This window comes from Prionailurus viverrinus, chromosome C2, assembly GCF_022837055.1.
Source record: "Prionailurus viverrinus isolate Anna chromosome C2, UM_Priviv_1.0, whole genome shotgun sequence".
NCBI classification, from domain to species: domain Eukaryota; kingdom Metazoa; phylum Chordata; class Mammalia; order Carnivora; family Felidae; genus Prionailurus; species Prionailurus viverrinus.
In genome coordinates, this window is record NC_062569.1 from 89154525 (window position 1) to 90221546 (window position 1067022).

The 1067022-nt window shown below is 42.9% G+C and overlaps 6 protein-coding genes, 1 long non-coding RNA gene and 1 pseudogene across 27 annotated transcripts; 4 read left to right on the forward strand and 4 right to left on the reverse strand.

The window, feature by feature from the left end:
- The first annotated feature begins 747 nt into the window (after window positions 1-747).
- ITGB5 (integrin subunit beta 5) lies at window positions 748-124918 on the forward strand. Its single transcript, XM_047875115.1, has 15 exons — window positions 748-1204; window positions 12574-12659; window positions 22781-22985; window positions 35825-36074; window positions 46177-46345; window positions 68496-68657; window positions 70311-70406; window positions 73672-73761; window positions 82558-82692; window positions 91618-92047; window positions 113616-113838; window positions 118246-118349; window positions 121861-121980; window positions 123360-123526; window positions 124189-124918. The coding sequence occupies exons 1-15, from the start codon at window positions 1135-1137 to the stop codon at window positions 124282-124284; spliced, it is 2403 nt and encodes an 800-aa protein (XP_047731071.1). The 5' UTR covers window positions 748-1134; the 3' UTR covers window positions 124285-124918.
- Window positions 124919-139152: 14234 nt separating this feature from the next.
- UMPS (uridine monophosphate synthetase) lies at window positions 139153-170992 on the reverse strand. Of its 2 annotated transcripts, XR_007155514.1 has the most exons (7): window positions 170754-170992; window positions 161970-162123; window positions 159511-160188; window positions 157178-157353; window positions 155421-155535; window positions 154037-154224; window positions 139395-139525 (listed from the first exon to the last, which is right to left on the reverse strand). XR_007155514.1 is itself a non-coding variant. In XM_047874340.1 (6 exons), the coding sequence occupies exons 1-6, from the start codon at window positions 170907-170909 to the stop codon at window positions 139356-139358; spliced, it is 1449 nt and encodes a 482-aa protein (XP_047730296.1). In that variant the 5' UTR covers window positions 170910-170992; the 3' UTR covers window positions 139153-139355. The 2 variants fall into 2 exon arrangements, 1 of the variants encoding a protein (XP_047730296.1); XM_047874340.1 differs by lacking the exon at window positions 154037-154224 and having other exon boundaries at window positions 139153-139525.
- Window positions 170993-172422: 1430 nt separating this feature from the next.
- On the reverse strand, window positions 172423-294426 carry LOC125174692 (kalirin-like). Of its 7 annotated transcripts, none has more exons than XM_047874339.1 (27): window positions 294171-294426; window positions 249614-249897; window positions 248304-248408; window positions 244746-244841; window positions 235095-235225; window positions 230655-230721; window positions 229756-229859; window positions 229496-229565; window positions 229061-229147; window positions 228089-228181; window positions 227246-227296; window positions 226060-226137; window positions 222576-222761; window positions 221977-222148; window positions 218327-218565; window positions 216387-216640; window positions 212710-212833; window positions 211515-211574; window positions 197431-197458; window positions 196782-196953; window positions 195081-195202; window positions 194286-194417; window positions 192520-192684; window positions 190693-190771; window positions 183100-183300; window positions 179931-180069; window positions 172423-179348 (listed from the first exon to the last, which is right to left on the reverse strand). In XM_047874339.1, exons 1-27 carry the CDS (start codon window positions 294256-294258, stop codon window positions 178803-178805), a joined length of 3873 nt encoding a protein of 1290 aa, XP_047730295.1. In that variant the 5' UTR covers window positions 294259-294426; the 3' UTR covers window positions 172423-178802. The 7 variants fall into 7 exon arrangements, with proteins under 7 accessions (XP_047730295.1, XP_047730294.1, XP_047730289.1 ...); XM_047874338.1 differs by having other exon boundaries at window positions 216387-216643; XM_047874333.1 differs by lacking the exons at window positions 172423-179348; window positions 179931-180069; window positions 183100-183300; ... (6 more) ...; window positions 211515-211574; window positions 212710-212833 and having other exon boundaries at window positions 215564-216640; window positions 248304-248405.
- An 18832-nt stretch (window positions 294427-313258) lies between these two features.
- Window positions 313259-890988, reverse strand: LOC125174690 (kalirin-like). Of its 6 annotated transcripts, XM_047874328.1 has the most exons (35): window positions 890472-890988; window positions 656648-656722; window positions 648952-649066; window positions 621549-621741; window positions 620618-621130; window positions 594159-594281; window positions 566842-567033; window positions 563063-563194; window positions 559395-559625; window positions 535480-535602; window positions 499265-499456; window positions 489375-489583; window positions 485654-485828; window positions 471341-471536; window positions 461807-461973; window positions 454095-454214; window positions 447707-447898; window positions 443888-444037; window positions 440399-440513; window positions 436734-436849; window positions 436149-436271; window positions 428234-428416; window positions 426852-426970; window positions 423476-423542; window positions 422799-422908; window positions 406718-406787; window positions 404235-404324; window positions 399045-399137; window positions 394697-394808; window positions 392728-392918; window positions 392191-392292; window positions 390742-390884; window positions 387650-387752; window positions 314864-315110; window positions 313259-313504 (listed from the first exon to the last, which is right to left on the reverse strand). In XM_047874328.1, exons 1-35 carry the CDS (start codon window positions 890545-890547, stop codon window positions 313407-313409), a joined length of 5256 nt encoding a protein of 1751 aa, XP_047730284.1. In that variant the 5' UTR covers window positions 890548-890988; the 3' UTR covers window positions 313259-313406. The 6 variants fall into 6 exon arrangements, 5 of the variants coding, with proteins under 5 accessions (XP_047730284.1, XP_047730285.1, XP_047730286.1 ...); XM_047874329.1 differs by lacking the exons at window positions 313259-313504; window positions 314864-315110 and adding an exon at window positions 363593-363770; XM_047874330.1 differs by lacking the exons at window positions 313259-313504; window positions 314864-315110; window positions 890472-890988 and adding exons at window positions 363593-363770; window positions 850884-851359.
- Window positions 743765-748304, reverse strand: LOC125175072 (drebrin-like protein; annotated as a pseudogene).
- On the forward strand, window positions 851838-881608 carry LOC125174694 (uncharacterized). The gene is made up of 3 exons (XR_007155515.1): window positions 851838-851880; window positions 864556-864691; window positions 881516-881608. It is a non-coding gene; the product is annotated as an uncharacterized LOC125174694 (long non-coding RNA).
- Window positions 890989-891205: 217 nt separating the features above from the next.
- Window positions 891206-918661, forward strand: ROPN1 (rhophilin associated tail protein 1). 7 transcript variants are annotated; one of them, XM_047875410.1, is made up of 7 exons: window positions 891206-891426; window positions 897377-897497; window positions 906602-906729; window positions 910367-910484; window positions 911786-911947; window positions 917786-917961; window positions 918451-918661. In XM_047875410.1, exons 3-7 carry the CDS (start codon window positions 906614-906616, stop codon window positions 918515-918517), a joined length of 639 nt encoding a protein of 212 aa, XP_047731366.1. In that variant the 5' UTR covers window positions 891206-891426; window positions 897377-897497; window positions 906602-906613; the 3' UTR covers window positions 918518-918661. The 7 variants fall into 7 exon arrangements, with proteins under 7 accessions (XP_047731366.1, XP_047731367.1, XP_047731368.1 ...); XM_047875411.1 differs by having other exon boundaries at window positions 891206-891383; XM_047875412.1 differs by having other exon boundaries at window positions 891206-891376.
- An 8759-nt stretch (window positions 918662-927420) lies between these two features.
- On the forward strand, window positions 927421-980794 carry CCDC14 (coiled-coil domain containing 14). Of its 3 annotated transcripts, XM_047875949.1 has the most exons (14): window positions 927421-927560; window positions 937084-937139; window positions 937458-937530; window positions 938007-938076; window positions 938170-938289; window positions 946828-947064; window positions 947171-947265; window positions 948160-948199; window positions 948458-948658; window positions 950832-950973; window positions 962595-962677; window positions 972070-972288; window positions 972364-972496; window positions 979155-980794. In XM_047875949.1, the coding sequence occupies exons 1-14, from the start codon at window positions 927531-927533 to the stop codon at window positions 980086-980088; spliced, it is 2433 nt and encodes an 810-aa protein (XP_047731905.1). In that variant the 5' UTR covers window positions 927421-927530; the 3' UTR covers window positions 980089-980794. The 3 variants fall into 3 exon arrangements, with proteins under 3 accessions (XP_047731905.1, XP_047731903.1, XP_047731906.1); XM_047875947.1 differs by having other exon boundaries at window positions 948160-948658; XM_047875950.1 differs by adding an exon at window positions 932813-932990 and having other exon boundaries at window positions 927447-927560; window positions 938007-938289; window positions 948160-948658.
- Window positions 980795-1067022: the final 86228 nt, after the last annotated feature.

Consider the following 1067022-nt stretch of genomic DNA (forward strand, 5'->3'; position numbering starts at 1 on the left):
TCTCCTCCTCTTGCCTATAAACCATTCCAGTCTTAATCCATTCATCGTGGCCCAGCTCAAGGCCACCTGTCCCTTCTCACGCGCTGTCTGGGGAAGCTCCCCAATTGCTACTGGTAAGTTCAGAACCAGCTCTGCTGAAGGATAAGGTGAAAGCCTGAGCACCTGTTTCTGAGTTTATCAGTTTAACTTCACGGAAACCGCCAGGGATGAGGAAGGCTAGCGGCATATCGTCCAGGCTCGAATCCTCGAAAACGGCAAAGTGCTTGCGAGGGAAAAGTGGGCTTTACATGTGCCTCCACGCCCCACATGCCCTCCCTTCGAGATCCAGCTCGTCTCCTCTTACTACACCCGCAGGCGCCTCCGTCTCTCCTCGGGGCGATCGCGCTGCTGGAGGTGCGACTTTGGGAGAGCCAGACGGCCAAGGCAGGATCTCACCATACCTGCTCTCCGTCTCGAAGTCTGGTAATTCAAAGTAATCACGGTTCGCCCCTTGGAGCGTGCCCGTCTTTCCCCGTGGCGCCAGGCTGCTAAGAAAGCAGAGCGAGACCCTCCTTAGCGACTTCGCTCCCCCGGGTCCCCCCAGTAAGCGCGGCGTAAGGGACTTGCACCTGGGCGCCCCGGGCTCCGCGTCCCCGGGCGGGTCCCCGCTCGGGGCGGAGCTGGCCCGGCCCGGAGCTCGCCCCGCCCCGCCGTAAACTGACCGTGTGGCAGCCGGGCGGGGGCTTAGAGGGGGGAGAAGGGGAGGAGAGAGGAGGGAGGAAAGTGGAGCCTGGCGGGCCGGAGGGAGGAAGGGAAGGGGCGGAGGCGGAGGGCAGAGTGTGGCGGCGCGTCCCGGAGCCCAAGTCGCGGCCCCAGCGCGGAGCCCGCCCCTCCCCGGCCCAGAGCCGCCCGCCGGGGCCGTCCCGAGCCGCGATCCCCCGGCAGCCCCGGGACTCGGCTGCGAGCACTGCGGGAGGGATGGTGGTGGCGGGGCGCCGGCCAGCGCAGCCGCCAGCTCCTCCCGCCCGGCCAGGGGGGCTGTGAGCCGGGCATGCGGCTGCGGCCCCCGGCCCTCGCCCCCCGCGCTCCGGCCTCGGCCCCGGGCCCCCGCGGAGCCCGCCGTCCGCGCCGCCGCTGAGGCCGGGCGCCCCCACCATGCCGCGGGCCCCGGCGCCCCTGTACGCCTGCCTGCTCGGGCTCTGCGCGCTGGTGCCCAGCCTCCCAGGTAAGCCGCGTCGCCCGCCGAGCAGAGAAACTTTGTCCCGCTCGGAGCCTCCCGCCGGCGGCGTGGAGGGCGGGGCGAGGGGCGCTGTCTGGGTGGGGGAGCGTCTTCCGGGCTCCCCACCCCCAGGGGGCGAGCGGCGGGGTGCCGCCCGGTGGGGGGCTCGCGAGGTGCGTGCGTCACCCCGCGCGCAGTCAGCAGCCGCCCCGGCGCGCTGTCGTCGGCCGCCGGTCAGTCCCGGGCCGAGGAGGAGTCTCCCCTTCCTGTGTAAACAGCCTTGCCCGGCTGCTGACCGGCCCGCGTGCGCCCGCGCCCTCTGCCCGGGGAGGGCCGCCGCCAGCCCTGCGTGGGGGCCGGGGCGCCTCGCTCCCGGGCACAAAGCGGCCCTTGTGGCCGGCCGGGGGCGGGCGGGCTGCGGGGAGGCGCCGAGGGATGCCGCCAGTGCCCTGGTCCCCAGAAGGCGAAGGGCAGCGAGGGGGGCGCGAGAGCCGGAGTCCTTGCTGGAGCCACGGCTACTCCGGAGGGCTTGTCTCTTCGAACTGCGGGTGCTCGGGGCCCCTAAGCGCATCCTAGAGTTTCACAGCACCCAGTTTAACGGCCTTCTTTTAAAGTTTAATCCCCTTGCTTCCTCCCGAAGCCACCGCCAAACCCTTGGGACACCGGCGTCCCAAGTCACAGCCCCACCTGGGACTTACCGACCTGACTCCTGCCCGGGTTTATCCCGAGATACACGAAACACTCGCCCTGGAACATTCCCCTAACTCTGGAGGATTCTGGGGCGGAGGGCAGGAGGTGTGCTATTGCTTTGGCGCGATACTGCCAGGGGCTGGAGGCTGTGTGAGGAGCCCTCACTTACCTGCTTTAAGTTTTCCGAGTTGGGACGAGAGTGGATGTGGCAGTTAGGAGGCCCCAGAGGAAGGATGCTCCGTTTTTGCGCAGGGGCTGCCAGACAGATAAGCTACCCCGAGCCCCTACCAAAAAATCAGGAAGCTCTAGCTTTTCTCCTTTCCCGGAGGAAATAATTGTGTCCTTTATTGCTTCATTCTCTAGCAGGCCCACGATACTGGATTGCTCTTGTGCCTGGCTGCCAAGGGAGAGGGCACTAGTCCCCTACCGGGCCTCATTTACATGAAGACCTGGAGGTTTACCTCTGAGCAGGAGGAGGGTTCTGGGCAAACAAAAACTTCTTTAGGCCCTAATGCAAACTTAATACTGGAGCAAGATATCTTTTATGGGAAAATAATCACTGTAGAACATGGAGTAGATCAGTGGTTTCCAAACACCCATCTGGCAAGCAGTGCCCATCGCTGATGTTTTCATGGGTCCTCAGGGAAATGCAGCTCAGAGAAGGATGGCAGCTTGTGGCACACACAGGAGTTTATCTTTGTCAGTGGTCCCCTGCCTCACAGGACTGCCCTTTAATTTGAAATGATGTCTTTTTCATTTTTGGTTGGTATAGTTGGTTTCATTTATTTTTTTAGTGATTTATAGTGATGACAGAGGGTAGTTTTTCTTTTTTGGCAAAATAAAAAATCTAGCAATCCTGTATAAATTTCCCCTCCTCTTTTTCTGTTTCTTCTGTTCTTTTTTTTTTTTTTTTTTTAAAGTTTATTTATTTTGGGAGCGAGAGGGAGAGAGAGAGAGCTCATGAGCACACAAGTGGGGGGAGGGCAGAGAGAGAGAATCCCAAGCAGGCTCTGCACTGTCAGTGCGAACCGATGCGGGGCTCAGACCCACAAACTGTGAGTCATGACCTAAGTCAAAGTCAGACGCTTAACTGACTGAGCCACCTAGGCGCCCCTGTTTTGTTCGTAATGTTCTGTGAAATCCCAAAGTTTGGCAACTGCTAAAGGAGATGATTTCTAAGTTGCCTTACAGCTTGACCTTCTGCGATTCTAATAAAAACTCAAATGTTTGCATTTGTGAAGAATTCTTTTAATATATTGCTTTCCATTTGCGTTGTGATTTCCGTTTTTCACAGTTCATATGCATCTTCACAGTGATGTCCATTTTCCGAATGGGCCCAAAAGGGCAACGCGACTTGCCCACTCTTCCTTGTCCACTGATGGATCTCAAAAGCTTTTTGGTCTAGTGCCCTTTGTCCTACATGATGCAGTTTAGGTAGGGAGAAAAGCATTGAGTCTTGGTGGTTTATTTCCAACTCCTTCTGAATTCCCTTTTCTTCTGCTGCTGCCTGCTAGAGCTCAGCCAGCCTACTGTGGGCCAGCAGGGCCATGATGGAGCGAGCTCATCACTGGCCTCCAGACCGGTCACCTCCCTCTTAGCCCCGGAGCCTCTCAAGGTTGGAAGAGACTGACACATATTTGTGTGATTTCTCCTAGTGCCCCAGGGTTGCTGAGCTGGCTTCACACAGACTTTGAAACAGTTTTTCTTTTCCTTCCCTTTTCTTCTTTTTTTCTTGAGGCCCCACAGGTACTTTTCCCAGAGCTTGTTTCTGTCTCGCTCCTAGGAACATGACTGGAAAGAAAAACCTTCATTGCCCAGTGAAAGAAAGAGGTGACCCACGGGGCCATGCCTGCCTGGGTGTCCCTAGACCAGTGGCCAAGTTGCACGTCTGTTGCTTTCACTACACTTCCATCCCTGTGCTTAATCCAGCAGGAAGCAGACTTTTAATTGAAGAGGACTCATTTCAAACAAGTCTCTGGCAGGTTGACCAGCCCTCTCCTATTCAGAGTTATCTCCTGCTCTCCTTATCCCATGGCCAAGAGCCTCTGGACAGGACTCGAGGACATGGTCTTCCCACAAAACCAGAGAAGGGCTTCTCTGGGGTGAGGCCTTTGCTCCCTGAGAGGGAAGGGGAGGAGTGTGGTATTGATCCTGCTGCAGGACTGGAGTCATGTTTACTATCATAGTTTATTAAAAAAAAAAAAAAAAATCATATGTTCCTTTAGTGAATACCCTGCCAGTTAGAATGCTCTGAATCCTAGGAGAGCCCTGTACTCTATTTAGTGGGCTCCTGCTGACAGTGCTCTCCCGTCCACCACATGTTTCATGGCCTGTGAGGGGGCTGCTGGAGTTCGGCCTTGGGTTTGTAGCTCTCTTCAGGTAACCAGTCCTGGGTCTAGCAATAACGGGGCAGTGAAATGCAAACAGTGGGCTTGGTCTGGAGACTGCTGTTTACCCTGGGTATTTACATTTTAGCTCCATCATCCTTGAGTTGGGGGGAGGGGGGCTTTTTATAAAGGGGATTGAGGCAGAAGAGGGCAGGGTCTAATTAGCTCTAATTAGTATTCTCCTCCTGCTTGTTCTCCGTGCTTATTTAGCTACTGAGGCAACGGAGAATTAAAATACCTAAATACTTGGCAAAAGGCTTTTTGTGCCTGCCTACCCTGGTAACTAGTTTCTCTTCTTGAGCCGGCTCATGGAAATACTCTGAAAAGTTTTCACGATATCAGTAATGTGGAACAATTACTGCCTAAATAATAGTGTCTTTTTCATGTGGCAGTGTGCAGCTGGGTTCGTGGGGGGGTGGGGCGGATATCTCTTTTCACAGGTATTTTCTGTTGGCTGGGGGTGAAGCTTCAAAAAGCCCACTGCTATAGTTTGTTTGCTTTCTTTCCACTTGGAATGGGATTAATAGCCTTTATAAATGTAAAGGAACACGTTATTTATAGGCCCCATTTGTTTGTGAGGCTTCTTCTTGCTTCTGTTGAATGCAGGGTTTGATTCCTGGGCCACCTGGTGAAAAGTTTGCTCATAGACAGGCCTTGACACATCCCCTGTGGTGGATGCTGGAGGGGCAGGTAGTGTGGCCTACCCTCCTTACTGGATTCCCTCCCTCCCTCACCCTCCTCCCCTAACACCACCAGAGTTTCTGAGATGCTTGCTTGTCTCGTATAGCTGGGGCCCTGCTCCTGCTCTTGTCCCCTTTACCTATCCTCAGCTCTCACTCAGAGTGATTCTGTTAAAACTCAAGTCAGATCATGCGCTCTGCTTAAAACCCTCCAGTGGCTTCCAGAAGTCCTGACAGTGGCCTGCCAGGCCTCTCTGGGAACTCTGACTTCCCCGACTTTATTTTTCTCACCACTCCCAGTGGCGCACTTGGCTCTCCCTTTTCTTCCAGCACGCCACCTATGCTGCACAGCGGGCCCCTCTCTGGGCCTGGGGTACTGTCTCCCCAGATATCCGTAGGGCATGCTGCCTCCACCCTGCAGCCCTTTCTTGGCGGTCTCCTGCTCAGCAAGTTGTCCCTGGCCACTCGCAACTAAACCTCCTGCCCCACATCCCTCCTGTCTCTTTTCTTTCCTTAATTTTTCTCCTCAGCCCTCATCGTCATCTCGTGTACTGTCAGTGCCCTCTTCCCCAATGAGGATTCTCCCCCAACCGGAAGCACTGTGAGGGCAGAGGGTTCTGTTGATTTTGTTTATCACTGTGGCCTCTGCCTAGGATATTGCCTGGGTCATATTTGTTGAATGGATGGATGAGCTTGAGTCTTGGCAAGATTTTTTGAGCTGGAATATATGATAGAGGCCGTGTATTGTACCCCCTGAATTGTTTGCATGAGAATGCTGAGGCCTGGAAAGAGTAAGTGGCTTGCCCAAGGTCATGTAGCCAGTAAGTGGCAGAACAAGTACTTGGATCTTTTGTGTCCAGGATAGCCTCTTCCCGTAATTCCAGCCCAATGTCCCCTCCTCTGTGAAGCGTACTCTGCCCCCTTCGGGTAGGTGGAATTGGCCTGTCCTTCCCTTGCTCCCACAGTACATTCTGTTACACTAGGGGCCAGGTGTCCCCCTCACATACTGCGTGGCAAATTAACCAGGCCTTATTTACCTTTAGGTTCCTAATACAGCCACAATGGATCCCCCCTCCCATCCCCACTCCACTACCCCATGGTTTCAGTGGTCTTTAAAAAACCCCTCAATTTTCTAAAAACGTATATCAGTTTTAGATATACAGGAAAATTGAGAAGATAGTACAGAGAGTTCCTATATACCCCACACCCAGTTTGCCTATTATTAGCATCTTACCTTAGTACCGTATGTTTTTTACAATTAATCAGCCACATTGATACATTATTATTAACTACAGTTCACACTTTATTTTTGTAATAATTTTTTTAACGTTTATTTTTATTGAGAGATAGACACAGAGCATGAGCAGGGGAGGGGCAGAGAGAGGGGGAGACACAGAATCTGAGGCAGGCTCCAGGGGCTGAGCTGTCGGCACAGAGCCCGATGCAGGGCTCGAACTCATAAACTGAGAGATCATGACCGGAGTCAAAGTCAGACGCTTAACCGACTGAGCCACCCAGGCGCCCCAGTTCATACTTTATTTTATTTAATTTTTTTTTTTAAATAAGCCCCAGGCCCACTTAAAAAAAAAAAAAAAGAAAAACAAACTTGAACTCACAACCCTGAGGTTCTGAGTCACATACTCTACTCATGAGCTAGCCAGGTACCGCTGAGGTTCATACTTTAGTCTGATTTCTTTAGTTTTTACCCAATGCCCCTTTTCTGTTCTAGGATCCCATTCAGAATGCCACATAAATTGAGTTGCCTTGTCTCAGTCTCCTTTGGACTGTGACAGTTTCTCAGTCTTTTCTTGTTTATGATGACCTTGACAGTTTAAAAAAATTTTTTTTAAAGTTTGTTCATTTTTTAGAGACAGAGACAGAGCACGAGTCAGGGAGGGGTAGAGAGAGAGGAAAAGACAGAATCTAAAGCAGGCTCCAGGCTCTGAGCTGTCAGCACAGAGCCTGATGCAGGGCTGAAACTCCCATGTGGTGAGATCATGACTTGAGCTGAGGTCGGACACTCAGCCACTGAGCCACCCAGGCACCCTGATGACTTTGACAGTTTTGAGGAGATATTTTGTAGATTGTCTGATGTTTTTCCTCATGATTAGGCTGGAGTTATGGTTTTTGGAGAAGGCCATAGAGGTAATCAATTGCCTTTTTAAAAATTATTTGAATAGGTAGTATAGTCGTATGATTTTTTTTTTTATAGTATAACAATTGTACAGTGAGAAATCTGTTTTCCATTCTCAGTGCCCATCAGTCTAGCATCTTGCCCTGACCCCTTCCCTCACACATTACCCCTGTTAGGTTTCTTATGTATTCAGGGTGTTTTCTACACGTATATTACAGATATCCCTCCCCTGGGGCACTTGGTTGACTGAGTAGGTTAAGCCTCCGGCTCTTGATTTTGACTCAGGTCATGATCTTGTGGTTTGTGAGTTCAAGCCTTACATCAGGCTCTGCCCTGACAGTGCTGCTTGGGATTCTCTGTCTCTCTCTCTTGCTGCCCCTCCCTTGCTCTCTCACTCTCTCTCTCTCTCTCTCAAAATGGATACATAAACTTAAAAAAATTAAAAAGCAAATATTCCTCCCCTATGTGTGTTGAAAGCACTATACACACTGTTGTATGTCTTGCCTTTTATTTGCAACTTAATATATCGAGGTAAGGTTTGTATCAGTATATAGGGAGCATGCACATTCTTTTTTAAAACTGCATATTATATGCAAATATATGAATTTGTTTAAAAATACAAGTCATATCTGTCAAGCGGGGTGTTCTGCAGATGTGTGATGTTCAGAAAGGTAGTCTAAGATGGGAACTGGCCTTCCTGAGGCATATATTTACAGTTCATGGTAACATCTTTGGACCAACGACTAGTTGCTAGATTTTGTACCAGAAACATTTCATTTATTGTGTGAGAAGTATGGGGGGCGTGGTTCAGGATATGAGGAGAGGCACTCCATTGTTGCCACTTTTTAACAAAGAAAACAACAATAATGAAATGTCTTTATTTTCTGTTGTCTTGACAACAGTGACTAAAATGTAATTTAGGATCATGAGAAATCCCGCTTCTCGCTTGAATCATGAAGATGACACACACATGAACCATTCTGAATGTTACGATCTGTTACTGTTAATGTGCTTTCTAGGGTGAGAACACACCCTACATACTCACCATGCTTTTCCCACTCTCCTAGCTGAATAGTGTCATGTCCCCTCTCTCCCTGCCAGTATAGGGTTATTCTAGCTCGGTACTCATTTCTGTTAACCCACTGAATGTTTTGGATCAGGAAATTCCACCTGCTGGATGTGTGCTGTAGCAGGTGTTGTCTGACCTTGGACATGTGGGGTGGACAGAGATGGGGAGAGACTGCATGGAGGGAGGCTGGCAGGAAGCCACTGCAGGAATCTAGACTCAGTGCAGAGGGCCTGGCTTGGGCATTGTGGGGCCAGAGAGGGCAGGCAGGAAGGGCTGGATTAAAAGCAACATTTCATGCATCTTGAAGGAATGATCGACCGGACGTGGTAGCTGCCTGGATATGATTGATGAAAGAGAGGGGTGAGTCAATGAGTTTCGGAAGGAGAGCATATTTTTAGATTATGGTTTGCACTAAACCCCAGCTTCGGGGGTGTTAAGGGCTGCAGGCAGTTGCAGTTGGACTGGAAATAGTCACAGTGCAAACCAAGAAAAGATGTGGCCATCGTCTGGGCCACTAGTTCCTATTTCCATGACCTAGACACGACACTCTGACATTTGGGAACTCTAGCTGTTTAGCTTTTTATTCATTGCTTCCGTCCTTTCAAAATGCTGTTGGTGCCGAGTGACTCATCCAGCCAACTCGAAACTCTGAAATATTAATAGGTGGAGAGAGGAGAAATGCCAAGGGAAGAGCTCTGGTGCTGTGGTGGGTGTCAGCACACAACCTATGCTTTTGGTTCCTGGAGTGCCTGTCTGGTCCCTGTTACCCGGTACACTGAGCTCCCGGGGAGCAAGGCGCATTCATCTCTGTATTTCTAGCATCCCCTAGTGCAGAGCTTGGCATTTAGTACATGCTTCGTGCAGGCTTTCTTGAATTTGAATTTGTCCCAGGAGCCTAATTTTAGAGGAATCATTTCGAGTGCAGCACAACTACTTTACTGTTGCTTGTCAATATGTAATAATAGAATTAATTAGGAAATCAGGACAACACGTATTTTACAGTTGTTCAGTATGTTTTCATAGCAGATGTCTGTCCCATCCTTTGAGCCTCTTCAGTATTACCTCCAAGCTCTTGTAGGCTGACAAAACAGAAGACCAGAGCCCAGTCTGTCTGGGTCCGCACTGAGGAGCCTTATTGCCTTGAGCTCAAGACCCTCCACCCAAGTTCCTAAAGCTCAGTGATGAATGAGGCCCTGGTATTTAGAAAGTAGTCTTTGTGAATTTCTGTGCATCTAAGCAGAGACACGAATAAGACAGCTGACCTCAAATTCCTTTCTGATTGAGAGCCTGTTATAGATCTCCTCAAGGAGATCCCAGAGCTCACTGGTCACACTGCCCTGAGCCTGGGCTGGGTCAGGGATTGCCAGGCAGATCCCCGATTTGGGCACTTGCTAACCAGCACCCCTTCTGACCTCTTTCTGGCAGACGGGGCTCCTTGTTTCAAGTCACTGACTCCTGTTTTCTCATGTTTTCATCTCTAAAATGAGCTGACTTGGCCAGCTCATTTTAAAACAGTTCTAGCTCTAGGGGCGCCTGGGTGGCGCAGTCGGTTAAGCGTCCAACTTCAGCCAGGTCACGATCTCGCGGTCCGTGAGTTCGAGCCCCGCGTCGGGCTCTGGGCTGATGGCTCAGAGCCTGGAGCCTGTTTCCGATTCTGTGTCTCCCTCTCTCTCTGCCCTTCCCCCGTTCATGCTCTGTCTCTCTGTCCCAAAAATAAATAAACGTTGAAAAAAAAAATTAAAAAAAAAATAAATAAAACAGTTCTAGCTCTGAGGGTCTGCAACTCCCATGATTTTATGGAAATGATTTTGGGTGTCAAAGGAGATGGTGTGCCACAAGGACCTGAATTTTTTTGTTAATTTTTTAACATTTATTTCTTTTTGAGAGAGGGGGAGGGGCAGAGATAGGGACACAGAGGATCCCAAGCAGGCCTCGTGCTCTGACAGAGCCATATGAACCATGAACCCATGAACCATGAGATCATGACCTGAGCCGAAATCAAGAGTCACCTCTTAACCGGCTGAGCCACCCCAGGTGCCTCAAGGGCCTGAATTTGTACTTGATAAGGAGAGCAGGGGGAAAGTCACTTTCATTCTGGATTTGATCCCTCCACCCCCATTTGAGTTTCTGACACGTAAGGAGATTTGACCACAAAGTGGAACTGGCATTTTGAAACTCTTCCTGCCTACATATTTTTTTTAAGCCTATTTAAACATCATCAAGTGAGTGGATTCGCTTTAAAATGAGAAAGGAACTTGTCAGTGCAAGCAGGAGGCAGGCAGGCCCGAATTCCCAGTGGGCTGGATTCAAAGACCTTCTTGGTTAGTGTTTGGACCTGGGAAGGGCTCTTCTGCTGAAATGAGGTTATGCATGCTATCCCAGCTTGTTTCTCCAGCGAAATGTGTTCTGAGTCCAGGGCTTGCACCCAGGAGGTCCTGTTGCAGGCCTGGCAGTGAGATTGGAGTCCCCCAGCTCTGTGGGTGTGGCAGGGGCTCAGCAAGGCGGCTGGTGGTGCCCAGGAGCCCAGAGTGCTGCATCAAGCTGGGGGAAAGCATCTGACTTTACTCTCTCGGGGCCTCCAAAGCCCTTCCTCCTTTCTTCCCAGCATCTCTGGTCCTGCTAGGGTCTCCTCCCTTCCACCCCGGTGGCCATTCTAATCCCAGATGGTATTTGTTCCCTTTAGTGTCCCTCGTGGTGACTAAGTGCAGCTCCCTGTGTCGATTTCTGTTGTTTTACTGCTAGTGGCAAAGGAGAAGCAGGGAGTTAAAACTAGCAAATTGGGGAAATGCTAGGGTTTCAAGAGGTCTTACAATAGTTGTTTTTATGGTATTTCATGGAGTTCCCTATATTTTCCCCCTCCACTCTCCCTTTTAATCTTTTCCGGCTGTTTTTCCCCTTACAGTTTGGACCCTTCTTTCTAGGGCTGGTGGCCCTGGGTTTCTCTTTTTTCCATCAGTTCAGTGGACATTCTCTCTTCTTGAAATTCAGGGCAATGACCAGAAGAGACTAGTGGGTCCTTAGTGCTATGAGGGCTGAACAGAGAGCCATGTTCATTCAGAGAAATACCAACATCCTCTCCTCTCGGTCAAAAGAACTGTGTCCTTGATGTTTCTGAGAAGAAGGAAAAGAAAAGAATGATAAGTTTCAAGGTTCGCAAGGTTGAAGAAGGGTGGGTGCAGGTGTGGGGTAGGGAGTTGAGGGGGCAGTGAATTTAACTTCACCACTGCAGTTTAGCACCCCCCTCAGGAAACCCCTCCCCAGATTAATGGGAGAGAAGGGACTGGTCTTGGTTTGAAATAAGTAAGCTTTACGATGATAAAGAAATCTCCTTCTAATCTTAGTTTCTGATTTTTTTTTTTTTAAATCAGGATGGGTTTTGAATTTGGTCAAATGCCTTTTTATTACCCAGTGAGGTGATGATATGGTTTTTCTTATTTGACCTACTAGTAGGTATACTGAATTAATGGATTTTATCTTAACCCATTAATTAATTAATTTCAGAGAGAGAGTAAGAGTGAGTGGGGGAAGAGCAGAGAAAGAGAGGGAGAGAGAGAATCCTAAGCAGGCTCCCCACTGCCAGCGCAGAGCCGGATGTAAGGCTCGAACTCGTGAATCATGAAATCATGACCTGAGCTGAAGCCAAGAGTCAGATGCTTAACTGACTGAGCCACCCAGGTGCCCCTCTTTTTTCTTTTCTTTTTTTTTTTTTTTTTAAATTTTTTTTCAACGTTTATTTATTTTTGGGACAGAGAGAGACAGAGCATGAACGGGGGAGGGGCAGAGAGAGAGGGAGACACAGAATCGGAAACAGGCTCCAGGCTCTGAGCCATCAGCCCAGAGCCCGACGCAGGGCTCGAACTCACGGACCGCGAGATCGTGACCTGGCTGAAGTCGGACGCTTAACCAACTGCGCCACCCAGGCGCCCCCTCTTTTTTCTTTTTAATAAGGATTTTATTTTTAAGTCCTCTCTCCGGTCAACATGAGGCTCCAACTTACAGCCCTGAGATCAAGAGTTAGAAGCGCTTCCCACCGAGCCAGCCAGGCGCCCCTCTTCTTTTTTCTTTCCTTTTATCGTACAATTTCTGTCATTTTGGGTGGACTGAGTGTAGTGAGGCCTTCGGTGAGGGAGGCCCTCCTGTGTGATGGGGCTGGAAATCCACGGGGATCCAGCAGAAGTAATGGGAGTTGCTCACGCTAGTGGGCACGCTCGGTGAGCGCTTCAAAAACTGTCACAGCGTTTAGGGTGCGGCCAATGAGCCTTAACCTGCGATTAGCACTGGGGCCTGTACCCTTCAGCCTTACCCAGGCTCCCTGTTAAAAAAGGAAGTGACCCCTCCCCCCACCCCATACAAAAGCCTCGTCAATCAGGTTTATGGCCTGGAACTAATTGGTGCATCTTTATCTTTCTTTGAAGGTCTTAACATATGCACTAGTGGAAGTGCCACCTCCTGTGAAGAATGTCTGTTAATCCACCCGAAATGTGCCTGGTGCTTCAAAGAGGTATGTGGCCGGGGTGGGGGTGGGGAAGAAGGGGCAGGCTACCCCACAGCTCGCCAAGTTGACTGTGCAGAAAATTCTGCAGACTGCGTCTTCCTCTTTTTTTTTTTCTAGGGCATTTATAACATGGGTCTTCAGATCGTGTTGAGTGTTTTCACCCTATTTTAGGAAAACAGGGCCTTCCTTCCCCTTGTGGGGAAGCCAGTTATGACCCTCGTATGGTTTTCTGCTCTTTGGTAAGAGATGTGAGCATGTGAAGTGAGTTGTTTTGTGACAGTTCAGAACCTGCAGGGGTGGGTGGCATGTTGGTGGAGGCCAGTCATCTTCATGGGGCTCGTCTGAGGATGAGTATTATGAGTCAGCCTTTATGGAATAGTTAAAAATAATGGTTGCTGTTTCTTCCCACCCTGTAAGAAGGGTTATAAGTTCAGAAAGATGTTAGGCATACTGCTTTCACAAAGCGATGCAAATACCAGAGCTTGGTGCGCTCATCAGCAAATGATCAATTTCTAAAATTCCTTTCTTGAAGGACATTTCTGGATCACTTGTCAAAACTATTGTCAGAAGCACAGGGCACGAACCCTCTTTGCACAAGCACCCTGTTAAGGTTATTTTTTGAAGAAGCTAAGACTTGCTATCTCGCACTGGCTAAGTGTCTGCAATTCAGTGCGTGGGGCCTGTCAGGAGGACAAGAGAGGGCTCCTGGGAGGCCATGCTTCTTCACCACGATGCAGCCTCAGAGCCTAGGGATTGGTTTCCTCTTCGATGGCTACAGATGGCCATGTGGGGAGCCCCGCTAGATACTGCACACCTTTTACATGGCATCTCCGGCCCTCACAACAGCTCTGTCAGGTAGGTGGGAATAACAACCATTTTATTGATGAAAATTGAAGGCTCAGAGAGGTGAAGTGACTTTTTCAAGACTACGCATTGTGCCAAAGCTGAGTTTCAGTCTGCCTTCTTGGATTTCTGAGTCCAAGCTCTTTCCTCGAGGCCACTCGGCCTCTCAAGTGTGACCTCTCGAGTTTTTTTTTAGTAGAGAGTAAGATTACTAAATAAGTGATTCCAATCCCAATAAATTTATCCCAAGAAATCTTCTCAATGTATGAACCTTCATTGTGTTTGTGCTTAATTGTGGTGTGTTTATTATGAAATTTCTTTAAAACCTTTCACTGGTACCCTATGACTTGCATGACAAATCCAAGTTCCTTGGCCCCCACCTGTCTCCCCACCATCATCACTTGCCTGCCCCCAGCACTTTGGTCAGAGGGAACTACCCAAAGATCCCTAGAGAGCCCTGCCTGATGAATACCCTCATGGTTTTTCCTGTGCGTGCTCCTGTGCTTCTGCCCTTTTCCTGACCAACATTTGTCTTCCCCCGTTTTCAAGAATCAGTTCAAGACTCATCTCCTCTATGAAGACTTTCATGGTTTTCCCAGACACATCTGTCCACCTATCCATCCCTCAGTCCATCCACGCCATTTGGCAAGGAAATGTTATCTCTCTCTTCCCGAATGTTGGGGCAGGGGTTTTATCTGTTTTCTGCACTGCTGGATCCCCAGTACCCAGAGCGTTAACCTGGCACACAGTAGTTGCTCAATAAATACTGGCTGAAGGCTTTCACTGGACTGCTATTGATTATCTGCACGTGCAGGCCATGACCACCTCTTTGTCTCCCCATATTCTGTACTTCATTGGTAGCACTTATAACCTTTTATTGTTATTAACTTGTTTTCAGGCCGGTTACTGACTAAATCATCTTCTTGAAAATCTAAACTATGTCTTACTCATCTTGGCCTCTCCAGATTCAGCCAAGAATCTGGCAGAAATTCCTATTGGATAAAAGAGGTGGGCTTAAACAACATGTCGTTAGAAAACCAAAGTTTAAATCTCAGTTTTGCCATATTTCCTCCCAGTTTCTTGATATGTAAAACGAAGGTGACAGCTCCCACCCTCCAGCATAACTGGGAGTGTAGAATGAGATCAGGCCGCGAGAGGGTTTGTGAATGGGACTGCTGATTAACAGAATGAGTATTATCCAGCAAACTGCTTCTGTTGTCGTGACATTTTCTAGTAAATGTAGGCAGTGGGATCTTCAAACCAGGGTCAGTGGTCTACTTTGGTTTTCTTCCTTTTCTTGTGCTAGTACCTCCGCGAGTCTGATGTCCTAATATTGATAGTGAATGACATTATCTCAAGGAACATGTCACTGTCCCAGGCCACACTTGGGTTCCCTCTCTCGCCCATCTGGTTCCCTGTGCTTCGGCGGAGCCTCAGTCTTGGTTGAAGAACTCCTCATTTTCTTGGGGCGAACTGTCCCTGGGGCCTGAGTGTATTTCAGGGAGCTGAGTTTGGAGAGTTCAGGAATAGTTTTTGATCAGTCTCTGCCCTTTAGCAGGACAGAGTAAGTGTGGCCGAGTGCCTTCTTAACCATATATCCTGGGACGTCATCAGAGAGGTAATGCGTGGCCAAGAGTGTATGATGTGTATGTACGTTGAGGGCTGGTGCCTAATGGACAGCCAGGGAGGGCCAGGTCCCTAATCAGTGTGTTTGTGTGGATTCTGATCCACCCACCTGCCTTGTCGTTGCACACCAGCACAGATTAATCTCAGAACATATTCCATCAAGACTCCCCTGCTCTTGAACTCACCGTGCTTTCTTATTTTACTTGAGGTGGGGTGGGGATCCTCACTCTGCATTTAACATTCCTTGTAACCTAATTCCACATCTTCTACCCAGTCTGCCCTCCCTCACTGTATTCTCCCACAGGTATCGAGTTTGAGTCTGCCCTTGTTCAGCTCCTGCTCAGCACCTCACTCTGGTTCTCTACAGAGTTCTGCTGCGTTGCCTCATTCTCTCTCTCTCTCTCTCTCTCTCTCTCTCTCCTTTTTTAAGATTTTATTTTTAAGTAATCGCTATGCCCAACATGGGGCTCGAACTCACAACCCCAAGATCAAGAGTCACATGCTTTACTGACTGAGACAGCCAGGTGCCCCCTGAATGGCCTTGTCAACCTGGCTCTTTTGCTCTCTTGTCTTTGCTTGCTTGCTTGCTTGCTTGCTTTCTTAATTTTTAAAGTTTATTTATTTATTTTGAGAAAGAGAGGGAGAGAGAGAATCCCAAGCAGGTGCTATCAGCACAGAGCCTGACACAGGGCTCGAACTCACGAACTGTGAGAGCATGACCTGAACTGAAATCAAGAGTGGGATGCTCAACCAACTGATGCCAACCAGACATCCCTCTTGTCTTTGTTTCCTGATGTAGTTTACTAGTGGCTTCAGACTCACCCTCTGGCTTCGAGACCAGAATTGCCAGGCTTTTTTGTACTCTTAGACTAGGAGTGTAGGAGGCTGCCTGTCCTCACCTGTTCCCATTGCACACCTCAGCCCCTGCCCCTAATACTTTGTGATACCCCCATGGCCCCTGCTTCTCAACCAGCACGAACACTTATGGGGCTCTTTGTACTGCACAGGATGAAACACACAACAAACCCCAGCAGCTTATTATCCATTTTGTCTGTCATTTTTTTTTTTTAGTGGAAAATTTCCCCTGATCTAAGATTATAAGTTTCACAACCCAGTTAGCTGTGAAGAGGAATTTGCAGGGCATGGCGCGCGTGCGTGCGTGTGTGTGTGTGTGTGTGTGCGTGCGCTCGCGCTTTGGGAGGCCCCGGGCAGCCTGCACACACTTTCTTGCCTATGACCCAGTCACATCACTTTGCCTACGTGCAGTGAGAACTGGGAGACCGGACCTAGCTGTGTGCCCAGGGAGACCCTGTGCATGAGCAGAATGTGCTCGAAGCAGGGAAGCCAGTGTGGCTTGTAGGAGGACGGTGGTTTGGGAGAAGTGGACAGGGCTGAAGCACCCAGGCTCCCTATGAGGATAGAAAGAGCAGAGTTTGTGCGGGTGGAGACAAAGATAGGCTAGGGGATTGCATACAGGACTGGGGAAGTGGGGAGTCTGTTGGGCATGACAGTGAGGCACCTTGTGTCCACGGCAGCGCAGGCTGCTGAGAAGCCAGAAGGAGAAGAACCAGGGAGGCAAGGCCGCTGGCCTGTGGTGTTTGGATAGGAGGAAACGGGGATGGACGTGGAAGAAGACTGGGGAAGCCTGGGCCAGGGTGAGGGGTCTTTGCCGGGGAGGTAGACATGGAGAGGCAGAAATGAAGGGTCAATAGGGCCGGGTGCAGGAAAATGAGGAAGGGGACTTTTTAGAAGCTGGGAAACAAGACAGACCAAGCGGACCTTCTGGGGAAATTATGGTGGCTGGGGCATAAATGAGACATTGCCTGTATTTTCCTTTGAGCTAGGAGGAAATGAAGAAAAAAAAATGAGCATTCACTCCAGCTCACAATAAAATATAGATTCTTTGAGAGCATCTCTTTGTGGTCATGAAAGGAATAATCTTGGCCTATTGTGGATGCTTCATAAATATTTGTTCAGTGAATTAAATGAGCCGCCTGAAAGCTGCCGGAGGGATTTCTCCATCCCTGGGGCAGAGGGTACATGTGGGAGGGTGTTGCTCATGCACAGATTTCAGTTTGGATCGCTTACCCTCTCCCCTCACTGCCCCCACATCCACTCAGGCTCTGAGGGGCTGGCCTGGCCCTGCCATATCCCAGGGAAGAGGCCAGCCTCAGATGGTGGTCAGCTCCCCACCTGTGCCCACTTCTCTCCCAGGCTCTCTGCCCATTCACAAGTTTGTTCTTCCCTTTTCATCCCAGAAATTGGGACTGTCTGCGTCTTTCCTGCCTGGGTTCCTCTTCTCCCAGGGCCTGCAAGTTTCTCAGCTCACCCACCCCTGCTGTTTCAGAGACAAACAAAAATCCACCCTTTCCCCCAAACCACCACCCACATCTTCTTAGAGTTTCAACCTTCAGCCAGAGTAGGCAGGATGGGGTGCAGATAATGTAATGACTGCTATGACACAATCACTAGAACCTGAATGAACCTGATCGCACTCAGGCACAGGCCTTCACTGCAGGGAGAGAGATTTTGGTGAGCCAAACGTTCAGGGAGTTAGGTGTTACAATGTTACAAACAGTGGAGCTCACTGTATCTTCTACATAGTAGGTGATGGAGGGAGCGAAAGAGAGCAAGTTAAAACAACTTGCAAAGGCCAATGTGGTAGCAAATTAAAAGGGATCTAAATTTGGAGCACTTCCGTTTTCTTTTTTATATCACGGGCATAGTGACTAAAAGCCATAAAAGATGTTTCAAGTTCCTGTTCCCATTCTGTTGCTTCTTTTGGAAGTTTGCCTGTAATGCAGTTTCCTTTTATGAGTCCTTGGAGGGTTGATGGATGCGTTTCTGGAGACCATGGACAGATGCTTCCTCCATGAAGTGAAACTTTTTAGCATCGAGCATCGGGAGCACCTGCAACGGTTGAGCTGTGCCCAATTAGAAGCCCTTCCTGAAACTAGTTTCCATTTTTCCAAGTTGAGATGAAGTCCCCACTCTCCTTCCGTACCTGTTTTTCTGCATAAGAGAGAATATTTATCCTCCAAGTTTGATAGATGGCAGGAAGATCTCTGCTTTGGGGGCAACAAGAAAGTACTAAATTCAGAGGAATGGAATCCAGGGACCCAGAGTTAGTTTCTTGCTGCAGAATTCAGCCATGGCCTTGTTTGAGTTGGAAGGTAGGTGATGCAAAGAGCACTGCGGTCCAGGCAGCTGAGGCCGGATGAATTTGAATTTCTTGGGTGAAGTTTGGCATGAACTTTGGCATGTGGGCCTCTGATTCCTCACCCGTAGAGAGGAGGGGCTGACACCAGGTGGTGCATCTGAAGTCCATTCCCCTTGGAACTCACTGTATTCTGACACCTGGAGAGGTTCCAAATATCCGGCCTCTGGGATCTGAAGACTCTTAACACATCAGATAGCGGGATGTCATTCATGTGAGGAAGATTTTTCTCAATCATGAGTCTTTCTTTCCTCCAGGGATTTATAGTTTGGGGCATCTGCATTCACAGAATTGAAGCCTAAAATGGAGATATTGAGACATTTCCTTTTATTTATAATGCTTGCATATCTGGAAGGTTATAACCACTACAGTGTATGCCCCTGATCTCTGTGGTTTTAGGTCCCTGTGTTTATTTTGTTTTTTAAATTAATTAATTAACTAATTTGATTATTTATTTATTTTGAGAGAGCACACATGAGCAAGGGAGGGGCAGAGAGAGAGGGAGAGAGAGAATCCCAAGCAGGCTCTGCTCTGCCATTGTGGATACCAATGCAGGGGCTCGATCCCATGAACCATGAGATCATGACCTGAGCAGAAATCAAGAGTTGGATGCTTAACTGACTGAGCCACCCAGGCGCCCCTAGGTCCTTGTCTTTAAATATGCATCTGTTTTCATTCAAAATTAAACTATCTAGAAAGGAGTTCAGGAATAGAGGAGACTCACCTGGGCTTGTGGGGTCAGCACTCCTGTTGGGCCTGCAGCACTCTGTCCTTTGCTTGACCAGCAAGAACCTATGGCTGGAAATTAGTCTTGGCTATTTTCGGAAGACTGTGCCAGATGAACCTTCAACTACTGTGGGAGTCCCACCACTGAGGGAGCTGCCTTACTCTTAAAAGGTGCTTCAGACCTGCTAAGCTCAGAGGTGCCTCAGGTGGTGTCCTTGAGGCCTTAGAGCCCTGAGACAATGACAAGGCTCAAATAATAGGTAAAGATGTCTCAAAGGCTGTTGAACACATCAGTGAAACCATTGGGCCTGCCCCAAATAACGAGACACTGAACTTTGTGAAATAGGAGAAGGTTGACAAACTGATGATAGAGGTGGAGGTCACTGAGACTAAGTCTAAATTTGGTGTAGGTGCCGTTGTAGGGTGTCCCTGGCTGTGTGCTGAGAAGGGGGCTCTCTGTAGTGTCCCCTTTCTGACTTGGTTGGCACTACTGAAGTCACCTTGAGAGTTTTGTTTTGTTTTGTTTTTATAGTAAGCTCTATGTCCAATGTGGGGCTTGAACTCAACGATCCCTAGATCAAGAGTCACATGCTCCGCCAGCTGAGCCAGCCAGCCGCCCCACGAGTTGTGGTTTTAATATGGTCATTGGTAGTTCTCATACTGGCAACCAGGTGACAATACAAAGGTCAGTGGCCCTCCCTTGGCTGCACAGCAAACTTCCGGGAAGCCACGTGCATTGTAGTGAAGGTTTACCACAACCTTGAAGAATATTATTAAGGAGACATAAGCTGCTACCAGTGAGGGGAATGAAGAGAGCGTTGCCCCTAACATCCTAGAGATTAAAGAGGCCTCAGAGCCGCTAGAGTACCGTTGGGAAAGCCAGACACACAGAAAAGGCTGTACTTGGCACGGGTGTGGCCGTCAGGTCTAGGAAGGATGACCTGGACTCTAATTAAGTCGGCTGATGATCCTAGCAGGTGCATCTTCCCTGGCCAGCAGGTGGCCCTGTACAAGTTCTCCATCAAGGACTGGTAGTGTCTGTCAAAAATCTTTTGAGCAGGATGACTAGGAAGCTTGGGTGAAGTTCACTGCTAATGCTGGTGTCTGGGCTGTAGGGCATGATCTCGATGGCCAAGCTGAAATGAATCGCCAAGTCTATGGATTAGGAATCATGCAACCACCTCCTGCAGGAAGCACGTTGGCTCTGTAACCTGGTCTGTTTTAGAATGCAAGCTGCTCCAGACCAATGGGAGGGATGTCAGGGCTCCCTGTCACTCTGGGGACACCAAAGATGCTTTCATTGCCAACCTGATGGCAGAGTTTTGCCCTGGACAGCTCAAGACGGTGTACCTTGACAATCAGAACTGGGCCAAGCACGACCAGCTCGTCAGAATTGGAGGAGCTGGCAGCAAGGCCTAGTATGTCAGCAAGAAGTTCAGAAATTCTCGCCAAGTAGGCTCTGAGCAGGCGAGCCCCCGAGCCCTTCCAGCTCTGGACAGCCAATTAGACCTCTGCTGCAGACAGCTCAGGACTGCAGACCTCTCCCTTCCCCCATCCCTGTGCTTTTGTACTGCTTCATTAGAATGTCTACATCAGAGCCGAACTTGGCCATGTGGAACCCAGTTTGGAAAGCCTAGCTTTGAAATCCTGTATAATTTCAAGGATAATTAGTTTTAGCTGGAATCATTATTTTTCTCACCTGTTCCACAAGTGTCTGGAGCCACTTATACTTACAGTACCAGCCCTGAGGTTGACAGGCAAGATCCCAGGGGTTCAATATACAAAAAAAAAAAAAAAAAAAATCAATTATGAAACAAAAAACACCAACAAAAGCACAGAGGCCCAGAACAACACATCTGGTTTTACTTATATAAAAACACTGCAAATTGTTCTTGACTTCTTGGTCTTGAACCTTGTGAAGGCTCTAATAGGCATTGGCTAGTCCTGGGGCATCCTGGACCATGATGAACAAACGTCGAGTCCTCCGAGTGTCTGTGCTTCTCCCAGCAGTCTGGCTCTTAACACAGCAGTCAGGACACTTGAATCATCTGAGGCTTTCTGACAAAATGTTACAGAGGGGAGGGGAAGAGATCAGCATTGTAACTCCTCTAGCTATTACAAGGATTATCTAATCGAGTACTGGCATTCAGCCAGCTGGTGGAGGTGATCTTATTTTCTTTTTTGTTTTTCTTTTCTTTTTTTTTTTTTTGAAAAAATTTTTTTCAACATTTTTTATTTATTTTTGGGACAGAGAGAGACAGAGCATGAACGGGGGAGGGGCAGAGAGAGAGGGAGACACAGAATCGGAAACAGGCTCCAGGCTCTGAGCCATCAGCCCAGAGCCTGACGCGGGGCTCGAACTCACGGACTGCGAGATCGTGACCTGGCTGAAGTCGGATGCTTAACTGACTGCGCCACCCAGGCGCCCCTATTTTCTACATCCATCAGTGAAAGGATGTTCAGAGAGAATCTTGGGTTTACTTTGCTGTTGAAAATCCCCTTACTGCAAAATGATGAATACTTATATAAGTACCATATTTTATAACAGAGTATATTATTTCATTTTAAAGTGAGTGGCCTAAACTCCTGATGCCCAGATAAGGTTGGGTCAATCTGATACACAACCTTCTCCTAAATCCAGCTTAAGAAAAGAAAGTGTCGGGGCGCCTAGGTGGCTCAGTCAGTTAAGCGTCTGTCTTCAGCTCAGGTCATGATCTCACGGTTCATGAGCTCGAGCCCTGCGTCGGTCTCTGTGTTGACAGCTCAGAGCCTGGAGCCTGCTTCGGATTCTGTGTCCCCTTCTCTTTCTATCCCTTGCCCGCTCACACTTTCTCTCTCTCTCTCAAAAATAAACAAACATTAAAAAATTTTTAAGAAAAAAGAAAAGAAAGTACCTTTCTTGTTTATTATTCAAATAACAGTAAAGATAATATAAAATATAGTTTTAGTCACTCTAATGCCTCAACTATCCTTAATTAAAAAAAAACTTTAGTTTTGAATCCCAATGCAGATATGATTTTATTTTCTGATTTAGTCTTCATAGTTTTGAATGACTGTGTTTGGAGATCATATACCATGTTTTTCTTATCATTTGGGGATTTAGGTTTATAAGATCATGCTATTCTAAATAATGCTGCAGTATATATCTTCTTATAGAGTTTCCCCTTCTGATTAATTTCTTGTGATAAATTCCTAGGAGTGGACCGCTGGGTCAAAGGGCACTGTGTTCGTTGCCATGTTGTCTAACAGAATGACTGTGCAGAATGTACAGGTCCTGCACAGTAGATGAGTGGACGGCTCAAAAGTTAACTCTTCATTGCCTGAATGACTACTTGTCCACTTATATAGCATCTTTCAAAATTTTTCAGTTGTGTAACTGACCAGTTACTCCCCCCCCCCCCCCCACCCGCTAATCATGTAGACACATGCATTTTTTCAGGCGAATTTTGACCATTAAAGGAACAGTGAAATGAAACAGTTTCATTATGCGTTTACAGTTTACAAAGTGCGGTCATATCCAGTACTTTAATTAACTCTTGTAATCCTCGGTGAGGCATATTGGGGTCTATGCTATCACTTTTACCGCTTTCAGACGATAAAAATGGAGTGCAGAGGGTTTCAGGTCCACGAGATGGTGATGGGTCTGCCACCTGAGGTGCTCTGGAAAGACAGCCTGACCACCGTGTGCTCTCTCCTCCTCTGTCTCTGCACCTAGGACTTCGGCAGCCTGCGCTCAGTCACCTCCCGGTGTGACTTGGAGGCAAACCTGGTCAAAAACGGCTGCGGAGGCGAGTTTGAGAGCCCAGCCAGCAGCACCCGGGTCCTGCGAAGCCTGCCTCTCAGCAGCAAGGGCTCCAGTCCCACGAGTTCGGATGTCATTCAGATGACGCCCCAGCAGGTTGCCCTGAGCCTGCGGCCCGGTGAGTGCCCTCGGATGGGACGTGTTAATAATGAGAAACCCAGCCCGGGCAGGCTGAGAGCAGAGCTGATAGAGGGAAATGGCAGGGTGTGGCCCAGACCCCAGAAGCAGAGTCCAAGTCCCCCGTGGACAGATGGTTGGCTTTGCTGTTTTTTTAATTGCAGAAAATTTAGAATTTTAGCCATTTTAATGTATATAGTTCAGTGGCATTAAGTACATTCATGCACCAAGTTGTCTAAGTAGCACCATCATCCGTTTCCAGAACTTCTCATTACCCCAGCCTGAAACTCTGTGCCCATTAAACACGAATTCTCGGTTGTACCCTCACTCTCGCCCCTGGAAGCCACCACTGTAGGTGCTCCTCTAGGTGCCCCATATGAGTAGACTCATACGGTAGTTTTCCTTCTGTGTCAGGCTTGTTTTACTCAGAAAATGTCTTCAGGGTTCATCCATGTTGTAGCAGGTGTCAGAATCTGCTTCCTTTTTAAGGCCGGTTGAAACTCCCTCATACATGTATGCTTCATTGTTTGTTCATCCGTGGACACTCGAGTTGCTTCCACTTTTCAGCTATTATAAATAGCATTATTGCATTTTATGGGAGGATACTGGCCGGTTTACTCCCTAGTGAATGCAAGTTTCTCAGGAAAGTGCTGCTTCCAGGAAAAAGTATGTTTTCTTGTCAGCAAATTCCATTTGAGTTCATGGCATTCTGAAGGGACAGACTTTCAGAGTAGAGGTGTTTTGTCTTACGACCCTAGAGCCCCTGCAAGCCCTAGAATTGATGGTGATGTGAAGAAACTAACAGATTTTGCATACCTGCTGTGTGCTGAATACCTGGCCGACTCTAAGGTAGCTAATACCATTTTACACACGAAGGGCGACCCACTCAAGGTCTTCCACTTAGAAATGGTCTCTGAGGAGCGCCTGGGTGGCTCAGTCGGTTAAGCGTCCGACTTCGGCTCAGGTCGTGATCTCACACTCCGTGAGTTCGAGCCCCGCGTCGGGCTCTGTGCTGACAGCTCAGAGCCTGGAGCCTGTTTCAGATTCTGTGTCTCCCTCTCTCTGACCCTCCCCCGTTCATTCTCTGTCTCCCTCTGTCTCAAAAATAAATAAACGTTAAAAAAAAATTAAAAAAAAAAAAAAAAGAAAAGAAATGGTCTCTGAGTCAGCTCCAGGTCTTTGTGACTGTAAAACTGCTGTTTTTTTCTATTTCATCACTTTTGTTATATATTATTCTACATATTAGAATTGTTATGATGTCAAAGAGTAGATATGCGTGTGTCTAAATTAGGAAATACCACATTATCAAGAGAAGATAGCTTATTTCCAAATTCCTTTGAGTTTTAGCCTTTTCTTCTATGTCATTGCCTAAAAAACCATTGGCAATAACTATTTCCAGAGGGCTTATATAGACCTCAGAGTTGCTTGGAGCCAGTGGCAAGAATCATGGATGTGGTTGGCCGTCCTGGTTCCAGCTCTGGTTCTGTCCCTAGCTCAGAGGGCATGGACAGGTTAGCCCTTCCCTTAGCATCTCAAGGTCTTTGTGACAAATGAGACTTTTTGTGTAGACACACCTAAAAAAATTTTTTTGTGTTTATTTATTTTTGAGGGGGGCGGCACAAGTGGGGCAGGGGCAGAGAGAGAGAGGGAGATACAGAATCTGAAGCGCGCTCCAGGCTCTGAGCTGTCAGCACAGAGCCCAACGCGGGGCTCGAACCCACAAACCATGAGATCATGACTTGAATTGCTGTTGGATGCTTAACCGACTGAGCCACCCAGGTGCCCCTAAATACACTTAAAAAATTTTTTTTTATGCTTATTTATTTTTGAGACAGAGAGAGACAGAGCATGAATGGGGGAGGGTCAGAGAGAGAGGGAGACACAGAATCTGAAACAGGCTGCAGGCTCTGAGCACAGAGCCTGATGCGGGGCTGGAACTCACGACCACAAGATCATGACCTGAGCCGAAGTCGGATGCCCAACCGACTGAGCCACCCAGGTGCCCCCCCCAAAATTTTTTTTAATGTTTATTTCTGAGACAGAGACAGAGCATGAGTGGGGGAGGGGCAGAGAGAGAGGGAGACACAGAATCAGAAGCAGGCTCCAGGCTCTGAGCTGTCACAGCATAGAGCCCGACGCGGGGCTTGAACCCACAAACTGTGAGATCATGACCTGAGCCGAAGTCAGTCCCTCAACCGACTGAGCCACCCAGGCGCCCCTTAAAAATTTTTTTTTGATGTTTGTTTATTTTTGAAGGAGAGAGAGACAGAGTGTGAGGGGGAGAGGGGCAGAGAGAGAAGGAGACATAGAATCTGAAGCAGGCTCCAGGCTCCGAGCTGTCAGCACAGAGCCCGACACGGGGCTCAAACCCGTAAACCATGAGATCATGACCTGAGCCGAAGTCGGAGGCTTAACCAACTGAGCCACCCCGCTGCCCCTAAAATTAGCATTATTTTCAAAGAGTAGTGGCCAAAGGTGTCAATTCTGGAGTCGGTCAGGTCTGGGTTTGAATAGTGACTCTCCGTGTCTCAGAATTGGTTTTAGCCCAGCACCGCCATCATAAGCACTTAGTTATGCTTGCTCTTGTTGCTGACATCCTATGGTTAAGAATTGTTTTGTTCTGCCTCTTGAATGGTCTTGGAAATACGAAACAAAATAAGGGTGTATGTGGCCCTGCTACTTAGAGAGGCACACACTACCAGATCACAGGAATTAGTGTGGGGATTAGTTGAGGTTGCTATTTTTATGAGTCCACTGTAAGTGACACTTAGGCTTTTTGTTTGGTGAGATACCATGCTGAGAGAGAGAAGGAAGGGAGCTCTGGCAGAGCTGTGTGCCAGTGTAGAGAAGAGTCAGCTGAGCCATTATGTGGGTAGCTATTTGGTGATGTGCTCTGGGTTAAAATAACCCATCTCCTTATGTGAAGACAGGCTCAGGGTCAGGGGCTGTGACCCAGAAGGGGATGTAGGAATTGTGGTAGACTATTAAGATATTAGAACATTGTGTAGGGTAAAGTGGCTGGCCGTTAATGTGAATGATGTGTCTTCTTTTTTATTTAATTATAGTATAACAGTAACTTAAAGGAAATTCTTGAAAAATCTACTTTAATGCAATATTATTTTTCATTTTTACTAGATCCTGTCTCTATTCTTGTGTTCATATTTTTCATATACTTATAATGTATTTATAATCATGTACTGTCTTCAGTAATTAACAAAGAACAAAATTCGTACCTCCAAACCAGTTTATAGTTTCAGGGTCACCAACAAGGGAGGTTTTTAACTTATATTTTTGCAACTTGTCATTTAGAATTGCTCTCAGAGCCCATGGTTTTCTAAGAAGTATTTTCCTTCAAGGTGGCAAATCCTTATTCTTCAGGGTAGATTTAGTTTAGGAAGGAGTTGGAAGTCACACAAATCCAGATATGTTATAGTTTTAATTCTCCTTCTTAAAATCAGAGTTAAGGTATGACTCTGAGGCAGAGGAACTGTTGTTTGACTTGACTTACCGACTGGCTTTTCAACAGCTCTCAAAGAGGAGTTAAAGAAGTGATTTGAGTGAAGGTAGCCTCCATGGGCAAAGTTTTCTTGGCAGTATATTTATGCACAGCACTGATTTATGCACAAAGCAAAATGTATGCTCAGTTAAAGAAGAAAGAAGTCAGTCTTATTCTAATATGCTTGTTGTTAGAATTCCAAGTCATCACATATTTAAGAAATGCATTATTTTGCCTACTGAACTGTCTCAGAAATGAACAAAAAAAGGGTGTATGGGGCCCTGCTGGATTGCCAGGGATTAGTGCTGGGGTTAGTTGAGGTTACTGATGTTAGCAGTCTGGGTAGAGTCTCATCTCATGCTAAGCATTGTGATACAGTTTCTGGTGTTGGAAATAAAATGGAAAGCGTGATCCTTTTTCTATTTTTTTGTTTATTTTTATTTTTTAATTTTTTTAAACTTTATTTTTTTATTTAAAAAATTGTCTTTACATTTATTTATTTTTGAGACAGAGAGAGACAGCACAAGTGGGGGAGGGGCAGAGAGAGAAGGAGACACAGAATTTGAAGCAGGCTCCAGGCCCTGAGCTGTCATTACAGAGCTCGATGCAGGCTCAAAGTCACAAACTGCGAGATTATGATCTGAGCCGAAGTCGGACACTTAAATGACTGAGCCACCCAGGAGCCCCAAACTTTATTTATTTTGAGAGAGACACAGAGAGCAAGCAAGGGAGGGACAGAGACAGACAGAATACCAAACAGGCTCCATGCACTGTCAGCACAGAGCCCACCTTGGGGCTCGAACCCACGAACCATGAGATCATGACCCAAGCCGAAACCAAGAGTTGGACGCTCAACTGACTGAGCCATCCAGGTGCCCCGATCCTTTTTTCAAGACAAAATCATTTTGTGGGTGCTGTGGATGGGCTCTGATTGTGTATGTGGTGATGGAGAGCCCATTTCTGGGAGGTCAAGGTGATGGAGGGACTGGCCGCCCAGTTAAGGTATACTCAAACTGTGAGGATGTTTGTCTATAGAGATGAACACTTGGAGGAGATCTGATGAAAATACGAATTCCTAAAGGTCTAGAACCTTGTAAATATATTTATGAAATGTAGAAACACCTGAAGCCAATGAAGCCTCTTAAAATCTTGAACATTTTAATATTTTTAAAGAGAAGGACAGGCAGGCCCCAGATATTTATTTATTTGATGGAGGTAGAGAATGCTATGTTGTAGTCAGCAACATTCAGTTTACCAAGTGCATAGTTAACCTAAGTTAATCACCCCCTGACTCTGGAGAAGCCCTTGAGATATAGTGATTTTTTTCCATTATTTATTTTTAGAAATGCTTTTTTGTCTCCTCCCTCACATAGATATTTGCTGAGTGAAGTGTAACCCTTTGCCAGCCTTATACCAGACTAATCGAAGGCAAGCCTTGGTATAGTATGAGTGAGTTGTTGTTCCAGGGGAAGCCTGGGGAAAAGAAAGGAAAATTTCCCTCTATACAGAACTTTTTGTTTTGCTTTTCTTTCTTCCTTTCTTTCATTAAAACGTGATTCCCATACTGTAGAAGTCACAATTTTATTATCTTATTTTTATGTTTTTAAATAATTTTTTAAGCGTATTTGGTTTTTTAAATAATCTGTACACCTAACAGGGGGCTTGAACTCACAACCCTGATATCAAGAGTTGCACGCTTTTCTGAGTGAACCAGCTGGGTGCCCAAGTCACCATTTTAAAGTATACAATTCAGGAGTGCCTGGGTGTCTCAATTGGTTAAGTGTCTGACTTCGGCTCAGGTCATGATCTCATGGTTTGTGGATTCGAGCCTGCATTGGGCTCTGTGCTGACAGCTCAGAGCCTGGAGCCTGCTTCAGATTCTGTGTCTCCCTCTCTCTCTACCCCTCCCCGGCTCATGCTCTGTCTCTCTTTCAAAAATAAAAAACATTTAAAAAAAATTTTTTTTAAGTGTATAATTCAGTGGTTTGTAGTATATTTGCAACATTGTGCAACCATCACCACTGTCTCATTCCAGAATACTTGCCTTACCTCAAAAAGAAACCCTATATGCATTAACATACCCTCCTTATCTTTTCCCTCCCTGCCACATAGGTCCTGGCAGCCTCCAATCTACTTCCTATTTCTATGTTTTTGCTTATTCTGGACATTGTTTTCTTTCTTTCTTTCTTTCTTTCTTTCTTTCTTTCTTTCTTTCTTTCTTCTTTCTTTCTATTTGGAGAGAGAGGAAGAGCATGAGTTGGGGAGAGAGGGCAAAGGGAGAGAGAGAGAATCCTAAGTAGGCTCCACGCTCAGCACTGAGTCTGATGCAGGGCTGAATCCCATGACCCTGGAATCATGACCTGAGCTGAAATCAAGAGTGGGACACTCAACCAACAAAGTCACCCAGGTGTCCCTCTTCTGGACATTATATATAAATCGTATGGTATATGGCATTATGTCTGGCTTCTTTCACTTTGCAAAATATCTTCAAGATTCATCGATGTTGTAGCATTTATCACTTCCTTCCTTCCTTTTCATGGCCAGATAATATTCCATTGGGTCTATATAGATATACCACATTTTAGCTGATGAATACTGGGGCTGTTTTCACTTTGGGGCAGTCATGACTAATGCTACTGTAAAAATTCATGCACAAGTTTTTGTTTGGACATGTGTTTTCAGTAATCTTGAGTACATTGCTAGGAGAAGAATTTGTGGGTCATATGGTAATTCTGTGTTTAACTTTTTGAGGAACTGCCAACTTTAAGCAAGAGTTTGTGTAAACACAGGATCATGTTTTCCATTTTGTTTTCAGTCCTGGAACTGTATGTGAGGATAACAACCTTAAAAAATTCTTAACAAAGGATGTAAACTTTGGAATAAAGGTTATTGAAATGGTGAATAAAAGGCCATAGGTAGGTTGAAGCACTGGGGCAGTTAGAAGGGATTTACTTAAGTCATCATTTGCCTCGATCCTTTAGCTCATTGACCAGTAGTTTGTTTTTTCGTGTGCTTTATTTTGAAATAATTTTAGGTTCACAAGAAGTTGCAAAAGTAATAGAGTTTTTTATACCCTTCCTAGTGTTCCCTGATAACATGTTACATAACCAAAGTACATTAATGAAATTAGGAAACTGACATTGGTACAGCACTATCAACTAAACTACAGGTGATTGGTTGCTTTTGAGATGGATTTCCTGCCAGTCCGTATCTGTGCTTTTTTCCCCCTCCTCCCAGGTTCTACTTTGGGGATGCCAGTTACCTGACTTACAGATTGCTTCTGCCACCCAGAATGACAGAGTATATACTTTATTAAAAAGACTAAGAAAGACTTCATGGTGGGTAGATAAGAGGTTGGCTATAGATGGAATGTTTGTGGCCTCCCTCCGAAGTTTATTTATTTATTTTTATTTTTAAGTTTATTCATTTTGAGAGAGAGAGAGAGACAGAGACAGAGAACACAAACAGGGGAGGGGCAGAGAGAGAATCCCAACCAGGTTCTGTGCTGTCTGCACAGAACCCGATGGTGGGGCTTAAACTCATGAATCATGAGATCATGACCTGAGCCGAAACCAAGAGTCAGACTCTTAACCGACTGAGCTACCTAGGCGCCCTGCCCCCAACATTTATAAATTGAAATCTAACCCCCAGTGTGATTGTATCAGGAGGTGTTAGGGCCTTGGGAAGTGATTAAGGCATGAGGACAGAGCCCTCGTGATTGGTATTACTGCTTTGAATTTATAAAAGACCGCAGAGGGCTCCCTGTCCCTTCTGCCATGTGAGGACACAGCAAGAAGTCAGCAGTCTGCATCCCAGAAGAGGATCTCACCAGAACTCAACCGTGCTGGCATGTTGATCTTGGACTTGAAGGCTTCAGGACTGTGAGAGAGAAATTTCTGTTGTTTATTTTTATTTAAAAAAAAATTTTTTTTTTTTAACATTTATTTATTTTTGAGACAGAGAGAGACAGAGCATGAACGGGGGGAGGGCCAGAGAGAGAGGGAGACACAGAATCTGAAGCAGGCTCCAGGCTCTGAGCTGTCAGCACAGAGCCTGATGCAGGGCTCGAACTCACGGACCGTGAGATCGTGACCTGAGCGAAGTCGGACGCTCAACCGACTGAGCCACCCAGGCGCCCTGAAATTTCTGGTGTTTAAAAGCCATCCAGTCTATGGTACTTGTAAGCCCAAATGGCCCAAGACAAGGTTATTTTCAAGGACACTAGGGATGCCAAGCCCTGGTGCTCAGGGGTGGACACTGTAGAGGCCAACTGTGTCTTCATGTGGTGCCTTCCTGGGTTCCATCTGTCAAGAGTCAGAATTCTGGGCTGAGGAGTGGGGTGGGTTGCAGCACACCAGCCTTGTCCTTGACCAGGGAAGCAATTCTTTGGCTCCATGTCTGGATTTAATTCTTGGATGCTAATTACCTTCGGCTACAGTAAACAGAAGAGCTAGATGAGAGTCCTGAGGTATGCACCTGGGCCCTAATTCCCTGTAGGTCCTGTTTGCAATATACCTGATTTTAAGGTGTCCCTTCTTTCTTTCAATTTTTGGCACAGAAGGGTATTTCTGGGGAATCAAAAACTACTTACATTCCTTTGGGGATGGCACGCATCTCTGTCGGTTGGAATACTGCTTTGTCTGAATGTTTGAACAAAAATCGATCTTAAACACACCAGGGATTCTTGGTGGAATCCCTACCTTCACTGTCTCCACTTCTTATTGAAGGGGTGGCAGAGAGAAAACAAACTGTGAAAGTACATTTCAAGCAGATGATTGATACTTGACTACAGTGGGGGAACCTGAGCAAGAGGCAGGCATTTTGAGCAAAGCCCCGCCAGAGCTGGGAGCTTTGGAAATGGGAAAAACCAGGACATGAGAGGGCCTGCTTGCAGGGCAGGTGCCAGGTGCTTGGCTGTTTTGGGGGGGTGTGCTTTGTTCCATTTGTTTGATCCTGCTGCTGGTAAAATGGGGGTCCTGTGGAATGGCCCCAGAGAGGAGGGGTAAAGCCACAGGGGATGACGAGCCTGTAGTGGTCTGACCTGGAGTGGGGCAGGGGGGCATGTGGGCTGGGATGGTGTCACCAGAAGCGGGCACTGATGGAGCGCTCATGGTGAAGTTGATAAGGGCTCTGCTGGATGCATGGAAGTGACAGGTCTCCGGTGGTGCAGAGCTGTGTGGTGGGATGTGTTGCCAGAGTGTATCTAAGTTTGCATGGTTCTGGAAGTGTGCCCAAAGATGGAAAATGGGTCCCAGACTTTCTCTCTGCATGTGGCCAGTGGCCTCTCCTTCAGTCGGCTGACCTCGGAGGCCTTGCTTGTAGGGGAGCTAGTGCACGGCTGCTTAACTCTCACACTTAGCACTCACGCTGAGAATTGGTCCAGGAATGTCCTTCCTTCCAAAATCTGCTGATGGGACATCCCAATATTGCCAAGGACCCCTCAGGAGTTTGTGGCATTTAAAATCAGGTATAGTGGGGCTCAGTAGATTAAACTTCTGACTTCAGCTCAGGTCATGATCTCATAGTTCGTGGGTTCGAGCCCCGTGTCAGGCTCTGTGCCGACAGCTCAGAGCCTGGAGCCTGCTTTGGATTGTGTCTCCCTCTCTCTCTCTCTCTCTCTCCCCCCACCCCCTGCTTGCTCTCTGTCTCTCTCTCTCTCTCTCTGTCTCTCAAAAATGAATAAACATTAAAATTAATTAATTAATTAATTAATTAATTTTAAAAAATCAGGTGGAGTTGACATAGCAGTAAACCCTCATTCTGAACCCTAATCATACTACCCTCTTTCTTATACCCTTCAGTTTTTGGAAAACTGGGAGAAATACTTCTTTTTAATATTTGCAGCCCCCCATGTGTGCTTTTTAAAGTAATCAGTTTCCCTCAGAATATGATGCCAAAGAGATTTCTGACTTCAGAGTAGATGCCACCTTAACGCACACAAACGTGTATATCATACCTTGTTTGTCTTTTTGCTTTCATGCCTGAAAAATGTGGAGTTAAAATTTAATACCCAAGGCTAGAGCCGTTCACAATTAAGTTCCTGGCAGAATTTTCTATCTCCCTTTTTGTCATTAGGGGAAATTGCTTTATTTTATTTATTTATTTGTTTTTTTAACGTTTATTTATTTTTGAGACAGAGAGAGACAGAGCATGAATGGGGGAGGGGCAGAGAGAGAGGGAGACACAGAATCCAAAGCAGGCTCCAGGCTCTGAGCCATCAGCCCAGAGCCCGATGTGGGGCTCAAACTCACCGCGAGATCGTGACCTGAGCTGAAGTCGGATGCTTAACCGACTGAGCCACCCAGGTGCCCCGGAAATTGCTTTAATAACTGACTTTTGGGGGAACCCAGGGGAGGTTTTCCTTGTGTACAAGCATTTGTGTGGTGTTAGGATACATTGTGTCCTTTGATCCCCACAGTAATTAACATCCTCCCATTTTGCTGATCCAGAAACTGAGGAGCAAATTTAGAGGAGACTGAAGTCTTCCAGGTTCTGGGTGACAAGGTCTGGATTTTAAGCCAGCTCTCGCTCTCCAAATCTGGTGCCCTTTTCCCTCCCAGGGGTGCCTCCCAAGTCCAAGCCTGTTCTCTGCTCTCTGGTCCTAAAGTCCTCATCTGTTCATTACTCATAATCCACAAAAAGGTAGAAGTGGATTCTGGATAAAAGAAGATGTAGTTGGGGCACCTGGGTGGCTCAGTCGGTTAAGCGGCTGACTTCGGCTCAGGTCATGATCACGCCGTCCGTGAGTTCGAGCCCCGCGTCGGGCTCTGTGCTGACAGCTCAGAGCCTGGAGCCTGTTTCAGATTCTGTGTCTCCCTCTCTCTGACCCTCCCCTGTTCATGCTCTGTCTCTCCCTGTCTCAAAAATAAATAAAACGTTAAAAAAAATTAAAAAAAAAAAAAGAAGAAGAAGATGTAGTTGGGAAGTTGGGGGGAAGGGCACAGGCGGACAGAAAATGTAGAAGACTCTGCCAAGAGGTCATGGGATTGGACAGAGCAGACATGATTATAGGCTCTGCCCATTTGGGGTCTGTGGTCTGCCCACACAAAGACCAAGGAGGTTCTCCCTTCCCCCAAGTTCTCTTCCCTCCTGCCCCTCCCCCACTGTGATGTGGCATCCAGGGCTGGGAGGGGCTCAGAGCAGGGACCTGCTCTGTCTGCCTGATGGGAGCCAGAGGCAGACATTACAGCAGTCTAGAATTCATTCTGGAAGAAATCTCCAACATTCCTCAGCTTGAGTCAGACTCTGATGGTTTTTAAAAATAGGCTCCTATGAACAGACAACCCAAACTGCATCAGTCTTGAGGAGGCGAGGACAGGACACGCAAAGACAAGTCCCGGGAAGCAGGCTCAGTGCTGTCACTCAGGCAAAAAATAGTAATTATAATAATTATACTTCATTTGTGCAGGCATTACTGCTTACCAAACACTGCTCTTCAAATGAACGCTTCATAGGCTTAATCAGTGCTGTGCTGTTATTATTTCCATTGTTGATCTAAGGACACAGGCTCAGGTTGCTCCCCTAGTTGAGGGACCGAGCTGGAACTTGGATTGAAATCTTTCGGTCATCTGAATCTGCATGGTCTAGTTAATATAATGCGACTTGTCTGGGGTGGGAGAAGGAGAAGGAGCACATGGGATTGGGGTCCCTATCCTCCAAGTTCAAGAAGGCTTCAGCTTGCTGGTTGTCAGGTCGAGATGGGAGACCAGCTTCTCTCCCATCCAAGTACTAACCAGGCCCGACCCTGCTTAGCTTCTGAGATCAGACGAGATCGGGCGTGTTCAGGGAGACCAGCTTCTCTGAGAGGTGACTGCCACCACCAGGTGTGGACTCTGTGGGCAGGAGAGGCCAGCCTCACTGTGCTCTTCTGAATACATGAGTATGTCCAGATGTCAAATGTGTGTGTGCAGCAATCCTACCTAGAGAGTTCAAGGACATCTTGGTGCCTCTGAAAAACTAATAAGCTCAAGGACAGATAGAATTATTTGGTATGATTGCCTCTTGAAGTCAGTTCTAAATGATGTGTTTTTAGAGCCTATGAAATGATGTAGGATAATTATCCTGGCATGGGTCCCCTGGTTGCTGCACTGACTTGGGTCTTTCTGTAAACCCTGGGAGGTGACCTTGCAGAGGGCCACGCCTCCCAGACACTGGCTTTTCTCTTTGTTCATTTTCTCTGAATTAATTCCTCTTTCCTCTGTCTCTGACTCTTATTTTACAACCAAGAATTATTTTCTTTTTCTTGTAGCTGGTAGACAAATCTAGTAGTGTTTTCTTTCTTTCTTTCTTTCTTTCTTTCTTTCTTTCTTTCTTTCTTTCCTTCCTTCCTTCCTTCCTTCCTTCCTTCCTTCCTTCCCCCCCTTCGTTTTGATGGTGCTAAAATTTAGAATCTGTCTTCCTGTATTTATACATATAACTTATTTTTTTTTTCTTTTTACTTTAGAGACAGTGAGTGCAAGAGAGCACATGAACAGGGGAGAGGGGCAGAGGGAGAGACAGAGAATCTCAAGCAGGCTCTGTGCCCAGAGTGGAGCCTGGCAAGGGGCTTGATCCCATGACCCTGGGATCATGACCTGAGCCAAAGTCTAGAGTTGGATGCTCAACCAACTGAGCCACCCAGGCACCCCTGTACATATAATTTCTAATGATAATAATTTGTGTCTATGATATCCCAAAATGTCAAATATGCCCAAGAACTAAATACTGTTGCCTATAAATGCCTAGGAAAGTAGAAATAGGAGACATGGCACAAGCAAAAAATGTTTTTGCCCTTTGGGTGTATTTTAAGTGACAGTTGTCCCTGCTCTCGCTTGCCTTATACCTCTCTCCCTTTGCCCTCAGTTCTTACTCATTCCCGTACCTCCTTTTGTTTATTTCTTCCCTGTTTTCTGTTTCATACACACCTTGGCAGTCTCCTCCTGGCCACATTCCCACCTTGGCTTCTCTTTTCCCTGAAGTTGGTGCAGGTTGGTGGGTTAACTCTCACCTAATCTGTGTCCATGGAATTGTCTGGTCCATTATCCACCAACTGCCCAAGAGTCCTTTTGTTGACAAAACAGAACACCACTGGGGAGACTTGTTGTTAAGGAGTTTCCTCAAAAATGCCGAGCGAAGTATTTGGAAGGAGAACCTAGAACTTCACCCTCAATACCATATTCCCTTCAGTTACTCTTCTTCCAAGAAAAATATTTCTTCTTTTTTTTTTTAAGAACAATATTTCTTTTGAGAGGCATGTGGTCACTAAAGAAAAGTAAGAGGGGGACCAGCTTTGAAAGTGAAATCCATCCCTTCAGCCCCCAGCGAGTTGGATGACCTCTAATTGCATGGCCTCTCTGTTGGCACAGGCGATAAGACTACCTTCCAGCTGCAGGTTCGACAGGTGGAGGATTACCCTGTGGACTTGTACTACCTGATGGACCTCTCCCTGTCCATGAAGGATGACTTGGACAGCATCCGAAACCTGGGCACCAAGCTGGCTGAGGAGATGAGGAAGCTCACCAGCAACTTCCGGTTGGGGTTCGGGTCTTTTGTAGACAAGAACATCTCCCCTTTCTCCTACACAGCACCGAGGTACCAGACCAATCCATGCATTGGGTGAGTGACCAGTCATCCTTCTGCTGGGTATTTAAGTGTAGGGGGAATGGAGTAGCAGGAAAACTTAGCCCAAAGAAAGGACTAGGGAAGGCATATTGGGGGATGGGGCAGGCTTCAGTGTTTAATCTGATCAGTGATGACCTAGTCCTGTCTCCCCAACTGTGTGTGAAGATGTGAACTGTTGCAGGGCTGTGGGAAGGCATAATGATCATAGCTCATTTGTTTTCCTGCCTGATGTAGCACTGTTTTCTACATTGAGAGGTTTTATGTATGTATGTATGTATGTATTTTTAATTTATTTATTTTTAATTTACATCCAAGTTAGTTAACATATAGTGCAACAATGATTTCAGTAGATTCCTTAATGCCTCTTACCCATTTAGCCCATTCCCCCTCCCACAACCCCTCCAGTAACCCTCTGTTTGTTCTCTATATTTAAGAGTCTCTTATGTTTTGTCCCCCTCTCTGTTTATATATAATTTTTGCTTCCCTTCCCTTATGTTCATTTGTTTTGTATCTTAAATTCCACATATGAGTGAAGCCATATGATATTTGTCTTTCTCTGATGAATTTCACTTAGTATAATACCTCTAGTTCCATCCACGTAGTTGCAAATGGCAAGATTTCCATTTTGCTGTTTGCCGACTAATACTCCATTTTGTGTATGTGTGTGTATGTGTATGTATGCATATATATGTATATATGTGTATATATATATATATATACGTATGTATGTATGTATGTATATATATGACATCTTCTTTATCCTTTATCCATTCATTCATCGATGGACATTTGGGCTCTTTCCATACTTTAGCTATTGTCAATAGCGCTGCTGTAAACTGTGGGGTACATGTGCCCCTTCAAAACAGCACACCTGTATCCCTTGGATAGATGCCTAGTAGTACAATTGCTAGGTCATAGGGTAGTTGTAGTTTTAGTTTTTTGAGGAACCTCCATCCTGTTTTCCAGAGTGGCTGCACCAGTTTGCATTCCCACCGGCAGTGCAAAAGAGATCCTCTCTCTCCGCATCCTCGCCAACATCTGTTGTTGCCTGAGTTGTTAATGTTAGCCATTCTGACAGATGTGAGGTAGTATCTCATTGTGGTTTTGATTTGCATTTCCCAGATGATGAGTGATGTTGAGCATTTTTTCACATGTCTGTTAGCCATCTGGATGTCTCCTTTGGAGAAGTGTGTATTCATGTCTTTTGCCCATTTCTTCACTGGATTCTTTGTTTTTTGGGTGTTGAGTTTGATAAATTCTTTATAGATTTTGGATACTAAACCTTTGCAAATATCTTCTGCCATTCCGTCGGTTGCCTTTTAGTTTTGCTGATTGTTTCCTTCACTGTGCAGAAGTGAAGGATGAGGTCCCAAGAGTTCATTTTTGCTTTTGTTTCCCTTGCCTCCGGAGACATGCTGAGTAAGAAGTTGCTGCGGCTGAGGTCATAGAGGTTTTTGCCTGCTTTCTCCTCGAGGATTTTGATGGCTTCCTGTCTTAAGTTTAGGTCTTTCATCCATTTTGAGTTTATTTTTTGTGTATGGGGTAAGAAAGTGGTCCAGGTTCATTTTTCTGCATGTCGCTGTCCAGTTTTCCCAGCACCACTTGCTGAAGAGACTGTCTTTATTCCATTGGATGTTCTTTGCTGCTTTGTCAAAGATTAGTTGGCCATACGTTTGTGGGTCCATTTCTGGGTTCTCTGTTCTGTTCCATTGATCTGAGTATCTGTTTTTGTGCCATATTTATTTATTTTTAAGCTTATTTATTCATTTTGAGAGAGACATAGACAGTGTGAGTGGGGGAGGGGTAGAGAAAAAGGGAGAGAGAGAGAATCCCAAGCAGGCTCCATGCTACCAGCGCAGAGCCCAGAGTGGGGCTTGAACTCACAAAACTGTGAGATCATGACCTGAGCCGAAACCAAGAGTCAAACGCTAATCCAACGGAACCTCCCACGCGTCCCTCTACATTGAGTGATTTTAGACAATGTTTTCAGTAAGTGGACACCCAGGTTCAGGGAGGGAGCAGGCAGAACAGTGTAACCTTTCCTCTTGCTTGGGGTAAACTGAGGTGCTTGGGGATAAGTGAATTCAAAATCTGTCCCTGTTGTTATGTAAATATAACTTACCTTGGCAAAATGAAATGGAAGTCCTGGGTTTTAAAGGTAGGATTTTGGGGGCACCTGGGTGGCTCAGTTGGTTAAGCATCCGACTTCAGCTCAGGTCATGATATCACAGTCTGTGAGTTCGAGCCCCGCATTGGGCTCTGTGCTGACAGAGCCTGTTTCGGATTCTGTGTCTCCCTCTCTCTCTGACCCTCCCCCGTTCATGCTCTGTCTCTCTCTGCCTCAAAAATAATTAAAAACATTAAAAAAAATTAAAAAAAAATAAAGGTATGATTTTGTTTTTTCCAACATAAGTCAAGTACTTGAATTGGAAAATATTTGACAGATTATCAGACAGCAGGAATTTCTAACTGCTCTAATAAATAAATCAAAAAGTGTGTCGTGATAGAAGTTTATTTCCTGCTTACCTAAATCCAGTGGACACCTCCCTTCCACGCGGTGACTCAGGGACCCTTGCTCTGCCCACCCTGTACTCCTCTATCTTCTACATGTGGCTTTTAGGGTCATTGTGCCTGGGCGGACGCTCATAGGAGGAGCTTATGGGCCACCAGTGAATAGCCTTTGCCACTTCTGCACTTTATCAGACACGATGGAATTCTAGCAATGAAGCTGGAAACCAGTTCAGTTGTGCTCAGGAAGAAGAGGAAACAGGATTGGTGGACAGGACTCTGCCATGGTGTGTTTGTGTGTGGGCTGGAGGGTCACAGCCTCCAACTCCCCCAAGGCAACCTCTACAAGGTTGGTTTGTTTCCTTTCTAGTCTTACGAGTGTTCCTGTAAATGTCAGGATGATGTAGGCAGGATTACAATGAGTGGTAACTTCCAAGTTTTTCTTTCTCATCCCCACATACAACTTTAGTTAGGCTTTGGGATGTAAGACCCCAGAATACTTATCAGATAAGAAGCTGCTAAGACTGAGATTCTTACCAAGCATCAGGCACTGTACTATATGCCTTGAACCATGTGGATTATCTCATTCAAGTCTGATGGCAATCTTTTGAGGTCTCTAAGATTTATGTGAGCCAACCAAGGCTTAGGATAAACCACTTACCTAAGATTACACAACTTGTAAGGGGTAGATTTGGGGTAAGAGTCCAGACAAACTAGTTTTAGAGTCTGCATTCCCATTAATATGGTGCTTGCTTTTTCCGAATTCAAATCACATGACCGCACAGAGGCTTTACCTGAGTCTGAGGACAAACGCCCATCCCCAAACAACCCGACCTTCAAGGCGCTTGCCTAAGGGTAATGTTAGGTGATGCAACAGTAACATAGCCCCCAAATCTCAGTGGCTCAGCACCATCAGAGTGTCTTTCTTGCTTGTACAAACTCTGATGAGGTCTGAACTGGTTTCCACGGCAGCTCTCCTTTCAGCGGTGACTCGGATCCAGGACCTTCCACCTGTGGTGGCATTTTCAGTTCTTAGGTTACTTGGCTGCCCCTGGGGGGAAGAGAGCTGTTCCTAAGCCCCTGAGCCTGCCCAGCTCCCTAGCTAATCTTCCACAACCTCAACAGCTCCCAGGCCTGGGTTTGGCTGGGTGCTCAGGATGCAGTGGTGTTTATGCTGGTAATGTATGTTTTCTGGAATCTTTCCTAATTTTCTGTAAATCTCCTAGAAGCTCCCTTACGTGTTCCCCAGGGGGTGGGAACTGACACAATGGTGGGGAAGATAATAGATAAGAAAAAGGTTTAAATACAAAAGCAATTCTAAGTTCCTGAACTGTGAAGAGGCCCAGGTGTCATCATTTGCTGGGTTTAGCTTCCTCCTGGCCACAGGTGGCCTCTGGCATTATTATTACTTTGGTCCCGTCTCCAAGGCCTTTTCAGCTGAGTCTCAGTGCCGTGACCTGTTGTTGGAGTTTTGCTTCTTACCAGGTACAACAGCAGCTTAACCAAAGCCTTTTTCAATTCATCCCTAACAGTGATTCTGTCTGCTTCTTTTCACCTCTGCCTTCTGATTGGGCCCTGTTTCTGGACAGACAGGGTATATCTCCACGGTCACTTCCCCAGGACCATCCACTCACTGTAAGATGTGCTAGATTGGCAGCCCAGAGAGGATGGAGGGGACTATCTCTGGAGACTCAGCATTCAGATATTCAGGGTTATCACGAACAATTTATCCAGAGTCCCTCTTGAAGGCCTGGAAGGCAGAACCAATTGTAGATGTAAAAGTCTTCTCAGTGAGCACAGGCACCCTGAAAGACTTGCAAGGCAGGAAATCTAGTGAAGAACAGGAGTTCTGAAGGAAACAGCAGGGCCGAGTCATGCAAATCTCTCTTCTGTAAGCTGGGCACCGCATCAGGGAGTCACTCTGGCTCAGTGAGCAGGCTGAGGTTTATCTCCGCACGGCCAGGCAGTGGAATGCATGTGGTGTCCTGGGTCCCAGAGATTCCCGCTGTTCCTGGGGAGAACAGCGAACGGTGGCTGTTCTTATACCTATACCTGATCCAGCCTGTGTGTGCTTTGTTAGAAGATTTGACCAAGAATAACCAGGATTTCCAGGTTTTCTAGAACAGCAGGCAGGTCTGTTGGAGCTGGGTTTGTACCACATGCTCGGCTGCTGCTGTCCTTACCACTCTTCATGTCGCACAGCTGGCCCGCCTCCCTTGTCTGCCTTTCATCCCTGGCCCAGTGCACACTGCCTGCAATCCTCATCTATTCTTTTCCTTCAGCTAGTGCGCAGAGGAGAGTCATGGGGTTCTCCTCAAGCTCCGATGGCCCCTTCAGTTGGATTTTTCTCCCCTGAGGGAGTGGGAACAGCAAGAGCCCCCAGGAAGTTTTGGGAAGATAGAGTCAGGAGTGACTTAATCACCTATACAGGACACCTCAGAGAAAAGAGAGCTGGTTTTTCATGGGGCTTTTCTGAGGTTTGTCCCTCCTCCTGCTCCAAACGTTTTTGCCAAAGGATCAAAATCCTAGATTCATCCCTTCCTATCTTAGAATGTGCTAGAAATGCCAGGACTGGAGTAAGTAGTAGTAACAGGGCTGCCATAATCGGAAAAAAGGCACAGTATCATTTAATCACCAGATTAAAGATCTGTTTACTTGCTATTTTGAGTAACAGGAAGAGTGTCACTGGGAAAAGTCATGTGGGATTTACTGATAGAGGATTTGAAGGATTAATGCAGCCTGTTATCCCCGGCCCTGAAGACATTTCCTTTTGCTCGAGGTATCGGGCTGTTGTTGAAATACATGTCATGTCTCATTTATAGGTGGGGCCTAACAAAGCCAAACTCACGGAAACAGAGTAGACTGGTAATTGCTGGGAGGTGGGGGGAACATGGAGATGTTGGTCAAAAGGTACAGATTTCCAGTTATAAGATGAGTATGTCCTGGGGATGTAGCGTATGGCACAGTGATGCTAGTTAACGGTATTATACTTGGAGCATACACTTGTATACTTGGAAGAGAGTGAGTAGATCTTAAATGTTCTCACCACACAACAAAAATGGAGATACACATGCACAAACCTGGGCAAGTAAACTGACATATTTCATCCTTCATCATTTATGTTTTCCCTTACCCTCCGTGTGTTTCTTCCAAGGGTCATAGTATTCCTTCATCACCTTGATGGTGTTATTTCATTGTCTTCTGACATGTCCTGTGGCTGATGAGAAGGTGGCTGTCCATCTAATGGTTTTCCTTCTCTCTGGTGGCTTTTAATATTTTCCTGTGCTTTTCATATTCTATAATGATACATATTTGAATGTGTCTAGATTGGATTTGCTTTTATTTACATTGCTCAGAATCTGGTCTGCTTGTTTAATCGGAGAATACGTCTTTATTCTTGAAAATTCTCAGACATTTTGCCTTTGATTCCTCTATCTTCTTAATTTTCTTTCTTTTTTAAAAAGATGTTTATTGGGGCGCCTGGGTGGCGCAGTCGGTTAAGCGTCCGACTTCAGCCAGGTCACGATCTCGCGGTCCGTGAGTTTGAGCCCCGCGTCGGGTTCTGGGCTGATGGCTCAGAGCCTGGAGCCTGTTTCCGATTCTGTGTCTCCCTCTCTCTCTGCCCCTCCCCCGTTCGTGCTCTGTCTCTCTCTGTCCCAAAAATAGATAAAAACGTTGAAAAAAAAATTTTTTTTTAAAAAAGATGTTTATTATTTATTTCTGAGAGAATATGCACACGTGTACACGAGTTGGGGAAGGGAAAGAGTGGGGGAGAGAGGATCCCAAGCAGGCAAGCAGACTCCGCACTGTCGGTGCTGAGCCCGACCTGGGGCTTGAACCCATGAACCCGTAAGATCATGACCTGAGCCAAGATCAAGAGTCAGACATTTAACTGACTGAGCCACTGAGGGGCTCCTCTCCTCCTCATTTTCTAATGCTAATTTCCCTAGTAAGAAATTTCTTCTAGTTTACCATTTTGGTTTTTAGTTGGTTAGTCCATACACTGAAGTTTCATATGTGAATTTCACTGACTATAGTTTTTATTTCGTTCTTTTTCCAAACTTCTGTTTTTTATATTGTTTTGTTTTCACAGCCTTGTTTTTATTCTTCTAATAATATCCTGTTCTGACTTTTGGTATGTATTCTTTCCTCTCCTTTAATGTTTTAAATATCCTTGCGTTTACAGTGCTTCAAATCATTCTGTTATCTCTGTTTCTTGAACGGCACATCATTCAGTTTGTTGCATTTGTGGACATTCCTTCATGGTGGTTTGTTTCTCATGGGATCCATAAGTTTGTCATAAGCTCCTCTTCATCCGAGGTGGTTTTCTGGGCGAGGATCACAGCCCCATCCTTGTAGGGCAGTTATGTGTTTGCCTGGATCCTCCGGGTTTCGATGGGACTAGTTTTCCTGTTTATTGTTCCTTTGGGGGTTCCTTCACCATAAAGTAGTGAATCCTGACTTGCTTGAGCCTGGAGTTAACAATTTTTATGGGTGATTCATCTTGCTCTCGGCCCAGAATGGCTCTTCCTTGCTTCTTTCCCAGGCTAGTGGCTGGAATTTGTGTCTTTCATTTTGGTGACAGGGCAGCTCTTTGTAGAGCTTAGCTTTATGAAGAGAGCCCTGTTCCAGTGCTTCATCCGTCCCCGTTAGAATCGTGCCCCCAACCCTTAGGACCTCCGTCGGGTCCTGGCACATCCGGGAGCTCTTTGGCATGAGCTCTTACTCCAGGCCCACCTCATCTTGTAACTGTACTCATTTGTTGAATGGTTTTTTTTTTCCTTCATCTCCGGCAGCTGGGATTTCCCCGCTAAGCTTCCATATTAACATTTACGTATGAGCATTTTGAAAAATTATATGTTATCTGGCAGTTCTGTATTTAGACTAAGACGGAGCTGTTTCCAGTCAGCTTGTCCCACAATATTGTCCTGAAGCCATAGATTGTTTTCTGGATTTGCCTGGGTCTAGTGTCTTCAAGTTGGAATCACTTTTTATACGTACATGCTCCCCCAGGCAATTTAAGCATATATATTTTACTTACCTTCTTGTTTATAATCCTTGATGGAATAACTCCCTATACATGGCCCCAAACAGGGCTCTACAGACAGACACAGGGTGGGGGCTGGAGCATTTCCTGGAGTTAGACCCCCAAGTGCCCAGACCTTCAGTTCACTCAGTTCTGCCAGAGGTTAAATAGTCACAGGGGACATTGTATTTTAGTGACTATGGGACGTGTGGCAGGATCTGTGTGACAAAGCTGTTTTCCTCGAAGAGATGACTGATTTGGTTGTAGTAAATTCTCTGCCATGAAGGCTTCTCTCTGGCAAACACATTTTCTATTTCCTGATTATTTTTTTTTTAAAGATTTTTTTTTTCAACGTTTATTTATTTTTGGGACAGAGAGAGACGGAGCATGAACGGGGGAGGGGCAGAGAGAGAGGGAGACACAGAATCGGAAACAGGCTCCAGGCTCCGAGCCATCAGCCCAGAGCCTGACGCGGGGCTCGAACTCCCGGACCGTGAGATCGTGACCTGGCTGAAGTCGGACGCTTAACGGACTGCGCCACCCAGGCGCCCCATTTCCTGATTATTTAATAGTAATTCTCCAAGTAAAAATATATCTACTTAATGTTGTTAGCACAAATAAAAGGGGAGAGGTAAAAAATGCCAAGCTAATTTTGGTGAGTTTTCACAGCTTCCCTGGCTTTCTCGCTGAACAGCAATTATCATTCTTTTCCTCTCCTTTCTCTCCTCAACCCACTCGGTCAACTGTGACAACAATCACATTCCCAAAGTCCTGCATAGTAGACCAGAACCACACAGAGAGGAGGAGCGGCTTGAAGGAAGGGAAAATTTTTGTGTGTTTTCTTCCTCCTGCACCTGTCCATTTGTCAAATAACTACCAATAGGACCTCAGCTCATTTCCTTCTTCTCTCCGGGAATATAATTTCCATGACCTTTTCTTCATGGAAAAATGAGATGGGAATAAAAAATTTGATGGTCCAGATCATATATAGAAAAGTCTGTTCTGTCCAAGCACAAGGTACAAGTGAAGTCTGAGGAAGAAGGAGGGAGTGAAGCCAAGGGAAGGCAGGTGGATGAAGCCTGTAGCTCCCGCCCCCATCCAGAGAGAGTCGTGGCCAGAATGGCAGTGGGGTTGACTCTGTCCAGAGCCGGTTTGCTGCGGTGACTGGTGGATGGAGCAGGCACTGTAGGTCCTGGAGGAGAGTGGAACGGCCTCTTAGAAAGCCAAAGTTTGCCTCTTGTTTGGAGGAAGGGAACCTGTCCAGACCTGCCCTGGCTGCTGCTTCTTGGCTGCAGTTAGGCAGGATTCCCTAGCAGTTGCTAAGCCTGTTTCCCTCTCCATGCACATGGCTTAAGTTGGATTATAACCACCCCTCCCGCGCCCCCCCCCCCCCCCCCTCGCCCATGCCTCTCTGTTAGTGTTGTTTTTTTGTTTTTTTCCATCTTTTGTTCTAAAAGAGATCCTTTCTTAACGTGGCCACAAACTTGCACAGTCTCTTTCAGTCTGCCTTCTCAGCCTCCCCTTGGCCCATCCTCACCTTGTCTGCCCCCGCTGCAGCTTCACTGGCCTTCCTTGTTCTTGGGCTCCCTGTGTTCTCTCCTGCCATGGGGCTCTTGCATGTGTGCTTCTCTCTGGCCAGGACCCTCTTCCCTCTCCCCTCAAGAATCCACTGGTGAAACAATGGAAGGCCTCTCTTCCTGTGTCAGTGACTGCATGTCAAGCTGAGACTCCTAGATCTGTAATTGGAATCTAATTTCCTCCAGGGATGGAACCACTCAGGATCTCTACTGCAGACTGAAGATGAGATCGCCCAGTATTGCAGGAGAAAGATGTGGCATTAACTTGCTATTGAGATGCAATACTTGCCTCTTCCCAAATTGCCACATCTAATTTTCCATCTGAGGACAGTTAGCTTCTGAGTGATCTCTGTTGCATTTAGGAGAGCTGGTCGCTTATCATCACAATATTTATAAATGAATGAAGTAGCAGATAGAATGTCTTTGTTCCTGTTCCACTAGCTTTTGCTCATGTGCCGGGATGTCCTTCGAGTCTCTGAGTGGGTTCACTCAAAGGGATTCTATGTGATCTTTTAACACGTGGCAGCAGCAGAGTTGATGTGGGAAGCTGCTTTCATATAGTACCTCTGTTCAGGCTGCTCTCACTCGACACTGCCCACCTTTCTTAGCCCAAAAGATCCTTCCCTGCTGTGCTGCCCAGGCCATGGTGCCCATGCCACTGGTCCCTCCCATCTTTCAAGGCCCATGGCAGGGCATCTCTGTGACGTATTCCTCTGACAGCAGTAGTCTGCTATTATCTCCTTTTTTCGAACCATTTGTCCATTCCATTCACATACAACCTGGATATGCTGACTTGCCTGTAGTGTAGGGCTTGGCCTTTGTAGAGTAAGAATCATCTCTCTTTGTGTGTCCCAGGGGCACACAGTAGGTGCTGGGTAAATATTCATTACTGCTGCTCAAGGCACTCAGTGAACACACAGAGTACTTGGTTGCTTAAGATTTACCTACAGTGATGGAAAGTGACTCTTCTCTTCTTTCTCTCTAGTTACAAATTATTCCCAAACTGCGTCCCATCCTTTGGGTTCCGCCATCTGCTGCCCCTTACAGACAGAGTTGACAGCTTCAATGAGGAGGTTCGGAAACAGAGGGTGTCCCGGAACCGCGATGCTCCCGAAGGAGGCTTTGATGCAATACTCCAGGCGGCTGTCTGCAAGGTAACTTTTCTTTCTGTTTCATCTCTACATGTGGGCGGGCGTTGGCCCTGCCGGTAGGAGATGGCAGATTTTGAGCCACCCCAGCCTGTGGTTCGTGTCCATTCTTACATCCGAGGGTGAGCTCAGGGACCTTTGGGGAAACCTACAGCAGTCAAGTCAGCTGGAGCTCAGTGATGGGTCGGGGCGAGTGTATGTCTCTGTTTCAGGGTGTGGCCATGTGTGTGTGACGGGACGCTGTCTTTGCCAGAAGACAGCTGTTCTGCATTTATGCATTAGACTCTTGCTTCTTTTGGTGGGAAAAGGTAAAGTTCAAGCCCTATGCATGAGGCCTGTTGAGCCTTCTGGCCCAGTTTTGGCCAACCTTAAAGATTGCTGGATTAGCGAATCTGCTGAAAAAGAGAACTGCATGTCATCTCAGGTTGCATTTCTATTTGTTTTTCTCCAGCTTTTCTGTGGTGTATGAATCCAGAGGGAGGACACAGAGCTAGGTCATAAATGAACCCATGCTCTGAGAGGTTCCAGTCCCAGTGAAATAGATAAATGGAACGTTGGTGATAGCTTTTTGTTTTAATTGAAGTATAGTTGACACATGGTGCATTAATTTCAGGTGTACAACATAGTGATTTGATAAACATATGTATTATGCTGTGTTCATCACAAGAGTAGCTACCCTCTGTCATCATAGTACATGTTATAATACCACTGACTACATTCCCTATGCTGTGCCTTTGATCTCCGTACATTATTCTTCCCAGAACTGGAAGCCCATCCCTCCCACGACCCTTCACTCATTTGGCCCATTCTCCCACTGCCCTCCTCTCTGGCAATCATCAGCTTGTTCTCTGGGTCTATTTCTGCTTTTTGTTTATTTGTTTGTTCATTTGATTTGTTTTTTAAATTCCACATGTAAGTGACATCATATGGTATGTGTCTTTCTCTGTCCGACTTCTTTCATTTAGCGTTATACCCTCGAGGCCCATCCATGTTGTTGCAAATGTCAAGATCTCATTCTTTTTGTGTAGCTGAATAATATTCCATTATATGTGTATGTGTGTGTGCACACACCATTTCCTCTTTATCCATTCATCTCTCAGCGGACACTTGGGGTGTCCCCATATCTTGGCACTGTAAATAATGCTGCATTAAACATAGAACACATAGATCTTTTCAAGTGTTTTCATTTTCTTTGGTCAATACAGTAGTAGAATTACCGGATGATATGGTATTTATATTTTTCACTTTTTAAGGAATTTCCCTATGATTTTCCCGTGGCTCTACCAATTTCTATTCTCACCAACAGTACATGAGAGTTCCTTTTTCTCCACATCTGCCCTGACACTTGTTAGGTAATAACTTATTCCTAAACTAGTTTTCTACTATCAAAACAACTCAATAACAGCAAGATTTTTTAAAAAAATCACTCTTGAATTTGCCATTCCAACACATACTTTCACAATTTTTTCAGAGTGCTCATCACTGAGCATGCCCTCTTGAAAATTTCGGTGGCTCAGCAGTAGGGCGATCGCTGGGACCCCCATGTTTGGGGGAGGGGCTAAAACTCAGTTTGGAGAGGCTGCTGTTCATTTACTAAGTGGTAAGCACTTAATTAACCACTTACATAGTTTCTGACCTCAGCACGTGTCCAGTGTGTCACAGACCCACTTTTTCTCCACTCCATCCTTGACCTGGTGATAAGAGAGCCACAGTTGTCCTTTCTGAAATAAAAAACTGAAATGGTAGACAGGGAGGGATAAGGGGAAGGAAAAAATGGGAAGAAAGCGTAGTTGCCTGCGGTTGCCTTCTTGGTCCCCCTGCAGCTCTGTTGTCATTCACTGTGTCCTCGGGGCCACCCCTAGAGGAGATGGCCTTGCGATGGCTGTGCCGCCCTTCCCGGCTGCTGGGCCAGAGCCAAACAGTTTGGTTCAGAGGCCTCTGGTGGTTTGTAGCAGCCCAGGAAAGCCAGACGGAACATAGCTGGAATGTGTTCAGCTCTCAGTCTTTACAGTGTGTCACAATATAGGCCATTTATGGATTTGCTTCAGAAAGAAAAATTACATTTTTGACTGGCATTCAGACATTGATCATATGAGGCGTTGTCTTCACAGATATTCTGCCGAATCTCCTTCTTGGCAGGGACAAATAGTGCAGGGAAAACAGGATCCCTCTCATCTATCTCCCCAGCTCGAGGATTTTGTGGATTTTCTTTTTATGGGGGAGGAAATCATCCTTAGGGCTTGAGGGAAAGAACTCAGTGACAGAACAAAGCCATGTCCAGTTATGTTAATTCTGATAGAGTGATCGGAAAGGCCACGGTTGAATGCCTGAGGCACAGTGGTCTCCGAGGAGCCGAGAAGCCGCAGGATCTACTCTTGTGTTTACAGAACCTTCCCATACCACCCCAAGCCCATGCAAATCTTCTTCCCTTTGAAAACTCAGTATATCAACACTCCAGCATTTCAGAGATGCTGGCAGATTTCTTAAACCACTGTGTGAATGTACTGTGTGAATTATTGCTCACTTTATGAGCATATTTCAGTTTTAGGTGTTGACATTTTCCTCTTCTTCCCACCATGGCCTTAGCGATGGCGAGTACCTGGAAGGTTCCTAACTGCTGGGAATTATGTAGTCTATGAGCCAGCAGTGGCTCTCTTAGTATTTCTTTTCATGTGTACTGTCAGTTTCTGCTTGGGGACATTTCATGCAGTTTTTTCTTACTTGGAATCACCTATTTATAACAAATGTCATCCTTCCTAGTTCACCACACCCTTACTTATAGAAGCCATATATTGGAAGTAGATTTTGGCTTACCTTTTGATAAAAGACCATGTAGCAATCATACCCTTAAAGGACATTTAAAGATTTGAATAATTCTTTTTTTTTATTTTTATTTTTATTTTGTTAATTTTATTTTTTAAAATTTACATCCAAATTACTTAGCATATAGTGCAACAATGATTTCAGGAGTAGATTCCTTAGTGCCCCTTACCCATTTAGCCCATCCCCCCCCGAACCCCTCCAGTAACCCTCTGTTTGTTTTCCATATTTATGAGTCTCTTCTGTTTTGTCCCCCTCCCTGTTTTTATATTATTTTTGCTTCCCTTCCCTTATGTTCATCTGTTTTGTCTCTTAAAGTCCTCATATGAGTGAAGTCATATGATATTTGTCTTTCTCTGACTGGCTAATTTCACTTAGCATAATACCCTCCAGGTCCATCCATGTAGTTGCAAATGGCAAGATTTCATTCTTTTTGATTGCCGAGTAATACTCCATTGTACATATATACCACATCTTCTTCATTCATCGATCGATGAACATTTGGGCTCTTTCCATACTTTGGCTATTGTTGATAGTGCTGCTATAAACATTGGGGTGCATGTGTTCCTTAGAAATAGCACTCCTGTATCCCGTGGATAAATGCCTAGTAGTGCAATTGCTGGGTCGTAGGGTAGTTCTATTTTTAGTTTTTTGAGGAACCTCCGTACTGTTTTCCAGAGTGGCTGCCCCAGCTTGCATTCCCAAGGATTTGAATAATTCTTGATAAAGTAAGAGAGGAAGGGAAAGCAAGTAATAAAACAGCATAAACATATGATCCTACTTGACAAACAAAAGAGAGAAGAATGTGGAAAAGATTGGAAGTATATAGACTGAAGTGTTAACAGTGGTTGTCTCTGGTGATAGGATTATGTGTGGTTTTTGTTTTCTCTGTTTTTTTTTTTTTAATTTTATATTTACCTACATTTTCACAATGATTTGGTATGATGTTTTTACTTTTTTTTTTTTTTTAATTTATTTAGAGAGAGAGAGAGAGCAAGAGAGAGCACTTGAGTATGGAAGGGGCGGAGAGAGAATCCCAAGTAGGCTCCGCACTGTCAGTGCAGAGCCCGACATGGGGCTCAGTCTCACAAACCTTGAGATCATGACCTAAGCCAAAATCAAGAGTTGGATGCTTCACCAACTGAGCCACCCCAGTGCCCCTGTTTTATAATGAAACAGCTCAAACATATGGAAGTAGAACAGTGAGATTAAACCCACGTACCTGTTGTCCATCTTTGCCAGTTACCAACTCCTAGACGATCTGATTTGTGTGCCTAACCACTCTCTCCCATTATTTGAAGTAAATCCCAGATACCATTTATTTCAATGATATTTAGATTTGTAATAATAATTAGATTTTGAGAGTTGTTTTTTTAAGAGTCCTAAGCATTTCTTACTTTGTTTACTGAGTTTTCTGCTGCCTCCTGATTTGGGCAGATTAAAGGTGCTTCCACTGAATCCTGCAAACTGACTGTGACAGAGCCCACAGGCCTGTGAGCTCTGGCTGGAGAGTGGTGTCAGGAAGGCTGGAGCTGGCTAGGCAGCGCGTGTGTCCCCCTACCCCCCCCCCCCCCACCTCTCCCCGCGCCCCTACCTCCCCTGAAGGGAGCGACCCTGAGCCCTTGGAGATGAGCTGATAGCAGGCCTGTGTCGCAGCCCACAGGGGGCTCTTTGTTCTGGTTTCCTTCTTGCTCTGGTTTTCCTGGGATAGACTGTTAGTTATCAACTTGTGTGATTTAGGAGTATGTTCATATGACTGGCCCTAAATCCCACCTCTGTGGCCCACTTTATATTTCTTGGAAAGCTGTTCTTTGCAAAAAGAAGGAAACTATTTCTATGTAGGATTCCATTTAGGACAAGGACCCTGATTCTATGAGTGGAAGTCTTTATCCCGCTCAGGTCACATTGCTGTGAGAGGTCATTTAACAGTGTCCACAGCTAAGGGACGCCTCTGTCATCAATGCAGGCATTTTTTTTCCAATACATTGTATCTGGCTAGGCCAGACGAGGGAATGCTCCTGCTCTTAATTTCTTATCTTTACCTAGAAATCTATTCTTGAACCTTCCTTGGTCAAAATAATAATTTCCCTTTACTGCTTTTCTTGTTCTTCCAGAACTTTCTAGAAGTTGACTGTAAGTTGTTTATTCTGAAATTGTGTGGATAAAAATGTGATGAGTGGTTCAGACTGGAACAAGGACTGCTTTCCTGCTCTCCCTAAACTGGGCCTGTCCCTGGCCTCGGGTGACAGGGGAGGGGTGGCCGAGGACTTCTGCCTTCCAGGTTGCCAGTCACCACTTTGCTGTTGTTCGTGCTTAAAGAAGTGACCTGCCAGTTTGAGCTTGGCTGGGTGCATCCTGGCCGCACAGGGTTCTGTGGGCTGCTTTCAACAGTTAGACAAGAAAATAAGATCTTTGCCACCCAGTACGTTCCCCTTTTTGTTTCAGCATCTAGACCTCCACATCCTTCAGGCAGACTTTCTGTTTGAATCTTGATTCTCTAATTTTGTATTGTATGTTAGATTTTTAAACCATTGTATATCCTCTCAGAAATAGGTGGATGAGTGAGTCTCAAAGCAAACAAAGGAAGTTTACATGCTGAGTAAAAAGTCTGCAGCATGATCTGAGTCCTTTATTCCTTCGCTGGTGAGAGCATTCTGATCTAAAATGGAGACCCAGCTGCAGAATTGCTGGGGGGGACAGCTTTACTCTGGCAAGACTTTCTGTAGGAATACAAATTCTGTGGACCTCTAGAAACAGAATAATTGCTGCCCTTGCTCACCCCTCATCCATGCTCCAGATGTTTTACATACATTATCTCTGATGCTCACAACAGCCCTTCAGTGTATTGGCAGTGGGGGCTGTCCCCTGCTTATGGAGAAGGAAACGGAGTAGGACAAGGATTCATGAAACTTACTGTTAATAAGGAGTAGAGCCATAATTTGAACCAGATCTGATTGATTCTGAGGCCCATGCTCTGTTACCTGGTACCTGGTGCTTTGGGAAGTAGTGACAGTACCCTGCAGAGCAGGGAGGCTCAACTTAGAGTCATGTTGTCCTAATCAAGCTAAGCCTGCTGCTAAGTGACTCTGTGGAGGCCAGCTGACCTCTCTGGGCCGCAGAGCATCTGGAAAATGCAAGGAGGTGGGAATGGAGGGGAGATCTCTAGGATGCCCTCCATTGGGCTGGTCCATGCTATTTTTCATAAAGGACTCCTCCCCTTTTGCTCAGAGCCCTTGATTTTGCCTTTTTGGTCACTCCCTGTTCAGCCTTGAGCCTCAGGCCAGGGAGGGGCTGCCACAGGTACCTGTAGAGGTTGGAAAATTCCCCATGCCTGGAATCGGGCACTGCTAGAAGTTTCTACTCTGCCCCCTCCCCTGTCCCAGCCTCCCACAGAGTTAATTTGAGGTTTTTTTGTTTGTTTTTGTTTTTACTTGTTGCCTGATTTCTTTTGTTTATTTACGTATTTATTAGGAACTTTTTTTTTTCAAGTTTATTCATTTTGAGAGAGAGAGGATGAGCAGAGGAGGGACAGAGAGAGAGGGAGAGGGAGAGAGAGAGAGAGAGAGAGAGAGAGAGAGAGAGAGAATTCCAAGCAGGCTCCACACTGTCAGCGCAGAGCCTGACATGGGGCTCAGTCAGGAACTGTTGAGATCATGACCTGAGTTGTAATCAAGAGTCAGATGCTTAACCTTAACTGACTGAGCCACCCAGGCACCCCGCCTGATTTCTTTTAGACCTCAGACTTGCGTTGTTTTTCCAAGCATGAGTTGAGAAATGTATGGAATTCCTTGAAGAAGGCAGCCATCCCTGACACTTCATGTCACCTGAAAAGGAGTCCCTAACGTGTTCTGTTTTCTCACCATCTGGGTTATCTGTCAGCATGCGTGAACTGCTTCTGCTAGCGGATTGCACCAAGTTTGGGGGGCTTGTTCCAGCCCCAACCTGCTTGCTCTTCCTCTGGCTCAGTGTCTTGGTGAAACACCATGAAAGTATTGAACTTCTGTGGCCCAGTGAAGCTTTAGGGGCCATGTGTGCAGGTATGCACGTCTTCTGCCCATGCCCATGCAGCTTTTTTGCCAGAGGTGGTGAAAGTTTCTCTTGGCGTTCTATTTTGCAGATGTTTGTGGTTTAATGTGCATTTTTTAATCACTTGACTGTGTCCAGCCCTGAAGCGACGTTTCCTTGTTCTGCCTCGTGCCCATGAACTGCGTTTGGGTATTACTATCCTGCTGACAGCTGCTTATTGACACAAGGGATGGGAACTGACTGAGTTACAAACCAGAATTGTCACCAGGGCACGGATGAGAGTTTTTGTCTCTTGTTCCTCCAGCATAAGCCTGTGTTCCCTGTGTTGAGGGTGTTTTACACCCCTTGGCTCACTTGACTAATGATATGGCAGGAAAGAAACACCCTGCAGAAAAGTTAGAAGGCCCCTTCAATGACTGGGGCAATATTTCCAAATCTGGTTAGAATGTCAGTTTTGATTTCAAGCGATGGGCTCCTCTGTGCTTTACATGTCCATTTGGCAAAGAGGCAAAGAGACAAAGATTTATTCTCAGGCTCTTCTGGAACTGCTCTCTCCCCAAACCTCTCACCCCTGGCCTCTGCATTCCAGCCAAATGACCTTGAATCAGTTACTCTATGGGGCCCTTTGCACATGCTATTTCCTCTCTTTGGAATACTCCTCCCCTATATTCCTGCTTCTTTCTTTCTTTCTTTTTCTTTCTTTCTTTCTTTCTTTCTTTCTTTCTTTCTTTCTTTCTTTTCCTTTTTTATTAATAAACTTTATTTCATTTCAGAGCAGATTTAGGTTCACAGCAAAATAGAGCAGAAAGTACAGTGTTTCATATAATTCCTGTCCCTGAACCCCCCATTCCACCCCCGTGGCCCCCCCGCCACCATCAACATCCCTCACCAGAGTGGTATATTTATTATAGTCCATGAACATCATTGTCAGCCAGAGTCCATAGTTAACTTCGGGGTTCCCTCTTGCTATTGCATTTCTGTGGGTTTGGACAAATGTACAATGACATGTATCCACTACTGTTCTATCCTACAGAACAGTTTCACTGCCCTAAAAATCTTTACTTCTCTTCCTCCTTCCTTCCTTCGTATCCCCAAACCTGCTTTTCTTGGAATGTGTAGTCTCTGCCTACTTCTGTTTTGGACCTCTACTTGTCTATGTGTCAGGGAAGGCTTCCCTGATTGAGCCTTCTGATGAGGTCAGAGCACAAAGCCCTTGGTCACATCTACTTCAGTAGCCATTTTGTTTTTATTTGGGCCACTCCTTGAGTGATGTCTACCTCCGCTCTGAGACAGTAAGCCCCCTGAAGGCAGGGACCCCATCTCTTTTCTCACTGCTGTATTTCCCTAGCACCCAGCACATTGCCTGGCACATAACAGGCCCTCCTTAAACATTTGGTGAATAAACAGATGCTTTGTTCTCACAGATTCCTTTATGCTTCTGAGTTCAGGAACCCACAGGTCACCTGGCTCCAAGCCCGTCCACCCGCCTGTTGTACCAGGCTGCCTCCATGGCATTTACAGTGCTTCATGGACATCCACTGAAGAGAACCAGATGCCATTAGCTGGCAGGACTTTCCAACTCAGCCTAGTCAGTGTATACTGGCAGGTATGGTGGGGAAAGCTAAAGAAAGATGGGGAAAAGTCCCTATGGCTTCTGATTTGAGCTTGCAGGGGTTTGATTTGAGCTTGTAGATCCACCAGAAGGTTATAAACAACCGGTTTTGTAAACATTAGAGGGAACCACATGAAGTTACTGATATTTGGCAATCAATGATATTTGATACTTGACTACTAATAATTTCTCCTGCAAAAATAACCTCATGTGGTTCAGCCATGCCAACATTCCAAATGTTTCTCTTCCATTCAGACTGGACTCTTTCATGGAGTCCACATCAGACATGCTGTATTGTGTGTTGTTGGGGCTTGGGCTCAAAGTAAATGTCTAAATCCTGACTCACAGGCCAAGATTTCTTTTCCCCAAGGAAAGAATTACTGCACTTTTGTCCTCCTTGTGTTTAACCACAGAAAAGATTTTTTTTTTTAACTTTTCATTTGAAAAGTATGCATGGAAGCAGGAAAAACAACTAATGGGAACACGATTATTTTATAAAGTGCCCGAAATAGACTTGAATGTCAGCCTGGTAGAGGAAGCCAATCTCAGAACTAACCTCGGTTTTCCTTATGTGCCGTGTTCGAATTCAGACTCGGTCCCCGTGTTCAGATCTGCTGTGGGGTCTGCCTGCTGGCTGGTCAGGTCAGTCCTTTTTCCTTCTTCATTTCCTCCCCACAACTTGTTCTCTCCCCGAGTGCTTGCCCAAAAGGGTAACGTACAGTGTCCTGTCATTACTTTTGAAGATCTGTGGAGTACTTACTGCGTGCAGGACACCGTGTTAGGTGCTGCGGGGATGCATAGATGAATGAGCCACGGCTCCTGTCCCTGTGCTCATGACTCTGATTGGATGACAGGTGCTTGTCCAACAACCTGAGATACCAGTGGAGCACACAGCAGAATGCACAGAGACGGCACCTTAGGAGCCGCTGACTGAATCACAGCATCTTCTCCTTCAGTGTCTCCCTTGGTCTCCCTGCCTCTTGGTTTCCAATGCTGATGATGTTATTGATTACCATTGGTTCAGTGCTTTCTGAGAGCCTGGCCTTATGCCATGTACTTCCCAGGGCTGATTTTACTTAATCCTTTGAGTGTGGTTTTATTGTCCCCTTTTGATGAAGAAACAAGCCTAGAAAGGCAGAGTAATTTCTCAAGGTTGTTATAGCTAGAAATGACAGAGCCGGAGATGGAAACTGTACCCAGCCCCCTTGCTCTAAGGCCAGAGTTCTTAACCTTGACGTTAGAGTGCCTGCAGACTGTTGTGTTCACACCGGAGCAGAGCAGTGGGAGGCGTGTGCTTCCAAAGACAGCAAGTCCTCCTCTAAGGAACCATTACAATTTCACAGGTAAGGAGGACTGGTACAGTCCCGGTAGAACACAGTTGCATATGCAACTGTTCTCTGGAACTAAGAGTTTCTTGTTTATCAGGAAGCACTTATAACATGGCTCTGGCAGCCCTAAGCACTTTCCAGAGGGACCACTTGTACCGTCCCAAGGTCAGAATTCTGTTGGAGCCCAGCCCTTTGAGCAAGCATGCTTATCTTTGACCGTGGCTTTATTATCTGTAAAATGGGACTCTGATAATCTGCCTTCTCATTCATAATTCAGTGGTTCTGCTGTGGCCAGACACTTTTTCAGATGGTGGGTCTTTTCCAGCGATAAGGGGGCATGTGGCTGGTGACTCTTCAGTGACGACTGAGGCCCATGTGTTGTATTAATACCTTTATGTTGGGTGAGCATTCACTTTAATGAGATTGCGCTTGAGATCAGAACACTCAGTCATTTAAAGCTAGTGCTTCCATCTTCACTGAAAATGCCCCTGGAATGATGTATTGACTTCAGGCCACCTTGGGGTTTGAACACCATTTACCAGAGAGTGTTGTGAGTATCGCCTCTGAACAAGCAGGCCAGCCCACATTCAGGCAGGCATCCATCAATGTTTCCTAAGGCAGCCGAGCAGGGACATCAACTTTTCCACATTCCCACGAACCAGCATTTCAGGCCCTTCCTGGCACTTTCCTGTACGGGCGTCATTGAGGCTACCCTCATCGCTCCACATGCCCTGCTGTGGTCCCTGTGTGTAAGCAGGTCACTATGAAATGGATCTGGGGACTGACACGCTTAATTTGAGCTAGTCCGAAGATTCAGCTGCCAAATGCAACACCCGAGTCCCAGCCCTGCTTTCCTCTGTGAGCTCAGATCACATCCCAGGAACTGCATAGGCCCCGGGGGCTGTGTTTAAGACGGACATTGACTGTGAGAGAGTGGAAGAGGGTGAGTAAGTGGATGGTGCTGGCTTGGAAGCCATATCTTAGGGGCAGTGGTTAAAGGTTACCCAGGAAGAGAGATACCTGGAGAAAAGCATAGGTGACCTCAGACATCGTCATAGAAGAGGGAGTAGACTCCCCTGGCTATTTAGGGGTGGGGAGGTGCTAGGATAGCTGCAGGGAAGCAGGTTTGAGTTCAAGGCAAGGAAGAATTCTCTAACAAAGATCTCTGCTCTGCAGTGGAGCAGGCTGCCAGATGCCAGATGGGGCAGTGACTGTGTGTGTGGGCCCCCTGCCCACGTAGTGGGGGCACCAGAGGAAAGCTCCATGTACTGGACAGGAGCGAGGACAAGATAACCTCTGGGTTCCTTCCAAACTGCAGGTGCTACATATTTCCTCTGAGTCAGTTTTTGGGCCCAGTAGCCCCTGGTGTGTTTGTTCTGGAGTAGCCCCTTCTAGCTTGTTTTCTGTTACTCTCAGCAGTGTACTCTCTCAGCTGCCTTTGTATTTGGCTGCCATGACTGTGAACCCTATCATGCACACTCACTTGTGTGCCAGGCACAGCTTACTTTGACCTGGTGCCTAAAAAAGCTTTCCCTGCTCCCAGTGGCTTTGCCACGGAGCCACCTTGCCATGACGTAAAAGTCTAGGTACAGTGGGGGAGCTGTTAAGAGGGACCCAGAGACAGACTGGAAGTGGACAAGGGAGATGGAAGCCTATTTTTGATCCCTTGAGTGACCTTCCTCCTTTGTCAGACCTTGCAGTCCCGGGTTACGACAGAGAAACCACATCCTCTACTGCCCAGTTCCCGTGCTGTCCTGGGCCAGATGTTAGAGGTAAACAAACCAAGTTTGTCTTCACTCTGGGGAGGAGCCAATTTTTATTTATTTTTTCAAAGCTGGGAAGACCTGGTCTAGCATCTCCGTTCCTGCTTCCCTATTTCTTGGACTCCGGCCTCCTCTTCACCATTGCACAAAGCCCCAGGTCGCCCTGGCTGACTTCCAGGCCTGGCTGCCTGGGGCCGTCCCAGGAACCATCCCCAGTGACTGCCTGGCCTCGCCCCTCTCCTGCTCTTGCAGCTCCTAGCAGACGGCAAGCAATTCGATAGCTCTTAACTCTTCCCATATTTGGGGGTTTCAAATAAGGTGTTTGCTAGATTGGAAAGCGTATGAGGAGCTGGTGGCATTGTGAGTGTCATGATCGAAGACTTCTAACCTGGCCAGGGAGGGTGTTGGTACCCAGCTCTGATTCTGTCTGTGTGTTCGTTTGCTCCTTTTTCACTGAGTGCTGAGCCTGTGCTGGGCACAGTGCTCTTGTGATTCTGGGGCTTGGGTCCTGCACCCCTTTCTCTTTTCCCTCAGCCCCAGATCTTTGCTGCTTTCTGAGGACAAATTTCCCCATCCACTGAGCTTTCCACCCTGGGAAAGAGTTCTTTGGCCCCAGCCCTGGTCAGGCCAGTTCGTCCCCATAGAACTAGAAGGTCTGCCTCCTGGGACGTGGATGGAGCCAGAGATTTGGGGCTTGGTGACGGTTCTCCCAGCCACAGTCTGTGGATGGCTGTGTGTCACATAGTATGGTCACCTACCCATGTGTGTTGCCTGCCTGGAACAGCTGGAATACACGGGGTGACAGTCATACCTCCCTGGCAGAGTGCAGGTGGGTGGCCAGGAGGAAGGCGAGCCTCAGGCTATGCCTGCTAACCTGGTGTGTTAGTAAGTGAAGAGAAAACTCTGGAAATTGTATGTAGCATTGTCCAGGGGCTCTGGTTCAACACAGGAATGGCCTGTAAGAGAGAATTGACAGTTTGGGACAGGCCTGGTGCTGTCATAGAACCAGAGAAAGAAGATAAAAAAGATAATTCCAAGGTTTCTAAAGAAGGCATGTGATCGCCCCATTGTCAGAAATGGGGACGCCTGGAGGGGCGGTTGATCTGGGGGTAAATGTGGTGCCGCGTCTTCCGATTAGTTGAGTTCCAGGTCACAGCAGACACTTTGGTTTTCGGTGCAGACCTGGGAGTAAAGCTCAGGAGAAAGGTCAAGTGCGGGCTGTGATTGTGAGTCATCCAAGTAAATCTCCACAAAGGGAGATGGAGGGGTGGGGAATGTTATCTCTGACCTCATCCACCTGCTGGGAGAGCAGCCAGAGGGGCAGGGGTAGGACAGTGCAGGGGGCTCACAGGAGTTCCCAGTCAGTGCAGAGGCCACAAGAGTGAGGCCCAAGGCCATGGGATTAATTCTTATCCTCGGCTGCACGTTAGGCTCATCCAGGGAGCCTAAAAACCCTAAGGGCGGGGTGGCAGATCGGCCCAGTTAGGTCAGGACCCCTGGGCATTAGTATTGGTGAGGCTCCCTAGAGCGCCCTAAAGTGCAGCCAGGGCAGAGAACCCTGTGTGCATGAGGGAGGAAGACAGGATCCAAGAACTGCTGTCTAGGGGTCATGTGGAGAAGTCTGATTATAAGGAATTGAGGAGAGAAAATAGAGGCCATAAATCTGCCAGTCTTACAAAAGAGAAAGAAGCAAGTGAGATTGGCAGAGTAGCCGGGTCACAAGAAGGGTTATTTTAATTGGCTCACGAGCATGTGTTTTAGGCACATGGATGGGAACCAGAAGAGAGACTGAGAGAACAAATTCTCCAAAGAGGGCGGGCTGTATGAGCTGTGTTTCCTTGGGGTGGAAGAAGCACTTCTTCTTTGGGGGCAGACAGATCAGAGATGCCAGGAGGATGCCCCTGTGACTGGAAGCCATCCTCAGGCTGTGGGACCAGACACTCTGAGCCACTGGGAGTAGATGAGGAGGCAAGTCCCGTTATCTGTTTCTTTCGGTGATGAAAAAGGCAAGGTCACCTCCTGAGCGAGTGTGGGAACTAGGGGTTTGAAGGCTGAAACAGACCTTGTGGTGAATTTGATGCAGGTCTGAGCATCAAACAAAGAGAAGTTAAGTGAATCGTGACCTTGGCCAGATGCCGGGTTTCTTGCTTCTGAGTCTGGTACATATCCGTCCCGCCCAGCCCCTGACATTTTCATCTAAGGGCTGACTTCAGTGACATTTAATGAAATTGGCTTTTTTTAGAAAAATGTTTATTTGTTTTTGAGAGGGAGAAAGTACGCAAGCAAGCAGATGAGGGACAGAGAGAGAGGGAGACAGAGGATCTGACGTGGGCTGTGCACTGACAGCAGAGAGCCTGATGCAGGGCTCAAACCCACAAACCATGAGATCATGACCTGAGCCAAAGTTGGACACTTAATTGACTGAGCCACCCAGTGCCCCAAATGAAATTGGCTTTTAAATTTTTGTTTTTACTCTGAGACATGGAGAAAATTTAGCGAAATAAATAGGTTTGGTTTCACTTAAAGTAATTTTTTTCTTAAGAGAAAATATATTCAATCTAAAAATATAGAAAATGCAGATAAGCAGAAACTAAAATAAACATCACCCATAAACCTACAGTCCAAAGATAAGATTGTATGCTTCTGAATTACAGACGTAAGTCACAGATTCTCAAGTCCAGGGAAATACTGATGATGATCACTGTCAGTTTGTAGTTGCCTACCACATACAGTCACGGAGCTGGGTGTTCCTCCTCTGTTTAATCTTCTCGTCACCCTATTTTATTGCTACTCTTATTATCATCTCCATTTTATAGAAGAGAAGCTGGCCTGGGAAGGATTGAGTAACTTGCCTGAGGCCAGAAGGACAAGCTGAGGCAGGTGTAGGGCTAACCCGAGACTGGCCAGACCAGCCCCTAACTGCTACGCGATAGTGTCACCAAACAAAAGAACGTGTGTAAGTGGTATTCCCAGCACATTACTGACTTCAGTCTATTCGTGTAGATTCTTGTATTAAGAGACTTTATGAGCAAACCAAGTCTTCTTTAAATGAAAGAGCTTCAATGAGGTATACTTGATGTATAATACACTACACATATTGAAAGTGTACAGTTTGAGAAGTTTTGACATGTTTACACCTGTGAGAGATACGTACATACATACATATATATGTACATATACATATATATATATATATATATATATATATATACACACACACACACAGATACCATGATCAAGATAATGAACATATCCTTTCCCTCACAGTGAGCATTTATGCTTCTTTGTCATTTGCTCCCTCCTGTGCCTCCTATTCCTCACCCCAGGCAGCTACTAATTTGCTTTCTCTCACTATACGTTAGTTTGCATTTGCAAAAATTGTATATATCCAGTATAAATACTTGTTTAGCCTGGTTTATTTCACTGAGCACAATTATTTTGAGATTTATCTGTGCTGTCAAGTGTCTCCATCCTTTCCTTTTGTCACTGAGTAGAATTCCTTTGCGTGGATGGAGCACTTTTTGTCTATCTGTTCTGTCCTGTTGGTAGATGTTTGGGTTGTTTTGGATGGCTGGTAGTTTTTGCTTATTACAAATAGAGCTGCTGTAAGTGTGTTCGAGTGTTTGTATAGATGTTTGCTTTTATTTCTTTTATCTCTAGACTTGGGAGTGGATTTACTGGGTCATCTGGTAGGTGTTTAACTTTTCAAGAAACTGCCAGACTGTTTTCCAAAGTACACATAGCATTTTACATTCCTAACGGCAGTGTGTGACTCCACATTTACATCAACATTTGGTGTGGTTGGTCTTTTCACTTTCAGCCATTCTGTCAGGTGTGTGGTAGGTAGAATCTCATTGTGGTATTAATTCAAGGCTTTAAAGTTTTTTCCATGTTTATTTATTTCTCGTGAGAGAGAAAGAGCATGAGTGGGGGAAGAGCAGACAGAGGTAGAGACAGAATCCCAAGTAAGTCTTCACGACACCAGCACAGAGCTTGATGTGGGCTTGATCTCACAAACCCATGAGGTCGTGACCTGAACTGAAATCAAGAGACAGACACCTGACTGACGGAGCCACCCAAGCACCCCAATTCAAGGCTTTAAAAAACTTTTCAGTATGCAATACTTCATAGTCCCTACAATGATTGTGGAGCCTCCCACATCAAGTAGTGAAAGGTGAAGAGAAGAAATGTAGAAATTATTACCAGTCTTAAGAGTAATAATTATAGGGGCGCCTTGGGTGGCTCAGTCGGTTAAATGTCCAACTTCAGCTCAGGTCATGATCTCACTGTTTGGGAGTTTGAGCCCCCCCACTGGGCTCTGTGCTGACAGTTCAGAGCCTGGAGCCTGCTTTGGATTCTGGGTCTCCCTCTCTCTCTGCCCCTCTCCAACTCACACTCTGTCTCTCTCGCTCTCAAAAATAAATAAACATTAAAATTTTTTTAAAAAGTAATAATTATAGATCCTTTTTGTAGCCTCTCATGTGCTGAGGGCTTTTTAATACAATTATGTCTAAACCTAGCATCAACCCTGCAAAATAGGATTTTTTCCATGTTACAGATTAAGAAAGCAAGGCTGAGAGAGGTGTCCCAGTTAGCGCAAAGCATATTTGAACTTAGCCTCATCTGTTCGAAAGCTCATGTCCTCTGGCTCCCCACACCATACTGCATTTTGTAGTTATTCTTTCTTTAAAAAACAAAACAAAACATAATCTATTTTCCCACTGTTGCCTTCTGCTCCAAACATGGAATACAGAACTTAAGCCTTCAAGATAGTCCAGGCGGACAGTAGGAAAATTCTTTCTAATGTAAATTCTCTGTGGAGTCACTGCTTAAAAAATCTCTGAGCCCAAAAGCCTGGGTTACTGAATGAGGAGGTTCTGACTCGTGCTCTGCAACCCAGCCTCTGGGCCATCACTTACATAACAGGAGTCCACTTCAGGGAAAACAGAATTATTATTATTATGCTGTGCCATTCTTCATCTGTAGAGCTATTTCTGTGTCAGATGCCACCTTTCAACTTGACAGACATTTATCTTGGACCCAACAATCATTAGTGGAGAGCCTACTAAGTACTTGAATGAATTCTCTTGTTGGTCATGCACACACGTGCACGCACACACACATGCACACACACACCCTGCACCATCCTCTCCTCCTGTATGATTGGGTAGTTTCGCTTTGTGAGTAAGAAGCAGATCATCTGAATCTGGCTTCTCTGGCCCTTGCTAGTGCAGTGACCTTGGACTGGTTACTTAATGCCTCTAACCACCAGTTACCTCATCTGCACGAGGGCAGTATTTTACCTGCTTTACAGAGGTTGTGGTGAAGATGAAGTGGCATGGTGGAGGTGGAGTAAGTATTAAGTATTATTCTTCCTTGTTTCCTATCAAGAAAAAAGCTTTTGAAGTGTTAACTCATTAGGTCAAAGCTACATGAGTAATTAGGGGTGGCAACAACATTACAGTGCCTGTCCTGGGGCACCTGGGTTCCACATTGTTCTGTGTCCTTGTTGCCAGCTTCCATTATGTTCCTGCAAGTCCTCTGGGAAGCCGTTGTGGAGGAAAAGGAGACTGAAACAGTTAAACAGCAGACCAGCAGCATTCAAAACCCAGTCTTGTGAAAGTAATACTTGCTTCTGAAAGATAGTTGGGGGGAAAAATGGGAAAAAAGAGAAAGATGTTGCCTGTCATCTCTACCCCAACCACATGATGGTATTTTGTTTCAATCTCTCTTTCTCTCTCTCTCTTTTTTTTTTATATGAAATTTATTGTCAAATTGGTTTCCATACAACACCCAGTGCTCATCCCAACAGGTGCCCTCTTCAATACCCATCACCCACCCTCCCCTCCCTCCCGCTCCCCATCAACCCTGAGTTTGTTTTCAGTTTTTAATAGTCTCTTATGGTTTGGCTCCCTCCCTCTCTAACTTTTTTTTTCCCTTCCCCTCCCCCATGGTCTTCTGTTAAGTTTCTCAGGATCCACGTAAGAGTGAAAACATATGGTATCTTTCTCTGCCTGACTTATTTCACTTAGCATAACATTCTCCAGTTCCATCCATGTTGCTACAAAAGGCCATATTGCCACACCCGAAAAACAAATAATCCAGTGAAGAAATGGGCAGAAGACATAAATAGACACTTCTCTAAAGAAGACATCTAGATGGCCAACAGGCACACGAAAAGATGCTCAATGTCATTCCTCATCAGGGAAATACAAATCAAAACCACACTGAGATATCACCTCATGCCAGTCAGAGTGGCTAAAATGAACAAATCAGGAGACTATAGATGCTGGAGAGGATGTGGAGAAAGGGAACCCTCTTGCACTGTTGGTGGGAATGCAAACTGGTGCAGCCACTCTGGAAAACAGTGTGGAGGTTCCTTAAAAAATTAAAAATAGACCTGCCCTATGACCCAGCAATAGCACTACTAGGAATTTACCCAAGGGATAGAGGAGTGCTGATGCATAGGGGCACTTGTACCCCAATGTTTATAGCAGCACTTTCAACAATAGCCCAATTATGGAAAGAGCCTAAATGTCCATCAACTGATGAATGGATCTTACTCTCTTTTTAATAGAAAGTAATGCTCATCTCTTACATGGTTTGTAATCACACTGCCATTAAAGTATTGTATACTTCGTCTTCCAGCTAACATTACACCTGTCGACCAGAAGGTCATACTTTTTATGAACATAATTTCTGTTGGCCAGAGAGAAGATACCTCCCTTTACTTAACCATTCCTAAACAAGATCCCTTTTTGTCACTACTAGTGAAAATATTGCTGTGCATATTTCAGAATACTTCTTGCAGAGAGGGTTCTTGAAGTAGAATAATTGAGTCAAAAGATGTATACTTTAAGGGAATTTTTGGTTATGGATGGATAGTTTACACAGAGGGTCCCTCCGGGTTATGGAGGGATAGTTTACACAGAGTAAAATTCACCTTTTTAGGCTAACGCCTTCTAGCCACCCCCACAATGAAGATAGAGATTATTTCTAGAACCCTTCAAAGTTTCCTAGCATCCCTTTGTTGCTGACCCCTCCCTTTATTCTCAGCCTTTGGCAACTACCAATTTGTTTCTGTCCCTATATTTTTGTCTTTTCCCAAGTATCACATGGATGGAGTTAGACAGTAAGTTGCCTTTGGAGTCAGGCTTTTTTCACTTAACATAATGCTTTGGAGATTCATCCAAGTTGTGTGTGTCAGTAGTTTGGTCTTTTTTTTTTTTTTTCCAGAACAGTATTTCATTGTGTAGATGTACTACATTGTGTCTCTCTAAACCACTTGATGCACATTGTTTCTGGTTTTTGATGATTATGAATAACTGCTATAATAAGTATTTACATTGAGGGGTGCCTGGGTAGCTCAGTCAGTAGAGTATGCAACTCTTTTTTCTTTTTTATAAATTGATTTTTTTTAATTTATTTATTTTGAGAGAGAGAGAAAGAACGAATCCCAGAATCCCAAGTAGGCTTTCCGTCAGCAGCATGGAGCCTGATGCAGGGCTCAAACCCACAACTGTGAGATCATGACCTGAGCTGAAACCAAGAGTCAGACTCTTAACTGACTGAGCCACTCAGGCACCCTGAGTATGCGACTTTTGATTCAAAAGGGTTTAAGCCCCACGTTGGATATAGAGATAACTTAAAAATAAAATCTTTAAAAATATAAAGCTGCGTAGAAATTTTCATGCGAGCATAAATTTGCATTTCTCTTGGGGCTGATGGTAAGTGTATGTGTAACTTTATAAGAATCTGTCAAACTGTTTCCAAAGTTGCTGGGACTTTTGTATTCTCATTAGCAATTATGAGAGTTCCAATTTTTCCACACCATTACTGCCACTTGGTATTATTAGGGTTAGTGTGTTTGCCATTGGAAGAGCTATCTTATAGCTATCTTATTGTGGTTTTAATGTGCGTTTCCTCAGTGACTACCAATGTTGAGACTCCATTCTTGTGCTTATCTTCATTCCTCTCTCTTCTTTGGTGAAATGTTTGTTCAAGTCTCTATCTTTTTAAATTCAATTTATTTTCTGATTCACTTATGAACATTCTTTATGTATTCCGGATATCGGTTCTATCAGATTTTTATTTCTTTGCAAATATTTTCTCCCAGTCCATACCTTGTCATTTCATTTTCTTATTGGTATCTTTCAAAGAGCAGATGTTTTTAACTTTGATGAAGTCCAATTCATCAATTTTTATTCCATAAATCATGATATGTAAGAAATCTTTGCCTATATGAAAGTCACAAGGGCTTTCTCCTGTTTCCTTCAGGAACTTTACTGTCTTAGTCCTAATCAATTTTTGTATATATAGGGAGCTTTGGCTTGAGCTTCATTTCTTTCCATATGGATGTCTAATTGTTCTAGTACCTTCTGTTGAATTGACCATATATGCGTGGGTCTATTTATCTCTATCTTGCTCCATTGGTCTTTATGTTTAATGCACTATCTTGATTATGGTAGCTTTATGGTAAGCCTTGACCTTAGGTAACGAGTCCCTCAACTTGGTTGTTCTTTTTAGAAAATTGTTTCTGGTCTCCATTGTTTGACTTTCCATATAAATTTTAGACTAAGCTTACATTTTCTCAAAAAGGCCTTCTGGGCGTTTGATTGGGATTGTGTCAAGTTTATAGATCAGTCTGGGGGCAGATGACCTCTCAGTGACATTGACACTTCTGATCCATGGAAACTATCTTTCTGTCCATTTTTTTAGGTCTCTGATTTCCTTTAAGGTTCTTAATACACATTGTCAAATTAAAGATTGTTCTACTTTCTTGTCAGGGTGTTTAGCACATTATTGTGTCTTTGTGAATAACAGATCCACATTTTTCCTACAAAAAGCACTGTTGGTTTACACCCTCTTGATTATGCCTTATCTCCAAAGCATTGTGCCCTCCCTTCCATGGCTTATAATGTACTGCTTTAACTACTTCACAGTTTGAAACTCTTTATCAAAGTCTAACATACCTGCAGAAAAGTGTACAAAGAGTGCAGCATCTCGGTCAATTTTCACAAGGTAGAAATACCAGGTCAATAGACAGAACATTACCAGCAACCCAGAAGCCTCCTTGTGACCCTTTTCAGTTATTAACTACCCCCATTCATGCTGTCAAGGGGAACCACTGTCTTGCCTTCTAACATCACAGATCAGTTTTGTCATGGCTTAGATGTCATTGCTGTCAGGGACCTTCTAGGTTTCTTATTCCAGGTCCCAAAGTGTGCTTGGCCTCCTCTTTGTGCCTTGGCTAGTGCTTACAACGCCCACCCCCTCTTCTGCCTTCTCGGGCATTTCTTCCTCCAGCTTCCTTGAAGAGCCCTTCCTATTCTTCCAGCTTAGCTTAAGTTTCATGCACCCTGAGAAGGCTTTCAAGCCTCCTCCTCTCTGGTTTCCACTGACATTGTATTTACCTTCATTAGCACCTTAATGGGGATGTGTTGGAGTCCTGTTTCCATTTGACTGTAAACTCTTTGGGATCTGGGACAAAACATCCCCCCCCACACACATTAGTCTGACTTTTTGTCATTTATTATTATTGTTTTATTTCCACGCCGCTTTTGGAGCAAGTGAGAAAATATTATGGCTCTTAAAGGCTGTTAAATTCATCAATATGGTGGTAAGAAAGAGGGTGATGCCTTCAACTCCTCATCTGCTGGAAGAACAACAGCTTTTAACTTGTAAAGTCTGTGAATCCAGTCTTTGGCTTCCATATCAAGCGTGCATGTGTAGATAACTCTCAGCATGTATTCCCTCTGCCACCAACATATTTGGGGATGCCTTTTCACTGTTAGTAAGAAAGTGGCCATATCACAGTTTCTGTTGCTCTGTATCAGGGTCCAGCTGTTCCTAATAATAATGGCTGGGGTGTTTGTAGCATTGGGGCCACAGTGGCTGCAGGTGAGAAATAGAGTCTTTCTCTTGCAATACAGACTGTATGTAGCTGTGCCTTTTGCTGGAATGGATACATGAAGCAGTAAAGGGAGAACAGAGCTAATCTTACTGACTTTAAACACTGAGGTATTTCAGTTAATGATTGGAGTGGTTTCCACCTATCAGAATAGATGGCAGATTTTACCAAATCCTCTGAAAGAAGATCCATTGACCATTGGAACACTCCATTCTGGGTGATTTGTGTCTCACTGGGGGACTGAAATGTTCCCTTACTGGTCATCTTAGATAAGGCCAGCTAACCCGAGTGCATTGTCAGGGGTTGGGTTGAGGTGGGTTAAAGACTTTTCCAGGGATGGAATAATACATGAGGCTCAGACGGGAAACGTCCAGAAGGGGTAGCCCTCAGGTATAACCAAAAGGAACAGAGAAGCATATGGTGGTTGGGAGGGAGGTTCCAGGTGCCTGGGCCTGCACGGGCCCAGCTGTGCAGCTGTGTCTCTGTGCATTTAGGCTTCCCCAGTTCAGGCTGTGTCTCTTCTGAGTTCTGTGGATCATTCTTGAGTTGTTTCTATGAGTGCTCCCCAGATACGCACGTAGAAGAATGCCTCTGATTCCACGACCCTGGGAGACAGGCCAGTGCGCTTTCTGATGTCCTGGGGCAGGCCTGGCAGCAGTCAGAAGCTCCTGGCCTCCCTCAAACTTCTGTCCCTTAGGAGAAGATCGGCTGGAGAAAGGATGCACTGCATTTGCTGGTGTTCACTACAGACGACGTGCCCCACATTGCACTGGATGGAAAACTGGGGGGCCTGGTGCAGCCACACGATGGCCAGTGCCACCTGAATGAGGCCAACGAATACACAGTGTCCAATCAGATGGTGAGGACCAGGGGTCCCAGCCCCGCTCCCATGATCCTGCCCGTGGGCCAGGTGCTCACCTGGCCCTCTACTCATGGACTTTCCAGTCCGTTCTGGGAATTGGGTTTCTAGTCCATCTTCTCCAGCTAGGCTTTCAGAACTCATTAACTCAGAACATTTCTCACAGATTTCTGCAGCTGGTTCATCTTCTGCCATCGTGCACCTAAATGGAAGCATTTAGTTAAGGAAGAAGTGACTTGGGGAGACCGGATAGATCTCAGAGGGGAGAGGTGAACTTACAGGAGGCCAGGGACTGTGCTCCTGCAGAGATCAAAACTTGCATAGAAGTTATAGGGCAAAATAAATGAGGATAAGACATTGTGACTTCTAGAAAGGGGCTCCCTGAGGCACTGAGTCCTGTCACCTTCAGGAGTGGGGCTGCAGGTGTCCTGCACAGAATGGGAGGCCCCAAGGACCTTCCACTGTCAACAGTCTATGACCATCACCATGTCATTGAAAAGAATTTATGCAGAATTCAAACATATATCATAAAAATAGATCATTGGAATGAACCCCTATATGCCTATTGCCCAGATGCAATAGTTACCAAGATCTTGCCACATTTACTGTGCAAACAGGCAAACAAACAAAAACCTGTACCCTCTTCCTTCCCAAATCCATTCTGGGAATACTTTGTAATTTTCTTTGCTTGGCAAGCCCAATTTCTCCAGTTTCAAGCCTTCCATATTATCCCAAGAATAATGGAGTCTGGAAAAAGGACTCCTAACTATAGAACCTGATAACTGTAGAGCTAATGAGGACCCTTCTACCCATCATTAGCCCTTAAAATCCTTCAGGACATTATTAGACTGCCTCTCAGCCTCCACCCTCCCCTCCTGCTTGGACCCCTCCTGCACCATAGCCCAACATTTAAGCGAGAGGTCAACAGCCTCTTCTGCCCATTCTGAGTAGTGAGCAGGACCCATGAGAGACATTGGGGGGCCTAGTTGGGCTCAGGAGAAGGAAAGTAGGGCAAGGAGTTAGGGAGGAGAAGTCCTAAGGAAGATAAAGATAATGGTTGCTGATGGTAGATGATAGGGTATGGTGGCTGGACTTTGGGGGGCCTCTCCTCTATGCCCCATCCTTCCTAAAAGGACGGAGGCACAGACCAGCTGTGGGAATCTTCCACTCATTATGTCTCCATTCTGGCTTGGGAGGGGTGAGGGGAATGCATCTAGTTTGGGAGGTGCCAAAAGGCCCTTACCTGGACATCCTTTCTGCATATTTCCCCAATTTGGAGCTGCCAGTGGGGCTTGGTTATTAAGGATGGCCAGGGGAAGATGCTTTTCCTAGCAAGTGTGGGTTCCTGAATGCATGTTGGAGCTGGGGATGGTATCTCAGCCTGTTAGAAATGTTACAGCCTTGGGGCGCCTGGATGGCTCAGTCAGCTAAGTGACTTCAGCTCAGGTCACGATGTCACAGTTCGTGAGTTTGAGCCCCACGTTGGGCCCTGTGCTGACAGCTCAGAGCCTGGAGCCTGCTTCAGATTCTGTGTCTCCCTCTCTAGCTGCCCCTCCTCCACTCACATTCTATCTTTCTCTCTCTCAAAAGTAAATAAACATTAAAAAAAAAAAAAGGAAACATTACAGCCTTGACCTTTTGCCTTGGCGCTAGGACTATCCATCTCTTGCCTTGCTTGGAGAGAAATTGGCAGAGAACAACATCAACCTCATCTTTGCAGTGACAAAAAGCCACTATATGCTCTACAAGGTAAGCCTCGAGGGAATGAGGGGAGCCAATGGCCTGATTCTGGGGCCCATGATGACCCAAAGGTGAATAGGAGATTAGGATGTGGGGTGAGGCAAAGTGTGAGGTAGTGGTCTGAGGAGTGTTACCAGCCTTCCTCTATGTGGGAGATCCAAGGGAGAAGTGAAATTATAGCCCTGCCTTGATCTAGTGGGAAATAATAGTATTGATGAAGCTATTCAACATTCACTTAGCAGCACGTGCCTTTATAAGCAATTTAAACATAGGGCATCTGATGTGATCCTGAGAAAAACTTTGGAGACAGTAGGAGCTCCCATTTTTCAGATGATGAAATGGATGTACAATGTAATCCATAGGGAAGGACAATATAAAATAAAAGTGTACAGAAAGAAAACTAAGGCATTGAAGCAGGTTACATTACTAATTCCAGTATTCCCAGAGTTTTATGCCTTACTCACAGAGTAGGGCAGACCAAGGGGTCAGTCTGAGATAGGATTTCCCAAAGAAAACAATAAATGTCTTGGGCGAATAGAGCAGTCTGTGTATGAACCTATTCTGTCTCAGAGACTTTTCCTGGGCAGTCCTCTGGGCCATCGTTATAAAATCCTCTCGTGAATGTGTTCTTCCTCACAACCACAGGCAAGTCACATTTTGAACTAGAACTATCTGAGTTGCTCAAGGAGTGTTCACGTAAACTAAATGTAAAACTTGGCTCACCTCTGACTTCCTTTGACTTGAGAGGTTATGAGAACTGAGTCAGCAATCCCTCCCCAACCCTGTCCACCCCTCAGACTGCCTGCCCCAGTCCCCTCTCTGGGCTGCTCTTAAATATCCACAGAATAACCTCTGTCTGATCATGTCTTTCTATTGCTCCTGCCTGAGATGATCACTGAGAAAATTCCACTTAAAACTTCAGTTCTTTCTCTTCTGTTAGTCTGAATCAATTTTAGAAGATGAAAACAAAGGAAGAGGATTGTTGGTTTTATTTTTTTGTTGTTCAGTGGAAGATAGCAGGATAAAACCCAGCCATTTACACGTAACTTCTTTAGAGGTATCGATTGCACCGACTAGACTGGGTATGCTTCCAGATACTTCAAGATGGAATTGATCCACTTTGGCCTAAGCCATCCTTGCTCAGAACCAAGGACACCTTGCTCAGGGAGTAGGTCCACATAGTCCAAGGCAGGCTGAGGGCAGTGGGTGTTTCTAGAGGTCTAGAAACTTTAATAAGTGACATACTCAGTCACTAGGACAAATGAAAGAGGAAAGGCAACCACTTCAAGGCTGCCTGCTGTGCCACAGGATTTCACCCAGAGATACCCAGATGTCCTTGGGAGGCCATCACTCACATGTCAGTTCCCTATTCAGGAAAGAGGCCATATTTGAGAGACTTAGAAGAGATTCCCCTTTTACTCCTGCTGAAAAGATTGTGGGCATCCTTGAGCTGAAGCTGGGAATATGGATCTAGGTAGACTTGAGGAAAGATGGCAAGAATATCAAGAGTAATTGGCACAAAAACAGACACATAGACCAATGGAATAGAATAGAAACCCCAGAACTAGACTCACAAACGTATGGCCAACTCATCTTTGACAAAGCAGGAAAGAACATCCAATGGAAAAAAGACAGTCTCTTTAACAAATGGTGCTGGGAGAACTGGACAGCAACATGCAGAAGGTTGAAACTAGACCACTTTCTCACACCATTCACAAAAATAAACTCAAAATGGATAAAGGACCTGAATGTGAGACAGGAAACCATCAAAACCTTAGAGGAGAAAGCAGGAAAAGACCTCTCTGACCTCAGCCGTAGCAATCTCTTACTCGACACATCCCCAAAGGCAAGGGAATTAAAAGCAAAAGTGAATTACTGGGACCTTATGAAGATAAAAAGCTTCTGCACAGCAAAGGAAACAACCAACAAAACTAAAAGGCAACCAACGGAATGGGAAAAGATATTCGCAAATGACATATCGGACAAAGGGCTAGTATCCAAAATCTATAAAGAGCTCCCCAAACTCCACACCCGGAAAACAAATAACCCAGTGAAGAAATGGGCAGAAAACATGAGTAGACACTTCTCTAAAGAAGACATCCGGATGGCCAACAGGCACATGAAAAGATGTTCAGCGTTGCTCCTTATCAGGGAAATACAAATCAAAACCACACTCAGGTATCACCTCACGCCAGTCAGAGTGGCCAAAATGAACAAATCAGGAGACTATAGATGCTGGAGAGGATGTGGAGAAACGGGAACCCTCTTGCACTGTTGGTGGGAATGCAAATTGGTGCAGCCGCTCTGGAAAGCAGTGTGGAAGTTCCTCAGAAAATTGAAAATAGACCTACCCTATGACCCAGCAATAGCACTGCTAGGAATTTATCCAAGGGATACAGGAGTACTGATGCATAGGGCCACTTGTACCCCAATGTTCATAGCAGCACTCTCAACAATAGCCAAATTATGGAAAGAGCCTAAATGTCCATCAACTGATGAATGGATAAAGAAATTGTGGTTTATATACACAATGGAATATTACGTGGCAATGAGAAAAAAATGAAATATGGCCTTTTGTAGCAACGTGGATGGAACTGGAGAGTGTGATGCTAAGTGAAATAAGCCATACAGAGAAAGACAGATACCATATGGTTTCACTCTTATGTGGATCCTGAGAAACTTAACAGGAACCCATGGGGGAGGGGAAGGAAAAAAAAAAAAAAGAGGTTAGAATGGGAGAGAGCCAAAGCATAAGAGACTGTTAAAAACTGAGAACAAACTGAGGGTTGATGGGGGGTGGGAGGGAGGAGAGGGTGGGTGATGGGTATTGAGGAGGGCACCTTTTGGGGTGAGCACTGGGTGTTGTATGGAAACCAATTTGTCAATAAATTTCATAAAAAAAAAAAAAGAATATCAAGAGTATGTTGTCCATAGAGGATGAAATTTCAGAGATCTGTCTGTTACATGCCAGACAGGAGCGGCCTCCCAGAAGGAGCAGGACATTCTACTTTGGGAACAGATCTTGCCAGGCCCCTTTGCACTTAGACCTTCGAAGGTTGATGTTCCACAGCCTGCTGCATAGCTCTGTTCCCCAGGGCCCGTGCTCGACTTTCCTTGTGACACCTTCTCCAGTTTATGGTGTGCAAGACTGGCAGAGTGTGGTGCTGGGGGGCCCTTGCTGGTCTAGCTCAGGAGACCAGTGTTTACTCTGACGGTATAGAAGGACAAAATTGGCTTATATCTCTTCTTTCTTTTTTTTTTTTTTTCCTTCAAGAATTTTACAGCCCTGATACCTGGAACAACAGTGGAGATTTTACATGGAGACTCCAAAAATATCATTCAGCTGATCATCAATGCGTACAACGTAAGTCACTAGTTTCTTCCCCACTGCCTCCTCCCGCCCTCTCCCGCTGAGGCTCCAGGAGCTGCTGTGGACGCAAGTGGGCAGTGAATGCGTACATGGGCAGCCTGCGTACATGGCTCTGCTTCCTGCCGCCTGCCTCTTGAGTTTGGTGCCTTCCTCCTTCACTCCGGTTTGTGGTGGAGAAGGCCCGCATCCTACTTGATGCATCCTCTCCCCTCACCTCTGTTCTCTTGACTCTCATCAAAATTTGAACCCAGTGAGCAGCAAATGGCTCAGTCAGACTCTGGCCAGTGGCCCCTGGACATGCTCAGGTTCTGACTCCGTGACAGCCTGGGCCCCCCACTGGAGCACCACGGTTGGGTGGGCACAGGTTCTCCCTCCTGTCCTCCTTTCCCTCAGTTCCAGATACCCGAGGAGTACTTGACTCAGACCTACTTTTCTCAGGAAAATGGCAAGCACAGGTTCTCGTGCTGGCAAGTTTATACCCTCAGCTCTCCCCTCCCTGCTAAGCCCCGCTATCAGTCCTTCACGGGGCCAGGTAATTCACAAATTGGAATTCAGGGTACATCTTCCTGTTAAATCAAAGTGTACATAAAGCAAATGTCGTTGAAGTAGCACTACTAGTCCTAAACTCATGAAAATAGACATTTGTGGGCAGACCTGGGAACCTGATTATCCACTATGGCATCACATGTGTGGTAGAGAAGCCATTTTACTTTCCCAACCATGACTGATGTACAAATGAGTATGTGGAACTCTGCCTTTCCAGGGTTGACTTTGTCAACCTGCTGGTGCAGCCCTCTTTTGAGTTACAAAATATTGCTCAGTTAGACCAGGAGTCGGAGGTAATGTCCTCACCACTGGGGGACCCCAGAGCCCTCAGTGGTCCTGGCGTGAGCTGAGTGGCAGTGAGGATTTGTGGATGGTTTTCTGTCCTCTGCCCTCCCCATCTTCTATTGCACACAAGGATCCTCTTCCTCTCACAAGTGCTCTGATTCCCCCTCACTCCTAGAACTTCCTGTTGAGAGAAACCAGACTTCCTTCCCCTCTTCCTACCCTGTTCCCTACATACTGACATCCTCTTTTCTGTTCCCTGACATTTAAGTCTTCACCAGACTCAGTGGGCCAGGGTTTCCAGGTTCACCTTTGGTGGTTTTCACATTTCCACAGTGAGTGGAAACGTGACCTACCGAGAGAGTGTCTGGGAAGAGAGTGTGTGTGTGAGGGAGGGGGCCCAGGCCTGCCAAATGTCACCCCCTTTCTGAGAGCCTCTCTTTTTGTGAACTTATTCGGCCTCAAGCTCTGGATGCTGGACTAAAGGAGTTAAAGTAGGAGCTAGGACTGCTGCCTCTGGGGGCACCGTGGCTGAGAGACCCCTGGGTAAGGAGAGGGGCTGCTGCTAGGCCTGCTGTCACTGGGGGTGGGGGTGACCATAGCTTGTCTCCTGCCAAGCCCACACCTTTGGGGAATAAGTGGCTGAAGAGCAAGCCCATCTTGGGCTCTAGGGTGGGTGAGAATTTCTCCTGGGTTTCTAGGGCGGATTTTCATCCTCAGTCAGCTTCTGAGTTCAGATCCTGCTGGGAGGCTCCCCAGGAGCCTCTGGGGCTACCTCTGGGGCTCCCCTAAGAGTGCTACGTGCTGAAGGCCTAGGCCCTCTGCTCCTCATGACTTTAAGAAAGGAGAGCATAATGACTCTGAGTTGCACAGAACTGACTGGGTGGTATTTGCCAGAAATGGAAAAAACACTCTGCTCTGTTGGTGCTTTGTGTGGCTGGGTGGTTCTGTACTTTGATATCTGTGTGTGGGACCACTAAAAACCAGGGAGCACAGGGCATTGTAGGTTTTCTGTGTGGGAGCTTGTAAATAACTGGGGGAGTTCTTTCCCTGAGATGTGTTACAGTGGCTCTGAGCAAGTTTATTACATATAAATTCATCTTTTTTTGTAATGTTTATTTATCTATTTGAGAGAGAGAGAGAGAGTGCATAAGCAGGGGAGGGGCAGAGAGGGAGGAAGTGAGAGAGAATCCCAAGCAGGCCCTGCGCTGTCAGCCCAGAGCCAGATGTGGGGCTCGATCTCATGAACCATGATATCATGACCTGAGCCGATACCAACAGTCAGACACTTAACTGACTGAGCCACCCAGGTGCCCCTAAACTCATTTTCCTAATTAAAATCCAGGGACCTGGGGAATATGCTTCGTGTGGTTGGTGGAGGTTAGGAGAGGAGCCGAGAGCCCTGTCTGCTGTTAAGGAGTCAGGATTGGGATGAGCATAGAAAATGATCTTTTCTAGGCAGGAGCTACATTTAACCTGGGATGAAACCCCTGAAGAAGTCTGGGAATCCAGAACTGTAGCTTAGCTCTGAGTTCATCTGGTTCCTATGAAAGAATGCGTTAGGAAATGAGACACACAACTTATGAATGAACATTTGAAACTCAACTATTTTTTTAAATTTTTTTAATGTTTATTCATTTTTGAAAGACAGAGACAGAGCACAAGCAGGGGTGGGGCGGAGAGAGAGGAGGACACAGAATCCAAAGTAGGTTCCAGGCTCCGAGCTGTCAGCGCAGAGACCGACGTGGGGCTCGAACTCACGAGCCGCAAGATCATGACCTGAGCCGAAGTCAGATGCTCAACCGACTGAGCCACCCAGGCACCCGGAAACTCAACTTTTAACATGGGTGATTCTGGAATGCTATCAACAGTTCACTGGAAAAATTTAAAGCAGCGTTATTGAGATGGGGAACAAATAAACTGTACAGATTGAAAGTGTAAAACTTGTTAAGTTTTGACATGTATACACATCTTTGAAACCATCACCACCATCACCACGGTATTGAACGTGTGCGTCAACCCAAAAAGTTAGGATCGTCGTTAATTCCCTACTTCTGCCTCTTTCCCTCAGTGGGGATTTGAAAGCTATTAAATATACGAATGTGAGACAGCAAGGTATTTGGAGCCAAGTCCAACGGGTGGAAGCCGTGTTGGTGCCCAACAGTGATTAGGACCTGCTTCACTGGCTGTGGTCATTTCTGACAGAGGGGAGGGCCCAGGCTGGGCCTTGAGTGTGCGTGTGTGCGTGTGCATGTGTGTGGGGGAGCTTAGCGGTGGTTATCCTTTCACCTGCTCCTCTCCTTGGCCTGGATCTAAGCCCAACTCTAACCGGACTGTTTGCTTTTCTCTGTGTCACCTTACCACCTCGGCAGTTTGTGGCGGATCCCATATGAGTCATGCAACACATGACTAAGTATGGGTGTTGACTTTGACCTCCCCTAGAGAGCTGGCAAACCGTCTGTGGGGACATTCTGAAAAGATTTTGGTTGAAGCACATGTAACAGATGAAATAGCTGTGGTTTTTAGCTAGGCTGCGGAGGGAGCAGAATGGGAAGGGCATGTTTAATGTCTTGTAGACTCAAGTCTGTTGTATGCAGCTTTCATAATGTGAAACTTCAACTCTGGGCTTTGATTTATATGTCTTTTCTTGCTCTGCCAAATTCTTCATTGCGAGAGATCACCAAGTCCTCCCAAGGGGGTTTAGCTTGGCTAAACTGGAGCTTGGCTGTACTGGAGGTGCTAAGGAGAGCCCCGAGCCCAGAGAGAGGCCCTGGGTGCACACATACAGAACACGAGCACTGTGTCACATTGAGAAAGGGGACAAGGACTCAGAGAATCACTGGGGGCTCTTTTCAGAATGGGAAAGAACAGAAGGAGCTGGAAACCGCTAGAATTGCATGTGGAGGGTGGTATCAGAGGCTGTGGTGTATGTGTCTCCTAGTGGAGCACATGTTTCTCTTTTTGTTGTTGCCATAAAGTCTGCGCCCACCCATTCCACAGCTGGCCTGACTTAAAGCAATTGCAGATGTGACCTAGGCTGATGGAGTATTTTAATAGCCTTTAAACTTCTGACATTCTTGACATTGTCTCCTTGTCCCAGGATGAGGAGTAAGGAAATGTCTTCAGGGGCAGGGCTGGTAGGAGTTAACTGAATTTCAGGAGTCATCTGTAAGTCTTCATGTATTGCCTGTAGCTTTGCTTCTTTATTATATTTTATGCTCCATTCCATTAATTCATTCATTTGTCCAGCAAATATATAATAATGGCCTAATGTGTGGCAGATACCGTCTACATCTTGAGAAACAAAACAAAACAAAAACAGCAAGCAGAATACAGTCCTGCCTCTGGGAGGCCATAGTCTTTTATAGGAGATAGACCTTTATGATCAGAATACAACCTGATTGTCCATATTCTCCAAGGTCAGAGCACTGCAGGGAGATCAAGAAGGCCTGGTTCTGTCCTGCCTGCCTCTAGGCGCTGAATGACCCTGGGCAATGCCTTTTCTTTGACCTCAGTTCCCATTTCCGTAAACTGATAGGTTTAAACTGAATAATCTTCATGATTCCTATCCCCCCCCCCCCCCCCCCCCCCCCGCTGTCAACATCTTAAGAGTTTCTGATTCCTATGGGGGCCAGGAGTAATAAAAACTTCAGATCACAACACAAGGCTTTGGGGGGCTAGAGTAGAGCATAGATTTAATTTCTATCCATTATAGTTACCAATTCATTCAGTAGGAGTCCCAGTCCCCAGTGTTCTTTCTCCCCCTACCAAACTCCCCATTAACCCTTCTGGGTGGCAGCTCCAGCAGACCTTCATGGGGTGGGAGGATTGGTATTTCCTCCTAATGTCTTGTTGGTGAGCTACAGGGCCCTCATGTTTTATGTGACTGATCCCAAGTAATTTTTTATGTAGCTCCAGTCTACCTAGCCCTTTTATGATACATTGATTTGCCTTGTTCTCATAGTTATTTGCAACTCAAAAAAATATATATCAAAAAGATAAAAAAAAAAAGAAAGTTAATGTTTGTTCATTTTTTGAGAGAGAGAGAGAGAGAGAGCAAGCACAAGCAGGAGCAGGGTAGAGAGAGAGGGAGACACAGAATCCGAAGCGGGTTCCAGGCTCCGAGCTATCAGCAGGGCTCGATGCAGGGCCCGAACCCATGAGCTGTGAGATCGTGACCTGAGCCAAAGTCAGACGCTGAACCGAATGAGCCATCCAGGCACCCCCGAACATATATATTTTTTAAGTTGACCTTGTCTTAGATATAATATAAATCTATAGTAATCAAAATAGTATGGTACTGGTACAAAAATAGACACATAGATCAATGGAACAGAATAGAGACTCCAGAAATAAATCCACAATTGTATGTCAGTTAACCTATGTGAAAGTAGGCAAAAATATACAATGAAACAAAGAAAGCCTCTTCAGTAAGTGGTGCTGGGAAAACTGGAGAGCTACATGAAAAAGAATTAAGCTGGACCACTTTCTAACATGTATATAAAAATAAATAAAATGGATTAAAGACCTAAATGTGATATCTGAAACCATACAAATCCTAGAGGAGAGCACAGGTAGGAAATTCTCTGACATCAGTTATAGCAACATTTTTCTGCATGTCTCCTAAGGTAAAGGTAAGAAAAGCAAAAATAAACTATTGGGACTACATCAAAATAAAAAGCTTTTGCACACTTGAAGAAAACATCAACAAAACAAAAAGACAGTCTACTAAATGGGAAAATTTATTTTCAAGTGACATATCCAATTACAGGGTTAATATTCAAAGTCTATAAAGAATTTATAGGAGTGTCTGGGGGCTTAGTTGGTTAAGCGTCCGATTCTTGATTTTGGCTCAGGTTGTGATCTCATGGGTTCAAGCCCTACATCACGTTCTATGCTGATGGCACAGAGCCTGCTTGGGATTCTGTCTCTCTCTCTGTCCCTCCTCTGCTTGCTATCTCTCTCAAATCAATCAATCAATCAATACATACATACATACATATACATAAATACATAAATATTAAAATAAAAAGAATTTATATAACTCAGAGTGCCTGGCTGGCTCAGTTGGCAAAGCATATGACTCTTGATCTTGGGGTTATGAGTTTGAACCCCATGTTGGGTGTAGAGATTACTTAAAAATAAAATCTTAAAAAAAAATTATACCACTCAGTACCAAAAAATGATCATTAAAAAATGGACAGAGGACCCAAACAGACACTTTTCCAAAGAAGATATACAGATAGCCAATGGACACATGAAAAGATGCTTGGCATCATCAGGGAATTGTAAATCAAAGCCACAATGAGACAGTAACTTACACCAGTCAGAATGGCTAACATGAAAATGACAAGAAGAAATAGCAAGTGTTGGCGAAAGATGTGGAGAAAATGGAACCCTTATGCACTGTTGTTGGGATGCAAATTGGTACAACCACTGTGGAACATAGTATGGAGTTTTCCTGAAAAAATTAAAAATAGAGTACCATATGATCCAATAATTCCATTACTGGGTATTTACCCAAAGAAAGTGAAAACACTAATTTGAAAAGATATATGCACCCATATGTTTACATATTTACAAGAGTCAAGATATGAAAACAGCTTCAGTGTCTGTCATGGACAAATGGGTAAAGAAGGCGTTGTATATATACACAATGGAATATTATGCAGCCATAAAAGGATGATATTGTGCCATTTGTGACAACATGAATGGACCTAGAGGGTATTATGCAAGTGAAGTAAGTCAGACTGAGAAAGACAAATACCAATGATTCTACTCATAAGTGGAATCTTAAAAAAAAAGAAACAAACAAAAAGCAGAATCAGACCTACACATAAAGAGAACAAACTGATGGTTGCCAGAGGGGAGGGGAAGTAGGGGATTGGGCAAAATGGGTGAACAGGAGAGATACAGGCTTCCACTTATGAGATGGATAAGTCACAGGAATAAAAGACACGGTAAAAGGGATAAACTTTTTGACTTTTCAGAAATAACTTCTAAGTTTCTTCCACTCGGTCTGAGCCCGTTAGCATAGCTGCCATTAGGACATCCATCCATTCATTCAACAGAAGGTGTGTTCAGTCCTAAGGAGAAATAGGGTATGGCTCTGGGAACTCACAGCTCACTGGGGAAGGCAGCCTTGGAAATAACTGATTGTGTTTAGCAGGAGAGTGCTGTTGAGTGCTGTATGTTGAGAGGTGCTCACCAAACTCTCTGCCAGTTGAGGCTGGTACAAGAGGAAGTGGATTGAAGAAAGAGTATTTTTAGAGTTGTGGAAGCACTTGAACAATTTGTTGCAAAGGAGGAGACTATTTTTTGCAGAGAGTATTTTCAACAAGCTATTAATTTGTTGGGAAAACTGCATATGTAACATATTCAAGTTTAGCACTATAGGCTCAGCAAAAAAGAAAAGAAAGAAAAGAACCCCACGTGAGCAAGAGGAAGTTCTGCCTGCCATCTGTTCAATGCCATGTTCCCCAAAGTGCACCTGAGAAGGGGAGTGGGAGCCTGGAGGATCATCAGTTGATCTTGGGGTCCATGTGTGCTTTCGTCTCTCAGAATGTGTGCATCCTGTCATACTGAATGTATTTAGTGTATAAACAGATGTATTTTTTGTAAGATGTGGCCCCTAGACACAAGCTGGTTCATTTGGCTTCAATCTCCAAAGGCATGTCCTTAGAGATTTGGCAAGTTTTTAAACTTGCAGGCATGCAGAAAATTGCACAAACTTTTCACAAACTAAATACACCTGAGTATCCAGGACCCAGGTCAAAAAACAGAATATTACTAACACCCCGAAGCACCCGTTGTGCCCTATTCTTTTGCCATCCCCCAAGGGTAACCAATCATTTTTGCCTACTTTTAAATTTCATATAAATAGAACCGTACAAGTATGTATGCTTTTTGTGTCTGGCTTCTTTCAGGCAGTGTCCTACGATTCATCTATGTCATGGAATGTAGTCATGTTTCATTAATTGTTAGCATATGGTGTTCTATACGAACACACCGTAACTTGGTTTGCTAAAAGTCTGTTCTGCTGTTGATAGGCATTTGGGTAGTTCTGTTTTCTAACTATTATGAGACAGTGTTGCTATAAACATTCTCATACATATCTCTGGTCACTACATATCTCGGTTGGATATAATCCTACAATGAATTGGTAGATCTAAGGTTGGTCCAAACAGCAGTAGATACTGCCTAATGGTTTTCTAAAGGTTTTTATACCAATTCACACTCAACACCAGCAGGGTGAGGGCTCCTATTGCTCTGCATTCTTTTCAACACTTGATATTTTTGGTCTTTTATTTTTTCTATTCTGATGGGTAATTCTGGCCTGATGTTGATTTCAGTCACCATCTTGAGAACATCACCCACATGTAAGATATGACTCTTTCAGAATGCAGTTCAAAACTCAGCACATGTAGCCCTCATCTACTGGAGGTGGGGTGTGAGCATGGGGATTGGCAGGGTGGTTCCAGGAGAAAGTGCCTGCTGAACTGGTGTTGAAGGTTGACAAGATGCTAGTCAGGGAAAAAGAAGAGAGAAGGGCCACTGACCAGGGGAACACTCTCCCAGGCTCATGGAAAGGCCCACAGTCTAGAGAGCACATGGCAAGATTTGAGGAGCTGCATGTGCGAAGCTGAGTGGGGATGACAAGTGACTCTGGAATGGTGAGCAGGGACAGAGCATCACCCCTGTGAAGTAGATAAAGTTACCATATGGTGGGTGGACCATCATCAACCTCTCTGAGCTCATGGAGGGAGATTTTGGGCCAGGTCTAGCAAGATGGCATACGTGTGGAGAGAAGGGAAAGGATGTGGGGCTGGCAGTGAACCAAGCCCAACTTTCCTTGGCCTGAGACTCCTGAGTTAGAGATAGTCAAGTGGGCCTCAGAGAACCAGTGTGGAGAACTGCAGCCTTTACTAACTGGTTCTGGTTCCATTTTCTCTCTCTGTTCAGAGCATCCGGTCTAAAGTGGAGCTGTCTGTCTGGGATCAGCCTGAGGATCTTAATCTCTTCTTTACTGCTACCTGCCAGGATGGTATGTCCTACCCTGGCCAGAGGAAGTGTGAAGGCCTGAAGATTGGGGACACGGTAAGTTCTCACCCCCATTTATACCTGTTAGCATTGGTCATCATTCTTTGACTTCTGGTAAATTTTGTGACTTATTAGAGTCCTTTAGGAGTTTATATTCTGTCTTCCAACTCAGCATAACATGCTGGGGGACCTTCCTAGGCATGCTCTGTGTTGTGTGTTTAAGGTGCCGGGTGGATCTGGTCAGTCGACAATGTTCAGTGCATCGCCACCTAAGGCTTCCTCAAGTTGACATTGTGCCCTTGGTGTTTTCAACCATTATTATTTTCATCTGACAGGGATGAAATCAGGTGGGAGAGTATGGGTGGGAATCTAAGAGAACTGCCCATCCTTCCTAGTCCTCTGCAGCCTGCTCTGTGTCTCGGATAATCTGACCCTCCCTTTTCTCTTCTGCAAAATATGAAGAAAGCCATCCATTTCTTCTGATTTGGTCACATGGAATGGATAACTCCACAGTGATGGAGGGCTTAGAAGCTCTGTGTGGGTTAAGTGGGTATAATTAAGAAATATTGTATGTAAAGATATGTACCTATGTGCCAAGCCAAGGGCTTAAGGGAGGGGGAGAATATATGGGTGATGAGAACAAAGAACAAACCCAGGCACAGAGGCAGGCAGAGTGGTGATGGAGAGCTGTCCACACGTCTTCCAGAGCTTCCTGCTGCTTAGAAGCAGACCGTGGATCCTTTCCTTGCTATGTTGATAGTTTCATTGCTCAGAAAACAGAAAGGCAGTGAGAGAAAGTTCTCTTCCACACATAAAAGAATCTGACTAGAGCCAAAAAAATGGATAGGGACCTTGAAAATAGATGACCATATCTTTGGGGGCACTAAGCACTAATGAAGGCCAAAGTGGATACACACATACTTATACCCAGGGCTCTAGGGGAAAGAGCTCTAAAAGTAGGTGTAGCCACGTGTCTGGTTGAGCCTCCATATGGCCTTCTGGGCCTTTCCCACATGCCATGCCTGATCCTCTCCTTCCTTCCCCTTCACAGCAGCCCTCATTTATGACATACAGGTGGATGTCTCGCCTGTTCTAAGTCTTACAGTGGTGCCTCGCCCTGTCAAAGGGAAAATTCAGAACGTGGCATCAGTGTTGAGAAAGTGAAGGACTCTAAGTAACAACTCTTTTTCTAAAGCATGTTTTTTTCCAAGCTTATTTACAAAAAAAAAAAAGTGAAAGAGGTCCTAATCAGTTGTCAGATGATAAATCATTAAAAATTAAAAATGATTGTGGCATTTAACTCAGAAGGCACTCATAGAATAAGGTAACATTGCCGTACAAAAATCCTTCCATTCCCATCTTCCTAATTAAATGAATCAGTTTGTTTGGAGGTTGTGCTTTAATCTAGACCAATACAAAATTGGAATAGAATTGATCCCTGTCTTATTTAGCAATAAGTAATAATATATACATGGACTGTTTAGGTGGGGAAAGCGTCATCTCATTAAAGAAGCACTTCCAAGAAAATTTTGTTTTTTAATACTTGTCAAATTTTGCAACATATTTATGTTGTTTTGATCAATCCAGATGATTGTCACAGGGTTTAGAGAGACAGCTATGAAAAACAGAAGGAGGTAGAGATAACCAGAGAAAATGACATGTAAGTGAGTTCTGTGGATCCGTGACTAGAATGCCTGGGGCAGTGTCAGGAAGGCGCAAGAATAACACATGAAAAACACCCAGCAAGGAACCCTTACTTGGAGAAATAGGTGCAGTGGGACAGAAGTGAGAGAGAGGACCCACAGCACACACACAAGACACCTGGGGTTCAGGAAGGCTCTTGGCAATGTCTCATGACATCCTTATGGATAAGATAAATGATGTGAGTTGATGACAGCACAGTTAGGCAGATTTGTAGCTGAGTAAACTTGCTTCTGAGGAGTGTTCATAATGTCAGCTGGAGGGAAGACTTGAATGAGGTTCCAAATGTCTCTTATCTACTTGTGTTTTCTACTGGCTTGAGTGGAACTCACGAAAGACTGCTTATCAAGTATGAAAAGGTCACAGAACTAGAGAACACAGATTATCTTTGCTCCAGGAAAACCAAGACTTAAAATCATTTTCAAAATTCAGCAGTATTGAAATCACAGGACTGATATCTTGCATTTAGTTCAGACTATTAACAGGGTAGAGGAAACTTAGTTTGCTAGTAGTTTTTAAGATAAGGACCTGGCAGATTCTGATTCTCAAAGGCTTAATATGAATACACAATGCTGCTTAAAAAAAAAAAAAAGCCATTGAGGTCATATTAACGGAAGTATTTTGAAATCCCAGAGATAATGGTTCCACTCTTCTTCGTGTGGGTAAGACTACATCTGGAGTTCTGTGCTCAGTTCTCTTTTTTTCAAAGAGCAAATGACGAGCAACTATCACGATGAATTGTCTAGAAACCAGGAAGGTCAAAGGAACTGGTGTTTTTTGATAATGACAGCATAAGGTTAGATTTCTTTTGGGATATGCAAGAAACTCAGGCAATTTACGCTGCCTTAAGCAAAAATGAGAAAATTGTTATGAGAATATTGGGGTCCCTCATGGACCCAAGAGGGACATGCAGTTAGCCTTAGGAAAGACCAGGAACAAATTAGCTCTGTGTTCCTCACCACTTCCCTGTGAGGAAGATACCATTATTTATATTGACAGATGAGAAAGACTCAGGCACAAAGAATTGAATTGCCTGGATTCCACTACCATAAGTAGCAAAGTGAAAATTCAAAGCTGGGGCTTTCTGGCTCTGATGCTGGTACCCTAGACCACGTTTCCCTGGCCTTTTAGTGCCTATGATTCTGTTCTGTCCTATCTATTTCAGAGGGTTCATTTCGAAGCAAAGTACGGTAACAAAGAATGGGGGCCCTCACACGGGGAACACAGTTTATCGAGTGCCTTTAGGCACCCCGTGCACACACCCCCTGGCTCAGGTGGGGGATGGGACGCTGCACCCATTGCTGCTAGACTGAGATTTGGGAGTGTGACAACATGCCCGAGATCCCCCAGCTAGCAAGCAGTGGACTTGCCACTCAAACCAAGGTCATCTGATTAGTCCTCCTTATCATGGAGGGGATAACATGAGTACCACTCCGGGGGTTTATCATGGGCCCCGTTCTGCCGTAGGGATTGACTGCTGCTGCCTCTGCTTCTTGCAGCGCCTGTAAGGTAGACATTACTTCCCCACTTCATGTGAGAAAGACTGAGGCTCTAAGGGGGACCTGAGAAACTTGCCGGAAATCCTGCTGCTGTCGAACCCCAAACACCAGCAGTCGAAACTGAAGCTGCGGGTACCAAAGCCTGTGGTATACCTCATGCACTTGGGAAGAAAAAGCTTTCAAGGAAGCCCAAGGTGCTATCGTTACCACTTACATACAGACACCGTGCTGTACAGATTTTGTTTTTTTGCCAGGATAGCTCAGAAACAGTAAGGACATTGTCCAGAGGACAAAAAAAAAAAAGATTCTTAAATGGCATTTTCTCGCAAACACAAAAAATCTCAGCTGTCTTGGGATGATTGGTAGAGCATCTGCGATAGAGAAAGAAGGGCGCTGCCTCCACACGGATGCCCTCGACGGCTCTTCCGCACGCGTGTGCCGGGAGCGTCCCCTTGACTCAGACGGAAGCCTGCCGTGGCAGCTCACCGCGCAGTGTTGTCTTCCGGTCCGGGAGGCCATGGTCACATGGCCCCTGGCTCTGCTGCAAGGGAGGTAGAGTTTTCATTTTCTGGGGATGAAGAGGGACTGGCACTGAGCGGCAGCCACTCACCCGTCACAGCTGAACATGCTGCTGCCCGCGAGGGCCACGCCAGCCCACGAGAGGCTAGCTCTTTGAGGGCCCCGGAAGCAGTGGGGGCAGAGCTGGCGGCATAAGGTGCAGGGCCCAGTGCAAAATCAAAGCATGGGGTCCTTGTTCAAAAATGCAGAGTCTGAAGGTGACAACAGCAGAGGATTAAATGGCACAGGGCCCTTCGGAGTGTGGGGCCCTGGGAGTGCACAGACACAGGCCCGTGGAGCCGGCCCTGGCAGGGAATGAGGGGGCGCTCCCTCAGCCACCTTTTTGCTGAAAGAGAGATGCATTTCTGCACTTCTGGCTAGGCCAATCTGATTCTCTTAGCCCTGGGCCAGGAAGGCAAACTTCTGTCCCTCCTCCCAGACTGAGCTTTCTCTAGGGGGCTCACAGTTGGGCTTCAGCAACCAGGCCGGCTACTGAGTATGTGGGCACTTCCCTGCTCTAACATCTGTCTCAAGGACAAATCTGGCAGAGGAAATACACGTGCAGATGAGGCAGCCCCATAGAGGGTGATGGGTGCGGCTATAAAAGCTCAGCAAGGTGTCACTGCAGCCCCGAGGAAGAAGGACGACATCACAGGGGTGCTGTTCGAGCTAAGAAGCATGAGTAGGGGTTTTCCAGGCATGGAGGGGGAGGAGTGGGCATGGCATGGTGAGCAGCAGGTGAGGCTCTGAGGCTGTGAACAAGCATTGCCCTTTTGTAGGAGGAAGCAGCTGAGGGGAGTGTTGGGGCCTGAGGAGAGGGTGGCTGGAGTGGAGGCTGCAGAGGCAGGCCCGGGCCATACGGGTAGGACAGATGTGCCAAGGTGTCTGGTGTTATTTGGCAGCCGGGTGTTTTTCTTCAGTGCCATGATTTGGGAGCCCCATGGACAAGGTGGCAAATGGCAGGAAGTAGGCAGGAGTGTAGAGCGAGCAGAAGGGCTCGGGGACTTACCCTAGGGAAGCGGGATTAGGGGAAGCACACAGGGAATAACTGTCATGGGGTACCTCTGGGTCTGGTCTATGGATGAAGATGTGCCCCATGGCGTGCGTGTGTGGGGTGCAGCCTTGGGACAGCTGGGTTCAGGTGGCAGCCAGGTGGGTCTCACCCCTGTAGCTAAAGCTTCCACAGGCAGGGACTCTGTGGTCACTTCCAACCAGAGGCCACGGTTTTGTGACTGTCCTGTGTTCTCTGGGTTAAGAGAGCTCTTCTGGGCAAGAAGCAGAAAAGATGGCAGGGGGTAAGGGACAAGGTCATCCTCAACGAGAAACACTCCTCAAATTGTTGAAAGTGTCATCTCCAATAAGGTTCTCTTCTCCAGTGATTTCTGTGTTTTCTCTAATTTTCCTCCTCTGGCCCCAACACCAGCCAGTGCTGATGGAGTGGGCCCGGCCGCTGGGAGTTGATTTTCTCATGAACCGGCTTTGACAAATCAGTATGCAAGTGGCCAGCCGTGCAGCAAGCACTAACGCCCAGTACAAAGGACGCAGTGAGCCCATCACGGGCTTCCCACAGCATCCCCCTCTCCTGTCACCTCCTGTGGGGCTCTGTACCCCATGCCCGTGCCCAGCGCTTTGTTTCAGTGAGTTCCTGGTGGACTTGGCGTCTGTACAGCCCTGGGTTTGGTGGGTTTGGGGTGGGGGCTGGGCAGCCCTTTTGAAAGCGAGGGTCAGGCCAAGAGCCCTGTGGGGAAACCAGGAGCATCCCAATGAGGCTTCAATAACAAGACTGGATGGGAGGGAGGGCTGCTGTGTCCATGACCTTTCTCTGGAATCTCCGAGTGGGAGATGGAAAGTCTCAAGGAACTGGGGAGCTTTCAGTATCAGTTGAAGTCTGCGGTAATCAGGGAAAAGTCTCATTCCAGCTGCCTGACAGACTCTGGATTCCTTCCTGATCCCTCAGGGAATGGACTCTGAAAGGAGGTTAGCAGAACAGATTTACTTGTTCCTGAAGTGCTTTTTATAGCCTTCCTGTGCCCGGCAGGACATGAGACCCCATGGCTGAATTAGAGTCATTCTCTGGTGATCAGGTGGCTGGCTGCATGGGCCCGACAGCTAGGACCTCGGTTAGACCACAACTTTAGCTGGGGAAGGCCACCGGGACCGCTTAAAGCCAGTCGTCCTTGTGCTGCTGGCCAGGTGGATGGCATGTGAGCCTTTCTAAGTCCTGGGTGACTGGCTCCCTGCACTGATGCAGAGGCTCCCCTAGCTTCTGCACTTAGGCCCTGGAGAACACAGACACGCTGGTAAGACTGGGGAGATTTAATTCTCTCATTACTTTGTCCCTTAATGCAGGCACGTTTCCCTGGGGGAAGGTTATGCTCACAGATGGACACTCCTCACCATCTTTCAGTAATTAAATCCCTTTGGCTTTTGGTCTGGGTTATTCCTCTGTAGCTTATTCCACTTCTGACCCACAGGTGCCTTTGGGAGGCAAGGGCGTTTCACTTCATAGGTCCCACACAATTGTAGCCCTCAGAAGTAGTAGCCTTGAGCAAGCCATGGCTTCTCTCTGAATGGAGGGATGCTCACCTCTGCATTCTCGATGGCCCCGTGGGTGGCTTCGGTCAAGTACCCCCCCCCACACACACACTTCCTATCTGTAGGCTAGCACAAGGCAGGATGATTTGGAGACGCCTCTGGTCACCACCTTGGGGATCACCATCTAGTGGTCCCTGCAGTGAGCTGGGCCACCTCTCCCTCTGTCGCCAGATAAGGACACTGAACATCTGGCACCTTCCCCACTTCCAGGAAGTGATATGCCAAGGAGAGCACAGGCCCGGTCCCACCCCCGCCAGCTGTGTGACCAGCATTAAGCTCCCTGACCCACCAACCCTGTTTCCTCTCTGGAAAGGGGATGGGTTAGTCCCTACTGTCTGCTGCTGGTTTGGCTCTCCCAGAACCCTGTGATTCTGGCTAGTGGTCACCATCCTCAGCTCACCTGTGATTCCCTTGGCTAACACTGATTCCTGGATGTCTGTTGTTGAGTCCCCTTGGAGCCATGTGTGCCACCAAGTAGGACCTCTCTCTGGCGCCTGGAGTGCTGGGTCTGTCCTCCTGCTCAGTCTCACCTACCCCTACACTGGGGTGGCCCCACAGGTCCTAGAATCCGAGAGGAAGCCTTTTAGAATTATTAAAGACCCCAAAGTGATAGGGATCTGTAGAACATTTAGAAAAACCATGTTTTCAGTGTTCTCTAAAAATATGCATTGTTACCTAAGTAACAGTAAAACAAGTAATAGAGGATTATTTATTTATTTATTTATTTGTTTGTTTGTTTGTTTGTTTATTTAACTTTAAATGTGTACTTACTCATCTTTGAGGGGGGAAATGAGTGGGGAAGGGCAGAGAGAGAGGGAGAGAGAGAATCCCAAGCAGACTCTGCACTACCAGCACGGAGCCTGACGCAGGGCTCGAACTCACGAACTGTGAGATCATAACCTGAATTGAAATCAGAGTCGATACATAACCAACTAAGCCTAGATGACTTTTTAAAAATCAGTTTTAATCCAGCCCAAATAATAGAATTAAGAATAACAACATCTAAAACTGGTTCCAACCCATTCTGAGCTTCAGAATGAACTGAGGAACCTTTTCAAAGATAGGGGCACCTTGGGGCGCCTGAGTGGCTCAGTCGGTTAGCGTCCAACTTCGGCTCAGGTCATGATCTCGCGCTCTGTGAGTTCGAGCCCCGCGTCGGGCTCTGTGCTGACAGCTCAGAGCCTGGAGCCTGCTTCGGATTCTGTGTCTCCCTCTCTCTCTGGCCCTCCCCCGTTCATGCTCTGTCTCTCTCTGTCTCAAAAATAAATGTTAAAAAAAAAAATTAAAAAAAAAATAGGGGCGCCTGGGTGGCTCAGACGGTTAAGCGTCGGACTTCAGTTCAGGTCATGATGTTGCGGTCCATGAATTTAAGCTCCGCGTCAGACTCTGTGCTGACAGCTCGGAGCCTGGAGCCTGCTTCGGATTCCGTGTCTCCCTCTCTCTCTGCCCCTCCCCTGCTCACGCTTTGTCTCTGTCTCTGTCTCAAAAATAAACATGAAATGAGATGAAATAAAATAAAGACATTTGGCCAGATGCAGTGAGTCAGTTTCTGGAGTGGGCACAGGCCTCTGTCTGGTCAGAGAGTGCCACCGTTGAGAGGAGCGTTTCAGAGTAGTGTTTGGTCAGGGGGTGCCAGCTACCTGTCTGCGGACCCCACCTGTGCTGGGCTCTGAGCCAAGTGTTGGATGACTACCGCAGCACATGGCTCCTTTCTCGGTGGGAGGTGGCGGGGAGCCAGGCTCCGCCCCCTGGGACAGCCAGGCAGCGGTGTCCTTGCCGTCCTCACACTGCAGCCCTGTGGGCAGCCAACAGGCATCTTTCCTGCACCACTGTCTGCCACCTAGGACCACCTTGCTGCCTGTTTCCAGGGCAACCCATGAGAAGCTCAGGAGGTAGCGGCACTTCTCTTCATGCCTTGTTTAAAAAGAGAAATATTGTCCATGTGTGTGGAGTGTTTCATCTGTGATGACTCTTGTTTACGACCTTGGGGCCGTGATCGTGAAAGACGCAGCTACGAGGACCAGCCAGAGGAGGAACCTGGGTCGAGCGTGAGCGAGGCTTCAGGTGTTACCTGTGGAAAGACAGATACCCTGGAAGGGACCCAGGGTCATCCCGTCCCCTCTCCAGCAGGAGAGGAAACCCTTCTGCAGAGGGGCAGGCAATCGGCCAGGGTCTGTGGACCTCCGTGCCCTGTGAGGTCAGGGAGCACTTCTAGCTCAGTGCCTGGCATGGAAGACATGCTTAGCAAGTACTTGTTGACTAAGTGACTTCCACAATGGCCAGGGGAGAGGATAGGATACAAGTGAAATGCAGGAAGAACCGTGTGACCTGGAGTGAGTCTCTACCTTTCTGTGGAAGCCCGAAGTTTCCTCAGGGTCGTGCAGATTAAAAGATAACGTGCCTGTCGAACATGGGCGCGCCCGAGTGTTCTCGTCCTTGGTACAGTGAGGGCGCTTAGTGGCCTGGGGCCTCTTCCTCCTTGGGGCTCAGTGGCAGCTCTGCATCAAGGACCTCGGGATGGGGGTGGGGGGAAGTTCCCTGGGTCCCCGGGGGGTGGTTAGGAGGCCGGTGCAGATACCCCAGAGCTCTTGACTAGCCACGCCACGTCCCCTCTCTTCTTTCTGCCCAGGCGTCCTTCGCGGTGTCGGCGGAGGCCCGGAGCTGTCCCGGCAAGCAGGCGGAGCACACATTCACGCTGCGGCCAGTGGGGTTCCGGGACAGCCTGGAGGTGGGGGTCACCTACAGCTGCAGGTGCGGCTGCAGCACAGGGCTGGAGCCCGACAGCGCCAGATGCAGTGGGAACGGGACTTACGTCTGTGGCCTGTGCGACTGCAACCCCAGCTACCTGGGCACCAGGTGCGAGTGCCAGGAAGGGGAGAGCCAGAGTGGATACCAGAACCTGTGCCGGGAAGCAGAGGGCAAGCCCCTGTGTAGCGGGCGTGGGGAGTGCAGCTGCAACCAGTGCTCCTGCTTCGAGAGCGAGTTCGGCAAGATCTACGGGGCTTTCTGCCAGTGTGACAACTTTTCCTGTGCCAGAAACAGAGGGGTCCTCTGCTCAGGTAGGCACCCCGCAAGCACTGTAGTGCTGAGCCAGGCCCGGGCACCACTGGGACATCCCCCACCCAAAGTGTGCCTTTTACTAACTGCTGCTGTCCTCCTGGGAGAAGGCGAGGGCAAGCCTTGCCTGCCACCAGGCTGGGGTGGAGACCAGTGTGTTGAACACAATGGCAGGAGAAGAACCAGCCAAGTGCATGTGGACTCTCAGGGTCACAGTGTGTGCTGTGAGTCATCCAGGACTTCTTGCACAGCATTCCTGATGGGTAGGTGTTCAGTCTCTTCTGGATTGCCTTCTGAGACAGGGAGCTCACTGGGGCCGGTAGTGGTTATTCCCTTGTTAGACATGGCATTCATCGCCTGTTGCTGCTCTGACAAATTTCTACAGACTTAGTGGCTTAAAACAACACACATGCATTCTGTTACTGTTATGAAAGTCCGAAGTCCACAGTGGATACTAGTTAGCTAAAATTCAGGTGTCCGTGGAGCTGCATTCCTTTTAGAAGCTCCAGGGGAGAATCGGTTCCGTTGTGGTTCCCCACCCTGTTCCAGCTTCTAGAAGCTGTCTGCATTCCTTAGCTTGTAGCCCCTTCCTCCACTTTCACACCCAGATCTTTCTCTGAGTCTGACCTCTGCTTTGTTGTCGCATCTCTTTCTCTGACATTCCTGCCTCCCTCTTATAAGAAGCCTTGTGATTACAAGGCTAATCCTGGAGTCTCCCCATCTTAAGATCCTTGACTTCATCAAACTTGCAAAGTCCCTTTACCACTTAAGGTAACACAGACACGGGTTCTGGGATTGGGGCGTGGGCATCTTTAGGGGCCGTCATTCTGCCTCCCACAGACACAGTTTGCAAGTTTCTTTTGATTGAACAGAACATTGTTTCTCAGTAATTTCTACCCACCGGTTCATGTTCTAGACCCCCTCTTCCATATGTCAGCCTGTCAAACATCTGAAAATTTCTTTACATTTCTCTGTGCTCTTTTCTTACCACAAAGACACCAAGGCTCTTCCTCCTCTGAGGACTCTAGCAGTTTGTTAAGTGCACTTCTCAGCATCGAGCGTGTTGTCATTTTGGATAACGAGGGCTCGGCCCAGAGTTCAGCTGAACATTTCTGTGATCTGGACATTCCACTTCCATTAGCACATCCTAACAATATGTCCACTTTTTATTTTCTGTTAAACAATCACATGATACTGTTGAGGTGCTTTTTAACATTACTACCAAAAGTTGAAGGTTTTTAATTTTTTAAAGGAACTATGGCCAAGCCAAGTGTTTGTTGTCTCCTGTTTGAGCGCTTGAAGTTTTCAATCTAAGAATAAGACTTTCCATGGATTCCAGTGAAATTGCAATTGGCAGCTCCCATTCTGGAAGTTGCATTCTTATGAGATACTGTAGAATTGTGTCTCAGAGGGGTCACTCCATCCAAAACCATGCTGCCTGCAAATACAGTAAGTGGAACAATTTTAGGCAGGATCTTAGTTTCTTCTGCAGTGTATTCTGTTGTTTCTGTGGTTCCTCCTTGCAAATGGTCTTACAGTTGGGAAGTACTGATTTGAAAGGAACTTTGAGTATAGTAGGGAAGAGAAAGCAGAAACATAGGAAGCAAACCAGAGCATATAAATGACCTGTCACTGTGGAAGAATGACCATCCCTCTGTGGAAGGAGCAGGTGCTGAGGGTGGCCTGGACATGGGTTAGCAGGTGAGGCCTCCTGGGATTTGATTTGGATCCCTGCTGCACGGTCAGCACATCAAATCCTAATTCTTCCACCCATGACATTTCTCTAGGACATTCACATGCCCTGTACCTTCTGGAGCAATTCAAGTTGTGAACAGGATTAGGATTTGATGTGCTGACCGTGCAGCAGGGATCCACTCTTACTCTGTCAAAGAGATGAGGGTCTGGGATTCGTGACATGGTTCTATCTGTGTTAGCAGGAAAAGTGCTTAGGATCAGGCTGTCCTGGGTCTGAATCCAATAACACCACCTGCTGCTTGTGTCACTCTGGGCATAGAGCTCTTGCAAACGAGAGAGAATGTGAATAAAGCACCCAGTGCACAGCCTGGAACAAAAGGAGGGCTCAGTGACCACTGGCTGCTTTATGAGTCAGTGCCACCACCTCTGGTCGCTGCAGCCGCTGCCCAATGTGCAGAAGGGGCCGGCCTCCCCCTGTGAATCACCAGGCTTTGCCTAAGGAGTGCCAGCATGGCAGAATGGACCTTGCTTCCCTTTAGCAGCACCATAAAAGCCCCAAGGAGCCTGGCAGTGTCCGTAACTGGCTTTTAGCAGCATTTTTTCTTTTTTCAAACTTTCACAACCATTCTCATGAAACTGTCCCTCCTTCAGGAGCCAGAAACAATCCCCTGATATGTCTTTACGCAGAAGGCTGCTTGTGTCCACATTGCCTGGGAGCAAGGGCTTCTAAGCCAGATGACACGTGCCAATTCCATCCCCGTAGTTTCTCAGCCTACTGACGGGTTGTCTTGTACTTCTGGTTTCCTGTCTTAAAATAGCTCACAACCCCTTGTTTCTACATTATTTTGAACTTTGAAGGAGAAGACATAGAGGAAGGACCTGGCCTGGTGCTAGTTAGGAGAGGGGCCCAGCATGCAGTAGATGCCTCCTCTCCCCACCCCCCCCCCCCGACAGATGTTAACATTTCTTTGCATACAGTGCGGAGTCTGGGTGTGCAGGGCGGGTGTGGGTGAGGTGTGAGTGGCCTCAGCATGGAAAACTTGTCATTTTGGAAGCAGGAGTATTATGTAGTTGAGAGAGTACGCAGCTGTTTTGTCCAACCACCGGAATGGGCAGTTCTGAGTTAAGCTTGCATTTCAGAATTCTGCCCGGGTGCTGTTTCTCTCTGCCTCCCTTCACCCCATACAATCCTACAGTATTGAGAGACTCTCCCTGGGTAGAGAAGAGGCAGATTCTTGAAGCTCTCAAGGCTCCCACATGCATGATGTCTCAGGCCACTAACTTCTTAGGATGTTTTCCACCCCCGTTGGAAAAGCCATACACATTCATTAAAGAGAATGTGAAAAATAGTTCTGTCGATAGATGTGCTGGCTGTCCTTGCTGTCTGCATCCGTCTTGGTCACTGGGATTAATTTGGAACATCTGGTGACCCAGACAAGGAACTCCTTCCTCCCGTACTGGTTAACGTACATCCTTTGTGAAACTGTGTGCTTGGTCAGATAGCTGGAGAATTCTTAGGTTTAGAAGAGTAGAAAAAAATTAAATAAATTGTTTATAATTCCTTCACTCATACTTGGAGAGGTCAGTCAGTATCTTTCCTTCTAAACTTTTTTTCTAAGTTAGTATGTGTGTGTCTGTGTACAATTTTGTGTTGTGCTTTTCTCGGGTAATACATCCTGAGACGTACTTAAAGTTGCATGACTTTCATACCTCATTGATTAGAACATTTTGAGTCTCTTTCCATTGCATCCCCAATTACCCTCTATACCCGTTCACTTTAAAAGCAACAACTAAGTTGAAACGTGAAGCCATCCAAGTCTTCCTGGGGAAAACAGTGTCTGGAATGAGGTCATTGTTGTGTTTGGTTATTTGGTAAGGACTTAAAACTGAGCCCAGCTCCAGGCAGGACTCACTCCTGCACATCCATGTAGCACCCCACTCGTCTTTCCTTGTCTCTCGAACACTGCTGCTGTCTCGGGAAGGCAGCCATGACTGGGTGGGTGATGGGTTCCGTTCCCCAGTTCCTTGGCACCCATGATCAGCTTGGAACGCCCGCCTGGAACTGTGTCCATTGGTTTCAAGCTCTTAGATTGTTGTTATATTTGGGGTTTTTGTGGGAGAGAAGTCTGTTTCCCAGCAGCCACTCTGGTCTTGAAGGTGCTGACTCAGAGGCTCATGAGCAGCTGACTTCAGCGTTCTCCCACAGTCCTTCCCGCCCCTTTCCCTGCAGCCTGCCCGCAAGGGGCCGTGTGGTTGTGGTCTGTCTTCAGACGGGAGGGCTCAGGCAGGGAGCCAGGGCCAGGCTCGGTGGGGACATCCTAGAGAAGCTCCTTCCACTTCTCTCTGGCCTTTTTGTCTATCCTTGTCTCGTTGTCTGCCCTACCCCCAGAGAGGACCGAGGGGGGGAATGCAAGACAGTACAAGTTTGTAATGTGTCATTCAGCATAAAAGTTGGTAGTGAAGCAAATCAGACTAAGGTTTGAAAGCGGTGACTTTTGGGACCATTGTCATGGGAATGCCATGTGTGTGTGTTGTGTTTCTCTCTGGTTTCTAGAGGCAACATAACCTAGGGAATGGTTCTGTCCACAGACGGTCCCTGTGTGTGCAAAGGGAGCTTTATGGAGCCACCGTGAGGTTTCTATTCTTCTGAGTCTCGTAAAGTGTTGACCCTTCAGAGTCCCTCCCCCAGTGGAACATAAGAAGTAGGACATGGTCTGTTTTGGTTTTTTGTTGTTTTTTTTTTTAATGTTTATTTATTTTTGAGAGACAGACAGACAGACAGACAAAGCATGAGCAGGGGAGGAGCAGAAAGAGAGACCTAGAATCCCAAGCAGGCTTCAGGCTCCAAGCTGTCAACACAGAGCCCGATGCGGGGCTTGAACTCACAAACCACGAGATCATGACCTGAGCCGAAGTCAGATGCTTAACCGACTGAGCCACCCAGGCGCCCCTGTTTAGTTGTTTTTAATGTAGTAAAAGATTATTGCTCAAACTTTGTTGTTCTTTGTTGGTTTCTATACCCAAACAGTGCATGTGCTGGGACTTGAGTTACTTCTTTGTGGTAAACTGTTGAAATCAGTCTCCACATGGAAGATTTCAGCACTCTCTGTGCCTTGGATGACGGCCTGGGGTGCAGTGAATAGCTTGCTAATTAATGGTCAGCCTACTTCTTGGGTTTCATATATTGAGAAAATTTAAATCAAATAGGATAGGGAATTTTGAACAGAGCCCTTTAGGTCTTCTGACTGTGAGATCCCCAAAGTACCTCTAAGTAAGGTCTCAAATATTTTACTTCCTCTAGTAGGCTTTTTGGCCAGGTTATACATACATATATACATATATTTATGTTTTTCTTTTCCATACAGATTTTTATATAGATATAAAAATTATTTAATGTGTGGCAGGCAGTTAGAGATTAAGGGACATCTGCGGTTCTCTCTCAAACATAAAAAAAATGGGAGAGTGACAATGGTGGCATCATTTTAGTGGTCAGAGCCAGCATCTAAACGCTGGGGCTGGGGCTGGGCTGATGGATTCCAGAAGGCTTCACAAGGCTGTGTGAAACCTCTCCAGTTAAAAACACCTCTGACATTAAGGCCTGGTTCTAGACTTCTTGATTCTTGCCAAATGAAACACCTCCTTTGGCAACAATTATCCAGCTATGTTCATAACAATATTTCTCACCATATTTCTCCTGTTTTCTTCAGAAATGTAATTTTCACACTCATGGTAAGTATCCCAGTGCCGTTCCTGGGTCTGTGGTCACGGTACTTTCTGCCACTGCATTGCAATTTGCATAGATCATAAATGGCTTGTTATAAAACCGAATTGAATGTGGCTGCACAACAGAGGCCTCAAAAAGTACCTTTTGAATGAACCATGATTTGACATCTTGAATTTTCCAAGAAAGGGGCCTCTTGGTGGGATTGCTACCCCTATAGAGCCTCAGGTGAGAGAGCCTAGAAAATTCTTCAGGTTTTTGCATGTATATTAATCTCTTCTTAGTTTGTTGATGGTTACGTGGGTACTACTTGCAAATATAAAAATGCAAAATATATACATTTTCTAGAGAAAGGGCCTCTTGTCCCCCACAGGAATGTCCTGCATAGCAGTTTCCCTTATTTGCTATTACATAAATCCTAATTATGCACATGACAGCAGAAGTTAAGAGGGTCCTATTCCATTGTGGAGCACTCAGAATACGGTGGGTCTAAGAGCAGAATTTGTTACAGGATTCTTCAATAATTATGATCATAAGGAATGACATACCCCTAATTAGTAAAGACACTTCCATTTACCGGTCCATGTTCAAATCTGGATTCTAAACCCGGCCCTGCCCCTTTCTACTTCTGTGACCTTGGACTCTTCACTTACCCTCCCTGACAGATTTTCTTTCTTTCTTTTTCTTTCTTTTTTTTTTTTTTTTGTAAGTTTTTACTTAAACTCCAATTAGATGTTACCATCTAATTACAGTGTAATATTAGTTTCAGGTGTACAATACAGCAATTCAACAATTCTAAACATCATCCGGTGCTCATCACAACAAGTGCCCTCTTTAATCCCCATCGCCTATTTCCCCCATCTCCCCACCCACCCCACTTCTGGTAACCAACAGCTTTTGACAGGTTTTCTTATCTGTCAAATACCCCAGAGGGTTGTGAGCATCAAATAGAACAATGTCCGCAAATCTCCTTGAACACTGCCTCACATTGGGGGTTTGAGTAAATGTCACTACCTAGCCTCCCCCGTGCACCCCTTCTTGGAGGCACATCTTCTTGCGTAGAGATAAGCATCAGAGACATTCATAGCATCAGAACAGGTCGGTTTCAGAAGTTCATTTCATGATCAAGAATTTAGTAAGAATTCCATCTGTATCCAGATACTGCCCAAGTTCACTTGAAAGACACAAAGGGACCCACATTTAGGGCCTAGTCCTATCACGAAACAGTGCATGAACCAGGTGCACTGAGCTGCTCTCCCCAGGGTCAGCCAGCTTCTTGCAGCTTGTGATTGGAGAGAGTTCTTTGGGAAAACCAGAGCGTAGCAAGTACCCGATGTTAGTGCAGCTGCAGATGCAGAAACCATGATCTCTGCCTGAGGGTCATCTTGTTTTAGGTGAGTGGCTGATTCCGTCTCCTGCAGTAAGAGCTCACTGAGCACTGTTCACCTGCCAGGGCTGTGCTTTGAGCCAGGGTCACAGCTGGGGCTGCTTACAGTCTTGAATTAATATCTAAATGTTTGTTGCCCCTAGACTTTTCCACTTCTCAAAAACTTTCTGAGACTGAGGAATGAGGATATAAGTCATTCGCACTTCTACCTTGACCATCTGACTTTATGAGATCTTGAAAGACAAGGGAGAGAGTATTGGGAGACTGGGTTGAGAACCTGCCTTGTTCCATGCTCTGAGCTCAGCTCTGGGTGGAGTTTTCTTGCTGCCCTTGCTCCCTGCTCAGATCCTGTTTCTGCAAAGATCTTAAGCAACAGTCCACCAGTGATTCTGAAAAATGGACCATCCTAAGCATTGGATCTTACCTCACTGCCCTTCTCTTGCTAGTTAGAAAGGGAAATGTGCAAGCATAGCCCCTGTGGTGAAGAGCCCATACATGCCTTTAAACTTCAGGACTGATCTTAAGGGCATGACACTTGGCTTGTGAAAGAGATCATGAAACTTAAAAAGCAAAGGAAAATCCTAGAAAGGCCATGAGAATGCCCAAGATAAGATCTTAGTCATGTATAGGTTTGGGTGGCATTAGTTTTTTGATATTATAGGATAACACATTAGGCAATTTTCCATTCTTAGTTAAATTGAGAACTATACGATCTCCAGTATTGGTTTCATTTCTTCAATGTTGAGCCCTGGCTTTGAGTTTGATCTCGACTTGGAAACTGTGACATACTGATTATAGGCCTCTGCTGCTCAGTGCCTCTGGTGGGGTGGGGTGGAATTGGAAGGAGTAGCCCTGTTTTCCTTTGGGATGAGCGTCCATGACTCTATGAAAACTGACCTAAGAGCCCCACCCAGATTCTAATACTCCCTGGTGTCTGGAAGCTGCTCTGAGTGAGTCTGACCTGTTGCACCCTTGGCTTCCCCTGTCCGGGACACCTGCCGGTCACCCTGGGACCCAGAAGAGGGGACCTCCAATCACTCCAGCCCACAACCACCATGTCTTGATCAGGTGACCCCACCATTCCTAAGCTAAAGGAATATCCTTCCCATGTTGGTATGTTATTTGACACAACATTGGTCTTTAGTAATAGGCAAATGTAATAATATAAGGAACATCTATTTTAATGCCCTTTTCACTATATTGAGGTGGTTTCCTTGGAAACAAACTGAGGCTCATTTGTTAGTATTTTGCGCTCATAATGAGCAAGCACTTAATAGTAGGATTATTTGTGTCTTGTGCCTTTGCTAATAGCATCTGTCACACACAGTGGGTTGACATTTTACTATCTGCTTGACTGTGTACATTTGGGGAAACTGAGACTCAGAACCTGGACTAAAGCTTGCTGAGATTCTTGGTTATAGATTCAGACCAGGAGAACCTTGCAAGTAAATAGTTACCTCATTTCTACCAAATTTTACTTATTTTGATTAGCTTGAGGCCCTTCCCAAATCTCTGAATTACCAATCCAGTTTTCTCTGCCACCACCCAAGCATTGAGCCCGCATTTTCCAAGTCTTACCTAATAAGTGCTCTTTATTTCGGTCAAAATTTTAGGAAACATTTAGTGTCTGTTTTCCTAAGTGAGTGTTTGTCTGGGTTACGTAAGGACATATCAGATACAGCAGACCAGGCTGAAGGACACACGTGGACCAGAGGACAGGCTGAGGTAGCTGTCCTTTTCTGACTATTATTTGATGGAAGGCAGAGTGTTCCTCTTCATATTCAGTGGGTGTCTGGCTGTTGTTATTGGTTACGCTAAACCCACTTTCCTTAAATGAACCTTTGTGGGCCTGTTCTAATTTATAAAATGCTTTTGACATGAGTGATGTCATTAAGTTGTTGTTACTCTACCAGGCGATTGATGTGGCTGTTACTGACCTCACCCAAGTGGAGGAGGCTGTGGCTGAGAAGATTGGCACGTTGGCCACACTCCCCACCAATGGTTGGCCCGAAGCCTTGACCCAATAAAAGCCCACCTTTCCTAACTCTAGGGGAGCGCTCTTCTCTTCTCTGGGCAGCTGCTTCCTACCATCTTGTGGCTTAGCTGGGCTCCTGGCAGCCAAGCTTCAACGTGGCCCACTCATGTGACATTCCAAACCAGCTCTGTCCATTAAGAGTGCTGCACCCAGCTCTGAACAGTGGCCAGCTGAGGGTGGAACATGGCAGCTGTTAACCAACCACAACAACACGATGGTTTTCCAGGTTGAAAATAGTAACTCTCCCATCCTGTTGCACTGACCAAGGGTAGTGAACTTATATCTCTCCGGATGTGGTTGGCATTCCCCCAGAAGTGCCTGCCAGGTGGATTGGGCAGGTTAAGCCAAACTGAAGATGTTGATCTGAGAAACCTCGGTTTCTTTTGGCCACAGGCCCTCTGTTTTTCTTTCTGAGTCAGCATTCCTTAGGGTCCTGTGAGGACTGTGGTTCATCTCACTTAGCTGTTTATAGATTTTTTTGAGACTGGAAAGATGAGTTCCTTAAAGAACACAGATTTTGCCCTCTTCTGTCCATTGCTTTAATCTCCTGTGATCGATAGACTTCGGTCAGAGACCAAGTCCTTTCTTTGCTGCCCTCATGTGAAATGCAATAGTAATTTGAGGGGCTCAGCAGCAGGGCCTCAGCATTGAGAAATCAGATGTGAGGACAAGAAAGGCAAAGGCATCCTTTGGGAGGACTGTTCCCTTTGACAGTGGAGTCTTAGCTTTCTAGCCAGTGCTGTCATCTCCGAAAGGAATGTTGAGGTTTGGAGAAGCTTAGCTTAAAGCAACATCACCTTATTTGTTTAGTGGTCATCATATTTTGCTGCTCAGATACAACATGAATGCAACATATGGTTCGGCAGATGAAGGCAAAGGGCGAGAGGCTTGTTGGAGCATTGACTTTTGGGAAGCACCATCAGTTGACCTTGTCAGGGCTGGCTCATTAGCACTAAGCCAAAGACAGAGGAGCGGTTGGCCTTGAGACTGACGATGCATCATTGTTCACATGTCTGAAGGACATTTTTTTGCTGGAGAAATCTGAACAATACGCAAGAGCAATAGCGGGGTGCAAAGCTTGTGCTGCTGGACTATAACCTTGACCTGCCAAAGGAAAGAGAATTCTTAACCATTTTTTCCTCATGGTATTTTAAGTCTCTGGATTTCTTGGGCACGTGTTAAGAATTTGAAATACCTCAAGAATCCTATTTAAGTTCATAAGCCTCAATAATGCTTCTGTTCCCTTTCTAATTTACGGCTTTGGATATCTTCCTCCAGGGCTTCAGGTTTGTGCTGATGATATTCTCAGCCTCCAGCCCATGTTCTGAGCATCCACTGTGGGCCTGACGATTCTAGGCATTGGACAAAGAAAAATAAAATGCCATCTTTGATTTTGTTTGGGTTTGCTGACTAATGGGTTGAAGCAAACGAGTAAACAAACAGATATATCTGTGTGATAATCGATTTTATATTTAAGCTTTCCTCTTAACTAAGCCTCCCATCAGCTTTTGAGCATGCTCAGGTCTCTTCGTTCTAGAAAAAAATAGAGAAAGAGAAGCCCTCAGCCTCCTACCCATTCACTGTCCCCTTCTTTCCTCTGTATTCACAGCTATATTTCTGACATTTGTCTCCACCCAGTCAGCCTTAACCTCAGTCCAGTTGGGATTCAGAATAGGTCTTCCCAGATCCTTAATGGCCTTGTGCTGCTACATCTCATAGACTTTTTTTTAGCTCTTGACTTTTCTGGAACAGTTGACACTGTTGACCACCCCTACCTTGAAATCCTCTCTCTCCACGTTCAGCCTTTGGCCGTCTCCTTTGGCGTCTCCTTTGCGGGATCCTTCACCTCTAGCCACCCACTCAATGCTGGCTTGTCCACTTGTCCAAGGCATGGCCTGGATGTCCCTTCCCAACACTCTCTCTTGGGAATCTCATCACACCCACACCTTCCATTGCTCAGACCTGCTGCTGAGCTCCCTCCACCACTTGCCTTCTTGACATCTCCAGTGGGTGTCTTCAGTGCACCTCAGTCTCAAGATGGCTCAAACTGATCTCATGATCTTCCTCCCAGCCGTGGTTCTGTTCTGATTCTCCTTATCTCTCCTTTGATCTGTTTTCATAAGCCAAAAACCTAGGAATCATCCTTTTCCCACCTTCTCCTCAACGCCTACATCCCATATGCTACCAGGTTGTCCACTGACCTCTTATTTCTTTGAAATTCAACTCCTTGACCACCATCCTGGTCTATCTGTTCTCCACACCACAAGGCGATTGTTTTAAAACCAAAACATGCTGATGTTCATCACCTCATAGAGGCTGCACGTATGTGGGGATGGCCAGAACCTGGGGTGCCTTGGAAAGCAGGGATGGCTGAAGAGACTCACGGGGTAGCCTGGGATGTTGCACCACAAAGTAGAGACGTAGAAGCTATGCTGTAGGTGATGAGAAGCCATGGAAGGGCTTTATGCAAGAGCATCATCACGTAGTTTATATTTTAGAGAAACTCTGTGGAGCCCAGGTGGAAACTGACTTGGGGGGGAGACAGACCATAGAATGGGAAGGCAGCCAGGAGGATGCTGCGGCATCCAGGTGAGGCTTGTGGCTTACCTCAAGTGATAGGAGTCTATTGTCAGGCCATTTAGGGCCTAAGGGATAAATTCAAACTCCTTAGTCTAACTCTCAGGCCTCCTTCCTCCATAATATCCTTCCTTCCCTCCCTTTTACCGTCTACTTGTCCATTCATTCATATATATGTACATGCAATAGGCCTGTATCTATTTCCACACCCTCGCTTCCCATCCTAGTAGACCTCTCCTTTTTTTCTTTTTTTTTTAAATCTTTATTTATTTTTGAGAGAGACAGAACATGAGCAGAGGAGGAGCAGAGAGAGAGAGGGAGAGAGGGAGACACAGAACCCAAAATAGGCTCCAGGCTCTGAGCTATCAGCACAGAGCCCAATGGAGGGCTCAAACTCGGGAACAGCGAGATCATGACCTGAGCTAAAGTCTTGATGCTCAACCGACTGAGCCAGCCAGGCTCCCCAAAACCTCTCCTCTTCATTGTTTTTTAAATTTTTTTCTTAACGTTTTATTTATTTTTGAGACAGGGAGAGACAGAGCATGAACAGGGGAGGGTCAGAGAGAGGGAGACACAGAATCTGAAACGGGCTCCAGGCTCTGAGCTGTCAGCACAGAGCCCGATGCGGGGCTCGAACTCACGGACCGCGAGATCATGACCTGAGCCGAAGTCGGCTGCTCAACTGACTGAGCCACCCAGGCTCCCCAAAACCTCTCCTCTTCAAATACTTCCCTCCCAGCTGCCCACCCTATTCATCATCACATGTGAGCTTGTACTGCTTTATTGCATCCCAAATGCCTTCTCTCCTCTACTATTCTGAAACCCACAGCTGAGCCTGAAGCCCACGTCGGGCTCTCCACATTTCTCTGTGCCCTGACCTTAAGCAGCGTTATGATGGTTGTGGAGGAACTGGAGAGCCCACCTGATCTACCACCCTTGCTTTACAGAAGAGGCCAAGAGTGCTTGAAGGATCAGTGGTTAAAAGAGCCAGTCTTGTGGATGGCCGTGTTGCACATTTTTAACTGTACCACATCCTGGGCTCTTTGAACATTTATCCCATATGTTATTTTTTAAAATTTTTTTAAAATGTTTTTGAGAGACAGAGAGAGACAGCATGAGCCAGGAAGGGGCAGAGAGAGAGGGAGACACAGAATCCGAAGCTCAGGCTCCAGGCTCTGAGCTGTCAGCACAGAGCCCAACACGGGGCTCAAACGCACGATCTATGAGATCATGACCTGAGCCAAAGTAGGACGCTTAACTACTGAGCCACCCAGGCTCCCCATATCCCATATGCTATTTTAATTGTTATCACGTAATCATGAGTGGATGATACTGCAGAAGCAGTGTGTGCAGTGGTTAGGAATATGGGCTCCAGAGTCAAACAAATGTGGTTTAGATCCTTGCCCTGACACCCGCTTGTTGTATAGCTTTGGATAAATTACTTGGCCTCGTTTGGCCTCTCCGTGCCTCATTTGCCAGCTCTGGGAAAATTAGGGTGGTGCTTGTACCGTGGCACGGGGTTATCGGCCCCGGGGGTGGGGGCGGGGGGGACTAATGAAATAATCCATGTAAAGGGCTTCGAACAATGCCTAGTCTGTTGTAAGTATTCCATGAAGTTTCTCTAGGTGAAGAGATTTTAAAAGTGGCTTGATGTTCCAGTGAAATTAAAAGTCTCTTGGAGGCAGTACACCACACATTCTCTATTGCACATTACAAAGAATTTTCCCAATCCTGTAAGGGGGACAAGGCAGTATCCCTCTTTCATTGACGAGAAAACCGGACCACTGCCCCGAGATAGCAGGTAGGTAGCTGAGATTGCACAGCAGCACTGCTGAAAAAAGATGTCCCCAAACTGAGCTTTTCTGAGGCGTTTCAAGTAGAGTGACAAGGATAGGACAGAGGGAGCTGAGGTCCAGGCTTGGTGTGGGGCGAGGCAGCGCTATGCTTCTTTGTTGGGGAGCCGCCCTTGCAGAGCGAGTTCTCCAGTCAGTGACGGTCCTTGGCAGGAGAATCTGTGTTTACAGCCTCAGAAAGCCTGTGGAGCAAAGGTACACTTGTCAAGAACGACATCTCTCTTGCCCCTGGAGGTTTATTTAGTTGTTGCTAAAGTGCCTGGAGCCAGGCTAAGATCCCAAATCTCCTTTCTTTACTTTTTCTAGAACCAAGTCAGTGTACAGAAGGGAAAGATAAGATACGGGAGGGGCACATTCCCATGGGACCAGGCTCAGAGACACCCTGAGGGTAGCAGGCAGCACAGGCGGAGCAGGGCCTGTGAGGACACTGAGGGCCTGTTATGTAACGCTAATCTGCTTGTCAGCAGCGAACCAGGAAGAGTACTTCCTATGAGGGATTTCCCCTTCCTGCCCAGGAGCCCCACACAGAGAGGCCATGCCCTTTGGAAGCCTGCATATGTGTTTGGCCACAGAGAGGTGGGCCCGTGTCTGGTTTTGTTCTCCTCGATTTGTGTTTGTACCAGGACGTGTGCCAAGGGCCCTCTGCTGTGTGTCCACAGGCTCCGAACGGGGACTCCAGACACCCCCCCTGATGTTAAAGGAGGCAGAACGGTGGCCTCTGACCCCGGTTGCCCTGGTGCCCTGGCTTGGCAGCCCTCGGGGCCGCGAGTCTCACAGACAGGGGTGACTGGAGGCACGTAACGTTCTGAGTTGGCCTCCTGCTCTTTTTAAGCCAATTGTTGGAGAATTCAAGACCTGACTTTGGTGACACAGTAGCCACCTGAATGAGCAGGGATTTTCAGAACACGCCCCTTCTTTTTCTTTCCTCTTCACCACTTCCTATTTACAGGGCTGCCTCTTCTGACAGGAGGGGAGACTGGGGAGCAGACGCAGAGCCCTGAGAGAAGGGGTGCAGGGTCTGTGAGGAGAGGAAACTAGGAAGGCGAGAGGAAGGGAACTGCTTGTGTGAGGGAGGAACACTGGCTGTGGGGAGAGGGAGGGAGGGAGGGAGGCAGGACCGTGAGAAAGAGGAGGGAAGCGCCCTTCCTGTCTCAGGAACTGGGCTTAGTCCTCCCTCCCCTCCCGGGCCTTCTGGGAGCTAGGACCGGACTTGGGACTCCTGGAGGGGCCTGAAGCCGCTGCTGAAGGAAGCCACAGTGTGTTCCGGAGCTGGATGGAAACTATTTGGGGACCAGCTGTGGAGAGTTGGCTTGTGCCCTAAGGGTCTGACGTCTGCCTGGTTGTGACCCCTTGCTCCTGTGCTGGGTGAGAATGGGGAGAAGAGAATCACTTCTCGGTTCTGCCCATCTCAGGCCTGCCCCACTGCCCTCAGGCATCTCCTCCGAGGTCACCCCATGGCCATCTGGGTCCTCTGCAGGCCCTGAGTCCAAGTCCAGCTTGGGGGTGAGGGGGAGCGGTGGCTTCCCTCCTAGACCGCTTATGTGCTGCCTGACATGCCTCAGGGAGCGTCCCCACAGGGCCTCGGGCGCCTTTGTGGTATCAGCCTTCCCACCGAGGCTCTGGAGGCCTCAGAACAGCTGCACCAGGTCCTGGGTTTGCTCGCTTCGGGCTGGACATGGATACATAACCTCATGGGAGATTTTAACCCCGGCGGCTTTTGACCCAACCTCGCAGAAAGTACTTCTCTTCCGATCCTCCGAGATCTACTCTGAGCTTCCTCAATAGTGAGGGAGCACTTACTATATGCCGAACACTGAGTGAGTGCTTTATTCAGGTTAAGTGATTAACTCCTACAGCAAACCAATGACGGGGGCATTTATATCAGCCCCATTTAAAAAACAATTTTTTAAAAAACATTTATTCATTTTTGAGAGACAGAGAGACATAGAGAGGGAAAGACAGAATCCGAAGCAGGCTCCAGGCTCCAGGCTCCGAGCTGTCAGCACAGAGCCTGATGCAGGGCTCGAACTCACAGACTACGAGATCATGACTCGAGCCAAAGTCAGATGCTTAACTGACTGAGCCACCCAGGTGTCCCATATCAGCCCCATTTAAAATTGAAGAAACTGGGGCTCCTGGGTGGTTCAGTTGGTTGAGCATCCGACTTCGGCTCAGGTCATGATCTCACAGCTCGTGAGTTGGAGCCCCACGTCAGGCTCTGTGCTGACAGCTCGGAGCCTGGAGCCTGCTTCGGAGTCTGTGACCCCCTCTCTCTCTGCCCCTAACCTACTCGCATTGTGTGTCTGTCTCTCTCAAAAGTAAATAAACATTGGGGCGCCTGGGTGGCTCAGTTGGTTGAGCATCCAACTTCGGCTAAGGTCATGATCTCACAGTGTGTGAGTTCAAGCCCCGCATCAGGTTGTGTACTGACAGCTCAGAGCCTGGATCCTGCTTCGGATTCTGTGTCTCATTCTCTCTCTGCCCCTCCCCTACTTGTGCTCTGTCTCTCTCTCTCTCTCAGAAATAAATAAATGTAAAAAAAAAAAAAAGTAAATAAACATTAAAAAAAAAAATGAAGAAACCATGATACAGATGGGTTAGACGTTAGTAACTGCTGGTAAGTGGCAGATTGAGGAGGCCAGCTCAGGCACTGTGATTCTGGAAGCCACATATTCACCACGCACCACTGCCTCATTTTCCCAGTGTTTCCTTGTGTCCCCACCCCATTCTCCACCACTCATGTTCCGTGGTAAACAGGCTGCTCTTCATCCTGGGCCTGTGCAGAAATCCCCCCCTCCCTTCTCTTTCCTGGTGGTCCCTGAGGGAAGTTGGGGGAGCCTGGGAGTCTGGCCCCTCCTGGTCGGCACTCTCCCAGCTCCTCAGGACCCCCTTGGATGTTTGCTTTCCACCTACTCCCACACCCTCCCCTCCTTTGAGCTGTGCACCTTGACTTTTCTCCCCTCCCTCCCCCCTTACTGACATCCCGGCCATCCCTGCATTCCTCAAAGACCTTGGGACCCACCTCATGCTCCCCCCTCCCCCTCAGGCCCCACCATCCCTGCATCTCCCTGAGACAGTTGTCCAACGCATCGGTCTCCAAGCGCCTTGTTGCTCAGCTCCAGTGGCAGTTCATAGCAATTCTAGCCCGTTTCCTGGGCGCCCCCACGCACCAGATGCTGAGTGAGGGCTTTACCTGCAATAGCACCGTATTTCTTGACAACATTTCTACAAGGAGGGCATTGTCCTCGTTGACAGATGAGGAAACAGATCATTAGACAGGTTTAGGGACTTGCCCGTGGTGACATAGTGAATGGTGGAGGACATACGTGAACTTGGCTCCATGCAGCCTCTCAGCCTCTCTCAACATGGCTGGAGCTGGAAACTTGCACATTGCACTCTGGCCACAGTCCTCACCCCTCAGCGTGTCCCCTCTCTTTCTCTCTGCCTCTTTCTCTGCTGTAATCTCTTCTCTTTAGAGCGTGCCATTCCCTCCATCTCTTCGTTTCCTCCCAAACCATTTCTCTTCTGAATCTTTGTCTGCAGTCAGAAGAAGGCACAAATATACCCCATCTTCAGAATATCCTGTCTGCCTTCCTCCCCATCTCTTCCCACACTTCCAGACCACTTGTGGGAGCTGCCTGCTTGCAGCCACCTCACTGCCCCCTGGATTCTGCCCTCACCCCTCCAGATTGTAGCAAATCCACAGTAGCCACCTGGGATTTGCACTTCCTGATCTCTTTTTGCGGTTGCTCGGGCTTCCGATCATGTCTCTTTGGGCTTCCAAACCACTGATTCTCTCCCGCTTGTCCCTGGCATCTCCTTCCCAGCCTGCTTTAAGGGCTCCCCTCCCCCTAAATCGCCGATATTCTATTTTATAAAGGGAGGCATGGGGCCACGTCTTGGCCCACAGCCCACACAAGCACTGTTTTGCTGATGGAAAGCTGTTGAATTCTGTAGAGCTGAAATTCTGTATAAATAGACACATTTACAACTTCCTGTCCATTTAGCTATCAATCATTCTAACAAAGGTAGTACTATTAATAACTTGCACATGTAGCAAGTCACAGCTTACAAAGTGCTTTCGCATGCCTTTCAGTATCCCTACCTATGTGCAATGAAAATATTTTTATGTCTGCACGGTATTAAACAGGCATCATTAAATTTGACTTACTCTGCCAAGGTGTTGGGGGTAGCATTATAAAGGAGCTGTGTTTTGCCGAAGAGTCCTTGCTTAAGGCCCCCTGGGTGTTGTTAACCGGGATAATGTCCCCAGTCCCCCATTTAGTTTTACTGGTGATTGGTAGGTTATTGATCCTTGGGACAGGGCCAAATGACCCTTGTTATTTTAATAACGTGTTCCTGCTAGGACATTGGGAGAGACTAAGGGCTGACCACAAGATGTGGGGAACCTCCATGCATACAGGTTGAGGCCCAACTACAGGATCTGAGACATTTGGATCAGGGTAAAGTGTAACCATACTGACCTAGTTTTTGAAAACCTGGATGGGTCATGCTTTCTAAAGGAGGCTTGAAAGCTTTAAACCAAGATGGCAAATGGTTGTATCTTCTGTGCCAGTCCGCCTAGTTGGTAGAACCTCCTTGGACTACTGTGTTGAGGGGGATCCTGAGACCAAGCCAAGGCTCCTGTGATCAGATGGTGTGATGTGCCATAGATGGGGAGGAGGACATGAGAGCACAGGCCACATCTTTGCCGTAGCTGCTTCAAGCTGTCTTTGAGAGTGGAAGAACCGCCGGACAAACTGGGGCCAGCAAGGGAGCCAGGGAGCCAGTGAGGGCAAGCCTTTGAGAGGTCGCCGCCATTTCACCAGGCCCGGAGGCTGCCCTGCTTTGACTTGCTGGGACTTGACTTTGGAGCTGTCAAATTTCTGAGGCCAAAAGCCACATGGATAAGGATTTACTGATGTCCCACAGTCCCTCAGCACCCAGCTGCTTGCTCACCCCACTTAAGTGGGCAGGGGCTGTCCGTGCTCTGTCTACTTTATCTTACACATTGTTTCTTGTCATGTCCTCACTGCTCAGGTGTCGTGGGAGGCTTTCTGGAATGGCTCATGTCTCTGGTGGGGAGTCCTGTCCCTCTCCTGCCCTTGACCCCTAACTTTCTCTGCCTGAGCCCTAGATCTGGGACACACTCAACTCCTTTGACCTCTGGCTGGGTTTGGGGGCTCTCGGGACTGTGTGGTGTCAGATGTATCCAACATGGCCAGGCTCGTTGCTGATCTGGCATCATGGTGGAGAACACAGAGCAGCAGGTGCCCTCGCCGGCATTCTCAGCAAGCAGGTTCTGTCACTTCGACGCCCAGTCACCATGGGGAGCAAGTTCTTCCTTCAGCACACACACACTTCACCTGAAACCCAAGTCTTCAACCAAATGATATCCTGCCTCTTCTCCAGAATGTTGGCACGTTGGAATACGGTGTCAGGTTGTTATTGGCTAATGTTATGTTGCTGCCACACACAATTAGAGCAGGGAGAAAAACAGCACCCGCTGTCTCCAGCAAAGCAGTCCCTCTGACCCAGGTACCGTCGTGCTGCTTGTAAATACGGCACTGACCATGTTTTATGGGAAGTGTGGCGTACAGGCTGCTGGGGAGTCCCAGAGCTATGTTAGAAACCTTCCCCAGAAGTGCACTCATATCTGCAGCTCACTTGGAAATGCGTTTTGGAAGCTGCACTGACCGGTGGAGGGGGTGGGGTGGATGTGCGATAGAGCAGCAGGTAACACGCTGACGGTGGAGTGTGGGTGGCAAGCATATGGATGTTCACTGTACAATCCTTTCAACTTGGCTGCAGGTTTGGAAACTTTCATAATAAAATGGTGGGGGAGGGATGGAAATTACCCTCGACAGTGACCCATTTTTAATTTGAAACAGGCTCTTGACCAGTGTGGCCCCTGAGGCTGGAGAGTGAAGGGGTTGTGCAGATTGGATCCATTTCATTCGGGAAGGCTTCCTGTGGGGGGTGGCTTCCTGCCTGCCAAGCCTTGAAACCTGCACTGTTCACAGACCGGGCTAGAGGAGGGGTCTGCAGCCGCCCTCCCGTGGGAGCCGTGCACTCTGCTGCCAGTGCCCTCCAGCCCCTTGCCCCCACCTTGTGTAACCCTTGAGTAGGTGTGCTGCCCTCTCCTGTGCCTCACCTTCACATGCCAGCTCCTAGGCAGTTAGACTGCACCCAGCCTCCTGCTGGCTTTCCTCACCTTTCCCAGAGGGTTGCCATATGCCTCGGCACTGCCCGGGCAATGGGAGGGGGCTCTCGCCCGGCACAGTATCTGCTGAGGCTCTGAGCCGTGGTGTAAAAGCAGAGAGGCTGTCTGGCCCCGGGAAGGTTGGGAGACTTGGTCGCTCCAGATGGCCTCCCTCCTGCCTGCAGATTCTAGGCACCGCGGAGCCGACAGAGCACGAGAGGGGGGGTGGGCAGGAAGTAAGTGGCCGGTGAAGAAGCTCTCTGGAGTTAGGTCCTGAACTAAATTGTGGGTCACATTCATTGGCAGTCTCACAGAAGGTGCTGGGATCCAGATACTGGGATAACTGGCTCAGGTGTGGGAATAAAATGCAAGGCCTCCACCTGTCTGATGCCCATCCCCCACTGCTGCGGTCTCCTGCTGGTATGTAACTGGCTGCACAATGATACAGATTCTTGGTTCTTTTTTGTAAATTTACTTTTAATGTTTGTTTATTTTTGAGAAAGAGAGAGAGAGAGAGACAGAGTGTGAGCAGGGGAGGGGCAGAGAGGGAGAGAGAGAGAGAGAGATACAGAATCTGAAGCAGGCTCCAGGCTCTGAGCTGTCAGCACAGAGCCCAACATGGGGCTCAAACCCGCGAACTAGGAGATCATGATCTGAGCCAAAGTAGGACGCTTAACCTACTGAGCCACCCAGGCGCCCCAATTCTTGGTTCTTTTAGTCTTAGCCTTAGCAAAATGTCATCAGGAAGGAAAGCATGCTGTCATAATAGTTAGTGTAAGGGAAAGTTTGTAAAGTTAAGTGCCGTAGCGCTGCTTTCTGCCTCTGTTAGTGCAGAGGATTGAGAATCCATTGTCAGGCTCTTGGCACTCTTGGAAGATGGCGCTCTCCATGCTTTTTTTTTCCCTGAGCGAAACACTCGCTCACGCTGACACTTGTCCTCTGAGCCCAGTGAGCCTCTACCCTTGATGCCTGCAAGGGGCATGCCCAGCCCCTCGCCCTCCTACAAAGAGCAGGGCAACCTTCCACTGGTTGTCCACCTGGTTAGGGCCTATTCTGCTGTCTTTCCTCCAGAGAGGCAGTGGGTGCTGGGGTTCAGACTCCCTGGTGTGAGTCCTGACTCCATCACAGGCAGGTGATCTTCAACAAGCAGCTTCATCTCTGTGTCTCATCTGCAGCAGCTGTGATGTGAGGGAGGGAACAGTCCCTGCCACATGGCCCCGTTGTAGAAACTGCTCAAGTTTATGCTGCAAAGCCTGATGTGTATATAGTGAGTGCTGTTCAATTAGCCACTGCTGACCTTGGCACCTGTGCCTGAATCATCCCACTCGGGGCTACGGCTCTGAGGCCGGAGCCAGAATTCAGCATCACTGCACGCCGTGGCTGTAATAAATTACCACAAAGTTAGTGGCCTTTAACAACATGGATTTATTCTCTTGAATTCTGGAGGTCTGGGCTAAAGTCACCGGGCTGACTGGGCCATACTCCCTCCGAGGCTCTCGGGAGGATCCATGTCCTTGCCGTCTCCAGCTTCTAGAGCTGCATTCCTCACATTCTTTGGCTCTGTGGCCTCTTCCTCCATCTTCAAAGGCAGGAGCCAGCATCTTGCTTCTGTTGTCCCATCACCACTGTGGTCCAGTCTCCCTCTGTCTTCATCCTCTAGGGACCCTTGTGATGGCATTGGGGCCCATCTGGAGAACCCAGGAGAACCTCCCATTTCAAAATCCTTCACCTAGTCATATCTGCAGGAGGTTAACATTTACTCTGGGGATTTGGAAGCAGACATATTTGGTGGCCATTCTTCACATGACAACTGAGACAGGAAGAAACTCTCTGGGGTCATGGTCCTGTGGTGTTACTTGGTCAAATTCTGGACCAACTTAGAGCACCGCCCCAGACCTAGCTGGGCCACACAAGCTGCCCGGCCCCCTGCTATGCAAGCATGTGGGCTCTAGGCCCTCTCTGTCTGCCCAAACAGAGTTGGAGGGCACAGTCAGTATCTTGTTGTATTGGCTCCCCATTGTCTTGGTGCAAGGCAGACGCTGGGTGGTTGGTTATGTGTTCATGCAGGCAGGCGCTGATGTGCTGTGTGTGTCCCTTTAGGCCACGGCGAGTGTCACTGTGGAGAATGCAAGTGCCACGCAGGTTACATTGGGGACAACTGTAACTGCTCAACAGACATCAGCACGTGCTTGGCCAAGGATGGCCAGATTTGCAGCGACCGTGGGCACTGTGTCTGTGGGCAGTGCCAGTGCACAGAGCCAGGAGCTTTTGGGGAGACATGTGAGAAATGCCCGACTTGCCCAGATGCCTGCAGCACCAAGAGGTAATGGCACCCTCACTCCCGCTTCTCACCCCAGACCAGGCCCATCTTTCAGCCCGTCAGCCCTTGGAGCCGGCCCACCTCTTAGTCCCCATCTCCCGCATTTTCCACTGCCCAGCCTTTTCTGGGGAGCAAAACTCATACGAACATTAACTAGACTTTAACTGTATATTAAAATAGTGTCTTTGAAACACTGGTTCCTTGGGGATTTTGTAAGAAAATAAAAACAGAACAACAAAAAAAAAGACTGTTATTCTATTCCCCAACTTAGAAGTTACCAGATCACTGAATTAAATTCAACTGGTTTGGGTACCAAAATAGTGGCTTCTCAGAGCCTTTTGAGTGCTATTGAGTATTTCACAGGGGGATGTAGTATGCTTCTGTTTTTCAAACAAGTTGGATCCCCTCCCTGACATTAACATTTCCCAAATAATGTTTCACAGGACACCGTATGGCAAATGTTGCTTGGAACAAAACATAATCAGAACGTGGATCGGATAGGAGGGCATTCGACCTAGATAAGGCATGCCAGAAACAAACCACAATGGCTTTTGAATTTTCTGCTCCATTTATACAGATAATAGAACGCTGGCCCTGCACTGCAGCTGAATGCAGAGATTGTCTGGACAGTGGGCACCGCGCCTCCACTGACTCAGCCACGGGGTCACGTTCTCCATGCTGACCTCCCCGCAGCTCTGCCCTCCCCCTCTGCCAGAGTGCGAATGGGCGGGAATTAAAGGGATCCAGGAGCTATGCCATCAGGAAGGCATGAGTGACCGTTTCTCTTGAATTTTGCTAAAGGAACAGCTGTGTCATCATCATCCACGCTAGGGGGCCCGGCGTGAGGGAAACAGGCACAGATAATCAGAAACAAATAATAGTACAGACGTCGTTTCTCTTGGGCTGGGGAACGCAACTGTGCAATTTTCTTTTGGCAGATTTCCCCTCCACATGTCTGGCTTGGGCTGATAAAGAAAGGAGTTCATGCTCTCCGAGCCTGCCTTGGCTGCTGGTCGGTCCTTGCTCAGAAATGTTCTGGGTGGCACAACCCCTACTTGGCTGTTTGCCTCAAATAATCCAGGCGTGGGTAATTGAAAGCTGGCTGTAGATCGAGAGACAAGATAGACAGGACCAGATTTTATTTTGTGTAATTGGAGAAGAGCCGGGGAAAGGGAGGGAGAAGAAAAGCAGACCCACTTTAGACCTGCTAAGAGTGGAGAAATAACAGAAATCCAAATAGCAACGTCCCAGGGGAGGAGGGTAGGATCCTGGATCTGGAGCCCAAGTAGCTGGGGCCGTGTGAGCGTGGAATCACGGCCATCACCCACGTTTTATGACGGAGCGGGGCACGCTCCCCCAGCTCCTCTCGCAGAACTGTTTCGGGCTGTCCTTGGGACACACGAGGTTAGTGGAGGGAGGGGGGCAAGCTAGGACAACACACATGGAATCAATAAAAGTAGATCAAGCCCGTTTCTTCCATTCCCCTCGAGCAGCAAGGCAATGCAGTTTTGGCGTAGGTCAGTTAAAAGGCCCGACAACCTTAGCTTTAGGTCAAAAGGGCACAACAACCGTAGCTTTAAATGTTTAAAGCATTCATTTCCGAGAAGAAACAGTATCTGATAATTTGTTATCCATTAAGCAATACTAAAGACACAAGGAGAGCAAAGAGATGCCATAAGGAAGCCTCACTATTCCTTTTTCATCTTTGGGCCACACTGATGCTCTCTGTTTCTTTCAAAGCCTAGTTGCAACTTCTTTTTTTTTTTTTTTTTTTAAACAAATTCCCTTTGAAAGTGACTTATGTGATGTTTTTCTACTTGTTGGTTTGCCAAGAACCACCAGGTTTTGAATGCCTTGTCTTCCCCACCCTCCCCACTTGGGGTTTCAGAACAGCCAGTCTCCACTTTCTAGAACTAACCAAACATACCCTTCACCTTGGGTGAGTTCACACTCAGGCTCAGCTGATTTCAATTAACAGGCTCTCTGAGTAAAGTCTCTCTCAGCAACTTGTTTGTTTAAAAGGCCAGACTTATTTTAACACATGACTACAATATATCACAAGTTTCAACCCAGTATGTGGAGCACACAAGTTAGACTGATAAATCCACATGGATAATTAGGGAACGTTTCCTGGAAGTGGCCCTGTGGTTTAATGTGGTTTAATAACAACGGTTGCAGTTGGAAGGCTGGCGAATCCTCGCTGAGAGGAGGGTCAGCTTGGGGGTCACTTGCTGTGTGCTAATCCCAGAGGCCGGAGAAAGGGCCAGAGCTAAACCGCCCCTTCCTGGCCTGCAGCCAAGTCTCAGTTGTCTGCCTCTGGGACTCTGGCCTCAGGGGAAATGCAAACATTACCAACTTGTTTGTAACTCCAGAATGTTTCTATGGAGTGTTCCAGGAGAGTGGGATGTTATGGCCAATTCTGGGGTAGCTGCATTCCTTTTTTTTTTTCCTTGTTTATTTTGAGAGAGAGCGAGAGAGCGCAAGCCAGGGAGGGGCAGAGAGAGAGAGAGAGAGAGAGAGAGAGAGAGAGAGTCCCAAGTAGGCTCCAAGCTGTCAGTGCATGAGCCTGATGTGGGGCTGGATCTCATGAATCATGAGATCATGACCTGAGCCAAAATCAAAAGTCCAACGATCAACTAACTGAGCCACCTAGGCACCCCTGAATTCCTAAGAAAGTCCTGCCTGCTTTCCTCCCCAACGTTCAGAAAGGGAAGTGAGGACTTGGGAGGGGCTTACCGAGAGGCAGGGCACTGGGTGCTGGAGCAGCGGCCACAGCGTCTCATGGCCCTGCTGTCTCCCCTGGCCTCAAAGGGGGGCGCCTGAAGTGCTCTCCAGCTCCCTTCCAGTTCTGCTGCTCCCCTGAAGTTTCTCCCCTGGAAATCTAGTAACTGGCCTCAATCTCAAGGAATTAAAAAAACAGATGATGGTAATTCAGGCCATGCATCGTGGTTGTACATCCCTCTACATTTTTGCCAGAGAGCTTTCCAGACACATAACCTCACTGGTCCCCATGGGCCTATGGGTGAGCGGAGTGGCCATCCCCCGGGTCACTGTGGCTGTGTGGTATCAGCACCTGTGTTCCACAGATTCGGCCCTAACCCAGTCTCAAGGAAGCCCCTGCTTCTGGGGCAGCCACCCCCATCGCCACCGGGCACCATCACCCCACTAAGTCCCTGAGAATTCACTGTCAGCTGGTTGTCTTGCCCAGCCTGCTCCTCCCTGGGGTTCTGTTTGTGCTCCCCCATCCCACAGTCCCCCAGAGGGGTCGGGCCCCTCTCCCACCACTGCAGGCGTCACAGACCTTTTGTGAAAGCTTTGCTTCTCTGGCCCCACAGCCTCGGGATTCTGTTCTCACTGATGTAAAGTGAAGGTAGATGGGGACTGTCTGGAACTGGGTTTGACTATGGGAAGTAGAGTACTGATCCTTAATTGAGCATTTTACATAAGCATTTTTACACAATATCTGACTTAAACTGTGCACCTGAGGTGGGAGGAGAAGGGGCTCAAAACGAGACTTTTTGGCTCCTAACCCAATTTCTCCAGAAGGCCCCTGTTGAAATGTGGGTTTCCTGGAAGGAGACTGCCACCCTGTAGCCTCTACCAGAGTCTAGTGTAGACCAACTCATAGAGGGTAGAACCCTCCAGGCAGGCTCCATCTGGGAGAGAGAAGGGCTCCAGGACAATGGTTCACAACCCTCACTGTATGAATCTGAATCCAGAAGCCCAGGCTCTGCCCCAGAGATGTGGATCCCATTGGTGTGGTCAGGCCCTGGAGATGGTATTTTCTAGAAAGCCTCCTGTAGAGTCTAATATGTGGGAGGGTTAAGGGCCCTGCCCTGGCAGTGATCCCCTAGTAGGAATCCTGGGAAATGGGGCAATTTGGCAGCATTAAGCACTGGCCGGGGGTGTGAGGACCCCTCTATGAGGCCAGGAACCCCATTTTTTTAATCACTCCAAAGTTTCCTGCTTGGAGCAGACTCTTCAAAGGCATGTGATACAGCTGAGTGAAGATGGGTTTGGCTCCTGGTATCAGAAATTGAACGGTTTCTGGGGCACCAGTCAGTTAAGTGGATGACTCTTGATCTCAGCTCAGGTCTTGATCTCAGAATCATGAGTTCAAGACCCAGCGTGGAACCTACTTTTAAAAAAAAATGGGAAAGTCTCTAACCTGCAACTTGATGTGTAGACCAGGCATGCCTCTAAACTCACATGTTTCTCCAAGAACCCTTGGGTAACCAGAGGCCAGCAGAAACACTGACTGAGGCCAAAAATCTGAAGATAGGGTGAAGTAGAACCTTCAAGGGCCCAGGCCCAGCAGAAGAGTGGGCAGTGCACCCCTGGGAGCTCAGTTACCTGTGGGGAACCACCGCACAGCATCTAACACCCTCATTTATTGCCTCTTTTCCAAAGAGACTGTGTTGAGTGCTTGCTACTTCACGTGGGGGACCCGGCCGACAACCAGACCTGCCAGAACCTGTGCAAGGATGAGGTGATCACGTGGGTGGACACCATCGGTGAGTGTGTCCAAGTGGCCCTGGGTGACTGTTCCCTTTTGTATTGTGGTAGACACCTTGAGGCTTCCTCCTCTGTGGAGACCATCGATTCTCAGGGCCATCTGGTAGGGAGCAGGGTGGTTCTAGTCTGGAGTTGAGAAGCATGACGTCAGTGTCCTGGATACTACTGTTGGGTCCCTGGGCTCTCTGGGGTGTAAGACTTCTTGTTCATAACTTTCTGCACCATCACTGGAGCCCCATCTTAGTCACATCTCCCAGGCTCTCGGAGAAGTTGGTATATTAGTTAGGACAAGTCATGTTAGCTGCTAAAACAAATCCCAGACCTCAGTGACTTAACTAAATATAAGTCACTCACTGTGAGTCCATTGAAGACCTTTTTGGTTGATAAGGCCTTGGTTGATAAGGTCATTCAGGAAACCAGGCTCCCTCTACCTGAAGGTTCTATTCTCCTCAAGGTCCCTGGAATCCTCTCCACTCAGTCAGCAAATGGGGGAAGACAGTGAGGGATCACGTGAGATGCTGTTATCGGCCAGGCCTGGAAATGGTGCTCACGACTTCAACTCAGTTGTTTGGACACATTTAGATGTAAGGGTTGCTGGGAAATGTAGTCAAGTCGTGTGCCCAGGGGGCAAGGAAACCCTGTTTGATGAATGGCTGCCTAGTCTTTACCACATTGGCCTCAGCCTGGTGTGGCTCTCATGATGCTGCAAGGCATCAGAAGGGGCAGGGGTCTCGTGTGGCCTAGATTGCACAGTGATCCCAGCACTGGGATTGAGTGCTGTCCCAACTGTCCCCCCCGGCAACAGACACCTGTTCCTGCAGCTGTCGCTCACTCCTTGTTCTGTTATCTTTCGTGGCAGATCACATTTTAGGGTTCTTCTCATTCTGACCACTCCAGTTTGACTCCATCCATCCAACCCTTTGCTTTATCTCTGAACAAATGGCTATAAGCCCATTCTGAGTGGGAGCCCACAGGGTGGCTCAGACAGAGGTGCACAGACCTTTGCGTTTCACCCTTTCTGGGCTGCCTCCATCCCTTTACTAGTACAGCCATTTCTGTCCAGGCTGAGGAGTTTCTAAATGCAAATCACATATCTTAGCCCCGTATGCACGTGACCGGCTTTGGAAGTGGTCTGGAGCACTATAATTACACCGAATCAAAGTGCCCCTATGTCAGAACCCTCATACAGTGTGGTGGTAGTGCAGATTTGTGCATCTACTTTGGAAAATGGTCTGGCAGTTCCCCGCAAATTACCGGAGTTACCGCACAATTCAGTAACATCACTCCCGGGTATATACACAAGAGAACTGAAAACACGTTAACACAAAAACTTGTGCACAATGTTCATAGCAGCGTTATTCATGAGAGTGAAAAATGAGAACCAACCCAAATGTACATGAACCGATGAATGGAAAAATAAAATGTGGTACATCCATACAGTGGAAAAAGGAATGGCGTCCTGATGCACACTGCAAGAGAGATGACTCTTGTAAGTACTATGCTATGTGTGAGAAGCCAGAAAGAAAAGGATATATATCGTAGGATTCCATTTATGTGAAATGTCCAAAATAGGCAAAAGCACAGAGACAGAAAATAGATTGGTGGTCGTCAGGGCTGGGGAGAGAAGGGAACTGGGGCTGAGCGCTAACAAAGATGGTGTCTGTTTGGGGTGACGGACATGTTCTGGAATTGGATGGAATAGTTACACAGCATTGTAAATATACTAAAGCCACTGAATTATACATTTAAAATGGTGAGGCGGGGTGGGAGGGGAACAAGACTGTGTACCATGAAAGGGATTCTGCCTCTGAGGCTCCCTTGCTGGCAGCCTTGCCCTCTACCTTGACCTCAGCTGCTGCAGGCTCCCAGCCCCTGCCTTCTCTCTTGGTCCTGACTCACCCCCTCTGTAGACGTTCCTGGTTCTGACCGACCGCTGTGGCCACATGAGGCTCCCGAGTATGTTGAGTCATGCATTCAGCCTGCACTTGTTCGTTGAGCATCTCCTGCGTGCCGGGGCTTGTGTTAGACCAGGGGAGCCGGTCGGGAGCCTACCGAGTCTTGTCTCGTGGCCATTTTCCTGCCACCATGTCTGCTTGGTGCTTCAGGACTGGCTCACAGCAAGTTCTGCCCACAGACCTGGGCAGTGCTCGCCACTCCCCCACCCCAACCGCCTGGGCGCACACAGTCGGAAGGAGATGCTGCCTTCCTGTGGCCCCCTGACTGAGGCCCTTGCTCTGAGCTGTTATGCACAGCTGCCTCTCAGTGTAATCCTCAGTGAGAAGCTTTCTGTTCAGATTCACTGTTTATCCTCCTTCCTTCCTTCTCTCCGCTTTCTTCATACACATACACTCACCCAGGCCAGGCTTATGGTTGGGGCCTAGGAGAAAAAGTCCAGGATTTCCCATCTGATAACCACACTAATTTGTCTGGTTCCAGGTTAAAACTCCTTTGAGCAGGGGCGCCTGGGTGGCTCAGTTGGCTGAGCCTCTGACTTTGGCTCAGGTCACGATCTCACAGTTCATGAGTTTGAACCCCACATTGGGCTCTCTGCTATCATGCAGAGCCTGCTTCGGATTCTCTGTCCCCCTCTCTCTCTGCCTCTCCTCTGCTCATGCTCGCTCTCAAAACAAAACAAAACAGAACAAAAACAACCAAAAAAACCCTCCTTTGAGCAACAGGGTCACAAAGGCAAGAGCTAAAAAGCATTTCACGCCACAACATCAATCCACAGCTGTTTTTCAGGACTGATTGGCCATTGCGGAACAATGTCCCCTTTGCTTTCCTCTTCCCTGCTCCTTTTTCCTCCTAGAGATCAGTCTAACCCTTCCCCAGAGAAGCCTTGGAGTGCAGGTGACATCTGGACAGGGGGTTATGAGTCCATCATGTTGGGTAAACGGCATGTGGGGACAGGTGGGCACTGCTCCCTAGAAGAGTGGAGCGGGTGGTCTGGGCTCGGCCCTGGCCTCGGGCGCTGGCCCGTGTCATCTGTGGGTGAGGCACCACGGCAGGTGCCCAACTCTTGTCCAGACGTCCTCGTCATCCATGGGTCCTTTTGGTTTTACACCCTACCAAAGAGCTGCTGATGCTTGGCCACTACAGCTGGCTCTCAGCCAAGTGGACTCAACTGTGAACTCTCAGGCCCCAAAGGGCATCGGAATGGCTCCTTCTTTTCTGTGTCCCTTTAATGTCCAGGGCACTTCCACTTACCAACCTCACCTCCAAGCATAACGCCTTCTTCCATTTCACATCGCTCCCAGCAAACACTCTGGGGGGCTCTTGCATTCCCCAGGGATTCCTCACCATTCAGGGGATTCGTGTTCCCAGAGCAATTCAGATTCCATGCTGGGCCCACATTCATCACGTGAGAAACCCGAACTCATTTGTGAAGGCCCCGGCTCCGCTTCATGCCTCCCTGCACCCCCTTTCCTAACTGAGGTGCTTGACTCCCCACCCTGTCCATCAGCACACTGGGTTGCTCCGAGAGGACACTTGTACCTGGTTTTCTTCCAGTGAAAGATGACCAAGAGGCTGCGCTTTGTTTCTACAAAACCGCCAAGGACTGTGTCATGATGTTCGCCTACACAGAGCTCCCCAGCGGGAGGGCCAACCTGACAGTCCTCAGGGAGCCAGGTGGGTGAGGGCCGGCTCTGCTCCCCCTGGGAGCTTGGCTTCTGATACCTTTCCCTGCTCTAGGCTTGTCGCCCTTCCGTCCTCACTGGCTTTCCAAACTCCAGAGAGACAAGGGTCACAATTCCTTATAAAGACCGGGATCTAAGGCCACCCCTACCCAGTTCCTGGAGTTTGGAAGAAAGATGATGTACACCTGGGGACCCACTGCCGGGCAGAGCTCTGGAGGTCATGGCGTGGAGGCATGGGAGTTATAGTGTCTCATCTTGGAGGAGATGGAGCACAGGGGTAGAAGTGGCCATAGCACACATTTCACCTGCACAGCTGACGCTGATGGCCCTGAGCAGCTACAGGCTCTGCAGGGGGTGTGCGGGGGGCGGGGGGCGGGGGGTGGCGTGGACGGTCAAGGCTGGGCAGGCCATCTGGGTACACACACACACACACAGCCCTGGAGGGGTACCTGCACTTGCCACCGTGAAGTCCAAGAAGGGCAGACGGGGCTCTGGGTTAAACTGCCACGCTCAGCTCCTGGGCCACTGAGGAGGCCAAGCCTTAGTGCAGACATTGATAATTCTGCCTCATGCTTTGGACCCTGGGACTAATGGCCTTTTGCTTTGGAGTAATTAGGGTTTCTAGTATGACCCCTTTTATGCTTCCCTGGAGGGGGACAGGGGCGAGGAGAAAAGGTTTTGCTCCCTTCAATTTACAGCCTTGCAAACTGTTTTTCCAAATTGAGCCAGACCACATAATACGCCTTCTCTGGGCCAGCGGCAGAGGAAGTGCTGTGGTACCAGCCCAAGATGCATGCCTGTAAGAATGAGGCTTTGTTTCCAAGCGCTGTCTTTGTGGTTCTTTGAAAATAAGCACATTCGCTCCAAAGGGTCACACTCTGGGGTTACAAACGTTGGCTGGCCTCCAGCCCAGCCCTTGTGGATACGGCTTCATGAAACCTCCTGCCTGCCCAGTCTGCCTCTGAAACCATTTACATGGAGGCTGAGACACATCCAGTCTGGAGAGCGGAGAATGGGCCAGGCTGGCACACGTACACTCATGTAAGGGGAGGTGCTGCTGAGCACACAGTGCACCATGGCGTCTGGGAGAAAGGGGTGCGGCCACCAAGGGTCTCTTCTACATGTGGCCTTGGAACAGTCACCATCCCTCTTTGACTCTTCCCCTTTGTGTGCATTGAAGAAAACTTCCAGCACCCCCAGGTCTCCCAAAAACAGCATGGGGATCTAAGAGAGAAGAGAGGGAAGGTGTTTGGTAGAAGGTGGAAGGAAGAGAGGTGCACCTGTCGTTCCAGATAGGCCTGACATTGTGGGGGAGGGGGTAGGGATGCTATCCTAGTGGCTTTGCTCATGGTTTCTCCTGGTCCCCTCCAGAGTGTGGAACTGCCTCCAACGCCACGACCATCCTCCTGGCCGTGGTTGGCAGTATCCTCCTGATTGGGATTGCGCTCCTGGCCATCTGGAAGCTGCTCGTCACCATCCATGACCGGAGAGAGTTTGCCAAGTTCCAGAGTGAGAGGTCCAGGGCCCGCTATGAAATGGTAAGCCAGTGGGGAGCCAGAAGTAAGAAAAAAAGCCAAGCTTAGAGATCTGGTTGAGGTCAGACAAGCTTTAAGGCCCACTAACATCTTTGGCATTGAAATCAAAGAGAGGTGGTGTGCACCCCATTCTAGAAGGTGAGAATGCATGGTCCAGAAGCACAGGGGGCTCTGTGTAGAGCCTCACACCAGACCTAGCTCAGGACTCTTCTAGGGAAGAGGCGCTTGGTGCAGCCTCAGAGAAAGAGTCTGGACAGTCCTAGAGCGACTGCAGACTCAGTAAATGAACTCAAGTTGTTAGAGTCTATGATAGCATCCATTTGTGCGAGTCTTGTCTCCCCAAGCAAATTGCATGCTCCTGAAGGACTGAGCAGCACAGGGAGCAGCACCCCTGAATCCCCACTTAGTTTCTGTTAAAGTTGGAAGGAACCTCACAGACCATCTGGCCAAGCCCGTCTGAGAGAGAAAGAGGGAATCTTAGAGACAGGGAGGGTCCTTCCCAGGGCATGACAGGTGGAGGCAGGGATGGTCCTGCAGGACGGGGTTGCCACTGCTGGCATGCTCCGCCTTCCGGGGTGACTGACTGAGGAAGGGCCTCTGACCCCGAGAGTGTGTGTTCAAATGAATGGACGCACACGTGTCCTCTTGCCTTCTGTGTTCTGCAGGCTTCCAACCCTCTGTACAGAAAGCCCATCTCCACACACACTGTGGATTTCACCTTTAACAAGTTCAACAAACCCTACAATGGCACAGTGGACTGACAGCTCCTCCGAGGAGGGCCAGAGGGGGCTGACGATAAGTCGGAGACTGATACGCCCTGGACAGCTGCTGGGTCACAGCTCCCTAGAGGGACAAGCAAAGACACCTTCCTGTGAGCCTGGGCCAGGAGCCCATTGCCTGCACGGGAAGGCAGCCAGAGTTCCACCTGGCTTCTGGGCCACAGCCACACCAGGCCGCCACCCCTCCAAGCCCAGGAAAGGCCTGGGACTTTGACACTCTCAGCTTTCCACACCACATCCGGCTTGCTGACTCGGGTGAGCTGCTGGGGGTCTAGGTTGTCTCTCCCTTCCAGGAAGGCTGAGCCTCCAGCCTGGCCAGAGGAGAAGGATCTTGGGAGTATCAGAGTGTGCAAAACCAACACGCGCTCTGGCTTTTGTCATGTTGATCATTTTTATACAAAATAAAAAGATCATGCATTTATGGTATAGCTCTGATTACTGCGAATTATCTGCCTGATGTCTGTCCTTGCACAGGGGTGTTGGTGATGGGATTATTGAGATGCCTGCCGAAGGCACACAGTTGCAGATGTCAGTTTTCCAATTCTGTCTGTGTTTGTTTAGTACTTTTGTAATGAAAGGGGAAAAGATTGGGATTGAAAGTAAAGATTAAACAAGACTTTGTGTTTGCCTGACACTCTCTGTCACGCGCGTATTCCTATCCTGACGTGATTTTAAGTGGTGCCCCGGTGGGGGGTTGAAAAGGCTGTGTACTTCCTTGGGGGACCCAACAAGAGCCAATTCCCTATTCCAGACCAGGGCTCTTCAAACAGGGCCTCATGGGATGCCCGAGGGAGACCTAAGCCTATGCCTTTGAACCCTCCCAATTTTGGTTAAAAGGAAGACTTCCAAGCTAGAAATTGTGAAAACCACACTGGCCTGCCTCCCCTGTTTCAAGGTTCTGAGGCTGGAAATGGATTGTGCACGTAAAGAAAGGTCAAGATGTGATTTCCACAAATAGTCACTCTCTACACCTTATTAAGAACAGGAAGCATCTGGGTGGCTCAGTAGGTTGGGCGTCTGACTTCGGCTCAGGTCATGATCTCGCGGTGCGTGGGTTCAAGCCCTGCGTCGGGATCTGTGCTGACAGCTCGGAGCCTGGAGCCTGCTTGGATTTTGTGTCTCCCTCTCTCTCTGCCCCTCTCCTGCTCACGCTCTCTCTCAAAAATGAATAAATGTTAAAAGAAAAAAAAAGAACAGTGCCTTCCCCGCTCAATTCCTATGTCCCAACCAGGCCTAAAGCACAAAACCCATTTCAGCTTTTTTTTTTTTCCCTGTAGACCCCTGAAGTTCCCTTAGGTTCCCATATCTGAGATAGAAGGGACCTGACAAATTATCTGATCCTATCCCCTATTTATGTAAGAGGAAGCTGTGAGAGAGGGGCAGTTGCTTGCCCAGACACGTGTCAGGAGGTCAGCTGATGACAGCCAGAGTGTTGGCCTCCTAATACCTGCTCTTTCTTGTAGGATGTCTTTCACTGACCAGTTTTTTTGCTCTTGGCATCACTTCAGGGCTATTAGGCTTTCATTCCAAATTCATCTGTTTTCAGCCTTGGACCAAATTCCCCTTCCTTCATTTTAAAAAAATGTTTATTATTTGTTTTTGAGAGAGAGAGTGCACATGCGTGCGAGCTAGGGAGGGGCAGAGAGAGAGAGGGGGACAGAGGATCGGAAGGGGGGTCTGCTCTGACAGCGGCCAGCCGGATGTGGGGCTCGAACTCATCAACTGTGAGATCATGACCTGAGCTGAAGTTGGACACTCAATCGACTGAGTCACCAGGGCGCCCTGTACCATTCTTTCATTTTGGCAAACACTAAGACAAGTGTCTGTCAGTAAATAGGGCCTATCACCTGGGGAAAATATGGACGGATTCTGAGTTTCCTTTGTTTTGTGTAGTTAGGATGAAACAGAGGCCTCGTGACTTGGTGAAGCTGCCTTAAAACCTTTTTGTAGTAAGTCCAAGTGTAAATAAATACATAAAATAGATACATAAAATGATGACTTTGAGATTCTAAATTGAGAAAAATATGATTTTGGAAGAAATCGGGTTTCTCTTCTGTTCAATTGTGGTTTCCTGGCGACAATCATCAACTTGTTGAAAGTCTTATTTTCTATCAGGCAGTTCTGTAAGGGCACTCAGTTCCTGAGTCACACACTCTAAAGGATTACTTGCTCCTGGCGTCCACCTGACAGAGAAGTTAGGTCTATTTCATCTGTGACACCCACCGCTCATGTGGGAGCCAGCTGCTCACAGCGCCCTGCTGCCCCCTGCTGGAAGCTCCTGGGACTAGCTAATTTGGACACCTGACTACTGACATTCTGACCCACTCCGTGATTCTTTTTTTTTGTAATGTTTATTTATTTTTGAGAGAGAGCATGAGCAGCGGAGGGGCAGAGAGAGAGCAAGACACAGAATCAGAAGCAGGCTCCAGGTTCTGAGCTTGCAGCACAAAGCCTGATGTGGGGCTTGAACCCACAAACTGTGAGAACATGACCTGAGCCAAAGTTGGAGGCTCTACTGACTGGGCCACCCAGGCGCCCCCCCCAATTTGTGATTCTTATTCCTTTCCTTAGGCGGTGTGTCCATGCTGGTACCCTGCCCCGCCCCCACACATAGGCGTCACCACCAGCACTCCTCGATTAATAGAAATAATGGAGCAGGAGCTGGGGGTGGGCAGATGGTCGCTGCCCTTTTGCCATTGCTGTGAAAGCACACAGATGGGAGTTCTCATGATTGCAGAGGGGCCTGCAAAGAGCACCTGGCAGTCTCTGGAAAAGCTTCTCCTGGTATCTGGTTGGAAAGATGGTCAGGGATGCACTTGTTGGAAAGGAGGGATGGGGGCTATTTGCCTTTGTAATTAATCTATACTGACTTAATATAGGTTTTCAAACGGTGCTTATCTTTATTGACTGATTTTAAACAACTTTTTATAATCGCAAAAGTAATGCATGGAAAAGATGGAAAAATATAAAGATATCATAGAGAATCTTTTATAATTATACCAAGCAGGGGTAACTACTCCAGCTTTTTGTGTATGACTTCAGTCTTTTTCTGTGTGTGTGTGTGTGTGTGTGTGTGTAAAATTTTCACCAAATTAGGATTCAACTATTGCCCTCTTTAATGTTTGTTTATTTATTTTGGGGAGAGAGAGAGGATCTGAAGAAGTTCTGTGCTGACAGCAGAGAGCCTGATGCTGGTCTCAAACCCATGAACTATAAGATCATGCCCTGAGCTGTAGCTGGACACTTAACCGACTGAGCCACCCAGGTGCCCCAACTATTGCCCTCTTTAAAAGAACCAGGGATCCTCATTCCACTTGTTTGACTAGTTCTTAAAGTAACTAACAGCCACCTCTTTGGGGGAAGAGAGATGTTTTTTTTTTTTTAATTTGTTTAATTAGGACCAAAGCTTGAGGTTCATTATTAAACTGTTGGGCTGGGTTACAGGTAACAACAAACAGATGGGGAAATGGGAAGGGGGAAGGGGTGTTTTATCTCTGCTCCAGTATCACCTTTTAACTGGCTGGCTCCTCCCTCTCTTGAGAGGGCTTCCAGTGTGTTGGCTCCTGCCTGCTTCGGAGAAGGGCCATCCTGGGGCACTAGGCCGCTGGTGGGTGCTTTGTGACTGGCTGAGAGGGGCAGTGGTGAAGAGGAGGAAGCTGGCAGTGCTCAGATGAAACTCAGGAGGAGGTAAGTGTTGGACCTGTGTCTGAGGCACCAAGGAATGCTGGGTGGTGCGTGTTGGGCCAGCACTGAAAATGCAGACCGGGAGCAAGGGCTGAGCAGTTTCTCTGCTTAGGCTTGTCTCATAGCTGCACTCCAACAGCTATGGCTTTTAGCATGGCTGGGAATGAGACCTTCTGGTCCCTCTCATTCGGGGCAGTGGGCTGAGGCCTTTGGTTTCTCCCACCTGGCTTCTGTCCTCCTCCCCCCCCCCCCACCCCTCCCCCGCTCAGGGCTCCCGACGTCTTAGGACCTGGCTCCATTCAGGCCTTAGCCCCTCCAGGGAGGATGGGAAGTGGAGGGGGAGGAGAGATGGGGAGAGATGGTGGTGTTGGCAGGGAGAGCCATGTCTGTAGAGCCCCCCCCCCCCCCTTCTCAGCTCCCAAGGCCCCTCCTGGTGAGGTCACGTTTGTGGGAAGAACTCTTGGATGGTCACCGCCCATCAGCCTGTCTGACAGCAGCCTCTGAGATGGTTGGGTGATGTGTCCCAGTGAGAAGGTCTTCATATCCAATTTATTTCTCTTAAGAGTTCCATGCCAGGAAGTTCTGATGCTTCATTTTGTCATATGATGGGACCTGGTCTGTCTGGATATCTTGATTGTCGGGAAGCTGGAAACTAAATGCAACAAAATATAACCTGCCTCTGGTCCTTATTGAGATCCTTGACCTCTTCCCTGAACTGTCTTCTCTGCTGCCCCCTCCTCACACCTTTCCTCCCTCCACACACACTTTTGGATCCTTCTGACCATGTCCTTCTGTGTCATTTCTTCATCTGAAGAGCCTCACACCTTGGTGCATAAAGGCAAGATCTAACCTGTAAGTAACCATAAGCCCTAACTTTCTAGGATAGGAGGATACTTTACTTTTTTGTTCTGGTGACTACTACTGACCCCTTGTCAGAATAATGCATATAAAATATATAAATAGGTAACATATAAAAAAGTCTGGACCTACTTCTCAGGGCAACTGGTTACCATTTACCATCTTCGTTTGACCCCAGAAACACCCTGGAAGGCTCACCAGTTAAAACTTGGTTGGTCTTAACCTGCTTCAAATAGCAAACCCCTGAGACTAACAGCAGCCTCTCCTCATTTGACACTCACAATAGGCCCACATGGTGTTCAGGGAAGGCATTTCCTCATTTTACAAAAGAGGAAATTGAGGTCAGTCACCTCTGGGGCGAGTGTTAGACCCCAGCTCAGGGACCCCTTCTCTGGTTTGATGATTTTCCATCCATACTGCACCTTCTGGAAAATGTGTGACTGGCTTCTTATCCTAGAGCTCACATATAAGTGAAATCACATGGTATTTGTCTTTTTTTACTTATTTCACTTAGCACGATACCCTCTAGATCCATCCATGTCACAAATGGCAAGATCTCATTCTTTTTAATGGCTGAGTAATATCCCACTGTATATATGTGTGTGTGTGTGTGTGTGTGTGTGTGTGTGCGCGCGCGCGCACACACCATATCTTCTTTATCCATTCATCTATCAATGGATTCTTGGGCTGCTTCCATAACATGGCTATTGTAAATGCTGCAGCAAACATAGAGATGCATATATATTTTTAAATTAATGTTGTCATTTTCTTTAGATAGATTTCCAGAAGTGGAATTACTGGATTATATGATATTTCCTTTTTTTCTTTTTTCTTTTTCTTTCTTTTTTTTTTTTTTTTTTGAGGGATCACCATTCAGTTTTCCATAGTGGCTGCACTAGTTTGCATTCCCACCAACAGTGCACAAGGTTTCACTTTTCTCCCCATTCTCACCAACACTTGTTATTTCTCATCTTTTTGATACTAGCCACTCTTACAGGTATGAGGTGACACCTCATTGTGGTTTTTATTTGCATTTCCCTGATGTTTAGTGATGTTGAGCATCTTTTCATGTGTCTGTTAGCTATCTCTGTGTCTTCTTTGGAAAAATGTCTATTCAGGGCTTCTGTCCATTTTTTAATCAAGTGTTTTTTTCTTGGTATTTAGTCATATGAGTTCTTAATATATTTTGTATATTAACCCCTTATCAGATATATCATTTGCAAATACTTTCTCTTATTCAGTAGGTTGCCTTTTCATTTTGTTGGTGGTTTCCTTTGCCATGCAAAATCTTTTTATTTTATTTATCTTATTTATTTGGTGTATATTGGGTATTATAGTCCCAATAGTTCATATTTGCATTTCTTTCCCTTGCCAGAGGAGACATCCATAAATAGGTTGCTAAAGGCAGTGTCCAAGAGATTACTGCCTATGTTTTCTTTTAGAAGTTGTATGGTTTCAGGTGTCATGTTTGGGTTTTTGAGTTCATTTTGGGGTATGGTGGAAGAATGTGGTCCAGTTTCATTCGTTTGCATGGAGCTGTTTTCCCAACACCACCTATTGAAAAGACTCTTTTCCCCATCATATACTCTTGCCTCCTTTGTTGTAGATTGATAATATAGGTGTGGGTTTATTTCTGGGCTCTCTATCCTCACATATCCATTGATCTATGTGTCTGCATTTGTGGCAGAACCCTACCATTTTGATTACTACAGTGCTGTAGTATGTCTTGAAATCTGAGATTGTGATACCTCCAACTTTGTCCTTTTTCAAGATTGCTTTGGCTATTCAGGGTCTTTGGTTTCACACAAATTTTAGGATTTCAATAAAATTTGGTATTTTGATAGAGATTGCTTTGGGTGGTCATGAACATTATAATGATATTGTCCCAAACCATGAGCATATAATAGCTTTTCATTGGTTTGTGTCAAAATCTTTAATTTCTTTCATCAGTGTCTTACAGTTTTCAGAATACAGACCTTTCACTTCCTTAAATTTATTCCTAGGTATTTAATTTGTTTTGGTGTAATTGTAAATTTTCCTTAATTTCTCTTTCTGCTACTTCATTTTTAGTGTATACAAATGCAACAGATTTCTGTGCCTTAATTTTGTATCCTTCAACCTTACTGAATTCATTTATCAATTCTAATAGTTTTTTTGGTGCAGTCTTTAGGGTTTTCTACATATAAGTATTGTGTCATCTGCAAAGAGTGAGGTTTACTTCTTCCTTACCATCTTGGATGCCTTTTATTTCTTGTCTGATTGTTGTGGCTAGGACTTCCAGTACTATGTCGAATAAAAGTGGTGAGAGTGGACATCCTTGTCTTGTTCCTGACCTTAGAGGAAAAGCTTTCCATTTTTCAACATTGAGTGTGATGTTAACTGTATGTTTTTCATATAGAGCCTTTGTTATGTTTAAGTATGTTCCCACTAAACCTACTTTGTTGAAAATTTTATCATGAATGGATGTATTTTGTCAAATGTTTTTTCCGTATCTACTAAGATGATCATATGTTTTTTATCTTTCCTCTTGTTAATGTGATATATCATGTTGGTAGATTTGTGAATATTGAACAACTCTTGCATCCTTGGACTAAATCCCACTTGATCGTGGTGAATGGTATATTTTAAGAATTGTTGAATTCATTTTGCTAATATTTTGTTGAGAATTTTGCATCTATTTTCATTTAAGATATTGGCCTGTAGGTGTTTTTGTTTTTGTTTTGGATTAGGGCACTGTCTTTGTCTGGTTTGGGTATCTGGGTAATGCTGACCTCACAGAATGAATTTGGAATTTTTTCTTCCTCTTCTATTTTTTGAAATACTTTGAGAAGAGTAAATATTAACTCTTTAAATGTTTGGTAGAATTCACCTGTGAAGCCACATCTCATCCTGGGCTTTTGTTTGTTGGAAAAGTTTTGATTACTGATTGAATTCATTACTCCCAGTAAGTCTATTTAAATGTTTTATTTTTTATTGATTCAGTTTTAGAACATTGTATGTTTCTAGGAATTTATCCATTTCTTCTAGGCGGTCCAATTTGTGGCATATAATTTTTTGTAGTGGTTTCTTATAATCCTTTGTATTTCTGTGTTGTCACATGGTTATTATTTCTCTTCCTTCATTTCTGATTTTGAGTCCTCTCTTGTTTTTCCTTGATGAGTCTGGGTAAAGGTTTATCAATTTTGTTCATCTTTTCAAAGAACCAGCTCTTGGTTTCATTGGGGTTTGGGGTGTGTGTGTGTGTGTGTGTGTGTGTGTGTGTGTGTGTTTTATCTCTATTTCACATATTTCTGCTCTAATCTTTATTATGTTCTTGATTTTACTATCTTTGGGCTTTGTTCTTATTTTTCTAGATCCTTTAGGTATAAGGTTAGGTTGTTTGAGATTTCTCTTGTTTCTTGAGGTAGGCCTATAACACTTTAAACTTCCCCCTTAGAACTTCTTTTGCTGTGTCCCAAAGATTTTGGACTACTGTGTTTTGTTTCCATGTATTTTTAAATTTCCCTTTTGATTTCTTCCATGACACATTCATTGTTTAGTAGCATGTTGTTTAGCCTCCTTGTGTGTTTTTCCAGATTTTTTTCTTGTAATGGATTTCTAGTTTCATACTGTTGTGGTCAGAGAAGATGCTTGATATGACCTAAACCTTCTTAAATTTGTTGAGACTTGCTTTGGGCTTAACATGTGATCTATTATCCTAGAGAATGTTCCATGTGCACTTGAATGTGTAGTCTGTTCTTGGATGGAATGTTTTGTATATGTGTTAGGTCCATCTGGTCTAATGTATTGTTCAAAGCCATTGCTGCCTTGTTGATTTTCTAGCTGGATGATCTATCCATTGATGTAAGTAAGGTGTTAAACTCCCCTACTATTATTGTACTGGTGTCAGTTTCTCCCTTTATGTCCACTAATGTTTGCTTCAGGTATTAGGTGCTCCTAAGTTGTATGCATAGATATTTACAATTATTATATCCTCCTCTTGTTGGGTTAATCCCTTTATCATTATGTAGTGTCCTTCTTTGTCTCTTGTTACAGTCCGTTTTAGATGAGATCAGGCACGTTCAAGGTGGTATGGCTGTAGACTGTTACAGTCTGTTTTAAAATCTATTTTGTCTGATAGAAGTATCGCTACCCTGTGCCACCCCCCACCTTTCATTTGCATATGTTTTTTCCATCGCTTCACTTTCAGTCTGCATGTGTCTTTAGGTCTGCAATAAGTCTCTTGTAGGCAGCAAATAGATTATTATTATTTTTTTATCCATTCAGTCATCCTTTGTCTTGATTGGAACATTTAGTTTACTTACATTTAAAGTAATTATTGGTAGGTTTATACTAACTGCTGTTTTGTTAATTTGTCTTCTGATTGTTTTTGTAACTTCTCTGTTTCTTTCTTTATTTCTTGCTCTCTTCCCTGTGGTTTGATGGTTTGTGTTGATGTTTTGCTTGCATTCCCTTCTTTTTACTTTTGTGTGTCTATTACAGATTTTTGATTTGTGGTTACCGTTGGGTTCATCTACAACATCTTACAGTAGTCTTTATTCAGCTGATGGTCATTTAAGTTCTAACACATTCTAAAATCACCAAATTTCTACTCCCCCCACCTCCATGTTCTATGTATGTCATCTTTAACATTTTATCTTGTGCATCTCTTGACTAATTTTTGTGGGTATAATTGATTTTTCTCACTTTGATGTTTTAACCTCCATACTGGGTTTATAAGTGATTAATCTACCTTTACTATAGGTTTGCTTTTACCTGTGAATTTCTTTCATAATTTTCCTCTATTTACAGCCTCTTCCTTCCACTTAAAGTATCTCCTTTAATGTTTCTTTTAAGGCTAGTTTAGCAGTGATGAGCTCTTTTAGCTTTTGTTTGTTTGGGAAACTCTTTATCTTTCCTTCTAATATGAATGATAAACTTGCTGGGTAGAGTATTGGTTATTGAGTTTTTGTTTTTGTTTTTTTTCTTTTCAGTATTTTGAATATATCATGCCACTCCCTTCTGGCCTGCAAAATTTCTGCTTTAAAGTCAGCTGATACCCTTATGGGGTTTCTCTTGTATGTAACTCTTTTCTCTTGCTGCTCTTGAAAATCTCTTTATCCCTATTTTTTTGCAATATAAATTATTATGTGTCTTGGAATGGACCTCCTTGGGTTAATTTTGCTGGGAGCTCTCTGTGATTCCTTGATCTGGATGTTTGTTCTCGTCCCCAGATTAGAGAAGTTATCAGCTATTATTTCTTAAAATAAATTTTCTGTGTCCTTATCTCTCTCTTCTCCTGGGACCCCTATAATTCAAATGTTATTATACTTGATGGTGTTGCTGAGTTCCCTTACCCTATTCTAATTTTTTTTTGTTATGTTTAGTTTTGCTGTTCAGACTGGTTGTTTTCCTTATACTGTTTCCCAGATCGCTGATCCATTTTTCTGTATCCTCTAATCTGCTATTGATTCCCTCTAGTTTATTTTTTAATTTCAGTTATTGAATTCTTCAGCTCTGACTTGATTTTTAAATCTTCTATTTCTTTGTTGAAGTTATGAGCTCATATACTCTTTTCTCAAGTCCATTGAGTATCTTTGTAACGATTGCTTTGAGTTATCGGGCATGTTGTTTACCTCCATTTTATTTAGCGCTTTTACTATGATTCTTGTCTTGTTCTTTCATTTGAGACATATTCCTGTATCTCCTCATTTTATCTAATTCTGTGTTTGTTTCTATGTATTCAGTAAGTCAGCTACAGCTCCTGGTCTTAAAAGTAGTATCTTTTTTGTAGAAGTCCTGTGTCATCTTGTAGTGCAATCCCCGCTGGTCACCAGAACCAGGTGCTCCTGGGGTATCCCCTGTGTGGGCTGCATGTGCCCTACTGTGTGTGGCTGAGCCATGGTGGCCTTCAGCCCAGCCAGCTGCAATGACCTGCTTTCTCTGCTGTGGGTGCACTGCACAGGGTTTGATCTCCATGCTGTTGAGAAGCCTGAGGCCACCACTTTGGGCTCATTAGCAGGTAGGGCTAACAGTCAGACTTGTTGTCTGCAACTAGCTTTTCTGTCACACCTGGGGCAGGTCTTGGTCCCTTCCTGTTTAACTGAAAGGCTCTTGTTGGTGGGCAGAGCTAGCCATCAGACTCACTGTCTGCAGTTAGCATGTCTGCCACAGTCAGGCAGCCATTTCTTTTAGAGAGATTACTGAAAGCACCCAGAGGGGAGGACTGGGAAGGCTGATTCTTGGTGGAATAAAATTTTTGTCTTCCTGGTAACCAGGGGTAGGTCTTGGAGAGCTGCAACACGTCGTTAAGCTACCGTTGCATAACAAACCACCTCAGAATTCCATGGCATACAATAATAAGCATTTATTAGTATGCTTATAAATCAGCTAGGTCTCCTGTGGAAGGTTGGTGTGGGCTCCACTCTACTTTTTTCTTACTCAATATCTACACTAGCAAGTGAGATGCACTGAGCCTGTGCCTTTTAAAGGGCCCATCAGGTGGAAGCTGGTGGCACAGAGGTAGAGTGGGTATATCTAGCCAATTGAACTGGGATCTGCTAGTAGCTGAAGTGGTGACTTGGAATCTTAGGAAATCTCAGAATCTTAGGGAACTGAAATTGGAAGCCCCTTAGAGATCATCTAATCCAATCACCCCATTTCACAGATGAAGAAATTGAGGACCAATGAGAAATGATTTGCACAAGGCTGCAGAAGAGCTAATTACAAGCAGAGTTTAGGATGAGAATCCCTGTCTCTTGACTAACAATTTGGTATTTTTGTTATACTCTTTACCCCCTTTCTATAGAGGTAGATACATTCAGCTTTTTTACCCCTTTATGTCTATATGTAGATTTGCAGCTATATGTATATTCTTTCATCATTTAATCAACCAAGTATTTCTTGCATACAGGAAGTGCACCAGACTGTCACTGTCCTGCTCATCATGGAACTTAGTTTCTAGACTTTGAAAAGGACTTCCATACCATCATAAGAGACATCAGCCAGATTTTCCTTCCTATCAGCCTCAAGAGACATGTTCTTCCAGGAAGATACTGAATCTTCTCAGGATTGAATAGAAAGTACCAAACTAAAATGGCGATTGTATTGTATTCTATTGCAATTCTATTCTAATATCTAGATGCAGATATTGAGTCTGAGTCCTAAAGTACCCCGTGAACAAGAAGCCTAAGAAACACTTATAACTGGCTGCTACCACCTGACAGGGGATCATATGGCTGGGCTCAGATTATTGGTTATGGCTGTCTTCTCCTCTTGGGGCCCGCATGTGTCACTACCTGTCTCCAGGCTTCCAGTGTTAAAGGTGACAGTCTACTACTGGTCTGATTTTTTTTTTTTTTTAAGTAATCTTTATCCTAGAAATTCAGTAATTTTCATAGGATATGCCTAAGTCTATGCCTTTGTCCATAACTCCTGCCTAGAACTTAGTGGGTTCTTTTAATCTGCAAACTCAAGTATTTTTTCAAACCAGAGAAGTCAGTTATTTGTCTTTGTCTTTTTTTTTTACATTTATTTTTGAGACAGAGACAGAGCATGAACGGGGGAGGGGCAGAGAGAGAGGGAGACACAGAATCGGAAGCAGGCTCCAGGCTCCGAGCCATCATCCCAGAGCCCGACACGGGGCTCGAACTCACAGACCACGAGATCGTGACCTGAGTCGAATTCGGGCCCTTAACCGACTGAGCCACCCAGGCGCCCCCAAGAGAGGTCAGTTATTTTAAAATGATTGCCTCTCCTCCCAGTTTTATTGCTGCATCTGTCTTCTAAGGCTGTCATCTACTCCCTTACTACTTCCATTTTTTTGTCTCCTTGTTCTGAATTTTAATGGTTTCTTCCACTTGCTCTTCCAGCCCGTGAATGTAGTTCTCAATATTGTCATACCATCTTTAAAATTTTCCATCCCACTTTCAAATTCAAAACTAAAATTATTTAAGTTCTCCCAAAACTCAGGTCTCGTTTTTGGTACTTTGGTCTCTGAAGTGTGGTGTTTCCTGGGGCAGCGCACTCTTACCAGAAGCCTTGTGTGAACATTCAGAAAGTTTGCTGGGCCCCATCCCAAGTACAGAGAATATTGCAATGAATTCAAGATTGAATCCCTGCTCTCTTGGAGCTACTATGGGTGGGTTTTTTTGCTTTCCTCCCCAGGTTGCTGGATTTCCTCAAAGTGTCTGTACACCTTGAGAGGTGGGGCAGATGCTCCTAGAACAGCAAACCTGTGGCTGGTAGGAGGCCTACAGACTTCTAAGGGCCAGCATTACAGTAACTAGGATAATCTCTGTCAGAAACCTCAGTTCCCCCCTAGCCAAGGAAAATCCAGTTGACCCGCTGGGGTGTACACACACACGTATGTACACACACACACACACACACACACTCCTCCACAAGTCCTGAGCCTCCTCACTATTGTTCCTTCTTCTACCTTAATGGAGACAATACCTGGCACCTGCTCTCTTCTTTGGACATACTGGCAGAGCCTGTAATCATGCTTCTAGGGCTTACCTGAATGAACCCAGCAGCCATTTTCTTCAGAGAGATGGGTGAATGGGAGTTGAGAGAAAGTAACATTGAAGGTGCCTTCTGTCAGTCCCTAGGGGCTACGTTAGGGGACTTTTCCTAGAGGTAACTACAATCAATGATTAAGGTTGAGTTGGGACTGAGACTCCGGGGCTGTGTTAGCCACAAGCTGCAGTGAATGGATCTCGTTACCATCCTGGGTCTATACTCCTGTAGCTGAACAGTAAGGGAGCCAGACCAGATTTCTTAGGTCCTTCCAGCACTACAAAGCAATTGGCTTATGCATTACTAAATGCCTAGAATACTGGAAGAGGCCAGGGGATAGAATTCTCCACTCCATTAGTCTTACACGTGTTCTGGGTGCCCTGTGAAGGCTGTTCCCTTTTGTTACTAGGACAGGTTATAATGCTCAGTGCTTATGCTCCGTAAATATGCCTTGACTAAGAAGGGCTGCACGATCTAATGTCTCCAAAATACTTCCAAGCTGAAAAGTACTCTCATAGTTCTTGAGATAGCCACGTTATTTATCTGAATCAGTTTGTGTTCCAAAGTTCTATGAGTCCAGGTGGGGTTTTTGCTTAGATAAAAGGCCTGCAAAAACGCTGGGCTTATTCTCAAACATCAGAATCACAGGAAGCACTTGTTAGAAATGCCTTACCCCAAATCTGAGGCAGCATCTCTGGTGGGGCCCAGAATTTGCATTTTAAATGCATGGTCGGGGCCTCTGATTTCATTACCTAGTGGGTCTTGGATGAGCTTCAGTAGAAGAGGCAGTGCTAGTATACTGATGTGGCCAGAGCTTATACCTGTGAAGGCCGGGTGTAGGTGACCCAGCGGGAATGGGACACCCTAAGATGTCTCATTGTATCTGAAAAACATTATCTTACCAGTTCAGTAGTTCTTAGCATGCTTCTCAACATGCTGATGGATTAAGGACGGAGAGCCTTCAGCTGCAATTGCCACACTGACCCTCCTAAACAAGACCTTGAACATACAGGGTGGGGCCACCTGTTTCAAAATGGGCATCTGAGCTCGTACCCTTTACTCCCAAGACTGTTCCTGAAAAGATGAAAAGAAATATATAGAATGGGGGCAAATCTCTGTCACTACTGGAAAAGAGGGATCGTGCAGAAACTCAGAAGAACTGGTGGGAAAAATAGTGTATTTGGGACCAGAGAGGGGCTGCTCAACTGGTTATGGCACATGCGTGCAGGTGGGGCCTGTGAAGGTGCATGTCCCTGGCCCTACCTCAGTGGAAACCCAGAAATGTTGGTAACAGCATCAGCTCTGTTGCTGGGCTCCTATTTCTGGTGAAGGCAGACTTCCTTGTCTAGGGTAGTTGGGGTAATTGTGCAGGATCTGAGCAAACCTTCAAATGGAACCTTAGATGTCTTGACTATTGTCTTTAAACAAATGAAAGAGCAGCTTGTCCACCTGTAATCCAATAAGGCATGAGGAAGCTCTGCCTGCTTCAGCACAGGTCCATAACTGCTGCCTGTGATCGAAATGAAAGCCAGATATTGGCTTCAGGGTTGCAGCTACCATCACCTTCCCCACTTCCTATTTCCCTTTGGATACCTCGACTATCACTTTTAAATAGAAAAGGAGAACAGCAAATATTTAAATATTATTTGGGCATCACATAAGGCACATGAAATACTACAACGGTTTGGGCCTTTTGATGTCTTAAAATTTTTGTGTCACAACAATTAAAAGAAAGTCTGATCTTTCAAATATGAAAGACCCCCAACACAAGCAGGACTGTGCCTAACCAACATCAATCTCAATTAAAAAAAAGCTTGAAAATAAATTTATTATAGTAACAACGCAGTGATTACTCATCATTCAGTATTTCCTAAAGACTGTTAGAAATCCAGAAGTCACTCCAACACAGAACCCATGAAAGAATCCAATCCATTAAATGCTTATTATTTCACGCCACGCTTCTCAGGAGACCATGTATCTTCAAGGTCTTCACAAACATGTATCCAAGACACTCAAATTCCAAGTCTACTCAAATAAGCTTCCCAAGCAGCTTTTCGGTACAACTCAGCTGCTTCCAGACGATTAGATGACATTATTATGCCCCGGCCTACAATGATGATATCAGATCCTCGTTTGCCAATAACTTCTTGTGGGCTATTATACTGTTGGCCAAGATTATCCCCTGCAAAAACACCAAAGTCACTGTTTGTTAATAACACAATATTAAAAAAAAAAAAAAATCAAGAAACTGATCATGACTTTTCTGAAAAAGTACCTAACCAATTTTTTTTTTAATATGAAATTTGTCAAGTACCTAGCCAATTTTAAATCAGTATGTGCCATTGCTTTCCATGCCCCTGCTGGACAGCAAGTGAGTAAAAGCAGGTGAAGTGACTCTGTGGATAGGCCAGAGACCCCCATGGCAGAGAATGATGCTAGCCAACTCCTCTTCAATGTCTAATTTTACCAACTCCTCTTCAATGTCTAATTTTACCAACTCCTCTTCAATGTCTAATTTTAGAGCATTTATAGGTTAACAGTATCAAAAAACCATAAATCTTCGATGTTGCCAAAAAAGGTTCGTTACCAAATAGCAAACCCAATAAAAACTGACCTTGCAATCAGACATTTATACTCTGTCTTAGAATCACTGTGACACTGTTGAAAAATTCCTCACAAACCTCTAATCTGACCACAGCCAAACTGAGCCTTTCCGCACCCATTAAGTACCAGATTATGTACAAATCCCAATTCTTAATTTTGACTACTGCCTTTCTTACTCTATCACAATTTGTTTTAACTTGGTTTTTTTTCATGTTTGTTTATTTTGAGAGAGAAAAAAGAATGAGTGGGGGAGGGGCATAGAGGGAAAGAGAGAATCTCAAGCAGGCTCCAGACTGTCAGCAGAACTTGATGTGGAGCTTGATCTCATGAATTATGGATCATGACCTTAGCAGAAATCAGGAGTTGGAGGCTTAAGCAACTGAGCCACCCAGGCACCCCAATAATTTGTTTCTTAATTAAGTATAATTATACAGAATATCCTAGTATTCAGGTGTACATCATAGTGATTTGGTATTTTTATACATTAGGAACTGATCCCCAAAATAAGTCGTTACTATCAGTCACCATATAGTTATTACAATATTGACTATACATTACATCTCCATGGTTTATTTTATATCTAGAAGTTTACCTCTTAATCCCCCCTTGGGATTTCACCTATTTCATCCATTCCCCAACTGCTCCCTCAACTAGTAACTAACACTTTGTTTTCTGTATCTATGAGTGTTTCTGCTTTGTTTGGTTTGATTTTTCAAGATTCTAATATAAGTGAAATCATCAGGTACTGGTCTTTGACCTGTTTCACTTGGCATAATACCCTCAGTATGTCGCAAATAGCAAGACTTCACCTTTTTTTCCCATTATAGATATATATCACACCTTTCTCCATTCATCTATTGATGGATACTTAGGTTGCTTCCTTATCTTGGCTATTGTAAATAATGCAGCAATGAATATATGGGTGCATATATCTCTTCAAACTGGGATTTTTTTCCTTCTGATAAATACCCAGAACTAGAATTCCTGGACTGTATGACAGCTTTATTTTTAATTTTCTGAGAAACCAGTACTGTTTTCCACCATGGCTATACCAATTTACATTCCTACTAACACTAGTGGACTAGGGTTCCCTTTTCTCCACAACCTGGTGAACGCTTGTTATTTCTTGTCTTTCTGATATTAGCTACTCTGACTGGCATGAGGTATTATCTCATTATGGTTTTGATTTTATTTTCCCTGATGATTAGTGATGCTGATATCTTTTCGTGTACCTGCTGACCACTATCTACCTGTCTCCTTTGGGAAAATGTCTATTCAAGTCGTTTGCCCATTTTTTCATAAAATGTTTAAGTTCTTTATATATTTTGGATATTAACCTTTTATTCTTATCTGATATATGACTACTTGCAAATTCCTTCTCCCATTCAGTGGGTACCTTTTATTTGATGGTTTCCTTCACTGTCCAAAAACTTTTTAGTTGGATGCAATCCCATTTATTTTAGTTTTTGTTGCCCTTGCCTAAGGAGACCTATCAAAAAAAAAAGTGCTAAAAGAGCTTATTGCCTATGTTTTCTTCTAGGAGTTTTATAACTTCAGGTCTCACTTTCAAGTTTAATACGTTTTGAATTTATTTTTGTATGATTTAAGAAGTGGTCCAGTTTCATTCTTTTCCATGTAGCTGTACAGTTTTCTCAGCACCACTTATTAAAAAGACTATTGGGGCACCTGGGTGTCTCGGTCAGTTAAGCATCTGACTTTGGCTCAGGTCATGATCTCACAGTTCATGGGTTCGAGCCCTGCATTGGGCTCTGTGCTGACAGCTCAGAGCCTGGAGCCTGCTTCAGATTCTGTGTCTCCCTCTCTCTCTGCCCCCTCCCCTGCTCACACTGTGTCTCTCTCTAAAATAAACATTATGGGGCACCTGGGTGGCTCAGTCAATTAAGTGTCTGACTTGTGCTTAGGTCATGATCTCACGGCTTGTGAGTTCGAGCCCCGCGTCAGGCTCTCGGAGCCTGGAGCCTGCTTCAGATTCTGTGTCTCCCTCTCTATTGGCCCATTCCCCAGCTCACACACTCACTCTCTCTCTCTCTCTCTCTCTCTCTCTCAAAAACAAACATTAAAAAATAAACATTTAAAAAAATAATAAAAAGACTATCTTTTCCCCATTGCGAATTCTTGTCTCCTTTGTCATAGGTTGACCAGGTAAGAGTGGCTTTATCTTTGGGCTCTCCCTTCTGTTCCATTCATCTATGTGTCTGTTTCCATGCCAATAACATACTACTTCAATTACTATAGCTTTGTAATCAGGAAGCATGAGACTTCCAGCTTTGTTCCTCTTCCTCAAGACTGCTTTGGCTGTTCAAAGTCTTTTGTGGTTCTATACAAATTTTAGGATTCTTTGTTCTAGTTCTGTAAAAAATATCATTGGTATTGATGGAGATTGTACCGAATCTGTACATTGCTTTGGGTAGTATGGACATTTTATAATTCTTTAAATCCATGAGCACATAATACTTTACATTTGTATCATCTTCAAATCTTTCACCAATGTCTTAACAGTTTTCAGAGTACAGGTCTTTGACTTCCTTGGTTAAATTTATTCCTAGGTATTTTATTTCTTTGGATGCAATTGTAAATGGGTTTTCTTCTCTTCCCGATAGCTTATTATCAGTACATAGAAACACAACTAATTTCTGCATGTTAATTTTGTATCCTGCAACTCTACTGAATTCATTTATTCTAATAATTTTTTGGTGGACTCTCAGATTTTCTGTAGAGACATACCTTGTTTTACTGCATTTCACTTTACTGTGCTTTGCATATACTGTTTTGTTTTTTGTTTTTTACAAATTGGAGGTTTGAGGCAACCTTGTATTCAACAAGTCTATTGACCTGATTTTTCCAATAGCCTGTGCTTACTTTGTATCTCTATCACATGTTCGTACTTGTCACAATATGTCAAACTTTTTCATCGTTATAGTAATCTGTGATCAGCGATCTTTGATGTTACTAACACAACTGTTGTGGGGCACAACAGACTGCCCATATATGATGGTGAAATTAATAAATGTGTGTTCTGACTGCTCCACCAGCATCTCTCTCCCTCTTCTTGTGCCTCCCTATTCTCTGAGACACAGCAATATTGAAATCGGGCCGGTTAATAATGCTACATGGCCTCTTAAGTGTTCAAGTGAAAGGATGAGTTGCATGTCTCTCATTTTGAATCAAAAGCTAGAAATGACTAAGAACAGCAAGGAAGTCATGTCAGAAGTCAAGGCAGGCTGAAAACTAGTCCTCTTGCACCAAACAGCAAAGCTGTGAATGCAAAGGAAAAATTCTTGAATTTCTTGAAGTAAAAGTGCTACTCTACCGAACATGTGAAAGATAAGCAACACCACCTTATTGCTGATATGAAGAAAGTTTTCGTGATTTGGATCAAAGACTGAACCAGCCCTTAAGCCAAAGCCTTATCCAGGGCAAGGCCCTAACTCTCTTCAATTCTATGAAGGCTGAGAGAGGTGAGGAACCTTCAGAAGAAAAGCTGGAAGCTAGCAGAGGTTGGCCCATGAGGTTTTAAGGAAAGAAGCCGTCTCCATAGCATAAAGTACAAGGTGAAGAGGCAGGTGCTGATGTAGAAGCTGCAACAAGTTATCCAGAAGATCTAGCTCAGGTAATCAATAATTCATTAATTAGTGAAGGTGGCTACACTAAGCAACAGATTTTCAATGTAGATGAAACAGCTTTCTTTTGGAAGAAGATGCCATTTAGGGCTTTCATAGTTAGAAGTTAATACCTGGCTTCAAAGTTTCAAAGGCTGACCCTCTTTTGTTGGGTGCTGATGTAGTCTGTGACTTTAACCTGAAGACCATGCTTATTTACCATTCTGAAAAATCCTAGGGTCTTTAAGAATTATGCTAAATCTTCTCTGCCTGTGCTCTATAATGGGACAAAGACTGGATGACTGCACATTTGTTTACAACATGGTTCACTGAGAATTTTAAGCCCACTGTTAAGACCTACTGCTCAGAAAAAAAGATTCCTTTCCAAAAATTACTGCTTACTGACAATGTACTTGATTTCCTAAGAGCTCTGTTGGAGAGGTACAATGACATCAATGTCGTCATGCCTGTAATACAATATCCATTCTAAACCCATAAATCAAGTGGTAATTTCAAATTTCAAGTCTTATTATTTAAGAAATAGGTCTTATAAAGCTATAGCTGCTACAGACAGTGATTCCTCTGATGGAAAGTACACTGAAAATCTTCTGGAAAGGATTCACCATTCTAGCTGCCATTAAGAACATTTGTGATTCATGGAAAGAGGTCAAAATACCAGCATTCACAGGCTCTAACCCTGATGGATGACCTTGTGGGCTCAAGACTCCAGTGGAGGAAGTAACTATAGATGTAGTAGAAACACCAAGAGATCTAGAATTAGAAGTGGAACCTGAAGAGGCAACTGAATTGCTGCAGTTTCCGGATAAAACTATAACACATGACGCTTGTAAGAAAATTTTTTTAAATGTTTATTTTTGAGAGAGAGAGAGGGGGGCGGGCAGAAAGAGAGGGAGACACAGAATCTGTAGCAGGCTCTGAGCTGTCAGCACAGAGCCCAACATGGGGCTTGAACTCACAAACCAAGAGATCATGACCTGAGCTGAAGTCAGACGTTCAACCGACCGAGCCACCCAGGTGCCCCATTACTTGCTTCTAATGGACGAGCAAAGACATGGTGTCTGGAAATGGAAACTACTCTTGGTGAAGATGCTGTGAAGACTGTTGCAAGGACAACAAAGGATTCAGAATATTACCTCAACATAGTTGATCAAGCAATGGCAGGGTTTGAAAGGACTGACACCAATTTTTAGTGGTTAAAAATGCTATCAAACAGCACTGCATGCTCCAGAGAGCATGCAGAGAGCATTGTTCATGAAAGAGTCCATCAACTTACTTCACTGCTGTCTTATTTTAAAAAATTGCCACAGCTACCCTAATGCTCAACAACCACCACCATCACTCAGCAGCCATCATCATGGCAAGACTCTGCACCAGCAAAAAGACTGCAACTTGCTGAAAGCTCAGATAATGGTTAGCTTTTCAGCAATAAAATATTTTTATTAAAAAAAATTTTTTTAATGTTTATTTAGTTTTTAGAGAGAGCATGAGCATGAGAGGGGCAGAGAGAGAGGGAGACACAGAATCTGAAGCAGGCTCCAGGCTCTGAGCTGTCAGCACAGAGCCTGACACGGGGCTTGAACTCACAAACTGTGAAATCATGACCTGGGACGAAGTCGGAGGCTTAACTGACTGGACCACCCAGGCGCTCCTGCAAGAAAATATTTTTCGGGGCACCCAGGTGGTTCAGTCAGTTAAGCCTCTGACTTCGGCTCAGGTCATATCTCGTGGTCTGTGAGTTTGAGCCCCGCTTCAGGCTCTGTGCTGACAGCTCAGAGCCTGGAGCCTGTTTCGGATTCTCTCTCTCTCTGACCCTCCCCCGTTCATGCTCTGTCTCTCTCAAAAATAAACGTTAAAAAAATTAAAAGTATTTTTAAAGTATGTACTTTGTTGTTTTAGACATAAAGCTACTGCACACTTAATACTCTACAGTATAAACACAACTTTTATATGCACTGCGAAACCAAAAGTTTCACTTGGCTTGCTTTATTGGCAATATTTACTTTATTGGCACTATTGCACTGGTTTGGAACTGAAGCCACAATATCTCTGAAGTATTCCTGTGTACAGTATCATGTCATCTGCAACTACTGAGTTTTACTTTCTTTCCTTTTCAATTTAGATGACTTTTATTTTTCTTGCCTAAATGCTGTCAGCAGGACTTCCAATGCTATGATGAACTTTTTTTTATTGAGGTATAACTGACATATAACATTAGTTTCAGGTGTACAACATTAATGATTTGGTATTTGTATACACTGCCAAGTCATCACATTGACTACCTGACAATTATCACCTTAATTACAAAAAAATTTTTTTTCTGTGCTAAGAATTAAGACTCTCTTAGCAACTTTCCAATATGAAATACAATATCACTAATTATAGTCACCATGCTGTACATTACATCCCTGTGACTTATTTTATAACTGGAAGTATGTACCTTCGACATCCTTCACCCATTTCACCTACTTCCTACCCCAGCCTCTGGCAACCACTAATCTATTCTTTTTATCTATGAAACTTGTTCTAGTATTATACTCCACATACAAGTGAGATCATATGGTATCTATCATTCTCTGACTTATTTCATTCCGCATAATGCCCTCAAGGTCCATCCATGTTGTCACAAATGGCAAAATTTCATTATTTTTATGTCATATTTCATTGTGTGTATATATATTCCACGGTACACACACACACGTATACATCTCTATTCATCCATTGACACTTAGATTATTTCCATATCTTGGCTATTATAAAGAGTGCTGCAATGAATATGGGGGTACACATATCATTTTGAGTTAGTGTTTTGTTTTCCTTGGATTAATAGAAGTAGAATTAATGGGTCAGATAGTTCTTTTTTTAATTTTTTAAAATTTTTATTTTTTTAAATTTATATCCAAGTTTAGTTAGCATATAGTGCAACAATTTCAGGAGTAGATTCCTTAATGTCCCTTATCCTTTTAGCCCACCCCCCCTTCCCACAACCCCTCCACTAACCCTGTTTGTTGTCCATATTTAAGAGTCTTTTATGGTTTGTCCCCCTCCCTGTTGTTATATTGTTTTTGTTTCCCTTCCCTTATGTTCATCTGTTTTGTCTCTTAAAGTCCTCATATGAGTGAAGTCATATGATTTTTGTCTTTCTTTAATTTCACTTAGCACAATACCCTCCAGTTCCATCCACGTCATTGCAAATGGCAAGAATTTGTTCTTTTTGATTGCCGAGTAACAATCTATATACACCACATCTTCTTTATCCATTCATCCATCGATGGACATTTGGGCTCTTTTCATACTTTGGCTATTGTTGATAGTGCTGCTATAAACACTGGGGTGCATGTACCCCTTCAAAACAGCATACCTGTATCCCTTGGGTAAATACCTACTAGTGCAACTGCTGGGTCATAGGGTAGTTTTATTTTTAATTTTTTGAGGAACCTCCATACTGTTTTCCAGAGTGGCTGCACCAGTTTGCGTTCCCACGCAGCGCAAAAGAGATCCTCTTTCTCCGCATCCTCACCAATATCTGTTGTTGCCTGAGTTAATGTTAGCCATTCTGATAGGTGTAAGGTGGTATCTCATTGTGGTTTTGATTTGTATTTCTGATGATGAGTGATGTTGAGCATTTTTTTATGTGTTGGTTGGCCATCTGGAGGTCTTCTTTGGAGAAGTGTCTATTCATGTCTTTTGCCCATTTCTTCACTGGATTGTTTACTTTTTGGGTGTTGAGTTTGAGAAGTTCTTTATAGATTTTGGATACTAACCCTTTATCTGATATGTCATTTGCAAATATCTTCTCCCATTCTGTCGGTTGCCTTTTAGTTTTGCTGACTGTTTCCTTCACTGTGCAGAAGTTTTTTACTTTGATGAGGTCCCAATAGTTCATTTTTGCTTTTGTTTCCCTTGCCTCTGGAGACACGTTGAATAAGAAGTTGCTGCGGCCAAGGTCAAAGAGGTTTCTGCCTGCTTTCTCCTTGAGGATTTTGGTGGCTTCCTGTCTTACATTGAGGTCTTTGATCCATTTTATTTTTGTGTATGGTGTAAGAAAGTGGTCCAGGTTCATTCTTCCACATGTCGTGTCCAGTTTTCCCAGTACCACTTAATAAAGAGACTGTTTTTATTCCATTGAATATTCTCTCCTGCTTTGTCAAAGATTAGTTGGCCATATGTTTGTGGATCCATTTCTGGGTTCTCTATTCTGTCCCACTGATCTCAGTGTCTATTCTTCTGCCAGTACCATACTGTCTCGATGATTACAGCTTTGTAATACAGCTTGAAGTCTGGGATTGTGATGCCTCCTGCTTTGGTTTTCAAGATTGCTTTGGCTATTTGGGGTCTTTTCTGGTTCCATACAAATTTTAGGATTGTTTGTTCTAGCTCTGTGAAGAATGCTGGTGTTATTTTGATAGGTATTGGATTGAATATGTAGATTGCCTTGGGTAGTATTGACATATATTTTTAACTTTTTGTGGAACTTTCACATGATTTTCCATGTTGGCTATACCAATCTACATACCACCAATAGCAGACAAGGGTTCCCTTTTCTCCACAGCCTTACCAACACTTCTCATCTTTTTGATAGTAGCCAATCTGACAGGTGTGAGGTGATATCTCACTGTGGTTTTGACTTGCATCTCCCTGATTAGTGATGTTAAGCATCTTTTCATGTTGGCCATCTGTATGTCATCTGTGTAAAATGCCTTTTCAGATCTTCTGCCTATTTTTTAATTGGATTATTTTTTTTTTTTGGCTATTGATGTACATGAGTTTACTGTATGTTTTGGGTGTTAACACTTTATCAGATATATGATTAGCGAATATTTCCTCCCATTTAGTAAGTTGCTTTTTAACTTTGTTGATGATTTCCTTTGCTGTACAGAATATTTTTAGTTTAATATTGTTCCACTTATTTTTGCTTTTGTTGCTTTTAGTTTTGGTGTCAGACAAATCACTGCCAACACTGATGTCAAGGAGCTTATCACCTATGTTTTCTTCCAGGAGTTTTATGGTTTCAAGCCTTATTTCAAGTCTTTAATCCATTTTGTATTAATATCTGTGTATAGTATAAGACAGTGACACAGTTACATCCTTTTGCCTGTCCAGTTTTCTCAACACCATTTTATTATTTTTTTACTTTTTTAATTTTTGAAAATTTACATCCAAATTAATCAGCATATAGTGAAACATGTTTTCAGGAGTAGATTCCTTAATGCCCCTTACCCACAACCCCTCCAGTAACCCTCAGTTTGTTCTCCATATTTATGAGTCTCGTCTGTTTTGTCCCCCTCCCTGTTTTTATATTATTTTTGCTTCCCTTCCCTTACGTTCATCTGTTTTGTCTGAAGTCTTCATATGAGTGAAGTCATAGGATTTTTGTTTTTCTCTAATTTCACTTAGCATAATACCCTCCAGTTCCATCCACGTACCACCCACGTAGTTGCAAATGGCAAGATTTCATTCTTTTTGATTGCCAAGTAATACTCCATTGTATACATATACCACATCTTCTTTATCCATTCATCCATTGATGGACACTTGGGCTCTTTCCATACTTTGGCTATTGTTGATAGTGCTACTATATAAACATGGGGGTGTATGTGTCCCTTCGAAACAGCACACCTGTATCCCGTGGATAAATGCCTAGTGCAATTGCTAGGTCATAGGGTAGTTCTATTCTTAATTTTTTGAGGAACCTCCATACTGTTTTCCAGAGTGGCTGCACCAGCTTGCATTCCCACCAACAATGCAAAAGAGATCCTCTTTCTCTGCATCCTCACCAACATCTGTTTCTCAACACCATTTTATTGAAGAGACTGTCCTTTCCCCATTGTATATTCTTAGCTCCTTTGTCATAAATCAATTGATCATATTTGCACGGGTTTATTTCTGGGCTCTGTTCTGTATTCCACTGATCATTGTGTCTGTTTTTAAACCACTACCATACTGTTTTGATTACTATAGCTTCGTAATTATAGTTTGAAATCAGGGAGTGTGAAACCTCTAATTTTGTTCTTTTTTCTCTAGATTGCTTTGGCTATTTGGGATCTTTTTTGATTCTATACAAGTACTAGGGTAGTTTATTTTACTTCAGTGAAAAATCTCACCGGAATTTTGATAGGGAGTGCACTGAATCTGTTGATATATTTTGAGTAGTATGGACATTTTAACAATATTCTTTCAATCCATGAACATGAGTATCTTTGCATTTATTTGTATCTTCTTCAATTCTTTCATCAATGTCTTACATTTTTCAGTATACAGGCCTTCAACTTCTTTGGTTAAATTTATTCCTAGGTATTTTATTCTTTTCAATGCCATTGTAAATGCGATGGTCTTAATTTCCCTTTCTGACAGTAGGATATTAAGTGCAGAGAATGCAAGATTTTTGTATCCTGCAACTTGACTGAATTCGTTTATTAGTTCTAACCTGTTTTTGGTGGTCTTTCAGGGTTTTCTATATAATAATATCATAATCTGCAAATAGTGACTGACAGCTTCACATCTTCATTTCCAATTTGGATGACTTTTGTTTCTTTTTTCTAATTTCTGTGGCTAGGACTTCTATCTAGTACTATGTCGAATAAGAGTGGGCATCCAAGTCTTGTTCCTGATTTAAGAGGACAAGTTTTTATCTTTCCACTGCTGAATACAATGTTAGCTGTAGGCCTGTCATCCATGGCCTTTATTATGTTGAGGTATGTTCCCTCTATAGCCACCTTAGGCCTTTATCATAAATGGATACTGAATTTTGTCAAATGCTCTTTCTGCATGTGTTGAGATAATATGATTTTTACCCTTCATTTTGTTAATGTAGTATATCACACTGATTTGCAGAAGCTGAACCATCCCTGTGTCCTTAGAATTCCAGCTGACCATGGTGCATAATCCATTTAAGATATCACTGAATTCAGTTTGCTCTTTTGCCGAGGATTTTTGCATCTATGTTCATCAGGAATATATTGGCTTTTAATTTTCTGTTCTTATTCTTATCTGGTTTTGGTGTTTAAGACTTATTATGTGGCCTACCATGCGATCTACCCTGAAGAATGTTCCATGTGCACTTGAGAAAAACCTCTATTCTATTGCTTTTGGACAGAATGTTCTGTATATATCTGTTAAGTCCATCTCATCTAATGTGTTGTTTTAAGCTGATGTTCCTTTACTGGTTTTCTGTTTGGATGGTCTATCTACTGATGTGAGATATTAAAATTCCCTACTATTCTTGTATTACTATTTCTCCCTCTAGGCCTATTGATATTTATATATCTAGGTGCTCCTATGCCAGATGCAAAAAGATTTACAAATGTTACATCCTCTTGTTGGAATGACTCCTTTATCATGTAATACCTTAGTCTGTCTCTCATTAGTCATTGTTTGAAAGTCTATTTGGTCTGATAAGGGTCTATTTCTTTTGGTTTCCATTTGCATGGAATATCTTCCCCATCTCTTTATTTTCAGTCTATGTATGAAGTGAGTTCTTATACTTTGCTTCTACCTGAATGGAGTCTTTTATAGCCAGCACATGGATAGGTCTGGTTTTTAAAATCCATTCAGCCACTCTGTCTTTTGACTGGAAAATTTAGTCCATTTAAAGTAATTATTGTTAAGGGGAGCCTTGGTGGTTCAGTCAGTTGAGCATCCAACTCTTGATTTTGGCTCAGGTCACAATCCCAGAGTCGTGGGATCGAGCCCTGCATAAGGCTCCGTGCAGAGCATGGATTCTCTCTTCCTCTCCCTCACACTCTAATACATACATACATAAAATAATTCTTGTTAGGTATATACTTTTTGCCATTTCATTAAATTGTTTTTTGGCTGCTCTCTGTTCTTCTCTTCCTCTCTTCCTTTGTAATTTGATGACTTTCTTAAGTGGTATGCTTGGATTTCTTTATCCTGTGCATCTAATTAAGGATGTGTTTTGTTGTTACAATAAGGCTTACATTTAACAACTTACATTTGACAGCATTCTAAAGCTCTACATTTTTTTGGGGTGCCTGGGTGGCTCAGTCAGTTGAATGTCTGACTCCGGATTTTGGCTCAGGTCATGATCTCACAGTTTGTAGGTTCAAGCCCCACATCAGGCTCTGCCCTAACAGTGTGGAACCTGCTTAGGATTCTTTTTCCCTCTCTCTGCCCCTCCCCCGCTTGTGCTCTCTCTCAAAATAAACTCAAAAATAATAATAAAGCTCTACATTTTTATCCCCCCTTTTACATTTTCAATATCACAATTTTATCTTATAATTGTAACTACAAGAATTAAAGGATATTTTTTTATTACTTTTGTCTTTTAACTTAAAAGGGATTAATCTAGGGGCACCTGGGTAGCTCAGTCGGTTAAGCATCTGACTCCTGATTTTGGCTCAGGTCACAATCTCACAGTTTGTGAGTTCAAGCCCTGCATCGGGCTCTGTACTGTGTCAGCGTGGAGACTGCTTGGAATTTTCTCTTACCCCTACCTCACTCATGCTCACTATCGCTCTCAAAATAAATAAATAATTCCTTTTAATAAGTTCATTTAATCTACTTCTATTTGCCTTTCCAGGGAGATTTATTCTTTCATATGTTTTCTTGTTACCAATTAGCATCCTTTTGTTTCAGCTTAAAAAAAACCCTTTAATAATTTCTCATAAGGCTGGTTTAGGGATGATGAACTTCTCCGTTAGCTTTTGCTGTTCTGGAAAACTCTCTTATACTTCAATTCCAAACTTTGCTGAGGAGAGTTCTTTGTTGGAAGATTTTTTTTCTTCAAGCACTTTGAATCTATCTCACCACTCTTCTGGCCTGCAGTTTCTGCTGAAAAATCTACAGATAATCTTTAATCTTATGGGGCTTCTCTTGTATACATACAAGGGAGTTGTTTTGCTCTTGCTGCTTTTAAGAGTCCTCCTGGTCTTTAACTTTTTTTTTACTTTTTTTCCTCCAAGTTTTTATTTAAATTCCAATTTAAAATCAAATATATATAGTGAATCCGAGTAAATAAGGGGAACGCCTTGGCAGATGTAAAAATCAGGACACCAGGTATGTGTAAAAACTCCCTTCTGGAAGATACTGGTACTGTGGAGTGTGCTCGGGGGAAGAGCATGAAGATGGCGCTCACCAGTCTCTGTCCCCGACAAGTGTTGTAGTAGGCTCTCAAACGTATGTGTTAAATTAGGTGCCTGCCCCCTAGGGCAGCACGTTAACAGTAGCAAATGAGCCTTTTTTACTTAAAGTCTGGGCACCATCAGCTATCTCTGAGCCCTTTAAGAGACATTTCTAAGATTACTAAAGTAGGCTTCACCCCCAGTGCAGACCCCAATGCAGGGCCTGAACTTAAGACCCTGAGATCAAAACCTGAACTGAGATGAAGAGTTGGACGCTTAACCGACTAAGCCACCCACTAGCCTTATGGATATAAGCCCTGTTGGTTTACAAAACTGTGTCTCTTGGGTATAGGTCTTAAAAGTTGGGAGTACCTGATGTGCAATTCAACTCCTTCACTCCTCAGGGAGATGCTCCAAGTTTTGACTTCCCTCCTAAGTTTGCTTTATGGTGAGACTGAGTCCCAGCATCTCCTACCCACTTTGATGTGGTTTTCTTCTCATTTGCCAGATACACAGTTCTTGCTTAGCCAGACATTAGGATTTTTTTCAGAGAAAAACGTTCCATGTGCAGCTGTAGACTCCGTGTGTTCGTGGGAGAAGAGTAGTTCAGGATCTTCCAACATCACCATCTTGAACCAGAGTCCCACATTTTTCTTTTTAAATTTTGTTGTTCTTGAACTCTTCTGCTAAATGGCTTATCTTTCAAATCCAAGATGCTTTAAATGTTCCTAAAAGCCTAGATCCTTTTTAGTCAAAGAATTAGGGCGGCTTATAATGAACATTAACAGTTGACAAGCATAGCACTGTGTGAAGTGCATTCTATACATCATCACTATCTCACGTAAGCCTCTCAACTGTAAGAGGTCAACGCTGTTATTATTCCCATTTTACACTTGACAATGAGACCGGAAGAAGTGAAGTGACTTGTCCAAATATACATGGCTGCTAAATGGAAGGGCCAGAAACCCAAATCTGACTCAAAACATTTAGTGCAAAATTAAAATGTCAAAGTTGTCCAGCACTAAGGCAGCTGTCGCAAACTTGGGTGAGTCATTCTGCTGCAGCCTGCTCTGTGGCAAATACAATCTGTAAAACCCCCAATACTTGTTAACCCCACGGATTCAGCAGCCATTCATTCACTTACCTGAATTTTCATTAGCCTATGAGTTTCTTCCTGGTTAACTTTCTATAATGTTTTCTGCTTAAAGTACACAGTTAAAAACAAACCACCAACCCCCCAAAAGGTGGTACCTTCCTTAAGTATGGTGGTATTATATAAAATAATTAACCTTGAAGGACCTAACGGGAATCCACTAGTCCTAGTATGTCGGGGTTTAAAAAGAAAACCAAGGTTTACCAAACTCATACCTTCAATCATCACGTTCTCATATTATCGTCTCAGTCACACCAACCCTTTCAACTGTTCTTATACAGCATATTGTTCACTCCTTCAACATTTATACGAGTATTTACAGACCATTTATGAAGCACAGGAGCATTGTGCTGGAGGATATGCAATCTTCAGAAAGAGTTCTCATCCTCAAGGAGTTTTTAGCCTAGAAGAATATTCCAGAAATACTCCACATGTGCAAAAATATATACAAGAATGTTCACTGTTTGTATAACAGTCCAAATCTATCAACAGGGGAAATGGTTAAACAATTTTAGCCCAGTTATAACTAGGAAACACTATGTAGTTGTTAAAAGGTTAACTCTGGATGTAAAAATGTAATATAGCCACATATACAGAAAACATTCTAAACTTTACCTGCATATGTGAGTATATACAAAGCCAAAGGTTTCGAAGGATACATAACACACCAATTGGAGGGGAAAGCTAGACTGGGGAATGCAGGGTGCATTGGAAAGATGAGCATGATATATACAAGAATGACTAATACAAAACCTACTTTGCTCACAATATTTTCACAGGTACCTTTTGAACACCTGACAAATTGCACTGAGGGGAGACAAGCACAGCTGTTGTCATTTTAAATAGTTTTGCTAACTAAGAAGAACCCTACTGTATTTCATAGTTTCCAACTCCAACTTCTTAAGCCTAACCTATAAAGAAGGAAAGAGAGAGAAAACGGGATAGAATGAACTCCCCTACCTGTGATAAGCAATCTTTCTTGGACAAAAATCAATTCGGGAAAAATGTTTCTAGGTCATCATTTCTTCCCCATTCGAAACCAAAGCCATTTTACTGAGTCCCACAGGACATTTAAAAATGCATATTTTTATAACCCAGATCACTCCCTTCACTACAGACTGTGTTTGTCCTGTTTTTCCACTATAACTATTTTTCTCAGACTGCTAAAAGTGTTTTATGTTTGGGAGACGTGAAAGAACCACCTATCTCCACACTCAGAAGGCACAATACGCATTAACATGTCAACAGTTCTGCAAGGTCCTCTAACAAAGAAATAAATGTTGGATTTTGTTAGCTTAGAGCATTCTTCCTTGATCATAGAATACCTTTTATGGCAGCATATTCAGAACATTAGTTGGGATAGACTAAACTAAAATTATCAGTTTCTAGGCATATTTCAACAAAAAGTAACTCTAAACTTTCACCCTAAAATTAGCCCGCAAGTTATTTTGCACATCTAGGTCAGGATTACCAAGCCAAAGGGCTCATTCGTTACTGTTCTGGGCGAACAAGCTTTCTCTTTAGTAACTTTGTAATAACAAAATTTTATTGTGAGTAAAGAAGCATTTTGGAAAAACCGTGACCAATAAACAGATTTACCTCCTGCTTCTAACTGAACTCCTGGAGTCAAGTGAAGAAATTCTGGTTTCATGCTTACTCGGGAGCCAGAGATAAAACCAACCACAAACTCAGAATGCTCTTCAGCCATTTTAACCTATAAGGAACGTAATATAGATTACAAGAAAGTAGTTAATTACACAGAGTAACAGCTCTACAAGTAAAAACTTGATTCTATTAACTAATAAGAAACTTCTACTTTATATATGTCTTATCTCACCTGATATTAAACTCATTATATCTAAAACAATTTATGACTCTATATATTTTATCTAATAAGACCCTGAGATAACCCTTTCTCCCAATTAATCATACCTTAAAAACATTATAGAATCCTATACCATGTGCATCTAAAATTGAGATGCTGCATGATCATGCTTGAGAACCCACCTACTTCTAAAAAGGGTATGTGGAAAGTACTCTAGAATACATTTATGATGATACGAAACCAAATTGAAGACTAACTCCTACCCACACAGGGTACTACTCCATATCCAGATACCTATCATATTGTCAAGGGCTAAAGAAATCTCATCTACGTTTGCCAATAACTGGTCTCCACAATTTCTATAGCATTTCCTCACATTTATAGAAGGCTCTTCCATGAGGCTCATACTGTTCCATTCGTGCCACCAAGTATTCTCACCCATCAAGCCATGTCTTGTACTTGAGGCAGACCCAGAACCCCAGTGCCAAATATTAGAACTGATTCATGGACCCTCCGCTATGAGATCTGGGAAATCACATTTATGTTCAATATAGGGGTGAGGTTAAAACCTGGCCCGAGGGCCATGTGATTTCTTCAGAGTTCCAGTCTTTGAAATAATATAATAAATTCCCGCTTAAAAATTAACATTTTACTAAAATTTTATTACTTTTAAAAGTAATAGTCTTTAACATATCTATAAAGGAAGTTTGTTTTTTTTAATGATTACTTATTTTTTGAGAGAGAGAGAGAGAGACGGAGCACAAGCAGGGAGAAACAGAGAGAGAGGGACATGCAGAATCTGAAGCAGGCTCCAGGCTCTAAGCTGTCAGCACAGAGCCTGACGCGGGACTCGAACTCAAGGAATGGGAGATCGTGATCTGAGCCAAAGCCAGACACTTAACTGACTGAGCTACCCAGGTGCCCCTGTAAAGAAACTTTTTAACTAAATAATTATCCATTCAATTTCATTCTGGTGTGTAGGTGTAGGGGTTGGGTATTAACATGTAGTGTTATAAGAACTTTCAAAAATGGGGTAGTTACTGGAGTAAACAGTATGTCTGAACTCTAATTTACAGCTTTCCCACCCAAAACCAATCAATAGCAAAGCCTGAAAAAGATAAAAGTACTTCATCTGGGCTGCTGTCATGAGAATATGCATCCCTGTGGGACTTAGGGGATTCTGAGAAACTGCAAGTCTGGCAAGAAGCCCTTCAACTTCAACTCATGGCAAAATGAAAAAAAAAAAAAAAACCAACTGTATCTTAAAGACCAAGTAAGAATAGGTAGATATTTAACCAAATATTTATATTTCAGTGTTTATATCTCTTAAATGTCCACTACAAGATAGAAAATGCTATTATCAGGAAACTCTAGCCACCTAGCATTACTGTCACCCTAACAACACTTGATTTTTTTTCTTTTTTAATTTGGCAGAGGTTCCATAAATCTTAAATGTCAGATGTTTTCTTCCCCTGTAACTTCTAGCACAACAGCCTGGGCCCCCTGTCACCCCAGCCATTTTGTCACTTACCGCTGCTGTTGTGTAGTTGCCTGTAGCCAAGGAGCCAGCAGAGCTCATTTCTGCAATGAGCAGGCACCCCCGGTGCAAAGGCAGGCCTACTTCTCTCAGGCCTCTCACGACCCCCGAACCAGGCACCACGTGAGCATTGACCAGATCTGCCCAAGAAGCTATTTTAAAGATACCACCTAAGAAGGTTAAAAAAAAGAAAAAAGAAAAAAAGTAAGTTTTCAAATAAAAACCACTAACTTATTGCCCAACCAACTACAGTAAGAAATAATCTCAAAGTAACATGCTAATGTCATAGTGAAGCACTTCAAAAATTTTAGTGCTCATCAGTGGACCTATGGTTCCATCTATGAAAAACTATTCACCTGGTAGCTGGCTAAAAGATCATAATGAGAAAAATGTCTTACAATTTCTGCACTTAGTTTATCAATAACACTGATTAAGACTGGTTTTTCTTGCAGGCTGACTTCTGACCACCAATAAAACCTATGTAATTAGAAATGGGACTCCAGGGGCACCTGGGCAGCTCAGACAGTTAAGCGTCCAATGCGTGATTTTGGCTCAGGTCATGATCTCATGGTTCGTGAGATAGACCCCTGCGTTGAGCTCAGTGCTGGCAGAGCAGACCTTGCCTAGGATTGTATGCCCCTCCCCCACTCGCTTTCTCTCTCTCTCTCTCTCTCTCTCTCTCTCTCTCTCTCACTCACACTCACACACACACACACACACACACACTAAATAAACTTAAAAAGAAAAAAGAAATGGGACTCCAGTGAAGATGGGCATTTGAGGCCAAAGATACCAACATTCTGAAATTCCCCTGAAGATGACAAATTTTCATTCTGCAGGAATCTCTCAGCAACTTTACTATCTCTCAAAAGTTCTACTTGTTCCTTAGGTCTCTTAATTTCAGCAGGCAATTGTATTCATTTTAAAAACTGACAGCAATACCCCTAATTGATTTCTGAAAAAACAGTATGTAAACGTGTAGTTTGTATAACTCTTACATTAGTCAAAACTAAGCAATGTGATGATAGAATATCTTTTTTTTTTTAAGTTTATCTATTTCACACATGTACGAGGCAGAGAGCGAGAGAGCGCGAGCGAGCATGTGCACACAAGCGCACAAGTGGGGAGGGGTTAAGAGGGAGAGTAAGAATCCCAAGCAGGCTCCACACTGTCAGCAGAGAGCCCGATGTGTGGCTCAACCACAAATACTGAGCTCATGACCTGAGGTGAAATCAACAGTCAGACTTAACCCACTGAGCCACCCAGGCACCCTTTTAAATTTTTTCAATGTTTATTATTTTTGAGAGAGACACACTGAGTGTGAGTGGGGAAGGGGCAGAGAGAGAGGGAGACACAGAATCCAAAGCAGGCTCCAGGCTCTGAGCTGTCAGCACACAGCCCGATGCAGGGCTCAAACCCATGAACCGGGAGATCATAACCTGAGCTGAGGTCGGACACTTGGACGCTAAACCGACTGGGCCACCCAGGCGTCCCAGTAGAACACCTTAAAGCACAGGAAGAAAGTCATACATAAATCTATCCTGAAGAAACAGCTTAAGCACATACATGTTATTACTTTAAGGAAAACTGTTATCTCTAAAGATGCTGATAAGCATTAACCTTTTAATAGACATTTTATGCTATTATTTAAGCAAAAAAAAGCTGTCATATACAATGACAGAAACTTGCATAAAATAATGGGTAGAAATAGTTTTTCTTTCTCAACCAATATACCTGGCTTTGAGTTCCTATTTAACAACCAAAAAAGCACACCAACAGATCTTTTTTTGGCCAGAGGCAAATGTTAAAACTTTACACTTCTATTTCATTGTTTCCTATACCTGCAATTTTCATTTTTCAAATATTTAGAACTAGGTGTGTTCTGCCAGGGCCAACATCTATCATTTTTGTCTGCCTAGGACCTGCAGCCCCTTCTTCTGGCATCAGCACACCCATCTTCTATGGGGAAACTACCTTTGACCACACTTTGGTTCAAAAAATTTATAGTTAACAACCTCACATCACCAGAAGTGGGGCAAATATTACCAAGCTAATAAAGGTATTCTATAACCCAGGCCTGAGTGATTACTTTGGGGTAGGAATGAGGAGTGTTGTCTACCTGAGAAAGAAGTCAAGAGAGAAGAAAGCAGAGCTAAAAAATGGCAAGAAGGCAAGTCCAAAGACTTGCACTTGAGCTCCTAGATCTAACCACGCTTAACAGACTGTTCTATGGCCGGACTCTGTGATGTGAGCCAGTGCATTTCCTTTAGTTCTTCAGACAGTTGGAGCTAAATTTGTATTTTTGTAGATTCCTAAATAATACTTACCTTCATACTGTTTTTTTACTGTATTTCCTATATCTGCAAACTTCCGGTCTTCAAATATTAAGAACTCGTGGCGTTTTGCCAGAGTTGTTAACTCCTTCATCACATCCAGAGTAAAATCATTCAAAATATCTACATGAGTCTTGAGCATGCAGATGCTGGGTCCTAAAGCATCAGCTAGCTGCAACAGCTCTCTAGACTCTGAAATATCTGCAGACAGACACAGATTAGTCTCTTTCTTTTGCATAAGCTTGAGAAGCTTCGCTGCAACTGGGTGGACCCTGGGCAGCTCTGCACGTGCACCAAAGCTGAGTTCTCCGGGAGCGGGAGCTTTGTTTACAGAACAGAGAGAACCATTATGACTAGCTGCTACAAAAACATTCTCCTGAATAAATCTCTTCACTCTCTCGACCATCTCAGCATCAATTTTTTTCTGTCGCTCGAGAATCTCCAGCATTTTGGACAATGTACACACTGAGTGAAGATGGATCCCATGTGCCTGCAACTTGTCTTTGCCTCCTTGCTCTCTGTCCAGCAGCACTATGGCATCGGTGACCTTCAAACCCTCCTTCTGAAGAACCTCAACAGTTTCCAGAACACTAGATCCACTGGTAACGACATCTTCAATGATCAAACAGGTTTCTCCTGGATTAACAGCCCCTTCTACAAGACGCTTAGTACCTAGGAAAAAAAAAAACAATTATTTCAATTTAAAATTATATATTTCAGCCAACTCAAGACGTATCTTACATTATAAATTTGGCATGTATTTACGAAGAGGTGGATGATCTAAATCTTATTTTCTGATAATCTACTTCAGAGCTACTTTAACTTTATTCCTGACAAACCTTCAATGAGCCATGACACCATTTTGTTCAGTGTCCCTGTATCTGAAAATTGCCAAAGTTACATATATAGAATATTTTCAGTAAAACTAGCAAATTACTTTATAGTGTAAATAGAACACCACTTAACATGTTCATGATCAAAATTTCAAATATGGGGTTTCTTAATGCAAGATAACCTACCTAGACCAAGAAGTTATGAAACAATAACCCAGTACCATCAATGAAATCGTTCCTTTTTCTTCCATCAACAAACAAGTTCATTATTCAAGATCAACTAACTAGCCTTTTGGGAAATAAATTCAGGAAAAAAAATATTCAGCAACCATTTAGATCACTACAACTTTACGAATATACAATGCAATGTGAGTGAATGTACTTCCCCACTCCAACCCCTACTATAGACTACTTTCAGATAATCTACAAAATGTTAAGTATCTAAGGCTATAGACTTTATAGACTCATTTTATAGTTTCCACTACCAAATTTGTCTTACTTTGAAACCTAAGAATTGGTGAGCAATTTGCCCAATGTTTGAGCTTTATCAAAGGTACCGTCCTTGCCCTTCCCCATTCCTTTCCTCCCCTTGAAAGAGCAAGTTGAACTGAATCAGCTTAGACTAGTACATAAGCCTATGATACTTATATACATATTTAACAATTGCTGATTTTATCCTAAGAAATATTTTTAAAAACATAATAAAGACAAACAACAGTTTCCTAATGGGCAGGACTCGTACAGACAGGCTTTTTTAAATGGAGAATTTCAAACAATACTAGAAAAAAAGTATAACAAACACCCATAAATACTTCGCCACTTAACTCATGGTCAATCTTGTTTCAGCTACATCCCCACCCCCCCTTCCCTCCCTCCACAATTTTTAGAAGCAAACTCCAGATATCATATGATTTTCATCATAAAAAATTTTAAAACGCAGCTTGTAAAAGGTAAGGACTCTATTAAAGACACTATCACACCAACATAAAACAAAAAGACCTATTAATTCCTTAATGTCATCAAATAAGAAAAAATATGAAGTCAGTTCCAATATTTTTAGATTGATTTATTTTCTTTGGTAATCTCTATACCCAACATGGGGCTCAAACTCAAGACCACAAGATCAGGAGTCTCATGCTCTCCCAAATGAGCCAGCCAGGCATCCCTAGATTGTTTTGTTTTTAAAGCAAGCTCATATGTATAAAACACACACCTGATAACCTCCTGCCAAGGACTCATGAAAAAAATATCTTCATTTAGAGAATTTTATGTGGCATTTCTCTTTATGCAGTTTAAATTATAAACAAACATATTAGGAAAGTACAATCTCTTAGAACATTCTGCTGGTAAGGGAAGGACTGGTTAAAAATGCTGGGTTTCATACATGTGGGGCAAAACAAGCATTTTTTTTTTTTTAAATTGTTAAGTCAATACAAAACATTTCACCCCTAGAATCTAAAGGAAAGGAAGGTGATTTACAGTAATAGCTAACCAATTCTCAAGGACCTTCATATGGAGAATATTCAAGGTGACTTTGGTAAAACATCAGTGCCCAGAAGATGAAAAAATTCTATTATCAGGTTACATATCAACTTAAAGTTTATACTACTTTTATTTTACCATAATCCTTTGATTCTTTCCTTCTAATAAGCATTGGAATTTGGTTGGTTGAACAGATAACTGTAGCCAATGGTAAAGCTGTATAAGGTACTCCACACACAGTGTCAAAATTGATTCCCGCATTTTGGGCAGTTTGGAATAAAATTTCTGCAACCTGTAAGAAAATGAACACAAACTATATATTATTGTTATCTTGAATAGTATATAAATCATGTTAACAGAACATTAAAGACAGTAATAACCCCATAGGGGATATCCTCAAACTTGATCAGAAAAATATGTATGCCTTTTTGTTAAATGGTACCCTTTCTATAAATCCCAGTTTACAAATATGAAAACACAAGAATGAACCCACTTGTCTAGACGACTCAGGGTCTACTCTGAGGGCAATATGGTATGTGTTAGGGAAGGCTATGATGTTGACCCCAAAGACCAAGAAGGGTTCCCAGTCCTCCCAGTTTCCCTTAGTAATCCATTATGAGTTGATTATCTAAACCTTTCTATAACCTGCTAGCTACATTTTCTGCCTGAAAGAAGTCTTCAGTGAAAAGTTTCATAGAAGAAATTAAGAGAACAATACTGTTTAATTTGCATCAAAAAGAATCAAATACCCAGGAATAAATTTAACCAAGATCAAAGACCTGTAAACTGAAAACTGTAAGACAGTGGTGCAAGAAAGTGAAGACAGAAATAAATGCAATAGTATTCCTTACTTATGAATTGTCAATGTCCATACTACCCAAAGCAGATATAATGCAATCCCTATTAAAATTCCAATGGCATTTTTTATAGAAATAGAACGATACTAAAATGTGAATGGAAGCCCCAAAGCACCAAACAATCAAAGCAATCTTAAGAAAGATGAAGCTGAAAACATCATACTCCCTGACTTCAGACTATACTACAAAGCTGCTAGGGTAATAAAGAATGTGGTACTGGCATAAAAACAGACACATAGATCAATGGAACAGAACAGAGCCCAGAAATAAATGTGGTCAATTAATTTATGGCAAAGGAGCCAAGAATATACAATGGGAAAAGGACAATCTCTTCAAAAAATGGTGTCGGGAAAGCTGGACAGCCACACGCAAAAGAATGAAACTGGACCACTATCTTACACCATACACAAAAATAACACAAAATGGATTAGACTTGAATGTAAGACCTGAAACCATAAAAACTCCTAGAAAAAAATGGGCAGTAAGTTCCCTGACATAGGTCTTGGCAATGATTTTTTGGATTTGACACCAAAAGCAAAGGCAACAAAAGCAAAAGTAAACAAGTGGGACTACATCTAACTAAAAAGCTTCTGCACAGCAAAGGAAACCACCAACAAAATGAAGAACCTACTAGATGGGAGAAAGTATTTGCAGATCATTTATCTGCTATGGGGCTAATATCCAAAATATATAAAGAAATCACATACCTCAATAGCAAAAAACAATCAATCCAATTAAAACACGGGCAGAGGACTCAAACACACTTCTCTCTAGAGAACACAAATGGCCAACTCATACATGAAAAGATGCTCAACATTACTAAGCCACAAGGAAACGCAAATCCAAACCACAGTGAGGTACACTTCACACCTGTTAGAATGGCTTGTCACCAAAAGGACAAGAATAAAAAGTGTCAGCAAGGATGTGAAGAAAAGGGAACCCTTATGTCCTGGTGGTGGGAACGTAAACTGGTACAAACACTATGGAAAACAGTATGGACATTCCTCAAAAAATTAAAAACAAACTACCATATGATCTAGCAATTTCACTTTGGAGTATTAAAAAAAAAAAACACCAAAACGCTAATTTGAAAAGATATATGCATCCTTATATTTACAGCAGCATTATTTACAATAGCCAAGATATGGAAGCAGCCCAAGTGTCCATCAATAGATGAATGGATAAAGATTTGGTATACACATGGAATATTACTCAGACATAAAAAAAGAATAAAATCTTGCCATTCATGATAATACAGATGGACCTAGAAGGTATGATGCTAAATGAAGTCAAAGACAAATACCATAGGATTTCACTTATATGTGGAATGTAAAAAATAAAAGAACAAAAAAGCAGAAACAGACCCACAAAAACAGAGAAGGAACTGGTTGTTGCCAGAGGGGAGGAGGGCGGAGAGATGAGCAAAGTGGGTGAAGGGCGGGGTGGGAAATACAGGTTTCCAGTTATGGACTGAAATAAATTATGGGAATTAAAGGTACAGGTAGGGAACAGTGACAGATGGTAGCTACACTTGTGGTGAGCACAGCAGAAAGTAGAGTTGTTCAATCACTGTGGTGTACACCTGAAATTATAGTTGTGTGACAACTATATTTCAATTAAAAAAAAAAAGAAAAGAAAAAGACTCATAAATATAGATAACTGGTGGTTACCAGAGCAGAGTGGGGTGAGGGGGTAGGAGAAATAGCTGAAGGGAATTGAGGGTTTAAAATAAATGTCACTGGGAAGAAAAGTACAGCACAGAGAATATAATGAATAATATCATAAGAACTTTGTGCAGTGACAGATGGTAACTACACTTACTGTGGTGTACATTTCACAATGCATATAACTGTCAAATCACTATGCTGTATACCCGAAACTAATATGTCAACCATACTTCAACTAAAAATTTTTAAAAAAGGAAAAAAACCTAAGGATTCCACCAAAAAAACTATTAGAATAAGTGAATTCAGTAAAGTTGAAGGATACAAAAGCAATATATAGATAGCTGTGGTGTTTCTATACACAAGAGAAATCAAGAAAACAATCCCACTTACAATCGCATCAAAAAGAATTAAATACCTAGGAATAAATTTAACCAAGAAGGTGAAAGGTGTACACTGAACCGTAAGACTGATGAAAAGAAATTGAAGATGACACAAATAAATGAAAAGATATATTATGTTCATGGATTAGCAATATTAATTCTTACTAAAAGGTCCATACTCCTCAAAGGGAACTGTAGATTCAGTGAAATCGCTACCAAAATCCCAACAGCATTTTTCACAGAACTAGAATAAATAATCCTAAAATATGTATGGAACCACAAAAGACTCCCACATAGCCAGAGAAATCTTGAGAAAGGAGAACAAAGCTAGAGACATCACAATCCCAGACTTCAAACTATCCTACAAAGCTAAAGTAACCAAAACAGTAAGGTACTGGCCCAAAAGTGGATACACAGATCAGTGGAACTGAGAGCCTGGAAATAAACCCACTCATATATGATCAATTAATCTACAACAAAGGAGGAATAAATTAATCTACAACAAAGGAGGAAAGAAGAGACAGTCTTTTCAATATATGCTGTTGGGAAAACTGGACAGCTACAGGCAAAAGAACTAAACTAGACTGCTTTCTCACACCATACATAAACTCAAAATGAATTAAAGACCTAAATGTAAGACCTGAAACCATAAAACTCCTAAAACAAAACAGTGGCAATAAGCTCTTGGACAAGAGTTTTAGCAATGTCTTTTTTTTTTTTTAAGATTTTAAGCAATTTGTACACCCAACATGGGGCTCAAACTCAAGATCAAGAGTCACATGCTCTATGGAATGAGCAAGCCAGGACCCCCCTCCTTTTTTTCTTTTTAAAGATTTAATTTTTATGCAATATTTTTTTGATCGGTCTCTTCAGGCAAAGGCAACAAAAACAAAAATAAACAATTGGGAATACATTAAATAAAAAGCTTTTTGCACAGCAAAGAAAACCAACAAAGCAAAAAGGAAACCTACTGATCAGAGAGGATAACTGCAAGTGATATATCCAATAAAGGGTTAATATCCAAACTGTATAAAGAACTCCTATAACACAACACCAACAAAACAAACAATCCAATTAGAAAATGGGCAGGGGACCCAAATACACCTTTCTTCAAGGAAGACATACAGATGGCTGATAGGCCAAGTGAAAAGATCCTCAACATCATTAATCAAGGAAATACAAATCAAAACCACAATGAGAAGATCACCTCACACCTGTCAGAATGCCTCTATCAAAGAGACAAAAAACAGCAGCTGGAGACAATGGGGAGAAAAAGGGAACCCTCGTGCAATGTCGTGCAATGCTGTGCAATGCAATGTTGGTAGGAATGTAAACTGCGGCAACCACTCGGAAAACAGTATGGAAGTTCATCAAAAAATTATAAACAGAAATGCTATACAATCCAGTAATTCCACTTCTGGGTATTTACCTGAAGAAAATGAAAACACTAATTTGAAAAGAAAATGCACCCCAACATTGTTTACAATAGATAAGATATAGAAGCAACCTAAGTGTCCACTGATAGATGGATAGAGATGTTGTATATATGCACAACAGAGTATTACTCAGCCCTAAAAAAAAGAATGAAATCTTGCCATCTGTGATAACATGGATGGACCTAGAGTGTGTTATGCAAAGTGAAGCTAGACAGAGAAAGACAAAACCCATATGATTTCACTTATATATGGAATCTAAAAAGCAAAACAAAACAGACTCATAAATATAGAATGTGAACTGTTGGTTGCAGAGAAGGGGATAGGGCTATGGGAAAAACAGGTGAAGGGAATTAAGTGATACAAACTTCCAGTTAGAACATAAATAAGTCATGGGGGTGTAAAGTGCAGCATAGAGAATATAATAAATGATATTTCATTAATTTTGTAAGGCAACAGTTGGTAACTACACTTACCATGGTAAGCTATTCATAATGTATTTAAATGTGGAATCAGTATGTTGTTTACCTGATACTAATCTAATATTTCAACTTCAATTAGGAATAAAATTATGTGTGGTGAAAGACACTAATTAGGCTTACTGTGATCATTTAACAATACATGCAAATATCCACCTGAAACTAATATACTGAACTAATATAACACCTGAACTGTAACACCTGAAACTAATATAATGTATGTCAATTACACTTCAAAATCAATTAAGCTCTTTAACACTGGCCTTACTAATGTATTTTAATGTTTGTTTATTTTGGGAGAGAGTGAGCAGGAAAGGGGCAGACACAGGAAGGCAGAGGGAGATGGAGGGAGAGGGAGAGGCAGAGGGAGAGGCAGAGGGAGAAGCAGGGAGGGAGAGGGAGGAAGAGGGGGGAGAGGGAGAGAGGGAGAGAGGGACGGAGAGAGACGGAGAGAGACAGAGAGAGAGAGACAGAGAGAGAGAGAGAGACAGAGAGAGAGAGAGAGACAGAGAGAGAGAGACAGAGAGAGAGAGACAGAGAGAGAGAGAGAGAGAGAGAGAGAGAATCCCAAGCAGGCTCCGCACTGTAAGCGCAGAGCCCAAGATAATGACCTGAGCAGATATCAAGAATCAGATACTTAAGCAACGGAGCCACCCAGGTGCCCCTAGTAATCGGACCAGCCTCCTCAGGCCAAGGCCGAGAAAAGCTAAAATAAGCAAATGGGACTACATCAAGCTAAAAAGCTTTTGTGCAGTGAAGGAAATTATCAACAAAATGAAAAGGCAATCTACTTAGTGTGAGAAGATATTTGCAAATCATATATCCAATATGGGGTTAATGTCCAAAATATATAAAGAACTTACACAATATAAAAACATTTTTTAAAGAGGCACAAACTTGAAAAGACATTTTTCCAAAAACATACAGATGGCCAACAGGTACATGAAAAGAGGGAAAGGCAAATGAAAACTACAATGAAGTATCACCTCATACATGTCAGGTTGGCTGTTATCAAAAACACAAGAAATAACAAGTGTCCTTAAGGATATGGTACAGGCGGTATGGAAAACTGTATGGGGATTCTTAAAAAATTAAAAATAGAAGTATCATATGATCCAGCAATTCCGCTTTTAGGTAATTATGTGAAGAAAACAAAAACTTCAATTCGAAGAGATACATGCACCCCTATGTTCACCGCAGCATTACTTACAATAGCCAAGATGTGGAAGCAGCCTTCGTGTCCATCAGTAGATAAATGGATAAAGATGTGGTGTATGTGTATACACACACATATATATACAATACACACATATACACAATGGAATATCGTTCAACCATAAAAAAAGAATGAAATCTTGCCATTTACAACAACATGGATGGACCTAGACGGTATTTACTATGCTAAGTTAAACAAGACAGAGAGAGCAATACCATATGATTTCATCTACATGTGGAATCTAAAAAACAAAATGAATAAACAAAACAAACAATTATTGACACAGATAACAAACTAAGTAACTATCAGTTATTAGTTGGGAGGGGTTGGGGGGAGCGGGTGAAATACATGAAGGGGATTAAATGATAAAAACTTCCAGTTATAAATAAGTCACAGAGATGTAATGAACAGCATAGAGTTTATAGTCAATAATACTGAAAAAAAAAAAAAAAAAAAAAAAAAAAACCAGGAAGCTTACATACCAAAATGTTAAAAAAAGAAAAAGTTTCATAAGTACAGTGCCTATTGTGTGAAGTACTATAATATCCTTTGCCACATAAATCATCGCATTTTAATGCTAGAATGCACACTCTCATCCACCTTATTTTTTAAAAAAAGGAAAGCAAACAATCACTCACGAATTGCTTAGTGAACTAGATCAGGTCTTCAAAATTTTTTGCACCTATACTTCTAAAGATTTGAAAATTCCGTGAATATTTTTAAGTTGCAAAAGATATAATTTCTAGAGTACTAAAAAATTACATTTTCCTAGAACTGTTATGTCACTCTTTTAAAAGTGAACACAATAGGATGCAAATGCTGTAGTGATTTGATACTGAACATCTTTTTAAAAAATATGAAAATGCTGCAGTAAGAAAGGTGGAAAATTTTACATTTTTGGAACTCCTTTTCATTCCACTATGCACAGAATTTTATTCTAATGTAATTAAGTTTATACTTGGAAAACTTTTAGTGATCACTCTATCATATTTCTCCATGACAAAAATGTATAGAAATTCAAATTTAAAACTGTAAATTAAAACAATTCCTATGACCATAAATCTCTTAAGTGTTGAAAACTGTTATGTATTATTACAATTACTACAAACATGAAATTAATTAAAACATAAAAATTTGCAAATTTTGATAGAAGCAGAAGAATGAATTATTTTGGAAATACTTCTCTTAGTGAGAGGAATGGTACCCCCTCATCTGTTTATGTATTTACTTATGCTAAGTATTACAACCAGGAAGTCAGAGTTCAGTGTAAATTCAATCGGGTTTTTGGGGGGTATAAATATTGAGACATACTGTTCGCATAAATAAGTAGATACGAAAGGAGTTCCATTACAGCCAGGTTTCTCAACGTTTTCAATTCCTGAGTTAACTACCAAAAATCACACACGCACACTAAGATCTAGTATCTAAAAGCAATTTTTAGTCATCAACTAATTGACTTGATAAAACCTAAGCCAAATTTTCATTAGAAGATTCCCTAGTCATTTACCTTCTCAGGACTGAGACAGATGTACCACAGTATGATTCTGGATGGTGAGAATAGACCAACCCACTTGAACTAGTGCTTCAATCCTTTGTATAATAAATAACCTCACAAAATAGGGTTCCCAAAGGATGAGAATAAACCCTTAGGCAGTGGAGGAAATATGTGTGTCTTCTTGACTGAACTGCCGTGAGGACGGAAATGTTCTACATCTGCACTGTCCAATGGGACACTAGCCACATGTGACTATTTCAACTTTAAAATTCGTAATGTTCAGTATTCAGATGAGGCTGGTAGCAACTCTAACGGACAGGACATTCAAACCCTTCTACTCAGTGTGGTCAGTAGCTTTGGCCGACAGCTTGTTTGAAAGACATAACCTTAGGCCCTGCCTTAGAGCTACTGAATCAGATTACACAGTTTAACAAAATTCCCAGGTGATTCAAATATACTCAGAGATTGAGAAGCACTGTGCTAGAAACCTCTAATTTGTACAGTTTTTCCTTATACTGACCAAAAAAGTGCTTCCACGAAACGCCATCCTTTGGCCTTCATTCTCCCTCCTGGCCACAAAGTGCAAAATCAAATCCTCCTTTCTAAGCAACAGTCCTTCCAAATATTTAAGCCCTTCCAAAAATTCTTCCCCCACCCATCTTTTCCTCTATCCCCACATCTAGTTTTCTCAGGGCTACATATGGACAGTGCCCCAAATTGGGCTTCCTGACTCTCTTGCAAAGCACGTGTCAAAGCAAGCGTGTCAAGGAGCAGGCTGCATTCTACATCCTGATAAAATAAAGGAAACAATTTTTCCTGTTTGTAGGCCCTGCTTCTGGGCTCCCAGGGAAGCAAATCCTCACCACATGGGCTCTATTTCTGCCCAAAGCACACCTTGTACATCTGCTTCATGAGGGGGGGGGGGGTAAAAAAGCTTACAAACCTCCCTGGTTCCTAGGTTCCTATAAGATTAAAGTCATGCAACCTTCTACACACTAAAAACCTAAGATAAAATCTGTAACTTTCTGAAATGCCTTTGGCGATGGTAATTCCTAACTCTTTATGTAAAAAAGAAAAAACCACCAAATGTTCCTGCCCTGGAGCTCTCTCTTTGTGAAGACTGTGTATACAGAGCGGCTAACTTGGGTCCGAATAAAACTCTTTTCCTTTAAAAAATAAGAAAGGTTTGCTCATTTTGCATCAACATTCCGCAAAAGCCTAACAGTGCCTGGCCTCTGGGCTTCTCAAATCGACTCCCCAGGCCGACAGTAAGTAGGGTCGGCTGCCTGTTCGGCTTTCTTGCTCTCATCCACAGTCCAACTCCTTCACCCTCTCCACCTCCAGGTCCCCATTCCGACCACCCAGCCCCGTTCTTCCCCTTTCCCCGGCTGGCACCTGACTGAGAAGACGTGGTCGAGACACGATGCCGCGCAGATCGATGTAAACGGGGGAAGAGAGCCCGCTCTTCAGTACGAAGTTCCCAAATTTAAAAGCCTGCACGTCGTACAAACCCGTTACCAACGACTCCAAATCCGCTTCTTGGGCTGCCATGGCCACGCGCTCCCGCTCCCGTTCTAAACTCCAAAGCGCGCCAGGCCTGCGGCGCCCCGATACCGTCACCCGAGAAAGCCCCGCCTCTTCCTCCCTGACTTCCGGCGGTCAGGGCGCACCTCTGCCAATCTAAAAGTAGCGCGGGCTGTCTGGTGGTGGAAGCGAGGTGGATGCAGTCGTTTGTGCTTCTGCTGGCTGACTCTGGATCGGGTCGCTGGAGTTCAAAGTTCCGAATACCTAGATTGACTCCCGAGTCATTAAGCCAAGGCTCTCTGGAGAGTTTGTGTAAATCCTGCCCACTTTGTAGCGCAATGGCCCCTTAATTAATCTACTTCCTGGCTGAGCCTGTCGTTAATCGCCAATGTTAGCCATGATTCCCGCCTCCCTCCCTCCGCGTACCCATCCCTGCCTCGACCCTGGTTTCTCCAAATAGACTGAAAGCTCTCGAAGACAGGGATATGTCTTAATTCTTGTTAACTTCATGGCATCTGGCACATGACAATGTCATAGCAATTCGTACATGGGACCATAAAGCGCTTAGGTAATTGTTTATTACCTCTTCTGTCGGAACTGTGTCCTGGAGGAGGACTTGTGTTAATTCCTGTTGGAATAGCTCAGCTGCTTGGCGCGTTGTAAGTGTACAGCAGATGTGGAAGGGAGGGAGGAGAAGAGGAGGATAAATTGCTCCGTATCAAGGTTATCCAGGAGGATAATCTTGCCAATCTGAAAATGCAAGCGTATTTGGTCCTTACAAATAAATCTCTTAATGTGGGGGAATTCCCATTATGTGTAGAAGGCACACATTTAAGGGAAATAACCCTTAAAACCATAGGGCTCATGATGGTTACTCATTAAAGTGATTCTGATTTCATTTCTATATTTCGATATTTCTAATGTCTGTATGTTCTCTGAAGAGATTGTGCTGACCAGCCAGTATGAAGAACCCATGCTTTTGAGAGTTGTTTCTCATTTCAAATAAATACAGTAAAATTTTGATGAAAAAGAAGCCAAATGTTTATAACAGTTTTATTCTTATTGGCAAAGTAAGCTAATCAAAACACTTGATCTGTAATACTCTAGCTAGCCTCACTTACGCTTGGGTGGCTCACCCAGACCTGTTCATGTCTGTATAGGCTAATCCAGATCCTGAGAGCAGACCATGATTCAGCAGCACAAATTTCTGAGATCCAGCTCAGAAGGCCTGACAATTTTCTAAGAAAGTTGGCATTTGGAACACAAGGCTGAAGTTAACAACACACACCTGAGATTTACTTGACTTTTTTTCTTTTTTCCTTTTTTTTTTTTTTTTTGGATAGGGAAATGCCTTAGGATACTTCTCCAGGCTGCAAAATTGTTGCTTTCTTTCCAAAATGCTGGGCAAAAAGTGTTGTAATAATAATGTGATATTTTCATCTTGTCAAAGGCTTTCATATATTTGGGAAAGAGAAAAAAAATTACTCTTTCCTTTGAACAATGGTTTTAATTAGAAAGAAAAGAAAAAGACCACCAGAAATAATATCTTTAGTATAGTGTATTTATAGGAATGCATAACTTGTGAGATGTACATTTTGAAGTTTCATCCATGACTTATAACATTTACTGTAGTAATAACAAGACAGAAGGTCATCACTTTACAACATTACACATGAGTGATTTTGACTTACAAATAAAATATTTACAACCTACCTTTACAAAACGACATTGTGTGCATACAAAATGAACTGCAGAAAAATTTAAAAATAATAAGACAACCAAAAACCCAGAAGATACACTTAAGGCAGACCAGCAAGACACTGAAATAATTAAGGCTGTGGAAGTCTTCTGCACCTTGAAAATATAGAGCTATTTATCAATACTGTGGAGTGGTTTTAAATCAATTGTTACAAGCCTGATGGAAGTATGTACTTATATGTATATGTGTAATGGTCCCTATGGGGAAACCTATCCACTTATGGATAAGGCCCTTGATCTCAAGGGCCAGAGAAGCCACTCCAAACTCTCAAAAGACTTGGTGGGGATGGGTCACTCAAAACCAAGAGGTGCCAATGCAGTTTGCAAACCAACTATTAATAATTCAAATATAAAGATACTCCTGACCCCAGGTAAACAGATAACCTAAATGATGGCCCCATTATGTTTCAGGCTTTGTTCACTTGGCTCTGTGGACTTTAAAGGACAGCAAGTAGTTCCCAAATGAGTAGACCCTAACTCCACCCATCAGCCCTAATGGTTTTGAATGGCTCTAAGTGGTTTTCCAGTAGAAAAACTGACCGACCTGGGCTGTCTTCAACTGGATAGATTTCTGCATATGAGCAATAACATATACATACATATTATACACTATATACATGTACAGATGTACATATATCCATATATTCCAACAGTTTGCACTTTGATCACTACTGTTTTCTGACTAGGATCTCATTCTGACGGGTATGTTTAGTGTTTTTCACAGTCTTCACATTGGTCCTAACTACTGGTTTTACTCACCTTCCCCATAGAGCAGGCTGGAGTTTGGCAGAAACAGAAGTAAAAGCACCAGGGTCAAAAAAATCAGACACAGAGATGACAGATATGGCTTAAGTTAGTAAGAGGAGATATATGTTTTGTTAACTTCATAACCACAGTCTCTGAGAGCATGGTAACAGTCCCCATAATACTCCACGATGTGGATTCATCTCTTGATAGAAGTCAGGCATTGATGGAACTCTTAATGCTAGCTATCCCTGGGCTAGCAAATTAGCTTGTTAAATTTTATTTGCACTGTTTTCCCACTACCCACCTTTTTCTCAGCTATCCTCACCCTCTGAAATAACAGGCATCTGAATAAACAATTAATCTCAATCATTTGAATAAAACTAAATCTGACCACATTTTAGAATCTCCCAACAAACAGGCTGACAAAACACAATAGCCTATATTTCAGGCTTTCACGAGTATTAATTTCAAGCTTCCCAAAAATGACCCTTAAAGATGAAAATTTGTCTTAAGAGTAATTGATTTCTCCTCTCCTCTAACTTCTACACATATGAAAAATGCAGAAATGCCTTTCATAGAAGATACAGCCTATGATATTTCTGTGTTCTATTTCTATATAGATTTCTCACATGAATAATATTTCCTATCAAAATGTCTAGGGCTATGGACAAATTTCAGCTCTTTCCAATCCTCTAGAATTAATGAAACAACTGAGAGCCTTATAGTTTTTAGAAAATAAATATTAACACAGTAGCTTCCCTTTTCTTAGTGGAGTATGTATGAACTTTATCTTTTCTAAACCTGCCCCAGGTTTAATTGTTAATTTCCAAATGACCCCTAGACTTTAAATAGTTAAGAACAATCATAATGCGAATAAATCCACTGGAACCCCACAGACAGTGTTAGCCTAACCCAGACTCCACAGACATGCTACACGGGAGAAAAAGGAATAAAGCCCACATTCCTCAAAACCAAACAGGGGAGTGGTGAGTTTGCACTTTTGCCCTACTGCAGAGACCCCTTATGTTTGCAATATTTCCTCCTCTATCAAATTTGTGGGACCAAGTTTTAGTTAATACACAGAAATGACCACCACCTAGTTTATAAGGTATTTGCTCCCTCATGTTCTCACAAATCTAAATTTCCATGCTCTTTCACATAGGCAAGCAAACAGGAATGACTAACTCCTGGGCACTAAATCATGGAGACTATAAGAAAGGAAATATGCTACTCCAGAAACTCTTAAGTATCTTAAAAAAGAGAGAGAGAGAAAGAGAGAGAGGGAGAGAGAAATCCAAGGTTTCCCCTCTAAAATCCAACAGTTCTATTCATTTCTACACCTGTACATGTAATTTGCTTCTTACGGTGGATGCCAGTGAGATTCTGAAGAAATGAGTTGTGATATCAGACAATATTTTATTCTTACTTCTGCCCTCCCACTGAGGAAAGTGGCTGTTTGGGTTCTTCTCTGTCAATGTTTCCCAAGCATATAGCTTGAGAAGAGAGAGCAGCAGTTGCTTTGGAGGGCACCCTAATCTGTGTCTGCCATCAGAAATACTGGAGAAAACAGTTTATTCACATAAGACCATCAGGTCTCCTAACCTTTTTCTGTAGACATGCTTTTTAAATGATTGAAATTACAGGCTAAGACCAAGTAACATTTAGACAAAGAGCACCTGGTACTTCCAATTAAAATCAAATTACAGAATTTAATCTTACGAGTTTGCAAATGGTATCCTAAAACATGAGTATTGAAAACCTGGAATGTTCAAAGTTACTATCAATAAAATTCTTAGCACTGGCAGTGTGTAGCACTTTAAAAAAATCAAAGTGTTTTTTTTTAGGCATCCCAACTATGCTATTTTCCCAACATTCCTATGAGATTAAAGTCCCTCCTCTCCACCCCCCCCCCATCCCATTTCAACAATGGGGACATTTGGGACAGAAAAAAACAAAGACTTTCTGTAAGAAAGGACGAATCAGGAATAGCTGAGGTTGAAACTCAAGCATTCCTGGCCTCACCCTATATTCAGATGTTTTCATTTAAAAGATATTTTAACATAAAGAAAAAAAATGCTGCAGTATCAGTCAGTCTAAATACAATGAACTTCTTTATCTCCCCACCTCCCCTCTGAAAGGCACTACTATTTATAAAGGCTTTGTGAACAACAAAGCAGTGAAGCCAGCTTTTCCTCTGCTTCCTCTACTCACCCACGAGTGTTTATGGCTGTGAGAGTCCTGAAGGACACCTCCACATTACAATTTTTCTCTTAAAAATTTTCCCACATTCAGCTGTAAGTGGATATAAATCTATTTAATCTGAAACAAATGTAGAAGATGCAGTAAATCATGGTATCTTTAAAAAATTATTACGGGTTGTCCCTGATCTTTTCTTCTTTCTGCATCCCACCCTTACAAAACAAACCTCAAAACTCTATGCAATGAAAAACAACAAGCAAGAAACTTAGGACTTTCACCAACATTAATTTTTCCCATTTCAACTAGAAGCTCACTTTCACTAATTCCCAGTTAAGTTTTGATTTTAAGAACTGCGGTTGAAGTGGACCATTTTCTCTTCTTCCCCTCTCTACCAGAAAGTCATATCTGCTAAAACAGGTACAAGAAAGTGGTTACTAATCCTTTGTCCCTCACCATGGTTGCCCACAGCGCAACCTCAAGTACGTTTCCCAGCCCCACCTTCTGGGCTTCCTTGTTAAAGCCTTCCTTGTTATTTCCAACGCCCTGTGGAGAAATCTTGAACCAGGACTGCTCTCTTACTTGGGATAGCAGGGGAGTGAGCAGGGGCTTTGCAGACAGGGAACCTCTCTGTTATTCTTCCGTTATCAAACTATATAAAATACACACCCTTTCTCTTGGGGCCTCTATTAAATGAATTCTACTCTAATGATTGTACTTTGGCTCCAGTTAACAGAATCATCCTACTTTTCATTTCTATGTCCTGCTTGTCCTGTCTCCTCACTTCCCCAGCATGTGTACTTGCAGGGAGGGGAAATTTCACGCAACCCCACACCTGGGCTGTCCCAACTCTGATGTAAAAGCTGATATAAAACCTTTGGCTATAACGTTCTGTCAGCTGCCTTCCCACAACATGATTTCATGAATGCTCTCCTGTGCCCTCTGTGCACCACTGTCCAAGGCCCAAATCTTCTCCAGCAGAAACTCAACCCATCTCTTACATGGTCATACAAACTCAAAAGGACTCGGCAGAGAGTTCTTTAGTTGCTGTGCACAGTGGATGAAACAGACCTTGCCAAGCCACATTTTATGGGTATTTGTAATCCTCAGCACCTGCCCTCCATCCTGTGACTAGCCCTAGGGACCAGGCTTTCTTCTTTTAGGCTAGATCTCACAATGAAGACATGTTTACTAAAAGGTTTTTTAGTAAATATGTTTTAAATTTTAAAATATTATATCAGATAGTATTTGTATATACATGTAGGTTTAAATGAAGACTAGAGAGGGTTGGTCAAGGGCAGGGTCTGAGGGAGGGCACCTCGGTGACCCAGGGCCATTCGAAACTAGGAACCAAATAACAGTCGGAATCAGTTTCCACGTATTTGGTTAATCCTAAAAATACGAAATGCTATCTAGTCTTATTGCTTGTACTTTCTACTAATTGATTAATCTATAATCTTGGATGGGATGAGGTGGAGGGTGGATGACGAAGTTGGCTCTGAGACCAATGGAAAAGACAGATGAGTATTTTTAATTCTCTATTTCCGCTGTGGGAATAAGTGTTTTAATATATTAAAGTTCAGGCTTCATTTCCACCATTCTTTTTCATTTAGACAGATTTGTAATTCTATTTATCCTTCTTAAACTCTCTGCTTGCACTTTTGTGCAGCTCGATTTTAATTTTCTCAATCCTATCATAGGAGAGAAGCAATGCCATTAAACCTGATTGGAGGATAAACACTTGAGTTATATTTTTAAAATATTATTTGCATAATAGCAACTTTTAAAACACATCCTAGAAAACAAAGGGTGGGTCGTGTACCAACACAAAAAACCCAAAATTGTTCCTCAAAAACAAAGAAAGAAAAACAACCATGAAATGCCCAGGTTGAAGTTTTTTCCCCCCCCCACTAGCAGGGGAAAGGGCAGTTCAGAATCACTGTGTGTGGAGAATACATGCCAGAAAGCAGCATTGGCCTCAAAGTGCAATGAGTCCTTTTGGTCCAGGGAAATATCAGCGGCTGAGTGGTGACAGCTATTGCAATCACAGTTGAAACTCAATGCTCTGTTAGAGTGATATATCAGATTTTATTCCATGGCTTCAACAAAAAGGACTCGGGACCAGGCCTTTAAAAGGCCTATATGGCTGCCTCCTTTTGGTAAGCACCCCTTAGCTTCCAGAAGGGGTTAGAAATAAAGCAAGCCAACTTTCTGAGGACTGCCTTCTACAGCTGTAGAAGAAGTCAGAAAGTGTCGTTACGTTGTTCTTAGGAACTGTAGGAAAGGTTTCTACTTGCCCTTTTGTATGAACCTGTTATATTCATTACCTAGTTCAAACCGAGTGTAGACATAAAAATAACCCCAGAACTCTTACTGTATTTGGACTTCTTTTCTGGCAGGCTTTCCTGCCAGATGAACTCTGAGCTGCCAGTGAATTTGGGGGTAGCATTTCATATACAGAACCTATGTTAATCAAATACTTGTGACTGAGAGAAAAATCTTCTCATTCACGGACTGCAAAAGGGTAACATTGCTTTCTCTTAATGCACGGGTTCTGGTAAAAGATTTCTATACAAGATTTATAAAATGCTCTAAAAAACTTGTCATCTAATTGTGCTTAGTCAAAACAACGTAATGCTTCGGTAAATAAATTACTGTCTTAACTGGAGCACTCAAAGTTACTTATGATTGATTTCATATATACCTCTATATTATAAAACTCTGAAACCTGAATGGGATATATTTTACTGTATGTGTATATGTATCCTATTAAGAAACTATATCTAAGTAATCTAAACCAGAATAGTTGGCATACATGATGTCTCTGTTAAATAGAACTTTTTGCTTAAAATTTCAGCAGAGTTAGAAACCTTTTATACTCACTACAGTGAGCTTTGGGTTTGCCCGGTTAACCACTCATTTTGGAACACTCTATTAAAATTGTCTAACAGCTAATATTCTTGTCCTCCTTGGCCCTCTCTTTAATGCTTTGGGTGACTCTTTGCATCTTTACCTCTTCCAAATGACCTTCTGAAATGTCCCTGGATTTAGGGTAATTTTACGGCTGCCCAGACCCTGAATAACCACTGACGAGGTTTAAGAGGTACATCGCTTGATCCAGAGAACTGCATGGAGTGAACTAACAATTATTTACAGACATTCAGTCTTGCTTTGGTTCACACTGCACTTCCATGTGAAACCCCAAGGGCCAGGAGATGGCTATGTCCCTTGGTTTACTCGGTTGACGATGTAGCTCTTGACATTGGGGATAGGCCGCACGTCGTTCTGATGCTTGCGGCGTTCTATGAAGCACGCCAGGCGGGAGGTGTCCAGGGGGATCTTGGAGTAGCTGCCATTGTGGGGCTGCAGCCAGGGATGCTGCAGGCAGGTGGCTGCCGTGGGCCTCCTCCGAAAGTCTTCCTGTAGGATCACATTGATGAAGTCTCTGGCGGCATTGCTCACACCACAGAAGTATTCGTGCGGGAAGCTGAAGTCCACCCTGCACACATTGATACATGTCTCCTCTTTACTCTCATCCAAGAAGGGGGACACCCCACTGAGCATGACATATGTCAGCACCCCGATGCTCCAGATATCTGTGCCCAGGGAGACGGGGATGCCTTGGATCACTTCTGGGGCAGCAAACTCGGGGTTCCCCAGCAGGTGGTGGATGTGGAAGTGGCCTGAGATCTGGACGGCATCCTCCAGGTCGATGAGCTTCACTCGAGGTACTGGAATGCGAAGGTCGATGAGCAGGTTTTCCGGCTGAGGAGACCCAGGCGTGAGGGAGAAGAGAAGGCAAGTTCAGCTCTCTGACTTGTCTTGACTACCAGTACGACTCTGGTGGTTCAAACACGGTTCTGCTATTCTTTGAAAAAGCCTATAGAGCATGAGAAATTGCCCATGCAAAGTGCACAGGGGGCTCCAAACTAGACTAAATTCGGAGTTTGGGTGGCAGTTCAGAGAAGCTGTTTGACATTGAAAATCATGTCTTCTCAACCACCCCTTACTTCTGCACTGATTCAGAAAAAAAGAATGAATTATTCATTTTGGAAAACAGAGCCTTCTTTGGGAGCACCGTCAAAAAACTGACATTTACTGGCTTCCTTCTAAAATGTTAGACGAAGTGGTAAAAGCTTCCCTACCTTCTCTCACCCCAGATGTCACTGTGACTCTGGTGAGTTCTCTTAATTCATGAGAAACACACTCAAATTGTGTGACAACCCAGTTTCTGTTTAATATTCCTAAGGATCCTAATCTAAGGAAATGAAATGAATTAGAATGTACATCTCTCAAGGGTAATGATGAACAGGCCATCTCCCTGCAAGGGTAGCTATTTCTTATTACCTTGATGTCCAAATGGGCCACCCTGCAGTTGTGAAGATACTGCAGAGCTTCTATGATGTCTCGGATATAGAAAGCTACTTTCTCTTCCATCAGCTCATCGTGATGCATAAGGTAGTCTAAGAGCCGGCCATCATCCATCCTGGAAGCAGGGAGGAAGGAAAAGGCAGAGGAGATACGTTTGGAAAGAAATGGAAAAGTAACACAATACAAATCCGCAAGAGCTCTAAAATCTCTCCTATCCCCCTTAGAAATGAAGATCTATTTGCCACACGTGCATATTTTAGTTAGAGCCCAAAGTTACTCTAAGGCTCAGAACTAAAATTAATTAATTAAAAAAATTATAGATGTGATGTGCCCCACGGAAGAAATCTGTATAACCTTAAGACACATTTTATGTTGCTAAAAGTCGCTCACGAGGAAAAAGGTCTGACACTCTTAAGAGATTAGATTGCAAAAGAAAGTCTTGAGAAAGAAAGAGAGAGTTGCTTTCCCTCAATATTCCAATTAACTGGAACCTGGTGGCTGCAGGCTGCCCCAAATATATTTTGCAAATTTCTTTTATTTGTCCATGTTTAATTGGGGAAAATGGAAAGTGAACAAAGTTTGTCCTTGGCATTCTTGACCCCTTTTTGGATCCTTTGCCTTTGGAGCAAGTTTCCAATCTTAAAAACTGTTGACTAAGGACATGGTGGGGGGCGCCAGTCTGATCCAGATTTGAATCCTGATTCTGCCACCTACAGGCTGGGGGCTTGGGACCAGACATTTAAACTCCATGTTTGAGTTTCTTTATCTTTCAAGTGGGAATGACAACAACAGCAATAACACCTACTTCATTATGAGCGTTGTGCGAGAATCAAGTGAGGCAATGTGGCATTTAAACATAATTGGTAGAAATAGTAAATGCTCAATAAATAGTAAGTATCTTCAGGTACCCTGTGCCCTCTTTAGCAAGGAGTGACCAGATGTCAGACTGACATTCTAATGTGCACTGGGCTATCAAAGGCACAGCCCCAGGAAATACTCAGGCAGAGGAGCTTGAACAAGAGGCAGAAACAACCTTTGAGCACAGCTGAGCCTCACCCCCAGCCATGCTTCCATTCTCCTCTCTAGCTTATTCCTTCCCACTGGTCTCTCCTGCTCTCCTGGATGGGGGTAAAGCCTAGGGCCTTGTCAGGGGTGGGGTGGGAGTGATTAGCGTGGAGTGGAGTGGAGTGGAGTGGAGTGGAGTAGGACTGGGTTTGTTAGATGCACCCCACCCCTGGACTTCTTGCAGCACTGCTCTGAGACCTGAAAGCCTCAGCATTAAGTTCACTCTCAGAACTTTTGGGTCATGCAGACACCCAGGCTCCACCCTAGACTAGGGGTTCAGAACCCCAGTTGCCCAGCAGAGAAAAGCTCTACCAGAGATTTGGATAGTCACCAAGGGGGGACCTCTGGTCAGAGCGTTACCAAGCTTTAGCACAGGGTTTAGCTCAGACACTGCCTCTCCACTCATCTCCTAAACCTCAAGTCCAACAAACACCCTTCCATGGTCTCACAACAACCCTCCCCAAAATGTGCGTTTCTTTCTCAACACTTGCCACATGAAACTGAAATCATTTACTCAGTGACTGGTCTTCCTCATCAGACTTTGAGCTCCTCAAGGGCAAGAACCACACCTTTCCATCTTTGTTCCTTCCACCCTGGCCCAAGTCCACACGGCAGTTGGCACACGGGGGTACTCATAAATATTTGCTAAACTAGCTCAATCCACTATTCATCTCATTTAATCCCTGTAACAAGTCTGAGAAGTGGAAATAAATCTTCACAGATTTCAGACTTATTTCAGACTTCAGATTATTTCAGACTTCACAGATGAAGATGTGAGGACCAGAAATCTAAAGATCTTGCCCCAAATCACAGAGAGGGGATTAGAGCCCAGGCTCTTTACTCCAAGAATGGCTTCCTTCCATTGCACTGTGGCAGCTTGATAAACAGCACCTTCCCTTGGAATGACAGTGAATCTGAAGAGGCCAAGTTTCTGAGTCAGTCGTACTACTTTGATATGCGAGTGATAATATCTTTTATTGGAACTTGGGCATAACACATTGTCACCTGCAAATGAAAATAGTTCACTGCCAACAGAATACACCTTTTGAGTTAGGAAGCTGTCCCAACAAAACGTTAGGTTCCAGAAGGCTGTTTGTAAGTATCATTTGTTAAGTCCAAAGTGACAATTGACCAGCGACTACACAGCTATATAAAGTATCAAACAAGAACTACAAGTATTAATAGAGTTGGTTTTGTCTTTCTTCTCTTGTTTCTTGGCAACCAATTAAAAAGTGTAGCCAAAGAAGTTTGTCTTTTGGCTGTCTTTTTTTCATAAATAAATTTATAAGTTATTGCTTCTAAAGGCCTTCATACACAAACACCTAGACGAACAAGCACATAAGAGCAACACTAAAATGGCACCTGAAAAGCTGTAAGTGAAGACACTTCTCTTCTGAACACAGGCTCATGTGGAGCCATACACAGCACTGGTGTTGGGTGCCAGGTCATCAGCACCCATCTGATAACATTGCTAGGAGGGCTCAATACTTCTGAAAGGACTTTGTTCTCTTTAGCCTCTGTTAGATCTCTGTAAACCACAGAACATGATCTCCATCCTTAGCTTGGGGTAGCAGTGGGGAGAATGTGCTTTATTTGATGTATTCTGGAGCTAAGTATATGGTTGCCTGAATTCCTAGAAAATCTGGAATGAGTAGACTATTTTCAAGACAAGTGTCCACGTTATAAGAATTTCTTGGGTGGTAGACCATGCCATGGCAGTAAATTGATGCACAAACCCCTCTTTCATCTCAGCTCCGCCCCCTATTGTCAAGAAGCTTTTCCTAAACTCCTGCCCAGCCGCAGAGTCCATAATAGAAAGCACATCAGAATCAGAGTGGGAGAGATATGGGTTCAAGTCCCAGTTTCTCCATCCCCTAGTTGTAAGGACCTTCCTTATCCTTGATTTTCTCTAATCTATAAATGGGAACCGCATTTTTATAAATGGATGGGAGAATGCATGTTACACACAACACTTTGTACACTATAAAATGTTGCATAAAATGAAACTGCTGTTTCCAGTGGACAATAAATGACCCAGACCCCAGACAGCCGGGGACCACTAAGAGACACCTGTACTTACAGTTCCAAAATCAGGATGTAGGATGTGGGGGACTCATAAGTGTCATGGAGAGTGATGTACTGGGGGTGCTGCAGGTGCTGAAGTAGGGCAGCCTCGTGGGCGGCCTGCTCTTTTTTCTTCATTTTTTTGCTAACAAATTTCACAGCGACATCCTTGCGGGTAGCTTTGTGAATGCATTTCTTTACAATGGAGAAACGGCCTCTGGAAAGCGAAAGGGAGAAAGCGTTTTGCCAAGCTTCATTGATCAATTAGGTATTATTTTATTCAAGGGTGTGTAAATTTTTATCTGAAGTGGTTAGACAGTAGCATCTTATTAGGAATCCTACCTTTTCTATATTTTAATATTTTTTAAAGTTTATTTATTTTGAGAGAGAGAGCACAGCAGGGGAGGGGCAGAGGGAGAGGGAGTGAGAGAATCCCAAGCAGGCTCCTCACTGTAGTGTGGAGGCCTATGCGGGGCTCGATCTCACAACACTGGGGTCATGACCTGAGCTGAAATCAAGAGTTGGACGTTCTATCGACTGAGCCACCCAGATGTCCCACAGGTTCAATTTTCCAAGCAGAGTATATTTATATAAAATACAACAATAGTAATGTTAAAGAAGGAGGAATTCTAGTCTATGATAATTTCAAAAACATTTTTAAAGAGTCATTTTTGGGGTGGATGGCTGGCTCAGTTAAGCGTCCAACTTTGGCTCAGGTCATGGTCTCACGGTTCACGGGAGTGTGTGTGCTCTCTCTCACTCTCTCACTAATAAATGAATAAAAGCATTAAAAAAATAAAGAGTCAATTTTTAAATTTAATTTTATTTTTATTATCTTGGTGTTATGGAAACTTTCTAATACACACACAAGTAGAAAGAATAGTATAACAGATCTGTGCACCCAGAAGCCAGCTTCATTAATTGTCAACATTTTGCCAACCTCATTTCATCTATTCCTTTCCCACCCCTTGCCTTTTTTTTTCTGTAGTATTTTAAGCAAAATCCAGATATCATGTTATTTAATTCAGTAATTCTTGAGTTTGCATCTCTGATTGATAAGAATACTTAAAAATGTATAACGACCAGGGTCCCGGGGGGCTCAGTAGGTTGAGCTTCTGGCTTCAGCTCAGGTCATGATCTCACAATTCCTGGGTTTGAGCCCCACATCGGGCTCACTGTGTCAGCACAGAGACTGCTTCAGATACTCTGTTCTCCTCTCTCTGTCCCTCCTCTGCTTGTGCTCTCTCAAAAATAAATAAACATAAAAAAATGTATAACCACCATGCCATTTTCACATCTAACAAAATTTGCCACATCTAAAATAGAATGGTTTCCAGACTCAGCAGTAGCCCAATAGGATGTAGTAAGAATGGGAAGTAGAAGAGGGAACTTACCAACAACTGGTCAGAGAAAGGGAGAGTCAAAGAGGTGACAAGACAGTGCCATCCTAGGCCTGTCCCTGAGGCACCCTAACCCACGAGTAGAGAAGTCAATGGCCCAAAGAGCAGTCCATTCCTCTAGAGGAAATGTATGTATCCGACACCACCATGAAGATTGTCCAACTGACTCCTTGACCTGACTCTGTGCTCACCAAGTGACTTTCTGACAATAATAAGTGTTTTTCCACCATAGATTTTCACAAAAGAAATAATGTGCTAATAAATAAAGCACATATTAGGTAAATATTAATTGAATGCTTATTATATAGCAGACATTATTCTTCTTGCATAGTAAGCAAATATTTGGTCAAACTGGCAGCTCTATTCTACATCATAAATTAATAAATTGCCATTCTAAAAAAAAATTGCCATTCTCATATTTTTTAAAGTAGTCTCTATGCCTAACATGAGGCTTGAAGTCATGATCCCCAGATCAAGAGTTGCATAATATACCAACTGAGCCAGCCAAGTGCGTGCCCCTCCATTCTGGTTTTTAACAGCATTCTTTTGTTTGATTATTAGAGGTCACTCCTTCCAGAGGACTTCAGATGCATGAGAACAATTGAATATTGGGGAGAACTCTCCTGAACTAAGTGGTCATGTTGAGGTACTGCTGTACCTTAAATTTTTAAATTAATTAATTTATTTTGAGTGGGGAGGGGCACAGAGAGAGAGGGAGAGAGAGGATCCCAAAGAGTCTGATGGGACGGGGTGGGGGTGGGGGCAATCCCATGAACCATTAGATCATGAACTGAGCTGAGATCAAGAATTGGACACTTAAAAAAAAAGTTTATTTATTTATTTTGAGGTGGGGAGGGGCAGACAGGGAGAGGAGAGAGAGAATCCCAAGCAGGTGCAGAACCCAACATGGGGCTCGCACAAACCATGAGATTGTGACCTAAGCCGAAATCAAGAATCAGATGCTTAACTGACTGAGCCACCCAGGTGCTGCCCCCGCTACACCTTAATTTAAAAAAAAAACCAAAAAACATGTGTGTTTATCTGAGTTATGCATTCCCATGACTTAAAAAGTCAATTAGCTTTAACAAGGTTTCTTATTAAAACTAATAGTATCCCATTCTCCTACCCCCACCCCCATTTTCCCTTACACTAGAGGCAGTTTAATATAGCAGTTAGTTATATTTAGCTGATTATTCAGGTAGTCTATGTTTGTGTGGCTACTTCTTAGTGTTTCAGTCTTCATTGTAATCTGCTGATACCTACCATGGAGAGTGAGATATTAGTCTCTCTCCCTCCCTTTCCCCAGCACGTGACCACTTTTCCCATCCCCTGTCCTCTCAACAGAATATTAAAAAAATTTTTTTTAATGTTTATTTATTTTTGAGAGAGAGAGACACACACACAGTGTGAGTAGGGGAGGGGCAGAGAGAGAGAGGAGGAGACACAGACTCTGAAGCAGGTTCCAGGCTCCTAGCTGTCAGCACTGAGCCTGACATGGGGCTTGAACGTGCTATCAGATCATGACCTGAGCCAAAGCCAGATGCTCAACCAACTGAGCCACCCAGGCACCCCCAACAGAATGACACCTTAATTAATATTCAGTGTTTCCATTCTTGCGACTAGATCAGGGCTATTCACAGATGAAGCTCCAGTAAACTATGAATATTTTCCTTGTGATAGAATTCAATCATCATTTCTGACAAAGTGTGTCCCTTATGAGCACCACTCAAAGATTAGTCTGGGACTAAGAAGTCACCGCAGTGTGACTGAGCGGTGGTTTTTATCACGGTTCCATTCTCAGAGCCTTGCTCTGCTTCTGTGGATATGTTCTATCCATGCACAGCTTGAATGTGGCCTGGGATTTGTGTTGTTCCATGCACAGAATTAGGGGATCTTCTTCTTTAGCTATCTCTTCACTGAGATTTCCCACTCATTCGTTGGCTCCCAAGGGCCCGTTTTTGTGGATGGGATTCCCTCAGAGTTTTAGCCTCTGGCTTGGAGTAATGTAGTGAGAGAAAGAAGGGAGGGAGGGAAAAGCATTTTCCTGCTCTCTTCAGCTCAGAGGGACCTCTTTTCCTGTCTTTTGGCCAGAAAGATGGGTTTCTTTTGGAGTTGCTCCCTGTGCATGCTGCCCAGTTCCCTGGTTTGACCCACGCTTGGGCTAAAGCCCGACAAACAAACCAGAGAACTCACTGCTACCATCCTTGACTTTCTTCAAGTTTTAACTTGGTTCCCCATTCTCCATGTTATTGACTTACAGAATCCTGAGGTAGTTGCTATTTTGGATTTTGTCCAGGGCTTCTGGTCGTCATCAGTGGGATAGGCTACCCTGGGCTTACTCTGTCCTGGCCGGCACTGGGGGTTGGCTCATTCTAAAAGCTGGGGACTAAACAGCTGTTTGCAAGCTCTGATCAGGGGTGTTGGTGTCTGTCAACTCGACCTTCACAGTAGGGCGATCTGAGTGGACTGTTTGGTTGGGAAATCTCCGAAGCCAGTATCTTTAAGACTTTCCTCTTGGGCTGGTCAGATTTCCCAGAGAAAGATCCTCCTCCTCCCTGCCTAGTGGTGAAGTCCCGGTTATCCACTTCTGGAGCCCGCTGGCTAAGAGAGCTGGGGTCCTGAGTTATCCAAGCAAGGATTTGGCCTCATAACTGGTCCACTCGCAGTCAGGTTCTGCTGCCCCCAGCTGTGCCGGTGTCCCTGAGAACAAAGATACTTTCTTTTACCCTGTCTAGAGAATGAGCCTCCGGCGTTTTCCTGGATGCGGAAGGACAATTTGGAGATCTGGAGCCGCAGCCTCTCACACAGAGTTTCAGCCAACCCTCCAGTTTCAGCATCCTCTTTACACCGATTTGCAGAAGTACTTGCGCTGCCAGTACCCGAGCCTTTGGGGGAATTCTGCTGCAAAAGTTGCACAGCCTCTCACTTGACCCCACGACTGACTCGGATTGAGTGCTAGGTCATTTGTCACTCTGTCACTTGTTTTCTGCCTCTAACCCGTTATTGTTGTCTCTTCATCCCGTGTCTTCATCCTCATGTGCCTGATTCGAAAAAGTCCTTTAGTGCAGATTCGGTGAAGTCTCGGGAGGGAGAGAAAACTGATGGCTCTGTTCAACTTGCCTTCCTTACCTGGAGGCCTGGCCCTGCTACCTTTTTGGATCTTGTGCAGATAACCAGTCAGCATTCCCAGGGATAAATCTCTGACTTCTTTATATTATAGAGGTGCCCATCTAATTTATTTCCAGCTAACCGTGCTATGCTCAAGTGCTCTTTCCTTCAGATGGACTTTAGCAGAGAAGATATTTCTTTCTGCACCATGGTTTTTATCATATCTTATTATCAGAGAACTAGTTTTTAAATGTTGATTCATTTTTGAGAGACAGAGAGAGAGACAGACAGACAGACAGAATGTGAGTGGGGGAGGGCAGAGAGAGAGGGGGACACAGAATCCCAAGCAGGCTCCAGGCTCTGAACTGTCAGCATAGAGCTCGATGCGGGGCTCGAACTCACGAACCATGAGATCATGACCTGAGCTGAAGTCGAATGCTTAATCGACTGAGACACCCAGGCACCCCACCAGAGAATTATTTTTAACAAGATAGTCATAGAGGCCTAGAATTCTAGGTTTAGGTGTGATGGAGAAAGTTGACTCACTTCTATGGCCCACAAATACCTTTCATGTGTTTTATGTAAGTGTCTACATGTTTTATTTCCTTTCTGTTAACATACAGCATTTTTAAAGGATCTCCTGAAACTATGAGGACTATACTTGGAAGAGAGGTAAAACTTCAGATTGTTGGAGATGAGATTTTTTTTTTCATAAAACATTGATTGCTTTGAACAAATCAGAAACTTGATCTCCCCTTCAGGAAATATGAAAGCATCCATCTGTTCCAGGTAAAACATGCCTTAGCCCGTGGCTATCAACAGTAAATGCATATCTCGGGAAGGAATTCACTGGTACATCCAGGTGATGCCACCAGTTTCATTTAGAACCAGGTGGGGAGGGGCACCTGGGTGGCTCAGTCTGTTAAGTGTCTGACTTCAGCTCAGGTCATGATCTCACTGTTCATGAGTTTGAGCCCTGCATCAGGTTCTCTACTGTCAGCGCAGAGCCTGCTTTGGATCCTCTGTCTCCCTTTCTCTCTGCCTCTCCCCTGCTTGTGAGCACTCATTCTCTCTCTCTCTCAACAAACAAACAAACAAAAATTAAAAAAAAAAAAAAAAGAACCAGGTGGGGATTCACTACTGGAGTCATGCCTAGCTTCACAAACTTCAATATAATGTGGCAAACTAGATTTCAATTGCTAGAGCTTATTTTTGACCAAAATTTCTACAATGAGAAACCACATATGTTAGTAAAACAAACACAGGCTTAAGAATTGGGTAGCCCAGGGCTGGAATCCTGGCTCTCTACTTCCTAGTTGTAGGACCTTGAAAAAGTTACTTACCTCCCGAAGCCTGAGTTCCTTTCCTGGAAATCTACTCAAACACTACACCTCACGTGTTATAAGGATTAGATTTAATACCTTTTGTATAATACCTGCATAGTATTTGGAACACTACAGAAACTCAATAAGCACCATCATTATCACCTTGGAAATTTCCATTGGCCCTTCCCTGCCCCTCTGGCCATACAAAGAAGAGAGAAAGCTGAGCTAAAGTTGTTGTTTTTTGTTTGCTTGTTTGTGTTTTTTTTAGAGAAAGAGAGAGAATTTCAAGCAGGCTCCACGCTCAGCACAGACCTTGATGTGGGGCTCAATCCCACCACACTGGCATCATGACCTGAGCCCCTTATCAAGAGTCAGACGTTCAACCGACTGAGCCACCCAGGCGCCCAGAGATAAAGTTGGTTTTTGACGAAAAGCGCTGTAATGAAAGGCGGTGAATTACATTTAAATCCTGTCTAAGAAATGGGAATAATAAGCATTTTGGCTCTCTCCACAACCTCTGTCGCAACCACCTCGCTTAGGAAATTTTATGCTTCATTGAGAGACGTCAATCAGAGATGGAGAAGATGCTAATGGCCCATTGTTTGTGGGTGCTCTTTTATTTACACATTCAGGGAGTGGGAGACTTGCCAGCACTACCTACCCTCTCACCTAGACCACGTGGAAACTGATGCACATCTAGAGACGAGCCCCCTTTTCGTTTAGGCCCATCAACTATTTTGTGGGCCAGGTGATAGAGTTTTTTCATTATTTTGTTAAAAGTTATATTTTTATCTTTTTTACTTTTGGGGACATACTTTTCTAACCAAAAGAAAGAGATAGAAACAGAGAGAGAGAGAGACGGAGACAGAGAGAAAGAGACAGAGACAGAGGTGTGTGTGTGTGTGTGTGTGTGTGCGTGTGTGTATGTAGGGGGCACTGGATTGAAAACATCCATGAAACAATGCACTTGTGCTTGAAACATGGACAAGAATGGAAACCTGTACCAAAAATTAGTGATTATACCTTCTTTCCAGGAACACATGGAATTTTTAACAAAAATTGACCATGTACTGCTTATAAATGAAGTCCCAACAAAAATCAGCATCGGTATCATATAAATCAAGTTCTTCAACCACAGTGTAATTAAGTTAGAAATCAGTGACAAGTAGATAGTTTGTAAAACTCTCATACAGTTGAAAAATTTACTTTTTAAAGGATATTTATTTATTTATTTATTTTTGAGAGAGAGAGAGAGAGAGAGAGCAGTAGAGGAGCAGAGAGAGAGGGAGACACAGAATCCGAAGCAGGCCCCAGGCTCTGAGCTGTCAGCACAGAGCATGACGTGGGGCTCGAACTCATGGACCTCGAGATCACGACCTAAGCTGAAGTCGGAAGCTTAACCGATGGAGCCCCTACAGTTGAAAAACTTAAAATATTTCTATTATGATTAGGTCAAAGAAAATAATCATGGTTGAACTGAATGATAATGAAACTGCCACATACCAGAACTCAGGGGAGGTAGCTAAAATTGTACCTTAAAGAAAAGGCTGAGCTTTAAATTTTTATATTAGAACAGAAGAAAGGCTGATAGTTGATGAGTGAGGCTTCCAACGTAAAAAGTTAAAAAAAGAGCAATAAAAGTACACATAAATATTCTAGCGTTTTCTTACTATAGAGAGAGTACACGGAGGAAAAGAAACAAACGGTAAAAGCAAGTCATTATTCGGATGTGATGTTGTTAAGTGCTCATGAAGGAATAGAAAATGGGGTCATTACCTTCCAATTTCATTCAGCTCAGTATAAGCTGAATCAAAATTATCCTTCCAAGAAATGGTGGCACCATCAGCAGCAGCATCTTTGGAAGAGAGAGAATCCATTTATGACACTGAGGAAGTCATGTAAGAATAAAGAAAAGGTTGACAGAAAAGCTCCCGCCTTGCCCCAAAGCAATTCTCATGGCCAAATATGGAGTCTAGCTCAGTGGGAAAAGGCCAGGATTCTCTGAAATGTTATTTTTAAAAATATCATCCCAGGGGAAACTGACATGACAGAGGCAGACTCCCCCTCCCTGTGCCATCTACATAAACAAAAGAAAACTTGGGACAATCAGAGACACAACCTCTGGATATTTTAAAAATAGAAATTTGGTAGAAAAAATTAAAAGAGAGAGAGAGAGAAACACATGGAAGGTCTAGAAAAGCCAGTGAGAATCAGGGCTGAGGGTGAAGGCAGCAGAGGAGAAGGGAAGAGTTACAAGGCCCAGAGGAGGAAAGGAGAGGAATGTGCTGGAAATACCCTAACCACTGCTTTCTCTCACCCTGCTGTCCTCAGACATTAACGAGCCTATCTGGTATACTGAATGCTGAATGATTTAGCTTAACCCAAAATATGTGCCTGAGCAGAATGTGGCAGTATTACCTTAAGAGGTGTTCATTCTCTGGCAATAATTTAAACACACACACGCACACAGGCACACATGCATGTGCACATGCACACCAGTATGTATTTGTGTTGTCCCTGGGGAACAAGGCTCACAAGAAGCAAAACATGTGACAGAATTTAGTTAGTAGCTCCAGAGGAGAGGACCACCCCCGCAGTGTGGGTCTTCTGACCATAGCTGGGCTGAGGTTCAGGTGCCTTACCTACATTGAATTCTGACACAATAGAGACCCAGGGCCCAGGTTTCCCAGTGAGTCATGGGTCTTAGGGAGCAGGGTGACTGGGAGGGAGCTTAGCCCCTGAGTACGCGCTGGGGAACACTTCCAGACTCAGCTGGGGGTTGGGCTATAGCCAAGGGCCGTAGAGGGTTTCTGAAGCCCCCTGGGAACTCTGGGATTCCCTGGCCCTGGAGAGACATGGGTTTCTTGCCTTCTCAGTGTGGTGGCCTCCTCCTCCACCCCAACACACTCCCCACCCCCTTGCACCACGGAATACCTCACCACTTGGAGATTTCTTTGGGCTAGCAAGTGTCCTCTTTCAAATGTTCTTGGGACCAAAGCGGCTTGGTGAGACAGTGAATGGGGGGCCAAAACGAGAACCACATTTGTGAAATACTCGTGTAGCTATAGATACATCTTCATCATTCCAACACATCCACCTAAAAATGTGTCCACTTGAAGTAAGACATTGTGGGAAGGCTAGGGGTGGGGAAACTATCAAATACTCATTCTGATTCCAATCCTTCAACCAGGTTGCTTTCCTCTCCCCAGTTTAAATTGGTGAGTGGGACTGTGTCTGATGCTGGGAGGCACACTTAGGCCTGGCAGGGGTTCCCAGGGAGAGGAGGGCTGGTGTTCCCATCCAGGAAAAGGGGCAGACAGCATCCATACGACTCATGACTCCTTCTCACCCCTCTCTGTTCCTGGAGACACATGTGGGTGTCCAGGGACCCTGGCAGGCCCAGGGCAGACACTGGTGGCAGACCAAACTTTTGCTCCAAAATGGTTGAAATCACACTTTTCATCAGGTCTCTGAAATGTTACTTGACTGAAGACACTGGACAATCCAGGTTACCTCCCGCAGGGTGGCCGGCACCAGTGAGTGTGTGACAGCTGGCCAGGTGCCTTGTCTCCACCAGGGCTGCTGGGCATGGCTGGGACTCACCGTACTCTGGGAGTCGCACAAACTCTGAGGGCTCGCTGGGAAGGCTGATCCCCCAGGGGTTACTGGCGCTGACTCTGAACTGATAAGGACTCCCAGGGCTGAGGTCTTCGATGACGAGGTAAGTGTCCAAGGTCGAAGCTACAGACTGCTGCCAGGCCTGGGAACCTAGCACACAATTTCCAAGGAGAGGGAAAGAAGAAAACGCCAGAGGGACATTGTTTCAAAGACCTTCAGCAAACAAAGAAAGGAAAGCTGACACATTCTGTTCCATTCAAGGGGTTACAAAGTGGGCTCTGAAAGCCTGTGGGCCAACGGTGGCAGGTTTGGGCTCAGTTTCCTAAGTGACTGCGTATATCATGAGGGGTGTGGAAGCAGCTGGCCTAGGGGTTCTGGTCATTTCCAAATGTGTATGTGCGAGAAGGAAAAGACACAGATCATACAGAATTGACAGAGGGACGTGTGGCAAATTCTTAATAAGGCATAAAAATATATTATAAATAGCAAAATGAGAGAAAATACACATTTGGAAATGGAAACAAAATAGAAGTGAACATGCATTGAGCACGCCATACATGTAAAATACCGCAGAAAGTGTCTTCCCAGAATTCTCTCATTTAACTTTCGCACTTAAATCTCCAGAAACCGGTGAGGTTGGGAACACAGATCTCACTTTATACGTGAAGAAATAGAGGCTCAGAAAGAGGAAGTGATTTTCTCAAGAGAACTGTGTTAATAGGATGAACTATGAACTGAACAGCGCGGAACTAAGTGCAAGCTTTTGTGAGACACGTCTCCCAGCTCAGCACGAACACCTCTCTGCTGAGTGGGGAGACCCAAGAGTGAACAGCTTCAGAAAGATGCAGAAATGAACAGCTCTGTAACTGCACAGGGCCTGTTTGGTAGAAGAAAGAAGAGTTAAAAAACTACGAGTAATGGTGAGTAACACAAATGAGTTAGGCTCTGGCCACAACAAGCAGTTGTTTGAAATTCAGTTCTGTAATTCATTATGTGGTTCAGAGATGTGTTAACAACTAGAGCTACCTGGCAGCTTCTTATTTAACTAATTCTTCTTGATAATAGGTGACAGGTTCAGGTGTTTCTAACTGCTAAACTAATGCATGCATCCTTAGCATGTAAATGTAACAAAATTAAAAAATGAACAGTTTTTAAAAAATCATACATATGTGTATATATATATAAAATTTAAAGATCACACAAAATATATGATATATATATAACATATGCTATATATATACATATACATATGCTATATATATATACACACATATACATATGCTATATATATATAAAATCTCTAAATTTTATCTGGGGATGGGGATAAAGCTCTGCTCATGCTACCCTAGTTACTACTCTGGGAGAAAGGTCACAAATTAGCAAACTTGATACCTGGGTTTAATGCCAGGCCTGTCTCTTACTAACTCCTGCCTCCGTGTTCCTCAACTTTCTTCAGGCCTTAGCGTCCTCATGTGTAAAATGGGCCTGACTGCTCCTGTCTGGGTGATTAGACTTGTTAAGGACAAAAGTGCACGCGAAGGCACTTTGAAACTTGCCAAGAGTCATCAGCCCTTGGGCGAAGTTGGAGAGCAGGAGGCGGCTGTGGCCTGGAGCTGAGGTCCTTGTGCTGAGTTGGAAGACACAAGAAGGGACAGCTAATGAAAGGCATGAAGGCAAGTAGTTCATGACTCTGAAGGATCTCCTTTCGAGGAAGAGAAGGAAGAAACAGAAGGGCAGGGGAGCGAGCGTACCTTCCTCCCGGTACTCCACAGTGTAACCAGAAATAGTGCAGTTCCCAGTGCTGGAGGGAGGCAGCCAGCGGAGAATCACAGAAGTGCAGCTTCTCTCCTGGGCAATGGGGCGGTTAGGGGCTGCTGGAACACCTTTGGGGACAGAAATTACAGTCAAGTGCTATTTCTGCAGAACTTGGCACTTTACACCAAGGTTGAAAGTTACCTAGGAAACATTACCTTCCCCGTGTCTCAAATTTTTCCTAGGGTCTTTTCTACCAAGTGGCACACCTCTCTCCAGGCCCTGGGGAAGCCTGGGAGATACACTTTGGGGTTAGAACTTCTTCCTTGGGCTAAAGACTGCACACTGGAGTTAGAGCTTGGCCAGGCAACGATACGGGAAGTTATGGGGGACCACAGATAGCTCTTAGTGAAGACGCCTTCTCTTCCATTTGCTAGACCTTTACTTTGGAATTTCACAATGGACCTCTGCTTCCCCAGGTTGCAGGGAACCCTTGTAATGTCCACTTAAAATATTCGGTTAACACAAACTCAGAGAGAGAAAAAGTAGAATGGTGGTTGCCAGGGGTGGTGGGGAGGGGGGTTGGGGAGCTGTTGCTTAATGGATATAGACCTTAGTTTTGCAAGATGAAAAGAGTTCTAGAGATAGGTTGCACAACAATATGAATGTACTTAACGTTACAGAATGTACAGTTAACATTGGTGCAGACGATAGATTTTATGTTATATGTATTTCACCATAATAAAAAATATCTTAAAAGTATAAAAAGGGTTTGACTAAAGAAGACCCTGTACCTTGCACTTTAACTGTAGCAGACGTAGATGTGGTGCCATGGTCGTTCGTTGCTATGCAGGTATAAATCCCACTGTCCTGGGGCATCAGATTGCAGATCTTCAGGGTGATTTCCCCAGAATCACTAGAGACACCAAAAGGATGCTCTTCAGACTCCAATAATGAGTCAATTGACTGATGGGTAAAATCCCCAGGGTGGGCACAAGGTGTGCTGAGCTGAATCCTCAGGCTCAAGGTCTCATCCCAGCTCTGTTATTTTCCTACACACCTTGGGTGATCACCTTATTTTTCTATATTCCCATTTCCTTATGGGGGGGGATTCTTGTCACCCCCAACTCTCATGTTTGTTGTATATGGGGTGTAGGGATAGAAAAGAAGTAAAATGAGATAAGAATTAGAGCAGGGTTTGAAATATATAAAGCCCTATACAATATTACTAGTCTTATTACCATGAGCAACTCTGTCCTAAAATATTCTCAGTGTCACACATCAATAATAAGTCATACAAGAAAATAGACTGAAGAATGAAAATGTTTAAGTATTTCAAATTCTACATATGGGACCCTCAAAACAATTAAGTGAATTAGGTAAAGGGCAAATTCCTCTACTAAATGCTAACTTCCCTAGTAGTCCCAGTCACAAGGGATAGCACTGCTTAGGAAGAGTGAAATGCAGCAGTCATGGTCAACCCCGCTCCCTCCCTCCAGCTGAGACATATGGAGCCTGCTGGTCTTCAGGATCCTCACCAAGCACTGGCTCTTACACTAAATTCCTTGGGCCCCCTAATCTTAGGGCTTGGCCAGCCCTTGCCATCTTTGCTGGAAATACCATTTCATATGCACAAAAATTAAGTTAATGGATAGGAGTTTGATTCTAAATGATTCTTTGATAGATGTTTAAGCACTTAGGGCTTGTTACTGCGTGTCCACTGTAAAGGGTAGTGCACAATAAAGTTCATCATTAGTAGCAATAAATGCTAACACAATGATTGGGAGGCAGTCAACTAGGTTTTGTTAAACAGCCTTTCTGTGTGGAAGCATGTTTATGGCTAGATTTTCTGTTTAGCATTGCATATTTTGGAGCAAGTCTTTTTTTTTTTTTTATTCTTCTAAGAAAATTATTCTTAGGTTATTGAAGGAATTAAATAGATCACTGTTTCACAGGATCCTGAGGGGCACAAAGAACACTGGGATGTTGGGATGGGAAACCCACATTGCTTCCACAAGTCTGGGGCCTTTGCCATTTCCACTAACATAGAGATTCTCTTGGGGATCCTTTTGGGAAAGATCAACTGGGTGAATGTAAGTCAGTGACTGCCAGAGCTCTTTGAAGGTATGGTTTATGGTTGACCTGACATATAAAGTTTTATGTTTTAATTTATTGAATGTGGGTCCAGAATGCAGTCTTTCCAACCTGTTCTCATTTGTTAAGCCATGTCTACGTGATGTTGAGCAGCATGCGGCTATGTGCTGGCCATCAGCCAGATGTTTGACAGGCTCCATGGCAGGTTGTAGTGAGCGGTGGAGGCCGTGCCTAAACCTCCCAGCCCTGGGTACACTGTTGACTCAATTTCTCTCCTAATCAATGCCAAGTATTTGTGCTAGAATAGGACCCAGGGCAGCTGTTCTCTTGGAGAGACTAAGTAACCAGCATGGGAGCTGCACCAAGGAGCTGGGAGTGTCGATGCAGGGCGATCAGCTTACCAGGAGGAGACGGTGTATGTGGCCGAGCTGTTGTCAGTGTCAAGGATGTTCTGGTCTGGACCCTTCCAGGTGATGGTGGGCTTTGGCCGCCCACAGACTTTGCACTGCAATGTCACTGTGTCCCCAAGCAAGCAGGTCACATCCACTAAGGGCACAAGGAATTCTGGGGCCACTGTGGTCAAATTGACATAAATTCACATCATTTAGAATAAACAGAATACACAGCCATTTTACAACACAACCCTCTCATTCCCTACCCACGTGTAATGATTCAAATATCCTTCAGCTTATGTTGCTCAATCATCCATGTCCCATTGACAAGTATTTAAAAGTAATAAATGTTTATTGTAGAAAATTAGGAAGTACAGATAAATAGAATGAAAAGCTCCATGATGTCCTGATACAGACATTAACAACCGTGAGCATCTTGGTGTATGTCTTTTTGGCTTTTATCAACACACTTTTTATTACACGAATTATACATATGGCAAATTGTAGTCTTTTCCACACCAACAGTTTATTCTAAACACCTTTTCTTGTCCATAGCACAGAATGACATCACCAATATTTACAGCCTCTACCTCACTGCTGGATTTGCCACAATTTATTTAGCCAATCCTCGTGTTCTCAGTTCTACTTTTTAACTCACCTTCTTGGATGAAATTTGGATTTAAGATCTGAAAAACACAAAGAGACAGAAAACTGCTTAAATCCTAAACTACTGAAAGAGAGCAGGAGACTTTGACCCTATTGAGTAAAAAGGAAGCACCATTTAGGGAGATGAAGCCAGGAGCCCAGCCTCTGTTGTTTGTGACCGTATCACTATTGCAGTAACAACCCAGGGCACCTGCCTTACTTTCCTCTCTACTCTGCTTCTTCACCTGCCTCTGGGTGACCCAGGGTCCCAAGCAGGTGTATCATGACCGCAAAAGCTCTTCTGGCTGCAGCTGGCCTCTCTTGCCTGCATTTTACTTATTGCTCTTCCTCTCTGTCACATGCATAAAAGTCATTCTCCCTGCCTGCCCCCCCCCCCTTCAATATGCACTCAAGCAATGTGTTGGCACTGATTCCTCCCAGCATCACAAATTTTCAAAAACAGAGCACCTGACATTTATCGAACTGGAATGGTCATTGACATTAACCACTAACCATTAGCCTAATGATTTCCTTCCAAATGTACCCCCTTCCCCCAAACAGGAGAGAGTTCTCTCCAAGCAGTTAAATGCAGAGCTTGTCTGGTCGAAGGGGAAAGAGAGGTCATACCTGTCCATTTTTTCCCCAGCATGGCCTCCTATAGCCCAAGCTTCCATAGGCCAAATTGAAAAGCGCCGACCTGGAGGTTCTGGCCCTTTTTTTGCTGCTTAGGTGAGAAAACCAGACTTAGGCCAACTAAGTGACTTGTCTGGTCATATGGCTGGTTGGCAGAGGCACTGCGGGGTGGGGGGATTCTTTACACGCACTGTAAAGGCTGCCTCGTGACCCCATGCATCTTCACAAAAGATCGACTTCCAGCTGACTAGCCATGCTGAAAAGTCATCCCTTCTTGATTTTTCTGCCATCTTTTGTTTTACCTCTAATCATGTGGGTCCAGGTTATAAACCTTGGTGGAGTGAACGAAACATGGGTTTTGGAGTCAGAGAGGCTGGGGCTCACCTCTTTTGTTTCATGTGATTTTATGATAATCACTTAAGATTTATGACATCAATTTCCTTCCCTATAAAATGGGGATAAATAATATCTATTGCAAAGTGTTATTGCAAAGATTAGATGAGCAACATATGTCAAGTGCTTAGCACAGTGGTTGACCAATAACAAGTATTCAATGACTACTTAAGTAAAGAACGATTATCTAATTCTAAACATCTCCCTTCTGCAAAGCAGCCTACTGTTACAGTGGCTTTTCTCTTAAGAGTTTGTTGTAAAAGTCTTCTTTCCTTCCTAATGAAGCCAGAAAGCTCACGTGTCTTACAAATGGCTCCCTGGGGCATTCATACTTATCTCCCTGTATTTATGTGAACACGTGTCATAAGTGAACACAGTTTCTGTCCTTCCCTTATACAGGATCCATATGGGCCCTTTGGAACAAAGATGCTACTCCCCCCTTTGGATTTCCGTTTGCAAACCAATTGCCCACATATACCACCCAGCTTTTTCATGAAGTGAGCTGCAGAAAACTCTTGCAATGCCACGTCCTGGGGCTGTGTGTCTTGAGACTGCCACTGCAGTGTCCTCTGCTAGTCTCAAGAGGCCACTATACCACCGCCTGGCCTTCCTTTAAATCAGTGGTTCGCAGTCCTTAACCCTAGCAGCTTTAGCAGCACGAAAAAGCCTCAGGCCTGGGCCAGGCATCCGGAGTTTTGAAAGCTGTGGCAGGTGAATCAACATGCAGCCTGGCTGGAGGAAAGTTACTCTATCCAAGGGAACTGGGCTCAGGTAAACCAACTCCCTGCCTCTGAGGCTTTTCTGGGGTGGCCCAGGGGTAGGTGAGGGCATTTGCTGGAGCTGCTTTTCCCACACCTTGAGAGACCCCCACTTTGTGAGGAGACGTGGGGCCATGGCTGGGGGGGGTGGGGTGCAGCCAGGGAACGCGGGAGGGTGGCAGCATATCACTTGCAGAAGGCCTCGGAGGCCTCGGAGGCCACCTGGCTTAGGGGATGCAAAGAATGATGCCTGCACTAGTCACTTCACAAAGAAAAGGAGATGAGGACTATTTTCTAAATATTATCAGTGTTTATCACAAGGTGTTGAGATCAAGGGTGGCTTTTCCCCGTTCAGAAAACATGGCCTCCTCCTCCAGGCTGGTGCCAGGTTTTATGGATACAGATATGCAGGACGGAGGCCCTACCCTCGGGAGTTAGGAAGTGTTTGAATTTGTAGTGAGTTTTTTCTTTGTCTTCTTACCTGGGCTTTCCAAATATTCTGCAATTAGTATCTTTCACTTTTGTAATTTTTTCTTAAGGACGAAAAAAGGCACAGTCAGATCCACTAGACTGTAGGTTCTTCAAGGACAGGGGCACGTCCTCAGGACCCTAGCCTGGGTTCTGCTGCAAAATGGGAATTTAATACATGCTGCTTGAATGAATATTTGACCTGTGTCCTCATTTCAGTTCTTCCAAGAATTGAGGACTGGTTCCAAGAACTGAGGCACTAGGTCCTTAAGATCTGTAAAATAATTACTTCAGGGTATATTACTAATAATATTTGACTAGGGCCTGTTTTCAAACACAGATGGGTTGCAAGCTTTTTGGAAAATTTTAAAAACAATAAAAACCATTGCCTCTGTGAGAGGAGGATCTTAGCGGCGTTCCGTGCAGGACGGAATATAAACTCCAGGAGCTGACGGAGCACAGAGAATCCAGACCCCAAGCCAGACGTGCTCTCTTACCTTGGACAACATTCTTAAGAAGGTTAGGCCTCAGTTTTAGCTGTAAATTGGGGATAATGGTGCCCCTCTGGAAGCTTGTTTGACACAAGGACTCATTTGTTTGATGAAGATTTATTGAGCAGCTCCTTGGTTGTGGCCAGCAGGGAGTGAAGCAGATATGCTCACCACCCTCGTTAGGCCAAAAGTCTGGTGGGGAAGATGCAATTAAGAGACCTCTGCACAGCGTCCAGGATGGTGCCTGGCTGCTGTTAACGCCCAGCCTGCAGCAGACAGGCACAGAAGAGCACAGCCTTCTCACTCGTCCCGCCTCCCCTGTCAGGGTAGAAACGATAAGGGAATGCGGCCAGGTTTGTCCAGTGGCCTGTATTTCCTATCCTGGTGGGAATCCACAAGGGAGTAAGGCAGTGATTGCATGCCAGGAGTGCCAGCGAGGAGACAAATGACACTTGGAAGGGGCAAATGGCACTTTCCCACATCATAACATTTTAAGTGGGGTTTCATAAACCTGCACTGTGGCAGTACGTCTATAAAAAAGCACCCCAAATCACTGCTTAGGGAATTTCCTGCCTTATTCCTCTCTCTCATCAATACCAACTGCGTTTAGTATATTGTTAAACACAGGCACTATTTAAAAAGCAAATCTTCCGAGTTTGGAGGTAAACTTTGGCGGGGAAGTTGGAGAGAAAGCTTGCCAACAAGGCTTCCTTGCAGGTTCTTTATCTGGAAGGGGCTTGTGGAAGGCATCAGTCTTCATTCCTCTGCCTCTTGGGCAGCCCAAGTGTTGCTCATAATGGTAATAACATCAGTGATTTGTGTAGTATTATATAATTGGCATAAACTACTCACAAACTCCTTCGTTTGCTCACCCAAAACTCTGGGGGGATGTGCCAAGCAGGTGTTATTTGTTCTCATTTCCAGATGAGACAGAGAAGTGCCTGTAAGGTCACAGAAGGCTCCTTCCACCTTAGCATTCCATGTACAAGCAAGGTCTTGGGGAAAGCATTGCGACACTTTGTCGTTGATGTCAAAGGCCTGCTTCCCTTTGCTGCCTAACCTGGCTCTCCATCCCATTTCTACCTAGTCCTCCCATTTAAACTCCTCCGGCAAGGACCAAGAGCTTGGCTGAAATCCATGCTAATGTTTTTTCTAACTTTGACCCTGGATTATGCCCATCGAAGATTCCTCCCTCCTTTTTCCCTTTCTGCTTTTAAGCGATGTGCAGCATGGACTGGTACAGTATGGAGGGTCATGACAGCCTTCTCACACGGTAGTGGAACAGTCTATGTATTTGTCTGTGGCTCCCTATGGACTGCAAGATCCATGTAGGCAAGAGCCTTGTTCACTGTTGTTGCCTCAGAGCCTAGCACAATATCTGGCACATAAGAGCTCCGTTGATATTTGTCAAATCTAATATACATACATACATACGTACATAAACAAATAAATAAATAATAAAGTGGTGGGATCCTAATTTGGGGGAGGGCAGGGAGTTGAGAAAATGTCTTGCCATGAACTTGGAGTGTTTTCCTATTTCCATCAATTGGAATGTGACTTGCTCTACAATCTCATCAGTCAGTCCTTGCCTGAAATTTAGGCAACAGTGATCTTTTCCTCCTCTCCGCTCTTCCAGAGGCTGGTACGTATGGTCACATGCTTCTGTCTATCACGACATCTTCCCTGCATGCTATTATCCTACCAGACTCATGAACCCTTTGAAGACAGTAGCACATAGCATCTTGCACATAGTGGAAGACCAAGTATTTGCTGAATCAAATTAACTCACCCAATTAATAGACTAGAATTTAGGCCTCCTGACCACCTTGTCTAAGGTGTCAGAGACGTGAGGTATCAGCCCCTGGGGCCAGAAGGGTTCATCATAAGCTACACATATTTCTTGAAACCTCACGTTTTCCTTCCTTAGAAACAGTTTGAGAGTTCATGGATAGTGGTAGATGGGAAAGAGGAGAGAATGGAAATCGAGACGGATGTGGTAGCGGAGGAAGATGACCCGGTTGCATACACCGCACATGTTCACTCTCTGGGAGACCCAAATCCAAGAGGGCAAGGCTGGTATTGACAGCATGGCAAAGAGCTGTTTGGGAATCTGGTTTTATTTGAACAGCAGAGGGCGGCAGGTGGTAGCGCTTCCTCCTCAGGGAGAAAAGAACCACCACAATGTGGTCCACCGGCAACCTAGTTTCTTCCTTCTGGGGAGAATTCCAATGTCTTCTTGATTGTCTTCAAAATGGGAAGGCAGCAAGGTTATGGGAAAGAGTTATAGGTAAAATCAACCAGCACTGAATAAGAAGCTGAGCTCTGAAGAAATCTTGAGCCTATTTTTCTTGCCAGTCAATGTCCAAGATTCTGACCCCATGTCCTGAGAGTGAGGACAAAATCCTTGTCTAGATAACCAGGTGTCAACGGACTCCAGAAGGAAAGCACACCCACCCCATTCTTTCTCAATCCCTCATCATCAGTCACAAAGCACAGTTCAAAACCATGTATTTAGGAACCAAAATGGCCCAAAGAAACTCAAACCAGATGTTCTAAGCTCAACTCAACTACCTTGAATGAACTCAGAATTTGTATAGCCTGCCTCATTTTTCTATTCCTTTTGTGCTTGTTTCATGGGAATTTCTGTTCAAAAGAGGAAGAGAAGGGAGTTCAGATGATTTTAGGCAAGGAAATTTGGAATAGATATAAGAAAACCAATTTTTAAAAATTTAGGTATAAGTTCTGGTTTGGAGGTTTAACAGGTCCTTGTTTCTAATTTTTTTTTAATTAAAAAATTTTTTTCAAGTTTTAGAGAGAGAGAGAGTGCAAGCAGGGGAGAGGGGCAGAGGGAGAAAGAGAGAGAACCTTAAGCAGGCTCTCTGCACCCAATGTAGAGTCCAACACGGGGCTCAATCCCACACCGTGGGATCATGACCTAAACTGAAGTCAAGAGTCAGACACTCAACTGAGTCGCCTAGGCACCTCATAACCCTTCCTATTTTCGATCTGGTCAAACCAGACATAATTTTTTTGAATGTTTAGGAAATATCCCTACCTCTGCTTATTTCTAAGTGGACATTAAGCAAGCTGCAATACAAAAAGTTTGTGAATGCAACACAATTCCAAACAGCAATGGGAGTTTTGAAAGCTACATGAATCAACATGTAGCCTGGTTCAAGGAAAGCTGCTCTATCCAAGGGAACTGGGCTCAGGCAAACCAACTCCCCCCCACCCCCAGGCTTTTCTGGGGTGGGGCAGGGATGGGTGGGGCATTTCTTACCCCCGAGTATTTTCATTACTGTCTAGTTCTAAGTATTTTTTCTTCAACTTTGACTTTTCTTCACCCTTTGACCTGGCTGTAATAAAATGTTTAAAAATTTCCAAATTGTGAGTTTTACAAATTATTTTTGTGACTGATTTCTAACTTAATGGCATTGTGGTTGGAGGACTTGCTCTATAGGATACTAATTCCTTGATTTTTGATGAGACCTGCTTTATCAGTACATGGTTGATTTTTGTAAAAAGTTGTGTTCTTGACAAGAATGTATAAGCACTAGCTGTTGGATATAGGTCTCTATGAATGTTCACATGTCAAACACATTCGCTGTTTTATGGGGATTGCTAGTCTGACTCTTCTTTCCACCCCTTCTCAGTATTTTGGTTAGAGAACATTTGGCATGTCCTTGAAAATAAAAAGGATAAAAATTTGACTTTTAACAGAATAATGAAAAAAAAATCTACCACCCATCCCACAAAATAGTTAAAGCAGAAGGTGGTTTATTACTGTGCATGCATGGGTCTCCTGTGCTCTCAGCAGCCTGCAGTTCTGCTCAGAGGGGACTGGGGGTAAGGGGGGTTGCTAGGACTGCCTTTTCATATGGCACATGTCCCACCTGGAAGTCAAGATCTTGACCTTGGATAAAGGTTTTATGGATGAATGTTCTGAGGTCTCATCCCTTAATGATTTGACCGTCCTTACATTCCTATCCCCAAAACTTCTTTTGCTTCTTACTTTTTTATCTTTACTCTTTTTTCACCTACCACTGGGTCTACTGCAACAGTTAATAGGTCTGCACCTGTTGTTTGCTCAGGTGCCAGCTATCTCCCTAAAGTGCAGAATGAAACACACAGACTCTGCTTAAAAACCTACTTTTGTTCTTGTCGACCACTGGGTCAAATCCAGGCTTCCTAGAAAATTCCTCGAGGCCCTCATAATTTGGTCCCAACTCATCTGTTAGGCTTTATTTCCTACAGTTCTTCTCATGTATCTGAACTCCAGCTACAGACCATATGTTTTTCTCAAAATGTGCCAGGCACTTTCATACCTCAGGCCCTTTGCTCATGCTCTTTCCTCCCACTTTACCCTTCTCCAAAACTGTTTACATTCTAGTAGTCCACCCAACCCAAACACTACCATCATGTGAAGCCAATGATTGTTCTCACAGCCTTCCTAGGAGACAGGCTGTGAATATACAAACTTGGGGAAGACACTTAACCTCTCTCTCTGTGCTCCAGTTTTCTCATCTGTAAAACAGAAACAATGATAATAGTACCTATGTATTGACACTGTTGGGAGGAAAGGACTCAGCAGAGCCAGGTACACAGGGAACACTGATAAACAGTAGCTGCTATTATTATTATCCCAGTGCCTGAGTGGGTGTGTAAATTCCCACTGAATGAATAATGGCCTCATGACTCTTAATAGAGCACGTAAAGTTTACTGTGTAACGTGAACATTAATCAAAACTGCCTCTCTCTACGTGACTGCATGCTTCTTAAGCATGGGGCCTAATCTTATGTAATTTGTTGGCTTTCCATAGTACTTACTGCAGTGCTTTGTGTTATTAACTTTTGATAAATTGAATTGACTAGGATATCATGTTGAGTGAGCCTGTAGGTGAACCTTGACAGCGCTGGGTTGGGGAGGGAGGTGGTGGCCTTCTCTAACAGTTGGCTCTTAAAGCAATTTCTCCTGGATCAATGGCACCTCATAATCTCATTAATGTACAACATAAATGAGGTGGTTAAGGCCTCTAGACAAGGGTGACAATACCACAGGACACACATGACTGGGGGTTGCTGGGTGACTGTATTGGCCTGAGAAACCGATTCAGACATTTCCAACCAGTGCGATTGGGTCTCCTTTCTTGGCTTCTGTGGTTGAACTCCTGAGTCACTGGGGTAGGGTGTGGGTGAGGCCACATCAAGGGATTAAAAAGGTTGTTGAGGGAGAAATTCTCCTCCAACAAGCAGATGTGCAACAAGGGAGGGCCTGAACCTTCTTAAGAAAGTACCTGAGCTTCAGTGAGCAGATTTCCTCCATATCACATGCCAGGTTTGGCCTCTCACCTCACCATATTCAAGACCTGCTCTCTCTCTCTCTCTCTCTTAAGTATTCTCTACACCCAACATGGGGCTCCAACTCATGACCCCGAGATCAAGAGTCACATGCTCTTCTGAGCCAGACAGGCACCTCAGACCTGTTCTTTTTGTTGGTTGTGTGACCATGACCTCTCTGACACTGTTTCCTCTAGGAGGGTAAGAAAACCCCATCTTCACAGGATCGTTGGAAGGAACAGAAAACATAACAGAAATGAATATGCAGTGGAAGATTTTCTTGTAATTCTCCTAGGAGAGAGAAAATGCCAGCGCTGGCAAGCAAAGTGCCCTTTCCTCAGTGGTAGAATATAAATCAGTCTACACGTAGAGTCAGAACAAAGCTAGGCAACACGAGTGAGTGTCCAGGCCAAACCTATCAGATATATTACAAAGAAAATATTTTGTAAAAATAAAGAGAGGAATGTGATGCTTCACTCTCTTTTCTCCAGAGTTCTTTTCATAAAAAAATTCTTTTTATATAATGCATTACCAGGCATGGGTGGAAACACACTGGTGATGCCAGGAGGCCAGTCACTTGACTAGGGGTGTAAAAGTTTCCTTCAGTCTGTGTGGCCAGGTTATGTTGAAGGCATGAGTCTGGGACAAGGAGCACAAGCAGCTGAGGTGGGAGCAGCAGGCTGACTCTTTCAGGATGTGGAAGCAGGGGCTGGGGAACTGTGGGTAGGGGCAAGGGCTGAACGGTCAGTGCTGGCCACCCAGACCCTTCCCAGGGCTGGTGGTGGACATTCCAGTCTGGTCTCAGGAGGAAATGTACCCAGGCCATTTCTGGCATACCCGCTTCAAAGCAAGTTCCAGGGTCAAGGCACAGAATCTCGACTTCTTCTGTTGGAGGGTCTCAGTGTTTTCAGTTAGAAGTTCAGGAAAGCGAAGGGTCTCAGAGTCCACTGACATCACGCCTTGGATCTGCACGGTGCTCATTCCACACCACAGACATAAACACCTGGACCCTCAGAGCTATGCGACCTCTCACAGAAACCCGAGACTCAGAAAGGCTAAGTGGCCAAGGCCTCACAGTTGACAGCATGCAGACTGCGATCCAGGCTCTCTGACTCCTGTTAAAGTGTTCTTTCCATGTGGTGCTGCCTTTGTGTGATTTTTTTTTTAAGTAATCTCTACACCCAATGTGGGGTTTGAAGTCACGACCCCAAGATCAAGAGTCGGATGCTCTAGTGACTGAGCCAGCCAGGCACCCCACCTTTCTGTGATTTTTATTTAAGTCATACTTTTGCCCTGGAACGCTGGGCGTAAATGATATTCCTCTTTGTTGAGCTGGAAAGTTGAATAAGTTGAAATCCACATAGAAAAACTGGCACTGGAAGGCAGGTCTTCTCATCTGCCAGGATCTGTGTTTTAGATTAAAAACAACCTGGAGATGGGAGATTCTAAGAAGGGAGCAGGATGGTGTAGGTGGGGAGACAATGGCTGGGAGAAGCCAGAATCTGCCCTCAGGGAAGCTTCTCATTTTCAAACTGAAAGTTACAACTTCTCTGCCTCAGTTTCCCCTTCTAAAAGTCTCTGAAGGGCCCAGGGGTGGGGAGGATGTGGGTGGAAAGGAATCGGGGAGTTATTGTTCAGTGGGTACTGTTTCAATTTGGGATGAAGAGAAAGTTCTGGAAATGAATAGCGGTGACAATGGTACAACATTGTGAAGGTATTTAATGCCACTTAAAAATGGTTAAAATGGTAAATTTTATGTCATGGATGTTTTACCACAATAAAAAATAAGAAAATTAAGGGGATAGGGTTAACTGAAGGTTTCTAAGTTTCTGTCAACTCTCCAAGTCTAGGGTTCTTACCCTGACTGGAAATTTCCTTCCAAAGTATATTTGCCTTTCCAGGTACTTTCTCCCCCTTGTCTCTCAGAACCCTCTCGCACAAGACCCCAATGCTGTTCTTATGCAGAAAGTAACCGCCCCCCCCCCCAAGCTAACTGTCTCGCAGCTGGTATAATGACTGAGGGTAATGTCTACATTTAGACTGTGTCGTGGATGAGGATGAGGTTGGCTCCTTGTTAAATGGCTGGGACAGAGATGGAACATTTTTGGAATTGAGACGGCCTCAATTTGACAGATTGATGTTCTCTGCTAAAAGTGGCATTGGGCTTTTTTTTTTTTTTCAAATTAAGATGCATTTATTTAATTGGGCTTGACATAAAAACTGGACAGAGAAACTTCATCCCTGAAGATGAAGGCCCAAGTCTAGGAGGCTGGTTCAGGCCTTTCTACTCCAGCACATGATGTAGGCAAGTGGCAGTTCTGGGGCTGGAGGGCAGGTGCAAAACCTCAAGTCTCAACATGGTCCTCGGATGATTTTCTGAGCTGCATGGGCATGGGGACCTGCCTAGCCTGGGTCCTAAGGGAAACTGGTACAGTTCAGGGAGGATCCAGCTTTCTCGGAGGTGGGCATTGGCTCAGAGGGTGGGTGCAGATCCTTGACCCTTGCACCCTGGCTCTAACCTGGGCATCAGTGCAGATACTGGGGCAGAGGCAGGACTGGGAAGCTGGCAGGTGGGGATATGATGCTCAGCCCACCATCACATCTGCAGTCCTCATCAATAAGAGGCAGTCAGCAGTGTAAGCTGTACTGGAAATAAATGAATATTAACTTGTTCCTCAAACAGTCTAGTGTCTGATTTTCAGCCTGATTGGATTCTTCTTCCACGTAGAAACATTTCTCTCATATATAATCTCCTCTAGCCCCCAAAGTGTAATCAATACAAGATAAAGTAAGGTGAACTATGGGCAGACCTTTGCCATTTCTAGAATAGTTATCTCTAAGGTGTGGTCACAGATCAGCAGGAGAGAGGTGGGTGCCAGACCATCAGAGGATCATGTAGACTGGGAGACAATCTTGCAGTGAATGGTGGTGTGGCTTGTGTGCTGGGAAGTGGGGGCTGTACCTGAGAATATTCACAAGTGTTTCTCTATAGGGGAAGAAAAAGAATGGATACATTAGAGCAGAATTGCCTCTTTTTACATAACTATATGTTCTTGGAAAGCTTTGTAAGCCAAATTCTTAGGATTCAAGGTGCTTCATTTTCCTCTTAATTAGCATTCAAGGATGTGCCTATAAACCTCCATAAAACAATATGGTGGGACATATGCAAAGACCCAAAGAAACTGCTCCTTAAGAGAACCCTTCAATCCACCAATTGAGAAAAATAGTAAAGGAAACAATTTGATAGTCATATACATGTGGAAGCAGGGGAAAAGAGCCTAAATACAGCTGGGATTGCAATCAACATGCTGGCATCAGGTCAAGGGGTAGGCAGTCAAGAGGGCAGGACTTAGCATTCAGACACCTAGCACGGAGCAGTGCACAGGGTGAATAGGTCGGCATGTCAGCTGGGATTCCGGGCACAGGGTCTCAGACCATAAGCCACGGGAGTTGTAGTTCAGCTCAAGGGCACAGGACACACTCTCAATCAGACAACACATATTAGAGTAATCGGATTCAGGAATTAGGAGTGAGGTTGGGGGCCAGGATGGGCCTGCTAATGATGCCCCAAATTATTAATTTAGCAGCCAGCGGCCTTCAGGAGGCCACCTGTTTCTCAAGCTGAGTCGTTAAAGAATAGCTCTCTTTAGCATACAGTCCTGGCCATCGTTTTCCCTCTGCAATGAACACTGCAATAAAGTTCTCCTTACCTATCCTGTGGGGAAATTCTCAACTCATGCTGAACAGGTTGACTTTCTATACCATATTTGCTATTTGTGTCTGAAAATTTTAAGCTAGCAATGCCAAGATGCCTGCTTTCCCGCAGCACCTGCTTATGTGCTCAGTTAAATTTAACATGGCAATACAGCACACAAGAGCTCACTGATGCTTAAGAGGATCTGTATGGAGGGAATGTGCAAGGGCAGCATACATACCTACGACAGAAAACTTGGATTAACCAGAATATTTGGTTGGTTTCTAACAGCATGCCCCTCAACAGTGCCAGTTAGTTGAAATGTCTGCCTCGAGCATTGTATTTGAAACTTTTCACACATACATCAACAAAATTCATGGCTTTCTTCCCTTCAGCACTAACATCCTAATGCCTTTGCTTACACATCCCAAAGCACCTTCCTGGGACCAATCTTATTTAGTCTATGCAAAGGGCTGCAAGCCTTGGATGAATCAGAACCTCAGAAATGTGTTCAACTCACAAAGCAGGGCTGACATATGTGTATGTGCGGATTTACATAGTTTTGCTTCCCTAAACGTAGAATGGAGTGTCTGATCACATCAGTTAACTTTCTCCATTTGCATTGCTCCCCTGGCCCCGCATCGCTCTGTGCCCACTTCTTACACTGAAGAGTGGGAAAGCCACTCTTCTCTCCCTGGTCCACCTGAGCTGAAAAATGTCCCAAATTGCCCTCTAGATCACAAATACCTGGCTGTCCCCCTCCTTCTGCCTGGACTTCCTCTACTGACGGATGACATCCCTGACACGGGCCAGCAACACTTAGACTGGGGATGCAGGTGTCACAAGGGGGCTACAAGCTGACAGGTGTGGATAGGAGCGGGTGCCTATCCCATGGGATGCAAGGAAAGCAGAGCCAGAAATCTCCCCTGGCTGCCTCATTCTCCAAGATACATTTAGGCTATGAGTGCCGTACCCACTTCCTCCCATGGGGGAGCATTGCATTGACCTACACATGCCGAATTTAGGCCTGTGGCAATACCCACAGCCACAGGTGACCACTGTATCCTGGCAGAACTCTTGCTTTCAACCACTTGTCTCTGGCTTCATTCAACACAATTGGCATCTTCCACAGCTCCTTTACCCCTTCTTGGGAAGAATGGTCTTTCTTGGGTTTTTGGTGGATTTCTTTGGGATCAGGTCAAATTAGAATAAGAATAATAAAAGTCCATCCAGTTAAGTGAAAACTTTAGGTCTATACAAAGGAAAAGAGTTTTAAAAAATACTATTTTGTACTTAGAGGAAACTTTTAAACTTTTGTCTATTCCTGGTGATGGGAACACAGATTTGGAGAAAAACATTTCAATTTCCTCTAAAAGACGAAATGGCAGGGAAAGCCAGCTCCATATTTGCTCTAATTGTCTAGGGTTTGCAAATTCATGAGGGTTGTCACTCAGTGGCAAGCCATGTAGGAGTCCTGTTTCTCTAACCCAAGATAGTTTCTAGCCAAGAAGGGGTCGGAAGTTGATTTGATTTGGTATTCCTGTTGGTGGAGGTGTTAATTCCACTCCCATACCCCCGGAATCCTCCAAGGTAAGAGAGGCCCCTGACAACGTTCTAGTCTCTCAATCTTTAGAGAGACCTCTGCCAAGGCTACAGAAGGAGGTCATTCCAGGGCCGCTTTTACCTCCTGGTGGGACAGCCACCACCCAGGATCCCTAGGACCAGGCAGAGGCTGCAATCACTCACTTGCTCTCAGCCAGCGATATACAGTGACTAGGGGCCAGGTCACCCACCAGGCCATACTTAGTCCATAATTTTGCTGGGGCCTCAAGGGAGGAATAGGTTCTAGTAGAAGAACCAGATGAAGAGGATAAAGGGGAAAGAAAAAGAGGGAAAAGGGAGGAAGGAGAAACAAATGAAGGAGAAACTATAACTAAAAGGGTTCTTGTGTTTCAACTGGGAACCAGCCACTCTTTATAATGCCACTTTCCACAGGGGGAAAATGTGCTCTAAGTTTCCAGTAATGAAGTTGGATATCTTCTAAACAAAGCCATACCCGCCAAGGAAGGAAATATTAAGTAAGCATTCAAGAGAACCAGAAGTTTTAGTCTTTTTTTTTTTTTTTAAATAATCTACGTCAAGTTTTCTATCAGAATTGAGCTGAATTTTCTTTTTTGTTTTTAAGTTGGGATGGGGCACCCAGATATGCCCTAAGATCACAATTTATCCTTGACTGGCTGATCACTTCAGGAAGGTCACTGTTATAGAACACATTTAAAAAGACAATCATTATAGGAAATAGGACAACAATAGCTGCTTCTACCTCCATGCTAGTATTAGGGTCAAGATCATCACACTCTGACTCCTCGGAACTGTTCGTCTCCTTGAAGGGCAGCATGAGGAGGGGGAAGAAAGAGAAAACAGTTAGAACCACAGGCAGCTTTTGCTGGGGAGTGAGGAGAACTTCAGAAAGGCATGAGCAATGGGAAGTTGGGCAGAGAAAAAATCCCAGGTGCTTCTAAGGAGGGGGTGCTGATCACCAAGGGTGGCAGCATGCTCTTTCCAGGGGGAGGAGGCTGGGATTGTGTGCGGCCGAGCATCTCACAGGAAATAGCAGTGGAAGCAACCACATGAAGCATGAATGCTGGATAATTTAAACTCTTGTCTTCTGTGAGGCTGGACTTCCCAGATGAGAGTGAAGGAGGGAACGCAATTTCTTTTCCCCAAGAAGGACGTTAGAATAGGCTTCGGTTGTTCTTTTTTTTGCTCAGGAAGGGGGAAAAGTGCCAGGTAGATAATCACACGCTATAACAATGTTAAACATGAGCAGTCTAACTCCCATGGTCCAGAGTCAGATCTTTCCAGAAGGCCCAATGTAAGAAAAACAGATCCCATCATTCCAAGATGGGGGACAACAAGGGTCTGCCAAAGCTTAGAATCAGTGGGTTCACAGTAAGATGGTGGATTATTACAAAATAGTAACTTGGGCTTCGCCAGCGTGCCTCCCTTTCCTGCCCATGTGTAGGCCTGAAAATGTCATCGTCTGAATTCTGGGGAAAAGAAATGAAACTTTACCAAGGCCACAGTGGCCCTTAAATTCCAAACCTCAGACTTCACATGGTTGAAGGTTTGACAGGCACTCCTAATCTCCTTACCCTGCGTGTATTTTCAAACCTAGGATACTGAACGGGCAGCTTTGGGAACTTTAGTATGAATCAAGCATCTTGCATTTTTACAAAAAGAATGCTGCAGATAATTTTGTTATAAAACATGTGCACAGTATAAAGAGAAAGGTATAAAAGAAAATAAAAGATACTTACGTATTTGAATTGAAGTTGCCAGGAGAAACAAAACATAAAAAATAAATTGATCTTGCATGCAAAATCCTGCTAAACTACTTCCCCGCTGGTCCCCACACTGGGAAAAAAAAATCCCCATCCACCCAAATTGCCTCGTGAGAATGCTGCAGGGTGGGAGTAGATGAGAGGTGGGGCACGGCTCTGGAATACCTTACTCACTTTAACAGAGACTTTGTTGCCCAGAATATCCTTGGGTTTACGAGGCCCTGTGGCTTCATTTTTACCCGTGTTCTCCACTTCCGCCCGCTTTCTCATTCGTAGGGTATGCCATGAACATGACTTCCTGTTGTACCAAAAAATGCACCAATCAAAATGGCAGGTCAGGGCAGAGTGAGGCGGTGGGTGGGCTCACCACCCTTGGGTGAGTCAGTAGGTGAGGTGCTCCAGTCAAGTCCCAGCTCCAGAGGCCCCAAATCTGTGTGCCAGCTCATGTGGTGGCTGGTAGCTAGTTGATCTCACCTCCAATAAGAAGTGAGTGAGGATGAGCTTTGACCCTTCTTGAGAGATGTGCCAGGTTGGCCGCAGCATTTGAGGAAAATATGAGTACTGGATTATTAAAATCTACCAAGGAAAGTTTTTATATCATACTGATGATGAATCCCTCAAGGACTGAGGAAGTCCCTTCCTGAACAGTATGGTGGGTGGTGGAAAAACAGGGTCGGGGGGGGGGGGCGGGAGTAAAACAGAAAAGATAAGTGTGTTTTATAGTGTATAAGCTACTGGCACTTTCCCAGGACTAGATATAAAGACCCAAAAGGATGATTTTGAGGTTTTCATCCCATTATTTGTATTTGGGCTGTGGCCACTTCCACACACTGCAGTACAGATAGGACTTTTTTCTGGGGCATTTGACTTGACACATGGTTGAGCACCGCTCATTTATCTGGATATTTTAGGATGAAGTGCTTCTTGGTCTATGTTCTCCACATCTCTCAGTGTTTGTGAATAAAAAGCTCTGTCAACCACTAAGAAGTCCTAGAGTTTTCCTGCTGGGAGAAGACCCAATGTGTGCTCTCAAGGAGATGAGGGCAGCAATCCCCTTTCACACTACCCTTAACTTCTTCCTTCCCACAAGGGGGTTGGAAGCTACTTCACAGACCTGTAAAGAAAAACTCAGAGCAGAGCTCTTGAGTTGCATATATGTCAGGACTCAAAAGACAAAGACAGCAAAAGCCAAGTCACAAAGAACATTAGTGACCCTGGGCAGGCATCCTCAATTTCAGGTGTGGTCACAGAATTTGGATGAAGTTCTATCATTGCCTGGAATAAGTGAGGTTGGCTTTCCTTCAGTGTGTCCTTGTCAAATTTGGTCCTTTGCAGACAGAGCTTGATGAAAAGAGCCTTCAGTAAGGGAGGGAGGAGAGAAGGAGGAGAGAGAGAGAGGCATATGAGATTTAGGAGAAAGGAGAATGTTTCAAAATGCATAGCATCTCCTCCATAAAACTCCATATATGTCAGGAATTTTAGGACATCCTGATGGTGTTCCCAAAATATTTATCACTAACACACATGCTCAGTGATCACCCTTCTGAATAGGAAAGGGCAAGAACAGTCATGTTCTCAATTTGGGGGTCAAGCAGGCTCCACCAGAAAGCAAGAATCTCTTGGCCAGAATTTCTCTTGTATCTCCCGAATAGGCAGGCTCTCTAAGCACACCAGCAACTCGCTTCAGTTGTGTACCTGAGCAAGAACCAGTCATGGAAACTAACCTTAGATAATATCACTGTTAACTTCCAACACTCACTTCATATCTTTACCCCCCAAATCCGCATCCCTGACCCAGTTTGAGAACATCTTGAGTCAGGGAGGCCCATGCTGAAAAGATTCCCAGGGTGAACAGCACATTGAGTGCGTGTGTGAGTGTGGGGGTGTGTTCCTGCATTTATCACAACCCTCTGGGTCATTCAGTGTGCTTGGTGAGAGACTAGAAATGTGACAAATAATGTTCAGAAGGAAGACTCAGTAGTATCAGTGGCAGGACAGGGTCAATTTCATATTCTTCTTTCCAGAAGAAGTCGTCATCATGGTTTGGGGAGCTTCCATCTCTTGGCCACAAGCCCAGGAACTGATGTGGAGACAGGGTTTCAGTGACATTTATGCTGTGGGCATCACAAACAACTCTGTCCCTTGTGGTCACAGCAGTCCCTGGGGAGGGTGCGGTGAGTGTCCTTCCCTGATAAATACTGACAGCCACTTTGAGTCAGACGCTCTGTTCCATCCCCACCAACCCCTGCACAAGAGAGGCTGACAAGGAACCAGAATGACCCAATTGTATTTGGATCTGTTCTTTTTCACCCAGACTCACATCCCTCCCATGGAAGGCAGGAAAAAGGTGCAAAAGTGAGGAGGAAGTGCTGGGTGCCTGGATAATTAGATTACAAATCGTGGTAAGTGAGCTCTAGAAGGCCGTTGACTAATAAGAACTTCAATGCTTTGAGCGCCTTTATTTCCAAGCCTTCTTAAATGGTACCAAAACAAATGTCTTAAAAGTAAACTGGATTGGGTCTATGGTGCCTTAGAGACCCCCACTGATTTCCAGCTGGGCCTGTGGTTACCTAGAAAGGCCAGGGTGAGGCTGGTAGCCTCTATCCTCCAAACTAGAGAAATGCCAAAGAAGCACTGTGTCCTGTTGTGCCCCTGCTCAGCTATGTCATGGGGGAGTCCCTTCCACCTGTGCCATGGATGACCACTGAGCTTGGAGAGTGGTGGGGGATGCAATCTAAACACTGTCTTGTGCTCAAGTCACCACTTCATGTCAGCACCTCAAAGGCGCCAATCAGAATCATTCCACATCTCGGAGGTTAGAGAAAAACAATAGGGGCTGTTTAGAAGGGAAGCCTAGTATTGGAGCTTGGGTGACAAAAGCACTTTTTGTGTAGGGAAAAACTGCCAATGCATTCAACCAATTCCTAAAATACAGAAAGGAAAAAAAAAAAAAAAAGAATTGTTTGCACATTTAAAACTCCCAGAATAGTGAAATAGGGGAAAAAGGGTCAACTAGTCTTTTACCTCATTAAAACATGCTCATGGTGAAAATTTATTTTACATATTTAAAATAGTACATTTAAAATTATTAGTTACATTACAGGTACAATGATGAACATTGTGGCTCTCCATTTATATTGCACAACCTGACTTCATCCATATGGGGTTCTTTAAATAGTGCAAAATACTTTATACAGGAATGTGTTCGAAAGGGTCTTCGCAACCAAACTAAGGAAAAGAAATATCTTACAAATTACCATGAACATATATTAAAGTGACAGGGGAGGGGAGAAGTTAAAAAAAAAAAAAGTTACAATCTGTACAGAGGAATTGCCACAGACAACCAAAAAGTTCCCTCTCTCCTGAGAGAAGCAGCAGGCCTCTGACCTACACAGGTCTGGCATTGGTGCTAAGGTCATTTTTTGGTGTCAATCAAAAAATATATATATATATATCAGTAACTTAATACAATATAAATAAAGTCCAGTCCAGTGAATCCTGTGGTGGGTCAAATGGAGCAACGGAAGGCATGCCTTTTGTCATCTAGGGTTTCAGTAGGGTTCTTTTCTTAATGGGGGAGGGGGAGAAAAAAAATGAACAGAAAATTATAACCCAAAAGGAAAAAAACCCACAGCCACTACCGTCAACAACCACAAAAAAAGCCCGGAACAATCCAGCCTGGATGCCCCATGCTGCGTGCGGTTCCAGCACTCAAATATTGGTTCCGGTGGCACTGTCGAGAATAAGCAGCGGTCATTCCCTAGCGTGTGTTTGCATTTTTGTGTTCTTTGTTTGGTTTTGATTTTCTAATCCACACACTCCTCTCCCGGGGAAGCCAACGAGGCACTTACTTGATGCTTCCGTCACTACTTTCTGCTGCCGCGGTGGCTTTGGTGAGGGGTGCCAGGACGCTGCCCGGGACCCAGCCCTCGGCCGCAGGGGAACAGTCGCTGGCCGGCTGGTACACCAGGCACATGTTCTGCTGGTTGACGGCGAGGACCTGGACCACCTCACCTTGGCTCACACAGATTTCGTTCTCCTTCAGTGCATAGTAATCTTTGATCACGGCCATGGAGGAGGTCCCATTGCAGCCCCCCAGGTCGCCCTGCTAGGAGACAAGGGCAAGGGGGACATGGATACAGGAAGGCTGGTTCACACAGGTAGCCTTATATCCCACTGCGTGCTTAAAGGCCAAATTTCCCACCAGCAGGGTAAATAGCAGGCAGAAGATTATCTTGAGCAATAAAATTACATGTACAAATGTGCTCTGAAAATCTATTTGTTATAGCAATGTTGTATATAATATTATAATCAGGGGTGAATGGGTAGAGAACTGTCCAGCCTAGGGAAAAGCATAAACACACCTTCCACCTGGAAGCCCCTCACTAGCATGCAACCTTCCTGCCAGCATCCTCTAATGTAAGGAAGAGGGTGGCACAGGGATACATAAGCAGTTGGGCAGAGTGAGGTCAGGGCAAAGGTCAGGTCAGGGTCACACCCCCCTAATGGAAAGAAGACAGACCTTCTGAAACATTTTTTCTTCTTTGTGAAAAAGCATCAGTTTCCTGCTACATTCTGATCTCCTTTGAGACAGAAGTAACAATGAGATATTTGCCCAGTTCAATGGCAAGACCATGACCTACCCTGACCCAACTCTAGTGGGAACAAAACTCCTCTGGTCCTGCCTGTGTTCATTAAAACAAGAGGTCATACCTCTGTGGCTTTTTCACATGACTATATCAGGAAAGCTACTTCTAGACCTGTACCTCCCATGGAGGCCTGGCTACCTCACAGAGCACGATGAGAGCCAGAAATTCTTCAATAAATTTGACAAAAGGCCGTTATGACTTCACCTAATTCACAAGGAGTTTTTAAGGTAGAAAATCATTTCCAGGTAATATGATGAAATAGGTCAGTACAGTTAGTCTAATACAGAATTGAACTTGGATATTAATAGTTGATTTTTTAAAAATATTTTTATTAATAATTAAAAAAATCAATATCATCCAATAATTTGGATAAAACAAATAAAAGTATAAAATCAGAACACGTAAGTAAAAAAAAAATGTAGACGTTCCTGTTCACAGACCCATTGAGTTCTAGAGGCAACTGAGGCCTAATGAGATTAATGAACTGCCTGAGGTTCTAGGGCAAGTGAGTTACAGAATTTGGGTTGGAACCCAGATTGCCTGAATTCCTAATCTAGCACTTTTCCCATTTATTCCCATGCCTACCACTTTGTAGGGTCCTACACAGTTGTGTGGACGGGTCTACAGTTAGTTCTATGCCGTCCTTACAGTGATGTTTAAATTGTGGATTATCTGTGATAAATGTCTAATCCAAACCTGCTTTTCCCATTTACACACAGATGACCCATTTCCCCACACTGCATCCGTCAGTGGAGGGCAAAGGACTGTGAGCTCACTTCAGCAGCTCATCATTAGAAAGCATGATCTCTTTCAGACGTCAAACACTAGAGCTGTGACTTTTAGGTGATCCAAAGCACGACTACTCTGGTATAAGTCATCATTGCCACTACAATATTACCTTATATCTGCAGGGCTTCTGCAGATGACAATAGCTCTTTAACACAGAATGTCTGAGCACAGGGAGCTGGTCTAACTCACTCAATTTGTAGGGGAAGAAAGAGAAATAATTGAGACTAGGCTGTATTCAGTGGGTTGTTCTGGTAAATGAGCAGCATAAAAAGAAGCTACTTCTTTTTTCTAAAGTGAGCACAGAGGCTGTGCCCTCAGAGTGGTGAGGCTGGGGGAAATAGGCTGTCACTTACCTTGGTGGCCTCAAACTTGTCCCCAGGCTGGTGATAGTCAAACCCTGGACTGCCATTGGAGGTAGATATCTTCAGGGGTGGCAGAGGCGGGTTATAGCTGGAGCCCTTTGGGGGCTTGTCAGAGCCCCCGGGGACAGAGGAGTAGGGCCTGGGGCTGGCTTGGGGAACTCTAGATGGCTGGGACCTCATCACAGCTGTGTTCCTTTCTTTCCGCTGGTACTCAATGGGCGACTGTAGTGCTACAGGGTAAGAGCAGACAGTTACTCTGAGGTCTAGGAATCTCACAAGGATTTGGAAGCTTAGTACACACAGGCTTTATGCCAGGCATAATGGTAATACACGAGGAAGACACTATTCTTGTTTTTAAGGAACTTATGATCTACCGTGAGGACAAAGAAACCTACCTTAATGATGGAAATGCAAAAACGAAATGGTGCCATATATGAGGTACAAAGTGCTGTGCAAAAGGATGGAGAGAAGTGTGTGCATGCGTGTGGGTGGACACTTCTATGGGGGTGGTGGTGGTACTAAGCTTCAGACTGTGCAGGAGGTAGGCAAGTGTGAAGTGTGTCTGGGCAACAGGATGGAGTCAGATCACCTGCAGCAGAAGACCATCGGTGGAGGAAGAGATGAGACATAAGGGAGGTTGTTGGCACCATGACTGAAAAATCTGCAAAGCCCTGCTAACGAGGCTGGGTTTAATTCCAAAGATCTTGAGAAGTGATTGGATTAAATGAACTTGAACATTTGAAATTCTCTTGCCAGAGCCACATTTTGAGGAATATATTAGCCTTGGAGCAGCAGTTGGGAGGAGGGCTGGAGAGGCCAGTTCAGAAACCATGAGACAGTGGCAAGCCAGCAACCCAAGCGGAGCAGAGTCAATGAAAATGTAGAATGGATATGACGTGGCAGGTGTTCAGAGGGAGATTAGACTCTGCCACAGCCTGGATGGGAGAAGAAGCCAAGAACTGATGGTCACTCGGGTTTGGGGTCTGGCAGAATGGTCGTCAGTGGAACTCAGGAGACAGAGGAAAGACATGAGCTTTGTTTTACAGAGTTTAAGATAAGAAAGTTCAAAGGCTTGAGTGCTAAAGAGGTATAGCCAGGCAAAAATCATACAGGTCAAATTCTGTAATAATGACTTCCACTGCTGGCCCAATTTTGTCATTTTTATCAGTATTTTCTGCAACAAATATTTAAGTAGGTTAACAGCTGGGGCCCAGAGAACTTTCAATTATAGGGATATTTCTATAGCAATAAGTGTGTGGTTCAGTAGGACTCAACATAGGGTTCACACTTCTCTTTGAGGTCTCAGGAGGGAAAGATTGGCCGAGATGCCTGCATATGCCTCTGTAAGTAAAAGGCTAGCCCTACTCTATCATCACATCCTTGTCTCCTGAGTGTGTCAAAGGATAAAACAGGCTCTTGCCAGAGCTCAGTCTTTCTCCCTGGTGTTCTGTAGGCATTAAATATTTAGGTATTGGTAATCGAGTTCAGTAATATCTCCATAATTCACTATAATTAAGAGAAAGATCTCTTGGAACCATGTAAAAGTCTGAATCACTGATTATGCCCAAAGAAATGCAGTTCCAAGTTTTAAGTAGATAGCAGGGAGTTTGGAAGCAGGTCTTATTGAACCAACTTCATGAATCAGTACTCATCACATGGAATTGGGGTATTACTTGATTAGGTGTAATAACTGTGCTGAAGTGTTTCAAAGTAATATGGCTTTTTAAATGAATGACACAGCGAGCCTCTGTTCTTCTGCTAGTCAGTCTCAGTTTGTATAGCTCAGGTCTTAGGATCTGGGAAGCTAATCCCTCCTGAGAGGGTTTGTTTCTGGCTGATATACAGCATCTTATGCCTGATCCTGTTTCTTTCTTTGCTTTGTTTGCTAGGGAGTTCATAGATACATGTGTGCCCTACCATTAGCAACTATCTGTAGTTTGTGGTTAAAAGCCTAATTTTAAGTTATACGGTTCTGGGTTCAAGTCCTTTTTCTATCACCTACTGTTTTTGTGATCTTGGACAAGTTTATTAACCTCCATGACTCCTTTTCCTCACCTGAAAACAACAGGGTGATAGGACTTACCTTTCCATGTTGACATGAGGATTAAATATGATGATACATGTGAATACTTGCTTAGCATCGTGTCTGGCACAGAGAAAGGACTCAACATGTGTGAGCCATTATTGTTACTTCAATTATTTCTAGTTTCAATTTTTTTCTTATTTGTCTTTTGTACTGACTTGATAAACTTAAACATCTCATTGTGGCTTAGAATCAGAAATGCTTAACTAACAGAATGCAATATAATGACATATTTTATATACGTGCTTTTTTTTTGCACAAAACTGTTTTATCAACAAAGGTATTAATTCAAAGTTCCAGGAGTAAGACTGACGCTATAGGGAGCTGGCCGTGTCTGCCTGCTCCCAGTACCGCTGGCAGGCGCACACAGTATGTGCAGCGTGGGCAGAGTAGATCGTCCCTCTTTTTCACACAATGAGCCAACAGAGGCCCAGAGAAATGTCGTGACCTGCCCACAGTCCTAAATGGCATGTCACCTTTCATCTTTCCCCCATAGCATTCAGGTCCATGCCGGACACCCAGCAAGTGCTGTTTGCGCCATTGGAAAGAGTCCAGATTCCAGTACTGGCAAGAGGTGACACATCTGATAGTGGATCTGTGTGTGTGTGTGTGTGTGTGTGTGTGTGTGTGTGTATGGGCATATATGCTTGCTCAGTTTGTGCATGTGTGTGCATGTGTGTGTACATACAGGCATATGTGCTCACTGAGTCTCTGTGTGTGTGTGTGTGTGTGTGTGTGTGTGCACGTGTGTGTGTACATACAGCCATACGTACTTGCTGAGTCTCTGGGGTAACTTCATTACTGGTTATATTCTGCCTTCAACTTCAAGCTCTGTTTCTGCTCAGAGAAACTTCTGAGCTCCTCAGCTTGAGAGGTGAGTGCTAGTTTAACACCCTATACTTCCTCTCACATGCCAAGCTCAACATGAAGACAATCCCAGCAGTGAAAAAAATATAGAAATGTAAACAAGGTAGCAATGCCATTTCTGGTTAGGGGGCTCCTGCAGGGTCCGTAGCGAGCTATATTCTGTGTGTAGTCATCTGTTCTGAAAAGTTTCAAAGTATTACCGAAATTCAGTGATCACCTCTCATTTGAAAGGGCTCAGGTTGGCCAGCAAGAGGACTCATCTAGGCTCTCGCACTGATCTGTCAAACTCCCAGTATTTGCTAGGTAACACCAGAGAACCTGAGAAAGTACCAGACATTAGCCACCAAATGGGAAAACATAGGTCACTGATCATTGATGTGCCCAACTCAGCCTTTTGCCACAATTAGTACCAACTGGCAGCTGGCCACAAAGCATACAACCTATGTCTAGGCTCTAGAGAATAGCTCTTCTTTTGGAAACTTGGGGTTTCTTTATCATGTTCCATCTGTTCCACTGGTGTATTCAGGCTTAGAAAAAATCTAAACAAAGTGTTCCTGAAAACTACAAGTTTGTCATCCACATAAAATGTCATCTGGGCTCATGAAGTCACCATGAGCCCAGACACAAGGAAGCTCAGAGGCATGGGGTTCCCTGAAAATGGCTGCTGGAAGCCAGACCCACTGATACCTACCATTTAGGAAGTCTCGCTGTGTTTCTAAGACTTGATTGATGTCCTGCACCCAGGCCTGCTGGATGTCCGCGTTGGCAGCTTGCAGAATGACCCTCTCTGAAGTCTCCCTGTTCATGAGTGCAAACTTGCAGGGGTCATTGTCCACGTTCTCCTCCAGGACCAAGTAATTCATCTGGAAGAACCCAAGTCAATTCTTTTGGTATTTAAGTGGTTTAAAAAACCAAGAGCACCCTGTATACACTGTATGTTAGCCATCTTGACAATAAATTATATTAAAAAAAAATCAACAACATATTATACTTCCTCAAAGTTTTTATTTCAGGAAACATTTCCACAATTTTGTCCTGGATCTAATAGCTAAATACTTTGGTTTCTGTCTTTGATGAATGATATGGAACTGGAGAGCCTGCAGGATCTATAGGACCTGCACTCAGCCTGTCTTTTTCTTTCAAAATATTTAACCTTCATGCCCCCTGCATGTTGGGCTGAAAGACTGTCAAGGTCGTGAATTGGTACTCACGCCAGGTCTCTGTCTCAGGGAAGCAGCTCCCTGGGTTTGGCTCTTCCTTGCTCTTTGTCATCCCCACTGGGAGCCTTACCTTGATGCTCCTTTTGAACATGTAGCCTGGGGTGAGGGATCCCTTCCTTAGCAGTTCACTGAAGATGACGATTTGCTCAAAGAGGAACACGCGCCTCTCCTTGGTCCGGGACTGCATGCCTGCGTCCAGCTCAATCACATAGAACGTGTCCTGCTGCAGCAGCTTCCCCTGAGCAGTCAGGGTGCCCTGATGGAAGGAGGTGCTGGGGTGAAGGAAGTGAAAACCCGGCAGGGGGCCACAGCCCTCTGGGTCCACAGGACCTGCCCCACTGAGGACACAGACAACAGACCTGGCACTAAAAGCCCCAGGACTCTAGTAAGAGACTGAATTAAGACCCAACCATTCAGCTAGGGCAGATACAGAGCTCTGGGGGAAAAGGGAAAGAAACCACTAAGAAGCAGCTCTGAGAAAATGCCAGAAGGAAGAAAGGTAAAATTATTAGCTAAAACGATGTTCAGGAATTATCCTGGCTCTTCTTATTTTTTATTAAAAGGAGAGCAGGAAGTAGGGGACACCTGTAGCCTTTTTGCCCCTAGGGCTCTGAGAACTGTTGCCTTCCTGGCTCCCTCGCAGCATGGGCCAAGGACCTCGGCTACCCTTATGGCCACAAACCAATCTGTGGCCAAGGGAAGTAATACAGGCAGGACCACAGGTAATCTGAATTGGGCCGCTCTCCTCTCCATCTGTTATTTCAGGATGAAGTCTTAGAATTAGTCTAATTCTGAAGTCTTAGTCTCCTGCTACCGATCAACAGGTGAAGTTGGAGTACCATACACAGGTGCCCATGTTTTATAAGCTGATAGATATTTCTTTGGGTCCTGTGATCCTTCTTAAAATGCTTCCAGCTAGCAGGTCACTTGCCAGCCTAGGTAGTGGAGCCTATTTGGTTTGCCAGTTTCTAACCCGATTTTCAGAGACATCTTCACATCTTCAAAGGGAATATGGCCCAGCCCAGCAGGTCTTCAGAGATGCTATTGGAGACCCCTGCTTTCTCTACTGTTCTGCAGCAAGAACACGCCGACACCTGAGATAGCAGCCAGAGGGCCACCTCTGAACCATACTCTCTCAGGTGATGACTTTCACCCTTCAGTAAAAATGTGGGCCATTTGCTGCACATGATGCCTTATTCCAAACAGTACCCGGCACATGGGTCATTTTTCTTCCCTATTCCTGAGAAATGCCTGCCCTCTGCTTGGATCATGGCTCCTTATTGCCAAGGTCGGCAGCCAAACAGGCTTATCTCTCTCCTGGTCCAGAGTTAATATTAAGCCAGTGACCAGCTAGCCAGGAAAGCTCTAAAAGCTCTATTAATATTACATAAGAACCTGACCCATGAATGATAGCCCTGCTGATGCTGAAGGGAAAGCTAGAGGATTTAAAAGACAGAGAGTCTCTAAGTGGGGAGGCTAACTTCTCCCTGGTCTAAAGCCCCGGGCTTCAGAAAGGACATAGGGACATTCATGGCCCTTCTTAATTAGCTGAAGGAATGCAAAGAAGATTCCCTGCAACTGGATGGAAAAAGGAGATGGTGGTGTTTGACTGAAAAGAGAAGGTAATTTTGCAGTCTGTGTGTGGCCTTCTGTGGACATACACGTGCATGCATGACACAGCTCCTGTGGAGTCTAACTTGAGCCAACACAGTCAGATGCTCTTCCCCTGTTAGTGGTCAGCATCTCCAAAGACTCAGAGAAGGTCAAGCCAGACTCCTCCTCAGAAACACGGGGACATCAAGGCTTAAGACCAAAAGGGATTACTTGGTTTGTTCAGAATAGCCTCAGACCTAGCATAGCCCCAAGGGAAAAAGTGTAAAAGTTCATCCAGTATGACTAGAGGAAAACCATGTAAGAACGCAGAGTAGATTTCTGCTGCAAACCCCTGCTTACTCTAACACCACAGGTGTACCGTGGAGAATCAGGAATCTATGAAAAATAAACAGCAAAGAAAAACTCCACATAGTTCCTGGTCATAACAAAGCAGTGGCAGACAGGGACACCAGAAAGGCCTTGGAGGGCAAGGAGGACAAGAGAATTTGGCTCAAGAATATCATGAATCCAACTAATTAACCCAAGCCTGAATGTAGCATCTCCTAAATTTACTTATAGACAAGTCTGCTGCTTTTCTTTTCTTTTTTTCTTTCCTTTTCTTTTTTTTCTTTTTTCTTTTCTATTTTAATTTAGCCAAGGAAAAAAAGCTATTACTTTCTTTATTATCTCAACTTCTAGGAACCCCTTTTCTCTAGAAAGTAATAAAGTCTTAGGTTGCAGGATTATCAGGAAACAGGATTAGAAGATCCCCACCTTTTTCTAAGTTGTTCAACAATTATTAAATACCAGTCAATAATTGTGTCAGTTCCAATTTTATCACATTAATTCTCAGATTATATGTAGTTAGCATATGAGGTTTGGATATAAACTAACAGCAGCCACTTAGCAAGCTTAAAGTAGGAAAGTCAATTTTTTCTTCAAAGGTTCACCTTTATTGGCTGAATTACTCCCCCTGTCCAATTCATATGTTGAAGTCCTAACCCCCCAGTATCTCAGAATGTGACCATATTGGGACATAAGGTCTTTACAGAGGGAATGAAGTTAAAGTGAGGTCATTATGGTAAGTGCTACTCGAACATCACTGGTATCCTTATAAAAAGGGAAGAGTTGGACACAGAAAAATGTGCAGAGGGAGGACAATGTGAAGACACAAGAAGAATGTCATGTGAACATGAAGACAGCAATCTACAATCCAAGGAGGGAGGCCTGGTCAGATCCAGGTTGATGGTTGTAAGAGATGGTGCTCTTACATCTCTTACATACACCGCTGCCTATCCTTGATCTCAGACTCCTAGCTTCCGGAAAAATGAGACGATAAATTCTGTTGTTTAAGCCACCCAGTGGGACTTTGTTATAGCAGCCCTAGCAAACTAGTTCATTCACAGAAGCCAAAATTTTGGGGACTTCTAGCTGTTTCTCTTAAGACTTGGTTCTCTTCTTCAAAGAATAGAAATGTGCACATGATGTGTTAAAGCTTTAAATGTTCATTTAACTGAAAAGCCAGCCAATATGTGCATCTCTTTATTAGAAGCATCCTCTCTAAGAAAAAAAATGTGTTCCAATTTTCCTCAGGTGTACTGCCATCCCATAGTTCTGTGCTCCCTCAAATTCCCAGCGCTCACTCCTCAAGCAAGCAAGAAAGGAAAGAGGTTGCTGCCAGTTCCACAGTTACAAGGAACTTTGGGTCTTTCCAGCCCCATTGGAATTGTGACTCCAGCTTTGTGGACTGCTCTGTAACTTTCTCTCACTGCCCTATCACTGCATATCCTAATTAGATAAATCTTCTGGGCCCGTGAGCCAGAGGGACCTGGAACAAAGGCACAGATGGTAAGTGGAGGCGGCAGCGGAGGCGGGCACAGGGCTTCAAAGGGAAACTGCCTCACAGCCCAGGCTCCTGCTGTCCGGAAGAGAGAGGCTCGGAAGCATTCTTAAGGGCTCACCTCAAAGCCCTGCAGGCGTCCCAGATTCATCATGTCATTGCAGCGTTTTGGAACAAGGCACATTAACTCCACTGCTTTCTGTGGGAAAGAACAACAGCGGCTCAGGAAGGGGATGAACACTCATGCAGGAAGCTTAAGGCAATTCCGTGCTGGAAGTCAGGGACCTCCTAGCGGCTCCTTCATTCTAGGAAAGGACATTGGTCCCTGCCACCCACTCCTAGAAAAGGGCAGGGGTTTCTGTTCTAGCTTGGGTGTTGGTCATCAGTATAGGGCTCCAAGTGAACCAGTGACCACCTGTGGGGGACACGCTACCCAGTCTGCCTTTTCCTCCTTCCCACTTTCTTTTAGCAATTCTCTTTCCTTCTCATATTTTCTTTCTTCTTTGTTGCTTCTTGGCTGCCTAAGCAACAGCTTAGCCTGGTTTGCGAAACACTAGAGGTTTGAACCTAAAATAACATGCCAGAATGGTCTATAACCTCTCTGGCTTAAAATAATCCCCATGGCGACATTGTCTCAAAGGACTTCACTTAGGGAGTAATCCTTGGGGGTAGAAGAGGGAGTGAAAATGGGATATGTTATATTTTGAACTCCAAGAGTACCTGGATTCATGGATAAAACTGCACACTGAAACACTCAATCTCTGGGGCTCCTGGGTGGCTCAGTCGGTTAAGCATCCGACTTCGGCTCAGGTCATGATCTCGTGGTCCGTGAGTTCGAGCCCCGCATCAGGCTCTGTGCTGACAGCTCAGAGCCTGGAGCCTGTTTCAAATTCTGTGTCTCCCTTTCTCTCTGACCCTCCCCCATTCATGCTGTCTTTCCCTGTCTCAAAAATAAATAAACGTTAAAAAAAAAAATTAAAAAAAAAAAAAGAAATACTCAATCTCTGAAGGATGTCAGGGGACTCAAATACCCCCCTTTCTTATCCTATGTCACTAGAGCCACATAGAGAACTGGAGTGGGGTGAAACTCTGCTCTGTCCCAGGACAGAATTCTTGGGTTCCAGAAAAAGACTCAATGTGTTCATTATTACTTGCCATTTCTCATCTTGTGGAGCACTTGTTTGCAAGGGGCTCTCACTGAGGAGTTAGCCTGGACCGCTGGTCCTCTAGAGCCAGCTCTTCCCCGTTAGAGACAGATATCCAACACTGGCTCCCAGAGCAGCCAGCGTTGTGAGCAGAAGACTCACCTCGATATCTGAACACTCCAAACCAGCCTTCTCGCTGTATCTCAGGAAGTCCTAGCAAGTGGGGGAAGCGGGGATGGGTGCGGGAGGGTGACATCAGTTAGGAAAACAGAGCACTATAAAAAAAAACCCAGCATCATAAAACCTGTGATGATACCCAGGCTACTTTCCTCCCTAACAGACATGACAGTGCATTGTAGAAGCTGAGATATGAATTCATGAGTCATATTGGAAACAACAACATGGAGAAAAACCCCAAATACTCAGAGATTAAAAGTTATGGGAAAAAGGAGGTGGGGAGGGAGGGAAGAAAGGAGAGGGAGACTGTGAGCAGGAAGGGGGGGGGGGGAGTTATGTCCAGAAAGGCTGGGAGAAAGGAAAGCTCAACCTCTCTCTTCCATTTACTTCATATTCTGTAAGACAAATGAAATTAAACCATTGTAAAAAGTAAAATATGATCAAATTGTAGGTATTACTCATCTGAGCTTTTGAGGGAGGGTCTTGCCTTTGCTTTTCTTTCTCCTTGTGGTTGCTCTATTTTTATGCTCTTACTATTTTTTTATTTTTTAAAAGTCCCAAGTCAGTGATGGTGACAAAGGAAGAAAGTGAATTGAAAGAAAGACAGTGAACGAAAAACCAACCTTAAAGGCAGGAATGGCTTGCGTGCAATTTATTTGGAGGCGGAGCTGACACAAGAAACCAACAGGCAAAGTAAGAGCCCACAGATGCCCCTGCTAGTTCACGGGGAAAGTGTGGTGGAGACTGAGCCTCACACTGACCTGCTCACCGGCTCAGAGCCGGAGAAGACCCTTCTCCGGCTCTGACCCGGGCTCACAGCTCTCTTACCTTGAGGAGCAACTGGTATTTTGTGATTCTCTGAATGGGCTTGATAAGGAAGTCACTAAGTGTCAGCCTTTGATTTATCTCCTGTTTCACCTCCTGGAATGCGAGGGAGATATGTTAGGGGAAAAAAGAGCCAAAGAACTGGGGTCCTGGGGATTAGGGTTCGAGGTGAGATAGACAGGACTTCGCTTTTGCCAATAAAGTTTTAGAATCCTCAACCCACGCGAGAGGTGGAGTTGCCCACACAACTGCCAATGTGTTATTAACAACACGCAGCACACATTGCCACACCGTTCTGCACGTCTAGCACTTTCCCACCCTGTGTCCTCACCCCAGCCCTGGGGACAAACTGGGATGGGTATTCTGTTCTCTCTGCTGCTCCAGGGCCCACATCAGGAATGAAGGGCTTCTCCTGGGACATAGGCCTCATGGGCTGGGCCCTCAATGCAGATCTGCAAACACTCAGCTGAGAGCTCTTTCCAAGGGACAGCCTTGCCTCTCCTCCAGCAAAATAAGCATTTACAGGTTGGGGCAAAACAAACACTTTATGGTGCTTGACAGAACCTCTGGGAATGAGAGCAGAGAGCATGGGGTGACTTGGAGCATGGGGACAAGGAGGAGGGGCTTCTGCACACAGTGTCCAGGGACTGGCAGGAAGTGTGTGGGCATGGTCTGAGCTGGGGTCACCGAACGGGGACAGAGCTTCTGAAGCAGTGTCTGGCTGACAGTCATTCCACAGACAGAGGCTTCTGAGAGCTGTCCACACCCTGGGTGCCTCAGCTCCTCTCGAGGAAAGGTGGTCATCGGGAATCTAGCTAATCCGACGGCCCCGTCGAGCCAGCTCTCCCTGTCCTGAAGGGGTCGAGGCACTGGATGGGAGGGGTCTGGGGATAGATAAGGCTGGCATTTCTGAATGTGGCTGCCTTGGCCTGACTTTCTTCCCCCACCCGGCCCAGCAAAGCCCGAGCAGCTTACTTCAAAGTAAGCGTCGTACTCCGCGACGATGTACTCTGAGCGCGGCTTGTTCTGGCAGTACCACACGTAGATGTGCAGCTTCCGCTCCTGCAGAGGCAGGGAAGAAGGCACTCAGGCACCCTGTGCCTTGGGCTCCCAGGGTGCTGGTCTGCTCACCCCGAGAACAACAGACACGCTCCACACTTCGGGGACACGCCAAGGCACTTAAATATCGATGGTAGGAGAGTACGTGCGCTAGGCAAGAGCCCACCTTTCAAATTGCCAAGGAGGTTACAAAAAAGGCAACAACTCAGAGAGGGACAAGAGGGAAGGCAAGTCGAGGAAGAGCAGGAGAGAGAAGGAATTTTCAGAGGCAAGCACAGGAGCAGGTGGGGGTTGGGGGGGTGGGGAGGGTAGGCGGAAGGGGTGGGCAGAGAGGGGGAAAGAAGAACTCACGTGTTTGATGAAGAGCTGTGCCAGCCTGTCTTGCTCCTGGATACATTTTTCCAGTTCAGCCAGGAAAAAACTAAAAGGAGGGAGGGGGTAAGGGAAGGAAGCCACGTCCTTCATAACTGCATTATTTCTCGGTGAGGAGATAAACAACACCAGAGGCTCCCCAAACCCTACCCTACCCCTAAGGCCAGATGCAGGGGGAGGGTGGGAGGGTCCTGGATTCCTAGGATGTCCCCTGGTCCTCAGGACAACGTAGCACTTACTCCTTATGCCAGTCGTAAATCTGGTGAATATTTCCAAACACGATTTTATCCTTTCCTCGCATGTCCTCAGGGACACCCTTTTCTTCTATTCTCTTCATGAAGCCCTGTAGGGCAGAGGCAGCGGTCAGCAGGGCGTTTTCAGGAGATAGCTTTCTTGACAAGCCCCATACCGCAGCCCCGCGTAAGTGCCACTCTCTGTGGTTTCTCAGTGTGCAGCCAGGACTTTACCCCGTGCAGAGTGACAGACACCACTCTGACGGAGCTCTGGGTTCCTTTTGTTGTCTCCAGCCCCTGAAGAGAAAGTCTTTCTCACCCAAGTATCTAAATGCCCCTAAAGTAAATCCCTGAGGAGAGAGAGCTGTTTTATATACTACCAAGTTGACTCCTAACTGTGGACTTGTCCAAGGTCTTGTCTTACGTGTGGACTTTTGCTTGTCCTGTCGGTAGCCAAAACATCCTTCTTAAAATCTAAGGAGACTCTAAGCCTCAAGCTCTCACTAGGAGTGTCCTGCTTAGTGCCCATGGGGACCGGTAGTTCTGAAGAATATATGTCCACATGGTTAAATGCCAAAGAAGAACTCTTAAGTTAGAAAGTTGGTCACCAAAAACAAGGTGAAAGGACTCAACTCTAACCAAGAGGCTCCCATAAATGCTGCAACATCTGGGACCCCATCTCTCTCTGAATGTCTCATGATATTTCAAAGAGAAAAAGAAAAACACCCTACATAGTTCATTTGATCTATTATCACTTTTCGTTTAATTTCTGCAAATACCCAGAGAGAGTAAACAACACTAAGTTAAAAACATGTAACCTTCAAGTTACAAACCCCTCGGCCCAGGTAGGGTCCAAAATGCCCCTGGCTGGGTGACCGCAGACCCACCCCAAGCCACATACTCACCTCCACCACAATCCCCAGATCTTTGACATAGTCTTTTTCTGTCTGTACCAGCTCATTCAAGACAAACCTGAGCAGGAGATTAAGAACAATGAGGGCCCTCTTCACTGTGAAGCAAGAAACCTTCGCACAAAAGTTGACAGGAAAGTTACTTTGGCACCTTTATGAGAAGACCACCCCAAACCTCACACTTGGGAGCCCTTGGAAGGTGCTTACTGTTGCTCTCCCTGTGACAGGGTCCTGCTGAAGAGCGGAGGGCACCAAGCTGAGAGGGGCTTTCCCAGGTGGCACACAATAGCCAGAGGGACACCAATGGTCAGGACTCCTCCTTTTCCTTCCCGTTCTTTTTAAAAATGTATTTATTTATTTTGAGGGGGGAGCGGCAGGGAGAGAGGGAGAGAGAGAATCCCAAGCAGGCTCTGCACTGTCAGCACAGAGCCCAACACGGGGCTCTATCCTACGAACAGGGAGATGGTGACCTGAACTAAAATCAGGAGTCAGATGCTCAACTGACTGAGCCATCCAGGTGCCACCCCCCCCTTTTTTTCTGTTCTTAATGGTCTTTCCTCCCTCACCTATAACTGAACAGTCGAGTTGACACAAGACAGGAGGAATAACAGGCACTTTGGCAAAACTGAGTTATGAAAGCTTTGTGGCTAAGGAATCAATGTGAGGCTTTTCTTCCTTTCTTTCAACTCCATTCTTTGCTTATCAAGAGGAGAAAGACATTTGCTTGATAAACAACCTTTGAGGCCTCAGAGATACCAATACCAAGTGAGGCTTCTGAGATACAGAAGTTACAATTACTCAGAGAGGTGTCCCTGGTAACTGGCCTGCAAAACCCCCAGTCAAGGCCAGAAAGATGGACTGCCAACACCTCATAATCACAACTTTCCATGCAGCAGCCTCCCCTCACCCACCAGATGGGGGGGTTAACCACTACAAGGACACTTGCTTTCGTGGTTTCTTTCTTGTTAATGATTTCCTCCTCTTGGAGCATTTACTTTGTGCTAGTGCTTTATCTAGGTTTTCTCATGCTTATATCAAGGTAGGTACTATAAGCCCCATTTCATATGGATGAAAATTACTGAGGCCATATTACCCATGGTGACAAAGTCTGTACCAGAGTTGGGATTTGAACCTATTGTACCAGAGTCCAAAGACTCTGCTCTTTCATTGTCACCTGCTGCCTGGCAAACTATTCAGACTGGCTCTCTGGAGTCCCCAGGGCCTCAAAACCAAGCACTTCTCTTTCTGTCCAGAGAGTAAAGAGCTGGACATAAAACACTCAGGGCCATGTACTGGAACAGGCTAGGTGCTGTGCAGCTTACTGGAGTCTGACTCGTCCTAGCGAAGTTTGAAAGAGTTTCACCTGGAGCCACACAACTGCATTTTGGGCCCAAATGGCAGAAGGGAAAAAGTTCTGGGATGTCCAGAGGGGACCCCCGGCATAAGGGTTATAACTGTTCTGAACCCAGGAAGCAATTCATCTGAAATTCTTGGTCTATACCACACAGAAAAGCCAACGAATCCCCAGGTCTGGGCCTCAGGGTGACAGGGAGAAAGCAAAAGGAACATGCGCTTCTTTATCAGCATGCCCAGTACTTCCAACCAGTTTCCTCTCTCTAACACACACAATCCACAATCATGCGTTATAGGCCACAGGAAGGAACCAGCAAGGCCAAATAAAAGCATTTAAATATATCTTTAGCATGGCCCATGTTACTGCTTGGAAGAAAGTGGTAAAAGAAAACCCACAGGAAAGTGGGAGTTGGAATTTGGGGCTGGGAGGGCCCTCTGGAGATGAAGTCCAGCTCTCTGTCCCCAGGGGATATTTTTATCATATGCTATCTGCTGACAGATTGAGGGCTGTCTTCGGCTTTCCAGCCTCGAGGGAAGGGAAGGGGACTGATTAAACTGGGTGCTGCTAGTGGACCTGGCATCACTTCCCTTGAAGGGCTGATGAAACACTTGGGGAGATAATGACACATTACCAGACAGTCTGAAGAGGTACATAAAAGATTTAAGTTACAGGCATCACAAGACCATGCATGATCAATTGCCAAAAAAACTGAACTGATAATCATGCAATTTTAGAAAATGTTCAGTTATTAGTAAGGATTCTTTATGAGGTAAATGTTATCCTTTGGTCCAACAAAACTTCTACCAGCTACAGCTCAGACCTCCTTCTAACCTCTGTGTTTCACAATGGTGGGGAAGAGCTAGTCTTGCACAGAAAATCTCTTAGAGCCTTTGCACTGGCTGTTGCCTCAGCCAAGGACACTTTTCCTCCATGGCTAATGGCTAATTCCTTACCTCCTTTTGGTCTTCGTGCAAATGTCAGAACCATCTAAAAGTGCAGCATGGCCCCAACCATGTTCTGAATCTCCCTCACTACTTTTTCTTTTCCCAGCTTCTAATATATTAAATAATTTATTTTTATTCTGCTTATTGTATTATTTCTCCCTTTATGGTGCAAACTTGCCATGAGAGCAAGGACTTTTCTTTTGTTGTTATTGTTTATTTTATTCACTGATATATCCTATGCCTTAGTGCATAATAGGCATTCAACACCTATTTTTTTTAGTTTTTAATTTTAGAGGGGCTCAATCCGATGACCTGGGATGATGACCTGAGCTGAAATCAAGAGTCGGATGCTAAACCAACCAAGCCACCCAGGTGCCCTCAACACCTATTATGGAATGAATGGGTGACTAAAACTTCAGGACAATCAAGTCCACTCTCAGCCTTTTTTCTTCTCCTTTTGTTTTCATCTTTTCTCCATGGAGCTCCCATTTAACCCTTCAATGTCTGTATTGAGTCTCCATTCTCTGTACCTGTCTGCCCGACCCAGCCTCTAGCCTCACACAGTCTTCACAATTAGACACCTATATATCCTCTCTTTCATTGTGGCCATAAGTTACAGCAAGAGCAATGAGATACTCTAATAGTTGGATTTTCAGGATAGCTCAGGATGTGGAGAGCTGTAGATTCACGCAAGAGAATAAGAAGAGGGAGAAGAAATGGGTAAAGTGAGTTAAAGAGGCAACAGACTTTTGCCTGTTGGAGCAAAATCAGATAATATCACATCTGGAAGCAGGGCAATGGCTTCCATGACTGCTCGTGGGCCCTTCCAACTGAAGTGACAAGAGCAGTGACAGGCTTTGCCAAGAACCACCTGCTACCCCAAAGGTCTCCTCCCTGACCTGAGTTTTACTTGGCTTGGCAAAGGACTGGAACATTGGCTCCAGGTCTCATCTATGTAAAAACAACCCTAGAAGTGAAAGAGAACCAGCTTTGTGTAAGTCCTAGGAAATTTCCATTTGCAGATGGTATTTTTTTATCTCTATTCCATTCTTGAGGTTCCCCTGAGTACCCATAAAGTTGAGGGGTAAATATGGAACTGAAGAGACACTTGTTCAGCTCCACTGTGAGGTGACAGCCCTGCTCTGAGGCCAGGCCTTGGCTATGACATTTCTACTTCAGTTTCCTAGGAAAGAAAGTTATAAATGTTCACTTGGCCTGTTTCCAGGCAACAGAAGGACCTGGCCTCACTCACTTTTGCTAATCCTCATGTCTGTGACCAGGTTAAAGGGATGAGGAGTCTGAGGGAGAAGACAGACTAATTAGCAACAGGGAGGGACCAGTTCTCTGTGCTTACTATCTCACACACACCAGGCAATGTCCAAGACTCATGAAGCTCTGCTTCCAACATGGAGTCAAATCCTAAATAAGAAAACTAAAGTTTTGGAGGAACTGTGGTTTTGCATTCATGGTATCCGATATCTTCTTGATCAGCCCAAGTAATAGAAGATTGACTTCACATCAGGGTGGATAACTCAAACCTTGCATAATATATGGGTTTTTGTGAAATGGACTGCAATGTGAATTGTATTTGCGCCCCCCTCCCCCCAACTATTAAAAAAGTGAAAAGATTCTCTTGGAGCTAAGTCCACAAATGGATGCAAAACTAAACCTTTAGAGAAGGAGTGGAGCTAGGCCCTGTCTGGCTGGCACAATGGCTCCCTTTTCCTATATACTATGTCCCTTCATTTTGAGAAATGTTTCCTCAGATGAAACTCTTCCAACTTTCTGCCATGGATTCTCTAGTATGGGAGCATAGTAATAGTCCCAGAGTTTCCTAAACTTTGTTGGTTTCCTTTTATCAGTATGTTTTAAATTTCTAACAGACCTTGGTTATAACCACACTTGGTCAGCCATAGCTGCTATCTCCCAGAAAACACCTCAGCTTAAAATTCTTAAAGTCGGTGCCACTACAGTGCCTTGTTCACAATGCTACACTGCACAGATCTAGGTCACCTTTACTTAGAATGAATGATATCAATGGAAACATAGTGTAATTCTCCCCCATATTTCTCTGACCTTTGCCAATTGTTCACCACACACATGTGCACCAGGATAGAATCTGGAGGAGTCACTTACATCCTGCCCCTCAGGGCCTTGGCTTTCTGTTCTTCTTCCAGGTTTCTAGGAGGTGTGGGTGGGGTCATTCCCTCATTCAGGCAGCCTACAGGGTCTTTCAGGCTTCCCCGGTATGAGCCTCCTTCTAGACTCTGGAAAGAGGAGAAAAATAGCCTTAGAGAACTGTACATTGAAAAGTCATCTGGAAGCCCTCATGTCCCCCTCCAGCCTAGCAGCAGCTGAGTTGGTTGGTCAGTGGCCAAGGCTGTGTTCACTGAATGTCAGTGAGGTACCAGGAGGCTAGGTACTCCCCTCTTCCAGCAGCAGACAGCCCAGAACTGCCGCCTTCTTGGGCAATCAGGAGGAACTTGGCGTCACGGGCTACCAATTTCCTGCCATAATGAAAATTGTCAAAAGTGACATCTCTGGGTAAGGGTGCCAGAAGTAATGCTAATCAGTTGTAGGACCATCAATTGATGGTCCTTATCCAATTGATAAGGAGAGGGTAGTCATAGGAGAGCTAGTTGGCTAAATCCACGTGTGTTAAATTAGCTACATTTTCCCCCCAAGAGCCGATGAGATGTAGACAAGAAGAGAGCAATAAATTTAGCCTTTCCTAAAAATATCTTTGCTAAGGTTTTTTACCAAGGGTTTTCTTTCATTTATGAATCCCTTTAATTTCTTTTAATTAAGGTGCTGCAGGACTGAGAAACAAAGTAAAGGGATTACTACAGTTCTCTAGCAAGAGTTAAGGGCAAAGGATTCTAACCCCAGATCTCCTAGTCACTGGACGATCTTGAGTGAGACAGCTACAGTTATCCCATGTATGCTTTAGTTTTTTTCAATTTTCAGATCAGATCTCTCCTTTCTACAGACTTCTACGGAATAGACAGAGATAAAAGTTGTAGATCCCTTGAAAAATTAAAAATGTTCACCCTCGTCCTTGGATGGAATCGTTAACAAGAAGGATACTCAAAAATGGGGCCGATCTTAGCATTTTTACAGGTGTCCTTGAAGAAAGATCACACAGTGACGCTTAGCATTTCATTATGGAAACTGGCAGAAGCAATGTGGATAAACAGTAAGACTGGAGATGAAGGTCAAGGTGAGCAACTCCAAAACAAATATGGGAGTCTAGTCCAAACTATCCATACAAGGGGCCTATTTACAACAGCCTCTGAGGCTCAAAGGGAAGGCGTCACTTTGGTAGTCTTTGAAAACATCAGCCCTAAGGTTAAAATCACAAAAATCAGAAAGTGTCCAAAAAGGTAGGAGAAACAAAAGGCTTCACCATGGTCTTAAACACCCTGCACTTAGAGTATCTGTCCAAATTCTCTCAGCTGCTCTATTTCAATAGGCCAAAGAAAAGTAGGCGAAGTCCAGGGGAATGAAACAAAAAGCAAATGAGGTGCCCAATGGGCCAGTCATTATATGAGAACAGGTGGGGAATATTAAGACTTAAAGCTGAAAATTTTAAATATTTATTTTTATTTTTGAGAGAGAGAGAGCATATGTGTGAGCAGAAGAGGAGCAGAGAGAGAGGGAGAGAGAGAATCCCAAGCAGGCTCTGTGCTGTAAGTGCAGAGCCCGAGGTGGGGCTCTATCTCATGAACCGTGAGATCATGACCTGAGCTGAAATCAAGAGTCGGACGCTTAACTGACTGAGCCACCCAGGTGCCCCTAAAGGTGAAAACTTTCAAGCTGAGAAGAGATGTCAACCTTCTTGCCCCTCACCCCACCCCGAAACCAACAAAGTGTACCAAGGGCCAAGCATGAATTTGTTAACAACAGTAGAAACTAGAATTAAGAAGATAGTGTCTTCAAGTTTGAGAGAGAGAGAGAGAGTTTCTTTTAACTTGACAAGTTATTTTACAGGACAAGTAATCAACCATGGAAGTTATCCCTAGAAGCAGCATAGGCTAAAAATACAGAAAGGTCAAGGAGAGTTTAGAAAAATTTATAGATTCAGGATCTGTAACCAGTTATTAAGGAAATGAGAATGTCTGGTGCTGAGGTCTGACAAACCAGTGGACAGGCAGGCTTTTCGAGACATGTGACATGTCTGCTGGTGCCATCACCAGAGACAGGCTCCCCAGGCAGATGGACCCAGCTGGTGATTGATCTGATTACATGCCTTTTACTTCCCCTCCTCCTTGGCCCATTGTCCTATTACAACCTTTGTTCTGCAGCCTGTTGGCTGGCAGGATGCTGACTGCAAGGCCCGGGGAGACAGGCTTACATCTCTGCCTGCAAGGTTCTCCTGTGCAACATCCCACTTGGTGTGGGCCATTTTCAACCTTCTGGAATGAAGGACATCTGTGGAGTCCAAAGTGTCACACAGGGAAATATGTTCCATATCCTCCTGCCTGACCTGTTCTATGAGCAAAGAAGCCCAAATTATCTCTGGGGAAAGTCTCTCTGCGAGAGGGTGAGCAGAGCAGAGGCAGTGAGAAAGGAAGAGAGAAATAAAGGGTCTGGCCAAACTGTAGTCTGGGTAATCTGCCTCAAATAATGGTGTTAGCTATCAGTGCTTATAATTTGAATACAATTCCCTCTGAGACCTGGCTACCTGTGCTACAGTGGGGATCCTGGGTCCCAGGCAAGGGCAGCTGGGGGCGACCTGCAAGTGCCTGTGCTGCTTCTGGTGGGAAGCAGGCACAGGTCTGATGAGTAGTGGGCTGTGTAGCCACAGGGAAGACTTCTGCCTTGTCTGGGGCTCAGCCCACAACAGTCTCAGGAGGCAAAGGAGAAAGTATACAAGGAAGAGAACAACAGAAGTTCCTCTAGCTGGTCCAAGGTCAGGGAACAGAAATGCAAATAGGATTCAAAGCAGTAGATTAAGAAGAGAGGAGAGCTGTCACCACAATAAAAATGAACACATTTCCTGTCTGCTGGATCGTGGATCACACACCCATAAAACCCCCCTCGTCTGGGCTCCTCTAAGCACCCTTTACACATCCCCTGCACAGCATTCATTACACAGAACTGCAATTGATCATTTGTTTGTACTCAAATAAATATTTATTGAACAGCTACTACATGCTGAATATTTGCCAAGCAACTGCAGAAATGAAAATGAGTAAGATTTGGCTTCCTACCTTACCTATCCTGGGTGCTGTTCTAGATGGAAAAGGTATCAAGGAGGATGAAAAGGGGGGTGGGCAGCTCTATGGTGGGGTAGAGAGGGAAGGGAAAGGCTTAATGGAAGAGGCAATGCTTGAAGTGAGTATTGAGAAATAAATACACTGATGGGAGAGCATCCCAGGTGGGAGCAGCACTCTGAGTAAAGGATCAAGCTGTGAACCTTCCCAGGGCAGCCTGGGAAGCTGGAAGCAGCCTGACACAGATGGGATATGGGGTATGAAAGGGCGAGATGTGGGGGCTGGTGGCAAGTGATTGTGTGTTGTGTGAGTTGGGGTGAGTGAGTGCTAGGGAAGGAAGAGGTAAAGGGTGAGGTAGACAACCCTGGGGAAGTGCACAGGGATAAATCATATGTGTAAAGCCTTACGTGTAGCATTAATAAGTAGAGACTGTACTTTCTAAAATGAATGACAAAAGGGTTTTTAATTTTTTTTAAATGTTTATTCAAACAATTTTGAGAGAAGAGAGAGACAGAGTGTGAGCAGGGAGGGGCAGAGAGAGAGGGAGACAGAGGATCCCAAGCAAGCTCTGTGCTGACAGCACAGAGCCCAGTGCAGGACTGGAACCTAGGAACTGTGAAATCATGACCTAAGCCGAAGTCTCTCCAGGAAGATCACTCTTAATATTTCTAAGGGCTTTTCATCTCTTGGGAAAATGTCCCTGATATGACAGTAAGGCAAAAAAGGATTTGTCTGTATTCTGATTAACTACATTATTTTTCAAAGGGTCTAGGAGAAAATGTATCAATATTTAGCACTGAATATGTCTAGATGATAATTATCAGAGATATAATTTGTGTTTATATTCTTGTTATTATTCCAATTTTTCTTGAATAAGCATATTCTTATTTTATTAGTAAAAAAAAAAGAACTATTAAAAAGTTCTTTTAAAAAAAGAAAGAAAATCTGTCTGATAGTCATGTAGACAGATGTCATACTGAAATCAGGGAGGAAAATATTCTAATAGTCCAGGCAGGAGAGCATTGTGAGCACTAACCCTAGACTGTGAGCTTCATTATGGAAGATTCTATGCTTGATCTCAGAGCTGGCACACAGTAGGACTCCGAGAATTTATTGAATGTACTGTGGGACTCTTGGGGAGTGATCAAAGGTCATCTGATAAAACAGGAAAAGGGTGCTGGTCCAGCACCCGGCAGCACACCAACCTCTTATCAGCCCCACCCTTTTCTAAAAATTTGTATAACAGTCTCTGGACAAAAAGTATTAGATCATAGTCATTTCCAGACAAATTAAGGGTGGGGGTGGGGAAGATAACTGTATAGGAGAAAAACTAAAGTCTGGGCTTTTCAGGCAAATGACATTTCAGGTTTGTGACTGCCTTAAAATTTTTTTTGGTGGAAATTGAAACTTTTCCATCGAGGGATGCCAGAGGAACCCAGTTCCTGAAAACACACACCTCCACCATGGGTGTGATGCAGCCATTATTTCCTCTTCTCTGGGCTCTGAACTTGGCTAACTAGATTGCCACTGAGAAAGCAGGCTGATTCACCTAATAGAATGCAAAGCACACACACAGATGTGGCCTGGCCCTAGACATGTTTCTCGGCCCACATGGCTGGCCTCGGGAGGTGAATGCTATCAAAGTAGGAGAATCAGAGGGCAGGAAGTCTTATGGAAGCAGGTAGACACATTCTAGGATGCCAGTCTACCAGGCAGACTGAACAGGAGCTCAATCCCGGGCAGCCCCTCCCCCAAAGGCAGGGGATTATCAGTCAAGGGGCCATTGGTACCTTCCCAAGCCCAATAAACTATTGTGACATGCCACCTGAGGACAAGGGCTCAGGGAGGAGGCTTGATCTTTCATCTCAGGCAGGTTGTGAAATCCTGTGGCTGTTTAGAGACACAAGTTCAAAGACACATTTTCACATGGCCAGGAAGCTCTTGTTCCTCAAGCTTGAGGGATAAAACCAAGTCACAAAGATTGTTAAACTATCACCCTGCAACTTTCATCCAACCAGCAATCTATTGGCTGACACATTCTATGTTCCCATGACTCGAACAGGGCTGTGGGAGATAAGGGATGACGCTGTTCCCTTTCCCTGCCATTCAGAGTACAGATGAGGTGGCTAAGAGCTAACATTTGTAGGATGCTTACTTATCATTTTACAAAGCTCATCCACACCTACTCAATCATCATGGTATCTCTTTTGAGCTAAGATTCAGGTGGACAGAATCCTCACTGCTGATAAAGGAGATAAAGAGAGGCCCCAGTAGACTAAGTAACTTGCCCAAGGCTACACAGTAAAGTAGCAGAGGCAGGACTACCAGCTAGATCTCTGATTCCTTACACACCCACCACTGCCACCACCAGTCCACACATCTAGGAAAAGCTTTATTAAAAATCACACAGGGAGGGGCACCTGGCTGGCTCAGTCAGTAGAGCATGTATGTGACTCTTGGTCTCAGGGTCGTCAGTTTGAGCCCTATGTTAGGGGTATAGGTTACTTAAAAAAGTAAAAACAAAGATCATACAGGGAAAGAAGGGGAGTCCTTGTACCTGGCTTGGAGTTAGAGACTATACCTTAATACAAAATGTGGAAAAAAATGCGTTAGCTCTATTTGGGGAGAGGTGGGTGGGCGTCTTCTGGTAAATGAAAGCAGTGATTAAAGACCAGGGCTGGCAGAGAAGAACTCCAGTGTCCATTAATGTTCAGAGGGACTTGCCAAAGGAGGTTGTGGGGGAGCTTCAAGGGCTTTATCTGCATTGCAGGTGAGCTAGAGGACACCTACCCTTGCTTCCTACCAGCCGCTCAGCGGAGATGGTACCTCTGGGGCAGCCGCCTCAGTGCAGCCATGACCATGTGACCATAAAGCACCAAGGACGGCTCTGGGACTCAGAGACACAAGGGATCTCAGGACTTTTGGGTGGAGCAGAGTTTGGTGCTACCTCTGGAGCAACCGAAAAAGAAAGCAGAAAGAATCCAAGCCCTAGATATAAAAGTCCAAGTATACTAGATGCTCCTGTAAAATTTCCAGCCTGTACACTGGAAAGGAACTTACTAGCTCATGCTATACTGAACTAAGATAACTTCTACCCACAGGTCTAGGCTCCACCCTCTGGAGCAACAAAGAGTGACACCAACTCTTCTTTCCCACAGCAGTCCTCGATTATGTCAGGATAGCTCTCATGAGCCTTCTCTCTCCTAACTTCTCCCCATACTTAACCCAGTGTCTTCAACTTTCCTTCAAAGGATACGGACCACATGGTACTGGTTACCTCCTCTGGGGCCCTTTCACTGAGTTCAAGAACACTTCAGAATGCAGCATTCAGAGTCTGATACATGACTCCCACACTACTCATGACTGGTATGGGCTAAAGAACTTTGACTACAATGGAGCTATTACTTTCCTTGATTGTACACTGTACTTTCGTTAACCTAGCCTATGACCACACGAGCTATTTTGGTAGCAGTCACACTGTTGAACTTACAGTCAAATAAAAACTCCAGAACTTTCATAGGTTCTGGATCCTACCCTCTTTTTAAAAAAATTTTAAATATTAATTCATTTTTTGAGAGAGACAGAGCACAGGCGGGGGGAGGGGCAGAGAGAGAGAGAGAGAGAGAGAGAGAGAGAGACCCAGAATCTGAAGCAGGCTCCAGGTTCTGAGCTGTCATCACAGAGCTTGATGTGGGGCTCAAATTCACGAACTGCAAAATCATGACCTGAGCCAAAGTCAGACCCTTAACCTGCTGAGCCACCCAGGTGCTCCTAGATCCTACCCTCTTTTAAGCTAAAGAGCTAATGAGGAATAAAAATACAAGTCTCAGAAGTAAGAATGCAACTCAGGATTTCCAAATGTGGCAGGGGAAACAACCACCCACCGTTGCTTCGCTGCTATCCCACAGTGGATGCATACTAGGATGGGAAGAAAGAGAAAGCAGAGGAGAGGGCAAAGGAGAGGGCAAAATTTTGGTGAGAAGATTCTGAGAAACCAAATTACCGTTCCCTCATTCCTCTCCATGATATGGGCTTGGTTTCACATGTTTGGCCAAAGAAATCTCTCTAATTCTGGGTTCACCGCAGGTCCTCAAGAAGTAATTATTGGTGGAGGAGGAAGTTAAAGTTCTTCTTATGGGAAACGCACCACAAAAAAACCACTCGTCTCACAGACATTTGCTGAAAGCCTGTTACGGGGCTGATCGACTCCATCCTATGCCCCCTCTCTTCTGGGAGACTTGCTCTTATGGGGCTTCTCAATATCTGCACTTACCTGTTTAACACCAGACACGGCAACTACATAACCAGAGGTCTGCAGGGATTCCCAACAGTGCTAAGGTGAGCACAAAGAGCAGGATACAGGTAATCCAAAATATAGGAAAATATAACCTTTTGGAAACAAGTGTGTACTGATGAAAGTGTGAGTGTGAAAGATTCCTGTGTGTTAATGGAGGAGAAGAAAATGTCCTAAATGACCGATCATCTAGTTGGGTATGGAAGCTGTGAAGATGAAGGCAATGAAGAGATTAAGACATTTCAACAAATAACCCAATGGAACTATCTAAGAGCTGTCCCCGGCAGCAGGTGGCTTACATAGTAATTGCCATGGGGCTGCAGAGGAAATCTGGCCTGGGCTGGTCAGGGAAGCCCTTTTGGAGAGATGAGATCCCAGTGGGGCCTTGAAGGACTGTTATGCTTTAGAAAGCAAGAACGAGTGGGGGAACATTCCAGAGAAGTAGGGTGGTGGTATGAACAGAAACTTGGAGAGAGGAAAGCCAAGTGCATGTTTGGGGACAGCGAGGGAAACAATTCAGTTGGAGCAGAGTTCATCAACCAGAATAAATAAGTGGGTGTAGGCCGGCTACCAAACATTAGAATACAGGATAAGTGTGAACTTTATCTATATTTATCTTTTAACTTTGATTGTATACATCTATCAATAGGCACAATTTTGGTCATGCATTGCCAAAACATGTAACCTATTTATAAATTACATTTCTGGACTGCTGTGTTATCCTTATGTATGTAATAAAATATACCCCAAATAATTTTTAAATGAGATGAAGAGATTCTGAAATTGTCTTCCTGTATACCTCAGTAAAGTGTCTCATGTACCTAAAGGCACTTCTCCCATTGGAGAGGATTGCTCATGTAGGCAAGAGGGAGGCAGTGAGCCTTCATTGAGGAGGGGGGGTAATGCTGTAGAAGACCCACCAGGAGACTGAGGCCCCAGGGGTGGGGGGAGGCTGACTGGGGCAGGGGAAGACCAAACAACAAGTACTGCGATAGTCCAGGCATGAGGTCAGGGCTCAGGCTCAGGTGGTAAAAGGGGAAAAAAAATTTAATGGTATTTGGAGAACGAGGAGGGTGTGTGAGGAAAGGAGAGCAAGTGGGCAGTGGGCAGAGAGGTGAGCTTTAAGAAGCCAATGCAGTGCCCACGAGAGTGCTGAAATCCCACCAGCGAGGCAGGGAGGGTGGTGGGGAAAATGGACAACTTTCAAGAGCTGGACACAGTTACCAAAGACATCAGGTGAACTACTCTAAGTTAGGAAGGACAACTTAGAAGAAGAAGAAAGTCATGTGTTGAATTTCATGGGTACTCTCTAAGCTGCGAGATTTGAAAAGCGAGATACTATAATCAGAATTATTATCAGGCAGTGTCATCGGCACAGCATCTATCATTTTCCTCTAATTCCTGGGCCAAGGGGAGAAGGGTACAAATGGTGCTGATTAGCAGGACTGCCTGACAGAAGTCAGTCATTATCCTCATGAGAGTTGCAGGAAACACCAAACCTGGATGAGAGTGAAGGCAATGAAAATGCTTCAAATTGTCATCCTTTAGGGGTACGGGTCAGTGTACCAACATGGAGTAGAGGAACGGCATTATCCAAACACGAGCTCTTTCACCATCGTGGTGCCAAAACCTACAGCAGCCAGACCCAGAACCCTTCTCTGCAGTGGTCCAACTGGCCCTTGAGACAGTCACCAGGTAGGCTAGTGTTCAGTGGCAGAAGTTTGGTTTGCCCCCATGAATGGAGTATGCACCAACACCCCTGATCTCTTGTGCTCAGGCATCCATACCCTTTTGCCCATTCCCCTTTATAATTAGCAATCTTGCAGACTCTGCAAGCTAGAAAATTGTCTGGGGTCCCCGAATAAAATTACCTGGTGCTTTCAAAGATCCAATCCATGTTCTGTGTCTCAGCAGCCAAGTTAGCTTCAGGGCTAACCAGACATACATCAGTCACTGTCCAAATGCTGCGTCCCTGTAGGCCAGTGGACTGGTCTCACAGGAAGGCTATTTTGTCTTGGATACTTTTTTCCTTTCATCAATGCCACAATCCCCAAAGGGCCTGTTAATTGCCTATGCCCATTCCAAAACCAAAAACCAAAAACCAAAAAACAAAAACAGGCTTTGGGGCAAAGGTTTTTAGAAACAATCATCAGCCAGAAACAATCCTATAGGAGGAATGGGGGTAGGCGCAAAGGAGGACATGGCACATAGATGCCAGGCCCTGGGAGCCACATGGAGGTAACACACACGCAGAACTGCCTCCAGGACCCCACTTACCAGCTTGCTTTTGACCAATTGTTCTATTGCACTGACAAGGTCTGCAGCAGAAGGTACTTCAGTGGAAGCCTGCCGGGCTGCTAGCAAAGAGGAGGACTGCAAGACATTGAGCAGCAAAGGAAAAGCAGATTAGCAAGGAATGAGGAATAGCAATTAGGAAGCAAAACAGCAAGTCCAAAGCTCAAGGCAGGCAAGGGAAGCAAAGCTTTATGTTTAGAGGGAAGAGATCACAGAGGGAGATAGAAGGCAGTGTGGGTATGGGGACAGGCCCGCCTGTCCCCTTGTCAGGAGTTCTGGCCAGCAGCAAAGCAGGCATGGGACTAGGCTCTCTTTAGGCAGGCTTCTGGAGCAGCTGAGGGCAGGGTTTGCTGACTTCCTGGGGGGCCAAATGTAAGGGCTGCACCCACTGTCAGCAACAGGAGAGAGGGACAGACAGAATTTTGGCTGTTAAAGGGCTGCCCATTGCCGTTCCAGGGTATGAAAGGAGTCCATAAACCTAGCCTCAAATGTATCCAAAGAAATAGTTTTTGCTTTAGCCAAATACAGATTTAAAATATAGATCTTCAGTGTGTATCAAACAAAAATTCAAGGGCAGAGCACTTAAAGACCAGGAAGCTAGAAACCCCCTCCCCACTCACATGTGTGCACATGCATTCACACATACACACACACACACGCACACACACGCGCACGCACACACACACACGCACACACACACACACACACACACACAGCTGCTTCTGGTAAGGCCCCTAACTGGAACACCAGGATGTAATAAACAATTTTACCAAGGAGTTCTGTGTGTCTTGCTGAAGTGACCAAGGACTATCCTGTTCACAGTAAAGGAGGTTCAAGCCAAGGGCCTGCTGCCCATCCCCCTGTATCAGCAATAGGGACTGGTCTATGTGGCTGTTTCGTCATTGGTTTGGGGAATCCTGCTCATGGAGGGACAGTGGTTTTTGCCTTTCTTCTCCTACTTGAGAAGAAACTGTGGAGAAATGGTTAGCCCTGCATGCATGTATGAGCTCCCCCCGCCCCCCGGCAGAGCAAAGCAGAAGGCAAAACAGAGGGCCCGGGACACATACTCCTTCAGCGTCTGACACTGATCACTGCAAGGGTAAAAAGCTGACTGTTACGGCCACGGTCTGGCTTCAAGTTTGTCCCTTAAGTTAGGGGGAAGAGTTTCAAAAAGGAAGCTACTTGTTGTCTAATCTAAAAGTTAGTTTACGTCTTTGCTTCAGAGATGGGGTAAAAAGAAAAAAGCCAAATAAATGTAATTAAGGAGATAGAACAACACTCTTTTTCCTCTTCTGGAGAATGCAGGAAAGGAGGTTAAGTTTGTTTGGAAATCCAAGCTATCAAATTTTTGATTTAGTAATCCTACCCCTGGGAACTTATTCCAAGGACAGACGTCAAAAGAATAAATGCTGTATGTACAAAATGATCTGTAGCAGTGTTATCTAGGAGAGCAAAAACTGAAAACACCCCAGGATATCCCAAAACAGGCTGGTCAAGCAAATTATGGCACATCAAATAAGTGACATTGTCCCCAGCTATTAAAATCACACTTACAAAGGTAAAATCAACACAATTTTAGAAAAATACTAAGGAAAGCATTGAACATAAGATGTGCATATTAAAATGATAAAAATAAAACACACATGCATATGAACAGTTATTAGAAGGAAACATGGAGAATCAAGGTGATCAGATAACATTACAATAGGTAGACTTAAAAATTCCTCATAGACTGTTGTAAAAATTCCTTAGTAAGTTCAACTCCATTTGCTAGAAGTTCTGAGGCTTAGCAAATATTTCAGAGAAACAAATTTCTGGGAATCAAACAAGTAGGACTGAGGAGGGCTAATGTGTCTGCCCTCTTTCTGGATAACAAAAAGCCTACACGAATGTTTGGGGTAAGTCTGCATTTTCAGTTAAAGATTATCCAGAAACAACATAACATCCTCTTTCCCAAAACAAGCTGTGTTTGAGGGAACTTGAGGGAGAGGGTTCATGACCTTTACTTATCTTACGCAAGCTGGCACCTCCGTGTGGAGGGCTGTGCTGTGTGGGGTGGCAGATACAGTCACATGAGCTCCTCACTCCCCACATATGCTGTCACTGTTTGTGGAACATTTTACAAGGATAGGCCTCTGGGAACGCAGCAGGTTGGTTCTCATTCTGATCTCAGTGTGAAGCACGGGCATTTCTGCCCCTGGGAATCTAGGATGGGCATCACGCCATGCTTCCTGACACTTTTCCTTCCAAAAGTTAAGAGTCAGGGCCACCAACGTCACCTTAGGAGGGGCCACACAACTGTGCACCTCTCATGATTGAGTCCACAGAGGGGGGCATCTCAGTCATCTCAGTCATCATCCTGTCCCTAGAATCTGTCCCTCTAGCGTGGCACCCAGGAAGACCTCAATTAATGTCTGTGGGTTAATAATGACCCAAATGCAAAGCAGAGGGAATTAAAACAAGAATGGGGACATCACCAGAAATGCTGAAGCATCGGCAAACAGTACTTTCTGAATTGTATCCCAGGTGATGTTGTCAAGATGTGCTCCCTGCCCAGGCTGGGCTCACCACCTTAGGGGAGGCTGTGCTACTACAAGGCAGGGCAGTAGACAATACAAGGAGACCCTGGAGGGATGGCTAGGCCACCACCACCACCACCACCACCACCACCACCACGACCACAAACCACTCTGAAAAGAAAATGTAAAGCACCATTGAAACCTGAAACCACCACTCCAACCTGTCAAACCCAACAGGATAGCAACACTAAGAGAAGGCAGGAAAAACACATTGAGGTGAAAGCATGGTTTGCAAGCAAGATGAGTGACAGAGCACACAGTTAGAGCAGCCCACGTCTCGGCCAGCACGCTTGGAAGCACATCCAAGCCGAGCCTCTGCTCTAGAGCCATCGGGGCGATCGCTCTGCGATTAGAGCCCTTGGAGACATCCACACTTCGGACACCTGTGAGCCTATGCATGCTGGTGACTCAGGGAATTCTGTAACACCAAGAATGTGGCAGCCTGCACCTTAGGCTCTCCCGCCTTTGCCGGCAGCCTCCCGTCAGCAGCGCCTCCATCCCTCACGCAGTACTTGTGGAATTTTCATACCACCGGGGCTGACTGGAAGTTACCATTATTTGGATTTTAGAGTTGAGTATAGGGAAAAACAACCAACCAAAACAGAAGTCGGAAGTCAGGTGCAACAAAGTGATCACGGCCTGGAACCACCTCAGACTCCTTTTGAGACAAACAGTTTCTTTTGGGATCTATAGCTTCCAAAGACAGAGTCATTACCCTTCATCAACAGGAGGAGAGACCAGACAGATTCCCACTTCTGCATGCCCCTACCCTGCCCAGAATGAAATCAGACCTCCAGGGCTGGGGGCGGGGACACCTATCAAATACAGAGGGAACCTACATCACCATGGATTCGGAGAGATAACAAGGAAGAGAGAGTATTACTACCCCCACCGCACACACACAACAAAATCGCATGTATTACACATTGTTCTTTCAGATCAGAAAGTAAGGAAATCCTACCATCTCGTCCTGCGTAGGGTCATTGTCAAAGATCTTCATAGGTGGAGGGAGGGGTGTGTGTGACTCTTCATCTGGCTCATCTTCACCCCATCCTTTCTTGTTCTTCTAGAACAAAAGAGCAGTATTAGTCATACAGTCATATGTATTATGCAGTTAAAGATATCAATGGTTCAGGACTTAGAATTTTTAAAAAAGCAACATGTAAGATCTCCTTTCTTAATACATCCCTATTTTTTCAGCCTCACTGCCCTCCTCTGTGGAATGGGTACACCTTCTTATCTCAAAGGACAGTGAGGTTCAAATAGGGACACACACACGCACACACACACACACACACACATACATACACACACACACGAGAAACATCTACCTCATTGATTAGCCAGGAAAAGAAAAAGCTGAGAGTGGTCAGAGAGAGCCTAACTTTTTAAGCTTTTGAAGGACTATTAAACCACAATCTGAATATCACCAGGCTCTACTGTCATTCTCAGAAGGAGAAAGGGCAGATAGCATGAAATTACAAAGAGAGTCTGGTTACACAGCAGGAAGAATTGCTTAGCCACATCAGGGACTAGAGTGGGTTTGCCAGAAAAAAAAAAATAGCTCTCATTCTCTCAACTAAAACATACCCACTGTATTTTAATTACAGAATCTCAGCTCTGAAAGGGACTTCAGAGGTCACCTGGTCTGACCTCTGGGCTAACACAGGGACCTCTCCGACCGCTTTGTGAGGTCATGTGGTATCCCCACCCCTTCTAGCACAGGTGTCCATTCGCTTTCATGACAGCCTACCTCATCACTGGTTGACCCCCATTAAAATCACTCTTTGAGCTGAAACCTTGCCTTCTGTAAACCTTTGCCTGTTACTCATAATTCTCCCGTCTGGAGCAACATGGAGTTGTCCACTCCCTTTCATATGTGGCACTGCTCTAGATACTTGAAAACAGCTATAATCTCTCAGCTTTTATTCTTATTCTCAACTAGCAGGTTTTGATGTAGTCCTTAGTAGAGGTAGGGGATTAGGTGACCAGATGACTCCCTTTAGGCCCACGCCCCTATCTCCAAATCTGGCAAGATGTTGGCTATCTGCTGGAAATTCTATGTGCCAGTCTCTGAATTGGTCACACATCAGACTGGCAAGGTCTTGTTAGTACAAAAGCTCAGATCACTTGGGTTCAAGAACACAAACTCCTGGGGACTAGAGACTGGCTGGTTTACAGAACCCACGGAAGGATGCCTCACAAGGTTCCAGGAAGGATGTATGTCAGAAGCCCCCTCCTGAGGGAGGCTCCAGGGCCACGTGGAAGTACCTCATCTGCACTGTCTCCCTGAGGGGTCGTCTCATCCCCAGGCTTGGGAGATCCCAGGTCGAAGCTCTTCCGGCCATCTCGTACTTTCTTCTGCTTCTTGATATTTCCATCTGCTTTCCCGCTGTTGAGCCGGCGCACGGGGCTCGTCAGCCACTTCTTAAGGGTGTTAGTGGAACGCTTGGGACCGGGGGAGCTGTGGATGGAGTTCAGGGAGGGCTGAGACTGCAGGTTGGCCACTGACTCAGACTTGCCTCCGTTTTCACTTGAGGAATGGGAGTATGCATCTGAGGAGAAAGAACAGACAGACATGGCCATGTCAGAGGTGGTTAAGGGAGGTGGCTGGCCTGGGAGTAAGACAACTCCATCCTCAGGAAGCTAGGATACAAGGCAGAATGTCAAGGCCAGCTGCAGACCCTGGTCAAGGCAACCCTCTCTAGAGGGTAGTAACAGCTGACAATCAAATTTTAATGTGCAAGGCACTGCTCCAGGTTCTGTGGATATAGGAGTGAAGAGAAGACCAAGAATCCTACCTTCATTGAAACAAAATTAAAATCCTAAGCAAGAATCACCAACCAAAAACAATGTCATGGAGCACCTATTAGGTAGTGTATTTTAAAGACGTATAAGACGTAGGTTTTATTTTCAAAGACCTCGTATCTAGCTACACACACACACACACACACACACACACACACACACACAGTGTGTGTGTGAAAGAAGAGTGAAAGAGCAAGACGGAGCATGTAAAATAAAGACAAATTCACAAAGTGGTATGTGATTAATTGCCACAGGGCTGGTATGGACTTCGGGCGATAAGCTAGCAGAGTTCAGAGGAAGGTCAGATCAGTGTAGGCGGGATTGGTCTGAACTGGCTTCACGAAGGGGAGAAGGAATTTCAAAAGGGGGAGACAGCAGGAACAAAAGCACAGAGGTACGAATATTGAAAAGTAAGTGAACACAGCCCAAATAAGTAGATCCTCTGAATGAAATAAAGATTTGATGGAGAAGGAGAAACTGGATAGAAAGTATTAGTGAGGTCATTTAATAATCAAATAGTGTGTGACCTTTACTATGAGACACAATAAAAGGGTTTATAAAGGACACACTAAAAAGGGGTTTTTTTTGTTTGTTAATTCATCTGGTAACTATAGACAGCATAGCCCTGGGAAGGAGGAGTCAGAGTCCAGACAGCCACACTGGGGCTGTGCACAGGGGTGCAGAGGAATGAATGTGAGGCCCTCCAAAGCAAGAAGTGTCTGGATGACAAATCAAAGACAACTCACCTCTCTGCATGCTGCTGCTTCTCACTGCAAAAATGGTCTTGGGAGAATACCTGACCCGCTCTGCCTTGACCCCTGATGGGCCTACCGCCCCGGTGGTGCCAGTTCGCATACTGATATTTAAACCAAACACATGACTAGGTATAGAAACAAATGACTGAAGTGGTTTTTTATACCTACTCCTCTCAAAGACGGAATCATCTTTTCCTATGACGACTTCATCCTAGACCCAGCCTGGAGGACTAATCTGGCTTTAGAGGCCTTCTGGCCTAGACGTAGCCGACAGAGAAGAAACAAAATCCCATAAGAAGGTGAATGAATCCTTTTTGCCAATAGAAAGCTGCCTCCAGCTTCTACAACTGGCTGACCTTGAGGGCTGCAAGCTCAGGATCTTGACCCTGTGGGGATCTTCTTCAACGCTGCTAGAGTTTTGTGTGTACTTTGGAAAGCAACACCTGAGCATTTGCATCTAGTAGCACAAAAATTGAGGTCCTAAAGTCCCCTGGTATAAAGGATAATATACATGATTGCTCTGCTCAGGGAACATTTGGGATCCGCTGACTTGGTTGGCGTCCCTTTAAGGACAGTGTTGTAATCTTATCTCAGGGAATTCCTTGCTGGCTGTGGTCCTGGGTATGTTGACATTATTTCCGAAGTGTTTGGTATGGCTCAAACTCCTGTTCTCAGAAGCCTGAGTGATAAACATCTCCCCAGGGCTGGTAGTGGAACCAGGCCTTTCTGTTATCTTTCTGCTGATAAGCTGCAAAAGCTTTTCATTCACCAGACCCCTGTGATAGCACATGGCTCTATGAAACCAAGCCTTCAAAAACTTAATCAGCACATACTGTGTCAGCAGAACTAGAGGCCCAATCACATTAACCGTGCCTTGTGTTACTAGGCAGGGTAGGCAGCTCTCCAGGTTCCCTGTTCCATCGCAAAGCATAGCGTGACTTCGAGATTCATAAATGCAAATCTTGATGGACTGTCCTTCCCCACTGTCCTGTGGCTCTGCCTTGGTGCATTCTGTACAAATGCTCACAGGAGTCCAGGTTAACAATCAAGTGTACTCTCACTTTTGTTGTTTCAAGTTTACTCTGTGTAAACAATTAGGGCCATTCAATCACAGCCCACATACAAGAGAAGTCACGTGTCGGAAGCAATCCATAATTCACTGTTAGGGTCCTAAATGGAGACAGGACTGTTTCTAAATTACTTTGTTTCTTGTTTGTTCCTGTTTTTATTTTCTGGTTTTGATATCATTGACATATAACATGGTATTAGTCCAAAGTGTACATCAATGACTTGATACTTGTATCTGTTGTGAAATGATCACAATAAGTCTAGTTAACATCCACCATCTCATATACTTACCTTTGTGTGTGTGTGTGTGTGTGTGTGTGTGTGTGTGTGATGAGAATTTTTACTAAATTACTTTGAATGCATGATTATAAAGAATGTGGCACGGGCGCCTGGGTAGTTCAGTTGGTTAAGCATGAGACTTCAGCTCAGGTCATGATCTCATAGCTCCTGACTTCAAGTCCTACATTGTGTTCTCTGCTGACAGCTCAGAGCCTGGAACCTATTTCGGATCCTGTGTCTCCCTCTCTCTCTGCCCCTCCCCCGTTCACTTTCTGTCTCTCTCTTTCCCTCTCAAAAATAAATAAACATGTAAAAAAAATTAAAAAAGAATGTGGCACGATTTAGAAAATTTGTACTTACTTTATTACGGCTTTAAAGAATAATTGGCATGCTATGTTCACCCCATCTTTGGAAGATGTCTACAATTAGCAGACAATGGAGATTTTATTCTAGTACCTTTCCAGGCACAAAAGTTAAGTGACTGATTTGTAACAGCTGCAACAACAAGACTGTTATTGAACCATTCCAAGCTAAGGGAGGTGCTATTTATTAGGATTCTGGTCATAGGAAACAGAAAATCAGTTTTTCAGGAAACCAAGGCTCATAGTTGGTTAAGTGGCAGACAGGAAAGACTTAAATCCTGATCTGACTCCACTGCACGTATATTCATCTTATTCCTACATCTGTATTCACTCCATGTATCCCTTTAGCCTCTATAATGATTGTAAAAGGAACATCAAGCTGTTATGTCTATTTAACATTTCAAATATACATTTATACATGATTTATACAAGTTATACAATTGCAATGCTGAAAACTAATTTTACAGATAAAGCAATGAAGGTTTAAATATGAGAAATCCACGGTTGCAAATGAGTTGATCACAAAGCTAGGACCAGAAGTCAGGCATCTCTACATCTGCCCCAGGACTCTGAACCAGTGCTTCCTCTCCGGCCCTGTGGCATAGAAGGGGTCTGTAAGGCTAATATCTGGTTTTAAGTCACAAGGAAAACAAATGTGTCCCTGGGCATTGTACGTAATCAAGTTCCCCAGATGTTCCAGTATGTTCAACTTAGCTTTCTGGATCAGAAAAAAGTCACATTCTGAGGCTGATTTTACTATGAGATATTTTTAAGATAGATAAAAATGTAGAAAAAATGTAACATCCAGGTACCCACCATCTAGGTATGATAAATGTAAATATGTTTTGCCATATTTCCTTCAGCTTTTTAAAAAAAGAAAATACTGTGTATACAGTTGAAGCTTTTAAATTTTTTTCCACCCGTTCACAGTCACACCCACCACTTTCCCTTCCCTTCTCAAGTTGGTGTGCATCTTTCCCGTCCATGTAGTTAGCCATTTACTTTGTATGGGAATCCAGTGTTCTTTATATCATTATCCTAATATGTCATTTTTCAACATACTCATTAATTCAAAATTATCTGAGATTTATCCATGTTCAGTCATGTAGATCTAGTTCACTGATTTTAATTGTTGAATAATATTCTTTCACAGGACATATTGTGGAGCTTGTAACACATTTTCCTAATGATGGATACTGAGGATGTTCACACACGCACACTCATTTTAAGCAGTCCGGTACAGGTCTCTGTAGATTTGTGAGAATTCCTCCAGGGCAGTGCTTTCCAAACTACTCGTGGTCAGGGAGTCAAGGATCTACTTTTCTTATTTCCAATCTGTTTCAGACCAATACTTTTATAAAATACAAAATCATACTCTTCGATGTGGTGGAAGTGTCAGATTGCTATAAAAGCTTCTACATGCTTATTCCCATTTCTGTACTTACCTCCCTGTGGACTGGAAACAAAGGGCTAACAAACCTTTACCACGTACAGATCATACACTGAGGAGAACACACCTTTCTCTCAACTTTACAGCATCCAGAGCATGTATGTCAAGGTGGACTGGCTGGGCTTTAGAGAAGACACCTCACCACCTTCACTAGGTACTGCCATATTGCACCCTGATTTACTCCCACCAACACTGCACGGAACCTCTCATCTTCTGGAAATCATCAACAAAATGAAAAGGTAATCTACCAAGTGGGAGAAAAATTTACTAATCGTGTATCTGATGAGAGGTTAATATCCAAAATATATAAAGGACTCATAGAACTCAATAGCAAACAATCTGATTAAAAAATGGGCAGAGGATCTGAATAGACCTTTTTCCAAACGGGACCTACAGACGGTCGGCAGGTACATGAAAAGATGCTCAACATCACTCATTATCAGAGAAATGCAAATCAAAACCACAATGAGATGCTACCTCACACCTGTTACAATGGTTATTACCAAAAAGATAAGAGATAATGAGTGTTGGGTGAGAATGTGGAGAAAGGAAACTCTTGTGCACTGTTGGTGGGAATGCAAACTAGTGCAGCCACTCTGGAAAACAGTATGGAGGTTCTTCAAAAAATTATAAACAGAACTACCCTATGACCCAGAAATTCCACTTCTGGGTATTTATTTGAAAGAAATGAAAATACTCACAAAGATATTAAAACTCCTGTATTAATTGCAGCAGTATTCATAATACCCAAGGCATAGAGGCAAACTAAGTGTCCATCAGAGGATGAATAGATTAAAAAAAAAATGTGTAAATGTACAGGGCTCCTGGGTGGCTCAGTCGGTTGAGCACCCAACTCTTGATTTCAGCTCAGGTCATGATCCCAGGGTTGTGGGATTGAGCCCCGTATTGGGCTCCGTGCTGAGCATGAAGCCTGCTTGGGATTCCCTCCTTCCCTCCCTCTCCCTCTCTCCCCACCCCCCTTTGCCCCTCCCCCACTCTCTCATAAATAAATAAATAAATAAATAAATAAATAACAAGAAAATGTGGTAAATGTATACATTGCAATATTATTTAGCCACAAAAAGTAAGGTGGATGAACCTTGAGGGCATTATGCTAAATGAAATAAGTCAGACAAAGACAGAGACCATATGACCTCACTTAATATGAGGAATCTAAGTAAAAACCAAACAAACTTCAAACTCACAGATACAGAGAACATATTGTTGGTTGCTAGAGCTGGGGAAGGAGGGTACACAAAATGGGTGAAGGTTCAAAAGATACAAACTTCCAGTATAAAATAAATAAGTCATGGGGATATAATGTACAGCATGGTGACCATACTGAATAATGCTGTATTATATATTTTCAAGTTGCTGAGAGAATAAATCTTAAAAGTTCTCATCACAGGGAAAGAAAAAAAAAAACCTTTTATGTGTGATGATGGATGCTAGGTAGACTGATTGTGGTGATCATTTCACGATACAAATACTGAATCATGATATTGTACACCTGCAACTAATATAATGTTATATGTCAATTAGATCTTGATTTAAAAAAAAAAAGACAGGAAAAAAAGAAAAGAATTCTTATCTTCCTGCATTCCTCTTGATGCTTCATTATGTACACTAGCATACAATTTTCCTCTGGAAAAATTAAATGTCTCCTTCCTACCCAAAAGCACATAGTTTAAGGAAACAAATTGAGATTAAAGTAGAATGTCACAAGAAGTAATGAAAAGGTAAAAACCAGTGCCTCTAGGTTGGTAGGAAATGCATCTTATAATTGGTATCTTAGCCACAAACTGGGGAAATAGAAAACTTGTCAGGGCAATCCCTGAGGTTGAAGGTCCAACTTTTCACAGGCTCTGAGTGGGATAGCTTAGCTGATTGGTCATGGGAATATAAAGATACTAATGAAATCAAGAGAATCTAAATAAATAAACCGACAACCGATGCTTATCCTTCAGACTTGCACACTATTTGTTATCCCTACTTCCTTCAAATCCCAAGCCACCTCTCTGAACCATCTGATTTCCTCCTTAACACCTGACAGAAGACAGGCTGCATGGTCACACAACACATTCCAAAGCTTAGCCGATGACTAGAGAATTCTTGACCTCAACACTCATCTCCTAATGATCTTTTGTTGAAGTTGATGAAAAGAGAAACTCTGCTCGTATAATGTTCCTGCCTTGCTTGTATGACCTAAGAACAACCCACTGGTGCCTCGTCATTGGATTGCAACAAAGAGATGAGTTGGCTTCTGGACCTTCTATGCCACTAACTAGGGGGCAGAAACTGGGACAGATTAGACAGGATGCACTCAAAGCCTGGCTCCACCACTGGCCAGCTGTGTGACTCTGTTCCATTTACTTAACCTCTCTGTATCTCAGTTTCCTCATCAGTGACTGAAGATAATATTAGTATCTACCCTATAGGGTTGCCATTAAGATTAAGGAGTTAACGTTTGTTAAGTGTTTAGAACACTTTAAACCCATAGAAGCACGATAGAAGTTAAATAAAAATTAATAAAACCATAAAAGGCTCCCCTAAGTCCATGACTGTGAGTTTATTCTCTATGTTCCTTCATTCTATCTCATGGTCTTCTAAAGCTTAGACTAGATGATTTAAGGCCATTTTTACCCTTAAAGATTCATGCCTCCTGAAAGCAAAGAAACACTTAATGCTACCAGCTGCCATTCTGTGTCATTTTCCCCTCTTCACTTCAGGGAACCACTCTTGTCTGAGAATAAGGTGGCCATATCCTTGGGCTATGTGGCCATAGTTGTCCCCCTTTCCCACTATTTGGAAGTTTAAGCAGCACAGGTTGTTATTTCCTGGAAGTGACATATGCCTCCTTTTATAGGGTGTCTCTTAGAATGGGAGCTTCAGATGGATTTTAGGGCCAATTGAACACCTCTTGATATTAGGGTCTCAAATACCATCGTGGGGTTAGAATAAACATGTTAGTGTTATCGGTTTAAGCCTTTGGACAAGGACTCCACGATTTTAGCACAGCAGCATGTTTCTAAGCGGTACAGGAGATGAGGGCTGTCTGCTTGATGTGAAGAGGAAAAGTGGAACGAAACCCATGAAAGCAGGCACAACTGAACACGTCCTAACAAATCCATTGTCTAGGTCAAACATGGTCCTTCCTTACTTGGATAGACCTTCATTAGCTACCAAAATAGAAGATAATTGTGTACAAAAGGATAGTAACTGAATATACTAGAAATGTGGTGGGGCACCTGGATGGCTCAGTTGGTTAGACGTCTGGCTCTTGATTTCAGCTCAGGTCATAAGCTCATGGTTCGTGAGTTCGGGCCCCATATTGGGCTCTGTGCTGCCTGCTTGGGCTTCTCTCTCTCCCTCTCTCTCTGCCCCTCCCTCCCCTCAAAATAAATAAATAAGCTTAAAAAAAAGAAATGTGCTATATTTAATACAGCCATTTATAAATTTAGTTTCCTTTTTAAAAAGTTTCAACTCATATTTATTTCACTTTTATGTTACACCTTAAAAAAAAGCTTCTTCTACCGTTTATGGTCTGGTATAAAATTTGTAAAACTATTCTGAAAGCAGAATACATTTTGCACAAGCCATCACAGAATGCAAATGTAAGACATGTCAAAGGACTATGGCTGCCTCCATAGTACTGCATCCACTATTTCATTATTTTATGATTTTATTCAATCATAAAATACTGATTCATCAGCCTTCTTCGCACTGACCTCAAAGTAAGCTAAAAATAAAGGATTGAACCTCCTAGACAAAATGAGAAGAGAGTCCTATTACTTTTGAGGGGTTAGTATCCCCAAAGTCCAGGAACACTGTCCTCTAAAGGCCTAGGGTAGGCCTGCAGAGAGCATATGCATGTGTAAGGTCACCAAACCTTTCAGTGGACTGTGAGCACCCTGGGTGTGTAACCAACCCACTAAGCTGGCCAGCTGTTTTCTATACTGGCTTGAGGGATGCAAATGAAGAATCAACAACTCATTTTCAGTCCATTCTGCTGCAGTTCAGTGATGGTACTCAACCATATCCCAAAGGCTGGCTTTTTTTTTTTTTGACATATTGTATTATGCAATTGCTAAAAGATATGAAGTCTAGTTGTTCTATATCAATCATACCTGTTTTATCTAGATGGTCAATGAGTCTACAAATGTCCCTCTGGCATTTATAATAATCTACTGGAAGCTTTGATTCCAATGGCTGAAATCGGAAGAAAACGCAGACTCCTAAAATCCACCAGATATTTACAGAAGAGCCCTTTAACCCCCTGCTCTTCTGTCTTACTTGATTTCCAATGATACAGGAATAATTATAAACTCATCCTTATTGCCTTCTGTGGCTTGAGATATATAAGGCAAATGCATTTCATTACATCTGTTTGCAGTGATTAGATACCCAAACACTCCTGTTTTCTTTGGCTTTGCTATAAATAATTTACTTAATATAAAAATTATAGAAGTATCATATATACATTTTTCTCACACTGGAAATTGCACATCTAGAGAAGGGGATGATGGGAAGGTCAAGGATAAAAATTCTTTGGGTAATAAATACATAAATCCAATTGTTTGTAAGCATGGAAACACAAAATCTACAGTAAATAGTAATATATCCCTCATGGCATAAGATGATGGCTCTGACAGGTCTTTTAGTGGAATGCTTTGAAAGCCAAACTCCTGGGTGCATATTTAGCTGAGGTCCTAAGGCTATGCATCACCAGTTCCTGGAATGGCTGGCTTCCCAGCAAACCATTGCTTGGCCATTTGGTTGGCCATTTGGTTGGACTACTTGGTGCCAGAGGATGAAGAAAGCTACAGGCTACAGTGACAATAACAGGACATGGGAAAGGGGGAGAATCAGTCTGGTCCACAAACATTGTTTTGTTTCTTTAATGTTTATTTATTTAGAGATAGAGTGTGCACATGTGAGAGAGAGAGACAAGAGAGAGAGAGAGAAAGAGAGAGAGAATGAGAGAGTGCCCACGCAGGGGGAAAGGCAGAGAGAGAGGAGAGAGAGAATCCCAAGCAGGCTCTGTGCTGTCAGCACAGAGCCCGACTTGGGGCTTGATCTCATGTACTGTGAGATCATGACCTGAGCCCAAATCAATGGATGGATGCTTAACAAGACTGAGCCACCCAGGAGCACCCACAAGCAGTTTCTTAACACTAGAAAACTTGTAGCCCTTGCAATTTGCCCCTACCACAACTTGCGACTAAACTTGGCAAACACTTCTTGGCTCCGGATACTCCTTCTCCCATCTCTTCCACAATAGTCAAGTCTCAAATGCACAGTGCAAGCCCCTGCCTCCTGCTTGTTACACTGCTTTTATACTTAGTTCAGGAATGTCTTTTCCAATGAGCCCTTTGCCAACCCACCATTCTTTATCTCACTACTCTATCTCACTCATAGACTTCACGTGTTTTCTCTAATTTTTTTTTTATACCTACATCCCTATGGATTTGGAACTCCTGATTTTTCCCATTATTTTTTTTTTAATTTTTTTTCAACGTTTATTTATTTTTGGGACAGAGACAGAGCATGAACGGGGGAAGGGCAGAGAGAGAGGGAGACACAGAATCGGAAACAGGCTCCAGGCTCTGAGCCATCAGCCCAGAGCCCGACGCGGGGCTTGAACTCATGGACCTCGAGATCGTGACCTGGCTGAAGTCGGACGCTTAACCGACTGCGCCACCCAGGCGCCCCATCCCATTAAACAAAGAGTACAAAATGAAAGATCACTCTGAGCCTCAACGACACATTATATTGAGCTACAGTTTAGTTCATTTCTACTTCCTTGTCCCCTTCTCTTCCCTGTAGTGCTGATCCTACCTGGTAGAATGTGCACAGATCTGAGAATTCCAAATCCAGTGGCTCCACATAGGGCAGAAATTCTTTTCATCTTCAGAGCTCATTGGGACACTAGCTCTTAGTATCAGGGTCTTCTCCAACAGACTAAACAATCTTCACAGGGGTGAAAAGCCAGTACCTCTGGCTTCAATTGAGATGAACTCTTTCGAGTTCTATTATAATTCGGTCCAGATCTCACTCAATCACTGCTGGCTCCTTCAGTGCCTCCCCTGCCACCTTGATTCCCATCAGGTTGCCATGGGACACAGTGGGTAAAGTGACTATTTCCAACTGCTTGTTCTCACTGTCTCCTTGGCCTTAGTTTCCCTTGTATAATATTCTCTCCAACAGACAAAGAGTGAGGAGAGCCCTCAAAGGGCGATGAGTCAGTGCCTTCCTCCCATCCCAGATATGCATGTTCTAAACACGCACTCCATTGCTGTGACATGTTGCTACAATCACTCACTTGATTCACTACCTTTTTGGTGGCCTTTGGAAGTCAAGGGCTAAAAATCCTCTCTATATTCCAAGGGGTGGATTCTGAAACTTGACATATCAGATTGTCAAAAGTCAGTGAAAACATATCTGCTGCTCTTCCAAGAGTAAACATTCTAGACATTTCCATTTATATGCCCATTTCATTCCCCCAGACTTGTCCACAGCTTCTAGAGAGGGAATGTACCTTTTTTTTCTACAGTATAGTGTAGGAAATCCTCCTAAAAGGCTTCTGAACTGCTCAAAACATAACCAAGAGAACATGGTGAAACTTCACAAATCTAGACCGAGAAAAGGACATTGCCACATTCATATAAAACCTAAACACAGAAATTTATTTTAGAAATGGTTTCTACTTATGGTAAGGCAACAAGAATCAGTGGCTCCACCGGAACCAAGGTCATCTGAGATCAGCTTTCATCTATAACGATATATGATGAGCACAAGGGGGTTCTCAAATCATGACCCATGGCACCTGCCAAGTTCCAAGCCTGGGGTAGACATCTTCTTGCAGCTTAATTTTCAACCCTCCTAACCTCCATATATGGCAGGTAAGCCAAATTTCTCTGGTTAAAAAGGGCTACTCTGGAGTCCAGGATGTATTTATACCCCAGTTTTCTCCTAAGCCTTCAAATAAGACTTCCAGTAGGTTAAGTGAGCTCCATAAAAAGTTTAGGCTGTTCACTTAAATAGCAGCATTTTGCACTTTTCTTTTCAGGTTAGGGGAACATAAACCAGTTCAACCCTAATAAAACCCCCAAGCCTCAAACTAACATTACACAAATTACCGCATGTAACTGAAGATCCTCTCAGATGATGACCAAGGCTGTCTTTCAGGTTTATTCAACTGGAAGCAGATTCTTCCTTCACAAAGACCTTCTGCATGGATATTTTTCTTTCTGTACCTATTGTCATTGCCCTAATTCAGATCTTTTAACCTATGTAACAGTCTCAAATGGATTCCTCTGCATCTAATCTCTTTCTCTTATCCATCTGACATATCTCTGCTCCCAGAACAATGACATTGGTCTACAGAAATCACTTGATCAATAAAATCTAGAGGCCCCTGGGTGGCTTAGTCAGTTGAGTGTTTGGCTCTTGATTTTGGCTCAGGTCATGATCTCACGGTTTGTGAGATCAAGTCCAAGGTCAAACTCTGTGCTGACAGAGTGGAGCCTGCTTGGGATTCTCTAGCTCTCCCTCTCTCTCTGCTCCTCCTCTTCTGCATGTGCTCTCTTTCTCAAAAAAAAAATACATATGTATATATGTATGTGTGTATGTATATATATATATATGTATATACATACATATATGTGTGTATATATGTGTGTGTGTGTGTGTATATATATATATGTATATATATATATATATATATATATATATATATATATATGTATGTATAGATATAAAACTTGTCAGCCTGCTACTTAAACTAAACTACTCTATGGTCAGGCCTGCTCACCTTTCCAGCTCTACGAGCTTTCCTTCTTTGATAATCTGAGGTTCCCAAACTGTGGTCCTCAGACCAACAGTGGAAGCATCATCTGGGAATTTGCTGGAAATACAAACTCCTGGGTCTCATTCTGGAGCTACTGAATTAGAATCTATGGGGGTGACCCAGCACTGCGTTTTAACAAGCCCTCCAAGTAATTCTGATGTATGTTCAAGTTTCAAGATGATGATTTAAAAGTTTTTATTTTATTTTTTTAAATTTACATCCAAATTAGTTAGCATATAGTGCAACAATGATTTCAGGAGTAGATTCCTTAGTGCCCCTTACCCATTTAGCCCATCCCCCCTCCCACAACCCCTCCAGCAACCCTCAGTTTGTTCTCCATATTTATGAGTCTCTTCTGTTTTGTCCCCCTCCCTGTTTTTATATTATTTTTGTTTCCCTTCCCTTATGTTCATCTGTTTTGTCTCTTTAAGTCCTCATATGAGTGAAGTCATATGATTTTTGTCTTTCTCTGACTAATTTCACTTAGCATAATACCCTCCAGTTCCGTCCACATAGTTGCAAATGGCAAGATTTCATTCTTTTTGATTGCCGAGTAATACTCCACTGTATGTATATGTGTGTATATATATATGTGTGTGTGTATATATATGTATATGTATATGTGAATATATACATATATATACACATAAACACACACAGATACACACACACACACACACACACACACACACACACACACCACATTTTCTTTATCCATCCATCGATGGACATTTGGGCTCTTTCCATACTTTGGCTATTGTTGATAGTGCTGCTATAAAAATAGGGGTGCATGTGTCCCTTCAAAACAGCACACCTGTATCCCGTGGATAAACGCCTAGTAGTGCAATTGCTGGGTCGTAGGGTAGTTCTATTTTTAGTTTTTTGAGGAACCTCCATACTGTTTTCCAGAGTGGCTACACCAGCTTGCATTCCCACCAACAATGCAAAAGAGATCCTCTTTCTCTGCATCCTTGCCAGCATCTGTTTTTGCCTGAGTTGTTAATGTTAGCCATTCTGACAGGTGTGATGTGGTATCTCATTGTGGTTTTGATTTGTATTTCCCTGATGATGAGTGATGTTGAGGATTTTTTCATGTGTCGGCTGGCCATCTGGATGTCTTCCTTGGAGAAGTGTCCATTCATGTCTTTTGCCCATTTCTTCACTGGATTCTTTGTTTTTTGGGTGTTGAGTTTGATAAGTTCTTTATAGATTTTGGACAGTAACCCTTTATCTGATATGTCATTTGCAAATATCTTCTCCCATTCCATCGGTTGCCTTTTAGTTTTGCTAATTGTTTCCTTTGCTGTGCAGAAGTTTTTATTTTGATGAGGTTCCAGTAGTTCATTTTTGCTTTTGTTTCTCTTGCTTCCAGAGACGTGTTGAGTAAGAAGGTGCTGCAGGCAAGATAAAAGAGGTTTTTGCCTGCTTTCTCCTTGAGGATTTTGATGGCTTCCTGTCTTACATTGAGGTCTTTGATCCATTTTGAGTTTATTTTTGTGTATGTTGTAAGAAAGTGGCCCAGGTTCATTCTTCTGTGTGTCGTTGTCCAGTTTTCCCAGCACCACTTCCTGAAGAGACTGTCTTTATTCCATTCGATATTCTTTTCTGCTTTGTCAAAGATTAGTTGGCCATACATTTGTGGGTCCATTTCTGGGTTATCTATTCTGTTTCATTTGTCTGAGTGTCTGTTCTTGTGCCAGTACCATACATACTGTCTTGATGATTACAGCTTTGTAGTATAGCTTGAAGTCTGGGATTGTGATGCCTCCTGCTTTGGTTTTCTTTTTCAAGATTGCTTTGGCTGTTCGGGGTCTTTTTTGGTTCCACACAAATTTTAGGATTGTTTGTTCTAGCTCTGTGAAGAATGCTGGTGTTATTTTGATAGGGATTGCATTGAATATGTACGTTGCTTTGGGTAATATGGATATTTTAACAATATTTGTTCTCCCTATCCAGGAGCATGGACTCTTTTCCCATTTTTTTGTGTCTTCTTCAATTTCCTTCATAAGCTTTCTATAGTTTTAAGTGTATAGATTTTTCACCTCTTTGGTTAGATTTATTCCTAGGTATTGTATAGTTTTTTTTTTGTGCAACTGTAAATGGGATCAATTCCTTGATTTCTCTTTCTGTCGCTTCATTGTTGGTGTATAGGAATGCAACCGATTTCTGTGCATTGATTTTATATCCCGCAACTTTGCTGAATTCATGAATCAGTTCTAGCAGTTTTTTGGTGGAATCTTTTGGGTTTTCCATATAGAGTATCATGTCATCTGCGAAGAGTGAAGGTTTGACCTCCTCCTGGCCAATTTGGATGCCTTTTATTTCTTTGTGTTGTCTGATTGCAGAGGCTAAGACTTCCAATACTATGTTGAATAACAGTGGCGAGAGTGGACATCCCTGTCTTGCTCCCAACCTTAGGGGGAAAGCTCTCAGTTTTTCTCCATTGAGGATGATATTAGCATTGGGTCGTTAGTTTTTTGTTTTAATATATATTTGTTTTTGAGGAAGAGAGAGACAGAGCAGGGGAGGGGAAGAGAGAGAGGGAGACACAGAATCTGAAGCAAGCTCCAGGATCTGAGCTGTCAGTACAGAGCCTGACATGGGGCTCGATTCAGGGACTGCGAGATCATGACCTGAGCTGAAGTCAGACGCTTAACTGACTGAGCCACCCATGCTCCCCTAAAGATGATGATTTTAATTTTTTATTTTAAAAAAAAATTAATATTTATTTATTTTTGAGAGAGAGAGTAAGGGGTGGGGAGAGAGAGAGAGTGTGTGAGCCAAGGAGGGGCAGAGATGACGATTAAAATTTTTTTTTCATATATATTTATTTTTGAGAGGGAGAGAGAGCACAAGCAGGGAAGCAGCAGAGAGAGAGGGAGACGAAGCGGGCTCCAGGCTCTGAGCTGTCAGCATAGAGCCCGATGTGGGGCACAAACCCACGAACTGTGAGATCATGACCTCAGCTGAAGTCAGATGCTTAATGGACTAAGCCACCCGGATGCCCCTGAAGATGATGATTTTAGATGAACCCCCCACTTTAGTCTAATAATTCATTTAGTCAGTTTGCTGCAGCAGCCATGGTGTGGTCCTCATTTCTCATATCACCCTGCAGCCTCTCTGCTCGTCTAAAGCCTACCTACCACTTCTTGGATGACCAAGCCCAGCATGTTCTCCTTTTTCTCTGAGAATACCTCTCGTACCATTCATTTGGCACTGACAGATGCTTGTTTATGTGCCTTCACCTCCCCAACTCTGAGGAAAGTCCTCGGGGACAGAGATGTCCTTCATCTTTGTATCCCCAGCCCAAACTCTTTGGGCACAGAGGAGCTCATTAAATGGTCAGTGATGAATGGCTAATGACAAAGAATGATAAATCATTGGAGCCTGAGTATTTTTAGGCCCAGAGACCTCTAAGAAAAAGTCAATGTTGGTGAGGTGCTCATCCCTTAAACTTAGCAAGGTGACTATCAACATAGGCTAGTGCATCCTTTTCCTTAAGATGTTCTGTGTTGCTCAGGCAATTAAAGATGGGTTAAACAAAGTTACCTGTTTCTTTACTGCAAGACTTCTTGGAATCTTTACTATGCTAATTAACATGCCATATAGATGATGACTCCACAAGGGGAACATACAACATTTACAGAATTCTATTAATATGTTGTAGAAAGCAAGGTGGTTAGCATTGATCTTGGCTATTATTCCACTCAGTCTAGAACACAAAAGGTGAATCACACTCTGAGGAAGCTATCCTGACAGCAGGGTTGCCAGTCAGACTTAAAACATCTTATGAACACCAAAGTAGGAGGTAAGTTACAGTCTAGTTATTTTCGACTTACGTGCTATCTCAGAGTCTCCCAGAAGTCAGCAGGAAGCCTGTCCTGGATTCAACTTACAATGCCCTTCAATAGTAACCTAAACCAAAGTTAGCCATGCCAGGCTTAATTATAGAGGCGGAGTGAAAGAGTTAAGCAGGGTGACGCTGGAAAGTTTAAGACTGTAATTAAGCGCTACTTAACTAGAAATGTTGCAATGGAAACTCTCCTAGGGAACCCAAGGGAAGAAGAGGGGAAGCTGCATACCTGGAGGAAGAAATAAGTGGCTGGTGGTCAATGGCTATGTTTTCAGTGTCCTTTTTTGGGAAAACTACATTTTGTGTGCTGGGGTGGGGGGGTGGGTGGAGGGTGGGAAAGAAAGTATTAGGGTACAGAGTGTCCTGGGCTTAATGTAGTTTGAGACCCTGCAGGCTTAACCGGGCCCTGCTTCCCCCAAGCACCTGTGCCAAGTGAGTCTTTCTCTGGGTCCTTGCTACCTGGCTTGGAAAAAAAGCAACAAACAAGCTGAGTTCAGTCTAAGCTTCCCAACCAAGAGCAATGTCTCATTCTACATTTCTCTCCTCTGTTCACACAACAGTGCCCTCATGGCCATCCTCCCTTGCCTTCTCAGACCCAGAGCTCAGATTCAACACTAAGAGTGCACATGGCCAGGAAAACCCACTGCCTGGCCTACAAGGGGATGAGATTCACAAGTACGATCCCATGGCTTCTTTAAAACTTTTTATTTTGACATAATTTCAGATTTGTTTTTTTTTTAATTTTTTTTTCAACGTTTATTTATTTTTGGGACAGAGAGAGACAGAGCATGAACGGGGGAGGGGCAGAGAGAGAGGGAGACACAGAATCGGAAATAGGCTCCAGGCTCTGAGCCATCAGCCCAGAGCCTGACGCGGGGCTCGAACTCCCGGACCGCGAGATCGTGACCTGGCTGACGTCGGACGCTCAACCGACTGCGCCACCCAGGCGCCCCACATAATTTCAGATTTAGAGAAAAGTTGCACAATTAGTACAAAGAATTTCTATATATCCTTCACCCAGAATTCCCAAATATTAATAGTTTACCACTTGCTTTTTCGTTTCTCTTTTTCTCAATTACCTTCTCTCTCTTTTTCTGAGCTGAGAATAAGTTAAAGATTCCTCTTGATCCCTAAATACTTGTATATGTTTCCTAAAAACATGGGTGTTCTCTTACATAGCCACAGTACATTTAGCCAAATCAGGAATTTACCATTGACATTCTCTTCAAATATTGCCAATTGTTCAAATAATGTCCTTTATAGAAAAAGGTCATGTCTTTGATGACTTGGATATCTTTATGAGTACAGGGTAGTTATTTTGTAAAACATCTGTCAGTTTGGGTTTGCCGGATGTTGCCTTATGATTAGATTTAGTGTGCATTTTTAGTAGGAATATCCCTGAAAATGATGTACCATGTGAGGAAACATGTAATATTGATTTGATCCAATTCTAGTGATGTTAAGTTTGATCTCTCAGTTAAGGTTTCTGGTACAATTTTCTAATACATCAAGTTGAATTGCATACTTGCTCAGTACTGATGTTTTAAAATTCTGGTACAAATCAACTGTAAGTCATGTTTGAATGCAATTCCTGCATATAATACCCAATTCCATTCATGAAATAATCTCCTGGTCATGAGTATGAGAGGAGAGTAATTTTCCACTCCACTGAAAACAGATTTAACAATGAAAATGGTGGCTATGCAAAAGGCTAGACCTAGATTGTTAAAACTGTACAACTTGTGCTTTGACTTGCTGCTTAAGGTTGACTTTGGCCTTGTGGGAGTACACTATTAGTCAACATGAAGTTTACACACTGAAACCCATACTCCTAAATGGGAATTCTGAAAGCTAGTCTGGGGTCAGGTTTGTACTTGACCTATGAGTCCCTTCAATAGATCTTGAAATTGTCATTGAAAATGGTGATGTGGGTTTGAGGGAGTCATAAAAGGCTGGTTGGCTCTGTTAATTACCTATGATATTTTACTAATAAATACAGAGAGATCAACATGACAAAGAATGCTGGTTGCTACAGTCTTCAGTATGGGACCTGACCAGCTGAAAAGGTTAGAGGTTGAAGAAGGTTAGAGGTAAGACAAGCTGAAACCTACTCTTCTAAACATGAGCTAGTTCCTGAGATTTATCAGTAGTATTTCAACTTCCCTTCAATCAGGAAAAACATCCAGACTACCCAATGGACTCCTAGGGAACAGGGCACTTATTTACCTAGGTCAAGGGTCTAGGTCCAATGTCTTCATTGGTAAGGCAAATATGAGAAGACTTTGGATACAGGACAGTTAGAAGAGGCATATGTGGCAAGACAGTACTAGGTCAGCCAAAGACATTCATATTCAAATTCATAATTTTTAAAAAAATCCAAGTATTCTGCCACCACATACTACACATTGGGACCAAAGGCACAAGGGCTGCTACTTTGCCATGCCTGCTCAAGGATGACAGACCACCTCCTCTTTTCTAGAGCTGGAACCCCCAGCTTCATGGTCAGCAATGATTGGGATGGGGTATCATCCAGCACCACAGATATCTCTGGAGATAACCTTCACAGGAAAGATACACAATTAGACTATTTCCATAAGAGTGCTTCCTTCCTAGAAGACTGCCTAGATCCTGCCCCATTATGATGGCTCTAAACTCCTAGGTCCTATAGGCTCAATTATATAACATTTATATATGAAGATATTATGTTATTATTCATTCATTCAACAGATGCTTGTTGTGTGCTATCTATGTGCCGGGTGCCACTCTTGACGCTGGGCTATAGCAGTGAAGGAGAAAAAGTCAAGTTGAAGTTCTAGTTGGGGTAGGAGTGAGGTCAGATAATAAATGAATACATGAGTTTTTAAAATTTCCAATACTGTTGAACAATTTTTAGAGAATTAAACTGGTTAATGAGCTGTAGAGGGCCTGGATAATAACATCTTTAGAGGGAGAAGCTGGTGACAGTCTCTCTGAGAAGCTGAGACCCAAATGACAAGAAGGAACCAGCCATGTAACGACGGGACTAAGGCCTTCTGCCAAGAATACAGCCTGTTCAGAAATCCTAAGGCAGAAAAAAATTTGGGACGTCCAAGTTATTATGGAAGTTCTTGTGGCTGGAGTATAGGTGATGGGTGGAGGGATATGAAATGAAGTTGGGAAGGTGGCAGCTGGACCCAGAGCCTTGCAGGCCATAGCAGCGAGTTACAACTTTATCCTAAATGGAATGGGAAACCACTGGAGGGTTTTCAAAAAAGGCTGGGGTGAGGGATATGTGATGAGATACAATTTTACTTTAATCGACAAGCATTAATTTCTGATTGGTCTGTGTTGTGTAGCCAGATAAATTTCTTCTGAACTGGAGTCACTTTTCCATCAAGAATCACCTCTTCTGGGGCGCCTGGGTGGCTCAGTCGTTTAAGCATCCGACTTCAGCTCAGGTCATGATCTCACACTCCGTGAGTTTGAGCCCCGCGTCAGCTCTGTGCTGACAGCTCAGAGCCTGGAGCCTGCTTCAGATTCTGTGTCTCCCTCTCTCTCTGCCCCTCCCCTGCTCATGCTCTGTCTCTCTCTGTCTCAAAAAAAAAAAAAAAATTTAAAAAAATTGAAAAGAAAAAGAATCACCTCTTCTTTAAGGATCTGGGGAGAAACATCGTACCAAATATGGATGAATGGGAAATATCAGGATATTCAAATTTGGTCTCCGGACAAAATACTCCATATACAGGCCAAAATACTCATACACATAAGGCCACCTCATTCCTTCCTACTATCAGCTTGTGTTTCCAATCCCTATGTATGACCTGAGCTCTCAATTATATGTCTCCTGCTATGGTCTAATATGCTATGCATATTGATATAGCTTCAGGTGGCATTATCAATGAGATATGCTTGCACCTCTGATCTTGCTAATCTCCCTGTTTAGAAAGTTCTTCCCCCAGATCCCATGTAGCTCATTTCCTCTCTGCCTTCAGGTCTTTATTGAAATACTACCTTCCCAGTACAGTCTCCCCTGACTACTCTATTTAAAACTGCAACATCTCACCCCTCCACCCTGATAGTCCCTATTCCCTTCCCCTTTTATTTTTCCTGTACCATTTGCTGCCATTTAGCTTATTGTATTAACCATGTCTTTTTATTTTCTGCATTCTGATGTGTTGCTATGTGGAGGGACAGTTCTTCCCAGGGCTACCTAATTCCTAGAGATAGCAAACAACTCAACTGTGACTGTGCCTTTCAGCCTTTCATACACAAACCCACCAATTCAGAGCCCACACTCCAACCATCTTCTTCATTGAGCTCTGCATTTGAGGCCACCATCCACCTGCCCTAAGCATCCCAGAGCCAGGAACCGACAGCTGGGGAGAGCCCCTACATGCCAGAGCCTGCTGAAATTATTCAAACTAGCCAACCAGAAGCCTGATTTCCCTGGCTAGCCTCTTAAAAGCCTCAGCCCCCTGGTTCCTTTCCTCTCTCTGCCTGCAAACAAGCTCCATGTCTTCTCCTGTGGCCCTGCATGGTGGCAATGTGAAGAGCAGGCTGTGTTTTCAGAGGCAAGCATCCCCTCATCTGTTGGCCTTGGTGAACCGCAAATTTTTCCTGTTAAAAAATACCTACTATATAATTGACTTTTATTATTTCTCTCTTCTACTTTCCTCGCTAAAATATGAGCTCCACGAGGGCAGGGAGTTTTTGTCTCCTTTTGTTCACTATTGTGTTCCCAGCACCTAGAAGAGCCTCTGACATGAGAATTAAAACATTCAGTAGACACTGGCTGGAAAAAAGATTTCAGAGAAAATGCTCAACGAATATGTTTTAAATATTAAATGAATAATAAAAAAAGCCAAGGTGCTTGCCTGTGTGTGCACGGGTAAATACAGGAGGGGTATGGTAGAGTGGGGTGACCTCAGGATTTGAGTTCCAGCTCTGCCTCTTCACCCTTCTGAACTTGGGTTTCCTCATCTATAAACTGGGGAGAAGCGACACCTCCCCGTGACATAATGATGCACCCTTAAAGTAACAGGGAAAGGTTATTACATGATGATAAACAGCAATGATAATAATGACAGCTGGATGACAATAAGCAATATTGTGTTGTAATACAGCCATGCCTACAGGGCCTGGGAGATGGCCAGCCCTGATCCTGAGCCACCAGACCGCTGTGTCTGAGTCACCTGCTCCACGAATTCTTGCTCACTTTCCTTCACCGACAGCAGCGAAGGGAGAATGCACTTACTCCTATGCCCTTCTGTAGCCTGCTGCTTCTCATCAGTCACAGAGTCAGAAGCAGATCCCAGCAAGTGCAAACACACGCACACACTCTCTCACACACACACTCACAGATGTGCATGACAAGTGCCAACAGGTTCATGGCATGATACAGGGCGTTCGTGAACTCAGGTCCGAGACCCCACAATCATCTGACTCACATAGGAGAGAAGATTTATCTGGTTCACAAAATGGGTTGCACCCATTTCTTACTCTAAAGTTAGGAAGTACTTCATGACTTTGAAAATTAAAAATATTTAAATGAACAGGAAGACTTTTAAAAAAGTGAAGCTTTCAAATGTAATATATGGCCGTTATAGGAAAAAACAAAGTTTCAGTAAACCTACCACCATGTAATAGCTACATCTATACTACTTTGGAACATTTACTTCATCTTTGTGTGTGTGTGTGTGAGTGTGTGTGTGTGTGTGTGTGTGTGTGTGTGTGTGTGTAGAGCAGGATGTTTGCTGAATGAATGAACTAAAACTGAAGCCCCAGTGAACCTTCTTCAGCCCATGGTGCCGTTGCCTAAGTCTCAGGGCTCCAGGCAGCCTGAATGGTGCTTAGATACCTTTCACAGTAGAGTAAAAAGAGCACTGGGCCACACCAAGAATCCCAGTAGAGGATTCTAGCTTTACTGCTGACTTGCCGCATGGTTTTAGGCAAATCTCAATCTTGCTGGGTTTCAGTTTACCAACCTACCAAATGGAAGAACAACTCTAGATTATCGGCACTAATCCTTTCCTTTGACCTTTCTAACTCAGAGAGACTGAAGCCTATGTTCTAAACTGCCTTTCAGATGCCATCACTCCAGGGGAGGGCCAAAATTTCAAATCTTGCCCTTTGGCCTCAATTCTCAGACAGGCCCAGAGCAGAGAAAGCAGCTCCCAGAAGTCAGAGTTCGAGCCTGAGCTGGGGAGAAAGAAAAACAGAAGGTCCACTGATAACCAGAGAAGGTGAAAGGGGAGAGAGGATGCTACATGGTTTCCTCAGATCTCCAGCATGTAGTCCTCATGCCTGACCTAGCTGCCCCCACCATTGACCACCCCTGGGCAGGCAGGGCAGGTGCTCAGTCTCCAGGTACCTGTTCCTCATGGCCATAAGGAATGAATATATAATGACCATTCAAAGGTGGTACCAGAGACTAAGTTTGTAAAACTATGGGGAAATGTTTAAACATTAAGTGAAAGAAACAGAATACAACGTTGAGTATAAAACTGAACACCCGCCCCCCCCCCCCCCCCCCAGCCACACACACACATAACGTACACATAGAAAAGACTGAGGGTGGGGCGCCTGGGTGGCGCAGTCGGTTGAGCGTCCGACTTCAGCCAGGTCACGATCTCGCGGTCTGTGAGTTCGAGCCCCGCGTCGGGCTCTGGGCTGATGGCTCAGAGCCTGGAGCCTGTTTCCGATTCTGTGTCTCCCTCTCTCTCTGCCCCTCCCCCGTTCATGCTCTGTCTCTCTCTGTCCCAAAAATAAATAAACGTTGAAAAAAAAATTAAAAAAAAAAAGACTGAGGGTAAGTAACTAAAGTCAAGCTGTCTAGAATTATAGGTGATATATTTTCCTTAATTTTTCCTATGTTTTCCAAATTATCTTCTATATTACACTTTAGGGGCTCAGCCAGTCAGTTGATCTTGGCTCGGGTCATGATCTCACGGTTCATGGGTTCGAGCCCCACATGGGGCTCTGCACTGGCAGCATGGAGCCTGCTTGGGATTCTCAGTCTTCCTCCCTCTCTGCCCCTGCCCCTCTTGCATGTGCTTTCTCACTCTCTCTCTCAAAATAAATAAACATTTAAAAGTATATCATATGTAAATATGTGTACATGAAATTTTAAACAATATCTTAGAAAATTACAGGCTAATCTTTCCAATTCCTTCCCAGGTATTCCCTTGTATCCCAGTCCCAATTTCCTACCTAGAGGTAACCATGGCTGATATAGGACTCTCAGAGCATTTTCATGCATTCACACACACACACACACACACACACGTACACATGCATAGTTCCTGCACAAAGCAATTCACACTATATAGTTAAAGGTTTCTATACATTTTTTTCATTTAACAAGTATAAGATTTTCCTGCCTATATTTTCTTTTTTGCTTGTTTTAGATGGCTACATAGTATTGCACAGTAAAATGGTACCATTCTTCTATTGGAAATAATGCTACTGCCCATCTCCTTGTCAGCTATTACAAAAATTACCACATGGACATCCTTGGATAAATGGAGATAAATGGAGAACTTCTTTAGGCCATGCTCCTAGAAGGAGGTCAAAAAACATAATATCTTTTCAATTGCAAGGATTCTGCCAAATGGCCCTCCAGAAAGACTGCATCAATTTATTTTCCCATGAGTATACAATGGTCTACTTCTCTACCCCCTTACCTATAATTTTGCTAATCTGAAGGGTGAAAGTTATCCTATTTTTACTTGTATTTTCTGATTAGTTCTGATAATTATCTTTTCAAAGGTTATTGCTTTTTTAAAAATCCTGCCCGTTTATAACTTTTGCCCATTTTTCTATTGGGTTGTTGGCTTTTTTTCTTATTGATTTATAAAATTCTTGATGTATTTTGAATATTACTCTTTGTCTATTATGTAGGGTGCAAGTATTTTCCCCTGGTCTTATTATTTGTCCTAACTTCTTTTATAGTGTCTATTTGTCTGAAATCCATTTATAGTTTATTTCTATTTATAATGTTATTTGTGGACATAATTTACCTTACTTTAATGTCAGGGAAAATATTTTAAAGGAGAAACTTCAGGAGCGCCTGGGTGGCTCAGTCGGTTAAGCGTCTGACTTCGGCTCAGGTCATGATCTTGCAGTTTGTGAGTTCGAGCCCCACGTCGGGCTCTGTGCTGACAACTCAGAGCCTGGAGCCTGCTTCAGATTCTGTGTCTCCCTCTCTCTCTGCCCCTCCCTTGCTCATGCTCTGTCTCTCTTCTGTCTCAAAAATAAATAAAACATTGAAAAAATTAAAAAAAAAGTAAATGAGAAACTTCTTTCTTATGTTTTGTCATGTTATATAACAAATATAACATTTCTCATGTTATATTTGTCTGATAAACTCCCCGTATTTTATAAATCAAAGTTATGGAATGTTTAAGGAGACAGGACTATAAGAAAGGATTAAGAAACTTTGTCATACATCTCATAGCCTGGGTATTTTCATAGCTCAGTGTATGCAGTGTGCTGTGGGAGCACTGAGCTCGCCAGATGTGTAAGATGCAGATAGATCTCTCAGGCTCTGGCTCTTGAGGGCAGTTCCTATGCTCCTCTGGGCCACATGTCACCATTGTGGGTCCCCATATAAGAGAGGATATCACTGAACACCAAAGTTTAAGGACCTAAAATGTCCCATATGAGGACTACAGAATAATTACTCCAAAGCATAAATCCCTTCATGCAAAAACTACAATAAATGTGATTTTATTTTTCTCTGTTTTAAGTTTCAGTATATTTAGGTTCAATAAATGCTGGATAAATGCATCATTATTTTTAAATCATTCATGCTGGAGATAATCAGAAGGAGTTGTTTGGGCATTGGGATGATAAGGGGGATAAAGTTAACAAGTAGATTTTCCAATGAAGTCTCAGGACAGGTTAGAGGCTCTAATGTCAAGAATACCATTCTAGTGTATGTGTTTGGAAGAAGGGAATTCTCAGTCATGTGCAATGGGAAGGGGTGAGTAGTGTACGTAGGGGCAGTTGCTGCCCTGCTCTTGGGTGTTCTGACACATCGCAATGCCACAGATCAAGCACAGGGACTGAAAAACACCTCTGGGTGCACATGCATCTTTACGAAATACATGACACCAAAAAACCCCAAGGTACAGAAACTCTGTAGATGGGAGTCAAAACTGATGTGGCACCTATAGTCACTGCAGCTCAGGGGGGGTGGGCCACAAGGAACCATCTATACTGTCCCACTCAATTCCTCCCCTGACCGTGGCCATGGATATGGTAGACAGCTGACTAGGGCAGAGGGCAGTGCAGGAGAAGGACAGGGAGAGACTGCACTTGTGACCCTGCCCCCACCAGCTCCAAGAATGACAGGGCAGGTGGAGAGCAAAGAGTCCTGGCACCTGCTTGACAGTGTGGGTGGCCTGCCATTGTTTTGTTTATGCATCTGTCCATTTAGGCTTTTGTTGTAACTTAATATTTTCTAGCCACAGAAGTAAGTAATGTTATTGTAGAAATTTAGAAAAATTAAAATTTAAGGAAGAGGATAAAAAAGTAATTCAGAATCCTTCCATATAACATGTTTTGATGAGCTTCCTTCTAGTTTCTTATAAATTAATAAAATGCTCTCTTTCACACATACACTTAGCATTTTGGGGGGTATAATTTTAAAATTATTTTTATCATGATAGAATTTATACAACACAAAAGTTACCACTTTAACCCCTTGTACATGTACAACCATGTTTTACAATCATCGTCTGTACGTTTATATGCTATTCTTTAAGAGAACTTACAACATGACAGAAATGCTAAGCATTTCAATGCCATTCTCAGTAACACTTGTACACTTCATGCACATAGGTGCTATTATGTCCATTTTGCTGCCCATGAGAATGTGGCCCAGAGAGTTAAATCCCTATAGCAGGTGACACAGCTGGTAAATGACGGAGTGAGTATTCAGGGCAGGTCTGCTGGACTCTAAAGCCTATATTCTTCTAAAGTTTTGAGTCCCATCTGGATGAGGGACCACAGTGGGGGTGGGGTTGAAAGTGTCTTAACACACCCATTATCTACACCCAAAAATGAATTGAAAAGTATCTAGTTCAAATTTTGCATTAGGAAACTTTGAAATACTTCTACTCCAACAGAATGGAAATTGCATGGTACTCCTTCTCCTTATATTTAGTGGGATAATTTATTTTAAGGATCATAAAAATATTTATAGGGCTTTCATGAGCTCATCTGTAATCTTCATCTCCCAAACCTATTTTCCACAATTAGGCACCTCAACTTTCAATTCTACTTTTACAAGGTTATGCAGAAAGAACCTTTGTGGTTCAGGGAGAGCAATATAGTCCAACAGTGGCACCAAGAGTAGCTCTTACCAGAGCTCAGCGGGTGACCTCCACGTGCCCGCTCTGGAGAACACACTGTTCAAATCACAGAGCAAGCCTGAAAAATGGGAAAGCAATCCTGACAATCTATATTTTCACCGTTCTTACTCTGTTGGCTTTTGTGTTTGCCACCCACATGTCGCCCCAATTGTTCAGAAAAAGGATTTCTTAGTGAAAGGATCCAAGCCCAGAGCACACAACCCAGAATCACGTATGTAAGTTGATGTTCATTCCCTTGATCCTGGTGATGGTTTGAGAAAGATCACTAGGCTCTTTCAGGTAGTGGTTTCCCCTAGCTTGGTATGATGTATTATTCTAAGGGGTGGAGGAGGGCGGGACAGGGTGATGCAAAGGTAGAAACTATAAGGTAAAAATACCTTCTTCATTCTCTCCTTTTACTCTCATCAAGGTCAAAGGCAAAATCAGGCTTTTACTTTAAAGCAAAAGAACCCAGGGCTAGCATAGGGGGATATTGAGTTTCTGGGAGGCAGAACCCGAAGCAAGGACAAATTTTTAATATCCATGCTGGGGGGCAGCCTTTCCAAAATTGGCCAGGTCCATCCCACAGGTCAGACATAGCCTGACCTTTTTGAGCTGCTCTCCTCTGGGAAAGTGGGAAGTTGAGCCCTGCACACTGACATGGCCTGAGGGCAGAGCCAGGAGTAGGAAGGAAAAAAGGCCAATGGACATGGCAGGGAGAGCTATACGTGAGTCAAGAGGTGGGCTCTGGGACCACCTGGAGGGGTCTATGAATCCTAAGGAAGAATTCTGGAGGATCACCATAAGGGAGCAGTGAAAGTAATCACAGTAAATCATGGGCTGTCAAGGCTACCAGGAGAAGTCAGGTGGAACAGTTCTGGGAGCACTGTGACAACCAGAAACAGCCTCCTTGGGAGAGTCAGTGCTATTTTAAGAGACAAACAGTGTGACTGTGGTTAAAGATAATCACAGTCAGATGTTGGCAAAAGTAGACAAACATTTCTAGGCCTCTGCTATTTAGGGTATAAACGTGTGTGTGTGTATGCCAGGCAATGCTTATGTTAAGACCTTTGGCGGCACAGGGTTTATATATGCAAATAAAAGTAATACCCCACAAGAAAGGCTGCTTGTGGAACTGCTAAGCCATCCTACAGTTTCAGGGACATAATATGGAACTGTACCAGATTCCAGGATGGTAAATAAAAAAACAGAACTTGATACAAGGAGCAGAATCTAGTTTGCAGCAGGGTAAGCAGGAGAAAAAGTAGAACTTGGAGAGGAAAACCAGGATTCAACTTATTACCCACATGCTCTTGGGAGAACGGTTTAGTCTCTCTGAGCCTCAGTCTTCTCATCTGTGAAATGTGCAGGCTGACTCCCAGAAGCTGGAGACCAAAGGAGATACTAGAGTCACACGGTAGATCACTATCTGTTCCTCATTTCCATAACACTCCATTCGCATCCAGGACTTTATGTCCTTCCTCATGCTATTTCCTTTGCCTAACTTCTTAGATGAAGAATATCCCCCCTCTCCCTCCCCTTCAAGACCCAGTCCCTGTGTTACTTCCTCACAAGGCCTCACCTGCACACATCTCCTTACTCTCCTCTAGAGGGGCCAGTCACCCTGTCCTCTGAGCATGTACAACATGAGAGGCAGTGGGACTTCAGCTGGGCTTAACCTCACTGCAGTTTCTCAGCAGATGAAGATGCACACTGGTCAAGAGAGGACACATGCTGGCCCCCTCCCCAGTACCCACTTCTCTTTCCCCTTCACAAGAGCATCCCAGATTGCCCAGCTTTGTATGTAGAAATCCTGTTTCCTGCTCAATCTCCACCTCCAACCCCACCGCCAGAGGCAGAGCCAAAAAGAACCTGAGTATTTTATTTCCTGGGACATGGGGAGCAATTCAAGGATGGGCATGTGACAGGACGCAATGTAGACAGGCCTAATGGGAGTCAATTTGGGGGACTTTTGACTTCCCTCTTCCCACTGAACCTGAAGATCTATAAGTGAGTTTCACTATTGCAGAAAGTAATCTAAATCCAACCAACAACACGTTTAACCAAAATGTCAAGTTTGTTTGTTTGTTTGTTTTGTCTAAAAGTGATAAATGTGGTTACTAAATACAATAAGTCCTGATTGGTTACTGATGACAGAACAGAAATTTCTGACCCATAAATGGCAGATCAGATATTTACCAGAACACAGCTGATAACTGTACTAATTAAAGAAACACATCTAAGATGATTCGCTTTAGACATGAACAAAGGATAATGGCATACACTAAACTAAGAAATAAATATAAACTAATAAATAAAGATCTTTAGCAGTGACATGCTGAAGAATTGCTTAAGAACCCAACACACTGGCCTCCAGATGTAGGGAGGAGACCTTTTATCTCTTTCTTTTTAGAGAGAGAGCACTGCATGAGTGGGGGTGAGGGGCAGAGGGAGAGAGAGAGAATCCTAAGCAGGCTGCACGCTCAGCATGGAGCCCAACTTGGTGCTTGATCCCATGACCCTGGGATCATGACCTGAGCCTTAATCAAGAGTTGGATGAGTTACCCAGGTGCCCCAACCTTTTATCTCTTTCTTAATAAAAACTGTCACCCTGAATCAGCCCTATGATCCACCAGATCAGCAACTTGTTTTCAACAGGGACACTCCTAGGGACCAAAAATTGAGCAAAAGGCCAGTAATTACAAGTGTAAGTTATATGTCTGTTTTCCCAGAGAGTTTTGAAAAATATTCACTAATCCCCACCCAACTTAATGGCTTACCTAAAACTACTGCCCTGTAAGTCAGAGAAATGTCTAATAATAAGAAAAAATATCATTTTTCATAAACTAGCATTTATCAAGTATATTCTATGGGCCAGGAAGCCAGGAACTATATACTAAATGTCACACATGGTCCACATCTTTTTTTATTTGAATCCTTACAAATACCTTAGGCATAGATAAGTATATTTTCCCAAGTACACAGATGAATAAACTGGCATAAAGAAGTTCAGTAACTAGAATAATGCAATGCGCTTAGTAAGTGCTGCCTGATGGAACCAGTCTGACACTCCCTAATGTGGGCCCTTCCCTTGGAGACTAGAGCTAAATAGAAAATTGCCTGTAGAACTCCTCTAAATTACCTACAGAAAATGACAGATGAGCGCAAGAGAGCCAACTGGCCCATGCTCCCTTCTTAGACACATCCCTGTTGTGATGGGCACATTCAGAGATTACTAGAACCCCAGTTCCAGAAGCTCTGTAGTTTGGTTCTTCTCTTAGCTGTGAGCCAAGGCATTTCAGAAAGACATAGATTCAAGGCAGCATCTCCAAACCTGCCACTACATTACTTCCAATCTGTTGTTAGGGATCAAACAGAAAATAAGGATTGTCCTATTTGCGGGGTGCCTGACAGGCTCAGTCAGTAAAGCATGTGAGTCTTGATCTCAGGGTCATGAGTTCAAGCCCCCACATTGGGTGTGGAGCCTACTTAAAAAAAGATTGTCCTATTTGAGTCCTAAGCTGGACTCAATTCTAGCTTGTCTAAAAATGTCATGTATGTATATATACATGATGTCATATATATATGACATGTACATATATATATACATGATGTCACATATATGCCTATAAATTTTATAGTATAGGATGTTAATTATGACTATAAATACAAATTGAAGGTGTGACAAAATTATAATGAGCTAAATTTAAATTTTATGAACTACACCACTTTCAGTGCTTTGCATTCATACGTATTTGGTATAAAAATGTGTAAGACCATTCCACCAATAGAATTACAGCACTGCCCTTGACCTGTGTCTGAGATACGTACCCACTGATACAGAAAAAGATGCAAGCCAGACAAGTAAACAAGAGCTGAAATCTTGTTTCAGCCCCTCATTGTCTATACAAGACAATGTGCAGATTGTATCTCACAAACCTGGGATCAGGAATTGTGGAATAAGAGACAAGAGTGAGCACATAAGTGTGGTATAACGCTTGGCAGGCAGCCATGGTAATTACAAATCCAGGTGAATTACGTCACAGATACTTTATATGGGAGGAAACCGAGAGAGTGGAGAATTTGGCTGATTTTCTCCACAAGACCTGGCCAGGCTGGCATAAACTACCATAGTCACTTGGGATGACTATACTCCCCCTGCCCTGAACATCTTCTCTTCCCCCAGGGCTCATCTGGCCTTTTGGGAAGCTTTGCTTACCTTCTCTTTTAACTCCTACACACACACACACACACACACACACACACACACACACCCCTGAGAACAGTCCAGCTCTGATTTTGCTCTTGCAGCCCTAGCTTGCGTATGCTGGCAGAAGGTCATGGTTAAATTTAGACCTGACCACCTCACTGGGAATGGGCTGGGAAACCGGCTGTTTGGAGAGATCCACAGACACTCTGGTAGAGTTGGCTGCTGCCACTCTAAAATGGAAGCACTATTTGGTGGTTAGGATGGAAGTTAAATTGAGAAGGGGGTAGAACTTCCTAACCATAGTGCACACACATAAAAAGGCACCTACAAATTAGAAAGGCTGAAAAAAACCTCAAAAGGTTATTGAGGTCTTCCCCTGCTTTCATGCAGAATCCAAGTAAACATATTTTTTAAATCCCCTTTTGAAATGGGAATTGGGAAAGATTGCAAGGTACTCTGAGCACAGTGTCCCATATGTTGTAGAGTCAAGTCTATAAGATTGCCAAGAGAGGGTCACTTAGCCTCAGTGGGACCTGCCAGCGTGCATGATCAGTGGCGTATCACTGTGGGAGACAGCAGCGGTGGATGACAACGCCTTAGAGCAGAAACTAAGCCAGATGGGAAGGCCCAAAGTGCAGAATGGTGAATGGGAATCTGGCCCCTTTAACTGGATTCCAGGGACAAAATATGTAGGAAGGGGAGCTCTGATCACAAGATGACAGCTCCCCATGTCATGAGTTAGCAAGTGAGGGCCTCAGCAATGATCCCTTATGGACACAGTACAGGTTCCTCTGGTGCCTGGGGACTTAAGAATGGTACATGAGCCCTTGAAGCAAGCCAGCTTTGAACAAGGCACCAAAAAAAAGAATTTTAGAAAACTGTCTGGCTTTATGCTTCTTTTATTCTACTTCCCTTGTGTTTTCCCATAATATTTAGCAAAACCTTTTGGAAGGACTCTTTAGCTTGGTCCAGAATGCAAATAATACTCATTTGGGGACCAGAAGAGTGGTAGTAACTAGACTTTAGGTACTTTGTTAGTTCTTCAGGCAGGGTTCCCACCCAATCTAAATTCCACCCTGACTCCTACTACCAACAGATATTCTCACAGCATCCTCTGAGAACACTTAGAAAAAGGTATGTGATATCTGTTGTCCCCTCTAAACCGTAAGTTTTTGAGGGACGTGCCATGTCTATTTCGTTCCCTGGCTATGATTTCTGATTATCCCCCAGTCTTGGAGGAGTCAGAAATGACCAGTGCAAGAGACCTTGGGTAACATCCCTGGAATATTGTGGCAGCCACAGATATCCTGGGTTCTCCAGGAAGACCTCATGGGAACCTGATTAGATTGGAGCACATTGGCTATCAAGGCCTGGCTTCAGATCAACCTGACCTTCCATTTTGCTTGGAAGGTCACAGAAAGGCCCTTTGAGATATCCCAAGAAGGTCCCCTGAATTGGCTAGTCTTGCTTGGAGACTCCAGGCCAATGGGGCAGACCCTGATTTCATCAGAGCCAGAGGGACCTAGCCCTCAGTTCTAAATTCGGGGAGTCCAGCTGCGATTTCAGAGCAGGTAAGTTCCCCCAGAATCCCTCTAGACATTTAGAAACACCAGATGTAAGTGGACACCATGGGGCAGGTTTCTACAGGAGCAAATCTAGAGCAGGTAGCTAGGACACAGTTCCAGGAAGCTAAGAGTGATTTCTGATTCACTAGGATCCCCAGCCCTTAGATTCCTTCCAAAGAGCTGGGTCTCCTCTCAGACTTGATCCAGTGCCTCTACCCTTTCCATCCCCCCAAACAAAATGACGGGACTAGTCTACCTTTCATCATCTTCTCTAAAAAACACAAGCAGGGGCGCCTGGGTGGCTCAGTCGGTTAAGCGTCCGACTTCGGCTCAGGTCACGATCTCGCGGTATGTGAGTTCGAGCCCCGCGTCGGGCTCTGTGCTGACTGCTCAGAGCCTGGAGCTTGTTTCAGATTCTGTGTCTCCCTCTCTTTCTGACCCTCCCCTGTTCATGCTCTGTCTCTCTCTGTCGCAAAAATAAATAAACGTTAAAAAAAAATTTTTTTTAATAAAAAATAAAAAATAAAAAACACAAGCAATATGCTACAGACAGAATGATCTCATTTCATGAATTACCAGTTGACACCTCAGATAAGTCATTTCTTTTTTCTTAAGTGTTCTTCTCATGTATAAAACTCAGAACTTTATGATCTGACATGCTGTAAAATTCTAGTGTTCTATGATGTATAATCAAGACAGGCTACATGTACAGCTTTCTCTAGACAAATAGGGAAATGACCCCAATACCCTGGATAGCACTGTGCTCAGCGAGACACCTGGTGATGCTGCATGAGGACAAAAATAAAGATAAAAAATGCTGCTCAGAATGATACATTTGAACACTCACACATCATTTAGTTAAAGGACAAAATGAAACTTGCCTGAGTTCAGCCTGGGGCTCCACGGACCCACCTAGTCACATCTCTCCATCTCCATTCTGCCCTGCCATACCAGCCATCTTCTCCCTCAGACCCTGGGGACATGCCAGCCAGCAATGCTGTTTTTGTTACATAAAGGAGCAGGACCAGAGGGTTTTGGTTGAGGGGTTACGGGGTTGGGAGATGGTAGCATGTTGTCACTCTTCCTGTTTTTAGCACTGTTTTCAGGATCTTCCCTCATTACATTCCTAAAAGCTGCCTTGTCTGAGCTTTGTGGGAGAACTTGCAATTTAAGCCCTGTTTCCTCACAAACTGTGTTGCTCAGAAATGAAAATAGGTAACTGCCTCTCTTAAAAGTTTAGGTTGAGAAGGCCCGTGGGCATCTTTCAGCATCATCAGAGAGATTGCATCCTCCTACAATCATGGAGATGGCTGGGAAGAGGGCCTAGGGTTGGCCCTAGGATGGGATGGAAACTTTCTACCCTGGCACATCACTGTATCATGGACTATAAGCTCTCAGACAGCTCTGTCCAACAGAAATAAATTGCAAGCCATAAATGTGACCCACACATATGATTTTATTTTTTACGTAATATAAAATAATGTTATATAAGTTTTATATAATTAAAATTTTTCGGGGCGCCTGGGTGGCGCAGTCGGTTAAGCGTCCGACTTCAGCCAGGTCACGATCTCGCGGTCCGTGAGTTCGAGCCCCGCGTCAGGCTCTGGGCTGATGGCTCAGAGCCTGGAGACTGTTTCCGATTCTGTGTCTCCCTCTCTCTCTGCCCCTCCCCCGTTCATGCTCTGTCTCTCTCTGTCTCAAAAATAAATAAAACATTGAAAAAAAAAAGATTTATAATTAAAATTTTTCTAGTGTCTGATAAAAAGTAAAAATATACAGGTGCAATTAATTTTAATATACTGTATTTAAACGATATCTCCAAAATATTGTCATTTCAATTGCAATCAATCAATACCTAAATTATTGAGATTCTCAATGTGGTTTTTTTGTACTAAATCTTTGAAATTTGATATGTAATTCATACTTACAGAACATCTCAGTTTGAACTAGCTTCATTTCAAGTCTTCAGTAGCTACATACAGATAATGGCCACCGAACTGGACAGTGTACTTCTAGAAGGCAGGTCTGACCTGATTTCCTCTGGGGTCCCCTGCATGTACCCGCTGCTCTGCTCTCACCATATATTCAGCCCTTTAAAAACCCCATCTTGCCCTTTAGGGCCCAGAGACAACTTTGTATCTCCTGAGAAGTCCTCCCAGACCAGCCCAGGCCACTGTGCTTCCAGCAGATTTTGCATAATTATTTTAGTCAGCAATCAGGTAGAACCCTGGAGTATCTCTCCCCTTATTGTCTTCAGCAACTATTCCCCATTGTTTTTTGTTATTATTTACTGTTTCATATTTATGGAACAGCTCTCAAGTTGGACTGTAAGATCCTCAAGGGGATGAAAACATTTTAAGTTCTCTACTGTCGCTAGTTCAATACCTGCCACGTGGTACTCAAATATTTGGGGGTTGATACAAGAAATGCTCAGCTCGATTTCCCATATGATGAAGGAGCTAATGAAATAATCTGAATGTGACAGTTGGCAAAGTTCCACGGAGACTTCTATATACTTGTTAATGTTAATAATAACCTAACAGTTACCTAGAACTTACCATGTGCCGGTTCTAAGTGGTTTACATATGTCAACTCATCTAACCCTTGTAGAAACCCCAAGACTAGATTCCTTCATCATCTCCGTTTTCCAGATGAGGAAAATGAGCCAAAGAGTTTGTATAATTTGCACACGGTCACACAGATAAGTAGCAGAGCTGGGATTCAAACTCATTCTGGCTCCAGAGTCTAAGCTCTTAATCATCATGATATATTGCCTCTCAACCCAGCACAAACACAAAACATATTTTTTACAACTTGCATATCAGTATGTAGCCTAAGAATCAAAGGCTCTTTGCCAGGGCGTTTCCTTATATAAAAAGAATTAAGTTGGGGCGCCTGGGTGGCGCAGTCGGTTAAGCGTCCGACTTCAGCCAGGTCACGATCTCGCGGTCCGTGAGTTCGAGCCCCGCGTCGGGCTCTGGGCTGATGGCTCAGAGCCTGGAGCCTGCTTCCGATTCTGTGTCTCCCTCTCTCTCTCTGCCCCTCCCCAGCTCACACTCTGTCTCTGTTTCTCTCTCAAAACTAAATACACATTAAAATTAAAAAAAAAAAAAAAAAAAAAAAAAAAAAAGAATTAAGTTAATTCAGAAAATGTAAACAGAAGCAAACAACAGGAGAGAGATGAAATTCCTTGTCCCAGAGGTTTCTCATAAATCCTCTTAAAACAAAAAGCAGTACACTCTTCCTTTCACAGGGTGTGAAAGGGGAAGGGGAGGGGGGTTTAACTGGCAACAAAGGAGTTGTGAAATTCTGAATGTTCTTTGATGGAGGAACACCACTTCTAGGGATTTATCCTAAGGAAGTAATGATGGGTGTATGCTAAGACTTAACTATAAGACTGGCCGTTACAACATTGCTTATAATAGCAAAAAGTAGAAACAAGCAAAAACAGATTGAAAATTTAAAAAAAACATATTCACACAAGGTAAAATGTGCATCTAGTGGTATGCTGAGAAACCAGCTCTTTGAAAAAAACAAAAAAAAACCTTGATTTGTGGTATCTCATGACATCCCGCCATGGATGATCTCAAGCTACCAAGGGTTTAACAATCCACCCTCAAAACCCTAAATATTTAATGATCTCAACCTGGCTCCAGCATTTCACTGAATGAATACAGAAAAAGCATCATAGAAGTTGTTCAATATGTTATGTGAAGGAAGTTTATAATACTACTATGTTGTATTTTTGGAAAAAAAAATAGATACATGGGAAAAAAGATTAAAAGGCTTATTCAAAGTGTCACTATGGCTATCTCTAGGTAATGAGATTTTATTTTCATTTATTTGTATTTCCAAATGCTTTCCCAACATTTATATATGATTTTTCTAGGAAAAAATTAATCAAGGCTCTTTCCCAGTTACAATAATTTAAAAATGACCTATTTTCAAAGGTATATCTTAAAATAATTAAAGAAAAGAAAAATTCCTAGGCCTGCTCAGTGCCTAAGGAGCGAGAAGACTCCTAACACCACTTAAGAAGAGAAGGATGAGTGGGGGAAACCTATGTCCTTGTTACAGTGCATGCTGATCTCCTGAGTAAGAAATCATACCTCTCTGGTGGGGTAAATCATACATCCCAAGGAAAGGAAAGGTGGAATATAGGGAGTGGAAATGTGTAAACCACAGGACAAGGATCAGTCTGGTGTAGAATCTGATTCTGGAAAGATCTATTTCTCCACCCAGGGCTCTTCCTCATCCCTCTTCACAAAACTTTTACCCATTATATTAAATCAATACTAACAATGGTCAATCACGTCTTGTCTGCAGTGAAACACTGTGCAGCCGTTAAAAATGCCTTGGAAATGCCTCTACCTGGGAGGACGTTCAGAAGATTAAGGGAAATCAAGTTATAAAGCACTATGTAAGATATGAACCCATTTATTAAGGGGGGGGGGGAAACATATAGAAAAGAACCTATTAAGTAGTTAAGTAGTTGTCTCTAAGTGGTTAGGATTATGCTATAATCCTAGAAGTTATGCTGTTATGGTCTTCTGTTTGCCTAACTTGACTTTTTCTGCAGCGAGCATAGTTAGCTTTAAGAGTAATGAAATAAAAGCAGATAATAAAATCAAAACAAAAGCAAAGGAGTTCATGAAAAATGTAGGGGATTCCTAGCTCACTAGTCGCACAAGTGAAAAGTGAGTCTCACAGGGGCCTCCTCCACTTCTCAAAGCAGGAATCCCCAGGGAAGCTGGACATCTTCAGTAGAATGCTTTTGCTGGGGCTGGGAGAAGGGGGGAGGTAGGAGGAGGGAGGGGGTCAAGTGGAGAGTAGAAAGAAAAAGAGCAAACAGACAAACAAAAAAACCAAGCCACCTGGAGGGCTTGTTAAAACACAGACTGCAGGGTCTGAGTCAATGGATCCAAGAATCTGCATTTCTATCATGTTCCCCAGTGACCATTCTTCAAGAATTTCTGCTCCAAGTAGAGAGAGAAGAGAAAGAGGCACTGCACAGGTGTGGGACTGAGGTTCAAAATTTGCAGAAGTGGAGTGTTTGCCATTCTTTCTAACACGAGGCTTGGTTCCCTTTTGGATGGGGAAAGGTAACATCCCTTTTTCCATGGGAGCAATACGGAGGTTCTAACGACAGGAGGGCAGATAGTGGGAATGTCCTGAGAGCCTGTTACACACCAGGTGCTGCAGGAGAACAAACACGTGCTTTCAACTAATCCTGCCCCATGGAAAGCAAACACCTGGAAACAGAAATGTTTTATGAGGTACTGTTTCAATCTAGTGGTAGAAGGGATTTCCCTTCCTTTCAATTGGACAGTTTCCTCACTGTGGTCACCAGGAAAGCAAGAAGAATGTGGAACAACCTGTTCTGTAACTGTGATCTTTGCTCTTTTACCTGGCTGAAGCCAACCTGGAAGCCTTCTTGCTGTCTCACAGGTGTGACCAGGGCTCCCCCTCCTTCCACAAGGTATAACACAGAAGGTTACTTGTCAACCAGGAACGATATCCTCCACTAGTCACTGAACAGACCCAGTGGGGGAGCCAAACTACCCATGTCCGCCATCTGCAAGAAATACACAAGATACTGGCCAAACCTCAGAACCGTGGGGGCTGCTGTGGGCAGCAGGTGATGAATTTTATCTAGGCAAAAACAGTCTAAAGAAGACTAGCAAAGAGGTGCCTGGGTGGCTCAGTCGGTTAAGCATCCGACTTCGGCTTAGGCCATGATCTCACAGTTCATGGGTTCGAGCCCCACCTTGGGCTGTGCTGACAGCTCGGAGCCTGGAGCCTGCTTCAGATTCTGTCTCCCTTTCTCTCTGCCCCTCCCCCACTCACCCTCTGTCTCTCTCTGTCTCTCTCTCAAAAATAAATAAACATTGAAAAAAAGAAGACTAGCAAAGCTTTGCATATGACGCATGTGCAAAAAATGTTAGCTGAAGTAAATAGAAAAATGTGTGTCATTAGATTGTTAGCTAAAGTCAAAGGGCAGGAAAGAAGAAGTGATGTGTTTTTATATCAGGTGGGTCCTCAGGATGTGAATTTTAATATTAGTGTAGTTATGCTCCAATTCTTGTACCTTGTGCTCTCACTCAAAGAACAACTCAGGGATGCTTAGTGTTCTTGCCAGTATCCTTTTTGGAATGTTCCTCCATGTAACACACAGAGATTGTAACACTAGGAGAGTTATGTGTTTCTTTTAAAAATTTGTTTAATAGGGGCGCCTGGGTGGCTCAGTCGGTTAAGCATCCGACTTCAGCTCAGGTCACGATCTCGCGGTCCATGAGTTCGAGCCCCGCGTCGGGCTCTGGGCTGATGGCTCAGAGCCTGGAGCCTGCTTCCGATTCTGTGTCTCCCTCTCTCTCTGCCCTTCCCCCGTTCATGCTCTGTCTCTCTCTGTCTCAAAAATAAATAAAACGTTAAAAAATTAAAAAAAAAATTTGTTTAATAGAAGGAAGGAGGAGATCCCTATCATACTTCTACATCACAAACTTTCTTTCCCACAGCGATGATGCCACAGCATTGAGGCACAGCTGACAGTGGTTTGAACCAAGAGCGTGAAATTGCTTAGGAACGTAGACGTATAGTATTACCACCCAGAGGACTCACAAATATTTAGGTGGGAGTCCCATCGGGATAGGGTCTATGTCTAGCAATGAAATTACTGTTACCATTAGTAGCTACCTTTTTTAAAACACTTTATATGCCTGGTGTTATGCTAAGCCCTTTACATACATTTTCTTAACTCATCCTCACAACACCCAAACGGGGCCAGCACCATTATGATTCCCATCCATTCTCCCCCAGTACCTAGTGAAGGGTTGGCAGGCAGTCAGCACATAAACATCTGTCAAATGAATTGAAACGTTGTGTGTTACATAAAAACCAGAGGCATTCAAAGATAGAATGATAGGAAAGCATTTCATTGGTTCATTTCCACCTGAAAGGGCACATTTCAAGAAAAGGGATAAGAAAGGAGAAAAGGGACCTTCTGAAAAAAATTGAACCAGAGGGAAAAACACGAACAGATATTTATCAAGAACATGCACACAAGCTGGTTCGGGTCAGGGATGTGACAGCCTTTGCCTTCTGTGGTCAGGATAGCCCTTCAAATAGCCCTTCCAAGCTGACCAGCCAGGTCTAGTTCCAAATGGCTCCAGGCAATGCAGTCATAACACAGAACTACGGATAATCCACAGTCAACACCTTAGTTCCAGTTTAGGGACTGCCTCTACCCTTCTCAGCTGTCTCGACCTCACCTGTGTCCACAGTATGAGAAGTCCACACCCGTGAAGACAGTAACAGAGTTGAGGAAAGAGCGCAGGAAAAGGGCTCTAGTTCTGACCTGTTAGTAAGTGGCTGTATCTCAGCTTCCTCCTCTATAAAAGATCTATTCAGTGATCTCCAACTTTCCATGATTTAGACCCTTCTGTTCAAGAAGCCCTCCCTCTGGTTTCAGATCCATGCTTTTTGTAGGGCCCTCCTTCAGGAAAAATCTGGGGTTTGGTCTGAAGGAGACGGCAGCCACTCACTCACTGAAAGAGGAGAAGCACTTCAAAGCATAAGGAATATTTTTAGGGCAGAAGAGCACAACGGTGTCAAGATTCTTGAGGGGAATGATCATGAAGTAGAATATCAGTAACCCTTCTCCAGTGTAAGATATGCCTATAGTACGGGGCTCAAAAGTGAACCTCCAATATTCACTTTTATTTGTTAACTTGAAATTTTTTTTTTAATGTTCATTTATTTTTTGAGAGAGAGACAGAGAGACAGAGAGAGAGACAGAATATGAGTGGAAAAGGGGCAGAGAGAGAGGGAGACACAGAATCTGAAGCAGGCTCCAGGCTCTGAGCTGTCAGCACAGAGCATGATGTGGGGTTTAAACCCTCAAACCATGAGATCATGACCTGAGCCGAAGTTGGACATTTAACCAGCTGAGCCACCCAGGTGCCCCTTATTTTTTTTTAACTTTAAAATAATTTTTCATAAAAACATGGTTACAGAGTCTGAATTTTTGCTTTTTTATCTCATGTTAGGACTTAACCAACTTGTAGCACATGGAACTATGGGGGTGATGCCTACGGCATTATGGGTGATTATGGGACCCACAGCTGTACCAGGGGAGAGATATTTGGCTTCCATTTCCAATTTCCACCTCATCCTACCAAACCCATACACTACCATTTCTACTAGGGACATTACAACTGGCACTAAGTACTGTTATCCAGGTAACCATGGATGTCCTTCTTCCTAGTCCTTAGAGAATCAGACAGGGGAAGGGACATAGGAAGGATTTGGGTTGGGGAGAGTAGGTATGTGTGGGAACTCTCCTTACATTAGGAAATCTCCTCAGGAGGCAGAAAATCCGAAAGATACACTGGAAAAACATACATGCTAAATGGTTGATGCAGTTTTCTTTGTGATACAGGCACTTCCTGGAAGATGAAGAAATGAAAGGGTATGTGCATTAAGGTCCCAAGAATTTTGTGCCTTGAGTGGTGAGTTAAATCTGTAATAGTGAATGTTACAAGGGCTGCTCTTTGAGGTTACTAGCACCTTTCTAAAGGAACTTGATGTCATGCTTTCACACATTAAATTCAGTTTATAAAATGAGCTACATTAATTTATGGGCCATAGAAAAGGCAGTCACATCAAGTCATAAGGTCCCTGTCTAGTGATTCTGGGAAAAGGTAGGGGAAAAAGAGAGCTAACAGATGATGATGACGTAGGATGCCTGTGGAGCCTCATAGCCCTTACCCAGGCCCCATGACGTCAGAGTCAAGCTGGAACCCAACTGCCCACGTGGTGAAAAAGCCATGGGAATGTGATCCCAGCATCTCCCCTGTAAGCTGATTCAGTCTGCTTAAGTCACCACTCCTCTCTCTCTTTACCTCTGAGATAGTTAGACTCCTAAACCTGGCACTTGCAGCATGAATGGGGACACACAATGGCAGGAGGGTTTGAGATGCAAGGACAGTGATACAGTAATAAATATAAATAAATCCTGCACACACTGTGGAGAAGCAGAAGAGGACAGCCATCAGGAAGGGTTTCCAAGAAGGGCACTTTTGTCCACATACTCAAAGTTAATTACAAGTGGACTAGAAAATTAAAGGCTCTAAAACTGGCTTCCACCTAGCAAGGTCAGAAAGAATTTCTAGGCTCCATGATCTAAGAAGTCACAAGTTTCAGTCTGCAACACAGAACTTAGCAACTTCCCGGTGATTTGAATTCCTTTTTGTCTCTGAAACAAGGTGCTTTTTAAAAATTTAAGATAACTGAAGGAGAATCCAGAAGTGACCCACTTCTTCAGGCTTAAAGGAAAGTCTAAATAGCCTTTCAGCAATCCTGAAACTTCTCACAAAGTGTGACATCAATGATTAATCAGCTTTCGGACGTACACATGCTATTATCTCACGTGTGGCTATTTTTCACTTTCAAAAAGGCAGTTATAAATGCATTTGCTGTCTTTCTTCCTTTGCACCTGATGTCTATTTCCAGCCTATCTCTGGTCTTCAGTTTTTCTGCTCTTCAACACCAGTTTCAGGGTAGGGAAGAAAGATCACCTCGCATCAAACCCCTTTACCATACTCATACTCAGTAGAGCCAAAAACCGGAAGAGAAAACAGATAGTTGATTTCCTCACTTTTCCAAGTCAAAGGACAAGCTCAACTAATTTCACTCATGTTTTTCTCAAATACAATATTTAAAAACCACACAGGTATATCACTAAAACCTTGACTCGCCCTTGTGCTAACAAGTATAGCCACTTAGGATCCACCCAGGGAAAGTCCAGGATGCCTCACTTAGCTTTGGGTTGATCAAAAATAACCAGAACATTCCAATTCCTCTTTTCTTCGGACTTTAGAAGGACTTGGCTTAGACTTTCCTCAGCCCTTTGAATTCTGAGTGACTGGCAGCCAGTTGGGAAGGCCCCTTGACTTGGGAAACTTGGTAGTGGTTCTGACCTACTAGCTTCAGAGTGCAGCTACTGGAACAGCAGGAGCCAAGTTCTCTGAGGAGAGAGAGAGGCCAAATAGCCAGCTGCCTTTATTTAAAAGGGAAGCTACCTTTCAATTGTATGAAGTCTGTACAACCAGAGAAACTGGTTCAGCTGAAAAGAGAAGCAACCGTCCCTGGCTGTGCTGCCCTCCACTCCAGTCAGCCTCTCAGATTTCCCTCAGTCCTGCTCCGTGTTGCAACTAGGCGAGCTTTCTCCCACAGCGTTCGGGGCTCTGTTCAGGCTCAGTACAAGACTTATCTTTGCAATCTGCTTCCGAATAGATGCCTCCAGTCTGGGTGGAGACGCAGATCTCTCTTTTCTGTTGGAGCAGACCTAGGGAGCCTCGGGGTAGTGCCCCATACCTCAGATATAACCACCCTGCCACTGAGGCCAGGAGTTCTTTAAAGGGTGGATATCTCAGCTCCCCCTCCCATCTTCCTCATGTCTCCCATCTAGGAAAGAGTAAGGAGTAAAGTGGAAGAAAGTGACGAGGCACCCACTTCTGTTACCCCCCTTTCTCCTTTTATGCTGCTTTCACTGCTTGGGTCTTTGGCTTCCCTCCACCTTCAGCTGAGGGTCAGTGGTGTCCTGGAGCTCTGGCTTGGCTCCTGCAACACCCCCCTTCCCTCTCACGCCCCCTCTGCCAGCCACAGAGCCTGCAGCCACAGCTTTCCCAGTCCTGCAGGCAGGAGGTGGGCTCCCCGCCCCACCCCTACTTCCTGGGCCTGGGAGCTGGAGGGGAAGCCGGGGCAATACACAAAGCAAAGGGTTGAGAGACCCCAGGAGAATTCCTCTGCAGGGAAGCTGGGGCTCCCACACATCTGGATTCAAGCAGGCAGCTGCAGGAGCTTTAGAAAAGCACTGCCCAAGTTCCCGAATTCTGCCTTTTGACAGGAAATGGGCTCCCAAGAAATCCTGCTTGGAAACCCTTCCCCACGAAAGCAGCCCAGACTGCAGAGCAATCCCACCCACTCAGATTCCCTTTGGTCATTTCCTGCTTCCTCTCCTTTCTAATGTCCCTTTCCTTCAATTCCCAGCCTTGGTTTTGAATGTTTCTGAACTAGGCTTGGATGCTGGTGAGGGTCCCCGGCCCTCGAAGATTCCTTCTCCGTCTGAATTCTGGCTTTTAGAGCTGGCTATCATACAGTTTCAGCCTGTTCTAATTAAATGCAGAGACTGAGAACCTAATGCTGGCATTATGAACCTTAATGACTTGGGAAAAGGTCCTTCAGATTTAATTAGTTTTTGTAGCCTTGTATCAGCTCAGGATGAGGACTGTGTCAGGTCTCTGTTGTATGTGGCGTAGATGATGATGAATGAAGTTTATTTATCAGTAACTCAGAGAGAAAGCTGCATCCGGACTTTGTCAGATGAGGATGGCGACGGAGACTGGGGCACTGTAAATTGGGATGGAGGCAAGAGGTCCAATAGGCGAAATTTAAAAATGGCAAATGTCCAGTGAGAGGCTATATTCTCACTTCTAACCACACAGAAACAAAATTTCTCTTCCCCCAGCCTCCAAGCTGAAGTGTTAAAGTGTCAGGGACAGTTTTAGGAACATATGTCAACTCTGTCTAGGAAACGCCGGATTCCTTTTTCAGGTGAGGCTCCACAACTGATAGACCTTTCCGTGAACCTTCTCACCATTTTGCTTTGCAGGCTGATTTTGGAGAAATTAGTTGCTTCCCGCAATCTCCTCAACAACATTAAAATTAGCAGAATAGTTAAATACAGCCCTAATTGGGTACATAGAGAGTTCTTGGTTAATTAATGAGCGAACCTCGGCCCAGAGTTGCACACCCAGCTGGCCTGCGAAAGCCCAGGCAAAGAAAAGCCCGCTCCAGTCCCCAAAGAAAATTGTCACTTGGCAAAAATAGTACCTAGTGTAGAGACAAGTGTCAAATACATTCCTATAGCTAGGAGTCACTCGTTAATCCTTCCGCTGAGATCCATATGTAAATGAGATGAGGGAAGTGCGACTCGGCCACTACTGGGACGCACAGCCCCAGAGGGCCTCCTCCCCATCCCCCCGCATCCCCCCTCCCCCCCGGCAGGCTGGAGTCCTGACATCCAAAGTCGCTGACAAGTAAGTAACTGAGTTGCCAAACTGCAGCTCTGCCTCCGAGTCCGAACTTCCCCGCGAGCGAGCCCGCTTTCTGCTAGGGAAACTGACGCGACCCCCCCTGGCCGGCCCTCCCATCCCCTCCCTCACGCCCGCCCACCCCACCGCCCCGCGGTCCCGGGCTTTGCTAAAAGAAGGCGAGAACGCCAACAGCTACTCACCTCTGCACGGGAGGCAACAGCAGCACTTGGCAGCAAAGAGCCACCCCCAAGAGGGACCTCGGGTGTAAGCGCGGTCGCCGCCCTTCATGCTGCCGCTCGACCCCAGCGCTCCGGCATGGCCCGGGCCGCCAGCAGAGGGTGGGAGCGCGGCGGGCAGGAAACTTCAGCGCCGCGGCCGCGAGCCAGTTCTCTCCCTCCTCCCGGCCGGCCCGCCCGCCGTCCTCTCCCCGCAGCGCGGCCGCCGCTGTTTCTGGGAGCCACAGCCACCTTGGGGAGGAGGGGCGGGGTGCCGGCCTGGAGGGAGGGCCTAAGGGGGCGGAGTTCCAAAGTCCAGCTGTTGGCCGGAGTCTCCGCCAGCCGCTCTGCTGTGACCCTGGGCGAGCACTGGGGGGGGGGGCGGTCTGGGGTATACCCCCGCCTCCGGCACACAACAGGTGTTTCTCCTCGTGTGCAGCTTCCTCTCCTCAGCTTCGGTTTAACATATACAACCAGATGAGGCCAAGGAGGTGGGGCAGGAGCAGATTTAGAAGGCTCAAGACCCAATAATGCCTTTTCTCTAACAGATTCACCCTCTCCTTCCCCTCAGCCTGGGAAGGAGGACGTCCCCTCCGCATTGAAAACACCTTCACTTAACCCTCCCCTTTCCCTCCTTTCAATAGTGAATGCTAATAATGATAATAGCGCCGGAATTTTTTCTAGGCTCCGCGCCCCTAATGATGAAACCCAAAATTCAAAGCTGTTTTGTCGCCTGCTAACCGTTTGACTTTAGGCAAGTCCCTTCACTTTTGTGATAATCAAATTCCTCATTTAAAAAATAAAAGGAGAGGGGCGCCTGGGTGGCTCAGTCGGTTGGGCCGGCCGACTTCCGCCCAGGTCACGATCTCGCGGTCCGTGAGTTTGAGCCCCGTGTCAGGCTCTGGGCTGATGGCTCAGAGCCTGGAGCCTGCTTCCGATTCTGTGTCTCCCTCTCTCTCTGCCCCTCCCCCGTTCATGCTCTGTCTCTCTCTGTCCCAAAAATAAATAAACTTAAAAAAAATAAATAAATAAAAGGAGAAAGAATTCTTATGTTACAGGATTGCCAGTAGAATTTTAAAAGACATGTCCACGCAAATGCCTGTTAGATGTTTAAGAGTCCCATCCCTCCAACCACACCTAATGGGTCTACCATTTCTTTACTTATTTCCCTAAGCTTTTCCTTTAAAAATATTTTTCATATTTAAGGACATATATCCCTCACTCGCTCCGCGAAATCCACCTGGATCACATCCACTGGACCTTCCTATGAACCACTGTGTTTATCACTCACGGGTCACCTCTCCCATCCCCTTGTGTCCAGATTTAGGAAAAAGGAATTTCTGGAGACATACAACACTCATAGAGAGGGCCCATTGATCAGAAAAAAGGGAGATCTGTGAGAGGAATCAAAAACAGAAGGTGATCACTCAGGTAACCAATTCCCACCTGCAAGAAAGACAGCCAGGGGACAAGCCTTTTAGAAGTGACTGGGATCTGGGGCTTCATTTCTCAGTTTGAACCATGTTTAGATCCAATGTTGCAGCACCTGCCACATGGTTGGAACCCAGTAGATGCTCAGTAAATAACAGCAGCACCACTTAATGAGTAACAGTGGCTACCATGTATTGAGCATTTATTTGTGCCAAGCACTCTCCTCATTGCTTTGTACACATTAACTCATTTATACACACACACACACACACACACACACACACACACACACACACACCTTAAAAGGAAGGGTCCTCTTTTATAACTGAGGAAGCTGAATGAACTATGATAAGGCTTTGATGGTTTGGGCCTAAAGAGAAACTCTAAAGAGCTTCACCCCGTAGAAACAGTAGAACCTAGAGTCAGAATCTAACTTCTAGTTTTGCCACTGCCATTTCCTTGATAGCTTCTCCTGGCAAGGGTTATATAAGAATCTCATCGTTGAGCAGGAAATATGCCCCTGGTAATCCACATACAAAACAGAGAAATAAAAGTTCAAATTGCTCATGCAGCCTGCACCCCAGATTCCTGATTCACTGATCATCCTATTGGTCAGTCTCAGCTTGCCAGCCTGAATGACTTCAGGATCATAGTTATCCTGGATTCCAGTTCTGACCTGTGACCACCAACACATACTGTTGTCTAGTTCTCTCTTAAGACAAAACCCACTTTGCTGTCCTTTCCAGTGCAGATAATTGGCCAGGACCTCAGCCCTTCTAATAAAGTGAGCTTTATTTGCTTGTGATCCACTGCATGGGGCTATGATACGATAGTCTATATTTGGTCTATCTACCTAATCCACCACTCTGGATACTTCTCAGGCATTCTGACAGAAATTGAAAGATGTTTCAAAATTGCTTGGTAAACACTTTTTCAGTTAAATCTTCCTTCTGGGCCTTTGTGTTCAGGTTACCTTGATCACTTTTCTGTCATAATCCTTTGCGAGAGGCTGATGACATCATCTTGCAGAAACTGGCTTGAGTTAGATGTTTGTGGGAGACCCAGCCTTTACTTCAGAAATCAGAGCATGAGTAGGCCCTAAAGTAGTCTTAGTCTCCAAGAAAAGAATCCATCAGGCATATTTCTACTGGTCCTTATAACCCAGGATCCATCCTATTATCAACATAAAGATGTAAAACCATTAGGAACACTAACCCATCTTAAGTTGATAAAGTCAACACATCCAATGGAGATTCATTCTGGGGTTAGGCACCAATAACTCAGTAACCAGTAATGCCAGCCTCAGTACACCAGTGATGTCTACAACCTGACAAGAAAGTCTTGAACACAACTGAGACAGATTGCAGACCTATTCAATAATTCAGCAAGTACTTACTGAATGCCTACTATGTGCCAGGCTCTGTTCTAGGTAGTGGGTCTACATTGGTGAACAAAACCAATCCCAGCCCTGTGGAGCTAGCTGTTAAGACAGACTCACCAAGAATGTGAAAGAAAAGGGAACATCAGATACCTAAGTTTTTTTTTAAAAAAATTAATGTTTATTTTTTGGAGAGAGAGAGGCAGACTGCAAGCAGAGGGAGGGGCAGAGAGAGAGAGGAAAACACAGAATCAGAAGCAGGCTCCAGGCTCTGAGCTGTCAGCACAGAGCCCAATGTGGGGCCCAACCCCACAAACCATGAGATCATGACCTGAGCTGAAGTTGGTTGCTTAACCGACTGAGCCACCCAGGTGCCCCTCTGACCAAGTTATGAGTTGAGGGATTTAAGAAAATAGATGCCTGCTTCTTCTAAACTTCATCTATACGTTTTATGGCAATGTCCTCAGGACAATTTAAAGGGGATGGTAGGGAAATAGTTATTAAACACTGGTGCCTATAGAATCATCAGAGAAGCTTTCAAAAATTCTAGGCATTCATGTATGAAAAGCTCACAGCTAACATCATACTCAATGGTGAAAAACTAGAAGCTTTCTCCCTAATATCAAGAACAAGACAAAGATGTCCTCTCTCATCACTTTTATTCAACATAGTACCAGAAATCCTAGCCACAGCAATCAGACAAGAAAAAGAAATAAAATGCATCCAAATTGGTAAGGAAGAAGTAAAAGTTTCATTATTTTCAGATGACATGATACTATATGTAGAAAACCCTGGAGACTCCACAAAAAAACTGCTAGAACTGACAAATGAATTTGGTAAGGTTGCAGGATACAAAATCAATATACAGATATCTGTTGCATTTCTATACACTAATAATGAAGTAGCAGAGAGAGAATTAAGAAAACAGTGTGATTTAGAATTGTTCCAAAAATACTGAAATACCTAGGAATAAACTTAACCAAAAAGGCCTGTGCTCTGAAAACTATAAAACATTAATAAAAGAAATGGAAGATGACACAAACAAATGGAAAGATATTCCATGCTCATGGATTGGGAAAACAAATATTGTTAAAATGTCCAAACTATCCAAAGCAATCCAGATTTAATATAATCCCTATCAAAATACCAATAGCATTTTTCACAGAACTGGAACAAATAATCCTAAAATTTTTAAGGAACCACAAAAGACCATGAATAGCCAAAGCAATCTTGAAAAAGAACAAAAAAACTGGAAGTATCACAACCCCAGATTTTAAGACATACTACAAAGCTGTAGTAATCAAAACAATATGGTAGTGACACAAAAATAGATACATAGATCAGTGGAACAGAATAGAAGCCCAGAAATAAACCTATGACTATATGGTCAATTAATCTTCACCAAAATAGGCAAGAATATACAATGGGAAAAAGACAGTCTCTTCAACAAATGATGAAATGGGAAAACTGGACAGCTACACGCAAAAATAATAAAATTGAACCACTTTCTTACACTATACACAAGAATAAACTCAAAATGGATTAAAGACCTAAATGTGAGACTTGAAACCATGAAAATCCTAGAGGAGAGCATAGGCAATAATTTCTTTGACATTGGCTGTAGCTACATTTTTCTAGATATGTCTCCTGAGGCAAGGGAAGCAAAAGCAAAAATAATCTATTGGGACTACATCAAAATAAAAAGCTTCTGGAGCAGCCGGGTGGTTCAGTCAGTTAAGCCTCTCTCAGTTTTGGCTCAGGTCATGATCTCACCATTTGTGGGACTGAGCCTCACATTGGGCTCTGTGCTGACAATTTGGGGCCTGCTTGGGATTCTTTCTCTCTGCCCTTCCCCTGCTTGCATCCTCTCTCAAAATAAATAAATAACCTTAAAAAAAAAAGTTTCTGCACAGCAAAGGAAACAATCAACGAAATAAAGACAACCTACTGAATGGGAGAAGATATTTGCAAACAATATAACCAATAAGGGGTCAGTATCCAAAATATATAAAGAACTTCTATAACTCAACATCAAAAACCCCACAAATAATCCAATTAAAAATGGGCGGAAGTCACGAACAAACATTTCTCCAAAGGAGACAGATGCCAACAGACACATGAAAAGATGTTCAACATCACTTATCATCAAGGAAATGTGAATCAAAAACATAATGAGATATCACCTCACAGCTGTCAGAATGGCTAAAAAGAAAAACACAAGAGGGGCTCCTGGGTGGCTCAGTCAGTTAAGTGCCCAACTCTTGATTTTGGCTCAGGTCATGATCTCACAGTTCATGGGTTCAAGTCCCACATAGGCCTCATTGCTGTCAGTGTGGAGCCTGTTGGGGATTCTCTCTCTCTCCTTCTCTTTCTGCCTCTCCCCACTCACACTCTTTCCCTTAAAATAGATACATGAACTTAAAAAAAAGAGAAGAAAAACACAAGAAACAACAAGTATTGGAGAAAATGTGGAGAAAAAGGAACCCTGGTGCCTTGCTAGTGGGAATGCAAATTGGTGCAACCAATGTGGAAAACAGTAAGGAGATTCCTCAAAAAATTAAAAAGTAAAAATACTGAGTGATTCCACCACTGGGTATTTACCCAAAGAATACAAAAACACTAATTCAAAAAAGATATATGCATCCCTATGTTTATAGTGGCATTATTTACAATAGCCAAATTATGGAAGCAGTCCAAGTGTCCATTGATGGATGAATACAGAAGATGTGGTATCTGTGTATAGTGGAATATTACTCGGCCATAAGAAAGAATGAAATCTTGCCATTTGCAACAACATGAATGGATCTAGAGAGTAAAATGCTAAGTGAAATAAGTCAGAGAATGACACCATATGATTTCACTTATGTCGAATTTAAGAAACAAATGAACAAACAGCAAAATGAGGCAAACAAACAAAAAAAACCCAGACTCTTAGCTGTAGAGGACAAAGGGATGATTACCAGAAGGGAGGTGGGGGGATGGGTGAAATAGGTGATGGTGATTAAAGAGTTCACTTGCCATGATGAGCACTGGGTGTTGTATTAGAGTGCTGAATCACTATATTGTACACCTGAAACTAATATAATGCTGTATGTTAATGATACTGGAATTAAGATAAAAAAATTCTAGGCATTAGTTTTTTTTGTTTTTGTTCTTTGTTTTTAAGTCTCCACAGGTGATTCCAGGGCAGAACAAAATTTAAGAATTGATGCCCTAGGTCTTCCTCCCTCACCCCCTGGAGATTCGGATTGATTCACTCTTTTCACTTTTTTTTTTTTTTTCTAAAGAAAGGCAGACAGCCACATGCAGCGCCTCTTTTGGATGTGTCTGGAGTCTCAGAAGACTGACTGCCCTATGTTCTTCTACAATGGACTTGAGAGCTTCTTTAGAGATTTTAGCAGGGGGGGCACAGCTACTCATATACCCTTGACTGAAGAACAGGTCCTCCTCTATCAGGAAGGCCGTCCACTTCAACCAAGCACTCAGCTGTGGGAGGGATGCATGTGGAATGGTGAGGAAGGAAGGGGACACTGGCCTAGCCAGCCAGAACAGCCGAGAATCAACCCTGGTGATCAATGGGGTGACCACAGCCAGATCGTCCTCACATCCTCAGATTAATTCACTTTGGGTGCATCTAGGCATCAGTATTTTTTTTAATTATTATTTTAGAGAAAGAGAGAGAGCAAGCAGGGTAGAGGGGCAGAGGGAGAGAGAGAGAGGGAGAGAGAGAGAGAGAGAGAGAAAGAGAGAGAGAGAGAGAGAGAATCTTAAGCAGAATCCACGCTCAGCAGGGAGCCCGATTCAGAGCTTGATCCCACGACCCTAGGATCATGACCTGAGCCGAAATCAAGAATCAGACACTCAACCTATTGAACCATGCTGGTGCCCCTAAAGTTTTTGTTTTTGTTTTTTTTATGTTGAGAGAGTGAGAGAGCACAAGCAGAGGAGGGCAGAGAGAGAGAGAGAGAGAGAGAGAGAGAGAGAATCCCAAGCAGGCCCCACACTATCAGCATGGAAGCCCAATGAGGGGCTCAAACCCATGAACCTGAGATCATGACCTGAGCCGAAATCAAGAGTTGGACACTTCGGCGACTGAGCCACCCAGGTGCCCCTCGGCATCAGTATTTTTAACAGTTCCCCAGGTGTTTGTAACATGCAGCATAGTTTGAGAACCAGTAATGTATTAGTTTCCAGACTTGAGTGTGCCTCAGAATTACCTGGAGGGTGAGTTAAAACGTGGATGGGGCGCCTGGGTGGCTTGGTCGGTTAAGCGTCTGACTTCAGCTCAGGTCATGATCTCACGGTCCGTGAGTTCGAGCCCCGCGTCGGGCTCTGTGCTGACAGCTCAGAGCCTGAAGCCTGTTTCAGATTCTGTGTCTCCCTCTCTCTCTGCCCCTCCCCTGTTCATGCTCTGTCTCTCTCTGTCTCAAAAATAAATAAACATTAAAAAAAAAAAACAAAAAAAAAAAACCGTGGATGATCTGGCTCCACTCCCAGAGTTTCTGATTGAGTAGGTCTGGAGTGGGGCCTGAGGATCTGCATTTCTACAGGTTCCCAGGGGATGCTGATGTTGGTACAGGGGCCACACTTTGAGAATTAATAGCATAGAGAATTTCCCCCCCATGTGTTTGCAACCTGTGCTCCCTTCTTTTTGTAATAGCATCTTGATTTTTCTTAGAGGAAGTAGCCCTCATCCCTTCTCAGACCATGTTTTTGGGTAGAGCTGACATCATTCCCCGTCCACCCTCCACTTCAAGGATGACCCTATGACCTGGGCTTTGCCAGTCAGTCAGTCACAGGGATTGGTTCAAATTTAACACATGACCCAATTTTAGCCAACGAGCATAAACGGTGAGCACCTAGCAAGAAGTACAAGGAAGGCAGCAATCTCTTCTCACAAGATTTCTAAGTTGGTGGAATATTATTATTTTTTATTATTTTATTTATGTATTTTATAATATAATTTGTCAAGTTGGTTTCCATACAACACCCAGTGCTCAGACCAACAAGTGTCCTCCTAAGTTGATGGAATATTGACCTAAAGCAGCTGGAGACCATCTGCCCATAACCACATAGGAAGAAGCTGCCTGAGTCAACATGGAGGAGAGATATAACAGAGCTAGAGACAGTGATAGAGAGGAGAGACAGAGAGAAAGACAGACAGACAAGTTGGGGAGAGGCTTGATAATATTACCTGAATAACTGGATACAATTTTTCTCACAGGCTTGCTGAGCCCTGGACTTTGCACACCCAGATAAACTTCTTTTTGCAGAAGACAGGTGAACATCTTTAATCTCTGGGTTTTCAAACACCTGTCCATCCACTCCCAAGGTGCAGGCTAAGAATCCCTGAGCTATAGCAATATCTTTAGAGTGTTCTTATTTCCAAACAGATGGCTGAGCCTCATTCTTATTTGGCAGAGTTTATTTGGCAGAGTTTATTTATTCTTATTTGGCAGCTTCTATCGTGAGGCCTCCTCCAAAGTCCATTTTGCACGAATTAGCCTTTCTACCTACCTGTGTGTCCGCTTTATGTCTCGTCTCCACTCTGCCCCCAGTGAACCCCAAAGAATTCCTGCTGGTCTCAACCTGCAGACATACTGGGCCCAGTACACCATAATGGGGGCCTGATACTGGAGACTGAAGGGACTGCCCTCTCCCCCATGTCAGCCACAGGATGACACTGGACCATGACCTCAGGCATCTGCCTTTTCCACCAACAGACATATGTCCAATTTTTTTCTTTAGGCTTCTTCTCTTCAGCTTTACAGGCATAGAGGTTTTCAAATTCATAGCACTTCCCCACATTTCTTAGTGAGAGCTCAGCACAGAGACATAGGGAATAGCAACTGTGCCCCACCTCAGGCCTAGAGACTCCTGTGACAAGTACATGCACAACTTCTAGAAAACATGCCTGAACAGGCTCAGAGAGGGCTGCACCGGGGCTCCGGGTGAATGTGGAAACAGGCCCTGCTTTCCTCCCACCCCCACCCCCAGATAGTCCTGTACCTGCCTTTTCTCCCCCAGCAGTGACACTTCTAGCACCCATTCCGATGGATTCTGGAACTTCTGGATTCCGATCCAGATTCAGATCGATAGTTTTTTAAAGTTCCGCAGAAGATGTCAGTGTCCAGTCAGGGCTAAGAACCACTGACCTTGGGGCTCAAGGCCACCTACACCCTGGGACTACTTCCTCAACGGTTGATACAGAGTTTAGGGAGCAACGGGACTCAGATGTTTTCACTTTCTCAAACTCTGACAACTGGCATCTTCACTCATTCTTCTGTGGCCTGTTACTTTCTCCAGTTGCTAATTGCAGGTCCCTATCCTCATCTTCCCTCTGTGGACTTCTGACCTGTGAACTGCCTGATTGCTGATGCCAGGGTGGCTCATAATTTTTCCCAAATTACCCATTCCTGGCTTCAGTGGATGACTGTGGCTTAAAACTCTAAGCTTCTTACTGTTTATTTAACAAATGGTTGGTTTTTGAACATCTACTGTCTATGAGTCACTTAGCTAAACTGTATACAGGAATTTGGGAAATTTATGAGAAATACAAATTGAATAAGACATGTACTTTGAGCAAATATGAAAAAACAAAACAAAACAAAAACTGGGTGAGTTCTGGGAGAATCAGTTTGTTTAATTGTTTTGTGGCAGAAAAAGGAAACTGGAGATAGACCAGGACTGAGAATAGGTAGAGGTTTTGTCTTTAGGTGAAAAAGAGGAACTGAGATAATCATCATCAGTTACCAGAAACACTTCAGATTAGAGAATGGGGGTGGAAGGTGTGCTTTACTATATTTAATTTGAACTCCAGATATATCTTACAAAACTATACAGTGTCTGCATGGGTAACTATTCCCTGGCAATATGTGCTATTTTAATAGTAGTGTCTACAGAAAAGGCATGACTGCCAGCCTTATATGCAGTACCCTCTTCCCCATTTAGTGTGGTCTAACCCCCCCACCTGGTGAAAGCTCCGAGACTCCAGTGATGAAACCATCACTGAGCTCATCTTATACGTGTAAATGGGTTCCTCCGTGCTTGCCCACCTGACACATGTCTGCCTCTTTCTTCTGACTCACTTACACTCAAGAACCTTAAGCCCCAGCATATCCCGTCAATCATCCTCTTTGTTTTCCGAAGGAAGTCTCACCCATCACTTTCCCGTCTGAACCAGGCCCCAGGTGGGGGAGAGGTCTAAGCAGTATTGAGGAAGTCAGTGGCATTTCACTGAGGACCCAGGTGTCTCCCTAGAACAGCCAATGCTTCCTGTTCCATGGGGACAGGGAGGTAGAGCGGCGGGCAGCCAGGCCGGCTTCCTGAAGATCTGTGCTGAGTGGCTGCCTGTGCTCTGGAGGAGACAAGCTATTTATCAAAGTTAAAGATGCCTGATGCTGGAGTTGCTAAAAACAAACCCTTCCAGGTTTTATCTGCATCCAGAAATGCTTACTTGTAAGTAGGTCAAAGTGTTCCTGAAGTAGGGCAGTAACAAGTGCCAGTCTATCGCTGTGGCTGAGTTCCAGTTCAGGAAGGCTCACCATTGCCTTCACGGGACACTTCACGGGATGGCACTGCCACTTCGACGAGGTCCTCCCACCTCCCTGCCCCCGATGCAGGAGCAGCTGCTTGTAGACTCATGGCAGCCATGCAGAGGTTTCTCAGGCATCAAATGCAAAGTGGATTTTGCCTTGATGTAGCTCAGGTCAGTTTATTTATTTAAAAAAGTTGTTTAATGTTTATTTATTTTTGAGAGACAGAGCATCAGCAGGGGAGGGGCAGAGAGAAAGGGAGACACAGAATCCAAAGCAGGCTCCCGGCTCTGAGCTGTCAGCACAGAGCCCAACACGGGGCTTGAACTCAGAAACTGTGAGACCATGACCTGAGCCTAAGTCGGACACTTAACCGACTGAGCCACCCAGGTGCCCCTCGGGTCAGTTTATTAAAGATTTGAATAATAAGAGGAATGTGGGAGACACTGCCCATCCTTATATTTCTGAGTTTTCAACCATCCCAAATAAATGAGATGTACTTGGCCCATGTGTCCCCAGAGAAGACTTCCCAGGAAACAGGAATGCGAAGACTTCTTTGGTCAAAACTCCTAACATCAGAACATTACTCCTTGTTCCCATCCTCGGGCTCCTGCTAAAGCTTACACCAGTTTCCACTACAGTTTTCAGGGGATGGGGAACATAATGAACCTGGGGCCTACATCTCACCAAGAACCAAGTAGGCCTTGCTCTCTTTTACTCTTTTAAAAGAAAGTGGGGGGTGGGGAGTGGGACTGGATGGCCCCTACATCTCCCTCTTCCTGCAATTGCATCCTTTGAGGGCTCCCAGATTGTTGGTCAATAACCACTGAGACATTTCTGGCCCATCCCATTGAGGAATGATACACCCACACCCACCCTGACACTCAAGGTCTCACACTGCCCTCCATCACGCAGGTCGGCCCATCTCTACAGTGTGATCCGAATGCCTCCTCCAATGACCTGAGTTAATCATTGAAAGAGAATATGTCACTGGCAGGTGCAAGCCAGGGAATAACTTTAATTTTCAGTTCAATTATTATCAAATATGATCTCAACTCTCTGGGTCGAAGGTAAAAGAAAGAAGACAGGAATAAACCATTATTTGGGGGGAAATCATAGAGCCAGACAGACCTACTGTTAGTAGCTTGCTGAAAGGGCCTGGGATAGGCCAGGAATAGAAACTGAGGGAAAGGGGATACAGACTAGAGACAGTGTGGGGGCCTCTGCAGAACCTGTGGATGAAACTAGAAACAAAACCTTGTCCTTGTGAATAGCCCTGGCATGCATTCAGGCTGGAAAAGCCCTAGAGTCACTGCTATGGGGTTATCAGCATTGGGACAAAGGGCAGGCAGGGAGATGAACATTAATTGACCTCTAGTGAGATGTACCTAGGCGGGGAAGTCTAATTCAAGGGAAGCAAGTACTGTTGCTCCTTTTTATTGACTTTCAGGATCTTGCCTAAGGTCATGAGCTACTCAGGGGCTAAGCTGGGATTCAGACCCAGGTCTTTCACGTCAAGACTTGTAGTCTCTCCGCACCTGTCATCATTCACCTTATGGCCTGCTACATATGCTGCAAAGCCTCATGGTAGCCAAGCCATCCATGTTTCATTCTAAACCACCTATGTACACAACTGTATCACCAACTTTACAGTTTCTTTTATTTACTTATTTATTTTTTAATGTTTTTAATGTTTACTTTTGAGAGAGCCGGAGCATGAGTGGGGAGGGGAAGAGAGCAAGGGAGACAGAGAATCTGAAGCAGGCTCTGCACAGTGTGGGGCTTGAACCCTCGAACCGTGAGATCATGACCTGAGCCAAAGTCAGATGCTCAACTGACTGAGCCACCCATGTGTCCCTCAACTTTACAGTTAAAACCACTCTTGGCATCTGGCTCGTTCAGTCAGTAGAGACTGCGACTCTTGATTTCGGGGCCGTGGGTTCGAGGCCCAGGTTGGGTGTAGAGATTACTTTTAAAAAATCTAAAATAAAAAAGTACTTTTACTTAATAACACTGCCACCTTTGAGTCTTCCAGCAACTCTGTAAGATAGGTATTTTTTTGTCAGCTTCCCTTTGCATAGATATGGAAACTAAGATAAAGTGACTCTCCCTAATTCTACACCCTGTCCTCTTCCTGGCCTGTCTCCCCGAGAGCCAAACCCTCGCCTGTTTCCTCAAAGATGTGCAAGTACATTTCTGAGAAAAATATGGGATGATTGCCTTAGGTTATCAAAGATGATTACCCAATATGGAAAGAAAAAACCAGACATCTTTAGAACTGGAGGGGATCCTACAGATAATTCAGATAGGGATGAAGGCATGAATGACGGTAGGGAATAACCAGGAAAAAAGACAAGCCAGCAGAGAGCCTCAGAGTGCAATTCAGTTGCCTCTGAGCTGTGCCCAGAGAGCAGGGGACCAGGTCTCCCAAGCATGAGGGGCTTTGGGGCACCTGACGTAAAGCTGGATGGCTGGATGTTCCTAAATCCAAGGATGGTGAGGAGAATTTAAAACCACACACACAAATAATCACTGTAAACAAATGAAGGTTGTTGAAGTTAATCCAAGATGTTTTGTGCTGCCCCCACGGATTCAGTAAAAGAGTACAGAAAAGTTACTAGGCTTTTATTAAACTGTACCTTAGGAAAGAAGTGTCTAACATTTTATATGCAAATTAAATTAGTCTGTTCTAGATAAGAATCAGGAGATGGAGCATGAGAGTTAGGACTGGTAGGTTTCAAGTGGGGGACTGGAGGAAGGAGACTAGCAGGAGGGATGGGCAGGAAGCATCTGGGTTTCAGCACTAAGTAAGAGGAATTTCTCACCATTAGAACTGTACTAAAATGCAGTAGGCTTCTTCTAGAAGTAATGAGCTCCCAGTCCTGGGAAGCACTCAAGTAATGCTTGGCTGAGTATCAGAGGCGTGTAGAATGGGGTCCCTATATTAGGGAAAGAGTGAATCAGAGGACCATTATTGTGCTTTTCAATTCTAAGATTCCGAGAATCCATAAAAGCCTATGTTCTGAAGCGAAATGAAATCTAATCAAGGACTTTTATTCAATTATAAAAAGAAAAAATTTTAATTCTAATTTTTTATAATTCTGAAAAGTGACTAGGACCTCCTTTTAGAATCTCTCCCAATGCATCTCCACCTGTCTTAAAACACACTTTTCTTCAAGAAGTATCAGCACTCAAGTTAGTTACATTTCTCATGCAAATGCACTATTTTTTGGTTTCAGTTAATAAAAACAACCTTGCCATCATTTTTCACTGCAAACATACTATATTCAACTCTGTTACTCTTTTTTCATAAGTTTATTTCTTTATTTTGAGAGAGAGAGGGAGGGGAGGGGCAGAGAGTGAGGGAAAGAGAGGGAATCCTACAAAGGCACCATGCTGTCAGCTCAGGGCCTGATGTGGGGCTCGACCCCACACACCGAACCATGAGATCATGACCTGAGCCGAAACCATGAGTCATATGCTTACCCGCCTGAGCCACCCAGGTGCCCCTCAGCTATGTTACTCTTAAATACAATTTTGTGGGCTATAGTATGGAAAACTCTTCCCACTGCCATTCATCCTTCTCCGGGGTATAATTTTGTTCTAGAAGAAAATGAGTTCTGAATTCCAGGGTGGCTCCCTCATAGCAGGTCAGTTACAGACACCCAAACAGAGTAGGAGTGTAGACCAGAGACTATAGTTTTAATATGTCACTTCATACCTGAAGGGAAATGTCTGGTGACAATTATTTTTTAGCTTCCCATGGTGAATCCCCGTGGTAGGCATTATGGAGTCAACTAAAACCTGAAGTAGCTTCTCTTAATGCAGAATTACACTGAAAACTAAGAGAGAGACTTTTAGTGGACTCTCTAGTCCGCAGGCAGAAGGAAGCTTTTAGTCTCTGACAGCAGAGGGGATAGGAAAGGCTCATTTTGGTTCCTGGCAGCAGAAAGTGCAGGAAGTTCCCATCCCTGCAGAAAATCTGTTGGACAGCCTGGACCAGCTCCAGGGTTAGGCCAGCCCCTATCAGGTCCCTAATTGGACCCAGTTCCGCCTACGATCCACAGGGCTGGTGAGAGTTTTTCTGCTCTAGCCAGGGACACCAAGATCTTTCTAGCGGGCAAAGCACCCACAGGAGAAAATCTGTTGCTACTACCTCTAGGGAAGGGAGCACATGAGGCCAGAGGCGAAGGGAGAGTGAGAGAGCAGGATGTGTGGCCATCTCTCTCCAAATTCTCATCCAGCTAGATTGGTTGCATAAAGGGGAGCCTTGTCAGATGGAAGCTCAGTGAATTTGAGTACCTGTCACAAATGCCTTCAGACCTGGGAGGGTATAGAGCATACTTAAAGAGTGAGACCTTGGGAAATTGACAGACCTGCCTTCAAATCAAGGTCCTCCACTTGTGAGCTATGTGACTTCAGGCAAGTCACCTAATCTTTCTAAGACTGACCTTCCTTGTCTATAAAATGAGAAAAGATTATTGTTACTCGTGTTAAAGCACTAACCTAGAAACCTGGCCCATAGGAAGGCTCAATAAATGTCAGGTATTTTTATGACTTGACTACAAACTTAATGTAAGTCAATAGTATCACAGACCTGCTCAGCATCTTCAGGCTGCTGGTGAGGTGTGTCTCCAGAGCCCAGGTTTTCTCCACTGTTCTAGACCTGCACACCACAGCCTGGGTAAGCTGTTCCTGAGGGCAGCTGGGTGATGATAGCAGAAATCATCAGGAGACCCTACGGGAGAGCACTCCCTGTGAATAAGCGATGGCCACTTTGGGCCCCTGCCCCTTTCCTCCAGGACATCTGCTCATAGGGCTCACCTCCTGGGCTAGGTTTTGCTAAGCAAAGAGGTGTTTCCTTATAGCTTCTCCAGGCACTCAGCTGGAGCCAGGAAGAAACTGGGGAGGAAAGGAAAAGGGACACAGAAGTCTTACATAGCTGGGTAGAGAAAAGCCTAGACAGGTTTTGGGTCGAAAGGCAGAAGCACCCAGGACCAACGCTTGGTTTTTTTTTGTTTGTTTTTTTGTTTTTTTTGGTTTTTTTTAACACCATTTTAACCATTTTTAAGTATATAGTTCAGTAGCATTAAGTAACAACACTCCCTTGGTTGTGCAACCATCAGCACCATCCATCTCCAGGACTTTTCTCATCTTGCAAAACTGAAACTCTGTACCCATTAAACACTAACTCCCCATTCCTCCTCTCCTTCCAGCTGCTCATAACCACTATTCTTCTTTCTGTCTCAGTGAATTTGACTCTTCTAGGTACCTCCTATAACTGGAACCATCCAGTATTTGCTCTTTTGTGACTAGTTGAGTTCACACAACATGATGTCTCCAAAGTTTATTCATGTTGTATCATGTGTTGGATTTTCCTTCTTTTTATATATTTTTATTTTTTTTTAACATTTATTTATTTTTGAGAGACAGAGAATGACAGAGAGTGAGTGGGGTAAGGGGCAGGGAGAGAGAGAGAGAGAGAGAGCGAGAGAGAGAGAGAATCTGAAGCAGGCTTCAGGCTCTGAGCTGTCAGCACAGAGACCAATGTGGGGCTCGAACTCCCAAACCGTGAGACCATGACCTGAGCTGAAGTCGGACGCTGAACCAACTGAACCATGCATGTGCTCCCAGAGTTTCCTTCTTTTTAAAGACTGGACAATACTCCATTCAATGTGTATGGAACATTTTATTTACCCATGCATCCACTGATGGACACCAGAGCTTCCATCTTTCGACTTTTGTGAATAGTGCTGCTCTGAATATGGGTGCGCAAGTAGCTCCTTGAGTCCCTGCTTTTGATTCTTTTGGGTGTATACCTGGATGTGGAATTCCTGGATCATATGGTAATTCTATGTTTAAGCTTTTAAGGGACCCCATACTGTTTTCCATAGCAGTTCACTATTTTACTTTCCCATGAGCAGTGCAGAAGGGTCCAATTTCTCCACATCCTCACCAATGCCTGTCATTTCCTATGCTTTTTAAAAAAATAATAGCCACCCTAATGGATATAAACTGGTATCTCATTGTAGTATTGATTTGCAGATCCCTAATTGTTAGTGATGTTGCCCATCTTTTCATCTTATTGGCCATTTGTATACCTTCTATGGAGAAATGTCTATTCGAGTCCTTTGCCTATTTTTAAATCAAATTGTTTTTTGTAGTTGTGTTGTAGGAGTTCTTTATATAACTTGCATATTAATCCCTCCCAATTCATCTTTAAAATCTCCTATGCCTGATAATCGGGGGTTGCTAAACCCATAAGGCAGTGACTCTCAATGCTCATGGAACAACAGAATTACCAAGGAACCAAAAAAAAAAAAATACTGATGCCCAGGTAGTTATGAATTAATTGGTCTAGGGTGAGGTGTGAGGCATCAGTAGACTTTAAAAGTCTCCTCTGAGTGGTTCTAAAATGTACCCAGAGTTGAAACTGTTGCTACAAAGTCTTTGTCCCTTGGGAGGTGCTGCCCTCCACCACTTGCTGCTAAGAAAGTGAGAGGGGATAGATTAGGAAGAGGAATGATGAGGCCCCACAGGGCCCAACACCAGTGAGAGTGTCAGGTGGCAGCAAAGAAATAAGAAAGGCAGGCCCCCCACTGTGTCACGCAGCCCTATCACCAGTCCTGCCACAGATATATTGGGGGAAACAACCAACCGCTGTCTCCTGAGAAGGCACAGGAAGGAAAGACAAGAGAGGACCCCAGAGCTACCTGGAAGCACCATAGGCAGTGTGGTGGAGAGCACTGGGCAAGGGGGTTGGAGCTTGGTTCTACTCCAGCTTTGCCATCAACTTCCCTGTGGCTTCTGAAAAGTCATCTTGCTTTCCTGTGCCCAAGAGTGGCCCTAGAGGAAAGGAAACTGGACTAGTGCACTGTTTCTCAGACTTGGCTGTACCTTGGATTCACCCAAGGAGCATTTATTTTTTTTTTATTTTTATTTTTTTTTATTTTTAAATTTTATTTTATTTTTTTTTCAACGTTTATTTATTTTTGGGACAGAGAGAGACAGAGCATGAACAGGGGAGGGACAGAGAGAGAGGGAGACACAGAATCGGAAACAGGCTCCAGGCTCTGAGCCATCAGCCCAGAGCCTGACGCGGGGCTCGAACTCACAGACCGCGAGATCGTGACCTGGCTGAAGTCGGACGTTTAACCGACTGCGCCACCCAGGCGCCCCCCAAGGAGCATTTAAAAACATGGACCCTCAGGTCCCATTCCAGAGATTCTGAATCCAGTTGTTTTGGGTGAGGATTGGGCATTGTCATTCAGTAAAGCTTCCAGGGGATTCCATGCAGCCAGGGTTGAGAGCCTGGTCTAGTGGTTCTCCAAGTTCCCTTCTCGGTGTTAACATTCCAAGATTCTTCCACCTGCATATCTGGGGGGTGACAGTCATGGCCTGAGCACTCATCTGGCACTTAGTACATCACACAAACACTGCATTTTTTCTCACAGTCCACAGAAGCACTGACCTGATGCTCTCTACAAAGGTTAAGAGGACCAGTTCCCTCCTAAGAATTGAAAAAGGAACAGATTTTGACCTCCAGTGATATTGGGTGAGGCCACCCTGTACTAGTCCACAACCCCCAGAGGAATGCTTCATTCTCAGTCCTGCTGTGCATAACTTGTAAGGTGAAGCACCTGTTGGAGACACATCAGCTGGGAGGGGAAAAGGCCAGGGGGCCAGCAGGCAGCCCTCAGAATGGGGAGAAGGAACAGTTATTGGAGTTTCTGCTAAGAGGCCCTGGAGTGGGAGATGGCTTTCCAAACTGGGGTGTGTGCATGAGAGCACGCGCTTTCTTTATTTAATTTTTTTTTTTAACGTTTATTTATTTTTGAGACAGGGAGAGACAGAGCATGAACTGGGGAGAGGGTCAGAGAGAGGGAGACACAGAATCCAAAACAGGCTCCAGGCTCTGAGCTGTCGGCACAGAGCCCGACGCGGGGCTCGAACTCACAGACCGCGAGATCATGACCTGAGTCGAAGTCGGCCCCCCAACCGACTGAGCCACCCAGGCGCCCCGAGAGCACGCGCTTTCAAATGAGGCTGTGTTATGGCTGCTCCATGGAGGCCTGACTGTCAGGAATTGGGCACCTGTGTGTTCTGAGCCCACACAGGTGAGAGGGCAGTAAGAGCTCACAGGTGGCCATCTGAAGGCTCACCTACTTGGCCTATGCTTGGAGAGAGAGGAACCAGCCTACAAACCAACAGAGCCAAGGAAATGGGTGGTAGGCACTGGTAGGATACTGCCTGTAAGAAGCCATGCCTGCTGGTGGAGTGCGCCAGAAAGTTCCATGCTGGTCTCCCTCTCCACTTTCTCTCTTGCCTCTATATTCCATCCCTCCTCCTTAGTGTCCATTTCGCAGTTGACCCTCCACTAATCCCTCTCCCTCTAGAGTTCTCACCCTGAATGCCTCTGGATCACAGATCCCCTCTGACTTCTCTCTGCCTCTCCACTGTGGGTTTGCTCCTGCCACAAGCGGTAGGGTCCCAGATGGGCAGGGGCAAGGAAGGCATGCATATCCTACCCAGCCACAGGCTGGAGAGGCTGGGCCTTCATCAGGAAGTCTCAGCTCCTCTCTGCAAGGTAAGTCCTTCCTGATGAACAACGCACACCAGAGATCTATGACAAGTTAGCCCTCCCCAGCAAAGGAAGTGCCATCCTTGGTTTTGTCTCCAAAGATGGGGGTCTCTAGACTGGATGTGTGGGAGTTGGTAGCTATTTTGCTGAAGAATCGATGGCAAATAATGGAATAACTATCACTTATCATGACAACTACCACGCATTGCGTGCCAGGCACTGTTCTAAGTTTTTTGTGTATATTGCATCATTCACCCTCACACTTCTAGCCCCTTTGGGTCCCAGTTTCCCTTTGGTTAGACTTCAAACAGAACCACATTCCTGAGTTTCACCCATCTCTTCCCGGTACCACGAGTTTCTCCAGTGGACACTTCAAAGGACCGGCGAGCTGTGTCTGCAATTACAAATTCCACACAATTTCCTGACACAGTTCCTCCTGTGTTCAGAGAAAAGGAGGGGGAGAAGCAAGCGATGGATGAACAGAGGGAAGGGGGCACGAGGGTGTGTGCGTGTGGAGGGAAGAGGGTCTTAGTTTCCAGTTTTCTTCTGATGGAAAAAAACCCAGGGACGCCCCTTGGGAGAGTTGGACAGCTCCAATAATGCAACCTGCTACTGCCATCTGGTGGGTGAAAGGAGGATGGCAGGTTTTAGAGGTGGACCAGATGCAATTCCAGCAAAATCAGCAACTTTTCAGAAATTTAATTAGCCTGCAGTACCTACCAAGAAGTCTGTAGCAGGTCTCTGTGGTGACCCTGGTGTCCCTGCCTCCCCAAAGGCCCCTACCCTCTCCCCATTTCACAAATACTCAGCATGGGTCTGCACAGAGGGCGCCCCCGATGGAGGTCATGTGACCAGTTAAGAAAAGAAGCTCAGAACCCCAGGAGAGCTCAGCGTCGCCTTCTGCGCCTCAGTTTACTCAATGTAAAATGAGTAACTCCAAAGCTCCTGCCAGCCTTGACTGTCAAAGTTAGAGGGTCTCATTCGAGAGTGAGCATGAAAGTCACAGGGGAGCTTGCTAAAACACAGACTGCTGGCCCCTACCCCAGCTATTCAGACCCAGTGGGTCTGGAGCGGAGTCTGAGTTTGCATTTCTAAAAGTTCCAGAGGGATATTGACCTTGCCAATCCTGAGACACCCCCCACCCCCGCCCCGCCTTGGAGAATCACTGTTCTAAGTAGTTCAGTCTCCTTGGTGGGAGGGGAAAAATGAATAAATAAGCAGAGAACTTATATAAAATGAGTAACACAGAACTTGTGTAAAACAGAAGCCTGGGCTCAAAGAACATATCCATTAAGGCCCCATAAATGAGTGTCCTGTGCCATGGCAGGGCTGAGGGGAGGGTCAAACCTAACTCACCTATGCTAGCACTTGGGTGGGGGTGGGGGGCCAGGGAGCCCAAAGCAGCTTTGGAGCCTTCAGTGCAGAAGGGAGAAGTCTAGGCTTGGTCACAGGTAGAAGACTTTTCTGAATGTAGTGGGAGAGCTAGAAGAGGTCTTAGAGGCCATCTAATTCAGCTTTCATTTTAGGCTGAAATGGACTCACAAAGGTTAAATGACTTTTCCAAAGTCACATGGCCACTCGGTAGCTCTTTCTCCTCAAGTCCCCAACCCACTCCTTTCACAAGCAGGTCAAGAGAAATCCCACAAGGTCAGAATAGGTTGACGAGACAGGTTAGCTCAGTGGTGCTCTTCGGTTAGGGTGGGCTAACGCCCAGCGCCTTCTGCACGTGCCCACCCCCCCTCAGTCCCCCTACCTTTCACCAGGGGGAAGAAGCAGTCCATCTCCACGCTGCTTCGGGAATGGGAGATGCACAGGGCGCTGCTGGGAACCAGGCCCTCCTGCGGGGGGCTCCTTTCCGTGGTGCGGACCAGACACCAGCCCGGCCGCTCGCTGGGCCGCTCCAGCAGCTCCACCGTCTGTCCCACCTGGATGGTCAGCTCGCTGCTGTGGCCTGCATTGAAGTCCTGGAGGACCACGGTCAACTCACATCCGCCAGAGAGCTTGAGGTGGGGCGTGGAGTGGAACGTGAGGGGTTGGGGGAGGAGGGGGTGGGTGAGAGGGGGAGGGAGAAAGGATGCATGCAGAGGAAAAGAGGAGGAGGAGGAAGAAAGAGGGGGAAAGATGGGGTCCGGAGTGGAAAGAAGGCAGAAGAAGGAGTTGGGAACAGGAAAGAAAACAAGAAAATAAAGTAATTGACACAGTGCCATTCAATCATTCCGCTGCTCTAGCTCCAGCCACAATCTGGAGCCTGCTCAGAACTGAGCTTAATTCTAATTCTTTCTTGTTCACTTGGAGTTATTTTCATTTTCCTTTGCCAAGCTTCCAGCTAGCTGTGCCTTCTACCCCCTTTCCCAGTATGTCTCTTTACATCTTCCCAGGGCACTACCCTGCGCCCCTCCTTGCCCCTATGACTCTTACTGGGCACCATTTCTAACTCACTCACTCTTACCTGCTTCTAGCTGAATTCTTATTTGGGAATAATGGAAGAGACAACCTCCTTCCTTCTAACTTTTGCAACCTTCCCTACCCCACCCCCAGCTGGAGCCATCAGCTTAAAACAGATGTTGCCAGTGACACAAAAAAGAATGAGGTGTGAACACAAAGGAGAAGCAGAAGAGAAGGGAATAGAATTGGTTTACCTTAGCCCAACCACTGGGGACCAGGAGAAAGAATGGGAAGGGAGGAAGAGGGGTCACATCTTACTTAGGAGCCATCCTCAGTACCCCAGCCTACCCTCCCTCTGGGCCTGGTACTTCCCCACTGCACTGGTTCTGGGGCAGAACCAGTAAAACTGGGTAGAGCGACCTCAGGATAAGAGCAACCTCTTCTAGCTGAACACTGAGACTTTCACTTCTCATCGTGAGAAACCACTAGTTATTAGTTTGTCTCACAGAGCTAAGCACAGAGCCTCTCTCTTAAAAAAATGTTTTTAAATGTCTTATTTATTTTTGAGAGATAGAAAGAGACAGAGCGTGAGTGGGATGGGGTGGGGGGGGGGGGGGAAGGGAGAGGGAGAGAGAGAGAGAGAGAGAGAGAGAGAAAGAGGAAGACACAGAATCCGAAGCAGGTTCCAGGCTCCAAGCTATCAGCTCAGAGCTGGGGCTTGAACCCATACCACGAGATCATGACCTGAGCTGAGTCAGACCCTTAATCAACTGAGCCACCCAAGCACCCCTGCAAAGCTTCTCTCTTGAAATAGCAGCTGCACTTAGGGGCAGAGGGGAAATAAGGGAAGGAGTGGGAGACCCAGAGGCCCACAGGGGCAGCCTATTCTCCCCAAGGTTCAGCCCAGACAGCGGCTCAGTGGGAAAGTCCCGCTACCACCTCCAAGGAACTTGGCCTCAGTCTGTGCATCTCTAATTGAAGCCTTCAGGGCCTGCATTGCCTGCACCAGCAGTCGTACTAACGCACCAGTCCAAGTACATTGTGTAGCTATATGTCCTGGGAAGCTTCTGCTTAATGGTAAATACAGCAAGCAGCCCAGTATGCAGAGAAACAACAGTCCCACCAGGACCAAGAGCTCAGCATTCAGGACTGTGAGAATTTCCTGTTAAAGGAACTTGAATGTCACAGTGGGCTTGAGAAGGTTACACGATGCATTGAAATGATGGTTGCAAAATGTATGGCTCCCAACCACGGAGTAAGGAGCCTGCTCTAAACACGTGTCTGGGGATGGGCAGGGCGCAGCCATTGAGATTGGATCAGGAAGAGAAATTCGTAGGACAGAAGTTGGAAGAGGGAAAGAGACAGAAGAAGGAGAAAACATGCTTGTTGGCTCATTTTTCCATTTAACTTTCCTAGTCCCATTAAATGCACAGACTCTACCTCTGTGCCCTTCTGGTGCCATCTTCCCAAAGCATCATTTTGAGAGGGATGTTGTGAGATGGTAATACCTCAGGTCTGTAGAGTGCTTTCACCCTCACGTTAACTATCCACTTGATTCTCACAACAACCAGGCGATGCTACTATCTCCACCTCATCCATCAAGAACTTTAAGCTCAGAAACATCAAGATCATTGTTTGGGACAATGAGTGCGCATAAAAATTGCCTCAGGAGTTTATTGAACGTGCAGATGCCTTTGCTGGTCTCTCACTTGCCCTAGCCTCCAATCACAGGTTCTGATTCAGGGGACCCAGGGATGTATATTTTTAACAAGACTCCCCCAACTCATGATTCTAAATGGAGGGTCCCTGAGATACTGTCTGAGAAACACTGGCCAGATGGTTTCCCACAGTCACCCAGCTGGACTTGAATCCAGCCTTCCACCACAAATCCCATGTTCCTTAAACCACATACCAGAGCAAATTATGTACAAGTTTTAGGTATGTATGTGGTTGGAGGGGGTGGGAGACAGGTGGCGAGAAGACAACACTGGCCTGAGCTACTGGTCCTCTGAGGGTTTGCTTGGTCTACAACAAGTTGCTTAAACTTTCCGGACTGCAGTTTATAATCTTAACCAGTCTGCACTAACATATGAACAGCTACATCACTGAAACACAAATTTCAGTGAAACACAAGTTTCGCTGAGTTAATTTCACTGATATTCTATTTCATTTTTTTTCTCACTTGCTGGTGGCATCCCACTAAATTGATTCCACTTTCCACTAATGGAAATTTGTAGAATTTGCAAATTCCATTTGTAGAATGTTGGACTAGATGACCACAACATTTCCTGCTAACTCTGAGAATTTCTGTCACCGAGCTTCTATGCTTCAGTGGAGTCACTCCTCTGTGCCAACCTCAGGATTCTTTCCCAAGGTCAAGCGCGCACATGGCCTGAGATGCAATTTACAGCCCTTTCAGGGTATGGCCCTTTTGCAGACTTTTGCAAAGCAGAGGACGCCTAAGGCTCTGGTTGCAAACAGCCTAGCATGTCACCAGATACAAGGCCCACTGCCCCTCAGGACAAGTTACAGCCAGACCCACCCATGGGCAGGCAGGGAGCTACGGTGGGGGGCAGGAGAGGATTAACAGCCAGACAGTGTGCTTCTACAATTCAAAGATCAAGAGAAAGCTGGAAAACACCATTAGATGGCGATTTTTGCTTGCTGTAGGCTGCCCAGGCCAGACAAAAGATGATGAAAGATGATCAACAGTCAGTTTCGCTGGTGCTCAGAGACCCAGCCCCAAAACATTATGGTTCAAATAGAGGATGAATGTCCTGGTTTTGCCTCACCTCAATGGCGTGATCAAATAGATTTATCACACTCGGTCCCCACTCCAGAGCGACAAGGGAATTCTCAACAGTGGCAGTGAGGGAGTTAGGAGAAATGGATGAGTCAGAGGCCAGACAGAGCCGCCCCTGTAACAATTCCTCCCCAGAGCAACAAGGGAGCTTCAGGTGCCCAGGGGACTCGGAGTTTACACTTGACAAACTGTGCTTCAGAGAACCCAGGACTAGAATTAGCCCTGGAAAGTTCTAAGAGCCCTTGCCAGTAGGGGAGGGGGCAAGGGCAGAGGGGCCAAAAGACCTTTGAGGAATCTGGGCACACTTAAAGCATTTTTAATTGCAACCCTCAAAATAATTCATTCATGCTGCATGCTCTAAGACTTCTCCTGGACTGTAATGAGTCACACCACCTATTGAACAATTACAGAGTGTTCCCCTCATTAACCAATAAAACCAAATTCCCTCACAGACACTAGATTATCAGTTTCTTAGGAAAGTAGGTGTGTATTTTTCTTTCTGACCAGTTCTGTTGGGGGCCAGCAGGTCTACTGTCTCACAGGGCCCCAGGGTCATTACTTTCTCTTCTTCCTCTTCCCATCTGGACAGGCCCAGTGACCATGTCCCCACTCTCACTGTCCCTTCTTCTCTGCAGGGCTGTACTCCTCTCCAGTGGCACATTCAGGAGTCCACACTCCTCTCTCTGAGCTGAATCTCTGTCCCAGAAATTTAAATAGGTCTTATCCAACAGCGTGTTGCACAGAATGTTGCAAACATCTGTCTTCACCTCGCTCTTCTCCTCCCCAAAACCTTTTAAGAATGGTTTCAACATCCTCCTTGGAAATCTTTAAGGTATTGTCTCAGGGAACCATGTTCCAATTTGACAGACACCCTCTTGCTGAAATCAGGGGTGTGGAGGGAGGGGGCCCAACCTCTCCCCACCACAGAGGTCCTGGTGATTCAACGGTGTCAGGAAGGGGCTATCACACCCTGCTCAAAAGTCCAAGGCTGCATATTATCTGTCCTGTTTATTTTCCAACTGTCGGCTATGGATGCTTGACTTTCAATCTACCAGTTTGATCCCACTCCAGATTCTAAGACCAAACTCATTCCTAGGAGGGAAATGTTGGGAGCCATGAGCTGGTAACACGGACTCTCAGCATGAAGTCAGGTGTTCTGAGTCTTCTCTGACTGTGTACCGCAGTTTCTATAATTTTCTCTTGCCTAGTTCCTTCACGGTGCCCCCCCCCCCCCCCCCCCCCCATCTCAGCAGTCTCTGACGCGGCCCCTTCCTGGGAGTATCTCAGCTGTTTTCTTTGCTTAGCTCCTTAGGATCTTGCACAGGGCATGCTAAACCTTTCTGATGCTAATGGCTAGTTGGATTTCTGCCCTCCCCCTCAGGGTGCCCCTCCCCCCTGCTGGTGAATCACTGTCTGATTCTTTTCCCCTTACTTTCCCAGCCTCTCTCCTTCCTGGGTCCTGGCCATTTCCCAAGGAAACTTGTTCCTATGTTGTCCAGTCCCTGGACTTTGTCTTTCCCACTCCAAGGTGCATCCTGAGGGGCGGAAGGAGCTCCTCACACCCTCACTTTCCTCCTGCTTCTCAGCCATAGCCCGGTTGTCTTCTTTCTAGCTGGTACCACTACACATGCAGAGGAGACATCATAACCTCCCTCGTTCTTACTCGTATTTGCCAGAAACTATTGCTTTCATTGAGGTCCATGTTTGCTTGGTGACTATTTGGAGATTGACTGCACCTCCTCTGTGTATAAACAGTGTGAGCCAGATTACCCCTAAGAATTTCCTCATTTTATGGAAAAAGGTAAGATTATTCCCTGTGGGGTTTCCAGTGACATTAGGAGAGGTAGCACACCACCCTGCTCAGGATTCTACTGTTGTCATTTTAGGGCCTCAGCTTCAGCCTGCATCTGTCTCCACCAGATTCTCCTGAGGGCTACGGACTCTGGAGCCCCTCACCGGTTGTGTGACCAGGGGCAAGTTATTTAACCTCCTGGTTTCAGTTTCCTCATCTGTGGAATGGGGACATAATGGTATCTGCTTCAGAGATTGCTATGAAGATTAAATGAAATAATTTTGTTTTGAAGTAGGCTCCATGCCCAATGTGGGGCTTGAACTCATGATCCTGAGATTGACAGTCACATGCTCTCCCAACTGAGCCAGCCATGCACCCCAGTGAGATAATATTTTTAAAGGACTTAGGATGGTGGTTCCAACAGAGTTAGCTCTCCAAGCGCTTGTTTACAAATAAATTCTAGAGGAATTAATTAATTATCATTATTACTTAAATATGAGAGGAAAGTTACCAAGTAGAGAAGAAGTAGAAAAAAGGAATTAATTTGATGGCCCACTGTCCTTGGATAGACTGCACCAGACGTACACAGGTATGAAAATTATTATGTAAGTAAATCAGATCTTTTCCCTCTTTAATAATCTTAATGGAGTCTTACCCTAAACCAGTGCAATGAAAAGAACTGGCCTGAAAGGTTTTAGGGAAGGTGACTCACATGCCTTTAAGGGTCCCCAGGTCAGCATAAACTTTTTCTGCAAAAAACAAGGGGATGGTGGGACCCTGGATCCCTTTATGGAAAATGAAGATTCATTCTTCATTGCTTGCCACGTACCACCCATCTGATGACCACCTCCCCTACCCATGAGCCTGCCAACGGCACACAACACCTGCCACCTGAGCCTGCTGACACTGTGGACATCAGCTCCTGCCATCGCTTCGTCCATCAGATAAGCCAGACCTCCTCCTCCTCTCCTGGCTGCCTGCCCTCTGATTCACTCTGGTTAAGTCCTCCACGGTGTTCGGCCAGCCAGCGCGAGGCACAGAGTTCTCTGAAGTAACGTCTGCATGTGAATGGCAACAAGGGAGGCCAGACTCGGCCTTAGAAAAATGTGAAGTGGGAGGGTGTCTACTTGGTGAGGTTTCAGGGGCACTGAGAGGGCCTGCCAAAACAGTCCTGTTCAAAACAGTCCTTCTCTCCCCCAGCGGTCCCTGTGCCTGCTGCCGATGCCTCTGTTCCCACAGTCACAGATTAATTTCATTAGATAACATTCCTTACCATGAAACATCTCAAAGCAGAGTATGTATACGACCCCCTTCCAATTGCAAAGGGATGAGAAGTAGCATACAGGTGACAGGCAGTTGTACTCATATGGCTTTGAGCATGAGTATGTTCATAACAGCATTTTAAAGTGTGAGAAACAATAGCTATAACAACAACAACAAAAACCTAATACTAAAGAACAAAAATCTAACAGGAAGGGAATAGTTAAGTAATTATGATATATAAAGTGACTGTTTAATTAAGCGGTCATTAGATATTCATAAAGCTTTATAACAGTTACAAATTGCTGAACTCATACAAAGTTTAAGGAAAAGGACAGGATGTAAAGTTGAATATATAACTAGGTGGAGAACATCACTAACAACAACCCTATACGTTGGAAATTCACAGGAAGGAAATTCATCAAAATGTTATGACTGGCTTTACTGGGTGGAAAACTCTGCGTGATTCCCCCCCTCCCTTCTATTTCCAGAGTTATTTCATAATGAAAGTAACAATAACAACATGTACAGCAGATCAACAATATCATGGCGGCGGGGGTGGGGGTTGCAATATTTGAAGGAGGCATAATACTTTGAGGGAAAAAAGGTCAGTGGACAGATGGATAGTTCCCAGTTCTGCTCCAGGATCACCGTGTGAGCCTCAGAAAAGCCCTGCGTTGCCCATGATGCCTCAGTTTAGTGGCTTCAAAATCCATCCCTATAAACCTCTGTCCTTGCACTCCTGTGAAATCCAGGTGAGCTCTCCAGAAAGCCGGTCTCTTGACAGGAGTTTAGTGTTCTGTTTCTACCTTGACTGAGATTTGAAACAGGCGTAACGCAATGTGTGGGCAGTGAGGGGCCACCTTCAGTCTGCAGGTAAACAGCCCGTGTTGCTGCTAAGTCCAATTAAGACTCTAAAACTGGTGGCACCTGGGTGGCTCAGTCGGTTGAGCGTCTGACTTCGGCTCAGGTCATGAACTCACAGTTTGTGGGTTCGAACCCCGCATCAGGCTCTGTGCTGACCGCTTGCTCAGAGCCTGGAGGCTGCTTCAGACTCTGTGTCTCTTTCTCTCTCTGCCCCTCCCCGCTCACGCTTTGTCTCACTCTGTTTCTCAAAAATAAATAAATGTTAAAAAAAAAAAAAGACTCTAAAGCTGATGATTTGCTTCATCTTTGTTCACTGGAGCTGGGGCTTCCCTGACCTCAGCTGAAGGAGCTATTTAGCTTAGTTGTTTTCCACGGTGCGGAGATGGAAGGCAGAGCCACAGAGAGGCCAAGGGTGTGGTCTGCAGTCAGCAGAGGTCTCAAGAACTGTGTAGAAATTAATAGCACAAAGAACACAGGAGTGGGAATCAGGAGGCCTCCTCGGTACTGGTGCAGGTCCTAACTGTGTGTGACATTGGGAAAGTCCCTTCCCTTCTCAGTACCTGAACTTCCTCATTCTTAGGATGAGGAAACTGGATTTCAGGGGCCCTTCCATTCAAGTAGTTCCTGTGGTCACTCATTAACACCCAACCGTGTTTAATTTTCGTGAGCACTTATCATTAACAGGTTGCCTTGTTTATTTGTTATTTGTGGCCTTATTGCACGTGAAAATATAAGGTCCCGAAGAGCAGAAGCCTTCTCTGTCTTGCTCACAGTCATATCTGCCGAGTCTGGCACATAGCAGGTGATCAACAGATACTCACTGAATGCCGGAGTGAATGAGGTCCTCAAGCTATTTCCTGCTACATAACTGTGTACCTGCAATGTGGACCCACAGTGCCTGAGCCGTCTCTCGCACTGGCTGCCCACCTATTCTTGTCAGTGTCTTCCAGACCCCAGTTTATTTGTTCTGAATCCCCTTTTGAAAAATTATCTTACCCTTCGATCATTTGGCTATATCGTCATTAATTCCTAAATCTGCAAAAAATGACACAAGAGGGCAAAGATAAACCAACAAGAATAAAGAGAATGAGAAGTAATAGACAAGTCAACATTTTTTTGAGTAACAGAAAGTAGCTGCAAGAGTGGATTCTGACTTGGCAGCATGGAGAAAATGAGATGCATGTTCCTGCCATTAGCCCTGCACAACCTCGGAGAGACTGAGGAAGTGGAAGCACCAGGTTGCACTGAGGGTAGGGGTATGGGTGGGGCTAAAAAAGGGAAGAGGGGTTGAAAGTCTGTAAAGGGAGTAGACCCCTAGGTCCCTCTTGTATGTGATGTGCACTTTCCTGAGAACTTGGAATTCACTGAAGGTCCATATACAGAAGAGGGAGATGGCCACCATCCTTGATCTTATTGGCTCCCAGGATACTGGCAGCCAAATATAAACATTTTAGGCGGATTTGAGGATCTTTCATTGGAGAAACCAAAAAAGATGTACAGGTAGTCAAACACTGACATTTGGAGATCCCGCCCCCAAATCTCCAGTGTCTTGCTGGATCACTGCAGAGTGAAACCTTCCAGTAAATACACTCCATCCATTAAACAGAGTATCCACTCAGCTTTTTTGGTGCCCCATTCATAAATATGAATACGATTCAGTCAAAGATCACCAGACTTTGCAGAAAAGCCTCTCTGATAGAAACCAAACTAAACAAACAAAAAGGATCAGGCATTCAGAGGAAACAAGATACAGGCAAAACAATAAATCTTCAACACTACTATAGTCCTTGGAGAGGTGAGAAAGGTATTGTGTCCATAAAAAAAGAACGAGCTGCTACAGAAAGGGGGGGAAATTACAGAATAGAAAGAGCTCTCAGAAGTTAAAAATATGGGGCACCTGGGTGGCTCAATCAGTTAAGCATCTGACTTCAGCTCAGGTCATGAACTCACGGTTTGTGCTGACAGCTCAGAGCCTGGAGCCTGCTTTAGATTCTGTGTCTCCCTCTCTCTCTCTGCCCCTCCCCCATGTGCGCTCTTTCTCTCTCTCAAAAATAAATAAACATTAAAAAAATAAAAAAAATTAAAAATATGGTTGAAATGAAACATTTCATATATGGATTGGAAGATAAAGTCAAAGAAATTTTCCTGAGACTAGAACAAGACCAGTGAGAGAGGAAAGTAAGAGAGAAAATATAAGAAAATTAAAGAATCAATCTAACAAGTATAAGACAGACAGAATGAAAAGGAATAAATTGTAAAGAAAAATTCCCAGGACTGAAGGGCACAAAGTGCCAAATTGATACGATGTTCCAAGTGCCTGCTGTGATTAATTTAAAAAGACCTCCTCTAAATCACAGCATCAGGACACATAGGCAGTAAAAAGGGCATTCTAAAAGCTTTCAGAGAGAGAAGGAGGGGAAAAAGTCAGGTAAAATCCAACAAATCAAGAATCATAATGACAGTGTTTTTCAACAACAGCCTTAGAATGTTAAAGAAAATGGAGTACTTCCTTCAAAATTCTGCGTGGGAATTATTACCAACCTAGAATTGTGTGTCCAAACAAACTGTCAGTCAAGATGAGGGCACACTAAAGACATTTTTACACTTTCAAAGTCTCAGAAATTTGCACCAATAAACACTCCGTGAGTGGCAACAATTATGATTAGTATGTCGGTCTCCCAATTTTTCTCTTTTATTCTCTTTATTTTTTTTTTGTTTCTCTTAATGTGATGTGCCTTTGATAGATGCAAATTAAAATTAATCCCTTCATTCCCTTTTTAAAAAATGAGGGGCGCCTGGGTGGCTCAGTCGGTTAAGCGGCCAACTTCAGCTCAGGTCATGATCTCATGGTCCGTGAGTTCGAGCCCCGTGTCGGGCTCTGTGCTGACAGCTCAGAGTCTGGAGCCTGTTTCAGATTCTGTGTCTCCCTCTCTCTGACCCTCCCCCATTCATGCTCTGTCTCTCTCTGTCTCAAAAATAAATAAACGTTAAAAAAATTTAAAAAAAATGAGTTAATAGACATATTTGAGGAGTGCCTGAACCACATAATATTTTTTTTTTATTTAGCAAAGATTTCATCCAGGCCTTATATGACAATCTTTTAGCCAAAGCTATGAAATGTGAACTGAGGTGGATTCATGGCCTAGCTAAGGTGCAAGGGTTCATCCAAAATCCAATACCCCTATTGTACAGAAGAGGAAAATTAATCCCCCAAAGAAGAAGGACTTACCTAAGGAAGATCATGTCTAAAAGATGGTAAATACTCAATAAACATTAGTTGAATGAATGAGTGTGTTAGTGGGTAAGTCAATGAGTTAAGCCAGAGATGATTCAATACTTTTAACTCATAAGTAGAAAAACTGAGGACCCCAAGATAGTTGGGAGCAGAGCTAAGACTAGACTCAGGTTTTCAAATTCTGGATTCAGAACACTTCTCACTAGATCTTGCTCAGTTAATGATGGCTACCACTTGAGGAGAGTGTCATAAGGCTCTAGGTTCACACCTGCACCCCATGTATTGATATATGGATTGGCGTCACTGTGGGAAGAGGATTTTCAAATTCATGCCTGACAAAGCTGCAGAGGACATGAGGCTGAGAAAGGCAGCTGAGATTACAGATCACAGAAACCCAGGACCCTCATGAGCTTCCACCCCAACCCCCCACTCAAGGCAGGATCCTTTGAACAACATCTAGCTCTTTGTGTTATGACACTGTTCCCTCCTGGTGGAAAGCTGCAATTTTGAGAACATTTTCTTTGTTTTTGTAATTTCCATCCACGGTTCTTAGTTGCCCTCTAGGGTAATACAGAAGAAATCTTCCTTTCTTCTATGGAGCTCCACATATGTGAAGACCAGATTGATAATTCCTTAAGTCTTCTCTTTTTCGAATATTCCTTCAAATGGATCTCAAATGTGTAGTTCAATATTTTCATCATATGCTTCTGGATGAACATCGGCATGTACTGTCCCTCTGATAGAGACCCCCAGAACTGAACTGAATCCTTTAGACTTATTGTGCCCAGCACAGGCTAAGCAAAGCACTCACTTCTAGGTCTAGACACTGTACTTCCATCGATGTGGTCTCAGAGTCTTTTAATTAAGTCAAGCCATTGGCTTCTAGTGAGCATGTCCCCTACTGAAGACCCCAATCTGACTCACAGGGTCCTTTCAAGCTAGCTTCTTCCCTTTTTCTACGTGAGGCTTTAGCTCAGAGAAATTTATATTTATCTCTGTTAACTTTAAATTTCTAGCTAAAGAGTTGTGTTCTTGACTCTTTCATCTATCAGATTAGTGATTCCTTCCAGCTTTGTGTCATCTGCAAACCTGAAATGTATGTTTCAATGTGTTCATCCAAGTGAGAGACAAACATGGAGAACAAAGTAGGAACAAGGACAGAGCTCGTAGCAGACAGACACCATCTACCCAGAGGAGGAACTAGATTTGCCTTGGGCATAATTAACACCAGGGGTGGAAGTTATAAGGTCTCAGATCTGGCTTAACTTAATGTTTATTCATTTGTTCATCCAACAAGAACTTGCCAAATGCTGGTTAGAGGGTCAGAGCTCTCCAGCAAAGAAGGGAGGAATTGCAAACAGATTGTGAATTCTGTCTGCGCCTCACCTCTGTATTCACTGCCCAGGCTTCAGAGACCATCTAGACTGGGCACAAGCTGTCAGCAGACAGGGCTGAGAGGATGCATAGCCTGTCCTTGAACACAGGCCTCTGCAACACTGCCCCCCTAGTCTGGAGACAATGGTCCTGATGGGAGCGCAGGGCATCTCCTGGCTCCTCTGTGCTTCCCTATCCTTACTGATGTTCTGACTGTACCTGGGCAGGAAGGCACTTTCCTGCAACACACACCATAACTTGGGAAAGGGGAAAAGAGCCAGGGCACCAGCTCTCAAAACCCAAGTTTACCTGCAGCAGAAGCCTGAGAGAGGTGGCTGGGAGAAGCAGGGATTTCAAACAGCCATTCTCCAGGAACAGAGAGATAAGAAGTTGTGGGCTGCCCTCAGGCATTCTTGCAAATCAGGCATTCTTGCAAATTGTCCTCTGTGCAGGTCAGGCAACATTGAAAAGTTGAGCTCCAGGGAAAATCTGGCCAAAGACCAGGCAGGATTTCACAAAAGTACACAAAGTTATCCAACCTCAGTTATTCAGATGTGGGTCACCATTTTCCGTGTTGTGGGTCACTGGGTCTGGAGTCAGACTGCTGGGTTTGCACCTGTCTCCATCGTTACTGTCTGTATAACCTTAAGTAAGTTAATCAGCCTCTCTTTGGCTAATCTTCCTTAACTATAAAATAGGGGAAATATGAATTCCTACCATACAGACTCATTGCAAGGATTCCATGAGTTCACACAGGTACCATGCCACGCGTCACGTGCTCAATAAATGCTACCTACTGTTTACCCATCAATCATAACTCGGCACATATCCAAGGCATATTTTCTGTACCGATATGTGCGTAGGGTATAGAAATCCATTTCTAAAGCATCCTTAATGACACATATTGAGGGAAAACTGGCAGTTGGGTTTAGGGTATGATTTAAGTTACAATTGCCCTTTGTAGGGCCATGGATAGGAACTTTTCTTCTTTCTCCACACTAGGCCTCCTAGAGAGACAGCAGACTACATCAGGTTGGGAGAGATTTCTTGGAACTATTTGCCAGATCAGGTGAATAACAATGTATAATGAATAACAACAATAACAAATATCCACTCACATAGAGATACCTGGCAAAATAATCCCTGGAAAGAGGCCATCCTCCCCCAGGATTGACCAAAGAACACCAGTCAGCCTGAATATTGTTATGTAATCTGAGCACAGGGAGCAAGTCTGCCAGGACCAGAATTGGGTTGAGGGCACAGGTGAAGTGCAGGGGTGTGCTGCTTAATGCCCGGGGGGGGGGGGGGGGGGGGGAGAACCTGTCTCAGAAACACAGCCAGCCAGGTGATGGCAGCCTGGGGTGGGCAGGGGGTGGGGAATTCAAATGCACATTCAGAAGAAGCACGCTCTAAATGCTTTGGCTCAGAAAGCAAACATCCAGAGTCACTGTTTACCAGGCCCAAAGAGATCCCAGTGGACATCTGGTTACTTTCCCATTTTCAAGCAGAATAAGAGAACACTATACACTTGTGTGACCCTTTACAAAACTCTCTCACAGACATCAATCTGATCTTCACGGATTCTGTAAGTTAGCATTATGATCTTATTTTACAGATGAGGCAACGGAGACTCAGAGAGGTGAACTGTCTTGCTCAGGATCACAGAGCAGTACATCGATCGCAAAGGCAGGTCCCCAAGTCTTATAAATCCAGTTATGTCACCCATCACTTATTTGCTTACTCACCAGCCAGCCCTTATGCTGCACACAGGGCACAGAGGGCTGAAGCAGATAGTCAGGATGGCCCTGCCCTCACTGAGCTTACTGTCTGATGAGGAATAGCGTACAAACACCCCATGTATGACAACAGGGGTTCCTCAGAAAGTGATTAACTCTTCCCACTACTGCCTAACCCAACTGCGCACTGGATACTGCCATGGCTGTGTCTCCTCAGATATGATACAGACATGTCTATGTCACTTGCCCTTGGCTGTGACACTTGATAACAACTCTTCTCCTGCTTACCCATCAGCCAGTGGGATCCCAGAGCATCTACCCTGTCCTATGCCAGCCTGCTCAGCTTCATCACCATCCAGCCATCCCCAGCTGTGGGGCACCACCCTGGTGGTGGGAGCTAGAGGAGATGCCAGTTGTCCCGATGAATGATCCAGAACATGTGCCCAGCAAGGAAGAGAACAGCAGCAGCAAATGAAGGGGTTCCTAGAGTCTTAACAGTGTCTTCCTCAAAAGTTGTCAAGTTTAGGGGCACCTGGGTGGCTCAGTCAGTTGGGTGTCCGACCTCGGCTTGGGTCATGATCTCACAGTTTGTGGATTCGAGTCCTGCATCGGGCTCTGCGCTGACAGCTCAGAGACTGGAGCCTGCTTCAGATTCTGTGTCTCCCTCTCTCTCTGCCCCTCTCCCGCTCATGCTCTGTCTCTCTCTCAAAAATAAATAAATATTAACAATTAAAAAAAAAGTTGTCAGGTTTATGTTCTCAGTGAATTAAAGACTTTTCCTTATCCCTGGTCCTATCCTTGCCCCTTCAGCGTGAAGAAAGGGCGTTTATCTGTGACCCAACACTTCTTCCTTGTCCAGCCTTGCCCATTTATTGAGTGAGTCCTAATGGGATTTTCTGCTTCTGTCTGCTGCTCTTGGCTAGTTTTGCTCTGGGCTTGACTGTCACCCCCATCTCATGTCTGGTTAATGACAGTGGATCTTTCCTACCACCACCTTCCTTCCTGGTTACCAACTATCAGGACACGCCCTTTGGACACCGCTTACAACCTGTTCCCTTGTCTATGTGCATGATCTATGACTCAGCTCCATCTTAGAGACTTCTTGACTTTCCATTCAGATCAGCATTCTAGGAACAAAAGAGCAAAAGTGGCACTAAGTGGCCACTAGAGGGAAGCAGAAGCTAGGGTTTACTAAAGGAACCGACAACACACCGGTTACTTGCTGGGGCACATCACTGCCCACCTAAGTGGGAAACACACAGACAATTGCATAGTGCCTGGTGCAGGATGAGTGCTCAATAAATGCTTCCTGGATGAAATTCCTGGTTTTAGAAATGAGAAAGCAAGTGATGTGATCAGGAAATTAGCTGGTGTCAGGATCTGGTCTCGTCCTCAGGCCAGTGTGCCTTTCCATCACACAGTCCATCAGCCCTGCTCCTCCTGTGTGGTTCAACCCAGGTAAACCACCTGTTCACCCCAGTCCATTTTTGAAACATTTTTGGATAAACAGTAGTCACTCGAGACTCTTTTCTCTGTCTCTGACATCGAATTTGTCACTGAGTCCTGCCAGGTTATTAAAAATCTTTCTTTTGTTTTCTGGGCAGCTCCCTTGTTAATCCAGGCCACCTCACTGTCTCCTCATTGTCTCCTCTCTCCCATGCTGCACCCTCATGCACTTTATTATTTCAGAATTTATATAGACTTTGCCTTTCAAATTCTACCAGCCTCCTCCAGGCACTCACAGCTCTTCATAATCCTCCCCAGCCACCTGTTCAACTACTTGCCCATTGATTTTCTCTGTTTTGTGTCTTGATGGTTCCCTGAATATGTCCTGGTCATTTCTGCCTCTGGACTTCTATTGATGGGTGACGTTCCAACTGAAAGTTTCCCTTTTCCTCTCCAGACCTCATGTTCCCCACTCTCAAAGGTCACGTACAGTGCTGGCTTCCCCAGTATCTCATATTTCACATGTTCTTTGGCAGTGATCTCCACCAAGGGCTTTCCTCTTCCTAGGATTAATCTTACTTGTCTCATCCATTCAGATACATGAGTAGTCAGAAGGACAGATCCCTTGGGGCAGCTGGGTGGCTCAATCGGTTAAGTGTCTGACTCTTGATTTTGGCTCAGGTCATGCATGATCTCACAGTTCCTGGGTTTGAATCCTGCATTGGGCTCTGCGCTGGCAGGGCAAAGCCTGCTTGGGATTCTTTCTCTCTCTCTCTGCCCCTCCTGTATGCATGCACATGTGTGCACTCTCTCCCTATCAGAATAAACATCAAAAAAATTAAAAAAAAAACCCAACAGATCCCTCACTTTGGATGGCTTGTGTATGTGCGTATACTACAAAACATTATATATTTCTGGCTATTGGCTTAGTGACTGAATATTTAGATTGCCTTCGTAGTTTTATCAATTTTCTCCTATTCTATGGCACTGTATTGACAATGGGACATCCTAGAGCTCCGTGTTTGGTTTAGAAAAAATTACTGCATTTTTCTTCATAATTTTTATTTTCTTGAATTTTTTTCCTACCAAAAATATGCCAATATTTCTAACTTAGAATTTGTGTCTCAGTTAGTAGTGGTGGCAATGGTGTAGGGGGCAACTGAGGGAACTGGTAAGTCTAGGAGTTCACTGCATGACAGCATGGTGGTTCAGAGTCTGGATTCTGAACTCAGTATCCCTGACTGAATCCAAGTTCCACCGATGACTGGCAATTACCTTGGAAGTGTTAAAAATACAAGGTCCGATAGTGTTTTAGTTCTTCACCAAAAGTATCAAGGTACTAGTGATAACAGAACACACTATTTTTTTCAATTTTTAAAATTTATTTATTTATTTTTGAAGGAGAGAGAGACAGGGCATGAGCGAGGGAGAGGCAGAGAGAGAGAGAGAGAGACAGGGAGAAACAGAATCCGAAGCAGGCTCCAGGCTCTGAGCTGTCAGCACAGGGCCCAACGTGGGGCTCGAACTCACAAACTATGAGATCATAACGTGAGCTGAAGTCAGACACTCAACTGACTGAGCCACCCAGGTGCCCCAGAATATGCTATTTTGATTAAAGACTGTAACATATGTGACGTACTTACTGTCTAGTTAATGGCTATTGTCATTGTTGTTGCTATTTTCATTATTATTTGGTGTGATTGGTTGAGTCATGAAGTCCCCTTTTTTATAGAGAGCAATTACTCATTTTATTTTTAAAATTTTTATAACATACACACAGAGAAGTGCATCTATCAGCTCAATGACTTTTCTCAAACTGAACACATCTGTGTAATGAGCTCCCAGATCATGGAAGAGAACAGGAGCCTCATTCACACTCCTGGGCACTACTCCCTCACAATCCACTATTCTTAGCATTTTTTTATTATCATAGCGAAAACACTTAGCATGAGATCTGCCCGCTCAACAAATGTTTCAGTGCGCAATAGAGCACTGTTGACTACGGGCACAATGTTGTATAGCAGATCCCTAGAACTTGGCATACTCCATTCTGTCACTTTTGTCCCACTGCCTTCCTGACTCAGTGGCTCTGAGCAGTGGGGTTTCAGCAGAATTAGACAATTTTGACTTTCTCTGATAGCTGCAGGAGCTGGGGCTAGAATACTATAGAAGAATATTAAACTGTAGGTCCAATTGGAACGTCTTGGCTAGAATAATATTTAACAGCTATAGCAGAATGCAAAGCCAAGATCACAGACCCTCCATGGACTAGGGAGAGATGAGGGTTTTATTCTCCTTTAAATACAAAGCAACTACGCCAAATGTGGGTCACGAGCAGCCATCCACACAATTTCAGCGAAAGAGAGGAAACACCTATTTAGATATCTTTAAAATGTTACAGTTCTTTCTTCCCTGTGCCCCTTTGCCTGTGATTGGGAGTTTGGCCTCTAGGCAGGGCCCACTTGACCAGATGGAATAAAAAGGGAGTGGGGAGAGAGGACTTGGTAAAGAAAGCTGACAGCCCAGATCACACACGAGCCTGGCTAGGAGCCCCTGGTGGTAGCATGTAGGTGGACAGCAGATGTCTTTATATCTTTAGGAAAAGGCAGGAATTTGGGCGGCACTTGGGCAAGTTAAAGAAAACTTGGGGCCTGCACTCATGGGAAGGCTCCTTCCTAGGCCCTAAATTTTAGCACTTAAGGACAAGAATGAGCTTAATTATAGAGATGGTTAGTAGTGCCAACCTTGGGATGTATTTGGTATATTTCAGAACCCCCCCCCCAAAAAAAAAAACCCCACAAAAAAACAAAAAAGGGAGTCTCCTGCTTGAGCTGAAAACTTCGGTATACAAGTGGGAAATCACACTCACCCTCAGCACCACAACAGGGGAGGGAGCCCACCCTGAATATCCCCACTTTCCTGCGTCTTCAGCTACTGGTAATACATTGAATTCTGAATGAGAGGTGGTCACCTCTCATCCCAGGTACAAAGCTGTACTCCTCTTCCAGCATTTACATCACCCCTTCTGGAAGGTCTGGTCAACTTCAAACCAACTTGGTTTCTGAAGGTGAGAGACTGCTTAGGTAATCTAAGGTAGACATAAAGATAGAAATTCTCCTTTTAAGGCTGACCTCAAGTTTTCATTCATTCATACATACATACATACATAACATACATACATACATACATAACATACATACATACATACATACAATATGTATTGAGTACCCTTGCCTTTGGACAGATAGCCAGGAAAGAATGCAACCCCCTGGGCAGAGGGCACTGGGAACCCAGTCCCAGCTCTGCTCCTCTCCTGGAAAAGGGCAGAAAGCAGAGGTCCCTCACTTGCTGAGCCTCCAGGAACATCCTTGTGTCTCTATGTGGATGCCCACACTTCAGCACAGGTGCTGCTAGCAGCTGCCCCAGGGATTTCTTTTTATCTCAGAAAATGAAGTTTGAGAAAACAAAGACACCCTACACATCAGGTAATTCAAAAATTATAGCAAGAATGACATGATTCATTCATTCTCTAGGCATAAAGCCACTGTGTCACAGGTGCCACAGATGCCACCAAGTCTCCCAGGGTCGAATGTTGACCTCAGGCTCACTGGCAAAGGAGGGAGAACCTAAAAGACGCCAGCATTTAGAGAGTTTTACCCTTCCTTTGGCAGAAAGAGAAAATGAAGAATGAAATGCTGTTTGCTACAGTATAAGAGTCCGAATTTCTGGCCAATGTACAACAAATCAAATGTTAGGTAACGTAGGAATTGTAGGGGTCTTCCTAGTGTTGTGTGTTCTTAAATACAGCCAGACCATAAGGAAACAGCACAGATGTACCTTCTGGCCTTAAAACTTAAGTGGATCCCCTTTGTACATAATAAAATCTTAACCTTTTTACAAGTATCCTCTGCCACCCGCCTCTCAGTCTTAACTTCAACCACAGCAACGTACAGTCCACAGTTGTAGCCATAGACGTCCAGGACCTGAACATCCAAGCACCTTTGGTCAACTGTCCTGTCCGCCTGGAACATCCTCCCTCCGGTCCCCTCCTGCCAGTTTCCCTCTCCTTTATGGTTGAGCTCGATTTCCTTAGGTCCTGATTAATTACCTGGTTTTCTCATTCAACAAATATTTGTTGAGTAGTTACTATGTGCCAAGTACTCCTTTAGGTGCTGGGGTTCAGCACTAGCCACCCCCCCCCCAAATACTTTTACCCTCATGGAGTCCACATTCTTATAGGGGAGGCAGGCAGTACACAAGATAAACAGGCCAAGTAGGCAGAACCTTAGGAAGACAGTGGCAAGCACTGAAATGAAAACCAGAGAATGGAAAGGGAATAGGGAGTGTGGTGTGTGGGTGGTGGTGGTGGTGGTGAGGTGGTATCCTCAAGCATTCCTAATGTACATTGTAGGTACCTCTGTTACGGTATCAGCATAAGCTTCTTTATATTTACATAGGGGCTATTTATATATGTGGGTGGTGCTCTGCAACTGGAACTGGAGCCCCTAGGGCTCTGTATCTCCAAACTCCAGCCCCTAGACACTCTTTACTCAGCATCTGTTCACGCGGTGTTTCCTGAATTGAGGGAGAACTGTCCATAGAAGTCAGAATCTACTGCACCTGCTTGTGTCTCTGCCCCTTGGTGCTTTTTGCCTACAGCTTCTTCTCCTTGTTTTACTCTCCTGTTTGCAACTGAGGTTTTCTTAATACTCTCCTGAGAAAATATCCTCATAGATTAATTTCCCTCCCGCTACTGATTTCTGAATGAGAACAGCCTCTCATCAAATAACTGGGGGAAACAAACATGATCTTTTTATGGAAACTCGTTTGCAGAGAAAATAATTTCATGAAAGAAATGTGTGGTATTTCAAAAATATGTCCACAAATTCTTTGATAACTCCACCCTTTGGTTTCCTCTACTCGAGCATGGGCTGGACTTTGTGGCTTGCTTCTAATGAGTGAAATAGGCTGGAAGTAATAATGGGCACCTTCCGAAGTGAGGACATAGGAAACATCTTAGCTTCCTCCTTGCTCTTCGTGGGATCATGGGCTGTGGGGGAAGCCAGCTGCCATGTCATGAGGACACGGTGTCATGAGGACCCTTAGGCATCAGGTGAGAGAGCTGTCTTGGAAGCAGGTCTTCCAGCAGACCTTCAGAGACTACAGGTATGGCTGGCATCCTGCAACCTCATGAGAATCTTGGAGCCAGACCCACCGGCCAAGCCACTCTTGGATTCCTGACCCATAGGAACTATTAGATAATAAGTGCTTGTTGTTTGAAGTCTCTAAGCTTTGAGATAATTTGTTCTACAGCAATAAATAATTGAGTTCTGGTTCTGGTTCTATCACTGACATTGAGGAAGTCAATTAACCTCACTAAGCCTTAGTTTCTCAGCTGTTAGCAAAGGGGGTCAGAAGACTCTAAGGAGTGCCCGCTCTTACACCCCATATTCCCTGAACAACAACAACAACAACACTCCAGGAATAATGTAGTTTGGGTCAGCTATGTGTAAAATGTGACAGTCTTGATCTCTCTGGGGTATTTCTGGAGATTCAGATAGCAAGGTGGTCATTACCTGAACTCACAGATGCAAGCTGTGTTCTGGGATGTGATATTCAACTTGGAGAAACAAAAATTGCACACATGGAAGGCTTCATGCTTAGGAGGGGCCTAGAGAAGGCAGTATGCTTTACATGGGTGTGGTCTTCAGAGTTAATGCGTTTCCATGAATATTATCTCACTTAGGGCTCACAAATCTCCATTCTACAGATGGAAGGTTGGGGCTCAGAAAGTTTTGGTAACTTGCTCAAAGCCACACAGTTATAAAGTTCCAGAGCTGAAACAGAACCACAGACTCTTTGTTGCTGCATTCTGCTTTCTTTTACTCTCAGCTGCCTCCCTGATGACTGGACCGTGTGCTACACCGGGCAGGTTGAGGACATTGCCTTGCATGGCCATGGTTGTTCTGTAAGAAGCTGCATTCCTTAAGGCTACTGACAGTGCCACATGCCCTATCACACAGCTCCATTCTGCCTCGTGCCTGTAGGCGGCTGCCCCGGACTGGGCATCTGTCCTTGGGAAGCTGCCCTAAAGGCTGCCAGTGACAAATGATATGGCCTGGGGCAAAAAGATGAGTGTGGCCAATTAGATTCCATCTTTCAAGAACACTTACCCAAGGGCAGTAAAGGTTTTTAGGAGGGGGAGAAAGGTCAGACAGGCCATAATGGGCCACAGGCAAGCCAAGATTATGAGGGAACAGCAGCTCAGAGCAAGTGGTGGCAATAAAGTGAAGAAAAGGTACATATCATGTGGGACTTGGGGAGAGGGGCTTAAACTAGAGCCAGAAGTGAGGTCCCTATAGCCCTCCAGATCCAGGACCATCCTATGGGCTCAGGCTCACGAGGTACAAATCAACTGTGGCCACTTATATTTGATTCCTATGTGATTCCATCTCATCAGTTCTCTTCCTTGAGCTATCTGCAGAGTGCTCTTACCTGTAACTAAATGAATTTAATTAGGGCTGCCAAGGCTGCTTTAAAATTTAAAACATAAAACTGTGTGATTATAAAGTTCCAATAATCATAAGGGTTTTCTAAAACAGAACACACATACACAAAGACCTCCATGGATTCTGACAACAGAAACACCTGTGACACCAAAAGCTGTATTTCATGGCACCAGGACACAGAACATGGGCTCTACTCCCTTACAGGATGAGCTGTGACTAGGAACCAACCAACTGTTTTCCAGTTTTTAAGAAATTGCTCCAAACCTTGTAAAAGAGGACTAGTCAGCCCACAGTAATACAAAGACCAATTATGATACATGTGGGGTTTGACTGGCAAACAATTAGGGAACAGGCTTGTGACCCTCTCAAAGTCACTTGTGATGGACTCGTACTTCATAAAAGACTGCATTTTGTTAAACAGTGCCCTCTGAGTAGCCTTGACCTGCCAAAAAGTTGACATTTGTAGCAGCATGATAGACTGATACAGTGTAGAGTTCCGACTGACAATGAAGGGTCCTGGATAGGCCCCCAGCTGTCACTTAGTAGCTATGTGGCTTGGATAAGCAACTTCCTCCATTTCTAAAACAAAGAAAACATGGGCTAAAAGATCATCAAGGTCTATTCCCACTCTGAAAGTGTGTAAGTGTGATGTAAGATTTTCAACAACACAGTGTATAGCTGGCTATTCAAGTAGTCACTCACCATACCCGGATGGGGACCACATGTCCATAGTATGTCTGGAAAAGTCCAAACAAAAAACCAGGACACATGGTCTGGCCACAGGACAACTTCTTTAAAATCAGAATTGTTCCATAAACTACTTTATGTATACACCTGGGCCATGGCTCCCAGGCCCACTCTTCTCCTAGAAGAGCCTGAACGGGTGACTAAAAATAAAAAGGACTTGTTTGCATAGTTCATTTCTTACCTCATTTTTTTTAAAGTAAGCTCCACACCCAACATGGGGCTCGAACTCACAACCCCAGGATCAAGAGTCTCATGCTCCACCAACTGAGTCAGCCAGGCACCCCTCTTATTTCATTTACATTTAAAATAACTCACAGCCAAGAGCACTGAATATATACAACTCCGACCTCTTGCCCCTTTTCCCTCTCTTACTCCTTTCTAAAAGAATCTGGAAAACCTAAGTTTGTCTGGCTCTTTTCTCTCAGGTTTTCTTATAAAAACACCAGTGGCCACACCCTGTTCTTTATTTGACATCTCATTAAATCCCTAGGCAAAGTATTTACATTCCCCTCCAATTTTGCTTTGCACTAAGCCCTAAAGCATCCACCTGCTGGAGGAGCGCAGGGTGCATCTGGTCCTGGGCCTCAGTGAGGGAGACCATGAGCTGGTGGAAAAGTGATTCGTACAACTATTGTCATACTCATCATTTCTAATGGAACAACATTCAGTGCTTTAAAGCTTCCAGCCTCTTGTCTCTGGGTTGGGAAAGGATTTGGAACTTGGACAGCAGGCTCTTTCCCTCAGAGGATCAATGTACTTTAGAAAGAAAATCTATCAGTCCCCAGAAGGCCCAGGGAGCCTAAATGCAGGAGGGTGGTTCGTACAGCATTTTAATATCCCTGAAGCATGGTGGTAAGTAGATTTTTTCCTAAAACCCTCTAAAACCATTTTAGGATATCCTGAAATCCCCATCTGACTGCCTCCCTCAGCACCTCTTCATCTGCAGGCTACAGATCACCCCCCGCCCACCCTCCTTCTCTGGGAGTGACAAGCTCAGCCATGAGGTCCAGCACAGAGTGTGGCACTCTCATAGTGGACTCCACTAGCCCTTATGACGCCATGCGACAGCATGGTAGACATGGTGGTGGTGCCCTAGGCCAGGAGTTAAGGAGTCTGGGTGGCCACTGGTTCTTCTGCTAAATGGCTGGTGATCCTGAGCAGGCCTGTGAATCTCTCTGGACCTATTCACTCATTTATCAATGAGATCACTGGGTACATAAACAAACTACATATAAAGGCATCCTCAGGCTCTAGCTTTGTGTTCTGATTCACAGCTTGGCCTTCCCCAAGTCACTGGGGCCAATGCCAAGGACTGAGTGCAAGTGTGGTTGGTGAGTAGCTACAGCCACTGAGCTCTGTGGCCTCCTGGGGACCCATGATTTGCTCTGCTGTAGGCTTGTCATTCTGAAAGACATTCTGTTTAAATCTCCATATTTATCATCGTCATTTTGACATTACGATACTCTTCTGAAAGAAATAAGGGAGAAGTCTGTCTCTTTCCTGCTCTAGAGACAATAATTCAGTTCCCATTTAAAAATTTCTCTTGCTGAAAGTTTCCTCATGGAAAATTGTGTTCTCTTCTTTTAGTGTCACTTTGTCCTGGAACATCCAGCACTGCTTTAAGAACTTACTCCAAATGTCAGCCAGCTTATCCACAGTGTATACATGTCTTATACCTTTGACCACAAGCTACTGCCAGTGACCGCTTACCCTTCACTAGTTAGAACTGAAAGTAGCAAATACCACTCTTCTTTGTCTCTGTCTGGCGCCACTCAATGTGATTCCCTGGTTCCTAGATCAAGGTCAGTCAAAATCATCCCACGGTCTGAAAGCAGGTAAGCGAGAGAAGGTACATCTTGCATTGTCAATCCATGCGGTTTAAGAAAAACACACCATGGTATACTCGTGCTTGTCAAAAACCAAAATGTTACTTAACCTAACACGTTTGCCTTTTTGTTCTTGCTGTCAGAAAACTTCAAGACAAGTTCACTTCCATCACTGCAGTGGGGACTCAGATTGCTCACAACCCTTTTTTCATTCCTGTTCTGAGTTCTCATCATATTACCTTCTAAACCTTTTCCATTCTTCATAAGCTAACAGACTTGTCACCCACAGTAAGTAGTCCTGCTCATGACCTTCTGAGGAACAAGAGGTCATAAACCGTGAACACGCTCGACCTTCTTCTTCACCTACTCCTCTATTGCCTAGAGAACCAGGTCCACGTCCCTGAGCATATAATTTAAGGCTTTTCACATGCAATTCCTCCTTTCCAACTCATCTGCTACCAAGACTGATCCTCTGCTTCAAGTCACAGTGACACTTGTTGATTCCCAAACATACCAACATTTTGTCAACCCCCTGATTCATATGTATGGTGTTTTCTGTCCAGAGTGGGTTCTAACTCCCTCTCCCAAGCCACACACCCCTCTCACCTTCTGGAAATCCTTTCCCGCCTTCACACCTAGCTCAGATGTAGCCCCATCCATGAACCCGTCCACAACCAGTTTCAAATAATTTCCTCCCTACCTTTCTAGCAGAGTGCTATTTATATACATTATAGAACATCTTTGCCTTGGATATTTGTACATTCCTGTATCTTCCACAGGATTGAAAGTGCCTTAACAGTATAGTCTGGGTGGTTTTTAAATTTTTCTTATATAGAAAGGATTTTCAATTATTGTTGCTTTAAATTTGCTGAAATAGATGGGAATTGCTGTGCTCTGAGACCTCACGGTTTTGAAACTTCTACAGCCCCTGCTTCCTCCATCTGGACTCTCTTATGTTTACTTTTGAAATTCTTCATCTTTTTTAGTGTTTTAATTAAACTTCCAAGTACTTCTGGAAATAGGTGGAGTATATAGTTTAAATGCTCTTTATTGGTTTATAATTTTGGGCTTTTCATTGGACCATAATTAATTTTGAGGAATTTCCTCATAATTCTTTAAAACTTAATCTGTTTATTTATTTTTTAATGTTTATTAATTTTTGAGAGAGAGACAGACAGACAGACAGACAGACTAAGTGTGAGCAGGGGAGGGGCAGAGAGAGAGGGAGACACAGAATCCGAAGCAGACTCCAGGCTCTGAGCTGTCAACACAGAGCCTGATGTGGGGCTTGAACTTGTGAACCATAAGATCATGACCTGAGCCAAAGTCGGACACCCAACCTACTGAGCCACCCAGGCACCCCTAAAACTTAATCTGTTTAAAAACCTATTTTATATTTTAAGATGGGGAAACAATGATCCTTTACAATATATGGAAAGAGGAGTTATGAGTCTCAAAGATCTTTTTACTATACTTAATACTCTTCTGTACAAAATAAACACAAGATGTGGAGTAGGGAATTAACTAGGGAGATATATGATAGATTGCCACTATTTTTCTGATAATAAGAGATAGTCTGGCAAAGAATTCTAGGTGTCTCCCAAGTCCATTCTGCCCTGATTTCTTAGTAATACTCATTTTTTTGAGGGGCTATACATTGTCACCTAGTAAAAGAGTACATTCCCCCAGGTCCCCTTGCAGCTAAAGTAGCCATGTCACCAGACTTTGGCGAGTGAGATGAAAGCCTGAGTGCTAGTTGTGACTAGTCTCCTTAATGTGGTGGTGGTGGTGGGGGGGGGGGGGGGTGGTGGCTCTTCTTCCCTTTTGCCCAGCGTGCTCCCTGGAACACTTGCCCTCCTGCACTATGAGTCAGACCACACTCTATGAATAGTGGAGGAATAAGTTAGAAGGAGCCTGGGTACTGATGATGTTGTGGGTCTTCTCCACCAGTCCTAGACTGCTTATCCTCAGGGGTCTACTATGTGAAAGAAAAACAAACTTCTATTTTATTTAAGCCAGTGTCATTTGGAGCTTTTTTATGTAGCTAAGCCTTTTAATCCTAATTGATATAGATGAGAGGGTTTTATGAAGGTAGAAAGGGGAGTTTTGGAAATGTTTTTTAATCTCCATAATTTTCTATTCTGATCGGGAGAGAAAAGCAAATTCAAAAGCAGGTTGGATCAGAGGACCACATCTTTGACAAAAGAAGACAGAGTGAGGCGATGCCACAGAACCAATTATGAGATCTCAGCTGACAGCAATGCCAGCAACATGGCTTCTCTGAAACTCCAGTGACCAGAACAGATTGGAACAGACTGAAGGGACAAGTATTCACACAGGTCAGGCTGCAGCATTCTTAGAAAACTCAAGGGCTACTGGTACAAGCTGAGCCCAGAAAGTCTCGTCTAAAAGAAAAGAAACAAGCTGTGAATCAGTATAAGAAGTAAATATAGGGCAACCTAGAGTGGTTGACCATGACTGAGGTTTTGTGAGAATATTTGTATATAATAAAAATTCTTTTCAAAGTTTCTTTATTTTATATATTTTAATGTTCACAAGCTTAATATATACAAGAATGTTCACAAGTTTACAGTCTTAAAAAAAATCTTTACATGAAATATTCCCTAGTGCCTGGGTGACTCCATTGGTTAAGCATCTGACTCTAGATTTCAGCTCAGGTCATGATCTCACAGTTAATGGGATTGAATCTCTCATTGGGCTCTGTGCTGACAGTAGGGAGCCTGCTTGGGATTCATTCATTCTCTCTCTCTCTCTCTCTCTTTCTCTCTCTCTCTCTCCATCTCTGCCCCTCCCTGCCCCCTGAATAAATAAATAAATAAACACTGGGGGAAGAAAAGAGTGGCGCCTGGGTAGCTCGGCTGGTTGAGCATCTGACTCTTGGTTTCGGCTCACATCATGACCTCACAACTCATGAGTTTGAGCCTTGCACCAGGCTCTGTGCTGACAGCGTGGAGCCTGTTTGGGGTTCTCTGTCTCCCTCTCTCTCTGCCCATCCTCTGCTCCCTCTCTCTCTGTCTCTCTTTCTCCAAAATAAATAAACAATAAAAATAAAAGAAATATCCCCTTACCTGCCTACTTGTACAGTCATGTACTTTTTTCTTTCTTTCTTTCTTTTTTTTAAATTTACATTCCTGGGGAGACTCTGATGTTTTCCCACTCGTTAAAAAACCCACTTAGTCTCCTGGTAGCAGCTACAAAAATTGCAGGACAAGTGAGGGCAATGGGATAATTAGCCTCTAGAGGGTTAGTCTTGAATTTCTAAACCTATTAAGCAGTGATGAATATCAATTAACTTCACTTTAACCCCAAATTGGCCGTCTAGTATTTTCACCAGGCTCTCCTTTACTCTGGTTATTCTGTGTTCTTCCACGATGAACTTCAGTCCTGCCGCCTTCAGTCCTGCCCGCGTGAATGCAGCCCTCTGCAGATGTCAGGCCTCAGAGACTCTCCAGTACTGAAGTATTAACTCCCTACACCTTTCCCAGCCTGCATTCATCTGATTTGTCCTAGTGTCCAGGCTTTCAAGTTCCAACCACGAGAGCCTTTTCATCATTTATTTCTTTAAGCTCTTCTGTTCCTGCTTCTCAACCTTTGCTCAGGCCATGCTGGATGCATGAAAAATACCTTTTCTCTTCATTCACTCTGCCAACCAACCTTTTCCCATGCTAAATTCACAGGCTCATCTCCTCCAGGAGTCCTCCTGAACGATTATGAACTAGGTTTCCACACATACACACATCCAGTTTTCAACCATGGTCATTTCCTTAAAATTTCTGACATTTAATAAAGTGAATATACATTTTCTCCTGTCATTAACATGCCTTTTCCATCTAAGAGAATCTTGTCCCAAACACAACCATTTGCGCATCCTTTCTTGAAAGTTTCGTGACATGTAGGGAGTCTCCTCCTCACAACAGCTTTCTTTCTCCCTCATCCTCCATTCTCTTGTATGAAGTTTTTCCTGGCTAACTAAAAATTTCCAAGATTCAATTTAACCATCTCCTCACTACATCCTCAATGCACTTGGCACCCCCATAAATGAAATGTGTCCTTCTAAATGCATGGCTTTGTTAAATTAGCATTATTCCACACTCTCGTAGACTATGTGTTTCCTTTATGCCTGAGTGGACTGCAAGTCAGGAGACATAAAACTAGCCCTGGTTCTACTAGTTATATGAGTTCAGGACTAGTTATTTCACCTTTATGTGCTTTAGATTCTTTATCTACAAAATGATAATCCTTAAGGATTCTTCTAAATCTAAGATTCTGCTCTTCTGTATCTGTGAGTGAATTTCCTCCTGGGCTACTTCAACAACATGGCACTATCTACCCAACCCCACACATCTCCACTCCTCACTCCAAGGGCAGGTGATGGTTCATATAACTTATTTTTTATTGTGTTTTAGCATATGGCCAACAGTTTTGAGACAATATTGAAAGAGAGCTAACTATACTCAAATTATTGAACAAATCTGCAAATTTCAAGGATAGGAAATCCAGGAGGAGTGTGTCCTGTGGACTTCATAGTTGTTCTAGATCCTCAGAAGACACATGGCGAGGAACAATGGGTCCTGTCCCCGTCTCCTCTTGAGGAAATTGCTATGTGAAATCAAACCCTTTCATCAGGAGAAGCTGCATTTCACTTTCTGGAAGCCTTATAATCATGGTGAATGGGATAGGATTAGGGAGGCAGTGGAAGGGGTCAGTAACTGCAACCACCTGAATGCTCAACTGGGTGGAGCTCCAAATTCTGGTTTTCCACCCAGCGAACCTGTTTCCTGGCCTCACCATCTGGGTACAAGAAAGAAGTCTGTTTCTCAGGCCTAACTGTAACTGTGACAACGGAAGCCAGCCTCTTTTATTTTTTTAAATTTAAATTTTAGTTAGTTAGCATACAGTGCAATACTGGTTTCAGGAGTACAATTGAGTGATTCATCACTTACATTTAACATCCAGTGCTCATCCCAACAAGTGTCTTCCCTAATACCCATCATCCATCTAGCCAATCTCCTGCTCACCTTCCTTCCAGCAACCCTCACTTTGTTTTCTCTTGATGCTGTGAAGATTCAGGAGAATTCCTCTTTAGAGAGTCCATACAGAGTCAATTACTGTCCGTACAGTTTAATCCTCTCTGGACTGTCCATAGTAACTGGAGGATACTGCTGCCTAGCTCCAGGTGCCATGTTAGAGATGATGTTGTTTATAGGCATAAATCAGGGAATGCCAGGGTTTCAATGGAACCTAAGGGATTATGTGTTCATTTATCATTTAATGCCTAGCCATTTCCCAAAAGAGTATCTGGAGAGGCTTGTGGAAGAAACATATATTAAGACATTTAAAATACAAAAGTAACAGAGAGGGGGGATTTATAACTCCCTTGTTTACACATAAGGAACAGAGACTCAGAGAGACAAAGTGTTTTGCAACGACAAGGGGCTGGGACCATAAATTCTTCCTTTATTGGTTACTTAGGCTCCAGGCTGATACTTTCCCTCCCCACCTTGAGTTCTGCCATCATCTTGAGTGACTTCATCTCCCTATGGGCAGCCTCTCCAGTACCTTGGCCTTTTGGTTCTTTGACCTTCTCATCTCCCCCGAGCTCCTCCTTCATTCTACTTCAGAAGCCCCCTCCCATGGCCACCCTTTGATCTCATGGTCACCATTTTTGACTGTTCTGACTGCCACATCATTAAATTAAACATCTGACTTTGTTAACAACATTCTACACATTTTGGTATGTTGTATTTTTATTTTCATTTAATTCTACTTATTTCCCTTTTGCTTTCCACTTTGACCCATGGATTATTTAGAAGTGTATTATTTAGTTCCCAAATACTTGGAAAATTTCCAGATATCTTTCTGCTATTTATTTCTAATTCTATTGTAGCAGAGAACATACTTTGTATGACTTGAATCCCTTTCAATGTATTGAGACTTATTTTATGGTCCACAGAATGGCCCCTTTTGGTAAATACTTTGTGTGAATTTGAAAAGGATGTATATTCTGCTATTGTTGGGTAGAGTGTTCTAAAAATGTCAATGTGGTCAAGTTGGTTGGTTGTGTTCAAGTCTGCTACATCCTTACTGATTTTCTATTGATCCTGTCAATTATTGAAAGAGGGATATTAAAACCCCCAAAGGTAACTGTTGATTTGTCTACTTCTCCTTGCAGTTCTATCAGTTTTTGTTTCCTGTATTTTGAGGTTCTGTTATTGCATGCTTAAAAGTTTAGAGTTGTTAGGTCTTCCTAACAAAAGATGTGAAATATCCAGCTTTATCCTTGGTAATATATATAGCTCTGAAACCTACTTTGGAAAATATTAATGTAGCCACTCAAGATTTTTTTTGGAAGAAAGTTAGGATGGTATACTTTTTTTTTTTTTAAATCTTATTTGTATATTCATATTTAAAGTTCATTTCCTGTAGGTAGCATATAGTTTGGCCTTGTTTTTTTTTTAATGTTTATTTATTTTATTTTGAGAGAGAGAGAAAGAAGGAGAGAGAGAATCCCAAGCAGGTTCTGCCTTTTCAGCATCGAGCCTGATGCAAGGCTCAAAGTCACAAACCATGAGATCATGACTTGAGCTGAGATCGAGAGTCAGACACTTAACCGACTGAGCCACTCAGGCACCCCAGATGTATATTTTTCTAACAAACTTTAAGTTAATTCCTACTTCTATCCTTCTGTAAAGTCAGACAAAGATCTGAGCTTGTTTAAGCCTTCCTCAGATCACTGCATTTTGTTTTAAGAGGTTAGTATTTTATTCTTATTTTTTGTACTCAACATTAAATTATAATTACCACAATGTTTTAACGTTTTCTTTAACTTACCACAATGTTTTAATGTATCTTTTTGCATTTAATCCTTCCCTATTGGGTTCATTTTTCTTTTTGCAAAAAGTGATAAGTTATGAGTAGTGAAATCTCTATGTTCTTTTACATCTGAAAATATCCTTATTTCACATTCTTAAATTATCATTTTGCTGGGCATGGAATTCTAGGTCACAAGGATTTTCTATGAGAACATTGGAGCTCTTACTCTGTTCTCTTAGTCTCTGTGGTAGTGGATGAGAAGACTGCTAACAAACTGTTTTTCCTTTTGGGTAACTGGTTCTTTCTCTTATTGTTAAGATTTGTTATTATTCTTGATTTTCTCTAGTTTCAGGACAGTGTTTTTATATTTCCTTATTTCTGGAAAATTCTTAGCCATTTTCTATTTGAAAAATGTCTTCTTGCCATCCCTCTCACTTTATTACAGAATTCTTATTAAAATGATTTTTCATTCCATCTTTTTTATCTTTTATTTTAACTCCAATTACTGAATATTAGGCTGCTTGAGTTGTTACACAGCTCACTGATTGTTCTTTTTAAAAAATTATTTCCATGTGTTTCCTTTTGGATAGTTTCTATTACTGTGCTTTCCAGTACACTTAGGTTTTCTCCTGCACCATCTAATGTACTGTTAATTGCATCCTGGTATTTTTCACCTCAGCCATTGTAGTTTTCACTGAGAAGTTCAACGTGCATTTTTCTTTATGTTTTCCATGTGTCTACTTAACTTTTGAATGTATGGAATACTTTTTCTTTTTGAATACCTTTAATACCTGCTTTTATGTCTATCTCTGCTAATTCTAACCTCTGTGTCAATTCTGCCTAAGTTTCAGTTGATCTCTCCCTCCCCCCACCCCTCCAATTATGGGTCAATTTTCCTTCTTCTTTGCATGCCTGGTAATTTTTTATTGGATGACATCACAGATTTTATCTTATTGGATGCTCAATATTTTTGTATTCCTATTATTTTGTATCCTAATGTTTTGTGTCCCCAACTATTCATGAGCTTTGTCCTGGCATGCTGGACAATTACTTTGACAGATTGATCCTTTTAAGATTTTGTTAGGTGAAACCAGAACCTAGTTGGCCAAGGGTTTACTATTCACCACTATGAAGGCAAGACCCTTCTGAATCTCTACCTGATATCCTATGAATTTCAGGTGTTCTAATCTGGCTGGTAGGAACAGGCACTGTTCCCCCTTTGTGGGCACTGGGGACCTCTTCACTCTAATTATTCAGGTAATTCTTTCCCAACCTAGGGAAGTTTCTTCATATGCATGTGCTTATCAATAATTGAGGAATACTTAAGGGAGACCCTCTGAAGATCTCCAGAGTTCTCTTTCTGTGCAGTTTTCTTCTCTCCACTCTTCTGTCCCATGAAGTCTAGCTGCCTTGGTCTCACTGGACACTCAGCTCCATCTTATAACTCAGAGAGACTGCTGTGTTATGTCTCCTGCACTAAACTGGAAACTCAAGGTGGCAAGCTAGGGTATTCATAGGGCTCACTTTGTTTGTTTCCTATCTCTCAGTGATCACTGTCCTTTGTTGTCTGATGTCCAGGGTCTTGAAAATGGTTGCTTCTTATATTGTGTCTGGTTTTCTGGTTGTTTCAGGTGGGGAGTGTATATCTGGTCCTTGCTTCTCTATGTTGATCAGAAGCAGAAGTCTCACATCTTCCTTCCTGACCATAACTTATTCTCCTTCTGACTTTCTTGTTTACTTACACTTATTATGACCTTTCTTTAACTTCACTGGGACCTCTAGTTCATGGAGCCTCTCTTTTGCCCAATCCATTAATACTCTTCCTTCATCACTTTCCTTCTTATGCACCTTGGATTTCATGATCCATTGTTTTAGTAATGCTCTTGCTAATGTCTTCAATTTCCTCACTCCTCTCTGCTCATTTAGCCCAGCTGTTTACATAGTGGAAATACAATATATTTAAAAATGAATGGATAAATACATGAGAAAACAGAGCATATGTGTTAATTTCTGACAACCCCTTTGCCTATAATTCAAAGCTAAACAATTTTTAAATATCATTGCTTTATAGTACTATATATCTTTTATCCATATAAATAACAATTATATATAAAATTGGATTATCCCTTACATATAACTGTCATTTCCTCAATTCTACATTACTTATGATGTGTGCTTATTTATTTTTCTAGCCAAAAGCCATAGACTTCAGGTTTATAATTAAGTCAGTAATGGAAAAGCAGAATGTTTAAGCATGAATGAAATTTAGAAATAATTTCCTATTACTTTCCATTTTTACAGATGACAAAACTGAGGTTTTCAGAATATAGATAATTTGGCTAAAATGTTTTTCAAAGCTCTTACAGCTGCTTAACAACAAAATTAGGACCCAAACCAAACCTCTTGATTCCAACCTAAGGTTCTTTCCATCCCACAGCAGTACTGTATTTTCTTACCCAGGTCTGCTTGTATCCAATACTTGGTGTTTGTAGACATTTGAATGTGGTTTACAGTACAGCTTGCCCTGGCTTCCCAGTGATACCATGAACTACTTAATGTTGGGTTGACCACAAGATTTCTAGAATAAGGTCATGCAATCTTAAAGCACTACTTACAATAGGAGCAATGCGGTCCATATGTCATGTTCTTACACTTGGGTAAAACATCCTTTTGAACATTAGTCGGTGACTCTGCCACAGGGGATTTAATAAATTCACATCCCGACTGTGTAATACCTACTGTGTAGAGTCCAAAGCCAGAAGCCAATAGAGAACTCTACAGGCTAATGTATAAATAGTGTAATAAATTAAGCCCTAAGATACATGTCTTAGCCCTCTAGGCCCATCAGGACATTGCACCCTCAAAAACCGGTTCCCTAAGTCTGGAAAAAGTCTCAAGAAGAACAAGAAGCCTTCTCATCTCTATACTCTGACTAGACATTAACTTTAACACTTATCCAATACACATAGGGACTAACAGTCATGGACAGAGCCTGGTGGAAGTTAGGCAGTGAGAGTAACAGGAAAAAACCCCCAGCTTACATGAATAATATTATTTCAACATACAGGCACACCTTGTTTTATTGTGCTTTGCTTTATTCTGCATTGCAGATACTGTGCTTTTTATAAATTGAAGGTATGTGGCAACCCTACATCGAGCAAGTCAATTGGTATCATTTTCCAACAGCATTTGCTTACTTTGCGTCTCTGTGTCACATTTTAGTAATTCTCACAGTATTTCAAATTTTTCATTATTATTAGGCTTGTTATGTTGATCTGTGATGTTACTATTGTCATTGTTTGCCATGAACTATGTCCATGTAAGACAATGAACTTAATCAATGTGGTATGTTCTGACTGCTCCATTGATGAACTATTCCTGCATATCTCCCCTTACCCTTGGGCCTCCTTATTCCCTAAGACACAACAATACTGAAATTAGGCCAACTAATAATCCTACAAAGGTCTCTAAGTGTTCAAGTGAAATAAAGAGCCTGTACATCTTTTAATTTAAATCACAAGCTAGAAATAGTTAAGCTTTATGAGAAGGTATGTTGAAAGCCAACATAGGCCAAAAGCTAGGCCTCTTGCACCAAACAGTTAGCCAACTTGCGAATGCAAAGGAAAAGTTCTTGAATGAAATTAAAATTGCTACTCTAGTTAACACACAAATGACAAGAAAGTGAAACAGCCTTATTGCTGATATGGAGAAAGTTTGAGTGATCTAGATGGAAGATCAAACTAGACACAACACTCCCTTAAGCCAAAGCCTAATCTAGAACAAGGTCCTAACTCTCTTCAATTCTGTGAAGGCTGAGAGAGGTGAGGATGCTGCAGAATAAAAGTTGGCAACTAGCAGAGGCTGGCTCATGACGTTTAAAGGAGAGAAGCTGTCTCCATAGCATAAAGTGCAAGGTGAAGAGCAGGTGCTGATGTAGAAGCAGCAGCGAGTTATCCAGAAGATCTAGCTAAGATAGCTCATGAAGGTGGCTACACTAAGCAATAAATTCTCAGTGTGGACAACACAGCCTTTTATTGAAAGCAGATGCTATCTAAGACTTTCATAGCTGGAGAGGAGAAGTCAATGCTTCAAACCTTCAAAGGACAGGCTAACTCTCTTCTTAGGGGCTAATGCAACTGCTGACTTTAATTTGAAGCCAATGCTCATTTACCATGCTGAAAATCCTAGGGCCCTTAGGAATTATGCTATCAAGAATTATGCTAAATCTACTCTACTTGTGCTCTATGAATGGAATGACAAAGCCTGGATGACAGCATATCTGTTTACAACATGGTTTACTTATGATTTTAAGTGCACTGTTGAGACCTACTGCTCAGAAAAAATATTCCTTTTAAAACATTACTCATCACTGACAATGCACCTGGACCCACAAGAACTTTGATGGAGATGTACAAGATTAATGTTGTTTTCAACACTGTTGTTAACACAACATCCATTCTGCAGCCCATGGATCAAGAAATAAATTCAACTTTTGAGTTTTATTATTTAAGAAATACATTTTGTAAGGCTATAGCTGTGATAGACAGTGATTCCACTGATGCATCTGGGCAAAGTACACTGAAAACCTTCTGGAAAGCTTTCACCATTCTAAATGCCAGTAAGAACATTTGTGATTCATGGGAAGAGGTCAAAATAGCAACATTAACAGGAGTTTGAAAGAAGTTGGTTAGAACTTGTGAAGGTCAAGATTCCAGCAGAGGAAGTAACTACAGATGTGGTGGAAACAGCATGAGAACTAGAATTAGAAGTGGAGCCTAAAGATGTGACAGACTGCTGCCATCTCAAGATAAAATCTTAAAGGATGAACAGTTGCTTCTTACGGATGAACAAAGAAACTGGTTTCTGGAGCTGGAAACTACTCTTGGGCAAGATGCTGTGAAGACTGTTGAAATGACAACAAAGGATTTAGAATATTATACAAACTGAGTTGATAAAGCAGCAGCAGGCTTTAAGAGGATTGACTCCAATTTTGAAAGAAGTTCTACTGTTGGTAAAATACTACCAAACAGCATTGCATGCTACAGATAAATTGTGAACAGAGGACTTAATCTGTGCATGAACCTCATTGTTGTTTGATTTGAGAACCTTAACAGAAGACCATGGGGAAGGGGAAAAAATATTACAAACTGAGAGGGAGAGAGGCAAACCATAAGAGACTATTAAATACAGAGAACAAACTGAGCGTTGATAGGGGGGTGGGGGAAAGGGGAAAATCGGTGATGGACACTTGTCGGGATGAGCACTGGGTGTTGTATGTAAGCGATGAATCATGGGAATCTACTCCCAAAACCAAGAGCACACTGAACACATTGTATGTTAGCCAATTTGACATTAAATTATATTTAAAAAAATTAATTAAAAAAAAAAGAATTGCTGCAGCCATCCAACCTTTAGCAGCCATGACCCTGACCTGTCAGCAGCCAATAACTTAGAGGCAAGACCCTCCACCAGTAAAACGATTACAATTTGCTGAAAGCTCTGATTATGGTCAGCATTTTTTAACAATAAAGTATTTTTTAACTAAGTTATACACAGTGTTTTTTAGAAATAATGTTAATGTATACTTAATAGACTACAGTATAGTGCCAACCTAACTTTTATATGCACTGGAAAACAAAAAGTTCATTTGACTTGCTTTAAATTTATTGTAGTATTTGCTTTATTTTGCAGTGGTCTGGAACTGAACCTACAATATCTTCAAGGTATGCCTACATACATTTGAAATTCATACACACACACACACACACACACACACACACACACACACACTCATCTGTTGAGCAGACCCAAAATTTGAGAATCTGAGTTAGAGCCAAAATCCAAATAATCGAGTTAAGAGCCAAAATGTAAATTATTTGCAAATACCACTTGATGTTAACTGCTAATGTAGTTATTCTGATGTTCACCAAATATTTTTAGCCCTCTGCCTTCTGGACACAGAGCTCAGCTGTTTTTTCTGGCTCCTGTTGGTTTTGTAGGGCCTAAGACTAGTTCTGGCCATTGATGCTGAGTCATTTCCACACTGGGTCATTTAATTGTGGGTTAAGATTCTGAAGAATTCTCTTTTTGTCTAGGATGGTAATTGACAACTTTAGAAGCTGGTCTATCAGCCAAAACCCCTGATTCCCTATGATGAACAGAGCCCCTTGCCAACCCATTATGAACATAATAGTGTCAGCAAGAAATAAATCCTTGTTGTTTTAAGCCCACCAATATTTTCAGAGTTGTTGACACACTATAACCTAGTTTATCCTGATAAATACATCTACTTTAATTCTCTTCTTTGGATGGAACAGTCTTAGGGAAGGATACTGGTAGGACTCCAGGAACATTGAGAGAGTGGTAGGAAAGATAAAGTTAAGAAAGGGAGAGAGTTGCAATGGGGCCATTCTGAGACAAATATGGACATATACAAATTGAATGCAATTTGTGTAAACCTACTGGATTTTATTATTGTTGCTGCTGTTACTACTGCTACCATGATTATTATTATTAGTTCTATTATTATTTTTTTTAACAACCTGAAGATTACTGTTATTACATGATATGACTCATCCTTGGTGTTGGATAAAGACACAGAGGGAGGACAGATCATCCTAGTTTTTGGATCCCTCAGGCTAATGCAAAAGCTATTCATTATACATAGTGTGAATTTTGTTCTTTGAGTATTTGTATTTCCTCACACAATTGGACTACATAATTCTTCTAGTTAAGGACCATATTTTATATTCCTTGTGTATACTTTGGAATGGTCTTAAAACTCAATAAAATCAAGCTGAAGGCCAGCTTCACTTGCTATTAGGGAATTTGCATCAGATACCATTGTTGGCCTTCTCTTAGGCTGACTCACAACAAGGGCATTAATGCTCGCATTGTCATTTCCTGCAGTCTTAGGAATGCTTAATAAGAGTCAAGGGCATGGGGGTGGGGCAGGGCGGGGGAGAAGTGCATTTTCAATCAACATTATTTTTACTTTTATTTATTTTCATGTTTATTTTTGAGAGAAAAAGAGAGAGCGAGAACGTGCATGTGTGTGCACGTGTGTGGGGGAGGGGCAGAGAGACACAGAACTCAGCAGGCTCCAGGCTCTGAGCTGTCAGCATAGAGCACAAGTGGGGCTCAAACTCACTAACCATGAGATCACGAGCTGAGCCGAAGTTGGACGCTCAACTGACTGAGCCACCCAGGTGCCCCCAGTTCTATTTTTAGAACTTTATTCCTCATTGGTGACCAACTCAGTAAAGAAAATCAAGTGAGAGACATTTTTCAAATTGACTTCTTAGAGCAAGTGTTTCATTTTTCTTGAGCATGTGTTTTGCTGGGTTTATTCTCTCTGTAGCTCCTGGCCCTTGGTGCTTTTCCTTTTTTAATCTTCCCATTTGCCATTCTTAATTAAAAATGCTCTACAGAGCTCCAAAGGCCAAGTGATTCATTTAAAGTTTCATGACTGGTAATACAATAAAAACTGTTGAGAAAGGAGTTGGCATTTATCAGAATCCTTTGAATTGTCAGCGACCAACCTCATGGTAGTTTCCCACATGTGGCTGTGCAGCCAGGTTCCCCTTTGCTCCTTGGATTATGACCTTGAAATTTCTTTGCTAAATTTTCAATTGGTTTCCTTGGCTTTCAGTCTTACATTTGAACTTTGCCTGTACAATCACACACCAGACCTGTCTTCTACTCTTGCATTATCTGGATGGAACTCAAGCATCATGATCCTGTTTTTGCCAAGAATGACATTATTCTGTGGAATGCCTTCCTACTCCCTGGTGGTGCAATGCAGGTATTTGGCTGCCAGTCTGGTTGCATTAAAGATGTAGAATATTTCTCTCTGTCTTTCTGCACACTAATGCTCTACATTATGCAATTGGACTTGCAGTCCGTACTATCTGTCTGGCACTGGTATAGGCAGTGGAGATACAACAGTGAAAAAGTCAGACAAGAATACTTGCCCTCACAGAACTTACCCTGCAGCAATGACAAGTCCAATTCCTAGTATGATCTGACATGGATCCTATAAAACTGTCCTGATTCCTTGTCTAGATAATGATCTATATCTGCATGTAAGTTCAAACTTACATCCATTTGCATCTTTTTTTTTTTTTTTTTTAGTTTTAGTTTACAACTAAATTTTCATCGAAACAGGCCAAAAGACAGTTGACCCATATCAGGTATGGTCAGAAGTCCCCTGCCACACAGGCAACACATGTTGCTCCAGGAAAATAGAAAGTAACTAAGTGCCACATCTGATTTCTCACAGCCACACAGAAAATGTGATTTTGTTTGTCACTTTATTTGCCACCAATTGGCTCCTGGACCAAAAGCTGAGCTGCAAGGAACTTGTCCCATGCGGCCCTTTTCCAGAGGGCCTAACCAATGCCATTTGAGACTAATCTTTCTAAATAGCTCTGGGAGACAACTCTCTGGACTTGATTGAACAGTGTATCTCTCTGGAGATAAGGCTTAGCATTAGATAGAAGCTATCACACAACAAACGTGTGCGTGTGCACATGCGCACAGTAGTATCTGAGCTCCTCTCTCATTCGGCTTCAACCTCAAAAGCTTGTCTCTCAAGGGCAAACCCATAAGTGGGAGGAGACAGCCAGCTTCTCCTTAACCCCCAAGTTTGCTGTCTACATTTAATGAGTCCTCAATAAGGTCTGGGGAGTGGAAATCAGGAAACTCCATTTATACCACAACTGTAACTGAGCCATCTTCCTGTTGGCAAGGACTCAGATAGAGGCTGAACATATCTATTATTTGCACCCAAGAAACAGATTCCTATCTCAAGACTTTAACAGGAATTTCCGGACCTCTTCAATGGGTCTCCTGGGGCCCTGTGCTGTTTGTGATAAAGAGAACCAGGACTCTCTCTGCCTTAGTACTGGTGACTGAGGTTTGTCTCTAAACAGGTATAGTTGGAAACTATTCTTCCTGCTGCTGCTAAACCTTTATCAAGCTACACTTAAGGCACCCTGCAGTCTACTGGGAGCTGGGGGAGGTAATGAAAGGGAATTGATATTTTCAATCTATTAAGGATAAAAATACTGTGACACTTCTCATGATCTGCAATGCCCCTTGGAGCTTCCAGACATTTATGCATACTGTATTCCATGAACTCTTGGTTCCTAGATTCATTTTATATTTGGACCATATATGGGTTTACGTTCAAGGATCTTATCATGTGAACTTTGAGAGATGTTTGGAAATAGTACAGGTGAGGTCCTTATCAGTCTGAATGGAATATAGGTTCCTCTGACCCAGCCTAATACCACATCAGAAAGGCTCCCTTGGACTGGTAGAGACCGAGGGAGTAGTCTGGGGACCCATGTGAATTCTAGGGCACACTCTTGGGCATCCTCTTGGTTCCAATGGAGGCATGAAGGCTGGGGAAGAAGCCATCTTACTTGAGAGCTGCTATCTGTTCCTAGGTAAGACCACTCCTCCCCACATCTTCATGTTTGACTGGGGAGTAATGGAGAGAGATTTCTAAAACCTTGTGTGTCCTCCTACTAGAACCCTCACCACCACCACCTCCTCCAACACTCACAGCCTCATCACCACTATGTGACTTGGGAGTGAGTATAATTTCATTATACTCTATATCCCTGTTCATGTCAGTCATTAGAACTCAGACCCTCCTCTCACTTCTTCCCTCACCCCCTCCACTCCTCACCTCCCTCTGAAGTTATATTTTTCTGTATGGCATATATCATCAGCTGGCACTTTACATATTTTACTTATTTGTCTGTATTCCCACCAGAATGTCAGCTCCATGAGGGTAGGAAATCTCTGTTTTGTTGTTGTTGCTGTTGTCTAAAATAGTGCCTGGCAGAGTAGGTATTCAATAAATATTTGTTGAATGAGTAAATTATGTGATGGATATCTAAGTATTTGTTGAGAGTCACCAATTACTAACAACATCCATTTTCTTGGTTTTTTTTTTTTGATGAATGACCCCCACATTGACCCCTTGGATGTATTAGTCTTTCCCAAGTCTCTGATAGTTGAGGGGACCATCTAGAACCCAAATCATCACATTACTTTGGGCATAATCCTTGACATGCCTCCCCCATGTCAAGCATTTGCCAAAGAGACCAATATGTCCAATGTAACTATTGATGCTATCCCATCCCAACCCTCTACATTCTCCACCTCTACTTGTATATGCATTCTTATATAAGACATTTAATCCAGGAGAAAACAAGCCAGATTTCTGACTATTATGGCCAAATATGGGGCCAATAGCATGATGGGAAATGGGCATGTGGGATGATCTAAGCAATCGTGCTTGTTACACCATCAGACACAGTGGGCTAATTACCTTCTCACTTTAATTTTTGAGTCATTCATTCCTCAGAAGCTAGGAATGCTGAGTTGATGGCCTCTCCTAGAAGCCTAGGTACCTGCTGGCCCTATCAACAATCTTGGACTGTGCCATGAAGCTGAAATGTCACCACTTATATTCTGCAACATTAACCAATCAATTGTGCCCTACAAGGGGCCCCCTCTTTAATGACCTATTCCATCTCTAAGCCTGAGAGTACTTAGATTGTTTGTGATGGCTGGGCTTGGAGGTCTACATCTATGGCTCTCCAACAAATCTGTTGGTTGGATAGTCCCAGAAATACCAAAAAATAAAGCAATATGTAACACATTCAACACCAAATGAGAATGTAGGAAGAGTCTGGAAAGTACAAAGCCTCCTATTTCCATCTTAACTTCCATCTGGTCTTGGAGGAACTGAACTATGTAAATCAATTTTATCACTGACTTGCTCCTCTCAGGGCCAAGAAGCCCGCGCAAGTCCTCATGAATCTATGCGACACCAGAGCAATACTTGGAGTGCCATATTTTGGGTCACTCTCTGAGTAAGTGTGCCAAACCAATGCAATCTAAATCCTGCTTTTACATCAACTATGTTTCAGTTCCCACTCCCACCCTAGTACTTCTTTTTACCCTGATTGGTGCCATAACAACTGGGCAAAACTTGGCAATACCAAATCTAAAAACTCTAGGTTACGCTTGGGTGTAAGGCCCATTAAAAGGCCACCACTAATAGACAACAGAGTCCTTGGATATTCTTACAAACAGAATGACACTCCTTATTCCATCATCCCAGAAACTCGAAGGCAGATACATAGAGACCCCATCCCCCATCTCTGCTATTTCTGAATCCTCTAAATTCTCTCTGTGTCTACCACTATCCATGACCACACCCACCCACAGTATGCCTGGTTACTTTATCATGCCACTAGCACGCTTGATAGTCACTGGTAAGACTGGATATAGCACCTGTGCTGTGAAAACCCCCTCTAGGGCCAGGAGAGGCTTGCAGAGCTGGCAGAAATAGAGTTCACGAGACAGATATGAGATTTAGCTGCATATCTGCCCGAACCCCCTCTCTTGGGATTCTACTATCTACAAAGCCCAGAGGGGGGTCAGAGCCTGAGCAGCTACTTTAAGGTGCTGCACATTCAGGTGGCCCAATAAACAGGGGGAAGGGTGTTAGTGGTATTCTTTGAGTCACTTGGTCAGCAGAACTACAATTTTATCCTTATCCTTCAGCTGTACTTTTGGTTTTCTAAACTCATCTTCTTTTTTGGATTATGAATTTAGAATTTAGGGGTGCCTGGGTGGCTCAGTCAGTTAAGGGGCCAACTTCAGCTCAGGTCATGATCTCGTGGTCCCTGAGTTCGAACCCCGCGTTGGGCCCTGTGCTGAGAGCTCGGGGCCTGGAGCCTGCTTCGGATTCTGTGTCTCCTTCTCTCTGACCCTCCCCCATTCATGCTCTCTCTCTGTCTCAAAAATAAATAAACGTTAAAAAAAATTAAAAAAAAAACAATGTATTTAAGGGCTCACATTCTTACAAAATCCTTTTTACTGGCCTTCAACACCTTTCTATGTATAGGTAATTGTGTATATATCCACACACAAACATGCACATACACATACATTGTTGGATTGTGGTCTGAATCTCTTCTTCTCATGGACTCTCTAACACTGACCCAACTAATAGAATCTTCTGCATCTCACCCCATCTCCCCCAGATCCACCTGTTTTCTTATTTGCTCAGTCCCTGTGTTGTAGTGGGCATGGACTTTTTCTTAAGGAATAGTCATTTTTATATCATACTTTGGACTCTAAAACTCAGTAAAAACACATTCACACTGGATCTTTCATCAATATGGAATTTCTAATCATATAAGCTTTATGACCCTTATATAGTCAGTTTGTGACAGTCCATGTGTGGAAATCAACAGCAGATTGTAGATCCTATACTGTCCCCTGTTACCATGCTTTTGGGCTGCTGATGCAGATCTCCATGCGAGCTCAAAATAGAGAGCAGTGCTCCTTCTCCATCCCACTCTTTTCCTTCCCAGGTACATCTTTTTTCCTAATGATGCCTATTTTATGTTGAAGCTAAAATAACTCATCAGTTAGCTTTAATTAAGCATACAGTGAGTAAAGAGAATGAAAATGGGAGAAACTTACATGGGTTTATAATTTGCATCCAGAATAGACTTGAATGTTAATTATTCTATATAATTTATAGAGTGATTCTATTATATGCCATGTTCTTTGAGGACAGGATTAGTTCTAACTCAATCTTATAGCCTGTTCAGTGGCTCTTACAAGGTCTGGTCACAATAAGTGCTTAATAAATGCTTATTGAACCAATGAGTGGTCCCAATGGCACTACTAAAGGAAGATGTCAGAATGTCAATGGGTTGAGGGACAGATGAGGGCAATTTTAGAAATAACTTTTAAAACCTTGGGCTCTTGGTTGATCAAAAACAGTATGGAAGTTGAAAAGAGACAGCTCTTTGAAACCCAGTGTCTGTGAGATTCAATGAGAGACTTCACTCTCTCACTGTGAGGAATCAGTGCAGGACTGGAGAAAATCACCAGAAGAGCAAATACTGGAAGGGAGAATTTTACCTTTCATGCCCATGTTTTGTTTTGTTTTGTTTTTAAATATATATTTGAATACCTGGGAAAGTGATTCACCAGCCATCAGATTTAACAAAACCCACTCTCATTTTGCTGTGTGCTTTAGTGATACAGAAAATTTTCAATTATCTCTGCTAATGGAAAGGAAGCAATGGTACATATAATCAAAATGCCATTTCTATTTGCCTTTGGAAGTATTATGTGTGCTTTTCCCCCAGCAGGTTTGCTTTCATAATGATCAGTTCTAGCTTAGGCTAATATTAAAATGAGTTAGCATTTTCTATGGACAATAGCTGGTAGTAGAAGAGATGTGTTTATGGCAGAGGAAACTCATGCAAGGCTTAGTATTTGCCACAGTTAATCGCCCACATGGATGATCCACTTGCAGCGAGTGGGATTTTAAACAGAGCAAAAGGCAAAGAGTGACTAGATGTCCTGGATTTCAATGACCAACGGGTAGATGGCCAAGGAGGAAACCATAGCTAGCATTATGAGAAGTGTTAAAAGAGAAAGAACACTGGACTATTCATAAGGCCACTAGGGTTCCTTGATGCCCAAGGGAGGTCATATAACCTCTTTGTGTCTCAAGTTTCCAAAAAATGTGATAATGACACCTATTCTGTCTACCTCACAAGTTAACTGTGCCAGAAGAGGATAGTGGGCTAAAGGACTTGTAAAAGTATTAAATGCTATGAAAATGTAAAGCACTATTAGATAAGCAATGAAATATTATTGTTTCAACCTTTCCAGGAACTGTCCCTTGCCCTACCTCCTCAGTGCTTGGGGCCTCAGGCTGGGGTTTCTGAAGCTTACCCCAATTAAAAATAGTCCCCTTTCTTGATAGACCCCTGCTCTTCAAGGATAGCTACTCTGATAATATCCATGCACCCTAGTGAATGGATGCATCCTTTTTTGGGTAACAGAGACCTTCCATCTATAATAGATTAACTTGGTGGCTTTAAAAGTGTGGTCCCTGGATGAGAAGCATTAGTATTACTTGGGAATTTGTTAGAAATGCAAATTCTTGGATCTACCCCCACCTACTGAATCACAAACTCTGGGAGTGGGGCCCAGCAATCTGTTTTAACAAGTCCTCCGGATGAGTCTGATACATGCTCAAATTTAAGAACAAAAAAAGCAAGCTAGGAATCAGACTCTGGGACATTCCACTGACAAACTTATTTTTCTGCAGGAGGTAGGGGAAGGCTTATGGGACTCTTCACAGTGCACAGTGTGAGTATGTGGGTATGTGTGTGTGCGTGTGTGTGTGTGTGTGTATGTAAGTGATGATCTGGAACATCATTTTCTCAGGTAGGTCTCTATCCCAACCACCCTAAAAATGCATCCCCACCTCAGAGACTGCCTACCCCTTTCTTGATTTACTTTTCTTTGTAACACTTATCACTTTCTAATTTGCTGTGTTATTTACTTCTTTACTTGGTGGATTGTCTGTCTCCCTCTAAGCTAGAAAGTATGCTCCACAAGGGCAGTCCATTTTGTCCACTGCTGTGTCCCCAGCTCTGAGAACTGTGCCTAGTGGACTAGCGGACACTCAGTAAATATCTGTTGAATTAATGAGTGAATGAATATCTGCTGAAACTGGGAGATGAGGAAATAGTGGGGTCAGACCAAAACACCGAAACACCTGCGAGCATCCTTATTAGGCAAGGTTGCTACAACATGAGAGCCTTGCCTCTCTGCTCCTGCTTTGGGCTCTGAAATAAGTCTATAAATATGGGTTGAGTATATGCCATCCTTGGGGATTTGGTTCACTATACTCTTTATCATTACAAAATGTGCTATCTGGATTCTACTAGACGGGCTAGTGTACTGATTGATCAACATGTTTATCTGGCTGTTTGGGGCTGGGGGCAGTCTATGTTTGTAGCAGACTAGAGTGTGATGTGGCAGGGAAAACAGTAGTCTAAGAGTGAAAAACAGGAGTTCTGAGTTCTAGTCCTCTGCCCCTAACTCGCTGTGTGGTCTTGGGCAAACTGGGTAGCTATTCTGGGTCTCATTTCATTTGTTGATCTCAGTGATCTTCAAGGTCCCTTTCAGCGGTTATTATAGATCCATTGATGAGTTACTTGATTAATGTATGTCTCCTCTACTGGTAAGCTCCCTGAGAACGGGGTGAGTCTATATTTGTCCACCTAGTTCATAATGCCCAGTACTTGCAGGTACTAGGTATTTGCTGAGTGAGCAAATCCCTGTGAAAGCCAGATGGTGATCTTAGCCTCATCAGCCTGTGCTCTGCATAAGTCACAGGGACATGGATGTGGCCACAAAGACCTGGCCTGGAAGAGACCTCCAATCACACAAGGAAGAGCAGGATACTGGCTGTGCTCGCCCCCTACCCCCAGGGCATACAGAAGGTGCACAATTCATTAAGGTGAAGACCGTGACAGTACACAGGGGAGAGCCCAACCTGGCACTGGGCCATCAGGCCTGTGGTTTGAAAAAACATGGATCTGGAGATCAGAGACCTACATTTGAATCTCAGAGCTGCTATTTTCTAGCTTTATGACTTATCGTGTAAGTTATTTACTTCTCTTAGCTTCAGCCTCTTCAGCTGGAAAATGAAGACAGAACTGCCTGCCTCAGGATGACTGTGAAGATTAGAGGAGATGATGTATATCGGGTGCCTTCCCAGCATCTGTATGAGAAACGTGCTCAGTAAATGGAAGCCTCTTTGTCTGGTTCTGCCCTCCTGACCCGCCCCCCGCCCCATGAGGTTTCTAACAATGCCTGCTTCCCCAGAGAACCAGACTAAGTTTGTTACCAGCTCATGGCAGTGCCCTGGCCAGCCCGGCTGAAGGGAATAAAGATTGGGATAAAAAGTGTTTCTCAAAATATCTACCTTCAGAAATATAGATTTTCTTCTTTTGCTTCCAGTTTGCTTAATGAGATTTGGAGATTTCTGACTTGCTATGGCTAGAGAGCAAAAGGTGCTATTTTGTAAATAAAATTTAACAACACTATCTTTTGAATGTGCTGAGATTTATCACTGAACAAGTTTGAACTTTGCTTGTCTCTCTTTTTGGCTGCCTTTGTCTCTTCTTCCACCTTGCTCCCCCCCACCCCTCCCTGGTAGAGTGAATTCTACTCCTGTTCTTGCCCTGCCTCCTCCTCTCTCCCCACCATACTAATCTACTACATATAGCCATCTTTCTTCTGGAAAACAAATTCTGCTGCTAGGCAACCAGAACACAAAATTGCTGTGGTTGACATGATTCTTATTAGTGATAGCAACTGCAGAAGTGCCGCCATGACGGCATGCCACATGTATGCTCACTGCGTCTGTCCCCAGCTAGACAGACCTTTCCAGAAAGTGGGATGGGGTGGATTCTTGGTAGAAAATTAATGGCCTCAGCACTCAACAGAGAGTATTTATAAATCACTGTATATCAACAGCCTGCTTTAGAATCATTTTATTAGAACACATTCATGAAAGTGACATACGGAAAAAAGACAGCAGCAATTCTCAGTCATGCAAATGCCCGTGTTAAGGTTCTCCATTGGATTAAGTTCAAGTACAAAGACAGTCCTTTCCTGAGCCAGGTGCAATTCCAGGGAGTGACACTGTGAATTGGGCGCGTGTTTCCTCCACAAAGTTCAGAACACTGAACAAGTCCCATCCTCACAACAAGATTGCGAGGTACATGGAAGTGTAAACTTTCAGGATTTTAAAGACCCCTTTACCCAGCCCTCCCCCATAACCCAGCTGGAGGAAGTAAGCCCAACGTGGGGCCCTCTTAGAAATATGGTTTAGTCTATTGAAAATAAAGCAGTGGGCCTTAAAAAATTAGAAAATGAGTATATATATATACATATATATATATGTAGGTAATGGAATCCTCTTTGCCTCTTTCTTGCCTTGGTGTGGGGTTTCCAGGAAACTCTGTTAGGGGATGGGGCTCTCTTGAGTGTCTTGGAAGCTGGAGGGCTTTTTAAACTTTTAACTTTTTATTATGAAAAATTGCAAACACATACAAAAGTGGAGAGATGGTATAATGAATGCCCATGAACTGACCATCTAGTCTCAACAGTTACCAACATGCAGCCAGTTTGTTTCATTTATTTCTTCTCCCTCTTCCCATCCCCCACCCCCCACAGGATAATTTGGGAGTCAGGAGGGTGGTCTTTGAACCGCAGTGAGGTTAGAGGAGCCAGGAAATTCCGACAAAACCTGGGCAGGCTGACACAGAGAGAACACTGGTTGGGGACATGGTTGGGCCAATGTTCAGGAACCGCTAGAGTTAACCCTCCTCTTCTCTACCATAAACTACCCCTTATTCCTCCTCCCTCTTTCTCATGATGTGGGGGAGGAGGGCTAGATTAGAATGATGGGTTTTCCAGGTCAGGAGCCACTGACAATAGAAATGTTCAATCTGGACAAAAACTCCAGAGATAAGTATGTCCCTTGGATGAGCATGCCCACTCACGTGGCAGACACCCGGGGCGAAGAGGACCTGGGGTGCCTGCTGTTTGGATTGGGAGTCAGGGGGAGTGGCTTGGGTCATGGGGCCTCTCACAGATCCCTACCGTCCCACCATTTTCAGCTTTGGAGAGAAGCTCAGCAACCTCGAATCGCACCTGGTAGAGAAGCAGGGAGCCCGAGGGGCAAGCCCATGGCCCAGGGGGGCAGATTTTGCCTGGAACATGTTGCCCTCTGAGCAAAGGCTGTACCCCACACCAGCCCTGCCAGAGCAGTCTCAAGAGAGGTGGGTGATGGGAGTCCAGGTGGGAGGTCCCAACGGCGGCACGGCTAACCCGGTGAGCTGCAGGGACAAGTCCCAGGCTGCGCGCTAAACGTAAGTGGAGAAAGGATCTCCAGGTCCCAGGTGCCACCGAGGAGCAAGGTTGCCATCCTGTTAAGAAAAGGGCCGGGGCTCTGTGATTTGCATATGACTTTGCAAAAATCTGCACGAGATCCCGTAGCCCTTTATAGAAAACAGAGTTAAATCATCAGTGCAACCTACTGTATTTCTAGCAACCCAATGCACAGAGTGCAACCTGGCAGATACACCATCATTTTTTTAGAAGAGGAAATGGAGGGAACACAGTGCTGTGTAGGAGGACATTCCTTGGTCTGAAGGTTCAGAAGAAGCCAACCAAGTCCAGGATCCAGATGAGGATCGCTGACTGGCCACTTTCACTAACTCTGGCAGGGCTCAAATCCATACACTTTTCCTCGCATTAGATGCTCGTTGAGCAGTCCTGTGGTTTCCCAACATCCCACACATAAAAGCAGGAGGAGAGCCAGGAAGAATATAAAGAGAGATGCGTTAAATATGAAGTCCTAGTGACAGCGATCATTAGTGTTTATTTCATACCCTTCTGTTGTGTTTCTTTGTTTCAACTCTTTTAGGATCCCTGTGCCCTGCCAGCAAGTCTCACTATGACATTCATTTGGGGGGAAAGAAACTGAGAAAAGTTTAACCATTTATGTAGCACGTCTTTGGCAGTAAGTGACCTAAAATTCCCGATTTCAAGTATCTCCAGGGTTCGTGACATGTGGTAATCTGTGATTTTTCCAAGGCATGTGGTTGGTTTGTGAGGCCACATGGCTGGCTGAAGGAGTGGATCAATGGGTGAATGAGGGAGCCTTCCAGAGACCCAGCTTCCATATTCCAGTGTGGCCACACCTACTCTACTCAGACACCAGAAGCAATGGAATCATTTCTTTAATAAAGACCCCTCAAAGAAAGTCAACTTCTAGTGCTATTGGAGGTGTGAAATATTCTAAAAAGCAATGGCTCAGCCAAGAGAAAAGTCCAAGGTAAATTAAAGAGTATGATCTCATATTTGACTGTGGCTCAGATTATGATGCTAAAGGTTCCATCATACTTGCCATATAGAAATGAGAAAACAATCTCAAACTCCCTTAGTAAGAACTCCAGCCAGCCAAAAACTGTTCGTTAGGGAAAGAAAACACTTCAGCATCAAGGTAAAATGGCAGTTACTCTGAGCTGTGAGGAAGATAGGGGATACTTAGAATTCAGAAAGGAGAGGAGATTCTGAAGAAAGCCAGGAGCTGTACACATGCATTTGTGAAGTAACTCATAGAAGGTGCTGGTGACCACAGAGTTCATCTTTACTAAGGCAAAGGGTCTTAGGAATTTTATATACATTACATTAATAGGGAGGTGGGGCAGAGGGGTGGTATCTGCTGTCCTGATTAGTTAGTTCCCCACACTATAAGTTACTGTCATTACCAGTTTAATGAATAGATGTGCTATAAGATCTGGAGAATTTAGTGGCAGAATTTAACGGTTTTATAGATGCTGACTTTGACATTTTATTCTTTACACAGTTCTTAAAATTCTGAAGGGAGAGACAGTTTTTAAAAATATTTTTATTGTCATTATTATTAATAGCTAATATTTGTTGAGTGTTTAGCACATGCTAGGCAAAGAGCTGAGTGTCTGGCTTGCATCATTTCATGTATTTTGCACCACAACGTTATGGGATAGGTAATACCATTACCTCCATTTTGCAGACTGAAGCCCTGAGAGGCCCTGCCCAGGATCATACAACTGGCAAGTGAAGGGGGTGAGATCTGTACTGTGGTTGGTTTGATTCCAAGGCTGTCCTTAACCATTGTGCTACGGTGGCTCCTGCAAAGGTGAATTGATCTTCCTAAGTGATGTCTGGATGTTTGTGGATTCCCAAGGTCTTGGAAAGCATCTCACGTATTTTGTGGATCCATCTTATCCTCAAGGACCTATCTAGAAGAGGTTTGGGTCACTTCATTATATATATATATTATATATATATATATATATATATATATATATATATATATATCCATTAGGTCTTGCAGAAGAATTTTTACCCCCTTTTAAACCTCAAGTTATATTTGTCTCTGTGCACCTGCACATCTGTCTGCTGGTTTGATGTGTGAGACATCTAAGAAATAAATGCATGTAGGCAAACTGAATGCTTGTTCTCTAAAACCCTGAGAAAATACAGACACATTCATATAGGAGGCTACTATTTTACATAGCCCAGTTGGTAACTTCATGAAAGAGTAGTGAATACCAATGCATAGCTCTTAACTTCAAAAATGACAGCCGTTCATAATCTCTTTGAGATGATTTTCTAAGAATCATCATTAAAAAGAACTAATAAGAAAAGTTTAAATCAAAGTGTGGGGAGGGGGAAAGGCCATTAAATTTGTTTGAGATGATAATTATTTCTATTATTTAGAAAATATCTCTCAGCTTGGAATTCATATATATGTTCCACATCCAATCACCCTATACCTTTGGCATTTCAATTCAGTAGGCCAGGGTAGGGCCTGTAGTTAGCTTTTAGATATATTTCCCTCATAATTCTGTGGGATGCCTGGTTTGGAATCCTCGGCACACTCCATCGCTGGAAAACCTGAGTGTTGTAGTGTTTGAACTGCATTTTCACATCCGACAGCACACACTGTCCAGAAGTACTTGTCTTTGGCATTTTCCATGAGGGGCAAGAATCAGTGAGACCCACTTCACTAGAGCAGTAGCTTTTATTAACCAGACCTCCTCATTATTCTTTTATCTTTAAGGAGGGTCCTATGTTGATATTTCCCCTATCTTCCACTATTCAGGTATAGACACCCTTTTTATAAATACTTTATATAATACAATGTAGGCTCCATTCAAATACTAGACACTCATGACATGAGCTTTCTGAACTACCGGAGATGTTCTGCAGACCCTGGGTGCATAAGAGACATCATTGGACATCCAGTGGTATAATAATAGCCACAAATGGGGAACATATTTATATATTATAGATTTAAACCCTTTCTTGGTTCATAAAGAATTTGAGACAACTATTTGGCAATATGTTTTTAAGTGCATCTCCAGTTGGCTGTATCTTCTGATGTTTCTCTCTGATGGACTGGGAAGCCAGTGAGTCAGAAGTATGCCTGAATTACTACTCCCATAGTTAAGACATAATAAAGAGCCTCTTCCACATTCCTGACTCATGCCTTGTTCTGCTACCCAGTGAGCGATTGACACATGGGATATAGGGAACATGGAATGTTCTTGGTATTTTAATGCAGGTGTGTTTTACTCAGATGATCAAGGGGGAAATGATAGGACTTAGACCATTTGGGTAAAATGTTATTTTGTGTGCTTTGGCTTGAATTATCCAATTGTTTCCCTTAGTGAGCTTATCCAGTGGAAGGCAGTGTGCATAGTGGACACCAGCAAGACTTAGGTTCATATCTATGTTCTGCCATGTTCTGGTTGTGTGACCTTGGGCAAGTTATTGAACCTCTTAGAGTGACATGTTCCTCATCTGCAAAATGAGGATAATGATACTTACCTTGAAGAATTGTTGTGAGGACCAAATGAAAGATTATAGATAAAATGCCAGGCTCATATTAAGAGTTCAGCAAGAGAGGCAGTTGTCATTGTGAGCTGTTTATGCTCTGAATGGCTTCCTTAGCAGGCAGCCTCTGTGCTTTCCCTGGCCTTCCCAATTGTAGCAGGGACTTCTTAGAGAGGGACTATATCTCCCCCATTAGATGGGGCAGCAGGGGGCGGGGGTATTATCCTTGATGGGGACTTTATGTGCCCTCTTGTTTCCATTATACACAGGGAACTCTGCAAATACTATGTTAACTGGTTTAAAAGAGGCTTTCTCTACCCCCAAATTTCAATGTAGAGCCCAGACTGGAAATTTTCCTTGATGTAGCCATCAGAATCACCAACTGCGATACAGAGTAGTAAAAATATTGAATCGTGCATACGGGAAAGATATAAACACCAGAAAGTATATTTTTACTTCAGCTCTTTTTTTAAGGATTGATTTTGTGACTTTCTTATGTGTTCTTTCTTGCTTTCTACTCTGCCTGAAGGGTCTCCTTTTGGCTTCTAGATGTCTGCTGCTCATGCGGACCCCAGGGTTCCTTATCTAGGATGCTGTTAGGAGCTACTGAGAAGGACCAACTGGCCTGGAAGGTGGCACAGAGTTATGCCCTGCTGTGCTCCCTCCCAAGTGACAGGCCAGGCTCTCCCCACCTCAGGAAGGCCACCCCCGTGAAACAAATCAGTCACAGGAAGGAAGAGTTCATCCCCCTGTTTTTCTTCTTTCTGCTTTTCCCTCTGCTCAGGGAACCCTCTGAGAGCACCATGGAACCAGGAAGTGTGGGAGAAACATCCTTGAAAATATTGGTTTCGTGTAATTATTTTTTTTGTTTCAAGTTCAGAAAGTTTAGAAATTGCCTCTTTCCCAAGAATTCTTATCAGAAAACATTCCCTCTACACTTAGACTGTGGGAGTTGAAGGGACAGAGGGAGGTGAGGGGCCGGGGAAGAGCTGGGGCTTGACCTAATGATGAATCTCGTGTTCGAAACCTTGCTGCCCACGCAGGGTAACCAGTTTCCTTCCTGGAGGCTCTCTGTGTCTTCCTAACCTGGGTCCCAATATCCCCACGCTCAGTCACTCTGAAACCCCTCTGGAATTACAGGGGCTTAAAATCAAACTTGAAACATGTCTGCTTTCTGTCTCTCACACTGTGTATCTCTTCATAGAATCTCCTCATGAACTTGAAAGTGTAATTTCAGCTCTTCCTTACCTTTTCCACGCTTCACTAAATAGCTGCATTCGGGGGGAAACCCTGATGAACTCATTCCCTCATCACCCCCAACTGCCCACCCCCTGAATTTTCCTTCTCTTTCCTTTCACTGTCCAAGGTTCCTGTCCTTCACAACCAAAGTTTCCAGCTCCTCAGCTCGCAACCTTGGCCCATCCTACACATCAGCCCAAATTCACTCTCTGGTCACTTTCCCTCCTCTCAAGATACTGAGACATTGATCACCCTGTTTCCTACCGGGCACCTGCTTGTCCCTTGTCTTAGGTTCATGCTGAGGGTGGACCTAAGCAACCATTTAATAATCATGTTCTTTCCTGTCCTTTAAAAATAACATCTAGTAGGGTTTTCTTTGTTAATAAAAGTAATTTTCTTATAGAAAATTTGGAAAAAGCCACCATCCAGAAATAACCACTATTTACGTTTTGGTGTATTTCCTTCATATATACATACATGCACACATATATGTATATACATATATATGTACATATGCATACATAAGCACAATACACACATATATACATGTACACATTTGTTTTTTATGTTTAACACAGAAAAATTAGTGTCTCATGTTTAGAAGGAAAAGGAAGACTCCCAAGCAGGTGGGAAGAAAGGAATTACATGCTGCAGCTCAGGTAGGCTCTTCACCTGTGCCCCCCACAGCCATGAGTTTTTGGAGCCCATGACATAATGGTTTACAATGGCCTGATGGCCAGAAAATATGTTCAAGATATCCCTGCCTCCCAGACCACGTCGATGAATATTTCCTACAGAGTGTATGGGAAACACATTCAGAGACACACAATTCATCAATATACAAAAACAGAAGTTATACACATAAAACATATTATTCAAACAAGTATTTCTGAGCATGTCTATGAATGTCTAACTGTGTGGCAGTGCACTGAACACAGCAGACGGTATCCCACGTGAACCTTGTCTTTATGGATCTCGGGACTCAGTTGCTGACATAAAAACCAGCCCAAAGGAAACAAAAGGGAACCGGAAGAAGATGCTGTCTCACAAAGTGCTAAGGGAAGGGACTCCAGAAATCATTCTAATAATGAAGAAAACTTGTTTCAACATCACTTTTCCTGTATCCACCAGTACAGAGAAATAGTTTTGGAAACATAGTGATGTCTGTGATAGGTTGGTAGACAAAGGCGATTATTATTTAAAAGGTCATTATATTTTAGTGAAGAGAATCACACAGATAATCTACCAGAAAACATATAAACATATATTAGAGGAGAGGTTTGCAGACAGTAAGGAACCCAGAAAAGGGGCAGGGCTAGGGGGTAAGGGGCCTGTGTATCAGGAGGCTGTAAGTCCTAGAGAATGTTCTTGTGGTTTGGGAGACATGCGTCTCCTCTTAAAGCTGCCAGGGATAGACTTTATATATCCCATGAAAATCTAGAGTCAGGATGAAGACTATGCAATCTCCACGATGGTTCATTGCAACACGATTTCAGGAAAAGGATCAAGAATGAAGGAGAGCCAAGATGCCTTAATGGTACAGTTGTAGATGGGGGTTAAGAAAAGATTGTCTGGGAGATGGTAGGGGATGTGTTCAGTTTCAGGTCTGCCAAAGAGAGCGCGTGAGTCACCCAAGTGCAGTTCGGCCACAGACAGTTGGAAACATAGCACTATCGACCTGAGTGTGAGAGATAAGGGCTAGAAACAGAGATTTCTCAACTCATTGTTAAGGGTGCAACTTTATGCTAAACAACATGGCAAATACTATGTAAAACACCTAACATATGACCTGGATGTTAAACAATGATATTTGACTTGTTTGAGGTGGGGGAGGGGACAGGAGAGGGGGCAATGCTTGTGCTCAGAGGTATGGTGGGAGAAGTAGTGAGCATTAGCATGAAGGAGGCATGAGTCAGGCTGGCAGTGAAGGGTGGGCCAGATGTGATTATGCAAGTCAGTAAGCATTACTGGTGGACACAGCAGGAGCAAAGCATGACATGGCTGGGGGCATTCGACTGCCATTATTTATTATGTGCTAGATGCTGTCGTAGACAGTAGAGATGGGAGCATCATTAGCACCGAGACATGATTGTCAAGGAACTCACAATGTAACATGGGAGAAAGACACATAGGCAACCCATTATGTGATAAGTGTAATTAGGCTGAAACATATAAATTGCCAGGATTCACCCATTTTGGATACACAAAAATGGCAGTTTCATATGATTTAATCGGAAGCAGATGCATTATAGCATATATGACAGCAAAGGTCTCTAAAGGATATGTTGGAGGGAAAACTTTATAAACATCTGTACTTGATCCTTAGTGAATGTGCTACTGAGGCTTTTAGCTGACAAGTGAGACATTGAAGGAATAGTTTGAGGAGGATGAATCTGGTATCAGAAGAAAAGATAAGACACAGGAGCAAAATCCCAGAAAGCAGGGAGGTTACTGAAAGAATTTCAGCAAACGGTAACCAAGGCCCAGCAGAGTGGTGTGACAGATATTTTGAGGGACTCGTTCTCAGGACTTAGCAACAGACTGGCTGTCAGGGAATATGCCGAGAATGGACCCAAAGATAAAACATGGGTATTTGGGAAAATCATATTGTTCTGCCCCAAATGGGGAAGTCAAACCACGTTACTAGTTTGAGAGAAAAAGAAATAATTTTCTGAGACTGAGACTGAGGAAAAGTCGGACATCAAACTGGAAACACACAGGTGACCAGTTATAATAACGGTGCCCGGCACTAACAGTGTTCATTATGTGGCCACTCAGTCTCGAATTTGCTTATTGGTTTTCTGGTTCCTCAGAACTTCAGATGGGTGGGGACTGGCCTGTTTTGTTTCAGTGCTGCATCTCCATTCTGGAACAGTGCCCGGCACGTGGTGGGTGAGTAAATTAAAGTGAAAACTGCCATTAGGAGTAAAGTCACTTCAGAGCTATAATCTTGGCATTTTTGTCATGGACATCAGAATCGAAGCAACAAAAACCATGGCTGGGGGTGGCGGGGTGATGTAGAGAAAGAAGAATCATGAGCAGAAGTTCAAATGTGGCTCTCACTGGAGCATGAGGGGACAACATGTGGTAGATGGCAGCATGGCAGGCAGTGGTTGACGACATGTGGGAGAGGAGGTGTTGAAGTGATATACTCCAGTGGGTATAAAGGATGAGATTTAGAGGGTTGTGGATGGGTGGGTTAGCATTAGACTCTTTCTGAGACTAGAGAAAGAATGACAGAGTAAAATGACAGTGATGCATCTAGGTGAGGATGAAAGTCACCGCCATGCAGACAAACAAACAAACAAAACCCCCAAACCAACGGTGTTTCTTGGATGTTAATGAATAACGTCTAAATTCCTTTGAATGGTGTCCAGGGTCTTCCATGATCTGAGCCAAGCAATCCTTCTGGTCTTAATCTCCCACAGCTCACCTCACAGACCCAGAACTTCAACCAGACATATATCTCCCCTGCAAGCCCCAAACCCATCCTATTTTCCCCTTTCTCCCTTACCTGCTCTTACTGTTTCATCCATGTAGTATGACCTTTCTCTGTGCCCCACCCTTGCCTCCACAGTGCTGCCTGGATAAATTCTACCCACTTAGTAAAGTCTAATGCTAAAACTTCTCTGATCCTCCCAAACTAGGATTTTTAGTTTCTTAATTACATTTGGTCTCAATTTCCAGATCTCTCTCTTACCCACAATGCCAAACATGTTACCTTGTGTTTATTTGTTATCCAGTTATTCCTTGAACAAATATTTACTGAGCACCTTCTAGGAGTCAGTACTTTGCTGGATTCGGTGATGCAATGGGGGTATAAAACAGACATCCCTCCATCCTCATGGACTGAAAGTCTAGCATAGGAGGCAGTCATATAACCACACAAATGCTTATGGCCACAGCGGCAGGTACTGAGAAATAACAGTACAGAGTGTTGTGAGAGATGTGGCTTGGGGAGGGGACTTGGGCAGTGGATTAGGACAGGATAAAATTAGAAAGAAAAGAGGGCAAAAGGGGTGGACTGTGGCATGGGAGGAGAGATGATCTTCCAGACAGAGAAAACAGGCCCTGTCTACAGGTCTTGGGATGGGAAGAAACCTGGGACATTCAAGGAAGGCCAGGTACAGGCTGCAAGGCAGAATACAGGAGGAAAAGAGTGGTTCTCATGAGGCCAGAGAAGTGGGCCGAGGCCAGACCATGCAGCCACATAGGTCATGGTGAAGATTTTGACATTCAGCCTCAGAACAAAGAGACACTATTGAAGGGCTTAAGGCCATTAAGTGATGTGGACAGCTTGTCCACTGGGGGCGCCTGGGTGGCTCAGTTAGTTGAGCGTCCAACTTTGGCTCAGGTCATGTTTTCGCAGTCTGTGAGTTCAAGCCTTGTGTCAGGCTCTGTGCTGACAGCTCAGAGCCTGGAGCCTGCTTCAGATTCTGTGTCTCCCTCTCTCTCTGCCCTTCCCCCGCTCATGCTCTGTCTCTCTCTCAAAAATGAATAAACATAAAAAAAATTAAAACAAACAAAAAGAAAAACAGATCACACTGCCTGCAGAGTGGAGAAGGGAGCGGAGGGAGGTAAGCGTGAAGGCCCGGGGAACAGTGGGGAGGCTCTGCCCATAGGCCACATGTGGTAGGACACCGGCTCACACTACAGTGAATGACGCAGATACGAAGTGTAGCCCTCAGTCTTTTTGGGGTCAATCCCTAGGACTGAGAAAAGTGGAGTCTCACCAATCATTCCGCTAATGTAAACCCCCGTCAGCATCACCTCAGGTCCCCAGAACCCCTGGGAAATGTGCCTGGTGGGATAATCAAGTTTTCTGAATAGCTAAACACCAGCACTTTATCTCCCCGATTTAGCCATCTTTATGGATATCTTTATATCTCTAACTTCTGAAACAGAATACGGTGAACATAATTTTCCCTTCTGTTTACAATACAAATACCACCATGATGAATAATTATGGTGTAGTGCAGAATATAAGGGGGTCCTCAGATATGCTCAGTCATGATGAAATCTTGGTACCCTCACTGAAGAGAACCAAACTGTTGGGAGTTTTAATGCACCCATCAGCTTTTGCTCTCAGAGCTTTTCTGCTTCCTCTCTTGCTGACAGTAGCTCAGCCTTTGTGGCTATTGGTGGGTCTAGACAGAAGGAACTTTCTCCTCTTCTAATTTTCTAAGTAATATCTAAGTAACTAGATGGCCAAGATGGTAAGAATTACATACCAAATCAGGATTCAAGAGGCTTTCCTGTGAGCGTACGTGTTTAGTTTTGCCATGTGAAGACTTCCTATGTCTTGGATCTGTTTGTTGGACAGCTGAGTTCCAAATCCAATATATTTATTACCTTTTATTCTAACACACTTCATTGCTTTAGCTGTGTTCCCTGTCATATAATGTAGGACAACAGACCGATACCTTCAAAAGTCAAGCAGTTCTTATTCTTTCATTAAAATAGAGGAGGGATGCTTAGGGATTGACAGAAACCCGCATTAAAAATAAAGTTTCCGTGTTGGTATATTATTCTGAGGAGAAATAAATGGTGAATTATATTTGAAAATACTAAATGTAGGAAACGTCTCATATGACATCACATGAACCTCTAACTTACAAATATATTGACTTCAAAATGACAAATTTTATGTTTATCAAGACAGAATAAAGAGAGTAGAAAGATGAGCCACAGAGTGAGAACAGACATTTACAACATATATAACCAATAAGGGACTAATATCTAGAATGTATGACAAGAAACCCCTAGACAACTCACTAGATACATGGATGGGCAGGAGGCTTGAACAGGGCATCAAAAAAAAAAAAAAAAAAAAAAAAAAAAAAAGAAAGAAAACCCAAAGCCCCATTAAGGACATGAAAAAGTATCCAACCTCATTAATGCTTAGGGAAATGCAAATTAAAACCATAAGCAGATACTACCATATGCCCACCAGACCTGCAAAAATTTTGAAGTCTGACAGTGTCAGGTATAGGCTAGTGTACAGAGCAATCGAAACTCTCATATATACTGGTAGGAGTGTCCATTTGGCACCAGCATTTTGAAAAATAGTTCACATCATCTAGTAAAGTTGAAGGTATAGACAGAGATATACCCTATCACTCAGTAAGTCCTTTTTTGTTCACCTAGAAATTCCACGCCTCGCTTTACACTGTAGGGAAGCTCAAGCAAGTGTGCCCAAGCATACAGATACAAGAATATTTATAGCAGTATTGCTCCAGCAGCCCCAAATATCCCATGCACAGAATGGATAAATTGTGGTATAGTCATATAATGGAATACTACATAACAACTAAATGAATGAATGACACACATCAGCATGGATGAATTCCATAAAAATCACACACACACACACACACACACACACACACACACACAAACATGCAATATAATTCCAGTCATATGAAATTTAAGAACAGCCGCATTGAAACTATATTGCTTAGGGACACATACAAAGGAGGTAAAAATATAAATAAAAGTAAGGATAGTATTATCACGAATGTTACGAGAATGATTACCTCTAAGGGAGAAGAACAGGGTTGTGACCAGGAAGGGACACACAGGGGGCTTCTGGAAAGCTGGCAATGTCCTGCCTTTCTGACCAGCATGGTTATTTCCTGTATGTTCACTTTATAATTGTCCATTCAATTGTCTGGGAGTTTGTATACATTTTTAGCATATGTATTTTACTTTTTTAAAAAAAAAGTTTACTTATTTATTTATTTTGAGAGAGAGTACAAGTGGGGGAGGGGCAGAGAGAGAGAGAGAGCAGGAGACAGAGAATCCGAAGCAGGCTCCAGGCTCCAAGCTGTCAGCACAGAGCCTGATGTGGGGCTCTAATTCATGAAGTGTGAGATCATGACCTGAGCTGAAGTCAGACGCTTAACTCACTGAGCCACCCAGGTGCCCCTGTATTTTACTTTAAAATTTTTTTTTAAAGTTTAATGTAAACCAAATACTTTTAATTAGGAATGTATTTTATCCATAGAAACAAAAGTATAATTAACATTAATGAGACAAACCCACAAGTCTCATTTGGGTAACAGTATAAACACTGGACATTTCAATAAAAATAAAAGAAACTAATATTATCAGTTAAACAAAACACACAGGGCAATAATGAATAAGGATTATTTTTACAGTATCTGATATCAGCTTGGAAAAGATTAAAATATCGATGCTACACTAAATTGCAAGATTGTGGGGACTCTTAAATTCAACTGATGGGAGTATGGACTGGTACAACATCCACACAGAGCAATCTGACAATGGCTATCAAAATTTTAAATGTAAATCCTTTTGATGTAGTAGTTGTACTTCTAGGAAGTTACCCTATTAATATACTCATAATTCACAAGTGTGAGAAACTGTATCTATACAAAGCTACCAATTACAGCCTTGTTTGTAATGGCAAAAGATCGGAAACATTTCATTTACCCATCAACAGAGAACTAGTTAAATAACCTATAGTACCGTAAGTAATGGAATACTGCATAATCATCAAAAAGAATGAAGTAGCATTACATGACTCACTGTATAATTACCCAAATTTGTTACATGGAAAAAGTGAAAAATGGTACTTATTGTATACAACTACTTGCTTAAACTTTTTAAAAGATATTTATTTATTTTTGAGAGAAAGAGAGAAAGAGAAATGGAGTGTGAGCGAGGGAAAAGCAGAGAGGGAGGAAGACACAGAATCTGAAGCAATCTCCAGGCTCTGAGCTATCAGCACAGAGCCTGACGCAGAGCTCAAGCTCACAGACTGCAAGATCATGACCTGAGCCAAAGTCACATGATTCCCCAACTGAGCCACCCATGTGCCCTTAAACATTTTTAAGAAGAATAAATAAATATGAGCCTTCATGTTTTTAAAGAATCTCTCTAGAATACCCACATTTTGAAACATGTGGGTTTAAAAGTTCACTACTTTAAAAGTTCATCTTAAGAATCTTGAATGCATATCTTTAAGGAAAATCAGGTTTGATTGAATTATTATGAGGAAGTGTAAGAAGATTTTGGTAAAGATTCTAACTATTTTTCTGAACAGTTCCTATCAGAACTAATAGCCCATTAAAAAAAAAAAAGCCAAATTCCACATCAAAACCAAGTAATTCTTTTGATACAGATGTATCAGTAGTACTTCTCTTCTACATATTGTCCCTGATGAGAATAACTTATTTGTGTATCAAAACTGATGCAAAGGAGGAGAAACAGATAGAAAGATGAACCTTACGGTGAAGCTCAAATTTCACTTTTGGTGTAGAAGCCATCCCCTTCCCGGGGGTAAGTTTGTTGCACAAAGTGGGTATGCTTCTGTTACAAAACCTAGCATACAGTATGGTAAGTCTTTCTAATTTCTCAGCTAATTTGCAAAGCAACTGGCATAAAGGAAGTGCTAAGTACAATGGTCCCTTTCATAAATACATGAAACATGCCCATAGTCACCGTGTTTGGCATCACAGATAAGACACCTGGGGTGTGAAAGGACAGAGGTTGTTGTTAGGTATCGGGAATCTCCATGGTATCTTGTCAGCAGTGGACACTCAGTAGCATTCCATTGAATAAAAGAATGAAATCAGTATACCAATATATTTGAAACAATTTTCTATTCTACCTCTAGCTAATTTCATTCTTCTCTATTAACAGATCTTTTTTACTTGGTCATTTGTTAATGGTTGTGCCAACTAGTTTGCTCTTTAAATAACACAACCAACCTAGTGGTTTGGACTTCACGTTCCTGTTAGAAGCACTGTCTTAAATTTTTTTTTTTAACATTTATTCATGTTCGAGAGACAGAGATAGAGCGTGAGCAGGCGAGGAGCAGAGAGAAAGGGAGACACAGAATCTGAAGCAGGTTCCAGGCTCTGAGCTGTCAACACAGAGCCCCACATGAGGCTCGAACCCACAAACCGTGAAGTCATGACCTGAGCCAAAGTTGGAGGCTTAACCTAGTGAGACACACAGATGCCTCAGAAGCACTGTCTTGAGTTTAAATGTTAGAGAACATATCCTAAAAATCTCCCTCTTTGGGGATTTTTCAAAAATTTTTTCATGAATCCAATAAAGTTTCATGTGGAAAAGGCATAAAAATTGTGACTTTTTCGGGGTTACATGTAGGTGCAGTGGGGCAGAGTGAGGAGCTGGACTCTGCATTACACATTTCACATTCCACAGTTTGAAGCACCTCCTTTAAACAAACCTTTTCCCACTCCTCATACCCTCACATTCTTTTTTTAAAAATGAGAATACTTTTCTTTTACGAACAACTTCCTTCCAATATTCCTAACTGTTTCATGAGATACACAAAATTTAAAAGTATTTGGGGGTTAGGTTGAATACGTCCTCCTCTTTTCTCTTTGTCTAGAATGTCTGTCTTCCTGACATGAGTGTAACCTTCTCTAATCAGGAGTGTGCCGAACGCAATCAGGGCCAAAAGATAATAGTGTTGTTTGTGTGTGTGTGTGTGGGGGGGGGTGTGGGTGTGTAATCTGGCATTCTGATCTGCAATGGTTATGAATCAGAGAACTGAAAATTGCAGGACTACCTCCAAGTGTTCCCAAGTGATCTTTTTAAAAGGATTGCTGAGTTCTTTTTAGATAAAAGCCCCAAAGGTGTCAGTCACAGATACACATATAGAGATAGAGGTTAAAACAAAAGTCAGTTCCAATGCATTACAAATGCCTTAAAATTGAGCATATTTAGGCTGCCAATCAGCAGGAAAGAGAGACAGGTCGAAGCAGGAAACCAAGGTATTTTCTTTTGTTCACTGCCATATCCTCTGTGTCTAGAACTGTGCCTGCCATATAGTAGAGCTCAAGAAGTGGTCAATGAATCCGTGACATAAAAGGTGGCATCCATCAAAATCCCAAGGAAAAGAAGATAGTGAATTTTTAATCTCCCTGGTGCTCACTAAAATCAAGTCTTCCATGTGCATGCAAATCAGTGATAGCAAGTAGCAAATGACACTTGTTAAACCCCATTCCTGCTGCTGAAATGACACCATTTGGCAGGAGACCAGAGACAGACATAGTAAAAGGTGGAGGCTTTCTTTCCCTTCAGTGCATCATGAAGTTCAGAGGGGATATAAGCCCTTGCCATTGGTACGGGGTGAGAGCACTGTGTACGGGACACTCACTAAGCAGTCCACAGCCAGCATCAGCAGGGGCCAGGCAGAACAGAGGCTCTCTCCCGAGCTTGTTGTGAGTGCATACATCTCTCTGCCATTACCAATTTCCAACAGAACCAGGTAGAGCATTAAAAAAGGCTGGTAGGTGAACCTTTCTGAACTCAGAAGACTCAATTTTAAGCCCTTGTGTATGGGGAGGCTGAAAACTGACCACTGGCCCTGATACACAGAAGTGGCTTCTCCAGCACAGCCGGGGCCCGTTCTGCACAGCACATGGTGGGGGAAGAATGGAAAGACCGACTGCTGGGGGCAAGAGTCTGCCTGCAATGAGGGAAAGGACATCTATCCTGGGTCCCGTGTGCACAGTTCTGCATCTTCTTCTAGCAGGTTTCTTTCAACAGGCAGAGGTATTGGGGCAGAAACAGGCTGCTCCCATCAGAAGGCAACTGCTGCTCACTGCCCCTGGGAGAGGCCCTGAGCCAAAGTCACGTCCTCGCTGTTGCTCCTTGTAGAGAGCCACCACGGAGGACATTCAAACTTACTTCTCTTGACAAGGACCTGCTTTTTGGCCTCACTTCACCCCAGTGCCACAAATCCCAAGACCCATGCAACATGCGTTATGCAGACAGGTGGGCAGTAGCTGTCGAGCAGCGAGGAAGTGACACTGAGCTTCCAGGCGGGTGAACTCTGAGCAAGCACGTCCCATCTAAGCTCAAGATCAAGCAACAGGGTAACACTGATGCACTTGCTATCCAACAGGCTTTTCCCAAGAATCCTACGTTGTGGCCACAGGTAACCGGTGTCCAGCTTTACAGCACAGTGAGCATAGACAGAGGTAGCTCCAGCTAAGGCACAAACACCACTCGAAGCCCCCTTCACCTGCCCCATCCATTCTAGTCTCACTGCTGTGGCTGCAGATGTTCATTCCAGCAACATTTCTGCCTGAATTTTCTGAAAGAGTTCACTTTCATACCCACCAGGATTGCTTACCCCCAGACACCATACTCCTGGTGTCACTTCTAGTCCTCCAGGAGCTCAACTTTTTAAGAACAATACTTCTCACAGCCTGTCTCCCCTACCGTTCACTTTAATAAGGCATTCAGTCTTCTTGCTTTGTACTAAAAGAACCTTTTAACCGACACAGAAGAAAAAAAGGGTAAGTGATACGCCAAGAGGTCTGTGCAGAACTCTCCAGTAAAATCCTTGCCCTGAGAGCTGCCACTTCTCTCTCTGCCCCCAGACCCCCAAGCGGCGTGCCATCCCCCCACTCATGCCTCTCCTCCCGAGCACAGTATGTCCGGTGGGAGACATACTCACTTGGGTCTTGTTTGCCTTGGACTGTCGCCAGCTAATCCACTTTAACATTTTGGCTTGCTCTCAAATTTGCTTTCTCTTTCCATCAAAATTTTTAAAAACAGAGTTCATATTTGTGCCAAGCCACAGCAGGACTCACTGCTCCCGGGCAGCTTGGAGGCAGGGATCAGTCACATTTCCGCGCTCACTGCCAAGCTCTCAGAGCCCAACCAAGTATTTGCCTTGAGAGGCCTGAAGACTCTGCCTGGGGCAGAATCACTCCCCGACCAAGGCCACTACAGGAGTCACAAGTTCTTGGTATCAAAGAGTCTGTGATAGGCATTCGTACTTGGGAAGTTCTCTTTCCCCACTTTGCCACATGCCAGCCCTGGAGGCACTGGACTGGGCTGGAGAATCACTTTGTAATTTACTTGGGCCAGCACAGATGGGCATGGCCAGGGCAGGGTGTTGGAGAAGGGGGTAACAATAGTGTTTGGTTTTTGCTTACAAGGTTCTACAAGTTGAGGAATCAGGGTTACTCTAAAAGTACTGTTTTTAACCCAATGTATTTATTTTTTATTTAAAAAAAAATTTTTTTAACATTTATTTATTTTTGAGAGACAGAGACAGAGCATGAGTGGGGAGGGGCAGAGAGAGAGGGAGACACAGAATCCAAAGCAGGGTCCAGACTCTGAGCTGTCAGCACAGAGCTCGATGTGGGGCTTGAACCCATGAACCGTGAGATCATGACCTGAGCTGAAGTCGGACACTTAACCGACTGAGCCACCCAGGCGCCCCTAAGCCAATTTATTTAATAGGCAGGAGATTGAGTTGGATTTCAGTGTTAGGTGTGTCATTAACTGGTTTTGTGACTCTGAGCAAGTCACTTGTTTCTTTTAAACACGTCCATGAAGGCAGAGGGACAGATGGTCTCTAAAGTTCCTTTCTTCCCTAAGCTTCTATTTCCAAGTTCCAAACTCACCTGGATCAGATCTGGCCTCTGGCCACCCCTGCAGCTATCACACATAGACCTGATCTACTGGCAAATCACCTTTTGCAGTTTCCCTATTTCTGTAACAGATGCTCGGGCACTGCTGCCTCTAGAACCAAAAAGATTCCTCGTGGCTGCCGAGCCATGAACATCATGAGGGCACTTCCTGGCGTTCCTGCAATTTGCCTGTGTGCAGCAAGCTACTCAGGTGCTGGAGCTTCTGGAACTTACTTGCTTTTCCAGATGATTGGCAATTTTAAAAAGTAGGTCTCTTGAGGGAAGTTTTTAAGCTATGGAGTATAAATTAAAATATTAAGATAATGTCGTCATGAGAGATTCTGCCCCATGAACCTAGGTTGCATTTTTCAGCAAAGTGTATTTCACACCCATTGGTAGTATGCAACAGCTGGAAGCCAGTCATTTATTTGAGGAACCTTTTATTTAGAGAAAAACCTGTGACCTCAACTCCTCACACTTTATCAGTTTGCTCTGAAAAGGCAGCACATTTGTACCATGTTGAACGTGGCTCAGGAGAGAACTGAGCAGTGTTTCTAGGGAGGTGACAGCAGCACAGGAGGAGGGAGCTTCTGGCTTCCTGGGAAGCAGGAAATCCTCAGCTTCTTGCTGCCCACAGCCACCTGATCCCTCCCCCAGGGCCCCGCCCACCACAGGAATGGTACTAGGAACAAAAGCCATCTTCAAACCTAGTCCAGGACTTAGGTTATTCAGAACCTGGGGGGGGGGGGGGGGGGGGGCGGATCACGATTTGCACTTAAAATTGGAAGAGACTTTGGAGTGACTAGCAAGTCCTCCAGAAAAACCAGAATTCCTCCATCTAGGATTCACATGGCAATTCTGACCCATAATAGTGTTGTGGAGGTGAGATGTGACCGACTGGCTTATAAAGTCAAGTTTGGGTTTCTCCAAGCCCTGGTAACTGGAAGTACAATTATATACTCTTCTCATTTATTCTGGGGTTAGAACGTGTTTGGTTACTAGGTAGGATGTAACATAAATCTCTCCCTAGAAGGAAATATCTTAGGGCCCTCAGGCGCCACTGAGATCAAGGGCAGAGTAGCAGAAGTACAGAGGGATCTCCCCATCACGTTTTTTTCAGTTTCTGGTAGAGTGCATTTAATGGGCTAGATCTCCAGTGGATGGTTCACCTGCTCTGGCACCACAGCTAAATGGAACAAGCTGTCACAATCACATTCTGAAGACTCAACCTTGGGTGGACCAACCTGATGGTTTTTAAGAACTTGCCAAGCAAAGATTATTACCTTGTATGAACTGATAGGATGTTTATTAGTCCTTACACTGTTGAGTCTCCACATTTCTAGGTGTCTGGTTTTCTCTTCGGTGGCAAAACCCAGTGATTTGTGGGTTCTTAAAACTCCAGGAAGCATACTGTCCATTTTTTAGGAAGCATGTTGTCCATTTTCATGGGAGTGCTGGGCAGTAACCCAGAGAGGGACCTATCACATGTCTCCTCTGCACACAGACACTCTTTCATGCAGTGTCTATGCTCCATGGCATGGGCTACACTGTCACCAATGCACCAGTTCAAGGGTTGGACCTTCTCTGACTACAGCCTTTGCACCCAGTGGCTTGCTAAGTACTCCCAAAGTATAGGCATCAGGATTACCAAATTCTGATAAACCAGGTGAGGCTCTAAGGAAGTCTATTCTCAGAACGCTCCTGCAGCCAGGCTTCCCCGCCTCTTGTTATAGGTATCATGTTACTGCAGTGAGTGACACTGTAGGAATCCTTTGACTTTCCCCTTAGCTGAGCCTTCGCTGTCTCTAAACTGAGACTTCCCTACCAGTGAAACAAAATTTTGGCCATGACCCACTAAACTGATTTGACAGTCCAGTTTAAAAACTATTAAGTTAGATCCTGAAATCTCCAGCTTCTTCACAAATTTTCCTGTCCCCCTTCAGCACATTGCCATTATCAGCCCACCTTGTATGTTAACTTAGATCACATTAGCTTGTACTTGAAATTTCTCACTTGAATCACAATCAGCTCTGGGATGTTCTGACAGTGTTCTTGCCCTTAGAATTTTTATGGAGAATAACATCTGCAACTCCATTTCACTTCCACTTCCCTGTATTCAGCCAGCCCAGACATGTCTACAAATTTATAGTGATTTTTAGTTGGAGAGTATCTCAACCAGGATGAGTTTGTAATGTTCAACGGAGTAAGCAGTTACTGAACATGTGCAGCATGCCTACCCCACACAGTAAATATATGCACAGGGGCCATCACTGCGCAGGTGGCTGCTTCTGGGCCATTAGCTGGAAATTATTCAGCAGACATCCATCATGTTGAACAAGCTACTTCTTCACTGCCAGTTCATTCCGAGCCTTACCTCCCTGGAATTCTATAATTCTGTATTTCTTTGAAGTGTGGTTGCAAAGTCCCATCACTTCATAATACACACACATACAGAACAGTCTTAACAGTGGAACGCCCAGAGTAGCATGAGCATGTTTTGGGTGGAACAGAAAAGGGCTCAGAGCACAACAGAACCAAGTAAGCACACCCATTTGCCTTCATAAAATAACACTTTTGCATGGGACAGGTGTAAGGTAGAACTTAATTATGCAGACCCATCTGTGGGTGAAACAAAAGCAACTTGGGGGAAAGCGATCAATGCTATTTACTGAAGCCCCCATGCTGGTTTTATTAGCACTTAATGAAGAATAAAGAATACCAGACTGATTCCTCATCATAGGGAGATTCATAACACAAGTAAGCAACCCCAGATTCTCTGCTACACAGAAAAGGGGCTGGGCATTAGTCTTCTATCCTCAAGCTTGTCTTTTTAGCAAGTATTTGGATGAAGCCACAGATGGTATATTTATCTAATAATGCTGGGAGATGTGGCTGATGTACTGGACAAAATTTATATTCCAAATATAAATTCACACTCAAAATGTACTAGAATACTGGGATGGAACTGAACAGTTGAAAATCTGATAGATATAAAGTGTTCCCACCCTCAGGTTACTAAGTCACCTGTGCAATGAGGGGGGTCCACGAAAATAGGCATGGAGATTTGATAAGCCAACCACTGCACACCACTCCTAGACACATGTACCACCTTAGGGAGGAGACTAGGCATAGCAGCCCTAGAACAAGAAGCTGAATTTGTATTAGTTAGATCACATCTGCTGTATTAAGTACCATTCTTGTATACCCCACTTTATACAGATCGTTACACACTGAAGGAAATCCAGAGGAAGGCAACCAGGGTACGGGAGGGTATGAAAATACACTGATACAAGGAACAGTTGGAGAAACTGAGGACTTATAGACAGAAGATTAGAAGACAAGACAACCGTCTTCAAATATCTAAAGTCCAGGGGTTGCCAATGGCCAACGATGCTACAATTTGATGATTAAAATGAATACCTGACAGTAATGAATTATAATCCATCAGCTACTCAAATAACCCATGAGCCAAGGCTAACAAGAAGTATCTAAGCCTTAGATGCTAAGGGCTAACAAATGGAAAGAGGAGTAAAGTTGCTCTGTTTACACACAAGTAAGTTGAAGCTACATCTGTTCAGCTATAGTATAGAAAAGAACCTGCTGATAGTCAATGAACAAAGAGGGCAGAATTCTACTCAAGAAGTAGATCCTCACAACCTGTTAAATAATTGTGTACTCATATTCATAGCGCCTAAACTTTTGTTTTCCCTCAAATAATGGTGGAAAATTAACCCTTACTGAATGTCTTATAGGTGCCAAGTAAATGTATTTTACTTAATCTTCCCAAGGACTCAGTGAGATGAGTATTACTTGTCTTATAGATAGGGAAATTAAGGCACAGCAACTCACACAACATGACACAGAGGGCAACCACCAGAGCTGGGATTTGAACCCAGATGTGTCTAAACTCCTTCCACCCCACCACAGCACACAAAATACACACAAGGTGATTGGAGAGGTCCTAGGGCCCCACAGCTCCTCAAGTTGGTCTGTCATGACTCTTTAATGGTTACGTTTTCCTCATCTACCCAATATAGCGGGGCTGTGCTCTAATTCCTCTGGATTAAAAAAGGAAGACTGGGGCCTTTTCTAGAAACCCATTGTTAAAATGACCCTGATCCCTGTGGGGTGAGTCACAGCTGCCCTGTTGAATATGATTCAGTTTAGCTGAATCAGTCCATTTGGTTACCTTGTTCTTCTTCAGAGTCCGTTCACCTGACTATTTGGAAACCAACAAGACCAGTTTCCGGGTCTTCTGGTACAGTTAGGGGAAGGCTTAACACTGTTGACATCTATGAAATCAAAGATCCCACTTAATGGTTTGCCTGATGAAAGGGAGTGTAGGAGGACATATGGCTGTCCTGGCATCACTGTTCTGTGTTAGAAGAGTAAGAACATTCTAAATTACAGTGCATGGTCACAGACAGGCCCTCTATTTTATTCTGAGAGTGTGACTATTTCTAGGTGATTTTTCAGGTTTCAGGTACAGAACACAGAATCTCTCAAGATCTCAAGACCTGCTGCCCATGTTTCCCAGGGTCTGAGAAGGGATTTGGGGGTTCCTGTTCCTAACAGGCCAGGTTCTCCAGCTGACTAATGTTTTCTGCTTGGAGGTAAGGGAACTTCTAGATTTCTTTAGCACATTTAAAAATACAATGTTTGTATATCTGGCTGCTTTCAGACCAGCTGTTTTAGCTGCCCCTCAATGCTGGAATTTTCTGAGATCAGGGACTATGTTCCTTCTGTTCATTCATTCCACAAGTCTTTCCCAAGCATCCATGTGTACTGTGGGCCCAGGACATCAGTGAAGCAGACAGACAACCTTGCCCTCATCAGGGCTTAACGGCCTGGCTATAGAGACACACATCAAACGAAAATTACACAAAGAAGGATTCACATTCAACAAATAGTCCACATCACTCTATAGTATCCAGCACAGAGCTCGGCACATGGTGGGTGCTTTTTCACGAATATGTGACTAATGTTTTTATGGAATGTGTAGAAAGACCGACCAGCCAAGTTAATCTTAGCATTGGGAGTACAATGCCTTGGCTTTGAGAGTGAGGGAAAAACGTGACAGTGAAGCAGAATGATCTGGGTTCTAGTTCCTGCTTTTCCACTAATGACTAGAACCTTCTTGGTTGAGTCACTCAATCTTTCTGGGCCTCAGTTTCCTTATTCATAGAATAACATGTAAGTAACCAAGATTCTTTGTTAACAGTGACATGCCTGCCATCAGAAGTGTTCTAATCTAGCCTCACTTACCTTGCCAGAAGACAAGGAATGGCTGGAGCCGAAGACAAGACAAATGCCCTGCGTCTAGGTCAGGGCTGTGGGAGGATGGAGTAGCAGCTGGAAGGGATGGATCCCCTGGGCTAACAGGCTCTCTCTGAACATGGGAAGCATTGCATTTTCCTTCCCACCCACTGACTGTTTAAAAAGAAACACTCATTTGTGGGATATTCTAGGTTACATTTCTAAACAACACATCAAAGGAGAAAGGGAGGTACAGGAATAGTTTTCTTTGTATGTTTTTACAAGTGGAAAAAAACAATTTTCCATACACTTTGATAGTCAAAAATGGCTTAGAAACTTGAAGGCAGGACATCAGACAGAATTAGCTTGAATGTCCTTGAATGCTAGTCTAGAGTGTGATTTAGCACCATGATCTTGGAAACCATGGGGCACAGTCTTTTTTTTCCCCCAGTAAGAAAAAAAATTTAGGAAAAATCCTAATGAATATAGATCATCTTTAAAAAAACATAACTTAGAAAACAAAAATGAAGCAAGGACACAGCCTGTTGCCTGAGGCTGAAGGACTAGGCCAACATATTGGGTCTTGATAGACTAGGGCCAAATAGTCTTTGGAAATCCATACCTTCATTCATAAAATCACTAATATGCTGCAAAAGATCATTTTATACCCTAACACCCTGAGGTAAGCAAATGATTATAGGGTTAGAGACAAAAATCTTCCTGTCTCTGCTGCAAATTTAGACAGCTGAATTCTTCCCCTCGCTTGAACAAATACATAGGGTCTCTGCTACAGTCTCCTTTCTTTCACTGCCTCCAGAGCTACTAACTTCTTGCTTATTTGCTCCAAAATAGAAGAGACCAAGCGACCAGGCTTTCTTGCAAGACTATTACATCCCTCCAAGCTGCTTCACACACCACCACTTCTTGGTCCTCTGTGCCTCAGGAACTGAGCCCTGATACTCTGGCCCAAGGAAGGCATCATTTCCACTGGAGTCCCTTCGGAAAGAAGGCTCTTACCAAACAGCATCTCTGTGGCCATTTGCCAAATCACTGGTCTTGGTCTAATTTTAGATGATTCCATTCAACCATTATAAATAGGAGCCAATCATAGCCACTAAGGTCTCAGGAAACTATCCCAGTCTCAGCGCCCTGAGGTCCAGCCTCCCACGAGGCAGAGCCACCCAAGCCGCCCAGTGGGACATCTCTAGAGGACGGGAGACCCAGACCCTCTCACCCTTCAACTTTGCTCCTTCTGCTAAACTCTCATGACAGGAGAGGTCTGGTTGATCACCTGGTCTTTTGTCCCCTCAGACGACATCTCCACACTATGACATAGCTCCTCCAGCCCTGCTCTTTCCACTTTGGCTGGCACAAAGAAACAATCGGTTCCTGAGGCTGGGCTCCATAGTGGGAGAAATTCCTCTGAGGGTAACTCTCCAGGGGTGGTTAAGCCAACAAGAAGTCTTAGGGGAAGGAAGGTTGGGACACTGTCCTACCTTGTCACTGTCCACTGTATTCTGAGAGGTCCTAGAGGCGATAGAGATGGTGTCTGGCTGGCTGCTTCCATCCCCCTGGCTGTCAACATCCTCCACTCCATCCCTGCAGGAAGAAGAGAAAAAAAAACAGGGGTGGGGGTGGGGGGAACCACTGTGGGTTTAGAGCACACTAGGATTTCCAGCTGTGCTGGCAGAGCAGAGTCTCAGCACTTTCGAACAGGGATTTGTCTAAAATTATCCCACTAAAAGGAGCAGCCCTATGTGATTTTCGAAGATGTCACCTTTGCACTTAAGCACACAATCCCTGTGCTGATAACTGAACACAGAATGATCCCCCCACACCATAACTCCTCTGACCCATGGTATAGAGGAGGCAGTTATTTATTTATTTATTACTGGGAATGGGTCTATAATAGGCAGTAGGAAGAGGTATATCCTACTTAGAACCAAGGCTTCTATCCAGCTGACTGGGTAATCTCTGACAACCCCAGAGTTTAAAGTGTTCAAATAGTTTTTCTAAATGCTGTAAGAGGATGGGGGTTAGTTTATAGCTGGCTTATAAAGAAAACAGAGCTGATAAGATATTTTGACTTGTATTTCTTCTGCTTAAGAAAACGACGTGAGATATTCCTCCAGAGGAGATAATCTTTGGGGAGTTCCTGATGCTGGATGCTCAACTCCTGTGTATGGAGGAAGAGATTATTTCCTTCAACTTGGTGGGTCCTGTTGATCTCATGCCTATTTATGATGACTTCTTATCAACACAAAGGCATCATCTCAAAGATCACAGATTCCACAGTAGCTTTTTGAGTCAGCTTGCTCCTGAGCATCCGGTAAGGTAATCTCTTGAGTGTACTCCCGGCATATGCCCTTCCTGGGCCACTGGACAATTTAGCTGTCCCACTTACATATCCCTTCAATTCTCCAGCTTAAGAATTATGTCTCAGTCCTGCACTGAATGCATAGCCAGGGCAAAGGGGATTAGATGCCTGGGAACTGGTGAGGCTGGGTGGTCAGTGTCAGGAAAAACTGAAGGAGGTGTGGGCCAGGGACATGGACATGGAAAAATTAGCACAAAACTTGACAGTTCTTCCCAGCTTATGAAGGTTACTCCCCTGATGCTACTTATGGAGAAGTAATGGCATCAGGAAGTTGCTGCATAAGGATGACACCACATGGACAAAATTCCCCATATACTGAAGCCGCCTCACAGAGTCTAGACAATTATGATCTGGTGTACATGGACGTTAGTGTGCATGCGGGTACAGTATCTTCTAGTCACCAAAAAGTGCCTTCTCCTGCTCAGAACACTTCTAGGTCAACTGCTTTCTCACCGCCACTTATGGGCTGGGAAATGCCAACTTATTTTAATAACGTAAGCCACACATTCACAGGAAGGAAATTCTGCTGTAAAATGAAATTCAGTGATGCATTTCAAGACCAGGAATAAAGGACTTGTAGATCATCTGCTGTTTTAGATATCTGGGCCGTTGCTCCCTGCCATGTGCACAGAGTTGAGAGTTGGCTGTACTTTGCGCTTCCCACCATTCTGGCCCATCATGGGCCCTTCTGGTCCATTGCAGATGAAGCCAGTTCTGAGGGAGGTGGGGAGCCCATCCAGGAGTGTGGGTAGTGTTCTCCAAGCCAATTCACTCCTCCGTAAACTCTGTCCCCATATCTTGGGAGCCAAGCTAATGAAATTACAGACAGCCTGACTGTTCTCTGCAGAATCTGCCAAGGCTTTTCACCCTCCTATTTCAGGACAATGACAGAGAAAAGGTGGGAGGCATTTCCAAGATATGTCCACCTCATGTTCTATAGATGCTCAAACTCTGCTACGTAGGAAAAAGGGGCACTTTCACAGGGAAACTTGAGCCAACCTCACCTGAATATCCTTTCCTGCATGCTCCTGGACATTGAGTTCATAACATTTCCTCTCTACCTTCTATATTAAAGTAGAGGCCTCCTACAGCAGGGTCTGCCTCTAGTGCTAAAGTAAGTCTATTCCATCCCTGGATCCTGGATGCAGGTAACTGAAATGCAAACAATTCCTCCTCCAACACATTCATAATTTGTCCTTCCAGCACTGAGAGGTGACTTTATTCTGGCCATGCAGGTTTGGGGGCTTCTGTCCTGTGGTGGTATCTCTCCCTACCTTAGTCACACCCTTCTTTGGGCTACCACCTCCCTTTGTACTAATGCTACTATCCACAGGTCCTCAGTTAATGCATCCTTGTTGGCACCAAAAGGTCAACTAAATCCTTGTGATTTACCCTGTTCATGAATAGGGGAGGAAAGGAGAGCCTGTTGCCATCAATGACTATCACCCCAGAACTCTGTTTTGTTTTGTTTCAATGTTAACATGATGGTTTTGAATGCTTTCTTTTGAAGTGCCCTCTAAAAGAGTCATTGTGAGTGACTGTCACATGGAGGGAGACTTGTGAAAGGAACACCTAGGAAGTCTTCCACCAGTTTAGGGCAACTGGGATTCAGGAGGGCCCAGAGAGATAAAGATACAAAAAAATCAGTCCCCCTGCTTATCTCAGATAAATGAAGGTGAGGACTCGAGGGTTACAGAAGAGCTGCAGTGATAACCCCATCATACTATCCCCTACCCATTACAGTATGCAAAACTCATTTACTGTCTTACACAGTCCACTTAGGCCCCCCTCCCTCCCAAAGCCTTCCCTGGACGCTCCTCTCAAGTGCTCATCTAAAGTCCCCTCTGAATGAATTTTTACAGCATTTACTGTCCCCATCAGCAGCACTGGTTCTTCTAGTCTAACCATTCTGCGTGGGAGACACAACTGTTAGATGGTTCTCGAGGGAAGGGACTCATCATGCATCTTCCCCTTCTCTTCTCAGAGCACCCAGCAGAGTGTCTATGAAATAAGAGGTGCCCAATGAAGCCCTGCTGAATTCAATTGACAGTTACTGGTGAGATGCTTAAAGAAAAGATTGCTCATCTTAGATGGGACTTCACAGAGAATGGTGCCAACTGCACAGCACACCCCTTCTGTGGAAGCAGAGGGCGACCCCACTCCCGCTCCCGGAGCATGTGAGGCAGTGCTGAGAGGAGAGACGCTGGTTACCTCTTACTATTGTTCCTTTGTTTGGCTGGTGTTTTGGGGAGTTGAATTGGCTCCTTTAAAGCTCCTTTCAGGTGAATGATCCTCTCTTGAATCACCTCTCGAATGTTCTTGATCCACTCCTGCTTGGTTTCTATGTTGGAGGCCTGGAGTGCCACAGAGAGAAACAGTAAACACCCCATCTTCCTTTGTTCTCAATCTTCCTCCTGCAGGCTTAACCCACTACTTTTAAGGACACCAAATGTTTGAGGAATTCATGTCTATTTTACGCATATGACTCTTCAATTCTTCTGCAACTCCTAGAATGGGGCTATAACCTCAAGACTCAATGGACACTTGTACGGGGGTGATTTTCAAAGTATTTAATACTCCACATGGCACTGACCAATACTGACACATGTCCTGGTGTGGGAGCATATGTGGAGGTCCCCCGCCGGGCCAGGGATGAACACATCAGTTACCAGATGCTGGTAGTTCTGGGGAACACTGGAGATGTAGCAAGGGGCATTTGAAGGCAGTGGCTATTCACCAAGTGGTATGGGTCTATATCAGCACATTCAACTCCTAGCATGGCTACATAGGCTTATGCTGACTGAAAGTCAATGCTGGGTTTTTAGCCTGGTAAACATGTTAATTGAAGGCACTTCTACCATCTCATAAGTATCCCATTTGTCTTTGTGGAATTTTTTTCAGGTAATTCTGTCTGATGACAGGTGGCGGCTAGGCAGGCAATTCCTAGTGAACAAGTGTGAAGCATTTGTCAGGGTTGGACCATCTTTTCCTTGGTGATAGCCACCCACTGACAAGCAACTGACTGATGGGTGCCCCATCCGCAGGACCCCTTCTTGGTTAGATGTACGTTACCACGAGCATATTCCCAGGCTGTGTGAGCTCTGGAAAGAGAATGACTCCTTAAGGCCCTCGTCTGGAGAAAGGCCCTTTCTTAGTACTCCTTTCAATCAACATAATTCCTTTGCTAGTGTGATTTATGAGAGCTTCTAGAATGTAAGTTTCCAGAGGACAAGGTCCATCTCTCATTTGTAGTTACAAGCAGCACTGAGCAGAATACCTTCTATGTAGGTGTTCAGGAAAAAGTATTGAACGAACGTGGATCAAATCAAGGTACCTTTTGTCAAATGGTCAGTTGTCCTTGCCCTTGAAGGGGACACGTGGACAGAACATATCTAAGTGGGCCCTGCTGAGGAAGCACAGCAGCTACTCCCTGCATCCTTCCCTCTTCATAGGCTTGAGGGGATCGACTTAGGGGACCATGGATCTTTGAGATTTCAAGTCTATGTCCATGATAGAACTTGCTTTTTGATACCAATGTGATACTGCCCTTCCCGGTGGAGTCTCCAGGTCCCACCTTTCAGGAATCATGTGCCCCAGCCCCCTGCCTTTCTCCTGCCACCCTCAACCCTCAACCCAGCCCCAGTGGAGAGCAGTACTTACTTTCAGCACTGTTTTATTGTCTGAGGAAGGGGTGCGCCCAGACCACAAGGCGAATTTGCAGGGATCACCTTCTACGTGCTCCGTCACACCCAGCTCTGAGGTCTGTAGACAGGAAATGCCTGTGAGAGGCGGGGAAGGGGAGGGCAGTGGGAAACTTAGGGCTGGGGTGGGAAGGGAAAGGTGACAAAGAGGAGAGGACCGAGGGAGGGGCTTCTGTCAATCAAACTTCAACAGACTGGAAGCTTTGTTCCTCTACCCAGGCTGAAAGGATCTACAAGCACCTGCCTGATTAGCAGGTTGCAGGGAGGGAAGGTGAAGAGGGAGGCGCTAAAAGCAGACATCAAGAAGAACGATGGACTCTAAAATGCAGAAGGGGGAGTCGAGGGGGCATCTTTCCAAATAGGAGGCATTTTCATTTGTCCAGGATGGTTTTGGTGTGGCACCAGGGGAGAGATGAGCTGAGTGTTCAAGAGCCCTTCCTGCCCAAAGGCTCTATGACAACAGGGAGACTTGTCTTGCCCCACTTGCCCCACCTACCAGTAGCTTGTTCTTGTAAACATATTTCGTGTGTCCTGAAGAGTCTTTGATCTCCTTGCTAAAAACCAAGGAGATCTCAAAGAGGAACAAGTGCCGCTCTCGCCCCTTCCGGATCAGTGACTTTGGGTCCCACACTTGAAAGGCATCCTGGAGAATCAGCTCCCCCTGCACATCCAGGTTCTCGTCGAACCCTGAAAGACACCCGTTTCCACCCTGTGGAGTTTCTGTAGCACCCCGTCTGGGTGCCATGGTCCACTCCCCTCTTGGAAAGGTCTCCCTGACTGTGAGCATTCCGTTCCCACATCGCTTTCTCTCTCTGATTCCTGACACTCCTAAATACTTGAGTAGATAGCTCTAGGGAACTGTAATCAGATCTCCCTTTCTGCACCGGCCTCCTACACATAACCAGTATCAGTGGTATCTTCTCAAAAGCCTGGGACGTCCTGCAAGGGCAAACCCCATATCACCTTCTTCCTCTACAGCTCCCCACAGACTTGGGCTCCGAGCTCTGACTGGGGTTGAGGACTGTCTGATGGAGTGCCCTCGACTCCACTTTATTTGTCATTGCTGTATTTCTTACAGTCCATTCCCAGGACTCTTCCCTTTGATGGCTCCTGTCCAATGTGGTGCGCAAGCCTTTAACAGCTGTATTTATTCCACTTTAAATTTGAACAGGGGTTCTGAAACTTAGTGTGCTTGAGAATCACCTGCAGAGCTTGTCGAAACACAGATTCCTGCCCACTCCTGCCCCTAGAATACTGGGATTCGGTAGCTGTGGGGTGGAGCCCAGGAATTTGCTCTTTTGACAAGCTCCCAGGTGTTGCTGCTACTGTTCCACATACTTGGAGTAACTGGATCCAGAATACAGGTCAGGGACAGGCTGGAGGAGAAGGGTGCTAACATATGAGGACACCCAGGGCTGGGGATGGGGATGGAATGCAAACAGAAAAGGGGGCAGAGAACTGTGGCAACAGGAATATGTTCAGATGGTTAGTGCTCAGTCTGGAGAAGGTAACCAGGGCTCCGCTATATGAAGAATTATAGCGTCCTATATTCAGAGTGGCCCAGGAAGTAGTGAGACCAGACCAAGATTAGAGGTGGGGGAGGTGGGAGGGAAGGTGATGATGAGAGATGGAGTCCAGAGGAGAAAAAACAGCCCACAGCTCTGCATATTTACAACAGAGTACACTGATCCCCCTTAACATCTGTTTTCCAGGCCAGACTGGAATGTGGAGTCTGAACTCATCCGACAACTTCCGTCCCAGTGCAACTGCTCTGCTCCTCTGTTCTGTGGTGTTAAGGGCATTTTATTGGAGTCTCACTCTACCAGGTTTCTGGGCCCCAAGACCATGGTTCCAGTGGACTAAATGTACATTGGTGAAGTCCTATCAGGTCTGTCTGGCTGGACTTTTCTCACCTGCTAGGAAGGCCGTAAGGATGGTTGCTCACCAATGTGAACATCAATGTGAACCCAATGCCACTGAACTGTGTGCTTAAAAATAGTTAGAATGGTAAATTTTATGTTATGTATATTTTATTACAATAGAAGAAAAAGAAGAACATAAGGCTGGAGACCTTGGATGTATGTCCACATGCATGCAGGACTTCTACTCATTCTGATGACAAATGCGATGCAAATGCTATTGCAGATGAACAGGACTGCTGTGGGTCAGGGTTCTAGCACATTTATAGTAAGGACGATGGCCTGTCCTGGACTACCTCCCATGCAGTGAGTTATCCACATATCCAAAACAGCTGAGGTCTGATTCTACCTGGAGGCAGGTATTGATCGAGTTGGCCCCTGTGGAGCTCCTCTCACACCTCCTGAGGACCTATGTAACAACTTGCCATTTCTCCTCTCTTCCAGCCTTGCCCGTTGCCTGATGTCATGCCACTTCCTTCCCACAACACAAGCTCCCTAGTCTTAGGAAAGGAGGAGGCCCCCCAGAGAGGCTGGGAAGACAGCTACCTTCCAGCATGCTGACATGCATGGCATCATTGGCTTTCTTTGGGACACTGAGCATCACCTCCAGGCCATCCTTGAGCTCTCCCTTCCCTTCTTCGCAGCAAGTTAAAAGTTCCTGGGGAAAAAGTCCAGACACAATTAGAGTCATTTGCCCCAGCTTTCCCACCCTCCCACCACCTAACCCATCAAGGTGATTACAGACCAACTTTGTTCTCCGTAATGGTTTCCTCTAAGCTATAAGAAAAGTGGGGTGGGATGGAGAGTTATCTCCAAAGGATTCTACCACTATATTTTTTCCCTAGACTTAGCAACAGACATCTACTTCTGGCACCACATTTATTTATGTACCTCTTCTCCCTAATGCTGACTTCCCACCATACTGGGAGCAACCTGGGCTCGTAGACATTATAGGTTTATAGAATTTCAGAGTTATAACATATTTTTAGATCATATAAATCAGGAGTTCATACCTTGGGACCAGTATATGGGATTCTGGACTAGTTCTTTTTAAATCTTAAATCTAGAATCTACCCACCATGCCAACCCTATCTCCCCCATGACATCCACCACGCTGAGGCTTCTCAGAGCATGCCCTCTCTTACTTCCTCATTGAAGACTAGGTCAGTATTCTCTCCACAAAGACATATAGTATCTGGTTGATGGAGAAAAAATAATCTTCAACTATCTTAAAAATTCTAAGGGCCATTTGGAGTGATTTTGCCCAAACCAGAGGAATATTGGCATTCATTTTTCCTATGAGGGTTATTGTATTTTGTTCGTTTTGACACTGGAAACAAAACAGTTAAGCAACAGATCTGCAATCCATACCCTCTCCTTCTGTAGGGGCTGGTGAAGGCAGAGGATGGGTGGATGGGGTAGAGATGCACTTCCAGGAAAGAAAGAAGTTGACCAGATCGAACCCTGTAAACATGTCAGACTTCCTGGCTAATGGTAGTACCTAGCAGGAGAATCCTTATCTAGGGAATGCTTTTAGTAGGATATATCTGGTTTGTCTAGGACTTCTTACGGTAAACAAACCTGGAATCTATGGCTTTAGGGGCATGGCTCCCTGTAAGATATCACATATGCTATGCATCTAAGTAAATAGTATGTTTCATAAACAAAATGGCTCTCTTCAGGGTAAATGATATCATACAAGATATACCATTTAGAAAGTCTGTGTGTTAGTCTGGGCCACAGCATGTCCTGATGCTCCAAGAAAGGGCTTAGAGCTGTTGATGGTTCTGGACTTCTCTCTGCGTTATCTCTTCCTTGGGATTATTTGTATCCTTGAAATTATTAGTAAAAGCTTTATACTTGGTAAGATATCTGATTAGTGAGCATCTGACACGAAAGTCCAATCCTTTGTGTCATCTCAGATACAATCCCATATGAAGAAGGGAGCTTTGAGTGCCCAAAGGAGAGGTGAACTGCCTCGAGCATGTTGGGGAGGCAGAAGTGATCAGTTCTCAGCTCTGTCCTTGGTTCCAGTCGGTATAACGGCATCACTGTTCAGAAAGTTGCACTTACTTCTGCCAACCTGAAGTTCTCTGACTCTCCCCAACCCTTTCCTAATTTTAACTCTCCTGACCTTGTTTCCCATACATCCTCAAAGGAATTTCCAGGCAGAAGCACAAGAGACAAATAAGAAATATATGCTTCAGTGTGCAATAGAAAATTCCAAATGGTTTAACCCCCCAAAGCAGTGTGGCAAGTCCATCAATCAACCACCAAAGCCCATAAATTCTCCTTGGATCCTTGCTATACTTGTTATTAAAGAGAAAGCTCCAATTTAATTTAGACTTCAAAGGACATCTGTAGCAGATTTACATGGAGAATATTGAACACTAACTGACAGATAGTTTTGACTTTCATGCAACACCCAAAGTGAGGAATCCCAGAGGATACTGATAATTAAATGTCAGTTTTTTTGGAATAAAACTGTCTTTAATAAGAAAATAAATCCCATATTCTTTATTTATAGTAAGAGCTCAGCAAACTGAGCTTTTACTCCGCAGTACTCTGCTACCAATGCATTTATAAGAGGTCAAAATTACCTTGGTAAATCTTTTTTACAGATTTTCCACAAATTCCTACTACTTCATTTTTTTTCCTTCTCAGTTACCTGCACAGTCATCTCTTCCTAAAACATCCAGTTATAGAGTGAAGGGCCCAGAGCCCACCCACCCATCACCTAAAGCAAAACACAGGGCAGCCTGTCCATCCTCCACTTTCCTCTCTTATCTGTGTCACATAATTATCCGGGGAACTTCAGCCCTGTGGGATTAAAAGGGAGAGCTGAAAAGCTATATTTCTGTTAGAACTGGATCTTACGTTTTAAAAAAAATTTTTTTAATTGTTTATTTATTTTTTGAAGGAGAAAGACAGAGCACGAGTGGGGGAGGGGCAGAGAGGGAGACACAGAATCTGAAGCAGGCTCCAGGCTCTGAGCTGTCAGTACAAAGCCGGACATGGGGCTCAAACTCATGAGGCAGGCAAGCCATGAGATCATGACCTAAGCTGAAGCCAGATGCTTAACCGCTTAACCGACTGAGCCACCCAGGCGCCCTGAACTGGATCTTACTTGACTTAAGGCATTGGCAAGTGTGGATGGGCAAATTTCTGTTTTGTTTTGTTTTACTTTTTAATTCGCAACCCCACCAATTCCTGAAAAGCTTTGAGATGCTTAAATTTAATAACCACAAACATGAATTTCAAAAAATCTTCCAGTACAAGAAAAATCATTTTAAAGGATCAAGCGTTAAATGGGATAGGGAAGGAGAGGATCATTACACACAGAAATCTGGGCTAAGGAGAAACCAGTAACAATACAGTAGTCGTAATAGGACTCAATGCTAATTGTCTGATAGTCAAAGGCAAAGAAGGAGCTAAAAGCTCTTGTGATTTAAAGGTAGAGAGTACACCAATCATTTAGGAGAGAACCCCCACACCCTACTCTGAGATCTTATGAGAATTTCTGTGAGTCTTTATATAAAGAACTTTAAAAAACAAAGATGACATCTTCAAAAGCAATTCTGCCAAAACAGCCAAGATGTTCTGCACATTGTTACTTCTCACATGAGTTCTCAACAAAGGCCAAGGGCATGATGCCGTGTTGTAACTCTCTAAGCCATTTCTGCAGGCCTGGATGTTGAGTGCCTGGAAGCAGAAGCCCAAAATGTCTTTTCTTGGAGACGAGGAAAGAGAAGGTTTGAAGGCGGAGGCAGGAGGGAAAGGGTGGTGCTAGTCCCTGACCTGACCCTCAGTGGGGAAGAGGTCCAGGGCATGGGCTCATGGGGCCCCATGGGGGCTCATGCTCTTCTCATCATGGAATCACATGTGCTAAGCAGGGAGACCCTAGTGGCTGTCCGTGGGCACCTCCAGTGTGACCAGAAACCTAGATGTGAAACTAGACTGGTTTTCAGGTTTAGTGAAGCTAGAATATCTGGGATTCTGCAAGCATCTCTAAACATGAGTTGAATTTCAGCAGATTTTCTCTGGAGCTATACTACTTACAACATGCCTCTCACTATCCCTTTATCCTTTGCATTTGAGGAGCAACCAGCCAAATATTCAAACTCAGGGAAAACTCTACCCTTACACCTTGACAATTAATATACATAGGGGTTATATAACTGCTTATAATATCGATTTCCCAGGCTTTCTGTGGGGGAAATGTCACATCTTCAGACTGTTGGTGTATCCTTCTCTGAAGAAGCAGCCCACATTACTTACTATTTTACATAATTTGATTATTTGAATTTCAAAGAAAATATTTTAGAGAAAATCCAAATCTGTTTGCTTGGCTCCAAAAGAACCCCTACCTAACATATGGGATCCTCCAGACACAAGAGTGTCATTGTGTTTTAATATGCACTCTTTGAGTGTTTTCTCTCAAAAACCTCATAGTCTTGATAAACACAGAGATTAAGGCAATGGTAGATGCCACCCTGGGCCTCCACTGTCTATGTTGACTGGCAGTGTCCCCTTGACCCCTGACAGTAGGAGGGACCACCAGGAGGAATCTGTCCCAGGAGGGAAGAGCAAGTGAGGCCCTAAGTGTCAGCCATAACTGCTCCAAACTGTGCAGTGGTGGGCAGGTATGAAAGCAGTCAAAACGTGTTCCTGTTCTCATTTCTCCTCTGTCCCCCAGCAAATAAACACCTAGAGTTTCACAGGATAGGTCATGCAGTCTGGGAGCCAGCAAAGCCAATGGGGGTTCACCTCTGAAGTTTTGCTCTAGATGGAGGAAAGGTCTTGAGATGGAAGCTTTCCCATCCTGGGCAAAGCTGGGGCTCCCTGGACCTGATCAGTAGTGCAGGAGGAGGTGCCCAGAGGGGAGGGGAAGTACCTTCAGGAGCAGCTGGTACTTGGTGATCCTCTGGACGGGCTTGATTAGGTAGGAAGAGATGGAGTTGGCCAGACCGTGCCGCTGCTGTATCTCCTACAGGGATGAAAACAGGCACCATGACATACAAAAGGGTGTGTGTATGAGTGTATCTTGGGAGGAAGTCGGTGGGGTGAGAAGACAGCAAAAGGAAAAAGGGTAGAAAATTATGAGAACCGTTCTTTGATGGGGAGAGAACCAAGAGAGACCAAGACGAACACACAGAGAAAAGGAGAGGTGGTGAAAGGGGAGGAGCTTTAGGGAGAGAAAGCAGATTTGTGTGTCAGAAATGAAACTTATAAAGAAATGGGGAAGGATAAAAGTGGAAAACAAGAGTGAGGAGGTAACAGCAGACAGAAGGGTAAAGGAGAGGTGGTGAAGCAGAAAGTGAAAGGAAAAATCAACCCAGAGCGGAGGTGATCACAAGGGGCTAGCAGGACGATGAGAGTAAGGGCGTGGGGCTCGGATTTCTATGCCGATGGCTCCTGAGTCTTCCTCTCCCTCAGTCTCCTTAAAACAGCACGAGGGCATATCTCCTTTACCATCCCTTCTCTCTTCAACTTAGACCCATCCCAACCCAGAATCACCACTGTATTCTTTACAACTTCTTTATTGTGATCAATGGCATCTGCCTCATTTAGGTCTCCTGAGCTGATAGCCATGGAGTCACTTTTAGTTGTTCTCCTTGTGTTATCCCCAGTGACAAGTCTTTCCTCTCCACGCCATTCATGCCCAGGCTACACCCATGACCTCCAGCTGCTGTTTGGGCCTCTAGCCTCTCATTTTACACCATTCTCTACCCTGCCTCCAAAATGACCTTCCACGCCCCAAGGTGTAGGTGCTGTGAAGGTTAGTGAAGGGTCCATGTAGTCCCCTTGCCTCAAGAACCTTACACACCAGGTGGCTCAGAATACTCACACACATAAATAGCAACAAAGGAGATGGAAGGTATTCCCAGCGAGAACAGAGAGCAATGGCTGGGCCCAGGAGTGGTGGATGGCTTAGTAGAGATAAAGCCTTCAGCTGAGGTTTAGAGGATAAGTGGGGGTGGGGAAGTGCAAAGCTGGACGAGTGGCATTCTATAAATGGAAAGCATATAAAAAATGCACAGGAAATAATCATTGGGTATTTATATGATAATGAGGACCATGCAGAATGGTATAGAGGATGTACACCTGGAGTCCAGGAAAAAATGAAAAGTACAGTTAGATAAGCAAGATATATTTAGGCCATCGATAGGGTTGAGCTAGATAAAAAAAAAAAAAATTAGGATTTGGTGGTGAGCTTCTCAATGGAAAAGTACTGTAGATCTTAAATAGGAGAAAAACATGGTGAAAGCGATGTCTCAGAGAGAGCAATATTTAGCCTAATAACAACATACAGGGCGGAGGTTGGGATATAGAGATGGAGAAACCAGTTAGGAGGTTGTTGAAAAATCCCAAGCGTGTAAACACAGAGTTACCATGCGATCCAGCAATTCTACTCCTAGGTATATACCTGAGAGAAATGAAAACATACTCCCCCACAAAAACTTATATACACTGTTTACAGCAGTATTATTAATAATAGTGAAAAAGTGGATACAACCCAAATGTCCATCAATTGATGAATGGAGATATACAATGTGAGATATCCATGCAATGGGATATTATTTGGCCATGAGGAGGAATGCAGTCCTGATATATGCTATAACATAGATGGACCCTTGAAAGCATTATGCTAAGTGAAAAAAGTCAGTCACAAAAGAATACATATTATATGATTCCATTTTTATGAAATGTCCAGAATAGGTGAATCTGTAGAGACAGAAAATGTACCATTGGTTGTTTAGCACTAAGGACAGGTGGGAGGATAAGGTGGGGTGATGGCTAAAGGGTGTGGGGCTGCTTTTTGAGGTGATGAAAATGTTCTAAAATTGACTGTGGAGATGGTTGCACATATCTGTGAATATACTAAAACCATTAAAGTGTTCACTTTAAATATACATATAACGTATAGCTATATCTATCTATCTATCTATATCTGTAGGTGTGTACCAAGGGCTTGTCCTAGGCTAGGGTCAGTAAAAACAAAGCACTGGGAGGAATACAAGAAACATTTAATTAATTAATTAATCAATTCGTTAATTAATTTAATGTTATCCATTTTTGAGAGAGGGAGAGTTTGAGCAGGGGAGAGGCGGAGAGAGGGGGACAGAGGATCTGAAGCAGGCTCTGCTCTGACAGCAGAGAGCCTGCTGTGGGGCTTGAACTCATGAACTGTGAGATCATGACCTGAAGCAAAGTCGGATGCTTACCCAACTGAGCCACCCAGGCGCCCAAGAAACATTTTAAAGTTATGTGAGAGAGGACTTGTCATGTGGCCATGAAGGAAGGGGAAGAAAAGGGAATAAAAAACAATTTTCGCATTCCTGCCAGCTATCCCAGAAGGTAGCAACTTTCTCACCCGTGTGCCTCTTCCCTAGAGGTGTGGAGTTCTAGCTGGACTTGTCCGAGGGTGATGGGCAAAAGAGCTGGCAGCCTGACTCTCTGGGCAAAGGAACATCGTCTGTTTACTTGGCAGCTCTGGCAAGAGAGCACCGGCAATAGGGCACCTTTGACAGCCGTCCATCTCTGCCAGCTCTGGGAAGGCTGCATGTGGGGCAGCGAGGAAGGGAGGAAGGCGTTGCCTCCGGGGGCTAGGTCCGCCGAACCATGCTTGCTAACCAGCTTAGCATCAAACACCACAGCCTCACAGCTCTCACATCCGAAGTAGAAAATTCTGGATCGTGTGAAGGTGTGCCCCTTTCTGGAACTTCAATGTTCTGTGCACTCTTTACGATAATGGATACTAAAAGACAGCCTTTCTTAAGGGCTTATCTCTTTTATAGAATGAGGGCCTAAAGCAGATATTTTCTAAGTGAAGAACTCAGGGAACCCTTTCTGATGAAATGGAAAAAAAGCTACAAATTATTACGGGTTCTGGAAAGCTCTGGGAACAATCAGGAGAGGTTACTGAGAGGTTACTGTTCTCCCTCTCCATCTCTATGCCAAGATCCAGGGACTCCTACCTAGTGGACGGTTTTCCTGGCTTCCAGTGGTCTTCCCAACTAAAGTAGAGGCTCATCAGGCACTATGTTGGGAATGGAGGGTGGGGGAAGGGTGTAAAATTTGGAGGTTATCTAACTTACTAGTCAAAGTCTAGAAATTGGCTAGAAACAGGAATATGATGACCATAGGACTAAAGGAAAAGGCCAATTAGCATCGCACACTATGATGTGTACAAAATAAACCAAGCAAATCATCAGCCAACCTCAAGGGGCTCATAGGTGGGAGGAGGTGTGTGTAATAAAAAGGTACATTGATAACCTCCATAAGGGAAATTGTTATAAACACTATAAGAGAGATACAAAGTATAACACATGCATAGGGAAAGGGAAGGGTTCCTGCAGGACACATTTGACTTTTAAAGGATAGAAAGAATTCCGAAGAGTGACAGTGTGTGCGTGTGTGTGTGTGTGTCTGTGCAGGTGCATTTTACACACAGAGTGGCAAGGCAGAGAGCGCACTGTGAGCAAAGACGAGGAAGCGGGGGAGTCTGAGGCATGCTCAGAGCACAGGACATGGATGTTCAGAAAAATGCTACGTGGAAGACAGGACACAATGCATTTAAAACTTCACAAACACCCTTCTGCATACTATTGATGAGTAATCGACCAGAAACATGTTAAAGAAAATACATTATTAACAGAGGTAATAGTGGTAGAGAACATCCAGTATGATATCCAATAAATTCAGATACCAAGTTAAAGAAGTACTTTTCTTGAGTTTTCTGTTTTATCAAATCTAACCTTAAAATTCCAGTTTGGGACACTCAGGACCATTTGCATATCAACACTTCATTTAAAAAAGTCATGTATGTTTTTTCTTGCCTGGCTTTCTCCCATTCAAGGGTCATTCCTTTACAGAGCAATGAGACACTTGTGGAATCATTTCTATTTTGGCAGCATCAGTCTAGAAAGATGCTCAGAGGTTCATTTTGTAAACTTGAATATGGGAATGATGTTTAAATGTCTGTATTCCTGAAGGTGCCTAGAACACCATGTTCTCTATAGTAAATACTCAAATATTCATGGGAGAAATGAAAGCAGGTAGGCAGAAACACAGACTAACAAACATTAAAAAGTTCTGTATTTCAAGTTGTTGTCACTTCTGATGGGACTACCATAATGGCCATCACTGCTACAGTCTCTTTCTCAGTGAACTTCCCTCCCCCAATTTCTTCACGCCTCGTTCTTCCCTTACATCCTACATTGACCCATTTGATGCTGTTCACTTTATAGCCAACAGGTCACTCTTTTGGGCCTAGCAATATGTAGACTTATGCCATCATTCACTAGCAGGGATGGATCCTTGTTCTAAAGCAAAGGACCAGACAAAAGGTACATCAGTGCCATCTTTGCTTGGCTTCCATTACAGCCCAAGTGATCAACACTGGCTGTGCTATAACTCTCAAAGTCCAGGCCAAACCCAAGCCAATCATACCAGAATCACAAGGGTGGGACCCACGAATCAGTATTTTCAAAACTTCCCAGGTGATTCAAATGTGTAGTCAAGGTTGAAATAATTGCATGTGAGTAGTGTCTCTCAAACTTGAGTGGCTTCTTAAAACTCAGATTGTTGGGCTTCAGCCCTGGAGACTTTGACTCAACAGATCTGGGGAGGTGGTCCAAAATATGCCTTTCTAACAAGTTATCAGGTGATGTTGATGTGGCTGCTCTGAGGACCACACTTTGAGAAGCCCTGCATTTGAGGGAGCTGTGTATGAAGTAGCTGTGTATGCATTTATGGGAGCTGTGTATGAAGAAATGAAACATCTTAACGTGTGGGTTATACTGCCGGTCTCTCTGCACACAAGATGGTGGCCAGCCCAGTTTGGTGCTGAGGCATGAAGGACCAATGTTCCTTGTCTAAAACCACACCACTTGAGATGGGATGGGGTAAAACAAAAGACAAGCACTGCTTTGGCTTTTCTCCATGCTTTACTCCTGAGATAGAGGTTTGGGTGGCCAAATTAAAAAGAGGACTAAAGGATAAAAACCCACTATCCCAAAGTAGAGAAACATTTCCACCCACCCACTCATCAATGACTCAAGAATGGAAAATCATGGCTTACATCAAAGAAGGTGCCTGCATGCTCCAGGATCAGCTGGTTGGAATCAGGCTTGTTTTTACAGTAGGTGACGTACATCTGAAATTTGTCTGCCTGAAAAGAACAAAGGTAATGACAGGTAAGCGTCCGTTAGCTGCTCCCTTCTGTTGACTGTGCCTGAAGGACCCAGCAGGGGTTGTGTAGTTAAGCTCTCAGATATTGTGTGGCACAGGATTATCTGTGGCAAATGTTCTGGGCTTATCTGCCCGTGTTCCCCTAACAAACTTGGAGATACTTTTCTCCTTTCTGCAGGTGGAGAAAGCTTGCTGAAAGTGAGCTTATTTTAATACTAGACTGTACTAGAAAGACTTTGAAAACCCAATTCACATAACGTATTTTGAAGTTGGATAGAATTTGTTTAGACGTCATCCCTTTTCTGGATTACCTACAACTGTCCTTCCCATCTTGAAAAATGATAGCATTTTCTCTAAAAACAAAACTCAAAGAATGAAAATAAAGTGTGATCTCAGAGGAAGACCTGATTGTATCCCAAATGTCTCCATTGGGGGTAGTTTGTAGGCCATGCCAAGTGTCTATGCCATCATCTCCAATTTTCCAGAAGCAATGATGGGGGAAAGGAAAGCAAGGGGACCCTCTAGGGACAGGGATGAACAATGAGTCCTAATCCAATTGTAACTTCAAGCCAACAACCTTGTAGCTTGGCAAAAAAATCATTTCTTGTTTCTCTTAGTACCCTCTGGGTTAGTACTCCATGTCCCTGCTACTGGGAAAGGTGTGCATATGTTGGCCACTAAGTAGTTTTCCCATTTGTGAAATGCTGCCAGTGTTGGTGCCTACAGAACACCTGGGATATCCTCTTCTGAGACAGCAGCCCAGATATATATGTGTTAAGTATAGCAGGTCTCATTCATGCCAGCACTATGCTCAGAGCTTCTCTTATATATTAACTCATCTGATCCTCCTGAGAACACTATGCAGCATCCCCATTTTACAGATGTGAAAACTGCGGCACTGGTTGGTTAAGTAACTTTCAATTCCCACAGTTAGAAAGTGGGAGAGCCCAGGCAAGCTGACTTCGTGCTTCTTGGTCATAACCACTGCCTTCCAGTATACTGAAACAACTCTTTCTAGCCTCATATGTGAAGATTATGAGACTTAACAAAGTCACCTTGGGATAATTCTGGGAAAAATGTGCCTATTTTATGCAATCATCAAAGGTTTTCTGAGACCAATTTTAGGGCTTATATACTACCTGGGAGGCATTTATCAGCCCTAGGACATAATGATAAATCCTACTTATGGCTGATTGTTAGGCAGATCCACAAATTGTATGAAACAAGATGTGAAAAAAAATCCCTTCTTTTTTTCCTCTACATTGGCTGTGCAAGGGATCATAAATTGTTGATCAGCATTAATGTGAACTGTGCACAGGCTCATGTATTTAGAGGTAGAAAATGTATTAACACAAAGTCTGACTCCTTAAGAAATGAGACTATGCCAGGAAGCAAACACTAAGGTTTCATGTAAAGAAAACAACTCAGGTCTTAAGCTGTGGAATTGGCTGTGCTATTTATTACATGTCAGTGGACTAGTCAACCTCCTAGGTCATCTAAATTGTTTCCATCTATAAAATATAAGGCATAACTATAGCCCTACCTATTCCATAGGTTGTTGAGAGCATAAAATCTCTGAATCACGAATACATTTTGAAAAGTAGCCGATTTTGAGTGGAAATTATAATGAGATAATTATAAAACAGAACTCCTGACCCCAGGGAAGGATTTCCATATTTAGTTGCACTTAGTATCACAGGTGGATTTCCCTGGAGATGTCTGCATTCCTGTCATGAACCTGAGCTCAGAATAACATGGTGTGGATGCTAATGGAGACTAATGTTCCCATTTATATAATTAGAACCTGGTACATTTAGCCCATTTACTTGGCCCATGACAATAGCACCAGGAAAGAAAATGACTAGACACTAATTTTGTAGGTCAGAACTGGGATGGATACCTATGGAATCTGTTTTTCTCTATGAAGGAAGAAAATGTAACCAATGGTTTGATGGATTCCTGAAGGCCTAATTTTGCCCTAATCCTAATCCTGTAAAAACAAAACAAAACAAAACAAAACAAAACAAAACAAAACAAAACAAAACCAATGGTTAGAACTGGAGTGGCTCCTCTATCATGGGTGGTGATCCTGTTCCACTCTCCTGATGTCTCAGTTTTAGAAAGTTCCTGGAGAACTCAATGTGGAGCTTGGACACAATGTCTAAAGACTTTTCCCAAGGAGGACTCTGCTCCTTGGGGATGGTCTGCTCCTCTCAGATATACTTGTGCCCCCTCCCTAGAGTCCCTGGCACTGTGTTAGAATGTCAGTGACACTAGCCCTCAGGTCAGGCAGCAAACAGTATGCCATCTGACACCATGTACCCTCCTGGAAAGGATGGCACAGTGGGAGAAGAAGCATTTCAGGTCAGTTACCCAGGTAACAAAGCAGTGTCCCACATCCTCAGGCAGCTGCTCATACTTCTCCAGCTCTTTGAGGAAGATGCTGCAAGGGGAGAGAAAGGCTGGATCAGACATCTCTGTACTGCCTCCCTCCCCACCCAGATGATTATGCTGCGGCCATCACAACCCCGTAAGCTCTCCGTTATTTACACTTGGCTTCTGCATTCTTGAAGTGATACATGGTGAGGAGTAGTTTTAAATATATTAGAACTGTTTTCATTATAATTTACATTCATTGATTAATTAGTGCTACTTAAAATTATATTGTTTCTCTTACGGATTTACATTTCTCAGGTTGAAAAGAAATTAAATATTATACTTGTGTTGGGACTTCCATTTTAACTGCCACCATGAATCTATTTTTTATACAAGTAATCTGAATACATGGTAACATTAAAAAAATTTGTAAATATAGATATCAAAAACAATGAAATAAATATCATCTATGATCCCGGAGATGTAGTGGAAACATTTTGAGTCCTATAGTAATTTCTTTCCAGTTCTTGGCTTTCTTCTTCTACCAGCAGGCACTTTGTGCTAAAAGTTATGAGTTAATGTTTCCTAATGCAGACATCATTAGGAAAGAAAATTCAATATGGAAAAAGTCACAATATATTTCAAAGCTGAATTGAATTACCAGGGAATTATCTGCCTCTGTGGATATCTATGCCATGGTTCCTTTATGTGTGAGTAAATAATGAAGGGCTGACTATACCAATTTCAAGTTCATATATTAAACAATTGGATTGGGCTCAGAGAATATAAGCTCTAATGAGCCAGCATCACCAGAATGGAATTTGTTTTTTTTAAATCACACAGAAAGGTTTAGGGTGCCTGAGTAGCTCAGTCGGTTAAGCATCCGACTCTTGATTTCTGCTTAGGTCATGATCATGGTTTGTGAGTTTGTTCAAGCCCTGCATTAGGCTCTGCACTGACAGCGTGGAGCCTGCTTGGGATTCTGTCTCTCTCTAACCCTCCCCTGCTCTCTCTCTCTCTGAATAAATAAACATTAAAAACTAGAAATCACACAGGGGTTTTAAAATAAAAAATAATTATGATGCTGTGGGGAAACTCACTGATGGAAATGGAAGCTATAATCTTTTCAAAGGGCAATTTGACAATACCTACCAAAATAAAAAAAAATGTATACTTATCTTTTGTTTCTGCAACTTTAATCCTGGAAAATTTCATATATATTTTAATCTACTTACGTAGAGGATGATGTAAACATGTGTATTCAATGTGTTACTGTTCATAATATTAAAAGGTGGACTGTAGGTGACAAAATAACCCGTATAGCCACAGAACCGGATAGTACACAGTTATAACAAAAATGACAAGGCTTCCTATGTTTTCACATGAAAGATCTCCAAGGCAGGCTGTTAAGTAAAAAAAGCAAGGTGTGGAAGAATGTATACAATATGCCGCCTTTTGTATAAGTAGGGAATATGTACTCTTATTTCCAACCCAAGAAATTAATGGTCAAAGGGTACAAGGTCAGTTATGAGAGGTAAATCGTGAGAGCCACTATAAGCATAGTACCTATAGCTAACAATATTGTATTGTACACTTAGTTTGCTAAGTGTACGCTTACATTAAGTGTTCTTTCATCATCATCGTCATCACGATCATCATCATCATCATCATCATCATCATCATAGAGGGAGGATACTTTGGGAGGTGATGGATATGTTCATGGCCTTGATTATTGTGATAGCTTCATGGGTGTACACTTATCTCTAAACTCATCAAATTGTATATATTATACATGTACAGCTTTCTACATGTCAATCAAAATTTGCTATGGTGGTTTCTTTAAAAAAAGGTCACCAAACATGAACTATTGGGACTTAATCAAGATAAAAAGCTTCTGCACAGCAAAGGAAACAATCAACAAAACTAAAAGGCAGCCTGTGGAATGGGAGAAGCTATTTGCCAACAACATATCTGATAAAGGGATAGTATCCAAAATCTATAAAGAACTTATCAAACTCAGTACCCCCCAAAATAAATAACACAGTGAAGAAATGGGCAGAAGACATGAATAGACACTTTTTCAGACATCCAGATGGTTAACAGACACATGAAAAGATGCTCAACAGCATTCATCATCAGGGAAATACAAATCAAAGCCATGATGAGATGTCACCTTACATCTATCAGAATGGCTAAAATTAACACAGGAAACAAGTATTGACAAGGATGTGGAGAAAGGGGAACCCTCTTGCACTGCTGGTTGGAATGCAAACTGGTGCAGCTGGTCTGGAGAATAGTATGGAGGTTCCTCAAGAAACTAAAAATAGAACTACCCTACAATCTAGCAATAGCACTATCAGGTATTTATCCAAAGAATACAAAAATACAGATTCGAAATGGTACATGCAACTCAATGTTTATAGCAGCATTATCAACAATACAATATACGTTATATATATATAATGTATATATACACACACATGCACACACATACACACGTATATATATATACACACACATACACACACATACACATATACACATATATACATATACACATGTATATATATACACACATACACATATACATACAATGAAATATTACTCAGCCATCAAAAAGAATTAAATCTTGCCATTTGCAATGATGTGGATGGAGCCTGAATGTATTATGCTAAGCAAAATAAGTCAATCAGAGAAAGATAAATACCGTATGCTTTCACTCATATGTGGAACTTAAGAAACAAACAGATGAACATATGGTAAGTAGGGGGGAAGAGAAGAGAGGGAAACAAACCACAAAAGACTCTTAACAAACTAAGGTTGCTGGAGGGGAGGTGGGTGGGAGATGGGCTAGATGGATGATGGGTACTAAGGGGGGCACTAGTTGTGATGAGCACTGGGTGTTGTATGGAAGTGAATCACTCCTGAAACTAATGTTGCACTGTATGTTAACTAAAATTTAAATAAAATAAATTTAAAAATTAAAAAAAAGTCATTACCATAGGAAACCAGCTAAAGGAATAGGGTAAAGATAGTGGTGAGTTGGAAATCCCAATCTATATTTTTTAATTTAATTTTGAATTTTAAAATTAATTCAAAATTAAATTAAAAGATATAAAGCAGTTCTGAATCATTCCACTACTTACTTCCAGCATTGGAAAAAATAAATTGTATTGATTTGACCTACTCTGGCTCCTATTGCCCAAGCATTCTGGCAGTATCTGCTACTTGTGTTTCCCCTACAACAACATAAAAAGATGTTGTTTTTAGTTTTAGTCATATTTGGAAGGCCAAAATGCTAATAATGATTGGTGGGATCACATATAATTTTTTTGTCCACCTGCAATGCAAGTTTTTCTATAATAAATGAGCATTGCTGTAATAATAAAGAAAAGTCACTTAAAAATTTTGGGGGAGTCTTAGCAATACCCATTTGAAGATAATCATCCTCCCCTAACGTGAATTTTAGAGCATCCTGATTTGACTCATGGAACAGAAGTAATTATAATGCAAGTTGGGCTTTCAAAATACAAATATGCAGTGCTCAAAAATCAATAAAGTATCATATTTACTGACATGGTTTTTAATGTTTATTTATTTATTTTTAGAGAGAGAGAGTGAGCAGGGGAGGGGCAGAGAGAGAGGGAGACAGAGAATCTCAAGCAGGCTCTGCACTGCTAGTACGGAGCTCGACGTGGGGTCAAACTCATGAACCATGAGATCATGACCTGAGTGGAAATCAAGAGTCAGACGCTTAACCAACTGAACCACCCAGGTGCCTCAAGTGATACTTTTAGAAGAACTGCAGGTGACGTACATGTACTTAATATGACTTCTGAAACATAAATAGGAAAAAATATTATATAATGCTGTAATTGAGGCTCAAACTTCTTTCCAGGCCAAAAAGGAAACATCCTTTTTTGCTGCAAGAGAAGCAGTCTGGCTCCCCACCATATCACGTCATCACTGAATTCTAAAAGACACTGAGGAGGGCACCTGTTGGGATGAACACTGGGTGTTGTATGGAAACCAATTTGACAATAAATTTCATAAAAAATAAATAAAAATAAATAAAAGACATTTATCATGTGGTCCTTCTCTGTGAGGAACACTAAATAATATAATGTACAACATCTTCATAAGTACTCTTTCAGAAGGTGTTGAGCTATTCTTTACGTGGACATTTCTCATATAAATCTTCACTATAAATCTCAGTGAAGACAATGATTAGAACGTCAGCTCTGTCCCATGATAGACTGAACAGGGCCTGGGGTGTGGACTGGAATGGCTTGGTGACGAGGGAGGAAATCTGATGGGCTGTTCTAGGATAATGACTGGTGAAAGAAAATGAGTTACTTTAAAGAAAGAAGGACCCAAAAGGAGAGAGGTCCTGGAAGAAGAGAGAGAGGGAAAAAATGGGTAATCCAAAGGTCCCTGGCAATTGGGATAAACTCTCTCAGCTTGTGGAAAACCTCTTCCTCCCTACTCTTGGGATGTCACTCCAGTCCCCTAAGCTCTGACTCCCACGGTATTTAGGCCCTTCCACGTTAGGGTGATCAAATAAACAAAACAGCCAGATCATGACATTCCACACAGGATACAACTCAGGGAGACTTTCCTTCTTTCCTTGACTTTTGACCCAAGGTCAAAAGTGACCTTGCTGACCTGGTCACTTAAGGTTAAATTTAAGCAAACAGTGGTAATTATACCAACAGAACTGATCCTTGATCTAGATGCTAAAGACAGTGCTAGGAATTTTCTTTAAAATCCTGATACACTAATCATGACTTTTTGTGATAGCAGCTATCAAAAACCTATGAGAGAATGCTCAGTTTGAAAATTCTGAAGAAATGAAAGCCCTGTAAAATGAATTACATGTCTAGAATACTATTTGTATAATTAATGCCTTTCTGGAAAATGAAGGTTTTAGCAGCAACGGCCACTAGCCCACCCATCTACTGATCCTGTCTCTCACTTTCCTTTCCTCCCAGAGCCAAGCACAAGTTAAAGAGCCAGAGTTCACACTTACTCACAGTTGTGTGGGGGGGAGTTTCTTCTGACGCCTCATTTTTTGCATCTTTGAACCACAACCTCATGGGGTTGTTGTGAGGATTTAATAAATCCATGTAGGTAAAGAGACCAACCCAGGGCCTAGCATACAGTAGACATTAAATAACTACTAGTTTTTTAGGACCAGTGCTTCCTAATCTTAATAAAGTCACCATCTGATAAACATACATTTGCACACTCTTCCCCATTCCTGGAGACTCATTCCTAGGGAACTCTCCCCTAGGGGAGACTGTGTTGGAAAATTGATACTAGATTACCTTTCCCTAGAAAATATCCTGGGAAAATCGTGATTGGGTGTTATAAAAATTGGATTCCAAGGTCACATATCATTTAAGTTTGGGAAATATTGCTAAGCTGGTTTCTTTACTGGAGGGCTTCCAAAATCCTATAAAATGATGAGGTACATTTTACTGAAGTAAACAGTGTGCAGTGCTTCCCAAACTTCTTTGCAAGTGGAACTCTTTTGGGGGCAGTATCAGACTTTGTCTCAAGGAACACTCCTGGAAACCCCTAGTTAATGGCCCTTGTACCTGGCCATGCACCGCCCTCTGGGGTTAGGATCTGAGCTGCTGTATTATTCAGAAAAGCTCCCTGGGTAATTCCACTGTATCCAATCCATAGACCAGCATTTGATGGTAGCTACCCCAGATTCCAGTTGGCAGATTCTATATTGACTCTGTATGACTTAATTTTTTAATTAAAAAATCTAAGAATTAGAAAAACTACTTTGTGCTGGGCATATCAATTCATAACTTTGAGTAAGACATTCATTACCATCTTAATGTGATTGTTGAAGGCAAGTGGCAATATTAAACTTTATTTTGCTTTTTAATTTAAAGGTTATGAAGATGATAGATTATGTAACTCTGATCAATATCATTCTGTCTGCTTCAAGTGGACGTGATGAGTTTAAATTAAAGCATAAGAGGTCACAACACTCTTCACAAATGATAGAATATTCCACCTCAGCTCTTCTATAGCCACATTTGTCCTCACCATTTCAATAATTATACATAGTAGATCATGAGGGAACAAGCAAAGCAAATAGTTTAAGTGTTTGTGTGAATGTCTGGGGTTCTTTCTGAAATGAATACAACTTTTAAAGAAATGTCACAATCTAAACAAAGTCATTACTCTATTAAATTACCATGATGCAATATATTGTACGCTTTCTGAGGAAAATGCTTCCCTCTGACTTTGTACGGAATCTTGGGAAATGAAACCTCTAGCGATTATTGATGGAAAAACTTTTAGATGGTCTGTGATGAAGTACTGTGGAAACAGCACCATTCCAAACGTACATTGAGTCATTTTGATTTTGTTATTTTCTCCAAAGGTAAATTTGTTCAATGGTCTCACTGATTCTAGAGAAGTGCATCCGTCAGTGTGGTCCAGCAGACAGACCTTTACATCAAGGGGGCGGTCCGCATTTAAAGGGTTATATATTTGATGATGATGATGTGTGTACATACGTGTGTGTGTATGAATGACTCTCACGCATGTGCACTTGTTAGAATGATAGAGGTAGTGAGAAGGGGAATGAAGGTAGAGGCCATGGCAAGGAGAAGAACAATGAGGAGGATATATATATAAATAAAGCCGGAGGTAGGGTACGGAGAAAGCTCTTAGGTTCACTTCTTTGCAGGAAGTCCAGGATGTTGCCTCCTTATCAAAGCCAGGCTGGTTACTGTTTTCGTATAAGTGGAGCTAGACATCATTTCTAAAGAATCCATCAGTGGCCAGATTCAGAGGCTCCGGATTACAGGGGCTAGGACAGCTGATTAGCATACCGGGACAGCTATTAAACCAATGAGGAGTCGTGTGCAGTCCAGGGAAGGTGTGGGATTATTCAGGGGGTTGTTTCAGTCAAGTCTGATCACCTGGGCTGAGCCATGTGAGTCACCCCTCTCTGTCCCTTGATTACACACCAGGAATTTCAGCCTAGATTAGAGATGAAGGGGAGAGGTGTCCAGGGCTGGGCTTCTCCTCAGCACATTTCTGCCCTCAGGCTCCAACCTCAAGAAGAATTTACCTTGCTGCACTGCTACCTGTTGAATATGTTTCGCTAATGCTTTCTAATCTTGTTTAACTTGTGTGATCAGATGAGCCAAAAAGCATTTGCATAGACCTATAGCTTATTTTAATGTTAAAATAAACATAAAAAATCTCACATTTAATGTCATTCATACCCATGAATGTGCTGTTCGGCAACTAGGTACAGAAGCTCAATAGTTAGTGTGCACAACTAAAATTAACATGACTTTGACACATCCACATAAATGGCTACACTTTGTCTTGCTTTGGGTGTGCCCCAGTATCCACAACCAACACCAATGTCCACAGCTCACTGAGAAAACAAACCCCAACAACAAAACCACAGGTGAATTTCTATGGGCTCTCCTGATGGCTTGTGTAGGGCTTGCAGTTAGCTATGCCTTAGGGTATGGGTTTAGGGCCCAAGAAAAACCACAGCAGGCCTTCCCCTTCCTTTTTCTCTGACATTTGAATGTTAAGAAAATGACAGTGTGATTTAATAGGGCGTTATTCAGACCTGAAATCTTCGCTCTGCTACCAATAGGCTTGGGCAGGTCACAGACCTTTGTAAGCTCCAGTTTCCATAAAACAAGGGAGGAGAATAGAACTAGACTGTCTTTAAAGGTTTTTCCCAGACTTTTATATTTTGTAATTCTGTGATTTCTATAAATGAGATAAAACTAATACCAAGGGCACTAGGAGGGGAGATGCAGCATAGAAGGCATAGAATGGGCATATTTTAAGCAAGGGTGTGTGTCGGGAAGGGATAGTAGAGGCAAAGCAGGAAGCGACGTGGTGGCCCAGCGGACACTGCTGTAGGCTGCACATCCTCTCTCTCACCACTGGGTGGAGCCAGCTCCTCGCCTTGTAGCTGCAGATGGCCCCACGGCGTTGCAGGTTTAGTGGGTGGAAACCAGCATTAAATAAGGAGGAGAAAGTGAAACAGAACCTAACCCCAAATATCAGAATGCATCAGACATAGGGTGTTATTTTGACAAATTTAGTTTCCCTATTACGTATAAGAATGTGCATTATCAGGACATAATGTTATAAACTTTTTCTTTGGTTCGTGATCAAACATGTTTGATAAACACCTTGCTGATGTTCCCTTCCAAAATAGAATTGTAGCCCTAGGGAGGTCTAGGTCTCTATCTACCTAGGTCTCCATCTCTCCTCCCCCCACACCCCCATAACTTCCCTTCTGTCTCCCCTCTCTAACCTCCCTGACTACTGCTTCCCTCCCCTCTCTCCCTCCTTTCCCTCTTCTTCCCCTTGTTACCCACCCACTTTACTGCTCTCTCTAGCCTCTCCTCTATCTAGGTATTTAATCCCTCTCTATCCACCACCTTGCTTTGTGCCCCCCAACCCTGGCCAACGTCATTTCTGCCTGGAACTACTTCCCTCTTCCACCTCTCCCTTCCTCCACCTCAATCTTACCGCACAAGACACAGTGGAACTGGGAGCCTGACACCGGGACCTTGCCCCACCCCTCCCCCAGGGTTGAGACTGACTCACAAACTTCTCCCTGTTGCCTCTCTCAGCCTCCTTGCTAGACTTCACCACTCTCCTCCCTTGGCAGGCCTTTTTTCAAACTTTCCTCCATCATTAAGGGAGCCATCCCTGGTTGTAGAAATACTACCAGCTACTTAAATCCAATCTCAAATGCCCTCCCCTCTGTGAAACCTTTCCTATTTTTCCAACGGAAGCTATTTTCTTTGCTCCTTTTAACTGCATTTGTGCTTCCCTCCACCCTGATCACAAGGACCTAAATAATTCCCAGAACTCAGGGGGCAGAGCCTGCGTTTGATTCATCACTGGGTACTAGCTCCAACTAGCACAGGGCTGGCCCAAGAAGGAACTCTGGGAAGATAATGGAACTGTGGGCTGGGCCACTGGTTCACTGTTATTTCCCATCACTTCCCCCAGCTCCTCCCCCACTGCTGCACACTATCCTCTGCTGCTGGCTGACCTTGGCCACCTGGTACCCTGGTGGGCTGACTTTGGCCCGGCCAGTGTTCCCAACTTAGTCACACATAGCTCAGGTCCTTCTCCCTCAGCCTCGAGCCCAGAAACAGTAGGCTGGGACTGCATTGGGTAGAGGCCAGGGCCAAATCTAAGCTTCCAGTCAAGCCAGCAGGGAAGAAGTGTACCAGAGGGATATATGGCTCTGGTTGTCAGTCTTCCACTTGCCTTTCCAACCCTTGCTGAAAAATTACATATTTCAGGTAATTATTGTAAGACTGTGGGACCTTGGTGACATACCTGTGGAAGAACGGGGTTGAAGTGTTCCTCAAATGTGGGGATCCACCTAAAAGCTGGTTAGATATGAATCAAATCAACCAGCTTTTGCAGTCCCAGTTGGTGGTCTATGGAGTGGGGGAAGGGGAGAGAGCACTGACATGGGAAACCAAACCCCTGGGATCTATGCCTGATCTTTAAAGGGGGAGAGGGTGTCCCACACTGGGTAAGTCACTGGCTCCTTTCTGGGTCTCAATGTCCTTATCTGTAAATGGAGATAGTTGTACTTGATGGTGAGGAAGACCGTCAGAGCCCTGAGAGCAGAGATTTTATAAAAATGTTATTACTCTGGGGCGTGTGGGTGGCTCAGTAGATTAAATGTCCAACTTCAGCTCAGGTCATGATCTCGCCGTTTGTGAGTTCCAGCCCCACATAGGGCTCTGTACTGACAGCTCAGAGCCTGGAGCCTGTTTTGGGTTCTGTGTCTCCCTCTCTCTCTGCCCCTCCCCTATTCACACTCTGTCTCTCTCTGTCTCTCTCTCTCAAAAATAAATAAACATTAAAAAAAATTTTTTAATGTTATTACTCAGACTCACATACAAATAACAAAAATAACTGGAAAGCAAAAAAGTAAAGTTCAGATTCAACTGAAGGTGATAAGCATTTTAAACCATTGTCCTTACTTACAGAAGCTGAAAATCTAATAAAGGCAAATTGAAAATAAATAATTTTTTTGAATTACAAATTGCAAGTTGGTTAAAAAAAACAACCATTACTTGGGGGGCGCCTGGGTGGCTCAGTCAATTAAGTGCCGGACTCTTGGTTTCAGCTCAGCTCATGATCTCACAGTTCATAAGTTCAAGCCCCATGCCAGGCTGACAGCTAATAGTGCGGAGCCTGCTTGGGATTCTTTTTCTCCCTTTCTCTCTCTTCCCCTCCCCTGCTCATGTTCTCTCTCTTTCTCTATCTCAGAATAAACAAATAAACTTAAAAAAAAACATTACTGTTTGGGGGCTCTATTTATGGAATATACTATCTTACCTGAGTGCTCCTGCAATGCTTAGCAAAATACAATAGAAATGGATTTAGTTCTCGTGTATATAAGTTTCATTATCTTTATGATTTTATAAAAAGGAGGTATAGTATGAAAATGGGGAGAACAGAAGGTAAAAACTAAGTATCATTCCATTTATACCTCCAGTTTCTCTAAAACCATTACTTACATTGAATTGTTCTTCTTCACAGAAATTTTGGTGCTTGAGAATTTCTCTGTTCAATATTTATATAGACAAAGGTCCTTGAGAATGATAACACACACATACACACACTAATCTTGGTTGTCATTTTTCAAAGTGACACCATTTAAAAGATCAACACTAACAAGCTGAGAAATTTAACATATTCTTCATATCAGCCTTGGTCTACGTAATAATTTCCTAGTGGCTCAGCTAACTGTATCATTCAGGTAGTATGAGCTACCTCATTCAGGAGCTCAATCTCTCCACTTCCCAATATTCTTTTCTCCCTCCCTCCCTCCCTCCTTCCCTCACTCTCTGGAGCATAGGCAGATAACCTAAACTGTGCACTAGTAACTAGAGGAATGTGTCTGTTAGTGGCACTTAACCGTAACTTTGTAAAGATGCAAACAACTGGGGTTAAAAAGAACCTTTGGATATTTTCAGGTTAAAAAGTAACTATTTCATAAGTATTCCTGAAAAGCAAACAGGTGTTTGGACCATTCTATGGTCCTCCCATTAAGAAGCTCCCAGGAAGTTAGTATCCAAAATATATGAAGAATTTATACAACTCAACACCAAAAAGCCCCCAAACAATACAATAAAAAAATAAACAGAGGACCCGAATAGACATTTTCCAAAGAAGACATACAGATGGCTAACACAACATGAAAATGTGATCAACATCACCGATCATCAGGGAAATGCAAATCAAAACCACACTGAGATACCACCTTACTCTTCTCAAAATGGCTAAAATAAAAAGACAAGAGATAACAAGCACTACAGAGGATGTGGAGAAAAAGAGACCCTTATGCACTGTTGGTGGGAATGTAAATTGGTGCAGTCAATATGGAAAACTGTATGGAAGCTCCTCAAAAAATTAAAAATAGAAATACCACATGATCCAATAATTCTACTACATTTTTACCCAAAGGAAGCAAAAACACTAATTTGAAAATATACATGCACTCTATGTTTATTGTAGCATTACTTACAATAGCCAAGATAAGGAAATGACCTAAGAACCCATCAACAGATGAATGGACAAGGAAGATGTGGTGTAAACACACACACACACACACACACACACACACACACACACACACACACACTGAAATATTACACAGCCGTAAAAAGGATGAGAACTTGCCAGGTGCAACAACATGGATGGACCTAGAGGGCATTATGCTAAATGAAATAAGTCAGACTGAGAAAGCCAAATGCCATATGGTTTTACTCATATGTGGAGTCTTAAAAAACCCAAATGACTAAACAAACAAAAAGCAAAATCAACCTATAAATATAGAGAACAAACTGATGGCTGCCAGACAGAGGGGCATGGGGAAGATGGGCAAAATGGGTGAAAGGAAGTGGGAGATACAGGCCTCCAGTTGTGGAATGATTACGTCACAGGAATGAAAGGCACAGCATAGGAAATACAGTCGATGGCCTTGTAATCATGTTGTATGGTGACAGATGGCAGCTATGCTTGTGGGGAGCACAGCGTAATACACAAACTCATCAAGTCACCATGTTGTGCACCTGAAACTAATGTGTCAATTACACACAAATAAAAAAAACTAAAAATTAAAAAAAGAAGCCTCCAGGAAACTCCTTCATTCAGATATTCAATCATTGTGCTATGAAGGCTATAATTGTTAAGATTCTGGTAGTGATGAGGGAAAAAAAACCATACCTAATGGTTTTCCCTATCTTGAGACTTTCACAAACAAAAGACTGAATTATGACTTAAGTGGCACTAGCCATTAGTCTGCAAACTGTAATTCTATTTTTAGTCTGTGAGCCCATCCATCCATCCATCCATCCATCCAACAAATATTTACTTAAAGTGTACTGTGTGCCAGGGTATGCAGTAAAAGACATGGTCTTTTACAGAGTTCACATTTCCTGCATTTTCAAAGTTGCCTTAATTGCCATTTTCTCTCTTATTTATTAGAGATTTTAGAGGTGTTATGCTTTTTTCAATTTATCAACATGTGTATGGCATAAAGGGAAAGCCCACAATATGAGAAAAGCCTTAGCCTCCAGATACTGTAGAGAATTAATACACAGCTTGATTTTCTTGGATGTTCCCTAAACTGTGAATAATTTAAAACATTAATTTTTTTTGGTGGAGAGCTTACTCTATGCAGAATTCTTTTCTTTTTAATGTAGAATATACTAATGATTCAGCATTAGTACTAATATCAGTAATTATGCTATACTATAATACAGTGGTTGTGCTGGGCTCTGTATTGGGATAGAGAATCAATACTGAGTAGACCTTGACCACCATGATTTCAGGGGTTCTTTTTCCCTCTTTTTTTTTTTTTTTGCAGTTTATCTACCTTCTTTTACTTTACGCTAGTAATATCAAATTACTTGCTCAAGTTCTTGAGTCTTATTTACTGCTTCTAAGTTGCTATGGTCTTGGAAATGACCTAACCATCTAACAAGATTGTTAAATAATCTAACAAGAGGTAAAGTGGTTGTTGGGACAGATAGAAAGGTGCTTCTCCGGAAAGATAAGAGCTGTATCTTTGTGATATCTCTTTTGGTTGCTCAGAGGTTGGTTTTTATTTTCTTCTGGTTTCTTTTTTTTTTTTTTTTTCCGTTTATTTATTTTTGGGACAGAGAGAGACAGAGCATGAACAGGGGAGGGGCAGAGAGAGAGGGAGACACAGAATCGGAAACAGGCTCCAGGCTCTGAGCCATCAGCCCAGAGCCTGACGCGGGGCTCGAACTCCCAGACCGCGAGATCGTGACCTGGCTGAAGTCGGATGCTTAACCGACTGCGCCATCCAGGCGCCCCACTTCTGGTTTCTTAATAACATTATAAATAGGTAACATTTGCTGAATAGCTGTGTTCTTGATAATTAAATTTATGCCTCTACAGAATGTAGTATTCCATGTGGTTTAACTTGAGGGTTTCTTAGAACTATATTTTGTTTTTGTTTTTGTTTTTTTTTAATGTTTATTTATTTCTGAGGCAGAGAGAGACAGAGCATGAGTGGGGGAGGGTCAGAGAGAGAGGGAGACACAGAATCAGAAGCAGGCTCCAGGCTCTGAGCTGGCAGCACAGAGCCCGACGCAGGGCTCGACCTCACAAACCGTGAGATCATGACCTGAGCCAAAGTCAGTCGCTCAACCGACTGAGCCACCCAGGTGCCCCTAGAACTATATTTTGTAACTGGTAGCTGTTTCAGCTACTTAAAAATTACCAAACTGCTTACTATGGCTTACTAGAGTGATATCACAAAACAAGAGTAAGAGGTAGATACTTTGTTACTTTGAAATGAATATTCTTTTCCCTTATACATTGATTTGGCAAAAGCAGGGCTCACAGGAAGTGCATGTTGTGATCTCTAGACTTCTATATCTAATCGGTTTGGTAAGAAAATGGGGAGAGTGAGACTTGTTGACTAAATTCCAGAGATCATAAATCAAAAAAGTGAAAGTAATACGCCTTACTGCTTACCAGTCCAATGTCTTCTCAGATATCCTGAGGGAGGTGGGATAATGCTGAGCAGGACTCAGAGGACAGAACTGGGGATCAGTGGTCAAGAATGGCTTTACTGGGATCTTATTAAAGAGACAGGAGGAAGAATATTTCTATGTCTGGAGACTTCCAGACAAACCAAATGGAAAGTGCTGAAATTTGTGATAAAAAAAAAAAAGAAGGAAAGAAAGGAAGGAAGGAAGGAAGGAAGGAAGGAAGGAAGGAAAAGAAAGACTGGGAACTTCTATTAAGTACTCCAGAAAGTTTTCCCTTAGAGCTTATTGGTTTCATAGTCTGACAAAGTTATCATGTCATGGGAACTACGCATTTTCTGTTCTTTTAAAACTGATGCCATTTGATGACATAACAGGGTATTAATCATTAGGACTTGATAAGAGAAGAGTGGTTCTCCACATCCTATTCAGACCTTTTAGAGCTCTGGATCATTTTACATCCAACTCTTGCTTGCTCTTAGTTATTCCTAGCAAAGGGCCATACTGAGGTCTTATTTTCTAGAGCTGGGCTGTCCAGTTTGATAGCCACTTGCCATCTAAATTTGTTAAATTGAATAAAATGAAAAACTCTGTTCTCAGTAGCACAGATCACACTTCAAGTGTTCAGCTGCCATGCAAGTCTGGTGGCTATAGTATTAAACAGCAAGGACACAGAACATTTCCAGAAACATTGAAGAAAGCTTTATTGGATAGTACTGTTCTACAGTCTTGCCTCACCTGTTCATAGAGTCTCATCAGGAACTCTTGGGGCTGGTAGTTTTATCTCCAGCATGACTACTTAACTTGGTAAATGCCTTGATAAGCCTGACCATAGGACTTCCTCCTGAATTGTATCCTACAACATTCAACCTCTACCTTTAGCCCCTTTCTGCAACAGAGTTCCGAGAGAGCATTAGGACTTTATACCAACACTATTCTTGTGTCTTGAGATTCCCTTTCTTTGTTATATTTTGGAAACTGAGTTATTTCCATTTGTTGGCTATGTAATTAACCAACCAATGTTCTTGCTGACTCAGTTAACAATGGAACGTGTTTAGTATGCTGTAGAGAAGATACTTAAATTGGGAGTTGGACAAAATGAACTATGAGGCTTTAGGGCCCTATGGTTCTATTTTAACAAAACATAGAGGGTTGACTGATATTCCCTATAAGCTGTCAAAAAATGTGTCCCATTTTCCAATACAGCTGTGACTGATATTCCCTATAAGCTGTCAAAAAATGTGTCCCATTAGGTATTCTGATTATCTATATATTTATTTACATATGTTTTTGTTTTGGTTGAAGGTGGGGATTATCAGGTAGTTGGGGATAGAGGAGGAATTTAACTTGAAAAAAAAAAAAAAACTTCAATGGAATTTGATACGTATGGCCCACAAGGTAGAATAATTAGCCTTAGATGAATTCTAGTGTCAGAATTCCCCACAATTTTGCTGAGGGGAAGCTACTTTCAGTTCCTCAAAGCCTGGTTATCATTCTGATTGGATATGAAGATGCTGCCCTAAGGAGAACTGGGGAGGGACATTGCCAAATTCTTGACTTCACTCTCCATGAGCAATTTTGGACAATTGTGGAAAAATAGGGGTGAGTGAGAAAAAAGTCTGACAGCAACTGACTTAGAAAACTTAACAGGTAGGGGCGCGTAGGTGGCTCAGTCAGTTGAGCGTCTGACTTCGGCTCAGGTCACGATCTCATGGTTCGTGAGTTCAAGCCCCAGCATCTGGCTCTCTGCAGTTGGCGCAAAGCCTACTTTGGATCCTGTGTCCCCCTCTCGGTGCCCCTCCCCCACTCATGCTCTCTCTCAAAAATAAACAAACATGAAAAAATAAAAAAGAAAAGAAAATTTAACAGGTAATATCACCAGGCAGTAATAGGTAAATATTACCAGGCAACATTTGCCAATCAGCTTTGATCCACTCATTGAGAGGCCCTGATGATGAGTATTTATGGCCCTAAGTATGCTCTGGGGAAACCCTCCACCAACCTACTTGTTATGAAAATCGTAGATCTCCTGGATGTTGCCAAAGATGATATGCTCTTTATTAAGGATCCCAGGGGGGATCTCCTCCACGCCACTGGTCATTTCCCACAGGTAGGTCTGTAAGATAGCAACATCTTCATCACTGGCAAGTACTACAAAATGCAGACAAAATAAACAGGTCTTCACACGGGAGGGCTAAGACTCAGACTGGGCTTGCATATGGAGTGTAAAAAGTGAGATGGTAAATAAACAGAACGGGAAGAAAGAAAACCCAAATGTTCCATTACCTTCAACTGTTGCTAGGGAAACTCACATTCTGGACTCTAGCAAAGTACAAACTCCACATTCCTCTTATTAAATGCGTGTGTGTTTGAGTGTGTCTGGGGGAAGGTGTAAATTGCAGACTCAACTTAAGTTCACTGAGTATGTCATGGTTTTTATTTTGAATTCAAGTCTTGTCTATGCTAGCTGGGGCTAGCTCCAATCTGAGAAGAGTTTCTTTTCAAAAGCATTTTAAAATCCCCTGCAATTACTACTGACTCTGGGAGAAAGATTTCCTTTGTTGGCTTTTATGTGTTAAGCTCCGGGAGAAGACAAGGAGCACTGAGCTCCTCTCAAGGACTTGATGCTGGCAAGGCTGTCATTTTTCCAATACAGCTGTGAACCGATTATTGCAAGACTTACCTCTAAGCACTCATGTAAGTCCCTTACATACGCCTTCTCTGTCTGCAGTAATTCAGCCATAATGAATCTACAAGAAAACAAATGGGCTTTTAGTTGGTTCGGGATATAATACCTCCCCTCCTTCAAACTTCTCTTCCCCACCCCAGCATTTATGACATTCCTGAATGACCCCATTTTTTTGCTTTACCAACATGTCTCTTCCTTTCTTCAAAATTCCTTGCCTCTGAGTATTATCATTGGTTGTCTATTGCTCCAGCATGTTTGTGTTCAGCTAGTTCCATATTCTCTCCCTTTCCTGCCTCAGTCTCACCACTCTGTGATGCTTTGCTGACACACGTGTGTCCTCCATTACACGTGTGTGCTCACATGTATGCACAAACATGCAGCAACACTCATATTCATTCTCACCAGCTACACAGCTCCACTCTCAGCTTCCTGCATGGAAGTCTCACAGCTCCCAGAATGAGGATTTCTGTTTCCTGTTCAATAGAACTGTTGACTTTTACCAAAATGGTAGCAGTACTAGAAGTCAAACCAGGTTTAAAAGCCAGGCACAGATGCCCAAGACACTGCCACTGAGACTTGGGGGGGGACGGGGGGACGGGTAGCACACTTTTTCTGTAAAGAGCCTGCTAGTCAATATTTGTGGGCAACTTTGCTGTTGTAATGTGAAAGGAGCCACAGACAATATGAAAAGAAAAAGTGTGGTTGTGTTCCAATAAAACTTTATTTATGGACACAAAAAGAATTTTATCCAATTTTCACATCATAAAATATTTTTCTTTTGATATTTTTTCAACCACTTAAAAATATTTAAAAAATAACTTTATGCTTACAGACTATGCGAAACAGACGAGGGGTCAGATTTGGTCCGTAGGCCATAGTTTGCTGACCTCTGGCCTAGATTATCCTGTACACGTTGATGCTATTCTAACGGGGCTTGTTTACAGGACAGACTGGTGTGAGTGAAGCTGAGCAAGCAAATCCAGGCACAGCACAAGTTAACAATGTTGTGACTGCTTTTTGGTCTCCCGTAAAGCAAAGCTTGTGCTTCACATCTGTAAGGAGAGAGCTCCCTTCCACTTGGGCCCCAAAACAACACAATGCTCTCTGGCAGTTATTAAACTTATGATGCGTGGCTTCACTGAAGTATACCTACTTCATTTTCTTTCTTTTACAGATTTTTAGTAAAAAATGGTGCTTCCTAGCTGACATGTGATATGCAGTAATGTCTAATTTGCCAAAGTATATGCTTACACATTTATCTTATAGGCTTTCTATGTCAGTTTTTCATGGTAGTTCATAACGAAAGCCCCAATTTGAAGGTGCTCCATCACATGAAAGTTTTGAGAATGACTATCCCTAAAGTGTCCCCTGTGGGGAATTTCACAAGAAATATGAAAATGAGCAGCATCTTTTCCTGGACCTTTACCTTTGTGAGATTTTCCTTAAAGCAATACACTGTTCTAGCAGTGGTCTTTCTATTAATATTAAAGTATTAATTTAAAAAAATTTCCTTTTGGGGCGCCTGGGTGGCGCAGTCGGTTAAGCGTCCGACTTCAGCCAGGTCACGATCTCGCGGTCCGTGAGTTCGAGCCCCGCGTCGGGCTCTGGGCTGATGGCTGGGAGCCTGGAGCCTGTTTCCGATTCTGTGTCTCCCTCTCTCTCTGCCCCTCCCTCGTTCATGCTCTGTCTCTCTCTGTCCCAAAAATAAATAAACGTTGAAAAAAAAATTTTTTTTTAAATTTCCTTTTGCAGGAGTTAAGTAGCCACTCTCTTAATATTCTTATTCTATTGGTAGAGTGGAAAGGGCATGAGCTTTAAAGTCAGACAAATAGAAGCTGAGTTTTGATTTTGTCATTTACTAGAGGTAGGACTTGCTTCTCTAAACCTCAGACTCCTTACTTAATATAACAGCTGATCACACAGGGTTGCTGAAAGGACTAAGTAAGATCACATAAGCAAAGTTTCTTATACACTGCAGGTACTTGGTAGACAAGGAAAGAGGGAAAATCAGGAGGAGCATAATCTGAGATGCTTTGAAAAGTTATCTTTGATTTTACTGCCTTGGTTTCTGGTATTCTTCCACCCTCTTCCTTTTTCTCCATCTGCTTCCTGCAGTCTTGACTGTCTTTCTTCATAATTTAGCTCCACTACCCTCCATCTCATTTTGTTCTCTTTTCCACCTGCCCTTTAACATCCTCTGGCTATTTGGTGACCCTGAGAGAGTCCAGCAGGAAGATTTGGCCAAGTATGATCTCTTTATTACCCTCTTTGTTACAGGCTGAATTGTGTTCCCCCAAAATTCATATGTTAAAGTCCTAGTACCTCAGAATGCAACTTTATTTAGAAATAGCCATTACAAATGTAAATAGTTAAGACTGAGTCATACTGGAGAAGGGTAGGGCCCTATTCCAAAGTGACTGGTGTCATTAAAAAAGGGAGAAATAGGGGCGCCTGGGTGGCTCGGTCGGTTAAGCGCCCGACTTCAGCTCAGGTCATGATCTCACGGTCCGTGAGTTTGAGCCCCGCGTTGGGCTCTGTGCTGACAGCTCAGAGCCTGGAGCCTGTTTCAGATTCTGTGTCTCCCTGTTTCTCTGCCCCTCCCCTGTTCATGCTTTGTCTCTCTCTGTCTCAAAAATAAATAAACATTAAAAAAAATTTTTTTTTAAAAAAGGGAGAAATATGTATATAAGTATATTTTGGGAGAATGCCATGTGCACCTGAAGCCAGCCATCCAGAAGGTAAGGAGAAAGGCCTGGAACAAATCCTTCCTTCCAAGCCCTCAGAAGGAATCAACTCTGCCAACATTTTGATCTCAGATTTCCAGTCTCTAGAACTGTAAAACAATATATTTCTGCTGTTGAAACTACCTAATTCATCATACTTTGTTACAGCAGCCCAAACAAACTAATACACTTCCCAGATAAAACACAAGCTCTGGCTTTGCAGACTGGCTTCAGTTTCTTCAGCTCCAAGGGACCTGTGGTCCTACTCTATTTTGATAAAATCAACTACATTGGGCTTCTTAATTTTAGGACACACTATTTTTTTCCAGCACTACCCAAAAATGAATCTGTCAAAACGTTTTCCATAAAGCCCTTGCAAGATCTCTGGGTATGTGTAATTCCCCAGCACCAATATAAATAAAGCAGAGTGATCAAGAAATGTTTTATATGGTGGGCATGGTTCCTTGTTTCCACTATCCAATGCTCTATAATTCTTGATTTGTGTGAAGTGTGGCTAGAAGCACCATGTCTGTCCATTCCACCCTTCTGTGGGTGATCATGAGGACACATTAAGCTGTCAAAAGGGTCATGTAGCAGAGAAAAAGAAGAGGAGCTTGCTAATTGGGTGAAAGCTCTCCAAAACATACTCTTTCTTCCGGGCTGACTTCCGCTTCTCTTCATTGACTTCGTGGTTGGCATCCCGTAGCTTGACCTCACGATCTGAAAGGCTTGCTGGGATGATGTCCAGCTCCAAGTCCTTATTGTCCTACACAGAGAGAGATGGCAGAGGTCATCTGAGAGATGCTTCGGGAGAGCAACTCACCAAAGTTAGGGGAGAAGGTAGAAGGCAAGACGGGAGAAAGATATAACGGAGCAAGTTCAGAAGATGGGGAATCCCTCAAATGGCCACCTACGAGTGCTCTTCTTTAAGGAATATACATTTTTTTCCAAATAAGAAATATATAAAATGTTCAAGTCAAATGGTCAGGGCTAATATCCATAGCAAGGAAAAACAATAAGTATATTTAATAATTAGTGTCATATTTCCCCAAGGATTTCAGTCCTTATTAAATCAATCAATCAATCAATCTATACGCACACACACATATAAATTAGTCTAAGATTGGTTATTAACCATTAAAACAGTGTGAAACCGAAATACATAAAGATATAAGAAAACTTTCATTTGTCAAGGGAAAATAATAAAAGCCAATATTTTTATTTAATGAACAACTTCCCTTGTAAATAGAAAGCTACATGATAGAACAATTACGAAATTTTCTAGCTGCCCATCCCTGCTTATTTCAACCACTGTTTTGTATGTATACAGGGTGGGAGCCTTTAGAAAAAAATCTCACAGTTTAAAGCATGGGGGATATGTTATTATTTCCCTCAATTTTAGCGGTTTAACTAGTGCACTCTCTAGTCTGCTCTGCTTCAGAGCATGAGCCTATTTAAAGATTTAAGAATTAGAAATCCTAGGATTAAATTGCCAGCCTATATTTAGCTCTTAATTCATAGGTTACTGACCTCTATTACAAAGAAGAGATTAACAGTCAGTCTTTCCTTGATTCATGGCAAATAGTATCTCTTTTCAGCTGAAATGTCAAATAGCCTTTGTACAACTGCATCCCTTATTCTTGAAAGAGCACTATTGTGCATAATGGGGACCCTAACATTTGCTGATTAACATAATTGGTTGGAAGATGGTACTGATGAAGCCAAGGTAAAGGGTTTAATCGTCAAAGGCAACAGTTAACTCTACACATAGAAAAACTGTTCTGTAGCCATGGGTCCCACCCCTGGCCAGCCAATTTTGCTGTATAGTACTAATCATGAGGGGCTGGAGGCCAACGGCTTACCAAGATCCATCCCCTCCACTAGAAAAACCACACAAGGCAGGCGTTCTAGGGGTCAATAGCTCAGAAAGATTGCTCTGGACAGTCCACTTCCTTCCATGGTAATGAGATCAGTGGCATGGAGAGGGAGAGAAGGGAGGATGTCCCAGCTAAGCAACCCCCATGCCTACCTCTGTGTTGACGCCGAGGGCTTTCTCCAGGGAGTACCGGTACTTTCCCATCCTCAAGGAGAAGTCTCTGTAATGCTTGTCCACTGTGGTCACCCATTTCCTGATCTCTGTGGCATGAATGTGGCCTTTTTCCACAAAGCTATCGGCCAGTTGAATCAGAAGCTTCACCTTCTCCTTTGTTTGCTGTCCCAAAAGATGGTCTTAAATTACTGGATTACATTTACTCTCATGGCCCTTCAGTCCCATCCCTCTTTTCTTCACAGCAGCCACAGATACCTCACTGCCTGCCTGGGTTTATAGCCCAGCTCTCACTTACTAGCTGGGAGATCTTGAATAAATTAGTTAAATCCTCAGTGCCTCAGTTCCTTTACCTGCAAAATAGGGATCATAATAATCCTACATCATAGGTTGTTGTGAACATTTCATGAAATGACAATGTAGAATGCTCAGAACAGTGCCTGGAACATAGTGCTCATGTTAAGAGCTCAGGAAGCAATACACGTTAGCCATCATGACTACTGTAAGAATCTTACACATTAATATATTTATCAGTTCACAGAATAGGTTAAAGTCACATCTGAGATCCATTTGAGTCTTAAAGTATCTCTAAATGGTGGATGGAAGGAGGTGGTGTGGGGTCTTTTTGAGCCAAGATGAAAAAAGCTGAGGCTTAGAGAGGCTTAGGGCTTGTTCAAATTCATACCACCTGTGAGCGACACAGCCTGTTTGCCTCTGGACCAAAGTGCCTAGTTCTCTTCCCTTCACTGTATTGGCCTGAAGTGGGCTTGTCAACAGGTAAAGCTGACATAGGCCAGGATCTAAAGAAATCCAATTAACATATTTAAGAGTAAAGTCTGCCCCTTTCACTACTCTCTTGTCTGAGAGAAGGAGAAGGAGGGAGGGAGAGGAGGTGGGGGAGGGAGGGAGAGAGAGAGAGGGAGGGAGGGAGGGAGGGAGGGAGGGAGAGAGAGAGAGAGAGAGAGAGAGAGAGAGAGAGAGAGAATGGAGTTAATGAAGCTAGTATCTACTACAGGGCTAAGGTAGAGTTTTGATGTGTATTGGATTAATTTCATTTCTAGCAAGAGGTTGTTCAACATCTACTCTGTCCATACCACTGTACCAAACCACTGTGCGGAAGGCTGTGGGGACAGGTTTGGGGGGTAAACAAAAGCAGAGAAAAAGATACTCATTTTCCCTAAACAGTCTATATCTCTAGAGGGGATAAGATAGTCATGTAGAGTGGTTAAATAACTTGGGGCATTACGTAACTGAACGTCAACATGAGAAGTATGTAGAGTTAACACTGCAGGAATTTTAAAACAGGAAAAAATGAAGGTGGGCTGGCATGGGCAGGAAAGGTCTCGTGGGGAAGCAGGACTATGTCAGTAAGATACGGAAACAGAAGAAATGTTCAAAGAAGTAAACACTTGCTTATCTTTTATCCTAAGGTTGGGTTTTGAAACTCCAAAGTCAGGGAAGCTTGATTAATTTTACGAAACAGTAAAGAATACTGTAATAATATTCTGAGAAGTAAAATTATCTTTTGGATTGGAAGAGAGTAGGTCCAAGATTTAGATCATGCTAAAATCTAGATAACTGAGGCAAAAAATTTCTGGAGCAAAAGTAGAACGGACAGAAGAGCCTTTCTTCTTCTTCTTTTTTTTTTTTAATGTTTATTTTGAGAGAGACAGAGCATGAGCAGAAGAGGGGCAGAGAGAGAGAGAGAGAGAGGGAGACACAGAATCTGAAGCAGGCTCCAGGCTCTGAGCTCTCAGCACAGAGCCCTATGTGGAGCCTGAATCGACGAACCATGAGATCATGACCTGAGCCAAATTTGGATGCTTAACCAACTGAGTCACCCAGGTGCTCCAGAAGAGCCTTTCTTTATTCCACCCTCCTCTCTCACTTTTCCAGGCTCATCTCCCACAATAGACTAACCCTCTCAAGAAATGCCAGAAAGGGACTCCTTCTGGCCAGAAAGACAAGCAAGGCCAGAAAGATGTGGAATCCAGCTCTTCAGCAACACACATGTCTGAGCCTCTCCTGTCTCAGGACAATGAGCTGGTACCCAGGCTGGGAAACGAGGGCCCCAAAAAACTTTGGTGTGAAGGAAAGAAGGTGGGTATGGGGACAGGAGAAGCATCTCCTTAGCCATGATAAGGCAAAGAATAATAGCATTGGGAATTGGTTAAGAAAAGATCCCTGGTATCCTAAGGACTTCTACCTCACTACATTTAGGTTTTTTTTTTTTCCCCTCTGAAAACAATTGTTATAAGGTTTGCTATTTATTTAAAACAGAGATTAATTTTTTGCAGCTATAATCAAGAAATCTTTATGTAAAACTCTTGAAAGCACTTATTTATTTTTATTTATTTACTCTCTCAGTAAGATGTCATCATGAAATGGGAGTTTCATGGCCAGCTGGTGGCAGCAGCCCTACAGGCAGCTCCATCACAGGAAATGGCATCCTGAAACCTGGAAACTGTGATTCAGATGCAACAGAGAGAATGGCTTGTGACCAAGAGGGTCCCAGGTATGTATGGACCTGGGGGAACAAATGGACAGTAAAATGGGCAGTGTAGACAAACCCTCCTCATGTGGTCTCACCTACCTTAGTGACTGCCTCCAGGATCTCCATGGCCCCTAAGCACCAGTCATGCCGACCTCACATGTCCCTCCTGCTGTCATGGGTGGTACCTACTCATCCCTGCTTTCCATCCAGTGGCCCTCTTCCCCACCAGCTGATGGGGGATGCTCTTTCCCCTGTCCCTAAAGCACTATATGTGTACCTCTACTTCAGCACATATCAGTCTGAGTCACTTATGTGTCTCCTTCATTAGACCGTGCACATCTCAAAGGTAAGTGTTACATCTGATTCATTTGTATCTCCAGGGTCTAGAAAATAGTGGGCATACCATAAATGTTGAATAAATGAATTAGTGAGTAATATTGTGTTTGGAGGTAAGTAAAGCTGGACCAGCAAAAGTTGAGGGTTTATACTGGGGAGAATTAGATGAAAAATTTGACCCATACACTGGACTGCAACCATGCACCTACTTAGAGTAGTCTGAAATGAATTCTCACATACGAGTGACTATGGTGGCACCATGTGACCTGCCAAATGCTTGGCCACAGCTGATGATATCAGAGGCAAACACTTGTATCACTGGGGTGGCCCATCAATATGAAGCCACTGACTTCTTGTGTGGTGTCCTGGCCCCAGTTGTTTTTCTGGTGATTTAGACTGCATGGAAAACTGGGTAGGTGGTTGCAGAGTAGAACTGAAAACAGACAGCAGACATGAGAAGGGAAAGACAAGCTGAATCACAGTAGCGGTGATAATGTATTCCTGATCCCCCTGTCATGAGATGATGAGACAGTGTGATTGCTAGGATGGCCCCTGGTGTAGGGTGACAGCCCAGTGTTCACATCCAGAGGTGAGACTATGCCACATTTCTTGTTCTTCCCATAAGGCTGAGTCATTCAGATTTTCTTGGACTCCTGGGAGGTCTAGCCATGGCTTCTATATTCATTTCCATATACAGCCATACAATATCTTTTCCCTTTCATAATTCAAGCCAGTTTGAATCTCAAGTCTTGCCACCAAAACAGAGTAACTTATATAGACTGAAAAAATGGGGGTCAGATTGCAGAGGCTCTTGAATGGTAGGGTCAGGTGTATGGGCCATGAAGCCTTTAGGAAATGTAATTCATTTGAGCCTGGAAATTTAGAATGGATAAATATCTCACTTATCCTGGGCTTCATGGTTCCTCTAATGTATGTTTTGCTCTATTTTGAATTCTATGTAATCTGCTAGAAAAGTCAGAGGTAAAAATAAAGGGGTCAGTAGTTCTATTTTTCTTCCTCCCCCCACCTTTTTCTTCTTTCCCTTCTTTGATCAGTTAATATTATGCCATCTTTCCCTGATCAGTGAGCCTTACTCTGAATATAGTTTTCAAAAAGCCCTTTTGGTATCTTTTGCACATTTGATAAGTTATTAAAGTTATTTAGCCTTCTGATATTATTCTCATAATCTCATTATAATCTTCCAATTTGCCTTTCATTGCTGATATTCCTTGTATTTATTGATACATTCTTTGTAGATATGAATTTATTGAGCTCCCTGTGTGGGTAAAAAGTTCTCTTGAGATACATCTTCATATTCATTCCACAGGGGAGAGTTTGTCACTATATGTGAGAAACTAAAACTTTCAAAAATGTCTATTGCATGTAAACTATATCCTCTTACGAGTCTCAGAAACAAAATCAGGTCCATCTTTTATCTGAACTGTTCAGATCCTACTTTTCTCAGTGTAAAGCACCTGCAAACAAGCCCAGTGTCCCCTTTCCACACAGCCTTCATTTCTCAATTAGCTAATTTAGTTCAGCTAAGGCACAAGGCACTTTTGTTATCATTTAATTCTCTTTTGTTAAGAATTAAGTCTGACTTATCTCATAGCTTCTTTCACTTTTGGAGATAAAATTACCAGTTTAAAGAAGTGTCTTCTCAACATCAGTTCTCTTTGGGAGATGTAAATAAAATCCCCATGCCCTCCAGAATGGCTATATTAAAAAGACAAATGATAAGTATTGGAGGGGATGTGGAGAAGTCAGAATTCCTATACACCACTGGTGGGGATGTAAAATGGCACAGCCACAGTTGGGCAGCTCCTCAAAAAGTTAAACATACAGTCACCATAGGCCTCAGCCATTCCACTCCTAGGTATATACCTAAGAGAACTGAAAAGAGATGTTTACACAAAGGCTTGTATACAAATATTCATTATTCATAGTAGCCTCAAACAGAAAACAACCCAAATGTCCATCAACTGATGAATGGATAAAAAGTGTGGCATATCTCTATAATGGAGTATTTATTCAGTCAGACAAAGCGATGAAGTAATGATGCATACCACAACATGAATGAACCTTGAAAACATTATACATGAAAAAAGCCAGACACAAAAGGCCACGTATTACAGGATTCCTGGATTCTGTTTATATGAAATTTCCAGAATAGGCAAATTCATAAAGACAGAAAATAGAATAGTGGTTCCAGGGGCTGAGGAGAGGAAGGAATGGGGAGTCACTGCTAATGGGTACAGGGTTTCTTTTGAGGGTAATGAAAATGTTCTGGAGCTAGATAGTGGCAATGGTTGTATGACCTTGTGAATATACAAAATCCACTGAATTGTAAAAAATGAAAAACCAAAGAATCTTCAAACAAAATTTTGCTATTAGAAGAAATAGATTTCTTCCAGCTGCCAAAATGATTAAGCTTTCCTATCATCATGTACTTTGACTCCTTATAAATTTGGAAGCCCACAATAGGAAAATATCTCGTGTATTCTTCTAACTGGATTTTCTACAGCCTACCACAATAAGAAAAATTTTGTTATCCTCTTATCCCCACCCGATTCTCTTTATCTTATTTTTCTCTTTACACTTGTGGCTTGCTATATAGAAAGTATATTTTTATATTTAGTGTTTCTTCTATTTGATCTGTTTCTTTGGAGCAGAGAATAATAATTCAACATATTCAATATGCTCTATTGCCCTGTTTAGTTGTGAGGGCCACCCTATTTTCTCTCTGTGTTGAGGTCAATTTGGTTTCCGTTTCCAATTCACTTTACTGGTTATAAAGATTAAAATCAAAGGTAGCTAGTTAAAGAAGGCTTGCCTCTGGGAAGTGCAGCTGGAGAGGAACAGGAGGCAACTGTTGCCTTTAATCAGAAGCTCTTCAGCTGGATTTGTTACCCTGTAATAAATATTCTTGAGACTTAGAACATGATAGATGGGAAAATGAAACCCCATTATGGAAAGAGTTAAGTTAGGAGGGAGAGAGAACAGAGAGAGCCAAAGGAATAGAATCACATTAAATATAGATTTGGTGTAGGGAGTCATTGAATCTACCCAAACTTCTTTTTTCCCCTATGTTCACAAATATTCGCAGCCTCCCTTTGATGCATGATTCAGTCAGGCAAGTAAACAAAGTGTGGTTCTTATCCTTTGGGATCTTGCTGGCTCAGACATGAGATGACACTTCGCACAGATTACTGGAGAACAGGATGGTTCATGGCAGGTCCCTTAAGGGTTATACAGACAACAGTGGCCGGAATGCAGGGATGGGCCAGATCACATCCCGGCATGTCTGCATGATCACAGAGGAGGAGGCACTCCAGTGGAAAGGCAGGCTCTTTTTTAAAAATACAAACCAGAAGGAAGAAAATAATATTCTAGGCAGAAAAACAGTATGGAAAAGGTACAGAGGCAAGAAAGCATATGATGTATCTCTCAGAGGGTAAGAAAATACATCCATTCAGCTGGAGCATAAAATTTGCACGAAAGAATAATGAAGATAAAACTGGGGAGGTGAGGTGGTGCTACTGAGGAGGTTGTTAATCTGAAGACACTGGCGAATCACTGAAGTTCTTGGACTGGGTGGAAACAGTGCCCACCCAGTGTTTTCAAGATGAACCTCAATGATGAGCACGATGGATGGGAAGGAAGGAGAGGCTGAAAGCATGGAATCCAGTTAGGGTGGTTGCGAATATGAATGGAAAAGAGGAGAAAGACAGCAAGAAGATCTTAAGGAAGAGGAAGTTAAGTTGACTAGACAATTCTCTACATTTCCTCTTAGGTTATGAACAGATTCCGATCCTAACAAGTTCTGGGTATCTACCACAATCCATCTGATGGGGTTGGAACACCAGTGGATCTGATACCATTCTGCTTGTTAATGGTTCATTATTTGGAGGGGGGCAGATAGACACAAAGTATAGGTCATTCAAAAGCTGTTTTCATTTGGATTTGAAAAGAGTTCTGGGCATCTGTCACCTTCCTAGTGCTGTTTGCTCTGGTTGGTACTGAAATGAGTCTCTTATCTGAACTGACAGCTTTTCACATTGGATGAAAAGGCCCCGCAGCTCACAGGGTTGCAGGGGAAAGTTTGCCACTATCAGAAGTTCATAGTGTAGAATTCATAAAGTGAATACCCACTCATAAAGTATCAGTTCCAGAAAGAGGCTAAGGGCCTAATTTTGTGACAGGAAACTAGAGGAAATGTGCCTTAGCAGGGATCTTTGGGGCGGGGGGGGGGGGGGGGGTGGGCATCAGTACGTTTCCCCCCCACTGTGACCCCCACAAAAGCAGCTCTCATCCTGGTTACAGCACCTGCCATGTGAGGAAGTGGTGCCAAGACAGGCTCCTCGATGGCAGGGAGCCCAGTGTGAGGCGCGAGGATGCCACAAAGAGGGAACTGAGACAGGAGATTTTCATCCAGACCCAAGGGTCCTCAGACCAAACCCTGGCTGTGAAAACAGATTTCCTCCTACGACAGCATTTCCTGCCTCAGTGTGAATGGGGGTGTGACGGTGTGTGCTGTGTGCGCCAGTGCACATTTTGCTCCCCAGAGACCCCGGCCTGGCTCGTTTGCAGGTCTGAGGCCAGATGGAAGCCGTCGGTTCAGGAAATAAGAAACTCACCTGTTTTGTGAACCCATCCACAGTCACTGGCCTATACGGGTAGACTTCCCAAACCATTCAAACGTCAAGAACGTGTGGATAGGTGCAGAAGTTCACAGTGCAGTGTGCATTTCACATGAGTGTGCCCCTTCGCCTTATTTGGTCTAAAAGAATACAGCAGAGTCTACACCTGTAGCATGGAGGTGAGTATTTGGGAGCACAGTGTATAGGAGCTGACTTCTCTCATACAGATGCTCCATCCAGCATCTGCAATTCTTTGGGTATTCAGGTTTCAATGGAGATCATCCTACCCACGCTCTCTGACACCCCACCTCTTGCCCCTGTGGTCAACATTTCTGTGCACTGAGGCTGTTCTCCTTTTCATAATGTAAAACTGGCCAGACTGGGGAGTGCTGGGTGTGTGTGGGGAGGGCTCCAGATTGCTTCCTACCTTGGCGGGCACCCTGAATTCCCCATACTCTTTCAGCAGTTCCTGAGTCTCCTCTGTGGTCTCTCCGGGGGAGGTATGTGTTGAGAGGTAATATTCACCTGTTTCTTGGATCCAGTCCAGCGCCTGTGGGAGGAAACAACCCACCCAGTCCCCCAAAAGTCAGCTGTCAATTGCAAAACATGCATTGTTACACTGTTTGGGACAGTGTGACGGACCCAGGAAATGCTGACACCATTTGGTCAGTATGGAGCTTGGAAGCTGATTTTAGGACTGAGCCCTCTCCCGTTAGACTTGGAGCATCCTACCAGTAAAGAGAATGTCTCATCCTCATCTTCTAGGCCAGGCCTAGGATCATCCATGAGCTCTTAGAGGCAATCTGACCCCAGCATCTTCTCCCAACTCCTGGTACAGAGTACGGGTAAAGGCTGAAGGACTGCTAAGTGACAGTCTGTTCTCCTTCCTTTTGTCAGCACCACCTCCCATCTCTACTATGCCTGCTGCTGTGACCCTCCTCTGTGTCCCATGCTGTGGTCATCTGGGTGTCCACACAGTCCCCAGAACTGAGGCAAAGTCAGGGCAACATACCTGCTTAGCACTGCGCTCAAACACCACATATTGCTGGCACTGGTCTAACCGTCGCTTCTTCAAGGTCCAGAAGTGCAGGACACGATTCTCCCTCTGTAAGAGCTCACTCAAGATGGCTGTGGGGCAGAAGAGAGGAGCGCTGCTTCTGGGGGGCCCTGAGCAAATCTGCACACCCCAGGGGCCAGATAACTGTGACTTGCAAATCTCCCCATGGGACTAATCCAGGCACCAGATGTGGGGAACCAAAAGCTTGGTCCACAGAGAACTTCCCAGAGGGGATCAAGATCGGGGGCGTGAGGCCTGTTGATGAAGTTCCATCAGTTAAGGGAGGAAGAGGATGCCCCCAGGGTAACTTAAAAGTGACCCTGATTCTCTTCATACCAAAGCCAGTGCTTGATGGTAAGATACCTTGGGAGGTGTCAGATCTTAAAATAACAGCTAACTCAGTTGGCCTCTGGAGCCTATGGAGAGCAAGGAGACTTGATAAGAATCCCAGCCACTCTGGAGTGCTAGGAGAGGGTGGGAGAGGAACAACAGTATGAGGGACAGTATAACTGCATAGATAACCCATGTCCTGAGCCACACTCTCTGCCCTGTACAAGCGGCTATGCACACACAGCACAGCCTTGAAATCATGGGCGTAGGGAAGCTGTGTTAGGATCATGTCTACCTGGAATCAGGTCTCTAGGTCCAAATTTCCATGCTAAGAAAAGGTGAATGCTATTCTCGTTACCTCTAATGATATCAGGTGAGAGGACATGCACCAGGCATGTGGCACCATGATGGGCCACGGCAGGTGTTCATCCATGTCATGTCCCTCTCTCCTCCTGTCATTCCAGCAGCAGCTGGCTATATGCCTAAATTTCCTATGTGTTTTAATAGTGTGCTCTATGCTTGAAGCACTCCTATTTAGTTTGTATTGTGTCTGCCTCCTGCTTCCTGCTAATTCTGTTAGATACTAATAAAATACACAATGATATGAAAAATTAATATTTATTAAGCACTTGCTAGGTAGCAAGCACATATTCTCATAATACTCTGTGATGCACATACCATTAATACCTCCATTTAGAGACGAAGACACGGAGATTCAGAGAGGCTAGGTAACTTGCCCAGGGTCATTCAGATAGAAACGTTTGACCTCAGAGCCTGAGTCCTTAGCTACCTTGGTCCTCTGGGTTAGAGGGGCTGAGAAGCACAGACTACCACTACAGAAGCTTTACAAAAAAGGGCACAATCAAATCACAGTACTTGTACTTCGAACTTTTAGTGCATCCTCCTGGAAGGACAAAAATCTGTCTCTCTTCCTTTAAGGCTGAGAACTTTCATAGGTCTCAATTAGTCACCAATCCCTATATGTATGCCTTTATTATGTGACTTTTTAGTTCCTCCACAAAGAGACAAATTGCCCTGCTTTAAGGCTCAGCCGTGTGACCTGATCTGGCAAATGTGTTGTTAACAGGTATTATACAAGCAGGAACTTAGTGTGCTTGTGCACATGACCTTGCCATCACCACTATAAGGAGTTTTCCCGGGTAATTTCTCCTTCACCTGGGGTCCCAGAATTAATACATGTGGAACAGGCAAGAACCCAACCTGCAGTGAAGGCACCAAGCCAGCCAGACTTGCAGCATGAAACAAAGCCGCATTGCTAAGCCCAGCCAAGACCGCTGGTCCCCAGCCAATGCAGTCACTTGAACAATAAATGCTTACAGTTGAATGTCACTGAATTTTTGCTTGTTATGCCATAATAATTGCACCTGTAATACAAACTTAAAATAAGTGGTCCTGGCCTTGGGTCCAGGCAGCAGGTGGAAAGGAAATAGGTATTGGAGAAATTGTAGGTCCCTGCTTAGGTGGAAGCTTCAATTGGGCAAAGACAAGTAAGAACCTGTGTTTACTATAATCTTTTGGCCTCCTAATCCTTGTTTTGCTCACTGCAGAATCTTCTGCGGTGGTTAAGAGAATCAACCCTGATCAGGCAAAAATCCTAGAGTTTCAGATTTCATTTCTCCCCTTTCTGGAAAGCTTTCCTATGGACACAACAACCTGCCCTCACCCTTATGAAGGTGCAGCATACTCTGGTCTTTCTGGGTGCCTGCCACTCCTGGTACAGTGAGGTGTAGGGGGAGGCACATGCTCTCTCAACAGGCAGTTGGCCTCACCCGGACTGCTGCCAGCACTGCAATGTGCACGAAGGACAGAGTGACATAATGCCAGCCACCCACAGGTCCCCTGACCTCAAACAGGGAGCATATCTGGAAAAGGAACCCTGCTTCCTTCTTCTCTGCAGCAAATTTTATTCCTAAGTGTAATTCTTCCCAGTGGCCTCTGATCTTCCCACCTCTCGAGCTCTCTGAGCAGGGAGGGAGGCCCTTCCTATGGCAGATCAGTGCCACCCACTTCTCAGCCCTCAGCCTGTCCCCACCCCTCACTCCAGGTCAGTTTCAGCTCCCTCCCTAGCCTGGGTCTCCAGACTTGCAGTCCTCTGCTGTGTCAAGATGAGATGACACTTGTTAAATTCTTCACTCGAAGGCCAATTTCCACATGGCCCAGCATCAGTGATACCAATGATAATCATTTAAGCTGAAAGTGGTCACCTGATTAGTAATTATTGAAGGTTACTGATTTGTTCATACAATTGTAGATTTTATAGACTTCAGAGAGATATTAAAGATTATCTAGACCAGTAGTTATCTAAATTTTATGTGCACACAAATCATCTGCTTGGTTGGGGTGGAAGAGCTCTTGTCAAAACGCAGCTTCTCACTCAGCAGGTCTAGGCAGGGCCTGAGAGTCTGTGCTTCTCACATGTCTCCAGGTGATACCAGTGCTGCTGGTCTGGGGACCACATTTTGAGGAACCAGAATTCAGACACCTTCCATTTTAAAGTATGAAAAAGGGGCTCTGGGGTGGCTCAGTCGGTCAAGCATCCAACTTTGGCTCAGGTCATGGTCTCACGTTTAGTGAGTTCAAGCCCTGCATCGGGTGAGCTTGAGCCCCACTTTGGGATTCTCTCTCTCTCTCTCTCTCTGCCCCGAGCTCACTCGCACTCTCTCTCAAAATAAAAATAAAAATAAAAATAAAAATAAAAATAAAAATAAAAATAAATAAATAAATAAAATAAGAAACTGAAATTATAAAAGCTTACATGGTGAGTCATAAAGCCAGGATTAGAATTTGGTTTTATGCTTCTCAGTCTGTCTTGTTTCTGGGCTGTAAGATACCCTAGTCTTGTGTTCTTCAATACATGTTAGCCACATCTGGATATTTACATTTAAGTTAATTAATATTCAATAAAAGGAAAAATTTAGTTCCTCAGTTGCATTCACCACATTTCAAGTGCTCAGTAGCCCGTGTGACTAGTGGCTACTATACAAACGGTGTAGATACAGACCATTTCTTTTAATTCATAAAATTAAGTGTTGCTCTAGATCAAGATAACTGAAAAAGTGCCGGGGAAATTACATCTTCATTTTTCCATTCCAAATCTTGATGCATGTTTAAAAATTGCCCAGGAATCACCACTGCCCATACCATCTCACATCAACATTTTTCTTATCCAAGGAGAAGAATCAGGAAATCAGAGATTGCATAAAGACAAGGTACACAGCCTCCGGTCAGTGCTGCCGATGCGGCTCACGGCTGGAAGCCCCCACACTGACCTTTCACTTGCTGCTCAGGTCCCCGCGTGTGGCTGGCGGCACTGGGCATGCTGACGTTGTTCCTGTGGATGTACTTGAGAAACACTTCAGCGTTCCGCCGCGCCAAGGTACAGGCCTGAGAGAGACAAAGGTGTGAGGACCCCAGCAGGTGCCTGGGGTCTAAGACACTGGAAAAGGGGTGCTGGTGGTGAGGTTTCTGGAGCTCTGGGTAAGCAGAGCCCTGGAGGCCACTTCTGGTTCACAGATACTCCAATCCCAATGTAGGAGGCTCACCCTTTTGTGGAAGAAAGAATCACTCCCTGGGCTTCTCTCCTTTCCATCCCAGCTCAAAATCAGAAATCAGCCATCCCTTGACTCCCTATATGTTGATTCAGTGTTAATAATGTCATAGTTACTGCGTCAGGCTGGTTTTCCTCTGCCACCAGAATGCCTCTTATATGACCACTGGGGTAAGTCACTTTAACATTAGACTTGAGAAAGCAAATTTGGTAAACAAACCTATTAACCATACATTCCATATCCAAATGGAAATTACATTAAAAAAACCTTATTTGTCCATAAAATCCACGCCCACCTCAGTGACACTAATATCCTACTGCTGGGAAATATGGATCCACACACAGGACTAAGAGCCATTCCACCACCCTCTTGACAATTCGTGCTAGCTGTGCATGGCAGAGGACAGGTCACGTTCTCCTTGTCCCCATGGAGGAGACCCAGGCCCCAAGTGGGCAGGAATCATGAAGCATGTCAGGGCTAGAATCTAGGACTACTGACAGATTATTCCTAGTTTCTCTCAAGGCCAAAGAATTTCTGAATTTCTTTGAGGTTTTCTTCTGTTGCAGAAGTACTGCAGCAGGGCCCCTTATCCACAGTTTCCATCTGTGCAGTGTCAGTTACCCGCAGTCAACTGCGGTCCAGAAGCAGGTGGTCCTCCTCCTGATGTGATGTAGCCTATTGCTACTTCACAGTGCCGACATCATCCACCTCACTTCATCTCATCTTGTAGGCATTTTATCATCTCACAGCATCACAAGAAGGATGAGTACAGTCCAATGAGGTATTTTGAAAGACTACACTCACATAACTTTTATTATTGCATATTGTTACAGTTCTATTTATTATCAGTTATCGTTGTGAGAGGCCTGAGAAAACTGAAACTTAAAAGCTTAAGTTATGGGAAACTGAAACCTAACCAAGCTTAACCAGCTTGTTCCGCTTCTGTACAATTGCTTGGCATGCCCATGTATTCCTGATCAATCATTATTGCCTGGCACATCCGTATATTCTTGATCAACCATTGTTACTTGGCACATCCGTGTACTCCTGATCAATCATTGTTGCTTGGCACATCCGTGTATTCCTGATCAATCATTGTGATACCCGTACCCCCGGTTGTGGTCTGACCTAAAGGCAGGAACCAATCGAATACTGTTAAGTGTCCAACTTTAAACACCAACCAATCACAGCTCTGTAACTGTGGAAAATTCCTGATTTCCCCATGACTTGTTTGTACCTGTCTATAAAAGGGGTGTAAAAACCTCTCTCAGGGCCTCTTGGCGTCACCGGCAACGGGGGCGCAGAGGTCCAGGTTTGAACATGCAATACATGACCCTTGCTGCTTAGCTTTGACTCTGGACTCTGGTGGTTTGTTTTGGGGGGTCTCTTAGACTCTGGGCGTTTCAGTTGTTGAACTCTTACTGTACCTAATTTATAAATTAAACGTTATCATAGGTATACACACATAGGAAAAAGCATAGTATATTTAAGTTCAGGCATCCACTGGGAGTCTTGGAACATATCCCCCATGGATAAGGGGGATTATGATACATGCTAGTCCACTAATTTTTAATCTACAGTTTTCAATAGTATCTCTAAACAAAACTGTCAAATTTTGACACCTTTTTACATTTAGCAACTGATTCCACAAATTATGCTGTAAAAAATTATTTTAAATTTTGCATTAGTAACAATTGTTTCTGGGAGCTCTGGTAAAAGACTGTTGGTGAGTCTATCCACCATGAATTCCATGAATTTAACAGCTGGATGGTGGTCCAAAGCTAAAGTATCCAACATAGATGAACTAATACACATAAATGGAGAACTCAGTGTCTGCCATTGGGCATTTAATTCCCACAGCAATAGGGGGTTTCTCACCTATGATTTTAGGCACATATGGAAAACATTTTTTTCTTTCATGCTTCAAAAGAAACATGTAATTTTATGAAGTAATACGTTATGCCTCTTTTAAAATTCTTTAATATGCTCCACTTAAATTATTGTTTTAAACTTTGTTTTGTACTAGAAAAGACTTTTAAAATCTCTTAGGCCTGGTATAGAGGACTTTTTATTTAATCTTATTAGTAAGAGCTGATTACTAAGGGTTCTGATTGAGTGCAGGTGCAAGTGCCTGAAAGGAGGAGTGCAGGGAGAAGCTATCTTAAAAAGAGAGAAAGAGAGAGAGAGAAAAAAGTAAAACTCAAAGAGGTGGTCAAGTATAGAAAATCCCTAATAAAAGAAAGTCAGTTAATTATAGAATTATAGAAAAGCAGTAGCAACATGTCAGAGTATAAAAATTCTCTTTGTACTTTCAGAAACCTGAAAGGAAGCAGAACATGAAAGCAAGAAATTTGAGAGTAAACAGAGCCTTTAGATAATTTTTAACACAGATGACTCTGGCAGAGAGAAGATCAAAGGCTAGAGGAAAGAGGCTTACTAGGACTTTCCACACCAGCTGAAAGCCTGCTCAGAGCAGGACTGTGCTTCCTCCCTGAGAAACCAGGGCTCTATTAAAAACCAAAACAAACAAACTGAGGTATTTCTCTCTTCACGCAACAGAATAAATAAGTGGTGTCATATCCATTGGTTACTGATAATTGTTCTATTGATAAATAAGGTGTCTAAATTCATTTAATTCTTGCCCTAAATTTTGCATCATCCATTTATAAAATATTTATTTTTAAGACTGATTTAATCTGGGCTTATATATTTCTTTCTTTTTAAAATTGTTTTAAGTAATCTCTGTGCTCAATGTGGGGGCTCAAACTCACGACCCCAAAAGCCAGAGTCACATGCTCTACTGACTGAGACGACCAGGTGCCCCTGGGCTTATCTATTTCAATTAAAAATATTTTTATAAACCAAACATCACTGGGTGAAACTATGTATTTTTCTCAATTAACAACATCAACGGGATATCATGATATTCAAACATGGCACCTGTACTAATGGTATATAATAACTGCCTAGTCATCTAGAAAGTGCTGAGAGAAATAATATTTGAAGTGTAACTTTTCAACCTTTCAGGGTAACCAGCCAGTATCTTCTTTTATCTTCTCTACAGATACCTCCCTTTAGATAAGAAGTGAGGAAAACGGGGGGATGGAAAGCTCATATGATGATGCCCGCGTGTGTGTGACAGAGTCAGAGAGAACGGAGACCAAGGAGCAAGGCTAATGTCTCACACTGTGGGTGACAATGTGCTCTCACCTTAAGAAAGGCCTCCTTTTGTTCCAAATGTTTACTGATGAGTGGGATGACATGGTCCATCTCTGCTGCTGGTCCCAGTTTGTCTCGTCCACCACACCAGTCCTCATCTCTCCGGTATTCTTGCTCTAAACTCTCCAGGACACTACAGACCTAATGAACCAAGGAGGAAAGGCTCTGTAGATTACTCGGTCAGGAAGGATTTTCTGAGCAGCTTTAGCTGACAGAACCCTGCACAGGTGACATGTTCCTTTTGAAGTTCAGTTTGTAGATTTAGAACATGCAGTGCCCCTGGGACATCTAAGAGAAGTCCAGGATGCAGTGGAGTTTGGGAGACTTGGAGTCATCTTCTGACAGTCGTTGGCTGAAGGCTGAAGCTATGGGGTTGAAGACATCACTTAGGGAGAGTATACAGAGTAAGAAAGGAAGAAAGACTAGTAATTTGCGGGGGAGGGGGGTTCAAAGTGTTTTGTGTATGTTCATTCTATCTCTGGAACCTCTTGAGGACTCTGTGAATATGGCAGAGCAGGAAAACGAAGTTTAGAGAAGATACTAAGATTGCCCACCCATCTGTACTTGCCCTACAGGAAGTAGCCCCAAACAGGAATAAAGGAGGAAGTGGCCATGTTGAGGGATTTATGGGTCCTAAGTGAATGATTTCTTTCCTCCTCCTTGGCAAACATATCCCAGCAAAAGTGTCTTGAGCTACCATCATAAGGCAATGACAACTTCAGGTCTTCTATTAGAAAATGTGCATTTCCTTCAGAGGATAACAAATCTAGGTCAACTTAAAAGATAGTGGTTCTCAAAGTGCTAAGAGGCCATACTCTAAAAGCAAAAGTGTTGCAAATGGCACTTGGATGGAAGTCAGGTTGGGTGCAACAGAAGGGGCCCTAGGGCAGCCTTGTGTCAGGGCCTAGGGAAGGGTGCAGGAAATAGAAACCTGTATTCCTATACTTTCTTTTACTAGGCTTTGAAAGCTTGGCTATGGCAGCAGGGAGAACAGCTACAACTATCCTGGGTCCCCTTTGCCTGAGAAGGCCATCCCTTTTGATGAAGAGTGTGGTACTAGACAGGATGTTTACTGAGTGATGAACTGAGCTGAAAAATGTTCCAGGCAAATCACCCTCATGGCCAACATGCTCCCCATGTCATGAGAAGGCCTGTCCCTGAATCCTGCCTCCTCTGGCACCACATACCTCTCCTCATGCAAGGCGCGAATATGTGTAGGAAGGCCCATGTCTTGAGAGAAAACGGATTACAGACATGCAAAAAACTTTGAGTACTTAAGGCCTGTCCCATGATAATACTGAACTAAAAATCAATTTGGGAGCTAGAGGAAATGAAAAGATTAGCAAGCATAAGTCCTTTAATTTAACAGGTAAAGAAACAAATCCAGAGCGGTAAGGTAACCTTCGGCAAGGTCAGTTCAGGGACAAATTGACTAACTCCTTAATGTAGAGCTTTGTCCCCTTCAGCATCGTGGTCCATTAAAAACTAAAAGTGGTGTATGATACTAGACAGGGATTAAACCTCATTTAAAAAAAATCTGGGTACAGGTATTTCCTGCTTTTCACAAGCTCACAACACCACTTGACGTTTGTGAAAGACCTATGTTAGTACCTGTTTTTGCTAACTGAAAGAAATACGAGGAAGATTTTCGGTTTTATGAAAAAAGGTAAAAAGTAAAACACGGTGTTCAGCATTTGTTCTGCGGGAAGCTGTCACAGAGGCAGCATGCACCCAAGTAGTGATGGTGGTCCCCAGCCTCCTTCTCCAGGAACTACACTCAGCCTCTCAGCATCCAGCTGCCACAGCTCTGAACTGTGTCTGTGAGCATCTGTGCTTTATCTTGACTTATTCTGTGCGTCCATTAGCAAGATGTGTCCCTAAGGTTTCAAAAGGGCCTACAAGAGGTTACTTTTGGGTCTGGGAATGCTCAAAATTTTTTCCCATGTAAATTAATGGTCATTGCTTTTTTGCTTTACATCTGACTTCAGCTTACACAAGTTTTCATAGGAACGCTCTACATTCAGATAGCAGGAGAAACCTATATTTAGTTGTCCAGCATCATTCTTTCCTTTGCTTTTGAATTGTTTTGTCAAAATCAACTGACTGTATATTTGTGGGTCTCCTTTTGGAATCTCCATTCTGTTTCATTGTGTCTATTCTTATGCCAACATCATTCTGTCTTGATCATTGTGGCTTTAGAGTAAGTCTTAAAATCAAGTAGTGTAACTCCTCCAACTTTTTTTTTCTTTTCAAGATTGTTTGGCTATTCTTGATTCTTTGTATTTCCATATAAATCTTACAATCAGCATATCTTTTTTTTTTTTTTTTTTTTTTTTTTTTTTTTTTTTTTTAAAAAAAAGCCTGGGATTTGATTGGGATTGTGTTGCATCTATAAACCGTCCTATTCGGCTGCTCCCAATTCTGTGACCATCAAAGGCATCATTACTCCAACAGAAAGAAGTGAGAAAAGGTGTGGAGACTGGAACACTGGCTACTGGGCCCTCTGACAGGCATGTCATATTTGCTTCAAGACAGACTTTCTCATGGTCCCTGTAAGTCACCCAGAGGAGAACATTTCTGATTGGTTTCTACCAGGGAGCAATTCAAATGAGGAAAGTATTTTACATTAAATAAAATTACTTCTGTTTTTTTTAATTATTATTGAGAGAGAGAGAAAAAGAATGAGTGAGGGAGGGGCAGAGAGAGATGGAGAGAGAGAATCCCAAGCAGGCTCCAGACTCAACACAGAGCCTGATGTGAGGCTTCATCCCACGGCACCTGGGATCATGACCTGAGCCCAAATCACGAGTTGGATACTCAAATGACTAAGCCACCCAGGTGTCCCAAAATTACTGTGTTTTAAAACTCTATTTCATGAAAAGAATTCCCTTAAAAGCACCTGAATCATTTAAAAATCCTCTCGGCCCTGTGCATATTGCTGTACAGATGGGACAGTAAAGGGTCCACATCTTTAATGTCCTGCTGTATGTATCTCCTGCCTTTTCTCCCATGGCAGCACCATCCTACCAGTTAGGCTCATGGTCCACCAGTGACAGAGAACTGTTTCCTTCAACAGACTGAGAGCCCCATAGGTGAAAGTGCTGACTGTTTTTCAGGCATAGTGCCTGACTGTGGCAGATTAGATCACGGTCACTCTACTTTCCTGACCTTCATAGGAGGCATATACTTCCCTGCCTCATTGATGTTGGCTTGGCCCCGTGACTTGTTTCGGCCAAAAGGATGTTAGAGCATGTAACACAAGCAGAGACTTGAGATGCACCTGCACAGTAGATTTTGGGCTCTTGCACTCTTGCTTTTCACCATAAATGTGCCTCAAATAGCTGCTGGTCAAGGAGGATGACAGACATGAGAGCAGATCTAGACCAAATCTGCAGCCGGGCGCCCAGTCCAGCAAGCTTAGCCAAGATCAGCTGAACTCAAATACTTAAAAACAAAATGCTTATTGTTTTATGCCACTGAGTTGTGGGGTAGCATTATTGTGGCAATAGCTGACCCATACACCCCTCAAATCTAGTATTCAGTGCACACCCAATTTGTCCCTTAACATCTACGTCTGATGAGTTTGAGAAATTCCTAAGAAGCAAGTCACATGGCTCACTTCTCTAAAGAAAATGTTATAAGGAAGCTAACTGTAGTATTTCCACATCATTTTTCTACTCTCAAAGGTTAGGACTGAGAATACTAGCTTCTTGTTAAGGGAGATACTGCAGATTTGCGGTACGAGGGGAAAAAAAAAAAAAAAGCCCTCCATCAACATCAGTCCCTCACACCCTGCAGCCCTTCCCTCACCTGTTCAGAAGTTTTATAAAATGCCACAGAGGCATTGACTAGTTTTAGCCGGTCTTCCATCTTCAGCATGAGCTGCTGCCAGTGGAGAGCCACCTTCTCGGCACATTCCCGGATGGCATCGGCATCATAGTGGCCGGCCTGGAGCAGAGCCTCAGCTTTCTGCTGTACCTGCAGGGCGCTCTGGTGCGTCTTCTGCAAGGAAGTGGCATGAAAGAGGGACTGGGCACAAGGGGAGGAGAGAGAGGTCCGTGGGAACGACCCAGGCGTGGTACAGGAGGGGGTGGAGTGAGGCGTGAGTGGAAAGATGCAGAAAAGTTAAAGAGCTTTAAATGGTAGATTCAAACATTTTGTCATGACGATTAATATATCACTGTTTTTAAAGCGTATTAAAAAAAAAAGAACATCATGCATTTTCATTAACTGAATGCTCGGGACCCTGGCTCCTGCCCACCCCCCCCCCCGCCCCCACTCTCCTACTTGTATCACTGGTTCTAGAAACATCTCAGTTTCTGTGGTAGAAAAATAACAGTTGTGTATATATCTGCTCCCTGATTGGTTCATACACTAGTGAATTTTTCTTTTCAAATCTCATCATAAAATTGTTCACTGTAGTGAGTTTTCAAAGGAAGTTACTGCTGTAGTCCCATTTTACAGATCAAATAAACATAGCACATAAGAAAAAGAATCTCCATATAATACAAAGCTCAGCCAACAATGCAATTATTTTAAACATTAATAATTAGTTGAAAAGGACTCCAGGAGAAGGAATAAATTTGGCAGGTTAATAAAGCCTAAGAGTAGCATCTCACCATCACTTCGCTACCTCACCAAGGGGACAGAGCAGTGTAGTAGATAATTTAGCTCAATGTGCAATCCTTACATTATTACGTTACTTATGTTTGCATTTAGGATAATATATATATCATGGAAGGTTTATTTTCTTATTCAGGCTAAATGTGGTGTGCATTCTCTGATTCATATTAACTGTAGGAGGTAGGGAGACCAGGCTGGAAGACAGGGTGGCAGAGAGAGCCAAAAGGGATTAAAACTTACTAAAATAAAGTGCGGATGTGGATGAAACAGGACTTCAAAGAGCTAATATTATTGCAACCTCAGCCATTGGGATGATTTCAACTCAATGGCATAGTGGTAATTTGGCTTCTGCATGTTTAAGAAAGTATAGCTCAGCTTCCAGTAAAAAGGGACAGCTAGCAGCCCAGTAACGTACTCCAGAACTACTTCTGCCCTTCTTGGGCAGCTGTGCAAGGACAGTCCCCAAGAGCTGATCCATTCAGCACTCCCTGTGTGAGTACAACCTCCCTCCTTTTCTCCTCTACACCACTGCTTCCCCTTCACCCTCATCCCAGAGGGCAGTTTGCATAGTCCTGTTGATTTTCCCTAGTCTGTCAACCATCTCCTGGCTTCCCTTCCCTGTTCTGAAATCTGTACTCAGTGTGAGCTATGTTAGCACGACAGCCTCCAGCAACCTAGACTCCTTTATTCCCTTGCTCTGCCACTAAATCAGCCCTCAGTCATGATGACCACATCAGAATTTGAGTTCCTAAATGCTGAACATGGCTAGAAAGAGTAAACTAAGGGGCAGAAATGATCCTTTATAAATCCCCAACTTCTTTCTCTGTTTTACTTATCAGAACCATTTTCTTTTCCTGTCTCCTAAATAGAGGGGTATCCCAAAGTGCATTCTCGGTTTTCCTTCACTTCTGCAGAGCTCTTATTTATTCCCATGGCTGCTATTATTTCCTCTTTGTAGATGACTCTCAGTATCCATCTCTCGCCCTACATCTGACTGTCATCTTTAATTGTCTTGAGCTGCCTGTCACGCTTCTCACTCCAGGTCAGCAGCACTGGTTCAGCTGATCTAGCTGCCTGCCCCATGTTAGCCACTTACAAAGATGCATTCTTGTAAAAGAAATGAATGGTCTTCCTGGAGAGAGGAGGAATGCTCGCCAGTGAATGCAAACGGCTTGACTGCCCTGCCAGAGCCACTACCTTCCTCCTAGAGATCTTCTCAAGTTCCACATCTAAAATGAAACTCCTTCCTCTGAAAGCATCTTCCAACAGCAGTCTACCATCTGCCCTCCTTGTTGTCACCTGGGGTTCCAATAGTGACATCATCCTTGACTTGTTCCTCAAGGAACAACATCCTTGACTGGTCTAGCCCACGTCATGCCTAGACTGCTGTGGTGGTTCCAGTGCTAGTCTCCTTGCCTTCCATTTCTAATCCATCAAACCCATCCTTCACATTTCATACAGATAAATTTGATTTCCTGTAATAGGAAGTTCTTGGATGAAGTGACTTCTAATGTTCTTTCGGCTCTGAAACTCTAATTTGATGCTATAATATCATTCCCTTCTCTCAACTCAAAAGCCTTCAGTGGTTCCCCTACTGCTGTGAAATTAAGTCCAAACTTAAAAGATGTCATTAAAGTCTCCTCCCAATGTAGTCTGTAACACTATCATCTACTACCTCCTTACAAAAACCCTCTGAAAACACACTATGCACTTTTTAATTTTCGCTACCTTCATTCTTCCTGCCTTTTAATGAACATCCCTTATTCTCTCCCAATTATGGTCCAGTAGTACTTTGAGACTCAGCTCAAATCTGAGCTGTTTTTGGGGGGGAGGGGGTGTGCCTGGGTGGCTCATGGTTTGTGAGTTCGAGCCCTGCATCTGGCTCTGTGCTGACAGTGCAGAACCTGCTTGGGATTCTCTCTCTCTCCCTCTCTCTCTGCTCCTCCTCCACTCTCACTCTCTCTCACTCTCAAAATAAATGAGTAAACTTAAAAAAAATGTCTTTTGGGGACTTCTGGGGAAGATGGTGGGATAGGAAGATCCTAACCACAGAGGAGGTCAGTGGGGAATTGGTAAAATAGGTGATGGGGATTAAGAGTATACTTATCATCATGAACACTGGGTAATGTTTAGAACTGTTGAATCACTATATTGTACATCTGAAACTAATGTAACACTGTATGTTAACTATATTAAACTTAATTTTTTTTAACTGAATACAAAAATCTTTTTGGACAGCTGGACTCACTAAAAACTACTCTCTTCTGAATCATCTAATATTTGGCTGGTTCTCCTTACTTAGACTGTGAAACTCTCAAAGCAATGACTGCTTTAAAAATCACTTAATAACTGTCATTTATCCAAGGGTATATGCTGTATCAAGCACTGTGCTTATGTATATTTGTTCTTTCTTATGACACCACTATAAGGTGGGTATTATTATTCCTATTTTACAAATAAAAAAAAAAATGAGGCTCAGGCCGGTTGAATGACTTTCCCAAAAATGTACAGCCAAGGAAGTGATGAGACCAGGAATAAGATTCAGGTTTGACTATTCCTATGTTCATTCCCACCATATCACACCAGACTGTTTTATCTCTAGCAATTAGAATGGCATCTACAGTGCTTCACTTGGAGGAAGGGTTCACCAAATGAACATTAGTGATTATGATAATTAACTGGCTTCTCAATATATGAAATCAGCATGTAATTGTCTCAAAATCCCATCATTATGTCTTTTTCTATGAGAGTGAAGGAATAACTCTAATTGTCCTATAATTTAGGCTATGTAATAAATCCTCTTCCTTATTATGAAACTCATTATATCTGATAGTCCTTGGAACTCCATCCCCTTTAATTTCCAAAATGACAAACTCTTATGCACACGACATAATCTTGCTTTGATACGCCTGAGTCATTATTTTGCATGTACTTCTACTCTGTACTATGTAATCCTATTGAATATTATATCTTTAAGACATGGATTACCAACGATGTTAATATATGATGTAAAATAGGAGTACATGGAAGAAAATTGAACCAAATCAATTGAATTTATTACCCAGTTTTAACTACTTTTTCTGCCATAATGCTCATACTTAAAATGCATAAGAGGATTTCAAATAAAATAGATTTCAAAATCGAGCTTATCTCTATGATATTCACAGCTCTTGAAACCCCATCAGCCATAACATTTTGCATACTAACAAACAATAACTTGGGTCTGTTGATAAATCTATACTTTGGGTGCTTTGTTCTGGTCTCTGTTCTTAACTGTTCTGTTTTCCTGAAACCCAGGTACTTCCAGTAAAAACTCTGACCTTCTTCGGGGAGACCAAAACCTTAAAACCCATAAATCCACCCAAGCTACGGTAAGCAGACATTCTAGTCTGCCCATGATAGTGTTAGTATATGCCTATTTTTTCTAGCTTAATTAGTAATAATTCCCTTCTTCCCTCTCAGAAGTGTTTCAGTTTTAACAATAAATTATATGATCATCCTACCCACACTTATTTTGTTTTCCCTTCTGGAACATAGGATTTTTTCTCAGGGTCCAAGAAGTCAAATTATGTTCTCTATCAGCCATTACTTGGAAATGCCTCAGTAATACCATCAAAGTGGGCCAAGCCAAACCAGGCTAGTCAGATCCCCTTTCAAACTGCTTCAATCTTCCTTGGCATATTTTCCCCTTGATGCAGAACATGGTCTAAACCAACACGTTTAGAGAGAAGCACAGGCTCCCTGGAGAAGGAGCAAATTGGAAGTTCATTATGTTAACTATGCGACAGACCCTGCCTACCCTCCACTCCCATGATCTTCCAGAAATCCTATCTGCTCTGCTATCTCCTCTTCAGACCATAGACATATACTCCACAGGGGCCTATATCTCAATATCAATTCCAAGAATATTTGATCAAGTTGCACCCATGTAATTAAGAAACCTACATGCTTAGTGAGCTTCTATTCTGTAAGGGTGCGACAGCACCATTGCAAATTAATACATACTGCATATGCAGGTCGTGGGATTTAGTCACTTCACTAGCAGAGCTGATGCATTTACCCAGTTTTCCACTAGCTCACTGAAATGCTCAAGTACATCATGACACTTGGTTTTACTTGCCCAACATTTGCTTATGGAACAGGGAATTTAATTACCTGATAGGGCAGGTAAACCTTCACAGCGGAGATAAACAAGGAGGAGGTGTGGCCAACAATGGTCTTCTCTCTGTCTAGCACTCTCACAGCTCCATGCCATGCCCCTAGTCTGCCCAACCTCTGTTCCCTTTCATGCTGACTCTCTATGGGGCTTTGACCACTGTGTGCCTGATTTTCAATTGTAACCCCAATCCTGATTTTTCCTTGACAGTGAATAGGTCTTAACAACTTTCATATTTGGGTATGCCAGTAAAAGGGAAAGAGGCAGCTGATGATAATAAAACCTCTCTTCTCTCCTTAGTTCCTCCTTAGAAAATTATTTGCCCACACTGTGTGTGCAATATATAGCCTATTTTAAAATCTCAAATCCCAGACAGTAAACTACGACTAGTACTGGTTCCTACGAAGATAGCAGGCTATCTATGATTACTGTATTAAAGATATAAGTATGGGCATGAACAGCTAAAATTTTATCATTATTGTGTAAAATTCTCATTAACAATCATTTTTTTTAGTAAAAGATAACACTTTTGCATTTCTTATTCACTCAAAAGTGGGTTGACGTTTATACTGAACCACAAGTAATGGATGTCTTTCAAGGTTTCTCTCTGTTCCCGTTGGTGCTGAACTTATTTTTAATATAGTTCCCATGTCCCATTTCCTACTCTTTCCCCCACACCACTCTAAGGCAATCAGCTCAAGTCTCTTTGGGAAGGAGAATGTTCTAGGATAATTAAAGGTATTATTTAAAGCAAGGTGAAAAAATTTATATCAGATTGTTGTAAGAGGAAATTTTATTTTAAAATAGTCTTTAAGACAAGTCTTGGCTGGTGAACTTCTGGTTTCAGTTTATTCTTGAAACGTGACTTATCAAACAGCTACTCTCAGTGAAGCAAACTATCTGGTGCAACCTGCTCCAGTGCTCATTGTTCTTGGTAAGAGGCAGAATCTGACAAGAAAATCTTACCTAGGAATCAAAATATTACCTAGGAATCAAAGGTTTTAAAATGGAATACTAATGTACAAATGACTTTTGTACTTGTCTATCTTCAATTCTGAGTGATCTTCAAATGGACTTCTAACCTTTTGGCTTTACCAGTCTCACATGGTGTATAGTCCGTGATGTACAAAAAGCTCAGTGTACCCGGGGTCTTAAGGTGAAAGGTACCAATGGGTAACCAAGATGCACATTTGTGGTGTGAATACTTGTCTTCTCATACTAGGACTCCTTGGGGGTGATGAACCCTTGCATTTGCTTCTCCATCAATTCCTGCATAATAGGGAGCTACCTGGACCATTTAACCAGAAAGAGTTAAGGCTTCACTACCTAAAGAAATGCCCACATCTTGAGGAATCATCTTGCCTGAAGTGCAGAGCAGAATGGGGAAGGGAGGACAGTGTAGTCAGATTTGGGTGTTACCTCGATTGCCAGTTGGAACTGCTCGTGTTCCCTCTGCAGCTGCTCTGCTTCAGACAAAGAGCTGGCATTGACCAGGCTGGCATTGAGCATTGACTCCCCATTGCGGATCCATCCCAGCACCTAGGGAGTCAGGACAAGAACACAGGTGAATGGCCTTTGCAACGTCCCCAGAGCTCTTGCTTTCTCTGACTGGTCCTTCAGTCAGACCCTGCTATTTTCTGACCACACTTGAAGAGAGGACAGGAAGGCTCTGGATAATGCTCATCTCTGCAATCTTACCTGGCGCCATGTGCCATAAGGTTCTTATTGTAAGTATCAACCTCATTCTTAGATACATTTATTCTACTCTACCATTATTACCCCTCTGTCCCAATTTCCTCACCCACTTAATTTAAACATTATCTGATTGTATTGTATGTACACTTCTGAAGTTCAACATCCCACCATACTCTGTCCCCCCAAATGTAAACTAGGGCAATATACGTGTCATGCTTTGTCTCACACAGTGCCTAGCACAGTGCCTTGCAGGTGGTGAGTATGCAGTAATGTTTTTGAAAAAGGGAATAATTATCTATTGTATAGACAATACCCAAATCACACCTGAACAAGTGGGTCCAACCTCTTATGCCTTGCAAAATAGTTAAAAGTAGACAAGTCTGAGCTTTGACAGGTCAATGACCCAAAGGAAAGAGGAGGGAGAAAGAAAACAAGTAAAACAGCATAAATAATCCATACACTGGATCATTAAAAAAAAAAAAAAGGCAAGGGGAGAGGAAGTTATAATTGATTTATATTATCTAGAGGCAATGGCTAGGCTAAGTAAAATTTCTAGGTGACCTTAATTAGTACTGGAGAAAGAGAATTCAGTTATGGAATATTAGAATAGAAGGAGAAAAAGCTGACACTGTCTAGACAGTCCTAGGTGAAACGGACATGTGGCAATTCTCCAGCTAAGATCGAGTCAAGCAAATCATCACACTGGAAGAATCAGGCCTTAAAAATCTACCTTGCATCTTGTCACCAGAAAATTGCCAAATACTTTCTTTATTAGGGAGTCTAAGAGCCTGCTTGGAGAGGAAATAAAAATTCTTCTGAAATTTCAAGATCAGTACATATCATCCATCTGTTACTTTAAGGCAAAGGAGAAGATACCACAATCTGTTTCAGATTTTTGCAGACTTTTTTCCCCCTCTCAACTTCTTCATGCTCAACAGTTAGAAAAATACTAAGCCTGGGCTCTCCTATTCCACAATCCTCATAGGCAGTTCTCAAATTTCCTCCTTGGGCAGAAAATGACTGATGACATATTGTACATGGATAACACTAGGGCAAAAATCCTGTGGAAGCTGGGCTATTTTGATTGAGATGCTAACTCATGGCCAGTCTGGCAGATTGTGGATGAGATGCCAAATCTGTAAAGCAATTAGTCGCAGGAATACGGCTCAGAGTGTGTATGTGGGAAATGTCTGATGCCAGTGGGGTACTGTGGCTGGCTGGCTAGAGGTGCTAATGATTTCCTAAAGCCGCCTGTGAGTTTGGGTACATGCATACATGGATTGCATGGCCAAAAGCTTCAGCTCTTTGGAAAATGGAACTCACAATATATACTTTTGAACTATGCAAGTCCTTCTGCCATGCTTCATTGCATTTTGCTTAGTTCAAGATTCATTGGAGGGTGTCAGAGAAACATTTACTCTGTGTGCATCACAAATCAACGTTTGAGGGGCAATTTGACTCCCTCTGGGCCTCCTGAGTCTTGCTGGCATATGTTACCTTCTAGTTTCAGCCAACTGGAAACATCAGTTATAGCTGTGGTGATGGGGATCTCCATTTACTAGGTTTCCATTTAGATATTATAGGCTCCAGTCTCTGCGTCGTTCATTAAGTCATGCCATATCCTTGATACTCTTACTCATTTTGATCTTCCAAATGCTGTTTATAAAGGCATGTCAGGTCACCAGAATGGGAATTTTGATTTTAGGAAGATAAAAATGCATGTTTATATCCATGGCTTAGGTTCAGGGGTGGGACTGCTTCTTATACCCGAGTCAGTCCTCGAAGTAGGACTGGGATAGTGAAGAAAAAACACAAAGTCTGCAGTCAGAACACCTGGCTTTTTTTACTACCTGGAAAAACCACAAAACCCTCAGTTTTCTCATCTACAAAATTAACATAATAGTACCTTTCCTTTCTACATCAGGGCTGATAAGATGTAAAACCTGCCGATGGTAGAGGTGGTGATGTTTAGTTTTGGAGCAAAGCAAGGTAATGCTATGATTCTTCATTTACCCCTCTCACAATGAGAAAAAAAAAAAAAGGCTAGGACTATTAATTTTTGTTCCAGTATTTGTAGAGCTTACTGGCAAATTCTGATGTGATGTGGGACCCTTGGCTGTTTTGTTACCACCATTCTTTGTAGTCTGATCAGTGACAACTCTTGTTGGTATAATTTTCTATTACTGTAGTCCTTTATTTTCTTGTCTCATAAAATTGGTTATTTATTCTATGAGCATCCAAATGAGTGCAAGGGAATAGAAGAAATGCTGTCAGAAAAAAATGAGAAAATGTTTTTCTAATCCTGTGTAATTTCAGAAACCTCATTTAATCTCTCTGAATCTCGGTTTTCTCATCTGCAAAATGGTAACGCTTTGGTTGCTTAAGTCACAAAAAAAGACTAAATGAAGTAACCTAAAAGTGTTCTGCAAACCATAAAATGTAGTCCAAAACATGAGCATTTTATGTTGATCAATTATCTGAGGCAACGATTTACCTATAGGTTAGATGATCTTTGAGGGTCACTTTGAATCCTAACATTCCATACTTCTTTCAAAATTCAGAGGCCCTGCAAACCACAGGATACCAGAGAGAGTCAGGTGGGTAAGAATGAGGGACCAGAGGCATATCGCTGCTCAGGGACTCAGGAGCTGGCCAAGAATTCAGCTCAGTCAGAGCTGAGATGGCAAACTGAAAATGGGGATTTACTGCTTCCTCAGGCTAAGAAAGCTCAGGTAAACCCCAGTGAGAAGACTGGATTTGGTTAACTGGACGTGGATGTCCACAAATGATGATGCCATCCCAGTGGGGCAAACTGTACCCTGTAACCACACAGGCTGGGAAGCTGTTTGTATACGGTTCTCTAGGTCACATTCACAATGAAGCTATGAAGATGCCCTCAAGGCCTCTGACTCTAAGACCAGCTGTTGCTGATGACTTATCACAAGGCACAGTCATTTCTGAAAGTCTGGCCGCAGGAAAAATTGCCCACCCCTCAGATGGTAACTCAGAGCCTGTCATATTTCCAGCACTTCTTAGTTCTAGAAATTCACAATTTAAGAGATTGTATATGTGATCATCCTTCCTGGTTTTATAGACTGTGACCATGTCTTCTTAATTATCTCCATTTTGAAACAAATGGACAGTACTTGTCCCTTTGGTCTACCCCAACTCTTTTCTACCCCAACTCTTTTCTACCTTTCTGTGTGGTGAACAGAACTGAACACAGTATTCTTGACAGGATCATAGTTTCTCCTTTGTTTTCAATGTCCCTTTTGTTCATAAGCAAGTTTTGGGCAGTATTTGGTACACAGGAGTAATGAAAGTCAATGCCTTTAGTAGACAAATAAGTATGATTTATTTCCCCATAGCTTAGAGCCCCAATATCTTACAAATTCATTTTGGCCTATTTTCTGCTAAATGCACTGTTGTGGGGTAATACATATGGAAATTCATTTAGTTTTATGCCCATTGAGTAGGTTTTTCAAATCTTCTTGGATTATCTAATAAATGTGAGGTCATCTTTATCAGAGTAGTAATTTTCCTGGAAAGCAATCAGAGAATGCTGTGGGACTACAGAGTAATCTGAACCACTTTTCTAGAAGAAAGGGGGCATCTGAGTGGTCTAGGGCCCTGGACCATGGGCTATAATCAGGGGAGTGGTTTTCCTTAAGCAGTCAACATTTCTCTAGAGGTGTTTGGGCCATTTATCTAAGATACAGAGTCCTACGTAATCCCTCAGAAAGAACACAGGTTGCATTAAACAACTTCATTTGTTCTCAATACTTGAAAATAATTTTCAGTCTAACATCCGTAGCATCATCTCTCCTTAAAGCTTACGTTTAATATAATTGTGGTGTAACTACACCATAGGTTATGATGGCCAAATCTAAGCTTTTCATCTATGGGATCTAATGACAGAGCTGTGTAACAGCACATTGTGGGTCTCTCCCTTTCCGTCCCCATTAATGGCATTTCAGTTAAGGTGTCCTTTTTCTTTTTTTCTTTCTTTCTTTCTTTCCTTTTTTTTCTTTTAGTATATTCAAAAGAGAAACTCTCAAGCTGGTGTCTAAATTTAGCTCCACTGATCAATACTGACATCTAAATTAACTCCCTCTTTCCATGTGTCAACAGCTTTCAAATCAATATTTCCTGCTCCACCAACTTCCATCAAACACAAATGCCTTCTCTGAAACTGGATCAGACGACTCCCAAAAGAAAGAGCCCTACACTGACAAGGAAAACAAGTCTGCCTAATGAGGCATGGTGGCTTAACTAAGCAGCAATCCCTTGGCGACTCCCAGGACCTCTGTCCTTCCCGAAGGCCTTCGTGGGTTTCTTGCAGTCTGACTTAAGCAATTCAGTATGGTTTTGAACTACAATCCCATATGTGTCATCTTCACCATGGTGGGGAGAAGCCATTTGCTGCTGCAGAAGAATTTTTTGTCTTCCAACTCACGAAATACTGAATGGGAATGTATCCAGATATTAGTCAAGCCTGGATTATTCATATATAGACATCCCACTTCCCCATTTGATAAAGTACCTATCATCATCCCAACTCCCCATTCTACACAGAATGTATACTTAGAGGATGAAAATTCATTTCCATTTCCATACCAGTCAAGAAAAACGTAATTAGGGTGTGAGCTCTATTATTAATGTTGGAGCAAAAATTAAAAACCAGGAACAAAACAAAAGTATATATTTCATTTCACAGTCAAATAGGAATGATTTTCCTGTTACTCTGTTTGGATGATCTCTCCCACCACCTTCAGCTGATGGGAACAACTATGCATGAACGACAGAGGACTCCCATGACCTGTTGGAGTGTGTTGATTGATGAGGCAGGCGCCTTGTGCCAGGCACAGGCCGTGCCTGCCTGTGCTCTAATATGTAGTGCTGTGAAGGCCAGGAAGACCCCCAGGATGTGTTCTGCTGGAGGGCTGCTTTCTATTTCTCCTGGAGCCCGAGGGCAAGAGTGAGGCCCAGGAGAGGCAAACTGTGGGACTGTGGATAAAGGAAGCTGGGCTGAAGTTTCAGCTAAGCAGTCAACAGTCCCTGGCAGTACTAACCCAATGCCGCCTCAGTTTCCCCATCTGTGAAATAAACAGACACTCCTTTTTCTCCATGGGTCTCTTCTCTAAATGAGATTATAGGGGCACCCGGGTGGCTCAGTTGGTTAAGCGTCTGACTTCGACTCGGGTCACGATCTCACGGTTTGTGAGTTCAAGCCCTGCGTTGGGCTCTGTGCTGATAGCTCGGAGCCTGGAGCCTGCTTTGGATTCTGTGTCTCCTCCTCTCTCTGCCCCTCCCATGTTCATGCTCTGTCTCTCTCTGTCTCTCAATAATAAGTAAACGTTTAAAAAATTTATTTTAAAAAATGAGATTATAAATGAGGAAGTATTTCTCATATGAAGAGTAAGTACTATCATTACTACCAAAAGCTTCAGAACTTGTATACTCATCACTGCTCTGGGTTTGCTAGGATTTCCACCACGTTCCTGTGAATAACACATCTCTCCAGAGATTTAGGAGTGGTCCCAGTGTAATTACACAGAAAACAGCCTGGATGGCAGCCCTGTGATTCTGCCTTACTTGGCACTCAGTGATCTCATCTGCATGGAGGACAGATCTTTAGCACAGCATATGTAGGCTCTCACTGAGCACTGATCGGGAGAAGCAGAGCACAGAAGACAATTTTGTGCATTATAATAAATAACAATATATTAGCTAAGACCTAGGCATTAACAAGAAATACTCTGGATATAAAAGAACAGTAATGATTAAATTAAAAAGGTGTCTTTGTCCCCTATACTCAATTAATAGAGTTAAATACGACAGTGTAGCAGCCACACTACATAAGAAAAAATGTTTGGCAGGAAGATGTTTCTCTGCTTAGGATACGTTGGGCGGGGCTCTGCCTACAGGGTGCAGGGGTCAGGATTGCTTGAAAGAGTGTGGAGCACAGGGAACACCCACAAAAGTGCCATGGAGCCCACCCTGCCAGGAAGCCCTCCTGGAGCAGTGGAGGGTAGTAACATGCTCTTCCATCAGTGTGACCACTGTTTGGTGACCTCTCTAGGCTTCGGGGGCCTCATCTGTAAAATGGAAATGATATCTGCTTCGGAGAACGGTTGGAGGATTGATGGAGAGACAGATGTAAATGGTACACAGCACTCAACAAATTGAACTACTATATTTGTATTTCTTCAATCCCACTTTGTCTCAATAAAAAACTCCATTCATTATGCTAATAATTAAAATTTAGTCTGTTCATAATATAAATATGTAATATTTTTGTTTAATTCTTTAAAATTTTACTATTTTTTAATGTTCATTTTTTTATTTTGAGACAGAGAGAGACAGAGAGACAGAGCACAAGTGGGGGAAGGGCAGAGAAAGAGGGAGACAGAATCTGAAGCAGGCTCCAGGCTCTGAGCTGTCAGCACAGAGCCCGATGCAGGGGCTCGAACTCACAAACTGTGAGATCATGACCTGAGCTGAAGGTGGACACTTAACCGACTGAGACACCCAGGTGCCCCAACATGTAATATTTTTAAAATGTGTCATTGGTTACTATGTTTTCCTAGGGGTTCCTAGAGGTCTGGGTATGTCCTTTGGTAAAATGTTTAGTATAATGTCTCATACAGATAAAAAATCTTTTTTTTTTCCTAAATTGACTTTAATATGGCAAAAAAGTTTCTTATAAGAACCACACACATGTTGAGAAGAACAATGGGTGGGGCACCTAGGTGGCTCAGTCAGTTAAGCGGCCGACTTTGGCTCAGGTCATGATCTCTCGGTCCATGAGTTCAAGCCCCACGTCGGGCTCTGTGCTGACCGCTCAGAGCCTGGAGCCTGCTTCAGATTCTGTGTCTCCCTCTCTCTGACCCTCCCCTGTTCATGCTCTGTCTCTCCCTGTCTCAAAAATAAATAAACGTTAAAAAAAAAATTAAAAAAAAAAAAGAAAAGAACAATGGGAACTGCTACCACTCAGTGACTCTCAACTCTGCGTCAGGTGTTGCAGTAGGCACACAGGTGCCCCAAGGTAACCAACCTGGCTCGAAAGCCTGACTATGTTTATTGATGAAGGATTTGTATTTCACATGAGCTGTGTGTCAGGCTTGAGGATAGAAAGGAAGAGAACAGGTTCAGTGACTGAGGTCGACTTGGGAAAGCTCCGGAAGTCTCAGGAGACTGTTGGAGAGAAAACTAACACATCTGTAGTTTGAGGCTTGCGCCATCAGATCTAGTCGTTAGATCCAGTAGATAGATAGCAGTGTCACTTTCAAAACCAAATGACCACTCCTTAACTCACCTGTTTTCTGCATTTGGGTTACACCAGTGGCTCTGCATGCCTCACCCCGTACCAGGAGCAGGGCCCAGCCAGGTGGGCAGCCCAGACCAAGGGAGGAAGGTGTTGGGGCCAGGCTCACCTGTTTGACCTCGGCCTGCAGGTGCCGCAGCTGGAGGCACTGCTCTAACCGCTTATGGGTCTGCTCCGCGTTGAGCTCCAGTTCGTGCTGCTTCTCATGGAGAAACTCCAGTAGCTCTTGTACCTGGGCTGCCAGATCGATGTCTTTCTCACAGATTAACTCAATTCCTGATTTAAAACACATGTAAAAACAAATAAAAATAGTACTATAAAGACGACATTTCCTTCAATAAGCAGAGGAGAGCTGAATGTGGAAACAGCCGCGAGCAGGACCCTCCCAGCCTTCACACATCCCTCTGTGAAACCAGACAGTGTCATATTGAACCTTTGTTTGGGATGTTCAAACCATGCAACCTCTTTTGGATTATCTGATCCTTTGTCTGGGAATTTCATCAGCTGCTTATTATCAGCCGGAGTTACAGAGAGGTGGTTCTCAGGGTGTCCATCCCCAGAGAAGAAAGCACTAGTAGGAACTGTTGGGGGTTTGCTAACACCTACAATATTCACAAGCAAGGCTCTCAATCGTATTGGGAAAGACAATACAAAACAAAAAAAAAAAAAAAACACCAAAAACCAAAACCAAAACCTCTCTCCATAACTTCTGCCAAAGGCAGAGTCTTTTAGCCGGTCAGATGCAATTTATAATTAGATGGCAAGTTTGTTCTGACGAGTCTCTGGGCAGTGGCGATTTTATTAATCAACAGCTTAGGTCCCCTAAAAAGGCAACTCTTAGAAATGCACATGCTAGCTGTCATATACTGTTTCTCAAACACAGGAAAATACACCTGATAAACATACCCCAGAAGTACCACATGGGTCCTGACTGCTTATCCATTTACAAAAACCATGTTAAAGTTGTGCCCACACACAGAGAGTTTGCTCACCATCCTTCCGCTTATTCAAAGCAATGAGTAAGCCCAGGCAGCCACTGACAAGCATTCCCAACATTTATGGATATGTCACCCAGCATTAATAAGCGGCCAACCATCTGACCTGTGATGGGGCCTCCAGTCAATACTCACTACACAGAAGCTGTGGCTCATTCCTTGTCCATCCACCTCTCCACCTTCCTTACTTTTTCCATATACCTCTCCCAACAGACAGGTGTGGACACACACACTCTTTCTCTCCACCAAGCCAGTGCTCCTATTTATACGTCAGCAGCAGACAGACTGGAGGAGCCTTCCTCAAACAGATCTGTGTTTCAGGATGGATTATTAAAACTCTGACAGAATGAGGGGACTGCCTTAGTTATCACAGGCCTACTTGTCTGCCAGTGGCTTGAATTTGATTCCTTCCTTAGCTCTTGAAGACCACATGAAAAGTGTGCTAGCTCTGGAGCCAGTCCTGAGTCAGGATTGTGAACATGGGCAAATTATCTAAGCTGTCAGAAGCTTCACTCTTCTCACATGTAAAATAGGACTTTACATACGTACTTGTCTCATAAGCTACCTGCTCAGGGGCTCCTTGGGAGGATTAAATGACATAATGCACGTAGAGCATCCATCATGTAACATAATACACATAGACCTCGCTCCTTAGTCCCATGGCTTTCCTGATTCCTGACTCTTGGTTCCAGTTGTCCACCTAGTTCTAATTTTGAACCTTGCTCAGACCCACAGCTTTAGAAAAATCCTTTTTATTTTTAATTAAAAACAATTTTTAAAATTTATTTCCTTCAAGAGAGAGCAAGTGGGGAGGGGCAGAGAGAGGGAGAGAGAGAATTCCAAGCAGGCTCCATACTGTCAGTGAGGAGCCCGACGTGGGGCTCGAACTCATGATCCCTGAGATGAAGACCTGAGCTGAAATCCAGAGTCGGATGCTCAACTGACTGAGCCACCCAGGTGCACCAGCTTTAGAAAATCCAAACTCAGGATTGCTTGCCTCCTTCTGATCCCTGACACCACTTGGCCTTGCAACTTCTCACTTCCATCCAGATCCTTTCCCCAGCTCCTCATCCTCGAGTTTATGACCCAGTGAAGCTCACAAATAGGGAGTCACCCATCAATGGGGTTGGGACTAAAATTCCCAGCAGATAAGTCACAAAAGGCTAATGTACTTCCATGGGGATCACAACCCAAGCAGCCTGCCAATCCCAATGTACAGTCACATGAAAACAAGTCCCCTTTGGGAGACATCCCCATCACTCTGACTCACATCTTCAGAAATTCATTACCATCACCACCAACACACCTGCCGGATACGGGGAGGAGGAGTATAAAGAGAGTGTACACGTGCTAAACGAACTTCATTTCTAGAGGCAAAAAATAGGGTTTTATATAAGGACAATATGGAAGAGTGGGAAAAATTTCTTTTCTGGTGTTACATGGTAATAATTTCAGTATCTTTTCATGTTTATTTTTTTCTACCAGTTTCATAATTCCAAATCCCAGCTCCTGAAATATCTGTAGGAGACAGAAAAGAACGGCTTGTTCTTTTGGCAGTCAAGTCCCTGAAGTTACTATTTTCATTTACCAAGGGGACAAGGTAGAGCATCTCCCTGACTGAAAGGAAAAATAAGAACACAAAAATTCCTATCTCTGCAGTGCTCAGCATAGTGCAATGACCCTTGGCCTCCATATTTACTTTCTGGAAATGTAATTTAAGATCCATCTGCAGAAGCAGAAACTCTTCCCTGGTTCCAGCCACAATGCAGGTTTTTTCCAGCTTGTTTTCATTCCACATGCATCTGTGGTGTTTAGTATGCTAGGCTTGGACAAAGTGTCTTTCTCTGGGAAGCCCATGGCTCACCTCTGCCACATCGCATGTAAATGGACCCTCTAAACTGGTAACTCATCAAAGGGGCCAGCACCTGCTTAGGATACCATCCAGAGCCGGCTCCCAGCCTGCCCCGAGACCCAAGCCCTTCACCTGCACCTACCTCCCTTGATATTATTTTATGAGAGATGAACACAGGAAATAAAACGGGTGAAGACCATGCTTACTGCACTTCTGTGCTCAACAACACATCGTGTTGTAGATGAAGTGAATGGGAGGTACATCAAGTGGCACCTAGAAGGATAGAAGCTCACCCCTCCCTCCCAGTGCCTCTAAATGCATCGGCATGAGTCCCAGTCAGAACTCATCAACTGGTAAATATCCATCAATCAACAGCAAATGGAGTTTGGTTGTGTTCACATTACTGTTCTCAATTTAGTCACAGTCCTGTTTTCCTAGGGGCTCTCCGAAATGCAGCAAGACACATTTGTCCTTTCCATCAAGCAGTGAAACCTATCTATAATGAAACAGTTTGTCAGTCTCTTTAGGGCAAGTTGTGTTGACGTGTCCCACAATATTTTCTTTGTTCTTTTCTTTTTAACGTTTATTCATTTTTTGATAGAGACAGAGCATGAGTGGGGGGGGGGGGCAGAGAGAGAGGGAGACACAAAATCCGAAGCAAGCCCCAGGCTCTGAACTGACAGCACAGAGCCCGACGTGGGGCTCGAACTCACGGACCGTGAGATCACGACCTGAGCTGAAGTCGGACGCTTAACTAACTGGGCCACCCAGGCGCCCCGTGATGTGTCCCATGGTATTTTCTACTGATCCTTCCACCAGAACACTGTTGGGGGTGTTCCCTCATGAATTTGTCCATGTTCTCACAGGAATGTAGGCTCCCTGGTGCTACGGCCACATGCCCTACATATCTATGCATCTTTAGCACCTAGCACAGTGCTTGACTCATAACACCCAATAAATACCTCTTCAGTGAATGTATGGGCCTCTGCAGGAAAGGGCTCAGGTCATGTCCTACTGTGCATCTGCTAGCTCTGGGAAAGAACAAACTTAGGTTTGAATCTATGCTCTGCCCCCTATTACCAGTGAATTTCCAGGCTCGAAATCCTCTCTGAGCTTGGGTAAAAACAATCCCAACAATGTCTTCTAGGGGTGTCACAGGACTAAGTAAGTTTAGGGATATACAGTGCCTGGCATTTAGTAGGCTCAAAATATGTGTTCCCACTTTTTCCTTTCCCTTGAGTTAATTACAACATATTCATTGTTGATTACCAATGGAACCATTGAATGGCTTGTAAAAATGTAAATATAAAATCTTATCATGAGGTATTTATGGACTTGCTCAGTGCACATCATTAGAAACTGTGATGGTCTAAATGCTATTAGACCACTGCTCTCAATTTTGGCTCACTTTAGATCTGGAGAATTTTAAAAATTGCCATGCACTGGCCACACCCAGGAGACTGTCTTGGTGGGGGACCTGGTCACCAGGAAGTCTTAATCTCCTGTGGTGATCCAAACACACAACCGAGATGGGAAACCACTGGATAAGAGGGTATAGTGGCCAGCAATCCAGGGACAGAGATATTCTTTATGCTACACTCAGTCAGCAGAATGATTCACACTGTGTTTGTTTAGAGCCTGAGGCCACAGCTAATAATGTCACTATACTTTCCTTTGTTGCCAGGTTGAGGGTACCACTTAAACTTCCTCCAGGAGAGAGGTGCTTGTGGTCTAGGGTAAGGTATAGGTATTCCTGGCTATGCTACTCAGAAATATGTCTTTCAACTCTTTGTGTGTTCTTTAAACATCAGCCCAGGGGCGCCTTGGTGGCGCAGTCGGTTGAGCGTCCGACTTCAGCCAGGTCACGATCTCGCGGTCCGTGAGTTCGAGCCCCGCGTCAGGCTCTGGGCTGATGGCTCAGAGCCTGGAGCCTGTTTCCGATTCTGTGTCTCCCTCTCTCTCTGCCCCTCCCCCGTTCATGCTCTGTCCCAAAAATAAATAAACGTTGGAAAAAAAATTTTAAACATCAGCCTGCCTCCAATAGAGAATATACTTTCTCTTTTCTCCTCCCCTCCTCACTCCTCTTTCTGTGCAATTCCCTCAATGTAACATCCAGTTCAGCAATTACAAAATCTTTTAATCGGGTTTTTAGAACAGCATTCTCAACCCTGGCCATATATTAGAATCACCTGGGAAGTTAAAAAAAAAAATCTGGGCCCACTCCAGACCAATTAAGCAAGAATCCCTGAGGAATGGGGTCCAGACCTTGGTACTTTTAAGTTCTGAAGGTGATTCTAAATATGCAGCCAGGCTAAGAACCATTGTTTTACATCTAAGTTCTCTTCCCCTCCACTCAGCCCCCATCAGATCCACATTTCCATTAACCCCAGAGTAGCTCCTCTTTTGGAAAAAACACAAGGCTTTTCTTTCCTTTTATAATGCAAGTGAAATTATTTATGGCCCGTTATTTTTACACATCTCTTCCACTACATTGATGTTCACTCCATTAACTAAGCAAATACTGTTATTGAGAACTTGCTGTGAGTACAAGACATAACCACTCTGCTAGATGCTGGGAATGGAAAGAGAAGGAAGAAAGAGTCCTGCCCTCAGGCTGCTGGAGAAGCTACAGGAACACATAACTGCAACAGAACACAGTATGTGCTAGAACACAAGTGCAATATGTCATAGTTATCAAACTTTCTTGAACCCTTACCATGCTCACATATTATCACACTGCATCTTCACGATGACCCTATGTGGTGGGTATTCTTATGATTGCCATTTTCCAGGGAAGGTGAGGCTTGGAGAGATGGGGCAGCATGTTCAAGCACACCCAGGCAGGGAAGGGTACGGCTGGATGCCAACCCAGGCACTCTTCCTGTCCTACCTGTACTCTAAGCTCTATGCTCAAGGAGGAGAAGAGTGATCCCCACCAAACTTATTTTTATTGATATTCAAATTCCAGGGGTGGGTTCTTCCCAAGCACAGTAAATTTTAACTATCGTTGCCACAGATCCCCAAAAGTTTTCACTTTAAAAACCTCACATAAAGAAAGAGCTTGAGGGGTACTTGGGTGGTTCAGTCGGTTAAGTGTCTGACTTTGGCTCAGGTCATGATCTCATGGTTCGTGAGTTCAAGCCCCCCATCTGGCTCTGTGCTGAGGGTGCGGAGCCTGCTTCAGATTCTCTGTCTCCCTCTCTCTCTGCCCTCCCCCATTCATGCTTGTACACTCTCTCTCTCTTAAAAATAAACATAAAAAAAAGAGCTTGATGCTTTGATTAAACCACAAAAGCAACATATCCATTGGACATGCAGCTCTTCTTATTCTCTTCTTATAAGATCACATGCAATAGCCACATGGTCAGATTTCATTGGAGAGAGCTGTGGCATGGCCAACGGGGGTGCTTAGGCTGAATCATCATGGCAAGTAAGAGCTGGAGAGGACTTTAGGAATCCAGGCCCACCTCCCACACTAGACAGAAAAAGAAAGGTCTAAAGAGAAAGAACAGGAACTTCCAAAGGCAGACTGTTTGCTGATAGTGGATTTGGACCTTGACTTCACCTAGCATGTTTTCTCTAACTTGACTCTTTCCAGCAAAACCTGGCACCTCCCAACTTGAGGCTGAAATAGATAATGCTAGAGTGAGGGAAGAACCATGAGCAAGTGAAGAAAGTGTTCAGGATTCGCCTTTTCATCCTAAGGCTAATGCTGACTTAAGCAACGGCTTTTGCTTTGGTTACAGCTGTGGGCACACCAGAGGGATTTAATGGAACCTGCCTCAATGTTACAGATTTCACACCTGAAAATAAATATATGGAGATCCCCTACTTCCATTTATTCCTATAAAATCTAAGCATAAGCCCTTAACTAATTTAGCATGGAGGGCTAAACACCAAATGCTTAATTTTGTTAACTGTCCTTTTTCTACGACAACAGTTTATTTACCCTTTGCTTCAAATATAGTTTATTAAACACACATTATAAATGACTAAGACATTTATTGCCTCAGTCCTGTGTCTCTGAAGTCATGCATTCTTTAACCACCTGGGGGGCAAGACCCACCCTGAGTTCACCCCAACCTTCACCCCACCCCCCAGCCCTGGTGCAACTCTGATCTCCCTTCTTCCACGCCGGAAAGGAGGTAGATGCATTCTCTGCAGGACCAGGCATTCAGCAGCAGACAGGAAGTGAGCTTGCATGAAACCCTTGGATTCATTCCCTTTGAAGCCTCATGGACTATGCCAGACTGATTAGCTAGCTGTGGTAGGAACGAGGGAACAGCCAGTCCCAGCAGAGAGGGCTGAAGAGGCCAATCAAGCCTATTTTGACAAAGCTCATTTCTGGATCAGGATACTGTGGGTGTGGGCAGCGCATCTGCCTTAGCCCTCAAGGTTAAGGAAGCCACCAAGCACAGCTGACCCTCAGTCACAAGCAGCTTCAGGGACTGCCAGCTCCTGGTAGTCTTTCTGTTACCATGGATACCTGGCTCTTGGGACAGAGATGGGCTTGCCCAGGTCATGTCAGCCCCCTGCTATAAAGTGCTGCGGTTTGTAGGCAGACAAGCTTTCCTCCTGCCAGATGCATCAATACCGAGGGACGAAGGGTGAGCATCCCTGCCAGGCTTCTCTATCCCAGCTTCTCTCCTATGTACTAGGTGTACATTCTCTCCTGGTTCCCAGCCTGAGCTGGATAGCTAGCTATTGTGAGCACCCTGAGGGCAAGCTCTAAGGTGAAACCCTGAGTCCAGATAAGGCTCTCAATCACAGAGAAAGGATCATTGTTCCCCCCTCCTTCCCTAATAAGACCTTAAAGATGTACAAGTCATTACCAACCATGCATCTCAAATTTTAACGTGCATATGATAGACTTGGAGATTTTGTTAACGTACAGATTGAGATTTGTAAGTCAGTGATAAGCGCTGGGATTCTATGTTTCTAATCAGCTCTCAAGTGATGCTGGTGCTGCTGGTCCAGGGCCCACACTCTGAGTAGATCCTAGATCAGTGGTGCATTCAAACCACCTAGAGGGCTTGTTGAAACACAGATTGTCGGGCCCCACCCCAAGATCCTGATGTGGCAGGTTGTATAGGCCCTCAAACTTGCATTTTTTACAAGTTCTCTGGGGATGCTGATGCTGCCAATATGGGGACCACATCTGAAAGTTCCTGTCCCAGGGCGCGCCAGACATCAGTTCTTGTGATTTAATCATCATGATAAAAGCAGTGGTTCTCAGCTCTGGCTGCACAGTGGAGTCACCTGAGGAGATTTTGCTGACGCGCAAGACCCATTCAGAGGTAGTTAAATCAGAATATTTGCACTTGGGGCCTGGCACTGCCATTTTTAAACGAGTGCCCAGAAAGACTGCAATGTGAATGGCCCTTCTTGGGGCTATGCGGGGCACAGTCTACACCTTGGAAACAAGCCTGGGCAGCCGCAGCTGTTCACAACACAAATGAAAATTCACGGCAAGATTATGCTGAGCAAAGTGAACAGAATTTACCAGACTGTCTCTCCTCTGGTTAGAAGTGAAGTTTCTTTGAATGTTGTTATTTATTCCTTCAGGTCATTCAAACAAACACAGTAGCCTACAGTCAAGTTTGCTTGCAGGCTAACGTCTGCCTGACACTCTCATGATTCTAAACATCCTTCACGGTCAACAGGGACATGGACCAACTGTGTTTTAAAGAGCTGATGGTCTGAGCCCCTGTCTGCTTCTTCCTGGAGGGTGAGAAACCTGAGCCAATAAGGACCCAGTGGTGAAAGCAATGAGTGGGTCTAGGTGGAGAGACTGTGTTCCAGCACTCTACTGTTCATGTGCCCCCATGAGTGACTTCTTGTCTTCTGGACTAGCTGGACCATGGGACAGCTTTGGCTCTCTCCAGTTCTAACACCAAAGGCCATTTTGGAGAGTGGCAGGTGTAACAGGAAGGGTTCATGTATTTGTTGGGTAAATAGTGAATAAATCTTGAACACGAAAAGAAGTGAAATCTGGGTAACTCAGCCTTGTTTTTTTGAGAAGTTATAAAATTATACGACCTTGCCATAAATTTTTATCATCACTTCTTACACTGATGCACAGACCAGTGATAAAGAAAACAGGTCTCTGAGAGGCCTGAACCAGAGACCTGGAGCCGGCGCTGGGGTTGGAGGATAGAGCAGAAGAGGGAGGTTGGGGAGCAGAAGTGCCATGTCTACACATTTGAATACAATTTGCATGCCTGCCTGGCTGCTTTTGGAGCCCCTTTGGTTTGTCCCTGCAGGCCGCCATTTGTTTTTTAATCTGCGCTAATTTCCATGATTTGTGTTCCCAATTCTCTACACAGCACCAGGAGACTGTGGCCCCATCCTTATCTTCTTTTTTTAATGTTTACTTTTGAGAGAGAGACAGAGACAGAGAGACAGAGACAGAGTGCGAGTGGGGAAGGGGCAGAGAGACAGGGGGACTGAGGATCTGAAGCAGGCTCTGCACTGACAGCAGTGAGTCCGACTGGGGCTCGAACTCACGAACCATGAGATCATGACCTGAGCCGAAGTCAGACGCTCAACCGACTGAGCCACCCAGGCGCCCCAAACCTATCCTCATCTTTACTGGTACCTAACAGGGCAATCTCAGACATGTTATTTCAGCTCTCATGCTTTAATTTTCCTTTTTTTAAAATGGCAAAAATCTCTGTTCCTGTGTCGGAGGGTATAGAATGAATGCGCAGAGTACAAGTGCTGGTTGGAGTCAAGCTGGCATTCTTGTTTTCATCACCTCCCTGCCAGAAGAAGGAGGATGGGAGAGGTCACTTGCCTGAGGCCTGGACCTCCATGATGTACTGGTGCAGATCCTGACCCTGCTGGATGACCTCGAAGGTCATGTTGTTCATGGCCAGCTTCCGCTCCGTGTGGCGTTGCAGCCGCTGCTCCGCGAGCGTCAGATCCTCTGTATTGAAGTCATTCATCTGCCGGAGCAAGTCTTCATTCCAGGCGTCTAGCTCTGCTGTCACCTGTTAGGGAACGACCGTCAGTATAGGCTCTCAGGTCCGTGAGAGCCTGCTGAGCTGAAGCTCACCCATTCCAAGCCCATGCATGGACCCATCCCTGCTTTGCATCTGTCTGACTCCTAAACTCATTTAAGCACCAGTGCCACACCCCCACATATGCACACCTGTAATTGTGTTTCATGCCTCCGTGTGTTTCGATGTCGATAGCAGCACAGGAACAACAGTAAATGTTGGATGGTAAGTTACCGTTTATAAAATTTTTGCCTACCCCATTCTATTCCACCCCCACAATGACCCAGACGGGCCCACAGGGTGGAGATCTCCAGGTCCATAGTACTGAAAAGGAAGCTGGTGTTCACTCAGACAGATGGAATCTGTCCAGAGTTCACCCTGCTAGTGAGGAACATACCTGTGGATATAACTCAATTCTTTTTCTTTGTCCAACATACCACGGTGTTACTCAAAAAATCTCATCACTGGAGAGGACCTCAGAAATTAAATATCTAAGTCTCACTGTTTCTGAGAAACAGAAACTGAGGGCTGGAGAAACCCGTGAATGGCCCCAGGTTACACAATCAGAGCTGGTATACATCAAACCCAGGGGCCCCATGTGGTTCCCTTGTTCTGTTGTGCAGGACTCTCTGCCTGCACAGGCTAATCCCTGGAGATGGTGACTAAAGGTGGAAACAAGAGCAGGCTTCTAGAAATCCAAGCAGATATATGCTATAAAAAGGCATGATTCTAATGAAGACTGAAGCATGTAACGAATGAAAACCCTGCCCTAAGACAAACTTGCCAACTGGTTACTGCTCTGTACCTTCACCCATGTGACTTCCCCTGGCTCACCCTCGAACACATGACTGCACAGAGAGACTGAATCCTACACTTCCTCTACACTAGCTGCCGTCATTCACAGACAGGAACTCGGCAGTACTGAACAAAAGCAATTCCACCTGATCTGTGAATCAAAGAACTCTTCTGACATGGTTTTCAGGGTCGCTGTCTCATGCTCATACCCCCAGGTGGCCCTGTGAAGGAAATGGCACAGGGACCATCACCTTCTTTTCTGAGAAGAGGGAATGAAAGCCTCACCCCACATCAGACAGTTGCAGTACGGCCCAGGCAGCCTAGGCACGAATCCTAGACACTCCCCCCTGCTGTCCCCTTCAGTGATTTCCATTATTATGCATCTCCCCCCCCCAACCCCCACAACCACTGACCTGTGGCTGACAACTACTACTGCTCCAGGAACATCTGGGGACAGAGGGAGGGAGAAGACCAGCTTGAGGCAGCTGGGAGATGGCACACTTCTATCCTGTGCTGGGGCCATGCAGACTGGAATGGGATAGACAAGTGGTCTGGCACAAGGGGCTGACATCTGGGGCACACAGGACTTCATTTTTTGTCTAACAGTAAGACCTTTCTTCATGGAAAGGGTAGTTGCTGTCTTGGAAGCAAAGATGGGGGAATTGTAAAAATACCACCTTTCCTGTCCTAGGTTCCCACCTCATTGCCCCACATCTTTTCAGGTCAACTAAGGGATCCATTGAGCTCAGTAGGAAAACCTAGTATCTACTTATCTTGGGGAGTTCTTGGGGATCTGGGAACCAGCAGGTTGACAGACAAAACAGGATTTTGTTGTATTCCATCTTTTAAAAGTACTTCTCTAACTAGAGTAAGGAATTAAAATGAGAATAAGAGAGATAATTCATTTATAATTTATAGGATGAATAGGCCTGTATATAGACTAGGCCCATATATGTTTTTCCTTCATGTATTTAAGAAAGTTTAAGTATAATTTACATAACAATAAAATGCACATATTTAACTAAGCATTCAGTTCTATGAGTTTTGACAATTTTATACACCCATGTGGCCGTTACCAAAAAACAAAATATGGACCTTTCCATCACCCTAGGGAGTGTGCTTGTGCCCTTTTCCAGTCAATTCCTGCCAACCTTGACATACCTCAGGTACCATATTCTGATTTTTATCACCATGGATGTATTTTTGCCTATTCTTGGATTTCATACTAATGAAATAGTACAGTATGCATTCTTTCAGGTCTGGCTTCTTGTACTCAACATGCTATATTTATTTATTTTTAATGTTTATTTATTTGAGAGAGAGATAGAGAGCAGGCAGGGGAGGGGAAGAGAGAGGGAGACAAAATCCCAAGCACGCTCCATGCCTCCAGTGCAGAGTCCGATGTGGAGCTTGAACTCACGAACCATGAAATCATGACCTGAGCTGAAACCAAGAGTTGGACGCTCAACCAACTGAGCCACCCAGGTACCCCAACATGCTATATTTAATATTCACCCATATTGTCATGTGTATGAGTAGTTCATTCTTTGCTACTGCTAAATAGTATCCCATTATATAGATGTATCACAATTTATTTATCCATTCTCTGGCTGATGAACGTTTGGGTTATTTCTCGGTTGTTTCCAGTGTTTGCCTATTATAAGTATAGCTGATGTGAACGTTCTTATACAAGTCCTTCTGTGGACATATGTTTTCATTTCTCTTGAGAGTTGCCTGGGAGTGAAGTCATAGGGTCACAAGGTAGGTGCATGTTAAACATTCCCAACAGCAATTTTACATTCCTGTAGGAATGTGTGAAAGTTCCAGTTGCTCTATATCGTCACCATCATTTTGCATCATCAGTCTATTTAAATTTAGTCATCCTGGGGGGCATGAAGTGATACCTCATTATGGTTTTAGGATATTAATGATGGTGAGCACATTTTTCATATGCTTATTGGCCATTCTTATCCACTTTTGCAAAGTGTCTTTTCACATCTTTTGGCCAGTTCTCAAAAACTAGGTTAATTATCTTTTGCTCATAGATTTGTAAGAGTTCTTTTTTTAAAAATTTATTTAAATTTTAGTTAGTAAGCATACAGCACAAGATTGGTTTCAGGAGTAGATTTCAGTGATTCATCACTTACATACAACACCCAGTGCTTACCATAACATGTGCTCATAAGAGTTCTTAATATATCCTGGATAAGTCCTTTATCAGATATTGTACTGACAACAGCCAAATAATTTTTTTAGCCTATTTCCTGACCTATAAACTAAAGAAAATTAGAATAAAACAAAGACAACAAGCATGAAAGAAGAGCCTGTTTTTTCTTTCAACTTTAAGTTTTGTTTTGTTTCCATGAAACTGAGTTTATGCAGGGTCTGTTTGCTTCAGGAAGACTCCACAGGGGTCCAAAGGCAGGAGTATGTGGAGAAGAACGTGTTGAGGCTCCTGGTAAGGAGCAAGACACAGTTGAAGTTCTTTAGTTGGGAGAGTGAGCCTCAGAAATCTGGGATCTTGGGAATCTGAATCTAAAACAAATGTGTTGCATGTCTAGCATTCTGAAGCTGGTGTTTCTATATTCTTTACCTCTCCCTTTCCCTATCCTCCTCTACCCTAACCACCTTGACATCATTAGGTTTAGGGCCCAAAGGATGAGAATTCCAAGAGGCTACTCAACACATCAGCCTGACTTCTAAGGCTGTCCTTCTGGGGTCTGCTCTCTTTTCTCTCTTGTTTGGCTCTTCTAATTACCCCCAAGCAGTGATGCCCAGATCCTTGAAAAAGTCTGATTTGTGTATTTCTAGTAGTTGCTGGAGTTCATCTTCTTTCCTGCACATTTTATGTTTTGTCAAAAGATGTTCTTCCATTGCGTTCTTCCTTCTTACCCTCTTTCTGAGGTGCAAGAGTTGTACACAGCAGGGGAACTTGTTTTTTTTTTTTAAGAAAAAGCTGTTTTCAAACCTAAAGCTTACCTACTGTTAATGAACAAACCTAGCTTTCCAGTCTTATCTCATGCTCTTCTGTTACATAAACCAGTCAGCTGGTTACTCGCTGACCCTGAGAGTTGGCTCCTGCCCTCTCCAGCTTCCTTCCCTGGTCCCATTGCCCTGAAATGCCCTTGTTTCTTCTCCTAGTCTGCTCAAGTCCTTACCACTCTTCAAAGTAAACCCTCTGACGTGAAGAGCTTCACGACCACCCCCAGACCCAGATGTTTTTCTCTGGCTTATTTTGTAATATCAAACATGGACTTGTTTGCTGATACAGAGACCATGAAAAGAAAATCCCGCACTAGGGAATTAATTTTGTCATTTAACTCCATTTGGAAAAGAAACCTGAAAGAATTTGTTTAGGGCAAAAGTAGGGCCTGAACCAAATGAATGAAAGATAGAACACAAGTTGCCCACAGGGCATTCAGCTTTCAATCACCCTATTTTGCTTTCTCCTTCCACTCAATTAGGTCCATCTCAGCTCTGGCCCACTCAGTTCCCCTCTTGGCTCCAGTGGCTCCTATCTCCCTCTCTCTCCTGAATTAATTGGAGTGTTAGGATACAATGACCTCTTTGAGAGATACATTGGCAATATTTCTAATCTAACAATTGTCTACTAGAGCCATAGCCATAAGGGAAATCAGAGAAGGAGCAAAACAGAAAGAAAGGATAAGAGGCAGTGGGAAGTGGGAAGGCTCACTTCCAAATGAAGCCCAAGACTTTCCTGCCAGATGGGATTCACTGAATCCAGCATTCTGCTGACACAGACTACCCAAGGGACTTGGTTTAGTAGCTGCCTTGGGCTTTGTTCTCAGGGTGCCCACTGCACTGGGTCCTCCCATTTTCTGGGTCTTCCCCAGTATTTACGTATAGAGCACACTTCAGCCCCTCCCCTCCCAATGTTTTATCCTGTACTTACCCAAGTCAAAATTCACCTGCCGCTTCTCTTCCCTCTTCCTCTGGTCTATTCCCATCTACTTATCTCTTTACTATCACCTGCAAATTTGGAAATCTCACTGTGAGGTCCTTTTCTCCAAGTCATTTGAAGATGCTGGTAATCCTGATGAAGATGATGGCCATGGGTTGAAGAAGGTATCTACCTTGTATAGGCATACCTTGTTTTATTGCACTTTTCAGATACTATGCTTTTTACAAATTGAAGGTTTGTGGCAACCCCGTGTTGAGCAAATCTATTGGCACCATTTTGCCTGCAGCATTTGTTCATTCCATGTCTGTGTCACATTCGGGTAATTCTCACAATATTACAAACTTTTTCATTATTATTATATTTGTTATGGTGATCTGTGATCAGTGATCTTTGATGTTACTACTGTAATTTCCTTGGAACACCATAAACCACACCCAGGTAAGATGGTGAACTTAATACTATGTGTGTTCTGACTGCTCCACCAACCAGCCATTCCCCCATCTCTCTCCTTCTCCTTGGGCCTCTCTTTTTCCTGAGACACAACAACATTGAAATCAGGCCAGTTAATAACCCTGAAATGGCCTTTAAGTGTTCCAGTAAAAGGAAGAGTCTGTATGTATCTCACTTCAAATAAAAAAATAGAAGTGATTAAGCTCTATGAGGAAGGCAGGCATGTTGAAAGCTGAGACAGGCTGAAAGCTAGGCCTCTTCTACCAGCTAGACAAGTTGTGAATGCAAAGGAAGAGTTCTTGAAGGAAATTAAAAGTGCTACTCTAGTGAACACTCAGATGATAAGAAAGCAAATAGTCTTATTGCTGATATGGAGGAAGTGTTAGTTGTCTGGATAGAAGAATAAACCAGCCACAACATTCCCTTAAGCCAAAGCCTAATCTAAAACAAGACCTAACTCTTCAATTCTGTGAAGGCGGAGGAGGTGAGGAAGCTGCAGGTGAAAAGTTGGACGCTAGCAGAGGTTGATTCATGAGGCTTAAGGAGAGAAGCCATCTCCATAACATAAAAGTGCAAGGCAACGCAGCAGGTGCTGATGTAGAAGCTACAGCAAGTTATCCAGAAGATCTAGTTCAGGTAATTAAGGAAGGTGGCGTGGCTACACGAAGCAATGGATTTTCAATACAGACAACACAGCCTTCTATTGGAAGAAGATCCCATCTAGGACTTTCATAGCTAGAGAGAAGTCAATGCCTGGCTTCAAAGCTTCAAAGGACAGGCTCTCTTGTTAGGAGCTGATGAAGCTGGTGACCTGAAGTTGAATGGTGACTGAAGTGCTCATTTGCCATGCTGAAAATCTTAGGGCCCTTAGGAATTGTGCCGAACCTATTCTGCCTGTGCTTCATAAATGGAACAACAAAGCCTGGATGACAGCACATCTGTTTACAACATGGTTTATGAAATATTCTAAGCCCCCTGTTGAGACGTACCACTCAGAAAAAAAATATTCTTTTCAAAATATCACTCCTCACTGACAATGCACCTGGTCACCCTAGAGCTCTGATGGAGACATATGATGAGATTAATGTTGTTTTCATGCTTGCTAAAACAACATCTATTCTGCAACCCATGGATCAAGGAGTATTTTCAACTTTCAAGTCTTATTATTTAACAAGTACATTTTGTAAGGCTATAGCTGCCACAGATAGTGATTCCTCTGATGGATCTGGACAAAGTACATTAAAAACCTTCTGGAAAGGATTCACCATTCTAGGTGGCATTAAGAACATCCATAATTCACAGGGAGAGATAAAAATATCAACATTAACAGGAGTCTAGAGGAAGCTGACTCTAGCCCTCACAGATGACTCTGAGGGCTCAAGACTCCAGGGGAGGAAGTAACTGCAGATGTGGGGGAAACAGCAAGAGAATTAGAATCAGAAGTGGAGCCTTAAGATGGGACTGAATTGCTGCAGTCTCACGGTGAAACCTGAGTGGATGAGGAGTTGCTTCTTAGGGATGAGCAAAGAAAGTGGTTTCTTGATATGAAAACTACTTCTAGTGAAGACGCTGTGAACATTGTCAAAATGACAACAAAGGATCCAGAATATTACTTCAACTTAGCTGATAAAGCAGCAGCAGGGTTTGGGAGGCTTGACTCAATCCTCTTCTTCTTGAAGGAAGCTCTACTGTGGGTAAAATGCTATCAAACAGCATTGCAGGCCACAGAGAAATTGTTCAAGTACACATTGTGTACATTAAGGTCCAATCCTGTTCCAACTAACAGTGGGAAGGAAGGATCCAAAGCACTTCATTATGGTGAGATGCTCTGAAACACAAGGGCTGTCAACTGCAAAATGAGCATCTTTCTGTTTTATGATGCTGTTATTTTCATTAAGATGAGAAGAGTGAAAGCTAAATAGTTTCCACTGACCTACAAGTGCCAGATTATAGGGAAAGACATGCTGCAGCTAAAGAGACAGTCTTATTGCATGGGAAGAGCTATTTTTATCTCTAACAGGTTTTGCATATTGATAGGTTACCACTGTGAAACCAAAATTCACCAAATTACCAGAGTCATTTATTCTTCTTGTCTAGTCTAGTATTCTCTTTTCTGAGAGTTCTTTTTGTTTGTAAAATCAATTTATAAAATGTTGAGATTAGTGAATTCTAATATACGTTATTTTAAAGGTTTATTAGAGCATTTTCTTCTGTTTTATTAGGAAATACATATATATATATATATATATATGACTTGTCTAATGAGTTAAAATATTTATTTATATAGCTACATAAAGACCTCTAGGGATATAGCAAGAACTTTTGGGAAAAGCAGAAGGGTTTGGCAATAAATAAATCCACTGAACCATTTTTAATTTTTGGCAAAATAGTGTCAGTTTATATTGAAACATGCTATAATTGTTGAGTTACAATGTTCAGTTACCTGATTTCTATTCCAGTAGATAATCTGGATAACTGGATAATTTTTATGAACAATTTCATGTTCTTTTCTTCATTAACATCATGGTAAAACAGAGATCTTTGATATAATCATGACTGATCTTGAGGGGGTCTTGACTGGATCTTGAGTGGGTATTTTGTCCCTATCTTTGCCTCTTAAGGAGTTTGAGACCTGTGGGAATCTATTCTGTTTTTGAAAGATCTCTCCTTTGTTGAAGAGCTCCTACAACGTATATTGTCCTCTCATTCATACTTCTCAATGCTTGAATGTCAGAGTGATTTTCTTCCTGTGTAAGTGAAATACTTAGTCCTGGAGCTTACATCTGCTTCCTTATACTGAATCCCCAGCATCCTCACCAGAAATAAGCATATAGAATTTGTACTTTGATATTACACACTGAGTTTAGGCCCACAGTGCCAGACATATCCCATTACAGAGTGATCTGAAAAATTTCCTTCAGGGATCTTTGATAATTTACCAAAAACAAGTGACTTGCCAGAATACAAAAGCTGTATGAATAATCATTTTTTTATTTTGTTTGTTTTTTAGGAAGGAAGAGGGTAGGAGTAGCACCCCCAACCCCCTACCCTAATGATCCTGAAATCAATTTAACAAAAGTCTAGAAGAGACTATCAAATTAATATTTTGTGTAGACTTTGGTTTACTTTATATAATTTATTCTGCATTTCCTTCTCAAAGGAACTGGTGCATATTTAGAGAATGCTACAGTGATCCCTGGGAGCAATCTACAAAGACAGTTCTCAAACAGAGCTCTTCTTTCTTGTTATAGTTACGATGTTGGCGGATTTGAGGCATGTTCCAAACATGGAGCACCACATGGCTTTGCAGAGTCTGACGCTGTATCTGTAGAAGAAGAGGTTATGAAAGTGGACCAGATGATGTGGTCCTCAGATGATCCCAGGCAATAGAATGACTGTGCAGCCTGATGGCCCTGCATCACCAAAGAAAAACTTCCAGTAAAGCGCCACAGGGCCCTGCCTGACCTGGCCAATATTTCAAATAGCTACAATGTTGAAGCAATAATAAATTTACCTTGATAGGCTGAAGAACTGGGCCAAGAAGAAAAAAGTACAATTTGAGAGGGAAAATGTATAAAAGCTTCTATTTAAGTTTGTTTTTTAAAAGCCAAGTGCTTTGGAAGCACTTTGAAAAAAACACCCAGGGGCTTTTAAGGGAGCACAAGCCTAGCCAAAGCAGGGGTCTATGTCACTGAAAAGGCTCCTCACTCCTGGCCTGCTCTGGGAGAGCACCAGGGTCCTGGACACACTGCACCCAGGATGTGTAGGAAGGCATGGCCCTTGCCTTCAGCAGAGGGCACCCAGGTCTCCATGGTGTCTTGAGACCATGTCATATCCAGAAGGACATGAATAAGTTGGGTATATGTGCCACAGAGAAGGGTTGATGATGAAGAGAAATAGTTACCAAATTTTTAAAGTCAAGAGGACTGTAGAAATAACTATATAATCTCAACATTTCTCAGATAAAGGAAAAGAAGGCTATGATGACCATTTTCAAATATCTTTAAGGCCGTCAAATAAAAGAGGGAACAGATTTATTCTGTTTTGCCAGAGAACATAATTAGGACTAAAGGGCAGGAGGGTGGAGATTCTGGTTCAACACACTGATGAAATCCTGAGCTCCCTCGTCTGCCCTCTTCTCCCTTCCCTCCAAACCCCACATCTAGGCTTTGGAGATACCACAGTAGAGAAGTGATGGCATCCCCTGGAGATGTCAAAACCTGGCCACCAAATTTTACCTGTCTTCTAGATGTAATCTCACCAAGAAACCTTCCACGGACAGCCTGACTAAGCTAAATATTCCTGCCTCAGTGATCTCATCCAACCATGAGTCTTCTCTCAACAGAATCATCACATTGTATGATGATTCTATTTTTCTGTTTCTCCCTAGCTAGCCCTCTAATGGCAAGGATGGTTTGTATCTTCAATGCCCAACATAGTTTTTGATTCATATTAGGTGCTCACTAAATGTTTAATTGAGCTGGATCAGGCAAGAGGCTGACGGAGCAGTCTCTTTCAAATACAAGACACTAAACGCCCTTGCATACAACCAATTGAAGAGTTGAGACCACCAGGAAATTTCCATCAACTGCCCCTCCTGAAGGCAGAATTTTCTTCCTTGAAGGCTATATTTTCCCCAGCCCCAGCCTAACCACAACTAGTCCTAATGTGACCTCTATAGATTTATAGTTGGCTGTTTCATTCCTTACTCAGGTTAACTACACAGATTAATTTTCAGGTACATTGAACAAACTTTGATTGTAATTATAGAGTCAGAGATTTAAAAGAAAAACTGTAACTGTGGCCCATTTTTCATAAAGTTTCCTATTTAGAGTATCTTTCCTGGTGTCATTTCTAGTACTCTCTAATGTGAGTATGACCACCCCAGGGGATGTCCCAGATTATCCACTGATAACATAAAAATTTTCACTGTATAAATATGCTTATGTATGTGCATATTTATTACATGCACACATATTTGATTAAACCATAAGAAAGACGCAAAGTTTCCCTAGACTTTTACTAGCAGACTGATGCTGGAGTCTCACTGCAACCACTGGCAGATGGTGGGGTGGGAGAGGGCTCTTCCAGGAGGGCGGGAGCGCACAGAGCAGAGGGGCTGACTGTGGCTTGTTTGTTGGGTTGCTTTTAGCATATTTTAAATTATTGCTCTTTTCATGAACCCAGTTAAAAAGATTTATCTATTATCTAGTTTTAACTAATCTTCACAGAAAGACACATGGCCTATCAAGTTTCCTGCAAAGAAACTGCAGTTTGAAGATAATAATAAGCATGAAAGCACAAGAGAACTTTGAACTCTGTCAGCCACCTTATGGGGTAAAGAAAGAGCGATAATCTAATCAGAACTGTCAAGAAACCAGGCCAAAAAAAAATGATTAGAAATTATCGAGAAGGTGATTTGAAATATGAACCACAACTTCTAATGAAAAAGCTACACTTCACCCTAAGGGCACACTGAGTTCTGAGATTACTAGTCAGTGATAGCAGAACATGTGTACCATTCATAAACTAATATATGCACAGATAGGGAATTGCAAGTTCTAAAACATTTTAAGAGAGTGAACAATCAAAAGAGTTTGGAGACCACTGGCCTAGTCTTGCTTCTAAACATATTTTTTATTTCTTTCTGATCATTCTCATCAATTGCAGAAAACTTCGAAATGCATGGAAGCTTCAAAAACAAGAGAAAATCACCCACATTCTTACTGCCACAAAATAAACACTATTGGTCTCTGCTATTATAACCTTTTGATATAAAATGTCTTTCATTGAGGGAAGCTGAACGTACAGGAAAAACGTTACAGAACATTATGTTCTGATATGGGTCACTCTGTCCAGTCTCCGTGGAGGCTAAGAAGGTATGTCAGGAATGCAGTTACAGTCCTAGTTTTAAGCATGCCTAATACATTTGAGTTAAGTTTCACTCTTACTGGGGGTGCCCTATGACTTCACCCCAGGTTATACTGTGGGCGCCATATACACCATTCTCACTGAGGAAAAGGTGACTGGTAGAGCAACTCCAGTACTACCTTAATTTTTAAATTAAGTAGCCCATCTCAGGCATCAGTGACATGGTTAAGGAGTCATGCTTAGATTTCCAGATATCAGGGGAGCAGGCCTGCTCTGCTTCAGTAATCCCCAGGAATTCCAAGCATGTCCATCAAATGCCTTCCTCTAGGAAGGCTTCCTCTAGGAAGCCATAGCTGAAAGTCCCTGCAGTAACAGCCCTGCCCTGGCTAATGTCAGCTCCAACATGTCTCTCGTTAGAGAAACCACCCTCAGTTTCACACTCTGACTCTTCTCTAGACGTACTCTTCATGCCCATGGTGAAACACTAGACGGTATTTGAAATAATTTCATCACCCTAAAAACTAACTTCTGACAATTGAGTTGGGGCACAACTTCTCCATAGGTTTGGCAGGATTTCCATTTCGATCTGAGATGAAATGCAGCATTTCCCAAGCTTTGGGCCATATCCCAAGTGGGGAACAAGACCCCTTCTAAAACCTGGTTGCCACTGCCTAAACCAGAGGGTGCCACCAAATCACTATTTTTATCTCCCTCATACTATGTCCCCACTTTGCTCTACTGCATACCAAGTATCCAGGTTGTTGTATAGTATGGGGTGGGGGTGGGGAGAGGGAAGTTTTATATAATGCAAAGGCTGAAGAATTCAAATCCTATAATTGAAATAAGCTTCTCTAGTGCAACAGTTAAATAGGATCCACTTTTAAAGTATTTGATTTATAGTTCAGTTTGTTTTTTAAAGGGTAATTTTGGCATATACTCTGGATTGTTTTTCAGGAATGGAAATGGATTTTCCCAGAACCACTGCAGGCAGACATACCCTGGTGATGCCTCCCGCCCCCTCTGGCTCATGTCAGGGGTGTAGTTCATGGCAAACTGAAGCTATCTGTCCCATTCTAGAACTAAACCAGCAACCCTGACCTCAAAACCATGCCCTCTAATGAAATAAAACTTAAACAGCCAAACCCTCAGATTGTCTCCTTCCTCTTAAGCATTTTTGGATGTGGACCCAGAATGACAGAAGAGTAAAGAAAGACTACAATTGCAATATCACCACACCAGCTAACATCATCTCCCAATGGCTATATTCACTCTCGGTAGGTGAAGTGGAGCCAAGGAGGGATGATAGGAGTCCTGGAATCAAATGTGACTGCTTATTTCTGAGAGCCTGACTCCCAATTACCAAAGATTAACAGCTCACACCCCCTCTTTTCCTTCTTTGTTACCTTTGTTACTCAGCTTTATGAGGTTCACCATGTTCTCTCTGCTGCGTGCCCAAATCTCTAACTTTCCACTAGTATTCCTACTAGTCTTTCAACATATTTTCTTAAGTATACATTTATTTTTCTTAAAGTTTATTTGTTTTAAGTAATCTCTACACCCAGCATGGGGCTTGAACTCATGACCCCAAGAACGAGTCGCATGCACCTCTGGCTGAACCAGCCAAGTGGCCTACTACATATGTTTGAATACTAGTAGCCACCTGAAATCCTTTTGAGTGTAGATTCAAAATAAATTAAGTAAAGGGTACACAAAAAATCACCTAAACTTATAGAACAAGTTGTAAGGATAATTGAGATCCAGATTTAAAGACTTCTCTTTTCCTTTGTTCCAGAAATTGTCCAGAATGCCCCTTTTAGACCATGAAGTCTTTAAGCAAGAAACTGTAGTGGCTTCCAGGGAGGCAAGGGGAGAGGTATGTTTTGAGAAGAGAATAATCATAGGACAATAAGGGATAGGAGGGATTGCTTTAGGACTCCTTTTCTTTTATATTTCTGATTCTCAATATAAACATTTTTGGTCACAGAATTGAAGAAAAGAGCATCTTTTGCCAGGGCAGTTTTCTGGTCCTGCCTGGGACTGTTTTGGGGATGTTGGAATATCAACATTTAAAAACAAAGTAATTTCCTTCCAAATCAGTTTCATGAAGCTTCCACAGATATTGTTTGGAAGATCGGTCCCAGACACCCAGAAGCCCCAACTGTGAGGAGAGGGTTGGAATGCAAAACAAAATGTAAAAGATTGATGGGTGGAGAAGTAGCTTTCCCTAATACCATACCAGCAGGGAGCAAAGAGAAGACAGTGGATCTTTCATTTAACCCTTTGCCATCCCTGAAAAGGACAAAGTGCCTTGGGTGTTAGATACTCTCCACACCCCAGGAGCCCTCCTGGCCTGGTTTTAGTTACTGTTTCAAAGCAGAGAATAATAAAAGGTGTATATTATGTGGAGCAGACATTATTAATAGGCATCACAAAGAGGATATAAATATACTATAACATCTGATCCTGACCTTGCCAGAAGGAACTGAGGAGTCCATGAGATGAATCAAGATGGCCTTAGCACAGACTTACCTTCTTAGTGAGCACAACGCAAACTGAAGAAAAGGTCTTCTTCCCTGTGGCGCCTGACTTCCCGGCTGCTCTGTGATTTCATCTAGTTCCTGACCAAGGTCACCAACTGAGGAGGCCTCCAAATTTTAACATCTACCTCCTCCTCCTGATGCTAAAGGATCCAATCACTAACTCAAATAGACAACTCCATGGTCTTTCAGGAACCAAAGTACCAAGGGTCCACATAATCCCAACCAAAAGCCTTCTTAGTGAAGTCATCCCAGACAGAGAGTGAAACAGAGAGTCTCTTCTTGGCTGAGCAGGTGAGAAGGACAGAGGAATGGAACATGCTAGAATGTGAACTGTGAATCTGTTGATTATAAAAATGTATCCTTGATGCACAATCCCCTCTGATTCCCTTAGGGTACTGCCTGATTCTCCGTTCCCAGCCTTTGATGCAGCGCCCTTGACCAGGAAGTAGCCCATTCTGCAGCCCACCCCCCCAGAACTCTCCATGACTCCCTCCCTCTCCTTTCCCAGTGCCCCCCTCCGCCACCTCTACCTCAATGGTATATTGCTCGAAGATGCGCAGCTGCAGGAAGATGTCTAGCTTGATCTTCCGCTCGTGGAACAGCTCCTCCATCTGTACCTGGGCATCATCCAGCTGCTGAAGGACTGACTCAATGTGGCTGATGGAGCTGCTGTGGGGTGTCTTGTTGTTGGACACAGCCGAGTCCCTGTGGCAGAGTGGGGGAGAAGGGAGGGGCCTTTCCATGTTAAAAGTGATATAGGGGCAGGGGGCCTTCCTCATTTGAGCAAGGTGGATATGAATCAACAGGATCATTCAAGATATTTATCAAACTCCTACTGTGACCCTGGCACTATCTCCTTAGTAGGTGAACCAACGATACTTGTATCCTCTTTGGGGTTCATAGCACTGTAGCTCGAGACTAGCTGCTCTCCTCTTTATTCCTCAGAACTCTGAAAGCCATCAGACAAAGGAATGCATGGAAAGGGCTCTACAAAGCATAATATATTAAGGACATGGAATGGTTCCATACATATATGTAGCCTAATATGCAGAGTTTTAATACACACACATACACATGCATATGAGTAGACACATTAATCACAATGAGTAAGAGTAGACAAATTAAAGGCATATGAAAAAAAATCACCCTTCCTAGTTTTATCTCACAGGATTGCTATTAAAATAAAATGAGATCATGGCTACCAAAATTATTCATCTACTTTATAACGCTATGCCAAAGTTATGGGCTGGTGTTATTCCACAAGCTCCAAGCTGTAGTTAGGAGAACACAGGATCTGGAGGCCACAAGCCCAGATTGTCCCCACTCTGCACACATGGGCTTGTGGCCTTGGGAAATCACCTCCTGGAGACCCCGCTGCCTCCTGAAAAGTGAACTTAATAATCCCTGCTCACTTCTTGGTTTGCTGTTAAATAAGACAGTGAATGGAAATGTGCTCTGTGAGCAGAAACATGCTGTGTTAATAATGGCTGTTAATCTTGAAAGGAAACAAAAGAAGGGTCAAGTGCTGACTGGGGCATGGGCCTAGCTGGGGAGAGTAGAGGACAGGGCACAAAAGGCTGGGACAACAGCAAAGTTTCAAAGAGGATGAGTTCCGATTTGGATTTGGGCGTTAAAAGAAAAGGACGACCCCAGCCAAGCAGGTAGGAGGGGTGCACTTTCTGAGCAGCAGCGTCTATACAAAAGTGGGAGGGGAAGGTGGCATGTCATAGAGGGGAACAAAAAGTAAACAAATTGAGCTGCTCAGAGAAGTAAAGGGTGGTGAGGCCTCCTAAGAGATCATTATAATAGGAAAATTACAGGAGTTCAGAAGTTTAGATTCTATATGGCCCTAAAGCTTGAAATAGATGGGCACATTCATTATCTAGTGGCATCCTGGTTTCTTGTACAATGTAAGAGGTTGGAGGACAAACCATCAGCAGGTTTTCTGAAAACCAGTCCTTTTAGCCTGTGTTTGTCTCAGAAGCAGCAGGATCTGAGCTCATCCTATATTTCTGAAGGGGGCATAAGGCCAGTTGTCAGGAGCTCCTCCTTCTGTCATTCTGAGAGCTCCTGATTCCACCTGCAACTCTGGCCTATTTGGGCACAAAACTCCACCATTGCACAGACACCCCAATCATGAAAAGAATATAAGGCATGCACCTGATATGCTGAATTATGCATTTGTTGAGGACTTTGCTGTTGGAAGGATATGCTTGTTCTTTCTGACTGATCCTCTCAGACTTTTTTCCATCACAAAGCTTCCAGAAGAAAGAGAATGATTTCTGACCATTTTGTACAGTACCTATGTCAGCATCTCACTCACTGGGAATCACAGAAATGATGCAAAAACCACCTTAGGTGCATCAGTAATGATTGCCAGAAAAGTCATGGAGACCTAGGGAAGATGTGTTGAGGCATCCTGCCCATTTCCACTAGGCACCATTCACTTCTTTTCTTCTTTGACTAGTCTTGAAATTAGGGAGGGGATCCTAGGCTAGAGTCAGGCTAATGAGGGAATACATGGTCACCAGGTTCTTGATCACACACCTATGGTCCTCTCTGACATCCATGGAATTTAAACCTGTAGAACGGCCATCAGCCATGTCACTACCTTCACCATTACAGAGCAGCCTTCAGCCCTTAGGCATCATGCAAGGTTGGCAGTTGAGAGCAAATGTCATCCCCACAGACCCAACTCACACAGAATGGAACTGACCAAGTTTATGAAAAGTTATTTGGAGAGAAAACACTAAGCATCACAAAATTCTAGAGCTGACAGAGCTCCTAGAAGAACCTCCTTAATTACACAGACAAAACAGCTGAGGGCCAGAGAGATTAAGTGACTGCCCGTTATTTGGAATTTTTTTTCAGAAGCAAAAACAGTAGGGTTTCCTAGCTAGGCAGACAAAACTCATGTATGATATATTTGTAAAGATGAGCTGGAGGAAGAAGGGAAAGAGGCTGTCTTGTTAGTATGCAACAGGAGGATTCAAAACATCTCATGTGCATGTTTGGAATAGACATGATTAATTTCCAACAGAAAAACATGCCAGGGCTATCTCCAGGTAAGTTTTTCATTGTTTAATTGGACAACTGGTACAGGGTGGGGGAAGCCCTCTCCAACTGAAGTAATTCCCTCAGGGCCCAGCGCTGGCCTGGGACTTGCTGATGAGATTATTCCTGTCTGGAGCTGGCAGAGGTCCCAGCACTGGGTGATTTTAGGATAGAACAAGTCCCTGCAGGCAGACATCATTAGCACCGTCAAGTCCTATTTATACAGCACCTGGGCACAGGGGTGGTCCTGAGGGCTTTCTCAAGGCCTCACGACACTTTATCTGAGGAGCCAGCGCCCTTGACAGGGATAGGAACCTGGATATTGATGCCAACAGAAAGGAGTCAATGGTGTGGATGATTCTAAATGAATAGAAGGTTTTAGACAGGATTTTCTTTCTCAGTTATGTTTGTTTAAGTTGATACAGAAGGAGTTATATTTTCTGGCCAGCAAGGAATGGTGGAAGGGTCATACGTGGGTAATGGAGAACAGAGTGGGATGACAATACAAACTCTCTATATCCTCATGGAGGACGGCTTTGGATCCCCAAAGCCAACCATTTTTGCCAGCTGGGGCACTAGAGTTCAGAGTTCAGCCTGAGATCAGATACCAAATAACACTATACTCCATAATGGCTATTTCTCCACCTGACCAAATATGCCATAACTCTTTCTTGTTTTTTAAGTTTTATTTATTTATTTTGAGAGAGACAGCATGAGCAGAGGAGGGGCAGAGAGAGAGAGAGAGGGAGAGAGAATCCCAAGCAGACTCCATGATACCTGTGCAGAGCCTGAAGTGGGGCTCGAACTCACAAACTGCGAGATCATGACCTGAGCCAAAACCAAGAGTCAGATGTTTAACTGAGTGAGCCACCCAGGTGCCCCGAATATGCCATAATTCTTAATGAAGATGTTATTATTTTCTGTTGAATGTTGTTAACTTTTGTACTTATGTTACTTATTGATTGCTAAATAATAGCATGAATGATAAATAATTCCTTGAAACATCAGAGATTTTCCATTTACTCTCATTCTAAACTCTAGCTGGGTATGGCACAGGCATTTTCATATCTGACAGATGGAGAAACTGAAGCTCACACAAGACCACAAAGCTGGTGGTGGCTGAGCCAAGACTGGGACATGACTTATCTCACATCTAGTCGAGGGCATTTCCCACTGGAAAGCACTGCCCATGCTGACCTGGCCTCGCTGGGCTCCCCCAGGGAGGGAGGCGCTGACCTGAGCTGCTGGATAAGGTCTTCGCCTTCCTTGATGACATTGAGCGTGGCGTCCAGAGTGGCAGTCTGCTGCTGCTGGAACTGCTTGATCAGTTCCTGGACCGCATCCACTGAGTCTGCACAGACGTCCTCCAGCATCTCCTTCTGAAGGTCTTCCATCCATGTCCACAACTGTGGGGGAGAGAGCAGAGACCCCACTCAGGGCAGACAGGAGAGGCCAGGGGTGGAGCAAGGACAAGATAGTTGGGACAGGGGTCACCCAGCCTACCCTCAACCAGTCAGTGCAATGTCAGACTATCATTCTCATCAGCACACCTATATTTATATTCATTACTCATCTCTGCTAAGTTTACTCCATTAATGGTTCCATTCCCTAAGGATGATCACCACCTCTGGCTTAACCTCCCTGTGGTTCAGGGAAACTTATAATCTTAGAGCAAGGTTGATTGCTCATCTTTGAGAAAGTAGGAAGAACAGAGGGCTGGTGATAGACATATATTATTTCATCTTTCAGAAAGGAGGATTCTGCACACCTCAGGCAGCTAGATGCTGATTCCTAGAAATGTATCATGATTTTGGAAATACGCAAAAAAGAATGTGATGCTCCATAAGAACCAAATGAAGATTAATTTTAAAAATATGTGCTATGCTAAATTATTTGTTCCTTTTCAGGGCTACTAGGTTGGTTAGAAGGTTGAATGCTAAAAATGTAGCTTATCTTAATTTCAATATAAGTATGAGACATTTCCCCCATGATATTCAAAGCACTGAAATGTAGTCAGGGTGATATGACTGGTCAGACAACTTTAAAAGAGCTAAGTGTAATGTTTTGAGCAGAATAAGGATTAGAAATGATGAAGAGTTGAACTGAATTCTGAAAACTCATGTAATGATAGCTCTTCCTCATACAGAAACTAGGTCTCCAGTGGCCTGCCACAGTGCTCTACTGCTAATTACTCCTCTGGAGCATGCTCATAAAATGATGGAGGGAAAGACAAGTCTGATGCTTACTTAAAAATAAGGAATCTTCACGTGGCTATCCAGAAAGATCAGCTCAGGGCTCTACCAGGGGCGGGGGGTGGGGGGAGGGAAACAGTATAGAGAGAAAATTGATAGAATCAGAAGATGTGGATTTTGGCCTCTGTTCTTCCTATAACTCGTGGTGCCTTTGAGTAAATCACTTCACCCTTGCCCATCTATGACCTCGTGTGTAAAAAGGAAAGCATTAAATAAAATGGCTAATTGCCTTCTGGCTCTAACATTTATGTATGTCTTCCATGTTAAGAACACGGATAAACATCCATCTCAAGAATATCATCTCATCTAGTTAGTTCTCAGGATGGTAAATCATGGTATGGCCTTTGTAACTAGAGATAAGAAAAGAATCAATAAAGAGAGACAAAAATAGTCTTCAAGTTTCAGACAAGTTATTCTTTGTTCTTCAGATAGGAGAGGCTCTGGATGTGACAGAAGAGGGTGAGTTAACAAGAACACTAAGCCGTAGAGGTAGCATGTAAGAGGGTATAAAGAATGTCCTTCTTTGACAGGTGAGAAACTCTCTGGGCCTTAGTTTTCTAATCTACAAAATGGGAGTAACATCTGCCCTGCTCATCAAAGACTATGGATATTAAATTATTTAATTATTATTAATGCTTTAAGTAAACATATAGCATTATTAATAAGCTCATAGTGTTGTGATTATAGCTGCAAGGAATACAAATTATTATTATTCAGTGTTCCTGTCATTTAGCAGTTAATAATCTGGTTGTAATTCAGTTTATTTCCTTTAAAAATAACCTTTTCTATTATAAAAACATAAAACAGGTTTTCCAGACCATATAAGCTGGATTCATATTTCTATAAGTATGAGTGTATTTATTACAAATCAGTATGAAATCAGGAAGTTCAGGATATTGGTCACTGTTGCTTCTTGTTATTTCATACTTTATGGCTGCCATTTTGCCTGGAGACCAAAAGCATTTTCTAAAGGTGCTGAAGTCCCTGGGTAAAAGATAATGGGTTCTCTGAAAAACTACTGGATACAGAGGCAATATAGCATGTAGCATGGTTAAGAATTTCAAACCCCCGTGGTTCCTGGGTGACTCAGTTTGTTAAGCATCCGACTCTTGATCTCAGCTCAGTCTTGATCTTAGAGTCATGAGTTCAGGTCCCACATTAAAAAAAAAAAAAAAAAGAGTTTCAAACCACAGTTCTACCATGTATCAGCTATATAAGCTTGGGCAAATAACCTACCCTGTCTGCACCTCAGTTCCTCAGTATTCCTTATCAGTAAAATGGGGATAATAGTAGTGTTTATCCCCACAGAGTCATAAATATTACTAATTTGATATATATGTGTGTGCATGCATGTCTGTGTGTATATATACACAAATAAGTGAGATATATCTATATCTATATAGATATCTGTATCTATATATATCATTTAGAAACAGTACTTGGTATATAGCAAATGCTAGATACTATATTTAAAAGATATTTTTGGGGGCACTTGGGTGGCTCAGTCAGTTAAGCATCTGACTCTTGATTTCAGCTCAGGTCATGATTTCATGGTCGTGAGATCAAGCCCCGAATCAGGCTCTGTGCTAGGCATGGAACCTGCTTAAGATTCTCCCTCTCTCTCTCTCTCCCTCTGCCCCTCTCTGCTCTCTCTCTCTAAAAAAATAAAAAATAAAAATAAAAAATGTATTAAAAATTTTTTTTTAAATGCTTGTTTATTGTGTGTGTGTGTGTGAGATAGAGAGTGCAAGCAAGGGAGGGGCAAAAAGAGAGGGAGAGAGAAAATCCCAAGCAGGCTCCTTGCTCAGCACAGAGGCTCACACAAGGCTTGATCACATGACCATGAGATCATGACCTAAACCAAAATCAAGAGTCAGGCACTTAACTGACTAAGCCACCCAGGCACCTCAAAAATAAAAGATATTTTTGATGCAAGCCACCCCTAGGTCCAACTAGAAGGCAGAGGGAAAGTGTGAAATATTTCTTCCATTTTTAACTGGTAAAAGATCAACACTGGATTTGGTCCTTCAGAATTCTAGGCTGAGCTGGGCCTCTCTTTGCTGTTTTTGCTGCTTTGTCCTGGGATGTCTAAGGAAAGCCTAGAGACTGGAAAACCTAGATATTTCTGAAGGTAAGAAAAAAGGGGGGGAGAGGAGGGGAGAGGAGAGGAGGGGAGGGGAGGGGAGAGGAGAGGAGAAGAGAGGAGAGGAGAGGAGAGGAGAGGAGAGGAGAGGAGAGAAGAGGAGAGGAGAGGAGAGGAAGAAAAGATGTGAAGAGAGAGAGATAAAACCTGGACACCAAGCCTGTCATGTAAGAGAAGGAAAAGAAACTCAATGTCTCAAGGGAGGACAGGCATTGAGATAGAAGACTGATCAGGGTAAGGTTGGCACTCATTGTTACAGGAATAAGAGAGAAAAGAGGCGTATATGAATCTTGAGAATTTTATTTGAATTAAGATAATTTTGTTCTCAGTACCATCCCTAAGCTATTTTAATGGCTTCATAGCCTTCCCCCCCCCCCCTTTATTTATCCTTAATAGAACTTGAACACTTCTGGTGTAGATGTACAGAAGAAAGCATCATTCTTTCTGAGGACATCCACCATGATTCATGGCAGTCCCTCCTCCTGATGGTCATGCAGTTAAAGAGCAGGGACAAAGACAGAACTTTCCAGATAAAAATGAGGTGTCAGTGTTACAAACAAGGGGACCAGGAAAACACTAGGGACATATGAGGATACACTCTGGCCTCTGAAGTCAATATTATTAAAACAACATGTCCTCCCCCAAAATATTCTTTGACCAGTGAACTGAAACTGATTTCTCACACTTCTGTTCCCATATTCTATTGTATTATAAACAAAGTCTTGTCTAAGGCAGAGTGAAAACCTACTTCCTACTAAGGAAAATCAGCTAAGAGATAAATAGTAAGATACAATACTCAGTGCAGCTCAGCCCAGTGGTTAACAGCTTGATAAGAAAAGGAAGCAGTCTACATTCAAGAGTTTAAAATGTCAAATAAAATTGTTAGTGATTAAAGACAATTTGACTTGGAGATAGTGAAGGGGACTTCAACACCAAATACAAAGGGTTAGTGACATCTTTCTCTGTTTTTCCTTCTGTTAAAAGAACAAACAGAAGGAAAGGAACTCTTGAATGGAATTGATATTTACTAGTGATAATTCTTGATTCTGCCGTTGTCGGGCTATTCCGTGAGCATGGGAAAACTACTTTACTTCAACTACTTCATATTTAACATGGTGTGTGCATGTGTACACATGTATATGTGTGGTCTCTCCAGCTTGTCTCTAAAATTCCTTCCAGCTCTAACATGCTATGGTGTCTCTTAAGGCTGAGGTCAAGGAGAGGGTAGTAAAGAAATGATTAATGTGTATTGAAAGATCGAGGAAGTAAACATATTGTATACAATGGGATTAAGGTTTCTTATTGCCAGGGGAAAGGGAGAAGGTTGGAATAAACTTTTTTGTGTTGAATCAGAATTTTAACTCTACGTATGGGTATTTTATATTATAGATATATAGATATAGACAGATAAACACAGGTGTGTGTGTGTGTGTGTGTTTAAAAAAGAAAGAAAGAAAGAAATGCCTCTCTCAACTGCAACTCTGCAGTCACAACTTAGACACTGAGACATCCGAAGTCCAAAAAGTTTAACACTAGTTTGAGGATAATTGTGATACCAAGTTAAGACACTATTTACAACCTAGAAAGCTTGAGTAGTGAGTCACTTGCAATCCCATGAGGCCACATGTACACAGTCACCTCCTGGTGGCAGCAAATTTAAATTGCAGGCTCATAATTCTGAATAAGCACCTCCGAGGCATAAAGTGGACAGAACTGAACATTAGTGTCACTAAACTATGAGTAAGGATCAATATTCCTTTCCTAGGCTGCAATTTTCCTATCCTGTGCGTTTCCTTCTGTGTATGTGTCCATCTGACTTATCCCTAAAGAGCATGCCTAGGTTGCTTTGAAAAGAATTCACATCAGAGAGCTGCTTCTGTTACTAATTTACTAATTATCAGGCAGCACCAGTGAGACCTAGTCAGAATGGTCTCTCTCTCTCACTTCAAGCTACAAGAAGCAACGACTGCCAGAACTGGGTAAAATCATGGAGTGTGTGAGGTAATCAGTAACAGCAACCATGTATTTTTTTTCCCTATTGTTCTCCATTTTGCTTTCTCTCCCCTAGGGTAATCCTCTTTATCTTCTGCTTATTGAGAGTCTCACACATTAGCACTGCACTTTCTCCACTAATCCAGTGCTTCAGAATGACTCTCACATTTCAGCCATTTCCAGACGTTCTTCTTGATCAAACATACCTGTACTGTGACCCACCCCTTTAGGGGTCTGCTCTTTGGTTGGCAATGAATACTTGGTCCATGTTGATATACATACTTAGAGGCTTTATGTGTTCTTTCTCTCAGAGAACACATGTGGTTGTGGCCCCAAATACCTATACCCAAAGAATGGGCCTAACTTGAGAAGTTTGAGAACCTTCTCAGGGGTAAAGTTAAGGAAGACTTAAAGTTAGTTAGAAGCCTACATAAGGTTAGTCCTAATAGTGAACCAGTGAATTTAGGAGGGGCCAGCCCATGGAGCCTATGCTGCCTGCAAAGTGGGACAGCCTGAGAAAGAGGCAATGGAAAAAGGCAGTCAGGAAGGGACAAGGAAGGGAGATACTAGGAGGTTTTTAGAAATAATGAGGCTTATGGATAAGTGGTTAAGGAAAGAGGTATTTTACTCTATCACTTTCACCTGCTGATTGGCTAGTCCATCTGCACAGCCCTGGCCGCCACTGTGATGATACAATCGACTGCCCCAAGATGTCTAATGGACACTAGTTCCACAGGGTAAACTGCCCCTCCCTCATTTTGAAGAGATCATTTTTCTTTGGCATCAACTATCAGCTTTTATTTCTTCGATAAGCACCATGACAGTTTGGCAACTGAAATAGAGGATGAAGCAGTCTTGATCTTGAGAGTATCATCCCTTTTGAAGACTGATTTAGTTTTGGTTCTATGGTGGGTGGTGGGTAGAGAAACATGTGTACACATGAGGGTCTTGAGAAGTGTGTGTTTGTGTGTGTGTGTGTGTGTGTGTGTGTGTGTGTGTGTGCCTGTTTGAGCAGGAAATAGCATGGAAGAATGATTTCACAAGGTTGGAAACAAAGAGAAATGGGCATTTAGTTAAGCTGTGTAATAAAGAGTTGAGGTTGATTATCTTGGCCACATTCTTCAGTTAATTTGACTCTCATATTATTACTACAAAAATACCTAAAAAGGGATATTTTGAAAGCCCAGAAACTGCAGTATTTCCATGGAAACACAGCAAGGAAGGAGAATTCTGTCTGGACAATCTCTGCAGAGCAGATGACACCTGCTACAAATGCCTTCTCCCTGGACAAAGAAAATGAGGACCTGGGTAAATTCTCCTTACATGCTTCCTCACTCTCCAGAACAGCAAAATGCCAGCTGCCCTCCTGTCCCCAGGCAAAAAGAAGCTATTTGAAAGTTGAGCACAATATATACTAATACCTGAGGCTTTGCAAGCATAGGAAGGTCCCAGGCACATGTTTGTCACCTCTCTTTATAGTGTAACTTTTCTCTCCAAGTAGGGATGACAAATTTTGTTTTTGTAAAATAACATTATTGGGATTGTTATTTTCAGCTGAAAATATCATTGAAGAAAAGTTATAAAACCAAAAAAAAATGCAAAAGAAAATTAAATCACCCATAACATTTAACTTCTTTGTATATTTCTTTCTAGTCTTTATTCTATGTGCATATCAAAATTGTGGTCATGCTGGATATACAGTTTTTTATGTATTTATTTTTGGGACAGAGAGAGACAGAGCATGAACGGGGGAGGGGCAGAGAGAGAGGGAGATACAGAATCGGAAACAGGCTCCAGGCTCTGAGCCATCAGCCCAGAGTCTGACGCGGGGCTCGAACTCACGGACCGCGAGATCGTGACCTGGCTGAAGTCGGACGCTTAACCGACTGTGCCACCCAGGCGCCCCTACAGTTTTTTATGTATTATACTACAAGCCCTTTCTCATGCTATTAATGAACTTTTACAATGTGATTTATAATGACTGTATAATATTTCACTAGCTAGATGCACTCTGATATGTTTAATGGATCACTCAACATGGAATATTCAAATAGTTTCTAATTATTCAAATTATGAATAACACTGCAATAAAATGGTTAGAAGATTTTAACCTTCCAGACTCGTATGGCCACCAAGAATTCATAAAGCAGGACCAGTAGGATTAAACAGAGTCTTCAAATCTGCAGAAGAAATGGGCCTGGAGCATATCTTTTTCATATTTTCCTCCTGTTTCCTCTCTGAGTCTAAGTAGAACAAATCTTTTGATGTAGGAAGCAGGCAAAAGTAAAATTATGAACTTCAGCCTGGGGAGTCACAGGAAGTCTAGGTTAAATCACTTAGGAAGATGGATGCTCAGTTCCTGCTCAGAAATCTCCTGTACAGGAGGCTCTAATTCCTTCAAATTTATATCCCACAATGCCATTCTATTACACACTGGCATTAATGCAAAAACTCAGAAAATGATTGTATGCAAGCAGAAATGAAGAGAGAAAAGGAAGGAGGAAAGGAAAGAAGAAGAAATTAGCCCTAACTAGGCAGGAAGCATCTCTGACAGTACTTATCAGCATCTGTCTCCCACACCCACAACCTGGCAACACTTTACATTTCTCCGCTAAGATCCACCCTCCCCCTCAAGGCCTGCTTTGGAGATTGGAAATGTAAAGAGAAAAAAGAAGAGTAAGGAGAAGGAAGAAGAGCAGACGAGGAAAGGAGATGCAGGAGGAAAACAGAAGTGTGTGGAGCAGCAGGGGCAAGTGTGAACAGTCTTCAGGAAGCCAGGTAAAATCTCCTCTGTATGACTTAGAAGCTCCGTAACTTAGACAGACTCTTTAGTGAGCCTGAGTTTTCCCACTTGAAAGTATGTTTAATAAAATCTAGATCATAAGATCGCCATGAGGATTCCATGTGTCTGGCACATAGTAGGTACCCAATTAAAAAAATGCTACCTACTACACATTGAGTGCTCACAATGAGCCATATCTTAGGTCAGGTCTGTCACTTCGGTGTATTACTTCAGACTGAATTACTATTATTTATTATTATTGTTATCAACATCAAATAAAGAAGAGGAGAAGAAGAAAGGAATTTTGAATTCACTTTAGAACCATCAGGGATCTCAGGGCCACTGAATCCAACAGCATGATTTTATAGATGAGGCAGCCCAGGGCCAGAGGCACGGTGATCTGCACAAGCTCACCTGGTTCTACAGCAGCAGAATCTGGACTAGGATCCCAGCCTTCTAGCTCCATGTACAGAAGGTGGGAGATATAGCTAAACTGACTTCATCTTCCATCTCCCTAGGCAGCTAGCACCCCCACAGCCTTCACGAGGAATATGACTCCTGTTCATTCATGTTCCATTCCATCACCCACAGGCTCATAATTAGAGGAGAATACACATGATTTTGGTTTCAGAAACCATTATTAAGAATCGGGTGAGCCACAAGCGAGCAGACAACCAGGCAGGAAACCTGGATTAAAGCTAATCCCCTTGCTTTACAGACACTCATCAGAGAGGGGCTGTGGATCCCACAGAGAGGAAGCAGAGCCATCTTCTGGGAGCTCACAGCCCCTTCATCTGCCTGGGGAATCTCAGTTTAGAAAACATTATCTTTTCATGTTTTTCTCTGATAGGCACTGCAACAATTTGCATTCATTCCCACCAAGTGTCAGAAAAGCCTGTGAAGTAGTAACAACCAGGCTTCTTAATGCATTTCAAATATCACAAATCAACTTAATTAAGTAGGGTTAATTTTTTTTTTCTGAGAAGCAATCACACTTTAATTAATACTCCATTAAAATGAATTCCTGGGGGAACAGAAGCATGCATACACCTAATGAGTTCATCTGCCAAGGGTGTTATTATAGAAGATGCTAAATGTGCCTCCTTACTGGCCACTTACTCAATTTCAAATGCCCCCATGTTAATCAGAAATGAAAAGCAATTGCAGGTTTGCAACCCAACTCCTTTCTGGGAGCCTCTCTGCCCTGCCAACGGTGGAACACAATCCGTTCTCCCCTTTCCCGTCTCTGCTTTGTGAATGATTCAGGACCAGATTTTAGCCCAGCTGGCTTCCTCCTGCATGGAGGGTACCTCAGTCTCCCTTCCGTCACTGGCCACCACTCCACAATCAGACAAGTTGAGAAGCAACTCACATTAACATCACCACCCTGGAGCAGACCTCATTAAGAAGATTTAATTCTCTGTTTTAAAAAAATAAAAGAAAAGCATAGAACACATTTGCAAACTCTGTACGTTTCTTGCTGGTAGCAAAGATGATCAAAGTTTTGCAGGACTGATTTCTGATAGGAAACAGCAACCATAAGAAACTGGGTATGGGGGGGGGGGGGAAGGGAGTCTCTGCTATTTTACGTTTCCTCTTGCAGTGACTATTTCTATACTAGGGATCCCCCAGTTTCTCTAGCTGCAGACTGAATGCTCTAGCAGACTCCCTAAACTACCTGCCTGGGTGGCTCCCTCCTCACTAGAGATGAGAAGGAAATGTTTCATTTTGGTTGAGACCTAAATACAGGTAATCAGGAGCAAATTGTTAGTATCATCACTGTCAGGAGGTTAGTAACCCCAAGACCACCCAGGCCCCTGGGCATACCTTGGAGGCCGTTTTTTCCTGGGAAACTGCCCTGACCCTTGCCAGAACAAATCAACCCAGCCAACGCCCCCTTTCCATCGACTCGCCTTACCTCTTTGGTGTGCGTGTGGAAGGAGACAGACATGTCCAGGAGAAGCTTCCGCTGTTCCACCCTGCGCACAAAGTCCTGGATGCGCACCTCCAGGTGTCGAGCTGCCTTGTAGATCTCCTCGGGGTCACATTCCCCCGTCTGAGCCAGCTGCTCTGCAGCCTCTAGGAGCTTGTCCGCGTTGGTGTAGGTATTCTGCCAGCAGCAACAGTGAGGGAGAGTCAACTTGCAGCCACTGACTGAGAGCTTCACGCTTTCCCCCAGCCCACCCGGGGCTGCCCAGAGCTGGAGCCTAGGGTGTAGGCGCTAAGCACACAGCTCCCTGATCTGGCAGCAGAGGAGCTGAGTGCCAGGCTTGCCCGCCGCCTCTCAGCAAGCTAGCAGCCTTCCTGGCAGCTCAGCATAAATGGGCACTAGCTAGGTGCCTCCTCCGTTCCCGGGATTTCTCAGAGGTGGGGTGTCCCTGGAAAGAAGCGAGGAGACAAGGCAAGAACCCCCTCTCCCATGTGCTCTGATTCCCCACCCTTGTGAAGATCCATCATTGCCTTCACATCTCAGGCTGTAACTGCCAGAGTCAGAAATACCTCATCCACAAAGATCGTCTGTGTTTCTACGTGAGAACACCAGGGAAACAATAACTGGAAGGCTTGTTCGACTTTCTCCCCCAAGTTCCCCGTAACTACTGGTGTTTATCTTTTGGAACAGAGCTATCTCTTTATAGGGGAAGAGGTCAAGCAATTCCAGGGATCTGACAGAAGGAAGCAAGCGGCCACAGTCAGAGTGAGGAGATGCAGGCTATTCCCTGTGCACCCAATGAAGGCTTAATGTTTGCAGGAAGACTGGGGAGGAGCCTGGTGATTTCATCATAAACTACTCCATGCACATGCACACGCACGCACGCACACATGTACACACTCTCTCAATCCATGTCTGTACACACCATGCTATTCTCTAGAGCATTTAAAAAGGCAACCAGCTTATAATTATTATTCATCAGGATGGGAGTCACTGCCTTTATAATAGTTATGCCATGGATTCAACTTTTCCTCAGCAGGCTTCCCTTAAAAAAGACCTGATATACCCTGATTTAGAACTGGTGAGTCAAGTGTATATTATATTTCTTAATATCCCTGCAGTCATACAATGCCCTATAGAGTGCTAAATAAATGGATGCTGGTAACCATGCAAATCTTGTAGCAGAAATAGTATCAAATGCAAAGTGAGTGGAGAATGGAGATGGATTTATGAGCAATGACGGTGGAGAAGTGGCCTTTAGTGTCCACAGAATTTTGTTTTTATTTAACTTACCTGAAGATCTGGGCATTAAAGACTGAATTGTACTTCCTCCCCAACCCTGGAAATTGACATGTTGAAGCCCTAAGCCCCAGAACCTCAGAATGTGACCTTATTTGGAAAGGGTCATTGCAGATGTAATTAGTTAAGATCAAGTCACACTGGAGTAGAGTGGGTTCTTAATCCAACATGACTGCTGTCCTTACAAAAAGAATGCCATGTGAAGATGAAGCAGAGATTGGGAGATGTATCTACCTGCCAAGGAATGATAAACATTGCCAGTAAACCACCAGAGTTAGGAGAGGCATGGAACACATTCTCCCACATATCCTCAGAAAGAACCAGTCCTGTTGACACCTTTGACCCTGGACTTCTAGGCTCCAGAACTGAGAGAGAATAAATTTCTGTTATTTAAGACCCAGGAAACTAACACACTGGGGTACAAACTTGCAGAGACTGTTGACACAGACCCTTGATTGTACTGGAGAAGATTGGCCGGGCTTCCGCAAACTCTTGTCATGGTTTTAAGAAAAAAAAAAGAGGTTAGAGTGGGAGACAGCCAAAGCATAAGAGACTCTTAAAAACTGAGAATAAACTGAGGGTTGATGGGGAGTGGGAGGGAGGGGAGGGTGGGTGATGGGTATTGAGGAGGGCACCTTTTGGGATGAGCACTGGGTGTTGTATGGAAAACAATTTGACAATAAGTTTCATATATTGAAAAAAATAAAAATTAAATAAATAATTAATTAATTAAATAAATAAATAATAAAAAAAAGAAATACTTAAAGAGGCCACAGTGGATCCTTAAGGAATGCTATCTGAAAAACAATGGCCTAGGGCAAATGCTGTCCCAGGGCAGGTTGAAGTAGGGTGGTAGTGGTACACAAAAAAGAGGAAAAATCCTTTGGCCCCACTTGGGGAATTCATGGAAAAAACATGATCCTTGTGTGAAGAAAGAGGCTTTGCCACTGAGTCAACTAAGGGTATGTTGATTCTGGAAAGCAAATGAAGGAGGTACTCAAAATCATGATGGAAACACCAAGAGAGATGGGAAATGATGGGCAGGAGAGACTTCCTAGGCTGTGGGCCAGGTTGAAGAAGGCTCCTACAGGGCTGTCCACAATTTCTAGTAAATACACCCAGAGCTGATGGGAGAGAGTGTTTTTCAGGAATGTCTCAGATTTTCTACTTTAAACTCTAGGGAATTTCAGGAAACCCCAAAGAAACCCAGAGGTTGTGACTTTATATTTTCTAGGCAGTAAATAAATATTTGTGGCAAAGTGAAAGCAAGCTTACTTGAAAGTTAAGTTTGGGACCAATAAGAGATATATAAAAAACAAAACTGAAGTGCCTACTGTATATATAAAGTAGACAACTTGTCCCAGTTTGTCCGGTACTTTCCTGATTTTATTTTATTTTTTTTTTTTATTTTTTTTTTCAACGTTTTTATTTATTTTTGGGACAGAGAGAGACAGAGCATGAACGGGGGAGGGTCAGAGAGAGAGGGAGACACAGAATCAGAAGCAGGCTCCAGGCTCCGAGCCATCAGCCCAGAGCCTGACGCGGGGCTCGAACTCACGGACTGCGAGATCGTGGCCTGGCTGAAGTCGGACGCTTAACCGACTGCGCCACCCAGGCGCCCCTACTTTCCTGATTTTAACACCAAAAGTCCTATCAATTCTAAGCAAGTTGGGATGGCTCATTATCCTAATACATATCTAATGCTGTGAGTCTTTCAGGAGTACAGATACATATGCAATGTATGCTGCCTCAATAGATTATTGTGTAGTCATCCGTGACATAATATGGCAACACAGAAAACTGAGCAAGTAACACAATAATAATTAAAGGTTAAAGTTCTTTGACATCATGATATAGATGCTGAAAAAATGGAAAAAACTGAAAATAAAAATAGCCAATAATTACTGAATAATTTTCACATGCCAAAGACAATCTAAAGATTTATATGCATATTAACTCACTTCATCTTCATAATAATGCTATGAAGTCAGTACAGCCATCAGCTCCATTTTACACATGAAGAAACTGAGGCACAAATAATTTCTGGCCAAGGTCACATGTTTCATATGATAGAACCAAGATTAAAATCTTTCCTGGTTTCAGAGCCCAAGCTCAAACCATTACACTATTATGTCAGATGAAGAAGGGCCTTGGCTTGCCACACTGAGATGTTTTACCCCAAAGGCAGTAGGAAGCCACTGAACAGTTTTAAGCAGAAGACAGATGTGATGGGTGTATAGCGTATAGAGACATTACCCCGCCTCTATACAGAGTGAAGGCAGAAGCCTAAGGATGGGCAGGACTCAGTAGAGAAGGAAGAGGACTTCTCATTGACAGGACCCACTTTTCTTTATGCCCATGGTACTCTATGTTTATCCCATTCCATAGCCATTTTCAGGCTCACATGTAACAATGTGCTTCAATGGGTATCTTCCTACTGGTCTGTGAGCTCCTTAAATGTAGGTTCCATGTTTCATTCATCTTTGGTTCTTCATGCCAGGAGCTGTGGCTGGTATACTATAGGCACTTATTAAATGTTTGCTGAATAAACAAGGCACAAAGATGGGAATGAGCATGGTATGTTTGATAAGTTGAGTCAACCTGAACAAATTAGACAATGGTAGGAAATCATACTGGATAGGCTGAGAAGAGCTACAGAACACATTTATAAAGAGAAAGGGATAATAAAGACATGTGGGAGGGCAATGGGGTCAATGCTAAAAGCTGTGCTCTTTGCTTTACCTGCTGCTCAGCCTTCCTCCCTGTCACTACCAGAAAGAGGTTCTAAAATTCAGATCCAGTCACACCTCTCTTCTTAAAACTGTTCAGTGGCTTCCCATTGACTTTGGGGTAAAATGCCTTAGCATGGCATGCAAGGCCCTTCTTCATATGATGCTTGCTTTTTCTCTTCAGCTTCAACTCACATTTCTCCCCCTACAGCCTATGAAATAAATTGTTTACACTTCCAGAACTCATTGCACGGAATCCTGCCCCTATTCTTATGGTTGGGATGTTTTCCTCCTTTCTTTTTTACATGATCAACTCTTACCCTTTAAGACCCAGACCAGGCACCACTTCTTCCAGGAAGCCCACCCTCACCTCCACTTCTCACCCAAGGTTGGCTTAGATATGCTCCTCTGAGCTCCCAGAGTGATCTGTGCCAACCTGCCATACTCTAATGCAAATGTTTGCCTTTCTTGTCTGCTTAGGGGCAAATAATGTCTTTCATCTCTTTCCCTTAGTGCCTGGCACCAAGTAAATACTCCATAAATATTTAATGAATTAATTAATATATTAAAGAGTACATCACTCCCCGTTAATCCTAATATTCAATCCTTGGCTCTCATCAACTACTTGGTATAAGACCTTACATGCTATAATTCATATTCAATGTTCAACACCATTTGGTTTATCCTACCTCTTGGCACAGTCTTGAAATAGAAATGTGCTTAGAGAATATCAACTGGAGTATTACCAAAGCACTGTATTGATGCCTATCATCACCCCAAATTGGAGCATGGATCACGACAGGCTTCTGTTCACCTTCTGACCAAATAAACAGCAGTTTCTGCCCCAAGGCCAGAGTTGGACTTCACTGTGAGTACAGTTCCTGGGCATTCTTTGGTTTCCCAGCTGCATAGCCTCTGCCTTGTACTTGACCCCTTATCAACATTACCCAACTGATATGCCAAAAATGGGTTCTAAGAGCTGGGTTATTAATCCTTCAGCCTTTGGGGCTTTCAAGCAAGGCCTGTGATAGTCCTGAGTCAGACATTTGGGACACAGATATAGCTGCAGTTTCTGTCCTTCTCTCCCCAGTCCCTAGGTCAACCAGGTAAAATACCCTAGATATTCAGGCCTTCAGTCTACCTTCCACTCCCTCTGCTGCAGGCCTGGCCCATTATTTTTTTTTTTTTTTGCTTTCTCCTCATGGAAGAAACAGAAACTTCTAGGATAACTTGTCTCTGAAAACAGAGGCATCCCCAAAACACAGGTATGGTTTCCGTTTCCCTGGGCTGAAGCAGAAGGGCAAGTGGCAGGGAGTGGAAGAGGCAGTGAAAATAAACACCTATAGCATCAAGAGTTCATTTCCTTGGTAACATGAAGTTAGCACTCTTGGCTGTATGCTCTGGGGATGAGAAGGATGAGGCCCAGGAAGCAATTTCACTATTCAAAAGAGGTGGTATGGACTGGAGAATGTGACTACCAGAAGACCAGGAGAGAATTTCTTTCCCGATGATTATTTTTCCAGGCTGGTATAGCTGGAACTCATGGGCAGTTAGAGGAAAGGAGCAAATGAGGGGAAGAGAGACATGCACGTACAGGCATTGGGGAAGATACAGACTTAACTCTAGTTTTGACAATAGTGAACGGCAGACAAATCAAGGTGATGCCTAAAATTTTACATTTGAATACTACTTTAAAGTTGACAATAAATTTCTTTCACCTTCTTTCCTTACACAGTCTGGGGGCAGGTATGCAGGGAATGAATCTGGGGGTAAAGAACCACCTGAAAGAATGAAAGGTAAGGGCACCCAGTATTCACACAGGGCTGGAATGGTACCCCTTTCCACCAGTCACACTGGAAAACCTCATGAATCACAGGATATTAGGTAGAGTACTCAGAAGAGTCTTGCCTCAGCAGGGGTAAATAGTTAGCCTTAGACCAAGCACTGCTCTGGTCCTGCCTAACAAATTTTATAAGAAAGACCTAAAAAGACCAAACTTTTTTCAAGTAACTTAACTGTGTCCCAAGACAAAGCTTAAGAATATTTATAGGGGGCACCTGGATGGTTCAGTCATTTTAGGGTCCATCTTTGGCTCAGGTCATGGTCTAACGGTTCATGAGTCCGAGCCCCGCATTGGGCTCTCTACTGTCTGCAGGGAGCCTGCTTTGGATCCTCTGTTTTCCTCTTCCTCTGCCCTTCCCCTGCTTGCTCTCTCTCTCAAAAATAAATAAAAATTAAAAAAAAATTTAGGCATACTTATAGGAGTATAGAAATATTCAGCAACCAGCAAGGTAAAATTCACAGTGTCTGGTATCTAATAAAAAACTACCAGATATACAAAGGATCAGGAAAATATAACCTATGATGAAGACAAAAAGCAATCAAAACTGACCCATAACTGCCATAGATGTTAAAAATAGTAGACAAGGTTTTTTTTAAATGGCTATTGTAACTGTATTTCATATGTTCAAAAGTTAAGTAGAGAAACATAAGACATAAAGAAAAAAAAAGATCTTGCACTTCAAGAGATGAAAAAATACTGGGTTGTATCAAAAGTAGGTTAAACACTGCAGAAGAAAAGATTACTGAACTCAAAAACACAGCAATATAGAAACTGTTCAAATTGAAATGCTGACAGAAAAATAATTTTTTAAAATGAAGCCTCAGTGAGCTGTTGGGACAACTTTAATAAAGCTAATACCCATGTAATTGAAATCCCTAAAGGACAGTATGGGGAGTAGAAAAGATATAAAAGATTTAAAGAAATAATGGCCAAAAAATTTCCAAACATCCACAGATACAAGAAACTAAACTCAACCCAAGAAACCCAAAGAAAATTACACCAAGGTACATAAAAGTTGAATCAAACCAAGTGGGGAAAAAACAGAGAAAAGGAAATCTTAAAAGGGGCCAGAGGAAAAAAAGACGTGCTACACACACACACACCAAATATAAGGATTGACAGCAGACTCCTCATCAGAAGAATACAAGCCAGAAAATAGCAGAGCAATATCTTTAAAGTACTGAAAGAGAAAAATTTTGTCAACTTAGAATTCTTATGCCCAGTACAAATATTTGTCCAAAAAAAAGTGAAAATAAAGACATATTAAGACATACAAATCTGAAAAAATTCTTCACCAGCAGACTTACATGACAAAAAAATGTTAAAGGAAGTCCCTCAGGAAGAAGGAAAATGGTATCGGATGGAAATACAGATCCACACACAGGAATGAAGAACGTTAGAAATGTTAACTGTATGGGGAAAAAATGTAAGTTTTTCTTATTATTTAAATCTCTTTAAAAGATAACAATTTAGGGGTGCCTGGGTGGCTCAGTTGGTTAAGTGCCCGACTCTTGGTTTCAGCTCAGGTCATGATCACACAGTTTGTGGGTTCCAGTCCCGTGTCGGGATCTGTGCTGCTGATGTGGAGCCTACTATTCTCCCATTCTCTCTCTCTCTCTCTCTCTCTCTCTCTCTCTCTCTCTCTCTCTCTCAATCTCTCTCTGCCCCTCCCCCACTCACGCGCATGCGTGCATGCTCTCTCTCTCTCCCCCCCAAAATAAATAAATAAAACTTAAAAAAAACATAATAATACAAACATAACAATAGTGTAGCATGGGGTTTACAGCACATGCATAAGTAAAACATATGACAACAATAGCACAAAGGTCACAAAGGGAGAAATGGAAGTGTACTATACTATTGTAAGGTTCTTATACTATATGTAAAGTGGCAAAACATCATTTGAAGGTGAACTGTAATAATTGAAGTCACATATTACAAACAACCCTAAAGCCACCATTAAAGTAACAAAATAAAGAGTTATAGCTAAGAAGCCAACAAAGAGATAAAATGGAATCATAAAAAATTATTCACTTCTCATCATGATAAGTGTATTCTTTAATCCCCCTCATCTATTTTCCCCATCCCCTCACCCACCTCCCCTCTGGTAACAGTTTGTTCTCTACAGTTAAAAGTCTGTTTCTTGGTTTCTCTACCTCTTTATTTCTTTTTTTTTTTCTTTCCTTGTTTGTTTTGTTTCTTAAATTCCACATATGTGTGAAATCATATGGTATTTGTCTTTCTCTGATTGGCTTATTTCACTTAGCATTATACTCTCTAGTTCTACACTAAAAGGATGTTACTGCTTTCCAGGAGATACTGAGGCTGGAGTGACTGCTAATGGGCACAGAGTTTCTTTTGGGGGTGATGAAATTGTTCCAAAATTAACTGTGGTGATATTTGCATAACTCTGTGAATACACTTGCAACCATGGAATTGTATACTTTAAAAGGGTGAATTGTGGGGCACATCAGTGGGTCAGTTGGTTAAGCGTCCAACTCTTGATTTTGGCTCAAGTCATGATCTCATGGTTCATGAGATCGAGCTCTGTGATGGGCTCTATGCTGACAGCACAGAGTCTGCTTGGGATTTTCTCTCTCCCTCTGTCTCTGCCCCTCCTCTACTTATGGTCTCTCTCTCTGAAAATAAATAAATGCACTTAAAAATAAATAAAAGGGTGAATGGTATGTATGTGGATTATATCTCAATAAATCTGGGGTTTTTTTTAAGGAAAAAAAATATTCAATTAACCCAAAACAGGAAGAAAAAGGAAGAGAGAAATAATTGAGAATAGATGAAACAAAATGGAAAAAATATAACAAGATGATAGACAAACATATCAATAGTCACATTAAATATAAGTTATCTAAACACTACAATCAAAAGGCAGAGATTGTCAGGTTGGATAAAAAGGCAAGCCCCAACTATATGTTGTCTACAAGGAATGCACTTCAAATGTAAAGACACAAATAAGTTAAAAGTAAAAGGGTGGAAAAAATATAGCATAATAACACTAATCGAAAGAAACTGGGGTGACTTTATTAATATCAGACATAGTAGATTTCATTGCAAATCATATTACTGGGGAAAAAGAAATTCATTTCATAATGATAAAGGGGTCAATTCATCAAGAGGACACCATAATCCCAAACATATATGCACCTACTAACAAAGCTTTAAAATACATGAAGCAAAAACTGATACACTTTCAAGGAGAAGCATACAAATCCACAATTATAATCAGACATTTAATGTCCCTCTCCCAATAATTAAACAGAACAAGTAGAAAGGAAATTAGTAAGGATATAGGAGATTTGAAGACTTGATCTAACTGATCTGACATTTATTAACACTCCACCCAACAAGAAAAAAATGTATATTCTTTTCAAGTGCTCACAGAACATTTACCAAGATAAACCATATTCTGGGCTAATAAGCAAGTCTCAAAAAATTCAAAAGGATATAGTCATACAAAATATCTTCTCTGATCATAACACAATTAAATTATAAATCAATGATAGAAATATCACTGGAAAATCCCCAAAGAGTTGGAAACTAAAGAACATACTTTTAAATAATTTATGGGTCAAAGAAGGCAATATAAGTTTATCAGGTACCTACAGGTGTTCTAGGCATTGTATTAGTCTCTTAATATACTTTACCTCTAAGCTTTAGGATATTGTAAGATGGGCATTATTAATTACATTTTTCAAATGAGAAAACTGAGGCTCAGAAAGATGAAGTAACATGTTTGAAGTATGTTACATAGCTAGACAATGGCAAGTCATGTCTCTGAATATAACCTCCAGGACTTTTCATTAAACCATGTACCTCTCTAAGATTCAGTGTAAAACTCTACTTCTTCTGCTTCTCTGCTACTTTGCATTATATTTGTTCTTGTGCCTTTGATTTTTTTTTAATTTTTTATATATATATTTTTAAAGTTTATTTATCTTTGAGACAGGGAGAGACAGCATGAATGGGAGAGGGTCAAAGAGAGAGGGAGACACAGAATCTGAAACAGGCTCCAGGCTCTGAGCTGTCAGCACAGAGCCCGACGCGGGGCTCGAACTCACGGACTGAGAGATCATGACCTGAGCCGAAGTCAGACGCTTAACCGACTGAGTCACCCAGGCGCACCATCCTTTGATTTTTAAAATATGATGTTGCAATTATTCTTTTGCAACTATTTTTTGTTTTGTTTTGTTTTGTTTTATTTTGTTTTGTTTTGTAATACACTTTCAAAGTGTACATGGTGACTTCCAGAGAGCATTACATTCTCCTTGAAGGAAAGAGTCCTATATAACTCATTTTTTTCTATTCCAACTACTCATAAATGTTCCTCTTAGGCACAGTGCTCTCCTTTAAACAGGTACTAAACCCCAAAGCTGTGAGGCCCAGCTCTTGTCAGTAGTAATGGTTGGAAATGGACATTTACCATATCTCCTAATGTAGGTAGTCTCCAGTTTAAAAATGAGTAATGACCTAAAAGTTTCTTTGTAAACTTCTTATTTAGTACAGAGAATATATTTTCCATGTAAATGGGAGTTAGATTCCCAGGATAAAAATAAATAAATTCAGTTGTGCACATAATGGGTTTAAAATTTGGTACTAACATTGTACATCATGTACAATTAGTCAACATTTATAACTAGGGTGATACAGGAAAATGCTTTTTAGTTTTCATCCTGCAGCACCAGGCACATATTTCTTCTCCACTTGCTGGTACTCACAGGGGAGGAATGGGATGGACTCTGGCAATGGCAAAGTGGTCTTTGGCTGGAAGCAGTAGGAAAAAAGGAGGAAACTACTTCTTGGAACCAGTGATGGGTTAGCCCACCACATTACACCTGCTAGAAGGACATCTTCCTATGGCTTCCCAAATAAGGCAACAAACACTAGTTGCCTTCATTAAGGCAATTTGTATGTCCAAACAAGGAATGTCTAATGAACATTCCTAATCAGATGCTCCTTAAAGTGGAGACTATCTGTACAAATACTCAGTCTAATAATTGGGACTAATACCAGAATAACTACTATAGATGCCAATATCTCCCAACACAATAGTTTGGGTGTTGAGATTATCTCTGGCTGTATCACACTTACGTACACAGTCACCACCATGTCCCATTCTCATGTGCATCACTACTTGCTAGAGAACATGTTCCTCTCTATATCTGGAACTCTTTAGCACCTTTTCCTATTAACAATAAATGGTATATTTTCAGAACTCCATATTTTTTAAGTAAAATTTTTAAGTAAAGTTTTATTTTTCTACAGTCTAATTTTTATGTGTTTAGGAATGTACCTAGGGGGCACCTGGGTGGCGCAGTCGGTTAAGCGTCCGACTTCAGCCAGGTCACCATCTCGCGGTCCATGAGTTTGAGCCCCGCGTCAGGCTCTGGGCTGATGGCTCAGAGCCTGGAGCCTGTTTCCGATTCTGTGTCTCCGTCTCTCTCTGCCCCTCCCCCGTTCATGCTCTGTCTCTCTCTGTCCCAAAAATAAATAAACGTTGAAAAAAAAATTCTTTAAAAAAAAAAGAATGTACCTAGGTCTAGGAATTCTGAGAAAAGAATATCAGCTATTTTTCACTAGGGTGTTTGTTCTCTCTTACTGATTCCTTCTCTATCCTTCTATTCTGCACCAGCTGTATTCATTTACATGTTATACTTTAAAGAAACTTTGATGTATTTCCTCTCAGCTGTAGGTGGGAAGCTGAATATCCAGTTACTTGCAGGCAAGAGAGCAAAAGAAGCAATGAAAATTAACTGTTAGCAAATTATCTATTTAGTAGAACAACAACAACAACACAAAACAACTTGTTTCTGGACCAAAAGGCAGGGCAATCCTAGAGGCTGCCAATACAGATTGGACAGAAAACATCAGGTCCAGCTTGTAAGAAAGGACTGGTCAAGATTCCAGAAAATGTGGCCACACCTACTAGGCTGAGACAGAAAGCAAGAAAGGACTTTGTCTCTGCCCCTCCCCACCTATGCCTCCAACACAGGGAGAATAGTTGAAGATAGAGACAGGACTGTAGGCAGGCCTGGGAGAGCCAAGACTGGTACTTAGCCTGAACACAAAGAAGAGCAAATATGAAGGGGACTCGAGGCCAGAAATTGTCCCAGAACTCCAGCCTGGGGCAAAGTAGAGGGTCCCAGGGAACTGAGCAATCAGATCAAAACCAGGAGAATGCCCTAAAGACACAAAGCTCTGAAGACAGAGAAGGGAAGCATTTAATCCTCTTCCTAACAGGCCCCAGATGCAGTTAGCTGGCATCCACATTGCTGCTGGTAAGCAACCCACCACTCCCAGAATTTGATAACACTGTCTCCACCCTGGCCACACTTCCCCCACCCCCTTTCCCTTCACTCTACTCAAACTGGCAAAATAATGAAGGGGAGTGTGTAAGCACAACAGGAGAATGTGGACAAAAATATTTGAAAAGTGAACAAGGTAGACCTAAGTGTTCAGAAGTGGATACATGGATTGCCCAGCCACCCTGGCCCTGTAAAAGTTCATTCTCATGCGGACATCTTACAGCCAAGGAAACAAGCAGTTGGTGAGATAGCATCCCCACAGAACGAAGATGAATAGGGCCACCTGCTGCAGGGTTTGGCAGCTAAAGACATCTTGGGGGGGGGGTGTACCCAAAGTAATGTTCTCTCTCAGAAAATATAACTTTGCAGTGTTGCTGTTTTTCCTGTTTTTCATGTTCTATGTTTGGCTGCCAGTGGGAGGCAGTGGGTGTGAGAGGGAGAAGGCAGGGCTCTGAGAAGACAAGACAGTTGGCTTGAAAATACTGCTGAAAACCTGTGGGCTTGGGGATTTACTTTTTTCTTCTGTCCCCATCCTGAAGGGGATAGACAGGGAAAGGCTGGGCCTGACCCAGGGAAATGGGGGTCAGATAATGGGTTAACAAAGCAGAGGCTCTGACCCACCTACACTTCTGCTTCAGCCCAGTTAGTATAGTGCCCCTTCATGTCCTTCCTTCCTCTTGGTCACATACAGACAGCCCTGTGGATCGCAGCTGCCCATGTCTGTACAGATCTACAAGAGGCCCACAGCCTCTGATGCAAGAGCAGAGGTCACTGACCCTCTTGACTGATGGTGTTCCTGTTCACTTTCCATCTTTGTAGACCCTGGACCGCTCCTACCTGCCCTATTCTTACCTTGACCTACCTCCTTGGGTTTGATCTACAGATTATATGGAAAGTGTTTCTCAACAGTAACACTATTAACATTTTGGGCCAGATAATTCTTTGTTTGGGAGACTGTCACAGGTTGAATTCTGTTCCTCCAAAAAGATTATGTCGAAGCCTTAATCTCTAGTACCTGAGAATGTGACCATCTTTTGGAAATAGTGTCATTGCAGATGTAATTTGTGAAGATGAGGTCATATTGAAACTGGGTGGGCTTTAATCCAATATGACTGGTAGCCTTATAAAAAATGGTCTGTGGCCTTGGAAACCGTTTTTATTAAGATGGTCCAAAAGTGAAGGAAGGGGCCCCTGCCCCCAAGCCAAAGCCAAAGCAAAGGCTTTGAAACCTAAGAAAGCAGTGCTGAAAGGTATCCATTGTCACACAAAAAAAGATCTGCATGTCACCTACCTTCTGAAGACCAAGACACTGTCTCCAAAAGCAGCCCATATAACCTTGAAAGAAGGCCCTCAGGAGAAACAAGCTTGACCACTATACCATCAAGTTCCCTCTACCTACTCAGCCATGAAGAAAACAGAAAACAACAGCACACTTGTGTTCACCTGGATGTCAAGGTCAACCAGCACCAGATCAAACAGGCTATGAGGAAGCTCTATGACATTGAGGTGACCAAGGTCAACACCCTGATCAGGTCTGATGGAAAGAAGAAGGCATATGTTTGGCTCCTGACTATGATGTTTGGATGTTGCCAACAAAATTGGGATCATCTAAGTTGAGTCCAGCTGGCTAATTCTAAATATAAATTTTTTCACCATAGGAAAAAAAAAAAAAAAAAGATGGCCATGTGAAGATACAGACACAGAGAGAACACCATGTGACATGAAGGCCAAGACTGGAGCGATACAGCTACAAGCCAAGGAACACCAAAGATAGCCAGTAAAGCATCAAACTCTAGGAGGGAGGCCTGGAACAGATTCTCCCTCCCAGCCCTCAGAAGGAACGAGCCCTGCTGATACCTTGATCTCAGACTTCCAGCTTCCAGAACTATGAGACCATTCATTTCTATTATTTGTAGCCACCCAGCTTATGGTACTTTATTACAGTAGCCCTAGGAAACTAATACAGGGGCTATTCTTTGTACTATAGAACATTTAGCAGCATCCTTGGCCTGTACCCAGATGTAACAGCAATCCCTTCCCTAGATGTAATAAACAAAAAATGCCCCAGACATCGCATATGTCCCCTGGGGGGCAAAATTGCCTTCTAGTTGAGAACCACTGTTTTAGGTCATAAGACCACAGAGGAAGCCCTAGTGAGGAAGACCATACAATGTCCTCAGCTTACAGTGCTTTCCTGATAATCTGCAGATGGCAGAAGGTTTAAGAAATCATCTAGTACTGTGGTTCTTATAGGACAGGGTGAGGAGGTAGATAAAGGAGATTGCAGGAGAAAAGCAAGACATAGGCCCTACCTCATGTTACTCAAATTAGAATGGGGTTGGGGGGGGTGGCATCTGGCAGCATATTTTTTAAAAGCTATAATGGCAGCCACGATCTAAAGTTAAAACCACTCATCTAAGGGCAGGGTTCAAAGCTTGGGCTGAAATTTCGAGCTGAAATAAATCTCGTCTTTTGCCGACATGTAGACATAACCAAAATGTTCAATAATAGGAGATTGGCTCACCACATTATGGTACAGCCACATGATGCAGTCATTACAATTATGTCTTGAAGACTATTCGGTGATCTGAGCAAGTGTTCCTAATGTAAGATTAAATGAAGAAGGAAGGTAAACCAACATATGGTCTGTCTGTCTGTCTGTCTATCTATCAAAAAAACTACCACTGATCATGATAGCTGCTAGTTTTGGATCCACTTACAAACATTATTACATGTGGTAGATTACATCATTATCTTAAATTACAGATAAGAAAAGTGAGCTTTGGAAAGAAAAAAAAAAAAAACTTGAGCAAGCTCCCACAGCTGGTGAATGGCATATACTGGTCTGGAATTTGCATTCGTTTCACCCCAAGCAAAATGCTCTTTGCACTCTGCTGTGCTAAATAGAAATTTGCCAATAAACATTAATAGTTTATATATAATTATCTCTAAGTGATATTAGGAATGATTTTTCTTTTCCACTATTTTCTTGTTTTCCACATCCTATGATGAACATGTGTTAATTTCATAAACAAAAAAAAAAATGGAAAAGCCAAAGTATAAAAATAATATATGCATTCTTTAGAAATTACAACAAAAAATAAACAAATTTTTATATCTATATACATTTGCTCATTTTTGTATGTGTAAGAAGAAAGATGTGCAAGATAACTGTGATTACCTTGGAAGGGAGGGATTGGGAAGTAGGAGTAAAGAGATAATTAGCATTTCTATTTATATATATCTTTGCAATATTTCACTTGTTATTACAACAAACAGGAATCTCTTTCAAAATATGAAAAATACCAAATAAAAGAAATTTTAAGGGAAAAGATAAGGATCTAATATATTTTTGTGAACCAACTATATTTAGAAATATAAATAGATTCAATTACAAGATATTTGTAATTTAAAGTTTATTTATTTATTTTGAGAGAGACAGAGAGAGTAAGCACAGAGACGGGGCAGAGAGACAGGGAGAATCTCAGGCAGGCTCCACGCCTGATGCGGGGCTCAAACCAATGAAACTGTGAGATCATGACCTGAGCTAAAATCAAGAGTCAGAGGCTCAACTGACTGAGCCACCCAGGCGCCCCCTCATTACCCATGTATTTAGCTTAGAGATGGGTGCATTTCCTAGCTCTGGATCCTGAAGACACTAATGTTAGACCAACCACAGTGAAATATATAATTACAAAAAATGTAAAATCTCTCTGCAACCCTAGTCAGAGATGTCATCTTTCTCAGTTTGGTGTTTATGATATTGCTTATCATAGCTTAGAAGTAACATGATTTTGGCATGGCATATATATGCAAAAAAGATCCAGTTAAAAATAATCACCTATTAAGTCCTAGAAATTATTCTCCCTGGGCACAATGCCAGCATCAACTACCCATGACCCTGAGTTGTTTTCCTCAGCAGTCAGAAGTAAGAGATATGTCAAATTTGAAAATACTTAAAAGTGAAACAGGCTTTTGGACAATACCTCCAAGAGCCTCTGTCTGGAATAGGGCCGTATGGTTTGGTTGAAAGACTTCCCCATCACCGTCATATAAATATCAAAGCCATTTAATGCCTGTGGCATGAGCTGACAGCTGCACACTGACAAGCAGGAGTCAGTCTTTGGATGCTGCTGTCTATGAAACTGACAAGCTGGTGTGGATTGAAATGCCTGGAGCCCTTTAAATAAAAATCATCAAGGGGCGCCTGGGTGGCGCAGTCGGTTAAGCGTCCGACTTCAGCCAGGTCACGATCTCGCGGTCCGTGAGTTCGAGCCCCACGTCGGGCTCTGGGCTGATGGCTCAGAGCCTGGAGCCTGTTTCCGATTCTTGTCTCCCTCTCTCTCTGCCCCTCCCCTGTTCATGCTCTGTCTCTCTCTGTCCCAAAAATAAATAAACGTTGAAAAAAAAAAAATTTAAATAAAAATCATCAAAATAAAGATAGTATGATGCATAAGTGAAAGCAGTAACAGGAGAGATCCAGTTCTAGAATCATCTTCCCTCTTCCAGTCTCACTAGTCCATTCTAGGACTGGGATTTCGGTGACTTTAGAAAGCCTAAGTTGCTTGCATCTCACCTTCTGCAGGTGTACCATTAAAATCATCATCATCATCATCAGGGCACCTGGGTGGCTTAGTCGGTTGAGTGTCTGACCATGGCTCAGGTCATGATCTCACGGCTTGTTGGGCTCTATGCTGACAGCTCTGGAGCCTGATTCAGATTCTGTGTCTCCCTCTCCCTCTGACCTTCCACCACTCACACACACACACACACACACATACACACACATACACACACACACACACACACACACACATAATCTCTTTCTCTCTCAAAATAAATAAACATAATAATAAAAAATTTAAAAAAAATCATCATCATCATCATCATTCAGGAGAAATATGACTGTTAGCCACAGGACTGCTCCAGGGCCCACAGGGAGTGACACATACTGCTTGAGGGGCCGAATTCCCTGATTATGCCCCCCTGCCCCCGGAAGGCTACTGCAGTGTTGGGAAAAACCGTCAGTGAGGAGGGAAAGGAAAACCTTAGCCTCTGCATGGCCCTGGGGGTGTCTCTACTCATGACTGGAATTAGTGAACATTGCCATGTCCCTAAAGCATCCAAAAAAAGTGAATTATATTCAGAATGCTTTATATACAAGGAAGGGAGAGTTTATACTATATTTCAGAAAGTTTACCATCAATAAATGTGAAATGTAAAGTTGTAGCACAAAGCACTTAGGGTTAGTTAAGCCTTGATTCTCTATGAAATTAAATTATGTAGAAGAGTTCATTGTCCAAGGACACAAAAGAAATGAGGTGTGACAGAGGTACAAAGTAGTGATATAATGCTGAGGGCACACTAGTAACAACATGATTGGGTAAGATGGATAAGCCTGGAGAAGTTTTCAGAAGGAGGTCAATTTTGGAGCCAGTTTTAAAGTCTAAAGTGTGAAGGCAAAGGGGAGGAATCTACCAGGCACGGGAATGGCTTGAGCAAAAGTCCAGATTAGGAGGTCAGGATGACATGAGGGGCTTGGCAGGGAGCTAAGAGAGTCCTGAGGGTTTCTCCTTTGAGTCACGGTTGAATATTGAAAGCTCGCTGGGGGTACATAGCAGGGGTGGCTAAGGGCTCTCCAGGAGGAAAAGTCATCTGTCTTTGGAGAAGCACAGTTCAGGAGTCAGAGAACTCAGTTCCCTGGTCTCTGTGGGACAAGCCGCAGACTGTTACCTTGTGGTGTGGGAGAGGTATGAAGGTGGCAGGAGGGACAAAGGAAGGAGACCTACACTAGGATTGGGGCTACCTGCATCCCCTTCTGAAACAGGGCCGTATTTGGATACTTATTCGAGGTCAGAAGAGACACCATCTATCCACCAAGGACTGTCCACCGCAGACTGTGGGCCAAGACCCGGGCGTACTTTCAAAGAGAAAACAACATGTTCTTCCCATTTCCTAGCCTGAGGAATTTACGTGAAGAGGCTCACCCATTGGAGCATTTCCTCAGTTGGTTGAGAGAGGCTGTGGGAGATCAGCATTTCCCCGCACAGGACTGTCAAAGGAAAGTGCAGAATCCAAGTAGCTGCAGACGGGACTGTGAGACAGGGATCATGAGGTTCAGGTTCACCTCCCATCATTCACTGCATCATCTGGAGCCCTTGAATGGTCCCAACTTTCACAGGCCAAGAGCTATCTTCTATGACCCTAGCCTGTGCCCATAATCCTCAGAGTTATGAAAGCCTCAGCAAGAAATTCCATGCAAACTCACCCTCAGTGCTACAAGGGGCAAGTTAAGCAATGGGGTTATGTGGATAGTGACACAATGAAGAGCAGCAAGCCAGCTAGGAGACGGGGTCTAGCAGGTCACAAATAATCTCACCGAGTCCCAAAAAGGTGGGTGCTAGAGCCACAGTAGACCTACAGGGCTCTCTGGGAGGGGCGGGCATGCATTGGGGGCAGTACTGCTCGCTGCTGAGCAGGTCACTGGGAGCAGGGCTTCTCTGTTCTCTCTGGTTAGAAGGGCAGGTAAGATAAGTGGCCAGAGTACACTATATACAAAGCATCATGCTGTTTCCATTTTCACTTCCAAAATCCACTTTTGACCCCAAAGTCTCACAGATCTACACTTATATAAACATGAGAACAAAGCTCATTAAATCAACAGCTTTAGCTTTAGGATGTGGAAAGTCTCCCCTGCTAACCCCTGCTCTGCATGGGATCCTGGCCCTTAAACAGTGTAAGAAGCCTGGGGCATGAAGAGTTCAGTTAAACTTGGAGACTAGTCAGCACATTCTCTCTCTTGGGAGACACCCAGTACGGGGCAATATCATCAATCTTTTCTATATCTTTAGTTCCTCTTTTCTAAGTGTGTTCCAGACATGATCTCATCTACTGTCACTATATCCCCCAAATAATAATGATGATAATTTACATCTGCTCTCTGCTCTAGACTTTACGTGCTTTTAAGTACGTTATTTCATTTAATGCCTACTTTGACTATGATGGAATAAATATTGTTCCCATTTTATGGATGTAGATATGAGGTTTGGCAAGGTTAAGTGACCTACATGTGCAGCTGGAGTAGGCCTAGGCCTTCTAACCCAGGCGTTCCAATCCCTGAACCCTTCTCACTGGATCTTTTGCCTCCCATAAGGAAGAAGGGAAGAAGAATCTGTAACTCCTATTTAACTGATGGGGAGATAATGGTACTAATTATTAACTGGCCTTCATGTAAGGCATTGACTAAGGAAAGAGAATCTAGGAAATTAACCTGTGTCAGTGTCATGCAGCCAAATCATCTGGCCACCTGAAGCCATGATGGAATGTAATTTCTTGGAAAAAGAACCTCAAACCCTTCTAACTTCATAAACTTGTAAAACTTTTATCAGAGTGACAACTATGGTGGGTGGGTCAGACCCAAGATTTGCATCTAAATAACACTCTCTCTGTAGCTGTATTTTAACAAGCAAATCAGACTGACCTTGTGAATTCCCAAGAAATTAAAGAGTCCATGATTTTAGGCAGAGTCCAAGCCTCATAAAGAAGAAAACTGAAACATGTCTATCACATGGAATTGGAGTTCTCTTTTTAGCCTCACTGCCCCCTTCCCTCGATGTTATTTTCAAATTCTAAGCATATGACGGACTAACGTCCACTAGAGTTATTTCGAGCCATACTTGGCATTGTTGAAACCCAGATATATTGTACAAAATAGCCCACAGTGTGAAACACCATGGAGATATGTAATTAAAGCTGAGGTTGCCAGTGTTTAGGGCTGTCAGCATCTAGAATGTAGTGGGACAGCTGCACTAGTCTCTGAAACCCAAAGGGCATGCCCTGGGCTGGCTGGGCATTTGCCTGTGTATCCCAAGACAAACAAAGCCGATCCCAATGAGGCTTGTATGTCCCCTGATACTATAGGATACCACAAGAGTTCAGCTCCCTCTGTCCCAAACCTGCCTTTCTTTCCAGGTGGAATAACTCAGATGTAATGCTTTGTTCCTGTTAGAACTTGGCAGTGGACTTTTCTCCTTTTAAAAATGTATTCCAAATAAAATTAGCTCATGAAAATGCCTCCAGTTGCTCACTGGCAGAGGGAAAAAAAAAAAAAAAGATTTATCTGCTTGGTGGGTTATTCTTGTTGGTGATATGTGTTTTATTTTTTGGTTTGTGTACCATACAGCCTGAAGCCTCTCAGAGGCTCTTAGGTACTGGTTCCTGGTACTTGTTACCTGCCCCAGCTGCCCCATCTACCAGCAAGTTCTCAGAAGCCCTTACCCTTCAGCCCAGATGCTTCTGATTTGCTCCAACACCCCAAATGCTGCAGCAAAGGAGTGTTTACCTCACGGAGCTCTCAGGGGTCCTGGAAAACACTGCCTACCTGAAAGTACTCTTGGACCAGAGCTACGCGCTGTATCCTGGACCCTGACTAGAATCCCTATTTCAGGAAAGTGTGTCCTAGGAGAAGATGGGACAGACATGAAGGGGAAACAAAGAGGAGGAGGGAGGAGCGAAGGAGAAGGAAAGAGGAGGGGGAAAGAGGCTACAAAGGCTACTGTTTTGAAGTGCCCCCCCACGCCTCCACACCCCACACCACAGTCACCACCCTCTACCACAGCCAGGTTTTAAGGACTCAGAAAGTCCTCAAGGGGGGCACCTGGGTGGTTCAGTCGGTTGAGTGTCTGACTTTAGCTCAGGTCATGATCTCCTGGTTCGTGAGGTCAAGCCCCACTTTGGGCTCTGAGCTGTCAGCTCAGAGCCTGGAGCCTGCTCCAGATTCTATGTCTCCCTCTCTCTCTGTGCCTCCCCTGCTTGCACTCTGTCTGTCTGTCTGTCTCTCTCTCAAAAATAAACATTAAAAAAAAAGAAAAAAGAAAAAAGAAAGTCCTCAAGGCATTGTAATGTATAGGCATCTACTGTGGGGAACAGGAAAGGCTTGGAGGGCATTCATAAATTGCCATTTTCTGAAGGTTTTTCTTGGGAGAAGATTCTGAATCCTTGGCTTAAACCCAGCCCTCCCTTTTCAGTGCTTATTTTGCTTCTCTTTACATATGTATATGTGTACCTGGTTTAAATAGTCTATAATTATAAATTATTTGAATCTGGGGAAGAGTAAGAAGTCTTAATATTAGAGACTTCACCAGAAAAAAAAATAACATTGTAGACTACCACGGTAATCTGCAATACCATAGCGATAGGTAGCATTGATCAACATACCCACATACTCTATATAGAGAAAAATATCTGGAAGAATAAACACCAATGTATTAGCAACTGTTAGACAACTGAGTGGGTAGACTGTTTTTGTTCCTACTTGTTTGTCTGCTTTTCTATATTAAATATGTGTGATTTTGTAATTAAAAATAAAGAATATAGGGGTGCCTGGGTGGCTCAGTCAGTTGAGTGTCCGACTTTGGCTCAGGTCATGATCTTGGGGTTCGTAAGTTCGAGCCCTGCGTTGGGCTCTGTGCTGACAGCTCAGAGCCTGGAGCCTGCTTCAGATTCTGTGTCTCCCTCGCTCTCTGCCCCTCCCCCACTCACACTCTGTCTCTCTCCTTCAAAAATAAACATTAAAAATTAAAAAAAAAATAAAGAATATAAATAAATTCCCAAAAGGATCATTAAATCAGCTCAGTTTTTCCCATACTCCAATGGGGTATAAGTGTGGGCTTTGGGGTGAGCCTGCCTGGGTTCAAATCTTGCCTCCTGCACTTGAATGGCCTTCTTTGGGCCTGATTCTTCATCGGGAAAATGAGGATGAATTAACATCTACTCTGTAGAGTGATTTCAAAGATTAAATGAAATATTCCTTGTAAAGTCATGTGTTACATAAATGGCATTTATTATTATTACTCATTCTTTGATGCTTGCAGATACGTTTCAAAATATTTTTATCCCCTGTATGCAAATCCATCAGCACTCCCTCTAACTTTCAGCCCAGCCAGAGCTGGCTTCTAGGGCGGCAAGCACGCTTCTGAGGTCCACTCTGCTCAGGGTGTCACAGAAATGGAAAGAAGAGGGAAGAGAAAGGAAATCAATTTGGTTTCTCTTCACCTGGGCAGGTTGACCTGTGCTGAAATTAATTATTGGAAGACATGATAATAAATGGTTTGCTTTCAGAATCAATACTGGGCAGACAGAAGAGCTTTCCTCTGGAACAGCCTTCCCTGTTTCCTTTCTAAACCATGTCAGTTCTTTCTGAGAGACAGTAACTTTATTCTTCTCTTCCCTGTGTTGTTGTTACTGTGCATGGTAAATATGTTGTCACATTGTGAAACTCTAGTGGTTACACTCTTGGTACCCTTGTAAGGAGGGCACTGAGTCAGAGAATTCATTAGAGTAGAGAGTGCTCTCACTTGGTGCTCAGTCTTTCTTTTCCTCCTTCTCCCTTTTCTGGGACCCCATGACAAGCTCAGCTCCAGCCCAGTTACAGAAATAAAATGGAATCACACATCTCACCAAAAGACCTACAAATCAGGTCCTCTTGGCAACCATCTAGCCCTGCCCTGGTGCCCCGTTTTGATAACTAGACTTTGTCCTATCCCTAGGAGTCAGCCCTTCCTTACTGGTGTCCCAGTAACCTTGCCTCCAACTTGCAGCCTAGTGGCTAGAGCCTTGCAAACTGTCCATTCTCCTCTTTGGATCTCTGAACACATTCGCTCCTGGATGCCCAGTGCTGGGTACCCCGTATCTATCAACCACAGGCAGAATGCACGTTTATGCCATTTGCTACCTTGGTTCTGACTGGTCATATTAGATGGCCATTTCTTCCATAATGTTTAACCTGAGGGTCAGACTTCTCAGTACCCATAGCTGATCTGTCCCCTTGCATCTGGCCACTTCAAAGGATAGACCTACACTTTCCAACATAGTTAAGCAGACCCCACCAAGCTGACTCTTGAGAGATGACAGCAGGGTACTTGATAACCTAGGGAAGGGAATGAGGCTTAGATGTATCCTATCACCCACACTACCATGGCGACTACTGCTGCCACAAAGGCCACTATTCATCAAGCACCTCCTATGAACCAAATTGTCTATTACATACTTGCCATAGGTCCTTTCTTTTTTTTTTTTTTAAGCTATTCATTTATTTTGAGAGGGGTGGGGAGGGGCAGAGAGAGGGAGAGACAGAATCCCAAGCAGGCTCCATACTGTCAGGACAGAGCACGATGAGGGGCTCAAACCCACAAACAGTGAGATCATGACTTGAGCCGAGATCAAGAGGTGGATGCTTAACTGACTGAGCCACCCAGGTGCCCTCCATATGTTATTTCTAACTGTCATATCACTCTTCAGGGTAGGTGTCACTATCTCCATTTTAGAGAAGGTTACTGAGGTTCAGAAAAATTAAGTGACTGGTGCAAAGCCAATAAAAGGAAAGAACAGATTGATTCCAAATGCTACGCTTCTCTTCACTATACCATACATCCCAATAGATAGGAAATCACAGCTGAGAGGGAACTCTCAAATGGGCTTGGGTAGCTATCAAGGGGAGTTGATTTGGGAAACTAAAACGTTTAGTTATAGTCTGACCTGAGCAAAAGGTGAAAGGAAAGAGAAAAAAGTGTAGTCCACCAGTCTGTGCTAGAAAATGGAAATGAAGGGGTGCCTGGGTAGCTCAGTCAGTTAAGCATCTGACTTTGACTCAGGTCATGATCTCATAGTTTGCGAGTTCGCGTCCCACATCGGGTGAACTCGTGCCCTGCTTCAGGTGAACATGAGCCCCACTTCAGGTGAATATATAAAGGGAAAAAACAGTCTTTTCAACAACTGGTTCTGGGAAAACTGGACAGCTACATGCAAAAGAATGACACTGGGCCACTTCCTTATACCACATATAAAAATAAATTCGAAATGGATTATATGTGAGAACTGAAACCATAAAACTCTTAGAAGAAATCATAGGCAGTAATTCTTTTGACATTGGCTATAGAAACATTTTTCTAAACATGTTTCCTCAAGTAAGGGAAACAAAAGCAAAATTCAACTACTGGTACCACACCAAATTAAAAGCTTTGCACAGTGAAGGAAAACGTCAACAAAACAAACAAGCAACCTACTGAATGAGAGAGGATATTTGCAAATTATATATCTAATGAGGAATTAATATGCAAAATATATAAAAAGTTATACAACTCAACACCCCCCCAAAAAAAAACCCCAAACAATCCAGTTAAAAAATGAGCAGAGGACCTGAATACATATTTTTCCAAAGAAAACATACAAATGGCCAACAGATACATGAAAATATGCTCAACATCACTAATCATCAGGGAAATACAAATTGAAACCACAAGGACCACAAAAACCACTTTATACCTGTCAGAATGGCTAAAATAAAAAACATAAGTAACACGAAGTGTTGGCAAGGATGTGGAGAAAAAAGAACTCTCGTGCACTGTTGGTGGGAATGCAGACTGGTGTATCCACTATGAAAAATAGTGTGGAGGATCCTCAAAAAATCAAAAGTAGAATTACCATATGATCCAGTAATTCCACTACTGAGTATTTATCCAAATAAAATAGAAACACTAATTCAAAAAGATATACACACCCCTATATTTATTGCAGCATTATTTACACTAGCCAAGATACGGAAGTGACCCAAACCCATATTATTATATGGAATATTAATATATATTAAAATATATTTTAAAGACTCTTAATGGAATTTTAATATATAATATTAATATATATAATGGAATATTACTTGGCCCTAAAAAAGAACGAAATCTTGCCATTTACAACAACATAGATGAACCTAGAAGGTATAATGCTAAATGAGAGAAGTCAGTCTGGAACAAATACCATATGATTGTACTCACATGTGGAATTTAAGAAGCAAAATCAATGAAAAAAAGGAAAAAAAAAGAGACAAACAAAAGAATGGACTCTTTTTTTTTTTTCAACGTTTATTTATTTTTGGGACAGAGAGAGACAGAGCATGAACGGGGGAGGGGCAGAGAGAGAGGGAGACACAGAATCAGAAACAGGCTCCAGGCTCTGAGCCATCAGCCCAGAGCCTGACGCGGGGCTCGAACTCACGGACCGCGAGATCGTGACCTGGCTGAAGTCGGACGCTTAACCGACTGCGCCACCCAGGCGCCCCAAGAATGGACTCTTAAATACAGAGACTAAACTGATGGTTGCTGGAAGGGAGGTGGGTGGGGAAATGGGTGGAATAGATAAAGGAGACTAATAGAAACTTATATTTATGAGCACTGAAAAATGTACAGAATTGCTGAATTATTACATTGTACACCTAAAACTAAAATAAGACTGCATGTGAATTATACTTGAATAAAAAATATTGAAAAAGAAAGAAATACCTAACTCACTGAAGTTATGAGGATTATAAGAAGTACACTGAAGTTATGAGGAATATAAGAAAAAATAATTAGAACAATGTCCAGCACACAGAGAGGACTCAGTAAGTGTTATGCTACTGTCATGATTGTTGTTGGTATTAGGGTATCTTCAACAGGAAGCAGCAAAAAATGTCTATCAATGAGCATGATACACTGAATGAAAATAAGTATGACTAGATGACTTGTTTTGAACTTAAAATTAATATACTGAACACAAAATCAGTAGTCAGTATACTTCTTTTGTCTAATTTACTTTTTGTTGCCTTTAAAATCCTTCTGAAAAAGGACAATATCATTCATCTCTCAAAAAGGAGAATTTTTGCAAGAGGAAAAGAACTTCACTACATATAAACTAGCAGAGGAAGAGGGTTAAAGGTATGGTGTGATGGTAGCTATCCCAGCTGGAAAAATCATGGAAACTTAGTGGGGCTGGGGAAATACACATAGTAAGGATTACCATATCCTCTTGTCAAGATTGGTTCATCTGAAATAATTTTTTAGTTTTTTTTTTCAATTAAAAAAAACACATTAGAGTCTAAAAAACTCACTCAAAATTTGACTCAAAAAATGCTACTTCCCAAGTGTCAGATCCTGGGCTAGGGCTGTCCAGGTTGATCCTAGCTCGGAACAGTCTCAGTAATTCTAACAGGGTGGCTCTCAGGCCCCAGGCTATATGGTTCTTGGGTTTGTCTTCTTATGAATGTTCATCTAATCCACTTCTCTTCCATTTGTCATTCTTATAATTGGAAGGGATCTCAGGGATATCCTGACTTGATATCCACCCTACAAAGTAATCCTCTCTGTACCATTCATTTACTTGTTCAAGTGCCAATTGGATGTTAGGCCCACTGTGATGGGCACTGAGATAAAAAGACTAATGAGACAAAATTCCTTTTCTAAGGAAGGTCACAGTCCAGCTGAGGAATGAGGCTGGCATAAAATTATGACACTGTGTGATAACTACCATGACAGGGATGTGACCAAAATAAGTGGATCCTAGCAAAGGGGCATTCAACACAAACAATGGAGGCCACCTCTTCCTAGAAGAGATGATACTTGAGATGAGTGTTTAAAGATGAATAGAAGTTTATCAGGGGACGTCCGACTTAAATAAATGGGAGTGATGAAAGGGCAAATAGCACTGAAACTTGGGAGCATGGCATATTCAGGTTCATAACAGGACAGCAGAAGTATAGGGTGGGGTAGAGGGAGCCCATGAAGGGTAAAAGATAAAGCCAGAGAGGCAGTAGCCAGATCATAAAAGGTTTATGATACTGATAGTTTGAACTTTATCCTAATGGGAAGCCATCTATGAGTTCCGTAACTGATGGAGTAGCATGATGAGGTGTGCATTTTAGGAAAACCACTCTTGTGGCAGTGAGGGAAAGGATTTAAGGCAACAACGACTGGAGTCGGGGAAAGGAGGATAATGCAATAAACCAAGCAAGAGATAATGAGATTCTGATCTCAGGCAGTGGCAATGGAGATGAAAGGGAAGGGACACATAAAGAGGTAGTGGCATCAGTAGGACCTTGCAATAGACTCATGAAGGTGACAGCAAAGGAGGAGTCAAGAATGACTCCCAAGTTTTTGGCTTGAGAAACTGAGCAGTTGGTACCCTTTACTGGTATGGGGAACACAGAAGCAAGAGCGTACCTAGAAGGGATAGGAGATGATAAAATAAATTTGGGATACAGTGGGTTTGAGAACCATCTGAGAAATCAAAGTGGAGGTGTCCAGAGAGTCAATGAGTTTATGAATAGGTTGTTCAAGGGTGAGGTCAGAGACAAGACAAGGATTTGGAGCCATCAGACTAGGGGTGACAGCTGAGGCTAGGAAAGAGTATAAAATCATGCATGGAGTGTACAGTGAGAAGAGCCAGTCTGAGGAAATCCTGGGGGAAAGGAAGAAGAGTCTAAGAAGGGCCAACCAGAATGACATAAGGAAACCAAGAGAGCATGATGTCATGGAAAAGATGGGAGAAGAGAATTTAAAAGGGAGGAGGTGGTCAACATGGTCAAATGCTTCATGAAGACCAATTAATATTTGAATATTAATATTAAAATTAATATTTTCAAATATTCAAATATATTCAAATTAATATTTGAAAAAAGGAAGACTTTGGTAAAATTAACCTCAGTTGCCCAGAGGAAACAGAAGTCTAATGGCAGGGGTCAAGGGGCATCTAGGAGGTGAGGAAGTAGAGATGGCAAATACAGACTCTTCTCTCAAAGTCTAAGTTTCTTTTTATTCTTTTGTTGTTGTTTTTAAGGTAGGAAGGACTTGAGGATGTTTATATCCTAAGGGAATAAAGGGTCACCTCTCCTGGAAAACCTCCAGTGATATGAAGCACACAGTATCATTCTGATTTTGGACAGCTCATAAAAAAGCAACCATGGGTTAGAAGTTATACCTGAATTAAGCTAAAATTGGCTTCACTATCCCTTCCACCCTTATGTCTTCTAACAGGAAGACTTCAAACCCCTGCCTTCCATAAAACATTATTTACTCAAGACTGAATATATACAGTTACTTCAACTTCACTATCCCAGCAATCTTCTGACAATCACAGAATGGTTTTTCAATATCCATTTGAATATATATTTTCTCAAATTAGGCACAATAATACATATGATTTAAATAACCAGTGGATAGAGAAATCTTTATTTCTCTGATTTAGAGATTATACAGTTAACCATTGATTAACATGAACTTAAACTGTGTGGGTCCATTTACATGTTTAAATAAATACAGTACAGTACTGCAAATGTATTTTCTTTTTATAGTTTTATTAACATTTTCTTTTCCTCAGTTTACTTTATTGTAAGAGTACAGCATGCAATACACAAAACAGAAAAATATGTATTAGTTAACTGTAAAGCTTCTTTTCAACAACAGGCTATTAGCAGTTAAGTTTGGGGGGAGTAAAAAAGTTATGTGCAGATTTTTGACTATGCAGGTGCTAGTGTCTAACCTACTAAATTGTTCAAAAGTCAACTATATTTTAATTTATATCATTACTCAAAAGACATTAATATTTCTCTCTGTTCTAAGAGCAAAGTCTAGACCCTTTCATCTAAAGGTCAAAGTTCTTGAGACTAGACACAACCTACACTCCTTTGAGCTTTTCTACAACGATCCACTCTCTCCCATGTAGAATCCTCCACTCTCAACAACGTATAGATCTCACAAAATTTATGGGAGATGCCAGGAAATTTGAGGGCTCTCCTCACTACCATAGTTTTCCTTGAACCAGAATTGAAATCATATCAGACCCGCATTTCCATATCCCCCATACGATGGAGCAGACCATGGTCCTCTCTAGCAGCAGTCAGGGATTTCCGCCCACCCCTTCTCATATGTCTACTACTTCTCCATATTGTTTACTACCCTCAGGTTTGTAGATTTCATATAGATGTGATTCTTTCTCATATACCTTCATGAGAATTAGAATGAGTCTTTAAAAAAAAATTTTCTTCTGTCACCATCTGATTTTGGACAGATCATAAAAAAGCAACCATGGGTTAAAATACCCTAAAGTCTCAGCAATGTTTGATAATTTATATTCTTGTATTAAAATTTAAGTATACTGTTTGTTACATATGACTTTTCTTGATATATGTATATACATTTTGCAGGCAAAATATTTGTATTGTATTTTCCTACTAAGGTGACCTAAGGGCATTTCCTTCACAAGATGCTTCTCTGTCACCTCTGTGGTACCTCACATATCTGGTTTGGGCTTTACTGGGATAATTTTCTCCTTCCACTGCAAAGTTCACTTAATTCTTTATAGATATATCAACAAAGCTTTCTGCCCAATCTTTCCCAATCTTTATAAGATGCACTCACCTCTTTCCAGAAGTCCATCATCCTGGCTGTGTAGGATATATTCCAGAACACTTTTTAAAACACCATCTACATAGGCAGCCATTTGTTTTTCAATGCCTCCCTTCTTTTCTATAGTCACTTCCATCACATGGAACAAAAGATAAAAACACCACCTGCGCTTTTGAGTCTTTCAGTTTGCTACCCAGAACTTCAAGTCATGGGGAATGCAGTCTCACTTTCTTCTGAATGTGCCATTTGTTCCATACAGGAAGCAGCAGAAGTGGGGGACAATTCATGGTCTTAATAAGAGGTTCCTGGCAGGCTCGCTATACTACCTTAGATATTGCCTCCTACCCCCTCTCAATTTCCACATAAAGTGACCTTCAAAAACCAATGGTTGGGAGTTACCCACAATATAACATATCTTTCTTCTTCCTGAGAGCGGTCATGAGAGCCCTCCCATCAGCTCATGCTACTTTTCCCTGGTGCTTCATGGAGGGAATGTCCTGAATATACTCAAGTGGGACAAATGTCATGCAAGACCCAAAGGGGGAGACTGTATTTCATTTGTCTGCTTTTTCACATTCTTCCACTTGCCCACATCATGACATTAATTTCTCTGCATTTTCTTGGCTTTCTTCCTCACTATTTTTTTATTCTACCAAAGAAACTTTTATCTTATCTAAGAAGCTAGAGTGTGAAAAAGCATCTATTGAAGTTTTACCACCTTCTCTTCCTGCTTGTATTTGCAGTTGCTATAATTGGTCACCATCTCAGGGATGAAAAGAAAGATGGAATGTACTCCAAAGATCACTACACCATCTCCTAGGCAGGACTATTTACTGGATCACCAAATGAACTAATGGTTTCACTAGAAATGCTTCTTTAAAACCCTAGAAGAATAAAGATTATGCCTCCTCTCAGACTATGGGACTTATTAGAGAGTTAGAATATGTTTCCTGCCGATGGGGGCACCTGGCTGGCTCAGCTGGTAGAGCATGCGACTCTATAGCTCAGGGTCGTGAGCCCCTGATGGGTGTGGAGCCTACTTAAAATTAAAAATTAAAAATAAAGGATATGTTTCCTGCATGTTTTTATTTGGATCATGAGTTCTTCAAGACAGAAACTATTATATCTCTTTCATTTATCATGGTGACCAACACAGACTTGATTAGGCTTGGGAACTGATAAGTACCACTGTCTGACTCTGAGGGCATGGGCTTTCTATCTCTATGAATTGCCTATTCTCCTTGCCCTTAGAGCTCCAGTAGGTTAGCTGTTTACTTTGAATATCTTTTATGGGTAAGGTCACTGATAGGGCTATTAAAATGTTTTCTTTCCATTTTTGCCTATTTTGACCCCAAGATTCAGAATGGATTTTTTAATTTTTAAAAATTTTTATTTCATTTTCAAGAGGGAAAGAGACAGAGCATGAGCAGGGGAGGGCAGAGAAAGAGGGAGACACAGAATCTGAAGCAGGCTCCAGGCTCTGTGCCACACAGAGCCCAATGCGGGGCTTTAACTCATGAGCCACGAGTTCACAACCTGAGCCAAAGTAAGACACTCAACTGACTGAGCCACCCAGGTGCCCCCAGAATGATTTTTTTTAAGTGTTTTCTATTCAAATGTGAGAATAAAGCAAGAGTCAGATAAACAACTAACCAGAGGTTATTGAATGAAGTACTTAATTGTGCCTATGTTTTTATATTCCTTTAAATCTTTCTTTAAATGGTCTGTTCTTTCAAAAATGTTACACTAACGCTATTTAATATGGTTAGCTGCTTAAATGTTATTTGGTGCTTTGAGATTTTGGATAATATATATTTGAATGTAAATGATTGCTAATTTTTTTACTAAGCTAGCTTACAGAAAGTCTGGCATTTCAGATAATGAGGTCATAAAGCAGACCACTCACAGAGCAGGCACAGCTGCTATCTAAACCACAGGCACTTGAGTACTTTCCTACTGAGTGATAGCAAATATCTCAGGACAAAATAACAGTACCAAACCCCATACAACCTCCTGGAAAGATATGGATACATCTACCCCCTGACAGTTATGCTGTGATTGGCAGAAACTCCATCCTATGCTTGTTTATTTTTATTTTTTTTCTGTTATTTAATGTTTATTTATTTTTGAGAGAGAAAGAGAGAGACAGAGCATGAGTGGGGAAAGGGCAGAAAGAGACAGAGATACTGAATCTGAAGCAGGCTCCAGGCTCTGAGCTGTCAGCACAGAGCCCAATGTGGGCCACAGACCACGAAACCATGACCTGAGGCAAAGTTGGACTTTTAAATGACTGAGTCACCCAGGTGCCCCTATGCTTGTTTTAGACTTCTGATAATGACTACTGTGCCACAGTAGTATATTTACTTATATATATAAATATAATAAGTGTCTTTTGAAATCTGATTTACTCTACGGACTGATTTATTCTTCATGTGATGAGCTTATCAGCAACTTGAGTCAAGTACATACCAGGACCAGAGGGTTTCCCGCTAGTGCCCAGGTCTTCTATTTGGGCATGGAAAATCTCAGTATCTTGGACTAGAAAGATCTATAGAGACAGATCCCTGGTACATCCTTGGCCCCAGACTCTCACCACCTGCCTGTCAGGAGCCTCCCTGGCCAGGTGGTCAGGACTGTGGCTCCTTTCCTCATTCAGCTCAGCTTCTATGTAGACTATTCAAAGAGTGCCATCTGCAGGATGAACTGAGGACCATAACTACTTCATTCATTTCCTTCAAATAAAGTTAAAGAATTTGTTTAAAACTCGTTCAAGCTCTAATAAACACAAAATTTAAGTTAAATGCTACTGACAGGTAATAGTTTGCTACATTAATTTTTCACAGCTATAATTTATATTTATTATTGCCTTAAATGTCTTTACACTATCTACAGAATAGAAACATATTTGTTCCAGGCCTTTACACTGCTCTTCGACCTTTTCCTGTGGGTAACCATTTTCTCCACTTGCGTGCTTGCTTTTCACTGTAGAAGGGCAGATTCCCAGGAGCTGTAACAGATGCAACAGCTCTCTTTCTGCTTTGATTCAAGATAATTTTTTAATTAATTCTTTAATTTTTAGAGGATCAGTGCTTGCAATTTTGTTTCAAGTCAGCCTTAGTCAAAGAATCATAAAAATACAAAATTTAAAATAGCACTGGTGAAAAACGACCCCCCCACCCAGCCTCCTACACCACACTATTTGCGATGCCCTTCCTGACTAAATCTCATAATCAGCAATCCAAAAAACAAGAAACATGAATTTCCATGCTTTGGCTTGATCTCTGACTCAAGAATTGTCCAATTTCTGGTTAAATCCACTCCTCCCCTCCCAATGGCCCTCACTTGATTGAGAATAGAAGCAAGAGAGAGAGAGAGAGAGAGAGAGAGAGAGAGAGAGAGAGAACACTCCCTTTCCTGTCTAGATCACCCCCTTTCCTGTCTGGATCACCCCCTTTCTCAGCACTTGTGTGTGATGATCATGTTTCACAGAACAAAGCAGGTCTGAGGCTCCTGACAGTCCATCTGCCTTTGCCATGGTCAAGTTGGTTTTCCTATGTGGACTACCAATTCCAGGATACTAGGCAGTTCCACTGCCCACTCCTTTCCTCAGAGTAGGGATGAGAAAACAAAATAGGATTTATTACAAGGCTATCAGATGCATCTCTAGAGACCTATTTACAGGGCAATAAATAAGGCAACCTCATGGCCCCTTGCTTACATGCTCTCTTTGTTGTCTACATCTGTCCCCTTTCCAGAGGAAACATTTCTAAAAGCATGAGCCTTTTAGAAGGTATAACTCAGGACACATGAGTTGGTTAGCTGGTTAACCACATTAGTTGGTTAACTGTCTGACTCTTGGTATTGGCTCAGGTCATGATATCATGGTTCATGGGATGGAGCCCCATGTGCGGCTCTGCACTGACAGCATGGAACCTGCTTGGGATTCTCTCTATCCTTCTCTCTCTCTGGTTCTCCCTCTCTCTCTCTCAAAATAAATAGACCTTTTAAAAAAAGAGATATAACTCTCTCTCCTAAGAAAGACACAGTCTTAGCTGAAAACAAGGACAGGGAGAAGTAGATTAAGCCTAGGAAAGGCTGTAATGTACTACATCAAATGGAATGACCACTGCAGCATCTCCTTCCCACTCCCCTTACTCTTGCTATTTGTCCTGTACTTTTCATGAGCAAACTGGCACTTGGAAATGATTTTTACCCTCAGTTCCTATACTTCAATAAGGAAGGACAGCAGTGAGTTAGGGTGAAAACATGACTCTGTAGTCAGACGTTTTAAATGCTAGCAGAGCCACTGACAAGCCAGATGACTTGGGGACACTGAGGAATTTTCTGAGCTTTAGTGTTGTCTTCTATAAAACAAGGCCAATCCTATGCATCATTCAGGATTGGTGAGAACTAAAACATATAATGGAAGTGTAAGCTCTCAAAAATGTGTCCATTCTTTCTTTAGTATGAATTTAAGTGAGTGCGTCTCTACTAGTAATTGAAAGGCACTGCCCTTGTGAAAGGCTTATTATCAGGTATCAGCGAGAAGCTAGGGGAGCAATTGGTAGAAATGTTAGGGTTTCAGTGGCAGCCAGTTGTAACAATGCACAAAAACAACAGTTCCCTCAAGGGCCTATAACCAAGGCTGGCATTGCCTTTGAGGCTACAGCAGAAAGAGGGCAAGGGGTGGGGGATCGCTGGGCCAGGGCTGTGGCTGGCTCTGGGGATATCCTTTCTAAGTGAGGAAGGGCTGACCCAAAGGACAGACAAAAGGCAGGAACACCACACAACTATAGGATGGCTCTATTCCAATAGTTTGTCTCAGATACCACACTCCCCACTCAGCATACAGGGAGACCATGTGGCCCTCTCCCATCCTTTGCCCGCTAACAGACAGCAGAGGCACCCAGGATGCCTGGCTACTCAGATGTTTTGGGACTGTGCTACATCCAGAGGAATATTTGGCTTGTGTCTATATTACATTGGCAGAATCCAGCCCATTCTGCAGAAGGTCCTTGTATGGATGAAGCTTAGTTTTTTGCTTTTGTAGTGGTGGCAAAATAAATATAACAAAGTTTTTAAGTTCAGTGGCATTAAATAGATTCACATTGCTGTACAACCACCATCCATCTCCAGAACTCTTTGTCTTGTAAAACTGAAACTTGATACTCATTAAATAATAACTCTCCATTCCTCCCTACCCCGCTCTAGCCCTGGCAACCATCATTCTACTTTCTCTGTGAATGTGTCTACTCCAGGTAATTCATATAAGTGGGCTCATACAGTATTGGTCCTTTGTGACTGACTTACTTCACCTAGCATAATGTCTTCAAGAGTCATTCATGTTGTAGCATGTATCAATTTCTTTCCTTTTTAAGGCTGAATAATATTCCATTGTGTATGGACCACATTTTGTTTATCCTTTCATCTGGATACTTGGGTTGCTTCTATCTTTTGGCTATTGTACATGATGCTGCTATGAACACTGGTGTACAAGAATCTTTTCATATCCCTGCTCTTAATTCTTTTGAGTATAAATGTAGAAGTAGGATTACTGAATCATATGGTGACTTTATGCTTAATTTTTTGAGGAATTGCCATACAGAGACTATACCACTTCACATTCCCACCAACTGTGCACAAAGATGCTATCTGAGGCTTTCTTTATTGGATAGGTTGGCTCTAATCCATCTGTATTTCTGGCTTGAGGTCACTAGTGACTCAGTCTTTCTGGCACCTGCCAGGCCTCTCACTTTCCAGCACATACTTGCCACTTCCCCAGAGATGTGGCGCGCTCCCACCATTTTCCTGTCCTTTAGAAGATTCTTTCAGTTCTTGGCAGGGTCTCACCTTCCCCACCCACAGCTCACATCTGTCTGGGGCTGGTGGCCTCCTTGGGTGAGCGGTAGCACTCTGCACAATGCCCAGTGTGACACCCACACTGAGGACTGTCTGCATGGTGGGATCAGAGCCAGCCCTGGTTAAAGCTGTCATGTGGCAAACCCTAACTTTGTCATCCTCCCTTCTGCCCCATACGGATTCTCGTCAGATGCCCCTTCCCTGCTTTAGTCCTCAGTCTTAGTTTCCACTGCAACTGATCACACCTGACAATATAAGTGGACAAGGTAGTATTTCATCTTGAAGATGAAGATGTTCAGAATCCATCGGAGATTCCCCAAAAGAGGAATATAAGAGTTAGGATAAAATTTGGGGGCTGGAGGCTCAGAACAAAAAACCCTCCTGTATAACTATCATGAACTCAAATGGTCAAGACCTCTCACAGCATCTTTGTGTAATTAGATAAAAATGCCCTTTTGGGATTACATGTGCAACTCAGCTAAAAGACTGAATATTACACCATGTTCTCTGGGCACATTCAGCCTTGTGACTACATGATGTGGTGAACAGGTGCCATCTCTTCCTCCAGGTCCTGGAAGACGCACAGCTTTGCAAGCAGAGCTAATGCTGATTTTCAGCTCCCACTTGCCTACAGGGATAACCATAAGCAGTAGTTCTGGGCTGTTGCTGTTTCTAATGTCAGTTCCTTCCACCATTACTACCTTGTGACAAGGCATTTACATATCATGCTGGCAGGAAATTTGCTTTGAAGATCATAAACTAAGGGTCTCTTCATCACTCACCTAGTGATCCAAAAACAGACAAGGGTCTCCTTCCATCAGGCAGGAAGGCAGCCCAGAAGCCATTGGGCTATCACCCCAACATGCCTCACCAAATACCAAAGCCATAGCCCTGGTCTCCCTTACCCAGCTCCACACACACACACGACCAAACAGCATCTCACCTGAGCCACCTCTTCAAAGTCATCATGCCTCTTCTGCAGGGCCCGGGCTCGATGCAGGGACTTCCCAACCCCGGTGTGTTTGCTGAGAAAGGCCTCACCATGGTTTTCAATCCAATCCAACACCTGGTCAGAGAAGGAAGACAGAAGGAAAAACCTGAGACTACATGTGCTACCACAAGAGTCCTACAGTTCCCATCCCAATCGGAAAGCAGCACAACAGCTGGAAATGTTCAATCCACTGTCCATCCAGGGGTTTCATTGCTGTCATTGGCAATGTAACAGTCCCACCCTTCACTAAATTCAACTCATCTTTCGTGTCCAGAATATTCCCTCATTACCCTTTCTGTTTTCCCAGGTTTAATTAGTCCATTATTTTAAATAAGCTACACAGACTATCAGGCACAGTTTAAACCTCTTACTACCTTTACTCCAACCACATAAATTCAGGGATGCTGGCAGGAAATTAGGCAGCATCAGGTCAGGGCAGTTCCCTGGCCCTCATGGCTTACTCCTCCCTTACTGCACCGTGACAATGCTCACAGCAGAGGCAACTAGTCATGGGAACCCTGCCTTCTCGGGCTTCTGGGACTCCCTTCCTAATCTTGAGAGTAAAGTCTGTACTGGTTAGACCCCACCTGGCTGCTCCAGATAGTGATCACTAGGAAAACTATCCTTTCAGGCTTTTTCCAGCCCTGTCTTCCAACCAGCACTGATCAACTAACAGTTAACAAATGATAATTTAAGGTCTTTGCATCCTAAGGCCTGTAGTATCTATGATTCTCTGCCAGGAAGCAGTGGAGACCCCGTGTATTTCTAGACTCAAGATCTAGTGATTTGGCCTCAGGACATTTTCCTTGGTATTGAGAGAAGCTGGAGAAGTAGAGGGACAAGGGAGGGGATGCTGAGAAGGTGAGAAAATATGTTGTCCTGGGGAACACTGGACAGGAGGAGTAGAAACCCTTTAGCAGGAGCCTTGAAATGTATGGGGGGTGGGGGTGGGGGTGGCGGTGGGGGGGCAGGGCGGGGCCTAAAGCCTTTAACACCTGTTTTGCTTTCACACTGATGGCCTAACAAAACTGTGTGCCTCTCAGGGAGAGGGAAGCAGTTCATCTCCTGGTGCTTCAGTTCATCTCTGAAGAGCTAATGCTCAGTGAAGCAGGTGGCTGCAATTAAATCAGTTAGAGTGCACAGACACACCTGTTAGAGACCCTGCCAAGACAACTAAGTCCACTCCATTCCTGTTACTCTGGACTTGACCTGAACATTTGATTAACGATGTACTAGCCTTCCTAGGTTCTAGAATGACTTTCTGGAAAATGATTTAGATGAACTGAGCCTGTTTAAAAGGATGCTTTAGTCCCTTCCTCTGTTTCTTCTACAGATTGCCCAGTGGCAAGCAGACAGACCAGATCATTCCATGGACTACAGGCATGGGAGTTCTGGCTCCACAGAACCTTGCCTTTGGCTTCACTTCCTTTAACATTTGAGATAAATTATACTTGCAATTGTGCAAAGTATAGAAGCCTTCAAAGTCTCCATCGACACTATCATAAAGCCCACAATAGGACTGGTATTAGGTCAGAGAAATGTATGTATGAATATAAAAATGAGGTTTGACAAACATTCACTTAACAAAACTGGAATGTCCATTAAAAAGGAGAAAAGAGAGGCTTTTTAGGAAATGACTATATAAACATTGGGTGTAGAGACTTAAATACCTTATATAACAAATTCTGGCAATATATGCTTTTCATATTCCAGAAGCATGTCTGTGAAAATAAACTGCAGTCATAAGTGAACTGGATTTTTACCTTTTGCAAACACTGAAAGGCAGCACTGAAAGGAACTCGAAAGATTCCTTTCTTAGAGGAAAGAAGAGCCCACGTCTCTCCAGAATTATGTATGGTGAAATTTCAACACACAGAAAATCAGGAGAGTGCATTTTTACTTGACTCGACACAATCTGATCCCACAATTCTCTGTTGTAACGAGGATGATGGGCATCAGCCTGCATGGCCCACAAAGTTTCCCATATATTGTGTACCACAGACAGTGCGGTTTTATTTTTATGCATATTTAGACTTGCATTAATCCCTTTTTGAGAATGCATTGAAATTCATGGATAATTTTGATAACTTTTATATACAAAAGAGCTGTCTTTTGGTTTTTCACAAAGGCTTTGGAATTTATGACAGATTTTCAGATTACAATTATTATTTTTTTTATTTAGTTTTGAGCAGTTAAGTATGACCTGCTTGTCTGGCGATGTTTCAGTGAATTTATTTTGTTTCATTTTGTTGTTTCTCTCTCGCTTTAATAGGGTTTGTTATGCTAAAACAAATTGGTTTAACAGGAAAACTTTTCACCCACTGGTTCACAAATGGTTAGCTTTTATACTCCCTATGGGTGATTTCACAACTTATAAACTGTTTTTTAAAGAGCAATTTGCGTCCTATTTAAGTTCTTTTGCTTTCTTTAAAATGTCAGTTCATTATCAGTTAACGACACTAAGGTTACTTAATTAGCTCTACCTTAACCTCTTAAAAATGTATTTATTTCATATCTGATAGGCTTTTATCAGTTCAAACATAATTTTGATTGCTCTGTGTTGTTATATTGTCTCCATTTAGCCTAACTTCTGCCATTGGGACTGAAGCTGGGGAAACACGTGTGATCTCAGCAAAGATGCAGGGACTGCATGGAAATCAGTTTAACAAATAAAAAAGCAAATGATTTAGGATATGGACAAAATTCCTTTAGTAATACCTAGAGACTGCAAACGTACCTGGGAATAGAGAAACATAATCACTATAGGAAGTACTGTTTAAAACACTGATTTCTGACTATTTCGTTTCAGACAGTTCATTTAGAGCCAGCGTTGCCTGACATGCATTTAGACCACATGCTCTCTTGACCCTGATCCCATGTCCCACAATCCTGAGAGTACCACCCAGCTTCCCACTAGACTGCACAGCACAGAAATGTGCTTTCTGAGCAGATACCAGCAGTGCCTGACAATACATTACACTCTGTCAATGAACGTGCAGCATTGGAAGTCTGGATATCCCTCAGTTTCTGGTGAGTCCCAGACTCTGAGCATCACTGGCTAAAGAATAAATTGCATTTCTAGCCAAATCCCTGAACCCCTACCAAAGTGTGTATACCCATCAAGGTACCCCTTATTAGCTATCCCTGTTTAATTCTCATCTTATGGAATTTTACTTAAAATAATCATTGATGAATTTCAGTCAAGATAGTACAGGTTGATAGTTAATATCTATTAATGGCTTTGAATTGGTATTCAAGTGTTTCCAACATAGGTGGCTTTATTTATTTATTTTATTTATTTATTTATTTATTTATTTATTTATTTATTTATTTCAAGTTAGTTAACATACAGTGTAGTATTGGTTTCAGGAGTAGAACCCAGTGATTCATCACTTACATATAACACCCACTGTTTCCAACAAGTGCCCTCCTTAATGCCCATCACCCATTTAGACCATCCCCCCATCTACCTCCCTTCCAGCAACACTCAGTTCTCTGTATTTAAGTCTCTTATGATTTGCCTCCTTCTCTATTTTTATCTTATTTTTCCTTCTCTTCCCCTATGTTCAACTGTTGTGTTTCTTAAATTCCACACATGAGTGAAATTATATGATATTTGTTTTTCTCTGATGACTTATTTCACTTAGCATAATACACTCTAGTTCCATCTACATTGTTGCAAATGGCAAGATTTCATTCTTTTTGATTGCCAAGTACTATTCCATTTTGTGTGTGTATATATAAACATATATATACATACCACATCTTCTTTATCCATTCACCAGGTGATAGACATTTGGGCTCTTTCCATAATTTGGCTATTGTTGGTGGCAACTGCACTACTCAGTATTTATCCAAAAGATACAAAAATGCTGATTCGAAGGGGCACATATACCCTAAGATGGTTTTATTTTTTAGTTTTTGTGTTCAGGTTCTTCGGGGATCAAAGAAGCACATGTGGGATGTGAATATCACATATTCAAACAGATACTTACTAGTCTTACTGTGCCCCAGTGCCAGGCACTAGAATAGCCCAGAGTGCAGTATGAAACAAGGCAGGCACCACCCTGACTCTGGGAGCTCAGTCTATGTGGGGAACAGGCACCAGGCATGAGATCACACAATTGGTCACTTATTGCAATGGTGAAAAGTGCCAACAGTCAGGGAAGGCCTCTTTGAAGAAGTGAGGTTTAGCTGAGACCTGAGAGAGAGTAGGACTTAACCAAGCAAGGAATGAAAACCATCAGCATGGCTTGAATAGGGGTAAGCAGGAAATGAGCTGGGAGAAGGCAGGAACCAGACCTGCCGAGCCCCAGTGTGCCCAGTCAGATTCCAGGGTTCAGCCTAAGAGCCACCAAAGGGCTACAAGGAGGAGAAAGACCTGCATTTAAAAGCTATTGCTCTGACTGCTTTGTGGAGATTCCAAGGAAAACAAGAGTAGAGGTGAGAAAACAGGACGTTATTGTAGAAATCCTGACAAGAGGTGCTGGTGGCTCAGGCAAGTCTGATGGCGGTGTCCGTGGAGACACAGGTCTGAGTAATATTTGGGAGAGAGAATGGCCAGGATTTGGTGGTTGGGTATGGGGACAATGGAGAGGCAGGTGGAGGCTCACCCCCTGGGGCATGGCTTGGAATACAGCATGGAAGAAAGGTCCGGTCACCAGTGTAGAAGCAAATGAGTTACGAGAGATGGCACAGAGATAACAGATTTTTTTTTTCTTTCCATTTTCATATGCTCTGGTTTTGATAAATGACAGTTATGCCTGTGAACTTGAGTGGGAAGCACTACCCAGTGATAGTTGTCAATCTGATTCTGGCAAGATGTGCCCTTAGTTTCAAAGGAACAATTTTTATACACTCAGGTTTAAAAATAAGTTATAAATTGTTAATATAGTTGGATGCTAATAATAAAAAAAAACAGGGACACCAATCCATTTGAAAAACACAAATTTAGGCTTAAATGGAATTAACCTGTGCATTCTTGAGTGGACATTTCACTAGAACATAGTTTTTGAGGGGCTCCTTAACCTGACATGCAGAGTCCTCTGTGGTCACCCCACCCCCTCTCAACCCCACCTCCAATGAGTCCCTGCCTCACCCCTAAATGCCCCAAAACCTGCTTCTTGCCTCCTGAGTTTTACTATTTTTAACTTTACTTGAAATGTCTATGTCCCTTTTTTCTCCCTACATCCACTTTCCAGGTTCCTTCCTACTCATCCTTGAAGCACCATCTCAGAATTACTAGTTCTGGAAAGACTATTATAAAGACTTCTCTTCAATAAACCGCCCGGGCTGGGGGGTGGGATGCCACTCTTCCCTGATTCTTCTCAAACCACAATTACTGCCGCCAGGCCTGTCTCTCCCACTAGACTCTGACATCCTTGTGAGACACAGAACAGCCTGGTTTGCTCAGGACGTGTTGAACTGCACTCGGCTCACGCTCATCCCCAGCACAAGACTTTGGGGTGAATGTGTCAGCTCCATGCTCCCCTCCCTCACTCTGTCATAGACCCTCTCTCAGTCTGCACCCAGAGTTCTCTCCTGGTGTGCCTCCACCCTCCCCACTGCCCCACCTGACAGGTGATTAATTCCTGAGGAGTGTGGGATTTTCACCACTGTATCCTACCCTTCCACCACCTCCCCCTGCCCCCAGCATCCCTGCCAGCCCTGCACATGCAGGAGATACTGGAGAACATTTCTATCTGGGAGCTGTCAAGGGCAGTCTGGCTGAGCATCCTGCCCTACTGTCAAGGGCAGTCTGGCTGAGCCTCCTGCCCTACCATCTTGAGAGAGGCTGTGCTGTCTTATTCTGGAGGCCTGATCTGTGCCCTTTCTTTGGGAACAAACACCCAGGACTCCTGGCCACTCCAGCAGGCAGGCTGTCTTAAAAACAACTTGTAAAGCTCTTCTTCCTTTCTTGTGTTCAACCAGAAATTAGTCCTTTCCCAGAACAGTCTTTTCCAAGAGAGATACTCACATCCTGAACCGGATACTGGAGCCAATCTAACAGCCATTACACATAATTCCCTAATTGCCCCCTTTCTTCCTCATCTAATTGTGTTTATTCCAATGAGCACACAAAAGGCAGGGCGCTTTTCAGGGCAGGAGACAGGCCTTTCTAGCTGCTAAGGGAAAGAAAAGAAGTCATTTTGAAGAGAACTATTGATATTTTTCTAAACGGTGGCCATGAATGCAAATGAATTAATGGGAGAAAATCAAGGGCCTAGCTGCTTGCTGTTATGGGACTGATTTTTTGAATTCTTCTAATGTGATGGAATCTTAGTTTTAGAGGCAAACCAGAGATATCCACCTTAGAAATTTTAAGTTTGTATCTCAGCTCTACTTACATATAAAAGTATTTTAAGTTCCTAAAGCATCATTAAAATGTGGCACCACCATGGTCAGCAAGATTTGTAGACACCATCTTTGGGATTAAAAGGAACCTAGATTCTGGTCCCAGCTCTGCTCCTAACCAGCTGTGATCCAGCTGGGTGTGCACCTTCTCATCTCTGGACCTCACTGCCTCAAATGGAAACGCTGGATCAGACCATCTCCCTAAGTCTTCTTCCAACTCAAATATTTCTTTATTTATATGGAGGTCTTTTATTATACGGAGGGTACAGCAACTCCCCTCCTCAGAAGAAGAGACTACTGTCTGTGGAGGGTTCACTCTTTGTCAAGCACCTGGCCAGGGGATGTGGCTCATCACCTCATCTGTGCTATCTCACCACAGCACTGGGAAGTGAGAGTTATTATCCCCATGTTTGGATGAAGCAAATAAGTCTCAGAGAGGTTAATTAACTTGGCTGAACTTGCGCACCTCTCAAATAGTGGAGTCAGGATTCCCTCCTCAGGGGTTCCAAGACCACTTCCTAATAAATTTCCCCTGGTTACCTCCCTGTGTGGACACCTCTTCACCCTGTTTGGACTCAGATTCTCTACGTGGGGTTGCCCTCTCTGCATGGACGCCCTCCTCACTCAGCCCGGGCCGTGACACTGCACACCATAGGGCCCGTCCCTTGTGGATGGTCTCCTTACCCTGCTCAGTCTGCACCTACCCCAGGCTATCCTCTCTTACAGGTGCTCTAACACCCTGCACCAGGATGCCCCTGTAGAGGGACTCTCTCTCCACTCCGCTCTGGACCACACTTCCTTGGGGACTTCTGGTGCTGAGCTGCCCTCCCACACAAAGATATTCTCAGCACACTTGGGGTCTGACCTTCTTGGGCCACTGCAGCCCTCTCACCCTGTGGAGATGCCCACCTTGCTCAGGCCCACTTAAGAGGAAGAACCTGCCCTCTTTCAGAAACATTTCTTTTTTTTTTTTTTTTTTTTTTTTAATGAAATTTATTGACAAATTGGTTTCCATACAACACCCAGTGCTCATCCCAAAAGGTGCCCTCCTCAATACCCATCACCCACCCTCTCCTCCCTCCCACCCCCCATCAACCCTCAGTTTGTTCTCAGTTTTTAAGTCTCTTATGCTTTGGCTCTCTCCCATTCTAACCTCTTTTTTTTTTTTTTTCCTTCCCCTCCCCCATGGGTTCCTGTGAAGTTTCTCAGGATCCACATAAGAGTGAAACCATATGGTATCTGTCTTTCTCTGTATGGCTTATTTCACTCAGCATCACACTCTCCAGTTCCATCCACGTTGCTACGAAAGGCCATATTTCATTTTTTCTCATTGCCACGTAATATTCCATTGTGTATATAAACCACAATTTCTTTATCCATTCATCAGTTGATGGACATTTAGGCTCTTTCCATAATTTGGCTATTGTTGAGAGTGCTGCTATGAACATTGGGGTACACGTGGCCCTATGCATCAGCGCTCCTGTATCCCTTGGATAAATTCCTAGCAGTGCTATTGCTGGGTCATAGGGTAGGTCTATTTTTAATTTTCTGAGGAACCTCCACACTGCTTTCCAGAGCGGCTGCACCAATTTGCATTCCCACCAACAGTGCAAAAGGGTTCCCGTTTCTCCACATCCTCTCCAGCATCTATAGTCTCCGGATTTGTTCATTTTGGCCACTCTGACTGGCGTGAGGTGATACCTGAGTGTGGTTTTGATTTGTATTTCCCTGATAAGGAGCGACGCTGAACATCTTTTCATGTGCCTGTTGGCCATCCGGATGTCTTCTTTAGAGAAGTGTCTATTCATGTTTTCTGCCCATTTCTTCACTGGGTTATTTGTTTTTCGGGTGTGGAGTTTGGTGAGCTCTTTATAGATTTTGGATACTAGCCCTTTGTCCGATATGTCATTTGCGAATATCTTTTCCCATTCCGTTGGTTGCCTTTTAGTTTTGTTGGTTGTTTCCTTGGCTGTGCAGAAGCTTTTTATCTTCATAAGGTCCCAGTAATTCACTTTTGTTTTTAATTCCCTTGCCTTTGGGGATGTGTCGAGTAAGAGATTGCTACGGCTGAGGTCAGAGAGGTCTTTTCCTGCTTTCTCCTCTAAGGTTTTGATGGTTTCCTGTCTCACATTTAGGTCCTTTATCCATTTTGAGTTTATTTTTGTGAATGGTGTGAGAAAGTGGTCTAGTTTCAACCTTCTGCATGTTGCTGTCCAGTTCTCCCAGCACCATTTGTTAAAGAGGCTGTCTTTTTTCCATTGGATGTTCTTTCCTGCTTTGTCAAAGATGAGTTGGCCATACGTTTGTGGGCCTAGTTCTGGGGTTTCTATTCTATTCCATTGGTCTATGTGTCTGTTTTGGTGCCAATACCATGCTGTCTTGATGATGACAGCTTTGTAGTAGAGGCTAAAGTCTGGGATTGTGATGCCTCCTGCTTTGGTCTTCTTCTTCAAAATTCCTTTGGCTATTCGGGGCCTTTTGTGGTTCCATATGAATTTTAGGATTGCTTGTTCTAGTTTCGAGAAGAATGCTGGTGCAATTTTGATTGGGATTGCATTGAATGTGTAGATAGCTTTGGGTAGTATTGACATTTTGACAATATTTATTTTTCCAATCCATGAGCAGGGAATGTCTTTCCATTTCTTTAAATCTTCTTCAATTTCCTTCATAAGCTTTCTATAATTTTCAGCATACAGATCCTTTACATCTTTGGTTAGATTTATTCCTAGGTATTTTATGCTTCTTGGTGCAATTGTGAATGGGATCAGTTTCTTTATTTGTCTTTCTGTTGCTTCATTGTTAGTGTATAAGAATGCAACTGATTTCTGTACATTGATTTTGTATCCTGCAACTTTGCTGAATTCCTGTATCAGTTCTAGCAGACTTTTGGTGGAGTCTATCGGATTTTCCATGTATAATATCATGTCATCTGCAAAAAGCGAAAGCTTGACTTCATCTTTGCCAATGCCAATTTTGATGCCTTTGATTTCCTTTTGTTGTCTGATTGCTGATGCTAGCACTTCCAGCACTATGTTAAACAGCAGCGGTGAGAGTGGGCATCCTTGTCGTGTTCCTGATCTCAGGGAAAAAGCTCTCAGTTTTTCCCCGTTGAGGATGATGTTAGCTGTGGGCTTTTCATAAATGGCTTTTATGATCTTTAAGTATGTTCCTTCTATCCCGACTTTCTCAAGGGTTTTTATTAAGAAAGGGTGCTGGATTTTGTCGAAGGCCTTTTCTGCATCGATTGACAGGATCATATGGTTCTTCTCTCTTTTTTTGTTAATGTGATGTATCACGTTGATTGATTTGCGAATGTTGAACCAGCCCTGCATCCCAGGAATGAATCCCACTTGATCATGGTGAATAATTCTTTTTATATGCCGTTGAATTCGATTTGCTAGTACCTTATTGAGAATTTTTGCATCCATATTCATCAGGGATATTGGCCTGTAGTTCTCTTTTTTTACTGGGTCTCTGTCTGGTTTAGGAATCAAAGTAATACTGGCTTCATAGAATGAGTCTGGAAGTTTTCCTTCCCTTTCTATTTCTTGGAATAGCTTGAGAAGGATAGGTATTATCTCTGCTTTAAACGTCTGGTAGAACTCCCCTGGGAAGCCATCTGGTCCTGGACTCTTATTTGTTGGGAGATTTTTGATAACCGATTCAATTTCTTCACTGGTTATGGGTCTGTTCAAGCTTTCTATTTCCTCCTGATTGAGTTTTGGAAGAGTGTGGTTGTTCAGGAATTTGTCCATTTCTTCCAGGTTGTCCAGTTTGTTGGCATATAATTTTTCATAGTATTCCCTGATAATTGTTTGTATCTCTGAGGGATTGGTTGTAATAATTCCATTTTCATTCATGATTTTATCTATTTGGGTCATCTCCCTTTTCTTTTTGAGAAGCCTGGCTAGAGGTTTGTCAATTTTGTTTATTTTTTCAAAAAACCAACTCTTGGTTTCGTTGATCTGCTCTACAGTTTTTTTAGTTTCTATATTGTTTATTTCTGCCCTGATCTTTATTATTTCTCTTCTTCTGCTGGGCTTAGGCTGCCTTTGCTGTTCTGCTTCTAGTTCCTTTAGGTGTGCTGTTAGATTTTGTATTTGGGATTTTTCTTGTTTCTTGAGATAGGCCTGGATTGCAATGTATTTTCCTCTCAGGACTGCCTTTGCTGCGTCCCAAAGCATTTGGATTGTTGTATTTTCATTTTCATTTGTTTCCATATATTTTTTAATTTCTTCTCTAATTGCCTGGTTGACCCACTCATTCGTTAGTAGGGTGTTCTTTAACCTCCATGCTTTTGGAGGCTTTCCAGACTTTTTTCTGTGGTTGATTTCAAGCTTCATAGCATTGTGGTCTGAAAGTAAGCATGGTATAATTTCAATTCTTGTAAACTTATGAAGGGCTGTTTTGTGACCCAGTATATGATCTATCTTGGAGAATGTTCCATGTGCACTCGAGAAGAAAGTATATTCTGTTGCTTTGGGATGCAGAGTTCTAAATATATCTGTCAAGTCCATCTGATCCAATGTCTCATTCAGGGCCCTTGTTTCTTTATTGACCGTGTGTCTAGATGATCTATCCATTTCTGTAAGTGGTGTATTAAAGTCCCCTGCAATTACCACATTCTTATCAATAAGGTTGCTTATGTTTATGAGTAATTGTTTTATATATTTGGGGGCTCCGGTATTCGGTGCATAGACATTTATAATTGTTAGCTCTTCCTGATGGATAGACCCTGTAACTATTATATAATGTCCTTCTTCATCTCTTGTTACAGCCTTTAATTTAAAGTCTAGTTTGTCTGATATAAGTATGGCTACTCCAGCTTTCTTTTGGCTTCCAGTCGCATGATAAATAGTTCTCCATCCCCTCACTCTCAATCTAAAGGTGTCCTCAGGTCTAAAATGAGTCTCTTGTAGACAGCAAATAGATGGGTCTTGTTTTTTTATCCATTCTGATACCCTATGTCTTTTGGTTGGCGCATTTAATCCATTTACATTCAGTGTTATTATAGAAAGATACGGGTTTAGAGTCATTGTGATGTCTGTATGTTTTATGCTTGTAGTGATGTCTCTGGGACTTTGTCTCACAGGGTCCCCCTTAGGATCTCTTGTAGGGCTGGTTTAGTGGTGACAAATTCCTTCAGTTTTTGTTTGTTTGGGAAGACCTTTATCTCTCCTTCTATTCTAAATGACAGACTTGCTGGATAAAGGATTCTCGGCTGCATATTTTTTCTGTCTAGCACCCTGAAAATCTCGTGCCAATTCTTTCTGGCCTGCCAAGTTTCAAAAGAGAGATCAGTCACGAGTCTTATAGGTCTCCCTTTATATGTGAGGGCACGTTTACCCCTTGCTGCTTTCAGAATTTTCTCTTTATCCTTGTATTTTGCCAGTTTCACTATGATATGTCGTGCAGAAGATCGATTCAAGTTACGTCTGAAGGGAGTTCTCTGTGCCTCTTGGATTTCAATGCCTTTTTCCTTCCCCAGTTCAGGGAAGTTCTCAGCTATTATTTCTTCAAGTACCCCTTCAGCACCTTTCCCTCTCTCTTCCTCCTCTGGGATACCAATTATGCGTATATTATTTCTTTTTAGTGTATCACTTAATTCTCTAATTTTCCCCTCATACTCCTGGATTTTTTTATCTCTCTTTTTCTCAGCTTCCTCTTTTTCCATAACTTTATCTTCTAGTTCACCTATTCTCTCCTCTGCCTCTTCAAGCCGAGCTGTGGTGGTTTCCATTTTGTTATGCATTTCGTTTAAAGCGTTTTTCAGCTCCTCGTGACTGGTCCTTAGTCCCTTGATCTCTGTAGCAAGAGATTCTCTGCTGTCCTGTATACTGTTTTCAAGCCCAGCGATTAATTTTATGACTATTATTCTAAATTCACTTTCTGTTATATTATTTAAATCCTTTTTGATCAGCTCATTAGCTGTTGTTATTTCCTGGAGATTTTTCTGAGGGGAGTTCTTCCGCTTGGTCATTTTGGATAGTCCCTGGAGTGGTGCAGACCTGCAGGGCACTTCCCCTGTGCTGTAGTGTATAACTGGAGTTGGTGGGCGGGGCCGCAGTCAGACCTGATGTCTGTCCCCAGCCCACCACTGGGGCCACAGTCAGACTGGTGTGTGCCTTCTCTTCCCCTCTCCCAGGGGCGGGATTCACTGTGGGGTGGTGTGGCTCGTCTGGGCTACTTGCACCGTGCCAGGCTTGTGATGCTGGGGATCTGGCGTATTAGCTGGGGTGGGTAGGCAAGGTGCTCGGGGGCAGGAGGGGCAGGCTTAGATCGCTTCTCCTTAGGTGATCCACTTCAGGAGGGGCCCTGTGGCAGCGGGAGGGAGTCAGATCCGCTGCCGGAGGTTTGGCTCCGCCGAAGCGCAGAGTTGGGTGTTTGCGCGGAGCGAGCAAGTTCCCCGGCAGGAACAGGTTCTCTTTGGGATTTCGGCTGGGGGATGGGCGGGGGAGATGGCGCTGGCGAGCGCCTTTGTTCCCCACCAAACTGAGCTCTGTTGTCAGGGGGCTCAGCAGCTCTCCCTCCCTTTGTCCTCCAGCCTTCCCGTTTTCCGAGCAGAGCTGTTAACTTATGACCTCCCAGACGCTAAGTCGCGCTTGTTGTGGGAACACAGTCCGTCAGGCCCCTCCGCTTTTGCAAGCCAGACTCGGTGGCTGTGCTTGGCCGGCGAGCCGCCCCTCCGCCCCGGCTCCCTCCCGCCAGTCCGTGGAGCGCGCACCGCCTCGCCGCCCTTCCTACCCTCTTCCGTGGGCCTCTCGTCTGCGTTTGGCTCCGGCGACTCCGTTCTGCTAATCCTCTGGCGGTTTTCTGGGTTATTTAGGCAGATGTAGATGGAATCTAAGTGATCAGCAGGACGTGCGGTGAGCCCAGCGTCCTCCTAAGCCGCCATCTTGCCGCCGACTCCAGTTTTGTTCTCAGAAACATTTCTGTATTAGCTCCTTGGACACTGTCCTCAATAGGAATTGCTCTTGACTCACTTACCTTCACTGTGGTCTTCTTTTCTGAACTGTCTTAGTCTTCCCAGCCTCTAAATTTTGGAATACCTGAAGATTTGGGTTCTGGATCTCTTCCTTCTCTTCTCTTACTCCCTGCATTATCTCACCCAGTTCCATGGCTTTAAGTATCATTGATAAGATTGATAAGCTAGTCATTTCCATAGTCACAGCTCCAACCTGAATTTCTCTGAGATTGACTCATACCCAATGGCCTCCTTTCCATCTCCAATTTGGCATATAATGGGCACCACAGACTTAACATATCTAAAACAGAGCTCTTGATTCTCTTCTGGCCTCCTTTCCTGGTGTTCTCCACTTCAACAAAAGATACCAGAATTTGCCCCACTGCTTAGCGCAAGCCTGAGATTCTTTCTTATTAACCCTTTCTTATACACAGTTTCTTACACAACGACTACCAATCCAAGCCACCAGCATTCCTCCCTCACCCCCCAGCCCTCTCAGTGGTCTTCCTCCTTTTTTTTTTCAATATTTTTTTTAACATTTATTCATTTTTTGAGAGACAGAAACAGAGCACGAACAGGGGAGGGGCAGGAAGAGAGGGAGACACAGAATCTGAAGCAGGCTTCAGGCTCTGAGCTGTCAGCACAGAGCCTGACACGGGGCTCAAACTCATGAACCGCAAGACCATGACCTGAGCCAAAGTTGGCCGCCTAACTGACTGAGCCATCCATGCTCCCCTAGTCTTCCTCTTTTTACTCATGACACCCCCAACCACTCAGGAGCTGGACCTATTTCTTTAAACATAAATCAATTCACGACATTCCCTTTACTAAACACTCTACAATTGTTTCTGACCATACTTAGAAAATTCAAATGGTCTTTCTAGCTTATAAGTCTGATTTGACTTGGACCATTTCCTCAAACTTCTCACCCTTTTGTCCTGCTGTCTATTCAACAGCCACCCTGGCCATTCTCCCATCTTCAGGAATGCACCCAGCTCATTCTAGTATCAAGGACTTCTTAGATCCCATTCCACATGCCTGGAACCTCTTCTTAAACACATCCCCATGGCTTATTCATTCAGCTTTCTCTCCATACATCGCTGACTATCACTATACGAAATATTACATATCCATTTGTTAGTGGTGGTATTTTCTCTCTTTGTCCTGAATGTATGCTCCATGTGAGCAGGGGCTTTGTTAGTTCGTGGCTGGGTTCTCAAAGAGCATTTGCTAAATAAATGACTGAATGAACTCATCCCATCTGATTTGAGAACTTCCTTCCTGTATGATTAAAGGAAATGGAGACAACTGACAAACACATGAGGAATCAGAATTCCAGCTCTCTGATTTCCTCATCTGGCTCCCCCTGATCAATCATCTTATTCGACACAGGTTATTAAGCCTGCGTCATAATCTGATTCACAGTAAAATAAGCAGGAAGTTTTTCTTGTTTTAAGTAAACTGAAGAACCCCTCCCTCTCAGCAACTACCCCTTCCCGCCCTCCCCAGGCCCTAGGCTCCTACTCTTCAGAAAACCATATTCTGAGGCCAGTAAAAAAGAGCAAACACACAAATCATCTGTCTACAACACATTTTGTTCTGTTAAAGGTTCCAGTACACACGATGTATAAGAGCACCCAGGGCAGTCTATCATGTCATTATTTCTTTCTCCTGGCAGAGCACAGTGAATGTGAGTCCTGAAGGGGAGTGGCTCACACAGTGCCAGTACCATTCAGTTCCCATCACCTGAGCCCGGAGAGCAGTAGGCGCTATTGAAATGCCCACTTACCAGCAAGTCATTTTCTGTGCCTTCTTTGGAACAAGTATGATCAAAATAAAGGTCTTGGCACTTCTCCAAAGAAGACATTCAGATGGCCAACCGACACATGAAAAAATACTCAACATCACTCATCATCAGGGAAATACAAATCAAAACTACAATGAGATACCACCTTATACCTGTCAGAATGGCTAACAATAACAACAGGCAACAACAGATGTTGGTGAGGATGTGGAGAAAGAGGATCTCTTTTGTATTGTTGGTGGCAATGCAAGCTGGTGCAGCCACTCTGGAAAACAGTATGGAGGTTCCTCAAAAAATTAAAAATAGAACTACTGTACGACCCAGCAATTGCACTAGTAGGTATTTATCCAAAGGATACAGGTATGCTGTTTCGAAGGGACACATGCATCTAATGTTTATAGCAGCTCTATCAACAATAGCCAAAGTATGGAAAGAGCCCAAATGTCCATCGATGGATGAATGGATAAAGAAGATGTGGTATATATATATACAATGGAGTATTACTCAGCAATCAAAAAGAATGAAATCTTGCCATTTGCAACTATGTGGACGGAACTGAAGGGTATTATGATAAGTGAAATTAATCAGTCAGAGAAAGACAAAAATCACATGACTTCACTCATATGAGGACTTTAAGAGACAATACAGATGAACATAAAGGAAGGGAAACAAAAATAATATAAAAACAGGGAGGGGGGCAAAACAGAAGAGACTCATAAATATGGAGAACAAACAGAGGGTTACTGGAGGGGTTGGGGGGGGATGGGCTAAATGGGTAGGGGCATTAAGGAATCTACTCCTGAAATCATTGTTGCACTAGATGCTAATTTGGATGTAAATTTTAAAAAATTAAAATTAAAATAAATAAATAAACAAATATTTAAAAAGTAAATAAATAAAAATAAGTGTCTTGGTATGGCAGGAGAAGCTATCATTTTTCTGAGAAATCTCAGCTGAAACTCATTAGCAGGTATCTACTCTTTTTCCCCTGAGAAATGTGGTCCCTTGGCCTGACAGACCAATGCTGGGCAGAAGCTGGTCAACAGATATGAAGCCCTAGAGTTTCAGCTGCTTCCACCCTGCAGCCCTCTACTCCCAGCCAGCCCACACCTGTCCCTTCTCAATGAGGCCAAGGCTGGGGTGACCGGAACTCATCTTTGTCCTCGGCATCTCCTTGAATCTCTTCACCCTGGTGCCTTAATACCTGTACTTCTCATTACTAAGGCCTGGATGTCTTAAGTCAGAGGTTCTCAAACTTCAGAATACTTGAGAATCACCTGGTGTTCATTTTAAAACTTAGGGCAGGGTGTTCAGGGCAGCTCCACCCCCAACCCCCAAAATGTGCCACTTTGGCATGTGGATTATTTTGAGCTGAAGGCACTTGAGACCCTGTGGTCTCCCTTAACTACATAGAAGAATCTAAATTGGGTTTAGAATAAGGGTTATTAGTAGAGACAAATTTTATCTGAGTGACCCATAGGGTAAACATCTAATTACCAAACATCTCTGCTCTTCTTAATGCCCTGTGACACGCATTCCTTTCCTCTGCAATGTCGGACCCCCACCCCATTCTCCTTAGTTCAGAATGACGTATATACCTCATTTTGCCCGTCTTTGGAATTTTCATGTTTATGTGGATTCCCCATACATATACCTATTAAATTTTATTTAATCAAACTCTGTTAATCTTTTTCATATCAATTTGATTCTTAGCCCAGCTAGAAGGACCTTTGAAGGGATAGGAATCCTTGGTCCCCAAGAATGGGACAGGACATTCTTGCTCACTGACAACAGACCCCACATTATCCACAGATTCTGAAACAAAAAATACAGAACAGGGCTAGATAATCTGTGTTTGTAACAAGTTCTCCACTCCGAGCAGATGATTTTAATGCCAGGAGTCTAAGGACCACACTCTGAAAATATAGTTCCGCATTTGCACTTGACATCTTGCTTGTTTTCCATTAACAAAAGGTCCTAGTGATCTTTTCACAGGTGCTCTCAAATCTACCCTTGCCCCATTCCCTTGTTCATGCTTTATGGCCACATGATGATTGTGGCTCCCAGAAGCCTCGCACTCCAACTCAGCTTTCCACTGGCACCAAGTCACCTCAGACTCAATCGATAGCATGTTTCCTCTGCTCAAATCTCTGAATAGCTCTCCACTGGTTATAAAGTGCTAGTCTTTTTATTCTTTAGCCTTGTATTCAAGGTTTCAGAAATAGCTTGTTGGGTCAAGGACACGGTGAGAATAGGGGTTATCAGAAAAACAGGACCCTGGAAGATGGCCGGCTTCTCAATAATTAACATAATAATAAAAAGGAATTAAGGACATTAAATGCACTTAAAATTTCCATGCATCAAGGAAGCCCTGAGGCTCAGTAACTCCCGGGAAGCGACTTCTCTCACCATCTCCCAGGTGCCACCAGCCTCCTAGCCCTGCCAGTTGGAGAGGCACCTAGGTCCTTCCTTAGAAAGTGCTCACCATGGAATGACTACTCTTCAATCAGAGAAGAGTTTGCATACAGAAAATCAAAGTAAGCACCAAGAGAGAGACCATGACAGGGAAGGGGAGAGAGGAAGACAGAAAGTAGGGCCAAGAGGAAGGGGCCCCGGGTGGGGTGGGGAGGGATTGGAGGATTAGAGTATAGAGTGTGAGGGGTACTAGAAATCCAAGCAATTCCCAGGCAGGAGGGTCTGAGCATGTCTGAGGCAAGTCTCTAGAGCTCACTCCCCAACCCTGCCAATTCTAGGTAGGGAACACTTGGAGAAGGCTGGATGGACAGAGGGTTAGAATGCTCCCTCTAAGATCAGGGACACCAGAGAGGTTAAAGTTTAGGATGTTTCCCTATCTTCTCTCCAATCAGAAGGCAAACCTAATGAGAACCTTCCCTCGATTCCCTCCTTATCTTCCCTACTGCAGCTGAGCCTCAACCCTGGTTTCTTTTGGGGTGTTCACCCTCCCCAAAGAGTCACCTATCATCTTCTTGAATGTATTTCAGTAATTGGATTATGACCATCAAATAACTTAATTGGAAACTTTAATACTGCTAAGTACTCGCATGGGCAAATGGATATTATTCAAGATATATGTCACAAAGAAGAGCATCAGCAATGCTGAGAACACGAGTGTGAAAAACATGAGAATGGGTAGTGTCTGTTCTAGGGAAATTTGTATCAGAGATAAATGACTGTAGAAGGCAATTTTATAATGACAGAGTAGACAGGAAAGAGTATTTGGGTATGAGTATGACTTGTCTGTGTGAGACTTACTGGACAGGTGGTTTGAGGATGAATCTCAGCTATCAGGCTACATGACCTTGGGCAAGTCCCATCCTTCGGGACCAACTTGTCCACCAGGGCCCTTTGAGCAATGGCATTCCAGCAATAATTTACAAACATCTCAAGGGGAGAGGCTGGATCTCCCTGCATTCCCGTCAGGTAGCATAGTGCCTGTGGCATAGCAGAGAGGCTAAGAGCAAGACCTGATGTCAGACAGACTTGGATTTGAATCCTTATTCTCCTACTAACTGTGTCACCTCAGGCAGATTTATTTAACCTTTCTAAGGCTCAATTTCCTTACCAGGAAGATGGGAGCCAAACTATCACCTGCTTCATAGGGTTGGCAGATTAAATAAGAAAAGGCAAGTGAAGAGATTAGATGCTTAATCATATGTACCCAGAAAGATGATGAATCCTGAGCTTTAAACAATACAACTTTTATAGGCACATTTAGTCCCAGTAACAAAATCTCAGGGTTGGAACCCAACCATCTCTCTGAGGTTTGAATACTCTCCACAACATATACAACAAGTAACCAGTTCACATTTCAAATTTTGCAGATGGTTCATCTACCTGGGACTGCACCCTGAGCATTTTCCTTCTTAGATACTTTCATCCTTTCCTAGAAGAGTTCATTTCCAGACCCATCATCATTCTGGTCACTCTTTTCTAACTAATCATTCTATGTGCAACCCAAAGTGCTCATCTTTTATTATGCAAAACTTCAGTTGGATCATACAATGTCCAAACTGGTTTAGTATGATTAAGCAGCTATAGTCACTACTGCTAGTAAGAGATTGAATATCTAGAGTTTAAAAAAAATCACTCTCAAGTCCTTTTTACATATTCTTTGGCAGGCAGGAACTGACATCATAAAACCTATAATTTTCCATGTGAGGCTCCAAAAAACTGATAGAAACAGGTGAGATACATTTGTGCTACAAGAACTATGGACTTTAATATTAACACAGTCATTCAGAAGGGAAAATCACCGAGCCTGATAAATTCTGCCATCACTGCCCCTCACCAGCTCACCCAACTGGACTGCTTAACAACAAAAGACATTGTTTTTAAGGGAGTGCATTGGAGCTTCAAACCTCACTGTCCCACCCACACCACTGAGACCACCCCTAACCCTTCCTGCCTTACCTCCCACGTTCTCTGACAAGGGTGGGCACCCAGTTAGACTTCCTCTTCTCTGTCCCCTGGCTATACTTAGCTCTGCTTCCTGGCCTTCCCCAGGAATACCATCTCCATCTCCTCTGCCTGAGCTCTAAGTACCACTGCAATCCCACCCCAAGCACAGGGAACTTTCCCTGCTCTGACTCCACTAGCCCATGGTTATTTTGCTTCTTTCGCTCTGAACCCAGATAGCTGTGTGCCATTCATACATCCTTCAGTGCATATGTCTTCTCTCAGGCGAGGGACCGGACTCCCAGCACAGGGTCTTGCACACAGCAGGTATTCTAAAACATTTCATCAATTCATTCTTGCAAAAAACAGAGGGAGAAGAAAAAGAAGGGGAGGCAAAATAAGATGACCTGCAGACAGTGTTCAAAACCAGTTGCTCTGGCTGTGGAAAACAACGGAACAGAGTTTGCATCTACCAGAAAGATCAAGAATCTAGCTACTCTTTGTTCTTGTCAGCACAAAGTCCGGCCTCTCTGGGCTGGGAAGTAGTCCCTTACACCCCTGGAAAGCCGCAGAAGTTAGGGGGAAATAGAAGGTGGAGATAGGCTGATGTTGTCATGGACTGCCCTTTCTGGCTCTTGCTCAGTGCTGTCCTACTCTAAACAGGAAAAACAATAGTACTGAAAATTATTCTGCTGGCGATACTAGAGCAGGGTCTGGCTTATCTGCACCTTTCTGCAGCTTAATGAACCCCAATTCCAGTTTGGTCCTTAGAGATTTATTTCCATTGCCCTCAGGCCCAGCAGGGAAGAGAAACCTGAGCACATCTGTTGGGACTCAAGGGAGGGCAACCACCAGGGTGATGTGCCAGGCCGCTTCTGGTTGCAGAGGTTTCAATGAAATCTCTTTTTCGCTGGTGCCTACCCTCGATCTTCATCTTTTTGCTTTACTCTGCTTTGGGCCCTTAATGGGCAAAATATTCCTACTTGGGCAAAGACCATGCCCAGTAATGGCAATGGGGCAACAAGTCAGGCAGGCAGAGGCTGGCTCGCTCTTCTGACCTCTCTTCTCCACCAGCATGAGACTCTGTCTCTCCTTTTTTGTGCCTCCCTCCCTCACTTTCCTCTTTATGTTTCTCCTCCCATCCATGGGTGTCTGTTTCTCTGCCCTCTGTCTTCAAACCTTTCTCCCTTTCTTCCTTTGCCACATGGGCTGTCTCTGTCTCTCCCTCTTCTGTTTTGGGATATGTGCATGTGTCTGTCTGTCTTCCCCCTCCCTATGTTAAGTATGCGTGTGTGCTTCTTGTCTCTCTCCCTGGTCTCCTTCTCCATCTGCCTGGCTCCTCTCTTGTGTGGCTTTTCTGTAGGATATGTGGACAGGGAGCCAGGACACTTAGCTTCTGCTCCTGGTACTACATTAACTAGCTGTGTGGTTACAGCCAAGTTATTTCACATCTCTGGACCTCAAGTGCCTCAATTGTAATGTAGGTTAGACTAGATGGTCTTTCAGGTCCTTGACAGCTCCGAAATTCTATCACTGAATGAAAAGAACTCAGAAGACCCCAGAAGCAGTCGCTATTGTTAGAAACAAAAGGCTCATGTGTGGTGGTGGGGGTGGGGGGGGCAGGGAGGGGGTTCCCTAACAGCACAAGCACCAGGTGGCGCTGGAGTACCACTCAGAGGATGTGACTAACAACCCAGACCACACTGATGGAGGCTTTACCACATGTGGGGCAGCCAGGGTGCTAAGCCTTGCGCTTGTATCTCATTCAGTCCAGTGAGATAGGTACGATGATCATTCCTATTTTAGAGGTCAGGAAACGGAAGCACCAGAGGTGAAACGCCTTGCCCAGTCATACAGCTAAGACCTGTAGAACAGGATTGGCCCTCAGGGTGTCTGGTTCCAGAGCCTGTGTTCCTAGGCACAATCTGTATTGTTCCAGCCACTGATGCTCACTCACAAGCTCTCCACTTAGGCTGCCAAGTAAACATCTTAGACCCCAAATGTGCCAAGTAAACATCTTAGACCCCAAATGTGCTTAGACCCCAAATGTGCTATATCTTGGATACAGACTATAGCGTTCAGTCAATCCTATCCTCCCTCAAGACACCAACTCTGACTTCTCATGCCTCTGCCTATAACTGTTCCATCAATACTCTACTGCACTGCACACTGATTGGCATGTTCTGGTAGAACTGTTCTTTATATTTTCAAATGGGTATGTCTTGAGCCATTCTAACTAACTAGGCATCCTGCCAGAATCTAATGCAGTACAGTTCTAGACCCATTGCAGAAGCCCGAACTTTCTGAATAACTGATGAACAAGATTTGGTAGCCCTTGTTTTTCCGCACTCTTCTTTGTACAACTGTCCCAGTGTCACTGACATGGAGAGTGAAGGCCTGAGTGAGACAATGGGTCAATGAAGTTATGCTCCAGAAGTGACAGTCACGTATCCTGAAAACAACAATGGAATTACCATCCTAGGGGATTTAGTTCTCATGGAAGATCCGAGCCCATCACATCCACCTCCTAACGTTCTACTTACTCTTGCTCAGTGCCAACAATGTGATTGTACAATAGACATGATAGCATCACAATTCCAGAAATACTCTCATTTTTAAGACCATGGTGTAGAATGGCCATAGGTGTAGTTTTACTATACTTTTTTTTTTTTTTCTAGATTTAGCGTTGATGTCAAGGTGGCCACAGAAAAGTCTGGGGACGGCAGTTCCCAGATAGTCCAAGTTTGAATGCCACCTTCATGTTGGGGAGGCCTTTTGCCTCTCCCTCTCGCAGCCCCTCTGTTCCTCTCTATGGCCCATCCCAGTACCACAGCCATGAAACAGCAGGAGGATGGAGAGCTCACCAAGGACACTGCACAACCCGCAGCCTGGGTTGCCTCTGTGAGTCACTCAAAGTTCACTGAAATAGTAACACCCTGTCTGCATGCCTCTGGAGGCTGGCACCTCACTCTGTCTCAATCACAGATGGACTCTGTGCTCTCCTGTGCTCAGGGATGATATATTTATCTGGACAGTTCCAGATGGCAGGAGTAGGCAACTGATTCATTTGCTTCTCCTTTCCCAGCAGGCCCCACAAGGGTTTCAGAGCTGGGGCCAGCATATAAGTGTCAGTCTCTCTTGAGGCTGAGGTGTCTGTCGCCTCTGATGACTCAATCACTGCTCCAACCTGGGGTGGTGGAGTAGGGCTGCCTTTGACAAAGCTAGGGTAGCTCGAGAATTGGAAACACTCCTGAAGGTCTGCCTACTCCCAGGCCTGGTTGCATAGTGAACCTCTTCCCAGAGAGTGTCCCAGCCAGTGACAGGATGTCCTGCTCACCCTCCATCCCCTCTCTGTCTTGGGGCACCTGGCACTGGGGACCCTCCCACAGCAGCTGAGAAGGGGTTCAATACTCCAAAGACATGTCCAATTGGCTCTCAGTGTTTCATGTAAATTTTGATACACTTTTAGATTACAACTGGCCAGTACCACAGAGAGTATAGAAGGAGTGTGAAATGTTATTTTATACGTATAAGCTTGAAGTTATGTGCTGGCCACAGACACTGATAGCATGAGTGCCCCCACCTTTGCCTCTCACAGCAGGGAGACGATGTGAAGCCCCAGCTTCAGTCTCAAGCTCCCAACCAGCTCTCCATCCCCCAGAATATCCACACTAGAGCAAAGCCCCCTGGGGTCCCCAAGGAGACAGACAGAGAAAGCATGAGAGGAAACAAATGGGTCATTTCATTCAAAAGGGCATTTGTGGCAAGACTGTTCTTTCATCATCAAAACATAACTATTTATTGTTTGTGGTGAAAGAAAAAGCTATGACTGGTATAATAATGCAAAAAGGCAGAATAAGCCATAAATAACCCCTTATCATGAATAGCCCATGTTTTAAATCTGGTTTGCCAAAGAATACCACCATCACACCCCAACTTCAGCGGACCACCTGTGTCCCTGATTGAGAAGTGAGCTCACTGTGTGTGGTCTAACCCTGACAGTGCTCAAATAACCTCCAGGCCCTGGAGCCATCTAGAAAGCTCCTGAGTGAGGGTCAAGTTCTCTGCCATCTACACACAAGGAACCAGGCTGTGACAGAGTCTCCTGCCCCACACCAAAGAGTGAGAAGGCCCATCTGTAAAGTTGTTTAGGCAAGAAGCATGCAACTAGTAAGTCCATATGGTGAAAGGGGTGGGGGCAGCTGGGGCTGATTTGCCCTCTTCCCTCCGTAAATCACGTGTCCCCAGGCCTGGTCACCTGGGTCAGGGACTTGGGCCACCTGCCTGCCTGAGATGGATGCCTCGTGCTGGAAGCGGCCTGTTTGTTACCTGTTGCACGTCTTGCTGGAATACACAGAGCTGCAGCCGCTGGTGGAGCCGCACCTTGCGGTGCTGCCAGATGCTCTCGAGCCGCCGCTGGTGGTGCAGCACCTCGTGCACCACGTCCAGCACCTGGTGCACCGCCTTGGAGTAGTTGGCAGTGGCCGTGAGGGACTCAGAGTTCCCAGGACTCAGGGGACGCTGCAGCACATCCAGCAGTGCTTTGCCATCTTGGCTGACCTGCAAGAAGGAAAGGTTAGGCCAAGGGAGCCAAGGAGCAGGCATGGACAGAGAGGCGAGGAGAGTCTGCCCCTGGTATCCCTGGTTAGGACTGAGAATCCCAGCCCTACCCAGACCCCATGACACCCTAGGAATGTGCCAGCCAGAGCTGTCCTGGTGCTCAGCCTGTGGTCTGGAGGACAGCACAGTATCCTGAATCCTGAGGGAGGAGAGGTACTCAATCAGTGTCTCTCTCAGCCTTGAGTTTTAGCTTCACAAGGGCAGGGACTCTGCCTCGTTCATCTCTCTCCAGCACTTAGAACAGTGCCTGGTCCATCATACCTGATAGATATTTCGACTGACTCTTTGACTATGTCGAGCAGCAGAGTTTCATTTCAGAAATGAAGCTGAATATAAATTGACACCATAAACCTCTCCCCCTCTTTTTTCTTCACTGCTTCTACCTAGCTCTAAACTTCTAGATGTGTGACCAGAGGCAAGTTACTTAACCTCTTTGGGCCTCAGTTTCCTTGTCTGTAAAACAGGGACAGTAACGGGGCAACCTCCCACAGTAGTGGTGAGGATCGAGTGAGTTAACATGTGCGAAGTGCTTAGAATGGGGGCCAGCAGGTACTACTGGTTCCTAATTCTATTTCCACCACCATCATCATTTCTCTCTCTCGTCTTCCTTACTTCCTCTTCATTTTCTTTCTTTTTTTAATATGTATCCTTCTTTTGCTCTCCTTCTGTACAACTTCCTTTTTTTTCCCTCCTGAGCATGGTAACACCCCCATCTTTCCAGAACATGTAGAGTAAGGGAGGGACCTTTATTTATTTATTTTTTAATTTTTAATGTTTAATTACTTTTAAGAGAGAGAGAGACAGAGTGCGAGGGGGGAAAGGCAGAGAGAAAGACACAGAATATGAAGCAGGCTCCAGGCTCTGAACTGTCAGCACAGAGCCCAATGCGGGGTTCAAACCCACAGAACATGAGATCATGACCTGAAATGAAGTTGGACGCTTAACTGACTGAGCCACCCAGGCACCCCAGGGAGGGACCTTTAGCTTGTAGACACAATATCTATGTTCTTATGTTCCCCAACATTCGCCCTCAGCGCTGAGACCAGTGGGGGTGACACTCCCTGTCATTCCTATTGGAATCTTGGTACAATTGCAGGCACCAGTATTTCTGGAAATTGGCATCATCTGATTGACACCTGTGGCTCTCCAAAGCTGGCAGAGGACCCAGTAGAGCATGTATCTTCTCAATTTAAAACAGTGGTAACTAGGGAATTCAGGGATTTTAAGGCCCTAAATTAATTTGGTTAAAGATTAAATCAAAGTTGGTTTGGAGTTGAATGCTCTTCTTTTTCTTACATCAAGGTGGGGAAGGAAGCGTGTTCCCACCTCCAGCCTTACGATGGTGAATGAGGTGCTGTTGCTGGGCCCAGGCCTCCCCTTATCCCACCTTTGTGTCCTAAAAATAGCTTATTAGGGTTCAGGAACACAAAGGCAGCTGTTAGTCACCCTGTTCATGGGGCAACAGAAACAGTGTAGGGCCAGGGGGTTGGTGGTTCAGAGGAATACTGGGTGGAGAATCTGTGGCTGAGACAGGAGAGGAAGCCTGGCTAGAGGAATACAGCCAATCTAGGCGACTACCTCTACCTACCCCATCCCACTATTCCTGCCTCCAATGCATTGCCAGGGGTAACACCCTCCAGAGATGTGAATAAGACAAATATCCTGTGGCCAAACCCAGGAGAGCTCTCCTCAGGGAACTCTGAGCAGATGCTGTCTTTGGCACTGTGCTATGTCAAGGGCAGGGTGGTTAGAGTTGGAGGGCCAAGTCCTAACATCCAAGTCAACAGAGCTCCAGTCCTCTGCCTCAGTCCACATCTGCAGGAGGCAGGGACAGCCCACTGAACTCTGAGGTGGGTTTGGAGGGAATGTCTATGTCCAACAATGCTAGGGCCTGACAAAAATTTGGGAGAAATATTGTGTCTCTCTATATAATAATACACACACCCCACAAGTGTGAAACATGTTAAGTATAATATTAATCTCATTGGTACGCTCTATTTTTGTATCTTACAAGGAGTAAATTTAGAGATTCTTGACCCATGGATGGTGGCACAGTTCTGTTAAAAGAGAAGCCTTGGGCCATTTGGATCAGAGCTGATGAGATCAGATTTGGCTCAAAAGCCCTCCTCTCTGCCTCCTATAATAACAAAACCTGTTACCATTTTTTTAGCACTTATTACTGTCAGGCACTGGGCCAAGTGCATTACATGCACTATCTTTGTAACCCTTCAAACTACAGGCAAGTGTTATCACCTTCACTTCACAGAAGAAACTGAGGTTTAGAGTAGTTAAGTAACGTGCCTCAAGTCACTCCCCAATAAGCAGGGGAGCCAAGAGTCAAACTCAGCTTTGACTGTGGCAAAAACCTTGACTCTTACCAGGAAGCCACTGGTTCTTTGATTTCAGCACGCATCAAACTCACCTGGAGTAATATTTATTAAAATGTCGGTACCAGGCCCCAGTTTTCGACATCCTGATTCAGTCGGAGGTGGAACCCAGGAAGATGCACCTTTAACAAGTACTGCAGGGGAGCCTGAGACAGAGGGTCCCAGAACTGGCTTGGAGAAACACTGTTCCAAATGTCCCTGCCCCATGGCCAGATGTGAATTCACTTTCCCCTCCTCATGCAGCTTCCTTAATTAGTCCATCTCTTATGCCCTCCAGCCTCTCTCTCAGAATTCACGCCCTTTAGTTAACTCACTTACTTGTGTACCTCCACACAGATAATGCCTGTATGCCCCTTTCCTTTCCCTTGGAAAGCAAAGGCAAGAAACTTCCCCCACTTCTCAACTTGTACCACGTGCCCACCCTTTGGTTTTTCAGTGCAAGAGTCTTTTAATTTGTCCTTAACTTCCATGACAGCTTCTTACTCCTGCAAACACTTATCTCCACCCCAGTGAGTTTTCCTCCAGACTTTCTAGTGAGAAAATTGGTATTTGTTGATGGGCTGCTTCATAAAAGGGGTGGCAGGGCTAGTGTGTACACACCCATTCACCAGACAGAAAGCAAATGGACGAACACAGCCTTGCTTTGTTATACTCCTCTTCCAGGGGAGAGAGCCCGATCTTCACACACAGGGTGAAGGGTGTGTGTGTGTGTGTGTGTGTGTGTGTGTGGGCATGCTTGCGCACATGAGCACATGTGCGACAAGGTGGTGCCTGCTGATGGCCACGCTTCTTTTGCTTCCTGGCCGGAGATCTATGAATGGAGATCATTCATAGATCAAGGATCTTAAAGATGTCTCCAAAGGGAGAAAAATGATCTTTCTCTTCTTCTTAGTCCACCCAGGCTATTTCACAGCATGCAGGCCAGTGCTCTGGCCACTCACCCACATATATACACACCCAGGAGCCCTGGGTGTCCGGCTTGGTTCTCACCTCCGTGTAGGCCTGGGTCACCTGCTCATACAAGGACTGATGATGGTGGATTGCCAGCTCCAGGTCCTGCATCTCGGATGGCAGGCCACCCTCACTGCACATCTTGCACCAGGCGTCCACTCCCGACAGGAACTGGAAGGAGACAGCAGCTGGGTCAGTGCGGGAGCACTGGGGGTGGGCAATGGGCAGATCTTTGTAGAGGTGGTCAGATGCCTTTGGAAGAAACATCTGGCACCTCTGGGAGCCTCAGAGACCACTGCAGAGAATGGAGTTTTCTAATTCTACAAACACCAACCCGACAAAAGAAGTATCTGTACCTGTTCAGAAAGTGCAGTTTCCACCTGTACAGAAGACCCAGTACCTGTTCAGGAAGTGCAGTTTCCACAAGCAAAGATGATTGTTATGAAACCACTGACGGGGGGAGCCGTCTACGTGTTCAACAGGCTATATGCACACATTGGCTACAAAATACAGGTGTGGGAAGAGCTCACTACATTACAATACACCTTAGAGCTTCTTGTCCTAGGCACACTCACAGGCGCATGTGAAAGGCTGCATATAATGGCACAGGAGATTTCCACACACGTGTAATGAGTTGTGCAGAGGCACAAAAAACACCTCACACAAGACCATCGGGCACTCCAGGGAACTTGCAAAGGCCATTCTCACAGGGGGTGAAGATTAATGCTCAACAAGATCTCCACTGTTGGGTCAGTATCCTCAGAGATAGGAGAGAGGAAGGGCAGCTTAGGGGGACAAATTGCACTGGGCCTATAATGGCACTGGCTCCTGGGATGTGATATATAGATATAGATCTCAACAGACATAAAATTATTTAAAAATTAAAATTAACAACTGTGGAAGACTATGGGTCTCCATGCACAAAAGGTGAGCTAACTGAAATCACTCAGATTTATTGGGTGGAAAAATACACCTCTAAAATGCAAATAATTCTTCACCCAATAGTCTGGAATGGTTCTGTCTGTGATTCCTCTCGCCTGGGTGCACAGCTCCATTTAAATTAATTGCCTAAATACCTTTTTATCTCATTGCCTAGAACAGCCCATATGAGGACAATAAAGAGCTGCCTAAATAAATGCATAATAGCTTTGAAAAAATAGCCTTGAATCTGCTGTTTGGAGCATGTTTGTTTTTTGTTTTTTTCTCCTAGCTAAAAAGAAGCATGGTTTATGAGTTTCCCTGAAGGACTGGTAATACCTGAGGAAATTGCATTAAAAAATAGATACAAATAAAATTGCTTTGATCCAAAGCAATCCAAGTCAGGAAACATCAACTAGAAGTCACTCTCAGTTCTGGCACTGTACTTTCTGCAGCTGCGTGAGTGTGTGTCAGCCTGCCTGGGTGTGTGTCAGCCGCCGGCCTGCGGCTACTGTGGTTGACTTTTCATTCTGAATGTTTTTATCGCATTAGGCCATCTCTTAACAATTCCAGAAGTGTGCAGGGTGCCATCAAGTATCAGACTGCACACACTTGCTAACATCTCAGAAGCTTCTTTACTCCACCAATAACCATTTCACAGAGGACCCTGAAAGCAACCTGACATTCGTGTGTCAGCCACGGGGGGCGCACCTCTTCAAGGCCCTTGGGATTTCCCTATAATACTTTAACAAGAGCCCTAGAGCAGACCCCACAAAATGGTCACCTCAAGGAGAGAAAGGCAGAGAGACAGAAAGGGAGGCATGGAGTCTCCCTTGCCAATCTGGACACACCTTGAACAAAATGTGCAAGTGGTAGGGTTGAGGAGAGAACAGCAGATTTGACATGAATATTCTCCTGGTCCTTGGAATGAACTAACGAGTCATTATCAGTCACTACCACCATCATCCTTTAATAAAAGGCCTAGATCCCTTTCAATGTGTCGGGCTGTCCTTGACTTATGATACAAGTATTTCAGTCTTTGGGAAGGTCTCAGGTGGAAACAGATACAAATGAAGGAAATACAAAGATACCAGGATAGTATGTTAAACAAATACAGTTGTGATGTCTAGCATTTAAAAAGGACATGAGGCACATTACATGTTCCATCTCTAATTCTTATAATAGTGCTGTGAGGTTTATGATTATCCTTGCATTAGAGATGAGGAAACAGGCTCTGATTGGTGAGGTGACTAGCCTAAGAGCTAACTATTAGAACCTACATGTGCCTGGCCTTGAAGCCTACACTCTTGCAATTATCCCATGCTGCCTTCCATGCTAGGTGGGTAACAGAGGGAGATATTTAAGGTATGACCTCATCTAGGACTCCCCACAATCTGCAAGCTACCCAAATGTCATACAAAGAAAGGAATTTAGAGGTTAAAACCACAAGCTTTAATGTTAGACACATCTCGGTTGAAATCCCAGCTGTTCACAGATTGTGTGATTTTCTCAGTGGTATGTTGGTAAATGTTTAATAAACAGCATGTGTGTGTGTGTACACACACAAGAGTATTGTAAACTTTACTGATATAAAGAATGTGTAGCACATAATTTACAAAGAATGACAACATATATATATATAATGTTCCTTACTGTAAATTCCATATAGCCGACCAATTCTCACAGGATGCTTTTGTTTGCAAACAACAAACTTATATGAAAGTTAGCTAATATTTTTGCTAATATTAAGGTGAAAGACAAAAGTGAAAAATACCTCAAGACTTATGTCAGAGCATTATTCCTTCATCAGTGATGTGAGTGACTTCTGTGCTAAATGTAGTAATAGTTTTTGAATATCAGAAGAGTATTTCTTCAACCTGGTGTGCTACTATTCACAATGTAACAGCTATAGTCAGGACACATCTTTAATCAAGTTTAGTCTGCATCTTTAAATATTTTTCCTTCATTGTCTTAAGACTCCAGGCAATCAACAAAACAATAAATCAAGCCCTGGTTGTAGCATTTAATGATTCCCGTGGTTTAAAACGTCTACCTTGGTCTATTTCAAGCTACCAATGTGACATCACAGAATGTGGAGTTGGGAAGAACTCATCAGGAGCACACAACCATATAGTATTTTCACCACAGAGACAAATAGATATAATTTAAGGAGCACAGGTAATAATAAAATGTAGTAAAATAACTAGGAGTGATGAGTTTTGAGTACCTATTACCTTTGTTTTTACTATATTTACTGTAAATTTATATAATTTAGTTTTAAATAATGGCTATGTTTAATAACCAGCTCATGAATTTGCTGAAAATTTGACCTTTGGCTCTTCATAGGCTGCTTAGAGCTAGCTCCAACACAACACTGGGTCTTAGGCAGGTCACTCAGTCTCTCCGAGCTGCAGTGTTCCTCTCTGTAAAATGGCTTGGTAATGTCACTGACCAAAGCCAGTAAATAAGTAGCAACAAAGAATTATTATATCTATTCATTGTGTAATTACTAAATTATTATTATCCATAGCCAGTGCTTCACGTAAGATTAGTATCCCCCTGATTTCAGCACTCAGTGACCAGTATTTAGTTTCCCCCATTTCATCTGTGTTCTGAGAATGTAGTCAACACACACACACACACACACACACACACACACACCAGTAATAATAAACTACCATGCCGAATGTAAACAGGCTCTGTGTTCCTTGTTTGGATGTTAAGCAAAACCATCCAGAGTTACCGATATTTCTTTATATGCGCAGGGGCCATGAAAGCAGTAGAACATGGGTTACTACTGCAATTACTCAGCAGGGCCTTGAGTGTTTCAAAGAGAGAGACAGTACATATACTCTCATCTTTCTGACCAACAGTGGCTACAGCAGCCCCCTTGGCCTCACCTGCTCAGCCTTCTGGTGGAATACCGCAGACATGGCAAGGATGGTGCTGCGTTCATCCAGAGCAGCAGCGAAGCTCTTCCACTCCTGGTCCAGCTGTGTGGAAATCTGCTTGATTTGCTGTGAGGCATAATGGCCGGCCTCAGAGAGGCGGGAAGCCACGGACATGATGCGGTTGATATTGACATAAGCATTCTGGGAAGTAGAGAAGACAGAGTATTTAGTGGGGCAAGCTGGAAAAGCATTCACTGAGCACTTTTGGGGTGGGGTATTTGGGGAAGGAGCCTACTCAAAACAAAAAGTTTGAGAGAGGCTAGTACAGGCCACATGAGTGTATCCATTTTTGGCCCAAGAGAAGTCTGTCTACAACATAAAATTTCAACTGATAGCCGGTACAGTAACCAAGATGTTTCATTCTGGGGACCAACATAGTTTTTGTGCCAACTATTAATGCACATGAATGGAATCACTTTTCAGACAGTCTTAGTCATCCCCACAATCATCTAATGAAGTCATGCCACAGGAACAGCATAGCATGGTGCTTCCAAGAGTGACTCTCTGGAAGTAGAGGCTCAGACTAGGGCAAAAGACACCTCTCTTGCTCAGAAGAGAGTTATATCCAGGGCATTGTTGCCACCTACAACAGGGCAGTGGTGTTCATCAAAAGGAGCAAAGAACACAAGTCTTGTGATAACTATGCTTCTTCCTATCACCAAGCAAAGACTTTGCTAAACCTCTGCCCCTCTCCCTACCGAAAGAGCTGGGACACTAGCCATCAGTCAAGATTTAAATAAAAAGACCATTTGAAGCAACAATATTCTTCCATGCTAAAAATAAGATATGTGGGATTCTTTCTTATCCTTTAGACTTAGGGTTATTTCCCTACTTAACCCTCAAAAAGCATCTGTGGGTTATCCCCGAAAAGCATCTGTAGGCCTCTTCTGGACCCGCTGACTTCTTTCATCACGTGTTTTGTTTACAGTCATTCCCATCTTTGATTTCCAATTAAAAATTCACGGCATGTGTGTTATTTCCTACTAGGCCAACAGAAAACCCTCCAGGAGCAAGGCAAAAGAAAAACTGCACAAACATAAGCCAGTAGCAAGCATGAATATTTTTAGCTGCTACCTCCTATTAATTGTTTGAGGTGTCAAAACAACCAAGTAATATTGTGGCATCCACAAGGAGCCTTTCTGAATCACACAATGTCTTCCTGAAGAAGGACCATGGCAGCAAGTTGCTTGTGCACCTTTGTTCTTTGTTACAAATCTTCTCAAATGACAATAAATATTCTTCAGCAATGGCACTTTCTCCTGGCTCTATTATTAGTGCAGGAGTAGTTCATTAGTATTGGCTAAATGAAGGTTTCTGGTTTTCCTTTCCCCCTTCCCTCATGGTCCCTATTCATCTTAGCTGTCCCTGACCTCAAGCACTCCATCCCAAACCTGAGCCAGGTTGATAAGGTCTCTCTTCATTTAAAAGGTCCCTGTGGAAGTTTAAAAGGTTAAGTGAAATGCTCAAACACAAATCCATCCTGATGTCTAATGACCCCCATGTGTAATCTCTTTCTTTAGTCTGGCCTAAGACCTTTCTGATGCAGTGCATTTCCTTAATAGAGCTAGAATATTACTGACTCTTGTTATTTGAAATAACTATCCTTCAAAGATTTAGGAGTCATTCTCAGCCTTGTTTTCTGAGTTAGGACACAGATTCTACCTAAAATTAAACTCTATTTAAAGAACTAACAGAAAAACCAACTCTGTACTTGGAAAGAAAAGAGAAAGAGAAAAAAAGGCATGCACTGATTTTAATAGTTCTATCTTCTAAGGGAATAACATTTGGATTCCCTCAAATTTCCTGCTTGTGTCACGGTCTCAGTTTGGGTTGCCCCCAAAGCAGATCTTGCAACAAGTATTTGGGTCGCATGCTTTATTTGGACATGATTCCAAAAAGCAAGGTGAGGGACTGGAGAAGTCAAAGAAACAACGAAAATGAACAAAGCATGTGTTTAGGAGTGGGTTAGTGCTATGAGCAATTGGAGGTCATCCCTCCTGAAGCCTTTTAAAAGACTGCGTAGAATCTGGGCTGTCTCGCTGGGAGGTGAGGAATCTGGGGTATTCATGCATTAAAGTGCCATTGCTCATGGTGGAGGGTCCCTCCTGGAGTCACTCCCTGGCAATTCCAGCCTGCCCTACACACAGGTCAAGCACACTTCCCAGGTCAGAAAGTGACCATGGGCAGAGAAACTCAGGAAGTTATCAGGGTATATGGGAGCCCTCTGCATTTATCCTTCAGGGCTGGCTGAAAGGATACAGGAGGGACATTGACAGCATCTGATAGAGCTGTCCTTCCAAACTGGATTCAAATCCTGAAGACCCTCTCTCCCACCCCACATTTATCTGGATTTATCTAGGATTATTGGGTTTTAAAGACCTCATGAGCTTTGGCCAGATGGGAAGCAGGAAAAACAATAAGAGCAGGCACTAGCCTCTTTCCAGCGTCCTTCATGTGCATCTTATGGATGCCTGGCCCTCGGTCATCACTGCCTGTTTACATTCTCTCCCCACAGGGAACATAGGGAGGCATGGTTCTGCTCACTTTTAGGAAGAACTTTCTAGCTCTTAGAGATGTCTAACCGTGGTTGCCTCTGGAGGCTGTTAACACTTTGTCACTCATTCAAATATTTATGGAGAGTTGGCCAGGCTCTGTGTTGGGGACTGTGGGAGATCAAAGAGAAACGAGACAGGATTCCTGCCCTCAGGGGCTCACAGCTGAGACTTAAGAAAAGTCCTCAAATAACTGCAATTTAGAGCAAAATGAAGTGTTTCTACGGAGGCGGAGGCAACTCGCTGTGGGGGTGCAGAGGAAAGGGATCAGAACCACTGGCAGAGATGTTGGGAAGGGGCTTCCTGCACAGAAGGGGTGGTGAGGCTGGCAGTCCTCCAAGGCCCCCTTCAACCCTGAAGCCTGTGATCATAAATGAAAGCTAAAAACAAACAAACAAACAAAAGACCACAGCTTACATTTCACATTCTAGAGACTAGCACAGTAAATGCCTTTTTTGTTTCCTTATCAGTGGGCAGAGAAATGTCTTACTAAAACTAACAAGTGATTATGCTTCACAAAAGAAGGAGAGGGAGTATTCCTCACAATAGAGGGATAAATATAATGTTGACTCATGAATTTGTGCATTCTTCTTCTCTACAGTCCCCTTTCAAAACAGCAAAACATCGCGGGGCGAGTCACATTGCCCAGGTTCATCACCGTCACCTCCGTTTTCCTTCAGCTAGAACCTGAGACAAATGGGCACCTAGATTCTAAACAGCAGCCAGAAATCAAAGGAAAAGATAAGAATGGTAGAGAAGGTCTCCCATGACTTAAAAGGAAAGAGCAAGGTCAAAGAGCTGGGTTAAGAGTCTGGGGGCGCCAGGGTGGCGCAGTCGGTTAAGCGTCCGACTTCAGCCAGGTCACGATCTCGCGGTCCGGGAGTTCGAGCCCTGCGTCAGGCTCTCTGGGCTGATGGCTCAGAGCCTGGAGCTAGTTTCCGATTCTGTGTCTCCCTCTCTCTCTGCCCCTCCCCTGTTCATGCTCTGCCTCTCTCTGTCCCAAAAATAAATAAACGTTGAAAAAAAAAATTAAAAAAAAAAAAAAGAGTCTGAATAAACAGGGGTGCTTAGTCATTATGCAAAAATGACATGTCATGGCCTTTGAGCCATCTAGCCATGCGGTTCTCCTGTGTCATTGTTTATGCCTCTGTTAAGGAGCATTTGGGGGTCACGCTTGTCCTGGGGATATGGCCAATAAGAAGAGATATTTTCATTCTTTATAGCCTTTCCATTCCCTACCAGGTGTCTCCTCCACTCCCTGCAGTCTGGCACTGCCGTTCTTCTTGGCCAGCCTAAAATGCCCTTCCATCCAAGTCACTGGCCCAGGAGTCAGGAGACATGAGTTCTGGTCCAGCTCTAACACTCACCTAAGAGGTCACTTGTCTCTTCTGTGCCTTAGTTTCTCTACCCTTAAAATGAGGGGGTTGAACTGAATAATCTCAGACATTCTACATCTGAGTATGCAGTGTCAGTTCCAGATGGAATGTAGAGAGAACTTAGGAGGTCACAGTTTTCTCCTGTCTTATCTTCAGGGCTTAGGGGAATACCGACTAAATCTATTCCCCTCCCCAAACCCTCTTCTCTGCAGGAGGTAAGGCACAACATGAGGAAACAGGAGTAACTCAAAGCTTTCAAGTGTCCATGTGCAACAGGAATGTTTTAAATAAGAGATGTGATCTCATTTATGCTTTTAAAAGACTGCTCTGTAAGCTCAAGGGTCAGCAAGGAGAAGCTTGCATGGAGTGAGACAGCAAGAATATTGCTGCCTACCCTGGAGGGGACATAGCCCAGCCTTGGCTGTCCACGTGTCTCAGCCCTTCATCCTAGTTCTGCTCTCTGGCCTGTCACGAGAGGGCCACGGCTGGAGCTGGGCCCCTTGAGTTCTTCAGCTTCCAGGTGACCAATGACCAGATGCTTCCCTCCTCCTCTCCTCTCCTGCCCCTTCCCCTGAGCTGAGCTGCCTAGACTAACCAGCTTCCCTGGCCAGAAGTCAGTAATATGACCAACAATTCTGGCTTAATGAGTATTTTCCTAAACCCTTACCTCAAAACAGCTTTATTAATTTAAATCCCTTATATATATGCAGTGCTATTATTATCATCATATTCAAAGTACTGCATAGCCCAAGATGTAAACAGAATCTGTTCTGTAAAATGCAATGCACCTGCAGCACAGTCTGTTTTATTACCCACCTCATCCTACCTGTCCCCCTGACAAGGCCTCTCCCTCCATCACTTTGGTCACAATGGAAAATATAATTAAATTCCAGCATAATCTTGCTAACTCAAAAACCCTCTATACTTACACCCTGCCTCCACTTTTGTTGCCTAAACTCTGTTTTCCTGTTTCATTCTTGCAGTCATTAACTGGAGATCATAGGATGGACAGCCCTTCTCCCAAGGCCCTATCTTGCGGTGATTAACTGAAACCAGTGAAGCAAGCAGTCACTCTCCTGAAATAATTACTTGGCAGAATCTTGATGAAAGTTTTCAGCCTTGCCAAAAGGTTCTCACTTTGAACCTGGTTCCCGGTTGCTCTGGCTGGCTACAAAAGCATGCAAAGTTAGCTTGCAAGATAATTACAACTTTCCATTAAAAAATCCAGCTAAATTTTCTCTCTAAATGAAGTTACTTATGTAGTACACTCTGAAAGAGATACTGGTTCTTCTAGAAATAATCAATTGATAGAAGCTATCATTTTGGTAATGCTAAGCTCTGTGTCAGGGGCTAATGGTAGGAGCAGATCACTGGCAAATGTGTGTATTATGTGAATCCCATTGATTTCACTCTTAAAAGTAGGGGTACATTATACACCTTTGTCATAGGTCCCCACTCTGAATCAGAAACTCTCTCCTGTGGGTTACATGAGGTAACATAAAGTATTTAGTTAGTTGTCTGACATATAACTGTTAACTTGATGAATGACCTATCTTTTCTCTCATCCAGTTCCAGGAGACTGGTGTTAATTCACCAAATCAAGTACAGGCCAAATCAAAGTATCAGTAAAAAGCATAACAAAAAGAGAAACCTATCAAGGGGTTCCTGGGTGGCTCTGTTCGTTAAGCATCCTCCTCTTGATTTTGACTCAGGTCATGATCTCACAGTTGTGAGACTGAGCCCCGTGTCAGGCTCTGCACTGAGTGTGGAGCCTGCTTAAGGTTCTCTCTCTCCCTCTCCCTCTCTCTCTCTCTGCCCTTCCCCTGCTCTCCCTCTCAAAAATAAATAAATACTTTTAAAAAAGAAAAATTAATGATTCCAACAAGACTTAAATATTTCAACAATCCAAATTCCCATTGTATTTCCCAGAAAACATGCCTCAATGTCCCCTACTATTCCTGGGCGGGAGTCCCTTTCCACAGAAGCCTGCCACATGTGCACAGCCCTGCAGCCGGGGAAGCTGCTCTAGTTGGTTGTCAGCCCACTGCCCCGCACAGCACACCTCCTCTGCTGGCAGATACCATTTTCTTAGGATTTAAGGGCCTGGGGCCCTGAATTGTCCACAGTTCTTTCCTTGACCCAGAGAGATCAGAAAATCTGGAATCAGCAAGTGACTTATTCTATGAACCATGCCCTTGCAACCCGGTGTCCTTTCACACCTTAAGCTGGAAAAACAGAGGCCTTTGTCTCTTGGGATAGCCTTCTTAAGGCATCTCCACTACTTTGGCATACCCAGAGCACCCAGAACGGGGGATGTCTTGTCCTCACACAAGGGGACAGATAAGGACACAAGGGGCCTTATCACTGACTCTAATGCAAAAGGTGGCAGAAGTCTCCTCCCCAGGCCTGGCCTGGGGCCCTCCACCTTGTCGCTCAGGGGCAATGTTTCTCATGCTCACCTCCAGAGAGGCAGAGGGGAGTCAGTGAAGAGCTGTCTCATCTCTGGGAAGAATGCGTTCTGTGCACAGGGTTCCAAATTCCATCCCAGTTAATGGGGCCACAGCTTCTAAATTATCATTACGAAAATGGAAGATGTGATCCATTAAGGCCACCACAGGAGGAAAGGCACAACTGTCACAGAGAGGCCGTTCTCCTGAAAGGGGCTCGTGCTCAGTGCAGACAAGCCCTGGACACCTTGACTCTCCAAATCCAAAAACCAAGGGAGGGAAGCCAGGCAAGCACCTGGTCAAGGGCCAAGGCACTCAGTAAAATCACTTGGGTCAAATGAAAAACGGATGTTAAATCAAAATGCTAAATATGAAACACACACACACACACACACACACACACACACACACACACACACACGGCCTCAGCTGAGAAGAACATTACATGTACCAGGGAAGCACACCCAAATGTCATTAGTTATTGAATGCTTACTTTGTACAGATATGCGTGGTGGTAGAAACTTTCCTCTAGGCTCTTTTTCTCATCTCAATTCTTTTGTGTATAGAGAAACGTTTAAAAAAATAATTTTGGTATATACATATTTTTAGTATTTGGGAGGAAATGTTCTAAAACCATGCAGAGAAAATACACCGTATCTTATCGCCCAGCTCTTCCTCTCACACTGATGTTCATATATCAAAGCATCAGATATCTATGGGTGTTGGGGCTGAAGGGGAATTTATATTCAATCTTTTACTTTTATCAAACTCATTCATTTTATTCAGACACAAAAGTTGTTTCTAGTTTGGGTTTGTTTCCTCTACAAATAATGCTTGAGGTTTTGGAGTAGTTTTAATTTTAACAGATTTGGTGTGTTAAATACTTTTTAGATTCAGGAATTATTTTAATGTATCTTTCATGAATTTGGTCAGGTTGCACATTCCATGAAAGCTGTAATTACTCACATTCCTCCATCTCTTTCTACTTTAATAAAGTTTTTTTTTGGTGGGAGAGGGGGGCCTGGGTGGCTCAGTTGGTTAAGTGTCTGACCTCAGCTCAGGTCAGTATCTCACAGTTCATGGCTTCGAGCCCCGCATCGGGCTCTGTGCTGACAGCTCAGAGCCTGGAGCCTGCTTCAGATTCTGTGTCTCCCTCTCTCTGCCCCTCCCCTGCTCACTCTCTGTCTCTTTCTCTCTCTCAAAAAATAAAATTAAAAAAAAAAGCATTTTTTTTTTCAAAGTAAGGCACAATGTACCACCAGTGAAATAGGTAAGTTTTAATGAGCAAATACTGCTTTTTAAAAAAATGTTTATTCATTTTTTTTGAGAGACAGAGAGAAAGAGCGTGAGTGGGTGAGGGGCAGAGGGAGGGAGACACAGAATCCAAGGCAGGCTCCAGGCTCTGAGTTGTCAGCAGAGAGCCTGATGCGGTGTTCAAACTCATGGACCGTGAGATCATGACCTGAGCAGAAGTCGGATGCTTAACTGACTGAGCCCCAGGCGCCCCACAAATACTGTTTTAATAAGAAAAAGAAAATAAACTCTTCGTTATAGCTTTTTAGAAGCCAAGTTCATGTAACAATCTCATTTTATAGTTAGGAAAAATAATAATAAAACCCAGACATTTCTTGAATCCACCTAGGAGGTGTTTAAAAATTTGTTAAATCAATTAGGTGATAGGTTCAAAGTCACCAAAAGAAAGGCTAACTGGGACTACATCCCAGCCTCCTAATTCCTAGTCGGCATGACTCCCTGTTTATAGCTATCTTTTTCCCATGCCCTGCAGCTTATATTAATTTAAGATTTTGTTTTGTCATACTCAGAGAGAGCCATAAGGAAAAATACTTGGAGATTTTCCCATACAGCTTTCAGAGGCTTCGTGAGTAGCGTTCAATATCAGTAAGAAAATACATTGTGCCAGAGCAATGGAAAAAGCTGAACCTCACCTCCTCTTTCCAGCTTAATAATACCATATGTATTGCTAACATCTTTGCTAGTACCAAACCCATGTTGCTATTACCAAACCCACTTTGGGTCCTGATGCTGTTAAAGCATCAGTTTATGATTAATTAGTTTAACATTACCATGTAAACCTGCTGATCCCACCTCGAAACATATGGACACTGGGATAGTAACATCTGGAATAAGAACTGTCCATGCTTGAAACTCTACTACAATAGCTAAGAGATATAATGAGCTCTAAATGAAACCTCCAACTTCTGCCTCCCGCAAACCCCAGGGTGCCCTCGAGGGGGCCAAATAGGGCAGTTGATGGATGACTATCTGGTCAGGTCTGGCCAGACAGTAGGTCAGACCATGTGGAAGCCATCTGTCACTGTTGGGTGGAGGGAGGAAAGAAGCTGGAGCAGCCCTGGTGCTCGGCAAAGATAACATTGGCCCGTGAATCCCTCTGTCCCTCTGGCCTGGCGTGCTGTAGCAATGTTTCCTCCAGCAATTGCTTTACAAACCATTAAGCAGCCATGAAAACAAGTGCCTTGGCCATATGTCCTAGGGCCAGGGAAACCCAGGAGCAGATTTCAGTAAAAGAGAAACTGGTCTCTCTCTCCTTTCTCAGCTCGAGCAAAACTTCCTTAGAGGGGTGAGTGTCTTTATAGGAGGCAGTGCTACAGGATTTAAATGTTAGGGAGGGATGGGTATGGCTGGAATCAGATTAGTGGACACCAATGGGGAAAGTGGTTGGGAATAATATAGCTCTTCTAGATTAAGATATAGTAATTTCAGGCCACCTTTAAGATTAAGTTCAAAGGTATAAAACTTCATGGAAACATATTTACCAGTATCTTCTCCCCCCGCCCTTTCTCACGTAGGCCTGGTTATTCAGAGTTTGGTCTGTGCATTGGCACAACCTGGGAGCTGAAGAGAAATGCAAAATCTCAAGCTCCTTCCCAACTTTCTGATTAGAATCTGCATTTCAACAAGATTGTCCCAAGTGATATGCATGTACATTAAGGTTTGAGAAGTTCTGTAGATGGGAACTCTGAGAACAAGGAGAACTGTTTCTTCTAGCACTCCTGACCCTGACAATAATACCTGAACATTTGCCAAGCACAACATTGTGCCAAGTGTGCTTAAAATGCATGATCACATCTCATCCTTACAACAGCTGTGGCAAAGATACTATTATTATCCCCCCGTTTAGAGACCCAGTGGTAAGGCTCTGAGAAATTGAAACAACTTGCCTATGATCACACAACCAAGCAGGAAACACAGAACCACAGTTAACACCTAGTGTCCATGCTCTTTATACCATGCTATTTTATTTTGCCACAGATGTGAAAGCAGTTGGGCTGGCCAAGGATGTCCCTAAAGGGAGAGGGGAGATGATGAAGAGAAATTTCTCTCAAAGATTCAAAGACTTGCACCTCAGAGAAGTAAGGGCTCCTGGAGAGAGAATTCAGTAAAAATATCTGAATGTCTGAAGTCTCCCAGCTGGGGACCTTAACTTGCCCTTAAAATTCCCAGAACAGTCCAGCTCTAGAATGGGCAGGAGTCTTTTGTCCTCTCCCTCCTTGAACCAATAATCTTCACCTGCAAACCTAAGGCCAGTCACCTTGAAGAACAGGTCCCTGTCTCCACAGAACCTTGGGAGAGCCCAAGACTAAGGCAACTTTTTGCCCCTTTAATCAATATCTTGCTGTATTTCTGGAGTTTAAATCTGCTGTCTTATTTAACTTTCATTCAACAATGCAAGACACTGTGCCAGCCGGAAACAAGACAAATAAAACTCCTATGCAGGTGGAACTTACATTTTGGTAGAAGAGTCAGACAAAAAATTAATAAATATTTACTGTACCTTTCTTATTTCAGCTCTGTATAAAATATAGCTGAGAAAAGTATAGTACATGATGGGGTTGGGAAACACTACTTAAAATAGAGAAGTCCAGGCAGGCTGACCCTGGAAGTCAGGGATGACACCCGAGCTCATCCCTGAATTAAGTGAGAGAGTGAACACGTGGCTGTGGGAAGGAAGAAGCTCCAGGTAGAGGAGACAACAGGGGCGAAGACCACAAGGCAGGAATGGCCTTGGTAGGTTCAAGAAACGGCAAAAAGCCGAGGGTGACTAGAGCAGATGAGTAGGTGTAGAGGCTGAGATCTGAGAGGTAACTGGGGTCCAAACCATGAAAAGCCTTGTAAGCCATGGTAGGGGACTTCAGCTTTTATCCTGAGAAAGACAGGAAGACATTAAGGCATTTTTGAGTGGAAGAGTGACACAATATGACGTATCTTACTCTTGGCAGGAACGTTCAGGCAGTTGTGTTGAGAATACACTGTAAGGGAACAAAGCTAGGAGCAGGAAGACCAGGTAGGAGCTACTATAATGGTCCGGGAAGAAGCTGATGGCAGCTTGGACCAGGGTGGTGGCTGTGGAGGTGGTGACAAATGACCAGATTCGGGATATATTTTTGATGGTAGAGCCAAAAGGACCTACGGATGGAAATTCTTTAGCTCTTACTCATTTGTAGGCCTCCGGCTGTGTCAGGCCCTCTGACCTCCACCTTTTGTAATGCTCCCTTCCCATATGCCTACCTGGTCCTGGCCTCTCAGTTCCCAAACTCACCTGTATGTCCTCGATCAGTCTCTGTCCCTTATCTGGGACATATGCAATAGCATATGCAGCATTACTGCTGCTTATTGTTATCAATGTTTTATATTTGTGTCATGCTTTGCAGTTGAAGCCCTTTTGTGTATATTATCTCATCTGACGTGCTGGGTTTCATAGACTATTTCATGCTTTTCATTTGGCTCCAGGAGATGTCAAAGAAGAGGCATGAGTCAGCTTTGGCTGAATTTCAGGCAAATTAACTCCTTGGCAGCTGCAGATCTGTCAGAGAGCAGGCACTGGCTGCATGCGAACATGTTAGAGTGTGCGGGTAAACTGAGCCACAAGGCACGAGGGATACACACCAAGAGGGCCTAGCAAATACCTGAGGGCAAGGAACATGCTGACAGAAGGCCCCAGAGAACAGAAAAGAGGTACGAGGGCTGTGGGCAGAGAATCAGGAGTGAGGCGGGAGAGCAAAGTCTGGGGCCTGGAGGGGGCATATGATCAAAAGAGAAGGTTGAACCAGGCCAGTGCCAGCCACAAGTCAGATATCGGAGTGGTCAGCCAATCCCTGGGGATCAGCTCACAGCAGGCTTTCAGAAGGGACCCAGCCAGCACTGTGTATCAGGACAAGGCTGAGAAAGCCTCAGCCTCAGCCAAGGAGCTTCCCTACGTTTTTCTATTAAATCAAAGCCAATTCCCCAAACAAGCCAATTAGAGACCAGTGGGCAAAGGTAAATGGGGCACTTAGAAAGGCTGGGGTGGGGAGCAAGGAGCAGGGAATAAAGACAGATACTCCTCTCTGGATGCTTCTGACTTTGAAGGGAAATCCTCACCTCTAATTCCACAGGCTAATTACTCAGTAGCTTCAGGGTTTGACCCCAGGGCTATTATCAGTTGCTAGTTCTCTTCACCCTGAGATTCTCAATCTGCTTCTCAGACTTGTACAGATTTCCCGGGCTCCACCCAGCACAGTTAAATCAGAGTCTAGGGCAGTAGGGGCCAGATGTGGTGTTTTTTCAAAGTTTCCCAGGGGACTCCAGTGGGCAGCCGGCGTGAGGACTGCTGCCTTAGCCATGTGCACCGTTTCCCCAGGCTCCATCCAAAGCACACTCCTCTCTCCTTAGGACAAGTTTAATGCTGTCAGTGGTGCCAAGAACGAGGATTCATAAATGGATACTGAGCCGATCAGAAAATAAAATCTAATCCTCCCACTAAGTTGGAAGAAAAGCGAAATTCCACCCACATGGCTGTTTGTGGAGATACAAACACTGCATTCTGTTCAGCTTGATTCGTAAGAATAGGTCTGGCTGGTGATATGTGCAATATTTTACAAGCATAGGTTTCCTTAGAAGGCCTGCCTTAGGAATCCCAGTGTTAACAGCAAACACAGGATCACATTGATTCTTGTCAGGGAGGGTCACATTTTAGTTGCTTTGTCTCCACCTTTAGAATTAGAACCTCAGAAACAAAGATGCTCAAGGGCAGGCAGAATGTGAAAGATCTTCCAGTCCAATAGTTTCTGGAATTTAGTATGTATCACCTAGGAACCTTGTAAGCAGCCCGGCTCCCAAGCCCACTCCTGATGGAAACCACTGCTCTCATTCACCTGCTTTCCAGTGGTTCTTCAGCTTCTGCTAGAGTCACATCCTATAGAGCTTCTGCAGAAGTCAAGGCCCTGCCTTACCAGTTCTGCATCCTTGCTGCCCAATCTCTGTCCCTTGTTGGCAACAGATGCTGTGGCATGCTTTATGTCCCCATTTATCCAACAAGTAATTATTAGGCACCTTCTAGGTACCAGGCATCGTCATGGGTACAGGGGCTACAGGTGTGAATGAAACAGACAAAGGTGCCCTTAGTAGCTTATATCCTAGTGGGCAAAATTCTCTTTGCAGTAGGGACATGAATTTGAGTATGGCTAAACTGCAAGATCAGTGAAGACTGCTTTGCGTCTTGTGAACCTCGCTGTCCTCAGGGTCTAGCAAAAAATACAGAGAATACAAACAGCCAAAGTTTGCTGAATATACCAATGAATGGATGCCAAGTGGTGCGCCCCCACCTCCTACCTCAGCCTTATAATACCACCAGGGTTGGTGTTCAAGCTCTGTCATGGTCACTCTCTTTTACTATTAATAAGGTTATATCCTAAAGCTAGTGGGAACCCACTTATGAAACACACACATTTCAGGTGTCTTTTTCTTATTTTTTAAAACAGTTTTATTGAGATATAATTCACATACTATACGATTCACCCATTTAAAGTGTATATGTTTTGGGGCGCCTGGGTGGCTCAGTCAGTTGAGCGTCCAACCTTGGCTCAGGTCATGATCCCACATTCGTGAGTCCAAGCCCTGCATTGGGCTGTGTGCTGACAGTTCAGAGCCTGGAGCCTGCTTCAGATTCTGTGTCTCCCTCTCTCTCTGCCCCTCCCCTGATCGTGCTCTGTCTCTCTCTCAGAAATAAACATTAAAAACATTTTTACAACTTATTGTAAAAAATAAAGTGTGTATGCTTCAATGGTTTTGAGTTTAATAGTATTTAGTCTACAGATATGCACAACCAGCAGCACAATTTTAGAACATTTTCATCATCTCAAAAAGAAACTATGTTCCCTTCAGCTATTTTCTCCCATCCCCATCTCCCATCATCCAACCCTAAGCAACAACTAATCTACTTTCTTTCTCTATAGGTTTACCTATTCTGGACTTTTTATATAAATGGAATCATATAAATATGTGGCCTTTGGTGACTGGCTTGTTTCACTTAGTAAATTGTTTTCAAGGCTTATCCATGTTATAACATATATCAGCACTCCATTCCTTTTTATGGGCAAATAATATTCCATTATACCTATACACCATATTTCATTTATCCATTCATTGGTTGATGGAAATCTGGGTTCTTTCCACCTTTTGGTTATTATGAATAATGTTTCTATAAACATTTGTGTACAATGTATGAACATTTTGTGTGAACATATGCTTTCATTCCTCTTAGGTTTATACATAGAAGTTGAATCACTGGGACATATGGTAACTCTATGTTTAACTATTTGAAGGACTGCCAGACTATCTTCCAAAGTGGCCATATCATGTTACATTCCCTTAAGCAGTATATGTAGGTTTTGATTTCTCACTGTCCTTGCCAACATTTATTATTACCTGACTTTTTGACTATAGCCATCCTAATGAGTATAAAATGATTTCTCATTATGGTTTTGATTTGCATTTCCCTGATGACTAGCAATGTCAAGCATCTTTTCATGTACTTATTGACCATCTATATATCTTCTTTGAAGAAATATTCTGATCCTTTGTCCAATTTTTAAAAAAGCTCTACACCAGTGAGGGACTTGAACTCATGACCCCAAGATCAATAGTCACATACTCTAATGAATGAGCCAGCCAGGTGCCCCTCCTTTGTTCATTTTTTAAATTAGGTTATTTGTTTTTTGTTATTAAGTTGTAAGAATTCCTTATATATTCTACATTCAAGTCCCTTATCAGATACATGACTTGCAAATATTTTCTCCTTTATGGGGTTATCTTTTCACTTTCTTGATTATATCTTTTTGAGAACAAAGGTTTTTTATTTTGATGAAGTCCAAATTATTTATTTTTAATTTAATGTGAGGAAAGTGTCCAACTTTATCCTTTTGCACAGGGCTATCCAGTTGTCCCAGCACCATTTGTTAAAAAGACTATTCTTGGGGCGCCTGGGTGGCGCAGTCGGTTAAGCTTCCGACTTCAGCCAGGTCACGATCTCGCGGTCCGCGAGTTCGAGCCCCGCATCGGGCTCTGGGCTGATGGCTCAGAGCCTGGAGCCTGTTTCCGATTCTGTGTCTCCCTCTCTCTCTGCCCCTCCCCCGTTCATGCTCTGTCTCTCTCTGTCTCAAAAATAAATAAACGTTGAAAAAAAAAATTAAAAAAAAAAAAAGACTATTCTTTACAAACTGAATGGTCTTGGTACCGTTGTCAAAACTCAGTTGACCACAGACATATGGGTTTATTTATGAACTCTCAATTCTGTTCCATTGATCTATATGTCTGTCCCATGCTGGTACTGCACTGTCTTGATTACTACTACTTTGTGCAAAGTTCTGAAGTCAGGAAATATGAATCCTCCAACTTTTTCAAGATTGTTTGGTTATTCTGGGTCCCATGTAATTCCATGTGAATTTTAGAATCGGCTTCTACAAGCCAGCTGGGAACTGGATAAAAATGTGCTGAATCTGTAGGTTCATTGCCATCTTAACAATAAAAAGTCTGTTAATCCATGAATATGAGATGTTTTTCCGTTTATTTAGTTCTTTAGTTTCTTTTAACAATGTTTTGTAGTTTTCAGAGTACAAGTTGTGCACCTCTTTTGTTAAAAGTTTCCCAAATATTTTGTTGTTCTTCCTGCTACTGTAAATAGAATGGTTTTCTTAATTTCATATTCAGATTATTCATTATAAGTATGTAGAAATACAAATGGTTTTTGTAAATTGGTTGTAGATCCTGCAACCTTGCTGAACTAATTTACTACTTTTAATACTTTTTTGGTGGATGTCTCAGGATTTTCCATATATAGATCATATTATCTACAGGCACCAGGGTGGCTGTCAGTTGAGCAACGGACTCTTGACTTTGACTCAGGTCATGATCTCATGGATTGTAAAATCGAGCCCTGCATTGGGCTCCACCCGAAGAGTATGGAGCCTGCTTGGGATTCTCTCTCCCCTGCACCCCCTGTCCCCTCTCCTGCTAGCACATGTGCACTCTCTCTCTCTCAAAATAAATAATAAAATATTTTAAAAAGATCATGTTATCTGAGAATAGAGATAGTTTTAGTTCTTCCTTTCCAATGTGGATGCCTTTTCTTTTTCCTCAATAATTACCCTGGCTAGAACTTCCAATATTGAATAGAAAGTGGCAAGACCAAACATCCTTGTCTTGTTCCCAATCTTAGGTGGAAAGTGTCCAGTCTTTAATCAGTAAGTATGATATTAGCTGTGGGTTTTTCATAGGTGCTCTTCATCAGGTTGAGAAAGTTTTTATTATATTCCTAGTTAGTTGAATGTTTTTATTATGAAAAGATGTTGCATTTTGTCAAGTGCTTTTTCTAAGTCTACTGAGAGTATCGTGTAGTTTTTGTTTTTTATTCTACTGATGTTAAACTAACCTCACAATCCTGGAATAATTACTAATTGGTGATGACATATAATTCTTTCTATATGTTGCTGTATTTAGTTTGCCGGTATTTTGGTGAAAATTTTTGCATCCATATTCATAAGCAATATTGGTCTGTAGCTTTCTTGAGTGAGGTCTTTGGTTTTGGCATCAAGGTATTACTAGAATAATAGAATGAACTGGAAAGCGTTTTCTTCTATTTTTTGGAAAAGCTTCTGAAAAATTGGTATTAATTTTTCTTTAAATGTTTCACAGAATTCAGTGGTGAAGGCATCTGGGCCTGGGCTTTTGTACATTTCATCTAAGTTTCTATTTATTGGCATACAATTATTTGTAATATTCCTTTATAATCCTTTTTATTTCTGTAAGGTTGGTAGTAATGTCTCCTTTTCCACTTCAGATCTAGTAATTCTGTTTTTCTTGGCCTAGAATCTAGCTAAAGTTTTGTTAATTTTGTTGACCTTTTCAAAGAACCAGCTTTTGGTTTCACTGATTTTTCTATGTTGTTTTCTATTCTCTAATTCATTAATTTCAACTCTAATTTTATTATTTCCTTATTCCTGCTTGCTTTAGGTTTACTTTGTTCTTTTTCCAGTGCCTTAAGGTGGAAGGTTAGATTATTAATTTGAGAATTTTTTTAACACAGGTATTTACATCTCTAAATTTATCTCTAAGCACTGTTAGTTGCATCCTGTAAGTTTTAATAAGTTATGTCTCACTTTCATTCATTTCAAGTATTTTACAATTTCTTTTTTATTTCTTCTTAGACCCATTGTATATTTAGGAGTATGTTATTTAATTTCCACGTTTGCAAAATTTCCCAAATTTCTTTCTGTTTTTGATTTAGAATTTTATTCCATTGTGGCCAGAGAACGTTGTATTATTTTTATCCTTTTTATTTCTTGAGGTTTGTTTTATGACCTAGCATATGATCTATCCTGGACAATTTTCATGTACCCTTGAAAAGAATGTGTGGTCTGCTGTTGTTGGATAGCGTATGCTATGATGTCTGTTAGGTCAATTGGTTTATAGCCTCTATTTCCTTGTTCAAGTTTTCTATTTTCTTGCTGATCGTCTGCTTAGTTGCTCTGTCCATTATTAAAAGTGAGAGTGTTGAAGTCTCCAGCTATTATTGTTGAACTGTGTTCTCCCTTCATTTCTGTCAATTTTGTTTCATGTATTTTGATGCTGTATTGCTAGGTACATATATGTTCAGGTAAGTGTTATACCTTCTTGATGGAGTAACCCTTTTATCATTACAAAATGTCCCTCTGTATCTCTAGTAACACTTTTTTGTTTGCTTGTTTCAAAGTCTCTTTAAAAGTCTGTTATTAGTGGAACCACTCTGGCTTTCTCGTGGTTGTTGTTTGCATAATATATCCTTTTCCACCCTTTTACTTTCAATGCATTATAATTTTTGAATCTGAATTGTGTCTCCTATAGACAATCTGTAGTTGAATCTTGTACTTTTTTAAAAATTCAGTCAGACAATCTCTACGTTTGATTAGAGTGGTTACCCTTTTCACATTTAATGTCATTATTGATATAGGTGGATTTATGTCTGCCATTTTACTTTTAATCTATGTCACACTTTTTATACCTTTATTTTTCCTGTACTGCTTTCTTTTGCATTAGGTAATCATTTTATAATGTAGCATTTTAATATTTTTACTGATTTTTTACACTATATCCTCTGAGTTATTTTCTTAGCCACTGTTCTAGAGCTTACCATATATATCTTCCATTATCAGAATCAGCTTCAGATGTATACTGACTTAATTCCAGTGAGATATAAAACTCTTATTCCTATATTGTTTTATTCCCTTCCTTCTTTTTTGTGCTATTACTACTATATACATTACATCTATAAATGCTATAAATTTAAGGTTAGTTTGTTATAGTGTCAATTTTTATATATGTCTTTTTTTTAAATATATTTTTTAATGTTTATTTTTCAGAGAGACAGAGAGACAGAGTACAAGCAGGGGAGCGGCAGAGAGAGAGGGAGACACAGAATATGAAGCAGGCTCCAGGCTCTGAGCTATCAGCACCAAGCCCAATGTAGGGCTCAAACCCATGAACTGTGAGATCATGACCTGAGCCGAAGGTGGATGCTTAACCTACTAAGCCACCCAGGCACCCCTTTATATATGTCTTTTAAAGAAACAGAAACAAAAAAAGAAAATAAGTATATATTTATAGCTTTTGTTATATTAACTTCCTTATTTATCATTTCTGCATCTTTTCATTTGCATCTGTGGATTCAAGTTACCATATGAAGTAATTTCCTTAGTCCAATACAGCTTTGTTCTCATTCACCAACTTGTGCTGTTACTGGAAAATATATTTCTATATGTTACAGGCCCAATAGCACATTTTATAATTATTATGTTATACAATTAATTTGTAAATCAATTAAGAGAAAAAGAAGGCATATGCATTTATGTTGTCTTTTATAATTACATAATTACCTTTACTGGTACTTTTTGTCTTTTTGTGTGGATTCAAATTACTGTTTAGAGTCTTCTTTTACTATTTATCATAAAGTTTGTTTGCTGACAACAAATTTTCTCAATCTTTGTTTATCTAGGAATATCTTTATTTCACCTTCATTTATGAAAACTTTGCTGGATATAGGATTCTTGGTTGACAGTGTTTTCCTTTGAGCACTTAATATATTCTCTCACTTCCTTCTGGCTTCCATTGTTTCTGATGAGAAATCAGCGATTAATCTTATTTGTGTTCCCTTGTAACAGTTACTTTTTTCATGCTGCTTTCAAGATTTTCTCTTTGTCTTTGCTTTCAGTATTTTTACTATGGTGTACCTGTTTGTAGATGTCTTTGCAGTTATCTTACTTACAGCTTCATAAACTTCCTTGGCTGTGTAATATTTTTCAGTGAATTTGGGAAGATTTCGGCCATTATTTCTTCTAATATTTTTTTCTGTTCCTTTCTTTCTCTCCTCTTCTTTTAGTACTCCCATTATGCATATGTTGGTGTGCTTAATGGTAGCCCATATTTTTCTGAGGCTCTGTGTTTTTTCTATCTATTCTTCAGATTGTATAATTTATACTGATCTATTTTAAAGGTCGCTAATTCTTTCTTCTGACAGTTCAAACCTACTGTTGAGCTTCTCTAGTGAATTTTTCATTTCAGTAATTGTATTTTTCAAATCCAGAATTTCCTTTTGGTTCATTTTTATAATTTCCATCTCTTTAGTGATGTTCTCTGTTTATGGAGACATTATCATCAAAACTTCCTTTACTTCTTTAATCATTGTTTCCTTTAGTTTTTTTTTTAATTTTTTTAAATGTTTTTATTTATTTTTGAGACAGAGAGAGACAGAGCATGAACGGGGGAGGGTCAGAGAGGGAGACACAGAATCGGAAGCAGGCTCCAGGCTCTGAGCCATCAGCCCAGAGCCCGACATGGGGCTCGAACTCACAGACCGCGAGATCGTGACCTGAGCTGAAGTCGGACGCTTAACCGACTGAGCCACCCAGGCGCCCCTAGTTTCATTTTTTTTAAATAAAAAGTTATGGGGCGCCTGGGTGGCTCACTCGGTTGAGTATCCGACTTCAGCTCAGGTCATGAATTTATGGCTTGTGGGTTCAAGTCCTGTGTCATGCTCTGTGCTGACAGCTCAGATTCTGTGTCTCCCTCTCTCTCTGTACCTCCCCGATCATGCTCTGTTTGTCTCTCTCTCTCTCTGTCTCAAAAATAAATGAACATTAAAAAATAAAATAAATTTAAAAAACATAGTTATAATGGACAGTTTGAAATTTTTATCAAATCGGACATCTGCTCACTCTCATAGGCAGTTTCTGTTGCCTGCTATTTCCAATGTATGCTTTTTATCTATTTTTTCCTTTTTTCCTGGCCATATTTTTCTGTTCCTTTGTGTGTCTTAATTTTTTTTGGAAACTGGACATTTTAGATAATATATTATAGCAACTCAGGGTTCCAGTCCCCCACTCCTGGGGCTTGTTATTGTTATTTGCTTGCTTACTTGTTTTGTGACTGGCTGGACTATTTTAGTGAAGACTATTTCCACCTCAGCTCCCATAGTGAGTGACCTCTGATGTTGTTCCCTAGGGGGTGCAGCCTTGTATATTCCCATGGACATCCTGGGATGACAGTGGTCTTAGTAGTACTCTCTTAAATTTTCTCTTGCTCTGACCACATGTTGCTATGAAATTCCACTAATTTCCAGGTGATTATTCTCTTATTTTCAACAACATCCTGGGGGCATAAAAATGCTCCACAGACTTATCCAACCAAATTTAGTCTACTTTGAAGGGATAGTCTGTGAGGTCAGTGTTTGAGATCTGTTCTGGCTCCAGGAAGTCTCATTCCCCAGTTCTCTCCAGCACACTAGCCTGCTTACTGTTTATCCCATATCTCCAATGACTCTACCAATCTCCCAATTGCTTTCCACCAGAATCTCCCTAAGGGTATTTTTGAGACTGCTGTTGGCTTAAACTTCTCCATTCTGTTGCAAATGAGGTCAGTTCCTTTGGGAAAAGACTTAAAGCTCTTAGTTTTAGTTTGTTTCTACTCCCAGGCAAAATCTCTGAGCCATGGCTCTGTAGCTGGGGTTAGGGATAAAAGTGTAGTTCCTGACTGACACCCCTACTTTAGTAGCTGAACACTCAGTGAATGGGATGAGTAGCCTCAGGCCTCCGTTTGCCTTTCCAGCCTGGAATGTCTGTCTTACAAGCTGGGGCAAGGGAGACTGGAGCCCGAGAATTCTCAGCAGTGTTGCACCTATGGCAGAACCTCTGTTCCCTGAGTAGGAGCTAGGCAGAAGAAGGAGTCCTCCTTGCTTGGCCACATTCACTGGAATTTGGCTTCAGCAACAGGTAACTTTAAATAGGATAAGAAATGTCCTGTAATGATAGTCTTCAACTGGGAGCCAGGGGCCCTGTGTTCTTGGTTGTACCAGTTTGGAGGGCAATTTCATCTTATTGAACTGGGAGGGGAAAGGGAGAAAGTGGATCTTGGTTCAGATACCATAGGTTCAACGTTCTTATTGAGTTTTAGTAGTTTTCTTGAATATGCATCTCTTCATTTGTTGAATGCACTCAGGACCATTTCCAGAGACTTAAAATGGTTCTTTTAAAATAATTTCACCACTTGGGGCGCCTGGGTGTCTCAGTTGGTTAGGCAGCCGACTTCGGCTCAGGTCATGATCTCGCGGTCCGTGAGTTCGAGCGTCGCGTCGGGCTCTGTGCTGACAGCTCAGAGCCTGGAGCCTGTTTCGGATTCTGTGTCTCCTTCTTTCTGACCCTCCCCCATTCATGCTCTGTCTCTCTCTGCCTCAAAAATAAATAAACGTTTAAACAAATTTTAAAATAAAATAAAATAAATAAAATAAAATAAAATAAAATAAAATAAAATAAAATAAAATAAAAATAAAATAAAACAAAACAAAATAAAATAAAATAAAATAATTTTCACCAGTTTCACTGAAGACTGGATCTGTGGAGTTTCTCATGCTGTTATGCTGGAAGTGCACTATCTTTCAGAATTTGCAGTGCTTTATTTTAGAGGGTGACTATTTCAAACATATAGATTCCACAGAACAACAGTTCTCTAGCTTTAATGTGCATATAAATCACGTGGGGAATCTTGTTAAAAATGCAGGTTCCTGGGGCCCCATCCTCCAGAGATTATTATTTTCTTTGACTAGGGTGCAAGCCAAAAGAAACTGAGTTTTTAGCAAGCTTACTATGTGAATCTTTGAAAAGAAAAATTGTACTATAAAGACTAATGCAGGGGCGCCTGGGTGGCTCAGTCGGTTGAGCGTCCAACTTCAGCTCAGGTCATGATCTCACAGTCTGTGAGTTCAAGCCCCGTGTCAGGCTCTGTGCTGACAGCTCAGAGCCTGGACCCTGCTTCGGATTCTGTGTCTCCCTCTCTCTCTGCCCCTCCCCTGCTCATGCTCTGTCTCTCTCTGTCTCAAAAATAAATAAAAATATTTTAAAAAAAGACTAATGCATAACAGATAAGATTTATCTCTTCCTCCTCCTCCTCTTCATCTTTTTCTTCTTCTTTAAGCAGGTTCTTTATCTACCAAGGGGCTTTGCAGCTATGGTAGGATCAAACACTGGCTACTTAAACATCACAACAGAGTGTGTGTGTGTGTGTGTGTGTGTGTGTGTGTGTGTGTGTGTGTGTATTTACACTGAAATCTAGAAATACTGTCATTATAGGAAGTGCTCCCTATTTGGGGTTGGGGACTTGCTGCAGCATCATGGCTTGGGGATGCCAAGCATCAAAGATGACAGATAATCCCAGAACAAGGCTTTTCAAATTGGGGGCAGGAGACCCACTTCAGAATCTTTATTTCTTTTGCACCAGATTTGACTTTTCCTTGGTGCTACCATTTGTAATTTCTCCTCAAAACAAAGAGAAAGAACACCAAGGCTTGGCTACAATTGGTCTGATTTACACACAGTCAAATGGGAATATGTGCCTCTGGTGAACAAATTAATAGCATTAAAGCAGCTATCAAACATGCTCTAGCAAAAAGGATTCCTACCACCCAGCTGCACATGGTTATCATTAATGTGAATCCTCACAGTCATAAAAATAGAAAATGAACATCATTCCATATTTTAAAACTCTAGACAGAAACCATTAGCAATTTACTTTTTCCCAAAGAACCTGCTAATTAAAATTGTAAATAAGGCTGCATTATGTTTGGATTTACTCCTGTCAGTGTTTTTCATGAAGAAATAGAACATGGATGACTATGGAATTGTTCTATTCCATATTACAGCTCAACCCTACTTCCATCTGTCCACACTCCCATCAGAGGAAAAGCCCACACTCAGAGGAAAGAGAATTTGTGAGAAAGGCTCCCACAGCAGCAGGCAAAATTAAGCAAGAAGAGTGCCCCCGAGAGCTTAAGAAACCTGGCTTTCTGAGGCACTGTAAGAAACCAGAGAATATCTTCTTACTAGGTTATGTAGGTGGGATATTTTTATTATTATTATTATCATTGTTATTTTGAAATTCAAAAAAACTAGGATTCCCCAGTGGGAACTGTAAAAGAACATGTTGTGGCAAAAATTCAAAGATCGACCAATTTTAATCTTTTTTCTTTCAGAGTTGCTCATGTACCTTATGCAGTAGGGTATCACTCCCACACTCTTGGTGTGTTAATAATTCATGGCCTTTATTGGTACCAATTCATTGACAGAACTTGGGAAATTTCTGGCTTTTCTTCCATGATTTAATGATATGTAGTTACTTCTCAGTAGTAGTCATCTCAGCTGGAATTGGGTCTTTAGCCAGTATATAAAATTAGACACAAACAAAACTTAAAAAACAGATAAAGTTGATTACTTTTGTTTATAAGACAACATACTTGGGGCTTCTGTAACTGTAAGTTCTTCGATCCATTGTAGAACTAACTCACAGAACATTAATTACCATCAGTAAAAAAAAAAAAAATGAGATTTAAGTCGGGGTTGATTGTCAATTTAAAAATGTACATGAGGGGCGCCTGGGTGGCTCAGTCGGTTAAACATCCGACTTTGGTTCAGGTCATGATCTCATGGTCTGTGGGCGAGCCCCACGTCGGGCTCTGTGCTGACAGCTCAGAGTCTAGAGCCTCCTTCAGATTCTGTGTCTCCTCTCTCTGCCCCTCCCCAACTTGTGCTCTGTCTCTCTATGTCTCTCAAAAAATAAATAAATGTAAAAAGATTTTGTTTAAATGTACATGACTCCCCCATTTAAATAGAGATCCTTTTATTACACTCTATCATAGCATAACTACTCTTCCAATCTAAGACTTATTAGTTTATAATTATATATTTATTGGTGAGATTATTTATTAAACATTTGTCTCTACTCTGGAACCTCCATGGAACAGACCATCTCTCTTTTGTTCACTATTATCTGCACAATATCCAGCACAGTATCTGATTCTTAATTATTTGTGGAATGAATGAATGAATGAGGAAGTCATGATGTTAAGATCTTAAACTGGGAAGGTTGACTGAAAAGTTTTAGGATACTCTTGAATCCCCTAAAATTATCTTTTAAAAATGTGTTCACATACACATTACTCTGGGGAAAGGACCCACAACCCTTATTAGATTTCAAGGGGGTCTGTGACTTTCCCGAAAGGTATGGAATCACTGACCTATTTCAGCAGTAAAAGAGGATTCAATACCAAAGAACTTACCTATAACCTGAATCAAAGTATGCTATATGTACCTTTACATGGACAGATTTGTGGGCATATGTATAGGTGGGTGTATAATTTCCAAGAACAGTAACAGAAATGCCTCAGTAAATTTACCGAACAATCCACATTCACACCTCCCCTGAGTAGCTGATCATTCTATGGTCACTGGGCTCCAGGAGTGGCTGCTTGCATTCATCTGTTTCTTGGCAGCAACATCCATCACTCAGGCCAGAGAAAAGGAGTCTATAATTCTCTCACCTGTTTGGGATGCTGACATCCCTCTTTGTGGGAGTTGTTTTTAATAACAAACCTGTAAACCTACTGGTTAACAAAGACACAAAGCCACATTTATAAAGCACTGGTGCCCGGGCAGTTTGATCAAACAACCCTGGGATTTCCCTTCCCTTGCCCTACAGCCAGAGAGGAAAGCCAACCTAATCAGTCCAAGGAGGCCTCTGAGTGTGGCATGCCTTCACAGCCAGCCGTTGGAGACTATGAGATGGGCTGAGCATGCTAATTGGCTGTTGTATATTAAATCTCTTCTCTCTCTCCCAGCTCCACAAGAGGCTTCCCTTCAGTAAATTTCCTCCCTTGTTTTTGTCCTGAAAATGGAGACTTCCAAAGTAAATTTGTCATGAGAAAGGTTTCTGTTGTGCCATTAACTCTCAGTGATCCATATTAACAGAGAAGAGCAGTGGTGCAGATAATTCAAAGCCAAAGGCTCTATTTAGCTTTGTAGTTCATTGTTTTGAGGGGCTTGGTAGCAGAGTTACCTCCCTAATTATGTTTGTCTTTGCTTCTTATTAAAATGAGTTTCTCTGCCTCAGGGCCAAGCAGTTGGGTGACATGAAGATTCTGGCACAGAATTTGTAAAATTCACCAGGGGACGTCCACAAGGCACCCAGATAATCAAACTTGACTAGATTTGAGTTCACATTCTTAATCACCTGTGATCAATTGCTTTGCTCCTCTGTGACTAAAGTGAGCCAGGGATGAGACATAATTATAGGAGACTAGTTAGAAGGAAATGAGTCTTTACATTTAGATGAAGACACAAGTCTATTGTAGGCAAAACTGATAACAAAATCAGTGTTGATGTTTTCCTTGCCTGGTCCTACAACCTCCTATTCTGTAGCCACAGTTCTCTTGCTATGCTAATTTCATGACGATCATCTCTGACTTACACCTTGCTATGGTTCCCTGTGCTAGTCATTAGGGCTATTCACAAATACCCCGCTCTCTTCTCCCGAACACATGGTAGGACATACATCTCCACTCAGCAGGTTAGATGTGGCCGTATGCCTGATGTCAGCTAATGAGATGTGATCAAAAGTGGCATGTGACACTTCTAGGCAGAAGGCTTCAGAGCCAGCAAGTGCGGGGCAACCAGCAGCATGTGAGACAGCGGCTGCTCTGCCAGCCTGAATCCCCAGTGACCTTGATGAGAAGAACTCCTACCGGCCAGTGATGGGCATATGGTAGGACCAAGAAATAAATCCCTATTGTTTTAAACCACTGAGATATTAGAGTTCTTGTTAACTCAGCATATCTCTATCACTGCATATATCAAGCTACATCATGATTGGGTTATTTCCCCAACTAGACACTGAACAACTTAAGGCCAAAATGGTTTCTTCTTCAGGACATGAAATTTAGTATGTAGCGTATTTAAAACAACCTGGTAGAAAATGAAACTCCCTTCCTTCCTGGCCTCTGTGATCCTCCATGTTTTATGTTTTCCTAACACTTGCCCCCCCTCCCAGCACCACTGGCTGAAAATAAGAAGGTGTCTTTGGTGTTCAGATATATGGTGGGGTTGGTGTTTGTGTGTGTGTGTGGTGGGGGGCGGGGGGCGGGGAATGGCAGTGGAGCTATTCTTTTTGACCAGGAGCACAAGTAGGAAGAGCTGGCAGAAGAACAGAGGGAGGTAAGTCAGAGAAAAATTAGGCTACAGGCATTTTGAGTAAAGTAGGTTCAAAGGGCAGACAAGATTTTGAAATAAAGTCTTGGGGCAACCACACAGAAAAAACAGTATCCCAAAGTGTTAGGTTTACAAAGGATCATAGGTTTTATCCGGACTAGACCTCATCATCATCATCATCATCATCATCATCATCATCACACCAATATTAACTGATAACTTACTATGAACCAGGCGCAACTCTAACCGCTTTACAATTAACTAATTGAACCCTCACAACAACCTTATAAGGTAGTTATTACTGTCATTTTACAAATGAAGAAACTGAAGCCCAGAGAAATAAATTCCATATGGCCACACAGCTAGCAAATATCTCTCTGTGAATTCAGCATCTGCTTGAACACTCTTCAACCTGGGGAGTTTGCTAGCTCCCAGGGCCTCCCACCCGCCTGAGCTACATCCTGCCTCCCCTTCCAACGGCACTCCCCCACAGTTCTGCCTTCTAGACCAACACAAAGCAATTCTACCCTCCTTTCTCCAAGGTAAACCTTCATATATCTGAAGGCAGCAATTATGTATCCCTTAAGGCTGCCCTTCTCCAGTCTAAACAGCCCCAATTCACTCAACTGTTTCCAATGAGCCTGCGGTCCCACACCATCCCAGTTCAGTCACTCACATATGCTAAGGACCCAAAAATGTTGGTTAAATCAGCAGAGTGGAACTGGTGACTTTCCCTTATAGTCCTGTGCCGAGCAAATGCCTTCTACAATCCCAGCACCTTTCTTTCACCAAGTAAAGCAGAGTCCAGAGGCAGAAATGGAGCCATAATCTGCGATAGGAACAGCAGGCTGGCCATGTGTCCTGCACACATCCCCACGGAATGCTACAGAATCCGCATGTTTAGAGTTCCTCCTTTTCACTCAGGTCTCAAGTCTATTTCCACCCCTCCCTCCTTCTTCTCCTCCCCCCCCCAGGTCCTCCCACCCCCACTGCCCAGCCCCCAGAGGCAGTACAGAGAGCAGGCCCTCTACTCACCATGGAGTTCATGGCAAAGTGATTGTGCTGTGTCTGGAGGTCTAGAGCATGCTGGTAGCTCACGCCGATCTCCGTATGGCTCTGGAGGAATAACTCCTTGTTGTGGCTTATCCAGTCGAACATCTAGAGGTGACAAGAAGGTACAGAGTAGTCAGAAGGGTCATGGGTCCAACAGTGCAAAACTTTGAGCTACTGGAGAAAAAAAAAAAAAAGAGTCCTCCTGCCGGAGCCCAGTGAGAACCAGTCATCATTCTCAGAGTGGGGGTGGCCCACAGCCTGGTCTCCCAGAAAGCCCTCACTTTTAGCATAAGGATGCATCAGCCTCTGTGCTACTCTATAGAGCCTAGGGGAAGAAGAGAAAACGAATGAGAGAATCAGGGAGATGGGGGAAAAAGCTATTGTTATTACCCCTATCTACTACTCCTTTGGAAAAACATTTACAAAGCCTCAAAAGGACACCATGCTTGTTTTAAGGACAGGCGCTGAGGGCACAACATGGAGGCTTAATCCACTCCCTACTGCACTAGCAGAAGAGAAGCAACAGGGCACCCTAACATGCCACTGATCCATATCATGTCACCCAACCACACACATTGTTGAAGTGACTCTGGACTAAACCACCTTTTCTCATGACTCCACAGCTCCCCAATTCCAAGGTTTCTGCTATAACCTATCAGGAACCAGAAGAGGAGGGATTTGGGGGGTAGGGTGAGCACTGCCTGGCGCAGTGGGCACTGAGCCATTTTCCTCCCCTTAGCTCTCTACCCTGGTTTTTGTTTCGGCTTCCACCTCTCTCCCAGGCAGCCCACACACATTAAGGGGAGTTGACCAGAACCCCAGTTCCAAGGGAGGGATCACTCTAAAGGTTATCCATCCTCAGGACACCACATCTAAGCCAGTCAGTGTAGGACATTTCCCAGCCAAAGGGATTATCTCAGAAAAGGAATGTTATCCAATTCAGTACAATAAGACACTGGTCTGGGAAAATAGAACCTAGTTCTTCAGATATAATTTCTGGTCCTCTGATACTGTCATTGTGACCCTGAGCCTCAAATTGTTACAGCCATTCTGCTGGCAGCCTAAGGGTGAAGCTGATGAGCAGAGAAAGGGTATAGCCAAAACACTGACAGGAGGCAGGCAGATCCCTGATTGAGCTTTGCCTGATCTCTGGCTTGTTTCTGGACTTCCCTAGTACCCAAGCCAAGAAATCCTCTTTATCATCCAAGTGCAGTCAAGTGATGTAACAGGAAAGGTGTGAAGCCTTTGAAAAGACGACTCCTATACTTGGAACTGAAGCCCCATAGTTTGGGACGGGCTCCGCTGCAGAGCAGAGCATGGAGGAGCTGAGCACAGGTGCAGGCGGAGAAGCTGCAAAGATGGCTCCAGCCTTCCTAGAGGCAGAACCTCAGACTCATTTATTATTCCCCTTTGAACAGCGAAGTGAATTTGCTTTTTCAGTTGTATTCAACCTTTTACATTTACAAGACACTTGCTATGTGCCAGGTACGGTCCAAGGCAATGGAAAACAAGAGTGACTAAAATATGGTTCTTAGGTTTAAGTGGTTTAAAGGCCAGTATGGAAAACAGACAGGGACTCAGATATAATGCTAGTACAACTTGGCACAGGACTTGATTAAAATCATGACTCGAAAAATATCTATCAAGATAAAGTCCCATATGTTCTTCCATACTAGCTCCCATCCTTAATGGAGTGGGGACAAAGAAGAGCAGAGAAGGCTTCCCATAGGAGGTGCCACCTGGAATTAGCCAGGGTTGGGTGAGGGAGATGGGAGCTCCAGGCAATGGGAAGACCTAAGAGGCAGAACTTGGGGCAGCCAGTTCCAGAAGTATGTGCAGCTTCTGGAAGCATCCCAGCTGTGCTTCTGGAGCCTGACGTGAGGAGAAGATGTGGCTGGAGAGGCAGATGAGGCAGCTGACTATGGAGAGCCCTGGACACAGGCTTTAAGAAACCTGGACTACATTCTGTGGGCAACAAGCAGCAGTGGAAGGTTTTAAGCCGAACAGTGAAGTGTGATATGAGCTTTGATCGCACTGAGGGATGTGGACTGGTGGGGTGAGGCAGGGCAGAGAGAAGGGTTAGGAAGCTGTCACAGTAATCCCAGTGATGAGGGGTGGGTGGGGATTAGAATCTGGAAGCCTGGGTTAGGGGCATGGTAGCGGAGTCTGCCATGGGCAGGAGTGGGCAGGCTTGAGAGCTCCTGGGAACGGGACCGAGGACTCACAGTTATTCTGGGAGGGAGGGTGAGGAAGAGGTAGGGAATATCCAGGTGTCTGGCACAGCACCCTGGGTCCTCATAGGAAAGGTGCTACCATGAGTGCCACATAAAGAGGAGGATAAGAAGCTGGGGTGGGGATCAGGAGATAGCAGGTTCTGTCTTAGATGTGCCAAGTTTGAGAGGCTGATGAGAATTTCAAGCAGAGGTGCACTGTGGGCAGTTAGACTTCTGTGTCGGGAGGTCAGGAGAGAGACATCGAGGCTGTGGTAACTCACAGTTAAGTATAAACACATCACCTTCCAAATGCAATCATGCATGGCTTGGAAGTGATTCTCCCTTTTGAATTACCCAGATCACTCTCAGCTATCTCTCTGGGATAATAAAGGAAGAAGGAAAGTATCACTCCTCACTTTCGAGTATCAGAGGATGTTTCAGGCTGGGGGCTCCTGCAGAGTCTGGGTCAACATCTGCTGTGTGCAGTATCCTGGGTCTGACAGCAGTAGTCATCTCCAGGGCGCTGGCACAGGTCAGGGCTCTCCCTCCCCCCGCAATTATTCTTAAGGACAAAGGGAAAAAGAAGACAAGTGCCCCAGGAGTGTAGAGGAATCTTATTCTGTAATTTTAGATCTTTAAAATTCCGCCTCTCAACCCCATTTTAAAATAATTTCTCATCTCTGTTCCTTATTGACAAAAGAATCAATAAAGTTAATGAAAATCTGAAATGTCTTAAGTCCTTAGAACTTGTGATGAAAAGCACTCACTCCATATGCTTTCTTGGATATCACAGTGGCCGAGAAGTGACCTTCCCTGTATTTTCTGTTAAATGACTATTTAGATACGCAAATAAGCAGTGAAGTTACATGCTAGCACCAGAATGATTAGATTGCCTGGTGCCAAGTCCCTGCTGGACTACAGAGCAGGGCTTGCTGGATAGGGGCCAGTCAGGCTGGAAAGCAAGAAGAGAAGGGAATGAAAAGACAGGCAAGAGTAGGGTGCACAGAAGAAACTATGCACTTCTCTGAATGGGCTTCTCACACAATGTCCACACCCAGGCCATTCCTCAATTCTGCCTCCACCGTGGAGCACACCAGCAGCTCTCTGGTGGCTGGGGGTTCTGGCAAGATCACTGGTGCCGGAGGCAGAGCTCCAAAGAGGTGATACATACCTCAGGGAGAAAGAAAAAAAGACCTACTCTGGGGACCAGATGGTCCCACATGACATCAGAAACCAGAATCTCTCCAAGGTGGCTATTTCCTAAGAGACAGTCTCAAGTCTTCTCTGGGCCCGCGTCTACTGCCTTATAGTATATAACTTGCACCCTTGCAAACCTGGCTATCTGCAAGGGTCACCATCATTTCTTCTGCATTCAATACAACTGGTTGTGGAGAGAATGTGGTCATATGTGCACATGTGCATGTGTGTGTGCACTCATGTGCATGTGTGCACTGAGTAGGATGAGGACGGGGCTGGCTCCAAGCCTGGTTCTGTCACTAAGTACCCATGAGACTGGGAAAGTCTCATTTCTGGGTTTCTCCTCATTTGCAAGGGATAAGTGGCTCCCTGAAAGGAGGTAAGCTCCTGGTTTTATGTTCAGCCCAGTTCGGAAATTTATGGAATGCATTTTTTTTTCATTCAGAAGAAAATAGTTTTAATGAGTCTCCTGGATCAGAAGGTATATTCATTGCTGCAATTTACATTTCTAACATTTGAAGAAAAGAATGACAGTGAGAAAACTGGTGTTATTTGGTAGCCGGAGAAAGGCTTAGTCTCAGCCCCGACATTTGTCTGGTGTGTTAGAGTCCAAAATGTCTGTCAGTGCAAAAAGCGTGTCTCAGCTCTTGGCACCAATGCAATAAAGAATTAAGGATCAGTGCCCAACGTAAAAGCAGAGAACAGTCTTATTGGAGCAACAGTATACCATCTAGGGAGAGCAGGCAGGTTCCGAGAGGTGGAACTGGCCCCTAGGTTGTTTGGGATTGGATATTCAGTGGGTCCTTCTGGGCTAGAAGGAGTGGTGATGCACAGCGGGGTGGTCTCTGATGGATGCTGCTTCCCATCATTTGGGGTACTCCTTTCACAGGTTGGGAGGGGGAGTTTTTGAGCCCACAGGGTTAGTACCAGACTCTTCATGGCAGCCCTTTTCCATGGGGGCGGGGCTGTACCCACAATACAAATGCATTGTAATGAGTCTAGGGTTACCCTGGGGCAGAGGTGGAAGAGAAGAGCAAGCTCTGCTCCTGTGGCTCTTGATCAGTCAGGCCCAAGCTCTTGGAAGACCCAAGGTCAGGATGTTGTGCCCCCAGGCTTCTCATGTGCAATCTATTTATCACTGTTCTTGCCATGAGCTCAGGTCTAACTGCCCATTTTATCACTTGGGATAAAATCTTTGGGACTCTGAAATTTTTGAGGTCAAGGGATGAAGGTTCCTCAGGGCATGCCTTTGACTTCTCATATCTAGCTTCTACCTAACACGTCCATTCAAACACTTCATCTCACTGCGTCCATTAGGGCTGTTTTATAGACTGGGAAACAGGCTCAGAGAAGCAAAGGCCGGGGTCTAGAATTCATTCACTACACCTAGTGCACATTCACTGAGTGCCTGTTGAGCCAGGCTCTCGGGACATTGCCCTGCCTCCTGCACATAGCTGTAGGACCTCTTGTGCCTGGTCTCCCCAGGGGAGTTACTACACAAAAAGCAGCCACCAGGGCCCTGTGAGGTTCTAGATAAGGTAAGGTGCTATCGCTCACATGAAGCCATTCACTCTCCAATACCCAGCCTGCTTCTCTCCCCTCAGGTCTGCCCCACTAGGGCCTGGGGATGGCTGATTCAAACAGCCTCACTTACTCTCAGTAAATACTTGCCAAGTGAATGAATGCATGCGTGAGGTGGCTCTGGGGTTGCTAATTCCCAGACAAGCTGGCCCTTTCTAAGCTCCATTCCAGCCAGGTCATTTTATGATTTGATCTATTGGAATTGGGCTCTCTGGAAGACACTTGAACTAGACTGACCCAAAAAAAACTAAAGGAAAACAAACAAACAAAAAAACCTAAAGACAATATCTCCACAGTAGTTTCAAACATTTGGATCTTTTTTTTTTTTTTTTTTTTTTTGAGAAGCTACAAATGGTAGGTTTAACAAAATTTAATATGACAACAAAATTCTTCTAAGAGGAAAGTTCATGTCTAAATAATGAAATTTTATCTCTTTGTTTGAAAACTAACATAGTTTCGTCTCATTAAGAAGATAGATGTTACATGTAAGCTACTTGGATTTTTGTTGTTTTTTTTTCTTTTTCATGTTTTGCTTTTAACTAAACTATGTAATTTTTTTTTTCATGCTGGCTACAATTTTGCCGAAAGATAAAAATCTAGTTCTTAGTATATAATAAATGACAAAAAGAATCTATTTAAATGCAAATTAGGGAAATAAACAGAAACCTTTTTCTCCTTTTGTTATGAAGATAGGGATAGCAAAAAGGTTACTATTGTTCTGTTCTGTTTTTAATGAAGCATAAACTATTTCATGGAGCAAAGAAATTAAATAAGGATCTTGGGCTTATTTTCCTTCATTTGCCAAATTTAGCAATGGTATCTGATTTAGAGTTTTAACTTTCAAACCACCTTACCACCTACTGTTAATATTTTACATTGTCTGTAATTATAGATTATATTGTTTTTCAAGTTGCTTATATTCAGCTTTGATAAGTTGATTAAGAGGATAGAAGGCAAGCAATGGATTTTCTTTGCCTAAATACATACATTGCGGTATCACCTGTGTCTCCTGGACCCTGCTTGTACACAGGAGTGACCCAGCCAAAAAGCTTATGCCCTAAACAGTGCTAACAACTCCTTGCCGGTGAACCTGGCTACATCTTGGACACACGTGGTCCGTTCCACAACAAAGTTTTATGTGTATTAGAGTGCAAAGAACAGAGCCTCCAAATCTTGGGTTTGAATATAGATTCTGCTATATAAACTTTGGTAAGCTAGGTTATTGGTCTGAAAATCTGTTTCTTTATCTGCAAAATGGGATAACAATTTTTACTATTTTAACCTTTGGGTAATAGTGAGATTTAAATAAGGTAATGGTTTTATTCTTTAAGTGCTGCATACCTGATAGATTTTTAAACCTATTTAGCGAACATACTCTAGTGTACATATTACCCTAACATTTTCATTTAGAGCACAAAACAGATGAAAAGTATGGATTTAAAATTGCAGTAGGTTCACCTTACTGCAAAATCACCGTGGGCTAATAGGAATCATACCGCACCTCATATACAAACATGTCCCCTGCCCACCCCTCCCCAAGAAGTACCCCACAGTGACCACAGGGTGCTGCACAGACACAGCCCAGAGACACCTGTGCATCTTCCCATTGCCTCCACTTTCACATACACAGAGGGGCACTGTGGGTGCCCTTGCCCACACAGGATTCAGAGACCTGTACACCCCTCTAAGGGTTAAGCTTGAGGGCACTGGTGCCCTCCTGGCCTAATGGTGTGGCCGGACCAGGACCTTGCTCTCTCCTGCCTTGCTTCCAGACCTTCCCTTCCTTATCCTCTCTGCCTTCCCCAACTTTTTCACTATTAGTCTCAGTCCCTTAGGCTCTTCACAGCTTTTCACTCAGGACAGACTCCTATTAAAATGCATCATTCCCACAGCCCCCCTGAAATCAGTTTATTTTGGATATAGAAACAGCTCAATGAGAAAGTAAGGCCCTTTGTGATCATGACCCACAGGTGAGATCCAAACTGTGGTGGCAGAGGAGCACTGGATAAGAGAGGTGGAAAGGAACAAGGAATGAAAAGTGCATGGGAACCAAAGACTAATCTCCCCACCTTACAATTCTGTGTTCATGTGAACTCTAACTCATGCTGGGGCATATATTCTCATGCAAACAGGGCAACATGTAGACTCTGTAACCTTTAAGACCCTTCAACTCTGGTTTGTAATTATCTACTCTCCTAGGATTGCAAGCTCTCCTGATAAAGGAAAAAAAGGAACAAAAGGAGAAAAAATAAAGGACCCCAAATGTGGACCTAGTTTCTAGGTTCCCAGAATTCCTCACTGGAGAGACTTTGACATGTCACCTCATGCGTATCCACAAGGCTTGCAGGCCATGGGCACTCAGGGCTCTGAAAGGCCATCTTTATACTGGGAAAGGGCAGGCAGTTAGGACTTGTGCCTGATGCACTCTAGGCGTCAATAAATATCCACTGACGGAGAGGAGGTGCTCTGGGCTCTGCCTGTTTCCCTTTAGGCTTTCGGTGTGTCGATGGTACACTTCTATATGTTGTATAGAAGACAAGCCATTTTTCGTCTTCCACCATAATCCCAGCTGCTCTAGGGAGGATGGCTCAGCATGGTTACCTGGGAGACCCTCTCAATGCCTCAACCAGGACACCAAACAGTTTCACTGACCAGGCTCTGTCTCTGACCTATAGATATCCTATCAATCCCCTAGCACATTTCTTACACTTTCCCTATTCAAATTCCCTAATTCCCAAATCTCAGATCTAACATTCTAACTGTTGCTCACCTCTAGAATGGTCCCAGTTTCTCTACAAAAAAGGCCAATATCCCACTGTGAGCAGTGGGTTAACAAAATCTTTCCCCTTCTGCATGATAATCTGACCTTCATTTAATATCCCAATTCTGTTTCCCTGGAAACAGGTGAAGACAGTATGTGACAACATGTTACATGTTGCCTATGGTAAGAATACCCACCATGACTGGTAAACTATCTGGATTGGAAGGATAATCAATGAACTGTAAATACCCAATGGGGACACCATAACCTGGGCTTCCCTGAGTTTGACAACTCATGTTAACGGCACGCCCATTACAGGGACTCTGGAAGCTGTGCCAATGATGTTATAAGAGCTACTGGCTCCCATGGGACATGGAGTTTTTAAGCCATGACATCTTCTGTAGCTGCCCACCGTGAATCTTGTCTTCTTGCACCTGAGCTGGACTGCTGCAAAGACTATTCTGTTGGTAAGCCATGGTTGCCATATCATCTTGAGTAGATCAGTGCGAAATGTGACCCATGATGGTCTTGCAGTCAGTGTTCGGTAGAGTCCAAGGAGACTCCCTGGTAGGTGTTGTCTCCAAATTTCAGAGCCAAACTATAAGAACAACAGTACCGTGCCTCTTCTCATCTTGCCTTCTTTCTCCATCTTGCGCTCCCATTCTCAATTTCTCTCGGTGACAGAGTAATGATAGTGGTAACAATAACAGCATCTAACATTTGTTGAATGCTCCCTATGTGCTAGGCACTATTCTAACCACTTACATGTTAACTCATTTAATCCTCTTCATCTCATAATTATCTCCCCAATATTAGCCCCCAGTATTATCATTTCAATTTGACAGACTAGGAAGCTAAAGCACAGAGAGGTTACCTGAGATTCAAACCCAGGTGCTGATGCTCTTAACACTGTTGTTAACACTTCCAATGTGCTCAGAGCTTCACTCCGGCTACCCTTCCTGTTATCATCAAACTTCTAGAAGTACATTCTGCCCCTGTTGCCTCCATTTTCCCTCCACCCACTTCCTCCCTAACTCCTTGTAACAGGGGCTACCTGTCCTACTTCTGTAAGTCTGCGCCCACAGTGAAAACCAACCATCTCCTCCTTTCTGAGCCCTTGGTTCTGCCACTCCTCCTTCCCTTTGGTCTCACCTCACAATCCAGCGCGGGCCTTTCTGAAACTCCCTCTCTCTGGCCGTGTGCCCAGATTCCTCTCCTGCTTTCACAGGCCTCCACCCCAGGCAAAATTCTCCCTGAGGCACCAGCAAGTCTACACGCACACTCTTCCCTGACACTCGTGTCTCCACACAACCAACAATAGAAACACTGTCATTGTGAAAACTGACCAATTGTCCAGTCCTACACTGATCTATCCAAACTTGCCTCCCACTTCTATCACTGCCCCTTCATGACCTCCTTTCATGTCCTTCACACCCTTACTGAGACAGTCTCAAGACTTGGCCCTCTGACTTGTATTCACCAGGCTCTGCCCATCTAAACATCCATCTAAGCTCACATCTTCAACAACACGAGTGGTGTTTCCTATTTCATGTGCCAAGCTATACTTGAGGTTCCACACCAAGAACTTCAATAGATGACCTCATGCGGTCCTTATAATAATGGTACGAAGAAAGTATTGTTCAATCCACCTTAAATATGCTGAAAACTCAGTGTGAAGAGTTGAAGCAAATTGTCAAAGATCCCGCAGCTTGTAAGTGATGAGTATCAATTTAGAATCTCATGTCCATCTAAACCTAAATCCCACACAATTTCCTGGTTCTGGCGTGCCCTCTAACCATAACTTCCCAGATAACTGACAAGAATAAATACATGCCAGGCTCTGCACAATGAACGTTGTGCATAAACACTGTCTCAATCCTCAACCCTGGGAGCTAGGGGATCATCACCACCTTTTTTTGTAGCTAAAGAAACAGATTCAAAGAGATTTAATGATTTGGCTGAAGTCACATAATGAAAACTCAAATGGCATATTGAAGACTCATTAGGTCTGCATGACTCCAAAGTCCATGCTTTTAAATCACTACCAAACTGTCTCCCAAATAAACACTTAAATTTCAGACTATTCCTAGTGACTCAACTCAATATGAATATCCCAAGACAGCATCTTCAATTACTGTGTCTTTTCTATGAAAACTATTACCTTCTTCTGACTTCCCACATCTTTACCCCATCTCCCAGATCCCATTTGTTCTTCCTTCCCTCAAATAACTCTGACATATGCCCTTTATTTTTCATTACTGCTACTAATTGCCACACAGCCCCTCCTGCCTGTATTACTACAGTCACTTCCATACTGGTCTCCCTGGACTCCATCTTCTCCTTTATACCAAGCCATCTGCCCCTACCAGGTTCATTGCTTTAATATACTGCTTTCGACATGTCGAAACACGCATGTGTATGCACACATGAGCACACACACGTGCGCGCACACACACACACACACACACATTCACACAATTATTGCTGCTGTCATCTACAATACAAACAAAATCCAGTCTCCTTGTTCTGGCATTCAAGACACTCCCCCCTCTTCCTCAACTGGTCCAAATCTGCCTTTCCCTATTATTTCATACCACTGTCCTATACCAAGCATCCTTTCAAGCCATATGCTATTCACTGCCACGGAAATACATCATACTGTGCTCACTGCCACCCCCATATCTGTGCTATATCTTTCCCCCTATGAAATGATCCACACCCAAATACCCAAATTATTCCCATCCTTTGAAATGCAATTAAAGTGTCATCTCCTCATCATGCCTTCTTTGACCAAGTGAACCCATACTGATTTTTCTTTTCTCCAAACTCTCTGCTCTGGAATCTACTGCAGGAGTTCACAAACCTAGCCTTAATTCAGAACTATCTGAAGTGTTTTTGTAAAAAATATAGCTTCCTAAACTTTGCTCTTAAGATTCTGATTTAGTAGGAGCTCTCTAGATGATTCTGGTACACTTGCATTTTTTATTTAAATGGTGCATGTGGAGACTCATCATCTGTCCACTATAGGGTAGCTGGTATCACACTTAACCCTACCATCTATAAACTATTTAAAAGCACAAGCCAACAACCAACATAGACCAATGACCCGTGAAGGAAGAGAAGCACATAATGTAAGCCCTCTGTGAAGCAGAGAACTACAAGCTGAGTAGCGAGCAGCAGTTTTGATGGGTATAAAAAAAACAGAGTTCAGAGCTGGTAAGGTGGTTGGAATTTTGGTGATAGAATATTAGGGAAGAGGGAACTAAGAGAAGGAGCCCTAAAAATCTTCATTAAAATTTCCTTCAGGTCTTTGGCCAAATCCTAAGCTGTGCACCTGCAAGGCAAGACTCCAGAAAGTCTAGCAGAGAATAGCTGCGGGAGGTAGAACATATTGAGAGCTGAACAGAAATTTTAGGTTATGCAGTACTGGGGAAATGTTGAGAGGTCTAAATCAAACCGTGTGAAGAGACTTTGGTAAACATTCTGGGCACTGAGTTGGGTCCCCAGAAAGAACCAGGATATAGGAGTAGGAACTACAACCTAAAAATAAGGGCTCTACCCTCGGATTAATGAAAAGATGGAAGTAGATCTGTCATAGCAAAGCCTAAACCAAGGCTCAATAAGATCAAGATCTGCTAGTAATTTAACTGCATCCCAGAACGAAATTTAAAGGTTAGAAGGAAATAACCTAATCCAGAGTCTCTACAATGTGTCATCTGCAATATCCAGTATAAAATTACAAGCCATGTGAGGACACAGTGAAAAGTGATTGACAAGCAGAGAACAAAAGGCAATGAAAATAGACTCAGAAATGACCAGGCTATGAATTGGCAGGTAACATTTTCAAGATAATCATGATTAACATAAAGAGAATAGGAAGGAAAGGGACAAAATGAATTAAAAGACAAAACCTGAAACAGAGTTTCCAGTTTTCTGTTTCTTGTAGCCCAAAGCATCCTGATACAGTCACATGCTCATGATGCTTAGCACAATATTTTATTTACTTAGTGAGTATTCACTGTATTCTGGACATTGAATAAGAGACTAATGATAAACAGCAATGTCAGAGGCTAGCGAGGGAGACAAATGTAATCAATAGTCTGTCAACTTTAAGTGTGAAAAGTACTATGAAAAGTATATACCAGGAGCTGACAACAGAGGAGCATTGGTCCCATTTGGCGGAGGTAGAGGTATGGAAAAACATGAATGGCTTCCAGAGAGTGGCAACAGCTGAACAACACTTGAAAGACAAAAGGATTTGGTCAGGTGAAGTTGTGGATGGAAACACCTTAATGAGATGACATAACTTGAGCAAAGGCCTGGAGGCTTAAAATATGGAATAGAGAGGAGGTACACAGAGTTCCACAAGTGAGAGGTGGTGAGAAAGGATGACAAAAGATGAGGGAGGGGCTGGGTCTCAGAGGGGCAGAGATTGAAAGGCAGAGAAACTGGCCTTTATTCAGTGTGCAGCAGGGAACCAGTAAAGGGCAGTAAAACAGTCAAATCTGTTTTTAACCCTGACTGGGTGTCTACCCTGAGGTCCCCAGATAAGACTGTGATTTACCTCATTGCAAAGGGGAGTCCGAGCCAGTCCTGATCTCACAGAACAAAATCAATTAGCACATTACAGACTTCTCACCGACTGAGGGTTCTCCATGCCCACTCCCTCCTTGTTTTCCCCTCACACTCCTTGTTCTTACAACCCCTTCAATGTCTGGGTCAAATATGAAGGAGGAGGTAAAGATAATGTATTAAAGGTGCCCAGCACAGAATATAACACATAATAGATGCTGAATGCATGTTAATCCCGTTCTATTTCCCCTGGGTTTAGCAGGATAAGCTGGCAGTCACAAAAAGTAGTTGCTTTCTGATTAGAGAAACTCAGGCTGCAAAACTTCCTGCTCAAATCACACACTGCCCTTGAAAATGAGCTGTAGCTCAGCCTAGAGAAGCACATGATCACGTTAGGCCTTAAAAGGCCATGGTCCTCACTCATGCCTTCCTCATGCTAAGTGATGGAGTGAAAAGTCTTACCAAGTCCACAATTAATGTAAATGCTTTCAGACTTTAAATAAGGTTTTTTTTGTGTTTTTCATTTCCAGTCTGTTTGCCTGGATGGACCAAATTCCCTGCAGCACTGGCAATATGCACAGTACCCTCTTTCTGGGGAAGGAACGGTCATCCAGGAGCCAGCAAGTCAAGCAGAGGAGAAACAGGACCAACCAAGCCAGGAGTCAGCCTAGGCAGCCCCGGGATATTGACTCTGAGTGGCCAAATTCCTTCCATCTGAACCACAGATGCTGATAAAATATTCTCAGCAACCGAGTGAGAAAATGTGCTTCACTTACTTCCCAAAATGTAGAATTGAAGAGGTCAAACTCTATTTAATCCAAGCTGAGAAAAGAGTGCCCAACTTTATCCCAAAGCTAAATTTAGACATAAACTGAGATCTGGCCCTTGGCAAGTTAATTTAGATGAGCTAATGCTTGTTCCTGGCATACAGGATGCACTCAGTAAATGGTAACTATTATTGTTACTGCAAAAATGGAGCGTCTGCTGGATGTTCTCATCCAGTCCTCCCACGCATCCTAAAATCGGCTGTGCCAATCACTTGCACATCTGGGGAAAAAATTCCACATGCGCTAAGGAGGAGGTGGCCCTCCCTCTGAGGGAAGAGGGTGGCTGCTGTGCTGCAGGGGTGTGTGCTAGGTGGGCTTGAGCTCCAGCTGAGGAAGGAACCTGGCACTCCCCCTTTTCTCTTTGCCCTCTTCCCACAGCTTCGGCAGTGGGGTCTGGGCAGGCAAGGTGCAGCACGGGAGCCAGGCTCAGGCACATCTAGGAAGAGAGGCTTGGTCATGCTTCCTGCTTCCAGACCCCACCGGGCAGAGCACACCCTGCAGATGCTCAGGAAGAACTTAGGGAATGAAGAGCCTAATCACTCCTCAAAACCCTTCATTTCTTTCTTTTTTTTTTTTCCTGTATTTATTTATTTTTATATTAAATATAATTTATTGTCAAACTAGTTTCCATACAACACCCAGTGCTCATCCCAACAGGTGTCCTCCTCAATGCCCATCAGCCACTTTCCCCTCTCCCTCAACCCCCATCAACCCTCAGTTTGTTCTCAGTATTTAAGAGTCTCTTATGAAAACCCTCCATTTCTTTAACAATCTTATGCAGAGGCCTGCGGAGAACTCCTGGGTTCAGTTAGTGCCCTTGTCCCTGTGAGCAGGGCAGAAATGTAGTAATGGGATCATTCACGGCATAATGCTTTTAGCAGCCTGATCACCACTCCTGTCACGCTTCTGTGCCTTCAAAGAAATTTAAATTTAATTTAGTCACCCATCCTTCTCCCAAAATGTTTTTGGGATTTCTTTCCACTCCCAGCCCCCAATCCTACTGTCGTGAGGTGAAGGCCTGGTCATTACCTTAGCTCCCTTTCCTCCCCAGCATCCAGTAGGTCACCTGGTCCCACTTCCTTTCCTTTCGAGTGTCTCCAGAGTTTGCCCCTCTCTTTTCCACTCCCACTGCCACCTCATCTGCTCACCCTTGGATTAGTATAAAAAGACCAGAAGTGGGGATCCTGCCTCCCAATCTCTCTCTGCACTGCAAGATGAAAGTTACTAAAAGCCCAGTTTTTAAGTGGCATCCTTTGAAACCACTCAGCAGTAGGTGGTGCTCTTGTGCCAGCTCAGAATGCTCACAAAAGTTTTGCTCCATCAGGCAGCCCAGTGAGCATGGACTGTGCCACAGTCCACTCTTGATTTGGTACTGTGTGCCTCAGGGGGACACAGAAGTATCTTAAGACACCGGGCCTGACCTCCAGGAATTTGCAATATATTGGGAGGAATGAGGCCTCTGAGCGTAAAATCACAATACAGGTTGGAATAGTCCAGTTTGAGGGGAATGGATAATGGCTACAGGAAGATGCCCAGAGGACAGAAAGAACACTTCCAAGAGGGAAGAATGAGTAAAGCAGTGTTTGAGCAGACCTTCAGCTAGGGTAGGGTTTCAATAGGCAGAGTGGGAGGGAGGTTGGTATAAAGGCAGGAGACGGTAGGGCTGTGCAAAGCACAGAGAAGGATGTCCTGAAGGTGTGGCCCAAATGCCCAAGTCCAGTCTCATTCCCCATTGTAGTCCCTTCCGGTTTGCACCTCCTCTTGACACCTCATGACAAGGGTCAGCTTCCCAGGGAAACCTCCTAGGGCAAGACAAGCACCACTCTAAGGTAGGACCAGTTGGTCTACCTGATCTGCATGGAGAAAACCAAACATCCCTTTTTCTCTGTACCAAGAAAGGGCATGTCTTCTCTCACCACATCAGCAACCATCCCATAGCAGGGACTTTCTTGTCCTAGAAAAGGCTCTCTGAGAAGGGAGGTGAGCCAAAGAGTAAGAGAATGGGGTTTCTTGGTGAAATGGGGAACATGGGGAAAAGCCTTCTGGGATTTCAGGAGAGGCAGGTTTCCTCCAAGGGAATTAATGTTCCTTTGGGTGTTTTACCATGAGTTTTCTGACTCTCCAAGATAAGACCACAAAGCTTTGGCTCTGCTTAGGAATGACCTCAGGGAACGCCAGGGGACATAGGAATGAACATCCCTGATCTGGGCACACCTAACTCAGGGCACCAGAATCCTGTCAAGTCAATATTTCTATACTAGAAAAGCCTCTCTATGCATACGTGTGAAAAGACATCATCTTCTACTCATATACGAGATAGTGCCTCATTCAGTTTGAATGAGAGGATGTAATTCTCTGGGTGGGCATACCTTGGAGTTTCAGACTGGCTAACCTGAACTACAAGAAACAAGTGCACCACCACCCCTCCCCAAAACACACACACAAAATCTCTCTCACTTGTAGAAGTGGGATCAAGAGCTGCAGACCCCTCCCCATCCCTTTTCACATTTGAAAAACTGGTCCCAGGAATGCCACACTGAAGAGCTTAGAGCCCATATCAAGTGAAAATAGGCCAGAAGAAGTGATGGGAGCTCGCCTGGAGCAAAAAAGACTGGGAAGGTCCATGAGGATTGTCTTCAAGTCATCAGAGGGCTGCTGTCCAGGAGACGGAAGGAACTAGTTCTGGGGGGTTCTAGGGCAGAGCTGAGACCACAAGGTGGAAGCTCCAGAAAGAAAGATGCTGGTCTGGTGGCAGGAGGCCTTTCTAACAAACAGTGGTGTGTAATGATGAAACAAACAGGCTGCTTCACAAAGCTGTGGCTTCCTCCACCCAGGAAATGCTCAGCAGAGAGTCTAGAGGATGCATGTCAGAGAAGCCCTGAGTAAAGGATTAGACCCACTGATTCAAAGATTCTAGCATTCTAAGATGATCCTGGCAGGGCCTGAACTATTCACCAAATTTCAGCTTTCCCCATGGCCCCTGGTTCCTCGGGGAGTAGACCCCCAGTTGTAACTCCTGGGGAGCCATGCCCCAGGGACACTGTCCTAGAGCCTGAGCTCCAGCCTCTCTGGGAAGGGGTGCTCCCAGAACCCACCCTGTACTTTGGGGCTGCCATGCCTTTGCTCATGCTCCTCCCTCTTTCTGCACCCCAAGTTCAGCTGAACATTTCCCCATCTGCATTGTTTACATAGCCAGGATAGGCACCTCGGTAGACTTTCTCTATGCAGCAGCTAACTGTTTGCCAGCGCCCCCTGCTCCAACGTGGTAAGGCCTGACCGTAGCCCATCTGCCGGTGGCCTGCCCCAGCGCAATATCTGGCAGTTATTTAATTGGCTTACCTTCAGCAACAGTGTTCTAAGATCTTGCCATCCTGGTCACATGCTTCCACTTCCTTTCCTTTCTACTAGCAGTAGATCTAGTAGCTATTATTCACTGACCAGTTCCTCCTCAAGACCCCTTCCTGGTCTCTCCACGCACCAGGTACCTACCTCGCCTACACACTCTGCTGTCACATGCTGCCCACTGTCTGCTCCAGCGCCCTTGCTGTGAATGAGGATATACTCTCTGCCCTCCTTCCCCAGGCCCCAGCAGGCCTCCGCATGCCTCTCTTCCATTCCTGATCCCATCTATGCACATGGTCCACCTTGAGTCTACCTCCACAAACTGGCCATCTGCCGAGCACCTACTGGGCTCTGGGCATGTTAGATGCTGTATACACATTTTCTTTACCAATCCTAAGGCGTTTATTAAAATCTACATTTTACTGATAAAGAGACAATTCACACAGCATAACCTGGCCACAGAAAGCCATTCAGCTAGCAAGAGGCTGGGCTGGGATTCAAATCCAGGTCTCTCTGACTGCAAAGCCAGTGCTCTTTCTATAAGGGTTGCTGGGTCTTCTGGCCTTTGCTCTCTCTGCCCTCCAGAGGAGGTCTGCACCACACACGGAGCTCTGCCTTAGCTCCACCCACAGAAGGAAGCAGGACCACAAAAGGGAAGAGAAGCAACAGGTTCAGAGAGAATGGAAGCAAAAAGAGTGGCATGAGTGCAGGCTGGAGGGGTGTGAGGGCACAGGGGAGAGAGGTCACAGATGGGAAAGGAAGGAGAGGGGTGCAGGGAAGTAGGCTAGAAGAAAAAGGGAAGGAAGGTGTTTTGGTCCCTGCTGTAGAGACTCAGTTTGTTCTTTCACTTAACAAATTATACCTGAATTTCTTTTTGTTATTTAAGAACAGTATACTTAAGACATTCCTTCCACTTCCCCTACTGGGGCAGAGCTGACCTGTTACCTTTATTCCTTGGGTTACCACCCACTGTCTTCCCAAAAACACTCTAGGCACCCCAGCCCTAATTCCCCCCTAGAAAGCAACACAGACCTAGATACTGAACCAGGCTCTAACCACCAGAGTGGGTATTATTTTTGTGCCATCCTTTTCTCATAAGGTATCAGGAATCACATCAATGCCGAACCTGATTTTCCCTATGCTTCTCTACCCAGTGCTTGGGTGGGAGACAGGGTCCCCAGCACCTAGCAGAGGACCTGGCACATAGTAGACATGTAATGTCAGCTGACAAGGGAGTGAATCAGTGAGTGTTTCTCAGTTACTTTCCTGTGCCTCACACAACTTCTGTCTCTGATCAGGACCTTCTGTTTCTAGCTCACCTAAATTGCTACAGACAGAATCAGACAGAAACATTTTTAACGTAGTGTCCATGTTCTCGATTCCAAGGGGCCACTATGGGGTCCACAGTTCTGTAGGGTCCACTTATAAGTAGAGGCCACATATGCAGGCTATTTACATAGGGCTGTCTGGTCTCACCCCTTGGGAGATCTGAGAGGGAGCTCCACCCCTCCGCCCTGTGCCTAGACTTCCTCCCAGTCCTTCCTCCAATCTGCTCTCCACACCCACAGGCCTCCTGCAGACCTGTGACCTCTGTATACACTGGGGCTGAAAATGCAGGAGAGGCAGAAAGGATGGAAGGAGGAGAAAAACAGCTTTGAGAGAAAACACTTGCACATGCACTCTGCAGAACACTGTGACTTGGATTATTTTTGGACTCTAATGTTTCTAATGTTCAAGAGGAGGAAATGAGAAAAGTAAGTAGAGATTCCCAGGACCGGCAGGCTGGAAATAATACAGGACACTGTGTCCTGTCTTGGGGCGGGATACGGACACACTTCCTCACCCTGAGCCCAGGCAGTGGGGGGTGCAGAGGGTGGTGGTTTAGGCTCCCGTAGGAGGAGGGAGGGCAGGAACAAGAGGGCATGAAGCTTTTCTCCAAAAAAAGCAGGAAATTACAAACTGCCAAGTAAAGACCTTGCCCTCTGGCTGCCTCAAGATTGCAGCTTTTTGAAGCCATCCTCCCAACAAGAAGGGCTCAGGCAAGTGAACCACAGAGACTTGGCCACATGTACCCTGGAGACCTGTCCAGCGCCTTCCCTTTCACGACAGCAGTGATGAGGACCCCCACCTCCATTCCTCCCCAGCCCCTGCAGCCACCTCCTAGGTTGCTAGCTGGCCCGTGCACCCCTTCCCCTGCAGGGCAAGGTCAGCGCGTGTGTGTGTGTGTGTGTGTGTGTGTGTGTGTGTGTGTGTGTTGGAGGAGGGGAGTAGCCCCAGCCTCAGAGCAGAGGGCCACCTTCTTACACTGCCCACCCAACTCTTTCCCAGGCATACTTCCCAACCTCACCAAGCCTCAGCTCTCCCACCCACGAAACGATGCCCATATTCACACCTGCCTGGCCTGCTACACAAAGCAGATGGGAGACCAAATGATGAACCACCAACTGGATGACTTTGGGTGGGTCTCTACTCTGGGTCAAAGATTTTTATGTAAAAGGAAGGGCTGGACCACAAAACCTCTAAGGTCAGGAATGTGAGAAGACTTTAAAAACTGACATTTAAAAAAAATATTATGTATTATAATTGCTACAATGGCACTTCAGTTTGACAAATGACTATGGAGTCATGCTCGCTGCTGACTTGAGGGGTGTGGGGCTTGGACGTGTGGCAAAGAGAAACAGCTAGTGTCTGGCAGGGAGGAGAGGCAGAGGAATTTCTCCACAAGTGGCCTTACTGGTTCTCATTGCTCCAGGCAGGATAGGACTTTGGGTCTTGCTTTGGGCCCTGGGGAATGATCAGAAATGTTTATACCTTGGAGGGAGAGGACAGGAAACAGCAGTGGATACTTTGCCCAGTGACAGGGCATCCTGGGGATGTCCTAAATTGCTAATGTGGTTAACAGACATACAAACAGCAAAACACAATAAGCATGTAACCCTTAGCACAGTGCCCTGATGCCTGCTGCGATGTCCTTCCCCCAGCGGGCCCCATAAATATTTTCTCATAGTAACATGAAAGTAACATTATTTTTTTTTTTTTGCACCGATCTCCAAGAAAATCAAAATACATAGATGTGTTTCTTGGATGGACTGTAGGAAGTGTTTCTGGCCCCAAGTTTGCAGGAGAATAAGACAAATACACTTTTAGCTATAATGCAAAGCAGAAGGTGACAAGTATCTCAGATACATAAGGTACATGGGGAGGGGGCAATCCCATCCCCCTGGGAGAATCACTTTCCTCTGTGGCTGCTTCAGGGACAGACTGTTTTCGAAGAGACCTTTCCTGTGGCAACTTCCCAAACCTGGACCCATCACATATGACCCCCATTTGACCTAGGTGCTCCTCTCTGTGCCTCGGGCCAGGGCACCACACAACCTAGTGATCTTTGGGGACCCCTATGAACCTACATCCTAATTGCCAATTTCTCTCACAACTCAATCCTCAATTTTGTTTCATTTAGGGATTACCAAAAATTATCTGGAGCAAGTCCACTGGGAAGATAGCTTGGATGACACTCTGTGTGGTCTTGGCAGGCACCCAGTGACTGAAGAGGAAGCCATGACTGAACCACCACAAGAAGAAGGAAGGGAAATCTGGTGCCAGGTACCTCCACACATCACCCCACTCGATTTTCATAACAGGCCCGGGCAGCTCAGCCCCCCCCCCCCGCTTTTTTTTTAAAGCAAGAACAGAACTCGACAGATGATGGTTTTAGTTGCTGAGAAAGACTTATTTTCCATCACCAGCCAAGGTGATAACTCTGAAGAGAGAAGAGCCTACTGTAGATATATAGGGAAGAATGAATAACAAAAAGGCAAAAATGTTTACAGAATTGCTGAGCTATAAAGAGGCTTAGATATCATTAGTAGGGCAAGTCTGAAAGGAAGAGGAATGACAGGCACTATTGACTGAGGCGGGTGGGGGTCTTTATCAAACTACTTTGGAGATTCTGATGTGTTCCCTTACAAACCTGTTCTCTACCACAATGCCACCACTACGACAGCCACACACATGCCTCACCACCACACTTCTCCCGTTGAAAGGCACTTTCACAAAGAGAGAGTATTAGTAGTAAGAATAGTGTGGTGTAGAAGCAGAAAAGTTAAAAGAAACTGAGTTAGCCCAAATTCTTCATCTTTGTTTTGTTGGGAGCATAACTAGTGGTCAGAGATTAAAGACGTGTGTAAGGTCTCCCAACTGACAAAGTGGCACCTCAGAACCAATCTGAATTCCCACTCACACAGCTCCATTTCAGCCCAGATGGCACCCTTGCATGTAAACAGAATTCTACCATGCAAGGATGAAGATGCAGGAAGGTATTTAGAATTAGGTTCTGCAAAGGGAGCTTTCCCATAGGCAGCATCGTGAGGGTAGGCTCAGGTGACCACTGAGGCCAGTCTCATCAGAGCAAATGCAAAGGTCTCGTCTGAGCAGATGCCTGGGTTACAGAGGAGGTGGGCACCTAAATACCACTCCAACTGTGGTCTTGAGCACGTCCCAAGCATTGTTTTACCCATGAAACAAACACACTATGCTGCATAAACCAATAATAAGCATAATTCCAGTATTGGAAGCCCTGCAGAGTGGCTTAGTCCTCCCTCTTTTGGGAATTCTCCCACAAGGCAGTAGGAATATACTCCTTTCTAGAATGGCTTTGGGCAAGACTAGAGCATGGGCCTCCTGGGTAGACATCAGTTTTTATTCAGAAGAGGAGTAGATGAAGGTTTCTCTATCAGTTAAGTCCCTTATACACTGGAACCCTTTGAGGCTCTTGTTTCCTGCAAAGACTGGAAGATTGTGGGCCTTCCGCAGACTGGAAAGTTGGATGGTGCGGCAGCTCCAGTATTTTCTTTATCTTTTTTTTTTAAGGTTGTATTCATTTTTGAGAGAGGAAGAGAGACAGAGTACAAGCGGGGGAGGGGCAGAGAGAGAGGGAGACACAGAATCCAAAGCAGGCTCCAGGCTCTGAGCTGTCAGCACAGAGCCCGATACGGGACTCAAACCCATGAGCCATGAGATCATGACCTGAGCCGAAGTCAGACTCCTAACCAACTGAGCCACCCAGGAGCCCCGGCTCCAGTAGTTTCTGATATATGTCACTGGCATCAGTACATTGGTGGGCATCATGAGGTCACAATGGCTGTCATCATGACGACAAGGCTGGGTTCCCCACAGTGTGTGGGAGGTAGACTTTCTGATCTCAAGGTCTTTTCCAGTTCTGCCATTCTAAGATGTGCCCTAGGCACCCAGGAAAGGGAGGGGAGCAGCTAGGAAGGATCCTCCACTGAGGAGCAAGAGGACATGGAATGAGGCTACTTAACAACATTAATACCACAAACCGCCCCCTACTGGGGAAGAGCCCTCCCTTCTCTCTGGTAATGGGATATGACTGCAGGGCAGACACCTCCATCATACAAGGTCCACTGCAGCTGTGGGGGCAATCAGCTGTGAGACAGGTCTGCGAAGAGAGTCGTAATCTGCACCTGGCTAATGAGGACAGCCCGCCTGTGTTCTGTGAGCACAGTGGAGGACAGGCCCATTAGTTACAGGCTAGAGAGCACAGGACCAAGGCAGTGCTGCTCATCTTCCAACAAGACACATTGTGCACTACTTGTATCACCTCTGAATTGCCCAGCCCTCCCACAAATTGCTCATTAAGGTTTTCCTAACATTTCCGAGCTGCAATATTCCCTCTTCTCTAAAAACCCCCAATCATGGAGGTTGTGCCTAGGGCATGGGGTGCACACAGCAGACATAAGTAATAATAAATAGCAGTTTGTGACAGCTTGCTGTTCCAGGACAGAAATTCTAGCCTACTCATCTTTATCCAAGTGCCTTGTTTGGGGATCATGACAACTGCTCACAGAAGTTCATTAAATGAATAGCGGCCTACTTTACGAGTTATCGTGGAACACAGTCCTTCCTCCCTAAGTGTTTAATTGGCAGAGAAAATGGCTCCCTCCTCACCACCCCCAAGATGAGGAAGGATCATTTCAGGGGTCAGAGGAAAGTGATGAGAAATGGCTTCACTCCCCAAGACCAGGTGGTAAATGGGGAGTACCACGTATTATTCAAGCCCTAGGAAACAGCTGTCACCCCACAGAGCCAGAGGTGACAGACCCAGCACTCACCTCTTTACAAAAGTAGGAGCTGGGTGATCACCAGACTCCTCGATTTGCTAAGAGTTTCCCAGATCTGGAATTACAGGCCTCCGACAAGACTCCCACCAGAAGGGAGGCTAGGACATGGCTCATGCAGTAACTATTTCCTCCCACCCTTGTTTAGATGTGGATCCACGCAGACAACCCTTACCCCAAACCACCACCCTCTTCATCCCCTTTCAAAAACACCAAATAAGTCAAGGGCTGAGCACTTGATTCTGCACAGATATTTTAAATTAATCTTGAAGCAACTTAAAAGGACTGTTTTCTCTCCTGCCCCACACTGAGCACATTTTCTGTGGCAGCTGGGTCAAGCCTGAGCAACATTTTCACCACTGACTCAATATCAAAATATTCCTGAGCTGCCCTCTTCCCATCATTCCTTTCACTCCATGTTTCATTTTTTATATTGTCTCCCCTACCCCTCTACACACACCAAGCACACCACACACATGCCACACACACATACTTCTTTCTATGGTATGAATACACCACAGAACATGGATCCTAAACTTAGAGTCTCTGCAGAGAACTCAGGGCTTGTGTACTTGGACAGGAAAAAAATATGCCCTTATTGTCACTAACATGTAACTGAAATATAGCATTCCTTTCCGTTATGAATGTAGGCAGCAAACTACATTAATGTTAGCAATACTTGTGCCTCTGACATCAACAGAAACACACACTCAGATCACATCAGGTTTTGCCCTGAAATGTCACTTATGCTCATCACTACTTCAAAATTATGGTAGGTAGAAGACTTCAAATAGAACTTGTTATTTAACAATGTTCCTAAAGAAGTATTCAAGTTATGGCTATTTTAAAAAAATGTAATAACTGTACTTCAATAATTATTTTTCAAGGCCATTATGTGTGTGTGTGTAATACATACATATACATATATTATATATATGTATGATATGTATGTATATATGTGTGTGTATATACACATATGTGTGTGTACATGTACATATATATTATTTTGTACATTTACAAATGTTACTCTGAGAAGGGTCCACAGGCTTCCCCAGAACAAAGAGGTCCATAGCACAGGAAGGTTAAAAGCACCTGCTGTTGAGTGTGCCTTTGAAGGTGGGATTTCAGGTCGTCCCCAGAATCATCAGGGCATGGGCCAGATGGCTAAGGGGCTAACAGCCAGTGTTCAGTGGTAGCAAGAGGCAGGTCCTGGGAGTGAGAGATAGCAGGGCTATTGGGTTAAAAGTTAGGTTGGGCTTTGGAGACAGACCAAATACTAGCTCTGTCTAACCAAGAGTGTGATCTTGAGAAAATCACACTCTGGGTTAGAGAAAGAATCAAGCATGAATTGAGAAGATACATGTGTGGCCGAAATTACTGCCTGGCTGACTGGTGCTTGGCTGACTCTAGAAGGTCAGCCTTCCCTACCTGGGGACTTCTGAGGTTAAGGTATTTTGTTTTGTGTGTTTTGTTTGTGAGACAGGCGCTATCTGTGCCCTATGCAGACTTCCCATATCCTTGAGCTTCACGGGTGCAGGGAAGTGCCTAAAACAAAACACTTCTCGGCAGACCTGAGTCCTCCGTCTCCCCTTATGACCCTGGCTCACTGAAACAGGCACCCAGGCCAGGCTATAAAGCAGATTCCTTGCCCCAGAGCAGAAGAGACTGCAAGTAAAAAGGAGATGTCCAGATCTTTCCACTATTGGTTACAGGAGCCAAAGTACCTGCCTCTGGCTTCACAGAGCATCTGGCTTCTGACCTGGTGTCTCTCATCATTTGGTGAGCGGTGACAGTAACTCTGTAGTCCAAGGGGCCCTTCCTAGAGGGGAGTAGGCCAGGGCTGGAACCAGGCACTGGGCCACTGGGCAAGGAGCCCTCAGGAAGGCTAGGGAGACCTCACAGCTCCTAAGGTTGTGCAAGAAACTCTCCTACATATCTCTTCCAAAAACTGGCTTAAATGAGATTCAAAATTCCTTTTGTAGAAAGGGGCTGTGCAATCTTTAAAAATTACACATATTGGTTTTCATCTGATTATGAACTATAAAAGATTAGAAAGCACAGAATAATTATACAGAGAGGGGCTCCTGGGTGGCTCAGCCAGCTGAGCATCTGACTTTGGCTCAGGTCATGATCTCACAGTTCATGGGTTCAAGCCCTGCGTCAGGCTCTGTGCTGACAGGCCAGAGCCTGGAGCCTGCTCCAGGTTCTGTGTCTCCTTCTCTCTCTGCCCCTCCCCTGCTCACACTCTGTGTCTCTCTCCCTCTCTCTCTGTCCAAAATAAATAAAAATGAAAAAATTTATATAAAAAAAGAATATACAGAAATTAAATCAACCATAACCATAAACCCTTGAAATCAAAACTATTAGCACTGTGATGAATTTTGTCCATTTATACCTACGTTGGCACTCTCACATAAATTGGGATAATTATATATAGTTTTATATCCCGATTTCATTACTTACAAACACATAAGGACATTTTCAATATAGGATCTTAAAAGACACAAAACCACTGCATCAGATGCTGTCTATAAAACTCACAGGTTACCACAACGTCACGGTATGCCTAAGAGTGGTATTATGCATTTGAATAGAAGTTATCCCCAGAACACTGATAGGAGGAAAACCTATTTCACTCTTCTTAAAGTGCATATAATAGTAAACTCTCTTCTTTAGCTTGGAGAGAATCTAGAGAAGATACTTCTGTATCCCTGGCAAAGAAGCACTATATGATATTTTTCTTTTTCACTTTCTCACATGTCCCCTGATAAGGGGAAAGCTTTGAAAATTCACTGCTGGAAAAGTGGGGTCTTGCTTGAGAAAGTACACAGCAGCTGAGGAAAATCCTCCAGAAAGCAGTGGTATGGAAGGAAGAACCTTGTACTTCAAACAGAAGAAAGCTGGATTCATACGTCAAGTCTGCCATTACAGCCCCAGGATCAAAGAGCACCCGTTTCCCGTATATCAGCAGAAACACCACCACCCACCTCAAAGGATCAAAGGGCTGCACAGATTAAATAAGACTCTGTATGTGAAAGTGCTTTGTCAACGGTAAAGGACACTGCAGGACAATAATCACTAAGTCGTGTTATTGTGACTGGTAACAGTATTGCTATTCTTGTGGCTTAGCTGGCTTTAACCACTCACTGCATGTCCTGAGAGGGCCAGCATCCAACAGTGCAAAAGTGTGGACTTCACAATCACATCATACTTCTCAGTCTGGCCAAGTTATTTGCCTTCCCAGTTTCTTCATCTATAAAATGGGATAACTGTCATATACCTACCCCTTACAACTCTTGAGATGATTAAAATAAGTTAATTTACACATGGTGCTTACAACAGTATCTGGCATATAATAAACACTACATAAAGGGAGATTTAAAGAGTCAACAATCAGGGCCTGGGTGGCTCAGTCAGTTAAGTGTCTGACTCTTGGTTACTGCTCAGGTCATGATCTCATGATTTGTGACTTCGAGCCCCGCATCGGACTCTGTGCTGACAGTGCAGAGCCTGCTTGGGATTCTCTCTCTCCCTCTCTCTCTGCCCCTCCCATGCTCACTTGCTTGCATGCTCGCTCTCTCTCTCTCTCTCTCTCTCTCTCAAAAATAAATAAAAACTTTTTTTAAAAAAAGTCAGTGATCAATGACCAAATAAATCATCCCAAACCAGTAGGCACATTTTTAAGGCTTTCCACAAAAGTATTATTAATCAGGAAGTTGGACCAGCAGCCTCTGTAAGTTCCCCTAAAAAGCTAAGCAGCAACCCCCAACACACACAAGCCCCACTTCAGTCTGGCCACCTCCCCTCCTACCTTCTCGGCATCCTGCTCAAAAAGCCGTAGCTGGAAGCACTGGTCCAATTTGAGCTTGCGCACATGCCACATCTGGTGCAGGTGCTGCCGGGTGGAGTGCAGCTTGTCCAGGAGGCTGGTGATCTTGGGCACCAGGCTCTGGAAGTCAGCGCTGCCCGGGATGCAGTTGCGCCCTGAGAAGCCGTCACTGCAGCGGATACACTGCAGCAGCCGCTGCCCCTCCCGGTCCAGCTCCTCCACAGGGGCCTTCAGCACCTTCTTCTTGAGCTGCGTGTGCTCGTCGATGAGCCGCCGTGAGCCTTCCACGTCCACGGGGAACTCCTTCCGGGCCAGCATCTCCTGTAGGTCCTCGAGGCGTGACAGCAGGTGCACAGCACTGTTGAAGAACTCCTCCAGGGAGAGCCGTAGCTCGATCCACTCTTCGTGGTTGTAGTCCAGGGAGCCATCAAACTCCTCGGTCAGCTGGGAGGGGTCCACCAGCTTTGTGAGGCCCTCCACGGACACCATGCTTGTCTGAGAGGGGCAGACACAGAGAGGGGGACTCAGTGATGTGGAGTGCGCAGGGGGAAGACCCCAGGGCAGCCCCAGGCAGAAGACAGAAAGTCAAGGGGAAAGGCTTGACATAAATCCGCACGTTAATGACCACAGCCTGCCTCAGAAAGGGCGAGTGGGAGAGCATGCAGCCCATGGGTCAGGAGCCACAAATCAGCCGGGGTCGGCAGTTTCAACAGACTGGCTGACAGCCCAGGACAATCTCTTGGGCTTTTATTCCTTCCAAGACTTACTGGTAAGGCCACAGTAGCCGACAAATCCTGAAATATCAGACCCTGCCATCCTGCATGTCATAGGGTAAGTGGAGAAGCAGAAGTGAGAAATGTGTGGGTAGCAGAAGAGAAGGGAAAGGGGGTGCTAAGAGAGAGGTCTGGCTCACCTCAAAGATGAATTTGGAGCTGCCAAAGTTGGTCTTCTGTTTCTGCCAGAAGTTGTCGGGTTTGATGATGAGGGCCACATGGATCTCAGCTGGAAAGGCTTCCTGTAGCGTCTTGAGGAGGGGCTTGATGAGGTCCCACTTGGAGCCCCGCATGTCGATGATGACGGTGAAGCCACGTTTGCACACGTCCTCACTGTGGGGAGGTCAGAGGTCAGGCATGGTCACTCTGGGTGGCTAAGACTTTGGGGAACGCAGTCAGAAAGCATCCAGAACGCTGCTTTCCTTTTCACCTGGACCCCTCCAGCTTCACACCATGTTTCCTGGCTGCCTTCTAACCCAACCCAAAATGCACTGCCTCAGAAAACCTTTAGATTAACCCCATCTGACCTAGGGCATTCTGGCTTCTTCCAGCACTTAGCACGTAACTCAGCCCTCCCTACAGTCAGTCGTACTTGTTGGGATGTTTATGTGCAAGCGTTCAGAGTTGTATTTGATTTTCTTTTAATTTTTGTCTCCTTTTCTTGCTCCTGGCATGAATCATGATTTCCCCATTTGAATACAAGCTCTTCAAAGACAAGGACCCTACTGCCCTTAAACATGACATGAAAAGCTTTTGGTATGAGTTCTGACCTTCCCTGTGCCTACCTCAATACAGACACTGGTATGCTTTACCACTGAACTCAAAGTGGGCCAAAACATCTTTTTCCTCAGTGGGCTCTAGGCTGATTTGACCAGTGGATTAGCAATGGTACACAGAGCATTGATAACATATATTTGCCACCACTGTATTTAAAATGTATTACTTGTAAAGGCACCTGGGTGACTCAGTTGGCTGAGTGTCCAACTCTTGATTTCAGCTCAGGTCACAATCACACAATTGTGAGATTGAGCCCTGCATAGAGCTCTGCGCTGACAGTGTGGAGCCTGCTTGGGATTCTCTCTCTCCCTCTCTCTATGCCTTTCTGTCTGTCTGTCTCTCTCTCTCAAAATAAATAAATAAAATAAACATTAAAAAAATGTATTACTTGTAGTTTAAAATGTGTATTGGCTTCTAAAAAATCATGTTGCTGAGTCATGTGGATTACTCTTAGATGGCCAAGGGTGGGGCTGGTTGGGATGTGGTCCAGTTGTCTCACGTCCTTCCATTACACCAGTCAGGATGTAAAAAGATATGTTTCAGGAAGTTAAAAGAGGGGAAACTACTCTTGAAATCAAGGCCAGATGAAGTGACAGTGACCATCTTGAACACCAAAAAGTAATTTGGCTAAGTGAATCAAGATGTTGCTATATAACTTATTAAGTAGCAAAATTTATTTAAGCACTTGGACTTAAGTATAACTCCTAAGAAATCAAAGAAAAAAATGAAAGCAAAAATAGTTATAACATGTCAGTTTGGAAGCAATTCTATGTTTTGGTAGTTAGGGGTCTTTCCTTCCATCCGTCTTGGTTTGCTTAACGTATGTATCTATTTTATAACTCAAAATAGATTTTGGTTAGTTCACATTAAAAAATTTTTTTAATGTTCATTTATTTTCGAGAGAGAGAGAGAGACAGAGTGCAAGCAGGGGAGGGGCAGAGAGAGAGGGAGATGCAGAATCCAAAGCAGGCTCCAGGCTCTGAGCTGTCAGCACAGAGCCCGATGCAGGGCTCGAACTCACAAACCATGACATCATGACCTAAGGTGAAGTTGGACACTTAACCAACTGAGCCACCCTGGTGCCCCAGTTCACATTTTTATATACATACTGGTGTAGCATTGCTTTAGGGTGTTTTGCTTAATTTCCTATTACCCAGATAGCACTTGCTTAAACCACTGTGCCTGTTGTGTGACCCACAGAGGAGTAACACCGCCTATTAATCACTTACAGCTACTGGAGGTAAGGCCACAATTGGAGGATTTAGGCCACAAAAGGAATCAAAGCCCCCTCTTAAATCTCAACCAGCGTTGAGAATGTCACAGACTGGTGAAGAGACCACAGCTCCTGTGACCTTGTGTCTGTCTCAAGCATAAGGCAGCTCACTTAGGCTTCCCAGTTTGACAGGAAACTCCCCAGGCAAGTTGTTGCTACAAATGACTAGACTCAACAAGAGAGGAAGCCTGAGTCTTTTATTTCTCCCCAAAGCGTGTATCCCAAAGGAAAGAAGTTGCCTCTTCTTTGAGGTGTACTGAGTCAACAAGTCGCCAGAGCCGTCCATAAAACATTCTCTCTGCCCTATTGTCTGAAAGCAATGTGACTTTTCTTAATGTATGGGATTTCTTTCCCATTAAAAGAGAAACACCTGCTAATTTATAGAAAAGTTAAAACAGTCAAAGACCTATATAAGAGAAGCTCACGATAAGAAGTTACAATACTCTGGTCTATTTCCTTCTAGTCTTTTTTGTGCATGAGGTTTTCACACTATATAGTGTTCTATTTTTCACTGCAACAGAGGTTTTTTCCTCATATCTAAAATGTCTTAAAACTATTACGTTTAATGATACATGGGCCATCTTATACCTATATCCTAACTTATTTAATCATTCTCATTATTTCTTTACAGAAAGGCAAATCAACTTTGCCGTGCACACTAGCAGTGCATGAGAGTAGACCCCCCCCCACTGTCTCATTAGCACTGGCCACTGATTTTTTTTTATTTCTTTAATTTTTTAAAGTTTATTTATTTTGAGAGTGTGCGCATGCGCGCATGCACACGCAATGAGGAAGGGGCAGAGTGAGAGAGAAAGAGACAGAAAATCCCGAGCAGGCTCTGTACTGTCAGTGCACAGCGTCTACTGTTAGAGTTTGTGGGGCACAAACTCACAAACCTGTGAGATCATGACCTGAGCCAAAATCAAGAGTCAGACACTTAACCAACCGAGCCACCCAAGTGCTCCTGGCCATTGAACTTTTTACATCTTTGCCCATCTTCTAGGAAAAATACTGCGTTACATTTAAATACACATTTCTTTGATTACCAGGTATAGCTTATTGTTCCATAAGTATTTCCCTGTGATTACCTGAAGAGTTCTCTTATCTATTTTTCTATTAGAGTTTACTGGCTTCTCTCACTGTTCTTAGCTTCGTTTGGCTTGACTTCCACTTGTTACATGCCCACTATGTCAGGCACTGCGAGCTGACCGTGGGTCCTGCCTTTCCTTCGAGATGCCCAGCTTCCTTGTTTCCCTGCCCCTCAGGTTCCACTGCTGTAACTGTCCTTTTGCTCACATCCCTAACAACAAATAGTGACTATCCCAGTATGTAAATATGGTGAGCAGCAGCAGCCTATACACTATGAACTAATAATTCTGGACAACTAAAAGTGGAAATCAGGCACTAATATTCTCTAGGAAATTCTCCCTAGCTCAGGAGATGGGGATAGATGCCCAGGGGCTGAGTGCTGAGAGCTAATCTAATTGGCATCTTTCTATGAAAATAGTCTTATCTCCTAAAGTGCTCTGTATGTTTCGTTTCAAGTAAGAAGCATAGTTGGGGGAGGGAAAAGAACTTTTTACCAATGCTTATTCTATGCCAGAGCCTACGCTTAGGCACTTGATACCCATTATTTCATTTTATCCTCACAATAACTTATAAACTTGGTATGGTTATCTCCATGTAAGGAATAATGAAACAGAGGCATGGAATTTGCCTAAGGTCACATGACCACTAAGAGGCTAAACAGAGGGTCAAAACCAGGACTTTAAAGCCCACGCTCAGGTCACTATATCATACTACACCCTACCGTATTGCTGCTACATGTGGTGTTCCTGTGATCGGGGGTGGGGGTTAAGAGTTCATGATGGGGGATTGGATTAGGATGCTCACTGGAGATGAGGGCAATTAGCACAAGGACTCTAAGTGTATGCCCTTCCATTCTGTAGTCTGTGCAAAATCACAAAATCACAGAAACAAGAGAGCATGCATATTGAAAAGTTCCAGCAATTCACTTTGGTTTTGGCACATGAGTAAGAGTCAGAGAGCTATGAGGGGGTGCTGCTCTGAGTGCTTTAGAGAGCCCTGTTCTGTGCTCTGACCCTCCTCTTGCACATTTTCTCCCCCAGGGAACAAGGCAACTTGCCCCATAGAGTCTGTGTTGCCCTCACCCACCTTCTAGACTAAGCTCCTACCACCTAAAACCCTAAAATTCTCTGCCCAAAGGGCCCTTAGCCTACTCCCTGGACCCACGTGTACTTCTTTCCTAGGTTCAGTTCCCCCAAGGACAAGAAATACCAGCAGTATAAACACAAGAATGTGGCTAGAACATGGATATGTGAGCTGAGGTGTCCACACGCATGCAGAAAGACAGAGCTGGGCAGTGGGCAGAGAAGGGAGGCAGACCATGGGCTGGGGGTCAGTCTCCCTGGACTGTCAAGTTCTAGCATGGAACTCAGAGCAGTCCAACAAATATAAAAGTTAAGTTGGCCTCCTAAGTTGCTATGAAAATGCATTTGTCAAAGTAGAGGGTAGACTCTTTAACATTTCGTTAGCTTGCTATATTAATTTTCAATATTTACACATAGGTTATGTGGGTTTCTATTTGTACTCTTGCCCTGGGCATCACAGTTAGAAGCAGGCCTTCTTAGAAGAGACAGGAGTGGAAGCAGACCTCAAATCAGGATGCATCTCATACCATGGCAGGAGCGCTGGATTTATCCTAAGGGCAATGAAGAACCACTGAAGGGTGTCATTTAGGGAAGGAACATGATCAGGTGATTCAAAAGGCTTGCCCTGAAGCTGTGCAGAGGGAGAGTAAATCAGGGTCAGCCAGAGGGAGTGGCAGAAGGAGAAGCAGAGAACCCTCTTCCTTTGGATCTTTGCTAAAATGCCTCCTAAATTAAGTCTCCCTTGGGCCACCCTATTCAAGGCTATGGCTCTCGCCTGGCACTGCCTACTTCCCTGCCCTTATTTTTCTCCTTAGCACTTACTACCATCTGGATCATATATTTTATTTATTTACTTATTGTCCCACTTCCTTCACTGGAAAGTAACCTCAGTGAGGGCAGGGAGTTTTGTATTGATTCCACTGCTGGATCCCCAATGCCTAATACAGTGCCTGGTGCTTGTTAAGACTCAATACACTGAGGTGGCACTTAAGGCAATGGAATCTAGAACCAGCCTTCTTTGGTCTGAATCCTGGCTCCATCATTCACTTATTGAGGCACTTTAGGCAAGTTACTTTTAACCTCTATGCCTTAGCCCTTTTACTGCAAAACATGAATGAACAGGAATACTAACAGCCTATACTACAGGTTAAGTTTGTTAAGGCCCATAAAGTGCTTACCATGGTGCTAGACACATAATCTGTACTATGTAAGTCTTAGCTGCTATAAGAGATGCGGTGAGTATCCCACCAGGGACACTTTATTGACCACTGTGCCCAGCCTCCAGCTCTAAAAGTGCTGTAGCTATCAGCTTACACTTGAGACCATCTCTGGAGACTTCCCTGCCGCTGATAGATGACACTTCTCCAAGAGACACGTGGGCAGTGACAACCTCACACCAGGTGGGTGTGTGGGGGTGCCTTTCTATTACAAAGGTGCCAAAGCTCAGACCCTCTACCACAAGGTGGAGTAGCTCTGAAGTGTGACTTACGTTGCAGAGCCTTCTCATTCTCCAAGTCGGTCTCTGGCTAGACTTTAACTGAGACCACATCCTTGCTTAGCCCTTCCTCTTCCCTACTCTGCTTCTCCAACTCCCTTAAAGGTTTTCTTGAAGAGAATTCCCTTAATGAATAATTTATACCTGAATCCCCATCTGAAGAAACATAGCCTAAAACATACATCCACCAATTTCCTACATACATGAAATTCTGAAGGCAATTTGATATATGTCCTGGAAATTAAAAGAAATCCAGGTTGCAAATTTTGACTCGGGGATCGTACAGTGACTGGCACAGAGTAGGCATTCAATAATATTTGCTGAATGAATACATTCATGAACTATGGTAGTAGATATGCACAGAAGTGAGTAAGCACCCAGTGAAAATGAGTAAGACGAAGAGAAACTTCCTGAGTCAAAGATAGAATTTATGGGAATATCAGTGTTTCAGAGATGGGAGAAGAAAGTAGATGAGCCTGAGGAAAAATGCAGAGAGGTTAGAGAAAACCAAGAGGGGAAGAAATCAGGGAAGGGAGGATTTCAAGGAGGAACTGCAGTGTCAAATGCTGCAAAGAGGTAAGTCATTAACTGAGGTCAGAACTTTTCCATTTAGCAACTAAGAGGCATCGGTCCCATCGGTCAGGGCAATTTCAGTGGGGTGTTAGCACGGAGATTGGGTGGAGCAGGGAAGCAGTCTTCCTATTTGATCTCTGAGATGATTATAGGAAATGTCAAAGTCATCTTAGGTTGCTTTTGGCGCACTCCCATCCCTGGCCCTGTCTTCCCAACTCTGGAAACAGCCAGGGTCTGCACCCTGCTCTTTGGCTGCCCAAGCCCCGGGTGGGTCCCCAGCCTGCCTCTGCCCCAAGCCTACATGCCCCCAGACCTCTTTTACTCTCAGCATGCTTGATGGAGAGCAATTTGAGTAAACCAATTTACTCTGGAATAAAACAGGTAGCCTTCCTTTTCACTTTACGTTATTTACCTTTTAAATAATATTTATTAGCCCAAGTTAAATGATCAGCAGCACATATGGCCGCGTTGTATATGGGGAGGAGGGAGTGTAGAAAGGCGAAGCTTGGAGAAATAGGCCTTTAAATCCACTAAAGAGAGGAAAGGAGAGTGAGTGACCCTGCCCATCCACCACACCCCTTCCTTTAGACAGAGAACACAGCCACTGCTCACTACCCCTCTGCCCCATTTGTTTCCCATCTGGGGCTTGAGACCTGGACCCCTGGGCCAGCTTCTTGCCCTTTGTGCGTGGTAAACTGTGTGGTAAACTGCGTGGTAAACTGTTTCATGGACTCTCAGAGCCCTCAGGCCCAGGACATAAATGTATACTTTATGATTGATTGGATATTTCTTGTACTCAGTTCTAGACCATTTAGTCTTTTGTTCATTACACGTTACTGGAGCTGTTTTCACTCATGAAAGTTTGTACCATCTCAAAAAAGCATTTGTGCTGCTTTATGCCAATGCTTCTCAAACTTTAGTCACTTTCATTATCACCTAGAACACTTGTTTAAAAATGCTGATTTGGGGAAACCTTTCAGATATTATGATGAAAATCAGTCTGGGATGAGACCCAGGAGTCTCCAGGTGATCCAAGGACAATACCTAGACTCTTTTAAGTGTGGCTTTAGTGATACTCACGTTGTCTAAATCAGACTAGGATATGCTTTCATAAACAGGTAGCACACAGCTATACCATCAGGGCAATGTTTGCAAGGTCAACCAGCAGCTATGCTCTATAGGAGCCTGCCAAAAATGCTAGCATGTTTCTCTCTCTATCCTCATGTCCTCTCAAATGGAATCATTTATTGGAAGCACAAGCATGGGAGGATTTCTGTGCTCACTTCTCTGCCTTCTTTTTGCAAAACCGAGCTCCTCCTCTCTTGGCCTGGAGAGGCTTTCCCTGAAAGGCCTGGTGGCTGCCTTCCCCAACACAGCAATTCTGTGTTCAAACCAGACGCCTGCTGGAGACCTGCCTTCCCAGGCTTCCTCTCTAAAGGAACTTCTAAATTGCCATTAAATTATTATGAAGCTTCTTATCATGCACCTGACCTGGCAGGCTTATCTAAAATATCTGGGCAAGTCCTGGGTTATCTCTGGGTCCTCCAGGCCCTGCACACATCTGATGCCCCAGAGTTGTCTCTTGACCCATTAGACTGTGAATGGTGTAAGGGCTTTCCCAGGTTTGACTGGTACAGGTGTGGAGGGTCTCAGTGGTGGGCAGTGAAGAACCAATGAATAAGCCTGTTACCACTGACCCTTTTTTTACTCCTGGTGGCCCCCAACACCAAACAGAAATTACAATTTAGCAGCACACTATTGAACCCAGTCCTCCAAAATGGTTTTATTAGGCAAGGCTATTACTATTGCTTGTAATGCATTCAAGTGTCTTTGGAGGAGGCTTAAACTCTCCATTCTTTAAACCACTTCCAGCTCATTCACACACTCACTTGATCTGTCTGCTTGTTGGCCTTTGGATTTGCCTCCTCTATCTTAGCTGCTATTATCATCCCAACCCTGTTTCGTAGATCTGAAGACTCAATGCCTTTAGCCTGGGGGGAGGGGGCAGGGATTGGATACCAGCGCCTCAAGTGAAGGGTTGCTCTGGGACCTGAAGAGCAGGGCAAAATGCCTGTGAGGCCAGGTCTTCACCCTGGGTTACAGGTTTGGCTTCAGGAAGCCAAATGCCACTTCTTCCCAATCACTGCTCCCTCAACTCCTCCCTAGGTCCCTGGCCAAGGGAAGCCCAGACCATCCCTCTGGATTCCATTTGGGCCACATCAGTGAACCACCCTGGATATCATCCTTGGTCATCTGGCTAAGGGGTCAGATTTAAATGCCACCTTCTCCCTTGGGCTTTCCCCTGACTTCCTTGTCAGAGGGATCTCCCCCTTGTTAAAATGGACATGTTATCCGTGTCTCTCTAAACTGACTTATTAGTTTCAATCTTATATTAGACTTTGGCCTCTCCTACCTCTATGCCTTTGTGCTTGCCCATACTAACCCCATCTTTGCCTAGATAACTCCTACTCCCATTTCAAAGCTCAACTCACATGCTTCCTCCTCCAAGAAGTCTTCCCATATTGATACATTTCCTCCCATCCCACTGGGATGAAGGTTCTTCCCACACATTGCCATAACCTTGTTCTTACTCTGCATGGCAGCTGTCATATGTGGGGTAACTACCGCCAGGCTCTGGCTAATCAATTTCTTTATCCCTCACAGAGATTTATATGGCTTCACACTGAGAGCCTAGTTATGAAGGTGCTTCATAAATAATATGGTGTCATGTAAATATGTCATATTATTCATTAACTTATTCATCCAACAAATATATACTGAGCCCTTACTTTGTGGCTGGCCTAGTGCTAGACACTAGCAATATAAATGTGAACAAGACAGAAACATGAAGGTTACATTCTATGGAAAGAGAGGGACACAAGAGAGTAGATAGATAAACAGAATAAATGCAAATTGTGATAAGTCTTAAGAACTTATCAGGTGGTCAGGACAGGCCACTATGAAGAGCTGAAGTTTAAGCAGAGAACAAAATTCCAAGAAGAAGCTAGTTAAGGAAATACTGTAGAAAGAATAATGCAGGGAGCAGCAATGGCCTGTGCAAAGGCCCTGAGGTAGAAAAGAACCTGTGTTGCTGGCTGCTCCTCCATTACAAGGAGGAATCAGGGATAGCAAAGTTCAGTAAGCAAACAGGGGACAAGCAGCGAGACCTAGACTGGAGCTCTAAATCTTGAGGAGCTCAAAAATCAAGCTGGGGAGAGATATAAAATGAGAGTACAACTAATGAAATGGAGCAGTTGTCTTTGATAAAAATGGGACATACACATATTAATGATAAAAGCTGATTCTATTGAGCATATGAGAATCCAATGTATGCTAAGCATTTTATTCCTCACATAAGACTTACAAGTAGCTGCTATTATTATCCCACTCCATAGCTAAGGAAACTGAGGCTCAAAGAGGTTGAGTAACTTGCTTAAAGTCACCAGGAAGAGTCAAAATCAGTATTTGAATCTGGTCTGTTCAGTTCCAGTATCTGTCATGCTACCTTGTCTGAGAGACAAAGACAGCTTAAGCTTGAAGCAACTTTAATGCTTACTCCTGCTAATCCTTCATTTTAGAGTTGAGGGCAGCAAGTTCCTGAGCAAGAAAGTGATTTGCTCAGGGTCACACAGGTGGGTGGACATTTTGGCCATGTGGGCCAGACCTCCAGCTGTCAATCTCCCTGCTTCAGGTCTTCTATTAAGCCATGAGAACTCTGGAAATGAGAAGGGAAATTCTCTCCAACCTCAGATAATCTGGTTTGGAGGTTCAGGGTAACCTCTGTTGAGTACTAATGCCCCTTCCCCAGGAGTGAGGGCCATCCTGCTGATGGTTTCCACTGTGCTCTAACAGCAGAGGGATGGCCTGACCTCGTTTGCCCTAGCTTTTGTGGTGCCACCTGAGATTTATCCCACGTCTATGAATGTCCAGCAGTTTCTCACTTGAAACAGCTCCTGGAAAAAATACAACATTGAACCATCTTGATGGCAGGTGGAAGAGCAGAGATCCACAATGAAAATGCCCCAGCAGATCAGGCAAGGGGGCAACAAGGGTTTCTGCTTTGTGTGTTCTGCTGCGGGCTGTTCAGTTGGTGCAAACTGTGGGGTACAGGGTGTCAGCAGTATAGGGTATCAGAATCCTAGTGCTGGCGCCCAGGAAGGTCCAGTACTTGGGCTGTGATGAAATAATTTTCAAATCAGACCTACTCACCAAGTTGTCTAGGGAAGGTAAGAAATTAAACACTGTGGTAGAGAGCTAGACTGGTCACTGAGCAGTGGATGACAAAGAGGAAGGACAAGGTAAGTGAAGGACTCCCTGTTTAATGAGGGCAATACTGGCCCTGCCAACACAACTCTGGCCCTGCAGTGCAAGCCAATCAACAATGAAGGATGATTTGGAAGGATGACTGGAGAAGTCTTACCCATCCTGCATGACAGCCTTTAATACCTGGAGACAGTTCTCCGTGAGCAGACAGAAACCAGCAAAGGGAGGAAGGGAGAGGAGCCCCAATGAGTCACTTGCTGTGCCCTTTTCCCTAGAACTTTGCTGTACCCCTGTCTCCCTGAAATCATTTCATGAGCTGACTTCTCCATTCAAAATTCAAGCAAAAGAAAGGTCTCTGGAGCTTTGAGAAGGAAAAGATCCCCCTGACCCATGTGTTGGAGTTCACATGCCATTCTCAGGCCTTGAAGAGTCCCTGGCTGTAGGATCTAGATTTCCTTTCAGTTTTTCATCCATACCTCTGATCTGGGTTAACCCTTTTCTACTCCTTATTGCTATTCTCACAGCAGCCCTCTGCAGATTGCCCCAAACCACACCACACCCATTTTCTTAAACAACCAGAAATCAGCAGGTGTTAAAGAAAAGTGTTAAAGACACATTAGCACCTGCATTAAGCTTTCTAATTGGTATAATCAGAAGCAGTAAAAAGAACACATGGAGGAGACAGTGCCTTACTGAGAAAAGAGCCACTCTCCAGGGAACATTGTGCGGCGAATGAGCATTTGCTGGCACAGATAGTTCTCAAACTCACCCTTCAAAACGTGGAGGGCTCCTGGATGGCTGGGTGGCTGATAGGTGGGAGAGAGGAGCTCTGAGAGGTGGCAGGACTCCCTGGCCTGTTGTGGACCTCTCTTGCCTGGCTCACAGGTGATGGTCCACCATCAGGTGGCTTTCTGTCACAATGGGAGGTTCATCTACCATCAAGGTCTCCTCAGAATCCATGTCAATCCATCCAGAGGTTTTTTTTCTTTGTTTCTTGTTTTTTGTTTGTTTTATTGGAAGACACTGTCTACTTTCCCAGGTCATGATTATTCCACAGAATTTGTGTCTTTTCTACCCATTGAACAAGACATTTTTTGCCTCTGGGCCTCTGAGCTGTGATGCCAGGGCTGGGGGACAAAGGTCAAAATAATGCTTTGTTCTAAACCAAAGCCTCAATTCCTCCTCTGTAAAGTGAGGAGACTCTGACTAATTGGTCAGAGATTGGACTTAGTGGTGTTTAAAAGTTCCCTGGTAATTCAAAGGTACAACCATGGTTAAGTCACTACTACAGTAAAGATTCTGCAGATTTCCTTGCCCATTTCCAGGTCTAGGAGCTCCCTCTTTGTCAGTTCCCTGGGCCCAACTTTCCCCAAAACAAACCCAACTCCTGCCCAAGTCAGAGTCCCAGAGAAGCCTTACACTGGAGAACAAAAGAAGAAGGCCAACATTTTCCAAGTCTTTAAAGTCTATTCCCTAATTCCACTCAAATGAAGCTGTTTAAACAAACAAACAAACAAACAAACAAACAAACAAACAATGCTGACTGCAAATGTGCCCAAAGCAAGGATGTGGCTGATTGTCTTTCTTCCCCTCTCCCACCTGCCACCCCTCCCCCACCCCCACCCAGGGTGTAGTAAAATATTAAATAGCACAGACTCAGCTTCCAAGATTACTTACTCCAAGTATCCCCAGATGTGGCTATACAATGAGACGTCTAATGGCCTAAAAAACACAGCAGGACCTCACATCTGCATTACTGACTTGTCCTAGATGCTGCCTTTAAATAAAACACTTTCTAAAAAGTCAAATCTGCTCAGAGTCAAAAGAGAATGACACAGGCTGAAGGGAGCTCCCAAAGAGAGTTCTGGAAATGGCATGGGTGACAGCAGTACCAAGGTGAAAGTACCCAGCCTTCCAAAGCATGCCTACCTCAGAGGGGCCAGCCCGGGTTAGCTGCACAAACCCTGGTGTCCCGGCTAACCAGCCAGGTCACCTGACAGTCTCAAACACACGTTCCATTCACCAAAGGAAGAGGCCTTACTTTCTAAATCTGACTGGCCTGTGGGCAGGACACTTGGAAGGGGGAAGAAGAGCTTAGAAGGTCTTAGAGAAGGACCAGAACTGTTGCTTGTAGAAGTCTGGGGCTGGCTGGCAGAGAGGGACAGTGGCAGAGGGGCACATTCAGGGAGGCTGGGATAGAAACTGATGTGACTATTTCCCGGCAGCAGCCTCCTGTCCCATTTCCCACGGTGCCCACAGAGATGTTCATCCTTTCCTTCTGGGGCATTCAGAACATGAGGCAGAAACAAAACAGAAACCAAAGCAAGCAGAGGAAAAGAAATAGCGGACTGGAAACGGAAACCACAACCTCTCCACACAGCCCTCCCCTTTCCCTGTCTTCTCCAGACAGACTCCAGGGCCAAGCTCCCCGGGGCCTTTTCCACTGCCCCATCTTTCTCCCATAGTCAGGCCGGGTGAACAACAGTATCTTTTAATGTTAAAAAATGTCATTATAATCGCTGATCAAAAATCTGTGGGTAGTAAACCAAAGATGGAGCCCCTGTTCCTGTCTAACTAACCACAGTGCCCTCAGTCACCCCAACAAAGATGCAGGAAACTCTTCCAAAACAGGGAGAAAGAAAAGAGAGAAGAGAGGGGGCCCAAGAGAGGCTGCAAAGGTGGGGCCAGTGCTGCCAGCCTTCCTTGCTCACCCCAATCCCTGTTGCCCTCACCACTCCTTCTCCTCCGCCTGCTGCACCATCACCTCTCCCCACCCTCGCAAGGGACCCTCCACTCTCCAGCTGGGCTCTAGTTTCCTGGCAGGGCAGGTAGAATCCTCATTAATAAACCACACGTTTCCTCTGGGAAACCGTCTTTGGTCAAATCGTGCCTGTGCACACCTCCACTCCTTCCCCTCCTCCTTCTCAAGTAATGGTACTTTCTTGAAAGCCCGGTGCTATTTGCCTACAGCACATGCAGACACATGCCCAAACAAACCTACCAACACAGACACCCTCGGCTACCCCTCACACAGCTACTCCTGCATGCCCACCACGTTCTACCAACACAGGAGACCTCCTTCCCATGGGGCAGGAAGCCCTTGTGCTGCAGCCAGCCTTCCTTCCCTCAGACACCCAGATGGAGGTGCCCTGGCCAAGGGCACTGATGAGATCCCTGTGATGTATATGGAAGAAAAACCCTGTAATGGCTTAGGCACAAGGGGGAGCCTGACAGCAGCAAGGGAGGTCAGAGAGCCAGACAGAGGAAACCTGAGGGAGGGGGACATGTTTGGAACTCGACACTAAATAGGCAGGGCTCCAACAGGTCTTTGTTCCCACCTGCAGCTAGCTCAGAGCCTTAGAAAGCTCACCTGTGAGTGGAAAATCCTCTGCTTATGACACAGGGGAGGTCCTGACCTCCAGTGCATGCCACTCTGGGGGTCACCTGCTGTCCCACAGGTTCTGCCCATGTCAGGGGTCAGTGTAAGGTTGCAGCAACTGGTCCCAGCAACACCACTGGCCAACTGGGAAGCCCTGGGCATGTCAGAGCACTCTCTGGACAGCACTTTACCCTTTTAAAGTGAAGAAATTGGCCTGGCTGACCTCTATAGCCCCTCCTGCCTCAAGCTCCAGGATTTGAATCCACCTACTTCTTTTAAAAATCTAGGTCAAATTTCATGTCCAATAAATCTTCTCTGGTTAAGTCCATTTAACTGGTATGCCTGTTTAACCATTGCCTTGAAATGGTTAATTTTGTCTTCTCCAGTGGACCTTAGAACCTCAAACACACTGTGAGTTGTCCCAAGGGCAAGAACTGGGTGTCCCCTCATTAGCCCATAAGTTCAGGGGCAACCTGAAAAAGCCAGAGGATTATTGGACCATTCTCTCTGAGTTGGTACATATATAAGAACTAAACAATCATCTTGTGTATGCACAGAATGAAATCTCGACCAATTGGCAGGTGTCCTAGTAGAACACCCCACCATGGTCAAGGCTGGTAAAGGGTAGGAGTGATTCTTGCCTTCCTCCAAGTCCAAAACAGGGAGTTTTCTTTCAGGAAATGGGTTCAAAGCCCGAGTTTCTTGCAGAGGAAAACAGCTTACTGTTGGGAGATAAGTGCACATTACCTTCCTGGGCAGAGAATCAGGGGAGAGGGGCAAGTCACAGCACTAGGTTGAGACCTGGCCTCAAGTACCAGGCCAAGAGGAGTTTCTGTGCAAGACCTGGCCCATGAATTACTAGGGATGACAACAGATGAACTTCCAGCTCAAGATGGCACAGAAGAGTCTAGGAGATGAGAGGGAGAAAAACATTGGTTTGGGGGGTTTTGAGTAGCTCTCAAAATGAAGTCTGGTGCTCGTTTGACCTAGAATCAGATGGGGTAGGGAGAGGGGAGGCTCTGAGACGAAAGAAAAGCAAAGCAGGGCCATCAGAACACACACGTGGATATGTCAGTAAATTCTCCAGAAAAGCATTTGTCCTAGCTGAGTCACCACAGCTCTGACAAAGTGCTCCTATCTGGGTTTTGGGACAAGTGGGGCTGGTTGTTACACTTGCTCAACTTGGAAACAGGAATACTCCTCCTTGGTGAGACAGAGTCCACTCCCAGGTCCCTCGCATGCTCCCCCATGCTTCATCCTCTGGCAAAGGGCCCTGCCTTCTTTCTGCCATAGAGCCAGTCTACCCACGCCCTGTGGGTACAGTCCGTTACACAGGAAAGACGACATCCCAAAGGAAACCTGGGTCTGGCCTCACTGACTCCATGTCTGGAAGACAGAAGTTGGCAAGGGCCCCAAGGGTTCCAGGCACAAGACACTGCCCTTTCCCCTGGGGGAGCTCCCAGTCTAATGGAATTCTGTCAACTTGCTAGGTACTGCTCTACAAACTCACTAAACAAGACTCGCCATTTCTGCCCTCAAGAAGCTCACTATTCATCAAGGAGAAAGGTTTGTGGACAGTCAGAACTTATAGAAGAGACAGGGACCATCACAGCTTTATGATGAGTTCTCTAGATTCAAAAGTCTTTTTCAAATTTTGTTCAAATTATTTGTTCTGTTTAAGTTATTGATGCTGAACTTTTAAGAATTTCTTAAGTGTTTTTATTTAAAGCAATCCAAGAAGAGAAGAGATGGAGTGGAACAGGCAAGGGGGAGACATTCTTCTTTTAGTAAAAGCTACAGTGGCAAACTGGTACAGAAATTTTTTGCAACTAGTGAGTATATTCACCAGGGTTATACTTTCAGCAACAAAAAGCCCTAGGTTGTGGCGTTTTTCTTACTCTCGTCTTTTGTGTTCAGAGAAAGAAAACAGTGTCTAAAAGGCAAGGCTTGAAAAGACAAATGAAGACTTTTATCTTCAATGTTTGTGGCTGATGAAAATAGCAAGGGAGATAGTAGAAGTTCCAAGTACTTCTATGCTTGGGGCACTGTCACTTCAATCTATCTTAGACTGAAGACAAACCAATGGGAAGGATTTTTTTTTAATTTGAAAAAATTACAAAAAGGAAGCTTTTTAAAAGAAAGTTAAGAATTGGTATAGATATATCACATTATTTATGCATTTTCCCTAAAAAAATACCACTATAAAATTCCCAGTTTCAAATGGCAATTAGTATATACCCAAGTTAAATATTTCCACAAACATAACTTTATTGAATATGCACTAACATTATCAGAAAGATTATATTAAACCCATTTTGTAGTTGGAAAAAAAATTATTACTTAGTGCTTACTTAATTTTCAGTGTTTTAATAAAAATGTAAAGCCTTGAAAACCCAAGCAGAACACTATCATTTAGAGCCTCTGATAAAACCAACCTGTGTCCTTGGGTAGCTGAGCAGAGGTACTCCACCACTTGGTGGCAGCATGCCTAACTTGGCAGCTTGTATATAATAAGGACAATCTCTCTACAAAATTAGTTTTATAACATAAAATGTCATATATACCTAAAAATGTACACAACCCCAAACACCAGTAAAGGGCACATAATACCTAACCAATGATAGGTAAAGCAAGAAATACAAAACATGTAAAAAAAATAATCATATGGTAGAGAAGGGAAAAACAGCCTCAAGTCTAGAATCCGCTAAGTGAAAAATACATCCTTCTTCCCCAGCGCTAGGCTGTCTCTCCAGCATCTACATTCAGGTCCATCTATATTTAGGTCTATATTATTTCCAGCATTGACAAATAAATCAGAACTAAATGTAAATCATCCTGATTCCCTAGCATGAATTCCAGAAAAACCTGAATGTAGTGGGACTTACTTCACCTGACATGTTAAAATGTACCTAATCAAGGCAGCACCAGAAATGTCAGCTTCCCAATCAGCCTGCTGTTGGTGAGCCATAACCTTCAGCAGCCTAAAGCAGAAAATGTAGGGCTACACCTGAGTTCATTCACCATTGCTGCCCAGAGAAAAACTCCAAGGAGACCTAACTTAGAAGACAGATAAGGACCTCAGTTCAGATGAGCACAGAGGAGGTTAACAACCACTTTAGGCCAAGCCAAGAACTGACTGTACAACCAGCCAAGGAGCTGAAACACATCCAAAGGCAAAACTAAAAACTCACCGTGGGCAAAAAGCAATTAAGTCCTTCTAGATTTCGTATCAGGTCCAAACTTTAATGTATGGTCCCCATTAAGAGGCCTATTAGTTCCGGAAAATAAAAAGACCTGACAGACCCCCAAAGGGCAGGCCCTGTGACCGACTCCTTTAGTCTTTTCAAATCCAGGATCAGACTTAAGTCTGTAACACATGGAACTACATTAGGGTTTCCTGATGATAGTGATAACAATGTTTGCACAGTGGGGCCTGGTTATTGATGAGAAAATAAACAAATCTGGAGAAATTTCAAGACTTGGAAGTCTAAGGCAAGGCATACTGGATATATAAATTGGGAAATTTGGAAAGCAATGTGGCAATGTGAATCACTAGCCTTTAAAAAATGTCTGATTGCCATAAATCTATCCCAAACAAACTATCTAAAAAGTAGACAACAGTTTACACACAAAGGTGTTTACTGAGAGTTTATATAGCAATGAAATTTTGAAAATAACTTAGATGCCTAATGATAGGGTCAATTAAAATATGGTACATTTCAATACACACTACTATGCATAAAAAGTCTTGAATGTTAGGAAAATATTCTTCTGGTATAATGTCGAGTCGAATAAAACAAGAAGGAAATTAAATAAGCAATAATTCAATTCTGTTTTTTTAAAAGCTCTAAATAAAAAAAGACAGGAAGGAAATATTTCAATATATTAACTGTCCTTATCTCTATATGATACAGTACATGATTAAAGTATTTTCTTTAATTCTTTATATTTTTCTGCACTTACTTTCTATAATAAAGAAATGGTTTTCTTTTTTTTAATTTTTTTTTTCAACGTTTATTTATTTTTGGGACAGAGAGAGACAGAGCATGAACGGGGGAGGGGCAGAGAGAGAGGGAGACACAGAATCGGAAACAGGCTCCAGGCTCTGAGCCATCAGCCCAGAGCCTGACGCGGGGCTCGAACTCCCGGACCGCGAGATCGTGACCTGGCTGAAGTCGGACGCTTAACCGACTGCGCCACCCAGGCGCCCCAAGAAATGGTTTTCTAACTAATAGAAGAGGTTAAGACTTTATCAAAGTACTTGGTATATCTATTAATATATTCAGTGTTGCTTATAAGCTTGCTAGATGGTTCTGATCTCACTGCTATCACTGCTTTTAGCTCTAATCCTAACCTTAACCATCTCCCTAATCCTGATTTTGAAAAATCAGTGCTAGGGTCAATGAAGGACAGGTGGCAAAACAAGGTCCCTACTTTTTTTTTTTAATTTTTAAAGTTTATTTGTTTTGAGAGAGAGAGAGAGCGCACAAGCAGGGGAGGAACAGATAGAAAAGGAGAATGAGAGAGTCCCAAGCAGGCTCCACACTGTCAGTGCAGAGTCTCATGTAGGGCTTGAACTCACAAACTGTGAGATCATGACCTGAGCCAAAATCGACAGTCAGCAACTTAACTGACAGAGCCACCCAGGAGTCCCCAATGTCACCACCTTCGAGCAAAAAGAGGGAAAGACCTGCCATTTTCTGTCAGCCCCTTCTGAGTACCAAGTTCTGGGCTAGGTTCCATTCTACATGTTCTACCACCGCTGTGTTTCATAATCCCTTTATGGCTGCCTGTTCTACAAGGTGAGAACATTTGTCAGCAAGCAGACACATTTCTCCTTCTAGAGCAGAAGTTTCTGGGTTCATTCTTCTTGGGCTGGAACCCCTTGCCTCATTTCCAGAATCAGTACTTTCCCTTTAGCCCACTCATCCTTCTCTGCTAGTCCACTACTGTTAGCTCCACTCTCACCAAGTTCAGGTACCTTCCAAGGGTCACACTGAAGATGCATATACAGACAAACAACGCTCCTCTCTCCATCAGGAATGCTTATCTAATGCTGGGTCCTTGATTTATCACCTAAAGACATTCACTGGTTCCTGGAATAACCAGGCCTACTTCCCATAGTTACTTCATGACCACATGGTTTTTGCCTCTGATCATCCAGACTATTGTTCTCCAGGGAATCACAAATGCATGCCTCTACATTTGAAGTATCACCACTAGCTCTCCCTCCGCCACACAGCTGCATTTCTCAGGGTTTCCATGAGCCCCTTCTGGCCCCTCAGCCCCATCAGGGCTGTGTCAGCCACATCTGCCAAGTCCAGCAATGGCATGGCCAAGGAAGTAAACCAGCTTCAAAATGTGTATCAGCATAATGCTAGTGCCAGAAATGTGCTTCTGCCACCAGAGCAGTGAAGATGAACCAAACAGGTGGCCGAGTGAAAGAAGACTCAGACCCAAGAAGCTGAATAGAACTACCATCCTTAGAGTACAATAGAGACCAGGCTTTACATGCAGGGTCCCTGCTACTCACAGTTTTTTACTTATCTCTTTATTTTTTTTTTAATTTTTTTTTCAACGTTTATTTATTTTTGGGACAGAGAGAGACAGAGCATGAACGGGGGAGGGGCAGAGAGAGAGGGAGACACAGAATCGGAAACAGGCTCCAGGCTCTGAGCCATCAGCCCAGAGCCTGACGCGGGGCTCGAACTCACAGACTGTGAGATCGTGACCTGGCTGAAGTTGGACACTTAACCGACTGCGCCACCCAGGCGCCCCTACTTATCTCTTTAAATAGTGTCCATGGTCTTAAGTGTTTCTGCTTTTTCACTACATCTCTTGGTATTATGTGGTCACTAAAGCATAGTTGACTATCATCCACAGATGAGCGTAAATAAGGAGCATTTACACATCTGCTCCTGGGGGAGAAATTCTGAGGAACCCCCCACAACCACCACCATTGTCCAGCACATCCACAGTCACCATGGCTGCCTTAACCAGTAGAAACCAGGTGTGAGGCAATCGCCATCTGCATTCCACACCTGCAGCAACCTTCACACTTAGAATCCAAAGAGAACCTTAGAGAAAGCAGGTTTGATGTACAGACCATTGCTGCCCACCATCATTACACCTGTAGGCCCCCTCATCTCCTTACCACCCTCTTCCATTGTCCTGTTCCAATCCAATCTTTAGCCCATCCTACTCTCCCCAGATGTGTCCCCTGCACTCCATCACCATGGCCTCCCTTACTCTGGCTCCTCATCCCTTCAGTGGATAAAAGTTCAAGCTCTGGTGCTAAAGCACCTAGCTTCTTGTTATACTGGCTCTATGTCCCTAGGCAAGTTACCTAACCTCTTGGAGCCACAGTCCCCTCATATGTAAAATAGGAAATAAACATATTCACCTCGAAGTTATGCATATCAAATACTTATAACAGCACAATAATGTAGGTTAAAAATAATAATTGCTAGCATTTATTTATTACTTAATAGATCAATTCCAGGGGTTGGACACATTGTCTTTTCCCCCTTAAAATCACATCTGAAAATTCATCCATGTTGTTGAATACCACAGTAGTTTAAAAATCTAGTCAAAGAAAACTACATATGGTATGATACCCTTTGTGTAAAACTCAAAAACAAGCAAAACTAGGGGTGCCTGAGTGGTTCAGTTGCTTAAGTGTACAACTTCGGCTCAGATCATGATCTCCCAGTTTGTGGGTTCAAGCCCCACAGCAGGCTCTGTGCTGACAGCTTAGAGCCTGGAGCCTGCTTTGGATTCTGTGTCTACCTCTCTCTCTGTACTTCCCCTGCTCACACACTCTCTCTCTCTCTCAAAATGAATAAATGTAAAAATAAATTAAAAAAAAAACAAGCAAAACTAAACAACATATTGTTTATGAAAACATGTGGTAAACTATACCAAAAAAGCAAGAGGATAAACACAAAACTCAGAGTAATGGTTGTTTCTGGGGGGTGGGGGGTGGGGAAGGGGGGTTCATGGTGGGGAGGAGCCACAGGTAGCTTCAGGTAGCCACAGGTAGCCTCAAATGTCACTACAGGTGACATTCTACTTTTGAGTGGGCTCTCAGGTGTTCATTTTATTATTATGCTTCATAACTTACATATACATTACATCTATTTCTTAATAGGTAACAAATATTACTATATGTGCATGTGTATATACAGGATAATAATAATAATAATAATAATTATTATTATATATATAATTATATATATAAAGTATAATAATTATTATTATTATACTTTAGGAGACAGACTAAGAAGTACTGAGTGCCTGGGTGCTACAGAGAGATTGCTAGATAATTCTTCACCACACACTTGTGAGATGGGCATTCTTTTCCTAAATTAAAAATCAGAACATTAGACTCAGAAATACTGAATAATATGTCCCAGGTCTCACCCCATGCCAAATACCTTCCATTTGCCCCTCCAAATCCATTCTGCATCCTCTCCCCTCAAGCCGACACCCTAGGAGGCTGACCCACATGGACTGCATCAATGGGCTTACCTGGCTTTGGTTGCATTCAGTCAATGACAAACGATGACAGGAGGTCAGAGAATGAAAGGACAGTGAAGTTAAGAGTCTGGATTCCCCTTGCTCCCCATCATGGAATCACCCATAGCCACAGCTCCTGTCAGGTGGCCCTCTCACACAGCCGTCTCTCTCCAGATTCTAAGAACTGTTGATCATCTTGCCCAGGGCTAGAAGCAGTAACATCTCCCCTCCCTATTGTTTCTAGCCCTGGTATAACTTGGGAATCCAAACCTTGCTGGTTTCCCTGTGCCCTGCCTGCATGACTATAAATTGTACCTTCCTTAATCTCTTCTCAGATTACCCAGGTTGAGTGGCCCTTAGCTTCCTTACTGAGTAGTGATAGAGCTGGGATCTGAACCTCAGTATCTTCTGCCATCCTAGGACGCTTCTCTTCCCTTTGTTGGAAGGTCTGCACAGCTCCAAGGAGAGTGATCACTAATGAGGGTAGTTACTGTTGTGATTTTACACTCCTTAGCAGCAGAGTAGAACACTATTTGCTCTTCAGGACTTGTGTTACACACAGCTTAACAATAGGGACACTTAACTGTTATTGCTCAATTTGTGTAGAATCTGGGAACTGTAATAAAAATTATAAGCCCTCTATACATAAGCAACAAAATAAATTTAAAATGAATGTGAAAAGGCATAAGTTTTGGACAATGTTCTCATTGGTCCTATTTTCTGGACCTCCTGTCACTACTCCCTACCTCCTCCTTTAATTGATAATCTCAGAACAAAGGACAGAATGCCAACAACACATCTCAACAGGCCCTTGCAATAAGACGCACTCAGTGATTATAGTTTGGATAGCTTGGGCTCTCTCAGGCTGAATATAGTGGGAGGAAACCCTTGCAGTTTTTACCTCCTCATCTTTTAACTGTCTTTCTGGCTCATTCTGCATATTTCTATTTTCTGGTGATGCTGTACAAAGACAGTGCTGGCTATAAGCCCAATTTATCTCTTGCTGAAGTCAGTAGAACAAGAGCAAGTGTTATCAAATAATAAGCTGTGAATATTGGCACTTTGGTTTGATTGGCATTACAGAATATCCCATCTTAATTTCTTGTCATTTCTCCTCACCAGTATGATATCTGCAATTCTTGCCAGAACACTTAACATCTCAGCTGCCCTGCTAAGAGCAGAATTAAGTGGCAGACACATCAAGGGGCTAACAATCAGTGCCCTTAGAAGTAGCAGAAAGATGGTCATGACAAAGCAGGATAACAAGGACGATGAAGAGGAGAAATTCAATGCAATAAAATAATCCAGGTTTTTTTTTTTTTTACTAGATACTTAGAATTTCCTATTTCAAGCATTTGTTCAACTCTCAATAATCACGGTGAGTAGATTATCCACACTGTGAGCTCTGCCTGGGCAATTATTTACTCTCAGGCTACATTTTCTATCCTGTCCCTCAATTTCTAGGAAAATTCATCAGTTGATTGTATCTGAGTATTTGCCTTCTGTTCCTTTCATGTACAAGTAGCTTCAAACAGATAGCAGAGCAGGATAAAAAAGCTAGCTAAGTATAGCATGGATGACAGTCAGAAAAGATAACACAAGAGCCCACCAAGATGCCTATCCAGGCCCTGGCTCATAGTAGGCACTCAGTAAACATTGTTGAATTCAGTAAGTGGACTTATTAGCAAGTTGAACCGGAAGACCTTTCAGGCCCCTTCCCACACTGCTAGTCTGTGATTCCTCAAAACAAGATGACAGAAAGCATGGAGAAGATCCTGGAGATGGGTGCTCAAAGCCATCAGAGGCACAAAAGGGAAGTTGGAAAAAACTTAATTCCTGCCAAGATGGATCCCAAAAGAGTAAGCAGGACTGTTCCAAACTGTCACACTCCAGGATGATCCTTGGTCCCATGTGATGCCCCCAAATTCCCACAGAGTCCAAAGGAACTAGAAAGCAGTTCTCTCAGGATTTCAGATGTAGACATCATCTGAAGTGAAATTCCAGGCCCTAACTTATTTAGTGAGCCTGAGAAATGACGTGTATGTTAGTGGGGGTAATAGTACTCTGTTTTGAGGTCCTAGATTTTATGATGCATTTTTCCCCCAATATCATAGAAACACAAAATTCGGGGCAAGAAATCTTAGAAATGATCTAATCCAGCCTCCAGCCCAATGGAGGAATTCTTCCTACAGTATCCCTAACAGAAGGTCACCCAGTCTCCAGCTGACAGAAAGCCCACCCAGTTTCTCCAGGGGCAGCAGCATTACTGCTGGACAGCTCCCAGGTGGGCAGGTTCTTTCTTCACTTCTACCCATTGATGCAGCAGGGACCATGCCTGCTCCCTCCTCTTTGCGACAGCTCTCCTGACACCTGAAGTCAGGAATCACTGTTCTTCCATTTTCATTCCTGCCAGAAAACATCCTTCAATCCTTCAACTACAAAGACACCCAGTTTGTGGATTCTTTCATACGCTGCTCTCCTGACAATACTCTAAGTGGTCAACAGCATTCTTAAAACCAACTGGCAGAGGTACACCTGGGTGGCTCAACCAGTTAAGCGTCCCACTTCAGCTTAGGTCATGACCTTACAACTCATGAGTTCGAGCCCCGTGCTGGCTCTGTGCTGACAGGTCAGAGCCTGGAACCTGCTTTAGATTCTGTGTCTCCCTGTTTCTCTGCCTCTCCCCCACTCATTCTCTCTCTCTCTTTCTCTCTCTCTCTCTCTCCCTCCCTCCCTCTCTCCCTCCCTCCCTCTCTCTCTCAAAAATAAATAAACATTTAAAAAAAATTTAAAAGGGGCGCCTGGGTGGCTCAGTCGGTTAAGCATCCGACTTCAGCTCAGGTCATGATCTCGCGGTCTGTGAGTTCAAGCCCCGCGTCGGGCTCTGTGCTGACAGCTGGGAGCCTGGAGCCTGGAGCCTGCTTCGGATTCTGTGTCTCCCTCTATCTCTGACCCTCCCCCGTTCATGCTCTGTCTCTCTCTGTCTCAAAAATAAAATAAACATTTAAAAAATTTTTTAAAAAATTTAAAAATGGACTGGCAGAGTTCAGTGTTGCAGAGTTGAATGCAGTGGTCCAGATGTGGCCTGGCCTTCACAGAGGATGGTGGGACTATTTCTTCCCATTCATTTATAAATTACCACAACCATCTGTTTAATCATCTTTTCTAGAATAGTGCCAGAAATGGCCGTCAAGATGACTCATTCCTTAGATTTCAGGATCTTCTTTCATCACTTACTGGTCCTTATTTGCCTGCCTTCTTTTAGCCAGCTCATCTCTTATGCTACCAGCACAGTCATATATTGCACTGCCCTTTATTCTTACTGGTTTGTACAAGGTAGGGAAATATCCAGGTTTTACCTAACTTTATCAAAATATCTTTTCCTGCTCACCATGAACACTCAGTCAGCCTGGCATACAGAGCCTCTAAATATTTGTTAAATAAAGAAAGAATGAATGAATGCATGAATAAATAAATGTCAAATGTCACCTACAGATGATTACACCAGTCTGTAGAGCACACTCCACCCCAAAAGGAGCCTGTCTTTTAGCTTCCTGGGCCATGACCCAGAATAGATCATTTCTTCTCATCAGTATCATTGACCTCGTCTAACTATTCATTTTCACAGTTTCCCTTCTTTCCCAAACCTGTGGTTAGCAGAAGAGTGGCAAATATTATCTGACCCACTAAGTTCTTCAGTTTCCCTCCCTAGACTTCAGTGTCTTTAGAACAATTCTGTTCCAGGTTTTGCTTCCAACAGTAGTCATATGTGAACTTGGGGACATGAGTGGCATGACTAGTTGGTAAACTCTGCAGCCTGCCAGGTACTCACAATCCTCCTTAACAAGAGCCCTTGGGACAGAGGTGGCAGAACTCCAAGGAAAATCCTTCCCACTGAAGGTAGCAACAGGAGTCCTGCCCCCCACCTGCTAGAACCTGTCAAGAACCTCTTCTGTTCTCAGGGGCAATGCCTGAGACCACCCTCTGAGAGGCAAAGAGCTACCATCTAGTATACTCCTTCAATGATAATGTATTGTTTCTCCTTATCTGTGACCTTCCTTTCGCCCCTCTTGGGTTTCATTCCCCTTCACCCAGCAGAAATCTTTCCTTTTAACTGCTTCCAATCTATTCTGTCCTATCTTTGCTTAACAAATCAGAATGAAGAAAAGTGTTCTTCAAACTCTTTTACCTTCTATTCTGTAGAAGGTAAGTGTACATTAGCTGCAGGGATGTGATAAACATACCAGAAAGGAAAAAAATATACCTTTCGTATCTCCTGGGACCCCAATTTCTTCTGGCTCTGAAAGAACTAAGAGTTCATCATGGGTCTCCATGAAAACTTTTCTTGTAAATTGCTTTAGAAAATGTCTGGTTTTATGCCTGATAGTAGTGTACTTGGGAAAGGTGCTTTTAAAACTGCTTAGCCCCTGGATGACTAAATTGCTAAATTACCTACATCAATCATGGGTTATTTAGTCCATCTCCTTGCCTCTGAGACAGATGGGAATATTTCTTCTCTCCAAAGACCTCCAAGAAAAAAAAAAAGTATTCTATTCTATTCCTCATCCAAAGACTCTTGCACTCCAAGTTTAGAAGTTCTTCTTTGCATAGAACCCAAGTCCCTTTTGTTGGAACTTAAGACCTTTTATCTTTTTTTCTGGTCTCCAGCAGATATCATAAAGAAAAAAAATAGACACTATTCAACATCTATTTGTTCACAGCCTTCTGCCTGGGGCTCTTCAGGGCTCCCCATTCTATTCAATATCCTCCCAAGCACTTGATGGCTGCTCTTAAAACTCCTTTACCACCTGCCCATCACCATCCACCAATCCCTTTACATTTGTCTCCCTCATAGCACTTTGAGATCTAGCTGTTGCCTCATTTGACACCTGCTTCAAGAACTAATCAGCGCTTACAACAATTATCCAAGGTCTCCTAGCAGAGGCAGAGCTGAATATGGAGCTCCTGTCTATAATTTACTAATTCTCCTATAAAATGCACAGAGACAAGAAGATTTTGAAGGCCCAAAGTACCACTTCTCATTTGCCACAAGAAACACTTGACAGGCTCCAGCTCCATTAAGTGGCAGAGAACAGAAATCTCTCTGGCCAAGTGCAAGGACAGGAGAGCCCTGGATCAGGAGTCAGGAAGGCAGAGTTCTAGGCCAGCCACTGATACTGATGCCCGGTGAGCAGCTCTCATCCCTACTGACCCTAATTCCTAAGCAGAGCACAACATGTAGTTGCCTAGACAGCTTCTCAGGGCTCTTCCAGCATTCACATTCCGTGATTCTCTGAGTCTACAAAGGCCTTTATTCTCCCTTCTTAAAAGATACAGACCATGGCCTCAACACGTCTCTCTCCACCACCTCCATGGCCAGCACCACCAGGAAACACTTGGAAACCAATGTTTCTCAACCTGTTAAAATGATCATCGTTCCCTGCCCCCAAAAGAACTTTTCTATGCTTCCTTCCTCAATTGTCACAGTCAATGAACATTTAATGCCGTGAATATATTGTATACCTTTTTAGGTACCGTATATATACCTGTGCTTAATACATAAAAGGACAGGTTTTTGCTACCCCCCACACCAAGAACCAATTTTCATCCTCCTTAGAGACAATATTAACCCTGCTGAAAATGTGTGATCTAGATTGGACTGAGGGCTGAGTCTAACTGTATGATTCAAGTGGGGTTATTTGTCCCAAACTCCAAAAGCCATAAACCATATTCACAAGCCGTAAGTTTTGAAAAACAATCCATTGCACAAGCCAAGGTGGACTCAGCTAACTTCCTACTTCCCTAAGGAAAACAGCAGCTTCCCACCCTCTTCCCCAGGCCACAGAGTCTCCACTCCAGGGCCTGTCCTGGTCCTCACCTCTGCCCAGGGCTCCTACTCCATTCATATGGATCCCAGCAGTAACAATGGGAATGATGAGAACAAGGTGAACAATGGGTGACATTGTTCCAGGAATAATTAGAATCCACTCCAAGGGCAGAAACAACTGCCCGGGCTGGGATGGAGGCTCATTCCAACTCACTCACACGAGCCCAGCTCCCCACTCCCCGGCAGGATATTTCCCTTTCACCTTACCTTGGCACACTGGCCAAATAGGTCACGAGTTTCCGCAGGTCTTCCTGTCTTATTCTGTCATGATTGCTGCGAGCAGGGAAGGTCAGAATGGGTCCACCTCGCTTATCACGGCCCCCTGTAGGGAGGAAGAGGAGGGCGGTTAAGAAAACCAGCTGGAAAGCATGCTGCACAGAAAAAAGAATTCCATCTGAGTGCTGGATGAAACAGGCAGAAATATGGTGCCCGGAGAAATGCAGTCACTGGTTAGGTGAAGGGTATGGAGTTTGGATGTAGCTAACATGTGTAACCTTGGGCAAGACTTTTTGACTTCTCTGACACCTCATTTGCAAAGTGCACCTGAAAATAATGATGAGCATCTTACAGGGTTGCCACAAGGACTGATGGGGAAGCACTTTAAAACATAAAGCTCTCCACAACTGTGAGATGATAATGAAGGTGGTGGTGACTGCTCTCATTGAGAAAACAAGCTATCGAATGTGTTATGGTCTTTGAAAATTTAACCTTCAATTCACTTCTCTTTGCAAACCTCTGTGAGGTAGAAGTGCTCAAGATGAACTGACTACTGTAGTGAGAAACCCTTAAAGCATCCATCCAGGACATCACTGCTGGGAGATTTTCAGATTCATAGAAAAGATGTTAAGTGCTTTCTACACAGTCAAGATTCCATCCCTGCCTGTCTGCCTGCCTGAGGTACCACCTGTCACTCCTGCTAGAGGAGTACAGGAATCTTGATCAGAAACAAGGATGCTCAAGGTCTTAATCATGGCAAATGCATATGTACACACTATGATTATAAAATATTTTCTCAATATCACATTAAAACAAGCAGGAAGGAGTATAGTGAAATGATAATCATTGTTGCTATTAGACGGCTGGGATTTTACATGGTTGCTTTTTCTTCTTTTTTCTAAACTTTCTTTTCACTATTTATTATAGGATTTAAAGATTTATTCTTTAATGGGTGCTATGATTAGGAAGCAGGGCCAAGTTTCTCAGGAGGGCCACAGAGGACAAAGCTAAGGTACATCCTTACAGGCACTGGTTATTATGCACAGAAAACCCCTGTCATGATCACAGACTCTTGCACACATCCCAGGCAGCTGCCTGACATCCTCCAGAGTGGGGACCACAAGGGGATACAATTCAAGAAGGGGGAGGAAGTGGCATGGCCATCACCAATACTAGAAAAGAAGCTTAAAGCTCAGCCCTCTGAATAAGGAGCTCTTCAAGGAAAGGCAGAGCCTCCCAGGGTCCCCACCCAAGTGTGAGTTCATGAATAATATTTCCCTCTGATTGTGGGGTCCAGAAGCCATACAGACAGAAGGGAAGCTCGACAAACAAAACCTAAACCACTCCAGGATACTCCTGAGGAGGAAATAGGAAGACTGCAAAGAGAAAAGGATCAAACAAGATCAGGCCAGTGAGGGACGTGCCCTGATGAGAAAACATTTCAGCAGTACCACCCCCACTTCCAGCCCCACAGCAGGGCGATTTGTGTAGACACACCACAGAGTGGGACCTGGGACCCTAGTTCCAGACCTTCCATACCAGACATTCCATTCCATGGTTCTTTGTATGAAAAACCACCCCAACTCATCTACCTTGGAAATGATCCCCATTTCCCAACTGCCTTCCACATGAGGAAAAGGAAGCAGAAGGATTAAATGGAAGGTTTCCCTGTGGGACCCAAGGAATTTAACAAAAATCCCCTACCCCTGGACAAGCAGAGCAAGACTAACTCCATTTTGTGCTACACCCACCATCTCATGTATAACCCCCACATGACCTACTTATTGCGTAAGACATTCCCCCACCCTAGTCAAGCCGCTGAGGACACCCTTACTGGAAACCGGTTCATTTAGGAATGTGGAACCCCTAACCGCCAAAGAATGTAAACCCTGCCTTTTGCTCACCAAACTTGCGCGTCAAATCAGACCAGAGTGATAGGCTAGTTAAAACAGTTACTATAGGGTAAATTGTAACTCAATTGGCCACCTGTGTGTGGACTGACATGAATGTGCAACTTTCTGTGTGTGTTACAATCTCATTGACCACTGGCCCCTATAAAACTGCTACGCCTCTTAACCTAGGGGTCCAAGTCCCTGCTCCGCTGTGTCGGGTATACTCGGGCCCAAGCTCGAGCTTGCAAATAAACCCTCATGCGTTTGCATCGGTATTGGCTCCTTGGTGGTCTCTTGGATTCGAAATCGGGGGCATTACATCCCAAAAGCTGGGAGCAGCCCTTGTACCCACAACCTTCCTCTCTAGCCATGAACCATCCTAAGGATTTTCACTCTTGGGTGGTTTTAACTGCAGTTGTTACCTTTCTTCCTGACTTTCCGTAGACACAGTAGAGCCATGAGAACATGGAGTACCAAGACTGGCTTGTTTGGCAAAGACTCACTATGGACTTTGTAGGACTGTTGGAACTGTCCTTCCTGAGCTAGAGCTAGTTCTGCCCTTGGAAATAAGAGTTTCATAAATATGGCTGGGGAAGGTTCCAGATGGCAGAGGAAAGGGAGGGAAAGGAGAAAGCCTGGGTCAGGGCAGCCCGGTCCCTTCAGTAAGCATGGAGAAGGATTCAAGAGGGGGCAGCAGGATCAGCCAGGTGTTTCTCAGAAAGGAGATGACCTTGCAAGTGTGTAGGAAGCAGAGGAGGAAGGGGCATAGTAAAAGAGAATCACTGTGCTGGAAAGAGTGGGACAATGGGTAGAACAAGGCCTCAGAGCTGGTGCAAGAAGAGGGGTCCTGTCCCCTTCTCTGAAGCAGGCTGATACAACTCAGAGAGGGAGGAGGAAACAAATAAATGAAAGAGTGGGAGAAATTCAGCCTGCCTGGGGGACACTGCTCTTTAGGTGAAATAGCAAATGAGGTCACCTGTCAAGGATCAGGATAGGTTCGAGGTGCTGGGAGAAAGGGGAGAAGACCATCACTGATCAGCATCCCAAGAGAATGAACAGCAGGACTGTGTATGAGGTAGGCTAAAAGGAATGAGGCAGGGAACTGGGGCACAGTGAGACCTCTTTTGGGAGGTCTAGCCATCGTATCTATGTTAGGTTCTAACCTGAGAGCAGAATAAAACTAATGCATGCATTAGTGGAGAGGGCCCAGTGCAGGTAGGAAATGTCCTACTGGATCATGAGTTCCCAGAGAAGAGGGGACAGATGTTTTGCTCATCTGAAATCCATCCTTCCCCAACTTATAGGAGAACACCAGAAAGGGTCAAAGGTAAGAGGCTAAGTCCATGGATGCACATATCAAGGGTTAAGGTCGTAGATATTCATGGCCTAAATAAGGAGGTGGAAAACTTTGGTGCCAAGGAGGCTGAGAAGCCATGAAGGTGTAGGATTGGGTGGATAGTTGATATGGTGCTGAAACTACAGAGCATGATACACAAGGATGAAGAATGAGAATCCTCCCTGCTGAAGTCAGTGTGCATTATGGAGGTGGATCCCAGAGGGTATGAGACACAAGTAGCCAAGTTTTGAAAAGGTGCTGGTATTCCTTTACTCATCACATTCCTTCCGTGGGCCTGTGCATGTGAGGCTTTGTTGCCAAGAGCTACAGGACAGGTATAAAGAGGATAAAGAGGGAGGGGACAGTCTGATGTTCTAGAAGTAGCACTGATCCCCTTCCAGAGAGGCAGGGCAGGGTAGGGTTGGGGAAGAGGCAAGACCAAAAGCAGGGACCATTAGGGCTTCCCTGACTGAGCCAGAGGAACAATGTGCTCAAAAATTTTCAGGGGGTATCAGCCTCCAGTTAGGGCAAGTGGGGAAGGTGGGGGGTGGTGGGAGAAGAAAAATACATTGAGGGCATCGTACCAAAATTCTGGTCCATGTAACAATATTTAGCAAGATGTTAATGGATACACATGATTTCCTTAAAGGAATGAAGTTATTCTGTAGTTTGGGAGATGCTTTCATGTGTTTAATGGGCATGTGCTTTAATGGACACAGCAAATCTCCATGAGGTGGCTATAATATGCATTTCCCAAACTTATTTAAGCATAGGACCCCTTTTCATTTTTTTGAGGACCATCTTGTGGGACTGCTGTTTTATGGAACATACTTTGAGAGACACAGGTCCAGGATACAAGACTGTACCACGGCAGCATGAAATTTCCCTGAGAACATAGAGAACATTGCTGGTGGGAGATCAGGAGGCAGAGAGACATCAGGGGGTGGCCAAAAGGAGTGTGTGAGTGCACAAAATGATAATAGGGGTGAAATAAGCCCTGTACAAGCAGTTGGATAAAAGGCGCAAATGGGTGCTTGTGAGTGGGAGGCATATGCATTCAGAGGAAGCCAGAGAGGGCAAAGGGGGAGCCCACAGGTTGTGAGTATAGAGCAGGACCACCAGGCTGGAATGACAGAGGCTCCCTAAGGTACAGCCACAGAACCTGTCTCACACACACGTGCACACGCCCACACACAGAAGCTGTTGGGCTGCACTGGATTATTCCAAATGTGCGTTCCCATGGCAGCACGCTTTCCTTTGCCCTGGCCATGCTAGGGGCAGGAGCAGAGGAGGGCAGGAACAAGAGACAGTTCGTTTCTCTGGTCACCACCTTCCTTCTCAGAAAGAAATACAGCTGCTACACTGTATTATTTAATTCTGGTTTCTTTGTTTTGTTTTATTCTTGTGTTTTGTCTTTTAAAAGCTCAGTATATAAGAGGCTTTATTGGTTTGTTTCTGGTTTCTGGGTTTTTTTGTTTTGTTTTTGTTTTTGTTTTTGTTTTTAATGCAGCCAGCTGTCTCCCTAGCATCCTCAGCATCCTTCTCAGACACGGGAAGACAATGTCCCCTAAGCCCAAAAGCTCCTGGCACCACGTGCAGATGAGTAAGATGCACCCCAGGCTGGTCAGCCCACATTAGTTCAAGGGAGCGAGCTGCACAGCCCCAGCCACCTCGCTCCTGCTCCGGGAAGCATCTACCTGCCTCATGCTGGACTGTCTTCCTGGCACATTGCTTCTATGTTCTCCCTTAGGACAACTCTGTCTAGTTGGGAAGGTTTTTTTCTAGGGCTGGCTGAGCTCTGCCTCAGGGCTCCAACTGAATTCACATGGGAAAAAATAAGCCATGAACAATCAAACAAGGGTCCCCATGTCAGAGTTTACTGTATCTGCACTCATATGCCCTGAACTGATGCAGAACAGGATGGTGTTCAGAGGCTCTACACTAAAGCAAGGCAGGCCTCCTGGAGGAGGCAAAGTGGGCACTTACTTGGGAAAAACAGAGGCTCAAAATGGCAGAAAGTGTGGGTAAAACATTGCAGGTAGAGGAAGTTTGGGAACAAGAGATATGGGAGGATTATCAGGAGACCCAGGGGACAGGAGGGACATCAGGTTAGATGAAGCTCTGGGCCCTAAAGAAAAGATCTGACTGAGCTCTACTTGGGAGTAGAAAGTAAACAATAGAGGCTGTGGGCCATGTCCTACAGCCAGGCTCTGGGCAGCAGCAGAAGACAGGGGCCTAGCACTGCCCAGCGGCCCTCAGGACCTCCACACAAGGTCCTCCCACATGTTCAGCAAACACTCAGATCCAAGCTTACAAAGACTTTGGAGGTTGCCTTACCAACCCCTCTACCCATAATCGCCGCCACATGATCCTGCCAAGGGCTGTTCAGCCTGTGCTTCAACATCTGCAGTGACAGGGGTTCACTACCTGACAAGATAGACAAGCCCCTAACGCTAATGGAGAAAGGCAGCTTCTTGGTCAATCTCACCTAGCAGCAACAATAAAACACTGGTATCACTATTACTACAGAGTACATCTAGTACCTTACATACTCCCATCTCATACTTTGCTCTCACATCCCATCTCCACATTCTGAATCATCAGTCTCTCACCTTCCCTCTCAGCAGGTGGGAGAAACCTGCCACTTGGTTTCACCTCCCTCTAAACCCCTCCTCACTCTCCCTTCTCTTCATTGTGTCTGTTGCCCATCATCCAGGCCAGTAGCACCTATGATGTGCAGCCATGCCCTGTGGGACTGTACTCACTTCTTCCCTGTGATTCTACCACCACACCTTGTGGACAATCAGGATCATCCATAAACAAATGCTCAGTCCATAAGGCATGAATGCTTGTGATCCTCGGTGGGGCACTGCCATCATCCCAGCCCCTGCTGGAGGTTCTACAAGGGAAGTCTACAGTAGAACTCAAGAACTGGCACCCAGAGTGATGCTGGTGCACCTGTAGCTTGCCTTCAATTACATCACAGGCCACCAAACTTTTCTTAAAGGTCCAGATAGTAAATGTTTTAAGCTTATGACTATCTGGACTCTGATAAAATTACTCAACTCTGCGATTGTAGTTAGAAAGCAGCCATTGGGGCATCTGGGTGGCTCAGTTGGTTAAACTTCTGACTCTTGATTTCATCTCCGGTCATGATCTTACAGTCCATGAGTTGGAGCCCTGTGCAGCACTCTGTGCTGACAGTTCAGACCCTGCTTAGGATTCTCTCTCTCCCTCTCTCTCTGCTCTTCCCCCCACTCATGTTCTCTCTCTCTCTCTCTCTCTCTCTCTCTCTCTCTCTCTCTCTCAAATAAACAAAAAAACTAAAGGAAGAAAGCATCCATTCACACTACCTATAGCAGGCTGAATAGTAGCCCCCCCCCCAAAAAAAAATCAGGTCTTAATCCCTGGAACCTGTAAATGTCACCTTATTTGGAAAAAGCACCTACAGATGTGACCGAGTCAAGGATCTTAATATGGGAAGATGAGCCCGGCTTAAATGACTGGGCCCTAAATGCAGTTACAGGTATCCTGTAAGAGGGAGGCAGAGGAAGATGTGCCACAGACAGAAGAGGAGAATAAGTGTGACCAGAGAGACAGAGATGGGAGTGAATGCTGGCAGTCACCAGAAGCCGGAAGAGGCAAGAAGTGAGTTCTCCCATAAGAGCTTCTGGAAGTAGCACAGCCTTGCTGACAGCTTGATTTCAGACTCAGTAAACTGACTTCATGGCCTTCAGAACCATGAGACAATGAATTTCTGTTGCCGTGTGCTACCAAATTTGCGGTAACTTCTTACAGCAGCAATAGGAGACTAATACTGCCTGAACAAATGCACATGGCTCTGTTCCAGTAAAATTTTACTTACAAAAACAGGTGGCTGGCCCACCAGCTATAGTTTGCTGACCCCTGAATCAGATAGTAAAAGATGCAGGTGCACAAGATGGGTTGGAGAGAAAAGTTGGAAATAAATATTTGGAAGTCATTACTAAGAAAGGTAAATGAACGGATATAAACATTCACTTGAGTTCCCTTTGCCAGGAAGGAGAGATAAAGAGGTTAATGTCCTAACTGTGATCCAGTCAGAGATGAACCCAAATGAAACCTCTGGGAATGTGTGAGGTGAACAGAGTCCTCCAACTGGACCATCTCCCACAAGGACCTTAGTGGCCCATGAGGGACCTCACAGGCCTGGGATGGTGGGGTGAGGTAAGGTGTATGTGTGGGGGCTGTGAGGTGAGAGGCACCCACCTGTCGTGTTGAATGTCGTCCAGAGCACCCAGCTAGGATCAGAGCTCTCCCTCCTCTTTCTGACTGCCTCTGGAGCAAGGATGCAGCCAGCGGCTCCTGAGTGCCACCCCACCCCCACTTCTCTCTCACACACCAAGAAGTGACTGCCAGCATGCACACGTACACACACTCCTCCAGGTCTCTTATAGAGCAAAGTTCCACAAACACTCACCAGACACGAAGGCCACTTTTTCCTTTAGGATGGGGAGGACATCAGAAGCTTTCAAACCATCATTCCGAAAAGATCCTGTGGGATGACAAAACAGAGGAATCAGGGTGAAAGAGGCCAACTGGCTGAATCCCCGGGTGCCCCCCTCTGCGGCCCAACGCTATCATGCGCCAAAAAGTTGTGCCTTGTTCAGGTGCTACAGCCCAGCCCAATGGAGCAGGAGAGGGTCCACAACAGGAAGGACACTTCCACATGATGCCAGGCCACGCAGGTGTCCCTTCCAGGGAAAGGATGGTCCAAGTTGCCCCCACCACGTATACAAAGCTCCGTGCCTGGCAGGCAACAACCACAAGCCCTGCTGCTGTGAGCAACTTGACGATGGGGCTTTTTAAAAGCCACTTTTGTACCTCTTTGCCTAGCATGGTGTCTGGTACACAGTAAGCACTCAGTAAACATCTATGGAACAGGTTTATTAATATCAAGATGGACTACAATGCCCTAAATAAGTGTTTATTGCTTTTCCTCTACCTGGCACAGTGACTTTTAGTCTTCATTGTACAAATGGGAAAAGTAAACCACAATATCCCCAAGTGGGAAGCTAAGTTGAATGCAACAGCCTTCTTCCTCCTCCCCCTCAATGTCACCCTCACCAGTCCACAACAGACAGGAGGTGGGGAGACACCAATCTCCTGGGAAGGAAACACATTCCCTTATCCAGAAACACATTCTCTGCCTAAATTTCACTTCTCAGCTGCAAAGTCCCTTCTGGGGTCCAGCTGACTTCCTCTTAGGGGGTGGGAGGCAGAGGCCTGGGGCTCACATAGAATGGAATATAATGATGTGCCTGGAGAAACAGCCTCAAAGGCAACCCAGCCCAGTGTGAGTGCAAGGTGTGTGGGAAGACAAGCCTCAGCACACAGGCACAAAACCCCAGGCCAGCCCACTGTGCCCCCACATTTAACCCGACCACCCACAAGGACTCTCAGGGAGAGCCAACCCACACTCTGTGAGCTATAACTGGAGCCTCTGCTGTGTATTGCACACATGGAACCCCAGAAGAGGTTCTGCGTCGGCTCAGTGAAGCAGAACCAGAGCCCATGGACACCTGCTCCAGTGCCCTTCTCCACTTGGCTTCCTCCCATGTGGTCCCAATCTGACAGTCCACAGAGAAACGTACTGGGGAGGATGGTCCACTCAGGACTGTCTCAACCTCTAAACATTGACTGTTTCAAGAGACGCACCTGGGAATTCTGGCAACAGCCCAGGATTAAGATCACTGGCCTAGGGAAGGGAAAATGAGCCAGTTGTATACTCAACTAGAGAGGAGGAGAGATGTGTCCTCAGAATGCCAGTTTCCACGGTCAGGGGTTATATCCTAACTCCCAACAAATTTCCAATGTGTCTTTGACCATTTCACCTATTTCTTCTTCATTTTTCACTAAATGAAGACAGTGAGCCTCTTTATGCATCATTTGCTTGTCTTCATAAGCTGGCCCAGAGTGCCTGATTCTGGAATAACCAGCCACAAGGCTCACTTTGAGACGGATGTGAGCAACAGAAGAAAGAAAACACCATAAAAAAGAAAGCTCTAACTATAAGCATTGTTTTATACTTATTATCCTTAGTTTGTACAGATATTTACGCTCTGACCTTATGTCCAACACAGAAAAACTATGAAATCTCACTAGTAGAAACTGCTTAGGATCAATATAAATGATTACAAAATTTACAAATAGATACATAGGGTTTTTTCATCTTCACACAATAAGATGTTTTGGCTTCCTTGGTGGAAAAAAGTCCTATCAGTCTTAACCAACTAGACAAGGATCATATTGAGCTAATGCATGAATTGTTTGTGTAGAACGATGCCTTTGCATTAAAATAGCTATTTTCTTTTTTAAAATTAATTTATTATTTCTTTAAGTTTATTTATTTTGAGAGAGAGAGAGAGATCAATCAAGGGGGGGGGCAGAGAGAGAGAGAGAGAGAGAGAGAGAGAATCAAGCAGGCTCCACACTCAGTGTGGAGCCTGATGTGGGGCTTGATCCCATGACCACAAGATCATGACCTGAGCCGGAGCCAAGAGTTGAATACTCAACCAACTGAGCCACCCAGGTGCCCCTAAAATAGCCTATTTTTATATGTGAAATACACCTTTGTATCCATCAATTTTAAAACATTCTCCCCCATATTACTACATTTACTATTAATTTCTGTAGGAAAAAAATTTAATAAGAAAAGTTAAACTTCAGTCTTTCAAGTTATTTACAAGTTCAAAACGAGCAAGGCCCAAACGAATGAGATTTCACTGTATGATGAGAATCCACATAACCCTCTTTTCTCCTAAACTCCTGTCTTGTTTTTCCCACTGCTTTTCCTCTCCCTTAATTCCCTTTAAGTGTACAGATGGCTCTAATTCCCTGCAGTCCTCAGGCATTAAGGAAGAGCATGGAATTTGCTACAATGGAAGCAAAAGGTTCCCTATACTAACCTCTCATCGCTCCCATGCATGAAGTGAGAGCAAGAGGGAGCTCTGAATTCCATCCCTCACACCCCATTCATCATGCCCTATCTCTTCCTTCTCCCCTCCAGACTCCAGGGCCTAAGAGAAAGGCTGGGGCTTGTCCATGTAGCTTGCAACCACTGGCCAGAGTAAATGTCTGTATCTTGGGTTGGGCTGGTTGGTCTAAGATTCCTAGGGCTTCCTTTTCCCAGGCTAGTCTTCCCTGATTTGGTTCAGAGACAGCTGAGTTATCTCCCAGGTTGTGAGTCTACCATAAGAAAACCTGAAGTGTCTGGATTTATAAAATCCTTAAGTAGGAAATAATCATTTGCAACAACAACAAGATTTTTCACATTATAAAAGGATTTGCTCCAGGGTCTCTTTAAATAAAACTTGCCTTAATGGTCTGAATTAGTTTTTCACTTGCTAAAAATTGAATTACAAACAACTTTTCAACAATATATGCATTATGTAAAGCCAAGTAGAGCTAAACTAATTAGCTCAGCAGCTCAGAAGTTGGTGACCTTGACTAGAAAACCTATTTGCACCAAGTGAGGGTCCTATGTATCAATTCTCCCAGGCCCTTGTGAAACCAGCTGTCAGCATCTATAATAAAGGGGAAGTCTATTGAAAACTAACTCAAACAGGACCAATGAAATAGAAACATGTTTTCACTATCAGGTACATGTCTGGGCAGACTCATAGAAAATGTTTAATAAATATTTGATGAAAGGATAAAGAAATGAATGAAATGGTAACCCTTTCTCAAGTGACATGCACAAGGTCACAGGCCTCATCTGTCACGCGAAGTGCTGGTGATCTGCGTAGAGGACCTCCAGGGTCCCACTCAGCTCTGATAGTCTGAGATGTTTTAAACTTTTCTTCATATTTATTGGCCTTTAAGATCCTCAGATTATCAGATCAATATGCTTTGAGAGAAAGCGCTGGGAACAAAATCCCTAACAAGGTTCAGTGTGTTTTGGGGAAGATAAAACAACTCTTCCCTGACCTCCCAGCATATTCTTTTCTAGGAGTCAGCTTAGGGATTGGGATGCCTAGGACGCATCACCCCGTCCTGTGGATGGCCTAAGTTACCAAAGTGGAAGGCTAGTGATGGAAGAACGTCTGTGAAGCATACATACCTTGAAAGAGGCAAGTTATTTGTATCTCTGAAGTTGCTGTCTCTGATACAAGGTATATTTGATAATAGCACTATTAGACTACAAACTCTAGACCAACTGTAGATTAGCTTTCCCCTTTAAAAAGAAAAGCCTGTTGAAACAGTAGGTCCCTTGCTAACTCTAAAGAAAGCCTGAGAAGCAATGAAAGTCCCTGTGCCCTTTGGAGTTACTGCAGGGAAAAAAGAATCCGAGGGCACCCTCAGGGACCTGACCCAACGTCAGTTTCATGCTTTCTCTTAAGGACAAAGGCATGCTTCGATGGCATTCAGCACGCATCCCACCCCATTTGTGTCCTGCTGCTGTCAGAATTACAAGCCTGCTGTTTGGTTAATTAGCAAAGTTGAAATGCTCTGCATCTATTAGGGAAGTAAAAATTACCACTGCTATCTCCCCAGGATCTCCAGCATGGGACTTCTCCAAGCCCCACTTTTGCCTCCTCCTCCCTCCAAATGTGTTAGGCTTACATCGCTGCTGCCTGTTCCTCTTCACCTCTTCCTAGTCAGGCTTCCCCATGCGGGAAAGTGCCCATCTCCTTCACTCTGGGCCCCAGCCTCTGCAGGGCCCCACATGGCAACAGGAGGACTGGCCCTTGGGTCATAGTCCCAACCCCCACACCACCCCCATCTGTCATTTCATGGCTCCAGGATGGCAGTGAGCACCCTAGGGCAGCTGGGTGCCTTGTGCTCCATGCTAGCCTCCCCTGGCTACCCTGATTTCAACAAGTGAAGACACAAACAGCTAACTGTTGAGCATTTGGAGGTGCAAGCTGCCAGGGTACCCACAGATTGCTCTCTATTTCCTTTTGGTTCTCAGCCATACCCCCTTAATGTGCACTTACTTAGAAGTTACTGTTAAGTTTTCTAATATTGTCTCATTGCCTCAAGTGGGCCTGAACCTGTTTCATCAATGCTCAGGTAGGCCTCCACTTCCTCTTTCCAGTCCATGCCTGTATGTCCAGCACGGGAGCCTTGATCAAAGTGGCCCTGAATCACTGACTGATCTGCTGCACAGAAGACATTTGGTTTGCAATTGAGAGTTCCAAGAGCTCTTGGGACCAAGCCTTACTTTGGGTATAATTTGGACTGCTTCCTATTCCCAGAGTCATTCTTTCATCAATTCTTTATTGAGCACCTATTATGTGTGAGGCCTTATGTGAGGCGTGGAGGTACTTAGATAAATAGGCAATGGACCCTGCTCTCCAGGGGGCTTGCAGGCAGAGACAGACAGATATGTAGACAGGACAATGAACTGTTATTAGAGGCAGGACATCATCTGTACAGAATATAAGGGGCCTCAAAGGAAAGGTCTCCTAAAGGTGAGTCCTAAAGCCCTGCTACTCAAAGTAACAAGCAGCACTTACCAGCTAGAACCTTGCTAGAGATGGAAAATCTAGGTCCCACCCCAGCCCTACAGAATCAGAACCTGCATCTTAACAAGAAACCCCAGTGATTCATATGCATGTTGCATTTACAGAAATCTATACACTAAAGTATGTCTTTCTATTCCAGAATTGCCTCAGAGGCATAGATCCGTAAAAACATCCTTCTAGTCTAAATAGAACTTCTAAAATATAATCTAGTGCTACCCACCACCCCTCCTACCTCCACTGTGAGAAGACCTCTCACCACCGCCCAACAATTCCAAAAAGTCAGCCACTATCCTGGAACCCATCACCCAGACTCAGTTCTGCAAACCATTGAGGAGATAGATAACTTTCCCCTCCAGGGCACCAAGACTGGACCATGTCTTGTGTTTTTTGGCACTAGGAGTGGTTATGAATAACACCTGTCCAAACTGCTCAGAATTTTGGTAGCTTAAACCACTCTCTCAGGCATCAGATAGTTTAATTTCACAACAAATCTTCCTCACTAACCCAATCCTCAGATCCCTACCTTCTCTAACTGCTGTCAGTACTATACATACATTTATAGACCAAGACGCCATCTCCAAGATGACCCTGGAGAGCAGAGGAGCCAGTCGGTTTATGCCTCTTCAATGCACCTGCACTCCCACCCACAAGGTACAAAGCCCTGAACACTGGGCAATACTGGATGAGAAGCAGAGGAAAGAAAGGTGCTCGCACCCTAGGGAGCTCCATGTCTAATGAGAACACAGTGCAATTCTCTCCCTTGGAGGGGAGACCCAATTTTTGCTCTCTGAGAGTTTCCAGCCTAATAAAATACCTAGTGCCCGATTCCCCTGAGACCAGGATGCTACCTGAGACCAGACTTTGTATGAAAAACGATTTAAGATTCTGAGGTTCTGACAAAGACCCTCCCATGCTCCCCCAGCCTGGCTGCCCTATATCTCCTGTATCCTAATTATTTGTGCCATTACCTACTACCTTACGCAAACAGAAACCTGGGAGGCCTTCTAGACTCCTCCCACTCCTACATCCCAAATATCAGTTCAGTGCTTGGTTCTGCTGATTCTACCCGTTCAATCTTTCTTGAATCCATCATTTCCTCCGTGCAGTTTCTCTGACCTTCTCCTCAAGTGGAACCATCCCTGACTGTGCCTCCTCCTCTCTCTCTCCTGAAAGTCATTTCTATGTTTTCATTCTTTTCACCATTAACAGATTCTGAAACCCTGGAGGCAGGGACCATGTCTTACTCTTTGCCTTACCTTAGCACTCAGCACACAGTGCCTGTCATGCAAAAAAGGCTCCAGATATACTGCACAAAACCAAGCATACACAGGTGCTAGAGGACTGAGAGCAAGAGTGGGGAGTAGGAGGTGATTCATCAGGGGGATGGCTCCCCTGAGGAGGTGATCTTTGAACCAGGGTTTGAGTAAGGGTAGGGCCACAGAACAGTGTCCTGGTGGCAAGCAGCAAATGCCACAGCAGAGAGGAGGGGAGAGCTGACCCTGTGCCAAAGATGGAGAGAGCTTACGGGGTGAACAGAAAAGTAGGATGAGGGGGTGATGGAAAAGAGGGCATGGAGGTGGTAGCTGAGCTCCATGATCACACTCTGAACTGATATCTCAGTAGGGTGGGCTCCTGGGAAGGCACGAGCAGAGAAGTGGCTGCAAGTGCCATTGGAAGCTCAGAGAGCTGGGACTGCAACAATGCAGCACAGGCCAGAGCTAGGTGGAACCTGGCTGGTCCTGAAGGAAGGCTGTGGTTCCAGAACAGAGCTGGAGCCAGGAGGCTCTGACCCCAAACCCCATATCACATTCTGCTGTGCAAAAGGTGGGGGAGGATGGGACATGTGGCTCTTGCTGAGGTGGGTGCTGGAATATGAGGACGGGGCCACTAGAACTTTGTCTCTTTTTATCTTCTGAAGTTCCAAGAGAGGCAGGAAGAATGCTTATCTGTGAGGTACCTGATGTGAGCTGCCAGGCCAGTAGGAGGCTGGGAGTTTGAGTAAGACCATAATAAGATGCAATGTGGCACTGAATCATAAAAGGAAGAGACTTAAGGATATGATCCCTTATGTGTAGGACTAGATGGGCAAAGCCCTAGGAGAAGACACTGTCAGTACAGCTGTGGATGGGAAGGAAGGGATTGGTGGGTGGGAGCGATGATCTTCATTCCCCTCACTATCCCTTCTCTCCCTCACCTCTTTCCTTTATTAACACAAGAGAAAGAGAGAGGAGTGGCAAGAATGAGAGGAAATGGGTAAGAGCAAGAGAGAAAGAGCTGTTGAGAAACACACACACACACACACACACACACACACACACACACACACAGATGGAGGTGAATGTCTTGTCTCGTCTTTACAGATGCTAACAAGCTATTGAGGAAACTGGCTGTTGGAAAACTCTTCCAGAGACTATAAATATATTCCTTAGATCTCTAGTTAAAACAACTGCCACTGAGGCAGGAAGTGTGTGCTAAGAGGAAGGAATAAATCTGGTAAAGAAAGAGACTGGGCAGCTTTGTGTCAGCAACAGAACACACTGTGCAGTGTGGAGCTCCACCTGCCTTGCCCCACCTGGGGATCCATCTGCCCACAGCACAGCCTCGGTCCCTCAACACTGACACCTGCAAATGTCAAACCAGCCTCAGCAGCAACCTCCCTCACTTTTATGGGAGGAAGGACAGTGTAGCAGAGCTCTCCTCCTCCCAGGCACTTCTAAGAGAAGGACATTCACAAGCCTCAGCTAATCTGATTTCAACACAGAAAGGAGAAGGGAAAAAACAAAGACAAGGGCTCCTCTTTTGGCAAATGCTAAATACTAAGCTTTTCCAAGCAAACTGACTAGGTCTCATGCAGCGGTCAGGAACTTGAGATGACAGTAGTCAGACTGGGTAGTCATTACACCAGGGAGAAGCAACGTTTACCTTCTCTGAAGTCTGATTTGCATTTGCTCATCACTCCCCACAATGACCATTTCCTGCCCTGTGCTATGATGAGCTGGGTATCTTGCCCAGGGTACCTTCCCTGACACCTCCCCTGCCCAGGCTATGCTGGCTCCTCCTTCTCTGTATGTCACATGGCAGACCCCTCACTGTTGTGTCATCTCCACTGCAACATCTGGATCCCTTTCGAGACCCTAAGCTCCAGAGGTCTGGGCTGGGTGTTTATATCTGTGTCTCCAATTCCCAGTACACAGCTTGTGCTCAGGAAGGCCCCAGGACAGATTCTTATTCACCCACAGTGCCATGATGCCCTCCACACAAATGATGCTTACTGACTGCTGTGCCTCTTCCTCCCCCAGGCCTTCTCCCCTGCCTATTTCTACCCCATCTTTATCTTTTTTCTCTCTCTGCCTTCCGCATGAACTCTAATTGTGGCCAATTTCAATATTAACTTTCTAAAGTCAATATTAGATATAAAGGCCTGGTTAATGGGCTACTTTTGAAGAGCAAAATTTTGTAACACCATTGCTAAATTAGCTGCATTAGAGATCACTATTAATTAGCACTTTAAACATGTGGGTAACACCTCTGTAAGCCCAGCTAATGAGCAAACCGTTTCTGTTTATTCTTCACAAGATTTAATATTAGCTGAGTTGAGACCTCAGCAGCAATGCACACAGGCTCACTTGCCCTCTCTCCCTCCCTCCCTCCCCAGAAAACTTGACAACATTTGGTGTTCTCTAGACACAAGAAAATGGCCACTTCAGAAGTGATTATATCTGCCCATCACTTCTTAAAAACAGATTCTTTGCTAACTGACTAGGTTATTTAAAGTGCTCATACCTCATGGAGGGTTGTGACGGTTGTAGATTTATTGTCTTTTTGTTACAGTGAGTATTACTCTTGCATGAGTTCTCAAAGTAACACAGAACATTAGCTAGTGATGAATTAGTCAGTGATGAACATGAATCAGCTGTTGAACATTAGCAGTATATTTGCTTATATAATATATTTAGAGAGAGTTACAGAGATACTTAGAGGTGGAGGCGGAAAGTATGTGCTGTGGTTCAGACATATAAAAGGCTCACTCCTTGGGACCCTCACTCTCAGTCCCCCTCCCTCTTCCCCAGGTGCATATCAGTAATATTTGAATTTGAATTAATTTTAATTTAATCAGGACATGACTTTAGGTTAAAGATGAAATTGTTGATTTGAAAATGCATCTTTGGCCCCTGTCACTATGGAACAGCAGGCATGCAAACATGAATGGCCCTGTACTTCCCCTCACTCTGCCCTGCTCCCCATAGCTGGAAGTTCAGATGTGGGTAGCAGTAAAGCAGCAAAAGATGACTGCAGAGCTCAGAGCAAGAGACCCTCATGGGGAGCTCCTAAACCAGTCCCCCTCACCCAAGTCCAGAGCTTCTCCCTACCCCTACCTCCATATTTTCTGACTCCGTAGCTGTGCCACTCTTGCCCTAGTCTCACTACCCATCAGTGGAAGCAATGCCACAAGGACATAGTGGGCACAGACTGGACACACATCCACTGCAGACATGGGTCAGACACAAGCAATGACCAAATAAGCAAAGAGTAATAACCAGGATTGCAGAATTGCAAATGCAGCCTGACAGGTGAGAAGAGCTATGCCCAAAGGTCATATTATTGAACAAATTTTAGCAAACAAAAGCACCTTCTCGCACTTCAAGGACATGTATGCTGCTGTCCTTGGTCCTGAGCTAGTTGCATAGTTGCTACTCAGAGTGACTGCTGTCCAGCCTGTACGAGGATATATGAACCAAGTGAGAAAGAGGCAGAGATAAAAGAGACCTTCAGATATATCAGGGAGATAAACAAATATGAAGGAATGTTGAAGGGACATAGACATGGAAAGATTACAGAAGATAATACAAAGATTTGTTCTGGTATTGTTTTTAAATAATTGCAGGGGTGTCTGGGTGGCTCAGTCGATTAAGTGTCCAACTCTTGATTTCAGCTCAGGTCATGATCTCAAAGTTCTCGTGAGATCGAGCCCCCTTGGGATTTTCTCTCTCCTTCTCTCTCTGCCTCTCCCCCACTCTCTCTCCCTCTCAAAATAAACATTTTTAAAAATAATTAATAAATAATAATTGTAGTAACCCAGAAAAAAGTCTATGCATATCACACACACACACACACACACACACACACACACACACACACACACCTCCCAGGGAAATGAGACAGCATGAACTACTTATGGATCCCAGTACTATGTTTTTCTGGCTGGTAATCTCTGAAGTAGATGGATTGGCCATGGAAACATTTCTAGAGTTTTAAGCAATTTTTAAAACTTTCCTTAAGTTATTGCCTTGGGTATCTAAACACTGCCCACTTCAGTTCAACAAATATATATTTAGCACATATATGTTTCAGAGAAAATTCCAGTCACTATGGGTACAATGATAAAAAAAAAATGTAAAGTTCTGACCCCGCTAAGGGACTTTGAGCATAGGAGGCAAATCAGACACATCAACATGTAATTTTAATATTATATAAGAAATAAAATGATAGAGGTACATATGGGAGATAAATATTCAGAAGAGGCCTAATAAAACTCAAGCTCTAAGAAATTGTCTAAAAAGTGAAAAAGCAGTATCTAGAGAAGAGGCAAAGGGTTATAGGATCCTCAGCAAGGTTCTGGACCAGATAGGATACTGGTGAGAACCATGATCTCTCTGGTAGTTTTAGGGGAACAGGGAGAAGAGTAGCTAAGACATGTGGTTTTTCCACCATGACCTAAACCTTCTCCAGAGTAACAGAAGGATGAGTTAATGTTTGCCAGAGATAAGCAACAAAGCTTCCTCTGTGAGATAGTAAGCTTTCCTAGGGCAGGCACATCCTGAGAGGCCCTGAGTAAAGCACAGCTCTGCATTTAGACAGAACTAAGCTTCCTCTGTGAACCTAGCATAACCAGGAGCCAGCATAAGCTAGCAAAGGACCAATTTCAAGAGAGAGTCTGACTCGTGATGTCTGCTATTTCTTTAGAAAGAAGCATAATGATGTCAAGTGCTAAATAGGAAATCAAAGTAATCCAAATACCTCACAAAGCTAGAATCCTTCTCCAGAATTCTGGAAAAAACAAGAACTTTGGGGGGGGGGGATCTACAAAGGGTTGCCTAGGTAACCCTCAATTGTGCTTACCAGTGCACATACTAAGCCATACATTCCAGGACTACTTAATAAACCAAAGCAAGATTCCTAACCCTGCCTCAAGATGTGTGTGGTTGGGAAGGACCATAAAGCTCGTGAAACTGCATGCAAATTATTGCATATGTGTCCATAAGTGCCCATGTTTTTGAGAAGAGAACCTGTATAATTCCAATTTTCATCTGATTTTCAAAGGGGTCAATGACTTCCTAAATGGCTGAGAACGATTTGTCTAAAACAAAGTAAAAAAAAATGCTATAATCTCTCTTGAGTTCTAACCACTTCATCCTATAATCCAGCATCTGCCTCACTCATGGCACACTTTCTAACACTCATGACCTAGATGGGACCCAATCCTGTGCTTGGGCTGGCAGAAAAATTAACCAAAAAGAAATTATTTAGATTCCATAGCTTGAATAAAAGGCAGCTGAGGCAGATGGTAGGAAGTCAAGGCTGGGTACAGGACCAGGACCATATGCTCTAAGGATGAGCTCAACCAGAGGTGGTTCTCCCTCACTGTGGAGTTACTGAGAGCCAGAAGAAGTGAAGTTAAACATGAAAGGAGTTTTACAGATGCTTATAGGCATTGCCTTTCCTGGAAGCCTTCCTAATAGAAGATTTCCCAGCCTCTAACCCCTGCTAGCAGAGGGATAACAACTTGACTCAAGACCCTTCCTGACTCCGTGAGGGGTTCTGAAAAAAGTTAGAGCCAGCAGAAGGGGTCTGCAAATTTATTTAACAAGATCCCTTAGAGGCTGTATCATGGTGGGATAAGAAGGGGGTTCTCAAGTGTTCCTACTCAGGTAGCCACAGAAGAGCATGCCTGGCCACTATTTGCTCAACAAGCTATTTTTTGTATGAGATAGTAAGCTTTCCTAGGGCAGGCACATCCTGAGAGGCACTCATGGCCCTGAGTAAAGCACAGCTCTGCATTCAGACAGAACTAAGTCTGACTCCCAGCTCTAGCACTTATTAGCTGTGTGCCCTTAGACAACTTACTTAACTTCTCTGAGTCTGTTTCCTCATCAGAGATAAGAATACCTACTTCACAGGCTGTGGTGACAATTAAAGGACAAAATGTACTTGAAGGCATCAGACATATACTGATGGCTAAGTAAACATAACACTCCTTCCTTCTTCCCTGTTCATCTTAGCAGCATTAACATGGGGCTTAGTAAATAATACGTGCTTATTAATAAGTGTTGATTGTGTCAATAAACAAATGTAAGTGTACATGTTAAATGAATAAAGTAAATTCAGAAAATGGCAGCTAAAAACTGCCTCCTCACCTTCCCACTATATACCTGTAAGCCATGATGCTCACATTCATCTGTGTGGTTCCTGTGAATTTTTATTGTTTTTCACCCCTATCCAATCTAAGCTTTTTGATGAGCACTCCAACCATTCCTGCTCCCCTAGCCAGTTTCCTCAGATGCAAAGGAAAGCCTCCTGTGCCCAAAGGAAGATCAGATGCTGATTGAGCTGAATAAGCACTTGCCCCTTCCTCTTGTGTCCAAAGGGCTATGGTCATGGGCATCCCTCCACTCTGATTCCTATGTGTTGGAGACTATAGCTGGCCAGTCTTATTCCTTCTTCCCCAGCTCCTCTCCCCCACTGCCTTTATGAAGCTGGGTTCCAGACAAAGGTGTATGGGTCCAGGTGGCATTTCTGAGAAGTACCTCCATTGCAAATGCATACCACTGTTGGTAGCCCCAACATCTACCCATAGGTTAAACCTTCAGAGCCCCATTAAGGAGTCCCAGCTGCCTGCAGGGAAAAAGAGTAAGAGTCCCAAAGAGTCCATGCCCTGTGGGCCTTTTCCTTGGCTGGCCTTGAGCTGTCAGGCCATTGTGAATGGGGAATTCACAGAAGAAGAAAAGCTAGAGGTTGTGGAGCTAGGTGTGGATGCACAGGAAAGTGGCAAATACAAACTCAGGTAAGCCAGACCTTCAAATCCACCTGCTAAGTAGAACAAATGGTCCAAAGCTGCTAAAATTCTCTGTACTATGCTCTCTGAAGCTATTTTCTCCATCAATTCTCCAACACTTTGAATTTTTTCCCCAGTAATCTGGGCAGATTACCTCCTGAGGCTGGGAAACCTGGTCCTCTTTGTTCTTTTCCAGCTTCTCATAGAATGGGAGTCCCTGCCATGACAGGGAGACATGAGTTTGCTTTATCCATGAATGAATATGCACATGTACTCAATACACAGATGACATGCTAAAGACTAGAAGAATGTTGAAGTAGAGTGTAAAGACGCTTATTATGGCTTTATACTATTGGAAAATCACACAAAATCTAAATGTTCATCCAGACAGGATTGGTAAAGTAATCCATGGAATATCCACTGTGGGTAGCCATTAAATATGACACTGTGCAAGAGTAATTAATGCCATGGGAAATTTCATGGCCTACTGTTAAGTAGGAAAAATAGATTATAAAACAGCATGTACAAACTTATCCCAATTGTAATATATTAGTATGTGTCTGTGTATAAAAACTGCATACATACCTATACATACTGGTTATCTCTGGAAAATGGGATTATGGCTGATGTGAATTTTGATGTTTCTTTAATGTTTTTTTTTTGTTGTTGTTGTCCAATTTTTCTTATTTATTCTTGAAATAATGCAAGAAGAGCAAATTCCCCCCTTTGTGTATTAGTCTTTCATATACAGGATCTTTGTATAATATTCATGCACTTAAAAAGTTTAATAATTAGGTTGTGGTTATGATACCATCTGCAAACAGCATTTTAAAAGTGAACTTATTTTAAGTTTAGGATAACCATGTTCTGCAGCTGTTTACTCTATGATATGATTCCATGACAAATAAAAAAAGGCTACCATTCATCACAGATAGTTTTCTTACGACTGAAAGAATGAAGTCCAAATAAGCTGTAAAAAGAAAATTAATTTTTTGTTAAATGTCATTTAAAGATTTGCTGTGCATGCAAATAGAGTTTATCTCAGGAATGCAAGACATTCAAGAAGACTCAAGTAAAATTAAATTCAAATAAAATCAACATGTTTTTGGATTAAAAAGCTAAATATTATAGCAGATATCTATTGAATGAATCTCTAAGTACCTATTATGTGCCAAAGGGATTTTTTACTAGACTTCCATTTGGAGGAATAAATGGGTGAAAGTAATTAAACATTTTTTAGAAAAAAAAAGATGAATAATGGGCTGGGCTTGCCCCACTAGATATTAAAATATACTTTTTTAAACTGCATTATTAAAAGGTGGAGCAGACACAAGAATTAACATACAAATGAATGGAGTCTGATTCATAGACCTAATACAGATCTGGCATATTTAAGAACCTAATATATGATAAGGAAAGAATCTAAAGCAATGAGGAAAAGACAAATTATTCAATAAATGGCACTGCAAAAAGGACTACTTGGGGTAAAATAGTCAAGCTCATCCTCACAACCTAATACCATACACCAAAATAAATTGTAGACAGATTAGAAACCCAAATCTTAAAAATGACATATAAGAAACATTTTAAGAAGAAATATGGGTGAGTAAATGTAACTGATCCCTGAGTGAAAAAAGAGTTCTCAAGGCATAAAAGCACTAAAAGAAATCAGAAAGGAAAATATTGACGATTTTTGTGTATGGAAAATTTTAAACTACACGTCAGAGTATAAACAAAATTTAGAATGCAAAGGACAAGCTGGGGAACATATTTACAACAAATTTGACAGAATAAGGATTAATACTGCTCCCTATTTGAAAAGCAAGCGAAGAATAGACATTTCAAAAAAGGAGAAATGGCTAATAAACATAAGAAAAAGCAGTCAACCTAATTACTAATCAAGGAAATGCAAACTAAACAATGAGATGTTTTAAAATCCATTAAATCTGCAAAGATTTTGAAAAGGCAATAATCCTCAATGCTGGCATGAGTCCAGTGTTAGCCCTCCCTGCCCATAGTTCTGCCAGTGTAACCTTTCCAGAAAGCAATTTGGCAATATGAATCGTGAATAATAACACCATGCATAGCCAATGACTTAGTAATTCCCCTTCTGGATGTCTATCCTGAGGAACTGAGGAACACTGAGGACAAATACTTGAGGACAAGGAGTTTTAAGCAGCACGTTTTATTGTGGTCTCAAACTGCAAACAACTTAAACGTCCAACAGAAAGGGGTGAGTTAACCAATGTTGAGATAGCTATAAATGGTTTGAATAATTTATAATTTCATAGAAGAATGCTCACAATATGTAGAGTAAAATATTGTATTTTCTAAATATCTAAATATTTTCTAAAATATCTAATGATACATGTACTACATATGTTAGGTTGAATCATATGAAATTTGAGACGTAACTTTTTTAACCATCAGAAATAGCAATTTGGTATGATCCCAAATATGGATATAATGTATTTCTGGGTTGTGGGATTATGGGGATATTTCATTTTCCTCTTTATACTTTTCTATAGTTTTCAAATTTTCTACAATGAATATGTATTAAAATGTTAAAGTTGTATAATTACATGAAGATCATATAAAGAAACACCCAAAACTCAAATCTATATTAAACTATCTCTCCTTTTTCTCTTGCCTAGAGTTTGCAGTCCTCTGCCTCTTTGATCTTTTTATCTCCATGCTCTTCATCTTTGTCTCTCCTTTGATTTATTTGCATGTTCTATAATTGGTTCTCGAGTTAATCCCTAGAATAAGAAGCAGGGTCCTAGAAAGAGTCTGACCTGGGCTGTCAGTTCCCTTTCCTGTAGGAAGCATTCTCAGACCAGGCACAAGATTCATGAGGTTTCTACTGCTCCAATGTAGCCAGTAGAAGGACCATAATTAGCAGAAGGACCACAGAAGAAGGCAGGCAGCCTCCTCATGGGGAATCCTCTCCACTCATGTCACTGCCACTCCTTTAGGGCTGAGACTAAGGTTCCTACCCCTGTTCTATGGGAGGCTTGGAAGAGGGTATTGCACAGCTTCCCTCCAACAGCATGTTGGGAAGAATTAATCCCAGTGCCTCCCCCCCCCAAGCCTGACATCTTATTGTGCTCTATATTCTTGCCAGATGTCTGTTGGGAGTTCTCACCCACTACATGATGAAGACTCATACTTCTTGCTGACACATCCTCTCCCAGTTCCTCTTGACTTGCCACTCACGAAGCTCTTGACCCCATGGAGTGACAGAAAGACTTAGAGTGAGATGATCAGTTTCAACTCATATCAACTTAGCAATGTGGGGGAGGCTGCTCCTTCTCCTTTGATTTCCTCAAGTGGATATTTCACAACTACCCCAGTTAAGATTAAATAAATTCAAGGTAAAGCAGTTTGTATGGGGCAGAGCCCCATACAAAAGCCAGGTATTAGTTGTCATGTCTGTATGGTAGCCTTTCTGTGGAAGCAATTACAGGTTTTATGCCTTTCTGATCTTGAAGTCTGCCTGTGCTTTTAGGCTCTAGTTAACCTTCCCACCACTAACACCATCACCACCAACTTCGGAAAAGAGACAGCCCCCTGTATTGGTGACACAATCAGAGAAAGCCTGGGTCATCCCATGCCTACCTACCCTGCTCTGGTGTCTCAGCTCTCAGGATAAATGTGCTCATGGTAACCTTGAACTCTTGGCAGGCATTAATCTGTAGGACAATATGGGGCCAGAAGTTGAGTAACTGTGTGGCTATGTTCCCTTTCCCACTTGGGGAACACAGGGGACATGGTTCCCAATGTGGGGTGAGGTCTGTATCAAAGTAACTAAAGGCACTTCCTTGAATTCCTACATGTGTAATTGTCTCAGCACTTGCACTAGGTCACTCAGATGAACCAAACCTAGAAAGACACTCTCAGCTATTCATGAAATGCCACCCCTGTAGAGTCCTGTTCTAACCACTTTCTCTTCTGACAAATGAATATAGCTTTGAAACCCCTGTAATGTGTAAAGACTGCCATCCCAGGAGTGGGGCCAGGGTTTCCATCCTCAACATCTTCACCAGCCTCCCAGAGTAAAGCATCACTTCCTCTCACCTCATCTTCCTACTAACTTCATCCAGAAAGAACTCCTAAATGTGTCCAGTGGCTTTACAAACAGTGCATGCCAGTGAGTTGAGCAGAAACAATAACCTTTCTTCTCCTCAGAGCACTGACAAAACATACCCCTTCCTAGAGGGGCCATCAGATGCCAGAACCGAGCAGAACCAAATGGAATGCTAGATCTAAAAGTCCTTACAGAGCTGCTAGCCCTTCATTTACAGTAAGGAAAACTAAAATCCAGTGAGGGGAAGGCACTCAAAGTCAGATGGTAAGTCTATAAACCCAAATTTAGTCAAGCATTTTCTGCTTCACACCATATGGCCTGAAGAGTATTCCCACTATAGATGCATTAATATTAAAATGCAAGGATGGGTAGATGATAGTTTAGATCTTTGCTACCTAACACAGTAGCCACTAGCTATATGAGGCAATTTAAATTTTCATTAATTAAATAAAATTTAAAATTCAGTTCCTCTGTCATATTGGTCATATTTGAAGTAGCTAATGGCTATCACATTGGAGAACATTTCTATCATTGCAGAAAAGTTCTATTGACAGTGTCAGTCATTTAGATGATAGATACCCAACAAATGGTTAAGTCCTTGAGTACTGCGTCTGTGTCAAGAGCTCTCTTGGAATGTACTGAGAAATTCTCCATATCCTATAACCAATAACTGAATGAGTAAAAAACAGTCCATGATACAGCCAGTGGGGGGCTGTATGGACCAAGGGTCCATAAACATGGATTTGCCATCTAGGAGAGCTACAGAGATGGCCATCCTTGGTTTAAGCACATGAATCTAGGGAAGAAGCAAGTGGCTTCTGTCTCCACTTCTTTTTTTAAAAAAGTTTTCTGGGTGTTTTTTTTTTAGTGTTTATTTATTTTTGAGACAGAGAGAAACAGAGCATGAGCAGGGGAGCGGCAGAGAGAGAGGGAGACACAGAATCTGAAGCAGGCTCTAGGCGTTCAGAGCCCAACGCGGGGCTTGAACTCACAAACCGTGAGATCATGACCTGAGCTGAAGTCAGACACTTAACCAACTGAGCCACACAGGCACCCTTGTCTCCACTTCTTTAAAAAGTGTTATTGTTAACTTTTGAAACTTGATCAAATTTCCCAGTGGAAACCAAAGCTTTCAGCTATTAACTGCCAACTTTCATGTAGATGCCTTTGAGCTTCAGCCACTTTGGGAGGTAGTTATGCCAGAAAACCAAGAATTCTAAATGAGAAGGTTCCTAATGGGAAAAAGTCTTCACAAAGCTAGAGCATTTTCAAGAGACAATTTGAAACTTACATGTGCACTCACTTTGTAATGTCCAATTACCCTCTATTAAGCCAACAAAAAGCTGAATGGTCACACTGGAAATCAGGCCATCAGGCTATCATGCTATGGTGAGAAGCCAACCTGCCCAATGGCTTCTGAAACCCACAGTTCAACACAAGGTAGGGTGAGAAGTCATTCAAAGGACTGGGTGAACATTCTGTCAAAGAAAAAGCCCCTTTGCAAACAGATTTGACTTGTTCTGTTCTACTCAAAATTTTGAGTAATAGATTAAGAAAATTTCTGCCAGGGGTACCTAGGTGGCTGAGTCAGTTATGTGTCAGACTCTTGATTTCGGCTCAGGTCATGATCAGTTGTGAGATTGAGCCCTACATCAGGCTCCACGTTGACTGTGGAACCTGCTTGGAATTCTCTCTCTCCCTCTTTCTCTGCCCCTCCCCTGCTCGCACACACACACACATTCTCTCTCTCTCAAAAATAAATAAACTTTAAAAAGAAAATGTCTGCCAATAAAAACTTTACAGATGTAAAAAATCCAGTAAAGATACCCTTTTTAATATATAGAATCATTCATTAAAATGGGACCAAAGGAGAGAGAAATTAGCTGCTTACAGAGATTAGAAAAACACAAGGCCCCCTGGATATTTTTAACACCTGAACTTCTAACTATACACAAGACAAAGAAGGGAACTACTCTGAGGCCCAGTGGCTCAATTAAGAGTGATTTATACAATTAATGCTTAGAGCTAGTAAGATACTCAATGAACAACTGATTTCTTTCTATAGGCTATGGGTGTATTTTTGTATTTGTTCACATCTTGCAGTGTAAAATAATTCCTGTTGCTATTTCAATTTTAAGACATTTTTTATAACAATAAGGTTCTTTCCTGTTCTAGAATACCCTAGCCCTATTTTCTACACGGAAGATTCATCAGTGTCCAACACACACAAAAAAATGTGGCTGTTCCTCAGTTTTCCCATTTGCAAAATGTAAGTAACACCAATCTCATAAGGCTATTGTGAGAATTAACTGAGATTATGTTCATACCTTGTGACTGGTAGACTGCAGGTGTCCGGTAAGTGCTAGGTGATTGTGTGAATGAATGAATTAATGAAGTGTCTGGACTGTGTGACTGACTTGTCACTGGGATCAGCTGTACAAACCTGGAAGCAGTCAAATTGCAGAAAACCATTCACAATTTAAGACACAACCATCCACATGCTGTCAGCTCCTGAAATTGAAGATACAATAACTAGGAGGAAATAAGCTCCCTCCAGAGAGCATGCCTTGCAAATTCAGACTACTGCAAAGGTAAGGACATTACAGTTCCCATGGAAAATAATCTTCCCTTCAACTCTAAATGCATCTGATTCTGTGTTTGTGCAGATGGCAAGAGTAGTCAACAATCTAATCATGCTAGCTTTGGGGCTCCATGACTAAAATCCTTCCGTCAAAATCCATATGTATATTTGGAAATGTTCACCATCCAACTGGGGCCCAGGCATGCAAAGAGCAACTCAGTGATAGTTCTGGTACTGTTCCAGACAAATAACATTCCTGACCCAGGAAACAACACTACACTAGGAATCTAAAGACCCAAGTTCTCTGCGAGCTTTTTCAAAGTCTCTTCCCTTTCTGGCCTTCATTTTCAACACCAGTAAAATGAACAAGCCAGACAAGCTGATGATTGAGACTGTCCCCTCCCTGGCTATTCCATTCCCTAATTCTGCTTTGCTGTAGAAGAGATCGTGGCTGGCAAGAAGTTAGAGAAGGGGGCAACCCAGAAAGAAATTGAGAACCTCAGCGGTGAGAATCATGCTGGGGATATACCATATTTAATTAATTGTAAAATGCATCATTAGTTTATGTACCATCAAGAAAGAAAAAACTATTGTAATTAAACTACTACACACCATAAACTGTAAGATGCAGAGACAGTAAAAATGTGGAGAGGAAAAGGGCATCTTAGAATCAATGAAATATGAGAACTAACTGGGCACTTGTTATACTCTAGGCATGGAGCTAAGTGTTTTACACATATTGTTTCATTTAACCCCCAAATAACCCTGTGACATAGAAATGTGCAAAAGATCAGCATTTTACAAGGGAAAAAAAATGAGGTACAAGGGGTTTACAAAATTTGCTTAAGGTCATCTAGCTGGTCAGTAGAAGAGGTGAGATTTGAACCTACAACTATTTCACTCTAAACTCTGTCTTCTTAACCCTTTACCCTTTGAAGAAAGGCTGGAGCATTTGATACAAAGTGAGAATGAGTTGTCTGATGGATATAGGACTAAAATACTAAAACTATCAGTATACATTAACAGAATTCACTAGGATAAAATACTTAGAACTGGAAGGGACCTTAGAAATAATGTAATATAAGCACATACTCTACAGGCAAAGAAACTAAAAAGCCCAGAGGAGTTATGTCATTTGCCCAAAGTTACACAGCCAATTTTGCCAAAGCTAGGATTCTAGAATTTTGCCCAGTAATAAGATCAAGATCGCAAGTCTATATAGTTTCCTGAACCCACCCATTCCTGTCTTTTCAGGTTCTGGGCATTTTCCCATCTCTACTCAATGACTTCTTCGTGACTTCCCTGTGATTACACAGGCAAGTTCCTTCAACACTCCAGAATGCAGTTCCCTCAGGCCTGAGCTATGGAGCCATTCCCAAAGCAGTGTGTGGGGGTGGACAGAACAGCTGGGCTGGGTTCTAAGACCCCTAGCTCCAGGAAAACAGCATGCTTAATTCCTCCATGTCTTGTAGATGCATATGTAAATTGAGCCTGATACCACCAGACTCACACAGAGACCACGTATATAACGTCCCAGTGGCACACAGTAAGTAGACAATGCATGACAGTTATTATGGCTACGACGGTTGAAGTAGGTTGGTGCTTTTACAATCTCCTCACCTTTCTTGACCATTGGTTCATATATGATCATCTGCTTTGCATTTTCTAATTTGAAGCACATTCTCTTAGATGGAAACAGCAGGAGCAGAACCACAGGCCTGTATCCTTGTCTTCATCTCCCTTTACAATGAAACAGCTTCTCCAAACAGAAGTTCAAACCCTCCTCTACCACTACTGTTCACAAGTTTGCCTCCTGTGGCTTTAATCCAGTTCTCTGACCTTCCTTTAAATGTTTGTACAAGGCCTTTAAAAATCAAGCTTCTTGAGGAAGTCCTTTTCCTTTTATGATTTATCCTACTTGTCTTAAAGTGAAAGCCAACCCCTTTCCAAGGTGTGGTCAGCCCTCAAGATATCATAGCCACTTGAAGCTCAAGGTCAAATCACTTTATGTTCAATCTTCCAACCATTGCAGGTTGACTGCCAGTACAGTAACAGCCCTACCTTTTTAGGGATCTTTGTGCTTCTCATTACATACATGATAGAAGACAATATGTAATAATTATGTTGCAGGCTGCCTGGAGAAAGGGCAGGCCCTCAAGCTGGGAAGGGGAAAATGCTAAAGAAGCTAAGTAGCCAGGATGTGGGCTGACTTAATAGTCCTACTTTCCCTTCTAAAGACACCTAACTGGGGGAAAGCCTGTGCCCAGCCTCACTAGTTAACCACCCAAAAAAGCCCAGCTGCTGAAACCAGCAGGCATAACCAAGACACCCCCCCCACCAATCCCCAACCCCAGTGACAGCTTAGTTCACAAAAGAGAGGCTTTGTAAATCACACATCACAGGAGCCCAAATTTCAGCTGCTCTGCCTGGCTGTTGTTTTGTTCTTGCTGCTTTTGTGGGACTTTGCAGTAGATGTTTGCTACTGTGATTAAAGGTTACTACCTAGGTGCAGGCTCCCTGAGTGCCTTAACATATCTTATGTTGATTAATTCTCGCAACTACCCAATGGGATATATATTATTTTCCACAATTTATAGGTGAAAACTAAAGATTCAAGAAATCAAATAATTTTCCCAAAGTCACAGAGCTAGGATAGGATGAAGACAGAATTTGAACTCAGGTCTGTCTTAAGCCTGTGCACAAAACCTCATACCATGTGGATCTGTCTCATCTAGTACCCAAGTCACTCTGAGTCAAGGCACATCCAGAGCTTCAATCCCTACAGGATTGGGATGTAGCCATGTTTGGTACAGCCCCAGACACAGAATTTGATGTGTCTGGGATGAGTCTCCAGCTCCTAAGTTTCTGTGGAGTCACAGGTTGGTCAGACTTGGTGAGTGCCTCAGTTTCCTGATTAGTTAGTACCCTGCTGTTAGCATTCTGCTCTGCAACCCCACCTGAGCCATTAGGGCCTCCTTCATCCCTTGCTGTGCCCCTCTCCTGGCACTCCCTTAGGGGAAGGAAGTAGGTCTGAGTCCCTGCACTCCCAAGTTACTGTCTGGGGGCCTGACAGGAATGGATGGATGGCCTCATGGTGTAGGAACACAGACTCACCAGACCCTGAGTGTCTCTTGCCACTTGTGAACTCTGGGACACCTCCCTCCTAGAACTGCCCAAATCTCCCTCCCCCACCTTGGATGGTGGTGCTGGCCTGAAGGAAACTTGCTTTTGTGATGCTCCATTGGGTCCACTGTATTTCACTGCTGACTGTTTGCCTCTTTCAGACCAGCCCACAGTCCCTGAGCTCTCAGACAGACATTCTGTCAACCCTTTCAAAAGTGCCAATGCCAATCTTGTTTTGAAGTACGAAGTCAGTTTTCTTCATATAAGCAAGCGGCTAAAACAACCCATAAAAGACTGTCTGAGGCATTTCAGATAACAACTACAATTGGCTAAATTAAAATGAAAAGTCCCATGAAACTTCCACCCCACTGACTGTTAATGACATGGTAATTATAAACATGACGGCAAATATTATTACCAACTTCAAGTGTTAACTTGAAACCAGCTAGTACAGTCAGCAAAATGCTCCAGTCCTAGAAAGTTTGGAGAACTCATATAACACAGTAAATCCAACAACTGCAAATCTAACTTAAAATGAAATTTCTGACTGTGGGAGTGCAGATGTATTTCTCAAGGTGCCACACTACCCAGGACACACCTACGGGCCAAGCTCAAGAAGTCTTCTGAGGTGACCTAGATTGGCCCATATACATTGTGGCAACTGTTTCCACCAAGCCATGTAAGGATGGGCCAGAGATTGGCCAGGTGCTCACCAAGCCCATTTGTCCTTTTGAAGGACACAACTCTGACATTTCCTAGCCTCCCTTGCAGTTAGGAATACCATGTGACTGAGCTCTAGCCAATGGAATGTGGGAAGAAGTATTCTCTGCCACTCCCATGACTGGCCCGCAAAATCATTCCATGCTCTCTCTGTCCTCTACTGGCTGGATGAGGTCCCAGGAGAGGGTTGTAAGGGATGGCAGAGTCACTGAATGGAAGGAGCTTGGGTCCCGGGTTGTCATCCAGCTAGGAACACCTGTAGTGGACTGCAATGTGAGAAAGAAATAAGCTTCTATTATATTACCCCTGATAATTGCAGATTATTACAGTAGTCAACCTATGTGGACCAATTTGCAGAGAACACTGACATTGCTGACATAATTTTTAGAGAAAATATCAGTGTGGTAAACTGGAAGAAATTACTTTTGATCTCCATTCCAAAATCTGTCTGGTGTTCATATGTTCTGCAAGGGTTGAACATGGTCTCTTTTTAAAGAAACAAGTATATTTCAGTGATCTGGGTACAAAAACTGCAGGAGAACTTCAAAGAGGAGAACAATAAATACAGGAAAAAGGGAAACTTGGGAGGACTTGGCTGTAAGTTGCCAGTAGTCATCCAGCTCTCTACTCTTCTCTCTAAAAGAAACCACCCATGCCTCTGACAAACACATGTGAAAGTACCAGGCAAATTTTAGAGAGGAATATTAACACAAGGTACTGATCCTGAATCTAAATCCTTGGCCTTGTCTCTTACCCAGCCTAGTTCCGGTTGCATCACCAGCCACCATGAGGTGTTTCCATTTAGATGGCACCCAAAGTCCAAAATCTTCCAAGTTTTCAACTTTGTGTCTCCATCATGTTGGAGAGGGGTTTGAGCGCTTGCTTCACACCTAACATATGCCAGACCCATATATAATAATCATAATTATATAGTATTATAATTATAGTAATTACCTCACTAAATCCTCTCATATTCTTTCTTGAGATAGGTATCATTTCTAGACATCTATCTTTCTGTCTATGTAGATATACAGACACATAAAGACAGATAGAGACATTATTTCCACAAATGTGGAAGCTAAGACTCAAAGAAGTCAAGTGATTTGCCCAAGGTCACATAACTGGTAACTAGGACTAAAAGAATAATTTTCTTTTATGTAAACACCAAAACCGATGAGACTGCTCCTTAAACAACTATTTACACCTGGTGGTGTGCCGGAGCCTGCTGTTCTGGCTCCCAAGAGCCAATTGTAATTTTCAGGATTTTTGCCAACTGGTTGTTAAATAGGTTGGTAGCTTGAAAAATCTGCCACAAATAGGAGTATTTACACAATGGAAATCAGCAAATGCTGCAAATGGTACCGTCAGGGCTGTCATTCCCCCTTGGAAACATTTACCAGCACATCAGTAACTACACCTTTCTATTTGGACCAATATGGCAAGGCAACATGGTCATTTTATCGAGATTTCAGGAATAAGAAGTAGAATGAAATAGGCCTGGATTGCAGACTTGCAAGCAAAAACTTGTAAAAGTAAAGGCAAATGTTACAAAGACATAAAGGAATAAGGAAGAAATAAGTGTAATATGGCTCAAGCTTCTGACAGTTCCACAAAGAGCTCTCCTAAGAAGCTGCTAAGAAACAATTAGGGAGAATGATTACTAACTATAGGTGGGGAGTTAAATTCCGGGGTAATGTGGAAAGATCTCAGAAGTTTAGTTTTAAACTAAGGAATGAGGGAGGCATCACAAGCCTCCTGAGGTAAATCCTAAAACGGGGACTTTTTTTTTAATGAACATAAAATTAGCATATTAATGCAGTGGCACAGATAATCCACAGCAGAAAATAAAATCGCATGATGCATTCCAAAGCTAAAGGTAAATGACTGGCATATTATCTTTGATCAACTGCACAGGATTTACCTTCTGCAATCAAAGTGCATCTTAATTAGCTACCCAATATTTGGAGGAAGGAGCATAGTAGCTTACAGAGTGTTTAGGAGCAATCAGCTTGCATCCACTTTTTTCTTCTTGAGTAAACATTTCACATGTGGAAAATAATCTCCATGAAAAAAAAAAAAAGAAAAAGAAAGAAATTGTGTTTTTATTTGTGGCTTACAGCAGTTGTTCCCAAACATGCCTGATCATCAGCTTTGGTTGAGAATTAAAAAAAAAAAAAAAATACAGGCTCTGGCATCTATATTTAAATATAGATTCAGTGAGTCTAAGAAACTGTATGTTTGCTAGAACTGAGCTGAAAAGACTCATAAAAGCATAACACCAAAACAATAATTAGGACAATTAAAGGATCCCAAGAAGAAACCTAAGTAAGGTTGACCACCAGACCCAAGAACAGCCAGGGAAGGGAAAACAGTTTGGAGAGAGGGTGTGAAGGGGATTCCAGTTTTTGAAGAGGTTGCACTAGGATCTAGCAGGACTCTGAGTGTAAGGAAGGAAGATTAATTGCCACTTATTAGTAACGTTTGGAGAGCAAGTGACTTAACATCCCTAAGCTTCAGAATCCTCATCTATAAAATGAGGAGATTCACACCTAAATTGCTAGGCTGTTAGAGACTGGAAAGTACCTGTCACAGTCCCTGGCACAGAGGAGGTCACTGTTAGGTACTGCCTCATTATCATTTACGTCTTGTGTACCTTTTGGGAACATAATAACATGCTAAAGCATATAAAGCTACAGAAGCTGCTACGTGGGTGCGTCCAACCACTGTCCTCTCACAGAAGCCCACAGCAACAGACTCATGGCAATCTTCAGTGGACAACAGAGGAGGCTAATCACTGCACTCATGACCAGAAAGCAAGAGAGCAGCTTTCACTTGGCTCTGCCCTCAATATGACCTTGAACAAGCCTCCTGTTTCCCTAGGTCTTCATTTCTAGCCCTGTCAAATGGACACAATCAAATAGAACCTGTCTTGGCCAGAAGCTCTAATGAAGAGCCCAGGAGAAGGGGTTAATGTGAAGGCTCACACATTCCAGGGATAACGAGCCAGCCTGTCACTGTCCCCAGGAGCTTTCCCTCCCCAGTCAGGAAGATCGTTGGCATCCCCAAACTGCTGCACTGAGCTTCAGCTAATTGGAGGCTTGATGACAGATGACACCAAGTTTCTGGGAAACAAAATGATCTCTCCAGCCCCAGAGCTCTGCAGTGAGGAGGGAGGATGGGAAACTTCCCCAGAGTAATTCAACCAAGGTTCCTGGGGGCAGTGTATAAAACATTAATGGAACTCGAGCTACCTCCAGAACATGTCAGAGAAAAGGAAACAAGCAAAGCCAAGCATGGAGAGTGCTGCTGGCCCCGCCTGCCAGCTGGCACAACACACTAGAAATGAGACGTGGCCAGCCGGACAAGCAGCAGGATGGCCATGGAAGACCACTGCGGCACCCACCAAGAGTTCGAAAGCTGGAGAGAATCTGGACAATTCTCAGGGATTAAGGGAACAGCACTTTGTTTTCTGCCAGACAGGAGAGGAGGTATGTCTTGAAGAAAAGGTGACAAAGCAAAGTTACTGAGGAAGGACCCCTGTTGCATTGTTCTAAGAGATAATCACAAGAGAGACCAAAAAATGCCACCAGAGGAGGAGGCAGGCTTGTGAAGAGGGGAAGGGGAGAAGAGTCTGTAAAAATGCAGCCTGAAGAAAGGTAAAAGAAAAGAAAGATCAAGAGGAGGAGGGAGGGTTCAAAGGAAGTTAGTTCAAGCTCTATTTAAAGGAGTAGGGTAGAGCAGCTGCCACTTCACACAGAGAGAAAATCCTAGGCCTTCGTGCCTTCATGCTGACTTCTTTCTAATTTAAATTTTCTAAGTCACTTCCATGTAAATGAAGTATACCAAGCACAGGAGGTGTTCCACACTTCCTACTTGAGCCAGCTCTGAAGCCCTTATTTTCTGCTGCAAGTGAAGGGAAGTGGGAGATGGGAGCGGGTGAAAAGGACAAGATTTAGCAAGAAGGGCTCACCTGGCCCTAGCCTGCTGATCAGATGAGCCCCACTTCCCACAGCTCCAGGTCACAGCCCCAAGACCCGAGTCTGAGATGAGGATATAGCCCAGGGTAGAAGCCACTTCTTCCCAAATGGGAACCACATCCTTGGAACAACTCCCTTGGTTGCCTTTATGGATATAATTCATACCAAATTGATTAACATGTCCTTAAAAGTTAAACATTCTCAAAAAGTAAACATTCCCAGGTCCATCACTTGTTGAGGTTCAGTGTCCTCTATCAGATCCAGAGCTCCCACGGGCAGCTCTACGCTTCTCCCTTCCCATCAGGAGCTTTGTGGGGACAGAAATCACACCCATCAACCTGTACAGACCCCAGCAGAGCTTCCATACACCAGGACTTTGTAAATGCTTTTTGATGAGAATGGCATTATAAATCCCTATTTTCCCCAAGGATTCTTCTCCAGGAAGAGGAAAGTTCTGAAAACTAGCAATATCTGTTAAAAAAGAAAACATACACAAGGCTCCAGTCTTCCACAGGGAGTGCCAAGACACTGCAGTGACCAGGAGCTTAGCCAGCCGGAGTCAAGGGAAGCCATTGTTCTTCCTGCTATGAAGGATAGCCTGTACCACACAGTGTCTCCACCACCCTCTGAGCCTACGTTCAGCTGGGACTTCCCAGACCTTATAATTCTGCATTGGTTTTGACTGTGTTTGGCTAAGAGTAACAGAAAACCCTACTCTAATGGTTTAAATAAGTAAGGTGCTTCCTTGTCTCAAGCAATAAAAAGTCTGCAGCTGACAGTCCAAGCTGCCTCAGTGGTGATTGTCTTCTTGATCCACTATCTTTGTACATGGCTTTTGTCTCTTGGTCACAAGATGGCTGCAACACCTTCTGGCACCATGTCCCCATTCTAGGGATGAAGAAGGGTGAAGAGCAAACAGCTTTCTCTTTGTATGGCTTTATCTTTACTTAAGGAGAGTAGACCTTCCCATTGACTTACATCTACATATCAATAGTCAGAATTGTGTCACATGGTCTTCCTTCATGGCAAGGAAAACTGGAAATTTCGATATGTCACCCTCCACCCTTTATAATAAAGGAAGAAAAGGGATGAGGTCATTGGAATGGATGTTAAGTATACCAACCTGCAGTATCAGTGCCACATACACAGGTTCACAAATCAAAAGGACACTCAGACCCTCCCAAGAAGGATGGTGTAGGATGCATTTTATAACCTGTTCTCCCAAATGTGATAAAAAATATGCCCCACACACCTTTCATTCAGAAAAGCCTCTCAGGCTCTGGAATGTGTCCCCTCCTATTGAACACAAAGAGTTACTTTTACAGGCATTCTCTCATATATTCTTTACCACTATTAGGCATGGGTAATCCATCCCACTTTTATTAGATAAGAAGAAAGAGGCTTAAAGAGGTTAAGTTACTTGACAAATGTCCTATGGCTTATAGGTGGTAGAATCAAGTTCTGAACTCAGATGTCTAGCCTCAAACCAGTGCTTTTTTTTATGGTCATTCTCATCATGCTGCATGCCTGACTGTTCCTGCTACTGCTGCAGCCCGCTTTCTTCCTTACGATGATCCTTTCCCATTTTAAGATTTAAATTAAAAAAAATTTTTTTTTAAAAGATTTAAATTAATGCAGAAAGAGCAGAGAGGTCATGGGGAATCTGGCAAATGCCCACAGAAGGCTGAAAAAGATCAGGAAACTCTCACTCTTGCCAACAGAATGTGCTGCTTGGTAGGATGCTCTCCCAAAGCCCATCAAAAAGAGGTCCTAAAAAACCAAATCCACAAACAGAAGGTGTATTCCAGGGGTCATCCCCTCCATGTCCTTCACTCCACCATCCTCAAACAGCATGGACAGATTTTGAAGTTCTTTGGCATGTCTATGACTACCTGCCTACTGCATGTTGCCTGCCACACAGGCTCATCATTGCTCAGGCTGGCTGTGTTTTCCTCCAATAGAGCACTTTTATCACTGCCTGGTAATTTCCTGGCCACTGTTGTGACTTTCACGCTAGACCCTTCATCCCTTAAGATAAAAGGATGGTGTCTAATATTGTTTCCCCAGCATCTACATGATGCTTGGCACATGGTAAGTTCTCAATAAAAAATATTCAAATATATGAGTGTAAAACACCAATCTTTCTTATTACAGTGGCTGTACATTTCTTTTCGTACAGCTGGTTGCTCCTGTGTGTGCCCAGTTAGAACTCCACAGATCCCAGGGAGGGTAGAATTTCAGCCATTTGGCACAAATCCAGAACCCTCTTAGGCTGTAAGAGCCCAATGAGGCTGAGGTCTATGGCATTGGAGGTGATCTTGCTGCATTTCTGGGGTGAGTGGGATGTGTGAGAAGGAGAGGAAAATGGGCTCTGAACTTCTGGCAGGCAGGTTTCTTGATGCAAGGAAACCAGAAGAGAAGGGAAATGGGGAGATGTCAGGCCTAGGAGCTGCAAGAGTGAATGCCAGGCCTGCACTGGTGCCGACACTCCACCTGGGCCCCCCAGGCAGGTTTTCAGTGCTGCAGTCACACAGGCAGCCCGGACTTAGTTTCAGAGCCCCTCTGTCTCTGGCCAATCAGGCCTTTCCTTAAGCTTCTTTAAGTGTGCCCCACTGCCTTGCCTTGACTGCTGGTACCTGTCCCATCCTTGCCACTCTTTCCTAGCACTGATCCATCATGCTTCCATGTACTTCCTGAGTCCAGCTGAGGCTCCATGATTCATTCCTAGGCCCTTCCCACTGCATCCCACAACCACTGCTGATAGAGGAAGAGGATGCAGAAGCCAAACAAGCCTCTAAAGCAACATTTCCTAGCGTTTCTGAAGTCAGTGATCCCTTTGAGAATCTGGTGAAAGTCCCAGACTTTGGTCCTAGTCAACTACACATAAACATACCATCACAAAATGTCTATACAATTATAGGAGCTGCATAGACCTCCCAAAAGGCCCACTCACAGACCTAGAATAACAACTCCTGATCCAGAGGGGGTCATGCACAACTCTTGTTTTAGGGCTGCTCCCTCCCTGGGAGAACCCCAGTAGCTCAGTCAGGCACTTCTCAGCTTGTCCTCCCCACAGGGAAGCACACAAATTGTCTCTTTGATCCCTTCCACCTCACAAGTTTTTGATGAAAAAACTGCTGAACCCCTACTGTGTGGTAAGCAGTGGGAAGCTGAATGACTTGACATATATTTTCTAGAAATCTAATCTTTACAATAAACTTGCAAAGTAGTTATTATCCCATTTAAGAAGAGGAAATTGGGCTCCTTAAGGAATTGACTATGGTCACACAAACAGTGAGTTATGCAGTGCAGAACGAGACCCAGGCCTTTCCAGGTCCATTTCTGCTCTTATGAGCACTGTACTCTGGAGATGTCCCAAGGCTAGGTTACCTTCAGGAGGAAGCAAAGGCAGTCTCCCTGGACCGTCCAAAACCAACCCCCTTCCCTCCATGTTGCTCAAAGCCTTTGATTCCACAGTCAGAAATCTAGCTAAAAACGTTAAAAAAAAAATTAAAAAAAAAAATGGGGCGCCTGGGTGGCTCAGTCGGTTAAGCGGCCGACTTCGGCTCAGGTCACGATCTCGCGGTCTGTGAGTTCAAGCCCCGCATCGGGCTCTGTGCTGACGGCTCAGAGCCTGGAGCCTGTTTCAGATTCTGTGTCTCCCTCTCTCTGACCCTCCCCTGTTCATGCTCTGTCTCTCTCTGTCTCAAAAATAAATAAACGTTAAAAAAATATAAAAAAAAAAAAAAGAAATCTAGTTTAAAAGAGAAGTGATATCTCATGGTTATGTGTCCACTCCTCTAAATAAATGTGGAATTGTTTTTTGGACAGTGCATGGAACTATCACCTGAGTCAGTGAGTGTGAACCAGAAGTGAGGTGAAAGTAACATTTCAGGAGGAAACAGCAGAAAACAGCTGAAGTTGCAGAGAGAAGAATATGCAGGGGAGCATCTTTGAAGATATAATGAGGAAAATTAGCTGGCAGATGGAAGCAGCTTTCCTAGATAAACTGTGTAGCAAGAAAAAAAGATAAGACAACTCCTAATAAATTCCTTCCTGTGCACAACACTGCAGGGGCCTGGGGTCAGGGCAGAGGAGAAGCCTTTCCTGCCAGGTACCTGCTGATGGGCTGGAGCAGGGTAGGGGTTGAAAATGGCATTCAGAATGAACTGCCTTCACATGCTGGCCACGAGAGATGCTGAGGCTAGGCTGGAGGGTGAGCCCGGCAGAGAACATCCAGAAAAGATGGTGCCCACAGCTATTAGAGTACATGGCCAGGAGGGTCAGGGGTGGGGACAATGCAGAAGAAAGGTTTGGCAGAGTCTGGAATCAATGAGGCAAGATGGAATGAAAGCAGGTTGGGAGCAAATGAGAGGACAGGAGAAGACTGCACTCTGGATGTCTGTTTACAGCCAGCACCCAGAGCTTGCTCTTAAAGCCCAAATGCAAGGGCTTGCTCAATCAGAGAGCTGGGCTTGACTGAAGTGCCTGGAGAAGGTGGGCACCTCTTCCTAGCATCATGGATGTTCAGGAAACCAAACAAAAAAAAATTTTTTTTTTTAACTTTTAACGTTTATTTATTTTTGAGACAGAGAGAGACAGAGCATGAACGGGGGAGGGGCAGAGAGAGAGGGAGACACAGAATCTGAAACGGGCTCCAGGCTCTGAGCTGTCAGCACAGAGCCCGACGCGGGGCTCAAACTCACAGAGCATGAGATCGTGACCTGAGCCGAAGTCGGCCGCTTAACCGAATGAGCCACCCAGGCGCCCCCCAAACAAAAAAATTTTAACACAGAATGCAAATAAAAGGCTTAACATGTTATGAATCTGCAGGATCCCATGTTCTTCAAAAATAGTAGAATGAGATAAAGCAAATCTAGTTAACAATGTCATCATGGATGCAAAGATTAAACAAGGATTTATAATTTTTTTAATTAAAAAACCTAAATGTCGAACAATAAGAGAGCAGTTAAATCATGGTTGCATAGTGTAATTGGTGTTTAGGGTCTGCAATCAGACTGCTTAGATTAAATCCTGGCTTTGCAACACAAGAACTGTGTGACCTTTTGAAAATTACTTAAATTCCTTATGCTTCCATTTCCTTGCCTGCGAATGGGCTTAATTACAGTACCTGCCTCCTTGTATTGTTACTTGGCACAGTGCTTGATATATTCCTAGATAACTGCATAGCAAGAAATCGTTCAGGATATGTTAGCTAGTAGTATTGTTGTCATTAGCAAGATGCATTCATAAGATAGCCTACTCTTGAGCCATTAAAAATAATATGTAGCAATATAATTTTTTAAGTTTGTTTATTTATTTTGAAAGAGTATATGTGTGCAAGTAGGGGAGGGCCAGAAAGAGAGGGCGAGAGAGAGAAAATCCCAAGCAGGCACTGCCAGCACAGAGCCTGACATGGGGCTCGATCTCATGACTGTGAGATCATGACGTGAGCCAAAATCAAGAGTTGGACACTTAACTGACTGAGCCACCCAGGTGCCCACAGAAATATCATATTAAAACATGTTTACAAACAATGTGTTTTAGGTTTTAGAAAGCCGATTATGAACACAATGTATCCTTTATTTTTGTTCTTCATATATTTATATATTTATGTTTATATGTATCTATAACACACACACATATACGTGTGTGTGTTTTATATATTTAGATGATGAAGAAAATGAGATGAAGATTCAGAAATAAATAGCCAAGAAGAACAGGAAATTACTTTCGCCCTCAGAAATGAAGAAAAGACCAACTTCAATACAGCCAAAAAAAAAGCTCTAAGGGAATGTGCTCCTGAGGAATTTCTTTGATGTGAGCTTATAGAAAATTCCGGGCTGTCATTCTGCCCCTCTCCCATCCTGCCCTTCTCTCTCATCTTCAGTCCGTGGACAGGGATTTAGGTCTCTCCAATCTCTGAAACAGGCAGCAACAGTCTCCATTATTACCAGTATTATTATCAATAATAACAGTAACATTACCTCTCATGGGAAGAGTACCTCATCTTTATTCAGAGCCCTTCACATACACAAATGGCCTTTAAAACAACCTTTACCTGAGCGTTGACCTTGAGTAGGACCCCACCTGCAGCTTGTCTCAGTCTGAGAGGCAAAACCTCCTTGGACCAGGAATCAAATGAGTAAATCAAGGACGCTCACTAGGATCACACAAACTAGGAAAAGACCATATATACTATGCAGACATCGCTGAGGGGCAATTCTAGGGGCTCTCGAGTTAAGACCAGCAGAGTTAAGACCAGCAGTGCCTGGGTGGCTCAGTTGGTTGAGCATCCCACTTCAGCTCAGGTCATGATCTCACGGTTTGTGAGTTCGAGCCCCACATTGGGCTCTGTGCTGACAGCTCGGAGCCCAGAGCCTGCTTTGGATTCCGTCTCCTTCTCTCTCTGCCCCTCTCCACTTGTGCTCTGTCTGTCTCTCAAAAATAAATAAATGTAAAAAAATTAAAAAAAAAAAAAGACCACAGAGTCATGGAAAATATGAGAACTCTTTCCCATTCATGCCCATTATTCAGAGTGGACATTATTCAGCCGGGGAAAGAGTTCCCAGCTTTAAGGACAAAGCTAGCCATGAAAGAAGGGTCCCTGGTTCCCTCTGCTTGGCTCTATGGAGGTTGGCCTCCTCCCAAAGCAAAAGAGCACTTTTGACAAGAATGAAAACAATTACAGGAGTGCACTACAGTGCAGGTGGGTCTGATGCAAGTGTCTGAAATTAGATTTCTGGCAGGTCAGCAGGCCTTCACAAGGCTTCTGCAGCTGTCCTTTTGTGCAGAAGCATGGACAAAACACCCCATGCTCACTGCTAAACTCGGCTCCTCATTGTTACCCAAACAATACAGTGAAGAGGTAGATGCTGCAGAGGAAAGACAGGGCCTCGTGTGGAACTGATTTCAGGCCTAGAAATGCGCACCCACGAGCTGTGCTTCACTGGCGCTCTGTATTTTAAGAACTTCCCCTCTCACGGCAGGTTGGACAAGATGGTGGCTCTCTAAGCTCCTTGGAGAGGGGGAAGAAAAGATTTCTTCCATTCCCCCACCCTGCCCACACAGGGGAGCCTCAGGAGGAGGTATTGGAAATGTCGACATGCTCTATTACAGCTCTTAGAAAATCAGGGCCTGCGCCCCAGGAGCCCCCGCCCCACCACTGACAAAGCACTTCTACGCGCACCATCGGTCTGATCCTTACAGCACAGGAACTGGGCAGCCGATGGCCTTACAGCAGGCAGCATCCTAAGGAGCATGTCCCGCAGGAGGTCTTGAGTAAGGAGACTGACAGTGTGGGGGGAGGAATGAGGCCCAGCGAAGTCTGGTAAGACTTTATCTGCTGAGCTAAACTCCGAGAACTTGGTTAATGTGGGGCTACAGTGAATGTTTGTCATACCTTCTGAGTGTATATGGTTTCTCTCTCAGTCTTAACCTCCCCACTAATTCTTCTCCCCAGGTCTCCCCTAGTAGTATTAACAAGCCATCTTTGCAAACAAATTCTTTTTTTTTTTCTTTGCTTTTTTCATCATTAACATTTTTTTTGAGAGAGAGAGAGAGGGTGCAAGTGAGCAAGAGGCAGAGAGAGAGAGAGGGGAGGGAGAGAAGCAGGGCTCACCCAGGGGCTCATGTTTTACCCCAAGTGGGGTTCACCCTGAAGTGGGGCTTGAGCTCACCCAACTTGGGGCTCAAGCTTATCCTATGTGGGACTTGAACTGATGAACTGTGAGATCATGACCTGAGCCAAAGTCAGATGCTTAACGACTAAGCCACCCAGGAGCTCAACATTTTTTTCTTTAATTCAAGTCAGTTAATATACAATGTAGTCTTGGCTTCAGGAGTAGAACCCAATGATTCATCTCTTACATATGACACCCAGTGCTCATCCCAACAAGTGCCCTCCTCAATGCCCATCACCCATTTAGCTCATCCCCCACTCACTTCCCCTCCAGCAACCCTCAGTTTGTTCTCTGTATCTAAGGATCTCTTATGTTTTGCCTCCCTCTGTGGTTTTATCTTATTTTTCCTTCCCTTCCCCTATGTTCATCTGTTGTGTTTCTCAAATTCCACATATGTGTGAAATCACATGATATCTTTCTCTGACTTATTTTGCTTAGCATAATACCCTCTAGTTCCATCCACGTTGTTTCGCAAACAAATTCTTAAGGTATTTTGGGCCCACAGACATTTGCATCTGTCTGCAATATGCACAACAACCACATACACATGTTCTCATGCTTGTCATCCACCCCCAATTCTCCCACCCTGACCATTACTACCTTCTCTCCTTGACACTCAGGTCTATCATTTCAGGGTCCTCGAATACATAGCCTTAGCGAACATACTCTCAACACACAACACTCTTCCCATGGAGCTGCAGATAAGGGCCCACCCAGAAAGGGAATAGAAGGCTGAATTCTGAGAAGCCACGCTGACCCATAGGCTCTGATAGTATCTGGCATGTAAGGGGCACTGGGAGAAGGCTCAGTATCCCTTGGGTTCAGGTACACCAAGAGATACATCTCCAAACTCAACTCAGACACCAACTTCTCTGTTCTTGTAGGGCAGGCCATCCACAGTTTTAGTAATATGGACACTGAGTTTTAACCACAAATGATAACCCACAGCAAGTGCTCACATGAAGATTATTCATTTCCATGCTCACCTAGAGGGAAGTTTTAATCCTGGAGGGTTAAAGAAATAAGGGTATAAATCTTTTGAATACTGCATTTCACTCCAAGAAGTAGACAGTACTATCATTACCACCCAGGGCCTAGGGAGGCCTCCTAACTTGTCTCTCATACAGCTAGTAGAGATGATAGAGCCAGGATTAGACCTAGGTCTGCCTGACTCCAAGGCCTCAATCTGTACCTTCCTTCCCCTAGAGCTCCTCTAGACTTACCTAAATCCTGCCCATGGTTGATTCACTATTCAGATAGCACCACAGAAAGAGACTTTTGGGGACCAGTCCAGCTCATATTGATCTTTCCCTCCTATGCTCTTTTATCACACTTACAGTCTCGAGTATTCCACCTAGCAATTGATTTTTTTTAATCCTCTAATTGCTTCATACATGTCCTCTTGACTTCCTGACCAGTCCCTCCTCCTGCATCATTTCTTCTCTTACTTCTCCCACAATGCCATGGCCACTGCAAACACTCAATGAATATCTGTTGAACAACTAGTCTGAGAGACACAGATGCAATGCTTAGTTAGAACTCTCCTTTTAGAGTATATAATTTCAAAAGTCAGAATTCTCCCTAATTCTACCTTTTTGGTCCCCTTTCACAAGCTTAAAGTGGTGTCTATGAAGAGTTCCACTTAAAGAAATGGGAACATGCTTATGACAAAATGTCAAGCTAAGAGATAGGATGTAAAAATAGATACACTGTGTGAGCTCAACTATGGAAAAACACGCATAAAAATATTGGAGAAAATATTTTAAAGAAAAAGGAAAAATGAAGGTTGGAAGAAAATATACCAAAGGTTAAAGAGGGGTTATTTCTGACAAGTGGGACTCCGAAAGACTGTTATTTTTCCATTTAGTTTTCTTTCTTTTGGAAATGGCAGAAATTGCACTTTAAGGAAATTCCAGAGTGATGTTAATAAATTGGATGCTATGTGTACAGGAATTAGTGGGAGTAAGCTTAGAGGTGGAGAGGTGTACACAGTTCATTAAATTAGGAAAAAATATTAAAAGAATATATCATTCAGGGTCCAACCAGGTAAACAAAAATCACTCCAGAAACTATAAAGAGAGAGAATTCAATGCAAGAAGTTGGTTATCCAAGTGATAGGAAAGCTAAGAAGCCTAACAGGATGGAGGGGAAACTCAGAGATTACCAGGAGCTGGGGTCACCCATGGAAACACCACGAGAGCCGAGACCATTTCCCTCACCCAGAAAATGTGGGAATCAAGAGAGGGGGTAAGATACTCCCACTTCCCCTTTTCCCCTGCTTTTCAATCTCTTGTCAGTGCCTGAGCAAACAGCCATGAGCCAGTGCTCATGGAGCCTGGGAAATGCAGTAAGCAGAGGTTGGCATCTACAAAACAGGACAGGGCAGGAGACTTTGGGCAGTAAGGGAGATGTGAAGGCAAACTGTCCCAGGACCAGCATGAAAGGGGTAAAAATTAGATCAACTATCAAATAGATTCTATGTGAGGTCATTAAGGAATAAAAACACAGATGCTGACAGTTTTCTGGGGAACATAAATTTATACACTTTATAATTAAATCAAGGCAAACATAACTTCTAGTTTAACAGCAACACTCAATAACTCCTAATGGCAAAAGTCCCCTTGGGTCACTTGTTGAACACACACACAAGTTCCCAGGCCCCTCTCCTGGAGATACAGATTTGACCTGCCCAGGCCCAGTGTGGTAGACAGAAGATGGTAACAAACTATTTGCTGTCCTCCCATTTAAAGACAGAGTTCAATTCCCCTTCCTTTGAATCTTAGGGCTTTGTGACTTACTTGACCAATAGATGCAGTGAGAGAGACATTCTGGGACTTTTGAGGCCTTGTAGCTTATGCCCAGGACCCTTCAAATATTCAAATTGGGAAAATCAACTCCTACATAGGAAAGCTGACAATCCTGAGATCACTGTGCTGCGAAGAAGCCCAGGCTAACCATGTGGAGAGACCACAAAAAGATAGTAAAAGAGGCTGACCAGCCCAGCTGTTCCCCCAGGCATCAGACATAGTATAAAGAAAACATCTTAGATATTTTAGCCCCAGCAGACACAATGGGGGGATATAGTGGGGTAGGAATCTAGCTACAGGCAAAATTGAAACCCCAAACATATGGCCCTAGTGCACTGGTCCCAGCTGTCTCTAACTATTGGAGCCACCCTTGAGGCCCCCAAGTATTATGGAGTAAAGATAAGCTAGCCCCACTGTGCTCTGCCTGAATTCTTGACCCACAAAATCGTGAGAATAAATTGGTTGTTGTCTCACATCATTATGTGTTGGGGTGAGCAGTAGATAAATGGAACACGTGGCCGGAGTTTGGCAGTCTTCAGAGGTGATCTAGTCTACCCCCAGGACTGTGATCCAAGTAACCTGCCCACAGATGAAATCAGGGTTAGCAATAAAGGGAAGGGGGAGAGGTAGTGTCTTAAAGAGAAATGACAGCGCTCAGTCATATAACTTCACTGGAGAGAGTCAGAGGCCTCGGAAAGGTTCAGAAGAGGAGTGCAAACCACTCCCAAGATTCCTGTTTGTTTTAGCTTTTGGGCTTTCACACAAGCTCTTTGTCTATATAACCTACATATAATCTATAATTTTAGAGAGAGAAGTATTTACTACCTCCTGCCTCTTGTGCCTCTTTCAAAACTCCTAGAATTCTTTGCCTGCTCTGAGGGTATGAGCTAACATCACATACGATATCAACGCCTTCAGACTTAAACACTATGGGTACTTGGTTTAGAGTCTCAGAACACTCTCCACTCCATACCAAGGCAAACCTGTGTGCCCAGCCTTCCCTGAACTTATAATGTATAGTGACATGACCAAGATAGTCTCATTACAACACCTACTCACCGGGAGACCTTAGGTGTTAGGTGTTGGGAAACAAGACTCCGCAGCCTCTCACATTTCTGCACATCTTATGAGTAGAGGCCCTGATAGCTTTTGTTCCAAACTTCCTTTTTGAGGATGTTCATATAGTGTGTATAGTCTTGGAAGACAGAGAAATTGGCTCCCTCGGAGGCAGACAGCAGATTTGTTTCCTAACCAGCATAATAAAGACATCTCCCTCTAGGATAAAGGTGGGCAGATTTGCCTGTAGCCCCTTTAAAGATTGATGTTAGCTAAGGTCAGGGTTCCTCAGGGTTCCTCAACTGGATGCAAACCCACCACATACGTAGCATCCCCTGAGCCCCTGTGCATTGCCCCTGTGCCATGCTGGGGTAAGGGGTGCCAACACAAATATGCTAAGCAATGCTGCCTGTTTTGCCATGAGAAATGAAGTCCTATGTTTTCTGACCCAGGAGTCTCATGTCTTCTGTCAGCATCCAAGACACTGTGGCAGGCTCACTTGTTAGCTGGCAAGTAGGTAACACCTCAGACCCTTCCTGGTTCTTGACACTAGGTAATAGAGTACACACACCTCCCCTCTGAAACACCTGCTGCAGCTCTCTCACTCTCCCTGTCCAAAGTGTTTCCTTCTGCCATACCCTTGACTACAAAACCCACTGTCTGTGCCGGCACAAGACAAGAGAAACTGAAGGTAAATGTAATTAAGTGACTAATTCGAGTGCTAGACACCAATTTCTGTCAGAAGCAGCCACACTGAGGGGATAATGACACTAAAGCAGCTTTTGCTCTGAAGGGAAATCTGTTCAGAAACATCTTTTTCCCTACAGAACTTTTCTCCTGACCCCTCATGACTGTTTTCTTATTGTCTTAAATGCCCACATCCTCCAGTCCTATATCCGTACTTTAGAATTGGAGTTACTTAAGGACACAGTAAAACATGCAGATGCCTGCTCCATCCCAGACCAACTGAATCAGTCTCTGGAGGTGGGGCCCTGGCACCTGCATTTGAAACAAGTGCCCCAGGTGATTCCTAAGTATGCTAAAATTTGTTCTAAACACTGTGGGCTCAACCCTGCCTGCACATGAAAACATGATGTCTGGGCTCCAGCCCACAGACTGTCAATAATATCTCTGGAGTGAGGCTAGGCATGGGATTTTTTTCATGATTCCCTAAGAGATTCCATTTGCAGTCAGGGTTGAGAACCTTCTATCTATCTACCCTACTGGGAACATAAACCAGGTAAAAATGCATATAATGGAGACGTTTGTTCCCAATATTCCTCCATTCCAATATGTTAATAGCCTTTCAGCAAATGTGTTTAGTTCTTCCCCCTTTCAATATAAATCTTTTTATTAATGTTTATTTACTTATTTTTGAGAGTGAGAGACAGAGCATGAGCAGGGGAAGGGCAGAGAGAGAGGGAGACACAAAGTAGGCTCCAGGCTCTGAGCTATCAGCACAGAGCCTGACGCGGGGCTTGAACTCACAAACTGCAAGATCATGACCTGAGCCAAAGTCAGACGCTTAAGAGACCGAGCCACACAGAAGCCTCTCAAATATAAATCTTAAGACCTGCCCTCACTTTGGAATTCTTTAAAAAGCACCTACAATAGCAATCTACCCCCATGATGTAAATTTAATAGGCCCATTCCCTTTCTTTTACTCTACCTTGGCACTCCAAATAACCATTTACACTTCATCTACCCATCAATCCTTATGCACCTTGCTAAGATATCTACAGAAACAGAAACCTAGCTTATTTCCCTGCCATTCATGGTCAGTTCCTCGTGCTTCCCTCCTCTCTGCACGCATCCCTCAGCACCCAGATCTTCAAAGGGAACAGAAGCCGGGTTGAAGACAGTCTTTCTCACCAGAGGCTTAGGAGCTTTTACTAATAAAGTGGAGTCTGAACAGCTGTAGAAGATCTGTCCCTCCTTCTCTACACATTCCTGTGTCTGGATGAATGGCCAGGATTCCATGAATCCTCTATGTAGACATTAAACTCACCAGGTCTGATATGGAAAACCTGCCTCTCTCTCACTCTGCTCTTGAGGGTACCACTTAATAGAAAGGCTCCTAGGTATCTCTAATGTAAGACATTTAATTCTTTATGGGATGGAGAAAGGAGAATGATACAGAGCATCTATTCCACATCCTGGAAGCAGGAATCGGTCTTTAAAGACAGCACAATCCACATGCACCACGTTCTAATTGCTGTGCCTTTCAGAAAGATACTACCACGGGGAGCTCTGTCTGGGCATTGCTGCCAAGTCATCAAGGTCTATCTATATAATAAATCACTAGCCATTTCTTCCAGCAATATCCCCCTCTTCTACCATGCCTGCCCACAATAACTGTCCCCGCATTCTCTCTACAGTATCCTTTGTCAAAACCATCACCGAGGAGGGATCTGATAGCACTCAGTCTTGGAACACCACACGGGCATTCTGAGTGAAACATCTTACATAAATAGAATGTTACTTAAAGGCTGAAATTTGGGCTGTGTTAAACTGGCTGGAGAGATTCTCTAAGGGAAAAAACAGGGAGAAAGTTTTTATTCCTAAGGAAAAAAGAACAAGTTTATTAGTCTTAGCCCCTGCTAATGAATATATAACATGAAGGAAGTTATTAGAGTTCTTAGCATTTCATTCAGTAAATATTTGCACCTACTTACAACAGGCTGTGGCTGGGTACTGTGTGGATTCAGTGATGTTTAAGACAAGGCCCCTCCCTTCAGAGCCTACCACAAAGGCAATTACACATTAAGAAGACTGTTAGAAGATAAATAAAATATTGGGAACGACATCAAAATAAAAAGGTTCTGCATAGCAGAGAAAACAATCAACAAAACTAAAAGGCAACCTACTGAATGGGAGAAAATATTTGCAAATGACATATCTGATAAAAAGTTAGTATCCAAAATATATGAAGAACTTGCAAGACTCAACACTCAAAAGACAAATAACCCAATTTAAAAACGGGCAGAAGACATGAATAGACATTTCTCCACAGAAGACATCCAGGGGCCAACAAACACATAAAAAGATGTTCATCCTCACTTACCATCAGGGAAACGCAAACCAAAACTCAATGAGATATCACTTTAGACCTATCAGAATGGCTAAAATCAAAAACACAGGAAACAAGTGTTGGCAAGGATGTGGAGAAAAGTCCACACTCCTGTACTGTGGGTGGGAATGCAAATTGGTACAGCCACTGTGGAAAACAGTTCGGAGGTTCCTCAAAAAGTTAACAATAGGGGCGCCTGGGTGGCTCAGTCGGTTAAGCAGCCGACTTCGGCTCAGGTCATGATCTCACGGTCCATGAGTTCGAGCCCCGCGTCAGGCTCTGTGCTGACAGCTCAGAGCCTGGAGTCTGTTTCAGATTCTGTGTCTCCCTCTCTTTGACCCTCCCCTGTTCATGCTCTGTCTCTCCCTGTCTCAAAAATAAATTAAAAAACGTTAAAAAAAATTTTTTTTTTAAAGTTAACATTAGAACTACTCTATGATGCAGCAATCATACTACTAGGTATTTACTCAAAGAATATGAAAACACTAATTGAAAGGGATACATGCACCCCTATGTTTACAGCAGCATTATTTACAATAGCCAAATTATGGAAGCAGCCTAAGTGTATGTGTATGTGTGTGTATATATATATATATATATATATATATATATATACACACACATACACACACACACACAATGGAATATTATTTATCCATAAAAGGAATGAAATATTGCCATCTGCAATATATATATATACACACACACACACCATGGAATATTATTTATCCATAAAAGGAATGAAATATTGCCATCTGCAACAACATGGATGGAGCTAGAAAGTATTATGCTAAGCAAAATAAGTCAGTCAGAGAAAGACAAATACCATGATTTCATTCATATATGGAATGAGCAAAGGGTATAAAGAGACAGAAATCAAGGAATAGACTCTTAATTAGAGAGAACTGTTTACCAGAAGTGAGGGGGGGGGGGCTGGGAGAAATAGGGGATGGGGATTAAGGAGTGCACTTGTGGTTATGAGCCCCATGTTGTAAGAAATTGTTGAATCACTATACTGTACACCTGAAACAAATATAATACCATATGTCAACTAACGCAAATTTAAAAAAATAAAAAATAAAATTTACTGGATCGTAGAAAAAGAAGACTTTTAGAAGATATATGAATGGCGAGTAAGCACATGAAAGATGCTCAACATCACTAATCACTAGGGAATTACTAAGCAAAACTATAATGAGGTATCCCTTCACACTCATTAGGATGACTACTATTAAAAACAAAACCCAGGGGCGCCTGGGTGGCGCAGTCGGTTGAGCGTCCGACTTCAGCCAGGTCACGATCTCGCGGTCCGTGAGTTCGAGCCCCGCGTCAGGCTCTGGGCTGATGGCTCAGAGCCTGGAGTCTGTTTCCGATTCTGTGTCTCCCTCTCTCTGCCCCTCCCCCGTTCATGCTCTGTCTCTCTCTGTCCCAAAAATAAATAAACGTTGAAAAAAAAATTTTTTAAATAAATAAATAAATAAAAAAATAAAAAATAAAAACAAAACCCAGAAACTAACAAATGTTGGTGAGGATATACAGAAATTGAGAACTTTGTGCCACATTGTGGGAAGGTAAAATGGTGTGTCTGCTGTGGAAAATAGTATGGCAGTTCCTCAAAAAATTAAACATAGAAGTGCCACATGATCGTATATACCCAAAATAATTGAAAGAAGGGTCTCAGGGGTGCCTGGGTGGCTCAGTCGGTTAAGCATATGACTCTTGATTTCTGCTGAGGTCATGATCTCACAGTTTGTAAGTTCAAGTCACCCAGTGTCAGGCTCCATACTGAAAGTGTGGAGCCTGCTTGGCATTCTCTCTCTGGCCCTCCCCTCTTGCTCATTCTCTCTTTCTCAAAATAAATAAATAAACACTTGTTAAAAAAAAAAAAAAGAAAGAAGGGTCTCAAAGAGAATGGTATATCCATGTTCATAGTAGCATTATTTACTATAGCTGAAATGTGGAAGCAACCCAAGTGTCCACTGATAGATGAATAGATAAGCAAAATGTGGTACATACATACTGGAATATTATTGGTCCTAAAAAGGGAGGAAATTTTGACATGCGCTACAACACAAATAAGCTTTAAGAACACCATGCTAAGTGGGGTCACTGGGTGACTCAGTCGGCTAAGCGTCCGACTTCAGCTCAGGTCATGATCTAGCAGTTTGTGGGTTTGAGCCCCGCATTGGGCTCTGTGCTGACAGCTCAGAGCCTGGAGCCTGCTTCGGATTCTGTGTCTCCCTCTCTTTCTGCCCCTCCCCCCTCGCACTCTGTCTCTGTCTCTCTCAAAAATAAAATAAATATTAAAAAAAAAGAACACTATGCTAAGTAAAATAAACCAGTAATGAAAAGACAAATACTGTATGTTATGTACCTCTTATATGAGGTACTTAGAGTAGTCAAAATCCTAGAGACAGAAGTAGAATGGTGGTTGCCAGGGGCTGGGGGCAGGGGAATGAGGTTTAATGGGTACAGAGTTTCAGCTTTTATAAGAAGAAGAGTTAGAGATGGATGGAGATGATGGTTGCACATTATGAATGTATTTAATACCACTGAACTGTACACTTAAAGTAGTTAAGATGCTAAATTTGATATGTATTTTACCACAATAAAAATAATTGGAAAAAAAAGACTTTTAAAGTAACATCTATTACTTTTGCAAGGCATGCTTCTAATCACCTTTAAAATATTAACTCATTTAGTGGCTAAAATGAACAAATCAGAAGACTTTAGATCCTGGAGAGGATGTGGAGAAATGGGAACCCTCTTGCACTGTTGGTGGGAATGCAAACTGGTGCAGCCGTTCTGGAAAACAGTGTGGAGCTTCCTCAAAAAATTAAAAATAGACCTACCCTATCACCCAGCAATAGCACTGCTAGGAATTTACCCAAGGGATACAGGAGTGCTGATGCATAGGGGCACTTGTACCCCAATGTTTATAGCAGCACTTGAGAGTGTGCCAATTTGGCCAATAGCCAAATTATGGAAAGAGCCTAAATGTCCATCAACTGACGAATGGATAAAGAAATCGTGGTTTATATACACAATGGAATACTATGTGGCAATGAGAAAGAATGAAATATGGCCTTTTGTAGCAACGTGGATGGAACTGGAGATTGTTATGTTAAGTGAAATAAGTCATGTGTTTTCATGCTTATGTGGATCCTGAGAAACTTAACGGAAGACCATGGGGATGGGGAAGGAAAAAAAAAAGTTAGAGAGGGAGGGAGCCAAAACATAAGAGACTCTTAAAAACTGAGAACAAACTGAAGGTTGATAGGAGGTGGGAGGGCGGGAGGGTGTGTGATGGGTACTGAGGAGGACACCTTTTGGGATGAGCACTGGGTGTTGTATGGAAACCAATTTGACAATAAATTTCATACTAAAAATAAAATAAAAATAATAAAATAAAATAAAATAAAATAAAATAAAATAAAATAAAATATTAACTCATTTAATCCTCACTCCAATCCAAACTCCAAATAGGAGTTTGCCACTGCTATTATCCCCATTTTACAATTGGGCACAATGGGGAATGGAGAAGAAAGTAGAACAAGGATTTTAACCCAGGAAATCTGGCTCCAGAATCCACGTATCTGACCAACGCGGGTGAATGTGTTTAAGACACCAGGGGCACCAAATATCCATGAGTGGTGTACTCCTCAAGGGCAACCCCAAAGAAGGCAACATTATTCTAATAGTATTACTATTGCTCAAAGATATCCTATGTCTTCTCTTTAGGAATTGTCCCACAGGGTCTTGTGAATATCCTCCACTGAACACATCTTTTTCCTCTGATGAGGCAACCGACGCCAACAAACTGTGCCCTCAAACTGAGTTACTCCGTTCTAGGTCACCACTCAAGTGAGACTAACCATTTGAGACTTTGTCTCTGCCCTCCTAACCTGGCTCAAAGGGCAGTTACGTTGGCCCAGGGGCAGACCCCATAGGTCTGTCCCCAACTCACTGCTGAACATGCTTACAAACCAGGTCAAAATGAACGCCCAGTGGCCTTGAAAATGAAAGGCAGAAGGGCAGCTGGCAGCAGGAGATGGGCACTACTACCATCTGAGTGCTGGAGGTGAGATGAGTTGTTCTTGGCTGACACATGACCCTTGGGTTGCTTTGGGTATTCCTCTCACCCTTTTCTCCTCGTCCCTGACTGCCTTGTGAGTTTATGAGGCAGCTTCCTCCCAGGGCATGACAGAAGGCAGTTGGCACTGTGTGCCAGATTTGCCCAGGCCAGAGCATCCTATGGTGAGATCCTAATGAGAGAACAGAAAGAACAAACAGTGTAGCAACTACTAGTCACCCAAGAGTCCGAGCCAGACAGACCTTCCAAGGAGGGCAGACCCTCAGCCTAGGATCTAGGAGGATCACAGGGTATAGGGCCCAATGAAGAAGCCCCATAACTAGCAGCTTTACTTAGAGCTTTGAGAGAAATACAAAGCTTCTGATAGAGAAGGGAGAGAAACTCAAGGAGTCTAGAGTAAGCAGGGGACCCTAGGATAAACTTTGGCCTTAGGCATGAGACAAAGTCCTGGCAGGGTTGATTTCTTCTGAGGCTTCTCTCTTTGCTCACAGATGGCCTCCCTTCTGCTGCATCTTCACATGGTTGCCCCTGTGTACACACTCGCTCTTGGTGTCTGTGTGTCCTAATCTCCTCTTCTTATAAGGACACCAGTCCTTTTGGATTAGGGCCTACTCTGATGGCTTCATTTTAACTCAATCAGTTTTTTTTTTAAATATGAAATTTATTGTCAAATTGGTTTCCATACGACACCCAGTGCTCATCCCAACAGGTGCCCTCCTCAGTACCCATCACCCACCCTCCCCTCCCTCCCACCCCCCATCAACCCTCAGTTCTTTAAAGGCCCTATCTCCAAATACAGTCACATTCTGAGGTATTAGGGGTTAAGGCTTCAACATGTGAAAGGTGGAAACACAATTCAGTCCATAAAATCCTGTATATATAAATATATATTCAATATTTTTAACATTTCTGCCCCTCTTCCCCATCCCTTTATGTTTCTTCTTATGAGTTTTTTCATTCAGTATGAAAATCTTTAATGAGGAAGAATATCGGTAAAGATGCTGTTTTGGTCATCATGGCAGAGCAGCACAAGGAACCCAGGCAGAAAGCATATCCCTCAGGACTGGAGGCCAATACTGAGATGGCTAAAGAGCCACTAGATGGAACCACATGGGATTGGGACACCAGGTCCTTCAATCTCCCAGTCCTTGTCTTGGTTAATGCTCCCTACCTGTGGCAAGCAGACTCTAAGACTGTGCCCAGTGATCCTCACCTTCTAGTTTCCATACTCTCACGAAATTCCCTTTCCTTGAGTATACACTGGCCTACAGGACTTGCTCCTTAACCAAGAGAATATGGAAGAGGTGATGAGATGTCACTTCTGTGATTAGGTTACATACAACTGTGACTTCCAACTCCTGGAATACTCTTTCCTCTTGACTTTGATGAAATAAGCTGCCGTGTCGGAAAGACCCACATGGCAAGGAACTGAGATCAGCCAACAGCCAACTAGAAACTAAGGTCCTCAATCAAGTAACTCTTGAGTAACTGCCTATAACCATTAATTGAATTTGAAAGTGGATTGTTCTCAAGTCTTCATGTGAGATCCCAGCCCTGGATAATACCTTGACTGCAGCTTCATGAGAGACTATGAGGACCCAATAAGCAATTCCTGAACTCCTGACCCACAAAACCTTTAAGAGAATAAATGAGTGTTATTTTAAGCCATTAAGTTTTGGAGTAACTAGCTACATAGCAATAGGTAACTGATACATTGCCCTAAAGTCTTCTCTCTAGCCCCCAAATATTTGCCACCCTATTGTTTTTGACTTCTGACCAGTTAATATCTTCTAGTACCCACAATTGTATCTAATTACCTTAGGATAATTTTACCTTGTATATGATTTTCACCAGATTGACTTTTCCTACTGCAAAAGGATGTAGTCACTATAAAGCCACTCCTGGCATACTGAAAGCTAATACAGAAACATCCAAACTTAGCTTGGTGACAAGATTCTTACCACAATCTGTTATAGTGTCACTATACTCTGTTCCTATAAAACTTGGCACTCACTCTTCCACTTGACTTGGTTTCTCTTTTCTATTTCCTCTTTTCTTCCCCATCAGAGGATAGATACTATGCTCCTGTATCCCTCAGAGTAATCACTCTCCACCACAAACTATATCTTCATAGCACATACATACCCATTCTAGGTCTGTCTCTCTCCTTTATTTCCAACTCTTTTCAAACTACCTCAGGAAAAGATTTCTTTCTCCTTGCCCTGTACTTTCTCCTCCCTGCTTTGTTCCATTTTTGAACCAAAAATAATCCAAATCATGGCTGATAAGTGCAAGCTCTATGCCAGGGATTTACACCTGCATCAGGAAAAAAGGCAGAACCATGCATTTTGAAGTAAATTAAAGCTAATAAAGAACCAAAACCAACAACTCTAAAGCCCTTGAAAGCACCCCAAAAACAACATCAGAGCTGCTACAAAAGCTTCAACTATCCAACTCCTCATCATCTAATTTAATTTAACCTGCTTTTGATCATAAGCAGGTTTTCAAAAAAAATAAAATAGGACTTCCCTTTGCTGAGTTTGTTTTTAAGCTTATTTATTTATTTTGAGAAAAAGGGGGAGGAGAGAAGGGCAGCGAGAGGGGGAGAGAGAGAAAGAATCCCAAGCAGGCTCTGCACTGTCGTGTGAAGTCTGATGCGGGGCTTGAACCCACGAACTGTGAGATCATGACGTGAGCTGAAACTAAGAGTTGGACGCTTAGATGACTGAGCTACCCATGTGCCCCACTTTGCTGAGGTTTTTTCTATGCTTACTATTAAAACAATGTTGCTCTCCTTTTTTTTTTTTTTTTTCATTGCAAACGTATGATATTTGGTGAGTTATTTTGGGTCTAGCCTGGGAATATTTAACCATTATACACAAATGTGTTGTTGTTGTTGTTTTTCCAAAAGCACAAGACAAGTTTTGGCCCTTGACTTATTGATGAATTTTTAGAAATAACCCACTTTTAAGATGGGGGTTATAAATACATGTAGAGTGAGGATGGTGTTATTCATTGGAATGAGAGAGGGGGAATGTGTATACATGATCAAGGGGCCAAGTGGAGCTGAGAGAAAGAACAGAGAGTGAAGCTGGCTATGGGAAGAGCCAGAGGGAGGAGAGTGGAAGGAAGGATGATGGTATTCAGAGAGTAACTGATACGTGAGGGGTACTGACCTAGAGCCCTGTTACTGTACTGTTACTGACACTGAATCTTCACATCAGTCCTGCGAGGTAGGTCATCTTCTCCTACCACTTTTCAGATGAGAAGACTCATTCTTGGAGTGTTTATATAACCCACTGAAGGTCACACAGCTCATAAGTGTTGGGGTCAAGATTCCACTTGGGTCTTTTTGAACAGCCAACAAGACCTTCTTGCCATTTCCCTGTGTGCCCATCCCTTCTTTTTCTAGGTTAACAAAAAAGAGAGGGTGGATTTGTTCTACTTTTTCTGATGAAAGGTAAGGAAATACTAAAGCACAAAAGTAAACTGGCGGAGACAGTCTGGGAAACCAGAGTTTGTATTTCCCAAATCACAGAAAACCCTGTGGCCTTCAGGGTAGAAGCTGCAGGGCAGGAGAGGCTGGGTCTGCAACCACTTAGGGGCACTAGAAAGAGAATTCCAGGGCACTCTTTCCAAAAGCCACTATACAGTTTCTCCCACAGGTGAACACAGAACAGCCCTGGCAGAGAAGGACAAAGGCAAGATCAGCAGCTGAAAAGCCAAAACTATGAAACCAAGAAAGGCCAAACACCCTGCCCCCCAGACTCAAACTCAGCATCATTTGGATCAATGTTGGGATGTATGATGATAGGGGAAAACAGAGGAAAGGGAAGCTATCGCTTAATAAGTAAGACACAGCTGTGCACCCTAGGCATTCGTTTCTTTAAAATGTTTGCTCTGAAAGGATTATCTTCCTTTTACTGCTTGCTTAGTGTTGTTTAAACATCACCTTTTAATAAAGAAGTATACTGTGAACCCAAGAGAGATATAAAACCTGTGTTCTTCTTTCATCTCAGGCAAACACTGGAATGCCACTACTTGGACCTGCACATTCAGGTGGAGCCCAGATCTGTCTTTTGAAAGAGCCCTCCACCCCCAGTGGAGCTGATGCAAGTAGTCCACACTACACTTCTGAAAACACTGTCTTAGATCGAGTAGCTGTGGGAAAGTTCACTTATTACACAGCAATGTACTGAATAGATTGTGACAGCTCTGCAAGACATGAGGCTTGGGAAACTGTGGGAAAACTGCAGAGGATAAGAAGAAACTTCTGGGCTACTGGCCACTAAAATACAATTACCTTCAACAGACTTCAAAACCCACTCCTTACTAGTACTTCACATGTATCTTCTGATTCCTTATGACCCCTTTCCTAGCTTCTGACTCACTGGGGACACTCATCTCCCTAAGTTGCCCCCAAATAACTGTCCCTCCTGATATTTTTACTAGACTACGGGCTGTAGTCAAGGTTGCCAGAATATTGACTGTGTTTAAAATGCTGCAGAGAGGCAACTGAGGGCTTTGCCTGAGTCCACACTCGCCAAGCAACAGCCTTGCCCTGAGTGCATGGGAGGTGACTCACCTTCCCCTGGAGAGGACATGCACAAAGGTCTCCATCTGCACGGAACAGAGTGCCCAGATTCCCAGGTCCCATGGAAGGGAAAGAAGAGAGAACAGAGAAATCCAGCTAGCTTATCTCCTCCTGTAATGTTTCCCACCTGGGCATTCTGTCCCCCTCTAACAAGAGAAATCACCTCCATTCCTTCTCAGGGATGGTCAAGTGATCTTTACTAAGTGCTCTGAGCCCTCGGATCCAGTGGGCCTCTCTGCCCCAGGAATCTGATAGAAAATCAATCTGTTGTCTCCTTTGCTTTCTGAATATCACAGATATCCATCAGGTAGGAGTTTGAATCAGATGATCTGCAAAGTCCCTCCTGATACCAACACTCTATAATTCCTTTTAGCCAAGGCCTGAGGATGCTGTTTTGGCATGAGGTAAGGAGACAATTGACATGAAGTCAGAAAATATAACTCCCTCCCAAAATCCCTTGAAAATAGAGGAAAGCTGTAGTATGATTAATCTAGAATTGGACTTTGTTTTGCATTTGAGGAAACTGAGGCCAGACTGGGGAAATAATGCACACACAGGTGATATTATTGATGGTTGAACTGGGTTGGACCCAGGACTCCTGGATTCTCATGCTTGTCCCCTTCCACCATTTAGGTCTACCACCTTTGGCTTAACACTATATGCCCTGACTTTTGGCATCAGCAGCTGGTTTACCATCTTAGGGGTATTTGGTTCCAGCTAATATCCCAAAGAGTCAACATCCTGAGCACACACATCCTGAGACACATCTTGAGTCAGATGGTTTAGGACAGGTGCCATGGCCACCTATTGAATGGCAGAAAAAAAACCAGCCCTGGATTTTACAAGTCACCATAAATGCACCACAATGTGGGTAATCTATGTGTAGAATCCCGGGTAATAAAAATGATCACTTCACCAAATGCTATTGGGGGTTTCCCTAGGATGGATTCCCTGGTAACCCCAATTATTCCCTGGTAACCCCAAGATCCCACTTGATCTCCCAGGCAATCCTGATACAGTCCCAGTACTCTAGGAGGTGGAAGGCGACTGCATTAGAAGATGGATCTGGGTAAGCTAAACAGAAGCAAGGCAGGACCAAAAAGGCTGGCCAGGAGGCTTTGGAAGCACCTAAGCATAAGGTAAAAGGTGATGATAAGGAAAAAGGGATGCAGCCAAGTGGTTACAACTGGCTACTAGATCTACTTGGCGATGAAAAAAGAATGAAATCCAGCCATTTGCAACAATATGTATGGAACTGTAGGGTATTATGCTAAGTGAAATAAGTCAGTCAGAAAAAGACATATCATGTTTTCACTCATATGATAAATTTGAGAAACTTAATAGAAGACCATAGGGGAAGGGAAGGAAAAATAAGTTACAAACAGAGAGGGAGGCAAACCATAAGAGACTCTTAAATACAGAGAACAAATGGAGGGTTAATGGAGGTAGGGGTTTGGGGGAGGGCAGGAAAAATGGGCGATGGGCCCTGAGGAGGGTACTTGTCGGGATGAGCACTGGGTGTTTTATATAAGTGATGAATCATGAGAATCTACTCCTAAAGCCAAGACTACACTGTATGTTAGTTAACTTGACAATAAATCATAAATTAATTAAAAAATGAAAAAAAAAATGGCTACTGGATTTGAAGACTGAGATGAGGCAGCCATGGGAAAGAGAAAAGCACAAAGAAACTCAAGGTGTTAAGTCTTGAGGAATAAAGGCAACTGTACCTTGGGAGAAGAGGCTGAATTTAATTTTAGACATGTTAAACAGGATATTCACAGGGTCACAGAGCTGAGAGCTAGAGAGAGAGCCAGAAATCTAAAGATGGGAGCAGGGTGGCCACAACCATGATAGTCCTGGACACTCAGCTGTGCAAACTGTGCTGGGGTGGGGGTTCAGTGCCTCTAAGTGTATGTGTCTTCTGTTCCTAACATTTTGTAAGCATCTTGAGGGCAGAGAACTTGGTATGTTGTTATTCCATGTGCATTACCATACACAGCACAGGGAACAGAGAAGCACAGAACTGAAACCTCCTCTGGCTACACACACAAGCTGGGCAGTGCATGTCAGGTACAGGGCTCCACAAACTGTCTCACCTGCCACATCATTTTTCAAGACAACAAAAGTCAAGCTGGCCCAGGGCCATGGGCACTGGTCCTACCAGCTTCCCCCGGCTCTTGGGAGGACAATACCAGGTATCCACAGAGACTAACCGGGCAAAAAAAGGAGTCTCTTCTGTGAATTAACTCCTGCCACTGTTTTCTCAATTCTGAAGATGATGACTAGATCACAGGACCCAAGCCATCCTCCAAATATCTTCCCTGCCAAGGATAATAAGAGTTGAAATCAAGAAAGAAAGAGTGGCTCTGGCCAACAAGGGAAGCTCTAGGCCTTTTGGGTGAGTCCTTGGCTACAAAGCCTTCTACCTTCAACTGAGGCCACACACACAGGTTTATCCTGGGCAAATGTCCAACTCTGGTTTCCAACCATGTAACCTTCCTATCCCTCCCTAGACTCTGGTGCAAAGCCCCACCATATGTCTTTCTATACCTAGCCCCACAATGAGAATAGCAGGGCTCACATAGCTCTTTCAAGTCATGTGGTAAGAGCTAAGCAGACAAGTTGACAGCTAGATGCTGATATATTCCTCAAACAGGTGCATTCAACTTCTACAGAGTTACTGTCACTTAGGAACATATTTAAGGTAAGGTCTATCTCTTTCCTTTTTGTCTGAGACAGAAGCCAGCAAGGATGACTAGAGTCAGGGAATGCCTAAGAAACGTACAGGCATCCATTCTCCAGAGGGTACTATAAAGCTCCCCACTAACAGATGAATGGGATCCCAGTGTGGTTCACCCTCCCCTTCTTCATGTGATCAGGGATCAAAAATCGAGAGCTTGAGCTCTGAAATAGACCTCAGCAACAACAACCTGCATTCACACTCAGGACTCTATACCCAGAACATACCCACTGGAAACCTCCTGCATGCCTATAAATTTCTTCCTTCCTCTCTCTTATAGGAAAGCTCCTCTCTGGATATACTCCATTGACTATGGGTCTGAACAGGTCAGGCCTGCTCTGCAGGGGGAGGGGAACTAGCAGAAACCCAGTACCAGGACCTGAGGTGAATCATCTACTTGCACCCTTCTCCAGGGAGACAGCTATGATTCTGGACTTCTGTGCACTTTGCCCAATGGTCTGGCACCCTGAGGGTGAAAGAGGGGCCCTTCTGGCTCCAAGAAAGGAGTCTGATGCAGGAGTTTCTGGTAGAGGGGTCCAGGAGAGACAACCCAAACCTACGAGGAGATTGGTAGCCACTGACAAGAATGTAAACCTTGTCCTAAAATGGACAAATGCTGTACTCTTTTTTAAAAGAAATTTTAACACTTATTTATTATTGAGAGACAGAGCATGAGCATGGTAGGGGCAGAGAAGAGGAGACACAGAACAAGAAGCAGGTTCCAGGCTCTGAGCTGTCAGCACAGAACCCAACGTGGGGCTTGAACCCACAAACCACGAGATCATGACCTGAATCGAAGTCAGACACTTAACCGACTGAGCCACCCAGGCAACCCTACAAATGCTGTACTCTTAAGAGCTCCCACCTGACTGTTACAGCAAGTCTGCTGGAACATCAAGATGCCCTTGGCAATAATGAAAAGTGGGGTATTTTGTACTTCACAGAATCAATAAAAATATGTTTTATATATTTTCTTCTAAAGTTCCTAGAGAACTTTTATCTCTGTCTGGCTGGGGATTTCTGAGGCCTTGCCCCAGTCTTTCCAGTTGGCCCTGAGATGTGGCCACCCAAAACAATAGGAACTTGGCCCCTTCCTTCCTACTCTCCCTCCCCCTAATCATTAGGCCACGAGGCCAAGAAAAGTCAAATGAAGCAGAGGAAGCTTTGGTGCAATGGTTTATTAACTCTGACATGCCCCTCATCACCCCAAAACTTCAAATCATCCTAAGTACCACCTCCACAAAGTAGTTCCATCCTCAAAGCCTAAGAGAAGGTTAGCATCTACTCCTGATGCTGTGTGCCCTTTGACCAATACATTCCCTTCCCGTCTGGAACACCCATCTGTAATCCAAACATTGGCCACCACTTAAGCTCTGTTTTCCCAAAATTTCTCCTTCTAAATTTACTTTTTCTTCTTTATCAAATGTATTTTGGTCATTACAAAAACAATGCATGTTCATCATAGGAATTTTTAAAAATAGAGGAAATAAAATGACCTAATGTCTAAATCCCATTCTTCATAAATTAACAGCATAAATAATATTTTTATGTGTTTCCTTCTAGTCAAGTTGCTGTGCATTTTTCCTTTTTCTTCCCATCTGGATCAGATAGCCTTTTCCCCCAGGTACATCACTTACTACTTGTATGACTTTGGATGAGTTATTTACTTAATCTCCTGAAGCCAAATTTCCTGGCTAAAATGAGGATGGGGGTAGAAGCCGGTTGTGGCAGCTGTGGTCATTCCTATTACATCTGATTTTCAATAAACTTTCACTGAAATCAATTATCAGATCAGTCAATAAGGAAATAGGATTCAACTTATAAAATTCACATGACACACAACTTTTCGGAAACATTTGTCACATCCCAGGAGGCAGGTCATTCAAAGCATGGAATGGTTTTATTCTATCACTTCCTGTGGATATCACAGGCCCAGTACACGGGAGCAATGATGCACAGTATTGACAGGGTTGAAAATTATCACAAAGCTATCACTTACTGCATTCCTGCTATATTCTAGGAACTCTGCTAGACTCTTAGCAATTTTTTCCCTCATGTTCTAAACAAACTTGCAAAACAAACTTCTGATCCCCATCCTACAGATAACTAGAGTAAAATGCTCACTCAAGACTTCAGAACTAGAAGGCTCAGGATCCCAATCTTTTGCGCCCAAATCCCACAATATTTCCCTAAGCAGTGACCTGGCTTTCTGTGCATAATTTCTGGTTGTTCCATTCAGTACTCAAGCAGAATTTCTTGTTGTATAAGATAGATTTTCTAGCTATTATTCTTAAACTTCCTCCTCTAGCCTTTCTGCAGGGGACCAGGATTAGGTAGGTGGGCCCATTCTGACCTACCCTGCTCACAGCAATCATGACAGAATAAAATAGGAAGACCTGGGGAAACTTGTGATCTTTTGGCCAGTATGCCAAAGTAAGGAGAAGAGGTAGGGGGATAGGGGTGAGACTGGATTGATTCAGGAACTCTGAATGAGGAACTTGGCTCATTCTTTCCATGGAATAGATTCTAAGTATTCCTAGAACATCATTACCTATTGTTGAATGAATGACACCTCACATCAATCATATAAAATATATATACACAAATTATAGATGAGGAAAATAAGATTCAGAGAAGTCAAATAACCTACTCAAAGCCATATGGCCAGTCACTACTAAAGCTGGATTGGCTAAACCCAGGTCTGCCCAACTCCCAAACCCATGCTTTTCCACTCCACCAAGATTCCCTCCTTACTAAGTGTCTGAAAATGTATGGAGATAGAGTAAGGTTTTATGGGGAGGATGCTTATGACATCCATCAGAACCTTCCTCAGAATCTCCAGAAAGATTATTTTATTTGGGAACCTGATGGCAAACACTTGCAATTATTAAACCATCTTCCTGAGAATCCAAATTTCAATTGGATCTCCATAGCCAAAAATTCCTCAGGGAACATGCAGTTCAAACCTAAGGGAGAGTCAGAAAAACAGAAGGCTTTCTATGATAGACTGTTTACCAGTACTGGCCCCATCAATCCTCCCATTCATTTGTGCATGCTCCTTTGCAATATGACTTCGCCTCTCCTTCCATAAAGAGGTGGAGTTAATCTTCCTACCCCCTGAATCTGAGCTAGTCTGAGACTTGTCTAAATCAAAAGAATACAGCAGAAGAGACACTATGTGACTTCTATGCCTCAACTTCTAAAGGTGTTACAGCTACTGCTTTCATCTCTTGGAACATTTCTACGATGATGTAAGGAGACTTAGTCTGATCTTCTGGTGGATGAGATGTTACAAGATGAACAGAGAGAGTTTCCCAGCTGTTGGTAGCACGAACTGCCAGACATGTGAATGAAGCCATCTTAACTATCCAGACCTACCCAAGCTGTCAAATGACTAGAGCTACATAAGTGACTTCAGGTAAGACCAACAGAAGAACCACCCAGATGATCCCAACCCAAGTGACAGATGCTTAGAATTATAAGCACATAAGAAGTTGTTTTAAGCCACCAAGGTTTGGGTATTTTGTTATGCAGCAAAAGATAACTGACACATCTTCCCTTTGCCTCTGGGAATACCTCCTTTACCTACCCTTCTCAGCAACCCCTTTGGTTCTAAGCAACCACTGTGTAGGACTTCTCTCAGAAGTTTCTTCCCAACAAACACTTGCATTCTGTATATATTTATGCAGATATCCTACAAGCCCAGCATTGTGCTGGCAGGCATAGGGCATTCATAGATGTGTAAGTTGAGGACTCTTTCCTCAGTGAACTTATTATGTATGTCAACAACCCAAGCCCCCAAACAATAGCAACACAAAACAAAATGTGAAGTGTACAGTTGAGCTGGGCACCACAGCATGTGCCCATGGTGGGCAGACATGTGAATAAATGGGAAACATGCAGAAAAGTAGCTCAGGGTCCAATTTTCCAAATCACCTTACAAAGGATTACTCTAGTGCACAAATCCATCACCTGTGAGAGCAGGGATGGCATAAAAACTGTGGGAACTGAAAAAAAATGGCAACTATATTTCAGATAAGGAAGATGATGTGGCTCATGGCCCAAAACTCTGCAGGCTCCAAGAACCCCAAGACTGGAGCCAGACAGCACATATAGTTCTAACTGCATAAAGAAGAACCAAGCCCAAGGGTTTCACAAGGGCTCATAAAAATGTAAAGGTTTAGAGACTGCTTTTCTTGATGTACAACTTCTCTGTGTGTACTCAAAAGGAAATGTCTTCTCTCATATATCAAGCTGTTGGTCATAGTCAACCAATCCTTGTTGCCTTCTAAAAGAATTCCAAATTCCTTAAGTTGACATTTAGGGGCTCTCCATGATCTGGGGCTAAAGATCTGGAGTTCTAATCCTAGCACTGCCATTTATTCACCCTGGCAATCTGTTTCTTAATCTGTAAAACTGGGATTTTACATGCATAGATCACAGGGAAGTTATGAAAAGTAACACATAACAAAGTGCCCAGTATTGCCCCTGGTACACAGTGGATGTTGTCTAAATGTAAACTTCCTTTCCAATGGTTCAACACCCTCCATCAAACTCAGAGAAGACAGATCCCTTCAGAAAAGTTTGTTAGATGCCAGGGAAGAGGTACAGTTATCTTGAAGTTAGATATGGTTGAAAAGGGACCAGAGTGATGGACTAGGTCCCTGTGTCCTTTGTTTGTTTGTTTTTACTGCACATCCCAAGTACATCTACACAGCAATCAGGCATCTAACTAAGGCTTTGCTAAAGTATTTTCTGAGAAGGGAACTTAGAAATGCTCTCGGTTGAGTTTTACCCAAGCCAACCCTACTTTTTTTTTTTTTTTTTTAAATGTCTGTTTATTTTCCAGAGAGACAGAGCCTGAGCGGAGGAGGGGCAGAGAGAGTGGAAGACACAAAACCCAAAGCAAGCTCCAGGCTCTGAGCTGTCAGCACAGAGCCTGATGTGGGGCTTGAACCCATGAACTATGAGAGCATGACCTGAGCTGAAGTCAGACTCTCAACTGACAGTCATCCAGGCGCCCCAAGCCAACCCTACTCTTAACCCTACACTTCATACCCAACAATGGGCATTTGCCTCTTGTACTCAGAACACTGGTCCCACATTGGGATTGTTCTCACCCCCTTCTCCCATTTCTTCAGTGGAAGAAGCTCTCTAGCCCTCATTTTCTTAGTGCCACTCCAGCAAGACACCACTCTCACATCCAGGCCAAGTGAAAGTACCAGAGATAATCGCCCCTCACCTTTCCCCCTACCTGCTCCCCTATTGACAGGAAAGTCAGTCCATTGTTGGTAATAACTCTTTCCCTGTCTTTCTACAAATACATAGTCATATTCTATAGTAAAATGGGAAGCCAAACAGAATGAAATTTCCATCAGAGATCAATCAATACCATTGACTGAAGCAGCATTTCACTGAACAAGAGGCGCCAGGGAGTCATCGAAATCGTCCTCCCCTTCCCCTAAATGTACACATGCTGCCCCTCTGTCAACCTCTGGAATTTCACTGAATGAGTAGTTGTACATTGTCTATGAGTATCAGCCCCTGTCCAACCATAGCCTATAGTTAGGGAGAACCTATAGTTCTAAAACATCAACCACTAACTCAGGATTGGAGAGAAATAAGTTCCTATATACCTCATCCGATAGGGGGGTCCTCCCTGACCCAGTAAGCCAAACCCACCCCTATCCATACCCTATCATTTGTAAAGTGTGGTGGCTCCCAATCTCCAAACATGGATCCCCATAATTGCTCCATCACTCCCATCCAAATGATAGTCCTAACCCCTAAAGGGAAGGGAAATAATTTGTTAAGTGGCTCAATGTGTCAACCCTTCTGCCTGATTCTTTAAACATCATTCATTCCGACAACATCTCTGTGGGTAAGGCATTATTATTTCCACTTTACATATGAGTAAACTGAGGCTAATACAGCCCAAAGGTAACACAGTCAATAAATAAGACCTGCATCAAGGCCCATGTAGCTCAAAGCCATGACTTTACACCCAGGAGTCAACATTTAGAGTTGCACTCTCTTAGCATGTATTCTAACTATACCTGCCTTTGTTTAGGAGTTCGTGCCTTTGCCGCTGGTTTCCTACAGCTCCAGCACAGTGTCATGTGCTTGGAGGTAGTGTTCACAATGGCAACAAACAAAGTTACTTTCCAAATCCTTCCCAGAGTCCTCTTCATCAGAGGCCCACTGAAACCTAACCCAAAACAAAAGGGCATGTGAATGTAGCTGCCACATTCATCAGAAGCAATGTACCTTCTACAATATTTAACACACTATGTTGTCATGATAGGATTCCATGAGTTAAAACCATAATGAAAAGACATGAGAGGGAAAGCCCAACAAGGAGATGTGCACAGAGGGTAGACAAAGAGTCGCCTTTCATTTTAAAAAAATCTTTTAGCATTTATTCATTTTTGAGAGACAGAGAGAGACAGAGTACAAGCAAGGGAGGGGCAGAGAGAGAGGGAGACACAGAATCTGAAGCAGACTCCAGGCTCTGAGCTGTCAGCACAGAGTGCAGTGTGGGGCTGAAACCCGTGAACTGTGAGATCATGACCTGAACTGAAGTCAGACGCTTAACTGACTGAGCCATCCAGATGCCCCAAAGAGTCACCTTTTCTATGAGCTCCCTCTTCATCTGGGAAAGAAGATAACACCACTCCCTCTCCCTAGGGAGCTTTCTCTAGATTTTGAACCCAGCTGGGCCCTGATCCAGGCCCACCACATGACCACTCATAAAGGGAGGTCACCACCACCTGGGGGCTCCCTTAAAGCGAAGGCAAACACAACTCTCCCTAGCAGAAGTCACCTCTCCATGCTATTCCCTGAACTCTTCCACATTCTCTAATTGACATTCCCAGAGCTTGGACAAGAGAATCAGTTGCCAATGGCAATCAAGCCCTACTACTACAAATCCAACTTCACCTTGATTGGCTTAGAGGTACAGACATCCAGGAGGAGCCAGGACCAAGCTGCCTTTGTGTCTAATACATTCACTTCACAATCATCATGCCTTATACTCATGTAACTCTTCAACTTTTTAAAGGGCTTTCCAGTATCATCTCATCATCTCTTAATCTCACCACAGTTCTTGGGGTGAATAACAATGTCCTCAGGCAGACAGGAATTCCTTACAGTTGTTTCGTCCCTCTCCACCAGCCTCAGCACCTTCAGAGACCAAAAGACTTTCAACAGAGGAGAAGCAGGAATATGACCTTCTCAATACAAAGCCACAAAATCACTCAACCCTACAGATGGATAGGGCCTCAGCATCTCTCTAACTAGATTTCTCTTATCCTCAGCAGGGGTACCTTGTAAAACAGCACTGTCCAGGAAACTTTCTATGATGATGGAAATGAATATATTTGCTCTGTCCAATACAGACCCCATTCACTAGTCACATGTAGCTACTGATCATTTGAAATGTGGCTAATGCAACAGAGAAGCTAAATTTTTAATTTTATTTTAATTTTAACTTTAATAGCCACATGTGGGTAGTGGCTACTATATGGGACAATGTGGTTCTGCAGCATCCCAACCAGACCTCATGGGCAATGGTAATTTATGACCTCAGTTTGCTATATGGTATTCTGCAGACCAAAGAACATTATGGAATTTTACACAGAGAATACCTAACATATGTGCTAAAAGAACCACAAGATGAAAAGGCTAACTGGATTACCCTTTGCCTACAGTTTGGATATTGATCACTTCAATAACAAAATGCTTACATTCTTACAGACTGAGAAGGTTAGAAACAGAGGAGATGCTAAAGACTGTCTAGCTCAACCCCCTCATTTTATACATGGGAAAACAGACATGCTATATATTTCTCCTCAGACTGTACCTGACAGACCTCATGTGTTCTAGGAATTCCTGTGTAGTTCCATACTTGCTCGTAAATATTCTGACAACTTTCCCAGTTACTCTGTTTCTCTGTGTTTACCAGGGTAAGAGCTAAGCTGGGGAGGAGATTACAATCACCACCATCACCATCAGCAACCAGGATCTCCTCCTCAATGATTTATAGGGCCCAGAGGTCAGACCCTTGTAAACTTCAGGCAAAGAGCTAAGCCAGCGTGGAGGGTGGGGTAAGGGTGGGGGGGATGGAGAGGGGGGTTGCTGGGGCCAGACTCCTGATGCAGAGCCCAGCAGTTCCTCTCTGGTTCCTGTCCACTGTCCATCTTCACTTGTCCAGTCACCTATTTGGAAAGCCCCTGATTTGATATTCAGAAAAAAATCTGTTTTCCTTTCATATGAGCTCAGAGCAGTGGTCTCAGTTTAAACTGAAGGCTTGTAGGCAAAACTGTCTCCCAGAGCAATTTCTTTCCCTTTGTTATTTGCTGAATGGGTCCCTGAAGAAAGGGGGCCCCCATTGGTGTGGGTCCTAGAAATGAAGATTTTAAAGTTATGGAGAGGGAAAAAAATCTAATTTTCTTATAAAAAGAAAATATCTTTTTCTCTGATTTTTTTAAATTGGAAATTCAGAAGAACACAGATGCATATAGGCCAATTTTTATTAGTGTTATTTAGAGATCTTTGGTCATACTGTTAAGGAGAAATGACTATGACATAAAAACATTATTCATCAAAAACTTATTGAATACCTTCTTTAGAGTCACTATACTAGGCATAGAGCATCTTATATCTTATAGAAGAGACAAGTAACATTCATCCATTCAGTATTTATTGAGCCCCTACTAGACAAAGTTCCTATCTTCATAGAACTTATACTCCAGTAATGGGAGGCTTTCAATAATCATGTGTACAAAATAAAACTATTATTTCAGATAGCATAAGTCCTAAAAGAAAATAAAAACAGTAGGATAGAGCATGATGGGTGGGGTGGGGGATGTGCTACTTTTGCTACGGTGGTCAGGAAAGGCCACTTTAAGAAAGTGACATTTGAGCTAAAGTCTGAATGTTGGGAAGGAGGCAAATGAGAGGATGAGAGAAAATGCCCCAGGTAGAAGGAACACTAGGTACAAAGGCCCTGAGATGAGAACAAGATTAGTAAGGCCAGAGTGAAGTGAACAAGTGGGTAGTGGTTCAGAGAAGAGGTCTGAGGAAGAGGTAGGTGCAGATTACATAGGGCATTATAGGCAAGTAAAAGGTGTGGATGCTATTTGTAGACAATGGGAAGGCACTAGGGAGTTTTAAACGTGAGAGACAGAGATGATCAGATCTATAACACAAATACATACAATTATGGATAAAATATTTATAATAGGAAAATGACTACAAAGCAGGCCATTACAAAGTATTACAGGAACTATGTTAATAAGGAAACCTGCATCACTCACGGTGTGATAGCATTCCAGGCTATAACTGCAGGTGCAAACTTGTGTATATGTGAAACAACACTGTGAACATGATGGCACACTGGAGAGGACCACAGGTGGTCAGTCAGCATGGAGCCCAAGTAGGTATGAGCCATGCCTGGGAGACCTTAGACATCAGAAATTGCAGTTATTTTGCAGGCCACTGATTCTTAACTTGACCTTAAAATACTGGTATAAAGCCCTACTCAAGACCAATTAGATCAGAACTTCTGAGGTGGGAGGGCAGGCACCATTATATTTAAAAGTTCTCTGGGTGATGCTAATATACAGTCAGGGCTGAGAACCACAGTAGGTGATGATTAAGGGGCCCTACATGGTTTGAGACAAGCAGTAACAATTATTTATTTTCCATTACAAATTTGTTTTTCCAAAGATTATATTTTAGAATACAGTATTTTTAAAGTATAATATATTCAAGTGATGATGACAAATTAATTACACTACATTTACATCTAAAAGTGCTGAACATTGTCACAAATGGAGTCACAAGTTTCCATTCCTCCTGAACTCTGGCCCTTATGACAGTTTATGAGAAACCCAGAAACTTTTAAACAGAAGAAACCATCAACAGTACAGAACTGGTAGATTTTAGAACCAGAATAGTACTCCAGAGAGCTCCTTTATTTTATAGATATAAAAAGAGAGGCTCACTAAATGTCCATCAACCGACAAATGGATAAAGATGTGGTTTATATATACAATGGAATACTACTTGGCAATGAGAAAGAATGAAATCTGGCCATTTGTAGCAGCGTGGATGGAACTGGAGAGTATTATGTTAAGTGAAATAAGTCAGGCAGAGAAAGACAGAAGCCATATGTTTTCACTCATATGTGGATCCTGAGAAACTTAACAGAAGACCATGGGGGAGGGGAAGGGGGAACAAAAAGTTACCGAGAGGGAAGGAGGCAAACCATTAGAGACTCTTGAATACTGAAAACAAACTGAGGGTTGATGAGGGGTGGGGGAAGGGGGAAAGTGGGTGATGGGCATTGAGGAGGGCTCCTGTTGGGATGAGCACTGGATGTTGTATGGAAACCCATTTGATAATAAGTTATATAAAAAAATAAAAGTAAATAATAAAAATAAAAACACCCTTGGAAATATTTTTAAAGAGAGAGAGAGAGAGAGAGAGAGAGAGAGACAGACAGACAGACAGGCAGGCTCAGAGAGGTATCATGACAAGGCCAAGGTTACCCAGGGTTAGCAGCAAGGACAGAAGTGGAGACCAAGCTTTTTCTACCACACCATGCTGCATGTTTATTACTCAGGAAAAGCCATCCTAATTTCTGGACTTGGCATCTTTCACAACATTAAGTAGATCATGAAAGAGCACTTAATTGTAGAAGAGAAATATAAAAGAGGAAAAGGATGGGGGGAAAAAACCAAACTAAATATAGTTTGGTGCACATACAACTTTATTTTTCAGGTTATCCCCTTAGTTTATGACTGCTAAAGTTACTGCTTCTTCTCATGCTTTCTTCTGCTATTTCCATAGGCTTCTGCAAACTGAGAATTTATTCAAAGTAATACAAGTTTTCTACAGGTTAGCAATTCTTGTTCAAGGCACATATTTCAAGATGCAGACCCACATCTTTCTCCAGCCTCTGGAAGATAGAAGTATTTGAAGCAAGAGACATAGAAGACTGGGTCCTTTCCCCACGCAGCAGGATGCATTTCATAACAGAATCCCTGGCTCTACGTTAGAATCAAACACCTGAACATGTTTTGAGTCTATAGTTGAAATACCATCCCAGCACTGAAAGCTGAAATATGCTGTACATTTTAAATGTATGTCAGGCAAACGGAGCAGCAGTGCCATCTGCATTTATACTGACTGCCACCTTTGAGTTCCAGACCCAATATTCACAGAGCAGCAATGACCAACCATGTAGTTCTTCTCCATTTCTTGATTAAGTCGTTCATTTTACTTTCCTCTGGACAAGGTGGAGGAAGTGCACTGAGATTTTAAATGCCAGCTGAGTTTATCTGAAAACAGAGGTAAAGGATGTCTCAGCCAAAGTCGCTGTCCAATCTGGATGCAGCAATACCCATCCATAGAAACTGACTTTGTACATTTAAGTGTGTGAGTTTTTCAGTGAATCCAAGAGATGGTGCTTTTTGCTACCACAATGACCAAAGAAGAGACTGGGTTCAAGCTAGACTGTGTGTCAGCTCTGAAAGCTATGACCATCCCCAGCAGAGGTAGATAATGCTACTGTGTCAACAGAAACAGTGGCTTGGCCAAGGCTTGGTCATGCAAAGATGGAAGCAAATCTGCAGGCATTAAAAATCAGTCAGGTAGCCCAAGAGCAAGACTACATAGAGATAAACTCAGAAGGAGGAGCACAGAGCTTGAAGGTTAGCTCGGAGCAAGCCTAGAGGTGAAATATGTGAAGTCCTCGGTAAAGGGCTTCCCAGCCCGAGTGGTCACTTCTGACTTCAGGACAGTCATCAGTATGCTTTCTTCAGCCAGAAATCCTCTGAAATTGTCTCTGCATCTTCTCAGGATATACTCAAAACTCTACCACTGTCTAGAATAGAGGTTAGGGTTCCCAGAACTGGGTAATCTTTCTGAGCTCTAAAACCATACTTTATAGTCCTTTAAGATCCTTATTTTCATGAATAACTTAGGTATTTTGTTTTAAACTGCCAGAAGGACATCACTACTCTACATTATCTAGTTTTTTCTACAGACTCGCAGAGGCTTTTGTAGACTTATCCAATGTTTTTAAACCCTGAGTAAAGATCCTAAAATAGTTCCATGTCTTGTTGCAATATTTATACATTTATTCTACTTCTATATTGTTTCTTTTTACTTCTTATGCAGCTCCAATTCTAGAGCCTATTATGTGTTTTACAAACTATTTTTCTTTTCTATCCATTTTCTGGAGTGCATTCAGCTTGTAAACACCTATAAGGAACACGAACAAAGAAATCTATTTTAATGTCATGAACAGATTCAGGCTATAGAATGCACACTCTAATGCAGCATCAGATGAGGACATTTTTCTCCATACTGCTTTTATATCACTTGCAAGGTGATTTGTCAAAACAAATACTTTACCACTCTTCTCAATAAGACTTCATATATTCCATGCATGGTGGTTCCCTTCTATTTTTAATGCATCTGGAAACAAAAGATGGTTCAAGTGTCACTATCATGGAATTCACAGTTCCTTCTCCTCTGTGTAAGTGATCAACCACCCATCAGCAGTCCTGCAGGAGCCACTTGTCTTCATGGATGCTTCCATTGCCTGTTCATGTCCTCACTCTGAAGAGGTTTGCCAGGAATGCCTTCTGGAGCCAGAACTGATGTACACATGTAACCTTCCGGCCAATATCCATTTTCAGGGACTCATACCAACATGCCAGGAAAACACAGAGCTCTTTTTTAATTTTCATATATTTATTTATTTATTTATTTTTGTCCCTCTCATCTTTGAACATCATCTTTTTCTGTGCCATGTCTTGAACAGAGCTAAGGGGACTATGGGTGGCTTGCATTTGTTCCCTGTATGGTCCTGGTGAGGATACTATGGTTTCGGACAGAGCAGCAGCAGGAAGTAGAGATGTGGAGTGCGAGAAGGAGGTTACCCCTTCTCACTCATGAAGAACTGCTTAATACAGCAGATTCATCCCACACATGAGATACACTCAGTCATCCCTGTCTCCTTCAGACACCCTTATTTCCAGTGATGGTATTTGGAAGTCAAGCTTCTTCTCCTTTGGAATAACCTGTAGTGAGGAAGGTCTTCAGGTGCAGGAAGGAAGTTCCATTTTGCTAAGGAGAAAAAGGACAGAACTGTAGTTGGTGCTTCTCTAGTTTCCAGGCAATCTTCATCATATATAACTCTAATAATCGCCCCTTCAGAGGGCACTAGGCAGTATTCCACCTCTGAAGGCTCCACCTCAGGAGTAAGACTGGGTGTTTGACTTTGCCTTAGAGCACGGATTCACAAGAATTCAAATATAATTTACATACATTATGGAAATATTCCACTAGAGCTAAAACAGATTATAATGAGTTCAGATGAATTTAAACTCTTACCTTTCAGAGAGGAGACATCCCTTTTTTCTTTGTGAATCTCAAAGTGAAGGGCCACAAGGGGCTGATTTCCAACTTCCTTCCAACTCCTACACTTCACACTGGCTCTTACTCCTGCCACGCAAGGCAGTGAGCTTCTTGTTTTATAATCTCCACAGGTTCCAGCGAGAGTCCACTCCACCCAGACTTTTAAGGCCTAGTTAGGAGGACAGGAACTTGTCCTCCAACCTGTGGAGCAAAATTCAACAAGAAGAAGCCCACAAGGAAGGCACTGATTTTCCCTATCCCCAGCCCCCTCTCAGGAAAGTGGCTGCCTGCCTTGAAGGCAGAAGCACATGTAGCTGTTGCATCTGAGAGCTGTGCCTGGCTCTGTGCATGACTCAAAATCATCTGGCACCATGGGCATTCTACATTAAACAGTGTTGTGTCATTTTCGGAGATGACTTAGAGGAGGCACCATACAGGTTTCAATATTTGAACATGAAAATGTAAACATTTTATTTTGTGCTAAGATGAAACAACTTCTCAATCCAAAACATGTCCATCTTTCAGCTACTTTCTGAGTTATTCTTTAGGCCTCCCATAGGCTATGGGAGACTCCTCTGAAACTGAGAGGCTATCAGACAATATTTATGCCTGTGGTTCTGATCTTCAGAAGCAGCTCAGAGCTAGGAGAGGAGAAAATTGGAAGGTAATCCTATAAGGCTTTGATGTGGAAGCCCATAGGCCTGCAGAATGAAATGCTCTGGGAGGTGTGCAAATAGCTCTGGCTTCTGGGAGCAAAGTCTGGGCCAAAGGACTGGGGTCTGTGATAGCATGAGACACTTTTGGTCAAGTGCCTGAAGCCACATGGGACTCCCATGTTTCTGTGCTGTAGATGTAAATCCATTTGCACCCTGACATCTTGGGATGAAAAGTAAATAGGGTACCAAAGGGAAGAAGAAAGAGGAAAGAATAGTGCTGAGGATTGGACATAACCTTGGGGCAGAGTCAGAGCCAGAAAGGTGACCTCAGATCACATGTTATTAAGTACAGTTTACAGTTCATCTCAATTCCAATTATTGTGATCTAATTTATCCACTCCCAAGGGAATTTCTAAAGCCATCCAAAAGTAATAACAATAATCCACTGTGTTAATGGAGTCCTGGTAAACAGGGCTAATTCCTCACACTGACCGTAAATATGAGCATTCACCACAAAGTGCAATAATTGTCCTGTACTAACACCCGAATGTCAAATTTGCTTGAACGTCATCTGCATTTCTTGTGGGGGAGGTGCTTGTGGTTTTTTTGTGTGTGTGGTAAAATATACATAACATAAAATTTAGCATTTTAACTATTATTTTTAAGTGTACATACAGTTCAGTGCCATTAAGTACATTTACATTGCTGTATAACCATCACCACCATCCATGTCCAGAACCTCTTCATCACCCCAAACTGAAAACTGTATTATTTTTCACACAGTCTGTGAGCTACCCCAGACCCCAAAGCACAAGGAATCTGCCTGTGCTTCACATTCAGCCCTGGGGAGAATTCTAAGATACAACATGATATGGCATTTTAAGATTTACAAAGTATTCTTCTTTAATGCACACACAACTTATATGCCTCCTGCAAAAGGGAGAAGAGCAAGGCTCAGAGAGGGGGACAGACTTGCTCAAACACAACAGTGACAATAGATGGGAAACGAGCTAGGCTTCCAGTGCACATCCCACTGCACCTCATCACCGCTAACACTGAGGAGGAAGAAGAGAAGGCCCCGCCTAAGTGGTGCTTGACAAGATCCTCCAAGGGCAGAGCTGTGTCTTGCCCCACCCTCTACTTTATGGGTTCTCACTGCTTTGAGGACAGAGAGCCAGAGCTGTCTGGGGACCCAGAAAAAAAAGGGGGGGGGGAGTTCTCATTCACATCATTCATTATGAAAGCCAATTGGGGTAGTTTAGTACTTTCTCTCCTCTCCTTCCCTTGCATCAAAGCAAACCCACACCCCATCCACTTTTTTTACAAGATCACCATAATAACACCCTCTTCCAGCCCTCTTTCCAGCACACACCTCCTCTATTCCTGATGATCATTTTAACCAAGTTTCTTCTGCATAAAAATGGAAGCAACCAACAGACTCCACCTGGTGTGATCTCTCCTTCCTGCACCTCATAGGGGTGGCACTGGTCATGACCTGACCCCACTGTGTTGGTTTACTAGGGCTGCCACAACAAATTACCACAAACTAGATGGCTTAAAACGACAGAAATGTATTCTCCCACAGTTCAAGCCAGAAGTCCAAAATCAAGGTGTCAGCAGTGCCATGTCAGCCTTCCCACCTAAGGCTCTAGGGAAGATCCTTCATTGCCTGCTGTTAGTTTCTAGTAGGTCCTGACAATCCCTGGCATTCCTGGGCTTGAAGCTACATCACTCATCTCTGTCTCCACCTTCACATGACCCTCTTCTATATGTGTCCTCTGCTCTTCTTATAAGAACATCATTGGATTTAGAGTCCACCCTAATCCAGTATGACCCCACCCTACCTTAACTAACCACATCTGCAAGGACTCTATTTCCAAATAAGGTCATATTCTGAGGTTTCAGATAGACATGAACTTTCAGAGGACACTTATTCAACCCCCATTAACCTATCTTTCATCTTTAAGATGTGTTAAATCCAATTTCTTGTTTTCTTTGGAGTTATTTTGGGTTTTACCTTTAGTACCTGTTTCATTTAAATCCTACTCTTGACCACTTTGTTGAAAACCAGTCTGAGGCATCTGCCTCCATTCCCTCTACCCCATTAAAGACCTCACTTTAAAATGGGTGCCTGGACACCAGGTCAAGAAGGAAATAATAGTAAGTTGCCCAGGAGGGTTCATTATTTCATCTCTCCCCATTCACCCAAGAAGCAATGTGTGCTCACCTCACATTCAGTATTGCGCTGGGGGCTAAGGCGTTCCTGTCCTCAAAGGGCTTAGTGCATGTAAGAGAAGTGAGCTACTGCATAGCTAGATGACCCGAGAAAGTGAAAGAATAAAATACTGAAGGATAGAGTAGATGACACAGATGGAGCAGCAAATGACACAGGACAACCTGGGGAAAGGCACGAAGATACAAATAACCCTGGAGTCTTCTGGGGACTGTGAACAGAACACATCTGACTACACAATGGGCTTTGCTGCAGAGAGTAGGCTGGATCAATGACACAGTTGTGAAGATTACTATGGGTGGATATGTACCTGATCCTATAGGGCCTTCAGTCCAGGCCAAGAGGACCCATTAATGGTTTCGAAGCAATTGGGAAGTTTGACTAAGTGGTGTTCAGGGAAGCCAGATCTAGCTGGGTGTGGATGATGGACTGGGAGGAGTAGAAAGTTGGCAAGAAAGCCCTGGCTGGGAGCCCAGTTAAGAAGACAGGCTCCAGGGCCAGAGCTTTATTCCTCCACTAGCAGTGAATCCCCATCCATTGCAGTAACCTTCCATCAGACTCTGCAATCAATACAGCCATCCTGACATGGCTGGGGGCAGGGCACCTGGCTGGCCTCCAGCCCTCCCTTCCCATTAACATGATGAGTTGCAGAGGGCATGTCAGGCAGAGCTTTCAGTGAATTCCAGGAATGGAGATCCCCTTCAGACAAAATCCCTGAAGAGAAGCTCAGGAGTGCTTTGCAAATCAACACACGAACACCTCTTATGTACAATGGTCTGTCCAGAGAAGACAGAATCACCATCTCAGCTCAGATCCTGTTTCTTCCCACTGTTGCACTTCCCTAGGACTGGTGCTAGCATTTATGAGGTAACAAAGTGACCTGAGCTCAGGTACTATTTTGCAGCAGAGGACACCATATAGGTGATTGGGATCTTCCCAAGAAGGTGGACTGTCTTCCCCATAAGGCTCCCTCTATCAGGGCCCTTCCTGTCACCAGAAACAAAGCCTAGGGGAGGCTGTAACACACCCCATATTCTCTGTGCTCCTCATTCACCCACAAACTCCCCTGCTTAACACCTTAAGGAGCAGAGGGAGAAGTGGAGGTGACATGGAGGGGGCAGGAGCAAACCAGAATATGGTGGGCAGAATAATTTCTTAGGTCCACAAGGTACATCTCTGATCCATCTGCCTTAGGCCTTCCTGGAGAAATACAAGCAGAAGAAGGTAGATCCAAGGATCAGGAGGATGGTTGACTCCTTTGGCTTCCCTTCTTCTTAAGAAAAGCTTTGTATACCATCACGGGAAGCTTCCACTGGCCCCATACCACCACCATCCTTGCAGGCTGTAGACTAGCCCAGAGCAACAGGCTTCAGGAAAGAGCTGTGGAGGGTGGTTGCAGGGGAAAGGGGCAGGCATGGGAATTTCCTGAATGCAGCTAAGGCACTAGGGGAGAAAAGGCACACTCTCCACTTCCACCTGCTATTAAACTGGAAATTCGAGCTTTGCTAGAAATAGATGGTACACAGGACAGGAGTCCAAAGGAAAATAACCATCCTCCAGACTGTTTTCCCTTTTTTAGCAATCAATCTAATTTGAAAGACATAACAACTTCCACCCCCTTTATTTCTGAAGAGAGATGCAAACAGGTGATCTATTTGTACTAAAATTAACTCCCTCTATGTGTAACTTCTTGATGATATTCATATATTGAATCTGACTCATACTTTTGATGTGGAAAGGTTTTATTAACATAACTACTTATCCCAGCCCACTCCCATTGGGATTCGTGGCTCTTGCCCAAAGTACATTTTGGCTATTTCTATGTTACCTTAAATTCTGGCACTGATTAATGTCTCATGACAAGCACATTCACAGATTCTATGAGAAATTCCTGGCTGTCCCTAGGTAACAATAATGAAGCAAAAATGAAAGTAAGAAACAGCTTTGTCTACACAAGCAAGGACGCCTAGATTGCGGAGTCTGGAGACCCGGGATATTATCATAGCACTGTGATCCAGTCACTTGTGTCCTCAGAGTCTCAGGCTCCTCATCCGTAGAATGAGCTTGCTGGCCTCACACAGTTCTCAGTTTTCTTCCAGCTCTGACTTCCTGTGATTGTAAAAGACATTTAAAAATATCTCCAGGGAAAGAAATCTCACAATATTATTTAGTCGTGAGAAGATTGAACTAATGATATCTAGTATCTCTGGGTTCTAAAAGTCTGTTATTCTATTATATACAATGGTTTTTTAATGTGTAAAGATTAGTAAGAAAAAAAAATTTTTATTTAAACAAACAGAAGACTCCTTTTTTAATGCCCAGTTTAAAGGACAGAGTTAAAGAGGGGCGCCTGGGTGGCGCAGTCGGTTAAGCGTCCGACTTCAGCCAGGTCACGATCTCACGGTCCGTGAGTTCGAGCCCCGCGTCGGGCTCTGGGCTGATGGCTCAGAGCCTGGAGCCTGTTTCCGATTCTGTGTCTCCCTCTCTCTCTGCCCCTCCCCCGTTCATGCTCTGTCTCTCTCTGTCCCCAAAATAAATAAAAAAAAAAAACAAAAAAAAAAACGTTGAAAAAAAAAAAAAAGGACAGAGTTAAAGAGCCTAAAATAAAATCTCCAGCCATTCTGTGTTCACACACAGAGAAAGTGGGTGGATGACATCAAAGCTATACAACATCTGGAGTGGCAAAGACTACTGGTAACTGGGTTGTCTGCTGATTGAAACAAGACATGACAATTACGGGACATTATACAACAGTCCTAACTCCATGTCACTGCTAGACCTTTTGCCATTAGGCACAGAAGGAAGCCAAGATCCCAACATATGGATGGCATTATGTGAAAAAAGATCCATTGTCTCTTGACAAAGGCACAGCTAAGTGGCAGACCCTGGAGCATCAGAACAGCATCTCAAGATACTTAAGAACTTGGGTGAGGCAACCAGGGCTTCAGCAGGTGGCCAGTTTGGATGTTACTAAGAAAAACTGCTCTCCAGGTTGAAGTCATCCTAGTTAACAGGCCCTAGATTAGTTCAAGTAACAATGGAGATAAAGAGGGGTGTACAATATAGGGACAGACAGGTGAGATTCATCCATATACTCAGCTAAATCTGGCCATGGCAGGGAAAGAGAGATGGATGAGAGGTGAGGTTAAGCAATCAAGCATCAGAAAGGTTTTGTCAGGCCCCAAATTTAACAGAGACTGTCACTTAACACAGTGGGAAATAAACTAAGTCCTCAAGGGCTGGGAAAAGATCTTCAGTGCTAGTATACAGAAGATGCTCAACTGTACATGTTGACCAAATGGAAACTTACAAAAGAAGCTACTGCTTCATTGTTCACTGAACAATATTTCCCATTCACAGCAGCTCAGACTGCCAGGTCAGCTGCAAGAGAGGGAAATGGGAATGAATGAGGGGTAGCTATCTAAGCTTAAAGGTGCCTGGGCTAGGTTCATGTCCCCTGGAAGGAGAAATGAACTTCATCAACCACCCTGGGTACCACTGATGGAAAGGAGCTGTGGGCTGGGGATCTATCACAGAGCCAATGTCTTCCATAGTCTAAGTTGGAAAAGGGGTACTCATCTATCTGAAGAAATACCCCTTACCCAGCTGCCTTAACATCTTAGAAAACCTAAAAGATTTCAGGTTGCTAGAAGTAGTCGGACACAAACCAAAGGCCCTCCACAGAGTCATTAAATTAAGTAAGCAATTAAAGGGTCTGGGGGTCTAATTCCTGAGCACTAAGACCAGGCAGATGTGATGAACCCCAAGAATAGGCATCAGCTAAGCCTGTTTTCAAAGAAAGGATTCCCTTATTATGAGAACTAGCATTAGATAAAATAATGATTGTTTTCAGTTCAATCTTGTGAGAATTTATACATAATTTGAAAGTAGGTATTACATTCCTTTAAACTCCATTTCTTATGGCATATCCATCTTCTAATACTGTCCAATAGAGAGGACAGTATTCTGTTAGAGTTATTTTATTTGGAGCAGCATATCTAAATACAGTCTGAGTCAGTGGGTTTTATATCTGGAAAATTTCTGGAGCCCTGATCTGCCCTGGCCTCTCTTAGTCATCCATGCCTGTGTCAAGGGTTGAGCTAGCCACTTAATGCAATCAAACTCAAGGTAGTACCAATTTCTTGGCAGCACCTCCAAATTTTAATGCTTGAAAATACACTCATACATATATGGTCACTTGGTTTATGACAGGGTGACACTACAGTGCTGTGGGGGTAGGATGGTCTTTTAAACAAATGACTCTAAGCCAACTAGATGGCAAAACAGGAAGAAAAAAGAAAAGAGTCTTTCCCTCACCGTACAGGAAAAAGCACTTTCAAATGGATTATCAATCTAAATGTGAAAAGTAAAACAGCAAAGTTTTTTCAGTACAAAATTTAGAGTAGACAAAGATTTCTTAAACAGGTCACCAAAATAAAGCACTAAGCATAAAAGAAAATATTTTATAGACTGGAATACATTAAAAGTATTAATACACCATTAATACACAACAAAATACACCATGAAGAGCATGAAGAGGCAAGCCATAGACTGGAAGGAGATATTAACAATATACATATTCAAAGGATTCATATCCAGAATATATAAAGAACTCCTATAAGTTAATAAGAAAAATGCAGATAATTTAATAGCAAAGATAAGGCAGAACAACTAAAGGTTCACTTTACAAAAGGACAGACATCCAAATGGTCAATAAACATATGAAAAGTTCTTGACTTCATTCACCATCCAAGAAATACAAAACAAAACCCACCCATAAAGTGGCATCACCACATACCTACCAGAAGAGCTGAAATGGAAAAGACAAATAATACCAACTATTAGCAAAAATGTGGAGCAACTGGAAGTATCCTCCTTGCTAGTGGAGATATAAATTGTTACAACTACTTTGGAAAACTATTTGGCAGTATTTAATGAAAGCTAAACATACTCTTACCCTAGTGTTTGCTAATTACCCTCTTAGATATATACTCTACAATACTGGATGCAAGTAGTCATCAACAGATCTACACAGAGCAGCTTTATTCATAATAGCCCCAAACTGGAAACAACTCAAACACTCAAATACCTTATACAGTAAAATGAATGAATAAATAAATAGCAGCATAAAATCAGTACACTATTACATAGCAATGAAAGTGACATATATTTGTTACAGTCAACATGGATTAATCTCACACAGGTAATGTTGGAAAAAAGAAGACAGTATATACTTGACAAAATAATACATACATGAAGATTCCATTTCTATAGAGTTTCAAAACAGGCAAACTAATCTTAAGATGCTGGAAGTCACCCTAGAGATTGCCCTTGATGGGAGGGCCTGGTAAATGGAAGGGGACACTGGGGGGCCAGTGTTCTGGAATAATGTTCTATTTCTTGATCTGTACACTAGTTATTCAAGTGTGTTCACTAGGTAAAAATTCACTGAGCTTAGGATTTATGTACTTTTCTGTATGTATGTTATACTTCAGTAAAAAGTTTACAATATGAAAATATAAATGCAAATTAGATTTAAGACAGAAAGTTTTTGTGGGGGAAAAAATCCATGAAAACTGACTTGCAAATCCAAACCTATTAAATGACAGCAAGATTAAGACTTTCTAATTGTTCAGATTTTTCTGTTCTAAAATGAAAATTTGCTTTTTAATTTAACATCTATGCCCCACTCTCAAAGAATTGGAAGCCACAGCCTTATTTACTGAATAAATATGCACTAGAGGCCTTTTAGTCTTCACTGGAAGCTTCTAGGACATCAAAATTGTTCAATTTTGCTTGGTTTACTTTTACTTTTTTCCCATGTTAATATATGGGTTTTTAAAAATGCAATTTTTCTTGGCTAACACCCTCTAATAAAGATTAACAACCCTAATATTTACATAGCCAGCAAGCAAACTCAACTGAGCCAAACACAGTCTATCCAATCAGTCTTCGGAAGGCTTCAGCCAGTGGCTATCGTTCGGGTCTAACAGGCTCGTGCTCACTGGAAAGGGAAGATTGGGAGCAATTATCTCAGTAATCCAGGCCAAGAAACACAGCCATGCTATTCAGGAGAAACGGGGGAGTGGCGGGGGGGGGGGGGGGGGGGGGTGGTGGCATTGTGCACAGAGACCAAACCTGCTCCAGTGAAACAGAGCCTGGCCAGCCAGAAGGAGCTCGTGGTTTCCTACCTAGATGTGTGCACTGGCTTCCACCCCTTATGGAGGAAAGCTTTTCCAGGAGATGGGGTCGTTCTCTTTCACTCACTGAACTTATATTTGTACAATGCCTATGGTTTACAAAGTTTCCTAGATACAAATATGAGTCTCTCGCTCATCCTAAAGAGAGAGGAGTTATTACAATCCCCTTTTTGCTTGTGAAAGAACTGAGACTCAGACAGCTGAGGGATTCCTTACAGCCCCAGCAATGGTAAGTCCACAGCAAGAACAAAGCACATTCAGGCACCGTGCTCTGACACCTGTACCATGAGGTCTCCTGGCTCCCCTCTAAGCCTGCTTATGACAATGAGAACACAATCCTAAGGCCTAAAAAAAAGTTAGTCTAGGATTATTGGACACTGGGCTGCAGGCAAGCTGGAAACTGTACCCCAGCCCATGGATAGTGTTCACACCTTCAGGACCATACATTCAGAGGCACTGAGAGAAGAAAGCAGGCATGGGTAGGAGCCAGGACCAGGGGCAATTAGCTATTGAATGTGACAATGGTCAGAATGCCTCAGTCTGACTCTATTATAGAAAAGTCATCAGCAATGGTAGAAACGTGTCATCTGGGCGGGCTTTTCTGCAGATAGAGAACTGACACCTGTGGGTTTGAAACATACAAGATATAGTTCTGAAATCTATCCATGAATATGATAGGTTTCGGTTCTGCTAGAGATGGTATATTGTGAGTACCAAACAGCATAAAGAGCAGTAACTTTAGAGTCCAGTAGATTTGGCTTTGAATTCCATCTCTCTTTTTCATTTGATATGCATCCCAGAACAAGTTACTCTGCTCTGATGAGCTTCAGTTTCCTTGACCATAAAATAGCAATGATAATACCTGTGCATCAGAATCATTGTGAAAATTAATGAAATAATATATGTAAAGTTCCTGTATGTAGTGAGCAATAAATATTACTTCCTTTCCCTACTCCATACATTAAAAAAAAATAAGTTTTCTTTTTGTTTTTTAAAATATATGCTACAGTTTGCATCTTCCTTGGCAGCTAGAATAAAATAAAAACATAAATCATCTAAATTCATACCTTACAGAATAATCATATATGAACAGATAATAACCTAAGATGGCCCAATTTAAGAACCTTGACCTATTTTTTTTTTCTTTTTCACCTGGAAGCTATCTGATTAACTCAATGCCTGCTTCATTCCTGCTTCATTTCCTGGAATAGAAATTGCAATAATCTTCTCCTTAATTCCAATCTAAGTGATTAACATGACAAAAACATGTCAGCTGTAGTCAGAATCCAGTCCCATGATTTTCTCTAGGACTGATGTTGCCAAATTCTGCCTGGAAGAAAAGATGAGTGTCTGATTGCCAGGTTAAGTCCAGATGTTGCTCTGGACAAATTCCACAGGTTACACAGAGAAGCTGAGAGAGTCTTACATCTGACTACCTATGACTTTCCTCTTAAAAAGCAAAAACAATCTTTTCAAAATCTGCAGGTGTTCTTCCACAAAAATCTTTTGCTGTGACTTCAAACTCTATGAATACCCTCTACCCATAAACTGATCTTCCCACCCAACTGTCCTATTTCTATCCATGCCTGCATGTTTTCAGAATAAAGAAACTGGAAGGACTTCCATTAAAGCCATTATTCCCAATGTCAAATACACACACACACACACATGCACACACACACACACACACACACACACACACACACACATGAATCATTTCTACTGCATCATGATGGTCTTCTAGTATAGAGGAGCCGCTGCCATTCTCGGTCAAGTTCTTCCATAAATCCAGCTGGGATGCTTCCCCTTATGTCTTCATCCCATCCACTAATTCTAGTTCTGTCCTCAAGAGCAATGCAAATAGCAATGGGACATAGATCAATCTTGCTTTTCTTCCACATTGGAGGCCCAGCAATATGGAAGACAGCTATTATGTTTATATGCACATTTTCTGCTCTAAATCAACAGTCAATTCAAAAAACATCTGTTGAAGGTCAACTATGTGCCTCACATAGTTTAGGTGCTAAGACAGGAGAACTAAATAACATATGGCATCTTCATACAAGATGGTCACACTTGTCCCTAAGAACTCTGGATGTGACCTGGCTTCCAGACTACTCACCCTCTCGCTCCTCCAGATACACTATGGCTTGTTGATGCCTCTCTTCAAGCTTGGTACCCAGAATGTGGGAGAAAATATAGATGGGAGCATTGTGCTCCTTGGTGTTTACCCAAAGGAGCTAAAACCTATGTCTACCCAAAAACTTGCACATGAATGTTTATAGCTTTATTCAAAATTGCCAAAACTTGTAAGCAACCAATCTTTTAGTTGGTGAGCAGATAAACAAATTTATCCAGACAATGGAATATTATTCAGTGCTAAAAAGAAATGAGCTGTTAAGCCATGAAAATATATGGAGGAATCCTAAAAGCATATTGCTAAGTGAAAGAAGTCAACCTGAAAAGACTACATACTGTATGATTCCAACTATGTGACATTCTGGAAAAGGTTAAACCATGGAGACAATAAAAAGATCACTAGTTACCAGGTGTTAGCAGGAGGGAGGGATAAAAAGGCAGAACACAGGGGATTTTTAGGGCAGTGAAACTACTGTGTATAATACCATAATGGTGGATACATATCACACCTTTGTCCAACCCATGGAATGTAAAACAGTGAACCCTAATGTAAACTATGGACTTTGGGTGATTATGACATGTCAATGCAGGTTCATCAATTATCACAAACGTACCACTCTGGTCGGGGATGCTGACAATGGGGGAGGCTGTGTATTGTATGTGGGGGAGCAGGGCTGGGTATAAAAGGGAAATCTCTGTATCCTTCTCTTCATTTTTTAGTCAATCTAAAACTGCTCTAAAAAAAAGTCTTTTAAAGAAATTAATAGAAAAAAGTGGATGAGTGAGTCTGTAGATTACACCAACGTCAATTTCCTGGGTTTGATACTGTACTAATAGTGGGAGATGCTGGGCAAAGGGTGCACAGGAGTTCCCTGTATGTTTCTTTGCACTCTCCTATGAATCTCTATTTCAAAATTAAAAGTTTAGAAATAAGTGGATGGATGAGCTCCCACTGGCAAAAGTTGCTAATGGGACAGTTCAAAGACTAATAAAAGGCCCAAACCAGGGTGGATCCATCTACTGAAATACCTCTGGAAATGAGCACTAAGGAGAAGAGAGAAGACTGTCAGATAAAGGTCCACACCTTGCCCTCCCTAAGAGGTAGGGCATCCTTCTGAAGGACAACCCTGACCTCTGAGATTGGAATCTGCAGGGCCTTCTCATTCCTATTCTTGGGACATCTGGATGGGCAGAGTCTGTGATCCATGCTCCTTGGCATGTGGAGGGGCTATGTGGAGTGGGGGTAGGGGGTCATGAATCATCAGGCTCCAGAGTCCAACACACCTTTCTTTAAAATGCAGTCCTATCACTCACCAGCAGCGGTGGCCTGAGCATATTATTTTCCTTCTTCAGCCCTCCACAAAACAGAGACAGAGAAGAGCACTATTATCACATAGGATTATGAGAGGAGGCAATAAAATAATTCATACAAAGCACATATAAAGCTCCAGCAGCTACCAAAAACTTAAAACATTCATGGTCTGAGAGTCTTCTGCATGAGTAAGGTCTAGTTTTCAGGACACACTCTTACTCCCTTTGTAACATCAGATAGAACTTCTACCTTTCTCCCACTTGCTGGTACCTCTCTAGTTTGCCATGACATCTCAGATGTCCAGCTACCCCAACCAGTGCTTTTTAAATCTTCTTCAGTAAAGAACTAGTTTGGTTTTTGTTTTTTCTTTCATTTCTTATTCCAATCTGTCACAGACTGGTACTTTCATAAGATACAATAAAAATGAATTACTAGAGAAACATAATTTTATTTTATTATTTTTTATTTTTAAAATTTATTTATTTATTTTGAAAGAGACAGACACAGTGTTAATGGAGAAAGGGCAGAGAGAGAGGGAGAGAGAGAATCCCAAGCATGCTCTGTGCTGTCAGTGTAGAGCCCGATGTGGGGTTTGAACTCACAAAACTGTGAGATCATAACCTGAGCTCAAATGGAGAGCTGGATGCTTTACTGACCAAATCACCCAGGTGCCCCTCACATACTATATTTTTAGATTTATCAGTCTGATATGTATCATTAATTCCTTTATCTTGCTGAGTAATATTCCATTGTAATTTTAAAAACAAAATATAAGTCCCTTTAAAAATGTTTTAGATTCAGACAAAATTACTCTGGGAAGTTGCTATAAAAGTTTATAAATGCTTCCTTTAAATTTCTTTACTTCTCATTACTGACTATATAACAAACAGTTGACAGAGCTGGGCCATGGACTGCACCTCAGGTAGCACCTGTCTGGCACCTCCTTTCTCCAAGCTCCTTAATGGCTTTAGTCACAAGTGAGTACTTTAAAATCTCTATTTTTTATATCAATTTAGATTCCCAAGCTATATTGCATGCTCTCTGGGTCGTGTCCACTATGCCAAGGGTAGGACAGGTAGTTCACAGGGGTTCAAATCCTTGCTGATAATCCAAATATTAAACAGGCATATTAGTTACTTTTACTTTTTCATGATTTAGACAACCTGATTGCACATTTGTGAAAACTTGCCTAATGAACACATTTTGTGCCTTTAGCATCCTTCCCTATTTGCCTGCCTTCCATCTATTTCTGTTTATGTCATTTTCACCACCTGCTTTAACTCCATTTAACTGAAATGCACCAGATATAGTCACTGTTTCTCTTCCACCAAGGGACAAGACAGGATAAATCACATAAAATCCCATTCATCAGAAAATCTGGCTCTGGCTCACCAAATAAACATTCAAGGAAATGGAGTGCTTATACTAATTTACTTCCAGGGGATACTGTTAATCTCACCTCTGTGTCTCTCTAATGCCAGGCATGTGATAGCTGCTCAATAAGTATTCGTGTAAACTGGCCATAGAGTGCTGGCTGTATCTCAGTGACCGCAGGTCATATTTTCAGTCACGTCACTCAGAAGGCAAGGGTAGCCATGACCAGAAAAGAGCAATGAGTGGCAGTGTTACACAAAGGAGCCTCGGGCTCATTTAGTCCAGTGACTTTCTATCCTGGATACACAGTGGAATCACCTGGGAACTTAAATACCCAGGCCTGCCTCCCAGACCCAGAAATGTTTTTTTATGTAATTTTTCTGGGGTGAAACCTGAGCATCACCATTTTTCAGATTCTATAGGTAATTCCAATGTGCGGCTAGGATGAAAAAGCACTGGTTTGGGGGGCGCCTGGGTGGCGCAGTCGGTTAAGCGTCCGACTTCAGCCAGGTCACAATCTCGCGGTCCGGGAGTTCGAGCCCCGCGTCAGGCTCTGGGCTGATGGCTCAGAGCCTGGAGCCTGTTTCCAATTCTGTGTCTCCCTCTCTCTCTGCCCCTCCCCCATTCATGCTCTGTCTCTCTCTGTCCCAAAAATAAATAAACGTTAAAAAAAAAAAAAAAAAAAAAAAAAAAGCACTGGTTTGGAATGCCCTCACATCCACACTGGTGTTTAGCAGATGTTCCTTACATGTTGACTGAGTGAATGGTTCAACCAATGAATCAATCCATTGATCAATCTAATTTGATCCAATTGGATCTAAATCCATTGATCTATCCAATTATCAGAATGAGTCTGCAGTAAATGTGGACACTTTTGACTCCTGTCTCCTTAGACCCCTCACCTTTGGTGTACATCTTCTCCCAAGGTCCAGCCTCAAACTCCAGCCAGAAAACACCCCTCTTCCATTCTCTTGCTGGTTGGTGGGGGGGGGGGGGGGGGGGTTCTGGATCACTGGCCTTAAGAGAGCTCATCCTCACCTTTTTTAAGCAGGAAACTCCCAAGCTTTCTCAAATACACACCCAGAAGGCCCCCACGACTACCACTGGTCTCAACTCATACAGGATGGGAACATGTTATCTCATCTATTTTGTGTTTATTTAATGGTTGTTCTTCGATTGTTTTTCTGGCAGTCCATGGGTCCAGGATGCTATCTCAGACAACAGACTTCCAGAGTACAGAGGCCTGAGAACACTTAGTTCAAAGTGACTGGTTTGTAAAAGGTCTAGTAAATGGATGTTGCTGTTGTACTGCTATAGAAAGGCAAGGTAGGGGGGCAGCATGTGAAGTGACCAGGAAGAGGAGGAAGCAATGTGGTGTGCACATGTGGTGTGGTCTGGAAGGGAAGATGAGATGCTGGCTGCTCACTGTGGGCAGGCACAGGTGACACACATGATTAGGCACTGCCCACCATCCCATCTCAAGGGGCAGGGAACAGCTAGCCATACCAAGTTCTTCGCCAGGAATGTGTGCCTGGGGCTGCCACAGCTTCTGACCTCTGGTTGCTCCCTAAGCAGCTGCCACTGCTGACACTATTTTTAGCTGAACAGCAGCCTCTTCCCAGCCTCCTCTTCTCTAGCTTATTTCCATGACCCCAGAGAAGCCCCTGAACTTTCATCCTGCCTCTGGACCCTGAACCTCCCACTCCCCCTTGAGGCTTACACTAGGTCATTTTGCGATGTTGTTTTGTGGGGATGTTTGGAAGGAAATGAATACAGGGCAACTGGGAAGTCAGTTGTGAAATCCGAAACTTATCTTTTAAACCAGGAAAAATAAAAAAGGAAATGCATTAGGTCCAGGGAGAGCATTCCCTCTGGCCCCCGAAAGCAGATACGTCCTGGGTCCCACTTTCTCTACAGGGTCTGCATATTGATGGCATCCCATCACTAACACTGACAACAAGCATTTTCTGGTATGTTTCTGTCTTCTCACTAAAAATGGGAAAGAAAATTTGCACTAATATGGGCACCCCTGTTTCCTGACACTCTATTAGACTCTATTCATGGTTTTTCTCATATAAATCTTACAATCCATGAGCTAAGTGAAAGGACCCACCCAGGGTCACACAACTTGTAGTTAGCAGAGCTGGGATTCAAACCTAGTACTTTGTGACTTAAAAACTTACCCCTGAAAATAAGAGTGATCTATCCCCAGCCCTTTAGACTGTGAGCTTTCCAAGTCAGGAAGCCCCATTACACTGGTACCTCCCACTGGGCTCCTTAAATCCTGTGGATTGACTGAACCACCAGCTTCCAGAAAAGAAAGAGGAAAACATACTTGCCATCCACATGCCAGTAAAATATGAAGAAATACATGCCTTCTTGCCCTCCACCACCTTCTTAGTTGACTGGAGGAAAAAAAAAAAAAAAAAAAAGGAGATAGGTGTCCAGCCAAAAGTGGTCAGACCATTCCAGAGTAAGTGATAACCTTTCCCAGTCCCAGAAGCACCTCTCAACTTTAGGGATTCTGAGAAAACAATTCATTCACTCATCACCCAGCAGATATTTACTGAACACCTACTATATGCCAAGAACCATACTAGCTGTTGGGGATAGCAAACAAAGGAGTCATTTTCTGTCCTCATAAAGCTAGTAGTATAGGAGGAACAATGCTGGGTTTCAGAGGCATTTGTGGGGTAGTGACATCTCCCGACGCACTACCTTAAATTTAGAGCTCAGGCAGTTTTGTGGGAGGAGGAGAAGAAGTAAAGGAAACCAAACTCGTTGCTATGCAACCAGGATGATATATTCTTAGCCAGAGCAGGCAGAGCAGCAGCATGGTGCAGGGAGTGGGTGGGGGGAGGAGAAGTGGGGGAGGAGGAGGCCCAGAAGTACCGAATGGGAGGCTCGTTGTGCACCACCGCTGCACACACAGGCTTCCTCCCTGGAGCAGGTAACAACTGGACACTGCACAGATTCATGCTCACCAGAGGTAACCAGAATATTGTGGGGACAGCCCAGGAACCACAGAGAGAAGGCCTCCTGCCCAGCTGCAAAAATCCTCGTTCTTGGGCCTGAAATTAACCTACCATTATTAAATCCAGGTCTGTACTGAATACCAAAAAGGGACAAAGAACAGCATAAAGCTGGGCGTGCTTCTGGCCTGGGGAAGCATACAGTTCATCAGGGGAGTAAGACATACATGCATAAACACAGCATCAACAAGTATTTATTAAGTACCTCCTCCATGTTCCTTCTGCAAAGTGCAGGACACTGTGGTGCTGAGGAAGGGCTCATGCTGGTGGGTCAGAGCATGCAGACGACAGATAGCATGGTGCTGACAGACAACTAGGGGGACTCAGGCCTGAGAGCTAGACCTGGCTTGGCCACACATGGGCTCAGCACAACCTGTGGCAAGGCTCTCTGGGCCTCAGTCTCTGGATCTCTGAAATGAGCAGTTTTTATACACCTGAGTCCCTGACACTATAAATGCTACAGGACTGCAGAGATAGCAGAATTGAGTATCAAATGGAATACTCAGGAAACGCCATATGGAAGAGGGAGAAATTGAGGATGTAGTGGGGGAAGGAGTCTAATCTTTTTGGAAGGTCTATTGTGTACCTCTACCTGAGGATAAAGAATAGTTTCCCCGGGGCACATGAGTGACTCAGTCCCTTAAGTGTCCCACCCTTAATTTCAACTTAGGCCATGATTTCAAGGTCGTGAGATCAAGCCCTGAGTTGGGCTCAGCACTGCCTGAGGTTGCTTAAGATCCTCTCTCTCTCCCTAGCCCTCTACCCTCCCACAAGAGCTCTCTCTCAAAAAAAAAAAAAAAAATAGTTCTCCCATTTTCAGAGTTGAAGAAGCCTAGCCTCAAGGAGGTTAAGTAACTTACTCATAACCACACAGCTGGTAAATAGTAGATGCAAGATTCAAACCCAGGCCCACTTGGCTCCATGGTCTGTGCACTTTGCACTGGATCACATTGCTTCTCTAAGACAGTAAGACTTGGATCAGAATTGGGTATAAGAAGGACTGCAGGAAGTAACAGGGGCAAAGACACTGATAGGCTGAAAAATTGCTAGGGTTAATAAGGGAAGGTTCCTGGGGATAAGAACAGAGCTGTGAGTGTGAGGATGGTGCAGTGAATAGAAAGAATGAGAACTTGGCAGTCCCTGGCCAACACCCTGCATTGCGCTAAATGCTATGGAAAAGAAAATGGTATATTAAACAGTCCTTGCCCTGAATTAATTTGCAACCAGGGTGATAAAATGTGAAAATTAACAATTAGTGAAATGTTACAAAAATTGTCAAAGAAGGCATACAAAAATAAATCATAGCACAGTTTAAATGCGGGAAGTGTTGCTTCTGATTTTGGTGGGCACAGGAGATTCTGTGTAGGAAGGGGACTAGAGGCAGGCCTTAAAGGATTCGGGGGGAGGATTGGGGAGGGGGGGTGGAAAGGAGACAGTGAGGGCATGTGGGGCAGGAAAAATCTCATCCATAGGAGAAAAAGCAGGAAACATGCTTTGTGGAAGAACATTTCACTTAGAAGAGCTGGTGGGAAACACTATAGACCAGTTGGGTTGTGTGAGACAATAGGGGCCAGGCTAAGGGAATGAAGGGTCCAATCCTTGACCGTAAGGCTATGAGAAACCACTGGCTGTGCTTGGGTGGGGGAGTTTAAGAAAAGGAAAGCAGCAGTGCTCAGAGAGCCAGAGAAGGGGACTGATAGGCATGGGACGAGAAGGGTCCCAACTAGGGGATGGTGCTGAGGATGGCAAGCAAGGACTAGTCTCCCAATTATTTCAAGGATGAACATGAAAGTCCTTGTGACTGGGGAACAGGAGAAGGGGGAATCAAAAGTAATCTAACTTCAAACCAAGAGAATCAGAATCCCATATTCAGAACTAGAGAAGCCTAGCAAAAAATAAAATTGGGGGAAAGGGTGATGATCAGGTTGACCAGTTCCACATTAGACATTCTGCCTAAGGTTCCTCTAAGATATTCAAGTGAAAAAATGATGAATCACAAACTCAGGAAAAGGAAACCTGAAGCTGGAGGGAGGGCATGAGGGGTCACCATTCACCCAGGGTGAGACAGCCCTTGGCTGCTCCCTAAGCCCCCAGGGAAGGCAACTCAGCTGCTCAGTGAGTTAGGAACTGTATGTCCTGATAAGAGAAGAGAATGGAAACAGAATCCCTGAGCCAACATTTAATTATTCCCATCAATAGAGCAAGAGAGGCCCCCAAACAGGGTCAAGCCCAGAAGAATCTAGTACACTTCCCTCCCCAAGAAGGACTTCTTTCTGTGCTCTAGTGAGGGATCACAGCCTTGCCAGGAACAGAAGATCACAGGGAACCTTGTCCAGCATTTTGGTATACAGACACGGGATAAGACTCTGGAGTCAGAACAATGTGGGGACAAATGACAGTTGCTCCACCTAAGTGTACATGGGCTGGCTGTCCACCCTGTCTGAAAAGTAAATAAGACAAGTGTCTTAGTGTCAGGTACCTGGAATAATGTAGGGCATACAGATGGCATGAGTTAAATGTTAGTTCCCTTCAGCTCCACCTGAGAGCAGGCCTTTTCATTCCCATCCAGTTGTCAATGATATAGTTTTTCCATTAATACTACTCAGAAGACCCAATTAGTTATACGCTCTGAGATAGTACAAAAAATGTCAATTTCCTCTTCCACCTGCCAAATGTTGCATGTTTCCCCTGGAGCTGGGTTTGGGGAACCATGAACTAAATTCCATCCTCAAGATAAAATCTGATAGACTTAAAGCGGGGGGGGGGGGGGGGGGGGGCGGATATAACTGCTTTTCTGTAAATACAGCTCAGGGTTCCCAAAATATCAACTCCACCTGATTGTCAATGGCAATTGAAATTCTACCATTAGAGATCTACTTCCTCAGTTTAACATTCTTCTTTTAAATATCAAATTCTCCCATGAGGAAAGCCCATTGAGCTAGTACCAGTCCATCATAAGTTGCAAAACATACATGCATTTATTAGCTGCTTGAGAGAGCAAGAATTCTGATGCTTTGGAGAGGAGGAAGGGGTCATTTTGGAGCTGGATCACTGATCCTATTTGGGGAGACTGAAGTGAGCTAGAAACCAGAGGGCAAAGGGACCTAAAAGAGCAAGCTCACAGCTTCACCAGGATCTACCTTGATCACTGAATGAGAGGGGTCATAAAAGAGATAACCTGCTGGCTGGAAGTACCAGGTGACAATGTGGGACCCTGAGGGTATAAAATGAGAGTCAGCAAGACAGTACCTCCCTGCACTTCCCAGTAGCAGAAAGGCAGCAAAGCACCATAGAAAAGCCATCTCCACTGCCCACAGAACCAAAATAAAAGGGATCATGGGACACCAGGAGAGAATGAGGTTGGAGCCAGGAAGCACTCCCAGCTAATGCAAAAATTCTCAGCTATGCTTTCCTTGCCCCCACTACTCTCCTGAAACTGTTCCTTCAAAGATGACCCCTGATGTCCTAACATTCAAACCCCAGGGTTCTACCTACCTACCTCCTCAGCAGATTAAAAGCCAATGCCCACACCCTCCTTGAAACCCCTGTGTGAGGGAATCCCAGGCACCTTGGTGTGACCACTCTCACTTTCCTTCTCACTGAGACCCAGGCTCTGCCTTGCTCCTCTCTGCACTCACTCCCTTGTTCCTAACAAGTCAGAGGAGCCATAGCCCAGCAGTTCTCAGCAAAGCAGGAAAGAGTCACTCCAAAGATTCTCTACCATACAGAGCCTAGCATATGGCTGGTACATAATAAATTACAGATGTAATAGAGACAATTATGCATTTCAAATGCTGGCCAAATTATGGGTCAGAAGGATCCCATCATTGGAAGCCACAGAAGGTACAGATCTTGGTTGTATTTCTGAGGAAGCTCCACTTATTCAACATTGACACCTGGACTTAGACACACAAACACCTATTCAGCATATTTTCTCCAAAGAACAACCTAAAAGGGTGCTATCAACCTCATGGCCCTTTGCCTCCTCAGTATTCTGGTCTCCTATATCTAAGGAGGCGTTCTTATAGAGGACTGCATAATCACAGGAAAAGGTCCCGTGGATGGAATCTGAGAGGAGAGAGCTTCTCTGATACACAGGGACTCTCCTCGTCAGAGCCAGCTTCCCCAGACCCTCCTACTGCAGGCCCTCTAGCATCCTCCCTGACCCTGGCCTTGCCCGAGATGCACCAACTATCTCTGCAATGAACTATTTCTGCCATCCCACATCTGATTATATGTACCATGACACAAACATCAGAGAACAACATCAGAGAACACCACACTCCTAAACTTTGGGCCTCATCACCCCACTGTCTTCCCTTTCCTTCCAGCAGAAATGCCATGGCAATGATGCCATGCTCTCCCCCACCAAGTGGGAGCTCTCTAAGGACCAAAGCAATGGTGAAAAGCCACACATTGGACCTTGATTCTTCCTCCCTCTGTACCTACCACTTCCCTTCAGCACCCAGCAGGACACTCTGCCCATGAGAGCACCCCCTGTTCATGCCAGTGACTGAATGATACATAGAACTAAGAGGCCCCAGGGGCATCACCGAAGGGAGAGATGTAACTACAGGGGAAAAGGTGGAAGGAGAGATGGCAGACATGGAGGAACTGGAGGATACCTCTGTGACCTCAGCAGTTTCTGACATTTGCTATCTTAGCCACCCTTTATATCTTTGGCCCTGGCCCTGATCACTGAGATTCACCCTTTCATCTGCTCCTCCATCTCTGCCCATTGAGTGTGAAACACTGAGATTTGTCAGATATTCTGAGCACCAGAACCCATGCAAGAAAGTTGCCAAGGCAACATAACACTCCTCTCTGGTATAAATACTCACGGGTGATACCCCTGGTGGAGTAGAGCACAAACACCTCCCCCTCCTCCTTTAGTCAGATCTGGCAGACTTCAAAGTTAGGGGAGCCATGACTGGTTTTAGCAGGGGGAGTGGCACAAGGGGGTTCCTCCAGACCAGCTAAGTCACTGTCTAATGGACAATCCAGCAGGGAGAGAGGACGTTGCAGTTCTGATTAAATGTTTAGCTCTCACTGGGCCCAGAGGTGGGCATGGAGGCCCAGGGAAGGCTGGAAGGGGGGAAGCAGCATGAACTTTGGTTGGGGGAGGGCACTCCTGAAACCACAGTACTAGGACAGGCCCTGCGAACCCTGAGATGCCAGCCTGCTGGGGCCACTAAGAGATGTTGGAAACATATGCTCTGCCTGGGGCTGCTCTGACCTCCCCTCTCTTCTTTTTCCTTCTTTTTTCCCCCTACATCTTAATGTTTATGCCTCTTTCAGATGGCTAGTGGTTCGCCCAAGGTCTGAGGGTACCTGTGTGCACACAAACACATCACAGACACCCAGGAAAAGAGTTTGTTTCCACACATGGGCATTCAGGTCACAACAGGGCAAATTACCTCTGGGCCTGTGTAGGGCAATTCTTACTCCGAAAGCAGACACAGGTGGGCTGGGAGAGAAATAGGCGAGACAGCAGGCATAAGCACTCTGGTTACTTTTCCTGAGCCAGAATCAGTTGAGAGCACACACTAGGGCCAGCAGAAGAGGGTTCGCCACGCAAAAAGATACATGTTTGCTGATGTTTTCATAGCTTCTTTCATATACACAGATGGAGGCTTGGTCACCCTTGTCCCCACTGCTCACAGACCACAGCCCAGGCAATGGGAGAGAGGACCGGGAGCACAAAGCAGGATCCAGAAAGATGATCTACTGTTGCCCAAACTTTCACGACCGACTCTGACTTCAGACATAAACTCTACTAAGTTCACGGTTCCCAGGGTCACTAACAGCCATAGCCAACACCCTTTAGAGTCCAGAGGAAAAGAAAGAAAAGGCAAATGCCCCTGCCCAGGCTTGGCAGTGCCATTCTCCTCAGGCAGAGGTCACTGAAGGGCTGGTCATGGGCAGAGCTTGGTTCAATGTTTTCTGCTGGGGTCAAAGGCCAGGCTGATCAGGCCCTGGGAGCTACCAGAGCATGTTTGGGAATCAGCAGGGTAATGCTGCATTTAGAAAGACAGAGGCTGAGCCACTGAGACTGAGAAAGCCCAACGGCTTATCTTCTTTGGGAAGACAAGACTCCTCCATTCCTGGAGAAGTGTCTATGGCTCTCACACCATGAACACCACCTCTCCCAGCAATAAGTGAAGCACATCTGGGCGGAGAAAGGAAGGATGGCCTTGGTGCAGCCAGCAGTAGAGGGTCCTCACCCAATGAGCTCCAGAGTAGGCAGGAAATATGCAAAGTGGCTATCTGGCCCAAAGCCATGCTACCAGCGCTCAATGATCACCTCAATGCCCATGATGAGGTTCTCAGGGTTGAAGGAGATCTCAGTGTCCTTGGCTGCCTGGTAGTCATATAGGGTCTGAGCACAGAGCCTTTTTCCATTCAGCACCATGGTCCACATGCTCAGAGCCACCATCTTAGTGCTGCAGCATTGGGGCGTCTTCCGTCTGTACTAGACACAGCAGAGTGCTAGGTACTGACTCCTAATGGAGATCTATCCTGGGCCTTGATGAGGCTTGGGTCAGCCCTTTGCCAAGGTGGGTCTCTGGTTGGGTGAGCTGCTTCTGCAGGAAGGGACTCCTCAGTTCACCTGGCTGGGGGCTAGAGACAGACGTGGTGGACACGGCCTTTCCTTCTGCTTGAAAACCCTCCATGCATGTGCTGGCTGCTTACACACAGGCTCCTGTTCCTCTCTATTCCTTGAAACTACTTCCTGCTGCTCACATTTCCCCTGGGGTCCAGCCTCACCGCCTTGTTCCTCCCGATAGCACTGCTCCTGGAGGGAGGCCTCACACAGCTCCTGCTCCTGGTGCTCCTGCTCCAGTGGCTGCCACTTCTCCTCTTCCCGCCACTTCTCCAGCCTGTGAGTTGTCTTCTCCTCTTCCTCCTCCTCCTCCTCCTCCTCCTCCTCCTCCTCCTCCTCCTCTTCCTCTTCCTCCTCCTCTTCCTCTTCCTCTTCCTCCTCCTCTTCCTCCTCCTCCTCCTCCTCCTCCTCCTTCTCCTCCTCTTCCTCTTCCTCCTCCTCTTCCTCTTCCTCCTCCTCTTCCTCCTTCTCCTCCTCTCCCTCCTCCTCTTCCTCCTCTGCTTTGGCCCAGAAGCTATCTTTGCTGGCTCAGATATAAGACATGGCATTGATCTTCTGGTACACAGAGCCCACAGGGGCCTGGGGGCCCATGTCCTGGAAATGGCAACTCTCCCCATGGAAGGCACAGTTGGCACCTGAGGCCCTGGCTATCTTGTGTATTATGCACTCAGGCTCCATGTCCTCCTTGGCCCTCACATTGACTGTCACATGGGCCCCCTTCAGAAAGCTGGCCACAGTGCTGACATGGTTGGCGCATGCTCCTGCACATCATTCACACCCTTGCCTGTTCAGTTGATGAGGACAAATTTGGGCAAGTCAGAGTTGGGGTCCTTCACCCTGCAGAAGGCATATATCACCTTCCCACTGTTGAGCTCCTCCACCATCTCCTCCAGGCCCCCCTCGCCAGTGCCAGCCACATGGATGTCATTGCTGTTACCCTCATAGGTAAAGACAGCCCAGTCAGTCGGGAACTTCTTGGTGACCACTCACATGTAGGCCTCCTGCATCACCAGCACGCTCTGGCTCAGGTTTGTAGCCATGGCCGGCCCCATGGTCCCCACATCACTGCCATTCTGACCTCTCTTATTTTCCATAGTTCTTCCCAGACCCACTAAAATACAAATTGCATAAGAAACAATGCTATAATCAAGTGTCCACATCCCAGTGCTATTCCAGGAAGACTGTGCCCTTCACCCCTGCCCTAAGCTAACAGCATTCCATTCACATGTCCATCTCATCCATCCCCTGCATCCAACCCACACCCAGAGCATCATATTTTTGCCCATTCCCTTCCCTAAATCCCAGTCCTGCCAACTGTAAAAAGTAGTAGAGGGGAGCTTTCCTGTCCTCCCTCCAACTCCAAAATTTCTGGAAAACCAAAAAGATGAAATTTTGTGTGTGAGGACTCCTTGGAGAAACTCTTCTAAGAAGTAGTCAGTACCAGCAGCCCTACTGTCAAAGTTAGGGGGCCCCAGGAGGGTCCCCAAGCATCCCAGTTCTCATGCTTTGAAGGCGGGATAGAACAACAATCCAGAACAAGGATCTTACATTCATTTCCCCTTGCCATCCACATCCTCATCATCACTCCCCACAAATCTCCATTATACCTAGCCTAAGCTACTCATACATTAGGAGCCACACCCCAACGTCACTCTGTCTATTATCACTGCCCATCTCACACTCACTCAGCCTGCAGGACCAGTGGACTCAGCCTTCCCAAAGCCTTCCACAGGCCCACAGCCCAAAGGACTCCTCCCCCAATTCTTGAAGACCCATCTGCACCAATTATGTGACATATCATACTCCGCATTTTATTATTTATTTTTTGGAGGCCCCACACAGCATTTAGGACAATGTTGTGCACCTAGCAAGCACTAAATGAAGATTTGTTTTAGGGTGGATTTTTAAAAATCATTCATTGTTCAACAAAACCTGGTAACGTAAGTCTCCAGGTGTCCAAGACATCCCTCCAGAAGGAGAAGGGAACTCCCCACATCTTCTGCTGCATTTGCCGACATACCTCTCCTCCCCCTCTTCTAAACACCATATTCCTACTCTGGCCTGAAACATCCTTTCCAGTTCCAGTTACCCAGACTGTCACAGCTGCTCTACCCCAACAAACCTTTCCCCTACTCAGGATGGCTCAGGACCCCACTCCTCAACCTCTGACATCACTAAACCATCTTCTGAATTTCCTGTGGAGCACAAACAAGGTGGAATTTGTTAAAGCAGATCCCACAAGCCCTGTATAACAAACACTCTGGGATGTGCACATCCGTGACCATCTTTTGTCAGGTCACACCTTGCATCAGCAATCTGTGTCCTGGCTTAGGACTTTAGGACCTCTTAGTTGCCTCGAACCTCCACTCAGAATTTCTGAACATGCAACAGCCACTAGGCTTTCTGGCAAGAAACTGGTATTGTCTCTCCCTGTGAGGAGACTCTAAAGACTGCTGCATTCTACCCTCCTCTCAGAGGTAAAGCAGACACCAGGGCCACCTCATTTGTCCTTCTAGGTTCCCTGACGGTAGGCCTAGAATCATAGTAAGAGGGCAGGCTTTGCTACCAATCAAGCCAGGGTTCAAATCCTTGGACAACTTGGTGTGTACCCAATTCAATCAGCATCCACTGAGTGCATACACTTGTTCCAAGGGATCAGGGGCTCTTACAGAATTAGTCCTTAGACCACCACTATCAGTAGCAGCAGCAGCAGCAATGCCTGGAAACTTGTTAGAAACGCACATTCTTGGGTCAACCTCAGACCTGCTGAATCAGAAACTCTGAGAATGGGGCCAGCAACTTGTGTTTTAACAAACTCTCCAACTCATTCTGAAACACACTCAAATTTGATCTAGATCCTGGAGATACATAAAAATGAAAAATCTATGATCTAGACCAGCAGTTCTCATCCCTGGCTGCACATGAAAATCACCTGGAGAGCTTTTAAAATAATACCAAAGCCTGGCCCCACCCTAAACCAATTCCATTAGAATCGCTGTGAGTGGAAAAATAATCATAATGCAACATGCAGAACACTTAGATTGAACAAGAGTGCAATGAGAAGGGAGAAGGCAGTGAGGAGATCATAGGAAGTGGCTTCACTATATGTAGCTCTGTTTCCTCATCTGTAATTGGGGATCATAATGTCCAGCTTACCTGAGATGATGTATATAAATGCCTGGTACACAGTAGATGATCCATCTGCATCAGCTCTACCCCCTACCCCAGAATAGACCCCTTGCTGACTCTGAGCTCAGCAACTGGATAGATGTATTTAGAATGTCCCCGACATCAGTTTACCATCGAGGACCCCACCCACGAAAGAAAAACCTGGTTGTTCACAGCTTTGGGCGAGAGTTCTCTCCAGCAGCCATCTCAACTTCCCCCATGTCTTCGGTCACTGTTTTGAAAAACAGCCTGAGTCATTGGGAACCAGACTGTCTGGTCATAGCCCAGACCCCAGCTCTAACAGTCCCAACTCTTTGAAAGAACAGCTCTTTAAGACAGCTTGACAAAGGCCACTTGAATTACATAAGGAACACACTGACCTATTCCCACTTCTCTCAAGCTTTTTTTGCCTGTGGTTCTATGCAGGTCCACTGGCTTGGGGTGAGCTTTGTCCACATCAGGCGGTCCTCTCTGACACAGATCCTCTCATTCAGTCTCCCTCCCCAGCAACATCTGAATTCGGATTTATAGGGGACTTGGCAGTAGCCCCAAATTAGTCCACTCCTCCCTCCCCACAAGGCACAGGAGTGTGTCTGCAGTCACAGAGAGTGCCCTGGCCTTGTATGATGCTGCAGACCCATAAGCAACCCCCGACCCAAACTGAACAGAAAAATGGGGACTTCCTTGTAGTTGCCCCCCCCCCCCTCCCCGCTGGGCTCTATGCTTATCCCAGTAGATGCTGAAAACATTTTTTGGTCTCTTCTTGAGAGTAACCTTCACTGTCATTTTTAAATAAACAATAAGTAAATTGCATCATTACTTCACAGGCAAACCTTGCTTTTTTTTTTTTTTTTTTTTTAAATACTAAAACCACTATCACTCAGCTTGCCCAGACTTGGTTTCCTATTCCTCCAGATTTCCCCAAATGAAGCTGGGCTTTTTCCAAAAATCAAATTAACGTTCAAAAACAAGGTTTTGTCACTGTTATGGATAATTTAGAAAAAAAGAAATCTGCACCACCACATTGCAAAACAGTTCAAGAATGCAGAACCCAAAGGATTTGGTCATAGGTGGAATCAGTGGCCTTAGTCCCCACTGGGGGCCTGCTTTGAAGTGAGTACCACTTCAGCTGGGAGTGGGCAGGGAAGTGTCAGTATGCCATCATCTAGGAGGGGCTCCAGAAAGCAAACTCTCACACCAAATAAGGGAGTGGTGGAGGCAACACAGAGAAAAGAAGGCACAAAACTTCAGAGAAAAGGGCTTAGACACCCCAAGAGCAGGAATCAGGACTATTCTCCAAAGAGGGGGGTGCTTCCAGGGAATAAACAGTGTCTTCAGAGGCCAAGGCCTGGCCTAGTTTCCTGCCCCTGACCCACAGAACCCCCACAGAAGAATCTGGAACATGAGAGACAGGAAGAAAAATCCCTGCAGAAACGGTCATGAAGGAACAGGAAAAATAAAGGTGCCACGCAGCTTTTCTCCAGTTCCCTGAGCAATAATACTAGGGCCTGATTCCTTCCCAGACACTGCCAAGTCACCCTCTCCTGGCCCCATCACCCCTCCTCTTCCTTCCCCAGGTCCTGCCACATGCAGAATAAGACCTCTGCCCAGCCTGGCCTGGGGAGAATGAGAGATTTTCTCCTTGGCTCTGCATTTTCATTCAGCCTTAAAAAGCTCAGGCTGGGCAAGAAGCCCATAAGCATGTCGTGCTACACCTCAGTGCTCACCTCCCCAGCACTGGCAGGTCTCTCCTCCCTGGCTTCATCTTCCTCACACCAGTACTGTCACTGGCTCAGGTGCCAGACCTCAGGCCCTGGAAGCACTGACGGAGCTGCCCTCACGATCCTTAGGAAAACGTGGCCAAACCCAGAACATTACCAATGCTCAGCTTTCCTCATCAAGGCATGCCAGGCTAGGAATCCAATGGAGCAGAGGGAAGCAGGAGGGACAGGGACAGAGTGGTGTCATTCAGCAGCACTTAGTCACCTGCACTAATGGTAGAAAGATACTGGGTGATCAAAATGATGGATAATCAATAATCCAGAATAATTGGTAGGAGACAACATGATTGTTCACAGCTGAGTTATGAAAGATCTATTTGTTCAAACATGAATCTGCCTTTCCTGAACACAAAGACTAGGATAGACAGAAAACAGCCACATGAAAAGAGAAAGTCAGTTCAGGATTTAAAGTTGACCACATAATACATGTACAGAAATAACTGAGAGTTAGCTGTATGAGGAAGACACACAGGAAGTTAAAGCTCTAGAACCTAAGACATCTAGTGCCCCATTTTATATATAAGAAAACTAAGGCCCAGGGAAGTGAAGGGACTGCCTCTGTCACACAGCCATTTGGTAGAATAGCCAGAACTAGACTGGATTGTCTGAGTAGAACACTGTTCACCTAGCTACATTGGTCCAAAGCCTTCACTTTGAAAAGAACATCATCCTGAACCCCTGATGCTGACCAGTGTGTCGCCTGGAGGACCCCCAGGCCTTGTGGCAATAGCTGATTCTGTAATCACCGCATTTCCCTACACACAAGTCACCCTCATGTGCAACTGACTGCCTTGGGCTGAGTACCAAAATGATTCATAAATCACTGCCCAATTGTCTGAAGTCACAACATGGCCTTTAATGGCAGCATTTCATATGATTAAAATCAGTAGCTGCTATCAACTTCATCAAGTTCAAGTATAATAATCATCTTGGTATTTGGGTGAAGCTTTTGATTTTTGATTTTTCCTAAAACTCTTTAACATGTTGTACCTAACATGATTTCACCAAACTCTGTGGGTTATAGGTGAAGGAGGCATTGAGATGCCTCTTTCATAGACTTCCCTGGTGATCCTACCCATAAGTAAACAGCTGGCAGGAGGGGTAGAGAGACTATAGCAGAAGCCTCCTGACTCCCAGACCTGAACTCTTTCCAGAGCAAGTTGAGAACAGGAGTAAGAAGCTAAACTTCACCAGAAGCTTCAGAGGCAAGAGCCATAAGGACACTGATAACCTGCCAATAAATAAAGATACAGAGGTCTGGGGCAAACTACTCAGTGTCATACTTTAGTAACAGCTCCTTTTTCTTTCTCCCTTTTCTTTTTCTTTTATTAAAGTATAACTTGAACACAGCAAAGTGTACAAATCTTAAGAGCTGGGTAAATCTTTGCATATGTATGCACTGATGTCACCACCATCCAGACAATAATTTACAACATTTACAACTACCCAAATGTTCCCTCACTCCCCCTTCCAATCAAGACTAATCTTTATCTGACCTCTACCCCACACAACAGGTTTGCTTGTTCTTAAACTTAATATAAATGAGTAGGGTATGTATACTTTTATATCTGGCTTGTTTGCTCAACATTCTGTTGGTAAGATTCCTTCATGCTGTTAGTATGCCAATAGAGTGCTCTTTCTGGTTGCTGTATAACATTCTGTTGCATCAATACACAACAATGTATTTAGCCATTCTACTGCATATAGAAACATTATGGTTGTTTACAGTTTGGGGCTGTTATGAATAAAGCTGATAATGAATATTCTTGTACATATTATAATGAAGAGAAACCCTCATACCTGTTGTGCATATCCAGGCACAGAATTGTAGGGTCATGGGGAGATACATAATAGATACCACCTAAATTTTTTCCCAGTTATTGCACCAATATACACTCTACCAGCAAAGAGAGTTCCAGGAGCTCCACATCCTCACCAACACTTGGTATTATCGGTAAAGACTTTTCTTTAAAGTCTCACTGGGAAACCAGGTATCCCAGGTAGATTTCCTGACTTTATTCTTCAAGCAGTTTTTTTGAATATTCAAACAATTTTACTTCTTGAACAGAGTAAACCACCTAACCCTTGCCAGACCATACTGAGATGTACAGAGAGATGTCTGCCCCCATATTAAATATCTAGGAATTTCACTGTCTCCTCCTTCCTGGGTAGACATCACTAACATACCAGCAAGTCATAGCACCTCCCTTTAGTTTCTGTTCTAAGAAATACTGAAGATGGCTCAATCAGGAACTTTAATTTACACAGTCATAAGTCAATAAGTTCTGGTCTCAATGTGCATGGGCTTCTTTGCTGCTATAAGGCTATTTCTATCTTCTGAATGGTGAAAGTTGCCCCATAAATAAATGAGTTATTATTCATTTCATTAGTTTTATGTAGCTTGGCAAATGTTACTCAAACAATCAACACATACTTACAAAGCACATATTTTATGTCACTGAGCTAGACATTCTGGAAGTCACAAAGAAAACCAACAAGGCTTCCTTTGATGGGGCAGGGCTCTAGAGTAAATCACATGGAATGGTGTCACCTGCCTTCTTCCTCTCACTTTATGCAACCAATCTCTTTCACAGATAAATGAGGTTAAAACAAACATCAGTAATGGCCTTGGCCCTGCAGGGGAAAGCAAGTCTTAAGGGAACGAAAATGAAGAGGGAAATAGTTCTGCCCATAGGGCCATGGTGATAGAGTAAATGGGTGATTGAAGGTGATGACTGCAATGTCTACTTTTCTCTTGGGACTAGGTCAAGTTATACCTTATCCCTTCCTCCCCTGACCTCAGCCCACCACCACTTTCTGAGAAGGAAAGCTACTCCAGCTTTCCTTCTGCTGCTTCTCCAGCTACTTTCTCTTGGTGCCATTGCCCAAATGATTGAAGCAGAGCATGCTACCCATGCCACACTTTACCACCAGGTATAGTGGCCAAGACAAGACATATTCCCAAACAGTACAGAATATGCCAAACTTAAAGAATGTATCTGGGGTGATCACTAAATCTAAGAAGGAGTAGCTATGGACTGGCATGTGCAGGCAGAGTGGATGAGTTTTCAGCTGGTCCTTAGAGCAGGTAAGACTTCAGGAAGAACAGTGGAACAGTGATGGAGAGTGTTTTGACCTCTAACAGAACAAAGGACATGAGCAGGAAGAAACACGGGACCTTTAGAGTCTATAAACAGGGCCAGCCTATCTAAGTGGCTTTCCACACCACTATGATGCTGGGACATGATTCAGCAATTGCTCCTGAGTATGGCTTGACTCTCTCACTCAAACAAAAGCTGTCTGAGTGACAGAGACTTTAGGGACTTTCTTAGAAACACTCTCACGTAAGCAGACAGATAAGGCTGTGCACAATTTTGCTCATCAGCATTCTACAGTCCTCAATTTCTCAATTCATAGTTTCTGGCTTGGCTCTCTAGATGTCAAGTGCAAGTGACCAAGAACACCTTCATGGCTTTTCTGGATTGGAAAGCTGATTCTGTTGCTGTGTAGAGGTGTAACCATGTTGACAGGACAGCTAGCATTGGGGAGTAGGGTAAGGGACAAGGAACAGGCACAGGAGGGTCAGGCCCATGAGGTGACTCTAGACCCCAGAACCCTTCAGGGCCAGTTGAAGAGGGCAGAGACAGCATCTGAGTAGGGGCACAATACCAGGGTTCTTGGATCATAATGTTCCCCTCTGTCAAGCTGTTTATCCAGGTATCTTTTGGGGATCCAAATCAATATTTGTCAGGAATCTATAGACTTATTCAATCCTGAGGGACCAATGACATCTTATCACTTGGTTTAAATTTTCATTTATTTTTCCTTATATTGTCAACTCATAAGGAATACCTTTCTTCTGGATGGAGCAAAAGTAAAACTACCACTTTTAAATGGCCAATCAGAAAAACAGGATTGGGCTGAGACTTCCATTCTCAGCCCAAAAGTTCATTTCACCACAGGCTTCTGTCCTCAATAGTGTCTGATAACTAAATAACCTTTGTAAGAAACATATCTTTTTCAGACACAAATATCTTTTTTAAAAAATCTATTTTCTTAAATGTTTATGTCTTTATTTTAACAGGGAGAGAGAGAGGGAGAGAGAGAAGGAGAGGGGGAGAGAGAGAGAGAGAGAGCGAGCAAGCGAGCAGGGGAGGGGCAGAGAGAAAGGGAGACAGAGAATCCCAAGCAGGCTCCACACTGTCAGCACACAGCCTGATGCAGGGCTCAAACTCACCATCTATGAGATCATGACTTGAGCTGAAATCAAGAGTCAGATGCTTAAAAGACTGAGCCACCCAGGCACCCTCAAGACAAACATCTTTTAACATACAAAAAGTAGGGGCACCTGGGTGGCTCTAGTCAGTTAAGCTCCGACTTTGGCTCAGGTCATGATCTCACAGTTTGTGAGTTTGAGCCCCGCATCAGGCTCTGTGCTGACAGCTCAGAGCCTGGAGCCTGCTTTGGATTCTGTGCCTCCCTCTCTCTCTGCTCTTCTCCCACTCATGCTCTGTTTCTGTCTCCTTCAAAAATAAATAAACATTTTTTTTAATTTAAAAAAAAACATAAAGTAACTAGTGGAAAGAGGGGCAAAGAGTAGTCATCAGTTAAACAAATGTAACATTAGTTGAAAGCATGTATGTGTCAACATTCCAGTCTTGTGGTTTTCTCTTTTCGTTAATTGATTTTATTCCACTGATCATTTTGACTATAGGTATAATGAAAACCTTGACAAAAGTCAGAATGAGACACATCAATAAGCACTTCTTGATGGCATGGAGTTGGCCTTAGTCATTGCTGTCTTCCTAGCACTTACCATAGACCTGCACATACAGAAAAATACTTAAATATTAATGGACGGAATACATGAATGATGAAAAGAATTGAGTAATTTAAAACACTGTATACATCAAAGGCATAAATTCTTTTTTTAAGTTTTTATTTAAATTCCAGTTAGTTAACATACAGTGTAATATTAGTTTCAGGGGTACAATATAGTGACTCAACACTTCCATACAACACCCAGCACTCATCACAACAAGTGCACTCGTTAATCCCCATCACCTATTTAACCCATCCTCCTACCCACCTCCTCTCTGGTAACCATCAGTTTATTCTCTATAGTTAGCAGTCTGTTTCTTGGGTTGCCTCTCTCTCTTTTTCTTCCCCTTTGCTTGTTTATTTTGTTTCTTAAATTCCACATATTAGTGAAATCATATGGTATTTGTCTTTCTCTGACTTATTTCACTTAGCATAATACTCTCTAGCTCCATCCATGTCATTGCAAATGGCAAGATTTCATCCTTTTGATGAGTGAGTAATATTCCATTGTGTATATATACCACATCTTCTTTATCTATTTATCAGTCAGTAGATACTTGGACTGTTTCCATAGTTTGGCTATTGTAGATAATGCTGCTATAAATATCAGGGTGCATGTGTCCCTTTGAACTAGTATTTTTGTATCCTTTGGGTAAATACCTAGTAATGCAATTGCTGGACCATAAGGTAGTTCTATTTTTAACTTTTTGAGGAACCACCATACTGTTTCCAGAGTAGCTGCACCAGTTTGCATTCCCACCAATAGTGCATGAGCGTTCCCCTTTCTCCACATCCTCACCCAAAGGCATAAATTCTTTAGGGACACAAAATAATGTAGAATAAGAATAATAAGTGAAGAATAAGAGAAAGAAAACAAAATTAAGGACACAAGGATGAATCAAAAACTATAAAGCATCGTCAAATAGACTGTGTGGTAATAATAACTGCTGTCCTCAATTACCTGAATGACTTCAAGTAAAAATGAAATTACATAGCTCTGTATTACTCTAGAGGGCTGAACTAAGACCAACATGCCTAAATTAGACAAAGTCAGATTTCGATTACATAAAATAATTTACTAACAATTAGATCTGTCCAATAATAAAATGAGTCATCTTGTGGAGTCATGAGCACCTTGTCACAGAAGATATGGATCATCATCAGTCAGAGATTGTCCAAAGGTAATTTCTGCTTCAAGTGGAAGTTAGACTCAATGGACTCTAAGACCTCATCAATAACTAAGATTCTATTAGTCTAGAACTTATGATCACAAGTAAATAGAGTCAAGCAAAGTAGACTTCCTGGAAGATGAAATTAGGAAGGAGGTGACACAGAATGGCAAGTTAGTCTAATTACTACAATGAATATTGGAGTGTAAGACCCAAAAACCTCACTAAGGGGAAGAGGATATGAAAAATCACCCAGAATAATTGTGTCAGGAACGCTTTAGGATCCATGCATATTATTCTCAGAACCATCTGTTTAGAGTAAATTGAGACCTTCCTATATTGGCAAATAATCCTAAACTAGATCAAACTGCAATGTGAAAATCTTACCAGATATTTAACAAGTTGATACAATGTGGAGAGGCCATAGAGTTTGAAATTAAAGGAAGCCAACAACAAGGCAAGTCTATCCCACAAATCTGTAACCAATTTGAAACTTGTGAATGATGGTCTCTGAGCTGCTGCCATAAAAGCACCCATCCTGGCAGCCTTGGACTTTGTCATTATCAAACCAGGGGTCATTATTTTATGGATCCTATATTGTAGCTGAGCCAGATAGACAACAGCACCTTCTTTCATTCTGCTTGGATAATGGCCAAATACAAGTCACTTTACTATGACTTAAAGAGTATTGTGCCCATCTGTTCACAATCGATGGGAATAATTGAGGGGTGAAATGTGCCAGGCGCTCTTGGACAATCCTGTGGAAGTGGGTCAGGGGCGTTCTTGGCCATTTGCCATGTGACAACACTTCCTTCATCTGTGAACATATGGACTTGATGAAACTGACACTTGGAGAGCATGGTACAGCAGGCCCTGGGCCATTCCATTTCCATGAGAAACTTTCCCAAAGTTATAGCGAGGGAATATCCTTTACATTCTGTGTTACATCATGAGAAATTCTTGCAAGCATTTAACTTTGTGTTATGTCTCTTAGGAGAATCTGGCTTTGGTGCCCTCAAATTAGAAAGGGGAAGTTGTGGGGTGCCTGGGTGGCGCAGTCGGTTAAGCGTCCGACTTCAGCCAGGTCACGATCTCGCGGTCCGTGAGTTCGAGCCCCGCGTCGGGCTCTGGGCTGATGGCTCGGAGCCTGGAGCCTGTTTCCGATTCTGTGTCTCCCTCTCTCTCTGCCCCTCCCCCGTTCATGCTCTGTCTCTCTCTGTCCCAAAAATAAATAAACATTGGAAAAAAAATTAAAAAAAAAAAAAAAGAAAAGAAAGGGGAAGTTGTGACTGGATGTCATTCCTGTCCACTATCTTCAGTTTAAACCAGGGAGGTAAATCACCACAAAGGAGAAGAGTAGCCAGTTGTTGTCATGAGACCACAGACAAACCTCCATTGTCTACTTCTCCTAAGATGGAACAGTGGTGGGAAGTGGAAAGGGCTCTCAAGCATTTGCTCAGATATTTGAAACAGTCCAATGGTTGAGTGAGAAAAGACTCATAAACAGGGGCTGAAAAAAGTTTGAGTCATACTGGATTATTTTTAAACATAATTTTGAATAAAAAATAAGGGCACCTTGCTGAAAAATCCTTCTGATGTCTGTCTTTTCAAGTGGAGAAATTTTCACTTATGATTTATTTAAAAGGAGAGAACATAATCATTTGAGGCCCGGCAAAAGTAAGGCAGTTTCTCTTAACTCTCAGCCACAAACTCCCTCTTTTATTCAATGTTTCTATGGTGAACATGAAAGCAAGCCATGAAGGCAGAAGAGATGTTGCTAAAGGGTGTGCCAGAGTCAACAGGGAGCACTGGCAGATGAGATGTGATGTTTCTTGGTACAAGCTGGTGGGTTATCTCCTTTTTCTCCATACCTATGCTACATAGTCAGGGCCCAAACCAAGATGGGGCCACTAACTCACAGAGCCACCATTGCTTCAAGTATAAATACTTGATTAGCACAGCCTGGTCCTAATCAAACAGAGGGGCTGATGGCCTAACTGCAGGTCATCCAGATTCTTGACATCTCTTTTCCCCTCCTAAGTATTTCTCTGCTCACAGGGGAATCAAGGACAAGGTGTGGAAGAAATCCATCCCAAGGCATTTTTCTATTTGTGAGCAGTATGTTGAAAGCATTTCTAGGAAAAGAGGATTATGTTGTAAGTTAAAAAGAGATGTTTGTGTTTCCTCTGATTTCAATTATTCAGACCCTCAGTGCCCTCGACTCCCCCCAGCCTCCCTTGCGTGCCCAGGAATAATGAAGAGTGGGCCTGAACGCTGATGCCTATCAGCATTGCCAGGAAGACAGAATACAACCCTCTGCCATCATAATCATGGCTTCTTCTCCTTCGCATCACAGCTCAAGGTCACCTGCTCCTGGAATCCATGCTTACTCACCACACTGGCTCTAACCTTGTGCCTCCCTCTTCACAATATTAGCATCTTTGAGTCATGCCATGCATATTTGTCTATTCTCATGACTAGGAACTGACAACATGAAATAACAGAACAAAGCAAGAGGCACTGAATTCAAGGCGTGGCTTCTTCTTGCTAGCTGGGCAACCTTAGGCAAAATTTCTTCACTTGCTTGAGTTTCAGTTACCTCATCCGGACAAGGATAATAATCATTGTCCCACCTATCTCAGAAGGCTGTTGTGGATTTCAAATCAGATAACACATGTGAAAACTTTTTATAAATTGTAAAGTAGCTGTTTCTGTTGTTGGTGGTGCAAAGACTTTGTTTCTTATACTCCAGCATCTGAAATAGGGTTGTGCCCCCTCTGCAGGCTCAGCACAGATTCGGCTTAACTGCCACTGAATGCCTTCCATGTCCCTAGAGTGCTAACTAGAGATCCTCTCCCCAGCTTTACCGTGTATGCCCACTGAGAAGGATCCTACAGCCTGGCCTCATGTATTCCCAGACATGAGACAGGATAGTGGATCCACCCCTCAGAGCCTGCTCAAGGACACAATAGCAGTAACAAAGTGGTGGCAAGCCTCCTCCAGCAGCATAGGCCACACTGAGACATCCAGTCCCACTTCCCAGGAGGTAAGTCGTCCCCATGACACCAGGAATTTTCCCTCCTTCTCCTTAGCACCACCACCTGCAGAACGTCCACTACAACCACTGCAACCAAACTCCCTGGCACCACTCACCTCACCATTTGGCAAGCTTAACGGCCCATAATCTCTCATGGGCACTTGTTTTTAGAGTCATAACTAAAATCTCTGATCGCCCAACAGAAAACAGCTGGGAGACCAAAGAGAGAAGGCTGCTATGTGACATCTAAAGCCACTAATGGCCCATCTTCCCCGCAGCAGTGAGCTGACAGTGTCCGGTCTTTTTCCCTGCACGTCTGCTACCAGGTCTGCCTGTGACTGGGAGCACTTACGGTGATAACAACTCACTCTGCACCTTCAACAGCTGACACCTATAAACATCTCCTTTGTTTTACAACAAACACAACTCAATAACTAATGGCCTTCTGGAGAATTCCAATCCATAGCCTCATTCAACAGGGCTTGGAAGGCATCTCCAAACTGTAAAAATGTTTCAAGTAAAAATAAATCACTATTCTTTACACTTTATCATACAATCAGGTTCATGGGCCCCAGAGTCAACCCTTCTCTAACAGTCTGATAAAGAAGGTAAGAAATGGCTGAGTGCTCATAAGTGATTTGTACAATACTTTATAAACATGAAAGAGAAATCAGTATCAGAGTGCAGTGGTGGTGGCAATGATTTCCCCTGAAAAATCTAAAATGCCCTCCCCAGTACTACCCAAATTCTATCACGTTTTAAATGGCTCACTCAAGCTGGACTTCTTCCACAAGACTTTCCCCGATCACTCCAGCCTAGCAAAATTCATTCATTCGTTCAATATTTATTTATTTAAGCATTCTATGTACCAGATACTAGCTCCTGGGGGTAGAACAATCTAAAAAATTTTTTTAATTTTTTTAATGTTTATTTATTTTTGAGATAGAAAGAGACAGAGAGTGAGTGGGAGAGGGCCAGAGAGAGAGGGAGACACAGAATTTGAAGCAGGCTCCAGGCTCAGAGCTCTGAGCTGTCAGCACAGATCCCGATGCAGGGCTTAAACTCACAAACCACGACATCACAACCTGAGCCGAAGTCAGATGCTCAACCAACTGAACTATCCAGGTGCCCCTGGGGGTAGAACAATCTAAACAGTCAAAATCTCTGTCTGGTGGCTCCATCCTCTCATCTACTAATAAACGCTTATACCTCTGCATTAAATACAGCCCTTCACAATGAACATTTTCCTGAAACTCGTATTACTCTTTACTTTATAATTATGAACCTGTCTTCTTAAGTACCTTGAGCTTAAGCATTTCTGATTTCTTCATGGTCTGCTAAAAGAAGCTGCTGAGTAAATAAACACTGAATGAATACTTACCTAACTATGTGATATATATAAACATCTATATACTTACATATACTTATATATAAATACATAAAAGCTATATGTATAATTAATATAAAAATTACATATAAATGAATGTATATATTTATATATAAATATACGTATATATAATTAAACAGATGTGTATGTATGTGTGTGTGTATAATTTTCTCATCTAGCTGCTAAGTTTCTTCAAAGACAAGAATCTCTCTGTTAACATTTCTATCTTCGAGCGCATTCAACCCAGTGCTGGGACATGGCTCATTCTCAGTACATACTTACTTGAATTCAGTAGTTCTGCTAGCAGTGGGGGTTCCCCTTCCATGCCAATCCTGTTAATCATATCCTAGATTTAGAAAATGGGAAGCCTAAGGCCAAGTAAAACAATATAGTCAGTCCTAAGTCACCTACAATCCTCTAACATTCTGGCTGAGCCTTCTCCAAGACTAGAGCACTGTTTGTGAGGAAGGAATAAAGTCATCTTTCATCCAGGAGGGCTGACATAAGCCACTTGTGCGTTCCAAGAAGAAAACCAGAATGAAACTGGAGCAGCAAGCCTTGATTTTGGACAGCACGACCACCCATGGAAACATCCATCATGCGACCCACACAAGATCTGCCTGGCAAAAGATCATGAATCCAGGAGTTAGGGCCACCCACCCTGTCAGGGGGACAGTTGCAGCCAAAACCAGTCCCGTGAGACCAGAGCCCTTGGGTATCCTCGTTGCCCCAGGTACCCATAATTGCTATCTTTTGGCTCCGTCTCTTGAAATCCACCTCCTAGAATAGCCAGCTCTGCTGTGAGCACCCTTAGGGATGCGACAGCTAAGCAAGGTCAGGGGCTGGAGTTGATCTCTGTGGGGAGATGAACCAACATCCTTTACTAGCCTAGGTGAGATCAGGTGAGGTGATGATGCCCTCTCACCCCCACAGGCGGCCATTGGTCCTACCACCTATACTGCCAATGACTACATGATTTAGCATTGGCAGAGCACGCCACGCCAGCCAGCCACAGATTAGGACATCTGTGTATCACCCACAAGGGCATTAATCCAAATCAGAGAGGTTTTTTTCCCACCAAATCAAAGAGTTCTAAGTTCCAGACATAGTCATAGGATGTCTCAGGATTTAACATCTCAAACTTCAAAGCATTTACCCTAAAGCCAATCCTTCCCATTTGCCAAATTACAAAGTATCCCGGGACCTTCAAAACCAACATTAAATAACCAAATGACCAATCAAAATTGAATTCCCTTTTCTATCCCAGACACAATGTTAGACTTTGCTTCAGTCTTTCCAGATCTGAGCAGTCTGACCCCTGCTCATGTTAGGTCAGCCTTTACATATTCCTGCCTCCTTCCCCATCCTCATGATTCCAATGGATCCTGAGTAAGCTGCTCTTGAAAGTCAGCAATGACATTTAGTCATGCAAAGCAGTGAGCTCACTTCATTTTCCTCAATAAATATTTCATTGAGATTCAGAGAAATAAGAGAAACCTTATTCATGAGATTTATGTTTGTCTTAATGATTCACAGCATAATTTGTTCCAATTAAATATTTATTTTAATATCTTCTTGGGTCTGAAAACTTCTGCCCATTCATCAGTGAGTCTTTGTATCATCAGTCCCCCCACAGATAAGGAGACTTTGAGAATAGCCTCGTTCTTCCCCAAAGTGGAAGGTTTTCATGTCCAGCTCCCTCTGAAAGGGGTACCTGAGCCATGCTTGCACTGACACATCCCCCCCGACACATCCCCCAGGGCCCTGCCAGTCAGTCTCTATTCCGTCCTCCCCCTTACCTTGCTCTCAACCTCAAACCACAACCTGGAAGCTCACCCTGCTCAGATACCTCTCTCAGACACAGAATCCCAAGAAACTCTTTGTAGAACAAGGTAGGGGGCAAAGAAAAGCCCCTGGCACTGCAGTATGGTAAAAAGGAGGCTGGAATTGCAGTAAAGAGCTCTGAGTTCCAATTCCAATGGCACCACTTCTGCCCCTTTCCTACCCATATAATGGGCAAATACATACTGTTGGGAGAATCAAATGAGATGATGGAGGTGTTTTATAAACTATAAAGAATTTTAGCCACCTCCCAGTGCTGTCATGACATGTGAAAAGATACATTTCTAGTATTTAGGACAAACCTGGTATATAGTAAATGCTCAAATAAGACATAGTTATAAAAAATATGAGAAATGAAATTTGTTTACTTTTATTAGAGCTCAGTGACTATTTAGGCCTCACTGCCTAACGTGTCTACATGTGGCCTAAGTGAATGTTTCTATTACTCCCATGTACAGATGTACAGAACTCTTAGGAATATCCAGAACCCATGTCAGAGGCAGAGACTTTCTGTGTATGTATGTGTGTGCTACAGCTTTAAACTGTTCATATTTATACATGTCTTCACAGTCTCAAGTAAGTCTCCCACAGAGACAGCATAATCCCCACTCTGTTGCTAAAACTTCCCTAGATCTGAAGAAAAGCTTCCCCTGTGTCCTTCACAGGGAGCAGTCAATGCCACTCATACCCCCTTAGCCCCAAGAACAGCCCCCGTCAGGTGGCAGCCAGAGCCGTCTGCCATCTGTGGTCCCTCTGTCCTGACCCCAGCTGAGAGCTCACCACTCGGCCTCCCTGAAATCTGGCTCCTGGCACAGATGGAAGTGTCTCCCACAACCCCATGGAATGTTTCTTTAGTCCAGGAAGTACAGCAGTCGCTCTCAGGGAAGGTGCTCTTCTCTGCCTCCCTCCATGCCACCCGCAGGGAGGCTTCCTGGATGACACCTGAGAGGAGGCAGTAAGGCCCTGGTGGGGGCAGAATGAGTAAAATCCCAAGGCAGCTTGAAATCCAAAGAGATTGTACCTTTTATATTAATTAAATGTCATTTCTAAAAATTTTAAATCCCTGGCACTGTGAAAAAGATTTACTATGCCAAAGCAGAAAGGGCTTCCAAAAAGCAATTATAAAAGCTTAGAAGTTAATAACAGCTTTGTACCTTGTACTATTAGAGCTAATTCCATTATCTGAGAAACTAAAAACTGATGTTCGGTAACTTCCATGGCTCCTGAAAGAACAGTCCTCTACCACCACACCATGTTAAGTATTTCTCTCCTCCAGGAAGCCATCCCAGAACACTCCCACCACATCCGACTCATTCCATTCACTCTAGACACCACCCACCCTACTCCACACACCCCCACACACACAGCCTAATGTTCCTCTACTTCTTCCGGAGCCAAGGAATCTTAAATTAACAGCAGGGTGCATTATTTTTGCACTCATTAAAGGATTAGCTGAGGTTTATTAGCCCAAAAGAATGAATGAACTGTTCTGAGTGCCAAGCATTGCCAGGGTAAGAGAGGCTGTGGGCAGACAGCACTTTTCTAGCACCTTTCCAATCACACCAATTCTGCCTTTCCAAGACCTAATGTTTAATAAATATTTTATTTATAAAGATAATCAAATAATTTGCTGTTTCTTTCCCCACCACATGCCTAAGGAAAAAACACCACTGTTTTTTTCTTTTTCATAAAAGAAATTCCCAATGTGGACCCCCAACTCAGGGTAGCAGCTCAACTTGTCCACACACTGGCCAGTACCCCTCCTTTCCCTCTGAGCTGGTTGCGGGTCAGAACGAAGCCTCAATGTCTGAAATATGATCTTCTTCCATCTGTCACTTCCCCAATTCGTCATGGAGCTGAGGACTAGAAGATAAAGGTCTCCAGAGGTCCACGTGGCAATGAGCAGATGTTAACTTGGACATCAAACGGGACAGAGGTGACTCTGCTTCAAAGCAAGAAGAGGCCCAAGGTCATAGCCAAATGTACTTTCATAGCCAGAGGAGACCCCAAGATGTCACTGAATGGTCCAACATCTGATTCTTCCTTCAGGCACCTAGGGTATTCTCATCACAGTTCCCAGATGAAGGAGTGGAAAGAACACAAGGTTTAGAATAAGAAAACCTAGGTTAGAATCCATTATATATGTTGAATGATTTGGGCAAGTCACCTAACTTCTCAGAGCCTCAGTTTTCTCATCTGTAAAACAGGGATAGTACTATTGTGAAGTTCGAGATAAGCACCTAGGACAGTTCCTGGCACATAGGAAATACACAATTAATGTCCAAAAACTAAATTACAACACAACCATAATCAACAGGCCATTTTCCCTGAATTCCTTTTCCAGTAGGAAGACTAGATTTTTGTTGTCTGTCTATGCTATTTTTGCTGGTCCTTGCATGACTAATCAAAAGCTACTGAGAGACTACCAGCTGGAATGAAAGAAAGATGCAGTCTTTAACCATGGCCAGAGAGAAGTTATCTGTCCAACAAAGGGATGAGAGCTGAGCCACAGCTTTCCCCTCATGAATAAAGTGTCCAGGCCATATCCATAAGGATATTTTTAAACATCACAGTCACTGAAAGTTAAATCTGCTCCATACCCTTTATTTGGATACAGCAGGGTTTTAAGCCACCAAATTTGTTTCTCTGTAGACCATGTCCTGGCAAATAGATTCTTATCTTTAAAAATGCATCCCCATCTTTGTTGACAATCCTGTCTTCTACACTGAGAAATATTCCTGGAACCAGGGTCTGTTTCTGGAAACCAATTTAAATTTATGAAGCTGCTTGTATTTATGATAAAATGGAAGTAAATCTGGCTGAAGCAAAGACCTACATTCCAGAGATAACTGGCCATTCATTTATTAGTTGCTGCCCCTAGCTAACACCCAAACCATAAGCTGCCCCTTGCTCAATCTCCCTGCAGGAACCCTGGGTCATTCAGAAGCACAGGGAAGGAGCTGAAAAAGTAGGGGAAGCAAACAACATTAAATCAAGGAACACACCCTCTACAGTCAAGGTCAACACCCAGGAGGGGCAGTAGGCCTTGGACAGAGGCGGAAGGACTCCACCCACACAGCACTTTGAACAGAAGCTCTCTTCCAACTGGAGGCATAGAGCTGCTAATCTGACGCACACCCAAAACATAGATGTGGGTAAAAATAAAATTACGACTGCTCCCGTGAGAAAGCCAGGAAGAGAACATATTGAAACAATCATGGCCTGAAGCCCTGCCCAGCACCAGTGCTACTAAGTGACCTCAACCAGGGACAGGAAAAGATTGATCAAGTTACTTTCCTTGCTCTAAATCTCCCAATAGCTGCCCATAAACTACTAAATAAAATCCTAAATCTCTAGTGTGGAACATAAAGCCCACTTACCCAACCTTTCCCCGTTTGTCTCTTATTATCCCAAATCCTCTACACGTGCACTTGCAATGAACATACACACACAACCCCCACATAAAGACTATTTTCCAAACTCACCAAACCCTCCCACTCTGTACCTTTCCTCTGTAGCTCTTCTCCATCTCCACAAGTGCAGCTTCTAGCCATCCTTCAAGGCCTTTCAAGGCCAAATCCACAGCTGGAATTCTCTTCTCTGCTCCATGGCACTTTCCAACTAAATAATCCTTTCCCTTCACTGTAATTTCCATGAAGACAAAGACTGCCTGTCTTGTTCACTATCATAATAGTAGAGTAGGTATCATAATTTGAAGAGTAGGTATCCAATAAATATTTGCCAATTTAATAACTACCTCAATGCCAAGATAATTCTTCTGTAACTTGAGTTTTCTAGTCCTCATCAGACAAGAAGTTCCCCTTAGCAGAGACAATTCTGCTATTGGCCTGATTTCATTTCTCATGTGGTATCTCAGTCCCTGGAAAGTCTGATCCCATGATGTCCAGGAGCCTGTGCTCACCTGTGCTCATTGAGCATTCCACTGGCCACATCTGCCATGTCTTTCCTCTTCTGCTCTGGCCGCCCACCGCTGCTAAAAGATGCATAAGGTGCTATTCTCTGAGGGTACCAGCTTCTGACCCAAAGTGCTGTTCCAGAGCTCTCAAATCCTCAGCACTCCAAGTGCCAAACCACCTGAGCGCCCCCAGAGTTGCCACTACCCCAGGATTAAGCCCTGATGGAAGCTAAGCCCTTCTTCCCCACTCTGTGTTCACAAGGTGGCATCCTCTGTACCTGTATGCCACACAGAGTCCTCATGAGAAGAGTTCCTTCAACTTCTGCACAGCACTCCTTTCCTGAGGGTTCAGATGCCATCCCACAGGCTTGGGGTTGGCTGGAGATGAACATCTGGGAAAGAGAACACCTGGTCTCTCCAAAACCCATTTTCCCCTTCCTCCCATTCAAAGCCATCATACAAACAGGACCAACAGGCTGCTTGACTCTGATGAAATGGCCAGGACATGTCCAGCGCCAACAGTGGCCACAGTATGTTCACTAAACTGAAGTTTAGTAAACTGAAGCTATGTTCCTTTGCCTCTGACATAACCTCACTCCCAATCTTCTGCTTCAGGCCTCATCCCTCACAGCCTCTGTTTGAGGTCCTCAAAAAGTGCTAACTACTACTACCTTTCCTAGTTAAAAAGCAAAGCCCTTCCTCTGCCTTCCTCTTTCTTTCAATACCTCTCCCCACAGCCTACTCTACCCATCCGGCACCTCTGAGGACCAGTTGCCTCAGCCCCTTCCTCTTAGCATCTAGACAGGCATTTATTTGCCCTGGCTCTTGAATCCTTCTCTCCTGAAGTGGTCGATAAAAATGGATTTCAGCAGATACTGCCCAGGGCCTGAAGATTTATCAATGCTGAGGACCTCTAATGACTGCCAATTAGTGTGTCCGTTATTCTGGGCTGGGTCATTCCAGCCCTTAATCTACTTTATGGAGAAGGAACTCCAGCAAAGCACAAAGCACCTTGAGCTGGTGGACTGAGCCAGCAGGAGGCAGCATGGTGAAGGCCCCCATGGAGGTAGCCCAGCTCAGAGGCCTGGCACGTAGCCTCCAGGTAAGGGAGAAGGCCTTAAAAGGAGCTACTGATGGATGACTCTGCTCCTTCTGGAAACACATCCCAGTCAAAGGTGCAGAGGGCAGCCTGAGGCTGAAGTTTCTTCCCAAGGCCTGGGGCCAAACTTCAAGGCAAGTGGAGGTTGGTCTTTGGTTCCCTCCTTCACATCCAACTTTCGGTCGCCTCCTCTCAAAGCCCCAGTACCCAGCACTTATGGCACATTCTGTCTTTCTCAGCTTATTGAAACCTGCCCCCCTAAGCTTCCAGGCCTTAGACCGCCCCCCCAACCCTGACCATTCCACCATGGTCTCCTCATCCAAAAGTTAGATTTCAGTCAATAATTAACAGCTAACATTTATTGGGCTTTTTACATGCTTGACACCACTTCACCCATACAATAACCCTATGAGGTAAATATTGATATTGTCAGCATCTTACAAATGAGGAAATGGAGGCTTATAGAAGTGCCTAACATTACACAGCGATGAGTGGTGTGAGGTAACCCTGGCCATTTTGATTTCAAAGCCTCATCACGCTGCCTAAAAAGTCAGTCAGTCAGTAAAATAAGCCTACCATTGTGCTTGAAACTTCCAAGCTTTATTAAGTCTTAGGTTTGCTTTGGTTTTTAAAGGAGCCTCGTCAGGCAAATCAATAGCTTTAACTGATAGAGTTTAAGGATAAATAGTGTGGAGGTGATAAAAGGGGACAGAAGCTACATGTAGGTGTACTTTCAACTTAATTTCACCCCACATGAAACCACCTCCCCAAACTAGCTGTATTCATCTCCCCATGACCAAAAATATCACTCCATGCACACTTTCAACCTACTTGGCACATCTTTGAGTATCTTCTTTGAGGGATTTCCAAGAGCTAGCAACCTTCAGCAAGTGATGGACTGATAAGGGGAACATCTAACATGAGGTCAAAGCTATAGACATGGCATATGGAAAAGAGAGAAAGGAGAGATGGATCCTGAACCTGTAGAAGGTATTGATTCAGAAACTGGACCTCCTCTTCTCAGGTGGAAACTATGGAGGGTCCAGTTGGGAGCAGGGGGATAAATGTCCCTCCCTATGGAGCCTCTTATAACTAAAGAGAGGATGTAGAGACATCTGGTTTTTCAAATACAGAGAGCAAGCCAGCCCTCAGGAAAGGCTATCTTTGGTACCCTCATACCTCACACCTGTGCCCTCCAACCCTGTTCCTAGGTAACAAGGGCATGTATTATAGCAAGGACAGCCTTCCAGCCCTGCTGGGGAAGTAATGCTCGTGTTCCCAAGGTCTGTGAGGATTCTTAAACCTTAATATGATCCTTCTTCTTCCAGGAACATTTGCAAGGACCCAGCTCACCCAGTGGAGCCATATGACTCCATCAGATATATTAGTTTTTATGCAATAAGGCCATTCTTTCTACTATAGAATTTTATTTTTTAATATTTTTCATTAAATAAATTTATTACATTTTGATCACAGGCTATCTCAATTTTTTTTCTTAAGTCACAAAATGTGTTTTTATGGGACATGCCCCCAGTACTTCTGAATCCTTTTCATTAGAATTTGGCTCTGCATTTTTCTGCATCATTCAGAGCATGTAGGCCCCCAATTAGGGCAAGAAACATGTCTAAATGTCTTAATCCTTAACTCTAGCTGAGCACAGAGTGTGATTGATACAGTTGGTTGCCTACTGAGTAGGAATTTACCCTTTTCTTCCTTGCTTACAGAACCTAGATTTTGTTCAAGAATCAGCATCCAAGAGCCTTAGGAGAAAAAGAGATGCTCCCAGCCCCACAGGGTAAATGTTAATTAAGTTATACCAATCATGAAAATTATATCCCCTTTCCAGTGACTTGTTTAGGAATTGGTGGGGAAATTATGTCCTTTGAGCCATGAGAAAAGGTCTCCCAAGGGATATCTGGGATAGGTTTTCTTGCTCTTAAAAAAGACCTATGTGCATACATGCATGAAAACTAGGCTTTTTCAGTTGTCACTTCTCCATGTGACACATGGCATTTTGGCAGCCATCTTGGGACTATAAGGAATGGAACGATGAAAAAAATTGGGGTCCTGGGGATCTCCATTCTTTTAATGGCAGGCAAGGCAATTAGGATCAACCCTCCCACTAATGGCAATTGTGGACTTTTTCAATCTTCTTAAAGGCATTAAAGAACTAAGAAAAATAACAAAGAAGTACTAGACCAAAACCTAGGAGAAGGGGAGAATCCAGAGATTGGTCCAAAACACAAAGGAGCTTTTGCTCTCAGAATATTTGCCAATCTGCAAGAAACTGTGGCAAAACTAAACTGTTCCTTTGACAGCCAGGATGGGCAGGGGGAGCAAAAATCAAAATTCTAGGCCTTCTCAAGGAAGGGACTCTGATAAATAACATTCCACTCTAAGCTGGGCTTTTACCCAGAGAAAAGGCTTCACCGTTAAGGGAAAGGTAACCTAGAAACACACCAGCTTTCGTGGAAACTTGAAACACAGCTACCTATAATCTGGGTCCAAGGATCCCCAAGCATTCAAAGATTGGATTAAGGTAGAATTGCACTGATAGTATCTATAGATGTCTGGCAAAAGAAAAATTATCATTATAGGACGAAATTACAATTCTAGGCTTCAAATTATTATCATAAAATGTTTTTCAAAAATAATGACCAGGACACATCAAAGATAATACAAGGAAAAAAGACACCAGGAGCAAGAACCATCACAAACAGCAAGACTACAGAAACAGACCACAAAGACTCCAGATATTGGAATTATCCAACTAGAGACTATAAAGCAAATATGTTTGCTATGTTCGGGGAAACAAAAGACAAGATTTTAAAGGTTTTTCATTGAACTGAAAACTTCAAAAAAAGTTATTTGAAAAATAATTAAATAGGGATTCTCACACTGAAAAATACAATACTTGAAATTAAGAAGTCAAAAAACAAATTTAATTACAGATTAGACTTAGTTGGCTAGAGAATTAATAAACTGGAAAAGAAACCAGAGGAAACTATCTAGGATGCACCAAGGTGAGATAAAAAATGAAAAATATAGAAATAACAATAATAAATATAGAAGATATAGTGAGAAATTTCAACTTCAATCAATTTCAAAATTGATTCAAATTCAAGAAAATTCTATTTTAATCAATTGGTATCCCAAAAAGAGAGAAGAGAAAGAACAGAGATAATCACTGAGAATTTTCCCAAAAGTGATGAAATGCAACAATCTACAGATTTCCTGTAAGAAATCTAATGAACCCAAGCTGACTAAATAAGAGAGAATCTGGTGATGATACTGAGCCTTTTTTTTTTTTAACATTTATTTATTTTTGAGACACAGAGAGACAGAGCATGAACGGGGGAGGGTCAGAGAGGGGGAGACACAGAATCTGAAACAGGCTCCAGGCTCTGAGCTGTCAGCACAGAGCCTGACGCAGGGCTCGAACTCATGGATCGCGAGATCATGACCTGAGCCGAAGTCGGCAGCCCAACCGACTGAGCCACCCAGGTGCCCCACTGAGCCTTTTATTTAACAGCCCACCTTCTGAACTTCTTGTTAAGCTGGAGAAGAAGCAAGAAGAGAAGGGCAGATGTATTTATTGTTTAGGCTATTTTGAGTTTGGGTTCAATTCCCTGCAGCCAAAAGCATCCTAAATGATATTCATAGTGAGAATAATGTATCCACCATTTACTGAATACTGACCATGTGGCAAGCATTGCATATAGATTTCTATTTTCTGTAATTCCTCACAAAGCCTTACAAGGCAGTATGTATCAGTCAATACAGGCATGGTAGACTATGGATACAAACCACTGTGAAATCTCAGTAGCTTAGCAGAAAAGATGATTATTTCTTGTTTGTACTACAAGTTCAACATGGTTCAACAGAGGGCTATGCTCATAGTCATTCACAGTCCCAGGATGTTAGAGACGTTATCCTAGCTAGCTTCTACAATCAGTGAAGTAGAATGAAGTAAATACTAAGGGGCTTTTAAAACTTCCATTTGGAAATGAAACACCTGATTGCTCACGTTTCATTGGCTAAAAAAAAATCACGTGGCCGAAGCTATAGGGAAGTGCAATCTTACTGTGTGCTCATAAGGTGGAAAACTGTAAATATTAGTGAATACTTGTGACTACCACAGATAGGTATTACCCTAATTCTTCAAATGAGGAAGGTAAGGTTCAGAGAAGTATTTAATACTTGTTAAATAGATGAGTTGACAATGCCCTCATTTAATGCATCTTCCTGAAGGTGATATTATGGACATAACTACTTGCCTTTTTGTGATGAGGTTAGTGAGAAGAGAAATGAAGCAGTGATATGACCTCTAAGGAACCAAGCAGAGTATCTAGCTGGGTCTCATCATGATCTATCCTAGAGTCACTACCTTCAAGGGCAGAGTATGGGACCAAGGCAGCCAGTGGTGGGGAGATGCGGGAGGCAAATATTCTAGTCCTTTCCTTATTCCTTATGTTAACTAGATCCTTCCCTGTGTGGATAAGACTGGACTGAAATTGGCCAGAGAAAGAATTTATACACATGCACTAAGGGTTCCCACTATCTTATATATTCCAGGTGTTCAAGATATGGTTAAGAGAGGGGGAAAATAAGCCCACATAATCGAGTTAGCCATGCCAAGTTTCTTAACTTTGATCTCTGCAAATTCAGAAAGTTGGTCAAGGCAAAGGATATGCAAACAAAGACAGCTCTTAACCCATCATGTCTGAACATAGAAGGGACGACCTTGTTCTCTCAGTTCCTCAAGACCTTCCTATGAGGTATATTTTCCAGCCTGTACTGTGCAGAACATTCTCTCCCTCCTCCCATACCTACTCATGACACATGCACCTCCCTCTTTCCGGTACCCCACATCTACTGGCAGGGTCCCCCAGCTGCCCTTCCTGCTACACATGGACTGCCTCTGCCAGTCCTGTCCAGCCTTCTACAAACACAGCAGCAGCTGTCTGAGATTCTCTCCCTGTGGCAGGGAAAGAGTCAATACCAGTGTTCTTATTTATTTATGTGTTGGTTTATTCCTTCCCAGGGATGAGGCAGCGGTTAAGGGGGAAAGGAGGGGGGAGGAACAGAGAGGGAAGGCCCAGAAAAGAAGCTGTGGTGGGCTAGAGATTGGCAGAAGAAATGTCTCTATAATTTCCACTGCTTTCAAACCACACTGTCTCTAACTGAGCCCCCTGGGGTGAAAGGTCTGTGTTTTACCGGGGATGAGAGTTTATAACCTTAATTATGCCTTGAAGCATTTGGCTGTGTTCATCCTGAAACTTCCAGCAGAAAAAAAGAATGTGGTTTCCATTACAGTGTCACTGAGGGACTTGTACTGGGGTTGGGATCATTAAAATGAAAACACTGATGAGTAAGCCATGGCATTTTGTCTCCAAGACTTACGTCCTTCCTCCACCCCTAGTCCTGTACTTTATTTTGAGACAGGCTTAAAATAGTCCATAAAATATGGAGCTCATTATCCCATCTAACAGATTTCATTTGGCATGAATGTAGATTAAAAGCCCCATGCCAATTCTTCCTCCTAGCCTGAGTTTATAAGAAAGACACTCCTCTGCCTTTGCTCTGGGCTGGGTTCTTTAGAACTCAATACTGCAATAGACCAGGAGAGCCAGGAGGTGCCACTTCCAACTCCACTTGGCTTATTTTTCATGATAATAACAAGGGAGGATGGAGAAAGAAATACAACCTGTTTGGGGGCTCTTAGAAATTTTGCCTGGAGTCTTAAGATGCTGGATCCAATCTAGACACCCCTCAAATCCATGAATTCTCCATCCTGCCCATTCTTCCACATACAATGACTACATCAGGGATGCTGAGCTTATTAAAGGGGGCAGGATTGGAGGTTGAAACTACAGGGAATATAATGAAAAGAGGCCTCTCTAGGAGTTTTTGTGTCCTGCTTTCATATGCAGGCTCAGCCAATAACTAACTGCATAGCTTCAGGAACTGAAATCCTCTCTTCAGGCTCAGTTTCCTCATCTCTTAAATGAGAGGTCTCTTCCAACTCTGTTCTTTTGCTGAGGGTACAATTATGGAGGTAAAGAAGAGTGAGAAACCAAAACCTCTTCTCACCACTGATCTTGTTTGGCCCAATACCACCTCTTGAACCAGTAAATTCACTTTTTATCTGATAAAGCTCCAGCCTTCTCTAATTACACCTTTCCTCTGAATCACTAGAGCATTTGCACTGCATTTTCTCTTACCCGGAATGCCCTTTTCCCTTGCTGTACCCAAATCTTCAAAAATCCAAATATTCATAAATACATGCTGATGGCTTGATTTATGTCTTTAATGCATTCCATGCACAGGTGTCATCTCCTCTCCAAGAGTTTCCCACAGGGCCCAGCATAGGGTTTTGTATCAGAGGAGGGAGGAGGGACTGATCTCTCAATTTCACTGGCAGGCTTATGATTCTCCACTCATTTATCGTTTCCCCTAAACCATTCAATGGCAGAATTTACAGGTGATAGACCTCCCCACCACCTCACCCCTGTACTTTCTAATTATAGATCCTCTCTGAGTCCCCTCAGCTATCTCATCGATACAATGAGAATAACACCGCCTACATCGCAGGGTTGTTGGAGGACTGAATGAAGCAGGTGAGAGCCTATCCAAGGTCTTGACCTAGCCCACCTCTCCAGTCTCAGCCCATAACATTTCTTACTCTTCTGCTAAGAATATCAAGGCCACCTGAACTGCATTTCCTCTTTTTTTTTCCTTCTTTCTACTTAAAAATAGCTTTCTAAGCACCTCCTTCTACCCTCTTTCCAACAGAGGAAGCATTCCCCTCCTCCGGTCTACCACTTCCATCTGTACTCTTGCTTCAGCCCATTCCTACCTCCTCCAGGTCACTGCTGCACTTTACAGCACTTATCACAAGCTCTTATTATAAATTCAACTGTTGCTGGACTTGTGTATTATCCGTCTCACTCATTAGAATGTAAACTTCATGAAGACTTCATGCCTTATTCATGCTGTATCCCCAGAAAATAGCACAGGCCCAGAACATAGGCAGTACTCAATGAATATTTATTGAATGGATTAATAAATCCATTTCTGTATATCATTTTCAAACCTCTCTCTGTCATTGGCCCCACCCCATCCTCAAATACAGTCAGGCCTCCCTTCCTTAACAAAACCATCATTTGACCTTAATGTCTCACCAACCTATTTTTTACCTTGCATTTTCTGACATGGTTCTCAAATAAACAATATGTGCTGGCTGCTGCCTCATCTTTACCATCTCCTCCCACTGCAATCTGGTTTCTCCTCACCAAGGCTGCTGAAACAAAGCTGTGAGTAGTCACCAAAGCCTTCTGTCACCAAACCCCTCAAAGTTGCCCAACTTCCCTGCAAATGGGGATCCCTAACTGTCCCTTCTCCTCTACTCCCATGAATTTATTGTGTCCTGGCTCTCCTCCTACCCTTGGGAATATTCTCCTCACTTGGATCCTGTCTCCCCATGTCCACACTTTCCAAGATCAGTCGACACTAATCACATTTCCCCCTATACTGTCTTCCCTGAGCTAATATCAATTTCATGATCACTTTTAGGCCAATAAATCAAAATCATGCATCTGCTACCCTAACTGTTCTCTAGAAACATAAACCTGAAGACGCTGGGCATTATGTTATATCATGTTATACTTCTTCATATTTCCAGCACCTGGCACTGGTACCATATTCCCAGTACCTACATTCCCTACTGCCTGGCATGCAGAAATTGTTCAGTGCATTTTTAAATTAAATGCTACTACCCTGCCATCATCTGCCTTTAACCTGACATGCAAGCAAGAATCTTCACAAGGCAGCCCCAACCTATCTCTCTAAACTTAACTCTTACCACACACACAATCCAGGAAGTCTGTACTCTCTGACTTCCATCCTCTTAGTTAAGTACCACTGAAGCTTAACTCAGTGTTGTCCTATTAATCCTACCTGTCACTGTAGTATTTGTTACTGTCTATTTCCCCCACTAGACTATAAAGTCTATGAATACAAGAATACTGTCTTCTTCAGCACTGTATTCCCAGAGCCTTAATTGGGCACAGCATATAGTAGGCCCTCAGAAGACATTCATTGAATGAGCAAACATTTCTTCTTTCATTCAGACTATTTCTCCCTCTTATGAAATAATACCTGACAGCACCATGTAGATATATTTAGGTACTGCAGGTATATTATTTTGCAGGTATTGCAAGTACTGTCCACATAGAAGCATGGAACCTTACGACTAGAAGGTATCTACCTTCTAGTAATCCATCATCTGATAGAGGGGTCAACAGAGACTCGCAGAAATTACTGATAGATCGTGGTCTTTCAGGAGTTTGAATTGTAAGCTCTCTGAGGGCAGGAAGCCTACTTATTATCCCCAAATGCTCCCTGCTATGCGTAGACCCTTAGTAGATATGATTACTATTGCCAGCAATAACACCAACAGTATTTATTGCTTTGGCCATTTCTTTGATAACAAACTGCCTCCATCTGCAAGGTGAAGGGTAAACTCTTCACTTATGTTGAGAATCCAGCTGGCGTTCTGACCATCCAGGGACACAGCAACCTCACAACCCCTTGGCTATCAGCAATCACTGAATATGTCACAAGAGAAGAACAGGCCCTGGGAGGCCATGCCACACCCAGAAAAGTGCTGCTTTGCTGTTCTCACATCACGGTAACCTCCACCTCACTGGATGGAAACACCACACCTGCACCTCACAGGACAGCTATCGGTGTCCTTCTCCCAGGACTTGGCCTAGATATATCTTGTCTAGTGATCTCACACCACAGACAAGACATCCCAGTGATATACTCTATATGTGCTGACAAGGGAGGTGGACAGGATCTCCAGTTTAACATGTGTGCTGGAGGAAAAGTGAGTGTCTTCCCACCCACCTGTACCATAGCACATATAGAGAGAACTCAGCCCAGATGGGAGTCAGGGGTCCTGGATAGCAGCTCTGTGGCTTTAGCAAAGTACCTAACCTCTGTAAGCCTATTTTCTATCTGGGAAATGGGGACTAAAGTAATCTATCTCAAAGATACATAATGAGGACCCACAGATATAAGACATTAGAATTGTCAAATCATTCCAGTTCTCTTTTTTTCTCCTTAACAATGCCATGATAATCAGTATCTTTTCTTTGTTCCCTGGAGAGTTCAGATACTCTGTTAGCCAAAGTGATTTACTGGAAACAACCCTGAACTAGGTGTCTGGGTGAGAATACAAAGGGATAGTGGGACAAGGACCTAAACTCAGAGAACATCCACTCTCAGGGAGGGGAAAGGACCCCCCACAAACGCACTCACCCAGAAGTAACTAAGCTCATAACAGCAGCACAAATCTGGGAGGACAGCATGCACCTACCAAGCACTTCTTCAGCTCAGGCACTGCCACACATATTAACTCCTTCAGCGCTCACAACAACCCCGTGGGACATGTCCTGTTACTACCCACAGGAGCCCATTGTGTATCATGGAACGCCTAATTATGGACACCTAAGTGCCCACCTGCCTCCAAACAGAACCAGGTATGACTAATTAGGGGAGCCTTTTCGGAAGACATGTGAGTTTCAAGGTTTAGAAGGGGAAGGGTGTGAATTAACTATAAGAAGGAGACGCTTGGGGCATTTCTAGTGGAAGCACAGGAAAATACGGAGCTTTCTGGGCAGATTCTGGAGCAGAGCAACAAAGAATTGTCTGGGATGGTGTTTCCAGTGGTGCTGTGCTCAAACTATTTATTGGACAAGACACTTACTTGGTCCCTTTAGAAAAGTGATCTTATGCCAAAAGCCAATTAAATAACTATAAGAGAGGGGCGCCTGGATGGCTCAGTCAGTTGAGTGTCCAACTTCGGCTCAGGTCATATCTCACGGTTCGTGAGTTCGAGCCCCGCGTCAGGCTCTGTGCTGACAGCTCAGAGCCTGGAGCCTGCTTCGGATTCTGTGTCTTGCTCTCTCTCTGCCCCTCCCCTGCTCATGCTCTGTCTCTCTGTGTCTCAAAAATAAATAAAACATTAAAAAATAAATAAATAACTATAAGAGATACATATTTGTAACTTAAAAAGCTAAGTTAAAGTAACTTCTTTATGTATATATAGGAATATTCAGCTCAAACGGGAAGGTGATTACAACCTAAATTCCTCTAATTGGAAAATCCCTAGTGCAGGAAGTCATCCAACACTTTTCATACACATGCTGTGTGCTTTTCTCCTTTTTCCCACAGACCATAGGAGGGAAGGAACAAGTCATAAAGGTTGGCACAAAGAAGACATACGTCAAGCTGGGCACACATATGCAACAGTTAACAAAAGCAGGACAAGCCAAAAAAAAATGGGTATCCATTTGTCCAGGATCACCTGGGTATCCTACTATCCATGGCCATAGGGACTGGCCACAAGCAGATGGACTAAGCAGAGACACCAAGCCTGACCCAGTCAGGGACCAGAGCTGGGCAGATTACTGAGCAGCAAGCAGACCACAGACAGGCCACCTTCAGTGATGGGAAACCAAGGGCCAGGAAGAGGGCTGTAGGCATGGGAAGGATGAGATCTACAATCAGGATGCCTGAGAGACACAGCCATTAAAGCTAGCTGCCTCTTGACCCTGTACTGACTGCACCTGGGCAGAGTCAATCCTTGGATTAGGACATTTAGGAGATGTGAAGGTTGAGGCAAGAGAGAACAGCTGCACAGGAAGAGGTGAACTTTGGTGAGAAACACAGATTCCTGGCTGAACTACAGCCCAACACTGTGAAGGCTTAAGGAAAGTTACTCTCCTCACTGCCCATCTATCAGAAAGGAGAAAGGGATTTTTGTTTCTCGAATTCTGGGCAGGGCCCAGCTGTTGGGGGCTATACTAAGAAGGAATGAAAGGGGCTTGACATCTGCAGTGATAAACTGCCATCCCAATCTCCAAAGCCTTAGGCAGCCAGAACAGACAGCAAAAACCCCAAAGCAAGCTGGGGTCAGACAACATCCTGCACACAAGAAAAATTTTGTTCCTAGAAATAAGGAAAGTCAAGGTTTAGCTAGGTAGTGATAGAAAATGGTTGCAGTTGCAGTTTTTGAAGAAAACTGCATGAATTACACCCAAAAGATTATGTTCTTTTAAATTTTACTCCTTAGTGCATTCCTATGCTTACTCCTGTGTTTACTATTCTCATATAGTGGCTGATTTTCTCATTTATTTTGTCATTTTGCTAAAGAGGCATTTTTGCCTTTCCTCTCTGGCATCCATGTTACAGGATGGCAATGAGCAGTCCTCAAGCCTGGCTACCATCAGAATCACCTGCAGAGCCCTTAAAAATGCCAATGTCCAGCTCCAGCAAGTCTCACTTAATTGGCTGCGGGTCGTGGTGGGAAGAAAGGAACTGGACACTGCACTCTCTAACAGCTCCTGGGTGATTCTCATGTATATCCAGGGGCAAGAATCAGTTGGTTTCTGGTCCAGAAGCCAAAGTACTGTGTGGTACCTACAAGAATATGGACAAAACACCAAGAAGAAATTAGCAGTCTAAAAACTATGTTGTAAATTCAATATATCACTTAAGTTTTCCACACATCAGTCATTTATGTACTTCTGACATCATTTAACCATATCCATTACCTCCTACAGTTATTTCCTCAATAGTGTTTTAAATCAATTCCATTTTACTTAAATTTATTTTAAAAAGAAACTACTGTACTGAGGATAATGGCAAGGTGACATAAAAAGGCAGGGGCAAAAGAAGAAAAGACAGTTGCTCCTGAGAGGGAAAAGCACTCAAGTTAGGAGGCAGGGAAAGACAGAAGACCCAGGATGCGGGGCAAAGCTGGCACAGGCATGGGGTGAGGAAAATAGGAAGCTTAGAGATAGGTTGGAGACTAACAGAAGAATGCCAGAGAATGGGGTTACAGGTAGCAAGTGCCTATAGGAGGCCGTGCCCTTAAAGAAGCCCTAGGGAGAGGGGTGCCTGGGTGGCTCAGTTGGTTAAGTGTCCAACTTCAGCTCAGGTCATGATCTCATGGCTCGTGGGTTTGAGCCCTGTGTCAGGCTCTGTGCTGACAGCTCAGAGCCTGGAGCCTGCTTCAGATTCTGTGTCCCCCTCTCTCTCTGCCCCTCCCTGGCTCGTACTCTGTCTCTCTCTCTGTCTCAAAAATAAATAAACATTAAAAAAAGAAAAAAGAAAAAAAGAAGAAGCCCTAAGGAGAGAGAGAGGCTGTGGAAGCAGAGAAGCTGAGGTCAGAGATGAAGGCAGGGCAGAGTATGAGACCCAAGCGGGGCTGCTGGAAGTGAGGGGCGATCTGAGAGATGAGTGGGGCTGAAGAGGGCCTGCTTGGATGAAGTGGGGGTGGGGACAGGGGACAGCACAACAGAAACAGACACCAGGCAGAACAGAATGTCTCTTGGACAGCACCAGGCAGTGACCAGCAAAAGACCCTCCAGCAACATCTGTAAATCACCTAAAATCATCTCACGACAACCAGTGGTAGACATTCCATACGGTGGAAACACTGCCCAATGCCCTATGAAGAAGGAGCCACCAGTCTTCCCTCTCTTCCTCTTTCACTCCAACATGATTACGCGTAAACAAAGAAATGTAAACCCCCACTTCGCATGTCAGGTCCCCAAGGACATGCCAAAACTCAACAACCACAAAAAGTGATGTTATTTCTCTTCTCTTATACACTACTCATGTTTCTTATCTGCATGAGCTCCTTTCTTTCCATGAGCAGCCCTACCTACCACAGGACCCATCTCCTCAGTCACTGTCTGTAAGCACAGAACAGTCAGCAGAATTGACCAACACCCAGTAACAAACACCATAAAAACTGCGTCTGCTATTAACAAAATAAATCATCAAAATAACCATGTCTGAGCAAGTTGGTAGTTCACTATCATATAGGTCCTTACATATAGACTAAAAATATCCTTACACATAGTTAACTACAAGCCCTAAAAAACAATCCCTTTTATTATTTAAAATCCTCACCCTTAACTTTTTTTAAATGATGGGGGAGACAAAAGGTTCATCTGCAATCACCAAGCAATCACTGTCATTTCTCAGTAAAGTTTATTTCCGCTCCACAATGTGTTCTGTTTCCTCCCCTTTCCTAGATGTGTCAAATCACAGATTCCTGTATCCCCCAGTCACAGCCAAGAGAATGACTCAGGCGGCACACAGCTTGTCGATTATTTCAATTTCCTGGGCTAAGCTCATCATTTCCCCCCTTCTTCTCATTTCTTATCCTCTCCTCACTTTCTTGAGGCCTGTTACTTTCAAGATGACATGAGGCATGACAATAATGAGGGTGAAATGACATGAAATCCTAAAACAGATGAAGGGAGCTAAATTCTGATACACTAAGAAGAGATCTAAGAGAACTTCGTTCACCGCCCGGGAGAACGGGGTTCATCATTCATCCATCCATCCATTCAACAAATATTTACTGAGCATTTCCCATGAGTTATCTCAATCTAGCACGCCACTTGAAATCAAGCCATTGTCTAGACAATGTTAGGTAACATTAGCTGCTAGGGAGGTGCTCTCTCTCCAAAACTTCTGCTTGAATACAGATGTGAGGGTGCACACATGTACACGTATAGTACTAGGACACCCACTAACCAGAACTGGGCAACTTAACATTCAACCCCAGAAGCCTAGAAATAAAATACCCTTCACAGGAAGGGCTAATTTAAAGCCTCATAGTAAAGAAAACCCTAGAGACACTGTTTATGAAAGACGATAAACTTTCATCTACAGCCATACATGATGACAAAACATTCATGGAAGAACACGCAATTCTGGCAACCAACTTTTGCTATCCAGGGGCACAGGTTAATCCACAAATCCATAAATGTATTAACCTGGCATTTCAAGAATGTTTGACACTTTTTTATTTTTTTTAATGTTTACTTATTTATTTATTTTGAGAGAGAGTGAGCATGCACGAGAGAAGGGGAGAGGCGCAGAGACAGAAAGAGAGAGAATCTCAAGCAGGCTCCATGCTCAGCATAGATCCCAATGTGGGGCTTGATCCCACAGCTATGAGATCATGACCTGACCCCGAATCAAGAGCCACCCAGACACCCCGAATGACTGACACTTTTACATGCACTAACAATAAATTTCCCCCAAATTCTATAAGTATTGGTATAATATTCCCAGTTTTCAAATTAACAAACTGAGGTTCCATTTGAGAGTAAACCATTTATTCAAGGGCACTTGGAAAGTAATGAAGCCAGAACTTGAATCTAAGTTTGCAATTCATGGATTCAAGCATTTTCAAAAAATAAAATAAATAAATTATTATTATACCTTATACACTAACATCTAATCTCTTCTTCTAATTAGTATCATATGTTAGTTTAAATTTGTTTTAATTCACATAAGTATAAATTGTCTCTAAGCTTCTAATAATTCTTAATTAGACTTTTCTCAGCTCCTGGTTATTCCATACCACCTGCTCCTGTTTTTCCCAGGATGTTTGTAGGAGAGTGAGAATTAACTGTCCTGGTAATAAAAACTAACATTTACGTGTCACTTTCTTCATGCCAAACACTGGGGTAAAGTATTTCACTTGTAGTTTCTCACTCAACCCTTACAGCAACCCTCTAGGTCAGTGCTATTATTACCATCATCACCCTGTTTATAAGGAAGTAAAGGAGGCACAGAGAGTTTAAGTAACTTGCCTGAGATCACACAGGTAAGGGGGATTCACACTTATGATCTTCTTCCCTGTCCCCCAGTCTATGACCTCCACCTGTAAGAAGTTCTGGCTCTCCTAACACTCTCATCTCCTCTCCAGTCTGGGCTCCCACTGGCCTGTTTCTCAGTGCCAGTGAGAGACTGCTTTTCACATGTGTCCTCCATCTTTGATTTCTCCCTGATAAGAGCCCTGGTTCACCTGCTCTGTGCAGCTTTCTGCTTCTGCCTTATAACTGACCTCCTGGCATACCTAAGAATGTTCCCAATGGAGATGAATACACCTTGGGTATACAGCAGGGCTTCCCCAGGACCATCTTTTCCATCAGGGGTTTGATCTCATTCTTGCCAAAACCTCTTAAAGGAGCCAAAGCTTTTAAAAATAGCACTCAATATTTTTAAAATTACTCAACCAAGTTAGTAGTGGCTTTCCCTTACAGCAGAGTATCTGAATTTGCATCACATTATCAAGAGATTTAAAACACATTAATATGTGAGGGTGAAATGTATTAAGGTCAGATTAACCTGAGGAATAAAACTGACTTTCCCTTCTCGTTCCACTGACTGCAAATTCTGAACCGGCTCTATCTACAGATAATCCACAAAAGGAGCTGTCCTCAGCACAGGTGCTATATAGCTCCATGATGCTGAAAGGCACGTAAAGAGGAAATGAACACTTACAAAGTACCTATTGTGCACCAGACATTATGTTATGTGTTTTATAGGTATAAATTAAATAATAATTCCCCAACAACCCTAGCAAATAGGTCTTTACCAAGCCCATTTTACAGATGGGGAAACAAGCTGAGAAAAGTCACATGAATCAGCCTAAGGTCACAGAGCTGGTAAGTGGCAGAGCTGAGATCTGAGCCTACATCTGTTTGTTTCCAGCTTCTTGATGCAGGGACCATTCTCCTTGTTACATGGCTTCTCAAAGTGATCTATCAAAAGCCCTGCAACACTTGTCTTTGACTATAGTATGGAGCTTGATTTAAAAAAAAAAAAAAAAAAGCAAGAAATGAGATGCTGATATACAGATGCTCCCCAAATGGCACTGTGATCCCAATTCCCAGCTGGGTCACAAATGTCCCAAGAAAAACAGCCTGTCTTTACTTTCCATGGGTTGGCTACTCTCCTGTTTCATTCCCTGTTCTCTCTTTTTGCTCCCTGCTCCCCACACTCTGTGTCTTTCCATGTGCATGTTTCTGCCTCTCTCTCTCTTTCGCGCACGCACACACACACACACACACACACACACACACACACACACTCAGGAATACCTCGATCCAGCAGCCGGAGCAGGCGGAGATACCAGAGATACCACTGGTCCCAGAAGCGGTCCGTCATCCCACCCTGAACTCATCCTTCACAGCCAGTCCCTCAGCAGAGCCTCATCCCACCACCTCCGACTCGAGGAGGCCGGAATTACTTGATGCTGGGCTCACACGCAGCCTGCTCTGAGCAAATGCCTGCCTGTGAAGACAGCCACCAGTCCTCCCACACAGAGGCTGACTGTGCCGGAGCCGTTTCACAGCAACAAAGGAACAAGTGCAGAACACCGCCGCCTTGTGCAGACCTAGTCTGCAGGGGCCCAAGAGGAGGTCAGAGATGTGGGGGGCGGGGCGGGGGGGAGGCAGGGAGAGCTGTCACAAAGAGGCGAGGTTAGAGGTGGTCTTGGGAATGAAAATCCACATTCTAGGTCATGTCTTAAATTTCATTCCAGAATACCTCAACATTCTGGCTTTCCCTGCCTCTCACGACAGAGGCCAGTGGCTCCCTTAATAGGACTGGGGTGGGAAGCCAGGAGCTCAGCCATCCAGGATTCCAAGGCCTGCCCAGAAGACCCAGAGTCTCACCGCCTCACTCCACAGGGACCAGAGACACTCCTGTCCAAGAATGCTAGACCCACATGAGCAGAAAAAGGCCACAGCCCCTTACTCCCTATGTCCATTTGTGGATCCTGTTATCATGGAGATAGCACAGGCTCTGGAGTCACACAGCCATGGGTTCAAATCCTGCTACCACTTAATAGTTGCCTGGCTTCAACCAAGTTTCTTCAACTCCCTTAGCCCCAGCTCCCTCCTTGTAAACTGGAGAGAAAAGCATCTACCCCACAGAAACATTGTGAGGTTCCCAGGAAAGGAAGAATGTGCCATTTCTGGTATAGCACTCAATGGAGAGCAGTGCTCAAGCATTCATCCTCCTGACCTCTCAACCCCTCTCCTTCGCACCCACATGTCCATACATTCCACGGTTTCCTACCTCCCTGCCTTTGCTCCTGCTCTTCCTGCCAACAGCATGGCTTCCTCTGATTTTCCCAATGTCTAGCTCAACTACCGCATACTGGGCAGCCATCTCTGGTCTTCCCCTTTATATTCCATTTCACGTTCTCCTTGTCTAGGACTCTGCTGCCTTACTTGATCATAAACTCCACGAACATAGGAACTGCTTCGTAATCATCGTTGTGTCCCCCAATGTACTTCACATAGTGCCTTGAACTTTACAAGTGCTCGAGTATTTACTTACTGAATAAATGAACAGGCAAGTGAGTCTGGGAATCCCACACAATTTCATTCTCATGGCAAGGAGAGGAATGCACTATGGCACCTCAGTTCGTGGGCACTGCCTAAAGCCCGTAGGAAGAGATGGGGCTCCCCATGCCTGCCCTGCTGGGAGCCCATTTTATAGTGGACTGGCCACCCATGCAGTGAGGCTGCACCCCTAGTGACTGGGAGTCCTGTTCACAGAAGTGAAACCCAAGGGGACTCTAGCTTCTGGGACCACTCTGTCCTCTAAGCCTAAAAGGTACCTGGCAGCCCTGTGCACACCCATCACAGCTTTTGTGTCAGCTTCGGCCAAACCAGCAATGCCTTCTCACTGTCCTAACAGAAATGTTAGCTTCCCAGGCCTCCTGTTCTTCATTGGGCAGCCGGTGGGAGCAATCCTCCCTCAGTCCTCCCTTCCTGGGAGCTTTAGGCCCCTGAGCTGAGACAGGCCAAAGATCCTGACAGAACTCAGACTGAGGCGGAGGCTGGGGGAGGGTGGGGATAAGAGCTAGGAGGGAGACGAGAAAGTGAGCGCAGACACAACCTCCCCACCCCCTGGCCCCTGCACCAGCACCACCCTGCATCGTGGTTCCTTCTGAAAGGGCAGTAGTGGGACTGAGCAGACAGACTGCCTGGAAGCCACCTCTCTGGCTCCAATAGTATTATTTTGTTATTACCTTAAATGGACAAGACTCCAGCCTGTAGTTAACACAAGAATGCAAGCCCCTCCTCTCTCCAGACAGCAGTGCACTGACCCGGGAGGCTCCCCCTTCCTTCCCAAACAATAAAATCCATCATTCAGGTGTAGCCAGTACTTTTTTGGCTCACAAAGTACTTTCATATCCATCATCTACTTTGGGTCTCTGAACAGCCCCACAAGGTCTGTAGGACAGGGATCATTTTCCCCGGTCTACTGAAGAGAAAACCCACATTCCAAGAGGTTAAATAACTTGCTTAGAGTCAAATGCCTAGTAGGTAGCTGGGCTGAGAAAGAGATATGTACCATCTGTGTCCTCCCAAAGAGAGTTTCTGGGGCTCTGGAATGTTCCCCGAGGAACTGTGACATCTTTCCCAGAGCCATGGAAGCCCTCACAGTAGGGCAGGGACTGGGGAAACATGGCTACTTCCCAACAGGATGTCCCTCAGGGATACAGCTGACATACCATGGGCACAGGCTGAGGTAAGCAGGCCTCATTAATGGCCTTTCACCTTTCTCTTTAGCTCCTGGCTGTGGCTGCCAAGGGAGAGCGTCTCCTAAGAAGAATGCCAAAGGGGGCTTTCCAGAACACAACTTGGGAGAAATCCGAAATGGAGGGTGGGAGGTGGGAGAGGAGCACACATGGCTCTCCCACCATGCAGGAGACCTAGACAGAGATGGGCTGTGGCAAGACAGTTCCACTGACTGTGTGGAACGGTGTGAACAAGAGTACTCTATTCCATGTCCCACTTGGGCTAGAAGAAAGCAGCTGGCCCTGTTCCCCTCCCTCTAGTAATCAAGGGCAATTCCACACAGCCTCAAAAAAGAGAAAAGAATTAAAAAAAGAGAAAGGGAATAAAGCCTCAAAAAGAGAAAAGGAATAAATCTGTTAAAGAACAATATGGGTGTAAACACCTCCCCACACAACTATGAACCTAGAAACATAAGCATCACCTGTTGGGTTAGGCCCAGGATGAACCCATTCAGCGAGGAATTTTACTAAAATCAGCTCTAACCTATCAAGCTGGGCTCCTTAGAGCTCGCTGGCCCACCACTGCTCATTTCTCCAACCCCCACAGAGCCTCATAAGCCTTAGTGTAAATGCAGCACCTCCAGAAGTTGAATAAAATGTTCCAAGAAACTCTGAGAGTTTCCATTTAGCTGCAGTGCAATTAGAAAGGACAGGGTATTGGCCAGGACAGAGCTTTATTAACTTTTGTTGCTGTTGTTTTGTCTTAAACAATGCTTCCTCAGTGGCTCCTTCTTTCCTCATGATCAAAACAAGCATGGCCATTCCCATTGGCATGGGCCCTCCAGCCCACCCACCTGGCTACAGGGACATATTCTCCAGGGACAAGTAGCATCTTCAGTCCAGCAAACAGCCTGTCCATTCCACAGGACTGATGCCCATCTGGAGGATCACTGGTTACTCAATGTCACATCATAGATATGATGCCTTCTCTTCACTGATCCTTCTTCTTAACTTGGCACTGTTCTTTCTCCCTCTCTCCACCCGCCCCAACATGAAAACACTGTGTTCCCGATCAGATGAAGCCAGCACAGTGTATGGAGCAGAAGGCAAACAGCACAGAGGGAGGAGAGAACCAATCATGTCCCAAATCTTTCCCACTCATCTCCTGGGACAATGACCACCAATCCCACAGCAGCACTGGCCAGCTCCTTGGACACACGGGGCTTTCAGACAAGTGGAGGCCACACAAGAGGTCATATGGTAGCATACCAGAGTGGAGACAATCCGTCGACATGCTGTTCTTCCCCCCACCATGCCCCAGGAAGTGAGCTCCATCAGGCTGCCATTTTGCCCTGCAAGCTGTGCTTCAGTTGCAACATGAATCAAACACTCCAGCAGACACCATCCCCAGCCACCTCCCACACCACTTCTGTCCCCTTGGCGATTAGCACCCAAGTGTTGAAGTGAGCCTGTGGCAGCACATTCTCAGCAACACCATCTATGGGATGGGAAGGACCCCCGCCGCCACCCCAGTCTCTCCTGTGAGAGCCTGGTGTCCCCAGGTGAACAGGCTCCTTAGGTCCACACCTGAAGACAGCACCTATGACAAGTATCACCTATCACACTGAAATTCAAGTCCACCTCTCCCAAGAGGCCTTTTCCAGCTAACCCCATTCATTCTCTACCTCAGAGGTTCTCAAAGTTTAATGGGCAGCAGAATCACCTTAGAGGGTTTGTTATCCATGCAGATAACTAGGCCTCACTCCCAGAGGCCTGCATATTTAACAAGCTCCCCAGATGATTCTGTCCCCAGCTCTCCTCTCTTACACAAGGCACTGACTTCATTTAACTCTTCTGGTTGAATTCTAGAGTGTACCCACCTCCCCATATACTGTAAGAGTCCAGTAGGCAGGGAGTTTCTGAGTCTCAAAGCAGACTAGAGTGTCCTGGGTGGTAAAGGGATGTCCTACCTCCCAAGGTCCATTAGAGGGACCCAAACGGAGGTGTTGAGACACTGCTAGCCAGAAGGCTGGGAAATCATCAGTCTCATCTCTCTCCGCAGGCTCCAGAAAGCATTCGTTCTGCCTTGGCTCCACCGCACATCTGTACAATAACTTTAAATGTCACCTCAAATATCAGGCCAGGCAGCAGGAGGGAAAAGCAGAAGCTAATTAGCCTGCTTGCCCTGGCTTTTGTGTCGCTTTCATCCTTGCTCACCTCCAACCTCTGCTGAGATCTTTAAGTATCCGTTGGCTGGGGAGCCCCCAGCTCATGAAGACTGCACACAACATTTCACCACACGAGGTTCTAAACCAAACTGTTTAATGGAGGAACTCCCTTACCTTGCTCTGAGTATTTATACTTCCCCTACCCCCACCAGTCAACAGAACCCCATGTTGCCCTGAATATCCAACCACAGCACACCATCCCCAAACCCCTCCCCCACCCCATGCCCCAAGAGCCAGACTCATCCCATCTTTCTCTACCTCTTCAAAGCTTTCCCATCCTGGGTATGTGAAGAGTATCGTGATAATCTCATCCCCTGTAAGGTCTTTATGATGAGATCTTTACATTTAGGCCCTTGGGAAGTATTTACATTTTGGCAAAAGATATTGCTTCAAAGGAAGGGGTGGGGGGGGATGCAAGCTCATAGATACAGAGAACAGACTGGTGTTTGTCAGAAAGTAGGGGAGAGGGCAAATGGGTGAAGGCGGTCAAAAGGTACAAATTTCTAGTAATAAAATAAATAAGTCACAGGGATGTAATGTACAGCACAGTGACTATAGTTAATAATACTGTGTTGCATATTATGAAAGTTGTTGAGTGGATCTTAAAAGTTCTCATCACAAGAAAAAAAAATGTAACTATATATGGTGAATGATGTTAACTAGATTTATCATGGTGATCATTTTGCAATATATACAAATATTGAATCCCTATGTTATATACCTAAAACTAATATAATGTTATATGCCAATCATACCTTAATTTTTAAAAAGGAAATGGAAAAAAATAACATGGTGTATTTCTACCATCATGGGAGATGCTAAGTTAACATTTTATTTTGGGGATTTTTGTATATGTACATGTTCTGATGACAAAGAGCTTAATTTGTACCAATTATGATCTGGAATGACAAGTAAATTTATTCCATTGTTAAAGTTTTTTTAATGTTTATTTATTTGAAAGAGAGAAAGTGGGGGAGGGGCAGGGAGAGAGGAAGACAGAGAATCTGAAGTGGGCTCTGTACTGACAGCAGAGAGCCCAATGCAGGGCTCAAACTCACGAACCATGAGATCATGTCCTGAGCTGAAGACAGCCTCTCAACTGACTGAGCCACCCAGGTGCCCCAAATTTATTCCATTGTTAAAGAAAAAAAAAGGAAGGGCATGGAAGTCCAGGCCTTAGATAAGCAGAGGTGGGGATGCACACTGGAGGCAAGGAGGAGGATCCAAGACTATCTTCCCTAAGTCTCATAGATATTAGCCTGTTAGGCCATCTTGATGAAGACAACTCACAGGAGCTGGTGCCTCCACTGTTCTCCTTAACTCACTCCCATGACCTCCCATTTCCTACTCAGAACATGACTACCTGGTAGGTTGCCTTCTCTACAGCACCTACATTATAAAGTAGTTTTCCTTGAAGACAAAAAAGAAAAGCTAATCAATAGTTGGAGAGAACACCTCAGAACCCAACCCAAGAGGCCTAGGTAATCAATCCAGAGGGTTCTTTATTATCTCCTGTTTCCCACAGCCAATATGGTGGTGCCTCCATCTTACCTCCACTAAGAACAGTTTCTTCACCCATCAAGAGAGGTGGTATGACTCAAAAAACTAAAGGCCACCTCAAGCTTGGGGTCCATTCCACCCTGGTGAGGTTTTTCTTAACCATTTCTCTCATCTCTTAATTCTCACAGTTCATCAACACAGAATCAGGAAAACCTAAGTTGTCAGTCACCACAGCAGAAACCTCACACCTCACCCAGCCCACAGGGAGCCCCACTGAGGAGAATTCTCTCCCTTCTCTCTCCTGTTTTCATCCCATGCCTTCACCATCTCCTACATGAATTTTTCCAAATAGTCCCCCTCCCCTCAACCCCCCAATAAAATCAGGCTAAATAGGCACCAGGCTATAATGACTGGGGTTGATAATAATGAATGTGAAGTTAAACAGGATCAAAAAGAGCCCATTGTCCCATTAAGGAAATATTAAATTTTGGTTAGCATGTATCTAGAACTAAACATTTTTTTCTATTTTCTAATGGGTTTTTTTCTGTGAGTGTTTCATAGGGTAATCCACTATCACATCAGAATATTTGACTCACATGAATACCCTTACCCCTCCCCCCCACACACACACACCCCAAGGATGGATAACCATAGGAGCTACACACTTCCTTGGCTTTTATTTTCAAAAAGAAAAGAATCAGTTGCCATAATCACTTTACTTTTTAGCAAATGAATTCTGCTTATGGTTCTCAAAAATAACTAATTCCTGTAAATCTATAAATAATCTCTTTCTAATCTGCTTATACTGCTAATTTGAAACCTTCTAGTGTTGGGAAAGGACCTGAGCTTTGCATTCAAATCCCAAATTTCAAATCCCTTTTTCTAGCTGAGTAATTTGAGACAAATCACTTCTGTATATCTATGTTTCTTCATCTTTTGGATGAAGATAAGGATGATGTTATAAAATTGGAATGACCTTCATGAGGAAAAAACAAAATAACATTCAAAATATGAAGCACTATACCTAATATATGGTAGGTGCTTAATAAAGTTAGTGCATTCTCTACAATAGAAAAAAACTCATATCCGTGTACGAAATTCTCACTACATACAGCCTAAGTGGACAGATAAACCAGTAAAAAACAGTGTCAGTTTTGCCATTGAGGACAACTCTAAGCCAAATGTCCCTTATGAAGTTCTGAGTTAGGGAAAAGTCACAACACCAAATCCCCCAGCTTCTCTACCTGCCAGGCAGAGGCAGATTCCTAGAGCTTACTTGCCCAACTGCCCAATTCATCTGGCTTTTTCCCTCTGCTCTAAGACAGGTTAGAAAGTTCCAAGAAAGCAGCACCTGGGTGGCTCAGTCAGTTGGGCATCTGAGTTCCGCTTAGGTCATGATCTTGTGGTTCACGAGTTTGAGCCCCGCATTGGGCTCTGCACTGACAGCTCAGAGCCTGGAGCCTGCTTCAGATTCTATGTCTCCCTCTCTCTCTCCCCCTGCCCCCACCTCATGCTCTGTCTCTTTCTCTCTCAAAAATAAACATTTAAAAACAATTTTAAAAAAAGAAAGTTCCAAGAAAGATTCAATTATCAAAAATCCTTTGACTATGCCCACATGAATCGTGTGGGTGACCCTCAGCACTGAGGAGGTGAGAAACTTTATGGAGCTCCCTGCTGGAGTTTCCAGGTCCTTCAACCATGTGGCTTCCCTAAAAGCCCATCAGTCTGGTCTTATAGCATGTACACAGGAAAGCCTACTTAAAAATGCCCATGAAGAAGAACAAACTATACAACTTCAAGAAGAAAAGGTTTTAGGGTTACCTGAGTGGCTCAGTCGGTTGAGTGTCCGACTTTAGCCTGTGTCATGATCTCATAGTTTATGAGTTTGAGCCTCTTATTGGGCTCAGTGCCGTCAGCATGGAGCCAACTTCGGATACTCTGTCCCCCTCTCTCCCTGTCTCCCCATACTCGCAAGCTCTCTCTCAAAAATAAATAAACCTTTAAAAAAGAAGAAGAAAAGTTTTTATAGCCTTAGGGTGGGAAGGTTTTCCTAAGCAAGACACAAAACTCAATATGTTGGCTTATATAGGCATTTTTTTAAATCTCTGTATGTATATACAAATCAATTAAGAAAAATAAGGGCTGGAAAATACCAGTGAAAGGAATACTTTTCACTGTATATCTTTTCCCAACTTTTGAATTTTGACCTTTGGACTATATCACCTAACTTTTTAAAAGACCTCTTAAGATGATGGAGTCAAAAATAAATAAAACTGTTCTTGGAGTCCAGCTGCCACATGGTGAGAAGCACAAGCCACATGGAAAGGCCACATGAAAGAGAAGCAAAGACCTGGGACGAGAACTGCAGCTGGTCCCAGCCGAACCCACACCGACTGCCGCTGTGTGAGTGTGGCCAGCCGGGGAGCTTCCAGCCCTCCGAGCACCCAGGCAGACACTACGTAAAACAGAAGAACTGCATCATCAACCCTCATAATCATGAGAAGCAACAAATTGTTGTCCTAAGCCACTAAGACTGGGGGTGGCCTGTCAGAGTGTAATAGATAAAATGAAAATGAAGTCATTGGTGAATGGAGAACAATTAAAGCCACAAGATTGGATGAAATCACCAAGGAAGCACTGAAAAGGATTGTACCTTATTTCATCTACAAGACAAGAGTATGGCTAGTCTCAGGACTGTATCTTTTTTATCTACCTATCTACCTATCTTGGAATTAGAATCCTGAAGACAGGGTTGTCACAGAGGGCGTCTAATTAACATGCTTGCTTCCATTTTTAAAAAGAAGTCAGATTTCTTCACTCATATGAGGACTTAAAGAGACAAAACAGATGAACATAAGGGAAGGGAAGCAAAAATAATATAAAAACAGGGAGGGGGACAAAACATAATACACTCTTAAATATGGAGAACAGAGAGTTACTGGAGGGGTTGAGGGAGGGGGATGGGCTAAATGGGTAAGGGGCATTAAGAAATCTACTCCTGAAATCATTATTGTACTATATGCTAACTTGGATGTAAATTTTAAAAAACAAATTAAATAAAATGGTGAAAAAAATAAAAATAAAAAATTTTTAAGTAAAAAAAATAAAATAAAATAAAAAGAAGTCAGATTTTCTCTGACAGGAAGTAAATATGTCTGATTTAGTTGCACGCTTTGACAAAAAGAGCCGCCTTTTCTAATCCTTAAATTTGCAGCTCCAAAAGTTTGAATAAAATATATTAAAAGCCCATTGAGGAGGGCACCTGTTGGGATGAGCACTGGGTGTTGTATGGAAGCCAATTTGACAATAAATTTCATATTAAATATATACATATGTATGTGTGTATATATATATATAAAAAGCCTATATACAATATGCTAGAAAATACATGATTTGCAACCATTTAAATGTATGGTTAAAAAATGTTTAATGTCATCTTAAATGTGTGTGGGGTGGTATATAGTTTTCAATATTCTTTTAGGCAGGCAGAAGCAAAAAAATCTTAAAAGCTCAATGAACTATGTGTGGTATACCCACACAATGGAATACTACACAGCCATTGGTAAACAATGACAAGGCTTTCTGTAAATTGATATGAAAAGATCTTCCAGAAGTATTTTTTAGGTTCAAAATGCAAAGCATAGAACAATATAGTTAGTATTTCCTTGCTTTTGATTTTAAAAAAGGGGGTAAAATAAGTATGGATTCCGATTTGCTTATATTTACCAAAAGAAACACTGGGAAGTTTAGCAAGAAACTAACACTGACAGGGGCGCCTGGGTGGCGCAGTCGGTTAAGGGTCCGACTTCAGCCAGGTCACGATCTCGCAGTCCGTGAGTTCGAGCCCCGCGTCAGGCTCTGGGCTGATGGCTCGGAGCCTGGAGCCTGTTTCCGATTCTGTGTCTCCCTCTCTCTCTGCCCCTCCCCCATTCATGCTCTGTCTCTCTCTGTCCCAAAAATAAATAAAAACGTTGAAAAAAAAAAAAATAAAAAAAAAAAATAAAAAAAAAAAAAAAAGAAACTAACACTGACAGTTACCTATGGGGGGAGGGGACTGGGTAGACAAGCATACGATCATATAAAGACCTTTTTATATTGTATTAATTTTTGAACAATGTGAATTGTGAGGGTTTTTTTAAGTCTTCACAGGAAAAAAAAAGGAATAGATAAAATTGCAAAAACATGGATAATGTTAACAGATAATCTAGGAGACAAATATCCACTACATTGCAACAATACATCACACAAAGGATTAGAATCTCTTAACGCACAAAGAGCTCAAAAAACTTAAGAAAAAGTTAAACAACTCAGTATAAAAATGGGTCAAGAATACGAACAGGCAATTCACAGAGAAGGAAAAACAAATGACTGCTAAAAAGCAAACAAAAGGTGCTAATGTTATTAATGATCAGAGAAATGCAAATTAAAGCAATAACATCATGCCACATTTGATCTATCACACCGGACGGAAATATGTATATATAAATATAAAATCTGGTAAGAGAACAAATTGGTATAATGTTTCAGAACTCAGTATGACAGTACCTATCAACACTTCTAAAGTGGATAGCCTCCAAGCCAGCAATCCTATTTCTAAGACTCTCACCTACTGCACTTAGACACACAATGCAGTGTGTTCTGTAACAGCCAAAAACAGGAGGTAATCCCAATGCCCAACAATAAGGGACCAGTTAAAATAAATTACAATACAGTTACAATACAATATTTTATACTTTGAAACCATTAAAAAGGACAAGCATGAATTTCATTTGTAGTGACATGAAAGAATGCCCATAATACATCGTTGGGTAGGAGAACACAATTTGCAAAATCATTTGAAATAATTCTTATTATCTTATTCTTGTGTAAACATAGATATGGGTATATAAATACACATACACAGCAGGAAAATGGATTTCAACACACAGAGTTCTGGTAGGATATAACCAAATCATTAACAGTGGCTATCCCTGGAGAATGGGGAAGGATGGCTAGAGAATTGTATTTTATAAAATTTTATGTTGTTATAATTTTTTGCCACAGCATTCTTACCTTTGGTAATTTTCAAGGCATTCAATTAATCAGGCTGACTAAAAGAGCAGCTCAGGCCTTTTCTGGAAAATGAGTGCTCCTCAGGACCAGGACTGCCAGTTCCTTCTTCACTCCCCACTCACAGGATCTGGAATGTGAGTCTCCAGAGAACCCACTGCTCATAACGACCAGCTCCCTGGACTTAACGTACCTGTCCACCGGCTGGCAGATGCTGTTCGTCCCCCATTTGCTCCATACCCCAGCTTACCACAAGTCTGGATGGTGGCTCCATGAACTTCCCCAGCATTCAGTAAAACCCCAACTCTTATCAGCCCATTCACTTAGTGGCCACTTAGAGAGCTTGTGGGATTTTGGTCAGAGATGGCAACTATGTTTCGTGCCAAGTCCCAGTTCTAACCAAGGGGCAATGATTGTCCAGAGCTTCTGTGTTAAATAAAATCACTATCTTTCCCTTTGCATTAACAAATATCTTCGAGACAAAGAAGAAAAGGAAATTTCTGAGGCCATACCCAGGACAGATGAGGAAAGAGTGGTGCCATCAATTAGTGACATCTGCCAGGACAAGGCAGGAAGAGCCGTAAGTATGCAAGCTATCCAGCCTGTCACCCTGCCCTTGTACTCTGACTCACAGTCTCTGACACTTGCAAATCTACTCTCTCTACATAGAGTATTAGACTTCGGTTGTGGGGAGCTGATGGTGGTGGGAAGTGGCTGGGTGGGGGGGGGGGGGACAGCTGAGTGTGACTGTTTCATTAAGTGCCATGTCTGTCAGAAGACAGGGTCAAGGTGTGGAGAATCTGAGGAAGGGGAAGGAGCCCCCAACAACAGGTGGAGATGTGGCCCCAAACAGATGCAGCTGGAAGGCTCTGAACATCTGGGTACAATGCAGGCCTGAAGAAAGCCCTGAATCTGGGTTCCATCTGTCAGGTCTTATTCAGAGTTCCTTATTCCGAGGACTCAGCAATTATGCCCACATAAGAACCGGCCTCTCACCATTTTGCAACATCCAAGTGCCCTATTAACTGGGAATTCACTCATCTTTCCTATCCCTGCAAGCAAAAATAGGAAGAGGAAAAAAAACTCAAACCAAAAAAATCTCAAAACTTCACATGTTGTAACTAAAAACACTCAATAAACAAAGCCAGTCTTTGGGCTCCCTTAGGGAGTAATTGTCTAAGAATGCTTCTTTCTTTCAGCTGCTGAGAGAGAGAGAGAGAGAGAGAAGGAGAGAGAGAGAGACGTGCTAAGACTGTGTGAAGCTCATCTTGAAAGCATTAATTTTTCCAAACACCAATGTGCATTTCAAGGGCTGTTCCTGTGCAAGTGGCAGCAGGCAGTGAGGGAGCTGCTGAGGACGCCTCTCCATGCAGGGTCTGCCTGTGGGGCTCCAGAGGAAGTGGTTGTGGTGAAGTCTTCGGGAAAGGATGCAAGTTTTAGAAGCAGGGGCCCAGGCAACATGACTTGCCTCCAGGAGGGGCTGCACGAGGCCCCATGGTGCTGACGACTTGGGGTGGATTACCCATCTCTACACTTGGAAGAAAAAAGCAGAGCCAATACCTCTACCCCTCTTCAGAACCATTCTCTAGAGGCTGAGCTGGCCATTAACCAAATATCCTTCTTCCTCACCCATCCCTCACAATCTAGAACTCTGACAATCACACACTGGCCTAGCCCCAGGACACAGGTCATCCACTTTCCAGGTAGAGGTCTTTAAACCACTCTGCCTTCTTCTCCCCATTTATAGATAAAAATGGAGAATGCAATTTGCTCATCCATGGTTAAACTGTTCTTTGTTGCCCACGTCTATCCTCTCCAGGTAGTTGAGGGCATTCTCCTCTGCAGTCTCTCTGCAGAGGACAAGACACAACAAAACCATCCACTGAGGCAAAGGAAAGTCTCATCATCTGCTGATGAAAGCAGATTCAACAATTAGGATTTCCCAGAAGCCCAGTCAACCTTAACTAGACATTCTCCAAGCAGATTACCACCCGGGACCTATGCACATGCAACAGCATTCCAGGATTCCCACCAGAACTCAATGCTGCCCACACACAGACTTCAATGCTTTATCACCACCAAGATATCATACGCCAATTCTGCCACTTATGAGTTGTATAAAATTGATTGAGTTACTTAACCTAAATGAGGATGAAAATAATAGCTTTTAAATAAGAAATGTAAAGGGCTGGGGCGCCTGGGTGGCGCAGTCGGTTAAGCGGCCGACTTCAGCCAGGTCACGATCTCGCGGTCCGTGAGTTCGAGCCCCGCGTCAGGCTCTGGGCTGATGGCTCGGAGCCTGGAGCCTGTTTCCGATTCTGTGTCTCCCTCTCTCTCTGCCCCTCCCCCGTTCATGCTCTGTCTCTCTCTGTCCCAAAAATAAATAAACGTTGAAAAAAAAAATTAAAAAAAAAAAAAAAAAAGAAATGTAAAGGGCTTAGAAAAGTACCCGGCACACAACAAATATTATATATGTGTTTACGACTATGATTATGATTATGTGCCTGGCCTTCACTCTCCACGCTCTCTCTTCCCTTTGGAACATTGCATAGATTCCTCCCATGCTTTGGGACATTGTTTCCCACTCTGTCTTCACCTGGCTTTCTGAACTAATTCTCCCAGTCTGTAGGAAGGCTTTCTTGATATGGGCTACGTGTCCTGCATATGCACCCATTATCTGTACACCCTCAGTATCATATTCTATTCCAATCGCCTATATGTACCTCCTCAGCGAGGTCCTGCATCCCTAGTGCCTGGCATAGAGAAGACGCTCAATAAATATGTGTTCGGTGAATGGATAAATGAATAAGACACAGGTGAAGAGCAGCTTTCATTCATTCAACAAGTATTTACTAAGTGCCTACTCTGTGCATTACCCTGGACTATGCTTGGAAATACAGAAGGACAGAACACCCAGGCTGCTCTCCAAAAACTCACAGTCTGAGAGGCAGTTTCTGCCTTCTAGCAATAATTCAATAAAAAAGATGGGGTGGGTGTAGCCCAGTCCAAGAAGGAAAGGATGGTTCTTGGAGGGAAACACAGGATGGCCTAGAATGGGTCTGTTTAACTTGAACCAAGCAACAAAAGCCTTGAACCTAAGATTCTGTTCATCATCCCTACATGTGAAGAATAAATGTGGCTTTGCATGACCTAAGAAAAACAAAAGGTAGACCCTTCTTTATAAAAATGCTTTATTTATCTGAGTATCAATCTAACTCTTTCAAGAGAAACACTGGTCAATCATCACATCCAAGCTGTCTGCGAACTATCCTCACTAGACTATAAACTCCTACAGACAGAGGTCTTAGTTTATTTTATTATCATGTATTTTTATAGCCCATCCCACTCCTCCTGTCTGCCATGGGCACCAAGGGCCTAGCATGGTGCCTTGCCCAGGGTAAAGGAATATTGCAGGATACAAACAGGGAAAAGTTTACTCATTCTGTATCATTTCTATCATTCTGCATTTCTCACTATGTTTTTTTTTTTATGTTTTGTTTATCAGCTTAAGGGAAAAGAAAAAAGAAACATCAGGAGTTAAAGGAATATTTTTTGTTCCTTCCACTTTTCTCTAGTGAAGCAGAACAAGAACCACCACCACCGCACCCACAAAATAAAGCCCGCTCTAGGATCAGAGCAAGAGATCTACTTGGCTATAACTTTTCCAGAAGCCTTTGATGGTTCAAGCCCACTAAAGCAAAAAAAAAAAAAAAAAAAAAAGGAAACAGAATTTCTACTTATAGTAAGAAAAAGCCTAGGCAACTTTTCCCTTTGAGATTACATCATAGATACTTGAGGTTATGTCTTCCATGCTGAGTGCCCTAAAAATGAGGCAACAAGAGATCTTTTCCTCAATGAAAAATCCAAAGCCACCTGCCTCCAGAAGGACAATGGTGTTCTCAATCCCCAGCCCTGGGAGCAGAACTCCAGAGCACTGTCACCCAATGCAGCTGTAGCAGTATGACTGGGCACCTATCCTGGAGGGTTTTTGGAGACTTAGGCTACCTCTGTCTTCCTTCATCCATGCCAGGACTCTGGTCCCACCACCACTACCATTTTGAGGGTTATCTGTGGCATGTCATATAATGAATTTCAAAGCCAGATGAAAGTGAATTGGAAATTGGTCTACCCCATCATTTCCATCCTTCTCATGGATAATGCAGAGTAAGCTAGTAAGGACTGTGACTCAGAGAATGACCTTTTACCATGAGCACTAGAGAGAGAAAACATGCACGGACGGCTGTGTATCAGTTGGTGCACATACATATGCACGTCAGCCTGTGGTGTGCCCATGTGAATACACCTCCATATACTGTGTCAGGGCAGACAAAGGAGCCTGAATAATATTGGGAATATAACCCTAGGCACTGAGTTTGTCACCAAGGCACTTGTGTCTCTGCCACCAGATACAGTCTCCCTAAGAGACCAACTGGTTTGGAAACATGTAGGTAAGAAGGGCAATCTGGAGACGGATAGTTTATTTTGTCCCGATATCTTTGAGACTGAATGCACTCCTACATGGAAGTACATAAAAACACTGCTCATTAAAGTGTTACTGAGACTTCTAAATGACACCTGCCTTGGAGCAATGGGTGCCATCCTTACTCTCCTCCATGACAAGTCCACTGGAATGAGGAGTCAGGAGAACATCACGCAGTGTCTGTCTGGTATCTGCTAACCCTTTGACAAATGTCCTCCACAATATCCTTGTAGATAAGATAATGAAAAATGAACAGGATAAGAGTATCATTGGTGGATTGCTGCAGATAAACTACAGGGCCCAAAGAGTGTTTATTAGGGGAATACAGTGAGCATTAGGTGGGATGCTGGTCTCTGGTGATGGCCACAAAGCTCTTCCTTTGACTGTCGTGTTTAACTTTGTATTTAAAAAAACAGTTTTAATACTTATTTATTTTTGAGACAGTGAGAGACAGATCGTGAGCAGGGGAGGAGCAGAGAGAGAGAGAGAGAGAGAGAGAGAGAGAGAGAGAGAGAATATCTGACATAGGCTCCAAGCTCCAAGCCATCAGTGCAGAGCCAGACGTGGGGCTCAAACTCACAAACCATGAGATCGTGAACTGAGCTGAAGCTGGACACTTAACCAACTGAGCCACCCAGGCACCCCTGTGTTTAACTTTTTTAAAAAATTATTTCCCAAGATGACAAGATGAAAAATATGTTTATAGTATGGGCAGATGATACAAAACTGGTATAGTGGACTTAATACTTTAAGAGATGACCAAAATCAATATGTAAGTTTATCTCAGCAGATTTGAATACTAGGTCAAAATTAACAAGAGCACATTTTATGTCTGAGAACATTTTAAAATAGAAAGGTACACGGGGCGCCTGGGTGGCTCAGTCGGTTAAGCGTCCGACTTCGGCTCAGGTCATGATCTCACGGTCCGTGAGTTCAAGCCCCGCATCAGGCTCTGTGCTGACTGCTCAGAGCCTGGAGCCTGTTTCAGATTCTGTGTCTCCCTCTCTCTCTGACCCTCCCCCATTCATGCTCTGTCTCTCTCTGTCTCAAAAATAAATAAACGTTAAAAAAAATTTAAAAAAATAAAATAAAATAAAATAAAATAAAATAAAATAAAATAAAATAAAATAGAAAGGTACATATCCCTCACCTAGCAATTCCAGTTCTTTATATCTACCCTAGAGAAACGTGTGTGTGTGCATGCATGTTCAGTAACATTCACTGCTGCATTGTTGATAATGATAAAAAATAAACAAAAGTAAAAAACAGGAATAGAAGAATTGCTAAGACAACTACGGAATATCCACAATGAGAAATACTATGCAGAAGATGTTCAAGACATGTCACTGCATGAAGAAAAGTTGATGAAATAAAAGAAAAAGAATGATATAAAAAGCATGATATGTTACCCACAGACATACAGACAGAAATTTTAAAATTTCTACGCATCTATCTAGATAGATAGACATGTAAATGCATAGAAAGATCTAGAAGGGTCCCTAAAAACTGATACCAGGATCTACCTCTAGGGAACAATTAAGTTGTTACAGAGTCAAAAAGGGTACCTACAGCATCTGAAATTCAGAATGTATCATATGAAACTGTGTAATTTAGCTTTCTTTTTATTTTTTTAAAGTCTATTTATTTTGGGTGGCAGACGGGGAGGGGGGGTAGAGAGAGAAGGAGAGAGAGAATCCCAAGCAGGCTCTGCGCTGTCAGCACAGAGCCTGATGTGAAGCTAGATTTCACTAATGGTGAGATCATGACCTGAGCCAAAATCAAGAGTTGTATGCTTAACCAACTGAGAGCCACCCGGGTGCCCCTAGCTTCCTTTTTAAAGTAAAGTCTTGCTTTTAGCTTTTAAAAAAAAGTACAAAAATATGGGAAAGGCCACAAATTCTTGGGTTTTCCTTACAACCTAATAGGGGTCAGCACTGTGGAAAGACTGCAAAAATCTATTTCATACTACACAGAGTGCATTCAAATCTTGGTGCCCAGACAGCCTGCAAGTACCAGGGATCACTAAGCTGGTCATGTCTGCAGCACTGGGTTGGATCCAATCCTGACAACACAATTAGGCAGGGACACTGGCAAAGTCAAATGCGACCAGAAAAAAGAAATGCCTATGCAGAGTTTGAAAAAGCATGACTTAAGAATAATGACTGAAGAAATCACAACTGTTTAACCTCAAGATTATGGGGAGATAGACAGGTTCCTTCTAATATGTGGAGGATTATTACACAGATGATGCAGTAAACATTTATTTGGGTTTTTTTCAGAGGTAAATACTAGAACAAATAAATACAAGTTATTATTCCTATTAAAAATAAATTTGAAGGGGCGCCTGGGTGGCGCAGTCGGTTAAGCGTCCGACTTCAGCCAGGTCACGATCTCGCGGTCCGTGAGTTCGAGCCCCGCGTCAGGCTCTGGGCTGATGGCTCAGAGCCTGGAGCCTGTTTCCGATTCTGTGTCTCCCTCTCTCTCTGCCCCTCCCCCATTCATGCTCTGTCTCTCTCTGTCCCAAAAATAAATAAACGTTGAAAAAAAAAATTTTTAAAAAAAAAAATAAAAAAAAAAAATAAAAATAAATTTGAAAAAGAAACATTCTAACTAATAAGAATGAATGACAATAGAATAGTCTGTCAGGCATGATCATGAGCTCCCTGTCATTAGAAGCATTCAAGTAAGAGATTCTATAGGGAGAGATACTGGATTACATTAGAAGCAAAACTATATAAACTTTAACATCTCTAACAACTCCAATAGTCTGTGATTCCATATTTTGACTATAGAATCAATTTTCAATCAGTATGTACCCTCATCAACTCCAAATCCCACAGGTGGTGTACTTTGCCACCAGGTGGCAGTAGATGCCTTGGACTCTGGGTCCTACGTACTAGATGTGAAAAATTCAAGTTTGCAGTTTTCCAACACTTTTTAAATTAAACAAATAATAATAAAGGAACAGATGCAAGCACTAAGCCCATAAGCAGCCGTTCTCAAGGATACATGTAAGTATAATTCATAATTTGTCTGATGATTCCATCACAATGATTCTTAATCACTTGCTTTCCTCTTACGCATCTCTTTTGTACACGGTCTACAAAGAGACCCTTAACTTCTATGGCCTCCTCTCTCTGGTGTCAAGTTTCCTGACTTGTACACAGTTCCAGATCCCTGTGTGTCCTCTTAATGCAAAAATTCCCTCTGCCTCCTCCACAGCTGCAGACCATGTCTGCTACTACAGTCTTTCTTCCCAGCCCAAGGAGAGGGACCAATGGGAGAATCAGAGAAACACCCCAGCCATTTCCTGCTTCTATCTTTTCTGCCCCTATATCCACACAGCTGAAGCCACAAAACAAGCAAGCAATAAACACAGAATAAGCCAAGTAGCTGAATCGCCACCCTGACAGCATGAAGGTATATGATTATCTTTTCTCAATTAGAAGAGAATAATCTCCCACCCAGCTCTTAGAGAAAAGAGAAACTCTCCTTCTGTAGCCACAGCTGTAGACTTGAGCGTTGTCTAAAATTTGAATACAATCAACAACCTTTGTCCTAGTCCCTAGCAACCCAGAACTCTGTTAACACTGCCTTGGTTACAGATCACTTTAGAAACCCTAGTTTTCAGGGAGTATTCTGGTAAGAGCTTGTGAATTAATGCCAATGATACAAGATTTTTTTTTAACTTAGATTTAAAGCAGGTTCATCACGATAAACCATATGCTTGAGTCAAGGTCCTACGCTTCTTTCAGGTCTCAGGTGAAACTCCTCTTCTTCCAGGAAGACTTCAGAAGCCTAAGACTACGTTGTTGCTCCTGATATGTGCCCTGCCCTGTCACAGCCCTGCACTTCCACTACAGTCCTGCACCTGCCCCACCATAGCCCTACACCTTCTCTACCACAGCCCTGTACCTTCCCTACCATAGCTTGTTATCTACCCTTACCATAGCCCTGCACCTACCCTACCAGAGCCCTGCACCTGCCCCACCACAGCCCTGTACCTGCCCCACCACAGCCCTATACCTACCCCACCATAGTCCTGCACGCCCTACCATAGCTCCATACCTGCCTTGTCACAGCCCAGAACCTATGCTACTACAATCCTGAACCTGCCCTGTCACAGCCATGCACCTGCCTGGTCACAGCCCTCCACTTGCCCCCCACAGCTCTGCACCTGGTCCATCACAGCCCCACACCTGCACTACCACAGCCTGAAATCTGCCCCATCACAGCCTTGCACCTGCTCTATCACAGCCCCACACCTGCCCCATTACAGCCCTGCACCTGCCCCATCATAGCCCTGCACCTGCCCTTACCCTACCCTGTAACTGCCCCAGAACAGCCCTGTACCTGCCCTACCATAGCCCAGCACCTGCCCTGTCACAGCCCTGCACTTGCCCTACCACCATCCTAACTACATGCACTTCAACGGCCTCTGTACCAGCCCATTTCCCTGTTATACTGTAGGATCCATGAAGACCTAGACTGTATCTGTTTCTTTTACAACTGAATCCCCTAAACAGTAGGACTCAATAAATATTCATGAAACTATCATAAACATACACATTATCAATTAACTAATTAATGTGAAGCCCAAGTCCAGGCAGCTGTTCCATTGAGGATAATATTTATCCCTTCTACAAACATTTCCTGAGTGTCCCTTGTGCTGGTATGATACAGGATGAGTCAAACCCAGGCCCAGTCCTCAACATGCAGTGGAGGAAGGAAGCCAAAACAAATACATAAATACCTACTGTGCAAAGTGGGTACAGCAACACCAAAAAGGATAGATATTAGGAAGTGGAGAACCAGTAGCCAAGGCACAGGGTCACCAAGAATTCAAAGCAGCTTGAACTAAGGCTATAGGACAGGTAATACTGGGGCCAGAGCCTGAAGGTTCTTCAACAATACCTTTAATTCAATAGTATGTTCCAGGCTAAGTGCTTTACATTTCTTGAAATAATTCTATGTAAGGCATTTCTACTACAGAGAAGTAAATAAGCTCAGAGAAGTCAAGAAAACTGCCCAAGTTAGAACAGCCAGTAGCAGCAGAGCTGGAATCCACACCTAAGCCAGCCTGATCACTATAGCAGCAAATGTCATCCACAGCACTTTGAAACCTGAGATGCCAAGTTACAGAGTTATTACTTTATCCAGTGGACAATGGGGAACCACTCTGAGTAGGAACATGCCAAGGTCAAAGCTTGTGCTTGGTGGGGTGCCTGGGTGGCTCAGTCGGTTAAGCATCCAGCTCCTGGTTTCAACTCAGATCATGATCTCTCAGTTTCATGAGTTCAAGCCCTGCATTGGGCTCTGTAGACTCTGCACTGGTGGCATAGAGCCTGCTTGGGATTCTCTCTCTCCCTCTCTCTGCCCTTCCCCCACTCAAGCTGTCTCTGCCTCTCTTAAAAGAACTAAAAAACTTAAAGACAAAACAAAACAAAAAAAGCTTGTGCTTAGGAAGATTTATCAGAAAATAATGGAGAGAATGAACTGGGCAGTTAGATTTGAAGCTAACTGCAATGGGCCGATGTTGTATCATGAAATTCCTGCTCTAGGAGAACAGCAGCAAGACTGGAAAGGTGATTCAGAGCTGAGGCATTTCCAGAGGAAGAGTGGACACAGTCAAGGATGATCCCAAGGTATACACCTGAGTAACGGAGAGGATGGGGACTTGGAAGTGTCATGTGCATGCTTCTCCAGTACCTCTGCATGTGTGCATGTGTGTGTGGTGTCTGTGGAAGGAGTGGGAGTGGCTACAGGCTTATGGGTGGGAATATGGCAGCTGTAAGTCCTCAGAAACTCCTAAACTGGAGGTAGCCTAAAACCTCCCCACACCCCACCTCTCCCTAGGCATTGCTGCTACTTGCAAAAACTTCCAGAATTCCCTTGGGCACCCCACCACTCAGGGCATCCAAGCCCCCAAGAGGAGTCATAACAAGGCATAAGGCCTCACACAACCATGTCCACCCAGGTATACTCTCCTCTGGACAGCCTGCCCTGGCACGGAGAATGCCTGGCCTCAAACCAGCACCAAGAAACAGAAGGGTGCCAGATAGGAGCTACAGGCCCCAGGAAGGAATTCTGATTCCCTGTAACTGTGAGCCAGAAGCTTCATGTCTCTGGATCTGTTTCTTCATCTGTAAGACAAGCAGTTTGGACCAGAATCAGAAGTTGCAAACTGGAGTCCAGCAGGCCAAACTCATCCTGCAAATGGATTTTGACCAATACAATGTCTTTTCATTGAAAACTTAATTTAAAAACCAAGCTATCTCACAAAGAAAAGCATGTTTGAATCCTCTGAAATAAGAAAATCTGGCAACAAGGAGCTTACATTGCCACATGGCATCAATCAGCTGGAGCTGAGGAGCTGCTGTCACCCTCGATGAGGCACCACTCTCCAGTCTGCCACAGTCCCCTGCCACCCCTACTGCTCCCTGCTAGTCTCCACTCATCATCTATGCTTGGCCCACTTCGATCCTTCCTACTAATAGTCTGGCTCCTCTAGGAACCTAAGAAGTGATCTAAAATGTCATCAGTGTAAGGCTCAGGAACTGGGGACAGTAAACAGGGGTACTGAGAAACTGGCAATCAGCACCTCACAATGGCAGGTGCAGACTTCTCAGAGCATCAGAGCCTTGCTGCAGCTGAAGAAGGTTCATTAACACGTGTGTCAGGCCCGCCCACCATCCTCCCAGCCCCACCCCACCAAGGAGGAACAAGGCGGATGACATCAGCTTTGGACACAGTCGGAGAAACCCCATCATGAAGCAATTTGCTTCCCCAGCCACTCTAATTTAACAATTAGCTTAACAACCCTGGTCAGGCACTTGCTGCTGGAGCAGAGAAGTGATCTGGATCAGCAGCAGCTTCAGCCTAGAAGCTTCGGGAAGCCCGCTCCCCAACTGCCCTCCCTTCAGATGGGTCTGCATCTGCCACTCACACGGATAGATCTTCTAAGTATCTCCAAAGAGGCTCCACATTCTCTTTGAACCTCCCAGCTGGACTTCTTGGAAACTCCCCTTGTGTCCAAAATCAGCTTCTCCTGCCACAACTTTAGCCCATCCTCTCAGTCCATCCTGCAGAGATTCTGGTCCCATCACAGGAAGCAAAGCAAACCAGGCCAGTGTGCTCTAGTCAATCACTTCTCTGGCCCTTGGGGAGTTGGGGTGTGGAAAGGAAGCCTGCACAGAGGCCACACTTCAGGGAGGCGAGTAAATCCACAAGGCTGGCACGCTTGGGACATTCTGGGCACAGATCCTGACTCAGAGAACAAGTCTCAGGGCTGGTCTGCCCTGACTCAGCAAGCTCAGCTCCCCATCATCAGAGGGCCTCTCAGTAGAATGCACAATACTTCCCTCGCCCAGCTTGTCCTGCTCCTGCTCCAAGTCCTTGCTCAAGCTTCACCCTCAACCCTAAATGCCAAATCTTAGAGAGAGACACATGCACTGGTATGGGAAGATTGAAACAAAGAGTCTAAAAAGCCACAAGTCCACAGAAACTTGGAGTCTATTTTAAAATACAGTACTAGAATTCCAGGATAGATGGGGGGAGGCTAGAGCCCAAATTACCAGACCCTCAGATAAGAAAGCGTCCTTGCATGACTAGGTAGAAATTTCAAAGGGGCCATGGGAAAAGAAATGGCACATAAACACATAACAACATCCCAGGAACTTAAGCCAAAAATAAAACTGACGCATGCCAGTGCCAAGGTCAATCACAGAGGTTTTGTTCCACCAAAGGGAGATGAGATGGAGAATTAGGGGGACCAGTTGGTGATATCCCTGGTACAAAAGGTATCCTCAAAAATAGAAGTCCTTCCCAGCTTGCCCTCCTCAATGGACAGGAGTGAGGTCAGGGTTGAAACTGCAGTAAATGCTCAGGAACCTGACTGACAAATGAGGTGTAAATAAATCACGAGGACCATATGGCATCCACCTGGGAGTCCTAAAGGAATTCAAGGGTGAAAGTGTGGAGCTGCTAGCCAAAATGTGTAACCTCTTATTACAAAGTCACTGGTGCCCTGGAACTGCCAGATTACTCATGGAGCCTCCATTCATAAGAAAGGATCCAGGGAGCATCCTCATTTTCACAGCAGGAAAGTCAGCAGAAAATATATGAAGAACAAGAACACTGAGCATGTAAGCATGACCTATCACAGGAAAAGACAGGATGGGTCTTAAAAGAGCAGAGAACATATATAAGAGTTTTTGAAAGAGTTAGATATGAATGCAAATGAAAGAGAATCTATGGGTATAATTTACATAAATTTCCAAGAAACTATTAGCAAATTATTATAGTAAAAAAAAATTTAATTGAGGTATAGTTGACACACAATGTTACATTAGTTTCAGGTGTACAACATAGTGATTCCACAAATCTATACTTTTAAGTGTAGCTACCACCTGTCACCATACAACACTACAACACCACTGACTATACTCCCTATGCTGTACCTTTTCAAAAGTAAAAACTTTTTTTAATTGAATAATGATACACTAAGAAAAACATTTTTTTCATGGAAGTGAGTTGGAGATGAGAAACGTAAGGAAAAAGTAAACCAACACTTCTTCAAGTTAATAAATAAAAAAAATGAAGATGTTAAGGCATCAACACTAGAACTAGTCTTAAATAACATTCTTATAAATAATCCGTTAGAGGGTGTTGGTGGTGAGCTACTTTACAGGTCTACACTCTTCCAGGCAAGAAAAAGAACTGCTGATCAAGAGGAATGATAGGAAGGTCTTTTCAGGTTCTCAGAGCTGATGTAAAAGAGGCAACTGAATTTCAGTGTAATGGGATCTCTCTGCCCCATGACATTTCCTTAGTCTCCTTTCTCCCGATAAGATGAATTCTGGGATCCGTTCCCCAGACCTCATGATTATGAGCTCCAGAACCTACATTTTCCTGGAAGAGTGGAACCAATTCAGACTTAACTCAAAGAAGATGCTTCTGGCTAGACTAAGAGAGAGACTGTTCATTGCATTTGGTTAAACCCTGACCAGTCAGGCCCACCATGGATCAGCTCGTCTTCCCTCATCTGCAATACACAGAAAGAACTTCAGGTTTATAAACCCAAGGCAGACATTCACAGAAAAGCCAATGTGATGCTATGAACCAAGAATTCTAAAACAAACAATAGAGTATGATTGGATTTACCTATTCTTTTGAATTAATTTTTGTTATGGCACCTCTGTCTGGAGCGTATAGCAGAAGGTGATGACAGAAATGCAAACCTAAGCAAGCTCAGCATCCCTTTCTGGGCCCACATTTCCCCATGACCTATCCCATCTGCCTATTATGCCTCTCCTACTGCTTCTCACATGAATGAATGCCACATGGTAAGAATCCATGCTACACTTTCTCAGTATCCATCTCCACTTATCCAAGTCAGAACTAGGGCCCAACTTCTCCCCACAGGCATACCCCAGCATCATGGACCCTGAAACTTCCTCTATCATTCTGTGCTTGAGGCCAGTGTCTTGTTGAAGAAGGTAGAAGCAAAAGATTTCTATATTGTGTCATCTGCAAACGTTTGTTCTAATAATATAGGGGATATATGCATAGGTGCAAATTCTGCTTCTACTAATTACTGGTTGAGTGAACTCAGAGATCAATATCCTCATTTGTCAAATGGGTATAATAATGTTTACCAACTTCAAAGGGCAATTCTGGGGATCAGTTGGGGTCATGATTATAAACAGCTTAATACAGTATCTGGCACAAAATAAGTACTCGATAAATATTAGTTAGTACTAACAATGTCTTCCCAAGAAGATCTATTTATTCCTTTCTTGATGTTCTTACTTGTTTTCTCAATCTAAATGTAACTTTCAAGAGGCTCCTTTTTCAAAAGGTGAGTGATTCTAGCTGCCTCTGTTCTACAACTCCTCAGTTCTCAGTTGTCTCTTTATTATCTTCTGTGCAACATTTGCTTAGACCTGTCTGTACGTTGCTTTATAAACTGGTAAGTCCCTTCCATATGCCAATGTCATTGCTGTCTGCTCTTGGGAAAGCCTGCATGGGAACAGGCAGCAAGCCTGGTTTCTACCAGTAGTAGACAACTAATTGCTTCTAAAAGAGTCAACAAATAACATCGTCCTCAGTGAAGCTGTCGAGGTAAAGAGGGTGCACTCTGAAACCAAACTTTGACAGCACTTTGAGAGCAGTTCCCTTGTTGGATAACATTCATCAACCAAGTTCACAAAGCTGATATATAAACCAGAAGCTCCATTTATTGGATGTCCCAAAACAGCAAAATACAACTGTCATAGGACCTGGAGTGCTCAAGTCAGTGCAGGCTGATAGACTGTGTAGGCTGATGGACTAGGAAAACCAAACCATCATCCAAAAGTTGCTTAGTGAGCATGTAAGCAAGGTTACGGGAGTCTGCAGAATAATTCATGGCTCAGTAGCAGAAGACCATAATGGGCTGATGTGTCTACCCCAAGATTAGGAACAGACCTGCCAGAGAAACAAAGTTCCCTCGTCTGTGGACAGAGCCAAAATGGGCACTATCAGTTTCTGCCTCTTTAACTTGCCTTTCAGAAGTACTTCAGCTGACCAGTACCTTCTACACACAGTCCTCCCCAGACTGCACTCAATGCAATTAAGTAGGTTTAGGGTTACTAAATTACAGTAACATTTCAGCCCAGCAACCCTTTGATTATCCCCAGGTCACAATGACGGCATCTTTTCTCTTCCTTCACTCATCTGCACATCTCCCAGGCCAAAGCTGTACATGACACATCACATCTACCCATGCAGGAGACATGGATGCATCTAATTTAACTCTCAGAGGCAGCTTCCTTCATGTTGTTTCCATGTTCCTAGGACACTCCACTGTTACCTCCATGAAACCTCTATGGGCAAAACTCCCCTAGACCAGGATTCTCATCTTCTATTTTATTTCATGGTTCTGTAGTGAGAAGAGGAATTCATTAGCAGCAGACACCTCATCAATAGCATTGACTGACTTGGTTAGTGAAGGTGCAGACATTTGCTTTCATACAGGAAAAGACCACTTTTAAGCATGGGGGGAGGGGAGAGGACTCAAGGAGCAGAGTAGAACAGAACAAGACCAGGAAGAAGGGTGCACTGAGCTGCTGTCTCTGTTTCCTTTACAAGGACTTGAAGAAGGATTAAAGAAGGAGATGTGCCATGTGCCTGGATTGTATTTAGAAAATTGATACCCACTACTTGAAAGGAAATAGCTCCTCTTCCACTGCATTTACCCTGGCTAATATCTTCTTTTCCTTCCCTGGTGCCTTAACAGCCTGTGGAAGAACATTCAGCTTTAGTTTAGAAAAAAGAAATTTGGAGCTTGGGATAGAAATATGTCTTATTCCACAAACCACAGGCTCCTTAGGCTAAAGAGGATCTTCAAGAGGTCTTTCAGGAATCCCTCTGGCTCAAGGACTAATGTGCCTGAAGGAAATTCTAACAGAGGAGACACCTTACCAGTTGGGGGATTCTCATCTTCCTATGTGGTTACAGCATGGATGTCTTCTGCTCCCTTCTTCCGGGTTTAATTGAGTTGCAAGGCAATATCTTTGGGCTCATGCTTAGACCCAGAGAGCTTTAGGTAAGAACCTGGTTTTGACAATTTCTAACAAATCACTTAACCTCTCTGAACCTATTCTCTCAGCTATAAATGGAAGTAACCACTACCTTTCAGCATTTGGAGAGGACTAGCAATAACATCTGCAAAGGGCTTAATCAATGGCTGCTCTTATTACTGGGGACTTTCAGCTAACTTGACACCCATAAGGGATGCTACTTGGAGAATTCACCACCAGGTAACACCTGGCTGGGCTCAGACCACCAAGCATCCCAGCACACCTAAAGACACAGGAACACCATGTCCCCATACCATCCAACCAGACACAAGGCTGCCTCCCTCTCCTTCCTGGGGGTCCTTCATGTGGAAATGTTTCTTCCTGAGTCCAGGAAGTATACACTTGGCTGCCTAGCCCTCTTACCATAGAGCATGGAGCTTGGTGCTCCAAGCAGAGACCTTGAAGATTCCAACTTTCTCACAAAATGGATAGATTTAAATGTGCATAGAAATCCTTCAAGGACAGACATTAGCATGGAACAGGCAAAGAAAAGTGGTGCAGAGAGCAAGACAAAGCAGAAAATAACAAGAATTAAGGTGATTTCAATCACATAATTATATTGTAGAAGGGACTCTAGCAATCATTTAGTGCAACCCTGTGATTTTACAGGTGGGAAAACTGAGACATAGAAAGAAGAAGGGACAGATCCAAGGCAAGGACAGATCAATCCTAAAACCAAGACCTCCTGACCGGGTGGAGGGCTTTATTCACAATCCTGCACTACACAGAATGCCTGAAGCTGACACATGAGACAAGACACCAGAGGAAGGGACTGGCAAGCTTTATTTAGCTTCTACTGTATAAACAACACTAGCATAAGAACACTAAGACTTACAAAAACATCCCCAGCTGTCCTCTAGGAGTTTAACATCTGTCTAGCTGGGAAGAAAACACCTGGCATATGAAATAACAATAATGAAAGAAGGTTTGTGATGACAAGTCCTGGGATGCATTCAAGGAGATCAGAGATGGGAACAGAGTGATATCACAGCAGACTTCTTTCCCACCTGGAGTGGGATACTGCTGCAACCTCACAAAATGGATAGATTACCCACAGCATGGCTAGGATAGAAGGGACATTCAAACAAAGGTTCCAGCAGGAGTGAAGTCTTGGAGTCTAACCTCAGCATGGTTATGTTTTCAAGCCAGTAATGAGAGAGCTCCAGCGGGTTCTCCAAGAACCTGGTAACTACATACTTGGCTGCTTCCTAGCCCTCTTACCATAGAGCATGGAGCTTGGTGCTCCAAGCAGAGACCTTGAAGATTCCAACTTTCTCAGCAATCACTGTGGCACTGAGGTCACACATGTACACAAGCACACACACACACAAACACACACAACATGGCAATGGAGTCAGATGCTCAGATTTCTCTCTTCCTACATGCTCTCCGACCCCAGAGAATTCTCATCTAGGTTCCACCAGGCTCTGACCACTCTGTCACTGAATCAGCCTTCATCCCTGCTCTCCACAAAGGTTTGTCCAGCTATTCTTGGTGCTGCTGTCTCTGTCTTTGCTGCACATATGCTCTGTCGTTTATAGCAGTCTCTGTCCTACATCTTGGAGGGCATGTCCCCAGAAAATAGGGATCGAATCCTACCTTCCTTTCACTTTTCCTACCTTACTTTTTCTCCTGCTATTTCATCACCTCATTTTACCCTATTGTAGTGCATATTTCATATAAGCTGCTGTAACTCCTTTTACAAGCAAGGTGGTCTCTAAATGCATGCCTGCTAGTCAGCCCATTTGCACAGCCACCTGACAAGAGGTTCTACAGTCTCTCCTCTAGGGATAGTATTTCTCTCCCATCATTTCAGGCCTAAGCCAAATGTCACCTTTCCTACAGACTATTCCCTAACTCACCTCTACCTTCATGAGATTCAAATGCATGTGCCATCACCTCCTTATAGCACATACCCTATTCCATACCACAATCCACTCTAAACACTAAAAAGATAATAATAATTTTGTTACAGCAAAGTAGCTCTACCATGTCATTCCCTCACGCAAAAACACTCAATGGCTCTCACACTGCACGGTAAACAAATCTCCCACTTTACCACCAATTTACCCTAGTTTGATTTCCTATTTTCATCCTACACACTAATGTGTGTGGATGTGTACATGTTCTGGGGACATGTTTGGTTTGATAATCCAAACTGCCTGCTTCTCGTCAAGCATGTCCTATTCTATGCTACAAGTAAAAGGGGAGCAAAAGATTTGTGTGTATCTCTCCAGCACTATCCCCAGGCTGAGCACTGGCTAGAGGGACACACAGGTAGACACAGCTCTGGGAGATCCCCAGTCCCTTAGACATTTTAATTTTGTTCCTTCAGCACTTCCTCCTTCTCTTCCTCCTAGATCTCTAAGAATTTATTTCCCCTAGGGCAGTGCAACAGAAAGAACACGGACCATGAAAGTAGACATGTAGACAATTTCTAGGTTCAAATTCTAGCTCTGCCATTTAATAGCTGTGAGATTTTAGGCAAGTTCCTGACCTTTCTGTTTCTTTACCTTTAAAATAGGGACCACAAATGTTATTTTAAAAATTAAATTAGATATTTGTGGAAATGCTCAGCCTTGTTCCAAACACTGGAAGGTGCTCAATAAATACTAGGTATGATGACTGATGGCTAGTGACCTTATTATTCATGCTTCCTTGTCATAAAAGACAAGAGCAGAAAGTCAGACTCCCACATCATGGCCATGGTCTCCAGTCTCAACACAGGCACTGCTCAGAGCCTGGAGGTCCTTCCCCAATCACTATTGCATTGCTTCCTCATACATCAAGTGGAAAATGCTACACCAGTCCTCCCTTAGACCATCATTCAGTAGGGGAACCTCTTCACCCCTCCCAATCCTCCAAGCTCTATGATTTTTTTTTCCTTTTGTAAAAATGATATATTCCAAATGCTTCTGTCAATAAGCATTATTCAACTGTTGGGGAAAAGGGTCTGAATCAGTAAAAACCTAAACTCCATCAGTTTCTCTATCATCTCCAGACATGGCAGGGAGCAGGAGGTCTCGATGTCCAAATGAAAAATAAACTGTTAGTTTGTGATACAGGCAGGCAGGGAAAGGGGTTTTATTCTAGCTGCCTCATATTTGTATCTCTGGGCTAAATAGAAGTACTGAGTGTGTTCCATGGAAAAGGCAGGGGAATGGTTAGTACTAGATGAACTCTAAGGGCTAAATCTCACTCCATAGCACACTCAGCAAAAGAGCCTCTCCCAGGAACTCAGAAAGTAAGTGCTGTTTGGGGCTATCATCAGTGTCACTGGACCAACCATCCTTTTTAATTTTAGTCCCAATTTCACTGGACTCTTCAGTGTCACAATCAGAATGTCACTGAGGCAGCCACATATGGAAAAGCAATGTTACACTAAGTGGAGGCTGACAAAGGCCTTGAGTTCCATGGATGGAGATGGAGTGGTTTCCTTCATGAAGGAAGACCACGCCCCATCCCCAACTTCTAGTTGATCCTAGAGCTGAGATCTGGTTGAATGAAGTTATCCAAATTTTGTCATACTGCCCCCTTCACAAAGGGATTGTCAGAATAGCTGTCCAGGGTTAAATAGCTTCCACCATCTGTGGAAGGGAAGCCATGTCTTCCTTGGTGCAACATGAGTTGGGCCCTATGGGGATCAGACCCATGGTCTGGCCTCCTGGTTGCCACTGCTAACCAGCTGAGCTAACAACACAGGTCCTGAGGAGACACGTGTAAGACATCAAGAAGCAGGTAGACAGTCAGCAGACCATGTGAGGAGCCTCTTGACTGTGTCTTCACATCTTATAGTTGGAGATAATCTAATGATCCAATTCTGAGACTTATGAAGATGAGCAGGTGGAAATAATTTTAGTGAAGAAAAGTCACTTGAGGGCCCTCTAGCTCTTTTTATCTTTAGAAGTTAAAGAATTTTTTTTATCTCCAAAGCCTAGAAACTAAGGTACAAAATATAAACATTCAGCCTGAATGCTCAGAGAATGTAATGTGTATTTGCTCTGTTATTTAAGAATGTTCAATTCTTCTCTACAGAAAACAAACAAAAACAAAATAAAGATGATAAAACTAAGCATCTCTAACATGCTTTGTGAGCTACTTGCTTAGCTATTTAGAAAAAACAGAGTGTACATCTGTTGAAGAGAAGCTAGGAAGGGAGGGAAGGACGAAGTAGATACCTAACATTCGTGTCAGACATCAACCGCTCATTGGTGGCATTCACTGAGGCCTCATGGATCTTCTGCCTAAACCATGTACACAAGATCCATAGCTATTCACTGAAATTGCTCCGGCCAGGCTTATCTCCCTAGAATCTCTCCAAAAAAGCAAGTATGTACTTGCCACAGGCAACTTTTGCCTTCTGTGCCCTCTTGTTCACCTCTCAATTCTGGTTTCCAGAACCACAGCAGCAGCAGGAAGGCTGATATGGCAGTGAGACAAACAGGACCTATGACCCTGTAGAATACAGAAGTCAGGGATGTGGTCCTTCCACCCACAGGTAACCCATCCTAAGTGCATAAACCTATCCCATGACTTTGGCCACAAGCCTTCAGTTCCATGACCCATTCTGTGTAGAGCACACTTAGAGGACACGATTGAATAAAGGCAATTTCTTACCATAACAGGAGTGGGTGGGATGACCTTAAAGAGTCAAGGTCAGGTTGGAGCACCTGGGTGGCTCAGTCAGTTAAGTATCAGACTTCAACTCAGGTCATGATCTTACAGTTGGTGGGTTTGATCCTCCTATCGGGCTCTGTGCTGACAGCTCAGAGCCTGAAGCCTGCTTCGGATTCTGAGTCTCCCTCTCTCTCTGCCCCTCCCCTGTGCGCTCGTTCTCTCTCTCTCTCTCTCTCTCTCTCTCTCTCTCTCTCTCTCTCTCTCTCAAAAATAAGTAAAAATGTGGGGCGCCTGGGTGGCGCAGTCGGTTAAGCGTCCGACTTCAGCCAGGTCACGATCTCGTGGTCCGTGAGTTTGAGCCCCGCGTCAGGCTCTGGGCTGATGGCTCAGAGCCTGGAGCCTGTTTCCGATTCTGTGTCTCCCTCTCTCTCTGCCCCTCGCCCGTTCATGCTCTGTCTCTCTCTGTCCCAAAAATAAATAAACGTTGAAAAAAAAATTTTTTTTAATAAATAAATAATAAATAAATAAATAAATAAATAAATAAATAAATAAATAAATAAAAATGTTTTAAAAAAAATAATCAAGGTCAGGCAATGTAGAAAAGGAGGAAAAGTGCCAATTTCATGTCTGAAGTCAGAGTAGAATTAGGGCCTCAAGGAAAGATCATTTCACTGAGAGACCTCTTTCCAGCTCTGCCACTAAGAAGCTGTGGACATATCACTTTAGGTCTTGAGAATTCAGTTTTCTTATCTGTAGAAATGAGACAGGTTAAATTATCTCTTCTGGATCTCCCATTTGGGAATATATACTCTGCTTCCAGCTTATACTCCATAGCTAACATTGCATCCTTCGAAATGGTGTTTGCATAAAGCTGCTGGTGCTTGTGTAAAGAGACCTCTTGGCTCCTATATTAGCAATGGGGAAGTAACTAAGAGTAAGGTCAGGGGAAAAAATGTTTTTCCTAAAAGTTTCATATTCTCCTAGTGGACTAGAGGTCTCCTGTTTGCCCCTCCAGATCCACCCTCCATCGCTCTCCAGCAAGTGTTATGTACACCCTCCACCCTTCTCCAGCTTGTTCCACACCCTGGGAGGCCGACATGTTTGGATTGCATCAAGGCTCCTTTGCTGTCTGGTGCCCTGCTGAGTTCAGACACTGGAAAGCCCTAGCAAGAGATCAGGAGAAGCAAGGAGAATGAGCCTGGGATAATTCCTAGCTCTCCACAAGCTCTCTATGGGGTTCTGATGTGCTAACTGTGTCCCTAGACCAAAAGTCATGGCTCCTTTTGAGGTAGCCCTCTCACACAGACTCTCTGTCCCCAGGGTCTAGTAACTACTCCTTCCCTCATTCAAGTATGTCTAGAGAAACTAACTCTCCCCCCCCCCATTATTAGTCCCTGTCCACACCTATGTAAAGAGCCCCTTCATAATCTTCTCCAGATTGCCCAACATGCCTGAGCCACCTATTTCCTGCTGGGGCTCTGACTGGTACACCTAATGAATCCATTTCCTCCCTAGTCCCATCTTTCAATGATAGATTCATTCTGAAAATTTATGCACTAGGCAACTCACATTCCAGACTTTCTCTGGTGCAACTGAATCCTCAGACAGAAGCTTTTCTCTGTAGCCCTCTTCATGCCTACCTGCAAAATTTCCTGTTCTACAGAAAACAAAAAGCATCACAATGGCTTAAAAACCTCAGTTCCACGTGTGGATAAGCAGCATAACATTCATGTCGTTGTCTACTAAGCTCTTCCACCCAACCTGGTGACTCAACGTCTCTCCTTGGAGGTAGGCTTGTCACCCCTCACAGCAACATCTTCCTACTTACAAGCCTCTCCCTGACAACACCCTACACATCCTATAGTGAAAAGGGTGCCAGCTGGGATCCTAGACCCCATCAAGCCCAGATCCACCTCTGCCCCCCTAGACACAACGCAAACTTAAAGGTGACCCACATTGGATGTTTTTGTCTGGACTTTAGAGAAAAAAATTTTAATTGCATCTTTATTGAGGTATAATTGACATATAAGATATTTAAAGTATACATCATGGTGATTTGATACACATATACATTGTGAAAAGATTCCTGTCTATCTAGTTGATTAACACATCCATCACCTCACATACGTATCTTTTTTTGTGTGAGAGAGAACTTTTAAGTTCTACTCCCTTAGCAAATTTCAATCATATAATACAGTATTGCCAACTGTAGTCACCATGTTATACATTAGCTCCTCACACCTTATTCATCTTAACAGCTGAAAGTTTGTACCCTTCTACCAAACTCTCCCTATTTCCCTGTGCCTCTGGCAACCACTTCCCTACTCTATTTCTAAGCGTCTGGCTTTTTCTTTTTTTTAGATTCCACAGGTAAGTGATACCATGTAGCATTTGTCTTTCTCTGCCTGGCTTATTTTGCTCAGCATAAAGCCCTCTAGGCCCATCTGAGCTGTCACCGATGGTAGGATGTCCCTCAGCCTCTGGATAGATGACCCTCTCTCAGTCTCAGTCTGTGCTTCATATCTCAACTTCTTGAGATGGTTTCTTTTTTTTTTTATGCTTATTTATTTTTAACAGAGAGAGAGAGAGACAGAGCATGAGCAGAGGAGGGACAGAGAGAGGGAGACATAGAATCTGAAGCAGGCTCCAGGCTCTGAGCTATCAGCACAGAGCCCAGTGCGGGGCTTGATCTCATGAACCACAAGATCATGACCTGAGCTGAAGTCAGACACTTAACCAACTGAGCCACCCAGGTGCCCCAAGATGGTTTCTCTTCAATAATAATAGTAATAATAATAAAAGTTATTATTTGTTTGCCAGACACTGATCTAAATATTTGATGTGCTACACAATTCAATCTTCACACAGTCCTCTGCAGTCGGTACCTTTATCATCCCACCCCATCTTAAAGAAAAGAAAGCGGCACAAAGAGTTCAATCCATGCGCCAGGATTCAGGCCAGGAAGTCTGGCTCCAGAGACTTCACTCTTTTTTTTTTTTTTCTTGGTAATGTTTTATTATGAAACATTTTAATCATATAGAAAAGTAGAAAGAATAGTATAGCTAGTTCCCATATACTAATAACCTAGATTTAACAATTATTAACTCATCACCACATTTGCTTCATCATTTTTACAGTATTTTGAAGGAAATTACAGACAGCATGACATTTTATCCATAAATACTACAACGTGAATCTCTTAAATATGAGGGTATTTTCTTATGCACAATACCATTATCACACCTGCCAAACAATAATTTAATAATTCCTGGGGTACCTCGGTGGCTCAGTCGGTTTCGCATCTGACTTCAGCTTGGGTCATGATCTCACACAGTTCGTGAAGTAAGAGGCCCGCGTCCGCCTCTGTGTTGACAGGCCGAAAGCATGGAGCCCGGCTTCGAATCCTCTGTCTCCCTCTTTCTCTGCCCCTTCCCCGACACAGGCATGCAAGAGTGTGCTCTTTCTCTCTCTCAAAAATAAACATTTAAAAAATAATTATAATAATTCCTTCATATCATCTAATAACTAGTCTATATTCAAGTCTATTTCCCCAACTGTCCCCACAACACGTGGGGCTTTTTATGAGTTTGTGTGGGCCAGGTTGACCTTGTCTGAATTGTTCCAGTTTTAGTTCACATGCTGCACATACCCCCATCGCCACTATGCTATCTGCTGCTTGCTGGGCTTTTTCCTTCTTAAATAGTCTTTTAAAATGAAAAACCTTCTCTCTTATTCCAGTTCTCCTTCCACACAGTTCTGTATAAATTTAGTGCAAAGCAGTCTTTCATGACTGGAAAAGACCAACTTTCCCAATGTAGCTACTGCCCAACTGCAGACACGACCATGTAACAGACACAGAAACAAGCATGAGACACAGCACTGCTTCTGTCTGCTGGGACTCAAGGAAGTCCAGACAGGTGGGGAGGCTCCTGAAGGGAAGGAGGGGGGTCTCTCTGAGGTGAGGAGTCTCACCCAGAGGGGAGGAAATTGTTACAATCTGCTTCATGGCTTCAAGGGGCACTCTTGCTCTGAAAACAATGTGTGTGTCAGGTAGAAGGGAAATACTGGGTCATTCACAGGTACAGAGAGGCAACTTTGATATTCTAGACCCAAACCCAAAGCAGTCCTAATGTACACACCACCATCTTTTCCTCATTTCCCAGCTAAGCACCGCATTCGTTGGTCAGATGTCATCTTTGGGCACCCTCCCAAAAACCTTTAGACATCCTCCCCAGCCTCAGGTAGACTGTGTGCGGTGGGGGGGTTGACAAGCAGAAGGGGTCATCATTACTGCTGCTTCAGACCTCTCTGAGGAAGGAGGAACATAATGAAGGGAGAAATGGAGGGGAAAAAGTACAGAAGCACAAGAGTACAGAAGCAAGAGCATCACCGAAGTCCCCCTGCTTGCAATCAGGAGCTGGAAGTCCCCAACAAAACTCTAAATACCTAAATGTATGCCCTGCTGCTAAAGGGCTGCCAGAGGAATCACATCATTTCATTCACTGATTCACAAAAGAAAAAAAAGTTTCTTACCATCTCTCAGCCCTTTAAACCCCTCCTAGTTCTTTAAGGCTTAACCAAAATCACCTCCTGAGTTTGGTGCTCCTATCTCTGCTTGCTTAGCATCCAGTGATGACCCACTTGCGGGATGTGTCAGAATGAGCTGTAATTATCTGTTTCCTTGGTTGTCTCCCTGCTAGACTCTGAGCTCCTAAGGCCAAAAGCATGTCTTATGTATCGCTGTGCCCTCAATCCTTAACACAGGGCCTGTCAGATATCAGTCATTTGGTTGGCCAAAATGAACCGAATTCCAGCACTCCTCCCAAAACCACCTTCTGTGTCTTGCTAATGGCACTAGAGTGTTTCTTTCTCCTACTTCCTCTTACTTAAAAAAAAAAAAAATCCCAATTGCTCCTCAGTAGCTTACTTGATAATCAAAGCAACTGGAAAACAGCACACATCTAAAAAATCTTGTGTCTGTGTAGAAAGAATGTAAGTCTGCCTCTTTGTTGTTGTCGTTGTTGTTGTTGTTATTATTATTATTATTACTATTATTAGAGTTGTGGACATCAATCCCTTTATACGAAGACTCCTGAAGAGTTGGCCCAGACTTTTTCGATCCTCACTCCACCAAAGTCAGTGCTTTACATAGAGCACCCCCTCAAGAAATCCTTGTTGAATTGACCTGATGGTGTCCGAGCTCCCCAGAGAAGCTGGCTATCTGCCAAATATAGCGACAGTGTGTTGGAATTATGTTAAGTAGCTGACAAAGTTCAAGGGAGGAAGAAAATTACCAATCCTTCCTGGAAGTGAGTGAAGAGAAGGGCTCTCTTGCTTCCAAAATGTCCAAACATCTTGTTCTAAATACTGACATCTGTTTGCCTCCAGCTTGCTGCTCCCAATGTTTGCCAACTGGCCAAGAATATTTGCATCTTTACCAACCATCTTCCCCCATCACTTCCTTCCCAAGCTGGCAACTTCTCAGGCATTACCGGGTAAGCACTAAGTGGGCACCAAGGGCAAATACCCAACCCCACTGAGGAGGCCAAGCCACCAGCTCTGCTTCCTGGAAAAGCCCACCATCACAGTGTCCCAGTGGGTCTCCTACCCTGCACAAGTGCTAGCCATGCCATCACCCCACTCTCGGGCCTGTTGCCTTCCTCAGCTTCTTTTCCCACTACCATCTTAAATCACATATAATCTAGTTGCCATGGTGCTACTCGGCCCTCAATCACAAATGCATGAGTCCTGGAGATAGACTGGTCTCCAGTGTTGGACTGTTGACCACTCTACACTCTTCTCTCCTGGTGTCCTCACCTTGAGCTGTCCTGGCTCTCCTTCTGCCCCTCCAATGCAGCTTGGACATTCATGGACCCCTTTCTACCCACAAACTCTAACTCTGAGCCATTCTCAGAGCTGAGTCATGGAGCCACCTGCAACCTCTCTCCTCCCACTGCCCATGCACTCCCACTCCTGGAAAGGTTCTGCTGCCGTGTGCAAAAATATCTTCTCACACTTGAACGAACTGCATTCTTCTTCCTTTACATCTCTCAGTGCCCTACTGTTTCCTAATCCTAGCTCAGACACTGCCAAATCCAGAGCTCAACCCTCTTCTCTTCTATATGCTTAGTCCCACAGCCTCAAGTGTTTTCTTGAGACTGCATGGGAGTCACCTGTTATCACCATGCACTCAGTGTCAAATCTCTCCAAATTAGCTCCCTTTCCCAACGTCCTCCTTTCTTCCATTGTGCTCCATTTTTCTAAGGCACCAAGGAAGTGTGGGATGTTAAAAAAGCAAGAGAAAATAATCATAGACATCCAGTAGAGATTTTTGTACTTAGAAAGTAACAGAAAAGTGTTAACACTCACTCTGGAACACAGAGGTTAAAGATGTGGATGCCTAGGTCCCACCCCCAATTCAGGAAGTCTGGGCTGAGGCCCAGGAATCTGCATTTTAACAATGGTCCCTCCCCCTCCGGCCCCTGCCAAGTGATTCTGGTGCAAATAGTCACACAAGTCATATTCTGGAAAGACTGGGTTTTAGTAGTTGTGTACAAGATAAAGTAGACAAGGCTAAAAATGCAAAAATGCCCAAAGGTAGCTTTAAATAGAAACAATAAACTGTTACAAAGTTCTGTTGCATAGGGATTTCTACTAAAACCATAGAACCAGGATAAGACCACAGAAATTATCTGGTCTCACCTCTACATTTCACAAAGGAAAACTGAATCTCAGAGGAGGTTTGCTACCTACCCAAAGCCACACAAGTCCAAGGCAGAGTGTTTAACATAAATGACAAAGGAGGTCTTTTTCCAAAATAAGCACACACACACACACACACACACACACGCTTAAAACAGTACATCTCAAATTTTAATGTGCAAATGAATTACATGAAGCTCTTTTTAATATGCAGAACTGATTTAGCAAGTCTGGGAGGGCCTGAGATCCTGCATTCCTAACAAGCTCCCAGGTGATGAAGCTGCGGCTGGTTTGTGACCCACTCGTTGAGTAGTAAGGTCTCAGAAAGTAAAATAACTATTCTTGTCTTGTTCTGAATCAACAATCTATTTCTTTACAGTGAGCGCTTGTGCTGCAGAAAGCAGCATAGCCTTGTTTCCTCTGCCACACTGTGTGGAGTGGACTGGCTGCATCGCTGCCTCAGATTAGACCACTAAACACTGACTGCCAGCCTGCAGGGATGGAGCCCAGAACAAAATGGGGCTAACACACCTCAGGCCTAGGCCCTACCATAAAAACATCCATGTTGGAAGTGCAATGGGATGATGGAAACTGGGGACTTTAAAAAAAATGTAGCCACATGCTGTTCTTAACACATTTTGGGGTGCCTGGGTGGCTTAGTCAGTTGAGCATCAGACTTCGGCTCCGGTCATGAGCTCACAGTTCATGAGTTTGAGCCCCGCGTCAGGCTCTGTGCTGACAGCTCAGGGCCTGGACTGGAACCTGCTTCAGATTCTGTGTGTGTCTCTCTCTCTCTCTGCTCTCTCTCAAAAATAAATAAAAACAATATAAAAAAATTTAAACACATTTAGTAAATTAGGAGATTATTTCATTTTGAAAAAAAACTTTCAACTTAAAAATAAATGTCCTTGTATGGAAATACGTCTACAATCAAAGGAAAGATGTTGTTTGGGATCAGGAAATAGAGATGAACGTAGCACTATCACTGTGAACAAAAGCTGAATTATACCCAGAAGAGAATGGCATGCAGGCTCGTAGGTGGGCTCTGAGACCATCCTGTCTGCTTTCAAAACTTGGCTCTGCCACTTACAGACCACAGGATTTGGAGCAAGTCACCTAACCTCAGCTTTCTCATCTGTAAAATGGGGTTATTATGAGAATCAAATGAGGATTCCGCATGATTCCTGACACATGGTGAGATTCAATACAAACTGGTTACATCTCCAGAGATGTGAGCACAGCCAATGAACCACAGGTTAGTGAATTCCTCAACCCCTGGGAGCTCAACGTGCTCAGACACAAGGCAGCATTGTCTGCTAAATGTGGCTCTCAAAGGCTTATAGGCCTTCGCTTGTAGGACAAAACACAGAGAAAGGCAACTGGTTCAGTCTTTTCTATTTTCTTGGGGCAACTCCCTGATAGGCAACGTGGCCTATGACAGGGACACGTGTGCACTGTTGGCCATGTCTGGGTACTTGCTACTGTCCTTAGCAGCCCTCACTATTGGCTTCATGGGTGTGTAGCCACACAGGATCCTGCATCCAGAAGGCCCTATGCTTGGGATTTAATGCTCTGTGGTCACTCTCTTGAAATTCTTAACAATTTAATCTTTGAATCTGTGTTTTGTAAGTGAAATCTGATGGGAAATGAAGCACGTGCCAGAGGACTGGGGCCTAATCGTATACACAGACCACCTTCCAGGGACAGGTTTTCAGCCATTCATTCTCCTATACCCTGGGGCCCTGGGCTTTGCCTGGCCTCTCCATTCCTGGGCTCTCACAGGGACCTGAGCACAAACACAGAGGGTGGGGGAATCAACGTCACACACACACACCCACAGTGACAAAACAAGGCATGGTGGCAGCCATTTCTCCTCCAAGCTGGCCATACCACAGCATGCTCAATAGGCAACATCAGGAGTAGGCCTCTCACTCACCTGCTATCTAGGTAGCTAGCATGTCCCTGTGCTTGCAGTATCCTTGGGGGTGGACTGTCCATTCTAGGTTGAGGCATGGGCCCATGGGAAAAGGGAGATGCCTGGCTCACCCTCTCTGGCCCTGGCCAGGGGGTCAGTCCTGCAGCTGACAGGACCCAGCAATCCAAATGACAAGAGAGAAGGGACCAGGCACCTGTGAGAGTCTGCACTGGCTAATGGACCACAACATTTAAAAAACACATGGCAGGTCAAGAGAGAGACCGTGGGAGAAAGGAAAGGCTTTATATTTTGACACCTTTAATGGCACTTTTTCCTGTTTTTGAACAAGAGGCTTTGCATTCTCATTTTGTACTGGGCCCTGTAAATTATGTTGCTCATCCTGAATATGAGCCTCCAGCCCCACCCCACCCAGCTCCCCTACTTAATGCTGCTTTTATCTCCCTTTCCTCTCTTTAAGGGGAACAAGATGTAGCCCTTTCTCATGAAAGAGACCTCTGATATAGGCCTCTTATATCAGAGGTGCAAATCAGTCTCAAGAATGGTCAACAGAGCAGATGGAGGGTGGAGAGAAAGCAATGCTTAAGAATCAGGGCCACTTGGGGCACCTGGGTGGCTGTCGATTGAGCACCCGACTTTGGCTCAGGTCATGATATCACAGCTCGTGAGTTCAAGCCCCACACTGGGCTTGCTGCTGTCAGCACAAAGCCAGCTCTGAATCCTCTCTGTCTCTGCCCCTCCTCCTCCCTCTCTCTCTCTCTCAAACATAAATAAACATTAAACAAAAATTTTTTAATTAAAAAAATAATCACAGCCACCTGGAATCTAAGGGATTCTCAGGAGATATATGGCAAGCTAGAGAACGACAACTATGCTGAGGAGATAAAAAGCACTAAAATCACCCCAGAAAAGATTCCCCAACACTTATGCCACTATCCCCATGGTTCCCAAACTATGACCAAGGCACCCAGGCACCACAGAAAATTCATCAGTTCTCTGTGGAATGTTTAAATGTTTGAGGGAAATATATCAATGTTTGATGTCTGTCAGACACCACACGGCTACTAGCAAAAGACAGTTGTCAGCTTCAACGTTAAATTGTACTTCATTCCTTTCAATGACATCAGATCTTTGCAAAACTGGAGTTGGGCAGTTGCTATGATAAAAAACAAACATAACACAATAATCAATAGACAGCAGGAAATGAAGGGAGTAATATCTAATCTGATTCCAAGGTCTGAGAAGTTGTGCAGTGCCCAACAGGCACATATGTCTCAGTAGTAAGTAACCGTGGTTATTAAGGAATGAAATAAAAATACTTTTCTCTCAATATATGTGTACTACTTTTTCAAATGGCTACTACATTGTTAGTAAAGTACATAAGTACTTGTTAAGGTTTGGGGATCTAACTATTTTATGAACAGATCTATTAAGTGTCTTGTTTGGCCTAATGGTGCCATGGGAAAATTAGTGAGGCATGAAGGTACCATGAGCCGAGAAAGTTTGGGAACCTCTGCCCTACCCAATCCCTTCTTTTCAAATAATGAAAGTCTCTGCAAGGAGAGGACAAGGAAGAGGATTATGAGGAGCATATCTCCAATGGAACAAGAGCTGGACTCAACCAGGTATTAACCAATAAGTGATGCACAGTGACGTTTCTCACATTACATTTTAAAAAGCTACTTCCAAAACTCAAACCTAGATGCTAAAAAAAAAAAAAAATTATAAATCGAGACACTTTCATCTTCAGCCTGGAGGATGGAAGGGCCAATTTGGAAAAGGTTGAAGAAGACATTAAATCCATTGATAAAGGATGCAAAGACAGATATTACAGGGAAGTTCACAATGTCATTGGGCTGGATCAATTCTAGTAGGAAATCCCAGAAAAATCCAATTGCAGGTCAGGACTACAGAGCCTGCAGTGCTGAGGCAGGCCACAGATAAGGCTGATGCTCTCTGGCACGACAGGGAGGTGTATAACTTCCAAACTTGCAAGCTCGAGAGGTAAGAATTCAGAGGAGAGTTTGGATTAAAAAATAGTAAGGGCCACCCGTGTTTACAGAATAAAAGGAGAAAGATAAATGGGCTGCTTCGGGGTACAATCTGTTTTATTTGTGGCCAGAAAGAGCACCTGGCCCACCCATCAGAGTGAGTTAACTGCACCCAAGGACTCAACGCAAAGACCCTCTAGGACTAAATGATAATGTCCTGTGTGGAATGTGGATGCCCAGTGTCTCACTTTCTTAACAGTAAGATAGTTTGAACCTTCAAATTGTAACTCCAAGCTTAGAGAATAGCCTGGATACAGGCAGGCTCACTAAATGGAGAAAACAGAAGGCCCATGAGCAGCAGAAATGGCAAAGCCTCACGGAATGACTTGATCTAGAGGGAGGTATGGGGATAGCAGCTAATGACAGCAAGAACCATGCCCAACCAGGTGCTGTCACTGGGCTCCTCCTATTTGGGAGCTGGCACCTGTACATGCAGGGGACAGGGACAAAGTGAAGAGATTCCTCAATCAATAAGACTTCTATAGCTGGAACTCCCATCCATCTCTCCCTCTCCTGCAGCCCCTTCACTTCTGCAGATGCCCCAGATGCTGAGTGGATCCTTTACTGCTTTCCCTGACTGACCCTCTACCATTTCATCTTCTTGGCCTTTATCTATCTTCCTCCTCCCTGGCCCCTTGCTGTCCTGAATCTGGGTTTGGGGTATACTCTGACCTTGCTATGCTCTCTGGTCTGACTGATGGCCATTCTATAAACTTAGAGAATTTCTTGGCCTTTAAACCTTGCTTCTGTTTCCTCAGTCCCAGTTTCTCACCCTCTGCCCAGCTTCCAGAATAATACTTGTATCTGAAGACAGAGTGGCAGAAGATGGGATGTGGTGGGGGAGGTTCTAAGAAAAAGAACAGGAGGCACCTAGGTGGCTCAGTCAGTTAAGCATCTGGCTCTAGATTTTGGCTCAGGTCATTATCTCACAGATTGAGCCCCACATCATGGAAGAAAGAAAGAAAGAAAGAAAGAAAGAAAGAAAGAAAGAAAGAAAGAAAGAAAGAAAGAAAGAAAGAAAAGGAGGAGGAGGAGAAAAAGAAGGACGACAACAACAACAACAACAACAGGATATGGTCGGGGAGGTATAATGTCCAGAGGAAGGAGCACTCTGACAACTGCTCTCCCCACCAACTCTTGACCAAGCCAAATGTGGTAAAGGATAAATCAATGGAAGTTAAAACTCCCTCTAATAGGGAGGGAAAAGATCTGGCAGGGCCAGCCAAGACGAGTATCTCTGGGGAAAGAGATTTGCCAAATATCCAATTTAAAGAAGTTGGAGCCTCTGAGAAAATTCAAATATTTTTTTTTTCCTTTAAAAATCTTCTTTACAGACCAGGAGAGGAAACAAACCATGTTTAAGGATAGTTGTTATAAATAGATTATAGCTACCCTAAAATTGTTGACTGTACTTTCTTAGGAAGCCCATAAATATCTGGCAGGTCCTATAAAAGTATGAACTAAGGATACTATAACTGTCTCAGAATTTATTCATACAACTCACCCAGAGATTGGCAAGCTAGTTCATTATTGTTGGATTTTTAATGGCTAGGAACAGATCAGCCGGTGGTAATTTATTCTGAATGTTGTGTGTCATATGCAAACATAAGGACCCACCCCCACCTCAGTCCATCTTTATAGGCCAGCATTTTCTCAGAGCTGAGACAGGCAAAGGAGGACCTTCTCCTAAGTAGACTCTCAAAATGACTCTCAAAATGACTTAGAGACTTAGGGAACCTCAGTAACAATCCCTTTTAGCACCTTCACTTTATAGTGAAGAAACTCAAGCCCAGGGAGGTGAGGTGGCCTGTCCAAGAACACACAGAAGGCCAGCGCAGAGCTAAGAGCAGCACACAGGGCTCTCCAGACTGGGGACATGTGCCTTTGTACCATACTGCAGCCACAGTCTGTGCTACAAGCCAGCCAGCAAACTTGAGAAGATCTCTACTGACATCCAAAACAGAACAGCCTTCCACTGCTCATATTTTGGGGTAAGTCCCTCTCCAAAAAAAATAAAACTATCATATGCAAATTTCCTTTCAAGGGCTGAGAAGTATCTGGAAAGCACAGCCCCAACTACAACTAACATAGGGTTAAAAGCTCTGACACTTGAAGAGATAAATTACCTCCTTTGTTCTTAACCTCTACAAAGGCTCTCCAGGAATTTGCAAGGTTCTCACCATAAGCTGATGTATGGGGAGATAAAATTGAATCCAACAGCCCAGAAATGGAAAAGTCCCTGAGAACAAAGCCCCACAAGTGCACATATCAAGAGTCCCAGAAGGAATGAATAAAGCATTTACCTGGATACAGAACTATTTAAATGCATAAGAATTTAAAAGTCTTGACATGGAAAAAAGATGGCACCCACCAGAGTATTTGACAGAGTCCTAAAGGAATTGTCCTTCTGCTCTACATTAAAGAGATTCAGGGTTGGATTTCATGGTGCCACTTTTGGCATCAGGTCCTGCCAGATCTAGAGTTCTACAGTCCTAGGGCCTCTGAGAAACCTAAGGGAGCACATGATTACATACTTGGCTCTGGGTCTGACATAAAGGACCTCATCTGAGTAGCTACCTTGGTCTTTCTCACGAGGAAAACTAAAAACCAAAGGGAAAGTCACAAATATGCTTATTCCACGACTAGCATAATGCTAGATAAAATAATTAGGATGGTCTGAAAAAAGTCTCAGTCAGAGAATTACCCTTGTGGATAACAAATCAAATAAATACATCAAAACAAACTAGGTATACTATACTGAATGGCTCTAAGAGTTTAGAAACTGGGTAAAGGGAAGAAATTAGATGACCTCCTTTTGGATTCAAGAGACATGTTGGGTGTCATGAGAGGTGGGGAGGAGGAAACACTCTGGAAACAGTTTAGCAGACTTCTGTGAACTCAGTACCCTTCCAGCAATCCAATTGTCCTGGCTCAAAAACCAGACATTACAATCGGATTCTATAAGAATTATAGAGAATTAAATTGTATAACCAAGTCTGATGTGTGCCCTCCACTAGAAGTGATACATTACAGAATCTGTTGGGAAATGCTAAAAATCATTTCTGTTATTGATTTATGTAAAAGTTCTTGGCAAATGGAATCCAAATCCCACATACACGCACCAAAAGCAGTAACTGTTACACCAATAATGTGGAAGTTAAGCGTTTTACTCTTTGGGATGAGGAATTCATCAGACTTCTTCAAGTTCCAAAGGTTCTGAAGGCTAGTGGTTAACTGAATGAGCTAAGATACTTGCCATAATCCCACTAATTAAAGAGCTATATTCAACTAGACTATAGACAATAAACTGCTAAAGAAACTTTGGTTAGAACTACTGGTAGCCATTAGCCACAAAGCTGAACTTAAAGTAAATGAATGCTAATCAGGACTTTCAGAATTTCAGGTTATAGGAAAAGAACACATAACCATCCTCAGGGTAACTTTACCATACATCTCACAAAGCTTCAACTACTGAGATACAAATTAGTTCATCATAGCCTAGACCACCCTGGTGTACACAGGTCAGTTGACCAATGGTTCCAACTGTGGGAAAGGTCCCTGGTCTGGTGTCTGGAATCAGGCATAATATGATAAGACTGCTGGCTGAGCACCATGCAACTAAAGGCTACCTGCTAGGGAAAGGCCTAGGAGGTCCATTCTGAGTATCCACCAAAACCTGCAGGGAAGCATCAGGATTGGGGCCGAAAGGAAAACTACCCCAGACCTTCTCTCCAAAGTTTGTCCAGTAAACTGACTGCCCAACAGTCAGGTGAAAGACAGTCAGCATTTTCTCCATTTGCTTCCAGAGGCTTTTGCAACCTTTATATAAATCAGTAACAGGAAAATGGAGCAGAGATCAGGAAGTGGTACCACAGCTAATACTACAAAGACCCAAGCCTCTCATCTGCAGCCATCTCTACCCAGCCTCAAGTTTCCTGTTGCCTAGGAACAGACACAAAGCATGCTGGGAACAGTGTCTTAAGTATACAGGTGCAGCCTCTGTGGCCATCTAAGCCAATTCTTGACCCAAGCCTGACTTTACTCATCTATCTGAACTTGCATTTGGCTAGAGGCCTAGGGATTTCCCCATTTTGCACATGGCAGACACTCCATGGGAAGGGAAAAAATTAATTTGACACAAGCAATCAATCCCACTGGAATGTTTGTGCACACTGAGCCAAGCAGAAATGGATCCTAAAGGGAGCACTTCTGGGAGGTGATGAGAATTATAATACTGAAAAATGATACTGTGTCGAGAACCCAGTATGATGGAAGCAGCACACACATATGCATCCAGAGCATGAGCAACAACACACACAAGCACATATATGCACAAACACAGGCATACACACTTGCCATCCTCATGGAATAAGATATCTGGGTGTGTAATTGTCCAGCCTTCAGTCATTTTGTTTATGTTTTGTATTCAAAATGTTGAAAGAAGTGCAAGAATACAGCAGTGCTAAACCCTTTCACAGTAAAAAGTTCTGGTAGCTTGTGAAATTCTCCTAGGATTCCACTGTGATTTCTGTGGTGCCAGTTTTGGTGAAAGCACTATCATCGCCCTTTATCCACAACCAAAGCCAAAACCCTGTTGATTATCTGACACTTTACCACCCCTTCAACCTTACATCAACTAGACATGAAATCTACCACCATTACATCCCTTGTATCATCAACTATCTTTCAGTAGTTTCCTAACTAGAATTTTCATCTCCAATTGTGTCCCTTCCAACACTGTACTAGCCTAAGTTATAATTTTTATTCCATCACTTCAATCCCTTATGATTCCCCACTGCTTACAGGATAAAATCCAAATCCTGGAATATGAAAATCCAAAATCTCACATGTATCTCCAGTCTCTCTCACCCTATAACCTCTAACTCCATGACCCTGTACAACTCTCTGCCTTTGCCCACCCTTCTCCCTCTGCCAGGAATGCCCCTCTCCACCATGTCACACTGGATAATGAGCTCATCTTCCAACTGCCATTGAAGCACATTTACTCTATGACCACCATACCACCACAGTTGCCTAAATAGGCTTCCCCACTCCCTGGTTTGGGTCCCTGTATTCCACTGCGTAGTCATACCATGTACCTGGAATGTTTTAGTGTACTTTTCAAAATTGGAATGTTTCTCTCTGTCAAAATGTGAGTTCTCAGAAGGTCTACAGAATGTGCAGGAAAGGATAAGGAGTTCTGGGTGGAAGGAAACCTAGAAGAAAGCCAAGACAGCTGCTTAATTACCTCATGCCTCCTTTTGAGATGATGTGGCTGGGTTTGCACATGCCCTAGGAAGTGAAGATTTCGGGTAGCTTTCACTATCTTCTCTATCTGACCCAAAAGAAGAAAAGTTCAAGGACATGAGCTGGCAGGAAGATCAATAAGTTAGTCCCCCCTGTGCCTTGGCAGAGAAGCTCTGATGGAGCCTTGATGAAGGCATTATCTAGGGTATTGAGGTATATCTCTAATTATAGGTTTGGGATCCAAAGGAACAAGCTGAGAAAGTATAGCCTTTTCAACACAGGCCCAGAAATCCCAGAGCTTGGTCCTTATTTCAAAAGATTCTAAGGGCCAAAATAGTTTGAGGCCACTTGCTAACCACCAGGATGATTCTCCCCAAGGAAATTAGAGCCCTTCTTCCCCAAGCAAGAATGTTGGGTCACCTACTAGCTCTGGCACCAGGTGGACTGACTAAGCAGTCTCAAGCTGCAGAGACAGAAAGCCTCAGAAAGATGGAAAGTCTTCACAGAACCAGGGCACAAATGTCCTGAGACTACTTACCACCTGGTTTCTATCCCTGTTGACTTTTCTGGTGTCCAGTTGGCTCAGAATGTTGTAGATGCATTCAAGGCCACTTAGCTCAATACTCTCAGCAGTGTCAGAGAGGGAAAGGGATTTACCAAGTTTATCAATAACAATACTGTTCTCCTGGCACCTAGCCTACTATTCTTTCCTCTTGGACCCAACCATCTGGCACCATATTTACCTGCTTTTTTATTTCTGCTCTGTACTTTCCTGGCCCATCTGACTTGCCAGTCTCCCAGTTTCTGCCACCTTCACAAAGACCAAAGCTCCCATTTTCCCTGGTCAAAATAGAAACACTGCTCATAGCCACTAGGACTATTTGAGCCCCAGAGCCTTGGAGTGGAAACACCCTATAAAACACAGAAGTTTTCCTGTGCTAAAAGTGATGAAAGAATTTTAGTTATAAACAACAAACAACTCCATCACAGAAGAAGCAGAGCAACAGCCCTGAGTTGGACTTCATTTCTCTATTTATTTATTATCGATTTAAATTGATCTTGTTTACCATGGCCTTTCTATAGAATATATGCTCATGGAAACTTAGACCGATGCTAAAGGAATTAGCTTTTTTTGGAAAAAGCAAAACTAACCAGAACTGGCCATTTTAGGGGACTGAAAAGCAGATCCAAGCAAGGTAAGGGGACACCAGTCCCATTAAGACTTCTAACTCAAACATCAGTCACGTTACCAGACTGAAACACCAACCTCTCGAAAAGCAGGATTCAGCAGTGCAGCTCTGTATATAATCTATTGCCACTCTTTCACCTTCTGAAGACTGGGAGCCCCTTGAAGACAGAGGCTGTACCATACTCCCCTCTCTAGCACAGTGCAAGGGATGTCAGGAGTGCTCACTAAAGGCCTGCAGGAAGAATCAACATCATCATACCCTGGCATGTTTACGTGCACACAGAAACACACATGTGTGTGGATGGAATCCTAAAGAAGACAGCTTTAGAAGCTCCACTTCTAAACCTTTTCTTCCCAAAGTTATTGCTTTAACTAGGATAATACTCTTTAAAATATAATGTATTTTTCTCTTTCGTATGTCATTACATATATTTATCCTCCCTTTACGCTGCCAGAAGCATCTATTTGTCTCATGGAAGTTTAGGTTAGTTACAGTAGCAGACAAAGAGAAAGCATCAATGTTCAGCTACTAACGTCCAGGATAGGAGTTTTTTTAGTATGCAGCTTGAATTCTCAACTCCCATTAACATATCAAGATCCACACTGGGTGGACTTAACCATTAAGATCACTTTAAATGAGAGGTAAAGAGTATTCAGGGGGCACCTGGGTGGCTCAGTCAGTTAAACATCCAACTTTTGGATGGTTTTCAGCTCAGGTCATGATCTCAAAGTTCATGAATTTGAGCCCTGTGTAGGGCTTTGAGCTGTCAGCACAGAGCCTGCATGAAATTCTCTCTCTCTGCCCCTCCCTCTCTCATGCATGTGTGCATGCATATGTTCTCTCTCTCCCTCCCTCCCTCTCTCACTCTCTCTCAGAATAAATAAATAAAGTTTAAAAAAAGTGACAGATTCTTGCCATGAGGGAAGGATCAAACATCAGGGGAACACAGGAAAATTCAGCCTAGGAAATCAGACACCAGGGTCTTGGTTTCCTCCTATATGAGCAACTGAACACCTGATAGGTTTTAGGGAGGCAGTTTTAGAAAAGAAGATCTAATAGGTAGAAAAGAAGATCTCAGTGGGTGTGATGACACTGGACAACCCTAAGGCCACCCCTGAGGAAGCAGTGGACCTGTAGAATGCCTACCAATCAATCACATACCATGATCCACATGGTGTGGAAGAGGCTATGATAATGGTACTCAGAGGTACTCAGAGAGTCAGTGACCAAAGGCTTGGGGTCAGAACACTGAGGCTGTCATGTACAGGGACTTCGACTCCATAGGCAAATAGTTAGAATATGAATGTTAGTGCTGAGTATCAACAAAATACCCCAAAAAGCAAGACAGGTCTAGCCACACCTTTGCAAATACCAGTGCAAGCATCAGACCAGACCAGTCATTACACAGTAGCTCCAAGCACCCTTCTCTCCCTTCCCCCACCTCTACACACCCAGACGCCATGCTGAAGAGAAGTGGGAGAATGGGAGAAAATCTGAGTGATTGAGCAATTCATCTGAAAAAAACAATCATCCAAAAAAACTAATCCAGAAGAGAACAGAAAAAAAAAGAAAAAAAAAAAAAAAACCTTGGTATACTATAAACTAGTTAAGGTGGGTTAGGGTCTCATGAGAAAGATTAGCTCCACGTTAGAAAATTTAAAAGCTACATTTTCTTTGCGTATTTGGGTAATAAGGAGAAAGTTTGCAGCTGAGCCACACTGCCACCCATCAAAAAGAAAACCTCCCCTGTTCTGGGCAGTTAGACCAGCCACTCTTCATTCCTATACACACGTGTCTCTTCCAAAAGCAAATGGAACATATCATGAAATGTTTCACTCCATCTCTAGTGCTGCCAATTTCCTACCAGACATGAAAAAATGTACAGTCCTCAAACACAGTATGGGCTGTCACTCCCATCCAAGTCCCCTAGCTCAGCTTTCAACCACACTCAGAACCAAGGGAGAGCTCAGAGAAAGGCAGCTGACGAAAATTCCTTTCATTTAGTCAGCAATTTTGTTTGCCCAAAGTGATCTTCTATTATCCCACTTTCTCTCATACTCTTCTTATGAGGTATGGCAGGACAAGTATGTTTACCACTTTCTCCAGATGAGGAAAGAGAGGCCCCATCTGTAAAAACAGACATGTTAACTGGCCTGGCCAAGTCACAGAGCTAATTAATGGTGGGGAGCATTGGAAACCAAGGTCTCTCAAATCACATCCTTGGATTCTTCTAGTCAAATGCAGACTATGGCTTTTGCACACACAACCTAAAACACTTCCATACCTGTGGTATTGGAATTAACTTTCACTCAAGCCCACAGAACACATGTGGGTTTTTTTGTTTTGTTTTGGTTTGGTTTTTTTTTTTTTTTTGGCTAATTATGACTACAAATCTGGCTCCTAAATCACTTAAAGACACACAGCAAAAGAGGCTAATGGCCTAGACCACTTATTTAAATGTCACTAACAAAAGCATCCTTAAGTATTACATAGAGTGGTACCCTTCAGAAAACAGGGACTAGCTGTCCTCACGCTCTTCTGAGGATAAAAGCAGAGAACATCCCGAACCTATGATTAGTCGTCCTACAGTCACCTTTGAAAAAGATCAAATAATGGGTGACCCTTCTTGCTACTCTTTGGACAAAATAATGTCCCAGAGCAGACACTGGTCCACAGAAAAGCCAGGTTATAAATGTCCATCATTAGGAGAACGGTTAAATAAAACACGGCGCATCCATACAACAGAAAGTAGCACAACTCTAAAACAAATGAGGTAGAGTTATATGTACTGACATGGAAAAATGTCCATGATTATAAAGTGATAAGAACAAGTTGCAGAATAACAGGAATAGCACGATTCTCTTTTTGTTAAGTACAATAAAAAAGAAAGCTATGCATTTGTATAAACATGTACTTGTATATTCAACAGGCATGTATGTCTGTTGAATTTATCTTAATATCAGGGAGGAGAAGGGAGAAATAGTATTTGCTTTTGACTTTAGATTCGGCACTTTTGTTTTGCATAACTATTGTTTTAACAATAAGCGTCAATGCCTTTACCCCTCCAAAAAACCAACATATCCTCTGTCTTCCTACATTATCCCCATATAAAGGCTAATTGGCTTATGAATGTCTTACTTTGCTCAACAGATACGTGTATACTGTACACATAAAAACGTACATCATACATTTATATTAACTGGGAAAAATGGCCTCATTTAGGAAAAAGTCTATCACCCGTCAATTTGTTTTTCACCTTAATTTGATGATCAAAAAACAAACCATAGATCAAGGGAGAGAATGCACATAGGAAACAAGACCACAAGGAAGTATCTCAAATTAACATAGGGGCTCTCCCTGGGCGAGAAGGTTACAGTGGCTTTTCCATCCGTTACACTCCATCACATTTTCTAAATACTCTACAGTAAGTCAGCATTGCTTTTATAATAGAAAAATAACTGTAGAATAAAAAATAAATGTTCTATGAAGGTATACCAAAAATCAAATCTCTCTAAATGCGACCTTGTTTACCACTTATTTAAATTAAATGATCTTTTAGCTTATTGGCAATAAACACATATTAAAGGAATCAATGAGTGAGTGAAACTCCCTTTCTGATTGATCTCCAATTAGCCATTTTTTCCTATTTCAGTCCCCTAAACTCAACAAAACCATAAACTCTTCAGAAATAGGGACCATTTGTTGCCCATCTTTAGAAGCACCCTTAATATCTAGCATAATATTTGGCACGTAGCAGACACTCATTCAATATTGATTAGCTAATCCATTTGTGTGTTTGAACTTTCTACATGGGTTTTTCTGAAGAAAGAGTGAAGTTTCAGTTTTCCCGTGGCTATGAAATATATGAATATTATAAGCAAGCAATAAAAGGGAACCCCTCTAATTAATCCAGAAGCAACAAGAGCTATGGGATATATTTCATAGTCAATATTGATTTCATAAGTCTATTTGTTTAAGGTAGAACTGCCTGTCCACGCACAAAAAAAAATGATTTATTTCCTTAGTATAGTGTTTTATTATGAAACTCCCAAATGACCTACACACCAATAAATAGCTCTTAAAAAAAAAAAAAAAACTCAAGACAACAAATACTAAACAAGCAAGTATTAACCACAAGGCACTGATCTGGGTGTTGAGAAGAATACAAACAAGTCCAAAGCAAAAGGTATGTACATCCTACATGGGGAAACTAGACATGACCATTTTCCAAGGTAGGGCCTCCAAGAGGCGTTAGGGTCATCAATGTTCAGTAAGGTTCAGGGAAGAGGCTAGTTTCCAAACAAGTCTGTTGCACATCTCATCCCTACCCCGGACATCTTGTCCAGTCACCACCCAAGAACTCAAGAGTCCACTGGTGTCACATCCACTCCAGAGTCTCCAGGGCTGAGCAAGATGCAGAAGCCTGCATCCCCAGCCCACTCTGAACTCCAATGGACAGATCATTTTTCATGCAATTCTCACTCATTCTCCAGCAAATAGATCCATTTCATCTCCTCTCTTCTCAGGCTCTCAGTATCCCTCAGTCTGTCAGATAACCTTGGCTATCTGAAGATGCAGGTCAGTTTAATAAAAGCTCTAGCATTTGACCTATAACCACCTGGTCTTTTCCCATGGCCACAGAAGAAGAACTGTCCCTCCATTCCAGAGATAACCTCTTAACTGGGAATCTCATGCTTGACATGAGGCTCTATCTCAAGACTGTGAGATCCTGACCTAAGCTGAAATCAAGAGTCAGATGCTCAACTGACTGAGCTACTCAGGCACCCCTAAAGATTTTTATTGAAGCACAATGTGTATGCATGAAATTGTACACATAAGTTTATGGGACTCTGAAATTTCACAAACAGATCACATCTGTGATCAAGAAACAGAACACTACTGTACTCCCAAAATGTCCTTTCAATTACTGTTTTCATTTTCTCCTTACTTTTACTGCCAAACTTCTTGAACAGTGGTCTGTCTTCATTTTCACCACCTCCTCATCTATTTCAGCCTAGGCACCCCCTCTTCATTGAATCCCACACCCATCCAGGTGAGGCTGTTGATCTTCCCTCTATACATTCAATGTACAACACCCAATCCTCTTTATGGCACTTACTATGCTACAACACAATTGTTTGCTTATGCATCAGTCAATCCCACTAGACTGTTACCCTCCCGTGGAAAAGATTATTTCCAACTCGTTTGTGTATTCCCAGTGCCTGGCACTCAGTAGGTGTACAGCTGGTGTTTGACACTTAAATGAATGAGTGCAAGAATGAATGAAGAGATCCACTCACTGAAATCTGATATTCTGCTAAAATTGATCAGTTCTTTGTCCAGTTCTTATCAAAAGTAATAATGATATTTGGTTGTCAAAACTTAGTTGTTGGGATCAGAAAGAATAGCTAGAAAATTGTTCCAATATTTGGTTAAGTATTCTCTTTATATCTAAGTATCTGAGCGTGTTATGTGCCAATGCACTGGGGTACAGACAAGAGACTTAATATCTTGCACCCATCCTCCAAATTAAAGCTGTGACATTACTCCCAATGGCACTCTGTCCTTCCATGGCCACATACCCAACATGGAGTCCTGCCAACCTTTTTCCTCAACTGTTTCTGGAGCCACTCCTCTCTCTCCTCACATCATTTCTAGGACAGTAAGAAGTCAGAGACAAGAATCCCCCAGGAGACCCCAGACTCCTCCTCCCAGCCCCCTTTTGTCACATCCAATTAACCATCTGCCAGTCTCCTGGGCCTCTTCCTAGGCCCACTGTCCAGCTGCCAACTCAATACTGTTTCCCCACCCCCACCCCCCAATAGATACGGCCATTGTCCCTCACTGCAGGGTAAGAGTGTAAAAGGCAGGGATTTTAGCTACATTCCCAGTCCCTGACTGCCATGCCCTGGAATAACTGTAGTTGCAAGCTCAAAAATTTCATCTTCATCTATCTCTGCACTGTTAGGGAAGGAAGGAAGGAAGGAAGGAAGGAAGGAAGGAAGGAAGGAAGAAGAGAGGGAAAGAAACTATTGAAGCATCATAATTTTCATCATTTTGACAATGTAAGGATTTATCTAACTAATAATATGATCGTAATATATGTGTAAAATAGTCATATACATACAATTACACTCTATTATAATGCCCTTTCTATTACTGTTTATAGCCATACCTAAAGAAACCCCCACTTCTTCTAAGTCTAGGGATTCTAAACCCAGTCCCACACAGCCCACCTTATGGTAATAGCAGCCCCTGGATTCCTACTTCCCCTCACTCTGGAGGGCCACCTAAGATCCCTCACTTGATGACAGCTCTTGGATTTGCCCCTAAAATGAGAATCAGAGGGAGTGCTTTGGGGCCAAAGAAATGGGTGTGCTAACTGGCATCTTCCCTCTTGTGTGAAGGGTTCCTACTCATGGAGAAGAATGTGCAAGAGACTCTCCCATAATCCCTACTCTGCTTCCTCTTTCTTCTGAGACTTCTAGAAATTCTAAGGAAATTCTAGAAATTCAAGAGCAGGTCCCATCCTTGACAGACATACTGCCTCATGACCAGGCCTGTACCCCTCCTCAGGAAGCCGTGTGACACCTTCTTGCATGGGTCCACCTCCCTCTCTCCTCTACTCACTTACCCTCCAGCCCAGGGACTTGCCTCTCTGCCTAATACTCTGCAGGAGATAATTATGCAGACCTCACCATTGGCTGAAGCAAATCCCACCTCAGTCTACAAAAAGAAGCCACCAGCACTTCGAAAAGGATTGCTAATTTGGGATCTCCCAGCTGGCTCCCCATCTTCTCTGCCCAAGGGCCTCCTAGGGCCATGCCAACCCAGCCTGTCCACTTCACAGCTGCCCTCAGCTCGTGCTACCCTCTCAAGCACACCACCAGTAGCCCCTAGACCTCCAACCAGCTGATACTCCCTCTAGTGGGGCTGTTGATCAGGCACATTGAGCCCTCAGCCAAGGTCCTTTCTGGACAGCTACTTTACTAAGGTCTGCCTACCCCACCCCCTTCTCTGGCCCAAGGCTCATCTCTAAACTGACCTTGAGATCCACCTCTCCAGACCCATCCAGGACCTTCCTCCATCCATGACTTCTCTCTTTCCTAAATATTCATTCTCTTCCCCATGCCTGCCTTCTTCCTCCTCCCCACCCCTAGGTATTCATGTATCTTCCCTACCTAAAAAAAGCCTCCCCTCAACTGCTACCCATCTCCAACTACCTCACTATTTTTAACCTTCCTTTCACAGCCAAACCTTTCCAAAGAGTCATCTCTATGCACTCCCACCACTTCCTCCCATCCACTCACTCCCCATTCCCCTTGCAATTTGAATTCCACCTCCCCTACATGATTGAAACTGTTCTTGCAAAGGTTACCGCTGATCCCCCAATTTCCAGAACCAAGTCTGTATGCTTAGTCCTCATCTCCCTCAAGCCATCTGCAGCATTTTTCTCCAAGCACTGCTCTCCCCTGGTTCTCCTCCAGCCCTGTCCTTGGCCCTCTGCCCTTAAGTCTGTACATGCTTTTCATTTATTATCTCATCTACTCTGATAGCTCCAGCCACAACTTCTTACGGATATCTCCCAAACCTATATTTCTGGCTCTGGCCTCCTTCCAAAGCTCCAGATTCCCTTCCTTACCCGCCTACAGAACCGACACCTCCCCTAGCTATTTCACTGACACCTGAAATGCAACATGTCCCAAAGTAAACTCCCAAATCCTCCCTCTCCTCCTGCCTCCCTATAGCTGCTCCTCCTCTTCCTAACTCCTGATTTTCATTTAGGGTACCTCCATCCCTCCAGTCACCCAGGCTCTAAGCTTTGGCATCATCCTTGATTACTGCCTCTTCCTTGACACCTCTACATTCAAGTTGTCAAGTCCCATAGACCCTACGTCCACAAGGTCCCTCACAGCCACCCCCTCCTCTCCATTTCCACTGTGGCATCTCAAGTTCAGACCTATCACAGTGGCCTCCTAATCCGGCACGGGCCAAAAGTTCCTCCTCCATTCCATTTGACCCTCTGTGGGGCTGCCAGATTTATCTTCCTGATCGTGCCTCCATCCCATCCAGAAATTTTTAGCAGCTCCCAAAAGGAAACTGCAGATAAAGACCAAACTCCTTGGCCTGCCATTTAAAGCCCTGTAGGCTCTGGGAGCCCAGTAAATGTTTGATAAATGTAGCAATCAATCAACCTCGTCCCGACCCCCTTCTGAGTTTTATCTCCCATTGACCCTCCACCTGCATCCCCTAAGTCACATTAACTGGACCACTTACTGGCCCAAACATGCCATGGGCCCTCGTACCTCCTTCTAACACTGTCCCAACATGGGAACACATCACTTTCTGTCCTCCCCATCTAAATCCCACCCATCTTTCAAGCCTCAGCTCAATAAGTAACCACTTCCTTGACAGCACAGCTCATCAGCGACTTTTCATTTTCCCACCTGTTTATCCCTTGTATCCATGTTTTCTAGCTAGTCTCCAGTTCCCTTCTAATAACGCAGAAGGGGAGGAGACAAAGCTAATTCCCCAACAGTTTCTTTACTTCTTTAAATTAATTCCTCTGTCCTCCCAGCTTATTCTTTCTGTTCCCTCACTCCTCAGTAGACACGATTTCAAGCAGTTCTATTGATCCAACAGCCCTGTGACCGTCAATCATTTCCTAGTTATTTTGCTGCCAGTCATTCACACACAAAGGAGTGGCAGGAGGAGTCTGAACTGCATGCAGACAGAGAAGGAGCAGGAAAGGACTGATTCACTGCACCCACCTGAGGCTTGGCAGAAGCAAGAACTCCATTCTCACTGGGCTCCTCCAGAAAGCACGGGGCCATGTGCCAGGGTCTGGAGGGCTGGGGGTTGGCATCTTTATACTTTTGTGGAGGGAGAGAGAACAGGAGTGTCCTGACCTGTTGTAAGAAGGGTGCCCCATCCAGTCCCTTTGGGAAACCAAATTGAAAAGGACTGCTTTCTTCCTGGACTGGAAAGATCTCATAGAGGTCAGATTAAATAAAATAATATTTGTCAGGAGAGGCACTTAGAGTAATAGAATGTTCGATTTAGAAGGAACTATCTACATATATGTGGATAGAACTGTACAACTTAGAGTAATAGAATGTTCGATTTAGAAGGAACTATCTACATATATGTGGATAGAACTGTACAACTTATAAAGACCCTTCACATACAGTATCTTATTTGAGTCTCTCAGCAGCCCTATACAGGAAAGGGGAGAGAGGGCTATTATCCTCATCCTACACAGATATTAAAGTCACTTGCCCAAGTCATTCAGAGAAGTAGAGCTCAAAGGGGAGTGTTCATCTCCTGCTCTCTTGTCTGACCTTCTCAGCCTCCTTCACAGGCTTTTCCTTCCTTTCCCACCTCTTATATCCAAGTGCTCCCTGAAGGGGTATATTTATATCCATTCCCCTTCCTGCTCTATATTCTTTGTTGTAATGATTTTATACACTCCCATAGAACAGTACATGGCTGCAGTAGGTACGCCATAAATATCTGTCAAACAAATGACTGAATGAATGAATAAAAGACAGCTGAAGCCCAAACCCTAACCTTCTGATTCCACACACAGGCTCCCTGTACTTCATCATGTACCTCTCTGGCACCCTCTCCCACCTCCTGGAAAAAGCCCTACACAACACCTCTTCTGGAGATCCCCCGGCCTGTGTGTAAGCATATTCACCTAATAATTGATACAGGAACAACAGGGGCAGCTAGGATGTCTTGTGCTACCACTGTGTATCAGAAATGGCTAGATGCTGTTTACACGTTTTTCCTATTTAGTCCTCCAAACCTGTGAAATAAGCATTCTTAGTTCCATTTTGCAAAAGACTGAAAATGAGAGAGATTAAATAATTTACCCAAGATTCTACCCCTGGTTAGTGTCAGGCCTATCTGATCCAAAGCCCATGATCTTCAGGCTATTCCAGGGTTTCTCAACCTCAACACAATTGACATCTGGGGGCTAGAAAATTCTTTGTTGTCCTGTACATTATAAGATGTTAGTAGAACACTTGACCTCTACCCACTAGATGCCAAGGTGTGCCAATCAAAAAACTCTCCAGATATTGCCAAATGTTCCCTGAGGGACAAAATTGTCACCACCTGAGAACCACTGGACTATACCATACTGCCTACCTCTGGAAGCAGAAAGAAGTCTGTAAAGTAAAAGTGTTAATTCTCTAACATCTGAGAAGGACTCCTAATTCACCAGTTCTAGTGTTTTACTGATATTTAGAGCCACAGAGATTTTTATTACTTCTCACCTAATTTTGTTCTACAGCTTCAGTTTGTTCCAACACTTCTTCCATTCCCCCAAAGGATTTTCAAATACAATTGAACAGAATGTGTCAATAATCAAACTATTTATGATTGGTGGCACAGGATAAAGCAAAACCTCCCAAATCTTATAGTGTGCTTGGCTGTCGTTGATATGTTCTAAAATATATTAGTGTAGAAATAGCCTGCATAAATACAATATTAGAAATATTAACAACATTCCATCTCCAGAAAAAAAAAAGTCCTCTCCATACTCCCCAAGAAGTTCCTGGAAAGTGATGTGACCTAAAGCCCAATTCATGGTGGGCAGAAGTAGAAGAGAATCAAAAAGGAAAACAAACATGAATTAAGCATGATTCTGGAGCATCGCATCAAGCCCAGTGTCAAAAAGAGATGTTTTCCTTTGCTGCAGAAGAAACCACTCCCCTTCAGTGCCTGGCACGGCACAGATGGAGAGGTGATATTTACTCAAAGAATTGCACAAAATAGGTGTTACTCCAAAATAACATCTTCTTGATGATCTGGACATGATGTTGTCCAGTTCCTCTGTCCAGGAAGAATGAGGTTTGTCATCTGAGACAAAAGTTTAAAGAATCATATAGTGAATATCAATATACCACCACCTAGATTTAACAATTGCATATACTTTACCATGTTTGTTTTATCTATATTAGGAGGAGGTGATTTGTTTTTGTTTTTGATGAATTTCAAGGTTTTTAAAATATCTTTTTCCTTACCTGCAAAGAACAAGTAACTTCAATGGGGGAGACAAGCCTTATGCGTATGAAAGGGCTAAAAACAATATAATACCACTAATACAGTGAGAATATGAGTATAGATAAGTGAGTGTTTTAGGAATTCAGAGGAGACAGTTGGTTCTGTGAGCTGTGAAGACTCCCAGAAGAAGGTAGGACACAAGTCTTTGAAGAATGAACTGGATTTGGAGAGTGGGGGTGCAAAGGTAGATGATGCCCTTGGGAAGTGAGAAAAGCAGCCTGGCTGGAGCTGAGATATGAAGTACAGACTTGACCCTGAAGACACTAGGAAGTCACTGTAGGTTCATAAACCAGGCAGCAATGTGATGAAATTAGTGCCATCTTGCCTGCAGGTGCCAATTTGGAGTGGGGGTGAGAGAGCAGATTCCAAGGGACAAGAAAGGAGGTCACAGGCAGCATAACAGATCCTGGACTAGGGCAGAGGCTGTTGATGAACAGGAAGGGCTGATGATGACAGATAATTCAATAGGATTTGTTAGAGGAAAGAAACTCCTCACAGACAAAACCAAGGTTTTAACTATCATGACTGGGAGAGGGGAGATGTCACTTACAGAACTAAGAAGACAAGAGAAGAAGTTAATGTGGGGAGTTGGAAAGACACACAGAGTTGAGTTTGAAGCTGGATGAAGTCCAAGTAGCAGCAAACACTTCAGTTGAAAATGTCTGGACTCACAGGACCAAAGCTCAACAGAAAGATATAGGTAGAAGATATTTCCATATCAATCTCTTTTCACTTATAACTTTTAACTTTTTTCCTTTTAGTCTCAAAAAAAAAAAAAAAAGAATTTTCTCCTCTGCTCACCGAAGCTAAGCTCTTATTTTTGTTAGGGAACCTACTTTTGTCTCAGGTTCCAGGTATCTAAGTCAACAATTAATGTAGCATCTGCAGTGTTCCCTGTCCACAAGCTTTCTCCCTTCCACCTGCAAACCTCTTCTGATTCCCTGGCAAAAAAATGAAACTCCTTTTCTTCATACTAACACTCCTTCTGACTGGCACCCAATCTCTTTTTCCTTTCACTGATCAACTGTGCAATTAATGGGTTCCTATCCACTACCCCAAATCCTTACTCTGACTGCCTCTTCTAATACTGCGCTCCTGAGAGCTCACAGTGGCCTTGTTTTAATCACATCTGGTGACACTTACCCAGCACTCCTCTTGCTCAACCTGTCTGCAGCCTGTCTTCACCTCAGAACCCACGCTGACTCCCTGGGGTCTCCAAGATCAAGTCTCCTTTGCTGCCATGTTATAAATAAGGGTTTATCCCCCAAATTCTAACTTTAGTTCTTCCCCTCTTTCCTCCAGTCCCTCCCTCTGACAAATGGTGTATTCACAAAGCTTCAGCTGCATCCAACCTTGACCCAGAAGCTTTCCAAGTCCACATCGCCAGCCCTAATCTCCTGCCTATGCTCCTGTATTGAGTCCCATTTTCCCCACACACACATAAAAAAACTCCACCTGGATGTCCATCAGTCATCTCCAGTTCACTAGTTCCAAAGCCAATATCATCACCTGCCTTGTAAATCAGTTCCTGTCCCAATCAGACCATGTCAATGGCACACTGTTAGTCCTCTACACTCTCAACCCAGCTACTTCTGTTTCCTCATGGGCTTACTTTTCTTTTCCCCCTATAGCCAGTTTGTCAACAAATCCCCACTTTTCTGCCTTTGAAAATGTCTCTCAGAGCTGTCCCTGACTCCTCATCCTTTTTGCCACCAACCTAGAGCAAGCCCCCTCCCCCTCAGCTCTGAATCACTTTTCCATCTCCCTGGATTCTTTCTCTCCCTTTTCCACTTCATCAGTCATATTACCCCCAGATTAACCTTTCCAAATACCACTTTCTTCATGATATGCCCTTGCTCAAGAACCTAAAATGACTCCCTACTAACTCTTAATCAAATCCAAATCCTTTCTTGGATTTCCCAGACTCTCCCTATCTGTCCTGCCCCACTTACCTATCCCTTTTTCCTATTCCTCCCTAACCTACCCCTTCTATTTGGTCAGCCCAGAAACCTCAATGTCCATGCCCCAAACTCCTATGTGCCTTTTGCCCACATAGAACTACCTTTGGTTCTACCTCATCTATAGTTCTGTCAACTTCTTATCTTATAGAACCATGTTTACCAATTAATTAATCTCCAATTGAGCAATAATTGTCAAACTCCTTTTAAAAGTTCTTTGAGGTCAAAGACCACTCTGAATATTTCTTTTGCATTCCACAGCACCCTGGACAGCAGAAGACTCCCAGTAGGAGTTGAAAAGTCCTTGTTGGTTTTCTTTTTAAAAAAAATTTTTTTACATTTATTTATTTTTGAGAGACAGAGAGAGACAGCATGAGTAGGGGAGGGTTAGAGAGAGAGGGAGACACAGAATCAGAAGCAGGCTCCAGGCTCCGAGCTGTCAGCACAGAGCCAAATGCAGGGCTCAATCCCACGAACTGTGAGATCATGACCTGAGCCAAAGTCGGACACTTAACCGACTGAGCCACCCAGGCGCCCCGAGTCCTTGTTGGTTTTCTATTCCAATTGGTTTCTATTCCCAGTTTTGAGTTCCCATATTTCCCCTCCTCTCCCTAATAAAAATGATAAATAAAACTATTGTGACACACTCCCAGGCTTGGAACAGAGAATTCCTAAGAAGACAATATGGAATCCACCAATAAGAATAGTGGGCTGGTGTGTGTACATGTGTGTATGTGTGTGTGTTTGTGTGTGTGCATATGTACATGTGTGCAAGGGAGTTGAAATTTAGGGAATATAGCTTTATCAACTGGTCAGGAGACTTGAGATACCAAAATAATCAGAAGAGGACTAGTAAGGGACCAAAATGACAGAATTATTTGAAACATTCCTAATTAGAAGCACAGTATGCCAGGGTTTGACAAAGCAATTGCCAGTCTCGTCCTTGTGCATGCAAAATTTTCCACCAGAAAGTAGGGGGTAACTTTGGTGCTAGGGACTTTGAAAATGTGTTTGAAGTTTTCTCAGTTCAACTGAATAAATTTATAATCTGTCTAGCTACCAGGTACAGTGCTATGGTCCATAATGATGGAGAATCAGAAGGGAGAAGGTTACAAAATGTGGCCTTATCCCAGGCTTAAGAATCTTCAGCAAGAGCCCAGGCTAGAGACTAGTGGGGGTAAAATCAGGAAGCAAAGCACAGAGGACCATGTTGGGGGGCTGGGAGGGAAGCAGTCCTAGACCTAGCGACCAGCAGTGTGCATCCCCACTTGCAACTTGTTACAGGTCATCAGTCATTTCCAGCCTTCTTCATTGCAGATTTAAGCTTTCTCTGATTCTAAGTGCACATCAGATCTAACCCCCCCCCCGCAAAAAAAAGGCTCCCCAAGGAGGAGGGGGAATATCCTCAACAGGAGTCCCACAGGAGACAGACCCTAGTCTGCTATTTATTCTGTGATTTGAGCCATACATAAGCCACACATTGTATTTGGAAAGGCCCTGGGAAAAGTAACACATTGGACCATTATAGGCCATTAACACCATTAACACTGTGTGAATTTGTCAAAATTATCAAGCCTCCAGAAACTGAACTCAGCCCAAGGGCCTGGGACAAGGAATGGACAGGACAAGGTAATAAGAAAGGTGAAGGAGGAGTGGTTGTCAAAAGATGAAAGTGGGATCCAGAAAAGGAAGGTGGGAAAGGTCACACTCCAAGAGTTTTTTTTTTTTTTTTTTTCCCTAGAGCTAAAAAAAGGGCAGACTTTGTCCAGAGATGGGAGGACAGAGAGGGTGGGGGGGTGGGGCAGCAGGGGGTGTCAGGGGAGACCTCCTGATGAGTATTTCTGGTTATCACTCAGGCCCCAGAACCTTATAACCTAGATGTCAAGTTATAAACTTAGGTCAGGCACCTCTTTAGAATCCATGCTTTGGGTCCTGGGCAGTGTGTGTGAGTATGTGTGAGTGCAAGAGATAGAGATTGATGGGGGGGGGGGGGGGGGGGCTGAGCCCTGGGAAGCAGTAGCGTATAACAGAGGCTTCTTCCTCTGCTTTCTCCAGGCCCTGGCATGAGCTCCTGCCCTCCAGCTCTTTCCTCTTCAGACCAACCAGAAAATGAACATATGGGCCAATCAAGTCTTGACTTCTAAAGCCACAAGTCTCCCCCAACAAAGCACCCCACCCTCTTCCCTAGAGATGACCTCTAGGGCAAGGCAATGAGATTAGGAAACAGATGGGTGTGCAGAGAGCCTTCAGAGCTAACCTGATCCTTGACCCCACCAGTTCATGTCCTCTAATCCAACTTATGGAAGGACAGGGCAGATGTGCAGGGTCCCCATAACTTATTGGACTCCTTGGGACAAAGATTCCAGACAAAATGGTTCCAGACACGGGAGATGAGGAACTGGCGGAAGCCACAGGTAAACGGGAGATGGGGAATCTCTGGCTGCCAGAGAAATAGGGCCACAGGTGGTGGGAGACGAGGGTGGTCGGTGTCTGTTTTGGAGAACGGGCTGTGGAGCCCGGGAGCAAGAGCTATAGACCTGGGGGATGGGAGGTGGCAGGGGCAACAAACAGCTGTAAAGACAGATCTGGGGGCTCTTATACCACAGGCAAGCAAAAGATTCAGTGGGTGTGTATGAGGAGGACGCTAACTCACACTTCCAGGAATGAGTGATTCCTAAGAAAAGCTCATCCGTTCCCAGAACTGGAGAAGAGGAGGACACGGAGGAGGTCCAAGGCGCCCACCGCCCTCCCAGCCCGGTCTGCCTCTTAAGTCCGAGACGCCGACTCCCCACACGCACCAGGCATGACCGTCCTTGGTCCGCCCGGCTCCTGACTGTCAGTCTGCAGCGTGCGCGACTCCCGGTCCCCTCTTGCCCCTCTCCACACGTCAGGACCCCGGGCCCCTGGCCCCAGATGGGGTGCCAGCCCAGGGCGGCCGGAGGCTGGCTGACAGGCGCTGGGGGAGGGGGGAGACGAGGGAGGGGCCGGGGACGCCGGTAGCTGAGCCGCGCGCTGCAAAGTGATCCAACATCGCCCCATCCCCGCGCTCCAGGAGAAGGCGGCCGAGGGGACCGCCTCCCGCCTCCCCAACACCGACTCTCGCAAGTGGGGTGAACGCCGAGGGGTGCCGGGCTCCCAGCCCCCACCCCTCCCCAAAACGCAAGCAGCATTGCCATAACAACAAGAATCTCGGCAACTCCAGTCCCACGACACCGAGGACTGCCCCCCGACACGCACACCCCAGCAACAGCCCTCCTTCCCCAAACTTGTCCGAGACGCCGCGTCCCGAGCAGCAGCCCTCCCCCGGGCCCCCCGCGCCCTGCCCAGCTTACCTGTCCGGAAAAAGGCATCTACGTCCGAGTCGGCTGCTCCTCCTTCCTCCGCTGCCCCCTCCGGGGGGTTCATGACTGGGGGAGGCGTCCGCGGGCAGCCGGGGCCGGCCGAGCCCGGGGCCGAGGGCTGCGGGGCGCCCGCTGGGCGGAGGGCGCGGGGCGCAGCGGCCGCGGCCGCAGACCAGGAGGACTCGCGGCTTCGAGGGCGGGCGGCTCGGGCGGCTGGGACGGCGGGGCTGGGGCAAAGGACGCCCAGCCTCCCTCAGGCAGAGGCGCGCGGCGGGCTGGGGGCGCCTGCCGCCGGCTCCCCCATGGTACCCCTTCCCCGCGGGCACTGGCCGCCCTGCTGTCTGGCCGGAGCCGGACCGGGCCGGGGCCGGGGTCCGCGCTGCCTGGGCGCCCCCTCTTCCCCAGCAGCGGCAACTGGCTCTTCTCCTCGCCCGTCCGCCTGTCTCTATTGTTCAGCCCTGCTCGGCTCTCCTCTTTATTTTTCCTCCTCCCTCCCACCCTCCCTGTCTCTCTACCTCCTCCCTCCCGCGCTCGCTCGCTCGCTCTCTGGCTCCCCCTCTGGCTCCCGCCGCCGCCGCCGCCGCCGCCGCCTCTCCAGCTCCTCCCCCGGCTCCCGCTCCCTCAGTCCCGGCCAACAATGACCCGGACGGCGCGGAGCTGAACTGAAGCTCCGGCCCGGGCCGGCCGCTCACCGCGGGCCCCCGGCGGCGCGGACGCCTCCCTCCCCCGCGGCCGCGCGCCGGCCTCTCCCGGAGCCGAGCCCGAGCAGCGAGCTATTGTTCGTGGCGGCACTAGGCCGGCTTCCTGAGCCCCGCAGGAAAAGCCCCGGCGAAGGAGGCGGCTGAGGAGGGGGCGGGGCCGCCGGGCTAGTGCGGGGCCGCCGGGCTCGCCCAGGGGCCCTGCCGCCGCGGTCCCGCGCGCTCAGCTCTCGGCTCGCGCTGCGATGCTCCCGGCCCGGCGGCGGTTCTCCGCCCCACCCGCCGCCCAGGTATGCGAGGGGAACCCCACGCTGCCTGCCCGCCTCCTCTTCAGACCGGTACCCAAGCTGCACTGACCTGTCCTCAGAGACCGGACTTTTCCCTCTCCTTCCCGACAAAGCTCTCTCCTGTCTCCCTCCCCTCCTGAGCCTCTCGCATTTTCCTCTCCGTCTCGCCTTAGTTCCTCTCGTTTTTAGCCTTTCGTTTCCTTTTTCCCCTTTTCAGCGCCCCTTTAAACATCTCTGCCTGTCTCTGTGACTCTTTGTCCCACTCATTCCTCTTGCGATGTCTCCCTGCCCATCTCTCCCTCCCTCTGTCACTCTCTTCTGTCTCTCATTTGTCTCTGTCCTGCCTCTGTACTTGGCCCGTATCTCTGAGCTCCTCTTGGACAGCTGTCAAAACTCCCTAATCCCCGGGGGCCTTCTCTGTTTTGTTCCTCTCCCTCGTGTGAATGGAGAGATCCAGTTGGCCTGGAGAAAGGAGGTGTTACGGCAAGCTGAATTTCAATTAAAGTGGGGAGAGGGGCTGGGGAGGAATGGGGATGACGGCAAAAAAGAAAGCAGATGCTGTATGGGGTAATTAATGCAGTGATTGTATTGTGCCAATTGGTTTTTTAAGCAATAATTAAACAATAATTAGCCAGTATTCTGTTTATAGTTCTAGTGACTGCAGAGACTACAAAACAGAGGCTCTTTAGACCTAAGTACTTAATGTGGTGTGTTGGGAGGTGTTGCTGCTGCCTCATCCAGGCAGATGGAGAGGCTGTGGCCTGACCTAATGTGTTAAAACACACGGAATAGGAAAACCAGGTTCTCGTCTAAATTTGATGGCCCACTCCTGGATGTATTTATCTCTAACAACGTCTTTGGTTCCACCTCTCTCCGGTTCAAAGCACCTGGGACCTTTCCAGATCTATTAACTGGGTAACTCTAACAGCAAATAGAATGAATTAAATAAGATTTTAGTGAACCCTTTCTAGCTCCCAGTACTCATCACTTTCTTTACTGAATGTCACACATTTTTTTTCACCCACTAAAAATATAAGTACTGTTGCCTGTCTCCAGTCTTGGGTACATCTATCAGGCTCCATTTCTTAAAAATTATTAATAGTGACGCTGAGATCACAAGTTCACTGCCATGAGATCTAATTCATCTGATACCTTAAATTGCCTTAAAGCATCCAGATGCCCCCCTACCTACCACCTTTTCTGACAATGAAAGTACTTCTCATTTGTCTTTTCTAACTTTTGCCTCCGCTTAACCCCATGCCTAAACCCTTTCCTGTACTCCCCCACACACATGATGGCAGAGCTGTTAACAGCTACTTGTGCAGATAGAGAACCAGAAGTCTGGCAAGAGTATTAGCTGATCCCAAATTCAGAAGAAACATTACATGTTTAGAAGAAGTTTCATATCAAAGTCTCAATAAATGTGAACCAGAATGGGGGGAAACCTTATACAACACCAGTTTTTGAGAGGAAATTTGGCAACTTGTATTAAAATCTTAAATGTATGTAGCTATATCATTATCAGACAAAGAAGATTTCAGAGCAAAGAATATTACCAGAGATCAAGAGGGACATTTCAATTCATCAGATACATGTAACAATTCAAAGAGTTTTTGCATTTAATAAGGGAGTTTCAAAATATATGAAGCAAAACCGATAGGACTATAAGGAGAAGCAGACAAATTGATAATTATGGTCAGACATTTTAATATCTGTCTCAATAATTGATAGAATAAGGAGACAGATCATCAGTAAGAATATGAACAGTGCAATTTAACCCAACTGATGTTTATAGAATACTCCACTCAACAACAGCAGGTACACATTTTTTTCAAGTGCACAGGTAACATGTCACAAGATAAATCATGTGCTAAGCCATAAAACAAGTCTCTAACAAATTTAAAAGGATTAACCCCATGCAGACTAGTAGGTAAATTATACCTCAGTTGTTTGGGTTTTTTTTTTTAATGTTTTTATTTATTTTTGAGACAGAGAGAGACAGAGCATGAGCAGGGGAGGGGCAGAGAGAGAGGGAGACACAGAATCTGAAGCAGGCTCCAGGCTCTGAGCTGTCAGCACAGAGCCCGACGCGGGGCTCAAACTCACAGACTGTGAGATCATGACCTGAGCTGAAGTCGGAGGCTTAACTGACTGAGCCACCCAGGCGCCCCTGTTTGGGGTTTTTTTAAATCATATAAAGTATGTTTTCTGAGCACAATAGAGTTAAATTAGAAATCAATGATGTTGACTGATGAATGGACAAAGAAAATGTGGCATATATATACAGTGGAATACCAGTCAGCAAAAATGAAATCTTGCCATTTGCAAGAATGTGCATGGAACCAGAGTATATTATGCTAAGTGAAATAAGTCAGTCAGAGAAAGATAAATATCATGTGATTTCACTCAAATGTGAAATTTGAGAAACATAACAGATAGAGGAAGGGAAGGAAAAGTAAGATAACAGAGGGAGGCAACCCATAAGAGACTCAAAGACAGAGAACAAACAGGGTTGCTTGAGGGGAGGTGAGTAGAGGGTTAGACTGAATGAGTGATGGCATTATTAAGGAGGGCACTTGCTGGGATGAGCACTGGGTGTTGTATGTAAGTGGTAAATCATTGGGCTGTACTCCTGAAATCAATACTATATTGTGTACTAAGTAACTTGAATTTAAATAAATAAATTTTTAAAATAAGTCATATTTCAAAAGAAAAATAAAAACAAATCAATGACAAATATATGGGAAATCCCCCAAATATTTGGAAACTTAATAACATATTTCTGAATAATCCATGCTCAACTAAGAACTTGAAAGGAATATTAGAAAGAATTTTAAAGTGAATTAAAATGAATATGGCATATAAGAATCTGTGGGATACAGTTAAAGCAGTATTTAGAGGGGAATTTAGAGTACTAAAATACCTATTTTGAAATGAAATATCTCACACCAGGGATCTCCTGTTATACCTTAAGAGTAAATGAAACCCAAAGCATAAGAACAGCATTTTAAAAAGGCAGAAATCAATGAAATAGATAACTGAAAAAAAGAGAAAAATCAATGAAACCAAAACTGTGTTCTTTGAAAAGATCAATAAAATTGATAAATCTCTAGCCAAACTGAAATAAGGAAACAAGAGAGAAGAATTAAATTACTATTAGCAGGAATGAGAGAGGTGACATCACTACAAATAATGGAGATGTAAAAACAACAAAAGGAAATATTATGAGCTATTTATGCCAATAAATTCAACAACTTACATAAAATGGACACATTTCTTGAAAGGCACAAACTACTAAAGCTTACTCAAGAAGAAACAGATAACTTAAATAGCCATATATCTATTAAAGAAATTAAATTTGTAGCTTAAAATTTTCCATAAAGAAAATTCAAGACCCATGTGGCTTTACTGGTGAATTCTATGAAACATTTAAAGGAAAAGTAATACCAATCCACACACACATTTCCAGAAAAGGGAAGAAGAGGAAGTAATTCCCAGCTATTTGCATGAAGCCAACATTACTCTTTTTTTTTTTAATTTTTTTAATGTCTATTCATTTTTGAGAGACAGAACATGAGTGGGGGAGGTGCAGAGAGAGAGAGAGAGACACAGAATCTGAAGCAGGCTCCAGGTTCTGAGCTAACAGCACAGAGCCCAATGCAGGGCTCAAACTCATGAACCACGAGATCCTGACCTGAGCCACTTAACACACTCAGCCACCCAGGCACCCCAATGCCAACATTACTCTTATGCTAAAACTAAACAAAGACCAATGAAGAGGAGAAAAGAAAAAACAAAAACAAAACTGTTGTCCACTCTCCTTTGTGAACATAGATGCAAAATTCTTAATGAAACTTTAGCAAATCAAATCCACTAATATATAAAAAGGATAATACATTATAATAAAGTGCATTTTTGCAAGGATGAAAGGTTGGTTTGACATTTGAAAATTTACCAATGTAATTTACCATATGTCATGGGTTGAATTGTGTCCCCCCAAAAGATAAGTTAAAATCTTAATCCCCAGTACCTGTGAATATAACCTACTTTGGAAATAAGGTCTTTACAGATGTAATGACTTATGGATGGGGTCATTATGGTAGGTCCTAGTCCAATATGACTGGTGTTCTTATGATAGAAAAACGTGTTGTGAAGAAGAGGCATACAGGGAAAACACCATGTGACAATAGAGGCAGAGACTGGAATGGTGCAGCTACAAGCCAAGGAACGCCAAAAATTAATGGTCACCACCAGAAGCTAGGAAGAAGCAAGGAAGGATTCCACCCAGTTTCAGAGGGAGGACAGTCCTGCTGACACCTTGATTTTGGACCCCTAGCCTCCAGAGCTCTGACAAAATAAATTTTTGTTCTTCTAAGCCAACCAGTTGTGATACTTTGTTACAGCAGCCCTATCAAAAAAGCCATATCAAAAAAGAAAAACCATACAATCATCTCAATAGATGTAGGAAAAGCATTTGACAAAATACAATATTCGTTTTTGATCAAGACTCTCAGCAAACTAGGAATAGAAGGAACTTCCTCAACTTAATAAAGAGCATCTATTAAAAAAAAAAAAAAAAAAGCCAGGGCACCTGGTTGGCTTAGTCAGTTGAGCATCTGACTTCGGCTCAGATTCTGATCTCATGGTTTGTGAATTCAAGCCCCACGTCGGGCTCACCTACTGTCAGTGCAGAGCCTCTGCCCTCTCTGTCCCTGCCCCTACCCCCAAAAAATAAATAAAAACATTTTTAAAAACTTATGGCTAATACTAAAATTAATGGTAGAAGACTGCTTTTCCCCTAAGATCAGAACAAAGCAAGTATGTCCACTCTGACTCCTATTCAACATTGTATTGGATGTTCTAACAAGTATGATAAGGCAAGAAAAGGAAGTTAAAGGCATCCAAATTAGAGAGTAGGGGGTAGAACTTTATTCACAGACAAGATGATTGGTTATTTAGAAAATTCCATGAAATCTATCCAAATGCCTCTAGAACTAATAATGTGTTTAGCAAGATTTCAGGATGTAAGACCAACATAAAAATACATTGTATTTCTCTACACTAGCAATGAAGGTTTAGAAATTGAAATTTTAAAAATCACTATTTACATTTGCTTGGAAAAATATAAAGATGAAGGCTAACTCTGATTAAAGATATGCAAGACCCACACATTGCAAACTACAATACACTGCTGAAAGAAATTAAAGAAGACTTAAATAAATGAAAAGATACTGTGTCATGGGTCAGAAGACTCAAAATGCTTAAGACATCAATTTTCTCCAAATTGATCTGTGGATTCAATGCAATACCAACTAAGATCCCAGAGGATTGTTTTGTAGGGTTTTTTCATTTTTTGTTTTTATTTTTTCTGTAGATATTGACAAGCTGGTTCAATCCAAATAAACTAGAAAATTCAAAAATCTGAGAAAGAATAAAGTAGGAGGACTTACCCTATCCAACTTCAAGACTCACTATAAGGTTAGAGTTATCAAGACAATGTGATTTTGGCATTAAGATAGAAAAATAGATGAATGGAATAGAATGGAGTCCAGAAACAAACCCACATATTTATGTTCAAGTGATTTTCAACAAAGATCAAAGGAAATTTGGTATAATAAGGATAGTCTTTACAATGGTGCCTGAAAAACTGAAAACCTGTATTAGTTTCTATGACTCAAATAGCAAATTACCACAAACTTAGTGGCTTAAAACAATACACATTTTATTATCTTATAGTTGTGGAAGTCAAAGGTCCATAACAGGTCTCACTGAGCTAAAATTGAGGTATTAAAAGGGATTCCTATTCTTTCTAGAGGTTCTTGGGGAGAACTGTTTCCTTGCTTTTCCCATCTTCTAGAAGGCTTTTTTTTTTTTTTTTTTGGCTTATGTCTCCCTTCTTCCATCTTCAAAACCAACAATATAGGCCAATTCCATTCTACACTGCCATTTCTCTGGTTCTCTTTCAGTCCCCCTCTCCCACTCTTAAAGACCCTTGTGATTACATAGGGCCTGCCCAGATAAATCTAAGATAATCTCCCTATTTTAAGGTCATCTGATTACCAATCTTAATTGCATCTGAAACCTTAATTCCCATTTGCAATGTAACATAACGTATCCACAGGTTCTGGGGGCCAGGACATAGACATCTTTGGGGAAAGGCATTATTCTGCCTACATAATATCCATATGCAAAAAGAAAATAAACTTAGATCAATATCTCACACAAATTAACTCAAAATGGATCATAGACCTAAATGTAAAGTCTAACACTATAAAATTTCTTGAAGACATTGAAGAAAATCTTTGTGACCTTAGAGTAGGCAAAGATTTCTCAGATATGACACCTAAGGCATAATCTCTAAAAGAAAAAATTATAAACTTGTAATTATGAAATTTCAACAAAATTAAGAAGTTCTACTCTTTAAAAGATATTAAGAGGGGCGCCTGGGTGGTGCAGTCGGTTAAGCGTCCGACTTCAGCCAGGTCACTATCTCGCGGTCCGTGAGTTCGAGCCCCGCGTCAGGCTCTGGGCTGATGGCTCGGAGCCTGGAGCCTGTTTCCGATTCTGTGACTCCCTCTCTCTCTGCCCCTCCCCCGTTCATGCTCTGTCTCTCTCTGTCCCAAAAATAAATAAAAAACGTTGAAAAAAATTTAAAAAAAAAAAAAGAAGTATGAGGTGAAAAAAAAGAAATAAAAGATATTAAGATAATGAAAAGACAAGCCATCAGAGAAAATATTTGAAAATCACATATCTGATGAAGGACTATCTCTGGAATACATAAAGAACCCTCAAATTTTTTAAATAAGAAAACAACCCAATTTTTTTTTTTTTTTTTAATCTCAGTTCTTCAACGTTTATTTATTTTGGGGACAGAGAGAGACAGAGCATGAATGGGGGAGGGGCAGAGAGAGAGGGAGACACAGAATCGGAAACAGGCTCCAGGCTCTGAGCCATCAGCTCAGAGCCTGACGTGGGGCTCAAACTCACAGACCGTGAGATCATGACCTGGCTGAAGTCGGACGCTTAACTGACTGCGCCACCCAGGTGCCCCAAAAACAACCCAATTTTTAAAAGTTGGGCAAAAGATTTGAATAGAAACCCATATTTGCAGATACATGGATGGCAAATAAACACTTGAGAAAATATTCAACATCATTCGTCATTAGGGATATACAAATTTCCAAACCACAATGAGATACCACAATCTATTAAAGTGTCTCAAATTAAAAAGACTTGCTCATCTCCAGTGTTGGTGAAAATGTGAAACAACTGGAGCTCTCCTGCACTTCTGGTGGAATGTAAAAGGTGCAACCACTTCAGAAAACAGTTTGACAGTTTATTAAATAGTTAAACATGCACCTGCCGTATGACTCAATCATTCTTGGTATTTACCCAAGAGAAATAAAAGCATATATCATGCAAAGACTTGTACACAAATGCTCATAACTGCTTTATTTATAATAGCCAAAATCTGGAAGCAATCCAAAAATCCATTAACAAGTGATAGGATAAACGAATTACCATATATACACACGATGGACTACTACTCGGTAATAAAAAGAAATGAATTATTGCTATACCAATAACATGTGGATGAAATTCAAACTAATTATGCTGAGTGAAAGAAGTCAGACCAAAAAAAAGCACATATTAAATTATTCCATTTATATAAAGTTCTAGGAAATGCGAAGTGATCTATGCTGGCAGAAAGCAGATCAGTGGTTGTCTAGAGATGACCAGCAGGGCAGAGACTGGGAGGGGAGGAGCAGGAAGTTGGGACAATGAAGAGGAACACTGAAACTTTTGGAGGTGAAGGGTATGTTCTTGATTGTGTCAATTGTTGTGTAGGTGTATGCTTATGTCAAAACTGATCAAATTGTGCAGTTTAAATACATTCAGTTTATCAAATATCAATCATGCCTCAATAAAGCTATTTTTTAAAATAATTTTTGTTAAAAAGAATGTGATAGGGGCACCTGGGTGGCTCAGTTGGTTAAGCATCCAACTTCAAATCAGGTCATGGTCTCACGGTTCATGGGTTCAAGCCCCACATCAGGCTCCATGCTGGCAGTGTGGAGCCTGCTTGGGATTCTCTCTCTCTCCCTCTCTCTGCCCCTCCCCAGCTAGCTCTCTCTTTCTCCCTCTCAAAGTACATAAATAAACTTTTAAAATTAATTAATTAATTTAAAAATGTGGGGGGAAATGTGGTAAAGCTCCATGTACTTACAAGGAAATAGCAGTTATCATGTGAGGAATATATGGGATTTTCATGGTCTCAAAATTTTAACATTATATTTAAATATTTAAAACTTCATAACATGATTCTTTACAATGAGGAGAAAGAGAGAGAATAATCCCCTGGGGAGTCTTTCTTACATGGAGCACAAGAATGTCAGGGTGGAGGAAGGAGGAGAGATATTAAGGTACAAGTATTTTGGAAAAAAAAACTCTCAGTCTTGACAGACACTGCCTTTTCTCCACTCCTCTTTGAAGATTTAAGGAGGAATGGATCAGAATAGGACAGGATGGAAGAAATGCTTAGGAAGGTAGACATGCCCAGGAGAATGGAGGGGGCAACCAGAGTCCATAGCAACAGTCTAAGAGCAGGTGGTAAATAATTCAAGGAGGGTATGGCTGTGAGACTGAAGCAGAAGGTTGTGGAAGTCAATAAGAAGGACAGAGCAATAGCATGTGTTGAAAGCGTATATGTGGAGGGGAGAAGATGTGGGCAGGAAAGAGGGAATGGTGGTAAACAGTAGTTCAGGATACCTCTGGGCACTAGGCAACTGAGAAAATGGCGGCACCACTAACAGAAGAAAAAACGATCTAGGTGAGAAACCAAACTGAGGAAATACAGAAAAGTGATTAAATATTACTTACTTTTAGGGGTGCCTGGGTGGCTCAGCCAGTTAAGCATCCTACTCTTGATTTCAGCTCAGGTCATGATCTCATGGTTCGTGTGATTGAGACCCACATCAGGCCTGCTTGGGATTCTCTCCCCCTCTCTCTGTCCCTACCCCATTCTCTCTCCCTCCCTCTCTCTTTCAAAATAAATAAATAAACATTTTTAAAAGATGTTATTTAGTTTTACCCCTCAGTTCACTGATGAGAAAACTATAAACTGGAGAGTAAAGTGACCTGCCCCAAGTCACACAGCCAACCCCAGAACTCATGACTCCTAGGCCAGTTTTCCAGGCTGCTTCCCTATAACAACACATCTCCCACTTGAGGAGTCTGAAGGATGATAGGCATCCAGGTGGTAGTGTCCTTCCAGCAATTAGAACAGTCAGTGCAGAGCCTGGGACAGCTTGGGAGCTGGAAATATTGATTAAGGAGCCAGAAGTTGGCTGAAGCAGCAACAGCAAATGAGATAAAAGGTTTTCTATCCATTTCCATTAACTTTCCCTCTTTAGACATATTATCCACTTCTATGTCCTGCTTTCTACTCAAATCAAATCTGCCTTGGAACCAGCACCTCTTCCTGACTTTACTGACTTCATTATCCCAGTGTCAAAGACTAGAACCCTAGGAGACTTGCCTGGCTCCTCTGCCCTCTCTACTTCCTGCCTTCATGCTCTCATTAAGCCAAAGTTTTCCTTTGAAATGGCTTCCATTGCCTCCTTTCCCACCAACACCATCCAAACCAGGCTTTGACTCCATAATCTTGAATTTCTACAATAGCTTGCCAACTGGCTTTCCCAGGCAAGGTGTGGAAATAAAGCCAATACATGAAAGAAACAGAGACAGACAAGTCACAGGAGCATGTTGGCCATGGAGATAGGAGACAAGCGGTGTCGGCAGGCAGACAGATCCAAAATGTCAGATGTCACAGAGAAGTGAGGGGCAGCAAGGACTGGGGCATGGAGACAGGATTTGGTCAGTGCAGGCTACAAGTGGCCTGGAGAGAGAAAGCAGAGGGCGGAACCTGGCTGCAGACAGGACAGGGGCCAATGTGTCCTGAGGGGAATGGAAGCAGCAGACCTGAATCATCTGTCCCTGAAGTTTGGGCAGCGAAGGCAGACAGACAGACAGACAGTCGTTCCACAGTACGATCAAGTTTCCAAATGTTTGTTTCTATCTGGTTTTCAAAATGGAGCTAGCTGTGCAGACTTGAGAGACAACTGAAAGAATAAGAGGGAGTTAGAAAATTCTGAAGCTGGAAAACTATCAGAGGCACTCAGAAACTGGAAGGGTGGGTGGCTCTCCCTGTTGCAGTGATCAGCCAGCATCCTGAGGGTTGGTCTGCATAGAGGAAGCTGGTAGAAGATATTTGGGCCTCAAATCGTGATTCCCAGCCCTCAGCCCATACAGCACAGGAAATTTCTAACACAAAGCTGCTTCCTTTGTCACACTATTTTCTGTTTAGAGTAAGCATAGGAAGTAATCTGTCCTGTTCTTTTAACAATTCCAAGGGAACGCCAAAACATCCCCTGGTCTTGGCCTTGTTCAATATACAGTTGTGACAGAACCAAAGTTCTTCCTGACCTCTACTCTTAATCTTTCCTGCTCCAACTGAAGCAAATTCCCTCTCATCCTGTCTTCGGGGGAAGCCTGTGATGGCCAAAAAGCCTGCCTGGATGAGGAAATCTGCAGCAGGTAAAGTAACATGAATTTCCTCCAGATCCTAAGGAAGTTGTTATTGACTGTACACCCATGTTACCTGCCAGCCTTGCCTATCCTAAAAAGATAGGGGCACTCAAAAAGATTAAAGAACATTCAAATACATGCCAATTTCCACTGACATTATAAGAGAAAGACCTCTTTAGTCATCTCAAAGATTCAGGTCCAAGGAAGCCAGAAGGAATTCTGCAGCTAATAAACTAAAGCACATCTTAAGCTAGCCAAGAAGAGTTACATATGTTTAAGAAGTCACCAGACATATAATCCAGTCAGCCCCAGGAGCCTCTCTGTGTCACCAAGTGGACTCAAGGAAGAGTAAAGTTTCCTCTCTGATGCCATCTCAAGAGGCTAAGGAGGATCTGCCAAGCATCCCTTGGGGATATGTCTTGTAGCAAGTGACAAGAAGGAAATCAAGATGTGGAAAAGAAAGCAAGAAACAGGTTGGATGAAGAAGGAATAAAAACAAAAATGGAAGAAAGATGGTGATAAGAAGACAACAAAAAGGGAGAGAGAAAAAGATGGAGAGCAAGGGAGAGAAACTCTGCTGTTCACTTAAAGCAGGGGTGTGATAAATAAAGTTTTATTCCAACACAGCCATGCCCATTCATATAATTAGTGTCTATGGCTGCTTTTGTGTTATAGCAGCAGAGCTGAGGAGTTGTGACAGACACCATATGGTCTGCAAAGTTGGAAATATTTACTATCTGGCCTTTTACAATAAGTTTTGCTGACTCCTGACTTAGAGTAATAAAGAATGTCATAATTTCCTCTAATACTAGTAAACTCTTTGTGGTTCTTCAACTGTTCTTAATGCTTAAAGTTATCTTCAGAAACTATTATCCTGGAAGAAAAAAAGGGCTGGAGCCAAGCAATGGGAAAATCATTCAGAACTGTAGCTTAGAGAGTGACCAAAGCAAATTACATTAAGGTACAAAAGAAATTGCAAAGCTGAAGAACAAATCTGACTCTCAAAAGACAGTTATGGATGGGAAATGCGTGTGTGTGTGTGTGTGTGTGTGTGTGTGTGTGTGTGTATGTGTGTGTGTATGAGTGTGTGTGTGAGAGAGCAAGAGAGAGATACAATTTTAGTACTGCTAAATACTAATTAGAAATCTATATACAGAAATATATGTGTGTATATTTCTAAGTATAATGTTTCTGTATATACATTTTTTTCCAATTAGTATTTAGCAGTACACAACTCACAACTGTTTCATGGTGTAAAAGTTGGTATAGTATGGTGCCCAAGGGAATTAAAGGAGTTTATCAATAGAATACAGGAATAATAATAACATAAAATTAAAATATGGGTAACAGGTGAATTTAGGGAAAGAAAATGGTTTAAATGTTTCCCTTATCATCTTTTTATATGACATGAGGGGACAAGTGTGAAAGTGGTGTTTTTTATATCTCTACCCAAGATGCTTGATAACATGAGGCTGAGGAAGATGAAGGCAGCAAGTAAAGGATGAAAGCCACCTCACAGAATGTGAACCAGGATCATCTAGGCTGTGCTGGACCTTCTGCAGAGAAATTAAAGAGCCAAATAAAAACCCCATGTCTCCTCCATTTGGTGTATATTTTTCCAATCTTATCTTCTTCAAATTACTCCTTTACATACCCTCCAAAGTCATCCCATTCTATCTTGTCCTGCCTACACATACACTCACACTCCATCTCTTGTACAAGATTCTACTTTTCTTTCTCTACCCAGCAATCCCTGCCCTGTCCCCATCCCTAGCTTTCTACTCAAAGGCACAGACACTGCTGGTTATCTACCCCCAAAGTCATGCCTCCTTACTAAGAGAATTGCCATATTATTCAGAAGAGCAATGTGCCCAGCAAAAATGCTCCCTGCCCCAACTCCTTTATACCTGGGGCGCCATGTAACCCATTTCTTGTTATGAGACATGACTCTGAGAGTCAGGTTGGGAGTTGGGGAAAATGTTTTCCCTCTTCATAAGGACCCTGCCTTTCCCTCACACATGCCTCTCCTTTCTCTCTTCTCCTTTTTTTCCTTCATTCTTTTCTTCTTTCTCCTGCCCGGTCCACAAACAGGAGGCTGGAAGTAGAGTAACGATCTTGGGAGCAGAAGACAACAAAGCCACAAGCTAAGGATGATGGAGCAGAAGGAGGAAAGGAGCCTAGAACGCTGATGCCACCTTGGAGCTCCTGCAAAGACTTGGACTTCTTGGTATGTGAGAGTATTATGCCTCCATTTAGTTAAAGCCCTACAGGTTCAGGTGATGAGTAGCCTAATGCAACTGTTTGTCACACCCATACTACTCCTTCCACCTGGAAAGTTGCTTTCTCCTCACCGCATAGCCAGTATTTGATGTCCTGTTGCTTTCTTCAAAGCCCACCCTAAATCCCACCTCCTTTTGGAAGGCATTCTATGACATCTCAAAATTGATCTCCCATTCTCTCACAGTCACATAGGGCACAACTGAAATCATTAAAATAGCATGCATGTGTCAAGCCTGCTTCATGTCATAAATACATATATATGTTTATTCACACACACCCCTGCTAGGTTGAGAGCTACTAAGGGCAAAGATCCTATGTCACTAATTCTGAATGCCCTGCAGCACCCAGCACATTGCCCAGAGCAGTCACTCAATAAAGGGTTGTTTACTTTGATTGGAGAAATGCTCCTTCCTTCCCAAGTGTATATTATGGATCAGTTTAAAACACCTGGTTTCCATGTGGATGGGGCGAGAAAGTTGCCAAATGGGAAAAGACTTTAGAAATCTTAGTCATATTTTCACCATGTTTTGACAGTTTTGAAACTGTGCAGCCTATTGCTGACTGATGGCCCAGATGTATTTAAAAAAAGGTAAAAGGAGGGACAGAAATGAGATGATATTTAAAGCAAGACTGGACCTATATACAATCAAAATAGTATGCTGGTTTCACCAAACTCAACTTCAAACCAGCATCTGCTGAAGGTAGACTCCTATCCAATGTATTGCATTATAATTCCAGCTACACTTCTACTGCTTATTTATTTAATTTCTTTTGTTTAACTAAATTTTTTTAAACATCTACTATGTGCCAAGCCTGGAATAACCAGTCATCCTAGTTTGCCTGTGAAATAGGGGTTTCCTGAGATGCAGGATTTTTTAGTGCTAAAACCAGAGTCCCAGGCAAACCAAGATGGTCAGATTCCCCCAAAGATCTGTGTTTGATATTGGATATAAAGCAGTGAGGAAGACAGATATAGTCCCTGTTCATAAGGATCTCTACAATCTAGTGGGCTTTTCTTTGGTAAGGGCCTGGGGGGGGGGGGTCCCCAGTAATTACAGATAGGTTTTCATCCTTTATACTTTCAAGTCATTCATGTTAGATTCTATTACACAGTAATCAAGTCCATCCAACACTTTCAGGTGCTAACACACAAATCTCCCAGCACAGCTGGCTGTCCATGTGGAAGGAAGATGAAGAACTTTGGAATAGGAGAGTAAGCAGAAGTTCAGTTCATGAATGTGGCCATTGTTCTGATGGCTGTGAATTCCAACCAACTTTAATCACAGCCTGAGCCAGTTGTCTGTTGTTCTTGGATCAGCAGGCATACTCTATCTTTGGGTTCTCAGCCCAAAGATAGAGACACTAATTTTGACCTGTTGGGTGGAACAGTGCTCTCTTTGGAAAGGGCCAGGAGATCTGAACCTTTCCTAAGAGAATATGGAAGTAATCTGACTGTTGTGTCTGCTGATGTGGCCATCACAGCTAGCTGGGAATGACTTTTTTTCCATCATTGTTCCATATGCATTCCTCCTATAGCTGGATACTGGGTTAAAGAGAAAAACTCTTCCATTCTTGAGTCAAGGGCATATGGATGACTTAATTTACCTCATAAAAAAGTAAACCCTTCTTCCAGATTGGGGGTATGAGCTTCACAACCTGATGGTCCTATCCCCCATAGTTACCACCCACTCAATAAGGCTGAAAGTCCTGGTTCCTCCATTCCAAGAATCAATGGACTACTTCTATCTCTGCAGGGGATTTTTTTTCCCTTCAATCCCCAGACTTCATTTCTGCTTGGCTTTAATAACAACCATAAATTGGTTTTCTACAATTGCTAGATATTTTACATGCTAGATATTTTTATATCTATTATCCTATTTAAACTGCACAACAACGCAAAGTAGATATTGTTATTCCCACTTCGAGATGAGGCACAGAAAGTTTAGGGAACTTTCCCTGGGTCACATATTACACAGTTGAATTTGAGTCCTACTCTGTCAGACTCTTCTGAAAGTTGGTTTGATGACCTGAAAAGGAACAGAATCTGTATACTTGAAGATAAGTGTGAGAAGAACTTCAGGAAGAGAAGCAATTTTGTGTCTGTTGACTTCTAAATCTTGCTTGGGGAGGGGGTGGGTAGGACAGGGGATGCGGCAAATCAGGGGAAGGCTAGACAAAAGCCTTGGTCTACTGCTCTGCATGAGCTCAAACATAAACTTAGTTTATAACTATATATGAGTTTGTGCTTCGAAACAGTGAGGAATTAATTTAAAAACTGCCTAAGAAGGTTTTTTAAGGGCATTTTTTCAACAAACAAAGCTAAAATGCTTAATTTCATTTCCATGGAACTTTTTATGCCAAAGATGCTTTAAGTGGCCTAGAATTATCCTTTGGAAAGATACACATCAGAGAAGTTAGGGAGTCCGATTTTTGTTATACCTCCTAATCAGCTTTATCATTGAGGCACAGCCCCGAGGGTCTCAGAGCCTGACTACATCACTACCCATACTATCCATGGACACAGTGGGGGGATGGTGCAGGGATCCCAGAATGAACATTTACAAATGAGGAAAGTTATGCCTAGAGCCATGTATCCCCAGTGTCTTGCAAAACACCTGATTAATAGCAGGTGCTCCATAATTTTATTGAATAAATGAATCAGTGAGCAAATAAATAAGTTAAGTAATTTTTCAGAAGGTCACACAGCAGGGACAAAACTCCAATGTCCTAAATCTTAACTCCATCTTTGATTTATTTACATCATCCTTTGGGTGAGCCTGGCCAACTTTAAAGTGGATATTTGGAGTCAAAATGAATAGGGCACTGTGCCTGACTTAAGCAATATCAAAGATGTAATTAGAGATGTGGAAAAGATGAAGTTGGTGAAGATCTCCTGTAATCTAAATGCCAGGACCGTTCAGTGTGGTTGGTTTGATTTCTAATGAGCATCTGCTCCCCCTCACCAATCCCTTTACACTTTCATACAATGCGCAGTTCATATTACAAAGTCAACAGTTCTTTATCATCTGTGTGGTCATTCACCCTGTTCTTGTCTCTCCCTGGTAATTGTTTAATCTGGCTTCCCCACCACATTTCTTGGCTGCCTGCTCCCTTCTGCCCTTGTCAGTCAGGTTGTATTCAGGGAAAGTAAAGGCATAGAAAGCATTTCAAAGTCAATTAAAACTGATTAGGTGTTTATCTACTGCTTTGGATTATCTCCATGCTCTGTGTAGACAGATAGCATAGGCTGGGTAAACAACCAGCCACAGATTAGGGAATCTTCTAAGATTTGTATTCAGCTTTCCCCTATCTATCATAAGAGAGGGGTGAGGAGTATGGATGCCCATAGGATACATTTTTAAAAACCAAGGTATAGGGGAGTACAGGTGGCTCAGTCAGTTAAGTATCTGACTTTGGCTCAAGTCATGATCTCGCAGTTCATGAGTTGGAACCCCGCATTGGGCTCTGTGCTGACAGCTCAGAGCCTGGAGCCTACTTCGGATTCTGTGTCTCCCTCTCTCTGCCCCTCCTCCACTTGTACTCTGTCTCTTTCTCAGTCTCTCTCTCCCTCTCAAAAATAAACATTAAATTTTTTTAAAAAAATCAAGGTATAACTTATACGTGTTCTAACTGTACACTTTAATGAGTTTTAAGGTGTGCAAACATTGCCATAATCAAGACAAAGAACATTTCCAGCATCCCAAAACATTTTCATGTGTCCCATCTCAGTTAATCTTCCCCTACCTTCGCCCAGGCAACCACCAATCTGCTTTCTGTCACTATAGATTAGATTTGTCTCTTCTAGGGTTTTCATATAAATGGAATCATAGAGTATGTACTCACTAAAGTTATTTTTACTAGACTTTGGAATAGCTTCTCTGATTTCCTTCCCAAGTGATGTCTGGTTCAGGCTGATATTAAAATGAGTTCATGTTCCCTACACCCACAGTGATTTGACAGGGTGGGCAGAGCTAGGATGTGGACGAAATCTGAGAGGTAAGTGGAGGCTGATGAGAAAATACTTGGCAATGAGAAGAACGTTGGCTTTTCACAGCATTGGTAGAAAATGACAAAGAGCGTGTGCCCACTTTGTGCCCTGAACCTATTTTCAATGTCACACAATGCAGCTTGTCTTAAACCTAACTGCCTAGGAATTTTGTGTTCTTTGCCTTGAATGGGCACTTTATCTGGAAACTCCAGACTCCAGCCAGCCCCTCTCAGCAACGGAGTCATTGCACCCTCTGGTGTAAACCTGGGGATCTGTCACCCCTGTGGCATAAGGCATTCCCACCTACACAGCCATATATCTATCACCCGCTGCAGCCCTCCCCTGCCTTCACGTTTCCCTGACCCCCTCAAGCAGGGAAGTATCAGACTCCCTCCCAGCTGCTGTTAGGTTCATGGGTCAGAGGCGGAGCTTGTGAACACGTGAACATAGAGGAATACCAAGAGACTGCTTGAGAGAAGACAGGGACAGAAAGAAGAAAGGAAACCCCAGAGAAGACAGAGCAAGCTAGACTTGAAAGATGAAGAGGTAAAGGGCAGAGGCACAACCCATACAACAAAGCAGGAAGCAATAGACGGATGGATTTTTTTTTTTCCACCTAAGAGAAATCCTAAAAATTCATTCCTCTGTCCAAAATACACAGATTCAGACCCAGGCTATGAGAATCCTTGAAAAGTGGATTTTAACATGGAAATACTGATAAATCTTTCAAACAATCTGTACACCCCCCAGGTACTGCTGGACCTGCTTAATCCCTTTAAGCCTCCAATAACTCCAAGTATGGTGTTTAAAGTCTCATAAATCTGCACTAGCTTAAAATAGGGAAATATAAATCATGTTCAGGAGCTTAGGGGTAGGGACAGAAGATGGGCACCCTAATGCCATTTAAAACCACAGCATAGGCTTTTCATCAAATTATTCCAAGAAAAGCTGAAATGGAAAACGCTCAGGTTTCTGAGTTGTGGTTCCATACGTTCTCAATTTGTTCTTTTTCCTTCTTTTCAGGGGGCAGGGTGGAGTGTGAGGGAGTGTAGATGGGCTGTGTAACTGGAGGGGAAAAAAACTGCAAAGACCTGTCTTGCTTAGTCCTATTTTTACACAAAATAAAACCCAAAACAAACAACAACAATTTTTTAAAACTACTGCCAGAAGTCATTAGAAAACAGCACTATTTCTAGTAAGGCACCAACAAAAATGACGTCTGGGTTTTGTTAAATGGATTAATTCATGCCAGAAAGTAAAAATTGTGGATACTATTCTACTAGTAAGAGCTGATTTTTCTTTTTCATTTTATTATATGCCAGGCACCTTCTGTGTGAAGAAATTTGGGTGTACTATCTGATTTCATCCTCACAGCAGCCCCATGAAAAATATTATTCTCTCTGCTTCAGAGATGAGGAAACTGAGATTCAGATTGTTTAAGTACCTTGCCCAAAGCTACACTGCTGCTAAATGATGGAGCAAAAATTCAAACCCAAGGTTCACTTTGGAAACCCCGTCTTCTTCAGGATGCCACCTCCTTTGGTGGTGTCATGGACCCAGCCCACAGACCACCTGGAAGAATCCCAAATGTCATCCTCTGAGAACTGATGTGCCTTCATCTCTCTCTGGACCTGGTCCAATGACCCTTTCAAACCCCGAAGTCTTAGAAAAGTCTACTCTGTTAACTGAATCTTTATCCAAAGTTCAGACCATCTAGAGAAAATCACAGTCCCTTGCTTGTGTTGCTTTCTTCAAATCCCAGTTTTCCTGCACTGAGATACTACCAAGAAATCCTGGGAAAACCTCTGAACTCTAGACTCCTCACTATTAAATAAGGATCTAGGGGCACCTGGGTGGCTCTGTCCGTTAAGCATCTGACTTTGGCTCAGGTCACAATCTCACGGTTTGTGGGCTCAAGTCCTACATCAGCCTCTGTGCTAATAGTTCAGAGCCTGGAGCCTGCTTTGAATTCTGTGTCTCCTTCTCTCTCTGCCTGTTCCCTACTCATTCTCTCTCTCTCTCTCTCAAAAATAAATACACATTAAAAAAATAAAAGATTAAATAAGGATCTAGAAGACTACCTCCTGGGATGTTGTGAAGATTAATGTATAGGAACACAGTCTGGAGACTGCAAAAGCCAGGAAATGTCTGGGTCTTATGATGATTATGGTACTTTACATATATACTAAGGAGTAACAGCCCCACCAAAGTCTAACTTCACAGGGAAGAGAGAAGACATAAGACATTTCAACCACTGGGATGGAAGCCAGAACTCATTTCAAAACACTCATGATTGAAAGACATGAGTTTGGAAGAAGGAAAATACATGTATCTACCATTACTTCCCAAAATGTTTTCAGTGGGGTATTAATAGATGTTTCCTCAAAAGGTCTATGGTCAGAGAGATTTGGAAAACACCATCTCTCAGAGATCACAATGCACCTTGTCTTATTAAAGATCCTGAGAAGTCTTACCATAAAATAGTCTCTGCTTAACTCAGCAATTCCTAAACATGTGACCTCAGGAACTTGATTTTGGGGTCTCCTTTAAGCATCTCCCAAAACACCAGGGAACACAGTTCAAGAGATGCCACTGTCAATAAAGATGGCTCGCCTCATCCCCCATCAGTACAGCATCTCAGTCACTCTTTCCATGGTGATCACCTTCCACTTAACAGTGAGGAAATTGAGAAGATCACAATGAGAGATTCCTCAATGCCTGTGAACATGTTTGCACAATACCAGGCCTGCACAGATGACAGTACATACAACACACCCATAGGTCTCTGGGTGCTGGCCCCACTCGCTTAGATGAGAAGAGAGGAATAAGAGGAAGGGTGTCTCTCATTTAGCAGCTGTCTGGCAATGTGTGTGCCATGATGCTAACTTATCATGGAGAATTGTCTTAGTTTGGGATCCTCCAGAAGCTGACCTTGAAACAAAGATTGGAGAGCAAGTAGTTTATTTGGGATTTAATCCAAGGAAATACCAGCAAGAGCGTAAGGAAATGAGTCAGGGAGGGGAAGACAGCCAATAAAAAGTGAATTATTAAGCCAACTATACAGTGGACAACCACAGCTTAATCCTGCTGGGGAACAATGCAAAACATATACCTCAGAATTATCCCACCCAAGGGATGAGGTTGCTGGGATATTTACACATCATCTCCCATCACTTATTGGTTGAAAGATGCTCTAGGGGACAGGGGACAGTTAATCTCTCAGAATGTCTGAACTGCCATGTACCTCAGGCCTAGTGACCTTCCAGGTTTCCATATGAAGTCCTCAAGCACCAAGATGCAGATACTGGCAGTAGGAAGAAGGAACACACTGAAATGGTAAGGCCTGAGGGATATGGGTCTGCTTCTGTGTCTTATGAGCTTGAGTCCATAGTGCCAGGCCAAGAAAATACCTTCTCTTTCCTATGATTCAGTGTCTCTCAGACTTTTTTTCTGGCTCCACATCACTAATATTTCTCATTACAAGCAGTGACTCTCAAAAGCCAAGGTAGAAGGAAGCTGCATTCCCTTAGAGGTGGTACATGAGAATCTGTCTTGTTACTGGCAATAACCCTCTACTCCTACATTTTTTAGAGTTCCCAAGGGAAATCTCTTGTGCACTCAAAAGGTTTTCTCTTGTTTTTCATCTCCCTCCCCACTTATTTTTTCTGTGACCACACTGATGTCTGTGTCTGGGCCAATGCTGGTGGTTCTAGGAGCTCCTAGAGCCACAAACTCCCACAGAACCATTGGCCATATACTACCCAGAGTCTTCCCGGGTTAAAATCTTACTGAGTCTATGTGAAGTGGGGAAAAGGGCCTTTTGTAACTGCATAGAACACTTTCCCCCATTGGTACCACTGTAGCACCTCTATTTATGTTCCTCTGCTCACAACATCAATTGTGAGATCATATTCATCAGATACTTCTTGAGTTGCTAGAACGTGGCTCATCATAAATACCCAGGAGAGACACTATGCTCCCTCCTGATTCCCCCCTTTTTCCCCAGGTACTTGAACAAAAACACCTTCCCTCTTCCTTTAGCTAAATCAGCCCCTGTCATACCTGCTCTCTTTTCTTTGGGGAGATATGAATCTCCTTTGGGTTCCATAACAGACAACTAGTCATATTCTACATGTGTGGTACTTAAGTGAGAGAACCACTCACTGGAAATTAAAATTTTTCTTCTATCTTTTGTTATACCTGTGAGCCCAAATGGATGATGATGTATTTATGAGACTTCAGCTAGGTCTTAAAGTTTATTCCCATTATAGATAAAAAGAGATACTGACCCTTCTAGGAAAACCTAATGTATCCAAGGATCTCAGAATCAAAGGAGGAAGTTAAGTTTATGCACAAGTGGTATAAAATCTAAAACACAATTTCTAGAATGAAACATAGAAAAATTTTTGCAACCTTAGGGTAGGCAAAGATGTCTTAGTATACAGAAAACATGAACAATAGAAAAGTGAGTTGATAAATTTTATCTAAGCAAAAAATATTTTTAAATGTTTATTTATTTTTACCTGTTGTAATTTTCTTTTTTTATATGAAATTTATTGTCAAATTGGCTTCCATACAACACCCAGTGCTCATCCCAACAGGTGCCCTCCTCAATGCCCATCACCCACTTTCCCCTCCCCCCCCCATCAGCCCTCAGTTTATTCTTAGTATTTAAGAGTCTCTTACGGTTTGTCTCCTTCCCTCTCTGTAACTTTTTTTTCCCCCCTTCTCCTCCCCCCTGGTCTTGTGTTGAGTTTCTCAGGATCCAGATATGAGTGAAAACATATAGTATCTGTCTTTCTCTGCCTGACTTATTTCACTTAGCATAATACTCTTCAGTTCCATTCACATTGCTACAAATGGCCAGATTTCATTCTTTCTCATTGCCAAGTAGTATTCCATTGTATATATAAACCACATCTTCTTTATCCATTCGTCAGTTGATGGACATTTAGGCTCTTTCCATAATTTGGCTCTTGTCGAAAGTGCTGCTATAAACATTGGGGTACAAGTGCTCGTATGCATCAGCACTCCTGTATCCCTTGGGTAAATTCCTAGCAGTGCTATTGCTGGGTCATAGGGTAGATCGATTTTTAATTTTTTAAGGAATCTCCACACTGTTTCCCAGAGTGGTGGCACCAGTTTTCATTCCCACCCATTTCTCCACATCCTCGCCAGCATCTATAGTCTCCTGATTTGTTCATTTTAGCCGCTCTGACTGGCATGAGGTGGTATCTCAGTATGGTTTTGATTTGTATTTCCCTGATGAGGAGTGACATTGAGCATCTTTTAATATGCCTGTTGGCCATCTGGATGTCTTCTTTAGAAAAGTGTCTATTCATGTCTTCTGCCCATTTCTTCACTGGGTTATTTGTTTTTCAGGTGTGGAGTTTGGTGAGTTCTTTATAGATTTTGGATGCTAGCCCTTTATCCAATATGTCATTTGCAAATATATTTTCCCATTCCATCGGTTGCCTTTTATTTTTGTTGATTATTTCCTTTGCAGTGCAGAAGCTTTTTATCTTGATGAGGTCCCAATAGTTCAATTTTGCTTTTAATTCCCTTGCCTTTGGAAATTTCAAGTAAGAAATTGCTGTGGCTGAGGCCAGAGAAGTTTTTTCCTGCTTTCTCCTCTAGGATTTTGATGGTTTCCTGTCTCACATTTAGGTCCTTCAACCATTTTGAGTTTATTCCAAAAAACATTTTTAATGTTTATTTTTGAGAGAGTGCGCACGCGCGAGAGAGAGCACACAAGTCAGGGAGGGGTAGAAGAGAGAGAGACACAGAATCCTAAGCAGGCCCTAGGCTCTGAGCTCTCAGCTGCTGGCACAGAGCCCAATGCGGGGCTCAAACTCACAGAGTACAAGATCATGGCCTGAGCCGAGGTCAGACAATTAACCAACTGAGACACCCAGGAGCCCCATAGCCAAAATTTTTAAATGTTGCTCTTTGAAAGACATTGTTAAAAAAAAAAATGAAAAGTTATACCACAGAATGGGAGAAATTATTTGCAATACACAAATCTGCCAAAGGACTTATATCCAGAATAAATAAAGAACTCTTACAACTCAATAATAAAAATACAAACAAAACAATTTTACTAGGGGCAAAAATTCAAAGTGACAGTTCACCAAGGAAGATATATGAATGGCCAACAAGCACCAAAGAAATCCTTAACATCATTACTTGGTATTGTGCACTGGTCATTGTACTAGTTAAAACCACAATGAAATACCATTCAAATGCTAAAAATTTAAAAAGACTGACTGTATAAACTGTTGGCAGGAATGTGGACCAGCTGGAACTCTCCTACAGTGCTGTTAAGAGTGAAAATTGTACAACCCCTTTGAAAAAGAGAGTGTTGGTTTTTAAAATGTGAAACATACCTGTCATTTGATCCAGCCACTGAACTCCTATTTATCCCAAAGAGTTAAAACAAACACAAAAGTTTATACGTGAATATTCACAGCAGCTTTAATCATCACAGCCCCAAATAGAAAATAGTTTAAATATTTCTCAACAAGTGAATAAAGAAAATGTCATACATTCACACAAGGGAATACCATTCAGCAAAAAAAAAAAACAAAAAAAATAAAAAAAACAAAAAAAAACAATCACAAATTATTGATATGCCACTAAGATGAATGAATCTCAAAATAATTATACTCAGTGGGGGGAAAAAGAGCCAGACACAAAAGAGTACTTACTGTAAATCCAATTTACACAGAATTCTGGAAAATGCAAACTTCCCTATAGTAACAGAAGGCAGATCAGTGGATCCATGGGGCTAGGGGCAGAGGGAAAGGTGACTGCAAACATGTACAAGGAAGGTTTGGGAGATGATGGAAATGTTCTATACGTTGATTGTGCTGGTGATGTCCCAGGGCTACGTATCTGTCAAAACGCATCAATTTTATACATTTTGTCAAACTGTATAAATTTACAAAGTGACAAAGAGAAGAGTTAAAGAGAGGGAGTTAGAACCTGAGAGCCCTCATATCCTCAGGGAAGTTCAGAGAAGACCTGTTTCCTTGGGTGGGAAGGTGAGTAGGAGTCTGCAAACAGAGTGGAGTGACCATTCAGAAGAAGGGAGATCTCTGACCTTAAGGACCACTCACTGGTGATCAGTCCGAGCCCTGTGTGCCCTGAACACATCCTCTCTGCCTGAAAGGCTCTCCCCTTCCTAGCCACATGTCACTTCTTGCAAGACTCTCTCCTCTTCCAAGAATTATTTTCTAATTTATCCCTGCCCATTGTGCATTCACAGCATGATTTCCACCAAATCATCTATACTTCCTTTCGCAGCTAGTTTTTGCCCACAGCTATTTGTGCTTTTTGGGTTAGAGATTACCAAGCATTGGCAAGGACATGGGGGAAACCAGACCTACACTCACTGCTAGTGCAGATTCTGAAGGGCAATCAAGTACCTTAAAATCCAGCAAGCTGACCTATGGGTACCCACCTAGGAAAATTCTTCCTAGGAACACAAGAAGATGTATCTAAGGAAGTTTACTGTCACACTGTTGGGGGTAACCTAGGTGTCCATCTTTAAGAAATGTACAAGTAAAATGTACAATATGTACACACCAGGATAATGAACTAGATTTCCATATAGCAATCTGGATTGATCTCAAGAACAGAGTTGAGAGAAAAAAAGTAAAGACAGAATGAGATTTATAGAACAATTCCATTTATATATTACACACCCACATAAAACAGCCTTGTGTATTTTTGTAAGTGTGCTCTTATAGCTAAATAAACATCTGTCAGATGGATTGGAAAGACTATATTAAATATATTCAAGTGGATGCCTATGGGAGGAGGGCATGGGATTAGGAATGGTGGATGAAGGGGAAAAAAACAATAAAGTAAACATTTTCTTATGAAAAGAGAGAACCCTTCCATGGATAGATGATGATATTCTGTGAAATGAGAAGAGGATTAATGCAAGCATGTGCATCTGACTTCCAAAGTATATAAGAAAGAAGAGAATTAGGGGGCACCTGGGTGGTTCAGTTGGTTAAGTGACTGATTCTTGATTTCAGCTCAGGCCATGATCTCATTGTTCATGATATCGAGCCCAGTATCAGGTTCTGCACTGACAGTGGGAGCCTACTTGGGATTCTCTCTCCTCTCTCTGCCCATCCCCAACTTTCTCTCTCTCTAAAAATAAATAAATAAACTTAAAAAAATTAAAAAAGAAAAAAGTTAGACATAGACAGATGATTGGTACATACATACAAACACATACACATAGACACATATATACACATATACATTACACATATACACACATATACACACAAATACACAAACATACACACACAAATACACACACATATACATATATACACACACATACACATGCTGCTTCTGTGTTTTTTTTCATATTCAAAATGAACAAACTTTTCTAGTGTAGTGTATCACTTTCCTATTGATGCTACAAAGTGCCACAAATTTAGTGGCTTAAAACAACATAAACTCAGTGTCAGACAGTTCTCTGTTGGTAAGAAGTCCAATAATCCAACACAGGTGTCCCTGGGCAAAAAACAAAGTGTCAGAAGGACTGCCTTCCTTTCTGGAGGCTCCATGGAAGAATCTGCTTCCTTGCTTTTTCTTGCTTCTAGAGATCGCCCACATCCCTTGACTCATGGCTCCCTTCCTCTGTCTTCAAAGCCACCAAAGGCAAGTCTTCTCACATTCCTTCCCTGACTCTGACCTTCTCTCCGGTCTCCCTCTTCCACTTTTCAGAACCATTGTAATTACATGGGATTTACCTGGGTAATCCAGGATAATCTTCCTATCTTAAGATCAGCTGATTAATCCCCCTTTGCACATAAGGTAACAGATTCACAGGTTTGAGGGATTAGGACATTGACATTTTGAGATCCAGTATTCTGCCTACTACATATGGCAAACAGTGAAACCACAAAACCACATACCCTTTCTTCTTGTGAATCAGTTATTTGGCCAAATAAAATATCCTGAGTCCTACTATGTGCCAGATCTCTGTGGTGAGAGCTAAGGTTACAGTAGGGGTTAGGGATTGGGAGTTTGGTATTTTTTCCTTCTCTTTCAAACAAAATTCCCACCCTGGCTTATTTTAGCTAAGGAATAAATGAGAAGTAATCTGATTAAACTGTCCTCATTACATTAAATGACTGGCCAGTAGTAACCTTCTAGAAGAGACATGTATATTTGTTTTAAAGGAGCACCCTAACCCAGCTCTTAAACTTTAACGGGCATACAAATTACCTGGGAATCTTGTCACTTGCAATTTTGATCCAGTAGGCCTGGCATGAGGCCTGAGATTCTGCTTCTCTGACAAGCCCCCAGGCCATGCTGACACTGCCCATCCAGGATAGCAGGTGGAGGAACAAGGCCCTAACTCAAAAGAAGTACTAATCCCAAACAATATTCAGTCTGACTCTACCTTCATCCTTATGAAGGTTTGCCTCCCAAGAGGTAATGGTACTCAACATGTTAACCATAACACCACACTTTGTCACTATGATCAAACACCTGTAGCAGAGGGGAAACTCTGCCTACTGATAATGGTTTCCCACAAGGATGGTTTCTGACCCAAACTCACATTCATCCCGATGGAGGGGGGGGTACATTTTACAATCTTTAATATAATAATGAGTCTCCTGTCTCCTAGGCCAGGATTTATAGGCCAACATCCAAGGCTTATGTCCCCTGGCAGTGACTGAGAGAGCCAGTCCCCAGACTAATACCTATTCTTGAAAATTTCTAAGGTTTGAACTATTTGAGGATTCCCCTACCAGACAAGGTAATAAATGGCTGATAAGATTCAACCTTATCTCTCTAATGAGGATTTGATTTATATACTAGGTCCTTTGGGGACTGAAGGGGTGAGATGGGCAGGAGGGCAGAGCAGAAGCAAGAGAATCCCTATAGATAATGTAGATAATCTTTATAGGGCCCGTGAAACCTTAATAGAGCACATGGACCAATGGGAGGACACATTATGTGTGTCATATTATCAAGTGAATTGTTAATGTAATTTGTAAGGTTAAAGGAGGCAAGTTTCTATATATACACGTGGCCGTTCTTGATTAATGAGTTTGGGCAAAACCACTTCATAGCACCCTTCTGAATATTAATGTACTTGAGTATACTCTGACCTATGACTTCTCCAAATCCTTGTTTTGACCTCAGAAAGAGATCACTTAGGGCAATGAAACAGAACCATACCTACAGTTCCATACCTTCTATTTGCAAGACAACTAGGTATGTCTCATCTTCTTGGCAGAGTGCTTCTTTACTGTTTCCCTCAATGGCTCTGTGAGGACCCTCCATTTCATGTTATCTATAGACGTCCTTCTCACCTTATCTTGGATGGATAGTTGCTAGAAACTCTTTTGTATGGTCTAACATTGCTGGGCCTCCCTGATTCAAGCAGCACAGATCCAGACTTGGCATCTGTGCAACAGAGAGATGGTAAAAGGCATGACTGTCTGTATTATCAAAAGGGGGCACACTCTGGCTAGAATAGGACTTAAGGCTATCCATTCTTCTAGCACCTAAGCTGGATGTTGTCTTTGAGAGCTGTTCCCTATTATAGAATAGATTAAGGGTTACTATTCTCTCCCACCCTAAGTATTCATCCAATTTTATACATGGCAGCAGCTTTAAGACACAATCTACTATATATCATTATATGGAAAAAGAAAAGGAAGTTTATAAGACAGGAAAATCATTCAAGATCAAACAGTTCATAGCAGAGACCCAGCTCACAGAGGTCAGGTAAATTGTTTGAGGCCATATTTCTGGTTGATGGCAACAGCAAGACTAGAACTGCCTCCAATTCCAAGACTTTTTTCCACTCCAGTCTCCCTTAACCATAGCTGGGATACCCTTTCCCCACTCGGATTATAGATTCACTAATGCCTTTGAAGAAATCCAGCTTAAGAGCTGAGGGAGAAGGGTAAATGGAGCTACCTGGGAATGCTACTGATCAGGCCTGGTCTTCTTTCCCACAGTCATATTCACCTTGTCACCTAATTCCATCTTTATGGATTAAGCTTTTTTTTTTTTTTTAATATTTTTTTCAACGTTTATTCATTTCTGCGACAGAGAGAGACAGAGCATGAACGGGGGAGGGGCAGAGAGAGAGGGAGACACAGAATCGGAAACAGGCTCCAGGCTCTGAGCCATCAGCCCAGAGCCCCACGCGGGGCTCGAACTCCCGGACCGCGAGATCGTGACCTGGCTGAAGTCGGACGCCCAACCGACTGCGCCACCCAGGCGCCCCTATGGCTTAAGCTTTTTAATTCTTTTCCTACCTAATCCCTCTCTCTGGCCATGTGTGATTACTATCTTGCTATTTCAGGTTTCTGTCCAGCTGGGTAAAATCTTCACACACTGTTTTAGCACTGAGTTTTTCTCTTTGATGTCATCTCATCTGCCTGGGGGGGCGGCTCACCTTCCCACCCCTCTGCTGGCACCTCACTGGGTTCTTCCCCATCCCTGCTTTCACCACCATACTTTCCACTTCCTCTCTCCCTTCCACTTCTCTTGGAAGGATGGCTCCTGAATTTTTTGCCCCCAGCAGAACTGGATGGCTTTTCTCCCGCTGCTTAAGGGAGTAGGGGGATGAGCCGTGAAAGCCCCAAATGCCATCTTTCATCTTATTTCCTATTTCCAGCACATATCCTATTTATAATTCTGCCTCCCTCTTAGCAGATTGACACAGCACTCTGCTTGGTTCCCAGAATAAATGCAATTCAAGAATAAGAGACAAGTCCAGGCTCCCAGGATTCTTCTACAGTCAGGCATTGGTTAGGAGTTTTTTTGCCAGCATTTGAGAAATGTCTCTGATGGCAGCTGTGTTTCTCTGAGCCCATCTTCCGCTGTCCTGGAAACTCCTGCCATATAGGATTTTCTTCCTGGCAGATTTCCCTTCCTGATTATGTCTAGACCAAGCTTATATTAAAGGTAGGTGCTATTCCCTAACATACATTGGCTACACCATAAAAGATATTTAAGAAATATTTGTTGGGTGAATAAATGTTGGCATGTTAATAACAGGTCATAACTGAGTTTGTGGGAAGCCAATTTAGAATTATAGCTGATCCGCAAAGTCAACATTACATATAAAAATTCACATTAAAAAAAAAAACCAGTTTCTTATTACACCCAACGTCTCTGATGTCCCCATCACTGAATCATTATAAAACCTAAAGGAAGGAGCAACATTTACAAGGTGTCTTCCACTATTAGGAATGGTGCTTTGCTTAAATTATTTCATTTATTCTACAATCTCTGAAATAAGATTTTGATCCCCATTTGTAGGTAACAAAACTGCCCTAGAAAGAGTAAGTGGATTCACCCCAAATCTATCTGCCCTCAAAGCTCACTTCAAAAACCTAAAGAGGATTTGGGGCCTTTGAACACAGCATCCAAGGTAGCACATGCTAATGACCTCTGGTTCAATCTGTGTCCCCCTGCCTATTTCTTTTCTGTTTGGCACATAGTAGCTACTCAAATATTTTAATTAAATTATCAGATATATCATTCCAGCTTAGTTTCTTAGCATGACATTCTAACATTCTGGGCTTGATATAGACACTTTAGAGGAAATCCACCATCAAGCTTTAGAAGATTATCAGATGGGGACACACAGGCCTATGTTCTCTGTCTTCATCAAGGAAAACAGACACAGGATGAAAGCTCAGCAGGCAGGATCTAGGTTAGAACTAAGGGAAACATAAGACACTGGACCAGACCAACAAGAAAGACAAAATATTTTGCCTGCAGGTCCCCATCTCTCTGGGATGAGCCAGATTCCTGCCTGCTGGTAAGGCTTTGCCTCTGAGGGTCTGCAGAGGCACCAGGAGCCGTTCTTCTGCATTTGTGGTAAGAGAAGCTGTCGCAGAAACTGTCCTCACTCAATGGCATCCTTTTCACAGTAATGTGAAGTTGTTAGTTCCCTTGATTGCTCTCTGATGCATAGCTTTAATTGCATCCTTGCTTTTATGTACAGAATAGATTCATGTTCCCAAGAGGATAGCTAGGAAACCCCATCGCCAGCCTTGGAATACAAATGGGAGCCTGCTGAAACTGCTGCTTCATGGGTGGGCACAGGGAAAAGGACATCAGGGAGGACAGCTACCTCTAAAAGTTTGGGGTTTATGCATGGAGGTGTCACTGTCCCTAGTGAACTCTTCTGGGAGTAGAAACGGCAGCAATGTTATTCATAGGAAACTGCTTGAAAATTGCATAGGAAATTTCCCATGCACAGGAAATTGCCTGTGAGGTGAGTGTATGTGGTGCTAAAAAGCTGCCATCCCCCCAGAAAGCTGTTCCTCACCCATACAGGAGCCTCTATGGACTAGTCCCTCTGTTGACATAATTATATTGACTTGCTCAATTTTTTATGCATGGTCCTATATTATTGAGATCATATTATATATAAATTTTATAATCTATCTCCTTTAGTTAACATTGTAGCTTATAAGCCTTGGGGGCAGACGGTAAGGGGTGCAGTAAAATCTAGCCATGTTACAATTGAGGATGACACCAGGCAGAATTGGCAGCAATGACCAGCACTGCTGGGTTGGCTCCTGGCAACTTGAGTAGTCCTATCCCAAGGGTTTGGTTCACCTATTTATACAATTTCATGGGGCAGTGGGCAGTAGTTGGTCTAAGAGGTAGGATTAAAAGAGTTTGGTTTTTTAATCTTCTCTTGATTTCTTTTATTTTCCAAATTTCTTAATAAACCAGTATGACTCTTATAGTCAGAAAAAAATTATTTTAAGTGTTTCCTCTTTCGGCTGCCAAGAAAGCAGCAAGGCATTGGAATCTGAATCAGCTACAGTGAAGAGGCCACTCAAGCTCATCTTATCATGCCTTAGGCTCTCCATCTGTGAAATGGGACAGTCACCCTGGACCCTCCGTAGTAGAGACTGTTAACACCATCTCTAACCTTTATAGATGTCACACCGTCCTTGGACAAGATGAAGAGATAACCAGCCCATATCTGGGAGGTGGCTGAGCTGCATGATTCACCTCTCCTCACCCCTCCAAAGACCCCATGCCTGTCAAAGGAAGATGATTCATTCACCTTATTTGTGATCAAAATCTCCCGATTTAGGCACTGTTGAGAACAGACTGGCATGTAGGTATCTTTAGTTCTCGAAAAAGGGGAGTCAAGCTACCTTCTTTTCCCATGGCCCATTTATAGGGCTAACATTCGTTAGGCATAAGAGACACGGTACCTAGGGACCATAGTGCTTTTATACATCCATAACGTTTTAATAGATAACATATTTGTCCTTATCTTATATTTGCCAACATGGTTGTACAATATAAGCTTTCATATTTTTTGCCCATGAAGGCAAAAGTGCCTAAGGCCCATGAAAGTCATAATACGCCCCTGCTCAGACCATATCAGCCCCATATTTTCCAAGCCCTTCCATGAAATAAAGGTGGACTGTGGACAAGCATGCCTACCACTCCTCTCTATTCATCTCTGTCATGTTTCTGGTACAAAAGAAACAGAACTTGGGTGTGGATTTTTGGCATGAAAATAACTAACCATTCGGTCAAACTGAAACCCCACAGCAGAATTAGGCAGATGAAGATCTATTTAGCAGACAGAAGAAGAAATAGCTTTTTTAATTGCCCACACAAACAACCATTACAACACAGGAAAGATAAGAAGCAATAACTCTAAGAAATGACTTGGCATTTCCCCTTTTTCTTAAGAATGATTATCCCTCATTCCTTAGGGTAAGGTGTCTGTGAAATGCGAACATCCTCTTTAATAACCCTGGTCCTTCTTTTCAAATTAGAGTTATAAATAAGTAAGTACAATTTGCAAACCATTTGATTACATCCCTGTACTTTCCCAAGATTCCCTAAGGAGGCACTTACACCAATTTTTGCATCATTAAATATTTAAATAAAAACTCGAAGTGAATTGTGGGACAAAAAGGCATTTATGAAGCACATGTTTGGGCACAATGCAGCGCCAAGTCTTAGGCTCAGGGAGCAAGTAGAACATTTGGTCCCTGCAGACCAGCAATAGAATGAGCACATCAAAGAGATCTGAAGGGAGAGAATGTTGGTTTCAAGGGAGGGAGCCAATACAGAAAGCCCCGATTTTACTCCAAGTCCCTTATTCAGCAGCCACAAACACACAGAATGCCACCAGGAACCAAGAAGGAAGCACACACAGCAGCTGAAGAGCCACTCTCAAGTCTTAAACCCCATGCCTCCGTTGGTTTTAAAATGTTGTGTAAAAGTTGAGTTCAAATCACCCCAAATACCAACGGTACGAAAGAAAATAAGTAATTTAAATTCAGAACACTTTGTTCATGAAATCAGGTGATTTTTTTCAATACATTTTATCATAATTTTCCTTGGTAAATGTTCATTGAGCGTGGCTCTGTGCCAAGGGCTTGTACATGATATATTAAACAGCCTCCACCCACAGGAGTTTGCAATGTGTTTGGGAAATAGATGTTTAAATGGTGTATACAATGAATGACATGGGACCAGTCCCGACTATAAGTTCTGTGTGGGAACCAAGAGAAAGGCGAATCCTCAAGTGACTGCCAAGGCCCTGAGGATCTAGCAGGAAGCAGATGGCACACTCAAAGGATTTAACTAGAGAGAGTTTAACTAAGGAAATACTGACTGAGATGTGGGGAGACTTAAGACAACTAATCACAGTGGTGAACTCCTGGACTAGCAACAGTGGGGAGCCATCGCCACTCTTGGCCTGAGGCAAGGCAAGGTTGGTGTCACTGGAGCCCCACAAAAGTTGTTGCGATGGAAGAGGGGATGCCCCACGCAAGCTGAGACTGTAGAGGGGCAGGACACTCAGGCTGGGATTGGGGAGTAAAGACCCAGCCTGCGATCCCCTGCTGATACCTCCCATAAGCCAAACCTACCCAGAAACTAGAGGGAAAGGGAGCCAGAAGACACAGTCCTAGGGCACAGATAAGGAGAGAGAAGAGCAGAGAGTGGATCCAGAGGGACAAATGGACTAGCTCAGCACCCGGGCTAGACACCTTGCTATGAGCCTTAAGAGAAAGACGAGATTTCTTGGCATAAAAATGAAGGAGGAGGATAGGGGTGCCTAGGTGGCTCAGTCGGTTAAGTGTCTGACTTCAGCTCAGGTCATGATCTCACCATCTGTGGGTTCAAGCTCCACATTAGGCTCTGTGCTGACGGCTCAGAGCCTGGAGCCTGCTTTGGATTCTGTGTCTCCCTCTCTCTCTGCCCCTCCCCGACTCACCCTCTGTCTCTCTCTCAAAAATAAATAGATGTTAAAAAAACTTATTTAAAAAAATGAAGGGGGAGGGCATCTGAGGCAGAGAAAGACAAGCATATATATATAAGAAGTAAGGAATTTTTTTTTTTCTGTCAGGAGGTAATGTACACAAAGTGCTTTTTTTTTTTTTGTACAGAAAAGTCAGGCTATAACATTCAGGAAGCTTGGAGGAAAAGACACTAAGCAAGGTTTCTTGATCTCAGCACTATTGACATCTGGGGATGGATGATTCTTTTGGGGGACTGTTCTGTGTACTGTAGGGTGTTTAGCAACATCCCTGGCCACTACCCATTAGATGCTAGCATGCACTCCTGGCGGTGGTAACTGAAGGTATCTTCAAACATTGACAGATATCTTTTGGGGGGCACAAAATTGCCCCCGATTGAGAACCACTGGGACAGGAAAGGAAAGAGACCAAAGAAGGCAGATAACTGTTGAAATACAGTGCAGACGGGTGACACTAAGGGCTTAGTCCAGTGTGGCACGGTGACACTGACAAGAACCAATGTCGCAGTCTCTATGAAGGAGGAGGAAGCAGGCTGCATGAGGAGGGGTAGAGGGAGTGGTGGAGGGTGATTTCAGTTTGTAGATTGGATCACAGGGAGAATGACATCTCTAACTGAAGAGGCAGGAATGTGTGGGGCTGGCCTTGGGGAAGGATGATGTGTCTTCTGTGAATTTGTTTGAAGGAAGCCTGGGATATTTAGATAAGAGACTGACTTGAGGAGGGAGACTGGGACTGGAGGTGTGAATTTGAGTCATCCACAGAGAGACAAGCTTCTAAACCTCCTATGGATAGAAATTCTTCCAGAGGAAGGTAGAGAAGCCAAGCACTGAAGTTTTCTCTCTCTTACTCTTTTTTTTTTTTTTTTTTGGCGGGGGGGGGGGGCGGGTGGGGGGGGTGGGCAGGGTGACGTGCATATTTAGAAGAATAATGTGAGATAGAAATAGAAAGTGCCAGAGGCAAGAAAACCAGGCAGTTTTCTGAGGGGGGAAGTCGTGAAGCCCAGCCCCAGACCCTCTCACCAGTCCATATGCCCCAAGGGCTATGTCTACCACAAGAAACTACCTTTTATAATATATACAAAGGTGCCGCTGGGCTAGGAGCAGTCCTGAAGAGAATCAAAGATGCCACAGGAGCCACAAGTGTCAAGGCAGGAGAGGAGCCTTGTCCACCCCCCACGCACACGTAGTTAACAGTCCTCTATTTTTTAAAATCACTCAAATCCTGAAAGAAGGAGACTTTGATTAGGTGGACATTTTCACTTATGTGGAATAAACAGCTCTTCATCAGGGAGGGAGCAGTTATAGGAAGTGTCATCCCCCTAGAGTTCTGAAGGAGAGGTTGCACACAAATGTAGTAGGAAGACCTGAGGATCCAGATCCACAAAGGTAGCCTGCTTGTCTGTCTCCATCCTTCTACGTGAAGAAAAATGGTGAATCTTCTTGGGGTATTTTTTTTCCCTCTCACAAAGATGTATTTGTGGTAGGCAGAATTCTAAGATGCCCCCCAAGATTCCAGGCCCTGCTGTACATGCCTTGTGTAATCTCATCCCTTTGATTGTGAGTGGAACCTGTAGATGTGACAGGGTGATGATTAACATTCATGATTAACATTATGGGGCAAAAAGGAATTTTCAGATGTAATTAAGGTCCCTAATTAGTTGACTTTGGGTTCCTCAAAAAGGATATTGTCCTGGGTGAGCCTGACCTAATCAGGTAAGCCTTTATAACAGATAAAGAGAGGGGCGCCTGGGTGGCTCAGTCGGTTAAGCGTCCGACTTCAGCCAGGTCACGATCTCGCGGTCCGCGAGTTCGAGCCCCGCGTCGGGCTCTGGGCTGATGGCTCAGAGCCTGGAGCCTGTTTCCGATTCTGTGTCTCCCTCTCTCTCTGCCCCTCCCCCGTTCATGCTCTGTCTCTCTCTGTCCCAAAAAATAAATAAACGTTGAAAAAAAAAATTAAAAAAAAACAAAAACAGATAAAGAGAAAGCAGCCATGTTGTGAACTGCCGTGAAAAGACCACATCACTGGGACCAGACGGAGGCTTCCAGGAGCTGAGAGTGATTCCTGGCCAACAGTGAGCAAGCAAACATGGACTTCAGTCCTATAACAACAAGGAATTGAATTCTGCCTATAATCAGTGATCATGAAAAACGACCCTGAGCTTCATATAAGCTCAGATCCCCAACCAGCCCTTATATTTTAGCCTGATGAGACCCTTAGCAGAGGGTCCTGTCCTGGAAACATTGAGTTCATAAATTTGTGTTGTTTTTAGATACTACATTTGTGGTAATTTGTTATGCAGCAAAAGAAAACTAAGGCATATATGAAGAGAGACTGTGTCCATAGGGTGGGTTGGCTCCATGAAGAGACTGACAACCACAACCCACAGCTGAGCCCCACAAGTATGCAGGGACTGGGCAGGCTGAGACGGTGTGACCCTTGCTGTTTCTCAGACCCAGCTTCACCAGGACCCAAGCAGCCCACAGCATATAGGGCCATAACTCATCTCCTCCTATGAGAGGGCAAACTTCAGACCTGAGAAATTGAAACACAATAGAAGCCACACAGAACAGGCAGAACTTATTTTCTGAACTTAGATCGTCATGGCACTAAGTCTGCTCAGGATTCCTACTCCTGGTGACAGATCTGTCCCTTCCTTGGCCAAGTATAACTTTAGCCCTTCAGATACTGAGCTAGCGAAGCTGAATGGGCACTGATGTATCGCTTCTCAGGAGGGCCTCTTCGAAGCAGGAAGGATATGGAAGAAAGGTGGAAGGAGAAGAAAAAAAGGAGAATTTTATTCAGCAAACAAACATTTATGGTGCTCATTACATGGGCAGCCCTGTTCTAGGCCCCAGCAACACACAGTGAATAAAACAAAAATCCATACACTCCAGTGAAAGAAGAGAGACCAGTTAATAAAACAAAAATCTAAAAGTATAGTGTGGAGTGACAGAAAAGCAAAAGAGGAGCTGGAAGGGAAAGGGTTTGGAAAAGGATATCAGGAGTGCAGTTTGGGACATGTTAAGTTTGAGGAGCCTATTGGACACCCATTGGTGCTATCCTGTAGACAGTGGGATATTCCAGTGTGGAGTTTGGGGAAGCATTGGGACTGGAGATATAAATTTAGTATCTAAAACACGAGATCAGCTGAGATTAAAAGGGAGTATATGTGGATCAAGAAGTATGAGGGTAAATCCTGGGAGCCTCTGACATTAAGGTATCACAGAGAAAAGAAAGAACCAGTGTCTGAGTCCAGGCTTCCATAACAAAATACCACAGACTGGGGGCACTTAAAACAACAGACATTTATTTCTCCCAGTTCTAGAAGCTGGAAGTCCAAGATCAAAGTGCTGGCAGATGTGGTTCCTGGGAGGCCCTAATCAAGGTTTGCAGATAGCCACCTTCTTGCTGTATCCTCACATGTCACAGAGAGCAAGCAATGGTCTCCTAAGGACACTAAGCACATCGTAGGGACTCCACCCTAATGACCTCATCTAAACCTAATTAACTCCCAAAGGTCCTACCACCAAATACCATCTCACTGGGGTTTAGGGCTCCAACATAAGAATTTGGGAGAGAGGGCTCTGTGCTGACAGCTCAGAGCCTGGAGTCTGCTTTGGATTCTGTGTCTCCCTCGCTCTCTGCCCCTCCCCCACTCACGTTCTGTTTCTCCCTCTTTCTCTCAAAAATACATAAACATTAAAAAAAAGAATTTGGAAGAGGGGGACAAAAACATTTGAGTCCACAGCAACTAGCAAAAGTGATGAGAAGGAAGAGGCAGTAAAGAAGGAGAAAAAGCAAGAGAGTGTAATGTTCTGGAAGCCAAGGCAAGAGTTTCAAGGATGAGAGACTGGTCATCAGGGTCAAATGTTGCTGACAGGTTGAGTTGAAGCTAAGAACCTTCAATTTAGCATCATGTCATTTGGGATCTTGACAAGAATAGTTTTGATGGAGTGATGAGGATGAAAGCCCAATTCAATTAGCATCAAGAGAGACTGGACGGAGAGAAATTAGAGGCAGCAAGTACAGACAACTCTTTTAATGAGCTGTGCAGTAAAGGAGTAGAGCAGTGGGGCAGAGCTGCACGGGACTATGATGGGAGAAATTAGAGCGTATCTGTAGGTTGATGGGAGCAAAGGGATAATGACAAAATGTGTATAGTCAATTCTCCGTTACACAAGAAAATAGAAATAGTGTGGCCCATTTGATGAGTTTACTTAGATTGTATGTAATAGCTGACATATATAAAAGAGAATATATAAATTCTGAAACACAACGAACACCCACAAAACCACCATCCACACCAACAGCTGGACCACCACCAATCACATCTATATGTGTGCTCCTCCCCTCTCGAGCCCTCTGCCTCTCAGAAGAAAACAAGTTCCCTGAATTTTGCAGTTGTCATTTCCTTGTAAAGTCATATCTCTTCACTATAATCTGTTGTATTTATTGACTGATAGATCAAGGAAGACCTCTTCTCTGCCCCTCAACCTACCTTCTGCAGACAGGCATCAGACCACCTTGGTCCGTCTCATGAAATTCCTTTCTTACACTGAACCTGCACACTAAAAGTCCATTTTTCATCTTCCATCTCCAGCTGGCTACTGCTTTACCAGAAGCACCCCTTCTTTGACATGAGGATCATATTAGTCATTCCTCTCTGTATCACGTCCTCCACATGAAAGCAGGAAGAGACAAGCACATCTTCTTCACTCATGTGCACACAGAACAGACCCCATTGGCCGTAGCACTCTTTTTCTCCTGCAAGTCCTCAAACCTCAAGCCTCCCCCTCTCGTCCTAAGGCACACCCCGAGGGGCAGGTGTCAATTCCTGGTGGCCCCTCCACAGAGAGCTCAGGAAGGCGGTTGTCAGGTTTCTTTGATCCCCAATCACCCATGGGCAAGTGGCCCAATCACCCATGGGCAAGGACTCTCAGGGTATGCAGGGATCTGCAAAACTTTGACAAATGCCAAAAGACTGGGCCCTTTACAAATGGATGACAGCAGGTTCTGAGAAGCCTTCTGCATACATAATCCAAACACCCAGCCCCCGCGCTTACTCACTGATGCTTGAAATTGCTTTAAGGAGAGACAACAGGCTTTCATCTCACAACTGGAGAAAGCTTTGAAGGCCCTGGATGAACTAACTCAATGATTTAGACTAGCGCACTCTAGCCATGTAAAAGGACTGAAAAGACTGGATGATGCAACGGACATCTTTAAAAACGAGTGTGAAGGGACAAGAGGTAAAGCAGAGAAAGATGGGTCTTTTCTTGTCTCCTTGGGAGCTTAAAAAAAAAAAAAATCTTGAAATCAGAAGACATGGAATCAAATTTGTCCCTATCGTCAGCTGTTTGACCACAGGCCAGTTACTCGAAGTTTTGAACTTATTTCTTATTTCTAAAACAAAGGTAAGTACGTACCTTCAGAGTTACTGTGAGACTTTAATGCCTTGCTACACGATGAATATTTTTCTTCTTTCCCTGTTGCCTCAGGCATCTCGAGCTCTGCTCATTTCCATACTAACAAGGGCTCCCTCTCTTAGCATCATAGAGATTAAGAATGAGGAATCTGGAACCAGGCAACATGGTTCAAATCCTATCACTTTCTGTGATCTTGGGCAAGTTACTTGACCGCTCTGTGCTGTTTCCTCACCTGTGAAAATGGGAGGTAATAACAGTACTTGCCTTGTGGGGAGATTGTAAGGATTAATATGTGTCATGCATTTAGGGATCGTTTTGGCACACAAAAAAAGCACTGCAAGAAGTGCTCGCAACTATTATTCCCAAGGGCTTCACCTGTCCACTTTCCACAAGGTAAAACATCATTTTAAGCTCCTCCACTTCCGCTCTTTAATATACAAAGCCCACTGTAAATTGCCACACATCCCTCTAGGTTCCCTAACGCCCCCAGCCCTAATCTTAAACAGCCAAGCCATCTGGTCCTCCCACCACAAGCTAACCCTAAGCAGTTCTCAACTCTCCGGGCCCTGCAGGTTCTGAACTTCCGCCACCCAGACTTTGCAGGATGGTGGCGGGCGCGGGGGCGGGGCGCCGCCCGAGGGAGGCGGGAGGGCGGCGGGAGGTCAGCTCTGTGACGTCACGCCAGGGCCCCTCCCCCCCGTGGTTGCCAGGCAACGCAGCGCGGCGTCGGGGTTGCCAGGGGAAGGCGAAGCGCTAACAAAGCCTGGTCCCGCCCCACCTCTCCTGTCCCTTGAGGCCAAAGCTTGTACCGCCTTTCCCCGCCCAAGTTCTGCGGCTTTCCCCAGCCCCCGCCCAGGGTGTGTGGGACTCCATCTGTCCTCACATCTCCTTCCGCCTGAGGCCAGGTGCGAGGTGAGGCCTCGTCCCCGACAGCCTGTTTGAGAACTAGCCTCAGGTAGCAACCCCTAGGGGAAGAAGAGGGAGGGAAGTGCCCCAAGCGCCCCGAGGGCTGTGCGGGTCTGAGGGAAGAGTCCTGCCCTTGGGCTCACCTGGATTCTGAATCCCGCCTTGTTCACCGAGCAAGAGGAGGGGGCTGTGATCTTTAAGAGAATATGATCTTGGGAGATTACGGCTCTGTACCCAAGCTACGTGTATATTTTGTACCCAGGGCTACTATTTTATGATTTCTTACACAGACGATGGTGATTTGAAAACCGAACGGAATCTAGGATCAGAGACCCCTACTGACTAGCCAAACCACTTTTTTTTTTCCTACCTGTGGGGGGATTGTCATGAGGATTAGTGGACATGAGTAGCACTATAAAAACTGCTAACAATCATTCATTTTCCTAATGTCTATTGATCAGTGACTATATTCTAGGCTAGGCTATTCCTATAGTGAGCAGAAACTGTCCCTACCTTCAAGTATATAGTCTAATGGGGGTGGCAGGTGTTCATTAAAAATCGCACAAATAATGTAATTAGAGCTGAGACAAGTGCTGCCCAGGAGAGAGGCAGGTAAGTGGTGCTCTGAGAAGGTGTAATGGAACTGACCTGAAATCTAAGAACCTGTGAAAAAGTGAGGAGTTAATTCCGAGCAAGGGGAACCATGTGTCCCAAACCCACTACCTTCTATTCCAAACCCTGACTAGTGTATACGATTGCCTGGTCCTTGTTTCCAAGAGCTGTTCGTAGAAACTGCCTCTGAGATTCTGGTGTCTGGAGCCTTTCATTCACGTAACTGTGGCCTTTCGTTAATAGAACTGAAGCTCTACTTAGCTCACACCAATAAAACCAAATGAGCAATTCCAGAAACAAATCTATATTCCACGTTTGATAAGTCCTATATTCTTCAGCACCCAGCACATATGTGTTGACCTGCCATTCCACACTGGGTGGCATGTATGCTTCAGAAAAAAAGGAAACCCATTGAATTTTAGAGTTGTGGGGCCTGGAATAAATTGAGGAAGGTCTACCATACTGAGAGCTTTAGGAGTGGAAAAGAACTTTGTAAAACGTTAGAATCATGGAACATTAAGATAGAATGGACCTTTCCTCACTTATCTAATGTGAACAAATGGTCTGTATTGCTCAAAGGCAGAAAAGTTGGGCTTTGGTGCCTCTTCAACCTGAGGAGACTATGATTCTAAGTCTCTGTGGCTCAAAAGTACATGGAACTCCTGAGAGTCAAATGAAACATGGAAGGAGAATTTGACCTGCCCCTCCTTCAGTGTCCTCCATTTCTACTACCATCTACCCAGTCACGCACACTTGAAAAGTGGGGTCACCCTATACTCTTCTCTCCTCCTCCTCCTACACTGGTTCCCAAGTCCTTTACTTCTGCCTCTCTTATCCCTCCCCATTGTAACCGCTAAAAGGCAATGATGCTCTCAAGAGTTGTTGCTAAATGTGCCACCATATTCTTTTAACCAACCTCCCTGCCTGGAGCTTCACTCCACTTCCTTCAGCCCATCTACACAGCTGTTGATCCTTCAATATGTGTTTCGGAGTCCAAGAAAGAGTAAGAAATCATATACAAATTTAACAGCATTCAGTTTTTAGCTATAATGGGATTGGACTAATGGAAGATTGGCTAGTTAAGATGTAAGGAGAGATCTGAAGTATACAGTAATCACAAACGTAAGGAGCAACCACTACCCTCGAGATAGATTGCCCAAGAAAGAGCTGACCTCCCAAGAGCTTGTCAAAGAGAGTGTGGCCACAACTCACCGAATGGTAGAAAAATTGCTGAGGTGCCAGGCAGGCAAAAATCCACAGTCTAGGACACTGAAGAAGTCATTTACGAAAAGAATATGACCATGGGTGAATATTGTTCTCTGCCCAAACTTAGTGGGAGCATTCTACTACAAAGCTTCCCAAGAGAGGTGCCAGGGGAAGCTGCTAGGCATTGGGTCCTGCTAGCTGCCATGCATTGTGGCAGTCAGACATGCATGAGATCACATTCTGTAGGAACCAGAGGCTGAAGAAGCTGTGCACTACAGGATTGCATCACTGGAGAAACTTCACGCTCCTGACGCCTAGCAAGTGGAGCATATGGAAACTGCAAGAGAAACCCTTTCTTCCTCCAGTATCCCTCCAGTGTCAAACTCTACCAACAGAGTTTGACACGGCAGATAACAAAGGAGAAATATTTAAAGAACTTGGTTCAATTTTTGCTGAGAAGGCAATGCAGGGTGAATTTGGAGCTGAGAGGCAATAAATTGGTAACAGGCATATCAAACTAACACCCAAATCTGATTGTGTGACCCTAGTGCTTAAATCCTCTAGTGTCTCTCTATTGCCTTCAAGATAAAGTTCTAAAGCCTTAGCAAAGCTTACCAGGGCTTTTATATTCTGGACTTGGTCTATAGTTCCAGGCCTAGACCCAACCACTCCACCTCTGCCAACCCTAATCCTCCATAATTACTCACAGTTCCCTTAATTCACTACATTCTCTGATACTTCCATACCTTTGTCTAAGGAGTCCTAGCCATTAAAAAAAAAAAAAATCCTTCCTTGCTCTTATCAGTAAATAGATGCTTACTGAGTATCTATACCTGGCACTATTGTGGGAATTGACAATACAACAATGAACAAACCAGGCTTCCGAAGTCTCTGTTCAAATACCATCACTCTTTGGGAAGAATTTTCTGATGACTTTCTCCTACCTGTAAATGTTAGATGTCTTACCTAGAAGATTCTGTTTTCCTATATCTAGTGCAGACTTTTTAACACTTATCATATCCTACTTTAGTCACTTATTTTCCTATCAATCTCTTCTACTACCCATGAGCTCTCTGAGGGCAGGGTGTATGACTCATTTATTTCTGTATCACAGTATTCAGCACTAGTCCTGATCCATAAAGTTTTATTGGATTATTATCTCAGGATCACATAATCAGTCAAATACAGGCCTAGGACAAGAATCCTGGTCTCCTGTCTAATAGCCAAGAATGCCTCTTCACTAGAGCTTTCTCTCCTCTGTGGGTGTTATACCTCACCCTGCTGTGAAGGACAGTGTTTTTCTGTTGGAAAAGACAAGTGCAATATTGAACATCATCATGAATAACAAAAGAAACAGAAAAAAAATAGATCCCTATCTTATATGGAAAACTGTGTTGCATTCCCTCAGAGTTGTCACATATTTTGAGTTTCTAAATCATAGTAATGCTATAATGAAATGGGAGGTAGGGAAGACAAGGAAAAGTATGAACGTGATGTTGGGGGTATTCTACAACTTCATTCTGAAAAAATGAAGGCTGATAAACTTATGACAGATGGTGTTAAAGTGACCCCAGTTTTGTACACTGATCCCCAAATTAGAAGACGTGTCATGCAACTTTAGAGAGCACAGTTAATGTAGCAGTCTGTAAAGGGTGTCCTGGGCTTGTGGACCGTGATATGAACCTGAGGGATTTAAAATATTAGCGTGGCTAGTTTAAGATAAATCAAAAGAGATACCTGTTCACCTGTTAAATGATAAATATGTGGAACTCATAACTTCCAAGAGGTGGTATTAGCATGATATATAAGCAATTTTGATAAATTTGCTGATAACAAAGCCAAAAACTACTGCTCAAAAAAAAGGACAAGGTCGGGTAGGACAGCTCTTAGCAATATTGCTGTTGGCATCCAAATGCTAAATTGGCTGGACCGTGGATCAAGCCCAGGATGGAAAAAGATTCAGATTTCTGTGAAATAAAGTTGGAGAGGCAAAGCTAATTAATATGAATAAGTTGAATTGTGGAGAACTTGGAAGTCAGACATGGCATCATTTTGACAAGAAAAGACATGAAGATCCACTAAAGATTTTTGAGAGTGATGTGATGAGTGGTTAAGACATTTTATGTGGGAAAACTAAGCCTGAGTTTCCTGCCATTGGGAAAATGATTATAATATTAGAAATTACCTACAAATAGGGTGTTGTAAAGATTAAATGAGATCATGAATGAGCAATGACTGCTCTTAGGCCCTTCTTATGCTGGGCATCCTTTCATTCTTTGCAACTGGGTGTAATGTAGTTAGACACCATATCACCAGGACAAAAAAATTAGGACATACTCTGACAAATAATTTTTGTTCCACTTCAACGTTCTAAAAATGTACTTTTCATGATACAAATGGGAATATCTTGGATATTTCAGTGATTTAGGGGGACAGCAGGACATAATATTTGAGACTAGGTTTGTCCTAGAGAAAATCCATAATGTGTAAGTGTGTTATTTAGAGAGAGGGAGGGAGTATAGTATGGAAAGAGCAGTGACGTAGCCCCAGATTCTTGCTTCAGCTCCAACATAAAACTGTTACCTTGCGCCAATGCACTCCACCTTTTTGTATGTCAGTTCTCTCATCTGTAAACGGAAATTAGTGTAAGTCAAATTGAACTCCTTCCTTTTTTTTTAAAGGTGCTCCTTTTTGTTTTCTTGACAGTTTTCTAAAACTCATCAGGGACTGAAGTAGGGAATGAAAGAGAAGGAGGATAAATCAAAAATGGCCATAATGGGGGCACCTGGGTGGTTTAGTTGGTTAAGCGTCTGACTTCAGCTTAGGTCATGATCTCATGGTTCCTGAGTTAGAGCCCCATGTAAGGCTCTGCACTGACAGCACGAGCCTCCTTTGGATTCTCTGTTGTCCCCTGCCTCTCTGCCCCTCCCCCACTAGTTCTCTCCCTCTTTCTCTCTCAAAAATAAACATTTTTTTAAAATGGCCATGATGTATTAGACAAGGCAACTGAGAAAGTAAAAGAAGTATGTTTCAGGTGCTTTTATGGGAAAGAGAAACTGATAGGAAAGGGTAGCTGGTAGATAGGACTGCAGCGTGGTTGAGAGTCTACAGTTGGAGATTTGGGAAGCATTGGGGTAGAGCTCTGGTTGCAGCCACAAAAATCAGCCTGACCTCCAGTTAGAATACAGGAGGGTGCAGCAGCTCAAGATTCCAACTGTGACATCTTTAAAAAATCTAGAGAAAATAGTTTTGAAAACATTGTAAAGACAGCAGAGGGCTTTAGAAGCAATGAGGACTAGATTGATTAAAATTCCAGGAGGGTGTGGAGCCCTTCCAAGGTGAGCTGAAGATCACAAGCCGTTTTTTCCCCTGGAGCTATTTGCCAACTCTGGCTGTGGACTGAGGATTGTGCTTGACCCTTTGCAGAGAGACTATCTGGGGGGAAAGTGAAACTGACAAGGCTTTTGTTAGTCAAACACCAGTGGCACAACAGACTAGAAACTTTAGTTTTTGCATGTCTGGTATATAATTTAAAAAGTACTGGGTATGCAAAGAAGCATGAAAATGTGTTTAGATACACTGAGGTAGGCAAAGGATGGCTGTGTGAATTCATTCTGACATCTCACTCAGGTAGGTAATGACTTCATGTACTGAGAGTAGGGACAGTAATAGTTGGGTGGGATGCAGCCTTGAGGGGAAAGTCGTCCACTGGAAATTAAGCAAAAAATAGAATTATAGTGATGGAAAATGCACAAATCAAGCAAGGTGGAAGCAGGAGTGAAGCAGTTCCAGAGTAGAAGTGAGGCATGGTTGGAGTGTAATGCACTCGCTGATATTGTAAAGATTATTATGCTGTTACTGCTTTATAAAATAAGAATAGATTAGTAATAGATTAGAACTTTTCTGTTCTTTCAAATGCACTCAGCTGATCTCAATCTTAGAATCACATGGCCATCTTAAAACTTGTTCGTGCTATGGTGTTTTATAAGTGTCAGAAATCTTAAAGACCCCTCCTCTAACAACCCAGCAAGCAACGTCAATTCTCATGAGGGAATCCCAGCTCCTATTTATAAAACTAGTGTAAGGTTACACTGCCTTAGAATGCTTCCTCAGTAAGAGAGGTTCTGCCAGTGATTAACCAGATGTTCCTACTTTCTTCCCTTGGCTCCTGTTTTCTTTAGGAAGTCCCAGGTGTCTTTGGCCCATGGAATATTCTGTGAATTCTATTTCCCTGCAATCAAAAGAAATCTATCCACTTTGCTAATTTGTCCCAAACTGTCTTGCTGGCTTCTAATACTCTAGGTGAGTATTTTAAACTAGAAGCTAATTTTTCCTTTAACAACCACTATTTTTACAGTTTGTTTTCTAGTGGACATTCTTTTTAAGTTATAGAAATCTCAGGTTTTACTAGAAATCAATCGCAATAGTTACCAGAATTTCTTCTGTAACACATAATCTTAAAACATTGAAACTTAAACATTAAAAGGAAACTTAAAAGTTTTTCTACAGAAGTGCTTGCACTTCCTCAACCTTTTTCAAGTGACGGCACACAAAGAAATAAATGGAAGGCACACACTGAGGTAAACTGGAGGGTACTGGGAGGTTTTTATGGAGCTTATACAAAAATTCAGTGCATTTTTATTACATTACTATAATAAAAAGTAAAATACAAAGTAACAGTGAAGATATAACTGTTTAATTTGAATAAAACTCCCAAATAAACATTTGAAAACTTTATAAAGAGAAGTCAAGTTTGTTTTCTTATCATGGCTTTGCTTTATATCAAGTTTTGTGTTGAAATGAATACATGAGGTTCCTGACAAAAATCTTTTAATGATGTTTTCTTCGAATTCTTACAGTTAACATCAGTGGAAAAGTTTGCCTCACATATGGCTTTTAGCAAATAGTAGAAGGGTATTTATTGATTTTTCTGCAGTTGACAGAAACTCCTTTCTCACTCTTAACCAGAACCTGGATCGTTTAACTTCTTTCTTTTTTTCATTGAAATTCTCATGATAACATGAATAGATTTCTAATGCACTTGAACTTTTTCATATCATGTATTTCCAAATAATGTGACACTTAACAGATGTTTTGCTGCTAGTCTCTTTAGGATTGAAGCTAGAGTATCAGTATCATGTAACTTCACATTTCAATCTGCAAGGATTGTTAGTATACTTATTTTCAGACACTCCTTGAGATTTTGATTAAATTCATTCTGGTGCTCAAAAATGTCAAGCAGGCCAATTTTCTGAAGACAATAATCTCTCTTCAACAAAGATCATTGACTTTTTTTTTTTTTCCAATTTTTCTTTTAGCTCCTAATCTCCAGAGAAAAAGCTTTTCCTTTGATAATTACCTTGGTAGGAAACAGCAGTTTCTTCACATAAGCTGAAAACAGACGGAACCAGAATGGCTTGGATTTTATTAGTAACATATTTTAATGTGGAATTCACATTTACAGGGGAAGTATAGACAAGAGCTCATTGTGAACAAAATAATGTCTTACTTGCATCACAGGCATGGAGAACATGGAGAGCAGATAGAGTGTAAAGCCTTCCCACCTTCCTGTCATCACAGACTTCCCACCGGTATAGGAACAGCTGTGCTTGCATAATCTAGAACATCTGATTTGTTTTAAAGTACTTAGTTACTACTCCATGTACATCGCCCTGAGTAGTTTTGGTACTTTTTGGCAAAACAATACTTTTCCAAGTATTCCTCTCCAGGGATTCTAACTAGTGCTATTAACTGAATGCAGTTACTTAACAACTGCAGATTCACCACTCTGCAAGGAAATGCTTTGATTCATTAGTCTTGTACAGAATGTCATCAATGAATCTTCTAATAGTATTATTCCAGAATAGCATTTATATCTTTCCTTGGCTTCGTTTGATCCCAAACATGTGGTCATTTCCCAGGCAGGTTGGTAAAATGAGTAATTCTACAACTGTGAGAGACATGTTGGCTTTATTTCTTAATTATGGGACCTTTTACTTAGCATCTTGGATCCAATCTGATGTAAACTACTATTGTAAATACTGTTGTATAGTTTCCTAAAAATAGTGGTTTTCAAAGTGTGATTTCAGGGACTTCAGAGGAGCCTGAAGACTTTGGGGAGTAGGAGTCCATGAAATTAAAACTTTTTGTAATAATGTTAATACACGATATGCTTTCTTCACTCTTTTTCTTAAGAGCGTACAGTGTTTTCCAGAAGCTACATGATGTGTGATACTATAACAGATTGAGTACAAAGTAGATATGAGAATCTGGCTATCGTCCATTAAGCCAGACATGAAGAGATTTGCAAAAAATGTAAAACAATGCCACTCTTCTCACTATGGGGTTTTTTGTTTGTGGAAGGTATAGTTATTTTTCATTAAAATGTTACTTATGTTGATATGTAAAGGGTTTATTTTTATTTTAAAACTAATATTTAAATTTTTTGTTTTAATTTCTAAAATGATAAATATTGATAGATAAAACCCATATTAACAAAAGCTCTTTGGGGTCCTCAGTAACTTTTAAGGGGTCCTGAGACCAGAGACTTTAAGAATTGGTCTCTTAAGAAATTGTCTGTGTAATGTATTTTCTGCTAAGTCCCTGGCATAATTTGTCTGGCACCATTTTCTTCATTTGATAACTTTTCCATGAAAATAAGATACTTAGATAGACAAAAAATGATCAGGGTAAAACAAGTCTAAATTTTAAATAACACTAAAAATAATATATATTAGGGGCTCCTGAGTGGCTCAGTCAGTTGCGCATCACACTCTTGATTTTGGCTCAGGTCATGATCCCAGGGTCGTGGAACCCAGCCCCGTGTTGGGCTCTGCACTGGGTGTGGAGCCAGCTTAAGAGTCTCTCTCGCTCCCTCTGCCCCTCTCCCCTGCTCATGCTCTCTCTCTCTAAAATTAAAAAAAAAAAAATAGTAATAGGTATAAATAAAAGTGATTAATATTTAATTTTAAATTTTACTTTATGGTAGGAAAATAAAAAATATATTTCAAGTATTAAGGTGACTACAAGTCTTTTGACCATAACAAATCAATTTGCAAAGAAAATAAGGTCCATTTTCTTATAAGTATTTTTAAATAAATCACAAAATTTTTGAAAACTGAGCATTTGATAAGTAAAGTGGGGATTTTGAAAATACTATTATTTAATAATCAGAGTGTTAGATTTCTAAAAATATAAATGATTACTTATAATCAAATGGAGTTAAAATAGTTTGAAAACTATTTTTTGTAAGATATTAAAAAGGTTCAAACCCCTCAACTAAACCAATTATTTTCCATTACTATTTGTTTTTAGAAATATTGTTTTTTATTTCTATAACAAATGTCATTATAAAATTTCATTATCAGATTTTGAATATTTTACATCAAAAGCCAAGAATAAATAACTATACAAATCAAGTCAAAATTTCAAAAAATGAATAAGTGATGATGATAATGATGAGGCATATGTACCTTCTTTGTTGGGGAAAAAAATGTGAAAAATAAGAGCAAATTAAATCAAAGGAAGACCTAAGTATTTGAAACATATGCACAAACAATTATCACTAATAACAAATACATTACAATTAAGCAATGTTTATCAGACTTATGGAGATGGTTCTAACATGATGGTTAAAGTGGAAAACACTATACAATCATCTCCTCTGGCAGGTGCTGCACATAAAACCTTAAGCACAAAAACAACAATTACTGGAATATGGAAGTTTACTGACTGAGCCAAACAGTATCCACATATAATTTCAACCGTTATAAGTAGGTGAATGGTTGTGAAATGGTTGTAAATTTTGTATCACTATAAAAAGTTTACAACCATCGATCTCTCCTGGAGACACCTGTAGCCCATTCTGCTTTGGCCACTTGTGGAAAACTCAGCTATAGAGATCTGTAAAAGATAGAATGGGGTGAAATGGTAAAATGTGTATTACAATACTATCTGATGATTCTCAAGTTTTCTAGGAAGGCCTATGGCATAGTAGGACGCAAGATGAACCTTAGGGGTGTGTAGAGTTTGAATAGATGGAAAAAAAGAGAGCACTTCAAGTAAGCCAGCCAGAATTAGCAAAACACTGAGGAAAATAGAAAAGCAAGATAGAGTTCTACTAACAATGGATGAACAAGTGCTAACCTTCAGATATATAATCTCTTGGAAATATGCCAGAGTAGACTACGTATTGGAAATTTGTGTTGGTAAACATTAGTAGAAAAATTCTAGTTTAAAATTGTGTATAAATCATAGAGAACCTTGAAAGTCAGGATATGATTGCCATTTTGTGAGCAGGGCTCTCTGACCTATTAACAGCAGCATAGAATATAGATGTGGACATGCTGGACACACAGACTAGACCAGAGAATGACCTGAGACAGGGATGCCAGTTAGGAAGTGCACAGCAGGTGGTGAGGGGCTGAACCAGAATAAAAGGAGTAGAAATAGAGAGGAAGGGAAGATTTGGAGACATATTTCAGAGGAAGCATCAATGGGATTTAGTGAGAGATTTTTGAAAAATCTGGTCTGATAATTTCTGTATTTTAATGGCTACACTTAAGACCATTTCTTTTTATTGTGATTACGGATATACTGTATATGGATTCTTTGCTATCATGTCGTTTATCCTTTATCCATTTTTCCTATGCTTTCTCCATTCCATTCTTGCCTTCTTGTGGGTTGATGAAGCTTCTCCCCAGGGCTTGGAGGTCAAATGACTGAGAAAATAGTGGCATGATGTTCAGAAATGAATTTAAGCATGGGACTTAGTTGGGAGATGGAGAGTGAATTTTAGTAGAGATGTGTCCTGGAGATAGTAGGAAGTGAGGTCAGGGATGGACAGACAAGTATAATCAATGCCATTTTGTGGTAGATGGAGCCATGAGAGGATGTGAGCTCTTCAAGAAGGACAGAAAGACAGGAGCTCAGGGTGCTGAAGACTGAGTTTGGGGAAGATTGAAAACTCGTCTGTCACCAGGAAGGAGGAAAAAAGTTATGGTGACAGAGGAGGAGTGCTGACAAAAATAGAAAGACAAGAATGGTATACGCCATCAAAGGAAGAGAAAACCTCAAGAAGGAAAGGACAGTCATGTTTAACAGGCATCTCCCACATCAGACTGTGTGTGTTCAAACCCTGCTTCTGTCTCTTAAGAGCTACATGTCCTTTCAAAAGTTTTATTTCTCCTTAGTTTCATCATCTGTGGAATGGTGATAATATAATCTACCTCATAGGGATATTTTGAGGATTAAGTGAGAATATGTATACAGAATACTTAACATAGTATCTGGCATAGACCAGAAGTTAATAGGTATAATTGATGACTTTTAAGGGAAAAATGGGGTGGTGAGAGCAGAAAGAATTGCAAGAGGTTATAAAAGGAGTAAGCATTCCGAAAAGACTGTAGATATGGAGAACTCACTAGAGATTGGCCAAAAATGGAGAGAGATCTCGGAATATTCTTAGAAGAGGCAATGGGGTAAAGGCTTTGCTTAAATTTACTCTGTAATGACCAAGGGCTGTCATTCTTACTGTTATCATGGAAGCCTGGTTAATTAGGGTCCGACCATCTTTTCATTTACATGATGCCATTTTAACCTTTAGAATAGAAATCAAACAATTGCACAACTAAAATATCCTGTCAAAATAAATACAAATAGGCAAAAGTACAGCCTCTTTGAAGGAACAGTATGGCACTGCCTGAGAAAATAAAAAATTGAATTTCCATCTGATCCAGCGACCCCACTTCTGGGTATATACCAAAAGAATTGAAAGCAGGGACTTGAACAGGTGTTTGTATACCTAGTTCATCACAGCATTACTCACAATAGCCAAAAGACAAAAACAACCCAAATGTTCAACAACAGGTTGAACACACACACACACACACACACGCACAATGGAATATTAACCCTCTACAACATGGATGAAACTTGAGGACATTATGCTAAGTGAAACAAGCCAAATACAAAAGAACAAATATTGTGTGATTCTACTTATATGAAGTACCTAGGGTAGTCAAATTCATAAATAAAGAAAGCAGAATGGTGGTTGCCAGGTGTTAAGAGGAGAGGGAAATGGAGAATTATTGTATAATGGGTACAGAGTTTTAAGTCTTGGAAGATGAAAAAATCCTGGAGATGGATGGTGGTGATGGTTGCACAACAGTGTGAATGCATTTCATGCCTCTGAACCATACGCTCAAAAATGGTTACAGTGGTAAATTTTGTCATGTGTGCTTAACCACAATCTTATACATATATTCAGACAATATGAGAAAATAAGGCACTGCCCTTTCCTAGATAAAATGGATTGAAAAGTTATCAGAAACAAATGTAATGGTAACTTTTAAGTTACGAAATATTTCATACATATAAAATAAAATGCATGACATAAATATAGGATTAAAGCTAATGAAACAAACATCTATGCAGCCACCATCCAATTTAAAATATAGACTATCACTAATGGTGTTGGTATCTCTGTTGCATCTCCCTGACGACCTTCTCTCCCTCCCCAAAAGAGGAAACTCAAAGTTGGAATCTGTGTTTGTCATCCCTTGCTATTTGTTGTAATATTATGACATATATATGTAACCCTAAACAACAGATTTCCTTTCCATCCAGCATTCACCCCTGATGGTATCTGTAGCAATACTCACTGAGAACTGTGCTATCTTCTCAATGAATTGAAGCTTTTATCATTATGAGCTGACCCTCCTTGTTCCTAATAATGCATTTTGCCTTTAAGTTTCCTGTCTGGTATGAACATTTCTTTTGGTTTTATTTGCCTATTTATCCATGTAGACTCTCACCTTCAGTTGTTTTGTGTCCTTATGTCTTCTCAGATGTGCCCAAATTTGGATTTTTGAAAAATCTGGTCTGATAATTTTAATGGCCACACTTAAGACCATTTCTTTTTGTTTTGATTATGGATATACTGTAAATGGGTTCTTTACTATCATGTTGTTTACCCATTTTCCTATGCTTTCCCCACTCCTTTCTCGGCTTCTTGTGGGTTGATCAAGTTGTTTTGTTGCTATTGTTTGTGGGGTTTTTTTTGTTTTTTTTTAATGTTTGTTTATTCTCAAGAGAGAGACAGACAGAGACAGAGTACAAGTGGGGGAGGAGCAGAGAGAGAGGGAGACACAGAATCCGAAGCAGGCTCCAGGCTCTGAACTGTCAGTGCAGAGCCTGATGAGGGGCTGGAACTCACAAACTGTGAGGTCATGACCTGAGCCGAAGTCTGATGCTCAACCTACTAAGCCACCCAGGCGCCCCATTGTTGCTATTGTTTTTAATTCCTTTTCTCCTTTCTACTAGTTTGGTGTTTATATTATTTTCATAGTAATTACTCTTGAAATGTTGCTATGCATACTTGAGTTTTTACAAAGTCTAAAATTAATCAAATCTTTCTACTCTTCCAAATAAAAGAACATACAGTGAATGATAATGGAGTACTACCAACCTGAAGCCACTTTAGTTTCTTGTCTTGGGACTTCCCAACAGGGTCGGAGGTATAAATCTACAACTAATGAAACAGGGCGCTGTCGAAAAAACCACCAGACGATAGAAGTGAGGCAAGATTTTATTCACAGCCGGGCCAAACCTGATCTCCTGATCTTAAGGAGAAAAGTGCAGAGAATGGCCCTGAACAAAGGTAGCAGTGAGCTTATATGGATTTTAGCAAGTCAGAATACGTCATTATTTAGCTAACCAATTACAATTTACAACATTTCATGGTAACCAATTATATTGTGACACACAGATATTAGTTTTGGCGAGAACCTATCAATTTAAAGTTCTTTGTCCTAAGAGGGTTTAAAATGACCAATCATAGTTAGACACCTAAGATACTGTGGGGCAGTGAGTTTGTGACTTTTTACATGTTGGTCTTGCCTAGGCCAGATCTTGGTAGAAGGGGTGGGGGAGGGTTTTGCAACCTAAGTTATCTATTTAGCAAGCCGGTGAAGTTACAGAAGCGAGATAGGGTGGTTAGTAATTTCCGATAACCCTAATAGGGAACTACATAAGCTTTTATCTCAATTATTCATGAAAGGCGAGGTTAAGCTGAACTTATATACAATAAGCTTTCTGCTATCTTATAAGTTGACCTATTACACTAAGACCTAGTTTGTGGCAACAAACTGGTGGGAGACTAGCTTGCCCCCAACAAGAAGCAACAATGGAGACACATTTCAGTGTTCCCCGCCCCCCCGCCAGCCGGCAGAGTATTTCCACCGTTTATATTGAGGGTGTGTGAACTTGGGAGGGTATCAGGTTTGTGGGGTGGGCGTAAGAGAGTCCTTTGGTTCAGTTGTTCACTTTTTGTGGGCCTAAGACCTGATTTGTTTGCAACTTGCCTGGTCATTTGTCTGAGAGTTTCAAGTTTTGGGCATCTACATTTGCATCTTACCTTCTTCATTTGCTTACCAGTTTGGTTTCTGCTTTACTCATTTTATTTGGCACTTGAGGATATCCCTCGCTTTCTTCCATGTCAGCAAGGCAATCTGAAAGGTGTGTTTTCTGGGATTTGTCCAACATGTATGTGATTTGAAGGGGCGGGGGGCTTTGTTTTGCTTTTTCTTTTTAAAGGTTTATTTATGTAAGTAATCTTTACACCCAACGTGGGGCTCAAACTCACTGCCCTGAGATCATGAGTTGCAAGTTCCTCCAACTGAGCCAGCCAGGCACCCAATGTGGGACTTTTTGGATTATCTTGTCTCTTTTTCTCTGCTAACAGCAGACAAAATCTTTTAATCTGCTGTTTGTGTACCATCTATGGATTTTTATGTTTTGTTTCAATTTGTCCTGGAACTTTTTGAATGAAATGTACAAGTTTTGTCTTTTACAATTAGAAAAGATAAATACATGCAGATGTAGGGAGAGATGTTCACCAGAGAACTGTTTAATGATTATTTTTATTTGGAAATAGCCTAGTATCAAATAATATTCACAGAGTAAATTTTGCTACAACTTATCCTGCCATAAGAGTTGTGTGTGTGTGACATGGAAGATGTTCATGATATGCTGTTGTGCACGACCCCATTTTTATTTATACAAATACATGTATTTATATTGAAAACATTCTGGAAGATGTCCAATATTTTGGGGTGACATCATTAGGGGATATTTTTGCTTACTTCTTGCTGATCTTTACTTTTTAAATGAAGACGAATTGTGCGGTTTTTAAGTAGAGGACGTAATTATTTACAAGAACACAAAGCAGCGGTTAGTAACCCATTTTCTAACTTCGGAGTTGTGTAACAATGGAATGTATATACCTTGTGGGGTAATGAACTCCCCAGGATGGAGATCAAACAGAAGCTGGGTGACCTCTGGTCCAGGATTCCTGTCATCTTATGATTCAAAGATTCTCAATTAATTTATCTTTCCCCTGCCATTAGGTCAACCAATCAATGCCTCAGACAGATAAGCAAATATGCATCCCCCCGGAGCTGCCGGAATTGCTGAAGCAATTCACCAAAGCCGCCATTCGGACCCAGCCACAGGATCTCATCCAGTGGGCGGCTGAGTACGTACTCCTTCTCACCTCAGCCCCAGGTTCCCATTGGAGGTGGAGGAGGGGTGGTCGTCCGGAAAACTGAGGAGGGTGTCAGGACTGCAGACTGGGAATCAGGACTGATTAGCATAATCTTTGTGATGTTCAGCTCTCGAATGGCTTTGATGCTTTAAAATCCACACCGCAAGAAAACACACCGGGCCGGGGTGGGTTGCCCTCCCCTAAGCGACCCAGACTGAGCGACAGGCCGCTAGAACACTCGGCCAAGTGTCCTGGGGCGATCAGCAGGAGTAGAGTCCTACAGCTCGGCGGCACACGTCCCAGGGCGGTCCCTGCACCCCTCCCCCGTCCCAGAGGACACAGGCGCCTGGAGCCCCGCAGCAGCCGCGCCTGCAGTCAGTCCCCGGTCTAAACCAGGGCCGGGTCTCTGGTCTCACCACTAGAGAGCAGCAACGCGCCTCGGGGAGCGAGGCGATGTGGCCGCGGGCCGGGCAGCGCGCGCTCAGTCCACGCTGGTTCACCTCTGCTGTTGCGCTTTCTTGAGACCCGTTCCTCTGCGGCCGTTCAGCCCCGTTCTTGCCCCAGCCAGACATTCTGTACCTTGTCTTCGGGGAAATCGTTATTTTCTTTAGTGTTTCTCGGAGCTAATTTGTTCCCTCAACATGAAGATGTCCATCCAGTGCACGCCGCACTGAGGAGCAAGGAGGCAAAACGGGGTGCCGAGGGCCGGAGGAGCGCGGGCCTGGCTGAAAACACCGTGCCTCTAGCTCAGGGCCCGTTTTCGGGAGCGACCCCCGGAGGCGGTAGCCAGCCGCTGGCCCGGATTGCAACAGCTTTGCGCAGAAAGCCTCTCAGCTATGGAATTGCTTCTTAGACAGACATGCCCTCTGGAAACTGGGGATCTGGGGCTTGAGGCAGGGGGTGGGCGCTTACCAGACCTCCTGGACCATTTTCAGGCTAGTTTTACTGCTTAATGCTGACCTCCTCAGCAGCGTTTCAGGGGGAATAGGGGAGTCAGAGAGGCTTGTGGAGCCTCGCCGGTCGGCTGGGGGAAGGGAGAAAGTCTTCAGCATGAGGAGTACTGAGCAGGTGGGAGGATGTGGGCACCTCGAGAAGGCGCACAGTGTTATCTGAGTGGAGCCTCAGTCTCTGAGTCGGTGCACTCCCGCTCAGGGTTTGGGTCAGGATGAAGCTTTCACAGATGGAAGGAAAATAAGCCAGTGGTGCTCGTAAAAGGGAACATAATGGGGTTGCTTTGCTAGTAACGAACACTGTTTCGTTTTCCATTCTAAATTCTATATACTCTCTCTCAGACTGAACTTTGGCATCAGAAGACTAATTTCTTTTGGCATACTCAGACAGACTTTGTTTTATACCATACAATAGTTTAAAGCCCCATTTTATTATGCTGCTGCTTTGTAACAAGGAAAATGACATTTCTTGCGATTGTCCCTGACATTTATGGGAGAAAACATTCCACTGTTGTAGCCAGCTTGCTCCCATTTTGTATCGTGTGCTATAAATTTTTTAAGTATCCGTGAAGAATCAGTTTGTAGTTTAACTGCAGTGAAAAAGGAGAGCGTGACCTGAGAGCACTCTCCATCTATTCAGACCTGAAAAGCACTTATCAGATGGTTTTATGTGACTTACAAGCCCATGGCACTTTAGGAACCCCATAAAGTATTTCCAAGACAAAATATGTCTTAATTTTGTGCTTAATTCATCACAAGCAAGCATCTCCCTACATAGGTGCTCTCAGTGAAGAAATCATCTCCTGGACGTCAGCAGGACATATACTTGTCTCATGGTATGTGTGACCACACGAATTGGTCATAGATGCGAATAACCCTGCAACTGTTGGTTGCAAATGAAGCTAAATGACCCACAGGGTACTAAATCCGGGAGTACAGCCTCATTTCCACATTCTCTAAATAACTTGGCCAGGAAGTCCAAAGACACTGCTGCTGAGTCTCACTCTCTATCTGCACAGTCACTTCTGTCAAATGAGGTGCCATGTTTCTGTCTCTCCCACTTATGCCACCCAAGTTTCTCTAGTCCACTCCTGTTGTCAGTCTGAACCCACGTGTACCCCAACACTGCACACTGTAAAAGGCGTCCAGACAGTATTTCTTCTGCCCTCTCTGCTGCTGACGTCTGAGGGGTACCTGGAAGGTATTGTTTTAGGCCTTGTAGCTTTAGCTCTGCATTGGTCTGTGGCATAGGGACAGGCAGTGGTTCATCCCCATCATTGTATGGCTTGACCCTAAAATGGGCTTCTACAAAATTCCCTCTGCATTCTTTTTATACTACCCGGATTTGGGGAAAAAATAGTGAAAATATTTATTCATGAAAACTAAACCAGAGAGAGGCAGAGGCATGTGATCCAGGGATAATTACTAACAAGGCTTTTGAAGGAGACAGTCCCTTCCCGACAGCATTGGTGACCCGTGTGTCAACTGCTTATGTCCATGCCTGCTGCAGGCAGCCCTTTTTATCTGAAGCCAGTTTTGAAACAGGACTCAGCATTTTTTTCACCTTGCATCAAAACAAAGTCCACGCCACAAAACATCTATGAGCAGGCAAGTTTTTATGAAAATTTTTGAAGGAAGGTAGAGAACAGTTTTACTTCACACACCCCACATAAGGTGGTCTCGACCCTCTGTGGCTTGTCTTCTCACCTGAGCCTCCCTTAGTGCCCTGCCAACCTTCTCTCCCTTCCTCCTTTAAGCCCAAGCCTCACCACCTCCAGCTGGAGACCTTTCCTGGATCACCCCTAGAGCGGCTTCCTCTCCTCCTCTTTCTTATACAGGTCACTTTAGTGCTCTTCCAGCTTTTTTCCAAGAGCGCATATCCCTACCCCCTACCTAATGTCACCTTTTAGTATGTCAATAGCCATTTTACTGAAAATAAAGATTTTATGTTTGAAAGACAGTCCTCTAGGTAACTAGGATTCTTCCTCCATAAAAGAGAGAGGTGGATTTAAAATTACAGTGACCTTTTCCTCTCTATTATATATATATATATATGTGTGTGTGTGTGTGTGTGTGTGTGGTGTTATATATACATATATATATAATGTGTATAATATGTATAGTCTATGTACATATGTATGTATATGTGCATATGTGTATATACATATCATATATTATATAATTATATGTAGTATGTGTAATGTATATGATAGGAGAGAGAAACAAATTACTGTTATATTACATATATATTATATGCATATCTATTGTATAGAACACATATATCTCCTATTATATATGTGTGTGTGTGTGTGTATATGTGTGTGCGCGCACACACGTGTATATAAAACACTTAGGAGGGGTGACTGGGGAAAAAACCCAGGCTCAAGATGCTTCAGGGAATTCCATACCAAAATTTTTATTGATCATTCCTCATCCTTAGAGAGAAGCAAATCTTTTTACTCCCTAAGTGTTCTTTATACCTTGAGGGGAAAGTAACATATTCAGGCTTTTCCTGTACATTGATGTAATGAAACAAAGTGTCTGGCATATAGAAGCCCCTAACAAATGCTCTTTCTCCATCTCCTCCCCTCAAGAAAAGGGGAAGGGGGTTCTCAAAGCAGCCAGAGGCCACTGGCATATAGGATGTTCTCCCCACCCACCTAACTTTTTTCTTGTAGTTATTTTGGGGCTATGTCTCGTGGAGAGATTCCTCCAGTGAGAGAGCGGTCTGAGCGAGTGGCTTTGTCTAACTGGGCAGAGCTTACACCTGAGCTGCTAAAGATCCTGCATTCTCGGGTAAGGGCTACACCCCAGCATCAAGGGGGAGGATGGGCAATGCTGAGTCCAGGTGGATAAAAACAAAAGCTCACCATCTTCTGTCCAGCCAGCTGGCCACTCAGTATCATGAAATTCACTAAAGATGCCTTGGAAGCAAATCTTCTCTTGGGGAAATAGGAATGATAATGAAATAGACCGTAAGCTGAGTTATCAGTGGAGTCATCTCAGGTTTCCCTGAAGCTGGCAGAACGTCCAGGGGCTCAATTCAATACTAATCCCTTCACCCCAGAGGAGTGCAGATCCAGAGTCCCTTGACAATGTCTGCCTTACTCATCAAGATCATAATATGATGCCGGTCACAGTTTGGAGAGGAGCGTGATTTAGTTCCCCAGTTATCTCAGGTGCAGACATAACCTAGCTTTTGGAGAAAATCCTGGCTCTCTTCACAGCCACATAATTCTGGGAACTTCCCAGTGAGTGGATGAGGAAGGTCTGACTTGACAAAGCTGCAGCTTGGCCAGTTCTCAGGCAATAATGTTTAGCACCACCAAACTCCACTTTAAAATCCAGGACAGAGATGATTGCGGTGATTCAGGACTGACAGCCAACTGCCTTGCTCCCAGAGGCTTAGCATTTCACTAGAGTGAGAGGGGCAGGGAAGGTGCAGTAGTACTTTGTTGGGGCATCTGTAGCCTTCTTACATCGTTGGCCAACAACTGGCCATTTGTTCCCTTCCTCCTCTTAACCATCAAGCACCTTATGCAACAGATGTGACAGAGATCTGACATGCCTGGGACCAAGTAATATTAGGCATCCAGACCACAGACCCCATAATATTCTTGGGAAAGTGTGAGGGTTGCATGGGAAGTCTAGTGCAAAGATGTCCATAGACCCTAGGAGCAAAAGACTTAATATCTAGTTTTTATTTCCTCACTGATCAGTGGTCTCAGACAAGTCTTCTGCCCCTTGGTGTTTCATTTTCAGTCTATCCTATCTGCCAAACTAGGGACAAACTAGGGATGAAACAGCAGACAATAAAAGCATCAGAAAAAAACGAAAATGTAATAAGTGTATTATTTCCCTATGATTTTCACATGTAGAGTTAAAATGATTGAATTATACCTCAGCATGCTTTCCACTCTACTGAATGTTTCTCTACCCTACAAAGAGAACTGCCAGGGTCCACCCCTGACCACCACCCCCTACCAAACCCTTTGCTGTGTGCTGGGAGAACATGGGCTTTGCTGTGCATTGTCCCTCGGGACATCCTCTCATCCTGTCCCTCACTCTCTGTCTTGCGTCTGTGCCCTGGCCTGCAGGTTGCTGGCAGACTGATCATCCATGTAGATGAGCTGGCCCAGATATGGAAGGTGCTGAGTCTCCCAACAGATCTGTTTAACAGTGTGATGAACGTGGGCCGCTTCACGGAGGAGATTGAGTGGCTGAAGTTTTTAGCCCTTGCTTGCAGTTCTCTTGGAGTTGTAAGTGAGCTTTACTGCTTTTTTGTTCCTTACAGGAAAAGCTCTGTCTGAGCCTGGAAGAGCAGTGGTTCTGCACACAGGGTCAGTCTCCTGGGCTGAGGATGGGCATACCTCTTTTGTCTACTTCTCCTCCTCTCTGAGTTAGGTCTTTCCTCTGCTCATCAGCCAGAAGCAGGGGGAAGGAGGAGAGAGGGGAAAACTGTCATCAGACCCTGGGGAGAGGTTACTAGAGTGTGGATTTTGGATTATTTGTGAATTTCAGACATTGCACTCAGATTTATTTCTCTCACCACTCCACCCATATTCCTAAAGATAACCAAGAGACAGCTGTAGATTTGCTTATACTTGGGTTTCAGATACCTAGAAGATATACCAATAGAGACTTTTAAAAAGATGTACAGCCTTATAGAAACTACTATTTGATAAGCTTAACTGTATATAAAAATCAGAGATGAGAGAGCAGGAAAGGAGATATGAGGCTATTTCCAGACTTATAGTCTTGACATCATCATGGATGCAGGATGCTCATACAAATTCATGCCTTTTCCAAATTTGACTTGATTTACAATTGGAAAAGGAATGTTTCTGTTTTAAAGAAAAAGATACTGCACACAGTTCATATATATATATATATATATATATATATATATTTAGGTATCCTCTTAGATGTGGACTCACTCTTGTTAAACACTGTTATAATAGCTTAAATGAAAATGAATCTGGGGGCACCTCGGTGGCTCACTCGGTTAAGCGTCTGACTTTGGCTCAGGTCATGATCTCGTGGTTCATGTGTTCCAGCCCTGCATCAGGCTCTGTGCTGACAGCTCAGAGCCTGGAGCCTGCTTCAGATTCTGTGTCTCCCTTTTTCTCTGCTCCTCCCCCATTTGCACTCTATCTCTGTCTCTCAAAAACGAACAAATGTTAAAAAAATAATAAAAATAAATAAAATGAATCAGAAACATGGTTTTTTAAAAATCCCTGGAATACATGCAAGTTTGAAAGTTAATGAGAAAATCATTGCCTCCACCAAAAGCAAATGGTACACAGAGGTAGTTTGAATCAGTCAACAAATCTAAACACCATCTTATTCTTTGTTCTTGAATATGCTTGGGATATGTATCTGACATTTTTGTTTCTGACAAAAGTTACGAGAAATAACTACATAGTTCAACTTTTCCTATGGGTTTCCCCTACAACTTTCATTACAATCATTTCTTTTTTATAATTTTTTTTAATGTATATTTTTGAGAGAGACTGAGAGACACAGTGTGAGTGGGGGAGGGTCAGAGAGAGAGGGAGACACAGAATCTGAAGCAGGCTCCAGGCTCTGAGCTGTCAGCACAGAGCCTGACCTGGGGCTCAAGCTCACAGACTGCGAGATCACGACCTGAAGTTGGACACTTAACCGACTGAGCAACCTAGGTGCCCCATCATTATAACCATTTCTTCAGAGACAAGGTGAGGAGAGGCCATTCATTCATGGTTTTTTGTCTCATTGTCCTAATAATAACATTATATAATGAATAAATTGCTCTCCTCCAAAGAGGAGAGGAAAATGCAGCCAGAGTAGATGTTTTGCCTGTCATCACTATCACACTTCTGTCGAAATAGCCCCAAAGATTGGGGGAAATCCAGAAGGGAAAATTAAAAATTGACACATTTTATTAAATTCTCATAGGGTCACAAATGTATTCATACTACTTGCAGAAGTGTTTGGGGTGAGGAGAGGGGGACATACTGTATTTTATCTGTAGTTTGTTATTTTTTCAATGTTTATTTATTTTGAGAGAGAGAGACAGAGAGGGGGAGAGGAAGAGAGAGAAACCCAAGCAGGCCCCATACTGTCACTGTACAGCCCAGTTCGGGACTGGATCTCATGAACTGAGGGATCATGACTTGAGCCAAAACCAAGAGTTGGCCACTTAACCAACTGAGCCACCCGGGAACCCCTGTCTGTAGTTAATTCTGATTTCCCTGGTCTACCCTACCCACAAAGGGTTGAGTAAGAAAATAAGTAGATTCGATCTAGTCCAGGAATTTTAGTCTGATGCAGTAACTGAAACAGCTTTGAGGTAAAGGCCCAGCCTCTCAGATTTCTTCACACCACCCCACTCTTCAAGATGGCAGCAGAGTGCATAATAGGGAAAGAGTGACTTCAGGACTGCAAAGCCACCAAAGAAAGGGGTTCCCACATCCCTTGGTGAGGTGTGTGAGTCCTTTCCTTGTCCACATACCTCACAGGAACCAAGAGTAACTATGGAAAGCTAAATTCCATTCCTCCCTCTGCTTAGCTCACAGCACAGTTGCTTAGGTTTACTTTGATATGTCTGCCTCCAAGCTGGGGAGGGGAAACCATGAGGGGAATTGTATCTTTCTACCCCCTTCTAAAATGAGGAGGTTGAATTAGATGTTCCATGAAGTTCTTTCATCTCTAACATTCTGTGATTCTATTCCCCCTTCTCTGCTTCCACTGAGATACCCTCAGGCCTGGCTTTGGATAACAGTGGGCTCCTCCAATACTGAGAGGTCCTGAGGTATCTGTGCCCCTCCTCATCCCAAGATCATAGAACACCTAGAGGTGAAGTCAGTCTAAAGGGCTAATATGTAAATAAAAGGTGCTCTGTGAATCCAGGAATAGGCCCATTTTACCCATTTTTTTCATGCTGGACTATTGCTAGGAACTTAAAAGTGGAGGTAGGAGCCATCAGTCTGGTGGAGGCTTTGCATTCTAGTTAAGTCATAAATCCTTAGAGGCAAGCCCAGGAATTTCCTCCTTCCTTTGCCAATTCACCAGCCAGCCATGATCTTGGTGCCATTTAGAAAAACCACTTCCCTCCTTACAGTCTACTGGCAGGAATTTTAGATAGCAGGTACTTTCTTGAGCTCTCTGGCTCTACACTTGTGATTCAAAAGACTGTGGCACGCAGACTTGTATTCCTCTTCTCTCTCAGCACTCCTTCCGTTAGACTAGCATATATTACCTCCTGTTCCACTGAGACTGGTTATAGAAAAGGAAGATCATGTAATTGTGTTCACTGGAAGGAAGGACATATTTTGTTAGCAAATGATTCACTTTCTGAGCCTTTCACCTCTGGGTTTGAAAATGAGTCTCAGAAGATGCTTATAAAGGCTCTCTTTATGAAGTAGAGCCCCACATGACCAAAAAAATCTTGTGCAACAGAAGGCAGATCCCTGTTTATGTTAGATTTATTTAAGTTTTCCAAAAAGCTCTTGTCCAGAGAATTCTTTACCCATTCATCCATGTATTAAATCTTTTAAGATATTTTAAAATCTTATGATATAAGATGACAATAGAGCTTAAAGGTTTGTGTTTGAGTGATCAGCAAAAGATACTAGAGTAGAAAGCACCTGCATTAGCTTGTAGAGCTGCCAGAACGAAGTACCACAGACTGGGCAGCTTAAACACCAGGAATTTATTGTCTCACAGTCCTGGAGGCTGGAAGTCTGAGATCAAGGTGTCTGAGGCCACTCCCCTTGGCTTGTAAATTGCCCTTGTCTCCCTGTTTCTTCATATGGCTGTCCCTCTGGGTATGCATATATCTGGTGTCTCTATGCCCTAATCTCCTCTTCTTATAAGGACAGCAGTCCTATTGGGTTAGGGCCCACTCTGATGACTTAATTTTAACTTAATTACCTCTTTAAAGGCCCCATCTCCAAATACAGTCACATTCTGAGGTCCTGGGGTTAGGGCTTCAATACATGAATTTTGGATGAACACAGTTCAGCCCTTAACAGCACCCCCACCTGGATGAGTCTGCAGAACAAAGGCAGTAGGGGATTCTTTTTTTAATTTTATTTATTTAAAGAGAAGCAGAGAGGATGAGCCCTGAATGGAGATCATAGAGTCCCCAAACCCCTTTGACGTCATGTCACGTACATGCCCCTCCCTCTCCCTGACAGCCTCTTACCCAGCCTTTTGTCTGCCTGCCTCTCACCCTCCTTCCTGGAAGTGCCTGGCCCTCTGCCACATACAGCACTTCACAGGATTTCCAGGTGAGGACTCCCGAGGGCAGGGGAGAGTCAATGAAAGTGGCCTGCTGCAAACCAAAATTTCTTTGACATAATGTGGCTTATCATTTTAAAATTCATGTGCATTGATGCTTCTGTTTCATAAAATGGCAATGTGTGTAAATGCAGAGAAACAAAATGTAAATATTAAATCAATTAAAATTAATAGTTAATGCAAAAAATGTTTAAATCACTTGTCACTGTTAGGAAGATGGCCAAGTTTACTCAGCATCCCCATATACCTCCTGACATACCCATTTACACCCCTGGGTAACACACACCAGTTAAAGAACCATTATTGAGACTTCCATTATATTCAGGGGGAGGAAGGGAACAGAACAGCTAATAGCAATTGCAAAGAAAGAACTGTGCTGGCCAGCCTTTGGGGAGATAGTGCAGCTGCCTTTTCTTTCACCCAGGCACACCCAGTTCACCACTCCAGACTCATTTTTCACTGATCCCTGGAAGCTGTTTAAGGATAATCTGCACATCATCTGTTTTGGTAAACCATCAAGACATTTTTGCTGACCTATCTCTGCTAATTCAGAACTAAACAATCCTTTCTTCGAATCACTTCTTTCCTTTATCCCATAATTTCACAACTTTTTCACTTGTGAAATTTATATAAACAGTAGGTTTATTTAAAGACACAGGTAAAACCTCAGTTCTGAACATGATCTTTTAAATGTTCAAGTTTCATTGTAAGCAGTGTTTGCTTCTGTACCATAAACCCTCTGGAATCCATCATCTACTTAATTTTTCCCCAGCAACAACAAGGTGAATGTTATGTCATATAAAATACTAGGTGTTTTGGGGCACCTGGGTGGCTCAGTCAGTTAAGTGCTTGACTCTTGATTACGGCGCAGTCACGATCCCAGGGTTGTGGGATCGAGCCCTGTGTCAGGCATCATGCAGAGCATGGAGCCTGCTTGGGATTCTCTCCCTTCCTCTCCTTCTGTCCCTACCCTGCTTGCATGCATGCACACTCTCTCTCACTCTTTCTCAAAAAATTTAAAAAATTAAAAAAAAAATACTAGGTGTTCTGGGGCACCTGGGTGGCTCAGTCGGTTGAGCATCCGACTTCGGCTCAGGTCATGATCTCACAGTTCATGGTTCGAGCCCCGCATCGGGCTCTGTGCTGACAGCTTGGAGGCTGGAGCCTGCTTCAGATTCTGTGTCTCCCTCTCTCTCTCCGCCTCCCCTGCTCATGCTGTCTCTCTCTCTCAAACATAAATAAATGTAAAAAAAAAATACTAGGTGTTCTGATTAGATGGATCTACGTGTTTTAGAAGAAGTGGTTTTAATGTTCAGTGTCACTTTTCCTGTATCCGGGACTCCTATCTTCCCAGGGACTCACCTTCTCCTCCCTCCGTGCCCCTACTGTGGCATTGTTCCACAGACTGCTGGAGCATATAAACTAGACTAACTACCTCAGCTCTTTAAAGGTAAGATTGGAAAGCAATAAGAATAATTTTAATTTTTTATAATATAAAAATTGTGAGGTTACTCTGATTAAAGTAATAAATATCGTAAAGTATTGAGCAGTTCATAAACTTAGTCCCTTGAGAGTATCCCTCCAACAAAGAAAGGAAAGGAAAAAAAGAAAGACACCCAGGATATCAATATTTTTCAGATCGAATTAAATGACATTTGGGGGTAAAAAATATTTAAGCTTTCCAGAGTATTACATCATTCCCATTTCATTTTATGAGAGCAATATTTTTGTTTTCTTTCTGGATTCTAAACTCATCTTAGGAATTTAATTTGGAATAGTGACTTTTTTTCTCATTTTATCTTATGGCTTTATAGACCATTGCCAAAACTCTCAAGATAGTGTGCGAAGTGTTATCATCTGACCATGACTGTGGACCTCCCCGGATCCCATTTAGCACCTTCCAGTTTCTGTACACATATATTGCCGAAGTGGATGGGGAGATCTCTGCCTCACACGTCAGCCGAATGCTGAACTACATTGAACAGGAAGTGTAAGTAAACTGTTACACATTGAAGGGGAAAGAATACCAATAAAACAAACATAGCAGACCAAGATATAGGGAAGTTACTACATTATACTGCCCTGGGAACAGAGATATGTTGTAAAGAACAAGAAATAAGGACCCAAAAGCAAAGGGGAAAGGCAAAAAGAATGGCATAGGACAGTGATTCTGGTGAGGGTTTGGAAATGCTACTTCTCAGGCTGTTGCCTAAAATACCCAGTCACAAACTCAGGGGCAGGGCCCAGGCATCTGTGTCTTAGCAAGCCCCCCAGATGATTCTGGCTCACACTCAGGTTTGACGAGTAGGGTAGGAGTGGAGGAGGAGGAGGAGCAGGGGGCCAAGAGGTCATAGAAAAAGAGGGTGATAAGGGCAGAAGCCACAGCAGAATTCACTTGGAGTGAGAGAGTTAATATATTGTCTTTCTTAAGATTGATTGTTAAACGAACTAACCCCAGATATATATTTTTCCCAAACAGAATTGGTCCTGATGGTTTAATCAAGGTCAATGACTTTACCCAAAACCCCAGGGTTCGGCTGGAGTAAAAGCACAGTTTTGGCAATTTTAAAGGAAGATACAGAGATGATTGAGCTTCAGAATGACTGAATCCCACGTGCCATCCAATGTCAATTTTCTTGTACAACTGGTACACACTAATAAACAATTAAGCAAACATGCGAAACCAGAAATGTGTGGAATTAAGATGTAAAATTGTTGGAACAAAACACCTACATTAACAGAAGATTAGTATTCTTCCCATATGGACACTGAATGAAAGTGGCTAACAAAGCGTGGATAGAAAATGTATCTCAAGTCAAAGCCAGGCTGGCAGATTTTCAAAGGTAGAACGTTAACCAGACACAGTTTTGATGTTTTGTGACTATTAGGCATAACTTAGATAAGTATCTTTTACATGGTCAACCCACATTTTTACCAGTTTAGTTCTCCATTTGTGGGTGTGATGCTCATCATTCACTCACTCACTCACTCTCCAATATTTATTGAGATTACCTTTATGTGAGGAATAGGACTGACAGACAAAATACAGGACACCCAGTTTAGTTTGAATTTTGGATAAACAGATAACTTTTCAGTATTTTTGCTTTGCTTTGTTTTGTATTCTTGCTAAACCTGGCAACCCAGCTAGGAAATATGCTGGCTTCTGGGCATATACAAATAAATCATATCTGAATTCTGCCCTCATGAACTTAAATCACTTTAATGTAAGTCACCCTGAGATGTACTATAACATGTTTCAGAGGTCAGTATTAAAGTGTCAACGTCAGCAGATTTCTCTGACACCAGATACAGATATAATGGATCCCTCTTGGGAATTGCCCTGCATGAGTTTAAGACCTCTGACATGGTCACTGAAAGATTTTTCTTTCTTCCAGGAAGCAGACGAGATGAACAGGCTATAGGGTCATTGTTCTTAAGGCCACGTGTGCCAAGATTGCTGGATTCCTTCCTTCTGTAATACTCTTCTCTCATAAAAGTTGTTTTTGTGTAACAATCAGGTTAGCATGCCTTTTCATATACACATATCTTCCTACTGAATTGGGGAGAAATGTGTCTATTTAGTAAAAGTAAAATAAGTAAAGATAAATAAGAGAAGATCGTGAAGGGACGTCACCGCAGGTCTTTTATTTTGGCCTAGAGTAAAAGAATAAAGAGCTGAAACACATTCTCCCCCCATGGTCATCCAGCTGCACCTGCAGGGGGTGGGCAACAAGCAACTTGTCCCTGCTGTCTGCCATCTTAGCCAAAGCGGCCTATCATGTCTATCCACTCCTGGACCCGGGGCTGCTGGAAAAGGCTGAAGCCCTGCAGGTGAGACCTGGCACCCTGATGAACTGGGATTAGGGAATGAGTGTGAAGTCCTCTAACCTGCCTCAGTCTCTCCATTTCTCTTTCACTGTGACCAAAGAGTTCAAATAGGATCTTGCCTGGGAGTGGGGAGTGAAGGGGAGCAGAGGGAATAGCCCCAATTTAAAAGGACCTAAGACAAGTTAAGGTCGTAGACGAAAGCAGAAGGGGCCTTTGTATGTCTGAGAAAACGGACTGAAATTAGAAATTAAACCTCAGGAGCCCTGAGCATAATCCCTCAAGAGTGAGGCAGTGTGACCCCAGCCATCAAAGTGAATATTGGACCCATGTATGAAGTCACTGATGGTACTGTAGCCATCCACTGAAACTGAGCACAGTCGGCAGTGCCACTAGTTCATCTTCTAAACTTGATGTCTGCCATTTTCCTCCTCTCCTGCCCTGGCTCACTGCGGCGATGCTTCCTCTAAGCCACTGATACTGCTAAGCCACAGATGCTCATTAGAGACAGCCTTTATAGCACGTCAGCCAAATCAACCTACTTCAGCAGTCACCCCAAAGGTGAAAAACAGCTGGCCTCGGCCTGTGCTGTGCTGTAGTAACAATATTATAAATACTATATCAGTGATAATTGCCAACATGTATTAAGCACTTACTATGGGTAGCCACTATGCACAACACTTTATATAAATTTTCTTTACAGCCTGACCTTGTAAAGTCAGTACTATTCTCCCCATTCTATAGATGAAGAAACAGCCTTAGAGAAATTAAGTTGTTCACTGCCACTGGTGAGAAGGAATTTGCATCCAGGCCTTTCTGACTCCAACCTTGTGCTGTCTTGTTTGCTCAATGCTTTTAGTAGCATCTCCCCAGAAACAGCCTCTGAGATAAGAATTTAAGTGCAAATAAAAAAAAAAATAAATAAATAAAAAGAATTTAAGTGCAAATAGCTTATTTGGGAGGCAATGTCAGGAACAGTGGAAAGGGAGTAGGAAAAGTAATATAGTGAAGGAAAGAAAGCCAATAGACAGTGTGTTACCAGGCAATTATCCCTAAAGTCCAGTTGTGCTGGAGGACTCTGGGAGACAGGGTGGAACATATGTAAGAATTATCCCAATCTGAGGGACGAGGAAGCTCTTCATCATCGGCTACAGGCTGCTTCCTCACCCAGTTCTCCTCTGTCATTGAGGGCTGTTTCCAGGGGCATTAACTTACTTGCCTGGCTTAAGGCCTGAGCTCGCTCCTTTTGCTGCAGGAAAAAAAAAAAAAAAAATGCTCTCAGGTGGGAAGTCCTAGGTGTTTACAATAAGCAGCTTTTGAAGGCATTTGCATGGGGTACCACCAACAACTGCTGCAATACCTTACAGAGATTTCAGTAAAAAAAATTTTTTAGCATTTTAATCGCTATTGTTTCTCTCCTTGGGTTAGGCACAAGTCCGTAGGGGCAGCAGGCCAGTAAGTGACTGACAGTGTGTGTTAAAATCACACTTGACCCTCAAACCTGGCACATGGTCCCAAACCAATGGTTTCTTCCTTGTGATGAGATCATTCCAAGGGGGTTTTCTTGGTCCTTGATGCCAACAGACCCTTGTCAGATCCTTTCCATTAACCTTCCTATTATAAACAGAAATAAATGAATCCTAGCATGACCTCAGCCAAGCTGTCAAACTGAGACCCCTATAACATATGGTTTATATTTCTCCTTAAAAAGAAAAACATTCAGGAAGCAATAAAATCAGGATTTTATAAAGAAAAAGAAGTGGGATCTTTCCTTCCTAAATTAAGCTATTTTGATTAAAGTGAAGACTGCAGATACATTTAAAGCTTCAGTGGGAAATGCAAAGATTATGGCTCAATTCCATTTTCTCTGTGCTTCATGCCCTCTTTCCCCTTGACACTGTTTAATCAGACACCTCACCATCCCTAGTTAACCAACATCCAAGATCACCAGGGTCCTACAATAGGAGGAGCTGGACACTCACATGTGGAAAGTTGATTTTGAATTAGGTATGAATAGGATTCTTAACCTAAAATCCTTGGAGAGGCTCCTGAATGTTTCTGATAACTATATATATATATGTATATATATATATATATATATATATATGAAATGTGCATATTATATATATATATGAGTACTATATATGTGTGTATATATATATATATATATATATGAAATGTGCACATTAGCATTTTTCTGGGGAAAAAATACAAAGCTTTTAGCAAATTTTCAAAATTGTATATGATCAAAAAAGGTTAAGAACCTTTGGGTAACAATTCCACAAGACACTAAATGGCTTGAGGAAAAGCAACAGGGTAGTCTCAGATTTTTCTAAGCAGAACCAAGCTCATACTTCCAACATGTAATTTATAATCCAGTCCACAGCTTCTTACTTTTTGATTCTTATATCCTGGCTATAAATCATAACTGTGTTTTTAGATTTTCATATATTTTGCAACTTTGCTTGTTTTCTATAAACTGAAATTGGGTTGACATGAACAGACACTTTCACACTTCAAAAGTGAGCCAATTGGAAAAGCCATTGATCCAATGCTGTAAATTATAACACTGCCTAGACTAAGCAGAGTCACTAACCATGACACTAGAGGGACCTAAAGTTCCACAACAGGCTCAAAGGGCTGAGTCCTGAATAATCCTAATAACAGACCATCAAAATAGATAAAGCAAAACTGACAGAATGAAAGGAGAAATAAACAGCTATATAATAATAGTTGGAGACATGAATACCACCCTTTCAATAATGGATACAACAGCTAGACAGAAGATAAGGAAATACAGGACTTAAGTACCACAATAAACCAAGTAAATTTAACAGACATACATTGAACATTCCATCCCAACAACAGCATACACATTCTTTTCAAATGCACATGGGACATTTTCTGAATAGACCAGATGTTAGACCACAAATTAGGTCTCAATAGATTTAAAAAGATAGATTATCATGCAAAGTCTCTTCTCCAATTATAACAGGATGAAGTTAGATATCAAAAATAAAACTGAGAAGGTCACAAATTTGTGGAAATTAAACAACATACTCTTAACCAATGGATCAAAAAAGAAATCACAAGAGAAATTAGAAAGTACTTTGAGCTCAATGAAAAAAACAGAACATGGCAAAACTTACAGGATACAGTAAAAGTAGTGCTAAGGGAAAAATTTACAAATGCTTACATTAAAAAACAAGAAAAACCACAAATCAACTGCCTAACTTTACAACTTAAGGAGCCAAAAAAGAAAAACAAAAAAAACCTGAACCTGAAGCTAGCTGAAGGTAAGAATAATGATTAAAGCAGAGATAGAGAACAGAAAAACATTAGAAAAAAATCCATGAAACCAAAAGTTGATTTTTCAAAAGATCAACAAAATCGACAAAACATTAGCTAGATGGACTAAGAAAAAAAGAGAAAAGACTGAAATTACTAAAATCAGAAATGAAGTAGTGACATTACTACTGAGTCTACAGAAATAAATATAAGAGAGTACTTTGAACATATTGGATAACCTACACTAAATGGGACAAATTCCAGAAATCAAACCTACCAAGACTACCAATCATGAAGAAATTGAAAATCTGAATAGACCTGTAATAAAGAGATTGAAGCTGCAATCAAAAATCTCCTGACAGGGGCGCCTGAGTGGCTCAGTTGGTTGAGCGGCCAACTTCAGCTCAGGTCATGATCTTGTGGTCTGTGAGTTCAAGCCCTGTGTCCAGCTCTGTGCTGACAGCTTGGAACATGGTGCCTGCTTCGGATTCTGTGTCTACCTCTCTCTCTCTGCCCCTCCCCTGCTTGCTCTCTGTCTGTCTCTCTCTCAAAAATAATAAACATTAAAAATTATTTTTTTAATCTCCTAATAATGAAAAGTCCTGGACCTGAGGGCTTCCCTAGTGAATATTACCAAACACCTAAATAGGAATTAATATTAATCATTCTTAAGCTTTTCGAAAAAACTGAAGAGGAGGGAACCCTTCAAAACACATTTCATAAAACCAGCATTATTCTCATATGAAAGCCAAAGACACTATAAGAAAACTACAGACCAATATCCCTTATGAATACTGATGTAAAAATCCTCAACAAAATACTTGCAAACTGATTTCATCACCATATTAAAAAAAGTATTATACACCATGATCAAGTGGGATTTATTCCTGGGATGCAAGGATGGCTCAACACATGAAAAATGATCAATATAATTTATCACACTAATAGAATGGAGGGGGAAAAACACATGATCATCTCAACTGATGCTGAAAAGCATTTGACAAAACTCAACATCCTTTTATGATAAATACATTCAACAAAATAGAAATAGAAGGAAACTACTTCAACATAATAAAAGCCATATATGAAAACCTCACAGTGAACATCATATTTAATGGTAAGACTGAAAGATTTTCCTCTAAGATCAGGAACATGACAAGAATGCCCATTTTCATCACTTCTATTCAACATAGTACTGGAAGTTCAAGCCAGAGCAATTGAGCAAGAAAAAGAAATAAAACACATTCAAATTGGAAAGGAAGAAGTAAAATAATCTTGTCCACAGAGTATGTGATCTTACATGTAGAACACCCTAAAGTTTCTACCAAAAAACTGTTAGAACTAATAAATGAATTCAATAAAGTAACAGAATACAAAGTCAACACACAAAAATTGGTTGCACTTATATACAACTAATGAACAATCTGAAAAGGAAGTTAAGAACACAATTACATTTACAATAGTCTTCAAAAAAGAATAAAATATCCAGGAATTAACTTAATCAAGGAGGTAAAAGACTTGTACAATAAAAACTTTAAAATTATGTTCAAAGAAATTTAAAAAATGCAAACACATCCTATGTTCATGGATTGAAATACCTAATATTGTTAAGATGTCAGTATTACCCAGAGATTTACAGCTTAATCCCTATCATAATCCCAGTGACAGTTTTAGCAGAAATAAAAAAACAGTGTGGTACAGGGGTAATGGCAGATATACAGACCAATGAGTAGATAGTCCAGAAATAACCCCTTACATACATTGTCAAAAGACCATTCAATGAAAAACGCATAATTTTCTGAACAAAGGATGCCAGGAAAAGTGGATAGCTACATGTAAGAATGAAGTTGGGCCCTTAGCTGATACTGTACACAAAAATTAACTAAAACTAGATCAAAGACCTACAAATAAGACTTTAAACTATAGAAATCTTAGAAAAAACATAAGGCAAATTTCATGATATTGGCTTTGCCATGGATATCTTGGATATGACACTAAAGACACAGGCAACAAAATAAAAATGGATGAATTGAAAACTTCACGAAAATAAAGTTTGTACATCAAAAGACAGTATCAAGAGAGTAAAAAGGCAACCCACAGAATAAGAGAAAATGGGCAAAGGACTTGAACAGATATTTGTCCAAAAAAGATACACAAATAACCAATAATCACAAGAAAAGATGTTCAACATTACTAATCATTATGGAAATGCAAATCAAAATTACAATGAAATACCTCCTCACCCTCATTAGGGTGGCTACTACCAAAACCAAAAAATAAACAACAAAATAAATGGAAAACAAGTGGTGGGGAGAATGTGGAGAAATTAGAACCCTTATCACTGTTGGCGGGGATATAAAATGGTACAGGCATATAGAAAACAGTATAGCAGTTCCTCAAAAAGTTAAAAATAGAATTACCATATGATCCAGCAATTCTGAATATATACCCCCCAAAATTGAAAGCAGGGTCCAGCAGAGATATTGGTACACACATGTTCAGAGCAACAATATTTATGATAGCTAAAATATGGAAGCAACCCAAGTGTCTGTCAACAGATAACTAAACAAAATGTGTTATATATGCACAATGAAATATTATTTAGCCTTAAAAAGGAACGGAATTTTGATATATGCTATAACATGGACAAACTTTTAAAGATAAGTGAAATAAGCCAGTTACAAAAGGATCAATACTGTATAATCTTGTTTATATGAGGTACTTAGTCAAAATCATAGAGACAGAAAGTACAATGGTGGTTTCCAGGGGGCTTTTGGGGAGAGTAGAATGGGGTGTTGTTCAATGCATATAGAATTTCACTTTCACAAGATGAAAAAGTTCTGGAGATGATGGTGGTGATGGTTGTACAATATTATAAATGTATTTAGTACCACTGAATTGTGCGCTTAAAGATGGTTAAGATGGTATATTTTATTATTTGTGTATTTTGCCACAATAAAAAAACATTTGAGAAAATAAAAACAAAAAACCCTGGAAGCGATTACCTCAAAAATTTAAAAAGGGAGAAAAAAAGAAAAACTCAAAAAAACACAAACAAAAAGGAGGGGAGAAGCATAAAATTCCAAACAGTAGAAAAATGGTACACCAGGCAGCCATTTTGTAATTGTAAATTACTGAGAAGCGATGTTGATGAGATATTAAAACACTGACAGTAATATGCATCATATCCTATTGTTGTAATATATTTATACATATATACACAGTTGGGAAAAGTCTAGAAGGGAATGTACCAAACTGCTAACAGTGGTACTCTTTGGGATTATGGGTGATTTTTTATTTCTTATCTATATTTTCTAAAATAAGCATGTATTAAGAAAAATCCATGTAAGCTTCTAAAAAAATCAAGTCAGCTTAAGGAAAAAACCCTGTAATCTCAAGTAAATATGTTAAACACTTATAGAAGGATGAAGACGGGAGAAGTTTTCAAGTCTAATTCAATACAAAGCTAAATTTATTAAATACCCAGTTTCCTCAAATCAGTATGATTTTAGTTTCTGAGTTTTTATTTTCATTGTAATTAAGATTTTCAAAATCTAGCCCTTCTTATTAAAAAATGTAATTAGTTGGCTTACTTAATTTCTCCCCATATGATTTAAAACATTAACCCCAAACTCAATGTCTTAAAACACCAAAGACTAATTTCCATTAAAAATCGTGAAGCATGCTAATGTAAGAATACGGAGTCATTCTTCATTAACAGTAATTACCTCGACTGAAGAGCAAACTATGCATGGAAGTAAAACAAAATCCCAACTAATGAGCACCATTCTGAGATCAAGGGCCACAGTGAGTAATTCTGAAATTGCAATCAGAATTACACAAAGTTAAACAGACCAAGGATTGATTTTTATTGACTATCAAAATCAAAATCATTCAAAATGGCACACAAAACACCGAGCCGAGCCAATTCTTTTTGAAACCTGTTGGTCCTCTCCCTCAGTCCCTTCCTCTGGCCCTTGAGAGTCCTTGTCGCCTCTTCCCTCGGCTCATTCAGGGTAGCGGTTCTTCAGAAGTTCTTTCAAGCGTTCAGGAGCCCCGCTCCTTTCGGCCCCGCCCCTCCCGGCTGACCCCGCCCCCTCCTGCCAACCTCGCCCCCACTACCCCGGACCCTCCCCGTCCCACCCCGCCCCGCCCCGCCCCGCCCGGCCTGCGGCGTTCGGCGGACTTCTCCCACTTTCTCTGCCAGTGTGTGACGAGCAAGGCGCCGGGAGGGGTCTATTGCGCAAGCTCAGGGTGCTGCGCTGGGAGTACTGGAGACGACCCGGCAGCACTCACGAGACTATGAGGCGCGATATTCGGCGGGCTCCTTCCCGGAAGCGGAAGCTCGGGGGGCGGGCCAAGGGGATCCGGGAGTCCACGGCGGTTAATTTCTTTTATCGTTTGGCTTTACTTCCCTCCGTCTGGGCTTTTCTGAGGCTGCAAGAGATGGTCAGGTCCGGATCTCGATCGGGCCAGGTGAGGGCTGCGGACCTGAGGCGTCCACTATGGGGGTACAGAGGGACTGAGGGGGCAAGGGCCAGGAGAAGTGCAAAACTCTGAAAAAAATGAAAGCAAAGACAATGTGGCGGCGTTAAAAATGCTGGGAGAGGGGAGTTGGGGGGACACCCAATGTTAACATCCTAACACAGCCGCACTGTCCATAGATGTATGCTCTGTTTCAATTGTAGTCTTCCAGAGCGTTGGCTTTGGTGTAGGGCGCCGGTTCGAGGCCAGCCTCCGTCGTGGTTAGGGTGACTTAACCTCTCCAACGCTCAGTATATTGTTGCATCAAATACAGTTTCTTGGCTGTTCCACCAAGTGTTGCTATTAGCTGGTCTTCCGTCACAATTACTGGTATTTTACAACTACTTGTAAAAACTAAAGTCTCCCAGTTAGTGCCCCCACCGACAGCCTTACCCTTTCCAAAAGCACCCCCTCGTTGTCACTAAATGATTTATTTTCTGCTTTAAAATCTACACGAATCCTCTTTCAAGGTAAAATCTCAGTTCTTTGGCCTGTCAACACAGCTATTTTTTGATTCCCCTAGTGCATTTCTTACCAGACCCGTCCCCACTCCAAGTATATCCAGAACTGTTCACTGATATGTTCTTCAGTGTCCTGGATGCCCCATGCCCTCTCATGCTTCCATGTCTTTGCACTTTCCTTTCTGTACTGCCTGGAATGAACCTCTGTTCCTGGTACCTCCACTTTCTATCTTTTTCCTCAGCTCAGGAGCCACTCAAGAGCCTTCCCTACCCCTCTCACTTTCCCATTGTTTGGGTGCTCCTTGCTTCCCCCTTTTGTGCTTTGTGCTGACCATTATTAAACTGCTTTTCATACTAGGGACCTTCCTAATCTATATACCTCCCTTACTGCACAATTTATCTCTATATCCTCAAGGCCTGGGATAGCACATAGCGTATAGTAGATTTCTGGGTAATGAATCAACTATTTCTCACACAGACTCACTACCTGGAGTGATCTTATCCTCTTTAATATATCCACGTCTCTCATTCTCTCACTTGATATCAACTCACCTATGATACTGTCTTCCCCATTAATATTAATCTTAATGCTTTTTAAAAAAATACCTGGCTCAGACTTTCTTCATGAGTACTTCCTGAGCATCCTCACCCTTATAGATCTTTCTCTTACATTGAATGAACTCAGAATACATGCAGTCAGCAAGGGGGAAAACGTGGTTTTTGTAATCATGGTCACCTTCAAGATTCACATTCCAATTCTGCCATTACTATGGTAGTGATATTAAGCAAAGTGCTTTCTACTCTGAGCCTCCTTTCCCTTAGCCATAAAGTAGTTGTAAATAGGTATAAAATCCTGCCTCAAAGAATTGGGGAGAATTACATGAGAGAACCTGGTAAAACATCTATCTCACTCTTGGCATAAATGTGCAACAAAATTTGGTCCCCTTAAAAACAGTTTACGATCATCTTAATGGTAAGAATAGCTAACACTGGGGTGCCTGGGTGGCTCAGTCGTTAAGTGTCTGACTTTGGCTCAGGTCATGAACTCGTGGTCTGTGAGTTCAAGTCCCACATCGGCTCTGTGCTGACAGCTGAGTCTGGAGACTGCTTCGAATTCTGTGTGTGTCTCTCTCTCTGCCCCTCCCCTGCTCATGCTGTATCTCTCTCTGTCTCTCAAAAATAAATAAACATTAAAAAGAAAAGAAAAATGGGGCGCCTGGGTGGCTCAGTCGGTTGGGCCTCCGACTTCAGCTTAGGTCATGATCTCTCAGTCTGTGGGTTCAAGCCCCGCATCGGGCTCTGTGCTGACCGCTCAGAGCCTGGAGCCTGCTTCAGATTCTGTGTCTCCCTCTCTCTGTCCCTCCCATGCTCACACCTCTGTTTCTCTCATTCTTTCTCTCAAAAGTAAATAAACATTTTAAAAAATTAAAAAAAAAAAAGAATAGCTAACACTGAGGTAGCACTTGTGTGGTAGATGTTACTCTTAAGTGTTTTTCCACAGTGCTTCTAATTCATTTAATATTCATAATAGCCTTATGAAGTAGATACTATTATCATCTCCATTTTATAGATGAGGAAATTGAGGGATGAAGACTTCGAATAATTTTCCTACAGTTACAAAACTGGTTAGCAGTGGAGCAGGATTCAGACCCACATAGTTGGTCCCAGAGTCCCTTCTTTTAAACATTATACTATAATTAGATGTATGACTGTGAACAAGCCTCCTTTCTGTAATTTAGGTTCCTAGCTCACAGAAATGATAAATCATAGGGTGTGGATTATTCTACAAATGTAATCTTACTTTGCACCTGTTAGTAGGAGATACAACTTGTAAGAAATGCATATATTTTTCTCAAATAGCAAAGAAAAAAAGTTTAATGATAATACCCAGTAGAAGTAAATGTGAGATAAAGAAAAATTATGGTCTCATGCATTGTGGTTTGGGGCACTCCTTTTTGAGAGTGTTTTTGTAAATTGTATCAAGAGCTATTAAATGAATTATAGCCTTTCACCAAATAAATAAGCTTTTAATCCTGAGTATGAAAACGCTTTTTTCTGTACATGGAAATGTTTATTTCAGGCTTGTTTTTCAATTGTGAAAAATAGAAGCAAACCAAGGATGTGTTATATTACTTCCACTCAAGAAAATATTATACAACCATTAAAAAATTTTGTGAAGTTATGTTAATATGGAAAAATTTAAAAATAATATCATAAAATTTACTTTTTTGCAACTAGCTAGTCATTATGACTAAGAAAATCCATATGGGAAAAGATTGGAAGACCCAGTAGCAAAATCTAGTGTCTACATCTGGTTTCTAAATATCATTCGCTAAAAGGAACCATGACTTCTAGGAGGAATGGTCAACTCCACAGCTGGAACAGGAAAATTATAAGATGAGCCTGGATACATCAAAATAAAAAGCATCTGCAGAGTAAAGGAAACAACAGAGTGAAAAGGCAACTTATGGAATGGGAAAAAAGATTTGTAAACCCTCTGCCTACTAAAGGGTTAACACCTAAAATATATAAGGAACTCCTACAACCCAATAGCAAAAAACCAAATAATCTGATTAAAAAATGAGCAAAGGGCCTGAATAGACATTTCTCCAAAGAAGATACATAAAAGGCACATGAAAAAGCACATGAAAAGGTGCTCAACGTTACTAGTCATTAGGGAAATGCAAATCAAAACCACGGTGAGATAACACCTTACACCTCTTTAGATGGCTATTCTCGTTGGTGAGAATGTGGAGAAATTGGAATACTTGTACACTTTTTGCAGAAATGAAAAATGGTGCAGTTGCTATGGAAAACAGTATGACGGTTTCTCAAAAAATTAAAAATAGAGCTCTTGTATGGTCCAGAAGTTCTACTCCAGATTTTTTTTCCAAAAGAATTGAAAACATGATCTCAAAGAGATATTTGCACTTCTCTGTTCAGTGCAGCATTATTCACATTATTAGTCAAGATGTGGAAATAATCTAAATGTCTATTGATAGTTAAATGGGTAAAGAAAATATGCTATATACACACAATAGAATATTTTTCAGCCTTAAAAAAAAATCCTGCCATGTGCAACATGGATGAACCTTGAGGATATTATGCTAAGTGAAATAAGCCAGTCAAAAGGACAGATAGTGCATTATTCCACTTCCATAAGGGACCTAAGATAGTCACACTCAGAAGCAGAGAGCGGAATGGTAGATGCCAGGGGCTGGTCTGGAGGGAGGGGGAATCGGGGAGTTGCTATCCACTGGGTATAAAGTTTCAGTTATACAAGATAAATAAGTTCTAGAGATCTGCTGTACAATATCATACAAGTAATCACCTGTATAGTATTGTGCACTTAAAAATTTAAGAAAGTAGATTTCGTGTTATGTATTCTTACTACAATGAAAACAACAACAAAAGATGAGCCCAGAGCACCTTGTTGCAGAAAGTAAGGAATTGCTCAAAAAATAATGGGGCCATGTTAAAATGATACAGGAGCTAGTTTGAAGAGACTACCACTGATAGAATCTGGGACAATTGGAGCATCAAAGTATTTTAAATAATGATGATGATGGATCATAACCCATGGTATAACAGGAATCACTGATCCATACTAACAAACAACAAAGGAAAAGTGCTTACCTACAGTTGAATGCCAACTAATAACTATAGAAGGAAGATGGAAGTTACACAAATCACCATTTCACAAACAGCTGGGATTAAGGCAATCATCAAGGGATGCTACAACTACTGGGTGAATCTGATGAATAGAAGTCTGCATAATCTCAAAGTATCTCCCCATTAATTACTTAATACAATGTTAAAAATACTAACCTTAATACTAACAGTGAAAAACCTGGCAGATGCCATCTTAAATGATCAAAGTTTACATTACCAGTAATGGGACAAACTGGTACCATATGCCTACTTACATTAAGAAGGACAAAATTTCCCTTTTGTGGTATTCCTGCCAAAAATGCACAACCTGAATCTAATCATGGGGGAACATCAGACAAGTCTAAATGTCAAGAGGGACATTCTACAATGTAAGTGGCTTGTACTCTTTAAATATGTGAAGGTTATGGAAGACAATGAGCGATAATCCAAGGAACTGTTCCAGATTAAAGGAGACTAATGAGGTATGACAATTAAATGCAACATATGATCCTGCATTGGTTATGGACCAGAATATTTTTTTAAATAAAGGACATTATTGGAATAATTGGCAAAATGTGAATAAAATCTGTAGTTTATAATACAGTGTCAATATTAATTTCCTGATTTTGATAATTATATCATAGTTATATAAGTGACCTCGTTCTTAGAAAATATTTAGGAGTAAATATTTAATATAAAGGGGTATCATATCTGTAACTTAGCCTGAAATAGTTCAGGAAAACCACTAATACTTAGTATTTCTCTATGTTTTTATTGTATATATTTTGTTTTTGCATATATTTTGAGAGAACATGGCAGATGTAGTAAAATGTCAACAGTTGGGGAATCTGGGTAAAGTGTATATAGAAATTCTTTGTACTGTTATTTCAGAATGAAAATTACAAAAGAGTTTTGATGAAAATGTGCCAATATGATAGTTACTTTTTTAGGGTGCTTTTATCCTGGGTAATTTTCATTACCTGACTTTCTGTTATATAAGCTCATGCATGTTTTTTGGAGAAAGATCACGTGTAATCTTACAATTATGCCATACATTTACCTCTGTATACTTTTTGTTTTTAATTTTGACAGATAATAATTGTGGTAGCTGTTTTTGGACTTGGTCCAGTGTATTAGAATACCATGGTTTGGAATTTTATTACGGTTTTGGCCAGGACACCAACATATGTATATATAAAAGGGAAGGACCCTGAAGGTGTCATGCAGGGACCAGTGGAGCAGTACTATGTAGGATCTTATTTCCTATAAGGTTGGTTCTCTTTACTGGCTTCGTGACTATCATATCCCAAGTTATCTCAAGAAGAAATATAACTCCATTAACCCAATTTTTAAAATGTATTCTCAGTAGCATATAACTCCAGATTAGTTTAATAGTTACTGCTCAAAGCTATCTTGGGATGAAAGATGTCAACATGTAAAGAAAAACCATAAATGTAACTGCCAACAGTGACTACTTGTGAAGGGTGAAATGAGGGGGTGAGTAGGGAATTTAACTCATGTCTTTAAAAAATTTTTTTTAACATTTATTCAATTTTGAGAAATAGAGCGTGAGTGGGGGAGGAGCAGAGAGAGGGGGAGAGACAGAATCTGAAGCAGCCTCCAGGCTCTGAGCTGTCAGTACAGAGCCCAATGCAGGGTTTGAATCCACTGACCATGAGATTATGACCTGAGCTGAAGTTGGACGCTCAACTGACTGAGCCACCCAGGCACCCCATTATGTCTTTTAAAAATTGTATTTTAATTAAAAATTTTTTGAATGTTTATTTTTGAGAGAGAGAGAGAGAGAGCGCGCACGTGCAAGCTGGGGAAGGGCAGAGACACAAAACTCGAAGCAGTCTCCGGGTTCTGAGCTGTCAGCACAGAGCCCAACTTGTGGCTCAGATTCACGACTGTGAAATCATGACCTGAACTGAAGTCAGATGCTTAACCGACTGAGCCACCTAGGCACCCCTAAAAATTACATTTTAAATAGAGATTATATTTATTGATATAAGTTATTAAGATATAAAGAGGCATACCTTGGAAAATCTCCCTTGCTCTGTCCTCTAGATTCTCAGTTTCCCTCCCCAGAGGCAAACACAATGAACTGTTTGTTGCCTAACTTTCAAGATAACATGGATGCATGTTAAAGCAAGTGCGTTTTTTTTCTTCTACACAAAAATTAGCCCACTTATTTTACTTTTAAAATAAAATTGTTTTTTGAAAAACAATATTGTTATATGAGTTTGAAAAGAAAAAGTGAGGGAATGAGCTGTAGGTAAAGAAGAATGGTAGAGTTTCCATGGGCTGGTCTTGTCAGGCATTCTAAATAATGTGGATAACTATTGTTTAACACACTGTTGGAAGTCCTAGCCTCAGCAGGCAAACAACAAAATGAAATAAAAGGCATCCACATTGGCAAAGAAGAAGTTAAACTTTCACTTTTCACAGATGACATGATACTTTACATGGAAAACCTGAAAGACCACCAAAAAGCTGCTAGAGCTGATACATGAATTCAGCAAAGTTGCAGGATACAAAATCAATGTACAGAAATTGGTTGCACTTCTGTACACTAATAATGAAGCAACAGAAAGAGAAATCAAGAAATGGATCCCATTTGCAATTGCCCCAAGAACCATAAAATACCTAGGAATAAGCCTAATCAAATATGTAAAAGATATGTATGCTGAAAACTATAGAAAACTTGTGAAGGAAATTGAAGAAGACACAAAGAAATGGAAAAACATTCCATGCTCATGGGTTGGAAGAATAATTATTGTTAAAATGTCAATACTACCCAAAGCAATCTACACATTTAATGCAATCCCAATCAAAATTGTGCCAGCATTTTTCTCAAAGCTAGAACAAACAATCCTAAAATTTGTATGGAACCACAAAAGACCCCAAATAGCCAAAATAATGTTGAGAAAGAAAACCAAAGTGGAAGGCATCACAATCCCAGACTTTAGCCTCTACTACAAAGCTGTAATCATCAAGACTGTATGGTATTGGCACCATACACCAATGGACACATACACCAATGGAATAGAATAGAGAACCCAGGGTTGGACCCACAAATGTATGGCCAACTAATTTTTGACAAAGCAGGAAAGAGTATTCAATGGAAAAAAGTCTTTTTAGCAAATGGTGCTGGGAGAACTGGACAGCAACATACAGAAGAATGAAACTAGACCACTTTCTTACACCATACACAAAAATGAACTCAAAATGCATGAAAAACCTAGGTCCCTTGTTGGGACCTCATCAAGATAAAAAGCTTCTGCACTGCAGAGGAAACAACAAAACTAAAAGGTAACCAACAGAATGAGAAAAGATATTTGCAAATGACAAATTAGATAAAGGGTTAGTATCCAACATCTATATGGAACTTACCAAATTCAACACCCAAAAAACAAATAACCCAATGAAGAAATGGGCAGAAGACATGAATAGACACTTTTCTGAAGAAGACATCCAGATGACAAATAGACACATGAAAAGATGCTCAGTGTCACTCATCATCAGGGAAATACAAATCAAAACCACACAGATACCAGCTCACACTGGTCAGAGTGGCTAAAATGAACAACTCAGGAGACTACAGATGCTGGTGGGAATGTGGAGAAATGGAAACCCTCTTGCACTGTTGGTGGGAATGCAAACTGGTACAGCTGCTCTGGAAAACAGTGTGGAGGCTCTTCAAAAAATTAAAAATAGAACTACCCTACAACCCATCAATAGCACTACTAGGAATTTATCCAAAGATACAGGAATGCTGATGCATAGGGACACATGTACCCCAATGTTTATAGCAGTGCTTTTCAATAATAGCCAAATTGTGGAAAGAGCCTAAATGTCCATCAACTGATGAATGGATAAAGAAGATGTGGTTTATGTATACAATGGGATACTACCTGGCAATGAGAAAGAATGAAATCCTGCCATTTGTAGCAACGTGGATGGAACTGGAGGGTATTATGCTAAGTGAAATAAGTCAGTCAGAGAGAGACAGATAAAATATGTTTTCACTCATAGGTGCAACTTGAGAAACTTAACTGAAGACCATGGGGGAAGGGAAGGGGAAAAATAGTTATAAACAGAGAGGGAGGGAGGCAAACATAACAGACTCTTAAAAAAAATTTTTTTTTCAACGTTTATTTATTTTTGGGACAGAGAGAGACAGAGCATGAACGGGGGAGGGGCAGAGAGAGAGGGAGACACAGAATCGGAAACAGGCTCCAGGCTCTGAGCCATCAGCCCAGAGCCCGACGCGGGGCTCGAACTCACCGACCGCGAGATCGTGACCTGGCTGAAGTCGGACGCTTAACTGACTGCGCCACCCAGGCGCCCCTATAACAGACTCTTAAATACAGAGAACAAACTGAAGGTTGATGCGGGGGTGGGGGTGGGAGAGAGGGGAAAATGGGTGATGGGCATTGAGGAGGGCACTTGTTGGGATGAGCACTGGGTATTGTATATAAGCAATGGATCACGGGAATCTGCCCCCAAAACCAAGAGCACACTGTATACTCTGTATGGTAGCCAACTTGACAATAAATTTTATAAATCAATCAATCAATCAATAAATAAATGTAGATAAGTAGAATCAGAGTTATGAACTCTGCGCTCTATCTTTAACTTACATGTTTTGAAGACTGGGGAATATAGAACATGTTCAGAGATTGAGTTTAGTCCAAATTTACTCTAGTAGATACTTCTGGTTAAAATAATATCTCAACCTTATTTTCAACTTAAACTTAAGGAACAAATATGTCTTGTTTGCTTGACATTTTACTTAGAACAAATAATTTATTGATTTCAATTGTAATTGTGGATTTGTATGATATATCACCTTTAAAAAATGAATAACATGATATATACATCAAATGGAATATTATTCAGCCTTAAAAAGGAAGGGAATTTTGACACTTAATACAAGACATTAGATTAAGTGAAATAAGCCAGTCACAAAAGGACAAACACTGTATGATTCCACTTATATGAGCTTCCTAGAGTAGTCAAATTCATAAAGACTCTAAGTAGAAGTGTGGTTGTCAGGGGCTGAGGGAAGGAGTGGATGAGAAGTTAATGTGTAATGGATACAGAATTTCATTTTGGCAAGATGAGAAGGTTCTGGAGATGGATGTTAAGTACAGCAGTGTGAATATATTTAATGTCACTGAATATATTCAATGCCACAGAACTGTGCAATAAAAAGTGGCCACACTGGCAAATTTCATGTTATATTTTTATGACAAAAAGAAAGGAAACAACATTTCAGGTTTTGTCAAGACAACCTACTGAGAATATAATAGAAAAATATGTGTATATTTACTATAATTTAATGCATTATACCATAGGTGATATCATCAGTGAAACACACTGGGCCTGCTAAATTAACAAATGGAAAGAAAGGGTAAGTACTGAAAGAAGTTCACCACTTGAGAAAATGTCAAGAGAGTTTTCCTTGAGTCTTTGGGCTGGACTAAATTTTGCCTATCCCAGAAAACTAGATAGGTATCTACCTTCACAGACTCTGGGGAGGAACCTTCCATATCTACCCATGTTGATCATCTTAGTGTTTAATAATCTTTATAATCATTATAAAATCTTATATAAATCCCATCTTATGGACAAGCTTCCTTATTCAACCTTTGCTGGAAAGAAAATGACTACTTATATTTTAGAAACAAATTTTGTAGTATGTGAAAATATTAATGAACTTGTTTTCTAGGACACATTTAAGAAAGATATCACGTTTTAATGCAGATTCTGGCTATCCTGTCCATTCTGACTCAGAAAGTCAGGTAAGATTAAACTGAATAGATAAAATATATACTATCTTTTTTAAAATGTTTATTTATTTTTGAGGGAGGAAGAAAGAGCAAGAGTGGGAGAGGGACAGAGAGAGAGGGAAAGAGAGAATCTCAAGGAGACTCCGTGCTATCAGTGTAGAGCCTGATGTGGGGCTCCATCTCACCAACTATGAGTTCGTGACCTGAGCCAAAATCAAGAGTCAGAGGATTGACTGACTGAGCCACCCAGATGCCCCTACAATACGCAGTATCTTAATTAGTCTTCAGGTAAAAGCTAAAAAGTAGGAATAAAAGTGCAGAGGTTAAGTATTAATTGCCTTAAGGACATATGAAGGCTTTTTGCTTTAAAACATGTTTTCTACCAATAATAAATTGCTTCTAAAAATTTTTTTAAAACTATATAATTTGTTGTTGTTTTCTGTGCTAAAATTTTATATATGAATTTCTAAATGAGTTTCTCCTTACAGACTGAAACTGTGCAAGGGCTTGATGGTTGTGCTTCTTTGCTGCGGGACATTTTAAGAAATGAAGATTCAGGTTTTTTAATTTTTTAAATGCCCTTTGCTAACCACCTTTTCTAAATTAATAATTCTCTTAATACAAATGAAGTTTTGTTTTAATTATTAATAGGTTCAGAAATAGCATATTCAGAAAATAGATATAACCCCAGATCTTTAGAAGGCAAAAGATTTGGATCCAAAAAGAAAGGACATGAAAAACATGTTCCTTCAGGAGTCCGGAAAGAAATTTGTAAGTATTTTCTCTTTTTTGTTTTTTTGGTTTTTTTTTGATGTTTATTTATTTATTTTGAGACAGAGAACGTGCACATGAGCACACACAAGTCGGGGAGGGGCAGAAGGAGAGTATCCCAAGCAGGCTCCACACTTTCAGTGCAGAGCCCAACTCAGGACTTGATCCCACAAACTGAGATTATGACCCAAGCCCAAATCAAGAATCAGATACTTAACAGACTGAGCCACCCAGGCGCCCCTTTTTTTGTTTAAATATAAGCTTTGGGTTACCTGGCTGGCTCAGTCAGTGGAATATGAGACTCTTGATCGTGGGGTTCAGTGTTTGACCCCCATGTTGGATACAGAGGTTACTTAAAGAATAAATAAAATCTTTAATATATATATAATCTTTAATTATGAGGGTTTTGATAAACTATTGGGATTATGCAGTTGGTCTTTCATTTTAATAATATGTGGTTATTAAGGTGTATGTGTGTGCTTATGCTTCTCTTTCTCTATTCAGCTTCTAATTAGTGGGTAGTTGCTTTGTTTACTATCACTTTCCCAAGAAGAAAAGTAGAAAAAGTGACTGACTGGGTTTTGTAGAAGAAAAGGTTCAAACTCAGAATGACATTTGGGAGGTATATAGAGTTATCTTTGTTCTCCTTACCACTTCTTTCTATAGATAACCACAAATTGGTTTTGTTTCATGTGCATACTTACAGATACTAATTGATTTAAAATCATTTTATGTGTATATATCCTAAGTAGGTTTAGCAACTCAACTTGTTGAGCTGCACAGTTAGAATACATGGTACCTAAGAAGGTAAAATTCCAAGTTGGGTAGGTAAGTAAGGAAAGACAGCCTTCCACTGCTTGATGGTGAATGTAGCCAAGAATATTTTACATCCTCCCTGTTAACTTTGCTGACTTTATAAAGTGTAATAATTCAGCAAACGGTTTAGAACAAACAAGTTTTGATTATGTTGTCCCCTGGAGGCCTGTAGAACAAGATAGCCCAAAATGGAGATGAAAATATCCACAATGGGAATTCAGATAGACAAGAATGAGACTAGCTAGTTCTGTGGTTCAGGCAGGCCAAAAATATCAGCGCAGCAGTGCATGATTAGAATCAGCTTAGGCAAGAGGTAAAGTCTAGAAAGTTATCCACAGCAACAGCCCTGAATATTAAGAGATCTGGATCCAGGCAAACAGGCTGAGAAAATGAGAGTAGAGCATTTATAGGAGTAGAGGTTGATGTTCAGAATGTCATGAGTTGGAGAATAAGGCAGAGAACTGAACAACTTACTAATCCATCTTGGAGGGTAGTCATTTTTAGCTTCATATTATCTTGACTTGCACTGTTCAAGAAGGTATTTAGGTGCATGTGGCCATTGAGCACTTGAAGTATGGCTAGTACAACCAAGGAGCTGAATTGCAAATGTTATTTACTTTAATTAACTTAAATTTGAAAACAGATACTTGACCCAGTTATTAGAAAACTTTTAAGCATGTTTGGAATAACTTGGATATATGAATCTACTTTTTCAACTGTCAATTTTATTAAATCTAAATTCAGATCAGATATTTCTGATGAAAATTTTGCATCCAAGTTGAGATGTGCTTTGTGTAAAGTACACACTAGGTTTAAAAGATTTAATACACAAATATCTAAAAATTTTACATTAATTACATGTTGAAATGTTAATGTTTCGGATATATTGATTTAAATAAAATGTTGAAATTTTACCTATTTTTACTTTTTTAATATAGCTACTGGAAAATTTTTAATTGCATACATGGTTTACATTATATTTCTATTGGGCAACATTGATCTAAACTAGGGACAAGCATAGTATAGCCTGGTTTATTTATAAGTAATGTTTTGTTATTTATTTTGTAAATAAAGGTTTATTGGAGTGCAGCCATGCTAGTTCATTTATGTATTTTCTATGACTACTTTTGTGCTGCAGCAATAGAGTTGAGTGTTGTGACAGAGACCATCTGGTCTGCTAAGCCTGAAATATTTATTCTCTAGCCTTTTAAGGAAAAGTGTGCTAACCCCTGGTCCAAATTCTTAAAGCCAATGTCTATTTACTGGGGCCCAATGGACAAATAAAGGAATGGTAGCACCAATTGCTCATTCCTCTAATCTCCTCTTTTTTTTCTCAAGGCAGGCTATTTCTTGTCCAGGGCATTCCTCTTTAGGGAACTCTCATTTGGAATATATGTGGCTGACAATGGTGCCATGGTAGCAACTTTCTGGATCCCAGCTTAACTGCTTACTAGTCAGAGTTGCAACAGAAAAGAGATGGCAACACTCTAAGATAATTCAAGGAGGGTTTATTTACAGAGGAACTCATTACAAAGGAGTGAGTGGGGTATAGGGAAACCGCAAGGGATTATGCTAACCCAGTGCAAGCAGCAGCAGCAGAGGCCTTAAGAGATGAGGTTAGGGAGAGGTTACTAGGACCCAGACACTGTTATTTAGAGTAGACTGCCATGAGAAGAGTGGTGAGCTTCATTTAAGGAACAAAGCTGACCCAAGTTTCTTCAAAGAGAGGGGTTTGGGAATAAATACTCTGACTTCATGCTTCTTCTTTCTTTGGTACTTGCAAGACTCCCAGTGGGTCAGACCCAATTGGACCCTTTTTGATGTATATCAAGTCTGGGACTTGATTTTTATTCTTACAGGCTAATAAGTTAGCCTTACTGTGTCATGGATGCTGGCAGGAGACACAAGATTCCTGGGTCAGAGACAAAGGACTTTATTACTCACACAGTAAATAAAGTAAGCAACATGTATGTTAGCGTATTTTCCCCTCACTCCCAGTTCCTGTGGGGGTAATGTGATGGACCCAGATGGATGCTGCTCATCCTGTAGGTTTCTTTCAGCTGAGGAACACTGAGCTTGGGAAACCCATTGTGTTGGTAGTGAGCACTTGTCTCAGGGAAACATTACCTTATCCTTTGAGGTTATTCACTACAAACACAACCCTGAGAAATGGCCCAGATAAAGAGCTTAGGTCAAGGTCTTACTTTCTTAGTATACTGAGCAAGACACGTAGGAGCACAAGAGGCCCATGAGGACTGTCTCTTAACAGTGTAATCCATATGGATTAGCATCCCAGGAAGAGCAGTGTGGAGACAAGTAGAGGATGGATTTGGAGGAGCAGATGAGAGATACCTGGCTTTCTAGATCCTCAGACTCTAGAATTTTAAGGAATTTATTACAGCATGTTAACTAGTATCTTATGTATTATTTCAGTTTTAAGATACATTATCTTACTATTTTATGTTAACCGTCTCCTGGGGTGTGATCTTATGTATTTTCTGTCTGGAACCTGCCTGATCATTGAGTGTCTGTGGGGTCAAGCTCACCCACCTTATGCAGACTGGGAGTAAGGAGGCAGAAAGGCAGTTCCAGAAATGCATGGAGCTTCTTGAGAGTGCTCCTGACATTTAAAGAAAAAACATTTTTTTTAATAAGCAACTTTTTACATTTGATAGCTGTTGAGTGCTATGGGCACATGGCTCTGCTTTCAGTAACATACATCTATTGCTGCCCTCACCTTGGGGAAATAAACTGCTACAGGGAGAGCATTGATTGCCGCCTTCAAGGCTAGGTGTTCTTTTACATATTTCAAATTATAATAGGCATCCAGCAGCTCTTATCTGTAGTGGTTATTTGTTCTATATGAGTGGCAGAAAGTATCTTACCACTGGACAATGCTTGTACATCCAAGCAGTAGTGCTTGTATAGAAGCTAGGATTCAAGGACTAAAGAAGTTTTGTGGACTGAATAATGAGTACATTCCTTTCATGAGTTCTAGTTATCAACTGACACCAATTAGACATATCATCATCCTAATGTGTTAGGTAACATTTTCATGTAGCGTGGTTTGGTGTAATGAACAAGAGCAAGAAAATATATCTTATTTGTGTTTGTGTATTAACAGGCTCATTTTGTTGGTGGTGGTTTGTCTGTTTTTTTTTTTTTAATTTTAAAATTAGTAGTAATTTAATTGCAGTCTTTTATTTATTTATTTAAAAAAATTTTAAGTTTATTTTTTTTGGGGGGGGGGGTGGGTCAGGGGAGGGGCAGAGAGAGAGGGAAAGAGAGAGTATCCCAAGCCGGATCCACATTGTCAGCAAGGAGCCCGAAGGGGGCTTAAACTCACAAACCATGATATCATGACTTGAGCTGAAATCAAAAGTTGACCACTTAACCAACAGAGCCACCCAGGTGCCCATAAATGCAATCTTTTATATGAATTTATGGTTTTTACCTTGTCTTGAATAATTTGCTTTAAGATTTGCCTCTTAAATACAAGTCTGTAGCATTATCAGTAGAGTTTTGTATAGACTAAGTTAATAAAGGAATAAATTGAGTCATTTTAATTCTAAGGCTTTGATTTTTTAAGAGATATGTTTGAAGTTTATTAATTTATGTTGGATGATGACATCTTCTAGCAGATGCAGAGGCAAAATAGTGTAGCTCAGCTTTATCAGAGATTGTGAAAACTACTCCTTGAAAAGAAGGTGAATGAGAGCCAATGCTTGGGACCCCTAACTGTAAAATCTAGAATTCATCAAACCAGGCAATTCTGTCTTATGGGACCAAAGAAAATTCAAGTGCAGAAGAGAGACCTGGAATCAGGAGGAAAGGAAGACCAGTGTGCAGGATGGCCATGGGCTGCCTGTGATCTCATCCTCCACCATTTTAGGTTTCAAAGCTAAAAATATTTTAGAGATACTTTTCCACTTGATTTATTATAAAATTGTATTTCCAATAAGAAATAATTTTTTTGCAGAAATGTTCATTAACCAGTTTGTTGCTCATCTATTCAGATAATGAAGAATAACTTCTTTTTCGTTTTTGTTTTTTTTTGGGTTTTTTTTTGTTTTATTTTTCTTCCATTTTCTTTTTTTTTTTTTTTTATGAAATTTATTGACAAATTGGTTTCCATACAACACCCAGTGCTCATCCCAAAAGGTGCCCTCCTCAATACCCATCACCCACCCTCTCCTCCCTCCCACCCCCCATCAACCCTCAGTTTGTTCTCAGTTTTTAACAGTCTCTTATGCTTTGGCTCTCTCCCATTCTAACCTCTTTTTTTTTTTTTTTCCTTCCCCTCCCCCATGGGTTCCTGTTAAGTTTCTCAGGATCCACATAAGAGTGAAACCATATGGTATCTGTCTTTCTCTGTGTGGCTTATTTCACTTAGCATCACACTCTCCAGTTCCATCCACGTTGCTACAAAAGGCCATATTTCATTTTTTCTCATTGCCACGTAATATTCCATTGTGTATATAAACCACAATTTCTTTATCCATTCATCAGTTGATGGACATTTAGGCTCTTTCCATAATTTGGCTATTGTTGAGAGTGCTGCTATGAACATTGGGGTACAAGTGCCCCTATGCATCAGTACTCCTGTATCCCTTGGATAAATTCCTAGCAGTGCTATTGCTGGGTCATAGGGTAGGTCTATTTTTAATTTTCTGAGGAACCTCCACACTGCTTTCCAGAGCGGCTGCACCAATTTGCATTCCCACGAACAGTGCAAGAGGGTTCCCATTTCTCCACATCCTCTCCAGCATCTATAGTCTCCTGATTTGTTCATTTTGGCCACTCTGACTGGCGTGAGGTGATACCTGAGTGTGGTTTTGATTTGTATTTCCCTGATAAGGAGCGACACTGAACATCTTTTCATATGCCTGTTGGCCATCCGGATGTCTTCTTTAGAGAAGTGTCTATTCATGTTTTCTGCCCATTTCTTCACTGGGTTCTTTGTTTTTCGGGTGTGGAGTTTGGTGAGCTCTTTATAGATTTTGGATACTAGCCCTTTGTCCGATATGTCATTTGCGAATATCTTTTCCCATTCCGTTGGTTGCCTTTTAGTTTTGTTGGTTGTTTCCTTTGCTGTGCAGAAGCTTTTTATCTTCATAAGGTCCCAGTAATTCACTTTTGCTTTTAATTCCCTTGCCTTTGGGGATGTGTCGAGTAAGAGATTGCTACGGCTGAGGTCAGAGAGGTCTTTTCCTGCTTTCTCCTCTAAGGTTTTGATGGTTTCCTGTCTCACATTTAGGTCCTTTATCCATTTTGAGTTTATTTTTGTGAATGGTGTGAGAAAGTGGTCTAGTTTCAACCTTCTGCATGTTGCTGTCCAGTTCTCCCAGCACCATTTGTTAAAGAGGCTGTCTTTTTTCCATTGGATGTTCTTTCCTGCTTTGTCAAAGATGAGTTGGCCATACGTTTGTGGGTCTAGTTCTGGGGTTTCTATTCTATTCCATTGGTCTGTGTGTCTGTTTTTGTGCCATTCTTTTTCGTTTTAATCACCTCAGAGGGCACATGTTTAGAGGTATAGTGTTGATATCGGATGGGAATATTTGTGAATATGAAATATTTACTTGTCTGAGTTAAGACTTTGTAGCAATTTGGTAATAGATCTAACATTAAGTTCTTACTGTGTGCTAGAAGTAGGTGATACTTTTATTATTATCATTTTTATGATGAGGAAGAAGAGGCCAAGAGAGGTTCAGTAATTTGCCAAAAGTTACTCAGCTAGTAACTGTTAGAACTTGTACTCAAGTCTGGGAAATATGTTCACAGGAATAGATCATCTCAAAAGGAAGCATACCCCAAGTCTAAATAGAAGCATCTACTATCTCATCCATTTTCATAGTCAAATAATAATTTAGTAGTTTTTTTCTTTAGATTTTTTTTCAATCTTCATTGGTTATATTAGTTAATCTGCCTTTAACTTTTTGCTTTTACATGTAAGTTATATGCTTTGGCAATGTTTTTATTTTTAGTAAGCTATATATATTTGGAGAATTCCATACCATTTTTTAAAACTTCACTTTTTTAAACAATGAGTAACTTGCATAAATCAGTTGCACAAATTGACAAATTTTTGCGTATGTATACACTCATGTAGCTTCCACCCAGATGAAGATACAGAACATTTTTAGCACTCTACTATGCTTCTGCCCCATCATCATCCTCACCACCTACCCTCATCCTTAAGTAACTAGTTTTCTGACTTCTATCTGCACTGGAGAATTTTACCTATTCTGCATTGGAGAATTTTACCTATATTTGAACTTCATATAAATATACTTATATACTATGTAGTCTGTGTCTGACATCTTTCATACATTATGTCTGTCAGATTCATAGAGGCAGTTGAAAAATGAGTAATTTGTTCTTTTCCATTGCTGCATAGTGTTCCATTGTACGAGTATACCACAGTTTATCCATTTCTACTATTCATGGCTATTTGGATGTTAACATTTTTGGCTACTGCAAATAAAGCTGTTGTGAATATCCTTGTACAGATCTTTTGGTAACCATGAACACTCACACCTGGGAATACATTTGCTGTATCTAGAATATATATTTAGCTACTACCAAAAGCTAGATATTTTCTGAATTTATTTTGCACCCTGATAACCAATGATCTACCGAGAATACTCTCATTTCTATTAATAATTTTATAGAAAAAGTTTGTGAAGGGGATCTCATTAGGGAAATAGATCTTGATACTTTTCTCTCTAGATCTCTAGAGTAGTGCTATGTAGAAAACACTGCTTTTCATGTATTAGTTTATTAATTCCGGGTTTCTCCCTTGTACTACTTTGTAGGTAGACTAATAATGAGACTCTATGGGGGCAAATAATGAAGCACAAGATACAACCCTACCTAAAGAAGCTTACAGTTTAGTCAGATAGACAAGAGAATGAAAGATAAGCAATATAGTGTAATGTGCAGGTGACATATAACTCATATAGACACTATGTGCTCTGGGATGGTGAAGAGCGGTCATTGGAGTAGAATGATTGGAAAAGGCTTCATGGAAGAGGGAAGCCTTCAGATGAGCCTTGGTGCGTGGGTAGAATTGAGAGTTGGAAGAATGGTTCATTACAAGTAATGTTATAGGAAGGTGAGAGAAGCTTTTTGGGTGTCTAAATTGACTTGACTGGAATGAAAATTTGAGTTGGAAAAAGTTGGTGGGAAAAGTTGGTTGTGGTCAGGCTTTGGAAACTTTAAATGCCAGGTTAAGATTTTCTTTGAGGGCCCATTGTCTAGATTAAGTACACTTTTATTCTTCGTCTTGGAGCTCTGATTTTTTTAAAAAAATGATCCAAGCATTCAAATTTTTACAGACTATTCTGTCTCTCCTATTCCGTTTTCCCCTGAGAGCATGAGCTGGACAAGGAGCAAGGTGAAAGAGTTTTACTGGATTTTTAAAATAACACCCTTAAAGAGGGGTCTTATAATTGAAGGAGAGATTTCACAAATACCATTTAATAGAGACTTTAAAGATGTAGTGTAGATAATTTTTGACTGGAGAGCTTACACAATTCATTAACTACTTTTAAAAGAGAATTAGAGGTGATTTTCTTTAGGGGGTGATAGTGGTAAAGCCCTTCTGTAAAGTATATGGTGAATTGAGCTATTTCTGAGAGTCTTTTTCTTACCTTGTATTTTATGATAAAAGTTTTTGAAGAATCCTATTTCAAGAATTTGTTTTTCCTTCTTCCACATTAGTATCTTCAGATAATAAGAAATATGTACCTAATGAAACTTCTGCTGGAAGTGAGAGAGACTCATCAGATATACCACAGAATTGGTCATTTCAAGATCATTATAGAATGTATTCACCGATAATATACCAAGCCCTCTGTGAGCATGTGCAGACCCAAATGTCACTGATGAATAACTTGGCTTCAAAGAACAACCCGGATGGAATTCCTGCTATACCCTACCATACCATGTCTGGTTCTGGTTAGTATGAATGATGTTTTAAAATGCATGAATATAAACTCTAAGTTTCCTACTTTTTGTAAAAGCAGTATGAGATGTGATAACTTTTCCCCCTCTTACCTTTTAGAGTCTCAGGCAACTCCACATTCTAGTTATGGCTTATCAACCTCCACCCCAGTCCAGTTACTTCAGCCTCCATCCTGCCCTCCTATGGTTCATTCTGTGGGTACATTTTATACATTCTACAAATAATTATTTGCCTTTAGAAATTGTCACCTTAAGAGAGAAATTTGAATTTACTGATTGTAGTAATGCCCTAGGATGTAAACATTAATTATTCAAATTACTTTTTACTAGAAATATTTTACCCATTCATTAAGGACAATGTGGGAGGGGGAGGGAAAGAGATCAGTAGAAAAAAGAAATCACCCATACCTACCACTTAAGCACAATTGCTGTTAACATATTGATAGAGCACTTTCTAATCAATTCTCTGATTTTGTTTTCTGGTTTTTATTTAAGTTTACTTTTAAGAATATGGTCATAATTAAATTTTATAAGTTTTATATACTACTTTTTTTATTTAGCATTTTACTGTGAACGTGTTTCTGTATTAATATATACCTTTTGAAATTTTTAATAAGTGAATGAATACTCTAGTTAGTGGATATACTGTGCTCTATGTAATTGCTCCCCTATGGTTAGACATTTAAGTAATAGGTTTTTACTACCATAACAATTCTGTAAACATGTTTGTGCAAAAGCTTTTTGTATGTTTGAGCTTATTTTCTTGCAATGCAATTTCCCAAAGTGGAAGTTTGTTTCAGTCCCAAGGTGGACTGATTTTTGATGCCTTTAAACCATATGTGATATTTGTAAACAATTTATTGTAGTCATGGCTTTATAATGTTCCCATATTGCAGGGGGAACTAATTAATAAGCTTGAAAAAACTAGAATATTGTGCTGAGGGGAAATCTGGCTTCCTCACTGGTAATCTATAACTCCATTCTGCAGAAGTCATTTTCTAATATTTTTGGTTTGAGTTGATTATAGTTAATGCCTACAAGTCAGTGCTCACATTTTTGAAGGCTTACCTTGTTTTTTTCTGTCTTTAGGAAGTTCAGACTGATGGTGACAACCAGTTTGCATCACAAGGTAAAACTGCTTCTATGAACTGTACAAACGTTCTACAGAATTCCTTCAGTACTGGTCTTGGAGTTCCACGCAGCCTGCCCAAAAGTGACAGGCCACCTCTTCCACCATTCCAGCAGCTGGGTCTTGTCAGTGGGATTCTGCCACAACACGAAGTTCCTAAGGAACCAGACCTACTAAAATGTTTTCAAACATATATGAATCTATTGCATTCTCGTCAGCACAGTCAGACACACCAAAGCCCCACTCTGTTTCCACCAGCTTTCCTGTCCAGTAATGAAGATCGATGTGCCAAAGAACACATTGGAGAAGTCCCAAGTGAAAGAAAGGATTTAAACATACACATGCAAGATTCAAGAATAAAGGATGTGCAGAAAGCAAAAAATGTGAACCAGAGTGCTGAAAAAGTCAGAACTATAAAGTATTTGTTGGGAGAGCTCAAGGCCCTGGTAGCAGAGCAAGGTATATGAGCACTTTTAAAATGAATTTCTGTGGTGGTAATGCTAAATAGCAGTATCCTATTATTTAGTCATCATTTAAATTTAGAAAAATAAACAGAGTTTGTGATATTTTCCATAGGAATATGTCTTGAGCTAATAAGGAAGTGAGTTCTGCCTATTTTATTGTTTAGATTTTGATCCCTCATGTTTCCTATGGGTTTGAAATGTACAAGAAAGAATCAAAACAGTCTTTTACTTGCAAGCATGTATTCATTCTACTTGATTCCGAAGGACCTTGGAAAGATTCAATCAAAGAGAATTTATAGCCATAAACTTTTAGGGGTTAGAAGACCCCTAAAGATGATTAACTCCCTAGCATAGACTGGTAATTTTTCCTATTTTAAAAAGATGCAGATTTTCTTCCTATAATTTCTTTAATAACCAACTGTTGCAAAAGTTTAACAAATCTGACTCGGAGGAGTAATCCAAACTTTTTAATGCCCTTTTCAATTTACTTGTGGGTTTTTTAATTAAATCAAGACAAATGTCTCAGATGGAATTATGAGATATTTGAGCCAAGTTGTATTCATTTGTTTTCATTGTGTGTATATGCTAAATAATGGCTTTCACTGGGAGTGAGTTACAGTTTTGGCATCTTAGAAAACACAGTAATTGATTGTGGAAGCACTGACTGAATACCTAATATTTTCAGACAAAAAGAAATTCCAAATCTTAAAATGTCTTATAGGAAGAACATAGCACTATTAATTTGAAGGCTCAATATATTAAAATCTCTGTGTTTTCAGACTTTCAATTTATCACTATTCTCTTGACCAAATACTGAGTCATGATAACAGTAATAATAAGAGTAATAATGTGAGGTATCATTTATTGGATACTTACATGTGCCTGGCACTGTGCTATTTTATATGCATTATCTCATTTAATCCTCGCAGCAATCCTATGAGGTATTGTTGTTATCTCCAGGTAACTATGGAGAAGAAATCTAGGCTCAAGAGTTAAGAAGTTTGACTAAAACTCTATTGCTAGAAAATGGCAGAGCTCAGGTCTCTGCCTCTAATGCTTATGATCAAAACCATTCTACAAAGGATTGGTAGGGAACTTCTCAGTAATTGTTTACTATGTGCTCAGATGTTTACTATGTACATATACTTTACATTAGGGGGCTAAAATACCCGTGGGATTGGGGCGCCTGGGTGGCTCAGTGGTTAAGTGTCCGACTTCAGCTCAGGTCATGATCTCACAGTTTGTGAGTTCAAGCCCTGAGTTGGGCCCTGTGCTGACAGCTCAGATCTTGGAACCTGCTGCGGATTCTGGGTCTCCCTCTCGCTGCCCCTCCTCCACTCACGCTGTGTCTCTCTCTGTCTCTCAAGAATAAATAATAAAACATTAAAACACCCGTGGGATTGAGTCACATTTTATAATTTAAAATATACTTTCTACTTCTTTAGGGTATAAGAGAGTTAATATTATAATTATTAAGTGTTTTCAGTCGACAGAAAATTTGAATGGAAATGAAGGGGCAAATATAAAAGGACAAAAGATCTAAAATCCACCTACCTGTCTGTTTGCCACCTCTAAAACCATTCACTCTCCACAATTAATAGCAGAAATGGTACTGCTTTTGATGCAACACCAAATAAGGTGTGACTGGTTGTTTTAAATCTACTTTATAATATTAAATACTAAAACCTTATCAGAGAAGATCCTCCTTCAATATTTTGCCAAATTGAATCACCTTAAGAGAATTATTTGCTTATGCCAGGATCAAAGGTTGTGTTGTAAACGTTAATACTGTAATCAATTCTAGGAATCCCTTCAGCAATGATAAGGAATCCAGTAGTCCTTTGGGAATATGAATATGAACTGGGAGACATAGTTATCTTCTTACTAGACTCTTTAACTGGAAAAAAACCCAAAACACTAATGATCCTGTGATTGAAGATTAATCTTTAGTTTACTGAATTTCTTTAGAATTCTTTTGAGTAAGCAAATTCAGGCAGCAGAAAAGAGGAAAATAAAATTTATATATCAAATTTATAAGTAATCAAGTTGTTTGTTTATACCAAGTATGTACATATCTGGGAAATTTTCTTTTTTAGTAATATACATAAATAATCTTATCCAAAAGCAATTAATGGTATTGTTTTTATTATTTCTTTGCCCGTACATAGAGGATTCAGAAATTCAGAGATTGATTGCAGAATTGGAGATGTGTATATCTCTGCTTCCAGCAATAAGTGGAAACACAAATATTCAAGTTGAAATAGCACTGGCTATGCAACCACTAAGAAGTGAAAATGCCCAGTTACGCAGGTAAGCATTGTTCTTTGCATATTTTTGTCATTTGCAGAGATGTCCCATAGCCAGAACAAAGGTGCGAAATGAGATAATCTAGGACTCTGTGTGAAAAATAGATTTAGTATTTTATTGTGTTTCTACTTTTACCTCTCCATTTCTAAACATTGCCAGCGTTCTCTAACTTCTCTTCTGTTGCTTCTGCTCACTGGTACGTCTTTCCTCCCACCTCCTTTACCTCCATCGTCACTTGGTCATAGGGTACAGAGGAAAAATGAAGTTCCTCAAGGTATTTGTCAGGCTAGTCTAGGCTCTGCTGCAATATGAAACTTAAGAATCTCAGTGGTATAGCACGGTGAAAGTTTCTTTCTCCCTCATGCCGAGACCAGCATGGGCCGTCATCCTAGGACGCAGGATTTAGATTCCCTCTATCTTCTGAGGCCACTGTCTCATAAGATAATGTTTTTCAGGGAAAAGAGAACATGGATCTGGCACACCGTCTCTGTACCTCCCAGCCCAGAAGCGACAGTCGCACTTCCACTTCTATTTTGTGGGCTAAAATGGGGCAATGACACATATGGCCGTGCCTAATGTAAAGGTCTGGGACATAACATTTTCCCATACTGCCCCTGCACCCCGGAAGGAAAGGAGAACCTGATGGGGGTGAGCACCAGTAGCTCCACCACACTCAGTCACAGAAAAAACTCACTTAAATTCTTAGATATTTTGTCTTTTGGCTATCATAACTTATGTTGGAAACCATTTGCATATTATTAGCAATATCCTAACTCTGTGTGTTTCAGCGATGACCACCAAGGCCACTACTCCAGGGTTTATACTTTGCAGAGAATTAGAATCCATTTTCAGTGCTTCTGCAGCACTGCAGTGTGAGTGCGTCCTGAGAAGGTATTAAGAGTTGTATGAGCTGTAGACATTGTATTGGGTAGGACCTGAAAGGACCTGCACAAACATTTTTAAGAAATCAGAAAGCAGTAAAATAGGATTCCTAGTTGGGAGAGCAGCTTAAATTTATAGATCTGGAGCCTGCAAAGGCATGACACCTAGTGAGATTTACTTGCTTAGGATTATTTCTCTAATGGTCATTAGTCTCTAAGACACTATGATATAAGATGAGGTTGCTGGTTTTAAATTTTAATAATAACGTCTTCAGTTCTGACCTAAGCGATAGCATTAATTTTTCAAAATAAAAAACAAGTATGAATAATAGTAATGGTAATAGCCAGGAGTACTACTAACATTTATTGAAAGTTTCTGATGTGCCAGGTTATGTCCTTTATATATGTCATCTCTTTAAATTCTCAGAATGGCTCTGTTGTGTTATTCTCATTTACACATGGTGAAACCAATGCACAGAGAGGTTATATAATTTATCCAATGTCATGTATATAAGAAGATTCAAACCAGGCAGTTTGCTTTTAGAGGCCAAATTATCTTAATTTGTACACTTCTGCATTGCTTTTGCTAGGAAGTAGAATCTAACTTACTTATACTTCAGTACTTTAATATTTAAGTGTATTTTGTGGAACAAAACTGTACTGTAAGCTGTTTGAAAGAAATGTTTTTAAAGGTATGACTGTCAAGTAATTTTTTTTTTCTTAAATAAACATACCAGAACTTAGTCTCAGACTATTGTCTGTTTTAACATGTGCCGATGGGAAGTATCAGGAGTTCTTATTTATTTTCCTTCTTTAGAACATTTTAGAATTGTTTTAGGAGCTAATTTACAAGCCACTCAGGAAAATGAGACATACTACTTTATTGGTCACTGCTTGTGTTTCATTTTTTAAAAAGGTATTAGTTTGATGTTCAACCACTTTCTTCAGACATGGCACCAGATCTTTTGGTTCTGTGTCCTTAGAGGACAAAAATTATATAGCATACTATTCCCACTGTTTACTTGACCTTCTAAAAATGAAATTATTGAAAAATAAAGAATTTGTCTGTTTGTCTTTTTAGTGGAATGAGGTTTCCAGCAGAGGTATAGGAAGTTTTGTGCCTCTTTGGTAACTTTATTTGGAAAGAGTCATCTGTAATTTCCATTATACATTGGTTTATTAAAAAGTGTTTTTCAGCATTTTCAATCAAAAACATTTTTTTTCTGTCAGGACATTTAGAAACTACATGTTTCTATTTAGCCAGAAAAGTGATCTTTCAGGACTTCTCTTGGAGTTTATTGCCATCTTGTGGCTTAAAAAAAATAGCCAGGTGCAATGATTCTATGGTATTTGGGCATGGCAATTTGGGCTGCACAATTTTTATTTGAAACTTCTGATAAAATCCTCAACATTTAGCCTTCCTCGTCCCTTCCCATGAAATATCTATAGTGCCCAATTCATTGTGACCCCCAAAAGCCCTGGCACATTCCCAGATTTCCTGCATGAGGTTTTGCAGGGGTACTACTTCCAGTTAAGAACCATTGAGCTAGAGAGTTCCTTAATATTTATAGGGTAGGTTAGAATTCATGACCACTTCCTGACTTTAGACTCAAGTCTGAGACCACTATGTACTCATAATAGAACAACAACAACAACAAAAGTGAAATAGAAGTGAGTGGGAGGAGACATGGGTGGCATTTGGTCTTTGGGCTTAGTCATTTGACAGATGGTACATAATTCTCTCAGATGGAAGCCACTGGAGGAAGAATATATTGTTTATTTGTTTATTCATGTTATTTTTGAGTTCGAAGATAGGGGAAAGCCTGTGAGTTAAGATTTAGATATGCAGTTTGTCATTTAGACCATCTGGAGATCTATACGGTAATAAGTAGAGCACAGGAACAAGATCCAGGATAGAAATGCAGACTTGGGAGTTACTCCCTGAACACATTTTTGTTGAGTTATAGATTTGGCACTGTTGTAGGCACTGGAGAAAACGGTGATTAAGAACAAGTGATTTGTTAAAAAAAATGAACAAAAAAACCCTAAGTGATTTGTGAAGTGATGTGACCCAGGATGGAGCTAGAGTGTTTGATGCTAAGCAAAATTAGTCAGGGAAAGACAGATACAATATAATTTCACTCACGTAGAATTTGAGAAACATAACAGATAACATAGGGAAGGGAAAGAAAAATAAGATAAAAACACAGAGGGAGGCAAACCATGAGACTCTTAAATACAAAGAACAAACTGAAGGTTGCTGGAGGGGAAGTGATTGGGGAAATGGGCTAAATGCGTGATGGGCTTAAGGAGGCCACTCCTTGGGATGAGCACTGGGTGTTACATTGTAAGTGATGAATCACTGGGTTCAACTCCTGAAACTTAAACTACACTGTATGTTAACTAACTTAAATTTAAATAGATTAATAAAAAAAAAAAAAAGAACAAGTGATTTGTTATCAGCGTGTAAGTGGTAAATTCATCAGGAAGGTATAGAGTGCGAACATAGGCAAGGGTGAACTGGTGGGAATAACAGCTTTTTAGGGAAAGAATACAGGAGGAGGAGACTGTGAGAGAAACCCAAGAAGGAGCAAGTCAGGATATAGCAGGAAAGCTGGGAGAGGGATGTCACAAAAGCCATGGGAAGGAAGACTTTATAGGAAAGATCTTTGCATAGCATTCAGACTAAACAGACTGACAAAAGAGATAAAAGAGGGTCGAGAATAAACATCACCAGATGAATGGCTCAAAGAAAACCCAAGAAAACTTGAAACAGTATTCCATAGTTTTAAGGAAATTAAGGATAATAGAATCCTTCTTAAAGGCAGGAAAAGAGAGAATGTTTAAAGGAGAAAAGACAGGAAAAGGAGAAGAAAAGTGAATTAGATGAGGTCAGGAAAATTAAGCAAAAAATCTCACAAAAATGAAAACAAAATAAACAAATATGAAATCAGGGATCTTATATTCCATTAGGATATTTTTTATATTCCATTAGAACCTAAGTAATATGAACGCTCATTTTTGTTGTTTTTTTAGGTTTTGCTCTTTTCCCCCCAAATCTTTTGGTTTCAATTACTATTAGTACTAAATTCATAGTTCAGTGGCTCCAACCAGCCTTCACTTATTCTTCTTCCCAAACCCTTTTTCAAAAAAAGTATTGATATATACATACATATATATATATATATATATAATTGATATATACCTATATATATAATTGATATATATATGATTTTGTGGTAAGCAAACATATATATAATTTTGTGGTAAAATATATATGACATAATATTTGTCTTTTTAACCATTTTGTAAGTATACATTTCAGGGTCATTAAATACATTCACAATGCTGTGTTCCCTCAACCACTGTCTGTTTCCCCCAATTTTTTCATCCCCAACATAAACTTTGTACCCATTAAACAGTAATTGCCTTTCTTCCTTCCCCTTAGCCTCTGGTAATGTCTGTTCTCTTTTCCATGTGAATTTGAGAAGGCTGAATGTTTGTCCCTTTTATTTGCTGCTGTATTTCTAGTGCTGAGAATTGTGCCTAACACTCTGATAAATGTTTGTTAAATGACTGAAGGCATGGTGGATAAGCTTGAAGAAACAAAACAAAATAGAGAATAATTAAAAATTATTGTAAAGAAGATACATATGGAAGAGAAACAAAGAATGCAAAATTTGGCATAATTAGCGTTCCTGATAAAGAGAACAGAACAAATGGATTAAAGATAAAAGATATGTAAGGGTGCCTGGATGGCTCAGTCGGTTGAGCGTCGGACTTTGGCTCAGGTCACGATCTCGCAATCCGTGAGTTGGGCCCGCGTCAGGCTCTGTGCTGACAGCTCAGAACCTGGAACCTGTTTCAAATTCTGGGTCTCCCTCTCTCTTTGCCCCTCCCCCACTCATGCTCTGTCTCTGTCTCTTTCTCTCTGTCAAAAATAAATAAACATTTATAAAAAAAATTTTTTTAAAGATAAGTAAATAATGGGAAATTTAGTAATCTAAAGATCTGTGTCAGTGGATCAGCAGGGCATTCAGGGTCCCAGGAAAACTATTATAATGATCCACACCAACATATAAGCTAATAAAGTCACTATATCATAAGGATAAAATAAAATTAAGTTTTATAGATACTCAAAATAAAAGCAAATATATAAAAAGAAAAATATCAGGCTGGCCTCAGCCTTTTCACAGGAATATTCATTGCCTGAAGATCTTAGAGCATTATTTACAAAGAGCTAAGGGAAAGTGAGGATGCCCCAAGAATCCCATATGTGACCCAGCAGTCCTTTCCATGTAAAGTCATCAGTCATAATCTCAGGAGTGCAAGAACTTAGAAAATACAGCACTCTTGGACTCCTTTAAAACGAACAAAAAAATTATTGAATGGCAAATTCCAATCAACCAAGAAATGAATTCAAATAAAGGAGTGGATTAGAGATGAACATTGAATCTATACATAGAACTAAGACAACTATGGGAATTCAGATTACAGAGTAGAATGTGTTAGTAATCTTCACAATATAGATTCCAAAATTAATGTTTTTATATCCTATTTCCTTTATTTAAAGTTATCTAGGAATAATATTTCATGAGGTAGAGAAATACTTGTCTAAAGTTCATTAGTTCTAATTTCACTTGTTACTTTTTCCTTCAGATAAAATCATGTAATCCTAAATTCAATACATAGTATTTTTTTAATGTTTATTTATTTTTGAGAGAGAAGAGAGACAGAGTGCAAGTAGGAGAGGGACAGAGAGAGAGAGGGAGACACAGAATTTGAAGCAAGCTCCAGGCTCTGAGCTGTCAACACAGAGCCCATTATGGGGCTTGAACTCACAAACCGTGAGATCCTGACCTGGACCGAAGTCGGCCACTTAACTGACTGAGCCACCCAGGCACCTATAAAATAGTATTTGTAATATTATCCTGTTATTTAAAAATTCTGTTTGGCTAATTTTTTCCTCTTTCTATAGGCTTAAAAAATGTCTAAATGATATCCAACAAGTAGTGATTATTATTTCTGCTTAGAATTGTGCTAGAGGTTCTAACTAGTAAAATAAGGCAAAAAAAGGAAGTAAACGTCTTTTATTTATTTAATTTTTTTAATGTTTTTGTAATGTTTATTTATTTTTGAGAGAGAGAGACAAAGCATGAGTGGGGGAGGGGCAGAGAGAGATGGAAACACAGAATTCGAAGTAGACTCCAGGATCTGAGCTGTCCACAACAGAGTCCGATGCGAGGCTCAAACTCATGAGCTGTGATATCCTGACCTGACTTAAGGATCCTCAAGTCCAACACTTACCCAACTGGGCCACCCAGGTGCCCCTATAAAAGCCTTTTAGAGTACAGGCTGTATTATTCACAGGTGACATGATAGTCTTTGTAGAAAATACTACAGAACCTACAAAAAAGCAACTAAAATTAATAAATGAGTCTAGCAAGGTTGTAGGATATGAGATCAATATACCGTAGGCAATTATATTTTTATATACTGGCAATGAACAATTTGAAATGAAATTTAAAAACAATACTTTTAATAGTATGGTCAAAAAATATGATCAATTTAGGGGTAAGTTTGATTAAAAACGTTTGAGACCTGTATACTGAACGTTATAAAACATTGCTGAGAGAAATTAAAGAAGACCTATATAAGTGAGAAATAAACCAGATGCATAGATTAAAAGACTTATTATTGTTAAGATGTTAGTTCTCCCCAAATTGATCTATAGATTCTATGTAATTGTGGTCAAAATCCCAAGAGGTTTTTCTGTAGAAAGGTGATTTGAAAATTTATATGGAAATTCAAAGAATCTAAAATAACCAAACCAAAACAACTTAAGGAGAATAAAATTGGTACTATACTATTTCAAGACCTAAAGTTATAGTTATCAAGACAGTGTGGCATTGGTGTAAGGAGAGACATGTATAATTGAAACAGAATGGAGTCCAGAAATAAACTCACACACAAAGATAACCAATTCTTGACAAAGATGCCAGGGAAATTCAATGGGGAAAGAAAGAATAACCTTTTCAATAAACAGTGCTGGAACAATTGGAGAGCCATATACAAAACAAAAACAAAAACAAAAAAAGGAAAGAAAAAAAAAAACCACTTCAAACTTTACCTTACACCACATATAAAAATTAACTTGAAATAAATCACAAGTCTAAATGTATAACTAAGATATACAGAACTTATAGAAAAGATAAAAAAAATCTTAGTCATTCTGGGTTAGAAAAGATTTCTTAAATATAACGAAAATATAAGTAGAAAAAATTTGTAAGTTGGACTTCATCAAAATATAAAATTTGCTCTTCAAAAGACACTATTACTAAAAGTGAAGAGGCAAACAACAGAGAATATTTGCAATACATTTAATGAAGGACTTATACATATAGGACATATGAAGAACTGTTACAACTCAAAAAACTGGCAAAGTATTATAATGGACACTACATCAAAGAAGATAGATGGATATCAAATAAGCACATGAAAGTATCTCATCATTAATCATTAGGAAAATGCAAACTAAAACCATGATGAGATAACACTACATATCCATTAGAATGGCTAAAAATTCAAAAGACTATGCCAGATGTAAGGATGTGGAGGAACTGGCACTTGCATAATTTACTGGTGGGAATATAAAATGGTATGAATACTTTGGAAAATAGTTTGGTAGTTTCTTAGAAATTAAACATAAACCATATGATCCAGTCATTTTGTTCTTAGGTATGTATTCAGAGAAGTAAAAGCATATGTCCACATAAATGCTTACTTGTGAATGTCCATAAGGAAACAAGCTAAATGTCTGTTAGCAGGTGAATGGATAAACAGATGGTGGTATGTTCACACAATAGAATACCATTCAGTAGTGGAAAGGAAAGAACTATTGATATGTGCAACAGCATGGATGAGTCTCAAAATCATTATGCTGAATGAAAGAAGGCGGGATAAATATGTATCATATGATTCTATTTACAATATAATTGTAGGGGTGCCTGGGTGGCTTAGTTGGTTAAGCATCCAACTCGATGTCAGTTCAGGTCATGATCTCACAGTCATGGGATCGAGCCCCACATGGGGCTCCATGCTGGGCATGGAGCCTGCTTGAGATCCTCTCTCTCCCTGTTTCTCTGTTCCTCCCCTGCTCATGCTCTTTCTCTCTCTCTCAAAACAAAACAAAACAAAACAAAAAACTAATATAATTGTATACTATATAAATATATAGTATAAAGTTCCAGAAAATGCAAACTAATTTATAAATTAGTGGTTGTTTGGGAAGGGGATATTTTGAAATGGAGCATGTGGAAATTTTGGGGTGTGATGAATATAGTAATTGTGGTGATGGTTCCACCACATCATATGTTAAAACTAATCAAATTATATACTTCAAATATGTGCAGTTTAATATGTTTTATTTTAATAAAGCTGTATTTAAAAACAATGAGTACACTGAAAAAAGAAATATTTGCCTAAATGTCAGCAGTTCTTTTCCTTTGTTTAAATCAAGTATATGAAAATATAATACATAATATTTGCTAAAAACATGTGCAACTATTTAAAAAGATTTTTTGTCATATCATTTTTTATAGAATAGTCATGTTTTATTTTTTTTAATGTTTGTTTATTTTTGAGAGAGACAGAGTGTGAGTGGGGGAGGGGAGGAGAGAGATGGAGACAGAATCCAAAGCAGGCTCCAGACTCTGAGCTGTTATCACAGAGCCCGATGTAGGGCTTGAACTCATGAACTGTGAGATCATGACCTGAGCCGAAGTCAGACACCCAACCGAGTGAGCCACTCCAGGTGCCCCTAGATCAATTATGTTTTAAAAGTCTGGCTTTGAAAACTGGGAATGAGAGGGAAGGAGAATAGGTAACTGTACAGTTGGGTTGGAGGGAATATCTTCTTAAATATGGGGGCTGTTTTGTTAATATTCTCAGCTAAGGCACATGAGCCAGTAAAGAGTGAGAAGCTGTAGGTGCAGAAGAGAAAAGGTGTGGAATAGGAGCAGAGTCCTTTAAGGTAGAGGAAGAAATGGGATCGAGGCAGTTGATGAGGTTCCCCTTCTCTAAGACTAGAAGAAAGAGGTGAGGATTAGTGTATATATATGGATACATTTGTACACCCTGGGCAGAAGGATAACGGTTTGTCCCCAAGCCATATTATTTTTAGTGAAAACAGGAAAGTATCCTACTGAGAGTTGGAGGATAGGAATGACAGGCTTACAGTGAGGGATGAGAGTTTAGGCTGGTCATATAAGGGAAGAAGAGAAGAAATTGACCATGGTTGTACAAAAAGATTGTCAAGCAAAGCTTCTATCACATACTTGGTGTGTAAGAGGACCTCAGTACCTTCTGTTTTCCTAGAAAATACCAAAAGCAGCATTCTAGTTGGAGTTGCAGATTGCCAGTCTCTGTTGCCTTTTCTAGATTCTCACTCTTTATTATAAAGGGGAAATTTCAGAAAAGTAGAATTGTATTGAAACAAACATGGGATTGTATTATACTGTTGTTCTTCTGTTGCTTGCTTTTTTTCATTTTATAATGTGTCTGGAAGATATTTCCATGTCAGTACATGTAGATATCTCTTTTTAAAAACAACACCTGTGTATTAGTATTTCTTACTATGGATGTACCATAATTTATGTGGCTTTTAAGTTATTTCTAACTTCTCGCTATTAAATATTGCTATTGTGAACATCTTTGTATATATCTAAAGATTGTAGATGCTTTTGCACATGTACTACCGTTGACCCTTGAGCAATGCAAGAGTTAGGGGTCCTTACACCCTACAAAGTAAAAAATCTGTGTGTAACTTTTGATTCCCCCAAAACTTAACTACTAATAGCCTACTATTGACCAGAAGCCTTATCAATAACATTGAATGTATTGTTGACTAACATATATTTTGTATGTTATATGTATTATGTACTATATTTTTGCAATAAAGTAAGCTAGAAAAAAGAAAATATTAAGAAAATCATAAGGAAGAGAAAATACATTAACAGTACTGCACTGTGTTTATCAAAAATCTGTGGATAAGTAGACCTGCACAGTTGAAACCCATGTTATTCAAGGCTCAATTATATTTCTAGGCTAGATAATTTAGAGTTAGAATTATTTTGTTAAAGATAATAAACATTTCACATTAACATTTCACATTAAAGATAATACATTTTCACAGTATCACATTGGATACTGTCAAATTGCCGTTCAATTGGTTATATCAGTAGGCTCTCACCAGTCGAGAATTAATTTGCCTCACCAACAAATAATGTTATTTCTTTTCATTTTTGTCAATCCTGTGGCCATAAAATATCTCCTGTTTTAAATTTGCATTTCTTCATATTAGTGACGCTGAGCATTTTTCATATGCTTTTAAGCCATTTCTATTTCTTATGTGAATTGCCCGTTTTTATTGCCTTTCTTACCAATTTGCAGGAGCTCTTTAAGTGTTATGGATCTTTTGTCTTTTATATATGTGGTAGGTATTGTCTTCCAGAATGTTAATTCTAGAACAAGTTTTAAATTTTGATACTGTTAAATCTTTTATTCTTTTCCTTGATGGTTGCTGGGTTTCGAATCTTGCTTAGAAATGCCTTCCCCACTTCAAGATTATGTAGATTTCTACCTAAAGCTTGTATAGTTGCTCTTGTTTGTTTGTATATTTTCTGTATACCTCTTTCATCTATCTGGAATTAATACATGCAAGTGATGTGAGGTAGAGCACTATAATTTTAGATTCAGTAACAAAAATAAATATTTTAGTACAGAATTATGTTCAGGTAATTAATTTTGGAAAGATAATAGAGACAACTTTTTTTCAGCGTTAACTTCCTAGAAGTAAACATTTTTGTAGTTCCTTTTGTATGTTCCTATTTGTGAGGGGACTACACATTGTGAAGTTCACTGTAGGGCAAAGTTGCTGCTTCTTAGCATTCTGTCTTTTAAAATAAGGCCATTACATTTTCCATCGAATAAAGAAATTATTAGAAACATAGATTTGCATTTCCCAATTTTTTCAATGTATGACAGACCAAGCAAATACATGTCTGATAACAGTCAGTCCCTGTAGGTGTTCTAGTGCATAGTTAGATCTTTTAAAGAGTACATTGTTACTACAGTAATGAAAATACAGAGAAGGAAGACAGAAGAAGAAAATAGCAAGAGGAGATAGGAAACGTAAAAAAAAAAAAGACAAAGAAATCATTGAGAGAAGGAAAAAAGAAGAATAAATGTCAGCCTTTTTCTTGTGAGGGGAGAGTTTAATGTTGTCCCAGGCAATCTTTTAAAAAATATCACATTAAGAAAAAAAAAAAAAAAAAAAAAAGCTCTATACATAGTAGCAGTGATGTGGTTTTATTGTTTTATTTGGTTTTTGCCTTTTTTTCTGGGGATGAGATGGACTTCTGTTATCCTAAGTGGGTACCGTCTTTCATGCTCTTTTTTATTTTTTATTGTTTTAATCTTTTTTTTCAACATCAGTGTACTCTTTAATCCCCACCCCTGAGCGAAATAAGTCAGAGGAAGACAAATACCATATGATCTCACTCATGTGGAATTTAAGAAACAAATGAGCAAAGAGAGAAAAAGAGACAAATCAAAAAACAGACTTTCAATTACAGAGAAGAAACTGATGGTTAGGAGAGGGGAGGTGTTATCCTTTTTAACAGGCTGTTAGATGTACACTGTTAAATGAGTTTGGGAATCATGTTTCTTTATTATTTCGTTTAGGCAACTGAGAATTTTAAACCGACAACTTAGAGAACAAGAAAAAACTCAAAAGGCACCTGGTTCTCTGGAATGCAACCTTGAATGTAGGTAAAAGAACTTTAAGAACTGATGATAAATTCTTTGTGGTTCTGGAAATACTGATAAAGAATTGAGCTTTCTTAATTATTTTGTCATAAGAGGACTTTCTTTTAATCTACATTTGAAAAAATAGGAATAATACCCTTATTAAAAATTAAAATAGCACAGAAACAAAAATATAAGATCTGTGCTATTATGTCCCAATAATACACCCCTATTTCTTTTTTAAAAGGCTGTACTTCCTTTCACATGTCTTCTGTTCATATAGAATTAATGTGTTTCATAAATACTGAGTTCCTACTGTATGCCAGGCACTAATAGAACTATATATGTATTTTATTTTTTCTTTTTTAAAAATGAGATTACACTCGATATGCTCTTCTGTAGCTTGCATTTATTCACTTAACATGTAGGGAGCATTTTTCTTTTTTTTCCTTTCTTGTTCAGGTTTTTATTTAAATTCCAGTTTGTTAGTGTACAGTGTATTGTTAGTTTCAGATATAAAATTTAGTGACTCATCACTTACATACAATACCCAGTGCTCATCACAAGTGCCCTCCTGAATACCCATCACCAGTTTAACCCATTCTCCCACCTGCCTCTCCTCCAGTAACCCTTAGTTTGTTCTCTATTGTTAAGAGTCTGTTTCCTGGTTTGCCTCCCTTTTTTTCCTATGTTCATCTGTTTTGTTTATTAAATTCCACATATGAGTGAAATCATATGGTATTTTCTCTCTCTGACCGATTTACTTTGTTTATCATTGATACTCTCTGGCTCCATCCACGTCATTGCAAATGCAAGATTTTATTCTTTTTATGGCTGAGTAATATTCCATTGTGTATACATACACACACACCGCATCTTCTTTATCCATTCATCAGTAGATGGCCATTTGGGCTTTTTCCATAATTTGGCTGTTGTTGATAAGGCTACTGTAAACAACAGAGTGCATGTATCTCTTTGAATCGGTATTTTTGTATCTTTTGGGTTAATACATAGTAGTGCAGTTGCTGAATCATAGGATAGTTTTATTTTATTTATTTATATTTTTTTTAATGTTTATTTTTATTTTTGAGAGAAACAGAGTGCAAGTGGGGGAGGGGCAAAGAAAGAGGGAGACACAGAATCGGAAGCAGGCTCTAGGCTCCAAACTGTCAGCACAGAGCCTGATGTGGGGTTCAAACCCATGAACCGTGAGATCATGACCTGAGCCGAAGTGGGTGCTTAACGAACTGAGCCACCCAGGCACTCTTGGCTTTATTTTTAACTCGTTGAAGAACCTCCATACTGTTTTCCAGATAGGCTGCACCTGTTTGCATTCCCACCAACAGTGTAAGAGTGTTCCCCTTTCTCTGCAACCTCACCAACACCTGTTTCCTGTGTGGTTCATTTTAGCCATTCTGACAGGTGTGAGGTGATACCTCATTGGGTTTTTTAAATCTATTTTGAGAGAGAGAAAGAGAGTGTGCATGTGTGAGCAGGGGAGGGGCAGAGAAAGAGGGAGAGAGAGAATCCCAAACAGACTCTGCACTCTCAGCATGGGGCCCCATGTGGGGCTCGAACTCCCAAAACATTGAGAGAACAACCTGAGCTGAAATCAAGAGTCAGAAGCTTAACTGACCAGGCACCCCTCTCATTATAGTTTTGATTTGTATTTTCCTGATGATGAGTGATGTTGAGCATCTTTTCTGTTAGCCATCTGTATGTCATCTTTGGAAAAATGTCTACTCATTTCTTCTGCCCATTTTTTAAGTGGATTATTTGTTTTTTGGGTGTTCAATTTTGTGAGTTCTTTATGTATTTTGGATACTAATCCTTTAACCAATATGTCATTTGCAGATATCTTCTCCCACTGTGTAAGTTGCTTTTTAGTTTTGTTGATTGTTCCTTCACTGTACAGAAGCTTTTTATTTTGAAGTAGTCCCAATAGTTTATTTTTGCTTTTGTTTCACTTGCCTCAGAAGACATATATAGTAAGAAGTTGCCATGGCTGATGTTAAAGAGGTTACTGCCTATGTTCTCCTCTAGGATTTTGATGGTTTCCTGCCTCACATTTAGGTCTTTCATCCATTTTTGAATTTATTTTTGTGTATGATGTAAGAAAGCAGTCCAGTTCCATTCTTTTGCATGTTGCTGTCCAGTTTTGCCAACACCATTTGTTGAAGAGACTTTTTTTCATTGGATATTCTTTCTTGCTTTGTTGAAGATTAGTTGACTGTACAGTTGTGGGTTTATTCCTGGGTTTTTTATTCTGTTCCATCAATCTTTGTGTTGTTTTTCTGCCAGTATCATACTGTTTTGATCACTACAGCTTTGTAATATAACTTCAAGCCTGAAGTTGTGATGCCTCCTCTTTGCTTTGCTTTGCTTTGCATTTGCTTTGCTTTGCTTTGCTTTGGCTATTCGGGGTCTTTTGTGGTTCCATACAAATTTTAGGATTTTTTGTTCTAGCTCTGTGAAAAATGCTGGTGGTATTTTGATAGGCATTGCATTAAATGTGTAGATTGCTTTGGGTAGTATAGACATTTTAACAATATTTATTCTTCCAATCCATGAACATGGAATGTTTTTCCATTGCTTTGTGTTGTGTTGAATTTCCTTCATTAGTGTTTTATAGTTTTCAGAATACAAATCTTTAACCTCTTTGGTTAGGTTTATTCCTAGGTATCTTACGGTTTTTGGTGCAATTATAAATGGGATCGAGTCCTTGATTTCTCTTTTGGCTGTTTCATTGTTGGTGTATAGAAGTACAACAGATTACCGTACATTGATTTTGTATCCTGAGACTTTACTGAATTCATGTATCAGTTCTAGCAATTTTTTTGGTGGTCTTTTGGGTTTTCTACATAGAGTATCACGTCATCTACAAATAGTGAGAGTTTGACTTCTTCCTTGCTGATTTGGATGCCTTTATTTTTTTGTGTTGTCTGATTGCTGAGGCTAGAACTTCTAGTATTATGTTAAATAACAGGGTGAGAGTGGACTTGTTCCTGTCTTGTTCCTGACTATATAGAGGAAAAGTTTGCAGTTTTTCCCCATTGAGGATGATATCAGCTGTGGGTTTTTTTGTATATGGCCTTTATTATGTTGAGGTATGTTCCCTCCATCTATACTTTGTTGAGGGTTTTTATTATGAATGGATATTGTACTTTGTCTAATGCTTTCTCTGCATCTATTGAGAGGATCATATGGTTCTTATCCTTTCTCTTCTTAATGTGATGTATCACATTGGTTGATTTGCAAATATTGAGCCATTATTGCATCCCAGGAATAAATCCCACTTGATGATGGTGAATGATTCTTTTAATGTACTGTTGGATTTGATTTGCTAGCAATGTGTTGAGAATTTTTGCAGCCATCTTCATCAGGGATACTGGCCTGTAGTTCTTTGTTTTAGTGGAGTCTTTGTCTGGTTTTGGAATCAGGGTAATGCTGGCCCCATAGAATGAGTTTGGAAGTTTTCTTTCCTTTTCTATTTTTTAGAATAGTTTAAGAAGAATAGGTATTAAGTCTTTTTATAAATTTAAATTTATAGTTATAGTTATATATATTTATAACTATTAAATTTATAACTTTAAATGTTTGCTAGAATTTGCCTGTGAAGCCGTCTTGCCCTGGACTTTTGCTTTTTGGGAGATTTTTTATTACTGATCCAGTTTCTTTGCTGGTATCGGTCTGTTCTAGTTTTCTATTTCTTCCTGTTTCAGTTTTGGTAGTTTATATGTTTCTAGGAACTTATCATTTCTTCCAGATTGTCTAATTTGTTGGCATATAGTTTTTCATAATATTCTTTTATAATTATTTGTATTTCTGTGATATTGGTTGTTATTTCTCTTCTCTCATTTATGATTTTGTTTATTTGGGTCCTTTCTCTTTTGTTTTGATAAGTCTGGCTAGGGATTTATCAAGTTTATTAATTTTTTCAAAGAACCAGCTCCTGGTTTCATTGATTTGTTCTGGTTTTGGGGTTTTTTTTCCAGTTTCTTTATCACTTACTTCTACTCTATTCTTTATTATTTCCCTTCTTTTGCTGGCTTTAGGATTCATTTTTTGTTGTTGTTGTTGTTGTTTTTAGCTCCTTTAGGTGTAAGGTTAGGTTGTTTATTTGAGAATTTTCTTGCTTCTTGAGGTAGGCCTGTATTGCTATATACTTCCCTCTTATGACCACTTTTGCTGCATCCCAAAGGTTTTAGACCATCATGTTTTCATTTTCATTTGTTTCCATGTATTTTTTATTTCTTCTTTAATTTCCTGCTTGACCCATTCATTCTTTAGTAGCATGTTGTTTAACCTCCTTATATTTGTGGTCTTCCCAAATTTTTTCTTGTGGTTGACTTCAAGTTTCATAGCATTGTGGTCAGAAAATATGCATGGTATGATCTCAATCTTTTTGTACTTGTTGAAGCCTGATTTGTGACCTAGTATGTGATCTATTCTGGAGACTGACCCATGTGCACTCAAAAAGAATGTGTATTCTGCTGCTTTAGGATGAAATATTCTGAATATATCTGTTAAATCAGTCTGGTCTGGTGTCTTTCAAAGCCATTGTTTCCTTGTTGATTTTCTTCTTAGATGATCTGTTCATTGGTGTAAGTTGGGTGTTAAAGTCCCTTACTATTATTGTATTACTATCAATGAGTTCCTTTATATTTGTTATTAATTGTTTTATATGTTTGGGTTCTCTCAATTTGGGGGCATAAATATTTATAATTGTTAGATCTTGTTGGATAGTCCCCTTTATCATGATATAGTGCCCTTCTTCATCTCTTGTTACAGTCTTTGTTTTAAAATCTAGTTGGTCTGGTAGAAGTATTGCTACTCCAGCTTATTTTAATGTCCATTTGCATGATAGATCTTTCTCCATCCCCTCACTTTCAATCTGCAGGTGTCTTTAGGTCTGAAATGAGTTTCTTGTAGGCAGCATATAGATGTGTCTTTTTTTTTTTTTTTTTAGTCCATTCTGACACTCTATGTCTTGATTAGAACATTTAGTCCATTTACATTCAGAGTAATTATTGATAGATATGTATTTAGTGCCATTTTATTGCTTGTTTTATCATTGTTTCTAGAGATTTTCTGTTCCTTTCTAGTCTTTGTCACTTTTGACCTGTCCTTCCCACTCAAAGAAGCCCCTTCAATATTTTTGCAGGACTGGTTTAGTGTTCATGAACTCCTTTAGTTTTTGTTTGTCTGGGAAACTCATTCTATTCTGAATGACAACCTTGCTGGATAGAGTATTCTTTCTTGGCTGCAGATTTTTCCCATTCAGCATGTAGAATATATCATGCCACTCCCTTCTGGCTTGCCAAGGGAGTGATCTGTGGAGAGATCTACAGCTAACCTTATGGGTCTTCCCTTGTAAGTTAGGGACTTTTTTGTCCTACTGGTTTTAGATTTTTTTCTTTATCACTATATTTTGCAAATTTAAATATAATATGTCTTGGTGTTGGCCTGCTTTTGTTGATTTTGTTAGCAGTTCTCTCTAACTCCTGGATTTGGATGTCTGTTTCCTTCCTCAGATTAGGGAAGTTTTCAGCTATTATTTCCTCAAATAAACTTTCTTTCCCCTTTTCTTTCTCTTTTTCTTCTGGGACTCCTACGATGCAAATGTTACTACATTTAATGGAGTCACTGAGTTCCCCAAGTCTACTCTCCTGATTCATCATTCTTCGTTCTTTTGTTCAGCTTCATTGTTTTCCATAATTCTTTTTTTTTTTAAGTTTTTATTTATTTGTTTGAGGGAGAACGTGGGTGTGCAAGCAGGAGAGGGGCAGAGAAAGGAAGAGACAGAATCCCAAGCTGACAGCATGGAGCCTGATGTGGGGCTCAAACTCACGAACCATGAGATCGTGACCTGAGCCCAGATCAAGAGTCGGATGCTTAACTGACTGAGCCACCCAGGCAGCCCAATTATTTTCCATAATTCTATCTGCTGTATCACTTATTCATCCTTCCATCCTTGTGGTCATTACATCCAGGTTGTTTCGAATCTCAGTTATTGCATTTTTCATATCTGTCTGATTGTTTTTTAACTCTTATCTGTAGTAAGGGTTTCCCTGATATCTTCCATGCTGTTCTCAAGCCCAGGGAGTATCCTTATGACTGTTATTTTAAAATCTCCATCAGTCTTTTAAATTTTTTTTTTTTCAACGTTTATTTATTTTTGGGACAGAGAGAGACAGAGCATGAACGGGGGAGGGGCAGAGAGAGAGGGAGACACAGAATCGGAAACAGGCTCCAGGCTCTGAGCCATCAGCCCAGAGCCTGATGCGGGGCTCGAACTCACGGACCGCGAGATCGTGACCTGGCTGAAGTCGGACGCTCAACCGACTGCGCCACCCAGGCGCCCTCCATCAGTCTTATTACTTATATCTGTTTCAATTAGATTTCTAGCCATGACCATTTCTTGTTATTTCTTTTGGGATGAATTCCTCCATCTTGGCATTTTGTCTAGGTCTCTGTCTTCTTCTGTGTGTTAGAAAAGCCTGTTGTGTTTCCTGCTCCTGAGAGTAATGACTTTATGAAGAGGTTATATAGTATGTAGGGCCTGGTGCTTCAGGGAGTGCCTTGGTGTGTGCTACATGCACTCCACTAATGTGTTTTGGCTGCTCTATCCCTTAGGTCAGTCCTCTGCAGAGGTTCTCCTTACCTGCAGTGGGCAGTGCTTGGACCTTGGCTAGACTGTGGTCAGTTTTATCTAGGTGTCTGGCCTCCTTCTTAAATGAGACTTGATTCTACTTCCACTAGAACTGATGCTTTGCAGAACTCTATGGTCAGTAGACCTGATGTGTGCAGGGGTTTGTGCTGGTGTTCTTGGGGAAGGGCCTACTGCACTGGTCCTTAAACTTGCCTGAGAAAAGCAGTACAAACAGAGCACAGGAGGACAGGTCTTCGTGTAAGCAGATTAAGCAACCAGTGTTGGTGCTGTGCTTTTTTTTTTTTTTTGAAGTTGGTTTATGCCTATGGGTAGAGGAAGGAAATGGCTCCAGCCAGCTCCTTTGTCCTGGAGAGGGTACTCAGTGCTTGGTGCTCTCAGAGAAGCACTCCCAGAAGAGTGAGTGATTTCCCCTTGTACCTCTCAGGTGTTTTTCAGATCACTGTTTTCACACTGCTTGTCTGTAGTTTGCTTGCCTGTCTGGGGCAGCACAGTGCACTTTGGTCTCTATCCCAGCCAAACCTGCTGACTTCTAAAATTCCAAACTTCAAGGAAGTGCTGTGGAGGGGGGCCTGCACTGGTCTTCAGGGTGAGAGTCTTGCCTCGCTGGGGGTGATGCAGATTTGACTGAGAAGGGCAGTTGTGCCGGAGCTCAGGGGCATGGGATTTGGAGCAGGGTAAACAGCCGGTATCCAGGTTAGCTTCCTTCAGCAGGTGTCTGTACCTTTGCTGAGGGCAAGGGAGAGAAATGGCACCCACCAGCTCTTTTGTCCCGGGAGAAGCAACGTCACCTCTCACAGATGTGCTCCAAGAAGTAGGAACCGTCTCTCCCAATGTGCCTTAGGCGATCCCCAGATCATGCCATTTGCCCCGGGGTTGCTTGCCTGCCTTCTTTCCAGGAGTAGGGCAGCCCCCTCAGGTCTCTCTTCCCAGCCAAGCTGGTAGACCTCTAAAACTCCAGTCTTTGTGCCCCACTGATTGCAAAAACTCATGAAAATCAGCCCGTCTCGTTTTCCCAGCCAATGGCTTTGTGAAAGTGTTCTCCTTGTATGTAAGGGCTCCTTTGCTTCCATAGCACCCATGATCTGTTTCTCCCCCAAACCATGTCTCTGCACTTCTTACCTTCCTCCATGTGACCTCTTTTCTCCCTCCAGTTGTACAGTTTGTTCTGTCAGTCCTCAGGTCAATTTCTTGTGTATTCAGAATGATTTGATAGTTACTCAGCTATGTTCGAGGGATATGGCAGGCCTAGGGTCCTCCTGCTATGCTGCCATCTTAGCTCCCCCTTCCAGTAAAACCTGTAGTGCGCATTTTTCTGTATCAAAATACATAGATTCTGTTTAAGAACTATTTGAATATTCTGCTTATGTTGCTTCTAGCATTATGCATTTGAAGTCCTCTGATGATAGCTATCTAGGTATTTTCCCAGTGCAAACAGTGGTACAGTGAAAATCTTGTACGTGTGTCTTTGTGCACATGTGTGAGCATTTTGTAGATAATAGCTGTAGAATTAATGAGTCAGTCGAATTTTGACAGATATTGCCAAATTGTGCTTATGGATCCTAAAGTTTAAAATGTTAGGAAAAAGAAAAAAACTGCTCTTAACAAGGAGAAGATTAGAACAATTTGTTTCTTTGTTTTTTTATTCTTGGGATCTTTTCCTAAGTTTGACAAAACTCAGATGACACAAAGGAAAAGACTGATAAGATTTGTTCTCAGAATTTTTTGTCATTTTCTGCATGGCAAAATTGTAAACACATTCAAAGTGCATTAATAAAATGGAGACAATTTTTTCATAATACATGATATAACAAAGGCTTAATTTTCTTAATATATAAATAGCTGTTACAAAGCAATAAGAAAAATACGAGTACCCAACAGAACACACACTTCATAAAAGTGTTCATCTTCACCAAAGTAATCTTGGAAAAAGTCACTCTGATTCCACTATGAATAAACAGTGGGGGTGGAGATATGTGGGAGAGAGGGGCAAAGAGGGAAATGAGATTGGTAGTTGCCATTCTAAATAGCTTATATCTTTTTAGTCTCTGACCATTTGCCTTATTTTCTTGAAAGCATTTATCGCTATTTATGATTACTTGTTTGTTATCAGCTCTTTGAGAGCACCAGCTGTGTCTCTGCTATTCACTACTGTATGTCCAAGTTCTAATTCCGTGCCTCACACATAGTAAGTCTTCACTCAAGGCTGTATTTATTAAATGAATGGTGCCGTATACTTTTACAGACATTAAAAAGAATGTGATAAATCTATATGCTAATTACATATTAATCTTATGGGAGAAAAAGTGTTATTCATCTCTGTTTAAATATATATGTTATATGCACAAGTGTTTTTCCAGAAAGATACCAAAGTTAATTGTGGTTGCCTTTGGGAGGAGAGTGGAGGTGGGGTGGGGAGGGAGAGTCTTCACTGAGAATAATTTGGTAATTGGTATTTCGTCGTGTTTGAATTCTTTTTACTTTGTGCATGTATTATTCTTTCATTAACAAAGGTAAAAAAAAAAAAAATCTTAATGCCCAAAATATCAGTTGGAGAAGAAAGGTATGATCTCTGCATCAAATTTTAGAAATATATTTAATATTTACGTGGAACTGCTCAAACATATAATGGTTAAACAAATCAGTAAGTTCCAGATCTTTTCCTTTTTATACACAGATCTTTTTTCAGGTTTGTGCTTTTTAAATTAGAGAAACAATGATTTGATCTGTTTTGTCTTGCAGTGTTTTCTCTTCAGTCATTGAACAAGTCCCTGCAAAACCAATTACAGGAGTCACTGAAGAGCCAGGAATTACTACAGAATAAAAATGAAGAACTTTTAAAAGTGATTGAAAATCAGAAAGATGAGAACAAAAAATTTGCTGGTATATTTAAAGAGAAAGAGCAAGCTCTACTTGAAAATAAACAGCAATTTGACATTGAGACGACAAGAATAAAAATTGGTATGTATTTGAACTATAGTTGTGGTCACATTTTTTAAAAAGGAAAAGGAAACTGAAATTTTATTGTGGTTTCAGAATTGGAGGAAGCCTTAGTCAATGTGAAAAGCTCCCGGTTTAAGTTAGAAGCTGCTGAAAAGGAAAATCAAATATTGGGAATAACATTACGTCAGCGTGACGCTGAGGTGACCCGACTGAGAGAATTAACAAGGTAATGTTGATTTCATTTGAATAACATGCCTCTTGCCAGATTACTTATGACTTCAAAAATGATTTTAGGTCTGCTCTCTTTCCCCTTTCTCTCTTGTCAATGTTTTTGCTAATTTCTAATGATGTTTTCTTCTGCTCCAATTAGGTTTAGAAATGCCAAACCTGGCTCAATGCTTTTCTAAACCATGTGATTCCAAGAAAAGGGCTCTTGTAAAGAGCTTCAGCTTATTATATGTACATAAGCTGAAGACTCACTTAGCAAATTGTTAAGAGCCCTCTGGTTCTGACGCCAGAGAGACCTGAATGGAATCCCATTTCTACCCTGTGCTAGCTGTATGGCTTTAACCAAGTTATTTAACCTCTATAAACCTCCACTTTAACGTGGAGCATGATTAGGGTTGATGGGAACACTAAGAAATAACTCACATGAAGCACTGAGCACAGTAAGCCCTCATGCCAGATGATCTTGGGAAAGTCATGTAGCCTCTGTGAGCCTCAGTTATTTCATCAGTGAAGTGAGGGAGTCAGCAGCAACCCCTAAGAGCCCTTTGTTCCCTAATATGTCTTTTCTCAAATCAATAAAATCACTGCACTCAATTTTTACCTGATATGTACTTTAAAAGTACAATTTTCTCTTGAGACATTTGTTAAGAATTGGATTTCCAACTACTTTCTTAAATCCTAGAGAAGTCTGTTATTTTAGGCCTGAATATCATTAGATCTGACCATACACTTGAATGATACTGGAAGTTCATAGTTCAGATATAAAATAATTTTGAATATAAAATAATCTCCTTCGTATTTCAAATGAGAAGATCCATTTTGAATGACCACTTAGGAAAATAGATGAAATAGTAATGTATCTATAATACTTAATCTATTTAATTTTATAAATATATTTGAAATGATTCTATATAAGCTATATGAACATAGAAATACTGTTTTTTTTCCACATTCATATTTCATTCAAATATTTATTGAACAATAGGGAAAAACAAGACACTTGTGTATCCATGTAGTGTTATAATTAATTAGGCTTTAGTCAGAGTTTCTAAAATGTTGGCTTATACCACTCTTATTCAAAGTAAAAGTGAAAGAATGTCCCCCTTATGAAAGCCTTTATAAAGTCTCCAAAGAAAAGCATCTCCTCTTTTTTGAGGACTACTTTTGGGATGAAAACTCTGTTATTATCAAGTATTTATGGTAAAAGAAGCCAGTCACAAAAGACCACATATTGTATTATTCCACTTAATATGAAGTGTTCAGAATAGGCAAACCCATGGAGACAAAAAATAGATTGATGGTTGCCAAGGGCTGAGAGAAAAGGGGAAGAAGGAGGAGTGAGTGCTGATGGATACAGAGTTTCTTTTTAGGGTAATGAAAATATTCTGAAATTGGATAGAGGTAATGATTATATAACTGTATGAATATATTAAAAACAACTCAGTTGCACACTTTAAAGGGGTGAATTTTATAGTAAATTATATAACAAAATTTATTTTTAATTTTTGTAATGTTTATTTTTATTTATTTATTTATTTATTTATTTATTTATTTATTTTTTTGAGAGAGAGAGAGAGATCAAGCTGGGGAGGGAGAGAGAGAGAAATCCCAAGTAGGCTCTGTGCTGTCAGCACAAGGCCCGACTCAGGGCTCAAACAGGAACTGTGAGATCATGACCTGAGCCAAAACCAAGAGTCGGACGCTTAACTGACTGAACCACCCAGATGCCCCTCAATAAATGTTTTTTAAAACATACCTATGGCATATAATCCATTTGGAAGAGAAAAATAGGATAGCCACTCAGCATGGTCAGGTTCCATGAGCAGTTGCTTAGGTGTCCCTGGGAGCATCTCCTCATTAAGGGGCGTGGTGTTCAGCCTCTCGCAGAAAGTGCAGCAGAGGATTTAGTGTCCTGAGAAATTGCTTTTCTTCTCAAAATGTTTTTTTTTTTTCATACTACTAAATCTAGCTCCTTTATGAGCATGAAATCAGAAATTGGTTTATCTTTTATTAATAGTCTACTTTGATTTTTTTTTCCCCAAAGTCTTCTCTCTCTCATATCTATTATTTTGTCTCCTCATCTATGATGGAAAGATTTTAATAAATGCATTTTCATAGATGGGGAAACTGGGACCATACAAGTTAAATATTAATAGAAAGTTAATAAGCAAGGACTAGAACTCACATCTCTTAATCCCTAGCCAGGTTTTCTCTCTTGCACATGGTATGTCCTTAGCTAAAATAGTTTATTCCTGGTAACACTTCCTCGCAACTGCTAGTCTGAGTGAACCTTCGATGTTTGTTTTGTTTTGTTTTGTTTTGTTTTGTTTTGTTTTACCTGAGAGATGTAGGGATGAATGGATGGATTCATTTACTTATTCATTTATTCATCAAACATTTATTGTATATTATATTCCAAATATATATATGTGAAATACAAAAATATGTAATCATTTTAGTTGCTAAATATCCATGTCATCAAGCTAAAAGCTTATTCTAGTGCTTTGATGATGTATATAGAAAGATACAGCCTTTTTTTTAATTAAAAAAATTTTTTTTAATGTTTTATTTATTTTTGACTGAGAGAGAGACAGAGCATGAGTGGGGGAGGGGCAGAGAGAGAGGGAGACACAGAATCCAAAGCAGGCTCCAGGCTTTGAGCTGACAGCACAGAGCCTGATGCGGGGCTCAAACTCACAGACCGCAAGATCATGACCTGAGCCGAAGTCGGACACTCAACCGACTGAGCCACCCAGGCGCCCCATATACAGCCTTTTTTAAGAATAAACTTGACTGAAGAGGCGCCTGGGTGGCTCAGTCGGTAAAGCATCCCACCTCAGCTCAGGTCATGATCTCTCAGTTTAGGAGTTCGAGCCCCGCGTTGGGCTGTGTGCTGACAGCTTGGAGCCTGGAACCTGCTTTGGATTCTGTGTCTCCCTCTCTCTCTGCCTGCCTCTCTCTCTCTCTCTCTCTCTCAAAAATAAACATTAAAAAAATTTTTTTTAAACTTGACTGACTACTATTTAATTTTTAAAAATTTTTACATTTATTTATTTTTGAGAGACAGAGCACAAGTGGGGAAGGGCACACGTGGGGAAGGGGCAGAGAGAGAGGGAGATACAGAATCAGAAGCAGGCTCCAGGCTCCAAGCTGTCAGCACAGAGCCGATATGGGGCTCGAACCCACGAGAACTGTGAGATCATGACCTGAGCCGAAGTCGGACGCTTAACTGACTGAGCTACCCAGTCGCCCTGACTGAATACTATTTAACATAGTGGTCCATTTGTGGAGAAAATTGATAAAAAAGATGTAAGGGCAATTTTCAGAGTAAGTAATAGTTTAATTATTAGAGAAATTAGCATAAATGGAAGCGCAAAGAAATGAAAGGACTTGCCTGCCTTTCACAGCTAGTTGGGGCCCAAGCTGGGACTTGAGCCAAGATGTTAGTTTCCCTCTTGAGCCTTGCTTTCTCTTTTGGAAAGGACAGCTTCTCTTTGAGAAGAGGATGTGTTTTTGAGAGATTCTTCTAACTTTGTACCTGCTCATTCTTTCAAAATAACAGTCTGCCTTTTCACTAGGAATGAAAAAGTATTTGTTTGCAAGTAGAGCCTTTTCTTAACACTCACCCTAACATAGAAGCATAGGAAATGAAAAAGGTTATTACTTCTTGTATATTATCTGCTTTTAGAAGACTGTGTCTGAAATATTAGGTGTAAATGTTTTACACTCTTAAGACTCCAAGATTTTTCCTGTCAGTTTTTTCCATTGTCGTCAAGGACGTTTTCTTCTTACTCTGGGCATAAATCCTGTGTCTTGACTACTAGCTCACCTGTTAGATTAGCGGGTCTCTTTAAATGATTATAGACACATGGTGGGCAAGCTTAAATTAGCACAATGTCTTACAGAGTTTAGTACTACCCCTACATTTTCTGAAGATTCAGTAAGAACTTCAAAATGCCAAGTATACCCATGGATGGTAATTTTTGTTTTGTCAAAACAAAACAAAAAGTTGGTAGTTGAGCTTAATTATATCAAAATTCACCCACGTTGGTGATTTACACTGTGTTTGGTGATACCCTGTGCAATTCAGTTAATTAGGAACGTCTCCAATACTATAGCTGGGCTACTGTGACCACTTTAGTTTTACTTTTGCCAGAGGGTAAAGCGGCACCATCTGACAGCACAGCTAAATCTTCACGTTCAGCTCCCCTCCATCTTCCCTGTAGTCGTACACTGCAGTAAGAAGGATGGATGTTTTTTTGCACATGTTTTAAGTAACCTCTTAAAGATTTCAAAAAATTTCTAAATGCCTTTTTCAGAATGTTGGGGAAGGATAGTGGGACTAGAAGGTACACATAGGAGTTTTAAACAAACACCCTAAACCGTCGCTGTCTCTCCTTTCTGAAACCTTGAATAATTTTGAAATATATCCTTACCACTTTTTCAAAAATTCACTACAACACATGTTACAAAACCATTAAAATGTGAGGAAATTAATAGATTTTCAGTAAATAAGTAGTAAATATTCTAATAGCTTCTAAGAGCACTCTTAGTGCTGATAGTTATTTAAATTAGTATATTTTTATAAGTAGCTGAGAACCTTGAATTTCTTGTAAAAATGTGTCCATTTTCTAAGCATTAAAAATCAGTGTATTTAAATAGTGTCTCCCATATAATAGAAACAAATATATCTACTTTGTAGCTATTCAGGTGCTCGTATTGCTTCCTTTAAATTTTTGACATACTGTCATTTCTTTACTTACAGAGATTTTTCTTTTAGTTTCAGAGATAATGGTGAGTCACATTTTGTTTATAAATCGGATGCTTAATGATTGCTATTAATTTCCAGAGATTAAACTCTTATTAATGTCATTGTCCCTTTCTCCCTTTCTTCATCACTGATTTTGTTCACAGTGAAGATAGCACTTTTCTTTAAGTCAGGAAAGAAACCTCAACATAAGTATTCCTTTTCTAAAAACAAATAAAAATGAAAGTTCCAGTATGTAGTCTGATCGAATTAATTAGTGGATCATTTCAGAATTTTTTTAAAGATATGTTCATACAACATATTTTTTCTTTTAATAATAGCTCATTGGCTTTTTGAAAAGGCATGAGGAAAAGTGGTAAGAACTATAACCATTTGAAGAGCAGTCAGAACTCAAAGTATGTTTAAGATGACAGTGTAATAAGTAAGCCAGGTTAGAAAAAAATTTATTTTTCCTTCTGTAGGAAAAAACCCACTCATTCTATATCCAGAGATATAATCACTGCTGTTTAATATAGATTTCCTCTTAGTATTTTATTTGGCCGTGTGTGACTGTTTCTACAAAAAAAAATAGTATTGTATCCATGTTATTTATGGACTGCTCTTTTAAATTTAACCTTATATAATGGACCCAACAAATATTCCTTACAACACAACTATAAATAGCTATGGTACAATTAGAGCATAATTTACCTAAATCATTCTACTCTATTTGCAGATAAAGATACTAAATCCACCTATTTTCTATTATAAATTATATCTTTGCAAGTATATCTTGGGTACAGCCTCTTGGTATATATATATAGGATGAATTCCTAGAAGTGCAAATTAGTGGATCTAAAAATGTGCGATATACAAATATTTAAGTCTTCTGATGGATTGCCAGTTTGCTCTCGGGAAGGGTTATACCAGTGTACGTGTCCCACTGATAGTACCTGCTTCTTCAAGCTTCTCTGACAGTGGGTATTATTCTTATTTTACTATGTTAATTTGATAGGCCTCCTCCAAAATAATCACATTTTCAAAATTTGAATTTCTCTACTTAAAAGTTGAACTTTTAAGATATGCTTACTGGCTACTTTTAATCTTTCAAAATTTCCTGTTAATGTCCTTTGTATCTTTTAAAAAATTGATGTATTTCTTTTCTTATCGATACGTAAGAATATATATATGATTCAATTCAAAAAGTCCAAAAGCTTGATAGAAAATGGCTTTAATAGGTCTGCTAATAAAAGCTGCCATCAAATGAACACCCATATAGCCTGAAGCTGTGCTAATGATAATAAGCACATTACCCTCATATTTTATCTTATTTGATGTTCATTGTAATTCTGAAGTAGATACCTTCACTTTGCAATTGAGGAACTTGAGATTCAGAAAGGTTGAGTGACTTACCCAAGATCACAGCTAGTGATGATAGTATGTGACCCTGAGTGGTTTTTCGTATGCCACACTTCTGGTACCTAGCTGCTGGTCATACCTAATTATACCAGAATTTATCTCTAACTATCCTTTTTTCCCAGTATTGTTCCAGTGTCCTTTGCATATATCTTTTGAATGGAGAGAAATAGCTTAATTACTAACAGAATTCACACCATTTTACAATGTTGCTCAAAAATAAAGCATTTTATACCCTAAGAGAAAAAAATACTGAGCCTCTATTTCTAAATATCATAATATTAGATTTGATACAGACTGAGATCTTTGATTGATTTTATTGTAATGTACTCATTCCAGAGTTCATTCCTTGAATTTTGCTTTTAGTTACTTTTTTTCAATGTTATGAACCAGGTGCTTGCCTCAGATCCTTTCTTTTGAAGAAGCTGTATAAACAAATAAATGAAAGAAACCGGTAAAAAGAATAATTAGTGTACTGAATTCTTCTTAACAGAACTTTACAGAGCAGTATGGCAAAGCTTCTCTCAGATCTTAGTATGGACAGTGCTCGCTCCAAGTCTGGAAATAATCTTACCAAATCACTTTTGAACATTTATGAAAAACAACCCAAGTGTGACCCAATCCCAGCTCACACTTCCATAATGAGCTACCTAAATAAGTTAGAAACAGATCACGCTTTCATACATTCACAGCCACTTTCTACAGTTAACAATGAGGAGAACATAGAACCAGGTAGGCCTTACGAAAATGTTCTGCCCTCCAAAAGCCCTCAGCATGGTAACACAAGGAACAAGGAGGAAGTATCAGCCCCTGGGATCATTCCTACCCTTTCAAAACAGGATTCTGATGAGAGTGAAGTCACAACTTTAATAGACGATGAGTGTAATTTGGATAATACAATTTACATTCCATTTGCTAGAAGCACTTCTAAAAAGAAATCACCATTATCTAAGAGATTATCCCCCCAGCCACAGATCACTGTGGCTTCACTGCAGCTGGTCAGCAACAGTGGACTTGTCTCTGAAAAAGAAAATAAATCGTGTACACCCGGAGTTGGTTCCTCTTCCAAAAAGGAAGCAGAAGATACCCCTGAGAAACTTTCCAGAACACCTGATACGGAAGACAAGCAGCTCCTCAAGAAAATAAAGGAAGCCATCTGCAAGATACCTGCCGCCCCTGAGGAGCCACCAGAACTGGCGGCGTGTCATGGCCCCTCTACTTGTCAGAGCGGCAGCATTCAAGTGAAAAGTAGTGCTGTCTCCGATGGTAGCTTTTTTAATTCTGACTTGACGTCTGACTGGAGCATCTCCTCTTTTTCAACGTTCACTTCTCGAGATGAACAAGACTTCCGAAATGGCCTTGCAGCGCTGGATGCCAATATCGCTCGACTCCAGAAGTCCTTAAGGACTGGTCTTCTGGAGAAATGAACTCAGAAGAAAAGGGATTGAGTACCTCTTTTTAAGACTAGAACTTGGCTACAATTGAATGTATATTTTAAATTTCTTTAGCGAAATGGATATTAATTATGTATTATAATTAATTGTATGAATAATAAATTTATTGTTAGAGTATATTGACAGTCTGGAGCTTATACAAACAAGTCATCTTAAGAAATTGACATTTGTTAAGAGAAGACAATTACAGGTAATTGGGAAAGTATCACAAGTAATATTTTTAGTACCTAGCAGTTTGAGGTCTTTTCTAACCCAGCTGGGCTAACGGTCCAGGTCAGGATTCTCTGGTTGTCCTAAAGAATAATGGGAAGGGAGTCTCTGGGTACAATTTATTGTATTCAAACTAGGCTTTCTTTCCTCTTTCAGGATTTCTGTTTGTTTTTTAATGGCATCGTGTTTTTCTGTGGGATGCTCTGTGCTACAGGCTAGTGTTACGTATAAACATTTCTTTTAAGAGAAAAATGCCAATATCTTCACCTCTTAAAAAACATTGATTGGGCCAAGAAAATATAGATAACATCCTCAGTTAGCGTATGGTTTCTTAAAACTTTGGCACTTTTATTTGTTTTATTCTGAATAGGTGTTTAAGACCTTTTAAAAATAAAGTCAGACTGATAAATGCTAATAGATAAGTCATAGCTTGGGAAATTTGTGTTTTTAAATAAATGCAAAATGTTTATTTGGGTTTTTTTGTCCTTATTATATTTGAACATAAAGGAGTTTTTAAATCTTTCACTGGTTATAATTCTGCGTTTCTGCACTAATAACTCTTTTTCAGCCCATTAGCTGAGAACATTCTCTATTTGTAAATAATATGAATTAAGTTAGTTTCTGCTTCTCTCTACTAGCAGCTCTTAACTATTCAGTATCACCACCATCTGTGTGAGCAGCACATTTGAGCAATCAGAAGGCTGAGGGTTGTCCTATCACTAATACTTCCTACAGGTCCACTGCCTGGTACCTTTCTACAGAGTGCTTGGGCAGGCTTTAGCATTAAAGTGTTTTGCTGACTGCAGGATCTCTCCCTATTAGTTTTTAAGTGTTGGTGCTGCATCTTCTGGTGGACCCAGATATAATCTCTTTGGCATGTCCAGATTTTATAGAGATTTAAGTCTAAAAATATTAAATGAATCTTCAGTTATTTTCACAGGATTGTCCATGACTATTTTTAACTTTTCTTCCAGTATTCATAAATTAATCAATTGATGCATTTGGAGGCAATAGGCCACAACTCTAACATATAAGTTCAGAAGTACAGTTCAGAAACATAAAATACAGGAAGGAGGAAAATTGTGTCATCTGCCCACGCCCAAATATTCAATTGTTATTCATATGCAGAAGTAAATTCTTAAGATTATTATATGATAATACAAGAAGAGCATCGAATTTTCCCCTTAAAACAGGATGGGCATTCTTATGTGCAAAGAAAATTATTAAATGCTTCCATAAGTTTCAGTTAATTAGGGTTAGCAATGTGATTGAAAAAGAAGAGACTAGAAAATCCTCTAGAAGCCTTACCAGGAGCTTAGTCTTTATTTAATATAAGACACACATATGGCACAGAAACATGAAAAATTGGGTTAAATTTCAAGGTGGAATAAGATTCTAGCAAAAAGGATGAGATAGACAGTGAGCTTCATAGAAGTTTAGAATACAAGGAAGCCAACAAATGGTCGAGGAAGGCCTAGAAGAAAAGAAACTTCACTTGGATGTTTAAGAACATATAGGATCTGAATAATCATGTGGGTATCCTCAAAATGTTTACCCATAAAGTACCATCAAAACATGGAGTTGAGTAGTATATTAAAAACATGATAGGTATACCAACCTGACTATAAAATAGAGGGACTAAGATTACTACAGTTAACTCTTGAACAACACAAGGGTTAGGGACACCAACCCCCCTCTGCAGTCAAAAATCCATGTATAACTTAGACTCCTCAAAAACTCTACTACTTATAGCCTGCTGTTAGCCAGAAGCCTTACTGGTAACATAAGTAATCGATTAACATATTTTTGTATGTTATCATGTATTAATATACTGTATCTTTAGAATAAGCTAGAAAAAATGTTAAAATCACGAGGAAGAGAAAATACATTCACAGTGCTATATTTATCAGAAAAAAAAAATCCATGTGTAAGGTGACCTGCATAGTTCAAACCTGTGTTCAAGGGTCAAATGTATATGATAATGGTAACAGTAGATGATGATAGCACAATTAGAATAGTTAGGGTCAGACTAGAATGTCTTGAGCTCCAGGCTGAGGAATGATCACTAATCATGAAGTCATTGGATATTTGGGAATATTTGGTGGTGGTGGTTTTTGTTGTTGTTAATTGAGGATCACCAGATAAAACTGGATGTTCTCAAAATTGCATTTAGTGGTCATACACAAAGATTAGAGGAAGGGGAGGCTGGAAACCACCTAGAAAGCTGTGGCAGTAGTCCAGACAAATCAACAAACAGAAATAAAAGTGGCAATAAAAGTGAAAAAGGAGAGGGAAATTGAAAAATTTTCATTTGGCTTGGTGATTTGATAGAAAATGAAGGAGAAATCAAAGATGACTCCCAAATTTTCCGGTTTGATCAGTTTGAGTCCACTGAGCAATGTCTCAAGTGAAAAATAAAATTCTTGGTCAAGTTCTAAATTAAGTCTTGATAACAATACTGATAATGGAGAGTGGGATAAAAAGGAGAGACAGCATGCCTGTTCTCAGTAGTCCTCTTTAGAAATCTTCACATGAGAAGTCAGTGTAAGTCTCAGAAGGGTCAGTCTGGCCCCAAATCCCAGCACCCCCACACACAGCCTTTTCGTATGTCCCAGAATGTGAAAAGCAGATTAGTGAGGTTTCTCCCAGCCTCAGAGAAGGTGAACTCAGTGTAGAATGGGAAAGAACCATCCTCCAACATTTTGTCACTGTTCTGTCCTGTCTTGGATCTGTGGAGATAATGTGCAAATGTCAACATGGATTTAGTATTTGTGAATACCACTGAAGAGCATCTGATTCTGTCTCACCAAGTGTAGAGATCCTAAGGGCCAAAGAAGCCAAAGAAGTACTTTGTACACATTCTTCCTTTATTCCTGCTGCTCTTGGAGTTTAGCAAGTCTCGCAAAAATCTTTTCTTTTCACTAATGGTGGCATTTATGTCAAGTGCCTTAAAAGTTATAAAGGCCTGCTTCAACCACATGGAGAGGAGGGCAGAATTGCAAAGTGTAATTAGAGAGAAAGGGCATCAGCCAAATCACAACTTAGTATTTACTGCTCACATCGTGGGGTGATCTCTTCAGCTAAGGATTCCTTCATTAAATGAATACATGAAATGAAAGCTTTAATATTTGCCAGCAACTATTCTAGGCTCTGAGAATACAATAAATGAGACATTTTCTCTGCCCTCAAGGAGGTTACATTACAGTGGGGCACAAGCAAAGGAACAGAAGTTATAAGTGCTGGAAGAAAAATGGGAAGGGGACAAAGATGATAGAATTGGTTTAATTTTCCATTATTAGGGTAAGAAGCTGCTTCTCAAGACTTCTGTTTAGGAATCTAGAATTTAAGCATACCACCAGATAAAGCTGGATTTGATTTGTGAGCTAACACTCCCTTAATCATTTTTTAGATCTGTTGATTTTTGGTTTCCTCCTGCTCACAATTGCTTGAATGTGCCTCATATTTTGACGTTTTAGTACAACATTTGTAGAGAATTTGGCACTCTTATTTAAAGCAGTTGGCCTGAGTAGGACCTCCCTGAGAATTATAATCAGAGAGAGCAAGATGTTAAGGACTTCTGAGGGGCTTAAAGATGGGTTTTTGAAAGAACTTTAAAAGTCCTCTATATCACACTTACACCCAAAGAAGGAATCTTTTCTACAGGAATACCTGCTACTGGTAAGATCCCAAGCACACCACATATTCCTTTTGCCTGGACCACCCTTTTGTCCAGGCTCCTCCTGACAAATTCTTCCTCATTCTTCAAACCCCTGGTACTACGACTGTACCTTGTATATGCCTCCAATGATGCATGTATCAGTTTACATATTAACCTTTCCTACCCTGAATGCTTCTCAAGGGTAGGGACCAGGATTTATTCATTTTTGACACCCCTCATGGCACTTGGTGCCTGTCATATAGTAGGCAGTTCATAACAATTGTTGGACTTAACTAAATCCCTGACAAATGGTCATCTCGGCTTCACTTGATTTTCTCTTAATGTCAGCAAGTTCATGCAACAGTTGATAGCTTTATTACACACATCTAAGCCCCTGGCATTAACCTCCCTGTATTTTTTATTCTTTATTCCCTTTATTCACTTCTGAAGCAAAATTCATTTGTTTAGCAAACATCTGCACACTGCTTGTGCTGTGGAGAAGCCACAGATTTCTTTAATATTTAGAAGGGGAGATAGGGTGAAACGTTTATTTAACTCTGTCACCATTGCAGGGATAATTTATCCTACCAGCCTACTTTACCACCTTGTGGGAGGGATAAATGTAGGCAAAGCACTTTGAAAACTGGAGGGCACTGTATAACCTGATTTACAACAACATTTAGAGAGCCCTCGCCATCCTGCTTGCCTTGTCTTGATGTCCTCTAGTTTGTCAATGTCTTAAAACTTAAATCCAGCAATGAGCAGATGAACTCCAGATGTGATGTTATCAAGCAGAATGCAATTAGATTATCACTTCCTAAAATCTTGTTAAAGTTGTTTTAGCCATTATATTCTATTACAGATCATATTAGGGCTATAGTTCATTTCCAAATAGTATTCACATGGTCGTTCTTGGTGTTGAGTAGCATCGTATTAGGACAGGTCAGGGGGACCCAGCTCCTGTCCAGCTGGTGAGCAGTTCTTCAAAGCTGAGGTTCTGACCAACCAAGTGGTCTCAGCTGCCCCACAGTTCACATTTACCACAAACTCCCCTGTCCTTGAAGCCAGGACTGTTCATAGAGGCCGTAAAGGACCATGAAAAGAGGCAGACTGGGCATCAGGAGACCCAGATTCAGGTTCTGCTACTGTTTCTCTGTGTGAACTTGGTTCTCCAGTTATAAAATGTGAGGATTTGACTAAAAGTTCTTTGGTCATTCCATGATTTGATGTTCTTTTTAATATTGTATTCTAGCATTTTGACTAGACATCTTTCAATTAGTCAGCTGTGGAGGTTATGTTCAGGGTATGTAGAACTTCAGATGAAGTGAAAAGGCCATTTCCCTATCAGTGGGATGGCCCTGTCAACTCTAGAGAAGATTTATAGAAGGGAGGTCATTATTTGTCACCTATGATTCAAAAATTCTGATATTGGGGCTCCTGGGTGGCTCAGTCGGTTGAGCGTCCGACTTCGGCTCAGGTCACGATCTTGCGGTCCGTGAGTTCGAGCCCCACGTCAGCCTCTGGGCTGATGGCCCAGAGCCTGGAGCCTGCTTCCGATTCTGTGTCTCCCTCTCTCTCTGCCCCTCCCCCATTCATGCTCTGTCTCTCTGTCTCAAAAAAAAAAAAATTCTGATATTACTGTTCTATTAATTATTCTATCACAGGACTAATTTTTGAACATCACCATTTCTATTAGCATTCTATACTTAGAAGTTTGAAATACTCCTGGTATAAAAAAGATTGTGGATAATTTTTGCTTTATTTTTTATAGTGACTTTTATAGATAAAAGGGACCTTATGATTCTCTATTCCAATCTCATTTTTAGAAATATGGAAACTGAAACCAAAAAAATATTTTAAAGACCCTTGCTCAAAGCCACACAACTAAATCCTTGAACAGATATTGCGATTTTCAGTCTACTTTTGTCAAAATTTCCCTGATATCAGCTAACTCTCATGACCATTTGAGTCCCAGGGCCCCAAATCTGTCACCAGAATCTAGCTATATGGCATTCTTTCTCTACTAGTATGGTCTAATATGGAATGAATCAATGAATGAATGAATGAATGAATGAATAAATAAATAAATAAATAAAAATTCCTCCTGGAATTTATCATAAGGATTAAGTAAAAACCACTTTGTGAATTATGAACCCTAAATAGATGATAATGATCACTATATATAGTTGATCTATGTACCTGTGTATATACTGTACTAGATACTTAAGGTTTTACTTTTGCTTTCTGAAAGGCACACAATGTTTTTAAAATCTCTGTTTTGCATTTGGCATAATACTAGTAAGACAATCCTCCAACCAATCACTTGGCTAATTTCATCAGAAGTCACTATTTAAACTTGTTTTTAAAGTAGATGGAGAAAGTTACATGAGTTTTTCTCCTATCAACACTGGCATTCACAGTGAATTCTGACATTTCCAGGACCCCAGTACTACCATCTACTCAGCCTAAGGGATTAAAGTGTTCATTTCTCCCTGAACGCTTCAAAAAGACATGCAGAGGCATCACAAACTATCCGGGAGGAAATTTTGATGCCCTTTGGAGCTGTAGGAGTACACATTTGTTAAGATCTACAGCAAGAAATGTCCACTGCTCAGTAGGGAACACACAGCCAAGGTACATATTTACCCCACCATCCTTTCCAGATTATTCTGTACTTGGCTGTGAGCTCTAGGCCTAGAATGGGGTAGGCTAGGAGAATCAAATATTTCAAACTAAGCAGCTCCAAAACAAGCAGAACAGACCTTCTCAGAGGGTAGTCGTTTGTTTGTGGTTTGATGATAAGAAAGAAGTAAAGGGAAAATAAAGTTTCTTTTTTTTTTTTTTTTAATTTTTTTTTTCAACGTTTATTTATTTTTGGGACAGAGAGAGACAGAGCATGAACGGGGGAGGGGCAGAGAGAGAGGGAGACACAGAATTGGAAACAGGCTCCAGGCTCTGAGCCATCAGCCCAGAGCCCGACGCGGACGCGGGGCTCGAACTCCCGGACCGCGAGATCGTGACCTGGCTGAAGTCGGACGCTTAACCGACTGCGCCACCCAGGCGCCCCTTGGGAAAATAAAGTTTCAAATCCAGAGACTAACTGGATGGAGAGAAAATTAATCTTTTTTTTTAGGTCAGTATCATCAGACTTGCTGTCTTAGGGTAGGGAGATTGGTGGAAGATGAGACACTACTAGAACAAGTTAATACATAAATATGTGAGTAAGTAGGTCTTCACTATTTAGAGCAGTGACCTATATGCCACCTCTCCATTCTTCCCACACCACAATGCTAATGATCATTTTTTCACCAGAGAACTGAGCCCTCTGTCATCATCTCTTCCCTCTCCCCATCCAACTGTATTAAAATCCATCTGATCAGATTTCTGTAATAATGGATGACTAATGCATAAAGCAACTCCTTCAACCCCTAACTTACCCAGAAAGCATATGAGAATTTAAATTGTAGTTTTGTATCTTTGGCCAAAGATTGAGGAAAGGTCAGGAGAGATCATTGATGAATATAAGACACTTAGCAGTGATATTTCACTGGATAACACGGATATTTCAGTGGATAAGGTCATTTTAATAACAATGCATTAGAAGAGCAAGAATTCTGCATCATGAGTCAGATGATCAAGTGACTCTTCATATTCTATGTGACCTTCATTTATTTATAACATTATATCTCTACTGTGTTCTACACACTGAGCACAAAGTGCACACAAAGTGTGCCTCTGAGGAACCTTGGGCCCCAGAAACTGCCAAATGAGGAGATGGGATCTTGAAGACTCTCCAGCTCAAAATGCTGTATTTTCCAAGGAGAGGGCTCCCAATACCAAAGGAATTTCCAAGCAAGTAGGCATGTAGCTCTGATAGACACTCAAACCATGTTGGCGTCATATAGAAGTTTAGCTTTGCATTGCTGTCCTATATTTATTTTTCTTCTGGATGATGTCACTTTCTTTTTTTTTTTCTTTCTTTCTTTTTTTTTTTTTTCAACGTTTATTTATTTTTGGGACAGAGAGAGACAGAGCATGAACAGGGAAGGGGCAGAGAGAGAGGGAGTCACAGAATCGGAAACAGGCTCCAGGCTCTGAGCCATCAGCCCAGAGCCCGACGCGGGGCTCGAACTCACGGAGCGCGAGATCGTGACCTGGCTGAAGTCGGACGCTTAACCGACTGCGCCACCCAGGCGCCCCTGGATGATGTCACTTTCAAAGAGTATCTTTGTGTGGTGACTTTCTAATGACTGAATATCTTAATTTCACCCTCACATTTAAACAATAGTTTCCATTGGATTTCAATGTGAAGATGGTAGTGTAAAGTCCTTTTCCCTTCTTTTGTAGAAATCAAAATGAACAAGAGGAGTACAAATACCATTTGTGGGGGAAAACAGGAGACAGATCTAAAACCAGGCCACAGATTAGAAGGGTTGCCAAAAGTAATAGTCTTCAAGCAGGGTTCATATGAGAGGGAATAGAGGGAAGATGCTATGACTCCAGATAGAAGAAGAAAGAGCTAGTAAAGCACACTTCTCAGCGATGAACAACTCACCCAAAAGAGAGAAATTTTAAATCCTTAGTTTATGACACAAGAAGAAGATTCATAGGCTTTATGTTAGGGGAAAACACACAGATGCCTATTAACGATGTAGAGAAGAAACACTTAACAAATTACTGCACAGAACTCTGAACATTAAGGAAAATTCTAACCCTTCTTACACACAAGCATTCTGCAGATAGCTGATCCAGGGAAAACTTCCTTATTTGCTTCACAAAATGAGTCATCAAAAAGGACCAGCAGAGAATCTATACTAAAATATTTTGAGAGAAGAAAATGAAAGAAATAGGAAAATCAAATTATAAACTAAAAACCACCAGAAAAATGTTGCCACAGGATAGATACAAGTTATGACTAAATATTTGACCATGAATTTTTAAAACTGACTTAATAGCTATTAAGTTATTATATTATATAGTATTTATAGCATTATATAAGCTATTATATAGTAAATAACTACTCAAATCAAGAGCATTGAGCAGAGAAGCAAGAGTTTAAGGACAAGATGAGACAATAGCTGATGAAGCAGATGCTAGCAGAGCTTAGGAAAGAAATGAAAGACAAAAATTAAGCCATCTCAGAAATGAAGGGAAAATCAATAAGATTAAAACATGATAGTTTTGTTACAAAACCCGAGGTTCAAATTTGTTTTCCTTCAGCACTTTGCATATTACACTACACCGTTGACTTCTGGCTCCCAGTGTGGCTAGCAAGAAGCCTGTCATAGATCCTTATTGCTTTGAAGGTGATATAATTTGTCTCTCTGGAAGCCTTTAGAATTTTCTCTGGATTTGATCTTCAATTTCACTCTAATGAATATGACAGTATTGTGTTTGTGTCTGTGTGGGTTTTTTAATTTTTTTTAAATGTTTATTTATTTTTTAGAGAGCATGCACACTCGCGTGAGTGGGGGAGGGGCAGAGGGGGGTGGGTTGGGGAGAGAGAAAGAGAGACAGAATCTGAAGCAGGCTCCAGGCTCTGAGCTGTCAGCACAGAGCCTGACTCGGGGCTTAAATCTACGAACTATGAGATCATGACCTGAGCTGAAGTCGGAAGCTTAACCCAGCTACCCAGGTGCCCCTGTGTCTGTGTGTTTTTAAGTGTCTCCTATTAGTGCTTTATGAACTCTTTAAATCAATAATTTTACACCTTTTTCTAATTCTGGAAAATTCTCAGTATTTCTTCTGGTATTTCCTCATAATTTGTTTTCCTGTCTCCTACTGTGATCTGTATTAAGTTTTTACTTCAAACCTTCATGTCTCTTAACTTCTCTCTTATTTTTGCCATCTTTTTGTCTATTCTTAACTTTTATGTGGAAAGTTTCCTGATCTGGTCTTTCATCTTAGTAATTTTTTCTTCATCTATATTTTGCTGATAAATTCATTTATTGAATTCTTAATTTCAATTGTTATGTTGTTCATGCTTCATATTTCTAATACTCTTCTTATCTTGTTCAATACATTTATTATGTATATTATAAATCTTTGATCTATTGATTCTGTTCCCTTTAGCATGGGCCATTAAGCATGTGCACCTCATTTGTATCATTCTTTCCCCCTATAATTTCATATTGCTTTGGGAATACTAGCTACCTAGACAGGCAGTTCATACCTGGGAGAAGAGGCTGAAGTCCATACTCTAAGACCTCTCGTGATGAGTTTATACAATGTGTGGCAGGAAATATTCCTTAGACTGATGACTTCTGTTATTTCAGTCTGGATTTGATCACTCCCTATTTACCTACCCTCGTGACCTGGCTTTTCCTGTATCTTCTCCCTCAGCTCTGCTCTTTTTCAAGATTTCCTTCCTTACTATTGGGATAGGAATAAGGATTGCTCCAGGGTCAAAACATTGATCTACACCTGGTGTTAGCCACTCTCCACCAGCAAGACTGCAGCTGTGCCATAGTATTATTCTTCCATCCAGAGTGCTGTGCTAGCATTACTCTTCTGTTCCACAGAAGTGACAAGGTGAGCAGTGACACACCCAGAACAGTGTGGGGGAGGGAAGAAAATACAATAAAATTGTTCTTCTGCAAACTGTCCTCTGCCTTGCCTTCTTCTATTCTAAGGTGCCATTGTCCAAATATATGCTGGAACAAAGCCACTTCCTCTCTTCCTGAATGTTTCTCAATGTGTTAATATAATATTCTCTTGTTCATTAACCCACCCATCACTTCCGTAGCATTTTTAGGGTGAATTGTGAAAGGGGGCCAGCAACCTATGTTTGTTTGTCATCTTGTCCTTCCCAATAATGTGTAATATCACTTCTGTCACTCACCATGTTCTGCAATATCTGTGGGTCCATTGCTACTCCCTCAAGTCTGTTTCACTGAGGCATTATCTGCCTCTGTGCAATAGGACATTTCTAATTATTGCAGATTTATAGTGTCTTGAAATCTGATAGGGTGATCCTTTCTCATTCATCTTGTAAATTGTCTTGGCTATTCTGGGCCCTTTACTCTTCTGTGTGAATTCAGGGATCAGTTTGTCAAGTTCTATGAAAAATCCTCTTGAGATTTTATTGGAATTGCTCTGAATTTATAGGTTAATTTGGAGAATTGCCATCTTTATTATATCGAGAACTTTAATCCATTAATATTTTATAATGCTCCATTTATTTGCCCCATAAAGATCTTGTTAAAATTTTGTGGGATTTATTTGTAGGTACCTTATAGCTTTTACTACTATTGTAAATCAGTTTTTTTGGACTTTTTTTTTCCACAGTGAAAATACTTTTATTTTTTCTGATCATACCAAGAAACCCCAAAAAACCAAAAACCAAATGGTCATTGTAAAAATTTGATCTTTATATAAATATATGAAGAAAGTAAATCCCACCTAAAATTTCATCATCCTGACATCCTGAGACATGTTGGTTTTCCATTCAAGCATTCTTTATGCATGCAATATACATAGACAAATAAATGTATATATACACACACACAACACACACACATACACACACACACACATATATATATATAGGATCATATTGTGCTTGCTATTTTTTTCATCAGTACCTTCCCTCTCCACTTCCTCTTCCCATATTAGCACCTTTTCTATTCCCTAGCTATATACCTGTAACCTATATTCATAACCCAGTATTTTCTCCATGCTCATAAAATCTTACATGGATTCATGGGGATTTCAGGGACTTGATCATTATTTTACAAAAATGGGTCATGTTATACTCATTTTTCTCTGTTTTTATTTTCTCACACTTAGAAGTACCTATGAAAATCCCTCTAGATGACCAGAAAGTCATTCAGTATGCATCCAATTTATTCTTTTCAATGGCTGCTTAATATTCCATGATATGGAAATATAATACTATAATTTATTCAACAGTTTGGCTCATTGTATAATAAAGAAATTAGTTATCTTAAGTAGAAAAGGATTTAATGTGGGGAACTCAGGACTTAAAAAATTATTAGAGGGACCCAAGAGGCAAACTCTAGGCTGGGCTTTCAGGAAGGGCTCCCATAGCAGTCCCACAGAACCTATCGCCCAAGGGGACATCTGTATCCATCAAAGTCAGGAAGATGCTGTCCCAGTTGCTGGTTCCAGAATCATTCCACTTTAGCTGTAACCTGGGGATCAGGTAGCTGCCACCAGAACTTTTGACTCCAGACCTAGACTGTGTCAGTCAGATCTGCACTGGCACTAACAATTGGCAAAATTAAATCCCAGTCTAAACCCCTAGCTTCAAAAGAGTCTGGGAAATATGTCTTTAGCTTTCCAGTCTCTGCAAAATAGACGCACAAGAAGAGTGTTAACTGGGGGCACCTGGGTGGCTCAGTTGGTTAAGCATCTGATTTCGTCTCTGGTCATGATCTCACCGTTCCTAAGTTTGAGCCCTGTGTTGGGCTCTGTGCTGACAACTTGGAGCCTGGAGCCTGTTTCAGACTCTCTCTCTTTGTCTCTCTCTCTCTTTCTTTCTCTCTCTCTCTCAAAAATAAATAAACATTTAAAAAAAGAAGAAGAAGAAAAAAGAAAAAGAAAAGTGCTAATTGGAGGGAGAGTGGGCCAGTCCCCAAATCTTCTGTGATTCACTTTGTTTCCAGTTTGAGGTCCACCAGGAACATTCTCACAGCAAACATACTTGTCATGCAGCCTCATGTGTTTCTATTCTCTATTTCTATTTCTAAGGAATAGCATCCCAGAAGTAGAATCTCTGGGTCACCAGAGATATGTGTCTTTCAAAATAGATCTTGCCAAATTGCCTTCTAAAAAGGCTGTACCACTTTACATTCCTGCCAGCAACATGTGAGAATTGCCTTCATCACACTACCAGCAAACAGCAATAGGCACTATGGCTTTGTGTATGTGTATGTGTATGTGTATGTGTATGTGTGTGTGTGTGTGTGTTTACTTTTTATCATGGAGAATTTCAAATATGCATAGAGTAGGCAAATAGTATAATAAATTTTCATGTTCCCATCAGTCAGTCTCAACCACCATCTATCCATGGCCAATCCTGTCTCATCCATTTATCCTGTTTCATATATGCTAAAGCAAAGCCTAGATACCATATTATTCCAGCCATAAGTATAAGTAAAAATGTATTTCTAAAATATAAAATAAGCATATTATCATACCTTTAAAAATTAATGATTTTTAAAATATTCAAATGGTGTTTACATTTTGTTTGAGCAGAAATTCAAATAAGACCCACAAATTGCAATTAATTAAAGTCTTTGTGTCCTTTTTAATTTATAGTTCCCTCCTCCATCTTTTGTTCCTTACAATTTATTTGTTGGAAGAACCAGGGTATCAGTGCTGTAAAGTTTCCCACAGTCTGAATTTTGCAGATTGCACCCCTATGTTGTAATGGAGTGTATTCCTTGTCCTAGTTATTTCCTGTGAATTGTTAGTGGAATGTAAAGATTTGGTCAGATTCAGGTTTGACCTTTATGGCAAGAATAATTCATAGACGGTGTCTGTTCCTCCATCAAAGTCACATGATATCTGATTATCTCTCCCTTTTTGATGTTAGCAACCATTGATGCTCTGTGTCAAGATACATTAGGGTTGCAAAATGATGATAGTCCAACTCCGTCCTTTTTCATTTAGGATGTAAAAACTTTCTCAACTCTGCTTTTTGGTTGCCCAATGAGACAGTTTATATGCATTAGACAAGAAAAATGCTAGGTTCTTTCCAGGTTTTTACCAGTTTTCAAAATAATGAATTGGTTTCCAGGCATTCTTCAATTGGCGACATGTTTTTTAGTATCATTATAAATTCATGGATTAAACTTATTTCATGTGTTTCAATTCATTGCAATTATGATTCTTACTGATACTTAAATTGATCAGTGGAAGCTTTGCTATGGCTATTTTTATGTGTGCCAGTTTGGTGGGTAACAATCATTTTATGTTGCTTTCATTTTTATTTCTTTAATTTCTAGTGAATTTGGGCATATTCATGTTTATTGGGCTTTTGACTTTACTCACTAGTGAATTGTTTGTGTCTTTTGCACAATTTTCTATTTAGTTGTTGGTTTTATCTTATGAGGTTTTAAGGGTGCTTTGTATAGAAAGGAATCCTTTGCAAGAATATAGTTGCACAAACATTTTCCCTAATATCTTGATTGCTATTAACTTTGTTTTAGTATCTTTTGCTATACCAGAAAGAAAAAAGTTATTTGTATGTGGTCAAATATGCCTTTTATTTTATAGTTTCTTGGTTCTTAGTAAGGAAAGTCTCCCCAAACCATAGATTGTTCATGTAATCTCTTAGATTTTTTTTCAAGTTTTAAAATTATTTTTCCTTTATATTTAAATCTTTAATCCATTGTAATTTACTTTTGAATATAGTCCATTTATATTTTCTTTCAGATGGGTAGCCAGTTGTGCCTATACTTTTTTTTTTAATACTTCATCTTTTCCCCCATTGAACTACCACTTTGGCACATTTCTAATAACCACTGTCATGTAATTAGCAATTATTTATTCTGTTCCACAAATGCCATATTGATTTGAACACGTAAAGTTTATCATACAACTGATATCTTAGTAAGCCCTTCCCCGTACACACTCTCTTTTCTTACATTTTTTAGTTGTATTAGCTCTTCTTTGGCATTCATTTCCCATGTGAATTTTAGAATCATTTTACCGAATTCCAAGAAAAACACTGTTAGAATTATAATCGGAACTACATAAAATGTATATATTAAATTTACTAGAGGGGTGCCCGGGTGGCTCAATCGGTTAAACATCTGACTCTTGACTTCAGCTCATGCCATGATCTCACAATTTGTGAGATAAAGCCCCGCATCAGGCTCTGCTCTGGCAGCATGGAGGCTGCTTGGGATTCTCTCTCTCTGCCTCTCTCTCACTCTGCCCCTCCCCTGCTCACGTGCTCACTCTCTCAAAATAAACTTAAAAAATAAATTTATTAGTATTAACAGTTTTATATTTTCTTTCCTTCTAGGAACATAATATAACTTTCAATGTATTCAAATCCTGGTTTTTTGTTTTAATAGTTATGTTCTTTTTCCAGTTTTTTTCAGTATAGATCCTGAGTCTATCTTGTTAAATCTACAAGTATTTAGAATTGCTGTCACTGTCATGATTTGAGTGGATTTTATTAGCAGCATTAATGATTACGTAGACATAAGAAAAAACTTTCCAGACAGAATGTCCAGTCACTGGAACTCATAACTGAAGTCTGCTTCTCATATTATCAGAAAGGAAAGGACTATATGCACCTAAGACCATTTAGGTATGGTCTTGCTGGTGGTAGGAAGAATGACCAGATGAGTCCTGGAAGACCTACAAAGAAGAGGAATCTGGAACATTATTGTTTTAGCCAACCTCTTAATGTCAGGCTTCTGTTTATGTGAGGGTTCTTGACTTAATTGACCAGTTTTTCCAGTGGGTACATGGACTTATAGGAAGCCATTATAAAATATGCAGGGGTAAATCCAGAGCAAAAATTTCCTAAAGAAGGATTTCTTCTGTTATTTTCTTTTCCTCTTAGAAATTCCATTTTGTTGTTATGATACAGTTTTGTTGTTTTGTTTTGCAATGACTGCCTTTTAAAAAATTTCCACAGGTAAGTAATACAATAAATATACCCATTTATTCACTTTGTATATTCACAAATAATGGAAAATTTCTGCCCATCAGAGGCCAGAGTATTGAATTTGGCATGGCAGGATTGAATAACTAATTGATACTCTGCAGAATAATAGTTACCATCTGTGGAACAATTATTAAGTATCAAGGACTTTGCTGGTATGCTTTGCAGTGTATCTTCTCATTCAGCCTTCAAAACAACCCTATAAAGCAGTCATGGTTTATTTCACTTCTCTCATTTTTAACAGTTAGAAAATTAAGACTCAGAAGAATTTACTTGTCAAAGATCACACAACTAGTTAATGGCAAAGCTTCAATGCAAACCAAGTGGCTGACTCAGATCTTACCACTATACTATATTCCCTCCACACAAAGAATTTGAGACAGACACGTACAACTTACCTCTAACCTCCATTTCCCTTTCTGTAAAACACGGAATTTTAGTAGATAATATCATCTGGTTGTAGATTCTCATGATGCAGAAAACTGAGTTTACCGAATTTGTAAATCAAGAGATTTACATAGAGATTACATAGAGATGCCCCAAATGTGCTTTACACAATAGATAGATTTCTCAGCCATGATTTTCATGTGCTCATTTGGTCCTTAAATGTGGTCTTTGCTGTGCTGTATTTTTATAGCACTTCCTTCTGTGGTTTCTAAGGTAAACCTCTACAGTGTGTTTGGTTGGGAAGGGGAGCAAACAGAGAACCTATAGGTTTAGCAGTAAAATATGAGGGAGAACGATAGGTAGAATGTGAAATAATAGGACGTGATCACTTGAGTTCATATTTGTTTATTTAAACTGTTGTTATTCTTTCTGACTATATAAAACAGAAGATTTAAGTGTTCTGCAAAGTCACACATGAAAACCTAATAAGTAAAGTGAAGAAAAGCAGAGTTGCTCTGGACAAGGAGTGGATGAGTACTTGAGAACCTTGCCTGAGTCTCCAATCCATCCACTCCAGTCACCTCTGGAATTCTGGGGTTCTGCAGTTTGAAATCATTGACTTGGATTAAATTTGTTTCTAACATACTAGCCACAACATCACAGACTAAATTTTAGAGTTGTTATTATAAGAAGTGACCTAATAAAATAGCCCTTTCCTGAAAGATACCCAAGAAATACTCACTACAGGATACTTGCGGGGTTTGCAGTGTGCAACTGTGGGGGATATGATGGTTGCCTTTTACTTTCTACCTACTAAACTGTTCTCTTCTTTATTTCTTTTCCTACCAATTAGAATTGTGACTTTTATGGTTAAAAAATTAATTTAAACATTTTTCTGGACTTAGGAATTATATTTTAATTTCTGGTTTTGTAGTCAAATATTTTCCCCCAAAGACTAACCTTTTCAATTATATAATGATAATGCATGAAATAATAAGATTTAAAGGCCATTGACCCTTGAAAATTCTGAGGGGTTAGAGGAACCAGCCCCATATGCAGTCAAAAATCCATGTATAACTTTTGACTCCCCCAAAACTTAACTACTAATAGCCTACTGTTGACTGGGAGCCTTACCAATAAAATAAACAATTAATTAACACATATTTTGTATGTTATATGTATTGTATATTGTATTGTTACAATAAAGTAAGCCAGAGGGGGGAAAATGTCATTAACGAAGAAGAGAAAATGCATTTACAGTATTGTACTATATAAAAAAAATCTACATGTAAGTGTACCCACACAGTTCAAACTCTTGTTGTTCAAGGGTCAACTGTAATAGAAAATCAATTTACAGTAAATATTTACAGGAACAAATCCACAAGCACATTATGGAGTTCAGTATGTCTATATTTTCATATGTTCATTCCTCTGGTCAAGGCACTGATCTTCAAACAAATAATTAGCCTTAAGAACTGAAGAGCAAACAGAAGCACAGTTGGTTGATTTCTAAACTGTTCTTTCTGTTTTGGATTTTACCTAAACTATAAGTAGTTCTCAACTCTGGTCTCATATCAGAATTACAGGGAATTAAAAAAAAAAATTTCCAGGCCACACCCCAGACCAACTGAATCAATTTCTGGAGGAGGAACCCAGACATAAGTAGTTTTAAAAATCTCCACAGGTGAATACAACATGCAGACAGAATTGAGAGCCAGCAAGTCTTTAGCCTTAATCCATGAATGCTGATCTAGGTGGATTTAATAAATTCAGAAACTAAGGTGAGTCATTTATTATTTTATACTTATGAAAGATTAATAAATGGTGACATTTTATGTTCTCTTCTTTCCCTTTCCTTCTCCTTTGGCTTTCCTAACAAGGGCCCATTAGCAAAGGGGGTCAGGCCAATGAAGGGATCCAGAGATAGGAAGGAAGTGTAGAGGATATGCACAGACAGATGGAGGCCAGGGTTTGCAGATTAAACTTCCTGGGAAGGCAGTATAGATAAAAAGACACCCCTTCTCCACCAAGGAAAGGAATGTATTCTACAACTAGTTTCTTGCTTTTGGGCAAAGGAGCTAACGTGCATCATTTCAGGCTATTTAAGGAACAAAAAACAAGTTTCTCTCCGAAGCAGATTTATTTCATCCTGACAAACCAGAAGTATTTGCTGGGTTTGTGTGTTTGGACCATGGCATTTTTTTCAGACTAAGTGAGATATTTCCTAGAACTTTGGGCAAAACCTCTTCATCTCCAGTCAGTAGCCAGAATTTGGAAGGACTGGTGCAGTTTAGCTCTCATTAACTCTTAAAAATGACCAGCTAAGTCTCCTTTTTTTTTTTTTTTAATTTTTTTAACGTTTTTTATTTATTTTTGAGACAGAGAGAGACAGAGCATGAACGGGGGAGGGGCAGAGAGAGAGGGAGACACAGAACCAGAAGCAGGCTCCAGGCTCCGAGCCATCAACCCAGAGCTCGACGCGGGGCTCGAACTCATGGGCTGCGAGATTGTGACCTGAGCTGAAGTCTGATGCTTAACCGACTGAGCCACCCAGGCGTCCCTAAGTCTCCCTTTTAAGACAGGACTCTTTCTAAGAAGAAATTTTTAGAGGTGGAATAAAATTGACATAATAGGGCAAGATACTAAATCAACAAGCAAAAAAATCAGTTGTATTTCTATACACTAGCAATGAACAATCTGAAAAGGAAATTAATAATTCCATTTTTGATAGCATCAAAAAGCATAAAGTACTTGGGAATAAATTTAACTAAGAAGGTGAGACTTGTACACTGTAAACTATAAGACATTGCTGAAAGGAATTAAAGAAGATGTAAATAAATAGGAAGACATCCTATGTTCATGGTTGCAAGACTTCGTATTGTTAAGATGACACTACCAAAGTAATCCATATAATCCCTATCGAAATCCTTCAGAGGATCCCAGACATGGAGGGAAGAAGGAACCACACTTTTGTGAGTTTTACCTCCCATAGCTCAACATGGCTTTCACAGTAATATCAGAGAAAAGGACAAAGGGAACAAGTAGAAAACAGTAGCAAATATGGTAGCTATTAATCCAGCTATATCAACAATCCCTTTGAATATTAATGGTCTAAATGTGCCAAATTAAAACACAGAAATATTCACAGTAGATAAAAAATAAGACCCAACTATATGTTGTCTGCAACAAGCACACTTTAAATATAAAAACACTTATAAATACAAAATATGTGGTTGAAGAAAGATACCCTATGCTAACACCAATTTACAAACGCAGTTGTAGTTATATTAATTTCAGAAAGAGCAGACTTCAGAGCAAAGAAAGTAATTGGAGATAAAGAGGGCATCATGTAATGATGAAGGATTCAATTCTCCAAGAAGACATAATCCTTAACATGTATGTATGTGCCTAACAACAGAGCAACAAAATACATGAAGCAAAGAATGACAGAACTGCAAGGAGAAATAGATGAATCCACTACTAATAGTAGGAGCCATCATCACTGTCTATCAGAAATGGACAAATCAGCAGTCAGAAAATCAGTAAGGACATAGTTGAATTCAACAACACCATCAATCAATGGGATATAATTGACATCTATCGACTACTTTATCTAGTAACAGCAGAATAAACAATCTTCTCAAGCTCACGTGGAACATTCACTGAAAGACCATATTCTGGACCATAAAACACATTTAACAAATAGAATAGAAATCACATGTCTGCTCTCACACCACAGTGGAATTGAACTAGGAACCAATAACAGAAAGATAACTGAAAAATCATAAAATACTTGGGGATTAAATAACACACTTCTACATAACACATGGATCAAAGAAGAAATCTTAACATTGGTGAGGATGAGGAGAAGTTGGAACCCTTCTGCATTGCTGGTGAGAATATAAAAGGTGCAAACATTATGGAAAAAGTTTGGTGTTTCCTCTAAAACTTTTAGTGGTTCCTCAAATAAATAGACTTACCATGTGAGCCAGCAATTCCACTTCTAGATATATATTCAACAGAGTTGAAAACAGGACTCAAACAGATACTTATATGCCAATATTCATAATGGCATTGTTCACAATAGCAAAAAGGTAGAATCAACCCAAGTGTCTGTCAATAGATGAATGAATAGGTAAAGTGCAATGGAGTGTTATTCAGCCATAAAAAGGAATGAAGCTCTTTGGTGCACAGTACAACATGGATGGCTTTTGAAAGCATTATTTTAAATGAAACGAACACACATAGAAGGACAAATATTGTGTGAGTCCAACTATATGGGGTATCTAGAATAGGCAAATTGAGAGACAGAAAGTAGAATGGAGGTTACCAGGGACTGGAGGGGGTGGGGTATGGGTGAGTTGTTGCTTAATATGTACAGAGTTTCTATCTGAGATGATGAAAAAGGTCTGGAAATAGTGGCAATGGTTATACAACACTGTAAATAGTACATTTCAAATTAGTAAATATTTTAATTCCATTATCCTTGAGAACCAGAATTCTTCACGTGTGCGAAAGGAAAGAAAGGGTATAATATAGAAAATATAGAATAGGTTAAGTAAAAACCCCATAGTCCTGAAACTGAATTTGAAATATTAATATGGACTCATGAAGTATTCTATCCTAGTTTTATCTTTTGAAAAGGCCTAGAGACAGTTACCAATCTAGTAGTAATGAATACCCCTAGTTCCCATATTGTCATCTTAAAATGTCAAGAAAAGGAAGTAGAGCTTCTTGGAGAAATGGATGATTCCATGTCTGGGACAACAAGTGTGTAATGATGAGCCTGGAACGTCCTGTCACATCAGGTAGCAAGGAAGTTACCTACTGGCTACAGATGGGAGGGACAATTTTTGCTTTAATAAGGATTAAAATTGCAATAGATGGCAATCCATCAAATACCTTTAAATCTATGAATTTTTAAAAATATTAAGAAAGAAACTTACAAGTTACCTTCTGGGGATGACAGAACCAATTTATTATCTTGAAAATGGGGTAAATTAAAAGAAAGAAGCAAATATTTATCCAGACTTTCCTATATGAACTTACCTCCTAGCAACCAGATATGAGATGAGAGGAAACACCTCCTTATAAACGTATTCAGCTAATAGATAAAAACAAAATGACAGAATTAAAATATCATCATTTTGCAACCCTCAGTGAATTCATGGATCTAAGAATTGAGCATTAACAGCTGCTAACCTTAGAAAAGAACAAAACCAAATATCATGTGCCTCTTGATCAAAGACTACACGACTACTTATAATCTTGCAAAAGGGATGAAACCTCCGTCTGGTGAAGCCCCTGGATCAGCAGCCAAATTCAAGGAAAAGCAAAGGACAGGAATATGCTGAACTGCCCCATAAAAGTGCAATTCCCAGACTGTGGGAAACTCCACAGGTCAAAAGGCCTAAGTTCTTCAACTGATAATTGTAACAAAGACTTAAAAGGGACCTCAAGCTAAAAACAAAAGCGAAACCAAACAAGCCACAAGATGCATTTAGGAGATAACACTGCAAAGAAGCTAGCAAAATGTATGTGTGTGTGTATATATATATATATATATATATATATAATCACTTTACATATATAAAATCACTATATATATGTGTGTGTATATATATATACATATATATATACATATATATATATATATATATAATTTTTTAAGGATTTATTTATTTTTGGGAGATAGCACAAGCAGGGAAGGGGCAGAGAGAGGGGGACAGAAGATCTGAAGCAGGCTCTGCCCTGACAGCAGTGAACAGGTTGCAGGGCTCAAACTCACACACCAGGAGATTATGACCTGAGCCAAAGTCCGATGTTCAACCACAAAGTGGTTACATAAAAAGCAAGGCTAATGGTTGCTTTTAGGAGCACAGAGACTGGGGGCTCTTATTAGGCTGGGATAATGGAGAGACTTGCAAGGTGCCTGGCAGAGTTCTCTGTGTTGACTGAGGTAGTCACTGCAAAGATATTTACCTCACACACCAAGTGAACAGATCAGAAAATTCCACAATATATTTCATTTCCGGTGCAAACTAAATATTAGGCGAGCCATATATATATAGTTTTTTTTTTTTTTTTAAGACTTTGTCGGTATCTTACAAACCAGTAAGAGATTCTTAACACACAACGAAGGGAAGGTGTCAGAGGAACCCTGGAGCTAAAATTTCAGAGATGAAAGATCCCTGAAAAAAAAAAAAATCCCATGGAGTCTCCATTTTACCGATTAGAAAATTGAGGCCCAGAGACAGTGAGTGTCTTGTGCAAGCTCCGCAAAGCTAGTACTAGAAGCAGGTCTAACACCTAGGTCTGTCAGTCTGGGACTTTTCCCACCAGAGCACAGACTTTGCTACCTTTACACTTTAATTCTTTTCTTTCCCTTTTTCTTTTCTCTTCTTTTCTTCCTTTCTTTTTTAAAGAAATGGCTAGTTGAAATTTTTATGTTTCTCCAAAACATTCCTAAGAGGACGTTTCAAAGAATGCATTCAAAGTTGGATCTTCTGGGGAGAAAGATTAACTGCTTTCTCAGAGCTAGGGCTAGTTAGCCTGACAGCAGAGTTGGGTGGGAAACCCTGGTCTGAATCTTCCAGATATTATCTCTAACCTTAGGGCGTTTTCTCTTTACCTTCTATAGCTTCTTCCCCTTTCTCTCTCCGTGCCTTTCCTTGCTCTGACTCTCAGTTAAAGAGATATTAATCATGCTTGCACATTTAAGAGTTAACAATAACTGGGGACACCTGGGTGGCTCAGTTGGTTAAGCCTCCGACTTGGCTCAGATCATGATCTTATGGTTCCTGCGTTGGAGCCCCACATAGGACTCTTGTGCTGACAGCTCAGAGCCTGGAGCCTGCTTGGGATTCTGTTTCCCTTTCTCTCTGCCCCTCCCCCGCTCGCACTTTCTCAAAAACAAACGAACATTAACAAAAATTTTTTAAAAAGTTAACAGTAACTGAATGGAGGGTACTTTCCTAAGAGCTCTACCTGCCGTATCTCATTGAAGCTTCACACTCCTTTGACGCACTTAGATTAACTCTATTTGAGAGGTAGAACCGAGTAACAGAGATCCTAAATCACTTGCCCAAAGTTTTGCGGCTATAAAGAGTAGGGTTCTCAACTCCAGAATCCGTGCTCTTAAGAACTAGGTTATCCTGATTGTACAATTTGTGTTTCTTCACTTATTGAACAAAATGGCACATAACTTGTTCTAATTTTAAAAGTGGGCGCATTAAGTTTTTCACGATACTTTATATAAAAAACAAAATTGAATCCCTTTGATGGATCTACTCGATTCGTTGTTTTTGATCGCCACATCAGAGAGAAAGGAAATTAATTTTGAAGCCTACGCTGCGTTTTTCCAGTGAGCGGACTTCTTTTGTCCCACATCGGGTGGTCTTCAGGCGAAAATACAAAACAAATCGAGAAAACACACTGACCGCAGCCAGAAGACCCGGGGCGGCTCGGCGTCGGGCGCTGGATTTGCCGGGGATTCAGGGCTCCAGGCTTGGAGGCGCATTGACGGTGGGCGTGACGGGAAGGACCTCGGGCCATTCCCGGAGCGCTATGCAAATGACATGTAAATCAGCGCGTGCGAGCCGCTGCCGGCCGTCCGAGTCCGATCCCGAGCACCGAGCTCTCAGTTCTCGCACACACGCGCATTCGCTCTTCGCTCTCGCACTTGCTTTCTCGCCGGCCGCTCACCGCTGTCCCATCCGGCCCGCCCAGGACGCGCCTCGTCGTCTCCCCGGCTGCCGGGCCGGCTGCCCGCGGCTGAGCGAGCTCGGGGCCCGCGCCGCGCGACTGCAGCAGGGGCGCCCTCGCCAAGCGCGGTGCCTTGGCTACCCGGCCGCCTTCCCCGCGCGGGTGAGTGAGCCCGCCCCGTGCTTTTGTCCCGGCGCGGCCCCTGGGAGTCAGTCTCTGAGGGTGGGGGTCGGGGGTCGGGACCCTTGTTGGGAAGCCTGTCCCAGACTCCCCAGTTGTAGAGGGGCTCCTACGTGCAGCAAGGAGGATTTTTTTTCGGGGCGAGGGGGAGCAGCGTAAGGGAACGACCGCAGTGACTCCGTACAGCCGGGAGTTTTCTTTTGCGGAGTGAGGTCCTGGGGAACAGTGATACGGTGGTCTGGACAGGCGTCTTTCGAAAGGGGGGTGCCTTTGCTTTTAGGTGTGCTAATCGCCGAAGCCCTCAAGGAAGAAGGGTGTGGGCTCATCTGCCAGTTCCCAGGGTGCCACGTAAAGGTCCTCCCAGCCCAAACGTGAGTCTGGGAAGGTGAGGCAGTAGAGGCAGCCGCGGGGTCCCGGGCAAAATTGGCGCTTCGGGCATTGCGGTCTTGCTTTCTCTCCCAGCTACTTTCTCAAACTCCTCCCCTCCCTCTTCCTCGTTAGCTTCTACTGGGGTTCTGTGGTTGAAGGACCCTTGTTTGCAGATCATTGCGGTTAGAGAGTTTTGGATAACTAATTCCCAGGACGCGTTAGATGTCAGTGGTTGATGTAGAACTCTTCCTTGGAACTTGTGACTACTAGCACCCTTCAAGACCCAAAGGACTGTTTTTAGGGGTGATACTACAGATGGGAAGATGGACTGATGGGGAGAGGTTTACTAGGCCTTCTTTGGTTAGGGGACATGCCCTGTGTATCATAACCTGAAGGAGAAAGACCCAGGCCTTTGGGACCTAAAGAAGAGTAAAAGTAGCTATTTCAGTCCAGGGAATTGGGTCGGGGTGTGGAGTACAGTTGGGCAGTGGGCATGGTGCCAGGCCCCAGGCCACTGTTTTTCACTTTCCCTCCTCTCCCCAGGTGCCAAGAGCAGTATGTGAAATGTCCCCATCCCCCTCACCCTCCCCTCCCCCCTCCAGGCTTTAGGTGCTTGCCCTAGAACTGCATTCCTCTTCCAAGTGGGGGTATGGTTTCTTCCCGGACAAGGTAAAATCCTTTAGGTCAAAGTGAACAACTTGTTAATAAATTATCTCCAAATGGGGGGCTTGAGAGGACCATTGGGGAATGCTTGACACTTCAAAGTATCAGGTAGCCACAATACAAGTCTCTGGGGGAAGTGTAGGTGCTTGTGCTAACCTTATTGGGTCCCTAAAGGGCATTTCGGGTTCTAGTAAAATAAAGTTTTTGTTTTTATCACTTTCTTTCCCTGTCTTTTCTTTTCCCTTAAATTCTTGACCTCCTTCCCTTCTCTCTTCTGTGAGCCTTTGTCTCTTCCCCACCCTCCAGGGTCTGTGGAGTCTGATGCTGTGGCACCACAGTGCCCTAGGCCAGCTTGGAATGTTCCCTCCTGGTGAGGTTCCCCCTTTGTCTCCCACCCTCAGTGGACCAGGGTCCTTGAGCCAGAGCAGGTAGGGGTCTGGGGAGTTGGTTCTAGGTGGGGAGTGACTGGACACTGGATGCTGGATTGGGTAGTGGGTACTCTGGAGGTGTCTTTTTCCTCATTCACTGATGATGCAAAATGATGCTCGTTCTCACACACCAGTAGGCATGAGCCTGGAGAACGACCCCACAGTGGTAAAGGATTTGTGCTGGTCCAGCCTCCTTCATTTGGTTTCTTTTGTGCAATAGCTAGCTAACTGAGGAGGGGGCTAGCTGGGGGCTTATAATAGTTTTTCTTTGTGTGAGGTTTGCTGACCCCCTCAGCAAGAGACTGTTTTCCCAGGGGCCAACAAGATGTGGGAGGAGTCTTGATCCTGGTTAGGGGTCTTCACCAGTCTCAGAGGAATAGATCATGAACACTCTGGGGTCATCATGTACTCAGTGTCCACAAGAATGACCCCTAGATTTTTTCCCCCAAAATATGAGTCAAGTCTGTGAAACTAGTTGGTTTTTTGGCTCTTGGCCTTTTAAGGGGCTCAGAATGCAGCCCAGAATGTAGGTATGGGTCCAGGTAACCCATGAACACGTGAAGTTTTATTTAGTATCTTTCTGGAAACAGCACTTCTTGGTATTCTGGAAATACACACCAAGCCCACTTGGAAGCCTGACTGCCTTTACCCCAATTCAGACCAACACAAGCAGGTTGGAAAATTATTCATTCTCGAAAGCATCCCATCTATCCTTTCTGAAATGTAGTAGAATTTAGAGAACAAGCCGTAGAAAATAACTTTTCCCCACAGAAGATGTTGTCTTTGCCTATCTTTTTTAAAAAAAAATTTTTTTCAACGTTTTTTATTTATTTTTGGGACAGAGAGAGACAGAGCATGAATGGGGGAGGGGCAGAGAGAGAGGGAGACACAGAATCGGAAACAGGCTCCAGGCTCTGAGCCATCAGCCCAGAGCCTGACGCGGGGCTCGAACCCACGGACCGCGAGATCGTGACCTGGCTGAAGTCGGACGCTTAACTGACTGCGCCACCCAGGCGCCCCTGTCTTTGCCTATCTTGACTGTTGTGTCACTTTTCTCTGACCAACAGAAGGTGCACCCAGAGAAGCCTAGATAGGACCATTTGTGTGGGAAATGTACAGGTGGACACTTGGGTGGCATGTAGGCTCAGACTCAAGCAACCGTCCAGCATTAATCCAGAGTGAGGACGTCGCACATGTCACTGGGATAGGTTCCCATGCCATGTGACTTTTGCCCCCTTTCCCTTCACTCCTCCATCTTCTTGCCCCACAAGCACAGAAAGTGAATGTGCTGGGCTAGGGTCTGCTGAGCCAGCCACTCACCTCTCCCACCTGTGCCATTCTGCAGATGAATTCCTGTCTCCTTATTGAGTTTTGGCTTCGTATCTTTCCATGTGTTTTAAGTCATTGTATCAAGAAAATGCAATTCTTACAATCTCAAGGTCAGCAGACCTCAGTGTTTGTCACTACACCCGGGCAGATGCATCCTTCCTTGTCTTGTACGCACCGGCTGAGGCTCTTGTAAAATGGACAGTGACAGCCAGCCCAGTGGGGCTGGGGCAGGAAGAGGACCAGTAAGAATAGGTCTCTGTTTGCAGCTAATGGGGATAAGGCTGAATTTCCAGATGGTCACACCACCTTATTTTCATTGTCCTCCTGCCCACTGTCCCTTGGTGTCTGAGGGTGAATGCCCACAATGGGCACCTCACTAGGAAGCTGTGGGAATTTTTATGTAGATCCAGCTTCTTAGATTTCCCACCATTGTCCCCATCCCCCCCACCGTTGGTACTTCTGTCCCCTTCCTCCCCTCCTCTCTTCTTCTCCTGGGCCCTGAGTGCAGAGCCCTCTGGAGACAAAAAGGATGATGAGAGATTCCTTTTTAGATCTCTTTACCCCCACCTCTACTCTGGGCCCCCAGATCTGATGCTAATTTGTTAATCTGGGATCTTATGAGTTATTTCTCATAATCTTGTGGGAACCAAACTCTTACGTTATGGATTTTCATAGTTGAGGATGCTTTTTATTTCTTTATTTTCAGGACTGAGATTTCTAGTACAGACTAGCTCTCCTTCAGATTTCTGGCAGGAGGAAGCAGCACAAGGGTAGAATGTGAACTTTGGCTTTAAACTTGGGTTCAGAGCCATCCTGTTCCCTTACTGGCTCTGGTTCTTGACCATGGTATTTAACCTTGGTGAGTGACTTCAGTTTCCTCATCTGACAACGAGGGTAGTTATAATAATTAAATGAATATATGAATATAAGAGGCACAAAAGAAGGAATAACTGTTACCATGCAAATTGAGTAGTGTTCTCTTTATAGAATGACCTATACCTCAGCCAACAAACATTAATTACTGGACCTGCCCTCCATCTGGCCCTGTAGAGGTTTATGAAACAAAGGTAGTATGCCCAAGAGACTTTGGGTCTATTTGGGGGAAAAGCTAACTATTACGGAGAAATTAGAAAACAGACAAGTTCTGTGGCACAGACTCAATCAGGGGAATTAAGGGTGGCCAAAAATTCAGGGCTGGAGTGGTCAGGAAAGGCCTCAAAGATGATGAGGTAGGAAGGTGGGCATGAGCAGACCCTGAAGGGAGGATGGGTACTGACCAGGAGAGAGGAAGGTGGGATTACTTGGCTCTAGTGTCTAGTGTCTGAAAGCTCCAGCCTCTCCTTTGTGGGAAGCTGGTGCCACACCTTTGACCCTGCGGTGAGCTTTCAGCCATGCAGGCCTGCTTGTTCTGAGATTTCTTTGGGGGATGGTTTTCATTCCAGGCTTGTTTTCCCTCTGCTGCCCAGAATATTCCTGGAAAATTTTTGTTTTAATTTTATACTGAATCAAAAATGATGAGAGGCAAATCCACAGCCAGAGTGAAAGCCCAGACCCATGAAAGACTTTTGGGTTCCCAGGGCTTTGTGTTCTTTCCTTGTGATTCATTTATTGTAGCTCATTTCCTGGTTCTGGAATGGCAGGCATTGGGGCTGGGGGAGACCAGTCCACCTGATCCCTGCATTATATTGAGGTGGAAACCCTGGCCTAAGAGGCCAAGCAATTGGGTGGCAGAACTGGAAGCAGCCAGTGTTCTTATCACCCCAATCTGATGGAGGACGGTGATGGGGTGAGAGGGCCTGATGTAGGCAGTGGATAGGAGTGGATGCAGTTTGGTTCCATCATCTCCACCTGGTTTTCCAGAGTCTAGAAGGCCACCTTCCTTGGTCTAAGACTTGGTAATGGGGTGAATTGAAGTGTTCAGCAAAAGATTCTAAGGGATTTCCCATCTGCTGCTCTATAAGAAGGCACTTTCCACTCATCTTCCTATTTTTTGCAGTTATGTCTTTATGGTTAGGTATAACCATTCTAATTCTTCTCCTGAACTTTATGCATTTTTCTAGCTGAGTGCTAAGCCTAGTCATAGAACATGCCTACAGTGGACCTATTCCTACCCTTCCCCATTAACCAGGTTAAGTTACTATTTGATATTTTCATATTAGTGTCAACAGAGTGATCATTTCTGTAGCCACTTGGTTGCTAACCATGTGGAAATGAATATGTAAATAAGGAGGCAACAGGTTGTTTCAGAGTGCCTGGAACTTGCCTCTTACTACCAAAAGCTACTGTCTTCACAGTAGGGCCTCATGGTGGGCATGATAAAATTAATGCAATTGCTACTGACTTTACCCCATGGCATTTCAACCAGTGGTGTTTTGGGGAGTTCTAAGGGTTTTTGTTGTGATTGGACAGCCACCTAGAGCCCCTTCTGATCATAGATGAACGCAGCCACCTCAGGCCCTCCTCCTATGGGCCCTCTGGTTTTCCCAGACAGAGAATCCCTTGGTTTTATTTTCATATTGTTATTGCTGCTAACCAGACCTTCGCTAACTCACACTTGGAGTATTAACTACAGTCTCTCTGTGGCACAAATACATTTCACACTTGATAAAAAGCCCGGCCTGACTGCCTCACTCCACCTTCAGAAACTTTCAGTGGCTCCCCACATCTTACAGTACAACCTTAACCTGAAGTTCAGCGACTTCCATAATCTGACCTCAAAACCAGAGAGACTGATTCACTTATTGTCCTTGAAGCCAATGTATACACTTTCTTCTCTGCTTTTGACTATGACTTAATCCTCTTCTGGAATATTCTTCACTTGCCTCTTTGAGTAACATGTCCTATCCTTAAATATTTGCTCAGGGAATTAATTAAGTTCCCAATACCTGTCAGGTGCTGCCCCAACATGGAAGCTGACCTCTTTAGCTTCAAGTTCTTGTTTTTGTTCCAACTTCTGTTGCAATTAGTCTCTGCAAAATTCTTTTGGTGGTGATACATCATTTATTATTATGGAATGTTTTTATCTTTTGTTTTCATTTTTTTTTTCATGGTAAATTTTAGATCTATAACTACATTGAAAAAACTTCAAAGGAAGGACATGCCTAATGCCTTTATTTTCTCATGGTGGTGGTTCCAGAACTAGCTGATAACAAAATCCCTTTGGGAGCCTTGTTTGCAAAATAATGCATGCCTCCCCTGTGGAGTCAGGGAATCTTTGTTTTTCCAGAGCTTCCCAAGTGTTTCTTGTGTCAGCCAGATTTGGGAATCAGTTTAGGTCAATTTTTCATTGTATAATTATTTCTTTGATTTATATATTAGGAAGGATTCTTTAAAATTAATAGAAACCAACTCAGGCTAGCTGATGAGGAAAAGAAACGTAATAATAGTTGTGTGGTAAAAGGAGATGACATTGCATATTTTCTTGATTCCAAGTTACCATAGGCTGTAAGACACTTTATAGTTTCTTAGGAATAAAGCATGTTCTTTAATATACACAATTTTAGAAATCTTCTAGATTACAATATGCCTTCATTCATGAAACTGTCACTTTCTTCATCATTATCACGATGAAAATACTGACTGAGCTCCTTCTGAATTGTGTTGGTCTGTTTCAGTTAACACATGATTTCAAGATGAAATGCTGTTTTTCATAGTCTGTGCTCATGAGTTTTCAATGTTCACTCCTTCTTAAATCCTGGGTTAACTTCTTGGTCATGACATATACATATAGTTTTTAAAAAATACCCTGTTGGCTTTGATTTGCTAATATTTTATTGGGTTTATTGCATTTATGGTCATAAGTGAGAAGCATAGCTATAGTCTTTTCTGTCCTTGGCCAATTTCATATGTGACCACAATTTTAACATCTTAACCCCTTCAGGATTAACAGAATAAGTCTGAGGAATGTTAAATTATACCAGAATTTTATCTACACTTTCTTTAGGTAAAACTTACAGGTTTTTCTATCTATACTTTCTTTAGGTCAAACTTACAGGTTTTATTAGAAGTAAATAATGTTGCTAAAAGTTACATATCTTCTGACAGTTAACCAGAAGCTTTGAAAAACTTATTGTTCAGTACCCAAATGATCATGTGTTGCACATGATCAGTTCACATTTTCCTAGTTTTGAAAAGTCTATACTTTATTCTGATAAATTTGGCAGTTCTTACTGCTGTTTGATTCCACTGCTTGACAGGTGGTAAGCATTATTTTAGGTATGCAATAACTTTTCTTTTCAATGCTGCATCATGATGAAATCTCTTTAGAGACATTTTTTTTTCTTTTTCATTTTAAAAAATTTGAGGTATAATTTACATGCAATAAAATTCACTCATTCACTCATTGTGCAGTTCTGAATTTTGACAACATATATAGTCATATAAGCACCATCACAGTCAAGGTGCAGGAAGTTCCATTTCCCAGAAAATTGCCTTTTGTATTTCTTAAATTTTTTTTTTATTTTTCGAGAGAGGGAGAAAGCATGTGAGTTGGGAAGAGGGGCAGAGGGGGAGAGAGAGAGAGAGAGAGAGAGAGAGAGAGAGAGAGAGAGAATCTTAAGCAGGCTCCACACTCAGTGCAGAGCCCCACCTGGGGCTCGATCCCACCATCATCCTGGGATCATGACCTGAGCTGAAACCAAGAGTTGGATGCCCAACTGACCGAGCCACCCAGGCACCCCACCTTGTATACTTTTGTAGTCCAACTGGATGTTGAGTTGTTCTGAGGAGACTCAAGGAGCCATTGATCTTTTTTCTGTCCCTGTGGTTTTGCCTTCTTCAGAATGTCATTTAAATGGAGTCGCATGATATGTAGCCTTTTTAGTTTGCCTTCTTTTACTTAGCACAATGTGTTTGAGATTCATCCATGTTGTTGGGTGTATCAGTAGGTTGCTCCTTGTTGTTGCTGACTTTTATTTCATTGTGTGGATGTACCACAAGAGATTTATTCACCAAATGAAGGACATTGGGTTGTTTCCAGTTTGGGGTGATAATGAATAATTCACTATAAATATTGGTATACAGGTTTTTATGTGAACATAGATTTTCATTTCCCTTGGGTAAACACCTAGGAGTGGGATTGCTGGTAGCATGGTAAGTGTATTCTAATAAAATGTCCAACTTTTTTCCAAAGTGGCTGTACCATTTTGCGTTCCCACTAACAATGTGCGAGGGTTATAGTTTCCACATCCTTGTAAGCACTTAGTATTTGTCAGATTTTAAACATTTTAGATATTCTAATAGGTATAGTTTTTTCATTGTGGTTTTAATTTCCATTTTCTTAATGATGTTGAACATCTTTATTATTTGGCCTATTCTTTGTTATTTGTCTTTTTTGATGAAGTGTCTGTCTAAATCTTTTGCCTACGTTTTATTGTATTGTTTCCTTATGGTTGAGATTTGAGATATAATTCTTTTATATTCTGAACGTGAATCTTTTATCAGGTACATGTTGGGCAAATATTTTCTCATTGTGTATGGCTTGTCTCTTCATTCTCTTAACAATGTCTGCTATTGCTGAGCAGAAGATTTTAATTTTAATGAAGTCTAATTTATCAATTTTTAAAAATGTATTCTTTTGGCATTGTGTCCAAGAACTATTTACCTAATTCAAGGTCATTAAGGCTTCAATATTGTATTTGATTTTAAGTTTTTATTTTAATTCCAGTTAGTTAACATACAGTGTTATATTAGTTTCACATATACAGTATAGTGACTCAACAATTCCATACATCATTCAGTGCTCATTACAAGTACACTCCTTAATCACCATCACCTATTTCACTCAACCCCCCAACTCCCCTCAGGTAACCATCAGTTTATTCCCTATAGGTAAGAGTCTGTTTCTTGGTTTGTCTCTCTCTCTCTTTTTCCCTTTGCTTGTTTGTTTTGTTTCTTGAATTCCACATATGAGTGAAATCATATGGTATTTGTCTTTCTCTGACTGACTTATTTCCCATAGCATTATACTCTGTAGCTGTATCCATGTTGTTGCACATGGCAAGATTTCATTCTTTTTTATGGCTGAATAATATTCCACTGTGTCTGTATACCACATCTTTATCCATTCATCAGTCAGTGAACACTGGGCTGCTTCCATATCTTGGCTATTGTAAATAATGCTGCTATAAACACAGGGGTGCCTGTATCACTTTGAATTAGTGTTTTTGTATTCTTTGGGTGAATACCTACTATTTACTAGTAAATACCTAGTAGTGCAGTTGTGGGATCATAAGGTAATTCTATTTTTAGCTTTTTGAGGAACCTCCATACTGTTTTCCACAGTGGCTGCACCAGTTTGCATTCCCACCAACTGTGCGCAAGTGTTCTTTTTCTTCACATCCTCGCCAACACCTGTTACTTCTTATGCTGTTGATTTTAATCATTCTGACAGGCGGAGGTGATACCTACTTGTAGTTTCATTTGCATTTCCTTGAGGATAAATGTTGATGAGCATATTTTCCTGTGTCTTTTGGCCATCTGGATGTCTCCTTTGGAGAAACGTCTTTTTATGTCTTCTCATTTTTTTAATTGGATTATTTGTTTTCTGGATGTTGAGTTGTATAAGTTCTTCATACATTTTGGATGTTAGCCCTTTATTGGATATGTTATTTGCAAATATATTCTCCCATTATGTAGGTTGCCTTTTAGTTTTGTTGATTTGTTTCCTTCGCTGTGCAGAAGCTTTTTATTTTGAAGTAGTCCCAATAGTTTATTTTTGCTTTTGTTTCCCTTGCCTCAGGCATCGTATCTAGAAAAAAATTGCCGTGGCTGACGTCAAAAAGGTTATTGCCTGTTTTCTAGGATTTATGTGGCTTCAGGTCTAACATTTAGGTCTTTAATTCATTTTGTATTTATTTAGGTGTGTGGTGAAAGTGGTTCAGTTTCTTTCTTTTGCATGTTGCTGTCCAGTTTTCCTAATACCATTTGTTGAAGGGAGCATCCTTTTCCCATTGGCTTTCTTTCCTGCTTTGTTGAAGATTAATTGACTATATAGTTATGGGTTTATTTCTGGGTTTTCTGTTCTGTTACATTGATCTATGTGTCTGTTTTTTGTGCCAGTGGCATACTGTTTTGATTACTACGGCTTTGTAATATAATTTGAAGTCCAAAATTATGGTGCCTCCAGTTTTGTTTTTCTTTTTTTAAGATTGCTTTTGCTATTTGGGGTCTTCTGTGGTTGCATACAAATATTAGGACTGTTTGTTATAGTTCCTTGAAAATGCTGGTGGTATTTTGATAGAGATTGAATTAAATGTGTAGATTGCTTTGGGGACTATGGACATTTTGACAATATTTGTTCTTCCAATCCATGAACATCGAATATCTTTTTATTTCTTCGTGTCATCTTGAATTTCTTTCATCAGTGTTTTATAGTTTTCTGAGTACAAGTCTTTCACCTCTTTAAGTTTATTCCCAGATATTTTTTTGGTTTTGGTGCAGTTGAAGTGGGGTTGTTTTCTTAATTTTTCTTTCTGCTGCTTCAATATTGGTGTATAGAAATGCAACAGATTTCTGTACATTGATTTTGTATCCTGTGGCTTTACTGAATTTATTTATCAGTTCTAGCAGTTTTTTGGTGGTCTTTAAGGTTTTCTGTTCTATATATGGTATCATGTAATCTGCAAATATTGAAAGTTTTACTTCTTCCTTACTGATTTGTATGCCTTTTATTTCTTTGGGTTGTCTGATTGCTGTCTAGGACTTCTGGTACATGTTGAATAAAAGTGGTGAGAGTGGGCATCTTTGTCTTGTCCCTGATCTTAGGGGAACAGCTCTCAGTTTTTCCCCATTAGAGATGATGTTAGCTGTGGATTTTTAACATACGGCCTTTATTATGTTGAGATATGTTCCCTCTAAACCTACTTGTTGAGGACTTTTATTGTGAATGGATGTTGTACTTTGTCAAATGCTTTTTCTGTGCCTATTGAAATGATCATATGTATCTTAGTTTCTATTACTGATGTTATCTATCACATTGATTGATTTGTGAATATTGAACCCCCCTTGTATCCCGTAAATCCCACTTGATTGTGGTGAATGATTTTTTTTTTAATGTATTGTTGGATTCGATTTGCTAGTATTTTGTTGAGGATTTTTGCATCTATGTTCATGAAGTTATTGGCCTGTAGTTCTCTTTTTTAGTGGTGTTTTTATTTGGTTTTGGTATCAGAGTAAGGCAGGCCTCATAGAATGAATTTGGAAGTTTTCCTTCCTTTTCTATTTTTGGAATAGTTTGAGAAGAATAGGTATTAACTCTTGTTTAGATGTTTGCTAGAATTTGCCTGTGGAACCATATGGCCCTAGACTTTTGTTTTTGGGGAATTTTTGACTACTGATTCAATTTCTTTGCTGGTTCAATCTGTTCAATTTTTCTATTTCTTCCTATTTCAGTTTTGGTAGTTTATATGTGTCTAGGAATTTCCCATGTCTTCTAGCTTATCCAATTTATTGGCATATAGTTTTTCTTATAATTGTTTGTATTTCTGTGGTGTTGGTTGTTATTTCTCTTCTGTCACTTGTTATTTTATTTATTTGGGTTCTTTCTCTTTTTTTCATGTTAAGTCTGGCTAAATGTTTATCAATTTTATTGATTTAAAAAAAAACAGATCCTGGTTTCATTGATCTGTTCTTTTACTTTTTTTTTTGGTTTCTATATCATTTATATCTGCTCTAATCTTTATTATATCCTTTTTTTCTGCCAGTTTTAGGCATTGTTTGTTGTTCTTTCTGTAGCTCCTTTAGGTGTAAGTTTAGGTTGTTTATTTGTGATTTTTCTTGCTTCTTGAGGTAGGCCTGTATTGCTGTATACTTCCCTCTTTGGACCACTTTTGCTACATTCCAAAGATTTTGGACCACTGTGTTTTCATTTTCGTCTGTTTTAATGTACTTTTTAATTTCTTCTTTCATTTTCTGGTTGACTCATTCATTATTTAGTAGCGTGTGTTTTAGCTTCCATGTATTTGTGGTTTTTCCAAACTTTTTCTTGTGGTTGACTTCAAGTTTCATTGCACTGTGGTCAGAAAACTTGCATGGTATGACTTCAATCTTCTTGAATTTGTTGAGGCTTGCTTTGTGAACTAATATGTGATCTACTCTGGAGAATGTTCTGTGTGTACTTGAAAAGAATGTGTATTGTGCTGTTTTAGGATGGAATGTTCTGAATATATGTGTTAAATCCATGTGTTTCAGTGTGTCATTCCAAACTGCTATTCCCTTGTTGATTTTCTGTTTAAATGGTCTGTCCATTGATGTAAGTGGGGTATTAAAGTCTGCTACTATTATTATATTATTATCAATTGACGAATTCCTTTTATATTTGTTATTAACTGTCTTATGTATTTGTGCGCTCCATGTTGAGTGCATAAATATTCACAATTTTTCTATCTTCTTGTTGGATTATCCCCTTTATTATTATGTAGTGTTTTTCTTTGTCTCTTGCTACAGTCTTTGTTTTAAGGTCTATTTTGTCTATGGGGTACCTGGGTGACTCAGTTGGTTAAGCATTCTACTTCAGCTCAGGTCATGATCTCACGGTTTGTGGGTTCGAGCCACATGTCAGGCTTTTTGCTGACAGCTCAGAGCCTGGTTCTTGCTTCAGATTCTGTGTCTCCCTCTCTCTCTGCCCCTCTCCCACTTGCATTCTGTCTCTGTCTCTCTCTCAAAAATAAATAAACATTAAAAAAAATTTTTAAGTCTGTTTTGTCTGATGTAAGTATTGCTACTCTGACTTTTTTTTTGACATCCATTTGTACGATATGTTTCTCCATCCCCTCACTTTCAATCTGCAGGTGCCTGTAGGTTTAAAATGAGTCTCTTGTAGGCAGCAAATGGATGAGTCTTCTTTTTTTATCCATTCTGTCACCCTATGTTTTTTGATTAGAGCATTTAGTCGATTTACATTCAGAGTGATTATTGAAAGATATAAATTTATTGCCATGTTAGTATTTATTTTGTGATTATTTTTGAAGATTTTCTCTGATCCTTTCTTGTCTTTCTCTCTTTCATGTTTTACTGATTTCCTTTACTGATATACAGTAAAACCTTGGTTTGTGAGCATAATTCTTTCCAGAAACACGCTTGTAATCTAAAGCACTTGGATATCAAAGTGAATTTCCCCATAAGAAGTAATGGAGACTCACATGATTTGTTCCACAACCCAAAAATATTCATATAAAAATGATCAAAATACTGCAATATAATACAAAATAATAAAGAAAAATAAACAAATTAACCTGCACTTACCTTTGAAAACCTTCGTGGCTGGTGTGAGGGAGAAAAGAGAGAGGAGGGTTATTGTGTAGGATGACTTTCACTATCACTAATGGAATCACTGCTATCTGTTGGCTCAATGGAATCTTTTCCTTTTCGTGCAACTTTAACAAGGAACTTATCCAGTGACACTTGCTTTTGCCTCCTTTTGAGGATTTCACGGAAATGTGACATTGCATGGATGATCACCCACAATCTTGCAGCGCACACGAGAGAGAACCATTGGGTCAGTTGTGATCATGTGATGTTGTTATCACGTACTACTCATATTTCAAGACATAACTCATTTATCAAGTTAAAATTTATTAGAAATGTTTGCTTGTCTTGCAGAACACTCACAGAACAAGTTACTTGCAATCCAAAGTTTTATTGTATTTGAATTTCTTTGTTTTTATTCTTTGCATATTTATTAGTGGTTCTTGATATATGGTTAACATTAGGTTTATATATAACCTCTTCTGCATATAGCAGTCTATGTTAAATTGATGTTTGTTTAAAGTTGAACCCATTCTTTACTCCTCTCCTCATATTTTAGGTATATGTTGTTATATCCTTTTATTTTGTGAATTCTTTGATCTTTTACAGAAATACTCACTTTTACTGGTTTTGTGTTTCCTATCTTTATACTGTCACTTTTGTTTTTCCCTTCCACTTAATATTTCTTGCAAGGCTGGTTTAGTTCATGAACTCCTTTAGTATTTGTTTGGGAAACTCTTTATGTCTCCTATTTTGAATGATAGCCTTTTTGGGTGGAGTATTCTTGGCTGCAGATTTTTCTCATTCATCACATTGTATATATCATGCCACTCCCTTCTGGCTTGCAAAGTTTCTGCTGAAAAATCTACTAGACTGAGAAGTTTTCCCTTGTAAGTTATTGTTTCCTTTTGTGTTGTGGCATAAAAAATTTTTTCTTTATCACTTTATTTTACCAATTTAATTACAATATGTCTTGCTGTGGGCCTGCTTTTGTTGATTTTGATGGGAGTTTTCTCTGCCTCCTGGATCTGGATATCTGTTTCCTTCCCCAAATTAGGGAAGTTTTCAGCTATTATTTCTCCAATAAATTTTATACCCCCTTATCTCTCTTTCCTCCTTCTTGGACTCCTATAATATGAATGTTATTAATGTTTGATGGAGTAACTGTGTTCCCTATGTCTATTCTTATTTTGCACAGTTCTTTTCTGTCTTTTGTTCAGCTTAATTACTTTCCATTACTGTGTCTTCTAGGTCACTAATTCATTCCTCTGCTTCTTCCATACTGCTGTTCATTCCATCAAGTGTGTTTCTCATTTCATTTATTGAGCCCTTTATCTGTGCTGTTATCCCTTACTTCTGTGTTAAGGCTGTCACTCATGTCTTCCACTCTTTTCTTAAGTCCAGTGAATATCTTTATGATCATTACTTTATTACTTTATTTATTTGGAGAGCATGAATGGGGGAGAGGAGCAGAGGGAAAGAGAGAGAAAGAATCCCAAGCAGGCTCCACACTGGGCATGAAGCCCAAAGTAGGGCTCGATCCCACAACCCTTGGATGATGACCTGAGCTGAAATCAAGAGTTGGATGCTCAACTGATCTGAGCCACCCAGGCACCCCTATGATCATTACGTTAAGTTCTCTATCAAGCATATTACTTATACTTGTTTCCCTTAGATCTCTGGCTATGTTCTTGTCCTGTTCTTTCATTTGTGATCAACTTCTCTGTCTTCTCATTTTGTCTAAGTCTCTGTGCCTAATTTATATTAGGAATATCAGCTATGTCTCCTGTTCATGAGGGTAATGGCCTTATGAAGAAGAGGTCCTATAGTGCCCTGCCATATGGTGTCCCCTGTGCTCCAGGGCCTGGCACTTTTGGGAATATCACTAGTTTGTGTGGTATGTGCTCTGCTGTTTTGTCATGGCCACTTTATCCTTCAGGACAGTCATCTGCAGAAGCTGTCTTTGCCTGTTATGGGCAAAGTTTGGTCCCTGCCCTGAATGTGGCACATTTTAACTACGTGTGCTCTGGTCTGTGTTTGAAATGAGACGTGTTGCCACTGCCACGTAGAATCCCTTTGTAGAATCAAGGGACCAAGCCTTTGTAGAATCCCTGTGTCAGGAGACACGGTGTGGGTAGGTGTTTGGGTAGGTCTTCTGGGGGAGGGTGCCCTCTGTGCTGGGACTGAGGCAAGAGTGACTGGGAAGGGTGGTTCACCTGGAGTTCAGAGGGAGGATACAGGGCCTGGTGTAAGCATCTTAGGTAGTGTGTGTCAGTGCTGCACTGGTCCTGCAGGTGGCTCTGTATTTATGCTGAGGGGCAGGACAGGGAAATGGTGCCAACTAGTTCCTTTGTTCCCAGGTAGGTTTCTCTGTGAACACTGCCTTTCTGGGACTATGCTCTGAAATGAGCGAATAACCTCCCCACTGTGTGCCCAAGGCGTTCTTCAGATTGCTGTTTCCATGCTGTATGTCCTCAGGTTGTTTGCCTGACTTTTCTCCAAGAGCAGCACAATGCCCTTCCGGCTCTATCCCAGCCATGCCCGCTGACCTTTAAAACTCCGGGCTTAAAACCTTGAAGCCCTGCTGGTTTCGAGAACTCACATTTGACCCCCCTCACTTTCCAAGCCAATTGCCATGGGTATTCATTTTCCCTGTGTACTCCCCTGTGTGCCAGTCTGTCTTTCACTCTTCTTTGTGAGTGTGGCTCCCTCCCCACTGCAGCAGCCATGATCCATTTCTCTTCCAAACATGTCTCTGCACTTCCTACCCTTCTCAATGTGGCCTCTTCTCTACCTTTGGTTGTGGAGTTTGTTCTGCCAGTCTTCAGATCAATTTTTGGGGTATTTAAGATGATTTGATAATTATCTAGTTGTATTTGTGGGACGAGGTGAGCCTAGTGTCTTCCTACTCCGCTGCCATCTTCTGATCTCTCCCTCCAGTGCTTTCTTTACCACTGCCACCAGAACCGAGTCTTTGTAAAATTCCTGTGTCAGGAGACACGGTGTGGGTGGGTGTTTGGGTAGGTCTTCTGGGGGAGGGTGCCCACTATGCTGGGACTGAGGCAAGAGTGACTGGGAAGGGTGGTTCTTCTGAAGTGCAGAGGAGGGTTACAGGGCCTGTGGAAGCAACTTAGGTAGTGTGTGTCAGTACTTCACTGGTTCCTGCAAGGGTGGGCAAACTTATTCTGTAAATAGCTGACGGTAAATATTTTCAACTCTGCAGGCCGTACTACCTCTGTCACAAGTATTGATTTATGCTATTGTAGCAGGAAAGCAGCCATAGATAATATGTAAATGAATGGGCATGGCTGTGTTTCAATAAAACTTTGTTTATAAAAAATAGACAGCAGGCTGGATTTGGCCATAGTTTGCCTACCCCTGCCTTAGTTAATGGTGAATTGCATTGACTGATTTTCAAATATTGAACCAGCCTTGTGATCTCTAGATAAACTCCACTTAGTTTAGAGCATCTGGTCTGTACCTGGCCCAGTGTTTGTTTCTTAGCCTGTGTTGTCACTGAGCTGGGCACTTCTCAGGAAGAGGGCCTCAATAGGATCACCTCTCATCTCCCATAAAGCATATACTGGGTGGCTCTAAACCATTAATGGCTGGATAGAAACAACTATGCATGTCAGTGGTGCCTCTGCCAAACTCCCTTTACAGTTATGTCAGGGGCCCAGAGGAAATGGAAGTTGTATGGAGGAGTGGGGCCCAAGTGCTGTCACTGCAGGTATAGACTCATCTCTCATTTTGGAGGAAACATGATCTAAGTTTGGTCTGTGGGGCAGTGCTTCCTAATTACTCTCCTTTTCCTGAGGGTTGTGGTTGGCACAGTGGCTGCCAGACCCAGGAACTCAGGCATCCAGATGCCGGTCCATTGCTGTTGTTCCAAAAGGGCTTGACTAATCCCCTTTCCTGGGCCATGGTCTCCTGCAGAGGGGTGTCTCTATGTGTGTGAGAGGTGGAGTAGGAAGGCCTGGCCCACCTGGCTTCTGAATGTGAACACTCCAGACCTACATGTCTGTGGTCAGCTCTGTGTTGACCACATAGTGCTGTGGTGGCAGGGTGCACCAGACAGATATTGTTCAGGCATACTGTAGAGTCCATCTCAGCTACTTTTCTTTTTTTTTTTTTATTAAAAAAATTTTTTTTAACGTTTATTTATTTTTGAGACAGAGAGAGACAGAGCATGAACGGGGGAGGGGCAGAGAGAGAGGGAGACACAGAATCGGAAACAGGCTCCAGGCTCTGAGCCATCAGCCCAGAGCCCGACGCGGGGCTCGAACTCACGGAACGTGAGATCGTGACCTGAGCTGAAGTCAGATGCTTAACCGACTGAGCCACCCAGCCGCCCCATCAGCTACTTTTCTTCATTGGTCAGGAGAGCTGGATGTATGCTGGATGGGAAGAGTCTGGGCTTTGCAACTAACAGACACGGATTTGAATCCCATCTCAACAACTTATTAGACGGGTGGCCCCAGGAAATTATTTAGCTATGCTGAACTTTCATTTACTCATTTCTAACATGGAGATGCTCACAACATCCCAACATTGTGAGGTTTATAAGAGGCTCCTCACTCTCTCTCCTGTGCTGGGGTAGATATAAAGCAGGATATTCTTTAAAGGATATAAAGCAGGGAATGTGGGCAAGTCTATGGAGAAATGTAAAACAAATTGCAAGCATGATGGGAAAATCCACTAGAAGACTAGAGTGTGGAGAGAGAGTGTCAGTCACTTTCTCCCTCCTCAGATATTTCTGGACTGGAGGGTGGGTAGGGATGACTCAGGAGCCAAGTCTCCAATTTTGCTCTGGAGCAAGGAGGGGCTAACTGCCAGGTCTGGGTGATGCCCTGGATTGTTTGGTTCTTCTGCCTTTCTTTATTCAGCCTAACTCACTGGCATGGCAGTGAGATAGTGGGACTGTGCCAGACTCTGGTCAATGGAACCAATTGCAAAATTGCCTGGGATCTGATGGTGCCAGGTCCCTAGGACCTGGTGACAATAGAAGCCCTCCTTTATACATGCATAGGCTCTCACTGCTGGCAGAACGGGTTCACACCATTCTTGCAACCACCCAGTGAGGGAAGGGTGGGGAGAGAGAGCCCTCTCCAAATGCCCTCAGAACCTTCCCACCTTTTTGTGTGCTCTGGGGTCTTTGCATTCTTCCTTTCTTGCAGAAAGTCAGTGAACTAAGAAAAATGCTGCTTCCAGGTCTAGTTTGCACACCTGCACGCCTTCCAGGTCTAGTTTGCACACCTTCATCCAGTATGACCTCACCTTAGCTTGATTACATCTTCAAAGACCCTGTTTCCAAATAAGGTCACAGGGAGTTGGTGGAGTTGAGTTCAACATGACTTTTTGGAGGACACGGTGCAACCCACAGCAGAGGAGTTAAGAAGAGAAAATGGAAAATACCCATTTAGTAAATGCATACCAGGGCATTTGCTAAAGAGAGCTCATAAAACTTTTTTGGGTTCACAAATTAGATAAGGTTCCAAATTTGTTACTCTGAGATAACTTTATATTGTTGTACCCGAAAACACCATTAAAACACAGATCTGCTTACAACACCCCTGTTTTAAAAAACAATGTTGATTCTCTTCTACATAAAAGATATCATTTCTTTTTTTAAAATTTATTTATTTATATATATTTTTAATATTAGTTTTTTAAATTTACATCCAAATTAGTTAGCATGTAGTGCAACAGTGATAAAAGATAACATTTCTAACTGTTCAGCCCGGCATGCAGAATAGGCTGCAGTTTAGACTCCTGCCACGTAAGATAGTTGGAGTTACCACTGAGTGGCTGTAAGTACTTTTCATTTGGTAATGCTTTCAAGTTTGCCTAATGTTTTCGCACATTTTGCACTCAATCTTTGTCAATCATTTGGAATTATTTCTGTTCCCATTTTATGGCTGGTGAACGTTTAGGAGAATTAAAAACAACTTGCCCAATTTCACATGGCCAGCAAGAGTCATGACTCTAAGCAGAGGGCATAAAAGAACAGTCACTTGCCACTTTCTAGCTGTGTGTCCTTTCAACAGGTTTCTTTATCTCTAAAGTGGGGATAAAACAGATACGTCATAATGTTTTTGTGAGGGTAAAACCAGACGATCCAAGTGAAGTGCTTGACATAGTATATAGTGCCTGCTGTATACTGAGGGCTCAGGAAATGTTAGGTGTTATTATGGTACTCTCTTTTAACTGTTATGTACTTAATGTTTTCAGTTTTTATCCCACTGTTGTAACATTGCTATAATTATCTTTGTGAACATGGTTTATTTTTTTCTGTTGTGTCATTTCCTTGGATTATATTTCAAAAGCAGCATTACCATGTCGAAAGGTATGGTCCTCTTGGTTTGCCTTTGTTCCATGTTGCCCAATAGCCTTTTAGTGGGATGATTCCCATTTAACAGGCCATTACTAGACCCATGAGAGTGAGCTATCTCCCATGGGTGGTACTTCTCAGAGGGCCCATCAGTCAATCTTCACGAGGGTTGGAAACAGATCCTAGACTGGTTGGAGCCAAACCTTATAAAATAGGTTGCCCCTGCAAGACACAGCAAGACACAGACCAAGCTGGTCAGCAAACTGTACTGAAAACCCTGGGTATGGCTGGCCTCTTACTGGCTTTCTTCCGGGATCTGTGGGAGGTCTTTGCATATGCACTGCAGGTAGATATGAAGGAGTGGGGGAGGCAGGAGCTGCTTCTGAGCTGTGGGCCTGGAAATGCAGGGAGAAAGGCTGTGTATCTGTAGACCATGGGTGGCTCCAGACTTTTTATACAGGAGGGTATACAGTTTCTTAGTATTGCGATAACAAAAGTACCACAAACTGGGAGGCTTAAAACAACAAATTTATTCTTTCATAGCTATGGAGGCTAGAAGTCTGAAATAAAGTGTCATCAGGGCCATGTTCCCTCTTAAGACCCTAGAAAAGAAGACTTCCTTGACTCTCTTAACTTCTGATGGTGTGCTGGCAATCCTTGTCATTCCTAGGCATTCTTTGGCTTGTGCATGCATCATCTAATTTCTGCCACCATCTTCATATGGCCTTCTCTCTGGGTCTGTATCCAATTTTACTCTTGAAAGATGCCAGGCATTGGATTAGGACACACCCTCATCCAGTATGACCTCACCTTAGCTTGATTACATCTGCAAAGACCCTGTTTCCAAATAAGGTCACAGGGAGGTGGTGGAGTTGAGTTCAACATGACTTTTTGGAGGACACAGCGCAACCCACAACAGAGGAGTTAAGAAGAGAAAATGGAAAATACCCATATTCTATATCACAGACTGCACTGTGGAGGGGATTCTGATGAGATGTTAAGGGAGTGGTAGTAACACTGGTGGGAATGCTGGCAGTTGTCCATGGCCAGTGCTGCTTCTGTTCTTGGATCCTTCCCCCCCTTCCCACTGAAGATTGGTTTCAGACTATGTCTGGTGACTGCTGTGGGGGATCAGGTGCATCTGGCTGGGGTGATGCAGCCAAGGGAGAAAGAACTTAGTTACTAAGCGAACATGGTTCTCAAGGAGCTGGTAGAGAGAAGGACTAAGAGCACAGGACTGGGCAGAAATGGAATCATGTTAAGTCTTAGACCAGCTGGAACATCATGGCTTCAGCTTCCTCACTGAAAAATAAGGGGACTTGGAGGGCCCTTCTCCTTTGGCATCACATCATTTTTTTTTATTAATTTTTTTTAATGTTTATTTATTCTTAGAGACAGAGCACAAGTGGGGAGGGGCAGAGAGGGAGACACAGAATCTGAAGCAGGCTCCAGACTCAGAGCTGACAGCACAGAGCCCAACATGGAGCTCAAACCCACAAACTGTGAGATCATAAACTGAGCCAAAGTCAGAAGCTCAAGCAACTGAGCCACCCAGGTGCCCTGGCATCACATCATTCTTATTTGAGAGTTGACATTTTAGAGAAGCCCAAGCTCCTTCACCCTAAGGATTGTTGTGAGATCTGTTTAGGTGATAGGGTGTGAACAGCTGACACAGGAGGGGTGCTTGGCTGGGGACAACCAGAGGAGGCCTGGTATTTCCCAGCCCAGGCCTCCAACAGGACTTTATTCAAGTCACCTTCCCCATGGCCGCTTTCCTGGCCCCTCTCTCTAAAATTTCACCCCCCACCCCTGATATTTCATGTCCCCGCTCCTGGCTTTTATTTTTCTCCTTGCACTTAACCCCTGTCCAGCATGATTTGTATTTTGCCTATTTGTCTCACTCATTGTTTTCTCTACTAGATGGCAAGCTCCTGGAGGGCAGGAATTTTTATGTAATGCCGTAACAGTGACCTTCACAAACTGGACACTCAATACATGTCTGTTGAATGTTGAATAAATGGAGATATTGTAAACTTGATAGATGGGATAAAATTGTAAAAGGGATATAATCTTGGAAGGGTGTCACTCTTTGTTGGCTCCAGGCCCCCAGCCTAGACTGCTCAGGGCCCTGCCATGAGTAGCCCCTGCTTTTGAATCCATTTACTGATATCACAACATTTATCCATTACTGGTAGCAAAACACCCCCAATGTTAGCAGCATAAAATAGCATTCGTTTTATTATGTCAGGAGTTGTGTGGGTCAGGAATTTGACCAGGACACGGTGGGGATGGCTTGGGAAGATGTGAATGGCTCTGGTGCCTCAAATGGCTAGGAGCTGGTATCGTCTGGAGGCGGTTTCACTTACAGTCTGGTGCCCAGGCTGAGGCACATGGAGCCAGAGCTCCCACCTGTGGCCTCTCCTTGTGGCTTGGGCTTCCTCACAGCACAGTGACTGGGTTTGAAGATGAGTGTCCCCAGAAGGAGATTTAGAAAATGAGCATTCCATGAGAGCCAGGTGGAAGCTGTCTGGTCTCTTATTACCTGACCTCAGAAGTCACATAGTGTCCCTTTCACCATATTCTTTTGGTGAAAGCCATCACAAGCCTGCCCAAATTCAAAGGGGAGGGAACATAGATTCTCCCTACCTCAATGGGAGGAGTGTCAGAGATTTTGAGGCCATGTTTTAAAACTGCTACAGGGAGGGGCACGTGGGTGGCTCAGTCTGTTCAGTGTCTGACTCTAGATTCTGGCTCAGGTCATAATCTTGTACTTTGTGGGATTGAGCCTCACGTGGGGCTCTGCGTTGACAGCGCGCAGCCAGCTTAGGATTCTCCCTCCCTCTGTCTCTGCCCCTCCCCTGCTTGCGTTCTCTCTCTCAAAAATAAATAAATAAATGTTTAAAACTTCTACAGATATTGTACTACAGTCTCATCAGCCTCAATCTGGAGTGAGCCTTGAGCAAAATTTCTGCCACCTTTGCACCAGAGCTTACTGTGAATTATGACTATTCTTCGATCTCACCCTTTCGCTAATTGAGTTTCTTCAGGACTCTAATAGAGTCCTGTCGTTTTACCTCTTTTGCAGCCCATAGCAGATTATCTGGCACATTATAAGCACTTAGCAAATGAGTTAGTGAATAATGAATGAACAAAGGCAGTAGGTGCTTTCTGTGCTGCATAGCTCTGTTGAGTATCTGCAGGAGCCTTGGATCTTGTGTCTTTCTGGGCCAAAGTTTTTTGTTTGTTTGTTGTTTAATTTTTTAGTTAAATTCCAGTTAGTCAACATACAGTGTAATATTAGTTTCAGTTATACAATTTAATGGCTCAACACCCGGCGCTCATCACAAGTGCACACCTTAATCCCCATCATCTATTTAACCCGTCTCTCCTGCCCAACTCTCTTCTGGTAGCCATCAGTTTGTTCTCTGTAGTTGAGAGTCTGTTTCTTGGTTTTATCTCTCTTTTTTTCCCCCATGATTGTTTGTTTTGCTTCTTAAATTCCACATATGAATGAAATCATGTGGTATTTGTCTTTCTCTGACTTATTTCACTTAGCACAATACTTTCTAGCTCCATCCGTGATGTTATGTTGCATGTGGCAAGATTTCATTCTTTTTTATGGCTGATGAATATTCCATTATATATACCACTTTTTCATTATCCATTTGTCAATCCATGGACACTTGGGCTCTTTCCACAATTTGGTTACTGTTGATAATGCTGTCATAAACAGTGGGGTGCATGTGCCCCTTCAAATTACCATTTTTGTATTCTTTGGGTAAATACCTAGTAGTACAATTATTGGATTGTGGGGTAGTTCTATTTTTAAGTTTTAGAGGAACTTCCATACTGTTTTCCATACTGGCTGTACCAGTTTGGTTCCCACCAACAATGTAAGAGGGTTCCCTTTCTCCTCACCCTTGCCAAACCTGTGGTTTTTTGTGTTGTTAATTTTAGGCATTCTGACAGGTGTGAGGTGATATCTCATTGTATTTTTGATTTGTATTTCCCTGATGATGAGTGATGTTGAGCATCTTTTCATGTGTCTGTTAAGGCCAAAAGTTTTCTGCAGTTTCTGGTCATCTGTGGAACTGCTCAGACCTGTGGCTTGGCCTCTGGTCACCCAGGAATAGATTTCTAGTGAGGAGGAAGGGGTGTGGAAATGAGAGGTGTCTGTTGTGTCAGGGGTTAAGCAGTAGTCTGATTTGACTGTAGGACAATAGTAGAATAAAGCTAGAAAGCCACCACCTTGTTGCAGGCTGAGTGTTTAGAGGTCATAAGTTGATGGGGAGTAAGGCAGCACAGTTCACATACTAAAAACTGTGAACCAGGAATTTGATCTGGCTGTGACATTCAGGATGGATTGGAGGTGACAGATAGCAGTGCCAAGAAGGACGGTGAGTGTGCAATCCACGTATGAGACCACGGCCTGGCCCTGGCTAGAGATTGCAGGAGAGTGAGCAAGGGGAGGGACATGAGTGATTGCAAAGTTAGCAGGTATTGGAGACCATGTGAGTAGTGACAGAAAAGAGAGAATAAGCAATGATACCACAATCTTATTTAATGGGTGCAGTTTTCTATACTTTTATTGCGAAAAATTTCAAGTGTGCAGCAAAGTTGAAACAAATTTATAGTGAATACCTATATCCCCTCCACATTTTGCTGTAATATTTGCATTATCATCCACCTGTGTCTACCTATTTACATCCGCCCATCCCTCTACCATCCATCAGACCATCTTGTTTTTGTGACACATTTCAAAATTAGTTGCAGACATTAGTACATCTCCCTCTAAATATTTAAGCATGTATACCATCAATTCGCATTCAATAGTTGTTTACATTTTTCTTTTGAGGTGAAATTTATGTATAGTAAAATGCACACTTCTTCAGCCCACCATTGTATGACTTTTGACAAAAGCATGCACCTATGCAACCCAGGTCCCTTCAAATATGGACATTACCAGCACCCCAGAAAGTTCCTTCATATCCCTTCCCAACCAGCCTCTGTCACCACTCTCTAGAAGCAGCTGCTGTTCTGATTTTTAAATCATATGTTTATTGTGCCTTTCTTAGAACTTCATATAAATGGGATCATACAGTATGTACTCTTTGGTTTGCAGTTTCTTTCATGGCGTAATGTTTATGAGATTTCATCCACATTGTCATGTGCATGAGTAGCTTGTTCCTTTGATTTCTGAGTGGTAGTCCATTATATGGCTATACCGTATTTTGTTTCTTCATTCATCTGTCAGTGAACACTGAGCTGTTTCCAGTTTGGGCTATTCTGAATAAAGCAGCTATGAACATTCTTGTACAGGTCTTTTTTTTAGTGGACACGTGTTTTCATTTCTCTTGGGTAAATACCTAGAGGAGAGTATCTCTGGGCCATACAATAGGTCTAGGCTTAGTTTTATAAGAAACGGCCAAAGTGGTTGTACCATTTTTACACTTCATAACAGCTTATAAGAGTCTGGTTGCTCCAACTCCTCATCATTATTTGGTGTTGTCAGTCTTTTTAATTTTAGCCACTTATTTGGTAGAATGCAGTGTCCCAAACATGGTTGTAATTTACATTTTCCTAATACGTAATTATATTAAGCACTTTTTTATGTGCTTATTGACAGTCCTTGTATCTTTCTTTCTGAACTGTTATTCCAATATTTTGCCCACTTGAAAACCGTGTTGTCTTTTTATTATTGGGTTGTAGAACGTCCTTCTTTATTCTGAATACCAGTTCTTTGTCAGTTATGTGATTCATAAATCTTTTTCCTAATTGTGGCCTGCCTATTCATTTTCTTAATGGTGTCTTGATGAACAGAAGGTTTAAATTTTGATGAGATCTGATTTGTCGTTGTTTTTGGTAAGGCTGTTTTTTTCTGTGTCCTCAGAAACTTTTGTTTACTCCCTTACCATATAGGCCATCTTACACAAGCTTTATAGCTTTAATTTTTATGTTTAGATCTGTCATCCATCGCCAATTAATTTTTGGGTAAGATGTGAAATGGGGATCAGGATTCTTTTCCTCTTAAGGATATTCAGTTGCTTCTGCCCCATTTGTTGGAAAGTACTTTCTTTTTTGTTAGGTTCTGTGTTTATCCTCATTTTGCACATGAGGAAACTGAGATAGAGGTAGATTAAGTGATTTGTTCATAGGTCCTATGGTTGGTAGAGGCAGATTTAGGATTCACATCCAGAGCCTGTATTTTTAATCATGGTACTCTATTTCTTCTCATACTGAAGACTCCAAGGCTTTCGATCCGAGGCAGTGCACTGGAAGGCACTGGCAGAAAACTGAGGAGGGGAGGCTCAGTTTGGGGCTGAGTTGGGGACCCTGTGGGATACCCGAGTGGGCACATGGGGGAGACAGCAGAAAAAGAAGGGAGGCATTTGCATTATCAAGCTGGGGAGGAGGGAGGCAGGTTGTGCTGAAAGGGGACATGATTAAGCCCAGCCTGAACTAAACTGCTTTTTGTTTGGTATCGGGGGATTGGTATCCCGTCACATCCACTCTGGTCCTGAAGATTCTTTGAAACAGGCAAGATCCAGGTAGCCTAGATCTTTTGAATCTAGATGGTAAGGGTGACATGAGCAAGAGTTGTAAAGCTGGAGAAGAGAGAGAGATTAAGTGAGGCAGGGAGAATCCTCAAGCATCTTGATCAGAGTGCCTGCACCTGTCCAGACCAACCTGGTTGCAGGCCCTGCTGCTGCTCCCTCACTATGTGAGCTCACGCATTTTGCTGAATTTCTGAGCCTCCTTGTCAGTACCAGGAATATAGCAGGCCCTCAGGGAAGCTTGCTGAACGAACAAGTGACCTCCAAAGACACAGAATTCTCCAACTTAAATTGCACAATTCAGTAGTTTTAGAACACGTGGCCCAAAAGTCAAAGCCAGAAGGAAGGATTGTGACCTGGAGCCGATCTCTAAATATTCAGGGTGGCACAAGAGGAACATGGCCTTAAAGACTCTCCTGGGAAGGACCACTACTGATGGTCCAGATTCTGCATGGGGTCCCCTGGGCCTGGAGCTCTGGCACAGGCAAAGGGGAGTGTTCTGGCTCAGGGCAGAGAGCTCCTCAGCAGTGAGAAAGAGCGCACCCCTGCCTGCAGGAAGGATGGCACCTTCCACTGTGTTGTTGCCCAGGGAATCACAGAAACCCATATCTGTCTCTGGTTTTGATGAACATGTCCTGCCAGATCTAGCTGCACTTCTAGAAAAGCCCGTTTAAATGAAGTTTGTATGATTAATGGTTTGAGTCCAGTCTACTCCACATATGAACAGGAAGCAGAGTCAATCAGGTATTCATTGAGTGCTTACTGGGGTCCAGACCCCATGTTTGGTAAGATCACTGCCCCTGTCTCCAGGAGCTTGTGATCTGGTTAGGGAGAAGACATGCTCACAAAGAGGTATGTGGTGAATGCCCATTGTAAATGGCCAAACACGTGGAATGGTGAGAAGCCAGCTTGGGCGGAGTATGAATAAATGCATTCTACCTGGGTTGCCAAACAGTGACAGACACTCAGGCCCTTCAGCACTTCCAACCCCACCATCTCCTTCCTTCCAGTAGTGCTAACATTTGAGTGCCTGCGGGGAGGGTGGCACTTTAATGGCTGAACTCATTTGCCCCTTAGGATGATCCTGTGAGGTGAGCTCTGTTAGGGTCCTATAGCTGGAAGCAGTGGTGCCAGGGTGTGAACCCAGCAGTCTTGCTCCAGAGCCTACAGTGTTAGGCCTGCAGGGCCCAGCTGGTTAGTATTTTATGGTGTTCCTCCTTCAAATATAGATCAAGAAGGAGGACATTTCTTTCATGATCTTAACATGTAATCACATCATATCCAACCAGTTTTTAACTAAATATGGCCTCCTGTACATTTTGCCCTGGCATCAGTTCAGCTAAAATATTATTAATTTCAGAAGCGGAGGCAGCAAGACTGAACCACTACGTTTATGGACCGATTTAGACTGTCTCAGGGCACAGCTTTGAGGACTGGAGCATGCTGTGAGTGAATATTTTAACAATCCATGGCAAGATTACAGCATCTTGGGCTCAGACACAAGAATTATTCTCAGACAGGGCTTTTTTCAGTGCCATAAATTTAACCAGCTGGAATTCTTTTCCATCCTATTCAACCTCCTGAAGTCAAGAATTTTGCCTTTTATTGGGAAATCTGCATTTCATTGTATAGATAGAACATTATGTCCTTGGCTCAGTGGGTCGCCAAGAGAAGCTGAGGCTCGGTTTTATTGCAGGCGCTGAGTGTCCTAAGGGCTCACATACCAGCAAGTCTGTTTCAAGCATGAGAGGTCAGAGACATAGCAGTGCTCTGATCAAAGGATGTGAGAGGCATACTGTCCACCACAGGGCAGTCTAAGCCTCATGCACAAGGGTGTGGGAAGGGCCACGAGTTGAGAAGGGAGGGTACTGTTGCTCAGGGGCGTGGCTTCTGCCACGCCTCTGGTCAGGATCCCTGGGCTAGGCCTGCCAGGGGATGGGTGCTGCCCCGCCCTCCACGGGGCGGGAGGAGGGTGTGTTATCCAGTGTGCTGGAAGTCATCGTCCGCACCACTGATGTCCTTCAAAATGGTCCTCTTTGGAGAGTCTGTATTACCACCTCTGACTCTAGTGATGCTGCCATTGTTCAAAATGTCTTTGGAGTTTCAGCTTTAGAATTGCATTTAAGGCTTAGGATAGTACCTTCTTCCTTATGAGGGAGAGTTTTGCTTTTTATTGAGCTGCATCTGAAAATACTGAAAACCCCATCACTTAATTTATATATGCATATGAACTTATTGCTTCTATCACCTACAGGAAATGACTGGTAGTAATTTGATGCATACACCTTACCAAAACCCAACAATATCCTTCACTTAAACTTTTGTCAAGCTATTAAGTAGTTAATTTAATTTTTACTGACCTCTAGTGAAATTGGGCATGCTTCCGTGTTTTTTGGCTATTTGTGAATTGTCTGTTTTTGTCCTTGGCTCATTTTTCCATTAAACTATTTGTCTTTTTCGTCTCAAGTTATAGAAGCTCTTTATATGATAGTGATATTTGGACAGTCCTTTTAATGTCTTGTATTATGGCACGGTTTCATCTTTTGAACCTGGATTAGAGTTTTAGAACTGGCTGCCACGTGACATGATTGATTCAGGCTGAATTGACTTCAGCGATGTTATTTTAGTAACCATATGTTTGGAAGAATTTAAGGCTGTCATGGATTTGGAGTCTGAAGTAATCAGGAATAGACTGTGTTGGAGGTATGACGAGGATGAGTAATTGATCGACTGTTTGAAACAGCTGATGAAAACTTAAAGCATACACGCTTTAAACATTTTAACTTCAAAAGTAACATTAAACATTTCACTGTTGCCAAACTTTCACTATGGGGCCAGTACCTGTTCTTTGTCAGTGAGCCCCCCAGTGGGAGTGTGTGTTACCTTTGTTGGATACACCGTGTCTGTAACACATTTTCTATACTTTCCAGTTGGAATCTTTTTAGAGCGGAATGGAACTTAGATACTTTCAGAGCAATTGGAATGTAGAACCTTCTAGATTTTTATAATTTTTCTTTCAGATTTTTATAGTTGTTGCACCCACACCTAATTCAACAGTTTTATAAGCATTTCATCTCTCATTTTTCACAGAAACATCTTTTATATTCACATTTTAATTACTTTATATACTACTTAAATTATATATACATTTGGTTATATAATTTTAATAAGGAATACAATTGGCACAAAGGGTCTTGGGGACAAACCAGCTCAGTTTTGCAAACGGTTTCCCTGGAGGGGGCACAAGTGTGCAGGTAGATTAGAGAATTAGGGAATAAATAGTCTACTAGCCCTGAGCATTTAGCATGATGTGGTATTAGTCAGTCTCTTACAGAGAGTAATGAAAAGTGTTGGCTACAAGGGTGATTCTGGTAAGCAGAAGTTATTTAAAAAAGCCTTCTATTCTAGCTGACATTTATTGTCTACTATGCCCAGTTGGCTAAGTGCTCTGTACGCATTATTTCATTTAATCCTTACAGCATCTGATGAGGTGCAAGTACTATTATCTCTATTTTATAGATGAAAAAACCAAGGGAGAGAGAAATTTTACAATGTACACAAAGTTACACAGCTAGCAAATGGCAGAGCCAGGATCTGAAACTAAGCAGAGGCTGTACTCTAAACTGCTATAGAAATAACCTCATAATAAAAACTGGGAAAGATAGATATAAAATCTGTATGTGCACATGAATAATTAGTTATAGGATTTAGGATTAGTTATAGGATTAGTTATAGGGATTGAGGTTTAACAGGCCTGTCCCATGTTTTGACTGTTGAAAGGACTATGCTCTTTGACCTTTCCATACATTGTCTTCTAAGGGATGCCTGTTTAGTTGGAGGGGACAGAAGAGTTTGTGGCACACAGTGGGTGATCATGACATGCTAATTTAATCTGATTCTGGACTCTCCAGCCAGAATTTCCAGTAATTATGTTGGCAAGCCTATCAGAATGGCAAGCCTCTAATCAGTGGATTAGAGGTTGTGTTGGTTTTGTCTGAAGACCTGCATCAAATACCTGAAGGTTTGGGGAAAGGCAAATCTGAAGCTTCATATTTTCATAAGGAAGGACACACAAATTAACGTAAGGTTGAGTCTAGGCCTCAACCAGATGTCATTTATTCACCCACTGCTGTATAGTCTAGAGTTTCTTTTGCATTCTAGGGACCCATATCAAAACAATATACAACCCTCAAGGAACTCATGGAGGTGAGTGAGATATATAAGAAATATGTGAGAATTTCTTTTTTTTTTTTTTTTTGAGAGAGAGACAGAGTGTGAGCAGGAGAGGGTCACAGAGAGAGAGAGAGAGAGGGAAACACAGAATCTGAAGTGGGCTCCAGGCTTCGAGCACAGAGCCTGATGCGGGGCTCGAACTCATGAACAGTGAGATCAGACCTGAGCTAAAGTCAGACGCTTAACCAAGTGAGCCACCCAGGTGCCCCCATATGAGAATTTCTTAAACAAGATAGGCAGAGGGAGCTCTGGGAGAACCTACCACAAGGTAGGTTACACAGACAACAAGTAAGGATGTTTCTGGAGCTCAAGTGGGAAGAAGTTTGTCCAAGTTGGTGGAGCAGCAGGTACAGAAGGGAGGTGTGTGGTGTGTGGGTCACAGGGGATGTGTGAGGATGTGGGTGATACTAGGTGAAGCTATGCTGGGCTAAGGTCACGTCACACCATTCTAGAGAAGTTGGGCCTCATCCTGAAAAACTGTAGAGAACCATGGAAAGATCTTACATGGGGAAGTGCCATGACCAGATTTGCTTTATAGAATGATCCTTTGGTTGAAGTGGAAAATGACTTGGGAAGTGGTGCCGGTGTGCTAGGTTTAAGGCAGAGAGACTAAGTAGGTTGTTGGAGTAATCCAAATGAAAAGTGAGGCCCCAGTCAAAAGCAGTTGTAGAGGTGGGTGTTGTGGAGGATAGGCAATAAATAATAGGTTTGAGCAACAAAAGCCCTGGATTTAGGTCAAGAGGACAGGGTTTTTAGCTAAGACTCTGCTGCTAATAAGCCAATATCTCAGCCTTTCTGAGTCTTAGTATTTGGATGGGACTGATATCCCCTGCCCAGCCCACCTCCTGGGATCCAGTGAGGTCATTAGAAGAAGATTTAAAGGAAGCAGCTTGAAGCCAACTTGGCTGGAAAAGAAGTTTCAGTGGGGAGAAGCATTTTGGTGAACTGAGGGCTATGGCTATCTCAGGCTGTCCAGAGAATTACAAAAGAAGCCGAAGGAGTGGGTGAAAAGTTAGAGCCCGTCCACATTTCTGGGCAACCAGTTCCAGGGTTCTTTTCCTTAGTACTCAGTCCTCTCCTACTCTGGAGACCTCTTAGTTCTTCCAAGTTCCACTCTGCATTTTGCAGTTATGCCATCTTCAGGGCCAAGGCCAGTACCACAGGATCTGGGCACCATTGCAAGTGATAAAAATAAGCTTCACAATTAGATCCCCAGAGCTCTAGCAGCCACAAGAAAACCACTAAGCCTCAGGGCACTGGCTGAGAAGGGCCCAGAATCCAACACCAGTAGGGACCCAAAAGTTCTTGGTGCCTCTGTCTGCATTCTGCCCATGGCTTAGAGTTGTCAGGCCATATGTCCCTGAAGCACAGATGACAGAATTGAGGTGGGAAGGGGAAATGAATATATACAGGCCAGGGTGACAGTCCCAGCATAGGCTGTTTTAGGCTGGTCTTGTCTCAGTGTTGAAAACTTGGGGCCATATCCCACAACACACAATTTCTGTACACCAAAGAACAGGCATCCTCACATTGCAATAATGAGAACAGTATGGGTTTTCGGAGGACTAGCCAAATTCACGCTGCAGCCTGTGTGACTTTGAGAAATCACTGACTTTCTCTAAGCCTGTTTCTGTTACTGAAAAATGAGAATAACATTGCCTGCTTTGCATGACTAGTTATTGTGAAGATTAAATGGGTGTGTACAATGTATTGTCATGCATACAGAAGGTCCCCATTAAATAGGAGCTGTTATTGTCATTATCAGCAGGTGCTTGATAAATATTTGAATGGGTAGCGTAGCTAAATGTAGCCAGGAAAACCGGCTGTGTTAGGATAGACTTGGCAGAAAGCAAAAACAAAAATAAGTACTCATACCAAGTAACCTCCTGGTGATTATAGCACTGAGGTTGAAGTGCCTCATCTCCTCCTACCTGGTGTATTAGCGAGACCCATCCTGAGAAGATCCCAGTGGTTACACAGATGTGAGAGTCATAGTGGTATATTACAGAGGAAAACATTCCAATTGAAAGCTAAGTCTCTCCCGACATACTCACAGGCAAAGAAGAGTTCCCTTTTAGGTCAAAGGGAAGGAGAACTACTTCAGTGTCGTGGGTTCTTTATTTATTGATTCCAGACTAAGTTATGTTTCTTTATTTGTCTACAACTGTGTAAGGACAACATCATAGATACTGGAGATTCAGGTGTCCATGCCCCAGTGTACCAAGCTCTGTCCAAAAAGATGGGCTTATAGTTTTGAGATACAATACATCACAATATTTACTGCTTCCTTTTTCCATCTGATTTTTCTACCCGAAATTTTTACGCTTGAATGAATGAGAAAGGTTATATTCATCTCTTAAGTGCTTGCCAAAGTCTCTGTGAAAAGCTTAGATGTCAAAGGAGAAGTTCCGAAATCTCCAGGGTGGGTGGTGGCAGAGAGCTGGGTTGGGTCTCTTTGCCTTTGTCACCATGCTTATCTTTTGAACAGAGAGCCTTTAGTGAGGTGACAGTGCTTCTGTAGCTCCAGAGAACAAAGATCGGCATTCACAAATGGTCCCCTCCTCCTTTTTCAAAGTTTCATTTTGGGGGCACATGCAACTTTGAGAAGGAGGGCCAGATTGATAATTGGCATTTGTTTACATTTTGAAAACTATCTCTGCTCTAAACTCGTATCTCTATGGACAAAACAAAAGGAGAGAGAAAACAAAAAGTGGGCATAACCAGCCTCAGATATGAAGTCATCATCTCTGTGGACCATAAAAATGAGAAATGCAAAAAGGTGATCAGGGACTGAAGCTTGCTATGCTGTGGGTTGGAGGGAGGTGGTGGCTGAGATTTTGGCAGCTATGAAATAGAGCGACCAAAAGTGTTCTGCAGGCATTGAGAAACCAGAGTCAAACTTGAAGGCAGGGGCTAAAGGAAAGCTCACCAAGTTATGAAAGAAGCCTGGGTATGGGAGGGAAGGAGGACCGTTAGTCTTCTGGTTGAGACTACAATAGTCAGAAGTTTTGGGCTGAGGAAAGCAAGGAACAAGCACATGGGCTTGCTTCCAGGGACTGAGCCCCCTGTGTGTTGGCTCTATGCCTGTGGCTGCCATGTTCCTGTGGGGATGTAACACCTAACCTGCTTCTACATTGGAGCCCTGGAGGGTCAAAGAGAAATGGGTGAGGAGCAAGGGGGACAAAATGACAAAAGGAGAAGAACAAACTCACAAGGACTTGCGACACCAAAATAGCATATGACAAGTCAAGAAATACAGGTAATAGAATCAACTGTAAGAATAGAAAATTGTCCCAGATGGAATTCATTTTATAGAATAGTGTGAAAAAGACTTTGTAGTAAGTAGGATGTACCCCTCCAAAAAAGGCATTCTTTTTGTTTAAAAAAAAAAGGAATTATGGAAAACATAAAACAAGACTGGATAGATATAAAAATTAAAATGTAGAAATAAAAAATGTAGTTATTGAAATAAAGATGTAATAGATAGGCATTACTGACGCCTACCTACCATTGAAGCATGAGTTACCAAATTGGAAAATAGCACAGGGAAACTTACCCTGCCTGTAGCACAGAAATGTAAATGTGTGAAAAATATGAAAGAACAGTTCAGAGATATGAAAGGTGAACTGACAGTCTTTAACATTTTTTAATAAAAGTTATTGGGCGCCTGGGTGGCGCAGTCGGTTAAGCGTCCGACTTCAGCCAGGTCACGATCTCGCGGTCCGTGAGTTTGAGCCCCGTGTCAGGCTCTGGGCTGATGGCTCAGAGCCTGGAGCCTGTTTCCGATTCTGTGTCTCCCTCTCTCTCTGCCCCTCCCCCGTTCATGCTCTGTCTCTCTCTGTCCCAAAAATAAATAAACGTTGAAAAAAAAATTAAAAAAAAAAAAGTTATTGAGAGAACAGAGAGAATGAAAGAGAAGCAACATTTAAATACATGGCTAATAATTTTCTAGATTTGAGTAACAATATGAGTTCTTAGATCAAAGATGTCTCCTAATACACTGAAGGTTAAATAAAAGCGAATCCACAACTAGACGCATTGTAGTGAAAATGTAGAACATCAAGGGGGGCGGGAGGGAAGACCAGTGTATGAGTCTGCTCAGGCTGCTGTAACACAACACTGTAGACCGGGTAGCCTAAACAACAGCAATTTGTTTCTTATACTTCTGGAGGCAGGGAAGCCTTAGCTCAAAACTGATTTGGTGTATGGTGAGAGCTCTCTTCCAGGCTGTCTTCTCACTTTGTCCTCACACAAGAGCAAGCTCTCCCCTGTTTCTTCTTTTAAGGACACAAACCCTACCCGATCGGGGCCCCATTCTTAATGACCTCATTTAACCTCAGTTACCTCCATTAAAATCTGTGTCTCCAGATGCAGTCACATTGAGGGTTTGGGTTTCAACATATGAGTTTCAGAGAGACACAAACATGCAGTCCATAACAACCAACTACAAATCAGAGTTAAGATATAAATTATGTATAAATAAATGACACATTGTCACGTTTCAGCAGCAGCATAAAATGTTAAGACAGTAGAAACAACTTCTTCCTAGCCTCAACAATCAGACAACAAAAATAAATAAAAGGTATCCAAATTGGCAGAGAAGAAGGCAAACTTTCAATCTTTGCAGATGACATGATAGTCTACATGGAAACCCCAAAAGACTCCACCCAGAAACTACTAGAACTGATGCATGAATTCAGCAAAGTCACAGGATATAAAATCAATGTACAGAAATCAGTTGCATTTTTATACACCAATAATGAAGCCATAGAAACAGAAATCAAGTAATCGATCCCATTTACAATTGCACCAAAAACCACAAGATACTTCGAAATAAACCTAACCAAAGAGGTGAAAGATCTGTATGCTGAAAACTATAGAAAGCATATGAAAGAAATTGAAGAGGACACAAAGAAATGGAAAAACATTCCATGCTGGGACACCTGGATGACTCAGGCAGTTAAGTGTTTGACTTCAGCTCCAGTCATGATCTCACAGCTCATGAGTTTGAGCCCTATGTTGGGCTCTGTGCTGACAGCTCGGAGCCTGGAGTCTGCTTCAGTTTCTGTGTGTGTGTGTCTCTCCCTCTGCCCTTCCTCTGGTTGTGCTTTGTCTCTCTCTCTCTCTCTCTCTCTCTCTCTCTCTCTCTCTCTCAAATAAATAAACATTAAAAAAATTAAAGAGAAAAACATTCCATATTCATGGATTGGAAGAAAAAATATTGTTAAAATGTCTATACTACCCAAAGCTATCTACACATTAAAAGCAGTCTCTATCAAAATAACATTAGCATTCTTCACAGCGCTAGAACAAACAATCCTAAAATCAGTATGGAACCAGAAAAGACCCCAAACAGCCAAAGTAATGTTAAAAGAGAAAACCAAAGCTGGAGGCATCACAATTCTGGACTTCAAGCTGTATTACAAAGCTGTAATCATCCTGACAGTATGGTACTGCACAAAAACAGGCACACAGATCAATGGAGCAGAACAGAAAACACAGAAATGGACCCAAAACTGTACGGCCAACTAATCTTAAAGCAGGAAAGAGCATCCAATGGGAAAAAGACAGTCTCTTCAGCAAATGGTGTTGGGAAAACTGGACAGCGACATGCAGAAGAAAGAAACTGGACCACTTTCTTAGGCAATGCACAAAAGTAAATTCAAAATGGATAGAAGACCTAAATGTGAGACAGGAAGCCATCAAAATCCTAGAGGAGAAAACAGGCATCAACTTCTTTGACCTCAGCCGCAGCAGCTTCTTACTAGACATGTCTCCAGAGGCAAGGGAAATAAAAGCAAAAATGAACTATTGGGACTTCATCAAGATAAGAAGATCTGTGATGGGTAGTTGGGTGACTAGGTTATTTAGGATAATTTCACTTGTATGTTTGGAAGTCAGTTTTCTGTCTCCTGGATGCCTTAGTTCTCTTTCAAGTTGCCTTTAATCTTCCATATTGTGTTCTAGTGCTGTTCACATGGTAGTCTAGGTTTCCAAATGGAGCCAGAGAGCAAGCCTCACTGTGCAAACACTTTTCAAGCATCTGCTTGTGATAAATTTACTAATGTCCTGTTGGCCAAAGTGAGTCACCTGGCCAAGCCCAGATTCAAAGGGTGGAGAAATAGACTCTACCCTTCGATAAGAGGAAAAGAATTTGTGGCTGCTTTTCGAATCTATCACAGTTCACTCCTTGGCCACAAATTATTCACATTTTGCCACATGCAAAATGTGCTAATCTTCATCCCAGGCTTTCTGTCTCATTCTACTTACAGCATCAGGCTGGAAGCCTGTGACCTCATGATTTTCTTACATCAGGATGTGAATGAGGCTCCTCAGATGTAGTTCTTTGGGTAAGGCTCCTCTTGATCCAGAGATCTATGAATTTAAAATGACAAGTCACCTGCTTCCCACACACCTAACATACAATGGTGAGGCAGGTTAACTGAATAGACACTTCCCCTCAAAAAATGGAAGAGCAAGAGATACATAGAAATCACTAGTCTAGAATTCCCTTGGGCAGATATTGCCAGGTCACCCTACTCCAGGGCAATGAATAACTCTTGCTTAGGGCTCTGTTCTGCTTCCTGGGGTTATCCTCCTAGTCCGTTGTTCTCCTGAGGCTCTTGACCTCCATTCTCTAGCCCCTTGTTTTCCCCCCACCCCCAGAAGTCTTTCCTTTATTTCCATAAGAAATGACTGTGGTAACAGTTCAGTAGCTTTCTCACTTGACTCCTTGCCCATAGATAGTTGAGAGTCCCGAGACCTCTTTGATGTTCAGCCAACCTGAGTCCCTCTAGTCCGAGCTGATGGTACTTTAGCAAATATAGTTTTCTTTAAAACATTTTGGGCTTTCTGTTTAATAGACTATAGTCCACCTCACTCAACAAAAGCCACACCCACAATTATTTTTTTTCTCTAGACTTATTCACTGAAATTTGGCTTTAGGTTTCTGTCATGCCCTTAAGATTCTTTTTAGTCTAGCTGAGAAAGTATACTAGGCATTTCCTTAAATCCATCAACGGTCTTAACAAATGGCTATGCCCTTGTTTTGCTCTTTGTCCTAAGGTTTCCTTTTACTATGAGAATCATTTACTTGAAGACTATTTAAATATGAGGAGACTGGAGACAGGAGACAATTTTATTTTCCAACACAGCAGGTCCTGGGCCTTCTGTATTCTATCTAAATTCTGGCTGCAAACTGAACATTTCCTTCTTTAGCTCATCTCTTGTCTTGCTATAATTTGTCATATGCAGTTAAGAGCACCTAACGCTTTCCAAATTCTATCTGGAGATATACTTAGCTGTAACTGGAAATCCAGTAAGTTCATTTTTTTCCCCCCTTTCAAGTTACTGTAGGCTTCAGTTTTACCAATTGTTCTGTCTCTATATAACATGAGTCATCATTTTCCAAGCCTGTTGTAGCAGTTTTCTTTCTTTCTTTCTTTCTTTCTTTCTTTCTTTCTTTCTTTCTTTCTTTCTTTCTTCAGCTTTGCAAACTATTTCCTTACTGGTCTTCTAGCTACTGCCCTGTTTCAAAGCCAGGGCACCCCTCTCTTACTTTCTATATTAGCAGCACCCCTCTCTTACTTTCTATATTAGTTAGCTCTTGCTATGTAATAAACGATTCCAAAACTTAGAGACTTAAAACATGGCCATTTTTATTTATATCACTATTCTCTAGGTTGGCTAGGTGGTCTTTCTGGTCTGGGCCAGCAGTTGATGTCTCAGTTATAGACTGTAAAGCTATTCTTTAATGAAAATTTATGACCTTAAATGCATTATTGAAATTTTTAAATATGAAAAATAAGTTAAATATTGTGTCATTTAAAGTTGTATTTGGCTGTGTATAAAGGAGAACAAGAAGTAACAAGGAGTTTGGAGTTAAAGAGTCCAAGGCAGGTGTGGAGGTTCCATGATGCCATCAGGGCCTCTAGATCTTCTAAGTTCCCACTGATCTTAACTTAGCTTTCATACTCATGCTGCTGCCTCATAGTGAAAAGATGACTGCTTTACTTTCAGCTTTGTATCCACATTCCAAGCATGATGGAAAAAAGGACAGGTTGTAAAAGAGGCATGTATTAGCTGGGTCTGCTCTCTTGAATTAAAGAACTTTCCTGGAAGCCCTACCCTGTGACTTCCACTTAATGTATCAGTGGTAAGAACTATGACATACACTAGTTCTTAGCTGCAGGGGAGTCTGGGAAGCATAATTTGTCTGTTTTTTAGCTTGACATGTTGCCTTCCTAAACTAAATGGGAGCTATGTTAGTAAGAAAAAATGGAGAATAAATATTGTGTAGGCAACTATTATTGTTCATACGTGCCCATCTTAAAAAGCTAGACAAGAAACGAACTAAACCTTTAGGAAAATAGAAGGAAGGAAACAAATGAAGACACATGAAATGAAACAGAAAACAATTTTGAGAATAAAAAAAAGTTATAAAATAGATAAATCCCTAGTAAGACTCCCCCTCCCAAAAGCCACAGACAATATTTTGAATAAAAGGGAAATCTAACTGCAGATAAGAAATAAATAATAAAAATCAGAAGACAATACTCTGAAGAGATTTATGCCAAAATTTGGATTGGGAAAAGACATAGAGAGTTTTCTAGGTAAATATAATTTGTCATAACTACTTCAAAAGATATAGAAAACTCCAATAAAGGAAAAATCATTAAAGAACTTAAACTAATAACCAAAAAACTTCCTACCCACAAAATACCAGGCTTAGATGGTTTTTATCTGTACTTTATTTAAAAAACTTTTTAAAATTTTTTTTGAGAGAGAGAGAAAGACAGTGTGAGCAGGGGAGGGGCAGAGAGAGAGGGAGACACAGAATCCGAAGCAGGCTCCAGGCTCTGAGCTGTCACCACAGAGCCCGATGTGGGGCTCAGACTCATGTACTGTGAGATCATAACCTGAGCTGAAGTCGGACGCTTAACTGAGCCACCCAGGCGCCCCTGTACTTTGTTCAACTTACAAGAAGTAGATAATCCTAATATTGAAAACTATTGAAGACAATAGAAAATTAAGACAAGTGATCTACTTTTACAATGATAATATGACCTAAATACCCAAACGAGACAAGAAGAATACAAGAAAGGAAAATAATAGACCAATCCCATTTATAAACATAGATGCTTATGTAATATTTGCCAATCTATTTCAAATATTACATTTGGACTGAGTAGAGTTTATGCAAGAAATTAAGGATGATCCAGCATGAGAAGATATCTTAATGTAATAAAGCATATTAACAGGTCAGTAATACCTACAATTTATAAAATACAGGTGAAGCAATTGTCAGAATTTAGTGTTTATTCATGATTAAAACAGACTTTTCAGGAAAGTAAGAATAGAAGAGATTTTTCCTTGACTTGATAAAAAGCAAGTATCAAAATATTATAGCAAAAACTATCCTTAACAGTAAGACTATAGTCTCTCTTTCAGTAAAGTCATGAAAAAGAGAAAGATGCCCTTTCTCATCATTTATATTCAGCATTTTACAGGAAATTCTAACCAATGCAGTAAGATAAGGAGAATTATGTGAATGTTGGAAAGAAAGACAAAATGTTTTCATTTGCATACAATATGGTTTTCCTGTTTGTTTTTTTTTATGTCTGTTTATTTTTGAGAGACAGAGAGAGACAGAGCATGAGCAGGGGAGGAGTAGAGAGAGAGGGAGACACAGAATGCAAAGCAGGCTCCAGGCTCTGAGCTGTCAGCACAGAGCCCAACGTGGGGCTCGAACTCATGACGTGGGTCATGAACCATGAGATAATGACCTGACCAAAGTTGGACACTTAACTGACTAAGCCACCTAGGCACCCCTCCTGGGGTTTTTAAGTAGAAAATATACAATAAGAGTTTGCCAGTTTCCCTAGACACAAAATCAACATATCAAAAATTTATCCCTCAGTAATAACCAACTAGAAAAATCAATGAAGGAGCCCATTTTCAATAATAGTGAAAGCCTCAAGATATCTACAAGTACTCCTAACTAAAAAAAATGTACAAGAATATTTTTGTAGAAAATTACAGTTACCGAGAGGATCAAAAAAAAAAAAAAAAGCCTCAATAAATGGAGAAAATGGCTGTGTACATAAACTGAAAAACTTATTATAAAGATGCCAATTCTCCCCAAATTAATTTATAATATAAATGCACTTCCAAGTATGGATGAGGATATGGAGCAACAGACTCATTCACTGCTGAAGGGAATGTAAATCAGTACAACAGCTTTAGGAAACAATTTGGTTACATCTTTTAACCCAGAAATTCCAGCCCTAGATGGAGAATCTTTCTTATATGCAATCGGAGACCTACATTAAAATGTTTATTGCAACCAAAAAGAGATAGGAAAACTGTCTAAATGTCCATCAGTAGGAGAATGATAACAGTGGTATACTCATAGAATGAAATACTATACATATTATGTATAGCAACAAAAAGAACTATAGTTGTATCTTATAACAGATTAATCACAAGAACAATGTTGAATGAAAGAAGCAAGATATAGAAGGATATGAATAGAATAAAAATAGTATTTACATAAATTTTAGAGTCTGGAAAACAATAAAATACAGTGTTTATGCTTATATTGTCTTTTTTAATGAATCGATAGAAACATGCCTGGGAATGATAAACAGGGAGTTTATGATGGCGATTATCTCTGGGGAGAAAAGAAAGGGTGTGAAAATGGGAAGAGAGGGTTTGCAAAGAGCCGTAAGTGTATCTGATATTCTTTTTATTAAAGATCTGTTTGTCTCTATGTTAGAAATTTTTCACCATTAAATGATGTTTTATCCTAAATGAAATGAGGTGTTCTGGATTCAATCCTGGAACAGAAGAAGAACATTAGTGGAAAAACTGGTGATATCCAAATAAAGTCTGGCGTTTAGTAAATAGTAATGTACCAGTGTTGGTTTTGTAGTTTTGACAAATGTACTCTGGTAATGTGAGATATTAACATCAGAGGAAATTGGTTAAAGGAACTCTCTGTATCATCTTAGCAATTTTTCTAAAAATCTGTTTCCAAATAGAACATTTATTTTTAAAAGTGGGGATCGATTTTATTTTTTTTTTAAATGACCCTCACAGCTATTTCCCCTGATTCCTTCCCTTCCCACTCTCTATCCTGACCTCTGTTTTTGTGAATTCACTCTTGATAAGGTCCCTGAGGTCATCCTGGGTTTAATGCTTCTGGCCTGCTTGTGTTCTGTACATGTATAGCTCTACTTAGAACACTCTGAGAGGGCAAGACTGGTCTCTTTGTGAAGTCTGCTTTATTTCCATTTAATGGGTTGTTTGGTAGTCACCCAAGGTTTAGAGATCTTGGAGCCAGAAGGGGCCCTGAAAGAATACTCTATCTAGCCTCTTTCTATGAAGAGGTAAGGCAGAAGAGTTATTTCAAAAGGAACACCTGGAGGCCAGAGAGGCTGAGGAACTCAGTGAGCAGGGATGATTGGAACCCAGAAGTTTTTCCCTCCTAGGATCATCTTTGTTTACACCTCATTGCCCCTCATAATAAAGACAAAGGATGTTGAACAGCCTCCTTATTTGCTTGTTTTGAAAACCAGAGGAAAAGAGTTATGTATCACCCACAGATGATTTAGGTGATTGTAGACTCTGAAACAGAACAGGTCAAGGTCAGGTTGGCACAACTTTTTATCTTTGTTATGAACCTTCTTAGGATTAGAGAATTCCTACCCCTGAGGGCAGAGTGGGCTGGGTGGTGAGGGAACTAAGAGTTGTAGAATGCATCTGTGGCCTCCATCCTTATCAGAACCCTTTGAATAGATGTAATTGCCCCCATTTTATAGATGAGGTAAGGCTTAGAAAGGGTACAGGCTTAGAATAGCTAAGTGACTTTCTCAAAGTCACCAAACTAGTAAGAGGTAGGCCTATTGTGATATGAGTTTGTGCATGGTTTCTGGAAGTAACTTCTAAAGGCTTTGTAATTTCATAAGTGATAAGAGTTATAAGGGCATCCTTTGTTCTCATCTCCTGAAATAGCTGTAGACCATAAAGATGAAATGGGTGATTTTTTTTTGTTTGTTTGTTATTACAACAAGCCCCTTTTAATCACACCCAAATTTATGTTAACAGAGTGATTTTTGGCAAGCCCTTAGATAACCATAGGAAGGGGGCTGGTTGCCAGAGGAACCAACCAGGTTATTAGAGGGTTAGAACTTTCAGTTGAAGTTCCTGACCTCTGGGGAGGGGAGAAGAGCTGGAGATAGACTTAAATCATCAATGGCCAATGATGTATTCAATCATGCCTATGTAATGAAAACTCATAAAAGGTTTTATGAAAATCCATAAAACCCCAAAAGGATGGGGTTTGGGGAGCTTCCAGGATGGTGAACATCCAAATGCCAGGAGGGTGATGCATCCCAGACTCCATGGGTACAGAAGCTCCTGTGCTTGGGACCCTTCCAGACCTCACCCTATGTATCTCTTCCTCTGGCTGTTCATTCATGTCCTTTAGTAACCCTTGTAATAAACCATTTATCCAGTAAGTAAAATGTTTCCTTGAGTTCTGTGAGCTTTCCTAGCCAATAATCAAACCCGAAGAGGGAGTTGTGGGGACCTCTGATTTATAGCCAGTCAGTCAGAAGTACAGGTAACAGCCTGGACTTGCAGTCAGCATCTGGAATGGTGGCAGTCTATGGGATCTGGTGCTATCTCCAGGCAGATAGTGTCAGAATCGAGTTAAATTGTAGGACACCCAGCTAGCATCTGAGAATTGGTGACGAGGGAAAAACCTACACGCATTTGGTGACCAGCATTGAAATAGTGTTGTCATAAGGTACAGAAAAACTAAGGAGCATTCTCCCTTTACACTTATATTATAGGAAGCCAGGGCTGGCTCTAAGAACTCATAATTAAGGAAGACCCCTCTGAAGGCAGAGAGAATAAATTCCCCCGAGCTGACTGCCGCTCTTGGAACAGCTGGGGCTAGGAATGATGTAGAACATGAGCCAAGGCATTACAACAGCTTGGAATAGGCTGAGAAGAACTTGCGGGGGGGGGGGGGGCGGGGGGTGGTGGTGTGCAGGGTGGGAGGGGGGTGGGCATCAGGCCTGCCAGGGCTGCAAGCCACTGCAAACTCTTCCCTCTGGAAAAGAAGTCACAAGGGTCAGCTCACTCCTCCCACCCCTAATTCCACTATCCCATCCCAGCTGCAGGGCCCATGTCTGCTGGTCTGCCCAGGGAGGCCTCTCTGAAACGAAGAGCCTCACTCTGTGGTTGACGTAAAGAGGCTCATGTGACTGAAGAGGACTCCTCAGGGCTTGATTGAGGTGATGTGAGTGAAAGTAAACTGTAAATCACTATATAAATGTGGTTGTTGGCTGAACAGAGTGGAAACCTGGGAGGTTTGTGGGGGCAAGGGAGGAAAAGTGCCTCTTGAGAGAGGTCTCCTAGAAGAATATGAGATTAGTTGAGGTTCAGTGAATTCCTTTGTTGCTAACTCAAGAAGCATATTTGAAGGGATAAGCTCCCTCACTTAGAGCAGAGCATCCCAGACTTGTCGCCATAGTGACAGTGCTCATACAAGAGGCTTAAATCCCAGAAAACACCAGGTCATAAGGATTCCTTTGGAGCCATGATTCTCCAGTAGAGGACTCAGCTATTGTGTGCTATCAAGGCGAGAGGCAGTGAGTTTGAATAGCTTCCCTTCCTTCCTGTTTCTTGCTGTGGGGCTTTTGTTTTGGTCTTTTTCTCTGGATTGATGTGGCCTTTGGAAAGGGGTGCATCCCTGCAGATGGACCTGGTCTTCATTAAAACCTATGTCAGAAGCTGGAGGCACTAACAATGAACTATCTAAAAAAGAAATTAAGAAAACAATCCCATTTACAATAACATCAAAAATAGTAAAATACTTAGGAATAAATTTAACCAAGGAGGTAAAAGCCCTGTATACTGAAAACTATAAGATATTGATGAAAGAAACTGAAGAGGACACAAATAAATGGAAAGATAGCCTGTGTTCATGGATTGGAAGAATTACTGTTGTTAAAATATCAGTACTACCCAAAGCAATCTACAGATTCAATGCAGTCTCTATCAAAATTCCAATGGCATTTTTTCACAGAAATAGAAAAAAGCAATTCTAATATTGTATGAAACCACAAAAGACCCCAACTAGCCAAAGGAATCTTGAGAAAGAAAAACAGAGCTGGAAGCATCACACTTCCTGATCTTGAAGTACGTTACAAAGGTAGAGCATTTAAAACAGTGGTTGTTCTGGGGCACCTGGATGCTCCGTTGTTAAGCCTCTGACTTCGGCTCAGGTCATGACCTCACAGTATGTGGGTTTGAGCCCCGCATCAGGCTCTGTGCTGACAGCTGGGAGCCTGGAGACTGCTTCAGATTCTGTGTCTCTTTGCCCCTCCCCCATTCACACTCTGTCTTTCTCTCTCAAAAATAAATAAACATTAAAAAAATTTTAAAAAACAGTGTTGTTCTGGCATAAAAACAGACACATAGATCAATAGAACAGAATAGAGAGCCCAGAAATAAATCCAGGCACATAGGGACAACTAATCTTTGACAAGGGGTCCAACAGTATACAATGAGGAACAGAAAGTCTCCTCAATAAATGGTTCTGGGAAAACTGGATATCCACATGTAAAACAATGAAATTGTGTCGTATCTTACACCATACACAAAAAGCAAATCAAAATGGATTAAAGACTTAAACTTAAGACCTGAAACTATAAAACTCGTAGAAGAAAACATAGGAAAAAGCTCCTTGACATTGGTCTTGGCAATGATTTTTGGATGTGACACCCAAAACTCAGGAAACAAAAGTAAAAATAAACCAGTGGGATTACATCAAATTAAAAAATTTTGTACCGTAGGGGCGCCTGGATGGCTCAGTTGGTTGAGCGACTGACTTCAGCTCAGGTCATGATCTTGCAGTTTGTGAGTTTGAGCCCCACGTTGGGCTCTGTGCTGATGGCTCAGAGCCTGGAGCTTGCCTTGGATTCTGTATCTCCCTCTCTCTGCCCCTTCCCCACTCATGCTCTGTCTCTCTCTCTCAAAAGTGAATAAATGTTAAAAAAAATTTTTTTTAAAGTTTTGTACCGTAAAGGAAGCCATCAACAAAATGTAAAGGCAACCTATTGAATGGGAGAAAATATTTTCAAACCATATATCTGATTAGGGACTAATTATCTTAAATATATATGGAACTCATACAACTCAGTAACACCCACCCCCAAATAATCCAATTAAAAGGCGAGCAAAGAACCTGAGTAGACATTTTTTCTTCTAATAGAAGACAGCCAAATGGTCAACAGTATATGAAGAGGTACTCAGCATCACTAATCATCAGAGAAATGCAAATCAAAACCACAATGAGGTATCACCTCATACCTGTTAGGATAGCTATTATAAAAAAATACAAGAAGTAACAAATGCTGGTGAGGGTATGGAGGAAGAGGAACCTGTGTACACTGTTGCTGGGAATGTAATTTGGTATAACCATTATGGAAAACAGTATGGCAATTCCTCAAAAAATTAAAAATAGAATTACCATATGATCTAGCAGGTCCACTTATGGATATATATCCGAAGAGAATGGAATCAGTATCTGGAAGAGATACCTGCATTTCTATTTATTGCAGAATTATTCACAATAGCTAAGATATGGAAACAACCTAAGTGTTGGTTGATGGATGAATAGATAAAGCAAATGTAACATGCATGTGTGTGCATGCACGCGTGCGCGCGCGCACACACACACACACACGCACACACACACACACATGAATGTTAGCTATTAAAAAGCAAGAAATCCTGCCATTTGACAACATGGGTGAAACTGGAGGATAAATCAGCCAGACAGAAAAATACATGTACTGTATCATCTCACTTATATGTGGAATCTTAAAAAGCCAAACTCACAGAACCAGAGTAGAATGGTGGTTGTCAGGGGCTAGAGGTAGGACCAAGGTGGGAAAATGGGAGATGTTGGTCAAAGCATACAAACTTTCAGTTATGAGATGAATAAGTTCTGGAGACCTAATATACTGCCTAATAATACTGCATTGTATACTTGAAATTTGCTAAGAGGGTACATCCGAAGTGTCCTCACCACACACACACGCACACACACACACACACACACACACACTAATTACATGAAGTGATGGGATATGTTCATTGATTGTGACAATTCTTTCACAATGTATACATATATAAAATCATCACGTAGTACACACTAAGGAGGAGGAGGAGAATGAGGAGGAAGAGAAGGAACAGTTAGATGTGTCTGTTTTTCAGGCCCTTTTCTTTCTTGGGAATACTGTGAACTTATCATTTTGGGGCTGAACAGAGTTCTCTAAAAGCCAGTCACCTTGCCCTTTGCCTCTTAGAACATAGATTTATTTGCAGTAAGCTACAAATACTCTCCTTATCCCACTAGCTCAGAAAGTCCAGCTGTTATTACCTCACAGGGGAAGTATAACAGACCCTTACAACCAGGCTGACTTGTAGGCTATGGCTACTTGCCACTGGTTACTTGGCTTTCTGGTCTCTTTAAACTACACCCCAATTTGCAAGGACTTATTAAGAGACATGATTGCTTTTTTTCTAATCTGTCTGGTTTCGTCTGTCTGGCTGATTGTTCCTTCCAAACTTAATGGCTCCCAGCCCCTTTGACATTGATCTGGCCTTCTGCAGGTCTGCTTTGATAATCTGGTTTCTAGACTTGGATCTGCTTTGACCCTTGGAACACTGAGACTTAAGCTATTGAGTTACTGGTAGAGGGGTGGTGAGGGGTGTCTAGATTCTGTCACTCATCCTGGTCTCAGGTCTCCCTGATGAGCCATGTTCCACTCCCACAGCAGTATAGCCAAAGACTGTACTTCAAGCCTCACCAAACTCTTTGTCTTCAGTGTCAGAGTCTGTAGGTCCTACACTTCCAGAACCAATGTAGTGTTTGGCCTAGTAGCACATTGGGAGCTAGCCAAATCTGTACTAGACGTGGTCCTACCTTAAGACACTTGTGGTCTGGTGATTGAGGTGACACAAGAATGTGAGCTCCTCAAAGGGAGGATATTTGCCTGTTTTGCTTTGTCTATTAGTGTATTCCTTGTGCTAAAAACAGTAACTGGTATTTAAGTGTTTGATAATAATGTGCTGAATAAATGAATGACTAGATAAAACTTCCACATACAATGTCAGAAGAGAGAAAGAAGTACAAGGGAGTTTCAGAAGGATGAGATGTTGATAGAGAAAGCCAACAGACAAGTTGGTCTTTTTTTAAAGTTTATTTATTTATCTTGAGAGAGAGACAGAGAGTGCATGTGTACTGGGGAGGGTCAGAGAGAGAGGGAGAGAGAGAGAATCCCAAGCAAGCTCTGCACTGACAGTGCAGTGACAATGCAGGGCTCCAACTTGCAAACAGTGACATCATGAACTGAACTGACATCAAGAGTTGGATGCTTAACCAACTGAACCACCCAGGTACCCCCAAGTTGATCTTTTCTATTGATACTGACTGTATAGTTCTTTGGAATTCATTGAGATATGTCTTATGGCCTCTTGCAGGTTAATTTTTGAAAATATTTCCTATATGCTTGCAAAGAATACAGGCATACTTCCAAGATATTATAGGTTCAGTTCCAATCCACTGCAATAAAGCAAGTCAAATGAATTTTTAGGTTTCCCAGTGCATATAAATATTATGTTTACACTATACTATAGTCTGTTTAGGGTGTAATAGCATTATGTCTAAAGAAAACAATGTACATACCTTAACTAAAAACTGCTAACCATCATCTGAACTTTCAGTGAGTTGTAATTTTTTTTGCTGGCCAAAGGTCTTGCCTCAATGATGATGGCTGCTGACCAGCAAGGGTAGTGGTTGCTGAAGGTTGGGGTGGCTGTGGCAATTTCTTAAAGTAAGACAAAAATGAAGTTCGCTGCCTTGATTGACTTTTCTTTCACAGTTTCTCTGTAGCATGCGATGCTATTTGATAGCATTTTACCTATTGTAAAGCTTCTTTAAAATTGGAGTCAACCTAAAAAAAAAAAAATTGGAGTCAGTCTTCTCAAACCCTGCTGCTGCTTCAACTAAATATTCTTATTCTTTTGTTGTCATTTCAACAAGCGTAGATTTCATCTCAAAAAAACCGCTTTTTTTGCTCAAGCATAAGGAGCAGTTTATCACCTGTTAAAGTTTTATTGTGAGACTGCAGCAATTCAGCCTGAACTCCACTTCTCATTCTAGTTCTCTTGCTATTTTCCACCACATCTGCAGTTACTTCCTACACTGGAGTCTTGAACCCTCAAAATCAACTGAGGATTGGAATCAACTTCTCCCGATCTCCTGTTAATGTTGCTATTTTGACCTCATTTTGTGAATCACAGATGTTCTTAATGGCACCTAGAAAGGTGAATCTTTCCATAAAATTTTTAACTTACTTTCCCCGGATGCATCAGAGTAATCACTATCTATGGCAGCTATAGCATTATAAAATGTATTTCTTAAATAATAAGACTTGAAAGTTGAAATTACTTCTTTTTTAAAATATTTGAAGATTGGCAACCATTCTTTTATTTTTTTAAATAATTTTTAAAAATTTTTTCCATATGCGTTTTACTCACACCATGATAGCTCATAATAGAGTTTGATCTAAAATTTGGAGGTAGATTTTTTTCACCATGATAAGTATACTCTTTAATCTCCATCATCTGTGTCACCCATCCTGGCCCCCTCCTCCCCCGACTACCCTCTGGTAACCATCGGTTTGTTCTCTACAGTTAAGAGTCTGTTTCTTGGTTTGTCTCTCTCTCTCTCTCTTTTTCCTTTGCTCGTTTGTTTTGTTTCTTAAATTACACATGTGAATGAGATCATATGGTATTTTTCTTTCTCTGATTTATTTCACTTAGCGTTATACTCTCTAGCTCTATTTATATTTTTGCAAATGGCAAAATTTCATTCTTTTTAATGGCTAAATAACATTCCATTATATATATATACACATATATATGTATATATATGTATACGTATATGTATATATATACATATACATGTATATATATGTGTATATATATACATATACATGTATATATATACATATATATGTATATATATACATATACATATATATACATGTATATGTATACATATATACATATATATGTATATATTTACACTCCACATCTTCTTTATCCATTCATCTATCGATGGACACTTCGGTTGCTTCTGTAGTTTGGCTATTTTTAAATAATGGGGCAATAAACATAGGGCATTTGTTCCTTTGATTTAGTGTTTTTGTATTTTTTTTAGGTAAATACCCAGTAGTGTCATTACTGGATCATAGGGTAGTTCTATTTTTAATTTTCTGAGGAACCTCCATACTATTTTCCACAATGGCTGCACCAGTTTGCATTTCCACCAGCAGTGCAAAAGGGTTCCTTATTCTCCACATCCTTGCCAATACCTGTTGTTTCTTGTGTTGATTTTAGGCATTCTGACAGGTGTGAGGTGCTATGTCATTGTAATTTTGATTTACAATTTCCCAATGTAAGTTTGATTTACATTGTAAATTTGATTTTCATTGATGATAAGTGATGATGAACATCTTTTCATGTGTTTGTTGGCCATCTGAATGTCTTTTTTGGAGAAATGTCTGTTCATGTCTTCTGCCCATTTTAAAATTGTATTATTGTTTTTGGGGTGTTGAGTTTTATAAGTTCTTTATACATTTTGGGTAATAACCCTTTATCAGATATGTCATTTACAAATATCTTCTCCCAGTTCATAGATTGCCTTTTAGTTTTGTCTGTTTTCTATGCTGTGGAGAAACTTTATTTTGATGTAGTCCCAATAGTTTATTTTTGCTTTTCCATCTCTTGCCTCAGGAGACATATCTAGAAAAGTGTTGCTATAGCCGATGTCAGAGAAATTACTGCCTATGCCCTATTCAAGGATTTTTATGGTTTCAGGTCTCACATTTAGGTTTTTAATCCAGTTTATTTTTGTGTATGGTGAAAGAAAGTGGTTCAATTTCATTCTTTTGCATGTACTGCCCAGTTTTCCCAGCACCATTTGTTGAACAGACTTTTTCACCCCTCCTTTGTCAAAGATTAATTGACCATATAATTGTGAGTTTTTTTTCTGGGTTTTCTGTTCTATTCCAGTGATCTATGTGTCTATTTTTATGCCAGTGTCATACTGTTTTAATTACTACCGCTTTGAATATAACTTGAAGTCTGGAATTGTGATGCCTCCAGCTTTGGTTTTCTCTTTCAACATTACTTTGGCTGTTTGGGGTCTTTTCTGGTTCCATACCAATTTTAGGATTGTTTGTTCTAGTGCTGTGAAGAATGCTAATATTATTTGATAGAGACTGCTCTGAATGTGTAGGTTGCTTTGGGTAGTATAGACATTTCAACAACATTTGTTCTTCCAATCCATGAGCATGGAATATCTATTTCTTTGTGTCCTCTTCAATTTCTTTCATAAACTTTCTATAGTTTCCAGCACACAGATCTTTTACCTCTTTGGTTAGGATTATTTCTAGGCATCTTATGGGTTTTGGTACAATTGTAAATGGGATCAATTCCTTGATTTCTCTGTCTGTTGCTTCATTATTGGTATGTAGAAATGCAACTGATTTCTGTACATTGATTTTATATCCTGAGACTTTGCTGAATTCATGTATCAGTTCTAGTAGTTTTTGGGTGGAGTCTTTTGGGTTTTCCATGTAGACTATCATGTCATCTGCCAATATTGAAAGTTTGACTTCTTCTTTGCCAATTTGGATGCCTTTTATTTATTTTTGTTGTCTGATTGCTGAGGCTAGAATTTCCAATACTATGTCAGACAACTGTGGTGAGAATGTCTGGACATCCCTGTCATGTTCCTGACTTTAGGGGGAAAGCTCTCAGTTTTTCCCCATTTATGATATTAGCTGTGGGTCTTTTATATATGGCCTTTATGATTTTGAAGAATGTTTCTTCTGTCCCTACCTTCTTGAAGGTTTTTATCAAGAACATATGCTGTATTTTGCCAAATGCTTTTTCTGCATCTATTGAGAGATTCATATGGTTCTTATCCTTTCTTTTATTAATATGGTGTATCATGTTGATTTACTAATATTGAACCAGCCCTGCAGCCCAGGAATAAATTCCACTTGATCATGGGAAATAATTATTTTAATGTACTGTTGAATTTGATTTGCTAGTATCTTTTTGAGAATTTGTGCATTTAGATACATCAGGGATATTAGCCTATAATTCTCCTTTTAAGTGGAGTCTTTGTCTAGTTTTGGAATCAAGGTAATTCTTGCTTCATAGAATGAGTTTGGAAGCTTTCCTTCCATTTCAGTTTTTGGGAACAATTTGAGAAGAATAGGTTTAACTCTTCTTTAAACGTCTGGTAGAATTCTCCCGGGAAGCCATCTGGCCCAGGATTCTTGTTTTTTGGGAGATTTTGGAGAACTGATTCAATTTATTTGCTGGTTATGGGTCTGTTCAAATCTCCTATTTTTTCCTGTTTCATTTTGGTAGTATGTGAGTTTTTTAGGAATCTTCCTATTTCTTCTAGATTGCCCAGTTTGTTGGCAAAAAATTTTTCATAGTGTTCTCTTATAATTGTGTGTGTGTTTCTGTGGTGTTGGTTGTGATCTCTCCTCTTCTCATTCATGATTTTATCTATTTGGGTCCTCTCTCTTTTCTTTTTGAGAAGTCTGGCTAGGAGTTATTCAATATTGTTTATTCTTTAAAAAAATTTTTTTTTCAACGTTTTTTATTTATTTTTGGGACAGAGAGAGACAAAGCATGAACGGGGGAGGGGCAGAGAGAGAGAGAGGGAGACACAGAATCGGAAACAGGCTCCAGGCTCCGAGCCATCAGCCCAGAGCCTGACGCGGGGCTCGAACTCACGGACCGCGAGATCGTGACCTGGCTGAAGTCGGACGCTTAACCGACTGCGCCACCCAGGCGCCCCAATATTGTTTATTCTTTCAAAAAAACAGCTTTAAATTTCATTGATCTGTTCCACTGGGTTCTTTTGTTTCTGTATTGTTAATTTCTGCTTTTTTTGTTATTTCCCTTCCTTTACTGGCTTTAGGCTTTATTTGCTCCTCCTTTTCTAGCTCCTTTAGGTGTAAGGTTAGGTGGTGTACTTGGGACCTTTCTTACTTCTTGAAATAGGTCTGAATTACAATATGTTTTCCTCTTAGGACAGCCTTTCCTGCATCCCAAAGGGTTTGGACTGTTGTCTTTTCAGTTGCATTTGCTTCCACGTATTTTTTTATTTCTTCTTTTATTTCCTGGTTAACTCATTCATTCTTTACTAGGATGTTCTTTAACCTCCATGTATTTGAGGGCTTTCCAATTTTTTTCTTGTGGTTGATTTCAAATTTCATAGTATTGTGATCTGAAAATATGCATGGTATGATCTCGATATTTTTGTCTGTTGAGAGCTGATTTGTGACCCACTGTGTGATCTGTTCTGGAGAATGTTCCGTGTGCACTCAAGAAGAATGTGTATTTTTCTGCCTTAGGATGAAATGTTCTGAATAACCTGTTAAGGCCATCTGGTCCAGTATGTCACTCAAAGCCATTGTTTCCTTGTTGATTTTTCTGCTTAGATGATCTATTTCCTGTAAATGGGTATTAAAGTCTCCTACTATTATGGTATTATTATCAGTGAGTTTCTTTATGTTTGTGATTAATTGATTTATATATTTGAGTTCTTTCAAGTTGGGGGCATAAATATTTACAATTGTTAGACCTTTGATGGGTAGACCCCTTAATTGTGATATAATGCCCTTCTTCATCTCTTGCTATAGTCTTTGTTTTAAAATCTAGTTTGTTTGATATAAGTATGGCTATTCCAGCTTTTTTTTGTTTTGACTTCCATTAGCATGATAGGTAGTTCTCCATCCCCTCACTTTCAATATGCAGATGTCTCTAGGTCTAAAATGAGTCTCTTGTAGTCAGCATATAGATGGATCTTGGTTGTTTGGTTTTTTTTATCCATTCTGATACCCTGTGTTGTTTGATCTGAACATTTAGTCCATTTACATTCACGATAATAATTGAAAGGTATAAATTTAATGTCATTGTGTTACCTGTAGAATTGGTGTTGCTGGTGATTTTCTCTGGTCCTTTGTAGTCTTTGTTGCTTTGGTCTTTTTTTTTTTCACCCTTCACTTAGAATTCCCCCTTAAAATTTCTTGCAGGGCTGGTTTAGTGGTCACAAACTCCTTCAGTTTTTGTTTGTCTGGGAAAGTTTTCATCTCTGCTTCTATTCTGAATGATAGCCTTGCTGCATAAAGGATTCTTGGCTGCATATTTTTCCTGTTCAGCATAGTGAAAATTTCCTGACACTCCCTTCTGGCCTGCCAAGTTTCAGTGGACAGGTCTGCTACAAACCTTACATGTCTACCCTTATAAACCTTTTGTCCCTAGCTGCTTTCAGAATTCTCTCTTTATTTTTATATTTTGCAAGTTTCACTATGATACATTGTGGTGTTGACCTGTTTTTGTTGATTTTAAAGGGACTTCTCTGTGCCTCTTGGACTTGAATGCCTGTTTCCTTCCCCCGATTAGGGAAGTTCTCAGCTATAGTTTGTTCAAATAAACCTCCTGCCCCTTAGTCCCACTCTTCTTCTGGGACTCCTATAATATGGATATTGTTTCATATCATGAAATCACTTAGTTTTGTAAGCCTCCCTTCATGATTTAGTAATTTCCTTTCCCTCTTTTTTTTTTAGCTTCGTTATTTTCCACGATTTTATCTTATATTTCACCTATTCTGTCCTCTGCTTCTTCAGTCCTCATTATCACAGTATCCAATTTGTTTTACATCTCAGTTATACCATTTTTTATTTCATCCTGACTAGTTCTTAGGTCTTTGATCTCTGCAGCAAGGGTTTCTTTGGTGTCTTCTATCCTTTATTCAAGCCCAGCTAGTAGTCTTATGACTGTTGTTCTAAATTCTTGTTCAGGCATATTGCTTATATCTGTTTTGGGCAAGTCCCTGGCTGTGATGTCTTCTTGACCTTTCATTTGGGGGAAATTCCTCCATCTTGTCATTTTGGCTACATTTCTGTCTTTTGCATGTTTTAAAAGCTTATTATGCTTCCTGCACCTGAGAGTACTGCTATATTAAAAAAGGGTCATACACTGTCCAGAGCCTGGCACTTCAGGAAGTGTTTTTGGTGTATGCTCTGTTCACTCTGCTATTGCGTTTTGGCTGCTCTTTCCCATGGTCAGCCCTCTGCAGAGCTCCTCCTTGCTTGCAGTGGTGGAATGTTTGGACCTTTCACTAGGTGTGCTTTGATTTCTTTGTCGAAGTGACCCTGGAAAAAAAGGAGGGGGAGCCTGATCCCAAAGCAAGAGAAAAGGAAAGGGGACCAAAAAAAAAAAAAATCAAACAGAGAATCAAAAAACTATAAGGCAGATTCTAAAGAAAAAGAAAGGAAAAAAAAGAAGAAAAAAGAACTGTAGGTGTCATTTTGAAGCCCTGGATTTTCAGTGCACTTGGTGGATGGGGGATGGTGGCTGTGCTGATCTGGAGGAGAGGTCCACTGCTTTGGCTCAGAGTCATTCTTGCCCCCAAAAATAAAGAGTTGCCAGGCATGGGGGTGCCGGGGTTTGGTGTTAAGTGGGTCCTGCCTTCACTGGAGGCTACTGTGTTGCTCTCTGAGGTCCCACCATGTTGGTGTTGGGGGGAAAATGGCACCACTCCAATCTTTGATCCCCAGACTGGGGATCTCACATCCCCTTGCTGTTCAGGCAGCCCTCACAGAACAGTGAGACCAGTCAACTTGCCCTGTCCCACAACTTTCCTGAGGTTTTCTCTGGCGTGTGGCTGGGATTCAAAACCCACAGTCTTAAAGGACCCAGCACCATGTGGATCCACTCCCCTCCTTTAGAGTAGAGCCTCTCCATGCTGTGTAAAGTTCTCTGTCCCTGCGGAATAGTCCCATGCCTGCACAGTGTGTGGAATCTGTAGTGTACCACCATTAAAGGCAGCAAAGGTTTTATATTCACTCTAGGTACACCTCTGTCCCCTGATGATGAAAGGCCTTTGGCTGGCACCTGCAGGGTATTTCGTCCTTGGGAGGCAATAAGCCCTTTTCCAAAAGTACTCTGGGATGGGGAATGTTCTCTCCCAATGTGCCCTGGAAATGTCTACACCACCCTATGCACTCCCGGCTAGCTGCCCCCTCCCTGCCCAGGAGTGCACGCCATAGCTCTGCTCCCAAGAAAGTCATGCACTTCCAAGACCTCAGAATTTGAGCTTCAAACACTATTTGCAAAAAAGAGCTGGGACACTCAGTACTCCTCACTACCCAGTCCATGGGCCAGAGAAGTTTTCTGCTTGTGCTAACTCAATGTTGTACTTTCTCAACCCCTCTCTCTTTCTCTTCCTTTTGTCTGTCCATGAAAAGGGTTCCCTCCTCTCTTTTTCTCTTCCCCAATTCATTTCTATGAACCTCGCACCTGCCAAGCTATCTCCCTCCAACTGTGGAGATCCTTCTGCCAATCTGCAGATTGATTTCCTGGGTGTTCTGAGTGATCTGACCTCAATACAGCTGTGTTTGAGGGACAAAGAAAGCCCAGGGTCCCCCTACTTCTCTGTCATCTTAACTCCTCCCCCTTTTAAATGGATTGTTGAATTCTGTTTGCTAATATTTTGTTGAAGATTTTTGCTTCTGTGTTAATGAGAGGTAATTGGCCCTGTACTTCTCTTTATTTGTGGTGTCTTTATTTGGTTTTGGTATCAGGGTGATACTGACCTCACAGAATGAATTTGAAAGTTTTCCTTCTTCTTCTGTTTTTTGGAATAGTTTGAGAGAATAGGTATTAACTCTTCTTTAAATTTTTTTTTAATGTTTGTTTATTTTTGAGAGAGAGAGAACCAGACCATGAGTGGCGGAGGGAGGAGAGAGAGGGAGACACAGAATCCGAAGCAGGCTCCAGGCTCCCAACTGTCAGCACAGAGCCGGACAGGGCTCAAACCCACAAGCAGTGAGGTCATGACCTGAGCCAAAGTCAGATGCTCAACCGACCGGGCCACCCAGGTGCCCAGGTAGTAACTCTTCTTTAAATGTTTTGTAGAATTCACCTATGAAGCCATGTGGTTCTGGACTTCACAGTTTTTTTGGGAGTTTATTGATTACTGATTCAATTTCATTGCTGATAATTGGTCTGTTCAAATTATCTATTTCTTCCTGATTTAGTTTTGGTAGTTTATATGTTTCTAGGAATTTATGTATTTCCTCTAAGTTGTGCCATTTGTTGGCATATAGGGGTTTTTTTTTGGCAAATAGGTTTTTATAACATTCTGTTACAGTTGTTTGTATTTTTATGGCATTGGTTGTTTGAAATTACTTCTTGATCCATGGGCTACAGAATGCACGTTGTGTTAACAGCCACGAAAACAACATTAACCTGATCGCACATCTCCATCAGACCTTTTTTTCTGAGTAGTAGGTCTCAACAGCGGGCTTGAAATATTCAGTAAACCATGTACTAAATAGATGTGCTGTTATTCATGCTTTGTTGTTCCATTTGTAGAGAACAGGGAGAGTAGATTTAGCACAATTTTTGAGAACCCTAGTATTTTCAGAATGGTGAATGAGCATTGGATTTAACTTCAGATTATCAGCTGCATTAGCCCCTAACAAGAGAGCCTAACCTTTGAGACTTTGAAGCCAGGCATTGACTTCTCTCTAGCTATGACAGTCCTAGATGGCATCTTCTTCCTATAGGAGGTTGTTTAATGTATATTGAAAATCTCTTGTTTAGTGTCGCTGCCTTCATGAACTATCTTAGCTAGGTCTTCAGGATAACTTGTTGCAGCTTCCATGTCAGTATTTGCTGCTTCACCTTGCACTTTTTTGTTATGGAGATGGCTTCTTTCCTTAAACTTCATGAACCTACCTCTGCTAGCTTCCAACTTTTCCTCTGCAGCTTTCTAACCTCTCTTAGCCTTCATAGAGTTGAAGAGAGTTAGAGCTTTGCTCTGGATTAGGCTTTGGCTTAAGGGAATGTTATGGCTGGTTTGATCTTCCATCCAGACCACTCAAACTTTATTATCAGCAATAAGGCTGTTTTGCTTTCTTATCATTCTTGTGTTTACTGGAGTAGCACATTTAATTTCCTTCAAGAACTTTACTTTGCATTCATGATTTGGCTAACTGCTTGGTACAAGAGGCCTAGCTTTTGGCCTTTCTCAGCTTTCAACATGCCTTCCTCATTAAGCTTAATCATTTCTAGCTTTGATTTAAAGTGAGAGACATATGACTCTTCCTTTTTACTTAGACACTTAGAGGCCAGAGAAGGGTTATTAACTGGCCTCATTTCAATATTACTATGTCTCAGGGAATAGAGAGGCCTGAAGAGAGGGGAAAGAAACAGGAGAATGGCTTGTCAATGGAGCAGTCAGAATATCTACAACATTTATCAGTTAAGTTTGCTATCTTATATGGATGTGGTTTGTGGCACCCCTTATACAATTACAACATCAAAACTTATACAGTAGTAACATCAAAGATAACCATAACAAATAATAATAAAAGTTTGAAATATTGTGAGAATTACCAAATATGACACAGAGATGCAAGTGAGCAAATTCTGTTGGAAAAATGGTGTCCTCGGGCTTGCTCAATGCAGGGTTGCTACAAACCTTCAATTGTGAAAAATACAGTATCTGGTAAGTGCAATAAAGCAAAGCACAATAAAATTAGCAGCCACGTGTATGCTTGCAATGCATGTTTTATAATTATTGGGTATAAAATTCTACATATGTCTTTTTAGATCAAGCTTTGTTGTTCATGGTAATGAACTTGAGAGCTTTTATGCAAATAATTGTGGGATTGAATTGAATTATGTAGAATTCTAATTCTGAGCTGTTGTATTTACATTACATTTACTGGACTGTTCCTAAAACCAATGCTGGGGATATCTTCTGTTTTTATCTCATTCCTCTTATCATTTTGAAGTGGTTCTCTTGTCTAATTACATTAAAGTCTATTTTGTCTGGCATTAATTTTGCTATTTCAGCTCTCTTATGGTTAGTTTTTGCCTGGCATATTTTCTCATTATTTCCATTCATTTCTTTCAACTTCTTTGTGTGTTATATTCATCTTGTAAAAAGCCTATAACAGTTATGTCAGTGGGTGAGTGTATGTACCTTTTAACTGGTGAATTTGGTCCAGTTACATTTATTGTTATTTCTGGTACAATTCAAGTTGAAATGAAATAAGTGCACAGGAATGGAGAAATTGTTGATGGCTGTGATGGGACACAATCTAACTCCACAGTGTAGTAGAAGATACCTAATAAATGTCAGCTTTCTTTTGCAGGTCCTTTCTCCAATCTGTGCCTAATGGGTATTTGGAGAATTTATGTTGATTTTTTTCTGGGTGCTCTTTGAATGAAAATGCTGTGTCTTCTTCATGATATTCTTAGCCCCCCTAAACTCCAGCATTTTGACCATGTATGTGATACATAAAAGAACTGGGCTGATTGCAGGGGTAAAGAGGGAGTGGGTGGAAAGGAAATTGTGGCAGGTGTTGATGACTCACTGAAAACATTTAAGTGGAAAGGAAGTCTAGAAATAGGTTGGTAGCTAGAAAGAGAGCAGTAGGTCTAATTGTGGGTCTTTTTCAAGAAAGGATGTCTGGAGGCAGAAAGAAGGGAACTGACAGAATGTGAATGGTTGAAGATATTAAGGGATCAAGGACTAATCTATCATTTAGTCTCTTTAGAACAAGTAGCAGGGGGAGAGAAATGTATAACAAGAAATGTTTTTACAGGGTGTACTATAAAAATATATATCTCTACTAAATTACTAGTGTAAAATGCATAAAGATAAGCAATATGAGTTTTATTTTTTTTATTTTTTATTTATTAAAAAAAAAATTTTTTTTTCAACGTTTATTTATTTTTGGGACAGAGAGAGACAGAGCATGAATGGGGGAGGGGCAGAGAGAGAGGGAGACACAGAATCAGAAACAGGCTCCAGGCTCTGAGCCATCAGCCCAGAGCCTGACGCGGGGCTCGAACTCCCGGACCGCGAGATCGTGACCTGGCTGAAGTCCGACGCTTAACTGACTGCGCCACCCAGGCGTCCCAGCAATATGATTTTTAAAATGTAGAGTCTCATACTCCTTTACCTGACTCTTAACAAACATTAATTAAAAAACGAACTAACATTTAGTTAAGACAACTAAATTTTTTTTTTCCCTACTCTGTCTCAGCACTAAAAAGAACTTTCAATGTCATTGAATCCATTTTCCCACCTAAAGTAGAAGACTTTAGAGCATTCCTGAAAGCTCTCTGGGAAATTTGGAACACTTGTGGTTTTAAGAAATCCCACCACCTCAAATGGGAAGCATCTGCCTTTGTGCAGAGGTGTGATGATAACGAAGCTCTTTCTTTATTCAGTAGCGATCTGCCTAAATGTAACCATCTTTCTCTTGACCATATGAGATGACCATCTCTCTCTTGACTATATGATGAATGTAATTCCATTACATGTTGAAGACTCTACCATGTGTCTGTCCCCTCATACTCATCTTGTAACAACACCTGAGACCTTTCTCATGAGAGGACTTCTGGATCACTCAAGAGGCTTCTACCTTTTTTAGCAGGTTATCTCAGTTTTTTGCATTCTGATTACAGCAGTTGATCAGAACCATTAGTGGAAACTGAATTCTGTCAGGTGCTTCCCACACCCCCTCCCCATCTAATGAAGTGATTATGTAGTTTTCTTTCTTCAATCAATTGATAAAATAAATTAAATTTATTAATTTTAAAATGTTGAACCAGCTGTACATTTCCATGGTAAACCCCACATTATAAGGATGTGTTATCTCGTGTTACTGAATTTATTAACATTTTGTTGAGCATTTTTGGCCTGTAGTTTTCTTTTCTTGTAATATCTTTGTCTAATTTTCATATCAAGTAATGTTGGCCTCATAAAATTTGTTTAATTCAGGTTATCTACTTCTTTTTAATTTTTTAAAATGTATTTATCCTTGAGAGAGAGAGAGAGAGGGAGAGCAAGAGTGCACACGTGAGCAGGAAAAGGGCAGAGAGAGGAAGAGAGAGAATCCCAAGCAGGCTCCACACTGTCAGCATGGAACCCGATGCAGGACTCAAACCCACAAACCGTGAGATCATGACCTGAGCTGAAGTCAAGCGTTGGACACTTAACCAATTGAGACACCCAAGAACCCCGCTATTTCTTTTTGGTTGATTTTTAGTATTTGTGCCTTTCAAGGAATTTGTCTATTTAATCTAAGTTGTTGAATTTATGGGCATAGAATCATTCATAATGTTTACTTTCTTTTTAATGTCTTTAGGCTCTGTAGTAATATCCCCTCCTTCATTTCTGACAATTACAATTTTTCTTTCTTTTTTTTCCCCTGACAACCTGGCTACAGGCTCAAATTTTATTGATATTTTCAAAAACTTTTTTTTCAGGTTTTTCAAAAACTTTATTACTTGTTTTCTTTTGAATTTCAATGATTTGTGCTTTTATATTTATTATTTCCTTCCTTCTGATCAGTTTGGATTTAAATTCCTCTTCTTTTCCTAGTTTTCTAAAGTGGAAGTTTGGATCATTGGTTTGAGGTTTTTCTCTTTTTCTTATATAAGTTTAATGCTATAAATTTCCTTGTACACTTAATCTGCTTTAGCTGCATCCCCCAAATTTTGGGACATTGTGGTTTTTTTTTAATTTTTTTTTCAACGTTTTTATTTATTTTGGGGACAGAGAGAGACAGAGCATGAACGGGGGAGGGGCAGAGAGAGAGGGAGACACAGAATCGGAAACAGGCTCCAGGCTCTGAGCCATCAGCCCAGAGCCTGACGCGGGGCTCGAACTCACAGACGGCGAGATCGTGACCTGGCTGAAGTCGGACGCTCAACTGACTGCGCCACCCAGGCGCCCCGGGACATTGTGTTTTCATATCATTCTATGTAAAATATTATCCAGTATCCCAGGACTTTGTCTTTTATCTATGGGTTATTTAGAAGCGTGTTGTTTAGTCTCCAGAAATGTACAGAATTTTCCAGGTATCTTTATGTTATTAACTTCTAGTTTGATTTTATTATGATTATAGAACATCTGTACATGATTTTACTTTTTAAAGATTGATTCAGGTTTGTTTGGTGGCCCAGAATATAGTCTATCTTGGCGAATGTTTTATGAGCACTTGAAAATAATGTATATCTTGCCTTGTTGGGTGTAGTGTCAATTCAGTTAAGTTAGTTGATAGTGGTGTTCAGACCTTCTATAACCTTACTTATTTCTGTATACTTGTTTTATCAATTACTGATGGAGTACAAGATATCTTACTAATGGTGCTGAAGGAAAGAGAACAAAAAGTAATTATAAAGGGAATGTTACAAATCAAACTGGTAGAAGGATAGAGATTATATATATTATTTACTCTGTGTTCAATATTTGATGATAAGTGTTGAAAACTGACTCTGTTAAGTGTTCTCATCTTGTTCCTGTCTTTATCCTTTCATGTATTTTGTTAATTCCTATAGATAAAATGTGATTTATGGTTATTAATCTTACAGATAAAAATGTTCCAAGTCCTTTCATTGCTTTGAGCTCTCTCCTGGGTTCCAACCTCCCCTCCACTGTGTATTTTAGGATGCCTAACCCACCCCCCCCCCCCCCCCGCCCCCAGTTGCTGGTATTGTCTGGTAGTGTTGCCATTGGACTTTAGTGACCTAGGAGTTTACAGGTCACATCCTTCTCATATAAAACAGAATATAGTAGGACTTGTGGAGAGTTCTCCAAGCTGAGAATTTCAGGACAGTTTTCCTAGAGGCGGTTCACTAAGAAATCCACAAGAATCACATGATGGCCTTCGTCTTTGCAGGGAAGACATGTGTCCCTGAGAGTGTTCTATGTTTCCAGGCACTCAGAAGTCTTCTCATTGGTTCTTAAAGTTTCTCATATGGAATAATCCCCAAAACATATTAAATGAAAAAAATCAAAGTATAGAATAATGCATATAATATGCTATCATCTGTATTTAAGACAAAATGGGGATAAAAATAGATATGTATTTTTATAACATATCCCAAGAAGACATTGATGACATGCCTGACTCTGAGGAAGGGAAGCTGGAGCTTGGTACCTAGGAGAAGGGGCAAGTAGAGGACCTTTCGCTCTATACCCTTTTGTGTCTTCTGAGTTTTGAACCATATAATTGCATTGGCTATTCAAAGAGGAAAACAAGTTAAAAACAAAATCCTTCTAGGATGGTTTATCAAACTTGATACTTAGATTGGCCCTGATAATTTACTCTTTTCCCTCATTTCTCCTTGCTTAAGTCTTCCTTCTTCCTGCCCTCCATGTCTGATCATTTGCCTGCAAGAGACATGTTGCAACATGCTCCTCCTTCTCAGAGTGTACTAGAAACTACACAGGGATGAGGTAGTGTTACTTCTTGTGACTGATTGCCATTTTTAATCCCAAACTTTCTAGACCAGAGGTTCTCAAACTTGAGCCTACATCAGATTCATCTCGAGTGCTTGTTAAAACATTGGTTCCTGGGCCAGAGTTTCTGATTCACCAAGTCTGAGGTGTTTCTAACAAGTTCCCAGGTGATGCTAATTGGAGACCACTCTTTGAGAACCAGTGCTCTGGACTAAAATTGTTTCTTCTGTGATGTGTTGTCCAGTTTTGGTGCCCCAGCTGTGTCCTAAGAAATAAAAAAACAGGAGAGGTTTGTCCCTTTCCAAAGGCATACGTGTAGCTCACCACTGTCCATCTGTCTGTCTAGCCAACAGTGCCTGTCAGGCTCTATTCCCTTCATAAGCTGATATGCATGTCACCACTAGCAGGACTGACCCTATCAGAAGCCTGCATCCCCCTTCATCTGGGCTCGCCAGAGAGGACATTCGTACAGTCATTGCTGTCATCTCCCCATGAAGACTTAACTGATATTCTTGTAATC

Excerpts from the sequence above, each read along its gene's own strand:
- ROPN1 (XM_047875410.1), top strand. The coding sequence starts at position 906,614 with ATGCCTCAGACAGATAAGCAAATATGCATCCCCCCGGAGCTGCCGGAA. Across the intron at positions 906,730-910,366 it reads CTCATCCAGTGGGCGGCTGA|TTATTTTGGGGCTATGTCTC; the intron begins GTACGTACTCCT and ends TTTTTCTTGTAG. Across the intron at positions 911,948-917,785 it reads CTTGCAGTTCTCTTGGAGTT|ACCATTGCCAAAACTCTCAA; the intron begins GTAAGTGAGCTT and ends ATGGCTTTATAG.
- LOC125174690 (XM_047874328.1), bottom strand. The coding sequence starts at position 890,547 with ATGCCTGAGGCAACAGGGAAAGAAGAAAAATATTCATCGTGTAGCAAG. Across the intron at positions 559,626-563,062 it reads TGACCCAGGCCTACACGGAG|GTCAGCCAAGATGGCAAAGC; the intron begins GTGAGAACCAAG and ends TCCTTCTTGCAG. Across the intron at positions 440,514-443,887 it reads AAAAGGAGGCCTTTCTTAAG|GCCTGTACCTTGGCGCGGCG; the intron begins GTGAGAGCACAT and ends TGTCTCTCTCAG.
- UMPS (XM_047874340.1), bottom strand. The coding sequence starts at position 170,909 with ATGGCAGCCCAAGAAGCGGATTTGGAGTCGTTGGTAACGGGTTTGTAC. Across the intron at positions 160,189-161,969 it reads GAAAGAATCAAAGGATTATG|GTACTAAGCGTCTTGTAGAA; the intron begins GTAAAATAAAAG and ends TTTTTTTCCTAG. Across the intron at positions 157,354-159,510 it reads AGTAAAAAAACAGTATGAAG|GTGGTATCTTTAAAATAGCT; the intron begins GTAAGTATTATT and ends TAACCTTCTTAG.
- ITGB5 (XM_047875115.1), top strand. The coding sequence starts at position 1,135 with ATGCCGCGGGCCCCGGCGCCCCTGTACGCCTGCCTGCTCGGGCTCTGC. Across the intron at positions 12,660-22,780 it reads GTGCCTGGTGCTTCAAAGAG|GACTTCGGCAGCCTGCGCTC; the intron begins GTATGTGGCCGG and ends CTCTGCACCTAG. Across the intron at positions 121,981-123,359 it reads GACAGTCCTCAGGGAGCCAG|AGTGTGGAACTGCCTCCAAC; the intron begins GTGGGTGAGGGC and ends GGTCCCCTCCAG.
- CCDC14 (XM_047875947.1), top strand. The coding sequence starts at position 927,531 with ATGGTCAGGTCCGGATCTCGATCGGGCCAG. Across the intron at positions 937,531-938,006 it reads ATTCTGACTCAGAAAGTCAG|ACTGAAACTGTGCAAGGGCT; the intron begins GTAAGATTAAAC and ends TTCTCCTTACAG. Across the intron at positions 938,290-946,827 it reads AGGAGTCCGGAAAGAAATTT|TATCTTCAGATAATAAGAAA; the intron begins GTAAGTATTTTC and ends CTTCCACATTAG.
- LOC125174692 (XM_047874338.1), bottom strand. The coding sequence starts at position 294,258 with ATGAAGGGCGGCGACCGCGCTTACACCCGAGGTCCCTCTTGGGGGTGG. Across the intron at positions 248,409-249,613 it reads AGGGAGACAGTGCAGATGAG|AAGAACAAGAAAGGATGGGG; the intron begins GTACTTCCACGT and ends CTTTTGTTCTAG. Across the intron at positions 216,644-218,326 it reads ACAAGTTTGAGGCCACCAAG|CAGGGCGACCTGGGGGGCTG; the intron begins GTAAGTGACAGC and ends CTTGTCTCCTAG.